General features: G+C 45.3%; 4 protein-coding genes across 6 annotated transcripts in view; 2 read left to right on the top strand and 2 right to left on the bottom strand.

The window, feature by feature from the left end:
• Nucleotides 1–78,198: 78,198 nt before the first annotated feature.
• On the top strand, nucleotides 78,199–300,312 carry TMCO1 (transmembrane and coiled-coil domains 1). Of its 2 annotated transcripts, none has more exons than XR_015308471.1 (7): nucleotides 78,199–78,321; nucleotides 95,555–95,632; nucleotides 119,514–119,573; nucleotides 143,989–144,035; nucleotides 145,884–145,951; nucleotides 252,888–253,677; nucleotides 253,736–255,645. XR_015308471.1 is itself a non-coding variant. In XM_086956986.1 (7 exons), exons 1-7 carry the CDS (start codon nucleotides 78,252–78,254, stop codon nucleotides 299,221–299,223), a joined length of 567 nt encoding a protein of 188 aa, XP_086813112.1. In that variant the 5' UTR covers nucleotides 78,199–78,251; the 3' UTR covers nucleotides 299,224–300,312. The 2 variants fall into 2 exon arrangements, 1 of the variants encoding a protein (XP_086813112.1); XM_086956986.1 differs by lacking the exon at nucleotides 253,736–255,645 and adding an exon at nucleotides 299,125–300,312 and having other exon boundaries at nucleotides 252,888–253,032.
• Nucleotides 300,313–390,730: 90,418 nt separating this feature from the next.
• Nucleotides 390,731–613,784, bottom strand: UCHL5 (ubiquitin C-terminal hydrolase L5). The gene is made up of 11 exons (XM_086956996.1): nucleotides 613,500–613,784; nucleotides 572,768–572,831; nucleotides 529,757–529,862; nucleotides 526,861–526,986; nucleotides 521,467–521,528; nucleotides 511,802–511,932; nucleotides 469,299–469,362; nucleotides 459,495–459,597; nucleotides 420,055–420,168; nucleotides 394,896–394,994; nucleotides 390,731–391,460 (listed from the first exon to the last, which is right to left on the bottom strand). Exons 1-11 carry the CDS (start codon nucleotides 613,573–613,575, stop codon nucleotides 391,419–391,421), a joined length of 987 nt encoding a protein of 328 aa, XP_086813122.1. The 5' UTR covers nucleotides 613,576–613,784; the 3' UTR covers nucleotides 390,731–391,418.
• Nucleotides 613,785–614,344: 560 nt separating this feature from the next.
• Nucleotides 614,345–903,363, top strand: RO60 (Ro60, Y RNA binding protein). 2 transcript variants are annotated; one of them, XM_086957015.1, is made up of 9 exons: nucleotides 614,345–614,466; nucleotides 647,553–648,154; nucleotides 680,566–680,786; nucleotides 703,639–703,785; nucleotides 720,159–720,296; nucleotides 777,379–777,495; nucleotides 813,563–813,676; nucleotides 898,714–898,860; nucleotides 901,509–903,363. In XM_086957015.1, the coding sequence occupies exons 2-9, from the start codon at nucleotides 647,572–647,574 to the stop codon at nucleotides 901,659–901,661; spliced, it is 1,620 nt and encodes a 539-aa protein (XP_086813141.1). In that variant the 5' UTR covers nucleotides 614,345–614,466; nucleotides 647,553–647,571; the 3' UTR covers nucleotides 901,662–903,363. The 2 variants fall into 2 exon arrangements, with proteins under 2 accessions (XP_086813141.1, XP_086813134.1); XM_086957008.1 differs by having other exon boundaries at nucleotides 614,452–614,564.
• A 90,795-nt stretch (nucleotides 903,364–994,158) lies between these two features.
• The window catches only part of COLGALT2 (collagen beta(1-O)galactosyltransferase 2), a 256,817-nt gene continuing 97,542 nt past the window's right edge, over nucleotides 994,159–1,153,433 (bottom strand). The window contains exons 2-12 of the mRNA XM_086957029.1: nucleotides 1,079,351–1,079,461; nucleotides 1,068,348–1,068,465; nucleotides 1,064,216–1,064,350; nucleotides 1,048,054–1,048,258; nucleotides 1,044,816–1,044,935; nucleotides 1,034,612–1,034,688; nucleotides 1,018,510–1,018,616; nucleotides 1,015,316–1,015,448; nucleotides 1,001,970–1,002,097; nucleotides 1,000,056–1,000,262; nucleotides 994,159–994,901 (exon numbers count right to left, since the gene is read on the bottom strand). Coding sequence (XP_086813155.1) covers nucleotides 994,622–994,901; nucleotides 1,000,056–1,000,262; nucleotides 1,001,970–1,002,097; nucleotides 1,015,316–1,015,448; nucleotides 1,018,510–1,018,616; nucleotides 1,034,612–1,034,688; nucleotides 1,044,816–1,044,935; nucleotides 1,048,054–1,048,258; nucleotides 1,064,216–1,064,350; nucleotides 1,068,348–1,068,465; nucleotides 1,079,351–1,079,461 — 1,621 coding nt within the window. The 3' untranslated portion in view covers nucleotides 994,159–994,621. The remainder of the gene's footprint in view (nucleotides 994,902–1,000,055; nucleotides 1,000,263–1,001,969; nucleotides 1,002,098–1,015,315; nucleotides 1,015,449–1,018,509; nucleotides 1,018,617–1,034,611; nucleotides 1,034,689–1,044,815; nucleotides 1,044,936–1,048,053; nucleotides 1,048,259–1,064,215; nucleotides 1,064,351–1,068,347; nucleotides 1,068,466–1,079,350; nucleotides 1,079,462–1,153,433) is intronic.

Below are 1,153,433 nucleotides of genomic sequence, written 5' to 3' on the forward strand. Positions count from 1 at the left end.
CGTAGGGGTAAAAATTACTATTCCCACTCCAGAGAGTGCAACAGTAGGGAAAGCGTTGGATAGCGTAGGGGTAAAAATTACTATTCCCACTCCAGAGAGTGCAACAGTAGGGAAAGCATTGGATAGCGTAGGGGTAAAAATTACTATTCCCACTCCGGAGAGTGCAACAGTAGGGAACGTATATACTTCATATATTATTTAAAAAAATATATATTTTAATATCTATAAAAATGTAATTAAAAGTAATTACCACTTTAATATAATATAATTATTAATTAATTACAAATACTAATTTAATGTAATCATTACAATTAATTATCTATTAACACTAATTAATTACAAATTAACAATTAATTAATTATTAATTAAACAGTCACTTAACAATTAAAATCTAATAAATACACAAAAAAATTAACATATGTAATTAGTTATAATTAAATTACTTCCCACCCTATTCCCCTATGAACCCACAACCCACTACAGAAATTAGATTACTTAAATTAACATAATTATCAATTAATCAATTAAATAAAATTATTTGGCATTTAAAATGTAATTAATTACCCAAAAAATATAATTTAACAATTAATTATAAACAAATACCAATAAATAAATTAACATATTTAATTAATTATAATGAAATAACACTACATAAAGTAACATATTTAATTATTATAATTACATTACTTCCCACCCTACTCTCCTATAAAGCCACAACCCGCTACAGAAATTAAATTAGTTAAATTAACATAATTATCAATTAATAAATTAACTAAAAATGATTGGCAATTAAAATGTAATTAATTACTAAATAAAAATTAATTAACAATTAATTATAAACACATACCAATAAATAGATTTACATATTTAATTAATTATAATTAAATTACACTACATAAATTAACATATTTAATTAATTATAATTAAATTACTTCCCACCCTACTCCCCTATAAACCCACAACCCACTACAGAAATTAAATTAGTTAAATTAACATAATTATCAATTAAACAATTAAATAAAATTAATTGGCAATTAAAAAGTAATTAATTACTAAATAAAAATTAATTAACAATTAATTATAAACAAATACCAATAAATAAATTTACATATTTAATTAAGTATAATTAAATTACTTCCCACCCTATTCCCCTATAAACCCACAACCCGCTAAAGAATTAAAATACGCAAAATTTAAATAACATTAAATTCATTAATTAAATTACATTATAAAATAAATAAACACTTTTAATACATAAAATACACTATAAAACATTCAATATTATTAAAATTTCGATATTTTTCTTAACCTATAATATGTACTTCGATATTTTGACTATCTATATTTTAAAATTCGATATTACATTACTTACCTTCAAAACGATATTTTTGATGTCTATGTTCTGTCCATTCGATATTCTGTCCAGCCTATATTTTAAACTCGATATTATGTCCATTCGATATTTTGTAGTCGATTTTTTGTCTGTTTACCGAAACATCCCTACTTTCTCCCATCCCACCCTATTAAGTCAAAATAGCCGATGTATCTATCGCGGGAAGTACCGCATCCTGCCACCAATGGGGAGGCAGAGTACAGTCTTGCCAATGGATCCCCTGAGTCCCTATAACGTCCCCCACCATGTCGTGGGGGGGATCTGGAGCAAACCTGTATGTATAGCCCATACTTGACCTGAATGCAATCATATATGTGCTGACGGAGCGAAGACTACCCTCTTGGGGGGATCAGTCCGTATGACCAGGAATGTTATTTATTTTGGGGGGGCATATTCACCGGGTCATTCTTGTTGTTCTTGGAGAGCCACGTGGATCTGGTTCTATGTCGTCGTTTGTCCGTAGGTTTTGGCTGTGAGCGGCTAGACTCTCCTGTCGAAGAGTCAGAGTCTCTACCAGGTGGAAAAAATAACATTAAAAAAAAATAGTCTAGATTGGAGACACAAAAGGAAACTATGTATAGCTAGGGGAAAGTCAACAGCTGACACAAAATTTGTGAGAAAGAGTGAGTGTAAACATACATTTGAAACTAAAAGACATTGGGAGTCATTATTAGCAGGGAAAGATCCTGCTATTCCTTGAGTTTATTATGTTTTGAAGAGCAAATTCATATTTTAGGGTTGCAAATAGGATGGTATAGTATATGTTATTTAGGCATAGTTTTTGCAAAGATTTATCATGTGGAGCATTTTGATGATCCTGTGTGGGAACAGAAGTCTAAACCCAAAAGAGGGACTGGTACTGTAGATGTAGTAAGAGATATGTCTGGTGCAATTATTCCAGCTGTAGGTGTGATTTTAAATGACATCTAAATCAGAACATTGTTCTCAATTGTAGATAAGCTGCCTACCAGTAAGGCATGTGCTTTATTAGTTGTAGATAGTGAAATGGTAGCTGTAAGATCTATGGTTTTGCAGAACCGCTTTGTATTAGACATCCTTCTCACAAAGGAGGGCGGAGTCTGTCGAATGTTAAAAGTTCAACAATGTCGTACTTACACCCCTGACAAAAGTAAGGACTTGAAAATGTTTATCAAAAACATCACTGACTTGAAAGGAGATTTGAAGGAGTTAGAAGCAACAAGTGCTTGGGAAGCAATTGGAAATTAATTTGCTTCTGTAGGTAGATGATTGGAAGTTTAAGAAGTGAATTAGTGGGATCTATCTTGAAGCCCCTTGTGATAATTGCTCTTTTTGCAATATTCCTGGTTTTGATCTTGAAGGGGTACAAGAACGTACAAGCAAAGAAAGGAGTGTAAAGAAAGAGGGTAGAGATAGGACTAGAGGAGAGACAGAGTAGATACTACGATGACATGAAACATCTGAAGTAGTTCAGACGAGCATTTAGGAAACCAATGATTTTTACTGGTCCACCTGGTAAGAGATCTTGATGAGTGATGGCTTGAGTCACCATCAGAAGGGGAATTGGGACAGCATAATTTTAGCACTTCCCATATAAGTCACAACTACACAAACTTTATGTGCTTTTAGCACCATATACTTTGTGTGTTATAATACTATTAATGTAAATTGGTGCACTTGAATGTAAAACTGAAGTGCATACACTGCAGAAACTAGAGATTCATAAATGTATGCATATTAACATTCAGCCTAATTGTGAAGAAATATAGATTTCTACTATTTTCACTCATGTTCAAGTTATGTTGCAAGCAAATGAAAAGGGGGTCACTCGTGTAAAAATTATTTCAGTATTCATCTAACATTTATTTTTAAATATTATGTGTACCTATATTCGTGTAACTGAAGTTCACTCTGAAGCTTGTTTAACTTGATTATACTAGGCCTGGAACTTCGAAATTTACTTTTCTGCTTGCATTGAATGTTCTCTCCTCTGTAGGTGCAGTCCCAAGGCTTCATCAGTTAGAGAAAGGAGTATTATGTATTGGAGATAGGGAGGACTGAGAATAAAATCTTGGCAGAAAGTGCAGAGAAGCTAACGTTGTGAAGAAGCTGTTTATTCCTTATATATCTGCAACAATTGAGGTGCTCAAGGATGTGGAAGCGCTCAAGTTGCGTGGGATGGGAGAAAACATCAGTGTTCCTAAATTAACAAAAGATTCACCACCATTGGTTCAAGGAATGGTGGTATAACGATTAGACCATGGGACTGTATCTGTATGCTTTAATTAATATATATGCTGTTAGACTGTAGGTGAGATCTTTTCGGAATTTAATAGGTACAGACCTTCCTGCTTGCCCCATTGCTTGCGAGTGTATGGCTGTAAGCTAAACACTTGTTTATTTAGCCCTTTTCTACCGAAATCCTCACTAAGCTGACACCTTCCTATTTCCCCACCCATTCCTTAGATGATTCCTTGATATTTCCAACTCTGAACCATCCTCAATCTATACTTAGAGCCCTGATTGGATGACTGTTAACTTTTTCCTTCTGTACTTATGTGGCTTTGCTTGTTAGATTTTGATGTTATGGAACTGGATTTACTTTGTTGATTAACGCTTCCTTTAAATTTGGTATTTGAACAAGGCTTAATGTGCATTGATTTGAATTGATTACTAATTTGCAATAAACTCTTTAACTTTGATTATTGAATTCTAGTTCTTATTGTGTGACCAAATGGGTTACACTGTTATATTTGTGATTTGTTGAATGCTAACTCCATTCACCTCCCAGTCAACCACAAAGGTCTATTGAATGAAATTGTAATCCCCGCCAACGCACCATCATATGCCACTATTTCAAAATAGTTAGAGTGAATCTTTGTAGTTTTAATGAACGTACATTCATTTCAGCAAATGCATATTTGGTATGCCATAATTCTGTATGCTCCAGTTACATTTTCATTGCATACCAAGTTACCAAACTTGGTGATGGCTCTTTGGGGTACTGAACGGGTCACTTGTTTTTATATTCACACTGAACATGACGTAGTTCATTCAGCTCAGTCCTTTACTATGTCTTAAAAATATTCAAAGTATTTTTTTTCTCAAATGGCTGTGGTCATTTTTACCAGGTGTTAATACACTTGTGGTCTATCTAAATATGTACATGTGAAGTGTGAAGAAATAGGACACAGACACTTGTGAGAAACGTATACAGTAAGGTACTCTACGAGGAAACTCACGTTAGGATAATGCTCAAGAAACTGCAGCAAAATGTGTTATTAATTTCCAACAAATGTAAGAAAACCAACATTTAACAATGCATATGTTAGGTTACATAGGACATATTTTCAAAGGTTAATGTATATATGAGTAAATCTACAAGTGACAATTATCTGCTATAATATTGGGTAACTTTTCTACTTTTGGTTATTCACTATTTATGACTGCAAAGTGTAGACTTGCATGTCTCAACCCCCCGAACCAGGTGTAGGTCTAAATTTAAGAGTGTAAAGTTACTACAGACAAAAAGGAGCAGTAATAAGTTCAGCATCACAAATGGCCACCACTGACATTGCAACACCCTTCCACGGAAATTAATGGTGATAGAGACTTAAAATGAAACTTCATATGAAATAATTGTAAATTCAATTAAATTCAATTATTTAAAATAGTTAAAAATATAAATAAAGATCTTCCTGTTGTGAAGTATAGTGAAAACAAAAAAGTTTTGCTAAACTGGAAGAAAATATTGAAACTATTTTATGTTAAATATTACTGTCATTTTTATATGTGCATTGTGCATTTCAATTATTTTGTAAATATTACAAAATTAAAAACAAAACGCTAAATTAATTATTTAATTAATTTAAATATATTTAATAACATCAAAACTATTTTCTGAAGTAGATTAAATTAAAAAAATCTAAAGAAAAACAAGCATATCTGTTAGTATGTGTTAATAATTATTAAAACTGGTGTATATAACCAAAGTAATTTCATCATATTGTATTAAAAAAATTGTTACAATAATTTTTAAATTATAAAATGTTTATTAAAATAAAATGTTATTTTTTTCTTTTTAGATACCTTTTAAACATTAAATTACATTTATTTATATTTTAACTATTTAAAATAATTTAATTTAGCATTAACACCTATTTGCTTCGATTTTAAGTCCATTTCCTCCATTATTTTTATAGGAGGGTGTTGCATTACCAGTGGTTGGTCATGAGCGTTGCTTGATTTACCTCATCACTGAGCTGGAGTACATTTACGTGTTGGGTCCTTTTTGTTTGCAGTAACTTTAGAAGTGCAGTTTGTGAATAAGAATGCAAAAAGGACAGATGATGGACGGAATGCTGAATCAATCACACATCCACCCCCAACCACAGATCTGGGTTGAACCCATTGTTTTGTTGCACACCACGCCATTCCAATTTAGACCCAGCCATATGCAAATCAGTCTTGACCCTGTTCCCCATGGGAACAATCCAGCCCGAATTGCCAGGGCACGTCCGCCCTCGACCAGAAACAAGCATCCTAGGACCGGTATCAGGGCTTTTCCCCTTCATCAGCCAGGATCGCTTGAATCTGGTGGCATAGTGTACAGGGGACCCATGTCTGGGCATACCCTTCCTACTTAAGGCGACAAATGCAAAAAGAACAGATGATGGATGGAATATTGAATCAATCAAATATTCACCGCCAGTCACATATCTAAGTTGAATCCGTTGTTTTTTTGCACGCCACGCCATTCCAGTTTAGACCCAGCCATATGCAAATCAGTCTTGACCCTGTTCCCCATAGGAACAGTCCAGCCTGAACTGCCTGGCCAGGTCCTCCCTGGACCAGAAACAAGCATCCCAGGACCGGGTTTGGGGTTTCACCCCTCATCGGCCAGGATAGCTTGAATCTGGTGGCGTAGTGTGCACAGAACCCACATCTGGGCATACCCTTCACACTTGGGGCAACAAATGCAAAAAGAAAAGATGATGGACGGAATGCTGAATCAATCAAACATTCACCCCAGTCACAGATCTGGGTTGAATCCATCGTGAGCAAAAGAACTATGGATTTAACCAAGAGCTCTTGACTGGGGATGAATGTTTGATTTGCTCTGCATTCCGTCCATCATCTGTGTCTCTTTTGTGAATGGGAATAGGCTTACTCTTTTGTTGTGAATGTACGTCCCTCCCTAATCCTCCCGCAACCACTACTTACTCTTCCCTTATCCTTTCCCCTTTAGGAGACTCCTCCCTTAGCGTTTCCCCTTTAGGAGTAAGTATTCCCCATTTTCCAGCCACTCCTCTCTCTGTCCGTCCCACTTTTACTAATAAAACATATACTTACATAAGTGGAGACTCCGCAGTCAGGTTGGTGATCTGTGCTCAGAAAAAGAAAGTAGAGACAGAGCCAGAACCTCTGCACGCAGATCCGTGAATAGAATTTTGGAGTACTTTTGTAGCACTACTAAACAAACTACAAAGTACACTATGTGAGAAGGCACAGTGTGAGAGCCATAATTTCACACATATTATCAGAAACCAACTTGCAATCAGCCACATCAATCCCATTGTCGCCTGTGCAGACTGTCCCATCTACTTGCATCTTGTATTCCTCCCTAAGCCCACACAGTTTCTGGTGCATATCTATTTGAGGTGCTGCGGCTACTTTGTTATTCCCTCCTCTAGCACCTTGGCTTTCTTACCATCATTCCCTAATTTGTGCACATTTCCTTAACATCTATCTATACCTTCATATACAACCTTTTCGGCCCTCGACAACCTATCCATGTTTTAACACTAATAATCAAATGTAGGCACTAGTTGTCTCTCTATAGTCTCACAATATTCCTTCTCACTACTACCAGCCCAGTTTCCCCATGACGTGGTGGGGTATCATCACCCTATATCCCTAGCAATCCCTCATGCTGTTTCATCCACTGAATTCTCAGTCGCCATAGATAGGTATTCCACCACTCTATTCCAAACTGCCTTAACCGGAGGATCTGTTGTATTCTATTCTATGCATGTAGATTTCTAAAGCACATTGCTACACAGAAGGGCCTCCCAGCGCTGGGACATTAATTCAGCAATATATCCTTGTGTTTACATGTTCGCTAAAAGAGCAATCTTGCATAAATTTAGCTAAACATGGCGGTCTTCAAAAGTTTTCTAAATCTTAATTCAGACTCTGTTTTTCTTATTCCCAGTGGAAGAGCATTCCAGAGTTTATGAGCAAGTAAGGCAAATGAACATTCTCCACCCCTGGCTTTTTTAATCTTGGGGATTTGCTAGTTTGTAGAACGAAGCGTTCCAATGGGATTAAAGGGTATTACCAGTCTTTGTATCAGCCAAGGCTCCCTCTTGTACATTGCTCTACAGACAGACTACCTTGAACTGAATTCTCTTAAACACAGGAAGCCAGTGCAAGGTCACCGGGGCCGGAAGGCCAATTGATGTTTAGGGATTTTTAGAAGAACCCAGGCTGTAGCATTTTGGATCACCTGGAGTCTTTTTATGACAGGTAGAGAGAGTAACCATAATCTAGTTTTAATATTACTAGACATTGTACAACAACTCTATGTGAGGGTTCAGGCAGCCATCTTGAAGAGTTTTCTCAGTGAAATGAGTAGGCCGAAACAGTTTGATACCAATCTCTTGGACTGTACCTGCGTAGAAAAGCTTGCTGTCAATCCAAAGGCCCAAACTCTTGACCTCAGATTTAGGGTTGGGCCTAGAAAATCTGGCCAATTCACCTCCACCCACTGGGCCGCATTGTTTCCTACCCCTAGGACTTCTGTCTTGTCTCCATTTAATTTTAGACTGCTTGCGGACATCCAGTCCACTACAAGCTTTAAGCAGTTGTTGAGTCGATTGGAGGACCTTTCGGTGTGGGGGGAGCGGGAGATGACATTTTGTGTCATCTGCGTAAAATATGATTGAGAAACCACACTTCTTCGCAATCTCGGCCAACGGACGAAAATACAGTTTAAGCCGAGTGGTACCTAATGACGGGCCCTGAGGAGACCCACATTTTAGAGGGAGGTTTATGGACAAAATGGATTTCTTTGCACACTTGAAAATTCTATTCTCAAAGTAGGAGGCGGGCCATTTTAGCGTTATCCAATTAATACGTGCTTCTTCCAGCCTTTGAACCAAAACGGAATGTGAAACAGTATCCAAGGCAGCGCTGAGATCTAATAGAATTAAAGCTGCTAAGCCGCTTTCATCAAGGAGGACTCTTACGTCTTCAGTGGCTGTAAGCAGAGCAATTTCTTTACTACTTCCTGGACTAAAGTCAGTCAGGGAAGGATATACCACACCATTTGTCTCTAGGTAAGAGGAGAGACTCTTGTTTACAAACTTCTCCAAGATTTTGCTAGGCCCTGGGAGGAGGGAGCTAGGTCTGTTATGTTCACATTTTAGGAGGTCAGCTGAAGTTTTTTTCAGCAAAGGCTTGTAGGAGGGACTGTCCCAGACTATAATGAATGGTTGAACATGTCTGTCAAAGTAGATAGCACTACGTTTCCACCTTTTAGCATTATATCAGGGGGGCTGGATCTTGCGGGAATCCTGATTCGACAGTTTAGACTGTCCTACCCTGCTTTGCTAACATGCAGCATCTGTAAAGGCTGAATTATGTTACAATACTCTTTGAGTGCGAGGAGGGTGTTATTTACCTTATCAAGGAAAAAGTCAGCAAGCATTTTTCCAGGTTTCTGTGAGGAACATGGCCACTGGTTCCTTGTCCTGTAGAAAGGTAAACAGTTCAAGGTTTTGTTTAGATAGTGACCTGCAAGTAAGTAGGTACATCTGACACTGCTGGTCATTTATATTCTTTCCCTTTGGCTTATGCTTAATATAATATATGAGGTCCTTCACATATTGTATCTAGGAAGGTTTTTCACACCCACATCTCCTTAGACACTCAACATGAGTGATTTTCCCAAAATGTACAAGTTGTGTGCATGTAAAAGAGATATGATATAGGATTTATAACTGGACCAGTCTGAACCCCTTTAGTATTACTATGTGTCTACCCAATCCACATCTTCCAGTGCACCAACGTCCCTTTCCCATCCGTTTCTCAGTTTCCCCAGTGTATCTGAGGAGTTACATGTTTTGTATGTTATAGATATTAGTTTAGGCAGTAGTGATTTTGATAATATTCTGTATTCGAGTGGAGAACTATCCTGAAGGGCTATCAATGGATCTTTGTACTCTTGCAGGTATTGTCTCAGTTATATATATATATATATCTTTATAGTGCTGGGAATTCTGGAGAGAAAACTCTGCCTTTGAGGTTTCACAGGGTTACATTTATCTGCCCCACACATTTCACAGCTACTCTATACTAGGCCTGGGCAAAATCTAAATTATTTTGGCTTGATTTGCGTGCCTTTGGAGATTTACGTGAAAGTTACGTAAAATGCCCCGAATCACATCATTACACTACTTTGTATAATTATGTGCCGTTTGCATGAAAGATTTACTGCAAACACACCATTTGCAATAAAGATTTACAGCAAATGCACTGGAAAAACAGAATGTGAGCAGCTGTGTTGCCCAGTGCTTTTATTTTTATGCATATTTTTCTAGCGCAAAATGCATCTTTATGTCAAAAATTGGTGCGCGGAAGCCTTTTGCACTAAAATATAGTCCTACACAACAGATTTCTATTATGCATTTTATTTTGCCAAAATGTTGCATAGTTACTCAAAAGCAAATTATGTGAATTTTGCACACCTCTACTTAGCTCAACTGTGGGTACCTGTGGCTGCAAGCAGTAAGGCTTGATAAAGGAACTTAGTATGAAGCATTTAACAGAGACACATCAAGAAAGAGACACAACCACAATGTATAACAATAGAGCATATTTTAATGAATTTTTAGTGTCCTTGATCATCAAAATCCACCGGAGAGTTCAGAAGATACACACTTTAAAAGAAATAAATATTTTGAAATGCAACTGAAAACAAACATTGTTTAACAAAATCTTTGCAAACTTTTTAAAAGTTGGAAACAGTTAGTTCAGCGACTCAAAACCAGGTTGGGTAACCAAAATTAGACAGGGCCAGGGTCTAGGAGTCCAGTAAAGAAACTGTGTACAGTTACCTGGCTTGCAGAGCCTTTTTCTTTTGCAAATCTTTTTATTGAAGGTTACCATCTTATACTACAGTGTTAAACATATGACAGTCAGCTGATATTAATAGCCAGTTCTTGTACACATTCGGCATACATTATTGACAGCTGTTGTCTTATAATGTCACACAACAAGCAACATAGTGAGTGAAGTAAGAGCTGTGTCCTGACGGAAAGACGATATCTGTGGTAAGAGAGGGGGAGAGAAAACCGAGAAGTGAAGAGAAAAACTAGAAGAGGGGGGTGGGAGAGGAGGGAAGGCAAAGGAGAGAGGGAGGAGAGCAAGAGGGGAGGATGGGCCAACCCAGGACAAGCCCGCCAAAGCTTTTGCTAGGAGTCAGGGGGTGGGCATCAGTCTTTCTATGTTATCAGGTGGGGATATCATGGGTGGTTGCAACTACACTGGTTACGGTGACGTCTTCAAATAATTGGAGGGTGTGAAGCTGAGGAGGAGTAAAGCAAGTGTATTCTAGTTTGAAGAAGTGGTCAAGTAATGGTGGCCAGATGTGGGTGAATTTGGGTTCTGTGTGTGTCACCCTGCATGATAGGAGCTACATTGTCATGACGTGCCAGATGCGGGTGAACCATGAAGCCATAGGTGGCGCAGGGGGGCTTTTTCCATCGGAGGGCCAGTAGCTGTTTGGCGACACCTAGCATTTGTGCAGTGAGGTGCCATTCGGCGTGGGTCATTGCTGTAAGCATTAGGGTGGAATGCCTAATATAGCCACAGTTTGTGTGTTCGGGACAGGGAAGCCGATAGTGTCTTTAATGTGGCGCAGGATCTCCTTCCAGTATAGGGTAAGTAGCGGGCAGGATACCAGATATGGATGAATTCGCCGGTCGTTGATTGGCAGCACCAACAGCTTGGGGAGGAAGTGGGGGAAAAAATTGTAGATGCAGGGGAGAGTAGTACCATGCAGTCATGATTTTGTAAGCAAGTTGAAGTTGGGGTATGCTCCTATATATTTTGGGGCTATCATGCCACAGATGTTCCCATTGTTTCAGAGAGATTTCATCTGAAGTGTGCCATTGCTTTTGGTAGGTGAGGGGATGGGCCAGGTGTAGTGTTGCAACACTTCATATGTGCAGGATATCAAAACATGTGTGTCATCAAAGGAGAGCACCAGAGTCTCGATAGGAGTGAGCGGTCGGGTTGCCCATTGTATGTTCGATGGTGAGATCAGTCAGTGTCGAGGTTGGTAATATTGTAGTCGAGAGGCTTCTGTGAGACGATAGTCTCTTTTAAATTGGTCGAAAGTTTTAAGTGTGTATGCTGCAAAGAGGTCTTGAATCGTGCAGCATTCACCTTCCCTCCATGCCAAGAATGATTGCAGTTGCAAAGCGGGGGGAAGACAGGGTTTCTTGCCAAAGGAGTGTTAGGGGAAAGGAAGAATGCAAGGCATCTTACCCAGATGTAAAGAACCGTTGTCGTGGGGGTGGTGTAAGCGCTATGGTGTTAGAGATCTTTTGGGAGCCAAGAGAGATCCCAGATAAGTCTGCAGGCCACCGCGCAGTCAATATGGAACCTGTGTTTTTCACTTTCACAAACAGCCCATTCCGAAATATACCTAAGATGTGATGCCTAATATTCCAATAGGTATGGGCACGCTTATCCTCCCCGGTCTCTGGGCAGCATGAGAATTTTGTTAGAGAATCTTTGGGGTTTCCTGCCGCACATAAAAGCAGTCGGTTCCCGTTGAAGGCTTAGGATAGCAGCCTGCCGGATAGGAGTGGGCAACGTTTGAAAGGGGTACATGATTTTGGGAAGAAGGGACATCATGACTGCATTGAGATGGCCCAGCCAGGACATGGTGAGCGATTTCTAGGCATGTAGGTCCTCTCACACAGATTTCCCTCAAAAGATTGGAGATGGGTTACTAGGGTAGGTAAGGAGGCTCTAGGGTTGGTCAAGGTAAGTAGAAGGTCGTCTGCAAATAAAGCAACCTTGTGTTCTAGGCCGCTGAAAGGGACACCCTTAATATCCATAGTTTGACGTATTGAAATTGCCAGTGGTTCTACGCCAATGCCAAAAGTAGGGGTGAGAGCGGGCATCCCTGCCTAGTGCCTCTATGTATGTATATGGGCTGGGAGAGCCGGCTGTTGACCTGGATCAGCACTATGGGAAGGTGTAGGATGCCATGATGCGGGAGTGCAAGCAGAAAGGTCCAGCCAACGCGGTTTAATGCTCTTTCAGCATCCAAGGAGAGCGAACATGCTGGGATGGTCCGGCGGTGGACCTTTTTGGCTTAGTGGTCTACCCAATATATGCTATCCGTACCCTGACGCTGACGTATAAATCCAACCTGGTCTGGGTCAACCAGCCTGGGTAAATATGGTTCCAGGCAATTCGCTAGGATTTTGGTGTAGACCTTGGCATCTGTGTTTAGGAGGGCAATAGGGTGGTATGATACGCACAGGGAGGGGTCCTTACCCCACTTAGGGATGAGAGCTATTTCGGCCATGGACACTGTAGTGGTGAGGCCCGCTTTGTCCGAGAACGAGTTAAAAAGATGCAACATGTGATCTTGGAGCTGGGGTTGGAACATGCAATTGAATGAGACCGCCAGGCCATCTGGGCCAGCGGTTTAACTGACTGGTAGGTCTTTGAGAGCCTGCTGCAGATCTACCAGAGTGATCAGGGCCTCTAAGAGGTGTGAGTGATGAGTATCGAGGAGGGCCCACAGGCAAGAGAATAGGAAAGAGGAGATGTCCTCCTGGGAGGTCCGTTCCTCCTTATAGACGGTGGTGTAGAAGGCGTGAAAGACATGCTGTTTATCACGCTCTGAGGTAGCCCATGTACCATCCGTACATTTGATCTTGAAGATATGGGCCGTTGCTGCCTGCTGGCAAAGTCGACGAGCCAGGACGGGTCCCACCTTATCTCCCCCATTGTAGTATCTCTGCTTCAACACCAACAGTGACCGCTCTGCTTTATTTATCCGGTGCACCCTCAACTGGCCCGAAGCAGAGCAAGCTGATTTTTATATTGTTTAGAGAGCGTTGTGTGGTCTAGGTGTTCCAGGGCTTTAATATCCCTGGCAAGTCCTGTCTCCACTATTCTTTCCTCCCATCTGCGAGCTCTCACAATGGAAGTGATGACGGTCCGGTTTTTAGCCTTAAAGGCGTCCCAATAATATGCCTTGGAGTTTCAGGTAGATTATTTGACTTGAAATAGGCAAACATTTCCCACCGTTTCTCAGCTACATTACCCGGGTCGCATAGGATATGCAGGGGAAGTCACCAGCGGGGTGGGGGGCTGGGATCCTGCTGTATTGTTATGACATTGCAGTACCATTTCAAGGTAAGTAGTTTTCCGAGATAGAAATGTCTGAGATAGAGGCCGACTCCAGATTTCAAATTAGCGAGTGTGAAAGAAAGAAATAATCAATACGTGAGTCATATTATTATTATTATTATTATTATTATTTAAGTGGTGGACATGTGAGTAAAAGGAATAGTCCTGGGTGTTTGTTCTGAGATAAAGGTCTTGTGAATGGTTGGGTGCATACTGTGGAAAAGTGTAAATTCTGTGTTAGCATAAACGGCATCCACTTTGTCTGTTGCATCCATTTAGTTTCTGTCGTGTTCATTTTACTCTCTGCTGTTCCCCTTTTCACTCAGCCTGGGTCCTTATCTTTAGCTGACCTCTCAGACATTGTCAATCTGATGTACGTGCTGTTGGGCTGCAGCTGCCGGTGCACCTGGTTTTAGATGTTATCAATTGATTACTTATTGCTGCCATAAACATTCCTTACTCCCCCTCCTCATCTCCTGGCCACCTGGTCACCCATCTGCTCTTGTTTGCCTGTAGCTATTTCCGTGTTTAAACCTGTTCCCTCCAGTTTTCCTTCCCATGCGATTACAATGCAACAAACTGTATATAAGGGTGATGGTTTTTGTATTCAATGTACTTCCTCCCACAACACTTGAGAATGTTGTTCGGAAGCAGTCCTGCTTTTGAGCATTTAATAAACTTGGTTTGTTTTACTTCACTCCAGTGCCGATCTCTCTTTTGTTAGTCTTCGGACCCGTGGACGAGAGGATGACCCTGCACCAGTGTGCCCTCACGGGGGTACCTTTCCACAGTTGGCGCCCAGCGCGTGGGGCACCATCGGAGATGCGGCCGTCTGAAGGAGTGATCTTGGTGGAAGATCAAAATTATCACTGAGGACGCGCACTGCATGAGGAGATTTTTGGCTTTGCAGCCAATGTGAACTTTCCTGTTTTCCTGACTTGACACTCCGGGAGGTGGCCGGCCTCGACTGAGGCTTCTTTGGCGAATTTGCAGTGACCATTAGGTGGACCAGAGATCGGCAGGTGGGAGTTGAAGACTTCTGTTTGGTAAGGTCACTGATGCAGCATTGATTGTTTTGTTTGGTGTTGGTATTCATCCTTTGCAAAGACTGAATGCAGGTATTGTGGGGGTTTTTCTCCTTCTGAAACTTGTTCGGATATGTGATATTTTACATATACTTGTAAAATCATGCCCGCTTTGAGCACACTTCGTAAGTGGTGCTGCTGTTGTAGTACTAGGACTGCTTTGGAACAAGGTCAGCCGGCTCCCCCAGAAGGGACCCCGAATAGAGATATGTATAAAAAATATGGTATTTGTCCCATATTGTATGGCTCATTGTGGAACAAATACACAAAGAAAGAGCCCGATCTACAGTAGCAAATCAATGGATCATTTGATTTTAAGAAGGTTCAGTATGTGGAACAGTGTTTGTTCAAAAGGAAGAGTAGACAGGATATGTTTGATTGTTTGTGTATGTGGGACGAAGAAGTACAAGAGAGAGAGGAAAGCGGAACCTATAGCGAAGAAAGAGCAGCAGAAAATAATATATCAGAAATGTGTTGAATTGAGAGATAAAGAGATGCAGCAAAAAAAAAGAATAGAAAGATAGGGAACGTCGATTGCAGGTAAATGGTCAGTACCCTATTAGATATCCTGTTTTTCAAATACTTCATAAGCCTCATGATGATTATATCTTATTAGAGCAACCCCCATCCCCATATAAATCTCCTGATCCGAGTACCCCTGAGGGAGGTACGTCAGATGAGGAAATATTTCCCTCAAAAGATGTGGACAAAGATAAGCAACTCATACGACAGACTCGCTCCACTCTGTCTAACGAAGAGAAAGATAAATTGAAGAGCACCACAGCGCCGGTCCTCACAACTATGGTTCAGGATTGGGAAGACCCAAAACAGTTATATTTTTTAGAGAAATTCTGTTGGGATGTATTATATAACTTGCAACATATCTCTGATGAACTAGGCCCAAAAGACTTGAATGCGGATTATAAGTAGTTAGGAGATGGGACTTAGCCATTCAAAAACATACCTGATGCAATTAGACGAGAGGTTAAACTTCAAAAGGTATGGTGCACCGAGTGCCGGGCGACCAACTGAAGCCCGGGGCCCCCCAAGGCCCTCGCTAGCTAGGATGTTTAGCTTCCGGGATAGAGACGTCATCCTGCAATGTGCCTGGTCGTTGCCTCCGGTGGAATACCAAAACAGCCGCATAAACTTTTTCCCGGACTTCACCCTCAAGGTTCAACGACAACGTCGCAGCTTCCTGGATGTGAAGAAGGCGCTTCGTGAGAAGGAACTGAAACATGCCATGCTCTTCCCCGCCAAGCTAAGGATGGAATCGGAGGGGAATGCCTGGTTTTTTACCACCCCCGAGGAGGCCTGGGATTGGCTGGATGGATGGCGCAAGGCAGGCCAGAAAACAATCGCGCCCGGAGAACGAGCATGGAGGGGGCGCTGGAGGATCCGGCAGGGATACCCCGCCTGAAGAGCAGGAGGCAGAGACTGGGGGGTTCAGAATAACTGGTTTGTATGTTGAGATTTTTAAGGGTGGTGGGCCTCTTCTCCACATGAAGGATAGATTGAGGTATCATCTCTTCCTCAGTGGTGCAGACCTTGCAACAGAACAGTGATGGGGTTTTGTTGTTGACTTTTTCACAATAGACTCAATGTGACTTTCCATGGATCCCAGATCCTTCTGTATTGGTCCCAAAGCATCTTGGGGGGTTCGATGGTTGCTTCTGGACTTTCTCAGTTTGTTAAATGTGGTTACCAGTTGCTTACTTTTCCTGTGATGGGTACTCGGTTGGTCACACGCAACCACAAGTTTTTGTGAGGGGTGGGCGATAGGCTAGTTTTTATGATACCGCAAAGCAGGGAGGCAGGGAGGGGGGTTTCGGGAGCTGTTTCTCGGGTTAAGGGGGTGGTTGGGGGGGATTGGTTTAATTTTTATTTTAGTTTTTTTGTTGTACAGGCATAGCACATTTGACTGGTCTCATGCACAGGCAGATGCTGGTTCCTCCTCTTTGGTGCACTTGTGGGTGATTGGTCGAGGATGTACGGGAAGGTCTCCCCGAGGGTCTCTCTGGGTCGTCTTTTCCAGAATTATATGTACTTCTGAGTTGGAGTAACGGGCAAAACGACTAGGCAGGGGCTTAAGTTACTATCTTGGAATGTCAACGGGCTGGGCGATAAAATTAAGAGGGGTGTGGTTCTCCAATTTTTAAAGCGACACTCTACTGATGTTGTACTACTACAGGTTGGGAATGCATGCAAGGCCTTGTCCCGCTGGGGGTTCTAATTAGCAGCCCACCCAGCTTTCGGCTCTGGCTCCCGTGGTGTGCGCATACTGGTTCGAAAATCGTTCTCCCTCAAAGTTACTTCAGTTCGCACTGACGCTCTGGGTAGATTTGTAGCCATCTCTGGGACTTGGGAGGGGTGCACACTCAATCTTGTCTCGGTCTATATACCACCTGGTTTGCACACTCAAGCCTTTGCTGATCTCGGTGATCTTATTCTCGGCTTACCAGACGGAAGATTAATGATCGGGGTGACTTTAACTCCATTGTCTCTGTCTCCCTTGATCGTTGGCCCCAGAGGGACCTGTCGCCTTCCCGCAAGCGGATCCATAGCTTTCTCGGGGCGATGGGCCTTGTTGGACATTTGGAGGGGCTTGCATCTGACCGATCTCCAATATATTTATCTTTCTGGCCTCATCGTAGTATGTCCCGGATAGACTACGTGCTGACACTAGTGCACCAATTCCTCACCATCAAAGACATACAACATATGGCTAGGGGGATCTCTGATCACTAGCCCATTCAATGCCATTTAGAGTTAGGCGAGCCGATGGTTGACCGAGTGACGCCGATCAATTCCTGGTATCTCACTAATCCCTCCATTAGAGTCAAGGTCCTGAGCGAGTCGGATCTTTACTTTCAGGAAAACGAGGGTTCAGTTGGCTCGTTGAAAGTACTCTGGGAGGCCTATAATGCGGTTATATGGGGGGGAGTTGTGGCACAGATCGCAGGACAGCGTAAGGAGAGGGAAGCTGACATGAGGCATTTTGGAGGGAGAAATCCTAGACTTGCTGTTTGAGTACATGACTCAGTGGAAGTGCACCAGAAACTTCGCATTAAAATTAAGGAATTCTCTGATTTAGCTACACAGGCTGCCAAGACACACCACCAGGCCACGCTCAGTAGAATCTACGACACAGGCGACAAGGGTGGCAAACTACTAGCCTGGCTAGATCGCTGGGATAGGGCTCAGTGCATTGTGGTAGAGCTTGAAACAGACTCACTTTCTCGGCTTACCGTACCACAAGAAATAGCGGATGCGTTTGGCCAGTATTACCAGTCACTTTACATGTCATGCACGACCCATACCGAGGAGGAGGCCGCCTCTCTCCTACTTGATATCTCAATGCCACTCCTTACTGAGGAGGAATGCTCAGATCTCGATCTTGATATTACATTGGCGGAAGTTGAGAAGGCTATACACAACCTGCGGGGGGGACACATCTGGCCCCAATGGTATCCGCATAGAATTGTTCAAAATCAAAGCGAGCAAGACAGCACCCTTTCTTGCCGAAAGTAAGAAAGAGGGTATCCTTCCTGAGGACCAAAGACTGGCAAACATTGTTGTCATTTATAAAGCGGGTAAGCCAGCCAACAGATGTTCGCCCTATAGACTCATCTCGTTGCTCAACTGTGAAGTGAAAATTCTGGTGAAGGCTCTTGCCACTCGTTTGCTCAGGGTCCTAACTCGCCTGGTCCATCAGGACCAATCGGGGTTTATGCCTGCAAGAAATACCTCTCTCAACCTGCACAGAGTTCATGTAGTGCTGGGCCGGGTGGATACAATCAGGGAAGATGCAGTTGTGGTGTCCCTGGATGCTGCATCAGCTTTTGACACCATTAAATGGCCCTACTTGTTTGCTGTCCTCCTAAAATTGGGGTTTGGGTCTGAATTTACCAACTGGGTGCGACTTTCGTACTGCCAACCACTTGCACAAGTGGTTGTTAACAATAGGAAGTCCCCCGTTTTTGTTCTGGGCAGAGGTACCCGACAAGGCTGTCCTTTGTCGCTGCTTCTTTTTTCTCTGGTCCTGGAGCCATTGGCGGCGTGGGTCCGACAAGACCCCGCTATCTGGGGCCTTAGATGGATGCCAGGCTGGGAGGACCGTTTTTCGATGTACGTGGATGACATCCTGCTCTATTTGGCCTCCCTAGCGGCATCCCTAAATGTGGTCCTGGACATATTCTGCGTATTCAGTAGGTTTGCAGGATATAGGATAAACTGGTCTAAGTCAGTGTTTTATGTCCTTTATGGCAACCGCCCTCACTCCCCCGAAGTTGCCAACTAGCGGAGGCGAATGACGGCTTCAAATACTCAGGAATCTGTGTCTCTAAAGACCTATCTAGATTTTATGAAAATAATCTCCTGCCGCCTCTGGTGCGTCTTAAATCGGATGTTCAACGGTGGAAGTCGTTCCCATTGACTCTTCTGGGGAGCGCTGCCCTGTTCAAGATGATGTCCCTTCCCAGATTTTTATATGCACTACAGAACATCCCACTCCGGGTCACCGCCATGTACTTCAGGGAGCTCAACGGCATTATTCGAGATCTACTGTGGGAAGGAAAACCACCCTGTATCGCTACACTCAAACTTACGCTGGGATGGTTTGATGGGGGTATAGGGCTCCTGGATATCAAAAAGTATTACTGGGCCTCTCCACTCGCAACAATTAACCAATGCACTTATAGACCACAGGATGACCCAGCCTTTCGAATCGAGAGGTGGCTCCTCCCGAGGGGTGGCTTTGAGGGTGCGTTATACACACGATCTTTGAGGCCTGTACTGACCGGCCCGACTGGGCACGCAGTTAATGTATGGAGGGTGGCCACTAGGAGTCTGGCTGGGAGGGTAAAATCACGCACGCCACGCCACTCTGGCATTGTAAACACTTGGGGGGAGAACATCCATAACAACGCGGTCAAAACACCGTGCTGCCATTACCACGCGTCTTTTACAACGCAAGTCGTTACCACGGCTTGCGCCGGAGGGCGCTGTAGACTAATGAATAGTAGATTTACTATTCCAACACCTTCCCTACTGTACGTAGGCTGGAGTTGGAATAGTAAATCTTACTATTCCTAAGTCCAGCACCCTACAGCGCAAGTCGTGGTAACGGCTTGTGTTGTAAAAGATGCGTTGTGATGTACCGAGATCTAAAAGATCGCGTTGTAACATCATACAACCACAATTGGGTAGACTGATCCTTTCGAAGGGCTTTGATAGATGGGACCTCATAGGCATTTCCAGGGTGGGCGACCTATGGAAATCGGGTGAGGTAGTTCCCTTTTGCCGACTGCAGCAAGAGTACGAACTAGCCCAGTCTGAATATTTCAGTTATCTTTCAAATTAGACATGGCCTGCTCGCGGTTCTCCCTAGGGGTAGTGCCCTCCCGGAATCCTCCCCACTTGAATACATGATACTAGGCGGAGAGCTACCCTAAAAAACCATATCCCTTATATATAAAAAGCTCATTAACAATATGGCAGACCCTCTGACCTGCTTACGAGATAAATGGGATCACGATGTCAAGAGTGTAGATGATGAGGAGTGGCAGGCGGCGGTGGTTTCCCTCGTGAGGTGGCTATCCCCTCCTGGCTCAGACTGGTCCAACTAAAACTTCTTCACAGATCCTACTTGTTAGAGCCTTTGCTGGTTAACATGGGTTACACCCTGGATGGTGGCTGTGTACGACAATGTGGGCAGGAGGGCACATCTATTCACACTTTCTGGGAGTGCGCAGTGATCCAGAGATACTGGGAACGGGTGGTACACCGAATGGAGGAAGCACTGGGGCAACAGATCCACTGTAATATTAAGTTAGCATTGTAGAATATCCGGGATCCTACAGATTTGAACTCCAGAGGGCAAATATGGGTCACACTTGGGGTTATGGTAGCTAAAAAGAATATTACACAGCTGTGGAGGGCTCCGAACCCACCAAAGACAGTATAATGGGCCAATGATATGGACTGGTGCATGGTGACAGAAAGATCCATCTACGAAGCCAGGAGGTGCCCGAGTAAATGGACGCACATATGGGGTAGTGGAACGTTTACAGGGGGGAGATTTGTGCGCCACCGAGTCAGAGAAGACGTCGCTGGGGGGACTTGACACTGTACGATGAATATTGTCACCATATGTCGGAATGTGTACATCACAAGGAACCACTTAATGTGTAACATATAATGATAACTTGTTTCCCATTGCCTTGCTTATGTAATATGCCTTTCTTTTCAATAAAAAAGAGTTATAAAAAAAAAGAAACTGAAAAAGGAAAAAGAATTAGCTAAACAGCAGCATAAAAGCGTAGAAATAGAAAAGTCTCAGACAGAGAATGCAGATGTCCCAATCAATGCGAATAATCCAAGCAGTAGTGATTCTGCGTAGGGTTTTCAGTAGAACAGGAAGATTGGCGCACAGGCACGCAAGCAATGGGTGTGAAAGTACAGAGTAGAACACAGTGCTCACAGGTCAGGGGAAAACCCAAACAACCCCTTTAAATGTGTGGGTACAGACCCACAGCGAAACATAAGACAGAGTCCTGGGCACACGTTACGATATAAATACACAATAAAGTTCTCTTGTTAAGTTCTTAGAAGTCAAGTAAATAGCGGTCAACATCAGTAGATTCTTTAGGTTGTGTATTTAATTATTTTCATAAGTAGAAAGGAAACAACAACCAACCAACACATGTTTCGTCATGTGGGAATGTATTCCCGAGACTCTTCAGGGCTGGGAAAACATAAGGGGTAGTGTATAGTATATGGAGAATACGACATAAACATAACTGTAGATTTTAAACAGACAAGAATGTGAATGAACTCAGAAAGCACCCGTTAAGCGTGGACCCCTAAGGCAAAAGTGGAAAGACACTATGTAAAAAAAAAAAATCTCTTTGGAAAACTAAAATAGAATACTCAATACTCAATCACTCACTTCACCCTCAAACATCCATTTACATAGGAGCTATGCCAGTAGCCATAAGTCAAATATATGAATGCTTTATTCATCAAATGAATGCAGTAGATTAAAAAGTGTTAAAAGATTTTTTTTTAAATGACTCAACTCATACATTTGAAACACAATTACATCAAAAACTGTTGTATGATATATAGCAAAAGACAATTCATCACCAAGTACAAAGCATTTTATAAGTCATCATAAACAATCCATTAAAACTATGATTGTTTTCAAAATAACACAAAACCAATAATGTACACCGGATTCTTATACATCAAGACCAAGAAGCGACCCGTTTTGGTGGTATCCACAGGTCCAAACCACCTTCTTCAGGCTTTTACACAATAAAAGTATCCCAGCACTTTAAAGTTATAAACGTGCCGTTCCGTAGCAGGGGAAAAAAAACTCATAGTCTTTAGTGGCCAACAAGTCCCAGACTTCAATAAAAAGGGTCCTCAGGGTTCTGAGAATATATCCTGTCACAGTCTGAATGATACTTCAACAGCTGGAAATAGGCCAGAAATGCTGCCCTTAGTTAATGCTGGAAAAATACTCCCTCTATAGAGCCAAGATTTAAATCAGTTCCTGTTTGTCAATGCTCTTCGTTCTCTGCCTTCCAGTTTTGATTCACAACAAAGGGATTTTCAATCTCCGTGTCTGCTCAAAAACACCTGTCCTTATAGACTACTTTGTTTTTACTTGCACACTGTTGCACTTTCACGCACCCCACTCCACTGTGACACAATTATATTTGTTGGTGTGAATGAAATACCCTCGTAAAGATTCTTACCATTCATGAGATTGCTATCCGTCACCATTTGTCCCCACATTCTTTCTATCTTCCACTTTTGCTGTGATGCCACATATCCATGATGTCTTTCCACTTTTGCCTTGGGGTTTTCATGCTTAACAGGTGCCTTCTGAGTTCATTCACATTCTTGCCTGTTTCAAATCTACAGTTATGTTTATGTTGTACTCTCCATATGCTATACCCTACCCCTTATGTTTTCCCAGCTCTAAAGAGTCTCGGGAATACGTTCCCGCATGCCGAAACACGTGTTGGCTGGTTGTTGCTTCCTTTCTACTTATGAAAATAATACACAACCTAAAGAATCTACTGATGTCGACCACTATTTACTTGACTTCTAAGGACTTAACAAGAGAACTTTATTGTATATTCATATCCTAATGTGTGCCCAGGACTCTGTCTTATAATCCAAGTAGTAGTACGCTTGCTATGAAAACAATGTGTGAAGCCGCACCTCTGTATGTTCCCCCGAAGGGTGCAGGAACAAGTGATGATAAGGGTTCTTTTTTTTTTTTTTTAAATAATTTTTATTTTTCCTTTTTCTTAATATGCACATTGTATTTCACATCATACATTTGTACTTTTTATACATCAATAATTTCAAATTTCACTGGTTTGAAGTTTTAAACAGTATAAACAATATAAACAATATAGAGATATCATGCCACATAATTTAAAATTCAAAATTTCATATTCTGTTACAATATCTTATACTGCCATCCTTTCTTTCCATTTGGCTATTGGTTCCCAAATTTTGAGCCCAAGTCTCCTTCCCCTTTTCCCCTTGCGTGCATAAATAGCTTTCTCAAGGTTATAACTAGCTAGTAAATTTGCCAGCCATAATGCATTCCTGGGGGTACCTTGTCTAGCCAGACTCTTGCTATTGTTAATCTCAGAACTGCAGTAGCTATAAACATGAATTCCTTCTGATCAAATCCATCCTGATTATCTCTCCCAAACAATATCATCATAGGTGTCAATTTGGTTCGTATGTCAAGAGTATTACTAAGAAAATCTTCTATATTTTTAATCAGGGAATAGAGCTGAGGGCAGGTAGCAAACATATGGATGATATCTGCATCCCCTGCATTACAACGTGGACAGGTGGTGCCAGTGGTGCCTCCCCATTTAGCTATCCTGGCGGGAGTATGGTACAACGAAAATAAAGTCTTATAATGCTGCGATTGCATGGGACCCGAACACAGAACATTACATCCCATGTCCAGGGATTCTTGAAAATTTCCTGTCTCCCCACCCAATTTTTCAATCCATTTGTTGCTAACTTTCTCTAAGTCATCAATTTTACTTTTTGCTAGACATGCATAAAAAGATCTAATTGTGCAGTCCCTCCCCATTTTTATTTTCTCCAATACTTCATTACTGTTAAAACCCACACTACCACCTTGCTTACGACAGAGGAAGCTCCTTACCTGTAAGTATTTAAAAAAGTCCTTCCTCTCAATCCCATACTTGAGGATAAGATCTATAAACTGAACTAACACCTCCCCATCCATTAAGTCCCCGATCTGTCCTATCCCTTTTTGATTCCAACTCAGCATTATCGAATCTGCAAATACTTCCGCCGGGAAAGATCTATTCTTATAAAGCCTGATATATCTGTTATATCTTCCCAGCCCCATTTTTTTTAGGAATGCAATCCATACCCTACCTGCTGCCACTACAGTCTTAAATCTAGTCCTTTTATGGTAACCAAACTCAACTCTATTAAAAAAATTATTTTCTGCCTCTGCCCCTAATACAATAGAGTAAACTTCTGTTGACATAGTCGTAACACTGCTATCACTTCCTCCACCCCCAATTAACCCCTGCATATACTGCAGTGCTGCAGCCATCTGATATAACCTAAAGTCAGGTGCCCCCCAACCACCTCTTTCTCTTGGGAGGGTCATATATCTATAGGCCCGTCTAGTTTTCCCATGTGCCCAAATAAATCTATTAAGTACCCTCTCTAACAAATTAAACCATCTAGCCTCGAAAACTAAAGGAATAGAACGAAAGAAATATAGAAATTTAGGTAAAATTAACATTTTAATTATATTCGTACAGCCCATAAGGGAAAGGTGCAAATTATTCATCCTTTCTAAGTCTTTTTTAACTTTATCAATTAGAGGTGCCAAATTCTGCTCTACTATGTTATCCAAACTTGTCGTTAAAAGCACCCCTAAGTATACTGCTGAGTTGACCACCCTATCATCAGTACATACAGTATATCTATTTTTGATTATCTGCGTTTTTAGTCTATTTAGGCTATACCCTGAAATCTTTCCAAACCTCTGAGCCTCTATCTCCACCTCTTTTATAGCTAAGGTCGGGTTAGGAGTTAAAATTGCAACATCGTCTGCGTAGGCTAAGGTCTTCACCACACAGTTATTAATCCTCATTGGTGGTATCTTTTGATTAGCTTCAAGCCTTCGCAATAGTGGTTCCAAATATCTAAATCCCTGTATAAAGAGTCGGTAGCTACATACAAAAATCTTATCTTTGACGCTAAGAAAAAGTATTACAGTAGCAAAATTGAAGCCGCTCAAAATTCACATAAATGTCTTTATGAGACTACTAAACAACTAGCTGGCTCCTCTATGGATCTTACACCTCCCCCTTCCCAAGCTCTCTGTGATGCTCTGTCTAAGTTCTTTTTTAGCAAAGTGGACGATATTTATCGGATTTTTGCCAATTCTTCAACGTGCTCCCACAGGCCCTCCACTCACTGTGACGGACCCACGCTTCAGCAGTTCAGAGAAGTGTCTTGCTCTCAGGTACTAAACATCACCTCTACCATCAAATCGGGGTCAGCCTTGGACCCCTGTCCCATGAAGGTTTTACGACCAATCATGGAAGTAGTACTTCCTGCTACCACCGAAATTTGCAATTCCATGTTTTTGACAGGCACCTACCCGGACACCCTCAAGAAAACTCTCATAAAACCCCTCCTTAAAAAGCCCACCTTGGATAAAGAAGAACCAAAAAGTTACCGACCCATTGCGAGTCTGCCACTACTAGCCAAAATAGTGGAGAAAATCATGAACGAACAACTCTCCCTCTTCATTGAAGAAAACAAATGCCTGGACGAATCTCAGTTCGGTTTCCGTCGATTTCACGGAACCGAAACCGCCTTGGTCAAGGCGGCGGATGACATTAGATCCATCCGAGATGCGGGAGGCACTGCTGTCTTGATCCTACTGGATCTATCGGCGGCCTTCGACACGGTCGACCACACTACCTTGGTCGACCGTGTCGAGAGTATAGGTATACAAGGCAACGCTAAAAATCTCCTTGCCTCCTTCCTGGCTAACAGGACCCAGGTTGTCACGGTAGGACCATTTGAATCACCCCCCTTGTCACTGCCATGTGGTGTTCCTCAAGGCTCATCCCTTAGTCCGACACTGTTTAACATTTATGTGTCGGACCTTGCCAATGTCATCAGAGCACACGGGATGAGCCTAACATCCTACGCAGATGACACCCAATTGGTCCTTTCCGTTAAGAATGATGGGCCTCAAAAAGCTGATACATTCAATCAGGGTATGCAGGCAATTGGGAGCTGGATGGCCCATAATTGCCTGAAACTAAACTCTGAGAAATCAGAGGTTGTCATTTTTGGCAACCTCTCCCCGGAGTGGTCCCCCTTGTGGTGGCCCTCATCCATGGGTCAGCCCCCAGAACCGGTCAACAAGGTGAGGAACCTGGGCGTTCTGTTCGACGACTGGCTGAACTTTCTCCCCCATGCAAACCAGATCTCCTCCTCAGCCTTTTACAAGCTTCGGCTTATCAAGAAAATTCTGCCCTTCCTGCCCGAAAATGCCGCCAAAACATTGGTCAGTGCCCTGGTTCTCTCCACCCTAGATTATTGCAATGCTCTGTTCCTAGGTGCTCAGGAGAGAGTGTTAATAAAAATGCAGGCCATCCAGAACGCGGCAGCCAGGCTGCTAGGGCGAACCACAAAATACCAATCAGTGTCCCCCATCATACGGCAACTCCATTGGCTCCCAGTGAAGAAAAGGATCAAGTTTAAGTCATTGTGTTTGATCTACAAGGCCTTACATAACGCTGGACCAGTGTTCTTTACTCAGAACTTGACCCCCTACTGTCCTTCCAGAACACTGCGTTCCTCCAGCTCCTTTGACCTGGTGGTCCCCCGTACGAAAACGGTCCATTGGGGTGACAGACGATTTCTCGTAGCGGCACCGAAGCTGTGGAACACCCTTCCTCTTTCTATCAAGGCCAGTACCTCTCTCTGGTCCTTCCGAAAGAATCTGAAGACCTGGCTTTTCAACCAATGATCCTGACTATCCCCTAGGCACCCCTTGTGGGTCTAACATTTCAGTTATTAGCGCCGAGATGCCCTAGGGCCTTCGTTCGCGCTTTACAAATGTTATAATAAATAAATAAATAAATAAATAAAATAAATATAGCGCAAACAGCAGGGGAGAGGAGGGACATCCCTGCCTAGTCCCCCTAGCAATTTTTACTTTATCAGAAAGCCCTCCATTCACTCTTATACTTGCTGTTGGTGCATTATACAGTACCCGTATGGCTTTTATAAAAGGTTCCCCCAATCCACACCACCTCATAACCTGCCACAGATAATCCCAGGAGACCCTGTCGAATGCCTTCTCGGCATCCAAAAATAGTGCTGCGACAGGGTCTCCTAGGATATCCGCAGAGTCCAACATCGTAATCACAGTCCTTACATGTTGCGTGGTCCCTTTCCCAGGAATGAATCCATGCTGGATAGGGGTTACAAGCTGCTCGATTATCCCAGCCAGCCTTTTTGCTAAAATTTTAGAGTAAATTTTAACATCCGAGTTCATTAATGTGATTGGCCTATATGACCCTGGTGTTTCTGGTGGCTTCCCCTTTTTCAAAATAACTATTATGTTAGCCCCTCCCCACGTCTCCGGGCTGGGTTCCCCTACCTGTGCTTGTTGCATTATCATGAACATGTCTGTCAAAAGCACTTTTTTAAATATTTGATAAAATTCAAGTGGAATCTGGTCCGGCCCTGCTGCTTTACCTGCCGGTAAACTTCCAAGGGCTTCCTCTAACTCTTCAAGCTGTAATGGTCCATCTAATATCTCCCTGTCTTCTTCTGACATTATTGGTGGGGGAATATTCCTCAAATATTTATCAATCTCTTCTAGATTCGTTGGATCTTCTGGAGTATATAAATCCGCATAGAATTTTCTAAAGACTTCTCTTACTAGGTTAGTCTCCATGACCATGTTCCCCTGCGCGTCCCTTACTTCTTTTACTCCCGCTTCAGCTGCTCTCTGCCTAGTTCTAATTGCCAGCACCTGCCCCACCTTCTCACTAAGTTCGTATATTTTTTCCTTTTTTGTTAAGAAGTTATCTGCCGCCTGCCTCGCGAAACCTTCCACTGCTTCAGCTTTTAGAGCTATGATCTTAAGCAGACAATCCTCTAAGGGTAGATTGTGTCTTATAGCCCTACTTAAGTTTCCTTCCTCTCTTAGCAACCTCTGTCCTATCTCCTCTCTCTTTTCCCTTTCTCTTTTTTGTCTCCCCATTGCAAAACTAATTGTTTCACCCCTTACTCCTGCCTTGAATGTATCCCAGACCACCCCTGGGGCTGCTGTCCCCCTATTTATATCCCAAAACCATTTGATCCAAACTACCATATGCTCCCTATATGCAGGATCCTTTAAAAGGCCTCTCTCAAAAGTCCATTGTGCAGGAATTCTTGGTATTTGGTTGATTTTAATAGTAAGGATCACCGGACTATGGTCTGAGATTACCCTAGGTAACTTCTCCACCTGTGACTCGGCTAGTAAACAATTCGTTATCAGAAAGTAGTCAAGCCTAACCATTACTTTATGAGGGGCAGAAAAGAAAGTACAACCATCAAGGTGGGGATGTAGCTTTACCCAAGGATCTACCAGAGCATTATGTGTGACCATATCTGCTAGAGCCCTAAATACTTTCCTTTTCCTACCTCTATAGGTCGCATTTTCTTGTGTAAATGAGCTCTCTAGGTCGTGTATATTAAAATCTCCACAGCATACTATGGGTTCATTCCACTGGGCTAACTCCGCATCAAGGAACTGGAATACGTCAGGGTCATCTTCTGTAGATCCATAGATAGTAACTAGCGTTAATTTCTGCCCTTTAAAACAGATTTCTAAGATAGCCCATCTACCCCATTTGTCTTCCTTCTTCTTCCCTACCACGACATCCCTTTGTCTACCCAGGATTGCTACACCTCTGGTCCTAGTCTCTTGTTTAGATCTTGCCAACAAATCAAATCCTAATTGCTCTAAAAGGTATGACCTACTTGACTCTATATGGGTTTCTTGCAGACATATCAAATCTAATCGCAAGGATTTTAAATACGCTGCAACTCTCATTCTCTTATTAGCCTCATTTAAACCACATACATTGAGTGATACTATCCTACATGCCATTGTGCTAACTTTGACAGGTACCACACAAGATAAACATTATTTATCATCATCAAACCAGACTGCATACTTTCACTAGTTCTTGAATACGTAACAATGTGCCATATCTTAAAGAAAAAATGTTGTCGTTCCACCCCCCCCTCACCCTCCCCTTCCCTCCCTCTCCACCCCTGCTCTGCCCCCCCTCCCTTTTACAGGCAAATAGGTCAACTGACCTATGTGTGCCCGCCTTTGTTGTGCAAGCCGCTTCACTCCCCCACTCAATTCAATTACTTTGCTGTGCTCCCCTTAAATCCCCCTCATTCTTATCCAGAAACATCTATAGCCATATATAAATATCTATACCTCTTAACCTCCCTTCTGCCTCCTCATTTCTTCTAAGAAGAGCTCAGCTTTAATCTCAGAGTTAAACATCCAAGTTTTCCCTCTCACAATTACTTTGAGTCTGGCTGGGTAAAGTAAATATGCTTCCATACCGAGAGCTTGGAAGGGAGCGATCAACTGCCTTAACTTCCACCTCCTCTCTACTGTGAAATGGCAGAAGTCAGGTCTAGCGAAAAAGGTGATGTCTTCAAAAGTCCTCCTACTCTCTGGCTTTGCCTTACTCAAAATCTCCTCTCTGAGCAGGAAGTTCCCAATATACACTAATATTGCCCTGGGATGGTTTTTCTGACCATCCCTCCCTCCTCCTCCTGCCCCCCGGCTTTTCTTACTGTAAATGGGAACCTGTGTGCCCTCTGTATTTCTGTTTCCCACTGCCACTGGGATTCTGGAAAGGCACCCTTCAGCAAATTTATCACGAATTGCCTGACGTCCTGTCCTTCTGACCCTTCTGCCACACCCAGCAAGCGAACGTTGTTCCTCCTCTGCCTATTTTCAAAGTCCTCCATCTTCCAACGCATATCCTCTGCCATTTTTTCTTGCTCTGTCTTGAATGACTGCCATCTCCCAACATCATCTTCCAGCTTGCCTGTACGCTCCTCAACCTCTGTGACTCGGTCCACCAGTTCATCATACAGTTTGTTGACCTTCCTTAAACTGTTTTGGATTTTCTTTGATGCCTGCCTCGCTCTACGGCTCTCTGCCCTTGCTTCGCTTTGCATTTGTTTAAGAGTCAAGAACAGGGTATGAAAAGGGTCCCGTTGTGCGGGGATACCGCCAGCTGCTGCTCCCTCCGCCGTGTTTTCATGTACATCCTCTTCCTGGTATACTTGTGAGGTTGCTGAATAGTCCCAGAGAAGCCGTTTCTCCAGTTTAGAATGTCTTTTTTTCATTGTGGACTCTTTCTCTGACGCGCTTATACCTGATTCAGTGCCTTCCTGTTCGTCCTCTTCTGCGCTAGTTTCTGACGATAATGTTGATCCTGAATCTTCATTAACTGAATAGAATTCGCCTTCCCCTTCTAGAGAAGTGCAATCACCGCCCCCCTGCAGGTGTTTGTTACTGTTTAATTCTCCTATAAGGTTCTCATTCACTAAACTCTCACGGCTTCCCCATGAGCCGGGCATTTTCTTTGAGGCGTTTATTTCTTCCTCCACCAACATTAGGGCTCCGAGCATATCGGCTGTAGTACCTCCTGTTGTGCCTCCCGTGTTCCTTGTGCCATTAAACTGCTCCCCTCCGCGCTCCCCTTTACCTTCACATTCACTGCTTTCCAGCGCCTGTTCCGCTTCGACATGTACACCGCCGCCTGCCTGCGTTGCTTCAATGATCTGGCTTACTCTCGGCGTCGGCTCTCTCGGTTGCCTAGCAACCACCCTCGCAGAGTCTCCGCCGTCCGCTGCGTCCTCGAGGACGTTTCCTGCAACCGGAGTGTCAGCGTCTGCTATGCGAAGGGAGACCGGCATCTCAGCATCTTCGCATTTTGGCATTTCTGCTGCTACCGCATCAGGGAGTTTCGCTGTCAAGATCTCCGTCATGGTAGGCTGCCGCATTCCCGATTCTCGTGACTTCTGATCGTCTCCCTTTACTGGATTACTTTTACTAGCGCAGCGCGCCTCTCCTGGATTGTTGAGTTTGGAGATTAAACTCTGTTTCCGTAATTCTGCTTTCTTAGCTTTCTCTGAAGGAGGGGGGGGAAATACTTTTTTAATCTCGCCGGTGTTCTTTCCTGCTGGGGTATCCGATTTTGCGCTAATGGCTATTACTGTCTTCATTGTTGCCGAAGTATCTGGTAGCTTTTTACCCCTCTCGCTCACCTTCTCCTGGTTGGGAGCACGAACGGGTATTTTAGGAGCCATGTAGTGTCCAGAAAAAAGTTTCAATAACGCTTCTTTCACTCGGACCCAAGCCTGTCCAGCTTGCAATGTTTTCTTCTTAAAAGTTATTTCTACAAGCCACCAGCGTCCAAACTCCATTAGAGGTATTTCTCCGTGTAGCACAGCGTTTTCCACGATATATCAACTCATTGTGGGAGAGGGAATTAAATGCGACCTCTCAGCACAACAGTGCAGCGGCCATCTTGCCTCTCGCCACCCGCCCCTCCCGCACTTCTTCTGATGATAAGGGTTCTGATGATGCACAGGGATATTTTATTTATAATTGGGTCTATACTCCTGGAAGTAGAGCAGATGTTATGGTCCTTAAGACTGCCTTGCCCGACCCCCGGAAAAACCCTGCCGCCTTCTATGAGGAGGTGGAGGAAGATATCAGCTCTTGTAACTATGACCTTAGCAGATATAGATATGTTCTTTGGGCTTATTTTGCCCCCTGATATGTGGAGAACGATACCTAAAATTGATGACGTTACGGCATTTGGTTACATTTGGGAAAAATTAGAAGAAATAGATGCGGATAGGTTACCTGCTCAGAAGCCCCAACAGGGTATATTCAACCTCCCTAAAGCTATTGTAATTAAATTAAAAACTCGTATAACCCCTAAGAAAATAGATTGGACTACGTTAGCATCCTGTAAACAGAAAAAGGATGAGTCAGTTTCTGGTTTCTTTTCAGGATTTGAGGAGACATTTTATGATTTTAGTGGCCAGTCGTTGGCCAACGAGACAGGTAAACACCTGTTTGTCGACAAATTTGTTGCTAATCTGTTACCTAAAATATCTAGTCGCCTCAAGGCCAGTGAAAGTTCTTGGAACACGTCCTCCCCAATTTCCCTTTTGACAATGGCACAATATTATGAACGAAAATGCGTGACCCTTAATTGAGTAACGTCCCCTGGTCACAGCCTAGGCCCCATGGTGAGGGTTGTAAATATTCAAAAAAAGGTTTCAAAAGCGGATTCCAGATAGTTCTATATCTTTTATTCTCTTTTCATTTTTCAAAGTTCATTCTTCATATTAAATCATCCAGACCTCTAAATACATTGATGGTCTGTCCAATGCATTTCAGCTAGGTCATAGCCTTCGTCAGGGACATGCTCTACAAATCAAATAATCACAATTAGGAATTCATCAGAGGCTACATTACTCATACAATTTCTATATCTCATTAGGCAATCATTAGTATAATGCTCACAATCCCTCATACTTGAACTAAAAGATCCAAAAAGCAAATACAAATAAACTCATTGAAAGCTTGTGGTATGTACAACAGTTAATAGCCCTTTCTCCCTCCTATTCGCGGTAAATTAAACGCTAAACATTACAGAATTTCTTGCCTCATAATCTCTGTGAAACAGGAGCCCAGATTACTACCGATGCCCAGGCCGCTGGCGCAAACCGCCTCTTAGTTCCCATGTTGAATAGTTACCAAAATAAAGAGACGGGCGCTGGAAGCAGGAATCAAGAACAGAATTTAATTCTCATGAGGAGAGCCAGTCATTTCGGACACGAAACACGGTGTCTTTCAGGAGGTGCTCTGACAAGTGAGCTGAGACTCTTTCTTTTATACCTTTACAAAACATTTGATAGTACAATCAGGACAGTGTGACGCAAAGGAAAAGACATCCCTATAATCCTCCTGTCAATCCTACCCCACATATGTTCACAATAGGGACCCTTGACCTGCTGATAAGAGGGGAGGGCAATCACGCAGCTGAGTGTTCCGTCAACTGTTTAGGATGTGTGCGCCTGATCATAGCCCAGGGGGTGGGGTGGCTAGGATCAATAGTGGGTCCTTTGAAGAGGAGTGACTTCATACAATAAGGGCAGTAAATGGTATCTCCTGGCTTAGGCGATGGCCTCGGACATGTGTGGTCAGCCGGACTCGGGGGAAGGGGTCATCAAAGGAGTGGTATTCATGCCGCATGGACAATCGAGCGCGGAGGGAAGGCTTGTCAACAGAGGGGCATTCATGGAAGGAAAGGAGGTGTTGGTCAGGCGCGGCCGTGGCTCTCAAGGACAGGGTCTTGCAGAAGAAGAAGGTTTACGGCTTGCCCATGTGAGGAGAAGGGAGGGGGAGCCAGGGTGGACACGGGGACAGAGTCACATAGAGAGAGAGAGATCTTATGACCCGTACATGAGAGAGCGGGGGCAGTCAGGTGCAGCTGGGGAGGGCTATGTCAGCTAAGGCGAAGGATGCCTCTTCAAGAGGAAATGGGGGGGTTTTGTGCGGGTCAAGCAGGAGAGTTGCCTTTCACAGCAGGGTCGCGCAGAGGGAGAGGGTTTCATGGTCTATGCATGAGAGAGGGGGTTTAAGATACGCGCAGGAGGGAAGCCGGGGATTCCAATGGGTAAAAGCCCATGGTGCCTAGAATGGCTGCACATATGCATAGGGGTATGGGCTCTTACTGGCAGAGTGATACGGTCAATAATTTACGGTATTCATGGTGCTCACAGGGAGAGGAGTGGGAGAAGAAGGGAAATGAATGCTGTTTATGTACATCAATTTCTTCAATTTCCACAGTCGCCCCTTTTTACATTACAGCAGTCATTTTTGTAATTGATGGGTTTACAGGTAGACAGGCATCGTTGATGAATTAGCATTTTGTCGATACTAACATTTGGCGTACAATCATAGACAGTTGAGGTGATGGGCAGAATGCAGCACATAGGAAATTGCATTTCGTTGTGTTCCTGACAATTAAGCGCACTACACAGCATAAATGTTTCTGACTTAAAAATGTGACCACTGAACAGTTTTGACCAGGTAGTTGAGAGCGGAATTCAGTTCAATACACAAGATTTCTTCGTCACAGTGTCTTTTTATCAGTGAGCCATCACTGGTAGGCTCTAGTCCGAGTACTTTCGTTGGCGCTGTTGAGCACCGGCGGTGGAGCTATAGGTCCAGCTCGGTTCTATCCTTACGCGTTGCAGGGTGCGGTCAGTCCTCTGCTGTTAGACCACAGTCCTGTTCCCTAAACAATCCGTTTTGCGGCGCCTTATGCTCGGCACCTATATTTCCGTGGCAACACCCTATTCCCGTATGAATGCAGTTCTTCCTTTTGGCAAAAAGTCACGTGGAAAAGAGGGTGAGTGTGGTTCAAATAGTCGATAGGAGAGAGAGCGGAGTTGGGTCAGAGTTCCTGGGACGCACAAAAGGGACCAAGGGAGCAAAGGATAACAAGCAGGCAGGCCCATCAATCGGGCCCGAAGAAGGGGACGGAGACTCCAGGCACACGTGGGTTAGCAGACGGAGGGCTTCAAGGCGGCCCGTCATTTTTCATTTTCCACGTTGAAATTGCGGTCTCGTCCCGTATCTTGTTGCTCTGCAGCTCCACCTTTGGTCGAGGTCACACGTGTCCCAAGATCTGCAGTCAGGCTGTACGTCACATCTGACCCATCTCCTTCGGTGATCGTGAATCTTTGAATAGGTACAAAACAAGCTTTAGAGAACTGGTCAGGGGAAGACATTTATACATGTGAATTCCTCCCTCAATCTAACGCACCTGGGAGATACGCTCATTGGTCACAGTCAGAGGTTCATTTACCAAGCAGTGCATATGTCGGCATTCCTACTGGATTCAAGCCAAGCTTTATTCATTGTCTACACAGGTCACATATGGAGGAAAGTCAGACTCTTATCAACTGCGTATGTCATCAAACTCAACATTTCGGAGCCTCCAGGGAGACTCGTCTTTCTAACCTGAGTCTTAACAGTCTAACATTTCCCTTCAAGGCTGGCTAACCTTTTCAAACAGGGCGGGGGCGCTATCATCGAGAGTCAGGGAAAAACAGTTTTTCCTTTTTCGAGGGACAACAGTTGCGCATGGTCATTGTGTTTACATCCGAGACAGTAGCTGGGGGTCGATCAAAAATGGGGCGGGGATGCATCGGGTGCTCGCGCTTGGGTGAAGAAGGGGGTAGGGCAATCTGGGCGTTCGGGGGTCAATCTAGACGTTGGCGTTCGTCTCTGAAGAACAGAAATGAGGTGCCATTGACATACAGTTCCCCTATAAATGGCCAGATTTGGGGGACTTTAGTCGTCTTACCTGTCCTTTCCTTCTCAGCCAATTCAAGTTCATTCATTTTGCAGAAAGGAGAGGTAGTAATATGGCGAGGTACAATTATTTTAGTTTCGGTCAATTTCGCTGAACACCTTCGTGTTCAATAAGTATCCAATCAGACTGGTGCCGGTGGGGCACACTTTTACCACAAAGAGGGAGAGAAGATAGGGAGAATCTCATAGAGAGTGAGAGTCGTCCGCAACCTAAACGAGCCATTCGGTACACGTATGACATGTAGAGAGAGAGAGAGAGAGAGATAGAGAGAGAGAGAGGTGTACGAAAATAGGTCATTTAGTGCGCTCACAACACGGAACAGCAAAGTTCAGGTAACACGTAAACACAGGCAGAGGGAAGACATAAATCCGTACATTACATACACACAAGACTCAGACAGGGAAGACAGCACATGTACTACACATATATAAGACATCCACGACAAACAGAAAACGACAGGTGGCCAACAAAATTCATATTATATCCTACGTATCTTTACTATCCTATTTATCTACGTGCTTAGCTCTTTCTACCCTTCCCTCCTTTTCCTTCTCGCTTGTTATCCCTGCGAGCGTTCTCAATTGCCAATACTTACACCTCAGTTAGTCGATCAGAAATTAACCTGGTCGCGCTATTTACCCATGGTTGGATCTTAAACCATTTTTCAGTTCCTTCCTTTGGTGGGAAGTTCTCCAGGCTGAGGCAACGGCAAGTATTTGATCGGGAGAACAGTCGGACAGCTTGGCTACATCTATAAGAGTGTGAGAAAGGGGGCAGTGCATTTTGAACATCAGCAACATTTCTAACTTCCCAGACGGGTGGTGCCGTGGTAACCCTTACCCGTATATTTTTCTTTGTCCTTTCCCTACCTAGTCAAACGTCCAGTTACATTATTTAACGCGTCATTTCTAGTCAATTTTTCGTCATTCAGTACCTGTCCAGTTCCCATGTCAGTCCATCCTCCCAGTCGCTATGTTCTAAGGAGGAACAGTCATGTTTAAGTCTACGTCTTTTTAAAAACTTATCGTCATAAGGACTATGCACATATTCCCTCCTTCCCTTTTCGTCGGTGCTTCGACCATCGCTCTCCCATATTTCAGCCGACGTTCTGACGTGACCTGCAGAAGGGAGGAAAAAGAAGGGGTGGGGGGCAGCATTCAAAGTACATCAGCATGCAGTAGTCCGAAAATGTTTTTACTTACCACATACTCGACCTATCACCATGTACTGCATTTCTTTACCATCTCGGCGTTTAAGCCCAGAGGGACCAGTGGTCAGATAGATAATCATTGACGATCTGCGTATCTACATGAGTTACTTGGTCGTAACCCTCTTTGTCGGGTGCAAGGGTGACGGTCAGGTGGCATTTCTGTGGTGTCGTTTTAAGGGTGTCTAAAACACTTTTCTGGCTGCCTGTGACACATAATGTAGCTGCTAAATGTCTGATCCTTTTTGATCTACATCTTTCATCATACTTATTCTTCGCTCACAGTAGTAAGACATCCAAAACTCATTAATGCAACTGCTACAACCATGCTTTCTTTTTCAAAATACTTTTAATAAAAAGTGTTGAGGTACAAATACAGGCCTACAACTCAGTGGGCCGGCTACGAAGCAGATTGAAACTGTACATAAGAAGAACGAAGTTGGTGGCAGTTCATTGCATAAAGTGCAGCAGTGCAATAAAATCGTATTAAACTTCCCTACAGAGCAAGCATGATGCATGTCAGTAATTCATCTTTAATAAATTCATAAATTCATTATCCAATGTTCATTCATTACCTAAATTACACCAATTCATTTTCCAAATCATAATCAGTACCCACCCTAAGTTAGTTCATTGTCCAAGCACATACTCAATATCCTTCGTATCTACTTTCATTATCCAAGAAAACTACATACATATCTCGGGGCAAAAAGCTGGGCGGTCAGGATGCAACAAAGTTTATTCAAAAAGTCTCATTTTGTGTCGGCGCCATTTTGGGTGGGGTCAGGCGAGTTCCAGCACAGTCAGAATATCTCCAATGACTCGTGGTTGGACCAGAACCTTCCGTTGGAAGTTCAAAAAGTTTTGAATCATGTGGTTAACAGTTCTAACAATATGGACCATTAGTCAAAGAGTGGGGAGGGCTGCAACAATTTTCCTACCGGGTCATTCTGGTGTTCCACCGGAACTGAACAAGTCTGTGCCGTGGCTGCGTTTTAGCCATTTCCAATCCGAGGCTGGCGCCGGCAGGAGTTGCACCGATGTCGCGGTTCCCAGCGAGGGGGGCGGGGGTGCCCATGTGGAGGGATCGGGGTGCCCCCCGGCTCTCATAGAATCTTCAAGGTTGAGGAGAGAAGGCATGGGGTGCGTGCCCGTCCTGGGCAAAAGACCGCTTTTTGATGTTGACCCTCTTTAAGTAAGAGCATTGGGGTGTCGCTGGAAGCCTCCACCTGGAGGGAGGTGGGGGAGGCTCGTTCGCGCCGCCTCCCCCTTCCAGCGACCCCGCGCCGTTCTCCGGCTCCAGCGTTTCGGTAAGGCCGTGTCAGGCGATGAAGATGGGGGGGGGGGGTGGTCGGCGGCTGAGGCAAGACAGCCCCCCCCCTTCCTTTTTGACATGTGGCGGGACTACCTCCAACTCTCCAGGAGTGGACACGTGGCGGGGCTACTTGCTCTTGTCCAGACGTCGGCATGTGGCGGCACTACCTGTAACTATCCGGGCGATGGCATGTGGCGGGACTACCTGCAACTGTCAGGCGTTGGGTGTAGTTGCGGCCATTATAGCTCAAAGAAATGCCGCCATCCTCGCTTTGGCTTCGCCCTTCAACGAAAACCGGATCGGGTGAGAGAGAGGGGTGGTCGGTGGCCGAGGCAAGACAGCCCCCTCTCTCCCCGTGGCCTGCAGGGCGGCAGAAGAGGAGGGATGGAGAGGTCCCTGTCATTCTTTGGACCGCCTGCCCAACATCATCTCCTTCTGACCGCGGCCAGGCGAGCCCCTCGTGCCTCGAGGCCTCGCCTTCCGGATGGGCGTAACCGCGGACCTGTTGCACTTCGGGAGCTTCCGGAATGGGGGTAGGTACCTATTGAATTGTTTCTATTTCGTGTGACCGTTATTTGGGCGTGGTGGGCAATGAGGCAGACATGTTGGGAGCAGGAATAGGCAGTAGAGCCTAGCTACCTCGTGGCTATTTTTTTTTTTTGCTGTCAAACTTTTCGCTATTTTATATTTCTTATTACGAACTATTTCTAATGTTTCTTATTTTTAGTGAAGTCAAAAGCTCATCAGGGGGTTACTGACTTAGCCTGATTTCTTTTTATTTTTCTTTCTCTTCCTTAGCGTGTTTCGAGCTAAAGTTTTCTGTTAGTAGGGAACGGTGATCACTTCATATTTTTATGTGTCCTTTTCACTAGGGGTACTTCTGGACGGACCAGACGAGTTCCCTCAAATAAATGGTCCGGGGTGGAACGAGATTATCGATCAAAAGGGGAACATATATTCCTTCATTAGGGTATCATCCTGGACAGACCGAGCGATGTACTTCCACTTACTAGAGTAGCCTCCTGGACGGACCAGATGGTCTACTTCCACTAAATGGCCCATGAGCGGGGAGCATATGTCCTCCATAAGGGTAGTCTCCTGGGCGGACCATGCGAGCTACCCCCCAAATAACCAAACAGTGGGGAGTGGGTAGGACTGACGAATTCACAAAGGGGCATAACCTACCCTTTACTACTTGCAAAGACTAGACAGAATATTTCTATTCCACGTTGTTTGCAAGTAGAAAATACCTCAAACGAAACAATTCCTGGAACAACAATGTCCAGGCAACCAACCAATCAGTGGGGAGAAAAACAGGCATGACGGATTACAACGGGGACAAACGTCTGCATTACCTGCCCTTCGCTATCCAGAAAGGAAGACAGAATATTTCTACTCGTCTCAGTTTGTAGACAGGGAAGATCTCAAAGAGCAACAATCGATTATTAATCGATTTCAAACAATCAGTGGGGAGAAAGGTAGGCATGACGGATTACAACGGGGACAAAAGTCTGCATTACCTACCCTTCTCTATCTGCAAAGAGGGACGAACGTTCCTATTCACCGCCGTTTGCAAACAGAGAATGTCTCGTTCTCAAGAAGAGAACCAATATGTCAAGTAGCATTCAAAGCTAAATGAACCAATACCAACAATATCAGTATACAAATACCGATTTCAATACAATCAATCAATCAATCAGGTGGATAGGACCACCCTACCAATCAGGCGTAAAAACACCCTATTTAATCTTACCCGGACCGGACCATACGGACAGTTCTTCATCTTCCTCCTCCAGCGCCCGATCGTTCTCTTACTCCATGTAGCATTCCTGTGGGATTCCAGTCAGGACAATAGGTCACTCAAGAGAGGTCCGTTCAGAATTGGTGAAGTTCTTTTGATCGGCAGCCGGGCTAGGGCCCTCTCAAGGCAGGTATACTCCGATCATTTTAGATGTTCACTTCTTCGTCTGGATCTCTCTTACCGAACCTTATGTCACTGATGGACCCCGCGTTGGGACGCCAATTGTGAAACAGGAGCCCAGATTACTACCGATGCCCAGGCCGCTGGCGCAAACCGCCTCTTAGTTCCCATGTTGAATAGTTACCAAAATAAAGAGACGGGCGCTGGAAGCAGGAATCAAGAACAGAGTTTAATTCTCATGAGGAGAGCCAGTCATTTCGGACACGAAACACGGTGTCTTTCAGGAGGTGCTCTGACAAGTGAGCTGAGACTCTTTCTTTTATACCTTTACAAAACATTTGATAGTACAATCAGAACAGTGTGACGCAAAGGAAAAGATATCCCTATAATCCTCGTGTCAATCCTACCCCACATATGTTCACAATAGGGACCCTTGACCTGCTGATAAGAGGGGAGGGCAATCACGCAGCTGAGTGTTCCGTCAACTGTTTAGGATGTGTGCGCCTGATCATAGCCCAGGGGGTGGGGTGGCTAGGATCAATAGTGGGTCCTTTGAAGAGGAGTGACTTCATACAATAAGGGCAGTAAATGGTATCTCCTGGCTTAGGCGATGGCCTCGGACATGTGTGGTCAGCCGGACTCGGGGGAAGGGGTCATCAAAGGAGTGGTATTCATGCCGCGTGGACAATCGAGTGCGGAGGGAAGGCTTGTCAACAGAGGGGCATTCATGGAAGGAAAGGAGGTGTTGGTCAGGCGCGGCCGTGGCTCTCAAGGACAGGGTCTTGCAGAAGAAGAAGGTTTACGGCTTGCCCATGTGAGGAGAAGGGAGGGGGAGCCAGGGTGGACACGGGGACAGAGTCACATAGAGAGAGAGAGATCTTATGACCCGTACATGAGAGAGCGGGGGCAGTCAGGTGCAGCTGGGGAGGGCTATGTCAGCTAAGGCGAAGGATGCCTCTTCAAGAGGAAATGGGGGGGTTTTTGTGCGGGTCAAGCAGGAGAGTTGCCTTTCACAGCAGGGTCGCGCAGAGGGAGAGGGTTTCATGGTCTATGCATGAGAGAGGGGGTTTAAGATACGCGCAGGAGGGAAGCCGGGGATTCCAATGGGTAAAAGGCCATGGTGCCTAGAATGGCTGTACACATATGCATAGGGGTATGGGCTCTTACTGGCAGAGTGATACGGTCAATAATTTACGGTATTCATGGTGCTCACAGGGAGAGGAGTGGGAGAAGAAGGGAAATGAATGCTGTTTATGTACATCAATTTCTTCAATTTCCACATCTCTGCAACAAAGAATTTAAAAAAAACGACATCACAACATTGTTATGGAAATGAGTTCTCAACCAAGATAGATCGTTGGCGCTTAAAAGATATCGTCAAAAACGGCTTTGTATATAAACAAAACCATTAAACCGTTACATTTAACAGGTTAGCAAACTGATTATTCTAAGCTGTAGAAAACGCTCTATGCGTCAAACCAAAAAGTCTTACCGAGTGTTAAAAGTCCGCGGGTAAACCGCGTTACAAAACCAATATTATGAACGACAGGAACAAGACGCGAAAGGAAGGGAGGATAAAAAGGTTAAAGATTTGAAAACAAAGGTTATGATGGCTCGAGTGTATGGTCCACCATTTAGGGGAGATGTAGGAGGTGGACGTGCAATTCAAACACCCGAAGCACTCCCTCTCCTTCGGGCAAATTTCTCTCCTGATCAGTGTGCCTATTGTAAAGAGACTGGGCACTGGCATTCTGAGTACCCTCGTTTGCAAGATCAGCAATACCATCGGGGAAGGGGAAGTAGACTACGGGAACACCCTCTACGCTGGAACCACAGTCAAGCTCCAGAAAAGACTTCAGCGCATACAGATCGCCTCGGCGCGACTCATCCTGGACATCCCCCGCCACAGCCACATCTCCGCCCATCTGAAGAATCTGCACTGGCTCCCCGTCAGCAAGAGAATCACATTCCGACTCCTCACCCACGCACACAAGGCCCTCCACGACCCGGGCCCCAAGTGCCTCAACAACCGCCTTGTATTCCACACACCAACCCGCCAGCTCCACTCCGCCAGCCTCGCCCTTGCCACCGTCCCACGTATTCGCAAAGCCACCGCCGGAGGAAGATCCTTCTCCTACCTAGCAGCCAAGACATGGAACTCCCTCCCCACCCACCTCCGGCTGACACAGGACCATCTCGCCTTCAGGAAGCAACTCAAGACCTGGCTGTTCGAGCAGTAGCAACCACCCCCCCCCCAGTGCCTTGAGACCCTAACAGGTGAGTAGCATGCTCTACAAATTCCCTGATTGATTGATTGATTGATTGATTGATTGATTGAAGTATGAGAAGGCACCCAGGGAATATAGGAAGCAAGGGAGGTGCAGGAGCTCGCCCCTGGTTTGAGGCAGTTGAACAGGGACCGAACTACCCTAATACCTTTGACAAACGACACCAGTACCATATGACTGATTTTCTGCTGATACGCCTACAGATTCTGAATATGCATAGGGATGCCTAGGACAGGGTGTGGGACCACTTGAAGAGACAGTAGATCAAATGGGTCCCTATATTGATGCAAATGTCTTGGGATCTACTGATCAATTTCTGGTTAATACAGGGGCTACCCGTAGTGCCCTGTCTAAAAGACTGGCTCCCAGGGCTCCTCTGTCTGGCACATTGATAACATCAATAGGGTTCCACGGAACACCTACACCTAGCCCACTATCACAGCCACTTGAATTCGGACTAAATAAACTCACTGCAACATGTCCATTCTTGCTCTCCCCTAACACTCCAGATAATATTGTAGGTATCGATATGCTAAAATATTTTCGTGCTACAATACGCTATTCCCTAGAAGGTGTACGAGTTATCCTTAATGACAACTATCCAATTATTGATAGATCTTGCATTATCAATGAGGACGCCGCTCTGGCGTCCCTACTTTGTACTTTGTGGGCTAGATCAGACACTGATGTGGGCCAAATGGTTATTCCACCTGTACAAATTCAACTGAGGGAGGGTGCCTTGCTGCCTCGTTTGCCCCAACATAAGATATCTTGAGAGGGCGAGGAAGCACTAGCAGGTATTTTCCAGGGTTTGATTAAAGTGGGTGTAGTGGAAGAGGTTCCCTGTAATACCTGCAATAGCCCTATCTTTCCTATTTTGAAAAAGGACACTGATACTAAGATTTACAGGTTCATTATTGATTTGCGGAAGGTTAATAAAATAGTTGTGCCCCAATATCTAGTAGTTTCTGACATAACAACCCTCCTCACTATGGTCCCTCCCACAGCCTTCACATTCTCAGTAATTGATTTGAAGAACGTGTTCTTTTCAATACCCATTCACCCGTACAGCCTTTATCTATTTGGATTCACACTGAAAAACAGATCCTTCCGGTTCTGTAGAGCTCCACAGGGCTATACAGAAAGTCCTAGTATTTACAGTCAAGCATTAAAGAGACAACTTGATTCCTTTCCTGTACCATAAGGGGTGGCCCTCATTCAGTATGTCGAGGACATTATACTAGCTGCAGTTACTGCTAAGCAATGTGAAGGAGGTACATTGTTACTGTTGTTGTTTCTTGCATCACGTAATCACAAAGCCTTTAGAAAGAAATTGCAATATTGTAGACAGCAGGTTACCTACTTAGGTCACTACTCCTGTGCCCGGTACTCAAAAGGATGTCCGTGCATTAATTGGCCTTACTTCTTTTTGTAGGCAGTGGATCCGCAGTTTTTCGCACGCACATTGTTCAACCTTTGTTAGCCCTTTTGACCAGAGACACCCCGATGCCCCTCCCATGGACTGCTGAATGCCAGAGAGCCTTCCAACAGTTACGCCAAACCCTCTGTTCTGCAGCAGTATTAGGTATTCAGGACTACACTAAAACTTTCCCACTCTATGTACATGAAACGGGGAAGGTTGTGCCCTCTCAGTCTTAGCACAGACACATGGTGATAAGCAACGAAACGGGGAAGGTTGTGCCCTCTCAGTCTTAGCACAGACACATGGTGATAAGCAACGCCTGTCTAGCATATTTTTTAGCTGTGCTTGACCCAGTCGCTCGCGCGCTGCCTGGATGTTTCAGAGTGGTAGCAGCAATGGCTGTATCCATATGCCAGAGTGAAGGAATGGTTTATCACACAAACTGCTTGTGTTAGAACCCCATTCAGTTGATGTCTTGCTAAACCAAACAAAGACGCAGCATTTGACTCGTGCTCGTCTGACAGGATATGAACTGACACTTTTGGCCCCCCATATTATGCTAAAAAGATGCTTGACACTAAATCCGACCACATTATTGCCATTTCCATCCACTCAGTCTCAGTCATAAGAGTCACATGATTGCATATTTCTCACTGAAAAGCAAACAAAAGGTGGCGTCGACCTGCAAGACACTCCCTTCTTTATTACAGACAGGGAGTTATGGGTTGATGGGTCAGGTTTGAAATTGCCCGATGGCACTACATCTGCTGCCTATGCTAATACAACACTCCAGACAATAGTTGAGACAGCTCATATCCCACAGAAATCATCTCAAGCAGCTGAACTGATTGCTCTAACCAGACCATGTGAGCTTAATACAGACCTGATTGTCAATGTCTACACTGACAGTCAGTATGCGTTCGGGGTAGCGCACAACTTTGGCCGCCTATCGAAAGAGCGCAGTTTTCTTACTTCACATGGAACACAGATAGTGCATGGATAATTAGTACACAATCTCCTTACTGCCTTAACCTAACCCAAGAAAATAGCCATTGTCAAGTTCAGCGCACTCAAAAAGGTTACAGATAAAATTGAAGAAGGTAATGCCTTTGCGGATTGCACAGAGACAACGCAGAGAAGCACCAGGTCTATGTATGTTGGATATGCAACAATCTACCTCCTTTGATAAATTAGACCAATGGGCTAAGGCGGGAGCATTGGACAATGGGCTGTTGGAGGAGCAATGGTATGACTAAATAGAAGTTGCCCATTGCATACCTCCACCCTCTGATCCATATGGCACATGGTCCAGCTCATGTTGGCGCAACTTCAGTAGCAAAGCAGCTTATGCAAGTCTGGGACCATCCTGATATTGCTGCTACTGCTAAAAAAATAGTCCTGTCTTGCCTGGTTTGTCTCCAGTACAACCATGGGAAAGCAACGCAAACTCCAGCAGGGGGATTTGTGACACCATCTGCAACTTTTTAGGTCATTCAGATGGACTATATCCAATTTGAGCGTTGCAATAATCTTAAATATGTCTTAGTAGTAGTCTGCCCCTTCAGCAAATGGGTGGAGGCATATGCTTCGAAAGACAATACAGCCTTCAGAAACTGGGAAAATACTCCTGACAGAATTCTTTCCTTAATTTGGTGTTTGTTGAGTTTTACGGAGCGATAATGGGCCTCATTTCATTGGACAGGTTGTAGAGTATGTTATGAAAGGGCTAGGGGTCAAACAGAAGTTCCACACTGCTTTTCACCCACAGTCAGCAGGCTTGGTGGAATGTTATTAATCTACATCGAAACTGAAATTGGCAAAAATACAAGCTTCCACTTCTTTAAAATGGCCTGATGCATTGCCCTTAGTACTGCTTTCCATCAGATCAATACCTCATACACGCTCTGGGCTAACCCCTTATGAGGTTGTGTTCGGCAGGCCTATGAAAATTTGGGGAGTTCCTAAGGCTCGCCTTATATACGATGTGCCTCACACATTAATGAGTGGTTATCTGTCTCAGTTGACTGACAGTTTATTTTCTATTCATCAGCAGGTTCGAAAAGCTTTCCAGGACAGGTCACAAGGTGACAGACATGACCTGCATCCGGGAGACTTTGTAATGGTTAAGGCCTTCCAGCAAACAAATTGTCTGGAACCTCGCTGGAAGGGCCCCAAACAAGTCCTCCTCGCCACCCAAACTGCAGTCCGAGTGACAAACAGGAAGAATTGGACCCACACCACCCACTGCAAAAAGGTTCTGCTCACCTTAGTGGATCCGACTGTGTTGAAGGATCACAGCGACATCCTGGTCACAGACACAGGACGAGCTGCATCACCTGAAACAACTGAGAAAGTCTTCCCCGAACACACAATCCCCGGTACATCCAGGTACCTACTACGACCCAGGAAGAAAGGCGCTCCAGTGCAAAACAAGACAGGTGAAGCCATTGTCCTGAGTGGTTTGGTCTGACTACAAAGGGGGGTCAGCCTATTAGTGGCTACTCATCTCAACCTCAGTGAAGAAACCAACGTCCACTTAGGACTCTTAGAGCGCTACCTTTCTTGTTGTTTGCCGAAAAGATGATCCCCCTAAGGAGAAGAAGGGGATTTCTATTGCCATGTGTAATGGCTGTACACTTTGCATCCTTGGTTTGACTTTGACTGCTGCCCTTATCGCTACTGTAATGAGGGTAGTGAAGGAAGTGCCTGGGGCTTCCTTGCTCAACACTACTGCTACATTGCCTGCTACAAAGGAACGCCATTATTTCGATTTGCCGCAACATGAACAGGGGTATTGGCAAAATCGGAGAAACAACTAATTTCTTCAAATGTTGCATCAGAGACACCAGCTAAGCAATGCTACTAACTGTTGGGTTTGTGGCAAGATTCCTCCTCTTCAGAACATAAAAGGAATCCCGTTGCCACCACTGCCATTTTCTCACAGTGGCTCATGCTGAGCTTGGTTTGAGCTTCTATATGCTTCCGACAAATGTAACCTCTCAGAAACATGAGATGTGGGCGACCTCAACGCCAAACTGAATAAAGTATGCTATCCCAACGAAGATGGGGACAAACAAGCAAAGGGGAACATCTTGGAGATGGAAGAATATAGTAAAGGAAATGCAGCAACAAAATATGTGTATCCCAACTCTAGATCGGCCAAAGGAAATGGGCCACCTGTATCTCTGTTGTTATGACTACTGGCCCCCTCTGTGTACAGAGTACAGGCAATGTGCTAGTAGGTCACAGTAGCTGTACTACAGTGTTGCAAATGTCCACGAGGGGCCAAAGCAGCTTCCTCACATCACGTCATACCTATTTCATTTATGGTACTAAGGCATAGTACTTCCTACCTTCAGGCTGGTCTGGTACCGGTTACATAGCCTTCCTTTTGCCACCTGTATTTCTAGCTCCCCCAACATACCACCAAGATTTGCAATTGTTCAATCACCACGAGTGATAGTAGGAGAAAACGTGCCATTGATGTCTCTGTAGTCGATCAGACAGAGACCACATGGGAACAATATACAGACTTTAATAAAGGATTTTTCTTCTTCGTTGGCGCAGTACAAAACAGCAAGCTGGTCCGTCGCCTCACTCGTACAATTGAGGCAGTGATTAATCATACAACTGTGGCCTTAGGAAACTTGACGGAAGAACAAGCATCAATCCGCATGGTCACTTTACAGAATAGACTTGTCCTAGATGTTGTTCTAGCTGACCGTGGTTGAGCATGCCGTGTCATCGGATCTAGCTGCTGTGTTTTCATACCGGACAATTCACCATCTATCTACGCAGCCATCTCCAAACTACACCCAATAGATACCGAAATACATCAAGACCCAGGAACAACGACTTGCACTAGATGGTTTTGGAACTTACTTTCAGTTTGGGGTTTGAAAGTATTATCAGTTATGTTCATATTAGTAGCTATTATCTTCTCTTGTTGTTTGTGTGTTCATTGTGGACCAATGCTCTGTTCACTCTCTACTTCTGCCTGTACTGCCTGCATACCGTGTAAAGCAAATGTTCAAAATGTAAATGCCCGCTAGCAGCGGAACGGGAAATACATAGGCTAATGATAATAGACGTTGAGGATGTAAGCTGTGCCCCTTAGAAGGGACAAAAACTGTCTTAGCTTATCCTAAAAGGGTCGTCTGTGAAAAAGTGAAAATTCTGGGTTAGCATAAGCGGCAGCCATTTTGTCTGTTGCGTCCATTTAGTTTCTGTTGTGTTCATTTTACTCTCTGCTGATCGCCTTTTCATCCAGCCTGTGTCCTTAAATTTAGCTGACCTCTCTGACATGATCAATCTGATGTACGTGCTGGGGGGCTGCAACTGCCGGTTCACCTGGTCGTAGATGTTAACAATTGATTACTTATTGCCGCCCTAAACATTCCTTACTCCACCTCCTTATCTCCTGACTACCTGGTCATCCATCTGCTCGTGTTCGCCTGTAGCTATTTCCGTGTTTATACCTGTTCCCTCAAGTTTTCCTGCCCATGCAATTATACTGCAACAAACTGTATACAAGGGTGATGGTTTTTGTATTCAATGTACTTCCTCCCACAACACTTAAGGGTGTTATTTGGACGCACATTCATGAGCATTTAATAAACTTGGTTTGTTGTACTTCAGTACTTCACTCCAGTGCCGATCTCTCTTTTGTTAGTCTTCGGACCCGTGGATGAGAGGGTGACCCTGCACAAGTGTGCCCTCACGGGGGTACATTACCGCAATACACCTTAAGCAAGGTGAGGAGATGTGTGTTATGTCGAATTACAATTTTTAAAAACCAGCCTTCCCTGTTCTTTACCACCCGCGAGCCTTGAGAATGCAAACATGCCTTACACATGATTGCAACCCCAGCCGTCATGGTTGGGGAAGGCGCCCAGTATTGTGCTGGGTATTTTGGATGTGCAATTCGGTGTGTATCCGCTCGCAGGAGATGAGTCTCTTGCAAAAATATAACGTCTGGATCATGTATAAGTAGGTATCACCAGATTTGTCACCTCTTATTCGGCACATTAAGTCCCCTCATTTTAATAGAGAGAAATTTTATGTGTGGGTGTCAGTCATTGTCTAAAGCAAGGTGGTCAGCTACTAATGCGGGATAAGTACTGAATGTTTCCCACCACAGGCCTGTGATTCCAAGTCTCAAAAGTGTCACTGGGGAGGCTTAGTGCTCAGCGTATGTTTCCCCCTTGGCATTGAGGGAGAGGACGAAGCTAGCGTAAGCAAGATTAAGAGGCTGTGGTAAAAGCAGTGACAGGTAGCAGATAAGAACAGGCAAGTATAAGGGGTAGCCCAGTAGGCACCGACCTCCCCTCCAGGACCCCCCAAGGGCAAGGTAGAACGAGGGGAGGAGAGACAAGTAAGAACATAAACAATAAAAAGGCCAACAGGGCCAGAAAACTCTAGTCCAGTCCTGGAATGGCCTTCTAGTCTGTGCACAGGCCATTCTGGAGAAGTCACTCTCCTGTGGTACGAATCAAGTAGGGTGGCGCAGAACAAATCTGTGAGTTCTCCACGCTCCGACCCCCACAGCCAGCAGTCGTCGGGGTGCAGGAGCACCTCGCTGTAGAGCCAAAGTCAGTGTAGGTGTCACCGGTGCACTCAGTCATAGGGACATCATTGGAGAGCATCAGGGGGGAGACCAGGAGGGTCGGTATAATGTGCTGTCGAGAGTCTCTTGATACTTGGGAGTCAAAGCGGTCCTGCATTGACAATTGTGGGCCTGTTACATTGGATGGAGCTTTCAAATACCAACCGAGAGGAGGGGGACACTGTATTTATTTGGAGGCCGCTTGTGAGCGGGCAAGGGAAAGCGCGCTGTCCATAAAGCAGAGATGCTGGATAATAGCTTGCTTGGCTTGGGAGGAGGATTGTTCTTTAGCAGGGGTTCTGTGTTTAGACCGGGGCACCGTGGACCACTCAGGACATATATGTTCTCGAGATGAAATAGGTGGAGGAGAGGGGCTAGTTTCTCAAAGAGGCTATTGGGAGTTGTAAGAGCTCTTTGGCCTCTCGTAGAGAGCAAAGCACACAGCACCTGCCCTACCACCAAGAAAGGATCAAGGCAAAGGGGTGGCCCTACTGGTATTTGATGTTCAGAGTGCGTAATTTATCCGTGAAAGGCTTGAATTCTCTGCGTCGTCGTAGCTTCACAGGGGCAATGACTTGAACAATTTGAATTGTGTTCCCCTTATAGATCAACTCCACCTTCTTTTGTGAGGCCTGTAACATAGCTTCCTTTTCTGCAAAGAAATGCACTCTGGTGAGTATATCAGACACAAAGTCTGGACGGCCCGGGGCTGAAGTGGCTCAATGAACTCTATCCAAGGCTGGTGGAGAGGCGTCCTCATCGCCTCTGATTTATTGGAGCAGGTCTAAAGTGAACTCCATGATATCCGTGCCCACGGGTCCCCTAGGTATCCCCCTGATGTGGGGGTTGTTTCTTCGGCTTCTGTTTTCTAGGTCCTCCTGTTTTAATTGGAGGTCAATATGTTGCTTCTCAAGGGCAGCCATCCTCTGCCACAGGTTCTCTTGGTCCCCCGAGTGTGGGTCTACCGTGCGTTCAAGATCGTCAACTCTTCCCTTAATCTCCATAATATCGCGTTTAAGGTCTTGAAGACAGGTCTTGAATTTGGTCTTAAGGAAGCCAATCTCTGATTTTATTTCCTGTAGGTAATTGTTCATGAAGGCATGTGTAAGGGCAACAGTCTCAACCCCCATGTGGGATCTGTAGGGGATGGGGCCCGATTTGAGCCACAAGGACACTACAGGGTTTTCTTTGTAGAGGCTGGTTGAGGTGTCTTTACCAAGCTTGGCGCGTAGCATGATCCAGCAAGTACACCTCAGTTTGTTAGACTGTTATGGGGCTTGGGAAGAGAAGTCAATGGCCAGTACCCGGCGGCACGGACCCTGTGCTAGCCCAAGACCCAGTGCGGGAGTAGGCTCCCCAGGCACCCCAGGCTCCAGAAGACGGTGCGGGCTTCCAGGACAGTGGCATCAGGAGGGGTAGCAGCAGGGGGATGGGTTCCTGACAGCGTTGGGTCAGAGTCAACTTGCACAGGCAGTGTAGTTCAGAAGCACAGCAGGCAGGTCCCCGGGGTGTCAGAGTAAAGCAATGAGGCTGGGCTGTGTCTTGTGAGGGGCTCCAAGATGCAGTCCAGCTAGCACTGCAGGGCATTCAGTGCTTCTAATTGTTAGCCAATGAAGGAGCAGATAGATGGCCCTAAGGTGGGGGTAGAGAGTGAGGCCGGCTATATGATCCCACGGCTGTCCGCCCCTTACCTCTGGCATGTGGCATGTGATTTGAGAGGCCCAATCAGCTTCTGTCTGGAATACTCATTATTTATTTATTAATATATTTATATAGCATGCTATTACCCAAGGGCGTCTTGGCGCTTGCAGCTCAACACATAGACCAACCGAGAGATGTTATGACCCGGTTGTTTAAGAGAGGTTATAGGGTATAAAGCCAGGTTTTAAGTCCCTTCCTAAAGGAGAGTAGATCAGGGGAGTTTTTTTTTACTTTATTGGCATCCCTTTCCACCATCTGGATGTGACACATGTGAAGCTTTACCACTCCGACGTGTGTTTTCTGTTGGCCAGGAGGCAGCACCACCAGGGCTCCAACAGCATGGGAGCAGGTCTCCACCTCACGGTGGCGGCGCAGCCCCCGCCTCTGGTCAGCAGCATAAGTGGGCCTTTACCGCAATCATTAAGGCCCTTGATCCACGTCGGGCCGCAGCTCTCCCTCCTCCGGACCGTGTGACCCACCCCAATAAAGCAGACTTCGCTCCCCAGGGGCCCAGGAGCAGGACGCCGCCCCAGCTGGGTCTCAGGCTGCCAGACCGTTAGACCGTGTAGGTCACAAGATGGAGGGGCACTCTGGCCGGGGACCACAGAGCGGCAGATACAAGCTGCACTGGAAGGGAGTCCAGGTTGCTCTCCCCTCCACAGAGGAAGACGGGCTGCTGCCGGGGTCCCAGGGAGTTGATGGGAGTCCAAAAGAGGAATCCGGTGGGTCACAAGGATGTAGTGGAGCGATCCGTCGGCAAGGCCGTAGGCTGCGGGCCAGTCTGTATCAGGGTCGCGGAACTGCAAGTGTAGGGGGTGCCGGGAGGCAGCTTGGTTCGTACCCCTTCCCAAGGCGGGATAGAGGTCGTCAATGGGCCGCCTCCGAAGGTTGAGAGTGGAGTGAGAATGGCCACCAGGGGGGACGTGCCGGCCTGTTGTAGGCTACAAAATGGCGGCCGGGCTGCCCAGGAGTACTAGACAGTAGCCCCCGGCGTGAAGACTGCAACAGAGAGCACCCAGCTCGGTCCCCACTCAGCAGGCAGTGGCAGGATACGTAGGGTGTCCCTGGGGAGGAATTGCGTGCCCCGATGCTGTGTGATTCGCTGTGGCAGGCTGCGGTGTAGAGACATGGAGAAGCCCGTCTCACTCCATCGGCTGCTTTGCCACACCCCCAGAGCATTTTAAGACCGTTTCCAAACTTTACAGGCTGACCGCCATAGACTTCATTGGAGTGGTCCGGATACACACAAAAGATGCAACAAAATAGAAGGGAGTTCCCCGTTGGGATTTAGGATGCTGGCAGGCAAAAAAAGGGGTATAACAGTACAATAGAATCAGCACCCATCCTGCCAGAGCGTATATCACGGTATCATAAACCCCTCTGTCGCCTCTGATTGATTGTATGAATGCGCCATGATGGATGGATGTTAATTAAAATGTTTAAACACTAGGCTGTTAACCTTCTCTGTCTGGTCCATTATTTTTGACCGCTGGTGCTATCCCATTGAGGAAAGACCCCTATCATTCCGAGTGACCCCACAATATCAGAGGCTTGACACACAATGCTATTAAGCAAATGCGATATATATGACGGTATCAATTATCAAATGTATGCTTCTTTTTATTTGCACTATTTTAATGGTAAAAAATCTTTTATATGCAGCTTGTGAGTCCCCAACCCTTCGCCCTAAAGAAGGTGTGGCCTGAATAGGCCTTACACTGAAACGTGCGTTGGCGTGGTGCCTGTGGATGGCAGAAGTTTAGCCAATGTTAACAATTTTTTCCAACGTATTTTGCCTCCACAGTCTCATTTGTGCTTATGCAGATATATTTCATCTTTACTGCAGGCCTGGTTGTACCAGTATGAGTGTAATATATAAATGTTTGTGGAAGTGATTGGTCTTATTAGTGTGATAGTGAGTGTGACTCTAGCATGGTTGCCTGGGAGTGTGTGGGACATGTATGTACTTTGTGAATTTAAACTATGAGAGGTATTTCTTTCCTCTTCTTAATAAATATATCAGAGGGATCAGACTGTGACCCATGCTACTTGAAAATATTTAAACAGAATAACAAATAAACAAGAAACAACAAAATGAATATAGTGTGATGTGTACTTGGCTCTGATATTTATTTGTCACCTTTTATTTCAAGTGAAGGATCCCTTATGGGACCGTGATATACGCTCTGGCAGGGTGGCTGCTGATTCTATTGTACTACTACACACAAAAAATGCCCAAAGGATCCTCCTGGTGGTGTGGGGTCGATGGGGGTAAAGTGCGGTTGATCCCTCGGTTCACAGGTGGGTTGAGGCAACGTTGTCCAAGGCACTTGGGGTCCCACAACATCCTCTTTGCGACACTGAAAGACCAGCTGCAGCTGGGCACTGGTTCTTGTGACACAGAGGTCACAACACATATCCCTGGTGGGGGATTATTGTCCCTCTTGGGTGACAAATGTAGTCTCTAGTAGCACTTTCGGGTCTGGCAGACAAAGGAGCAACTTTGACTATATTGGATTTGTCTCTTGGCGCACCTGGTGGCAACCAGCAGCAGTACCGCAAGAGTGACTACTGGTTTGTCGATTTGGGCTTTACAGCTTTGATGTCCTTGGTGCTGTTCCAGGGGGCAAGATGACTGACCCTTGGAGTCACTGCTTCGATCTGGGGCTGGTAGTCAACTTTTCTCCAAGCCTGGAGACACAGATACAGTACAATCTCACTAGCCCAAAGTGCAGCAGGCGCAGTCCTTCCGATGGTGCAGGCTCTTGTCATGAAGCTTCAAAGGCAGCAGGATACTCCTCTCTTGGTCCTCTCTTATAATTAATGGCACACTTAGGTTCAGGGTGCATGGGGTGCCCGTTTTAACCCGGGAAAGTACCATGAGGGGACAACACAGTTATTAGCAAATGGACTAGTAGGTTCCCTCCGCTGATGTGTGGAATTTGGCTATACCTTAGTGTAATATTCTTGCCACTCTCAAGATGTCTGAACCCTCCCTCAAATGTCAGAAGAATGGTAGCCCACCCCAGAGCTGTGGCTACCCGAGGGCTACACGCCGTCTGGAAACCCTGTTTAGGGGCGGGTTTTCTCTCTCTGGCCCTGCCTCCAACTTGTCAACAGGAACAAAAGTCGGCCTGCTAAGGAGTGTGATTGTGCATCAGCGCTAGGGAGGGAACAGAATAGTATCATATCTTAGTATATATGTAGCTTTCCTTTCCTGCTCTCTCCCTCTCATGCAACGCAGCACAGGCACTTTGAGTGCTGCACTGTGTTGTGTGAAAGTTTTGTAAATCTGGGTCTTCATGATCACATCTTTGCTGTTACCTTCATTGTAGAGTGAAGTAAACTGAAACACAGTTTGGAAGAAGAGTACTTTATTCAGTACCAAGGAAACAGCTTATACAACCACTTGTAGGCAAGGCTCAGGAGAAATGGTCAACCACCACACAGAGAATGTAGAATGCACATATCAAGCATAACAATTCTAGAGTGATGTCAGGTGATACCATATGAAGGCAGTAGCACACAGTTAAAGGGATACTACACACCTCCCCCCCTTAAAAAAAACAAACAAAAAAAACAAAACAAAAAATAAAATAAAAGAAACAAGAAAAGAAAACTAGTGCACAAAGTCACGTAACTTAACAGGAGTTGACCTGATGCGAGAACTTCTTCTTAGGGGTACATCAGAAGGTTGTATAACATGAAATGGAACAGAATTGTCAGAAGTAAACTGTTCAGAATGAATAGAAACATTGGGAGGAGAAACAAGAATGTTGGGAGCAAGAACATCATTGTTTCTCGAGGAAGTTTGAACATCACTGCAAAAGGTATCCAACAAAGCAGGGTGACAGTCATCAGAGAGGTGGCAATCAACGCCAGGAGAAATTAAAGAGGAATTTGAGGAAGGTAGAGAATTCATCAGCACATTGGGTTTTCTACACAGAGAAACTCTGCGAAAGTTCCACACTTTGCCACCATCCACTCTGACAGCCTTACTAAAGACTTCAGTGACTTTACACGGATCTGACCATTTGTTCCACCTGGAACCACAAGATCTACCAAACTTGACTCGCACCAAATCACCAACCTTGATACCAGGTTTAGAGACAAATGGACGAGTGGGATTACATCTCATCTTCTCTTGATATTTCAACACCTTGTCTCTAACCAAAGAAGGATCAGCACTAGGCAAAGGAGGGATCTTTACTTTCATCCACCAAGGTAGAAGTTTGGAACCAGGTTTACGACCCTTTAACAGCTCAAAAGGGGAAAAACCCGTAACTGAGTTAGGGGAAGTGCGATATGAGAGAAGAGAAGCACGAAGGGACTTCCTCCAATCCAATTTGCTTTTAATAGCAAGTTGTAACGACTCTTTAATGACCCTGTTAAAGCGCTCAGTAAGGCCATTGGCTTGAGGGTTGTAGTTTGACACCCTTTTATGAACAACTCCACATCTGTCAAGAAAAGATAAAAATTCACTACTAATGAATTGTGGACCATTGTCTGAAACCAGCTCAGCTGGAATTCCTTCCCTGCAGAAAACTTCATCAAGAAATTCAACAATCTGAGAAGAACCGGTCTTGTCCACAACCTTAATCTCCGGCCACTTGGAGAAGTAATCAATTAAAACTAAAATAAAAACAGATTTATTGTCGGACAAATCCAAAGGGCCAACAATATCAATTCCAAGTTTTTTCCAAGGGCACATGGAGTACTCAATAGGTGAAACATCAGATTTGGCAGCCAAAGGTTTAGCAGTTTTATCACTACTGGAGCAAGGAGAACAAGAACTAACCCATTTGTCTACCATCCTGTCAATGCCAGGCCACCAGTAGAACTCACGGATACGTCTTTTAGTATTAGACATCCCCATGTGACCTTCATGAGCCATAGAAATTATTTTTTCACGTAGACCGGAAGGAGGTACTATTTTATCACACCTGGTTACAAAACCCTGGTCAAACATGAGTTCTTCCTTTATTTTGCTGAAAGAAAGGATATCGCCAGAAAGTTTCCTCTCTTCAGGCCACCCTTGCTTCAGAAAATCCACCACATTGGACAAGGAAACATCCTTAGACATGGCATCCCGCCAAGTAGACTCAGAGATAACACTGGACGTGGTATTGCATCTAGCATCATTTACATCATCAACAGTTAAAACTACATCCACATCGCAAAGGGAGTCCGTGGCAACTAAGGAAACACAAGGCAATCTGGACATACAGTCAGCATGGACGTTTAGACGACCAGGGACATATTCCACCACGCATTGAAACTCTTGTAACTTAGCAGCCAGGCGCGCCAAACGTGCAGTCAAAGTACGACCGCCGCCAGCGGCCAACATGCTTATCAAGGGTTTGTGGTCCGTTCGCAAACGGAATCTTGTTCCCCAAATAAATTGCCTGAAGTGCTCAACAGCCCAGGTGCACGCCAACAGTTCCTTCTCTATAGTGGAATAGTTAAATTCTGCCCCACGAAGGGTACGAGAGGCATAGGAGACCACATATTCCTCACCTTGACACTTTTGCATCAGCACAGAACCAAGTCCCACGTTGCTTGCGTCCACACACACAATGCATTCTCTACCCAAGTCAAAAGGTCTCAGGAAAGGGGCATTAATAATCTCCTTTTTAAGTAACTCAAAAGCAGTTTGATGTTCACCTTTCCAAACAAATTTTGCATCTTTTTTCAATAACAGCCTCAAAACATGAACTTTGGAAGAATAATCTGAAACAAATTTGCTATAAAACTCGGTAAGACCCAGAAAGGACACCAATTGTTCTTTGTTGCTAGGGGCAGGCGCCTTGGTTATGCTCAAAATGTGATTAAGTTTTGGTTTGATACCCTGAGCGGAGATTTCGTGTCCCAAATACTCCACAGTGCTCTGTCTAAATTTGCACTTAGAAAGCTTCAAAGTCAAGCCCTTAGCTTTGACAGACATCAGTACTTTGTCCAGATTTCTGTCATGGTCCTCGTGATCTTTACCATATATCAAGATGTCGTCTTGGAAGGCAATAGCACTGTTACAACCCTCCAAAACCTCTTTCATAAGACGTTGGAAAACCGAAGCTGCGCTGGCTAAGCCAAATGGCATGCGACGGAACTGGAACATGCCCTCAGGGGTTATGAAAGTGGTAAGAAATTTAGAGTCCTCATGGAGTAGAACCTGGTGATATGCACTGGCTAAATCTAGGGTTGAGAAAACACAAGCACCAGAAAGAGTGGAAATTAGCTCATGAATGTTGGGTAAGGGATGTCTGTCCACCCAAATTTCGGTGTTTAGACTGCGGAGGTCTACACAGAGACGAAGTTCCCCATTACTTTTAATCGACAAAACTACTGGGGAAACCCAGGGGGAAGACTCGGTTGGTTCAATGATACCACGAGTCACCAAATCCGAAAGAATAGTTTTTAATGTATCTCAATAGGCCAAGGGGACATTCCTGACCCTGTGTCGGACTGGTGTTGCATTTTCTTTCAAGATGATTTTGTGTTTAAAATTTACAAATTCACCCAAGACATCAGAGAAAATCTCAGGGAATTTGTTCTTAACCAAAACAGTAAATTCATCCTCAGCAGGAGATACAATATATACAGGTGGGGAGGCATTGGGATCTAATTTAATTTTCAACTCGTGTTGGTGTGGCCAACTCAAAATAGAAGCACCCTTGGATGCTACATAAACTTTCCCTTTGATGCTATTACTTTTAAATCCTATATCTGCCCACATGTATCCTATCAAATCAATCTTCCGACCAGTGTATCCACCTGGACAAATATCTGATGGTAGTAAGCATGAGGAATTCCAGTACCTGTTAAAAATATCACTACCAATTATGCTGTACCAAGCACATGAATCTATAAGCATAGTGATTTCTATACCATTGATAAAAACCTTATCCTTGGGAAAACCTGGACAAGTAGAATCGCCAACACATAGCAGAGTGTTGATTTCTTGGATTTCTTCAGGGACTTCATAGTCGAGATCAGTTAACAAATTCACTTTCTGTGGGGATCTACACATTTTACTGAAATGCCCCGTTTTTTTACATTTAACACAGATTTTATTCCACGCTGGACAACCCTTATAATTGCCAACGTGGTCATTCGCACCGCACCTATAACAAATAATAGGATTTTTCTTACCAGAGGATCTATTGTCTCTAGGGAAATACCTAGTCTGAGGAATGGGAAATTTCCTTTGGTTATGGACCTCCTTTACTAAGGCAACCTCTGGGATTACTACTTTACTCTTAACATCATGACTTCTGATCTCACTTACAAAGAGTTCCGATTGTTCAATCCCTTTAGCTATATTAATGACAGCATTTAGAGAAGACTCGGTACCCATCCACAGCCGTTCCTGTATCTTTTTGCTTTTGGTCTTCATCATCAACTGGTCTCTTAGTACCTGCTCGAAATTAATTGTTTCAAATGCGCAGGAGGCAGCTAAAGTTCGTAACACAGCTACGTAATTCTCAATTGACTCATCGTCTTTCTGCGCACGGGAATAAAATTTGAACCTTTCCATAACTACGTTTATTCTCCTACCAAATCTAGTGGCTAGCTGTTTTACAACGATCTCAAAAATGTTAAAGTCACCTGCTCCATCGATGGGAGGCAAGTTTTCCAATTCCTTAAGACCTGCGCCACCCAAACAATTCTTTAACAGGGCTAATTTTCTTTTAGCAGAACATCCGTCCTCTTCTACTACATCCACATAGGCCAGAAATGTGGGATACCACAGGTCCCATTCAACCTTAGGATCCCCAGCAGTGGGTAGGAAATGAGAGGGAGCAACAATATTATTAGACATTTCTGGTAATAAACAGTAAGCCTGCAGAAATGAAAACAGTTAAAAAAAACTGGAGAAAAACAACAAAAAATAACAATGCAATGTAGGTAGTTTAGTCAAATGTTTGGATGGATATTGAAAATAATAAATTAATAAAATAAACGTAGTCACCGTAGTCAACTTCGTTTCTTGAGAATTGCGATGAAGTCAATCGTGTTCTTTAGTCAACAAGGTGAAGCAAATAATAAACCAGTTTCATTAGATATAGTTGTGCGTTTGTACAGTTTCAAAACAGAGGCGAAAACGCAACCGTTTGGTATTTCCAACTAACGTGTGTAAGGTTAAACACACACAAAGTAAATCAGAACAAAAAAAAAATTATTGCATAAGATGGCCGCTACACGACGCTTTGACTTTGACCTTTGCGTGTTGAAGACGCAGGGTTAATGCGTTCAATGCGTCATGTGGAATGTTGACGTAGGACGGTGACAAAGAACAGACACGAAGCTGGAATCCAGTCGTCAACGCGAACCTGAAGCTCTGCGTGGAAGGTTCGTCAAGAAGCACGCGGCAGAATGTCAGGTCGGCTTTAAAAATAAACAGGTCAGCGCTGTTATTTCTTTCCTTTGTGAAAATCCCAAATACGTTGAGAAAACACAGCGTAGGGTAATAAAATTGGGTAATGTCAAGGAAAGTAAGATCACAACGCGCTGCAGTACGGGGACATGCCCAACAAGGAAATAAAAAAAAAAACAGTCGATTCGGGTACACACGTTATGGTACACTGCCGCAGGTGCGATCAAAGCACTGTATTAAATTACTGCCGCTGGTGTCATCACTTACACATAGACGGGAGGAAGAAAAAAAAATGAAATACCTTTTAAACGTGTGAACGCTGATCCTTGGTTTCTTTTTTGAATAATAAAAAGCAAAATAGTACTTCTTCCTTTAAGTAGCGGATGAGTCCTTCTTCATATGATCCCGATCGTCGCCAGTTTATGAAGTAAACTGAAACACGGTTTGGAAGAAGAGTACTTTATTCAGTACCAAGGAAACAGCTTATACAACCACTTGTAGGCAAGGCTCAGGAGAAATGGTCAACCACCACACAGAGAATGTAGAATGCACATATCAAGCATAACAATTCTAGAGTGATGTCAGGTGATACCATATGAAGGCAGTAGCACACAGTTAAAGGGATACTACATAGAGCAGCTGAACTATGACTTTTTCATGCCAGAATCTGCATTTCAAGAAGAAGATACACCAAGAGCTCTCACAGTTACCTTAGATATCCAAGGATTCCAAGGATATATTTTAATTTTAAGAACAAAGCCAGCTTGACACAATCAATGAGCAAAATGATGGGTACAGCAGCAGTGAACTAACAAGAGCTCAGGTGCACATCAGCAGTATTGAAAAGGCTTAGGTGAATCTATGGTGGCAGCAACAAATATAAATAGTTCTGAATTAAGTTTAAGTGTGAGGTAGGTAACCTCAGAAACTGAACATAGAAACCCCCCATCATCTGTCTTAACCCCTTCCAGGAGTTCTCAATTTGGAAGATCCAGCACTATGGTGCCCAGCAGCCTGCCAGTTTTCAGGTGACGTAACGCTCATTATGCTCCCTTGCAACCAATTATAAATGGAGAATGGCTGTTTGGTGACCAGAGGAAGCCATTATGGACTTCCTTGAAATCGGTGATTGTCCTTTTACCTTCCTGTAAAGAGTTATTTACCACAGATGTGTCTGTGTTAAAGTAAATGACCAAACCCTGATGCCTCATAATCCCTTTTTCAGCAGAGATGCAGGCGCTGTTGAGCGATGCTGAAGAGAGAAATGTAGACCGGAGAAGAGATACTGAGGCTGTGAAGAGATGCTGTGGCTATAAATAAATGTAACTGCAGAGAGATTAACAACTTGTGAACACTTATTGGGTTGTAAAACTGTGCTACGGATGTGAGGAGGAGGTGTGGTGAGGAACAGATGCTGCTTTGGATATATGCTGGATTATGAGAGAGATACTGGCACTGTGGTTAGATGTGGGGATGTCAACAAGTGGCTTATTACATAGATATACTAGGACTGTCAAGAAATGCTGTGGCTTTGAAGACATTATGAATTTGAAATTATTAAATACAGTGATTCTGATGGAAAGTGTGGGTTGAGGGGAATTAGAGATTGATGAGACTAGAGGCAGACCCATTTTGAAGAGATGATGGTCAAATGGAGAGACAAAGGAGTTGTGAAAAAACAGGTTATTAAGAGATGACTGTGGGTTTGAAATATAAGTTGTTCTGAGAACTCAGAGGGCCATTGAGAGATGGGGCAGGGCCAGAAAATGAGGGCAAAAATAGAAAACGTTGAGAAGACACGTATGGGCTGCATTGCAATGTGACAGTAAAGGGATGTAAGATTTTCATATAGATGGGGTGTTAAAAAAGTGTTGAGGCTGTGGAGACATGTGACAGTTATAAGATGCAGGGACTGTTGAGAAATGATTACAGACTATGGAGAGAACCTGGGGTTGTTGATGAATATGGCAGTGAAGGTACATGGGGCTTAATGTTAGAGGTAGGGCAGTGAAGAGATGCCGTAGCTATGGAGAGAAAGGACACTGAAGAGTTGAACGGTCTGTGGAGAGATGTGGCAGTGAAGTGATAGAGGGGCTGCTGTAAAAGTTCAAGTTCAAGTTCAGTAATTTGTATAGCGCACTACTCACCCAGAGGGTCTCAAGGCGCTTGAGTGAGGGTGTGTAAAGAGCGGTAGGAGGCAGTAATTAGGTTTAAATTATTTTTTTTACAAGTAGTATTAAAACCCACTGGTGCTAGAGTCTAGGCATCTTTCCAGATCAGCTCCAACCGCTTCACTGAAGTAGAATCTAGACTCACAATAAAAGGATTCTCAATTACATACTTAGAAATCTAAATGAGGTAACAGAACTACAGAACAAAAGAAAAGGCAAAGAACTACAACAGAAATAGAAGACATATACCACATGTTCCTTTTCCAACAAAATAAAACAAAATAAAATAAAACTAGTCTAAAACATAATCACAATATTTCTTAGGCAATTTCACATTCCTTTTAGATGAAATAGGAACATCTTGAACAGAAGAGCTCAAAGAAGCATCATCCCCAAGAACAGTGTCAGCAAGATCAGAAGAAGGCAAACAAGCACTGTCAGGAACAGAGTCAAGACATTTCCCAGCATTGTCATTGGAATGAACAGATTCAGAAACAGAATCAAAACATTTCCCAGCATTGTCATTGTCATTAGAATGAACAAAATCATTAAACGAGACACCATCTCCCATTTTAGCAAAGAAACGTTCTTGGCCTGGTTTAAGAACAATCACAGAACTTTTGCTCCACCAACCCTTGTCCTTTAGCAAGACAGTAGAATTGGTGACATCCTCTACTTGAAAAGGTTCAGAGAACTTAGACAAACCCTTGGGAGTAAAAGATGGTTTAACAATTCTCACCCAGTCACCAATAGTTACATTTTTGTTCTTACAATGATGAGACAAATCATGATAAGTCTTACCAGACAAGCGAGCTGAAACTATATTGTCCCTGGCCTTAACGATGGAATCCTCCAAACTGATCTTATTAGTCTTCGCATTACCAATTAAAGGCATAAACATGCATCTAGGTTCCCTGCCTCTCATTAAAAAATAAGGAGAAACACCAGTGCAAGAATTAAGAGTCAAGTGGTAACTCCAAATCTTCTCCTTTAAAAACTCCAACACATCAAGTTTGCTCTCTAAAGCGGCCAGAACGCCCTCCTTAAAAAATCTGTTGGCCCTCTCCACCTGACCATTGGAGCGAGGGCTATAAAGAGGAGCTCTGACAGCAGTAACACCAAACTTATTCAAAAAAACTTGCATCTTACTGGAAACAAATTGGACCCCATTATCCGACATCAAAGAAATAGGTGCCCCCTCAACCCTAAAAATGTTGTCCAAAAAACACACAACTTCATCAGTGGTAGGATGTTCTACAAAAGAAAAATAAATCCATTTGGAAAAATCATCAATTAAAACAGTAAGACACTCAAAAGGTCCGGAAAAATCAATAGAAAGTCTCTGCCAAGGACTTGTAGGACCACTATCTAAAGACAACGGTTCAGAAGCAACTTTCCAGTGCTTATCAGAATTAATGCAAACTGAACAGTTATCAACAAATCTTTCGACAGAAGCATCTAAACCAGGCCACCAGTAATGGCACTTCAACAACTTCTTGGTCCCAGACACACCAGGATGCCCAGAATGTGCTAAACAAATAATTCTGTCTCTAAGACCAGCAGGTGGAATGAACAAATCCTGTCTCAACAAAATGTCATTTTGAAAAGACAATTCCTCAGACACCTGAGCAAAGCTGCTCAGAGGTAACTCTAAACTCTTCACAGAAGGCCAACCATTGGTAACATAAAATTTAACCTTCTGCAAGACGCTATCTTTGGATAAATGATGATTCCATTCCTTCTCGTCAATACCGAAGCAACAAAATTCTAAAGCATCAACAGAAGCTACAACACATTCGTGCAGATCTACAACTTCATCACTGGAATCATCAACAGGGGGTAACCTGGACAAGCAGTCTGCAGTAACATTTTTGCCTCCAGGAATGTGCTGAATGACAAAATTGAACTCCTGTAGTCTCGCAATTAGCCTAACTAACCTGGAAGAAGCATTACCACTTCTCACATCATCCATCATATAGACAAGCGGTTTATGATCAGTTACCAAAGTAAAAGGTCTTCCCCACAAGAAATTCTTAAACTTTTCAACAGCCCACACACAGGCTAGGGCCTCCTTCTCAATAGTACTATAGTGAGCTTCCGCACCCCTAATGTCCCTGGAGATGAAAGAAATGACACGTTCTTTACCTTCAACAACCTGAGTGAACACCGCACCCAAACCAATGGTACTAGCATCAACAGTCACAAAAGAATCACCTTCAGGGTCAAAAGTGTTCAGAGATTAACCACCTTCACAAAAGCGGAATCATGAACATCTGTCCAAACAAACTTAGCTCCTTTCTTAAGCAATAATCTAAGTGGCTCCACAACCAAAGCATATCCCTTCACAAACTTAGCATAATACTCGCTCAAACCAAGGAATGAGCGCAATGTATCCTTGTCTTTGGGTTTGCTACAATTCTCCAAGCTTGTAATGATGTCTTTTTTCGGAAAAATGCCTTCAGGGGTGATTTTGTGACCCAAATAGTTGATTTCACTGACCAAAAACTTACATTTATCCTTACTAACTGTCATACCCTTGTTGTTTAAGGTGCTTAAAACTTTCTCCAAGATAATATTGTGATCACAAATGGTCTTTGCAAAAATTAGGATATCATCCTGAAAAAACTGTACTCCTTTAAGACCGTGAAAAAGACTCTCAATCAACTTTTGAAACACGCTGGCAGCTGACGCCAGGCCAAAAGGCATACTCAGAAATCTATATAAACCAAACGGTGTGATAAAGGCTGTCAGATCTTTTGACTCCTCTACTAGAGTCACCTGATGATAGGCGGATTTAAGATCAATAATCGAGAAAAACGTTGCACCATTTACAGCCGCCAACATCTCTTGTATCCTAGGCAGGGGATAGGTTTCAATAACAATGTTTTTATTTAATGAACGAAGGTCCACACATAGCCTAATATCATTATTTTTTTTAAGAGCGATCACTATAGCAGAAACCCACTCAGAACTATCAGTAGGTTCTATGATACCCTGAGAGCACAGGTCATCTAAATGTGCTTTAAGTTTGTCTCTCACTCCCAGAGGTACCATGCGAACCTTATGTTGAACAGGCAAAGCATCCTTTTTGAGTTTAATCTTGTGAGAAAATCCTTTTACCTGTCCAACAACATCCTCAAAAACTTTTTCATACTTGTGAAGGATGGAAGATAAAGAATCACCTTCTAAAATAATGTTACTAATAGGTATATCTCTTAACTGGATTGGGTGATCAGAACCTGGACATAAATTAACACCAAGCTTACCAAGGTCAAACCAACCTACAATATTCTTCCCGTCAATTGCCACGTATATTTTAGTAAAAATTTGGCGAGTTTCAAATTTTAGATAATCTTCAAAGAAACCCAACATTTTAATTTTAAAATTACCAAACGCCTTAGGGTTTATGTCAGAGATTTTAAGTTTGACACCATTCCAATTTTCTTTGAAAAATACGTCAGACAAAATGGTTACTGGCGAACCAGAATCGGCCATGGCTTCAAATCCAACTTTTCCGACAAAAACAGTTCCCAAAGGAGCCTTAAAGTGAAGAATGACACTGCTAATATAGCTATCAAATGCATCATCATAAATAGTAATGATCAAATTTTGCATATCATTTTCAACATTAGATACATAACTGACAGTAGTATTCACATTTCTTTTAAGAGTTTTGCAGAAAGAAGAAAAATTGCCATTTTTACCACACTTAGTACATTTCTTTTTGAGTGCAGGACAATCAGAAGAATTAGCTAAATGTGATTTAGAACCACACCTAAAACAACTTAAACCAGACTCCCTATTTGTCCTGAAATAGTTCTTTCCTCGGGTTTGAACTGAACAAATGGAAGATACACTTGCACTTTTAACAGACTCAGCTTCAATAATTTTGGAAGATTCTATAGACCTTTCAATGCCTTTGGCTAGATCGATTACTTCCCCCAAAGTAGGATTGCGGCACGCCAAAAGTCTTTCCTGTACCTTTTTAGAGAAGCAATTAAAAACAAATTGATCTCTGATAGAGATGTCAACAAAGGCTCAAAACTCACAATTAGCAGCTAATACCCTTAAAGCCGCTACGTAGTCTTCAACAGACTCATCACTCAATTGCTTCCTTTTGTGAAAGGCATGTCTCTCAATCATAACATTGGGTTCGTCTTCAAACTGCTTTTCCAGTCTAGCAACAGCTTCTAAAAACACATTCCAAACGTCTCCTTCACCTCCTGGTGCAGCAATAGGCTCAAGATTTTTTTAAATTTCAATTGCAGCTGTTCCTAAATAACTGAAAAGAATGGCTTTTTTTCTTTCTGCAGAAAATTTAGTACCATCAATTGCAACAATATAGTTTTCAAAAGACTCAAACCATTTTTTCCAACGCAATTTTGGCTTACCATGAATCTCCAGGAAAACTGAAGGTTGATTACAAATTTGAGAAGAAGCCATATTAAACAGTAAAAGAGTTCTTAAATTAGAAACAAAATGTAAATATAAATGGAAAAATAAACGTAGCTTGCACTTTAAATAAGTGTGCAAATCACTGAGTAGAATGAAGCATAACTTGCACTTTAAATCATAGTGTGCAAATCACTGAGTAGAATGAAAGAAAATTTGCACTTTAAATAATAGTGTGCAAATCACTAAGTAAAATGAAAAGTAATTTGCAGTTTAAATAAGAGTGTGCAAAGAGGGTGCCGCTCGTATCGAGGCTCTTACCGAGTGTTTCCTTGCAACTTGCTTCACGCTACAGGAGTAGCTTTCATCTGCCCAAACCATCGTGCCATCAGAGGGAGGAGGAAGCCTTCGCGAGGCCGCAGAGGAGGTGAGAGGCGCGGCCCCGGGACTGCGAGGAACAGCGTCAAGTCCATCAGCTGTTTCCTCTTCCCGCGTGAGCCGCGCCCCCTCCCAGTGCCCGCCCCCATCAAGGACTTCAAAACCTCTCGCGGCCCCCGCTGCGCTGGAGCCGCTCGTATCGAGGCTCTTACCGAGTGTTTCCTTGCAACTTGCTTCACGCTACAGGAGTAGCTTTCATCTGCCCAAACCATCGTGCCATCAGAGGGAGGAGGAAGCCTTCGCGAGGCCGCAGAGGAGGTGAGAGGCGCGGCCCCTGGACTGCGAGGAACAGCGTCAAGTCCATCAGCTGTTTCCTCTTCCCGCGTGAGCCGCGCCCCCTCCCAGTGCCCGCCCCCATCAAGGACTTCAAAACCTCTCGCGGCCCCCGCTGCGCGGGAGCCGCTCGTATCGAGGCTCTTACCGAGTGTTTCCTTGCAACTTGCTTCACGCTACAGGAGTAGCTTTCATCTGCCCAAACCATCGTGCCATCAGAGGGAGGAGGAAGCCTTCGCGAGGCCGCAGAGGAGGTGAGAGGCGCGGCCCCGGGACTGCGAGGAACAGCGTCAAGTCCATCAGCTGTTTCCTCTTCCTGCGTGAGCCGCGCCCCCTCCCAGTGCCCGCCCCCATCAAGGACTTCAAAACCTCTCGCGGCCCCCGCTGCGCGGGAGCCGCTCGTATCGAGGCTCTTACCGAGTGTTTCCTTGCAACTTGCTTCACGCTACAGGAGTAGCTTTCATCTGCCCAAACCATCGTGCCATCAGAGGGAGGAGGAAGCCTTCGCGAGGCCGCAGAGGAGGTGAGAGGCGCGGCCCCGGGACTGCGAGGAACAGCGTCAAGTCCATCAGCTGTTTCCTCTTCCCGCGTGAGCCGCGCCCCCTCCCAGTGCCACGCCCCCTTTCACTCCATACTGATTTAAACGAGGCCAGCAACGCGCATCGCGGGACGCGCGCGGGACGCGCGCGGGTCGCAGACCGGGGCGAAGCCCGGGCATAGGGCGGGCCCGTTTAAGCCTGGGCAAGTCTGGTCTGGGCCATCTCACTTACATCCCCACTTACACATTGCTATCCATATTGCATCTTGGTCCCGATCTGATCATAATACCTAAGATTACATCTGTGCTACAGCGCCACTATGACAACCAGGGCAATGAGAAACAAGACGGCACAAGGAGTGGGTCCGATAATTGGGCCGATCGACCAATTTATCAATAAAGCTAATGACGCGATCAATCAGGGGATCGTAATCCTAGAAAGACGTGTCTCCCAGGACCTGGCAGCAGCACGAAGATCCTCAATGGGCCTTTTGGCCCTAGCCAAAACACCCACTCAACAGGAAACAAATGTCCCATTATTGCGAGAAACCCGTGCTGAACTTCACACCATTCCAACGAGTGTTGACCTATCTGTCACACATCTATCACTTGGAGAAGACACCCTGGATGACCTTGAAAAAACACCTACTTTGGTGATTAGTCCCACCCAAATCACCCAAATTCCCCTGCTAACCCTGACCGGGTCACAATCTTTAACCGAGTCCCCACTTCCAGTAGCAGTTTCTCCATTAAAAACCGACAAGGAGATAAGGGAGGGTCCACTTCTTAACCAAGACAACACAAGACCAGCAGTTAAGAATAAGATTAAGCAAAAAAACTCTACCAAGGCGTACAAGGTCCAAAAAAACGCCCTGCAATAACTACCGGAACAACGCAAGTTACTCATCAACGGTTAATGCGGATGACCCCCCTGTTTCACCTGCACCGTCTGACGACGTCCACAGGGGTCATGGTGCTGCCAACTCAAATTATCTTGAGCTCAATTCACAAGTACTAGATATAATTAAGGACCTTATAAAAACTCAATTAACACCAATAGAGCGAACCCTAAACAATATCGAAAAACAGATGGCAAGACTAATCAATAATACTAGTCATCTCACACCACCCACTACCACCCTAGCTTCCTTGGCTCCCACGATTGTCACCCATCCTAAGGTAACCACAGTAAAGAAAACTATACCTACGCCAACAACTCTCCCGAAACAGAATCCCCAAAGCAATAGCACAACAGTTGTAAACAAACCTTCAACGTCTAACACTACATCACCTACTTTTAACACAAACACCCAATCAGCCAATGCACAACCGGCGAGCATTCACGTACCATCTCAAAAAGGACCACAGAAATCAACACAGAAACCCACACAACTTAATCAGTCTACTGCAAAGTCCCAGCAACTAAAGATACCATACGAACAACCATATAGGTCTAGACAGATTCCGGCACGCATCACCCTTCCACCCGAATGCGGAGCCTACGTCCTTGTATTGGTAAACGTACCAACACTTAAACAAGAACAGAGTGAAACAACATCATCCCTGAAAAACAAGGTACTCCATTGGTTAAGTTTGAACTGCAATTTCCCAATAGAATGTGCTGGGGAAATTTCCCATACGCAAAGAGTAGGTTGGATAGGTCCCCTACGTAAAAAATTCGAGGGGGACTGCGTAGCTATTACCTTCAGAAACCCCCAGTGGGCCGAAAAGACACTAGCTAAGGCACCCCCACCCTCCACATGGGAATTCAATACAACCCTTCTCCCATTGGGCTATTTCTATAGGCACTTACTAAATACAAATAACAATATTCCGCCTACCTCTATGAATCCTTTCACAGAAAGATCTTACCCCTCCATTTCCCACCCTCCCATTTCCTACCAGAATTCTAGGTTCCTATACCCAACAGGCTCGGTACAGTGGCATCAAAGCCAAACGCCCATACCGCCACCTACCCATCCTTATCTCTCTGAAACCCCTCAGCAAGAGAATGGAGATAATCGATGGAGACAAGCAGCCCCCCCACTAGCTACTCCTTTTAATATTCCAACATTTAATAGATTTAATGCTCTCTCCGGATTAGATTTTAACGATTGACTTCCCAATTCTTATTCCATCAGGGAATTCTCACAACCAGACAAATCGGAGCTGACCCCATCATCTAATTTACGCCCTACCCTCGAAACACCTCCAACGCACCTGCCTCTAACCCCCAGTAATCCCAACTGTTCAAAAATCAATCACGAAGTTATCCCAACTGTAACATCGCCCCCAATTAATCGGGAAGCCGCTGAACGACTGGCTAACATAAGCAATTCTGTTGATCCCATTTCAGATACTTTGCAGATCCATTTTACTTTTTGGAACATCGCAGGTCTTCCCGCAAAGAAGAATGACCACGATTTCCTGAGCCAGATCAATTTGAGCGGTTGTATCTGTCTGCAGGAGACGTGGGCCATAAGGCCAATACACATACTGGGCTTTAAAACCTTCTGGTCACCTGCGAAGAAATCAACCTCTGGCAGAAACAGCGGAGGCTTAGCTACTTATATTAAAAACACTCTTCCCGTGGATGAGATAATCCCCTTAAAATTAGACACAAATTTTCAGATTATAGTGGTAAAGGTCACCAAACAAAGACTATACTTCATTATAAACTTTTACAACAACCTCTCTCACTCTGATATGAGTACTCTACTCCCAGAGATCTCCGCAACATTACAAGAGCAACGAACTAAACATATTAAAAAGACGTGCACAATAATCTGGGGAGGAGACTTTAATCTTCATCTATGTAGCAATAGCGATAACAATAAGTGTGGTATTAGTGATGAGGCTGATACAAACCTTACGCACTTTTCACATTCTAATGTGGGGGAAACAATGAACGAAATCATGGCTGAACTAGAACTAAGTTTCGCTAATGAAATAAAGATTCCACCTGTTCAATTCCAGCCCACATTCAACGGAAGAGGTCTAGTAAGCCTAATTGATTTTATACTGATTACACCACCCATAGGATTCACCGTAGAAGTCTTCAAGGTCCCTAGCAATCCTCTAAGCGACCATTTTCCCATCATTATGCTTCTTGCTGAAACAATAACAAACAAACCATATGACATTCTGACATTGACAAAGAAGCAACAACAAAAAAAATAGTCGTAAATAACCAAACGGATATTATAAACTGCTTGGATTCTGCCACACAACCAAGCGAAATCATAGTAAGCTTCCTGACAATTACAACAAGTATACAAAAAGAACTAACCAGGAGACACAAACAAAGGCCCCAGCCAAAGAAAGGATGGTTCAATTCAGCATGCACCAAAGCATCTACACGCTTAAGGGAAGCTCTGAATAGCGATCATAGGGACAGAGTCGAAATCATCAGACTCAGAAAGGAGTACACAGCTGCCTTAAACAACAGGAAAAAAGAAGTAAAAGCTGAACTATGGTCAAAATTGATCCAAAGCTCGGAACTAAATAATAGTGCCTTGTTCTGGCAGGTAGTTCGTTCCCCATTTCTAACAGAGAAAGACAATTCTCCATCAATTGATGTAGCTATAAGTCAACATGAATGGGTGAGCCATTTTACTAAAGTCTTTGCGAAAGATCTGACTGAAGACACAGACCAGCTTGAATCTCTGTCACACATCGCCTATCCTTTAAATCTTCACTTTTCCCACGAAGAGGTCCAAAAAGCCTTAAAATCCTCAAAATCAGCTAAAGCCCCAGGCCCGGATGGTGTTCCTGTTGACGTTTTTAAACATCTCCCAGATCTTTGGACCCCTCTACTAACCAACGTCCTGAACGCCACCATTGAAGTAGGCATTCTGGAGTCTTGGAAAACATCAACGTTGGTACCTATTTTTAAGAAAGGAGATCAAAACAGTCCAACATGCTACAGGCCGATCTTTCTCCTGGATTCACTAGGCAAGATGGCAGGACGAATACTCCTCGACCGCCTCCAGGATTGGGCTACCGACCACAAAATCATCTCAGACCTACAATACGGTTTCCGGGAGGGACTAGGAACAGTTGATCAGGCCCTAAACCTGTCCCTACTGGCGGGCAAATATCTGGAAGCTAAAGGGTCCTCTTTTCACATGGCATACGTCGATCTCTCCGCAGCGTTTGATTGTGTGGCACACTCAACGCTGTGGAGTACAATCTTGAAAATGGGAGTTCCTACGCCAATTGTGGACTTTCTCCGTGAATTGTACACAGGCACCACAGGTAGGGTAAGATTCGGGATGAAGGGTGAGCTCACTAACCCCTTTAGGGTGGAAAAGGGGGTCAGGCAGGGGTGCGTACTGGCCCCCTTTCTATTCACCCTTTATACGAATGGCTTGGAGGCTGCCATGCTACAAGGCAGTAAGGACCTCCCGTTAACAGCTCGCCGGCAGATACCAGCACTCCTATATGCCGACGATGCTGTTATTTTAGCAAGAACACCAAACGAACTACAGATGGCCTTGAATAGATACTGTGACTTTATGGCAAGTCTAAATCTGAAACTAAATGCAAAAAAAACTTACACAATGCACGCAGGGGAGAAAAGAAATGCAAAATATAGGAAGCTACTGGTACAGGGCGAACATCTGGATAGGACCAAAACTTACCCCTATTTAGGGATCGTCATTGACGAAAAATTCAAATGGACCCCAGCTATCAACGCAAGAAAATTGGTATTCCTCCGAGAGACATCCTCGCTAAAAACCTTCTCGCAGAGATTGGGGCAGCGACCAATTAAAGAATTAGTGCAAATATATAACTCAAAATGTGTAAGCACAGCAGCATATGGGGCGGGGATTTGGGGCTTTACAAACGTGGATTCAATTCAAAGAATAGAGAACTCTTTCCTTAGATATCTGTTGGCGGTGCCTAAAACTTGTTCCACCTATGCCTGCCACACCGAGCTGGGCATTGATTACATTACAGACATCATAAAACTGCAACCAATAATGCTGTGGCGCAGAATATGGGTTACCGAGCAATGCCATTTGACCAGGGCGATTATTCAAGACATTTTAACGCTAGACTATTCTAAGAAAATCAAATGGCTGTCATATGTCAAAGCGCTACTTACAGATCTTGGATACAGGAAGTACTTTGATCATCCATCGCTGATAAAGGAAATCCCAAAAAAGAACCTAAAGAGGGAGTGTCTAATTCATCTACGTCAGCTACGCTTATTATCTGAAGTCCATAAACCATCTGTCCAACACTCCATACTAGTCCAGACTGTGTTTACTGCTGAACCCTACTTGAATTTTAAAATAACACAGTTTGAAAGAATGCTGCTTACCCGCTTCAGACTCGACCTGTTCCATTTACTAGTTGCATTTCCAGAGCAAAATGTTAGGACATCTACACTTCCTATGTGCCCCTGTGACTTGGTGTCCTCACAATCAACGATACACACAATGTTATTCTGCAAATTCTTTACTGAGCCCCGTAAACGTTGGATATTACCTATTTTGAAGTTCTGGGGTCTTCGACAATGTCGTCCAGCGTATCTGGCATTACAGCACCTTGAAAATGAAAACTACGCAAAATTTTGTATACGCCATCGCACAAATTTATAAGTTTGAACAACATTGCCATTTCACATCAATGAAGGAACTGAGATGATAGGAAAACTGTACGCTATCGTAAATGTCGAAAAAAACCTTGCACAAACGGAACTGAGAAGCACTTGCTATTTTTAATATGTTTTCTTTTAAACAAAATGCATACTTAACAGTTTTTTAACTTTTCTGATAAACTTGTAACTGTTTTTTTCTTTTTCTCTCTGAACTTTTATGGTGTTTTTATAAAACTACCGAATAAAGTTGTTATTGAATTGAATTGAATTGAGTGTGCAAATCACTGAGCTTGAAGAAATAATTTAGTGGATAATATCAACTTGCTTTAAAGTGAGCGAATCACTGTGTTCACTGTAAAAGGTTAGCGCTTTAAATTGAAATGAAATGATGACTCTCGAGTTTGAGAATAAATGTTATAAAGTGAGCGAATCACTGAGTTCGCTACTGCAGGTTAACGCACTGAAGTGAAGTATAACGAGCGCCTCTTTCGTGAAGACAAGAAACAATGCAGCGAAAATGGCCACGACGTTGCGTGTCAACGTGAAGCGAAGCGTTCCAGCAGAGTTTGTGCGATCCAGCAGATCACGTGACAGCGTGCAGCGTCACAAAGGGACAGCTCGAGAGAAGATCCAGCGCGTGAATTCAGCGCGAGCAAAGTCCAACGGCTTTGGAGATCGGTAAGGAAGGACCGCTTTAAATCCAAAAAGAATAATAAAATCGTAACAGTACCGTAAAAACATCAGAAAGTTGCAGGGATTTCAGTAAAGATGCCCAAATCTTCATCAAAAGGACTGTGGTAGCCGGCACAACCACACAGAAAGTCCGTATCAATAAACTTCATAAAAGACAAAATTGTCCTTTTTTTTTTAAGAAAAGCTACACAGTGGGTCGGTAATTAATTAAATAAACCTCGTCGCCATTGTAAAGAGCGGTAGGAGGCAGTAATTAGGTTTAAATTATTTATTTTACAAGTAGTATTAAAACCCACTGGTGCTAGAGTCTAGGCATCTCTCCAGATCAGCTCCAACCGCTTCACTGAAGTAGAATCTAGACTCACAATAAAAGGATTCTCAATTACATACTTAGAAATCTAAACGAGGTAACAGAACTACAGAACTAAAGAAAAGGCAAAGAACTACAACAGAAATAGAAGACATATACCACAGGGTGGGTGCATCATTTATCGAATAGCCAGGTTTTTAGCTGCTTTCTGAAGGAGAGGTGGTTCTGTGTGAGGCGGAGGTGAGTGGGGAGAGAATTCCAGGTTTTGGCCGCTAAGTAGGAGAAAGATCTTCCTCCCATGGTGGATCTATTGATGCGCGGGATTGTGGCGAGGGCTTGATTGGATGAACGTAGTTGGCGGGTGGGTGTGTAGAAGGATAGTCGTTTGTTGAGGCATTCGGGTCCTAGGACGTAGAGGGCCTTGTGTGCGTGGGTTAGGAGACGGAACGTTATTCTTTTGTTGATGGGAAGCCAGTGGAGATCTTTTTGATGACCAGAAATGTGAGCTTGACGGAGGATGTCCATTATGAGTCTGGCTGAGGCGTTTTGGATGCGTTGGAGTTTATTCTGTAGTTTGGCTGAGGTTCCGGCGTAGAGGGTGTTTCCATAATCTAGTCGGCTAGTGACTAGTGCGTGGGTGACTGTCTTTCTTGTTTCGGTGGGGATCCAGCAGAAGATTTTTTTGAGCATGCGTAGGATGTTGAAGCATGATGATGAGACGGCGTTGACTTGTCTGCTCATCGATAGGGAGGAGTCTAGGATGAAGCCCAGGTTACGTGCATGATCTGTAGGTGTGGGTGCTGTGCCCAGAGCCGGTGGCCACCATGAGTTGTCCCATACAGAGGGGGATGATCCTAAGATGATGATAAAAGGTGATGCGAAAGGCAGGCAAGAGCTTCACTTAAAGCGAATGCAGCAGACCACTTCCTTTATGCAAGCCGGAGCCTCAATTATCCTAACATATTCAGAAGAAACCATTCCGGTATTCACACAGAACGAGTACCCCTGAGCCATATCAAAAAATTAAGAAGCCTTAACCAAAAAATGGGTTATTTACGTAGATTAAAAAATATGTACTCTTTTGAAAGATGTTTCTCGTGCATTTAACAGGGAGCTGTTGTCATAGTGTCAAGAGATGCATTCTGTATGTTAAAGCAAATTTGTTCCCTGAGCACTGAAAAGAGGTGCTTTATTGTTTCACAAGAGGTGCTTTGCTAATAACAAGGTAATATTCAGCTATGTGAAGGTCCTTTTCTTTCCAACTGCCTGTGCTTCGGATTGCCTTATTTGTACGGTATACATAGTGAAAGATGTATTAAATCAATCTTTATTTGAAGGGTGCAGACATACATAGCGAGCATATTTTATCATGCTACAAGCTACTACTGTGTAAAAATACCCTCTGGTGTGTCCTGACCCATGTGCAGGTTATAGTTGCCAAGGTTTCAGATTGCTTATGTGTGACAGTTTCATAATTTCAGTGTAATTATAAGTGAGATTCAACGACTATGAGTGACACTTTCTCACAAGTAAAATCAAGCAATAAAGACGAGGGAAAAACATATAATTAACAGAAATTACACCCATTTGAGCAATGGGAAACTCTAAGAAGATCTTAAAATATAACTGGGAAGTTTTCAACTTCCATATGTATGACATTTCCAGAATTTTTGTGTGCTTCTGTGTGACATTTGAATTTTTTGTGTGACACTGTAAGTTACACTTTTAGAAGTTCTCTGTACTGAGATAAATGTCAGAAATGAGCCCCTTCAGGCCAGTGTAAAGGAAAAGGACTGCTGCAATGCTCCTGAAATGTTATGCTCTTCCCTGAATACAAAGTGCTCCTGCTAAAAAGCCAGGACTGGCAGAAGGAGTCAGTAACCCTAGAAACTGGCCTGGCAGCTATGTTACAGACTGCCCGCTTCTCCCTGCCCACCACCTCATATTGTTGTAGTTACTCATTTTAGATCATTATCAGAAAAGCTAGGACTTACTGAAGTTGTCACGTGGACTGTGTCATATAAATCTTGCCAGAAATTAAGGGCCAGCAGCAGAAGCTGGAAATTGCTGTAGCTAGTAGTAGTGTATTTAAAAATGTTAATGTACGGGAATGGTTGTTTAATGAGCAATCAAAATGCTTTGTAGACTATGCTACCATGCTTCTGAGTCTGGCACAGGCATTTGAAACTTGTCTGTTGAGTTATTGTGCTCATTCCTCTTATTGGTGACAACGCTGCCTGAGTGGGGAGGAAGGCTGTACTAAGCCTAAGAAGACTGGTAACTTGATGACTGTCCTGGTAGGATGTTGATTATGCTAGGAGTTCGTTTATCTAACCTCCATATTCAAGCACTCTTCCTCTTTTATTTGTACTCTCAGCCAACTGCCCCTCCCACAAGGATACTGTCATAGAACTTTAACCCCTTCGATGCTCATGACGGAACGGTTCCGTCATGAGCATCGGTTTAGCTGTGCTCATGACGGAACTGTTCCGTCATGTACCCGTTGGCTCATTAGAACCTTCAGCACAGCGCGAGAATTTGCGCCGCGCTGAAGGTGTTAAAACATTTTAATTAGGAAAAATAGCTGTGACTGTTGGTCCATTATGTTAGTTTTTCCAAATAATGCTTACTATAGCTGCACAGTTCTACCTATGAAACACTCAAATGTCAAGTCCTCTGTTTGACGATCGGTGACACAGTTCATGTTGTGAAAAAATCACAGCGCTGTGAGATGGGATAAAACTTTCAGAACTTGGGAGTATCTTACCTTCTTGTAAAATCAGACTGACAACGTTTTTTTTGCTGTATGAATCTCAACTACCATCTTCCCCAGTCAGCATCCTGCACCGCCGTTAGGCTCATGCAAACCACCCTGGAAGAATGCAGCCTTCTCCCCATTGCCATGTGAAACAAGCATTGGCATAGCTAATAGGTCTCGCTTTTGGGATCAGGCACACTATTCCGGCTCACAGCGTGCAGCCAGAAGAGAGCGTTTTTTCGTGACAATTTACTTTGGGCACAAATGCAGGAAAATTAGTACATTCGCGTTAGAATAACCTGGGATAAGCTACACTTGACAGGGCTTCAGGCCCAAGCATGACAAGGCGGATTTTGTTAATTATTCCTACAGTGCCTCCTCGCACATTCCGGAGGTCAGAGGAGCTATAATGCTTGACTAATGCATTTTAGTGCGGTGATGCAGCCACCAGCACTAAAATGCGTTAGTCTAACCCCTGATGCATGGCAATTGGCAGGGCTGGCATAGGAATTATTAGCATAGTAGGATGGTGGTACCAGGTCTAGGTTCAAGGGTCCCACTGCAATGCATATGTGACACGTAACTAGTGGTGAGGGCGTCCATGTTTAGTGTCTGGCTTGACAGCACAGCTGTCGCCTAATAACTATTTGAGCATCACCAGAGAGGGGTTTTGACTACACCCACATGTTGGGAACCAGAAGTACATGTCTTGATTGGGCAGAAGTTGTGTGCTATCATTAAAAAAAGTGTTTGCTCTCCACGCAGCTATGATCATTGTGTTTATTTATCTAGCTGCCTAAGCTTGAACTTACAGGGACACGCACAACATTGGTATGCTAATAAAGTGTCTTTGATAACTATTTAATTTATGTTGTTTTTCTCTGGTAGCAGGAGGGCAGTCATTAACCTACATGGATTTTTATAACTGGCTTGACAGTGTAACTGTTCCCTGGCCTTTTAACCTACACCAATATTATTGAACAGTTGCTTCCATACGAATACATAGTTATTCCCATGCTACTTACTTGTAACATTACCATAAATACCAATAGACCTTATTCAAGCCGAAGACTCCTGAATGTTGCTTTATTTGAGCTGTCTCCCGACTAAAGTTAACTCTTCTACAATATAAGCCAATGGAGAAAATAAATTCGCCCTATTTTATTCTGAAAATCTCTTAGTTCCTAGGTTTAAAAAAAAACATTTATATAGCGAACTCAACCCAAAGTTATAGGAGTGCTTTACATGAGCACCAGTTACGTTACACAAGGACATATTTCTTTTAGGTAGGTACGGGAGATAAGTAATTTACCTAGAATCACAGGATGCTGAGACAACGGAACCTGGTTCCCTAGCTCCAAAGTCGGCAGCTCTGGCCGTTAGGCCACACACCCTCCACTTTTGCGAATGTTAGCATTACCATACAACATTCTTAACAGCCAGACCAATGGTCATTGCCATTGCTGGTATTACAAAACACTTTCTGTGGTACAATCAACACGATGTGGTAACATTTACGAGTGCTACTACTACTTTTACTAAAGTTTCTCCTACTTTCCATATTTATTTAGCTGGTGTACCGCCCCCATTTAGGTCTTTCGTCTCATTTGGTTATTTTAGTTCGGCACAGTCGCCGAGCCAATAAGGACCCAATACAATTAAGATGGCGGCGCTGTGCCGAATTTATGCGTCCGTTTTTACTTTCTAAAGTCCCAGCTCTTTTGTTCCGGTGATATTGTACTTCCGGGGCAGCAGCTTCTGTGACAGCGGTTCACCAGCCGGCACCATGAGTACTATGTTCGCAGACACCGTGCTAATAGTCTTCATTTCCATTTGTACGGCCCTGCTTGCTGAGGGTAAGGACGTTGAATGGCTTAGGGCTACTGCATTGTAGTGTACGAGGGGAAAAGGGGAGAGACTTGGGTTTAAGCTTTGAGTGTCAAGTGGACGAAGGGCTGTAGAGATTACGTGAAGCGGTGTTTGTCCTTTCATATAGATGAATACCATGACTAGTGCACCCACTATTGTCGAGGATTTTTTCCCTTTTGGACTCCACTCGCTCACGATTTATGTACTGTAACCGCTTAATACACGCATAGTAGTTTTGCATAGGCACACAACCTATACGGCGTACGGAACTTTGTATGGACTTGGTAGCAACAGTGACTTGCTAATGCTTACATGTTTGCACTGCAACATTTAACCAGTCTTGTTTATTTTGATTTTCCTAGTAGATGTTTTTCTTATAGAATAAATGTCCTATGTTCTAATGTCAGTCGACATTTGTTTTGTTATTGTTGCATGTAGATACACTAAGTTCTTCACCCAGGCCTAGGAGCTTGGTGTTTCCGCTTCAAGATAAGGCTAATCAATAGCATTTTGGAATTGTATACCAAACCAGTGACAGAGTATTACGCTTACTGGTTCAGTTGTTCAACAATTTATTCCCACGTGTAACCACTTTTTTGTTATTTACACGGTGGTACTCGGCTAAACGGTCATCTAGTGAAAGTAGAACACCACTGCAGAGAGTTGACGTTATAAAGTAACATTACTTGTTGATATGCCTAAGAAAACCTCGAAAATATCAACTGCGACTGAATGATTTCAATGTATGGACATGTTACCTCGCACCTTGTCTCCAAATTCCAGCCGGTAGTCATCCAGATCCCATGATGGGGCGCCAGAAAAACTGAACTGCGATTGGTGTTGTTTTCATATACTGTCCTGTGTTTTTTCCTCTGCCGCTAAAAAAAGTGACCATTGTGAATTAGAGCGAAGTCAGAATAATATAAAGAACACCATTTTATGTAAGATCTCGGTTTTTTCTCTATAACACCAAGCGCTCCCACTGTATCTCTGCTGCCTTAAAACCGCATTCAATAAAGCTTTCAAACATTAAAAAAAAAAAAAACGCATCGACTTATACGTGCACAAGTCAAGTCGATGTTCTAGACTGTTTACTTTGTTTCTTCTGTAGCAGTCTTGGCACATTGACTATGCCCCATAAGGGAAACAGTAGCAGTGATGGAACTGAAGACCTCCAGTTCTAATACTTTGCAGACACCTGCACCTGAGTGACCCCAAGGCTTTTTAGGTTTTGCCTGGCTTTCACTGCGCAAGCGAAATTTTTGATCTTTAGTACGGGGCTTTAACCCGCCTCTCTCTTCCATTGGCTAGCTCCATAAATGGAGGCTAGCCATTGGAAGAGAGATGTGTCAATAATTGTCGGAGCAGGTTCGTGGGCGTTCCGCTGTTTTTTAAGCCCCGCCCCTCTTTTGCCGTCATGAACATGTGGGTGTTCACTTCCCCCCCACCCCCCCCCCCCCCCCGATGTTTGCTGCCGCCATTTTTTATTTCATGGAGCTTGGGCGGGTGGGATGATTGCGGTCCGGCGGGTGGATGTGTGCCTTGGTGAGATGCGGTGCAGTTTACCAGCCCACGGCACCCTTTCCGGCAGCAACATGTATTGTGCCTACCCCGTGCCCGGGATGGGGACCAACTCGCTGAGGCGGGGCCTGAAGGGGGCAACTTCCACTTCCCCCTGCTTGGGGGAAGCCATTGAGACGTTGCCCATCTCCCATGCGATGGAGGGAGACCGGAAATTCCCCCCCGCCGCTGGAAGCAGCACTGGAGTTGTGAGGCTCCCATGATGATGGGCGAGCCCCGGAGGGATGGAGGGAGACCAGAGATTCTTCACCGCCGCCGGAAGCAGCAAGGGAGTTGCGGGCTCCCATGATGATGGGGGAGCCCCGGAGGAAGAATGCGCCCGGAGCCTTTGCGGGCTGCATTTTCAAAGTCCCGGTCCGAGATGGGGGACCGGGTGAAGGCCGGCGCATCGTGAGGTCTGGAGCTGCGAAGGTGGGGCTCTCCTGAGGAGTGAGAGCCCCGCAGGCGCCACCGAGAGTTGCAGAGATGCGGAGGGGCCCGATGCACATTGCCGGTGCCTGCCCCTGCCCCGCCGCGTAGGCAACAGATCTTCCCCAGCCCGGTGAGTTAGGGCTGGGGCAGGGCTCTTTTCAGTGTAGGGCGGCCCCGGAGGGCAGCGGGCTGCCCCAACGGTGCCCAAAAAAAGCTTCTGAGTCCTTGTGTGGCTCCGTGGGGGCATGTCCCATTCCTAGGTGTGGGCTTCAGTGCACTGGGAGTATGCAGGGTGTGGGGTTCTGTGCACAGTGTGTATGCAGGGTGTTGGGTTCAGTGCACTGAGAGTATGCGGGGTGTGTGGTTCTGTGCAGTGTGTAAGCACGATGGGGGCTTCAGTGCACTGTGAGTATGCGGATTTCTGTGCATTGTATTTGCAGAGTGTGAGGTTGTGTGCACAGTGTATGCGGGTTGTGGGGATCAGTGCACTGTGAGTATGCGGGGTGTGGGGTTGTGTGTATGCGGAGTGTGGGGTTGTGTGCACTGTGTGCATGCGGGATGGAGCTTCGCATCCCTTGTTTGGAGGCCTTGGAGACGTTTATTGGTGTGGATAATTTACTCTTTCACATAACTTCCCAAGCACTGTGGCTGTAGTTTGTGCGACGTTTGAATTGCTTTTGGGCATAGTGTTTTGACTGCACGTTGATTTGTATTTCAAAATTATCGACGGAACTTCCTCTCTGTGTGTCTCTTTGGCAGGCCCCAGCTGTGCAACTTCGGCATGTGTGGCTCTGTGTGGGGGTGTGTGTGTGTGTGGGTGCAAATGCAATAGGTCTCGCATTTGTGAGAGATTAAGCTATTGGCAATGTAAATGACAATGCCATTTATTTATCTGTTTTCAAAACCAACACATAAATAAAAATGTTGGCATTTACAATGCCAATAACTAACTTTTGCAAAGGCGAGACCGTTGCATTGTAAATGCTTGTTGAAACTTGAACCCTAGTTTAACTTACTGGCATGCATTAGTAAGCATTATGTTCCATCTTGTACGTTATGTTAAATCGTGGTTGGGCTGAAAAATCCTAGTTTTTTTTTATCCTTTAATCGCCACTTTAAGTACTCTTTCGCTTCAACCATAAATGAAACGCATATTATTTGCATCGTGGATATTGCCCGTTTTGATTGTGATAAACTGTGCACACTGTATTTAATTGGAACTTTCCCCCTAACGTACGCAGTAAGGAGTCTATGCTGAGCATTGTATTTCCAATATTCTGTGTCTTGATCTAGTTGGAAAAAATAGGCATTTTCACTTTTGATACTGCTCGACGAGTTCTACATATAACAGGAGCAGGTAAAATGCCTCATCTAGCCCATCTATTGTGGAGATCTAGGTTTGGTCATAATGTGAAATTAGAAGCCTTAAAATCATTTACATGACATAAAATGACTATAACAAAAATAATTTAAAACATTAACAGGTAACATGTCAGTGTGAGACCGACTAGGATTGAAAAAAAGACCGTCTTAACCAGACTTGTATTGCTTCTCCATGAGGCTGCCATGTCTCCAAGTGCCCAGGTCTAGCAGTACAGCTTCTTTTTACACCTTTCTTAGCTGAATGATGACCAGTAAGCCATTGCATTTCCTTTAGGTGGTGTTTTTGTAGAACTAACGGTTTGGATGTTTATGACCCAGGATTTGCTTGTGAGAAAAGTCTGGCTTTCTCCTGACCCTGGTTGATAACTTGCACCATTGGTCTAAACTTCATTATTTTTTCTGGGTCATGATTTGAGGCAGTTAGAGAAGACTAATTATTTTTTTTAAGTATTTTATTGATTTTCAACACACACAAACCCCTATTTACAAGGCGCAATATCAATAGGATCACAGTGCATGTTACATTGTACAGGTAGTTACTGTCTGCTGTCGAGCTCATATTCATGTACTTAGTGATTAGGGCAGTGAACTACCAGACTTCTCTCCTTCCATCAGTGTGTACATCAGGGCAGTGAACTACCAGACTTCCTCTCCTTCCATTAGTGTGTAAATCAGTACACACTGTCAGCTGTATCCCTCAAAAGAATAAAATCCTAGCTTTGTGCCCCCATATTTGCTCACCTCTTCCCAGCCCCTACCACCGGTGTGCTCCAAGTAATCGAAACGAGGATCAACAACTATCATCTTTGTGCAGGGGCGTGCAGTTCTCCCATCTGTTTCAGGCTGCATCCCGATCATATCCTCTCCTAGCCCACTTCTGTCCCCCCCCGCAACCAGCTCAGTCCTATCTAGACACTGTGTGCTCTTGTAGCTTCCTGTGGAGTATCCAAGGAGTCAGTGTCTGAGTCCAGTTCTTTCAACTTCAATAATACCACCAAGGCCTCCCACGCCTGTGCACTTTCCATCGCTTTCTCATTGTTCGCCCTGGAACATGACCATACTCTCACTGGCCACCGGTCGTGAGTTCCGCCCTCCATTGCTCCATGCTAGGGCCCTGCTTAGATTTCCACTGCCTCGCTAGTTCTCGCTTAGCTAATAATAACCCCAGGTCAATTAATTTACTTGTGATCTTAGTTCGCGCTGTATGAGGAAACCAGTGAAACATACATGCCCCCATGTCGGGCTCTATCTGCCTATCCGTCACTCCCCACAGAACCTCAACCACCTCCTCCCAGTATGTGCCAAGCTGCGGAAAGCTCCACATCATATGTCGAAAGTCTGAAGCATTCAAATGACCTCTTGGGCAACATGCTGAATCCACATTAAAATATTTATCTGCTTTGGGGTTAGGTACGCCCTATGTAAAAAATATAGAAATGAATAAGTTTGAATCTAGCATTCCGTGTGCCGTTCCACGCCCTCTCCACTATCTTAGCCCAAGTTGTTTCCTGAATATCCTTGCCCAGATCCATCTCCCATTTTCCTCATAACTGATTCATTGGTTGCAGTTCCCTCCTCCACCATTCTCCTGTACAGGCATGTTACTGCCTTCACCGTCCCCGCTGCCATTACAACATACTGACATGTCGAGGACGTTTGCGGTTCCATCAACCCTCCCCCCCCCCCCCCCCCCCCCCCAGTGCTTCTGGATCGCAGACACCAGAGCTGCATGCAGCAGGAAGTCGCCCCTGGGCAAACCATATCGATCCTGCAGCGCCTGAAAAGGCAAGAGGGCTCCCTCCCCATACAGGTCCCCTACCATTTGCAACCCCAGATCCTCCCACTCAGCCAGCGCAGACCAGTCTCCCCATGTGGGAAGGCTGTGCACATACCCAGAGGTTTCTCCGGAGCCTATAGCTGTATAACGCCCCCCCCACGACTGCTTCTGTTCCAGCACACTCTCAATGCCTTCTCCTCGCATGTCAATGAATTGACCTGCAACCGCTGGCCAAGAACAACAAAAGACAGAACATGCCGCCGAAACGATCGGTATTCTGGTCCTTCCGGCCCCCTGTACTCCCGAGCCACCGCCTGTGTGAGCCATTGCAGCTGGGCTGCTAAATAATACAACTCAAAGTCTGGAACCGCCCACCCTCCTTCTGCTCGAGGCCTCATCATCGTGTTCAGTGCCACCCGCCGCCTACCGCTCCCCCACAGAAATCCCCCTACCATAGTTCTAAGCATCTTAAATACCGAGCCAGGGATCCAAATCGGCATCGTCCTGAAATGGAGTAATCTAGGCAGCGCTACTCTTCCTGCCAACGATAGTGGCAAAGTACTCCAATACGCCATGGTCCCTTAAATCCCCCGCACTGCTCTATTCACATTACCCTCCAACATATCCACCTGCTCATGATAAATGTTGGTACCTAAGTATGGTAGGCAGCATGGTTCCCATCTTATTCCATCCAGTGTAGTCGGGGTTTCCATCACCCGATGCACTGGGAACAAACAAGTCTTATCCCAATTCACGCACAGCCCGATACCTCCCCAAACATCCGTAATAGCGCAGTCGCTCCTGCTAAAACCTCGCCCGGGGAAGCCAAAAACATCAGTAAATCGTCTGCATAAAGTGATATGTAATGCACTTCTTCCCTCACCTCCAGCCCAGTGTAATGCCTCCCCGATCTAGCTCGCACCGCCAACTGTTCTATCGCCAGCGCGAACAGCAGCAGTGATACCGAGCAACCTTGTTGCGTCCCCCCGAGCAAGAGGATGACACAGTTTCCCCTGTTCTCACCCTAGCTGTCGCTGGGGAGAAGGCTACAATTGATAACGTACTTTTCTAATGCAATATATACTGGCTATTGTAATAACACGATCAAACAAAGATGACCTTCTTGAATCATTGCATTGCATTTCATGAAGATCAGTTGTTCTGGGGAAGCTCAGTCGGGATTTTTGTACTGATGAAATAAGATGAAATAATACTGTTGTGATGTACAATGCCTATGGTTGCATGTGGTTGGTATAGGGCAAACCTAGCCATAAAAAGCAGAGGTTTTTACAGGAAAGTATGTTACAAACGAGGGGAGGAGGATTAGCTCTGCGTTCATCTTGACAGTGGTGGTGTTTTAAGATGCAGAAAGGAAGGAGATGCAAGGAAGGCGGTTATAATAAGGATGCATGATTTTCCAAATCGAGCTGATGTCATTGGGGAGACGTGAACATTGTAATTTAAAACCAGCAATGTTGCAGAATAGGAAGGGAAAGGAGATGCTAGACCTGTGGTAGAATCGAGCAAATGGAGAAACATACTTCCATGAAGGAGGAGTTGAGTGCCTAAGGGCATCCCAGAAGTAATTTGGTCACTGCTGTTTTTTTAGGTCAAAGTCTATTCGACCTGGTTTGCTAACATTCGGAAAGCTTCCCATTAAATACATTCTGCTCATTGCTTACCATTGGCTTTTTGGTTTGTAACTCACATTTTCTTACTTTCTATTTGCTGGCTTTGTTTGGTTTAGGCTGTCCAGCTCGAGTTTGTCCCTTCCCTTGCCCAAACTGTATTTCCAGTAGCCTTCTGAGTTCTCCCTTTCTGTAAACAGGCTTCTGAAGCTTGTTCTTATCTTGTCACATTTTTCTGTGCAGTCAAATACACAGGTCATATGTCATGCTCGGTCTTCCGAAGGAGCTTGGTTTTTACTTTTCTTTCTCCGACTTGAAAGTGAGAGGATTTATGTGACCATCATGCTGGTTACTTGGAGTAATTCTGAAGTGTGGGGAAAGCAAATATTTTTAAACCATCAAAACAAATCAATACACTAGGTGATATTTCCACACATTGCAGTTTGTGCGCTGTATACTTTTATCAGTAAAACTGTATTTTTGCAAATGTAATGGTCATTTCAATTGAAGATGCGTTGTCTGTAATGGTTACCACACCATGCGTACTCCACTTTACACCACTGCACGCTACTCTGCACACTACGCCACTCCACACTGCGTTATTGCACTCTGCTCTGCACCATTCCACTCGACACCACTTCACTCTACGCCTCTCTACTCTGCATCACTACCCCAATGCGCTCCTCTCTACTCTCTATGCACCACTGCACTCTTGGCTATTCCACTCCATGCCACTTTAAATGTAATCTATGCCATTGTACTCTACACCAATTATCTGTACCATTTCACTCTACGCCGGTGCACTCTATGCTATCCACTCTTCGCCACTCTTATCTGCTCTACACAACTGCACTTTACCCTGCACCACTCTACTCTGTTTCTTCTCTCCACTCTAAAACAATCTACTTTGCTCCACTCTACGCCACCGCATTCTACGCTGCACCGCTCTACTCTACGGTACTGCACTCTATTCTAACCACTGCAGTCTCTAAACCAATCTATTCTACTCCACTTCACTCTACACCACTATACTCTAAGACACTCTACACTGCAAGACTACACTCTCCACTCAACTCTGTGCTACTCTGCACTCTACACCACTACACTCTATCCTGGACCACTTTGCTCCACCCAGCGCCACTCCACCCTGCGCATCTCTATTGTACACCAACGCACTCTTCACCACTTTATTCATAACCAATGCACTCTAAGCCCCTACGCTCTATGCCAATCTACTCTGCACCACTATTCTTTACACAACTTCACTCTAGGCCACTCTACAACACTCCACTCTCACACTCTACACTGCTACTCCACTCTACAGTGCTTTTCAAAACTCCCTCTACGCCACTCCACTATACACTACTCTTTTCTGCAAAACCCTATTCCATTGTACGTCATTCCACTCTGACATTCTACTCCACTCAACACCCTGTATGCCACTCCACTCTGCACCATTCCACAACATTGTATTGTGATTGTATTTATATAGAGCTTACTACCCCAGACGAGGCGTCAAATCACTTTTTCGGCGAGTAGCATGCTACTCCTCAACCCATAAAGGATTAGTGGTGAATTATAGTGAAAATATGAAAGTAATTTGAGTGATGGATAGGTTAGTAAGTTATTTGGATTGAGAAAGATAGTGGAGGTGTAGAGAAGGGAAAAGGGTTTGCATTTACATAGCGCTTGCTACCCCTGATTTGGGGGGTTGAAGTGTTTTTTGGGCGAGTAGCACGCTACTCTGGAACCCATAAAGGATACGTGGTGGATTAGTATAGTGAAATATGAAAGTAATTTGAGTGGTGGATGTGTTAGTCAGTTATTTGGATAGCGAAAGGGTAGAAGAGGTAAAAAGACTTGCATTTGTATAGCGCGTGCTACCCCATATGAGGTGTTAAAGTGCTTTTTCGGCGAGTAGCACGCTACTCCGAAATCCATAAAGGATTAGTGGTGAATTAGTATAGTGAAATATGAAATTAATTTGAGTGGTGAACATATTAGTCTGTTGTTTGGACTGAAAAGGGATAGAAGGGAAGGATTTAGTTATTTTTTTTTGCAGAGCTCATAGCAGTAGGAGGAGGCTTGGGATGAGTAAAAGGGAGGTGGATGGGATGAGTAAAAAGGGAGGTGGAGATGGAAGAGTCAGAGGGAGGGTTTAGAAAGGCTTGTTTTGGGGGATCGGAATAGTAAAAAGATTGTATGCCATGAGGAGACTTCAGCAATCCGTGTACTACACTAAGCAGCATCTACTTACCAATGTTATAAGCCTATATTTATACTGTCTTTCTACTTTGTCTATCTAGGTTGGACAATCCTATACAGAGGTATTTTCAGATTAGGGGAGTACCTGGCACTACACATCCCTCTCTAGGTGTAGAATATGGACCTTCTAGGTCCTGAAGAAACACCAAGAATCTGGTTGGACCAACAGGTTTGAAACCTCCGACATCTCAAGCAGGAAAGGGTGCATTATACCAGTGGGGGGGGGGCAAGTTGCAACAGGGTTTTGGGTGGGGGAGGGGAGTTGAGGAGTGGACATGAAAATGAGACAACCTAACAGCATACTTTGTTTTTTTGCTGTGCACGTTTTTACACTTTTTAAAAAACATGGAGCATCTGCCCAGAATTACACAATATTTTGGTCCAGTGGGAAGGCCGTGATTCGAAGGTCAGCAACATAGTGTTGAAATTCTGTTGAGCTAACAGGTAACAATGTGACCTTCAGCAGGCTTCGTTTAATGATGCCAGACTGATACATTAACCCGAAGCCCCTGCTTAGCACTGAGACAGGGTTTGTGCGGGTGACCTGCAATGTCAAGTTAACAAATTGCTTTGTGTGTAAAGTAGTGAAGCATCAAGACTTTATTTAGATGCCTATGAAGGACACTTCCTCCCAGCCTCACTGCATCTCATGACCTCATTCCTGCGCCTACCATTTAGAAAACTTTAACAATGTGACCTGATGCTAGAAGCTTCTGAGAATGGATGCCTTCCCCCTGCCAGCAGCATTTGCCACATCAAAGGGTTCCGCTGGCCCGCCCCCCGCCGTCACTTATTCACGGCCGCAGGCCATGACTCACATGTGCTTCCCCGGCTCTGCTCCCCGCCCCGCCTCCTCTCTATCCCTCGCTCTCCGCCAGATGCTAGGCCGTGACTCCTTATCTAAGTGTTCCTTTTCAGCTGCTTGTTATATAGTGCATCTTTGCGATTTGTAAGCATTGGGAAATACGGGTGCCACTTTGACCAAATGTGATGCCACTGGGACATCTCTGGCTATGCCACTGTATTGTTTCATCTGCCGTCCTGCAAGTGATCTATATTTATTGCGCACCCTGTGCAGAATTTCTGTTGGAGATGCTGACCCAATAAATACAAATACAGCTGACAGTCGGGAAAGACCGAGCTCCAGAGATGAATCGGGCCTGCGCGCGCCAGCTTCCTCCAGCCGCTGACAAACATGCGTGTGGGTACTATATTTGTATGTGCCCGTGTTTAACCATATGTGGTCGTTTGGCAGTGTTTATAAGCTGGAAAGACTGGTAATTCAGTGGATGAGTGTGAACCTTTATTTCTCGTGGCCATTTCCCCTTACTTGTGTGTACTCTTTCTAGGAAAGCCTTTTCTGTATGTAAACGTGAGGTTGAGTACTTTGCTCATGTAACTAGATATTACTGGCCCCATTATAAATGTTGTTCCTCGCTTCCCTGTGAGGTTTATGTATTCGAAAATCTTGCAGTGTGCGAAGCTACTGTTATTTGGCATTTCAGTTATTTACGCAAATACATTTATTTGTCGTTCCTTTCTCTATTTATTTGTCCTCCATGCGTGTTTACTACACAGTTTGGCCACTAGAATACACCCACGCCTATCCTCGCTCAATGTGAAGTCGTCTTCGTTTAGTGCACATTTTCCAGTCAGTCACATCTTAGTGGTTCAAAGACATCCACAGTACCACTCAGCAGAAACACTCACCACCACCATGAGCTAATGAGCTGCTACATGGAATGGTGTTCCCATTCAGCTGCTTAAGGCATCCCGATCCTTAAGCAGAGGGCACACATGTCCTCTGCTTTTGTTTGATTGCTCTTGACCCGTACTAGCCTTTTAAGGTGGAGTTAGCTGATGCCTTTTTTTCGTGTATTATTTAGAGTACCTTTACATCTGCTGGAGGTGATAACATGGTTCGTTCTCGCTCTCGCTCTCGCTGTTCTCTCTGTTCTCTCTCTCTCTTGTTCTCTCTCTCTCTCTCTCTTGTTCTCTCTCTCTCTCTCTCTCTCTTGTTCTCTCTTGTTCTCTCTCTCTCTCTCTCTCTAGTTCTCTCTCTTGTTCTCTCTCTCTCTCTCTCTCTCTAGTTCTCTCTCTTGTTCTCTCTCTCTCTCTCTCTCTAGTTCTCTCTCTTGTTCTCTCTCTCTCTCTCTCTCTAGTTCTCTCTCTTGTTCTCTCTCTCTCTTGTTCTCTCTCTCTCTCTCTCTCTAGTTCTCTCTCTCTCTCTCTCTCTCTCTAGTTCTCTCTCTCTTGTTCTCTCTCTCTCTCTCTTGTTCTCTCTCTCTCTCTCTCTCTAGTTCTCTCTTGTTCTCTCTCTCTCTCTCTCTCTCTCTCTCTCTCTTGTTCTCTCTCTCTCTCTTGTTCTCTCTCTCTCTCTTGTTCTCTCTCTCTCTCTTGTTCTCTCTCTCTCTCTCTCTGTTCTCTCTCTCCCTCTCTCCCCCTCTACCTTCCCCTGCTCTCCTTTTTCTTTCGCCCCTCTGTCCTTTGCTCTCTCTGTTCTCTCTCTCTGTTCTCTCTCTCTCTCTCTCTCTCTCTCTCTCTCCCCCTCTACCTTCCCCCTGCTCTCCTTTTTCTCCCTCCCCTCTTTCTCCCCTCTGTCCTTTGCTCTCGTCCCCCCTCTCTTCTTACCCTCCCTCTCTCCCTCTACCCTCTCTTCCCTCTCCTCACTCACCCCTCTCCTCACTCTCTCCAGGCCTGACTCTCTCCTCCCCTCTCAACACCACTCTCCCCTCTCAACACCACTCTCCTCACCACTCTCTCCTCTCCTAATTGTATTTTTTCACGGCCGCCATGCCGTGACGCCATATCAAAGGGCTTCTCCTCCCATAATTATTTTTTTCCGGCCGGCCGTACTTTAAGTTTCACGCCCGCCATACAACATACAACCACACATACAACCACACGCACAACCACACGCACAACCACACCGTCAGTGCACAGTTTCACCAGGCACAGACACCATCAGTCGTCAGTGCATGCTTTCACCGGGCACAAACACCACCAGCTGTCAGTGCACAATTTCACCGGGCACAAACACCACCAGCCGTCAGTGCACGCTTCCACCAGGCACACACACACACACCACCACCAGCTGTCAGTGCACACTTCCACCAGGCATACACCACCAGACGTCAGTGCACGCTTTCACCAGGCACACACACACCACCAGCCATCAGTGCACGCTTTCACCAGGCACCCACACACCACCAGCCATCAGTGCACGCTTTCACCAGTCACACACACACCACCAGCCGTCGGTGCACGCTTTCACCAGGCACACACCACCAGCGTCCGTGCACGCTTTCACCAGGCACACACACACCACCAGCCGTCGGTGCACGCTTTCACCAGGCACACACCACCAGCGTCCGTGCACGCTTTCACCAGGCACACACACACCACCAGCCATCAGTGCACGCTTTCACCAGGCACCCACACACCACCAGCCATCAGTGCACGCTTTCACCAGGCACCCACACACCACCAGCCATCAGTGCACGCTTTCACCAGGCACCCACACACCACCAGCCATCAGTGCACGCTTTCACCAGGCACCCACACACCACCAGCCATCAGTGCACGCTTTCACCAGGCACCCACACACCACCAGCCGTCGGAGCACGCTTTCACCAGGCACACACCACCAGTGTCAGTGCACGCTTTCACCAGGCACACACACCACCAGCCGTCAGTGCACGCTTCCACCAGGCACACACACCACCAGCCGGCAGTGCACACTTGCACCACTCAGCACCACCACAGCACCACTCAGCACCACTACACCATCACTCAGGGGCACCACAACATCACTATGCGCTACAACAGCATCAATGAACGCGACAGCATCACTTGTCCCCAAAACAACATTACTCAGCGCCACCACAACATCAATCTGTGCAACCATTCAACAACAACTGTTTCAAATATTTTCTGTCAATGTTTAAAGCTTTATTACAAATGTCATAAAAAGATGTTAAATGTTTTCACTTCTGTTCTTGTTAAAACATTGTGATTTGTCAGATCAATACATGTAAGACAGGGGGAAACTAAACATGTACCTTTACTAATGCTATAGATGGAACATTTGCTAACGTTATAACTATTGGCATTTCTAATAACAAAATTAATACTTTTTATAATTCTAAAAACATAAACAAAATGTTTTTTTTTTTTTTTTTTTACATTTTACACACCAAAAGCTCAAACTTTTCTATTGCGAGACCGATTGCATTGCAAATGCTTGTTTATTTATTTATTTTCTTCAGATATTTTTTCAGGTGGAATTTAAGACTTGATTAAAGCCTGTTGAACAAATGGGTGGTCTCCTTATGTATATTTGATGAAGGTATTTTTTTTGTCATAGTGCCTTAGTTGGTATACTGGAGAGCATATTGCTACTTTTAAAAGCAGATTGGGTGCTGCCAGTCAGCCAGGACTCGCATCTGTTGAGCAGCAGGGCTTGCTTAATTATTTACTGATCCCATTAGCTCTCATATGTTAAGTAAGCCTCCTAATCTCATTGGTCGCCAAATGCCTGTCCCCATTTGTATGACCGCAACATGCTACGTGCATGGCTAGGTTAATGTAATTCTTCCCAGACAATCTAGTATTAGTTGCCTTATCCCGAGAATCTAACATTTTGCTGTGCCCATCTTTTGTGTTCACGTTATTATGCAGCATTAAACAGAAGGTATGTCGCAGGAAAAAAAAATGATGAGTAGCTTAAGTTAGTCCTAAACGTATGCATGTCATGGTGCCCTTTTATTGACTTCAGATTTGGCATCCGGCCACTCGCCCATCTCAGCTGGACTGCAACACCTTATCCTTAATTTTCCCTATTTAGGCAACTGTGAACACTTTATAGAGTTCTGAATTATCTTTTAGCTCTTCTTACTACTGCTACCATGTTAAGACTTGTATCATTCGCACAGATATATGTTCAAGAATTAGTCTAACCAAACAGCACTCTTATTTAGCTACTCTCCACATGGCAGTGGAGCATGTGTTGAGAAACCCCTCTTATTGCCATGCTAATGGGGCGGGGGGTCCTAGCAAGAAAACATCTACGTGGTCAAGGAATCCCAGTAGGACAGAACATTGGAGGGAGCTTTAAAAATTCAGGGCATAACTCCATGGTCAGGTAGAGAGAGGTGTAATTTATTTTTCTTTTTGTAGGCAGTGGTATATAATCTGTTCATGACTATTCAGGGGCAAGTGGCCAGAAAGTCAAATGTTACTTTTCATTATTTCTTGATCTCCTTGACTATTTTTTGTGCTCTTTCATGTCCTTTCAAAATCTTTCTCAGGCTCTGTTTCGCTCTTTCTAATTTAAGCTCTTGTTCACATGCTATGTGGTATTTTGATTGTTCTTTCTCTTATTTTCACTCTCTGTATCTCTCCGCCGCCTCTTGTGTTTGCTCACTCTTTTGCTCTCACTCTTTTTCTCTCGCTCTTTTTCTCTCGCTCTTTGCTATGCCTTTTATTCAGACTAGAATTATCAGAGCCCATGGATTTGTTCAGTAATGCTCAAAACAAGTAATGACTGGTTCCTTAAAACATTCTTCACTGTCCTAGAAAACTGTTTAAAAAAAGACAGTATGAATCGTAGCATTTTCTGAATGCTCGTCGTTACTGGTTAACCCACATCAGCCATTGTTCTACTTGAATTGAAGTAGTTTACCCTCCGTGGATGAACATGTCTCCAGCTCATTGCTGCCTGCTCTAAGCACTGATCCTCCTATTCTGCCACTCATGCTTTTATTGCTCAAGCCACAAAGTGGATAGATGTTAAACTTCTTCTCCTTAAACGTGCATCTCTTTGTCACGGAACACCATATGATATGATTTGCTGGTCTTGATTCCCTGTAGGCAGTTAGGTGAACCTCCTCTTGCATCTGCAATATTCCCTCAACTACAGTTCAACCTCAATCAGTCCGAACCACCATTATCATTGACTTATTCCTTGCTGTCAATCTGCTCTTTAAATACCCTCCTTTTGGTAATCTAGAGGATACAGAGACCAGCAGTACCCGGCTGTTTGAGACTGGCAGTTCTCCATAAAGGAAGAGCACCTCCTCCATGCTGTGTGCTTAAAGGGAAATGTGTTGGAGTAAATGATAAAGACAGTCTGATCCCTTGAAAGGCAGTGGAGAATGATTTACATCTCTTGAAGGGCTGAACCTCATGTTGCCGTTCTAATGTGGGCATCAAATGCCTGGTTCTTGGATTCAGCGAATAGAATAGCTATATATTTGACATGCAAACACCTCAAAACATTCATTGTACTGCACCACTTGGTTCAACTCCTGTCTGGCCCCACCCTAGTGAATGTGCAACGACTTGCTCGTGTACTTTCAGTTGATTAACATCGGTATCAGATCCGCCATCAAAGGGTTGGCGCCATCTTTGGGGAGCTTTATCCCCAAGTAATGCTCTGTGAGCGCATCCAGTTATTTGAAATGGAAGTGACGAAGACCCCAACCTTCTACAAGTGCTTTAGATACCCCAAAGGTATGAATTCCTCTAACCCGTGAGTACAGTACCACAGTGACCAATGCAGAATTGCAATTTCCTGCACCTTTTATCACCATACTTAATGACTTACTTTGCGGAGCAGGTGTCTTCATCTCACACTTCCCAAACAGCACAAAACAGCTATATTTGGTTCATATCTTCAAGCTCTTAGCTTGAACTTAAAAGAATGGCTTCGTTAGGGGCCCCATCTTCAGTTCTGTGCCTTTGGCACTGTCCTCGAATTGCAGGTCTCCTCCACTTGGAGAAGTGCTACCTCTTCTGTGCTATACCACCAAGAAACTGCCATCCTGTACACCACTGAAGAACTGCTCTTCACTGAGACCAGAGCCATATGTGTGCCATGATCCTATGTAGCCTTTCTATAGCATTGTCACTGTAAATCTCGTACACTTTTGTAGCAGTGTTTTTTTTAAATTTTAAAATGGTGTCTGAACAACAAAGTGAATTTACTCTTTGCCCATGCACACTGTCCTCAACCCAGAGTGGTGTCAATAATGATTGCGTTTTTTTTTTTACCTTTCTCAAACCCCTTTTTGTAAATGACACTTTAGGCTTTGTAATCCCAGCATCGCGCTATACATCTTTGACCAATATTATTCAGAGACCCATTAGGCCCTGAATATCTACAGTGTATATAGCACTTCTTGTGGTAAAATTGAAAGTACATCTTTTTTTTTTGTTCAAATTTCATAAACCTTTATTTGAATTTGAGACACGACAAAATTAGAGTTGCACCATAACAGAATACTATGCACTGCAATACAACAGAAAAGATCCAAAAATAGCACGTACATAATACCATAAATAAATCAATATAATAGGTCGGGGAGACAACCATACCAATGAGGAGAAATGGACATGCACTGCACCATGTGTGATGGGTAGGGGGCACTGAGATTCAGGGAAGGAAAGGGGCAGAGAGGAGGGGACTCATTGACCTTCCCTCGCGGGGAGAGCAGGAGAGGTCGCCGGGGGCTGGGAAGTGTGACTTAGGAGGTAGGAGATGAGCGGACCCCAAATATCCAATGGGCGGGATCTAGCCGGCATAAGGTCCCAGAATTCGGACAGGAGGGTCTGCCAGCAATATGTGTCATAAAGCCAAAGGGCTACCTTCGGCATGGGCCGGCGACCCCAGCACATGGAAATCCTGCTCCGCGCAAGAACCAAGAGCATAGCGATAAGTTTGCGGGAGGCATTTGGGCATAATTTGTCTACGCCTAAAAGGCAAAGCAGAGGGTCAGGTTGGAACGGGAAGGAGGCGATCTCCGAGATGACAGCACATACGTCACGCCAGTAAGCAGAAACCTTGGGGCAAAGCCAGGCGAGGTGGGAAAAGGCGGGCGAAGAGTAGCGCAGACACCGGTCGCTAGCAATGAGTCCCATCTTGTGCAATTGTAGAGGGGTCCGGTAGAGCCTGTGTAAATACTTAAAGTGGATAAGGCGCAGACGGTAGTTTGGGGAGAGGCGTTTGAAATTGAAATTACATCTTAGTCCACTGTACAGTCGGCCAAGATTCCCTGTTTAATAAGAGGTGTGAGAAACGTAAAAGAAAAACCAAAGATTTATAGGAGATTAGTAGGCTGACTTGCTGAATCTTGAAGTGATGCTCTCTCATGTTGTTTTCTTGTTTTTCTGCAGGTATAACATGGGTGCTTGTGTACCGGACAGAGAAGTACAAGAGGCTAAAAGCAGAAGTGGAAAAACAAAGCAAAAAATGTAAGTATGAAGAACAATTGGTGAATCACTTCTTTGTCTCAGTGGTGCTATTGTAGATATCAATTTGATGGTGTAAACATGCATTGATTCTGCCTAGAAGGTGGGTTGAAATCCCTGATCTCAGCTGCTTATTCCTAGCAAAGAATGGAGTTAGGAGGGCTATGACAGAATTGTATTTGTTTGAATGGGCAAACCGCTAAATTAAATTTCAGAAACTCAGTTTGATTAACATTTGACAGTCATGACCTCAAATTGATCCATGAAATTCCTTTACATTTAATCACACAAATGTTACCCGGTTCAGCTTGAGGGGAATCCTAGGGCTGCATTGGTGCATAGAAAGGTTTGGATTAAAACAGTGAAGAAATCTGACTAGTAGTTGTAGGTTTAAAAATAACCGGTTATATGCTCCAGATGCTCACTACTAGATACTTGCCTATATTCCAGCACTGCTTGATTGCCCTTTATTCTACTGTCTTTGTGGAAGGACATATATAGCAGATACATTAGTTTGACACTGGGAAGTGTATAGCCTGGATGTAGCATAAGTGACTTTAATATTGTTGTCCTTATTGTTGTCCCTACAGTTATTGCACCATAAGCCACTCCATCTCTGAGGCCATGGCATGCTAATCCCTATCTTTAGGAAAACATGTGTTTAACTGATTTATTTTTATTATCTTTGGGTGTCCTGATTGCATCCACGGACTTGTGTGTGATGAGCCTTAAGGCCCCTACATTGATAGAATAATCACCTCGCTCCTATTCGTTATGGCATTGTCTCCAGTGCTAGCCGTTTTATCCACAAGTCATTATTTTGAGGTGATTTAGTCTAATTAGTTCAATGTAAGAAGAGAAAGACCTCAACAGAGGATAACACAGCTGTTCAGGACTGCAAAAAGTGTCCATAATGACCTGGAAGTGGGTAGGGACCCTTTTTAGGTCTCGCCTGTCAATGCGCATGCGCATTGAGCGGAGCGAGACTATAGGGGCTTAAACAGAGTTTAACCAGACTGGTGATTTGATGAAGTGCATGTGCGCTTTTAGCTCAATGCGCAAGCGCAATGAGTTAAAATGCGCGTGCACAGCATCAAATCGCCAGCCATCTGTTCCCCAGCAGCTCTTCCCGCTCCGCCCCACAAGCTTCCCCCAGCGTGCACTCTGCCTCAGCCGCACTCCTCCCACACCTTTGACGTGAAGCTTAGCTTCACTTCAAAGGCCCCTGCTGCTTCACACTATTCATGGCCGCCAGGCCATGTCTCTCCCTCATCGCCGCTCTCCCCGCTCCGCCCCCTGCTGCGGCTGTGTCGCATTTGTCCACCCCCCACAGCAATGCCCTCCGTCTTGTTGTGATAAACTACCCAAACTCTAAAACCCATTCAAGTGAATTGCATTTAACTGGGCGAATACACCTTGGTCGTAGCAGCGGGAAATAGATCGTTTTTACAAAAACAAGTGCCACCAGAGGTCTTAGCTGCCCTCTCTCTTCTATTTCCCACAGTGTGCCTCTCCTCTCTTTCTACTTCTCATCCCTCATATATCCCCACTGTTGCCCTTTCAGTCTAATCATCTCGCTTCTGTTTCTCGTTACCTCCTTTCTCCATCTTTTAATTGACACTGCCACTCGCCCCCGCCCGGTCCTTTCTTGTCTACTCGTTTCCCCTTGCCTCGCCTTTTCTCTCGCTCTCTGATACCGCCTTGTGCCCACCATCTCTCTTCTGCTGCCCTCACCCCGTTGTTTTCCCGCCCGCCCTTTCCCCACTGCAGTCTTCAGGATTCTTCTGCTCTGCCCCTGCTGGTAGCTGCTGCCGCTCTCCTGCCTCCGTTTGTCGTGCTGGCGTGAGGGAAGCCCACATAGGCTATCCAGGGCTCGCACGGAGGCAGGCACACACCCACGTGCAGAGGCGGCGCCAGCCGTGCTGCTCCTGCGCCACCGGAAGGACCGAGAAAAAATAATTAGTGAAGTAATTCCTGGTGTCCATGCAGTGAGATGGGCTCAGTACTCGGTACGGTGGATGTTGCTGCAGCGCCGGAAGCAGGCTGGAAAAAACACACACAATACCGCCAGTTACGAAAATAAGCGTTTTCAATTTTATTTGTTTTGATGTCTGTATATTAAAAAAGTTGTTAGTAACAGTGAGTAAATGGGGCTTCTTTTAAATAAGTGGAGAGGAATGCAGGATGGGTAGCAGCGCGGTGTCCGGAGGACCGTGCAGGCTTGGAAGGGAACATCGAATGGTCCTGGTTGAGCAGTGATGGTTAGGTTCAGACTGCCCTGGCTGTAAGCAGGGAAGGACTATGCAATTCTGCTGTTGCTGTGTTTTCTGCACAGTTACAGATTTGCCCCAGTTTCCACTTAATCCATAATCTTCTGTATAATCTGCAGATTTGAACCCCAAAAAATAGTTTGTAGCTCAGTCGCTTCAAAACAAAACATGCCGCATCACATAGAATTATTTACGCTTTCTTATCACACAATTTAGTCAACATTGCCTCATAATTTGGTCCTCCCTTGCCTCATAATTCCAGTAGCCCTGCCTATAGGGCAGTCTGGCAGTGCCCAATGGGGCTGGCTTGACTGGTCAAGAGCTGAAAATATGCCAGGCCCTCTCAGCGATGGTCACGGTTTTCAACATTATCCTCTGTTTAATGGGAGCCAATGTAGAGGCTTCAAGTTTCACATAGTATTGTCTTTTGGGGCATGCCAAAATAAGATAGGCCGCTGCATTTTGGACTAGTTGGAGTTTATTAAGAAGTCCTCTTGGTAGTCCAACTCACACCCTCACCCTCACTCATCCTCACCCCCTCATCCTCACTCACCCTCACATCCTCACCCCCCTCACAACCCTTTCACCCTCATACACCCTCACCCCCCCTCACCCTTGCACCCTCTCACCATCACCCCCTTCACCCTCACACCCCCTAACCCTCGCACCCCCTAACCCTCGCACCCCCTAACCCTCGCACCCCCTAACCCTCGCACCCCCTAACCCTCGCACCCCCTAACCCTCGCACCCCCTAACCCTCGCACCCCCTAACCCTCGCACCCCCTAACCCTCGCACCCCCTAACCCTCGCACCCCCTAACCCTCGCACCCCCTAACCCTCGCACCCCCTAACCCTCACCCCCTCCCACACCCCCTCACCCTCACACCCCCTCACCCTCCCACCCCCTCACACCCCTCACCCTCACACCACTCACCCTCACACCACTCAGTGCTACAACACATATTGTGTTACAATAGGTGTCACATTTGCGAAAGATAAAACTATTGGCATTGTAAATACCAAAGCTATTAATTTCGCTATTTTCAAAACAAGCACATAAAAAAAGTGTCCTTTACAATACCAATACCTCAAACGTTCCTAATGTGAGACCTATTGCATTGCTGTGCTTCTCTCCCCTGCTGCACTCTCCTGCTCCCTAGAGATGTGGCCTAACGACCAGAGCTGCCATCTAAGTCACGTAAATACAAAACATGTTGCATTCCAAATGCTATAGGTGTCACATTCGCGAAAGTTATAACTATTGGCATTGTAAATGACAAAGCTATCAATTTAGCTATTTTAAAAACCAACAAATAAATAAAATATTTGTCATTTACAAGACCAATAGCTCCAACTTTTCTAATGCGAGACCTATTGCACTTCCAATGCTTGTTTGTATGAGAAGATGTAATGTACCTACCGTGCAAATTTTGCTCTGTGATCTTAGCAGAAAACCTGCTTGTACTTGCCTACCTTCCTCCACCTGTGGCATGCGTGTTTCAGGTTAGGCGTTGCAAGCTTTTCAAGGAATGCAAACCGTGGCGATGCCAAGTTCTGTAAAGAGAATGAGATCCCAGGGTTGTTGGCAGGTCTTGCATGAACCTTGCTTCGCAGTACATGCCAGAGAATGTGGCTCGCGATGCGTGGTTGGAATGCCCTGTTGTTGCTGTTTAAAAAGTTGGAGACTGCACATTCTGTTAATAATTACACATATCAGAAGAGTTTAGGTGATCTTTGAGCGGAGCGTGTTAGTGATGAATTATGAGTTTGTGTGGGGAAATGCATTTTTTTTTTATATACAAAAGGTTTTTGCAAACTTCCAAAGACACTTTGTGCGCGTGTCATTGACATTTTCAAAAGGAAAGATAACGATGAGTACTTTGAATCACCGCAATTTACTTTGTCCTCCAGTCAAGTTGTTGACTGTATGAGTCCCGTTTTTCCTCTCTGCTCCAGCATGGAATATGTAATGCAGTTGTTTTCTTTGTGTTCTGTGTGGGTGCCACTTGCAGCAATTAGTGATGAGATTGAAACACCAATCTGGCCTGCTCCTAGTGGAACTTGTACGGTAAAATTCATGTGTAGCTGTGATCTAGGGCAACAAAGCACTAAATGTATTCCGAGATGATTGCAATCCTTCTTTATTGTGTACAGCCTGGGACGTGACCGCAGCTTGGTGGTGCATGACGATCTTTTGGGCAAGGGGTGTGTTTTACTTCTAGTGCACACAATGTAGGTGTGTATGCAGGGAGACTGCAGTGCTTGCCAGTTTAGGGGGTATCGTAAGGTAAAAAGGTGTAATCGTTTAAATGCGTGGTGGTGCACGTCACATGCACCTCCACATTATGCAGGAGTGTTGCAGGTGACGTTGTCATGCACGGAACGCTGAGATTCAACTGGCAGTTTCCTACATCACTGAGGTGCAGCAGATCCCTTATGCACTTTATGGCATGCTTATAGGTAGATGCAACTGCAGTTGTCGCAGGGCAAGGAGTAGGAAGTACATTGTGACACAGTCTTTGGAATTGTGTGATACAGGACTCTTCACCAGGGCTCCAGTATGAGAATCCAGTACAAGGCAAGGGAATTCCAGTTCTCTAGTGCTTCCAGCTATAAGTTGGTTGGCGTCCTTGCTAAATCCTGTGCCTCCTACAGCGCAGTCCTAATTAGTTTATCCTCTAGTGGGATATAGAAATGTATTCACAATGGATGCAGTGTTCCTTGGTGTACCCCCTTTAAGAACACGTCTAAAGTCCAGGAGAAATGAAGCCTATCCTTCGAGCAGGTCTGTGCCTCAGCATGACGATACGACCGGAGGTGTACAAATGTATTTTTTAGCAACTTTTCTAAAGAGCTACTGAAAACTGCATCTCCGCATAGTTTGTGAAGATTTTCGCTTTGACTCACCCATGTAATAATAGTGACTCTTAGGTCAATTTGTTTCATATATATTTGATTACCGCACAAAATATTTTACTGCAAGAGATACTTTGCAAAAAAGTTAGCATTTTTCTCTCCTGCGAAGTCATTGCATATACAAAAAAATCTAACCTTGCAGACAATAATTCAGTTTATTTTGTTCTGCATAGAATCGGGGTGTAAATATGTGGAGAATGTGAATGGCACACCATGGGTGATGTTTCGCTTTTCTGTGTTCTTCCACAGCAAAAATTGTCCTGCATTGCTTACAAAAAACTTTGAATATTTATGAAAGACAAACAATCAGTAACATTCCTTCCTATGTGTGGTAAGAGCTGTAGAAATTGCAGAACGACTCTCGGGAAAGTACACAAAATTCCTCATCTGGACGGTTAAAGTCAGAAACGTGTTTTAACAGCGGCTGAAGGGAGTGTGCGGCCTTGTAAATACAGCTGCCAGGTGGATGTCTCCATACTTCTCTGCTAGACATGGCTTGCGTGGTTTGTAACAGCTTGTCCCCTTTGAGTAATAATTTCTCCATTTATCTGCAGACAAAGTCTGCAGTGGGAGACGGTGGCAAAAAAAAGGCTACATCTCTTTCAGGCGATCATTATTTAAGGATTCCTCTTTGTCATTTAATTTTATTCCCCTGGAATTGAGAAGGCAATCTGAAACAGTCTATCTTACCATAAATCTAGTGATACTTGAAGCAAACGGTAGTACAGGTTAAGGTAAAGCCAAACTTTGGCTGTTACGTGAATTTGGTGCCCTGGTCCTGAGACGCATCGCACAGATGTCCCTTTTTTCCTCACTGTTAGTTTTCATGATATGCATTAATTGTTGCCACATGCTAGTCCATCAGGAACCTTAATGTGCTTGACCTTTTTCTTTCTCACTAAATGTTGTATAAATATACAACATACAGTGTCTGACTGATTTGTATGGCATTGAATAAAGAATCTAGGCCACTCAGAAGAGAAGCAGTACCTTTTTTAGATCGAGAATGGGCAGCACAGGCGCTGTTCTGAAAGGCATGCTGGATTCGGGGATGGACTTGAAAATCCGCCCATCTTTTCAATTGGCTCCTGTTACTGTCCTTTCTAAATCGTTGCTTTTGATTAATGAATAGGATTAGTATTCCATCCTTTGTACCGCCATATTTGTATTTGTAACCTCCCACAAGGACTGGATTTTTTTACTTGTGTTACATGGTCTGTTTTATCTACAGTCTGTGAGCACTATTTTCTTTAATGATTTTTCCATATCCGCCCACGATGTGCTTTCCAACAACGCAGCCCGCCCACCCACTTTTATATGTTTATTAGTAATGTCGGCCGCTCCGCTTCAACTATAGCGGTCGTGCTTCTTTATTTTATTTGCCTACAGCACCCACGCTTGGAACCTTTTTGTTTTAATTTTTGAGTGAAAGCACCCCATACCGTGCTTTCACTTTAATGGTAGCCCCGCCCCTTTCTTTTGACTCTGTTGCCATATTCAGCTTACATCGAGCTGCGTATAAAGAAAGGGGCGCGGATGCCATGAAAATTAAGGCACGGCATGGGTGCTTTTACAAAAACAAGCATTTGCAATGCAATGGGTCTCGCATTAGGAAAGTTTGAGCTATTGGTCTTGTAAATTACAAATATTTTATTTATGTGTTGGTTTTGAAAATAGCGAAATTAATAGCTTTGTCATTTACAATGCCAATACTTTTAACTTTTGCAAATGTGACACCTATAGCATTTGTAATGCAACCTGTTTTGTATTTACGTGACTTAGATATATTGATATTACAAATAACAATGGCGATAGAAAGAGGGAGGGCGATAGAAAGAGGGAGGGCGATAGAAAGAGGGAGGGCGATAGATAGAGGGAGGGCGATAGAAAGAGGGAGGGCGATAGAAAGAGGGAGGGCGATACGATAGAAAGAGGGAGGGCGATACGATAGATAGAGGGAGGGCGATAGATAGAGGGAGGGCGATAGATAGAGGGAGGGCGATAGATAGAGGGAGGGCGATAGATAGAGGGAGGGCGGCAGGCAGATGGATGGATGGATGGAGGGATGGAGGGAGGCAGGCGGATGGATGGATGGAGGGAGGCAGGCGGATGGAGGGAGGCAGGCGGATGGATGGATGGAGGGAGGCAGGCGGATGGATGGATGGAGGGAGGCAGGCGGATGGATGGATGGATGGAGGGAGGCAGGCGGATGGATGGATGGAGGGAGGCAGGCGGATGGATGGATGGAGGGAGGCAGGCGGATGGATGGATGGATGGATGGAGGGAGGCAGGCGGATGGATGGAGGGAGGCAGGCGGATGGATGGAGGGAGGCGGATGGATGGATGGAGGGAGGGATGAAGGGAGGCAGGCGGATGGATGGAGGGAGGCAGATGGATGGAGGGAGGCAGGCGGATGGATGGATGGAGGGAGGGAGGCAGGCGGATGGATGGAGGGAGGTGGATGGATGGAGGCAGGCGGATGGATGGATGGATGGAGGCAGGCGGATGGATGGATGGATGGAGGCAGGCGGATGGATGGATCGGATGGAGGGAGGCAGGCATATGGATGGATGGAGGGAGGCAGGCAGGTGGATGGAGGGATGGAGGAAGGCAGGCAGATGGATGGATGCAGGCGGATGGATGGATGGAGGGAGGCAGGCGGATGGATGGATGGATGGATGGATGCAGGCAGATGGATGGATGGAGGCAGGCAGATGGATGGATGGAGGCAGGCAGGCGGATGGAGGCAGGCAGGCGGATGGAGGCAGGCAGGCGGATGGAGGCAGGCAGGCGGATGGAGGCAGGCAGGCAGGCGGATGGATGGATGGAGGCAGGCGGATGGATGGATGGATGGAGGCAGGCGGATGGATGGATGGAGGCAGGCAGATGGATGGAGGCAGGCAGGCAGATGGATGGATGGATGGATGGATGGATGGATGGAGGCAGGCAGATGGATGGATGGAGGCAGGCAGGCAGGCAGGCAGGCAGATGGATGGATGGAGGGAGGCAGGCAGATGGATGGAGGCAGGCAGATGGATGGAGGGAGGCAGGCAGATGGATGGAGGGAGGCAGGCAGATGGATGGAGGGGGGCAGGCAGGCAGATGGATGGATGGAGGAAGGCAGGCAGATGGATGGAGGGAGGCAGGCAGATGGATGGATGGATGGAGGGAGGCAGGCAGATGGATGAATGGAGGCAGGCAGGCAGGCAGGCGGATGGATGGATGGATGGATGGGAAGCAGGCAGATGGAGGGAGGCAGGCAGATAGATGGATGGAGGGAGGGAGGCAGGCAGATAGATGGATGGAGGGAGGGAGGCAGGCAGATGGATGGAGGTAGGCAGGCAAGCAGATGGATGGAGGGAGGGAGGCAGGCAGATAGATAGATAGATAGATGGATAGATAGATAGATGGATGGATGGAGGGAGGAAGGCAGATGGATGGAGGGAGGGAGGCAGGCAGATAGATAGATGGATAGATGGAGGGAGGGAGGGAGGCAGGCAGATAGATGGAGGCAGGCAGGCAGGCAGATAGATGGATGGAGGCAGGCAGGCAGATAGATAGATAGATGGATAGATGGAGGGAGGCAGATGGATGGATAGATAGATAGATGGGTGGATGGAGGGAGGCAGGCAGGCAGATAGATAGATAGATGGATAGATGGAGGGAGGCGGATGGATGGATGGATGGGTGGATAGATAGAGAGAGAGAGTGAGGGCAATAGATGGATAGATGGATAGGTGGATAGAGAGAGAGAGTGAGGGCAATAGATGGGTGTGTGTGTGGTGTGGTTGTATGTGTGTGGTGTGGTTGTATGTGTGTGTGCGGTTAGAGAAGGATGTATGTGGAAGAGAGCAGCAGATCAGCACAGCAGAAGGTAACCGGGAATTAAAGAAGGAGGCGGGTGGAAGAGAGCAGCAGATCAGCACGGGAGAAGAGAACCAGGAGGTAGAGAAGGAGGTGGGTGGATGAGAGCAGCAGATCAGCATGAGAGAAGAGCACAGGTAGTTAAAGAAGGAGGTGGGTGGAAGAGAGCAGCAGATCAGCAGAAGTTAACAGGGAGTTAAAGAAGGAGGCGGGTGGAAGAGAACAGCAGATCAGCACAGGAGAAGAGAACGGGGAGTTAGAGAAGGAGGCGGGGTGAAAGAGAACAGCAGATCAGCACAGGAGAAGAGAACAGGGAGATAAAGAAGGAGGCGGGTGGAAGAGAGTAGCAGCACAGGAGAAGAGAACAGGGAGTTAAAGTAGGAGGTGGGGTGGAAGAGAGCAGCAGTTCAGCATAGGAGAAGAGAACAGGGAGTTAAAGCGGGCAGTAGAGGGAGCGCGGTAGAGGGAGGGCAGTAGAGGGGTAGAGTGAGGGCGGTAGAGGGGTAGAGTGAGGGCGGTAGAGTGATATAAACCTTGAACCACTCTGTCTCTTGCAATAAGCTAGTCATCCAGTTTGCCAAGTCATTCCTCTACACCCCAATGCATAAAGGCATGTTCCTTCTCCCGACCACAAACTCCAATAGGTAACTTCATGATGGTGTACTTTGTACCAGAGGTTCTATTTTACATGAGTGCACATGTTTGGTAGCAAAAGGCCACTTAAATGACAGACCCCCTGGCTACAGTTAGAAACACATTTCTTGCAAACCTGGGTGAGAAAAAAATAAACTGAGCATTGAACCACTAGTCAACATTATTAAAGGTCCAATTCCATGATGCCGAGCAGACCATGTCTGTCTGGGTTAACTTTACAAGCAAGCATGAGATTAGGTAAGAGAAATGCAACTGAAAGGGAAACCAATAAAACATTTCTGTTGTTTCAGAACATATTAGCAATAATTTGCCAAATTGATAAAACAACACAACAGGTATGAAAACCTGATTCGTCTGACAGCAATTAAAAACAAGCATTTACAATGCAACGGTTTCGCCTTTGTAAAAGTTGGAGCTATTGGCATTGTAAATGACAAAAATTTTATTTATGTGTTGGTTTTGAAAACAGATAAAAAAAATGGCATTGTAATTGACATTGCCAACAGCTTAATCTCTCGCAAATGTAAGACCTATTGTACCCTACTGGACGAGCTTAGCAGACAGCAATCACTACCACACACACACACACACACACCCAGAGCCACACACACACACCCCCAGAGCCACACACACACACACACCCCCAGAGCCACACACACACACACCCCCAGAGCCACACACACACACACCCCCAGAGCCACACACACACACACCCCCAGAGCCACACACACACACACCCCCAGAGCCACACACACACACACCCCCAGAGCCACACACACACACACCCCCAGAGCCACACACACACACACCCCCAGAGCCACACACACACACACACACACCCCCAGAGCCACACACACCCACACACACACCCCCCCCAGAGCCACACACACACACACACACCCCCAGAGCCACACACACACACCCCCCAGAGCCACACACACACACCCCAGAGCCACACACACACACACCCCCAGAGCCACACACACACACCCCCAGAGCCACACACACACACACCCCCAGAGCCACACACACACCCCCAGAGCCACACACACACCCCCAGAGCCACACACACACCCCCAGAGCCACACACACACCCCCAGAGCCACACACACACCCCCAGAGCCACACACACACACCCCCAGAGCCACACACACACACCCCCAGAGCCACACACACCCCCAGAGCCACCCACACACCCCCAGAGCCACCCACACACCCCCAGAGCCACCCACACACCCCCAGAGCCACCCACACACCCCCAGAGCCACCCACACACCCCCAGAGCCACACACACACACACACCCAGAGCCACCCCCCCCCCAGAGCCACACACACACACACAGACACCCACACACACACAGACACCCACACACCCACACACACCCAGAGCCACACACACCCAGAGCCACACACACCCAGAGCCACACACACCCAGAGCCACACACACCCAGAGCCACACACACCCACTCACCCAGGAGAGCAAGCACAGTGAGGGGGCAGGGAAGCAAGGGCAGCGAGGGGGCAGGGCAGCGAGGGGGCAGGGAAGCAAGGGCAGCGAGGGGGCAGGGAAGCGAGGGGGCAGGGAAGCAAGGGCAGCCAGGGGGCAGGGAAGCAAGGGCAGCCAGGGGGCAGGGAAGCAAGGGCAGCCAGGGGGCAGGGAAGCAAGGGCAGCCAGGGGGCAGGGAAGCAAGGGCAGCCAGGGGGCAGGGAAGCAAGGGCAGCCAGGGGGCAGCCAGGGGGCAGGGAAGCAAGGGCAGCCAGGGGGCAGGGAAGCAAGGGCAGCCAGGGGGCAGGGAAGCAAGGGCAGCCAGGGGGCAGGGAAGCAAGGGCAGCCATGGGGCAGGGAAGCAAGCGCAGCCATGGGGCAGGGAAGCAAGCACAGCGCCCCCTTGTGTCTCTTCCACAGAACAATTCGTGGAGAAGTCGTCATGCGCCTAGGCCCTGGGGGAGCTCTCCCTAATCTTGACATTGCACATAAAAGAAACAACAACAATCTCGCTGCAAAAATAAGTGAGTGTGTGTGTGTGTGTGAGAGTTTGTGTGTGAGAGGGAGTGAGTGTGTTTCCACCCGTGGCTGATAACAGACAGCACTGTTTGTGCACACCTAAGGCGGGTAATAGCATACTAATCGTGTTCTTCATCATTTCAAAGTGTCGAACTCTGATTCGAGTGGAAAATTGCACCCCTAACCAGATGCCTATGTGCTAATGTGAAGTGATATTTTTTTTCACCTTGGTGTACAAATCGGAATTTTACACCATTTGCAATGAAGGTACTCCTCATGATTTTACCGGATGAACATTTATTGGCAAACAGTGTGGGCGTGCAATTTGAGCATGGGCAAATAACAAGCGTAATTTCAGTCTTGATTTAAATCCGTTTCAGGCACAACAGGGGTTTTCATCGGAAACAGAGTTAGCCCCTAGTTGTGATCAGGGGTCAATAGTAGTACTGGAGTCACCGACCTCTGAATTAGTGATTCTGAAGCAAATGATTAAACCCAGGCCTCCAGTGCAGATTTCCTTTGTCTCTTTGAGTTATTTTATGTGTTTTCAGTAGGTCTGTTTGAAGCGTTCCGCTGCATTTGTAATCTGTGACTCTGTGCCACTGAGACTGATTTATTTCCTTTTAGTTTACATATCAAAAAATGATTTTACTGCAAGCAGGAACCGAACCAACAGCAAGCACAAAGTCAATCACGACAGCATGTCCCACTAAAAAAGCAACGCACAATCCTCAACAGGCTCAAAACAAGTGATGATTATATCGAAGCTGTAATCAAAAAGTGTTAAACGATGGGTAATGTTCAATGGGGAGGGGCACTATGGCAAATAAGGTGATACAGTCAACAACGAGTATAGTTAGTCAGGTGGGCGTACAAGCAGTTCACACCCCCTTTCAATATATGTGCTGGCCAAACTAGCAAAATGCCAAATTTCACCACCACCCCCTCACCTCTTACACCGGGACGTGCCCAGTCAGGAAGTGGATCTCCACCATTCCTCCGCACCGCCGCTCAGCACAGTGTATACTTTGGCTCGTAATCCTCAACCTCTGCAGCACTACGATCCAAAGCACAAACAAACCAGTCCTGCAGCCCTTATTCTAACTCCGTTATAGCAGATTTAGGGACCAACAAGCAACACTTAAGAATGGCGCGGCCAAAAAACATGTGATCCGAGAAAGCAGCGACTCTGCAACTGCATCATGAAAAATGATTACCCATCCAAACACAAATGCAGCACACGGTAGAGTACAGCGCATGAAAACATTTCCAGCTGGGAGGTCTGCGCAGAGGAAAATGAGGCTATGAAAAGGCTTGGTGCTCTGCCAACTCAGTGCTTTCGGAGGTGCTCACCTCTTATTCTTGTGTGGCTATTTCCCCTGAAGTGTTTCGGCTGAGGCTAGTCACGTTGCTGGATTCTGAGAAGGGTCAACCCACGATAGGTAAACGACGTACATACCGGTGCCAAGAAACCTTTAACACGACAGTCGCCCAAACATAATACCGTATTTGCCAAAGGTCGCTAATACTCGGCGAGCAAGCGTACACCCATCTTTCCACTACAGAACACTCCAGGTTCACGTAACCTGTTAGGCACGTCTCAGTTCAGTTTTACTTGGCATCCGGGCGGTATGTACTTTATGCGTCAGTGTCGCAACTGACACATGATCGTGAGTAAAATTAGCGCCCCACGCTCTCGTGCACATCTAATGCTGCTGAGTAGAGTGAGAAGGAAGCACGTACATTAGGAACTCCCTGCAGGTGCCAGTTCGATTAGTCACTGTCATAATTTCTTAACCTGAGGTATTCAATAATTATGAGCTCCGCCCTGCAGCACTGCCTTTAGAAGCCAAGAACGCAGTGGGTGCGATAGCCCTGTTTCTAGCATTTACGTGCTCTAGAAACCCAGAGAAGCCCGGTCACTGCCCGCGAATCGCTATCAAGCTAGAACTAGTACACATTGGCTATTGCGGGGTAACTTGTCTGCCCTTAAACACCCGAAAGTGACAGGCGCCAAGGTCGCTTGGGCGCCGATTCATGAGACACGCTAATACTTTTTGGGGGGGATATGGGGGTACAGGATACCATTAAAATGATAGCATACAGTGAGTAATGAGAATACAGAGAACGGGGAGAGGAGCTTATGAGCTTCTTGCTAGTGAAGGGGACAGTTGCCGAACTGCACTCTATTATTGGAACGGCCCCCCCTTCGTTACCTGGGTGGGGGTTGTAATATGTGCTTTGTAAACATCACCACTTTACAGGGGTCAGCTCCTTCCCCAGCTCGTCCAACTCCAAATTCCCGTAGCGGACCTGGAGCGGATGCATCGGCTTCTCTTCCACCTCAGTGAGGCTCAGCGGTCCACTCCACGCGGCCAAGTCGAGCGGCATGGTGGGCAACGGGAGGAATGCACAAAGAAAGCACTTCAGAAAAACAAGTCAGGTATCGGGCCGGCAGCCAATCACAGTGCGGCCCGGGGAATGATGTCACGGGGGTGTCCCGGGCCGGCAGCCAATCACAGCACGGGACGCACGGCATCAAGGGGCGGGACTTAAAGAGTCAGAAACGCCCACGATTCGCGTTCTGACCGGGAGAAAGTGATTGACGCTGATGTCTTCCAATGGCTAGCCTCCATTTATGGAGCTAGCCAATGGAAGAAGGGGCGGTTTCAAGTCCCCACTATTGAGATAACATTAGATTTCGCCCTGGGCGGAGCAACTGCTACGCAGTTGCTACGGCCAGGTCGAAGCCTAAAAACTCATTAAAATGGAGCTTGGTATACAGCTGCAGGATAAAGACTTTCAGGTGGGGGCGTTAAATATTAGACAGCAGAAAATAAATTCCAATGAAATGTTCGCGCCCTTATGAAGATGAAAGGCGTGGAAGCCCTTGAGACACTCTCCTAAGTGTTACGTTCAAATAATGAGCCGTTCCTCTTTATCTGCAACGTAACTGGAGAATGTGAAGTGACTCAATACCGTGAAACCCACCTCTGAGAATAAATTAGCATACGTGTAGTATTGGGAAAAAAGAACAACAAAAGAGTACCAGAGGGTCTGGGAGAGAAAGTGGGTTTATAGTGTGCGAAAACCAAACAGACAACAAAAGACCCCCATACTGACCTAAAAAAATGGTATTCAATGACATCCTGATAGATGGTCAGAGATACCCATCAGTCACCACTCGGAACCGCCCTTCATCATCTGGGATTCTTCCAAAACCATCTATACAGATGTGTTATTTTCAGACAGGAGACCACTTAAAAAACCAATAGTGTGGTATACCAATTCTCGAGACTAGTGAGTGGTAGAGTGTGGTGTGACTGGGGGAGTGCAGTGCAGAAAAACTTGTACGTGAGAAAATAAAATAGAAAAGTGTGTTTAAAATTGGATGAGGGAGTATAGAACAGAATTTATTCGGGTGATACTCACTCCGCCAATATTAAAAATTTGTTAAGACAGTTTGAGAAATGCGCTGTCTACTATTGTTTTTTTCAGTAGAAGAGATCTATTTACGTCTTGGTCTCCTTCTGTCTGAAAAGAACACATCTGTATAAGCCAATAAATAAAAAAAAAAGGTTGCGTCTGCGGTGTTTTTTTTTCTCTATTCATGAACTATTGTGGCAATGGTTAAAGAAATTAAAGCACTCGCATGGGATTCATTTATCAGATTTCGTACTATTAGAAAAAGTCTCATACTCATTGCGATGTTTACGATAAAAGTAAAACATTGACACGCACCGCTATTCTACTAGTATGCTGGTCTTCATTTCCATAATCTGTTTTTACTGTGGGGCCTCCCACATTTGCATTACATGCAAAACTGTGACTTTCTGGCTAACGTGGTCATGTGCTTGGACACAGACCGTGCACTAGTGCAGAAAGTAACTAAGTGCAAAAAAAGCATGAATCCGTTTTCAATGTCAAGTTAAGTGCACGAAAGTGAAAACAAGCAGCAGCATGACCAAGGCAAACATCATAGTGCAGACCTCATTAGCTCCTGTGGTTCATTATTACCTTGCAGCCTTAATCAGAGCTCTACAATTACCTGTTTTCAGCACCACTTCCAAACCATTGAAAAGATCTACTCTGCTCTAGACCCTACACAAGCACACGAGTACCTGTATTGCTTCAGCTCATTGTACGAAGCCATCTGACACACACATGATTAGCGTGCTGCCAAAGTTCAGCATACTCCGGAGACATGCATCTGGTACAGAAACCCAACAAACCAGCAACACCGATGGGAGGTGGGGCACAGGGGAGATTAAGTGACAGCAGCAATTACGGGAGGAAGGGATGGTGGGGGTGCGTGCAAGGAGGCAACAGATGGCCAGAGATGGCCAACAAAGCCCTGGTCTTACGGGTCTCGTGGTGTTTAGAGGTGTCAGGGTGGGCCTGGGATGGGCGAATGGAAGAGGTGTGTCTGGGTCCTTGTGCCAGAAGCAGACGCCTGGACGAGCCCATGGACAGACACTGTCTGGAAGTGAATGTGAACCCACAGCTTGTTATTGTTTACGTCTTAGTGGCGTGCTTCCGCCAGGTGCTGATGTCATAGTACGTATGGTTACTCCAACTGATGATGTCAGGGGGTGTGGCTAAAGCAGCTGCTGATGCCCATGCTTGGCGGGTCGACACTAGCTGCTGGTGTTGCAGTGTGGGCCCCGCCTGCTATCCTGATGGAGTGGGACTTCACCTGTTGCGAGGCCTCGGTATCACAAGCAGACACGCACGGGTGACGTCATAGGACGTGGCTAAGTTGATGACACCACGGCGTACTAAAAGTTATATCCCAGTGTATAGATCAAAGTATTACATGGGGACACCCAATGGGAGATGTCGTGGGGTGCGGATATTATGGCTGGCTACTGTTGCGCGAATAGCACGCTAGGGATGTTACACTGTGTGTGGGATGCACCAGTGGGTGAAGTTATTGTATACTGTGAGGGCAGCTGCTTGTGATGTCATACTCTGCTATGAATACCCCAGCAGTGATGGGATAGTGTGCTGCGGATACGCCTGCTCATGCTCTCATTATCATAACTGATGATGTCATATTGTGATGTGGATATCTCAGCTGGTGGTGATGTGAACCTTTGTTACGGATACAGTGACGTGATGTCAGACTGAGATAGAATACCTCGCTGATGACGTCATACTAAGGTGCGAACACGCCATCTGGTGTTATGACTGTGCTGCAGACATCTGAGGGTGATGGGGTTACTCTAGCTAGTGATGTGTTACTATGAGTCGGATACCTCATGTGGTGGCGAGAACCATGGGGTGTCCGCATCATATTGCAGATTCAAGGTGGCCTGGAAAACGACCCTCAGGATTTCAGATGCTGGGCGACAGAAGGGTCTGTTCATGTGGCTGTGTGTGTCGGTAGTATGTTCCGAAATCAGCAAAGCTTGTTTATAGTTCACAACAGCAGAAGAAATATTTAACGAATACACAGTGCCAGCTATTGATCGAATAGGGAATCGTTACTTCGAAAGCATCGTCCATAAAATGCTCTTCGGGTTCTTTTTTTTTTTTAATACACAATCCAAGCACATGAAGAGAGAACATTAGGGGCAGCAGAGAGTGAAAGAGCAGTGCCTGGGGGAGACAGCGGGAACACATGCACTCTTGTGGAGTGCTTAACAAACCAGCATTGGCCGCGCAGCCGGGCCGCAAAGAACAGCAAGAAATAAAAACACGAGAAGAAAAACAAGAAGTCTATGGTGGTGTGAACGGATGCAATAGTTTCTCCATTTGGCACCAGTTGAAGCAGAGCAGAGAAAAGGCAGCGCTGGGAGGGGGGCTGGGCACACATGACAGCATTACGATTCACGCGCAGATGGTCCTGTTTTTGACCTGCGGAGCGTGTGGAGTGGCTGCTGGCAAATGGCTTTGATGTTCTTGTCTTGCTCTGTTGGAGGGGGAGCAAATGGCAAGCGCGCGCACGGAGCATATGCACTGTCCATAATCCGCATTCAAAAACCCCTTGGTAAGCTTTCCTGAAGCAGCTCTCTATATCTCTCACATAGCGATTGCTTAACAGCAAAAGCTAGGCGAGACCTAAAAATGTGTGAACTTCACAAAAAAAAAAAATATATATATATATATATATATATATATATATATATATATATATATATATATATATATATATATATTTTAAGCACCCCATGCTGTGCTTCGCTTTCATGGCGGGTGAGCCCTTTTCTTCAGACGCGGCTTATCATATTTTTCATTAATTGGCACGCTGCACGTACTGCAGCAGTATGGCCTCGGCAGCTGTCCTCTTTCTCCTCACGGCCTCATGTGATTCACAGAGCCCTCTCAGGCAGGGTAGCACGAGGACTCTGTACATGTGGATGAAGTTACGAAAGTGCACCCATGGTATATGTCCTTGGATTAGTGCAGATATATGGCTTTCATGAATTCACAAGAATTTACAGAAGTCAGTCAGGAAATCATACTTCTAGAAAATATTTCTGAACTGCATTTTACCACAAGCAAATATGCATGTGTAGATTTGCTCATGCGAAAATCTGTTGAGAGGTAACAAGTTCTCATTCCCAGCAACCACATTCTCCCCAACCCTGGATGAAGTTTTCCTTCTGCCCTTTCAAGAGTATATTTCCATTTCTGTATTGGAAAATATTAGAGACAAGCCGAAAACTCATAAAACATGCAAGTTGGTAGGTTTGCACAGACTCAAAAGGGCATTTCAGCAATGGAAAACTATTGCTTACCGGTACCTCCAGCCCCAGTATGTAGATCTGCGGAAAGGTGGCAAAATAAGGGAATTGCTAGTATTCAAACCCTACTTTGGTATGAGCGCTGGCATAAGCAGGGATGCTAGTGTCGGAGCATTTCTATAATGAGATTGCTGCAAGAATTTGGTGCAGCACTACTTGGCACCAAAGGGGCAAGTGGATTTTGTTACATAACTAGTAGATTTGGAAAGCCATCTGTGCCATGGGCACGTAGATATTTTATTAAATTCCACACCCCTGATGTGGAGAGAGCATTTTGCACCTACTAAGTGTGGTATCAGTGAACTGATGTAGGATGACCTGGCTTTCTGGGTGCCCACAGCGGTCATGTGCTGATGCCATGTATTGTGTAAAAGTGCACTGTGTAGTATTTGTGAAATACTAGTGTTTGGTTCAGTGTAATCATAAGTGACATGGGAGAGGGGACTCCATTTGACTAGTCAGATCTTTGGCAATGTATGTATGCGGCCACACCTACAGTAAACCGTGGCTATGCAATTGTACAACAGTACATAACTTATTGAACATTATAGGTCTTTGGGTTGGATCCAGGGAAAATGACTTTGGTTCTCCGGTGATTGGGGGATTTCTTTACTTTGGAAATGTTCGAAAGAGTTTGGAAATGTTGGCGGTCTGGGACTTGTACACTTTGTTTTTTCTTAGTATTATGGAAGTGGTTGCTGTAGAGATGGTGAGTCGCTGTAAGGGTGTTTCACTCTTGTGGCTTGATTGCAGACCTGTTGGCTAAGTTTCAAAAAACATTTGCATCCTTGTGTATAATCCTCAATCATTCTTGAGGATTCCTGTGCTTTTTGTTATAAGGGTTTGCTTTTACAGTCATAAGTTTTATTTTTAGTGGGGCACCGGAAGGTAGTCCCCAATCAGGTGTCTACTTTTTATAAAGACAATTGGTGTTTATTCATGGGTCGCTTTCATTCTTGCTTATGGGTTTCTCACTAGAAAAGGATATATTTTGTTACAGGGTGGTTTTCATGAACCTGTGGATGGTCTGGGCTCCTCAACAAATGTTTTATCGGTGTCGCTGGGCATCTAATATCCTACCATCACTAGTGAGGGTGCGCAGGGTGTGCTTTTGACATACACATGAGAGGGGTGATGTGTGAAGAGGGGTGTGCCGTAATTTGGTGGTCTGGGCTATCTCTGCATGCTCTGGAGTCACATGCATACCCCTCTAGTCTCAGCTGTGTGCAGTGGGACAGTGCCTAACGGCGTTAGGTGTCTTGACTAGGCACTTTTTCTTGAGGGCTCTTTTTGGGCTAGTTTTGGGCTTCTTTTTGCTGGTATCATGGGCGTTTCTCTAGGTTCTCGTGTGATTTGGTTATGTCTCTTATGTACCGAATGGGGCCGACTAGCTGTCCAGTGGGCCCCATGTGTTTCTGATGTGGCGGTGTCCGCGATTGGGCTCTTTATTTCCCTTAGATAATGTGTGTGTAAGGCTTGTGTTTCAGTTTGATCACTAGGCCAGATACAGCAGGAAGCCCGTTTGTGAGTACCTCGCATGGAGCTGTGATTAATTTTTGAGGACTCTCTCCATCCCAGCACCCACTTTCCCTTAGACTACGTCGGATCCAGGAATTTTTGGACCTGCTGTCCCCAGCGGTGGCCAGGGACTTCCAACCGGCGACACGCTACCTTGGTTGTTTTTGGAGGGACATGACCCAAACGACCAGGTTTTGGGTGTTCGAAAAACTTTGAAGGAATGAGGAGGCAGATTGTTGCTAAATGGAGACTCCAGTGCGATGTTAAAACTCGTCGAATTTCGCCCAATGCTGATAATGGACTGGGATGACGATTGTTCTGGTGAATATCCTGCTGACTCTGTGCCATGTGGTGGTTTGTAATTGGTCGAATTTGTGAGTGTGCTGTGGACGTTGTGGGTCATCATCCCAAGTGTGTGGCAAACTGAACTTCCAACACTGGAACCGTGCCTTGTTTTGGAACTGAGAAGGGGGTCTCCATTGGCCTGGAGGCTGCTGACATTTTGAGGCACTGCTGCTTTAACCTCACACCATGAAGGAATTGTGTTCCTGGGCCAGAGGCCTAAGTGTGTGGTCCGTTTGATCTGATTATTGGAACCAGTTCCAATTGGACTTGGGTGAGGGGACCAGGGTGCCTGCTTTTATGCACTGTAGGGTGAGCTGCCCTGCCCCCTTCCCCTGGGGGCTTGGCGAGCAAACCCTATCCTGGGGATCAGCAGCAGAGTGGGGCCTAGGCTCCTGCAGGCATCCAGATGGCGGACTCTATTGTGGATTCCCGATCGACACAATGTGCATTTTCCTGAATGCAAGTAAAGACTTGGATTTCCTAAAGTTGTCATACTAGTCTTTATTTTGAAATGTGTTTTGAGGTGTGCATGAAGCGTATGTTCGCTATTGGGGGTTTGAACTTACTGCGCAGGTGGGTTTTACGACTGTGCAAAGGCATTGCCTCCCCAGACAGTTACCCCTCCCTGCTGGGGTCCCTGTCTACTGCTGCTGTCGCCACATATTTGACCAACCACCTGCTCCCAGCTGTGGTGGTGCAGTGGCTGTCTCACCTCCCTGCGACTGGGCGTGGCTTGGTTTGGAGGATGCGGATTTTACGGGGACTGGTCCAGATTTATCGAGCTCTGCTCGTGATATGCTTTTAAGCCTCCTCAGTCGGCCATGTGGCTCATTCGGTAGGAGGACTGCCAAACTCCTGACCTCTGTCATTATAACTCTGTTGAAAGCCTCTGGAGTTTTGCAGTGAAGCCCCCTTCAAGACAGGTGCCATTTGTAAGTTGGTGGCCAACTCTGCCCCCTCAAGGGCGGTCTGTTTTGTTTTGTGTTGGACAAACTTAGCTAGATCTCACTGGCGTGCTCCTGTTTTCCCCAGTCTTTTTCCTATAATTATTTAATATAGGACCTGTTTTTCCCACCAGGGTTTGGTGTCTAAGCCTACTACACTGTCCAATCCACTTTCAGTGGGCGGCCCCTTTTTGAGAATGTTGTAGAAAAATGCAATCTGGGGGCCCGTATTGTTCTATGGCCATGCTCCGTGTTTTGTCCGCATGACTGCTGGGATGCGGTCTCGGGCGAACACCATGTTGGTCTGCTCTCAATGAGACTGCTTAGCAGACTTTGACATCGCCTATTGCTAGGTTAAACTCTGTGGTGTTCTTAAAACGTGAGATTCCGTTCCCTGCCCTATCCATCATTGGCGGCCGTTTGGTTTTGAGCCCTTGCTTTGTCTATCTGGGCCCTGGGCACATAGTGTCCCATAAGTGCCGTTCTGCAGCAGCCAACACATTTTGCATTGGGGCAGCACTGCCCGTTTCTCGCTAACGTCTCATTTTCTATGGCAATCGTGCATGTAGGGGAAGTTTCACTTGGGAACTCCCTCTCCATCCCGGATACAATCCTGCGCAATAGCCATGTCCCCTGGTTCGAAGGATCCTGCCTTCGGCCAGGGTCTTTCATATTGGCCCTCCCTTTCGGTCCAGCAGGCTAGCAGGTGGCAAAAGGGTTGCACAAAGGTCTCGATTTCCTCTCTGGTCACTATCTCCCTTGGGGTCAGTTTGTCTCTACTGTGTGTTCGGGGAGAACAGTGGACATCTTCGACGCTGCTCTCCTCATGCGCACTTAAGGTGCCATGTTGCTTTTCCGAAGTCTCAATTGAGTCTGTACTAGGCTCCCTTGATTCCTAATCACCAGGTCAGCACTTCTACGCTGACGATCCGGTGAGGCTTGGGCCCCAGGTAGAAGTCTTCTTTCTAGTTCTGCCTTGGACTCTTCTCTGAGAAATGCTCTATACCTACCCCCTCAGATGGAGGGCGCTCTGCTCTGTTCTCTTGTCAAGCTCCCAGGGTTCGCTCGCTCTCGCTCTAGCTCGCTCTCTCTCTGGCTCTCTAGTCCTTCTGGTGAAGGACCATGTTTGCCTCAACTATTTTCTTGAACATGTCGTGTTACAGACTGGCTAGTTATATTCAGAGATCTGTCATGAGTTCAATTAGCAGACCCTCCTCTAGAGATGTTGTTGCGTGGGTGTCTAATTATAAGATAAGGAATCCAGGGCTAGATGTCTCTATCAGATGAATAAGTTACTTATCATTGGTAAAGCCTTATCTGGTAGAGACCTGATCTAGCTGCAGATTCCTTATCAACTTGCCAATCCTCCCGACTCTGCGAAGTGCTTGTTCTGTTACCTACAAGATCCCTTTCTTGGCATTCTCATGCCTTTCTTTAGGACTTTGTAATTGTTTAACACAAAGATTACTTTTTTTGGCACACTGTTTCATAGGCAGTTTCTATATGTGGTTCCGCGTTGTTGGCATGAAAAACAGTCATAGAAGAAACTGGCTTCAGAGATGTCTCATCTAGTGGACGATGTTGCTACAGATTCGCTTGACACCCTCTACTGACGCACATAAGTATTTTTTTTAAAATGGCCAGATCCAGTCTGGCGCCTAGGCAGAATTATAAGCTAAGGAATCTGTGGCTAGATCTTGTCACTACCAGGTAAGGCTTTACTGAAGGTAAGTAACGTATTCTTCTTGCCCAGAATACAAACGCCAAGATGCATCGGTTAGGGCTCTGTTCTAACGGCCTACACTGCGGAACCTCTCCTAAATCTTTATGGGAGTTTGAATGCTATGTTGTATTCAGGGAAGAAGTTAAAAGCTCTGTCCTTCCAGCTGGCCTACATTTAGGAATCAAGTAACTGTTGCACCCTGCGTTTATCAGCCTGGAGCCCTGGCATAAGTCCTCTACTGTATGTACCCCTATAGGTACGTCCCAAAGCTGCCTTGATGACAAGTTGCTTCTTACTGGTTGTTGACAATTACAAGACTGGATCTTCCCTGCCATGGGAACCAGTCACCAATTATTTATTGCAGCGAGTAAATCACTTCTATTTTCTTGGGACTATTGTGACTCATTGAGCTGAGCTTCTAGATTTGAACTACCTCTTGTGCACAAACTAGTGAAGACATCTGTTTTCTTGAGGCGCATCATTCTCACCTGTGTTCATGCAGTGCCCGTCAATCCAGAAATACAGCTTGTGGAAACCTCCCATCTTTTGTACTTGTTGGCTACTGCACTTGATCAGTGTCCAAATTAAACATTTCTATGTTGGAGCAGCTGGATTAGTTTTCTTTTCGATTATGTATTTTTATATTGTGCTGCTGGTACACATAATCCCACACCAACTACAAATCTTTTTTTCTCTTTTCTTGCGCCACACTTCTCTCTCTTCCTCTTATTACTCTAAAATTGTCTTGCCTTAAAACATTTTTTTACCCAGAATGTTTATGCATGAGTGCTAATTTGTAGACCCTATCAACTGTCTATTAATTATACTACTTATTGACTCCATTAACAAAACTTTCAAAATAACAATATAGTCCCTTTTTTTTCTTCTTTTTTTAGTGGAGAAAAAGAAGGAAACCATAACCGAGTCAGCGGGACGTCAGCAAAAGAAGAAAATAGGTCAGAACTGCAAGAGTGCACGTATAATACGGAGGGGTGACTGCCTGTTGACTATGGATCTGGTGCCATTGTTGGGTACTTGAGCTCTGATTTGTGGTAACCAAAGACTAGGGGAGAAATAGCCATAAGTGTGAAAGCGGGGGTTGGGGGGCGGGGGGGGACAGAGCGTTTGACTGACATCTGTGTCACCCTAGAAAACTTAGTGCAACACAGAGTCCAGTGTGGGTGATCACAAATCGGATCGTTATGATTGACAAAGAGCTTGCATCCAGCCTTCTTCTGTAATTGATGTCCTTTGCTACTTTGTCATTCTGTTCCGGTCTGCACTTGTTGTCCTGTAGTATCTGATTTTTCTGATTGTTTGATTGTTTGATTGATTGACCACTCCTCGCTCCTGCCTCGAGTGGTCGCTCCCCTGCCTGCTTGCTGCTGAAAGGCGGTATTGTACTGCAAAGCTGATCTTGTCGAAGTGTTGCTCATTTATTTATTTATTTTAACAGCGCCAGAACTTAATAGCGTTTCAGTGTTGTTTTCCTATCTATTACCATAGCGCAAGGATTCTATAGCGTTTCAGCATTTATTTATTAATTTAAACAGCGCCAGGACTCATTAGCATTTTTCACCGCCTGGTCACTGCTTTACCGGATGCTTGCTTGCTCGCTCCAATATTTACCTGCGCATTGTGTAATTGACCTCGTGTGTTATCCCCCGGCGCCCTGCTCTGCCCTCCCCTCCATTTTGATTCTGTTGTTGTTGTTGTTGTTCCCTTGAGCCCGCCACGCCTCCCAGCTGAGCCGCCCTCGCCCCTCCCCATCCACTATCCATATATGACAGTTGTTCCCGCGCGCAGCGTTCACGAGCAGCGACCGCGCCCAACCCGCGCCGAAGGTGCGCCGAAGGTGCGCCAAAGGTAAGCCCGTCTACGCCCGTCCGCGCCTGGACCGCGCCCAGCGCCAGACCCCCTGGCCCCCGTCCCTCCCAGCCCTCCCACATTACCTACGATGCCGCCACCCTCCTAGCCCTTAACCGCGGTCGCGCCCCCAACTGCGTCCAAGCCGCTCCTGGACACACCCATGGACCTTTCTCTTGCTACTCCTGCAAATTCATCGGCACCGACAACATCTCCGCTACGACCACAACACAGACTCCCGACCCCAACCACCTACAATGCATCCTTCTCAACACTCGATCGGTCCACAGACACGCCATTGACCTATGGAATCTACTAGACACCATCTCTCCAGACGTCGCCTTCCTAACAGAAACTTGGATGAACGCTTCCTCCGCCCCAGACATCACCATTGCCATCCCTGAAGACTATAAGATCACACGCAAGGACCGCACCGACCACACAGGAGGAGGAATCGCTATCGTCCATAAGAAATCAATCCGCATCTCAACCAGCTCTGACGCCAACCTCGCTAACTCCGAACACCTTCACTTCCAGATCCACATCGACCCCAAGACCACACTCAGAGGCACCCTCCTCTACAGACCACCAGGACCCTGCGCAAAATTCAGTGAAGACATCACGGACTTCATCACTCCTCACGCGCTCCCCTCCAAAGACTACATCCTTCTGGGAGACCTCAACTTTCACCTTGAAAAGATCAACGACCGCAACACCACCACCCTCTTGGACAATCTCGCCAACCTCGGACTTAAACAACTGGTCACTTCCCCCACCCACATCGCAGGTCACACACTCGACCCCATCTTCACCTCCAGCAATCATGTCTCCTTCAGCCACACTACGGATCTCCTCTGGACTGACCACAGCTGCGTTCACTTTACCTACAACAAACCAAAACCCACCAACCACCTCCAACCAACTCTGCAAAGAAACTGGAACAAAATCACCACGGACCAGATCTCCGCATCGCTCCTTCTAAACACCCCAGCCCACTCTTCTAACGCAAACGAAGCCGCCGCCAACCTGACCCTATGGTTATCCAACACCGCCGACACCTTAGCACCACTGAAGAAACGTCAAAGCAAACCTGGCAGCAAAAAGGCCTCATGGTTCAACGATGATCTTAAGAAGTCCAAGAAACTCTGCCGCTCCCTTGAAAAGGCCTGGAAAAAAGACCCTACCACTAGCACCAAGGACGCCTTCAAAAACGCCACCCGCACTCACCACCAACTAATCCGAAAGGCCAAGAAAACAGCATTCAAGGATCGACTTGACAACAACGCCCACAACAGCAAGGAACTTTTCAACATCGTCAAGGAATTTTCCAATCCCTCGGCCAACTCCAACGACATCACCCCCTCTCAAGCCCTCTGCGACTCCCTAGCCTCATTCTTCCACAACAAGATTGCAGACATCCACAACAGCTTCGACAACCAACCCGGAAACCAACCCACCCTACCATTTGCTGAACATTCTCCCCCCGTGAACACCCTTAACGACTGGAACCCAATCTCCACTGAGGACACAATCCGCCTGATGAATTCCATCCACTCAGGATCCCCCACAGACCCATGTCCTAACCACATCTTCAACAAAGCAGACTTCGTCATAGCACCGCACCTCCGAAACGTCATCAACTGCTCCTTCAACTCCGCCACCTTCCCGGAAGACTGGAAACACGCTGAACTCACCGCCCTTCTGAAAAAACCCACAGCGGACCCCACCGAACTCAAAAATTACCGCCCCATCTCGCTCCTTCCATTCCCGGCCAAAGTCATCGAGAAAGCTGTCAACAACCAGCTCGCCGCCTTCCTCGAAGCCAACAAATCCCTCGACTCCTCACAATCTGGATTCCGAGCAAAACACAGCACTGAGACCGCCCTCATCGCAGCAACAGACGACATTCGAACTCTACTGGACAATGGAGACACAGTCGCCCTCATCCTCCTCGACCTCTCTGCAGCATTCGACACAGTCTGCCACAGCACCCTTTTATAACGCCTCAATAACATCGGAGTACAAGGAAAAGCACTTGAATGGATCACCTCGTTCCTCACCGGAAGAACCCAGAGAGTCCGCCTCTCACCATTCAAGTCCGAGGCCACTGAAGTCATCTGTGGAGTACCACAAGGATCCTCACTCAGCCCCACCCTCTTCAACGTATACATGAGCCCCCTCGCGGCCATCGCCCGCCAACACAACCTCAACATCATCTCTTACGCGGATGACACTCAACTAATCCTTTCCCTCACCAATGACCCCAGCACCGCCAAAACTAACCTACACGAAGGAATGAAAGAAGTTGCCGAATGGATGAAACAAAGCCGTCTGAAACTAAACTCAGACAAAACAGAAGTCCTCATCTTAGGTACATCCCCCTCTGCATGGGACGACTCCTGGTGGCCGGAAGCCCTCGGAAAAGCACCCATCCCGACAGACCACGCACGGAACCTAGGCGTCATCCTTGATTCTTCACTCTCAATGAACAGACAAGTCAGCGCCGTATCCTCTTCCTGCTTCAACATTCTTCGCATGCTCAGAAAAACATTCCGCTGGATCCCCACCGAAACAAGGAAAACAGTCACCCATGCTCTAGTCACGAGCCGACTGGACTACGGAAACACCCTCTACGCAGGCACTACCGCTAAACTCCAGAAGAAACTCCAACGAATCCAAAACGCCTCAGCCAGGATCATATTAGACATCCCACGCAACGAACACATCTCTGGTCACCTTAAAGACCTCCACTGGCTACCCGTCAATAAGAGGATCACTTTCCGACTGCTAACCCACGCACACAAATCACTCTACGACATCGGACCAGAATGCCTCAACTCACGACTGTCCTTCTACACCCCCTCCCGCCAACTACGTTCTTCCAGCCAAGCCCTCGCCACTGTACCTCGCATCAACAAGACCACCATGGGAGGCAGATCCTTCTCATACCTGGCTGCTAAAACATGGACTCACTCCCCGCTTACCTTCGCCTTACCCAGAACCACCTAGCATTCAGAAAGCAACTTAAAACGTGGATGTTTGACAAGTAATCCTCCTCCCCTTCTAAGCGCCTTGAGACCCTCTGGGTATGTAGTGCGCTATATAAATTCTCTGACTTGACTTGACATTGTTTTAACTTAAAAGCAGATCATAGTAACTATGAATGGTATAGCCTTGTTTAACATTGTAAATGAGAGTTTAGATTTGTAAATTTTGACAAGTCACAAGTTAGGAAAGATAAATGCTTCTGTGCTAAAAGCATGTAATTTAGTAGGTTTCTTAACATTATTTACTTTCCTATACATGGATTCTAACCCTGTATATCTGCGCGGCCAAGTCCATTCTTTAGAATTACTCATTTTTATTTCCTCAGGGTGGATAATTCCTCACCCCCAATTCCCGCCTGTGGCATGCTACATTATCGGATCCTCACCTAGAGTGAGTGAGTGTTGGGCACGATGCAGTTTGTAAGTGGAGCTCTTAAACTAAGAATGAGTGATTAAAATTGCCTCACGGAACCTGACTCCTTTATTACTATTGACGAGGTTCTTTGGCAGAGATAAAAACAAAGATGTTTTGCGAGTACATTTACCCATAACATGAGTGGGTCAACATGTTCAGCATTTTGCATTCCATCAAGGGTCAGTAGACTTTCTTCAAGACCAAAAATTATGTTGAATCCTTACGTTTCTGGATTGGTATTTCGAACTCTGGACTAGTTAGAAACAAACCTGAAGCATGCACACAACATACAGACCATAATTAACCTTATCCTCTTCATGGTCTCTATATTGGAGAAAGAAAATACGCTTATGTACATGCTGGAAGAGGAGATTATCTTTTGCCCCCTTACATTATATTGTCTCATGCTTTGGCACAATCTACTTAACATATGCAACAAACCCTGCAAACACGTGAGGTCACCCCTCCATCACGCTGACAGGATTCACCATGTATATGAACATACATTTAAAAGCACACACAGGCCGAATAAATTGAGAAATCTTGTACAGCATGCACACGCAAGTGTTGATGAAAAGGTGTCTCATATGACCTACATGTTCTATATATTTTAGTTCAGCTTCATAAGGCAGTATGGTCGGGTGATCCCTGTAGTTGCACACTGAGAAGATAAGAAATTGTGAGCATTTGATCCCCTCGTTAGTTATGCAGTTTACCTCCAGTTACTGCTTGGTCCAAAATACCCCCTGCACTTACTTCAGCTAGAGACCTTGTCCTTCCTTTACACTTGGCTTCCCGCACGCCTTGGATGTTGGCCAAGCTCCGGCCGAGAAGCTTTTTAAATGGTGTGCAGTTGTAACCGTGGAGCGTCATGTGACAGGCGAATATCATGACACAAAAATCCTCAGACACAGCTGACATATCCTTTATACAGGATCCAGACATTGGGATGATAAAAGAGCCAGAAGCCTTAAAGACACACTGGTACATTCGAGACCCAAGCAGAAAATAAGGCCAGCTAACACCATACACAATGCAGCAGACCTTCTGGGAGTGGTGGCCAGTGTAGTGTATGCCTTTTGATGACCCCCATGAAAGAAATTGGCTCTATGCTCCCCTTGGCAACTAAGAAATCACACGAATTGCAGCACGAAACCGATCTTATACATGATAATCTGTTCATGCGATCTCAAATGTATAGGAATGACAACCAGGAAAATAAGCACAAGGATATGTGAGCATAGAAGTAATATTTGTTGCAAATGCAAAACCACAAAAAATACAAGACACTACAAAAATACAAGGCTCTCTCTGAAAGATCTTAAATCCTTCATTCTAGAACATATTACAGTGAAAAAAAGACATCTGGGGGAAAATCCTATTTTTATAAAAGAGCAGTGATGGATTTATAACCTGTCTACACACAAACAAGTCTTGAACGATTGATAGAGCGCGCAGGTCACCCGGCTAACTGTGTTTACCAGATATGCACACTTGGCCCCATAAAAATATTTCCACTATATCTTAATCAGGTAACCTACAGACTACTATCAGTAATTCAGTTTTCCTTTCGGTTTTATTCCCGTGTACCTGACTTACCAATCCTCGAAGCAGGTACCGAAGATCACAATGGATCAAGGAGCTAGCTGTGGAGTAAGTAGACAACACAATCCCATATACAATTTGAATAATGTTTGTACTCTTTATAATGACCACAGACTCAAAGAGTTTTAAACACCTTTATCTAATCATCATCATCATCATCATCATATGCCATGAGCCACAAATTTACACAGATCAAACTGTCTATAACTAGAATTAGAAATATCGTATAGCTATGAAAGAGGGTAAGAATCATTTAGAAATGGAAAATAAAGGGGAGGGAAAAAATAAGGAACACGCTATTTTTGATCAACGCCTGCGCTACTCCATCTCTGCAAGGAATCTGCCAGTAACCCAGATTGGGTTCTCGAATCTCCCAGCAAAGTGCTTCGCCAGCACTTAAGGTTTCCCAAACCCCGACTGAGTCTGTGGCAAATACGGACAGAGTGCTCCGCAGCTCTCTGTATCAATCACCTATAGAGTTCGTTGGGTCAGTGACAGGTCAGCTATTCGGACAAGTCGGACATTTTCTCTAGCTAAACCTAGGCTAGTTATTCTGTTTTTCGGGTCGGTGTACCACCCCCCAATGTTGCAAGTGAAAGGATTCCCAAGTTCTGATTGGACAAAGGAGGAGGTTAAGTCATCACACCACCTAAAGTTGAGACTTTCTCAGGCTTAATATTCATTTTCGAACCCACCCCTTACATTCTATTTCCCATGGCATATGTTTTACAGAGGACGATGGAGTATACAGCAGTTTAATACAATTGTTGCGAATTCAGGTACAAGTCAGCTTCTTCAGCTAGGTTGGAGTTCAGGTTCCCAGGAGAATCTTGGCTGTGGCTGCTGCCAGCTGGCTGAGTTCCACTGCTGCATGGCTTTCTTTTCCCCCATCATGTGACTGGGACCATACGAGCTTCCAAAATGGAGTAGCGCCTCCCAGGCCCCAAAGAATACGATACATGAAAAGCAAGCGAAAACAATTTAGAAACACAGAATAAAAGATTACACTGTATACCATGAAATGGCTATACTATAACCCTTACTTAATAATAACTATTGCATTAGGGTAAGTGCAGAACAAACAGCTTTGCAAAAGCGGCAATGCAAGCTCGTTGCATGTGAGAACATAAAGCAGCCATCTTTAAGTGCATTGCGCATGAGCAACAAATTCCCACCAGAACTGCAAGTACGTCACATCACATGGGTATGACCGACGCATGCGCAGACTAAATTCCCGCAAAGCAGCGGCCATTTTAAACTCAAGCGTATTACGTTTTAGAAAACACATAAGCAAGTGTCTCTGGGACACCCCGTGTAGTGTAAAATGTGCAATGTTGGTAACACAAACAGGTTGATTTAGTCTATTAAGGTTATTTGAGGTTCTTGATACAAGCAAGTCGCTTAACGTGCAAACACTTGCTCCATCAATCCCCTCTTTGATGATATTTACTATCATCACTATTAATGGAACCAGATGCCAACTTTTCACATTTCACCCAATTCAATTTCTTCAAACTTTTTGTTCAGCCTTTTTTTCTGCATCCTTGTTTGGATGATAATTTTTCATTTTCTTATAGATCTGATTATTCAGCTCTTCTAATTCATGTTCATCAACATTCCGTTTCATTCCTCTCCTATTCACAGCATACTTCTTTTTGTGTTTTTTCGACATTTACAGCAAATTACTATAATTAGCACAATTAAACCTATTCCTGCTATTGGCATCCAGTATTTTACTCATAAGACTTTTACCTAGGTTAGAAAACCAATTACCCACAGAGGAGATACCATCAGTTAGTCTCTTCCAGGCACTGTCAACCTCCAGTGGTTTGAGCTCTTTTTCCAAATATGTTTCTCACATATTTCTTAATTTCAACACTTTTGTCAGGAATGTAAATGCAACAATGTTACGCTTTCAACATTCTACAGACTCCGCCCTCTTTTGCTAATAAAGTGTCAAGAGCAAGTCTATTCTGTAAAACCATAGATCTGATCGCAACCATTTCGGTGTTGACCATCAGGAAACCTGCAGCTGTGTCAGTTGATAACCGATCTACTACTGTAGACAATTTGCAAATTCTGTGCGTATTCAGAGTCACTCCCTCTGCAGGTATCAATGCACTAAATATATCACCTAATATTTCTCCTACACTTTCTCTTTTACTACGCACTAATCCATTAGTGTTTTCATTGCTTCCAGCGGCTTCATTCACATGGTATATTTTTGGGAAGACAATTCCAAAATAACAGCTTCCATACCAGTGATCTGGCAATTTGAAATAAGCCTTCTTTCCACATATATAATAAATTCCGGGAAACACAGGTTCTGACCCATTTTTAAAACCCCAACCTCCAATTACCTTGTAATTGTGTTCGCATTCAGTGGAACCAATGAATATGTTATTATAATAACTAGTCTTTTCTCTGTGAAGACAAAGTTTCCCCTTTTCCAAATCCAGCAACAAAGCCGGATTAGCTCCACCATTTGAGGTGCTTCCCATGTTTTCTGCCCACTTAGGAGTTTTCTGTCTTTTATCATTAGCTTTTCTTTAAAAACTTTCTCTTCTTTTCTCTGCCATATTTAGAAACATTTTCTCTTGTTCATGCAATGAACATGTTAAGTTATCTCTGTGCTTCACCTAAATCTATTGTACCTATGGTTAGAAAGTATTCTCCCATATAACGTGTTACATTACTCTCAGGATTCAGATTTCCACGTATAGGAAGTTCAGAAAATATCACGTCTGAGTTAGAGTAATAATACTGTAACGGTCCTCTTTTATAGAACAAACTAGCTAAAATACTACAGGAAATTCCATAGGTTAGTGGTAAATGATGATCGGTCACACCCTCAGCTACTGAAGTAGGTAGCTTCATAGACGTAACAGTCTTCTATTGCCATTGCTTCTACGTAGTGTACTAACAGGTTTGCAAATACATTTAAATGAGTTCTGTTCTTGATTCTGTGATAATGTAGTCCTTCCTCATCTGATGCATCTAAGTCCATTCCAGTTTGTCTACGGTTTGGTGCTTTCTCGTGTGTCTCTACTCTTTGTGGTGTATCTTTCGTTTGAATCTCTTCGGTTTCCTTTGTCACTGATTTAGTAGGGTACAAATTAGTATCTTTACTCATCATGTAAGGAATAGTTATGGTTAGTCCTATCCATAACATCAGTACTAATGCTATTCTACACAAACATACTTTGCAGCATGTTTTACAACAAATGCGTCTAGGTCTTCCATTCACAGTGGAATCAGACATCTTGGCTCAAAAGAAGTTTTTCAACCCCTCTTTGTAACTTTGCACAGGTTGCTTACACAGGCAACGTTCAGGTTGGTTCCTCTTCTTCGGTAGTCTGGTCCGCAATCAGTTCTTCATCACTTTCATCACTTAGAAGAAGATTTTCAAATTACTCCAACACCAGATAAGTCCATTCAGGACTCTGATACTTGTTATTTAGTCTTTTTATTCGGGCACTTCTTCTCTTAGGCTTTGCTCCAGACTGGTCAGCTTTGCTGGAGTCTTGATTTTCCTGCTCAAGTTTTTCGTCCATAGTTTTTAGTCTCAGTCTCAGTCTTTTGACAAATCTTGGTTCTCTATTCTTTTTCTTGAATCTTTTAACTGGCACTGTAATTTGGCTTTCTTCAAATGCTCTTTTATTTTCGTTCAGTTGTGGTATATCTGCTTCAACGTCTTCTTCGTCCCTTTCTGTCTGACTAGTTCCAGGTCTTATTTCGGTTTCTTCTGCCTGGTTACTAAACTGGCCTTGTTCAGGTGTATGCTGAATTTGACTTTTAGTTGTTTCAACTTCTATTTCCTGAACGCATTCGTCTAGCTCTATCTGATCCTGTTCAAGCACTTCGAACTTTTGATCTTCTTCCGCTTCAACTTCCGGCCTATTTTCTGTCAGGAGTTTTTGGAGGTGTGTCGATAACCTGCTCCGTCCCTACCTGGCCTTCCTCATCATCTGATTTGACATGGATTTCGATAATCTGATTATATCCTTCTATTCCTGTCTCGTCCTCACTATCCCACTCTCTAAGTAGGTTTGTCTTCTGGTTCCTATTGGGTCGAGTGTCAGGTCGATTACTGGGACTCAATCATCTTGACTGGTGCTCGGTTGTTCTTCTTCAGCTCCTTCAGGACCAACGTCTGGAGACCCCTCAGCTGCACAACCTTCAGCCTCAGTTTCTTCTTCGTCTTCGGTCACCTTTTTCGTATGGCTGGCATGGATCCACGTGGCACACCCCCGACACTTCACCGCTGTTGTGGTAACAAGAATCACTTGTCTTTTCTTTCCCCACTTCGGTGCAAGGCAACTCTTCCGAGTGTGTTTCTTTATTACAACCCAATCACCAGGGTTCAAATCATGTGCTGGAGTTGCTGGCCTGGCGATGGCGTCTTCCCCAATCTGGTGAGAGATAGAACGCAATTGGTCACCCAGTTGCTTGAAATGTTTATCAGTTTGTGTCCTGGCACCCATGCTTGCCGCATGACTCTTCCCATCAGAATTTCGTGGGGGCTCAGGCCTGTCTTCCGATCCGGAATACTTCTGAGTCCCATCAAGACAAGAGGCAAAGCGTCTATCCATGCCATTCCAGTAGATTCACACATTTCTCCCAATCTTGACTTGATAGTGCCATCCATTTAGTTGTTGTACCACTCCTGAAGCCTCTGGGCGATATGCACAGTGTAGTTTTTGTGTAATTTTGAATGCTTCACAGATTTGGCCTATTTTATTCGGAAAAAGTCCACCTCTGTCTGTGACTGGAAAACCGTACCTAGGTATCAGTTCCCTCAGTAACAATTTAGCTACAGTGATGCTATCGTTTTTTCTTGCAGAATAAGCTTCTACCCATTTTGAAAATAGGCAAACCATGACGAGGACGTTCTTCATTCCTCGACATGGGGGGTAACTGAATAAAGTCAATTTGTAATCTTATAAAAGGACCTTCTGCTTTTCCAATTTTACCTGGTAAAACTACTGTTTTCTTTCCAAGATTGAATTGTTGACATACCAAGCACCTCTGGCAGAGTGCCTCTGCTATGTTTCTGATTTTTGAATTGAACCATGTCTGTCTAAAGACACAGACCATTGCATCTCTTCCTAAATGTGCATCTCCATGTATCAATCTAGCCATAGGAGCAAGCAAGCTGTCTGGCAGCACAGGCATATCATCAATGGAAACAATGACGCCATCCTCATTCCTTCGCTGACAACCAAATTTTCTCCACCTTTTCTTTTGGTCCTGCTGCATTCTGCAAATCTCTCAGTTCTTCCCATGTTTGTACATTTTCAAACATCATAAGTTGGCAGCTGTTTCCGCCTCCCCCCAATTTAGTAATGATTGATATTCTATGTTTTGCACAATGTTGGGCCAGTTGGTCAGCATATCGATTACCTGCTGTCACATCGTCGTCGCCAGATTGGTGAGCAGCACACTTGACCACTGTCAATTCTTTAGGTAACTGGATTGCTTCCTGTAGTTCTTGCATAAAATTTCCGTTTCTGATAGGAATACCCGAAGAAGTCAGGAACTCTCTTTGCAGCCACAATTGGCCGAAGTCATGCACAACCCCATAACCATACTAGCTATCAGTGTATATGGTTATTCTCTTGCTTTTCCCAAATTTACAGGCTTTTGCCAATGCAACCAATTCGGCTACTTGTACAGACTTCACTCCATACAAATAAGATGCTTCTACTGGACCTTCTAATGTGCACACGGCATAGGCAGCGCTTAGGCCTCCATCCGCATGTCTTAGACATGAGCCATCTACAAACAGCTCAAAATCTTCAACAGTCAGGGGCATTTCCTTGATGTCTGGGCGTAGTTTTGTACTAAACTCAGGTCAGGTCAAGGCAATCGTGCTCGACCTTTCCCTTTACTTCTGCCATGAGTGAGTTTGGTAATAGGGTAGCTGGATTCGGTATGTTAATTCGAGTAATGGTTACATTTGCTGCACCCACTAGAATTCTCTCATACTTAGTCAGCCGACTAGGTGTGAGATAATGTGTTTTAGTTCTGGTCAGTAAGATTACAACTGCATGTGGAACATACACAGTTACAGGATGTCCCATAATGATGGATTGACTCTGTTCAAGACTCATGCAAGTTGCAGCTACTGCTTTCAGGCATCCAGGTAATCCAGCAGCCACTGGATCTAACGTAGCTGAAAAATATGCCACTGGACGTCTAGTCAAACCTTGCATTTGAGTTAGGGCTGAAAGTGCACAATTGTCTCGTGTGTCACAAAACAGTGCAAACTCTTTCGAGTAATCAGGTATTCCTAATGCAGGAGCTGTACACAGATATTCTCGTAACTTTGTAAAAGCTAACATGCTTTCATCATCCCACTCCACTGGGTCTTTTGCTCCTTTCTTTGTCATTTTAATTAATGGTTTTGCTAGGACTGCAAATCCCACAATCCACTGCCTACAGTATCCTACAACTCCAAGGAACATTCTGATTTCCTTCTGAGTATTTGGTATTTCCATGTTTCGAATTATTCTAATCCTTTCTGTGGTAACCTTCCTGATACCTCTCTATCTGGTGTCCCAGATATTTTACTGAGGAGGTGCAGAACTGTAATTTATCAGGTGATACTTTGTCCTCCTTCACCTAAATGGTTCAGTAGGGCAATGGTATCAACAACAGTCTTTCCGACATTTAGACGCCACCAAGAGGTCGTCTATGTATTGGACCTGGACTGATTCTCTAGGTAAAACCAAAGATTCAAGGCATTTTTTCAGAATCTGATTAAAGATCGAAGGACTCTCTGTGTACCCTTGAGGGACACGATTCCAGACATTAACATGACTGTCTAATTCAAATGAGAAAGAAATTTGCTGTCTGGATGCAATGGAATTGAAAAGAATGCGTGACATAGGTCAATGACGGTAAACCATCCAGCATTCCATGGAATTTGATACAAAATCACTGCAGGGTTTGGTACAATAGGACAACAAGGAACAACAATTGTGTTAACCATGCGCAGGTCCTGTACGACCCAGTACTTCCCACTAGGTTTCTTGATTCCAATTATGGGCGAATTACAAGGACTGCTCATCACTTCTTGTATAATGTTTGCTTTTAACAATCTTTTTATTTCAGTGGCAACCCCTGCTTTTACTTCTGCACTCATTCTATACTGTTTAGTATTCGGGTAAACTGCATCTCCTTTTATGGAGATTTTAATTGGGTCAACATTTGCCATTAATCCTACATCTTTTCCAGTAAAATCCCATGTCTCTGGTTTCACTGTCTGTTGGAGTTATTCAGGTAAATCTTGTATTGTCAGTCTTTTGATTTCTGAGTCGGGTCTTATTAACATTAATTTTTAAATTCCGTCTTCATCTGGGGTCTGAATTTCAACGCCTTTTGGTGTGCAAAAGATGATGCAGTTCATTTTGCACAGCAAGTCTCGTCCTAGTATCTATGCATTTCTTTGAAATTCCCTATTTTAATCTCCATGGGTTTTGTAACTGGGGTACTAATTAATTGATTAGAATCGCCCACTACTTGATTGATTCTCCCGAGAGGGGTAGGTTTGGAACGTCTGCTGTTCTCACAGTAGAACGGGTAGCACCAGTGTCCAACAGAAAGGTGACATCATTTCCTTCAACCTTTCCTTCAATATACGTCCCTGACTAGTCCACCAGCAAGGAGGCGCCAAGCAGGCACTCCTCGTCCTCCCCCCTCAGGCATCGTCAGAAAGGTTCATCACAGAGGAATGTATCATTCAACAGAAATTGCGAAGTTGCTGCATTTCTATCCTCCCTTCTTTCCAATACCTCTGCTTCCTCACTCTGCTGTGCTTTGTTTTTATAGTTTGGCCTAGGTGCACGAGGCAACTGATTCTGTTTTACCTGTAGCTGTGTCTTTCGTGGTCCCTCATTCTGCACCTGTGGATTTAAATCATTAATTTGGAAATGAGCATTCTGCACAGCCTTACACTCATCCCTCCAGTGCCCTATCTTTCCGCACCCGTGACTGGGAACTTCTTACTGGCCTCTTCTCTACTAATTTTTACTCTGGGCTTTCCTCCACCCCCAGAGCCTTGATTCTGGGTATTATTCATTTTACTTGTTGTTCTTGGTGCTCTGCTAATTTTACTTGTGCCCACATAACTTTTTCTTTTAATTCTTTTTGTTTATTTTCCAGCTCATCTTCACAATATTTGGCATACTTCAGGACTTCATCAATAGGTTTGGCTTGCCAACAGATTTTATTGTCTTTGATCCACTGAGAAATCTCAGGTCTTAACCCGAACACGAATCGATAAATGAAGTGGGTCATGTCCTTCATTTCAATGTTATCTAACCCACTGTATGTTTTGAACACCTGTAACAGTCGTTCATAGTATGAATGCACAGTTTCCTCTCTATTCTGGGTAGTTCTATCTATGTGGGTCCAATCTGTCTCCTTTGCAGGCACCTTTCCTTTCAGGTACAATATTACCTGGTCATACTTCCTCATCACCTCCGCTGAAGGAGCTCCTGTCTTTGCGTCTCTGGCATATTCTTCACTTGGCCAATCAACAGCAATTTTACATTCTGTCCACAAATCTACGGGAACTACAATGTCAAAGAACCCATCTAGACCTTTCAGGAGGTATTTTTGAACTTTAACAAATCTCTCAACCTGTCTGTACCATTCTACAGGTTTCTCTCGTAATTTTGGGAAACATTCGTAAATGACACAATATCTTGTCTGGACCATGGGACATGTACATATCCTCCACCTGGCACTTCTCGCATAGGATACGATGTTTCTGCCTTGTCCACTTCTTTTAGGACATATCCAGAAGTCACTTGTCTGGATCTACTGTCTTCCTTTTTCTTTGCCCACCTGGTTTTCCATTTTTCTAAGTCTCCCCATTTCTGTAACCGAGTCAATAATTCTTTTATCTGAACCTTTTTCCCTGACACGTTCATGTTTTCTAAGTTTTTGTCAGAAAATTCAGCTCTGTAGGGCTTTTGCAACACTTTTGATCTGCTAACGTCTATTCCCATGTTAGCTGCTGTGTCCATTAGTTTCTCATGGAACACTCTGGTGTTTCTGGTAATACTTTTGCAAATGAATAGTAACTCTTCCTCACTAAGGGTGTTCAGCCTGTCTAGTCCCACGTTCCCAACCATCAGTTCTTCCAATTCTATTCTCAATTTGTAAATATCTAATGGTTTTGGCTGAAGATTTTTTTTCTCTAGTTCTCGGGTCCATCGATCTATTTCTTCCGGAGTCACTACTGTGGCACTTCTAGTACCTGAAGATGACTCTATCTGGACTTCTCTTGCACCCATCTGAGTGTTCATTCGTAGTGAATTGCCTCCTGGTTCCCTTATGGGCAAATCCATTAGGGAAATTACAGACTCTCATTCACTTGCCTGGTCATCTACTATCAAGGGCTCTTTTCTTGGCTGAAACACAGCTGGAGTAATAACTGGAGTCTTTGGACTAGCCTGTTTATCCCCGTATAGAGTAACAACTGGGCCAATAGTTACTGGAATTGTCAAAGCCTCAGGACTTGTATTTAACTGGGATATTCTCTTGATAAGTTCAGTTCTCTGTTTAACTAGAGCTTCTCTTTCTCGATCCTGTAAGACCTTTTCCATGGAGGTTTAATGTACTACTTGTGGAATCAATGGAGGGTAAAGATTCGGTGCAGTCGGATTTGTCATACTTGGTCCCTCACCACAGGACGACCTATAATATGGAACAGTCAGTTCGGACGTGCTCGACCCCTCATTACCGCTAGGCCTATAACCTGGACCAGTCGGATCGGATGCACTTGCCCTTCTATTACAGGGAGGCCTAAAGAATGGATTTTTCGTACTCCGGGACCTAGACTCATCATTATATGGTGGTGGATTTTCCATTAATAAATCCTCCAGGTATTCATCCTCCGAATCACCAGCAGTCATTAAGTGTCTGGTTTTCTCTGTCCTTTTACTTCCTACAGGTTCGTCTACAGTAAGTACTGGAACAGTCCTTCTATCATCTTGTTATGTCTCCACTGCTTCATTTTTTTCTCTTTTGCCTCTCCATGCATTTTCAGATACCATTTGCTTATTCCTTTGTCAATTCTAGGTCTATCTCGCTCAAAGGCCTCCATTTCCCATTTTTCCAAATCCTCCTATTGCGTCAATCTTGGTCTGGGATGAAAATCATTCATTCGAGTCCTCAAATTAAACAAAATTCTACCATTAAAGGTACATCTAAAGGGAATGCTAATATTCCGTCATCTTTGGTATATTCCACCCAATTTTCCAACCATACACAGGTATGATACCCTCTGTCAAATAACATAAATGATGCGGGAGTATTAGGTGGTGGAATGATTATTCCCTCTCTAGTTTTGATGGGTTTATCCTTCTTGAAGTAATTTTTAACTTTGTCTACAAGAGTCATTTTTCTCTTGCTTCCGTACATGTTGTAAGGTCTGCCTTTTAACATCTGGTCTTTACCAAAACCTCAGTATTTCGGATCAGGTAAAAATTCTGGGTACCACATATACTTCGTAAACCTAGTTCGTGCATTAATTACGTACTCCTGTTTACTATATTCTTCCAATTCTAGCGTGTCTTTTAAATTTCAACAACCAATCCACTCTGGTGTTTCGAATCATTTCGACTAATGGGTGCGCGGCCTTTTCGTGAGACGCGTTCTCACGCTCCCGCACTCACCCCTCCTTTACAATACCAGCTCCGTTACACACCCACTGTTTCAACCAATACCAGGGCGGCACAGAGTGATGTAAACGCAGCTCCGCGACTGACTCCTTCCTTCACAAGGTAACGGAAACTTGATTTATTTCTTAAAGTGCAAGTGCTCTATTTTATTTACGACGTATAACATTTGCCACTGTACTCTAGTGTCTAGTAAGGAAAGATTTGTTTCACTGCAAGTAAACCTCTTCTGTCTACTTTTCATATACTGCGGATAGATCCCTTCTGCCTATCCTTCACACAAGCATTGGAGAACCTGCTACTTCTTTGACTCATCCACTCTTTTCAGGATATATACCAAGTCTAAAGTTTCACTAGCGAACTCTTTTGCTATCACTCAAGCCCTGACTAACCTACTACTCCTTCCATGGGCCCCTTACTAGGCTATATCACAATTGAAGTTTCGTTGGCTAACTCGTTGCTATCATTTATTTAACTATTCATACGGAAAACCCTAATTAGCGCTTCCAGTTCTGCCTAACCATGCACTCATTTTCCTCGAGCCACTGACCTCACCACGAGGTGGAATCTTCTCATCACCCGCTATTCTGCCCCCGGGGATTCCAGACAACATATAACAATCACTAAAAAGTTGTTAATACAAAAAAATCAATATCACAGCATTTCATAAAACATTTAAAAAAAACATTTCATAACATTTAAAAGCAATTTTATATTCGATCGATACTTTTAGCAGCAATAAAATTTTAGCAGCAATTTTATTTTACACAGTTATCAGCAAGTAACTTATCTACCTATCTTAACTAGTCCTAACCATATCTCTGCTACCAGAAAATTGATCGAGCGCGCAGGTCACCCGACTAACTTTGTTTACCAGAAATGCACACTTGGGCCCATAAACATTTCCACTATATCTTAATCCGGTAACCTACACACTACTATCAGTAATTCAGTTTTCCTTTCGGTTTTATTCCCGTGTACCTGACTTACCAATCCTCGAAGCAGGTACCAAAGATCACAATGGATCAAGGAGCTAGCTGTGGAGTAAGTAGACAACACAATACCATATACAATTTGAATAATGTTTGATACTCCTTATAATGACCACAGACTCAAAGAGTTTTAAACACCTTTATCTAATCATCATCATATGCCATGAGCCTCAAATTTACACAGATCAAACTGTCTATAACTAGAATTAGAAATATCGTATAGCTATGAATGAGGGTAAGAATCATTTCAAAATCGAAAATAATGGGGAGGGAAAAAATAAGGAACTCGCTATTTTAGATCAACAGACTTTCACAACTTCACTAAAGGCGGGTAAAGAAAGGGAACATACAAATCAAAGGAGACTTTCGAAATTCACTAACAGTTCAAAGGAAACGAAACTTAGCAATTAGACTTATTCAGATGTGCTTATTATCTAAAGGGAGGGTAAGAATGGAACAACTATATATGCAAAACGATTTAGCATTTGACTAAAGGTAGGAAGAAAAGTGGAACATGCTAATAGTAAATATGCATAAAAAATCTTATTCATAGAAAGACTGGGGGAGAAAAGGAACGTATGCAATTATGCTTTATTCGGGACGTTAGGAAGGAAAGTTTAGATAACAGACACCCATATAGATTATATTTACCTGGGATAGATTGAAGACTAACCCTGGCCACGGGTCAGTTTGGAAAGACGGGAAAGGACCCTCAAGGACTTAGGTTCCCAGTAGGCGAACAGGTACAGCTCATGAACAGTCAGGACAGGATGACCCCAGGATTTGGATCAGGACCGGGTTCACCAAAGGGTACGACCAACACCTGCAGCTTCGGTTGCTACGCCTGCGCTACTCCTTCTCTGCAAGGAATCTGCCAGTAACCCCGATTGGGTTCTCGAATCTCCCAGCAAAGTGCTTCGCCAGCACTTAAAGTTTCCCAAACCCCAACTGAGTCTGTGGAAAATACAGACAGAGTGCTCCGCAGCTCTCTGTATCAATCACCTATAGAGTTCGTTGGGTCAGTGACAGGTCAGCTATTCGGACAAGTCGGACATTTTCTCTAGCTAAACCTAGGCTAGTTATACTGTTTTTTGGGTCGGTGTACCACCCCCCAATGTTGCAAGTGAAAGGATTCCCAAGTTCTGATTGGACAAAGGAGGAGGTTAAGTCATCACACCACCAACATTTTAGACTTTCTCAGGCTTAATATTCATTTTCAACCCCCCCCCCCCCCCTTACATTCTATTTCCCATGGCATATGTTTTACAGAGGACAATGGGATATACAGCAGTTTAATACAATTGTTGCGAATTCAGGTACAAGTCAGCTTCTTCAGCTAGGTTGGAGTTCAGGTTCCCAGGAGAATCTTGGCTGTGGCTGCTGCCAGCTGGCTGAGTTCCACTGATGCATGGCCTTCTTTTCCCCCATCATGTGACTGGGACCATACGAACTTCCAAAATGGAGTAGCGCCTCCCAGGCCCCAAAGAATACGATACATGAAAAGCAAGCGAAAACAATTTAGAAACACAGAATAAAAGATTACACTGTAGACCATAAAATGGCTATACTATACCCCTTACTTACTAATAACTATTGCATTAGGGTAAGTGCAGAACAAACAGCTTTGCAAAAGCGGCAATGCAAGCTCGTTGCATGTGAGAACATAAAGCAGCCATCTTTAAGTGCATTGCGCATGAGCAACAAATTCCCACCAGAACTGCAAGTACGTCACATCACATGGGTATGACCGACGCATGCGCAGACTTAATTCCCGCAAAGCAGCGGCCATTTTAAAGGCAAGCGTATTACGTTTTAGAAAACACATAGGCAAGCGTCTCTGGGACACCCCGTGTAGTGTAAAATGTGCAATATTAGTAACACAAACAGGTTGATTTGAGTCTATTACGGTTATTTGAGGTTCTTGATACAAGCAAGTCGCTTAGCGTGCGAATACTTGCTCCATCACGATGACCTCACATAGTGGAATTTTTTTTAACCCCCTTGTACTTATCAGTACTAATCATGTAAACTTTTTGCCGTGACGTACTACTCCGTAGTGTAATGTGATGTGCATTTCTCTTTTTATAAAATCTTCACTGTCCTAAACTCATACCAACACAGTTTCACTACCCATACACTAAACGAAGCATGGCATGCAGCAATAGACATCATGCGATGACTTGAGTTGGAGAAGTTTATACTACAGCTCCCGAAATGCATCATACACTATGGGTACTGATTTTAGACATTGAGGGCTGTCAATGAACATAGATGTGAAAATCACATAAGACTACAATCCCCAGCCTTCCATTTCTCGTGACATTCGCGAGTCGCATGATTCTTCACGGCAACAAATGCACACTATTGAAAAGTCTATTTGACCCGAGTCTGGCCAACATCCAAGACGTGCAGTGAGCCAAGTTAGGTGTAAAAGGAGGGGTAAAATGTAGAGGACAAAATATCGACTTTCACAAATATTGAGTCAAAAATATTGTGACCTGGAAATATCGTCAGCAAGAATATCGGTTTCAAAGGTAATAATGATTTTTAAAATAACCGGGATATTATTAAAGTTTAAAAAAATAGAATTTGTTTTAATTTAGTTTTTTAATTCTTTATTTTGGTGTATATTTTAAATGTACATGAGGTAATTTTTTGTATAATTTGTTTTTTATGTATTTCTGAATTTTTTATTAGTTATTACATTTAATTTAAATGTTATGTTATGTTTAGTACCGTAGCAGGTTGTGAGTTTTTAGGGGCACAGGGCGGGAACTAATTCAATTATAATAAATTAGTTATACATTTTTAATTAATATTTATTTAATGACTGTTGATAGTGAATTTTAAAAAATGATTTAAATTGTATGGGTGGGTTGTGCCCTTTATAGGGGTATACTGTGGAAAGTAATTTAATTATACTTACTAATTAATTGTTAATATTAATTATTCATTTAACCATTTTGATTGTGTAAATTTGTTTTTTAAATTTTAGGTGTGGGTTGTGGTGTTTAGAGAGGTACAGGGTGGCAAGTAATTTAATTCCAAGTATTTAATATTTAATATTTTTATTTAACCATTATTCAATGCATAATTAAATGTTATGTAATTTAATTTTTTGTAACTTACATTTTGTGTGGGCTTGGGTTTTGTTGGGGTATATGGTTGGAAGTAAATTACATTTTAATTTGGTTATAATTAATAGTTTAATTGATATTAATTATTACGTTTAACATTTATTCTGTTAATTGTGTAATATATTAAATTTCCGGAGTGTATATTTTGTGGGGGTACATTGTGGAATGTAAATTAAAATGTGTATTGATAATTTTGATGTTTGGTAATTGTGCAAATTGTTTTTTAATGTTAAGTTTTAGGTGTTTGTAAGTTTTGTTGGGGTATATGGTGGGAAGGAACTAAAAGAAAATTCATTTTTTTGTACGTTTTATAATAAAAAAAAGTACGTACATTTTTGGGGGTATTTACTCTTTAATGTTTTTAAATAGTTAACATTATATGCATTTTACATATTTTATATATGAAATATACTTTATTTTATTAATTATTTATATTTTAATTTAGTTTTCCCAAATGTTTTGTTTTCCAGAGAATGTGTTTGTTTCTATCTAATGTAGTACTAACAGTAGGAATATAAATATTTTTTTTCTTATGCAATCCAACAGTGTCCCTGCTGTTGCACTGACTGGATTGGGAATAGTACATTTTACTCCTCTGCAAACTAATATTTTCTCTACTGTTGCATTGACTGTAGTGTTACTTCTAAGTGTTACACCTCCTAAATTCGAAATTTTTCTACTTTTTATAAGTTGTTGTGAGAAGCACATGTATTAATTAAAAAAAATAGTTTCTTCTATATTTAGATTAATGTATTTGGTAATTTACAATTATAATAGTGTTAAATTATTTTTAGTAAATTCGAAAATTTTATTTAGTTTTTTTTATTTGTAATTGAAATTGCCTGTGTTTGAAATATTTTGTTGTGTATTTATTTTTTATATTGCATTTAAGAGGTTTTCAAATATAATTTAACAATATAAATTTAAGGATGTTTTTAAATTAGCTGTGTGTATGTATTAATATGGTTTAAAAAAAATAACCATAATTATATTTTTAAAAAGATATATATATATATATATATATATATATATATATATATATATATTAAAAAAAAATATGTATATATATATATATATATATATATATATATATATATATATATAATATTATGTTTGTATACCAATAGTGTTACTATTAATGTTTATTATTTCAATTGATATATATTTGGAAATCGATATTTTGGACAACTATATTATTGCAATCGATATATTTTTGTTCGATATTTTTGTACTTTCAGTTATAAAGATAGAGAGTCGATATTCTAAACATCTGTATTTTTAACTTGATATTTTGTCACTGAACCGTAAAGGGATGATGATTTCCAATGACTAAGAGCAGGGGTCTTTTTGAGCAAGCTATATGTGACTGCAGGGATCGCCTTTCCCCACTGCCTTATGAAGCCTTACTAAAAAATAGGACATGTAGGTCATAGAAGCATTTTTATCAACCATTTGTGTGCATGCTATACACGGTTTGTCCATTTATTTTGCCTTACTGTGTCTGCTTTTAAATATATGGTCCCGTGCAGGGCGAATTCTTTCGGCGTGGTGGAGAGGTGGCCTAACATTTGCATGCCTTGTTCCACATGTTAAGCATGTTGTGCGGGACAAAGGATACCCCTTAACGGGTACATAACGGGATTTCCTTTTTCTAATCTAGAGACCATAAAGAGCAAAAGGTTCATTAGGGTCTCTATGTTGCATGCATGCTTCATGTTGCGTGCATGCTTCATGTTTGTTCTATTTAACTAGTCCAGAATGGTAGGGATTCTACATCGTTTTTGGTCCTGTGGAAAGCTTCTGTCCCTTGGTGGCATAAATAAAGGCTGAAACATGTCGAACCACTGATTTAATGGGTTGTTGTGCCCCCAAAACATCTGGTTGTTTTCATCTCAGCCAAAGGACCTCCATAGTAAAAAAAGAGTTGGGATCTGGAAGGCAATTTTAATTCACATGCTAAATCCCTTATTTTTAGCTAAAGAGCTCAGCTTACAATTGCGTCAAGCCACCCACTCTCACTTTGTGTAGTGGGTGAGTATCTGATGATGAAGCTTGCCACAGATTGTACCTTCTGGGTGTAAGACTACCTTCTTCACACACCACTCATCCTGCAGTTTTAGCTGCTGTCTCACCCACTACCACCTGATGTCTAATTTAGCTCTTGAAGAGCTAGGATAACTACTCTCACCGTTGGTCTACCTTTCCCCTTGTTCCTAATTGGTCCATGGCATTGATGGGATTTTTCATTGCTCCTGAACTGTCTTCATTGCTGGCTTTATCCCTTGGGGTGAAGAAAGAAAACTGCTTTAAATATCAGATTGCAAGTATAGACCATGCATTTAACAAAGCAATAGAGACATATGACATACCGTATTTTCCGGCGTATAAGACGACTTTTTAACCTCTTAAAATGTTCTCCAAAGTCAGGGGTCGTCTTATAGGCCGGGTACCAAATTTTTAGGAGTGGAAGCAACGCTCCACCGACTTTGAATATGGAGAAAAAATCAAGTAGAACGAAGTCAGCACCCACGAGCCCTCCAATATGGCCTCTGGGCTCTTGCTTCACACTCCCTGTGCCGTAGGGCCCTGCTACTGATCCCCCTTATATTGTGCTTACAGTACAGTATGTGAGTCATACTACAATTCCCTCTAGCTGTACTTTATTTACCGGAAGCAATGTTATATAGCGCAGACTTTACCCGAAGAGCGCTTCACAACAGTCCAGTAATGATACACGAGGCGAAAATTACAACAAAACAAACTACAAAAGCAAACTTTAAGTTAAGTTACGGTACATGAATAAAATAATGTACAGTCTCTTACGGTCTCGTAGTGCCGATGGGAGCAGGCTCTCACGGGGCATTTCGGTATTTTCGAACTGCGTATTCAGTGTAGAGCTACAGCGGGCACATGCGCTGATCTGGCGTCTCTCTCTCCTTCCGATGTGGCCATAAATCTCACGTTCGTCGGAAGGAGAGGAGCGTTAGTACCGTACGTCATCTCCTCAGTTCATGGGCATAGAAAGGGGACTGTAGAAAGTTCCCGCCGGCAATACAGTACTGCGCTGGAAGTGGGGGTAGTCTTATACGGCGAGTATAGCATGAAACCTACATTTTATCCAGAAAAGTAGGGGGTCGTCTTATACGCTGGGTCGTCCTATACGCTGGAAAATACGGTAGTTAATTAACTGACCAAGACCTTCCTGGTTGAAAGGCATTGCAATGTGCTGTCCATGATTGGAAAGAAAAGTGAACTTGGTCTGAAGCAGCGTTCCATCCCTGATAGATTGATACTCCCACGGGATACTAAGGAGTTCTACTTCTTGCAGCCCTTAAAAAGCCAAACTCAGAAAAGTCTGGCATAAAATGCACAAAGTGTTGTACAGTTTGGTAACCTTTTTGTGAACAGAGCCAGGAGTCTAAATTAAACAAATAAAATGTTGGACAATCTGTCGAGACTAAAATATTTGATTTTAGACAGACTGATGCCCAAGTCGGGCCTCTGTTTTAAAATTCAGAAACAAATTCCACTCCTCTAATATATCTTTTGAAATTACGTTTGCCACTTTGTAAACATGAAGATTCTGCACCAAACGACGTGCTCTTTTTTTTATTGCAGAACGTCAAGAGGAGAAACTAAAGAACAATAACCGGGACCTGTCCATGGTAAGAAACCCTTGCAGAGCACAAGACTTATTATGTTTATTTAAATGTGAACCATGCCCGACTGCAGGGTATTGTTCGCTCCTGACCTACCGTTGTGTTGAAAATTCTGCAGAACTTCAGCATTTGTCTGTTACACTGCTGCTGGTGTACAACAGAAGCATCTTGGTAGCGGTTCTTACCACCGTTTCATGCAGTGTAGGTGATCTTGCAAAATTCGACTCTTCTGACACCACTAGTAGATGAGCAGCTTTGGACAGTTGTTTTCACGAGTTGATCACAAAGCTACATTTTGTAGCTTAGACTGTGCTTTTGTTCACTTTGTCATTGTGACAGCCGTACAGGCAAAACTCAGTTTTGTTTGGCCTTTTCGGGCATGACCCAAATTGTCTGGATTTGTTATCTGTTAATTTACCACAGTTTCATAGCAAGATTGGTCAGATCAGCAGCTTGGAGACCCCATTCCTTAACCAACTGTTGTGTGCGAGATTGTCCTTTATTTTTATAATCTGAAAGTTTTAGCTAATTCTCACATCTTTCCAGGCATTGTACTATTTCTGGTGCTGAACATCCCTCCGCGCTTTTGGGCTTTTTGTTCTACATTGTACATAGCAGTCCTAGTCTGTCCCAGGTGTGCTGTACCTGGTTAAGAGAACCTCCTATCATTCGAGATTTGTTCTGTGCCTGGTGCTGAGCCTTTTCTATTGTCTTGATTTTGTGCTCCAATGGGTGCTGAGCTGTCCTCCAGACTCTGTACTTCATCTTGTGGTGAGCAACTCCTGCCTATCTCAAGCGTTGTGTAGAGTCCAATGCTGAATATCTCCCTGCCCTTGCAGATACCGTGGGAATGCTGCTGCTGAAATGATTATCTGCGGTGTGTTTCTGCATTGTACTGCTCTTGGTGCTAAGCATCCTCTTTCCCTGACAGACATTGTACTAACTTGGTTTCTGAGAATTCTGTGTCCTTCCAGGTTATCGGCTTCTCTCGGAGCTGGACATTTCTCATCTTTCCCATGCCACACGGAATACTGAGTGTCTCATATCCCTTCTTTCCCTCACAGTCATTGTAGTCCTGCTTGTGCTGAGTATCTTCTGTCTATCCCTGGCATTGCACTGCTTTTGTTCATGGTGATCTCCTGTCTGCCATGGCATCATTATATTCGTTTTCCTTAGTAGCTCCGTTCCTCCTACTGAATGTCATTAGATTTTAGGATGATGGATCGCAGAGTCTGTCTTCCTTCCCCACCCAGATCTCACAGTGGTGACAGATGTGTCACTCCTGGGTTTCGGCAGACATCTGGGAGAGGTGGAGATCACAGGACTCTGGTGGGAGGGGTTGAGAGTTGGCATCTTCTATAATGTGGATACTTTGAACCTCCTTACCCTGAACAGCTAAAGGAAGGCTTTACTGACAAATTTCCTGTTTGTAGTTGACCTGCACTTGGCTGGAATAGGTGCTCGGTCTAGGTTTTAAACTATAACCCTTTTAGTTAGGGCATCACATCTGCAGATGATGCAGGTTTAGCCATCTCATCCCTAACCTGTAGACATTGAACAGCATCACCCACATTGGAGACCTGGTGCTACTGCCAAGTGATGGTTTGTTGGTGGTTTGATCTCCTGTTCAATCAGTTCCTAGTCTACCATTAGTGTATACCATGTACTTTATTGAGCAACATCAAAATGGAGCAACATGTGTTGACACCAGTTGCGTACGATTTGTCGGCTAACTCTCCCACTGTCTGAGAATTTAGCATGACCGCTACATGAGTCTGATAGTTTTCTATTTGCCTGCATTCAGTTTTTCTTGCAGAAGTTTCAAAGTTAATTGCAAGCTTTTTTCCACTGTAGGTCCGAATGAAGTCCATGTTTGCTATTGGATTCTGCTTCACGGCCTTGATGGGCATGTTCAACTCCATGTAAGTGAAGATGGCCTTTTGTGTCTTCTCCATCTGACACGTGTTGTAACACTCACAAACTTTGCATCTATTGTTGGCATGTTGCAGTCTGAGCCTTCGGTAGTTAATGAGGTTTGACCTGTGATTTTATCTGTTGAGGTGAAAACTCTTCATCTTCTCCAGTGGCTCATGCTCACCTTCCTCTGCTTTTTATGTGTGGCCTTTTTTTCCTCTTTAGCTGTCTGCCAGTTTATTGTTTCCCTAAAATAAATCCTACATAATATGCATGCATAAAGTGGTTTTGATCAGAAAGGCTTCATCCTTTTGTATGTTACATTTTCATTCAGATTTTGCTTCCACCCACCACAGCATATTGCATTGGGCAATAGGTCTGCCCACATTACTCATTTGCTCACTTCACTTTGATATACTGCCCAAAGTTTGTGTGCATAGTTCGCACCAACCTAAAAGTAGATCCATTCTCTTCAGCTGCAAAGCTGGTTTAAAGTATGATTATTTTTTTAAATAGTATTCGCTCTTTATAATTAAATATAGACTATTTACTTATCCTGCACTCCTTTTTTTAATTTCATACTATAAAGTGTTAAAGTGATAATGTAATATTGTAGTATTCTGCGAATTGAGTGCTTTTTAAGCTGGTGATTTGTTCTAGTCTCCTTCTCAAATATTAATAAAATGCATACACAACTGAAAGGCCTGTTTAAAAATACAACCCTGGGTAAAACAGATGCATCAGTGAAAGGTTCTTAAATGTATTTTTATTTTATTGCAAGCATAAAGCGTGCTTGCTTAGGCAACAGCATATTTTGTTTTCCCCTTTTTATTTATTTTTGTGACCTATTCTTACAATAAAAAATAAATAAACAACCATTGCACCAACTTGCCACGTCAAAACTGTTGCCTCCAACTTACGATCGGCTGATGCAGAATCACTGTGCCTTATTTAGAGAGAAAGTCACGACTCTCTGGGCCAAGGAGACCAGAGAGCGGGTTTCGGTGCTAGAAATAGGCTGTGGTTGATAGTCCCGATACTTTCTGGTCCCCAAAAAGGACAGAGCCCTTCTTCCTATCCTCTACCTCGTGTCCCTCAACTACTTCCTCTCAAAAGTGGAAAAGAGAAGTTCAGGATGCTCACCCTAACTCAGGTTCTGTCTGCCCTGGACCCAGGAGACTGGATGGTAGCATTGGACTTGTAGGACACTTATTTCCATATTTCTCTCCTGCCTGTCCAGCGCCGCTGCCTACAGTTTATGGTGGGCCACGAGCACTTTCATTTTACTGCGTTCCCCTTCGACCTCACCAGTGCCCCTCAGTGTTTGACCAAGATGATGGCAGTGGTCATGGCTCATCTGTGGAGATCAGGGGTTCTAGTTTTCCCCTATCTTGATGACTGGCTGTTAGCGGGCTCGCCCCAGGCGGTTGATTCCCACCTCCAGACTACAGCAAGCTTCCTGCATTCGCTGGGGTTCACTATAAGCGTGCCAAAGTCATATCTGGCTCCTTCCCAAACACTCCCTTTCATCTGAGCTGTAATGGACACAGTGCAGTTTCGGGCCTACCCTTCCGAATGACGAGTCCAGGATATTCAGGCTACGATACCGATGTGTCAGCCTCTATACTGGATTTTGGTGAGATAGACTGAGGCTGCTGGGCCTCATTTCTTCCTGCATCCTGCTAGTGAATAATGCCAGATGGCACATGCAGGCTCTGCAGTGGGACCTGAAGTTCCAGTGGGCACTGCATCAAGGGAATCTCACTGACCTGTTCCAGTTCTCAGAGGGAACGGCGCAAGATCTGCAGTGATGGCTGACAAACCGCAAATGGGTCACAGAAAGAACCCTCTTCCTTCCCCACCCAGATCTCACAGTGGTGACAGATGTGTCACTCCTGGGTTTGGGCAGCCATCTGGGAGAGGTGGAGATCACAGGACTCTGGTCTCTGGCTGAAGCCGGGCTCCACATCAACCTGTTGGAGCTTCGTGTGATCCAATGGGCACTGAAAGCCTTCTTACCATCTCTCCAGGGAAGGCTGGTTCAGTTGATAATACTACTGTCATGTGGTACTGCAACAAACAAACAAACAAGGTGGGGTGGGGGTTGTGTACCCTCTGTCAGGAGGCCTTACATCTCTGGGCTTCGCTGGAACAACAGGGCATATCCCTGGCCAGTTCCCTGAACGCCAGGGAGGACTAACTCGGCTGTCGGTGCCTAGCGGATCACGAGTGGTGTCTCCATCCAGAGGTGGTGCAAGGACTCTTTCAGCGGTGGGGAGAACCTTGGTTAGAACTGTTTGCCTCTGAGGAGAACGCGCAATGTCAGCAGTTTCCAAAGTGGCTCTCGCTCAGCGACCCTTTTAGTTTAGAGTGGAGTTCAGGCCTCCTATATACCTTTCCACCCATACCACTCCTGTCCACAGTGCTCAAGAAGATCAGGAGCGACCAGGCTCAAGTCATTTTTGTGGGTCCTGTCTGGGTACGGAGAGTTTAGTATCCCAAGCTTCTGCAGATGAGCATCGATCCTCCGATCAGCCTGCTCCTTTGGGAGGATCTTCTGTCACAGCAGCAGGGGAGACTCCTCCAACCAACATGTCAACCCTCCGCCTCCTTGAGTGGAGATTGAGTAGATAGCATTTGACCTTCCTTCTGAAGTATGTGAAGTTACCTTGACAGCCAGGTGTCCCTCCACTAAGTTGATATACGCCTGCCGATGGCACAAATTTTGTAAATGTTGTACAGAACGGTCTATTGACCCATGTATGCCTCCCTTTCTGACATCCTTTTCATCCTGACTCTTGCCAAGCAGGGCTCTGCTCTGGACACTAAAGGGTTGCGTTTCAGCCCTTTCTGCCTTTCTATGGTTGCCTGACCAACCGTTACTATTCAAGTCGCCTATTGTAAATAGATTTCTGAAAGGGCTAACACATTGTTTTCCCCACTCACCATTTGTCATGCCCCAATGGGACCGTACCTTGGTCCTCACTTATTTAATGTGTGCACCTTTTGAGCCACTGCACAGTTGGCACCTGTGGCTGCTCACCATCAAGACAGCCTTTTTAGTGGCAATAACTTCTGCCAGGAGGGTGAGCGAGTTGCAGGCGTGGTCTCTTCTCAGCCTCCTTACCCGATTAGTCACAAGTGTAAAATAGCCAATGTAGTTGGACCAACTTCTTCAGCGACAATGGCAGTAAACCTTCTCACCTCGTATTTAACACCAGGCAAAGGGGGCATGATCTTACTTTAATCAATGCGTATGTCCATCCAAAAAGGAACACAAAGGCAGCAAAGGAACTTTGCAATTTTTTGGAGGTGTACATATGGGAAAAATCTACAACAGATCTATGCTTACTGGGGACTTTAACCTTAATCTTATGGCAACTTCATTAGATGAAGACATTCTATTGCAAAATTCTACTTGGGATATCTCTTTATAAGGGAAGCCGCGAATATTCACACAAACCAAAATAGGGAAACAGATATTAGAGGATCTCGTACATTTTAATATCAGAGCAATAAATGGAAGATTTTCCGGAGATAACCCAAGCTACAACACATTATTCAACAAAAATTAATACAATACTAGATTACACTTTCATTTCACTGCCTCTATTTCAACACATGATTTCATTTCAGATGGGTGATAAAGCTGACAGTGATCACCGTCCCCAAGAAATTGCGCTTAAAGTAAGCAAGCCCTAATTTGAGCAATCTTTGGCTCATAAAGAATCAGTTTATACCATCAATCTTAAAAGGATTAAGTTCGCAGCAGCGACCGACGTTACTATGCTGGAAAATGCAAAACAGCACTTTAATGCTAGAACCGGTTCAAGTGAAGTCGAGAAATGGGAGCAATTTACACCACCTATGGCAGCTTATGCTACAAGAACTAAGCCACAGGTCCAACCGTGCCATAGTAGCATCAAGTATGTCCCATGAGAATATAAAGAGAAGATTAGGCGCACAAAAAAATCAATTAATCAAACAATGAGACAACTTCAGCTTAATCCAACAGATACAGTGAAACTTGATCTATTACGGAAGCTAAAGGTAATGCTGAAAAAACAAAAATGGGAAGCCAACAGATCTGCGGAGGACAATCTTTGGGCAAAACTACACGCTGACAACAAACAGAGCAATAGTGCAAGATTTTGGAAAACCATAAACCAATTTACAAGATCTTTGCATGATGGAGTTTCCTCTAATATTACAGAAGAAGTATGGGCAAGCTACCTCAGGAACCACTTCAATCAAGATATGGATTCTATTAATTTGGAGACAAAAACTGATAATGCGACAAAAGGCATGATTAAAAATAAAGCACAGACAGTCCACCTGAGCACCGGCAACCCTGATGGTCATACATTAACAATAAATGACGGTCTGACGAGCATATGAAACATCATTAAGTGCCAAATTAGAAAAGGAAGGAGAGAGGGGGAGCCAGGCCCGAATGGAATTCCGCCCATCCTTTATAAACAAGAGCAGCAGCACTTGAACCACTGTTTTTGGAAATGAGCTGTTTTAACAGACTGCCTGGCTCCTGGAAGGGATCTATTATTTCTCCAATATTCAAGTTGGAGGACAAATCACTCCCACAGAATTATCGATTAGTTGGCCTTATGGACAATGAGGCAAAGTATTTTGCAGGTACACTCTTAGAGGAGCTGCAGGCCTGGGCCACAGAAAATTCTTAAATTCCAGCTAACCAGACTGGTTTTGCTAAATCTGTCGAAACCACCACAAATATACTAGCTATGGGAATGCTAATGGATAAGGCAAAATCAACTAAAATGCCCATTCATTTCTGCTTTATAGATTACAATGCTGCCTTTGACCATATACATCGGAACATCTTATGGTCTAAACTGAGCAACTGGGGGATACCAAGGTCTCTGTTAGACTTGCTGCTCAGCCTCCACACGGACACATGGGTCCAGATAAAGCTGGGTGATGGCTCACTACTGTCAAGGCGCATACTAACCAACAAAGGGCTCACACAGGGTTGTGTCTTAGCCCCCACATTATTCAACTTGTTTTTAGCTGATCTTATCCCGATATTAAATAGCTGTAACTCGCAACCTCCCAGGTTAGGTGGGCTGTCCTTACTGTGTCTCCTTTATGATGACAAAATAGTCCTAATCAGCCATACACAAGTAGGTCTGCAACATCTTGTGGGTCTGCAACATCTTGTGAACGCTACACAGGGTGATTCTGAAGCAAATGAACTGACCATAAATCTTGAGAAAACCCAGACAATGACGATCAGCAAAAACAGGAAAAAATAGTTTACCTGGTTTTGGGACAAAACGCATATAGAGGATACATCAGTATACAAATATCTAGGAGTGAACATCGATAAAGGGGGCCATTTCACTGTACAGAAAACCAGCATCAGAGGCAAAGGACTTGCTTTCGCAATCTCTCTAAAAACACTAAACAGTAAACTAACCAGCCCGTCGCTCCTACCTGTGGCTCAAGTTGTACGTGCCAAACTCCTGCCAACAATTGCTTATGGGTAGTGAAGCATCGAGAGGCAGAGATGCAAAAACTCTAGATAATACAGTCATAGCTGCATCCAGGATTATTCTTGGTTTACCCAAACATACTTAACCAGCTCAAATCAGGCTAAAGTTTGGCGTTCAGAAACAGTTCTTGGAAAGACAGGGGGCGTACATAACTACCTGGGACAAAGTGCGGAAATCCATCTAAGGAACTTTAAACGAATACCTATGGAAGGAGTTAAAGCAACACTCGGCCTCACCAGCTGCCAAGTACCTCAAAAGCAGTCTGGTGAATACTGGCTTAAACCAACTCTGGGATACTCCTACAAATCACTCCACGCTTAAAAAACTGGTTAGGAAGACAATTAAACATCTTTCATGGATTGAGGACAAGGCATCCCTCAGGAAAAGGTCACATGGCTGGATGACCTTGTGCTCGTATTTCACACCAGCACCACAGAACTACCTTGATTTGGGCTACGCTAAATCTACTAAAATTAGGTTTTTAAAGTACAGATTGGGCTTGCTACCTTGTATTCAGCATTTTACGCATTGGCTAAAGGATAAGGCTTACTTCTCCTGCCGCATATGCGGCTCTGCACCAGAGAATCTGCTGCATTTGCGATGTTCCTGCAATGAACTTTTGCAAAAACGAAAGCGTCTGTTAAAATGCCATTTCAATCAGCGTGGAATACGCTCACCAAGACCAGCATTTCTCGCCTGTTTTGCACCGAATGACCCACAGCTGAATTGTAGTTTGGTGAAGCTCATGAGGGTGGTGGAAAAGAAAATGCCAAAACCAGATTCATAATTTATCGTAACACAAACATCACTTTTAATTATGGACTTCTAAAAATATAAGTTTTAGAAATTATTTTAAAAAGATGCATATTATGGTATAATGTTTTTAACATTGTATGCAGATTTGCTTTTAAATGTTAATGTTTTGTATTGCAATGGTTTTATTAACTATGCTAATTAACTACTACTACAAACCCACTACTATTCCTTACCTGACAGTATTACCAGACAAACTAGTGCTCTGCACTAGGGCTTCTTTTTTGCCTAAAGTAGAGACCTCTTTCCACCTAGAGCAGTATGTCACCTTGCCAACCTTCTATGCTCCTTCAAACCCTTCTAAGAGAAGAAAGTCTCCACCATCTGGACCGAAAAAAGAGTGCAGTCGTTCTACCTTATCTGCACTAAAAGCGATGGGTGGATGACCAACTCTATGTTGGGTATGTTGGAGCAAAGAAGGGGCGTGCTGTGCAGAAGAGGACCATCTCCAAATTGGTTATCCTCTGTATTAGGATCTGACGTCAGCGCGCCATGGTGGTGTCTATATAGACGAGACTGATGTGTCGATGACGGAGACGGCGGCGTTTCTCAGACGCCACATATCGGCACGCAGTGATCCTGCTCAAAAAAAGATCTGTTGATCCAGTCCGACGCCTGGGGATTTCACTCCTTCATACATGTCTTTTGACGTTGATTTTGTCTAAATTTGATTTATGAAAGATGGTTTATTACCTTAAATGCTACTGACTTCTTGAGTCTAGTGTGTAAATCAAATCAGCACGTTATTTATTTAACATGCACATTACACTAGGATTGTTGACAGTAATGCAGTTTGCAAGGTAAATACAAACTTCATAGCCCCTTACAGATGAGCCTATCTCTGGAGGACTTTTAATAATGTTATAATTTACGTTTCCTTGGCGCATATAAAAAATCTGTAACCTAGTGTTGGAGATTTTTGATCCTGTAATATTTTTATTAGTGCATTGAAGCAGCCTCCTGACTTTTTGAGCCATAATGTATGTAATTTTAGAAAGAACATTTAAACAACAATTTCAAATGTTGTAAGTCACAGGCATCTCTTTCACACTTGAAGAAATAATGCAGCCTAGAACTCTGAGTGAAAACATTTGTGTTCAATGCTGTTTTATTGTCATTTCCACAACACATTGACTGCTTCAAATTAATTTCATGGCCACCGACCACCCCCCTCCACTTATCCTTAATACCCAAACGTTGTCCTAGTTTGCCCCATTCAGATCTCTCTGAAATCCACAGTACTCTCATTCCCTCCTGCCTACTGCTTTCATTACCCTGGGTCAGTTAGTAAAGTTCCCCTACCACCCTCATAAAATGAAGCTGTCTCTCTTAGTTGCATAATAGATATCAATATTAGGGTTCTCATAGTGTGTAGGACGTGCGACCTCCTAGGGCACTGCATGTCCTGAACCTTTTACCCACTTGGTCTCACAAGATGTCACCATATTTTCTGAACTCTCAATACCTTCCTTGAGCTGTTTTCATCATTTTTTCCATTCCTACTATCCACCGTCTCCTGTGAAAGGAAACTGTGAGCCCCATTGAATAAGAAGTGATTATTTTAAGCATAGAGGAGACATTTTCTCTCTTTCTGTTATAGAGGGGATAGATTGTGTCCGAGGGACTGTCCAACACAAGACATCCGGACATTATTTGCAAACTTGTCGCCTCTTCCACTCCCTATTGTATCTCTCCTCAGAAGGGTGTCGGACAAGGATATTGCCACAACAGGTGTGCAGGTGTCCCTCATCTCACAACCACTTCAGTCCAAACTGCACCTGAATGTACCATGGCATGTAATGCATGCACGCACCGCCCATTGGGCTGGAAGGGTATTAGCCCCCATCTTCCCTGCTCTTGTTATTGCAAGTACATTTATACATTTGCTGAGCCCCTGTTTGGTATGTATTGTTTTTGGAGGCCAGTGTACCGGTTCTCACTTTTCTGACAGTTGTTGCTCTCTGCTTAATGGCTTCTGCTCAACAGTGATCACTGATTTGGGTGCTTAAAATGCCTATGGAACAGGTGTGAAATCTCACCAGGGATTAAACTGCTTTCTCAGCTGCCCCATTAACAAGTAAACACTGGGGTACCCTGCACTAAATCAATCAATCAATCGCTCATTTGTAAAGCGTACTACATACCTGCGAGGGTCCCAAGGTGCTGGGTGGGTGGGGGGGGCTGCGCTACTGATTGAACAGCCAGGTCTTGAGTATCTCCCTGAAGGTCAGCAGGTCTTGGGTCTTTCGTAGGCTCAGTGGGAGGGTGTTCCATTTCTTGGGGGCGAGGTGGGGGAGGTTGTTCTTCGGATTCGCTGGACGGTGGCGAGTGAGAGGTCGGCGGAGCGTAGCTGGCGGTTGGGGATGTAGAAGGAAAGCCATCTGTTGAGGTAGGCTGGGCCGGTCTTGTGGAGTGCCTTGTGTGCGTAGGTGAGGAGCTTGAAGGATATCCTCTTGTTGACGGGAAGCTAGTGCAGGTTTCTCAGGTGGGGGGGTGATGTGGCTGTGGCGTGGTACGTCGCGGATCAGTCGTGCCGAGGCGTTTTGGATGCGTTCTAGTCGTTTAAGCTTGGTCGGGGCTCCCGGGTAGAGGGCGTTTTCGTAGGCCAGTCTGCTGCTGACGAGGGCCTGGGTGACTGTCTTTCTTGTATCTGTCTGGATCCATCTGTAGATCTTGCGGAGCATGCAGAGGGTGTTGAAGCAGGAGGAGGAGACTGCGTTGACTTGCTTGGTCATTAAGAGCGTTAAGTCGAGGATGATTCCCAGGTTGCGTGCGTGGCCAGTGGGTGTCGGGGCTGCCCCCAGTGCCGTTGGCCACCAGGAGTCATCCCAGGCTGAAGGGTTGGAGCCGAGGATGAGGACCTCCGTCTTGTCAGAGTTCAGCTTCAGATGGCTGGGCTTCATCCAGTTGGCGACGGCCTTCATTCCTTCATGGAGGTTGGCTTTGGCGGTGATGGGGTCCTTGGTGAGGGAGAGGATCAGCTGAGTGTCGTCGGCGTAAGAGATTATGTTGAGGTCGGGCTACGTGTGCGAGCGGGGCCATGTAAATGTTAAACAGCGTCGGGCTGCGGGAGGATCCCTGGGGTATGCCGCAGGTTATCTCTGATGCTTTGGAACGGAATGGGGGGGGAGACGGACGCTCTGGGTTTTGCCGGAGAGGAAGGAGATGGTCCAATCCAGAGCCATTTCTCGGATCCCGGAGGCGTGCGCGTAGTGTGCGGTGGCAGACCGTGTCGTAGGCAAGTTTAATTCCAAGGGCAATTAAAAGGCATAGAGACACAAATTAAAAAAAATAAGTATTTTCCTTTGGGAAGGATTTTTTGTGTGAAATTGGGACAGACATGTTAATAGTTGCTTGTTTAATTTTCTGATTGCTTAGAGGTTGTGCATAATGTGCAGCAGTCTTTCAAAATACACTGAACAAAAGAAACTTTGTACTTTGAAAGATGCAAAGAAAAAAGATTGCATCACAACCGTTTCATACACACAATGAATACCTGTATATAAGTGCTATTAGTGTGCCACCTACAGACATCTATGCATTGCCTTAAAAAAGAAAAGTACATATTCATAAAAAAATTAAAAATAGGGTCTCATATTTCTGCCTTCTCCTGAGACTACTTTTTCCGTTAGTCCGTATTCACCAACATTCCTAGTAATAAGACTAGAAAGCTGCCCCAGGTGTAGGTTTACAGGCCGGAAGTTCAGGGGATGTTTCCTGTTGCTTCTATTCCCTCTATGCAGAGTTCTCATGGCAGAGAAGGCCTCATGGAAGGAACACAGACCATTGTACAAATGCACAATTTTTTTTCTTCATCCACACCCCATCAAAACGTGGGATGGTATGTACCCTCTTGCCAACTTAGAAGGGAAGTTGCTCAGTCGGATAGGTTTGGGAATGCCCACAAACTAACATGCCAGTAGGCATTCCCAAATATCGATGGGAAACCATTCCTTTGAGCACCTTTTCAACCTTTTATGTGGAATGTACATGTGGAGACTTAGTCACCTCTCTTGTAAAACTATTTATGACTGTCAAGAATCCTGTTGTGAATTCCAGGCAGACATAAAATGTTATAGTACATGTAGGATCAAATTTACCCTTTGTGAATATGCACAAAGTTTCAGGTTCTAAAACACTACAAACCTAAGAACAAGCTTTGAAAATGCAATAGATCTCACCTTTGATTAAGTTAGTCATTTGCTTTGCTAATAGTATTGTACAGCAAAGCAAATGGCTTTAACGTAATCAAAGGCGAGACCTATTGCATTTCTAATGCTGGTTTGACATTGACCTACCTTCCCTTTCATGGGATTAGCTGTTCTGGCAGTGGGGTCTGCTCTCTGAATCAGTAGTTATAACCAGACCTTTTTATCTGTTCCACAGGAGTGAAGGCCTATCGGCCCACTCAAGTAAAGTCCTACTGATATGCACTACAATTCTAGTGCATATTTGCATGCACGTATGTATAGCTGTGGCCTGCATGATGCATTTTAATTGTGTGTTTGAGTAAAACAGAGTAATGGAAGTCTGAGTTTCATTTTAAAAGCTTTTGTCCTGATCATCTTCACCAAGTGGAATTGTGTTTTTTTCCAGATGGTAGAATTGTATTGCTGACGTTTATGAAGCTGTGAGGAGGAAGCAGGTCGCACTTTAGATTTAGAACTTCTCAATAAAGTGCATCTCAAGTATTCACTCTATCTGAGGTCCGTGGCCCGGAGCCCCAGGTTCCAATGTTGTCCTCTGCTTAAAATCCTGTGCTTCTGCGCACTGCCCTGAAACTCCAAGTGCCTATGAGAAAATGAATATGTTCTTGTGTAAAATCACTGGAGCTCATTTAAAGCTCTCCAGTACCTTTGTCGAATTAACGCTATAAACAATTTTTTTTTAAATCCTCAAACTGCAGGCCTGCTGCATCAATGCAAATCTTTGCATTGTACATTTCACATTTAACATGCCATTCCCTGGCAAGCAGCGAGGGGTTGGAAAGGTTCAAAATGGTGGAGAGAAGGAACATCTTTGCACGACCCGTGGCCGTCGGCCTTGTGTGAAAAACATAGTGCGTCCCAGCTAATGAAGGAGAGTGTGTTATGCTGCAAGTGAGAGAACCAATCCTGGTGGGCGGGGCCAAAAGGTGACAGGGTGTCAACCAGGAGGGATTGAAATGCCTCCGGTGCAATCATTGCACTGCCTTTGTCATAATTTGTGTTGCCAAACGATGCACACAAATGAAAAATGCAGGCGGAACTGAGACACGGCTTTGGAATCCGTATTGATTCCAAGAAGCCCTCTGCATGGCGAGAGCAGCGCATGCGCTGCTTTCGCCAGGCCGAGACCTAAAAAAGCAACACTGACAAATCTTCAACACAAATGTGTTTTTAGTAAAAAAAAACATATATATCTTAAAACAGTGCAAAATGTCCTAACTCTTCCTGAATAATGGGGTGGTGGTCGTTAGTCAGAACTGGATAATGATTTTGTGTGGAAGTATTGTGTGTTTGATTACAAATCATTATCTGATGTATTTCAGTAGCTGTGCAATATATTTTGTGTTCCATTCTATATCAATCGAGCCCTTACCATGTTGTGAAACTTTGTATTACCTGAAAGACAGTGAGTTTTGCCCAGGGCTCTGATACACGCATGGGTTTGGTTCAAACTATATAAAAACGCAAAAATAAATAAATTACTAAATAGATTTATGTAGCATACGATCTGTTGTTCCCCTGTCAAAGTGTGTATCCTGTACATGTTTGTCTATTAAAGTACATGTGCATGCAGTATCATGATTTTCTTCATGAGTAAGGCCGGGCTTGGTTCCTTTCCTGAGGCTATAATATACAAAGTGCCCTAGGGATGCAACGGGCGTGTGCGTCCACATTGTGCATCGGTATTACAGGAGGGGCAGCAGATTCTTGTGCTGACCCTTCTGTAATACTGATGGCTTACATACAGATAGAACCAGCACTGTGGTGAAAGGGTGTTCCCTCATTTGCATGGGGCGTAGCCCATGCAAATGTGGGAATAATTTTACATGTGGGCCTGCTCCGTATTACGTACGTGGGTGCATAGGCAAACATGCCCTAGCAGGCTCACTAATAGTGCGCTAAAAAAGGTGGTGCACTGTTTGTGTGGCCCATGAGGGCAGCCCTCTGGATTGGGTAAAAGCATTCCCACGGATGCCTCAGAAATCTGTCGGCAGGTGGGTACAGATTTTCACTGCACCTGCCTGCAGGGGGAGGCCTATACCTTCTTTAAAGTGCTGGCAGGTTGCAGCCTACACAGAGAAACCTGATTAGTTTTCAAAACAGCCACTCTATATTTCACTGACGGGGGTATGGAATTTAATAAAACATCTACTTGTCCATGGGGCAGGTTACTTCATAAATCTACTTGTCCTGTAACAAAATCCACTTGTCCCTTTGGTGCCATGTAGTGCGGCGATAAATTATGGCAGTAATCTCATTATATAAGAACTCTGATATAGCCTCTCTGATTATGCCAGGGCTCATACCATAGTAGTGTTTGAATACTTGCAACCTCCTTATGTTGCCACCTTTCCACACATCTACATACTAGGGCTGAAATGAAGTGGTAAGCAATAGTTCCAGGGTTAGAATGCCCTTTTGAGTCTGTCCAAACCTACTAATGATGTTTTAAGGGTTTTCAACAACTCTTTCTAACCTGTTCTCATACTGAGAAATGTTAGCAGTTTTCTCCTGACAACGGCAGAAGTAAACCTTTTTCCAGAGTTGGGGGAAAAAGTGGTTGGAGGGAAAGCAAACATGCAAACACTCAGATTTTCGCATGAGCAAATCTACATATGCAACTTTTGCTCATGCTAAAATGCAGTTCACAAATATTTTCTAGGAGTATTATTTCTTGCCCTACTTCTGTAAAATCTTGGGAATAGCTGCACTTAATTCAAGGATGAATACCAGGGGTGCACTTTGGCGACTTTCTTCAGTAATTGGGCCCCTAATTTGGTCTGGCGTTGACAGTGACTTTTTGAGTTTATTAAAATACTGTCTCTCACTTTATCGTCTGGCTTCACTGTGAGTGACAGCATTCTGCTCTTTCACAAGGAGCATATCGGCACACAAAGTAGTTTTGTTCAGTGCCAATAACTACTGTGGCTGTGTGCTTTTTGAGACCAAAAACAACTTTTGCTTTTGCTAATGCTTGTTATAATGGTGAGGGCCGGACAGTTCCTACACCCGTGAGGTTTTACATAAACCATGCCAAAACAAGTCACACATTGACAAAACTAAAAAGCTGATCACCAATTTCAGACCTACTGGCTATGCCAATGCTTGTTTATTTTGGTTTCCCATAACCTTATTGAAACTGGTTACACTCATTTTCCAGTATGAATATTTTTTAGAATTACAAGCATGCATCAACACGTGACTAAATTATGCTGCAAAGAAATTGTACCTACAATTTTACAGTAGTTTAGAGAAATGTTTTTTTCTGCTTTCATTTTTTTATGAACATTTTATTTTGAAAGCAACGAATCCTCAATCTTGCTTTCAAGCTTCTGCAAATATTTGCATAAAATCAGAGAGCATTCTGGGAGCATTATAATAGCCTCATATTGCTCAACTTTGAACATGTGTGTACACATTTTAATACTAGAACCACTGTCAGTAATGCAGTCAGAGCTCACAACATTAACTAGAGCACTCACCCTACTAATAAAGGCTCTCAAATAATGAACCATAAATACAAGTTTGAACAACATTCGCATATGGACATCAGTATTACTTAAAATGCAGACTGTGCCCTTCCCTGATCCATAATGATAATGATCCATAATGTGGTACTGCAAACTGGCAGCCAAAGGGTTTCTGCTGCAGGGGGTTGGGACTACTTGTTCCAAGGACAGAATACACATGTAAACTTGTTACCCTTCGCCCTAAACAATATGTCCTGAGCGTCGGGCTATAGGAATTCCACATCCCTGCACTGAATGTACTGCTCCTACGGCAGTGCAAGTTTGCAGCTCCCTCGGTGGCAGTGCATTTATTGTAATATGGCACATTATCTCAATCCCTGGCAGGCACACCTTTTTAGGTCGAGCAGACCTACGCTCAATGCGTGAGCATTGAGGGTGTCTGCTTCAGACCTATTGTGGCCCGTTATTGGGAATGTGGACACCAATCTGACACAAGCGTAATCCCTTCGCAGTTTTCACCGCGGGAGCGCGCGTCTGACCCGCGCATGCGCAGAGTAACTCAGCCCTTGCTCACACAGACGCAGGCAGGCAGCCCCCACCCCTCTGCATGCACGCACGCACACACAGGCGAGCGCAGGCACACACATACAGGCACACAGACACTCGCTCACACACACACCCCCCTCCCCCACAGTCACACACACACATGCACGCACACACACATACAAAGCCCGCCCCCCCCCGCACTCGCGCACATGCTTCCCCCCCCCCCCCCCCCGCACTGGCGCACATGCTTCCCCCCGCTCAGCAACCCACTCACCGGCTTCCTTCATGCGGCGGCTCTCCTCAGCTGCAGGGCCCGGCAGCAGGACTCTTCTTCCCTCCTTCGGCACCGGGGCGCTGTTTCCTGTTGTCGCGCCAGCCCCGCAACACACTCCTTCTCCCCGGCCCCCTCCTGGGGACCCGGGCTGATTCGGACAGGCAGGGCGCTCCATGCGCCGGCAGCTCGGGAGGCGGGACTTCCGGTCGGCCGCGACCGGATTGGCCGGCCGGCCAAGAGCTTCCGGGTCGCCGCTGGACTTGTTTCTATTTCTTAATAAATCAAACTTAAAAGAGACAGCGGGCCATGCTCTGACAGAGATATACAGGGGCACAAACAGGCGAGCGTGAACTTTTGTGCAGCACAGTCCAGAGAGGGAAACCTGCCCCAACTCCCGCTTTGTGCGTGGTATCCTGCTGCACAGCCTCCGTGGGTTCGAGTTGTGTTTCTGTGAACGTGTTTAATCCCTTTACACCTATTTTGTGTTCAGTTCCTCTACTGTGCCTCGTGTGTTCGCCCCGAACGGTGGTCCTGTCTAGTATGTCTAATCTATATGTGTCCGAGCCCTTTCTCGCGCTCCACGTATCCCGGTCTCCCCCCTGGAGTCATGTGGGTGTCCGATCCATCTGAAACATCATGTGTGTGTCCAGTTCATTTAAATCGGCCACTTGGGGATTGTAGCCCCCTGCCACCACCGTTCACCGAACCCACACACACTCCATGCCCCGGTTATATGCGTGACACGAGGCATCAATGTACACATGCTATATACGGGGCTTACACCAAGCACGCCATGTGCTCGCCCTTACACCAAGGGCGCCAACTCGCTGCTACCCACGGAATACCGCTTACAAGTCCTCAGCTTTTTAGAAAACATTCTAAAGCCAAAGTAAAGAACTACAACACCCATACTGCACTGGGGTGGTCATTTAAATCACCGCAATGAAATCGCGATGCTGACTCGGGGGTATGGCTAAACTACCTACACCAGAGCGCTGGACTTTTACCAAGCATTGGCAGTCTTGGGCGGGGTGGGGAAACCGAGGAGGGCTGCCCTGTAAACAGTGCAGAGTACAGTACACACGAGAATGGCTTCCCCTTCCACCCTCTTGGAGCCGCCTGGCCATGCCTACGCCTGATCCGAAACGGTTTAAAGAGACCTCGTCCTGATCTGTCCGACCCCCACAGAGCGGTCGCACTTTAATTCTTCTACAGCTGTCAGACTTCTATCGCGCCTGCCGCCGCCACCCCCTCCCCTCGCTCTTTCCAGGAGCTGTCAGCCGCTTCTAGGAGCTGCCGCACACTGCACCGTGGGCAGAGCTGTGAGACGCGCCACAGATCTGCCAGACCACCCCTACCCGGAGCTGTCTTTTTCCAGGGATCTCAAGGGCCATGATTTCCCCGCCAGTGCCTCCAGAACCCTCAACCCCTTCGCCGTAAGCCCCCTCCCCAACCAGCATGCCAGACCCTTCTCATGAATGTCAGACTCCCTGTCACTCAATTCCCATTCCCCCTGCCCCGTCATTTATGTCAGCTCCCCTGTGCTAGAGTCAGGACCGCGCACGCCCTCAGTCCGTAGCTGAGACCCCATCCTACAGACACAAGACCCCCGCTCCGAGATGTCAGATAAAAACTATTTTAAAAAAAAAAACACACTAGCAAGGCACCCTCTGGAGCGGCCTCCTTTCTAAAAGTGTCAAACCTCCCACATCAGCCTGGCCCCGCTCAGAGTTATCGGAAATGACTCTTAGAACTTTAACACCCCAAATGCAGCTCAGGCCCCCAAAAGATGACACACACACCCTCCCCAGGACTGTCAGAAACACTCACGAGTGGCCAGACGCGTCTCCCCTTGCTGTCAGACACCCCAAAGCTGTGAAACCACCGCCGCCCCCCAGACACACACACACACACACACGTCCGCCCCCTCTGAGCTACTAAGGGACAGCTCCTAGGCGCACGTGCCACGCCCCTGCCACCCCCGCAACATAAACATTAACCCTTCATTGCCCCGCCTCCTGCTCGCCAAGTCATGCGGGTTCACGGGCCGTGTCCTTACCTGCTCTGTCCCAGAGGGGCTGTCGGTGGCCGGGTCCAGTGCACACGGGGTTCAGGGTTTGAAGGGGTGGGGGGGGGGCTTCAGGCCAGCCCGGTCACGCCGCAGCTCCGGGGGCTGCCGCCCCTGCTCAGCTGCAGTCCTGCTCGCCCCCTCTCCACCAAAGCTGCATGGCTGGCTGCTGCACGGGGTTCAGGGTTTGAAGGGGTGGGGGGGGGGCTTCAGGCCAGCCCGGTCACGCCGCAGCTCCGGGGGCTGCCGCCCCTGCTCAGCTGCAGTCCTGCTCGCCCCCTCTCCACCAAAGCTGCATGGCTGGCTGCTGCAGGAGAGAGCGGCCCGGTGCCTCCAGTCCAACACCCCCGCCGGCCGGCTCCTCACTCCACCTTGAACGCCTGGTGGTCCCCTCCTTCAGATCCCGCCCCCACTGGGGCTGCTTTTGAAAATTCGGGGGTGCAGAGTGCTGTTTTCTGCTCTTCTCGCCCTTTCCAGCCTCCTCTGCTCAGTGTGTGTCAGGGGCAGAGGAGATCATGAGACAGCCCTGCCAGCTCCCGCCCGCTCCTCCCAGCCTGGTCTGGGCCAACTCCCATTGGCATTTTTGAGGTCTAAGCTACATCTTACTGGTAAGACAACTGTTAACAATATACAGGTGAGAATTTTGAAAAGGTACTCACGTTATTTAAAAATCAATGTGTGGGAGGAAAATTGTTTTCTTCTTTAAAAATCAATGAGAGTTTCTGGAAAGGCACTTTTCTGTACATACTGTTTTTGAAGATGAACTGGGTTTCTCCCTTCCTTCCGTCTTTGTCAGCTTTAATATCCGCAGCTGACCCTTTACCTTTGTGCAAGGCAACGTGATCACAGGACAGTTCATGATTGTCCCACCTCCATGTCTATTCATCACACTGTCACATCTCAATTATTTTAGCCAACTTGAATTTGTTACAGCACACATACCATTGTCCTGAAGCTTCTCTACCCCACCCAATGCTGTGCCTCTTTCTCTTTTGACTTTATTCAAATGTCTTATTTCCAAATAATATGTAAATGTGAATCCAGTATTTGTAAAGCGCACAGCTACCCGGAGGCATCCCGGCGCTGGGGGCCATTGGGAAGATTAAGCAAGCTATTGCCCAGAATCACATGGTGCTGGGCAGACCCCTGCCGCCTAGCCCGGGGATCGAACCATAATCCTCTTACTCGCAAATAGCGCGAGGACGTGAATTACTTTTGGAGGTGTCTCTGGAGGAGGAGAACTTTGAGGTCCCTTTTTGAAGGCCTGGGAAGAGGCAGTGGTCCAGAGCTTTTTTTTGTCCTCTCGCGGTTTGTAAATACAAAACATATTGCATTACAAATGCTATAGGTATCACATTTGCGAAAGTTATAACTATTGGCATTGTAAATGACGAAGCTATTAATTTAGCTATTTAAAAAAAAAAGAAACATAAATAAAAACTTTGCCATTTACAATACCAATAGCTCAAACTTTCCTAATGCGAGACCTATTGCATTGCAAATGCTTGTTGAAAATGGCACAGTGACACAAACTGGGACGGTGCGCCCAATGTATAATACAGACTCTGGTCCATTCTCTACGTAGAGGTTTGGTTGCCTTCTCTAAATGTGATTTTGTGTGGATAGTGTATGGATGTACAGTTCTTTCTGTCTAAATCTGCATTCTTTAGTGCAGTCGCCCAGGCTAGACTAGGAACCAAATGAGTCCTGGTAACAATGTTCAAACTTGTCTCATCCTGCAAGAGGCCGCTGCAACAGTTAGGTCATAGTAGACTGTTCTACTTTGAAATCCACATTAGTTTTTCAGAATGTGCTTTCATTAAAGCAAATGTACAGTTCATTAATTTGTTTAACATTTTACAGATACTTGGGCACGCAACACCTATTGGGCTAAAAAGGGCAACAGATATTTAGCAGCCCCTAACCTATCAATGAGCTCATCTCCGGGGCTCGAGTGAACATCAGTCTTTGTGACTGTATTTAGTCCTCTGTAGTCCACAAAGAATCTCAACTCAGTTATACAACTTCATTAGGCACCACCCAGCACTTTAATTTATGGATGTCTACACTCAGCAATATCTTGGCCCCGCCAATTCCTCTGAATAAGAATCCATCCAAGAAACCTTCTGCCCCCTTGTACACTGAAAATCTGAGTGAACTACACAGACATTGCTGACAATTCGAACGCAGATGACGGAGAAGCTACACAAAAGAACTAACTCTGTTCACAATGGCTCTTAAAACCTATCGGCAACAGATCAACGTCAAAAAGAAACCCTACTTTACTAATCTACTTAGGCTTGCCGACTCTGATCAAAAAACATTTTTAAATTAGTGCTTTATTTCACTCACCCTAAAATACTCAAACAAGAGATCCTACCACGATCGAATCGCAGATTTTTTTTTTACAGAAAATTCACATTTTATAAAAAGATTTTAAAACACTCCTTCCATTGCCCACAGAGGTATGTTCTAAGTATGGGGGTGATCGACTGGCTCTCCAATCTTTTCAAATTATTAGCTTAGAACAGTCAAACCATACCATTCTCTCCTGTAAATCAGGGTCTCTGTTTGACCCTTGCCCCCCAGAGGTTTTGCATGCTATTATCAACATCACTAATCCAGTTATAAATATGATAATAAATTCCTCTCTCTCACAAGCGGAATCGGCATTAATGTACATCGCGAAACCGTCAAGTTCGCCTTAGACCATGGAAAAAATGCTGTGCTAATTCTATTGGACCAATAACAGACGCATTTGATAGATCTCTCAATACATTCTGCTGGACCGTCTCAAAACATATGGCATGTCTCATCTGGCCTTTGCCTGGCTAATATCTTTTTTTGTTTAACCGGAGACAAGTTGTCACTCTTGGCCATTACCAGTCAGCTGAAAAAACCCTGTTTTCTGGGGTCCTGCAGGGCTCAGCTCTAAGTCCAGGGCTATTTAATGTTGTTTATATAGCTACTCTCATTAGCCTGATATAATCTTTCAACATTGAGACAATCTCATTTGCTGATGATACACAGCTAATTTTGGTGTTAGACGAACACTAAACCAAGGCCGAAGAGAATCTACAACGTTGTCCCACAGCGTCATTCCAGTGGATGGAAGTGAATCACCTAAAGTGTAACACCCAAAAAACTGAGATTATACCATTAGGAATATCCAATACTTTTTCTCAAGGCCACTGGTGGCCCAAAGATACTCCCTCCCCTTGCCCCCCTCCTCCCAACAAAGTGAATTTGGTAAAGAATTTTGGGAGTACTATCTTTTCGTCAGCAATCGTTGGCAGGTACCTGTTTTTATCTGAAAGTCCCTTAAAAAGTTATTTGATCTACTCCCCTGCACGACCAGAAAGGCAGCAGCAGCCCTAATTACATTGAGACTGGATTACTGCAAAAGTTTATATGCAGGGACCAATAAGTCCGTCCTAAAGAAAGTACAGATGGTCCAACATGCAGCCGCATGGTTAGTTTCGAAATGGCCACGAGGATCCTCAGCCTCAACTGTTTTAAAATCATTACACTGGCTGTCCATCCACAAAAGAGTATTTTTCAAGATCCTGGTAATTAAGTACAGGGCTTTCAGATCTTCGGGACCTGAATATCTAAGGTCCAGGTTCACTCCCTCTGTGACGCAGTGCCTACTCAGATCCTAGTCAGCGAACCTCCTTAAGCCCCTCTAGCTTTTGGTGTATCACCAAGGGTTGCAAATCAGTTGGGGTCCTAGGGACCAAAGCCTGGAACCTTCTTCCTAGTCATCTTTGTTTGATTCAAACAGAGACTAACTTGAGGAAATCCCTGAAAACCTGGATTTTTAATGCTCCTGATGCTTCTCACTCATATGATTTTCAAGTTACGTTCTGTTTGTCTATGTAGGGCCCCACATAGCGTCATGATGCTCCCCGAGCGTAAGCTGCGCTTCACAAATTTTATATAACATAACATCTTTTGAGTTGGGTTTGGGCACCAGAACCACTGGGCTGGCCCAAGGTACTAGAGGGCTCAATCATCCCAAACTCTAGCATTTTGGCAACCTCCTCTTTAATGCTAGCCTTGACCTGGTCTGACAGTCTGTAAATCTTACTTTTGACAGGTAAACTGTCACTGGTGTCCACATCATGTGTGCACCATGTTGTCAAACCTGGAGTCGAGGAAAACAAGTCAGCAAACTGTCCAAGCAAGTTGTAACAGTCTCTTTACTGCGGATTACTGTTGGAGAGAACTATTCCATCCACTAAACCATCTTTGACTTTGGTTGACACCTGGGAGAGGTTCACTTTCTTCCTCTTCTCCACCATTTGTCACCATGAGCATTGTAATGTCTGCTCTTTCATGATGTTACTTCAACCTACTCACATGGATCACCCTGTGGGGGTTTCTTGAAGTACCCAAGTCCACCAAGTATGTGATTTCTCCATTCTTTTCCAAGATAAAGTAAGGCCCACTCCATTTGTCTTGGAGTGCTCTCAAGCTCCAACTCACAAAACATGCTTTAAGCCTAGTAGATTATCTAGGATGTCCTGTTTGGGCTCCTTGAGGGGTCACTTCCAACCTTCTCTGACCCACCCTAGAGGTGAGGCTACCAGTGAGGTACACTCCCACCGGAAAACCTGTTTGGACACAGGTTTCCCTTCCTTGGCTCTTTTTCCTAATTGTCTGCAGGCACAAAAGGCATACTGCTCAGGGATGTTGTCACAAGCGGCCCTTCAAAGGTGGATCAACATTAAAGGATGTATTTTGGGCTAACCCACTGAGTTGGCTTTCTGGGAGAGGAGGCGAAACCACTGTGTGGAGCAACTGCCTTTGTTCCCAGGCCTGGGAGTCATTAACATGTCTCCCCAGGTGGTCGGAAACCAGTCTGTGTCAGTGCCTTTGTGAGGCCACTGGACTAGCTGGAGTGCAGAGTGGCAACTTATAAAGATTGCTTAACTTTAATAGTTACTTTAAATCTGGCTTGGGCATCTGGTTGGATTTAATGTCGTAATTACTTTGATTCCTTACTTGACTATATTAGGAAGTCCCACTCATAAGTAAGTCGGACTAGTGTGCCTTCCGGTAACCCTGTGTTAGCCAATGGGGCTTTCATCCTTTCCACAGCAAAACAACAATTTGGAAGTGTTGCTGCCAAGACATATTGAAAATCATATATTTACTTAATGATATACCACTCCCTGCCATAGGGCTCCATAGGCCTTCCTTAGGAGAGAGTTACATATATCCTTAAGGGAAGAGGTGACTTTGCAATTGGGTGAAAGGGCAAAGTCGGACTAGCAGTGTCCGGCTGGGGTCCATTTTGGCTCTGTCACATTGAGTGACTCAAACATTGCCTGGATGAACACTCTGCCTAACAGGCCCTGGGTACCTTGAGTACCATATACTAGGGGCTTATAAGTAAGTCTGTATTTGCCAATAGGGTGTGTCCACTTTAAGTATAGGGTTAGAACACTGGGACTGAGGTCTGGTTAGCAGGTATCTGCACTTAAAAACCAGCGGCATCCGTCCAAAATGTGGTGGTGAAAATTTCCTTACAGGATGGAGGATATACGGGTAGGGGCAAATGATTATGGGTGCAGGAATAAGGGTAAAAGGATTGGGATAGTGGGTTCTGGGTACAGGGCCATGGGTGCTTGGCTATGGCTACATGGTTATAAGAAGAGGGAAAAGGGCACCCCGTTCAGGGCTACAGTGCTACGGATCCATGGTTCTAGATACAGGGCTAATGGTAATTATAAATGGGGAATAATACAGGATACATGAATCAGGGTATACAGTTCAGTGAGTAGGATTATGTGGAAATGTGTCATGGCTAAGGTTACAGGATACTGCTAGATAGAGAGTACATTGTTTTGGCTGTATGGTCCATGTTTATGGCTACAAATGCAAAAATAACAGTTGATGGACAGAATTCAGAACAATGTCATACATTCACCCCAGTACAGAGATCTGGGCCTAAATCCATCGTTTTTTTGCACTCCACACCACCCCAGTTCAGACCGTGGCCATATGCAAATCAGCCTTGACCATGTGCCTCATGGGAACAGTCCAGCCGATCTGCCAAGCCATGTCTTTACTGGACCGGAATCAAGCATCCTAGGACCGGTTTATGGCTACAACACGAAATATACCGGATTATGGTACAGTGCTAATGGTTTTGAATACATGACTAAGGCTACAGAGCTTAAAGTGCAAGATTAATGGTTATGGGTACAGGGATAACCATACAGGACATCACATGCAGGGTCACTGGTGCACAATGCATTGTTATGAGTGTATAGTTATGGCTAAGAGTACAGAGTCGTGGAATAAGGGTTATGGGTACAGTATACTGAGAGAAGGATAGAAGGTCCTGAGCAAAGGACTATGGTTGCAGGGTGCATGGTTATGGCTGGAGGGTAAAAGGTGTACGTGTATGAGTACATGGTTATGGACACAGGGTTAAAAGTGCAAGGCTGTATGCAGTTTTATGGCTACAAGGCTAAGGGTTATACACACAAGGCTATGGCTACACAGTGAATGATTGTGGTTGCAGGCTTAAAAGTGCACATCTAAGGCTCCAGAGTTATGAACACAGGGTTAAGGGTACAGGGCTAATAGTACAGGGATATGGGTTGAATTGTATTCTAATAATTCTATAGCACTTCTTACCTCGGAGTGTAGTACTGATGAGTAGCCTCTACATCATGGGGGGGGGGGGGGGGGGGGGGTGGAGTACGCTATTGGCAGTATTGTATTTGTTGAAATTATTTGTGCAAAGTGTTTTGAGTGTCGGTGAGGAACCAGAGGGTGCTCTCATCTTGGGGAGCAGCAACTAGCAGTGTGATAAGGGACAAGGTGTCCGAGATAGGTGTGCAAACCATAATTACAGTTAGGGCTACAACATATAGGCAGCTACTCTGCACCAGAGGTAAGCAAAGGATTTGTGTGGTATTGTGAGTATTTATACCAAAAAAGCATGAATCAAATGGCTCAGTAATCCATTTAGTAACATGCATAGCATCTCAGGGTGGGAAGGGGAGTAGGAGGGACAGAAGCGGTAGGAAGGAATATAATAAAGGAAAGGGAAGGGGGAGAAGGGGAATAAAGTGAGAGGAAAGATAAGTAAGAGATTGGAAGAAGGGGAGAGGGAGGGAAGGAAGGAAAGACAAATGAAGGGGTAGGCAGACAAAATATCTATTTTTAAATATCAACATACAATGTCGGTTTCAATATCGAAGGGACAGAATCTAGAAGGTAAGTAATATCGATATTTTTAATATTGATGGGACAGAATTTGGAAGGTAATATCGATTTTGTTAATATCGATGTTCGTAATATCAATGTTACTGATATCGATTTTTATGATTTTTATGTAGATTGTGTATTTTTTTTCTATGTAATTTAAGTAAATTTTTGTATTTTAGTACCGTAGCTGGTTGTGAGTTTATAGGGGAATAGGGTGGAAAGTAATTTAATTATAGTAAATTATTTATAAATTTTTATAAATTATAAAGTAATTTTAATTTGTACATTTTTATTAATTGGGAATTCATTTTAATTAATTGATCATTATGTTCTGTAGCGGGTTATGGGTTTATAGGGGAATAGGGTGGGAAGTAATTTAATTATATTAAATAATTAATTTTTAGGAATTATAAATTTGTTTTAATGAATTGGGAATTTTTTATTAATTGATCATTATGATCCGTAGAGGGTTATGGGTTTATAGGGGAATAGGGTGGGAAGTAATTTAATTATACTTTATTAATTTTTAGGAATTATAAATTAATTGTAATTGGTAATTAATTTTTATTAATTGGTAATTAATTGGTAATTAATTTTTATTTGAGAATTATGTTCTGTACAAGTTATGGGTTTATAGGGGAATAGGGTGGGAATTATTTAAATGTAATTAAGTAATTTATTTTAAATTGTTTTTGTTAATTATATTATTATTAATTGGTAATTATTATTGGTGTTAATTTATGTTTACTTAATTATTCATTAGTAATTATGTTTTTAATAATTATGTATTGGTATTTGTAAATAGTTTATATTTATTTAATAATTACTTTAAATATTTTAAAATATTAATTTATTCAGAAGTGTGTTATTTTTAACTTCTACGCTATCCAACACTTTCCCTACTGTTGCACACTCTGGAGTGGAAATAGTCGTTTTAACCCCTACGCTATCCAACATTTACTTACTTTTTTTAATTTTTCTTTTTTTATTAATTTTTATTTATAATATTTTATGTGCATATTTGTAATTCATAATTTTATTTGTTATTAAAATTATTTTTAAAGTAATTTTTAAGGAAGTATATATTATGTATTATATGTGTTTTATTTTTTTAATAAATGATGTAGATTATTAATTTTAAATATCATAACATTTTAACTTTCTTACATTTATAAGTTTTATTTTACATATTTTTTTATTTACATTTTTTTTTTTTTAATTAAGATATTTGTTACATCAATATATTTTTGTACTTACCTTGTTGGAGATAGGATGTCGATATTTTTGTAATCTATATTTTTGTTGCGATATTTTTGTAGGACGATATTTTGTACATCAACATTTTGTCAAACATTCAAATGAAGGGCAGAGCATAGATGGGGGAAGGAAGGAGGGGGAGGTGAGATAGGGAGGGGAATGGGAAAGCATATGAGACAGTGTATGAAGGAACGAGGATAGAAGAGGGAGGAAAGAAAGGAATGGAGGGAAAGGAAGGGGAGAAGGGGAATAAGGAGAGAAAGGAAATTAAAAAAGAGAAAGGTAAGGGAGAGAAGAGAATAGACGAAGGAGAGAGGAGAAATATGAGGGGGGGAACATTAAGGGCAGAGCTGAAGGCAGGAGAGAGAGGGAAGGATGAAGAGGGGTGGGGAATGGGAAAGCATATAAGAGATAGTGTATGAAGGAAAGAAGATCGAAGAGGTACGAAAGAAAGGAACGGAGGATAAGGAGGGGAATAGAGATGGAGTAAGAACGGGAAGGGCACGGGAATGGATTAGGAAGGAGAATTAGAGAAGGAAAGGGATGAGACCGGAAAGGAATGATTGGGAATAACAAGGAAGATTAGAGTAATGTATGAAATGGAAGGTTATGAAAAGGGGAAGGGAAGGAAATAGAAGGTGAGTAGTGTTGGGAAAGGAGCAGATGAGGGATATGGAATGAGACCGTAAAGAAGAAATAAGGAGGGAAAGGGAAAAATAGAAGAGATAGGGAAGGAGAGGAAATGAGAAGGAAGGGATGTGAATAGGAGAGAAAGAAGGTAAGGGACGGAGTGAAAGAGAAGGGATGGGTGTGTAAAGGGAGATGGGAAGTAAAGTAAGTTTAATATGTGGAGGGCGTGGTATGTGGAGGGCGTGGTAGAGGAGAAGAGTATTGAGACATGGAAGGGGAGTGAAGGGAAGAGAATGGAAAGAAAAGGAGAAATGACGGGAGAGGAGAGATTAGGAAGGAAAGGGATAGGGGAGAGGAAGGAATGTTAGGTTAGGACAGAAGAGATGAGCAAGAAATGAGAGTAGATATAGAGGAAGAGAGATGGGATAGAAAAGATGAGAAGAGAGTATGAGAAGTTGGCCTGGTATATGATGTTCACTATTCTATTGAGCACCTTGCACCAGTCCAAACAACCCTTATGGTGATGGTTGTAAAGTCAACCTTATAGACCAGCTATCCTAGAGGTAGCATGGACAGAACAGTCTTAGGCTAAACTCAAGAGGGCATGTGAAGCCAGCTGTTTTACCATATGTAACCCCTTTAATACCAAATGAAAGGACACCACACAGGCTATATATAAAATATATATATGATTTATTACTAAACAAACCCTCTGAACTCTTTATGAGGTCAGAGGTCTAAGCACAATACAAGATAATCAATTTAAATACTTTAAGTTGCACAAAAATACAGTAGAGCCCTAGGGGCACGCTAATCCATATACTAAAATAGTGGTATAAGAACCACCACTCGAGATGAATAGGCCTAGGGCTTAGGGAATCGCTGGGGCTATGCTGAACTACCAAGGGTTAGGAAGCAAGAAGCCCACAGGATGCGTGTGCAGTGTCTAAACACAAACGCGTGTTACCATAGAGAATGAATGGGAACGTAAAAGTTACAAACTAGTTCTTTTAGGGTACTTCTGACTGGACTCAGTGAAAGTTACTTGAAACCTAGACAGTTGGAGAGTTGATACCCACAGGAGCACCGGAGTACTCGTGTTACCTCACCCACAGGAAGCGGGTGCATAGGTGTCAAAGTGTGTCGGGTTTCGTCGTCGAATCCTATGGAGCCTGAAGAAAAGATGCTGCAGGCGGCCAGGAGAGAAGTGTCCGGGTGGATCCAAGGGTGGATCGAAGATGAAGAGGACCTGAAAGCAGAGGGGACAGAGTCTGAGTCACTAGCCAGTGACCAGGAAGGAACCAGGACGGAACCAGGTGATGCAATCAGGTGCTAACGGGAAGCTTGTCTCTGCAGCCACGTGGACCAGGAGGCGTCGACGACGAGCAAGAGTCAGGCACAGACTGTCCCACGAAGGCTCAGCGGTGTCAGCTTCAGGATTGGAGTCAACACGCTTTGGCAAAGGCAACCCACGCAGGAAACAAAGTTGGCTTCTTACTCAGACCAGCAAGGTCTGAGGGGCTGCTTCTTTTGAGGGAAGCAAGGGCCAGTCTGGAGCAAGCATTGACCAGCGGTGGAAATTCAAAGGATCGTCGCCAAGATGGCCACTAGCCAGCGGACAAGTGACCGGGCAGACGCGTCGAGCAGGAAAATGCAGAAGGGCCCCACGCAGAACTCGTGGAGTGTGCAGGGCTGATCTTCGGTGCAGATGATGCTCGGGGCTGGGGTTTTTCAATCCCCAATGCACAGCTTCGAGGGAGCCTCGGGTGCTGCACTATCAGCTAGTTGTCGACTTTTCAAGATGGCCGGTCCCACGTCTCTCATCTCCTCCACGGGTCTCCGCTTTGCAGGGTCTGTGGATCGGTCTGTTGGATGTCTGGGAATCCGGTTCTCGTCGGGCTCTGTGCTCAGGCTCCGGCGGGAGCGTCGACAAAGCAAGTCGGTGATCGCTGGGTGGGTGCCTGCTTGTGCAGGGTGGTCACTCCTTGACCACAAGGGAGATTCTTCAGTCGTCTTCTTGTAAAGTTGATCAGTGAAGGTCCAGAGTTTTGTTTCAGAGTTTCAGTCAGGATAATCTAAAGTCTTGGGACTCAGCTCCTACCTATACACTAGATCTAGGGGCTGGATTACCTGCTAGGTCCCTCCTATGGGTGGAACCAGGGAAGGGGGTGGTTACACCCCTTTCCCTTTGTCCAGTTTCGCGCCAGAGCTGGGGCTGGAGAGCCCCAGCACCGGTGTGAACTGGACTATGCATGGGACACCTTGTGTGCCCCAGTCAGTGTCTCCTTTCTTTCAGCCCTCCCTGCCCTAATACACAAAAGCCTGTCTGGGGTGGTGCTCCCCCCAAGACAGGAAACCTATTGTCCAAGCCTCCCTCACTGGAAGGGCTCCCAGCAGCAGGAGGTCACACTTGTCTGTGGCAACAGCATCCATTTTGTGATGCTGAAGCTCTGGTTAACTTTAACCGTGAATAGAAGGGACAACATGTCTTCTCCCTCTAGAAGGGTGGAATGCTACCCCCGTCGCCAGAACTGGTGAGGGGGTAGTATTCCAAATCGTATGACACCTTGCTCAACATGTTTTGATAAAGCCAAACCAGAGATAGCATCTGACTGCGAGGTTCATAATGCACTTAAGAGTATATGGTATGGCAGTATCCTAGAACAGCTATAAGGACATGGTTCCGAAAGCTGCAGACAGGCTCAGCTCATGCTAGGGCACCATCTCACATAAAACCAAGCACTCTGCCTCCAGGATTGGTAAGGCCTGCCATAGGAGTGACTTATAGGTATATATGTGTATAGATATAAGGTTAGATATAGGTATATTATATATAAGCAAGGGGTGATTACACGACCTTGCCCCAGCTGAGTGATCAGCCAGTTATGTCAATTTGGATGGCCAGCCAGGGGTGGCAAAAGATATGCTGCAGCCCCTGGTAACCATTAATACAATGGGGTAACCCAAATGGTCCTGGACCTGGGTATCATACAATATTAATAAACAATGGTCAGTGGACTATCTCTTTTCAATACCACAATTAGTCAGTACTTAGTCAACAAATAAACATTTCTTGAGTATAAAAATCTACTCCAAGTCAATGAATGCACCAATATGGAGTAGATTTTTATACTCAAGAAATGTTTATTTGCAGCCCCTGGTAGGCCTTGGATGCACCTATGCCCTGGGTACCTATAATAGTAGTAGTAGTAATAGTAGTAGTGCATACTTGTATAGCGCAGACTGTCACCCAAAGGGTATCCTGGCGCTTTGACTTATACAGACCAACACAGAACACATCACTACACTGCCCTGGGGAATAGGTGGGACTTCAGCTCTTTTTAAATTAAAAGAATTCCCCCGTGCTCCTTGGGGTCACTGGCAGAGAGTTCCAAAGTTTGGCCGCAGTGTATCCAAAGGATCGGTCTCCCATCCATATCCTCTGAATCTTAGGGATTGTAACCAGATGTGCGGATGAGGAGCGCAGGGTTCTGGAGGTCGAGTACAAGGAAAAAAGCTCTTGTCGCGGCACCGGGCGCTGATCATGGAGGGCCCTAAACGCTAAGCATAACGCTTTAAAACAGATGCGCTGATGGACAGGTAGCCAGTGGAGATCCTTAAGCACCTGGGATGAAGAGGCCGAGCGCGGTCGAGAAAGGGCCAGTTTAGCGGCCATATTCTGGATCCGCTGCAGTTTTCCGATCAGAGTGCCAGGGGCACCCAGAAGTAGTGCTTTACAGTAGTCAAGCCTACTGATGATAATCCTACGCACTACCTCTGGTCTGGCTTGAGCCGGAAGCATAGAGAGAATTTTGCCCAGAATGCGGAGCAGCCCCATGCAAGTGGCAACAGTTTTATTTACAAAAACATTCAGTTGCAGATTAGGTCCGAACGTAACGCCCAAATTACAGGCGAAGTCTGCTGCCGCAACTGTGCCCTGGAAAGCAGTAGGCCAAAAATCTGCTGGCAGAGTCCGTGGAATGCGATCCAAGGAGCAGTGCAACACCTCAGTTTTTGAGCCATTGAACTGAAGGGAGTTGGTACACAGCCAATTTGCAGTGGCTGTCATGCAGCGATGAAAAGTCTCCCGAGACACAGCCACTTTACCTTCCAATGAAAAAATAAGCTGCGTGTCATCGGCGTAGTTAATAACCGAGATACCAAATGACTTAATCAGCTTAACTAAGGAGCAGAGGTAGAGATTGAATAGAATGGGACTGATGGCCGACCCCTGAGGTACCCCTTGCCCCACTCTTTTAATGCCAAATCTAAAAGGCGGTAGAGCCACTACTTGGTGTCGATCCCGAAGATAGGAGACCAGCCAGTCTCTGGCCGGGTCTACCACCCCGGCTTCCTCCAATCTGCTGATGAGAATATTGTGGCTGACAGTGTCGAACGCGGCCGACATATCAAGCAGCACTAAGAAAGCTCCATGACCTAAGTCGACCCGCAAGCGAAGATCGTCCAGGACAACCACTAACGCAGATTCAGTGCCGTGGGCAGGCCTGAAGCCGAACTGGGCCATGTCCAACCAGGAATTGGTTTCCAAAAAGCTGGACAGATGTCTTGTGACCCATCTTTCCAGAATCTTAATAGGAAATGGAAGCAACGAGATTGGTCGATAATTCCCCAGGCAGGAGGGGTCTAGTGTTGCCTTCTTCAGGAGGGGAGAGACCACGGCAAGTTTCCAACTATCCGGAACCGTAGCAGTGTTAAGAGATTGACAGCAGATGGAAAACAGAGGCAGAAACAATTCCTCTTGAAACACCTTCCACAATCTATGGGGCAATGGATCCATATGAGATCCAGAGGAGACACCATTTGCCAATTGGCAAAAGTCCTCATAGAGAGGGAGGGGGAAATTGTCAATCCGAACTTGTTCCTTCGTAACCTCAGGGGTCCCAGAGATGGAAAAAGGGGCCATACCCAACTGGAAACAAGAGGGGACAGAAAGAGAAAGCCCACTCAAAATGGTGGCAATCTTGTCCTCGAAGGCTGCTGTCAAAGAGTCACATAGGGACTGAGAGAACCCGGGATGCGGTTAGCCACACTGGCCGGATGAGACAAGTCCTTGATGATTTTAAACAAAGTTTGGGACTTATTTACGGCCTGCGTCAGCGCCTCCTCGAGGAACTTAGCTTTGGCACATTTAATCTGCGCTTTATAGCACAGAAGAGCCTGTTTATAGCGGACTTTGTCAGGTTCTAAGTAGTGCTTCCGTCAGGCTCTCTCCGCCTGCTTACACCGCAGCTTCTGTTGAAGATCTTCAGAGTACCAAGGCATGGCAAGTTTGGACCTATCTCTTGCTTTCCGTAAGGGTGCCACTTTATCCAGGGTGTCAATAATTTGCTGGGTGAGACGCAAATAGCTCTCATCCACGCTTCCTCCTAAGACAAAGCCGCCAGATAGCAAAGAGGGGAGACTAGACTGTTTCAGTAGTCTGGACCATTGCCTAATAAGATTAAGCACTCCCGTCTTATCACGCCTGCGCCTAATGGCGGGGAGAGATAGAGAGAAAAGAACCAAGGCATGATCAGTCCAACATTGGGGAATAATATTCCCGATAGAGACCTGATTCTCGTCCGCAAAGACTAAATCAAGAACATGACCCTTAAGATGTGTCTGGGAGAGCACCAGCTGTTGTAAATGTATGTTGTCACAGGCCTGACACAGATCTCTAAACGCAGAATCCAAAGGCCCGTTGGGCCAGAGGTTGAGTCCCCCAGAATTAGTAGTCTCGCGTGGGCATTAGACAGATCATAAATGAGGTCTACCAGCTCAGGGAGAGCTGACAAGGCATTTCCAGGGGGCCTATAACACAACAACCCATAGTGCAATGCACCCCCTTGGCCTTTCAGAGAAAAACCCATGAGTTCAAAACCCAACACTGCCTTGATCTCCAACAGCGAAAGATCCAGAGTGTCCCTGAAAATAAAACCCACTCCTCCCCCTCGGCTCCCTACTCGAGGGTTGTGTCTAATTTTATAGCCTGGTGGACAGGCAAATCCCAATTCCACCTCTCTGTCTACCCTGGTCCATGTCTCCGTCATAAAGAGAACATCTAACTCCTGTGTCTCTATAAGGAGCGATATTTCCACGTGGTGTTTGTTGAGCGATCTCACATTGATCAAGCCGCATGACAGCGAGCTACCGTTCGGGATGGGCCGTTGATCGTAATGCATGAGCTCCTCCCTAGAGTATACTAAACGCGAACAGTCAAGAGGGGCAGCATAGCCGGCGCTGGTCGCGACCTGTGCGCGAACGGGTGCAAACGGGCTTACCTTTGGCACACCTCCGGCGCGCCAGCGGCGCGTCCGCTGCGCACCGGCACTGCGCGCTTGGCTGTTAGGCATCTTATATAGCCGTACACGCGGGAGTCCTGCGGTGCAAGCACTAGCCCCCCAACCAAGATGGCGGCCGCTAATCTGCACTCACCTGGTTTCCCTCACCCAAGATGGCAGCCGAAATCGCCGCGACGCGATGTACCCACAAGCCCTAGAACGCCCTGCAGCGCCCTAAATCCCGTAAAATGCGGGGTGAGACACAATTATGGTGCGTGGTAAGGAGCTGATCTAAATATTACCCCCGAAAGCAGAAGAGGAAAAATATCGCCTGGAACCAGAGGTCAGCAGCGCGATAGCGCAATGATGCAGGTAATTAAAATTATTAAAAACGAGCAGTACAGCAGCATGTATATCAGCACGCTGCAGTCAGAAAAATCTAACCTGCCAGCTAGGAAGAGCCAGTTTTAAGGACTTCTCCAGACGTGCGAGTCCTGCGGTGGAAGTACTAGCCCCCCAACCAAGATGGCGCCCGCTAATCTGCACTCACCTGGTTTCCCCTCACTCAAGATGGCGGCCGAAATCGCCGCGACGTGATGTACCCACGAGCCCTAGAACGCCCTGCAGCGCCCTAGTTCAAGTTCAAGTTTAAAATTTGTATAGCGCACTACTCGCCCAGAGGGTCTCAAGGCGCTTGAGGGAGGGAGGGGGGGGGTACTTTACTTATCGAATATCCAAGTTTTTAGTTGTTTTCTGAAGGAGAGGTGGTTCTGTGTAAGGCGGAGGTAGGTGGGGAGGGAATTCCAGGTCTTGGCCTCTAAGTAGGAGAAGGATCTTCCTCCCATGGTGGATCTTTGAATGCGTGGAATTGCGGCAAGGGCTTGATTGGACGATCGTAGTTGGCGGGTGGGGGTGTAAAAGGACAGGCGTATGTTGAGGTATTCGGGTCCTAGGTCGTAGAGGGCTTTGTGTGCGTGGGTGAGGAGTCGGAACGTTATTCTCTTGTTGACGGGGAGCCAGTGGAGGTCTTTCAGGTGACCGGAAATGTGAGCTTGGCGGGGGATGTCTAGGATGAGTCTGGCTGAGGCGTTTTGGATGCGTTGGAATTTTTTCTGTAGTTTGACTGTGGTTCAGGCGTAAAGGGTGTTTCCGTAGTCCAGACGGCTTGTGATCAGTGCATGGGTGACCATCTTTCTTGTTTCGGTGGAGATCCAATGGAAGATTTTTTTGAGCATACGTAAGATGTTGAAGCATGATGAGACGGCGTTGACTTGTCTGGTCATCGAGAGGGAGGAGTCCAGGATGAAGCCCAGGTTAAGTGCGTGGTCCGTTGGTATTGGTGCGTTTCCCAGGGCCGGAGGCCACCATGAGTCGTCCCAGGCGGAGGGGTATGATCCTAAGTTGAGGACTTCCAATTTGTCCAAGTTCAGTTTTAAACGGCTGTCCTTCATCCACTCGGCTACTTCTTTCATCCCTTTGTGTAGGTTGGTTTTGGTGGTGTTTGGGTCTTTGGTGAGGGAGAGGATTAGCTGGGTGTCGTCTGCGTAGGAGATGATGTTGAGGTTGTGTTGGCGCGCGATGGATGCGGTGGGACTCATGTATACGTGGAAGAGGGTGTGACTGAGTGATGATCCTTGTGGTACGCCGCAGATTACTTCGGTGGCCTCTGATCTAAAAGGGGGGAGGCGGACTCTCTGGGTTCTTCTGGCGAGGAATGAGATGATCCAGTCCAATGCTTTTCCTTGTATTCCGACGTTGCTGAGGCGTTGTATAAGGGTGCTATGACAGCCTGTGTCGAAGGCTGCGGAGAGGTCAAGTAGAATGAGGGCAGCTGTTTCTCCGTTGTCCAGTAGAGTTCGAATATCGTCTGTTGCTGCGATGAGGGCGATCTCGGTGTGGGCTTTGGCTCGGAAGCCGGACTGTGAAGGGTCGAGAGATTTGTTGGATTCGAGGAAGGCGGCGAGCTGATTGTTGACAGCTTTCTCAATGACTTTGGCAGGGAATGGGAGGAGCGAAATGGGGCAGTAGTTAAGTTCAGTGGGGTCTGCTGTGGGTTTCTTCAGGAGGGCGCTGAGTTCGGCATGTTTCCAGGTTTCCGGGAAGGTAGCGTAGTTGAGGGAGCAGTTGATGACGTCTCGGATATGGGGTGGAGTTCCAAGTCCGTTTCAAGTTCGTTTTCTGTTTGCTTTCAACTTTAGTATTCAGTCCACTTTTCCTTTGGTGTATTTACTCACCTGTCCCCTTATCTTTCCCCCCCTCCTCCTTGGAGCCTGCTAAGCCCCAGCTGCTTCAGCCTGTCGCTGTCCCCAGCTCCTTCAGCCTCTCGCTGTCCCCAGCTCCTTCAGCCTCTCGCTGTCCCCAGCTCCTTCAGCCTCACGCTGTCCCCAGCTCCAGCCGACACCAGTGGTCCTCCCTGTCCGGTGTCCTGGAGTTCAATTCAGCAGCTGTCTGGTTACACGCCTTTTATAGCAAGAGCACGTCACAATGGAGCCCGCTCAACGCGTCATCAATCATACATCACCACTTTATGGGTTGTGCCATGTGTTTCAGCTTAAGAGGAGGAGGAGGAGGCGGCGGCGATTTGATAACATTTCTTGACAAAATCCAACTAATGAGATCCAAAAAAATATCCTGCGATTAACCTGAAAGAAGATCCCATCCTACCGACATTCTTCCCTCAACGATGGTGGCCTCTCCTATTCTTCTTGCTGCTGAGCCAACCCCCCATCATCCCCCCCGACACGCGCGTACCCTGGACCTCGTGATGTCACATTGGAGGGCCTGCTTTATCATGTGTTCCAAACATCGGATTCTACTTCTAAAGCTGCTTAGAAGGCACGGACTTTTCACATGAATTTTAAATGCGAGTTTTCTCAGTCTTCGTTTAAAATGAAGTTTTTCCCCATGAGGTGCGCTTAGCCCCCCACTGCCGGGGCTGTAGTCGCAGGGCCGGGGCTGAATGCCTGGCTATTCCGCTCTCCTCACCAGACAAGTGTCTATTGTCCGAGTGACTGCAGGGCAGAAGTCTCCGCCGGACCTGCAAACAGCCGAAGCTAAGCACCCAAAGCTTACAGTTAACTGATGTGCAGTCCTGGGCCCCCAGTGGTTCATAGTTCTTACGCTTCTGCTAAAGCCGAGCACCTGAAGACTTGCAGTTGGTATCCCTGGGCATCCAAAGATTGCCCTCTTCCCCCGATGCAGATCGTAGATCCTTGGTCACCTCTCAAAGCCTGTGATTAATATTGTAATTGTATTTATATAGCGCATACTACCCCTGACGAGGCGTCAAAGCGCTTTTTTTTAAAGGATTAGTGGTGAATTCGTACAGTGGAAATATGCAAGTAATTGGAGTGGTGGATATGTTAGTCAGTTTGGATTGATAAGGATAGTGGAAGGATAGAAGAGGGGAAACGGTTTGCCTTTGTATAGCGCTCGCTGCCCTTGATAGGGTGTTGAAGTGATTTTTCGGCGAGTAGCAGGCTACTTCGAAACCCATAAAAGATTCATATAAATAAAGCACGGGCCATTTAAATTATTGCACTTTTTTCCACTATGACGTGTTCTTTCTTCCCTTCTTTACTACTGCAACTTTTTCAGATGGGTCTTTATTTCCATCATCACAGATGAATTTTGTTTTTGTTGCTCGATTATTTATAATTCTCACACAAATAGAACTATTCTCCTGCTATAGGGAGTCGATGACAAAGAGATTGAGTGAAGCAGGAGATCGGTATATATGTTTGCACTAATTGCTTTATTAGAACTGCTGTTTTGTACCACATTTCTCAATAAAACATTTCGAAAAAAAGAACTGCTGTTTGTTATATTTGCCCTTGCCGTTTGACATTTTCCAAATAAAACTTGTCAGTGTTTTAAAAGCACGCGTATTGTATAAGTAATAAGTACGTGCTTTTAATTTCTGACTCTAGCCGTGGCCTTGAGCAGGTTGAGTGACAGTAACTCAGTGTCACATTTATATCTGACAGTTTAAGAGATTTGACTGAATCACAGATGCTCTACAAGCTGAAAGTGAATTGACTCGGTCTTAACATGCCCCATCCTTGACTGCATTGTAGCTGGGTATGTGCATGCCCTATGGAAGCGCTCTGTGAGCATGCTCTTTTGTGCATAAATAGCAACGCTGTAGTAAGTACACAGATTTTAAAGTGCCAAGCATGTGTACACCCGCATTCTTCGTAAAAAATTGTGTTTCCGCAGTTATTATTGTTTAGTTTTCTGGTCGGAAATTAAAGTGAGATCCAACATTTTGGAATCTGGGACTGGCACAGTGCTACATTATCTGTGAGGATCGGAGGAGTTTACCGCGTGTCGGGTCAGTGCTGTCTTCAGTTTGAGCTGGGGCTTGGAGATTGTTGGAGGGAGAGGAGTGGATTTTGCAATGTTTTCAGGACCGTGGATGGTGCATTGTGTTTTGTGTCTGTGGTGCTTGCAGAGTGTGTTGTGTTTTAGACATTTTTGTACAGTATGTGTGGGGCTAATTGATTTGCAGTTCGTCGGAGGTATGTGTCCACTGATTTTGTCTGGTTGTGTGTGTTTGTGTGTCGAATGTCACAGGGGTCCGCAGAGTGGGCTTGGGCCGTGGTCAGTGCCCGCAAAGTTTAGAGAGTGTCAAGCAGTGCTTAATTTGTAAAACAAGAAGTGTAGGGGCCAACATTTGTGTTGAGAATCCCGCAGCTGGCATCGAATTTCAGGAGTTGCCAAGTACCAAGGCTGTATCCTCTTGATTCCACCTCATGCCTTTTTCATCCACTACCAGGCACTCCATCCACTTTTATCTTGCTTTTTGTTTTATCTCTGCTTTAATTCTCAGTTTTTTGCATCCTTTTCTTCCTTTGACCCTGTTAGGTAGGAAAGTAATATTGTAGTTACCCGCTGCTATGTAAAATATAAAACAAACTAACGTGCTCTTTGGATGATGTCATGAGTAATGTAATATGTGAAGTGATAAGCACTGCATGGCGGGGGCGCAAGTTACAGCTACCTCTGTTAACTATAACAGTTTTCTTTTTTATGTTGTTGTTTAAAACGTTAATGCTGTGACTGACCTATTCACCTAACTAAAACGTCACTTTAACTCTTATATTTTTTTTGTTTTTTGCGAACATCTGAATTTTGTTTTTAAACAAAAAAGATCTTTTTATAACGCGTAACTAAAACATTATATTAACCATTGTATTTTTTCTGTGAATTCCTACTTTTTTTAACATAGTGTTTTTTTATTAGCATATCAAAGGCTGACTCCCCGTCTTTGTGCATGAGGGGGGATTGTTAGGTCACAGGGTGTGGCAAACCCTCCACAGACAGCCAACCCCATGCTGCACACTGCCTTAGGCCGTGAGCAGAGTGCATTTGGCCATAGGGCTTGGCCTGCAGCCAGGCCCGTGACCAAACCCGTAGCAGGCTGTCAACCCCACGCCATGCCTAGCCTACGGTGTAGATTAGCATTGGGACCCAGGGACTGAATCCCCCAAGGCTAAAACATTTATATTAAAGGGAGGGGCGTGCAGCCCACCTCTCGAGCCTCAGTTGGCCAAGTGACCCCATTCCCTGGGGTCAATTCCAATAAAAACTGGGGATGGCAGCAAGCCACCCCGCCCCTAAGCCTTAAAAGGCCCCTGGGAACCCATCCCCCGGGGCCAAACTAACGGGTCCCATCCCATCCCTCAAGACCCTTTTTTGGTTGTTTAAAAAGGGAGGGGTGCTGCACAACCCATCCAGCCACCCCTCCCCAAGCCTTATTAGGCCATGGGGACCACGTACCCAGGACAAGTAATTACGGTAGGGGCGCACAGCTCCCCCTCTCCGAACCTTTATATGCTCCAGGGCCCCCATTCTCCCGGGGCCCAATACCTTAATTGGCGGGGGCCCGCAGCCCTCCTTCCCGAGCCCATTTTGTTCCTGGGGACCCATCCCTCGTGGCCATGATTTATAGCTGGGTGACCACCCGGGGCACGCACACCTACCATGACATTTGGGTCAGCGGAGTAAGCCCCAGTGGCCCCAGCCAGCAGGCCGCATGGTGCTGGAGCCGGCATTGCTCCTACCCTAAGGGAGCAGCTACTTAATGCTGCTCCCTCCAAGCGGGAGCAATATGTTGTTTTGTTTTCCTGACCGCATCAGTGCGGGCAGGAAAACAACACACAAGGGCATTGCTTCAACTCACTTCAGCCATTGGGTTACTTCTCTGAGCTATGGGCTCATCCACATTTAAAGTAGTTCCTCTTAGTGCTAGGGAGTACTGTGGTGATGTGCGCTTTTTTAAGACACAAACTTTTTTTGCCTTTAGTCAGTGTTATTTTTTATTTATTCATTCTTTTTTTGATTGACTAGCACCCGGCAACATCCCAAACAATAGCGTTTTGTTACAGCCAAGACAAAACAAGAATTGGCAAAAGGCTGGTGGTCAACTCCAGACCTATTGGCTTTGCCAAACTTTTTTTTTTTGTATTGATGAGTGCTTACCGTCTGGTTGGTCTGTCATTATAGCCATTTTTTCTGTGGGCTTGGCTAGAAAGTTACTCCTGATGGGAATTGACCTGTATAGAGTGGTTCAGTAAGGATTTCTTAAAATGAGTAGTGTTGATATTTATTTATTAAAACCTTTGCAGCCTATTTTTTTCCCTGCTAATCTCAAGTTTCACTGCCTTCCTTCGATACTAGAGGCCTTCACAATAGCGAGAGATCCTCTCATGGTGACTTGATATTGTGGCCCACAATTCCATGAACAATCATCCTGCCAAGGCTTAGCAGCCCATTAGAAGGAACAATCAAAACCCAATGTGTACAGCAGTTTGTGTGAAGCACTATGGCCTAGAGCAGTTTAAAATTAAGTCACACGAGAAAAGTGCATCTGACTAAGATTTACATTTTCCTGAGGCCCGGGTGAAAGGGATGTCCGAGATAATGTACCATGTGAGATAACAGGAATACATATTTCTTTGAGCAATTGGTGACTGCCCTTCTCCTTTAGCAAAGTGAGGCTCAGGTTCTTTGTTAGGGGACCAAACTTTGGTGTAGATTCTCCACCAGGAAATAGGATCTGGCCCTAGAGCTGCCATAAGGTGAACAGGCTTAGCACAGTCTCCAACTGAGTATCATTTTTTTTTAATATCTTTATTAGATTTTATACCAAACAGACAAGACAATACAACCCCCCCCCCGGGTCACATATGGAACAAAAGGAAGCCATAAAGTGTATATATAATAAAAGTAAAAGGTAAACTAATGAATTATCAGATAATCATTCAAAAACAGATGAACATCAGGTTACAGAGGTATACGTGACAGTTAAATCATTACAACCAGATTGTTACTATATATGTCACTGAGATTGAAACCATTCTATTAAAGGTGACCAGATTTTTAACCCTTTTATCCTACGCTCCCTACCTTTAGTTTTATATATTGCCATTTCTAGGTTAAAGATTGCTAACAGTCTTGAAAACCACTGTTGATATGAGTGGGCCATAGGATCTAGCCAGGCTGATGCTATGCAAATTCTTAATACGGCCATCGAGATAAAAATCAATTCATGACTGATATTCTGGTTGGTACGATTTGTTACGCCCAGGACAACTGTTTGATCAGGTAGGGTACCACTATTTTGAGAATCAATGAGAGGAAATGTTCAATTTTTGACTTAAGAGGAGTTAAACAGAGACAGGACGAAAAAATGTGTACACAGTCCGCATTTTGTAAATTACATCTAAAGCAGCATGTGCCTCTCCCACTGCCCCATTTGGTGATTCTGTCCGGAGTATAATACATAAAGAAACCTATTTTATAAAATTGTGCTTGTAGTTTCGTTGACATAAGAACAGTTTACGATAGCCCATATACATAATCAAATTCTTCTGTGGAAATGGTGATTTTATTTTGCCATTTCTGAGTAATTTTCTGCATATCATTCGTAAAATGCATCAATAATAACTGATATAACCTCCCCAATCCTGAATTTTTCCTGAGAGTGGCTTAGAATTTCGGCTATGGCGTTTTTAATCAGGGTGCCCTCTCCCCTTGTACGTCGTGACAAAAAATCTCTTATTTGGAGCTATTTGAAGAAGTCTCTCCATTCCAAATGATACTTATCTTTCAAGAATTCAAAAGAATATAGCCCCTCTGAGGAAAAAAAAATCCTATATGGGTGATTCCGGCTGTATTCCACCTATTGATGTAGGTATCTTTAAATATTTCTGGTAGGGAGGGATTATTTTGTATAGGTGTGTAAAAAGATAAACGTCCCAAACCATCATTTTCCTCACAGATTTCCAAACCTTGAATGCTCCCATGAGTGTTTTTAATCTAACTTTTTTTGTGGTAGCTATCGAAGATATATCTCCAGAGATAGCCAAAGCTTTTATCGCCCAGTATTATTTGGTGAATTGAAGGGGCGTCATTATCCACCGCTGTCCCTGTCCGATCAAGATGAAAGAGCTCATGATTATAACAAAACTGTTGCCCAGTAATATACCTTAAGATTTAGAAGGGATAATCCTCCTCTTTCTTTGGGAAGCGTCAGCAGTTTGTAGGCGCGGCGGGGCTGTGTGTACGACTAGACAAAGTTCGTGAAGATACGCTCCATTGTTTTAAACCACTGGTCTGAAATTTCCAGATTAATGGCTCTAAATATGTACAAGAGTTTTGGAAAGTAGACCATTTTTAATGCATTCACCTGTCCGATCAAAGAGAGATGTAAATTATTGATACTCCGGAGATCTTTTTGCATTTTATTTAGTGAGGGTTTTAGGTTCAGGTCGACTAGGTTCCCTAATTCAGATGTAATAGTGACCCCTAGAGAAGTAGCTGATTCTGTTATGCGTGGATCTGCCATATCACATTTGTTATTGATAATTATTTGGGTTTTCCCTTGGTTCAGAGCATACCCTGAAACTTTCCCAACTGAGTATCAAAGATTGACACAAGCTCTCAACCAGGTGAGTGCAGGTAAGGACTGTCCTCACTTAGTAGACTGGAAATGGCATTTATGCCTCCAAGGGTAACGAAGGTTGGCATAGAGCCTCCACCCAAAGACCAGAGGTGTCAGAGTCTTTCCTCCAAGTGAGCGCAGGTGAGCACAAAGTCTCAGTCATGGAACTGGAGATGGGTATTGTGTCTGCATCAGGGCATCTGAGGTGGTCATACAGTCTCCATTAAGAGACAAGAGATCCTCTTCATTAAATTGTGACATTTTTTTATTTAGAACCCGAAAAAGGCCATGTTCATAACGTAAATTATGACTAGATGGGATCTGTTTCTTTTGGCACATCAATTAGGAAATATTGAAATGCAAAACACTTGTGGTTTTATGGCCTCAGTTTATAGGCAAAATGGTACTTTTTAGGTCTCGCGCCTAGCGTTGCAGTGCGCATCACTGCCTGTGCAGCGCGAGACCTCTTGTACTAGGTTTGAAAACTGACCTAGGAAAAGCACACACGAGCGTGTGCTTTTCCTTTTGTGCCACGCTGTTGGCCTTTGCATGCATTTTTATAACAAAGACATCACGCAATTGGCCAAAGGCGGGTTCATTGCTCCGCCCATGGCCTATTGGTGTCGGTTACCCGCACCTCCGCCATGCAGTTTCAATTATCGTGCCCAGACACGGGCTTAGATAATTGAAACATAATTGGTGGTAACAAGAGATCCTCTCCCTTGCCCGACATCTTGAGAACATGTCAGGCTCACTTTTACCATGTCCGTTCTGCTCTCCAGAGTCCCTAGGCATCCGCCTGTCACCTTTAGAACACAGTGCGTGACCTGGACTCTGGATTTACCAGAGCACGCGCAGCATTCTGTCTCCGAGTCCACTCACTGCTCTTTCATTGCCTTCAGCTGCTGCGCGGCTGGTCCTGCGACTAGGTCCTATAACTTAATTCAGTGTGCAGGCGGAGGGTTTCCTACAAGCATCGGTGACTCGTCAGGCTTTCCTAGAACTTGAAACGTGGTGAGGTTGTTGTTTGTGACTCTTGTCTTGCCCCTCCAACCCAATTACCCTCCTTCTGTTGCCCCCCTACTGGCATTCAAAAAGCACCCTGACGCGGACAATACTTGCCGCATCATAGTTTTCTTTTCTCTACCGGCATGTTGCCTCTAAAGTATGCGGCCGCCTTTTTTTTCTATCTGTTTATTTTTATTAACAATCACGGCACCGGTGCTTTAGCTTTAAATATCTCAAGCTAAAGTGCCAGTGCGGCAATTGCTTCAAAGTAAAGAAATAGAAGAAAAATAAAGTTTTCCATTTGTTTACTTTTAAAGCAACTTCAGCACCCACACTTTAGCTTAATATGTTTTGAAACTAAAGTGCGAGTGCCATGGTTGATTTTTAATGCAATAGATCTGAAATCACTGAAATTTTGAGCTATTGGTGTTACATTATTGTTAGCACCGCCATTAGCTTAAACTTTCACTAATGCAAGACACTATTGCATTGTAAATGCTTATTATGTTAGGAGTCAATGCATTATAACCCTGACAATTGTGCTGAATTCTTTCATTGTCTCCTTGAGTGTAAGACATGCACCATTTTCTTCGCTCAAGATTCTCCTGTTTAGTTCCGTTCACTGCATTTAGGAAAAAGACAATATATAGCAAACCAATGATAATTATATCTCCCTTATATCGACCTCATTTCAAATGCTGTATAGTGAATGATAATAATTCGCTGAGACAGTAATATATCAAAATTATTTGATTATTTTATTTCTATTTGTTTACTTTTTGTATTTTTTGGGGGAGAACTCCATCATTTTTATCTCACTTAATTTATAAAAAACATATATAATTCGTATAAGTTAACATTCAATAACATATAATGCACATACTGACAAAAACCAAAGCAATATCAACAAAAGTGCAAAAAAACGTGCTATACGATATGTTCAGTCGGTGGAACATTTTGAAGAAGGCAATGCGGTAGAATGGAACACAACGCGTTTCGGCCAAAGGGCCTTCGTCAGGTGACCGTCATTCGTATATTACATATAGACTGGTGTACAACATAAACTTCAACTTATTTTGATGAAGCGTATGGTCTGTTTTTCCCAAAGACAATTTAATTATCTTTAGTATCTGTAGGATATTGTCGAAATATATAAAACACTGATATTCTTTCTTTTAGTACCCCCTGTTGTCTGTAGATGTGCACATAATTGGTTTAAAGGGAGTGAAGGTCATAGAAAATTCAGTACATATTCTTCTCAGGTATGCATCCACGTGCTGACCTCAGTTCAAATGCCGGAAAACAAATCTTTTGCGCAATGAATCTATCGTCCTTTGTTTGCCCTTTTTATTTAAGACTTCTATTTTACATCGTCATTTGGGGGACTCCATGTATTTCTTTTATTTCCTTTCATCTAGTAGAGAAAGTCGTGGCCTTTCTTGTTAATCTGGCATTATTATAGAGTCTTCAATCCGATGTCGATTCTTCGTATTATGGAGTCTGCTGGTTCACACCTCCACGGGTGCCGGCGCAAAAAGTTCAGTTCACTGTCCTTGCTTTTCCTTTCCACCTATCTTGCTACCTTTACTATATCATAAACACTTTTGTTCTAACCCATTTCAAATGTTTTCCAGTGAGGAGAACATCATTGAATAGACAATGATCATTCCCAAAACGTTAATTCTTTGTGCATGAAAATGGGTTGCGATGTAGACGTTTCAGTCTTATTTATGCTTTTGTCTGTAAGACCATCTTCAGGTCGAAAATGTTTATATGTAGACTGAAGACCCAAGATCAATGAATGAATATAATCTGATAACGATTTTCAGATGTAGGGCAAGAATGGCCGTCTGAGTCAAAACAGATACTATGGCAGAGATCCAAATATCAAAACTGACCACAGTAGCTTCATCTAAGAAGATGAACACCCTCTTTCCCGTCCTACGGGTGGTGTCCGAGCAAATAACAAAAGCAATTAATTGGCTGCAGTTAGTTGTCCCAATCGGGATACAATCATGAATCGGGTCTCATTTGTGGACATAACAAAGTATAGTCTTTTATGTGAACATCCCCTTTTACTAACTGTACAAGATTAAGTGGTTTTAAATTAACTGGGTGACTGGGCTCTCGAAGCGTATTGGCCACACATTAAAGTCCACTAGTATTACTTTGTTAGCATGTCAGTCATCGGGTCTGAAACTACATCCACATAAATCTGTTAAGAGACTATTTGATTTGGTCTTCTAAGCTCCCAAACTCTAGAATACGGATGTCAACATAGGTATACGACGGCTGGATCCATAACAGATTTTCAATCAATTTAGTTTATTTCTGGTATTACTCAAAAATTAAAAGATTTAAAAATAATGTAAAATTAAAGACTATACACAAAAATGTATAACAACATTAATATCACAAACGACCAGTTTGTCACCTGATAAGTCATGCAGCAAAAAGATAGCAGCTGCCACCATTTTGGTAAGCAGAAGAGCCTTAAGTGCCTCCTAGGCTGGTTTCAAATTTAGGATACCTGTAGCTCTTAAAAGAAACAGCAACCATTTACCTCCGTGGCAGTACCTAATGCACAGAAAAAAGCAAACTAAATATGTATATATATGTATATATGTATATATATATATATATATATATATATATATATATATATATATATATATATATATATATATATATATATATATATATATATATATATATATATATATATATATATATATATATATATATATATATATATATATATATATATATATATATATATATATATATATATATATATATATATATATATATATACTTAAACCAGGTTAACACAATTTAGACAGTGGTGTGCTTTGGAGATTACCCCATTTAAACGCAAAAAGGTTCAGAGGCAAGATACTCATCCTGAATTTGAGGTGCTATGTTTTAGCCAAGAATACAGTAATCTCCTTTAGAAAAAAGTCTCGAATTTCAGTGTGCATTTATGCGACGGAAAAGCCGTGGTTAAATTACCATATTGACATTTAGAGATCCGATACTCTTCTAATCAGCACTTGTACACCATTTTAACTTCAGCAGTGATGTTGGATGTAATCAATCTGCACCAGCATACACTTGGCGAACCTGAACCATCCCAAAGCTGCTGTTGATGTAACTCAGGATATCGCTGAGGGCATTTTTTATTAGGTGGCTAAGTTCCAGTGTCCAATACGTAATGGGTCATAGTTGACCTGACTTGTTATATTGGTAATCCCTAAATCTAGTTGCAAGGAAAGTGTAGGTGAACTAGATTGAAGTCCCTGTAGTCTTTTTGAGAACCCCCTTTCGATTGTTGACAACTGTGAAAAAATTATAATAGCCCCAAAATTTTGCTTCATAGAGTGAAGCATTCTTTCTTTGTACTTTACATTCTTCCAGGGCGAGGGACATCTGTTGCCCCCCGATTTTCTTCTGCAAAGCAGGTTGTTGCACTCTCGCTTTGCGCAACAATGTTCCTCATACTAGAAATTTGAGGCTTCTATGTGATACGGGATGACAAACTAAACCCCAATTAGCGGAATATAATCACCTGTTCTAACTGGAGTTGTCATGGGTGAAATTATTTCTCACTCATTAGTGTGCTCTGATCATAGTTAGTTGTGTTTTCAGTGTATTGAATAATAATCCTTTGTCTCAGGTGAAATCTGAAGACTTGTCTAATAAGACCTGTAGTTTCCTAAGAAACTTGGAGACCGGAAGTGTGTGAATAATAACGTAGCGATCTTGGCTCCGCCTAACCGGGTAGTGTCATTTATACAGTTATTAACATCCTAGAACTATCAGATGAAAACAAAACGGAGGCTCGGTTGCAATCTTGATGAATTCCTTTATTTACTGGGAAAGGTTGTGTGGGGTTACCCACAACCCCTCGTGTAACAATAACCAAGTTAGTCATACGGACTGATCAAAATCAGGCCTCGATATCTACTTCGCCACTAGTTATGGCGTGTCAGATTTTTTCAGGGAAAGCTATTTTTAGAACTCACTGGTCTGGTCCAGTGAGGGCTCCTTAACTAGCAAAAAGCAGGTGTTCTGTTAATTTAGAAAGTAAATCAGCAAAAGATGCCGTTCAATCTTGTTTTTATTTTGTTCAAATGTCAGCGTATGTCTTCTTACAAACTGCTGCTTATTTTGTCCTGGAGATTGGCGTTCACAAAATCTTTAAAATTATCACTCAGAGAAAGTAAAGTGAAGTGTCATACAATCATGCTGGGTTACAAGCAGTGTGAAAGGAAAGATATAGGGTGACGGTTTTGTTTTTCTAACACAACATTTAAGTAACTTGTAAATGAATTTTAAAAAGGTTTGTAGATCTATTTCATTAGTTAAAGCACTTTTTTTTGTAATTAAGGAGTGTGATGGAAACCACGATTTTAAAAGGGTTCAAACAAATTAGGACACTTTACTTTGTAATGTGCAAATGATAAATGTGTGCTGAAATCCTATTTCCACGTTATCATTTGTGCACTGTATAGTTTTATCTATGAAACTGAACGTGAATGGAAGGGTTGTGCCCATTTCATTGGAAATGTACTATCTGTATGTGGGCTAGATTGTTATTCTACATGGAGCAAAAGTTGTCTATTAAGTCAAACAAAAGCTGGAATGTGAGAACAGGCATGCTGAACTCGCATATTCGAAGATGTTCCCATATGTGATAATGAAGAAAACGATGACTAAGTGAAATAGATTATTTGCCTAGGATCACACAGTTTGTGGCCAGCTTAAGAGTAAAGAGCATTATCCAGTATTAGGGGTGTCTTTCATAGATTCACATGCCTGAATAATTCCCCGTCGTCGAGACAGGAGCCTCCTGTACATAAAAAAGTAATGTCCTATAGACATACATAGAGAAAATAGGCCTAAGGGCCTCATCCTTGTCCTTATGTAAAAAGGACCAAACTCTTAGAGTCAGCCAATCAGCTATGACCTCCCTCTAGAACCTTCCTGGCAGGAGCCTCAGTCCCTCAGATTTTCTACCGCACGTTGTGCTAGGGAGTCTCCAGCCTGAGTTCTCCTCAGGATTCCTTTAAAACCATCTACTTAACTTTTGGAAGTGATTTCTTCACTCTACATCTTCAAGGATTACTTCAGTCCACTTATTCCTGCAGTAAGTGTTTTCTTTCTACAATGTCTGAATCCCAGAAGAAAGCCCTTTTCAGGGCCTGCTCTTCATGTGGGAAGAAAAGGCTACATGTGGAGGACAAGCATGCCCTGTGCTTATATTGCCTTTATCCAGACCACGTCCCTGCATATTGCAGAATATGTAGGTTATTCCCTAAAAAGACCGTAAGGGACAGGGAAGGTCGCCTGCTCATCTGGCTTGACAGGCTTAAGGAGAGAGACAACCTGGAATCTTAAGAGGGTAGCGTTTCAAGGACCTCAGAAGTCTCTCAGAAGAGGCCACGGGTAGCTTCCCCTGGCCCCTCAGACACTCCTCCTAGGAAGGCACAAAAGAAGTCTTCAGAGGCAAGATCTACGACATCTTCAGTGTCTGCCAAAGATACCCAGACTTTTAAGAAGCCTGCTCAGTCATCTAGCAGGCATGCCCAAAGGACTACCACAGCGACAACCACTGTGTCGACGACGACAGCGTCTGCTTCCCCATCGACGACGACAACTCCATCATCGTCGTCAGCAGGTAGACCTATTTCATCTATTATCCTGCTAAAATCGTCGTCAACGTCGAAAACCTCGTCGACGACGAAGATTACACCGTCGACGACTGCGTCGTCGATGAAGAGCCCACCGTCGACGACGTCGATGAAGAGCCCACCGTCGACGATCACGTTGACGACGAAGGCGTCGACGAGGGCATCGACGATGGCGTCGACTACAAAGACGTCGACGACGAAGACGTCGACGACGGGCTCGCCGTCGACGAGTGCACCGACGACGACCACGCCGAGGTCATCGTCGACGACCAAAATGCCGTCTACGGAGATACCATCGACGAAGACCTTACCGTCGACGAAGACACCGTCGACGGAGGACTCGTCGTCGACAATGGCCCTTTCTGAGCCATGGAAGAAATCCAAGCTCGTAGAAGTGTCGTCTCTCACGCTGCCAGCGTCGACGACACCAGCAACGACGACAGGAACTTCTACATCAAGTTCTGCGTCTGGCAAGATTGCCAAGCAGCAAATTACGCCGGAAACCACGTCTCCGAGTAAAGTGCAAACGCAGTTACCTTCAGAAATCTTCCAGAGTGAAGAATCTGAGGAAGAGGAACTCCTGGATCCAGCTACTTCCATTTCGGACCTTCATGTCAAATGCCAGAGCACAGACGAGGAACAGGAGGAGATGACTTACCAAGAACACACTGTCCACACTAGTGTTCGCACGGAGGTCACCCCGATGGTATGCCTGCCGGTTTCTATTGTCAATGACCTGAAATACCTTATACAGGATTACAAGCAACGCTCCCCCGAATCACCAGCAACGGAAAGTGGGAATCAGACGCCTGCAGTAAATAACCCAGCGTCAGCCCCAAAACAGTCTCGACCTCTCCCTCAAGCTCACCGTGAGAGAATCCAACCTCAGGTGGTAGTATCGTCAGACGAAGATGAAGATGATGATGATGAATTGGAAGAAGGAGAGGTCCGGGAAATCTACTCTGCCGATGATGAGGAGGATGAGTATGTGGCATCTTCCCCAGCTTCACCCCAACCACGCCAAGCAGATTCACCACCTGTGGATATTGGCGGCTTCCATAAAATTGTGGAAAGGGCGGCAAAGCGATTCCATATGGTTATGGAATCTACTGAAACTGAATGCTTCTTGCACAATTTCAAGGAGCAGACGCAGAAGTCAACGAAATCTATTCCAATCATAGAATTCCTGTGGGAGCAAGGCAAGAAACTAATGCTGACGCCTGCTTCTGTACCTGCGGTTGTTCCACGCCAGGACAAAAAATATAAAGCCCCACTTACAGCGGCAGCTTGCCTCAATGGACACCCGAAACCAGATTCGGTGGTTACACAGGCGGCCCAGAAGAACTCCCGCAACCCTTCCTCCCCTCTGTCAGCACCTCCGGACAAAGAAGGCAGGAAGTTGGACACGATCGGGAAACGCTTTACGACAACATCGGCCATGACCATCAAGGTGGCCAACTCCATAGCTCTGTTGGGGCGTTACAATCGCCAACTCTGTGAAGACTTAGTCCCCTATTTAGCGGAACTGCCTGACACAGTCCAAGGTGAAGTCAAGGCACTGCTTACTGAGGGTCAAACCTCAGCAGCGGAAATAATTGACTGTGCTATTGATGCAGCCATGACCGGCTTTCGTCAACTTGCTGGAGCAGCAGTCCTACGCCGTCAAGGATGGCTTAAAGCGACGTCGTTCCGACAGGAGGTGCAATCAAAAGTGCTAGACATGCCCTTCGACGGCCAGCACCTTTTTGGGGACAAGATCGATGAAGCACTACAAACCATAAAGAAGGACACCGATACTGCCAGAGCACTGGGTACCTTGCAGGCGCGGAACCAGTCCTTTCGAGGCAACAGATCCAGAGGTCAATCCTCTTATCGAGGTTCCTATCAGAATAGGTCCTCGTATTCCTACCACAATAAAAATCAATACCAACAGAAACAACAACAGAGTTGTCAGTCTTCTTACGGAAGATCAAGCTTCAGGGGCAAAAATCAGAAGAGGGGCACTGGCGGCCGGCAGTGACCTATTACTCCAGCCAGTCCAGCCACCCTATCCCTCATTACAAATTGGAGGAAAATTGACCCATTTCCTCACATATTGGCAACTCATCACCACAGACCGGTGGGTTCTCCAAATAATAAGGTTCAGCCATTCCCTGGAATTCACCACCATCCCTCCTACAACACCTCCCCGCAGACGGACACACAAACATCTACGCCTGCTTCTCCAAGAAATTTCTGTGATGCTGAAGAAAGGAGCAATCGAACGAGTTCCAACACCTCTGAAAGGGAAAGGCTTCTATTCCCACTTCTTTCTTGTACGCCAGAAGGAGAAAAAATGGAGGCCCATTCTGGACCTCCGAGCGCTCAACGCTTTCCTACGGAGCCAATCGTTCAGGATGGTGACGATTCAAGAGATACTAGGCAGAAAATTCCTGAGGTTCGAAGTTGCAGGACAACATTACCAATTCAAGGTCCTGCCGTTTGGCCTCAAGTCCGCACCGCGGATTTTCACAAAGTGCCTTGCACCGGTGGCAGCTTTCCTGCGTCAAATGGGTCACCAAGTCTTCCCCTACCTAGACGACTGGCTGGTGAAGGCACCCTCCGCTATAGGCGCGACCGAATCCTCCAGCGCCTGCACCAATCTTTTTCAAAGGCTAGGATTAACTCTCAATCTCAAGAAATCCTGCATGATACCTACAACAAATATTACCTTCCTCGGGGCGACCTTGGACACGGAGTGCGCAAGAGCCTTCCCCTCGATGGAAAGGACAAACAAGATAATATCTCTGGCCACGGCTGTGGCGTCAAAGAAGAACCTAAAAGTCCGGACCTACAAGTCTCTCCTGGGCATGATGTCTTCCTGTATACTCCTCATCCCTCACTGCAGACTCAGGATGCGCCCATTGCAGAAGGCCCTCACGAACCAATGGACTCAGAGTACAGGTTCTTTCGAGGACATGGTAAAAATAACTCCAAAAATATCCAAGAATCTGGACTGGTGGAGGAGTCGCAAGAATCTATCCGTAGGGCTGCCATTTCTACTTCCGGCAACACCTCTGGTGATCACCACGGACGCCTCCCTGGAAGGATGGGGCGCTGTCCTCCAAGACCTTCGGATAAGCGGCAAGTGGGCCACTCAGGAAAAACAGCTCCATATAAACCTTTTGGAGCCGAGAGCTGTGTATCTGGCACTACAGGCCTTTTTACCACGCATCCAGAACTCCCAGGTGCTCGTCAAAACAGACAACACCACGACGATGCACTATCTCAACAAACAGGGAGGAACGCGTTCGCTCACGCGAATCGCAGAAGATCTGGAACTGGCTAGTGCTACATGGAATCACGCTCAAGGCGGACTATGTACCAGGCAAGGACAATACCATTGCGGACGCCCTGAGCAGGCAAAGATCCCTCTCCCACGAGTGGGAACTGAGCGAAAGCGCACTGACTCACATATTCTCTCAATGGGGAGTCCCAGGAATCGACCTGTTTGCCACCAGGGGGAACGCCAAATGCCCAAACTACGCAAGCTGGCATCCCCAACAAGGGTCACTGGGAAATGCTTTTTCCATCGGTTGGTTCTGCGTGTTTGCGTACGCTTTTCCTCCGTTTCCAATGATCCCAAGGGTCCTCAGGAAGATGAAGGCGGAACCTTGTACCCTGATCCTAATTGCCCCGTTCTGGCCGAGACGGCACTGGTTCTCGGATCTTCTTCTTCGACTCTCCATCATGACACCGATTCGTCTTCGGCAGCACCCGAACCTCCTAACCATGTCCAACGGGCAAGTACAACATCCGAACCTGCCATCGCTCAGGTTATCGGCCTGGCTCCTGAGCACAGAGAGTTCTGTAGCCTGAATATCCCGCAGGAATGCAGAGACGTATTGGCAAAAGCGAGAGCAGACAGTACCAACAAAACCTACTCTCTCAAATGGAAAAGATTCTGCATTTGGTGTTCAGAGCAAGGCCTGCGACCGCTGCATATCACACCAGAGCAGATATTGCCATATCTCCTGCATTTGGCACAGTCAGGACTGGCGCATGCATCCATAAAGGTTCACCTGGCGGCTATCTCACGGTTCACCAGGACTTTCACAGGACCTTCTCTGTGGTCCAGTAGACTGGTAAAACAGTTCCTAAAGGGACTTTATGGATCCTTCCCGAGGCCTCGGAAGGTCCCTCCGACATGGCATCTCAATCTAGTCCTAAACCAACTCATGAGGCATACTTTTGAGCCCATTCATCGAGCATCCATCAAGTACATCTCATGGAAAACGGCTCTCTTACTCGCTTTAACATCTGCCAGGAGAGTAAGCGAGCTACAGGCTCTATCCATTCAGGAACCATTCATGCAGTTCAAACAGGACAGGGTGGTGCTGAGACCGAACCCTAAATTCATACCGAAAGTGCCTTCGGACTTTCATCTCAATGAACCGATAGTCCTTTGGTCTTTCTTTGCGAACCCTTCCACTGCAGCAGAAAGAACACTACATTCTTTGGATCTCAAGAGGTGTCTAAAGTTCTACCTAGACAAAACTAAGACTTTCAGAAAATCTTCACAACTATTTGTGGCCTACAGCAGACCGAGAATGGGTCTTCCTCTCACGAAACAAAGCATCTCGAGGTGGATCTCCTCAGCGATTGCATTCTGCCATGACTAGGCCGGACGGCCTTTGAGTGATCATGTTACTGCACATTCCACCAGGGCGATGTCCACATCAGCAGCACTGTTCGCTGGAGTGCCGATCTTGGACATATGCAGAGCGGCGACCTGGAAGTCACCGCACACTTTCTCCAGGCACTACTGCCTGGATATCGAACTTCAGAAGGATGCAGCAGTGGGCCAGGCGGTGCTTCGCCATCTCTTCCAGTGAGGTGAGCCTTCCTACATCCCGCCATCCGGGTATGCACATTTTTTGTTTTTATGATATTCTGCTTTATGCTATCATTCCCATGTCATATGATAATATGTGTATTGTCTAACATGACTGCAAGGCACCATTGCATCAGAAATGTGCATAAGTTATTGCTAACTACTCTGATTCAGGCATGTGAATCTATGAAAGACACCCCTAATACAGGATAAGAAATGTGTTACTTACCTGTAACAGCAGGTATCCAGTATTGGTGTCTTTCATAGATTCACATGCAACCCTCCCGCCTCCCCTGGAAGGACTCTCATCCCTCTCTAATAATATTACGCCTAGCTGGGTGCGTAGGAAAATCTGAGGGACTGAGGCTCCTGCCAGGAAGGTTCTAGAGGGAGGTCATAGCTGATTGGCTGACTCTAAGAGTGTGGTCCTTTTTACATAAGGACAAGGATAGGCTACTAAGGTGAGGCCCTTAGGCCTATTTTCTCTATGTATGTCTATAGGACATTACTTTTTTATGTACCGGAGGCTCCCGTCTCGACGACGGGGAATGATTCAGGCATGTGAATCTATGAAAGACACCAATACTGGATAACTGCTGTTACAGGTAAGTAACGCATTTCTTACAGTTCGGTTGAGTAGATTATTCTCTCTAGACCTGCAGGTCTGGTAACATTTTTATGATTATTTTGAGGCCTTTAAATATTTAAAAGCTCTAGCGGAGAATTCCTCAATAAGTGCTTAGAGACCTCGCCAAAGACAGATTTAAGGTCCAGGAAGATCACATACATAGGTATATTTTTTCAGTATGTCATGATTTTCTTGGATCAGCAAACATCTAGTCATTTACTCTTGCATTTTTCTTGAATCCTATCTGGTTTGTAGACCAAAGCAAGTTTGACTTAGCCCAGGCCTTGACCCTGGACAGAATGTATTAAAAAAAAAAAGCTTGTTTTTCAAGTTAGCCACAAGTCTCATAAGCCAATAATTGGCAGCATCATATTTGTCGCTCTTCTTTTATATTGGTACCTTTTCAGCACAGTGGAAGGAGGATGTAAAGGAGTCCCGCTCAGTATGGCTTTGGACATAACAGGAATAAAATGACCCCATAAATTGGGGTCTGATCTATATGTCCGCTAAAACTTTTTTGAGGCCGGGATTGTTGCCTCTCTTGTTTGTTAAATGCTGCTAGTGCTTCTTTTATGTAAAAGGCTCAATATTTACCTGCCTCTCCCTAGTAAGTCCTAGGTGCAGAGCTTCTCCTTCTGATGGTAAGGGATCAAAGTAAAGGCCCAGTGTTTGATCCAGTGATCTCCAGCGATATGTACTTTCTAGGTTGGCCAGGTGGCATTTACTCCATTGGCTGCGATAGGTCAGAAATATGTGAATCCTTCCAGTTAATTGCCCTGCTGAGATCTTGGCAATTCCGATTCTATTTTCTTGCTGTTCATTGCTTGTTTGCTCTACAATCTTTGATTAGAGGTATAGTGTCATCTTTTAGTCACGCAAGTAGTAATGCATTTACTCCTCTGCAATCTTCCACAAATCAAGGTTGTTGGCCTTGTCTGGCAATAGCACAATAAGTGAAAATTGTTGAGCAGAGAAAGTAAAATAGATGCATGCAGTTCCAAAGTTTGCTGGGGGTCAAGTGACAAGATGTGCAGAGTATAAGACATTAGCTACCAAGTGATTTATTGATGATATATTCAATGGTATCTAGGCCAACATTAGTCTATTTCTGTTGCTTGATGTATATGTGTGCTTGCTGTTACTAGGGTCTGTAAGATTCCTTGGTAACGGGGTATATGCTGTGGGTGAGTTGTAGAAGTAGGGTGTTGTAGTCTCTTTCGCAGAGTTACCAAAAAACATATCCAAGATAAGGTTCCTGGAGGGGAAATTAACCATTTTATGTAACTTCTTATACTCTAGTGTGAGGCATTGAAGGGGTGCTGCCTTGGTGAGTCTGATTTAGTTTTGCCCTCAGATGCCTGCATGCCATGTGCTGGGGTCAAATAAACATGTCCACATGCCATGTGCTGGGGTGAAGTAAGCCTGCTGGAGTCTCACTCAAAAGGAGGGTCTGTCGTTGCTCTCCTGCACACTTTGAAGTCCCCATGCCTGGTTTTCTGCTTCCATGACCAATTTATAGTTGCAAGTCGGTTCAAGGGTGTATTAAAATTGCCCTTAAAAATAACCAATTACTTCTCTTTGTTGGTAGGAACATACAATGATTAAATTAAATAAGTATCAAGGTGTAGAAGTGTTTCTGCCCGGCCTTTCGTTTCCTTGTTGTAAACGCCATTAATAGCTTTTCTGACTTAAATGTTAATAGCAGTTGAATATCCTTGTGGTTAGTTGCGATTTCAGCGTGTACCCAAACTGTCAACCCTCTCGACAATCAGGCTCTATTGCCATGGGCTGCTGAATGCTGTAGACCCTCTCTGATCCTCTAGACCAATGTCCCAAGTTTCTTGGACAAAGCAGGTTGAAACTTAGACACAAAATTACACCAGTGGGGCAGACTAGTTTTGGGTTCAAGACCATCAGTATCAGTATCAATATCCGTATCAGTTTCAGCTCACAATTGTTCTAGTGCTGCAGTCAGATTGGCACCAATGCCTGGCCAGGGGAGTGTTAGGTACTGCAGCAAATTGTTAGATGTGGAATAACCAAGTGAGGAGTATTATATTTATGCACATTTTATGAGCTAAGTGGACCGCACAAGATATAGAGACATTATTGATGTTTCTCTCATGTGGGTGTTGGGGATGGCTCGAGGCTCTACAGAGGAGGGAATGAACTACCCAGTCGCCCTCTCAGTGGGTGCCTGGTATCCTTCTGGTGTCTTCATTTAAATAGAGACTTGTGTACTGCCTAGGAAAGTAGAGATGGATCTGTGCTCTGAGCCCATGGATTGATTAATCTGCTGCTTACCGGGATTCCTCTTCTGTGCTCCAGATAGGAACTAGAAACTGGGCAATCCTGAGAGTTAAGGTCTAGAGGAATGGAATATTTCTCAGGGACAGCTTGTATGTATGTATGTATGTATGTTCTTGTATAGCGCTAGACTTACCCGAGGGCATCTCGGCGCTTGCATTGGGAACCCGTCCTGGTTTTTCCCTGTGAGATAACCCGTACTGGGCATCTCCAAGGTGAAAGCCAGGCATCCCGCCACGGGGGGCTGTTGTGGAGATTAAGCAAACTTAATGCCCAGAGTTGCAGAGTGTGAAACCGTGATTAGAGTGGGCACTGAAGCGAGAATTATCGAGTCCGTGGACAATTGGGCTCAAGACCCTGCCGCGTCGGGAATTGAACCCTGGTCCCGGGTCTGACCTCTGCTTCAGGGTATGCCTCCTCTAACCAGTGAACCACACTTCTTGACCTCCATACCAAAATTCGACCGCTTCCCCCATGGGTCCACAAGATTTTGCAGGGTTCGCTGGACAACCAGCATACTCTGTTGAATTTCACCCAGCAACGAGGAGAAAACCAAAGTATATCCCTTTACATGACCTATCCTGTAATCCCTCTAGTGACTTGAACAAGCAGAGTATATTTCCCCTGTTCAAAATGTTGTGGGGTCCTTCTGAGATGTAATTTGGAATCAAATCTACTTTGAATGTTCAAAAGCACTGCAAAGTTCCCCTATTTTGGCTCCTGGAGACACTCCATTAATGCCCACCTGAGTGCGCGCGTTTGTGTGTGTGTACACGTGTGTGTGTGTGTGTGTGTACACGTGTGTGTGTACACGTGTGTGTGTGTGTACACGTGTGTGTGTACGTGTACGTGTGTGTACACTTGTGTGTGTGTGTATGTGTATACATTAGGCCTTGGAACTAATTTCAGAGATTCCACTTTGAATAAGTTTACCTGTTAAGTTGGTTGCTAAGGATCGATGACCATTGTTTTGAAAACAGTTGTTAGGTGACTCAGTGGGGTGGTTTGAGTGTGACAAGTTCTGTTTGCGGTCTCCCGCGGGCACCTCCTTCATATTGCCTGCTGGTATAACCTCTGTAATGCATAGCTGTGTAGGTGGACAGTGCAATATCTTATTGTAACTGGTTGGGGTTGCAGCTTGGCCTGATCTAGCATTTTTTTCCTTTACTCTGTTTTGGATCGTGCTTTGGGGCTACGCGAAAGAATGACAACACTGGTGGTGAGTTAACCAGACAGGGTGCGATTGGTTCCATCATAGCCAGATGGCTCTGGCCAAGTGTTTTTTTGGAGTAACTTGTGTAAAAGTACCATCCATGGTGGTTGATGTGGTTTAGAAAACTAGGTTTCCTGCTTTGTGGGTAGAAGTCTGAGCTCTTCAATGATATCGACCGCTTCTAGGTGCTCAGTCGTTTGTCTCATCATACTTTGCAAATTTTTTTGTTCCTACTCCACGGAAAGATAATGCTTATCCAAGGAAGCTGCAATTGTCAGCTCTGTCAGGGGTAATTAATTTTTTTGTGTTTGATCACTATAGAAAATGTAATGGCATCCAAGGTTTTGCAATGGCATAGAGCACTGGGAAGGCTGGTGGGCTATTTTACATGTTGTGGTTGCTACTACTGCTTGAGGCGAGGCATCTTGTGGCTCCCCAACCTCAGTCAGTCAGTCAAATCACTTTATTCGGTTAAATAAAACCATAAAAGTACAGGACATTCAAATATAGACCCCTACAAAACAAACTTTTAGCCAGAATAATTCATAAAATTCATCTTGTAATGCAGAAATATTCACTACGTATGTTAAAACATAAATATATATAAAAGATCTAGAAAAACAAGCAGTTGCGTTGTTTTCTAATTCTCACAGCCGCCACCAAAAAACTAGCTATATAAAAGATTTCACAAGGCTCATTTAGGAGTTGGAGATACATTAGGGCTGGTTTAACCTGAGTAAATGCCTTTCTCTTGAACCCCTTAGCTGCGGCAGCTTTTCCGCCGCAGTGCTAAGGGGGAGGGGGGGCCGCGCAGCGCTCCTGTGCTCGTGACGGAACTTCTCCGTCACGAGCCTCAGTGGGCTGTGCTTGTGACGGAACCGTTCCGTCACGGCCCCGCCCGCTAAATAGCACGCTCAGCGCAGGCGCGGAATTCGCGCCGGCCTGGCGCTGCGAGCGGGCAGTTACGGAACGGTTCCGTCACCAGCACAGCTCAACCGAGGCTCGTGACGGAACGGTTCCGTCACAAGCACGCAAGGGGTTAAAATAGGAAATAGGAACTTCTTTCTAATTTAGTGTTCACAAAACATGGTGAAATGCATTGTATCTTGAGCTGAAACATTGTCACAGGTACAAGGCCCTAGCTCATTTTGTTTACACCACCCTTGTGAATTACCTAGAAAGAAGTGTATAAGATTAGACCAAAACCTAGTTTTTTTATTTTTTATTTATTTTTGTTGGCGAGGATAGTAAAGAAGGCACAAATTATACAGTCATCAAGCCAGTTGACATATAAGGAACAGGTAGGCCAGGTCCAAAGGGAGTACACAGCCAGGTATGGCCCACATCCCGGAGGCAGAGCGGCGTCAAGGTGAACCTATTAAGCGAGTAAAGGGATTCGCACTTCTGCTTCAAAGATCAAGTAAACAATATCAATGTTTACGCCAATTTTCATTTATGATGCAGTTCCAACCTAAACAACAGTATAACAGTAATGAAGAACCCCATGAATGGCTTTTTTAGCGCTGATCCAATCACATAAGGAGATAAAGGCAAGGGCCAATTAGAACGCGGTCCTCACAGTACAGTGTGGTCAAATGGGAATCACAACGAAAGACAGATGCATGCAACAAGGAATATCGGCATGGCACAGGGGACTGCTACACTACCTCCCGACACCCCGCCCCAGATCCCCCCCCCCCCCATCATCATCAGACTCCGAGGAAGCGGAGGAAAACAGTTCAGCGTTGGTGGCGTCTGAATCATCCGCCTCCATCCCCTCGATAAACATGGCTCTCCAGGCGAGTAAGTCATCCTAGAGTTTCCCATCCCTGCGAGTGCGCTGCATATGTGTCTCCTCTGCCAAGGCCCATTCCTTGGCGTCCCGTAACCAACGAGGGATTTCAGGTGCTCTCTGGCCCATCCAGGTAATGGCCACCCGTCTCCTCGCCAGAACCAGCAGAAGTTGCAGTAATTTGTAAGACAGACCCTTCTTCCTGGGTTTGGGCACTAACGCTAGTAAACAGTGAAGCGGGTCTAGTTGCAACTTAAGATGTGTGATCCGGGTAATGTGAGCTACCACCCCATTCCAAAAATCATGAACCAAGGGGCATTCCCAAGCCAGGTGAAGGAATCCCGCCCTTTCTGCACCACACCTAGGGCAATTATGGCTTCTATCCGAGGAAATACGGTGGAGGGAGGCAGGTGTCATATAAGTGCGATGGACAAAGTTAAAATGGATCAATTTGAAACGCGCATTGCAAGATACTTTACGAGTCAATAGCCCAATTCGCTTCCTCTGAGCCGGATCCAATTCAATCCCCAGGTCCGCTTCCCAAGCCACCCAAGCTGGCGCCAACGGGGGAGTCGAGTCTCTGCGCATGGCAGAGTAAAGGAGGGAAGTCAGGCGCCTACCTCTACCACAGGACAAAATGATGTCCAGGGTATTAGTGAACTGGGGCGCCTCTGGGAATTGGGGCCACGTCGTCCTGGCCACATCCCGAAGACATCCGTAATGCAAGTACTGGCCCTCACGGAGTCCAAAGGAGTCCGCCGCTCTCTCAAAGGACACAAAAGAGTCATCCGGATAAAGATCCACGAGGGTCTCGCAACCGCCCAGGCGCCACTCTCGGAAAGACATATTTGCCTCCATTTTAAGTATCGGGCCAGGATCCAAAGGGAGAGCTCCCTGTGAAACGGCGCACGACACAGAACCCGCTCAACGAACCGCAGCCAAATATTAGCCGTATGCCTGACGACATAGGGCAGAGAGTTATCAGCGCCCCGACCTTGCATGAGAGCCTCCTGTAAGTCCCTGTCCGAAGCCACACCCGCCAACAATGCCAATTCCCAGTTCTCGTCGTCAGCGAACCACCTGGCTGCCGGGAGAAGCTGCGCCGCATAGTAGTATAGATCAAACCTCGGGGCCTCTAGGTCGCCTTCATCCCAACACTGCGTCACTGTACGCAACGCGACCCTGCTGCGTCCACCCGCCCAGAGCAGGGATGTGAGGAGTGAGTTCAGCATACGAAACACCCGGGGAGGCAATGGGCATAGGGTATTTTGCAGCACATATAGGACTCTAGGAAGCATCACCATCTTGGCAACTGCCAGTCGTCCCATAAGGGAGAGAGGGAGTGTGTTCCAAAAAGCAATGGATTTACGGAGGGCCACAAGAATTTTGTCTATATTATGAGTCAAGAGAGCCTCATCGGAGGCGGCCACTTGAATACCCAGGTACCGGAATGGCAGACGTTCGCACCGGAGGCCCAAATAGTAAGAATCCGCAGCCGGGTCGAGGACACCAGGAGTCAGTGGGAACACCAGGGACTTATTGACATTCATGTGCAGTCCAGAGGCTGCACCAAAGCGGTCCAAAAGCCGCAACAAAGCGGGGAGGGCCTCCACCGGAGAAGTCAGGTAGAAGAGCGCATCGTCGGCGTAGAGGGAGATGACATTGGTAGTGTCCCCCACCACGATACCCCAGTCATGCAACTCCTTGCGGGCAGATACGGCCAGGGGCTCAATTGCAAGAGCAAATAGAAGGGGGGACAAAGGGCAACCCTGCCGGGTACCCCTCCCCAACGGCCCTTCATCGGAGCGGGCTGAACCCAGACGCACCCTGGCCCGGGGCGACCCATAGAGGACCAAAACCTAGTTAAAAGCAAATGGTGGAATGGCCTATTTAATATTTCCAGATATGGTTCCATCCTAAGCACAGTCTTTAAAAGATAGTGTGTTCTAACAGTCGATTTTCTTAACTCCAACTCTTCTCGCTCACCGGACCACACATTCAAGAGCTGTGTTCTAACCCGCAACAGATCCGCACTCACAATCTTATCCGGGTGGTCAAAAAGATCCTGGCAGCCCACAATTGCTAATGAATTCTTGATATAATACAGCCAAGTGATTTTGTTTGCACCATCCAGAGCCATGCAGTCCGTTATGATTCTATGGTTAAGATCAAGTTGTGGATTAAGCCACGTTTTTAACCAGCAAATTACCTGGGCTAACTTTAGTTTTTCCGTTAAGTAGCTCATCCCTAATTCTTGATGTACTGCAAAGGTTGGGCTGGATTGGGGGACCGCCAATAGTTCGCGGAGAAACTTGTTCTCCACTCTCTGTAACCCCTCCCAACGTCCTATACCCCCATATGAATGAGCCATACATCGCTATTGCTATACACTTAATTTGTATATTTTTAAAATAGCCTCTATTGGTTTTGCCCATGGCTGCTGTGCAAAGCCACATACTGCCGCGATTGCTCTAGACATCTCATTAATTTTTACCTTAAGTTGTGCGGCCCAGGTCCTTCCTTCATCAAACACGACCCCTAGGTATGCAAACACGGGCACCCTGGTTAATTCTGTACCTTCACAATAAAAAGTTCTAAAATTCCCCTTTTTTTTCCTGCCTAAGGTCATTACGTGGGATTTAGCAGTGTTAACACTAAGGTCGAGAGAATTCATAAAAAGCCCAAAGGCATCTAAAAGCTTCTGTAAGCCGACCGAGGTGCGTGCTAATAAAACTGCATCGTCTGCGTACAGAAGTACTGGGCAACGCTCCCCAACCTATCCTTCTCCCCAGACCGGGGGATCATGACCGCTTGGAGTTCTCAGGCTTTGGTACACGTTTAGTCATACCTTCGAGGTTATGTAAAGGGACTAGAGTCCTGTCAGTGATCCTCACCTCACTTGCATCTTGGAGAGTGCTGAGTGCAACATATACCACAGCTATTATCATAGCTGTATTTTCAATCTGAACGATTGAGCGCTGAGATTGATAAAATCCACTTGTGTGTCGTGAGGCCTGGGGGACTGTGTTGAATGACATGAGTAGTGTGTAAGTGCTAAAATATCTACCATCTTCATAGGGGCAATCTGCACAATCTGGTGGGGCATTCTGCACAATCTGGTGGGGCATTCTGCACAATCTGGTGGGGCATTCTGCACAATCTGGTGGGGCATTCTGCACAATCTGGTGGGGCATTCTGCACAATCTGGTGGGGCAAGGTGCCTAATCCAGTTTGATGAAAGACTCAATTACACAACAAGCATTGGCAAAGCCAATGGGTATTGCCTATGAGATCTATTGGCTTTGTCACATTTTTTTTTAGATGTTTTGTACAAAACCATGTTTCACAGCTGCCCGTGCTGCAACATGTCTAAAAATCCTTGACAAAGAAACTTGATCGCGCATAGGCACAACCTATAGGCTTTTTTATTGCTTGTTTTTTTTCAGTAACAATTTACCATGTATTTAAGGTGCTCAGCTAACTGCTACGGGACCCATTTTAATAATAATAATCATGTTATTGACCTTGGGAGGATGGCTGCTTGAGCCTGCCCTGCCGGGTACAAACACGTGACTTGCGGGTTATACACAGACTTCCGCAGTGAGCCCTATTACTAGCCTTATTCGAGTTGGCACTGCAGTCTCTCTCCGTCTTCTAACTTGCAGCAACAGGGACAGTGGCTTCGTGATCCCATTCCCCTCCTCTTCCCCCCCCCCCCCCACCCACCCCCCGCTTTAGCAGCTTAAGTGGGGGTAACCACTAGAAGTCTCTTTAAAAGGTGCTCAATTGTACACTGTTTCCTCAGGCTGCATGGATGCAGAGGAAAACTATCTCATGCAGGGCAGGGCTCAGAGGTCAGGGTCAAATGCTGGCCTGTAGGCCAAGGTCATTAAAGAAGAAAGAGAATGAAATGATGCAAATGAGGACAAAACAGACCGAGAGCAGTAAATGGCAAGAGAAAGGCAAGCACGAAACTATGCCAGAAAATATTTAATTGTGGTAGACACGAGATAGGGGAAAGAGTAGGAGTGGGAAAGGGTGAGATTAAGGAAAGGTGGAAGGAAGGCAATATGAAAAGAAGGAAGGATAAGTGAGAGGCGAGGGGAACGGAGGGTGGGTGAAAAGAAAAAAGATGAATGCAAGGACTAAGTGAAAGGATGGATAGATTGAAGGGAGAAAGGATCAACTGCTGGAAAGAAGGAAGTGGAAAAGAATGGAAGGACGGACAGAAGAGTGAAAAGATAAGTGGTTAGAAGAGTGAAAGTTGGAATAGATCTGTGTGTGGAGAAAATTGTCATTGGAATGATGGACAGCCAGATTAAAACATGGAAAGGTGAAAGGATGGAATAGTGTGAGAACAGATGGATGGAATCTCAATAGATAGGTAAAATATTAAAAGGATGGAAAGATAAAAAGGAAGATGGAAGGGTGGAAGGCGTAGCAGAATTAATGGATAGTGGAGTTGATTTAAGGGTGATGGCAACTATTTTAGAAAGGGCCAGACTCAATTGCTTCGCATCTCTTACAGTTTTGATTCAAGGAGGAGGTATTTTAATTTTCTGGCTACTCCAATGGGAGAGAGTCTCACTTGGTGATAGAGGTATCCAAGCTGGGTTTCTCCCCTACAAAGACTGACTTATGCCCACTGTTTAATGCAGCTTGCAGTTTATCTGAGCTGCCATGAAAATATGTGTATCAGCCGGTGCCAGCCTGCTGCTGGCCCCTTCCCTGAGGCATGGCTATTGGCTATGGTCATTCCGCGTTGCCCTAAGGTGCCCAAAAGTACAGGCAAGGAGAAACGGAATAGGATGATAACCCCTCCGTGTTACTTTTAAAATATTTAAAAAAAATCTGTTCGTGGTTGGCAAATGTCCTGGCTAAGAACTCCACATTCTTTTTTTCTTCACATAAAATAACGAGTTGCTCCTAATCTACCTGTTTGTGTATATTTTTGTTTTGTTTCACGCTTTTTTTTCTAGCACTTTCCTGTCTGATTTGTACTTTAGCACTCCCTGAGCTCGGGATAGCCGAGCAAGCTTCGCAAACGTCACACCTAACAACTAACATCCTGATCGCGCCCACTGCGACCGGAACACCTTGCTTATCGGGCGGCTGACACCGTGGGAACCGGCTCCTGGCAGCGACCGGATTCATGTTTATCTGCGAGGCCATCCTCTCCAAAGGCCACCAGTCGAGCCCAGAATCCTGTACTCGGCGCCAACCCAATGGAACCCCCCCTTCGCCCCCACCACACCACACATCAAGGTTCCGCGTGTAGGAATATTCCACAGGGTGGTTTGTTTTGTTGCTGCTCTTTCTGGCCAGAGTTCAGCAAGCCGCGATAAATCTAATGGCTAACTTGAGGTCAGGCCAGGCGAGCGCATACTTCGGGTACATGCTGACTGCCAATCACGAGTGCTAGCACATAATCTTGGATCTCGTGCCACGTCGATTAGGTAAGGTAGCTCAGTGGACGGAGTGTCTACTGCAGAGATTGTGTAGCCGAGTTCACTAGATTATGCAATACGAAAAGACGAATAATGTGGCACATTCTGTGGTTGTATTTGCTATTGTTTATATCTTAAAACACAAATGCATTTTTGGCAAAAGTGTCACCTCCTTAGTACCATTTTAACACCTGCATGCATAATTTTTAAGGCGACCAGTTCGTCTTCGATAGAGGCCTACCACGGACGGCATTCACATAAGTTACACACTTTTAAGTAGCGTTTGATCCGTTTGTGCGCAAAACCTTTTTGTTGAAATCTGAAAGTTATGCAGTAGATGATGGATTACATGGCAATTGCAATAAATCCGTAGTGATGCAGAGAAGACCTCGGTTGCAGAATGGCAGAGGCATTTTGGCCCTGTCTAAAGGTCATAGGTTGGCTCCAGAGTTCATGTTGGTAATGCAGAGATTTGTGTCTGAACTTCTGCCCACAGTTGGAAAACCAACCCAACGAGACCCCTTAAGTAGTCTACTAGATGAGTCTGCTAGATGAGGGTTTTGTGTAACTTTCTCACTGGTGCCGGACCTTGTGAAGTAGGCCAGCGGGTTAATGGACCTGCTGCAGGGATGCACGAGTATTCTTCACTCACTGATCCCATTAAGATAGCACAGAGACCAGTGCACCTGTGGCAGAGATTTCTGTCATACATTTGCTGCACAGGGTCCCATCACAGCAATATAGCTAAATGGTTTGAATGCCACTAGCAGAGATCTGTATGTCCAAGGAAGATACTTCAGGTATTTATAAACCTGTCTCTGCCCTGTAGGTTCCAATCGCTGGTGGCTTCAGTGTCTGTGGCGAGGACCTGTGTATTATCTGCAGAGCCCAGTTTCTAATTTTGGGAGCATCTGCCAGTTAAAACACCTGCTGCATAGATCTTCGTGGTACTTGCAGGTCAAACGTTCCTGTCCTAGAAACGTATCTGTTGGTAAGCACCTGAACACGACTGTGAGCGGAAGTCAGTTTAATAAAATCCGGATAAGTCTAATCGCTGTAATTTTCTGTGATTTTATCCATCCTTTAACTAAAGGACTTGATTGTATTGAAACTGAGTTAAGGAATGCATATCTGCATGCAATTAAATAAATGTTCCGCATATCCAACCCATTGCCTTACAACCAATCGGTGTAAGTATGGCTGATTGTCAATCCTCTCCCCTATCTCTGTAGTATATCAAGTAGTTTCATTTTGAGGTACTTTGCTGCGGTTTCGTTTTACATTTATTAGCAGAGCGCCTTTCCACTCTTCGTCTCCAGTTTGAAGCTGGTTGGGTAGGGACTGAAAGACATAGTTTAATGACTGCTTGCTGGTCGTCATGAATTATGTTTGGTGGTCCTTTTTAGGTTTTGCCTACACAGCGCTTGTGAAATGTCTTGTAACGGGAAAAAATCTTAAAAGGGGCTTAGATCTCACCATTACTTACCTTTACTTACCTTTACTTACCATTAGTTGGCTCCCATGTCACTCTCCTTTTCTTTCTTTCTATTAGTCAGTGCCTCCTCCAGCTTACTGCTCGGCTTCACGTGTTTGCCCTTGCTGTAGAGCATGGACCAAGTACTGATTGTAACATACTTTTTTTTTTTTTTACTTTCCAGCGTCTGCATTCTGTTGGTTGCTTGCCCTTCAATACTACCACCTCACTTTCGCTGCATGCCCCTTCTCCACCCTGTCTCTAGTTGCCTACCTCCATCATAGCTTGTTTTATGTAGCTCTAAGTCCACTTGCAGGACTTAGAGTACTTTGCATGAGCACCAGTTACATTACACAAGAATACGTTCATTTTTACAGACCGATTAAGTGACTTGCACAGAATCACAGAATTTTTAGGTGGTGCAGAGAGTCGAACCTGGTTCCTCAGCTCCAAAATCAGCAGCTTTGGCCGTAATGCCACAGCCTCTCCATGCTCAGTGTTTCAGCAAGCTACACTTTGACACGCTGGTAACTACAATGCACATTTGTTTAATGATATAAACAATTTCAACTTGTTTGTATGTGCATAGCTTAAAGTAAAAAAAAAGTGCTATGACGCAGTCTGGGCTCGTAATATATATATATTTTTTTTACTTCAACCTATGTAGCACAGCAGCTCACACTGCTGTGCATCATTTCAAAAAGAAAATCTTGACAGACAATAGATCTTGCATAGGTAAAACCTGTTAGCTTTGCCAATGCTTATTAATATTGCCTGGCTAGTGCTCACCCCTGCACTTAGTTTAATTTGAACCAGCCAGGACACTATTTGGTAGTGTCCAATTCGACGATGGGAAGCTTAGCCTGGTGAAGTTTTAATTTGAACTTTTCTTCTTCCTTGAACCAACACCACCCACATCTGCAGCCCCCTCCAAGACACATTCTGCACCTTCATTTGTGATCTTGCTCCTCTTAACCAAGATTCTCGAATGGATTACTTTTTACTTCTTGATAAAGAAATGCATAAAGCCAGGGGCTGCCCTCACAAGCACCGAAAGATCTGGGATGGATGATGGAAAATCTTAGAGTTATACTAACTAGACACCGAGAGACCAAGGAGCCCATTAAAGTTTCATTCATGGGCACACATCATAACCCAGCCCAGCTAAAATAACACGCACTGTGTATATGCTATAAAAACTCAGACGCACGGGCCATAAGATTTTATGGATTGCCATGGATCGCACTAACCCTACCACTCAACCAACCACACAACCATGGATAAAAAGTGTTTGTTTTGATGCACACTCTTATTTTCATTAATGTCAAGTCTGTAACGTTTTAGGATTTTGTATCGAAATTTCTCAGTACTTTAGGTCTCACCCTTCCTGAAGATTCTCAACCAACACTACTGGGATATTCCCCGTGTGCAGAGCTGAGCCCAAAATAATGTAAACAAATTATACATTAGAACTTGTTGTACAATCATTCATTTTGCAAAACTGGCACATGTCTCGTGCCCTAAGTTGAACAATGGAAAGTTAAAATGTTGAAGGTAAAAAATTGAGAGGTTCTATGCTGTAAGGTGGGTCAACCAAGAAGTATGCTGATCTCTGGGGTGATTTTAGATTGTGGAGGTAGGATCAGATTTAGACCAATAGCATGTTAAGGTTCTGCATATTTGTTTATACATATGGTTGTTGAATTGATGCATGATTTATTCTATTTTTAAATTAAATGATTGATTTCTACAAATCAAAATAAAAATGTCTATGTTTAAAACCCAGTAAAAATTGTTTATAAAAAAAAAAAATTGCACTGTTATCCATTCAACTGGTCATAGGCATCGACAAACAAACTTTTTACCCTTGCGCTCACTTCGAATAAATAGTTGAAACTTCTCTTGTCACTACATATTTTAATGTGACCATTTCGCAAGCTGCCCTGCCTGCTCTAAAACGAATATCAGTACATCTGGTTGCCTCCTGAGAGATGAAGGTGGCTTCTTGAAGCGAGAGGCTTTGCATTTGATGCAGCTGCCACCATTCTGCAAGTCGAACCCTCTCAACTGGCTCTCAGTCAACTTTCATGTTAATTGACAGCATAATCCTCACTCTTCCAAGAATAAGTCCTGCCTCTCTTGTATGATAGCACTCTTCTTTTGTGGATAATGCACTTGGCTGGTGGCAATGTGTTGATATAGCTTCCCCACGCAAGAGGAATTTCCTTCCGTGTGTGGATTTAGTATTGCTCTACATTTATGGAACTTCCTTGTTCGATGGTGGAGGAAGTGGGCAGCAGAGTTGAAATCCTAAGCGTGCACATTAGGTAGCTTGTTCGCAAGCCCTTTTTTGGATTATCAGCTCATTTTAGGGAAATGGGATTTGTGTTGCTTCCCGTTCGAGGTTCCGTTCACAGGGTTGTTTGGCTTATGTATTGGCTTGCCTCAGTGTTGTGTGTAAAAAAAAAAAAAAGTGCAAGGAATTTGCGTAAGAAGGCATGGTGCATCAAGAACAAATCAAAAACAAATTTCCTTAATAATGGTGACTAAACTAAAATAACACAATGTTTTTGCCACAGAAAGACCTGCTCGAGTCTTTCTGTTCAATCCCCTCCCCTTTCTCTTTCACCTGCCATTGAAGAGCATTAGTGCACTTCCTTCTGAGCAGGATTTGCATTTAGCTTGGAAATGGAGACCCCATTTTAAATGTAGCATAGTAATTGACTATGGAGACTATGACTGCACAGCTTCTACCTTCCAGGTTGGAGTTGACAGTGGTCTCTAGTGCACTTTGTAAAACCTAAACAGCCAGTCAAGCGCACACAACAACTGTAAGGTTATGACTATTCAAGGTAGGGTGTTCAAGGATAAGATCACACACGATGTTCTTTCTGTTTTAGTTTAATGGGTGACTGAGTCAATTAAATTACTTTGTCTCTGGTTACCACATCACCGCACGCACTTGCGATTTATACCATGTCATCTGTTCTATTCTCTCTCTCCTTTTTTACAGGTACTCCATTGGGTCCGCGGTTAACATTAAGCTAGTTTACCTAGGACCTCTGTGTTTCTTCCTACCGTGCTTCCTTTTTCATTTTTCCTTACTCAGTACGCTGTTTTTAACCCTTTTTTTCACAAGCCAAAACACTAATCACTACATGTTCACTATATTGTTCTCTCGCACTATAGGTGTTTTTTTTTTTTTAAAGTCACTTCCTTCGTCCCTCCTCACTTTCTTCTTTTGGTTTCCACTCACACTAGGTACCCCTTCCTTTTTCTTGATTTTCAGTTTGCAATGTGTTCTTTCGCATTCTCAATGTTATGATTCCCAAACCCTTTTCTTTTTTGTATCACCTCCAGCCCTGAAGAGTCATTGTGTTAACACCCTAACTGACGAAACACGTGTCGGCTGGTTTTCTGTCTTGGTGGTGTCTCCTTTGATAGGAGGACCACTCACATACCCATTAAACTAAAACAGAAAGAACATTGTGTGTGATCTTATCCTTGAACACCCTACCTTGAATACTCATAACCTTACAATTGTTGTGTGCGCTAGACTGGCTGTTTAACTTATCATAAGGGTTAGTTCCTTCACCCTTTGGTTTCAGAGTTTTAGGGTTCTCTCTGTACAAGCAGCACCAACCAATACTACCTTTTCGTAACTACCTAACCACTACACGTTGTGCGCCATCCAATTTCTGAAAACTAATAACCCCTCGCTGAACCGTAACTCACTTTTTAAAACATCCAGCGACCATGAGAGAAAGTCCATGTAGAGTACACTGCTATGGCTGTTGAATTCTGGCAGGTGTAGAAAGCCTAGAATGGTGGCATCATCTTCGGTGAGTAATTGTTCTGCATTAGTTGAGGCTTTTCTGTGGTCCATCGTCATGTGTGCCACCGTTTTTTAAACATACACCATACTACAGACAGCCATTCATACGACTGAAATTGCGCCACATCTGTCTTCGTAAATTCCATGCAGACTGTGGCATCAGAAGTTAGAATGGTGACCTAATTGGGCTCCTCTCCAACATTTCTGCAAATCTGTCCTTAACCTCTTAAGTGCTGCGTCGGGGTGTTGGCCGACGGCAGCACTACCTCCCCAGTGCTGCGCACGACCATTGGACGTCCATTCAGCACTAGTTCCAATGGACAGCGCAGCACTGGGGAGGGATATTTGCGCCGCATCTAAGGTGTTAACTGCAAAAGTTAAAACCATATTGGCGAAGGATCTGTAAAAGATGCCAGCAGAATGTTGTACTCTGTGGTTCAGTTCATCATCGGGGGAGGGGGGGGGGTTTGAGGGGTTATTTGCCACCTGATCTTAGTGGTGCCGAAATAATCAGATCGAAAATTGAATTAAAGTGTTGTGGAATATCTGGAAACTAAGTCTTCTGAATCCACTGCTGAATGCTTGCAGAAGAGGGGAGCTTGCCTCTGAGCAGTTTATATTTCTGTTTTTTGTTTCTGATTGGCCAAGGATGTGTAAAGGAGTTAAGGTGACTGACAAATTCAGAAAGCATTTAAAGCTGCAAAAGTGCAGAAATAGTAGCAGCTTTTAGATCTTGACCCAGAGAAACCATCACAGACTGACTGATAGATGGTTGAGTGCAGATTTCCCAAAAGTCCATCTTGATGAAGAATGAGTGGCCGATCGGCATAGCAGGAGCAGTCCACAATGGTTCTTTCCAGCACATTCAAAAATCGTTTTAGCAATTGCAGATGATGTACCTGGACTTTGGTTTCTTTTGGTGTGTTGATGTCCAGTATTTGTGATTTCCCAAAAGTCTTGTTCCCTGGTGTTGTGGGAAATGTAGTCCTACGTCCCATTTCTGTTGTGGAAGTGGTATCTAAGAGAATTAGGGGATGGAGCCTAATAATATCTACTTGTCCCGGACTCTCAAAATTGTGCACATTTGAAGCAATGTAAGCACATGGTTTGTATTAAAAATAAAATATGCCAAAAACGTTATTCCAGCGTGGAGCTACCACAGCTTGACCCTGCAATACCACTGACTGTTCTCCATGCATTAGTAAGGGCTTGCACCTGACCCTTTTTGATGTGGTAATATTGAGATTAAGCATTCTTGTTACATGACCCCAAGCATCGACACAGGCTTTGAAAATTTAGTTTTTTTTAAATAGTTCCGATAGCCTTTGTTCTCTTTCGAGTCGTCCACTCCTAGTTTCTGGAACTCTCTCTTTTTCTGGTCTGCTTCTGTATAGTGACACAAACATCAGCTGAGCAACAATATAACCATACTGTGGAGAAGTGTGGCTCAGGGGTTAGAGGCGGCAGACCCGGAAGCTGAGATCGGCCCTGGACCAGGGTTCAATTCCCCGCCTCGGCGGGTCTTGGGCTAAACATTCCACGGACTTGATAATTCTCGCTCCGGTGCCTTCTCGACTCGCGGGTTCACGCTCTGCGACTCTGGGCAATAGCTTGCTTAATCTCCACAACGGCCCCTCGCGGCGGGATGCCTGGCTTTCACCTTGTGGATACCCTGCCGGGGTTATCTCAGAGGGGAATACCAGGACGGGTTCCCTAAGCAAGCGCCGGGAAACCCACTGTGGGTAGCTGTGCGCTATATAAGCTCAAATACATTTACATTTACTGAAAGCAGCTGCCACCTTAATCCGGGCAGTAGGAAGGGGAAAGACCGGATGGAAACAGTCTCCTTTTGTTGAATTTTTAAAAAGTTTGTTTACCTCCTATTTTTAGCTCTGGGTATCATTTGGATGTTATTTAATTTTTAAAGTGCAAAGTCAGTGCATGATGTTTGTCAACATGGCCATCAAAACAGCGAAGCTGTTTGAACAGTTGAGCTGTACGTTTGAGCCAACAGGACTAGGGACAACTTGAGCTATTTTGGGCTCTTACAAATAGTCATCTATGTCCTGGGAGCAAAAAGCTTTTATTCAAAATTCAGAATTTATTTTAAAGTGAATACAAGAAATTATACATTACTTTTGTAGGGGTGATTATTGTGTTACGTGCTGTAGGCCACAACCTGGCCACTTCAAGGTCTTAAATTCATCTGTAGGCTGTAATTAAAACAAATTTTAATTGGAAGTCTGTGAGTGGTTGCAAACTCTTTGGGTTGAAGGAGTTCTTGAAAGGCATGGACATGTGAACTCCATCTTTAAACTGTACGTGCTTTAGAATTGCATGCAAAATTTGATTAGGACCATGTCACCACCTAGCTGAGCATCCTTTGACCAGTCTCTGAGCAGAAACCTCTTTAATCAAACACACCAGAAACTCATTTGGATTTCCACTAACCTTTCTTCGTTCCACCTTGTATGGCAGCAGAGTGGCTCTGTGAATTGATGCTTCCTGCAGATACCTGGTGTGATCTGCGGGTCACAAATTAATCTCCAGGCAAGGCCAATTCAATCTTCTGTCCTTTTGCAGTTGGTAAATTGATTATCATTGAACTGGGGTACTTGTAACACCAGTTAGTGACAACCGTTCGAAATGACAGACGTGCGATAGCACTATATGTATTAAAAAAATGGGTTCCCCCATTAGCAAAAGCAGCCTCTCTCCACTGGATTTCCTTTTGGCTGCAAAATCAAGATTTTAACCCCTTCGATGCAGATGACAAAGCCAGCTCGTCATGGGCGTTACCTGCGCTGCGCGCATGACGTGCTGGCTTTGTCACGTAACCCGCGATTTTTAAATTTCAGCGCGCAGCGGGAAAACCCGCTAGCGCGCATGCGGTTAAGTAAAAGCAGCGATTTTTAGGTACAGTTGCACAATATTATCAGTTTTATTCACTCAGACAATAAGAGGTTTAGGGATATTCTTCAGATCATGTTCTGAATGTGACCAACTTGGCGATCCCAACTGAGCAATATTTGCTTTTTGCTTTAAGTCACTGGAGAAAGCGCTGCATTCAGTCAAAACTGTAGCAGAATAGCCATGTAGGTGAACTCTATTTGTGAAAGAAGCAAAACTAACTGAACACCAAGTAAACGTTTTCTGATATTGCACAAACATAGGTGGTCGACATTCTAGCCGTCAAGTTGGCTGGAAAGGAATATTACTAAAATAGCAATCTTTTTTCAGACAAAGGTGATGAGTTCACTTCTACTTCGTGCATTCAGGAACAAGACTGTAGGGCTGGTAATCCCACATACAAGACTAGGGCTGATCGTCCCAGCTATGTCTTGTGGACATAAGAATGGCAGACACGTAGGTTTTGTTTTCTTCATTGGTACTAAAGCGAGAGGCACATGGTTGCCAATTTTATAAGTATATTCTGGCGCACTCCACACTTCCGGATTAAAATAAATAACTGAATGTGAATACAAGTAACACATCTATGTCTATTCTACTTCGGAGATCGATGGCAACCCTGTCTTTTGTCAGCTGAGGGCGTATCGCTCAAAATATAGCTCTTTAAAAAGAATTTTATTTTTTTTAAATCACTTACTTCAGACTAAGTTTCACCCAAAAGTGATATAAATACATCAGATAAGAGACATTTCCTAAAACGGTCAAAAATTGCCCAACCGAATAAGATTTGAGAGGGACAACAAAGACAGCAAGTATTAGCAGCATATAATATATCAGCTTAGTACCTCGAGCCCTTACAGATATTTTGAAAAGGAACCAACATGTAAACGAACTTCTTCATCTGATAATTGCAGAGCAAATGTAAATGCATCTCTTAACGGCCTGATGTTATAACATTTCTTTTTAAACAATGGGATTACAAACAGCCTGGTGTACATTTCATAAAATTTACGAAAAAACAAAGTGCATCATCGTTTGCCCAGTTTTTTCATCACGTGGGCATGGAATAGTAGCTAGGTTTGGCTAAAAGCCATCGGGGAAGTACAGCAAACATTTAACAGTATCGGCTAACACTTTTTATTTGTAGACCGTTTGCAAAAGTTAACAAAATGTACAATATTTCACAGGGGTTTGTGTCTACAAAGGCATGAGACGCAGGGGCAGCACGTGTTCTTTGACAGACATTTGTCCTTCATTTCATTTTCGTCTCTTTGAGGCTATAACACAGTCGTCCTGTCTAACGTTTAAGAACGCACAATTTAAAATCTTAATAAAACAGGTACTCTTGGTCTTCCCAATATTATTTTGTATTTTCCTTGTGTAGTGTTAAATTATGCTAGTCAGAATTGGACTAAAAAGGAATGATCTCTTATTCATGATGTGTACTTTAATTAAAAGCCTAGAGCTGTGGCTGTATTGCAGTTTGAGTAGTATTTTTCCTTGCAGAACCTTGACCTAGCGACATTAGCACCAAATGAAGCACCAAGAGGGCTGTGGAAATGTAATCCCAGAATTAAAAGGTGGAGGAGAAGACTGTCCACTTGGTTTTGGACATGTTGAAGTTTTGCGTTCCTGTGGTAAAGCCTGGTTGCATACTGTTGGTTGGCGAGTAGAATGGAAAGTGTAGTTTGAGCTCAGTGGGCTCAGTCTTTAAAAAGGTGCACGGAGCTGCCTCCATTAATGGCATACAAACAGTAGCGTCCCTGCCAACTGGCTGCAGCAATTCAGATTATAGGACCTGGGCACCCCCAGTTTGGACCGTGCACCCCAAGCCCAAACGAGACACTGGCAGTGCAAGTAGCATTTTGTGGGGAAAGGTCATGTTTATTACAAACCAGCAAAGTACACCACATTATTTTTACATAGTTAATGGTCACTGAAAATCAAGAATTAAGTCATATAGCAAGCAATAAAGTAAATCTGTCGGAAGGTATAGAGACATAATTAAATCATTACAAGGTCTACGATCGAAGGGCAAACATTCAAATTATGTGTACACCAGGCCTCTGCCGTGAACATTACAACACCAAGGTCTTTGGTAATCCTTCATCTCTTCCCCCGCCCCCTCCCCCTCCGGACTACACAGATGGAACCACCTGCATCTGCGAGGGGGGATCCCAACTCACTGTACCCGTGTCTGCGTCCCAGCGTCCTGCCCCTCCAACACCAGACTGTCTGAGGAGCTGTGATTCGTATGACGAGGTGCTACAGGCCCATGTCTTACATTGGTAGACTGTAAGGGATTACTGCACCCTACCCCCAGTGCTATTCTGGGAAGTATGAATTGGAGCGCCCCTCTGCTGGTTAGAAGTTGATTTGGAAGTAGGTAGACCGAAATAGGGGGTGGGTGGGTAAAAAGCACTGCCCCCCTGCGTCCACATTGCTCACCTACACCGCTGCACTGGTCCCCCAAAATAAATGAGGCCTTGGGTAGATTAGCATTAATACCCCTGGCTCGTGGCAGTGGAGGGCAGAATTGACGTACAGATTGGGTGGCAACTATCAGTTTCCTGTGGCCCCTCCCCGATCCCACGATATGAGGTGACCGGAAACTCTTTACAATGGGCAGTCCCAGCACTTGGCCAAAGCATTGCGAAAGCCCAAGAGTGCTTGGCCCCCAGTGGTCCCTGGTCCTAACGTCTCACCCGGTCAAGGCAGCGTTGCCCACCGGTTTAAGGCTTTAAAATCATTTTTTAACATGCCTAAAACACTACTGTTAACACACCATCAGCCCCCAGAATACCCCTTCTGTCTTCCTCACAACAAACACCATGACACCTGCATGGCAGAGCTTCGCTGTGGGTTATTCGGGTAAGTTAGTGAAGGTGCCGAAATGCTCAGAGGCCAGTCACTGCTCTGATGTAATCAGCCAGGGTTCTGATTCTGACCTGTGAACAGAAAAGGGCCCCTGCTGCTTCATTTTATTAATCTGAAGCAGCAACAAGGGTGCCAGATTTCTTTCTGCCCAGGGCACTATTCAGGTATGGGTGGCTCTGGTTACGACTTGTAAACATTTTCACATGTTCAGAAGGCAGCCGTTCAGCAGAAAGTCTTTTTCTTTTAGATACCTTTCAACAGCCCGGTGTAGGCTGCTCTTTTACATGAATTTCTCTCTGTGAATGTAGAAGGCAAACATCCCGGTTTATCATATAAGCAATATCATACAGAAAATAACCGGAACACTTACAGAAACACAGGACTAGTGTTTTTCTACCTAGAGTTGAGGATGGGAGCCTGAGGATTTACCAACCTGGCGGCTCCAAGTGCTGCAGTAGACTATAATCTAGAATTGCAGCTCTGACACCACACGGTTAACAGGAAGGAAATCCATCTACCTAAGAGGAATGTTATGGTGCTAACCCAAGTGCAACCTGGGGTCTAAGGAAAGCTGGGATTCTGTGTTGGGACGTTGCAGAAAGCCTTCGTAGATACTAACATGAAGCTTTGGCTTTAGAACATGCAGCTCAGAATGCTGAGAACTGAGTTATTGCCCAAGGGACAGGGCTGCATCAGGACTGCGTGTTTTGAGGATAGCATTAATAATATTAAGGTCAAGAATAGTGTCCAAAATGTGCAGAATCGGAAACAAGATGGCAACCTCCTGTCTTGGAGCTGCAGTAAGCTGAAAAGGAGGAGAAAGTCTGAAAAGTGACCATTGCACACGTGTAGTTTCACTAGTAGGAAATGAATGTTATTTGTTAGAGCTGCTTTGGCTAGGCAAAGGGCACACTAGTGCCAGCAAAAGAGCCTAGGATTGACTACAACAGAGGATGGAAATTGCTTTCATACGCCTTGCAGAGGTTCAGCACTGGCCTTCATTCATATCTACAGTACCCCATCTGTAGGCAGAGAAAGGCAGACAGCCAGGCACATGCAACGCTCTGCAGGCTATCTGCATTCCCAGCCTGAGATGATAAAATGTTCTGTGCTCTCTCTTCCAGAGAGTCGTCCTTTGGTTCCTCTCTTCTTCCCATCGTTGTCGTTTGGCTTCTTCGTTTTTCGGTTTGGCTTCCTCTGTCCCTTCTGTTTTCTTAGAATATGGTCATTGCAGCCTCTATTCCACTTTCTGAAAATGGTCCTTTTATATTCTCCTCTCCAATATTGATCCACTGACCAGGTACTCATTCTCTACCATTCCCCTGCCTTCTTCATGCAGTCACTCCCTGCCCCCCTCTTTCCTCCGTTAAGTCATCCTTTGTCCCCTCTCTTCAGATAGTTGTTTCTACTCCTCCCTTCTTAAATCATCCTCTATGCATACCGTTCTTTAGATAGCTGTGTTCTGTGTTCTTTCCTTGGATATTTGTCCTACTCCCCTCATCTTCAAGCAGTTGTGGTCTGCTCCTGTTCCTCCAATAGTCGTCCTCCTTTCCTCCTCCCTTCTTCAGATAGACTTCCTCTCCGGTCTCTTCTCAGTCCTCTGGCCACCTTTTACAGATTGTCACTTTCATTCTTTTGGTACTTGGCCAATGCCACCTTGCGTTGATCAATGAGTGTTGTGTCTGCATTTTTAGTAGGCATTGGTCTTGCTCCCATGCTTTCCTTTGTTCAGTTGTTTGTACTTTATTTTACATTTTATATAGTGCCGCTCTAACTTTGTAGTGGGTGTCCATGTGCTTTGCAGTATAACAGAATAGAAAATGAGTTATTTTTACAATACGATCATTATGTATGTATATATATATATATATATATATATATATATATATATATATATATATATATATATATAGGGGTGGGTAAGTAGAAAGGGCAGTTGGCGAGTCCACCACCTGACCCCCTTCCAAGTTCTATTACTTAGCCTTCTTTTCCTTTGGTATTTGTCTATTTAGATTGCAGTTACTAAGTCAGTCTTGCAAACTCTGCGGCAAATGAACATCATTTCCCAACCTATATCCTTACAAAAGCTAGCAGCGGATGTAACTAGTGTTTTGTCGACGTCTGCCCTGCGTGAGTCATGTTTGTCAGGAAACAGAATGCACTTGAGAACTTTAGACACCAGAAGCACCTGCTCTACATCAAGTCCTTGAGAAAGGAAGTTAAAGAAGCACTGCCAAGGTACCCGCCTGCTCCTTGGGGGATCGGGCTGTGCTAACAATCTCCCAACCACCAAATGAGTAGAGAAAGGACTAGTCCGCCAACCACAAGGTGGGTATCTGCACCAGTTTAAAAAAAATCTCAAGTTAATCGTTGTTGGATGTCCAGTCCTCAACCTCTTGAAAGCTATAGCTGCCTCATTTGATGTTGGTGTGGCTTGCACAATTTAGATTGATGTACACGTGGCCTGTGATCTGGTATATCTGGAGATCTGGACTGCTCCAGGTAATCATGTGATGCTGACCAGTCCAATGATCGACTGGCCCACGTCCGGTGTGAGATCTTCATCAGTCCAGAGAGAGTCAGTTGCAGTCTATTAGACCTAAGTAGTCCATATGCTCCATCGATCACTAGCGTCATCATTTCAGTTTTGTGTAGCTCGCCCACTCCAGAGATCCGGGCTGCCCCATGTCGGATGAGAGATTCTCATCAGTCTAGAGGTCTCATGCTGCACCGTGGCAGGCATGAGTATCCACCCTGACCTGTTCTTTTGCTGTGCTTTTGCTATTTAAGATTAGGCAGCAAGTTGACTCCGATACGTAAAAGCTTTGTGCTGAAATGTAACTTCAATATGGAATGGCAAGTAATTACAGAGGTTAAAGAAGCTGTTTTACAGCTCAAAGAAAGCAAATCCCTCTCCGCGTAGCACTTCATCTACATCCTCTGGTACGGGGGTCCATGTCTAGAGTCAAAGCATACCACACTAGTGCAGTCTATAGGGCTGACTTCAAAAAGTGTAAGCTGTTTCTTCTGGACTTTCAATAGATTTTCAAACTGTTGATCAACATTGTCAGCAAAGCTCTAAGCTTTAATTCCCTAACTGTACATCCGTGTTTTGTAAATATATATATTTATATTTTTTAAAGGCAGATTATCTGGTCAGACCCCCATGGTCTGGAATGTTCCAAACTTTACCCCGGGCCCAAAGTAGGATCTCTAAAGAGAACGTTGATCTGAACTCCAGGGGCGGCTCTAGGCTCATGGCGGCCCTGGGCAGGGAGCGTAGGTAAGGGGCCCCGGAAGAGGGGTTCCGGGCGGGGCGGTGCGCGGAGGCCAGTGAAGAGGGGGGGGGGGTCAGGGTGTTTGGAAGTGGAACAGAGCCGGAGGCCACCAAATCTCTGCCAGGGGCCGCCACACAAATATGTATCCATCCTCAGAGGATTATTATATTAAGGATATATATTGGAGTGGTGGCCCCTGGGGTTTGGTGGCCCTGTGCAGGTGCACAGCTTGCACATGCCTAAGGCCGCCCCTGTGAACTCCTACATATGGGTTAGTTGTGGCATAAAAAGGTTTTCTACCTTGTTCAAAAACTATACGTTTCAGAGAGTTCAGAATGGATTTAGTGTAAGTGGAAGGGAGGATAGAAGCCTAGAAAAGGCAATATTTGAGCAGAATTCTATGAAGTACTGCGGTCTTCAGATTGGTTTTTGCCTCGCCTTTTTGTTCTTATGATATGACACTCATTCAGATGGAAGATATGGCCATATGTACCTTCTGGAATTACATACTTGTAGGAGATGTTAGTTTTTCTATTAAAAGGGGGTGCCATGGGTGGAGCTATTAGCTGCTCTCTGTATTTATACCAATAGTTTTTCGTAAGAGCCTCTTACCAGCACTGCTGAATGCAGGGGTTTCTAAATTACGAGGCTTCCTAGTCTTGATTCCGCCTCATTCTTCTTTAATCACTCAACAATTCATGTCTTTTTAGCTCAACCACAAGGGTTCTTACCTGTGCTTGCACCCATTGTCCAGGTTTTTCAATCTTCATATTCCTCCTTAATTGTCTGGCATTCTCTCACTCGGAGTGAAAGTCTGGGAAAAAAATAAGTCCTTTTCCCAAAAAGGAGTGTATTTCATGTGTTGGATCTTTGAAACAGCCCCTTTTTAAGGGCTTTAATCAATTTTCTGAAGATTCTATTTCAATGCATGTGCTATATCGTGACTGGAATGCTGGTGTAAAGACCAGAGGAATAGCAGTTAGAAGTAATACAAGCAAGTGTAAGAGCCACAGGATCAGGTAACTACGCCTTTATTCTTGCAAGGTGTGGGACAGTCCTGAATTGAGAGATTTAAAAGTTATATCGAACCGCTTTGGACATGACAATAGGTGCATTCATATACCCATCTCACCTAGAGCCTAAAATGTCATTGCATTGTCTGTTCCTCCCATCATAGTGGCCCATTCCCCACCCCCTTATTTCCCTTTCCCCAAGGCGAGATCACTATATGATAAAACTATGTAGTAAGAATTAATAATCCCATCATTTTCTATGCCAGTAACCACGTCCACTGTCAGTCCTTCTCACGGAGTCATTGTGGCTCGTTATCGTTACGCCACCTATATCATTATCTGTATGAATCCATCATGAATCGCCAAGGGCCAAAGTGCTCCGTGAGAAAAAGTGCTTTGCACTCCATTGTTCCAACACACCAAACCGCTACGCTATCCTCACCACGCCCCATGGTCCGTCTTGTTATTACTATTGTTATTACTATTGATCCATCAAAGCTAACCCACTGGGGCCAAAAAGTGCTCCATGCAATTAATACTCTTACTTTATGTGCATATTCTCGTAGATTATTAATTAACCTTAAGGATTGCGGATTACTTTTTCATGCCCTAATAACTGGCTTGATTCAGCTTTTTAAACCTTTTAAAAATGCTGCCATACTTGTCCTCATATTTAAGGTCCAAAACATTGGACGAAGCCATAGACACCTCAGGGATTTTAAGGCTTCACATATACAGATCACGTTCATTAGAGACTCATCCGCTTGGTCACACCATGTGCACTGTGTAGTATTCACCCTTCTTTTGGTCATACCAGCAGCAGCTTAGTGGAATAAGGCAGAAACACAATCCTATAAGCGAGTGTTTTGATTAGTTGGAAAGAGACCGGATCAAATACTGGTGGAGCACTCACGGGGTGTAAAGACCAACTGCCCAACTACCATGAGATTGGACTCTTAGATAACGGAGATTCTGCTCAGCTGAGTTTATCTTTGCAGATTTCATGAATAGTTATGATGTTGTTTTATATGTTAAATTGTTGCATATTAGGTCCTCCACACTCCGAGCCTAGAGCCTCAATTGAGATTGCCAAAAACACGCCCCACAACGAGCCAGGGTTTTGGAATTTCTCCCAGAGGAGTTGTTCATAAAACCGTTTGGCGCAGTTCTCAATTTTTGACAGTACAAGACCAATTTTGTCCTCGGGCCAAGTTCTGCTTTATTAGTTCAAATTCCAGTCTAATTTGATCTTGGCAGGTGCAATCTGGGAGGATGAATACGCTGCGATAACAGAATTGTTTATTTAACCATTCATGGAGCTGGTCCTTAAATATTGTGGCGCCATAAGAGATTGTTGGTATTCGCTTGCTTGCAACTACAGTCAGAAGTGCATTGGTATTTTGGGATGGAAGATTCCTCTTCAGTTGGCCCATCTTTCACATCAAGTCCTTCGCAGTCGTTTTCGTAGAGCCTAACTGAGCTTTCCTGCCACCCCCTTCATCAAACGTCATGCCAAGGTATTTCAAACCTTTTCTATATGTGAGCCTCCTATGCTCCATATGCCCTTTTTCATCAGATTTCTTTTTTTTTTAACAGTTCTTTATTCAGTACATTTTTACATTAGTCCCTTCCCAACTTTAGTCCCTCCCCACCCATGCCCAGCCAGCTTATACATTTTTTTTTCTTTCCTTTCCCTCCCTTCTTTTTTTCTTTCCTTTATGGTCAATAAATTTCATTACAAAAAAAAAAAAAAAGACAAATATAAACACTTATTTCACTAGTTCTTGCTGAATATGAAAACATATAATGAATAACATATTAGCATATTATTAAAGGAAGAGGAGAAGAAAAGAAGAAAAGAGAAGTAGCTAAATTATTAGCTCGATAAATTATATAAGTTAAGTTTTATTTCCTATTTCCATACTCATTCGTCCATTCGTTAGCATGTTTATTAAATCATGTTACTTTCACATGATTTATAAGTTACTTGCTGCCTATCATTATTCGTTATTCGTTATTTTGCAGCCAATTAGTTAGGGGGCCCCAAATCTCGAGACCCTTTATTTTTCCTTTGTAGCCCCTTCCTCCTGTATATAGCTATTTCTAGGCTATAGCTAGCTAAGAGTCTTGATCGCCACTGTTGAAATAGCGGAGGCGTGGGATCAAGCCATCCAGTTGCCAGACAGATCCTAAAGATGGCCATAGATATGGATATCAAGCCCTGTGTTTCTCTGGATCTTAAACCTTGTTCTAATCCCAACATTATTTCTGTTGTCGTGATAAAGATTGGACTTTGAAAGATTTCAGAAAGAAATTTAGAGATTTCTGATCTGATAGTAGTTAGTGAATGGCATGTGGCAAATATGTGTACTATATCGGCAGCATGTGTAGCACATTTTGGACAATTCGTACCTTTCCCTATACTCCATTTAGCAATCTGAGACGGTGTATAATATAGTTGAAAGAAAGTCTTATAATATTGAGCCTGTAATTTCGTGGATATTAGTGATGTTTGAGAGAATTGAAATGCTGATTGTACGTCGTCTATAGTGACGTTTAGTTTATTTTGCCATTTGAGACTATGTCTATCCAGATCATCTGGTAGCAGTGAGATTAACGTTTTATAAATATCTCCTATTTTAATAGTGGTCTTGCCTATAATTTCCTCTAGTATTGAGACTTTATGAAACTCGGCCCTACCTCCCCCTTTTTTAGTTATGAAATCTCTAATTTGGAGGTATTTGAAAAAATCCCTATGTTCAAGCCCAAATTCCATCTTTAGTTCCTCAAAAGATTTAATAGCCAATGGTGAAAAAAATACCCCCAAATGTGTAATTCCTGTATTGATCCATCTGATCGTGCATGTATCATGAAATATTCCTGTGAGGTTATGATTTCGGATGAGACTAGTGTAATACGAGTATCTGCCAATTCCTAGTAATTTACGGATGTTAGACCAAGCACTGTAGATACCTAACAGAGTTTTAAATCAGACTTTTTGAAGTGATTGTCATATGTTAGTCGCCATAAATGGTCACTTGTTTCTGTTCCCAGAATAAGTCTGCAGGGAGAAGGAACTTCCCCTTTAATAATCGCAGAATCATCCGACATAAGTAAGCCTTTGCTATAGCTCAACAATGAAGCCCACCAATATATTTTGAGATTTGGGGCTGCAAGACCCCCTCTCATTCTCGGAAGTGAGATGTGCTTATATGCTCGACGTGTCTTTTGATATCCCCATATGAATCGGGAAAAAAGCGTTTCAATTTGTTTGAATATTTGTGTATCAAAATTCAAACATATAGTACGAAAAAAATATAAAAACTTCGGTAAATATATCATTTTAATTACATTGCATCTCCCTATAAGAGTTAAATGTAAATTGTTTAGTCTGCTCAAGCTGTCCGATGATTGTTTTAGGAGAGGATCTATATTAATTTTGACGAGTTCGTCTAAGTTAGATGTGATATTAACTCCGAGATATGTAGCATTTCTGACAATTCTTTCATCTATTAAATTTATATTCTTGTTGATTATTATCTGGGTTTTGTTTTCGTTTAATTTATATCCAGAGATTTCTCCAAAACATAAGGCCTCTTCTAGCAGTTTTATTGTAACATATGGATTACTTGTAGTGATCGCGATGTCATCGGCGTAAACTAATATTTTAGTATTTCCGTTTGATGTTTTTATTGGTAAAATATTTTGATTACATTCTAGTTTACTGATAAAGGGATCGATGAATATTGCAAATAATAGGGGTGAGCATGGACATCCTTGTCTGGTTCCCCTGGTTATTTTAATCTTGCCCGTCATTCCGCCATTTATCATCACAACGGCTTCTGGTTTATAATATAAACTCTGAATAGCATTGATGAATTGCTCTCCGGTTCCACTTTTTATCATGGCTGTCCAAAGATATTGCCAGGAGACCCTATCGAATGCTTTTTCTGCATCCAATAATATTAGTGCCATAGGGTCTCCCGTAACCTCTGTTATATCGAATAGTGTAATCACCCTTTGTACATGATCTGTAGTTGAGCGACCGGGGACAAATCCATGTTGTCGTACCGATACGATTTTATGGATGATCGGGGCTAATCGGGTGGCTAACATCTTAGAATAGATTTTTGAATCACAGTTAATCAAAGTTATGGGGCGGTATGATCCGAGTTCAGTTGGATCCTTGTTTTTTTTGGGGAAGATTACTATTTTTGACATTGACCAGGATTTTGGTGGTTTTCCCGTTATAAATACTTGAATCATAAGGGCCGTGAGTATTACTATAAGTGGTTTATAAAATTTTGCATAAAATTCAACTGGTATACCGTCCAGTCCTGCAGCTTTCCCCGAAGGCAAGCTGTTGATAGAGAGTAGAATCTCGATCCATTGGGGTATAGCTTCAAGGCTATCATAATCATTTTGCAAGAATTTAGGTCTCGATTCTTGGTCTAAGTATGTATTAATTAAATGTTGATTTTTATCAGTCTCTGTATATAGATTTTGATAATACGCCTGAAATTCTGTTTTGATTGCTTCTGGGTCTTGCGTTAATAGATTATTTTTATCTTTGATTTCTTTTATAGTATTGGTGATGTTTTGGTTTCTCGTTCGGATAGCTAAATGGTGCCCTACTTGTTCATTTAGTTCGTCTGCCTTTTCTTTATTTGAGGTAGCTTTATCAATAGCTCTTGTAGCAAAGATTTCAATTATTCTGTTTTTGGCTATTGATACCTTTTGTAATACACTGTCAGTGTTTTGACCTGCTACAACAGTTTTAACAAGTTCCTCCTCCGCTTCAGCTAGTTTTTTATTTAATTCAGTTATTGTTTGTTTTTTTTCCTTGTTATATCTTATGGAAAATCGGATTGTTTCACCCCTGATAGCAGCTTTGAGTGTGTCCCAAACCACATCTAATGATGTACTGCCAATATTATCTTCCAGGAATTCTGGTATCCATTTTTCCATCATTTGGCAGTATTTTTCGTTCATTAATAGTGTCCTTTCAAATGTCCAATTAACCTGATCTTGCTGTATTCTATCAATATCTATTGTTAAAAGTAAGGGGTTATGATCCGAAAACACCATAGGGAGTTTTTCCAGGTGGCACTTTGTTATAATAGTATTTGAAACTAGCATATAATCCAATCTTGAAAATGTTTGATGGGGATGTGAGAAATAGGTGTGTCCCGTATTTTGGGGGAACTTATATTGCCATAAATCTATTAATCCCTGTGTTTTACATAGTGTTACAAATTCCCCAAACACCCTAGGTTTCCTACCATTATATTTGAAATTTTGATCATAGGTCCAATCTGACGGTAGGTTTAGATTAAAGTCCCCGCACATAACAATCGGTAGTGGCCAGTCGGATAATTTGCTGGTGATAAATTCCAAGAGGTCTGGATCGTCAGTAACATATCCATAAATGGAGCAGATAGTTATGCGTTTCCCAGCCCCATAGATGCATTCGGCGATCACCCATCTCCCAAATTTATCTGCAGCAGTGCGGGGAAATTTAATTTCTTTATTTGATGCCAGTATAGCAACACCGCGGGTTTTAGTAGCTTGTGTTGTAGCTGTGATCAATGTGTACCCCAAAGTTTGTAGTAGTTTTTTTTCCTGTCCTTCTATATGCGTCTCTTGGAGGCAAATGATATTGGCTCCGATTGATCGAAGAGCCATAGCTAAATTTTGCCTTTTACGTATATCATTTAATCCACAGATATTAGTGGAAACAATTTTTAATGTGGCCATCGAAATTTGGGATTTTTTTCCGAGTATTCTGGCTGTCTAAGTTGTATTTGTGGCTTTGACGAAAAGTTACTAGTATGTGTAATTTTATCGGTAGTTAGTAATGTAATCTGGGTGAGATTTCTACTATAGATTATTGTTTTAGTGTTGATTATATTAATAATGACGCCATTTTCTACACAGTAGCACACACACATTGAGTAACCTCTGAAGTCCAATTTGGATGCAGTCTAGTACAACCATATCATCTGCATATTGTAAGATTTGTACTTTCCTCTTTGCCAGACAGAGTGGGCAGATCTTGGTGGCAACAAAATTACTTTCCATATTTGCCATGTATAGATTAAAAAGTAGAATTCAAGGATACAGCCTTGTTTTAATCCTTTGTATAGATTTTTTTAGAGGCCGCCCGGTTGGTTTGACTCTTACCCACGTTTTAAAAGTATTGTGAGGTTCCGTGACAATTGTAAGTGGTGTTTTCGACTCACACGAATATGGTCGAGTCTAGTATCTATGAACCGCAAATGACGAGTTTAGCAAGTGTGCGCAGTTTCGCTGTGCTAACTTAAACCGTTCGTTTGTTATGTGGGTTTGTCATCTGTACCCACGGGTTCCATCTTAGATACGGCATCCATTTTGTCTCTTGCCCTCAAGTAGCCAGCGAACGGACGCTGTCCGCTTCGCGACCCTGGGACTCCCAAGATATTTGCGGAAGACACATGTTCTTTGAAAGTGTCTTTATGACGAGGGGGATGCTACTGTAAGGCAGATGGCGCCGCTCGAGGCTCATCTTGCCGCACGGGCTTATTGTCTCAGTTGTGCATCTCATTAGGCACGTCCCTTTGATGCCTGTATCTCGTGCTTCTCGACACTCCCCTTTTACACCCTTTCCGATCTCCCCACTGTCTCCGTCTTCCTCTGCACCTGTCCTCGTTCCTGTTTTGATCTACTTTACTGCTGATTGGAATTTGCTAATGGTGGGAAGATGGGTTTTTACAGTTGGGAACCGCCAAATGTTTCCGCACTTATGTTCCGGATCTTGTGTGTTTCAAAGTGATCTAAGCGACCCCTCTGAGAGCGACTTGTGGGAACCAGGTTGTAAACTATTGTGTATCATGTTATCCTATGGGTAGAAACTGTATAAAAGGAGCGATCCACAAATACAATTTGAAGCAGTCTCCCCGAACTACACTCGATGTACTTCCTGTGACTTCTGTGTTCCCTGCAGTAAATAAACCTTGACTCTTTGACGCCGAAGGAAGTGTCCCGTGTCTCTGTGACTTGTACGCCGGAGCAGGTTACCCACGAAGGTTTCAGGTGTTGTGCCCTGGCACCGCTGGGTCCAAAGAACCCAGTCCTTCAGTTGGCGCCCAACGTGGGGCTGCATCAGTGGTACCGGTCCAAGCCTGACGATCGTGAGGAACTTCGTGTGAAATCTCCGAGGGAAGGTGCACCCCGCTTCATCGATCCTGTTGTCGAAATAAGTGGCCCGAAGACTTTTCCCGCGAAGATTCCCGCCTCCTAACGGCTGCGACGGACTGCTACCCTGACTGTAGACCTGTTTTGGCGCCTGGCGTAGACCTTGGTATAGCGAGACGATGGACGGGCCTTCCTGAGGACGCCATTGATCTTTGAGTTAAGTATTTGTGGGTCGCTCCCAGAGTTCTTTGTTGTAAACACTTTAGCGAGTGTTTTTGTTGTAGACACTTTAGCGGGTGTCTTTGTTGTACACGCTGTGTGAGTGTTTTTGTCGGTGACACTTTGCTAGCGTACTTTGTTGTTGTTGTATTTGTTTGACGACTGCAGCCGCCAAAGACCGAGGGTTTTGTTCTTGCTGGGACTTGGTAAATCCCGTAACCCTTGAAGTTTGTGAAACTCGGCTAGTGTGCAAGATGCCTGGTCGCAGTACTTTGTTCAGTTGCTTTAGACCTTGTGGTGCGGATTCCCTGCTGGAGGACTCGTGTCCGATACCTCCGGTTGGAACTCCTACTTATGACCTATATAGCAAACATGGGCTAGGCCCGATTGCTTTTAACGATTATTGGATCAAATATACAAAGAAAGACGGCGATCTTCGTTGGCCACCTCACGGTAGCTTCGAAGCGTCGATCTTAGATAATTTGGAAATAAAGTTGTTCGAACGTAAATCTAGGCCGGCCATGTTTGATGCCTTTCGGTTCTGGCGCAAAGAAGCCCGACAGAAAGAGATCAGACAAAATAAACGTAGTCAGCGAGATACTGTTGCTACTATAGTAAAGAAAGCTGAGCAGTTTCAGCGTGATAAGGAGGATAAGGATAAGGAAGTGTTTGAGAGATTACAGCGTATGTCCATAGACAAATGCTATCCTGTTTTGTCTACGGAGTCGGATAAGAAGGAAGAGGCAGTTGAGGATTCTTTAATGTCCTATCTTATGAAGTCGCCACCTCCGTACGTACAGGGTACCGCAGTTCCTGTGGTCCCTGCCGTACCTGCTCTCCCACTTGTTATTCCTCCGCCTATTCCTCAACCTGCACCCGCTCTTCCGACTGTTCCTGCTCCTGTGCCTGTGTCTATTCCTACTGCTCCTCCGCTTCCACATACTCCTGTTCCCGCTACTGCTCACGCTACTGCTCCTGTGTTGTTAACCCCTGTTGCTGCTAACGTCTCTACTCCTTCTCTTGTTAGTCCTGTGTCTTACTCTTCTCCCTCTACTCGTAATCGTGATTCTCCCCTTGCGACAAACTTCTTTCAGTCGCTCGGACCTGTTTTTGGGTCTGCTGGTTCTGATGGTCCACAGAGACGTAGCCAGCTTCCTGGTAATAGAGAACGTGTTGCGCTATACAATATGGCGATGGGTTGGATGATAAACCCTGTTAGAAATCCACCTCGTGTTGTCCTCGAAACGTTTGATCAATTCAACATACCTACTCAGAGATATGTGTTTGATGAAATGTGCAAGTTCTTACATGATCAGATAGCGGCTGTTGCGCCTGACGAGGTGCTGACCGCCCTGTCTAATCTTCGGCTTCAGTTCGCAACTGGACTGATAGTCGATACTAATGTCCGACGTGCTATTGAACGGTTGCTATCTCTTCGTCCTGCTCCTATTCCTCATGCATTGTTCGTTGAGGACATTGAACAACGAGATGGGTCTGGCCAATATCCTATGCGAGAAGTTCCGCCAGTTTGGGTACCCGCTGATAATACTAATGCTAATGCTCCAATACCAGCACATTTCCAGAGAGTGTGGATACACCTCCCTTGGAAACGATCGGAAGTGCTTCAGGTGAAACAAACTTTGCCTGATCCTCGCAAAAATCCTGCGGGGTATTACAAAGAATTATCGCAGCTCGTAGACGCTACGATAATGAATTTGGCCGATATCGACATGTTGTTTGGCAATGTCGTACCGCAACCGGTATGGGCCAAGATTCGTCACCAAGATCACGCGAATGAATTAGGTGGTGATTGGGCTGCCATTACAGCGGCAGACGCTGGACAAGTGGCTGCTACTAAACCCGATCAGTTGATTGAACTTCTTCCCCAGCGAATCATTACGTTAATGAAAACGCTTATGCCGGCTATGAGGGTAAATTGGGACAAGTTGTCAGCCTGTAAGCAGAAGAAAGATGAGAGTGTTTCAGACTTCTTTACGAGGTTCGAGGAAACATTCGTCGATCATAGTGGGCAGGATATGGGTACTGAGGGTGGACAGAGGTTGTTTGTGGATAAATTTGTATCGAACTTATTGCCCGACTTGTGCAATAAATTGAAGAATTCAGAAAGTGCGTGGGCCGTTTCTACCTCAGCTCAGATTCTGGCTACGGCACAATATTACGAAAATAGAGAAAAAGAGGAAAATGACCGTGCCGATAAAAAGACGAAAGAGCTGAAAACTAAAGTGTTGTTACAACAAGCATATCCGCCGCGTTCTAATCAGAATGCGCCTCAGCAGAATAGATCGCAGTCGCAATCGAATCGATCGCAGCCGCGTAATGATTCATCTTTTCAGAGATCTTCGTTGGGGTACAACCAATGTGCTTATTGTAGACAGGAGGGACACATTAAATTCAATTGTCCTGCTTTAAATGACCGTAGTGGTGGTAATTCGTCTAGAGGAGGTCGTGGTGGTGCACAGCACGCATCACGTGGTAGAGGTCGTGGTGCTCAGAACGACTGTTCTGATAACTCGTCAAATTCTAATAATTGTTTCGACCAACGTGGATCATCGCAAGGACGATCTGCGCAGTACAATGTAGACGATTATTACGTCGATCAGGGAACTGACGATAGTAATTACTAGGACAGCCAAAGACAAGGAGAGGGAGTGGTATCAGTTCCGGTTGATCAGAGAGGGCCTTACGTCGCAGTTGCTACATCGGGCGTCGTTGAGCCTTTTCTGTTGGACACTGGTGCAGCGAAAAGTTCTATCATGCATTCGAAACTCCCTGGCGCACCTTTGTCTGGCTTAACAAATGTATCTGTTGGATTCTCTGGCGCCCCCGTTAGCAATCCAGTTTCGCGCCCTTTGCCCCTTAAAATTGGGACTCGTAAGCTCGAAGCTCCGTTGATTTTAACCACTGGTTGTGGTGAAAATCTTTTGGGTCTGGATTTGCTTAAACGCTTGTATGCGACTTTGTATTGTTCTCCTGCGGGTATAAAGCTTACGTTCGGAGAGAAAGTAGTCTCTCCCATGTATTTGTCCCTCGATAAGCTTCCACCGGAATTGGATTCTCTTCCTGCATCTTTGTGGGCGACGGGTCCAAACGACGTGGGCCTACTTGATATCTCCCCTTATGTTGTTCAGTTGAAATCGAATGTGCGATTGCCACGTATTCCCCAATATCGTATCTCCCTGGATGGCGAACGAGCTTTGTTAGCGATCATCTATGATTTGATCGAGAAAGATGTCATTGAAGAAACTCGGGGAAACGTGTGCAATAGTCCTGTACTGCCCATTCTTAAACGTACTGATCCTACCAAACCGCCTGTTTATCGTTTTGTTATTGATTTACGGGAGGTGAATAAAATTGTGGTTCCTCAATTCCCTGTTGTGCCTGACATTACGGCGCTGCTGACTCTGATTCCAGCTACAGCTTCATGGTTTTCGGTGATTGATTTGAAAAATGCGTTTTTCAGCATCCCGATTGCCGAAGAGAGCAGGGACCTTTTCGGTTTCTCTCTTGGTGGACGTAGCTTCCGGTTCAAACGCGCTCCTCAGGGCTACTGTGAAAGTCCATCGATTTACAGTCAAGCTTTGAAGGGTCAACTAGATGCGTTTAGGTTGCCGGTTGGTGCGGCTTTAATCCAATACGTCGACGACTTATTGGTGGCTGCTGATACTCAGGACATTTGCAAAATTGCTACAGTGTCGTTGCTGCAACATCTCTGTGAGTTAAATCACAAGGTGTCACCTTCTAAACTCCAATATTGTTGTCAAGAAGTAACCTATCTAGGTCACTTATTGTCAAAGGAGGGAAGGAGATTGACCCCAGAGAGAATTGCAGCGATTGCGCGCATGGCTGTGCCACAAACCCAAAGAGATGTGCGTGCCTTTCTAGGTATCACATCGTACTGCAGGCAGTGGATTCCTAATTTTTCATTGCTAGCGAAACCATTGGTGGCTCTTACGTGCAAGGATGTTTCGACTCCTTTACCATGGACGGAAGAATGTCAGAAAAGTTTTTCTGAATTACGTGATTCATTGTGTTCGGCTCCTGTGTTAGGTACCCCTGATTACAGTAAACCGTTCACGTTATATGTTCACGAGAGGGAAGGTTGTGCTTTAAGCGTCTTAACGCAACCTTTTGGTGGTAAGCAACGTCCATGTGCATATTTTTCCTCGACCTTAGACCCAGTAGCTAGAGCATTGCCGAGTTGTTTGAGAGCAACTGCGGCAGCTGCGGTCTCCATCCGACAATCAGCAGGATTGGTCATGGATAATATGCTTACGGTGATGGTTCCGCATGCAGTCGATACTCTTTTGAACCGTACGAAAACTCAGCACTTGACGAGTGCGAGGTTATCTGGGTACGAATTGACGCTCTTGGCAAGCCACATTCAGATAAAACGTTGTAATGTCCTAAATCCGGCAACTTTGTTACCAATTAGTGCAGAGTCAGATGCAGTAACAGAACATGACTGTTACTTGCGGACAGAGGAGGAAACAAAAGGTCGTGTGGACCTTAAAAACACCCCATTGGAAGACCCGGATGGCATCCTGTATGTGGATGGGTCATGTTTTAAATTGTCGAATGGTGATGTGACTACTGCTTATGCTGTGGTGACATTGAATACTGTTGTTGAGACTGCGAGATTGAATCAGAATTCTGCCCAAGCTGCAGAGCTGATCGCTCTTACTAGAGCATGTGTATTAGCAAAAGGTAAACGTGTGAATGTGTACACCGATAGTCAGTATGCTTTCGGTGTAGCGCATAGTTTCGGACGATTGTGGCGAGAACGTGGTTTCTTGACGTCACATGGCACGAAAATACAGCATGGCCAGCTTGTGAACGATCTTTTGGATGCATTGACTTTGCCTGCTCAAGTTGCAATTGTTAAATGTAGTGCGCATCGTAAGGTGACGGATGATGTTGGTCATGGTAATGCGTTTGCAGATGAGATTGCTAAGGAGACTGCCCGGAACCTTAGCACTCGAATGTATGTGACGAATTCGGTTAGGTGGCCTACAGAATCAAGTATGTGTGAGAATACTATAGAGAGTGTGAAAGCAATTCAGAATGAGGCCACCGACACTGAAAAGATGAAGTGGAAAGAAAGTACGGGAAGGTTGGATGTGAATGGTTGCTGGATTGATTTGTCAGATCAGAAAAGATGGATGTTGCCTGATGCGTATGTACTGGCCGTTGTGCAAATGGCACATGGGTTAGCACATATTAGCGCGAAAGGTATTTGCAAGTTGTTGGCTGATGTGTGGAAGAATGATGGAATTACTAAGTGTGCTGAACGTTTGGTGAAGAATTGTATGGTGTGTATAATGTACAATCCTGGCAAAGGAACCCCAACTCCCCCTGGCAGTTTTGCTCCTCCTTCGTATCCCTTTGAGGTGATCCAATTGGACTTCATCCATATGGAGCGATGCAATAACCTGAAATACGTTTTGGTTGTGGTTTGCGCATTCTCCCGATGGATCGAGGCCTATCCCCTCAAAGATAATACTGCTTTGTCTACTGCGAAAATCCTACTGAAGGAATACTTTCCTCGGTATGGAATGCCTAGAGTCGTGTGGTCAGATAACGGAAGTGAGTTTGTTGGAAGTGTGATGAAGAGTGTGTGTAAGGGCCTTGGAATTAGTCAAAAATTCCACAGCGCCAATCATCCCCAGTCAGCTGGATTGGTTGAAGGGTACAATGGCACCCTTAAACTAAAATTAGCGAAGATCCAGGCTACGACTGGACTTTCGTGGCCTGACGCTTTGCCTCTAGCATTACTGTCAACTAGGGCGACTGTACACTCCCGAATAGGGCTTAGTCCCTATGAAATAGTGTTCGGCCGTCCTGCGAATGTGTGGGGGGTTCCTAGGCCAGGTATGTTTGTTGATCTTGAGTACCCGATGTTGATTGACTACTTACATGACTTGACTGCTAAACTGAGGTTAATTCATCAACAGGTTTACGACGCCTTGCCGACGCAGACGGAGGGTCCAGGCCACCAGCTCCAGCCTGGTGATTGGGTTGTCACCCGAAATTTTTCGCGCAAGAAGAATCTGGACCCCCGCTTTGTTGGACCTCACCAGGTGCTTTTGGCCACGAGGACTGCCGTTCGTCTTGAGGGACGGAAGAACTGGGTACATGCTACCCATTGTAAGCGAGTCCCTATTCCTTTGCCGGCAGACCCGTGGGTGAGGAAAGGCATTGCGTCAACAGAAGCAGCGACATTGCCGGCGTTTGTACCTTTCAGTGACGCACAACTTGTTGGTGAACACTCAGCGCAGCAGAAAGCCATTGTTGGAACATTGTCAGCAAGAGACTCAAGACCAGACCAACGAACTGATCAACAGGACGCTGTCTCTTCGACAGATCCTTTGTTTGACGAGCAGACACGTCCTGGGAAACATCGATATTCTTTGCGTTCTCATACTAAGGACAAATAAATTTTTCCTTGCTTTGCTGAAATTGATAACTGCAATATCTTCGTTTCCCCTGATCAACTGTGAACAATTCGTATCACTGAAAATTGTTTTGTACATATATCAAGATTTTTTTCTTGTATCTTTTTCCTTCCACAGCTGAATTATTTGTGCTAAATAAAATACATATTGTGTATTGAGGGCCGTAGGGCCGCGCGCGTACTTCCTTCTGGACAGTAGGTCTTGACGCTAGGTTAAAGGCCGTCGGTTCCTAGGAACTCCTGGGAATTGACTATTGCTGCACAGAACGAAGTGCGTCAAGAAACGTTGCGGACGGTCATAGGGAAATGGCATTTTTTAAGCTGAATGATTTGGAAGGAGCTCAGGCGTATAGAGTCAAACTGCAGAAACTTAGTCGTACGAAATGTTTTGTATTCCAATTGTTTGTACTGTTTTTAACTGCTTCTGCATTTTTGGCGGGTGGGGTGTATTACACTATATCTTACTTCTTACTTCCTACCCCTACTCCTACTCCTTACCCTAACATTACTTCTACTGCTTCTCCTCATTCCTTTCATATGTTACCAGAACACGAACAGGCTAGACGTGTAGAATTCCGCAACAATTCCTTTATCCAGCTCCTCCATCAGCATCAGTTAGTGGTTAACACTACTAATTGTTGGGTGTGTGGGTTGATGCCACATACTACGGGTAAGGGAATTCCATATCTGGTGTTACCGTATAGTTCCCAAGGGTCAGCTCGAGCATACCAAACAATGCTTCGAAGCGCACTAGGTTTCCACCCCTCTCCAGAACGTTCCCCCAAACCGGGTCCTACCTCATGGCAGTGGGTGGTATCGATGATAATACAGGATTTGGAAGATGAGATCTATGATGCTTTTCTCATCCCTAAGGCAGAGGTACAAGCCTATAGGGCACCGAATAGAGGGGAATATAGTACGTTCACTAATGAAAAGCAGCTTAAAAGCTCGTCTCCAATATGGGTCGTACCCCACACTGGTAATCTTTGTCTTGTGGGTCGTGGCTCGCAAGCCTCACTTGGAGTAAGTGCTTGCACTGAAAGTTACGTTCTGTCAATGTCCCCGATCCCTGTGCTTCTGGCTGCCAAGGGTACGTACTTCATCTGTCATGATCGTGCATACACATGGTTGCCCGCAGACTTCATGGGCTCATGTTTTGTTGCAAATCTGTTGCCTCCGACGTTTACTGTAGATGCCGATTACCACAAGACTAGAGTTGTACGAGGCGTAATTAGTGAAGAGGATACTGCCGGTCAAGAGGCAGGAGACTTTTTCAAGGGTTTCCTCCCGTTTTGGGGACCTATGGTTAATAGTAGGAACCTGAGACATTTGACTCGAGTGGTAGAATCGACAGCTAACATTACTGCCAGTGCCCTTGGTAATATCACCACAGAACTTCAGGCGGAGAGACTTATGACATTACAAAACCGTATGGTTTTAGATGTTGTCTTAGCAGATCGCGGTGGGGTATGTAAAGTGATCCATTCGAGCTGTTGCATTTTCATTCCAGATAATGCTCCTACTGTCTATCAAGCCATCTCGAAGTTGCACAAGATCTCCGAATCCATACACGTGGATGTAGGGGATTGGACGCTACTTGGTTGGTTTTGGGGCCTGGTGTCGACTTGGGGTTGGAAGATTCTGACGATCATCGGGGTTGTGGTAGTGTTCCTGTTCACGTGTTGCCTTTGTGTGCAGTGTGGTCCTGCCTTATGTGGCCTCTGTGCTACAACGTGTATGAGACAACCATCTGTTACCAAGGGGACTCGGTTGGACAGAGCTATGCTACAACGACATCTTGATGGTCTGATGAATATCGAGTATGATTCCGACTAGTGCTTGCCTACATGAGGGCAAAAGGAGCGTCTGAGGTTCCGTGACAATTGTAAGTGGTGTTTTCGACTCACACGAATATGGTCGAGTCTAGTATCTATGAACCGCAAATGACGAGTTTAGCAAGTGTGCGCAGTTTCGCTGTGCTAACTTAAACCGTTCGTTTGTTATGTGGGTTTGTCATCTGTACCCACGGGTTCCATCTTAGATACGGCATCCATTTTGTCTCTTGCCCTCAAGTAGCCAGCGAACGGACGCTGTCCGCTTCGCGACCCTGGGACTCCCAAGATATTTGCGGAAGACACATGTTCTTTGAAAGTGTCTTTATGACGAGGGGGATGCTACTGTAAGGCAGATGGCGCCGCTCGAGGCTCATCTTGCCGCACGGGCTTATTGTCTCAGTTGTGCATCTCATTAGGCACGTCCCTTTGATGCCTGTATCTCGTGCTTCTCGACACTCCCCTTTTACACCCTTTCCGATCTCCCCACTGTCTCCGTCTTCCTCTGCACCTGTCCTCGTTCCTGTTTTGATCTACTTTACTGCTGATTGGAATTTGCTAATGGTGGGAAGATGGGTTTTTACAGTTGGGAACCGCCAAATGTTTCCGCACTTATGTTCCGGATCTTGTGTGTTTCAAAGTGATCTAAGCGACCCCTCTGAGAGCGACTTGTGGGAACCAGGTTGTAAACTATTGTGTATCATGTTATCCTATGGGTAGAAACTGTATAAAAGGAGCGATCCACAAATACAATTTGAAGCAGTCTCCCCGAACTACACTCGATGTACTTCCTGTGACTTCTGTGTTCCCTGCAGTAAATAAACCTTGACTCTTTGACGCCGAAGGAAGTGTCCCGTGTCTCTGTGACTTGTACGCCGGAGCAGGTTACCCACGAAGGTTTCAGGTGTTGTGCCCTGGCACCGCTGGGTCCAAAGAACCCAGTCCTTCAATTGGTAACCTCAATAAAAGCAGCATTAAGAGGTCGACCCTTGGGGCGCAAGCAACTTCAATTAGGCAGGTAAGGGTCGGAAGATTATCCTCAAAGTTGCAGTGCCTCTGAAAACCAGTCTGAAACCATGGGATCAATTTTTTTTCTTTAGCCCAGGTTTTCAAATCGTCATTCAGTAATCTTGTATAGCACTTTCCTTCCGCATCCAGCAACACTATCATTGTGTAATTTGTGAGCAGCAATCTACTTTCCTTCTCATGTATAGGATGTATAGGAGACAAAATCTACCCCTTCCAGCTATTTGCTACTATACCTGAGGAGTACCATTCTGAGAAAAGTGAATTTAAAAAAGGCGTCCAGAGGCTTAAATCCAACTTTAAAAAGGCCACAGGTAGGAAATGTTGCCCTTTCGCGCCTGCTGCCTCATTTTCCTTAGTACCTTACTCACCTGTAGTTTGCACGGCCAAACATTGTAACTGGTTTGCGTCTGTATTTTACTTACTGCCATCAATCCTGCTAATGGGTCCTTCACGTTTGCACAGCAGGATATTTGGGTCTCATTTTGTTGTCCAGTGAGAGCCTCAACAGATTGTCTAGTGTTCAGCCGCCAGTTCCCCATACTTGTTAGACTTCCCACTTACTGGTGCTGACTGAATCGACCCTGGTTTCGTGAGATAAAGCTGCGTCATATGGATGGACCGTTGCTACAGGGAGATGTTACAGCCCCTAGGATTTTTGGTTTGACCAAGCTCCTTTACTAAACCCTAGAATGTCCTTGAGTACTTTCGCTTAAGTGCTGCTTGAGGTTTAGCCTAATTCGGTTATTTGACATTACTTTTATCATCCCTTTTCTGTTTCCTGTATGCTTGCCTCAGGATTTTTACTTTTTCTCTCATACTCTTCACATCTGAATTTTTGTTCCTGAGTCAGTGAAGGGCTTTATTTAGTTATTTTCTTAACCTCCTTGCTTTCTATCCTGCAGTGCGCTCTGATCTATGATATTCCGAGTATAATCCTTCTCTAGGGTCCTCTGCAAAATTATTTTGTAGTAATACTGCCAACTTAAACCAACTTTTCATCACTTCATTTTCCCTCTTATATTCTTTAGCCCATATTAATAGACCATGGTTTCATTTTATTTGAGTCTGTTCCATCCTTCAATGTATTTATTTTATCAGGGCAGTATCTTCTTGTTGGCCAGTGAGCTTTATTTTGTAGGACCTTTTCACAGACATGGCGATTCTACATGAGATTGCAGCATAGTCACTGGAGAGTTTTAGAATTGCCTAAAAATCATAATATTTTTTGGGAAATGCTCTATTGATGACCATAGGTAGTCCAGGGTAGCTAAACTTAAAAGAGAAATGTGTGTATATGCTGCTGGCCTATGGGTATTTACCATTCCGTCCACGCATTCCTAATACCTCTAGGGAGTTAACTAATTGTTCACCAAATTTCTCCTGTTTCTGACCATTTGAAGGTGGGGGAGAAATCACTTACGTAATGGATCAGTATGCATTCTCCCTATCTTTCCACTCCTCATGGTTACTGTTCCAAAGTAGGTTTGAATTAAAGTCCCCTCCAAGCACCACGTGTTCCTTTGGATATTCTGACCATTGGCCTTTTAAACATCAACCAAAATTCCTTCAGATTGGGTGGGAACTCCCGCGTACGCCCCAGCTCGCCCTTCTAGATGTCATGGAGGGAGTCTGGGGCAATGCCTACAAGCTACACCTCTGTTACTCCTAGGGCTCACCTTGGCGAAGCGAGATATTGCGAGGAAATGGAAGGATGTCCAGGCTCCACCACTATTGGCCTGGAAAAATGGCCTTGACTTTAATATGGGGCTGGAGCAATCCACCTTTCAGGCCTGTGGATGCCCACGCAAACATTATAAAATATGGAAGAGGTGGGCTGATTATAGGGGATTGTGGTTAGATGCCCCGGCTGCGCCTACAGATCTCCCTGGGGGTTGACCGTAGTGACCTACTGGTAGGGGGTTGGCATGGGTGGGAGGGGAGGGCCGGGGGTAGGCGGGATCTTGGGGTGAATGCAGTTATATGGATCTGTCTATGTACTTATTTGTTACTCTTGTCCTATGACCCTGAATTGTTTTGTGACCTGAACCCAATGGAATGTTGCGCAAGATGGGGGGGGGGGGGTATTGTTTTTTTTGAACGGCTCTATTGATTCAGCTCCCTGGTGCCCTGAATGTATCCCTGTTGGTGATGCGCCCTTCTATGCTCGTTAAGGGCTGTGGCAGTGGTTTCTGGGTTACAGAGCCCTGCATATACAGAGTTCTATCGTTTAGGAGCCCTATGTGATGGAAGTTTGTCTTAATAAAGAGCATATAGGATGGGCAGCGCTCGATAGCTGTAGCATTGACAGAGGGTGATGACTAACTATGCAATGAACGCTGAAAGGGAGCCGCTGAGCTCAATGCTGCACAATACTATATACTGCAGGGGTCATAGAACCACGGGGTTGGGGGCAGGGGGAAGGGGTTTGGTTTGATATGTATTTCATTCATTCTCTGTGCCATGGAAATGATGACTTTATGGACCAAAGACACAGTATTCTTAGAAAGAATAATGTGCACGTACAGCTTAGAACGTCCCAACGGCTATTATGGGGGGGAGTATCCCGGTTGTGTTATGCTTATGGGTGGGGGCGTGCGTCGCCCAGATATGCAATGTATAGTGGGATGCTTCATAATGTACTGTTGTTTTCCTTCATTCAATAAAATGTTTTTTTTTTAATTTTAAAAATCCTTCAGACTTGTGCCTCTGTATTGTTGAATGATGATGGAGATAGATATTTCCAATACGTAATGTTCAGGTCACATTGTTGGTTTGACTTTTCACTGGTTCAATTTTTACAATGATAGCATCTCCGATTCTGGCCCAAATTCTGGAGGCATTGACTGCTAGGTCACCTTTTACTTGATTCGAAATCCCACCACTTGGGGGTTCACCACCATGTGATGGGAGGGTGGGTGCTGCAGAATCCGTAATATCCGGCAACGGGTTGTGATCCATAAGCCAGCTTTCCGCTGACCAATGTCTTTCAAATTTAGTTCAACCAACTTCCTTAATTTGTACTCATGATCTGAGATTCCCCTCACGTTCCAAAAACATATTTTAATCTCATGAAACTTTTATCCTATTGCAAGTGTTTTACTGGAATTAGGACTATGGTTTTAACACCCCGCCAACCATTTCCAATTTGGAGGGCGAGGTGTTTCTGCCTCCATTTGCTGTGAGCTGTATATTCTTCCTACTTTTTAGTGGGCCACGTCAAGGCTGAGTTTTTTTTTTTAGTTTTTTTTTTTTACCATAACTGTTTAAAACCAATTTGTGTTCTCTTACATGTTTGGGTCTGTGCATACTTTGGAAGCGTCTTCCTATGCCCCAAAATCATTCCTCAATGCCAATCAAGTTTTGACACTTGGAACTTCATCCCTAAAGGTCTGATATAGGATGACTGCAGGGAGGATTAAGTATTGTAGGGTATCTGTCAGGCATATTGTAGGGCATATTAATTCACCACATAGACAATTGCCTCTTATTCTCTGTGAAGCTTTGGGTAAGGCTCTTCTCCTTAAAGCCAATCTCTGTATGTTTATCTCCCCTGTACCTGAAAGGCCACGTACTGAATGTCCTTTGCCAGTTTTTTCCAAACAAGGGAGTTGAGATGGCAATCTTATGATGTTCTGTCTGTTCAATATGACCCAGCTTCCTCGTGGAGCATTCTCCGGGTATAGCATTATACTTTTTAGGCCTAGGCATCAAACCTTTATTGCTTTAGATTTGTTACTAATCAGCAGGACTTTATTTATTTCATTTGTCAGTGCTTCTTTTTTTGTTGAATTTCCTCACATACATAAAAGCCAGACCCTATTGTTAAGCGTAGACTTAACATTATATGTAATAAAATTTGATTTAGTGAATCACGCAAAACTGAGGCACACCTTAGTAGATATGGGAGCTCCAGTAGACCTTATATGCCACCTCTCGCAATTGTACACATCTAACAGCCAGTGTACGCTTTGGGAAAATGGGGAATGTGTGGACAAATTCCGGGTAATGCGGGGTATCCGGCAAGGATGCGTCCTTGCCCAGAAATGTATTTAAATAACCCTCACCCACCATGGTTACCACTTGGTGGCATTCTTCATCATTGGGTTCTACCCATTTCCGCTGCGGAATGGGGCGTACTACGACCTACGAGTACGTGGGAGCACTGATGGTATTTGGACAAATCCTGATGAGAAGATAATAGGAGAGGGGGGTTGTTTTTGAAAAGTTAAAAATACCTGGCTAGTAGGAATTGTTTTTATTTATTTGTACCTCTATCGGGTATGATTAAAAACAAGGGGAAAACAAACTCTATGAATGCAGGTTTAGAACGATCTATCGAAACAATAGGCAGAAAGGTATTGGTCTAAGATGACAATGCACAACTGAGGAGAAATTAATAGAAACACTAGGTAAAAGGAACAGGGAAGCGATCATTATTTGCACTGAATGGTAAGATTAACTAAGAAAAACTGTTAAGGAATTTATTAACATCGTATCAGCAATTGTAGATAAATCAAAACTTAAGGGATTCAGGAAGAAGTAGAAAGCCTAAGGGGCGGTTTGATACTGTCTGCTCTAGAGCGAAGTAGACCCTTCGGAAAGCACTGCAGGAAACTCCTAGAGATTGGGGGAAAATAAACCAGTTAAGAAGGAATTATAAGTTAGTGTTGTCCAGGAGGAAAAGGGGACTCCAGGAACAGCCTTGGGAAAATTTAGAACATGCAGCGGTTACTAGGGATTGTCAGTGGTTTTGGAAAACTGTTCATTCCCCAATTTTTAAGTATAACGGTATGCTCAGTAGCCTCATAAGCCATAATCTCCCATTGTGGAGGGATTTTCAATCCAGAGAATGTTGCTATCCTTCCAGTCCTAGATCAGTCTGATGCATCAATGTAGTGCTTCGGGAAAGGCCCCAGGTACATATGGGGCTCCAGTTGGTGGTTTCAAATCTAGCATACCATTATGGGCGCTGATTCTAACCCAGGTCTGTATAGCAGCAGCAGACTGCCACTTTCCAAAGACTTGGAGTGATAGTATTATCGTACCAATTTTTAAAAAAGGGGATAGGGGCGATGCCAGATGTTATCGCCCAATCTTATTACTAGATTCCTCTGTAGAAATAATTAATCGGGTAATACTAAACAGATTGGAAACCTGGGCTCAGAAAAATTGTATCTCGACAGACTCCCAATATGGTTTTAGAAAGGATATTGGCACAGTAGAGTAGAGCATTAACTTGCACATAATAAGTAAATATACCTTGGCACTCCAGAGGCATGTCCATATCTGATTTGTATTTTTGAATAGCACATTCGATTTAGTGAATCTCGCAAAACTGAGGCAGACCTTAGTAGATATGGGAGCTCTAGTATACATTATATGCCATCTCTCGCAATTATACGAACTCTTTGGGAAAACTGGAATGCTCAGGAAAACTCTGGTTAATACGAGAAATCAGACAGGGATGCGTCCTTGCCCAGAAATTTCTTGAAATAACCCTCACCCACCATGGTTACCCTTTGGTGGCATTCTTCATAATTCGGTTCTTCCCATTTCCGCTGCGGAATGGGGCCTGCTACGACCTAAGAGTACGTGGGAGCATTGATAGTATTAGGACAAATACTGATGAGAAGATAATAGGAGTGGGCGGTTGTTTTTGAAAAGTTAAAAATACCTGGCTAGTAGGAATTGGTTTTATTTATTTTTACCTCCATACAGTATGATTAAAAACAAGGGGAAAACAAACTATGGGATGATGTCCCAGAGTTTCTCTGGTCAACTAGTTTAAAGCCCTACCACAAGCCTTTTCTTCTGGACCAAAGAAGTCTACTCCCTAATTCCACTCCTTTAATATTTAAGTTCACTGAATGCTGGTCAAACTCTTTTAGATAAATATCAAAGAAATATAAAGCACCTAATCAGCCGTTACTTGGATAAATGTTAGAAGCCTTAATTAGGCATCATCAATCCAGACAGAGTGGGGAGGGGGAAAGCCTATAGTCACACTTTCATCAAGGCTTCTCTGTCCCAGGGTACTCTGGGAACCCCCGACGGAGAGACTGCTTACCGCCTGCCTGCTTACTGATTGAATAGAGTCGCACTCGTGGCTCTCTGCTCATCAACTCTATTTCCAGCCCCCGTCAGTTTGTCTGTTCATTGCGTATTCAGTCCGGTAAAAGACAAGCTCTTGCAGCCCAGTGCTTGAATAATCTACCAGCAAGATGTTTAGATGCTGGGCAGCATCCAAGAGATCTAATGCCAGGTCCTAAATTTCTGAAGACCGACCGTCAGTGTGCGAGTGTCAACAGGAGGCGTAGTACTGCCTATCCAGGACCTTCTAGGGCAAGTAGCAGGGTGGGCAGCATAAGAGAGGGAGAGCAGAGAAGCAGAGAAGGTAATACAACTGGATCATTTAACCCTAGCCTCTCCAATAATTCTATGATCCTGTCTACCAAGGACATATCGGTGGACAAGAAACATACCTGCCGGCTTCTAATGTATCAACATTACAGGCCAACTTATTCCTGCTTCTTTGCTGGACACTGATTGGATGGAAGTGATACACTTGCCCCATTTGAAATAAGGAAGTGCCTCCAACACCACTATGTTGGTCTTGAAAGTGTGGAAACTGGTGGAAACACCCTTGGCAGTACTTGAAACAGATTTGTCATTTACAGTTAATATACGTGAGGGAATAGAAAGGATGCATCTGGAGTTGGTTACCACACCCCCTCCTATAGAACGATCAGTCTGTGGTAAGCGACGTATAGCAATTTAGCAGGGAGATATGGGATGCACCAGAGAGCTACTACTCCTGAAGGAGAATACCAGAAAGAGTACACAATGTGGGCCTCTTCTGGTCCCGAGGGTTCTAGGAACGGCTTCTCTATGTAAGGTGCAGGTCCAGAGTGCTCTGTCCAGAAAGTGGCACCTGACCCGGATGGATAGTTACCCTTTTTGCAACTCTAAAACTTGCTGACATTTGTTCTGTATGCCTGCTTCTTCTCCTGTGCTGGTAGCCGTAACCGGTTTTGCCCCTGCTTGAAGCCAAACTAATCATGGATAAACTCAGCGGATTGCATTACAATATTTTCCATGTTTGCACAGTTGTTTATCTCACTGTATTAAAGCACATGAAATAGCAGGTTCGAGCAAATGAGATTGACAAAGAAACAAACCAATGTTACGCAATGTGCTGACCCAAAGTACACTAAGTAATGATAATGTCCACAATAGGTATTTTGCCAACCGTCTGCTAAAGCAGTCTGTCGGCAAAATCTAAAAATTGAAGTTTGAATGTTGATCGGGGCTTTTTCTGTCTCCTGATAAATCGAAAGCCGGATTGCTGCACCCCAAGATGATTTGATCATCCATATAGGACTTGGAGTAGTAGTGTGCTAGAAAAGCCTCTCCGAGCAATTGGATATTGGTTTTCCTGAATCTCTAGAAGTCTGCTCCAAGATAAGTAGGAAGTGGGAGCGTTTTTCGAAGGGAGTAGTGCTCCACACGTATCCTCCAGCCCCCAAAATGTTTAAACCTCGTGGATGGTTATAGAGCCAATTTTGGCAAGGTGTGACCATAGACATCTGCTTAACTGGTATTGCATCATCGTTTTGGAGCTCTAAAACTGTATTCAAACTTGAAGGGGCTATGGATTGAAACTTACTCTTGACCTCTGGAATGGCATGCGCAATATGTGGCCGGCTGTAACAATATGTGTGCTCTTTGGAGCTTGCTGTTGCCTTAGCATGGGCTTTTGTGAACTTGATTGAAGTAATCCGTCCGAGGCATGTTACAGTTGTCTTTCCTTGCCTAAGCAACTTATAGGCATGCATTTTTATTTCTGGGTGAGACTTCTTTCCTTCAACCTTTCTATTAGCACATTTTTTATGGATGCACGGTGCAGTCGCCGTGCCTTCATATTATTACTATTACAGTTGCATACTAGTCGAGGAAGAGCTGTGTATTTATTTGTATAGATGAAGACTGATGCTTGTCAGTTCTTTGACCACCAAAATAAGCCAGTTTCTATCAAGCGGTACAAAAGGGGGTGGTGATGGACGGAGCATCTGAACCAATCAAACACTCACACCCAGTCAAGAGATCTGGGTTTGATCCATCACCGTTCTTTAGCCCACCCTGCCACCCAGTTCAGACATGGCCATATGCAAACCAGTCTGCCCCTGTGCCTCATGGGAACAGTCCAGCCCGAACTGCCAAGCCATGCCTTCCCTGGACCGGATTCAAGCTTCCTAGGACAGGTTTCTGGCATTCCAGCCGTCTTTAGCCAGGCTTGCTTGAATCCAGTGGCAAACACTCACACCCAGTCAATGGAGCTGGACTGTTCCCATGAGGCACAGGGTCAGACTGATTTGCATATGGCCATGTCTGAACTGGGGTGGCAGAGTGGGCTAAAGAACGGTGATGGATTTTACCCAGATCTGTTGACTGGGTGTGAGTATTTGATTGGTTCAGATGCTCCGTCCATCACCACCCCCTTTTGTACCACTTTGTGCGCCATAAGTTGGCAGGGTATGCTCAGGCGTGAGTCCCTTGCTCACTGGATTCAAGCAAGCCTGGCTGAAGACGGCTGTAATGCCCGAAACCGGTCCTAGGAAGCTTGAACCCGGTCCAGGGAAGGCATGGTTTGGCAGTTCGGGCTGGAGTGTTCCCATGAGGCACCAGGTCAGACTGTTTTGCATATGGCCATGCCTAAACTGGGGTGGCAGAGTGAGCTAAAGAACGGTGATGGATTAAACCCAGATCTGTTGACTGGGTGTGAGTGTTTGATTGGTTCAGATGCTCCGTCCATCACAACCCCCTTTTGTACCGAGTTTCTATCAAGCAGCACATTTTAAAATAAATATGTAGAGGACTTGACGTATGTTCATTTTAGGACTTTAAACTTCCCTTCTGCGCGCTGTCTGTAGGCCCTCATATTCTGTTCATGTTGCAGATTGCCCACTGTGTCCTAGCCTCTTGTGAAACATGAAAAGCAGTGTCCTTGCATTGGTTTCTGGCTATAAATTGTAGACTTGACAAACTGAAAACCATTTCGCTCTACAGGCATAAACACAATCTTGAGAGGATAAATACTGTATTTTGTGTAAACCACCTAAAAACAACCTTTGGGTACAGTCTGAGATTGAAACAGTGCATTTACTGTCATATGCAGAAGAGGAATGTGTTTGTGACTTCAAAAAGCTACAGATACAATTTTGACTTGTCAATATTGGATTTTATAATTTTCAGTAGACCAAAAGAATTTAAATTGATTAGGCAAAACATAGCTTTTGCCTAATTGGTTATCACTTGGAGACCCAGTACGGTTTCATAACAGAAGCTTACCCCTTATCTTATTAATATTCTGCAGTTCGCCAGTATAATTTGCTTAACAGCTCACTATGACACTGGGTTCAAGCTAGCCTGGCTGATGAGGGGTGATACCCCGAAACTGGTTCCAGAGTGCTTGTTTCTGATCCAGGGAGGACCTGGCCTGGAAGTTCAGGCCGGACTCTTCCATGGGGAGTACGGTCAAGATTGATTTGCATATGGCTCGGTCCAAACCAGAGTGGTGTGGTGAACACACAAAAAAAGCATTAGTTAGACCCTGATCTGTAACTGGGGGCGAATGTTTGAATTGTTCAGCCTTCTGTCCATCTGCTATTTTTGCTTTTGTCGTCCTGTGTGGGAAGAGCATGCCCAGATGTGGGTTCGGTGCTCACCATGCCACATGAGTCAATCTAGCCTGGCTGATGAGGGGTGACACCCCGAAAACGGTCCCACAATGCTTGTTTCCAATTTGGTGAGGACCTGGCCTGGCACTAGACTGTTCCCACAGGGAACCGGGCCAAGACTGATTTGCATATGGCTGGGTCCAAACTGGAATGGCATGGTGAGCAAAACGATTAATTTAGGCCCAGATCTTTAACTGAGAGCGAATGTTTGACATTGTAATGCATTTAGTCTATCAATTGTTCTCTGTGTATGGGCAAAGCACAGCCCCCCCCCCCCCCCCCCCCCCCCATCCTCAACTGAGTAAAAAAATAAAGTCCTTCAGCACACCCTCCTATATTTACTTTATTGTAAAATGAAAGCTGAACATATTGTCTACTCTCTGCACCTAACACCACCAGTAAGCAACATACACAAACTAGCAGTGGTTCCTCCTATTCTGCGCTTGAGGGTGCTCCGATGGACAGTTGACTGTTATGCAAGTGTCACTACCATAAAAACTGTGGGACTAGAATATCCTGTACACTGGATACAGCCTTCCATGTAGATACATCAGGCTCCATATTGCATTCTTCCTTGGATGTAAGTCTCAGCCCTCTGTGTTCTGTTTGCACTAATAAAAATCTTATTTTCCAGGGCCCTCTATGCTGTTTTACAGCCTATATTCATAAAGGAACTCTGACTTACGGCTCTTAAAATTCTAAAAACACCTGTCTGTATCTGTAGCTTTTTCTAGTGACCGCAAAACGGGAATACATTTTTCTGGTAGTCCAAACCCTTCTTCACTCCTACTCCAACCCTGAAAGACTCCTTATCCCTGGTTTTCACAGGTGAAAATAACCATTGAAGCCAGTTGGCTAATGTGCTGTTCTTCTCCTTGTTTCCAGATTTGACGGCCGGGTAGTAGCCAAGCTTCCCTTTGTTCCACTCTCCTACATCCAGGGACTGTCGCACAGGAACCTTTTGGGAGAGGACTACACGGACTGTTCCTTTATCTTCCTCTACATCCTCTGCACCATGTCCATTCGGCAGGTAAGTCCCTGCTACTCCATTGTGGCGACATAGACTTAGTGTTGAGTATGTGTCAGTTTCCTGGTTGTGCTGTCTGCCTCTGCATGGCCTGAATTGGGTCTCAACTGAGGTCATTACATGAAGGTTGCATCTCTCACTGGAATTCTGTAAAGGGAGATGTTGAAAACGAATGCAGAACAGGTCGGTCCTGTTATGTAACAGCCAAGTATTTGACAATAAAAATCCTTGTGCTCATGCTGTGCAGTATCCTTCACAAACAAATGAAACCTTGAAAGGCCCTTTCAGTGACTATTTCTCTCACAATAATGAACTGCATTCTCTATCTGTATGATGATCAATTGGATCACAGGAGCAGTTATCCTGTCACAGCCCTCGTGGGATGTCACAGATGTTCTCGTGTGACTTCTCAGAAACCCTAGTGTGGTGAAATCTATCTCACCACCTTTCACATTTACCTGTAGTCACTGGAGGTTTCATTAGTGAGTGTGTGTTGCCAGTGCCTTCAGCAAATCTGAGAGACAGAAGAAATAGTAACCACTCCAGCTGTATATGGAGAAAATAGGAGTTGCTTGGACAGAGGTGTTCAAGAATATGTACGGAACTAGAAAAAACTGCTTCCAAGAGCTATGAGAAAAGATCTTGGATGTACAGATGTGAAAAAGGAGGCGTGTATGTCTGCCTGTGTGTCTGGACAGACACACAGGCAGACATACACAGGGAGACTACAACCTGTTTGGCAAATGTAGCCCAAATGTGCCTTTGTATTCCTTGGGATTCAGCCCTGGTATGTAACCTGCCTCAACTGGAAACATAGAAAGTAAAGCGTGTGAATATTGTGGCGAAAATTAACAGATGACTTGAACATCAGATACCAGTCTCTTGAGCGCATTGGAGAAAGCAGCCATCCGATCAGCCCTGAAACAGAACAGGAAAGTATAAACCAGAAGAAAGTTACAGTAAGAGAAGCAATATGACTAACTGCCATGGCTGAAAATTTAAAATATGTAAGTAAGCTTTTGAAATTGGTTCCTATTACGAAGGGTTAAGAAAAGAAGGCACAAGGTCAGAAGGCCCTGTTGATCAGCATTTGGGCTAAAATGTGGGAACATTTGACAAGATGAAAATTCTTAAACAAGAGGTAGAAATCCATAGGTCAGGATCTCTGGAAGAAACCCAACTTCTTGGAACAAATCAAAAGTCATACTTTCATAAAATGTAAGTTTCATAACCACAAAAGAAATTGTAAGTAAGGGTCGTAAAGCATGAAGCGATAATAGCGCTGAGATGAAAACACATCTGAATCATAGTGTGAAAAGCCAAACTTCCAGAGACCTCAGCAGTGAGTTGCAAGAGTCTAGCATCAGTCTGTTACGTTAAACCCTAAGTGACGAGCACATAATATACAAAAAATGACTTCTACATTAAAGGAGCTTTAGGCTACGATTGATAATATTACTTAAAGTGCTTATATAATCATGTGAAATGTGGAAAAATCCATATACTAAAAGGGATTATGACTACAGCAAAAGCACAAACTGCGTAAAATTCAGGGCAATATGTAATGTAATAGTGGAGGTCCATATAAGGGTGGCGGGGACACCCTTATGGGTATGAGTGGTAGGGGTGAATATATAACCTTGGTGGGTGAGGGTTTTATAAGAAAAACTTTGTTTTTCAATTGTGGTGAGTTACTGTGTGTAACATTACTGGATTCCTTCTTTGGCATAACCTATAGGTGGGCAGGCCATCAAGGTACTTTCAAACTAGAAAAGGTATTTGTTAGTTGATTTTAAGTCACTAGATTTTTTATATTTGGGGGAGCTCTACATTTTATGATGTGACCATTATTTATGATTTGTTGTATTGTGGTTTGGTTACTTTATTTGTATCTTTTGGGCATATATGTTAAATGTACACAGCCTTGAAAAGGCCCCGGGACTGTACGCCACCAAGGGATGAAATACGTGTTGGCTGGCTTAGTGACACAAGGTTTTGTGACGAATGGCATTTGAATTACCATACTAATAAAAGATTATGAAAAGAAGCATACTATTCAATTATTTTTGGTTGAACCACTTTTCCTCCAAGTAACTGTAAGGACTTTAAAAACGACTAACCTAACCATGTTCTACTTAGGGATGCTAGGTCAAAATTAAAAGTGATTCCTCTCAGTGACTGTACTTAATTTTGGGTTGTATGTACAGCTTTCTTAAAATAGACTATAAATGCTGTTCTTAAATCTGCCTCCTTCTTTTAAATCAAGGAAAGGTTAGTATTCTCCTTCCTCATTAGCACAAGACAATGCATCATCAAGGCATTATTTCCTGCACAGTCGAAATTTGCTCCAAAAAAACGCATGGCCGCTACCATGCGTCGGACGGCCGTCTGACGTCACAGTGGGCATGTGCGGAGAACGGCCGGGAGCCGTCCAGCCCGCGTGGAATTCTCCCGCACAGCAAGGGATATTCCGGCCGCAGCGAAGAGGTTAATGCCGAGCTACTGACAGCCTGGAATGTCTGTTCTTCTCCATCTCCATGTATTGCCCTTCATCTAGTGGTGCTTTCGTCGCCTTTGCTTCATTGTCTTGCCAGCTGGAGAAGAAATACTCCAATTAAGAAAGAAAAAAAAGAAAACCATTCTAGACTTTCCCACTCCACTTTCTGCACATCCGACCCATCTTGATACTGGGTATCGTAGTACTCGAAGGGAATAAAACCTGCCCTCTTAAGGTCTCCTTCATCAAGAGGTCAATTACTTACTAACACTTAGGTGCCTGCATCGAGCAAAGAAACGTTCTTGTATGTCCCCTGACTGCTGAGTCACTGCTAGTTAATGTGGGTAAATATTGCCTCCACTCTGTTTGCCTGCTCTCTAAACAACCACTGCTTTCTCCTCTTTTACCAGATTGGAGATATATTTCTGAATCGCACCTCCATTTGTATTGCCCCTTATATTTTGCTCTTCTATTGCATTATTAGTAACTTTCTTTATCTGATAGATTTATAGTCACAGATTCCTTATTTTAGAATTTTCCCAGGCTTTACACTGGCTCCATATATTTTCTAGAACTAACCCTGCATCATGCTGGTAGGTGGCATAGTTCGGCTTTGTGTGTAGTGCCTTTATAGCTACCCCCCCCCCCCCCCCCTGCACGCTTACATCAGGTGTTTTCTTTCTATGCCAGTCAGCTCAGATCCGGGGCACATAACCCCAGTCAATTTATGACTGACCATTTTTTTACTTTTTGTGGAGAAAGTTTTTGAGAAAATTCTTCTCCTATTGTGCTAGTGATATTAACTGCGAAACCCACTGGTGTCAAGCCAGGTGGTGCCTGTCACTGGCAGATGTCTTTTACAGAACCCACATTTGGTTTGCTTGTGGTGCTTGAAACAGGACCACGGCTACAAGACCTGCGAGACTGCCACGCCATGAACCTGAAGGTGTTGAGGGAACGCTCCATGAAGCAACTCGCTGGATGAACCCACAACGTTCAATATCCCGGTCACGTGGAAAGTCCTAGGATCACTCGTGAAGCCGCTCTCAGCATTCCACATCCCACTCAGTTCTCAAGCAAGTCCCACAAACACAAGAAGTAGAAAAAAAATCTGTTTTTTCACTTCCTCACGCCAGTTCGTCATTGGACGAGGTGTGGTAAAATCAGCACTCTAGACCACACCCCACCATGGAGTCTGTTTCTGGGTCTACTCTGCACCTCTAGACTTTCCCAGAGCATCTTTCGTCCATCTCAGAATTCAATGAGGCCATGCGCCTCATATTTGGGTGGCCTGATTACTCTGGAGCACCTTCAGGACCCATGGGTTCGGGAGGGCCACGTACAGGATTTCCGCTGGCCGGGTTTGCCCTCTGTGCCATTCGGGTCCCTAGAGCAGGTGAGACCCGCCTGCAAGACCTCAGCCTTCATCAGAGGCCTATACTGTGCTGTTCCATGCACTGCCAACGACCCGCAGCGTCACTGGACCTGGCCCCAACGTAATTCCCAACTCTGATAGGGAGCTGAATGGGCGTCTCCCAACGCTGCCAGTACCTTGCCTTCCAAGTCTGAACCAGTGCCTTTGCCCTTTAGTATGCCAGAAGAGTAAAACTATTAGGAGGGATCTGAGGACCCTTATGGTTACCATCACCCCAAGCCCCCACCCCGGAAAATCAGAGGACAACTGGAATGAGGAACTGGCGGATGCCATTGGTTTGAACTCCTCGCCAGTCACTGGCTTTGTCTCTCCTCCAACCATGACTATGGAGGAAGAAGCCTCTTTTGCTAGGGTGATGCAAAGGATGGCTGTGGTAATGGACCTTCAGCTACCCTCACTGGCAGTCAATACAATTGTTCCCTTCCGTCAGCCTAGCACTGCTGTCCGTGAACACCACGTGCCTTTTGGGCCGATACACCCACATGGTGTGGGACTCTGTCACGCAAGTGCTGCCTGGGTATCTTAGGAGGCCCAAGCCATAATCACTCAGTGAACTTTGCTGCATCTCGCCAATCAGCAATTGCTATCAGATGTAGGCTGGACACGATTGACTCGCTAGGTAGTGATTGCGCTGTCAGTTGCACTCAGACGCCACACCTGATTGACAACCACTGGCTTTTCAGGGATGTCCAGGCTTCCCTTATGAACATGCCCTTTGATGGCTCCTGCCTTTTTTGCGAAAAGGCAGACTTCGCACCGAATCGCTTTAAAGACAGCACAGCTACAACCAGTTCTTTGGGTCTATCCATGACCCCCGTCAACCCCAGTTTGCCTTTAGTCCCTTCCAAAGCTAAGGGAACTGCTACCAGCTGCATTCTTTCACACCCAACCACCAAGGCCAAATGGCTTCCCAGCCTTTTCATGGCTGTGGTTTCCACAGACCACATGAGGCAACCAGCCAGAGGTCTGGCCAGTCCACCACCCCTCCGGCAGCCAAACCTTCAAATCCTTTAGTTTACCCTTATTCCAGCACAGGCATCCAGTAAAGTGACAGGATCCACCATCACCTGCCCCGCTGGCAGTCCATAACATCTGACAAGTGGGTTTTACAAATCTTCCAGAGGGGCTGCTCCATCCACTTCCTGGAATCCCCATCACCCTTGCCAGCCACTTACAATCTGCTGACAGAGGACCACCTCTCCTTGCTCTCAAAAAATGTCGGCCCTTTTGACCAAGGGGGCCATCAAGAGGGTGCCGGCATCAGAAGTAGGTTATGGTTACTATTCCAGTTACTTTCTGGTGCCCAAAAAAGGACACGGACCTCCATCCTATATACCTGTGCAATCTCAACTTCTTCCTGAAGGACAAATTCAAAACTCTCACCTTAGCTCAGGTTCTGTCTACCCTGGGGACTGGATGGTAGTGTTAGACTTGCAGGATACATATTTCCACATCCCTGTCCTGCCTGCCGACAGATGTTTCCTGCAGTTCACGGTGGGCGAAGAGCATTCTCAGATTGCCATGCTTCCCTTTGACCTTACCAGCTCCTCCCAGGTGTTCAGCAAGGTGGTGGTGGTGGTGGTGGTGGTGGTTGCAGGACATCTGAGGAGGCCAAGGGTTCAGTCCCTCCCCAGCCCCACCTCGACAATTGGCTGTTGAAGTGGGCTTACCCCAGACAGTTGTCTCTCTTCTCCATACTACTGCTGAGCTCCTGCATTTGCTGGGGTTCATTATCATTGTTCCAAAGCCAAATTTGACTCCCTCTCCTTTTTGTCTGAGCTGTTCTGAACACAGTGCAGTTTTGGCCTGTCATAAACGGCTAGTCTAGGATATTCGGGCAGTGATTACGATGTTTCAGTCTCTATCCTTAATATCGGTGAGACTGACTCGGAGGCTGTTTGGCTCCATAGCCTCCTGCTAGTGACACATGCAGGGTCTGCAGTGAAACTTTAAGATCCACTGGGCACAGTATATGGGGAAACTCTGATCTGGTCCAGATCTCTTGAGAGAACTGCAAAAGAAATGCAGTGGTGCCAAACGAACCGTGATTGGATCAGCGGAAGACCCCTTTCCCTTTCACAACTGGAGCGGACTGTGGTGGCTGATACGTTACTTCCGGACTGGGGTGGCCACATAAGAGGTGGAGATAAGAGGCCTCTGGTCTGTGGCAATGTCCAGGCTCCACATCAACTTGTTGGAGTTACGGGCAATCTGATTGGCATTGAAAACCTTTCTTATTTCGATGAGGAGAAGGCTGGTGCAGGTGTTCAAAGACAACAACACCGCCATGTTAGACTGCAACAAACCGGTGGAATTATGGACCCTTTGTCCAGAGGCTGTGCAAATCTGGACAGGGATGAAACGTCTGAGCATTTCCCTGGTGGTTCAAAATCTAGCATGCTCTCCACGCCAGAGTGCACACACTCCGCTGTCAATGCCTAGCAGATTATGAATGTCACTACTGCCAAGAGTGCTCAATGATCAATTCTGCGCGCTGGAGTTTGGTGATGCCTTTCATCTCAAGTGGAGCTTTGGCTTCCTGGATGCCTTTCCTCCAATGCCACTCCTGCTCAGAGTTCTCAAGATGATCCGGACCAACCAAGCCCAAGTCCGTCTGGTGGCCCCAGATTGGGCACAGAGATTATGGTATTAAGAACTCCCTAGCATGGGGGGGCGGAGCTAGCCGGCGTCGATGGCGGACGCGTGAGCCCTCGGCTCCTCGCAAAGCTCCAGAATTATCCTGCTTGACTATACTTGATGTGCTCGAATTGGCTATAGCTTGCCAGGAACCATCTGCTGGCACCCCGGGCAGTGATCGAAGATCTTTTTGGCCGGCTGAAGAGCGGGAATTCCTGTACATTCCGGGGCACTGTGCCTGGTGGCGCGCCTGTGGCGGACTAGGCCGAAAGCAGCGGGCTATCCTGGAAAAGAGGCCGGGCGACGTCACATTGCGTGCGGCCATAACTCCGGCGGCTGTCGTACACCGTGCAAGCCGAGGCGCGATTGGAACGGACCCTGGATTGCCAAGTCCTCCACCTTCTACCCTACACTGCCCCGGTGGGACAGGGGGCTGGAGAAGCAGCGGAGCGGTGGAGCACCACAACTGAGGCACCGCGCCACGTGGTGTAGCAACCTGGCTCACTTGCACAGATCGCATGAGGCTCTGCCGTCTCCCCTTATTCTGCGGAGGGACTGATTATCTGGGACAGCTGAAAAGGACCTGTCCCTATCTGGCACTGGGCCGTTCTGGCACCAGCGGACTAAGAAGTGCTGCCCGCCATTGACGCCGCCATTTTCTACGCATCGGATACCTGACCGCTGGCGCCGAGGTATCGAGGACCGGAGTGGGCACCTGATCGTCCTGTGCGGCGAGCTTCTTTGCTCGGTGCTGCCACGCATCGCAAATACCATGGGGAAGAACGATGCGACCCAGGGGAAGATCTCCTTTGAACGGCGCCGTCTGAAAGGATCAGAGGTTCCGGCACCGGACACGTCGCCGAAGGGTGCGGCAGCAGCGCCGACCCAGGCTCCGACGGAGCTCCGGGACATGTTGGCAGCCATGGAGAAAGGCATTCAGGAAAGTATAGCGGCGGTGGGCAACAAGATAGACGCTCTGTCGTACCGCATGGACCGTATGGCAGAGCGGGTGGACAAACATGCGGAGCGCCTTGACATGGCGGAGCGCCGGCTCACTGAGGCCGAAGAAGCCTCAGTGAGCCGGCTGGAGTGGGACAAGGAGCGCAAGCAATTCGATAGACTCCTGACAGTCATCAGGGACAAGACAGAGGACCTGGAGGCACGTTCTCGCAGATCCAACCTCCGTATCACAGGCGTGGCGGAATCCACGCAAACGGGGAAAATGGAACTATATGTGGAGAAACTCCTGAAAACACTCCTGGGAGAGGAAGTCTTATCCCCCATGTTCATTGTGGAACGCGCCCACCGCACACTGGGCCCGCAGCCCCAGCCTGGCTTGCCACTTCGCCCCATAATCGCGAAACTGCTCAACTATCGCGACCGGGACACTGCTCTGAGAGTGGCGAGAGAGAAGGGCAAACTCCAGCATGAGGGCATGAACATCTCCCTCTACCCGGACTTCACAGCCAAGGTGCAGGAGGAACGGCGGCAATTCGCGCCATATAAGAAGCAGCTCAGAACACTAGGCCTGGACTATGCCATGATGTATCCGGCCAAACTTCGAATCAATACTGGTGGGAAATCGTACTACTTCACGGACCCGAAAGAACTGCATAAGTCCCTTAAGACCTGGACACGGGAAAGGAAGGAGAACCGGAGTGGCCGGGAGGACGAGGAGGAGGTGTCTATGGAGGAACAGGACTAAATGGCGGCTGAAGAGGGGATTGATCCTCTACACGCTGGTCGGATCACGGACCCGGACAATGTGGGCGCCCCGGCCTTGCAATGGCACCTGATCCACGATTTTGGGACGGACAACTTGGTTACCCTATGGTGCTGGTAAGGGGGTGTGTGCTTCGTGGCAGTATACACTGAGCCGGGGGAGCCAGTCAGAGTGGTGCTGAGTAACACTTTTCATCATGCCTTGAGCATTGACTCTTGAATGGAGCTGAGAGGGGAGCGGTACTTGCAATATCTTGGAACAGTTAGGGGTGTACTGCATTGGTGCGCTCTGCCCTCGAGCTTTTGGTTGTTTTTTCTCACTGAGGGGTTGGTGTCGGACTATTTGACACTACACCGGTAGGGGGTACATGGGGGGGGAGTGTGGGGTCTGTCTGACCAGGTTGGGGGAGGTCGGCTGTGGGTGGGTTGCTGTACTTGGGGTGGAAGCTAGACTCGGGGAGGAGAGGGGGGGTGTTTGGTTGGGGTTGTTGACGGGGTTTGCCTGTGAAGTGTGTGAATTGAAGTGTTCTGCTGTCCCTGTTCGCGAGCGCCGGAGGGCGTTAATGAGTTGGGGGGTCCTACTGTGTCCTGCACTACCCATCCTTTCGGTCCATGCTCTGAACCCACTTAGCAATGGCTGATACAACACCGACATTACATGCACAAGCCCGGAATGAGCTGAATTTACTGACTTGGAATGTGCGGGGCCTGAACGACTTCCGCAAAGTGAGGAAAGTCCTTAACTATCTTAGCAGACATCACGTTGACATAGCTCTGCTGCAGGAGACACACCTACCACTCTCCAGCAGAATGCTCAAATCCAGAGGTTTGTCGGGGAACACTGTGGCGGCGGGTTACACTACACATGCCCGAGGGGTGTTAATTTGGGCCAATCCGAAGTCACAGTTGCGGCTCATTCCGGTGCACTCAGACCCGGACGGTAGATATGTCCTGGCGAGATGTGTGGGTAAGGGGATGGACATACTAATAGTGAACGTCTATGGCCCTAACTATGACCACCCTGAATTCTATAAGACCCTGTCAGCTATTGCAAGAACGCATGCACGGCCCTGGATGTAGTGGGGCGGGGACTTTAACTTTGTGTTTGACCCATCAATAGACCGCTCTGCGGGCCCTGCCCGGAGGCCCGTGGCCTCGGCCACGTACATGGCGGCTGAGATGATCAAATCTGACTTGCTGGATGTCTGGAGGGAAAAACATCCGAGGGCGGGTGGGTTTACACACTATTCTGCATTTCACGACGTACACACCAGGATAGACTACTGGTTGGCACCCCCCCTGGTACTTAACAACATTCGCACATGCACAGTCCTCCCACGCACGCTTTCAGATCACTCCCCTATTCTCCTCCACCTCGCAACGCCCAGGAGGGGGATCCCAGCCTTCACCTGGCGGTTCCCGCCTTTTGCACTGCTTGACGAGGCCTTCAGAGGGGAACTGGCAGAGGACATAGAGCAGTTCTTCACTACAAACATAGGCACAGTGGATGACTTCTTTACGGTATGGGAGGCATTTAAGGTATACATCAGGGGGGTGGCGATGTCGAAACATTCTAGTGTGCTACGATCCATTCGTAGGGACCTAACAACTCTGGAAACGAAGATGGCGGATCTTGAGGCAGAGCAGCTGCGGCTGGGTGGCGAGGCGGGAGACGGGACGCTGTCCCAACTCCTGTCCGAGTTTCAGGCACTGGCGGACAGAGAGGTCCTGTACATGGGCAAGTACGCCACGGCGAGACAATATGGGGAGGGTGAGAGGCCTGGGGCACTTCTTGCACGCATCGTTCGCAGCACCAGACGACCGCTGGTCATAGAGGAACTGAGAACTCCGGAGGGAGACACGGTGACGGACGAGGAGCAGGTACTCCAGACGTTCAGGAGTTATTATGCGGAGCTCTATCGAGCTAAAACACAGGGAGTGGAGGGTGAGATGGAGGACTACTTGGACCATATAGCCATGCCGTTCCTCAAGGACTCGGATAGGGAATTCTTAATGGCCCCCTTCCACCAAGACGAAATATTAGAGGCACTGGCAGGCATGCGCTCGGGTAGTGCGCCGGGCTCAGACGGCCTCACGGTTGGCTTTTACAAGGCATTTAAGGATCTGCTGCTGCCACACTTAATCACCCTGTTCGATGCGATCTGCGAGAACGGTGAAATGCCCACCACCATGCGGGAGGCGCTACTCATCACCATACCCAAGCCCGGTAAACCCCCCGATCTCTGCGGCTCGTATAGGCCCCTCAGTCTACTTAATGTAGACGCCAAAATCTATGCCAAGGTTCTGGCCACTCGCCTGGCCCTGTTGGTACCTGGGTTGGTCGCCCCAGAACAGTCCGGGTTTGTCCCGTGCAGGAATTTAACCTACAATATCAGAACAGTGTTAGGCGCGATGCAACATATTAAACAAGAGAATAGCGCATTGGCAATATTCCTTGACATGGAGAAGGCGTTCGACTCGGTCGAATGGCCCTTCATGGTTCGGGTGTTGCGCAAGTTGGGATTGGGCGAACAGTTCCTTCAGCAGGTTGGAGCGCTGTACCATCGCCCCTTCGCTAGGCTCCGCCTGGGTGACAGGGTAACGGACCCGATTGACATAAGCAGAGGCACTCGACAGGGCTGCCCTTTGTCGCCGTTGCTTTACGCACTGGTGGCGGAACCCCTGGCGTGCGCCATGCGGGAGTACCACAGCCTAGAGGGGGTTAGCTTCCCTACATATAAGATCGGGATATCAACATACGCTGACGACACGCTGTTGTACGTCAGAGAACCGGAAGTTAATTTGCCTGCGGTGCTACGCGAAGTGGTCCGTTTCGGCTCGTTATCGGGCCTGAAGGTGAACTGGGACAAGTCGATTGCGTTCCCGCTCACTCCGGTGACACGACAGTTCGACATGGACTACCCATTGCACTGGTCTGCCGACTCAGTTCGCTACCTGGGCATTCAACTCCACTCGGACCCGGAAGTCCTCGTTCGAGACAACTACGGAGTGGCCTATAACAACCTAGTGGATGACGTAGATAGGTGGATCCGTCTCCCACTCTCCCTCTCGGGTAGGATTGCACTAATGAAAATGGTGGTACTCCCCCGATTTCTGTTCCTCTTCCTGAACCTACCTGTGGTTTTATCTAAGACCTTCTTTCGGCAGCTCACCTCGGTATTGGTGAAACTAGCTTGGGGGGGGGGAAACAGCCCAGGGTTGGTTGGAAGACTCTGATCCTACCTTGCGAAATGGGGGGACTGGGGGCGCCGGACCTAGAACGGTATTATAGAGTCGCCCAGGCGTCGCACTTATACTCATGGGTGCATGGTGACCCTCGGACCCCGCACCTTATACTGGAGCGGTTGTTTGCGGACCCGCTCCCTCTACCTGCTACTGTCTGCCTGCCCACAGACCGCGCAACTGGCCGGATGGTCTCCCTGAAAGCGACCAACCACGCCTGGAACTGCCTAGTGCGCTCTCGGGGCTGCACTCTGCTTTACTCCCCACTGTTACCGGTGGAGTGGGCCCTTTGGCTCGACCCGCTCGGTGAGAAGGGTGTAGTCAAGGCGCTGAGTTCTCTTGGTGTAACGAAAATGGAGGACCTGTTTGAGGGAGGTGTACTCAAAACCTGGGACCAGCTACCAGTTGCCGGGGCAAGCCACACTCTCTTACAAAAATTCCAATACCACAGGCTCCGCTCGGCCTTTCGTGAACTACTGGGCCCGGATTTGGAAGAACCTGAGGAGATCCCGGAACTAACACATATACTGAAATCCACCTCCGCGGCGAAACTCATTACACAGCTTAACAAGCTGGGTGTGACACAGCAGCGTCTGCAACCGTCGAAGGCCAGAGAGGCCTGGCAGGCAGACCTACAATCCCCCATAGATGATGGAATGTGGCGCTACTGCTGCACAAGCACTCGCAAGATATCTCTAAACGGACGGCACCGCTTGGTGCATTTCAAATATTTACAACGAGTGTATTACACCCCTGCTCGCCTCCATCGCTATGGCCTTCGCGCCTCGGCCGAATGCGAACGCTGCCGGACTCCGACAGCTGATTTCTACCATTTGGCATGGCAGTGCCCAGGAGTGCAGGCATTCTGGGGGGAGGTCTTTGCGGAACTCGACCAAATACTGGGGGAACCTTTACCTCGTGCCCCTGCTTTGGCTCTACTCGCTTATTCGAAACCGCTAGCCCCGGGACTGCGTCGTCTAGTGGACATGGCGTTGCTCCTTGCAAGGCGGGTGGTGGCGACCTGCTGGATGAGGGGGCCTCTCCCCACAAAAGGTAAATGGCTAAGGGACCTACAGTACTGCTGCACCCAGACAGAACTGTATAGCGACCTTCTTCCGCCCAGAAGCAGGCCCACGAATTTTTGGGACCTTTACAAAGAGTACAAACAGAGGAGTGAGGAGAACGGCTCTGACACTGCTGAGGAGGTGGAACTGCAAGATAGAGTAGAAGAGATCGTGGACAGCACTGAACACGGGGACACGGGGGAGGCGGGAATGGGGAGGCCTCTGGTTGACTGAGGGTGGCTGTGAGAACCCGGAGATGGGCTGCTGAAGGATAGTTAAGTAGGGGCAGGTTTATAGGGGGGACGGGGTGGGGACACGGGGTAGGAACACTCGGGTGGTTGTATAGTCGGGACGGGTTAGGCAGACACACAGACACACACAAGCGGGTGGGGGGGCAGTTTGTTGGGCGCTGTTTAATTTCTTATAGTAGACATGTTGTTGGATCGCTGACTAGCATATGGACAGGTTGATTGCCAGTTGTCACATCACTACAGTACGCTACCTATGTGGGGAGCCCTCGATTGGCATGGTTGCGCTGCTGCTTTAATACCTCGCCGCCAGGCCTCCGGGATGCTGGCACTAAGGCTGTGTGCGACTTACATCTAGCAGTTTCTGAGAACCTGACGCCAATCCCGGAGTTCATTCATGCACATGTGTTAATGCTGGTGATGTCAATGGCTTTGCTGTCAATAAAGATCTTTGAAATAAAAAAAAATAAAAAAAGAACTCCCTAGCATGACCATAGGTCCTCCGATCAGGCTGCCCCTTCAGGAGGGCCTTAAGTCAGCAGCAGGGGAGGGTCTTGCACCTGAACATGCACACCCTCCACTTTCCTGCCTGGAGATTTAGTGGCAACAGTTGACAGCTTTCGACCTTCCTCCTGAGGTGTGTATGTTATTCTGGTACCAGGTGTCCCTCCACCAAGACTATGTACGCCTGCCGTTGGGACAGATTGGTGGCATGGTGTGCATCCATGACCATCGACCATCTTGCTGCACCCCTATCCCAAGTTTTACTGTTTGTTCTTTCTCTGGCCCAACCCAACAGTTTGCAAGACTAGCAGACACCTAAGTTCAGCAAAAAGCCTCCTTTTTTCCCTACTGATCTGCCTCAGACCAGACTCTGATAGCGCCACGAGGCCCTCGAGCATGAGTTTGCGCTCTATAAATTACTTTACATTACCCAGCAGCTCTGCTCTGGGTACTGTTAAAGGTTACTTCTCAGCGATTTCATCTTTCTTTTGGTTGCTGGACCAATCTTTTTATTTAAGTTACCTTATGAGGCCCGCTTTCTCTATGGACATCAACATCTGTTCACTCCAAGACCATTCCTCATACTCCAGTGGGACCTCAATCTGGTCTTAACATTTCTCATATGTGCGTCCTTCGAGCCGCTACCCAACTGCCCACTCCGCCTACTCACCTTAAAAACAGCTTTACTGGTGGCCATGACATCAACCACGGATGGTCAAGAAACTGTAAGCACCCTTTGCACACTTCCTACACAACATTCTACCCATACAATCTGATTCGCAGATCCCTTGCATCGGCAGGCGTCATCTGCGGCTCCACGTCAGTCGTCGGCGTCGTGGGCGCCGTGATGTCGTCGGAGTACTTAGACGCCGCCTCCGCGTGCTGACGTCGGTTCTTCTTTTTTTCTGCGCCAGCAGCGCAGATCCGGAAAAAGTGGTTCCATAGTCATTTTTTGACACAACTTTTTTGAGATCTTTTTGATCATTCTTCGAGTCTTCGACTCCGATCGGTGCCGGTAGGGATGCCAGGTTTTAAACCCTGTGAGGACTGCGACCGGCTGATGTCGGTCACCGACCCTCACCGACGGTGCCTATCATGACTACAAGACCTGCTCAGACTGTCTGGCCTGTACATCGAAAGCTAGGCGGGAGCGGTCCCGCAAGCGGCTCGAGCTCCGCAGTCGGCCCCGTGCCGTGAGAGGTCCCGGTCCGGACGGAGGTCGAGGGACCGGTCGCGGGGGCGGAGCCATCATAAATCAGGGAGTCGACATCACTCCTCAGGTTCGAAGTCTTCAGGTAAGCACAAGAAGTCGAAGAGACGTCATAGCTCTTCCTACTCCCCCCGACACTCGTGTGATTCAGCCGGGGGTTCGGGTGACACCGCCCACGCGGCTCCGTCGGAGTCGCGGGCATCGCGACCTGCCCCATACCCTCCGGTCCCTGGGCAGCAAGCGACGCCGGAGGATATCGAGAGCTTCCTCATGGTCATGAGGTCCCTCACTCCTCCGGCGGGCTCCGCGGCACCTTCGGGCCTAGCGGACCCGTCTGGGGGCCCTAGCGGGTCGGGTTCTTCGGCTCCGACACCGGCGGGTGCTTCGACCCCCGACGCCGCCGGCGCCTTCGAGCCCGGCGCCACAGGACCCCACTGGATTCGCTGCTGGATCCGGATCATCGCCGGTTGACCGGACGACCTCACCGGCGCCAGTCCCGCAGGTGTCACCTCTGGCGCCGTCTTCGGGCGGCGCCGTCCCAGATACCTCCTTCGACCCGGTTCCGGCGCCGCTCTCGACGCCGCTTGGGGAGTTTTACTTCAATGATCCGGCCCCATCATTTGGCAACCCTGATTATCAGGAGATGGGTGATGAGTATTGGGAGGGGTCTGAGGACCCTCTGACACGTGAGTGTCAGTCCCGGGAGGACTGGAGAGGTGGACTTGGGGATGCCAGTGGTCTGGACACTTCGCCAGACACTGGTTTTGTCTCACCTCCTACCGTGGCTTCGGAGGAGGAGGCAACCTTCAGTGTGGTGTTGAAGCGGGTGGCCATGGCCTTGGGCCTTGAGCTCCCCGTCGCGGCCGTGAGGACTAACCTCCTCACTGAGGTCCTTAAACCGCAGTCAAGCTCGACTGAGCCTCTGCTGCCGTTTAATGAGGCCTTGTCTGACGTTATTTTGGGCACTTGGTCAAGGCCCGCTACAGGCCAGCCTGTAGATAGGAATGTGGCCAGACGCCACCACCCGGCCCCGGGCGACCCTTGTTTCCTGTCCACCCACCCCACCCCCGAGAGCCTGTTCATCCAGGCCTCGAACTCCCAGACCGCATTCCCGTCAGCGCCGCCTGATCGGGAATCCAAGAGGTATGAGAATTAAGGAAAGAAAATATTCTCCTTCCTTAGTCTGGGAGTGCGCTCTTCCAACACCGCATGCCTCTTGGGCGGCTACACCCCACTCCCTGTGGGACACTGTCGCGGACGTGCTGCCACAATGCCCGGCGGAGGTCAAGGCCAAACTCCACCAAGCCCTTGCGGAGGGTCGTGATGCGGCACGTTTTTCCATCCGGAGTGGTCTGGATTCCACCGACTCACTGGGCAGAGCGATGGCAATGCCGGTGGGGATTCGTCGCCACGCCTGGTTGAGGTCCGCCAACTTTTCAGCGGATGTCCAGAATACCCTCACGGACATTCCGTTTGATGGCCGTCGCCTTTTTGGCGACAAGGCAGACCATGCGCTTGAGCGCTTTAAGGACTCCAAGGCTACGGCCAAGTCCTTGGGCCTCTCGGCCCTGCGCCAGCAAACGGGTGCCTTTCGCTCCTTTCGTGGCCAAGGAAGGGGCGCCCCCACATATGCTGCCAGCCACGCACCGCAGACTAACATCCAACGCGGTGGCGGCTGTGGAAACCGCTGTCGAGGCGGTTGGGGACAACGACGAGGCCAGTCCACACCTTCCCCCCACAGCATCCGCCTCAAAACCTTCCTAGTCTGTGCTTTCGGGCCCATGTGACGCCAGTGGGGGGGTAGGGTTCGCCATCACCACTCCCACTGGCGCACTTTCACATCGGACAGGTGGGTGCTGCAAATCGTCCGAATGGGCTACTCCCTCCCCTTCGAGGCGACCCCTCCAGCCATGCCACCAAAATACCACTGCGTATCGGGGTATCATTTGCAGCTTCTGCAGGAGGAAGTTACGGCCCTCTTGGCCAAGGGGGCCATCTGCGCGTTCCTGGGCCAGAAGTAGGGTGTGGTTGCTACTCCCACTACTTTCTGGTACCCAAGAAGGGCAAAGGGGGCCTACGCCCTATCTTGGACCTACGGAACGTCAACGGCGAAGTTCAAAATGCTGACACTGGCTCAGGTCTTAGCTGCCCTGGACCCAGGAGACTGGATGGTAGCGTTGGACTTGCAGGACGCTTATTTCCACATCCCCGTCCTGCCCGCGCTACCTGCGGTTCATGGTAGGCCACGAGTACTTTAAGTTTACTGTGCTACCCTTCGGCCTTACCAGCGCCCCACGGGTGTTCACAAAAGCCATGGCGGTGGTCGCAGCTCATCTGCGCAGGTTAGGGGTTTCAGTCTTCCCCTACCTCGACGACTGGTTGTTGAAGGCGGGCTCGCCACAGACAGTCGTCAGCCACCTCCAGACGACGGCGGACCTCCTTCACCTGCTGGGGTTCTCCATCAACGTGCCGAAGTCATACCTGTGTCCCTCTCAACAGCTCCTCTTCATCGGAGCGGTTCTCGACTCTGCGCAGTGGGTTTATCCCCCCCCGAGCAACGGGTTCGGGATATTCAGGCTCTGATTCCGATCTTTCAGCCTTCTTCCCGAGTCTCGGTCAGGTTGACGCTGCGGCTTCTGGGGCTGATGGCTTCCTGCATCCTTCTGGTGCATCACGCCCATTGGCGGATGCAGGCTCTGCAGTGGGTCCTGAAGTTTCAGTGGGCCCAGCATCAGAGCAACCTGTCCGACCATGTCCTGATCTCGGAGGGCACTGCAAGACAGCTGCAGTGGTGGCTCACGGACCGCGATTGGGTCAGCGGCAGATCCCTCTCTCTTCCCCAACCAGAGCACGTAGTTGTGACGGACGCGTCCCTCCAGGGCTGGGGAGGCCACATGGGAGAGGCGGAGAGGCCTCTGGTCTCCGGTGAAGTCCCGGCTCCATATCAACCTTTTGGAGCTGCAGGTGATTAGTCTTGCACTGAAGGCATTCCTCCCCTCTGTCCGGGGGAGTGTAGTGCCGGTGTTCACATACAAAACAACCGCCATGTGGTACTGCAACAAACAGGGCGGGGTGGGGTCGTGGACCCTCTGCCAGGAAGCTCTGCGCCTTTGTCAGTGGCTGGAACATCATGGCGTGACCCTGGTGGTTCAACACCTGGCAGGTTTTCTGAACGCCAGGGCGGACGAACTCAGCCGCCGGTGCATGATGGATCACGAATGGCGTCTGAACTCGGACGTGGCGCAAGGTCTCTTTCTGTAGTGGGGAGAGCCTTGGTTAGATCTATTCGCCACAGAAGAGAACGCGCAATGTCATCAGTTCTGCGCGTTGGAATTTCCAAGGCGGCACTCGCTCGGAGACTCTTTTCGTCGCGAGTGGAGTTGTGGTCTGCTGTACGCCTTTCCGCCTATACCACTTCTGCCCAGAATGCTGAAGAAGATTAAACGCGACCGGGCCCAAGTCATCCTTGTGGCTCCGGACTGGGCACGAAGGTACTGGTATCCCGAGCTACTCAGTATGTCAGTCGATCCCCTGGTTCGTCTGCCTCTTCAGGAGGACCTTCTGTTGCAGCAGCAGGGGACGGTCCTCCACCCGAACCTGTCCAGTCTCCACCTCCATGCTTGGAGATTGAGCGGCGACAGTTGAGGCCATTTGACTTGCCTCCTGAAGTCTGTAATATCAGGCGTCCCTCCACAAAGTCGGTATACGCCTGCAGGTGGAACAGATTTGTGGCATGGTGCACAGCAAAGGCTGTGGATCCTCTCTCTGCCCCTCTTTCTGGGGTTCTTCTCTTCCTTCTTTCTCTTTCCCAGCAGGGCTCTGCTCTGGGCACTATCAAGGGCTACCTTTCTGCCCTTTCAGCCTTTCTAAGGCTGCCTGATCAACCATCTTTGCTCAAGTCCCCTATTGTAACTCGTTTTCTGAAAGGCATCACACACACGTTTCCACCTGTTCCATTCGTGATGCCTTAGTGGCACTTGAACCTGTTTCTTACTTATCTGCGATCCCTATGAGCCACTTCACAACTGTCTTATCCGCCTTCTTACTCTGAAGACTGCTTTCCTGGTTGCCATCACCTCTGCCAGGAGAGTGAGTGAGCTCCAGGCTCTTTCATCCAAACCTACTTTCCTTTCTGTCCATCGGGAAAAGGTTGTGTTGCGGACTAGACCTTCTTTCCTGCCCAAGGTTGTCACGGCCTTCCACATCGGGCAGTCAATCACCCTGTCCACCTTCTTTCCGCCTCCGCATCCCTCTAAAGAGGAAGAGTGGCTCCACCGTCTGGACCCAAAACGTGCGCTCTTTCTATTTGGATCGCACACGCCAGTTCTGGGTGGATTACCAACACTTTGTTGGTTACGTGGGCGCTAAGAAGGGACAGGCGGTGCACAAACGAACCATCTCTCGGTGGGTCGTCTTGTGTATCAAGGCATGCTACTCCTTGGCTAAGAAAGAGCCTCCTGTTGGGCTGAGGGCCCATGCCACGACGGCTACCACTGCCCTGGGCCGGGGAGTCCCTTTACAGGACATCTGTCAGGCAGCCACGTGGGCCTCACTGCACACGTTTGCAAGACACTCCTGCCTGGACAGCCAAGTCTGGAGGGATGGCTTCTTTAGCCGTTCCGTCCTCCAGGACTTTCTGGTGTGATTATTGGTTCGCAGACCCACCACTGGGATTGGTATTGCTAGGGTATCTATTCTAAGGTAAGGAATCTAATACTAACCTGTTTCTTTCAGATGAACAAGTTACTTACCTTCGGTAACGATATATCTGTAAGAAACAGTAGTTAGTATTAGATTCCTCCCCGTTCTGCGAACCGATATCTAGGGTTAAGGTCATCCCCTTTCAGGGCCCTAGTTTCAATGGCACCAGGGTTGGTTTTTAACATGGCTCTGCGTTTCTGGTGCGGAAAAGCTGTGTCTAAGAACTGACGTCAGCACGCGGAGGCGGCGTCTAAGTACTCCGATGTCATCACGGCGCTGACAACGGACGCGAAGCCGCAGACGACGCCTGCCGACGCACAAGGGTACTGCTACGCAAATATTTCCGGATCCAGTCTGACGCCTCGGGATATTCTAAGGTAAGGATCTAATACTAACTACTATTTCTTACAGATATATAGTTACCAAAGGTAAGTAACTTGTTCAGTAGCTTGCAGAGTCCCTGTCCTGCATATGTCAGGCAACAACATGGGCATCATTGCCGACGTTTACAAAAACATTACTACCCGGACAGTCAGGTCGGTCGTGATGGGCATTTTGCCTGTTCAGTCCTGCAGGACTTTTTGGTCTAATCTGTTTGCAAACCTACCTCTTGGGTATCTATTGTAAGATGAGTCATGTGCATCTAGAAGTCTCTGTAACGTGGCCTGGCAATCAATGACGGACGGCATCTTTGTGTTAACGTTTCTTAACTTCTCTCTGTGACAGTGACTATTGACATACATGTCAGTGCAGGATAGGATTCTCTGAAAAAGTATTTGCTTACATTTCAGCTTTGTAGGCACACTATCCTGACACCTTGAACATTCAGTACGATGTATAGAGTTCACCGCACAATTGTCTATCTAGCTCACATAAACAATTGCGGCCTGACAAAGACCTCTGCATACCTGTGTGGGCACTATTTATTATATATACAAATGTGCTTTCTCGTTAAAATCAGAGGAGCACTCTGCTCACACTTCGAGGTTGTAGCATGCTGGAATTACAGCTCAGCTGATTCCTGTCACCTCCACAAGAGATGACACCCTCTACACCAAGATGGACATCCTGATGACATTTTCAAACCGGTAACGGCAGAGTTGGATCACCCGACACTGATTTCTTTTTGCAGATCACCTGACCTAGGTCAAACTAGGTTAGGGAGTGTAGGGTCGGAGCACGCTACATCACACAGCATATATGCCAGCACATATTCATTGTTTTAGCACAATGGTGGATTTGTTCATTTTCTCCACTGTTCTTGTATTGCTAATCATGGTAATATGTTTCATTCTATTAGTAATTGCAACGCACGATTTTTACTCGAATCTCACTGCTTCAATAAATATTGAAACTGCAGATTGTGTACTTCTTGCGCATTTCTTCTGGGTATAATAGAATTAAAACGAAAAGGTTCTAAGGTGTGTTGCCATGATTCCTTGGGTTCTAAGATTGCACATGCATTGGTTACACTGTGAGGTTAGGGGTGCAAATGGTGCACTGTGAGCTAGCTGGACGATAGGCCAACATCTCCTAAGGGGTTGCGGGTAATCAGATTTTCACCTTTCTGACATTTGTTATCCAACAAATGCACAGTTTTATCGCATGAAGTACAAGCCGTATGACCTCTCTATCCAATGAACAAGTTACTTTCATTTGGTAATCTGGTAGAGAAACTAGCCGCAGATTCCTTACCGATCCTCCCCGCGAACTGATTTCATTATTGGGTCACCCTTCTAAGGCCCTTAGCAATGCACACAAGTGCATCAGCAATCTTCCTGGCTCTGTGCTTTTGGCATGGAGAATTGCTAGAAAAAACTGATGTCAGAGCACTCGTGTGACGCTTATAGAAGCACCACGCACATCACTTCCGGCACGTACGATGCCACCGACGCGGACGCAAAAAGAACAATTGATGGACAGAATGCAGAACAGTGTCATACATTCACCCCAGTACAGAGATCTGGGCCTAAATCCATCGTTTTTTTGCTCACCATGCCATTCCAGTTTGGGCCCAGTCATATGCAAATCAGTCTTGACCCTGCGCCCAATAGAAACATTCCAGGCCACCCAACCTACCGACATGCAGGGCTACTTCTTGAAACTATCCGGATCCAGTCTGACACCTGGAGTATATTCTAAGGTAAGAAATCTGCAGCTTGATAGATTGTCTATCAGATAAGGAATTATCAAAGGTAAGGAACTTGTTCATAAAGACTGCTTGTGTTTCTTTCTGATGTGTCCAATGCCAAGAAGTCATTGAGTGCTAGTTAAATTTTTAGGAGTGTAGCTTTCAGTAGAAGTCCTTCTGCAGACCATGGTTCGAAACCCAGCTGTGGTACTTGACTGATAAGCGTGTGGATGCGGTTAAATTGCTTAATCACCTTCTGACTAATAAATCAAATACATAAATATGCGAAATGCATTAAAAGTATATGAAACGTTAATTTTATTGCATTGAGAGGTGTAACGTCCAGATGTCGTACTTTATCTTGTATAGTCTTAGGGACCCCAGCAATGTATAGCGCCTTGTTCCCGTTCACACTATAACCAGTACATACATACATCATGTTGTATTGGCTCCTAAATTCCCTTGCGGACATGCCGCCTAGATTCCTGCAAGTGTTGTGGGTTGAAGCTTGGAACCTGCGAGTCCTGAACAGTAAATCTAGTCTGTGGTGGAAAGTCTATTTCTGCACGCCACCGCCAGTGAGCACATTCCGGGGTCAAAGCCTTCTCGCACGCGGGTTCCTTCCTCTCCCTCGCCTTCCCAAGGAGCGGGAAGAGCGTAGTTCCTGCGCTCCGCTTCCGGGAGCAGCGAATGAAGAGTGGACAACACTTGCCTTGCCGGGAAATTCCACTTCAGTAGTTTCTTGTGCCCTCGGGGTTGGCATAACTTTGCCCGGAAAGTGGGCATTATGTGTGGGTCGCGTCATCTTGTCATTCCAGAGCTTGGGAATAGATGTCTCGTGCCCCATTCGTTCATCACCTCATCGCACACTTCTTTGTCGGACAGGCAAGGTGGCTTTCCGGCCTTGGTTCTGGGAAGCGCTTACTTTATCGTACTGCCATGTTTTTGGAAACCAGCGTTGTCCTCGGAAGGAGCCAACTTGTTCGCCCCCCAAAAGTCATCTCTCCAAATCAGTCACGTAGTCAGTGTGTCGTGGTGGGTCTTAGTGCAAGGAAGGGAATGCCCATCCGCTGTTTTAAATGTGAAATACAGCAATTACCAGGGATCAGCAGGCCCCTCGGGCACCGGTACCACTGCACCTGTTGCACCGATGGAAGTTACGCCACGACCGCATATTCAAGATTCGAGTTTAAAAGAGTGCATGCTCTCCTGGCTCCCAGTCTGCTCCGTGCAGTGCTATGTCTCCGCATAAAAGCCTGGGCTAACGCATGCCAGGGTGAGCTCACCCTGACACAGGTGAGCTACTCGCACATAAACCCCGCAGGGGCCTGTGTTACGCCCCTGCTGGGAAACCGGAGAGCTGTTCAGTGCCTCCTGTTGGCGAAACTCACATGTTACTGTTGTGAACCTCGACATTACAGTGCAGATAATGGAGTAGGGCACATAGTTTGTCATCCGCCCAGGATCACAGTTTGATGAAGCTCGTTCGTCTGGAAAATTACTCCACAATGGAGTATCCCTTCGCGCGGCTGAGATGCAGAGGATCATTCTGACGGACCGTAAGCACCCAGTCCCCGTTCAGGGGTTACATAAATCCCGAATCTTAGTGGTACAAAGCTGAGCAACGGAACTTGTGATCGTTCGGCAACTGTTGGTGCCAGACTTTAACAGCAACTTGGCTTTTATTTTATATATAGCCCGCCATGTCCCGCTGTGGCCATGTCCAAGTGCTCTTAATAACATGTGTTCTTATTGCCCAATTACTGACCTCGGAAGGATTGAAGGCCGAGTCGTCATTGCTAGGATTTGAACACGGGAACTGAGGCCACTGTTGGCGGTAGCGTTAAACGCAGCCACGTGTCTGGTATTCTGTGCAGGCGCGCAACACCCATTGAAATCAAGACATTGTTTTACCAAAATATAACTTCATCGGGTGCATTAACCAATTGAGCCTCCTTAGATGTTGTGGCATACTTTGTATCCGAAAAACGTTTTTGAGCAACTGGGTGTTTCAGTAGGCGGCGATGTAAACATTTCTGCTGTGAATTTCGTACCGTGCATCTTCTTTGAAACTGAAAAGGGATGACGATATCACAATGTTATTAATTTGTATCTTGTTACCAGAGGGCTTTGTACCTAAGCCCTTGCTTCCTCAACTTGTGATAATTTAGTGCCACCTTGTGGCAGGAATCGTTAGCAGTCTGAATTCGCTCTGTCTTTACCGGTGCAAGTCAAGTGAGTCGTCCAACGATGATTAATGTTTCCAAATTGATTTCTTTCAAAAACAAGCATTTACAATGCAATGGTTTTGCCTTTGTTAAAGTTAGAGCTATTGGCATTGCTCTTGACATTATTTTTATTTATGTTTTTTTAACATAAATAAATGGCATTGTCATTTACAATGCCACTAGCTTTATCTATCGCAAATGACACACACAAACACACACAGAGCCGCCCCACACACCCCCCCACACAGAGCCCCGCACACACAGCCCCCCACACACACAGCCACACAGAGCCCCCCACACACACAGCCACACAGAGCCCTCCACACACAGCCACACAAAGCTTCCTACACACACAGCCACACAGAGCCCTCCACACACACCAACACAGCACAAGCAGGCAACAGGGGCAGACGGAGGCACAAGCAGGCAACAGGGGCAGACGGAGGCACAAGCAGGCAACAGGGGCACACAGAGGCACAAGCAGGCAACAGGGGCCCACAGAGGCACAAGCAGGCAACAGGGGCCCACAGAGGCACAAGCAGGCAACAGGGGCACACAGAGGCACAAGCAGACAACAGGGGCACACAGAGGCACAAGCGGGCAACAGGGGCACAAGGAGGCACAAGCGGGCAACAGGGGCACAAGCAGGCAACAGGGGCACGAAAACGGAGGCAGAAGCAGGCAACAGGGGCAGGTGGAGAAAACACAATTTTCAACAGCCCACTTGGCTCTGCAACAGTTGCCTTTGAAAAGCAATACGGCGTAATGGGCATGATCAAATCCCGTCCCCTGCATAAAAAAAAACAGCCTGAGGCGACTGCTAACACAGATGTAGTACAAGGCATTACACGGCAAGGGTGCTGCTGCCGGCAATTATCCTGGTATTTAAACAAATCTCTCTCTCACACACAGAGCCGCCCCACACACACCCCCACACAGAGCCCCGCACACACAGCCACACAGAGCCCCCCACACACAGCCACACAGAGCCCTCCACACACACAGCCACACAAAGCTTCCTACACACACAGCCACACAGAGCCCTCCACACACACCAACACAGCACAAGCAGGCAACAGGGGCAGACGGAGGCACAAGCAGGCAACAGGGGCAGACGGAGGCACAAGCAGGCAACAGGGGCACACAGAGGCACAAGCAGGCAACAGGGGCACACAGAGGCACAAGCAGGCAACAGGGGCACACAGAGGCACAAGCAGGCAACAGGGGCACACAGAGGCACAAGCAGAGCACAAGCAGGCAATAGGGGCACACAGAGGCACAAGCAGGCAACAGGGGCACACAGAGGCACAAGCAGGCAACAGGGGCACACAGAGGCACAAGCAGACAACAGGGGCACACAGAGGCACAAGCAGACAACAGGGGCACACAGAGGCACAAGCAGGGGCACACAGAGGCACAAGCAGGCAACAGGGGCACACAGAGGCACAAGCAGACAACAGGGGCACACAGAGGCACAAGCAGACAACAGGGGCACAAGGAGGCACAAGCGGGCAACAGGGACACAAGCAGGCAACAGGGGCACGAAAACGGAGGCACGAAAACGGAGGCACAAGCAGGCAACAGGGGCAGGTGGAGAAAACACAATTTTCAACAGCCCACTTGGCTCTGCAACAGTTGCCTTTGAAAAGCAATACGGCGTAATGGGCATGATCAAATCCCGCCCCCTGCATAAAAAAAAACAGCCTGAGGCGACTGCTAACACAGATGTAGTACAAGGCATTACACGGCAAGGGTGCTGAGCACCCAGCCTCTCATACAGGCAGAACTACAACAGACCTCCCCCATCCGCTGTGCACCCATCTTGCCCTACACTAGACACCTGTCAAACAAGACTGCTCTACACCAGTCACCCAACCACGAACCACCGTATCTTTGCACCCAACCTCTCTTCCAAACTGTTGTACGCCAGACATCCTCCCCAACTGTGCACCCAGCCTTTCTTACAACCCGCTCTACCCCAGACACCCACCCACCCTAGGTGTGCACCCAACCTCTCCTTCAAACTGTTCCACACCAGACATCCACCCCAACTGTGCACCCAGCCTTTCTTACAACCCGCTCTACACCAGACTCCCACCCACCCTAGGTATGCACCCAACCTCTCCTTCAAACTGTTCCACACCAGACATCCACCCCAACTGTGCACCCAGCCTTTCTTACAACCCGCTCTACACCAGACACCCACCCACCCTAGGTGTGCACCCAACCTCTCCTTCAAACTGTTCCACACCAGACATCCACCCCAACTGTGCACCCAGCCTTTCTTACAACCCGCTCTACACCAGACACCCACCCACCCTAGGAGTGCACCCAACCTCTCCTTCAAACTGTTCTACACTAGAGACCCACCCTTCCCAGCTGTTCGTCCGGCTTCTCTTTCAAACTGCTCTAAGCTAGACACACACGACCCCAGCTGTGGACCCGGCTTCTCGCTGGCTCTACACCGGGGACACACCCACCCCAGGGTTAGCTGTGAGTCAAACAGCCTGATGTACACCACACCAGACACCCACTCACTCACTCCAGCTGTTCACCCCGCGTGCCAGACTGTTCTATGTCAGACACCCACCCTTCCATCCATCCCAGCTGTGCACCAGCGTGGCAGGCAGCATGCTGTTCACCAGACGCCATTCGCCCAACCATCCCAGCTGTGCACCAGCGTGCCAGGCAGCCTGTCGCCCACGTGCAGCAGGTGTGCACCGAGTCCCAACACAGCGCGGCTCTGCCTCAGACACCAAACAAAGAAGCCTCAATCTGACCCCCACTCCCTGAGCTATGCAGAGCACCTCTAGACCTCACCCCTGCCACACACACAGCAGCGGAGCGCACACCCTGCCGCACGAAGCAGGGCTGCGCTGGTCGATCACACGAGGCCAGCTGCACATGGACACACACACACGTCTGCACACAGCACCCCCACTGCCCGTCTCTGTAAGTCACTTCACAGACTGCTGCTGCACACCCAGGCCCTCCGACCAACTCTGTACCAACCAGGCAAGTGCCTCCCAAGATGCGCGGAGCCGCGGACACCAGCAGTCATCAGACACCCGCGCACCACTGCTTTGCATCGAGCCATCATCCCCGCCAGTGCCACACTCGCACAAACCCACCAGAGGCACCGAGCCGCACACGTGTGAGCTGCTCCCGCGCGCTGAGCTCCTTCTCCAGCTCCAGGGGTCGGTTCCTCCAGACCAGGTGATGCAGGTTATTGTACATGTTCTTAGCTACATAAAAGTGATTCTGCCACACCGTTTGCATGTTCCAATATATTATCACCGATTCCCTTTACTTTCTTGTAAGAGGAAAATACGACTGGATAACATTCTGGACCCTGGGGGGATAGGACATATTTCTTGCCCATGTGAACTAAGTCGGGACCTTTCAGCACATGGACAGTTTGTTTATTTCGGAGTAACGCTGCCGTGGCAAACAGCGAGTCGGCAGTCTGGACTCTGAAGCTAGTCCCCAGTACCTCCTGGCTTTTACTGAAACCGGAAGTGAAAGCGAGCCTGCGCATCAGCCATTTTAAGCACAGGGTTGGTATTCCCGTGGCCCCTGGCCCAATTGCCGGATGTAAACACTATCCTCTGCTCGAACACACACCATTCTCAGGAATATGAGGCCAGGTACATTCCTGCGAAGACGCGCAGAGATTTAATTAGACGGAAATGCGCGTTGCAGGTCTCTGCCATGGTAAAACGAAAACAGCCATTTTGTAGATGTGTCCTTGTTCTGGGATTAACCAAAAAGTAGCTGAGGGCCTCAAACACCCTCCCTGCCCCCACACTTGTAATCCGGGGACAGTGCAGGCTGCCCCTCCCGCCAGCTGCCTCCGTCTCCCTGCCTCCCGGGGGCTCACCTTGGGCTCGGGATGATGAGCACCTTGCTGTTCTCCTCCTTTGGCGGGTCTTTCTGGCCGAGAGCCGAGTTGAAGGACACTTTCACCATGTCTGCAGCTGAGGACGGAGCGCTGTCAGGTCCGCGGAGGCTCGGGGTTGTGTTGTTTCTGTAGCTGGCCTCGGCTGAGCAACAGAGCAAGAGCTGGAAATGCCAGTTCTGCGAAAAGTGGGCGGGCCCCGGGAGGAGGCGCTGGAGCAGCTGAAACAGCGTCCGCAGCAGCAGTCGCCTATGGCTGCTTGTGTAATGTTTACCAGAACGCTGATTTTTTTTGTACTTATATTTTTATGTTGCATTTTCGGTAGTTTTACATTTCCATTTAAGAGGTGAAGAATTTACACATTACAGACCGGAACGGCGTTATAAATTGTGGTGCAGGTGAAGTGGCACCAGGAAGTCTGTGTGATCATGTCCAACGACGATCATAGCCGACCGGTTCTTGTTCGGATGGCGACCTGGGCGGGAACGGGGACGGGAGACGCTGCGAGCAGGAGAGGGGGTGGGAACAACGGAGACCAGGGGGAGGGGAGTCTGCGGGGAGCGGGCCACGGCCGAGCCTCCCTCCCGTGCGTGCCTCAAGCAGGAACACATATTTATAAACTTTTTTTTTAATCTGTCTTGACCGCACATACCTATCTGCAACTTCTGCTGAGGGTCCCGACCAGGCGAGCTCCGTATACTCTTGCCGTCTTCCTTCTTCCCCCGGGCTGCGGGGGGCGGGCACTTCCGGCCGGCCGCGCTAGGATTGGCCGGCCGGCCAGTCACGGGGCGGGAAACGGGGGAGGAGAGACGCAGAAGTGCCGGCAATGCCGGACCAGACTCGGGGGCGTTCCCAGCGTCGCGTGACGTCGGCAAAAGCCAAAGAATGTCGGGAACGCCCCCGTGTCTGGTCCGGCATTGACGGACAGGCCCCTCGTCCAATGGCAAGGCTCCATTTACGGAGCCAGCCAATGAATGAGGAGGGCCGACCCAAAGCACACTACAATTCTCATCAGGTTTTCGCCTGCGCGAAAAAGCTGCGCAGAAAGCGCAGCTTTCGCCAGGCAAAACCTAATGATGCTAACCGCATTTATCCGAAGGGCAGCTGGGAGCTGGACCACGAGAAGGTATAGAATTAAGGATGGATTAGCTCTTAGTGAGGTTGTTTTACACCAAGAGTGAGGCTTTTTTTTTAACATTTAATTGCAGTTTCCCATTATTTTACATAAAATTGCGTTTAAATATTCAGTGCATATTTTAGTATTTGTCTATACACTACTAGCTCATGTATTGCATTCAAAACCCTATCCGCATAAACAAGTGTCTTTCAACGCTTCTCCTTCGTGGCACTCCCATTCTTGTTCCTTCACATTTTGACTGTCTTTTATTTTTGTTATAATTATTTTATTGACATTTTGAGGATTTCATCAGAAGTACAATAAAGTTAATAACTTACAATATGAATGAATATACAAAATATACGGAAAAGAGAAAATGCATATATTATAAATACTATGCACCAATAAATAACACGACTATAAAGATAAAAAGTAAAGTATACAGTTTAATAAATATGGCGTGTGAAACGTTAAATATTTAAATAATGCAAGCAACATACATAAGAAATATAAAAGTCTTAAAGAATCAATTATAGGTTATCTCAATAGATATATAAATTGAGTATAATGATTAAACATATATAGCTACAAATATAGAAAATAGTAACATGACAAATCTCCTTAGCCCTCGAGGAGTAATTCATTTGTAAAATTGAAAATTGTAAAATATATCGAGAAAGGAGTATTGAATAGAATATAGAAAAATAGTTGATATAAGAACTAACAGAGCATATCAATAGAAGTTGCATAAAGAGAAATGAGATGTCAATAAGAAATAATAGAAGAAAATAAGAAAAGAGAGAATAAGATAATAGAATAATACAACAAAACTATAAGTTAGTATAATAGGAAAGCATGAGAACCAGTCGGGGAAGGAGGGAGGAAGAAAAAGTATATTGTCAAATGTCAGATCAAGGGGTATTAGTATCCACTTCTGGAGTGTTGCCATCAATATCCATGCCACTATTCAGATTCAGGAAAGGTTACCAAACACGAAGAAATATGTCAGTTTGATTTTGAAGATTATAAATTATTCTTTCATGTGATGCTGTTTGGAACATAGTTGTCAACCATTCTTATTGCGATGGAGGAGATGGAGATTTCCAATGGCGTAGAATACATATTTTTGCTGTGGCCATTGCTGTGTGAAAAAGAGGACATAGGGGTTTGGTGAGTTTTGGAGATAACTGAAGGTCATGGAGGATAACAGCAGGAGTGAACGGAAGATGTAAAGGTATAGTAGAAGGATCAGATTTTCCCCACATATGCCCAGAAGATTGAATCAACGGACAGTCACATATAATGTGTGCTGAGTTACAGTTGGTGTTATTGCATCTCCAACAATTGGCATGGGAAATTAAACCAGCTTTCTTTAATCTTACAGGAGACCAATGCCAATCATGAAGAATCTTAAATAGACAAAATTTAAGTCGAGCTTCACGGGCTCCTTTATCTAGATTCTCTATTATTGTCTCCCATGCATCAGTAGTGTAAGAAATTGAAAGCCGTGACTGCCATTTAAATTGTAGTGTCTGTGTTAGAGGTTGATAAAAAAATGTGTTGTGAAAACTCAGTATAAACCAGATATCACTCCTTTGTTTTCCCCAGGTATTTAGGTATGATACTATCTGTGAATTTGACAGCACCAGAGAATGTGAACCTAATTGTTGTTCCAAACATTGCTTGAGCTGGTTATATTTTAGGGATTGATGCGGTGGAAGACCGAATTCCTCTTGTATTTGTGTGAATGTTTTAAAGTCACCATTATAACAAATGTGATCTAATGTTTGAATACCAGCTGCTTCCCATAATGGCCATGATAATACCTTCTTATTTATACGAACACCGGATATATTCCATTTGGGTGCCTTTTCATGAATATGTGAGTTTAAAGCTAATAAACGGTGTGCTCTTTGCCACAATTTGGACATGGCTGATAGGATTGGGTTTGTGAGTTTTTGAGTGCAATTTTAGTGTCCTAAAGTGCAGAAATATCAGAGCCCAAAGACAAAAGATGGTGTTCTAAATGGACCCATTGCGGAACATCAGAGACTCCCGGTAACATATGACAATTGAGAAATCTGCAATGCTAAGTTATAATGTTCAATGGATGGAAGGCTCATACCTCCAGAAGAATGATGAGCCTTTAATTTGGTCACGGCCAAATGAAGTTTCATTGAGCCCCATATAAAACGTTTTTATTTTGGAAACTTGAGTCTCAAAGTAGACAAGGGAATATGGAGAGGGAGCATACCCAAGGTATATAGAAAACGAGGTAGTGCCATTTTAACAGCTTGAACTCTACCCCACATGGAAAGATTTAACATTTTCCACTTATCAAAGTCACGTTGCATTTGAACAATCAGTGGGTTCAGGTTATCTGTAATCGTACCTTCCGTACCCTTATTCACTAAGATACCCAAATATTTAAGACATGAGGGTTGCCACTGAAAGGGGGAGTAGTGTATAGCCACTTTAGTGGTTCCATCAGAAATAGGTATGGCTTCACTCTTTTCCCAATTTATTTTATAACCTGAGAATGAAGAAAAGGTGTCTATAATTTGAAGCAAAGATGGCCATGAATTAAAGAGGTCTGTTAAGGTGAGTAATATGTCATCTGCGTGTAGATAAACTTTTGATTCACTTATAGGGAGGGGTATGCCTGAAACTGCTTCTGATTGACGAATCGTGGCTGCTAAAGGCTCCATAAGTAAAAGAAGTGGGGATAGGGGACATCCGTGACCTGTTCCTCTTTGGATCGGAAATTATTCTGATGTGAAGCCTCCACAATTAACTTGTGCGGAAGGATTATCATATAGTAGTCTTACTTTCTGAATAAACTGGTTTCCAAGGCCAAAACGTTCGAGCACTTTAGAAAAAGATAGTCCCATTCTATGCGGTTAAAGGTCTTTTCAGCATCTAGTGATAAAGCTAATGCGTCTTGTGGGAGGTTTTTAGCATAACATAGGGTATGCGCCAGTGTACATAAGTGATTCCTAGAGGAACGTCCTGGAACGAATCCTAGTTGAGTTGAGTGAATTAAGGAAGGTATTACCTTTTTAAGACGAGAAGGCAAAATGCTAGCAAATATTTTGATATCACAATTCCGGAGTGAAATGGGTCGGTAACTGGTGCAAAGCAAAGGGTCCTTTCCAGGTTTAGGGAGTACGGCGATTATTGCCTTGTTAGAGGATTAAAGGAGTTCTCATTCTGCTTCTTGAAAAGCAGAATATAGGAAATCAATTATATTATGTCCAGCTCAACAATAGAATTCAGCTGGAAAACCATCTTTCCCAGGGGCTTTATGGTATAGCAATTTAGATATTGCTTGACTGTGTCTTTGACCCTGTACAGTCCTTAGCAACCTTTCAGCTTGGTTTGCGCCACATAAATACCGCATACACACACATGTATCTAATGCACAAATCTGGAAACAAATTGTTAACCGTTGATTGACCTTATAAGTTTTGAGGAGACCTAGGCCAAACCTTTCCATCAATGTGTGACTAATATACTGTATTTCCAGTGAATTGAAACATTTAAAATATATGCGCTTAATTTATAAATCTTAATATTTGTTTTTGTTTTACTGATCTCCGCACCAAGAAAGTTACTTCTTGCAAAGTTGCTCAATAATAGTCAATGACGCTTCCTATGATGTAATTGTCTGTGATTTTCATGTTTTATGCAAATTAGGGGGCCTCACAAGTTAACTTTTTGCCCGGGGCCCCAAAAGTCCTAGGACCAGCTCTGGGTATGATGTATTGGGGATAGTCTATAATGAAGGGGAGTAGTCCAAATATATTTGTAAGAGGGGATATTAAATTGTTAATGGCTTGAATATTTGTGCTTTAAAAAAAGCTACAGTGCAAAAAAGTCTGTGGAAGGTGTTCAGTCTGTACAGAACTCGCAAGAAGTGGCATCAGACCTTAACACCTCACACGTTTAGCAGGTCTAGCATGAGTACATTTTAGAGCATTACAATATTTAATATAAGATTTTGCGCCTGGGTTATGCCAAAAAAGTGGTGCAACCTCAACACAAAATCTGGGCCTCCGCTTATATATATATATTTTTTAAAGCCCTGCCAGAAAGAAATTGGCAACAAGAAGAAACATGGTAGTAAATCTGCTCTGCTTAATCTGTTACAAAGTCTGCATTTTAAAATATCTTATGTGGTTAAGGCACCCGCTACAGAGATTTATTTATTTTATTTATTAGATTTGTAAAGCGCAACTGCTACACCAAAGGGTTTCCCGGCGCTAGAGGAGACGGAAGCAGCAAGGGCACAGACTAATAAGAGGTTATTGATTGAAGAGCCAGGTTTTAATGGCCCTACGGAAGCGAGCATAACAGCTCTCAGCACGAATGTCAAGGGGAAGGGAATTCCAGAGTCTGGGCCCTAAAAACGAGCAAGACTTGCCACCCATTCTAGATAGTCTAAACTTGGGCACACAGAATAAGTTTTGTGAGGAGGAGCGGAGAGAGCGAGAAGGGGAGTAGATTTTAACAAGGGATTGCAAGTAGTCGGGAGCATTCCCTGACTTGATCTTGTGCATGTAACTCAATGCTTTGAATTTCACGCAGCTATCAACTTTAAGCCAGTGAAGTTCGCGGAGGCGTTCTGTTATGTGGTCAGTTTTACGACAACTGCGGAGCAGGCGTGCGGCAGCATTTTGTACTAGTTGAAGACGTCTCGTAACTGCCTTGCTCGCCCCCAGGTAGAGTATGTTACCATAGTCCAACGAGAGGTTACCAAGGCGTTCATTACGGACCTCTGGGTGTCAAGCGGCAGCATCCAAAAGATTTTCCTCAGCCAGCGTAGAATGGTGAAACAGGTGGCTGCCACTTTATTGCATGGTAAGCCCCTTGTCTATGATCACCCCCAGGTTACGCACATGCTCAGAAGGAGATGGAAGTGGACCCATCTCTGATGGCCAGTGCCTGGGACTCCAAAGGTCAGGTTTTTGCCCGATGACCAAGACTTCAGTCTTCCCTCCATTCAATTTGAGAAGGTTAAGATTCATCCAATCGGATATCTCCCCTAGGCCAGTCTGAAGGAGGGAGATTGAGTTAGGGAAAAGACGATTTGTGAATCATCGGCATAGGTGTACAAAGTCAACCCAGAACGTTCCGCAATAAGGGCCAAAGGAGTGACATAAAGATTAAAAGGGAGGGGGCTAAGAATCGAACCCTGGGGTACACCATAGGGTGATGAATAGATAGTGGAGGTAGTAGCATGTGAGAAAATTTGAAAGGTCCAGTCCGTCAGGAAAGATGCCAACCATTTCAAGGCTACGCCACCGATGCCTTTTGCGGCGAGGGATCTGAGGAGAATTTTGTGGGAAACAGTGTCAAAAGCTGAACTGAGATCGAGCAATATCAGAACTGCTGTGTCACCTCGATCCAACAAGGAACGGAGATTTTCCGTAACGCCAAGGAGTGTAGTTTCAGTAGAGAAACCAGGACGAAAACCCGACTGGGAGGAGTGCAATAAATTATTTGTCGCCACAAACGGAGACAGATGCTGATGAATATGCCTCTCAAAACTTTGGAGAAGGCCGGCAACAGAGAGATAGGGCGGAAGTTGGAGAGAACTTTGGGGTCAGCAGTAGGCTTTTTCAGCAATGGAGTAACCATTGCATGCTTCCAACAAGCGGGAACAACAGCAGTTTTGAGAGAATGATTAAGTGTAGTGCAGATCATAGAGAGCTGTGGGGTATCCAATAGACGTAGTATTAGAATGGGCAAGGGATCGGTAGGAGAACCCGATTTCACTTTGCATAGAATCTCAAGAAGGGCTGCGGGGTGAAGATCAGGCCATGAAAGGAGGGGATAAGAGGATAGTGTTCGAGGCATGTGGGCTGCTGAATTAATATCTGTGCATAGATCGCCGCCTAGTGTTGGGTCCGGATGATTGCACGTTGTTGTCCTGGAAGAGTCTTCGAAGTATCACGAGATAGGTGGCTCCTCCCTTAGACTACAGTGCGCATGGGCATCCTCTCCATCCTCAGATTGTTTTTTTCCGCCATTGGGTTCGGATGTACTTTCCTACACTCCAAGTTCGGAGTTGACTAACTTTTCTGTAAAGGCCAAAAGGCCTTCGGTTCCGTCGGTATTGTTTAGCGCTCGGTACCGAGACACTTCAGAAACATTATTGCACTCCGGTCGTCGAATCGGGCCGCGAGGCCTTCTCGACACCACGTGGACCGACAGTCGATGGAACGAAGTCCATTTAAATACTGCCCGCAGTGCAAGTCAAAGTTCCCGCACACGGATAGGCATCCCGTGTGCAACAAATGCCTATCTCCTGATCACAAGGAAGATAGTTGCCTAGCTTGTGCCCAGTTCCGGTCGAAAAAGACTATCCGGAATCGACGGGCAGCAAGGCAAGAAATGCAGAGGTCCGCGCCAGAACCAGACAACATCTTCGACGATGAGGAAGAACTAGGTAGCGCCGAAGAATCTGATCAAGACGAGGAACAATACTAGGTGCACGACTCCGAGAATTACTTCGAAGAGGACGAAGAAATCGTCAATCTCGAGGAATACGATCAAGACGACATCGTAGCTGTTGAAGACGACTCCGATAACGACGAGGGGCGAACCGTGAGTACACCGCCCCATATATACACTGCACCAATATCAGAGACTCAGGTCGAGGCATCGCCAGTGGGCCTTAGCCAAGATCTACACTTTCGTTCTACAGCCCCGCAGTACCGCCCGGTTAAGAACATATTTGAAAAGTTCTCTGAGACACGCCATACGGCACCGGTTCCATTGAAACCAAAACTCGTCGACAACACAGTCTTCGGACCTAATGTCGTCGATCCAAAAGTAGTTAAGCAAAAGGTCCTCGAGCCGAAGTCCGTAGTCCCAACACAACCTTCGAAGCCAAAGACCGTCGAGTCTACATCGAAGACAAAACCTGTTGAGTCGAGCTCGAAGCCAAGAGCCGTCGAGTCCACCTCGCGGCCCAAACACGTCGATCCGACGCCAAAGCAAAAGCACGTCGAATAGAGCAGACAAGCCTCAAATATCGGTAAAGGGAAAAACACTGTCGACGAAAGTAAAAGGCTGACGCCCAAAACTAACGTCGAACCGAAAGTGAAACCTACTGTGGACAAAAACAAATCGGTCGAGCCGAAACCCCTCGATCCGAAAAAAGGCATTGAGCCAAAACCTCATACACCAAAAACACCTAAAGAGACTGTCGAACCAAACAAACCGCTCGGTCCGAAAAAGGTGGTGAAGCCAGCTAAGGACATCCAGCCGACCAAAAGTGTCGAGAAACATCAAAAACCCGTCCAACCTCCAAAAGCGGTCGAACCAAGTAAACCTACAAACCCAAAATCTGGCAAACCAAAAGCTACGGCACCAAAGGCAAAGACTGTGGAGGAAGAAATTATTCACCCAGACCCCTCCACAGAGGACCAGTCAAAGCTGTATATTGACCCAGCAACTGGCAAAGTGACTGTGTATACAAAGAAGAAAAGGCCTCTGCCAATAGCAGACTTTCCTAGAATGCCACTCAAAAAGAAACGGGACTGTGCTACCTCTCCTATCCTTTTTGAACCTATCAATCCAGCCATGCCTACAACCCCATATGCCCCAGCATCACCTGACTACAACCCAGACGAAGATCAGGATGCAGATGTGTGGTTTGGTTATCCACAAAACCCAACTGGAGGCCCCAACCTACAGCGATGGGGTGCTGGAGGAGAACCAGATAATGAGGGGACTCTGCCCATTACAGAACCAGCAGTTTACCCAACTAAGCAGTCACCCACTGAAGGTACAGTGGCCTTTAATTCTTTACTTGATAGAGCAGCTACCTACCATAACGCAGATATGCACTCTGATGCTATTGAAGAAGACTTTTTCTTTGATACACTCACAACATCTAAGAAACATGTAAAAACACTCCCCCATGTTAAAGGGCGTCTTAAAACATGCACATTTTTAAAGACACTGCTAGGCACGGGTCATTAACCCTAGAATTGAAAAGGAATATAGGGCTGCACCTATTGACCCTACATACATAAAAGGGCAACTACCTCTGGACTCCCTAGTGGTGTCCAACGCACGTAAAAGGGCGAACTCCCAGACCACCGGAGAGGCTGCTCCTCCAGACAAAGTCAAAAATCTTTGAGGCATCAGGCAAAAGAGTAGCAGCTCAAGCAGCAAACTCTTGGAGAATTGCCAATACACAGGCCCTGCTGGCCAGATATGACAGGGCGCATTATGACAGCTTAGAAGAAATTCTCCAACACTTACCTGACCCTTATAAACAGCAAGCAGATGAACTGATACAAAAAGGGAAACTCATCACCAATGCCTCAATTAAATGTGCCCTAGACGCGGCTGATAAAGCTGCCAGATCCATCAATACAAGCGTGCTGCTAAGGCGCCACGCATGGCTTCGCATATCAGGTTTTAAGAATGAAGTACAATCCACTATTCTTAATCAGCCCACAACCCAGACTTTTTCTTTGGTCCAGCAGTTGACTCAATTCTGGACAAAATGAAAAAGGATGCGGAAACAGCGAAGTCCATGGGAGCTCTCCAATCCCAACAACACCGGGGCTCCTTTCGTCGCTCCAATTATAGAGGAGGAGCTAGAAGTAATACCTCACAGCAATCCTCCACCTACAAGACTAACACGCAATCCAGGTACAACGAAAACACCAACAGGGGTGGATAATCAATCAATCAATCAATCATAACATTTGTATAGCGCGCTACTCACCCGGAAGGGTCTCAAGGAGCTTGGGGGGGGGGGGGGGCGCTACTGCTCGAACAGCCAGGTCTTGAGTTGTCTCCTGAAGGCGAGGTGGTCCTGGGTCAGCCGAAGGTGGATGGGGAGGGAGTTCATGTCTTGGCCGCCAGGTAGGAGAAGGATCTGCCTCCGGCGGTGGCTCTTCGGATGCGTGGTACGGCGGCGAGGGCGAGGCTAGTGGATCGTAGCTGGCGGGTGTGCGTGTGGAAGGTCAGGCGGTCGTTGAGGTACTTGGGGCCCAGGTTGTGGAGAGACTTGTGTGCGTGGGTGAGGAGCCTGAACGTGATCCTCTTGTTGACGGAGAGCCAGTGCAGGTTCCTCAGGTGGCCGAAGATGTGGCTGCGTCGAGGGATGTCCAGGATGAGTCGTTCTGGATGCGTTGTAGTCTTTTCTGCAGCTTGGCTGTGGTTCCGGCGTAGAGGGTCTTTCCGTAGTCCAGCCGGCTGGTGACGAGGGCCTGGGTGACCGTCTTCCTGGTTTCGATCGGGATCCATCGGAAGATCTTGCAGAGCATGCGGAGGGTGTGAAAGCATGAAGAGGAGACGGCGTTGACTTGTCTGGGCATCGAGAGGGAGGAGTCCAGGATGAAGCCCAGGTTGCGTGCGTGGTCTGTCGGCTTGGGGGCGGTGCCCAGGGCTGGGGGCCACCAGGAGTCGTCCCAGGCGGTGGGTGATGGCCCAAGGATGAGGACTTCCGTCTTGGAAAAGGGAGGAGCGAGATGGGGCGGAAGTTCTTGAGGTCGGTGGGGTCCGCTGTTGGTTTCTTCAGTAGGGCGCTGAGCTCGGCATGCTTCCAGATCTCCGGGAAGGTGGCGGTGTCGAAAGAGGTGTTGATGACGTCTTGGAGTTGGGGTGCGATGGTGGAGTCGGCCTTGTTGAAGACGTGGTGGGGGCAGGGGTCCGTCGGAGATCCGGAGTGGATGGTGTTCATCGTGCGGGCTGTGTCTTCGGTGGTCACTGCGGTCCAGGTGCGGAGGGTGGCAGTGGGGTGCGTTGGTTCGACGGTTGGTTCCGAGGAGGGTGTGCTGAAGCTGTCGTGGATGTCGGCAATCTTGCGGTGGAAGAACGAGGCGAGGGAGTCGCAGAGATCTTGTGAGGGGGTGATGTCGTTGTTGCCGGTGCTGGGGTTGGAGAACTCCTTGACGATGCTGAAGAGTTCCTTGCTGTCGTGGGCGTTGTTGTCCAGTCGATCCTTCAGTGATTTCTTCTTAGTGGTGCGGATGAGCTGGTGGTGCTTGCGGGTCGCGTGTTTGAGGGCGGTCATGTTGTCAGTGGTCCGGTCGAGGAGCCAGGCTTTCTCGAGGGTGCAGCAGGTCTTCTTGGAGTCCTTGAGTTCGTCGGTGAACCAGGGGGCCTTCTTGCTTCTGGGTTTGCTGGGAGGGTTCTTTAGTGGTGCGAAGTCGTCGGCGCAGGCGGTCAGCCATTGAGTGAAGTTGCGGGCTGCTTCGTTGGGGTCCGGTGTGCTGGCAGGTGGGTTCTGGCTGAGGGAGGCGGTGAGCTGGTCGGCGGTGATCTTGCTCCAGCTTCTGTGGGGAACCTGTTGCCGGTGGTGGTGGGTGGTGGTTTTTCTGAAGCTGAAGTGAAGTGGACGCAGCTGTGGTCGGTCCAGTGAAGTCCGGTGGAGTGGCTGAAGGTGATGTGCTTGCTGGATGAGAGGAGGGGGTCAAGTGTGTGGCCGGCGTAGTGGGTGGGGGTGTTGACCAGTTGCTTGAGTGCGAGGTTGTCCAGCAGGGTGACGGTGTTGCGGTCCTTGTTGTTCTCCAGGTGGAAGTTGAGGTCCCCTAGGAGGGGGTAGTCAGCGGAGGGGAGGTCGTGTGGGCTGATGAAGTCCGTAATGTCTTCGCTGAATTGTGTGCGTGGTCCAGGGGCAATAACACCAAAGGAAGGGGTCGTGGAGGCAATGCAAATAGATCCTCCACTATCACCAAACAGTGACTTCTTGTCACTGCCCCCAGACCATATAACACCGGTCGGGGGAAGACTACAACAATTTCTGCCAGTCTGGTTAAATATCACTACAGACAAGTGGGTCAGGCAAATTATCCAACATGGCTATTGCCTCGAACTCACTTCAACACCTCCCAACATACCACCCGTGCACCGTCCTATGTCACAGGAACATATAACACTACTGCAGCAAGAGGTCATCAGTATGCTGCAAAAGGGGGCCATAGAACCAGTCCCACTATTTATTTATTTATTTATGAAGCTTGTAGAGCGCACAGCTACCTCCGACGGAGGTGTCCCGGCGCTAAGATTACATGATTGTCCCCATAAAGAGTAACCAGAATCATATCTCACAGAGGGACGGGAAAATGCGAGGATCTGGCAGTGCCAAGTCCTACCGCTTAGTAGCAACATCAGGGAACAGGAGTATACTCCCTATACTTCCTAATTCCAAAGAAAGACTGGTCTCTCCGACCAATATTGGACCTCAGGCCCCTCAACCTGTACATTTTGTCGGAGCATTTTCAAATGCTCACTCTCCAGCAAGTCTTGCCATTGCTTCGCCAGGGAGACTTCCTAGCAACTCTAGACCTAAAAGACGCATACTTTCATATTCCAATACACCCTGCTCACAAAGTATCTCAGATTCACCATTCAAGGACAGCACTACCAGTTCAAAGTCCTACCATTTGGCGTCACAGAAGCCCCACAAGTCTTCACCAAATGTCTAGCTACAGTGGCGGCACATCTCAGAAGGCAACACATCCATGTCTACCCATATCTGGACGATTGGCTAATACACGCGCCATCGGCCCAGCAGTGTGCCAACCACATGTCAAAAACCATCCATCTCCTGCACAGTTTAGGCTTCTCGCTAAACTACCCCAAATCACATCTGCAACCCTCCCATGTACAAAAATACCTGGGAGCAACTATAGATACACTGGCAGCAAAAGCATATCCCAACGCAGCACGGATCAACTGAATGCAAACACTGATCCAAAGTTTCAGACCTCAACACTTATTACCAGCTCGAGTGTTTATGCAACTAATAGGCATGATGGCCTCGTGCATATTCATAGTCCCTCGTGCCAGGCTACATATGCGTCCGCTCCAAGAGTGCCTAGCAAGGCAGTGGAATCAGGCTCAGGGGCAATTACAGGACCTAGTGTTGGTGACCAGTCGTGCATACAACTCTCTGCATTGGTGGAATCCACAAAACCTTTGCAAAGGTAGACTGTTCCAAGAGCCTGTCCCACAAATAGTGTTAACCGCAGACGCATCCCTACTAGGGTGGGGAGCCCAGATCCTGAATTACACAGTCCAGGGACTCTGGACTGTACAACAAAAGAAGATGCACATAAACCTGCTGGAGTTGATGGCAATCTTTCTAGCTCTGAAAGCGTTCAAGACACACTTATGCAACAAAACTGTGTTGATCCGGATGGACAACATGACAGCTATGTACTATATTCAAAAACGGGGAGGAAGACACTCACCACAGCTGTCGCACCTAGCTCAAGCAATGTGGAAGTGGGCCATTCAGAGGAACATGTTTCTCATGGCAGAGCACCTCCCAGGCAAGGACAATCAAGTAGCCGACCTGCTCAGCAGGCACAGTCAACAAATGCACGAATGGGAGATTCACCCCAAAGTGCTCCAACCATTCTTCCGGAAGTGGGGACACCCGGAGATAGATCTGTTTGCCACAAGCGAAAACGCAAAATGCTAGTACTTTGCCGCCAGGTTTCCACAGTCGCAAGACAATGCGATATGGATGAACTGGTCAGGCAAATTTGCGTACGCTTTTCCCCCAGCTCCATTAATACCGCTAGTGGCACGCAAACTACATCAACATTCACTGACGCTAATCCTAGTTGCTCCCACATGGGCGAGGCAACCATGGTACACAACGTTCCTAGAACTGTCAGTGGTGCCTCATCAAAGACTGAGGCTCACACCCAATCTCCTAACTCAGAGCCATGGAGAAATCCAACATCCAGATCCGCAACAGCTGAACCTGGCGATCTGGCTCCTGAAATCCTAGAGTTCGGATACCTAAACTTGCCTCCAGACTGTATGAACATTATCAAGGCGGCAAGAAAACCCACCACCAGGGCATGTTATGCAGCTAAATGGAAACGTTTCGTCATTTACTGCAGTAACAATGATATAAACCCACTTGATGGCTCAACTCAAAACATCATTTGCTATCTCTTGCACCTACAACACTGCAATTTAGCATATTCATCCATCAGGATACATTTAGCTGCGTTAGCAGCATACCTTCAAAACAGGCAACACCTTTCACTATTTAGGGTGCCAGCAATGAAGGCGTTTATGGAAGGACTCAAGCGCGTAATTCCTCCAAGACACCCACCTTCACCAGTCTGGAATCTGAACATTGTTTTAACCAGACTTATGGGGCCACCTTTTGAACCACTACACTCTTGCGAAATACAATTTCTTACTTGGAAGATGGCTTTCCTTATTGCCATTACTTCACTTCGAAGAGTTAGCGAGCTCCAAGCCCTAACTATTCAAGAGCCATTCATCCAAATACATGCAAATAGAGTACTTCTCAGAACAAACCCTACATTCATGCCAAAGGTGGTATCCCATTTCCACATAAATCAAACCATCGAACTGCCAGTGTTCCTTCAAAATCTACAGACAGTAGCTGAAAGGGCCTTGCATACTCTAGATGTCAAGAGAGCTCTGCTATACTATATAGACACAACTAAGGCATTTCGACAAACAAAACAGTTGTTTGTTGCTTTCTCACCGCAACACAAAGGTAACCCTATTTCAAAATCGGGTATAGCCAGATGGATTGTTAAATGCATCCAAATATGTTATTTAAAAGCCAAACGCACCTTAACAGTTCCCCCTAGGGCGCGCATTCCACACGCAAGCTAGGGGCATCCATGGCTTTCCTGGGTAATATTCCTTTACACGAAATTTGTAAAGCAGCCACATGGACAACCACACATATGTTTACAAAACACTATTGTGTAGATGTACATTCAAAACGGCAAGCTGCTGTAGGACAGGCTGTTCTTAAAACTCTTTTCCAGACTGCTGCGACTGACACAGGTAGCCACCGCTAGGGGAAATACTGCTATACATTCTATGCACAGATATGAATTCAGCAGCCCACATGCCTCGAACGGAATATGCTACTTACCAGTATGCATCTGTTCTTGGCATGTAGGGCTGCTGACATTCACATCGCCCACCCACCTCCCTGGTGCCTGTCGCAGCCGCAGCATTCACTCTTCGCACGGACATCTCTTACTGTACTATACTCCATCTCTGCCACAATGGCGAAAACAATCGGAGGATGGAGAGGATGCCCATGCGCACTGTGGTCCAAGGGAGGAGCCACCTATCTCGTGATACTTCGAAGACTCTTCCAGGACAACAACATGCAATCATCCGGACCCAACACTAGGCGGGGATCTATGCACAGATATGAATGTCAGCAGCCCTACATGCCAAGAACAGATGCATACTGGTAAGTAGCATATTTCTTGAATCCCCTAGATTAGCAGGCAATGTGGGAGAGGTTTTGCTACCGCTTTGGTCAGATATCTCAGTAGATTTTATCGATTTTTGTGATAAAAAACTGAGCAAGTTAATCACATTTCCTACTAGACAGGGGCGGAGGTTTAGCTGTGGTTTGAGAGCCAGCAAGATTTTTAACCAAGTCAAAGAGTACTTTGGATTTATTTGCTGCTTCAGTTATCGTTTTAGTGACAGTCGGGCCTAGTTAGGGCACTGGCTTTATGATGGCGCTTCAATTTGCTTTTGTAGTTGAGACCTGCCGTAGGGGAATAGTCCTTTCTCCAAATACGTTCCAGTTTTTTACAATGCAACTTTTCCGTTTTTATTGCTTCGTTGAACCAGGGTGCCGGTGTATTGTGGTTAGCCACCTTCTTATGGGAAAGAGGAAGACAGATTTCAATAGCATCAAGGAGCCAGGAAGTTGTGATACCTGGTGCAGTATCCATATCAATCGACTTAAGTGGGTCGGTGGGAAGGTGAGTCTCAAGAACATTATTAGGAGAGACAATGTCCAGCTTTTTCCAGTTCCTTTTCATCATGACGGATGGGACTCTACAATGAGGCAGTACGTCAGTGGCTGTAAACATAAATCTGATGAGATGATGGTCAGACCAAAGGACGGGTAAAGCAGGGGAACAATGTAGATAAGGAACATTGGAGAAAATTGGGTCCAAAAAATGACCACAGCTGTACGTGGGGCCCCGATTATGTAGAGATATTCATAGCTTCCAAATCGGCAATTAAGTTTCGGCTTATACTATTCTTAGAATCCTCCAGGTGTACATTAAAGTCACCTAAAATCAAAAAATTACTGGAAGTTGTAAGAATAGAGGCTATGTAATCAGAAAGTTGTGTCGACCAGGCATTCGCAGGGCCGGGAGGGCGGTAGACCAAAAGGCCTTTAAGAGTAACCTTAGGATGAAGGGCATGTTTAAAACGCGCTGCCTCGCAATTACTTAAAATAACAGGATCGAGCTGGCATTGAAAGTTGTTCTTAAATATGATCGCAATGCCACCCCCGATTTTATTGGGTCTGTCGCTCTTAACAATGGCGTAATTAGAAGGTAGTGCTTCCGCTATGTCTGGACCGGAGCTTTCATGCAGCCACGTTTCAGTAATAAATAGAGCGTCGGGTAGTTCTTCAATTAAAAGATCAAAAATCTCACGTTTATGTTTAGGTAAGGAGCTGCAGTTCAAACTAAGAAACGTATAAGAAGGATTAGAGGAGGTAGTGACACGCGAAGTGCAACAACAACACAACTGGGGTACATCCAGAGAGAAGGTGCAGTACGAACAGGACTGGGGAAATTAATCCTTCATGTCAAAAGTGATTCAGCCCTGTATAGATGTGGGTCTCAGCGCGTGCAGGTGATCTGCCCCGTAGATACATTTCTTTGACTGAGTTTGACCAGGGGATATGGCCCCTGGAGTGGACCCGGTTAGGCGCAGACGGGCACGCCTTTGGTGCGCCCGCTGCGCGGACGGGAAATGACGGACATTTATGCAGGAAGAGGGCTGCAGGGTCAAATGAGCTAGACCGCAACCCTGCGACTCCCAGCAATATGGCGGCTTACCCCCAAAGCATCCTGCGACAGCACCTAATCGGCTGCAAGGGATGACAGATGGTGCAAGGGTAAGTGGGTGAGTGCAAATAACAATGATCACAAAGATAAAATGAATTAAAACAAATGGTAGCTCGCTGCCTAACTTTTTCTGAAGTGCTAGGTGCTTAGTGCTTCGTGCCATAGAAGATCACAGAGATCTGTGTGCGGCAACAAAATCTCAAGGAATAATTAAAACAATGGAAAGATCACTCTGGAGGTTAACTTATTTGCTGGTGAGATCTGTGTTTTGTCTAGACTCCGTTATTAAGAATCAAAGTAGCATAGAGGGTTAATATGTCTCATGCAAAGCACACCATGTATCGTGCAGATGTGAGATTTGTATTATTTTTTGTAAATTGGTAAGTGGGTTACTGCTTTTAACACAGCTCCTTTTGTTACTTGAAGTTCATAAATTGTAATCCTCCTAATATAATACTGTGATATATGAAGGAAATGTGGCTCCTACAGATTGTAACCCTCACTGCCTTATGTAACGCACCCTGTACATTGATTATCACGGATATGATTTAATGTCAATGTATAATGTGTTGTACGTGTGATGTAAAGCACTCTGACACCGTGCAATGGGATGAGTAGGACTATAGCACTATAAAATAAATAAAACCAAATAGTAGTATTTAAATTTGTCTATATACTGAGACAGACCAACACACTGGACATTCTTACAGAGCATGCATCTCTCTCTCTCTCATATATAGGGACTGAAGAAAGTCAATACCATGCCTCTCGTATTTGTGTAATGGGTACAAGCTTTGTGCCTTTCTTTCCCCTCTTTCGTATTAGCATCTATGTATGAGACTCCAGATAGCTCCCAGCCGGGATCTTACAACAAAAGGAGACGCGATGGCTCCTTAACTTCGGTCTTTGTTATGGGCCCACTGATATCTGATAAGCAGCTTCCTCGCTTGCACATTGCTGCTCGGAACGAAAGCAGACAACGTGCAAGCGCTGCTGAATATGTCCTGGTGTCGGAAAATTGCACTGGACAAGTTGAACACATATCTGTGGGGCCTAACCTCTTGACCGGGTAGAATGCGTCCCCCCTGTAAAAAGTGGGTAGACCCAGTCTACCCGCGTGTACCCTCGACTCATGCCCTGAGTATTATCATGTGTGGATATTGTTATAGAGCGCTGTTTGGGCTATACCTGTTAAAGGCTCTGAACCAAAGTTAAAGGCCTGAGGTGCAGGTGAGATCCTATAACGAGGGTGAGGGGCTTTAACAAAAGGTATAGACCGAAGCAGAAGGGCTATTAGAACATTCTACCCACTGAGGGTAGAATGTTCTAAATAAATAAGGGAGAAACATGAAGACAAACGTTGAAATCTTGGAGCCTCTAGCTTATACCAGCCATTATAAGCTCGGAGTTAATCCATTGTCTTCCATGGAGACCTCAACATTCCAGTGTATTAATTGTGCTTTCACTAATATTTACCAATGCAGTGCCAGTGTTGATGCATTTATTCTGCACTAAGTACAGTTGATATGCATTTGTTGTTAGTGGCACTACACACCCATTTATTGCAATTTTGTTTTTATTGCAGAACATCCAGAAGATGCTAGGCCTAGCTCCGTCCCGAGCAGCGACAAAGCAGGCTGGGGGATTCCTCGGCCCCCCACCACAGGCAGGGAAATTTGCGTAATCTTGGAAACCTGAAGAATGGGCGTTCCTACAGGATGAATGTCTTAAGACTCTTCTGTTTGCGGCAAGGAGTGAGAAACATAAGCTTCGTTCCCACCCCCAAATCCACCTGCAGTATTTCCGCCTTGCCTGACGGGTCCTTCTAGGCGCTCCTTTGCTATCAATTCTTCCTAAATATTATAGTGAAACGGCAGTTGATACAATTCTGGCCTTCAAAAAAGAGTGCTTCTAAGATTGCAACGTTACATGGAATTTGGTATAGAAACATTGCTCAGCTAGAGCTACTTGGAAGTACTGCTCATCTCTCAGCGCTCCACATCAAAGCGACTGACACAAAGAAGGGCTCTTAAAGTTATTGGGACCCATCTCTTTTAAGCCCTAGGGACAGTTAGTAGATACAATATTACATTGTAGGCTTAGGCACATCCACCCACCATCTCCTTGTGCTGATCAACCACCACACATTATCTTTTCAAGGTAGGCATTGCTGTAAAGTGACTGGCTGAAAGGTGCTCTCTCAAAGCCTTTGTTTAATATTGTGATAACTGCTATTGCTAATTCGCTACTGAAAAATTTGAATGTCTTTAGATTTTCAGCTATAGTTTAAAAAAAAAAGTTTTATTTATAAATGTGCACATCTGATGTTACTTGTTCAAAGCTGCAGTTCACTAGCTGTGTACCATTACTTATTTGGAACTCAAAAACCCAATACTTAAAAAACTTTGGCAAGTATTGAAACTGTTCAAAAAATCAGGAACATTGCCTTATCTGCAGAATACTGTATCCATGGGATCTACAAAAGCATAACATGACATCCCAGTTGGGTAGGCTTCAAACATCACTGCATTAGGTGACGACCAGACTGCTTGTGTAATTCAGTATTGCATCATAAAATGCTGCCAAACTGCAGGCAGTTTAACCAAGGCAAAACGACATTTTTAAGCTGTGCTTAAGGTAATGCATCTCTAACCGGGCAGGATTAATAAAAATTGATAAGCCAGACGAAAGGAACATTAGTTAATGTTTGTCGACGAGGAGGTGCTGCAACGCAACACAAAGGTACAAAGAATAAAATAATTATTTTAAATCACATGCTTGTTTCTTTTCTTGGTTCGTTTGCAAGTGACTGTGAACAGTGAGTGTTCATTCAATGCAGCAACATAATCTTAAGTAAGAAAAGTTGCGTTGGTGCTTTGATGAGCTATTGTTTTTAAAATGGAATCAGTGCAACATGTCCACTCTGCCAGGCCTTGTGATGGGTACACGGTGTGACTTCAAGTATTGCTTCACCTTACAGATGAGGTGTTACTTTAAAAGAAAGGATCAAAATGGATGAGAAAGAGTGCACTATTACGTTAAAAGTGAAGTTTTGAAGTTGTCGTGCTCCAGGGATCACTCTCTGAACTGGAGTGTGATTAAACGTGAATTAAGATGCATTCCTATAGAGACAGGATATGTCCCCCGGGCAACAGACAATAGTCCTTATTATAAAGGTTTGTTTGATAAATCCCGAATGTCCATATAAAGAAACTCCTTTTAATACGTTGTCAATAAGTTTTTTTGGAACTGTTAAATCACAGTTCTGTTGAAACGATATCCAATTATCATCACAAAGGTTACTTCAACTCACAGAATGCATTAGTATTTTCCATATTATTTTAATCCTCCCAATGCATTTCGGCAAGAAGTGTCTTCATCTGGGGATATTCTGTGAAAGATAACATCATGAAGTAAGGGGAGTTCAATATACATGAAGTGAAGTCACGAGTGATTATTAGCAAAGTGATCCTCTGTGGTACGATGCCGGAGGTGAACGGTTTAAAAGTAAAAGGGTGAGAGAATGTGCACATGATAGGGAGGGGTTAACGTATTGGTAAAATGTTGTTGACTGTGAGGAAAATATAGTGAAGCGTCCATTCGTTTTAATGATTAAAAAACTTGTGACCGACCGCGTATGTTTTCGTGCCCATTCCGTGAATACCGATGCATGATGTAGCTAAGAGCGAGAGATTGCAATGCAGGTTTTGAAACCGGGTTAAGTCCTGCTTGAGGCGCTTGTGTATATGCAGTACTGTGGATGTTAAAACGGGAAAGTGAAAGTGACAAGACTCTATCGGCTGTATGATTATAAGAATTAAAATGCCAAAGTAAAAAAAAAGTAACAAAGTCTCTGCCATGCAATATTACATAGTATTAAGCGCTTACCGAGTTACTGAGTAAGTTAGGGTACGTGTGATGTTTCGCTCAAACGCTGGTGTCTATTTCAAATATCATTCTCCGCGAGTGCCGATGCATTACAGTGTGGGCGTTTATTAGTGACGCGCGCTAGGGGTGTATCTATGCATTAACATAAAAAGAAGACTTGCGCATGCTCGTTATGGTGATTGTCAACGAGTATTGCGTGAGGTTAATAAAGTAATGTGAATAAAAAGGCAATTTGAATGAAGGCAATATGAATGAAAGTGGCAATATAGTGCTTAGTATTTCAATCTTAAACATAATAAAGCATCACATTTCAAAAGTGGAAATATACAAAGGCAACAAAACGTACAAAGGATACAAAATGTACGAGTGGAACCAATCTATAGAAAGTTAATGTGTGTGGGTTAACCAAATGTTCACTTTTGTTGGAAATAGTTAAAAATGATGAAACTTCATCACCAGACAGTGAAACCACCAGTCAATAAAAAAAAAGTGAAAGACTCCCCCGAACCACAATAAACGTAGCCCCTTCAACTTAAGGATTATCCGTGGAAACCTCTGGAGAGCCTTTTTTAGAGGTAGGCCCTGAAGGACAGGCCGACCCAGGAGGAGCAAAAGATGAAACCAAAGAGAGACAAAGGACATCCACAGACCCGTACGGTGACGGCAAAGAAAGGGAATCAATAGATAATCTTGTCATTAACATTTCTAACTATCGCTTCAGCGACCTAGAACTCATTACATTACAAAAGGCACGTCTTTCCTACCCACTGCAGGCACCAACACACTGGAGCTGAATATCAGCTTCTTTAAACTGATGAGGAAACTTAGGTTACCTCTCTTCTTTGAAAACGTGATAGAGGCTCCTAAAGACATACAAGAGGATCAACTCAAAGGATTACAACTTAAAAGCATATATATGGCTCCTATCAGCCATAAAAGTCTTGATATTTTCGAAATGTTGGTCAAAAGGATATAACAAAACTCTACTGCCAAAGAATCTAAATAAAACAATCTTACAGCTAAAGAATTAGGCATAGTAAAAGCAATTTCATTGAGAACTGACATTACATGCATCAAGGCTGATAAAGGTGGCGCGTTAGTCATCTTAGACACAAACTACTACAATGAGCAAGCTGCCTCACACCTTATGGATTCATAGACCTATTTGAAATTGGATGTTAATCCCACAGATCAATTCACTGCTACTCTAACAGACATCATCCAAAAGCATACAATAACGGCACCATCAATGACAAAACCAAATGGTACCTAATACAAACCAACCCAAAAAGCCCCACATTCTTCATAGTTCCAAAAATCCACAAGGATCCAATGAAGCCTCCATGCAGACCAATAGTCAGTACAAAAGGGAGTATACACGAACCAGTGGGGGAATTTCTAGACCGTTATTTGCAGCCTTGTGTAACAACTATGAGTACCTTCATAAGAGACATGATATACTTTCTCCACAAACTTAATCAGGTTACCGTTGTTGAGGATGAGGAAATATTATTATGCACAGTGAATGTTAATTCATTATATACATCTATCCCCCACCAACTAGGGATAGAGGCAGTTGAACACGCCGTGTTACAAACTGCATATGATGACGATTTGAAGGTTTTCCTAATGGAATTTACGCTATTACACAGCTATTTTAAATGGAACAATGAATGGTACCAACAAAAAACTGGTACTTCCATGGGCAACTTTGCGGCACCGGCATACGCAAATACATTCATGAATCGATTTGAGGAAGACATCATTTTAACAGTACAGCCGTGGATGACATAAATTACTCTTTGTAAGGTTCATAGATGATATTTTCATATTATGGAAAGGTCCAGAACTCATCTTAAGGGATGTGCTACAGAAATTCAACCAAATCGACAGACGTATCTAGTTTACCCATGATATACAAAAACATTCCAAAACATTTTTGGATGTCAGAGTAACCAGAACTCCTTCAGGATTTGATACTGATTTATACAGAAAGAAGACAGACAGAAACAACACCTTAAACTTTCAAAGCTTTCATCCACCATCACTCAAATAACATCTTCCCTACACTCAAATGTTAAGAGCAAAAAGAATTGTTTCTAATCCGATTAGAGCATCAATACAATTAGAAGAAACAACCCGGAGTTTCAAAGCCCGTGGATATACTGAACAGGTCTTGTTACAAGCTAGTAAACGTTGTGCACTCAAATCCAGACCAGAACTATTATCAGCACAAGGTAAATCAGCAAAAAATCAACTTACTGTAGTATCAAAATTCTCCACCATGAGTGTTGCTTATATACGAATCATCAAAAGACACTGCCAATTATTAAGATTGGAACAAGATTTTAACCATATCTTTGATCAAGAACCAATCTTCGCCTACACAAGGGGCAAAAATATAGGCGAAAGACTGAAACATCCTGACTTATACACAATAAGACTAGCATTTAAGGGTACCACACCTTGTTGGAATTGCAACAACTGCAATAATGTCATCAAAGGAGTATACATCAATCATCTGATGAAAGGTCATAAAATCAAGGTTAAGACAACAGCTATATGCGACACCTCTAATGTTGTTTATAAAAGTTAAAATGCCCTTGCGGGAAAATATATGTTGGCCAAACGGAAAGAAAAATCAAAATAACTTTAAACGAGCACAAATCAAACATAAGAACAAAACAAATTAAATCTACAGTGGCCTAACATTTTTTGGAAGCTGGCCACATCAGCCAATTGAAATTCTGTGTGCTGGAAAGTATCGAAAATGTGAAGGAAGGGACAATCATAACTTCCTTCTGCAGCGTGAAAATCATTGGATTAATCTTTTATGTTCCATGAAGCCCCATGGCATGAATGATCGTATGGAGTTTACTTGTTACTTACAGACACTTTATTTTCGGACTGATTCCACACAGTATCCACTGTTGACTATTTTTTATTTATCAAGTTACCCTTTTTTAACTATTTCCAACAAAAGTGAACATTTGGTTACCCACACACATTAACTTTATATAGATTGGTTCCACTCGTACATTTTGTATCCTTCGTACATTGTGTTGCCTGTGTATATTTCCACATTTGAAATTTGATGCTTTATTATGTTTAAAATTGAAATACTAAGCACTATATTGCCTCTTTCATTCATATTGCCTTCATTCAAATTGCCTTTTTTATTCACATTACTTTATTACCCTCACGCAATACTTGTCGACAATCACCATAACGAGCATGCGCAAGTCTTCTTTTTATGTTGATGCATAGATACACCCCTAGCGTGCGTCACTAATAAACACCCACACCGTAATGCATCAGCACTCGCGGAGAACGATATTTGAAATAGACACCAGCTTTTGAGCGAAACATCTCTCGTACCCTGACTTACTCTGTAAATCTGTAACCGCTTAATACTATGTAATATTGCATGGCAGATACTTAATTACGTTTCTTTTAACTTTGGCATGTTCATTCTTATAATCATATAGCTGATAGTCTTGTCACTTTCACTTTTTCGTTTTAACATCAACAGTACCGCATATACACAAGCGCCTCAAGCAGGACTTAACCCGGTTTCAAAACCTGCATCGCAATCTCTCGCTCTTAGCTATATCATGCGCTGGTATTAACAATCACAGAATGGGCACCAAAACATACGCGGTCGGTCACAAGTTTTTTAATCATTAAAACGAATTGACGCTTTACTATATTTTCCTCAGTCAACAACGTTTTACCAATACGTTAACCCCTCCCTATCATGTGCACATTCTCTCACGCTTTTACTTTTAAACCGTTCACCTCCGGCATCGTACCACAGAGGATCACTTTGATAAATAATCACTTGTGACTTCACTTCATGTATATTGAACTCCCCTCACTTCATGATGTTATCTTTCACAGAATATCCCCAGATGTAGGCACTTGTTGCCGAAATGCAATGGGAGGATTAAAATAATATGGAGAATACTAATGCATTCTGGGAGTTGAAGTAACCTTTGTGATTGTTTATCTTTTCAACAGAACTGTAATGTACCAGTTCCAATAAAAAAACTTATTGACAACGTATTGAAAGGAGTTTCTTTATATGGAAATTCGTGATTTATCAAAGAAACCTTTATAATAAGGACTATTGTCTGTTGCCCGGGGGACCTATCCTCTGTCTATAGGAATGCATCTTAATTCACTTTAAAAGAAAGGAACATAAGTAATTTTAAGTGATTTTCCCTATTGCTAGAGTGTTGTTCAGACACTAAAGCAATAACATGCTACAAATCTACTAGAACAGTGGTTCTTAACCTTTTGACTTCGTGGCCCCCCACTCAATCATTACTGGGATTGAGGGACACCCACTGAATCATGATTGGGATCCGGAGACCCCAACTGAATCATTATTGGAATCCGGGTACTTCGGCCTAAGCAATTTTGATAAATTGAACGGCAAAATACACAACTTTACAGGGACAAGCATTCATCAAACTAATGATGAAACATTTTATTTAATTTATATTCCCCCACCCCCATTTTTTATTTATATTAATGGGAAGGTTGGAGTTTTTCTAAATTCAACTAATGCCACCCGCCATACTGTATTCTGTTTGATGTGGTTGCAGTGCTCCCATGAATCAGTCAGAGGATAACAACTAAATATTTTATCCTCCAGTTCCAAATTATTTTACATTTACAGATAGTTTTAAAATGTTGCTTTAATTATATTCAGTTTATTGATCTCACTATTTTATTTTCTAAGCGGTTGGGGACCCCCTTCTTGACCACAGATTAAGAACTACTGTACTACAATAAGCGGAATTTCACTTGTAACCTGCCACCAATACTCGTTAGTCGATCTCCCTGCAGTATTTGGGAGATCTGTTCATATCCTTGAAAAGTCTGTTCATTTACCTGGTCAAATTGCTTATTTTTTTCCTCTCATCTCATACTATATCTCTTACTAAACATGTAAGGGGCTGGGACACACGCCTACTCTTCTTGTGCCTGTGTGATGGCCTGTGACTTGATTGCGGATACAGCCGACTGCCATAGGGTGGACATATGTGACCAGGGTTGGGGGAGACATTCACTTTGACACTTTTTCGATGGGCTATAGGTTAAGTAACTGCTTTCTTAATAAATAATATGAAACTTACCTACCTGGGGAGATTTGATGCTGGTGATGAGTGGACACAGTAGAGGGACCCAGCTCAATCATCAGATGCCAATGTGAGAAGAGAATTTCAGTTTTGTGGTATCTCTTCAGACCTCCAAAGCAATTTAAAGGAGTGCCTCTGTGGACTCCACTGTTCAACTGTGTGCCCCAGGTGTACGGTGCATGGTTGCGGTGGTGGTTTTGCTTTTGCTGATCAGACTGTAAATAAATTGTGCAATACAACACAAAACCCTTAACCAACTACATGGAAGTTTTGCAGCATATCTCGAGGTGCTTTGCTCTTTTTTTTGAATGTGTTAAAACATATTTATCCTACTCCCCTTATTAAAGTAAAATACTGAAGTAATGGAGCAAAATATTGTGTCACACAAAATAAAAATAAACAGTTGAAGACATTTTATTGGGCAGATAAACATTAAGTGGCTACTTCAACTGACTAAATAGTGCATAGTACCAGTGGTCTCAACATGTTTCTACGAACACCTAGAGATCCAGTACTACTAGACTGGGACCAGTGGAATGAGGGCTTTGCGACCCACATTGAAGAAGTGGTAGGTGACCGGTATATAGCAAAACTTAAACTAGCCCTTCACAGACATGTTTCAGGGGCTGGAGATGGGAGAGTCCTTAAGCACTTACCACTATCAATGGTAGAAGAGAATGATCAAGCTGAAAATGAACTGGAAGTGATGAAAATGAAACTACAAGCTAATTATACCAAAAAAGTGATTCAGGTGGTGGCCTGACACAAGGTTTTCTTTGGCTGCTGCCAATAACTGTGGGGCATTACAAGATAACATGTTGAAAGATCAGGTTGTTCTTAAGACGAAAAATGTTAAATTACAACAGAAGTTGTTTTGGGCTAACAACTCATGTTGGACCAGGTAGTTGTAACAGCATGCCAATTTGAAGCAACAGATTCAGGCATAAAAGAGTTACCAGGTAGACTCAACACTGGAAGTATAGAAGAGATAGGTTTACTAAATATGTCTTGTGGGTGGAATAAGCAAAATAATCAATAGCAAGAAAAATAAAGGGGAAGGGGTGAACGGGACGACACAACTAATGTGTATGTTTTAGATGTGGGCTCAGTGGGTATATTGCCAGTGATAAGATATGATCTGCTGTAGGAAAAATGTGAAGGAAATGTAAGGTTAAGGGACAGTGTGAGGGTTTGAAAAATAAGGTGGCAGAGAGGAAGTAGGGTTGGCTGCTACACATGTGAGTGAAGCTAAAAAAAATAAGCAGGAGGAAGAATTCATACTACAAGTATTTGGCAGTGGGATTTTACAGAAACAATTTCTATGTTGCACATAACCAAGATGATGAAATTCTGTGACAAATAATTAATTCCACCTGATAGAAGGTTAAAAGTTATGGAAATGTACCTTTTGATATTCTCGGATACTTTAAAACAAATTTGGGAAGTCTGTTCCGTCCAAAGTTTGTGGCTTAGGACGGATTGCATTTATTAGGTTGGCCTCAGCAAAGTGATTTTATGAATACACTTAATCCCAGTCACCCTAAACAAGCTTTGAGATATGAAGATAACATTTGATCAGTTGTAGAAAACAAAAGCATAGAAGGTTGGGAAAATAAAAACCTCTCGGTCTGAAGGACTCAGAGTATTAAGAGGAATTTCACATAAAATCAGATTAAAGTATGGGGCTGTTCCCAGAGTTCAAGAGTTCATGGAGTATGTAAGTTTCTGTCCGTGTAAGCAAGCTTGGGAAAGGAATTGAACAACCTGTGCAACAATGGAGGGGATAGAATCCTAAGTTTGGGTATCTCCAGTCATTCTAACCTGCAAGCCATATGGTAAAATCAGACTTGTGTACATCTGCGCAACCTAAAGTGTGTGAGTTGATAATCAACCTCTATCAAACATTGGGTGAAGTTGATCAAAGATAAGTGGAGTAAAAATATTTGACACACTGAAACTATCATCTACACATTACAAGATAGCATTGCACGAAGAGTTTAAACCGTTCACATCATTCATCAGACTAGAGGGTGCTTTGGGGTACAAATTTGAACTGGTATCTGCATATGCTGTATTTAAAAATGGTAATGAAGTTGAAAACTCATAATACAGAGAATTGCAAACAAAAGCAAAGAAAAATGTGCGTAAACAGTGTAAGTGGATGGTGGGAAGACTAAACCGGTTAACCTTTTTTGAAAAAGATGTCTCAGAACTGCTTGTCCTGCTGCATCACTGAGGACGTCTGAAATCAAACAGTAATGTTGCGTGAAGGTATATGCACTCTTCCAGGTTGCTGCACAGCAGATAAGTGTTAACAAGACTCCTGCAAACAATGCCATGGAAGTGGATATGGCTCTTGTGAAATGATCCCGTACTTTAGAATTCAAAGGCCAGCTTGCCTGTTAATGACCATACAGAACGGTTCTGGATATCCATCTAGATATGCTCTGTTTTGTTGGCGAAACCCTTTACTTGGTGCACTGTATGCCACAAGGAGTTTGTTGGTTTTTCGAAAACTCCTAGTTTTGTCAAATAAAACTTTAAGCACCTCTTGCTATCCAGCAAATGAAGCTAAGCCTGATTGAGCAAGGTGTAATAGGTAAGGTAAATTCTCTTCCAGCGGAGATGAGATGGGATGCAGCTCAGCCGCTTGAGACCATATGCAGAATCTCTTCTATTTTAAGGAGAAGGTTTTATTAGTACTTTCTGCTCTTGTCTTGACAAGTATGTCCTTGCAATCTGACAGAATATTCAGATGACCACATTCTTGAAAGACAGGAGCCAATCTGATCATTTTAGAGATTTGGGATCTGGATGGAGAACTTGGTTCTGGTTCATTGTCAGTGGGTGACTGGATCAGTTTGAGACTAACGGGATGTCACTCACACTGATAGTAGGATAAGCTCCGTGTACCAGAGCTGACAGGGCTTGGCTTTTATCTTCCTGAGGACCTTTGGGAGTAGAGGAATTGGCAGAAAGGTATAGGCAAATATGCCATACCATGCAGTCAAGGCATTCCCCCTCTACCCCTGATGAGGATGCCAACTTTCAAAGAACTGGCATTTTAGGGGGGTCGTGAAGAGATCCAGATTTGGCCTGCCCCACTGGAGACTGGTACGATCAAGTATGTGTTTATCCAATTCTCACCCGTGGCAAGAAGTCTTGAGCCTGCTTAAGGTGTCTACTATAGAGGTTTGGTTTCCTGGTACATGCTGTGCAGACAGGTGCACTGTATGGTGGACGCACCATTGACAGATCTGCTGGACTTATTGGGACAGCAGGAGAGAGCAGTCCACCCCCGCTTGGTTATGTAGTGCATTGAGGTTGTGTTGTCTGTCTGCACGAGCTCTGAGGATTGTTGAATCCTGGGAAGGAAGGCCTGTAGTTGAATGTATACTGCACTTAACTCGAAGGTTGATGTGGAGGTCTTGATGTGAAGGAGCCTCTTTGCCACTGACCTGAAGTTCCTGAAGGTAAGCGCTACATCTTTCCAGAGATGAATCTGTTGTAATCATCCGAAGAGTTGGCGGAGGTAAAAACTGGAGGCCTGCCGAAAGATTTATGGGCCAAGTTCACCAGTTGAGCAACTTGATCATGAGCGTAGTAACTTGAATGATGTCTTCTAAAGTGCTTGTGGTCTGCGTCCTTTGGGCGTCCAGTGCTTTCTGACGAGGATGCAAGTGGAAGCGGCAGTAAGGTTTGAGATGGATGCAAGAGGACATCAACCCTAAGAGAGATATGTAGAGGCGAACTGAAAGTGACCTTTTTTGTACTTGGTTTGCCAGAGTTTTCAACTTTCTTTGCCTCTCGATTGTAGGGTATGACATGTTGAGGTTTGTGTCTAGTATGACTCCTAGGAAAGTTATCCGCTGCTATAGCTGGAGTATTGACTTGTCCAGATTGAGAGTGAGCCCTAGCTCTTTGAAGAGGTGTATACACTTGCTGGCGGATGCCTTTGCTGACTGGTTAGTATGAGCTTTCACTAAGCAGTCATTTAGATATAGGAAAACCTGATGTCGTTGCTGTCTGAGGTAAGCTGCGAAGGGTGCCATGCATTTTGTAAAAAAGCAGGGAGCAGACTTGAGACCGAATGGTAACACCCAGAACTGAAAGTGGCTTCTGGCATCTGTGAACCTGAGGAACTTTCCGTGTTTGGGATGGATGGGTAGATGAAAAATAAGTGTCTTGGAGGTCCAGGTATGACCTGTAATGTCCTTTGTTGAGTTGCAATATGTCTAGGAGTGTAACCATTCAAATCGGTTTTTAGAGATATTTGTTTAGGTCCCTTGAGTCGAGAATTGGTCTCCACTGCCTTGACTTCTTGCAGATTAAGAAGAAACCGGAGTAGAAACCTTTTCTTCTCTGGGAATGGATTACTCTGTTGCTAGCTTTTGCAATATGGTTTTTAAATCCCATTTGAGGTGGCGCAAATGCTTTTAGATGCATGGTTGAGGTGGTGTTGAGGGAGGTATATGTATAAATTCCAACAGGTGTCCCAATTGAACTAAGTTGAGGACCCATTGATCGGTTGTGATCGATTTCCAACGGTGTAGGTGATTGGAGATTCTTCTTGGTACCCTTGGTGGAAGAGAGGGGGTAGTGGCTGGCGCCTGGCTGAAGTCACTCTCTGCGATTTGGGTCTTTGGCCTGACGTCTACACTGTCCTCTGAGAGGACGGTGGTGATATGCAGCTGACGGTGGATGTTACTGATGATATTGGGAGCAAGATTGCTGTGTATTGAAGGAATATGCTGGGTAACGGTAGTGTTGATATCCTCCACGAAAGGAAAGCTGGGCTCTTCCTCGATCTGTGAAAAGGCACCCTTTTGTACTGCCAAGTTCCTAGTGATTTGGCAGTGTTGGTTTCCTTTTTGATTGTTTGGAGAGCTTCGGCAATGTGTTAAACTGGAAATGTAGTATTTTTGACTGCACTTCCAGTCTAGAGGATGTCGCCTTAGCCATCCATGATGCCGTAAGGACCACTGTGCCAGCAAGCTGCCTGAACCCGGTGGAGGAGATGGCCCAGTCTATGATCTCCCTCGGAGGATTGTTGACCTTCCAGCAATACTTTTTTTTTTTACTTCCCCCTCTAATGTATTTAGGAAGGTGGGCCAGATATGGGGCCTTATCGGACCCAATTCATCAGTCATAGTGGCCAAGGAGTGCCAGGGAATTTGCCGCCCTTACCGCAAGGGCTGACTTTCCCCAAAAAGTTTTGCCAATGTTATCCAGATACCTGCCATCTTTGTCTGGGCGTGCTGAAAGGGTCGTGAAAGGATTCCTTGATCTGCGTTGTGCAGCCTGCGAGATAACTGAGTCCAGCTGAGGTATCCTTCGGGGCCTTTTACTTTTTGTTCAGCTCGGGTAATACGTCTGGTAATGTTGCTGGGTTGCGCATGATCCTAAGGCCCGACTCCACGCGTAATCAATGATGGGGACGGCTTTGACTCTTTTCCAAAAGAGTTCCCTAAAGTCATAATGGAAAAAGTCTTGTTGCGTAGTAGGCATAGGCAGTTTCAAACAGGTGGACACTCTTTACAAAGAGGTTGTGGAAGCCCCCTATATCCTCCGGAGGCGAGTCAACATTTGGTGGGGAAAGAGATGCTGGTGCAGACATGACCAAGTTGTCCCATTCTTCATGATGATCTCAAAGCTCACCTCTCTCTTTCTCAGAGGATATGGCATCACGCAAGGGCACTACTAGCGGAGATCTGTGTACGGCCTTAGTAGGAGGCAGACCCTCTGGTGGCTACGGTTGAGGAGACTGGAGAATACTGAACCATAGTAGATGCTGGAGGAAAGCGTGTCCTGTAGTCTGCCAACATAGATTGCAAATCCTTCAAAAGAGTAGACGGTACGCATACCATTTCTTGTTGGTATTGTTGAGAACGATGATAGTCCTTTGAAGAATAATCTGACTTATTTCACTACCCCCTCATCTGAGAACTCCTGACATTTCACATGAAGCTTTGAAAGTCTCTGCCCCATAGTGGCTGTCTTCCTCTAAGTTTTCATTATAAAGAGGTGACGATGGAAGGAGTAAGAGCATCTTTCTTGGGAAGTTAAGGAATGGTGTTATCGGTTTCTTTTGGATGGTCACTGGCTCGTCGATGGGGAAAGAGGTAGTGTGGATGGCCTCTACGGTGGTGGAATTTCTATTAAGTGGTCCTTGGGCAGGAGATCACTTGTCGTTAGTGGCGCCGTTGTTACGTATTCAGTCGTCAACGGCGGAGACGTCTAGAAGCACTCCATCGGCGGAGGATCTGCAGTCGACGATTGTCGACAAAGGTGAAATCTTACCCATCAGCGGTAAAGGAACTGCATTCTTCAACTATTATTTTGTCGATGAGGAAAACGACCCACCCGTCTGCAGTGCTGAAGATGGTTTTTTGAAAACATATTTCACTTAAGGTGGAGGTTTTGGGGCCCTGAAGTCTATTTCTCGAGAGATTTTGAGGGGAAGTCTGACATCTTTTTGTCCTTTCTAGGTGGTAGAAGGGCACGTTTGTGATGAAATTTGGAGGTGCTTATGAGCACCTTCAGAGGCCTTTGTTGACACCTTTTTAGGAGGCTCCTTAGAGGTATGAGGTACAGGATCGTGTCTAGGACTTTTAGAGGATGACATGGAGGAGGTGTCGTTTTCCCCATCAGAGACTGGGTTGTCTCTCAATATGAGTTTCTGGGGCCAAAGATGATGTCCTTCCCGATCTTGTAAAGGTGTGCTAGAAAAAGTGTGACATCTTGCAGTCCTTTGTTTTGTGCGTTGGATAGACTATATACAGTCTTTATGAGGGTTATCGATGTGTTGTCTCTTCTTTTTAGAAGTGCCACAAGGCTGAAGAGCCCCTTTTTTTGGTGGATGTCAGTCTGAATCCCCAAGATAACAGAAATAGGTAGTTGTAGAGAAATATCTTCCAATGTTGAGGAGCAAATCTGTGAAAATCTTCAAGCAATTGTGACTGGAAAAAGCTGAGCAGAGGTCAGTGGAAACTCTCTAGCATCATGTACGGTGGAAAATCTGATGGACTGCAGCTTCTCTCAGAAAGGTTTTAAGGGGTGGTATCATCGGATTGGTTGACTCTTAAGTTTGGTCTTTTTTTAATAAAGACTGGGATATGTTCCTAAACAAATAGGCCATAGGCCTCTGTTTATTTTGACATTGCTTTTCTAAGGTACCGGGGACTCCCATCTTGACGACGTGGAATGATTCAAGCATGTGAATTTATGAAAGTTCCAGTAATTAAATAAACAGATTTACAGGACAATGTTACGTAAAAAACGATGGAAAATTATGATACATTGGAGAGAGTGTTATCTATCTCACAAGAAACTGGTTTGGTAATTAACAAGAAAAAGTATAAGACGGCAGTGGAAAGTGTGGCGCATTTGAGGCATACTTTCAGTGAAAGAGGAGTTTCACATAAAGCGAGTCTGAAGCAATTGTTGAAGCACGGAGTCCCAAAAATAATGCTCAATCAAAGTTCGTTGTGAGACTGATAGAATATTATGTTAGGTTTATACCAAAGTTGGTGGATAAAATGGTGAACTTGAGGAAATTAGTGCAAGACAAAGGAGTGGTTAATGTGTGTTGAAATGTCTTGGGGGATAAATCAGTGTAGTAAAAATGATGATGGAAAGTGCTCCTGCTTTAACCCCTTTGCCTCCCCCCCCCCCGTGCTAAGCCTTTTTTTGGCTATTTGGGGTAGTTCACACTTGGGCCTCAGTAACCTTTTGACCACAAGGTATCCATGCAAAATGTGCGTTCTTTTCTTCCAACATCATGGGGATTCTAAACGTACCCAGGGTTTGTGGATTCCCCGAAATTAGCCAAAATACAGCAAAACATTGTTTGTTTTGGGTTTATCTGAAAGAAACAGGTTAGTATTAGATTCCTTACCTTAGAATATCCCCAGTCGTCAGACTGGATCCGGACATTTTTGCGTAGCAGTACCCTTGCGCGTCGGTAGGCGTTGTCTGCGGCTCCGTGGGCGCCGTGATGACGTTGTCGGAGTACTTAGACGCCGTCTCTGCGTGCTGACGTCCCCGGGAGTCGACACCACTCTTCAGGCTTGAAGTCATCAGGTAAGCACAAGAAGTCGAAGAGACGTCATCGCTCTTCTAACTCCCCGCGACGCGGCCGGGGGTTCGGGTGACACCGCCCACGCAACTCCGCCGGAGGAGATCGAGCGCTTCCTCATGGCCATGAAGTCCCTCTCTCTTCCGACGGGCTCCGCGGTGCCTTCGGGCCCAGCGTGGGTGCTTCGGCCCCGATGCCGGCGGGTGCTTCGACCCCGACGGCGCCTTCGGGCCCGGTGCCGCAGGGCCCCGCTGGATCCGCTTCCAGATCGTCGCCGGTTGACCTAACGACCTCACCTGCGCCGGTCCCTATGGTGTCACCTCCGGCGCCGTCTTCGGGCGGCGCCGTCCCCGATACCTCCCTCGATCCGGTTCCAGCGTCGGAACGGCACCGCTTTCGACGCCGCATGGAGAGTTTTACTTCTATGAACCGGCCTCATCTTTTGACAACCCTGAATTTCAGGACATGGGTGATGAGGTGTTTTGGGAGGGGTCTGAGGACCCTCTGACACATGAGTGTCAGTCCCAAGAGGACTGGACAGGTGAACTTGGGGATGCCAGTGGTCTGGACACTTCGCCAGACACTGGCTTTGTCTCACCTCCTACCGTGGCTATGGAGGAGGGGGCTACCTTCAGTGTGGTGTTGAAGCAGGCGGCCAAGGCCTTGGGCCTTGAGCTCCCCGTCGTGGCCGTGAGGACTAACCTCCTCACTGAGGTCCTTAAACCGCAGGCAAGCTCGGCAGAAACTCTGCTGCCGCTTAATGAGGCCTTGACTGACGTTCTTTTGGGCACTTGGTCCAGGCCCGCTACGGGTGCGCCTGTAGGTAGGAACGTGGCAAGACGCCACCGCCCAGCCCCGGGCAACCCTGGTTTCCTGTCCACCCATCCCACCCCCGAGAGCCTGGTCATCCAGGCCTCCAACTCACAGAACGCATTCCTGTCGGCTCCACGGGATCGGGAATCCAAGATGTATGAGTTACAGGGCAAGAAGGTATTCTCCTCCCTCAGTTTGGGACTGCGGTCTTCCAACACTGCATGCCTCTTGGGCCGTTACACCTACTCTCTATGGGACACGGTCGCGGACGTGCTGCCACAATGCCCGGCGGAGGTCAAGGCTAAACTCGCCCAAGCCCTTGTGGAGGGTCGAGATGCAGCACGCTATTCCATCCGGTGTGGGCTGGATACAACTGACTCACTGGGCAGAGCGATGGCAACGACGGTGGCGATTCGTCGCCACGCCTGGTTGAGGTCCGCCAACTTTTCGGCCTATGTCCAGAATACCCTTATGGACATGTGGTTTGATGGCCGTCACCTGTTTGGCGACAAGGCAGACCATGCGCTTGAGCGCTTTAAGGACTCCAGGGCTACGGCCAAGTCCTTGGGCCTCTCGGCCCAGCGCCAGCAATCGGGTGCCTTTCGCTCCTTTTGTGGCCAAGGAAGGGGCGCCCCCACACGTGCTGCCAGCCACGCACCGCAGACTACTTACCAACGCGGTGGCGGCCGTGGAAACTGCCGTGGAGCCGGTCAGGGACAACGGCGAGGCCACACCTACCCCTGCAGCATCCGCCTCAAAACCCTTCTAGTCGGTGCTTTCAGGCCCATGTGATGCCGGTGGGGGGCAGGGTTCACCATCACCACTTCCACTGGCGCACTGTCACCTCGGCCAGGTGGGTGCTGCAAATCGTCCGAAGGGGCTACTCCCTCCCCTTCGAGACGATCCTTCCAGCCATGCCACAGCAATTCCACCGCGTGTTGGGGGGGATCATTTGCGACTTCTGCAGGAGGAAGTTAAGGCCCTCTTGGCCAAGGGGGCCATCGAGCGCGTTCCTGGGCCAGAAGTAGGGTGTGGTTGCTACTCCCACTACTTTCTGGTACTCTGGAAGGGCAAAGGGGGCCTACGCCCTATCTTGGACCTACGGAACGTCAACGGCTTCCTCCGGAGGAGAAGTTCAAAATGCTGACACTGACTCCGGTCTTAGCTGCCCTGGACCCAGGAGACTGGATGGTAGCGTTGGACTTGCAGGATGCTTATTTCCACATCCCCGTCCTGCCGGCCCACCGGCGCTATCTGCGGTTCACGGTAGGCCACGAGCACTTTCAGTTTACCGTGCTCCCCTTCGGCCTTACCAGCGCCCCATGGGTGTTCATGAAAGTGATGGCGGTGGTCGCTGCTCATCTGCGCAGGTTAGGGGTTTCAGTCTTCCCCTACCTCGACGACTGGTTGTTGAAGGCAGGCTCGCCCCAGACAGTCGTCGGCCAACTCCAGACGACGGTGGACCTCCTGCACCTGCTGGAGTTCTCCATCAATGTGCCGAAGTCCCACCTGTGTCCCTCTCAAAAGCTCCTCTTCATCGGAGAGGTTCTCGACTTGGCGCAGTTTCGTGTTTATCCTCCAGAGCAGCGGGTTCGGGATATTCAGGCTCTGATTCCGATCTTTCAGCCTTTATCCCGAGTCTCGGTCAGGTTGACGCTGCGGCTTCTGGGGCGGATGGCTTCCTGCATCCTTCTGGTGCATCACGCCAGATGGCGGATGCGGGCTCTGCAGTGGGACCTGAAGTTTCAGTGGGCCCAGCATCAGGGCAACCTGTCCGACCATGTCCTGATCTCGGAGGGCACTGCGAGACAGCTGCAGTGGTGGCTCACGGACCGCGATTGGGTCAGCGGCAGATCCCTCTCCCTTCCCCAACTGGAGCACGTAGTTGTGACGGACGCGTCCCTCCAGGGCTGGGGAGGCCACATGGGAGAGGCGGAGATCAGAGGCCTCTGGTCTCCGGCGGAGTCCCAGCTCCATATCAACCTTTTGGAGCTGCGGGCCATTTATCTTGCACTGAAGGCAATCCTCCCCTCTGTCCGGGGGAGCTTAGTGCAGGTGTTCACGGACAACACCACCACCATGTGGTACTGCATCAAACAGGGCGGGGTGGGGTCGTGGACCCTCTGCCAGGAGGCTCCGCGCCTCTGGCAGTGGCTGGAACATCAGGGCGTGACCCTGGTGGTTCAACACCTGGCAGGTTCTCTGAACGCCAGGGCGGACAAGCTCAGCTGCCGGTGCATGATGGATAACGAATGGCGTCTGAACTCAGACGTGGCGCAAGGTCTCTTTCTGCAGTGGGGAGAGCCTTGGTTAGATCTATTCGCCACCGAAGAGAACGCGCAATGTCATCAGTTCTGCGCGTTGGAATTTCCAAGGCGGCACTCGCGCGGAGACTCTTTTCGTCGCGAGTGGAGTTGCGGTCTGTTGTACGCCTTTCCGCCTATACCACTTCTGCCCAGAGTTCTAAAGAAGATCAAACGGGACCGGGCCCAAGTCATCCTTGTGGCTCCATACTGGGCACGAAGGTACTGGTATCCCGAGCTACTCAGTATGTCAGTCGATCCCCCGGTTCGTCTGCCTCTTCAGGAGGACCTTCTGTCGCAGCAGCAGGGGACGGTCCTCCACCCGAACCTGTCCAGTCTCTACCTCCATGCTTGGAGATTGAGCGGCGACAGTTGAGGCCATTTGACTTACCTCCTGAAGTCTGTAATATCATTCTGGCAGCCAGGCGTCCCTCCACAAAGTCGGTATATGCCTGCAGGTGGAACAGATTTGTGGCATGGTGTACAGCAAAGGCTGTGGATCCTCTCTCTGCCCCTCTTTCTGAGGTTCTTCTCTTCCTTCTTTCTCTTGCCCAGCAGGGCTCTGCTCTAGGCACTATCAAGGGCTACCTTTCTGCCCTTTCGGCTTTTCTAAGGTTGCCTGATCAACCATCTTAGTTCAAGTCGCCTATTGTAACTGATTTTCTAAAAGGCATCACACACACGTTTCCACCTGTTCCATTTGTGATGCCTCAGTGGGACTTGAACCTGGTTCTTACTTATCTGATGTGCGCTCCCTTTGAGCCACTTCACAACTGTCCTATCCACCTTCTTACTCTGAAGACTGCTTTCCTGGTTGCCATCACCTCTGCCAGGAGAGTGAGTGAGATCCAGGCTCTTTCAACCAAACCTCCTTTCCTTTGTCCATCCGGACAAGGTTGTGTTGCGGACTAGACCCTCTTTCCTGCCCAAGGTTGCCACAGCCTTCCACATCGGGCAGTCTATTACCTTGCCCACCTTCTTTCCTCATCCCTCAAAGGAGGAAGAGCGACTCCACCGTCTGGACCCAAAACGTGCGCTCTCTTTTTATCTGGGTCGCACTCGCCAGTTCCGGTTGGATGACCAACTCTTTGTTGGTTACGTGGGCGCTAAGAAGGGACGGGTGGTACACAAGCGGACCATCTCTCGGTGGGTCGTCTTGTGTATCAAGGCTTGTTACTCCTTGGCAAAGAAGGAGAATCCTGTTGGGCTGAGGGCCCATTCCACTCGGGCCACGGCGGCTACCACTGCCCTGGGCCGGGGTGTCCCCTTGCAGGACATCTGTCGGGCAGCTACGTGGGCATCGCTGCACATGTTTGCGAGACACTGCTGCCGGGGACAGGCAAGTCCGGAGGGGTGGCTTCTTTAGCCGTTCTGTCCTCCAGGGCTTTCTGGTGTGATTATTGGTTCGCAGACCCACCACCAGGGTTGGTATCGCTGGGGTATCTATTCTAAGGTAAGGAATCTAATACTAACCTGTTTCTTTCAGATGAACAAGTTACTTACCTTCGGTAACAATATATCTGTAAGAAACAGTAGTTAGTATTAGATTCCTTACCGCCCCACCCATCCTCCCGTTCTGCGAACTGATATCTAGGGTTAAGGTCATCCCCCTTTCAGGGCCCTAGTTTCATTGGCACCAGTGTTGGTTTTTAACAGGGCTCTGCGTTTCTGGCGCGGAAAAGCTGTGTCTTAAGAACTGCAGCCCGCGGAAGCGTCATCTTAGTACTACGACAACGTCATCACAGCACCCACGGCGCCTACCGACACGCAAGGGTACTGCTACGCAAAAATTTCCAGATCCAGTCTGACGCCTGGGGATATTCTAAGGTAAGGAATCTAATACTAACTACTGTTTTTCCCTGCAAATGGTATCAAAAAAGGGTTTGTGGGACTGAAATCACCATTTCCCCAGCTTTTAGGGAATGACCGACTTTATCAGAAAACTATTTTTTTTTCAGTTTTGGCATTGTTCTGGGACATAGCCTATTTTTGCTATTTTTTGTGCTTTCAACCTCCTCTCAGTTAATGGTAGAAATGGGTATGAAAGCAATACTGGCTACTAGAAAGCTATACATTTGAGTAAAATAGACAAAATTCTGAATACAGCAAGGGGTCATTTGTGTGGATCCTTCAAGGTTTCTTTATAGAAACTAACCGTTAAATATAGGAAAAATTGAAAATTAGTTGAGAAAAATTGCCTTTTGTTTCAACGTTTTCACCTGTAACTTCTAATTAAGACAGCTATTTGAAAGCAATATACCATTAAATCCGTGGGACCTTACTGATTGTGGGGATATATTTGACTTGTAGGTTCACCAAGAATCCCATGAACCCAGAGCCAAAAACTGAGCAGCGATTTGCAATGTTTTTTTATTATGTACCGGGTATATAGCAATTAGTCTTGGAAAATGTATACGTGAAAAAATCGGTATGAAAGATACCTATGTATTTCTGAAATAGAAACAAAATATAGAGTTTAGAAACAGTAGATATTTGCACATTTACGAAATTGGGAATACTCATACTAGCATGAGAATGATAGGTCATTTTTCAAAACGAGTTCTGCGGGTACTTGGGCCTTCCACACGGGTGAGGCACCCATTTTATCAGTAGACCCAGGGGAGTGCTGGGTGGTAAGAAATTTGTGTCAGCCCGGTGATGCCACAACTTTCCCACACAAAAATGTGTGGAAAAGGGATTTTTTTCCAGCTAAAAGTGAGCTTTGCAGGGGATTCTGGGTAAGGAAACGTTGGGGAATCCACGAAAGCCATACCTACCTGGAATCCCCTGTGTGTCTAGTTTTTAGAAATGTGTGGGTTTGGTAGGTTTCCCTAGATGGCCACCGAGCACGGGGCAAAAAATCCAGGTGACCCCCCCTTGCAAAACCAGGTTGTTTGGTGATAGGCAATTTTGATGTCGCCACAATACTTTTTGGGCCCTTGCCTGTCGCAGGTATTTGGGCCTCCCACACGAGTAAGGCACCATTTTTATTGGGAGACCTGGGGGAACGCTGGGTGGTAGGAAATTTGTTTCAGCCCAGTGATGCCACTACTTTCCCACACAAAAATGTGTGAAAAAAGTGATTTTTGTTTTCAGAAATGTGTGAGTTTGATAGGTTTCCCTAGCTGACCACGGAGCATGGGGCCAAAAACCCAGGTGACCCCCCCCCCCCCCATCTTGCAAAAACAGGTTGTTTTGTGATAGGCAATTTTGATGTCGCCTCAGAAGGTTTTGGGCCCTTGCCTTTCACGGATCCTTGACCCAGCCATGTGAGTGAGGTACCATTTCTATTGGGATACTTGGAGAAAGGCGAAGGGGTAGAACATTTGTTGTTTCTTTTTGCAGCGTGAACATTTTGGCACAATATTGCAAGGAAAATGTGACACATTTTGAGGTTTACAGGACATTGTGGGTAAGATAACTTGTTGGGATTCACAAGAGACCTCACCATGTACTCCCATGGGTGTTTAATTTATGACAAAATCTACAGTTGGTAGGTTATTTCTAGATAAAATGTACACCTTGGCAGAGAGAAAAAAAGACAAAGATTCATGCACAGCCTTCTATTCCTCAAGCACACACACACACATATACTGGTTTGATTTGGCACGAGGGCGAGTGCTGGTTCAGTATATAAAATATTATCAACAAGATTTAACAAAAATGAAATGCACTGTCAATTGAAATGACAAAAAACTGAATCAGTGACTCGCAGCTCTGAGCTGTAAAGCCACGTCAAGGCACCAACCGCTTTACAGGCCATTCACACACCTTTCATACATGATACGCACAAACCATTCACACCACCAGGCACAAAACCAATACATTACAACATTCACAGGACAAGGTATACCCTGCTTGACAAAAAACAGAAAAGACACATTTTTCTGCACAACCACCTATTCCTCAAACACACCTACATACTGATTGGATTTGGCACAAGGGTAAGTGATGGTTCTGTACATTCAGTTGTATTAACTAGAGATTTCACAAAAATGAAATGCACTTAATAATTGAAAGGACTAGAAACTGAACAATATACTCACAGCTTGTGAGCTGTAAAGCCACAACAAGCCACCAACCTCTTTACAGGCCATTCATACACCTTTCATATGTGTGACACATACAAAACCATTCACACCGCTTGCTGCGGGCCCAACACATTACAACACTCACACCAGCAGACAGTGCCATTCAAGGGCCCATCACTTTCACACGCCCACATTCCTGACATAGCAACCACACCAGCTCACGGATTGTGTGGAGTGGCGTTTGGCTAGTAGTGTGAGTAATGACCAGCAGCTAGTCACTACTCACACACTGCCAGCCAAGCACCAGTCCACGCACACCGCCAGCCAAGCTCCAATCCACACACACCGCCAGCCAAGCTCCAGTCCACGCACACCGCCAGCCAAGCGCCAGTCCACGCACACCGCCAGCCAAGCGCCAGTCCACGCACACCGCCAGCCAAGCGCCAGTCCACGCACACCGCCAGCCAAGCGCCAGTCCACGCACACCGCCAGCCAAACGCCAGTCCACGCACACTGCCAGCCAAGCGCCAGTGGACGCACACTGCCAGCCAAGCGCCAGTCCAAACACACCGCCAGCCAAGTGCCAGTCCAAACACACCACCAGCCAAGCGCCAGTCCACGGACACTGCCAATCCAAACACACTGCCAGCCAAGCGCCAATCCTAACACACAGCCAGCCAAGCGCCAGTCCATGCACACCGCCAACCATGTGCCAGTCCATGCACACCGCCAGACAAGCGTCACTCCACGCACACCGACATCACATTTAGGATTTTTTTATACAAATAAGAAAACCCAAACAAACTGCAAATAGATACAAATCTACTAACATAAAATTTGAAACTAAATACACTACACAAATGCTAACCTTTAAACTGAACAAAAAATATTAAACAATAGAGACTAGGCAGTTCACTTTACCACTCATGGATGCTCCCAAAAATTCATTGCGTGTGGTACATTCTAAAACAAGCAGGCACACACAGCCCAGGGTTAGGACACTCGGGGCAGTACATTAGAGTCTCCTTCCCTGTACCTCTACACCAACAAACTCTACATCTCCTACTGGGAAAGTCTTTTGAGGGTATGGGAGGAATGTGATCAGGAAAGTGGCGATCTTTCAATCTAGCCACATTCTCCACCACTCCAACTCTAGGCACACTTACCTGTTCCACTAGAATAAGGTTGCCTTCTACAGACTCCTTGAAGTTAGCGAAAGTCATTTGTGACTCAGGACAAGAATCCTTGAATGCAACAAAAGCATTAAAGGTTGCCGAGTGGAAAAGATGGATAGCGAACTTCTTATACCAAATGTAAGCCTTACGAAGAGCAGCGTAAGGTTCCAACCTCTGATCTACTCTATCAACTCCACCCATGTGCCTATTATAGTCTAAAATGCACACAGGTTGGCGCACTTCAGCAACCTGACCCCAAACAGTGCTTTCCTCATGTATGGTAGTCGGCATGTAGACTTCTCTCCTGTCTGAAAACTTCACAGCTAGAAGTTCCTCGCAACGCAATGCACTGTCCCCGCACAAGCTTTTGACAAACAAGTTATTTTAGGAACCCTTTACGGTTAGAGCAGATTGTGCCACAAGCAACAGTGTCCACTTTGGCCAATTCCATGAACAACCTCACACCAGTGTAGAAGTTATCTACATATAAATGGTGGTCTTTGTTAAAAAGTCCTCTACCAAGTTCCCACACAATTTTCTCAGTCACTCCAAAAGTGGACAGACAACCAGGGGGGTTAATCCTGGATTCCTTACCGGTGTACACCCTGAAATTAGAGAAGTATCCAGTCCTACTTTCACACAGCATATACAGCTTAATTCCATAGCGTTCGAGAAAGAAGGGTAACCCACAGACAACAGGGCGCTCTGCACAATCAAGGGGATACAATTCATATATCACAGTAATTAGGGTGCTCTTAGGGAAGAAGATGCGGTTACCAAACACCCACCAAGGTTTACCAAGGTAAAGCCAAACGTTAACAAATTTCCTCCCGAGCACTCAAAATAATGAGAAGTTATTTCATAAATATAGTGTGTTAATAAGTCCAGATCAAGTCGACACAGTCACCAGAGTGCAAAGTCCAAATATAAATCCAATATTCCAGAATAAATGTTCCAAAAGCATTTAATTCTTCAAATCCTTATTCATCTCAATGATACAATTGGTTTCTCCAGAAGTAGCAGCCAACACGTGTTTCGTTGTGACTTGTATAGACACATTGACTTCCTCAGGGCTGTTTATTAAGTACGCCAGTCATGTACATCATCCTCCAATATGCATGTCTATCCATCTAACCACCGTATATTCATATTCCAATCCGTGAGGCAGAATGTTCCCGTATCCTATAGAACGATTCTCCTGTCAAAATCAGCAATCCTCCTCTATTTTCGTTCCGTGGCGTATTAATACTCCTCCCAATGTGGTAGTTCTTCACTGTATCTATTCCTTGCTCAATATTCAAGTTCGTATAGAAAAAGGTAGCGAGTATCTTCACTATTCCGAACCGGCCGGTACTCCTATAGTACACCACCATTTCCAAAAATTGCTTCCATTCTTTTTTTCAAGAGTGATACCAATCTCTGTATAGTGTTTACTATTTCTCCTTTGGGTTTTATTCCACTTGCAGAAATTTGGTGTTCTAAATACTCCATGGTACGATTTCTAAATTTGCATTTCTTGTCTTTCACCATAAGATCCACTTCACTAAACATCCTAAGACTGTGACTCACACTTCCATCATGTTGTTGTTCATTGCTCCAAAAACCAAAACATCATCTTGATGAATCGCAATTCCAGCCACCCCTTCAGTAGCTTATCCATTGCCCTCTGAAGGCAGAAGCTGCTGAAACTAACACAAAAGCCAATCTCACAAATCTATAAGTGCCAAAAGGGGCTATGAAAGCTGTAAGATCTTTGGATTTCGGATCTAATATAATTTGATCTGCTGAGGCAAGGTCTATCATAGAAAATACCTTGGCTTCATTCAAACGAGTCAACATCTCAAATATTTGTAATGGGAAACTTATCCATCACAACCTATTTATTTCCACACACAATCTTATCTCACCCTTTACCTTCCTCGCGGCTACCACACTACCTTCCGCTTCAATCATTCCTTCACTTTTCAATTTCTGCAACTCGATTTTAATTTCTTCTCGTATCCCAAAATGCACATTACGCACTCTTTTACTTTTTGCCTGTGCTCCAACTACACAAATACAATGTACTTGACTCTTCAGACATCGACCCAAAACTGAGGGGACCTCCTCATAAATTTGTTTTATACATTTTTTGTTACTGCAGTCTTTACCTTCTATTATATCAACCAATTCTTTTTGCCTCTACTCCCTCAACTACACGTATATGGTGTACTTGACTCTTCAGACAACCCACCGTTCCACCCTAACAGAGGGGAACTCATTATAAATTTGTTTCATACTTTCTTCTTTCCTACATTGTTTGCCTTTCTCTTCTATTATACAAACCTTCTGATCTAATCCTTTCAAAATTGTTTAGGGATTATTGTTCGGATCCAACATAAGTCATAAACCTTTTTCATTGTACCAACCTATAATACTGTCACCCTTACATGACACATATATCTCCCCTCATACATACCTTCCTTTTAACTCAACCCATTGAAGTAGCCTTCTAATTTGATAAGTTCTCCCCATAAGCATAAGGCCTAATATCTGGTTTAAACAACCCCACATTGTCCCTCAGATATTCTTCAAGAAACGTCTCAAAATCAATGTAATTTTTGCACCCGAATCTAACAACATTTTTGTTGTCTTCCCTTCAATTGCATCAAGTGGACTCTTTTTCTCCCCATCGTTCACTTGCAAAATGATTCGACGACATACTAACTCCTCACATTCTCAGATATTTTTACACCTACTTCATGCACTTTAACTTTACTGTTACAAAACCCATGGAAATTACTTTTCTTCCCAGAACTCCTACATACACTCTTTAAAGCTGGACAGTCTTTGTTATTGGCAAATTAACTTTGTTCCCACAATGAAAATATCTTCCCAGAAATCAATTTTTCTTTTCACGCATAAAGTTGCTAACTTTCACTTGTTGTAGTTTACCATCTTTTTCTGTATCTCTTTTAAAACCTCAAAACATTCTCTGAATTGTGTAATTTTCTTAGCAATTAACAGCACCTCTTCTAAGGTAGGGTCAACCTTGACTTTCTCTATATTACATTCTAGCATTAGTTGATTCCATATCCTCTTTTCCAATCTACACTCACATTTACAAGAAGTAACCAACTTGCATAGTTGTCACTTGCATCCTCTTCCCAAAGTGATATATTTCCAAAATCTTGCTCACTTTAGGAAGATAGAGATTGTCAAGTTTCTATCACACACACAATAACCCCCCCCCCCCCACCCCCCCCCCCCGGGAGGAGTATCTGGGTGCTAGAGCAGACTGCAGGCAGGAGAAATGCTGAGCTAGAACAGCACTTTCTTGAGCCCCTTTCTGAATTTGATGTGGTCTGTGTAGGTACGAATGTGGTAAGGCAGTTCATTCCAGTAAGATGTGGCTAGATGGGGAAAAAGACCTATCCCAGCTTCTAACCTTCTGACGTGTAGGACAGTGAGTATGGCTGGATCTCAAAATCCTGACTGGACAGTAGTTTTTGAGCTTCTGGTTGAGGTACTTGGGGCCTTTGCCCATTAGTGACTGGTGCATGAGGCACCAGATTTCAAAGATTAGTCTTTTCTTTATAGGCAACCAATGTAGGGATCTCAGAAGAGGTGGGGGGAAGCAGTACCAGAGGGAAGATTGAAAATGGGGCGGGCCGTTGTATTTTGTATAACTTGAAGTTTAGAAAGTAATGTCTCATTAGCAACTAAAGTGATGCCATAGTCTGATCTGCTGATAAGGAGCGTCTGCACCAAGGTTTTCCTCACTGAGAAATGAAGAAAAGGGAGAGCTTTCCTCAACAGGCGCATCATGTGGAAACGTGCCAATGGTAGACCGAAACAACTGTTTATTAGTTATGGTGTGGTGCAATCAGAAATAGAGGCTCTTGACTACCTGCTTGGGTATAGGTGCAGTGCCGAGTTCTGCAGGCCACCAGTTGGCCAACCTAAGCTACTGGGCCTTACCAAACAGCATAATCTCAGATTTTCTGCTTTCAACTGTAGATAATTGGTGGACATCCGGGCTGCAATTGCTTTTCTCCCTGTCACAAAATGCTCTTTTGCTTTGAACAGACCTTTATCAAAGGAGATGAGCAACTGCAAGTTATCATCATTGGACAGAATTGTGGGTTCTCCTAGAAAGGACAAAAAAAGGAGAGGAGGGGGGGGGGGGCGGTCGGTAACATCTGCATTTCCAAAAGATAAAACCAGAACAAACAGGTAACTCAGAACAGAGGGATTCCTCATACGAATTCATTGCATGAGAATCCAGCTAAAAAAAAAAAATGTGCTTTGCATTGCCCGAGAATCCACCTTAAAAAAAAGAATGTATGCTGCACAATATGCCTTTTTGCCTTAACCCCTTCGCTGCTCATGACGAGCTCAGCTCGTCATGCAGTACACTGGTCGTGTGCTTATGACGAGCTGAGCTCGTCATGAAATAATGTATTTCAAGGATCTCCAGCACAGAGGGGGAATTGCCTTAGCAGTCATGTGGTTAAAAAAAAAACACCCATCTTACAGTTGGCAGAAATGCAAGAACTCCAAAAGTTCTAAGGCATTCTGACAGGACCGGAGGTTCTGATTATACTTCTCTAACTTTTCTACAAAATTTTAGCAGTCATTCAAAATACAATAAACACAAAAACAAAATTTTCATCAGCCAATCAGGCCCCACCAGCCCCTATATTATGGTGAACCCACAAGGACGACTCCTGTTTCTTTGCTGCTGCAGCAGCCAAGAGTTTTTACTTTATGTCTCTGTTCTTCACTCTATTATTATATTTGCTTTTATTTGTGACTATTTTAGTTGTACTGTTGCATGCAACACACAGCGTTTCCACAAGTGCCGCGTGTACTGTTAAAACACTTTCTCCCCCCTCCCACTGGGATGCCGATCGGAGCTTCCAATTAACGTGTGCATGGTGTCCCTGCACCAGGGCCGGTCCTAGGATTTGTGGTGCCCCGGGCGGAATAGGAACAAGCGAGGCCCCTATAATTTGCATAAGATTTAACCTGACAGGAAGTGACCTCATAGGAGATAAGATCAGTTGGACATTAATTATATGGCATTGTTTGAAGCCGCTTTGCAAGAAGCAATTTACCTAGTTTTGATATAAGTAAAATGTTTAGAAATAGCTTTAAAAATCCTAATAAAATGTGTACATACATTTAAAATCTCTAATAAGTGGATATACATTAAATGAATTTAACCTAGTTATTGTGCTCTTGAATGGGATGAATGAAAATGATATGCAAATCTGGCATTCTGGCATTGAGAGTGCTCCAAAGGAGAGGTGCAGACTTTACTAATGTGGAGAAAGGACAGTTTTAAGTGTTTTTCCCAAAAATTGGAGTCACGCCATAGCTCAAGAGGGAGTGAGTCTCAGTCCATCACAACTAGAAAGGAGAAGGCTCTGTTTCCTATCAGGACCATCTAAATTTTAGGATGCCACAGGAGTTTGGATGGCACAGAGTATAGGATTCTGGAATGAACAGTACGTAGTGCTGTCGAAAGAGAGGACCCTTTTAATGCAGTGCACAATGGCAAATAGATAGTGCCTGGCAAATGAAGGGTTTCAATTCAAAAACACAGCGGAAAGGTGAGAAAAATAGAATTGCAATGCAGCAGTCTCAGATGAAGAGCATAGCACTGTCCTGAATGATTTGAAGGGTACTGAATGTGAAAAGGCGGGAAGCCCAAGTGAGAGGGCATAATAATCTAAGGAGAAGATAACTGACTGCACAACAGCTTCACTGTAGTGAGAGAGGAGAAAATGGATGATTTTGTAATGCTTATGGATGTAGTAAAGCAAGTGGATGAAACCTGGTTAATCTGTTCCGAATAAAAAAAGAGTAGATGCAGGAAAATTAATCGAAGATTTTTTGGGCGACTCCACCACTGTGGGCGATTGACCCAGCTCCACCAGCCACCAAAGAGAGCACCATATGGTATGAGATCATTTAAAAATGAGAACCCTTGATTTGTCACTTCAAGGTTTTAATGAATTTGTCTTCATTCAGAAATCTACTGTTAGCATACAAGTCCAAATATGTTCTTGGGCAAAGAAAGATCACTACTGAGGGTAGTCATGTTTGGGTATCAATATGCGCTGGATATCAGCAAGAAACCAAAGTACTGTATGAGTAAGACTAACTGGGAATTATATAGATTGAACCGTGAAGACCCAATAAATTCCACAATTCTGAGGTTTAGAACATAAAAAAAATTGGTGGTGAGTGAATTGTTTCAGATTTCTCAAATCTGATACAGGTAAACCACACCAGGGGGATACTTAAATTCCAGGTTGTACTAGTTGATTTATAAGCACTGGCTGGGAAACAGTGTCAAATGTGGTACTAACTTTTAGTAGTATTTAGGCTGCTCTAACTCTACGATCAAGAGTCAGCCACAAATCATTTGATATAGCAAAAATGCTACTTCAAACCCCTAGAGTTGTCAGAAGCCGGCACATTGTTAATGAGTAAATTATGTTTTATAAAAGAGATTTGGAAGTTTACTTTTTTCTAGGATTCAGATTTCTCTTAATGTTTCTGACCCTTCTAACTTCCACCTCTCCCCTCTTTCAGTAGTCCTGCTTTCTTTCATCCATCTCTCACCAATACTTCTCTCTCCAATCTGCTTATGTTCCCTTGCTGGTTCTGTCTCTCTATCACACATCTTATCCATACACTCCCCTTCAACTCTAATCTCTCCCTCGGCCTCATTGCTTCTTTCCTTGTTATGCTTCATTTACATCCACCTCTCTCCTTCCATCCTCCTGGAGCATCTTACCATTTCTGGTTGATTGTGACCCTTTTAAATTCACCTTCCCCTCAATGCTCTACTCTTTTTCTCATCTTTCCCTCGCTTTTCTGTAATTGAATCAAGAAATATAAGACAACAACTGACTTACATCTAAAAACAGCCAAGGGTATTGTTTTTTTGTCAATGGCTGTTTAAGATAAAAGAATAACAACAATAAATTATGTTACGTTCATCCTGTCACTGTTTTGACCAATGAGTACCTCCTTCACACACATTTGCACAGAATACCAACTGCAACTGGAATACGGGACCGTTGCTCAGTGTGCTCTTCAGAGAGGCCATGTATCGAATGACCATGTATTCTAGACACCTTTTTGACCCACAGACAGGCACAGTGTGAAAGTTGTACTGCCTGCATCCTCAACTCCAAAGCACTCAACTGTAGCCTGTTATAAACACCTGGAGGCGACTCACTACGATGTGTGCCCCATACAAGAGTAAAATGCTGTGAAATGAAATACAGAAACACACATCCTGGACACAGCTAACACTCTTGGGGAATGCAAGATTACGTAAAGCATGTGAAATATAAACAGGAACAAAATCGCTGCCATGGACTATCTTGCAGCGTGAGACTGGGTCAGGAAATAGGCTTGGCACTAAAATAAAAGTGACCCCCATTAGTGAATTAGTTAGCTAGAAAAGTGTCCCATGTTTCAAAATTAGGGCAGTTTTTAACTTGTAAAAACATGCTGTTTATATTTTTGTAAGGTATGGGAGACTGCATAAATTAGATTTTTCTGCAGACAATGTTTGTTTTAATATCAAGAAAATCAACATTAAAACTGTGTTCATCTGACCATAAAACAGGCAACCAAACTGCCCAAAATACAGGTCACATACTAACCTGACCGATTAGACCATCACACACAGCCTGATTACCCTAATGCCAGTCCAACCCGGCCACTGTGTTATACAATTATTGTGCAGATACAGGATCATTGCTTTTGCAGGTAAAGTAAAGGACATGCATACAGGGTCCGATAGGGGCTTGTTTCAATGCCCATTATAATTAACCACCAAAGAAGAGGCACCCAGTACACTTCAAGCCCTAGTCCATCCAATTTTAAATTCGGATTATGCTCCTCTTCGTGCACCACTTGTCTGGCTGCTGTACTCACACCATCTGCTCCCCCGCCCCTCTCACTTTATTCCGTTTTTCGTACCCCTTTCATTCACCTCTGTGCTCCTTTCCCTCACCCTGGGTGAGCTGAGTGGTTTTCATTGTGAGGCGCAGTCATTCTACCTTTTGTTCTGCGCCCTGCAGGTTATCCTGCTTTTCATTCAAACAGGGGCAGGGCGCACGTCACAGGTGAGGGTTCTTTAATTACCTGTCTGATCGCTGCTATCCTCATGCAGATACAGCGATTAAAAGAGAGACGGACCAGGCCAGCCGGCAGCTATTGATCAAAATCCCCTAGGCCCCCTGGGCCTCCAAACTCTGAAGTTTTTGAAAGCGCGAGGCCCCCTGGCTGCGAGCCGGCGTGGGGCCCTGGGCAGCTGCCCACACTGCCCATGCCTAGTGCCGCCCTGCCCTGCACAATCTGGGCCTGGGCAGGGACATGGGAGAGCAATTTGCTTGTCTGCTCCCTTTCTCAGACACTTCTTTTTAGATTATCAGCCCGCGGCAATATCTTTTTCCCGTGCTGGGAGCAGCTGACTAGTAGTGGCCTGCTTGGTGAGCCTAGTGATATTTCTGGGACAGGCCCTCTTTCCCTCACTACTGCCTTACCTCCTCCAGACGGTTGAGTGTGGTCATTACCTATGAATAATGAATAATGAATGAATAAAACTTTATTTTTGGTTACTCAAAACCATTAAAATAGGGCGTCAAACTAAAAATAAACATGATTGTCAGGCCGAAGTAGAAGAACAAACTTAAAAATAGATAAAATCAAAGACACAATTAAAAAAGGTTCATTAGTCCATTTCTATGTGGGCTGGTGAGTCTCGATAATTATAGGGTAATTGACCGGTGGCCTAGCTATGCGGGGACATCAGTTTCTGGCGTGCCTGTTGAATGAATTTACTGAACACAGCCATATCTTTCACAGTTTCCATTGTGAATAGATAGTTGACGGCCTCCTTTATTTTTCTAATTCCTTGTCTAAGTAGAATTGGCTTTAGGTAGCGGTTGCGCTCGGAAGACAACCCCGGGCAGCAGAATAGGATATGTGCAAAAGTCTCTTGTCTGTAGTTGCATAGGCGGCACTCAGAATGGGTTATATCAGATAACCTCGTGGAATAAAGGTCTTTAAGAGGGAGAGGATGTAATCTGAGTGCTAAAATCCTGTTTACTGCTTGTTTTCCCACCGCTTGGGTAAGATGGAGTTTCGAGGACTGTATCAACTGCGGGTTTTTTAGAGACTCGTGAAAGCCTCTTAATTCCAGTGCTTCCAAATCAGTTGTGCGCAAACAAAGCCGGACTTGTTTTTTTGTTGCGCTTTTAATGGCAGCGTAGTTGATTAACTCGGGATCCCAATTATCCACTGCAAGATTCAAAATTTCTTTGGCGGAGGAGAGACTGTTTGACCAGGGATTCCCTGCTTCCAGAAAGATATTCTTTATACTAAATTTCAAAGAGTTTTCTGGTGCCGCGGTAGTGAGGTAGTAGTATTTACTCATTAAGGCGAGTTCCTCAAGTTTTTGTTGTGACAGGCCGAATTCAAGCCGCACTAAGGTGTTTCTGGTGCAGGAAGGTAGATGGAATAGCTTTTTGTACGCCGAGCAATGAATTTTTTCCGGAGTGCTTGATAGTTTTCCTGGGAAGGCCTGCTGGGCATAGTTCAATGATGGTATTAGCTTCGCCCTTATTACTCTTCGAATTGCTGTTGTCGTGGGGCTGTGTAGAGTGGCATGCAACTTCCCAAGGGCGTATGAGATGCGTTTCCCTTTTGTCCGTATTTTGTCCAGATGAACTCCCGGGTGCCCTGTCTCACTTAACCATACCCCCAAGTAATTATATTGTTGTGTACTGTCCAACGTCAACTTTCCTATTCTCCATTTTATCAGTTTTTTCTTCGGAAAAGGCCCAAATATTACTATTTTTGATTTGGCTGCATTCACGATCAGTTTATTCTTTGTATTATAATTGCCCAGGGATGTTAAAGCTTTTTGAAGCCCGATTTTGGTGTGATCTAGTAATACCAAATCGTTGGCGTACTGCAATAATTGAATCTTAGTATGCCCAAGCCGGGGTGTTGCTAGTGATGCTCCAGTCAAAGCTTTGCCCATGTCTGCGGTGTATAAATTGAATAACATCGGGGCTAAAACGCATCCTTGCTTCAAGCCGCGATTGGTGTCAATTTTCTCTGTGGCTGCTGTATTTGACAGTTTAATTCTGACCCACGTTCTTGAATATAGTGATATGATTGCTGTTAATAGAGGGGGTCGATGTTCCAGCTTGCCAATTTCTGCCAGAGAATAGAGCGGTCGACACCATCAAAGGCTGTAGTGTAGTCGATAAAGCAGGCAAAGATGGGAAGAGATTTTTGTGCCACTGCCTTATATGTTAGGTATGAGAGCGCAATGATGTTGTCCACTGTTGAGGCTCCTGGTCTGAACCCTGTTTGGTAGAAGGGCAGAAGGCCTTCCTTACTGACCCAATTTGAAAGCTCCGCTAGTAAAGTGCTTGCGTAGGCCTTTCCCTCAATGTCAAGGAGAGCAATCATGCGGTAGTTTTGTGGGTTTGATTTCGGCTCTTTCTTATAAATAGGGTGCAGAAGTGACCCTCGCCATGAGTCCGGGACGTTCCCTGTTGCTCGACATTCGGCATATAACATGGTCAAGTTTTCAGTCCAGAAGTTTGTATCTTCCCTGAACAGGGAGCCTGGCAGTCCATTAAGTCCCGGCGCCCCATTGGGTCTGATTTTTTTAAAAATTGTGTTGACTCATTTTTTTTCTGATGAACTCGGCTGCTTCGCAATATTTGGAGAGTTCTTGAGGTTGGTCAGTTGGGTTGCATTGTCCAGGTCTATATTTGGATGAGTTAAGCTACCTTCCTCTTGGTACAAGGATATCACATGAGCTGTCCAGATGTCAGAGTCAATTGAGTTCTCCCTCAGCGTACTCCCTTGGTTTAGGGTGTTGAGGTATTTCCAGAACTCTTGTGTTTTGCTGGGACTCAACAATCCAAAGATCTTTAGCCATTTTGCTTCAATTTGATTCCGTTTTTCGATCCAAACTTGCTTTGACTGTAGTTTTGCTGTTTCCTGAAGGAGTTTTTTGTCTCGAGTTAGGCCAGTTTTCAGGTAAATCCTTCGTTTGGTTCGCACTTGTTTCGCACTTTCACGGATTGCAGGGATATAACCAAGGTTATGCCTAGGATAAGAATTAACTTTATTTGTTTTTCCTCCTTGTAGATATAATACTAGATTGTGAGCAAACCAATCCCATTCTTTGATTGTGCCCCTATTTATTTCCTTTAGTGTGCCCTCCACCCATGCTTTTTTCCACTCCTCAAACTTGTGTATAGGAGCCGTGCCCCATTTGATCCTTCTCACCAAAATATACTGTTCAATACAGTTTGTTGATCCAATTTGTTTTAGCGTGAAATGGTTGACTGCTGTAGAATTTAAAGTTGTTATTAGAGACGCATGGTCGCTTTACTTCCGCTGTACAACTTCGTACCCTGCCATTAGCCTCTGTAGCCTGCTGCTTAGCAGGATGTAATCAATTGTGGTATGATTGTTGTATGTTGGCGGGAATAGCGTTTCTGGGGAGTTTTTTAGGAGTAAGGAGTGGGCTGTTGACTACTGGTAGGCAAGCAAAAGGGCGTTAAATGCTTCCGTCGCGGAAGAAATATTGTTTTCAGCAGACTTTACCCAATGTTATGGGTATTAAAGTCTCCGAGGATTATTGAGTCCATGTGAGCAAACTTTAAGAGGAGATTTTCAATGTTTACTAATAACTCGGAGAGCTTATCCTTTGCTCCTGGTCCATTTGGATTGTAGTAAACATTGATTAACAGTATGGTCAATGGGCCTTTATTTGATGAGAGGCCTTTCAAAATGCCGTCCATGTACAAATTTGATGTTGTTTTTATTTCCCTAAATTGTATCTTCCGTGAAAGTCTGGTATATATTGAAATGCCTCCTGACGGTCTGCCAAAGATGTTCTCCTTAATAGCTGGTTTGTGGTAATCCGCAAATCCCCTTATTGAAACTGGTTTGATGGCCCATGTTTCTTGGATGCAGAGTATGTCAATTCCTGCATGGAACGGAGGTGATGCCGGCTGTTGTAATAGTTTTGATATTCCAGCTACATTCCAGGACATAATCGTCGTGGTCTGTCTACCAATTATCTCCATTTATTGTTTTATACCTGATAAGTCTGCCTGTCGGTGCACTGGTCTGTCCCTGATTGTAGTGGTGAGGAAGTTAGGAGTTGTGAATTAAGGCCCTGGGCACCCAGGACCAATCTTCAATAGAGTTGTTTTGTATTGAGCAGCTCCGGGTGCCTTTGCCCAGGTTTGTAGTGACCTTGATTAACCCATCGTTTATCAGTTTTGGGTTTGTTCCACTGTTGCTCCCATGAAGTATAGAGAGTGTTTTTATAGGTGGATGTTGTGGCTCAGCTAACGGAGTCTCCCTTTGTGTGCCAGGTGTCCAGGAATCGTTTAGATGCTTCGAATGGACGTATTTCAACAACGGCTTGGGGTATTTTGTCGCCGGTCGGTTTATGATCTTTATGCCCCAGTCTTCCAATAGGTTCTTATTTCTTTTCAGTGTATGAACCGTGTCTAGATTAGAAAAGAGCAGTTCTGTGGGTTCGTTAATATCACCTGGTCCTTGCGTGAGAAAGGAGACACTTTCAATATCTGTAGAATTTATGTTTTCAAGGCCTGGGATGTTCGCGAAGAGTGTTAATAGGTTGCTACGGTTGAGTATGTCCCATTTACCCTGTGAGACATATTCTGGGTGGAGGCATAGTTTCAGGTCATCCTGTGTGTAGGGGATCTGGTTCTTATGTGCCCTATTTGCAGATGAATCTTGGCTCATTAAATCCTGTGGGATTTTTAGTGCCATCGTGTTGGCATAATCCTTTGCGTGATTCCCGGTGTCCGATTTTAGTGTTGGGGGTAAAACTTCCCTTGCTCCAAGTGCTACAGTCTTGGTGAGGTCTTGGGAGTCCTTTCGGCCGATGCTCTGGTTGGCTTCCTTTATTGAGGTTTTACCTTTGCTGTGCAAGGCTTTGTCCCTCATAGTGATCGGCGGGGGGCTATCTGCATGTAGTGCCTTAGATTCTGGCGGTACGTGGCTACCTACCCGCATTGTTTGTTCCTCGTGTTGATTAGGGTGCCCGCTGCTTGATGCACCGCTTCTATCCCAGGTTTTGGGCCGTTGGCATGTGCCTTCGTTTATGTTATCTCCAAGGATTGGTTCAAGGTTAGTTTTACCTAGGTTATTTGGCCAGATGACGTTTTCGTCCGGGGATGGTGACTTTTCTGGGGTGTTTGACTCAGAGTTATTCTTACTTTGTGTGGATGACTCTTTGGTTTCCGGTAATAGCCATAACCTGATTGAACCATTTTGATTGTAATTGCTTTTTTTTTGTTTGTTTAGCTTTTTTTGTTTTTTCTTATTTTTCCGAGATAAGTGGCCAGTGTCAAGGCGTGACTCCTGCAAAGTGTATAAGTTTGCTTGTTCATTGACAATGGTGCTACATTCGTCTATAGTTATTTGTGGTGTCCTATTTGGTTGCTCTGCCGTCGTCCTTGTGGAGTCCTACTGGATTTCGTTGCAGTTAAGGAGGACAGACGGCTTGTTTATCAACTTCAAAGTTTCGTTGCTCCTTTGCCTGCTGGTTTCTACCTTTAGGTCTTCAATTAATGTATTCATTATCTCGGGCAGTTTTTCCAAGCAAAGCAGCACGGGGCTACATCCACAGTCCTGCGGTTTGGGTGTAACTATATTATTTGCCTGAACGCGTTGGATTAGGGAGTTCAGATCTTCTAATTTGGAGTCTATGCCGGATATCAGTCCGGCGACTGTGTGAAGGAGACTTATCTGGACATCTAGCTTGTCGGCGTGCATTATGGCGGCATTTACCATTGAAGACAATACGTCGTTGATTAACACAAGGTGATGATCAAGTTTGTCTGACTGCCTTTCCGTTGTGTGGTCCACCCCCTGTCCTTGGTGGCTGTGTCTAATGCCATTGTGATTGAGTCCAGGGCTACCTAAGTTTGGGTATTGAATTGCTGAGGTTTGAAATGGCTCTGCGTGTGCACTAAGTGCTGAAGTACTGATTGCGCTGCTCTCCTTGGTGTTGGTCGTCCCTGTTGCATGTTGGTCTTCCATCTCGCCGTCGGCTAAAGTGGCCCTTCGGGTGTCCCGGGTCTGTTGAATCGCTAAGGTGGGGGGGCTGGCTTGGCAAGCGTTGTTGATAGGCGTTGTTGGTGTTGTTTTTATTTGATCTATAGGGCCACCCGTTGCTATAATTATTTCTGGTGATAGCGGGATCGCTGGGCTCAAGGAAGTGTTGTTTTCCAACTGTTCAGCAGCTGTATCCGAAAAAAATAAGGCGTTCTCTTGCTGGTTCGCACAAGTAGGCGTTTTGTGGGAAAAGAAGTCTTGTATATCTCTATTACTGACGATATTGGTTGATGTTTTTCTGTGGCTGCATGAAAGAGAGCCCTTGTCTGGCATTGGCCCGTGTGGAGGTGTAGTCTGTCCTTGATGGGACTTATTTGCCCGGGATGGTGCTATTGTCGTGTCTTCAATTTGAATCACCTCCACCTCTTCTTTAAACTCCACCTCCTCCTCTGCTGGTTCTATTCTGTGACTAGACCCCATATTTGAGGCCCCCCTCCCGCTGGAGGAGTAAAGCATTTTTTCCTTCAGGCGCTTTGCTGTCTTATGAGGTCGAGGTTTCTCTTGGCCTTGTAAGAGGTTCGAGTTTCTTGTTCTCATCTCTATATTCCACCAAGAGTGGGGATCGTGGATCAGATCCAAATTGCTCCTGATTTCTCCTGCTCCCAAGACCCAGCCACTGCAGGGGCTGGACGTGTGTGCGGATTAATGCTACTCTGCTGTGAGTGTTGCTGCTCTCGCTATGTTTGTTGTTTTATACTAGCGGCGCCCTCACTGCAGCTGGCAGGGGAGCACTCCGGTGGCTGAGGCTTGGAGGGAAGTTGATGGGCTAGTCGGTGGAACCCTCTGCCGTGGCAATGTCTGGAATAGGGTGGGTTAGATTAGCCCAGCTTGTAGGTTGCCACGGCTCCAACACCCTCCGTACTCCACCGAGCTCTGTCTAATGGTGCTATTTAATAGTCTGTGGTTGCACCGAGGCTCTCCCTCACCCTCCCTCATTCATGGGGGGGGGGGTCGTGCACTGCTATTGCTGCTCGTCTGCTTCTTTTGCACTGAATAAGGGGGTGTCCGGTGGAGAGGTGCAGAGCGCCAAGTGCAGAGTGCTTCTCGGGGGTTTTTTTTTTTTTTGATCAATGCAGTTCGGTGCACCCCCGCACTCCGCAGCACTTCCTTTCACTTTGCTAATTGGCCTTGTACCACCACTGTGGTCCCGGCTCCTGATTCCCACTCCCGGCTCCACCTTCAGAGATGCCACCGGTGCTCACAGTCGGCTGCTCCGGTAGCTCTGGTAGCCACAAGCCACAATAGCCACAAGCCCCTAGACACAATGATGGCTATGGCGGCCCTCAACAGCTTCTGTAGAATCAGCGGCTTTAGTCTCTGTTTCCCTTTTTTTTTTGGAGGGTTTGATGGAGTTTAGCGCTTGATGCTTGGCGCTCGGCGTTTGCAGCTCACCGCTCGTGGCTGCAGTGCAGTGCGGGGAGGGGCTCACCTGCTGTAGCGCCGCTTGTGCCGGTGCGAAGGAGCCGCGATAAAGTGCCTGGGCTCCTGACCCCCCCCTGGGCCACTCTCTGTGTCTGCTGGCTCGATGGCGAGATTGCTATGGCTCTCGAGGCTCACGCGGCAGCTCTGCGCGGCAGCTCCGACTCGCTCCCGGCCCGCTCTCAGTCCACTCTCCACTCTGCCTGCCCGTTCGGCCCCTGTGCGATCTGCTCTGTGGTCATTACCTATGCTTTTTAGTCCTTCCTGACCAGATATTAAATTGTGGGCACTGCCCTAATTTTTGGGAGTATATTACAAAACAGGGTTGAACCCAAATAGTCAAAGGGACCTGGGTATATAGGTATTGTAGACAGAGGGGTCCCCAACAGATATGGAGTAGGTAAGAGACGGGGAAAGTCAAAAATAATTTTCAAACAATTTAAACAGAAAGTAATCAATCAAAGATGTAGTTAAAATGCAGTGTTTTATTCACCATGCATTCTTTTCATCACAGTTGAATTTATTCAATAAAGAGCAAAATACATACGTAATTGTGAATTGGTTCATGTGCCCAAGTAGAAAGAGGGAGGAAAAGGGGAAGGTAGTAAAGTTTACACGAAAGATGTGACTCACTTTTCATTCATTAGAAACAGAAAACATACATTAAAGATTCTAGTATGAATTCAAAAAGATCCCTATCCAATCAGGGTCTTATGCAGTAACAGGAAAACAGTCTACGTTTCGACCCAATTGATCGTAGGGTGATTGAACCTTACAGTGCAGGTCTTCTTCAGGACAAGCGGGGATGGGGGGGTGATCAGATTGCTAGTAATTGATATCCGAGTAAAATTGAGATAATGGGCGTCCCAGACGGAGCTGCTAATTGGCAAGACACAGATTGGTCTTGCCAATTAGCAGCTCCGTCTGGGACGCCCATTATCTCAATTTTACTCGGATATCAATTACTAGCAATCTGATCACCCCCTGACCTGCAACTTTCAGCAGGTAAAGTCCTCATAGACACATTTGTCCTCATGTGTAGCCCTCGGTGTATATACTTTTTAACTATGTTCCCGGGCGGTACCCCCCGCTACGGTTTAGATAGGGACCAATTGCCCTGTGATAATTAATTTCTGACCTTCATTTTCTGTTCAACCCTAGGAGGTTTGCCCACCCCCCCATCCCCGCTTGTCCTGAAGAAGACCCGCACTGTAAGGTTCAATCACCCTACGATCAATTGGGTCGAAACGTAGACTGTTTATCTACCCTTCATCAACTCCTATCACCGGCGCGATTTGTACGGCTTCATAGGAGCTTGAACTTTTTTTGAAAAATTCCCAGATTTTCCTGTTACTGCATAAGACCCTGATTGGATAGGGATCTTTTTGAATTCATACTAGAATCTTTAATGTATGTTTTCTGTTTCTAATGAATGAAAAGTGAGTCACATCTTTCGTGTAAACTTTACTACCTTCCCCTTTTCCTCCCTCTTTCTACTTGGGCACATGAACCAATTCACAATTACGTATGTATTTTGCTCTTTATTGAATAAATTCAACTGTGATGAAAAGAATGCATGGTGAATAAAACACTGCATTTTAACTACATCTTTGATTGATTACTTTCTGTTTAAATTGTTTGAAAACTAATTTTTGGGAGCTCCGTTGGTGTGACAAGGTGCTGACCTCTGGACAATCCATAATATTGGAACCTTAGGTCCCAACTGATTGTACTGGGTACACCCCCCCCCCCCCTCCTTATTCTTGCCCTCCTATTGTGTGGGCACATACTGTATATTTTCCTATGGCTACTTCATGTGCTCTGGCCCCCTATGAACCTTATACAGCAGATGAGTACAGAGTGGGGGAGGGGTTGCTGAAGCCGTAGACTCGTCAGTACAACAGTCCATGAATAAAGCATTTGCCGTTGCCCTGCAAGCCTTGCTGGCCAACTATGAATGATTGAAGAACATGTTCCTGCGTCATCTCCTGCTGTCCTACCACACCCCCATAAGCTCACTTCAGGTACTTCATTGAAACCCCTGCTTCAGGTCCATGGAGCAAAAATTCCCCACATTGACTCTCTGGCCCATCTTTCCCAGTTCTTCTTGATGGACCACATTTATGGTACTCCTAATAGTCAAGATCCCACCCCTTGTCTATGCCCTTTCTTGTCCTTTTTGATGCACAGACGGATCCGTCCACTTCTGAAGACAATAGTTCTGTCCCTTCTGAAAGGTGCGATCTGGATTCCTCCCAGGACATGTCCCAGTCCGACCTCCTCGACTTTGTCCCAAAGGGCATTGTCCACCCCTGATCTAGCGATTTGACCCACTACATAACTTTACGGCTTAACTTCATGCACACCCCCCAAGGGAGTTGACAAGAATGTACGTGCTAGGTTGCAGATATAATGCCCCGCCGGACGTTAGAGGATAAAGACGCAGATACCCCGAGGTGGATAGAAATATGAACCCCTTCCGCAAGAATTTTTCTAGAGACACTAAAAATGGTATTGATCTGGCCTGGCAGTCGTGTCAGGATCGCCTCCTAGATGTTTCAGGACCACTGGCGAAGATTCTCGAGATGGTGATGGACACCATGGAGTCAGGGATTTCTATGGACCCTGAGGTGTTGGTTGGGTTGAAAATTCTAATAGCGCTATTTCGTCTGAATGCAGGAATTCAATTCTTATGTGCATTGATCTGACGCTCTCCGAGTTGGCCTCTGCAGATGCGGATCGAATGGTTTTATTTTTCAAGATCCCTTCATCAAAGACTTGGGCAAATTTGTCAACACTTTGCGGCTTTGGACAAGGCCCAGGCTCACTCAAAGTATTTCATGCTAACCTTTTTGAAAGAGCTGGGCATTTCAGGGACCGTTTGTCTGGCTGTGGCTTCAATAGAGGCTTCCAACTGGACTTTGACAACTGTTGCAATTTCTTCTGGAAGGATTCCAGCAGCAATACTTTCTACCCTTCCTGGTTTCGCTTCCACAGAGGCAGATGCGGAAGAGGCAGTTTCTGCAGGGTAGCCCAAGGAGGTGCTCAACTTTCCATTATAGGTGAGCCTGATTTCTCTCCCTCAGGTTGCTTTGGGGGGGGCAGCTTTAAAGGTTCTTTCATAATTAGGCTCAGATAACTCAGGACACTGGGATTCTACAGACGGTCCTGCGCTATCAAATAGAGTTTTATGGGACACTGTTTCAGCCAGTCTTCCCATGGCCCTATCTTTTTCCCTTCTAGACCAGATTGTCCTCAATGACGAGTTCCATAGTCTAGTGGCCAAAGGTGCCATTTCTCCAACCTATCGTCACCCGAGGATATTTTGCAGCACAATCTTTTTGATCCCCAAGTGGGGAGGTGGTCACAGGTCAGTCCTCAATCTCAAGGGCTTTAACAAATGGGTGTGTTACTGTCACTGTCACTTCAAGATGAAGGGTATCCTTCTTCTTGGGGATCTTCGCAGAGAACATGACTGGATGATCTGGCTCAATCTGAAAAGCGCCTATCTCATCATGCCAGTCTTTCCACCCCATTGGTGGTACCTCCAGTTTCAATGGCCGAACGCCTGTTACGAATATTCAGCTCTTCCCTTTGATCTGTCTTCTTCCCCTTAGTGTTTAACCAAGCTGATGAAGCCTATGGTGGAATTATTGCATGCCCACAGTGTGCGTCTCATTATTTACCTGGCCGATCTCCTCCTGGCTAAGGAGCAGGATGTTCTCATGTCCCATTGAACATGACCATTTTGCTCCTTCAGCAGTTGGGGTTCCTGTTGAATGCGGATAAGTCTTGGTGGACTCCCTCTCAGCCTATAGTTTCTGTGTTTCTGGATATATTCAATTATTGTTGCCCTCTCACAAGATCCAGGAAGTCCAAGAGTTGAGGTCCCTCTTGTCTAGAATTTTAGGGGCATATTATCAATGGGCGTATCGCCGCTTTAGCACGACTTTTCCTCTCTAAAGCGGCAATATTTTTATCGCCCTATTAGCAAGCTGTCGCTAACAGCAGTTAGCGACAGCTTATAGGCGATAGCTACAGGTTTGGGGCCCGCTTTGCATGTCAGCGATATTTATCGCTAATGACATGCAAAGTGGGCGTACCCAACCTGTTAGCGACTGAAAGCAGTCGCTAACACAGCTATCCTCTATTAGCTAGGCAGGCGAAGCGATTAAAAAATTCACGCTAAGCGCGAATATTGCTAGAAACTAACGCCTGCTCGGACAAGGAATTAACCTGTATATCCAATGGGAGGTGGATATTCAGGTTAAGTCTCCATTAGCGATAATGCCTGAATATTGCTGGATTTCCAGCGAAATTCAGGCATTGAGCCGCTATCGCCGGATATTTTATCGCTTTAGAGATAAACGTTGCTTATAGCACGTTATCTCAGCGATAATATCCCGCGATGCGCGGAGATAAAAAAAAAAGCGCTAAGCTCATTTTGCGATATTTATCGCTATTTGTTGATAATATGCCCCTTAGTTTCCCTGAGGCAAGTAGCTCAGATTGTGGGGCTTCTCGCCTTGTCTATTCAGGCCATTTTTCCAGGGCCCCTTAATAACTGGGGCTTTAGAAGAGCAAATTCTCTCTCCTGGATATGGTCCTAAAGTCTAATGTGAGCAGGCAGGGCTAGGGAGCCGGTATGGTTCAGTCTCCAGGTGGATGGGGATGTGGGGTTAGGGCGAGGGGGTAAGCATTTTTGCATGCAGTGCAAGATTTCGGTGATTGCAGAACATATGCCAGGTTAGTCCATCATGATTGTGGATTGGAATTCAGAACACTTTCCTCAGTTTCTCAGTTGAAAGCTGGACCCTCTGACCTTGGTGACTGATGCCTTCCTACAGGACTGTTCATTCATTGCGAGCACAAGATGGACAAGGACGTCTACCTTCTGATTCTCTCAATTTTTGGTGATCGCTACGGCGGCACTCAACCCAAATAAACCGGCTGGCGATGACTTGACAAATTACGTCTGCATAGAACAGATGATCCTGAATGGTGTAGGCTGACACCTTCACAAGTAGCAAACCAGGAAGCAAATCACTACACTTCCTTGCCACTAGGCTATCTTATCCGTTCCTGTCCTGATGAAGACGCACCATAGATGCTTACAAATCTGCACTACATCTTAGGGTTGAAACGTTGACGTTGTTAGTTAAACTTGTCCACGCAACCCCACAACTAGAATAAGGAACACACTATCCTGCTGTGGTTTATGCATCTAATGTTGGACAACATTGTAAAATTTAGCCCATTTGTGTAATTATGTGTTATATATGTTATTATTTTTGTACAGCACCATGTCACCAAACACGATCAATCACTAATTGCTTCACAGTCCTTCGTGCTTTATTGTGTTGGACAGCCGTATATAATTTGACTGATTCATCTCAAGAGTAAAAAGGAACTCATTCCCTGAACTCATTGTACCGTCTATGTGTTTGTGTGTTTCCTTCATTAATGATTGATGTTATCTTCATTACATGTATTAAGTACATTTGAAACTAAGTGCACGTGACTCCCGACAGAACCACTGTTTTGTTTTGCATACATACCCAGGTTTGAGGGTTACTGAGTTACCCCATTATCCTTAATGGGTAATTGCTACAGAACTGGGTCAGGGGTTTATGGATGCCTTTCTCACATTTCTCATTATTCCTTGAGTGGCTGCTCAGGTGCAGCGTCAGGGTGCGAATCTGATTCTGATGACCCCTGTTTGGAGAGCACAGTTCTAGTTTCCTACTCTATTGGATTGGTCATACAATCTTTCGGTGCAACTCCCGTTGCTGCGCAGCATTTTTATTAACCCCTCGGACAGTCCGCATTCTCTGATTCTTCAGGGAACCTGCTCTATTGGATCGGTCATGCAATCTTCAGTTGCAACTCCGGTTGCTGCAAGGTACTCTTATGGACCTCTCTGGCAGTCCGCATTGTCCGATTCTTTAGGGATTCTACTCTATTGTATTGGTCATGCAATCTTCCGGTGCAACTCCAGTTGCTGCACAGCATTCTTACGGACCCCTCAGACAGTCCGGATTCTCCGATTCTTCAGGGATCCCTGCGCCTGATGGTATGGTATTTTTCCAGAGATGTTGGTCTCTGCCAGGACTTTTTCAACAGGCTGAGCTGTTTGTCACCCAATTATGGACCTCCAGTACTCACATATGTTATGATTTTGCATTACATCGATTGCTCAGTTGATGTAATCTACAAGGTCTTGATCCAGTGGTGGCCAACCAGCTCCACGTAGTGTATTTCTTGTCTTTCTTGGTGGAGGATGGCAAGGCTTATCACTCAGTGAATAAATTTCATTCATCCATTTCTGCCGGCGATGCTTTTATGGACTTTATGGATAGTAAACCTGTTGGGGAACAAACCTATAGTGTGTAGGGTTATGAGAGGCATTCGGGTGTCTAAGCCACCGCACCCTCACTATTCTAGCCTGTGGGATGTTCAATGTACGGCTGCAATTTTTTCAGGATTGGCCAAATAATTTTTCGCTGCTGTGTAAGGACTCATTGGCCAAGTTGACTATTCTGGTGTGCCTTGTCTCCTGTCGCTGGGTGTCGGACATCCCAGCGCTTGACGTTGCAGGTATTTACTCCGGAAGAGGTTTATTTCCAGGCGTACTAAAATGCTTTTTAAATGTATTTCTTAATCTAGTTTTCCAGATGTTCTTCAGTTATGTATTATTTAATGTCTAAAGTCTTATGAGTTTGCTACTGTTTGTCAGACAAGATCTTGCATGGCATTTGCTGATTGCTTTACAGAAGATCTTTGGCCCTACGGCTTCGGTCACACTAGCCAGGTGGAGCAGATGATTGTTGACGGAAGCTGGTGTGGACTTGTTCATCTTTGGCGCGCACTCAGTTCGGGGTGCTATGGCCTCAAAATCTTTTGGGTTGGGATCTTGTTTATAGGATATCATGAAAGCAGCCTATTGGTCCTCTCATTCTACTGTCAAATGTTTTTACTATAAGCTTATTTTAAATGTTGCTATTGTGGTGGATGATAAGCTTTAAACAAGCATAATCGGAGCCTCTGGTCTTCACATAGAATATAAAAAATTCAAGCGTTCACATCAACAATTTTCAATTCTATTAAGGTCACGGAAATGAGGATTATCGCACCCGGTAATGTTTTGTACAGATATGTATGAAAGTATTGCTGTTGTTGATGCTCATGTTGCCTGTTGGGTGGTGTGTGCAAAGTTTACACCTTTCTTATTTCTTGATAAGTTCCGATCAGAAGCAGAGCTTTAGATCTGCGGTCTGGCTCTTATTTATGACTTTCTGATCAATGGCTGAAGTTACTCTACAGTGGTCACCTGGTTTATCTGCGCTCAGTGGGCTATGCAGACGGTTCAGGCTGGAGTTTTCTCCACTTCTCGATGAGGGAAGCATCCCACTCTTCTTCTTTTTCAGGAGGGAGACTGGATGGTCCATCTCGACCTAAAGGAAACTTACTTGGCAGTCCCCATATTTGCCCCCACCCCACGGGATTTTTCTCCAACTTCCCAATCTGCCCTGCCATTTGGCCTTTCATAAGCTCCCTGGTGTTTCACCAAATTGCTTTGGCTGGTCGTCAAATATTGCCTGGAGTGAGATTGATCATATATCTGGATGACAATCTCATCATGGCGCAGAGCAGAGACACTGCTCTTCTTCACCTCTCTTGGGCTGTCCAGCTCCTTCAAGATCTGGGGTTTGTCATTAACTCCGAGAAATTGATCATGGTTCCTTCCCAGACTCTAGAATTCCTGAGTTTTCAAGTAGATTCTATCACGGCCCAGCTCCAGTTAAGGTTAAAGAAAAGGATCTGTCAAGAAAGTGTTGAGGAGAGTGCTTGCCTTTCCGACGTTCTCATTGAGGATCTTGGCGCGCCTAGTAGGTCTATTGGCATCATCCATCCAAGCGATATTTCTGTGTCTCCTTTACTATTGGGCCCTTCAAAGATTCTACACCTTCGAAAGGGGCTGTCCTATTTGGAGCAGATGGTGTTGTCCGAGGAAGCCTGGAACGGCAAATTCATCTTTGTGTCTTCCGGAGCAGGTAATAGAATCAGATGCCAGCAGATGGGGCTGGAGGGCCCGATAGAGATTGAGGGAGAAAGGAGTTGAGAGGGGGGGTGGTGGGGGGGAATTGAGGTGGTCCCCAGATGAGCTTAATCTTCAAATCAATGGTCTCAAGCTGTTAGCGGGGAACTTCGTAGTACGTACTTTATCACCAGCCAAGGCAAGATGTTGCATTCTTCTGAGAATGGACAACATATCCGCGGATTGATACATAAACTGTCTGGGAGGGACAAGACCCCCTCTTTTAGTGGAGATTGCTAATAATTACGGGCATTGTCTCCAGTATCAAATCTCGGTGACAGCAGAGTATATTCCGGGGCAGTCCTTTGTGATAGCGGACTGGAACTCTCGGTTTCTACGCAATTCGAGCGATTGGAGATTCCGTGCCCATGTTTTTAATGAATTGAATCTGCTTTGGAGTCTGTGCATGATTGATGTATTTGCATCCCGCCTCAATGGTCATCTCCCGCTCTTTTACATATGGATTGGTTTCCTGTAGAGATGTCCTGTAGAGAGCCCGCTGTCGTGCACTCCACCAGTGTGGATTCTCTCCTTCCTGGATCTTCACTCCTATGTGATGGGTCTTCCCCACCTGCTGGTTACTCAGGGGTCCTTGTCCCTCATATGGTATGGAGACTTTCAGGTGATGCTGGCATGTGCCAGGAGTTTCACAGGACCTTATGTTCTTCTTGCTACAGTCTTGGGCTCCCTCTACACACAAACGATATCAGGTGGATTGGCACGGATGGGTATGTTGATGTGAACGGAGTGTGGATTCCTTGGGGGCAGTTGTCCATATGATTGTGAATTTCTTATCTGAACTGGCTAGTGAGGGCTTAGCCTATAGGATGATCAACAACTCCCGTCCTACTTCTGCTGGACATCCTCATCTGGATGGCAAACCTGTGGGCAAACGTCCCTTAGTATGCAAGTTGCTTAGCAGGGTATTCAGTTGGTCTGTCCCCTTAAATCGAAGTATTTACTGTTATGGGATGGTGACATGGTTTTGTGCTTTCTCAGAGCTTGGCCCACAAATTAAGATCTCTCTCGCAAACAGTTGTTTGCAAAGCTGACACTTCTCCTGTGTCTCATTTCATGTAGAAGTGTTTTGGATGTACGGGCCTTGGGTTTAGCAGGTAGAGTATTTACTCCAACAGGGGTGTCTTTCTTTATTTCAAGGCATACTAAACCTGCATCAAGATATACCAGTTATCCTGCTTTTCCTCAGACTCAAATGTTAAGTGTGGTTAAATGCCTTAAACCCCATGAGAAATGTATTTGTGAATTGCTGAGCGATTCCACAGGGCAATTACTCATTTCTCTACAGAAACCTTTCTGCCACGTCTCCTCAGCAACTGTAGCTCAATGGGTTAAAGGGTTGTTGGCTGAGGCTGGTATTGATGTATTCATTTTTTGGGGCACGCTCTGTCAGTGGAGCTATGGCCTCTAAGGCTTTTCTACATGATCTTGTGTGGAGGACATTATGGCTGCACCGGACTGGTCTGATTCCACTTTTAAGGTGTTTTATCATAAACCTAGTGTGGATATTGCATTGATGGTGGTGGCGCAACTTTAATCTAGCATAATTTAAAAACTCTGGTTCTGCAATAGAATGAAAATGTTTTGAACAAACTGGCCAAAACACTTGATAGACCTGCCCTTCACTCTCTGCTCATCCCGTTACTTTATCATTCCTTATTTCTAGTGACACATTAGACGGCATGTAGGAATATGCTGCATATGGCTGGGGTCATCACCAGAGAGTTGGTAATCTATACTCGGAGGGACTCTTCATCAACCTAGACAATTTCTTCCCGGGGGAAGCGGAAACACCCCTGGAGGTGTTTCTATACCTTAGGCTCTGTTATAACTTGAATGTTGCCATGCCTGATTTCGCACAAGAGGCCCCCTTATTCAACACCCTACATGCACTGATATAATTCACGAATCTGAAACATATTATTTCAACATTATACCACCCATCCTAGCTAAAGGCCCCTGAAATCACTGGGAACGCTTGTTCTGGATGGGATCAAGAGCTGGAGATACCACTCACCGACAAATAATGGCAATGCTGTTGTCAACAGACAGCACGCATATCCTCAAGCAGCACTCTTCGAATAATTAATTTCAAGTTTCTACAATGGGTTTATTACACACCTGCTAGACTACATCGTTCTAACCTACGCTCTGAGGCGGCTGGTTTTCTCAATCTTGCCTGGGACTGCAGCAGGATACAAGAGTACCAGGGAGATGTTCTGATGCATTAACCATAATGAAAGGCAAGCCCCTAACTCTCACATAATTAGTGGCACTACTGGGTTACTCAGAAGATATAGAAGTGTCTTTTAGAAGTAATGGGTTGCTGGGTTTCCTGTTGGCTAAGAGCAGAGTTGCTTGCAAATGGGGGAGAGAACTCGCTCCCAAATTTAAGGAACGGCTGTAAGATCTGATCTACTGTAAAGATCAGCTGACCACTTATGAAAAGTTGCTGCCCCCGAGTTCTCAACCAAGGGATATACGGGACCCTCTCCAAGTTTATCTCATAGCAAAATCCACTAAGATGGGATAATAGCTCCTAAAGCGCTCGAAGGCCGAGGCGTCTTGGCACTGGGTGTGTGAGCAGGGCGAGACTGTGCTGTAAAATCAGGGGTTACTGTTTAACCGCAAACAGCCAGGTCTTCAGCTATTTCCTGAATATCATATCGTTTAGTTGAAGTCGCAGGTCAATCGGTATTTGGTTCCAGAGCTTTGCCACGCTGTGTGATAATGTACGGCCACGCCATTTAGCTCTGTGTATTTTCGGGATGTTAACGAGCCCAGAGCTGGAGGATCTAAGGGCTCTGGAAGGGGAATACCAGGAGTGGGCTTATGGCAGCCGAGGTGGAGTGGCCTTTTGGTATGTTCATCGGGCTGCCGCATTTTGCTGTGACTGAAGTTTGGTTTTCTGAGCTTTGTCAATGCCCATAAATAGGGCATTACAGTAGTCTAACTTTGACAGAAAAAGCCCTACTATAACCGTTTTTTTAAAGCTTTTGGTGTATGAAAGGGAAGACCTTACGGAGACTTTTGAGTGGGTTAGTTGGTCGACCTGGAGTGAGAAATTGAGTTGGTTGTCGAAAATAATACCACGGTTTATAACCTTGGTGGTGGTGAGAGGGCAGTGACCTGCCTGCGTAGGCCACCAGGTATTGTTCCATAGTGGAGGACCTTTCCCAAGCTCCGGTACCTCGGTTTTCTCTGTGATGATTCTAACCTAGTGTCTGCCAAACATGCATGGAAACTGCTGCCACGTTCTGTGGTTGTTCTACGGCCGATACTATGAGCTGTGAATCATCGGCATAGGAGACCAGCAAGAAACCATGCTTTCCGACAAGTTTGACCAGCGGGGTGACAAACACATTAAGAAGTGTAGGAGACAGAGCCCATCCTTGCGGCACTCCACTTGGGAGATGGAAAGTGTCGGACTGTATGTTGTCCCAGACTATGGGCCCGATTCACAGAATGAATTTAAGACTCAATCCTAAACTTACTACTATTTTGGTATTCACAGAATGCACTTACTACTTTTGGCATTCACAGAATGAACTTACTACTTTTGGTATTCACAGAAGTTAGGATTTTGTCTTAAGTTTGACTTAAGACAAACTTAAGACAGACTTAAGACAAAATCCTAACTTAAGTCTGTCTTAAGTTTGTCTTAAGTCAAACTTAAGACAAAATCCTAACTTCTGTGAATACCAAAAGTAGTAAGTTCATTCTGTGAATACCAAAAGTAGTAAGTGCATTCTGTGAATGCCAAAAGTAGTAAGTGCATTCTGTGAATACCAAAATAGTAGTAAGTTTAGGATTGATTCTTAAGTTCATTCTGTGAATTGGGCCCTATGTTCTGCTCCCTAGCTGTTAAAAAGGAGGTGAGAAGGGCTAGCGCTGTGTCCCCGATTCCCATGTCCCTCAGCCGCTGCACTAACACTGGGTGATTCACGGTGTCAAATGCTGCCGATAGGTCTAAGAGAACGAGGACGGCTCTGCCCCCATTGTCCATCACTTTCCGTAGCTCTTCCGTTGCCATTATTAAGGCCGTTTCTGTGGAATGGCGGGGTCTAAAACCATGCTGCGTCGGATCGAGCATGTTATTAGTTTCAAGATACTTGGTTATCTCCTTATTTACTGTTTTTCCAAGATCTTAGCCACCATCAGCAGCCCTGAGATTGGGCGGTAGATTATGTGTCCAGGGCTGTTTTTTTCAGGATTGGCCTGATACAGGTTCTTTTCCAGGCCGTAGGATAGGTGCCAGTCTCTATGACCTGATTTATCGGGGGGGGGGTGGGTAGCTGGACACTGATATTGTGGGATGCTAAGTGCAAGATCGATGGCGGGCAAGGGTCATTGGAGGATCCCGACTTTGTGGTTTGGATGAGATTATTGACATCTTCCTGGGAGAATAGCCTAAAGCGTGCTAGCAAAACAGGCACAGAGTTTTCCTCCTGCGCTGTGTCATTACCGATACGTGTGACATCATGGGTACTGAGGAGCTCATTGTAGATCAGGTGAACTTTGCTTTGGAAAAATGTGGCCATTTTGTTGCAAAATGTTTGATCTGGTCTGAAATGGTAATTCTGGGAGGGTTTAACTAGTGCTTGAGTAGATTTGAAAAGCACCCTAGTGGAGTTGCTAGCGGCCTCAACTTTTGGGGTGAAATAGTCCTGCTTAGCTTTGATAATAGCTTACTCATATTGTTCAGGCTTTCAGTTAAAGGCCTGTTTATGCTCCTTACTATAGTCTGACCTCCAAATTTGTTCGCTCCTTCAACAGTCAATTTTTATCAATTTGAGGTCAGCCCTGAACCAGAGTGTGAGCCTGACCTTCATAAGACCCTGGCAGACACCTATTGACTAGGAGATATGGTGGGAAGGATTCATTCCACGGTATACTGGCACACAGACCCCCCCCCCCTTTAGCTATGAACACTGGGCTATGTGTGGGACTCACTATGGGTAATGTATCTAAATGTACCTCATTGTAACTAAGATGATGCACAAAGTTATGAACCTTGCTTGATATTCAATGCTTGTGCACACTGTAATAATTATTATAAACTACCAATAAAGAAAGTTTAAAAACAAAAAAAGGACTGAAAGGTTTTCCAGCTGACACACCAAGAATTTTCTATTTTATTAAGGACATGGAGTTAATGGTTATCCCACTCTAGAAAACTAAACTCTTTAACTGTTGGCCTGGTAAATCTACATGTTATTGCTGTTTTTTATAATGCATTACTTTATTGTTATCTCGTTTTCCCACCTATGAAGAATTATAATATCATTAAGGGATTCAATATTATTTTCAATATTTTCTTTTCAGGAACGGATGTTGACGCCTTAACCGTGGCGGTTTTTCCGCTGCAGTGTGGGCGTTCTATTAAATGGGCGCGGCTCAGTTGGCCATTGGCCGACGGCAGCACCCGCGAGGTAGTGCTGTTGGCCGACGGGAGCACGGAACGGGTTAAATTGGCTTGAAGCTGGCTACCACGATGCTAGTGGTTGATCAGTTGTATCACGGCGAAGGAAGTTTGTCTTCGCCTGTTGGATTCGGTTCCACCTGTGGATTAGGCATGTTGGTGTTCAGTTGAAGTTCCTTGTTGGACGTAGGTTTTTGAGGACTTATGTTGATGTTCACAAAGAAAGAAGATAGACTATATATACATACACAAACACACACACACACACATATATATATATATATATATATATATATATATATATATATATATATATATATATATAGTCCAACAACATTCTTTGCTGGCTACGTTACACAGACGATGTGTTTGTGGTGTGGAGGGGTTCTATGGACAGTGCTAAATCGTTTATCAATGATATCAACTGTAATGATGTAAATTTGGAGTTCAAGGCCACCATCAGCACTGACACTGTAGATTATTTAGATGTAAAAGTTTATGTTTCAGAAAACACACTACAGTCCACCCTTCATAGAAAAATCACTGCAGGTAACTCTACACTTCACGCCACCATCATACGGAGAAATGCTGCGCTTGCGCAGAATCTGCAGCAATCCCACTGACCTAGCCAAATGCCAATTGGAGTCCCAAATGAGATTCAAAGCCAGGGGATACACTGAAAATACTATCACTGCTGCGATCACCAAAGCTAATTAATTTCCTAGAGAGCTGTTATTAAAGAACACATCCGCAGATACCACTGCTGATAGAGACACTCAAGCGACCCTGCCACTAAGGGATATGTAACCACACACCTCATCATGACTCACAACACTGAATCAAGAGCACTCAAATCCATTTTCAACAAACACTGGGGCATTATCAGAAACGACTCCACACTAGGACCCATGGTTGCCCCTAGGCCTGACATCACTTAATTAATTAATTTCCTAGAGAGCTGTTATTAAAGAACACATCCGCAGATACCACTGCTGATAGAGACACTCAAGCGACCCTGCCACTAAGGGATATGTAACCACACACCTCATCATGACTCACAACACTGAATCAAGAGCACTCAAATCCATTTTCAACAAACACTGGGGCATTATCAAAACCGACTCCACACTAGGACCCATGGTTGCCCCTAGGCCTGACATCACTTACAGGAGAGCCTGGTCCATGCATGAAACTATAGTCAGGAACAGCCCTGAAATAACCAATACCACCAATTGGTTAACTAATGCTAAAGGTTTTCGCAAGTGCAGCAGTTTCAGGGCTTGCAGATTTGGAGTTAACACCTCCCAAATCTTGGCATAATTCAGAAGCAAACTCACAATGATACAACAGAAACTCACCTGCAGAACAGAATTTGCAGTGTACATTCTCACTTGCAGCTGCGGACTCAAATATGTAGGAAGCACTAAGCTCCAAGTGCACCTACGAATTTTGCAACACATTAGAGCCATTGTCAACAGTGATCCGACATACCCTGTTGCCAGGCACTTCAAAGAGACACACCAGAACAACTTAGACCACCTCAAATACTGCTTCATTGATAGAATTCCGCCACTCAGACGTGGTGGCAACAGAGAGAAACTGTTGAGACAACTGAAGTCTAAATACATAATGGACCTCAACACTATGTTGTCCCACAATTATGCACTTATTTTTAACTTTACCCATAAGTGACTGCACTGTAGAGCATTTTTCTCACCTATTCAACTTCTTTTTTAGCAGGTGACTCGATTTCCATACATCAGGCTCAGCCCTCAACATGTTAAGATTAAACTCCAGCAACATCTAGGCCCTTCTTCCGCACCAGCACTAAGCTTACAATTCTTGCCTAAATTATTTGTGTGCCGACTGATACATAGACTTTGGCATTGGCTTCCACACGCTTTTACAAATATGAATGTGTTAAATACATTGTTCCCCTCTTAGTTACGATGGTACACCGGATTCCTCCCACATTTAATTGTGCCACATGGCACTCATGGTTTCTAGGATGTATTCACACACCCACGATTCATGAGGTATACCGTCTAATTTTGTTTTCCATCAGACAACATTTGGGAGACTTCAAACCAAATCATTGCATTCATTTATCATATCTTTTTAGCTTTTACCATGCCGCCGGCACCACCAGCAGACAAGCTTACCTTCTAATCTGCTGCAATCAACTGATGTTACAGAACATATGGCCATCCACACATACATATAGAGGGGTAGTCTTTTCTCTATGCCCGATAACAAAATTGCATGTCATTGCTGGCCCTGTGACTGGGGATGTGTTTGAAAAGTTTCAGCACTCTGTCCATCCTCTCCTTGTGTTTGCATTGCTGCGCCTAGTCATCACTGCATGACAGGATGTTTTACTACATGCTGAAAAAGTGTAAAGTTTTTTGCCTTGTCACTATGAACATAGTAAAGTCACTCAAGTCACTATAAATTGAATCCCTCTCACCTTAGCGCACTATGTGATCAAGACCACAGACTTGTGGTCGAAACGCTTCATCCTGACATGCTTAGACAATAAAATTTCTTTTTTGCATCTTTAACTGGAGTCTGTGCCCTTGTTTGGGCCACCGTGGTCGTTCTTTGGGATCCTGGAGATATATATATATATATATATATCTGCTCACCTCACCTCAAATGTCTGTTTTTCTATCAAAGTCTTTAAGCATAGGATTAGCAAAGTGCCATCCACGCCGAGATACAAAAGGACAAAGTCTTTTGCCATTTCTACAGCAAAGTCTTAAAGCATAGGACTAGCACAGTGCTGTCCTTGCCGAGCTGTAAAATGACAAAAGCCATTTATCACTCCAGGCACAGTATTACAGCTTTGAAATGGTAAAATACCAACTCAAGCCAACCTGAAATGAGTAAAAGGAACCCCTGACACAGTGTTTCGCTCTAATTAGAGCTCTTCAGAGAGGTATAGCTTTGTCCAGACACAAGGGAGCTTACATGACCTAATCACGTGCACAGCATAAAATGGTTGTATTTTTGGCAAAACAATTGTTGGTGAACAAGCCTACTGGCTCAGGCGAAACTCGTCAGACATAGCCTCTGAAATTGTCAAGACACCGCATTGTGTCCTTTTTAAGAGGGTTAGTGTGGTGTGTGTATATATATATATATATATATTACCTACTGGCGGTCGCCAGTAGGTATATATAGTTAGGATTTTTTCTCTATGGGATTTTTGAAAATTCTATGTCTAATAACTTTGGCGTTTGTGGACGGAATTGGCTGAAATTTTCAGGAAAATGGAACATTTTGTTTCTGAGCAGCCCCTGACAATTTGGGGGGGTTTCATCAAGGGGGGGCTGAGAAAAAAGGGGGGTCCCAAAACACGTTTTTCCCATGTTAATTTCCATAGGGCGGTTGGCCTCACTTTTAGCTCGAACGGCTGAATGGATTTGCACGAAACTTGGCAACATTGTAGGGACTGTTAGCCCGATGTGCCTTTGCTAGGTCTCAATATATGTGCTCCAGTGGATTTTGAGTAATTTAGGTTCAAAAAAAGATATATATCTGGGCGGAGCCTAACCACACATCTGATCTGATTGGCTGTCAGCACTTCATCCAAGAAGTGTTGGCAGCCATCTTGGGACCAATATACATGATAGCACCTCATTAAAAAGCATTGTAGTTAATAGAGGGTTTTAGGACTTTAGTTACATTATAAATCATTTGTTGATGGTACCATACTCGTTTTAGGAATTGTGGTGGGTTCTAAGGTGATTTTACCATGTGAAAAAACCTTCTGCTGTGATATCATGAATATTGTTTGAAAGAAAACTAATATCTCATGATTTTCCCACAGTGGTTTGGAAGGGGATCTATAAGCTAAACTGAAAGCATATTTTCTGTAAATTCACATTATCTTTCTCAGTCATGTGAAAATGAAGTCTGACATTCTCAGTAAAACATGTACATCCAACAAGGACAGAGACTGTCAGTTGATTCCTTTGTGTTCTACTGCAGCCTCCTAGAGTGTTCTAAAGAACAACTAGAGCGCTAACAGTCCTACTTATTACAAAGGTATGGCACACCTGAAGCCATCTTGATTGGAATAAAGTGGTAACTCTTAAAACATTTAATTTAAAAAGAAACAACATGAGGGGGTATATTTTGCCATAGAAAGTATGATTAGTGCTGCAGAATGAAAAATTAGGGCACATTTTGAGTGACTTCTCAAATCCTTTTCTATTTCATTAAAACATTCTGACATGCAGTCTCCCAAAATGGCCACCAGAGACAAAAGAGCCCAAATGTAGCCCAAATATCACCCAGATGTAGCCCAAGTATAGCCCAATGACAGAATGTCCCAGAGTGTTCTAAAGAACAACTAGAGCGCTAACAGTCCTACTTATTACAAAGGTATGGCACACCTGAAGCCATCTTGATTGGAATAAAGTGGTAACTCTTAAAACATTTAATTTAAAAAGAAACAACATGAGGGGGTATATTTTGCCATAGAAAGTATGATTAGTGCTGCAGAATGAAAAATTAGGGCACATTTTGAGTGACTTCTCAAATCCTTTTCTATTTCATTAAAACATTCTGACATGCAGTCTCCCAAAATGGCCACCAGAGACAAAAGAGCCCAAATGTAGCCCAAATATCACCCAGGTGTAGCCCAAGTATAGCCCAATGACAGAATGTCCCAGAGTGTTCTAAAGAACAACTAGAGCGCTAACAGTCCTACTTATTACAAAGGTATAGCACACCTGGAGCCATCGTGATGGGAATAAAGTGGTAACTCTTAAAACATTTAATTTAAAAAGGAACAAAATGAGGGGGTATATTATGCAATAGAAGGTATTATTAGTGCTGCAGAAAGAAAAATTAGGGCACATTTTGAGTGACTTTTCAAATCCTCTTCTATTTCATTAAAAAAATTCTGACATGCAGTCTCCCAAAATGGCCACCAGAGACAAAAGAGCCCAAATGTAGCCCAAATATCACCCAGATGTAGCCCAAGTATAGCCCAATGACAGAATGTCCCAGAGTGTTCTAAAGAATAACTAGAGCGCTAACAGTCCTACTTATTACAAAGGTATGGCACACCTGCAGCCATCTTGATTGGAATAAAGTGGTAACTCTTAAAACATTTAATTTAAAAAGGAACAAAATGAGGGGGTATATTTTGCCATATGAATTATGATTAGTGCTGCAGAAAGAAAAATTAGGGCACATTTTGAGTGACTTTTCAAATCCTCTTCAATTTCATTAAAAAATTCTGACATACAGTCTCCCAAGATGGCCACCAGAGACAAAAGAGCCTAAATGTAGCCCAAATATCACCCAGATGTACCCCAAGTATAGCCCAATGACAGAATGTCCCAGAGTGTTCTAAAGAACAACTAGAGCGCTAACAGTCTTACTTATGACAAAAGTATGGCACACCAGAAGCCATCTTGATTGGAATGAAGTGGTAAGTCTGAAAACACTCAATTTAAAAAGGAACAACATGAGGGGGTTAATTTTGCCATAGAAAGTATGATTAGTGCTTCAGAAAGAAAAATTAGGGATCATTTTGAGTGACTTCTCAAATCCTCTTCTATTTCATTAAAAAAATTCTGACATGCAGACTGAAACATGCACTTTGAATACCAGCAGCAGACGTCCCTGGTGAGCAGTAGCTTTACTACAGTGATATAATGTGCAACTAGAGTGCTAACATTCAGAATTTATGGCAAATGTGTGACACATCTGAATGCCTTCTTGATGGAACCAAAGTAAACAAGCATTGAAAATGCAATAGATCTCGCCCTCGTTTAAGTTCAAGCCATTCTGTTTGTAATGAGGTGGCTTTTTAGCTTTGCTTTTATTAGTGTTTTTTCAACTTTCATGTAAATAACATGCATCTGTATGCATATAAGTATATGTATGCATGCATTTATGTTTGTATTTATATAGATATACAGATGATATATGTTTATATATGTATATATATATATTCACTGAAAAAACCATAGGCTATAGACCATATATAGTTAGGAATTAGCATTTACAAAACCTTGAAAATTCACTGAAAAAACCATAGGTTATAGACCATATATAGTTAGGAATTAGCATTTACAAAACCTTGAAAATTCACTGAAAAAACCATAGGTTATAGACCATATATAGTTAGGAATTCGCATTTACAAAACCTTATTTTACTCACACAAAACCATTGAAATTCCATATATAGTTAGTTGCACTAACTATATATCGCGCACCCGCAATCCACTGCTGATGATGTCACATATTACATCATTCATGACATGGTCAGTGACATCACTGATGACATCACTGATGACATCTCAAATGACATCACTGATGACATCACTGATGACAACATCCAGTGACTGTATGTTTCTGTAAAGTTAAAATATGTCTTACATATTGAAGAATGAGTGGATGTATAAGTGTCTGGATGAATGATTTAGTAGGTGCATGACTGACTGTATGAGTGAGTGATTAAATGTGTCTCACTGAGTGCATGGGTTAGTGACTAAACTGTCTTAATTTGTGCATCATTATGTCTGGTGTTCTGTAAACTGTTGCATGTGTTGATAAGTAGCTATATGAGTAACTATATGGGTTATTGATTGGTTGCCCAAGTATTTGTATGGGAGACTGAGTGTGTGTGTGTGGGTGGCTGGGAGGTGTATGACTCTGTGCATAGATGTGTGAGCAGTTGATTCACTAGATGTATGGTTTCAAAAGTGCATGTGGAAACAGCTGTATGGGCGGTTGACTGTGTGCATGAGTGTATTGGTGAGTGAATGGATATCTCAGTGCTACATGTCAAAGTAAGTACATATGTAAAACACAGTACATGTGAGAGTTGACATATATAAATAACTGTGCATAAGAGCGGGTGAATGTGTGAGTGGCTGTATGGATCATTGTGAACTTGTATCAGGGATTGTATAAGAGAGTAAATATGTGTTAGTATATGTTTAAATAAGTAAAGTTTGTATAACTGTATAGTTGTGGAAATGGAGGTGTGATTGATTCTTTGCATGACTGAGTAGGTGTGTGAGTAACTCCATGGATGAGTGACAGTCTGTGAGTGTCTGTTTACACTGATTGTATCTAAGGTTATATTAGAGTCTGAAGAGGTTCATCGTATTATCACATGAATGATATCATCAGTGATGTGATCAGTAATGTCAAATGAGATGTCATCAGTGATGTCATTTGAGATGTCATCAGTGATGTCATTTGAGATGTCATCAGTGATGTCATCAGTGATGCCACTGACCATGTCATGAATGATGTAATATGTGACATCATCAGCAGTGGATTGCGGGTGCGCGATATATAGTTAGTGCAACTAACTATATATGGAATTTCAATGGTTTTGTGTGAGTAAAATAAGGTTTTGTAAATGCGAATTCCTAACTATATATGGTCTATAACCTATGGTTTTTTCAGTGAATATATATATATATATATATATATATATATATATATATATATATATATATTTGTATTCCATATCAGAACATAAAGGACTCGCACTTCAGGATCGTGTTATTCAATTTAATGGTACTAACAGTAACGCGTTTCGACCTTGGTGGTATTTTTCAAAAGCCAGATTGCATGTGTAGCCAAACCCCTTATAAAGTGACTAAGACATAAAAAAACAGGCAATCGATGTGGGCTGCTTGCATGAAAAATTAAAACAGACTACATAATTCCTGTAGATCCCTTAGAATTTATGACTTATCTTACATGATTTCACTTATATGCTTGATATACAATTTCCTATCAAGTCATGATCTTCCATTTTAAAAAATATCACACAATGCACAAAATCATATATATGTACACAGGTTGGTCTAAACACATGTCAAACTGAATATATAACAATGTTCAATTTACACTGTTTAAAGATTCCATAATATACAAAACTGCTAAGAATGGCACAATATCACACATATTAGTTCTACAAACGAGCAAGCATAAAGTACCATTCAACAGGAAAGAGCACAAGTGTGCTAACCCTGCTTCAAGTAAAGCTCCCTGACAACCCAAATTTTCCACACAATAGCTTAGACACCTTCTATGAGGTTAGAACATGTACATGTATGCAAATATGGACTAAGATTAGGAAAGTACATGCACATAACCTCACACCTGGGCAGAGATTAGTATTGGGTATATTAAATGCGGACCAGAGTTTTGCCACCAAGCCATCCAATAAAGGGGGCAATGTTGTTCCATGGGATATCGCCAAGTACAGGCAAGAATCTAATAGACAACTTTAAACATTGGCATATGATCAGAAATTACCATGTGATAGGTTCACATATCACTGCACACCCATTGATCACATACAGGAAGTCACGATCTTTGAAGGACATGTTAGTGAACAGTTGCATGAAGAACATGAAGCAGCATGGATGGGTACAACAGCAAAAGTGCTTCTTCAAATGTGGCAAGTGTAAAGCCAGCAGTAGGAATATGAAAACATTTCTATTACCAACTGAAGGACAGGAGAAAGTAAGAAATTCATGAATTGTAAAAGTGACTGTTGTGTCTATGTGATAGTTTGTCCCTGCGACAAGATGTATGTGGGAGTACAATTTTCTCAATGAAAAAGAGGGTTTTAGAGCACCTCAGAGCAATCAGGAATAGAGATTTGAGTTACTCCACAGCCACACATTGGTTGAAATACCATAACAGAGAATGTGACAATCTCTCTTTCTTGGAGTCCAGATAGATTATTCTTTTGGGAAGCAAGTCACCCTTTGGACTCGACGAGGAACTTTTTGTCCAATTGGAGTAATGGTATGTGTTCCCAGTATATATATATATATTTTTTTAACCATTTTTATTAAATTTGTAACACATTTTTCTCCCTAAATCAGGGGTGAGGGGCACATCACTATATAGAGTCAGTCACAGTTTTTAACAAAAACAAAACCACTAATAATTTCTGCAGAGAAACATATACATTACATACATAGAATAACTAATATCTGTTATACATTTAAAAGAAAACAAAACCCCTATCCTAATGCAAACTTAAGAAACCCTGCCTCATATCGCAGTATACAAACCATCCCTTAAGCATCATAATAAATTATGGTTCCTCCTTCCAATTAAATATTGGCTCCCATATTTTCAATCCCAGCTTCCTCCCCTTTTTCCCTTTTCTAGCATAAATTGCTTTTTCCAAATTATATATATTTAGAATCCTGGCTAACCACTGTTGAAATATCCGTGGTGCCTGGTCGAGCCACGCTGAAGCGATACATAATCTCAATACAGCTATTGTTACAAAAATAAAATAACATCCTTCTCCCTGAATGCCATCTGAATTCACCCCCAATAGTATTATTGAGGGATTTAAGTTAACTGTTATTTTTAAAGCACCTTGTACAAAGTTCTTTATTTCTTTCAGTATCGTAGATAAATGCGGGCAAGTTGCGAATATATGTATTATATCAGCCTGGAGACTTCCACATCTTGGGCAATTATTAGCGGTAACCGCCCCCCATTGCACAAGTTTTGCCGGAGTATAATAAAGGCGATAAAGTGTCTTATAATGCTGTGCCTGTAATGCTGCAGAACACAGAACATTCTGGCCCAACTCTAATGATAATTTAAAGCAATCCAGTTCTGCCTCCAACTTGCTCGCCCAGCTTTCCCCCCACTTATCCATATCGTCTTGTCTTGTTTTAATTGGTTCAGCATAAAACCTTTTAATAGTGCAAGTTACTCCCTCTTGTATCACCTCCAGTATGGGATTTTTCTCAAATCCAGTAGGGCCCCCCCTTTTATTTGCCAGGAAACCTCTTACTTAAAGGTACTTAAAAAAATGTCTTATTTCTAGACCATATTTCACCTGGATCTCAACAAACTGCTTCATCCCCTGGGGATCCATTAAATCTCCAACCCTCGTAATTCCCTTTCTCTGCCATAGCGCGAAAACTGCATCAGAGAAAATATCATCGGGGAATACTGGATTGTTTCTTATTCTTGTATATCTATTGATTTTCCCCAAGTCGTATTTTTTAATAAAGGCCTTCCAAATATTATATGCTGCCATGATGGTCTTAAATCAAGTCCTCTTAAAATAGGCTGTATCAAAGTGTCTTAGAAGTATATTATTTACCTCTTCCCCCATCAAAAGACCATATATTGCTAATGTTCCTAATTCATCATCCCCCTCCGCCTCCGCTCCACCTATCAAGCCAACATATATTGTAACGCGGCAGCCCAATAATAAAATTTCAAATCCGGTAATGCCCACCCTCCTCGCTCCCTTGGTAGTGCCATGAATCTTAATGCTCTCCTAGTTTTTCCTTTGGACCAGATAAATCTATTAATCATAACTTCTAATTTTTTAAACCAAAAATTGTCAAACATAAGCGGAATTGCCCTAAAGATATATAAAAATGTTGGTAGGACGAGCATCTTAATAATATTAACCCTGCCAACTGACGTGAGATGGAGATTATGAGGCCTATCTAAATCTCTACCAACTTTCGTTATAATAGGACCTATATTCAATTCTACTATCTTCTCCAGTTCTGAAGTAATTGTAATTCCAAGGTATGTTCCTGACTGTACCACCCGTTGATCCTGACATACTGCCTAATCATTTTTAATTATTTGAGTCTTATTGGTATTTAGGGAGTTCCCTGATACTTTCCCAAATTTCTTAGCCTCCATTTCCACATATCTAATAGCCTCTCTGGGTACTGGTGTTAAAACAGCCACATCATCGGCATATGCGAGTATCTTGCAATCCCCCCTATTCGTACTAACTGGAGTTATATTCTCATTCATCTCCATCCTACGGATCAATGGATCCAAGTACATGGCAAACAACGAGGGGAGTATGGACATCCCTGTCTGGTTCCCCTATTAATTTGTACCGATTTAGTTAGTCCTGAGTTTATCCTTACTGCAGCCACCGGGTCCCTGTATAATGTTTTTATTGCAGTGACAAAGCTCTCCCCGAATCCTGCCCTGATTAAAACACTCCACAAATAGTCCCAGGAGACCCGATCAAATGCCTTCTCGGCATCTAAAAGCAATGCCGCGATCGGGTCCCCTGTGACTTCCATTTTGTCAAATAGAGTTATACGTTTCCGTGTGCGATGGGTGGTTCCACGCCCTGTTATAAATCCATGCTGACTGATGGTGACTAGTGGTGTTATAACGCTCGCAAATCTTAATGCTAATGTTTTTGAACAAATCTTTGTATCGGTGTTCATGAGTGTTATTGGTCTGTAGGACCCAGGGTCCGTGGGTGACTTTCCTTTCTTTAAAATGACTACGATTTCTGCACCAGACCATGAGCCTGGTATCGATAAACCCATCTGCGCCTGTTGCATAGTGCACACCATATCCTTACCCAGTACTTTCCAAAAAACCTTATAAAACTCTAACAGCATCTTATCTGGTCCAGCTGCTTTCCCAGAAGGAAGACTAATAAGAGCTGTTTCAATCTCCTGCAGATCTAGTGGATTATCCAATCTCCGTCTTTCTTGATCTTCCAACTCCACCCTTGGGGTGTCATTCAAATATGCTGTTATTTCCCCTATATCCTTCCCTTGCTGCTCTTCATATAGCTTCATATAGAATTGTCTAAAGACTTCTCTAATCTCCTGTGTACCCGTCACCACCTTCCCAGTCCTATCTTTAATCGCGCTTATCTCCCCTACCGATGCTTTTTGCCTTGCTCTCACAGCTAACGTTAGCCCTACCCGTTCACTAAACTCATAACATTTCTCCCTGTTTGCCACATATATTTTTGCTGCCTTGGATGCTATATATTCCTCTGTCTCCATTATTAGCTTAGCTAATTTAATCATGGCAAGCTCCAGTACATTACCAGTCGGTGTAGTTGCCTCATTTGCTGCGCATTCACTCAATTCCTCCTCGGCTAAAAGTATCTCTCTTCTTAAAGTTTGATTTCTATGTTGCTCCTGCTTCCTTTTATTTACACTGTAGCTTAGGGTCTCCCCCCGCACTCCAGCCTTGAAACTATCCCAGACCATACCTTCAGCTGTAGTACCCCTATTTATTGCCAAATATTCTTCAATCCACCGCGTCATATGCTGGATATACATCTCATCTTCTAGGAGTGCTCTCTCAAAAGTCCAAACTGTACCCCCCCTTGAAATTGATGTCACTGTTAAGGTTATAATCAAAGGATTATGATCAGCCAATAAACGTGTCAACCTTTCAATCTGTAGGTTTGAAATGCAATTATTGCTAGCCAAAAAATAATCTAATCTTACACTCACCCTATGAGGCGCAGAGTAGTACCTATTTACCTTTACTCCTGGCTTTAGGGCATCCCAGATATCTAATAAACCATTATTCCTTGCCAAGGAGCAAACTGCTCGGAAAACTCTTCTTTTTCTTTCTTGATATCTTACAGGAGGTCCTAACCCTAGCCCCAGACCCCCTGCTCCATTAATATTGAAATCTCCTCCAAGCACAACATAGGGTGCCCAAGTAGCCAGCTCTACGTCTCACTGTTCGAAAATTTCTGAGTCATCCCCAGTAGAGCCATATATAGAGGCAAAAGTTATCCATTCCTCCCCTACTAAACATTCTACCAGAGCCCATCTCCCCCAAGCATCTTCCAATTTCTTCCTAGTTGTGATACCCCTCTGTCTTGATAATATTGCAACTCCCCTATTCCTAGAGCCCTGTCTTGAAAAAGCTAACACTAAGAACCCCAATTGTTCAAGCAAGTTTACTTCAGATGCCTGGATATGCGTTTCTTGCAAGAGTAAAAAATCCAATCTCAAACTTTTTATTAGAGTAGACACTTTCTGCCTCTTTTGTCTATCATTTAGGCCACATACATTCCATGCCATTATCCGAATAGCCATTAGGAATCGTCAGGTGGTCGAACAATCCTCATTACATCCCTCAACTCAAAAATTGTATTGGACAGACACAAATTCGACTTTTGTTTATTATTCATTCTCTTCTGATTTCTTTTTTTGTTCCTCCGTAATAAATCCTTACATTTTGCCCCTCACCCCCCCCCCACACACCCTCCCCCGGGTTCCCACCCTGATGATCCCGCCCCCCCACTGGCCAATAGGTCCACTGGACCTATGTGTGACAGCTGTGACCTAGTGGGATTCTCGTGCCCTGCCACTATGCCTACCTATACACACCATAGTCCCTGAATACATACACAACCCTTTCCACCCTCAATTCCCTGCTAATGTATATTCTTTTCCTATGCTAAGGCCTCTATGTCTTTTTACTTCCTTGTGAGACCAGAGCCACTGTCCGCTCCTTATCAGCCTGTGATGTATTTTCTTTTAGCCATAACAGGAATTCTTGAGCCTTGATCTCAGAGTGGAAGATTTTAAACTGACCATCTCTTACCACTTTCAACCGACTAGGGGACATTAAATATGCCTCACATCCTATCTTTTGAAATGGCATAATCAACTCCCGCATTCTCCATCTCCTCTCTACTGTCGTATGGCAGAAGTCAGGCCTAGCAAAAAATTCCACATCTTTATATCTACATTTAGCCTGAGGTTTTGCCTATGCCATAATCTCTTCTCTCAAAAGATAGTTTCATACATATATAAGTATTGCTCTAGGTTTAGCTGACGAATTTCCCTTTCTCTGTACAAATGGGAATCTGTGCGCACGTTGTATTTCTGCTTCCCAATTCCAACCTGTTATCTCAGGGAACGCACCTCTAAGTAATTCAATTACATATGTCCGCACATCCTGTCCCTCCTTTCCCTCTGCCACTCCCAAAAGTCTTATATTGTTCCTTCGTTGTCTGTTTTCGAAATCTTCCAACTTCCATAAAACATCCGATGTGGTCTTCTCTTTTTCTTGCTTAAACTCCTGCCATTTCCTGACTTCGTCCTCCAAATTGCCAGTTCTCTCCTCTACTTCTGTAATTCTTCCCGCCAGATCTGCATACAGTTTGTTCACCTTTCGGAGAGATCCTTGTATCTTCTTGCTTTCCTGCCTTGCTCTACGACTCTCCACTCTTGCTTCCACCTGGATCTGTTTCAGCATTGAGTACATCATATCGAACCCCGTAGGCGGTTGACCTGGAGTCTGACTCTGCCTCTGTGCCTGGTCTTGCAGAAGAGCAGCCCATGCACCCTCTTGGTACAACTGCGATGTCGCGGAGTAGTCCCAGTCCAGTCTTTTTACCACTTCTGTATGCAGAGGACTTAGAACATTTTTCGATTTACTCCGCCGCTTTTTTGTTAGATTTTTTGATTTGCACCGAGAAGGTGATCTCTGAACAGTATCCTCTCCCGAGTCTGAAGTGCCTAATGACTCCAAAACTAGCCCAGACGCTATTAAGTCATTTTCCGTATCTGAAGAGCTTGAAGCAGATGCAGAGGGAGTTTCACCTCCCACGTACCCCCCTCGTCCTCACCCTCATTCACAGAAAAAAAACAATCATCACTGGGTGAACCAAGGGTAATGCAAGGGTGTAAACTAGAGCCTCCATCTTTTAACTCGGAGTCTGCAGCAGTCTCATCATTCTGCTCTTCCATGACCCCGACCCCAATCTCCAAGATATGCCCCAAGTCACTGCCAGATTTATCCAATTTCCCCCTTGCATCCTGTACACCATCTCCTAGTTCCTCTGCTAACTCTATCTGTGTGATAGTTTTACTCACTGTGTCTATTTGCTCAGAGTTCGGCTTCACCGATCTAGGTGCCTCGTGTCCCTGCTCTTGCACTATCTGCACAGAGTGTGCTCTCTCCGGAGTCGTTGGATTCGTTGGGGTCAGTGATTCCGCGCGTACAGCTTGTCCTCCCTCCGGCGATGTACGGTCTCCCCCGCCCGCTAAGGGCTCTGCTCCGTCCCGCACAAAGAGTGTCAGATCCTCCCCCGGCTACTGTATCAGCTGATGTACCGCCCCCTGCAAGTCTGCCGCTCCCATACCTGTAGAGAGAGCTGTTGCTGTATCGGGGATATCGCCATTGTTCAAGCTCTGCTGTGCTGCCTACGGGTGAGGCTCAGCTGAGTTGAGACGCGGAGGCTGAGGCTGAGCTATCACGGCGGCAGACCCTTTGACGCTCGGCACCGGCACCACCCTCGAGTTTGCATTCGCCGCCATTGCAGGTGAGAACGCCTCGAGTACGGTAGGCTGCCTCATACCTGCCTGCTCAGTAATCTTGTCTCCTGCGTTATGCCTCCTGCTAGAGGTCGATTTTTCTTTGTTTTTTTCCTTCTTCTCCGTCAGAGTAGCGCCTCCGGGAGCATCAGCAATTTTGCCGTGTTCAATGTCTCGAGGATTAACACGCTCCTCCTGATTACGTGTCACTTTCTTCGCCCGTAGATTAGCTGCTGGAGCATTAGAACCGCTCCAGACAGCTTTTTCCTTATTATTAATATTATTATATTTCTTATATAGCTCCAGAATCGACCCCCGAAGGGGTATCTCCGCGCTTGCCTTGGGAACCCGTCCTGGTTTTTCCCTGTGAGATAGCCCCTACAGGGCATCCCCAAGGTGAACGCCAGACATCCCGCCGCGGGGGGGCCGTTGTGGAGATTAAGCAAGCTTAATGCCCAGAGTTGCAGAGTGTGAACCCATGATTAGGTCAGGCACCGAAGCGAGATTTATCGAGTCCATGGACATTTGAGCTCAAGACCCTACCGCGTCGAGAATTGAACCCTGGTCCCGGGTCTGACCTCTGCTTCAGGGTCTGCCTGCTCTAACCAGTGAGCCACACTTATCCTCCCTTGTATTCCTCGGCGGCTTCGGACCCATTGTATTCAGCGATGTTGATGTCCTCCGCCAATGATACCGGCCCCAGCCAGTAATCCCAGCAAAGAGCTGTACAGATTGAGTCAGTGTCCGCTCCACAGCCGCCTTGATACTCCAAGTGAGCCAAGTTTTTACTGGGAAAAGTAGCGCTTTGAAATCCACCGGAAAGTCAAAAGGCAAGTTCAGTTTTTTAAAATTATTTTCTCCAAGTCGATGCAGCATAGTTTGTACTATTCAGGGAACTAACAGTTCTGCTCCCGAGAGAATGGTGTGCATTATCTGGTCCATTTCATCCGTAACAGGGAGAGCAGAGAAACACGACCTCTCCCTACAGCCTACCAGCGGCCATCTTGCCCCTCTATATTTTCTGCTTCCATTGTGATCATTGGTTTCCCTGTAAGATACAACTGATCTATGACTTGGATTAAAAAATATATATGTACTAAATCCTATAGGTGCTTTAGTATGGAATTTCAGTCCACTACCAAATAAGGCTACGCATGCTCATATCGCAAACTTCACAGCCAAAACAGTGGCTTCAGTCAAAGTTGCACTGCTGGCAATGTAGCGTTCAGTGCACACGGACCCGCAGGGCCACAGACATTAACAGAATGGTCCATGCTCAGTATTTCCCGAGTGGGAGATTCTTTATAGGGACGGGAAACTGCTAACTTTCGATGATCTCACTGAGACTTTTGGACTACAGCAGAGACAATTTCTACTGCACGGGGCAGTGATTCGGAAGAAATTGGGATAGGGCATGCCTGAACCCACTGCCCACCGGTGGTGCAGGGTGCTAGGCACTAAGAGTGGCAAAATCAAAGCAGTTACATTACATATCAGGCACTGTGCAGCGACATACTAACCCCACTGAGGAACTATGCCTCAAATGGGTGGAAGATATTTGTCTCCCCATAGCAGAGGCAGATTGGATTACTATTCTTTCCAATACATACACAGTCTTGAGAAAAGCTAGATTTGAATTAATACATTTTTATATTTTACATAGGGCGTACCTCATTCGGATAAAGTTATTAGAACTTTTGGTGCAACTGAGGCTTATGTCCAGAGTGCAGGGAACATGGTGCAGAATAAGTTCACATGATATGATCCGGTCCTGCACTATTCAAGTTCTGAGAGGGAGTGGTCGAATGCACTATCAACGTCCCCAATAGGATGATCCCTAACACCCCCATGGCATGTCTGTGGTGGGGTGGGGGGGGATTCCCACATGCGAGCAAAAACAAATTAACCACTAAGTTTGTTGATCTGACCCTGGTGTTGGCGAAGAATATGTCCCACTGGAAGGCTCGCTGGGGTTCCAACCTGAGAAAGTGGAAGGAGGTTTTAACCCTTTGGGCGATACATGAGTGCGGAGCTGCTTCAAGAGGTGAGGAGGAGGCGAGACTCTATTGAAAAGGCCCGGGCCTGGTACCACCGGCTAGCCTGCCTGATAAAACCAAAAGACACCCCTGATAGTTCCTTTAAGTCATTACATGACTCTGCGGTTGAATCAATCCCAACCTCTTTGACCAACAGGAATTGTGCATTGGGTGGTTAAAATTGATCCCACAGGGTGAAGCTATCGAAGAATATCCCACAAGGAAAGTAAGCCAGAGGACTGAGTTGGGTTTAGGTGGAATGTTTCGATGATTGCATGTTAACAGTAGTGCAGGACTGTTCACAATATATTTATTTGTTTTATCATTCTCGTGCTTTAAGTGTTGTGTAATCTATATTCAAATGACATCAATGCAAAAAGAATGAGGGCTACTGTACACTGTTTATCTGAAATGTACTTCTGTTGTTGGCTTAGATAATAACATCTATGAAATTTTGTTTAAAAAAATAGTTCTTCACAATGCTTGACTTATTGTATGGGTATCAGCAGATTCGCTTGAACAACGGGGGGAAAAGAGAGGTCTGCAATGTGTCCCAGAAGGACATTTCCAGTTCCATATAATGCCATTCAGGTTGAAGAATGCCCCTGCCGCCTTACAGAGGTTGGTCATCCAGGTGGGTTGGAGGACGTCAGTGCAGACTCCCTAGACATCATTGTGGTCTTCAGTTTTAGATGGGAGGACCATTAGAACTAACTCAGTGAATTTCTTCAGGCTCTGCAGAGGGCAGGCCTGACAATCAAGGTCAGTAAGTGCCAGATAGGGCAGGGTTCAGTGGTCTACGTGGGACACCAAGTGGGTGGAGACAAAGTGCAGCCCCTCCAGGCCAAGATTGAGACCATTCTGGCTTGGGAACCCCCAAGACCCAGACAAAGGTGAGAACCTTCCTATGCCTCATTGGAAACTACAGGAGATTTGTCAAGAGGCATGGCACCACTGATTCTCCCTTCACAGAGCTGAATTCGAAGAAGCAGTCCAGATAGGGGCCAGAACGCTTTTGACTCACTGAAGGAAGTCATGTGCATAGCACTTGTGCTCAGGGCCCCTGAATTCTCCAACAAATTCATTGTAGAGAACTAGATGCCTTCGAACATGGCTTATAGGCCGTTGTTTCACAGCTGAATGAAGAGGACCTGGATCAACCTTTAGCCTTCATCAGTAGGAGGTTACTTCCACAGGAACAGAGGTGGAATGCAATAGAAAGGGAAGCCTTTGCAGTGGTCTGGGTACTAAAGAAGCAGAGCCCATACCAGTGTGGTGCTCACTTCCTGTTTCAGACAGACCACAGACCCCTTAGATGGCTAAAGCAGATAAGGGGTGAGAATATCAAACTGTTAAGGTCGTCAATCTCCCTACAGGGAATTAGCTGTATGGTGGACACCGTCCTGGAGCAAACACGCCAATGCTGATTTTTTTCCGCCTTAGTGAAGAGAACTCCCAAGGGGATGGGTGGTTCTCCCCATTTTCAGCTGGGGGAGGCATGTGTTACACCTAGCATCCTTGGCAATCTTTCCCCCTTAACTATTTTGCCTTTAACCATCCTGTTTGCTGACTGTTTTTGCTTGCTTTCGGACTGCACACTTTACCACTGCTAAGCAGTGCTAAAGTATTTTCTCCTTAAAACATTTTAGAATTGGCTTACACCCAATTAGCCTATTTACTTTACTTGTAAGTCCCTAGTAAAGTGGCACTGCCTGTGCCTAAGGCCTGTAAAATAAATACAACTAATGGGCATGCAGCACTGATTGTTACACCTACTTACGTAGCACTTTAACCCTGTCTTTGTTCTGCCAATTTTGTCTGTGTCTGCAGTTTTAAACTGCCATGTCGATCTGGCGACATACACCTTTTGACAGGCCCAAGCCTTCTTTTTTAATGCATGTAAGTCACCTGTAGGGTAGGCCCTGAACATCACAGTGGGAAGGGTGCAGTGTGTTTAAAAAGTGGGATTTTTACTTTCTAGTTTTACATGTCTGGGTAGTGAAAACTTCCTAAAGTCATTTGTCACTACTGCAATGCATACCTCTTCCATATCTAACATTGGAGGGACCAGATTACATCTAATAAACAATCATTTACAAATGGGAGCAGGTAAGCAGTTCATGTTTGGTGTCTTCGGAAGTGTAATAAAACATTCTCTGTCATGGTAGTCGGATTTTAGATTAAAAGTTTGAAAATACCACTTTTAGAAAGTAGACATTTCCTGCCTAAGACATTTAGTGCCTGTAGCCTGTCTCTGGTCACATGACTAGGTGTAGCTGACAGTTGGACTTTGTGTATTTTTTAGACAGCCACACAGAGAGCAGAGGGTTGCCTGGATTAGCTATCACTAGCAGGATGGAAGGATGGAGGTGGACATGGCCCTTCGTACACTTGAATAGGCTGTGCCCTGCCTCCACACATAGGGCTGGATAGCATTGTATTTAGTCTGGAAACAGGATAGGATGCCTGGGTACTTCAAAAATAAACTTCTAGAAGCTTCTCCCACGTCAAAGGAAAGACCAGGTATAAATATAGAAACCCAGACACCAACCCTTCAGTACACTTCTCAACCTGAATATACACTGCCAGGAAGAACTGCTGTGCCGTTGAAAGGGCTGCCACTCTGCTGGACTGCTTCTCTGAATGAATTGCTGCTGTGTTGACCTGATGCCATCTTGCCTGGCTGATAGGGACTAGGCTGTATCTGCATCTGTTAAATCCCAGCGCCCCAAAGTGAGTACGGGCTAGTTGTCTAGCCTCGGGGACAAAAGGCTCCAACAATCTTGAACCCAGCATCTGGACTCTGCCAACTGTGAGTCTGACCCTGCCAAGTGGTGCCACTCCAGTCCTAGACCCTTGGAAGTGGGCCTGAATGTGATCTGTCAGCTCATCTGTGGACCTAGCAGAACGGCGCATCTCGTCTGCTGAGTGCTGCAATCCCGAGCATAACCAACACATTGTCTCTGATGTGAGGATTCTTCCAATGCTCAAACTCTGTATCAACCTGCTGCTCCAATCAAAATGGCTGCCTGTGGGAAATTTCCAGAAGCAAAGTCCTTGTGGATGGTTGCCCGACAACTACTTAGGTTCCCACCTTACAGATCTTTGGAACTGGTGCTTCACATCTGCTATACTATGCATCCTCGAAGCTGGACTTCACATCACAAGCCCTTGTTGAAGAGATCCTTAACGAAGACGCTGGACATCACATTGCAGCTTTGCCGCTCCTTTAAATAGACACATTGACTCAGCTGCACAACGCATCCTGTGAGTGGGACCTCACAACACTATGCAAGCCAGCATTGAATGTACTCTTGACCAGCGAGTCTATTTGGGTCACTATGGTGGTCCTGTGCTCCATCGCTGTCAGCCTGAATTTGTGATTTTGTCCCTGTCCAGCCCACCAGATATTCATAGATGGTGCTTTGTGGCACACTCTGGTTCTACTGATTGGATATTTGTCATTCTGGACTTGTTTTATTTATTAAAATTTACTGTATGTTTACAAATTATTGTGGGATTTTTTGTACTGTGTTTTTACTTCATTACTGTTTGAAGTGCTGTATAAATACTTTACACATTGCCTCCAAGTTAAGCCTGAGTGAAAAGCTACAAAAGAGTTGAGCATATTTTAATTTGAGGTTTGCTTGTGCCTCATTCGGACAAGGATTATGGTTGCTGCTTCAGTAGGGCTATACCCCCTCAACCAGTAACCCAGTTTCTTACAATTCCCCTTCAGAAAATATCCAGCTGCTCCACTTCTTTGTGCCTAAAACCTTTTTTTCCCTCTTTATTATTAAAACACTATTACATGCATCCAGTGATTACAGTATGACCACATCCGACTTACAACTATTCCTCAGGACAATTTTATGTAGAGCATCAATGAGCATTAATGCAGCCATCATTGTACAAATTCAGGTAGACAGCATTCATATTTAGACCAGAATATGGAGGCACCCCTGGTGCACGCCTCGCATCAGAATATTGACTGTGGTTCAACTTTAGTTTCAAATATTCCACAAGCCGTACGACTGTCCTAGAGCCCTCCCACGCTGCGCTGCCATATAGCGTCTCCGCCACATTCTGCTTACAACGCTGCCATATAGCATCTCCGCCACATTCTGCTTACAACTGTTGGGTATGGTACCCCTGTTTATTCTCCCTCCGTCTCTCCCATCAAATTATCCACAGGTATATTTGATATGGGACCCAGTGATTTTTAGGATGACTCTGAGGCGGGAGTAACTCACCGTATACATCTGACTGCGTGTTGCAAAAGACCATGTCCGTGTGCCATTCAGCTAGAGTGGGAGTCATGCCTCTAGCCCAACGCATCGCTACCCGGCAAGTAATAGTCCCCCAGACACTAGTTTTCTATTTGCTTCATCAATACCCTTGTTGTAACCCAAAATAGCCAACATGGGGTATTTCATATGGGAGGAGCCGAAGATTATTCAGAACTCTCGGAATACCGCTTTCCAGAACTCAGCAACCCCAGGACAGTACCATGCCATGCATGAAGTCAGCCACATCTACATGGCATCTTAGGCATTCCGCTGAATCTCTTAGCCCATATTTGAAAAGTCTTTCGGGGATATAATATACTCGGTTGACGTATTTAAAGTGGATAAGTCTGTCGCCAATTTAACAATACCTTCTTGGTCATAGAGCAATAATATCCCCAGTCTTCGTCTATGGCTTGCATCATCACATACCTCTTACTATTCAGATCTCCCAAAGAAGCCTTTCTAAACCTTTATCTCGGACTCTAACCCCTCCACCTCCCTTTCACTCATCCCAAACCACCTCCTACTGCTATGACCTAAAAAAAAAAATACGATTATAGACCCTTCCCTTTTCTATTCCTTTTCAATCCAAAACACAGAATAACATGTCCACCACTCAAATTAATTTAATATTTCCCTATACTAACTCCCCTGCACCTCCCCTTTACTCCTCCCAAACCACCCCCTAAGGCTATGAACTCCCCCCCACCAAAAAATGAAACGTTTCTAGACACTTTCCTAATTTATCCCTTAACCATTCCCTTTCAATCCAAATAACAGACTAATTGCATATTTCCCAATACTAATTACCACTAATCCTCTTTGGGTTCCGGAGTAGCGTGCTACTCATCGAATGTACATGTAAATGTACAGGAATTTATATAGCGCAAATCACCGAGCGGTTTCTAAGCGCTTGCTTCAACACCTCATCAAGGTAGCAAGCGCTATATAAATGCAAACCTTTTCCCTCTTCTTTCCCTCTCAATCCAAATAACTGACTAACATATCCACCACTCAAATTACTTTCATATTTCACTATACTAATTCACCACTAATCCTTTATGGGTTCCAGAGTAGCGTGCTACTCACCGAAAAAGCACTTCACCGCCTCTTCGGGGATAGTAAGCGCTATATAAATGCAATTACAATACAATAAAAAAAATGGTTGTCCACTAGTTCAATCAGGAACTCCAAAAGACATGCCTATGTTGAAGAACCTATCACCACACTCCCAGGAGCATACCGATGCTAAATTAGGGACTAAGGCTCTGTAGCATTGAACACAGACTCATCAGAAGGTGAAACTAAACCAGAAGCCTCATCAAAATATTTTCCCGAAGATCTCACCTCAACCTTGGAATACTTTCAGCAACACACCACGGTATGATAGTGCATGGTACAGTGTAAATGGTTCCACTATCTTCATAGCGAGTTTGGTTTCTGTGTAGCTGAGTTTGAAAATCATTAAACTGCACTCAAAGATAAGGCTCTGAATTGCAGCAGATGCTGTAGATGCGGAACTTGGCATCAATTCATAACAAAACATTGGAAGCAAGAAGATCCCCGACAAACTCCCTACAAAACCTTCAGTGCCCAGAAGAGATACTAGTGAACACGCACACGCTGAATATGCAGGACCAATATGACTCCATTAGCAGTATCACTCTAGGTCACCCAGAACTAAAGGCGACTATACGCCAGCACTGACCCTGCCTTAGAAAATCTTGGCACTCCCACTGATTGGGCTGTATTCCCATAACTGCCTTACCCAAGTCACCCTAAAGGGGACTTTGAAACGTGACTAGCTGCGAAGGCCTGGAAGATCCATTTGAAAGAAATCAACACCAATAACTTTATAGTCTAGGAAATCCACGGGGGATGTACAGTGCACACCCTCATGTCACTAATTTGAAGGTACTCTTATTTGATGAGAAAAAGGAAGCTTGGTGAAACAAAATATTTGCCTAAGATCACACAATTTGGTTAAGCTGGGAAGCCTGGATTGATACCAGTTTTTTAGGTTGAGCATTCGAGACCTCTTGTACATACTTATATGTGTATGTACTTTGTGAGCTCTGGAAGTCGGTCCTAGGACTTGTCTCCTTCTGCTAAGGGACTTTTTTTCCTGTTCAACTGCTTCTATTTAACTGTCTTGATAGAAAACTACCAGCAGAGGTCAGTAAAATACCAGTTTTGCTTTCTGCTGAGGGGCTTTCTTTTTTAAAATGTTCTGGCAACTGGCTCTATTTAATTTAATTGATGGAAAATGACCAGCAGAGGTCAGTAAAATAACAGAATCACTTAAGCATTCTCTAGATTCCAGTCCATAGAAATTGTCTTCCAAGAGCACCCCGTAGACAATATTTTTTTCAACTCTTGTTTTTTCAGTGATATGACCACCTAAGGCCCAGATTTTATATTAAAAACATAGCTTTGGACAATACCATTTACCGCTGAAAGGCAATATTTCTCTCTATGTGTTCCCATACCTGGCATGTCACGCAGTTTGGTGCTTACTTTCCCTCCATGTTAAAGAACAGTAGATGTTTCAGCACCCAGGCTAATGTGCTGCATAGCTAAATACATATAAGGTCCCAAAGGCGAGACCGATTGCATTGCAAATGCTTGTTTTGAGCAATTCAGCTATTAAATAGATATCTCGTTTGCATTTTTTTTTACATCAAATGTTAATGCATTGTCTTTTAGCTCATAAGGTTAGATCTTGTGTGGCAGGCAGATCCCACGGCTCAGCTCGTTTTGGGCTCAAGGGGCCCTCATGACAGTCAGAGGTGGACAACTGGCTTGCGTATTGATTGGCTCGCCCACCTCCAATAAATGATAGTTAAACTTTTTGATTGGCTCGCCCACCTCCAATAAATGATAGTTAAACTTTTTTAAAGCATAGCTTGCTGACATGTAAGCACATCTACAAAATGTAAACAGCCTGAAATTTGTATCCACTGGTCACAGAATGTCTTTCAGCGATTTGCTGGAAGGGAGATATCTAATATAGAAGTTACACACACACACACATCTCTGTCGTAGGCACGTTGACCCACTGATCTATCTCATTATGACTAGAACCTTTCGCAACAGAGTACACACACCTCCCCAGTAGGTGCATTAGCCCACTGGACGTCCTCAAAACACGTATGTGGTGGGAATTACTAACCAACAAAATTACTTAGAGATTAAGAATGTTTATGTATCGGACAGGGTGCACATTTGCCAGGTTCTTTCTTTAGATCCTATTGGAAAGTACCTTCTTTTTAATGGGGGTGCACATTATAGCGGGATAACATACCTCCAACTAGGTACATTATAAGGCTATGGCAATTCACTTCATGGTTCCATGCCCTTACAAACGTGCTTTGCCTCTCGTGCCTCTATGATTTTGGATCTTTTTGGCGAGTTGCAATGGTACAGTTCAAGGTTCTGTATCGTACATGTATATTTCTTTTCTTTCACACATTTATTACTGTTCCAATTGTTCAGTACGCAGCTGGTTTTTGTTTAGCTCCCACTGAGACCAACATTTGAAAAATTGAACTTTGACTGCTTTCCCAGGCCTTTTGTATATTACATTTATAAAAAATGTTTTGGAACATCTTTTGTAATATTTGTAATTTCTTCACTTATTAGAATGTGAAATGTACTATGAAATAGATCGGCGGTAGCGTGGTTATTCTTTAGTGGTTGACTAAATATCCTTCAGTGGTCCCCCTACAAGGCTACTGATGCTTCCTGGCCCTGTGTATTGATGAACAACTTCAAGCAATTTCATACAATTGTCACAGAATAGATGTGCCCCGATAGGAAAGGGGAAAGGGGAGAAAGGGAGTGCTCGGGGGAAGGGTTAGTGGGGAATAAATGTACACAGTTGTGGGTGATGAGTACACACAGTATAGATACGATCAAAACAATTACAACAACAAAAGCCAATTGATTAATAAAGGCATAGATTGATAAATAATTTTCACAAAAAAACTTTCGACGGACACTAAGTCAGTGCTAGACTGTAAAGGACATGTGCCGGAAGTTGAGTGGAAGACACCGTCGACGTTTCGACCCCTGTGAGTAGGCTCGGTTCAGTCCTTAAATGGGGTCTTCATCAGGACTAGGAAGGTGGGGGGAGTGTGGGGCGGTCCTGTTGAATAAAGTAGTAAATCTATAAATCAATGATTTAGGTAAAGCAACAGCTTAGTCAAATGCATTCGGACTATGATGGAGGGCCATAAGGAATTACCATGGATTCGTGGCCTGTTGGGCTCACGATGTGGAACAACGGCGGGCTGTTGAGAGTCACAAGTCACACGCCGGGAGAGTCAATCTCACCTAGAACTACAGAGGAGTATAAGAGGAGACAAGAAAACCAGTCAGGAGGGACTTGGTCCTATACATCTGTCGCACAATTAAAAACCAAACCTAAAGCTAATGAAGCCTATTGGAGTAAATGGTGGAAAACCTTAAAGGTGCCACTGTACAGCTCTAGTTGGGATGTGCATCACTAGTAGCTGTGGCAATTGTGTAACACGATCGAAAGATAGAGGTGAGCATCATGCAAATAAAAGGGGGGGTGCCTGTGTGTGAAAAGAAGATCAATATTGGATTATAGTGCCCAGCGTCATACAATTATTATAGGCCAGCCTATATATGAAAGCGATGCAAACGGGGGTTTACCTGTACATGGGAGGTAGTGGCCCACAGATTTGGATATTTGATCGTCAGTTGCTGGCAGCGTTATATGTAGAGTCGGAAAGGTCTTAAAAGGAAACACATGAAATCACATATGTAACCGCGCTATCTAATGATGAATATTCAAAACCAACTATGGAAAAGAACACAGGCAGCGCTTGGGCTGCATCTCATACCTAACTTAAGTTTCCTCTGTGAAAAACAGGTCCGTTGAAGGTACCCGATGCACGCGTTCTGGATTCGGTGCCCGATGGGCTCGTTACGCTGGGGCGACGTGCTCGATCTCGAGTCTAGGAAAGAGATGCGGGACTCAGTAAGAAAGCGGAAGGGGGCCGAGTTGGTGACCCAAACGCTAAAACGCCTTAGCGCATCGCGGTAAACATACCGTTAGTGCTGCTATCACAACTCCAAAACTCCGCCAGAGACTGCTACGCGGAGTTCGGGTGGGCGGGGCCTCGCTATTAGGTGTGTGACGCGAGTCATGAAAACAGAGGAGTTACTACTCGTCTGAAGTAATACCTAATAGCTCACAGTGAAATGAGGGATCTAATAATGTTTGCGCAACGCAGGCACATGGGGTTTAAAGGTGCATATTTCAGTGCATTGATGCGCGAAAATAAACGTGATTTAACATTGTGTCACGCAACTCTGGCACATGAGGTTTTACCATTATGACTGTTCCAATTAAAGATTACCGCGCAAATCTCTAACAAGAGGTTGAAAGCGGGTACATTGATCATACAATTTAATAAACACACATAGGTACTGTATGCAGACTACCATTGCGTGACACAATATTAAATCACGTTTATTTTCGCGCATCAATGCACTGAAATATGCGGTTACATATGTGATTTCATGTGTTTCCTTTTAAGACCTTTCCGACTCTACATATAACGCTGCCAGCAACTGACGATCAAATATCCAAATCTGTGGGCCACTACCTCCCATGTACAGGTAAACCCCCGTTTGCATCGCTTTCATATATAGGCTGGCCTATAATAATTGTATGACGCTGGGCACTATTATCCAATATTGATCTTCTTTTAACACACAGGCACCCCCCCTTTTATTTGCATGATGCTCACCTCTATCTTTTGATCGTGTTACACAATTGCCACAGCTACTAGTGATGCACATCCCAACTAGAGCTGTACAGTGGCACCTTTAAGGTTTTCCACCATTTACTCCAATAGGCTTCATTAGCACTAGCACTAGCTTATGCCGGACCAATACTCTGGAATTCTCTGCCCCCGGAATTAAGATCTCTCTCTAGCCACCTGACCTTCCGGAAAACTTTAAAAACCTACCTGCACCCTACAAATAATGCCCTGTAGTTTCCTTTTAGGTTGGACACACAATTTATTCAGAACTCTCCCTGTTGCAGCAATAGCGCGGAGATACCCCTTCGGGGGTCTAGTCTGGCGCTTTACAAGAATATAAAATAAAATAAAATAAAAATAAAATAAATTAGCTTTAGGTTTGGTTTTTAATTGTGCGACAGATGTATAGGACCAAGTCCCTCCTGACTGGTTTTCTTGTCTCCTCTTATACTCCTCTGTAGTTCTAGGTGAGATTGACTCTCCCGGCGTGTGACTTGTGACTCTCAACAGCCCGCCGGTGTTCCACATCGTGAGCCCAACAGGCCACGAATCCATGGTAATTCCTTATGGCCCTCCATCATAGTCCGAATGCATTTGACTAAGCTGTTGCTTTACCTAAATCATTGATTTATAGATTTACTACTTTATTCAACAGGACCGCCCCACACTCCCCCCACCTTCCTAGTCCTGATGAAGACCCCATTTAAGGACTGAACCGAGCCTACTCACAGGGGTCGAAACGTCGACGGTGTCTTCCACTCAACTTCCGGCACATGTCCTTTACAGTCTAGCACTGACTTAGTGTCCGTCGAAAGTTTTTTTGTGAAAATTATTTATCAATCTATGCCTTTATTAATCAATTGGCTTTAGTTGTTGTAATTGTTTTGATCGTATCTATACTGTGTGTACTCATCACCCACAACTGTGTACATTTATTCCCCACTAACCCTTCCCCCGAGCACTCCCTTTCTCCCCTTTCCCCTTTCCCCTTTCCTATCGGGGCACATCTATTCTGTGACAATTGTATGAAATTGCTTGAAGTTGTTCATCAATGTATTGTGAATAATTAACAATACACACTTCTCAAAAGTGAAGAATTTTATTGTAGTTTATTCTTTCCAAAGTGTTTTGAACCATTTTCCGTAGGTTGTGCAATATAACCTTCCTTCAGACGGGGACCCCCCCCTTTACATGTACTACTTACCGCCCAGGTCCCCGTGACTGCTTGGGTAAAACCCTCCCCTCTTGTAATGTCCTGGCCCTGTGTGGCTATACTGGCAAACCCAAAATGTCTCATCCTACATCCTGTCAACACAAGCTGCGTCAGAAAAGATAGAACAAGGTTTTCAAAAAGAAATGTAGTATTGAAAACGGGACCAAAATCTGCTTTTAGACAAGTTATCTTTAAAACGTACAACAGCCTTAAAGCCTGCGGTAGCGGGCTCTACCGGCAATTAAAGGCCCGCTACAGTGTTAAAGGCCCGAGCCTAAGGTGAAGGCCTTTAACAAGGAAGAGGGCCTTTAATGGCCTGTAGAGCTCGCTATGGAGGGCTCTAAGGCTTTTAGAACATTCCGCTCCAGAGGGCAGAATGTTCTAATTTGTAAAACAATGGCCTCACAGAGCCCAAGAGGGTTGGAAATCCCCCTCGGACTCCATGGGGCCTTTGTTCACAGCAACAGTTGTGAAAGGAAAACATTAGAATGTTGCTCTCTGGGCTTTTACCAGCCATTAGAAACCCGGAAAACTCCACAGTCTTCAATTAAGCGCTCAACATTCCAGTGTTCGAATAATAAATAGAGCCCAGATGAGTACGAATGGATAAGACCTGTAACTAATGGACTCCTGGTTTTGGATCGGTTCAGTGATTGACGCTGAAGGGGCTTCTTCAGTCTCAGGGCCTGAACATCAACAATTTATATGATTATACTGAATGACCAGAAGAGGCAGTGTTTCACGTCAGAGTTTCTACAAATTTCCGAGACTGAAGAACTGAAGAAAAAAAAAAAAGGAAGTCTTCCGGAATACGGCATCATTTTACCAATTTATATGATCAGGTTATATTGAGCTGTTATGTTTGTTCTTGTTGATTCAATGCCCATTAGATTCCCAATGTTAGACTAATGTTCTGATTTGTTACCTTTGCCTCAAATTGTAAAGCGCTCTGATATCCTTCGGGATCAAGTTCGCGCTATGTAAAATATTATAAATAAAAATAAAATAAAACCTTCTGTAAACCACCATTCGGGCTTGATTCATTATTCATATTAAATACGATGACTTCATCTGATTTCAGCTGTTTCACTGCTGTCCCATCTTTTGTCAAAAGACACGGCTCTTCATCTCATCTTCAGCACTACCACTTTTTAGTGGTTCCTTCTTCGCTTTCTAATTTTGATCAAGGCCACCCAGTCCTTGTGACCAATATGCAGGGAACTTGGTTCTGAATGTTCATGCAAGCACAATGAATACAAGCCCCCCCCCCTTCCCTTCATTGCCCATGCTAAGGAGTCTATTTATCCAACATTCTCGAAAGAGTAAAACTATCGAGTGATGAGTCACTTGCCTGAATGCATCTCAGCAACTGGAAATTACTCTGGGTCACTATCAGTCCATCATTTTTTTTGTCCATCATGCCGCCTCAAACAGAAACCAGCCCCATGCAAATCAGTCTTGGTCATGCTCCAATGCGAATAGTCCACCCCGAAATGCCAGGCCATGTCCTCTCTGATTAGGAACACAAGGCATCCCAGACTGGTTTAGGCCTATTGTGGCTTTGTCAATAGGGTGCCGGTTGAATCCCAGAGCACATTGAACAGGGAAACAAAACAAAAAGAGTGATGGGTAGAATACTTGAACTAATCTCAAGCCAGGGTAATTATTCTGTGCTTCGATATGGTCTTTTCTTATCCCACCATGCCATACCATTGAAAGCAGGAAGGCACAGGCCCTTGTATCCAAGCAGGGGTCTGTCTGAAGGGTTGAACATCCACTTTCCAGAAGAGGTGTTACTCTGCTTGTTTCTTTCCCAGGTAATAAGAGACATGGGGCACCCTTAATTGACAACAGGGGGACACAGGGAATAGGAGACACCAGGAAAAGAAAGAAGACAATGGAAACAAGATGGTACTAACTTTTATTAGATTAGGTAGCGGGTGCAAGATTCCCCTCACAGAGCCTATCAAGCACATCCAGAACCGCAGACAAGACTCGTCACATCGCTTGGGTGAAGGGTCATCAGGCATAGCCCCCCTTTAAGGCAACACCTACACTGGGAAAGCTAATACTCTGAAGTTAGTTACACTGTAAGGGTGCTTCAACTTCTATGAGGATAGGACGTACTTCCAGATATGTAAAACGTGCAGTTAAAACAGGATATTTATGACCAAACACAAGGGGCTAACACATTTTGGGGCTGAGAGATGAAGTGTCGATACTGCCTTACCACTAGACTTTATATTTTCCTATAAAACTGGCCCTTTAGCCAACGTTATTTTAGGAATCTGCAATTGGGCGCTCTGATATCTTAGGAGTTGCTGAGCTCTCACTAGCACAAGGGTTATTCCTGAAAAGGGGATTTGGTTTTATTGTAGGGATACAGAACGCTGCGACTTGTGAAACTGAAGTGGACCAGCTCCTGTGCTGTTCCCCTGCAAGGAATTCATATGCAGAACGTACCTTAAAGTCTTCAAAAGCATGAAGGCAGTACCCAGTTCCAAAATAGGTCACCACCTGAAACAGGGTCGCCATAAAGTTTGGTTCATGGAGGGCACTGAGTAACTGGGCTAAGCAGTGTCTCATAGTTCTATGCCTAGTTAGGGAACGTGTATGTGTAGGATGTGGGGAAGGTGCTGTATTGATTGTCATCATGCCTGACTTTTTTTGTACTTGCGGTTATCTCAGAAAAATGTTGAATAAAGATTATAAAATATATATATGTAGATTTGACTCTATATCGTTTTGGAATTTCTTGGTGAGCAAATTCAAGGTCGCTGGTGTTGTAGGGTGCTCTATACAGGAGCTGCTCTCCACCTAAATTTGGGAACTACCCTGAAAAATCTGTATGTATGTATGTATATGTATATATGTATATATATATATATATATATATATATATATATATATATACATATACACATACACACATCTCTATATATATATATATATATATATATATATATCTATATTCATGTGATCAAGGCCCTACGCGGGCTGAAACGCGTTGTGGCGGTGGTGTTGGGCACAACGGAATAAAAACAATAGCACCATCTATCTGGGTTTGCCTCGTCTGTATATCCATACAGTGAGATTGGAGGACGACTTCCTGAGATTATGTGATCAAGGGCTTCCGAGCCCGAAACGCGTCATCTGTCGATTGCTGCTGTTAAGGTTGAATAAATAACATCTTGCCTACAAAGAAGTGGTTCGCTTCTCCTTCTTCGCCGCCGAGGCTTTGGTGGAAGTGGTTGGAGTATTGCTTTTGATATATATATATATATATCAAGCTCCACGGGGATGTCCAACAGTAGGCAGCACACGCACACAGAGTAGCTTTTCCCCAGAAGCTTTAATCAGGTACAAACAATCGCGCTGGTCCGTGAAGTTAAGCAGCAACTGCACCCTGACGCGTTTCGAGACTTGCTCTTTTTCAAAGGGAGACTTGCAGTTACAGGCACAGTCACGGTCACACCTTCATGTAATCCCTCCTATCGTGGGTCCATATAGGTCCGCTCTGAATGAGCCTTTACACGTAGCACTCTGGGAGGTGTAGTCCGCTTCCATGCCCTTGATGGCGCCTCGCACACATTGTTATTTAGGGGCTCAGCCCCAGCACCGGGCAGCGCGTTGTTTTAGATCCTTCTCCGTGCCCCACATTCGGAGCCCCACCAACTCTGGAGCTCCGTGGCCCTCTCCTGACAAACAACAGGGAATGTAAAACAGGGAATGTAAAACAACGCGCTGCCCGGTGCTGGGGCTGAGCCCCTAAATAACAATGTGTGCGAGGCGCCATCATCAAGGGCATGGAAGCGGACTACACCTCCCAGAGTGCTACGTGTAAAGGCTCATTCAGAGCGGACCTATATGGACCCACGATAGGAGGGATTAAATGAAGGTGTGACCGTGACTGTGCCTGTAACTGCAAGTCTCCCTTTGAAAAAGAGCAAGTCTCGAAACGCGTCAGGGTGCAGTTGCTGCTTAACTTCACGGACCAGCGCGATTGTTTGTACCTGATTAAAGCTTCTGGGGAGAAGCTACTCTGTGTGCGTGTGCTGCCTACTGTTGGACATCCCCGTGGAGCTTGATGTATTTGCGTCCGTCCTGCCGCAGGGCTGGCACCACCTCGACAAACACCAGGAGAGGGCCACGGAGCTCCCGAGTTGGTGGGGCTCGGAATGTGAGGCACGGAGAAGGATCTAAAACAACGCGCTGCCCGGTGCTGGGGCTGAGCCCCTAAATAACAATGTGTGCGAGGCGCCATCATCAAGGGCATGGAAGCGGACTACACCTCCCAGAGTGCTACGTGTAAAGGCTCATTCAGAGCGGACCTATATGGACCCACGATAGGAGGGATTAAATGAAGGTGTGACCGTGACTGTGCCTGTAACTGCAAGTCTCCCTTTGAAAAAGAGCAAGTCTCGAAACGCGTCAGGGTGCAGTTGCTGCTTAACTTCACGGACCAGCGCGATTGTTTGTACCTGATTAAAGCTTCTGGGGAGAAGCTACTCTGTGTGCGTGTGCTGCCTACTGTTGGACATCCCCGTGGAGCTTGATGTATTTGCGGCCGTCCTGCCGCAGGGCTGGCACCACCTCGACAAACAACAGGAGAGGGCCACGGAGCTCCCGAGTTGGTGGGGCTCCGAATGTGAGGCACGGAGAAGGATCTAAAACAACGCGCTGCCCGGTGCTGGGGCTGAGCCCCTAAATAACAATGTGTGCGAGGCGCCATCATCAAGGGCATGGAAGCGGACTACACCTCCCAGAGTGCTACGTGTAAAGGCTCATTCAGAGCGGACCTATATGGACCCACGATAGGAGGGATTAAATGAAGGTGTGACCGTGACTGTGCCTGTAACTGCAAGTCTCCCTTTGAAAAAGAGCAAGTCTCGAAACGCGTCAGGGTGCAGTTGCAGCTTAACTTCACGGACCAGCGCGATTGTTTGTACCTGATTAAAGCTTCTGGGGAAAAGCTACTCTGTGTGCGTGTGCTGCCTACTGTTGGACATCCCCGTGGAGCTATATATATATATATACCTACCTAAACTGCTGACAAATGGATAATTAAAGTTCGCTGTGACACTCTGCCAAACCGTGTGGTGGTCCGTTACTTCTGTGGTCTAAACTGGGAACAGAATTTTGCTATATATATATATATATATATATATATATATATATATATATATATATATATATATATATATCCTAGCCCAGTTGAAGGTGTGAGCCGAAACGCGTAGGTGTTCCGTGTTGTTATGACACATGAAAGGAACAATATATGGAATATAACAAATAATTACTTATTACCACCTGGACTTTGTGCTACAGCGTTTTATTGGAGCAACGGAGGAGAGGGCGACTAGATTGTCTGACAGGAGATGGTCGTTGTGTGAATATATACACAAACATTTTATAAATATATATACACACACACACACACACACACACACACACACACACACACACACACACACACCACACTGATCAGGACACTTTCTCCCAGCAAGAGCTCTCCAGCATCACCAGCCTCGACGCTGACCTCCAGATGTGAGGCCCCAATCAATCATCCATTCTGTCCTGTCAAGTGTGGAGGATGTAACAGGATACCACACGCTTGGGGTTCTGCATATGGAAGAAAGATGGACTGACTCGTATGAAATGGAAAAATAAACTAAAGGTGCGAAGAATCAATTTCTCCAGGTACAATACTGTGAATAGTGGTCACACTGAAAGGGCATAGAGTGTTCAGACCCTATGGGTTGAATTCAAGGCCACCAGGACAACAATATTCAAAGTGAGATGCAGAATCAGGCACCTGTGCATTGGCCTGAATGGTGATGCCATTAGAAAAGCGTATACAATATTCTGACCGTACTGAGACCAATAAATAAGGTGAGGTTTAACAAGTAAGCTTAGCTCTTGAAACCACCCCACTAGTGGCAAGTAGCTAGGTGGCTGCTCTGGTAGACCCAAAGCGACCAGAGCAGCCAAATAGCCTTTGACAGTAGCCACTTTTAGACCCTGCTTGGCAAAAGACAGTATGAACCAGAAGACCGAAAAGCTTGACTGAAAAAGAGTGCAAGTCTTCTGACTCGCATCAACGAACACATCTGTTCCAGAGCCATGCATGCATGGATGGTGTAGCAGGTTCCACTTCCATCAATATGATGCCCACAACTTCAAAGCCAAGAGAATTCTAGGGTGCACTGCTAAATCTGTTTGGGGTGAATCCACAATCCCATAAAGCTTACTCTTTTGATATAGTGGATAAAAGTGTCATTGACGGACTGAATCCGAATGGCGCTTCCTGCGATTGAAGGCCTCTGCCTTGTCTCCAGCTTGCACGGTATGCTGTGAGAAACTCGGAGCTGACGACTACAGACTATCATGGAGTACTTAGATCATTGACTTTTGGTTATCATGCCTTTCACTATTGCTCATCAAAGTGCAAATGTTGCCAAAGAATCTCATGAAATACAAATTTGTCTATTTTTTAAAAGCCTTTCTGTTTATGCCAGTTGTTCTACTCTCATCAGCCCTGAGAGAGTGGAGACCTCAGTCCAGCAAAACCCGTTCTGGCTGGCTGTACTGAGTAGTTTAAAGACCGTTTCCCCTTGTCTTCTGCCAGCCCATGGAACATCAATAACTAAAGGGAAGAAATCTTGGCCCTTAGAACTACAGTGTAAGAGATTCGTTAGTAATAGACAAAAGGAACAAGCAAGTAATACCTGTAATGAGATCAATATCCTAACTATTTCTAGAATAACTGGACAATCAGATACTATTGAAGAATCATCAATCATGACATCTCTCAAAGGACTTTATCCTTTTATACTACACCAAAACATGCATTTATGGCTGCTCCAAACTCTGCATGATTCATGCATTTTGTACAGTAAGGTAGTTTACGGTATTCTTAGCGGCAGTCATTATGCAGGCTCTCCCTTAAGTTACAGTGCTTACGTTATACCTTTATTCAGCAAGTCCAGTTGGTACAAACATGTGAGGCCCTTCCATCCACTGGAAGATGGTGGGTTTTGTACGGTCTTGCTGGAAAGGCTGAGCCCAGCAAGAAAGGCATTACGTTGGTCTGGTGTTGTGGAGTGCCTTGTGTGCGTGGGTGAGGAGCTTGAAGGTTATCCTCTTGTTGACCGGGAGCCAGTGCAGGTCTCTCAGGTGGGGTGTGATGTGGCTGCGGCGGGGATCAGGCGTGCAGAGGTGTTCTCGATGCGTTGGAGCCGTCTCAGGAGTTTGGTCGAGGCTCCTGCGTAGAGGGCGTTTCCGTAGTCCAAACTGCTGCTGACGAGGGCCTGGGTGACCGTTCTTCTAGTTTCAGTGCGGATCCACTTGTAGATCCTGCGGAGCATGCGGAGGGTGTTGAAGTAGGAGGAGGAGGAGACGGCGTTGACCTGTTTCTTCATGGAGAGGGTGGAGTCGAGGATGACCGCTAAGTTGCGTGCGTGGTCGGTGGGTGTGTGTTGGAGCGGTTCCCAGTGCAGTCGGCCACCAGGAGGAGTCCCAGGCCGAAGGAGTGGATCAGAGGATGAGGACCTCCGTCTTGTTAGAGTTCAGCTTCAGTCGGCTATTCCTCATCCATTCAGCGACCGCTTTCATTCCTTCATGAAGGTTGGTTTTGGCGGTGTGGGGGTTCTTGGTGAGGGAGAGGATCAGCTGGGTGTCATCAACGTAGGAGATGATGTTTAGGTCGTGCAGACTGGCAACGTGGGCGAGCGGTGCCATGTTGATGTTAAACAGTGTTGGGCTGAGGGATGAGCCCTGGGGTACGCCACAGATGATCTCTGTGGCTTCGAAGCAGAAGAGGGGAAGGCGGACGCTGTGTTCTGCCGTTGTGGAGGCGTGTTCGTAGTGTGTGGTGGCAGACCACATCGAAGGCAGCTGACAGGTCCAGGAGGATGAGGGCCGACATTTCTCCTTTGTCCAGCAAGAACTTTATGTCATTGGTGGCGGCGATGAGGGCAGTCTCCGTGCTGTGGTTGCTGTGAATCCCGGACTGGGAAGGGTCCAGGATGTTGTTCTCCTCGAGGTAGCGGGTCAGTTGTTCGTTGACTGTCTTCTCGATGACCTTTGCCGGGAACAGGAGCAGAGAGATGGGCATTGATCTCGGCGTGCTTCCAGCTCTCCGGGAAGGTTGCTGTCTCGAAGGAGGTGTTGATGACTTTCCGGAGATGGGGTGCGATGGATGTGCTGGCTTTGTTGAAGATGTGGTGTGGGCATGGGTCTGACGGAGATCCGGAATAGATGGTGTGCATGATCCTGATGGTGTTGTCGTCGTTGATTTTGGTCCAAGAGAGCAGGCGGTTGGTGGTCGTGGGGGCGTAGGTCTCAGTGGTTGTCGGGATGAAGTCGGCCATGGAGTCACTGAACTGTGGCCGGGGTCCAGGAGGTCTGTAGATGAGGGTTCCTCAGAGGGTGGTGTTGAGGTCAGTGTGGATCTGGAAGCGCAGGTGTTCGGCAGTGCTGAGGGTGTCGTCGGTGTTGGTCGAGACTGAGAGCGTTCCTGTGGACGATGGCGATTCCTCCTCCTGCTTCGTTGGTGTGGTCCCTGCGGGTGATCTTGTAGCCTTCGGGACGGCTATGGCTATGACGTGTGCAGAGGCGGGGTTCTGCCAGGTCTCCGTCAGGAAGGCGACGTCTGGGAAGGTTGAGTCAAGTAGGTCCCAGAGTTCAACGGATTGGTTGCGGCCGGAGCGGGTGTTGAGAAGGATGCATCTAAGGTGGTTGGGTTCTTTCCTGGTCGGCAGCATGGTGGGGCAGATGCACATGAAGCTGCAGTTTCAGCAGGTGAAAGCTCCGTGGGTGAGCTCCGGGGCGGCCAGGAAGCAGGTGTGCGATCGTCAGGTGCTGAGTGTGTTGAGGGTTCTGGCATCGTAGCGGTGTCGGGCGTTGTGACGTACGCGGGGTCCAGGGGTCCTGGCGCTGGGCGCAGACGGGCTTGCCTTCGGCGCACCGGCTGCGCGCAGCTTCCATATGAGGGGATGTGGGAGGGAGGAGCAGCTGGGAGGAGGGAGCGGGCGGCAAATGGGATTGCAGGGGGGCGGGCCACAGGGACGCAGCAGCGGGAAAAATGGGCGGGGGCCGCGGGAGACCTGGGCACAGGAAGGAAAAACAAGTCTGGGCAAGAAAGCAAGTTAGGCACCGGGGAAAAAACAAGTCTGGGCAACAGTGCAAGTACAGGCACAGTGGAAAAAACAAGCCTGGGCAAGAAAACACATGTATGTGAAAGGGATGGCCAAGTATGTTTAGTCCAGAAAGGCAGATCATCTGCACACCAGATGAGGGAACAGCAGGTTTTAAAACTAAGTCGAGATTTTAGGGGGATTCTGTTATTTCCATCCATATTGAACCTTTCCTGCCCCCAGTATCTAGCCCATCTCTTTCTCCATTCTACCTCTCAGCTTTTGAGGTGCCGGTCACAGATCTTTGTACTTTAAGGTCTCAATTTTCAACCTCATTCTTGGTGCTTTCAGACTTGAAACAGTTGATCGCTCTTTGTGGCTTGGAAGTTTACTGCTCTCATATGGTCATTGAAATCTCTCTCTTTGGGGCTATGCCATCATAAGGATTGCCGAGGAGTAGTATTCAGGTGGAGAGCTGGAAGGATTTATCACGGCTCCCGGCCCAACCAAACCGTTCAAGCCAGTCCTCTATTTGGGACCTGCAAGGTGAGAAATCCCCTCCAGACAGGGGGCTGATGCAGAAAGCATGTCAATAAGGTGGACCAAACACAGCGTTGGACTATCTCACGCAGTTTCCTGGTGCCCAATTGCGAGTTTAAAAACAATCTTGAAGTTAACATTTTTCTAGTATCTTTTGAAGGTCCTTTTTCATTCCACTAATGAAAAAGGTATGTGCCTGCTGGGTTTCAGTTTCTGTTTTGGCTCTTCTAGCTAGCAGTTATGTGCTTAAAAAAAGAAAATAGAAGAGAATTCCCCCCTTAGATGCTCACTAGCGGTTGGTGGGTAGATGCCACTGCTTTGCATAACAATTTTGCTCTGTGCTGGTTTTGATTAATAAACCTGTGCAGAATTCAAGTAGGTGTAAGTCGTTCCTCTCATCTTCGACAGTCCATCTACATACATATTAATAAGCAACCAAATTCACGTGGTAACAAAGGCTAGCAAGAGAGAAAAAACTCATGTACCAAAATTAAAAAAGGAAATTTTTATTTGCACCAACAGCATTACATCATGAGTCACCGGTGAATGGAAACATTACATCTGTTAACCCATACTAATAATTGGATGGGACTGGTCTTAACAGAACATTGCAGATGACAGACATCAAAGGACTCTTTGATTACACTACAAATAAAGAAACACAAAAACAAGATTGGTTGAGTATGTTATGGGAAAAAGATACAGGTGCTTGCAACACGGATGCCCCTTATCACACATGTATGACCTGTGTGCTAAGCGTTTCACGGACCCCCAACCTCAAACAATGAGGGCTTCTCCTAGGCTAACCGTACTCATGCCCATATGCCCATTAAGAATACGGGGCTGCAACGTATTGGCTGCCTGGGAAACTACTACAAAGCATGCCCCTCCACATCAGTTTTCAGAGTCAGTCTAAAGATGTTTGGAAATTACGATGCATTGTGAAATACACAAAGGTAAAACTGAACTCTAAGTAGGCGATCTAACCACACCTTTTTACCATATACTGCATGCACACAAGGCAGCAGGGAGATGTATATATCTGTGCACATGGAATGGGCGAAACCAGGCGAAACCAGGCGTGTACCGCACAGTTATGTTGGTTGAAACTACAGCAGATCTTGCTTTCCGTGGAGTTCATGGCAAAATAAGGTCCATCTTGACTCTACTGTGAGATTTCACTTTGCTTCCTGTGCCTTCTTGATCTGTTTTTCTTTTGCCTAGAATAAAAACAAAATAAGTAATCAATTGACAAATGCAACAGTTTCTGGGTTTGTTATACTGTTCTGTTCTAGTGTGCTGCTTGTGTCTGGCCCGAGAGAACCAAGGGACACCGGCAGACACTCTTCGTGGCAATCAGGATGCTGGTTTAAACGGCAGCTTAGCACTTCAGCCGAGTATTCCAGTGTATTACTGAGATGCGATACTAGTGCTTACCATAGAGAGGAAATATTATGAGCATCAGGACAGATGCACCTTGAACAAATGAATGCCCTCGGTGCACTTTAATTCTACAGAAGAGGAGCAAAGTCACACACAATGTAGCTATTGATCTTTAACTACAGTTCTACAGAATTGGTACTCTTCATGAAGATACCTGCTTTGAATTATTCCCCGACGTCAGACCAGGAGTACCAGGCACAAGGTTAAACACCACAGTGTGAAAAAAACAAAAATAACAGCTCTTGTAGTCTATTCACACAAGTGTTTCTCTGAATGAAACCATTAAGGCTGAGGTTAGAATACTATCCATAGAGAATGCAAGACCCCATTATTTTAATAGTGAAAGTGTAGGAAGAAGGAAAAATCAATTTTCATAGAGGAGGGTTCCTTGCACATGAACCAACCAGCACTGGAAAAAGTTACTTTCTTAGTCAGCAATTGATCTTTCGTAGATTTGCAATGTTTGAATTAAGACTAAAAGCGAGAATACGGTAATACCTGGGATGGTAGACTACAGGCTCAGATATGTGAGCACTGCCTGACCCTCTCGTCTTTGGCTAAGTCTTTTAAATCGAGCAATAATACTGTGTAAAGTCGTGGCACAGCAGCAATTTTTCAGATGTCCCAGAGACATGTCAAAGTGTGCTCTGGTATTCACCATCCCTATTCTGGGCTACACAGAGTTTTGGAAAGTGACTTCTGCCCCCTGCTCCAACTGACAGGTATAAAGCCCGCAGTTAATAGAAACTGCCATTTTTGTACATTCAAGAAGGGAATTTCTAAGATGGCCAAAAGATCCAGAAAGGAGACTGCGGAACAATGTAGTTCTGATCTGAATGGGTTTCCTAGTAAGGTTCCTGTAATGGATTTTATAGCAGTAACATTCAATAAGCAGTCAGTTGCGGCTATCTCCATTACAACCTACATCTTGATGTCAATTATGCACTGAAATTCTACAGTTGCAACTGGGATGGGATTTTGATAGCACCTCAACATTATATGGAATACTACTGGAAAAACCTCTTCACGGATTACTAAGCCATATCTTCATGAGTATTACAACAGTCACCAGTGGTTTGAGGGACTATCCACAAACTTTACTCAACTACAGGTTAGTTCATGGTCAGTGGAAATTGACTAATTTCTACTGTGAATTTTTTGTTTTGGTTAATCGAGCCGCAAAACACCAATATATTCATGTTTGAATGCTACTGAGGTTAGGATACCGTTTAACTTGTGTTCTAGAGTCACTATTATATCAAGTGAAGCTTAGTAAAGGAAAGTTGCTTACAAAGCTTCACTTAGAACATTGAATAGCAGACCAGGCAGCTAGGGCAGTAGTTAAAGCAGAAGTGCACAGTTCTGCAGCAGAACTGTGCAGATGTACCACATTGTATGATGCAGTCAAGGGTTACATGCTTGGCTCATGTTTGGACCCAGCCATATACAAATCAGCTTTGACCCTGTTCCTCATTAGAACAGTCCAGTCCCAACAGCCAGGTCAGGCTCTCCCTGGACCTGAACACAAGCAACCTAGGAGCAGCTGAGCCCTAGTTAGGGCTCTTCAGCCAGGTACGAGTCCAACCGGAGGTGGCATAGTATATAATATAACAATGAACTGGGATGCGGCCCGAGTAATTACCTGTGATAGAGAATTCAAGCATTCCATCCATCACTATAGCAAACTTTTGAATGTCGCCCTAAGCGAGATGTGTATGCCCAGACTTGGTTCCCATGCACACGGTCACTGGAACCAAGTAATAACTGTCTGATGAGCCCATAACAAGGGCGAAACCGGTCCTGGACTGCTTGCATTCTGGTTCAGTGAGGGCTGGGCTTCAAGCATTCAATCCATCATCTTGTTGTTTTTGCATATGTTCTATGGATGCCACATTCTATAAGTTGTTTCTCGTTGTTTCACCAAATGAATACGGTGCCTGTGTAAAACCTACATCTTAATGTTAATGGTGTATTGTCAAGTTCCACAGAACAAATATCAGGATGAGAATAAACTTTGGATTGCTGCTTAAAAGAGTGCCCTCTTTGGAGAACCTGAGACAAAGATTACTGATAAGGAAAGCTGTATTACATCCTCATGCTTTGTTTGAGAGTAAAGATATATTCAATGTAACTGCTTATTCATCCTTGCAGATAAGCTTAAAGGAAAACTATAAGCCTGGAAAGAAACGTATCGAGCTCCAAGACAGGTGCTGTAATTGTTGCTGGCAGAAAAGTACAAATCAGAACTCCTAAATCGGATTATGAGCCTTAAGAACAGAGAGCAGGTTCTTGTCTCTCTTCTTTACCAGGATAAGATGGCTGTGACCTACACACAGAATGAGTCTAATTGAATTAAGATTGTGCTAAGAGTAGAATATATGGTAGCAACTGATGATTTGTGGAGAGGGAGGGTATGTCCCTTTACACTTGCACCAGTGGTTGTTCCTAGTTTGCTTTAAAAAAAACATGTCCTCCTGGTAGAGTGGGCCCCGACTGCCTGAAGAATGTTCCTACAGCTCTTATAGATGTCAACTACACCACTATTTTTTTTAAGGAGGAAGCCAATAGAAAGACACCAGGATGCAATGCTATACTTGCCTCTACCTCCTTCTGTAGCAGTGCAGCACGAACCTTGAAAGTGAAAGCTTTATCAATGTATCTTGAAGATTTGTGTACCAACATAATCTCATCTAGGCTAGGCCTATGGCCGCCAACCTTCAACTCTCTAACTGAACAGAAAGGGGAGGATTGTGAGAATGGGAGGAAACAAACACTACCCAACATCCCTCTCTCAGCCCCAACCAACTCCCTGCATTGGTTCTATACATTTCATCTTAGCTGTCCCTTCGACTACAGCCAATCATTAGGCATATCTATTTTTTTGCAAGAGAGCATTGGCAAAGGCCTCAAAGTATATCCACTGCATGTGTGTGCATGTTGTAACACCTTCTAAATAACTGCTTGCCTGCGACATCTGTAGGTTTGTAATGTGTTTTGGTGCCTTCTTTCCATTTCCACACGGTTTGTGGAGTTAGGTCAGAGTGTGAGATTGTTTTTCATAACCACTGGGAGGTTTTATAAGAACTCGTAATAGAGTGCAACCACCAGCATTCAGGTCTGAAAGACAGAATGGGGATGAAGGTAAAACTAGCTTAAGTCACTAAACTCGTAAGTATTCAGTTTGGGCTTCCACTAGAATATTTCAGGATTACCTTTTCTACTAGTGGCAGTAACTGCTGATGTTCTGCAAGTGTCTTCAGCAGCTCCATGATGAATGGTAGATAGTTGTGTTTTCTTCTGATGTTTTCAATCTGAAAAATAAACCACACATACCTTTGTACAAGAAAGCACACTATATTGGAGATGACAGAGGGTTCATTGTTCAGTAGTTGGCTATGGCAAGAGGCTGTAGAGTCCAGCTTCAGCAATATACCCTGAAGTCAAAAATTCAGCTGTGGTATTAAGGGCAATGGACTCAAGTAACACACATTACTTAAAAGATGAGAAAGTATTTTTCAAACCGTCAAATTGCAAAAGCCCCACGTTTCATGCACAACAAGCCACTTTCAAAAAGTTGGATTAGGCCTTTGACTCAGAAACCTAGATTTCTTTTTTTTTCCTTTTTAAAGCAAAGCGATGAATCCTATGCTAATCTACCCATTTCATACAACAATTTTCAGCCTGCTAGCGGCTCACAATTGGAATGCCCATTAAATATATATATATATATATATATATATATATATATATATATATATATATATATATATATATATATATATACATATACATATATATGTATATATTCAACCCAAGTCGGTTCAAGTCTCCTTCCGTATTGGGCGCTTCTTGCAGGTGTGTTGCTTCATGCGGTGGAACCAAACCGCTTAATTATCCAAACTGAGTCTCCCAAAGAATACCAGATCCCCCGGAAAACAAATGAAGCCGCCACTCCAGTCACTCAATTTGTGTGAGACAACTAATTTATTCTTAAATCCTTTGCAGCATTATTCACAGCACCAAAAACCAACGCGTTTCGTTAGCTCCCCACTAACTTGATCACAGTTGTTTCAAACACTGTTTGCTGGTTGTGTTTTAAAATGGGAGTTCCCGCCCACCTAGGTCACATGATTATACCAATCTTAACTTTCACAGTGGTATTCTGGGATATGTAGTTTGCATTTCAAATAAATGTAAACGTAACACAATTTATCATAAGATTTAAACCCATTTCTTACTTTGTGGTTCCCTCATTCCCTGCTACACTGAGTTTTAACACCTTTAAATGTGTTCTCTATATGAATGAGGCATTACCTCCAAAAACAATTTTTTAAACCAAAACAACGAGAGAGTCTTTCAAATGCATGGTCATGCTCCCAAATCTTATTCCTTTGAAATATTTGGAGCCCTCCAGTGGGCTGACATTACTGCACTGCACTGAGTTTTAACACCTTTAAATGTTTTATCTCTCTATGAATGAGGTATTTCCTCCATAAACAATGTTTAAACCAAAACAACGAAAAGGTCTTTCAAATGCAGGGTTATGCTCCCAAGTCTTATTCATTCGAAATATTTGGAGCCCTCCAGTGGGCTGACATTACTGAGGGATTGTAAAGTTTTTCAGAATGCTTGTGGGTCTCTATGTTTTATTTTAAATGTCCCAGATACTCAATATTTCTTGACCTGTAACGTGGGCTTGTGGGATGGACAAATTATGGAGATTGTTTCGAGAAGAAGTCTTAGTTTTTTTCAGATGTGTACATAAAGTTCTTCCGACTGATTCAGTCCGAAAGGGGTCATTGTTCGAAAGTTCAAAATGAGACGTGACTCCTTTTGGCGTAGAAGTTTTTCGCGATGTCCCCCTCTGTCTGACAGTGACATCGTTTCCAATCCCAGGAATTTTAGCAATCGCCAATTTCCGTCATGATGTGTCTCCATGTGTTTGGCCACTGCATTCCCTCTGTCCTTGTTTGTAGTGGCCCTTACGTGTTCCAAGATTCGCTTTTTCAGCTCACAGATTGTACTTCCTATATACCGTAATTGACACAGACATTCGATATATATATATATATATATATATATATATATATATATATATATATATATATATATATATATATACATATACATACATACATACATATACACAAAAGGGACCAATACATCAAGGAAGCAATGAGACAACTTGAAGACGTTAATTGCTATGTAAAAAGCAATGGTGTCCAATACAAGCATGCCAAGGACAACGTCAAAAAAATGCTGTTATCCTACAAAAGAAGCAACTTAATCTCAGCAACTGAATGTGCTTTTCTTCTGGTGGAACATCCGGTTATGCCACATTTTTTTCTTATTCCCAAGGTGCATAAAATGAAAGATCCAACACCGAGGAGACCCATCATCTCAGCGATCAAGAGTATGGGTGAGAACATTTCACGTTACATTGACTTTTATTTACAGGAGCACGTCCAAATGTTGCCCAGCTATATTAAGGACACAGGGGACTTTTTGACTAAGCTGGAGTCCATACAGTGGCAAGACAATTGGTGTATTATCACGTTGGATATTGAGTCACTGTATACGTGTATCCAACACACTCAGGGCATTGAGGCAATTAGACATTTCTTGGGACGAAAATCCTGTGTATATTACAGTCATAACAAAATGATATGCGACTTGGTGCAGTGGTGCCTCAACAATTATTTTTTGTTTAGTAAGGACATTTGGAGACAGGTACGCGGTGTTGCTATGGGATCCTGCTTCTCTCCCAGCTACGCGTGCTTGCACGTGGGGCTGTGGGAGGAGCGGGATCTCATAAACGTCCCTGGTATTGAACATGTTAAGCACTGGATGGATTTATCGACGATGTGTTCTGTGTATGGGAGGGCGATACAAATAGTGCAAAAATCTTTGTTGATGCTCTCAACACCAACCATTTGAATTTATTTTTTACATCAAGCATCAGCACTTCATCTGCTGAATTTCTAGATGTCTGCATTAGCATCAATGGTGCAGTGATTGGCACTTCACTGCACCGGAAACCCACTGCTGGCAATAGCATCCTACATGCCAGCAGTGGTCATCCCAGACACGTCATAACCAGTATCCCTCTGGGGGAGTTGTTGCGTTTAAAAAGAATCTGGAACACCCAGGAGAAATTTGAGGAGGGAGCAGTTGCAATGATGGCAAGACTTCAAGCTAGGGGTTACAGCAAAAGTTGCTTATCCAACGCATTAGAAAAGAGCAGAGAACGGTCAAGAGTTTCTCTACTGGCACCCAAACAGCATGACGTTAACGCCAGTGCAGACACTGTTAGACTAATAACAACTTACAGCAGACAGCATCGACGAATCCAATCTATTGTTAACAAACACTGGGCAATACTCAAAACAGATGGTGTTCTTCGTGATAGGACCCCTGACAAACTAGTGGTGACATTCAGAAGTGCAGTTAGTATGCACAACAAGCTGGTCAAACCCAGCCCTAAACTTCCCAGGGCCAATGAGTGGTTTGGAGGCAAAGGCATCCATAAATGTTTCTCCTGTCGAGCTTGTAAATATGGCCAAAACATCACCCATTACAGCACTCCATTCTCCAATACGGAAATACCCATTCATGGCAATTATAATTGCCGCACGGAGTTCGCCGTTTATGTCCTGACATGCACCTGCGGTCTGCGCTATGTGGGCAGTACTGGCGCCCAGGTGCATGTCAGGATATTGCAGCACCTACGTGCTATTGTCAATCATGATGGGGCGTATCCAGTGGCGCGTCATTTTAACATCAGACATAACAGGGATCTGTCTTGTCTTACATACTATGTAATTGACGCTGTTGCCCCTCTCAGACGTGGTGGCGACCGCGACAAATTATTACGCAGATTGGAGACTCGGTACATAATCAAGCTTGACAGCAAACAGCCCAATGGGTTGAATGCGACGGAGGATTTGCACAATTTTTTGTAGAATGACTGTTCAATCGCATCCACACTGCAATCAGGCCACCACACCTCCATGTTGGAGGTTTCAGCAATTCTTTACTGTGTACTTTATAATGGAGTACATATAAGTAATCCATAAGATATACATTATGAAATAAACAATAATGTACTCTAGAATGGTGACTTGCAGTCCTACTACCGTTTTTAGATTGGTTGTTTATGCTTTCAAACAATGCGGTCTTTTAAATAGTATTTGGTTATTTTTTGGTGGTTATTTTACACTGTGAATATATAGGAACACTTTTTTATTATTGTAAATGATTTTTTGTAAATAGGTCTTAATATTTATGAAGTATGAAATTTATAAATGTATAAATTTTAATAAATATATAGGACTGTAGTTTAAGTCACGGTTGTACACTAAGGTGCATTTAGGGGCAATTCCTTATCTGCACATAATCCAGCTGAGCTCTATTTTAAGTTTCAACAACACTGCGTTAGGCTTAGTATTTAAATTTGCTTACAATGTCATTATATGTTTATACATTTGATTGGTCCATTGACATATTTAGCTTATTGAGTTATGAATTATGCATGTAGGCATATCATTTTAAATTAGTTAGTGGATCATTTATCTGCATTCAGGCAGTAAAGATACAAAAAAAAGTTATTAATGTATTCATACAGTAATATATATTGTTGTATCCACCAAACAGTGTTCACTGTGGTCGAATTGATATTAGCGGCATCATGTTTATCGCTATTGATTGTAAATGTATTATTGCGACATTGTTCAATATCTTTGATGTTCATTACCGTATTTTCCGGCGTATAAGACGACCTTTTAACCCCTTAAAATTTTCTGGAAAGTCGGGGGTCGTCTTATACGCCGGGTATAAAATTTTATGGTATTTTTTCATGCGCTTTTTCATAGCGAGGACTTCACTCGAAGGTGTCAGACCGCTTCACAATACGAAATAACAAGAAACAACACACCTTATGTTAAAAAATACAGCCACCGACCCTGGCAACGTCCAAAAATACAGCCACCGACCCTGGCAACGTCCACACCCAGGCCCCGCGCCATGAATTGTGCAAGTATCGAAAGCGAGCGTGTTTTTGTCATAGCGAGGACTTCACTCGAAGGTGTCAGACCGCTTCACAATAGGAAATAACAAGAAACAACACACCTTATGTCAAAAAATACAGCCACCGACCCTGGCAACGTCCACACCCAGGCCCCGCGCCATGAAGTATCGAAAGCGAGCGTTTTTTTCATAGCAAGGACTTCACTCGAAGGTGTCAAACCGCTTCACAAGCGAGCAAATGGCGCCATGAGTCTTACCTCGACTGCCGCTGCCGCTGTACACGCGCCTCCAACCGCTTGCACATCCCCAGGCAGACGAGGCAGCAGGACGAGGCAGCAGGACGTCCGAAACACGGTACATGGTAATGGGCAGCCAACGCCGAAGATGGCAGCGCCCAGTGTGTTGATACGTTTGGCACGTTTGGCACGTTTTGGCACGCTCACCTCTCCCCTTGGCATGGGCGTGGCATAGAAAGGGGACTGTACAATGTTCCCGAATGTTCCCGAAGGCAGTAGAGCACTTGCCGTGATTGGCTGGTTGTTGCTAAGAGGAAAAACAGTCTCGTGACCAGATAGCGTATTTGCCGTACCGTACGTGTGGTGTTGAAGACAGTCTCTGCACCTGTCCATTCTGTACAGCACCAGTACCGTACATCGAGTGCAAATGGCTGACAGTCAAGAACCCGGCAAGGCTCCAGCAGCACATTCCGTGCAAATGGCAGACAGCGAAGAACCCGGCAAGGCTCCAGCAGCGCATCCAGAGCAAATGGCTGGCAGTCTAGAACTCAGCAAGGCTCCAGCAGTGGCAAGGAGAAGAAAATATGAAGCCAGCTACAAACTCAAAGTTGTGGCTTTTGCCACGGAACATAATAACTGTGCTGCTGCTAGGCAATATGGAGTGACAGAGAAGATGGTTCGGGCCTGGAGAGCAAATGAGCAAGCATTGCGGAGTATGCCAAGGGGCAAGTGTGCACTAAGAAGAGGCACCCCACATTGGCCAGAACTGGAAAAGCATGTAGCAGACATGGTGGCCGAGCATCGGCAAAGCGGGTATGTCGTGACCCGAAATAAAATCCGCTTGGTTGCACTTCAGTGGGCCAAATCTAATCCCGATCTCAGCCACAGATTTAAGGCCACTGTGTCCTGGTGTACCAGATTCTTGGGAAGGCATAATCTGGTATTGCGGCAAAAGACAAAAATTGCCCAGAAATTACCAGCGGATCTTGATGCCAAAATGCATAGCTTCCATCGCTACGTCATTAGGCTGCGCAATGAACATGTGTATGCGCTAAGTAGCATCGGAAACATGGATGAAACTCCGATGAATTTTGATATGATCGCCAACAAAACTGTCCATCAAAAAGGCGAAAAGACAATTTTAATAAAAACAACAGGACATGAGAAGTCCAGTTTCACTGTGGTACTTGCATGCACAGCTGATGGTGGCAAACTGAGGCCAATGGTTATTTTTAAAAGGAAAACAATGCCGAAACTCAAGTTTCCTGCTGGTTGTTTTGTGCATGTTAATGAGAAAGGATGGATGGATGAAGAAGGGGTAAAGCTATGGCTTGATAACGTATGGAGCAGGCGACCAGGTGGACTTCTACAAAGGCGTAGTCTACTGGTGTGGGATATGTTCAGGGCTCATTTAACTCCCAGCACCAAGCAAAGGCTGGCAAGACTGAAAACGGATGCTGCTGTTATACCTGGAGGACTGACATCGTTGGTGCAGCCACTGGATGTGTGCCTAAACAAGCCATTTAAAGATCGCATCCGAGAACAGTGGAATGAGTGGATGGTTAGCGGTGAAAAAACATTCACAAAAGGAGGAAACATGCGTGCGCCACAGTTGGATGTTTTGTGCAACTTTGTCATAAAGGCCTGGAACGACATCGATGCAGAAACAGTCATAAAGTCTTTCAAGAAGTGTGGCATATCGAACTCATTAGATGGTATGGAGGACGACTATCTGTGGGAAGGTGAAGAGGATGCCGAAGAAGAGACCACATCATCTGATACGGAATTGGTACAAGATCCATACGATGACTGCCTTACAGATGTACCACAAGATCTCATAGACTTACTTATGAGATCAGATGACGAAGAGGAGGATTTTGAAGGTTTTTAAAGGGAACGTTATAAATCCTGTAGAAATCGCTTGGATTTATGGGAAGTTATGGAACGTTTAATGCACTTGCACTGTTTCATGCACTACGTTATTTATGTTTGCCGTTATTCAGAAGTGACAGTTTTTGATATGGTTTTAAATAAAATGTTTCCGAGTAAAGCAAGATTGTTTCTACAACCAATTTCTTTGCGTTCAGTCTTTCAGTTTGTAAAATAAACGCTTATAGGTACCCACTGCCCACTGATAAAGCCTTACTGCTCACCCACAGGGAGGAGGACTAGACTAATACGGTAAGTTCAAAATACCGGTACATACTCGGAATGGCTATGCTGCGCTGGAAGTGGGGGGTCGTCTTATACGGCGAGTATAGCACTAAACCTAAAATTTTTCTGCCAAAGTCGGGGGTCGTCTTATACGCCGGGTCGTCTTATACGCCGGAAAATACGGTATATACATAGTGGTGCATTGTTGCTTTAAATTACTCAATCCGGGCCACAGGTTGGATCATGTGATGCACGTGTGGGAGGTGTGGCCCATAGGTGGGGTCAGAACCAACAACATAAAAGAAAACCAAAAAAACAAATGTGGTGTGTGAACAAGAGTACGCCAGTACTCGAAACGTTGCATTTTGAAGGCTTGTGAATAAATAACCTGCCTGGATATCGTGGGGTCCGTCTCTTCTTTCGCTGCGCAAGTGGAGGTCTGAAGATTTCTTGTGATATATATATATATATATACACACATACACACGCACACACACACACACACACACACACACACACACACACACACACACACACACACACCTCTACTTTACTTACAAACAAGCAGTTTCAATAGCACAAAATACTAACAGAGTTGCTTCATGTTCTGTTGACGTGAAGTTCACTATTAGACCCCGGTCGTGGACCATACAGTAGTTAGGGGATACAGGCCCTTGACTGTGGGGGTTGAGGAAGTTTGCCACAGATGTTCCAAGGTCCATCTTACTACAGCTCTGCAAACTAAGCCAAGTTCAATCTCTTGCACACTTTACTTCAGGTTAGCAAGGGCAAGCAGTCATGAGCTTTGCAGGATAGTATTCTGGGGGAGCTTGAGTTCAACAATCAACAAACAGACCCAATTAAAGTGATAGTCCAGCCCAGGGCTAACACTGCAGGAAAGAAAAGTACTTTAATCACTTAGTTGTATTATATACTGAACCCATCCTCTTACCTCTCTGCCCCCTCGCAGACTCTCTCCATTGTTTCTGGGCCTCTCCTACACCAGCCTCAGGTGTTACCAGAAGCAATATAAATCCGGCTCAGTTCAATCACCCACAGTTTATAGTACACCCAGTCTAAAATACTCCCCATTTAGAGGATGAAAGAGTTCTTAGACTATTTAGAGCCGTCTCAAACTTCTGCAGCACTCCTGGCTTCCGAGAATACCAGTACACTAGCAAGCTTTGATGGATTTACTCTGTGCTGGGCATAGGGCCCGTTCATCAGCTCACCTGCCCAGCATTTATTTCACTGTGGTCTAGACAGAATGGCTACACCATGACCTGTACAGTTAGTTGCCTGATGGGTGAAAGTCCTGAAGATGTGATCTAGACCAAGTCGTAGGGGAAAGGGGGAGTGCAGTGCAAGGGTATCGCTTCACAATCGGCAGTTGTAGCCCACAACAAGGCTAACTGGACGGCAGGTATAGACCTCGGCTATGTCTTCAGCACTTCGGGAGATGGAGCAGCGATGGCAATTAAGCACATGAGCACGCAAAGCCCTACAAGAGCATCTGGTAGTCACATAATTACAACTCCAACTAGGCCTTTGGCAATCTCGATAGACAGTACTTCAATCTCCTTTCTTGATTGAACGATTTATCACTCCGAAGGCAGCCTTCACACTAAACTATACCGCAAACCCACTGAACGCAATACCCTTCTGAGCTACTCCAGTAATCACCCTAGAGCGCTTAGGGACTCATTGCCCTATTCCCAATTCTTGAGGATTAGGAGGAACTGCTTTGCCAAAGAGGACTATTTCAGTGAAGCTTCTGTACTATCCAATAAGCTCAAAGACAGAGGCTATCCCAAGAAAATAGACCGCAGGTCTGCTAAAAGAGCTTGGTATTGTCCTAGGGAGGCCCTTCTCTGTCCAAAACAAAAAGATACCAGCACCAAGATTGCATGTGTAACTACCTTTTCACCAGTATCAAATTATCTGAGAAAATCCATCTTGAAGCACTGGCCCTTGCCTAATGCTGGCAACCTTAAGATTGAGCGTCCCATATTTGCCTTTCGTAAAAGCCCTAATTTTAAAGATCACCTGGTTAGAGCGGAGCTCCCAAGCCCCCCTCAGCGCCTTACACTGGAAGCACATTGGAATCAGACACCTCTTGTGGGACATGCCAAATGTGGCTCATGTAATGTCTGTGACTACACAATGGAAGGTAAATTCTTTATCTTTAACACTGCAAAAATTACCTGCCAATCATCTACGAATTGTAACACTTGTGATGTTGTTTATCTGATCCAATACCCGTGTTCTTATGAGTATGTTGGCCAAACTAAGCAAAAGATCAAGACTAGAATTGGGCAACACCGCAGTAGGATACGCTGTAAAACACCCAATGCTCCTTTGGTCGATCACTACACACTAAAAGGCCACTCTGAAAACGACATCAAATGGACAGTATTGAAAGCCCCGAAGTTACCACCCCACGGAGGGGACATGTCAATGCTACTCAACAAAGAGGAACTCCGAATGATCATATTACTGGACAGTATTAAGAATGGACTTAATAGGAACGAGGACTGGACCTCTTTGCTATGAAATGAATGATCCCTCCTTGCCACCGTTGAAAATTCCAATGTGGTTGGCTACTTCTGAACCATGTTGTCACTGCTTATTTAGGTACTGAGATTAAGCCCAATCAAATTGAATGTGGTTTTGAAGATCGAATCGTTTTTAACATGCTAACTGCTGAGTAACTATTCGGTTTTAACATTGTTTTCTTGTAAATAACGGTTTTTCTGTTGAATGTTTTTTATTGAATTGTACAGCTACAAAATTGGTGGTGGGCCCCGCTCCCCTTAATCTCCGTCCTCCTTTGTATCCCTTCCTACCCAACAATTGCCTGTTCCAATTTGGCCCCCTCAATTACCACGGGCTGTATGCCTCTTCCAAAACGGCCGCCAGTATCGCCCTTCTCGGGTACCAAGCTTCTTTCAAGATGGCGCCGACCGCTGCATTAGCCTTAAACCACGCAATACCCGTTATTCAGTTCCTCCACAGTGCCATTGTGCCGGAAGGACGCTAGAATGTCCCTATTCGGACACTACGGTAAGATTCTCTCAACCCCCCCTCCCCCCCCCCCCCGCGCGCCCCTTGGCTTCTTGATCAAGCCTGCACATTATCGCAGCTCTGATCTGCAAATCTTTCTTTATTTAACAGGAATTAGGTGAACTGCGGTTTCATTAGCCTTTGTGCCCCGCTTAGTCGATTGCAACTCCTGAAGGAATTATCCCACCCAACAACTCTTGTGGCCGTTAACACTCGGTAAGGCTCTGTTCCAATGGACCCCGCACCCGCCAAGTTCCTCCACTCAATTTTTCCCTCCCATCCACAGGTTAAACACAGATTGAGGGCTGCGATCCCCGTGGTTCCAACTCCCCCTACTTGGCCGCCGGCGTAATTACTTGGTTGACATACCCCATCCGGGGTTATTGTCCGGCTCACCGGACAATGATGGATGATGGTTTCCTGTTACTTTAAATACCTCGACACAGGTAACTAGAATTTGAGCCTTATGCTCTCCTTGCTTCGCTCTATCCCAGCAGTCCTCCTGACATCACTCGTGCTTTCCCCGCAGAATCCTTTTACCTTCCAATGAAGATCTCACTGTGCATTCAAATCCAACAACGAGCCCCAGGAGGCGAGATGCTGCCCCCTACTTAATCTCGAATTCTAAGACAACTCCTTAATCCCTTCCTCACCTTCACCCACCACCGTTACACCTCCCAAAGTCACAAATTGCAGCATGTTCTCTTGTTTGTGACAAGACACTCCTCACACACGAGTGAAAGGCTCCACATTAAGTATGGCATGGTCAGCAGTATTGCTTTACCCTGGAGTTCTAAATATTGATTTCTATCCCCTGTTCGTTTTTACTTCCTTCTCTTAACAGGCTTTGCATGATCCGGCAATAATTTGGAGTCCGGATGATGATCCTTTACCTCACATAGGATCGAAATGCCATCTACTGTTTTTGTAGTAACACAATAATTTACATTGTAATGTGCAAACTACAAGAGGTCAGCTTGCTGAAATTGTCTTTTTTAATGCTAGCGCCTCCTTTTGAATTGCCTGTAAAACTTCTTTCCCCTGTTTGTAATTTGTGTTATTTGTACTGGATACAGGACTGTATCCCACTTTGTATTTGTTGCTTAAATATCCTTGTGTCACCTTAGACTGATTAAATTAGTGTCCAGCCGGACACATGCTTCCTTATAGTACAGACTGTTGTCTATAATTGTATATTTTGTGTAACTACCGTATATTAAGGACCACTGTTGCTTTATATATTTGGCAATCTCGATGGCACAGTCTTGGGGTTGGAACCACAGGAACCAGCGTCCTCCAGGATCACTTGTTTTTTAAGCCTTTTATTGGTGCTCCAGAGCACCAGGCAGTGATGTCTTAAGAATGTTTGGGGAAAGACATTTTGGGGCGCCCTGTTTGCAACTTTACTACCCAGGTTCTGCTACTTTACTTTTTTTTAATAACCAATTTTATTGAAAGTTTTGCGGCAAGACAGCATCACAAAGCGAAAACTGCATATGGGCAATGACATTGCAGGAATTGACATCAGTAAAGCAAAACAGCATGGAATCACAATGACAGTCCATAATGATGACACCATTTCCCCCATAATGGGTCGTATTTCTGAGGACAGCCGCAACCCACAAAGAATGCCTTTTCCTGATGCGCACACCAGTCCACCCCCTTATGCTAGCACCAGTTTTAGCCTTAACAGACATCTCCTGAGGCGGAAGCCTGGAGGAACGCTCGACATTTTTTAAGCATTTGAATACCTAAAACTGTTGTTTTACCTGTTGCACATTCTCCTGAGCACTCCCCCCTCCATAAGAGTCGCTCGAACACACCCCGCAGCCGATCTAAACGCTGCCGTGGGTCAGCTCAACAATTTGCCGCCATCAGCGAGGGAAGCGAGGCCACGCCCACAGCCCTGAGGCCACGCCCCTCCCCTCCAAAAGGATGTGCCTCGGCCGGACGCGCAGTGGACGTGCGCCAAAGGTAAGCCCATCTGCGCCCGTCAGCGCCAGGACGGGCCCAGTGCCCAGTCCCCCTGCACCTCTCAGCTCGTCACCCATCAGTTACTCTGCAAGCACACTTCGGCAACTCGCGATGAGTGCCCTTGACCCCTGCCTCCATTCAATCTCTCCCGATGAGCATAAAAACAAATGCAACCACTGCCCATACAGACTCACCCCCCACTCCCCCCCCAAAGTTAGGACAATCAAAATGGCCCTGGTCAACTGCAGATCCCTCCCCAAACACAGCACCGAGATTAACCTTCTAATACTGAACAATGATATCGAAGTGCTGTTCCTCACGGAAACTTGGATCAACTCAGCATCTGACCCAGACAGTCCAAGCCCTACTCCCGGGCTACATAATTAAGCACCTAGCTAGACCTCTAGGGTCAGGAGGCGGCATAGCAATTATCACCAAAGCTCACCTCTCCTGCCAACTCAAGGACAGCCCAATCCTCGACTGCGAAAACACTCACTTCACCCTACATCTCTCCCCGGAGAAAACTCTGTTGGGACTTCTAATATACCGACCCCCGGGCCCACTTGGAAAGTTCCCCAACTCACTGGTGGAGACAGCCACCTCCCTGGCCTGTCTCTCCTCCAACTTCACAGTACTAGGAGATCTTAACATTCACTTTGATGACCCAGGGAACAAAACAGCTGGAGACCTCAAAGAAGACCTAGCCGCACTCAGCCTCTCCTTGAAAAATTCTCACCCCACCCACAACAAGGGCCATCTCTTGGACCCCATCTTCTCTAACATCCTGGAACTCACCACATCTTCCCCCCTACCCATCCCCTGGACAGATCACCATTTGATCCTCCTCAAACTCCCAATCTCCACCGAATCCACTCACAGCCTTCCACCCCAAGCACCCTCTCGCCCGTGGCACAAACTAGGCACGGATGCTTGGACCAGCCAGCTAATAGCCTCCACCCCCACCTTGGACCCGGACCCCTCACTAGCAGACACCCAAATTCGATCCTGGATAGAATCATCCCTAGATGCGGTCCTCCCCGTCAAACACCTCCCCAGTAAGAGGGGATCATTCAAGTCACCCTGGTTTACTCCGGAACTGCGTGAACTACGTAAAAAATGCAAAAAACTCGAACGTCTCTGGAGGAAAGATTGGACCTCAAACAGCAAACAAACCTATAAATCGGCCATGAAACAATACAAAACCCCTATAAAAAATACACAAGCTACCTATTTCGAAGGGAAAATTCTAGCTGCTTCCAACTCCTCCAAGGAGACCTACCATATAGTAAAGTCACTTATGAAAGTCCCCGAACCACAGCCGGCCGCTGATCCCACCGGCGCCAGACGCACCCAACTCGCCGAGTTCTCATCCAAAATCCTCAAGATCTTAAAGACCTTCCCCCAGCCCCACCCTCCAACCGACCCTCCAGCTTGGCACATCGACCAAGACGCCCGCCTTCTGAATGCCTTCCTCCCCACCTCCATCGAGAGGTTGGTGGCCACCCTCAATCATGTGAAGAGTGGATCCCCAGACGACCCAGCTCCCATGAGTAAACTGAAATTAGTAGCCCCTACAATATCCCCCCTCCTTACCAGGCTGATAAATGCCTCCCTCTCCCGTGGGATAGTCCCCGCCAACTGGAAGAGTGCGATAGTACGGGCACTTATCAAGAAACCCCACCTAGACCCTATGGATCCCTCAAATTTCAGACTAATCTCCCTCCTCCCAGGCATCAGGAAAGTGGCAGAAAAAAATCGTAAACGAACAGCTCTCAATATTTCTAGAGACCAACAACCTCCTTCGCCACTCCCAGACAGGGTTCAGACCAGGACAGAGGACTGACACCGCCCTCTTGGCCGTAACAGAGGAGACAAGATCCATCCTGGATGCAGGGGGATCAGTGGCAGTGATCCTCCTGGACCCGAGTGCCGTCTTAGACACGGTGGACCACACCATCCTCCTCCACAGTCTCCAAAAAACTGGCATAACTGGGACTGCCCTGGCCTGGCTAAAATCATTCCTGGAACATAGGACCTTCCAAGTGGCCGACAGTTACGGTCATTCCAAAGCTCTTCCCCTTAAATGTGGGGTTCCCCAGGGATCCTCCCTGAGCCCCACTCTTTTTAACGTTTACATGGCCCCCTTAGACGACATAGCCTCACCATTCGGCATAAAGGTGGTCATGTACGCCGACGACACACAACTAGTCGTCTCCATCAATCAGGCCGACCAATCCATGGAGAATCTATCTGCCTGCCTGCATAACATATCCAAATGGATGGGCGACTCCAGACAAACTCAACGGTGAGAAATCCGAGATTATGCTCCTAGGCGACCCAAACCAACTTCCCAAAACCCTTGCCTGGCCACCCAGCATGCCCCCCCCGTCCCCCACCAAAAAATGCAATCAAGAGTTTAGACTTTTGGCTCGACCAGGATCTCAGCTTCAGAGCCCAAGCGAGAAAGACAGCCGGCACTTGCTTTGGGCTCATACGTGCAGCCCGGAAGATCCCCCCCCCCCCGGTCTAAAAAAATTCTTATCCAGGGCCTTATCATCTCTAGACTGGATTATGGAAACGCCCTTTACCTAGGCGCCCCAGTAGTCGTCATAAAAAACTTCAGCATACCCAGAATGCCGCAGCAAGACTGCTCACGGGGACGAGATCTAGATGCTCGGCTAAACCCTCCCTCAAGGCTCTCCACTGGCTCCCCATCCAGGAGCGCATCGCCTTTAAAACCTTATGCATCTCTCATAAAATCCTACAAGGTAAAGGTCCACCTATACTAAAACCACTCAAACCCCATAAATCCACCAGACAGCTCAGGTCGGACTCCCTTTTCCTTGCCAGCGTCCCTAGAATAAGAAGAGCACGCACGGGTGGGCACCGCTTTGCATACAACGCCCCTAAGCTCTGGAATAGCCTCCCACTTTGCATCCGCAAAGAAACCAATCTGCTGCCATTCCTCAGACTACTGAAAACCTGGCTCTTCCCCCAATAATCCTACCCCAGGAGTACTTTCAGGCTGATACTATAGCGCTGGGACGCCCTAGGGTAGCTATGCGCTCTATAAATCCTAAATTAAATCAAAATCGGTGGTGCCCTCTATTTTCTGCTAATCTAACCTTTCTTAAAGGAAAATGCTACTTACCTGTATGCATCTGTTCTTGGCATGTAGATTCTCACACTTAGCATAAGCTCGCCATCAGGTGTTGGGCTCGGATGCTTGCAGGTTGTTGTCTTGGAAGAAGTCTTTGTAGTCACAAGATAGGTGACTCCTCCCTTGGACGATAGTGCGCATGAGCATCGACTCCATCCTTAGATTGATTTTCGGCAGAATGGGAAATGATGGAGTTAGTAGAAAGAAAAAAGATGTCCATGTGTGTATATCCAAATAAGATAGAACTGGAACAGATACAGGTCCTGGGGAGGCGGGTGGGCGTGTGAGAATCTGCAGCCCTACATGCCAAGAACAGATGCATACGGGTAGATAGGATTTTCCGTTCGAGGCATAGGAGCTGCAGATCTCACACTTAGCATAGACTATACCGCAGTATCTCCCCTAGCGGTGGTCCCCTGTATCGGTTGCATTCGTTTGAAGGACAGCTTAGGTGAAGGTGTGTGTTGTAGACCATGTTGCTGCTTTACCGATGTCTTCTAGGGGAATGTTCCCTAACCACTTCCATGCTTGTGATAAGGTCAACTTGTCATGGGTTTTACCTGCCCTGTGCTTATGACGAGTTGACCTTGTCACAAACAATGGGATTTTGAGAAATACAGCAACGGACGGGAATATACTCTAGCAGTGATGTGGCTAAGAAAGCCATAGAGGCTCCTAGCTTGCGTGTGAAGTGCGCTCTAGGAGGAATTGTTAGTGTGCGTTTTGCTTGTTGATTGCATATTTGGAAACATTTTACGATCCACCTTGCAATACCAGCTTTACAGATGGGATTGCCTTTATGCGGTAGGAAGAAAGCTACAAACAATTGTTTTGTTTTGCGAAAGGATTTAGTTCTGTCAATGTAATAAAGAAGGGCTCTTTTAACATCTAGGGTGTGTAGAGCTCTTTCTGCTACAGAGTCTGGGTTTTGAAAAAACACTGGCAACTCCACTGATTGATTAAGATGAAATGGAGTGAAGACTTTAGGAAGGAATTTTGGGTTTGTTCTGAGGACCACTTTGTTACGATGCAACTGTAAAAATGGTTCCTGTATAGTGAAAGCTTGAATATCACTTACTATTCTAAGAGAGGTAATGGCAACTAGGAAAGCTGTTTTCCATCTGAGGAACTGTGGTTCGCATTTGTGTAAAAGTTCAAATGGGGGTCTCATGAGCCTGGTAAGAACAATATTTAGGTTCCACACTGGAGAGGGTGGTAACCTAGGAGGAATGATTCTTTTTAGCCCTTCCATAAATGTTTTATTTGCAGGGACTCTAAATAGTGACAAGTGTTGTCTGTTTTGTCGGTAAGCAGCAAGTGCTGCAAGATGTAAACGTATAGATGAGTATGCTAGATTACATCTTTATAAATGCAATAGATAGCAAATGATATTCTGGATGGAGGCATCCAGTGGATCAATAAGATTATTGGTGCAGTAAATGGCAAACCTTTTCCATTTTGCAGCATAGCAAGCTCTAGTAGTAGATCGTCTGGCTTCTTTAGTGATGTTCATACAGTCTGGTGGCAGGTTAAGGTAAACAAACTAAGACTTCAGGAGCTAGATCGCCAGATTCAGCAGACTTGGATCTGGATGTCTGATCTCTCCATGGTTCTGCGTGAACAGGGATATGGACAGACACAGTCTTTGGTGCAGAACTAGTGAGAGCTCTAGCAACGTTGTGAACCACGGTTGAAGTGCTCATGTGGGAGCTACTAAGATTAGTTTGAGAGACTGTTGTCGGAGCTTGCGTACTACTAGTGGGATTAGTGAGAGTGGTGGAAAAGTGTATGCAAATCTGCCTGACCAGTTCATTCATATCGCATTGCCCTTGGACAATGGGTGTGGAAACCTGGTGGCGAAGGTTGGGCATTTTGTGTTGTCGTGTGTGGCAAACAGATCTATGTCTGGTTGGTCCCACTTGTGGAAAAATGGTAGAAGAACTTGTGGATGTAGTTCCCATTCGTGAATCTGTTGTGTTTGTCGACTTAACAGATCTGCAATCTGATTGTGAACTCCTGGAAGGTGTTCAGCCAGTAGATATATATTTTGTGGAATGGTCCATCTCCAAATGTTCTGTGCAAGCTGGGACAGTTGCAGAGAACGTGTGCCTCCTTGCTTTTGTATATAGTACATGGCTGTCATGTTGTCCGTCCGTATCAAGAAAGCTTTGTTCTGTACATGTACTTGGAAAGATTTTAGTGCTACAAATATTGCTAGTAGCTCTAGGTGATTGATGTGGAACACCTTTTGTTGAGTGGTCCATCTGCCCTGAGTTGTATGCCTGAGGAGATGGGCTCCCCATCCTGTGAGTGATGCGTCTGTTGTAAGCACTATTTGTGGAACAGGTTCGAGGAACAGCCGCCCTTTGGGCACATTTTTTGTGTTCCACCACTGCAGAGAGCGATGTGTGAGGCTGTCCACCAACACCAGATCCGTAAGTTGTCCTTGAGCCCGATTCCACTGTTGTGCTAGACATTCCTGTCGCATTTGAAGTCTTGCATATGGTACAATAAAAATGCAAGATACCATCATGCCTATGAGTTGCATGAACACTGGCTGGGAGAGAGTGTTGGTCTTGAAATTTGGACTAAGGCTTGTATGCTCGCTATCCTGGCTGGAATGGGATATGCTAGAGCTGTAGAGGTGTTTATGGTGGCCTACAGATATTGGTGTATATGAGAGGGCTGGAGATGCGACTTGGTGTAGTTGATAGTGAACCCTAAGTTGTGTAATGTGTGACTGGTTTGATGAGTGTGTTGAACACACTGATTTAATGACCTGGCTTTTATTAGCCAGTCTAGATATGGGGAGACATGGATTTGTTGTCTTCTGAGACGTGCTGCTACTGCTGCAAGGCACTTTGTGAACACTCTGGGTGCAGATGCGACTCCGAATAGAAGGACTTTGAATTGATAGTGTTGTCCACCCACTACAAACCTTAGATACCTTCTGTGAGAAGGATGTATGGGATTGTGGAAGTAGGCGTCCTTGAGATCTAGTGTGGCAAGGAAGTCGCCTTGTTGCAGCAGCGGGAGCACTTGTTGTAGAGTGATCATGTGAAAATGATCTGAGTGTATATATAGGTTGAGGGGATTGGTCTTAGAGTACCGTCTTTTTTTGGGTATTAGGAAGTACAGCGAGTAAACCCCTGTTCCTCGATGTTGTAATGGAACAATCGCTATTGCATTCTTTTGAAGCAATGAGAGACCCTCTTGTATTAGTAGCGTAAGATGTTCTGTGGACATGGGACGCTGCTTGGGTGGTATATGTGGCGGGGTAGCTGTAAGTTCTAGGCAGTAACCATATTGGATAATTTGTCTCACCCACCTGTCTGTTGTGATGGAGTTCCAGAGAGGTAGGAACTGTGATAATCTCCCCCCATCTGGAGTGGGATGTTGTGGGGAGAGCGGAAGGAAGTCACTGTTTTGTGGTGGAGAAGGTACGATTGTTGTCATTACCTCGACCTCTTCCCTTATTGAGGTTTCCTCTGTATCCGCCTCGAAAATATCCTCTATTGGGGGATGTTTTTCTAGTAGCTTTAAAGGAAGATGAGTGGTCAGCTCACATTTGTTTGGAGGCTCCTCTATAGAAGGAGCAACGAAAGGAGCCCTGCATTTGTGGAGACTGTAGAGCTCCCATTGACTTGGCAGTCTCAGTGTCTTTCTTTATTTTTTTCTAGTGCAGTGTACACAGCCGGGCCAAAACGTTGTTGGTTGAAAGGCTGGTTGAGGATAGTAGTCTGGACTTCCTGCTTAAAGCCTGAGATGAGGATCCAGGCAATACTTCTAAGGAGCACACTGGTATTGATGGATATAGAGGCAGGGTCTGCTGCGTCAAGTGCACATTTTATTGAAGCATTTGAAAGTAGCTTAACCTCTTGGATTAGATCATTTGCTTGTGTTTTATATTGGTCAGACAAATGTTGTAGTAGGGTTTCTAACTGGTCGTAATGAGCCCTTTCATATCTTGCAAGCAGTGCCTGTGTGTTAGCTATGCACCAGTGATTGGCTGTCTGGGCAGCTATTCTTTTGCCAGAAGCGTTTAGCAATTTGGATTCTTTATCAGCGGGTGGTGCTTCCACTGAGATTTGGGAGTCAGCGCGCTTTCTAGCGATGGAAACTACTAGTGAATCCAAAGGCAACTGTCCCTAAATGTAAACAGGATCTGCAGTGACAGGTCTATACTTCTTTTCTATTCTAGGGTTAAGAATCCAGGCACGTACGGGATCTTTAAACACTTCGGGGACATGTTTAATGACTCCCTTAATCCTAGGTAATATTTGCACTGACTTTTGGGACTGTTCAAATGTATCTAACAAAGTCCTCTTCTGCCTCATCTGAGTGCATTGTCACACCATGATAGATAGCAGCCCTATTGATCAACTGTCCACAACCAATATTGCTGTCTGGTGGAGATGGTTTTGAGTGGTATGTGTGTAGACTTGGGACGTCTGGTGGGATAGGGTACTCCCAATCAAGTGGATTAGTTGGATACGTGAAAGGGTCACCCCCTAACCCCATGTCTACATCATCATCATCTGGAGGTGTATGAGGTGGAGAAGTTTCAATTGGAGGTGTAATAGATTTAAGGAGAGGAAGTGAGTTAGGAGGAAATATAGGGGAAGAAGGATGCATAGGCTATGTGGCAGAATCCTTTTTTACAGGCACTGGAGGAACAGGTGCTGTGTCTAACTTACTCTTCCTATATGGTCCAGTAGTGACATGTCCTGTTTCTGGAGCAAAATAAATCTTTTTCTGTTTAGGATCAGCATGATCCGGATGAAAAAGCTCCTCTTCTTCAGGAACCACTTTTGGCGCTGATTTTTTTTGGTTTCCGAGCGGGGTTGGTGTTGACTTTTGTCTTTGGCCTTAAGAGGCGTGATAGAGTCCTTCGGCTTAGGCTTTGGTTCCAGAGCTGAAGCTGGATCTTTAGGCTTGGAAACATTCAAAGCCGGTTTATCCATGGGCTTGTTTTTCAGGGCCGATTTGTCCTTAGAGTTGGAAGGCGTCGGAACCGATTTCAGAGCTGGGACTTCTTTTGGTTTCGGTGCCGGTGGGATTGGTACGCGCGGTTTGCTAGGTCCGAGCTACCAGAAAGCCTTTCTTTTTTCTTCGGAGCCGGGGCTTCTGAAATGTGTTTTCGGTCGTGACTGGGCCCAGCAGGCAGAGTCTTGACCATTGCCCTCGATTTTGGTAGTGGGGTTGGGGCAGTAGTACTTACTCGTTGACCAGGAGTGATGGGGTCATCCGAGTCTTCTGCCTCTGATACGATTGGGAGATCTTCGGAATCTTCTTCTGGGACATCTGGGCCTTCGTGGAAGATGTCCGCCGGTTCGGGAGCTGATCTCTGCATGATGTGTCGACGAGCCCTTCAATCTCGAATGGTCTTCTTCGATTGAAAGGATGTGCAGGCTGGACAGCTGGACTCGTCGTGTTCAGGTGATAGGCACAGGTTGCAGACCTTGTGATGGTCACTGTGCAGGAATTTTGCTCCACAATGGGGGTATTTCTTTAACGGCGTCCTTTCCATGAGCCGTAGGCCTCACGGTTTGGATAGGCCCAAAGCCCCGCGTCGATGTACGGAATTGAGCTGATGAATGTTGCATCAAAAAAGGTATAGATGTTCGAAGTCAATCCGAAGAGTAATGGAAGTTTTTCACGTCAATGTAGTTTGAAATGTAGATCTCGAACCGGAGCGCAAAAGTTACACTCGAACGCAATGGTGGAAAAAAAACAATCTAAGGATGGAGTCGATGCCCATGAGCACTATCATCCAAGGGAGGAGTCGCCTATCTCGTGACTACAAAGACTTCTTCCAAGACAACAACAACCTGCAAGCATCCGAGCCCAACACCAGATGACGATCTAATGTTAAGTGTGAGATCTGCAGCTCATATGCCTCGAACATAGATCTCTTCAGGGTCCCCCAAAAACATATTTAGATAAAATTGGGCAAAGAGAAAGACTCCTAGGTATAGGTAGACAGAGGAGAGAATTTGAGATATGGAAATAGATTTAAAAAAAGTTTGCTACATAAAGTTTACTTTCCCAGGGCTCCCCTTGGAAGGTGGGGGCTTTGGGCAGTACTACTAACCACAACTCACGTAGGAACGTACTCCACCGGCACCGAGGGGTAAAAAAAAGGTATTGTAAGGAAGTGGATACATGTGGAATAACAACCTTTTTTTATGTTTTTTATTTAATAATGTCTGTAAAAATTTATGATAATTTTTGTTAACCCTTGATGTATTGGCTTTTGGCCCTTAAGTCATACATCTTTTTAAATAACATGCTATTATGTATAAACCCTTTTGATTGAATGAATAAAAAGCTGATTTTTTACATGTAATTGTTTTTTTTGCTCTCTATTAGATTTGACAAGCAAATAGTAAATTGCCTAGGTTGTTATTCCACATATGTTTATGTCCCTGACCTAGGAATTGTTTTAATCGGTCAACCAGGGGGTCCTTGTTGTTTTCACCAATTGTAAGGAAGTGGATACACCCTCCCCAATTAACAACAACAAACAAAGTATCCAGAACCATCAAGCTCAAAAAATAAACTTGCGTGGCGTACTCCGCTCGAGTGCGGGAAAGGAGGCAACTCCTTTTTGTTAATTAACCCTCACACACCCTAGTGGGGTTATGCTTCATCATAGGGTTCAGCCGGACTCCTAAAGGTTAGGGAGGGCTTGACCGTGTTTCAGGGGGCGCTTCGAAGATGGAGGCCAGGGGGTCTAAAGATAAAAATCCTACTGCGTTCCCCAGGTATCCCTTTATTAGCGTGGACATAGCAGATGTTAAAATAAATATATAAAAAGGCGGGTCTTTTGGAGGTTATGGTCCTATGATCCTAAGGATGTGCCAACATGTTTCAGCCATTGTTTAGTGGCCTGTTCGGTCCTAGGCTTTCTTCAGGGCAAAACATAGTTCCCTCCCAGGTATTAAATAAGGATTGTTACTATATATTTTTATTTGACGTAACAGAAAGATGTTCCCTTGTAAAAAGTAAATGTAGGGTATACTTATCTCTCCATCCAGAAATAACACATAAATTCCGCCCGACTGTGGTGGAGAAAAAGATTCTCACAGAGATCGGGAAGGGGTAGCCTTCTAGTCAAACGTACTCCAAAGGTCCTGCCTCTCTTATAACCTATTCGACTCCTGTGTTTCCCGTCATTAGCCTAGCTTTGAGCAGTAGCCAACGTTGTCCATGCCTTAAAAAATTCTCGCCCACCGGAGACACACTGGACCTCGCTCTCTCCTGGACAGCATATCCTCCTGCATGGCCAGGCAGACTCTTTTTCCCTCTCTCAGCAGCCATACAAGCTTTTAGGCACTTCAGGAGAGGTACACAGTTCCTTTAGTAAGAGTTCCAGACTTTACAAGAGATCCCTCACCTTTGGGAGCCTGGCTGTCCAGAATTTACCAGCCCTGGTTGCACAGCAGCCCAACCGTATTTCCTTGGTCATAGGGGAAATGGAACTGCAACAAATAGGGGTGGTTTGGGCCATACATTTACACCAACCGGAAATGTGCATCCATGGTCTTAAAATGTAGAAATAGTTCAGGGTAGTTCTTTCGAGTGTCCTTTCCAGGCTATTCTCCAGACAGACACAGTAGGTGTGTAGAGTGATGCTTTTCACAGCACTGTTGCCTCCACCCTGGAGCATGCATAACAGACAGAGGTGTGATGGTTCTGTACCTGGCAGTCATCAGCCCAATGAAATAGTATTCGGAAAAGAAAAGGACCAGCTTCCCCAAATAGCTTCCTCACCTTTAACAAGAGCCTTGAGTCCCCACCCTTCACACCTACCACAACCATCAACCAAATGGCAGTGTTAAGGAAGGCTAATTATGGAATATCTAAATGAGCTCTGTCTCCAATACCTTACCTACAGTGTCTCCGTCTAGCCGCAAGAATATAGGCAATTAGCTTAATTGTGGAGTACAGTCCTCACCCATCATCTTGTGCAAGGCCTGGGGCACCAAAAGGTCTCCCTCCATTACTTTGGGTCATCCAAACACACAATGCTTGCGGTTCATTGTGCAGACACGTAACACCCATCTGGAGCAGAACTTCACATTGGTGGGTCATTAGGTCTCCACTAGAGTGAACCACATTAAAACATTGGTTGCTCTATTAATCCTTAAAAACATTGTACGCTACCACCACTGCTTTATGTAAAACCTACACCAGGGATAGTATGTAAATCTACAACAGGGAGAGTAGCCCTCAGTTACAAATGCAGGCATGCTTGGTGCTCCCCTCCTGGTCACAGTGGATAAGTCCAAGACTGCCCACTCACAGACCGGCCTACACCTCCTTGCGCACACACAGATTAGTGCGACGCCAGTCCAAACAATTCAAATGTCAGGCAGGGGAACAAGTCCATTTAGCATGCAGGGGACATTCCCACCCCAAAAAACTCATAAGTTCACTCATGATCCCTCACACAAAACATTCATGTAACCAACAAAACACCACAATTCAAATACGTCTAAGGTCTTCCAAGGGGGAGCACTGAGCTAGACAACACCGATACCTTAAGTCAATATACTTACGGCCTGCCACTTACGCAAAACATTACAAAACAATAGCTTCTCATGCCCACATCTACACCCTAAACATCAAATTGAGCAACACCAAAAACAGACAGTTGAAAATCTTGTGCTCCTCAGTACCCCTAACTTGGAAGTGGCGTTTGATATCTAAAAAACTGCAATACATCAAAAATTCCACAATCTCACAACGGCCACAACACAATCCCTTGCACATACAACACCAACATTCTTCTGCATTCAGACTCTCAGTACAAAGTAAAAAGCTAGTAGGCGTTTTCTAGTCAGCTTAGAGTGCTAACAGACAGTTGGCATAATGGCTGATGCACAGCATGCAAGCACAAACAATGAGTCTCCCCTTCACCCCATCTTCTGGAAAACACACAATGCCGGGAATGGCTCTCAGCATAGCTAGTGCAAACATTTCAGTTCCATGTGGAAAGTGACTGCGTAAAATGTCTTACAATTCTCTGCTACTAAAATATCGACCGCACAAATCTCAATCCACACATTTCAACTATTCTTATATTACGGACTTGAGTTGGACTCACTTTCCATCTAAGGCAGGGCTCTTATTTTACTATCAAGTTTGTGAGCAAGCAGTTGATAACGGCTTGGGGTGCATGTACAGGTATTTCTGTTCAAAGAGGTATTCTTTATTTTTTTTTAGCAACTTTCATATGTTATCAACATTGCAAAATCTTGCTGACTCTCCACTGGAGTGGTTTGAATACGTTATAGCCTTTTACTTGTCTAGTGACTTTCTGTAATTCTCCTAACTATAAGATTGTGCATAGGTACACTTGGGGTATTTTTTTTTTATAATTAAGTGTATTGATATTTGGAAGAAACCACAATATTACATTGGCAGCAAAAATAGGCACATTATCTGGATGAATGACTACAGTTAGGATGGTGACAAAGACCTGTGTATCAGGCTTCAGAATAAATGTCTGTGCAAGGTTAAAATGGTACATATGAACACAATCACCAATCAAGACATTAGATTGAACCATTTGCCACAAATCCTTTCAAATAGCTCGGAGCAGCCCCGGGCCTCGAAGAGGGGCACAGGAAGGGTATTTAGATGCTAAAGATAGCAGATGGGGGCAAAATGGAAAGGCATCATGTAGAATCTGTGGGCCTCGAAGTACTCACTGGTTACCAATTTCTATTATTCAACAGCAGCGATTCTTACCTTGTATCTTTTCAACTTCTGGTTTTCTTCCTCGATAAACAGCTGGTACTTTCTGACTTCAGACTGAAGAGAACTGACAAGGGCACTGCTTTGGTCTGTATCCATAGGCTCTTCCTAATTAGAAGCACCAGAGAAATATCAGTCTAGATGCAAGAGTACGAGGGAATATTGTAACATTAAACATTAGGATGCCAAAAGAGGGTGTGCAGAAAAATATTTCTAAAGAAAAAGATGTGAATATCTCAAGCCAACATACAGTTAGGGAAGAAACAAAATAGGGATTGCAACGGTGAGTTTCGACCTTTCTAAGAAAAAGTTAATTACCTTTAAGAAGTTTCTTACCTCTAGTGTTTCTCCAACACAGGAATCTTTACAGAATTTTTGAAAATCACAGACTCATTGTTGGATCCACAACAGCATTAAAATGAGAAAATAAAATCCAACTATAAAGTACACCTATCTGAATTAAAAGCTATTATTGTAATTACATTTTATATAGCCGCTTTCTAAACTGCACAGCTAAGTCTACATGTGTGAAAATAATTCTAATCTATGTGGTTTAAAAAACGTAGCATTCACGCCAACGCTACATAGAAGAAAGCTGCTGTTCATTTAAGGCTACTGGCGGATACAAGTATCTCATAAGGCACAGCCCAAGGAGATATTCTCCATTCATCTTGAAATGCATAGCGATATATAGCTTTATGTTTCTAGCTATCCAACCAATCGATCCCTTGATTTCCGGGGAAAAAGGGACAACTGGTCATAAAATTCAGCGAAGATTCATATATCAGGAACCAGTATTGCAGATCAGAAACCGTCTTCTGTCTTCTGATCTGTGCTGTTATTCATGAGCACTGGACAGCATGTTCCCCTTTACTGGAGCCCCAGTCACCTCACTTAGGCTACGACCCACAGATGGCCATCCTACCGCCTTGAGTCGTGTGAACAACTCCCAGGCTTCGGATCAAACACAGCCTGCAGCAGGACGAGGTGTTCCTTCCCCTTCACAGGAAGCCACTCTGGGTGTTAGCCCAAAAGGAGTTTCAATGAGAAGCCACCTTTGATGTGCAAACCGTGATAACATTCGGAGAGGCTGCCTTTTGCTCCCGTAGACTAGCTGGAGACAGAGCCAGAGAGAGGAAAACGATCCCCAAACTGGTTTTCCTGAGGGCGTGTAGCCCCACCTCTAGAGTGGGCTACAGAGTTCCTAACATTCAAAAAATGGTCCCAACATCTTGAGTGGCCAAAATGGTGCACTCTGGGTTTGCCAGATGCTACACATTGCCAGAAAGTAATCGCCAAGAGGGAGAGGCCCATTAGTTTGTGACCACGTGGTCCCATCAGGGCACTTTTACAGAATAAATAGGGTACCCTTGGCACCCTGAAGCCTTAGGCCACACTGGATTTGGAATGAGGACCACAGGACTGCCTTCTGCCCTTGGAACAGCACAAAGAGAGGCTGCACCGTCTGCTGGACTGTACCTGCTACACTTTGTGCTACCGAAGTTTGGACTGACTGTGGCTCCTAGCTCAGGGAAAAGTGGATTACCAGCTCCAGACTAAAGTGACTCAAGTATCAGTCTGCTGATACCCTGGAACCAGCTCCAGGGGAAATAGAGTTGAAGAAGCTCAAACCGCAACAGGCTAGCCACTGGAGAAGATTCACTGCTAACTGCCGCCCCATACGACTAGTGCCACTTTTAGCTGTCGAGGATCAGAGTAAGCAAGATCCAGCATTGGCGTCAGAGTCCAGATTAGTCACCCAAGAAAGACCCTAGCCTCCCCACTAAATGATTTCGCCCTTGAGCTCGGAGACCGGTAGACCAACCGCTACTGGCCTTCTACTGTCTCAAACAGGACTTCATGGGACCCCGAACTCTGGCCAAAATCTCCCCACATCATCCGTGGAGCGAGGAATCACCAGAAAGGCACCCCTGATGACCGCACAGCAACTGGAGCATCTTTCCACCCTGCACTCCAGCATCAGGACCACTACATGATCGTCTATGGCAGTCATAATGTAAAGACGGAAACTGGAATGGAAAATTCTAGTGGCAAGGTAATTGTTCAAATCTACCTCACAAACCCCCTAGACATTCTCCCTGTCAGATTTGGTCACCTAAGCCAGGCCGGAGTCGCCGCACTAACTGTTTCAAACTTTTGAAAAGTTTACAAACTTTTTATTGACCCAATGTTTGGTTGCAGTTGAAATTAAAAAGCGATAGAAATCTTTTAACTCAGTATATCTGGAACCCTCCAGTGGATTTTGCTCATCAAGGATTCTAAAAATTCATAAAAATATACAGTATTTTTAGGTTTCGCCTGGCGATCCGCTGCGCAGCAGCGTTCGCGCAGGCGAAAACTTTTGTTTACTAGTTTGGGGCTTTGTCCCGCCTCTCTGTTCCATTGGCTAGCTCCATAAATGGAGGCTAGTCATTGGAACAGAGATGCGTCACTCATTCCCCGAGCAGATTCGTGGGCGTTCCTGCGATTTTTTTGCTCTCCGCCCCTTTGCGAATGTCATTGCGGTGGTGGGCGGTGGTTTCCTTTTTTTTTAGTTTTGGTTTTTTGGGTCATTCCTCCAGGCCGAGCGCCGCTGGAAGAAGTCCTGGTGAGTGCTCCCCTCCCCTCCCGCTGTCCGTGTGCCCATTCCCGCTCCCCCCTCCCTCCCGATGTCCGTGTGCCTGTTCCCCGCCCCCCCCCCCCCCTCCTGCTGTCCGTGTCTCCGGCCCCACTTGTAAATGCTTGTATATTACTGCCTCAGAGTTTCCCCCAGTCCGTCCCCGTGCTGCTGCTCATTTGAGGGTATTCGCTCTCGATGTGAATCTACTTCCGTCGACCTCGTCCTACGCGCCTGAATGAAAGCTACAGGAAAGCAATCTTCCGGCACGCTCGAGACAACTCCCTGGCCATTTCTTGGACGTGCTGCCTACGATTGCCTCATAGCCACTCATTTCCTCTTCAAGAAGAGACTGATGTTTACCCCTGCCACCCCTGGGCGGGCGCCATGCCGGCACCCGACACGCGCATAGTGAATTCCCATGTTAGGCTGAGAGCAGAACATGCTTCTCTAAATGAAGCGAGGCTGGCATCTTGTACTGTGGCTCATCCTTGGGCGTCGGTCAAAAATGCATCTTTTTCTTCAATTTGTCATCAAGCATTGTTTACATCTCAGTACTGCAGCGAATCGTCTTGTGTGTATTCTCGTTCTCGCAATCAGAACTTGGAGGTTTGTTGCTCCTCGACACTGCTGCTCCCTGTCTTAAAGTTGGGATGGATTAGTGAAAGATTGACCTGAATCCGGGCCTTTTTCATCTGAGAATGCGCCAAGATGTGACGTTCGTGTAAATGTATGCATGCGAGGATTATCGTTCGAGTGTTGAAATGATACGAAAGTGAAAAAAATACTGCCATAAAATGCTACATTGTGCTGCATAATTTGCTTTTTATTTTTGGTTAGCCTTGTCACATAATTTGCGGGTCCATTGTCTGGTGCCCCCCCCCCCCCGAAATATATTATTATCTTTGGAATCCTGATTTTAGCTGCCTTATGAACTTTCTGACTACCACCTATGGGTTGGGCAATGAAATGAAAGCCACAACAGTCTGGAAGTAGGTTTAGGTGGACTCGCTTCTACCTGTAGAGTTGACTTGTGTAGTTGTATCCTGGAAGAGACCTCATTGCTCCACATGATCGGTTTGGTGCAAAGGGCTCCTCATCCTTACCTTGATGTCTGGAATTCAGACATGTTTCTCAAATTAACTGTACTGAAAATTTAATACTGGCAGGGAGACTGGCAGTGTCCCTGCTGGTGCAATAGCCATGCCCTGCATTTCCGTTTTTTAGGACATTGCCATCGAGTGTGCTGATATAGGAAAAAGGGGTCTAGGTTGTGGTCGTAGTTCCCTTAGTTTCTTTTATGTGATCTCTTTCTACCAATGTGTTGAATAGGATGTGTGTCAGTGCCAACCTTTATGGTCCCCTAGACCTTGACCTGGGAACACGCCACCCACATCCCCACAATTTGGCACATTTTAAACACAAACATATCCTTAGAAATGTTTTCGTTTGGGCGTCGTAAACCCCAACCGTATTTATTACATACAACACATCAAACATTACATTTTAAATATCATTTTTGCACATTAATACGCAGATACACCTATAGCACCCTATACAGTATTTTTTTCGATTTTGGGTGGCTAACCTTAACATAGACTCTAATACATTGCCATTCCTACCATAACTAGTCATTGTCTCTCCGTATCCTTCGTTGAGCCTACGAGTGAGATCATGACTGGTCCACCTGTGAGGTCCCCCCGGTAGTGATCTTGCGCAGGGGGGACCTCACAAGGTTACCTACCTTGGGCACCCCCTACACCCTCAAATATCCCTCCCAAGGGCCTGTGCTGCAATCTTGGCACCCACATGCCCGGGTTTGCCGTAAAGGCCTGCTGGCAGCGTCCACTCCCACACACCGCACCCTCTAGCCGACTTGCCAGAAGTACCCCCTGGATGGCGGGAGAGAATGCTGACCCCCATCTGTCTGAACTAAAAAGGGTGCCTTCTAAGGACCGTAAATGCACCACCAATAATGGCCTCACCACCACAGGCCTGCATAGGTCCCTCTCCTATCAGCCCCCCTCCCCCCAAGAAGGTCATACCCTATTTCACCCAAGGGTCAACCATGCCAGTATATTTCCTGCAACATTATGGTACCTACTTTTGATAAGTGGAACCTAGGTGGACCCCATCCTGCACAATAAAACTCTTGTGTGTGTGGCTCTGGGTGTGTGTGTGTGTGGCTCTGGGTGTGTGTGTGTGGCTGGCTCTGGGTGTGTGTGTGTGGTACTAATTGCTGACTGCTGAGCTCGTCCGTAGGGTACAATAGGTCTCACATTTGCGAGAGATTAAGCTAATGGCAATGTAAATGACCATGCCATTTATTTATCTGTTTTCAAAACCAACACATAAATATAAATGTTGTCATTTACAATGCCAATAGCTCTAACTTTTCCAAAGGCGAAACCATTGCATTGTAAATGCTTGTTTTTAATTTGAGTTGTGTTTTTCGTGTTGTGTGGCTTTTCTATTTAGTTCTTTGGTACTGTTCAATGCTTTACATCAAATTATTTTATTCAAGCCTTGCTATTAGAAAGCCATAGCTACCCAGGGTTGATCTTAAGGTGGTTCAAATACGCCTCACTTAGGATTTGCGAGTGTACTCCACAAGGAGGCTTCCCAGCCTCATCATATAATGCGCCCAGATCCTCACAGTGCGCCATAAGACCTAAAGCTCAAACAGCAGAAAGGGAAATGGTGTGCAATTGAAAAATAAATCATTTAGGGAAAGATAGAGGACAGTTCCAATGAACTAATAAAGAGCACTCAACAGCTTTATAAGAATGAATGTGCAATTGTATTTTCCCAGCTATATTCCTTTTACTGGTAGACTGGTGTAGCCTAAGATACGCTGACGCAAGCCAAAGAAAACCCTGTTGCTAGAGGGGTCTATTTTGAATTGTACTTCAAAGACAACTCATCTTGCTTGGTAAGGACTATGCACCACTCCCTTCCTCTCACACTTATCTATATGGCACGGTGTGCAACTGTTTTATTGGCATTTCAATAACATGCCAAACTGATTTTAGTGCCATATGGGTGAAAGTCTAAATATAGCACAGGTGCAATGCGGTTTCCTAACATGTACATGGAAGAAAGCAGTATGAACGTTAATTAAAAGGAAGCCAAAAACTTTGCATCAATGTCCGTAAAATGGTTGTTGTGTGCAAGTCAAATATTTGATCCTGCTTACCTTTTACAGTTATTGTTTGGAACGGTTTAAAATGGAAGGGACTTAAAAAGGCACTTGTAATACTTAACAAGCATTGGCATAGCCAATAGGTCTCGTCTTTGGGACCCTAGGTGTTTAGCTTGCGTTGATTTAGAGCTCGAGCTAGCTGTGCAATTCACAACGGGTGAAACATAAATCGCCGATCCCACTGTCAAGCGTAGTACTGAAGAGCGCATGGGGCGAGCACGAGACCCTACTGTGGATTTTCTTTCAATGTGAAGCAACAAAGGAGAACAGAGTCCGCTGCCACCATGGAAGTTCCAAGACACAGCACCAGGCAACGTCTCCGAAGTAATAGAATATATGCACAGGACTAAAACGCTTCTTTCATCGCAGTCAATGTATGGGAAGCGAGTTACTGTAGTGAAAGAGCCACTTTTGTATTCTGGCACCATATGATGACCTCCAACTACCACCATTTTAATTGATTTTAGTGTGTTATTTTACCCTAGCCTTAATGTAGGACGGTCCTGCATTTGCCTGCTTCTCTTCTGTTCTGTAATCTTGCTGTCTTTCAGTGGGAGCTGTTACGGAGTGGAACAGTCTAGCCAAGAGCAGAGGGTGTGGGATGTCTATTTGAAGGTGTGCAGTAATGTTTATTGTATTTTGCATTGGTGAAAATTAGGAGTTCTTACTATTGGCTTTGATCAGTTTTCTGACTTTACCTTGCTTTATGGCAGTGCTGAATATTGTCTTTGACATGCTCTCATGTCATCCTGCTTTTCAATTCCATCTTGCTTTGGGCCTTTCTGTCCTGCACGAAGCTGCAGAGCTGAAGAGGGCATGTTTTGCTTTCCTCCTGTTTTTCACACTTTTCTGACTGGAGGAAACCGGTACTTATCAGAAAAATGTACATGGTCCGTCTTGAAGCCATAGCAAAGGCCTGATCAACCGATGCCCTGGCCTTGGAGCAGACTGGTACGGGCTCTCATGAGAAGGAGAGGGCGAGGCTTGCTAGAAGCTTCGTTATGTTTGGATTTGTATTAAAAGGGGGAGCCTCCGCTGGTCTGGTGGAAGTTTGGGAGTTTGGATTCCGAGTGAGGGCAGACGTGTCTATCTCGGATTGAACCCTGATTGCTGAGCTCTGATCCTCTGGCTATGTGAAGACTTCCCCCGCCAGAAGTGGGCAGTGTATGCATCAGGTGATGTATTGAGTTTTGTGATTATTGCCATTGTGAGGTGAGCCAGTGGCTGTCATCGTTTGAGGTGTTTTCTTTGTGGTTGTGGGGGAAGTGCACATCCAGATTGATCCTCTACTTGATTGATTGATTGATAAGCTTTTATTCGATATGCAAGATATCTTATAAGCGAATACACAATACAGCCATTTACAAATCTACAAAAAAAACATCCATAAGAAGGCAATATTCAATGTACATTAAAAAGATAAAAGGACATGGAGTGCCCAGAATAAATTAGCTAAAAAAGTATTAAACCGCTACTGACAGTCTCTTGCATCGAATCAACCAAAACTGCCCGTGTCTATCTCGGATTGAACCCTGATTGCTGAGCTCTGATCCCCGGCTGTGTGAAGACTTCTCTCGGCCAGAAGTGGGCAGTGTATGCATCAGGTGATGTATTGAGTTTTGTGATTATTGCCATTGTGAGGTGAGCCAGTGGCTGTCATCGTTTGAGGTGTTTTCTTTGTGGTTGTGGGGGAAGTGCACATCCAGATTGATCCTCTACTCGATTGATTGATTGATAAGCTTTTATTCGATATGCAAGATATCTTATAAGCGAATACACAATACAGCCATTTACAAATCTACAAAAAAAACATCCATAAGAAGGCAATATTCAATGTACATTAAAAAGATAAAAGGACATGGAGTGCCCAGAATAAATTAGCTAAAAAAGTATTAAACCGCTACTGACAGTCTCTTGCATCGAATCAACCAAAACGGTTTTAAAAATTTGGCTATACCACATACAATAGGAGGAGAAGTATCCGTCATTAGGATACGCAGGGCTGCTAGGTAACTACGTGTACCCATATTCCGGCATAGGGGTTTAAGCCAAAAGCTCCTGGGGCTTGCATAATCCGGGCATTCAAATAGGATATGCGTAATGGACTCTATCCTATTGGGACAGCATGCACAATAGGGGGATTTGTAAGCACCTGATTTCCACTTAGATACCAGGGCCCCAAGTGGAAGCGAGCCCACTCTAAATTTAAAATACAGTGCACGGTCAAATGGAAGAGTAATTATGTCCAAATAAGGCTCAAAAGCTACAACGTCTTTTACTATTAAAAAGGCAGCAGTGGACTTGCAATGTTCCGGGTTTATAACTAGCTGTTCCGCAACCCAATTCCAATACAGTCTCTTCACGACCTCTTTTGGTGGAGCTGATCTTGATAGCCAACAGTCCCCCAGTCCGATTTTCTCCAGTAGTTTTTTAGTGTCTCTCAGCCATCTTATTTTTGCCCAACCGCCCAAGCTCATTATCTCCGCCAGCCCGTCAGCATACGATTTTAACTCTTCACCCCTCCAGATACGTGTCCATAGAAGGAGAGGGCGAAGCTGGGCTTGATCTTTGATGTTTTTACAGCCTGTATCCAACAGCACCGGTGCTGATGGGGTGCTCAGGGGGATGGCGATGATGGATTTTAGGAGCTTACTCTCTGCTGTTGCCAAGGCGTCCAGACAGCAATGTCCCCACAGTTCGGCCCCATACAAGGCTGATGTTACTACCTTAGCCTTGTAGATGTCAATTACTGGGGTAAGCGACCTCCTAGGTGATGCCCGGAATTCCCTTAGGAGGGCTCCTCCTACTCTCTTGTGGTTGAGGACCATCTTAGCAATGTGAGGTGACCAGTTCATGCTATCCGTTATCCGAATTCCGAGGTAGTCAAATTCGGATACTTTCTCCAAGGCAACAGAGTTAAGAACAGGAGGGCGGCCCAGTTTTCTTGGAGGATTTAGGACTAGGAACTTGGTTTTATCCACGTTGATTACTAGTCCCTTTGCAACACAGAAGTCCTGGAAACGGGTTAGCAATTTCTGGAGGCCTTGCGGTGTCTTCGAGATCAAGAGGGTGTCATCCGCAAAAAGCAGGGTGGGGATCCGCACTCCTCCAAGACAGGGGGCGTCGGCTGGTTCTTGTTGGAGATGTTCCACCACCCCATTCACGTATAGTGAGAAAAGGGTGGGCGCCAGGACGCATCCCTGTCTGACACCCCTAGACACTGGTATTCTCTCTGTTAGCTCTCCGTTTCTACCCCAGCGGACCCGAGCAAAGGTATGGGCGTGGAGGTTAATGAGGAGAGACAAGATGTAATCCTCTACTCTGTATCTTTCTGATCTCTTGCAGGACGTCCAGTGTATCTTACCTTATATCAGTTATTGCTTGTTCAATAATCAGTATAATTATCGATTCATGCCATTTAGATTATAGGTTTGGTCAGTTATTGATTCATGCTTTTAGATTATAGGTTTGCTACATATATTTGAATCTAAAGCATTTGGTATCCGAGACAGACTTTGTTTAGAGAGTATTATGTCATAAACCCCAAGCCTTTTTCTAAAAGTGATAGTCTTTGCATTTTGTTAAATAAAACTCCCTTTCAAAAGGTGCTGTTTGTTTTGTGTTGCAGTCTTGCTGTGCCAGGGGTGGTAAGACACGCTTAAAAGTGTATATTATTCAAAGGTGTAATGATATATTTGCCTCCCAGGTGGGAGTGCAGTGATTGGGTGTGGCTTATTGGTGAGAAGCCACTTTCAAAACAGTTACAGAAAGGGCACTTGTGGCAGACTGAAATGTGTTCTTATGGCCAATTGTGTAACACAAAACATAGTCCGTTAACTGCGAACAGATGGCACTGAGATTCCAGCAACTCTGGGCGCCTGAAGAGGGCTGGGCTCCTCTGCACTGCTGGAGCTTTAGGAGCCTACTCCACTCCCCCAGGACCGGATGCCATCAGATTAATTATGCCAATCACCCGGTGCCATCAGGAGGGCAGGGCAACAGGAAACCAATTAGAGGATGTGGTATAATGGGCAGAGTTGCGGACTTCCATGCTCAAGCCTGGTGTCTGCTTAACAGTCTATGCTTCTGGGCAAATCAATTAAACTCGCAGTGCCTACAAAAAAAGCATTTGCAATGCAATAGGTCTCGCATTTGCGCGACTTTGAGCCATTGACATTGCAAATTACAATGCCTTTTATTTTTGTTTTCCTATTTAAAAGATAAATAAAAGGCATTGTCATTTACAATGCCAATAAGCTTAAACTTGCGTAAATGCGAGACAGATTGCATTGCAAATGCTTGTTTTTTTTGGGCCTGGAGGTCACTGTGGACACCCCTACAAGAGCCAGAGTTTAGGTGTACCCATAACCTGCCCCCTTACATAGTATTTTTTTTTACTTCTCAAATCATCGGTTTCTACAAATAATTTTTAACTTAACATTTATAGTTCATCTTCCTCAACAACCAATACGTGATCCCAGGATTAATAGCTCTGTTTCTTAGATTCATCGCCAGGAAACACTGTGCAAGAAAATATACTCTGAATGGCCTCTTAAGAGATCACAAGATTGGTTTATGTTTACTTTGCGGTGGGTACAGCAATTATATCCAGATATTTTTACAAAATTGGGTATATGGCAGAGGGTGACCAAGATGGTGGCAGAGGCAGACTTTTTGCCTAGGCTCCGTGCGCCAACTGGTCGAGCCTACATTTAACCTGGGCCCATCCAAGCCATCTAGGTGGCAGCTTTAACACCCCCCTAACGCACCATGGGCTGGTGCGGAGATCAGTGTTGCCTCAGCTGGAACAAGCGGGTACTGAGAATCTATTGCATAGTGGCGAACCGCCTCAGATAAACAGATGCAAGCTGTTATTGGGACTCACAGAGAGTGACCCTGCCTCTCACGCGGCCCGCCAGAGACTGACAGAGGCGAAACCGCCATGGAGCATGGCCTGGTCCTGAACACACACCTCAAGGCTGACGGGACTGTGACGTGGGCTGTACGATGTGCCCTGGTGACACGTGCCGGCAGTCCCAAATCACAAGTACATCGCTTCCGGACACCTGCGGCTGTATTGGGGCTGAGGCGTGGGCCAGGCCTGCTGCACTGTTATAGAGGATGAACCCGGCGCCGAGGCCCCTAAAATTCAGTGTAAGGCGAGACTCGCACAGCGTTTCCATTGCAGGAGCGAGCAGGGTAGCCATCTGTTTCGCGATAATTGCAAACAGATGGCGCTGCTGCTCGCTCCCGCAAGGGAAACGCCAAACGTGCACGAGTGCCCATAGAGAGCAGTGCAAAACATGCACGAGTTTTAACAAAAGAGCTGAGCAATGCCAAGAGGTCTCTCTAATCAGCGCTTTCGCGCTGCGTAGGCAAGACCTAAAACGTGTGGTAATACATGTACATTTGTGTGGATACGTCCCTGTCACTGTGCTATAGAGTTGATGCCTTAAAAAAAATAATAATGTAAAAAAACTCCCAGAAACGCGGGCTTCTAATACATTGCATTCAGGATCAGTATTAACGGCCTCAGGCATAAATCAATGTACCATTAATGAAAATGAGGCAACCCAAAAGGATACGGACCTGGGTATAATGCGATAAGAATAAACAATGATCCAGAACCTATTTCTTTATAAGCTGATTGAATCAGTGCATATTCAAACATTTATAAGTTCATGGGCGTTCCTCACAAATCCGCACCAAGCCATAAATGAGCTGAGTTACTCAGAATAAAAGGAATATCACTACAACACCAATATATCAAAAATATCAAAAAAGGGGGGAAAAAACAATGTTTAATTCATTGTCTCTAATCACAAGGTTGATATTCCACACAGTTTTCTCAATATTTTTAGAATAAAAAAAGGTTGCCCGGAGGAGCGTGCACAAAAGGAAGTGATCAAAGATGAGTGCAGTGAATCAAGAAAGAAAGGAAATTCAAAGAAAATAAACAAAATATTCACATTGATTTTCTGTAATTACGGTCTTACAATTTTCCGTAATACAACAACCTGGCCCACATGAAAGTTAATAACAACTAATCTCTGGATCATCTAAATACAGACAGTCATGTCAAATGTGTGCACTTTTTTAGCAAAAACTGGGTCCAAGGTGGAGTTAGTATCGTCGACGTTTCGACTCAATGTCATCCGGTGAGTTAAACATGGACCGTGCGAGTCTTCATCAGGACATTCAATAATAGGGCAACCAAGGGTTAAAGAGGACCCTATAAAGAATAAAAGGGAATTACCCCGCTGTAGTGATATATTACCAAAGAATTAAAAACATTAGTGGTCAATTGCTTACCCGAAGGTGCAAGGCTACACAACGTATGCCTCCTAGTCAGCCAAGAAAGAATCCTGCAAAACATAATAATGCAGAGTATGGACTACTAGTATTAATAAACCCTGTGTGTTTGTACAATCACGCAGGTGTGTCCATAATGTTACCTTTTTAACAAGATGATTCAATCATCCAACAAGATATGCTGATCGTGGTTCTAACCAGCCGTTTTCTAATATTCGACTCCTTTTTGGTCTCACTCAATGGCGAAACTCTAAAGAAAAGGAGGGGGGGGGAGACTAATCAAACCTTCTGTTATCATAAAAAACGCCAATTATTTGACTGTCCCTTATGTCAAGGGTGTTTACCTTAAAACGGTAGCATCAGTTAAACTGGTCTAATATCCTCAACTGTTCCCAATCAAAAATGGCGCCCGCGATTTGTACTCGGATTTTCCAATGATATTATTAATTGACTCGGACACAAAGTTTTCTTTGTTCTACTCCTCGTGTACCCGTTTCTATTAAAGGACAATTGCTCAAGTCCACATTGAAACTTGGTTGGTGTCCTGAAATATTCCCATCCTAAAATAGCGCCCGCAGTTTTGCATTGCAGCCGAGTCCCTTTGTGAAATAACTACTCACCGATGGGGATTTTAAATTTTGAAATGGGCATTACCCTTATCACTTCTATGCCAAAAGCATCTGTCTTATATGGATAATAGACGCATCTTTTAAGATTGCGAGTGGGTGATGAGTCCTTTTTTTAGCTCTATTCCTCACCGTCCAATAACAGAGGGATTCGGCGAGTAGTCAGGGCTACTGGATGAATATAAAACATGATTGCAGAAGAAAGGGTGAATGGTCATACAGAGAGGATTCACGTCCATAGACATTTTTTTGGCTGTAAATGCAAGAAGACGAGGAAAGCAGAAACGGATTGAGGAGTACAGGCTAGCAGGTGCAAGATGACGGGACAGGTGCGCGACATTCTAATTTTAAGGCACCACGGAGTCAGGCAAGGTGAAGGAGAAATCGAGACAAAAAGGTACGAGATAGAAAGCTATGGTGTCAGATCCAGACCTGAGAACAGATTGAGTAGGAGGAGGGTTGGTGGGGCTGCTATAGTTTGCAGGCAACGTGTTGAACAGAGTACAGACTCACTGTGAAGATGAAAGGACATGTTTGTGGAAGGGGATCCATGCTTTCCAGCACCAGTCAATCGGGTCGTGTTTGCATCACACGCATGGATGGGCGGGGGGTCATGCTTAGGCTGCCAGATCAGGGGTCAAAGGAACATTCATTGGAAGAGATCATGCGGACATGCACGACTAACCAAGTGTGTTGGAACAGTCATTGTGAGGAGCTATGCTTTAGAAGCACTGACCTCTGTATCCTGTACAAAGGCACAATTGCTCTGAGTGGGGCTGTTTAGTAGCACCATACTGTCAGATTCACTCTTAAGCACGGCCACTGGGAGTGGTCATGCTGGTATGTAAATGCTTGACAGGTATAGTGCAAAGATACATACACTGGAGAAATCCGGCATATACTACTGGCCGCTCACATAGTGTGAATGGGCTAAAAATGTGAGGGGGTCAAGGCTTAATACATCAGGCTTAATACATCAGGCTGACAAATCCCGTCTTGGGGCGCCGTCATTACAGGATGAAACTTGCAAGCTGGTGATACAATGCGACGAGCAAAAAGCAATCAAACGGACTGTTCGTGCAACAAACAAGCCCAGTACGAATGGTCAGTCATGGGTAGAATTCGTGATTACAAAACACAGTCTATCAGGTCCAGTGTGCTCTCAGCGGCTACGAGGAGGGCTGCAATAATTCACTTGATGGACTGAGCTGCAGTGCCAGTCATAGTGGTGCGCACTGCTCCCGGCAGTCAGAGGTTAAGGAAGCTAGCTAGATCCGTTTGCTGCTCTGCGCGTTGGTACTGCTACAAAGTAATGAATTGTAGTATTCATGTTAGACACACTTCCGGACCGGGCTGACACACGTGGGGCTCAGAACTTAAAGTGTCAAAGTTAGTGCCCAATGATGAAGTAGAATCACAATAGGCTATGTGAGTCACGTCTGATGGTCCTGCTGCCGACCGCGTTTCTTTAACTTAAAATGCGCAGCTCCTGCTCCTCCTGAACTCGCAGCTCGGACCACAGCGGGGTGGAGGTCAGCGATTTCCTACAGTAACTATGGCCAGCTGCGGCTGATTTTCACTGTTGTCAATGCAGGGCAAAAACCAGGCCGAAAGCTGCTGACACGCAAAGTTGACCGTCTGCGGTAAAGATAGCTCATGATTCCAATGTGGTATCTGATTCCACCGCACCAGAAAGCCAAAGACAGGGCCAAAGAGGCTGCTCACGAGTCAGGGTGAGTCACCAAGGCAGCGCCGGGAGGGTGTTTGGGGCCTGTTGGGGCAAGCACCTTGGACGGCCTGCACGAGTAGAACAGTTCAACCTCTGTAAAGGATCCCTGGAAACATTTCTTTATGGAGGAGGCAAGGCTGGGCATGTGGACACACAAGAAGCAATCATGTCTGCCCCCAGCAAGCCAGAGATGAACAAGCACACTCTGGGAGGGATCTGGGCTAACCCGCTACATAAAAAGGTAATCAGGAGGAGGAAAGAGCTCAAGAAGCTAGTCAAACGCAGCCTTATGTTAAAATTATTTATAGAGCGCACTTTGACCAGGCGGTTTCATGGCGCTATGAACGTGGGGCAGCAGATGAGTGAAAGATGGGCATGGAGTTACTCATAAGCCTGAGAAAACAGCAAGGTTTTCAGAAGGGATCTAAAGTGGGTATAGTGTAGTTAATCTAAGTTCTAGGGGGAGTGAGTTCTAGAAGTGGGGGCAAGGAAAGAGAACCTAAGACCACTGTATTTCTTACGTTTGAAGGTGGGGGTGGTAAGCAAAGCCAAGTGGGAGGAGCGAAGATTGCGGGAAGGGAGATAGCGGTGGATCAAAGAGGAAATGAACGCTGGACCAAGACCGGCCAATGCTTTGAAGATGGTACAGCCCAATTTGAATTTGCAGCGTTTGGCCACCGGGAGCCAGTGAAGGCTCTTCATCCGGTGACGAACGTGTTGGTGTCTAGGCTGGTGAAAGAGGAGCCTAGCTGCCTGGTTTTGTACCAGTTGCAGACGGCGGAGCTGGTAAGCAGGGATGCCAACATAAAGTGAGTTGGCGTAGTCAATTCAGGAGATGACCAGGGCCAGGAGAGCAAGGGTTAGGGCATCCGTAGTTAAGAATCTAGGGATCTTTCGAATTCTGCGAAGGTGGAAGAAGCAAGATGACACTACTGCGCCAATCTGAGGCTTCTTGAATAGGTCTTTGCTGATTATAACCCCCAGGCTTTTAGCAGATTCTGAAGGACAGGGAGAAGTGCCTAGGAGGGGAGGAGGCAGAAGTTTCAGATTTCCATGGGTTAGAGGGGCCTCCAGTCAGGATGAGCTCAGTCTTGACAGGGTTGAGTTTTAATTGATTGGCCACCATCCAATCGCTAATGAGGCACATGGTGGACTGGAAGTTGTTGACTGAGTAGTCAGAAGAATCAATATCAAACACCAGCTGTGTGTCTTCTGCGTAGTTAAAGCGGTACAAAAGGGGGTGGTGATGGACGGAGCATCTGAATCAATGAAACACTCACGCCCAGTCAAAAGATCTGGATTTAATCCATCACCGTTCTTTAGCCCACTCTGCTACCCCAGTTCAGACATGGCTATATGCAAATCAGTCTGACCCTGTGCCTCATGGGAACAGTCCAGCCCGAACTGCCAAGCCATGTCTTCCCTGGACCAGAAACAAGCTTCTGAGGACCGGTTTCTGGCATTCCAGCCGTCTTTAGCCCGGCTTGCTTGAATCCAGTGGCAAAGTGAGCAAGGGACTCACGTCTGAGCATACCCTGCCACACTTATGGCGGCCAAAAGCGGTACAAAAGGGGGTGGTGATGGACGGAGCATCTGAATTAATCAAACACTCATACACAGTCAAAAGGTCTGGGTTTAATCCATCACCGTTCTTTAGCCCACTCTGCCACCCCAGTTCAGACATGGCTATATGCAAATCAGTCTGACCCTGTGCCTCATGGGAACAGTCCAGCCCGAACTGCCAAGCCATGTCTTCCCTGGACCGGAAACAAGCTTCCGAGGACCGGTTTCTGGCATTCCAGCCGTCTTCAGCCCTGCTTGCTTGAATACAGTGGCAAAGTCTGCGTAGTTAAAATCAGCAACCTTACTTTCGCGCAAGGACCGGATTAGGGGAGTCAGGTACAGGTTAAAAAGAAGGGGAGAGAGGGAGGATCCCTAGGGGACACCACAGGCCAGCCTGACTTTCTCAGGAGAGAAGTTGGAGAGGCGGACGACCTGATGTCGGTTACTGAGGAAGGAGAAAATCCACCTTAGAGCCGACCCCTGGACGCCAGCGTCGCCGACACGGCCGATCAGAATGTTGTGGTCGACCATGTCAAAGGCGGCTGACAAGTCCAGGAGAAACAAGGCCTAACTGATGATATGGTCTGCCCCTCTTCTCAGTTCATCCATGTCTGAGAGAATGACTAGCTCGGTAGACTGTGCTGGCCTAAATCCTGCTTGTTGGAAGTCAAGGAACTGTGAATGTTCAATGAAAGAGCTGAGGAAATTGGTGACATGAGCTTCAAGCAGCTTGCTCAGGTAAGGGAGCAGCGAGATGGGGCGAAAATTACTTATCAGAGAAGGGTCAGCATTCGTTTTTTTCAGGATGGGGACGACTTCAGCTATTTTAAAGGAGTCGGGGACAGAGCCTAGCCTGGGAGAGTTGTTGAGGAGTGCAAGTCGGGGGTCAGGGCAGGTGGCAAAGACTTCTTGTAAGATGTGGGATGGACAGCAATCTGCGGGGTAGCCTGTTCCAACCTTTTTTACTAGAGCGATAAACTCATCCCTAGGTATCAGGGGAATTTGGTCCACCACCTGGGGAGATTTAAAAGTGGTAGCAGAGGTAGTAGAGGGTGTGGGGGGGGGGGGGAAGGAATGCTGCTTTTGATTATGGCAATCTTCTCCATGAAGTGCAGATTAAGGGAGTCACATAATGTTTGAGAAGGGAGGGGTTTAAGTGTTACTCTGTCCGGGTATGACAGCTCCTCCACTATGGAGAATATGTCTTTAGTCTTAGTAGTAGGATTGGTGATTTTCAGGGAGAAATGTGTGGTTTTGGCCTGGAGAATTGATTTTTTGTAGTCTTTTAACAGCGTGATATATGAAACTTTTTCCCCTGGGGCGTAGTCTCGTCTCCAGCTACGCTCAGCTTGCCTGAGTGCCAGTTTCTTATTTTTTAGTTCGTCTGAGAACCAGCGCTGGGCGTCATCGGGTCGCTTAAGTTTGGTTCTCCTAAAAGGTGCGACGATGTTGCTGGCTGATTCAAGCCAATGCTTAATGGTGGTAGCCTGATTATCTAAGGAGTCCAGGTCGACAGGAGGCAAGGCGTTAGGTAAGGTACAGAACTTGTTGAGGTTGGCCCGGCTCCAGTTTCTTGACTTATGGTTCCCTGTGAGGGGTTATTTTATGTGGGGGACGCAGGTGAGTGAGAATGTAATAATGTGGTGGTCTGACCAAGGGCACGGAGAGATTAGGGGTTGGGTGATTTCCAGGTTGGAGGTCCAAACTTGGTCTAGCACATGTCCCTTAGTGTGTGTAGCGGACTGTAAATGCGGAGTACAGTTCATACCGGATAGGAGGCCTTACTAACCCCATAGCAGGCTTCTCTGGATGTAGTAGAGAGAAAATGTAAATACCCCCCACTTTGAACATACCTCAAAAGGCACGAAGTGAATGAAACAAGTAACCACTACTGCAAGTTTTCAGAATGCGAGTGTAGGTGAACAATTTGCTGAACAAATACATTTATTTATGCAAGAACAGAAAATGTACACATTCCAACAGTGGTAAGGCCGTAAAAACGGCACCGTGCTCTGATCCCAGTGCAGCAACGCAAACAAAAGGACCAGGACCCTACCGGTATTGTTCGTAAACGGAGCAGGGCAGCTCGCCTGTGACCAGAACTCCGCTGTTGTCTTCCTCAGTGAGTGGCTGGACACCCCAGGGGCCGGAGCCAAATTCTGGAGGGCCCAGGTAGAGGCTGCAAGCGCATGAGGTGGTCCCGTGCAGGACATGGTGAGTTGCTGTTGTCTCTGCCGATGAGTGGCAGGGACACACCCAGAACAGGAGATCGATCTTGCGGGACCTGAATTACAACTAGGAGTGCATGAAGCGAGAAAGGCGTGTGCCTCGCGCTCAAAGTAAAAAAAAGAAAAAACAAGCTTCGAGACGCACTATGGGGAGGGGGAGGAGCATGGGCGAGCAAGAGGAAAGCCGTATGGCACCTCTGCTTGTGCCTGTGCGCGTAACCGCACACTGTATGCCACACAAATCTGTGGTCGGACTTTTAAAACTCCACTCCTAAATGTCTCGCATAGCAGCGCATGCGCTGGCTCAGGCGAGCCCTAAAAAGGGAAGAAGGAAAGAAAAAAGAGAAGAAAAGAAGGGAGGAAAGGATAGACCAGGGTAAATAGAAGGCAAGACAGGAAATAGAAAGAACGAAAGAATGAAAGACACAGAAAGAAGGAATGAGAAAGAAAAGGAACGAAATACAAGAAAGGCGGCCAGAAAGAAAACAAGCATTTACAATGCAATGGTCTCGGCATTGTTAAAGTTAGAGCTATTGGCATTGCTCATGACATTTTTATTTATGTTTTTGTTCTTCAAACATAAATAAATGGCATTGTTATTTACAATGCCAATCGCTTAATCGCTCGCAAATGCGAGACCTATTGCATTTGCACCCACACAGAGCCACCCATACAAAGCCACCCACACGCACATACAGAGCCACCCACACGGAGTCATTCATACAGAGACACCCATATAGAGCCACCCATACAGAGCCACAGACACACAAGAGCCACCCACACACACACACACAGAGAAGCGCAGCCTACGCAGGCCGAGACCTAAAAACATACATGTGGCATACAATGGAAACGTGAATTATGCATAGCAGATGTCATTTTGTTTTTAACAATTATGATGTAGATCCTGGTTTGATGGAAAAACACACTGAGTTCTTTCTCTGTGTGCAACACGAGCACTTTTAAGCTAAAACTACAATTAGTTTAAATTTAATGTCTTTCCTATTCTTCCAATATATGACTCTCAAGACATAAATTGAATATTTGTTTATTTATAATGTAGGATTTCACATTTATTCTGCAGAACGGAACCTATATGAAATGTTGCAAGGTTGGAGGGCATGGACTGACCGTATGTTAAGCACATCTACCATACGTAAAAGAGGATATTGAAAGTAACTTTGCACTTCCATAAATCAATATAGGAATACTTTCCGCTGTCCGGTTATTTAATTACATTTGGTAGAACTCCTTTGTGACTTGCAGTACTTATTCAAAATATTTTTATTTTTTAAAACCTGCACACTCTACTCAGCCTAGAAGCATCAAGAGGCAAGGGTGTCACGTTAGGTAGTAAAAGGCGGCTATAATTATGTTGCGTTAAAGGCGGCTTTAATTATGTGGCGTTAAGGAATACAGCAGGTGCACTTTGATTTGAAAGGCTTCATTAGCACAGACATTGTACATTGAATCAACCTGGACAGGAACGTAAGTTTCAAGAATGCAGGATGTGCAGTCGCACCACGGCGCAACAATTATGCGGCACAGTGGTCACGCTGTGTCAAGAAGTCACAAATAATGTGTGCCCTGTTTGTGGGTGTTTAGATCTCCTGCAGTCAGTGGGCACAAGAGCCTATGAGCTCTCACCAATCCAGAGGATGACATGCTGTGTGTAGGTCTGATGGATATTGTTAACTAGAAACTGGCTGGTGTCAAGGGTGCACTCTGCCAACCCTGGTCTTAGCTCAATAGCAATCGCCACGCTGTGACACGCAGGCTACGCCTGTAATTTAAAAGGAAAACCTGAAACCTGTTAGTCCCACAATGCTAAATAAGACTGTCATCTGAATCCATTCCTGGCTTTCCATACAAACGCCCAAGACTGGATGTCACCACAAGACAAGTTACTGACCACATGGTAGTTAAGTAAAATGTATGCGGTACACAGGGGCTTATTTACAAGCCTGTTGCGCCGCCGGCGCGTCACTTTTAACAGGGGGGAAAAATTATGTAATGGCTGCGCAACGGGCTTGTAAATAAGCCCCACAGTCTTTGAAGGACTGCCCCAATTTCATATTCCGCGCGTCTTTTGTATTGCATCCTGCCATGACCACATAGGCGCCAATCAACCAACACAAGATCGCACAATTCAGTTCCAGTTAACAGTGCAGCGCCATGCTTCACGCGTTGCTCATGGCTTGCTATTGCGGCGTTAAGCCTCTCGTGCCCAGGCCTCTTTATCTGACGTGTGTCGTGGGGGAGGCAGAGAAGGTTTGTGAGGAATGAGTGGCTCTAGATGGAAAACAAGCACTTCAGGGCTGGCCCCCGCCAGCCGCTGAGTGATGATTTTCCCTTCCTTCTAATTGGCGCAGAGCTGCGGCCCTAAAGGACGGAAAGCCTCTCTTCCACGCTGTATTTCCGCCGTCTTCCTCGATCGATCGCCTCGCAGGGGCTGGCACTGCGGAGCTGCTGAGAGCCGCTTCGCTGGTAATGGATGGCTGCGGGTTAGAGCGGACGAGGCAGCCGGCTGAGCCTGCCAGCTCCCCCGCAGCCTGCCGGCTGTGCTGAGTGACTGCGCAGCCAGGAAGGCCTGCCGAGGGGCGGCCACCAGCCGCCACCCTCCTCCACCAGATGACAGATGCCTGCAGGAGTCCGAGGCAGCGCGGCTTCCGTCGGAGCTCTGTGGAGGCAGACCAGGCCCATCCATGGACAGCTGTGGTGCTTCGCCTCAGAGCCCGGCGCGTGCTTCCTTTTACGTTTGCACTATCCAAGGGCAGGCACGTAACTCGGAATTTCAGGAGTTAATGTGTGAACTACATAGAGCAGTGGTTCCCAAACTCTTGACTCCTGAGGACCCCATTGAGTCACCACTGGAAGCCGGGGACCCCCGAGCAATTTGTAGGTTTTAAATTTCAAACGTTAAAACAGTAATTCGAAAAAATTTAACACAAGTGTTCACACAAAACAAACACTCAAATTACTAAGGATTTAAGGGTCTTATTTACAATCCCCTATCACTATAGGAACATCACTTTTTGCGATATTCCTGTGGCGATAGGGGCTTCACAGTATTTACAAGGCAGCGTTAAGCCACTTAAGGTAATTTTAAATAAGACCCCCTTTCACACAATGCTTAGCGTGAAAGGGGTGGGCAGTGGGTGTTGCGGTGGGCATTTAACCTGCAACACCCATTCAAGGAAAAATGCTTTATTTCTCCTCGTTTTTGTAAAACGCCTTGGATTGTTTATGTTCAGAAAGGTGACCCTTCCTGCACATCAACAATCTTAAAAAAAAGACATTTTGTAACTTCCATGTGTGCTGCATTAAACAGCACACATAGAAGTGACAAAGGGACATTTCAAGATTGTTGATGTGCAGGAAGGGGGACCTTCCTGTACATAAACACTCTTTCGCTGTTAAGTGTAGCGCCAGCGCAGGGGAAACGTGGGGCTGCACCATATTCTTGTAAATATGTTGCAGCCCTGCGTTTCTGAAGTGGCAAAGTGTGTTGTTAAGCCAAGGAGGATAACAACACTCTCCGCCACTTCTGCTGTATTTTATATTGTCACGTGTATTTCATTTTTTATAGCATCTCTCATACAATTGTAGGATGTCAGAGCACTTTACATTGTAAGCATATAGGAGACAGTGAATCATACGTGTAAGTCAGTGAATAGAAAATGTTACATAAGGCAAAGGAGACTACAAGGAGTAGAATTCACATGTCATTCATACTGGTAGGTATTTTTAAAGAGTGCTTGGTCTGGAGAAGCACAAACTCAGGATTCAGAACATAACACAGTGGATAGCATGGACTTTAACAATTAAAATGTATTTCCACACAAATAACACTTTTTAGCAGCATCAGGATAATGAAAGACTGGGAAAAAACATAAGTCACTAACTTGTAACTTGCAGTTTGCAAGCAGCTGTTTGACAGTCTATAGGTCACTGTGCTAGATTACGATTGTCACTTATGAACTGCACAGTAACAAAAAAATCTCTGACAAAAGCAGTAACCCACCGACCTATGCATATAAAAAACTTTTTTTTAAATGCATGGTACACGTTCTTTGCAGTAGGCATATTAACCCACTGTGCTACATTAGATATGTCAAAGCTGCCACTGGCCAAAACTCTCGTCTCTCTCCAGCAGGGACATTAATCACTGGCGTTATCTCGACACTTTAATTGTTCTTTGAAAACAAACTTCTAATTATACATTATACAAGATAATTTGCAGGGCTTTTGAGACTGCTGCCTGCGGACCCCCTGGGAATGTGTCAGGGACCCCTGGGGGTCCGCGGACCACAGTTTGGGAAACACTGACATAGAGGGAATTACTGCCCACTCCGGCTTGAGCAGTCTGCACTTCATACATTAAATGGTGAATTTGCACAACAAGTGGTGGCACTAGGGAACAGACACACAACGAGGGGGAGCCGGAAATTAAGCACAACGAGGGGGCGGCATGAGGGAACAGACGCAGAACGAGGGGGGTCAGGAAAGCAAGGCCAACGGCGGGTGGGGGGCGGAAAACTTACCGGCTCGGGGGGGGGGGGGGGGGGTCTCTGTCTGTTGCGCAAGCCTCTCAGTCGGACAACGCCATGCACACCACCATCTTTCTCCGAGGCGAGGCAGTAATGCCTCTGAGAAAGCACCGTCGTTTTCGCATTCGGTTGCGTGGTTTTCGTTGTCTCCTCTTCCCATTGGCTGGAATGTAAAATTCCAGTCAATGGGAAGAGGAGAGAACGAAAAGAGAAAGAACACAAAAAACACCCCCCCGAATCCAGTCTTGAACTGAGTGAAGCCCCTCTTCTCCAATGGCTGGCCTCCGTTTAGGAAGCCAGCCAATGGAGAAGAGGGGCGGGTTCAAGCCCCCCTTACTGTAAACATAAAATCTCGGCTGCACGACACTGCTGCGCAGTGTACGCTAGGCCGAGACCTAAAAAGGAAGGAAAGAAAGTAGTAATGAAATTAGGAAAGAACTAAAGAGAGAAAGTAAAAAGAGGATAACATAAAACACAACAGTTTCAAATTGACACAATCTGGTACCCTGTGAAATAGCAGCAGTCAGAAAAGCAAAACACTCCAAAAGGAATTTACAACAGCATTGGCAGAGGTGGGATCTGATAAAGATGGAATGTGCGTCAGAAGCCTCTTGTAATCACACCAAGCTCTAATCACAAAGAAAACACTAAAGTAGTTATACAGTAAACCCAAAAACACTGGCACTGAAAGGAACTAACTTGTATGTGAATGTGCTCCTTGTGAGAGTAAAATGAAGCACTAACATTGAAGTTAACCATGGGCTTAATAAATGTAAATGTAAATTGATACTTGTATAGCGCACTACTCACCCGCAAGGGTCTCAACGCGCTTGTACGAATACCGCTGTGGAACCCATCCTGGCTTTCCCAGTGAGGCATCCACTCCTGGGCACCCCAAGGTGGAGGCCAGGCATCCTTATCGTTGTGGGGGGCGTTGTGGAGATTAAGCAAGCTATTGCCCAAAGTTGCAGAGTGGGACTCCATGATTAGAATAGGCACCGAGGCGAGAATTATCAGGTCCGTGGAATTTTGAGCCCAAGACCCGTCGAGGTGGGGAATTGAACCCTGGTCCCGGGCTAGACCTCTGCATCAGGGTCTGCCGCTCTAATCATTGAGCCACACTTCTCCCACTCCATGCTATTTGACGTAGTGGGTGGAATCAGAATGTGTATAACACAACTGACCAATGGATTCAGTGAGGTGGCTGAAAGCTCCTATATGTTAGTATATTATACATATTTGAGTAAAATCAAAAGGTCATTGCTAATGCCAGACCGAAAAAAGATTAAATGACGGTGCTGTAAGTTAAAAACAACACATGCTAAACTAAAGAATCATCAAATTAGTGCACATTCACAGCATCTGGTGAAGTATTATATAAAAGTAATCATGTTAGGGAACACCACTACAAGTTTTTCAAAGCCTGTTGAAGAAACTAGAGATATAGCTGGAAAACACATCTACTTTCATGGAGTACTTAAACAAAAACAAAAAAAAGCAGTTCCTAAAAAGCAAGAAGTGGAAACAGAAACCAGCCAACCAAAGGACAGGTAAAGAGGGCCATGAGGCTAAAACAATATTGATATTCTACGTGTGTATGGACTCAATTGGAGCCTCCATAAATAATGCTCCTACAAGGCAACAGGCTTAATAAAAGAAGTATCACTTCCACTGTAATTTCGAAAAAGTCGTATGAAGCTTTCCTATAACAGTAATGGCTGCCAAATGCACTTTTGACAGAGCAAACTGAAGACCTGATTTAGCCAACTATCAGAGCCAAGGCACGTCTGCATTTTCCTTGGACATTGCTTCAATAATTGCCATCTTGATACACCACGGGCAAAATCTTTTCCATTTAAAGGCATAGAATATCTCAGTGAATTTCTTAACTTCCTTCAAAATCATCATGCAGTCAGGATTTTTTTTAAATGTCTATACCAGATGCAGAAAGGATCCCAGCAGTTCAATCAATCAAAACGAGCTTTATTCGATTTTAAAAATTAAAATCATAAAAGCAGGCATAAAAAAAGAATACATCATCCTATTTTACATATAAAATTCATCAAAGCACATATCATAAATATAAATTCATAACAATTCATAAAATGTCCCATCTCACACTAATTACTTCCAACGTAATTCATATATTGCTATTTAGTTACTTAAGACATTTCCTAGTCCTCAACACACTTTTAAACCCCACCATAGTGCCAATACACTAGCAATTTCCCAACATCTGTAGGTGCACTAAGGCAGGGCGACATTACCTCCATCCTCCCTGCTTTAATAGGGGTTAAACTTTAGTTATGTCAGATTATGGCAAAACTGCATGGGTCTTCAGTGCAAACACGATTTTGTCGACTAAGCCAAAAAGGTAAAGCTGATCTGTGAACTACCACTGCCAAATAGAGAACCTATAAGGATAATGTTGGCGTCTCCCTGATTCAGTACGTACGTAATCACTCTTGGAAATGAGGGCATGAGAAAGTGAGTAACAAAATACTTTGAACCAATGTATCTAAATTAGCTGGTTGGAAAAGACCCACTGTCAGTTTACCAAGATCTTGGTGATGGAGCATGTAACCCTGGGCCCTGTGGTGTTGGTGCACCATCTTGGTGTGAACTAGCGACCCGTGACCTATTGCTGCCGCCAAGAAGATTTTAAATGATGATTATTTCTGCCCCATAGCCATAAATAAACTTCAGGGCATCCGCAGCATAAACAAGTGAGTTTTCTGATATTTTCACGTCAGTCCTACAATGACAAGACTGAACAAACATTGGCAAAGCCAACGGGTTTCATCTTTGGGATCTATTTCCTTTGCCAATGGTTTTAAGTGAGGCTGTATACAATGGGACAAAAAGTATGGTTTGTGGTGCAGCTGAGGGCTGCATTAATGATTAATGTCATCAGGGTGGCTGTAGGCGGCATTAAGGTGTGTGTAGGCTGGGTGAAGGGTGTACTTGTGGACTGTGAGCCGTGGAGTAAGTTTGAGGATTTCATTCTTTTCTGCCCTTCAAGTTATGCCCCTAGTCTCTAAAAAAAGGAGACGAATTTGACAATACTGTGCTATGCAGCATCAGAGTCGTTGTCCCTCTACGACACCCTCTGGTAAGCCTTCTCTGCTTGCTTATCACTACGTTTAGCTAGTCAAGTGCGCAAAGAAAGGAAATGGATTATTGAATCGGAATGTAACAATTTTAGGCCTCACAATCTACTTATTCATTTAGTCTATTAGGAATGCATACAAAAAGGCTCAGTTAAGGTAGCAAGTGCTATAAATCCCGCCTGCTTTGTTGAAACTTACAATAAAAGTGTTGCTGTTAAAAGGGCATGTTGGGTGGTTCTTCTGTCGTTTATAATGTCCATGCACACACTTCCTTTATGGCTTTTGATTATAACACTCTGTAGTTTTTGATTCTTGTGAAAAGTACTCCGAATGCGCCCCTGCACGGTTTTCAGCAGATTCTATTAAATTCTGTTATAACGGGTTGTCGATTTGTGAATTAGAAATAACAAAATGTGTATATTTTGTTTATGAATAAAGAAGTTTCTATTTTCAGCACTTGTGTGTACACTCAATAGTGAAGTAAAAGCTGAAAAGTGGCTGAAGGATATTGGAGTAAATGCCATTTAAATTGCAGTAAGCTGCATCGTTTAAGACCGGTTTGGAAACAGTGTGCATAAAAAGAAGTGCACCAACAAGTGTTCATTCATTAAGTGAGTGATTGGTTAGTTCCAGTCGCGCTAGAACAATTTTCACAGTGGAGGTGCTGCCAATAAGAATGTTACATCACTGAAGTCATAGGGCTGGTGAAAAATCTGCGTCACACAAAAAACAAAGTAGTACACGTATTCAACAGGAGAGTGGTAAGGATGTAGTATGCAGCTTGTGGTATATTTTGGAGCACACTGTTTTTATTCCATTGAAATGACCAATAAAGTACTAAAATTACACAGACATACGGTTTTACTTATAAAGCTATACAGCGAACGAACAATAATGCACGGAAATTGGCATTACCAAGTGTATTGATTTGTTTTGATCGTATGAAAATCTTTGGTTCCATCACACAAACAATTACAAAAAAATTGCTTTATGTGTGGTTTCCTAATCTACTCCGAAATATTTGTTAACGTACAGGCATTTAAATTGTGTGCTAGAAAAAAAGGAAATCTTACAGCCTCTTTTTACACTTCCAGTACTCAGCAAGTATATCACACAAGTCCTCTGTCACATACATCCTCTGACTTTACAGTAAGAGAAAGGTAAACACCAACCTCCCTTTAAAAGAATGAACAATTTGTCAGAAAACGGAGCACGCATTTGACCTCTGTCTTTGCACACAGCAAATAGGACAAGATAAAAATAAAAATGTAAAGGCATTTTTATTGGTCATAATTTCTCAACTCCAGCATGGTTATTTCAACCCCCCCCCCCCCCCCCCCCAAAAACCTGTACATTCACACATTTTCCAATCATCAACTGTAACTAAACATCAATATCAGAACAGCAAGTCGCTTATAACTTGTGCAGGGAGTGGAACATAGCACTTCTAGGTGCTACTCAGACCAATAACCCATTGACAGTAACAGCAATGGTAGAGGGTCAGACTAATGAGAGGTTTGAGAGGGTTACATCGTGTCTGTAGGAAGTTTGCTTTGTATGTGGTATACCACTAGGGAGTTATACCGTGCAGATTCCCCCAGAAGCGTACAGGGCTCAATGTAAACCCAAAGTGTTCCATTTGTGGTAGTGTGGGCAAGCAGCCTTTGGCCTAACTTAGAGGAGTGTAAGACATTTGCTGTGTACACAGTGACTAATAAAAGACACATGACTCAAAAAGGAGATCCACATAAATTTGATAAAAATAAGCTATGCTCCAATTTTTTTTCATAAGACCAAGATCCTTGCAAAAAGGTAAATACGTTTTTAAACAAATACTATTCAGTTTAAAAAATGGACACCGTGCAATTTTCAATCTTTGCAATGCTAACCTATGGAGGAAAACAACAATAATGTTTTACTGGTAAGTATAGCACTTACTGTTCCAGTCTTCAGGTTGTAGGGTCAGCAGAGGGCAAGGTTCAGGTAAGCATAAACACTGCACCAGGGCACAGGGCCGTCTGGGTGCAGAGGTCAAAGTTGAGGATCAGGCCCAATGTTACCCAATGGCAACTGGGGGTGCTTGAAGTCACACTGCTTGCAGGTAAATACAATGGTTGCAGGGCTCAAGCTTTGAGGCTTAAGACCAGCACGGGGGGACCACAAGGCATATATGCTCTATGCTGATCTGCTCCACCTGTGGTATAGTGCTCCCTGCCTTAGGGCTGAAGGTCTGCTAAAGGGGTGACATCTATACCATAGGCAGTGCTAGTTGGCATGGCATACAGTTAGTGTGCCAAGTCGACTGTCGTCTTGTTTGCACCAGGCAATGCATGCTGCAGTGGCGGTATGCATGGCCTAGGGGAGGGGTCCCTAGGGGACCCTCTTCAGTCCCAATGCCCAAGGTGCCCAGGTACCGTTTACTAGGGCCGCAGATATTACATGCCGGCTTCTTACAGCATCATGAATGCAACCTGTTCGTATAACTGTTTTTTTGCCTTGAACAAGCCCACGGCCAGTAGGCCACTAGGGCAAAACACGTGTCGGCTGTCCTTTTTCCGCAGATATAACCAAAAAAATAAAAACCACTCACTTAAAACTTTCAAAGAACGCTTGAATTTTCTCTTTGCACTCTTGTTGACAAATCATGAGAGCACTATTCTTCAAATTTTCTCTACATTTACCATTTACTAGGGACTTATAGGGGGCCTGAAGGGCCAATTGTGAAATAGTTTTAGGGAAGAAGCCCTGGTTCAGGGGACCTGGTTGGCAGGGATCCTGTGCACTACAATCGAAACCATATCTTATTCCAGGCAAATAGTGGTGGGCAAACCATGTCAAAAAAGGGAAATTACTCACACAAGGAATTAACCTTTCCCTGGAGAGTCTTCATCTTCTACGTGGAAGAACCTGGAATGGCCATCTGCATTGGTATGGGTAGTCCTAGGTCTCTGTTCCACTGTAAAGTCCATTTCCTGCAGGGAGTTGGGTCACTTTATCAGTTTGGAGTTTTCACCTTTCAACTGTTGTAACCATCTGAGAGGCCTGTGGTCTGTCTGAACTAAGAAGTGAATGCCTCCGCTTCTTCAGGGCCCAGACCACAGCAAATGCTTCCCTTTCTATGGCACTCCAATGCTGCTTCCTGGGGAATAGACTCCTGCTTATGAAAACAACAGATTGATCATATCCTTCTTCATTTGTTTGGGCTAGGACTGCACCTATCCATGATCAGAGGCATTGGTCTGCACAATGATCTGCTAGGAGTAATCTGGAGCTTTCCGGACTGGGGCAGAGTGCATTGCATCCTTCAGAATGTCAAAAGCCTTTAGACAGCTCACTGTCCAGGTCACTTTCTTGGGCATCTTCTTGGATGGGAGTTCTGGGTGAGGGGGTCACCATGGACCCATAATCCCTCACAAATCTCCTGTAATACTCCATCAAGCCAATGAATGCCCTGATTTTGGTCTTTGGAGCATCCCAGTTCAGAATGGTCTGGATTTTGGGTTGGAGTGTTTGAACTTGGCCCCCGCCTACCAAGTGACCCAAGTATACAACCCTTCCCTGCCCTTTTTGGCACTTGCTAACCTGGATAGTGAGGCCTGCACTTCCCACAGCCTCCAGGAACTTCCCAAGGTGGATCAGGTAGTCCTGCCAGGTGGAGCTGTAGATAACAATATTATTTAGATAAGCTGCACTATAGTATTCCAATCCAGCAATGCCTTTGTTCACCAACCTCTTGGAGGTAAAGGGCCTTCTCTAATCAAAAGGGCATCACAATAAACTGGAAGTGCTCACCTGGAGTGGAAAATGAACATTTTCCTTTGGCTCCAAGAGTGAGACATATGTGATAGTACCCTGATGTGAGATCAAAGGTACTCAGACACTTGGCTGCCCCTAACCTGCCAATCAAGTAATATGCTCTAGGAATTGGATGTGCATCAGTCTTTGTCACAGTGCTGAGCCCCCTATAGTCCACGCAAAACCCAATTTCTTTCTTTCCACCCTTGGAGAGAGGTTTGGGGACTAAGACAACTAGGCTGGCCCAGGGGCTCTCTGAGGGTTCAATGATACACAATACAGCATCTTGCTTACTTCAGCTTGGATGCTCTCTCTGACATGATCAGACTGCCTGTATATTTTGTTTTTGACATGTAGGCTGTCATTAGTGTCCACATCATGGGTACACTAGCTAATCTGACCAAGGGTCAAACAAGAGCTCCGCATACTAATGGAGCGAGCCCGTGCCTGCTGTTGGTCAGTGATGTTGTCTGATTAGACCACTCCATCTACAGACTCATCTTTTGGATTGGTTGGAGGACGCGATAACACCTCCAGCCGGAACAGGAACTTTTTGCCCTCAGAGAGCATGGGTTCCCACCTGCAGGGGGTCAGAAAATGGTCTGTGGTGGAAGCTGCTCTACACCAGTCAGCCAGTTAAAAGGTAGTCGGTAGGTTTTCAGGAGGCACCTCTAATGTGCCCTCTGGGTGCATGTATTAATAAATCCATCATTGGAATCAGTGTGGGCTTATTATGAGATGTTTGATACCAAACATCGAATAGTTTCTTACCTGTCGGTGTAGTTTTGCAGCTTGAAGATCTTTCTGGATTCACTATGCTGTGCATATTCCGCGGTCTTGTGGTTGGGTCCGGATTCGTAGTCTTTTCTTTGTTTTTTGTTTTTTTTTTGTAGCCCTTGTGGGCGTCGGCGTCACACCTCCTCGGGTGCATTTCCGGTGACGTCGGCATGCTTCCTGCGGAAGCTCCCACTCTTGGGCGCCATCTTCGGATTCTTTTTTCCGTGTTTCCTTCTTTTCCGAAGCCATGGCAATGTTCTATTCAGGTGATAATTTCTTTACCACTTGTCCTTATATTCTGTTACTTCTCCTCCCATCTTTTTTTTTTTTTTGACCACCTCTTCTCTCTCCAGCCTCATCTTTCTGGCGGAGGTGGGTGGGTTCGCTAGTGAATCCAGAAAGATCTTCAAGCTGCAAAACTACACCGACAGGTAAGAAACTATTCGTTTTGCAGCGTGAATCTTTCTGGATTCACTATGCTGTGCATAGATTTCGTAGCGGTTTCTCATTTCCGTGGTGGCTGGGTGGAAGATGAGCTCTGGTTTCTGAATATATGCTGGAGCACCCTTTGTCCGACTTGTGCTTCCTTGTTCATCTGAACATCCACGCAATAGTACTTCGTGAATGTGTGCACCGAAGCCCATGTTGCTGCCAGGCATATGTCTTGTATGGGTGTATTGGCCAGGAAGGCTATTGTAGCCCCCTTTTTCCTAGTGGAGTGGGCGCGTGCCCCCTCTGCCAGTTCTTCTCCAGCCCTTTTGTGGCAGAGTTGGATTGTTTGCGCGATCCATCGTGCAATAGTGGTCTTAGTGACTGCTTTGCCCATGTAACTGTTGGCGAACGACACAAAGAACTGTTTCGTTTTCCTGTGTCCTTTTGTCCTTTTGATGTAATGCATGACCGCCCTTCTGGCGTCCAGGGTATGCAGAGCTCGCTCTGCGCTAGTGGTTGGTTTTTGGAAAAAACTCGGTATCTGTATGGACTGGTTCATGTGGAACCTGGACACCACCTTCGGCATGAAGTGTGGGTCGGTCCTCATCACCACCCTGTCACTGTGTATTTGTAAGTAGGGCTCCTGCAGCGTTAGCGCCTGCAGCTCGCTCACTCTGCGTAAGGACGTAATTGCAACCAGGAAAGCAGTTTTCATAGTTAGCATCTTCAAAGAGGCCTTGTGAAGCGGCTCGAAGGGCTCCTTCATGAGTTCCGTCAGGACCACGTTTAAGTTCCATGCCGGTGGTGGCACCCGCTTGGGTGGTGCAATCCTTTTTGCTCCTTCCAGGAACCTCTTTACAACTTGTGATGTGAAGAAGCTTCTGCCCATCTCACCCCTTGTATATGCCACTATAGCCGCCAGGTGAACTCTCAAGGAGGACGAGCTGAGCTTTTTGTCCAGTAAGTGTGTCAGGTACTTCAGTACTGTGGAGTCTTTCTTCATTTCATTGTGAAGTCTCTCCCTCCTGCACCACATCGTGAACCTTTTCCACTTTGAGACATAGCACTTCCTTGTGCTGGGCCTTCGTGCCTCCCGAAGGACCCTGAGGGTGCTCTCTGGCAGTTTCAAATGTGCGAATTCGATGTCCTCAGGAGCCATGCTACTAGGCTCATGCTCTCTGGTTCTGGGTGCAGCACCTCTCCGTTCTGCATGGAGAGCAGGTCCTTTCTCCTGCTGAATCTGTGGGGCGCACACTGCGCCATCTCCATGATCTGCGAGTACCATGTCTGCCTCGCCCACTGCGGCGCGACCAGTATCAGGGTCATGGCACTCGCCCTGCACTTGCTCAGTACTCTGTGTATCAGTGGTATCGGGGGAAAAGCGTATGCACATTTCCCGGACCAATCTATCCATAGGGCATTCCCAAGGGACCCCTCTTCGTGTTGTCTGGATGCGAAGTTTCGGCATTTCGCATTCTGGCGTGTTGCAAACAGGTCCACCGATGGTGTTCCCCACCTGTTGAACAGCCTCCTTGTCTCCTGAGCATTGAGCTCCCACTCGTGGGACGCCGAGGTCTGTCTGCTCAGCCAGTCTGCCTGAATGTTCTCCTTCCCTGGTAGGTGTATGGCTAGCAGGTCTATCTGGAGAGGGATTGCCCACCTCCATATCTCCTGTGCCAGCGTCGAAAGCGTTGCCGACTGTGTTCCACCCTGTTTGTTGATGTAGAACATCGCCGTGGTGTTGTCCGTCTGTAGCAACACCCTCTGCCTGTACAGTCTTGTCTGGAAGGCTTTCAGTGCAAGGAAGATTGTCTTCAGCTCTAGGTAATTGATGTGTTTTATCGCATCTGCTGGCGTCCAAAGGCCCCTCACCTTGAGTTCCTCCATGTGAGCGCCCCATCCCTTCAGGAATGCGTCCGTGGTGATGGTCACTGTCGGAGTTGGGAGTGTAAGAGGCTGTCCCCTTGTTAAGTTCTCCAGGGTCCACCATGCCATCTCCTTCTGCACTGCGTGCGTCACCACCACAAGATCCTCCCAACTGCCCGAAGCCTGTGACCATTGTTCCTGCAGCCATTCTTGCATGGGTCTCATGTGGAGCCGCACATTCGGCACTAGGTGGATGCATGATGCCATCATCCCCATGATCTTGCTCGCAGTCCTCACTGTCCGAGCTTGCCCCTTTCGGTATAGGCGAGTTTCCTTGACCAGTGCCCTTGCTCTCTTCTCGCTGGGGAACACTTTGCCCTGTAAGGTGTTGATCTCCGCCCCCAGGAAGGTCTTCACTTGCTCCGGCTCCATTGATGATTTCTTCCAATGGACGGAGAACCCCAATTTTATGAGTGTGCTCGTCACTGTATGTGCATGCTGCCTGCACTTCTGATACGAGTTTGCTTTCACCAGCCAGTCGTCGAGGTAAGGGTATACGTGTATCCCCTGTCTTCGCAAGTGCGCAGCGACTGCCGCGAGGCACTTCGTGAACACCCTTGGTGCTGATTTCAGTCCGAAGGCCAGTGTTGTGAACTGGTAGTGGCCTCCTCCGATTGCGAACCTGAGCATATGCTTGTGCTTGTCGTTCATCGGTATGTGTAAGTAGGCGTCCTTGAGGTCTATCGTGACCATGAAGTCTCCGACCTGTAACTGCGGCAGCACCTCCTGCAAGGAGGTCATTTTGAACTTTTGTGTTCTTATGAATTTGTTGAGAAACCTCAGGTCTAGGATGGGTCTCATTTTGTCGTCGACCTTTGGTACTAGGAAGTACGTTGAGTATATTCCCTTGTTCCTTTCCCTGATGGGAACTCTTTCTATGGCCTTTTTCTGTAGAAGTTCTTGCACTTCTTCCTGAAGCCTCGCCAGCTGTTCTTTTGCTGGTGGCTTCCCCCTTGGTTTTCTGTTTGTTGGTTTTCTCTCCAACTCCAAGCCGTATCCGAATTGAATGATGTTTAGGATCCATTTGTCTGATGTTATTTCTCTCCATTCCTGGAGATAGAACTTTAACCTTCCTCCCACTGGTGTCATGTGGTCGTAGGTCATTAGATTGTCCTGACCCCTTCTTACGTGGTGCCCCCTGGGATCTTTTCTGTGGTCGGGCATCCGGGGAAGTGTGAAGTCACTTCGAGGTGGGCTGCTGCCCCCCTCTTCTATTCTGGCCACGTCCATTCCTCCAGCGAAAGGACTGACCCCTTGGTTGGTATTGCCAGGACTGCTTCTGGTGACCCTGCTGAGCCTGCGAGTCTGCCTGGTGCGTCTGCTGGAAGGCCTGGTGCGATGTACCAGGCTGGTTTCCACCTCTCCCGCCGGGCCTCCGTGCCGGGGTGCCTCTTCTGTTGCCTCTGAACTGCAAAGCACCCATGGATCTTGCAGTCTCATTATCTTTTTTGAGTTGGCATAGTTTGTCGTCAACCGTAGCTCCGAAAAGTGTTTCGCCGTTGAACGGTGTGTTCAGGATACTGTGTTGTACCTCGGATTTGAACCCTGAGATCCTGAGCCAGGCGTGTCTCCTTTCCGTGACACCCATCATCATTAGCCTGCTGGCGGTGTCTGCTCCGTCCAGGGCCGTCTTAAGGCAAGAATTTGCCGCGTTCTTCCCTTCTTCGATCAATCTTTCGGCCTTCTGCCTGGCATCCTGGGGTAGGTCCTTCACCAAGTGCCCCAGCCCCTCCATGATCTGGTACATGTGCCTGTTTAACAGGGTGTTGGAATTAGCCATGCGCCAGTGGGTCGCGGCATTTCGCTCGATCCTTCTCCCCACCAGATGCATCCTCTTGCTCTCCTTATCCGGCGGTGGGCCCGAGGTAGTAGATACGCTCGCCCTCTTCCGGGCTGTGGCCGTGATAATGGAGTCCGCGAAGACCTCGCCTCGAATGTAGGCCGGGTCCTTCGAGGAATGTTTGTATTTTTTTTCTGTTATGGGAGTTACCGCCTTGCATGTTGCGGGCTCTTTGAACGCTTCCTTTCCCTGCGCCAAGACGCTCTCGAGCATTGGGAGGAACTAGCTTCTTCTTTGTGTTGGGAGCAATGTCTCTAGCAGGAAGTCTGCTTTTCTTCGTCGAGCTTTAACTTGAATGCAGTTGCGGCAGACTGTATCGCCGAGTTGTATGCCCCGATGTCGTCCGGCGGCGAGGGTCTAGAGGGGTATGAGTCGACCGCCTCCTCCGGGCTCTTGGTGTCGATGTCTAGGTAATCCTCCTCACGTGGGTCAGAGGTGACCGACTCGGCGTCGACTCTACTGCCCTCTTCGTCCTCGTAGCTGTAATTCTCGTAGGGATTTTCTTCAGCTTCCCGGTCGTCGACCATCTCGTCGCTAGGCACATGGTCGTCGACATGTTCCTCTTCCTCCTCGACCAGATCTAGCACGGCGTGCTTGGTCTGGTGTGGGATCGTGAAGGCACTCATCTCGGCGGCAACCTCCTTTCTCCGCTGCAAGAGGCTTGCCATCTCGGCTTCCAGCCGCCGTCTTTTCCTTTCCACCTCGGCCGCGTTCTCGGCTTCGGAACGTTTGGCTCCTCTCTTCGGCGCCTGGTTCGGCATCTAGGTTTTCGCCATCGACGGCTTGGACGACGAACTGGCTTTCGGGTCCTTGGGCGCTGCCGAGGCTTTAGGGTCTTTCTCCCTCGACGTCGATCGGTCCCTTTCGGCGACGATCTTCGACGCTTTCTGCTGGTCAACAGCCTTCGGCGCCAGGGACTCCTTCTCCGAGGATCCGCTGGGCCTGCTCGTGGTCGCGGACGGCAGATGTCGCTGCGTCGGCGCCTTCGGGCTCTTGGCCTCGTGCTTTCGAGACTCAGGGTCTCTCGTGTTCTTGTGGGACGTCGAGTCTCCTACCTTATCAGGTGTCTTCTTGTAATCGATCTCTACGACCGTGTAGCCGTCGTCTTCAGCGGCAGCGTTGTCCTCCTCCTCTGAGGACATCCCCAGCTCGTACAGCGATGGCGTCGGGGATTTTCCTCCGAGGGCGGCGTGTGCTACCCTCTGTCTCTTCCTCACACGGAGGGTCTTCTGGGAAAAGACGGCGCAGGCGTTGCAGTCCTCGCTTCTGTGTTCTACCGGTAGGCAGAGGTTGCAAACCGGGTGCTGGTCTTTCTGTGCGTACTTGTGTCTGCAGTTCGGGCAGAACTTGAACGGCGTGTTGTCCATCCTCGTGCGTTCTGGTCTCCCTGAGCGCGTGGACGTCGACGATCGTCGAAGTTCTCGAGGTTTTCACCTTCTTCCTCTTCGTCAATGTTTTGTGAAGTCTTCTTTAGTCTTCTTCTTCTAATATCTCCTTCAATTCTCACTATTTTCAGTACTTTCTCCAAAAATGTCTGGAGCCCAACGGGAACGATCCAGACCCGACCGCGGAAAAAAGAATCTAAAGATGGCGCCCAAGAGTGGGACCTTCCGCAGGAAGCATGCCGACGTCACCGGAAATGCACCCGAGGAGGTGTGACGCCGACGCCCACAAGGGCTACAAAAAAACAAACAAAAAAAAAAACAAAGAAAAGACTACGAATCCGGACCCAACCACAAGACCGCGGAATATGCACAGCATAGTGAATCCAGAAAGATTCACGCTGCAAAAATATAGTTTCAGTGAATCCACCATGTAGCTGGGGAACTCGTAAACACAAGTGTCCTGCACATGTACTCAAAATGGCTTCCCTGTTCACTTGTAATATCTAAGAATCGACACAAGACATCACTGAGGCAGATCTGTCCACACATGTAGTATAGTGCACCCTGCCTTAGGGCCTGCTGTAAGGGTGAATGGCTGATACCACATGCAATGTCTCTAGGCACGGCACACAGGAGGTGTGCCATGTTGGGTCTTCACTTTTCTCTGCATCATGGCACGCAGCCTGCAATGGCAGTTTGCATGTTGATCCTGAGGGGTCTGCTAGGGAGGCACAATAGTTGCTGAAACCCTTCAAGACCATATTTAGCTTCCCTGTCTTAGGCACCAGGGGCACCATTTACTAGGTACTTACAGGGGAGATACAGTTATTGCCAATTGGGGGGAACAACTGTACAGTTTTAGGGAAAGAGATCTGGTACTGGGGACCTGGATAACAGGAACCCAGTGCACTTCTGTCAACAGTGTAACAGATATCAGGCAAAAAGTTGGGGGACCATGTCAAAAAGGGGCACTTTCCTACAATCATTGATAATATCACTGCAACATTTGCTGTAAAATTATTGATAAAAACAACTGCATGGCGGGGGCAAGAGTAATAATTACCTTTGGGCACCAGTTTGATATTTGAGATACATAACTGCTGAGTTTATATGGTTATCTAAACCCAACTATACCATTCCTGTAGCCTTTGTGTTTGAGAATATATATAAGTTGTTGTAGAATTGAGACTCGCCACGTTTGCACTACTAGCGTTTTTGATCAGTCTACAATGGAGGCAGAGTGCTAACTAATGGCTGGAACTACTTCTTAGCAACCCAGCTCCACATGCTGAACAAGTGGACCCACCTGCAGACAGCAGATAACCCAGTAAAACAAGACAGACGTCTATGTGTATAAAGTCTTACCTGTACTTCATTCACAGGAGTGGGGTTAGGGAAGCCCTATAGACAATAATGATAGGTGTGACTGAGGCATGACAAAAACAGCCATTGTGGCCACCTGGTAGAAAGCACTAAGAAGTGAAACAGTGCTTGGTATCTCTAGGCTTGGCGATGTGGAGGGGATCCTAAACATTCCTACATCTGGAGGAAGAATACCAACTATCACAAACACAAGAACACTGTTACACAAAGCTCCAACAAGCCCTCACCTCCCACACACAGACTGGACTGCCCTGCCCTGCCCCAGATCACCATAGTGAAGAAAAGAGTCCAAGCAGAGTGACTAACGAAGGGAGCCTTATCATTAGTCTACATACCATTACTAAATACCACATCAGACTCATTGGGCAACTTGAGGAAAAAACAGGAAAGGGGCATAGGCCGACTAAAAGACAGTTTGAGAGGCACCCTTTACTCACATTAGAGGTGTGGACGTTAAGTCAACCGAAGGTGTACAGAGCTTAAGAGCCTACAAAGGCATATTATCAAATAAGTAGGCTACACACAATGGGACTTGCAGCAGATTAACATTGCATAAAATGTGGAAATGATATGGCACCTTCATCTACACCCTGTGAAGCTGCAGTGTCATACAAGCTTTCTGGGTAAAGATGGAAGCCAGTCCAGTGCTGAAGAATAAGGTGCTGCTGGCACTGCAATATGTTGTTCTGAGCTTCCCCAATGATGTGGATATACTTAAAAACAAAGTTGGCTCTTTGCTCTTTCACCCTAATGGTGACCAAGCGTGATAATGTGAAAGAACGTGGGAAACACTATACGACTCAAGAAAAGTGGTGCATGGTCCTGGCCATCGACCAGAGCACGGGCCTGTCGGCTTAGTTAACTAATGCATCCACTGTAGTGCCCTGCATTTGACCTTAAGATCACAGGTTGTAAATGTGAAAAATTTAAAGGTTCAAATCTAAATGTGTACACTAATCCTTTCATCCTTCCGAGGTCGATACAATGAGTACCACGGAGTTGGGTAACAAACATTTGTTATTCAGCTCCAAGATATCCTTGGGTGAACATGCGCTTTACAAATACATGTTATGATCGTGTGTTATAAAAGCAAGGACTGGCCGGTAAGTTTCAGAAAACCTAGGACCCAACTAGCGAAATACTCTGAGTTTCAATGAGACTGGAAGATGCTCAATCCATGGTAGTGTAGCACGAATGGGTGTAGACACGAGAAAGTGTATTAAAATTGAAAGCATGGATTTGAGTTGATAGTGAAATATCTGCTTTCCCTTCGCCTCCTGGACAATTAGGTATGTATTGTAGGTATCCGCCTTATCCTCCGCCTACCCAAATCTTCTCACATCACCCCTGCACTCAAATCTTTGCACTGGCTCCCTGTTCATTTCAGATCCTACTTCAAACTAGCCTGCTTGGCCTTTCGGGCGCACGCTCGCTCCGCCCCCCCTCTTCATCAATGCCCTCATCACTTCTCACACCCCAGCCGCACTCTCCGCTCCTCTTCACTCTCTCTTCTCCACGTCCCCCGCTTTCGCAAATCTCGCACAGGGGGCACCCATTTCTCGGTTCTTGCCCCCCGGTTCTGGAACACTCTCCCTCTCTCCATTCGTTCCATCCCCATCTACACCCATTTCCGCAAGGCCCTCAAAACTTTCCTGTTTTCTCAGGCGTTCCCCAGTTAGTCCCCTTGGGTCCCCTCTGTGAGTCTGGATGAGTCCTCAGCGCCAGGAAGCCGCTTGGCCGCAGTGCGCTTTACTAAGTTTCTTTTTCATTTCATTTCATTTCATTGTTTGATACTGCTAGGTGTGTAATGAGTGAACAGAAGTGAGACTGTAAAATAAGTTTAGGATTATGAGTGAATAGTTTCCTCTTCTTTATTTGGTATTTGTAAAACTCAACAACAACAAAAAGAGTGCAAGATATTCAACAAATCGTTTTGCAATGCTTTAATGCAATGCTCACCTCTGACAGCTGCTGTTGCAAAAGAGCAATCTTCTCTTCATAAATCCGCTTTCGGTCTGACACAATGGCCATCAGGTTAAACCTTATCTCACCCTCGCTGTACCTGCAAGTGATGGCAAGCTCTTATAAATGCGTATTAAATAATGTCCCAGTACATATGATAGATAGTTCCTTTAGCAAGAGGTTTGCATTTTAGGATCATCTGCATACTAGAATGACCCAGTAAAGGAATTTAACTTATTCTCATTTTTCAAAGGTAAACAAGCAAAAAATATTAACTGCAGCAACGAAAGCGAAAACCTGGACAGTAAAATTGCCCTAATAAAAAGAGCCAATATAAAAACCAACACTGATCAAAGGATAATATTTGGTATCTTGATCACGGTGGAAAAGCTTTTTGAGCAACATGCGCATGAGCTTGCCCTGCTGTGAAAAGTGCATCTTCAATTCGCTGGATTTGCATTAACAAATGTAGAATAAAAGGAGCATGCACAAATAGAGGCTCCTGTGATTAGATATGCAACTCTAATTAGCATATTAGAGATTTACTAGCAAGTAAACATGTCAGGTAGTTTCTGTCATTGTCAATAATGGAATGATTAGGGCAGTTATTTTTTTTTATTTGATGGAGGGAAGAGGCTGATGTTTCCATCCCATCCATAGGATGACTCCATAGATTAGTTGAAATCCGACTTCCATTATGAGAGCACCTCTTGGTGGGGGTGTGTCCAGCCAGCAAAACATGGCGGACGCAAATTGCTAGCGCTTGGCTCAAGTACCTCTAATTATCCTGTTAATCATTGATGTCCCCCACCACCTGGGCTCAATCTAGCAACAGACCTGTGCCTACACATCGGCGGCCCACACTCATACCTGGTCAGAGTGGGCAAGCCACAGACTACGGGTCCGCAAATCCTGCCGGTGAGACGTCCCCTGAGCAGCGTCAATGCTGCGAGAGCGGCCTCCGAATTGCTGGCCTGTTTTGCCGGGCCTTTCATGAAACGGAGGCAGCGACAGTGGCATATCGAGGTCTCCCGGCCGTCAGGACGGTGCGGCTACCAAAATAGAGTGCGGTGAACACCCGACAGTGACGGCCTGTTGGCGGAGCTCCCGGGCGAAAAGGTGTGGAGGCCCGAAAGCGAGAATTGAGCCCCATCGGCTGAGTGTCTGAGGCAATCCCCATCGGTGACTACACCGGACTGCTGATTTCAGCCTGAGGAGGCAGAGTACTCAGCCGCCACCCGGCCAGCACGGGACTAGAGGAGGAGGCCTCAGGGAGTTGATGTGCTAAGGCCTGCAGGCGTGAGTCGCACATCTGTGCCACTGAGACTTCACAAACAGGGGACAGTGACGCTCTCCTGAACCCGACAAGACTTCCACATGGGCCTCATGAGGCATCCCTGAAGCCTGCTGGCGTGCTGTGTAATCCCGCGCTTCCAAGCCTACCTGAGCGGCGCCTTGGCAGCTGCCGAAGTAACAAATCAGGATCTACTGCTCAAGGAGGGGCAACAGGCACTATTTACAGGTGAGCGGAAGGCCTCCGGGCTGAAGGTCTGGTGGACTTGTGCGAGTGGGCCGTTGCGTTGGGCGGCCATACGTAAGGGACCCCCAGACTGGTGTTGCTCACACGGGGTAGGGCGGTCCACTTTCATCGCCTGGCCCTGAGAGGGAACAGCAGATTACACTGGACCTGACCCAAGCGGTCGCCTTGGTGGTACGACGCTGCCTTTGCCTTAGACCAGGCTCGGGGGCCGGATTGGGCCTAGGCCGTGCGTGGAGGCGTGGCGCAACCGGAGACCTTCCTTGTTTCTCACGAATCCTGGGTGGTGGCACGCCGAGATCTGCTGGCACCCCGTGCACTCTCGTGCCTCAGCCGGTTAATACATCTGCGAAGAACAGCAGAGGACGGCATTACTTGATACCACACTGCAGGAGAGGCGCTCAGGTAACAGACAACTGGCGCGAACAGGACTGCGCGCCCACTTAAACGGTTGGCCTACCCGCCGCCACGCAGTGAATCGACATGAGAAAGGCCCTCTCCACCTTACCGCAATCACAATCACGGATTGGACGCCTGGTGCTACCGACCACCAGAAGCTGGGAGACAGAGTCTGCTCGCAGGAACAGTTGATTGCGGAACTGAAGCCACTCACTCAAAGCCTTGCAGCCACCTTACAGGACCTTATAGACCATGTACGTGACCTGGAAGGCAAGGTGGAGGATGTGGAAGGGCGCTCCCGCCGCAATAACATCCATGTGGTGGGTCTGCCGGAAGGCAAAGAGGGGCGACGCCCGGAAGAGTATACCGAAAGCTGGATTAAAGAGCTACTCCCGGATGGTGGGAGACAGAGTCTGCTCGCAGGAACAGTTGATTGCGGAACTGAAGCCAATCACTCAAAGCCATGCAGCCACCTTACAGGACCTTATAGACCATGTACGTGACCTGGAAGACATGGTGGAGGATGTGGAAGGGCGCTCCCGCCGCAATAACATCCATGCCGGAAGGCAAAGAGGGGCGACGCCCGGAAGAGTAAACCGAAAACTGGATTAAAGAGCTACTCCCGGATGGTGCACTATCTGCACACTTTGGAATCAAAAGAACTCACTGAATCCCTGCACAGAAACCGCCAGGCGCCAGCCCACGCCTCTGACACCTGGGCCTGGTTGGAAGAATCAGACCTACTGTCTGGGCCAAGGCCTCCTGGGGCAGAATAACTAAGGATGTCAGGCAGGAGACTGGCACAACAGACCCCGGACAGGAGCCATGCGACCTCCATCTCGACCTCCCCCTCCACCTCCCCCAACCTGGAACAGAGACAGGCTGAACAACAAGAGGTAATCCACATGGCAGCGTCATTGGGACCAATAACCTCCAACCCAGATTGCCTTCATAGTCTATCTAGACCAGGGGTCTCCAAACCGGTCCTGGAGGGCCGGATCCGTGCCAGATTTTTAAAATTACTACATGTATCTCAATGGGGATATCCCAAAAATCTGGCATGGATCCGGCCCTCCAGGACCGGTTTGGAGACCCCTGATCTAGACTCTCAGATACTGGCGACTCCACGTCATCCAGACTGGACGGATCCGAAGAATGTCCAATGCCAGAAGTCACCCGCAAATGGCGGATGACATTATGCGATTTTTAATTAACACCTGCAGGTCGAACACATCAACCGCAAGTATTTGCAGCACCAGCACTGTATTTGACTATGCTTGACACCCTAGTCAGTAACTTACGCCCGACGGCAATGGCTGTCACACATGCCATGCACATCGCAGACAGCAGCTCCCACCGCTCACACTACTCTTAGCGTCATGCATTGGCATGGGGGATATCAGTTTACACCCTGACACCAAGGGGAAGCCAGACACACACTATATACGTGCCCCCAGTACCCACACTAGAAGTTACTTGACCATTGAGTTTTTTCTCTATTTTTAGCCCCTAGTTGGTCCCCACAGTTTGGACGAACATCACTTCGGTGCTCGCCCCCACAGTTAAGCGCAATTTAGCTTGTATTCCATCTCCCTTGTTTTTAATGTTGCTGGGTTGGAATAAGCGCACACACCACACAAATAATGCCCCACCCCTCCTGCTCAACCTAGTTTGCCAAACAGCTATACTATGGTACAGGTCAACATAATTGAATGGAATGTGCGCGGTATACACACACCAACACGCAGATACTCCACTTACACCTATTTACGGCGCAGAGTGGTCAACACTGCGTTCCTCCAAGAGACACACATGTCGCATGCAGAGCTCGGTCGACTAAGAGGTAGATGGAGGGGACATATACATGGCACAATATGCTCGGCCCATGCGCGGGGTGTTCTTGTCTGGGTAAGAGCTGGAGTCCCAGTTGTGAGTGAACAGACGCTAATTGACCCGGAGGGCAGATACACATTTATTAGCGGGAGACTCAACGGCCAGACGATTCTCCTGGGTTTCGTTTATGTCTCCAATGTCAACCAGTCCACCTTTTTAGATAGCCTCACAGGGAAACTTGCCAATTGGAATGGGGTCCCATGGCTCATCGGAGGAGTCTTTAATTAAGTGTTAGATGTCGAACTTGATAGATCATTTCCGCCTCTCACGAGGACCCTCAAAGACTGGCTGACATACTGGGCACTAATAGACATATGGCATGCCACTAATCCCGATACTCGGATCTACTCCTATTACTCAGCGGTACACAAGTTGCTTGTGCGACTAGATAGGATTGTAGGGTCCCCAACACTGGTACCTGGGCGCCCACTCACCCACACCCGGCGATTAAAAACTGCGGCACTCGAGGACCAGCCCTTTCGCTCGTCACTGGGAATGGCTATCCTTGAATATTTTCAACTCAATGAGGGCACAACCGGGGACACGCTAATGGAGTGGGAGGCCTTCAAGGTCACAGTGCGGGGGCACTGTCTGAAACATACGCAAGACCTTACAACATGACCTAACTAAAATAGAAACAGAACTATTACGGTACGAGGTACATGGTGAGGAACGGGGTAGAGACCACCGTCGCCTAGAGACACTACGCGCACAACACGCCGAACTGCTGGAGTGCCTCCTCTGCCATAACTACGCAGCACTCACAGCCAGGACACATGCCGCCGCTGACCGTGCGGGACAGTTTAGCCTGGCTCATCAGGCAGGAACATACCCACGCGCCAATAAGCGCCCTACGGGCTGACACTGGTCTACTAGTGCATACACAATGTGATAGTCACACAGCTCCGACACACCACTATAAGCAACTATACCAATCCCAGACCACAGGACCCATATGCCCCCCTCATCCTTCCTCGACAGGATACAACTGCCTGAGACATTGCTGGAGTACAGAGCTCCTAGATGCTGAGATATCCTTAGAGGAAATCAGGGAGGCAATCTCATCACTGGCAACGGGCAAAACCCTGGTGCCCGATGGCTTCCCGGCCGAATATTACAAGGCATATCAAGTAACATAAGGGCCGCACCTACATACTCTTTTCTCAGCTCGGTAGATGCGGGCGCCTTCCCCCCTCGCTCTGCGAGGCAAATCTCATCTCGCTGCCTAAACCCGAGAGAGATCACACTGACATGGGCTCGTATAGACCCCTCGCCATCCTCAACTCCAATTACAAAATTCTGGACTAAAATTCTAGCGGACAGTCTCGCACAAGCAGTCCCCTCTTTGGTGCACGCAGACTAAAACGGCTTTGTACCGCCCCGTAGTAGCTCACTTAACCTACGCCACTTCTTTCAAGTGGAGACCGACTCCACATGTGAATGGCCGCGGGCGGGCTGCCTTGTACTTGACCTTGAAAAGGCTTTCCCTTCCCTCGAATGGGACTACATGTTTGCGACCCTTGAACGGTACCAGTTAGGCACCACATTTTGGCAGCTGACCCATCTGCTTTATACGAACCCAACGATGAGAGTGAGGGTGGGCCCCTATGTTTCTGAGACCATCCCAGTGCGACGAGGCACAAGGCAGGGCTGTCCATTGTCCCCTCTCCTCTTCGCACTGGCTATGGAGTCAGAGAGCCCAATTACAACATGGCATTCCACTAGGCAACGACGTACACATGGTCTCGTTGTACGCCGACGTCCTGTTGATATATTGCAGGGACTTCGGTCAGATCCCAGAGGACCTGGCCCGTGTTCTGGAAGAGTTTGCAACGCTATCAGGTCTAAAAGTTAATGCCGCTAAATCCAAGCTGTGTGCCTTTGGAGCAGGAGTCTCAGATCCAGGATTTGTGCTCAACGGGGTGAGTGCAATGGAGCGCAGACACTTTTCGTTCTTTAGGCATATGAGTCTATCGGCAAACACAGGACCTCTTTGGCAGTGCTCTAACAGCCATTCGCTCTCAGATGCGATTCTGGAGCAAATTCCCCCTGGCACTCACGGGCAGAGTGGCACTGGTGAAAATGGTGGCCTTACCAAGGCTCCTGTATTACTTTGCCAACATGCCTAGCTATGTACCAGCCTCCTTCTTTACCCAGCTAGAACAGACTATCAGGGATTTTATCTGGGGTCCCAAACGACACAGGGTAGCGATCAAGATGCTATATTTACCCACAGATCAGGGGGGTCTAGCGGCCCCTTGCTTTGAGCACTACTGCCTCGCTGCTCAACTCCAATGGATCGCCAGATGGTTTGCAGACCGGCAATGCAGCGACACGGCATCCACCCATCGACAGCTACAGATCCTAAAATTGATGTAATTCTCAATATAAAAAGGTGACTATTTCAGAGAACGTCCCATACCAGAGCTTTTTTTGGAATGTGGCATAATGAGAAAATGCATACACCCATTTTCTTTTATCTACAGTGATGAATGTGGACACACATTTTGAATTTGAAGATAAACACGAGGTTAAGTGGCGTCACCAGTATATTTTGAGATTGGCCAGGATCCACAGACCCAGTTTCAACATACTGATTTTAGAGGGCTCCGGGTTTATTTTTTCCTTTGTATGCAAGGTTGCTCTTAAGTATTTTTAGGAAAATATTAACAAATAGTGTCTTTAGTACAATGGTGGGTTACAAACATTGCCAACATATACAAGGATTAAAAGAAAGTTTTAGAGGGGAGGTAAGGGGGCTAGGGATTCTCTACCAAGGATATATTTGGAAAGATGTCACCAAAAACCGAATTTAGGGTTTTTTGCTTGTTTTTCTGACCATCAACCAAGTACACAAAGATATTAATCCAAAGACTGCAGATGTTAACCTTCTCCCTTTACAATGTGACAGCATTAAAATATATAAAATCATCAATATTTACATTTCAGTAATTTTACTGTCCACATGCCCAAACCAAAAATTCCTGTTGTCTTGCTGGACCCCCCCCCCCCCCCCCCCCCCAAAGGAGGGGGGGGGGGGGCGAGGAAGAGTTTAACACAGGGGTAAGTAAACCTTACCCATAGGCTAACCTCTTGTACACCTGCCAACCCCTCATCAATCTGCAAAATAAGTACACCACTTTCCCTCCACAAAAAGGAGACACATGGATAATCAGACAGTGCGACTCCTTTTAATATTTAGGGTCCCTGCACTTCAGTCCCTCGATGACAGCACCAGCGCGGGCTCTGTGTGCCCTTTCTGCACTCCTCTTGAACCTTATCAGCAGATTTAATCCCTCAGGTGACCACTAAGGTTTGTCTGTACATGGATATTTTCAGGAAAAACTGAAAAATTGTCAACTCTACCACATTGTGGCCCGCTGGCAACGGTCAAGACTAATTTGATGGAGGTGATTAGACATTTTTTGACAAATACATGTAGTAGCGCTTTGGAGTAATAATTTTTTATGTACCATCTAGTTGTCACCATAAAATCCTTTGCACTTCGTGTTATGGGACTATTAGGTATTTCTATTTAGAATCTTTTAGGAAAAGAGTTAGTCTATATCCCCAAACTCACATAGTCAACTTGCAATCCTGGGAAAATTGGAACTGGTCCCATTCAAATCTCCTGAGATTAAACTTTTTGACACCGAGTTTCCAAGAATAAAAGGTACACCTCTATGCCTCCTTTATTATTGAGGTTTGAGTTATTTTTTGCTCACTGACCTGCATACATTGAAATGAGTCATCTCAAATTCCTGCACATTGTTTTCTTTGTAGAGGCCAATATGCATTATCCTCCCTGTGCAGCTCTTTGTTTTAGCGTCATTAGAGTGATTTCGATCTTCCCGATTGGTAAGCGATATATACCAAAGTTGCATTATGCCTCGTGCGAGTTGCTTGAAGGAGTGCATCTCTTCACCATTTTATGAAACTCTTTTGCACTGGTTATGTGTCTTTCCTTTTCTGGATACTCTGGCCTTTGGTATCTAGTATCATATGTTGAATTATGAGTTTTCCGCACTAAAATCCTTTATTTTAATTTCTCCCACGAGTAAACAGAAAGTTACCTGATGCCTTTTGATTTATTCCTTAACTTTTCTTTTTTAGGGTGAAGGGTCTTGCCTATGGGTAAACCAACCTTATCATTAGTATATTAACCTTTATTGATTCAATGTAATAACAGGCCTAGACTGATGATATATATTTTCAGGTATCCTATAGTTTTAATTAAACATCTCGTGATCAAGGCGCTTGCGCCGCCGAAGCACGCGTAGATTTGATTTCATGAAGACATATCAACAATTTAAGCCTTGACCTCTGTTTTACAGTGATCATGGTTTTTGTGATATATATTATTCAATGAGATTGTTTACAAAGAATTCTGGTCTAATTTAGCCCAGACTGAAGAAAAAAAGGTATATCAAATATCAAAATCATTGCATATTGATGGTGTATTGTGTGAATGCGTGACTGAATGCTGATGTGATTATTTGCCATTTGTTTGAAATTTTGACTAGATTAAATTCTATATATTACGGTCTTAAAGAGATGTTGAGTTAATAAAGTAAACTGACTTTTTAATAATAAGTCTGTTGACCCATATATACAGTAATCATTTACTTTGTATGTGTGCATTGTTACTCAGGGGTGTAGTACATACAATGGTGATTAGACTTGAACACATTTTGCAGTTAAACCAGATACTTTCACATGCCAAATAGTGTACATCAATCTCCGTACACATATAAAGACACTGCCTGCTTTGAACCTACAGTGAAAGGCATAACCACCATTCATGTGCCTAGCAACACTCAATCCTACCATCCACATGCCCAGCACAAGATAATGTCAGCATGCATGAGTCAAATGCAAAAACAAGGTGCTGGATGGAACATTGGAATTAATCTCATCTGCTGGCAATTGCTTGGTCTGCATCCCAATCCATAGTTTTTCACCCACAATGTCACCTTAGTTTGGCCCCAGCCATGTGCTAATCAGGCCGTCCGCAGTAAATGCTCTGGTCCTTGCATAGAGCCAGTTGGAAACAGAGACAGATTGAAGAGGTAGATTTGCTCAGGAGAATCCTCTGGCTGAAGGTGAGGTCTTAAAGCTTCATTAAAACACTTCCGATCACAATGGCAGCACCCCTCAACGTTTACGAAGACGTAGAGGATGTCAGTGGTGTATGCCTCTAACCCCCAAGGTATGTGATGGTGATAGCTTTCTCAGCCAAATGTAGGAGATCTGTAAGCCTCTCAATGTCAGAATAAGAGCTATTCTTCTCGGATGGACTTCCAGAGGTTTCATAGAGGATCTCTGCAAAGCCCAAAGAGAAGGGGGAGGAGGGTGTTGGATCACTTTCCAGAGTACTGCCAGAATACTCAATTTTGTATTTGTTTGTAAACCCTCAACTCGGTTCCTCATATTTCCATATAACATATGTTTGCAGGCTTCAGAAAAGGCAGAAGCCCAAAAGGCACCATACAAGGATATTACGTCTTACAAGGATAACTTCCCACCACAGGAGGCTCTTTGTCAAAAAGGGCCTGCATTATAGGGTGAGAGTGGGAGCTGACCAAAAACAATGGAGGGGAAAACACCCATTACAATAAATCCTAACAAAACAGGCCTTAATTATAGTCATTATCAAAACAGAGGGAGGACAAAACCCTATCCCAAGACCAATAAAAAACAAATTTAAAAAAAGGAAAAGAAGCGATCGTCATATCCAGATTGCAGCCTGCCTGTTCAGCTTCACAGATGAAGGACTGAAAGCAACCCTTACCCAAAGAGAGAATAATGCAGTTAACAATTAGCTAAATCAAAAGAGAGGTGCCAACAGGAGTAAGAAGAGAAGCAGCCAGCAGAAAGGAGATTGCACAAAAGGAAGTTCACTGTCACAGAGTGTGAATCAGTGACTTGCCTGCAGTGAAAAGCTTAGAACCATAGGAAAAGTGTATACTCACTTCTGTATGCGCTTCTCTATGACTGGGCGCACAGCACTGATCCAGTCTTCCTGGTTGCACGGCCCTAGTAAAATAATAAATGAAATTGCTCATCCAACTTGAACAAATAGAAAAAAGTAGGCTAATTTAATCTTCCAAACAGCATATGTCTTAAGTTTTAACACCAGCACTGAGACAAAAGCAGACTTTGCAGCAAAGAAACATCATCAAGTTATAAAACACTAAATACAAAAGAACTGCTCTAGAACAGATCGGACACCCTTAGGCAGGGGGTGAAAAGGAAACGGTTTACCATCAGAACTCGATTGGGGACAACAGTCGTCAAAATGCAGTACTGACACGTCGTCTTTTAAGGTAAATCCAATCTACAAGCCAGCCCAACAAAGGCGCTTGTGAATGTGAATAGTCACACGTTTAGACTCCGCAAACCACATATAACTATAAATACTGTATCCTTGTAGAGTTCTTGCTATTCACACATGTTTGCAGCACCATGCGTAACTGTAGGAAGCTGCCTCTCGTAGGGGCACCGTTGGTTCCGCTCACCAAGGCCCAGGGGGTTCGGGTGCAGGGGTTTTCTTTTATGTCTGATTCTTCTTTCTGGAGCCGGTCAAAGTCCGGGAGAGCCTCTGGATTCACTCTGCAGGTATTGTTGTTGAGCCCAGGAGAGGTCAGCCAACACTGGACTTGAGCTCAGGATCGCTGGGGAGCATGTTCTGGATCGGTGGGCCACCTGGCCATGGGCCGGAGTCGTCTGGTGAAAAGTGGGCAGGACTTGCAGATCTGGAGGGCACTGGTGTCCTTTGTGTAGGTTTCTTTGTGGACAGAGCCGCTGTCCTCAGGAGTTCTGGTCTTTTTCAGAGGCAGGCAGTCCTCCCAGGGTTTGTGGAGGTCGCCGACTGCTGAACAGGTGTAGTTTCTTTACAGGATTTCCAAGGGCTGCAGACAGGAAGGTAGGGCTGCCAATTCAGTAGGTGTCTTCAGTCTTCTGTACGTCATCTTCTTTGTCCTTTTTCTTCTTTAGTCAGCAGGCATCCATGGGACAATGGGGCATAATAGGTTGCCTTTGAGTTACCGGTGGGAAAGCTATGCACCGGACACCCCATATGCAGGCCATTGGTGCGGTCAAGTGCCAAAAGAGGTCGATTGGGCAGACAAGTCCCAGCAGGGCTTAGACAGCTGAAACCAGGCATCTTCACAAGTCCAGTCCAGAGTTCAAAAGGCATGAAATAAACAATGGGAAGGAGAATGGGCCAAAGGCAAACCAAAACATTGCACCAGGCCAGCGGTGGCTGCTCCATTAGGGCGTTGGAGCGCCGCCCCACTGCTTTCTCGCAGTGCGAGTAGATGAAAATGAAATGTTATTTTAAATACCATTTTATTTTCTGCTTCTCGAGCTGCGAGAAAGCAGAATGCCTGATTGGGGGTGGATGGGAGGGTATACCTGGTTGAGGGTGGGCAGGCAGGCCAGGGAAGAGTGGCTTGCACCACACTCTGAGTGCCCAGACTGTTTGGTCGGCCGGCCGACCAAAGTAGTCATGCACACTCTACATTTTCTCTATGAAGGCTGCATGCAGCCTACATAGAGAAAATGGCTTCCCAACAGGTGCCCGGCCAGGCGCCGCCCACAACTCAGCATCAATCACAACGCTGCCAATGCAGTGTTGTGATTGGCTACAGGAGGGGAGGGAGCATTCCTGCTCAAGGCTCAGAGGCAGTGCGGGATGGGACCGGTCTGGAAGGTTTCATTTATTTTCATTTTAACGCCCCCCCCATCCCCACCGTAACCCTCACGCGAAACCCCGCATGACCAACCCGTCCCCCGCACCCTCCCACCCCCTCAGAGAGTCGGCGAGCCAGGACTGAATGACACACTTCATACTTACAGCGCTACAGCCATATAAAAAAAAACTGCTACAGCAAGCGCTATAAAAACAAGTTAATTTTTAGATGTTAATCGTAGGCCAAGCCCGTTGTGTCTAACAGAGTGTGGCCGTCTGTATTTGGGAGAGGAGGTGGCACAAGTAGCTGGCCGCCTGTGGTACTAAGGGACGACCTCGCTGGGGCGAGTGGTTTGTTTGGAAGCTGTTTATTTATTTATTTATTTTTAAATGATTTTTACTGATTATGTATAAACTCAGAGTACATAAATTTACACTGAGAAAGTTAATCATAACCCCCTAGCCCTCGCCCCACCCCTTAGTCTGGCAGACTTCTATAAGAAAAGAGAAGTTAAAGAAAGAAAAATGTAAAGTATGGATACCACATTCTGCATCGTTTCGCCCCATATAATAACGGTGTGCTGTGCCCTGGAATCAATTACAAAGCTGGCATTTGAAAATAATAAACCAAGCTACCTCAAACTAGACACATACATAATAATATCACAGCATAAACCTCTTCAAATAAGAATACAGAGGCCTTGCCTATTCAAATTCAAATACAAGAGCAGTTACCAATTCCTCTGTCCAGTTACTACCTGATTTAATAGTTATAGACTTCACTAAGAGTGACACCAATAGGTCTAGGTTAGGTTTGAAGGAGTTGCCTATTATTATTATTATTGCCTTGATTGTCACACCATTTCTGTAGCGGAGCCCAGATTTTCAGACCAGTAGTGAGTTTCCTTCTACCTTTCCCCTTATAGATTGCAATTTCCAGCTTAAATGCGGCTAGTAATCTGGCGAGCCATTGCTGAAATGAGGGTGCCAGTTCATCTAACCAGCCGATGCAATACACATCCTAAAAACAGCCATTGACATAAATATAAATTCCCCCCCTTGTCGATTCCAGTTTGGATCAGTCGCTCCTAGAAGCATCATTTCAATAGTCAAAGTGATGGGATTTTTCACAACCGCTGATATAAACCTCTCAAGATCGAGTTTCAGTTGGGATAGGCCGTCGCAGGTAGCAAAAATATGTATACAGTCTGCATTTGGAAAGTGGCACCGGGGACAGTATGTTCCTTTACCCAAGCCCCATTTTGAAATTTTGTCAGGAGTATAATATAACATAAAGAGGGTTTTATAAAATTGCGTTTTTAGTTTAGTTGATAACAAATAAGTTTGTGACATTGCCATTGTTCTTTCAATTTCAGCCGGAGGTATACCAATTTTGTTTTCCCATTTCGAGGCTATCTTTCCTATATCATCAGGTGCCGAGTTACTTAATAGGATATATATTTCACTAATGGTGTTAACTTTACTGGACGACAGTGCCTCAAATATCTCACATTTAGTGCTGATAATTTCACAAAGATTTATTTTTGTTATGTAGTCCCGTATTTGTAGGTATTTGAATTAGTCTGTTATTAATTTGATATTTCATTCTTAGTTCCTCAAATGTGTGAAGCCCCGTAGAAGAACAGAGATTGCCGAAGTGTGTAATTCCAGCTGCTTCCCATTTCTTCATACAGCTATCCCTAAAGATAGCGGGCAGATCTAGATTATCTTTAAAAAGTGTATAGTATGAGACTCGCCCAATATCCATTAGTTTTCTTATTTTTGCAATATTTTAAAAGAATGTAGAAGCGGCTTAAATTTTACTTTTTTGTGATAGCTATCGTGTGGATGTTTAAATGGTAATTAACTTTGATGTACATCGAGGGAGGAGCTTAGCGCGCATCCAAGATGGTCGCGTAAGCACAGGGCTCCCCGGACCCTCGCCACTACTCGCAATTTATCCTGAAGATATCCTGATTTCTTGGACGGACTTTCGAAGATGAACCTCGACTGAGTCCATAACTCTTTCCAGAATTGAAATCGGACTTGGGTAACCGAAATTACAGCACTTTGAACTTTTGAGGCCCACCTGGAGGCTGTGCCGGGGACTTGGCGACTTGTGGATCCGGGACGAAGTTGAACAACAACGGCAGTGGGGCCTCCTTGGTGGCCGTACCTCCACTTTTGGTTTCGTTTCCGGATCCTGGCAGGGTCTGATTGAGAGACCGTTTCCCCCAGCTGGGGACCAATCCAACCTCCATTTAGTGTTGGTACTGCTTCCTCATTTTAGCTCTTTTGGGTCAAATTGTGACTTTCTCTTGGCCGTACGTGCCAGCTCTTGTGGTCTGTTGGCGCCCGGCCTGCCGGTGGCCATTTTCACCAGGTCGCGCGGGCCCCTCCGGGGAGCATCTTCCAGTATGGCGGGCAGGGGTGACTCCGAGAAGCGGAAGACCAAGACGTCTCTTCGTGGGGGACCGGTCCAGACAAACGTTATGGACCGGTACACTCAAGCCAAAGGATCCCCCGGGCTTTCCAGCCGTACCCCAGAGGACGCCAGAGACGACCCTTCTGCTCCTGTTGACTTGTCCCTGTAGGACATTATGAGCGCCATTACCGGCATGAGGGAAACCATCGGCCAGCAATATGAGACTCTGGCTCCTAAAATTGACACGGTCGCCATTGACGTCACTCTGATCAGGGCCGACCTGTCCAAAACTAACGAGAAAGTGAAGTCATTGGATTTGAAGACTGCCAGCCTCACGGCCGATGTGTCGGAACTCCAAACCGAAATTGGCAATTTGAAATCGGCCAATGACCTAATGTCCCATCGGCTGGAGGATTTCGAGAACAGGGCAAGACGCAACATTTGCGTCATAGGTGTTCCAGAAAATCCCGAGACTCACTCTGTTGACCTCCTGGTCGAAGATCTAATCCTCACCCATCTTGCCCCTTCTTGACTGATCAAGTTCTTCGCTGTGGAGCGTGCACATCGTGTCCCGGGCGGTAAACCCAAGCTGGGCGCTCCTCCGAGGCCTATCATTGCAAAACTATTTCATTTCAGAGACCGTGATGCGATCTTGTAGGCATTGAGAGTGCATGGCCCGGTGAAATTCGAAAACTCCTCGGTCAATTTTTCCCAGACTTCACTCAACTTGTCCAGAGACAAAGGATGAGCTTTCAGGGGGTTAAGCGACGTCTCCGGGACCTGGGATTGAAGTACGCAATGCTTTTCCCTACCAGGCTTCGAGTGGAATATGAGGAGCGGACCTTCTTTTTCGACCGACCGGACAATGTGAGTGACTGGTTGGATTCCATGCCTGGCCGAGGCGATCGGACGGAGCACCCTGGCGGTGCCGAGGGTGGTGAGCCTACGCAGAAGTGACTTTTCCGTCCATGACCTCCGAACATTGGACATCGCTCAGCTGGGTGCTATTTCTTTTGTATATTTTGCCTTATGGTAGTCCACTTCTGGGTGGCGGGTGGGGACGGGCCTCTTTCCTCCTCCGGGGTCTTTTTGTAGAATGGGATTGTTAGGGCGACAGGCACACTGCATTTTGGGGTGGCTTTTTAGTCTACTGCAGGGGTGCAGGGAGGGGGGAATTGTAACGGGTTTTGGTTGGGGGGGTGAGAGGGGGTGTTTGTGTTTCTGTTTTCCTTTCTCAAGGCGGCATATTGGTTCTTTCTCTGCTTCAGGTGTCCTGCTCTTTGTGGGGAGACACATGCAACACTTTTGGGGGTGGGGGGTAGTGGGTTGAGGTTCATATCTTGGAACGTCAATGGATCGGGGGATCGTATACAACGGGGTGTTGTACTGCAATATTTACGTTGTTTGTCCCCTGATGTGGTACTCCTGCAGGAGACGCATTTGGTCGGCAATGTGTGTCATGCTATGAATAGGTGGGGTTACCGATTGGTTGCACACTCCGGGTTCACCACTTGTTCTAGAGGGGTTGGTATTCTGGTCCAGTCTTCCCTCCCTCTGGAGATTGATAATGTCATTCTTGATGACAGAGGGCGTTACGCTGCCCTCACCGGTAGTTGGGAGGGTAAGACTCTTTCTTTAGTCACAATATATGTTCCCCCAGGCCTCCAGACCTCTACTTTCTCTGATGTTGGTCGGATGATGCTGGGGCTCCCTGATAGTCTTCTCCTTATGGGTGGGGACTTTAATTCTGTACTGTCCGGCGACTTGGACCGCCACCCCCCCAGGGACCTTCCCGCTTCCCAATCATGGCTCGGTGGGTTCTTGGACACCTTTGGTCTGGTGGATTGCTGGAGGTTAATGCATCCGACACTACGTCAATATACCTATCACTCCGGGGCTCATGGGAGTCTCTCCAGGCTAGATTACTTCCTCATGCCCGCTGTCCAGTCCTCCTACCTTGGGGAGGTTAGCCACTTGGCCCGGGGCATTTCGGATCACTCTCCTGTGTGGCTTATTTTCGATACGGGGCTGCATGCTGCGGGGCGGGTCGCCCCCATCAATCCATGGCATCTGCGCAACCCCAAGACCGGTACCAGCCTCATAAAGTCGCTCATCCACTACTTCCTGGAGAATGAGGGTTCTGTTTTGTCCTCAGTGTCCCTGTGGGAAGCCTTCAAAACTGTTATTCGCAGTCATGCCCTATCTTTAATAGCTGAGACCAAGAAAGCTAGGAATGGGGAGGTCGTGAGTCTGGAGGCCGAAATACTGGAGTTGGAGGCTGACCTAGACTTAGGTGTCAGCCGGGATAGACTCCACGCCCTCTGCTTGAAACAGTTTGATTATAAATCCCTGGTCAAAGATGCTGCCAAGACAATGTACAGGGAACAGCAAGGTAGACTGTATGATGTTGGGGATAAGGTGGGTAAATTGATTGCCTGGCTCAATAAGAAGGAGAGAGCGAAACGTGTGGTCCCTGTGCTTCAGAATTCTGACGGTGTGAATGTGACTGACCCTGGCGAGATTGTGGAATGTTTTGCTGACTTTTCGTGTGCTCTACTCCCCGGTGTCCGACAGAGATGAGGACGACTCTCGTTTATTGCTGAGGGACATCGCGCTGCCCTGCCTGTCTGAGGAGGATCGGGAGTGTAAGGAGGCGTCGTTGTCCGTCGACGAGATTGCGACTGCGATCCGTTCCCTCCGTTCCGGCAAAGCCATGGGCCCAAATGGCCTGCCTATTGAATTGTACAAATTGCGCCGGGATAAAGTCGCACCTTTTCTTCGTGATATGTTTATGGAGTCGCGTGATCTTGGCTCCCTCCCTTGTGACCAGCGTCTGGCTTCTATAGTTGTAATTCCCAAGGAGGGCAAGCCTCGTGACCGTTGTGCCTCATACAGGCCTATCTCCCTACTGAATGCTGAGCCGAAGATTCTCGCCAAGGTCCTTGCTAATCGTCTACTCACTGTTATTTGTGACCTGATCCATCCGGATCAATCTGGTTTCATTCCGCACCGGAACACTGCTCTTAATTTGCGGCGCCTACATGGCGTTCTCACTAGGGCGGAGTTTCTGTCCGAGCCAGCCATCTTGGCTTCCTTGGACGCCACGATGGCCTTTGACACGATAGAGTGGCCATATCTTTGGGCCACTCTGGAGAAGTTCGGTTTCAGTGCGGGATTTATCGGTTGGGTGAGACTTTTATATACGGATCCGCTGGCTCAGGTTGTTGTAAATGGTAGGGTGTCCCAGTCCTTCGCTCTTGGGAGGGGTACTAGGCAGGGGTGTCCGCTGTCCCCCATCGATAAAGGGCATTCAGTGGACCCCCGATTTTGAAGACCGGGTTTCGTTGTATGCCGACGACATTCTCTTGTACCTCACTTCCCCTCGCAAATCCCTCAACGTCCTATTTGACGTCCTCACTTCTTTTGTCAAAAACTCCGGTTTGATCATTAATTGGTCTAAATCGTGTGTGTATGCCATCTCCGGCGGCCTCCCTCCCTTGCCGAATAGGTTTCCCATTCAAATGTCACAATCCGGTTTCAAGTACTTGGGGGTCTACGTATCGTTGGACCCGGCTGTGCGCTACGTGCATAATCTCCTTCCTCCTCTCCGTCGATTGAAGTTGGATGTGGCTCGGTGGCGTAGTTTGCAGTTGTCGCCACTTGATCGAGCGGCACTATTTAAAATGATGTCCCTGCCCCGATTCCTCTACGCACTTCAGAACTCTTTTGATATTATTCCGGCGACCTACTTTCGGGAGGCGGAGGGTTTACAGAGGAGGCTTGTTTGGGACGGTCGCGCGCGCATCGCTCTCGCAAAACTAACTCTCCCCTGGTATGACGGGGGCATCGCGCTCCCGGACATCAGGAGGTATTATTGGGCCTCCCAGTTGTCCGCCATCAACCATGCTACGTATGCACCCGGTCCAAATCCGGCTTTTGAGATGGATAAATATCTGTTGCCTGGTGGCGACTTCAACAGAGCGCTCTACTCTCGGACGGCGGGGAGGAACCTAACAGGACCCACTAAGATTGCAGTGCGTGTGTGTGGAAGGATGCCAATGTGGCCATGGGATGAAATGATCGACTGACGCGAGCGACCCCTTTGTTTGCTTTGGAAAGATTGGGATGCCTCTGGACAACGAAAGGTTTTGAGAACTGGGATATGATTGGCATTAGCAGAGTGGGTGATCTCTGGGTGAAAGGTGCGGTCAAATCCTTTGCGTTGCTTCAGTGTGAGTATGAGTTGAGTGAGAGGGAGTTCTTCAGATATGCACAGGTGCGTCACGCTTTGTTGTCGGTCTTCACGGCCGGTACCACTGTTCCTGAATCTTCCTCGCTTGAGGACCGTATACTTGATGGTCATCTGCCCGATAGTACGATTTCCTTGATTTATAGGAAATCAATCAACAATCGGGCGGATCTCCTTGAACGTCTTAGGGAGGCATGGACCGGAGACAGGTTGGAATTGGATGACGAGGACTGGAAGTCTGCACTATCCTCCCCGAAAGAGGTCGCCATTCCTGCCCGTTTCCGTCTCGTCCAGCTCAAAATTCTTCACCGTGTGTATGTAACGGGTCCCCGTTTGGTTGCTATGGGTTTTTCCTCGGATGGGTTGTGTAGGCACGGATGTGGAATGAGTGCCACCTTCCTTCATATCCTTTGGGAGTGCCGTGATATTGCGGCGTATTGGCACCGCTTGCATGCTGTAATGGAGTGTGTCACTGGGGTCGCTCTGCTGCCTGAGGCTCGTAGATGTTTGTTGAATGTGTGGGAGCCGAATAACTACAACGTTGCCCAGGCCCGGTGGGCGGCACTTGGGAACATGATTGCCAAAAGGGATATTGCGCAGCTTTGGGGTTCCCAACGGCCTCCCACAGTGTCAGTGTGGAAGGAGAACATGGACTGGTGCATGTTTAGAGAGAAGACGGTATATCTGGCTAGGGGCAAGCCTAGGGCGTGGAGTAAAATTTGGGGCCAGTGGAACACCTACCGAGGGAACATCTGTACGCCCCCCCCCCCTTTGAAGACACTCCGGATATTTCTCTGTCCCCCTGACCCTGAGGTTCCTAGAATATTGTACTCCTTTGCTGATTGTCCTGACTTCCCACTGCCCCACTGGTCATCTCTATTGTCCTCCTGATTCTCTATCCAGTATGGCAGGTCTCCCCCACCGGAGCTCGACATCTTCTAAAATGTTTCTCGCCTTGAGTTTTGTTTTCTTGTTTTTCTCTTCGTTCCTTTTCTAAAAAATTTAAAATATTTATATCCTGCCTACCTCCGGAGTTGCCGAACATGTATCCTGTACTTCTGCTGGACCTCTGGGGATCAGTCGCTGCTTCTTGACGCCAAGCGGCCGGCCCCTGTGGTTGTAGGCCCATATCTGTAATGATGATGTTTTGCACAATAAAGTTTTTCCAAAAAAACCCAAAAAAACCCCCAAAAAACTTTGATGTACATCCAGCAGTCCTGCTTCTTTACGCTTTTAGTGGCACAATAGGTTCCTTGTTCCCCAATCGCCACGCTCCCTTGAATGGCTCTCAGGGCAGGAAGATGCTTCTCAACAGGAGACTGTGCAGATAACAAATGGCTCCTGAAAGCCTGCTGCGAGCAGACACGGAAAACGCATGGGGCGCTCCACAGCAATTACACAGACTTCCTTTCAGACCAGCAGTGACAAGTAATCAAAGCATACTTTCGTGCACCGAGGCTGGCATGAAAATCCGAGCAGCAGTCATCATGCACTTGTTGTATCAGAGCGTTCAGTAATTCCATTCACATAGCGTAAAGTCCACATAATTAACAGCATGGACCATGTTGCTAGGTGCCTAGATTGTGTGATGGGAGGGCTTGCATTGCATTTGGAGTGAAAGAAGACAGTCATCCTTTTCCTATTCCTGTTCAGGAAATGTTGTATATTTATTGGGTGAAATGTGCCTAATTTGAGACTCCTACCCTAGGGGGCACGCAGCAGCAGCATCATGTCACAGTTGATATGGTTGTGCTTGTGTGCGTCTCCGCCATACCAGGCAAAACATAATAAAAAAAAGACAGAATGTAGGAGTAAGAGCCAACAAAAACAAATAAAATACCAGAGAATTTAAAAAAACATAAAGGGCCAAATTTGTCAATGCTTCCTTCTGGTGCAGAGTCACTAAACGTGATGCAAATGAGTGCAAAGTGTTGATTTGCTTTTTACTTTGCAGCGCAAAACTTCCTCAACTAATGAAAACTAGTGCTACTTTCCACCAAGGAAGTTTCTCATGGGAGGTACATGGGTATTCCCAAGCTATCCCCCCCCCCATTGTATTTGATGCAAAGAGCCATTTACTAACATTTGTAAACAGGATTTGGCACAAAAAGATACACCTCCTAGAGGCAGCACAAATTAGGAGAAATATTTCTCTTTCTCCAAACTTTGCATGTGTGCAGAACACTGCAACTCATATTCAGTGGGAAACATTTTAAAGTATATTAGTATTTTGGACTGGAAAAAGTACTCCTCATACAACATAAGTTATGCTAGACATATCTTCTTCCACTCTCAGATAAACAGTTCCATAATTGCAGCATGCTCTGCGGAGATTAAACTTTCTAGGGCATAATGCTCCCAACATTGTGTGACCAAAAACATATATATAGATATGCTTTTTCATGTTCCAAAATAACTAACACATTAATGTCATTTGAAATTATATCTATTGACTTTTGTGCCTCCCGTCCTCACAGGAAGTTACGGGTCTCATCAGGAGCTACCACACCTATACTATACTCCCAGTATAAACTGCAGGATGGATTGGTTGGTAGCAGATGCATTTCTGGCTACTGTGAGAGGTGCACAGACCTTTTAGAAACACATGTACTGTGCATTTATAAACATGCTCCTGATTACACACAAGCAATTGGCTTGCCTGCAAAGTATTAATAGTATGTGGCCACACAAGCAGTTCTGTCAATTTGGCTCAAATTTGACCAGTAATCTTGAGAGTATTACGAGTAGGGACAATCTGTTACAGATCATTGTTTTAAAGTAGGTTAGTCTAATTCAAGTGGATCAAGAGTAGGAATCCTATCATGAAGATGCTAAATAAAAAGCCAAGGATTGGTATATGTGGTCCCACCAAACCAGATATTTGGCCTTCTCCCATCTCCAACAGTGCCGCTGTCACAAGAAGCTACACCAATACGACTCATTCCTGGCCCAACGAACCCCCCCTCTGCTGGTCCACAGCCAGGACAGTTACAGTCAACTCTACCAATGTGCCTTAATCATGACCTGCATCAACATCGTGCTACTTTTAAAAAACTAGTGCACTGAAGAGTAAATGTGTCAATGCATTATGCACATCAATCCTGAATTGTAGTACTGTTAGCCTCCTGTTCCAAACCAGCAGTTTCACAAGCCACTTTGCCAAAGAACTCCAGTTCCATTTGCAACACCACGACAAAGCTTTTCAAGGACTAGAGTCCTTGTGAGGAAATCTGCCAATGAATGTGAATCATGACTTACAGTACCATTACCATGTTGTTCCAGATTCAGGGCCTTGATAAACAGCTGTGCCATGTCACTCAGTTCTTACCTGTAACATAATCACCCTGTTCCAAGAACAGAACTCTTACTAATGATTTCTATCCCCTTTAACTGCCATGTCAGTCTAGTACCCTCAGATGTAGGTCTGCAAGTGTGCCTCAATTAAGCTCGGGTAAAGGTAGTCTGCACGTCTGGGAACCTACAGGTTTATAAATCTGAAGACTGTCTTCAGTGCAACTTCACTCACAAAGAAGAATCAGCACACCCTCTCCCTCAAACCACCTGCTGTCCAAAGTCATACTGAAGTGAGATGCACCCTCCTTTTCACATTCTCCCCTCATGTCTCATCTTCCAACCCTCCTCTCCTAAACAGCCCTCATTTCCCCCATCTTTACTTTTCCACATCCTTTATGAATTTCCTTTCCCCCCTTTCTTCCATTATAAGCCTTCTCTTAACACCATTTTCCTCCTGCTCCTCCTGCCCATTCTCCGTTTTGCTCAACCAGGGTTAGCTAGCTATATTGCAGCAGGTGATTTAGTACTGCGACCCAGTGGTTACGGGGATCCACCAAGTTCCAATTATGGCATTAGGCACAGGCTCCCAAAATGTACATTAACTCCTCATTTATTTATTTATTTTATTTATTTTAACATTTGTAAAGCGCGAAACGAAGGCCCGTGGGCATCTGGGCGCTAAGTAACTGCAATGTTTAGCCAACAAGGGGACTAGGAGATTATTGATTAAAAAGCCAAGTTTTGAGGTTTTTTTGAAAAGACCATAGGGACCTGCTGGTCTTGATCGAATAAGGCAGTGTGTTCCAAAGTTTTGGAGCAGCCACAAGCAGGGGCGTAACACAGGCCCACGCAGCCCCCGCAGTGCGGGGGGGCCTCAACGCTCCGGGGGGCCCCAATCTCACTCCCAGCGGAGGAAGACTGCTGCAAGCAAGGCAGCAAGCCTAGATTGTATGGTGCGCACACGCCATGGAACGGTGACAGCCTCTGTTGTAGGAATGTTAAGTTGCAGGGGTGTGGTGACACGGGCCCCCATGGGGGGCCCCATGCTCCAGAGGCCCCCTCACGGGCCCCCACGCTCCAGCCTCACTCTCGGCAGAGCCAGGTCTGTGGAATGCGTGCGCACACCACGGACGGTGACGTGGTGGCTTCTCTATTTCACTATTAGTTATGGGGGTGTAGGCACAGGCACCCGCAGGGGGGCCCCCACGATCCAGAGGCCCCCTCACTGGTCTCAGTAGAGGCAGGTGCAGGCAGACCTATGAGCAGTGAGCACACACCACGTATGTGGTTGAAATGGTTTGTGGGCATGGCGGCGCGCAGTTGTTGTCTATGGGTCTGCGCGCCGCGGTGCCGCGTTTTTCGGGGGCGGGGCTGGTGGCGAATGCGTGCAGTTTTTTCATGCGCATTGTGGGGTGCGCATGACTTTGGTACAGACTTCGAGGAGGGGTGCGGCCGCCGTTGTTGTGTCGTGCTAGAGCAGGGATTGTTGGCCTCTGCCTGGCCCTGCCCTGGCGGCTGACCTCACCTGGCAAGGCCCCGGTGTCTCCCTGTCTTCTGCTGCCCGCAGCCCGCCCCGCTCTCCTTCGGAGCTGCAGGCCAGCCCAGGCCTGGGGAGGTGATGAGGAGTGATGAGTGTGTGTGTTGGTTGTCCTGCTCGTGTTAATACAGGAACATGTTTTGTGCGACATTTGCTTCCACACGCGAAACTGTAAAATTGGATTCATGCCATCTTCATGGTTTGCGATTTGCTGGATCGTTCTAATGGATTGGTAGTTGGTATGGTTTTCAATGTTTCCCTGTGAGTGTTGCATCAAAACAAGGTGTTTTGGACGTGTTGTGGTCTCTGGCTGCGCTAGTGGAGGGATGTGTTCTGGGTGATGCATGTTCTGATGGTGAACCATGGAGTGCATGTTTGATGACGTTTTGAGCTGACACACAGTCTGTGTGTGATGGAGCGAACCGGGAGGTGAGAGCACGGACTACATTTGGAGCACTGTTTTGGATTCGTAGGAAAGATGAGCTGATCGCATGCATTGTGCTGCAAGTTGTTTTCCATCTGCTTCTTTTTTGGGCCTCTCCTGCAGATACTTCTAGTGGCAGCGATGAAGAGGCAGGCTCACAGGCTTCTTAGCGGGCAGCGAGGTGTACTTTGTTTCTCTATTCCGACTTCTGATGTTGTAGCTTTTGCATTCAGGCGGAGCTTTGCCTGCATGGTCTATATTGCAGTCATGTGTAGTGCAGTCAGGGGGCGCCGGGGGAAACTAGAATGTACAGCATGGGCCTATGGAGAGAAGCAGTGAGGTGCTTTGTATGCGTGGACCAGGAACAGGGGTGAACCAAAAGTCATGTAATCTTTATGGCACCATGAACAAGGCAGCAATGGTTCCAAATTAGTAAAACGGTGCCACATTGGTCTGAAAGGAAATTGGTGGCATGGGCAGTGTCTGTCCATCTTTGTAGAGGAGGGATGCTTCCAAGTACTATGCAGATGTGGCCTCCTGGGTGAGGAGATGAGTGGGAGAGCAGTCACAATTGACAGTCTTGAGCGGAGTTTGCATTGTCCTGGGGGGTCCCATTTTGGCCTACTCCTGCCATGGTGAATGAGGTCAGCATTTTGAGAGGAGATTCCGGCCTTCAACATCTCATGCTCGGGAGGGCTGTCAGAGAAAGAGGTGGACATGTCGGACCAGCCCTGAATGGGTGGAGGGGTGGATGAGTGAGTGAGGGATGGATGGATGAATGAAGGGGTGGATGATGGGCAAGTGGGTGGATGGATGAGTGAGGTGATGGATTGATGAGTTGATGTGTGAAGGGGTGAGTGGATGGATAGATGAGTGAAAGGGTGGATGTGGGGATCGATGAGTGAGCTGAGGGGAGGGTGGATGGACAGAGGAATGGATGGATGAGTGAAGGAGTGAAGGGATAGATGGATGAGAGGGGGATGGATGAGTGATGGGGTCAATGGATGGATTCATGAGTGGATGGGTGGGTGGATGGTCGGAGGGAGGGATGGCTGGGTGGAGGGGTCGATGGGGAGAGAGATGGAGGATGGATGGATGACTGGGGGGTGAATTGGTGGAGTGATGAGGGACTGGGAGGATATGAGAGTGGGTGGGGGGTGGCTGGATGGGTGAGGGGGTGAATGGCTGGATTGATGAGGGGGGGAATGGCTGGATGGATGAGTGGATGGATGGGTGGAAGAGTAGATGGATGGGTGTAGAGCTGGATGGGGTGAAAGGGTGGATTAATGGATGGTGAATGGATGGGTGAGGGGGTGGATGAATGAAATGGTGGATGGAGGGATGCATGATGGATGGGTTTGTGGATGGTTGAGTATGTTTGGATGTGGATGAGCTTACTTGTATGCTGTTGCACGGCCTCCTCTGATGTGTCTGTGGAGCGTGCCTTTTGTTCCGAGGTTGCGTCCTGAGTTTTGGCCTCCTGTCCTGAATTTTGACCCGTGGTGGGGCAAGGTGGTGGGCTGGGACACCGGGGAGGGCCCCCTCGTTGTGCTTTGCAGGGGGGCCCCCTCAAGTTTCGTTATGCCACTGGCCACAAGGAATCTTCTGTCACCCCAGTTGACAGATTTAGTTCGGGGGATCACCAGGTCCAGGGAGCTGGAAGAGCGCAGTGCTCTGGATGGACAGTAGGGGGTAAGGTTCTGAGTGAAGAACGCTGGGACAGCGTTGTGTAAAGCCTTATATACCAGGCATAAGGTCTTAAACTTAATCCTCTTCCTCACCGGAAGCCAATGGAGTTGTTTTATGGTGGGTGAGACCGGATGGAATTTGGGGATTCGCCCTAGGAGCCTGGCGGCCGCGTTCTGTATAGACTGCATTTTTGTTAACACTCTCTCCTGGGCCCCTAGAAACAAAGCGTTACAATAGTCTAGGGTGGAGAGCACCAGGGAGCTTACCAGCGTTTTCACCATGTTTTCAGGTAAGAAGGGCAGAATTATTTTGATGAGCCTAAGTTTATGAAAGGCTGAAGAGGATATCTGGTTGGCGTGTGGAAGAAAGTTCAGACGGTTGTCGAACATGACTCCCAAGTTCCTCACTTTGTCAACTGGGACTGGGGGCTGGCCCATGGATGACGGCCACCAAAGGGGGGACCACTCCGGAGAGAGATTGCCAAAAATTACAGCCTCCGATTTGTCGGAGTTTAGCTTCAGACAATTGTGTGACATCCAGTTCCCGATGGCCGACATACCCTGGTTGAACATGTTGGCTTTCTGAAGCCCGTCATTTTTGACGGTAAGGACCAGTTGGGTGTCATCAGCGTATGAAGTGAGGCTCATCCCGTGTGCCCTGATGACGTTGGCAAGGTCCGACACATAAATGTTAAAAAGTGTTGGACTAAGGGATGAGCCTTGGGGAACTCCACACGGTAGTGACAGGGGGGAGGATTCAAAATGTCCCACAGTGACGACCTGGGTCCTGTTGGCCATCACGTTTGCGTCGGATATTTTACCCTTGCATAAAGGGGAAAAGAAAACGAATGTCAGAGAGGGAAAGACTTGAGGACTAGACTGCCCTGTGGTGATTCAAAGTAACCGAACTAACTCATGTCCTGCACACAAAGCTCACATCACTTAGCTGCTTTCAGGCCATTAATAAAGGGTCCTCATGAGTGGCCTGGTAAATTTGCTGGATTTCCCACACACCAGAGTTCCTGATACCGGGAGGTACCGGTAATTCCGGGAGGGGAGGGGTGAGGTAGGAAAAATCAAGCCCTTTAAGAGTGGAACCCTGAGGGTTCACTAAGAAATGAGGAATTCATGACGGAATTGGTAATTCCGAATTCGATTCCACAATAATTCCTCATTTTGGGCCGGATTTCCACCCGAAGCATTCAGCTGTTTTTAACTGCTGAACTCTGTGGGTGAAAGGTAAGATCTGTTGCGTTTCCACATATCTCATAACTCCGATGGATCTAGTATCTGCTGTTACCAGCCCCAATGGAATTAAGAGGCCAGTCGTACTAAGAAACGGACAGAAGAAGGCAAGTCCACGTCAACATTACTGAGCCAGTTCATTAAAAGTGGAGACTACTCCAGCAACAGACCACTGGCATTGCATTTCAGACCTTCCAGCTCTCCTGGCATATTATATGCCCTCTCAACTCTCCAAAGAGGCCTTCGTCAACTACACAGTCCACACCCACACTGCCTGAAAGTGAAAGTAACAAATTGTTAATTTGTTTCTATTAGGCCTGTAATAAACACGGAGCCCTAGGCGAACATGCTGTACCTAGCAGTTGAATTGAAGACATTCACACGAATGTACTGTGTACTGGGGGCCGTCCCTCCAGGGCTAGCGGCTAGGAGACGGGGAGGAGGGCATCTTAGCATTGTGGGTCTGCAGGGGTATGCGATAGGTCGCTGGTGTAACTGGTGTAGCAACTGCCCGATTTTAAGGTGCTGAATTTACCAGCCTTGGAACACAGACCATGTTGGTCCTTCTGAGATTTAAATCGGTGTCCTTCAGGAATTGGTAGAAGACCCGAGTATGTTCGAACTTACCATCTTTTGCATGGTCCCAAACCAAATTCTTGTCTTTTACCCACTGTAAAATCTGTACACTTCTCCCTGCTAACCAGTGGTCCAGAACCTGTCCTCCTCCTTTCAACATGATGAAAGGGGTATAAAAGTCACTAGTGTATGCTACTACAATGTACCCAAGGCCTGTAAGTTAGAGCTGACAAGTGAACTGCAGCACTCACTGTGCCATCCACTATAGTTTCAATGTAAAAATGACTGTAGGCCTGCAACCAGTAGCCGTGCTTTACGGGTTTATACTGGAAATTCGACGTGTCAAAATAACACTTTTTGACAGGCTTAAACTCTGCTTTTAAATATTAATAAGACACCCAAGTTTGCCTTAAATCGCCGTAATGCAGAGTTTATGGTATTTAAAGTAGGACATTCAAAGGTTTAATGCTAAACACGTCCTTACAGTGATAAAAAAACCTAAAAAGCTATTTTTGAAGAATCAGGGTTAGCTATCTCAGTTTAGGAAACCACATCAAATTTATTTTTGGACGTTTTGAAATATTTATTACAAGCCAACTTCACAGGGGAAGTCTGATTTATAACACATTTTGGAAAGATGACCAGGTATTTTAGGCCAGCCGGAATCCTCTGGAAGCTAAATCTGCATTTTGCTCTCCCACTTCGATTAGCCTTTTAACAGGTGTGAACGAGGTGTGAACTTGCTCATACAACACTGGGGGCCTCCACTTTAACAGGCAAAAGGCAGCCTGGACGTGGGCGGGGTCACCTGTTGTCTTTCCAGCCAGTCAAGACTGATCATAGTCTGCCTCTTTTGACATAAGGCATCACAGGTCTGCTAGGTTTACATATAACATTTCACGTGCACTTTAAAATGTGGGAAACAGTATAACAAAACAACATGTGGGTATCCACTGTCTGACTGCTGAGAGCTCATCGTTGTTCTATCAGACTTTTGTCTCCGAAATTGTTGTGGGTAGAGGAACTACACCAAACTGGATTTTTGCGTTCGAGTGGGACAATGCTGGGATTACCATAATACAATCACCCAACACATACACATTCAGCTCTCAGAGCCCAAGTTTAGTGCGGCCTAAGACTTTGTCCGTCGTGCAAATGCCAAAAGTGGGTAGGGTTAGCCCTCTGAACTTTTGCGTCATTGTTAGGGCACCCCCTGGGATCATTCCTACCCACTAACTCATGACAGGTATAAATGTGACATCTCTTGGAAAACCCTTCAGAACCCTACTGGAGATGTGCAAGATCAGAAGACCGAACCTGCTATCTGAGACTTGAATGGAGCCTAGAAGACTGGATATGGCCTCCCTCTTGTGCCCAGAGAAAGGAAGTGGTCTCCAAGGGTCATAAGTCTGACCTTCGTCTTAAAGCTCTAGGAATGCTACAAGAGGCCTTTTCCTGCAATTGTCTAGCAGACCAGTGGCAACTGGACCTGGGCTGGACCCTACTTTTGACCTCTGCCTATCACCCTGTGACTCTCAATGTTTATCCACTGAGGTCAAGGGGAACTTTAGAAATGTACTCTTGCAGTGAATTGGGACTTAAATGACTAAAGTCAGAAGGTAAAATCTTTTACTAGGGGAACCTGGTTGGGGAATCTGCCCCACACTCCATTGCGACCAGCGTCAAATTGTGCCTAGGTCTTGTTCTACTGTGACCTTTGACTATCATTGCCACTTTGTGTTTCCTGGTGCCATTTCTACACTTAAAAATGCAAATCTCCAGCTCTCCTTATTGGATCTTCGTCATTTGGGTGTCATTTTGTTTATTATACTTCACTGTATTACTTTAATTTGTTTATGGACTTTTATAGTTCTGCATTTCCACTTTACTACAATTTTAGTACTGCATAAATACTTTACACATTGCCTCCAAGTTAAGCCTGCCTGTTTCATGCCAAAGCTACCATAGGGTTGAGCTCAGGTTTAGGTTAGTGAATGAGGCTTACAAGGGATACAGAGATTCTGGTGATTACCCAAGATGGATACCTACCTACCTATTCCCCCCATTAATATCTTCATTTCTTACAGGCATTTACTGCTAATCTTGCAGAGTTATCTTACTAATCACATATAGTGTCTTAGTGTTTTAAAAAGGTATTCACACTCAACTCAATGTTCCTCTTTGTGTTTGCCCTTGGAGGGTGAAAGGTTAAGATTTACCTTCCAGGTACAAGATATGTGATCTGCAAGCTACACACAGATTACTGTAGCGGGAAATAAACCACTTACTTTCACTTCCTAAAAAACAATTTGTGATAGCTAATATGGAATGATTTACAAATGAACCAGTCGGTCAGTGCTATATGTTGGCAAAACAAGCTAAAATTTCCAAAACAATCATTATGTGTAGTTCCTTTTAAGAAGCATGAGTGGTTGCAGCATAGGAGATGCAGCAAAGTTACGGACCTTCTAATATGAACTGTGTTTCAAACTATGTTTTAAGCAGCACTAACAAGCTACATAAAATTACACTATACTGTGCAAGTTGCTTTTAAGTATTCACTCCGAATCACACATTGTTACTGTAAAACTCATTCTACTTGAGGCCCAATGACTAAGGGATGATCGGGGAGACCACCTTCAGTCTCATATTTTGCACTTGAATTATTTTTATTCTTGGATAGATCACTTCATAGGACTGCCACCGTTCCTTTACTTGCCATAACTGCGAGCAAGTACTAAGTGCTATACCAGAGCCTGGATAGTTTCATCTTACAAAGGGATATACTCCGGAAGTCTTGTCAGATTCAACATGTTATGGGCAAGTTTAGCGAATACACACCAAAGATTGTTTTTCACCCATAAAAGTTCAGGAAATGGGCATTGCAGGTCTTTAACAGCCTATGAGTTTGAGTACACCCACCAACGTACATTACCAAGGGTATTCACCAACTTCTCTTCAACACTTTTGTATCCTGGAAAAAAGACGTAGATTACTCCTGATAAGTGCAGGAGTAAAATGTGACTTTCTTTAATAATGGGGGCCAAATTGTTTTTTCATGGATTCTCAATCGTCATCATTAAAGTTATATTTATTATCTTTATTATTTTGGCATGCATTACACACTTTTAATCAATAAGGATTGCAAATATCTTTTTGGTACATTTACATTGAAAACCAGAAAACTACCCAATGGATTAACTAAATTGGCTTCAACTTTTCTCCGTTGTTAGGTCTCGCCTACCCAGCATGCAAGCGCTGCTTTGAAGTGTCCTTTTGGAATCCCGCCATACTTTTTTGGAAACTTGTGCAAGTACTGCACTGTTTCCAATGAGCCCTCGTGCATGCACGGCGTTTACCTTGCGGGAGCGAGCAGTGAGGCCATCTGTTTGCAATTATTGCGCCTGTCGCTGCTCGCTCGCGTAAGGTAAACACTGCAGATGGACTGACCCTGGAAGCCGCTCCCCTGTTCCCTACTGTGGTATTTCTGGCCGCGCTCCGCTCAAAGTCCAGAGTGCGAGTTGCTTTAACTTTCGGGGCTGCGCTTGTCTTTCAGCGCTTGTTTAAGGTCATCATTGGTCTGTCAACCTACTGTACAATGAGTTATCAGCCATTCTGAAATGTTCCTTTAGATTTCTCATTGCTGTATTTCCTTATATCTCTCTCAATTGTTTTAATTATGAAATACTCACTAGTCCAAGTACCACTGGTGAATGACAACACTGAAAGCCCCTCCTACCAGTAGACTAGGAACAATAAAAATGTCTACAAAAAATGTCAATAGGAAGTTTCCACTTTAAATGAGCCGCCGCCGAGTGCCTTAATTTCTTCACGTTTGTGTGCGGCACATCACCAGAAAGGGTCCGAGACGGGTAGTGTGCCAGGACAGAGTAGGTTAAAATACGACTGGCGATATTTAAGATGTGTTCAATGCTACACAGGGATATCTTGTTTCCACAGACCGTATTTACTCAGTTACTTGTGATTCTTGTCACTCCTTCACAGGGAAGGGTGTGCATGGCTTGTTCTCTGGGTGGTATCCCAGCATCGCCCTATAGCACGGTATGATCTTAGGCATGCCTGTGGTGTAGGCTTCTCGGCTCACCCATGGGGCCTTGCGCCACAGTGCAGGGCTGGCCAAGTCTCCCAGAGAGAACAAATAGGACTTGTGAATCTCACTGGCGCTTGAACCTGCTAACCTCCTGTTTGCACACATGTCACAGGCCGGGGGACTTGAAGGCCTCCGAGCTGCTGTGGTTCTGAAAAGCAGCCAGTGATTGGCAGCGCACGCAACACCCATGCAAGCAAAACAAAACACCAAAATGGCTTCCATGTGACAGGGACCAGACAGGCTGCCGAAGCCCCTCCCCCACACCCTGTAACCAGAGAGCGGACGCTGCTGCGTTCAGATGCTTAGGACAGAATATAGCACCAGAATGGTGGACCTTTTAGAAAGTCGATGTTTAGTGGTTGTGCTCCTAGTCCCAGCTCACCATCTGAACTTAATGGTGTGATCTTGGTCAAATCGCTTTCGGAATTATCACAGACAGAGCGGTGAGCATTTTTGCACAGTTCATTTTATACATACCAATTGTTTCGCTTTTACCAGTTGTGTTTTTACTCCATGTCACAAGTCAATTATACTGATCGGGTATGTGCTATTGGCTTTTGTTTTTATTTCTTACTCAGGCACACTACGATCATTTTGACATCTGAAGGTATGTTCCTCATTGATCACCAGGTTTTCAGGGTGGTGTGTTCACCCACGCACGCTTGCATGCTGGCTTAGTCGCCTTCGTCACGCACAAATTTTGTTGTGCATGAAGTGTTTTTAGAAATAGTAGTTACTTCTAGGGATTTTTGTCTCTTATTAGTAACATTTCGACCGCACAGGGTCATTGATTTGACCTAACTTTTCCCCTCTTTGGTCCTCTTTACTCAACCACATTTACTTTCCACCTTTCTTTTCTCCACAACAGACAAATCTCACTATACTATAGTTGTCCATCATCAGAAGTTGTATGGTTTGGTTTTCTCACCTTTGGCCTTATCATACAGTTGTGTACTCGTTACTGTTGTCACCTGTAACTGATCATGTCATAACTGTATTACCTGTACTCCATCACCTTCCCTTGTATCTCCCTCCCAGCCCTGAGTTGTCGTGGGATTCCATCCCCCTGAGCGACGAAACACGTGTCGGCTGGTCTCTGTAGAAAATTAAAGACATTACTTTTGGATCAACCTACTACAAGATTAAGATCTGTTTTTTTTTTCGTGATTTACTTAATAGGCTTTTTGTCCTTTGCTGCTGTGTCCAACTTGACACTATTATTGTATATACGAGAGTGTGCATAGGTGATCTGTTCTTTACGCTTTCTCTGTGTGCTTCAGTTCGACCTCTGACAATGCTGAAAGTGCTTGGGAACACGAACATCCTAGTTTTAAGGGCTACCACATAAAATAAACAGTGGCCCTCTTTACCAGCGGCTCGGTTAATTGTGATATGTGCTGGGAATCCAGTTATGCCTCTGTGAAACCTGGAATCGAGTGGCAATTGCAACACACAGTAAAACAACAAAGTACATGCTAACATTTATCCCGTGGTGACGTTACCGGTTGAAAGGGCAGTGCTCCTGGGGCATAACACAGACCCCTGGGGTGCAGGTCGGACCCCAACTCTCCATTGGGCCTCCATGAATATGTTAGGCCACTGCCAAGCTTTGCTGCGTCTTCCATGCAGAACAGAGTCCTAACGATGGCATCATCTGAGCTCAATTGCTGTGTGATAATACACGCAAGATTTGTCTAAGATTATTCCATTCACAAGGCTCCTTTCTCAGTGGTTCTTTCACATGACTTCATTTCCTCTCCCCCTGGTCCGCTTCCTTCTTTTCCAGCTCTTCTGCATTGCCCCTTTCTCTTTTATGGGGCAAACTGAGTAACATGAAGCACTGCTTCAAAAACATCACACCAGGGCTGAGAAATATTTAGGCGCAAGAAGGTCCTCTGAGGAGTAAGTACCAGCACTTCTGGGTGGACACCAATTTACTAAAGGAGTTCCTTTTAGTCACTGTCTGTGCATTTCTCTTTTGCGCTTGTCAGGATAGTGGAGCCGAGATACAGCCATCGAGGGCCTGCGTTGGACACCCCTGATTTCAAGTACAAATGCTGGCCACCAACTCGCCCCCATCCAGAGAGAAGTCACCAATTGTGAAAAAAACTCTCCATGTGCTTTCTTTTTTGTTTGCAAAGTTTTAAAAACTTTTGTTTTCCATCGCATGTCAACAGCAGGAGGGGAAACCTCTCCAATTTGCATTCCAAATGATCAGCTTTAAAGATTTCAAATGCAGACCAGGGTTTTTAGCACCATAGACTACCATGTCTATGAGAACTACTGTCAATAGAAGTTGGGTTACCCAATTCTGGCACCGCAGATCAAAGATGGCCCCAGTCTACATACAGAAGAGGACAATAGGTCTCGCCTTTGTGACCTTATAAGTGTTTAGCCATGCAACAGTTGATGTTGCACCAAGGATATTGTGCTGCATAACTAAATACTTATAAGGTCCCAAAGGCAAGACCTATTGGCTATGCCAATGCAATTTTTTTCAAACTCACATATATCTTTTGGATCCATGTTTTGCTTACAAAAAACCACGCAGCTATCTTGAGTTCGTTCTTTATGTATTTGCATGAAGGAAAGGAGAATTCTCGGAGAGTGTTAAATAGCGATAAAACATGACATTTCGTCAACAAGTGTACATACTTTTACATTGGACTCGCTGTCATTAAAGCAAGCTGAGCTTACAACCCATGCTTATCGCTCACCCAACAGTAAAGGCTCTGTGATAACCTTATACATAGTGATGCATAACTTGTCTTAGCAGGACAAGTCTGTTGTCCCGTGGACAAAATATAAATGCAGACTTCTTGGGCGCTATGCTTGATGGGATCCAAATAACTGCAGGCTGGCGAATACGCTAACAAAATTGCATAATCCCTACATTTTTGAGATGATGTTTTCCTACTTTACCATTGGGCAGCTAAGTAGGTTTGTCCTGGTCTCCAGCCGGCTCGACTACGGAAGTGCACTCTACGCCGGATCCACCACCCACCGACTCAAGAGACTCCAGACCATACCGAATGAAGTGGCCAGACTCATTCTCAACTTCCCTAAACGGATCCAAATCATATCCCCACCCCACCTCAGGAACCTCCACTGGTTCCAGTCCAGAAGAGAAGACAGTTCAAGATGTAGACATTTGCCTACGAGGCCCTCCAAGACCAGGGACCAGCATACATTATCCACTGCCTGAACGTCCACCAACCCGCCAGATAACAGTGCTCCACCTCCCTCACACACGTTCCCTGCATCTGCCGAAGCCACAGTGGAGGTCGCTCATTCTTCTACCTCACCGCCAAGTCTTGGAACGACCTACCCCTCCACCTACAAATGTCACTCACTTGCAAATTTCAGAAGGGGATTCAAGACCTGGCTTTTTGATTGAGACCAGCAACACTGCAGCGCTTGGATACCCTCATGGGTGAATAGCCGCGCACTAAAAGTACAGATTGATTGATTAGTGGGTTAATGCACACAGACTACATTATTTTTACAGTCAAGATTTTAGAACTGTAAATTGACTAAGTTCTGCACCCAATGTTTTTTTGGGATAGGCCTCCCAGGAAGTTGATAACATTTGATTTATTGGTAATTGTGCTCAAACCTATACTGCTTGCAGAACCCCAAGATGGATTTAGCCATAATCGCACCCCAGCTGTAAACCTTATGTGCCACATATACTAAGGAATGGTCTTGTTTTACCAGAGAGCTTCCTCTTGCCAGTCTTCTCTCATGGTATGTTAGCAGCACTGCTTACAATGTTTCTGTTTAATTTATTTTATATTCCATTGCCAGAGTCTTACTTCAGAGAGCAGCAAAATCGTATGCAGACATTTATGGTAGCAGGAGGGAGCTGTCATTTAAACTGCTAAGTTTGTAAGTATTTAGAAACCAGGATGGGTTGTGGAGCGGATATTCTCAAAAAAGGTTTAGAGTCACCTTGAACTGTCAAGAATCCATTATTTCACAACCACTCTGAAGTGGGTGTTAATGTTAATAGATTTGTAGAGTGCATGTATACCCAATGTCTTGACTCTGGCTCAGCATGAACAGGACTGAAAGGGTTTAATTGTTGAAGAGCCAGGTCTTCAAAGGCTTTCTAAAAGACAGCAGTGAGAATACTGTTCAGCTATTAGGGAGGAAGAGATTCCAGAGTTAGGCGTCTCCTGAGGCAAAGCTCCTGCCACCCTGTTTGTTCTTTTAAAATCGGGCGGGGAACTGTTATTGATCCTTTTGAACTAAGGTTTCTAAGAGGCTAAACTGTGCTGCAAAACTAGCTATTGGTCTTGTAAATGACAATTTTTTAATTTATGTGTTGGTTTTGAAAATAGCTAAATTAATAGCTTTGTCATTTTCAATGCCAATAGTTATAACTTTCGCAAACGTGACACCTATAGCATTTGTAATGCAACATGTTTTGTATTTACGTGACTTAGATGTATTGATATTACAAATAACGGCTTTTAATTTTTTTAAATAATTAATACTTAAATAAAAGTGATTGTAATTTATAATGGCAATAGCTTAAACTTTTGTAAATAACTTTTGTGAAGATTATGTTCAGTGTATTTTATTGTGATGAAAATCCAAGAACAGAAGTGAAATAACATCTTTTTGTGACATTTGTAATAAAGCTTGAAACATTGAGAGAACATAATTGAACCAGTTGTTGTTTGAATGGTGGCGCTGAGTGATGCTGTGGTGGCGCTGAGTGATGCAGTGGTGGCGCTGAGTGATGCTGTGGTGGCGCTGAGTGATGCTGTGGTGGCGCTGAGTGATGCTGTGGTGGCGCTGAGTGATGCTGTGGTGGCGCTGAGTGATGCTGTGGTGGCGCTGAGTGATGCTGTGGTGGCGCTGAGTGATGCTGTGGTGGCGCTGAGTGATGCTGTGGTGGCGCTGAGTGATGCTGTGGTGACGCTGAGTGATGCTGTGGTGACGCTGAGTGATGCTGTGGTGACGCTGAGTGATGCTGTGGTGACGCTGAGTGATGCTGTGGTGACGCTGAGTGATGCTGTGGTGACGCTGAGTGATGCTGTGGTGACGCTGAGTGATGCTGTGGTGGCGCTGAGTGATGCTGTGGTGGCGCTGAGTGATGCTGTGGTGGCGCTGGCGTGGTGCTGAGTGATGCTGGCGTGGCGCTGAGTGATGCTGGCGTGGCGCTGAGTGATGCTGGCGTGGCGCTGAGTGATGCTGGCGTGGCGCTGAGTGCACTCTCAATCTGCACGCTGCACTCTACATATGGTATGTTATGCTTACATACGTGAACTGTACTACTACAACAAGAAAACTTGAAGGTCTTAAAGGTTGAGAAACAGAAAAAAGCTGCCAGGAAACTTATACACCACTATCAAGACTACTAGTGTAGGACCATCAGTTGTGAAAGAAGTCCTATCAGCCCACCAGTGAGGATCCATCTTTTCTCATCATATAGGATCTACTGGCATCAAGCAAAAGACCATTGGGCTTGGCCACGTAAGATCCTGCTGACAAAGTCCTAAATGACAATGTTCCGCCATATGGGTGGGCTGATAGGACTTCTTTCACAACTGATGGTCCTACACTAGTAGTCTTGATAGTGGTGTATAAGTTTCCTGGCGGCTTTTTTCTGTTTCTCAACCTTTAAGACCTTCAAGTTTTCTTGTTGTAGTAGTACAGTTCACGAGGGGTATGAGCTTGATAGGTCTATAAATATAGTCCAGGGCTCGAAAATTCCACTCGACCGCTTGCATAGTCGAGCTAAATTTAACAAGGTCGAGCTGGTTTTAGGTCCTACTCGTCCTTTCAGGAGAGTAGGAAAACAAACCAACTTTTGTCCTCTGTCTGTGAAAACGGAGCAAATGTGACAAGATAACAAGATTTAAAGGCATTTTTATTGCTCACAAAGTTAATAAGCAATAAAGATGCCTTTAAATCTTGTTATCTTGTCACATTTGCTCCACTTTCAGAGACGGAGGTCAAGTAGGTTGCAGTTAGGTCGAGGACATTTTTTAAGGTACTAGTCCTGCAGGACCAGTACAATTCTTTGGATTTTTCGAGCCCTGTAGTCCCCTAGACCCTTCTTTAACAGTTGTTTTTTGGTGATGCTTACATACGTTCCATATATTATCCATGTATATGCCACATTTATTTAAGAATATATGTTCGGTTTAGTTACATTACTTTGTTTGTATACCCTTTTATGCTGCTCTAAAGTTATTTCAATGGGTGAAATGCGGAGCATGAGCAGCAGGAAGGAGAAGATAAGAGAGTGCATCGAGTGCGGACTTGTGAGCAAGCGCCTTAAGCCAGGATGCTACTTCAAGGCACGTATACAGGGTCGTAATACCCAATGATACTCGTAAAGGTAGCTACAAAAAATGGTGTTCGGTTGTGCACACACCCTGCAAAGATGCGTGTAGCGCCTGAAGTCACAAGTTGAACCTGGTGTTGTTCGCTACAATAGACGATAGTTATCAGTGAGGTATGATACAGCTCACCTGGCTTTGTTCCACCATGAAACGAAAGTAAACAGCTCATTATAAAGCGTTTCTTTTATGAATTTAGCGTGGTATGCAAGGCAAATGGGCACCGTTCTGCCTGCTAAGCACGGGAGGTGTGAATGATGATAGCAGCCGCTTTGAAGTTTGTTTACTGAGAGGTAATAAATGAAGATGCGCAGGAGCCAGGAGGGAGGAGTAGAGAGGCGAGCCAGACGGTCGCTGCAGGGAAGAATGCCGGCTTTGATAAGCGGGCGTAATGCTGCGCTGGTTGGAAACGCGTGCAGCAGGGGGCGGAGTGGATCCCTTTGAAGTGACAGAGTTGCATCAGGAAAGCTAAACCAGCAGGTGGATGCGCGTTCACGATCACATGCACTTGTGGAAATCCGCCGGCTGGTTTAGCTTTCCTGATGCAACACAAATTCTCCCCTAGCCATTCCTGCGGAATGGGATAGGCTCGACCTAAAAAGGAAGGACCTAGTAACAACATGCAAGGCGTGACAACATCACCATTAGCATAATGATTCGCTGTTTTGAAGCACGACAATCGCAAGGGCTCAAAATGAGTAAAAGGCATGTAATATCGGCATGGTTGAGGGAAATAATATCGGCATGGTTGAGGGAGAAAATTGTAAACAGCTATGTCCTCACATTGTGTTTAAAAGAATAGAAGAGCATATAATAAGGTAATGCAAATGTTAAGAAAACATAGTCCTGCACAATGGATATAGTCAGTTATAACTATATGAGGCCCCAAGGTGAATGCAAATTTAGGCAACAGTAGCAAAGATGCGGAGTCTGAACGCTAAAATTGGAGATGTTGCATTGCGGGTGATACGACATTCCTAATAAAAAATGATGCCACGGTGTGTGGAAAACATTCTAGGTACGTTCAGGGTTAGAATTAGTATGAACCAACAGATGTGATTCCCAACGGTCAGCCAGTGGAGTTAGCTGATGGCCTGAGAGACTAAGTGATATCTGGGGAGATTTATAGGTAATCTGGCTGCAGCATTTTGTAAGACCTGTAATTTAAGAAATTGTTCTTGAAGGCCTGCATACAGGCCATTACAGTAATAGATTTAGGATCAAATTGGCAAGGAAATCACTGTCTTTCTTGAGTTGATGAGGATAAAGGTGGAACTTTCCTGATGTTTCCAAGTGTGATAAGCAGGGAAGATGCCCAAAAAAATGTGCTTGTCTAGGGTAGGTTTACCATCTACAATGACCCCCAGGTTTTTGGCTTTAGAGATTGGCTATGGGAGAGATCCCATTTCTGAGGGCCAGCTGGTTAGTGGCCAGAATTGAGGATTATTGCCAAAGAGGATAACCTCTGTTTTGTCAGTTTAATTTAAGACAATGTTTGCCCATCCAGATACCTATTGCTCTCATGCAGTTGTGTAAACTAGAACATATATTGTCTGAATTACTGGATGTGGACACCACGTTTTGAGTGTATCATCTGTATAGGAGGTGGGAGAGGCTGAAGGATCTTATGAGAGAGGCCACAACGAAGGGCAAAAAGACTGGATGTGTAGTTATCTAGCATCATTACATGTTCACTGTTACTTAAAAAGAGTTCTAGGAGGGTTAGAGATTTACTTTTGATATCCAAGGATTCCAGTCGGTGGATTAAGGTGGTATGATCCCCTGTACCAAAAGCCGCTGATAGATCTAATAGGATGAGGGCTGCAGCGTCTCATCCAGAGGAGCTCTTAACTCATCAGTGGCTTTAATCAGAAAAGTCCCTGTACTGTGTCCAGGTCTAAACCCAAATTGAGAGGGGTCTAGTAGTTGGTGTGACTGGACAAAATTGAGCGTTCATAATTTTCTCAATGACCTTTGCTGGATAAGATAGTCAGGGTACCAGAAGATAGTTAACTGGAGAGTCTGGAATGAGGTTAGGTTTCTTTAAAATTGAAAGAATTGAGACTGCACTCCTGATTGAGGGGAATATGCTAGAGGCGAAAATAGAGTTAAAAATGTTAGTCAGTAGTGGGGCAATGAGATCTGAAATACATGTAAGCACCGAGCTGGTAGTGCCTTTATTTATTGGAGGTACGAAAAGTTTATTAAATCACGTGAACGAGTTCTCACGTGGAATGCTTTGATGTTTTCATTTGTTTTGTGAAAAAAAGCAGTATTTTCTTTACCCCTTCCATGCTCATGACGAGCTCAGCTCGTCATGAGGCACAGTTGAGCTGTGCTGATGACGAGCTGAGCTCGTCATGAATAAAGCCAAATTGCAGTTTCCAGCACAGGGTAAAAATAACCACAGCAGCGATGTGGTTAATAATGAGGCTTTTATACTTTGAGAGAGTTTATACAGTTCTTTCTCATAGGAATCATATTCAGACCTCCATTTACTTTGTCTCCTGCAAATTTGTTTTTCAATTTTAAGGGCTTCAGAGAACCATGGGGCAGAGGGTTTATTTGTCAGTGATTTGGATCATTTTAGCAGGCCACTTTATTGATCGCAGTAGTTAGCCACTTAGTGTAGTTTGATGTGTCGAGCTTGGGATCGTGGATGAGAGTTAGCGGAGAGTCAGTAAGCTAAAAAGTCAGTTCCTTGTAGTTAATATTATTCCATACACGATAGCTCGAGGGGCTGAGACTCTCTCTACAATCTTGAGTTAATGGAGGGGAGGTGAGATCAAGGATGATCGCAGTGTGATCGGTCCAGGAGATGGAGAGAGTGTCTTTAACTTTGACAAGGAGATTGTTCAAAAAATGGCATCTAAGGTGTGCCAGGTTACGTGGGAAGCCTGCCTTACCAGTTGGGGGGAGGCCCACAGTATTCATAGCTTCTAGGAGGGCGATGGTCTCTTTGCCTTTGAGTAGGTCAAGGTGAAAGTTAAAATCTCCTAAAACCGTAAAATCTCTGCAGGTGATATGGACCTCGAGAAGTGAGTTTATGGATTTGAGAAAATTGGTCCTTGGATTAGGGGGGTGATAAGGAATATGCTACTTACCAGTATGCAGTTCCACATTAATCAAAACATTGAACTGCCAGTTTTCTTTCCAAATCCTGACTCAGTGGCAGACAGAGCACTGCACACCTTAGATGTCAAAAGAGCTCTCCTGTATTACATCGACAGGACAAAGGACTTTCGCAAAACTAAACAACTGTTTGTTGCCTTCTCTTCACAACATAAAGGCAACCCTATTTCCACATCCGGTATTGCCAGGTGGATAGTTAAATGCATTCAAATCTGCTATCAAAAAGCTAAACGCACTTTAACAGTACCCCCAAGAGCGCATTCCACACGCAAGCTAGGGGCATCCATGGCTTTCCTGGGTAACATTCCTCTAGAGGATATATGTAGAGCAGCCACATGGACCACCATACATACATTTACCAAACACTACTGCGTAGATGTACACTCCAAACAGCAAGCTGCTGTAGGACAGGCTGTTCTCAGACCTCTTTCAGACCGCTGCAGCTGGCACGGAGAACCGCCGATAAGGAGGTAATGCAAATGCTACTTACCAGTATGCATCTGTTCTTGGCATGTAGGGCTGCTGACATTCATATCTGTGCATAGATCGCCGCCTAGTGTTGGGTCCGGATGATTGCACATTGTTGTCCTGGAAGAGTCTTCGAAGTATCACGAGATAGGTGGCTCCTCCCCTGGACTACAGTGCGCATGGGCATCACCTCCATCCCCAGATTGTTTTTAGCCATTGGCAGAGATGGAGTGAAGTATGTGAGTGATGACCATGCTATGTATATATATATATATATATATATATATGAATGAATACTGCAGCTGCTACAGGCGCCGGGGAGGAGGGTGGGCGATATGAATGTCAGCAGCTCTACATGCCAAGAACAGATGCATACTGGTAAGTAGCATTTGCAGTTCGAGGCATGTGGGCTGCTGAATTCATATCTGTGCATAGAATACATAGCAGTCCCTCCATTAGCGGCGGCCGCCCGTGCCAGCTGCAGCAGTCTGAAAAAGTGTTTTGAGAACAGCCTGACCAACAGCTGCCTGCTATTTGGAGTGCACGTCTACACAGTAGTGTTTAGTGAAAGTATGTGTGGTAGACCATGTGGCTGCTCTACAAATATCCTCTAAGGGAATGTTACCTAGGAAAGCCATAGAGGCCCCCAACTTCCTGGTGGAGTGGGCTCTTGGTGGGATAGTGAGAGTGCGCTTAGCCTTAGCGTAACAGATTTGAATGCATTTCACGATCCACCTAGCGATCCCAGCTTTGGAGATAGCGTTTCCCTTGTGGTGTGTGGCAAAAGCAACGAAAAGCTGCTTGGTTTTGCGAAAATCTTTTGTCCTGTCCACGTAGTACATCAAGGCCCTCTTAACGTCAAGGGTGTGGAGCATCCGCTCCGCCAGCGTCTCTGGGTTTTGGAAAAACACCAGCAACTCAATTGTTTGGTTTATATGGAATTGAGATACAACCTTGGGTAAGAATTTAGGGTTAGTGCGGAGCACAACCCTGTTAGCATGTACTTGGAAGAAAGGTTCTTGGATGGTGAGCGCCTGCAGCTCGCTAACCCTCCGTAGCGATGTAATTGCTACTAAGAACGCAACCTTCCAAGTCAGAAACTGAAGCTCACAAGAATGCAGTGGCTCGAAGGGGGGACCCATCAGTCTTGTAAGAACCACATTGAGGTTCCATTCTGGAGCTGGTGGGGTCCTTGGTGGAATGACTCTTTTGAGTCCTTCCAGAAAGGCCTTGATAGCGGGAACCTTAAAGAGTGACAGGTGTTGCCTATTCTGGAGGTATGCTGCCATAGCAGACAGGTGAATGCGGATGGAAGAGTACGCCAAATTGCATTGATACAGGTGGAACAGGTAACAAATGATGTTTTGAATGGAAGCATCTAGCGGGTCAATATCGTGGTTAACACAGTAGATGACAAACCTCTTCCATTTAGCCGCATAACAAGCTCTAGTAGTGGGCTTCCTTGCCTCCCGAATGATGTTCATGCAATCGGGAGGAAGATTGAGGTAGCCAAACTCTAGGACTTCAGGAGCCAGATCGCCAGGTTGAGCTGTTGCGGATCTGGGTGCTGAATGTCGCCATGGCTCTGCGTCAAAAGGCTGGGAGTGAGATGAAGCCTTTGATGCGGTACCACGGAGAGTTCCAGAAACGTGGTGTACCACGGTTGGCGAGCCCACGTTGGAGCAACCAGGATGAGAGTCATCGAGTGCTGCCTGAGCTTGCGTGCCACCAGCGGTATCAGAGGTGCTGGGGGAAAAGCGTACGCAAATCTGCCTGACCAGTTCATCCACATCGCATTGCCCTGTGATTGCGGGTGTGGGAACCTGGCGGCGAAGCTTTGGCATTTTGCGTTCTCCTTTGTGGCGAACAGGTCTATCTCTGGATGACCCCACTTTTGGAAGTACGGTTGGAGTACTGATGGATGTATCTCCCACTCGTTCATCTGGTGGCTGTGCCTGCTGAGCAGGTCCGCCATCTGGTTGTCCTTGCCCGGGAGATGCTCTGCCATGAGGAAGATGTTCCTCTGAATGGCCCACTTCCACATGCTCTGAGCCAGATGAGACAGCTGCGGAGAGTGTGTGCCTCCCTGCTTCTGAATGTAGTACATGGCCGTCATGTTGTCCGTCCGGATCAACACGACTTTGTTGCACAAATGTACTTTGAACGCCTTTAAGGCCATGAAGATCGCCATCAGTTCCAATACATTGATGTGCATCTTCCTTTGCTGTAGTGTCCATAGTCCCTGCACCGTGTAATGGAGTACATGCGCTCCCCATCCCTGGAGAGAGGCGTCCGTTGTCAGGATAATCTGTGGCACATGCTCTTGGAATGGTCGGCCCTTGCAAAGGTTTTGTGGATTCCACCAATGCAGAGAGTTGTATGCCCGACCGCTCACCAACACTAGGTCTGTCAGTTGCCCATGAGCCTGAGTCCACTGACGTGCTAGGCACTCCTGAAGCGGACGCATGTGTAGTCTCGCGTGCGGGACAATGGAGATGCAGGAGGCCATCATGCCTATCAACTGCATGAACACTTTCGCTGGAAGCGAGTGTTGGGGTCTGAATCGTTGGATCAGCGTTTGGATACTGGCGATGCTCACTGAATTTGGCTGTGCAGTGGCTGCCAGAGTGTTGATTGTCGCGCCCAGATACTGTCGCACATGGGCGGGCTGGAGATGGGACTTTGGGTAGTTCAGAGAGAATCCCAGATCGTGCAGGAGATGAATGGTGCGGGACACGTGGTCGACGCACTGCTGTTCTGTTCTTGCTTGAATGAGCCAGTCGTCCAGGTAAGGGTAGACGTGGACGTTTTGGCGTCGGAGATGCGCCGCCACAGTCGCCAGGCACTTTGTAAATACCCTTGGCGCCGTGGTGACCCCGAACGGCAGAACCCTGAACTGGTAATGCTGGTCTTGAATCGTAAATCTGAGATACTTCCTGTGGGAAGGATGCAGGGGGATATGAAAATACGCATCTTTCAGATCCAGCGTAGCCAGGAAGTCCCCCAGCTGAAGCAGAGGGAGGACTTGCTGTAACGTGAGCATATGGAAATGCTCCAAGAGAATGTACCAGTTGAGGGGCCTGAGGTCCAGGATGGGCCTGAGGGATCCGTCCTTTTTGGGGATTAGAAAATACAGGGAGTAAACACCTGTTCCCCTTTCTTGCAATGGAACGAGCTCTATTGCCCCTTTTTGCAGCATGACTTGAACTTCCTGCTGCAACAAGTGCAAGTGCTCGCCGGACATAGGACGGCTCCTTGGGGGTATGTTTGGTGGAGTGGAAGTAAGTTCCAGACAGTAACCGTACTGGATAAGAGACTTGACCCACCTGTCCGTGGTGATGGATTTCCACGCGGGCAGGAACTGCTGGAGTCTCCCCCCGACCGGTGTTGTATGGTCGGGGGGCAGTGACAAGACGTCACTGCTTGTTGGCGGTGGTGGACCTGGAGCTGTTGTTTCCACGTCCCCGGCCCTTGACGTTGTTGCCTCTGTAGCCACCTCTACCTTTGTTGGTGTATGGGGTTTGGGTGTTACTTTTATAATACTGTGTGGACTGCGATGCCTGACCCCTTGAGGTGCCTCTGGAATTGAAGCGGCGAAAGGAACCTCTCCGAAACTGTTGAGACTGGAGGGCCCCCATAGACTTGGCAGTGTCTGTATCTTTTTTCATTTTTTCCAGTGTCGCATCCACCTCTGGGCCGAACAGGTGGTCAGGATTAACTGTTTGGTTCAGGATTGTTGTTTGAATATCCGGCTTGAACCCTGATATCCTAAGCCAAGCATGCCTTCTAAGCAACACGCTAGTGTTGATGGCCCTGGAGGCTGTATCAGCCACGTCCAGCGCACATTTGATGGAAGCGTTCGTGATGAGCTTTCCTTCCTGAATTAACATTTCTCCTGCCTCCTTGTACTGGTCAGGCAAGTGTTGCAGTAGTGATTCTAAGGTGTCATAATGAGCCCTATCGTAGCGTGCAAGAAGGGCCTGTGTGTTTGAGATTCGCCAAATATTAGCTGCCTGTGCAGCTATCCGTTTCCCTGAGGCCTCAAATATTTTTGACTCTTTGTCTGGGGGAGGAGCGTCACCAGTGGTCTGCGAGTTCGCCCTCTTCCGAGCATTGGATACAACCAACGAGTCCAGTGTCAAGTGTCCCTTGATGTATGTTGGATCCGAGGGCGCTGCCTTATATTTCTTATCAATGCGAGGGTTGATGACACGCGCCCGGGTGGGCTCCTTGAAGACCTCCGTTGCGTGCTTCAGCACTCCCTTAAGCATTGGCAGTGTTTTGACTGACTTTTCAGCCACTGAGAAAGTGTCAAATAAAAAGTCTACATCCACAGGGTCTGATTGCAGCTCGACATCGTGGTTAGCCGCAGCTCTCTCAATCAAAGCGTTGAAGGCCGCCGAGTCCTCCGTCGGTGAAGTCTTGGCCGCAAAAAACTGCGGTTCCTGGCCCGACTGCGGGTCCTCTGGGTCGCCTCCGGCCGACCAAGGTTCGTGCTCCTCCTCCGGATCCGAGTACGCCGGATAGTTGTACTCGACGTCCTCATCGTCCGCATCCCCTGCATTGGAACGCGTTGGCGAGTGTTTTAAGGCTTGTGGAGACATAGGCTCTATCAGGGCCGAAGTCCCCGCAGAGTCCCTCTTATTCTTGAGAGGAATCCGAAAATGTTCCAACACCGGCTCCGTGGTGATTTTCCTTTTGAGGAGAGACAGTTTCCCAGTATTGGCGTCGATGATGACCTCTCGACGCTCCTCTTCAGCAAGTGGCTGGAGCCGAAGCTTCGACACCACTAATGCCGCTTTGGGTGTCGATACCTCCTTCGAGGGCCTGCCTGCCCCATGCTTCGGAGCGAAAGCCTTCGGCGTCGACTTCGGCGGCAGGGTAAAGCGGATAGGCGTTTGCGCCTTCGCAGGCTTAGGCGTGTGCTTTGGCGCCACGTTTCCCGGTTCGGGAACCACATCGTTTTTCCGGATCCGCTGCAGGGATTCCGCGACCTTCTTGGATAAGGCTGGAGAGGGCTTGACTGGCTCGAGCGATCTCCCCGAGTCGGGAGTCGGTTCGACGAAAGGCACCTTCTTCGGAGCAGACACCTCACGTTCCTTGCCCCCGAGGGCCGGCGCCGACTGAGCCTGGGTCGCGGCGTCGCCCTGACGCTTCTTTGGAGCCGTCTTCGGGTCCTCGACCCCGGCCATCTTCAGCGCCGACGCAGCCGCGTCAGTCAACTTCGCCTTCGGCGTCGACCCCGAGGGCTTCGGGTCGGCCATTTTGGCGTGGCTCTTCAAGTCGGCCATTTTGAATTGTTTGGAAGTTGACTCCTCCAGAGCCTTCTGCACCAGCGCAACTTTCACTTTCGGTTTCGAAACCGAGGGAGTGGGTCCCGATGGCTTCACTTTCGTTTTCTTTAACGGGAGTGGCGCCTCAGAAATGTCCGTGACCGGGCCCGGAGGCGGGGCTGTTGGACTAGTAGCGAGGTCTTGGGTAAGGCCCGAAGGCGATCCCTCGACCTGGGCCGCATGAAGGGGGTTGACCCCTGAGTCTGTTTGGGGATGCTCCTCCTCCGAGCTATCCCCCACGGTGGCAATGGCACTATCGTCGTCCCCTACCTCGTCGCCGGCTTCGTCAAAGTCCTCATCACCCGCGTCGTAGGCATCCCCCTCGGACGCGGGACTAGAGTCCGAAACTTGTATGGCGTCGTCGTCTTCAACAAATTCTTCGAAGATGTTGTCTGGTGGGGGCGCCGGGGTAGCCGATAACTGGGCCTGGAGTCTAGCGGCCTGACGAATCTTGAGAGTTTTCTTGCACCGGAATTTCGAACATGCCATGCATCTGTCTTCGTCATGGTCCGGTGACAAACATTTGTTACACACAGTGTGCACGTCGAGGTGTGAATATTTGGAGGTACACACCGGGCACCTCTTGAACGGAGTTCGTTCCATAGCTGGAGCGTAGAGTAGGCCCGTCCGCGCCGAGAGCACACGGATGGGTAGCAAGAGTTCGGAGCTGAGAGTCAGACAAGAAACCCGAACGAAACGATACCGACGCTCAGCCTGAAGACCTTTTGGTCTCGAGTAGAAAAGTTGAACAACTATCGATTCCGACAGAGGGAACCGAAACACATCCGAACCCAATGGCGGAAAAAAACAATCTGGGGATGGAGGCGATGCCCATGCGCACTGTAGTCCAGGGGAGGAGCCACCTATCTCATGATACTTCGAAGACTCTTCCAGGACAACAATGTGCAATCATCCGGACCCAACACTAGGCTGCGATCTATGCACAGATATGAATTCAGCAGCCCACATGCCTCGAACCTGCTATTTATTCTATGCACAGATATGAATTTAGCAGCCCACATGCCTCGAACGGAATATGCTACTTACCAGTATGCATCTGTTCTTGGCATGTAGGGCTGCTGACATTCATATCGCCCACCCTCCTCCCCGGTGCCTGTCGCAGCTGTAGCACTCAGAATCATTCTCAGGCATGGTCATCACTTACTGTATTACACTCCATCTCTGCCACAATGGCGAAAAACAATCTGAGGATGGAGAGGATGCCCATGCGCACTGTAGTCCAGGGGAGGAGCCACCTATCTCGTGATACTTCGAAGACTCTTCCAGGACAACAATGTGCAATCATCCGGACCCAACACTAGGCAGCGATCTATGCACAGATATGAATTCAGCAGCCCACATGCCTCGAACATTAGTAATCCTTTGAAGGATAGGTTTTTAGTTAACTCCACACAAAAGGAAAGAGCCTCGCAGTCTTGGTTAGAAGAGGGATCGAATCTGGCTTTGAAGCTATCTTTATAAAGGATTCTGATCCTTCCACCCCCTTTGGACGGTCTTTCAAGTCTGGAAAACAAGAAGCCCGGGATGGGGGTCATAAATAAGGTCAGGGGTAGATAAATCGTTGTTTAATGTTACAGTGATGAAAAGGATGCCCAGCTGATGGCCATCAATATGTTCTGCTAGTTTGAATGCATGTTTGACTAAAGAGCGCACGTTTATGAGCGCGCACTAAGCTAACAGCAGCAGTTGATGCTAGGACCTCAATGAGGCAAGTGAATGGGATTTCCTGGACGACACTAGTGCAGTAAGATTGAACCTACATTAATGGCCATATCGGTTTGCAATATTAGGCCGCATGGGGTGTAGTTCGCTCTTCATTAACCTCATCAGTCTGCTATATATTCTAAGCAGCACTCGGATTAAGGTGAATGGCTTGCTTTCAGACCGCTTTCTTACTACGCGAGGTACTCGGCAGGGGTGCCCCCTGTCTCCTTTGCTCTTCACGATCGGGATGGAGCCCTTAGCTGCCCGCATCCGACAACATCACACTGCCCGAGGTGTAGGGTTCAGCTCCAGGAGCCTACCAATCTCACTATACGCAGATGATGTAACTCTGTACATCATCAATGCAGAGGAAAACTTAGATCCATTTTAACTGAATTTATCCGGTTTGGTGGTTTGTCTGGTATCTTCATCAACAGGGCCAAGTGGGTGATATTTCCGCTGACTGATGGTACGGCCTCGGTGACGTCTGAGTTCCCCCGGAGATGGGAGGCTGAAGTGGTTAAATATTTAGGGGTTTGGATAAGTCGAGACACACAGGAGGTGTGGAAGTTAAATTACGGGTGGGCTGTCAAATGATTGGAGGAGAAGGTCAAGGTGTGGTCTGGGTTACCACTGCCCCTGGCTGGGAAGATGGCATTGGCTAAAATGGTTATTTTACCGAAGTTTTTGTACTTATTTGTTAACATACCGATCCCTCTTACACAGCATTTTTTTAACACCTTGAAGTCACAGTTGGTCTCCCTGGCGTGGATAGGCTCGAATCTCCTGGGGCCTGTTGACGCTTCCGTTGAAACAGGGTGGTCTAGGCCCCCCGGACATGCATCTTTATGCACTATGTGTCCAAGCTCAATTTTTGCACTATTGGGTCCATCCGACGCCTTTCCAACCCCATGTAGCGGTAGAAACTGATGCTATGGCTCCTGTCCCACTTAAGGTGGCAATTTATCACACATCAAGATATAGACACCTCTGGGACACTGTGCTAGGTGTGGGATGAGATGCGTAGGAGAGCCGACCTGTATCCAGGAGACCCGTTCAGTCCCTCCCCCCTCCCCCCCACCCTCCCCCAGGAAGCGGATGAGGGGCAAGCGGTGCCATTTGTTAAGCTTTTGTTACATTATAAGCTACGAGCGGCGTGCCGCGCAGTTTTGGAGGAGTTTCCATTGGCTCCTCTGCATCTACCCGCACTGAATTACTTGTTGATATCAGTCTCCTCGCAAACTCATTACACGACTGTACTCACATATGCAAAACACTGTCCCGTTGGTGACCCCTAAATCCCTGCAACACTGGAACAGTGAAGTTTCAACTCAGGTGACTTAAGCCCAGTGGGATTTTAGGGGTGGACAGCTCACTGAACTCTCCCCCAACTATAATTTGCGATTGATTCACTTTAAATATTTGTATAGATGTTATAGAACACCTGCGAGTCTATATCGTATGGGAATCAGAGACGACAGCTGCTGGAGCTGCAGGTACACTCGTGCCACTTTTTTGCATGTAGCATGGGATTGCCCCAAAATTGCTGAATTCTGGTCCCTGATTTTTACCTCTGAATCAAATCCTTGGTATGTCGGTCACCCCATCTCCCACCCTTGGTTTATTAGGCTATGTTAAGGACACAGGAGAAGTGTAGCTCAGTGGTTAGAGGCGGCAGACCCAGAAGCTGTGATCGACCGTGGACCAGGGTTCGATTCCCCGCCTTAGCGGGTCTCGGGCTCAAAATTCCACGGCCTCGACAATTCTCGCTCCGGTGCCTACTCGACTCACGGGGTCTCACTCTGCAACTCTGGGCAATAGCTTGCCTAATCTCCACGACGGCCCCTCGCGGCGGGATGCCTGGCTTTCACCCTGTGGACACCCCGCCGGGGCCTCTCACAGGGGAATACCAGGACGGGTTTCCTAGGCAAGCGCCAGGATGCCCTTTGGGTGACAGGTTGCGCTATATAAATACACCTACATGTACACCGCCCAAGCTGCGTAAGCTACATGCACTCCTCTTGGTGTTCGCTAAACAGCAGGTTGCAGTCCACTGGGGATTGAGAAGGGAGCCCTCCGTTAAGGGGTGGATTAATGACGTTACATATGGTCATACACAGCTAAGCACATTCTGGGAGCTTTTGCCACCTACTTCTAGACCTCGAAATATCTGGGAACCATTCCTGACCTGGGCTCAGCAAGAATCTATCATAGGGACAAATGCGGGCAAAAACTCAAATTGAGGCATTGATATGATGGGATATTTTTTTCTACTTGTTTTAGGGTTCTTCCCTCACCTCAGCAGTTGGATTATGTGGATTCAATAGATTAGGACGGTGACATCTTAGGCCCTCTATATGGTACTATGCGATGTAATTTCATTTGCCAATGTTCTTTGCCGATTCTTAAAATTATCTAGATGTATGATGAATATGCGTTCCTGTATTGGTGGAGAGTTAATGGGGCGTGTATTATTACAGATGCATTATGTATTGCACATACTATAACTATGTACACTCCTGTACAGATTTGATATAATGCTGGCCTGTTGTGTTGTAAACAACTTGTTTGTTTGAAAAAGTAAAAAAAAAAAATTTAACCTACATTTCCTGCAATGGCTATCAATCTCAGAACAGAGGCTGAGGAGATAAATACAAGTACAGCTATAAATGGGAGGTTTAAGGGAAAGCAGAACCCTACTTGAATAGGTGATTGTGCTGGTCGATTTGGGGGCTGAACTGGCAGTGGTTCCGGCACTCGGCGCAAACGTGCCAGTCGGAGTACTAAATAGCCCTCCCTAGGAGGGGGTGGGGGTGTGGCTAGAAAGCTGGCACCAGAACAGTAACTCTAAAAACCAGTTGGTGAAATGAAAGAAGAATAAGCCGGCACCAGAACAGTAACTCTAAAAATCTGTTGGCGAAATGAAAGAGGAATAATCCAGGGCCGAGACACCCCGATAATCCTATACATGCACCCCAGTAAGGGACAGTTATTGGAAAGACCATTTAAAAAAAAACTTTAAAAGGTGAGAACATTAAAAGAATAAAAAGCGGGTCAACCTATTCAAATATGGCGCTCTTAGTCAGGAGCCAGGCAAGGTTGTGAATCATCTAGCTTGGACTGTACAAAACCCCTTGAAAAAAATATATAAAATACAATGTGTGGAAGGGCCAGAGTTTCAACAGTATCAGACCACTCTGTGCAGTTGGGTTTACTCATTTACAACTTGAAGCAGAGCTATGAAAGAAAATGTGGCAGAGGAACAGGCAAGGCATTACTCAGAAACTGAAGAAACAGAGCAATTGCACATCCTTTCCTCTGCTATGATATATTGAAAGTGCTGGAATATTCAGAGCTAGCATACTCAGCTGATTCCTAAACAGAGCCTATGCATATAAACAGACTGTGAATGTTCAAAGATCAGAGGTCGACATCGTCCTGGTATGCCCACAGTCCTGTATAATCTAAAAAGTATTTGATCGGAGTTTTGTCAGAATCCAAACCCTGACCAAATAAGAGTCTAACCTTCACCTCATCACAGGGCACCAAATGGAACAAGGGTATTTTTTTCCACAATAGGTAGATTTTTTTAAGCATCTAGTACTCTGAGTGAGTACATACCATACCCCTGAATACTTTGTTTCTAAGTAATGCTCAACAATTTTCATAATGCAATCTCGAGTGTCCTAATTGAAACAAAATACATTTTGGGACGATATTACGAGCTTCCATACTCACGGAACGCTAACGGTTGTCTAAAGAATATGCATGTAGTAGACAACTTTACATCTCGCAAATCCCTTGCCATTTTCATACCATTACATAAAAATTGAAAAACTGTTGCGCACACAAAACAAAGGATTTTAAAAAGCATATTTCAGAATGGTAGGAGAAGATAACTGCCTTAAATGGCAACCCTTTTACCAAGCCAGAGTTTCTTTCATTGCACGCAATGATTGTGCGTTATTGTGAATTACTGATGTGCCATTTAGCAAACACTTAAGGTGCACCACCAAAGGGGACCCTGGTTCAGTGTGGTATCTGTCAGAAAGTTTAGGAGAGAGGAGAAAAGGGCATCTAAGTCATTTGCATAAATTGCAGGGAAAGCAAAAATATGAAGAATCATAAGAGAATGGCCATCCCTGATGAAAACGGCAGCATGTCAGAGACCAGATCTACACATTGCATTTTGCGCTCAGCACTAATAAAGATGAAGTACCCAAATCAATCGGCCCTTCTCGCAGCCCGTCCAGCTCATACAGTCTGCCGTACACAGGAACGTAGCTTACAAAGTGGAAGGCATCTTCATCTTTTGCAGAAGGCTTGGCATCAAACTCGAACATCTGTTGCCTGCAATAGGTGAAAATGTAAATAAGATTGCAGCATTTCAGCTGTTTAACAATGAGCAACATTAAAAAAATGTACTTTCTCCAAAATGTATGCACGACATGGAAAGTTTACAGTATAAGAGACAGGTCAGCTTTAGCACATTCACTGCAGAGATTCTCCTCTCATGAGAAACACAGCAAACAATCATGACAGAGAACACTAATAGTAACATGCTATGCATTCCTGGGCACTAAAAGGAAAGTAGTCTACTAACACTGACAAGTCAAATAACTTGTTCAGAACATGTAGAAAAATCAGTTATTTTCATGTTTATCTCCACTAAAATATACAAAACCCTTTAACATTAAACCTCCAACCAGACAGAGGTCTCCAGGCAGGGAGCAGCTAAATCACCAAAGACAGACAGGTCTAGTGGCGAGGTTGGTGGATTTGCAATCAGCAGATCTCAGATCTAGATCTTCGTTCTAAATCTCAGCTAAACCACTACACTATTTGGTGCCACCAGGGTGAAATCTCAATCCTACTTTGCAACAGCTCTATTGCCTTTGTAGGGGTAAGTGCTTAGAAACTGGGCAAAAACAAGGATGTAGCACTCTAGATAAAAAGAAAAAGATACATCTATATATCCTTATATATTTGTTAAACACTCTGCCAAGTCATGAGCTCCAGAACCCTAACAGACAGCAGGGCTATTTAGCGAGGCAATGACTGACCTCAACTTTCCCCAATTGGCAGTGGGTGCTGCTCATAGCGGAGGTCATACACTAGAACTAATATTCTCTACCCCTCCTTTAAGGTCAGTTCTCCCTTCCATTAATCTGGACAGATCATTTTTTTTGTGCCCCTTCATGTATCCCTTCCTCCTACCCGATAATGCCCAACTAAGCCCGAGAGTATCGCCAGGCCGTGGAGGACTATGCCAGAGGCCAGTCTATTACATATACTCTCCCAGATTGAGGGGGATCACCTCGAAGGGAATGTAGGTCACCATCACCTCCTTTAACTTCCTCCTATTAAAAGACTTTAAGAAACGCCACCCCCCACCCCTCCTCAAATCATATTCTTGAAAAAGATCTGCACCCTCAGCTAACTAGTTTACGCCTGGTCTTCAGGAAGAAAGACTGAAATGCGAACAAGTGAAAGGGAGGTGGCGTAGGGACTAGGACATTGAGGACAAGTGGGCTTATAGCACTGCCCTCAAACAGTTTCAAATAAATATTTTTTTTAAATCAAAAACTGCTTTTTTTCCCTTCACAAATTGCAGCCACTGAAACACCCCAGAGCGATTTTTTAAATTGTAATTGTTTTTTTGCAGGCTGAGGCTTGCAAACAGAGTGTACCTACCTTACAATCCCTGGCTGAGGATCTTTCCTCATTTTTCCACTTGAAAGTGGAAAAAATCTATTCCAATTTAAACAATAGGTCGGACACCTACACCCTAAAGTCAACTTCCATCACTGCCACAGCCACGACCATGGTACGGCTTGAGTCTTTCGAACCAATTCCACTGGCCGACAGAGTACATTATTCATAAAATCAAATGTGGCTCAACCCTAGATCCCAATCCTCCCTCTATGCTTTACTAGGCAGCCTATGCCATTAGCCCACAAATCAATGCACTATATAGAGAGTTGCATGGTGCTGTTAAGCTGGGAAAAGCCACCGGCCATTCCATTGATAAAAAATACATTTTTTTTTAAAAAGCGAACGCCAACCTGTACACCCTGAGCAGTTATAGGCTCATCTCTCCCCTTCCACACCTTGGCAATAAGCTAAAATCACTGGTGAACGTCAGACACCAGTTATGTGGAACTGAACAAGATTCTACATTCTACCTAGATGGGTTCTGTGCTGGATTCATAACGGAATTATCCCTTCTGGGAATCACAGAATACATCAGGGACAACCGCGAGTCAGGGCAGAAGACGTGGTCATCTTGCTACATCTTTCCATCGCCTTCGACATCGTGTTGCACCGGATCCGCCTTCAAAGGGTGAAGCGAGCAGAAGTTATAAGCTGCACTCTGAAATGGTTTTGTTCCTTCCTAACACACAGACAGCAGGTGGTCTTCCTCTCACCCTTTAACTCCCAGTCTAGGGCCATTAGATGTGGTGCTCATCATGGAGTCAAACCCTATTTAACATTTAATTAGCTTCATTAGCACGTTTCACACAAAGTTGGGGTATCAGTATCGTCTCCTACGTAGATGATGGAATATGCTACTTACCAATATGCATCTGTTCTTGGCATGTAGGGCTGCTGACATTCATATCTGTGCATAGATCGCAGCCTAGTGTTGGGTCCGGATGATTGCACATTGTTGTCCTGGAAGAGTCTAAGTATCACACGATAGGTGGCTCCTCCTTCGGACAACAGTGCGCATGGGCATCCTCTCCATCCTCAGATTGTTTTAGCCATTGTGGCAGAGATGGAGTATAGTACAGTAAGAGATGCAAAGAGTGAATGCTGCAGCTGCGACAGGCACCGGGGAGGTGGGTGGGCGATATGAATGTCAGCAGCCCTACATGCCAAGAACAGATGCATACTGATAAGTAGCATATTCCATTCGAGGCATGTGGGCTGCTGAATTCATATCTGTGCATAGAATGTCTAACAGTATCTCCCTTAGCGGTGCTACCCGTGTCATCTGCAGCAGTCTGTCCTACAGCAGTTAGCTGTTTTGAATGTACATCTACACAATAGTGTTTTGTAAATGTATGTGTTGTTGACCATGTGGCTGCTTTACAAATTTTGTGTAAAGGAATATTTCCCAGGAAAGCCATGGATGCCCCTAGCTTGCGTGTGGAATGCGCCCTAGGGGGAACTGTTAAGGTGCGTTTGGCTTTTAGATAACATATCTGGATGCATTTAACGATCCATCAGGCTATACCTGATTTTGAAATGGGATTGCCTTTGTGTTGCGGTGCGAAAGCAACAAACAACTGTTTCGTTTTTCGAAATGCCTTAGTTCTGTCTATATAGTATAGCAGAGCTCTTTGACATAGAGAGTATGCAAGGCCCTTTCAGCTACTGTTTGTGGATTCTGAAAGAACACTGGCAGTTCGATGGTTTGATTTATGTGGACATAGGATACCACCTTTGGCATGAATTTAGGGTTTGTTCTGAGAACTACCCTATTTGCATGCATTTGGATGAATGGCTCTTGAATAGTTATGGCTGAAGCTCGCTAACTCTTCGAAGCGAAGTAATGGCAATAAGAAAGCCACCTTCCAAGTAAGAAATTGTATTTCGCATGAGTGTAGTGGTTCAAAAGGTGTTCCCATAAGTCTGGTTAGAACAATGTTTAGATTCCAGACTGGTGAAGGTGGGTGTCTTGGAGGAATTACGCGTTTGAGTCCTTCCATAAACGCTTTAATTGCTGGCACCCTAAAAAGTGAAAGGTGTAACGCAGCTAAATGTATCCTGATGGATGAATAGGCTAAATTGCAGCGTTGTAGGTGCAATAGATAGCAGATGATGTTTTGAGTAGAAGCATCAAATGGGTTTATATGATTGTTTCTGCAGTAAATGACGAAACGTTTCCACTTAGCTGCATAACATGCCCTGGTAGTGGGTTTTCTTGCTTCCTTGATAATGTTCATACAGTCTGGAGGCAAGTTCAGGTATCCAAACTCTAGGATCTCAGGAGCCAGATCGCCAGGTTCAGCTGTTGCGGATCTGGATGTTGGATTTCTCCATAACTCTGAGTTAGTAGATTGGGTGTGAGTCTCAGTCTTTGATGAGGCACCAATGACAGTTCTAGGAACGTTGTGTACCATGGTTGCCTCGCCCATGTGGGGGCAACTAGGATTAGCGTTAGTGAGTGTTGGCGTAGTTTGCGTGCCACTAGCGGTATTAATGGAGCTGGGGGAAAAGCGTACGCAAATTTGCCTGACGAGTTCATCCATATCACATTGCCTTGCGACTGTGGATGTGGGAACCTGGCGGCAAAGTACTGGCATTTTGCGTTTTCGCTTGTGGCAAACAGGTCTATCTCCGGGTGTCCCAACTTCCGGAAGAATGGCTGGAGCACTTTGGGGTGAATCTCCCATTCGTGCATTTGTTGACTGGGCCTGCTGAGCAGGTCGGCTACTTGATTGTCCTTGCTTGGGAGGTGCTCTGCCATAAGAAACATGCTCCTTTGAATGGCCCACTTCCACATTGCTTGAGCTAGGTGCGACAGCTGTGGGGAGTGTGTTCCTTCCTGTTTCTGAATGTAATGCATAGCTGTCATGTAGTCCGTCCGGATCAACACGGTTTTGTTGTCCGTCCGGATCAACACGGTTTTGTTGCATAAGTGTGTCTTGAATGCTTTTAGAGCTAGAAAGATAGTCATCAGCTCCAGAAGGTTGATGTCCATCTTCTTTTGTTGTACAGTCCAGAGTCCCTGTACTGTGTAGTGTAGGACATGGGCACCCCATCCTAGTAGGGATGCGTCCGCGGTTAACACTATTTGTGGGACAGGCTCTTGGAACAGTCGTCCCTTGCAAAGGTTTTGTGGATTACACCAATGCAGAGAGTTGTATGCCCGACTGGTCACCAACACTAGGTCATTTAATTGCCCTTGAGCCTGGTTCCACTGCCTTGCTAGGCACTCTTGGAGAGGACGCATGTGTAGTCTGGCATGAAGGACTATGAATATGCACGAGGCCATCATGCCTATTAGTTGTATGAACACTCTAGCTGGTACTGAGTGTTGGGGCCTGAATTTTTGGATCAGTGCTTGCATGCTGTTGATAAGTGCTGCATTGGGGTATGCTTTTGCTGCCAGTGTATCTACAGTTGCTCCCAGGTATTGTTGTACATGGGAGGGTGTCAGATGTGACTGAGTAGTTTAGCGAGAAGCCTAAACTGTGCAGGAGATGGATGGTTTTTGACATGTGGTTGGCACACTGCTGGGCTGATGGCACTTGTATTAGCCAATCGTCCAGATATGGGTACACATGATTGTGTTGCCTTCTGAGATGTGCCGCCACGGTAGCTAGACATTTGGTGAAGACGCATGGAGCTGTTGTGACACCAAATGGTAGTACTTTGAACTGGTAGTGCTGTCATTGTATGGTGAACCTGAGATCCTTTCTGTGAGCAGGGTGTATTGGTATATGAAAGTATGTGTCTTGGAGGTCCAGAGTTGCTAGGAAGTCTCCCTTGCGGAGCAATGGTAAGACTTGCTGGAGAGTGAGCATATGAAAATGCTCCGTCAAAATGTACACGTTGAGGGGCCTGAGGTCCAATATTGGTCTGAGAGACTCGTCCTTCTTTGGAATTAGGAAGTATAGGGAGTATACTCCTGTTCCCTGATGTTGTAGTGGGACTGGTTCTATGGCCCCCTTTTGCAGCATACTGATGACCTCTTGCTGCAGTAGTGTTATATGTTCCTGTGACATTGGACGGTGCACAGGTGGTATGTTGGGTGGGGTTGAGGTGAGTTCTAGGCAATAGCCATGTTGGATAATTTGCCTGACCCACTTGTCTGTTGTGATATTTAACCAGATTGGTAGAAATTGCTGCAGTCTTCCCCCGACCGGTGTTATATGGTCTGGGGGTAGTGCCAAGAAGTCACTGTTTGGTGTTAGTGGAGGATCTATTTGCATTTCCTCCCTTTCTTTGGTGTTATTGCCTCTGTATCCACCCCTGTTAGTGTTTTTGCTGTATGTTGATTGTGTGTTACTTTTGTAGCTGGAGGATTGCTGTGATGTATTACTTCGCGCTCCACCTCTATAATTGGAGCGACGAAAGGAGCCCCGGTGTTGTTGGGACTGGAGAGCTCCCATGGATTTTGCACTTTCCGCATCCTTTTTCATTTTGTCCAGAATTGAGTCAACTGCTGGACCAAATAAAAAGTCTGGGTTGATGGGCTGATTAAGAATTGTGGATTGAACCTCATTCTTAAAGCCTGATATGCGGAGCCATGCGTGTCGTCTGAGCAGCACGCTTGCATTTATAGATCTGGCCGCTGTATCTCCCGCGTCTAGGGCACATTTAATTGAGGCATTGGTGATGAGCTTTCCCTCCTGTATAAGATCATCTGCCTGCTGTTTGTAAGGGTCAGGTAAGTGTTGGAGAATTTCTTCTAAGCGGTCATAGTTTGCCCTGTCATATCTGGCCAGCAAGGCCTGTGTATTGGCAATTCTCCATGAGTTTGCCGCTTGGGGAGCTACTCTTTGCCGGATGCCTCAAAGATTTTTGACTCTTTGTCCGGAGGAGCTGCCTCGCCGGTAGTTTGGGAATTAGCTAGTTTACGTGCGTTGGATACCACCAGGGAGTCTAGGGGTAGCTGACCCTTGATGTATGTAGGATCTATGGGTGCAGCCCTATATTTCTTTTCAATTCTAGGGTTTAGGACCCGTGCCCTAGCAGTGTCCTTAAAAATGTCATGTGCGTGTTTTAAGACGCCTTTCAACATGGGGAGTGTTTTTACATGCCGCTCAGATGTTGTTAGTGTGTCAAAGAGAAAGTCTTCTTCAATAGCATCAGAGTGCATACCTACGTTATGGTAGGTAGCCGCTCAATCAAGTAAAGAATTAAAGGCCACAGTATCTTCTGTGGGTGATGGCTTAGTTGGGTAAAGTGCAGGTTCTGTAATGGGCAGAGCCCCTTCATTGTCTGGTTTTCCTCCTGCACCCCATGGCTGTAGGTTAGAGTCTCCAGTTGGGTTTTGTGGATAACTAAACCCTACATCTGAATCCTGATCTTCATCTGGGTTGTAGTCAAGTGATGTTGGGGCATATGGCGTAGTCATATCTGGATTGATAGGTTCAAAAAGTATTGGGGAGGTATCACAGTCTCTTTTCTTTTTGAGTGGTATTCTAGGAAAGTCTTGTATTGGCAAAGGCCTTTTCTTTTTTGAATAAACAGTCACTTTACCAGTTACTGGGTCAATATACAGTTTTGACTGGTCTTCTGTGTCGGTGTCTGGGTGAACAAGCTCTTCCTCCAGTTTTAGGCTTTGGTGCAGTAGCCTTTGGTTTGGCTGTTTTTGGGTCGATATTTATTGGGTTCGACCGTTTTTTGTGGTTTGTGATGCTTGTCGACAGGTTTTGTTGGTGGAATGTCTTTGAGTGGCTTCACCACCTTTTTCGGACCGAGCGGATTGGTCGGTTCGACAGTGCCTTTAGGTGTTTTTGGTATTTGAGGTCTCGGCTCGGTGCCCTTCTTCGGTTCGAGGTGCTACGGCTCGACCGCTTTAGTTTGTTCCACCCTAGGTTTCACTTTCAGTTCGACATTAGTGTTGGGCGTAGGCCTTTTACTGTCGTAGACTGTGTTTGTCCCCTTGTCGATAGTCAATGTTACATTGCTCGATTCGACGCTCTTAGTTTTGGGGTTCGATTCGATGTGCTTTGGCGTCGAATCGATGATCTTTGCCCGCGATGTGGAGCCGGCGGCTTTTGGCTTTGGGGTCGACTCGACAGATTTGATCTTAGGTGTCAACTCAACGGTCTTAGGCTTCGAAGGTCGTGTTGGAGCTACGGCCTTAGGCTCGATGACCTTTGGTTTAAATACTTTTGGTTCGACTACTTTCTGTCCGAAGACGGTGTTGTCGACGAGTTTCGGTTTTAATGTAACCGGTGCCGTATGGAGTGTCCCAGAGAGCTCTTTGGATATGTTCTTAGCCGGGCGGTATAGCGGGGCTGTAGAACCTGAATATTGATCTTGGCTAAGGCCTGCTGGCGATGCCTTGACCTGAGTCTCTGATATTGGTTCAGTGTCTAAATGGGGCGGTGTACTCACGGTTCGCCCCTCATCGTCATCGGAGTGGTCTTCAATAGCTACGATGTTTTGATAGTCTTCCTCAAGATCGACAATTTGGTCTTCGTCCTCGAGGCAATCATCGGAGTAGTGCTACGAGTACTGTTCTTCATCTCGATCCGATTCTTAGGCGCTCGCTAGTTCTTCCTCATCGTCTAAGATATGATCGGCTCTGGTGCCGACCGCTGCATTTCTTGCCTCGCCGCCCGTCTATTCCAGATAGTCTTTTTCGACCGGAACTGGGCACAGGCCAGGCAACTATCTTCTTTGTGATCTGGGGATAAGCATTTGTTGCACACGGGATGCTGATCAGTATGCGGGAACTTACCTGCGGGCAGTATTTGAATGGACTTCGTTCCATCGACGGCTGGTCCACGCGCTGTTGAGAAGGCCTCACGGCCCGATTCAACGACCGAAGTGCAATAGATGTTTCAAAAGTGTATCGGTACCGAGCGCAGAAACAATACAGACGGGCCTTTAGAGAAGAGTTTAATTAATTCCGAACTTAGAAAGTTGGAAAGTACATCCGAACCCAATGGCGGAAAAAAACAATCTGAGGATGGAGAGGATGCCCATGCACACTGTAGTCCGAAGGAGGAGCCACCTATCTCGTGATACTCCGAAGACTCTTCCAGGACAACAATGTGCAATCATCCGGACCCAACACTAGGTGGCGATCTATGCACAGATATGAATTCAGCAGCCCACATGCCTCGAACACTCAGCTTATGCTATCCTTCCATCAGCTTAATGACAATGTAATTGGAAATTTTCAGGGCTGTCTTGCATCCATTGCTCAATGGATGCACAACAATTGTTTACAACTCAACTCTGACAAAACTGAAATCTTGATATTTGGCTCCACCTCCCCTCTTGACGAACTGCGTCTCTGGCAATCAAACTTAGGGGCCTGCCCCTACCCCTTCTACAGTAGTCAGAAATCTGGTCGTCTTTATGGACACTGCACTTTCCTACAAACTCCATGTCAAAGTCACCACTGCTACATTCTTTGGCCTGCTAAAATCCTTAAGAAAGCTTCTAAAATATCTCTTCCTAGACACTAATCACCTCCAGGTTGGACTACGCCAACGTACTCTATCTAGGTGCCCCCCAGAATCTGCTATCACGACTACAACAGATTCAAAATGCAGCAGCTAGGCTCATCCAGAATATCCCCAAACGCTAGTCTGTTAGACAAGGGCTAAACGATTTGCACTGCTTACTATCAAGGCAAGGATAAAATTCAAAACTCTCATTAAAACTCATATAGCCTTCCAATTAAAGGGCCCTGGCTACATCCAAGACCAGCTTGAAAACTACTCCCCTGCTAGGGCACTTCGCTCTTCTAATCTCAATTAATTATGTGTCCTCAGATTCTGAAAAGCCAGATCTGGGACAGATCCTTCTCTGTACAGGAACCTGAAAGGCTTCTTATCTCCCTTTGTGCCATCTCTAGTGAAAGCCTGTTCAAGGCACAGTTGAAAACAGTGTTGTTTAGAGAGCTATATTCTTCAACACTATCCGACTGGATGTATGCAAGCGCAAGGACGCTTCTTCTGAAGCAGAAGTTGAAATTGATAAATATCTCTTCATTCATTCATAGATATCACACAGTATTCCGTTCTGTTGCACATCAATAAAAATGGTGACACAGTCACAAAGATGAATGGAGGCAGCGTTGTTCAAAAGCCAATGTACAAGTATCACCAGCAAGATAAATTATATCGGGTCATGCTGTTGTAACCAGCTGACTGACACTACGGTGCAAGTTTCAACAACACTTACCGGGCAAAACTGTTGTGAACTTGTCGAATCAGCTCTGAGTTACTGAGCGCCAAGCCCTTCATCTGAAACAAGACAAAGATAGATATTACAAAGTAAATGCACACAACAGGAGTTACCCCCTCAGGCTAGATGGTCTTCACAGACAGCCCTGTTACCAAGTGATACCACATGACTAGTAAAAATGTAACTGCTTGCAATAGCAAGTATTATGTATGCATGTATATGAACCTTGCCAAACGTAAACAAGTAGCAGGAGGAGAGGAAACTGGGTTGTGGATGGTTAATGCATTGTGATGTAGTGTTCTTTAAAGAGATGAGTATTTAACTCTTTCATAAACTGGAGCATCGATTGGGCGGTCCTGATGGACACCAGGATGTTTTTCCAGATACTAGGTGCATAGATGGAAAAAGTAGATTGTAAAATGTCTTTTACAGATGAGCCTGTGCTGTGAGTGTGTCGAAGCCCACCACAGGTGGTGAGCAAGCCTGCAAGGTTACAGAGGGTGGTGGTCTTGATGGCTTTGTAAATGATGTAGACAGTTTTGAACATGGTGAGGACCAGCAACAGGAGCCAATGAGTTCAGCAAGAAGGGGGCAATGCGATCATATTTCTTCATGCCCTGGATGAGATGTGCAGCGGCGTGTAGAATGCCCTTAAGGAGTGCCCGTGTAGAGCCTAGGAGGCCATGGAGTAGGGTATTACCACCATCCCTATTCAACAGTATGAGGGCTTAAACAGCGGCTCTGAAGTCACTTTCTGGAAGAAACGGCTTGATTTTCTTTAGACGCAAGAGCTGATACCAGGTCATTTTTGAGTTTTTGGCAATGTCGTCTGTGTGAGCGAGGTTGGCAACCAGGGTGAACACAAGTGACTTGGCATTTGGTGAGAGCTGGGATTCGAAGCAGTCAAGATTCACGTCATTGGGCCACGTTGTACTTATTGTGTTTATTGTTTTTGGCAAATAACAGGAACTTTGTCTTGGCTCGGTTGAGTTTCAGGTAGGCACTAGAAATCCAGGTCTGTGTAATGTACAAGCAGGGTTTAAGGTTTTGCAAGTCTCAAGAGGAAGAGAAATTCAAGTGGAGCTGTGTACCATCATCATATTGGTGAATCTTAATGCGGTTATCTGTGAGTAGAGCACCAAGCAGCTCAATGTAAAGGGTGATGATAAAAGGAGACTAACTGGAATCCTGGGGCACTCAACACATGCTAATGATCTTTCGTGGCTGGAGGTGCCCATGAGAACAAACTGGTGTCGGTTGGAAAGGAAGGAGGAGAACCAGTGAAGGACATTGCTGGTAAATCCCATTCAAGCTTCAGGGTACGTATGAGGGGGTTTATGGTGGGCTGTGTCAAAGGCAGCTGAGAAGTCCAGCAATATCAGGAGGCAGGGCTCATCTTCATCTGTGGTAAAGAGGGTATAATCTATAATGCACCAAATAGCATTCTCTGTACAGCCTTACACATCCGGACCACACATGAAGATAACCCCTGCTTCTTGATATTGCTCGACCTCGCACCTGTCTTCGATACAGTTTACTGTCCCACCCTCCTACGCACCCTCGAGTCTAGAATGTGGTAATCCTTCACTACCTCAAGGTAACTGAAAGGAGGGGGGTTAATTGAGTCATCTGCTCATCCACCTATATGCTTCGCGAGATGATAGAGGGGGTAAATATTGGTAAAAGGAGGCAGTGCAAGGAAATTGATGTTGAGCAGGGTGATCATTAGGCGTGTGGAAGTGAGAATATATGCAATGGAAGGGGCATGGAAGTTGGATGAGGTGAAAAAAATTGAAGGGAGACAGCAATCTAGGGACAGCCTGTCAGCAACAAGTATGTAAACACAAGAAAACTATAGGGCAGAAATCTGAGATAAAACCCTCAAAAGAATAAATTAAACAAGTTTAGTTCATTTAAGGCCACACTTTAATTAGAAGGGACAATATTACTAAATATTGGCTTTTTAAGTTTAGTCTTTATAAACGTGAGCATATGAGTAATAAGGAAACAATACTTACCATTAACAACTAATTTGTAGTGCTGAAGAGCCAAAGGCTCTGCACACTTCTGACATCTAATGCTAGACGTAGAAATTGCACACCGTTTTCTTCTAAATAGAGGTTTCAGTTTTAAGGTGCCTTGTGATACCTCCTCTGAAACCCACAATGCAACAGGACAGACTCCAACGTAGCTATGTTTTTTCAGATACACATGCAAGTAAGATAAGTGTTAGAGATGCATAGTAGGGAAGTTGGTGTGTAATTGTATGTATTTACAATATAATAGCCAAACGTCATGGATTGAACTTGAATCGAAGGAGGTGGAAAGATGCATGTGAATTACAGTACTGCAAACGGTTGTTACCAGTAAGTAATGTTTTATTTGCTGCTATAAATCACATGATCTGCATAGACTGAAAAGCAGTATCCATCTCCCTAAAACAGTCATTTGCAAGCAGGAGTGAAACACTTCTGGAGCAAAGTGTTAAGTACAGGTTGCCCTATTTGTTAAGTACAGTTTGCCCAATTTGTACTTCTTTTCGGGAGTGAATACCCACAGTAATGTTTGAAGAAGGTGTGGAAAGTAGACCTCGTAGCACCCCTACACATGTCTACAAGTGAAATAATGTCTAGGGAAGCCACAATGGCTCCCTGTTTTCAAAACGAAATGTGCTCTAGGCCAGCGTGTTGTGTGTGTTTGGCTTTAGCATAGCAAACTTGGATACTGCTATCAAACCATCTAGTGAGATCCACTTTTGAAATTTGTTTTCCAAGGTGGGCAGGCCAAAAGCACCCGAATGCTGTTGGGAAAAAAAGGTGGTAACTCAAAAGTTTTGTTGACATGAAAAGGGGAGACAATCTGAAGTAGAAAACGAGGGTGTGTTTTAAGGACGACCCATCATGGTGCACTTCATAAACAGCTTGTGTACCATAAGGGCTGGCAGGACACAGACTCTACAGTGGGCAGTGATTGCAATGAGGAAGGCCATTTCCATGAAACAAAAAGCATTGGGCAAGAGATTATCAGGTCACCTTTTTGAAGCAACATTTGCACTTACCACGTAATCCTATGGTGAGCTTGGCTGATGCTGTGTCGACATGGTGGAATATTTGGTGGTGTGGTATGAAACTCCAGGGGAAAGCCATGGGGTATGGAGTGCCCACTTGTCAGGTTATTTTCTCATAGTGGGGAAAGTATAACCTTAACCGTCCTGCAGGTGCTGACTGATGGTTGGGTTGCTATGTACCATTGTGTGGCATCAACCATAGCTACCTGCTTGCCTACAGCATAAATTTGTTGGCTTTCCTTGAAAGGTGAAGGGGTATCTCTTGCACCCTGCACAAAACCCCTTTTGTGTGCTGCATGTACTGTAGGTGAAGCTGGTGGGACCTGACCTCTGATGTAGATGGGGTATTATAGTGACACTTATAATTCGCCTCAAATGTACATGCAACATCTCTGCCTTTCTCGTTGTGTTTGAAATTTTCTGAAAAGCATTTGAGCATGCTCTTTAACATAGGCAGAAACAGGACATACTGCTCTTTCACTGAGACATTCTCAATGAGGAAGTCTTCCTCTTCCTCTGCCACATGAAGTATGACTTTATGATGGTCTGCTACAAGATGGATGACTGCATGATATACAGTAGTAACATTTGGTGGGGATGGCTTAATGAGAAAGCGATAAGTACAGGTCCAGTTTTGGAAAGATTAGTTATAATCATGCCACAGCTCATCTCCATCATCCAGGGGTATTGGGTTCTCATAAGAGTGTGGCTGATCAGCAGAGGGATCTTGATCAGAGTCTATATAAACAGACTGTGCTGGGGATGGAGACTGTATGGGCGATGGTGAGGCTCCCTAGATATACTATTTTGGGGGATGGGATATACCTCAGCTGCTTTGAGGTAGCTTCCACGATTGTGAGGCAAACTTGTTTGTGTGAGGCAGACCATTTGGAGGTGGGTTTGATAGAATGGGACTGATAAATAGGTCTATGTAGATCTCCCTGTGCCTTACAAAGGGTTGCTTGCCTTTGTCTGTTGCTTGTGTTGCTTCACTTGATAGAGGCTAGTTTCCAGGTTGATTTGGGAGTTGAACTCTGTTCTGAGCCGGACAGTGTAGGCTCTTGTGGCTGAAGCAGAATGTCTCCTTATCAAGTCTAGGGTCGAGGCATTTCCAAAGCAAGGGCTGGCTTTCAGGGCTGAGACAGCTCAGAGGCAGTGGGAGGCAAAAACTACAAAGCTTATTTGGTAGTGGATCAAGATTTGAGGCATGTGTCTCTTAAGGATGTTCTATGCCCTGAAGCTAAGGCTCCATTCGAGGTCTAACCCTGGAGGGAAGATACTCTAAATGAGTGGTCTAAGATACCAGAGGTGTGGCCTTTGTCCTTGGTGTGGGTTTAATCAATAAATCAATATTTAGAGCACGGCAAATCGCCTGCGAGGGTCTCGAGGCACTGGAGATGTTGGCTGCTGTATGATGGTTTGATCATTCACCATACAAGGACCCTGGAGAAGGATGTTCTCCTAGGTCAGAGGCACAGGAAGGGGCACATTCTAGACTCTGCTCCCCTTGGCCCCCCAGAGTGCCAAGGGACCCACTCCTTTAATTATTAGAGCAGGTTTCTCTGACTTCTTTGACACAGTTTTTGGTTCATGGCTCAGGACAGCTTTGGCGCTGCACTGCATAGTGCGACCATCTCGTATCCCTTCAATGCCATATGGTGTTTTTACACTGAAAGGCCTTATAGATGTACCATTTAGGTTCTCTACTGCTCCAAACACAGGAACATTGTTACAATTACCAATTACGGCAGAATTTAAAAAGTATTCTCTGTATCCTACCCAACAAGTCATTCTCATATGACCTGTCCCCAAGAATTTCAGTACAATCCGGTTCTGAAGAGTTTGACGACCATAAACGTTGTTGAACGTTTTAGTTACTAGTTCCAGTGTCTCAATGTTGAAAAAGATGGCACTTCCGTAAGGATACAGTTTTAAGGCTCAGAGGTTTGTCCGAACTCTATGGCAGGAAAAAAGTCTACGTTGGAGTCTATGAACTGGTGCATCGAGGGTTTCATGGGAGATATCGTGAGTCACCTTGAAACCTCTACTTCCAAAATAAACCTAGGTTGTCCACACCCACTACTAAATGGCAGGTGTCTGCAGAGCATGTGATCTTCGGCAGCACGAGCTCCAAACATTCGCTTAAACGTGAACCTCGAACAGCACTAGGGGGTTCAATGCCAGAAGAGTGGCTTATGAATTTAAAATGTTACACCCAGATAAAGACCAAAATATATCTTCAAAATTATTGGTCTAAAAAAGTCAGCAAACATTTTGCATGCAACAAGAAAAAGTTTTAAGAAATAGTATATAAAAATACTCACCCCTGCATCAAAATCATGTGTAAATTCCTTAAACTCCGAAAGGGTGTCCCCAATGTAAATATGTGAATGATCGCAGTTCAATAGAACACTGACAATAGCTTGAGTTGCGCAAGCATTATTGATAACCTACAAAGATAAATAGCACAAAAACTTATTTTATAGGAAAATGTTGGCAAAGGAAGGAAACTGTCAGATTGCAGCTGTACCAATGTCACTTCACTGACAACTCTGCCACTCATCAACAAATAATCATAAGAGCTACATTTCTAGCGCTTTTTCAGAAAGGAAGAGATGGACGGCATTCAGCTCTTTGGACAACCCCTAATCACGACATAGTAACATTCCAAATTTGTTTCTCATTCAAAGTTACCTTATAACGAAGAGGAAGTCCATCCTTTAAGCGTTCCTGTATTTTTTTTCTTTTGGACTTTAACATTTTAACCCCTGCTGTCGCCTGCTTAAGGAGGCTCAGCCACATGTATTGGGAGAGTAGGTTCAAGACAAACACGCAGGTGACACGGACTAGTGGCGAGACTTAAAAAGGCACCAGTGACAAAAGATTTTTTGGGGTGAAAACCATTGTGCTGGCACCTTCCTTTCTGTAGTTACCCAAGAGAGAACAAAAAATAATGTTCCAGAGTAGCGTGCTACTCGCCAAAAAAAGTGCTTCAATACCTCATCAGGGGGTAGAAAGCACTATACAAATGCAAACCTTTTTCCCTCTTCTATCCCTACTCTATCCTTCTCAATCCAAATAACTGATTAATATTCACCACTCAAATTAATTTCATATTTCACTATACTAATTCACCACTAATCCTTTATGGGTTCCGGAGTAGCTTGATACTCGCCGAAAAAGCGATTTGCGACGTCTCGTTAGGGGTAGTAAGCGCCATATAAATGAAATTACAATACAATATTTCGTTCAAATTTGAAAGTATCCAACAACAGCTCCTTGAACTAGAATTTTTTATTTTTTTTATGTGCATAGGAAACGCTTAGTCATTCGGGATTCCAAGGCAGGCAGGTCTGGCTTTAAAGTAATGTTATATGGTAATGGGAAGCGTTTTATGTAAATATGTAAATAGCATATTAATAGATAGGTATGTGTGTGGAAGTAAAGAACTATTGAATAATATTGGTGTAGATTAAAAGGTCAGGTGACAGTTCACTGTCCAATATCATCAAAAGAGAACGACCAAGTTTTTATAGAGCGAACCATTTCACTTTTTCCATGTCAACAACCCTATTGGTTTGTTATAAGGACTCTCACCCACTGGGTTTTTACTAAAACGTGTAGACAGTCCTTTGATACAGAGCACATAATTCAACTCTTTAACATCAAAACCCTGTTTTTAACTATCTGCGGCCCTGGGAATAAAAAAAAAAAAAAAGATAATAAGTGATTGTGGACACTCTTAGGCAATTTAAAAAGTTCAATCCCCTATCCCTTGATACAAAAAATCTCACCCAATGAGCTCCCTCGGACAAATGAGGTAGAGCCTGCCCAGATACAATGTCCGTAAGTGTGAAGAGGAGTTGACGATTAAGCAGGTCACTGAATTAAAAACCAAGTAGGTGAGGAGTCATAACAAACCGATTGGGTTCTAGAAAAGGGAAGTGAAATGGTTCACCCTATACAAACATTGTCAGTCTATTTTGATTTTTTTTTAAAGTACATAGTGGATCCACTTTATGTTTATACGTCCCTTTTGTGAATATCACTTGCAAGACAGACCTAAAAATCCATGTAGGTTAATGGCTGCCACCCTCCCAAGTGAGTGTGGCTAAGAGCTGCAAGATGGCGGACGCAACTCTGTGAGGTTTCCGAAGCAAGGGGCATGATAATCCGGAGGCATCAATGAACCCCCTTCTGCCTGGACCATAGCGATTGTGTGGATGTGCTCCGGTACTGGAGGCACACCTAGGCTCACACAGGGAGCCGCACCTGGAAGGTTCGGGGCCCGCGGGCCTAAAGGTGACAAGGAACAGGCACGGCTGTCGCCATGTGCCCCATCCTCTCACTATCCCCCTCCCCTATGCAATGAGTGGTGCAGGGGAGCTGCTGGGGCTCCAATCTGAGTCAGTGGCTGAGGACGACTAGTAATGTAGGCCGCACCTCGCTACTCTGAAGCGAGGGGGAGCCTGTTCGCATTGGAGGGAATCGGGGTGCCCCCTCTACCGTGGCAGTAGTGATGACCGACCACCCTCCCCACCCCCTCGTCTCCTGTCACAGCCAATGGTGGCCAGAATCCTGAACTTTGAGGATAGGGACTCAGTGCTACAACTCGCTGGGTGCTTTGGCCGCATCACCTTTGAAACTGCCAACATCTTGTTGTTCCTGGACTATACTCTCATGGTTCAGTGAGAAGACAGCATACTTGGAGTGAAGTGCAATCTGAAAGAAACCAGGGTTAAGCACTCACTCAGGTTTCTAGCAAAGCTAAAAGTGCCAGCGAATGGAAAATCCTTAATCTTTACAGAGCTGAGAGATGTGTGTGTCTGGGTTGAGCAGCGGCAACATGCCTCGCCCTGGAAAGCGACATCACCCCGCAGAGATCTTACCCAGGCTGACCACGATTGAGACATCGGTGGCCCGGGAAAAGATGCCTCGAAGCGATACCGGCGCCTCTGGGGCAGTTGTCACCACTTCTGCACTAATGCATGCACACCGAAATCCCAATAATTTGACCATCTAAAATGGAGACTCACAACAGAGAAGCACTAGGCGTTACAGCAATACACCAAGCATCTGTTTCTCGCTTTAAGTAAAGCAGCACAGTCAGGGCTAGTGGTATTACAAACGATGGCATAAAAAGTGCTCTATCCATCAATAAATAGACTTAGAAAAAAGCTGTTGATCACGCCTGGGCCCAAAATGAACAATACGTGGTACCTGTTTCGCGAAGAAGATGGTCTGGAGTCGGCTGTCTCGCACAATAGAGCCAGCAGGTTCTTCTCCAGGTTGCCATTTGAAGAGGAAAATTAGGCCGTGAACTGGTCTACAAGATTAAAATATGCGTTAATATCTCAATAAATATCATTGGACAAACAAAGACCACACCATCAAACACAGAAATGAAAAATATGGTTAAGAGATTTCTAATTCACAAGGGCAGTGATTTACGATGGCCGGTGCAATTTAATGTTGGCACATCGACTGCATAGTCTTACATCCACCTCATACCACTTTAACCCACTACCATACTCTCCCTAGCCCTACATCTCACTCTTGCAGGTTCTGGCTTTTCTCTATCTGTGACGCTCTTCCTTCTTTCTCTTCCTATGTGTTTCTGCATTATGCGTTGTTTCTCATTCTTGCCCTCTATAAATGTGTGCTGCGGAAAAAGAAGTGGTGGGCCCCAGAAATGAGTGAGGACGAGCCCCCAGCGGCTCAAGTAAAGCACTGCACATGAGAAACATTCAAGTTTACTTTTGCTGTGGTAACCATTAGAGTTGACACTCAGGGCAAACAGTCAAAAAAAGAGACTAATATACCTAGACACTCCCCTCCCCCATCTCCCCAACTGTGTTCAGCATTACCAGAAAAGCATGATCAGGTCGAGCAAGACACAAAAAAAGCAATCACGCTTTAGTACGTGATAGGGCACTGGAGTTACACTGCAAATTAATAGTAGTAAAAAAATCCAACACTTCTTACCCCTACAAAGTTCCTAGTCCAGAAGAAATACTGCTGCATCGAGGTTCGACCTCCACTGAGTGACAATTTCAGCAATGGTATCCTTATGCATTAACAACAGCACTATGAAATTACTACCATTAGTAAGAACTCTGGAAGCAAAATACCATAGGCTACACACAATTCATTTCCAGTACGTGGACAAATGACACCATTTACAGAGGCACCCACAGTGCAGAGCTACTGGTGGTGCCTGTGTGCACAACACACACCCACAAAACCAACGGTTAAAGTAACTTTAGTTAGGTGAAATGTTCAGTAACAACAAGAACGTTTTAAACTCTACAAACCACTGAAATGTTCTCAAATAAGAATTACTCATGCCCTAAGGTAACTATAATTCACAACCCTGCCATGCACAGATTTCTCATCAATACTTTAATTGCAATAGTTGCAGCGATATCAATGATGTCATGGAAGATGTCATGAGTGATGTAATATGCGGGGTGATTAACAGTGCATGGCAAGGAAGCAAATTATAGTAACCTTAGGGCACAAATTATAGTTACTTGAGAACTAGAACGGGTGAATGTCAGTGGTTTTTAGAGTTACGTTGTTACTAAACAGTTCACCTAACTAGAACGTTAATTTAACCTTTGTTTTGTCTAGTGAATATCTAGGATTTTTTTTCCAACTTTAAGTAATATTTAATTACCATATATAAATCTAATCTACACATGCAGCCAACCCCATCTGTGCAGGGCATTTGGTTGTGCATGGGGGGTTTTGGCCACAGAGCATGATCTGCAGCTCATCCCCCGCATGCAGGCAATCCCACGCTGCGCACGGCCTTAGTCCGCGCATGGTATGGGGTGGCCACATAGCCTGGTCTGTAGCCAACCATACACCTTGTGCTGCGGTGGGTTGGCCACAGGGCTTAGCACTGGAGAGCCTATCCCCCAGGGCATGGGTGCACCCAGGGCCATTAGTGTCTTGAGGGAGGGCGGTTATAACTAACGGAAATAATATATTTAAGTTATAACTTTAGAATTTCTAATGTTTGTGTAGTTTAAATTGGGTTGGTATAGAAAGAGAAAATACAGCTTTCCTAAATATAATTTATCCTTAATCTTGTGTTTTTTTAAATCAAATTGCGCAGTTCACTGTTGCTCAGTGTCATTAAGTGGAGTGTGGTACAGTAGGGTTGCTTTCCCAGATGAGCTACGCACCCATGTGCAAGATCGGTGCAAAATGTCCAACAATTCCTTGGGGTGAAAGGGTGCTCACATTCTAGTTCCCACTTCAGTTGGGCTGGGGATTTGTTAGGGGTTGTGGTTGTATTGAGAAAGGCGTAAACATCATACAGGAAGGCCTTATCGTGGTGGGTGAGAAGACACTTCGCAAAAGTTGTAAGGGGTCTGCTTGCCTAAGGACGTACTAGAGGTCTCCGGTATTCTGTAGTTAGATTGGATATGTCTAAAAAGTTGTATTGGTTAAAAAAAGTGATTTTTTTTTTTTTTTACAGCTGGCGTCTTACAATGGAAGAAATGTGTACCATGCATAGCACGGTGGAAATCTTGATTCCCAAGAACAGGCGTTTGCTGGGAGTTATGAGTGGAGAGCTTCTTGACCACTTTAACCGCATGCGCGCTAGCGGGTTATCCCGCTGCGAGCTTAAATTTTAAAAAACCCGCGTTACGTGACAAAGCCAGCTCGTCATGCGCAGGTAACGCCCATGACGAGCTGGCTTTGTCACCAGCATCGAAGGGGTTAACTGTTCCAAGTTCCAATAGTAGCCCTCACAACTGGCAAGATGTACACCCCTGGCGATCAGAGGTTTTTTTTGGCAGTCATTGTACTTTCCATATGTGTATGCCGGCGATTGCTTATTGGCATTTAAAACACAAGTGTTTTTGTGTGCTTGGCCTGTTCTACTCCACAATATACCTCAACTGTGCCACTTTATAGGTCATTAGATGAGGTATACCCAGGCCTACCTCTGCTACGGGCAACTAGGCACATTTACTGGCTATGCATGCCCTCTTGCCATCCCATATATCGATTTCAATCAGATGCTATAGTATCTCAAGACTGTATGGGGGTGGCTTAGTGGGAAGGGTTTACTTTAAACAGAGGATGTTTGGAATATGGGTCATCTTGATCGCTCCTATCCTACCCAGCCAGGATATGGGAGGACCCCTCCAGGATTGTATGAAAGAACGGGCACTAGCTAGCATGCCTGCAAAGTTAAGTTCTGCCTTTTTTCTATTGTAGAGGGAATTTGAAGGCCTAAGTACTGTACCTCCTGAGTCGACCATGGGAATGGGAAGAGGCTCTCCAGCTGGGTTCTTTCGCTTTGTAGTATAGCGAGGATAAAGACCTGGGATTTCTGTATATTAACTTTAAAACTAGAGACCTATCTCTATCAGAGGCAGAGAGGAGCATGGTTGGGTAATCGCAATCATGAAGTCATCCGCATATAATGCAATTTCATGTAATGCCCTTGATCAAGGCGTACAAATGGATCTGTTCCACCAAGGGGCTCCATACATAAAGTTGGGGACAAAGGGCACACATGTCTGTTTCCTCTCGCTATACTAAAGGGTTTGGATATCAAGCTGTTGGCCTGCATTAAGGCAGTGGGATCTGTGTAGCTGCACCATATCCATTTCTGAAAGCGGGCATTGAGTCCTGCCTTCACAAGTACAAGTTAGAGAAAGGGCCAATTCACACGATCAAACGCCTTTTCGGCATTGATGGACAGAAGTAGGCCTGGGACTTGAGAGCGGTTCATCTTAAGTGTAAAAGCCCCATTTTGTGTTGTCCATGCAGCTTCTCTGTGATATAAAACCTGCTTGGCCCGGTCGTCCAGTATTCTTGTAAAGATTTTAGCATCTACATTAAAAATGGAACTGGATCAGTAGGATGAGCATAAGGAGGGATTTTTCTTGGGTTTAGGAATTACAGTTATAGAAGTGACCCTCATTGTATCAGTGAGGGTGCTCTGTTTGATAAAAAGAGTTGCAGAGTCGAGTGAGGGGAGGCGCCAGTAAATGCCTTGTAGAAAGTGGTTGTGAGTCAATATTGCCCTGATGCTTTACCCATTTGAAGCCTTGCTGTGGCCGTGAGGACCTCATCCTTGCTAATGTCTTGCTGTAGCCGAAATGCATCCCCAGCGGTCAGACAGGCAGTGGGAGCATGGGCCACAATCAGCGGCAGCCGTTTTGACTGAACTGTTCACCTGAGTATGTGTTTGCATAGTAGCGTTCGAAGTCCTGCACCATAGTAGAATCGTGGGGCACACACAGACCATGAGACCTTAGAATCTCCGCAATTCTGTGGCAACATGTTTAATCGCTCAACCGATGGGCAAGCAATCGCCCTGCCTTATTGCCTCCTGCATTGTTCTTTTACATTTGAAGGAGGGCGTAATCCGCTTTGTCCATGTCAAGCGCTTTAAGTTGCTTCCTGGTTAACGTTAGTTGCATCCTCACCCGATGGGAGCCTGACTGTTTGTGAATGTGCTTTAGCTCTTTTACATGGCCCTCTAGTTAGACACGTTTCTCCCTCCTATCTTTTTTTAAGTCTTGCTGAGATGGTAGCAAAGGTGCTTCTCAGTACAGCTTTCAGGGTGTCCTAGAGTAGCGAATGCTGCAGCGGGATGTGGTTGCAGTTTGACACGTCAGACAATCTATCACACTGTAGAAGTAGCAGTTGAGCAGCATGATCACCAAACACAGGATGGGTCGGTAAAAAACAGAACTGGGGACATAAATTGTTCCCATCACGGAAGTTAAACAGTTTGTTTATCCGGGGTCCATGTCTCAGCCTTGTGAGAGTGGTTAGGTATGGAACGGAGTGGCGGAGCTCTGCCGCGCCTGGGCCTGATTGCAAAGTAAAGTGGCGGACATGGCCTTGTGCCGCCTGATTTGGCAAGGGGAGCTGATAACAGTAGATGGCGTTTACAGCGCTCTCCCTTTAACCCCTTCCATGCTCATGACAAGGTCAACTCGTCATGGGTGTTACCTGCGCTGTGCTTATGACGAGTTGACCTTATCATGAAACTATAGTACTCATAAATCATCAGCACAGGAGGGGATAACCCCCTAGCAGCCAAGGTGTTAATGTGGTCCAAGTCTTCACTGCACAGCTCTAGGTGAAGTCCTGGTCTGAGACAGGCCCTCGTCGATGGTGGTTGTATCAGGGCCAATCTTTCTCTGCCGCTCTTAGCTGCCAAGGGTTTGCCATTTCGCTTCTGCAATGAGTAGCGAGTAGGCCCACCAGTGCCTGGCATGGAGGGTGTGCCCTGGGGCAGCACAGACAGGGTAGACTCCTGAGGGATCACCAACCCCAGGATCGAGGGAGCCTCCTCTAGGTTGTGTACTATGTATGTCTTAATGTTCCAGGAAAAGATCAGTCTAAATGGGTGGCCCCGTTTATATCTGATCCCTTTCTCTCTGAAGAACGCAGTCGTTGGTTTCAGTGCTATATGACATTGTAGGGTGATAGAAGATAGGTCCTGGTAGAGCCAGACCTTCGTCCCCTTTAAGGTGATCAAGCTACAGTCCCTCATAGCAAACATTATTGCTTTCTTTAGACTGTAGTGGTGTACACACATTAATGGTGTACACAGGTCAGGATGTCTTGGGGGGTGGGGGACGGAGGGGGGTTGCCTGGAGCGTTACACTTACGGCCTGCTCAATACATGCAGCCAAGAATTATTTCCTTCTCTGCGGGTTCCGGTAAGATGTGACGGAAGATACGTAGCACGTAGTCCTCTAACTTTCCAGAGTGGGGGTCTTTTAATTCTAATGTTGGACCAGCGGAATCTATTTTCTAGGTCTTTCAGATGAAATTGTAGAGCTGCATTCTCATATCGCAGTTCAAGCAACTCACGTCGGTATTTGTCAAGTTACTGCTCTTCTGCGATGCGGTTTTTCTCCAGAATGGCGAACCATTCTCCCATGGCTCCCATCTCTCGTCTGACATCTTTGATGTCTGTGGCCACTTTTGTTTCAGAGCCGCAGTGTCATTTTGGAATGTTATGAGGGTTTCTGTAAAAGAGCGTGTGATCGGGCTTCACCCTCCAAATGGTTCGCAGCATCTGTGTCACAATGTTTTTCAGGGGGGTAGGGGTGGAGAGAAGGCAGTGATGCATCTTGAGTCTGGTCATTCTTCTTGGTGGATGACTTGGTAAGCATTTCTTTAAAGGTAGTATCCTTTTTGGCGCAATGAGTAGCCATAGCGTCACAAGGCCTACTCCAGAGACAAATGCACTTTAAGCGGGAAGTGCAATGCCTCACTTGTGAATCTCTCCTGGGCCGGGGTGCTGCAGGCTATTAAGCTCTCGGATTCCAATTGACCTTCAGTGAGAGTACTCTAGAGTATCAGGGTGCACTACAAGTGCCCTTAAATGCAGGTAGAAATGCATGCTGATCCACTGCGGCCCTCCCTTCGTCGCACTGTTATCAGGCATCTCCCCTGACGGCTTTAATCTATGGTGCGGGCCCTCTGCTCACAAAGCACCAACTGGGTCTAGTGTCGCTGCTGCAGCCCTTGCCCCAGCTGCCAGGGGTACCTGCTTTTGGTCGCCAGGGCTCGCTCCCTTTTGGCCTCCTCCAGGCATTGTGGTGGGAGTCCTAGTCAGGCAGCAGTCCTAAGCAGTACTTCTGATACCGCATCGCCTCGGGTCCCCTGCCGCATATAGTGCTCGGGAGCACTGTGGCTTACAAAGCACTGAACCATACAGGCCCTGTCTTTTTGCAAAACCTTCTCGCCTGGTATGAACCGACCAGACATTTTCACTCTACAGGGGCCAAACTCCTGCCAGTGCCTAGAATTCGAACATCGCACTGGGGAGCCCGCAGCTTTTGCTATGGCAGCTCTAAACTCTGGAACACTCTTCCGAGAGAGCTCAGAAGTGCGAGCACCATCTCCTCCTTCAGGAAAGGACTAAAAACCTGGTTGTTCAAGAACTAGACGTCCGAACAGGCTAACTAATGTCCTCAGCGCGAAGACACCTACGAGTATTCATGCGCTTTATAAATCCCAGTAACCTTAACATTAAGTTCATCAAATCGTTCTAATGGTTTTGTTCATGATTTTTAGGTCTCGCCTAGCGACGCAGCACATGCCCTGCTCGCATGCGCGATCTATTGTCGTCTGTTTTCTTTTAGAAGTGGGGTTGGTGACCGCCCTGTCTTCCTTAGGCCCCGCCCACCCTTCCGGACTCGTCGTCTGTTGCTAGTCATGCGCACGTTGTATCCTTGCCTCATGCTCGAGACCCCCTTCTCCGAGAGGCTTCCGTCGTGTCTCACCACCGCAAACCAGTGCTCGTTCTTCATATTTATGGCTCGTGGCACGATTCAACATTATAGACGTCGCGCTATCACTTTAAATATGCTTTGTTAATTGCCCCCTTCCCCCCCACTGCACAGATCTCGCGCTTCATGGTTTGTGAAGCGGACGCTGTTAACTAAAGACATCTGCGGAGTCTTCTTCCATGTTGCATTCCCCAGTATTTCTTATCCGTGCCCTGCGTGTGGTTTGATTTATTTATTTCTTTACCGGGCGCGGTGTCCGTTTCTAGGTCTTTGCGTTTTTATTTTTCATATTCAGGCTGCTCTCAGCCTTTGTTATACCGTCACCCTGCCTCTGCAGCACACACTTGCTGGGGGTGAGTGTTTGATTTTCTCAAGCGCTCCGTCCATCATCCCATTTGGTATCACTTTGTTTTCCCTAAGTTGGCAGTGTATGCCCAGACGTGGGTCCCTTTATCTCTTTGCCACTAGATTCAAGATAGCCTTGCTGATGAGGGTTATGAACCCGAAACCGGTCCCAGGATGGTGGTTTCTGGTCCAGGGAAGACATGGCTTGGCAGTTCGGGCTGGTTTGTTCACATGAGGCACAGGGTCAGACTGATTTGCATATGGCCATGTCTGAACTGGGGTAGTGGAGTGAGCTAAAGAATGATGATGGATTAAACCCAGATCTGTTGACTGGGGGTGAGTGTTTGATTTGCTCAAGCGCTCCGTCCATCATCCCCTTTGGAATCGCTCTGCAGCACACACGGCACTACTACTCCTAAAGTTGCGGTCCGTGCTCTGGCTGCTGCCTAAGACCCGCCTTCATCATCTTCAGGATCAGGATCGCAGCCTGGCCATGGACGAGGGGAAGGAGGAAGGGCAAGGATCTGTGGTCCTCCACAGGGCGTTGGTCATAATATGGTTAAAATAAATACGCAAGTGGAAGAGTTGTTTATGTGTTCTATACTGTATAGATTTTAAGTAATCGCACAGTCAATAAAGTTACATAATGTATTATTTTATTTATATTTAACTAGCAGCCCGTCCCGACGTTGTCCGGGTATGAATTGCTGCCGGTCAGTAGTATATTGTTTTGTAGGATTTCGTTTTGATAGCATTTCTTATCTGTGACAGGCCTGTGAAACGCTCCTATTCACAGTGCACTACTGATGCACTTAAGAGTGCTAGTTCAGTAGTGTGTGAACTCGAGTTTCCCTACTTTATTTTCCCTTGCAATATTATATAGCGCGAACTCGACAACATGGCATAAGCACAATTTACATTACAGAAGAACACATTCATTTGTGGTAGGCACGGGGAGACAAAGCGATTTGCCTGGAATCACAGGATGTTGAGCTGATGCCGAGATTCGAACGTAGCTCCCCAGCTCTGAAATTCTAGAACGTGTGGCGGGGGGTGTGTCTAAAAGTATGTTGGTGCTGGCCATCAAAGAGAGAGACCTGTGCATTTTTCAAATGGGTAGTAAAAAAATATGAGTATGTTGCTGGAGATGTGGGCCGCCGTGCCACCAATGTACTTACCGGGGGAGGGTAAACACCCATTATTCCGCAACTTTCTTTCCCTATACCATCACTCCGCATACTTTCATTACGAAAGTACCATGACTCCGGAAAGACATGGCTTGGTAGTTCGGACTGGACTGTTCCCATGAGGCACAGGGTCAGAGCTGATTTGCATATAGCCAGTGTCTAATCCAGGGTGGTGTGGAGTGCAAAAAAACGATGGATTTAGGCCCAGATCCTTGTACTGGGGTGAATGTATGACATTCTTCTACACTCTGTTCATCACCTGGGTTTTTTGCAATTTTCACCCCGAGTGTGCTGGGTATACTCAGACGTGAGTCCCAGGCTCTCCACACCACTGCAGTCAAGCTATCCAGGCTGATGAAGGCCGATAGCCAGAAACCGGTCCTTGGATGCTTGATTCCGGTCTGGGAAAGACATGGCTTGGTAGTTCGGACTGGACTGTTCCCATGAGGCACAGGGTCAGAGCTGATTTGCATATAGCCAGTGTCTAACCCAGGGTGGTGTGGAGTGCAAAAAAACGATGGATTTAGGCCCAGATCCTTGTACTGGGGGGAATGTATGACATTGTTCTACATTCTGTCCATCACCTGTGTTTTTTGCAATTAGAACGCATGGCATTACATTTTATATGCTTTTACCACGCATACATTTACAACGAAATTCGTTGTAAATGCATTAATGGTAAAAGCATGTTTTTTTAATGTTTGGATTAGGTAAGTAGGGGTATATGTTTTGGGGTACTAAGGTATATGTTTTGGGGTGTTCAGACAGTTTTGGGTTATGGGGTACAGGGATAGTTTTAGGGATAGGTATGGGTTTTGGGGTACAGGGGTATTTTTAGGGTTCAGGGCTAGGTTTGGGTTTTGGGGTACAGGGGTATTTTTAGGTTTCAGGGCTAGGTGTGGGTTTTGGGGTACAGGGGTATTTTAGGGTTCAGGGGTAGGTTTGGGTTTTGGTGTACAGGGTTATTTTTAGGGTTCAGGGCTAGTTTGGGTTGGGGTACAGGGGTATTTCTAGGGTATGGGCTAGGTTTGGGTTTTGGGGTACAGTGGTATTTTTAGGGTTCAGGGCTAGGTGTGGGGGCACAGGGGTATTTTTAGGGTTCAGGGGTAGGTTTGGGTTTTGAGGTACAGTGGTATTTTTTGGGTTTAGGGATAGGTTTGGGTTTTGGGGTACAGGGTATATTTATAGGGTTAAGATGGGTTAGTGTTTAAGGGTGTTGGGGTATTTTAAGGAGTAAGGGTGGGTTAGGATTAGGGGGTGCAGGGGTATTTAAAGGGAGCAGGGTGGGATTGTAGTGTAGTTCCTATATTCCCAATAGGCTTTGCGCATTGGAATAACAAACGGCAGTATAGACGTAGGACTGAGGTCGACTAGGTCTCTACTTAATAGGTTAGACTTAATTAGGTATGCCAGCTAGCTCAGAGGTCAATAGAAACTCTCGAATGAACAGGGAGGAGTTCACTTCCCTGGTTAGACAAGAAGGGATTAGCTTCTGACAACCGCGTAAACAGGACAACTTTGCTCCCTCCAGAATAAGGAGTATATCTCCAGAGTCGTGTGAAAACAATAGATAGCTATTTCACTCAGTCAATCCGGCATACTTAGAAATAGAGAGACAGGCGTTTTCAATAAAAGGTGTTATTTATTGAGCAGTCCTCTTTCTCATGCAAGAGAAGTGAATTGCCACAATTGCAATACTTGTCATAAAGTAAAGTGCGTACAGTAAAAGGAGTATTATAAAATAGTACTGTAAAAGCATTAATATGGTTTCTGAGCCATATGATACTTAAAATGTATAAAATATATACAATTACATACAATGATAAAAGTTGACTAAACGTACTCAACTGGTGCTTCTAAATACACCTACCCCGGTGTACCTAACCTAAGCCTAGTAAGCGGGAAGGAGTAAGGGAGTCGCAGTTTAAGTTAAGTTAGTTTTGCCAAGAATCTGAATCAAGAATTCTCTAAGGGTCTAATCAGCTCCGTACCTTGGTTTTAGAATGAAGGAGGTCTTGTATCTCGTTCTCAGGACTCGATCTCCCAGTAACCCGCAAGGGTGACTGGAAACACTGGAGCTGGATTCTCTCGGCAGGAGAAAAGACAGCGTCTTTCTCAGTGCGTCAAATGGGAGGGACGGCTTCCTTCGGCACTCGCGTCAGCTGGACTTTGGGTAAGTAGGTAGCTGCTCTGCTCCAAACCAATGTGTGTTGCTTAAAGCAAATGCTGGTATATTTAAACCTGGAACGTGCCGTGTTTGACGTAAGGTTGGACATAAGACGTCAATAAGAACCGTCACTAGGAACTGGCAGTTCTTTCAGGACTCGCAGGAGTTCTAGGACAAATAGAAACAAAAGCATCGGGAATTCCCAGGTTGCTGGAGGTTTGGTTTGTTTAAAGAACTTGTTGTACTTTCTAGGAGTCTAAGGAAGTAGCCTTGTCGTATTTGGACGACATTGGCTACTACTAAATATGGACATGATTCTTATGCCTTTATAAGGATATGATTTGTTATATATAACCACATAAGGGCATAAATCGGGGATATTTAATTAGGGTCCTAGATATGTTTACAACACCCACTCCATGTATAATGTCCATCATTACTAAATACTAAGCAATATATAAACATATAGGTATGCATGTGTTTTCCAGCCCACCCCAAAATACATCAAATGCATTTGAAATGGTATAGACACACGAAAATGAGTATTATACTGTACGCTTTCAAGCAGTGGTATCATTCAGATAAAATTGTGTTCATTTAGAATGTTGACTGAATGAATCACGAAATTTACATTCCTGAAATGGCTCTTAATAAAGAAAAAAGAGGTCGAGACCATTTCATTACATATTCATACAAGATAGTACATGCGCTAGAGACTGATTCAAAATACTGTCTCTAGAGTCTCTAAAAATAGAAGTTCTGTTCGCTAAGAATAGTTATACTTTAAGCGGAGTACCGTGTGCCAAAAAAAGGGAAATATTTTGGAAATTGGGAAAAAATAATTTTGCTTTCAAGGGAAAAAATAGTTCCAAATGTTTTCAGTAGTGTTGTTTATAAAAACTGAAGGCCGAATTCAGAGTTCAGGGAACGCTGTGTGCTCGCTATTTCAAATATTATTCTCGTTGTTAGGAGAGAACATTACCTCAGATAAGCCAGCAAAAAACGCGTCTACCACAGTAGGTGAAAGTTGGGCCAACTCCAAAAAGTTGAAATAGTGCATATATGCGATGCATTGCCATCATCGGTGTCTAGATCAGCAATGGTCACGGAAGGTTGTACCTGTGTGGTGCCGCTTTTATCTTGTACTTCACCCCCACCTAATCCTAATGGTGAAGTCTCAACAAATGCCATCATCAGAATAGGTAGCCGCTGGGGACAACACGTTGCATGAGTCGTTACCGGACAAAGCAAAGCATCAATATCCATTGGTACTGCTGATGGTATCCAGCACGCATTCTTCTCCGCATAGCAGACATCGAAGCACAGGTAAGATGCAATTTTGCCAAATTGGTCTGAACGAAAGAAACCAGGTAGTATTCAGATCTTAGGACCTTAATGATACGGTCTCTGTATCTTATTGCTAGGATCGTTTTTTCCATCGTAGCCTGAGTTTTGTCTGTGACTTGGCTTGCCATATCGGAGCAGAAGGAACAAAAATAAAAATTCCTGCTACGAGTCCCAAAATAAGAGGCAGGCCACCGAAAAGAGAATGCACAAAATTCGGGAAGATGCCCAGAACTGTTTTAAAGGGTGCTAACAGTCCTGAAAAAATTGTCTTAAATACATGTGCGATGCCACTGGTATCTGACAGGTTTAAGATTTGGCTTAACATTTCTATGAAATGCACGGGGCAATTTGTCGATACTAGGGTATGTATCTCTGCCGCTGTCCTTGCAACTTGCAGTTCATACGTCTCTTTGGACGAGGTTAAAGGCACAGTTGTTTGTAAAAGAATAGACTTCATTCTGCTTAAAGTATCAATTCGAATAGAAGAGATATTCACAGAAGGCCATATTGCTGCCTCTATGTCTGGATTGCTGTTTGGATACAATACTTGCATACAACAAATGAACCTGGAAGTAACGCTCACCAGATAGGCTTTTCCTGGCATCATGCCACAACAGCTGTGGTCACTTATTAGAACGTAGCTACCGTTGGAAAGTTGTCTGAAAAAGGGCTCTATCTGTGTAGCAGGGGTGCCGTGCAGATGACATGAAAGGTTGTTTGATGAACCTTCGCAAGCTCCATGCAAGTTAATACCTTGACACAGAAGTGTACCGCTTCGTGATTTACCTCTTTTTCCCTTCACTATAACATTTGTGTAAAAGGTAAATTCCAGGTTGATTTGATGCATCCTTTACCCAACCTTTCATACTGGCCTGCTGGTATATATTTTTGGCAGTATTGAAACTGAAAAGTTGTTATCGGGATTGTAATGGTGCCATGTATTATCCAGACCCTCCAGGATTTCGCGATTTGCAGCGAAATCTGCACTTTTGTAAAAATGCTGCGATTTTTACAAAAGTGCCTCGCGAAATCGGCACTTTTGTAGAAATCGCTGCATTTTTACAAAAGCCGCTATATACTGGGGGGTCTGCTAAATTGCCAATTAAGCGAGCGCATTCACAGACAGTTTGTGACGCAAAGCGCCTCAGCAAATCTGCTCTGGGGAGTAGAGTTCAGAAAGTTAGCATTTACAATACACATACACGCCAAAGGTTTCTTGTACTCCAGCCATTCCTTCTTTATCAGTAGTAGGGAGAAGGCCTCGAGGCGCATTAGGCGTGTCAGCAGGACAGGGCACGCCTGGGTCATATTTACATTGGCAAATCTGCAAGTGAAAATAACCCACTTAAAAAGCAGTACCCGGGTTTATCGCTTACTGGTAGAACTGGCTTGTGCTTGTAAAAAAAGTCTTATGTCCGTAATTCAGGATAATCTGTGGAGCTAATGTGTTTCCAAAGGCTTAGCGAATATACTGGATTGGGGATGGGAGAGGGGCCATTTTTAAGTGGCTGAGCTCAGGTCGCTCGTGGTGCTTCTGGCATTATTGGGCTGTTTCAGGTTATGGTCTTTGTCATAGATCCTGTTGGGGACATTACCACTTTATCAGTTGTTGAATTGCACTTTCCACATAAGTAGCACCGCTCTGTCTGGAAGTGGTATTTCCTAGTGATCTTTAAACAATGCTACGGCGGCTCTTTACAATGCCCTTTGAAGATTTCAATGGTGTTGGTTGTGATGAACAGAGGTCGTTTCTCGCAGTTTCTGATTTTATAGCTCAGGTAGCAGGTTAAATGTATTTCACACTGGCCGCTGCTTCGGTGACGCCGTCGGTAGATCACTGCATTTTTAACCCATAGACTGTGATGGGACTGTGGGCTGCTTCCTCTATTCCATATTCCAGGTTGCCTATTCAAAGTGGAATACTCTGCTAAAACAGTTTCCATTGATTTAAGGCTGAAAATAAATGATGAGTAAAATAAAGTGCCGCAAAAATGCAGCTAAATTTCCATATTTGTGCCGCTAAATTTCCATATTTGTGCCGCTAAATTTGCGAATCCATGCCGATATATCCTAGGGGGGTCTGATGATCCATTCAATGACAGGTCTTTCTGACATTGTCAATGGTAATCTTTCTAGTTTTTCAATGCTCAGCACCGTATAGTCTGCTCCTTTTTGTGTCAACGAGATTTGTCTATCAGTAAGGTTAAAGATAGAAAATAATGACGTTATGTTGATTAGACGCCATGGCACGTAGCCTGAACTGAGGTTTTGTAACGTCCAGCCTAGCTGTACAATAGAACGTAATTGGGAATGGCCATGTTGTAACATTAGCATATCCTGTTCAATTATATCAATAGCAGATGATACAATGCTGTCCAGTGAATATATTCTGGAGGACAGAGTCGGTAACCCATTGTCCACTACAGAAAGTGATTTTTCCAAATTAATACGATCAATTTCTCGTATTTTTTCTGCAGTTTCAATATTGTGTTACTTCCCAAGCTTCATTGTAAGCTGCGTATATACCGGCGTATATGAAAAGTTTTTGACGCTGTTTGGGAGGTCCCATTATTAAATCTCGCAAGTCAGCACCTTCTTTAAGTAAAGTTAAGTGTTGCTTAATTTCGGGAAGTGTGGATCTCTGTAGCCAATCGAGGCACAGTTTTCCTACACTGTATGTTGTAACTATCCCTGGAATATCTCGGGTCTGGCCTGTTCTGTTTAAACCCCTGTATTTTGTTCAGGAATCTATCTTGGCAGTTATTAGTGTCAGTGGGCCAGATCAACCATTTGTTCCAATCAGGAATTGTTCTGTTTTGTTTTAAAATAGAGGACATGTCTAACCCCTCATCTGTAGTTATGTTTCCATCAGGCATAGGCTTTGGTATAGACGGGTTGTTTAAATCTTTTATCTTAGCTAAACCAAGACAGGTTGTTTGTTGAATGGTGTCATTCAGGAACACTATTTGTTCTGGGATCATGCAGGCTCTAAATAATGATTCTAGACCTTGTACCTGCCACTCTTTTGTAGACTTTTTTTCATAAACATTTTCAGAATAAATCAGTTTAGCATTTGTCAACATGTTTTTCACTCCTGTCTTATTTAACATTTTGAAATAAAACGTTTCTGGATTAGTGTAATTAAACCCTGAGAAGTATGGAAATTTCTCATAAAATGTTTTCGAACTGCCTTTTGGCGGAGTTGGACAATGTTCCCATTGTTTATAACTGAAAACATTTCTAGGATTTGCAGATTTATGCAGATAATGATGCCCAAAGTGATTGTACAATACATTTCCTCATAATTCGACGAACCCTGTAAATATTCATGTTCTGTAAATTTTGCTGACATTTCTAAATCTGACATCATATTATTAATATTTTCAAAGTCCCAATCATCAGAGAAAGTACCAGGTGATACAAAGTCACTTAGGGAGATCTTAAATTGGTGTGGATATTTCAAGAGCTCAACCGGGCCATTGATTTCATAGTCAGTTTTGTCCCATGCTATACCACCAGGTATAGGGATGGCTGTGATGTTCACTGATGATAGTTCTCTTTTTTCGATGTGAGAGGATCTGTGTGGTTTCCGGACCAAGTTGATGTTCTGACTTGCTGTGTCCATTGTACTATATTTTCCATCAATAAATCTACCAAAACTTAAAACCAAGATGAGCCACAGAAGAAGGAAAAGTACACCTAACAATCCATAATTTAATCCATGGTGAAGTTAGATATGATTCTCTGAGTGGATGAAAGAGCTCTGTGATTTTCTTTTTGAAAGTTTTGTTTGCTGGCTTGTATTCATGTTCACTTGCATCATCAGAAAAGTCAAAGTTGATAAAGTAGCCGGATGCAGTTCTGTCAATTGGTGGAATTGCTTCCGGATTTCCATTGATCTTTGGATTTTTTTTTGTTACATTTGTATCGTCCGAGGCTGCATCGTTGTAGACAGGTGTTTGACGAACTGTGCAATTTGGGTTTCAAGAGGCACTAGTTCCAAGGCTTTGTTGCATAGTCCTTTATTATTCACTGAAGGTTTATCAAATAGTCTCTCAGTTTGAACCTCTTGGATTGTAGCAAGATTTGGTCTTCTTCTATTTCTTGGGAGTCCACTGGGCCTACTACTTATTATCGGCCACATGGTTGTGGTTTCACCAGGTCGATTGATACAACTCGGTTCTCCTTTTTTCCAGCAAGTGGCGGTAGGACTACTGATCTTGTTCCGCTGACAGCTAAGACAGGTACTGCTTTTCTGTAAGAAGGCCCAAATTCCTTCTTCACCGCGATCTTTTCTCTGACCAGATCCCCAATCTTTTGAATCCAGACAGGTCTTGCTGGGACAGGTGGTTTTTCTTCAGTGGTCGTTGGCTTTAGCTTTTCGTTACTTAGACTTTTTCTTGTTTCATTGAAGTCCTGTAAAACAGCCAAACGATCTTTGATATCAAAGGTTTTTTGTTTCACCGCTGAAGTCTGACAATCCAAATCCTGGATGATCATTCTAGTACCAAATAAAAGTTCGTACAGACTGATACCTCCTAGAGAATTTCTTGGCGTGTTATTAAGACTACGTTGGACACTTATTAGATGTTTGACCCACCCGTCACCCGAACCCAATACCCTCGCTGTTATAGATTGCTTTATGTCACGGTTTTTTCTCTCCACTACCGCATTTCCCTCGGGATGGAATGGACTAGAATACCGCAATGCAATGCCCATGCTGGCCATGGCCTCCTTGTAAGCCAGAGAGCTAAACGCAGGACCCTGGTCAGAATGTAGAACGCCAATTGTGTATGTGCCGATAAAGACTCGCAAATCTTTTATAACAGTTCTGGAGTCAGCCGAGCGCTGGGGCCGCATCCAAATGAATCTCGTCTTAATAATTATGGGATCGCATTCTTCCGTTCGGCCTGATGCTGTCTATTAGTGGTGTTTGGGCAGGTGTCTGGTCCCGTTCACAACTGCGATCTCTGTTGCAGTCCTGACAATTCATTGCAAAGTTATACATTTGCACGCTCATCCCCGGCCACCAGTATTTTGATTGTAATTCTATTCGAGATTTAAGATCTCTTGGTGCCTCAGACCCAATCCCATGTGCGCTTCTTGTATCAAGAAGATTCTCCGGTTCGTGTTTGTAATTACTCTATCCCCCACTCCAGGGATTTGAGCAAACGGAACGGAGTTCACATCAATTATGTATGTATTGCCGAGTGGATAGTTTAGAGGTAACGCCGCATGATTGCCTTCCATTGAGGCTTTTACTGCAAGCAGCGTTTCGCCAACTATTTGCTTTTTCGTACGCTTTTGCTGTGGCTCTGTCAGCCAATGAATTCCCTGCAACGTGAACGCCATCACGTTGAAGACTCTGCGTATGTATCACGTGAGTCTTTTGTAGTTCTTTCTGCAAAAGAACTACTTGTTCCCAAAGTTTTTTAAGCTTTATTGTGGCACCTGTCTCATCTTTGCAACCGTTTTTTATCCAGGTCTGCATGGAATTATTGTAAGACCGGACGCAGAAATGCGAATCGCACACTATTAGTGTTGGGAATTCGTGATCGGCATTTTCAAGCGCCATCTTTAGAGATCTTATTTCAGCTCGCTGAGCTGTACAGTTTGAGTGATTCAGTTTTAGTGACCATCGGTCTGAATTTACCTAAGCGCCAGCGACCTTTAACAATCACGCACGCAGCATTGTAAATTTGTTTTTCCACAACGTAGTGTTGTGCAAATCTGTCTGTGTAGATTACACAGGTGTACTGTTCGAGGCAGAATTTCGATTGACAGGGGGCATTCATGTTCGTATTCCAGATGTTCTAGTTTTTTCATTTTCGGATCAAAAGCGTGTTTCACGTCTTCTGTAGCAAGAGAATTTTCCCATTGTATCCATTTTGGATCTAGAGCTATAGCATTTGGAATGCCTGGTCTGGTTGCTGCCTCAAGGGCTGATACTGCTGTTAAAATAGATATCCTTTTCCCTTGGGCTAGGGCTCTTTCTTTTGCTACAGCAGTTTGAACTGCAGTTAGAATTTTTTCAGTAGAACTGAATTTCATTTCAGCTTGTGTGTACAAGTATGATTTGTAAGCTATTGGTACAGTTTCTCCCTCATTAGAGGTCAGGTATGTGAATCCGCATCTTCCTGGAATGACTCTGATTACGAGGTTGCGTTCGTTTTCACGTGTTTGCAGTTTTGTTTTAGTTAACATGTCTGTCTGTAATGATCTTAAAATTTCTGTGTGTTTCTGAGTCCAATTAATTGGTTTAAAATCGGTTTTATTAGTTCGTAGAGAGGTTTAACCCTCTCTGCATAATTTAGAATGTATATTCTTCCGAAATTCAGGAAACCTAGTATTGATTGTAAGTTTTTCAGCGTTTGTGGAGGTTGGGGTACTGCACACTTCTCTAGGAAGTTGTCTGCTAGGCTTTTGCCTTCACTTGATAATTCATATCCTAAAAATAGGACAGTCAGATGGGCAATTAGTGATTTTTTAAAGTTGAATTTGTACCCTTCAGCTGCGAACCCAAGTATTCTGGTGTTGACTCTTTTCAAGTGAGTTTCCAGGTCATTTTCTGTAAGATAGATGTCATCGACATAGGACAACGCCTCATCATCATAAATTTGTAGTAACTGTTACCCTGGCTGAAAATAATCCGTGGCTATTCTTGAATCCCTGTGGGAGACGACAAAAATGTTTTTGGGTCCCCATGCTGGAGAAAGTGGTCAAATATCTGCTTTCAGGTGCTATGTTTTGACAGAAGAAACCATTTGAGATATCTAATGTTGTTTTAAATTTCTTGCGCACAATGTTATTCATTAGTGCTGCACTGTGTGAATTTTGTACTGCAAATGTTTTACAGCAAGAGTTTAGGTGTCTGTAGTCCAAAACTAGACGATATGAATCGTCTGACTTGGAGACAGGAAACAAAGGATTGTTCATTGTGAGGTGCATGTTTCAATCACCCCCTGATATTCAAGTTGATCTAAAATTTCTCTTACTTGTTTAGCTTCTTGCTTAACCAGATACTGCCTCTGTGCAGTAGGTTGATTTTTTAACTGGATTCTATGGTGAGGAGAATTCTCATCCCATCCTACATGATTTTTATATAATGCAGGGGCTTGAGCCACTGCCCATTTTCTAGCAAATGTGTATTTTTTACGAATTGGAACGTGATTTGAGAAGGCAGGCATAATCATTTCTTCGCCATGTGGGCACTCCCTAACAAACTCTGGTGGCCAGTCCCTTTCTGCTAGAAGGATATCATAGCCTTTAGATAGATTCTCCCAAAAGAGACCTCTTATTTTCCTAGTTTTATCTCCCTCTATACGTAATGTTATTTCATATAGTTTATGGGGCACGCTCACTCGGGTGTCTGCAGTTTCCACTTGAATGTATTCATTCGTGTCCAATGTCTCCAGAGGATTCATCAGGATCTTGCGAGCTATAGTCACTTCTGCTGCGCTGTCTAGCATTGTCTGGGCCCACTCTCCGTTTTTCAGTTGTGTCCTCAGGATTCTCGGCATGTTTTATTTTAATACTGGCTACCTTCTTTCTGGGAAATTGTTTTTTTTTTTACTTTGATGAGCAGGTTCCTTGTCTTTGGACTGGACGTGCTCTTCTTTATGTTCTGACCATCCTCTTCTTTCCGATTTCTTTGAGGAAGTCTGAAAAGATCGAGAGGGACGTGTATCAATAGCTTGATATCTGTCAGGTTTTTTCAAATTGTCCCTATTTCTAAAGTTGTATCTTTTTTTCAGAGGGCTCCCGTTGTGAAGACTCCCCCCCTCCCCCCTCTTCTGGAGATCAATTTCTTCGTTGGGGAGACCTTCCTCTGGACTGAATCTGTTTTTAACTGGGAGAGGTTTGTTATTACCCTCCCACATCTTCTTTTGAGAATTGAGATTATTTTTAATGAAAGTCTTTTAAGGATTTTCAATTAGTTGGGGTTTTACTGGTTTACCACCCAAGCTATCTCTACCTAATTCTTCATAGGATTTTTCAATTATTTTAGCAAGTTCAAAAGGTTGGTCTGCTATATTTGTCTCTTTCAATTTTTGGCGGATCGCCAAATAAGCTGCTTCTCCTTTTATGTTGGCTAATAATATAGCCGAGACTTCCTTGAAGTCTTTCAGTAATTTCATACCAAGAGTTAAAGCAGGTTCTGGACCGTATTAATTTTGAATCTGTCTTAGTACATCTTGTATAACCACCATAGATGGAACACCATGTGTTTTTGTATAGATAGAAGCAAAAACTGTGCCCCAAGTGTCATCGCACATGTGGTGCGATACCTATTGGGAGACAGATAGTCAGAATTCAGTGTTTTTCGTGAGGGGTAGTATCTGGAAATACTGCCTCTATTTGAGTGATTTTTTGAGCTAACCAGAATGGGATTTGTTCCCGTTTTGCGGGTGTTTTACCATGACATGATTGTATATTCTGTGGTGTAATTTTATTTGTGTTCCCCTGTTGAGGGGAATTTTGTGGAATTTTAATTGCAGATTGGACTGTTGAAGTCTGCATGACATATTGGACCAATTGTCTATGTATTTTAATTAGTTGTTTTAACTGAACTAAAAGTTCTCTGTCTGACAAGGTTTCAATATCGGGGTGTTGTTGTGTAGCTGGCTAGAACCGGCCATGTTGCTCGTGGTTTACCTAGTGGACCGAGCCTGGTAATGTGCTTTTGATGTTTTAGGGCACCATTAAACCAGAGCAGGTGATCTTGGTATGTTAGAGGAATTTCAACTTCCTCGAAAGGAGAGTATTCCTCCGGAGCTTCCGCTATTTTGTAGTAGTGGAACTCATGTGTTACAGCATGCGCTGCTGGAAAATTTATCCAGGAATAGAATACCTCTGTCTGCCGAAATTCATGTGCCTCTACCACAAATACGACTGTACCACCTCTTGATGTTACTCAATTTTCTATAAGTTTTATAGTTATGGTTTTTCTTATATTGACCGGGATGATTACTGCATCCGGGTCGTTATCTTCATTAAACCCTATAAGGTCTGCACCCGGTTGATTCGCATTTACTGCGGCTTCACCGGTTTTGTTGTTGTCGCCGTGATTTGACATTGTTTAATGAAAGTTTTGCAGAGCAAGTTTTGAGGAAACAAAGATTAGGTGCACAAAATTTTGGAACACTGTATCCTTCAACGTTGACTAAACCGAAAACTAATACATAGGAATCTCTTCCTACTAAATTTCGGCGGATATTAACCCTTCACCCACTCCAGACGTCTATTGGAGTTTTTACGGGAAAAGGGTTCTGTGTGAAAAAGCACGACTGAGTTAATCTAGTATCTTGCGTTAGATCATCGCCTTACCAAACGTTGGGCGCCATGTAGTGTAGTTCCTATATTCCCAATAGACTATGCGCATTGGAATAACATAAACGGCAGTTTAGACGTACGACTGAGGTCGACACAGTCTCTACTGAATATGTTAGACTTAATTAGGGTAGGGTGTTAAAATATCGAAAACAAAAATATAGCTGACATAAATATCGTTGCAAAAATATCGTTTACAAAAATATCGACACCCTATACTTAAACAGGTAAGTACATAAATATCGACTCCAAAATATCGTTGTAATTAATATAGATGTAAAAAATATCGACTTTTTAAAATAATTAAAATTACATTAAATAATAAATAAATATAAGTACTATTAACAAAATACATTACATTACTTTTATTTTTTAACTATTTCAAACAAATTTACTACACTTTTTAATTATAAACTTAATAAATGTGGACATATAAATTAATTTTACACATTACTTTATATAACAACAATAATACATATATATATAATTAAAATACCCCTTTACCCAAAAACCCAAAACTGACCCTGAACCCTAAAAATACCCCTTTACCCAAAAACATTTTCACTAAAAAAATCCTGTACACACACCTAAAAATAATTAAAAAATTAACATAATTAATGACATAATTATTATTCAATTAACTAATTAAAATTAATTAACTATTATTTATTACACTATTTATATTTATTTAAAACATTAATTAATCTATTATTTCATTATATTTAAAAACCCCTTTACCCAAAAACTGAAAACTGACCCTGAACCCAAAAAATACCCCTTTACCCAAAAACTAAAAACTGACCCTGAACCCTAAAAATACCCCTTTACCCAAAAACTAAAAACTGACCCTGAACCCTAAAAATACCCCTTTACCCAAAAACTAAAAACTGACCCTGAACCCTAAAAATACCCCTTTACCCAAAAACTGACCCTGAACCCTAAAAATACCCCCTTACCCAAAAACTGAAAACTGACCCTGAACCCTAAAAATACCCCTTTACCCAAAAACTGAAAACTGACCCTGAACCCTAAAAATACCCCTTTACCCAAAAACTGAAAACTGACCCTGAACCCTAAAAATACCCCTTTACCCAAAAACTGAAAACTGACGCTGAACCCTAAAAATACCCCTTTACCCAAAAACTGAAAACTGACCCTGAACCCTAAAAATACCCCTTTACCCAAAAACTGAAAACTGACCCTGAACCCTAAAAATACCCCTTTACCCAAAAACTGAAAACTGACCCTGAACCCTAAAAATACCCCTTTACCCAAAAACTGAAAACTGACCCTGAACCCTAAAAATACCCCTTTACCCAAAAACATTTTCACTAAAAAAATCCTGTACACACACCTAAAAATAATAAAAAAATTAACATAATTAATTACATAATTATTATTCAATTAACTAATTAAAATTAATTAACTATTATTTATTACACTATTTATATTCATTTAAAACATTAATTAATGTATTATTTCATTATATTTAAATTACTTCCCACCCTACTCCCCTATAAACCCACAACCCGCTACGGAACTATTAATACTAAATTCAACTGAAAATACATTATTAAATAATAATATACTACTAAAAATACTACTTTGACTACAAATAATCATTAAAAACACTACATTACTTATAATTATTTAAAAAACGATATTATTGTAAACTATGTTTTTGTAAACGATATTTATTACAACTATATTAATGTTAACGATATTACTTACCTGTCTGTCGATATTTTGGTCAGACGATATTTTTTTCATCGATATTTCTTCCTGTAGATATTTTTGCGGCGATATTTATGTTAGGCGATATTTTTGCGGCGATATTCCTGCTCTGTACCCTTAATTAGGTATGCCAGCTAGCTCAGAGGTCACTAGAAACTTTCTCGAATGAACAGGGAGGAGTTAACTTCCCTGATTAGACAAGAAGGGATTAGCTTCTGACAACCGCATAAACAGGACAACTTTGCTCCCTCCAGAATAAGGAGTATATCTCCAGAGTCGTGTGAAAACAATAGATAGCTATTTCACTCAGTCAATCGTACATACTTAGTTTCACCTGAGTGCAGAGAAATAGAGAGACGGGCGTTTTCAATAAAAGGTGTTATTTATTGAGCAGTCCTCTTTCTCATGCAAGAGAAGTGAATTGCCACAATTGCAATGCTTGTCATAAAGTAAAGTGCGTACAGTAAAAGGAGTATTATAAAATAATACTGTAAAAGCATTGATATGGTTTGAGCCATATGATACTTAAAATGGATAAAATATATACAATTACATACAATGATAAAAGTTGACTTAACGTACTCAACTGGTGCTTTTAAATACGCCTACCCCGGTGTACCTAACCTAAGCCTAGTACGTGGGAAGGAGTAAGGGAGTCGCAGTTCAAGTTAAGTTAGTTTTGCCAAGAATCTAAATCAAGAATTCTCTAAGGGTCTAATCAGCTCCGTACCTTGGTTTTAGAATGAAGGAGGTCTTGTATCTCGTTCTCAGGACTCGATCTCCCAGTAACCAGCAAGGGTGACTGGAAACACTGGAGCTGGATTCTCTCGGCAGGTGAAAAGACAGCGTCTTTCTCAGTGCGTCAAATGGGAGGGACGGGTTCCTTCGGCACTTGCATCAGCTGGGCTTTGGGTAAGTAGATAGCCGCTCTGCTCCAAACCAATGTGTGTTGCTTAAGGCAAATGCTGGTGCCGTGCCGTGTTTGACGTAAGGTTGGACATAAGACGTCAATAAGAACCATCACTAGGAACTGGCAGTTCTTTCAGGACTCGCAGGAGTTCTAGGACAAATCAAAACAAAAGCATGGGGAATTCCCAGGTTGCTGGAGGTTTGGTTTGTTTAAAGAACTTGTTGTACTTTCTCGGAGTCTAAGGAAGTAGCCTTGCCGTATTTGGACTGCATTGGCTATTACTAAATATGGATATGATTCTTATGCCTTTATAAGGATATGATTTGTTATAACCACATAAGGGCATAAATCTGGGATATTTAATTAGGGTCCTAGATACGTTTACAACAGGATTAGCACACAATATGAGATATTGTGTGCATGAAGGGCAGAACGTACCACACGCCCCCAGCGTTTGTCACACCCCCAGCACACGCCCACAGCACAGCACAGAAACGCCCACAAGGGACTACTTTGCTGGCATGGTTCTTTTACCTTTTACATGTATATGGTGGGCGTCTGCATAGCCTATGTCCTTCTGCTGCAACTGCCCTTTCCAACGCTATATTGGGTGTTGTGATTGGTGCTGTGGTTCTTGAGATTACCCGCATCAAAGGTTTTGGCTCTCTCTTTATTATATTAGTATGGATAATCATTTTTGCTCAAACATACTTAAGTTACTTTGAGCTCATTATTAGTGTGGCGTCCACCACCCCCCCCCTTTTAGGTCTCGGCTGGCGTTGGAGCGCATGTGTTCCTCGCCTCGAGACTTATAGTAATTAAGTTACTCTTGAGAGGGGGGGCTCAAGCCCCGCCCCTCTTTTCCATTTGCTGGCATCACTGTTTATGCTAAACAGTGGCCAGCCATTGGAAAAGCTCTTTAAATGACATACTTTTCTCTTTTTCTGCCGTCCCACTTGGACGGGCTGGCCAGCTTTCCTTCTGAAGTAAAAGGTTTCTTATCTTTATGGGGCCATGTTTTGGCCCCATATAGATAAGAATGCACAAGTTCGAGGGTGCCTCGGAAGCTGCGCAAGTAGCAAGGTGCAGGTTTTTCAAGATGGCCGTTGCCACGTCTCTCGTCACCTCCACGGGTCTCAGCTTTGCTGTGGCTGTGGATTGGGCTCAAGGAAGTCTGGAATTCTGGCTCTTGTCGGACTATGTGCTAGGGCTCCGGCAGGAGCGTCGACAAAGAAAACCGCAGATCGCTGGATGGTGCCTGTTTGCACAGGGTGGTCACTCCTTGACCACAAGGGAGATTCTTCAGTCTTCTAGTTGCAATGGAATGTCGAAGGTCCAGAGTTTAGTTTCAATTCAGGATTAATCTAAAGTCTCTTCACTCAGCTCCTACCTATACACTAATCTGAGGGGCTGGATTACCTGCTAGGTCCCTCCTATGGGTGGGACCAGGTAAGGGGGTGGTTATACCCCTTTTCCTTTGTCCAGTTTCGCGCCGGGCTGGAGTGCCCCAGCAACTGGTTTCAACAGGACTATGCATGGAGCACCTTGCGTGCCCCAGACAGCGTCTCATTTCATTCAGCCCTCCCTGCCCCAATACACTATGGCCTGTCTGGGGTGGTGCTAGCACCTCCCAAGACAGGAAACCTATTTTTCGAGCCTCCCTCGCTGGAAGGACTCCAGCAGCAGGAGGTCAGACTTGTGTCTGTGGCAGCAGCATCAATTTTGTGATGCTGAGGCTCTGGTTACCTTTAACCAGGATTAACAGGAACAACATGTCTTCTCCCTCTAGAAGGGTGGAATGCTACCCTCGTCGCCAGAACTGGTGAGGGGGTAGTATTCCAAAGAGTATGACACCTTACACGACATGTTTTGATAAAGCCAAACCAAAGTTATCATTCAACCGTGAGGATGATAATGCACTTTAGTATATGCAGTGGTTCCCGAACTTTTTTAACCCGTGGCTCCCTTGACCTAATTGGCAGTTGGCCGTGGCTCCCCACCATTTTTTTACCGGTGTGCGTGTGTGTGTGGTGGGGGGGGGGGTGGCACGACTTCAGGAGTTCTTCCTGTTGGCTTCCTTAAATTAATTGGGATGCAATAAAAGAAGTGAGGGAGTAAAAAAGGGGAAGACTTAAACTGAGTCAAGGAGAAGGGTGTGTAGAATAAAGCAGGAAGCATTGGATATGTGAAGAATGCAGTGAAGCTGAAAACAAAAAATAGATGCAAAAATAAAAAAGAGAAATGAAAGCAAGAGGGGGGGTGGAGGAAGACAGAAGAGGGAACAAACAACAGGGGCAGAGGAAAAGCTCGGAAGGTCATAGAAGACGGAGGTAATGGAAAGGATCTGAAGTCGTCTCAACTCGGGTGATGCGATATTACTCCATGAACAAAAGGGCATTTGTAAGCGAACATCATGGTCATAAAACTGTCAGAGAAGAGGAGTGGAACTCCCGGGGAGGATGTGTCTTGCAACTGGAAAATAATAATTGTATAAGCATGTTTGTGACACCTGATTGATTCCGGTCGCCCCAAGTAGGAAAAGAAAGAAAATGGGGACTGTCGTAGCTGGGGTCAAGACATATGACTCAGAAGCCGCAGAATTTGTTTGAAAATCGCCCCAATATGCAGAAGAACTGCATGACACATGGACTTGTCAGGCAGCACCAGTAGACCATTGCCTCCCCCAGACCCACAAGCTTACACCAGAAGGCCCTAACATTGCCAGATTCAGAATCCACCAAACTGCAGTGAATTCATCATAAGCAGCCAAACACTTACCCACATCTTGGTGCCCGAGCTTCAGATCTGACAGCAAACCTGAGGCTGCCACCCCAAACCAAAACTACTGTACCCCTAAAGGACCCTACGCTCCCCCTGTAACTTATTCATGCCACCGTCACCCGCACCTTAAAAAAATAAGTATGACCCCTTCAGCGTTTACCCAGAAAAAAACATGGCCTGACTAGATCACGCGAATAGAAAGAAGCGGTGATGCAGTTCAGAGAAAAAGAAACTGACCCAGATGTGGCCTATAAAACTAGAAGCAACAGGCTCACATGGACCAAACTCAGAGGAATGAACAGACGCAGGTGTGTCTCAGAGACCAGGATAAATAGACTAAAAGTAGCACAAGGAAGAAGTAAATTGATGTGGCGTGACCCCAGGGAAGAAGATACACAACGGGCCTGGCAAGAGAAGTCCCGGGTAGAAATTAAGCCTGTGCTCGGCGTTTGTGTGTTTTTTCATGCATGAGTGTGTGTGTGATCATGTGTTTGTTTGTTTATAGCGCACTATTACTCTGGTGTTCTGCGCTTCGGACATCGCTGAATAGGGGGCCTAAATTCTAAAAAGTCAAAAGCACTTGGCAAGGGCTCTCGTAGAAGAGACACATAGGTCATGAAGGGGGGAGAGGCCGCACGCGCAGCATGTTAGCAGTGTATTAGGGCGCAGGTGCCCGGACATTAAAACCTGGTCTCTTTGGTCAGAAATGTGAAGGCTAGCATAAAGCACATATTTACAAACTTTTTTTTTCCGTCTTGACCGCAGATACCTATTTGTAACTTATGCTGAGGGTCCCACGAGGCACGGCAGAACAGGGCAGGCTAGCTGCGTCTGCAAAAACACGTACATTCTCACGTACGTACGCTTTTGGGTCAAACCATTGTACCCGCGTTAAATTTTCACCCTGCATTCAGGCCCTGCTAGGGCCTCAAAAACACGCATCACATTTTACTGCCTACAAACGGCCAGGCGCCTTCTTTCCCACACGTGCTCGGCGCCCTTGGCTACTGATAACGGCGCACCGGGGCGCCGCGGCGCACAGTTTGGGAACCACTGATATATGGTATGGCTATATCATAGAACAGCTATAAGGACATGGTTGCGAAAGCTGCAGACAGGCTCAGCTCATGCTAGAGCACCATCTCACATAAAAACAAGCACTCTGCCTTCAGGATTGTTAAGGTCTGCCATAGGAGTGACTTCTAGGTGCATATATTTCTATATAGAACGTTAGATATAGGAATACCATATCTAAGCAAAGGGTGATTACACGACCTTTCCCCAGCTGAGTGATCAGCCAGTTGTGTCTATGTGGATGGCCAGCCAGGGGTGGCATAATACATGCTGCAGCCTCTGGTAGGCCTTGGATGCACCTATGTCCTGGGTACCTAAGGTACACTGTACAGGGGCTCACAAAGGTGATTCAATTCCCAATTGGATATGTACCTCAAGTACATGGTATGAATTTAGAGAACAGCTGGGCTGTGGGTCTGATTAGCAGGCCCACAGCCACATTAAAGTCGAAAACCGGTAAAGCAAAAGCAAAAAGTGGGGGTGAACATAGAAAGCAGACCCTACTCTCCTACAGCCAGAAACATCAAAATAAATTTTTTTGGTAAGTTTCACACCTAGAGAAACTCACCTTTACAAAAATCCTTTGTCATGATAGAGAGGAAGGGCTGAACAGATGGGTCGCCGTTCTCGTCAGTCCCCTGGCCAACAGCCAGTACCAAATTGCTTGTGCTTCCTGCGACAGTGTGCGCAACCTCGAGCCCCCTTGCTCGTTGAGGTAATACATTGTTGTTGTGTTGTAAGTCTGTTCAAGCAGGGAACTGGTCCCGAAGGACGGGTGGAAGGCCTTCAGCGCTAGATGAACAGCTCTGAGTTCCAGGAAATTGATGTGATTCGTGAACTCCATCTGGGACCACGTGCCTTGTTATCTGGAGATGGACCGAATGCACTCCCCAGCCGTGGAGAGATGCATCCGTCACAATGGTCTGAGTCGGTATCTCTTTGTGGAAATGAATCCCTTTTAAGAGATTGACTGGAGAGCACCATCACTTCAGGGACTGGGCAGAGTATTGCGATAGTTGAATTCTGTCCTCCCAGCTCCCTCGTTTCTGGTCCCACTCATCCTTTAGACATTCCTGCAGCGGCCTCATATGTAGGCGTGCGGAGTGAGAAAGATACACCAGGCCATCAACCCCAGTAGAGAAGACACCGCCCTCACCGTTGCCGAAGGAATGGACATCAGAGTCTGAGCTTTCCGAAGGATCGATAAGCGTCTCTCCTCCGAAGGATAATCGCTTGCCTGGAGCGTATCGATGGAGGCTTCCAGGTACTGCAGACACTGAACAGGTGTCGGTACAGCCTGACATGTTGACGTGGAGACCCAACTGGTTCAACAGAACGGCCGTCCTGTTGAAATAGAGCTGCGCTTCCTGGAACATGGATGCTTTGATTAACAAAGTCGTCCAGGTATGGATAGACAAACACCTTGTTCTTCCTCAGGTGTGCCGCAACTACTACCATTGCACTTCGAAAAAGTTCTTGGCGCGGACTTCAGTCCGAACGGCAGTACTGTGTACTGGTAATGATTTGTGCCGACCAGGAACCGCAGGAATTTCAAAATGTTTCCTTGCAATGGATACATGGAAGTACGCGTCTTGCAGATCTATGGCACATAGCCAGTCCACTTAATGCAACTGGGGATAAATCTGGTGCAGTGACAGCATGTAGAACTTTTCTCTGCAAATCCATTTGTTCGCTTGTCGCAAATCCAGAATGGCCTGAAATCGTTTTGGTCTTTTTTGCGCACAAGAAAGAACCTGGAGTACAGTCCTTTTCCTCTTTGAGGAGGAGGAAAAAGTTCTATCACCCTTTTTCTTAACCGGGTATCGGCCTCCACTTGAAGTTTGCGCAACCGGTATTGTGAACAAAGTGGTGGAATAGCTGGAGGAGGGCTGACGAAACATAGACTGTATCCATTGCAAACAATATTCAGCACCCACTTGTCCAGAGTTATTTTTCTCCACTCTGCCAGATAGTTCTGAATGCTTCCCCCCACCGGAGTGGGTAACAGACGAGGGGGAGGTAATTCCTCAGGGCTTAGACCCAGCCGGGCCCTTAGTCCCTGATGTGGACTGTTGGATGCCTCTGCCCCTTTGACGCCTCTGAAAGGGCTGCAGCTGAAACTGCTGTTGTCCAGCCAGACGACCCTGCCCGCGTTGGAAACGCTGTGAAGAAGAGCGTCGTTGGTAGGGACGGAAAGTCTTGCGCTGTTCTTTAGGCTTCTCCAAGCCAACAGCCTTGAGGGTCTCCACTTCTGCCTTCGTGCGAGCCATTTCCTCGTCTGCATGGGCACCAAAGAGAGTGGCACCCGAAAAGGGCAGGTTAGCAATCCTTTGCTGGGCCTCCGGCTTCAGGGAGGTAAGCCGCAACCGTGAGTGAGGCCGCAGAGTCACCCCAGGATAATACTCATGGGTTGCCAGGAGGGAGGGGTCCACAACCACACTGATGATCTGGTTTGAAACCATCATCCCCTCATTGAGGACCTTGTGAAAGTATTCACGCTTGTCCATAGGGAGAAATTCAACAAACTGTTGGAGAGACTCCCACAAGGAGTGGTCATATCAGCCCAAGAGAGCAGCCGAGCTTGCTGCCTTCATTGAAGTGGCTGTAGGGCTGCAGACTTTTAACCCTGCAGAATCCAGTCTGAGGCCGGGGAAGCGGTGGAGGCGGAGGGGGTCGGCAAACAATGAGGAGGCGGTGGCGGAGGAGGAGGAGGAATCCTAGGAGCCACGGGCTGGTCTGGCGACCTAGATGGTGAATAGGTACTTGAGTACTCAGAATCTGATGTAGGAATCACTCTCCTCCTTTTGCGTGCAGGCCTCGAAGAGGGACCTCTGGAGGCAGTGTCCCGTGATGCCTTGACCTAGAGTTGTTAGGCGTCGATATGCTGACCACAGAGGGTGAAGAGCTTCTTGAAGACTAGCTACGACGGCGTCTTGTCGTCGACTTCCTTCTCAACATCGACTTTCTAGACGTCGAATCCCCTCTCGGCGCCGACGATCTCCTCGTCGACGGCGACTTGCACGTCAACGTTGGCAGCAAAGTCACCTTGACGACGAGCGCCGATGCCTTCGGGACCCAGATCGATGAACATTATGTATCGATGTCGATTGTGATGTCCTCGACGTCTACCTCGTCCGACGTCTCAATGTCTTTCCCCTCGACATAGATCTTAGACATCGTTTAGACCCAGAGCCCTGGGTCGACGGGGAGCATATCGTTGTCATACTTGGTTTCGACGTCGTAGCCATCGACATTGACCGGTGCAGTTTCTGAGCCGCTTTCTGACTGGGGTGCCCCCCCAGAAGCCGATGCATGGGTTGTGGTAGAGGAAAAACTCTCTCCATGCCCAGAGGTCCCAACTGCAACTTGTTGTCTCCTCTGCTCCAGGCCTTAACCTCATGCGCGCTAGCGTTATTCCGCTCGCACGCTGAGATTTGTGAAAACGCACTTTACGTGACGAGCTGGGCTCGTCATCAGCGTGCGAGGAGGCTACGCCATGACGAGCCCAGCTCGTCATCAGCCTGGAAGGGGTTAAAGACAGATCTTCTCCCTGTCACGCCGGGTCCTCCTGGAGAATGACTTGCAGATGACACAGGAGTCAGGAACATGAGAAGATGGAAGATAGAGTATGCACACCCAGTGAGAATACGACTTGGCCTTCTTCCTGCCACATTGTGGGCACTTGTCAAATAAAGCTGCCATTTTGACAAGAAAGCAGTGGCTTAACTGCCCAAAAAAGACAGCAAAGGGAAGAGAAAGGCCCCAGACGTCGAATGAAACGCTTAAACTTACAAAAAAGCTGAAATATTTGAAGAAATACCAATAAAAGGTAGAGCTCAATGTTCCAGGGTCCTGCTAGCAGGAGCCGGAAAAAAGAACTGAAAGTAACTTGCCTTTGGCTGTGCATCATGGGATACTGAGGGTCTCTGGAGGGTTCCTTAAAGGCATGGTACCCATTTACAGACACATAATGGCAGCCTATGTGACTTGTCTGTCCAGCCCTTCCTCTCTATCATGACAAAGGATTTTTGAGAAGGGGAGTTTCTCTAGGTGTGAAACTTACCAAAATGTTACATTTTGATATTTCTGGCTACCCTTTTCACTTCAGAATGAAGTACTGGCCAGTGTAGACTTGTTAACTTCAGGCTGCATTATTTGTCTTTGATTTTCTCTTAAGTGTCTATGCAGGACCGCAGAAGAGGACAACTTAAGAGACTATTTCGATTGCTCCGGGGTCCACGCACATGGGAGGGACTATTCACATGATTATGACTATACACAGAGATCGCCTACTACAAAACTATTCTGGTCAATGCTCACTTCTTATTGACATAAAGAAAGCTTCTCGTCCATCTTAGTCCTTTTAGTAAGATCTTTAATAATCAACATTATTCATGCCCTCTCATTTTTACAGCAATACATGTTTGTAAGCAACAATCTGACATTTTTACTGTCCAGGTGGGATAGTAGGCATGTTGAACTTCACTCAAAAATGATTAGGTAAATACATGGCATAATTTGGCTGTCTTTAAAATCAGGTGAAGTGTCAAAAAACGAAATTTAAATTGTACAGTGATCATAAGAAATAGTTTGTCATGAGGTGCAGAGAAAAGAATCAAGCGACATATTTATGTTATGTTATCGGTCATTTGTAACACGCACAGATACTTGGAAATGTCCTGGCGCGATAAGCCTGTGCAGGGGTAAGCAGAAGTGGAGAAAGAAGCTAAACAACTTAATCAAAAAGCAGCGTTTTCAGTTGCTTCTTGAACGTCCAAATATCGTGGTTGTTCCTGGGCTCAAAGGGCAGGCTGTTCCAGGCCCTGGCCCCCCTTACAGAGGGAGCTCCCCCCCATTCTGGTCAGGCGGTATCGTGGGATGCCGGCAAAGCATTGTCCCGCAGAGCGGAGAGGACTAGAAGGCGCATAGAAACTAAAACGCATCCGGAGGTATGGTGATCCGGACTTGTTGAGGGCACCATGGGCGATGATTAGTGCCTTAAACAGACCCCCCAGGAAATAGCGGCATGGATTGGCAAACTTAGCGGCACAAAAATGAAAATTTAGCGGCACAAAAAAGAAAATTTAGCGGCATTTTATTTTGGTTTTTTTTTTCGACAACAAACACAGATATCTTACTGTTTGAGTTATTTGCCAACATGGAGCTATGTACATTTTGTTTATTTTACAATTCAGCCCATTTGTTTTGGTTAAAAGGCATGTTAATCTTGGCCATGTACGTTCAGTTCTTCTGAGCACTCCAAATCTAGACCAGTATTGTGCTGCTGGTTATAATGTAAAAACAATAATGCCCGGATCGATCAGTACAGTGCAACAAAGTTAAAAAAACATGGATTTGGGCCCCCCCGGGGCACGCTGCGTGCCCCAGTGTGTAGCAGGCCCCCACAACAAAGTTAAAAATATAAATTAGGGCCCCCACAAAGTTAAAAACATGAATTTGGGCCCCCGGGGCCCGCTGAGTGCCCCTATGTGCAGCAGGCCCCCACAACACAGTTAAAAACATGAATTTGGGCCCCCCCCCCGGGGCCCGCCGCTTGCCTCGTGTGCGGCGGGCCCCAACCGGAAAGTAAAGAAAATTATTTTTGTCCCCCCAGGGCCCGCCGCGTGCCCAGTGTGTGGCGGGCCCCCACAGGAAAGTAAAGAAAATGATTTTTGGCCCCCACAGGAAAGTAAAGAAAATTATTTTTGGCCCCCCGGGGCTCGCCGCGTGCGGCAGGCCCCCACAAAAGGAAAAAATACTTTTTATTAAGTACAGCGTGAAGGACGTACCTGCTTCGCTGTTCGCCGGCTGTCTCCTGCTTGCCGGGGTGCCGCTCTCGCTTCCGTGTTCCTGGGCTGGGGGCTGGAGAAGAGTCGTTGTGTCTGGTCTCCTTCCTGCTCTCCGCTCTCCTCGTGTCCGCTGCCGCTTCTCTCTCCCCCTGGTCTCCTTCCTGCTCTCCGCTCTCCTGCTGGTTGTACCTCTCCTCTCGTTGCCCCTCACCGCTGCTGGATGCTGACCCTCCTCCTTTCCATTGATTGGCGGCTTACGGAAACTGCGGATTTCGCAGGCGTTTGTGTAAATATCGCGGCATTTGCACGGATCGGCTGATTTCGCGGTTTTTTTGCAAATCGCGAAATTGCGATAAGCTGGAGGGACTGCTTAAACAGAATGAACTGGTCAACAGGTAACCAATGCAAGTCGTGCGGAGACTGCTTGATTGTGAAGCCTCGTGGAATACCTAGTAGCATTTTATCGGTTGCGTTCTGAATAGTCTGCAGCTTTTTAATCTGGTAACATGGAAGGCCAATATGGAGAGAATTGGCATTATCAAGCCGCGGGTCACCATTTCTTTAGCCACTTTTGGCAGGAGCGGCAGAAATTTCTTGAGGAGTTTTAGTGTGCCAAAGCATACTCCTGCCAATTTATTAATCTGAGTTCAGAATCTGAGGTCCTCGCTGAACCATACCCCCAGATTTTTAGCTGGACTACCCATGGTTTTGGGCATGGGGAAGTCCTCGGGCCACAGGTCATCCCGAAAATTCAGGGGGGGGATGGTCCCGTAGAGGAGTACCTCAGACTTCTCCTCGTTACATTCGAGTTGAGCCTGCTCCAACCAATTAAAAACTTGCTTCAGGCAGTTTCTGGCTGATAACACTGATGGCTCATCTTTTTTCTAGGTAAAATCAGCTGGGTGTCATCAGCGTAAGCTGCAATTTTGGCACCCAGACCCTCCGCCAAATACATCAGTGTAGTCACATAAACATTAAAAAGTAAAGGGCTCAGTGTTGAGCCCTGAGGGACGCCTGTAGTGATACATCTTTGTGTCAACGAAAAAAGGTGGTACCCACACTTGTTGTGATCTGTTGGCCAAAAAGGATTCGATCCAGTCCCACACCTGGCGTGCAATTCTAACATTGGACAGACGAGCTAATAGCTGATGGCGTGGAACCATATCAAATGTGGCAGAGAGGTCCAGTAAAACCAGGGCCGCTCTGCCACCAGAATCACAGCAATCCTGAATAGCCTCCGTTATCTTGGCCAAAGCCGTCTCAGTGCTGTATGAGGCTCTAAAACCGAACTGAGCTGGGTGAAGAAGAGCACCCGACGTTTCGATTTACGCAGACAGCTGTTTAAAGACTGCCTTCTCACATACCTTCGCCACAGCCGGTAGGAGTGAGATAGGTCGATAGCTAGCCGGGATGTCTGGGTTCAGTGAGGTTTTTTTTTTTTTTTACAGGTGTAGTAGCTTAGCCTGTTTCCATTCCTCAGCCTCCTTGGCAGACTGCAGGGACAGGTTGATAAGGTTATTAAGTTTGGGGTGGACTACCGCTGCCACTCCTGCCAGCTGCCTGGCAGGACAGGGGTGTGCCGGGGATCTTGATTTAAGTGCTTTAAGAATAGCCAGGGTATCAGCCAATGGAATGGGTGAAAATGCTGTCAGTGATATAAGTATGATCAGGCTCGCGGAAGGCCTGGGACGAATGTTCTGCCCGGCCCAAGCCAGCTGGCCCCAAGCTATCCTGAATTGCTTGTATTTTAACGATAAAAAAGTCAGAGTTGCTTGCACCAGGAATTGGAGGCAGGGGCAGCCTTGCGTTCTGCAACCGGCTTCAAGAAGCTCTGGACAATCAAAAGGATTTCCTTTGAGTTGTTCATCGATTGGGCAATGTGCTCCACATAAAACTGGCCCTTTGCGCTCTTAACTACATCATGGCAGCAATTCTGACATTTCCTAAGTGCTAATTTAGTCAGCAGACAGTAAGCTTGTCGCCAGCTGCGTTCTAATTTTTTTACACGCTTTTGTCTGTTCTTTAAGTTCATTAAAGAACCAGGGTTTGGACGGGGTCATTCTTACACTCTTGTGGTCCTGTGGTGTGGACAACTGAGCCACTGCTCTCACAATTCAATTATGAAAGCTTCCCACTGCCTCCGACAGTCCCTCCCCAGCCATTGTATTTCCGTCAGTCTTTATTTAAAGGTGTAGATGGGAGTTCATCATAAAGGAAAATAGGCATTTTTATTTAGTGAAAGGGTAAGGCGCCTGGCAGAACGAGCCACAATGGAAACAAGCCTTGGCATAGCCAATAGGTCTCACCTATAGCTTTGCCAATATGTTTTAGCCAAGTTGTACACAAGTGTGGCTGCTATTCAGTATGGCTAAAAGTTGCTGTGGAGTAAAGTGTTCCAAAGTGGAGTAGAGTGTAGTGTTATGGAGTGGTGTGGTGTAGAGTGTAGTGTTATGGAGTGGTGTGTAGTGTAATGTAATGTAATGTAGGGAGTATAATGTCACCCTAAAAAGTATCCAGTGGCCCTGATGCAGACTCTAGCATATGAGGGATATACTCTATATTACTAAGCAAATTATGCTCAATAGAAAAAGTCTCATTGTTGTCTTAAAAGCAATAACACTGCAACAACACTTATTTTATAATAAACAATGCCTGTGCTGGTTGAGGTTAATGTTCTACCCCACAACCAATCTCTAAGATAAAGACCAGAAATGTCGCCCTTGCTACCAGTGAAACACATAAATCAACGTTACACCCTTGTAGGGTACGACAGAAAAATTTAGAACCTCTAGTACCACACCTATAGCCGTTTATGGTCCATTATCAAGCAATAACAACTGAAGATAACACACTAAATGCTTTTTTTTTTTTTTATTAAACAACAAGGGGAACAAAGAGAGGACGTTATTTAATGGGGTCCAGTGTACATGTCCTAATCCGGAGCACAAAGAGGAGTACAAAGTTCCCCAGGGATCGTGATACAGTGTGGAGAAGAGAGTAGATCCGAAGGGTCAAGGAACTAGGAAGGTTCCCTTGTCGGAACTAGAGAGCCTCACACACCCAGAGCGTAAGGTGTGAAACTCACCCTGACTGAAGGATGTCCAGTATCATCGGCTCGCTGCCCCTCGTCAGACCGGCACTGCAATGTCCGACGGAGTACCCGAGGGTACTCTTTTGGCGGGGTTCTTTTGTTCCTTGCAGATGGTGAGTTTGAGTGAGGCTGGAGTAGTGTGTAGTCAGTGCAATGTGAGTGAATGTTAAAAAGGGTAGTCATTCCACAATAAATTTTATTGGCGTGGCTGATTTCCTAATTAAAAGGGGTGGGAGGGGAGTTAGAGGCTGAGGGGGTGTACAGACATCTAACTCAACCCCCTGGTGTGGTCAACATGTTTCTCGCCAAAAGGCGATTCGTCAGGACCTAAAGCAAGGTACTACACAACAAATTAAACAATGCAGTGCTCATGCACAAAGTAACAAGCAAATACAACCTCTCCGGGTCGGGTGCATAGAGGGCCACAGGGTCCTGCTCTAATTAGGCGACCCTAAGGGAAAGTAACTTGGGCCTCGCAGCATGCTCCCGTGAGGCCAGCACTGTCTGGTCGGTAAACCTCAGTGTGGGTGCTGGCAAGGCGGGACACCTACCCGTCGCGTGCTGCGAGCGTGAGGGGTAGGTGTCCCGCCTTGCCAGCACCCACACTGAGGTTTACCGACCAGACAGTGCTGGCCTCACTGGAGCATGCTGCGAGGCCCAAGTTACTTTCCCTTAGGGTCGCCTAATTAGAGCAGGACCCTGTGGCCCTCTATGCACCCGACCCGGAGAGGTTGTATTTGCTTGTTAATTTGTGCATGAGCACTGCATTGTTTAATTTGTTGTGTAGTACCTTGCTTTAGGTCCTGACGAATCGCCTTTTGGCGAGAAACATGTTGACCACACCAGGGGGTTGAGTTAGATGTCTGTACACCCCCCTCAGCCTCTAACTCCCCTCCCACCCCTTTTAATTAGGGAATCTGCCACGCCAATAAAATTTATTGTGGACTGACTACCTTTTTTAACATTCACTCACATTGCACTGACTACACACTACTCCAGCCTCACTCACACTCACCATCGGCAAGGAACAAAAGAACCCCGCCAAAAGAGTACCCTCGGGTACTCCGTCGGACATTGCAGTGCCGGTCTGACGAGGGGCAGCGAGCCGATGATGATACTGGACATCCTTCAGTCAGGGTGTGTTTCACACCTAACGCTCTGGGTGTGTGAGGCTCTCTAGTTCCGACAAGGGAACCTTCCTAGTTCCTTGACCCTTCGGATCTACTCTCTTCTCCACACTGTATCACGATCCCTGGGGAACTTTGTACTCCTCTTGGTGCTTCAACACACTAAATGCTGATACTGGTACTAAGGATAACTGCATCTGATCCTAACCCTGCAAATTTTAGCAGGTGGTCTACTATACAGAAACAAAATCATGCAGAAGACTGTCGAAAGGCTACACAATAGGGAATATTATGCACTATAAAAAATGCAATATCAAAGTATGCTGGTGCTATAAACTGTCTCCGAGCAATTAATGCTAAAACTGGTGCAGCTGTAGGCAGAAATATGAACTGGCCACCTCCACTTTGAAAAAGCATTAGTCTTTAATATAGTTGGCCGAGAAAAATCAAGTGCTTCAGCGCCTCATACAGGGGTAGTAAGCACTATATAAATGTTGCAATACAATTAGATCAGTGGATAGATTGCAATAGAGCGGCAGGCAATGAGCGAGTGGATGAAATGTGAGAGTGGGAAGAGAAAGTGCTCTAAAGAGGACGCGAGAGAGAGACGTGAAGATACTGAGTGGTATAAAGAGTGTGTGGGGGGGGGAGAGGGAGAGAGAGACTCACTTCAAATGCAAAGTAGACATGACAACAGTTTGTTAAGTCTACACGAAGGCGGACACGAAATCAAAGACTACCCAAATAATCTCGAAATGCTGCGACATTATTTCTGTGACAGATTGCTTCACCCAGTTTAATGTGACGAGCTGTCTCCACTCCAACATGTCCCCTGCTCTGCCCTGGGGACGGGATGGAAGGGCTGCGTTTACTTAGCACTGCTGGGAGTAGCACACATGGAAGCGTTTAGCAAGCACTGGGTAATGATGAAAAACATGAAATTATTCAAATGAGCCCTGCGGTAATGAGAAGCAAAAGGAGCTGGCAGGTATTTGTTGCCCTCTGTGCATGGCCGCCACTTCATTGTTGCGAGGAAGAGGCAGCACCCGATGTGAAGGGCAGCTCGTGCCCTTATCACATTGCTGCTGTCCTGCCCCCTAACAGCGGTAAATCCAATCCCCCTTGCACAGCTCATTTACACTGAAACAATACAGTCAAAAGCAGCTTGGGCTCAACCAGCGGGGGTCCGGGTCGTCTCTCCAATCCTTTAAATGTTTTTTCATCAGGTGTCTGGAAAGCGTCACCAAACTTTGGCACAACAGCAACTATGATAGCTTTATATCCAAATCAACAACTTGGAGCTCATTCCTAAGTGGCATTCGGGCTGAAAACAGCAGTTTGAAAAGAAAGGATGGCAGTCCCACACCAGAAACCAGCTCTTATAGTACTGGAAAGCTGTGAACATTTGTCCCGTTGAAAATTGTATAGGAGAAATTTTGATTGTGGAAATGATCTTCCACGTCTCTACACATGGTAGCTACAATTAAGAATTTCTAGAGAGTCTGTTTCTGAAAATGTAACATGCAATTCTATATGGTTTGGCCTCATGTGGTCTTAATACTAGAAAGGGTATAATAAAATGCAAAATTGCTCCGAACAGGGACACCAAATGGCTCGTTTCCTCAAGATGGCTCAGCTACAGTCTTGATTTTTTTTTCTCTTGAACATTCTGTCTGTTGAAACTAGTTGGATGGATTGGAATATTTAAGAGAGACTCTAAAAAAGAAATAAACAAGCCACCCACAACAGCCGATCAAAAGATCGCAAAATCTGTTGTGTTTCTCTTACAGAGGGGTCTTGTTAGGAGACGTTTGTGAAGGAGCTTTAAACCAGTGGCTACCTCAGCCCCTTCACTCCTGATAGCCAGGGAAGATTTGGGTTGTGTGCAGATTCAGAGCAGTATTGTAGTTCCTCTTCAGATTCCGAACAAGGGGCTCTGTTCTACAGACTGCTGTGATTTCCTGTGGGGACATGTGGAAGGAATATTAAGGTGCACAGTCCTCCAAGCTGGAGAGGTATGAGCACAGAATAAGCCAGGAGAAAACCAGATAAACAGCCCTTTTTACAGGGGAAGAAAAAAAAAAAAAAGGCAGGTGTGCGGGACAGCAGCTTCACATACTGGAGTCATTACAGTGCCAGTTACCAACTGTGGGGTGATGTGCTAATAAAATAAAAAGGCGCACAATGGTGAAGCATGAAAGCGTGCGCCGTAACAAGATTAACAGGCCCGGTTTCAATTGTGCTCGAAATTGAAAGATGGGGGAGCCTTCCTATGCCTCCGTGCAGAAACCAAAAATAAAATGTGCACAGAAATATGCCTAAATGCACACAAGTGGAAAACTACAAGTAATGGGGCACTGCTCTGAGGGAGTGAACAACCAACGAAATGGAAGGACAAATAGGAATGAATAACCCCTTGGAAGCAAGGCTTTTTAAACAACACTAAATAAAGAACAAGCATTTACAATGCAACGGTTTCGCTTTTGTAAAAGTTAGAGCTTTTGTTATTGCTTATGACAAATTTTCTTGTATATGTTGTTGTAGAAATCTAGTGAGTAAAATGTCACCAATTTCTGGCACTGTATTTACTTCCCACCGTCACCCAGCCCTTTATCAACACCCAACAAATAACGCAGTTTCACAGCTCCCATACAACATTGTTCTGCAAGCCCACTCTGCCCATGCATAGGCATTTGACGTCACAACACCACACAAGAGCTACAGTACAATCACAGTCTCATGCGTTGCTTTGCACGTATGTAAGAGCCATCTTTCTCCTACTTGAAGATCTATCTAAAAAATGCACTACTCCTCAAGCAAATACAGCGAGTCCTGAGTATGTAGCTTCATAACCACTTGCTGCTAACAGCCCAACACCTATCATGCAAGCAAATAAAATAATAGTGCAATTACCAACAGGCAAATGTATTAATAGGATTACGACTCCCTCATCACTGCTCAACATGAGCTCTAACTTACTAACTACATCATCAACAACAGTTGCTACAATACACAAAGATATCCCAAATGTGCCTTTGTATATGTATGCATGGGTGAAGTAGCGTGGCTCAACGCAGGAGGGCTGTAACATCTGGGGATAATGTACGTCCTACAGGAAAATAATTAATCGAACTAGAAAAATACAAAGAGTGTGATCTGGAAATGTATAGAGAGTATTTAATGCAGCTCGGGTAAGTGATTGGGAAACATTTTCGGGTAAATGTATCACTTTCTAGTGTTAATAGAATACAAATCCAAACGACAGACATTTCTCTTCACAGACTCGTGTAAATCAATTGTTTTACTTCAGAACTGCCACAAGCGGGGCCGCAAAACTCCATTTCACTTCTTGACTTGAGCCTGTAAATGTTACATAAGCACGAAGGCTCCTTCGCAAGCAGGTTCCCAATCAGGTTCGAGCTGCAGAGTATGTTCAAGTAACAATATCCTCGGTTTACAACCTCTAATTTAATACCCCACCTTCTTCGAGAGCACAGGAGCAAAGTCCATGAACCCGAACCCTACAGAACAACCCACCGTAGAAGGGGGATTTTACATCAGAAAGAAGCCTCAAAACGATCAAAAGTGGACGAAACCCCATGCCGGTGTTTAGCTTCAGTGTTATAATATTTGCACACATGTTAACAAAAGTCACAACAGCAGCACACAGGTAAACACCTTGGAGGACAGTAGTGTGCACATCCCTCCAAGGAGCGTGGACACTTGTGATCACAACAACTTGTAAAATGTTTCTGCCAGACCCTCAGCACACATGTATGACATGAAAACACGCACTGATCCTGTCTGAACGGAAACATGGGCAGGCAGGTCACAACATGGTGCCGCGGTGGAAACAATACTTAAAGCAGGGGGTACAACCAGACCACTGCTGCAAATTTATCGCAGCCACATTTAAAGTCGTTTTAAAAATACCCTTTCTCAAGGCACTGAAACGGCTGCTGCTCTGTTACAATACAGTGTGGGGGAGAGGGAGCTGTGACAAGAGCTCACATGTTGTGGGTGACTGCAAACAGACGAAACACATAAAGCCATCTTGCAGTGGCAAACAATGGAGGTGCGTGGCTACTGTTTACTTTCTCCAAGCAGATCACCTTTTTTTGCACTCGATGATTTATGTGCGCAAGACGCCTGAACCCCTGGTTGCAGGCTTCTCTGGAGAGGGAGGCTTGTGGATTCATGGTCCTCGTGGGGCGGCAGTGTTCGAGATTACAAACCCAAAATAACAGGCACAGGGGGTGGGTGTGACGGATACCTCGCAGAAAGGCGCAGCGAACAAGGGCCGCAGCAGGCTGTGGAGCTTCGCAAGTAAGCTACTGCCCGGCAGCCATCTTCGGAGGAATAACAAAAACAAACCTTGGCAAAAAAAAAAAAAAAAAAAAAAAAAACGCCCACCGCCGCAATGACGTTGTTAAAGGGGCGGAGAGCGAAAAAAAAAAAAATCGCCGGAACGCCCACAAATCTGCTAGAACAATGACTGACGCATCTCTGTTCCAATGGCTAGCCTCCATTTATGGAGCTAGCCAATGGAACAGAGAGGCGGGTTAAAGCCCCATACTGAAAGTGATAACATTTTGCCTGTGAGAACACTGCTGCGCAGTGGACGCCAGGCGAAACCTAAAAAGCAATGACAGGTTGTAAGACCACAAAGTGTATACAACTTGTCTTGAAGAGCAAGTGCTGTCTGTGCTCGAACTAAAAACTAGCAATGAAAATCTAAAAATTGCATAAACGACACAGCGGTAATAAAAAAACACTTCACTGATGTTTTTTGTTTGATCGGGATGAACTTTCCAAACATAAATAAAATAATAAACCACAAAAAAAAAAAACAATGCATGACCAATCTTCCTTTTTAAATAGGAAAGGGTAATAGAGTGTGCTTAATAATGTCCTACTAACTTCCATGTTAAGTGCAGGTTACCAAGACAAAGCCCCCATAAAAACACAACAAAAGCTTCAAGTCGCAGCCAGACTGCAAATAATCACATTATTCCTTTTCATCCACTTAAAGTACGAGCTACATAATGAACAATAAACATACTTCAGTTTTTCAAAGTTTTCCGGCTCCAAACTCCATATTTCTTCAACCTGTGCTCCAGAACAGCCTGAAATGAAGAAAGACAGTTAAGCAAATGTGTACATAAAAAAACTTTTTAAAAAAAGAATACGAGATGGGGTACTGTCCAGGTGTTCTTTTCAATACATCAAATTCTGCTCACTCAAGTAGAACATGCCCCCTTCAGAAAGCCGCTCTTAGAAGATCCTCCAAACCTATAAGCAAGGCCTAGCTAGCACTGCCTAGTGACTGAGGGGCACATGCATCAAGAGAAGGAATTTTGGATTCCTTAATAGCGATTAAGGAATCGCTATTTAGAAATTGCGATTCCTAAACGTTCCCTAATAGCGAATCGCAAATTGCGAATCGCTATTAGGGCATGCATTCCGATTCAATTCCTGATGGCCCATAGGAATGAATGGGAAAGCATTCACAATTTGCGAATACTAACTAGGTAATCACAAATTGCGAATGCAATTTCAAGGGTGCTAGGGGGCGTAAGGCCCACCTGATGCTCCCCCAAAACAGCTAAGTGTGCACATGTGGTGCACACACATGCCCTAAGGGATGTGTGCGCGCCACATGGCATTTTAAAAATGCATGTCAAGCACCCCTCATGTCAGGTATTCTTGCCTCGACTAACCGATTCGTCAAACGGATGAAATGATGCACAAAAGTATTCAACAATCAAGGTTTTATGGCCTTTTATTTATATAAACGGGTTTTCTACAGCACGGATCAGGTCTCAAGGGTTTCATAGAGATGTACAGGAATTGGCATTGAACATTTGTGTTAAAAAAAAAACAGTCCATTGCTGCACAAAACAATTGGAAAACAGCACAATGTTTCATAAAGTACAATGGGAGAAAATGTATATTGTGCAGTTTCTCGCCCGAAGGGTGAGGTGGCCCTGAGGGGTGATAAAAAACACAAGGCTCAAGAATAACGGAGCAGGCAAATAGGATCCCATATATGGTATATGTGCTACTTGCCGATCCAACGTGCAGCAAGGCTTGATCAAAACAACTTAGTGCAAAGCATTTAACAGTACCTAACATTGAAATAAAGCCACAAAACACAAAAGAAACACAACACCAATGTATAACAAGCATTTGCAATCCAATAGGTCTCGCATTTATGAGAGTTTGAGCTATTGGCACTGTAAATTACAATAGCTTAAACTCCTGCAAATGAGCAATCCATTGCATTGTAAATACATTTTTTGGAAAAGTGCCCAGTGGCACGCTTTTACTTTAATAGCTGCCATAGACCTTTCTTTAGACGCAGAACGTCTAACAAAAGGGACGCGTTCGCTATTCAAGTGAAAGCGTGGCACAGACGCTGCCCTGGGCGAGAGTGCAATGATTCGTAGAGAAGGGTTAAAAACATCCATCCCTCACATGAACGTAGCAGGCTATGTGACTGGCATGTTGCAGTTGGCAGGACTCACACGTGTATTTTGCTATAGGTCCCTAATCTCCAAAACTCATGTCAGCTGAGGGTTTCATTTGCTATGCTGGGTATTTATAAAGTGCTTTATTTCACCTAAGATCACTTCGAAGGGCTCATGGTGGGATAAGAGAAATGGCAAAGTACGACATAGGGAGGGTATGATGGAGGAGCCTTATGGATGGAGGGGTCTTTCATAAAAATACAGGAAAAGCCAACAGTAGGTCAAAGCCCTCTGATTGGCAGAAAGGGAGGGAGCAGGAGAGTAAAGGGAGGTAAGAGAGGAGAGTGCACGAGAGGGAATTGAAAGGGCGGGTGTTGGACTTGGCCCTTTTTCCCCTGAATTTTTTTGCTTTTGTGGGAAGCGACGTCATGTTTGAGAATCTGAAATACCAATGTCAAATGTGATGCAATGGTGTACACACCTGTAATTCCCCAATATAAGAATGCACCTTGGTAAAATGTCGCTTTTAAAATGGGTGCCATGGCTGTGTGTTGTGCCGCCTGACTGAGGTGGGTTAGCAGTCTAGTTGTTGTTTCCCCAGCAACCCCAGCTTTTGGAGGGAAACCTGGCACCCAGGGTGCTTTGCACCTCCCCATAGCCAGTCAGGACCAGTTTCCCCAGATGCTTCTAGAAGCTTCTGGCACTGTCTGGTAGGTGGGGTGAGGGGCGTATAAATAGGGGGGCTGCGCCACCATGTGCTCAGACAGAGCGTGGACTTGAACATGAGGGGACCTACTGCCAGGAGGTACCGCGACATGGGCCTGTGTGCTGGCCCCTGTGCCCAACTGCAACCCCTCTGCTGTCCACAGGGCTAGTGAGAGCCCCACTGCCGGAGTAAAGGCTGCTGTCACAGGAGGAGTGCCACGTTACAGAGGAGGATGGTTCCTAGGACCTACAGCCCTGTCCTGAAGAGTGCCCACTGACTGCTGACCTTGCCCAGTAGTGCCTGCTGCTCTGCTACCCAGCACCTGAAGAAGAAAGGAGCACTATATTGGTCTGGCCTGTACTCCCTGCCTGCACCCTAGCGCCTCATGGGACCCTGACTGCATGCCCTGCGTAAGGGGAACGCCAAGTCTGGCGGGCGCTACACTTTAAGTGACTGTATCCTGCCTGATATCAAGCGCTTGGCAAGGGTGGCGCTAGGTACTGTTTGCCCAGGAGAAGAAGAGCCCTGGCTTTCGCCCCTGAAGCTGGTGGGGCTGCCTAGCGCCTGTTCAGCGCTATTCTTAATGACCCAAGGGTGGGGAGGAGCATGTAGCCAGGGAGACCTGTGTACTCTTTTTCACAGCGGGAGCCTACCCCGCGTGATTGCCGCCACGTGGGTCTTATCCTAAAATTAGCGGGAGCCTACCCCGTGTGAGGACGCTCTGCTGTCTGAAAATTATAGCTGGTGCCTACCCCGCTTTATGCATATTGTAGTAGCGGGTGCCCACCCATCAAGTGTTTTCAATTGAAGGCGGGAGCCTACCGCCTCAACCCGTGTTGCAGAGACGAGCAGGGCCGCCGTGATGCCCACGGCGACACGGAAGAACTCAGGACCTCGCCCGGACAAAAGTAGGAGGGGCCTCTCCGTGAGCCGAGGAGAGCCCCAAGAAGAAGAGGAATTGCCCAAGATCACCACTGTTGGCCTGGGAGTCCCAGAGCGCCGCGTGGGCCTCCTATCGAAGTCCCGGGTCTCAGGAGGGGACCCGGGTGAAGCCGCGTGAGGTGAGGGCAGAGCGGAGGGCGGGAGCCTACCGCCGGAGAAGAGGTGCTGTGGAGAGTAGGCGGGGCTCCCGAGGGGAAGGGCGAGTCCCGCAGTGCCAGCGGCTGCCTGGAGAGTACAGAGGGCGGGCCTCGAAGGCACCTTGTCCGTGCCTGCCCCCCCCCCCCGCATTGAAGTACTTGAGACCCCGGAGGAGGTGAAGGCTGGAGAGGAGATGGCCCAGGCGGGGAGAGACCGGTGCCGCGCGAGAGGAGCCGGGTGAGTGGGGGCCCTTGGGAGCATCACGGATGCCGGGAGGGGCACCAGAAGTTCTGCAGTGGTTTCCTGGACAGCTGCCCCGCCTGGCAGTGGGCAGCTGCACCGAAGGGGCATTTTTGACTTCTGAGCCCCCAGGAAGGGGGTGGGGGGGTGGGGGGAATGGGGGGTTCACAGGACCCGTGCATCCTTGCCCGATTTACCGAACTCAGCTGCACCGCAGGTTGTGGCAGCTGCGCCAGGGCACTTCTTGTGGACTAGAGTCCCAGCGGAGGCTCTGCCAGTTCGTCGTATTGGCCAGGGGACTGAAGGGGGTGTAAGGCATTCCTGCTGACGTTCTGGATGCCACGGAGGTACGACTGATTTCCTGTACTCAAGCGTATTGAGATGCCCCACATTGGTCATGTAATGTGTTCCCACCCCAAAGAGAAAACCTACACTGATGGTTCTGTGCAGCATGTGCTTTTATGCTCCCATGCCCAGGTGCATTCGCATAAAGTGTACTACCAATGTTGTTTATGCCCACAGGGATACCTCCTCTCAGGTTGCCAACAGCTGACTGGATATAGGCCTGAGGTTGATACCCAGATGTATGGAGTTGTTCTTGTGCCTATTGTAAGGCCCCGATGCTTGCGGGTTATGCCTAATGGGTCGTTCTACTCCAATCTGGGCACAATGATGCCTGCTGTAGATGTTCCGATCCAAGGATGTCTCTATGCTCTTAGGTTGCTGTATAATGGGTTTTTTTTTCATATTGAGACCAATGTTCCCTCTAATTATTTTCCTCTGTGTGCGGCAGAGTAAGGTCTCTGTGCGCTGCAGCCAAGGCTATGTGCGCCAAGAACCTGACCGCGCTTGTAGACCAGGGCTTTGAGTGGGATGAAAATACTCGGGGATCTTTCAAAGGGGCGTAACCAATGCAATTAAGGGTGTGGCTTCAAAGCAATTAAGCTAAAAATGAGTGCATCATATAGTGTGCCACCCTACTGATATTTTGCTGCTTCTGTCATTGCCTCCGCTCACTCACCCCTTGGATGCAATTGCATCAGAGAAGCCAGCGCGTGAGCAGCGTTCTGAATGGGCTCCGATCTCACCCCAGAGAGGCCAAAGAGTGAATGTGTGGCTCCATTTGCTCCAGTTATCGAGCTCCCGGCAAAATAAGTGGGGGGATGCCGTCCACCCACGTGGTACCCCGTCTCGAGCCCTGGCCAAGACAATTGGCTTTATCAATAGTTGTTTTTTTAATCAAGTTGTATATATCAATGAAAATGCTTCCGCTCTTGTGGTTGGGGTTGTGGCTTAATGCTTGAGCTGTCGATTTTGGAGATGGGTTTTTAGTCTCAGGTCAGCCTAAAATCCTGTGATTCTTGGCAAATAAATTAATCTCCCCATGCAGACAAAAAAATATATAATAATAAATCATGTAAAGCGCTTCAATACTTTTTCGGTTGAGTTCGCACTATATAAAAACTTGCTGCATTTCTTTTCTCCATGTTGAGTGGTGCAAACAAGACCCAAAACCCCTTCATAAATATACTCCTAAGTATCTCTCATTACTTTTTCACTCGAGGGCTTACTAGCATAAAAAAATTATGTGAGAGACCAGCGAGCACAGCGCAAGTGATTTCTCCCTGCATGCATAACTTACCTAAACTTGAATAATATAACATTTTGAAAACCTTAGTAAATGTTGCACAATGTTGGATGAAAAAACTTCAGACATTTTGGCTGGTCTCAATAAAGTTTCACCCTGGACTACTTTTGTTACATTTTTGATAATAACTGCTGCATCTTCTTTCAAAATAATTACTAGAATTACTTAGAGTATGACAAATACCGCTATCTTTGAGTATGATGAGCTTTGCCTCTAGAATTTGTTAATGGGATATACTGTCTTTTACAAATAAATATAAAACATGTTCCTTAAGTACTCTGATACCAAGAGATGAAATACTTTTCAAGAGAAAACAATACAGTACAAATAAAATGTTTCACATAAAGGGAAACTGCCGATAGTAATTCAATTTGAAAGGACAGCTTCTCTGCCAATGTAATTTGGTAACATGTCTAACGGCAGAACGATTCTTAGCCTTCATGGGGATGACAAAGAAATTTCTGCAAATGACTGCCTTAAGGCTTGCATTTACTTATTTCGAGGTGGCCAGTCAGCAATCCTGGCCCGAACTCCCTTCTTAGGAACACCGGGAGTGGCAAAAATATGATGGGAACTTTCACTACATGGCGGCCCAACAGGAGACATTGCTGAAGACTCTAAAAGTGCCATTCTGTGACCTGAAACGTCTCATAAAAATCATCGGAGCGGGCTTTGGAAGATACATCTGCACCAATAGCCTGTGCAACACTTGCAACTGCTCTATCAGTCTGGGACCGCTTTGGGCTGGTCATGATGTGAAAACGTGCTTGGTGCTTGTGTGCTGCAGCAGAAAACTGAGTTATTTTGCCTTCCCCAATGCCCAATCCCCTTTTGGAGAAAAGCCTCCAGCAAACAAAATGGTAGCATGGGAACTCAGAAGTGTTCATCTAGCATAGATTAAAATGTTGCACTCCTGTCTGTACGGTAGGTTTGTAAATTGGTACTGCCTAGAAGTCTCTTTAACTTCTTCATGGTTGCTGAAGCGCCACGTTCCAAAGTGCGAGGAAAGGCCTGGCATCACCTGTCCTGTACACATGTTGTTCGATGTATTGCTGGACCTGTTTGGAGATTTAGACAGGAGTCATCCTAGATCTTGTGCAATGGTTGTCCTTCTCTGCAAACTCCTGGAAGTCTCATGTGTGGGCTTTCATATTTATACGCTTGTTGTAACCGTACTGGATGCTCGCCGACGTCTGATGGCAGGCTGCAGATTCCTACACATCATGCCTTGTTTCACTTTGTTTTGCGTGTCAATCCAAACAGTTCCCAGGTGTGACGACGGGTGGCACCGTAGGGCGGGGTTGTTCCTGCGTGTTCCAGTTGTGTGACGAGGCTGCTCCTGTGTCCCCGAGTTTGGAAGGGTGTGAGTGGTCAGAAGGGGGTTTGGGCTGCAGCTGGAGCCCGTCCAGCCGTAGGGTGTGTTTATGTGTGTGGGGGCTGTAGCGTTACTGCTCCATGCATCTCCTCAACACACAGTGGCGGTCCGTCCATTATGGGCGTTGGGGCGTTGCCCCCCTCCCCGCTCAGCCCGTCTTTGAAGTGAATCAGTTCAAAGACGCCGAGGGCTCGGAGAAGAAGGACTCAACTGTCTGCATGACGCCAGACTGCCATGAAGGGGGTGGGCGGTCTGCCGTCCTTTGTCAGACGTCACCAGGCCAGGGGACATGCAGCACCACAAGTGCGCATGAGTGGGGACGGAGGGCGAATTTTCGCACCGTGTCCACTCATGCGCATTTGTGTTTTTGCTTGGTTGCGCATGCCCATTAGGAGCCCTTCGGCCTCCTAATGGGCGTGCTGCGGGCGAGAAGGCCTGTGCCCCAACTGGCGCCAGGATTGGCCTAGAGGGGCTGTGAGCCTGTGACGTGACGTGAGGGGAGCAGAGCAGATCCCAGAGGTGGCGCGGACCGGAGCCGGCAGCAAGGTAAGAGTGTGTGTGTGTTTTTCTTTTCTTTTAAAGTGTTTTGTGCGTGCGTGCGTGCGTGTATGCATGAATGTTTGGTGGAGAGTGTTGTCGTGAATGGATGTGTTTGTGTGTATGCGTGTGTGAAATTGAATACATTTCTTATTCACTGAATTTTGTATGTTGTGTATGTGTGTGTGATTATGCGTCCCACTGCCTGCGGTTACCGTTTCCCAATCAGAGTTGTGTCCTCGATGTGGTCCATTGTAGTGTGCTGAGTGGTGCTGAGCCCGGGCGTGGACTGAAACCAGTGAGGCGGTGCAGTCAGTCTTACCCCTGTCTCTCTCCCCTGCTGGGTCAATGGAACCATCTCCTTGCCTAGGTCAGAGTGGTTCCCGGGGTTTCCCACTCTGTCCGAAAGCAGCACAAGAACCGAAACGGAAAAGCCAATAAACATGGTTTAAATTCAAAATATAATTTTATTATTTTCGAGCAGCGCGTTTGGCCCAGAGAAGGTGCACTGGGGGTATAGAGGAGGGATAATGAGAAAATTAGGAGCAGGCGCGCAACACTCATACGGCTCAAAGGGTTTTGTTCCCCCTTTCACCTTTCTGTTTCTCAGCCAGGCTGGGCAAAGGTCTCACTTCGTTTGGACCAGTTGAACACGCAAATGCAGCAATGAACAACTTAAAGCGGGCCTGTCAACTTTTGCAAAGGGCATTCAACTGCGTGGCAACACCTGGCACTGTGTTGAAAATGAAGTAGCCAGAGATAATACACAGCGCCAAGTGGCCGTGCCTGCTACTTCGTTTTCAGAGCTGAATTCAAATTCGGGACGAGAACAATCCGTGCATAGTGTGTATATTGCTCAGATTTTCAGCAGAAAAGGAGAGGTAAACGGCCACAGGCACGGGGTAATGAGAGGTAGGGACCGGTGCCAGTTACAGCAGAGAGGTACTAAGCAGCAATAGGTACAAAAGAAAGCGGCAGGGACAGTGAGATACACGGAAAAAGAGAAGCATGGCTGGATGAGACAGGTGTACAAGCTAGAGCACTAGCTCTGTTCTTGCTACTTTGCATCCCTTAATTTCCCTGCATGAGATCAATGTCTCCTATTTTCCTGCATGCCTGCCCCCCCCTCTCACAAACCCCACCAACCGCCACTGTCAACACAGCTGCGGTACCGGGGGTCCTCAGCCCCTCTCTCCCCGATGCTCCAGGCTGGTGAACCGGGCCTTGCTGCCCTCAAGTGCCCCCCTACTTTACAAATGCCCTCATTCAGTCCACAGCCTCTCTCTATTCAGAAAAGCCACGCATCAATTCCAAAAGCATTACGTGTGCTTTACACGTCATGCTTTTGGACTTGCTGCATTTCTTTTTTAAATAGAGCGCAGCTGGGTGCTGATTGCGGGCCGTTGTGAAAGTATTGCTGTTAAATGCAGCACTCTCATGTGCTGCATTTAACAGCAATACTTTCACAACGGCCCGCAATCAGCACCCAGCTGCGCTCTATTTAAAAAAGAAATGCAGCAAGTCCAAAAGCATGACGTGTAAAGCACACGTAATGCTTTTGGAATTGATGCGTGGCTTTTCTGAATAGAGAGAGGCTGTGGACTGAATGAGGGCATTTGTAAGGCCTCAGGCAACCAGTAAATTGCCGTTTTTCACCGCTCGCGTTCTGAAAGCGGGCGGCGGCCAGAACGTGTGCGCGCTTCACAAGAGGCACTGCGCGCTCGGTGCCTTAAAGCTGCGCGGGCGCCCAGCCGCGCGGGTTAGAGGGAACACTGATTGAGACGCCTCATGCGAGTATGCCGAAGGCCAGATGATTATACTAATGCCAATGTGCTAGAGTTTTAATGCCTGCTGTTATATGCCTAATGTTTTCCTTCCAGGATGGTGCATAGTTTGTTGAGACACTGACCTGACGTGTTATTCTGGGTCTATTGTTTATGATTCATGACAATGAGGATGCTTTATGTTGAGGCCTGATACTTTTAACAGGGTCGTCCAGGTCATGATCTAGCTAGAAGGCCCTGGCTGTTATATATATCTAGTGATAGACTTTACCTTTAATATTCATCCTTCCATTTATCCAAACTATACCAGCGATGGTTCTGGCGGTGGCCCGTTGGGCGCTGCTCTGTAAATAGACCCCATGTAAACTGTTACCTAGTGCCGGCTGGCACAGTTTATATGCCCCTGTGATTCCATTAGAATGTGTTGAATCTATAATACACATACTGTTTTTCACCTAAACTGGTGTGGACTCTTTTTGTAGTGTGCCTTGTGTGTCGCCCCTGTGTTTGCTGCGTAGATGCTTTACACATTTCCTCTGTAGTTTGGCCCACCCGCTCTGCACCACGCTACCCCATTTCTAACAGCGGGTGAGAGGAATTGGAGGGTTGTAGTACCGTGTTCTAGAGATAACAAGCATTGGAAATGCAATAGGTCTCGCATTAGAAAAGTTGGAGCTATTGTTCTTGTAAATGACATATTTTATTTATTTGTTGGTTTTTCAAATAGCTAAATTGATAGCTTTGTCATTTACAACGCCAATAGTTATAACTTTCGCGAATGTGACACCTATAGCATTTTGAATGCAACATGTTTTGTATTTACGTGACAGATGGCAGCTCTGATCGTTAGGCCACATCTCTAGAGAGCAGGAGAGTGCAGCAGGTGTGAGAGGGTGAGTGGGTGTGTGAGGGTGAGGGTGTGTGAGGGTGAGTGAGGGTGTTTGAGGGTGTGTGAGGGTGAGTGAAGTTGTGTGAGGTGGTGAGGGTGAGGGTTAGGGGGTGTGAGGGGGTGGTGGATGTAGGACAGTGGAAATACACACTTAAAGCCCACTAAGATCAGAAAGTGCTAGGAAATATGCTAAAATTAACAGCGCGTGTAAGGAACATTGAAATATTTATCTTCACGAGTATCACTACAACTGATGGTATAACTTGGGTGACAAAGATGATCAACAAATAAACACACTCCACAGAAGAGTTGGATTATGCCTTGGATTCATGAGAAAGCGGAGCTCTCACTAGATTTTTCACGGTCACATTAGAGACAGCAAAATTCAGGATATGCTTGGAAACTGCAGACAACAGATTATTGACCAGCTGGTGACACGGCTGAACACAGGCCCGGCTCCGTACAGAGGGCAGCTGCCAAGAAGCTGTGGATACACTCTATGGCTATGCGTACCATGTTGTAAACATCAGAGCTATCCCTCAAGCTAGCACATATGCCGCAAGCCTATGCCCCCGAGACAGAGCCTCGTCAGAGGAGTTGGCATGACAGAGTGGGGCTACGGTATCTGGTTGGAGAGTGGTATCGTATATGCAGGGGATCAGGTTTGTGTTAAAGAAGGGTGAGTCACCAGGAACGTGGCGAATGGGTGGCGATCAAGGTGTTGGGACTCACTGGCACTGTCTGCCCGTTGTGTAGCTAAAGAAGGTTTGTAGTGTACTTTTCCGGTTTCCTTGGTGTCAGCTTAGAGATCTATTGGTGGATCTAGAGCCGGATAATTCCCCGTGTTTATGGGGCGGCCATTTTTAAATCAGGTACTGCGGGGCTCTGTAGTAGGTTAAAAACACCTGTTTAAGGTCCCTTTGTCGCCAGAATCAGGGTTGAGGCGGGTCGTGAATTCCCGGGGGCCCGCAGCAGAGGGACACCGAGTTGGCTGCAGCCCTGCCTTTGGGAGATTAATTATCGTAACTGCCCTGACTGAGCGGCCATTTTAGGGTCAGGCGCTAAGGAGCAGGAAGAATAGCTCTCACTCCTTTACCAATCTAAATCCCTGTGGTGACCGGGCATGGGAGGCAGTTCGTAGAAGTCAAAGAAGAGGGTCTTGTGAGTCGGCTACACGGCGCCAACAATTTGACTACAGGCGAGAGTTTTAAGGATTTATAGTTAGACCTTTGTTGGACTTGTCCTAGTTAAACGGCCATTTTAAGGTCAGGGGATTGTGACAAAGGGGCATAAGAGAAACTCGCTCACCGTTTCACGAGAAGAATCTTCGTGCTGGCCTGTGGGAGGCGGCCCATGTGGGTCGAGGCAGGTCAGGGTTCTCATGTGCCCACTGGGTCTCCTAGAGGGAAGAGAGAGAAGGGGAGGGGGGAGGAGAAATGCTACACGGCGGGCAGGGGAGGGGGCGGAGCGGGCAGAGGGAACAGACAGAGAGAAGGCAGATAAGGGGAGGGGGAGGAGAAATGCGACACGGCGGGCAGGGGAGGGGGCGGAGCGGGGAGAGGGAACAGACGGAGAGAAGGCAGATAAGGGGAGGGGGGAGGAGAAATGCGACACGGCGGGCAGGGGAGGGGGCGGAGCGGGGGCCTGGAGTGCGGCTAAGGGAACTGATGTGCACGCGCTTTTAAGCTCAATGCGCATGCGCATTGAGCTTAAAAGTCACGGGCACTGCAAGGAATCGCCACGATTCCTTGCAAGTTGGTTCAAGAGTGGATAAGCCCCCATAGTCTCGCAAGCTCGATGCGCATGCGCATCGACAGGCGAGACCTAAAAAGGCAGTCCAGATGTCATCCTACTGAGTTGGGCCTCCACCCCTCCTGGGTGGACTCCATAAAGTGGTGGCTTAACCATCCCTCTGGGGTTGCACCACTGTCTGTCCTGGATGGACTCTGCAAAGTATTTTCTGGTGGCTTATTAGTACCTCCAGGAGTTGGGCCTCTGCTGCGTCAGGGTGGATGGATGGCTTGTGGATGGTCATTGAGAACCTGCCTGTTTCCAGAATCAGGATCCGAGACGTAGCTTCAGGGGGGTGTTTGAGGTGTTACAAACCCATAATTGATGTATTTTCTGGTAAATAGTTTAAGTACAGGTGCTTTTCAGTCGGGTGAGGTGTCTGTCGGATTTCACTAGGAGTTTTTGCATACACACAGACAAAAACGCACACACCCTCTCTGTTTTGAAAGTCTTCGAAAATGTAAATGTAAATAAAAAAATGTTTTTTTCTCACCTAGTACCCCCACCCACCAATCTATATTATTCTCCCATAACACTGCTCCTAAAGCCCCACTCATGAGCATCAGGGTATCATTGTCTGTAGGGGGGCGGGGTCGGTTAAGAAGCATTGGTGTTTCATAGAGAAGGGAGGCGTGGTAAGGGTGTCATCCGGCAAGGGGAGTACTGGCGGGTGGCAGGGTGACAGTGCGGTAATCTGGGGAGCCTGTCAGTGTGGGTTCGGCAGTGAAAGAGGTGTGAAGGTGGGGTGTGTCGGTGTGCAGTGACAGCGTCTGGTGGCTCAGTGTGTGGAGAGTGTGAGGGAGAAGGGTGTTACCAAGGCTGTCAGTGCTGTTTGGGGGAGGAATATTATTGCAATGGTGTAGAAGTGTGGGGAGTTGGTGTTTGAGAGGCTGTCAGTGCTATTTGTGTAAGCAATTGTTTGGTGTACCAGAGTGGGCTGTCTGTGTGTAGAAAGTAGTCAGGGGGACGCCAGCGCGCGGATGTCACTGTGGGAGTTGGAAGGTTACGGTGCCAGGGTGGAAAGGTGTTTCAGTGGCAGTGTATGCCGAGGTTATCGTAGCTAGTTGTGCAGGAGTGTTTGTGTGAAGGGATGGCATGGTTTTGGAGAGCCAGTGTGCAGGTATGATGGCATTGGAGTGTCACTGCAGACCATAACATCATTGTGGTGGGTGTTCGTGATTGCGGGGGTTGAGTAGGGAGGAGGGGGAGGAGGGGGAGGGAGGTGGGGGGTCACCCGGCCTGTGGTGGTTGGGTTCTGCCCAGTGTTGTCAGGCATATGTCTCCGTTTCCTCCCTCTTCCAGGGTTCAGAGGCCACGGTACATCGAGTGCTGCCGCATTTCTTCCCTTGGCAACACCTCGCGGCTCTCCCGACATTCCAAGCTGACGGCATCCCAGGTGCCTGTCCCCCACCTGCCCTGTGGGAGGCACGGGCAGGGGATGAGCGCGCGGAGCAATGCCTACCAGGGGGGCAGTACACAGGAGCCCCCTCCCCCAGGGGCACGAACGAGAGACAGTGACTGGCGCGTCCAGGGCCGTCTAGAGGCAACACACAGAAACATCACCTAGCGCAGGACAGCAGCTAGAGATACTGCTGAAAGGCAGCAGGCCCAGAGGCACTACATACATTCATTCCAGGCACCTAGGGGTCAAAGGGAAACATCTAGGAGTAGCACTCTGCGGCTTGTACATCACCAGGAGCGTTTCCTAAATACACTGGAAATGGAAATCAGGTGCATCTGTCGGGTCAATACCTTGGAGCACCACTTACTATTCAAACATACTACTACTCAGCTGCAGGGCACAGTGGCAACACTTACAGGTATTACCTAGGCGCACCCATGAGTGTTAAGATTCATATGGGCACCTTTAACGTGAAAACTGCAAATAGGAAATCACACATTAGTACTACGGTGACCAACTCCCTCTGGGTCCTCGAGGGCTCGGTCTCCAGTTCAGAACTTTTCACCTACAAAATCACTGTTTTTAGGTGCATTAGACTAATTAGCTCAATAAAATAAAATCAAGCCTACAACACCCAGAATGCAGTAGGTGACTTGAAACAGTTTCCACAAGGGAGGTGGTTATCCCAGGCATCTCACGGCAATACCACCGTAGAGCACAAAATACAGGAAGCAGCCAGGGACGTGAGCCACGGGCCACCCAGAGACAGCACTGATGTTACACTTGGGGAAATACAGCTGCAAAACACAAGCAGAAAAGTGGGACCAGTTAGAACGTTCGCTCAGGATTGCAGACAGGAAGCACAATTCAGAGCAGCACCCACATGCACCAGCAACTGGCACCACCAATGGAAAGCAACCAGGATCACAAACATCAGTCACCCTCCCACACAGCACCCACTAGCAGAACCTCGGACACCACTCATGGATATCACCCAGATGGCACACAAATGAGGCCACATTGTGAGGTAGTGGCAATGGACACAACCCAGGGACAGCACCAAGGGGCGACAGGTACCGCCTAAGGGCAGCACTCAGAGAGAACACATAGTGACAGTACTTACAGTACAGATGCCAGGAAAACACACATACTAGGACCAACCACCTCCTAGTCCATCACTCGCAGGCACTACCCGGAAATAGCACCCACTTGCACCACAGGGGACCTGCATTCACTACTCTCAGACAGTTAACTGGCATCATAAATGGGCAGAACCAGGGACTGCTGAGAGCGTGCGATTGGGGGAAAACTCACTAACACAACTTTCATTACAAGCCTGTGTTTCTGCCCACCCCAACTGCGATAAGCAAAGTTAGCAACTCTGTGACATTTGGTCAAAAATCACTAGAGAAAAAATAAAAATAGCATGAAAAACCAAGAGGGGGGAAGTGAGAAGCAAGAGAGAAAAGGGAGTGTAACCAGGGAGACAAGGGAGAAGAAAAACAAGCATTGGTAAGGCCAGGAAGTCTTTCTTTTTGTTAGGGTAGGTATTTGGACTTTGTTTATGTTGCGCCTCCCGGTCCTCATATTGAGGCAACACATCGGGCTGGAAAAAATGGGGAATCTGAGTTTTGGGGCCCTTTGCTGAGCAGATTTAAGCTGTGTCATGAAAGAAGAGTATAATAAAAAAAAGAGTCAGAAAATGAAACGTGCCTTGTACGTGGCGACCTTGAAAGACGTACACAAAACATTGCTCAGTAGATTATTTCACATTAAAAAGCGCCAGTTTTGTTGCATCTTTAACACTGACTAAATACTTATACGTCTTCACTTCGCAAACAAAAAACGTAAATCAAGTATATTATGACAGAAAAGTGAAACCAATGAATGTACAAGAGTAAGTAAGGGATAACACTATGCCTTAACAAGAGGCTGAGGAACACAAAGTGTAAACACTACCTGAACTGTGAAATGGATCCAAAAAAGAGGAAGCATGTGAGTGGTGCGCACGCGCCACAGCGAGACATGTGGTTTCAATTCTCGCGCCCGTGTCTGGGCACAATAATTGAAACCACATGGCAGCGGTGCGCGTAACGTACACCAATAGGCCATGGGTGGAGCAATGCGCACGCCTTTGGCCAATTACGTGCTGTCTTTGATAAAAAGACGCACGCCAGGGCCAATAGCGTGACCCAAAAGGAAAAGCGATTCCTAGGTCAGTTTTCAAACTCCCTACATGAGGTCTCTCTCTGCGCGAGAGGTGCTGCGCACTGCAACGCAGCGCGAGTCCTAAAAACAACAGTTGATGGACAGAATGCAGAACAATGTCATACATTCACCCCAGTACAGAGATGAATGTATGACATTGTTCTGCATTCTGTCCATCAACTGTTGTTTTGCATTTGTCACCCTGAGTGGGATGGGTATGCTCATACGTGAGTCCCATGCTCTCCACACCACTGGAGTCAAGCTATCCTGGCTGAAGATGGCTGATAGCCAGAAACCGGTCCTTGGATGCTTGATTGCGGTCCAGGAAAGACATGGCTTGGCAGTTCGGGCTGTACTGTTCCCATGAGGCACAGGGTCAAGGCTGATTTGCATATGGCCATGTCTGAACTGGGGTGGTGTGGAGTGCAAAAAAACGATGGATTTAGGCCCAGATCTCTGTACTGGGGTGAATGTATGACATTGTTCTGCATTCTGTCCATCAATTGTTGTTTTTGCAGACATCCCTGTGTGCCATGCTCACATACCCACTGCCCTGGCATACATCAGTCACCCCTCTAGCTGGGTGCCCTAAGCCAGTGGTGTGGGCACAGGTGCATTAGCCCTGTGCCCCTACAGTACCCAGGGCCATTCCTGGGCACTGTTAGTGCAGTGATGCCATTAAGAGTATATGGTGCTGGGAGGTTCTCATTATGAACTCCACAGTACCATAATAGCTAGACTGACAAGTTTGGTATCAAACTTATCAGCACATTAAACCCACACTGATGCTAGTGTGGGATTTAATGTAAAATGCACTGCAGAGGGCATCTTAGAGATGCCCCCTGAAACCTAACCTACATTCTATGTCTTGTCTGAGAGGCTGCGGAGTTAACAAGGGAGGGAGGTAGAGTAAAAGGTAGGATTCTTACTCCACGGGCATAGATAAATAAACAAGAGGAATCCTACTTATAATGACTGAGAAAAGTGTTACCCACAAGGGTGTGGGAGCACTTCGTGTTTTGTAAAATACCCCTCACACACCAAAAGGCCCCTTAGTAAAGGGTTAAAAAGTACCTGGCTCGTGGGTGTATAGGGAAAAAACTTTATTCACATGAGTAAGGTGGGGAAGTTGTGCCTTCGTCCAGAAGAAGGAGCACATGCTCCGAAACATGTCGACGCACACATGAGGTACTGTCCATAAACACAACAGATAATAACCTCGCACTTCACTTCTTTTAGTAGTACCAGCCCGGGGTTGCGAATAAAGTTTTTTCCCTGTACACCCACGAGCCAGGTACTTTTTAACCCTTCACTAAATCGAACCACTCACATAAATCCCACCACTCACATAAATATCCCTATCACTTACACCACACGCACCACACATAGTCATTACTATCAGTGCTCCAGCGTAGTCGTAGGTCGCAGCACGCCGATAGAGGGGTGCGAAGACCCCTATGATGAAGCATGACACCAAGGGGCCTTTTGGTGTGTGAGGGGTATTTTACAAAACACTAAGTGCTCCAACACCCTTGTGGGTAACACTTTTCTCAGTCATTATAAGTAGGATTCTTCTTGTATATGTTGTCTGAGAGGCTGCCAAGGCTGCCACACAGCAGACATGTTGCTGAACCCCTGGGTGGAGAGCCCCCCGCTCTCCTGGGCCTGCAACTATGCACATCCTGGGCGAGATGCTAGGTCTCCTCCCCCAGGATGAGCAGGGGAAAGCTTCAAAGGCCTGCAGCCTTTGTGAGCTTCTCCAGGCCACCTGCTGTACTCAGCAACTGGCCCCCACCGGTTCCGACCCCCACTCTGGCAGGAAGACTGGCGGGAAACCCTACGTGAAGAAAGGGGGTGTGCCAGCCTGTGCCAACACTACCCTCATGTGGGAGAGGCGAGGTGACGCACAACTCCGGGCCCCAGCCATCTTGAGGATGGGGAGCCCTGCCCAATCAGAGATAGGCTCCTGTCCCCTCCCACACGAGAAGAACAGGATAGGGGGTGTACTCACCCCAGGACAGGAACCTATTGGTCCCTGCACATCCACTACCTGTAACGCCCCTAAATTTAGTATTTTAGGGGCACCCTGAACCTTCCTTCGTCAGATCCCGATTTGGAAACAAGAAATAAGATGAAGAAGAAGACAACCTGCTGGGCAGCTGCTAACAAGAGGACAACACCGACTGACTTGGCCCCAGCCCTACAGGTCTGTCGATCCTTGAACCTGCTAAATCCAAGCGTCTCCTGCGGACAGCAACCGAACCTATTGGTCCCTGCACTTCCACTACCTGTAACGCCCCTAAATTTAGTAGTTTAGGGGCACCCTGAACCTTCCTTCGTCAGATCCCGATTTGAAAACAAGAAAGAAGATCAAGAAGAAGAAGACAACCTGCTGTGCAGCTGCTAACAAGAGGACAACACCGACTGACTTGGCCCCAGCCCTACAGGTCTGTCGATCCTTGAACCTGCTAAATCCAAGCGTCTCCTGCGGACAGCAACCTTGAAAACCCCGGAGGACCTGCCTGCCTTGAACCTCTTAAAGACTGGGACTCCCATGAGCAGTGGTTCTGCTCTAACAGCAATACCCCTGGTGCCAGCCAGGAACCGCAAATCCAGCACACTCTGCACCCGCCGAGCCTGGTCTGTGCCTGAGTGGACAAAGACCCTGAGGACGTCCCACCGGCGATTCTCGACTTGGAATCCAGTGCCCAAGGACCCTCCCCGGCGACCCAGACGCCTGTAGCCTCAGAACAAGGGACCCCTCCAACCGCGACCAGCAGAGGGTAAGCTTTCCCCGACGTCAAACGACACCCCTGAACTCGGCACCCCCGGCCCAAACTCCGGGGTGCCTACCGATCCTCAAAGATCCCAACTTACCCCTTGAAGTGTTGGTCGCTCCTGAAGAATCTTATTCCCCGAGCCTGCAGCGTTTGTTCACTTTCCAAGATCTCCATTGAATAACATTGAGCGCCCGGAGAGGGGAGGAGCTTCACTCGCATCCAAGATGGCCGCATGAGCAAGGGGCTCCCGAGACCCTCATACCCTCCTGCATATATCCTGTCACTGATCCTGTCTGATGTCGACATCTCTGAGTAGATGAACCACAGGAGAATTGAACGCTGATAATTGCGTCCCGATCGGACCCCGGAGTTGTGGTGTGGTGAAGTTGGCAGCCCACGTCTCCAGGAGGCCCGGCGCTTGGGTTGGCATGGTGCCAGAGGTGTATTTGAACAACAGCGGCACTGTTCTGCGGAGGCGGCCGGTCCAACCTCAATTTCGGTTTTGGCACTTGGACTGTTCTTTGATTCGGAAGACGTCTCATTGTGGCGACGGCTCATGCCCCTGCTGGTGCCAGAGCGTCCTGGACAATATACGACGTGTCGTGTTTTGGCCTTGGGGACACGCCATCCCTCCCCTTTCTGGGCTGATTCGAGTGCATCGCTCGTAAGCCGTTTTACATTCTCCGTTGTTTTTTTTTTACATCTGGGCGAATAAGAGACATTGGGAGCATATCCTGGAAAAGAGTTTCTATCTATTGCCCGCCAGACCGGAGACCTGTTCCCCCTTCTCCTGACTTGGACACCGACTTGAGATTGCTCTGAAATGGCGAGAAAACTAGAGGGGGACAAGCAGAAGTTGAAAACCCCAGAAGGGGCGGATATACCCAGTACAATGTCATGGATCGATATGCCCAGGTTAAGGGGTCGCCCGGTGGACTTGGTAAGTCGCAGGAGGAGGTGAAGGATTCCTCGGCTCCGGCAACTGAACAGACGTTGCAGGACGTTATGGCCGCCATTGACGGTATCAGGTCGTCCCTTGGTAAGCAGATGGAGACTGGCACATAAGTTGGACACGGTGGCTATTGATGTGAATCTGATTCGTACGGACCTCACAAAGACAAATGAGAAGGTCAAATCGTTAGATATTAAGACATCGAGTCTAACGGATGACGTCATCGAATTGCAGTCAGAGGTTCGAAATCTGAGGGCCTCGATTGACACTGTGGTCCGTCGCCTTGAGGACTTTGAAGGAAGGGCCCGATGGAACAATGTCCGTATAATTGGAGTTCCGGAAAAGGCGGAGGATCAAGCGGCCGATCTTTTTATCGAAGACCCTATCATCAATCATCTAAAGCCCAAGGGACTAAGTAAGTTCTTTACCGTGGAACGAGCACACAGGGTTCCTGTTGGAAGACCGAAAGTGGGCGCCCCGCTGAGGCACATTATAGCACGGATCTTTAACTTCCGCAACAGAGATGCTATCCTCCAGGCATCTCGAGCGGGTGGGCCCCTGAAGTTCGACAACTTATCTATCAGCTTTTATCCGGACTTCACACAGGCGGTCCAAAAGCAAAGACTCCGTTTTCTGGAGGTGAAGAGGAGACTTCATGACATGAGTCTCAAATATGCCATGCTTTTTCCGGTCAAACTGAGGATTGAACACTATGAACTGACCTATTTCTTCGATAAGCCTGAAGCGGTGGCCGATTGGTGGGACACTTTGCCGGCCCAGCAAGATCTAGAGGGACAAACTGGTGGGGCTGAGGGCGGAAACATGGATCTGGAATGAATATCAAATGCCTGGTCCCTGGGGTTGCTAGGGTATTTCTTATTGTTACGGTTCTAATCTAATGTGTAGTTTCATGCGAATGGAATGGGGGGGTAGTTGGACTACCGGAGGGTCTCTCTCCTATACAGCTTAACTTTCTGTAGATGTGGGGGCGACGGGCACACTGCGAGTTGGGGTGGCTTTATAGTCGGAAGCAGGGGTGCAGGGTGGGGGGTATTGTAACGGGTTGTTTGGGAAGGGGTGGGGGGTGTTTTCAGCTTCATTTTTCAGCAAGGCGCTATATTGCAAGACATTTTCATTGATGTGAATGACTGAGGGGGATGGGTTTTCATTCTGTTTTATGATGGGGGGGGTAGGGGGTTGAGGTTGATGAGCTGGAATGTGAATGGGTTGGGGGACAAGATTAAACGCGGGGTGGTGTTGCAACTCCTGAAACGACTCTCCGGATGCGGTTTTACTTCAAGAAACCCACTTAGTGGGTAATACGTGTCATGCCATGAATAGAAAGGGATATCGTTTGGTAGCTCAGGCTGGGTTCTCATCTGGGTCCCGGGGGGTTGGAATCCTCCTTAAGAACTCTTTTCCATTTGAAGTGAAGTCCTCTGTCCTGGATGAGAGAGGGCGCTACGTGGATATTTCTGGAAGGTGGGTGGGCCGCATGCTTTCCCTTGCATCTGTTTATGTTCCTCCTGGCCTGCAGTCTACGACTTTTGCTGACCTGAGACTGGTTTTACTAGATCTCCCTGGGGGATTTCTGATTCTGGGGGGTGATTTTAATGCAGTGGTATCTGGAGAGTTGGACAGGCACCCACCTCGGGATCTCAAGTGGGCTCAGGGTTGGTTGCCTGACTTAATTGACATGATGGGCCTGGTGGATGGCTGGAGGTTGCTACACGCTACTCAACGACAGTATACTTTTCATTCTGGTGCCCACGGTAGTCTTTCCAGGATAGACTATGTGTTAGTGCCGGCTGCACAGGCGTCCTATATTGCTAAGGTCAGACATATGGCTCGTGGTATTTCCGATCACTCCCCACTTTGGTTTCGGTTTGAACTGGCGCTGGGCTATGGGGGGAGGATAGCCCCTATTAACCCTTGGTATCTCCGTAATCCCAAGACTCGCAGCTCACTAATTAAGGCATTGGAACATTATTTCCAAGAGAACGAGGGTTCGGTCTCTTCCTCGGTATCGTTGTGGGAGGCTTTTAAGACAGTGATTAGAGGTCAAGCTCTCTCTTTAATTGTGGGTGTTAAAAACCAGAAGGAAGAGGATGTGGTGAGGATAGAAACGGAGATAGCCGATTTGGAATTTGATCTGGAGCGAGAGGTTACCTGCTCTAGATTGCATGTCCTGCACTTGAAGCAGTCGGATTACAGAACGTTGGTAACGGATGGTGCGAGGGCCCTTAGTCGGGAACAACAGGGGCGTATCTACGATGTTGGGGATAAGGCTGGCAAATTAATTGCATGGTTGGATAGAAAGGACAGAGCTAGTCGTGTGGTGCCTGAAATTGAGACGGAGGACGGGACTCTGGTCACCGACCCGCAAGATAGTGGCATGCTTTGCTGAACATTTTCGCTCTGTGTATTCTTCCGTGTCAGATAGACCGGAGGAAGATTCATGCTTGTTGTTGCGAGATATCGCTCTCCCGTGTCTTCTGGATGGTAGGATCTCTGCTGATGAAGTGGCGTTGGCAGTGCGCTCTCTGAATTGAGGTAAAGCGATGGGTCCTGACGGTCTGCCGATTGAACTATATAAGCTTCGCCCAGATAGGATTGCTCCGTATTTGAGAGACATGTTCCTGCAGTCCCGGGATCGTGGTCTCCTCCCCGTGATCAGAGATTGGCTTTGATAGTTGTAATTCATAAGGAAGGAAAACCGAAGAACAGGTGTGCCTCATATCGGCCGATCTCACTGTTGAACTCTGAACCTAAGATTCTTGCTAAGTTGTTGGCTAATAGACTGATAAAGGTTATTATCGATCTTGTTCACCCAGACCAGTCTGGCTTTATCACTCACAGAAATACGGCACTCAACCGTAGGCGCCTACATGGGGTTCTTGCGAGGGCCTAGACGCTACGCGAGCCTGGCCATTTTGGCGTCATTGGACGCCACGATGGCATTTGATACTGTTGAATGGCCGTATCAGTGTGAGGTGCTAGCTAAATTTGGTTTCGGTTCCGATTTCATTAGCTGGGTGTGTCTTCTTTATGCAGACCCTCTGGCCCAGATCGTGGTTAATGGTCGCGTATCGGAGCTATTTTGTCTCGGGCGGGGTAATGGTCAGGGTTGCCCGATGTCTCCTATTACTCGCGTTGGCTCTCGAGCCTCTCGCGGCTTGGATCCGCTGGGAGCCCTCGATGAGGGTCATTAATTGGTCTCCTCAATTTGAGGATCGTATTTGCCTATATGCGGACGACATCTTGCTGTATTTGATCTCCCCCAATAAATCTTTAATGGTTCTCTGTGATGTTCTGGCCGCCTTCGGAAGAAACTCTGGTTTGGCCATTAATTGGGGGAAATCTTATTTGTACGTTCTCAGTGGCGAGATACCTACCCTGCAGTGTAACTGTCCTATCCAAATAGCACAAGAGGGATTCAAATATCTCGGAATTTATATTTCCATAGACCCTGTGGCTCGATACGAGAGGAACCTTCTCCCTCCCTTGACTCGATTAAAGCAAGATGTTGCGGCTGGCGGAAACCCCCATTGTCCATGCTTGGGCGGGCGGCCCTTTTTAAAATGATGTCGCTCCCTCGTTTTCTGTATGCTCTTCAGAACATGCTTGATATCGTCCCAGTTAGTTACTTTCGTTTGGTGGAGGATTTACAGAGGGCGTTGTTATGGGATGGCAGACCGCGTATTGCGCTAGCTAAATTAACGCTCCCGTGGTATGATGGGGGCATTGCTCTCCCGGATATTAAGAGATATTATTGGGCATCGCAGTTGGCAGCCATCAATCACGGTATGTACGGCCCTGTGTTAAATCCTGGCTTCGCCATGGATAGGTGGTTACTTCCTGGTGGTAATTATTATAGAGTGTTGTATTCTAAATCTGTGGTGAAGGCTTTGATGGGGCCGACCAGGACAGCTGTGCGGGTCTGGCGCGATGCTACCAATTTGCTTGGGTGGAAGGGCCGTTTAACTTTGGCTACTCCACTTTTCGGCTCTGACAAATTTGGCAAACTGTGGAATACTAAAGGGTTTGACAAGTGGAATCTTATTGGTATCTCCAAGGTGGGAGACATATGGGTGAAGGGACAGGTGAAATATTTTGCGGCCTTACAGACAGAGTTTGAATTGGGAGGGATGGAACACTTTTGTTATGCTCAGATTCGGCATGCACTAACTTCCGTATTTCCGGAGGGGGAGGCGATACCGGAATCTACCCAGTTAGAGGATCGTATATTGGATGGCCATATGCCCGATAGTACCATAATCCTAGTATACAATAAATTGATTAATCACAGGACTGACCTTTTATTGCAGCTTCGTGATCAGTGGACCTGTGACGGCCTTGAGCTTGATGACGAAGACTGGCAGTCGGCGATCTCCTCTCCGAAGGAGATCGCGATTCATGCGCGACTGAGATTGGTTCAACTTAAAATATTACATAGGGTGTACATCACGGGCCCCCGCCTGGTCCGGATGGGGCTATCTGAGGAGGGTCTGTGTCGGAGGGGTTGCGGTCAGCTGGGGACGTTCCTCCATATCATCTGGGAATGTCGGGAAGTGTTTGATTATTGGAGTAGAGTCCAATGCGGTAATGCAGGAGGTCACGGGCGTGGCTCTCTTACCGGAGGCCAGACGCTGTTTGCTGAATGTCTGGGAGCCTACGGTTCATAATGTGGCACAAACCCAATGGGTGACTCTAGGGGCCATGATTGCCAAACGGAACATTGCGCAGTTGTGGGGGTCCCAGAGGCCTCCTACTCTTGATGTGTGGGTAGAAAACATGGACTGGTGTATGTTCCGGGAGAAAACGGTGTACTTGGCTCGGGGTCGCCCCCGGAAATGGAACAAGATCTGGGGCCCTTGGAATAGATATAGAGGGGATATATGTGTACCACCAGTTACTATGGTCCTTGATGTCCCACTTTCCCCCTGACCCCTTATTATTATTGATTACTTTCGTAGTACTTCTGTGTTCTTCCCCCCCCCACATCAATATATTGTTTATTGTAACGTTTGATGATGTGATACTCGACCCTCGTAAAGTCTTTGCATTCCTACGTTTTGTATATGCCTTGCTTTGTTTTCAATAGAAATATAAAAAATAAAAAATAAAACATTGAGCGCCCGACGGCTCAAAAGCACCCTGCACCCAGCCGCCCGAGTGCCCCTGGCAGTGCAACCTTGGTCCTAAACTACTTCCCCATTTGCCCTGAGCAAGTGACTATGAGCCCAGCTCCCACAGCCGATTGGCCTGCTTGCTAGCCGCCACCAACCGAAGGCCTCTCATTGGATAACATTGGGTAACTACCTCAGCTGCCCCTGTGCCGCTGAGGGTGTACCAACTGTACCTACCTGACCCTACGAGACCTCCGAGTCAATGCCCAGAACCTTAACTCTGCCAGTCGAGTACTTACCTAAAAGCCGATATCTCACTTTTCTTCCATAGGCTAACATCGAGTCGTTTCACTTGGATATTCTTTTAAGTGTGGAGTTCTGAAACTTTAAAATATTCATCTAAAATCAGCTGAACAACAAATTCAGATTTACTCGCCTGATATCAGGAGAGAACCCAGTTCTTCATCTTTTAGCCCAGCACTGACCCTGAAAAGTAATCCTAACTGTACTTACCAGTAACTTGAATTTCCTTCCATGAGAATCCATGGTCTGGTTTTCACCAGAAAAGTTTCTACATGTCGATTTTCAGAAACTACAAATATTCTTTAAAAATCGCCTGTATGATTTAAACACATTCTTTCAACTGTTTACAGGAGATGCACCAGTGCTGGATCCAGGATCCAACCCAGAGTAAGAAAAAGTAATCATAACACTACTTACCTGCTAAGTGAATTTTCTCCCATAGGATAACATTGGTGATTCAATGTGAAAAAGTGTCAAATTTTAAAATACAATAATATTCCTTAAAAATCACTACTGTAACCAAAACGCTTTTACTCAACTGTTTACAGGAGATGTCCTAGGACTGAATCTAGGATCCAGTTCTGTGGTTAGAAAAAAAAATCCATAAAGTAACTAATTGTATTTAACTAGAAATTCCCATTGAGCTCAATGTTGCATTGTGTTTGAAATAGTGTTGCTCATTGCAACAACTGTAACTACTGAACTTAAATGTCTATTGCCTATTTGCGAAGTATTTAAACTAATGTAACTCATTCTGAGAAAGTAGAATTTTGATACCTTGTTCTAAAATATAACAAATACATACATTTGGCCTAGAGTTCAGGTCTTGAGTGTGTGAGACCATTTGCTCACTGAGTGTGTACCAACGAAACACAAGATGCCTGCCCCCACCTTATTCTTTAAACACTTATTCAAACCACTAGGGCAAACAAAAATCCTTTTAGGTTTGGCCTGGTAGTTTTATTTATACTGATCCACTTCAATATTTTACAATTATTTTTTATATATGAATTATACAGAAAAGGAACAAATACATTCACTATATTTCACTTGAACCTGTACACAACTATTTACAAAAAAACAATATATACATTTCAGATATACAATTATCTACACGTAATCCACAATACACACATACAACATAAAATGAACCAATTATTCAATAGAGCAAATCTATATTCAAGAAGAAAGAAAAAAGGGAGACAAAGTCAAAAAGAGAGCAAGACGTTAATTAGAAGACGACTTGGCAACAGGCCACAGCCAGTTGAAGCACTTGGTGTTATAAATTGCTCCTTCAATTTGTATGATGTATAGCTGGCTCTGAAGCGTAGAATTGTGTCACCCCCCCTATTACCCTTTGGATCCTTTGATGGGACCATCCAATTAACCCTGGCAGGGTAGTTCTTGCTTTCTATTCAACTGCTCCTTCAGATGTGCCGACGCGTTTCTAGTCAAAGGAAACGAGTTCCTGATCTTTCATCAGGGCTTTGTCAATTGTCTGTAAATCTTCTGGAATCCTGGCCTCTTTCGATATCTTCAGGCACAGGAAAAAATTCTGTATACTGTTGTGCTATTTGTAGAGATAAAGGACAATTCTACCTCTAATGAAGAGGATTGAATCGCGATTGCAGCTGTGTGTCCACTCATAATCAAATTGTCAAAGCGGAATTTTATTCTTGGGAATGCGCGAGGAACAGTCTCATTTCTTTCACGAGCTCCCTTGCGGCGCGCTCAGAGCGCAAATTATCAAGCGTGGTCTATATCCCCTCCTCGCTTTTATTTCAAATTGCATGTGTCTTCAATCGTTGCACCTCTCATCAGCAACTTCCACGGAACTAAATGGTATACCAGAATCGAGCCATGTCCAGGGTGTCCGGTCCCACGTCTCTCGTATCCGTCACGGGTCTCAGCTTTGCTGTGGATATGGTGGATATGGGTCAGAGTTAGAGAAGTCTGAAAGTCCAGTTCCTTTGTCGCCGAGTCTTCAGGTTCCGGCGAGAGCGTCGACAAAGCAGACTGGCAAGTTATTGGTGGTGCCTGTTTGCACAGGGTGGTCACTCCTTGACCACAAGGGAGATGTCTTCCATCTTCTAGTCAGAATAGAATGTCGAAGGTCCAAGAGTTCTGTATCAAAGTTTCTTTCCAGGATAATCTAAAGTCCTGGGGACACAGCTCCTATACTTATACTAAGCTAAGGGGCTGGATTACCTAGGTCCCTCCTATTGGGGACCTGAGAAGGGGGTGGTTACACCCCTTTCCCTTTGTCCAGTTTCGCGCCAGAGCTGGGGCTGGAGTGCCCCAGCAACTGGCTTGAACCAGGCTATGCATGGAGCACCTTGTGTGCCCCAGGCAGTGTCTCAAAAAGCATCTGCTGATGCAGCCCTCCCTGTCCCAATACACATCTGCCTGATTGGGGAGGTGGACCGGAAACCTATTGTCCAGGCCTCCCCTGCCGGAGTTTCATCCAGCAGCAGGAAGCCAGACTTGTGTCTGTGGCAGCAGCATCCATTTTCTGATGCTGGGGCTCTGTTTAACTTTAACCGGGTAAAGCAGTAACTTACGTCTTTTCCCTCTAGAAGGGTGGATTGCTACCACCGCCACCAGAATTGGCGGGGGGGGGGGGGTAGTATTCCAAAGTGTTTGACACCTTACACGACATGTTTTGATAAAGCCAAACCAAAGTTAGCATTAACCGTGAGGATTATAATGCACTTAAGAGTATATTGTATGGCTATATCATAGAACAGCTATAAGGAGATGGTTCCGAAAGCTGCAGAGGGGCTCAGCTCATGCTAGGGCACCCTCTCACATAAAACCAAGCAGTCTGCCTCCAGGATTGTCGAGGCCTACCATAGGAGTGACTTATAGGTGCATATGTGTCTATATGTATAGGTAGATATAGATATACTATATCTAAGTAAGGGGCGATTACACCACCTTACCCAATCTGAGTGATCAGCCTGTGGTGTCAGTTTGGAGGGCCAGCCAGGGGTGGCATAATACATGCTGCAGCCCCTGGTAGGCTTTGGATGCACCTATGCCCTGGGTACCAATGGTACACTGTACAGGGGCTCACAAAGGTGACCCAATACCCAATCTGGTACGTACCTAAAGTATATGGTATCAATTTAGAGAGAACAGCTGGGCTGTGGATCTGATTAGCAGGCCCACAGCCACACTAAAGTCGAAAATCACAGCAAAAAGTGCGGGTGACCATAGGAAGCAGACCCTACTCTCCTACACCAGTCTCCAGCTTGCCTGCCTAAAAAATGGGTAGCCCCTCTGAAGTGTTGTCACTATTTGCCCGTTTAAGGCAGCTTCCCCTTTGAAGCTTGCCTTTTGGGCTAACACCCTGAGTTGCTTCCTACATAGGGGTGGCAACACCTCTCCCAGCAGCATGCAGTGTTTGATCCTAAGCCTGGGAGTCGTAAACAGCACCCCTCAGATGGGCAGAAAGTGGTCTGTGTCCCAGCTCGTGTGAGGCTACTGGGGCACAGAGTGGCAACTTTCTAAAAGTTGCGTAACTTTTAAAGTAACATTAAGTTTGACTTGGGAATCGGGTCGGGTTTGATGCCACAATTAATTTGAAACTTTGCAGTACCAAGTTATGTGGTTGCATTCAGAAGTTAGCCAGGCCGGGGTGCCAGTCGGTAACCCTGTGTGAACCAATGGGGCTACTAACTTTTCCCCAGCAAAACAACAATTTTCAGGGTTTTTCTGTTAAGACCTATACGTGTATATGTCCTATTAAACAATATACAGTGCCATAGGTTTTTGTTAGGGGACACTCCCATATAATGGTAAAGGAAAGGGTAGCTTTATCATTGGCTTTAATGGCAAAGTTGAACTAGCAGTGTGACACTGCCCTTCCAGTCTGCAGTGGGAGGCTGATAGCCATTTTGTAATGTTAACACACTCAGGATGGCACAATCAGTGCTGCAGCTTCAGGTGAACACTGCCCTATGTACCCTTTGTACCATATACTAGGGACTTGTAAGTCAGTACTTGCCAATAGGGGTAGCCAATTAGACATACACATGGTAACGAGTAAGAACACTGGCACTGAGGTCTGGTCAGCAAGCCTCAGTGCACTCTCAGAGAGTTGAAAAACCAGAAGCATCAGTCCAAAAAGTAGGAATGAACATGCAAAAAGAGGCAATTCCTTATACCTCAACTCACTTCAACGAGAATTGATATAACAAAACATCAAAAAGCCTACATGTACAGCTAATTTGTAAACACAAAAGGCAGGGAATGTAACCTGTCACTTAGTAGAAAATGACATGGCTTTATGGAACAACACCAAAGTGTATATTGGGCCCTACTACGGTGTCATGATGTATGGCGAGTTTATTTTGCATCTTCTACAGTTCTACGAGAGCCAGAAGCACACCTCAGAGGTAAAGCCTGTTGGACTTGTAATCAGTCTTTGGTGCACTGCCATGCCACAGTACTTTCTGTAACTTCAACAGACAGGTATTTGTTGACAATGTGCTCCAGATTATTTACTATTCAGATCAAAGGTAAACAAAGCCGTTTTAAAAAGGTAAATATCTAAGGACTGATGAAACATGGGTGAAACTTGCAGGAAGAAGGGATAAACAACTGTTTGATGGCCTGAAGTCTAAGACAGTTGGGTGCAAATCAACAAAACAGCACAGGCTAGATATTTTCTGTTCAAGCAGAGGTGCATACTGATTTCAAGTACACATCTTACTAACTTATGATTATTGACACCAAGGCAGCTTTCAGCAGACTCCGTCATTTAAATTAGAAAAGCTGTTTTGTTGCAATAGGTTCTGTCCGATTTGGGCAGTGGCATCACGTTGAATTTAATTAATATAGATCCAAGAGTTGGATCCATTGTTAATTCAGAAATTGTAGCGTTGAGGACTTGGTACCCACTGTGTGAAGATTTCAGTGAAAATGTCTGTGGTATTAATATTCGATTAAAATACAATTGGTATGGAACAAGTCCACGTGTCATCTTAATATATCCCGAGAGGTCGGTGCCTCAGAATCCTGGTGCGGATGGGTGAGCGCCATGTCAGACTCAGGCAAGATCTTTACTAGCCCCTGAAGAACCTAAGGCTCTTGAGAAATGGTCACTTTTTTGACAGTACACAGGTCGGTGTTTTTTAAATGCTAGTGGGCTGGGTCCGTGTCAACGCACATGTGTGAATAATAACAGCTGTGAGCCCGTGCGTGAGGTGCATCATCAAAGCTGTGTGAATAACTGCGTCAGCCCCGTGCGTGAGGTGCATCATCAGAGCTGTGTGAATAATAACAGCTGTGAGCCCGTGCGTGAGGTGCATCATCAGAGCTGTGTGCATAATAACAGCTGTCAGCCCCGTGCCTGAGGTGCATCATCAGAGCTGTGTGAATAATAACCGTCAGCCCCGTGCCTGAGGTGCATCTTCAGAGCTGTGTGAATAATAACAGCTGTGAGCCCCGTGCCTGAGGTGCATCACCAGAGCTGTGTGAATAACAGCTGTGAGCCCGTGCCTGAGGTGCATCATCAGAGCTGTGTGAATAATAACTACGTCAGCCCCATGCGTGGGGTGCATCATCAGAGCTGTGTGAATAATAACCGCTGTGAGGCCATTGCCTGAGGTGCATCTTCAGAGCTGTGTGAATTACAACTGTGAGCCCGTGCGTGAGGTGCATGATCAGAGCTGTGTGAATAATAACAGCTGTGAACCTGTGCCTGAGGTGCATCATCAGAGCTGTGTGAATAATAACCGTCATCCCCGTGCGTGAGGTGCATCATCAGAGCTGTGTGAATAATAACAGCTGTGAGGCCGTGCCTGAGGTGCATCATCAGAGCGGTGTGAATAATAACTGCGTCAGCCACGTGCGTGAGGTGCATCATCAGAGCTGTGTGAATAACAGCTGTGAGCCTGTGCGTGAGGTGCATCATCAGAGCTGTGTGAATAATAACAGCTGTGAGCCCGTGCCTGAGGTGCATCATCAGTGCTGTGTGAATAATAACAGCTGTGAGCCCGTGCCTGAGGTGCATCATCAGAGCTGTGTGAATAATAACTGCGTCAGCCCCGTGCCTGAGGTACATCATCAGAGCTGTGTGAATAATAACAGCTGCGAGCCCGTGCCTGAGGTGCATCATCAGAGCTGTGTGAATAATAACTGCATCAGTCCCGTGCGTGAGGTGCATCATCAGAGTTGTGTGAATAATAACAGCTGTGAGCCCGTGCCTGAGGTGCATCATCAGAGCTGTGTGAATAATAACAGCTGTGAGCCCGTGCCTCAGGTGCATCATCAGAGCGGTGTGAATAATAACTGCGTCAGCCACATGCGTGAGGTGCATCATCAGAGCTGTGTGAATAACAACTGTGAGCCTGTGCGTGAGGTGCATCATCAGAGCTGTGTGAATAATAACAGCTGTGAGCCCCGTGCCTGAGGTGCATCATCAGAGCTGTGTGAATAATAACAGCTGTGAGCCCCGTGCCTGAGGTGCATCATCAGAGCTGTGTGAATAATAACTGTCAGCCCCGTGCGTGAGGTGCATCATCCACATTGCTCAGGTCATCCAAATTCCTGCACTCTCTACCACAGTGCTTTCAAGAACAGCATACTCTTGCACACACTCTCACTGCTCACCAACTCAAAGTTTGCTAAACATTTTATGCAACTCATTGTCATACACAATGCCAATAACTCAAACTTTAATGCTGTGAGACCTATTGCATTGTAAATGCTTGTTTTATTGCCAATTGGTCATAATTTGAATACAATAAACAACCTTTAACCTCTTCCGTGCTCAGCACGGCCACTGGCCGCCATGAGTCATGGTGGGTGTGTGCGCATGACGGCCAAAGGCAGTCCGAGCCACGCCCAGGGTTGGAATGTCCCAGCACAGCGGCGAAATTCACGCCGCAGCGAAGCGGTTAATCAGTACATGTACACAGATGCAATTCTTACACATTGCAAGCCAGCTATCAATTTTAATATTACCACAGTTTTCGATTGTATATCTGGTGTTTCTCTGCACCTATTGCTCCCAAAGTGGGGGAAATCCATTGACCGGCATGCATATCATCCCTCTACTTTTGCTCCATTCCCCCCAGATCTTTGACCACTTTTGGGGACAGTCTCTTCTTTTATAAACCACCCTTTCCGCCTGCATATACCAATCCATATTGGCCTCCCAGACTCGATATCTAGGCCCAGTCACCTCCTTCCATGTCCTCGCGATGTTGCGTTTTAGAACCATCAAAAATATTGCGACCCAGGTTCTTTCTGTAGCAGTGAGGACCGATTTTTCCCCCCAGATATTTAGGCGAGGCCTCTACTTCCTTCCTGCACAGTGTTAGCATTCTTGATATTATTTTGGCCCAGTATTTAAGGATTCCTGGGCAGTCCCACCATTGATGTATAAAAGTTCCCACCTGACCACACATCCTGGGGCACAGTGGCAAGATAGCCATTTTAACTAGTGTCATACTTGTATAGTATGTTCTATGTAATATCTTTAATTGAATTAATCTAAATTGAGAGCGTATGGCCACTTCCCGAGGTGACGCCAGCGCCTCCTGCCACTCCTCGATCATGTCTCCGATGTCATCCACCCATTTGGGGCGTATTTTCCCTATTGTGTCAGGTGAATTGTTTAATATCTTCCTATAGGTTAGTGATATTGTTTTCTCTTTTAAATAGTCATCGAAGAGCCTATCTTTTAGGGGGGCGGAGGCCGGGAGTTCCATGCCGCTAGGAATGGCCCTTTGCAATGCGCTTCGTACCTGGAGTTATTGAAACATTTCTCCTGAGTCAAGTTCATAGTCCCTTTGAAGGTCTCTAAAGGGTATAGTCTTACTTGGGCCCGTAAGTCACCAGCCTTGGAGAGATCGATGAGGTCCCATTTGTCAAAAACAGGTTGTTTTGCTAACAGTCCAGGTTGTACTGACTCTCAGAGTGGAGTAGCCATAGTTATCTTATCTTTCCACCCCAGTGCCACAGGCGCGGTGTACCATAGCATAATTGTTGTCGAAGTTGGTGTGTATCGTGGTGCACTCAGTTTCACACCATAGATCGCTCTGTGATAGTTCCCTGGTTCCATTATATGTCTGTCCATTCTATGAGCTGGTTCGGTTTGTGGCAAATGTACCCAGTGATTCACTACTGTAAGTGGAGCTGCCCAATTGTTATATTGTACTGTCGGAAGGGCGATTCCTCCGTCATATCATCTCTTTGTCAGTTTGGCCAGTGCTATTCGGGGGATACCATTTTCCCAGATGAGTGTACATATCTGATTCTATAGCTTGAAAACACTGATGGGACGGGATATTGAATGTTCTGTAGGATACAAACAAAACAGGGGAGCACCATAATTTTATATAGGGAGGCATTGCCCAGTAATAACAGGGGAAGTGTGTTCCAATGTTGCATGTCTTCCTGTAGTAGACGTAAGGTGAGAGCTAGATTATAATTGTAAAAGACTGCCGGGTTTGTGGTGACAGATTCCCAAGTATCGAAACCCTTAGGTTACTCGTCACACCGTGCAGACCCTGGGATGGTTGATGCCAGGACCGCAAATACATATTAGCAACTTGGCAACAGTAATTCTTGGGGTGCTCTCAACCCATAACCAATCTATACTGACATATGTTAGACTATACTACCTTTAGAGATGTACCATTCAAGGATAACATTCAAAGCAGTATTGTCAGAGGACAATTTGAGCAGCAGGCTGTGCCAGTGATCCTACTTATTTTCACTCACAGTTACCTTGCCTCAAGCAGAGAAATAACCTCAATGTATGTGCACCAGCCCAGGAGGATCCAACACATAGGCCAATGTCTAACATGCCAATACCTAGACAGTCCTGGGAAGACCCGGTCTGTTTCTAACCTTGGAGCAAAACTTTGAAATGAAATGTCAGTAGACTGTTACAAGAGCATGTGAATACAGCAACTACTGCGAGCTCGGGTCCCATTTTTAAATTCATGTTTTGTTCATGTGACAAATTTCTGCATATAGCACTCCGACACTAAGCTGTGTATCACTTGCACTCTAGTTGAGATTTGTTCACCATTTTGCGAGTACATTCAGGTTCACAAGATTCTAAAAATAGATCTACTTCGGTACACTGGCCAAAGAACTGACATCCATTAAACATCTGAGCTTATCAAAGCATTGGTCATCATAGTGCATACTTGATGTGCTCGCAAGGCAAGAGAGCATCATGAATACCTAATGTATTCTGAAAAATGTCTCCAGAGGAAACACTTCAGTTGACTGCATATCAAGGTTCCTTTATAGAATATATGGTCGTTATTTCTTTAGATATTTCCTTCTATATAAAGGCAGTGAGTCCTTACTGTATAGGTCATACAGGATTTTGCATGCTTCTGTTCAACAATTAATATAACTTTCTAATGAGTTAGTAAGGACAAAGTACAGGTTCACACTGGAGTGATGCATGAGGCAGTGGTCAATCACACTGTGATGTTACTCTACAGACATGAAAAAATTGGTCTTTCGCCTTTTAAGAAATTTCACATGTCCTACACTCGAAGCACAATCCAACCACTAGAGAGATCTAAGGCTGTATGCCTAGAACGAGAAGCTTTTGTCGGAGCACTGATAATTAGTTGGATGAACAGCCAATCTGTTCTTGGAAGGTGGAGAGAGCATCAGATTTCTGATAGACTAATGGGCATAAATCATATAGGAAAAGGCACTCTTGTAAGTCCATTCACCCTGCATGCATTACGAAGATAGCCTGGAAGTAGGGGCACTGTTTAAATATCCCCCCCCCCCCCCGACATGTAATCCACGCTGAACAAGGAAGACCGCCTGTCATGGGACATCCTCGACTCATCCAGCCTTAAAGCCATTCTCTCTGAATGGAACTCTCTCCCCACACTTGGTGGGGATTGGAACAAGTCATCAAAAGGGCGGATAACTCCACAAACACATACCTAAAGACCACACCAGGAAAGCAAGAGATCTAGTCCAAGTCCAACCTAGACAATTTCATGTTTACCACATCCACATAGCTACTCCCATGCCATTCCCACCTCCTCCCTTCACTTACCCCAACCTGCCGCCGGGCATATCCCCCCCCCCCCCCCTACTCTCTCCCGTCTGTCCTATCCTCTCCATTACTAGCGCTTTTCTTCTGGCTTCACAACAATCAGTTGTGGCGACCCTCACTAAATACAATTACAATTCTATGTCAGGACAGGAGGCTCCGATTATGCTTTCTCATTTCTTTAATGAAATGCTCAGCAGCCAATCAAAAAACAGAACTACAAATCCCATGAACACTTGGGAATGACCTCAGGAAACAGTATAAAAGGTCCATAAATCAGTCTTTCTTCCTCTTTCTTTGCTGCTCCGCAGCCAGTTAAGTCTATTTTGCCTTACTTGCATTGCTTTTCTTGTAATTGCTCTGCTTTGGTGTGTACACTTGCTTGGTATTACGCTGCTTATGCTTTATTAAGAGTTGCTTGTGTACTTCTGTTCGGTTTTATTACCGATATTCCTTCCTGCGTCCGTTTGCGGCGTGTCTTCCCGGGAGCGTGTGTTCACCTCCCTGCGCCCGGCCGCGTCCTTGTGCCCGGTTGCCTTGGTGGAGTGGGAGCAGGGGTCGTCGGCTTCTTGGGGGAGCGCGAGCGCTCTCGAGCCGGTGTTTCAGTGGCAGCAACGTCGCGCATGCGCGTTGCTTGTTTCCGGTTTCTGGCTGTTTGCCTCACGCCGGTCGAGTGAAGGAACGCTTCTCACCAGCGCTCACGCCCACAGCCCTGAACTTTCGACCCCGTCTACGCCGGAGCACGCTGAAGTGTTTTGGCTGAGAATTGTGCATAGGCTCTGCCTAGAGTGGTTTGTTGGCAGGCTCTCTCCCTCCACGTTCTATTGCTTTCGGAGTTCGGTTCTTTGACCGTCTCTTGAGCCTGCTTTGGGGTTCTCACTCCCCCTTACTGGTATTTCGATACCCCATATTCAGTCAGTCATCTGGTGGGCATCTACTGTTGTACTCCGATACAATGTCTGAATACTACGACGCAGACGATGACTGTTATTTCGATGAGGAGGAGGATGACTCCATGGAGTACAACCTGGTCGAGGAGTTGGACAAGGGTGTCCAATTTTCTGTCAACAAGGCCTTGGTTCGAGCCATTACCCCTCTCAAGAGACATCTCAGTGATTATGCTGTGCAGCAGGGGTGGTTGCCGCCTTCTCAAAAGGCTACGAAGTCCCCTCTCAACCCGCATAAGTCGGACTTTCAAAGGCTGGCACGGGCCTTGTCTTCGGACAAAACCAATGCTTCTGTGTCTAATCCGGTCGACGAGTCGGACCAGGCTCAGGCTTCCTCGGAGCACGACTCTTCTCCCCCAAAGAAGCGCCTCCGTAAGGAACGTTTTGTGGACGCACCTGAACGTCCTCTTCTCTTGAACTTTGAGCCGGAGGATATTATCCACCCCAACTCGACGTCCTGGTTGCCAGCTCCAGCTGTGGCCGCCTATCTTGAGGCGCACGTTCGACACCCCTTCGAGGCTCCTGTCAGAGCTCGTCTGCGCTCGGAGTGTCCGAGGCCTGATCTTGCAGACAACATGGCGGAGACACCTGAGGTGGATCCAATGATGGTGACGTACCTCAAGAAGTACGCCAAAGACCCCAAGAAAGGTCTTGACCGTTCATGGAGGTCCTGTCAGGACAAGTTAATGGATATGCTGGGTCCTCTCTCTAAGATATTGGATTTGGGCTTCAAGGCCAAGGAGGCATCCGCGACCGTCAACCCTGACGAACTTATCGAATGGGCTCAGCGAGCTGTCTGTATGTTTGGCAACGTTAATTGCGCCATTTCAGCGGAGAGACGCAGATCTATTCTCCTCAAGCTTGACCCTAAATTGGCGGAATTGGCCACGTCTGAAGCCGGCCCGGAGGCGCAAGGCCTCCTTTTTGGTCAACCTTTCCTGAAAGAGTTGACCAAATTCGTGTCCGCCTTTAGCGGCATTGACAAGGCGCAGGCGTCTTTGCGCCGGGCTATGCGCCCGGTTTTCAGCAAGGCCGGACGACGGGGACGGTCGTTCGGCCGCGGGTCACAGCAGCAGTCCCACAGGGGAGTTCCTCACCAGCGCGGCGGTCAATATGACGCCGGTTATTCCACCCGCGCAAATTTCTATCCTTCCCGGAAGGGAAAAGGCCAGTACGGCAAGGGACGATCTGGTGGTCACCAGGGACAGTACCAGGATTCCGGAGCTACAGGTGAGCTTGATTCAGGCATGCGATGTAATGCTGGGGGGCAGGATTCAGTTTTTTCTAAACAATTGGCGCATGATCTCCAGCGATGCTTGGGTGCTGGAAACCGTTCAAGGGTTCAGAATCGAATTCTATCACCCAATTCGTCAGACCCGTCTGCCGACCCCCATGCTTTTTTCATGTCACTCTCGAGAAAGTATGTCAAGGGAGATTCAGGAGCTCCTCAGCAAGGGAGCGATTGCTCCAACGGTACGCCATCCTCAGGGCTTTGTCAGCTCAGTCTTTCTGGTGGAGAAAAAGGGAGGCGGCTCTCGCCTAGTTCTCAACCTGAAAGACTTCAACAGCGGGGTTGTGTACAGACATTTCAAGATGGAGGGCATCCATCTTCTGAGGGATCTCCTTCGGGAAGGGGATTGGATGGTCCGGTTGGACCTGAAAGATGCTTATTTATCCATCCCGATATACAGTCCCCATCGCAGATTCCTTCAATTTCAATGGCTGGGTCAGTGGTACGAGTACCAGGTTCTCCCGTTCGGTCTCTCGTCAGCTCCGTGGTGCTTCACGAAATTGTTGAGGCCTGTGGCGGAACACCTTCGTTCCAGGGGGGTCAGACTGATTATTTACCTGGACGACATCCTTTTTATGGCGGAGTGTCCCCTCAAGCTCTTGCAGCATCTGGAGTGGGCAATCACCCTTTTACAATCTCTGGGTTTTCTAGTCAATGTACCCAAATCGGTTTTGGTTCCCGCTCAATCTATCGACTTTCTGGGGTTTCGGATCGATTCCTTGACTTGTCAACTTCTTTTGCCCAATCAGAAACTCCGTTACATCAGGAGAGAGTTGACGTCTGTTATTTCCAGACAGACTGTGTCGTTGAGGTCGTTGGCGCGTGTAGTGGGCCTTCTGGCGTCCTCCATTCAAGCGATCTTCCCGGGTCCCTTACATTACCGGGCGATGCAACGCTTGAAGATTCAGCATCTTCGGAAAGGTCTCCGCTATTCAGATCAAATTCCTCTTTCGGAGGAGGTGCGGATGGAGATGCAATGGTGGCTAGACCACATGGAGGCATGGAACGGTCGAGCCCTATTCGGGTCTTCTCCGGAACTGGTGATAGAATCGGATGCCAGCCAATGGGGCTGGGGAGCCCGTTGCGGGTCCGTCTCGACGGGGGGTCGTTGGTCTCCCCAAGAATTGTCCCTTCACATCAATTGCCTGGAACTCCTGGCAGGGTCCTTTGCGATCCGGTGTTTTTCCCCCCTGCAGGCGAATTGTTGCATCCTTCTCCGGATGGACAACGTGTCGGCAGTCCGTTATGTGAACAAACTGGGCGGGACACGGTCCAAGATCTTAGCGGAGATTGCCAAAGATTTTTGGCATTTTTGCCTTCATCGGAAGATCACAGTTATTGCCGAGTATCTTCCGGGCCGCAACAATCAAGTGGCGGACTGGCACTCCCGTCATCTTCGGGACTACAGCGACTGGAGGCTTCACCCTCGAGTCTTCCGTGCCCTTGTTCATCATTGGGGCCAGTGTCACCTGGATCTGTTTGCCTCTCGCCTCAATACGCAGCTTCCCCAGTTTTACAGCTGGAGACCGGACCCATCTGCTCTGGCCACGGATGCTTTTCTCCAACAGTGGCCCTCGACTCTTTGCTATGCATTTCCCCCGTTCATGATGCTTCCCAGAGTCCTGGCTTACGCCAAACGCTTTCGGGCGGAGCTAATTCTGATTGCTCCCTTGTGGAAAGCTCAGGCATGGTTCCCGGTTCTCCTGGAAATGTGCTGCGCCCCTCCTCTCCTTCTTCCCCAGAAGCGGACTCTATTGCAGGATCCTCTCGGGTCTCCGCATCCCCTCATTCTTGCCGGCACTCTCCAATTACTGGCGTGGCGAATTTCGGGGATCGCTGGTCGGTCCCAGGCATTTCTAGCGACGCTGCCACTTTTATCAGTAACGCCTGGTCTCCCAATACCCACAAGCGGTATCGGGGAGCTTGGAAACGCTGGAGTGATTGGTGTGCTCAACGGGAGGTTGATCCCGTTTCGGCAGATGTTGGTCTAGTTATAAATTTCTTGACTTCTTTGGCCACGTCGGGCCTTGCCTACCGGACGGTTAATAGTTTCAGGTCGGCGATTTCGGCAGGTCACATCCATATTGATGGTAAACCTGTTGGGGAACATCACTTACTGTCCAAACTTCTGAAAGGCATCCGCCTCGCGAAACCTCCCACACCGAAGTATGTATCTATGTGGGATGTTTCGATTGTCCTGAGATTCTTGGAGGCCTGGCCTTCTAATCTTCTATTGTCCAGAAAACAGTTGTCTGCAAAGCTGACAATGTTATTATGCCTAGTTTCTTGCAGACGTGTTTCAGATATTAGGGCTTTGGACCTAGCGGGCCGTTCCTTCACACCGGAAGGTGTTACTTTTACTCTTTCTCGAAGGACTAAAACCAACACCTCATCCATTTCCTATCCTTCATTCCCTGATCATCCCAACCTGTGTGTGGTGCAATGTTTGAAAGATTACGAGGTGAGTACCGCTTCTTTACGCGCGGACTTGCAAGGTCAGCTGTTGATAGCTTTACAGAAGCCTTTTCGCCCCGTAGCACCAGCTACATTAGCTCGTTGGGTGCGCTGGCTTATGTCTGAGGCAGGCATTGATATCTCTGTGTTTGGGGCGCATTCTGCTAGAGGGGCGATGTCCTCCAAAGCCTTCTCTATGGGTGTAACTTTGTTTGATATCATGAAGGCTGCAGACTGGTCTTCGGATTCTGTGTTTAAGCAATTCTATTATAAACCTATTGCTAGTGTTGCCTCTGTTGTAATTGACAAGCTTTGAACAAGCATAATCGGAGCCTCCTGTCCTGACATAGAATTCAAAATTTGCAAACATTCGTGACAAGAATTTTCAATTCTATTAAGGACAAGGAGGCGAGGATTATCCCACCCGGTCTATGCTTAATTTATTTTAGCATGTACTGTATATCGAATCTGTATTGTTACAGTTGTGAAGAATTCTGTATTTTTTCCCTCCCCTATATTTCTTACTTCCTTGATGTTGGGATATTACGGCTCTGTCTCTGTTTCAGGTTCCGACCAGAAGTGATTTGGTTTTACATCATGAGCCTCACCTGTCTCCGTGTGCACGGACCCCGGATGTTCCCTCCTTTGCGTTGAAGATGTTGTGGATTTCGGCGGCCTGCCTGGAGCTGATTCTGTTACTTTATTTGGGATTGTTATTTGATATCGAACTTGGTACAGAAAGAAAGAGGAAGAAAGACTGATTTATGGACCTTTTATACTGTTTCCTGAGGTCATTCCCAAGTGTTCATGGGATTTGTAGTTCTGTTTTTTGATTGGCTGCTGAGCATTTCATTAAAGAAATGAGAAAGCATAATCCTCGCCTCCTTGTCCTTAATAGAATTGAAAATTCTTGTCACGAATGTTTGCAAATTTTGAATTCATCCCCTCGACTCCTTCCACACAAACAACATCCTCATCGTGATCTCACATACCTACGACTACCCATACTCAACGCTTTATTCGTGACCTACCTCAAGAAAACAGAACACTGTATCCTGCTGCATTCATGTCTCCCCAACGGGATATCATTTATTCGCTAAACATTTATCATGTCTGCACTTTTTCGCTATTATAACATTTCAATTAAAAAAAAAGTGATTTAATAATAATGATTAAAACATCCACTAAACTCCCACGGAAATGGATGCCAATCATATATATATATATATATATATATATATATATACACACACGTTGCAGATAATTTAAGAAGCAGAACAATCAACCACTACTAAAACCCTGAAGCATCAGGTAAAAACACAGATGCCCGCAGCAGGTGCTTTAACACATGCTTCAACACTGGGATAGGTACGTCGCCCACATCTCACACAAAGTAATTACTGCGGCACATTATTTAAACTCGAGCTAATACGATTTCATCATGTAGTACGGAGCTCAATCTTTTTTGCTGAAAAAAAATGCAGTGACATCTAAAGACTAGATACAGATCAGTGAAACAGACCCATTAACCCACTCTTCTGTCTTACACAGTCTGTCCTCGGTAACTTGGCGAGCAGGTAAAATGTTAATCCCCTTGTTCTTCGCCTCCACTTTTAGTGCCCCATAAGAGCTGCCACATAACACATGGTGCACATGTGGTGATGCGGCTACAGCAGCCTCTTGATGGCTGAGGTGGCCATCCCACTTATTTGCTAGCTATCTTCTGCCCTCTGAGATTCCCCATTTGCACGACTTACCGAAACCTTTAATAAGCTCTGTAAAGACCCCAGGGTCGCTCTCCATCAAACACCACTCGCCCGCGCTACCCGCCATCCTCGCGTCGTAGCGCAGACTGCCTCTCTGCTGTTGCAGAACTCTCGGAGCCTCCAGCGCCTGCTACCTAGAGGCGACAGCACAGCATCAAGTACCCATCCCAGTAGCCTCCGCGCGAAGACAAGGAGTGCCTACACCTCTATTACGCCGCTCTATGGCCACCGCGGACTCTTACTGAAACCAAACAGTATGCTGTTATTACGTTATACAACACGTTGGCCTTCATTGTAATGAATAGCATAATGGTATTATATTTAAAACATATTGCATTATATTACATTTTCTAAAAGTGTTGCATATAGCTTTATCATTTTTACACGTATTTAAACAAAACACGAAGAAAATTTAACTTGATTTGTATGTAATGTTCTCATAGCAAGCCAGAGTTCTTGTTAAATAGTTGTGTGTTGAATTTATTGGCCGTCTTTCCCATTCTGACGATACTGAAGAGGAACTCAGGCTCAAGGTGGCAGCCTCCTCCGCTCAGTTAGGTGTAAATCAACGCGGACGCCATCTTACAATGGGAACATTCGAGTATATAATAGTTACGTTCTCACACCTAAGTTGTGAGGTATTAAAAATTACCTTTTAAAAATGGAATTGCATGTATGATTAATACGCCTCGTTTAAAAAAAACACTAGTTCATTTTCCGCAAACGAAAACAAAGCCAAACAAGTTAAAGCAGCCGATAAGAGAAAATGTAGGAAATGAACAGCACATTCTGCCCCAATTGCAAGGCTTCTTTTATCGCGTGCTCGTGATGCGATTGGAGACTTTATATAAGTGGTAAGGATACGGAGGTTGGTGGCTTCGGGCCTTCGCCCGGTGGAAGAGGGGCCTACCAGGTTGGACCGCGTCAAGACACCTGCTGTGACGTCATTGATTGCCAGGTGGGCATCGGATTCTGTAGAAAAGCCACAATTGGGGGCGGATAGGCGCGTAATTTAATACTCATGACGCCTGTCTTTCGTCACACAAATCCTGAAAGGTATTTAAGTGGTGTTCGGTGGCGTCATGTGTGGCAGACCTGTGAAGTGGTTGAAACAGTTGGGGAAGGCGGGAAAAGGCGCACGTGACGTGCTCGTGCTATCATGGGATGGGGAACGAGAGCTCGCTGGCGGGGAAGAAGTGAATTTGCTGATCTCTTCAGACTTTTGACGCGCTACATACCCACACTAATAGGGCATGCAGATCACTTCGCCTCTGTTGAAGGAGGACAGCACCTCATCAGGACACAAGCTCATTGGTGCCTGATGCAAAGTGCAAGTATCCGACCCTTTTAGCCTGGATTTTGGAAAGCACATAGTAAATGCCTTGGAATCTTATAGTACAAATACCAGTACTGAGTACTATTAGCTAAATCATTTATTTGGCAGCAAGCTTTTTAAAAACTTTTTTTAATGAAAACCTTTCTCCTAGTAAGTCGGAAGTTACAGGCCTCCGGAAAAAAAATCAGGATTCTGTCCTCCGACGAATAAAATCCCCAAGGAGGTAGTGACATTTTAAAAAACAGTATTGTCAGCAATTGTCGAAATGGAAAACCGTAGACAATATGTGAAATACAATCTACCTAAGATTCAAAAGGAAGCCATCTTCTCCCTGAAAAATGACAACGTGCTAGTATTCAAGCAAGCGGATAAAAGGGACTCGGTGGTCCTTTGGGATACTTCTAAGTACACAGCTGAAGTCATGAGGCAACTGGATGACAGTAGATGCTATAAGAAGGTGGGCAAGAATCCCACTATGGAACTTCAAGGACAATTGTTTGAGATTCTTAAAAATGGTTTTGAACAGGGGATATTGGGCTCAAAAGAATATACCTTTTTTACAGAAAAAACACCAGAGGGTTCTGGTTTTCTACGTTCTGCCGAAGGTCCATAAAGATGACAAAAGTCCTCCTGGGAGGCCAATAGTTTCGGGGTGCGGCTCCTTAATTGACCCCATTTCTAAATGTATCGATCTTTTTCTAAAATCTTTCATTCAGAACATTCCGGCACATTTACAGGATACCACAGCCTTCAGGAACAGGCTATCAACAGTTGAATTTGATGATACTAAGGACATCATGGTACCAATGATGTGGTATCGCTATATACTCAAATCCCTCAGGAAGATGCCTTAGGGTACTTACATATTTTTTCGAAACAAGAGTGAAACCAACTAGAGTACCCACAATCTTTATCATCGAATTGGCTAAGTTCGCATTACAAAAGAATTACTTCAGTTTTGGATCCTACTTCTTTTATGAAATAAAGGGAGTTTCCATGGGGTTCCCTATTGCACCGGAGTTAGCAGTGTTATTCATAAGATTATATGAAGAGAAATTTGTTTATAAGAACAACACCTTTCAAGAGTGCATTTCCAACTGGATGCGCTACATAGAAGATGTCTTTTTGATATGGTCTGGAACACAGGAACAGCTTAGTGCAGGGGTCTCCAACCGGTCGACCGCGAGCTACCGGTAGCTCGTCAACCCTTTGGCAGTAGCTCGCGCTGTTGTTTAACTATTGAGACGTGATTTAAGCTTTTTTATTTTGTATCCCTTCATTCTCTTTGACTGCTATCAGCCCTTGCCCGCCCTCAAACTAACCAGCTGTTCTGAATTGCTGAAGGGAGTTTAGCTGGGGCAGGGAGGCTGGAGAACGTGACGTTTTTCCTGTTAGTCAGGCTCCACCTGTCTATTCCAGGCTTTGCACGCGCTTCGCATGTCTTTTCCATTTGGGGTAAGTGGGCCCCTGACCGAGCAGTAGCAGAGTCGGTAAAATGGACTCACTGCATGCATGGCCATTTCATTTTAACGTTGGCTGCCACTGCACTTTTATCTGCCTTCGGTAATAAAGCGCAGTGGCAGGCAACGTTAAAATTAGAAGTCCTTTCAGGCACTGGGTCGGTACCGCGGTGGCAGCCTATGTTACAATTCTGCTCCCCTGATTGTGCCGTTTCTCTTGCCTCTGCCGCCTGATTGTGCTGTTTTTCTTGCCTTCTGCTCCCCTGATTGCACTCATTTTTCTTGCCTTCTGCTCTCCTGATTGCACTAGTTTTTCTTGCCTTCTGCCCCCGATTGCACTCATTTTTCTTGCCTTCTGCTCTCCTGATTGCACTTGTTTTTCTTGCCTTCTGCCCCCCTGATTGCACTTGTTTTTCTTGCCTTCTGTTCCCCTGATTGCACTTGTTTTTCTTGCCTTCTGTTCCCCTGATTGCACTCTTTTTTTTCTTGCCTCTGCTCCCCTGATTGCACTCGTTTTTCTTGCCTTCTGCCCCCTGATTGCACTCGTTTTTCTTGCCTTCTGCCCCTTGATTGCACTCGTTTTTCTTTCCTTCTGCCCCCTCTGATTGCACTTGTTTTTTAGGTCTCGCCTGTCAATGCGCTTGCGCATTGAGCTTGCGAGATATATTGGGGCTTAACCATCGGGCGATTTGATGCTGTGCCCGTCAAAAGCAAGCTCAATGCGCAAGCGCATTGACCTAAAAGCGCGTGCACATGAAATCCAGCCATCTGTTGCTTCCCCAGCGTGGTGCCGCCAGCAGCTTCACTTTAAAGGCATCCGCTCCGCCCCCTGCTGCATCAAAGGCTTTCATTTCGCACTTCTCCTCCCCCCCCTCTCCACACCAATGCCAAGAGCTTGGCTCCCTTCTAAGGTACCGGCTTGTTTATTTTTCCGCTGTTTTAGCTAAGCTTGTGTTTAGCTGGTGTTTCGTGCGCCTGTTGGGTTGATTGTTAATCTTGAATTGCTTTCCATCTACAAAACCAACACTCGCCGTGACCTTTTTACCGCTGTTTTTAAATTCTGCGTTTTTAATGAAAAATGAATGTTTTGAGGTTTACCAGGCTTTCATTTAGAAGCACCATTCTGCTTACAATTGACTGATTCACTCTTTTTCTCGACATTTGCAAGATGCTGCTTATTGTATGTGAATGCTTGATCAGTGATTGTTTCATATTTAGCCCTACATCTCATTTTTTTTATGCAGTTTTATATCCAGTGAACTCGCACACAAGGTATCGTAGCTCTTTAGATGAGCACCAGTTACATTACACAAGGATGCATTGACTTGTGGTGGGCCCTGAGAGATTAAATAATTTGCTCAAAACAACAGCATTTCAAGCCAGTACTAAAACTCTACTCAGTTCCAAAGTTCCAACATCAGCTGCTCTGGCTGTCACATCACAAACATGATTTATTCTGTTCCAGCCTTTTAGGTACCTGCTCCATCCCCAGCCATACCTAACAGGCACAAATGCAGTTTAAAAAAAATCATATTTCACTAGTATACAAATGGCTTCATCCTGGCCCTTTTAAGGTGCAGCATTTCTCTTATTCGCAGCCCTACTGGCTGTTCAGAAGCAGCGGTTTCTAATATGTAATTGCCATATCGTATTCGTAAATGACCTTCTCTCCCCATGCCGCCCCCAATACCTCCAAACAGCCCTGTAAATCTTTATTTTAATGCTCATTAAGATAGCACTGTGACACTTTCTTTCAGTTTCACATTGATCCGGAGTAGGGTCCAAAGCCAATAATGGGCGTGCATTGCATTCTGGGTTTTTTCAATGTAATGTCGACGAGCTTTCAGAATATTTTAAAGACACACAGTACTGCGGCTTTTAATAAATTGCTCCCGTGTTTTTTGATAGCGATGAGGTAGTTGTTGTCAAAAAGTATCTCATTGTGGTATGTGATTGTTTTCTTTTATGGTGGATGAGACAAATCCTATGTACAGCACAACATGGGGCTATTGCACGCAGATGGTACTAGAATGAATGGTGCTATCTATTCTTAAGTGTCTTCAAGGAGCCCACACCAAAGAGCCGCCTCTTGCAACAATGACTAGCCTTCACAAAATGGCCATCGTGGAATGTACAGTTGATTGAGTCAAGCTTTATTACAAATGTCACAAAAAATGTTAAATAATGCTATAGGTGTCACATTTGCAAATTCAATAAATATTGGCATTTACAATAACACAATTAATACATTTGCTATTATAAAAACATAAACATAACTTAAAAAATTATTACATTTACAAGACCAATAGCTCCAACTTTTCTAATGCGAGACCTATTGCATTTCCAATGCTTGTCTTGCCTTCTGCCCCCCTGATTGCACTCGTTTTCTTGCCTTCTGCTCCCCTGATTGCACTAGTTTTCTTGCCTTCTGCTCCCCTGATTGCACTCGTTCTTCTTGCCTTCTGCTCCCCTGATTGCACTCGTTTTTCTTGCCTTCTGCTCCCCTGATTGCACTTGTTTTTCTTGCCTCTGCTCCCCTGATTGCACTCGTTTTCTTACCTCTACCCCCTGATTGCACTCGTTTTTCTTGCCTTCTGCCCCCTGATTGCACTCGTTTTTCTTGCCTTCTGCTCCCCTGATTGCACTCGTTTTCTTGCCTTCTGCCCCCTGATTGCACTCGTTTTTCTTGACTTCTGCTCCCCTGATTGCACTCGTTTTTCTTGCCTTCTGCCCCCTGATTGCACTCGTTTTTCTTGCCTTCTGCTCCCCTGATTGCACTCGTTTTTCTTGCCTTCTGCTCCCCTGATTGCACTCGTTTTCTTGCCTTCTGCTCCCCTGATTGCGCTCGTTTTCTTGCCTTCTGCCCCCTGATTGCACTCGTTTTCTTGCCTTCTGCTCCCCTGATTGCACTTGTTTTTCTTGCCTTCTGCCCCCCTGATTGCACTCGTTCTTCTTGCCTTCTGCTCCCCTGATTGCACTTGTTTTTCTTGCCTTCTACCCCCTGATTGCACTTGTTTTTCTTGCCTTCTACCCCCTGATTGCACTTGTTTTTCTTGCCTTCTGCTCCCCTGATTGCACTGGTTTTTCTTGCCTTCTGCTCCCCTGATTGCACAGCGCGACTGGTGCCACCGGGTGCTTTGTGTGGGGGCGCCAATATTGTGGAAAAGCATTTTCTGCTGCATTCCTGGCCTCCAGCAAATTTCAAACAACAATAAAAATATCAAATTAACTGGGTGATGAATGTATTTCCTGGAAAGAGAGAGAGAGAGAGAGATCGGAAGTTTGTATAATAATCTGCAAAGGAAGTTTTTACTCATTCTAAGGAGGGTAAATATGTCTGCTGTAAAGAACTTGCAGATCACTAAGTGCATATATAACGTAATGTAAACAGGTCAGTGGGTTACTACTTTTGTCAGAGAGAATATATTGTTGCTAGCTTTGTATAAGTTAAAATCCTAATGTATAGCAGTGAGCAAGTAACTTATCAAAGAGCTGCATGAAAACTGCAAAGTATCAGATGGCTGGACCGTTTTGATTTCCCCAAGTTTTTCATTACCCTAATATTGCAACAATTGGTTAATTTGGGTAGAAATCAATTCTTATTATTAAAGAGAATCCCCCAACCATGCTGTTAGGTTTTACATTTTATGTTTCTCCCTCTCCTGACCAAGCACTTTTAAACTATCCTGCCTACCAGTATGGATGACCTGTGATTCCTATACCTTCTTGTTGTCTGTCTTATGTAACATTTGATTGATTTTCTCTGTGCAATCTGTGTGATGTAAAATGTTCTGACACCTTATAGGAGTGGCGCTATAAATCTAATTAAATGCACCAGAGAGAGAGTGGTTATTAAGTATTTTGTTCAAACCACATTACAGGCTCTGAAGAAATTAGGCTTACAGTTAATGAAACAGGGCGTGGGGATCTCTTGGAAAAATGTGTGAGTTGCTTGGGGTCTAGTAGCACACAGTGATTTTCACTGGCCATGAAGTAGCTCTCACTACACAAAAGGTTGGAGACCCCTGGCTTAGTGATTTTTGCTGCTGGCTAAACTCTAGGACAGAGGATATCAAGTTCAGTTGCAACTCCTCTAAAAACCGTATTACTTTCCTGGATCTTGAAGTATACCCCTCTGAGGGCGGATTGGGTACCACTTTGTTTAGGAAGCCAACGGACAGGAATAAGGCTCTACATTACACAAGTAACCACCCAAGGGGATTGAAACAAAATCTGCCTTTTGGTCAGTTTCTTAGAATTCGTCGCAATTGCTCCTTCAAAGATGAATACTTCTTTCATGCAAATAAGTTGAGGGACCGCTTGGCTGACAGAGGCTATCCTAAAAAAACTATTGAAGAATTCCTTGCGACGTGCGTGGTGGGTGCCTAGAGAGACATTACTGGAGAAAAAATGAAACCACAGACAGTGAGGCTAGTGTGTGTCACGACATTCTGCCCGAATGCAAACCAGTTGAAGAAAATGATCAACCAAAACTGGCATCTAGTTAAAAATCTAGACAAAGCACTGATGCACGCCCCGCTTTTCGCATTCAAAAGGAGAAAACCATTGCCAGCCATATTGTGCGCGCAGAGTTACCGAAACCAGACAGAGTGACTCTTAGAAGTCTGGTCGGACTAGCCCCTGTTATTGGACATCATAAATGTGGTTCATGTTCATGCTGTGATCAGACATTGGAAGGTGCAGTGTTTTCGCACAAAGGTATTAATTGGAGACACAAAACTTTTACAAATTGTAAATCAAAAAACTTGGTGTATGGAATTCTTTGTCCTTGCCCTAAACTATACGTGGGGAAAAACCAGCCAAGAAATTTGCCAAACAGTGATGCTACACAAGTCAAGAATCGGGAGAAACGTTCAGAATGCTCCTGTGGTGAACCACTGGAAATCAAAAGGTCACTTTGAAAGAGATCTGAAATGGACGGTAATATCCAAAATTGAGGTAGATGCCCGGGGTGGTGATACCGAGGCCAGGCTGGCCCAACGGGAGGCTCTACTAATTATGAAATTAAATACAGCCATCCATGGACTTACGGAAGTCTCCAAAATATTTAAACTGCAATAGGTCATATACTGTGTGGTTCTGCTTGTCCGAATGAGAGGGACATACTATTACTATCATGCCAGAAGAGGTGACATCGCTTCTTGGGTAACCTGATTTAAGTCACCTTCCAAATTAGCCCTTTGTGTGTCAAACTGTGTATGGATATGTTCCATTTTTGATGTTGTTTGTAAGGCTCGCTGATGAACCATCTTCATTTTGAACGTGGCCTTCGGGTCCAATTTCAGTTAAATTTAGCATTTACATGGTTTTTTCAAGTGCGGTGCATTTGGTGGTAGAGAGGTTTTTTGTCTCAGGCACTATGTGTTAATAAATGATAGGCGTGGGACTAGGGTACAGCACTATCGCTTTAGGATATGTGCTTGTTTGCCGACGTTGCAAGAAAGTTTCGTTCGTAAAAAGAAAATGGCTTTTAAAACGTCAATGCCCAGCTGCCCGTGGTATCCCGGAAAGCCCTGCGACGTGTCACGGTCGTATTGGTCACATAGTGGTTGTCACCGCGGTTCTAAGGATCGTTTGATCGTAAAATGAGTTGCGCAATAGCGGGGACTCCACATGTTGCGAGATATGATCCGCTTTCTGACTTACGCACAAGCTGCCAATATACGACAGACGTGTCACTATGTGTTTGTTACTTAAGTTGTCCATAAAGTTCAGCGTAGAAAAAGGCTTCTTAAAACTCCAATTCCTAGCTACCCGTGACATCCCAGAAAGCAGCGCAATGCATCGCGTCAGACGCTGAAGTCGAGTTAGGCGGACACGGGTTTTTCGAAAGCTCCGAAGTCAGAGTATTCAGGTAATTGCGGCGGTGCGATTTTTTTAAATTTATTTATTTATTTATTTATTTTTTTACTTAATATTTCAATAAACTTTTCAGGAACAACAGGCAACTAAAAGACGCTGTGGTTTCTTTACAGTTTTGGTGAAATATCTAATTGAACACAGCAATCAAAGATCTTCCTTCACACTCTGGGGATATGCATTGACAAGGTATGCCTTGGTTGCTTTTATACAAGTATGCTCTATTTTGATTGGAGTACGACCCAGCATTAAAACACTTGTCCTGGTTTGGCAGGTGATTCATTGCAGCAACTCGAAAGTTTAAATACTTGTGGGAAGACTCACTGGAGACACCTCTCTGTAAGTTTTTGCAACACCGAACTAACACTACTTTTTGTGTTACTAGACAGAACGAATTTTCGCAAGAACAATTTTTGTAAGACTGTCTTGTTGTCAAGCTGTTCTTTTGTAGACACTCCTTTACTGCTTCATTCCTGAGTTAGCAGATTGGGTCTGCCGCATGACTAAGTTAGGCTGCATGCACCGTGGCTGGTGTTTCTAGGCCCATTAGATATAGATGCTTTCCAACTAAATAAGAGTATGTGTTTCTCTCTTTATTTTAGATTATGTGGTCCTGATGAGAACCATGTAACCTGTTGGGTTCGAAATGCGTCAACCTTTTTTGTTGTTTTTTGTCAAACAAACTTAGTTGTTAATTAGGTCGTCCACTGGTGTACTGTAAATAATTGTTGTACATTGTAGACTTTGGAAGTTTTGATTTGGGTATGTGCCATTGTGAGACTGTAGTTTCATTGTCGGGTTGTTTGACTTCTGTTGTGTAGTAGGCCTCCCTGGTACGTGGCCACCTTTAAGTTATAGCAGTCAGGTCTGGCCCGACCCGGTGAGGCGTGTGCGCGGTGTGAGGGTTGAATGTATTTTCTGTTTTGAATGATTGAGGGAATAAATGAAGGGATGCTTTGAGTGATTGTGGGTGTCTCTGTGGTTTAGTGGTTTTCATTAAGTATGTTTTTGATGGTTGTTTTGTAAATACACAGTTTGTAAATCCACATTTTGTATGTGTATAGAGTGTTTTTGATAAGCAATTAAAAAGCTTGCTGCCAAATAAAATGAATAATGGCACTTTAAACAGTGTGGACCTGTTGGTTTAGTTTCATGGGTCTGAATATTAAATATTTAGCTAATAGTACTCAGTATTGGCATTTGTTCTGTTTTGTTGTTATACTGAGTAGAGTCAAGGCCCTCTGGTGCTCTCTGGAATCTTATAGTGGCAGGGATTTTAGTGTACATTTCCACATTTCTTTCTATTTTTGCAAAACCGCAGATCCCTCTACTGTTGTTTCAATGAACGATCTTTCAGTTATTAGGCTCTTCAATGACAAATTAAAGGGTTCCTCCCCCTCTGTGTCCAGAAAGCGCAATATTATGTTTTTTGTTTCATTGCACATATTTCACAATGTTGTGGTATTCAATATCTAAAAAAGGAAAGCAAGTGATCATGCAGCACATATTTTGAAATTGGAGGGGTGGTCCTGGTCAAAAGGGACACTATTGTGGACATTAGGGGTGAAGAGTGAATTGGGATTGATATCCATACAGCGAAGTAAACAGGGAGAAGAAACATCGAAACTTGTCCTCAAATGTAGACAGTAGACCATTACCTATCACAATTTTACACCGTAAGCAAAACCATGACCAGAACATATAGGACACTCTTTGAATGCTTGTGTTTTCTCACACCCAACTCAGGTCCAATGAAGGTGGCAACTAGGAAGTAACTTTCATTCACTCTTAAACTGAGGAGGGGAACAATTGAGCTACATAGAGAACTAAAAGGGTTACAGTTAAAAAAACACTTCCTCGAAAAAACCCACAAGTAAAGCAGTTTGAGGACAGTCTAGCGTTCTCAGAAACAATGGTTAGGAATTTTTAATATTTGTTGAAAGGGGTTGCTAAAAAATTAATGTTTTTCATAGATAGGGTGGATAGAGCCATTATAGGGTTTCCTTAAATCCTTTGACCACCTCAGACGAAACAAAGTAAGCTCTTATATGTTGCGACAGCTGCGAGCAAACGTAGTCATGTAAAGATTTTGTAATCTTGTTGCCATATATGCTACTGATCTGATCAAAGAAACTACAGCAGATGGGGGCTTCTAGTTTGAACATGTTAATCAAAGAGGACCAGGAATACCAGGCTCTCTCCTGTTTACAAAAATCATTCAATCTTCAGACAATAACTGATTCTTAGAAGGGATCGATTCTGCTCTCTCTTACAGAAGGAAGATGCAAAAGGTTTACCCATCGCTTGATATCTCACATAGATATAAAATCCAAAACTTATGCTCTTGTCATATGGAACCTAGAAACGTGGGTGAGTGCTAACTATATACTCCTACACACTATGTAACAACCAATAACATCTTGGCTTTATTGCTACTTATTCATCGAGGTTTGTTTGTTGATAAATCCAATCTTTTTGCATGTAGTGTAGATTTTAAAACTGATTTTGATGGGGTGAATGAGGGTTAGCTTTGGGAAAAGCTGCAAGGCAAGGGATCCTCACCGGCTTGCTGAAAGCAATGAGGAATATAAGTGATAATAGGCAAACTTGAAAATAACTGCACTATCTCAAATAAAATCTTCTCAAGCCTGAAGCACACCATACAGCATTTTGAGCAGATTTGAATATTTTATGACTAGAAAATTAAGTCTATAGCTTCATGTGTGCGTTATCTTAGAAGAAGGGTTAGGATGATTTTAGAAGCAAAAAGATAAATTATGTGTTGGCTTATTTACTACTGAAATGTAATTAACAGAGCAATGAGAACCAAGTTTATCCAACTGTTTTTGCTTTTACCATTGTATAAATTAAGACCAGCTTATGGTTCAGACCAGTAGTTACAGGATCATTTTCAGATTTTGTTTTACAAACTATAGGGCCTCTTGGACATTTGTGTTTCACCTCAATTATAAACTCTGCTAATCTTTAAAGTAACTGTATCTGGCTGTCAAGGCTGGACATTTAGCCGTACTCCAGATCTGGGTCTACCGCTGTCTGAGGTAAGGGCAACTGTGCCCAGAACCCACTATGTCACCACACACTGCAATATATGTAAGAAGCAGCTGTAGTAGCAAGCCTCAGCAAGGCCCACCAATGCAAGGGGTTCGCCCTTCTCTGCACAAAGTCCATAGACCGATAGGAAGAAGTTGGCACAGAAACTGGAATAGAAAAGATAATTTATTACACTTCATGAGGTGGTGCTACGGTTCAGACAGTACCCTCCGGTATTGCAAGAAGTAGCACAAACTAAAAGAACATGGTCCATTCACACCCACACAGGGGCTCAAAAGAAGGCGGTACAAACACAAAAGCACGTTTTATGTACATATAAGGTAATATAGAAAGGCACAATCGATAAGTGGGAGGAGCTAACGGTTTTGGGAACTGGTAAACACATTCCTGTCTGGGACTAATCACTAACTGATGTAGACCCTACTGGGCATGCGCAAAAGTGGGGGATGCTAAAAATAACTTGTTGCCTGGCAGATTTCAAGCGCAGTTAACAGGAAGATAGGACAAAGCACATGGTCGACACGCTGCGGTATGTAGCAAACAAAATGGCTGCCATGAATACAAAATGGAGTCCAGTGAATGTCGCGAAAATAGCTAAAACTAAGATGTCTTCTGCTAATGCTTAACCTAGTCGCTGTTAAATTACAACAGACAACCCTTTTAGCATTAGCTGAAGACATTCGTTCTTCTGGGATAATCTAAAAATGAATCCCGTATATCAATACTCATCATTTCAGCTATTTCCTTATCTAACATGTGTTGTGCTTTCATTTATGTAATATCCTTCTTGACTGGTATACAGGCAGTAATACACATGGAGCAAAGCATTGGACCACAATAAATACACATACAACAGGTGAAAAATACTGCAATTACAATACATAGAATAGTTGGTCATTTCCAACCCCAAGCAGAGACTAGAGCCCAAGCCCATCCAGCAAAAGTCCAGGTACCATTCTTTGTGTGAATATCTGCAGCACTTTTATGTAGTTTAAATATTGCATCATATACTGAGGGCGAATTATCGGGAATGAAGACACAACAACTACTACCGATACTTCAACATGCACCACCTCGATCAGCTAACATCACATCTAACACCATACGATTTTGGAGCGCTACAATTCTTGCAATTTGCAGTTCCTCAGTAATATTTCCAAGCGATATAGCTGTCTGATTAGTTACAGTTTCTACAACTCTAGTTAATCGTCTCACTTTCCTACTATTCAATGCAGCACCTACAAAAGTGAACAAACCTAAATTAAAATCAACATATTGTTGTGGACTAGTGTCTGTTTGGGCTACTTCATCAGTACTTATTGTCCTCTTATATCTGTTTATAGTAATATCATTAAACCGTTTAAAGTCTTGATGATATGATGCAGGTGCCAGAAACACTGGAGGTAATAGAAAAGATACATAACATATACCCGACCACCCAATTGGTAGTCGATGATATCCATAATTGCCACATACATGGTATGTGCAATGTAAAGCTAAAAAAGAACTCTCATTTACACCCTCAATATTCAAAATCGTGATACAATCGCTTATTCCAACTGGAATTCGTCCAATATTTCGTACACATAAATCTGCTTTAGTCTTTGTAACTGTAATCACAAATTGTTCCCTTTTGTCAGAGTCTGTTGTGTTAGTGAAGACATATGGTGTGGGAATATTGTCCGGTCGGTATTCCTCCCATTCCCATTCAGTTCCATTAGCTTGAGGATACCCATCTTTGTCTTGATAACACACTTTATTTAGGCGAAAAAGAAGTCCACCAACTGTAGGCCTTCTAGATGCAAACAAAAGCGTATACCAGGCTCGACAGGAACCATTATCTGAGAAAGGAAGAGGAATAAAAGGTGTGCCTCCTTTCTTTTGATGCGTAGGTATCATTCCACATACCTAACAGTTGGTAGTGTTTGTGACATTATGAGTATGATGCAACATCTGAACAAAAGTGTTATTAAGATAAGATTGACAATGTTTCTGCTCATGATACAGAAGGGTGTAGTAATGGTGATCCTCTGGGACTGGAGTAGTAACAACAAAAAGCTCACGAGCAGGGGCCATCTTCTCGATAGACCAAGTGATTGCTGCCATAATCATTAAAACAGCAACAACCCCTATAGCACCAATGATCTTTCTCTTATTCATCTTAGCAGCAATAAAAATCAATTATTTTCAAAAACTAAAAAAAAAACAATCGTGGGAGCTCTTATCCCATGGGCAGCCGCTGATTTCTTCACCGAAGATCAAGACGGGTGTCGCTACACTACGCAGGGCTGATTTCCCCCCCCCCCTCTTGTCCTATCAGCATTCCGTTTCCGCTAACCCAGGGCGTTTGCTCAACCTGTCTTTTTTTAAAAACTGCAGATTCTTTTCTTGGTCTCAAGTCGTATCGCGATGCTCCAGGAATCGTTTGGTCCGGGAAGAACTCCGCAGATTCGTCAAGTGATACAGCTTGGCCTTTCTCCATAGTCCGGATCTCTCGATCTGTCAGCTCAACCGGTTCCACCAAGGTAGGCAATACTCTTCTACAGTGGGTACTGTGTACCCAATTTTTCCGATTCGTCACTCGAACTGCTGTTCTTGTGGCCAGGTGTACTTGTTCTGGCCCAAGCCACCTCGGTTCCAGGCTGCTCGATCTTTCGAACTATTTCACCATCACAAGGTCACCAGGTCGAAGTTCATGGCCTTCACCTGTAGATCTGTCAGGAAGTGCTTCTTGAACTTGTCGATGTATAGAAACCAAGCTATCAATTAACTGTGCCAAATAGTCCTTCATCAGGACACAAAGTACATCCTATACATATATATAAAAGAAACACATTAGTTATAAATTCCCTACATTAGAATTACCTCCAGGCGTCAAACTGGACCCGTAAAGTTTTTTCGTCAGCAGTACCTCTGCGCGTCGGAAGGTGGCGTCTGTCGGCTCCACGTCCGTCGTCGGCATCATGGTCGCCGGGATGACGTTGCACCAGCTACTGAGACGCCGACCTCACGTGCTGACGTCAGTTCTTTCTTTTTCCGCGCCAGCCAGCGCAGATCCGGGAAGAGCGGTACCGTAGTCATTTTTTTACTAACTTTTTCGACTTTTGTCGACTTCCTGTTTCGAGTCTCCGACTCCGAACAGGTGCACAAGGGATGCCCGGCTTCAAGGCCTGCGGATCCAGTACCCGACTGATGTTGGTGACAGACCCGCACTGTGGGTGCCTCTTTTGCCTGGAGCATGACCACGACCCCAAGTGGTGCTCCGACTGTCGGTTGTGGCGCCGAATGCTTTGCGGGAGCGGTCCCGAAAGCTGCTTGAACGCTGACAGTCGGCTCCACTCCGTTCGAGCTCCCGGTCGAGAGGGAGGTCGAGGGACCGGTCATTGAGCCAACACCATTCCGGTTCGAAATCTTCAAAGTCTTCGCACTCGGGGTCGGGTAAGTCAAAGCATAAGAATACGCCGAAGAAGCATTGTCGCTCTACGACTTCTTGTCTGTCGGCTGATCTGACGAGGCACGCAGGTGGTGCCACTCCTGCTGCTCTGCGCACGGAGCCAGATGGGTCGACTTCGAGCTTACCTCCCTTTCCGGGACCCACCGCCGCCAAGCTTTGTACGTTCTACAAGGCAATGCATGCCATCTTTGGGCATATTGACTCCACTGGTGCGCCGTCGGGCCCCGCGGACTCGGTTGGGGGGCTTAGGTCTTCGCTGCCGGCGGCTCTGGCCCTGGTGCCGCAGGCCCCTCTTGGATCCAGATCTGTGCCAGTTGACCTTGTTACACCTCCACCGGCACCTCCCCCTCACGGCACCACAGCCGCGTTCGGCGCCTGTCGGCTCCGTGGCCGGCGTCAACCCCGGCCTCCTTTCCAACGTGGACACTGAGCTAGACGGGTGTCGTCCGAACCCGGATCCAGTGCCGGGTGGGGTTTTGTGCCACTGTTCACTCCTGGGGTCCCTTTTCAACTACAGTGGCACCCAGAGGATGAGGAGGAGGACTGGGAGGGGTAAGGTGACCCTCTAACTGACTAGTTAGATACAGAGCAGGACTGGAGAGAGGAACTGGGGTATGCCAGTGCTCTTGACAGCTCTCCTGACCGTGGCATGTTGTCTCCTCCTACCGAGGCTATGGAGGACAGAGCGTCATACGCAGTGGTGTTGCGAAGGGCGGCCAAGGCTCTCAACCTCGAGCTTCCTATGGTGGCGGTTAGGACTAACCTCCTGACAGAGGGGCTTCAACCGGATGCGAGATCTTCAGAGCCCCTGCTGACGTTTAATGAGGCTCTTACAGACGTTTTTTTTTTGGCACGTGGTCCAGGCCCAACACGGGGGTTCCCGTGGACAGGATGATACCCCGACGCCACCACCCAGACCCGGGCGACCCCACTTTCCTGTCCCAACACCCCACCCCAGAGAGCTTGGTTGTTCAAGCTTCCACCTCCAAAAGCTCATTCTCTACCGCTCCACAGGAAAGGGAATCCAAGAAGCTGGACCATCTTGGCAAGAACATTTTCTCTTCAGCCAACTTAGGACTGCAGTCTATAAACACTGCATGTCTCTTGGGCCGTTATTTGCACTCAGTGTGGGATACGGAGGCGCAAGTGCTGCCTCAGTGTCTGAAGGAGGCCCGGGCACTGCTCTCTCAGGCTGTTGCCGCTGGGAGAGATGCAGCAAAGTTTACAATCCGTGTGGGCTGAACACCGCCAACTCTTTGGGCAGGACCATTTCAACGTCGGTAGTGCTTCGTCGCTACGCCTGGATGAGGTCCACTGGCTTTTCAGGGAATGTCCAGAACACCATGATAGCCGTCATCTTTTTGGCGACAAAGCAGACAACGCCCTAGAGAGCTTCAAGGACTCAAGGGCTACGGCCAAGTTCTTGGGCCTCTCCACCTGTCTGGCGCTGTCTGCTTTTTGCCCCTTTCGTGGCAACGGAAGGGATGCCCCGCTACGTCCCACCCAGGGCCACAGGCCGCAGCAAGTTGCCCAACCTTCGCCGGCCGGGGACGTGAAAAGAACCGGCATGGTTCCGGGGGCCAGCGAGCGGCCTAGTCCACCAATCCCCCTCTGCAGCAGCCTCCAAACCCTCAGGCCCATCAAACACCAGTGGTCGGCAGGATTCGCCATCACCTCCCCCACTGGTGCACCATCACGTCGGACAGGTGTGTTTTTCAAATAGTCTGAAGGGGCTACTCCCCCCCCCGCCCCCCCCCCCCCCTCTGAGACTACCCCTCCAGTCATGCCACAGAGATACCACCGCATGTTGGAGGATCATCTGGCACTTCTCCATCAGGAAGTTACGTCTCTCTTCGCCAAGGGAGCTATCGAGCGCGTTCCTGTCCCAGATGTAGGCCGTGGTTGTTACTCCCACTCCTTTCTGGTCCCCAAGAAGGACTAGGACATGCTTCCTATCTTGGATCTCAGGGATGTTAATCACTTCCTCCGGAAGGAGACGTTCAAGATGTTGACGCTTGCTCAGGTTTTGTCTGCCCTCGAATGGCAAGACTGGAGGGTAGCGTTGGACTTGCAGGACGCTTATTTTCACATCCCCGTCCTGCCTGCCCACCGGAATTACCTACAGTCCACAGTGGTTCATGAGCACTTTCAGTTTACCGTGCTCCCCTTCGGCCTTACCAGCGCCCCTTGGGTGTTCAGGAAAGTGATGGCGGTGGTTGCAGCTCATCTGTGCAGATCAGGGGTTTCAGTCTTTCCCTATCTGGACGACTGGCTGTTGAAGGTGGGCTCGCCCCAGGCAGTTGTCTCCGACCTCCAGACTACGGCTTACTTCCTGCATTTGCTGGGGTTCTCCATCAATGTGCTGAAGTTGCACCTGATTCCCTCTCAGAAGCTCTTCTTCATAGGAGCATATCTGGACACGACGCAGTTTCGGGTCTATCCTCCCGAACAGGGAGTCCGGGATATTCGGGCTATGATTCCGATCTTTCAGCCTCTATCCCATGTTTAGTTCAGAATGACCCTGAGGCTGCCGGGCCTCATGGTCTCCTGCATCCTGCTGGTCGATCATGCCAGATGCCATTTGCAGGCTCTGCAATGGGACATTAAGTTCCAGTGGGCGCAGCACCAGGGGAATCTGTTCGAATACGTCCAGATCTCGGAGGGCACTGCCCGAAACTGCGGTGGTGGCTTACGAGCCATGATTGGGTCAATGGCAGATCCTTCTCCCTTCCCCAACCAGACCGAACTTTGGTGATGGACGCATCCCTTCTGGGATGGGGCGGCCACATAGGAGAGGCGGAGATCAGAGGCCTCTGGTCTCCGGTGAGTCCGGGCTTCACATCAACCTTCTGGAGCTCCGGGGGATTCGTCTTGCACTGAAGGCATTCCGTGCTTCTGTCTGGGGTAGAGTAGTGCAGGTGTTCGCAGGACAGCACCACCGCCAAGTGCTATTTCAACAAACAGGGCGGGGTAGGGTCGTGGACCCTATGTCAGAAGGCCCTTCGCCTCCGGACATGGCTGAAACATCAGGGCATTTCCTTGGTGGTTCAACACCTGGCCGGTTCTCTGAATACCAGGGCCGGCGAACTCAGCCGCAGGTGCGTCTTCAGTCGGAGGTGGTGCAAGGTCTCTTTCAACTGTAGGGAGAGCCTTGGTTAAATCTATTCACCACCGGAGAGAATGCGCAATGTCGGCAATTCTGCACGTTGGAATTTCCAGGGCAGCACTCGCTCAGCGACGCTTTTCGTCGTGATTGGAGTTGCGGTCAGTTGTACGCCTTTCTGCCTATACCACTTCTGCCCAGAGTGCTGAAGATCAGGCGCAACCAGGCCCAAGTCATTCTTGTGGCTCCGAATTGGGCACGAAGAGTCCGGTATCCCGAGCTGCTCAACATGGCCATCAATCCTCTGATCAGCCTGCCTCTTCGGGGGGGAGGGGGGGGATCTTCTGTCGCAGCAGCAGGGGACGGTTCTCCACCTGAACCTGTCCAGTCTCTACCTCCTTGCGTGGAGATTAAGTGGCAGCAGCTGACGTCTTTCGACCTGCCTCCTGAAGTCTGTGATGTAATCTTGGCAGCCAGGCGTCCCTCCACTAAGACGGTATACACCTGTAGGTGGAACAAATTTGTGGCATGGTGCACAGCAAAGGCTGTGGATCCCCTTTCTGCCCCTCTTTCTGAAGCGTCCTTGTTTCTTCTCTCTTTAGTCCAGCAATGCTCTCCTCTGGGCACTATCAAGGGGTATCTTTCAGCCATCTCTGCATTCCTTCAGTTGCCAGATCAGCCTTCTCTTTTCAAGGCCACAGTAGTTAACCGTTTCCTAAAAAGCTTAACGCATATTTATCCTCTTATCCCCTTCATTATGCCTCAGTGGGAATTGAACCTCGTACTAGCCTATTTCATGTGTGCTCCCCTTGAGCCACTGCATAACTGTCCTTTACGCCTTCTGCCTCTTAAAACTGCTTTCCTGTTAGCCATCACCCCTGCTAGAAGAGTGAGTGAGCGCCAGGCTCTTTCTTCACAACCTCCTTTCCTATCTGTTCATCTGGACAAGGTGGTTCTCCGGAACCGTCCACCCTTCCTTCCTAAGGTGGTCACTGCCTTCCACATCGGGCAGAACATTACTTTGCCCACCTTCTTTCCGCCTCCGCCTACTTCAAAAGAAGAAGAGAGGCTCCACCGTCTGGACCCAAAACATGCGCTCTCCTTCTATCTGGATCTCACAAGACAGTTCCGGGTGGATGATCAACTTTTTGTTGGTTACGTGGGTGCAAAGAAGGGTCAGGCCGTGCACAAACGCACCATTTCTCGATGGGTCGTGTTGTGTATTAAGGCTAATTACTCTCTGGCTAAAAATGAGCCTCCAGTCGGATGTATGACGTTACAACGCATACTTTTACAACGCATACCTTTACAATGCATTTTTTACAACGCACATCCTTTACACCGCATTCCATTACAACGCATGCCATTATAACGAATTGTCTAAAAACTACCTTTACAACGCATTCCATTACAACGCATACTACCTTTACAACGCATACCATTACAACGCATACCATTACATTGCATGTATGGTAAGTATTGGATAGTGTAGGGGTAAAAATTACTAGTCTAACTCCAGGGGGTGCAACAGTAGGGTAAGTGTTGGATAGTGTAGGGGTAAAAACTACTAGTCTAACTCCAGGGGGTGCAACAGTAGGGTAAGTGTTGGATAGTGTAGGGGTAAAAATTACTATTCTAACTCCAGGGGTATGCAACAATAGGGTAAATTTTGGATAGTGTAGGGTACTATGCGTTGTAATGGTATGCTTGTAATGACTGCGTTGTAATGACATGAGTTGTAATTGTATGCACTGTAGTGTCATGCATGGTAATGGTTGCGTTGTAATGGCATGCGTTGTAAGGGATGTTGCGTTATAATTAAGGCTCCCGGTTTTCCGTTTAAACGGATTTTTACATATAAATACAGATGGAAAAATATTTTTCTTCCGTCTGTATTTATAAATGGAAGCGGAAAAATACAACCAAATTGGATTCTCTGATTCCAAGAGTTGTTCGGCAATCTGTGCTCCAGCCCAGGGTTGCCTGCCAGGCCCCTCTTCCTGATTGCGGTGTTTGCCTGGTCACATTAACACCTGCTGGGCAATTAATCCCTCATAGGCGCGGGAAATTCTGGGCCTCATCCCCTTACTTTCACCTTTTTGCCTTCACTACGACCCCCATCGGCTCACCCTGCTTGAGGAAATACATTTGCCGGACGATTGATGTCACTTTCTTCCCCCCCTCGAACTTGCCCCCTGCCCAGCAATCAGTTGTTTCTTTGACCTCTCCGGAGCGCTGGCTATCTAGTGAGCACTGAGCCAGCACCCCATGCAGTTTTAGGTCACAGGTTAGTGAAAGGGTGGGGGTGGACTTGTATTTCGCTATTTGCACTGTGGTGTTGGCAGGGGTAGGGACCACCTAGGCCGCAGAGTGGGGCCTAACTAAACAATCTTGCAATAAAGGAATGCAGACACTAGCTGGCAGTTAGGGCCGAAGACCCCGAGGCGGTCTCGCGCCCGTTTATTTATACCTGGGGCGTGACCCGCCCTCAGGCTGTGTGCGTGCGTGCATGCGTGTGTGGACGGGCTGGGTGGCTCCGTCAGTACATCCCTCCAAACCCACAGTTCTTTAGTCCCGGTTACTTTACAGTTCCAGAGACACGGAGACCCCATACATAGTCCCTGAGTCTCTGACTGGGGGTTGGATTGGGTCGGAGATTGTATCTTTGGCTCCGTGGCTCTGCCGCGGGTTCTTCGTGTTCTGGCTGCGCTGGGTTACTTGCTCCGTTTTCTGGACCTGTGCCAGAGTCTGAGGCCGGTCTGGGCTCCGGTGTTTCCCGAACAGATGGCACCGTCGGCATCCCAGGAGGCGATGGGCTTTCGTCGCCCCCCTCTCCGTCCTCGGACTCTTCTCTCCTCTCGATGCTTTCTCCAGCAAATCTTTTGAACCATGACACATTCCTGGTCACGGCCCTCCTACCATGTGTGGCCGATACCATCGTGCCGTGAATGTTCACGACCTCCCATATCTCGGGTTTAAACGTGGCTTGATATTTCCAGCTGTGCTGACGGGTCTTCAGCACCACGTGATCACCGACCGCAAGTGGTCTGACCTGGGCATGTCTGGCTCGGCTGGCCCTTTCATTGGTATTCCTCCTTCGGTTCTGGGTTGCCTCGTGGTCTAGCTCGGGGGCCTTCCATGCCGGGCTTGTCGGTATGCAGTCTCGCGGGGTCCTGCGAAACATGACGTGCGCCGGCGCACATTTGGTGGTGCAGTGCGGGGTTTGCCGGTAGGCACTTAAGAACTGGGCCAGGCACTCTTCTGGGGTATCCCTCTGTTCCACACCAATCTTAAGGGCTCTGTTTATTGTTCTCATAAACCTCTCGACTTCGCCGTTTGCTTGCGGCCACTGCGGCGTGATCTTCCTGTGGTTGATTCCTCTCCTGCTGAGGTATGCCCTGAAGTCGCTGCCTTGGAAAGGTGGTCCATTGTCCGATTTCACCTCATCCGGGAAACCTAACATGGCAAAAGTACGGTCGAGCGCGGGCTTCACATGGGTGAATGCGGTGGACTGAATCACCTCGACTACTGGGAACTTGGAGCATGAGTCAATGAGCACCAAAGCCTGTCGCCCATCCGGGAATGATCCGAAGTCCATGCTGATCTTCGACCACGGGGTCTCGCACAAATCCTCTGTGATGATAGGATGTGGCGCTGGTTCTTGGCTGGTGATTGCGCACGAATGACAGTTTTTGATTTCAGTTTCCACCGCACTGTCTATTCCAGGGAACCACACCCGTCTGCACAGGCGGGCTTTGGTCTTTGCTACTCCTTGATGCCCTTGGTGGGCGAGGCGAACAACTTCTTTCTGCAGGCTTGTTGGTATGACAATGGTGGTGCCTCTTAGCACCACGCCATGGGGCCCCATGCTTAGTTCACTCTGGGCTCTCCACATCTGTTTCCGGAAAGTCTGTTCCTCTGGCGTGAGCGCTCCGCACCCCTCTAGGAAACGCTTCCAGGAGTGGTTTTCGAGTGTGGCTTTTACTCTGCTGAGACATTCATCCCGTTCCGTGGCAGCCCCTATCTCCTCCAGCGTGAGCGCTTTGGGACAGGCATCCTGGGTCAGTGCCCTGACAAACTCCTCCACGTCTTCTCTGTCTTCTAGCTCCGATGCGGGAGAGAGTTGCCCTGGATGTCTTGACAGGAAGTCCGCCGGGTTATCTGCTCCAGGGCGGAAGATGACTTCGAATCGATATGGTTGGAGCTGAACAGCCCATCTTTCGATTCTGGGTGGGGCCAGCCTAGCAGAGCCCCCAAACAGCGGTACGAGTGGCTTGTGATCTGTGATGACTTTGAATTCATGGCCAAACAGGTACAGGTGAAAATGCTGGCACGCCCACTTGATCGCAAGCGCCTCTCTTTCGATTTGTGCGTACCTCATCTCAGTCGGTGTCAGTGCTCGGCTCGCATATGCGGTGGGAACCCACTCTTGACTTTCCGTCGTCTGTAGCAGGACTGCGCCCAGTCCCACCGGGCTGGCATCCACGACAACCTCTGTTTGCCTGTGCGGTCTGAAGTAGGCCATGACCTGGTCGTCTATCAGGGCGTCCTTCACTGCTTGAAACGCTTCGTCCTCCTTCTTCGTCCACGACCACGGTTGCCCCGATTTTGTGAGTGTGCGTAGGGGTTCCGAGAGGGATGCCAGATTAGGGATAAACCGACCGCAGTAGGTGGCCATCCCTAGAAAGCTGCGGACTTCAGTCGCAGAGGTCGGTTTTGGTGCTGCCCGGATGGCGTCCGCCTTCTTCGGGTCTACCTTCAAGCCATCTCGGGAGAATACGTAGCCGAAGAATTCCACCGATTCATTGTAGAAGGAACACTTCTCCCAGTGTAGGGTGAGGCCGTGCTCCGCAAGTCTGCTGAGTGTGGCTCGAAGGTGTCCATGGTGTTCCTCCAGTGTCTTGGAGAAGACGAGGATATCATCACTCAGATTAATGACGCCTGGAAGTCCCGACAGTGTCTCCCTGATTGCATTTTGAAAGACCTCGGCGGCGGAGGAGACACCGAAGCTCAGGCGCTTATACCTGCGGAGGCCTACGTGGGTCGAGAAGGTCATGATGTTTCTGCTGTCCGGGTGTAGCTCGAGCTGATGATATCCAGCATTTAAGTCCAGTTTAGAGAACCAGCGGGCTCCATTTAAATCTGCCACGATATCGTCCATCGTTGGCGTGAGGTGCCTTTCCCTCTTAATGGCCTTATGGGGGAGACGCATGTCCACACAAAGTCTTATGGCCCCTGGTTGCTTTGGCTTGGGGGCCACCACGAGGGGGGACACCCAGGGGGTGGGCCCTGATACTTTCTCTATCACCCCGAGTTCCTCTAGTTTCTTCAGTTCGGCCTCAACCTGCGGCCACAGGTGAAAAGGAACTCTTCGATGCCGCAGTGCCGTGGGCTTCACCGTGTGGTCGATGTGCAACTTGAACATCTTCCCCTTCAGGCGGCCTAGACCTTGAAAGAGCGCTGGAAATTCATCTAACATGGTATCCGCATGCCGTTCATGTACCTGGTTGGCGAAAAATACCAGATGTAGGTCCTCCGCCGTGTGGCAGCTGAGGAGCGTGCCGCGCTTGCCACCTGTCACATGGAACTTGGTGTTCACTTCCTGGCCGTTGCACGCGACTGTTACATCAATTACACCGCGCATGGGTAGTGGGTCATCGCTATCGTACGTGTATATCCTTGCCTTTGAGGGTGACAGTGGTGGTCGGGGGGACAGTTGCTCATACTGTGCATTGTCCATCACATTTACCGATGCGCCGGTATCGATCAGTGCCTTCACCGGGGATCCGTCGATCTGAACCTCGCACATGGGCGGTGGCCTCCTTCTCGAACCTTCTCGTCCCACAAACGAAACGAAGAACACCTCGTCATCTTCATCGTCAATTCTGCAGGCCGACTGGGCGGTGTCACCGTCGGCGCTGGGATCCTCCAGCGACAGTTGGCGCACACCTTGGGCGACGCTTCTCCCCCTTTGGCCAGTCCTTCGATTGCCATTGCTGCGACACACCTTGGTGAAGTGATTCAGTTTGCCGCAATTTGAACAGGTCTTTCCTCTCACAAAACACCGACCTTGCGATGGGTGATCCATTCCGCAGTTCCCACAGGCCGAACGCGGCGACGTGGGTTGTTGGGACTTCTGGGTGTTTTGGAAAGGCCTTCTTCGGAGAGCATCGACATGTTCCTCCTTCACCGACACGTGTTTCGCTGGAGCGGCGGGCCTGTTGAGCGCAGCTTGCATTGCCTCCCGGGCATTGGAGAGCTCATGCGATCTTGCTAGGACGAGAATCTCGTCGAGACTAATCCGGGGCTGTCGTAGAATGAGACGCCGCAGTTGGACCGACCGGCAGCCTTGTATAAGTTGTGCCCTGATTTCCAGAGTCCGGTCCGGCAGTTCGCAGGACGTGGCCAGCTTGCGAAGCCTTGCATAGTAGACGTCGATTGACTCGCCTTCCGCTTGACGGGCCTGGCGCAGTTTAAACCATTCGTAGTCTGGGTTGGCACGTGGGTCAAAATGGCGATTGAGCGCCGTGACCGCGGCCGTGTAGTCATCTTCGTCACCCCGGTCTGGCAGGGTCTCGAACAGCTCGTACAGCTAGTCACCTCCGTAACACATGAGCAGGGAGCGCTTCACTTTAGCGTCAGTTTCTTGCACACCTACAAAGTAATGTTCCAGCCGCCCTAGCCAGAGGCGCCACCGCGCAGCCGCTGTGGGCGGGTCTGCTAGCTCGCTGAAGGGTCGGCGCGGCCATGGCATGGCCAGGCAGGACGGGTGCGGCGTTGGCGGCGGGGGCCGGCGCCTGTGCATTGGGAGGGGCCGCTTGTTGCAGGACCGGAGCTTGAGGAGCTGGGGCCGTCGCCACCCACGTTCATCTTCTATGTGCAGTGGCACGTGGGCCACGTGTTGGCGCGAAGGTCTGCGAGGGCGGGAAAACACGTGCCGGCGAGGTGTGTGAGACAACGCAGGGGCAGGCCGTGCACATCTGCGGACTCGAGTGCGGGGGTGGGGCACGCGTCGGGGGCCGATGCTTCCCCCCGGCAGACGCACTTCAGGTACCCTTGTGGAGTGGCAGCCACCGACTATGCACGGCTGCGCGGGTCCGTCGGGGACGGGGGCGAGAGGTGATGGGCCCCTTCGTCCAGGACACTCAGCGGATGGCAGCCGACAGCGAGGTGAGGCCCCGAGGATGGGGGTGTGGGTGGCTCACCTGAGCGCCGAGGCAGGCTCGATGTTTCGATCCTCGGTCCGACAGGGCCGACCAGGCCCAGGCAGCAGCACCACACACGCGGAAGCGGGCGTGGGCCGCAGCCGCAGGCTCGAGCGCAGGAAGCGCGAGCGCGGCGTCTGAAACACCGCGGGACACAGCAGGCGTGTCCGCGGGGCGAGGCGTGGGCAAAGTACCCGCCTCGTCGCCAGTGTGGTGTTGGCAGGGGTAGGGACCACCTAGGCCGCAGAGTGGGGCCTAACTAAACAATCTTGCAATAAAGGAATGCAGACACTAGCTGGCAGTTAGGGCCGAAGACCCCGAGGCGGTCTCTCGCCCGTTTATTTATACCTGGGGCGTGACCCGCCCTCAGGCTGTATGCGTGCGTGCATGCGTGTGTGGACGGGCCGGGTGGCTCCGTCAGTACATGCACCACTACAGCTCTACAAATTTGAGGAGGTGGGGAATGGTTAATAGCACGAGTAATTGGCACTAACAGGACCGCAGAAATGTGTGACCCAAAAAGGTCAGAAAGACCGGCTGTATAAACACATTAGGGGAATTAGGCCGCATTCATTTTCATATACATTCAGGCCTTAAATTGAAAATTTCCTCCGTGACTTGGTGCGGCAGGAAGAAACAAAACATTCCTGAGACAGAGACAGCCCTTTTTCTTCAAGTTAAATCGTTCTTTTTTTCACTGTGCGAGGAAGAACTGTGGGCGCAGCTACAACGTGTGGTAGTTAAGTACTTAGTCTCTAACTAATGCATATTAGTGAAATATGCACATCCGCAAACACTGTACATTGTCAACTTGGCAGGGCTAAACAGCTAATAAAACGGTAAAGCCCTTTCTTCTCCTGCCTCATGCAAGTGGCAGGCTGAGGTCTTTTTTTTATACTCCTGGGATGAATCCGACAGGCTCTCTGACCCCTGGAGGGCACTGGGCCAGGGTCTCCCCTTTGCTTGCACTAAATTCATTTGTTGGCAACTTCGTGTGCTGTGCAAACTCTATGTTGCCTTCCCCATCAGTGACTTTGATACTCCTGAATCAAGAAATCGCCGATTAGAGGCTCCACAAGACTGCCCCAAACAACAGGCTCATATCTCTTTACATGACAATAGGACACCACATGTGTCCGTGAAGAGTAAGAGAGATGAAGTGGGCAGAATAATCCAGATAATCTCGAGTTTGAAAGCGCAAACCTTTTTGTAATTGTTTGACTTTCAATTCTCCCCAGAATTTAAAAGACCACTAACATTTTTGGGAAAAATGGGTCATTTCTGACATTCAAACTTTGTTATCCTGGTCACAAAGTGTCACTCAAAGTGTCAGACATAATACTTTGGAATGTCCACAGAAAACCTGTAATTATCACCCATAAACAAACCAGGACCTTAGCAGCTATAACTACGATCCTGTGTGATTTGGCATCTGGAGCCACAGTCTTGAATGTACAATTGGCTCTACATTCCGCACCACAGAAGATGCAGCACTTGCCACCTTAGGCACAACTAGACAGGCATCAGGATTGTTGTCAGGAGGAACTTTTTTTTTTTTTTATAAAGATGCCTGTGCATGGCATTATTCAAGGCATCTAAAGCGAGAGCAGTGCTTTATTTAAAAAAAATCCATTTAAAACACTGTTTTAATTAAAAAATTAAATTAAAACAGATAGCTAAACCTGTGACAACCATTTGCATTGTCTATTTAAATAAATGTGGAAAAATACTAGCTGCAACGTCTTTTTTGCTTGCGACAAAAATAAATACAGATATATACAGATAAAACAACATAAAAATAAATATGGATAAATACAGACGGAAATGGTAAAAAAATAAATACCATAAAACCGGGAACCCTAGTTATAATGACTGCGTTGTAATGGTAGTGTGTTGTAAAAGTTGCGTTGTAAAGGTTGTTTCCACTCCAGTCGGGCTACGTGCTCACTCCACCAGGGCGACGGCAGCCACTACTGCCTTGGGAAGAGGAGTGTCTCTAAATTACATCTGTCAGGCAGCCATGTGGGCATCGCTACACACATCCACCAAACACTACTGTCTGGACACCAAAGTTCAGAGAGATGGCTTCTTTGGCCGTTCTGTTCTCCAGGACTTTCTGGTGTGATCTTGGTTCGCAGACCCCCCACCGTGGTTGGTATTGCTGGGGTATTTATTCTAAGGTAAGAAATCTATAACTAACGTGTTTCTTTCAGATGCACAAGTTGCTTCCCTTCTGTGACGATATATCTGTAAGAAACATTAGTCAGTTATAGATTCCTTACCCCACCCCGCCCACCCATCCTCCCTGCTCTGCAAGCTGATTTCTAGGGTTAAGGACATCCTTTCAGGGCCCTAATTTTGTGCACCAATGGTCAGTGTCTTGCATGGCTCAGCGTTTCTGGCGTGGAAAGTCATTTACAGAATTGACGTCAGCACGCGAGGGCGGTGTCTAAGTAGTTGCCACAACGTCATCCAGGGCCGGACTGGGAACCAAAACCGGCCCTGGCAAAGTGCTCGGCCGGCTTCCCCCTCCCCACTCGTGGGGGTTGGAGGTGCCGCAGAGCGATTTTGCTAGGGTCGGTTTTCGGCCGATTTTGTTGCAGGGCCGATATGCTGCAAAACGGCCCTGTAACAAAATCAGCCCCCAGGGGCTCAAAACCAGCCCCCACCCTTGCGGCGCACCTTGGGATTGCCCGGTGCCCATTTATGGCCAGTCCGGGCCGGAAGTCATCCCGGCGACGACGATGCCGGCGACGGAAGCAGAGCCGACCGACGCCACCTTCCGATACATACTGCTGACGAAAAAACTTTCAGGATCCAGTCTAACGCCTGGGGCTAATTCTAAGGTAAGGAATCTATAACATGTTTCTCACAGATATATTGTTACCGAAGGTAAGTAGCTGGTGCTTCAGGCTTAAGCAAAGTCCTCTTTCCTCTGGAAAGCTGGCTGTCATGCAGACATCAGCCCTGGTTGCACAGCAGTCCTCCGAGTACTCTGTAGAGCACTCCTTTCCTTAACCGTAGAGGACTTTGAACTGGAACAACAAGTGGGGTAGTGGGGGTTACACTTTTATACACCAAAATGAGGAGATTTGCATCCACTGTCTGCATTGTAGAACTGGTTTAGAGTGATTTCTAAGAATGCTCCTCAGATTAGCCGTTGTGTAGATTGATAAGTCTGACAGCAGGGTAGTCTTCATCCTGGAGATTCCACAACAGAAGCTTCCAAAGCAGAAGTGAGGTTTCTGCCCTGACTGCCATCAGCAAACTGAAAGAGTGTTGAGAGAACGTTAGAAGTTCAGGCCTTACCACAACGTTTCCTCACCTTGCACAACTGTTTACAGTCCTACCACTCATCTCTATCAGACAGCAGTGTTCAGGAAGACTAATCAGCAGCTCATTCATTAGCAAAGGCCAAATCGAATAACCATGTCTCCATTTTACTAATTTCATTGTATAGGCCTCCATCCTCAACTCTCAGGAATGTAAGCAGATTTCCACAATCTAGGTATACAATCTCACCTCCATCTTGTGCAGGTGCGAGGTCAGTAGTACTCAAAATGGATCCCACAGATCCCCATTACAATGGTTCACAAATACATGTACAACACAGGCTACACACATTAACACGCACAGCATGCACTTGGAATGTTATTACGGCGACTATAAAAACACATAGACTCCGAATTTACATGAGTGGACCAGTAGACCTCTTCTCAAGGTATCCAGCTGAAAATGTCTGGTCATAACTATGTATACACAAAACATGAAATGTTGACACCTCCGCTCTATGTGCTGATCCCCATGACAGGGACAGTATTACAATGTCAGTCAATGAGGGCATGCTTGGTGCGCCCCTCCAGATCGCAGAACAAGTCTAAGCCCTACTCGTATCAAGGACATGCCTAGGCCTCTGTGGCCAAAGCTAGATTAGTGTTATGCTAAAGCCAAATAATTAAAGCTTGGATACCAGAAATATTTAGATGGGCACTCTGGGCAGGGGAACTCAGCTGTATACCATGCAGGGCGTATTCCTGCCCCAACACCCTGTAGTATACTGGAGCCACCTCATGAGTCCTGGTACAATTGCAGCTGTCAAAGCAAAACTGACAGCCTGGTGTCACCATTTTGGGCACAGCGGAAGCCCAGAGCTCTAAACTTTTCTGGGTCTTTGTTGAGGTCTGTGATCAGTAGGAATTCAATAAATGGTGCAGCTGCCTCATAACACCCACCCGCACTAGTAATGAGACCTACTTCCACTTCACAGTGGTACTTCACTATCCTGAGGGCGGGATCTCACCACAGGTCCAGACGAACATAGCCATCTTCGAGTTCAGAAGGCCCTGTCCAATGAATTGAGACTTTTATAATGAAAATAGTAATCCAGAGCTATGTGCTGAGATATATAAACAAGCATTTGCAATGCAATAGGACTCGCATATACACAAGACGTATTGCATTGCAAATGATAGGCATCACAGACAACGGGAGGAAGGGCGGTGGGGGGTGGGGGGAAGGCACGGACAACGGGAGGAAGGGGGAAAAGGCATGGACAACAGGAGTGCGGATGGGGGGAGAAGGCACGGACAACGGGAGGGCGGACAGGGGGTAAAGGGCACGGACAACTGGAGTGAGGGGGTAAAAGAATGTACTACAACGAGAGGGAAGGGGGGAGTAAAGAAGGCACCAAAGCATGTCGTGCTTGCAGTAGGAGACCCTCATGGAAAAAAAATAGTGCTCACAGTATAAATAACACTTACAGTGTAACAACCGAAGTTAAGGGGCCAGTCGCCATGGGATGTGACAAATGATGAGGAGGTGGTACAAAGGAGGGACTAACAAGCCTTTTGACTAATTAGAAGCCAGCATTTAGGACGGACAATGACACAAGCCAATGGCAAATATGGGTAGGGAGTGGGCGGGGATTCCATTCCCTACTCCTCGACAATAAGTCTCACAGAGCAGCGAATGTGCACTAGCTCTAGGCTCGACCTAAAAAGCTGTAATGCAAGAAACCTAATGTGCTATGTGCCATCTTGTTCCTTGTGACAAATGTTTAGATTTCTGCTGAATAAGGCAGTGTTGGAGCTGTACAAATATCATTTTACAGAGTGTATCTTGCACATGAACGTATATAATATTTTGTAAATAAAATGAAAAAGCAGGAAACTGGCCCAGTCATCCTTCAGCATGTTGATTCTGGTATTGCTGGGGTATTTATTCTAAGGTAAGAAATCTATAACTAACGTGTTTCTTTCAGATGCACAAGTTGCTTCCCTTCTGTGACGATATATCTGTAAGAAACATTAGTTAGTTATAGATTCCTTACCCCACCCCGCCCACCCATCCTCCCTGCTCTGCAAGCTGATTTCTAGGGTTAAGGACATCCTTTCAGGGCCCTAATTTTGTGCACCAATGGTCAGTGTCTTGCATGGCTCAGCGTTTCTGGCGTGGAAAGTCATTTACAGAATTGACGTCAGCACGCGAGGGCGGTGTCTAAGTAGTTGCCACAACGTCATCCAGGGCCGGACTGGGAACCAAAACCGGCCCTGGCAAAGTGCTCGGCCGGCTTCCCCCTCCCCACTCGTGGGGGTTGGAGGTGCCGCAGAGCGATTTGCTAGGGTCGGTTTTCGGCCGATTTTGTTGCAGGGCCGATTTTGCAGCTATGCTGCAAAACGGCCCTGTAACAAAATCAGCCCCCAGGGGCTCAAAACCAGCCCCCACCCTTGTGGCGCACCTTGGGATTGCCCGGTGCCCATTTATGGCCAGTCCGGGCCGGACGTCATCCCGGCGACCACGATGCCGACGACGGAAGCAGAGCCGACCGACGCCACCTTCCGATACATACTGCTGACGAAAAAACTTTCTGGATCCAGTCTAACGCCTGGGGCTAATTCTAAGGTAAGGAATCTATAACATGTTTCTCACAGATATATTGTTACCGAAGGTAAGTAGCTGGTGCTTCAGGCTTAAGCAAAGTCCTCTTTCCTCTGGAAAGCTGGCTGTCATGCAGACATCAGCCCTGGTTGCACAGCAGTCCTCCGAGTACTCTGTAGAGCACTCCTTTCCTTAACCGTAGAGGACTTTGAACTGGAACAACAAGTGGGGTAGTGGGGGTTACACTTTTATACACCAAAATGAGGAGATTTGCATCCACTGTCTGCATTGTAGAACTGGTTTAGAGTGATTTCTAAGAATGCTCCTCAGATTAGCCGTTGTGTAGATTGATAAGTCTGACAGCAGGGTAGTCTTCATCCTGGAGATTCCACAACAGAAGCTTCCAAAACAGAAGTGAGGTTTCTGCCCTGACTGCCATCAGCAAACTGAAAGAGTGTTGAGAGAACGTTAGAAGTTCAGGCCTTACCACAACGTTTCCTCACCTTGCACAACTGTTTACAGTCCTACCACTCATCTCTATCAGACAGCAGTGTTCAGGAAGACTAATCAGCAGCTCATTCATTAGCAAAGGCCAAATCGAATAACCATGTCTCCATTTTACTAATTTCAGTGTATAGGCCTCCATCCTCAACTCTCAGGAATGTAAGCAGATTTCCACAATCTAGGTATACAATCTCACCTCCATCTTGTGCAGGTGCGAGGTCAGTAGTACTCAAAATGGATCCCACAGATCCCCATTACAATGGTTCACAAATACATGTACAACACAGGCTACACACTAACACGCACAGCATGCACTTGGAATGTTATTACGGCGACTATAAAAACACATAGACTCCGAATTTACATGAGTGGACCAGTAGACCTCTTCTCAAGGTATCCAGATGAAAAGGTCTGGTCATAACTATGTATACACAAAACATGAAATGTTGACACCTCCGCTCTATGTGCTGATCCCCATGACAGGGACAGTATTACAATGTCAGTCAATGAGGGCATGCTTGGTGCGCCCCTCCAGATCGCAGAACAAGTCTAAGCCCTACTCGTATCAAGGACATGCCTAGGCCTCTGTGGCCAAAGCTAGATTAGTGTTATGCTAAAGCCAAATAATGAAAGCTTGGATACCAGAAATATTTAGATGGGCACTCTGGGCAGGGGAACTCAACTGTATACCATGCAGGGCGTATTCCTGCCCCAACACCCTGTAGTACACTGGAGCCACCTCATGAGTCCTGGTACAATTGCAGCTGTCAAAGCAAAACTGACAGCCTGGTGTCACCATTTTGGGCACAGCGGAAGCCCAGAGCTCTAAACTTTTCTGGGTCTTTGTTGAGGTCTGTGATCAGTAGGAATTCAATAAATGGTGCAGCTGCCTCATAACACCCACCCGCACTAGTAATGAGACCTACTTCCTCTTCACAGTGGTACTTCACTATCCTGAGGGCGGGATCTCACCACAGGTCCAGACGAACATAGCCATCTTCGAGTTCAGAAGGCCCTGTCCAATGAATTGAGACTTTTATAATGAAAATAGTAATCCAGAGCTATGTGCTGAGATATATAAACAAGCATTTGCAATGCAATAGGACTCGCATATACACAAGACGTATTGCATTGCAAATGATAGGCATCACAGACAACGGGAGGAAGGGCGGTGGGGGGTGGGGGGAAGGCACGGACAACGGGAGGAAGGGGGAAAAGGCATGGACAATAGGAGTGCGGATGGGGGGAGAAGGCACGGACAACGGGAGGGCGGACAGGGGGTAAAGGGCACGGACAACTGGAGGGAGGGGGTAAAAGAATGTACTACAACGAGAGGGAAGGGGGGAGTAAAGAAGGCACCAAAGCATGTCGTGCTTGCAGTAGGAGACCCTCATGGAAAAAAAATAGTGCTCACAGTATAAATAACACTTACAGTGTAACAACCGAAGTTAAGGGGCCAGTCGCCATGGGATGTGACAAATGATGAGGAGGTGGTACAAAGGAGGGACTAACAAGCCTTTTGACTTATTAGAAGCCAGCATTTAGGACGGACAATGACACAAGCCAATGGCAAATATGGGTAGGGAGTGGGCGGGGATTCCATTCCCTACTCCTCGACAATAAGTCTCACAGAGCAGCGAATGTGCACTGGCTCTAGGCTCGACCTAAAAAGCTGTAATGCAAGAAACCTAATGTGCTATGTGCCATCTTGTTCCTTGTGACAAATGTTTAGATTTCTGCTGAATAAGGCAGTGTTGGAGCTGTACAAATATCATTTTACATAGTGTATCTTGCACATGAACGTATATAATATTTTGTAAATAAAATGAAAAAGCAGGAAACTGGCCCAGTCATCCTTCAGCATGTTGATTCTGGTGACTGCGGGAAAAATAAAGAGATGTATTTGTCTCAATGTTAATTGAATCAGCACAGGCTGTGTATTTGGTGGATGAAATCGAAAACAACAGTCTCAGGAAAGGATAAGAGATTCTTTTTCCATAGAGGACAAATTGCTGGCAGTAGTGTTTCAAAGCATTTTCATATCTGTGGTAGTTAAAAATAATACATTTGAGTAACCATAATGAACCTTGTGCACTTGCATTTTATTTCTGTTCCTGTCACTGAGCACTTTCTACTATTTGTCGTCCCTTTAGGTCGTTTCGTCTGTATACAATGATGGAGGGAGATATTTTGCAAACACAGCGACTGGATACCAAGCAGGTACCCAATTTGGACGGTGGCTATGTGTGGCATGTCACAGACATGGTGCGACTACAGCGTTTCCTGTGCTTTGGCTCAGAAGGAGGTACTTATTACACTGAAGAAAAAAAACTTGGCTATGAGAATGCTGAGGCCCTCATTCACTTAATTGATGCTGGCAGGGGCTCGGAAGCTGTCCAGGAGATAAAGGCCTTCAGTCAAGAGGGTAGGGCGGCAAAACAGGATCCTACACTTTTCGCTCTCGCCCTTTGCTCGCAGTGTTCGGACATAAAGACAAAACAGGCTGCTTTTAAGGCTGTGCCTGACGTGTGTCGAATTCCTACCCACCTCTTTACATTCCTCCAGTTTAAGAAGGACCTGAAGGAGGGCATGAAGTGTGGCATGTGGGGTCGCGCATTGAGAAAGGCTGTTGCTGATTGGTATACCACAAAGGACGGCATGACTGTGGCTTATGCAGTCACCAAATACAAACAAAGGAATGGCTGGTCACACAAGGATCTCTTTAGATTGTCACACCTAAAACCAGGCAACAAAGGTAAAGATTTCAGTTTTCTCAGAACTGCTTGAAAACCTTAAATGTGCTAGTGTAATCCTTAAGAGAAATATAGATATGTTCGTCCAACAGTAGCAACATATTGCTGATGTCCAAACATTTTATTTTTTAGTTATATATAATGCAACCTATACCTCTAAAAGCATCAGACCATTATAGAGGAGAGCAGAAAATCGGGAAATATACATTTCGATGGTGAAATGGAAATGGGAAAAGCACCTACAAAATTAGATCTGGTAGAGACTTAAAGCCCCAGATTCCTTACCTTAGAATATTCCCCATGCATCAGATTGGATCCGTAAGATTTTTGAGCAGTACCGCTATTCCGCTTCGGCAGCATCTGTACAGGAAGTGATGTGTGCGGTACCTAAATAGGCGCCACCCCTGTGATCTGACGTCCGTTCCTCTCTTTCTGCACCAAATAGCGCTGATCCGGTCTGAACTACTCCTCTGTCACTTTTTGACTGGCTTTTTTCAACATTTTGTAGAATTTTTTTGAGAAATTTTCTCCTGGGGTGGTGTATATCACCCAAGAAACCGTCTGGCTTTAAACCATGCGGGACTGTCACAAGCAAATGTTGGTGATGGACCCACACTTGGTGTGATTATAGTGCTTGGAGCGTGACCATGAATCCAAGACCTGGAAAGATTGGCACACAATGCATCTGAAGGCATTGAGGAAGTTCTTTCTGAAGCTCCTCACCACCTGACATTGGTTGACTCAGTGACGCTCAAGGTCCCGATTGCGTGGAAATGGTTGTTGTATTGCTGAAAACTTAACATCTCACATAAAGACGACACATTTAAATGTATAAGTTTTTTTCTGTATACTGAAAAACACCAAACATAAATACATTTTATACACATCTAGTTGCTCCAAAGAAATACAGGAAGGAGCGCTCAGGAAAGAAGTGTTTGTGAATGTAGTACTTTAGACGAGATAAGAAAGCGGAAACAGACCAATTGTATATATCATCCTATTTATGCAATAGCTTGGTTGCGTATACTTCCTTGCCAGTCGAACGCAATAAATCTACTTAGACTCTTTCAAGTCTCGACTGATGCATATGAACAAGGGAGTGCCCCAGGGATCGCACCTGAGCCCAACTCTGTTTAACATCTATGTAGCCCTGTTAGCCGAAATCGTGAGAGCCTGTGGTGTGGAGATTGTGTCATATGCTGACAATACTAAAACAAATTGCTAAATGCATGAGGAAAATTGCTGCTTGAATGAGTAACAATAGACTCCAATTAAACAGCAACAAGACAGAGATCATTCTATTTGGTAAAGCGACTGAGATATAGTCAGCTGATTGGTAGCCTTCAAAACATGGTCCCGCTCCCTCTCCTAAACAGGTAGTGAACAATTTTGGAGTGAAGCTACACCAATCTCTTGAAAGATCAAGTTGATGCCACCTGTTGCCTCTACTTTGCCACCACGAGGCTCCTAAAAAAAGCTCTCCTGTGGCTTCTAGACACTGCCAGGAAGTATCCTTTTCTGGCCCTTATCACCAGCCGCCTTGACTATGGGAAAACTTTGTTGACAGTAGTAAATGACACTTGCTGTCCAAACTGCAGGTGGTCCAGAATACCTCTGCATGGCTAATATGTAATCTTACTTCTCGTTCACCCTCCTCCCCGACTTTCAGGAAGCTTCACTGGCTGCAGATTAAAAAGTGTCATTTCCAAACTATGCTGTCTGACACTTAAGGCACTCCACAAGTCTCCTTCAACCTATCTGTCCACTCGACTATATCTATACCTGCCTCCTACATGTGTGTAAGATCTTCAGATAAGGCACTTCTTGTAATCCCACACATCCGTACCTTAAGATATGGGGCATATTTTTCTCTTACACAGCCCCTTATCACTGGAACAAATTCCCTCTTGTTCTTGCTCAGACTTCACCTCCTTTAAGCAGGGTTTGAAGACTTGGCTGTTTTAGAATGTTTTATCCTCTTTTGAGCAGCACGAAATACTTCTCCAGGAGTGAGTCGTGCACAATACTAAATGTCCAAATAATAATACTTATTATCCTGCATAAGTACAGTCTCATCTAGACTGAGGTAATCATGTTTCGACCCGGCAGGTTGTGGTTGAGGAGGGGCACTCTAAGCCTCAAAAGCGGGTCTTCTTCAGGACTGGATACCCTTTAGCAATGGGGAGCAACCTGGAAACTTCTTCCTGTGTCAAGTCTTTAAATTTTATCAATAAAAGAGTGTAGGAAGGTAGGATCCTTCTACATGTGTACCCCCACTTTTTGCTTGGTGCTAAGCTGGTTTCTGACTAGTCTGACTGGGTTCCTGCTAATCGGGACCCCAGTCTATTTGCTCTTTCCCTAAACTGTTGTGTTATGTACTTAGGTACACTCCAGATAGTATACTGGGGTACCCTTGTCAGTCCCTAGTTTCTCTTCTAGGGGATCCTCATCAAAGTCCTAAGCATTAGAATATTCCCGCCCGTGTGCGGGACCCCGGAAACACTATATTATTTGTGCCCCATATATATATATATATATATATATATATATATATATATATATATATATATATATATATATATATATATATATATATATATATATATATATATATATAAAAACATGCAATAGCAGCCAAATAACATCAGAGCTGAAATATGCTGTGAAGAATTTCCACCATACATGAATAATAAGCATTAGAAACATGAGACACAACACCAAAGATTGTTTAGAAACTGTTTTAATGCTCAGAAAGCAGTAGAAATTCTCATAACTCACTGGAAGCATAGGAAGCCCCCAGGCTGCATTGCAAACACACAGTCTAAAAAGACTGAAAAGCTAACCTGTAGCTGAATAGCAATAAACTGACACCGTGCATTTAAGGCACTCATGACCCCCTGTATCCCATCATGCCCCAGGGGTGACAGTTAGGTCAGTTGTTCTTTCCGGCTCCTTCAGGAAGGATCCTGGTTACACAGGTCCACTAATTTCTGTTTTCTGACAGAAAATTACTTCACTTTGAACAACTTTTTCACTTACTTTGACATTTGACATCTAGTCAAGTAAGGAACTGCCTCTTTAAGTCAGTTTACTGGGCTTTTTCAGTGGAAAATGCCTTCACTTTTTGATAAGTGTCCTTGTGGTAACAAGAAAGCAAAATCAGACAACCACGATGTTTGTATCCTGTGTCTGCCTGAAGAACATGATCCAGGCACCTGTCCTCACTGCGAGCACCTGTCAGGAAGAACTCTCAAAGACAGGGAGAGAATTTGCATCTATGGCCTGGCTCATAGGTCATCCAGAGGAAGGTTTCCGGGGAAGAAGGGTTCCAAGAAGACTAAAACACCTTCAAAACACAGGTCTTCAATCCCTTCAACCTCAGCGCCAGGCTTGGCACTGAGGAAAGAACCACCGGTGGATCGTTTGGCGTCAAAAAGGCCGCTGACGGCGGGCTCACCGGCGAAAAGAAGAACAGGTACGTCGACGACGTCGAAGGATCCAATTCGTCATCGAGATCCCCTCCGCCGTCGTCAACCGGGCGACGATCGGCGTCGAGAGATGTGACTCCGCCGCCGTCAACCGGGCGACGGTCGGCGTCGAGATCAAAGGCCCCTCCGTCGTCGTCAACCAGGCGACGGTCGGCGTTGAGGGAGGTCACTCCTCCGCCGTCGTCATCCAGGCGACGACCGGCTTCGAGAAGTGTGACCCCTCCGCCGTCGTCCAAGAAGCGGTGTTCGGCGTCGAGGACCAAGACCCCTCCGCCGTCGACAGTAACTTGTCGATCGGCGTCAAGGACGCAGTCTCCGTCAGTGTCTCGTCGACGCTCGGCGTCGAGGGTGCCCAATACCCCTCCGCCGTCGTCGCACAGGCACTCGACGTCGAGACAGAAGACTCCGTCGACGGCTGGTCATCGCCGTTCGACGTCGAGACAGAGAACTCCGTCGACGGCCGGTCATCGCCGTTCGACGTCGAGGCAGAGAGCTCCGTCGACGACTGGACATCGTCGTTCGACGTCGAGAGAGAAGCCTCCGTCGACGGCCGGGCATCGCCGTTCGACGTCGAGGCAGAGAGCTCCGTCGACGGCCGGTCATCGCCGTTCGACGTCGAGACAGAGGATTCCGTCGACGGCTGGTCATCGCCGCTCGATGTCGAGAGACCATAGATCCTCACATAGACATTCGAAGTCGAGATTGTTTGACCCGCCGACTCCCCGAAGGCGTTCGGCGGCGAGGGAAGAACGCTCAACGTCGAGGCATTCAGATGTGATCATGGTAACGGAGTCTGCTTCCCGTCATTCCTCTTCACGGTCCTCTGGCTCCTCAACTGAATCTTCAAGGTCCAGAAGTCCTGTGCGCAGATCTCCTGAGCGTCGGCCAGATCCTTCGACTGAGCAAGTCAGACTGTCACCTAAATGGTACAAGTCTTTGGACCATTGATGAACTTCAGAATCTGGTAGAGGAGATGGACAAGCGTAGTCCTCCCAGGCGCAAATCACCTGTGAGAACACCAACCTATCTCCCAGAAGAAGACCTCGGCCAGAAGATCGGATCAGATCTCGCTCTCCTAGACGGGAGGAGCGTTCAAAAAGATCGCGGGAGCGGAGGCACAGTGCTCACCGTAGACGTCGACGAACTCCGTCTACTTCATCTACCTCTTCTACCAGGTCGTCCAAGAGGGACTACTCCCCTACGTTGACGGACAGTCCTACGTCCAGATCCACCCCAGTGGATGACATTGGCACGTATCTGGATGTCCAGCAAAGAGGAGCACTGAAACTGAACATTGAAATGTCTGTCCCTCAGGTAACAACAACAGTAATTTTTGAGACTTTACACAATAAAGCCATCTCCCTTCCACTGCTGCCTTTAGTCCCGGGGATTATGGATCCTGTCAAAGAGGTTTTCCTAACTCCAGCGGCTATCAGAGCGGTGCCAGCCCGCATTCAGAAAAAATACAAACCGGCCTCTTCTGACCCGTTTTTTGTAAAATCTGACCCTCCAGCAGACTCTGTAATTGTGGCAGCGGCGAGGAAGACGCACGCAGTCGCTGGTTCCTCTTCAGTCCCACCAGACAAGGACAGCAAATCTCAAGACTCCTGGGGTCGCAAGGTTTGCAACTCAGCTGCTTCCACTCTTAAGGTTTCTAGTGCGGCTGCGCTTCTGGGTCAATACGACAGAGCCTTATGGGACTCCATGGAAAGGTTTAAATCCAAACTGCCAAAGGAAGACCAGCAGGATTTTGAAGAGACTGTGACAGAAGGATGTCTGGTGGCGAATCAGATGATAAGCACGGCTACGGATGGTGCAGTACTTGCGGCGCATTCCTATTCACATGGGGTTTATGCCAGAAGGTTGGCCTGGTTACGCCTTACAGGTCTGAAGCCGGATGCTCAGCATCTCATCCTTAATCTCCCCTTTTCGGGTTCCGCTCTCTTCAGGGAACATGCTGACGAAGAGATGACCCGAATGAAGACGGAACTAGATACAGTGAAAGCGGTGGGTTTGGAAAAGAAAAAAGAATTCAAACGCCGCTTCAAGACCAACAGGGGGATAGGGGCTCAACAGAGGGTTCAAACCCCTCAGTGGTCCCAAAGTAAGAACCAGGGGAAACCCCACTTTCAAGGCAAACCCAGCTGAGGTAGAGGAGGTCACCAACAATCCTCTAACACCGCGAGAGGAGGAAAGGCCTGAGCAGTGGCTTCCTCTGGCGCCGTTACCCACTCCAGTGGGAGGAAGTGCTTCACAACACCTGGCAGAGTGGGTCAGCATCACAAAGGATCAGTGGGTGCTGAATATACTGCGCAATGGATACCAGCTACGTTTCCGTGCGCCTCCGAAGAGTATTCCTCCAAAGAGCTCTTGCCCTCACCAGCTAAGCTTGCTCCGAAGAGAGGTGAAAGCCCTACTGCAAAAAAGAGCGATAGAGGAGGTTCCTCCCGCTCTAAGAGGAAAGGGAGTTTACTCCAGATACGTTCTTGTCCCCACAAAAGATCAGGAGGGCAAGTTCAGACCAATACTCGATCTACGACTATTAAACAAAGTCATCGTCAAAGAAAAGTTCCGCATGTTAGCGCTTCACCAAATATGTCCACATCTTCAAGCCGGAGATTGGATGTGTTCAGTGGATCTGCAAGATGCGTACTTTCACATCCCAATTGCTCAACAACATCGCAAGTACTTGAGGTTTGTCGTAGGGAACAAGCACTACCAGTACAAGGTGTTACCCTTTGGTCTCAAGTCCGCACCACGAGTCTTCACCAAATGTATGGCAGTGGTGGCGGCTTTTCTTCACAAAAAGGAACTCTTCATCTACCCATACCTGGACGACTGGCTCCTAAAAGGCCCATCTCTGGTACAGGTAACGCACGATCTACAACTGTGCCTACACCAGCTACACAGGCTCGGCCTCCATGTGAACCTGGAGAAGTCAGTCCAGCGGCCTACACAGTCCATCCACCACCTAGGCTCCGTTCTGGACACAAGCTTGGGAAAAGCGTTTCCTTCGGAGGAGAGACTTTTTCCATGAGTCAGAAATGGGCGATTCTGCTAGAGTCTCGGCTTCCAACAGCCCGACAAGTAGCGTCCCTGCTGGGTTCCATGGCGTCCTGCATTTTTCTCATCCCAAACGCCAGGCTGAGAATGCGTCCTCTACAACAGGCTCTAGAGGACCAGTGGGACCAAGCGACAGGACCCTGGGAAGATCGTATCACTCTTTCCCAAGCGACGAAAGATGCCATCAAATGGTGGACTTGGAGAAAGAATGTACTGGTGGGGGTACCGTTTCACCAACCCTTTCCATCCCAGTCCATAGTGACGGATGCCTCCCTGCAAGGCTGGGGAGCACACATGGGTCCGCTTCAAATTCAAGGCCAGTGGTCTGCGCAGGAGCAGACATACCACATCAACATGCTGGAGCTCAGAGCGGTATTCCTGGCTCTCAAAGCTTTCTTTCCAGCGATAGAGTCCAACTCAGTCCTAGTTCAGATGGACAATACGACCACCATGTTCTATCTGAACAAACAAGGAGGCACAAGATCTCGCCCACTCTCTTGAGAGGCTCAGACAATCTGGCATTGGCTTCTCTCTCGAGGCCTCACAGTAGTGGCAGTGCACCTTCCGGGCGAGTTGAACGTAAAAGCAGACGCACTCAGCAGGCACTTCGAAGATCAGCCAGACTGGGTGCTAAACGACGAAGTAGTAGAAGAGCTTTTTCGTTGCTGTGGTCGTCCATCCATAGACTTGTTTGTAGACGACGAAAACGCCAAATGCCATGCCTTCGCGTCCAGGTTCCACCAGCCAGGAACGCAGGGGAATGCTCTACTGATGGATTGGTCAGGGACATTCGCATACGCGTTTCCTCCCCTGGCTCTGATTCCGAGAGTAGTTTCCAAGCTCCTCAGGTCGAACATGGAAATGATCCCGATAGCTCCGGATTGGCCGCGGCAGTGGTGGTACCCGGACCTTCTACATCTGTCTGTGTGTCCACACAAACGACTCCCTTGCAGGCCAGACCTGTTGAGCAAGATGAATGGAAAGGGGCGACCACTCGGTCCCCCCGAACGTATGGTGGAGTACCCCGATCCCCCCGGGAAGCCATTTTGGGCGGGAGGCGAGTCTCGGCTGGTATGCCCGAAGCGGCGTAGCCGGGGCGTGCCTTTTCCCGCCCAAGAGTGGGTTGTCCTAGACACCGACACCGCTAGCCACGCCCCGGAGGCGGATTGGAGGTGGGTCCACGCCCGCCCGAAGAAGGATAAAAGGAGCGACAAGCCAAGGAAGCATCCTCTTGTTCCCGTGCTCTGAAGCTGCACCTCCCCGTTGCACGTGAGCTCGAGACGGAACGAAGAGCCAATTTTGGAAAAGGTTTTACTTGTGGTGTAGGGATCATCACTTAGATCCGACTAAAGGGCAGGAGGACGTCATCTTGCCATACCTCCTTATCCTGGCAACTGCTGGTTTAAAGTACACTTCTATTAGAGTGCATTTGTCAGCCATAGTAGCATACAGAAAATCACCTGATCAGATTTCTTTCTTTCAGGTTCCAGTGGAAAAGGACTTCCTCCAGGGGTTGAAAAAAGTGTATCCCCCTGTGCGAAATCCTTCTCCTCCATGGGAATTAAACCTGGTTCTATCCAGGTTAATGTCACCTCCTTTCGAGCCCATCCACAAGGCCTCCTTGCATCATCTCTCTTGGAAGGCAGCCTTTTTGGTGGCGATTACCTCTGCGTGCAGAGTGAGCGAGATACAAGCGCTCTGTGCAAAGGAACCATATACTGTTTTCCACCACAACAGAGTAGTCCTAAGGGCTCATCCATCTTTCTTGCCTAAAGTCATTTCTGATTTTCATATAAATCAGTCCATTTCCCTCGCTTCGTTTTTTCCAAATCCTACGACCCCAGCCGAGCGGTCACTTCACTCCTTAGATCTTAAGAGAGTGCTCAAGTTTTATTTGGAAAAGACTAAAGGGATTAGGAAAACAAATCAACTGTTTGTGAACTATGGTTTAATGAGGACAGGTTTTTCAGCGGCCAAGAGGTCCATCTCCAGATGGATTGTCTCTTGCATTAAATTGGCCTATCAGCTTGCAGGCAAGCCTTTGTTGGTGTCACCCAAAGCGCATTCCACTAGTGGGAAAGCCGCTACAGTAGCTTTCTTGCATGACATTCCAATGTCAGAAATATGCAAGGCTGCAACCTGGAAATCGGTTCATACCTTTACGAGGCATTACTGTCTCGAATCTGATTCCAGGGCCGATACTCAAGTAGGGCAAGCCTCCTTGAGGAATCTGTTTGGGTAGCCTATAGCCTACTCAGACTTGTTGATGAGATTACTGTCTTATCATTCCTTTGCCCGCAGGGAAGAGGAGAGGCTCGCTATTCTATTCTAATGCTTATGACTATTGATGAGGATCCCCTGGAAGAGAAGGATTAGTTACTTACCTGTAATCCTAGTTCTCTTCCAGGGGTATCCTCATCAAAGTTATAAGCAACCCTCCCGCCTCCCCGGGCAAAGGATACTCTTTAATAAGGAGATATTGTTAACCTATTTGTTACTGGGTTTGTTTTCAGTCTCCGAAAAGAACAACTGACCTAACTGTCACCCCGGGGCATGATGGGATACAGGGGGTCATGAGTGCCTTAAAGGCACGGTGTCAGTTTATTGCTATTCAGCTACAGGTTAGCTTTTCAGTCTTTTTAGACTGTGTGTTTGCAAAGCAGCCTGGGGGCTTCCTATGCTTCCAGTGAGTTATGAGAATTTCTACTGCTTTCTGAGCATTAAAACAGTTTCTAAACAATCTTTGGCGTTGTTTCTCATGTTTCTAATGCTTATTATTCATGTATGGTGGAAATTCTTCACAGCATATTTCAGCTCTGATGTTATTTGGCTGCTATTGCATGTTTTTATATATATGTGTATATATATATATATATATATATATATATATATATATATATATATATATATATATATATATATATATATATATATGTAAATATATATATATATATATATATATATATATATATATATGTAAATATATGTGTGGCACATATAATATAGTGTTTCCGGGGTCCCGCACAAGGGCGGGAATATTCTAATGCTTATGACTTTGATGCGGATACCCCTGGAAGAGAACTAGGATTACAGGTAAGTAACTAATCCATATGGTACCCATGTACCCAGGGTATAGGTACCCCAGAGGTCTCCAATGGGCTGAAACATGTATTATTCCACCCATGAGAGGCCATGCAAAATGGAACTACAGGCCTGCCATTGCAGCCTGTGTAAGTTGGTGCATGCTCCACTTACTAATGATATATGTTTACTATATCTAAGGGTCACTGCACTTAAAACCTGTAATTCACCCTTCTAGCAGGATTTCACAATCCTGAGGGCAGGGTGCTTGGTTCTAAGTGAGAGGGTGCCCCTGCATGAGTAGGACACCCCTGCAGCCTATGGAGTCCAATCTCCCGGGTTGTCGGTGAAGCAGCCATATACTAATATCGAGGAGCATTACATGACGCGTGATGACCATCTCAAAACGGCTGCAATTAACCCTATTGTGTTTGGTGTTAAACTTGTTAGAATCATAACCCCACACCGGTAACTTCTGTGGAAGGTATGATTCCACCCACCTGCTAAGCCCTTTCTGGGGCTCTCAGTGTTCCCAGTACCGGCCTTCTAGCTCCAGACAGCACAAAATGGTTGCTGCCGACCAGAGACACATTTCTGACCTACTGCTGCTCAGCCAAGCTTCTGCAGGAGAAGGCAGAACAATAGGCATCCTGTCACAGGGAGTTGTGACCCCCTCCTGGACAGGACTTAGTGTATTAGGACCGGGTGAGTGCGCTTGCCAGCACCTCAAAGTCTACATGAGGGGCACATTTGGTGTTCCTGTGCATAGTCTAGTTCAGACCAGTCCTGGGAGCCGTTGGCTCCATCTCTGGTGCGAAACCAGATGAAGGACATGGGGGTAACCTCCCCCTGTCCATACCCTTCCCTGGGAGAGCCCCCTGAATCTTTCTAACCCTCTCCCGTGGATACTTAAGGGCTTACCTAGCTGTAGGACCTTAATTCCATTGTGAACAAGATTCAGAATTGAAACCACTGCACTTCTACAGTCTGGGCACACTGGACTTCGCTGGACTTCGTTCGGGCCTGACTACGTCTCCCTTCCAGTCTGCTGCATCGTCTGTGCCTGTGCATCTTCCAGGAACCTTCCAAGGCCTGTGAAGCATCAAGGACAACCGAAGTAATCTCCCTTAGAGTCACTCCCCTGTGTTTGCAGGCACTGCAATTAATATGACCGGTCTAGAGATCCCGAGCTCCTCTGTACTCCGTGGGCTGTGCAACTCAAAAAAAGGTGGTGGTTTTCCTCAAACCCCAAGGCCTGCTCTCCCCTCTGACCAAGTTTGAGGCAGCAGCTTGTTTGTTTGCACCCACCCGAAGGGGCACCTAGGTCCTAGATGGGGACAGGAGCGACTCATCCTGATACGAGACACACCTGAGTCAGCAAAGGGGGGAAAAGTACTAGACAAGAAAAATTGGTGAAGGAAGATACTCTGTACTGACGTGGAAAGTCAATGGGCTAGGAAGCAAGGTCAAGAGGGGGTTGTTGATCAGATATCTTAAAAGACTGAAGCCTGATATTGCCCTGCTTCAAGAGACACACCTGATTGGCATGCACTGTGCTTTCCTGGGGAGGGGGGCATATACCACACTAGCACATGCAGGATTCTCATCTGGGTCAAGGAGAGTCGCCATCCTAATAAAGAAAACACTGCCCTTTCAAACCAATAGAACTTGGATGGACCTGAATGGTACCTTTGTTGCGGAGCAGGGGACCTGTGAAGGAGAGAATTAACCCTGATTAATGTCTGTGCCCCTCCACGACTACAAAACCAGACACTAGATAAAATAGCTGGAATATTACTGTCCGGACCTTCCACACAGGAAGTGTAGATGCACAAACAGACCACTCACATGTAAGCATGGACACACGCACACTCGAGATTCCCCTGGCCAAATATTTGAACACTCTGGGTCTCACCGATCACTGGCACAAACAACGCCCACTTGAGAGTGCCTACTCCATATACTCAGGCGCCCATAGAGTCTTCTCCAGGCTGGCCTACCTCTTTGCACAGCAGGAGAGGTGGCGGTAATGGAGAGAGTAGAGTACCTTGCAAGGGGCTTATCCGATCACTCACCCCTTTGGTTAATGGTGGAATTAACTGACCCTACGTAGAACAACGATTGAACGGGACAAGGCACCCATATAACACAGGACACAGGACAGTCCGTTTTTGCGTCCTCACCTTGGGCGCCTGGCTGGGCCTCTCTGTGAGTAACTTTATTCTTATGCTTGTCTTGAACCACACAACCTCTCTGGTATTCACCACTCAAATTGACAGTCCATTGACCCCATCCAGGTGTTCCACATTACGTGGTCCTGGTGAGACCCTTTCAATGCCTTTGGGGTCGAAACATAATCGACTCACACTGCAAATTAACTGCTTTTTCATCCTTGAACATTGTATTAGAGGAGTGATATCTTATAAAGTATATTGAACTGGGGTCGTTTTATATAAATAGAAACTTTTTAAATGTCCCCAACTGTCACCCCCTTTCTCTAGGTTCTACTTCACTTGAGACACCGAGCACACTATCTGTCCATCTTCTATGATGCAAATAGTATCACTTCAGTAAAAGTATTTTTCACAAACCAATAGTGTGTATGATTTTGATTCTTTTTCTGACCTTCACTTCCCACGAGTATATGCCATTGAGCATCCTTATTATCAAGTATTATGTACATAGTTCACAGTAACCGCTCATCCTTGTTATAGGACCCCTGACCCTCCTGGTAGGTCGCTCCCCATCCACGCAGCTCCGCCAGTGTGCCCCTGCCGCTGCTGCTGCTGCTAAAGACTGGCTGTGCCCATCTGTTTTCTTTAAATTTCTGTCACTCGTTTTTCCCCTCCTTTGTGCCCGATTTTTCTTTCTGTGCCACTCGTTTTTCTCCCTCCTTTGTGCCTTGTTTTTTCTGCTCTGTGCCACTGTTTCCCCCTCTTTTCTGCCCCGTTTTTCTTTCTGTGACACTCGTTTTTCCCCCTTCTTTGTGCTCCGTTTTCTCTGCTCTGTGCCACTGTTTCCCCCTCTTTTCTGCCCCGTTTTTCTTTCTGAGCCACTCGCTTTCCATGCCGCTGTGCCCCCTGCGGCCCCGCCCCCCTGCCCACTTGCTGCTCCCCCCTCCCAGCTGCTCCTCCCTACCACCTCCCCATATATGCTGGACACTTCGCGGCCGCATCGCTGATGCGCTGAAGGCGCGCCTAAGGCAAGCCCGTCTGCGCTTGTCCGCGCCCAGCGCCAGAATCCCTGGCCCCCGCGAACGCCACAACACCAGACTCCGATACGACGCCAGCACCCTCCACGCACTCCACACTGGCCGAGACCACAGCTGCTTCCAGGCCGCCCCGAAACGCACCCACGACCTTTCTCCTGCTGCACCTGCAGCTTCACCTGCGACAGAGCCACCAAACCACCAAGGACCGGACCCAACCACCTCCGCTGAATACTCCTAAACACCCGCTCTGCACGCAAACACGCCGTCGAGCTCTGGGACCTGCTCGACACCTCCACCCCAGACGTTGCCTTCTTGACCGAGACCTGGTGGAATGTCTCCTCAGCGCCCGACATCGCCATAACCATCCCAGACGGCTACAAAATCACCTGCAGGGATCGCGCCAACGGAATCGGAGGAGGAATAGCCATCGTCCACAAGTCCACCCTCAAGGTCGCCACCCACGTAGACGACACCCTCAACACCACCGAACACCTGCACTTCCGGATCCACACCGACCCTAACACCACCCTCAGAGGAACACTCATCTACAGACCCCCCGGACCCTGGGCTCAGTTCAGCTACTCCATCGCCGACCTCGCCAGCACCCATGCACTCTCTTCCACGAACTACATCCTTCTCGGGGACCTGAACTTCCACTTTGAGAACGACGACGCCAACTCCGCCACCCTAATCGACAACCTCGCCAACCTTGGCCTCAGACAAGTCGTCACCGCACCCATCCACGCCGCCGGCCACATGCTGGACCCCGTCTTCTATACAGGCACCCACGTCGCCTTCGACCACACCACCGAACTCCACTGGACCGACCAACGCTGCATCCATTTCACCTTCAAGAAACCAACCACGCACCACCGCACCCAACATCTGCCTCGCCGCGGCTGGAGCAAAGTCACCGAAGACCAGCTGATCACCACCCTCGCCCAGATCCCACCCACCGACCCCACCAACCCAGACGCCGCAGCCCGTAACCTCAGACAGTGGATCGACGACTGCGCCATCACCCTCGCCCCATTCAAGAGACCCTCCAACAGCCACGCCAGCAAGAGAGCCACCTGGTTCACCGACGAACTCCAGACCTCCAAATGCGCATGCCGGAAACTGGAGAAGATATGGCTCCACAAACGCACACCGGACAACCACGCAGCCCACAAGGACGCCACCCGCAGACATCACCACCTCATCAGATTAGCCAAGAGATCCTCCTTCAAAGACCGCCTGGATAACAACGCACACAACAGCAAAGAGCTCTTCAGCATTGTAAAGGAACTCTCCAACCCCAGCGCCAACACCAACGACATCCCTCCCTCACAAGAATTGTGCGATTCACTAGCCATCTTCTTCCACCGCAAGATACCTGACATCCACAACAGCTTCAACACCACGACCGCCCCGACTACGTCAGACTCCACCTCCCATGTGAACACCACCAGCGCCAACCGCCTGACCTCCTGGTCCAACATCAATGACGACGAGACGCAAGGTCATGAACTCCATCCACTCAGGATCTCCGTCAGATCCGTGCCCACGCCACGTATTCAACATAGTAGACGCAACCATTGCACCCCAACTGCGGAAGGTCATCAACATCTCCTTCGAGACAGCGACATTCCCGGAAAGCTGGAAGCACGCCGAAATCAACGCCCTTGTCAAGAAGCTCAAGGCGGACCTCAAGAACTTCCGGCCCATCTCCCTGCTACCGTTCCCGTCGAAGGTCATCGAGAAAATCGTCAACACGCAATTGGCCCGCCATCTCAAAGACAACAACATCTTGGACCCGTCCCAGTCCGGATTCAGACGAAACCACAGCACCGAGACCGCCCTCATCGCCGCCAAAGACAACATCAGGCGCCAACTAGACAACGGCGAAACATCAGCCTTCATCCTCATGGACCTGTCAGCCGCCTTCGACACAGTCTGCCATCACACTCTAAAGACACGCCTCCTAGAAGCCGGAATGCAAGAGAAGGCCCTTGACTGGACCACGTCCTTCCTCTCCGGCAGAACCCAGAGCACCCGCCTCCACCCTTCTGATCCGAAGCCACCGACATCATCTGCGGCGTCCCCATGTCTCATCCCTCAGCCCGACGCTGTTCAACATCTACATGGCCCCCCTCGCACAAGTGGCCCGCCATCACAACCTCAACATCATCTCCTATGCCGACAACACCCAGTTCATCCTCTCCTTCACCAAGGACCCACACACTGCCAAAACCAACCTCCACGAGGGAATGAAGCCCGTCGCCAACTAGATGAGGAGCAGCCATCTGAAGCTGAACTCGGGCAAGACGGAGGTCCTCAATCTCTGACCCTCCCCCTCAGCCTGGGACGACTCCTGGTGGCCGACCACACTGGGAACAGCACCGACACCCACCGACCATGCATGCAACCTAGGATTCATCCTCAACTTTTCCCTCTCCATATCTAAGCAGGTCAACGCCGTCTCTTCCTCCTGCTACAACACCCCCCGCATGCTTCGCAGGATCTACAAGTGGATCCCTACCGAAACCAGAAGAACGGTGACACAGGTCCTCGTCAGCAGCAGACTGGACTACGGCAACGCACTCTATGCAGGAATCCCAGTCAAACACCTACAACGACTACAACGCATCCAAAACGCCTCCGCCCGACTGATCGTCAATGTCCCCGGCCGCAGCCACATCACCCCCCACCTGAGAGACCTACACTGGCTCGCTGTCTGCAAGAGAATCACCTTCAAGCTCCTCACCCACACACACAAAGCACTCCACAACACCAGACCAGCCTACCTGAATAGAAGACTCCGCTTCTACACCCCCACCCACCAGCTCCGCTCCGCCAGCCTCGCTGCTGTCCCCCGCATCCAACGAACGACTTCTGTCGGTAGATCCTTCTCCTACCTCGCTGTCAAACCTGGAAAACCCTCCCTATTCACCTACAGCAGACCCAAGACCTACTCGCCTTCAGAAGACTCCTCAAGACCTGGCTCTTCTAGCAGTAGCGGTACCCCCCCCCCCTCCCCTCAGCGCCTTGAGACCCTCACGGGTAAGTAGCGCGCTTTACAAGTACTCTGATTGATACATTAGATACCCTGGTTCCGTGTGAGAAGGGTAACCCTTGTTTTGGATACACTGGTCCCACCCAGGGCACTCACTCTTTTGGGGACAGCAGGTGGAGCCTCAAGGGCCTCGCTGTCTCTGAGCCAGCATTGCATTTACAGAGATGGAGCTGCTAACATGCAGCTCCATCTCTGTAAAAGCAATTGTGCTCCGCTCTCAGCAAGCGAGAGCATTTCCATTGCACTCACATGCTGAAAGCAAGCACACTTTGCTATGGCTTGGTGGGAGCAGTAAAGTTCCAGTCAAGCCATAGCAAACCGCTATGTCCGGGGTTGGGCACCGCTGGACATAGCAGGAGCCGGCAGTCCCCAGGACCATATATGGCTCCAGGAGGGGGGCTGCGCTGCCCCCCTCCTTTGATAGAATTGTCCTGCGGAGATCGCGCTCCCTGGAGCTGCGGGGGAGGGGGGGGGGGTCCACTTACCTGCGCATTCTTCGATCTTGGATCTTAAAGCCTCCCCATTAATAAATAAATAAGCCTCGGGAGGTGGTGGTCCCCAGGGCAGTGGGGGAGGCCCATTTTTTGTAAAAGAAGAAAGAAGCCCCAGGGCGGTGGTGGTCCCTAGGGCACCAATGAGCCCCCTGGGGGGGGGCTTCCTTTTTTTAAACATTTTGCCTTGGATCCACAGGTCCACTTGCGAATTTAGGGCAAAATTGAATAAAAAAATATGCTTTTAACGCCCGGCCGGGTTCCCTGTGGGGCACCCCTCCCCACCATGTCGTCTGGGGGGTCGGGGTATTCCTACCCTGCCCCCTTTTCTTTATTTTTTACATTATTTGTGGGCCTCTGCTTTAAGCCGAGTCCCAAAACGGCTGCCAACACTTCCTGATTGAAGTGTTGGCAGCCAATCACATTTCAGTAGGATCGGTGAGTCCACTACAAGGATCCGCGTCCCCAGATATCTATATTTTTAAAGTTTAAATATCTCAAAAACTACTGAACGGATTTACACCAAATCACAAAAAGCAATCTTTGTGGCCCAACATCTAGGTTTCTGCCACATTTAGTGTAATTCCGTTCAGTGGTTCGGGCTGTAGTCGTGTTAAAAATCCCTATGGGAAAATGCATGGGGAAAACGTGTTTTGGGACCCCCTTTTTTCTCGTCCCCCACTTGATGGATCACCCCAAAACTTTCAACACAGCAGCTGATCCGACCAGCAAAAAAAGATTTGTCAAGCAGCGCCAAAGTTATTAGTAAAACAAAAAACATTTTTCCTATGGGTGGAGGGGAGGGTGTGTGTGTGTGCGCATGCGTGTGTTGGTGTGTGCACGTGTGTGTGTGAAGTATGGCATGCAGGGTTGGATTGGGAATGAAAATTGGCCCGGGCACGCAAAAAAACAAACGGCCCACATTTGCATAAACACTCCTCATATCACTGCTTTGGTGTGATCTTATAAAAAAAACTTTAGGGGGGGTAAAAAAATGCACGCGTTTGTTTACACTGGTGAAACAAGTGAGGCCACTTCTACTCAGGCCCCCTGCCCCGCTCAGTATGTGTACACATTAATGGGCCGGCCCGCCTGACAAACGGAGGTAATGACGCCCATCCGCCTCTAGAAAGGCCACTCTGACTCCCACTGGGCCGCTGACTGTATCAGAACAACAGAGACAGCGCCCAAATAGCCCCCCAGACTGCTAAAAAAAAAAGCAGCCCATAGCAGAACTCGGACACCGGCCCCTCGGGCATTGCCCGAATGCCCGAGTTACCAATCCGACGCTGATGGCACTTATCTATGTTAGCTTCCTCTCTCGAATCTTTCTGTTTGCTATTTTCGGATTCTGTATACCCTCCTATTATGCAGTAAATGGTTTTGTTGCTCTGTCCGTGTCTGAAGGAGTAGGTGGGTGTGTAGGGCACACACTGGTCTTGAGATGGTTCTCTATACAGAGGTATGCAACTATGAAGATCGAGTTGCACCATTTTATAACTGGCAACCTTTCCTGCGACTCTTATTCGGTGGTGCTGTTCCCACAAGGTAAAAACCGGATAAGAAACAAATTATCAACAGTGCCAAAATCCACTAAAACAGTAAAGTCTGCCTTTCTGTTTTACTTATTCCAGGGGGGGCGTGGAATTCCTATTGTCCAACTCCCAGGACATGTTTTTTTGGGTCAAGAACAATAATTCAGCATATTTTTCTGCTCCAAGGACAACCGGATTATCTACTGCTAATGCATCCATAATTATAAGATGTTCAAATGTGTGTACTTGCTTAATTAACACAAAGCATTTACTGTTAATAGGAGCACCATAAGAAATATACTGAGTTGTAAGCTCACCTCGCATTAATGACAGTGGAACCATATAAAAATGTGTACACGGTACCAGAATTGAACAATGTGTGGCTAATGATAATGCTCTCCATATGCCCAAGTATTATATGCATGTGAAAATCTGCTGAGCAAATGCAAATTCACTTGTTAAAACGTGTTTTTCCTCTTTCTCTGGAGGAAGCTAAAGTCCCTTACATGTAGAAAATCCCTTCTGCCACCTTGGAAAAAAGTACTATTGCCCTTTCAGAAATAAATTTCTGACCTTTTTAGAGTCGGAAATTGGATAGAATATGGTGAATACTCTTAAATATGTCCGTTTATGTATACCAACTCAAAGGCCTTTCCATCCTTGGGGAAAAAACACTTTCCGCCTCCTTCCGCCAGCTGGAAGTTGATTTATTCACATAAAAATCTTAATGAAATAAATCCTTTTATGAGCGAAAACAATACTTTTCCTGTGTAAGCCAAACTTAAATGCATGGATAACCAATCACATTTATCTCTAACAAGACTTTGCGGAGTTTATGTAGTTGTAAAATGCAAATGCCCAGTCACTGGTATCACACTTAGTAGGTGCTCACAATTATTGCAAACAAGGGAAATGTAGAACAGTCGGATGAAGCGATCAGCCCAGGAATTACACAATCTGGTCAAGTGGAGCATGTGAGACTGCAGGTGCTCTTGAGCCTCGGTTGACAACCTAGACAATGATTTCTAGCAGAATCTGAGTTTATTTACAGTAACATTTTGTGAAATTAAGTGGATGTTTGAAGGTACATTTACCAGAGCAATTAACAAGACACTTTCTCAGAAACTAAACTAGAAATAGATCAATGATATATCCTGAACTCTGCTACAATCAGAACTCTGGCGTAATGAAAGTGCTTATTAGCAACACAAAAAACCTAGGGGCCTAAAAAGAGGATATTTAAGAACCTCTACATTGAGACTTGGGTGTCTAAGTTAGTACTACCAGAGCAAGCCTAGACTAACTAATTCTGACTAAGGGCCGAAAAATGCTACTGCGTGTAATCACTAACGTGTGAGAATAAATCATAATGACATAAAAGGATATGGTTTTCCGTCATCTGTTTAGTACTTCTCCGTGTCAACTGGTGTTTCGTACATCTATAACAACAATCACAAGATGGATACATTATTAGAAAACGTATTGTACCCAATTAACTCTCCAGTGGCATTAAAATCGCCCTATAGGACAGTATCTACTCACCCAGTATGTCCGGGGGACAGACCTCACCTCTCCTGGACCTAGCTCAGGAACTGTGACCCCGCTCTGTAAAGGCAAGAATGACTAGGCTTTAACAACAACAGCAGGGATAATGTATCCATCTTGTGATTGTTGTTATAGATGTACGAAACACCAGTACAATCTTTTGATGGGAATCCTCAATGTGTTTTCTCCACAATCACTGTTGGTTTACTTTCGTGAATTTTTCGGCCCTTAGTCAGAATTAGTTAGTCTAGGCTTGCTCTGGTTGTACTAACTTAGACACCCAAGTCTTGATGTAGAGGTTCTTAAATATCCTCTTTTTAGACCCTTAGGCATTCACTCTGTGGACTCTATGATCCAGCCCGAGAAGGAAACAGAAGGATGAATCTGACACAAATAACAAGGACTTTAGTGATTCAATACTTCAGGCAAAAGTAGACAAATTCAAGAAGGATTTGGCCAGATTCAAAATGGAGCGTGTATACCCTTACACTAGTGATACTTATAAAGCCCCTGATTTCAGCAAAGGTGGCAGGAAATTTGGATCAAATTATTCTGGTTCTAGCTCCGACTCTAGTAGTGACCAAGATGTCACTAACCCTCCACCACACAGGGGATGAGGTTAAGGAAGGGGTGGGAGATACCAGAATTTTGGAGGCCCACAAAACATCTCGGGGCAATCTTGGTGGCCCCCTACACTGTGGGGACATCCTGGAATTTTCCAAACACCTTTCCAACCACGAATGGGTCCGTTCACTGGCTATCCAGGCTTTAACAAAAAGCCTTTTTTTAGGGTTTGGTCCTCGCCGGTCACGAGGCAAAAGAAGACCAGCACAGGCGCAGGTGCATTGGGAAGACACATCGGTACCCGGCACATCTGGACCCCATGCGGGTACCCGGAGCCAAACGAGAAGGAGTGCCCAAGAATAGACATGGTACAGGAACCTACTTTGTTTGTAAAATTGAGTAGTAGAACTCTATCAGCAATTGAAGAAGTTGTTCTAAATAAAGGTTACAAATAGAACTACCCCAGTTTTTTCGAAAATTATGTCTGCACTATTTCTTTAAAGATAAAGAAAATAACCCTAATGATCTAACTACTGATACTAACACTGGTCTTAGGATAAAATCCACTTTTCTTCCACCTACAAGTGTCACACCCTCACAAGTTATAACATTCGAAAAGGCTGTGAAGGATGATATTGAGAAGATCTGGAATTCCCCAACAAGTGGGTATAACAATCTATCTAGGCAAGAGAGATTGGCTTTAAAATCTCTCACACAGGATCCCTCGATAACTATTAAACCTGCTGATAAAGGGGGTTCCATTGTGATACAGGACACAGATACATACTGGAATGAGTGTGTACGTCAACTGAATGAAAGGTCGTCCTATCTGCCACTTTCAGTAGATCCCACTGCCAGATTGACCAATGAGATCAAGGTCCTGGTGGAAGAAGCTCTGGCAGAGGGTTGGATCACTTCCCTTGAGGCACAGTTTTTACAGACATCACAGCCAACTATGCCTTATTTTTACACCTTGCCCAAGGTGCACAAGGCCCAGAGACCACCTCCAGGTAGGCCTATCATTTCCAGCCAAGTATCAGCTCTGGAGCCTCTCTCGGCTTTTGTAGACCACTTTTTAAGACCAATAGTGCATACTATGCCCACCTACTTGAAAGACACCACCGACGTTTTAAGGGCGATACCTGATATAGAGTTCAATCAAGAGACGGACTACCTGGTCTCCTTGGATGTTGTATCTTTATACACTTCCATCCCCCAGGATGAGACTTTAGACACCATCAGGTCCATCCTGGGAGGTTTGGATTTGGGCTCCATCACTCTGGTTTCCTTCATAATGGCTTTGGCAAAAATTGCCATGAAGGACAACTACTTTAAATATGAGGATACCATCTACCTCCAGACCTCAGGGACCAGTATGGGCAGTATTTTTGCTCCATCGCTGGCAAATCTATATGTCTACAGTTTCGGACAGGAGTCTGTGCTTACACCTGGAAACCCTTTTTTTACGTCAATTATATGGTGGAAGCGATATATTGATGATATCCTGGTCGTGTGGAGAGGCGACCTTGACTCTGTCCATCGCTTTCATGAATGGCTAAACATCCAAAACAGGTTCCTTCACTTTACTATTGGGACTAGCAAAGAGAGGATTTCTTTCTTGGATCTCTCCATTTACACTACTCCCTCTGGCCTTGAAAGTGACTTTTTCGTAAGCCCATGGCTAGAAACTCACTTCTTCTATACGAGAGACAGCACCCAAAGTCACTACGTGACAATTTACCTTTCAGGCAGTTCCTCCGGGTCCGGCGGAACTGCTCTACTCCTGAAACCTTTGCAAAGCATGCAGCTAATCTTTCTAACCAATTGGTAGCCCGACATTATCCAGCAAAATTGGTTAGACGCTCCTTAAAGCGAGCAACTAACCATAATCGTGAGGCTCTCCTCGAACACCCCACAGGGAAACCACCTTTGACACGTCTCACCTTTGTCAGCACATTTAACACTCAGTCTAATGCCGTACAGAGGATACTCAGATGACATTGGGGGATACTGAATTGCAGTAATGAGAAGATCGACTATCCATTATTTGCTTTCAAACGTTCTAATAATTTACGAGACTACTTAGTACACACTCGCCCAAAAGAAGTACCAAAAAAACCCACCGGCACACTGTGGGATTTACCAGCAGCAACTGTACACCATCCCTGTGGTGGTTGCTCGGTTTGCTCACAGACATCCAAGGTGACCAGTGTAGATATCGGCACCAATCGACCCTAGGAGTTGAGGCAATTTACTAATTGCAATAGCTCCAATTTGATTTATCAACTGAAGTTTCCATGCAATGAGCGTTATATCGGAATGACTACCAGAAAGGTCCGAACGCGAATGCTTGAACACAAAAGTACTTTCCGGTGCAAGAAGAGTGTTTCTAAATTGACTAAACACTTCATACAACATAACCACGGTGAATCAGATTTCACGTGGTTTGTTCTTGAAAAGCCTTTCATTCCTTCTCACATCAACGATGTATCTAAAGTTCTGCTCTACAAAGAGCAGAAATGGGTATACAACTTGCATATACTGACAGCCAAGGGTTAAACGATGAAATACCATGGTTTAGTCTTAAATGAAGAGTTTTCCAATATAAGAGCTTTTCTTGTTAGAGGATTTATTTTCTCTGAGGTTTTAACGGGACGGACTGTTCTTGGTTGATGGACACCCATAGTAACCTTTACTTATCTAGGTCCTTTACCCTTGTGAACAAGTATTTGTCCCTAATTTGAACAGAGACAAAAATTCCAATTTTGTCTTTTTCTTGCTATCCCACTTATGCGCTATACATTCTTTAAGACTTATGAGCATAGATAGCGCTCCTATCTGGCAACTGATTAAACTACAAAAGCGTAGCGTACGACGCATTTGGGTAGTTCCTGTTTCTCTCGCAAGACTTCCTTCCTTGGTCTGGATCATAGAGTCCACAGAGTGAATGCATTTCCTTTCAATGTATTTCCCCTGAAGGATGTTTTGACTAAGCCCTATTAATCACAAATGACACCGCGATATGGCTTGGCCTCTAAATATAATAATCTTCTTTGTAATTATTCGCAAACTAGTGACGATAGACAACGTCACTTTGTAGTCTTGGTTCACTCTCGCGAGAGTACGGGTCTGGTCTTCACGGAAACGGCCTCACTTTTACTTGAGAAAGGAAACATTATTTATAGAAGTAAGTTCATCTTTAATACTTCCGAAATCGTTGCATTATTAAAAAAGACCGCAATAAGTTTTTTATGCTATTCACATCTAAACATGAGTAATGAACACACAAACGCCATAACGAGGACTGTATTGGTCCCTCACTCGACCATTTAAATTTGGCTATTCCGGTCGTGCTCGTTGCCTCCCTCTGACTCAGTACTGGCTCGAGACAACGACGGACAGGTAAGCCTCTTCATGTGAGGCCACTATGATGTAGACATACGTTTTCTCTTCAAATACATTTGTTATGTACAGTTATGTTTAGTTTTAAGTATGATTCTCGAACCATTACTAAATAAGCTAACTTTTTAGACTGTTTTGGAGGTTTTTCAAGCTAATATTCTGGATTGAGTTGGAGAGGTTGAAGGGGTTTGGTCCTGAGTGGGCGAACTTTATGGAGTTAGGATGAAAGGAGAGAGTTTCTCTTTAAAGGGATAAAAAATGAACTTGGGCTTATATCATAAATACTACACAGAATAGGACAGACATGGTCTCCCTTCTGTTGTTGTTAAAGCCTAGTCATTCTTGCCTTTACAGAGCGGGATCTCACAGTTCCTGAGCTAGGTCCAGCAGAGGTGAGGTCTGTTCCCCGGACATACTGGGTGAGTAGATACTGTCCTATAGGGCGATTTTAATGCCACTGGAGAGTTAATTGGGTACAATAAGTTTTCTAATAATGTATCCATCTTGTGATTGTTGTTATAGATGTACGAAACACCAGTTGACACGGAGAAGTACTAAACAGATGACGGAAAACCATATCCTTTTATGTCATTATGATTTATTCTCACACGTTAGCCATTATACGCAGTAGCATTTACTAGATAGAACAGAGGCCCTGAAGAAAGCCTAGGGTTCTACTCCCAAGAGGCTGAAACATGTTGGCCCCCATGCAGGTATTTGGTTAAACTGCATAAAATTTAGCACTGTTCTTGTTTTTAATAGGAAGAGACCTCTACATTAATAAAAAGAATTTCCTATTGGTGGTTCTCTATCCTATTTTAGATTCACCACTTCCACATTTTCTTTTGCACTGCATTTAATCTCATCAGATCTGTATCAATTGTTCCTAAAGTGATTGTGGGCTCTAATCCCATTTCTCTGATAAGGGTACGATCTTTGTCTCAATGATCTAGAGACATCTGACCCTTGAAGGATGACCAAATGATAATATTGATCATACAATCTTTTGATGGGAATCCTGAATGTGGTTCCTCCACAATCACTGTTGGTTTACTTTTGTGAATTTTTCGGCCCTTAGTCAGAATTAGTTAGTCTAGGCTTGCTCTGGTTGTACTGACTTAGACACCCAAGTCTCGATGTAGAGGTTCTTAAATATCCTCTTTTTAGACCCCTAGGTTTTTTGTGTTGCTAATATAATGGTTGAGATGAGTTTAACCTAGGCTGGTCTTAAAATACTCCTCAGACCCTCCACTACTAAGATTGTTGTATATATGTAAAGAAAGTGCTGGCATATTCGTGGTGAAAAGGTTAACCATAGGTAGAAATTCTGCATGTGCAGAGGCTGAAGATTTGAGATAAATAGAACCATTTTCGAACCCAACCCCTAACTCTGTATGAGCCTTGTCATAATCTGAGAGCTTGTTGCCATACTTCTAATATAATGATGATACTTCCATAATTTTCCATCTCATTGCAAGGCACCAAAAGGAGCAAATGGATTTGTTTTGTTTTTTTACTGGACAAGTACTTTTCTGAAGCATCTCGTGCCTTGCTCAAATGGATATTTTAAAGAACATGTCTAACGACCTATCTGGTACAGCATACAGCTTAAAATTCGGAATCGTACCTTTTACTGAAAATCCTGGCATTCTCGTGGTTTAAACTGGATCTCCCAGCTTTTGTCTATTGACAACCTTCTTTCTTTCCCAGATCTTCAATCTCAATTCTCTTTACCTTCCAGCGCTCGCTCGCAATATAATTCATTAGGCCCTGTTCTCACTCTCTATCTTCAGTCGCTCCCACCTTCCAACGAACTCCCCCGATTCTTAGACCCACTTCCTCTTTATTAGAGTCCTCCCCTTCTGCATCTTCCCGCTATAACTCTTTTCGTTTTACTGTTGATAGACCGAAATCTAAAATTGAACTCGCCTGTGAATCCGATTTATCTCAAGTATGGTCGACTCTTCTCTGGGATAATTTATGGGCTAAACTTCATAAGGCCTCTAGAGGTGCTCATACCACCCAAACTCTTTATTTTGTTTATAACAGAATTTTATTTACCCCATATGTTTTATCAAAATTTTCTCCTGCAACCCCCCACTTGTTGGTCTTGTCCCTGTCCCTGTGCAGACTTAAAACACATGTTGTTTGAATGCCCTCCTGTCCTCCAGTTTAGGAATTCAGTTTGGACACAAATCCAAAAGATTTTTCACTTTCAACTTCCTTTCTCCCCTTCTCACATTTTTCTAGGTTATCTTTCCCCTGAGCTTCCCCAATCTCGTTCTCACTATTTACTCATTGACCCCTTTTTAGCTGTTGCTTTTCACACTATAACCTCTAACTGGAAACAAGCCGCCAATGTTTCTTACCGCTCTTGGTGGAATGCAGTCTGTTTTCATCATCGTTTGGACACCAATTATGTTTCTCCCATATCCCTCTCAATCAAATGAGATTTACTTTGGCTCCCTTTGGTAAACTATTTTACACTATCTGCTCCCTCACTCACCTCCCCAGACCCTGATTCAGTTGAAGTACGCAAACCGCCTTGATTTACCCAATGCCTTTATTCTCCGATATTTATCCTTTAGCGTTGTCTTTAATGTGTATTTGCTATTTTAAATTATTTTACTCTGTTGTACATTTATTATGCTTGCTACATTTGCTCTTTATGTAATTTACCTACGTAGCTTAGTTTTCTTCAGTGTATATTTCATATTTGCATTTGTTCCCTCTATTTATGATGTATATTATTGCCTTGCCCATTTCCCTGTTTCTTCTTCTGTTCCCCTCTGATATTTTATTTCCTCAATAAACTCAAACTTAAAAAAAGAACGTGTCTAGAACTCCACTTTCCATTGGATTCCATTTCACATGAGGCTAAATCCTGTTAGTGTTACTCTCTACAAACGTATTCGTTTTACTTTTTTGTTGTAGCAGTACTTAATTTTTACCTATTTTAACTGTATTCGACTTTTTGTATCAGTTGTCTAGACTTACTATCATAGATCTGGGGTTTGTATACATTACCTTTGACTTTTTGTTTCATTCATTCAAAAGTCTTTATTTCAATTGAGTTTTTACAATCATAAAAAGTGCATAGTAAAAAATTACATCAAACTTCTAAAAAAGATTATCACATGCACATTTGTAACAAATAGGTTAAAAGCGTTTTGATTTAAGAAAAGACAGTTGATATCAATTAGATAAAAATTAAAAAGATATCTCAGATGATTGTAAGCGGATTTTCAAGCATGCTTTTAAAAAACAAGCTATACATTTAGCAACAAATTGAGTTTCTAAAAACTGTAAAGCGTGGGGTCTCATAATAGCTACAAAACAATGTTACATGTAGGGTTGACTGATGTGCAATTCCATAACGGGGACATCTAATCAATTCGTGAGACCAGTTTGAAACCCCAGGAAAGGAAACAAGACGGAAAAAAGAGTCAATACGAAACCTGGTTAAGACAAACTTTTCGTGATTTGACAAAAAGAAGGACAAATACAACTGAATGCCAGGTGAAGTTTGTATCATCAGTAGGTGAGTATTTGTACATTTGCCTATCTCTGTGCATAAACGTAGATCTCTAAGGTGATTTACAGACAGATTCTTCAAGGCCTTTCTGGATATATCAAAGAGTGAAGAGGGGTCTGTAAAAAATATTAAACAATTTAGATCTTTCAGAAAGTTAAAAACGTACAATAAACATGGAATCTTTTTCCAGTGAGCCAAGGATAAGCAATCAGTTATTAAAGAGCGTGAAAGGTGGCATTGCTGTTTAGTCCAAATACGGTGCCATAAGAGGATCGGCTGGTATCTGATGGTATCCGATAGATAATCCAAGCCGAGCTCGATATGGCAACCATAGATTGGGGCGCTTTGAGGAAGGGCAAGAATGTATTTTAGGGGAGGAGCCAAGATGGCGATCGGAATGGAAGCGTAGGCTCCCGGCTCCGTAAGCCTTCGAGCCCCGCAAGGAAATCCTGTACAAGATCCTGGTATCGCACGGCAGCGGGGTGACGGTGAATGCGCGCAGACATCACTCGCGCGATCCCGAAGTCTCTACCGACCTTATAGACGGAGATATCCGCGAAATCGATTGATGGCCTCAAATGACCCTGAGCCGGGACCTCGACTGCGAAACATGGCCGGGTGCTGACTCGTCAACAGCGGCCAGCTGGACCTGGGCGGAGTCGGTCCACCGGGACGCAGCAACTGCAGAGGGGAATTTCTGAAGGAGCTTTGTTTGTCATACGATGCAGCTGGAGTGCATCCCCGAGGTGGGGGCTCGGTGGACTTACTGCTCAATTGCGGAGCGCTGAAGGTGAGCCTGTCGGCTCTGTTTTCGATCCTGCCCGGTTTTCGCGGGCCGCTCCCGAATTTGCTACTAGTGCCGAGTCGGAGAGGGGATGGCTATTACCGGAGATTGCTCCTCAGGCATGTACTTTGAGAGCCCCCGGGATTCAAACTATAGTCTGCCTGAGCCGGACTTGTCCCTGCCCTGCCTTCATTCTCCCTATAAGGTGCAACCGCCTGATGGCTGCCTGAATGAGAAGGAGTACGGTACCCTGCCTATTGAAGTGCTGCGTGAGGGGGAGTGCGAGTCACCGAATAGTGCTGTGATGTGGGAAATACAGCCCACGCTGTCTCGTAGTGACATTCTTGCTGCTCTGGGTGACTTACAGTCCGCTTGGAGGGACGGCTCCCGAGCGCTGGGTGGAAAGCTCGACAACATTGCGCTCGCACTGGGGCACTTGCGGTCGGATGGCCCCCTGGTGCGTGAGGACTTGCCCCCAACTGCCTTTGAGAGGGGTACTGTGGTTACACATGGGCGCGGAGGGGAATGGATGATCCCGGACTGCGTTGGTGCCTGTGGAAGGATGCCCGCATGCCTCTACTGTACGGAAGGATGCCTTTCTCAGCAATGGATGGTGACCTCGTCCACTGTAGCGCCGCTGAAAGCACGGACACTGGATCGGCTACTGTTGCCTCCTATGACTGCTTCTTCTTTCCTCGCCCCTGTACTTCTGCTATGGAATGCGTGTCATGGGACGGAACTGGGAGTGATGGTCTTAAGTGAAGGAGACTCTGTCGGTGGTCGGCGACGTCCATTTTGTATTTGCAAGTTGCTCTTCTACCTTGCGTGGACATTTTGTTTTCACGTGTCGGCTGAGACGGGATCTCCTTGGCGGGCATGCCACGGGGGACTTACAAGAACGGGCCAGGGCTAAGTGGTTCTCTTTAATACTTGATATCTGTGTGGCTGATAGGGAAACGGGTTAGCGTGTTTTTTGGACATACCTAGTCGCGCAGTACGTGATAATTCACCCCCATATCTTCTAGCATTAAGTGATTACTGTTGTTGACTGTTGATTTTGGGGTGGAGAATAAATTCGTGGAAGGGGAGACCGGGAGCCTGTTTGGATGGCCCTCCTCCGGTTTTATATAACTTTTTTCGTTCCCTTTTTCTCTTTTCTGTATCTAAATTTCGGGTTCCCGTTTTTTGGGCGACAGGTACACTGCTGGGGGGGGGGGGGTAGGCCGTAGCCTCTGCATGCTTGCAGGGTTGGGGTTTGGGGGGCTGGGTTTTTTGTCTTGTCCTTTCTTAGTTTCTATGGGCCTTATTTTTTTCTCTCCTCTTTTCTTAGTTCTTTTCTCTTTTTTTTCCTTCTTTTGGGTCAGTATGGAGGCTAGGTGTAGCGTTGCTTATCGTTTCTGTTGTTGGTTTTACCGCTAACATTAGTTAGGATGTTCCACGTTTATGGGGTGGGTAATGACCGGTATGAACTGTGAATATATGCTCCTTTATCCTGATAAGCGTATTTTTGTGCCGCTCTTCCGATTGTGACTCTTCGCTTTGTTGACATCCTGCTGTGTTCATTGCCCACTAAGTGCTTTCGGTGGATTGAATGGCGTCTGATCCTTCTTATTTTATAATTTAAAAATTAACCTAATTTCATCCTGTACTCGGTGGTCGCTTTTAACATATGTGATATTTGGAATATTTGCTGGTTTTCATCCTCAGGGACTGCTGAGCTGTTCTATGGTTGCTTTACGTGCTACGAACTGATTTCGAGGCCGGCCAGATTGGTTGTAGGCCCGTAACTGTATGCTACTGTTGCACAATAAAGGTTTCCAAAAAAAAAAAAAGAATGTATTTTAAAAACCCATTCTGAATTTTTTGTAGCTCGTCAGAAGGAGCGTAGCCCCAAACTCCCGGTGCGGGAGTTTGGGGCTACGCTCCTTCTGACGAGCTACAAAAAATTCAGAATGGGTTTTTAAAATACATTCTTTTTTTGCAACGCTATGACATTTAGCGTGGTAGATTTTGAGCAACTCGGCGGGAGCGGGTTTGCCCAGTTTCCTAGAAAAAGAAATCCGCGCCGCAGTTGTTCGCTGAAATAACAACTTTTTACTCACAATGGCGGGTTTCCAGGTTATTTGGTCATCAATGAGAATACCCAGATAGGGATTTTCCCTAGCATAGTCCAATCTAACCTTTTCTACAAAAAGAGGTTTCGGTTTCTTCACTTTCGGGCCAATATGCATCACAAAGGTCTTGCTCTTATTAACTTTTAATCCCAAGGAGAGCATAAACTGGCAGTACTTGTCCAGTTGTAATTGGAGCTGTTTTAATGTTCTCGCCAGGATGACAGAGTCATCGGCGTACAATAGGGCTGGAATAGGCCGAGTGTTTATGCATGGAAGGTCCTGGCTGCCTTCCAGCATCGCCTGTTCTAACCCGTTAGTGTAGATATTAAATAAAAACGGGGCAAGGACGCACCCCTGTCGAACACCTTTTGCTACGCTAAATGACTGAGATAGTTCGCCGTTTGTACCATACCTCACGCACGCATTGGCGTCGGTATAAAGCTCTCGGAGGAATTTTAGAAGGGGGGATCAACCCCCAGGTCCCTCAGGATTACCCACAATTTGGAGTGAATCACGCAATCGAATGCGGCACTGAGGTCAACGTAAACTAAATACAAATTGCCTCCTTTTGCCCCTGCGTATTTGCCCATTAAAAGAGTCGGGTTAAGGGCCTGTTCTACAGTGCCCAATCCCTCTTGGAACCCATACTGGAGATCGGTTAAGATGTTCTTCTCCGAAGCCCAATACTGGAGGCGCTCCAGGATTAATCGCCCGTCAACCTTCCCCAGTGAGTCCAAGAGGGAAATGGGCCTGTAGCAGGCTGGGTTATCCTGTTCACCCTTTTTATAAATTGGTAGCAATACTGACGAGGACCAGGATTCTATTAGGCCAGCCTGTGAGACTGCAAAAATGACCTGTGTGACTATTGGGGACCAAAGATCAAGATTACTCACAAAAATATCGAGTGGTACTCCGTCGGGGCTAGGCGCTTTGCCAGTCTTCGAAGAGGTTAGTGCGACTTTTTGTTTATTATATCTTCTTCTATATTTGATTTCTCCTGTTTTAGTGGTTGTACTCTAGAATAGTTTTTAATGTATTCTTTTTTGCATTCGCATTTAAAGGCTCTTTGCTCGTTGAACTTTTCACTAGTTTGGAAAAAGAAGTGAAACAGGTGTAAGAGAGACATTAATCTGCTATTCTATAACAACTCTGGCGACCTCAATTCAATTCACCCTGTTAGGGTACCTTTACCCACGACTCTGCCCACTCAATCACATTCTCAAGTTGTTGTACCGGAGTAATTAACGTTTGATATTTTTCATTTAAATGCAAAGTGCATTTTCAGATAGTGTCACTAGATGGCAGAGGGTCTCCAGAATTCGTGATGGAGATGATCCTGCTAGAAATCTTTTGGAATGTAGGTTTAGCACACCCAAGGGAAACCAAAAATTGAGATTCTCTTAAGAAAACCAAAGTTAAAATAAAGGAGGCAGAAAAGAAACTAGGCTCAAGGATAAAACAAACAAGTAGGGTTGAAGAAAAATGCACTGCACACAAAGAGCCATTTAATACTCGGGTAACTTTCTCTAAGTAAAATGAGTATTGAGTGGCATGTTCAAGGCGGTATCCAATGAAGATAACAGTTATCTTAAACCAGTCCTGCATCACTGATAGTCACGAATAACAAGCATTCCAAAATGTTCCATTGGTTATGTCTGTTTAAGTTTTGAGACATTGTGACATCATTCACCGTATGTCCCTAACCCAATCTGGTTTCTCAGAAATATGGCACTAACTGGCAATAAAGGCCTGTTTTCTGGAACTTTGTATCCTGTGATATAATACTTTGCTAGCAAATCGGATTTTGACTCAGCGGCTTTGTTGCTGCCCTTTGCTCATCACAGGAATCTTATTATGGTGGCACATCACAAATGCCTCTCAGTCAACATTGTGTAACCTAGTGCTGCTTCTTTCTGCTCATATGCAGTATTCCCTATGATGTCACACCATACTGCCTTTCTGTCAGCATTACTTAGCCATACATTAGACTAAAGTATACAACTTAGGTTGGCTTTTCTAAACACCGGTTGCTTCCTGTGAGTATGTTCTAATGTCCTTAACACATTTTCTATGGGGCATTATTATTGTAATAATTACCCTTTACTTTAATTCTGTAATATACCCTTGCATGCGCCTGAAATGTACACTTTGCTTGTTGGGTAATTATCTCATGATAATGCCCCCTAGAATGTTCCTTAATGCAATAGTGTCCCTAAAATAATGAGCCACTATTCATAAAGCATCTTCTGATAACTCAAATGGTCAAAAGGTTCCAGTGCTGGGATTATATATAGCTTACGAACCCAAAGAGTCTTCAAATGAGAGCCGAACGTAATGTGAAAAATGCTCGCAATCTTTACAATGCTTTATTGGAGTGGCAAATATTGTAAGGTGGTCAAGCTGTAGATGTACTCATGATAGAGAAAATGTTTGATCTCCTGTTTGTCCTGTCTTTCCTCTGATTTTAATCCTCGTGTTGACCTCCTTTATTCAGCAACCTTGCGTAACATTTTTGGATATATAAGTCTATTTTTTATCTCTTTAGACCTCGCTCTGGTAATTAAGTATGTCACAAAGGGATGGAAGGACGTCCAGGAGATGTCCAAGGACCAGGAGCTCTCTGTAGAAACAGAGAAAGTGTACAAATACCTGGAGGTAATTGAGAGAGTGAAACACGCCAAGGATGACTTTGAGGTCATATGTCTGATCGAGGAGCACAGATTAGTGAGGGAACATCTCCTCACCAACCATCTAAAATCTAAGGAGGTAAGTAAATTTGTGAATATTGTAAGCAAACTCAGGTGTGCTTTTCTTGCACGGGGAATTCTGTCTAAGTGTAATGGGAACTTAATTTGACAAGTAGAGGTAGGCATCAATAGTAGGAAAAAGCATGCATTTTTTACTGTTACCCCGACTCCCTCCTATGTTCATCGCACTCGTTTACCTCCTATCCTTTCCCAAAATAGTCCCTGAAATGATTCGGTGAGAAATGTCTAATGTTTGCCTGGGAAGACTGATGCCATGCCACCTATTAAGGCTAGTGTTAAAACCTGGTTGCATGAAAGCAACAAGTAGGATCAATAGGAAAATTTCAAATGAGTTTATTTATTGATGTGTTAATAAAATATGCTGAATATCTTCACCAGGCTTATCGAGAGCGGAGTCTGGTGTTGCTCTTAGCCTATCGAGAACTGACCAACTGATCGTTATAGCCCAGGACAAGTGTAGCGCACCATGAGATCACAGTACCACATGGGCTTTGAGACAGACAAAACCTGCTCACCGCATAGATTTTATTGTCTCTGGCCAACTGGACTTAAGATTGATGCGCAGCAGAACATTCTCTACCTTCTCTTGCTCTTTGGTCTGAGTCTTCCATGACAGAGGTGGACAACCACGATCTGCTGCAATCAATGATATGATTTAACATAATGTAATATGTGAATTCATAAGCAGTGCATGGCATGGGCATGAGTTATAGTTAGTTCACTAAACTATAAGTGATGAATTTCAGTGTTTTTTAAATGTTAGTTCTTATTTAATTTCAACACCTAACTAGAACATCATTAACCCTTGTTTTTTCCCAGTGATTTTCTGAACTTTGTTTAAATGTAAGCTTTGACAAGGATCAGCGCCCAATCATCAGCAGGCATCCAACCACCTCAAGCACCCCCCCTCCTTGCTTTGCACAGCATTCGTCTGTGCACAGGGGGTGATTGGGTGCAGGGCATGGCCTCCAGTTAGTCATCCACCCATTCCCCTGCAGGTAACCAACCCTGTACTGCATTAAGCCTTTGGCCACATGAAGCGGCGGTTGGGTGCAGGGCCGGGCTTATGGCTAGCCCCTGCGCCCAACCCCCACCAGTTTAAGAAGGTGGTATATTAGTTGGGAAGGACGTGGATTCTTCTCAAGGAACTATTCTGCAATCTTCCCTCTACTGAAAACTAAGTACCCCTTAGCAGCACTTAACTCTCTCAGGGTAGAGAGGCTGATCAGTCCAAGGCCAACTCGGGAGATGGTGTGGACTAGTTCCCCAGTCTGCAGATACTGTATGAACGACTCCCAATCAATCATTGTCTAGAGTAGACAGTGGTTTTACTTATAAAAGGAAAAGTATTTTGTTATGCACACACTACTTAATACTATTCAATAATCTTCAAATATACTCAAGCAAGCAGGTGGAAATACCTATGGGAGCATCCTTCTAACAAAATGCACCTCAGGAGAGCCTTGAACCTGACCCTGAACCTTGAGACCATAATACCGCAAAGTAAGGGATTGTAGTTATCGAAAGACAGGCATGCTGTGGTTGTCGGCTTTTCACCACAATCTTAAAAGCAGAAACATATAACATATCATTGCAACTTCATTAAAACTGGCAGGGATGTTACCATCTTACAATGAAATTCCTTAGAATATATGATGACTCGCTGTTAACCGAAGGATCATTAATAAAACCATACCCTTCATTAAAGCATATAATTATTCATTGTCAACCATGTCACTGTCAATAAAGCATTTCAGCTTCATTAAAATGTGTGCATTACGTTTTTCTTTAACTTTTAACATGCTGCATGTTTAGCCTTAAGACCTACCAACAAGAGTCCCCATACTCCCGAGCCTCTGAGAAAAAGCCCATGCACCAGAAATGCTAATGCTTGAGAGTATGGAAAACTTCTCCCTTTCATGTTTTTTAGGAGTCGTAATGGTGGTTGCCATAGCATATTCTCTGGCCAGCCAGTCACAATCCATCAATAAATCAGGGGCTTGCAAAACGCGGCTACTCACCCGTGAGGGTCTCAAGGCACTGGGGGGGAAAGGGAGGCACTACTGGTCCCTTTTTGATAGGGGATCATTCAAAGAGCCAGGTTTGCCCATTGACTGTGAATGGGCTCATCAGATCATTAATGGACACCAGCAGTCCTGATATTCACTAACTTTTGATCAGCTTTGAGATCTTCATTCCCCTTCCATGTTTTTTTTCCTAAAATGCCAACTGCTCGAAAACGGCTGAAAGGATTTACACCAAATAACAAAACTTGTTTTCTGAGTAAAGTTCTAACTTTGTGCACATTTTGGTGTTCTTCCATTCAGCCTTTTTTCTGTATCAGAAAAAAACGTTCTTATGGGAATTTACATGTGAAACTGTACTTTATACTCTGCTGCAGATTTTAACAAAAAAATAGCTTCTAGCTCAGAGGGTTCAAAAGTTTCTTAAAATGCATCGACATGTGTTGCCGTGCAGTGAAAGGCCCTTAGAAAATGAGACTGGTCACCCTTCAGCTGCTTATTGCTATATTGGGGTGTTAAACTGGTACTAACGAGGTTCAACCTATGCCCAGACAGTGTAAAAGTGATAACATAATGAAGTAAAGCTATAGCAAAATATGCCACATTACACACATATTTTGCCTTATCTTGCCACATAATTTACTCAAACCTGTTACGTAATTTGGCCCTCTGTCGCATAATTCCAGTGGCCCTTACAATAGGTGTTTTCAACAATTGACATCTTAAAGCTGTCTGTAGGTGAGACCGTTAAAGGTACAGAAGGAAGAAAATACAAAATCGAGGCCGTGGAAGATGGGTGGTTCTGTGCGAAATGCGTCCCATCCCTCTGACTAGACCAATGAGACTTGGTTTGGGGAAAAGCTGCTGAACATGTATATGTTTGGGGTGAGGATGATAGGGAAGCAACAGGTTGGACTTGTGTCCGGCCAGGTACCGCAAATGTTCGTTTCCCCTCTAAGGGAGAACATCCACCAATACTTCCGGGTAAGCCACATGGCACAGAGGGATAAACGGGGAGACTTCCGTTTATCACGCCCTTTGTGCTGCTGCATATTTCACATACTTCACCACCATCCAGTCCTGCAGTTCACACAGAGAACCTCAGTCTAGCTTCTTGCAGGTTTCAAGGACACAAAGGCGGCCATTCACTCACTAATTCAGAACATCTGTCATCCTTACAGCATCCCACCCTTCACTAGACCGATCCCGTACTAGGCTCTCTCGGCTATAAATGCACATCCATTCACCGAGAGCGGCGTTAGCCACCACATCCCTGCCTCTGCTCCTGGGCAAGAAAACACATTCCTAGATACTTTCCAAACTCTCGAGTTGCTGCAGCCTGTCTAGCTGCTAATATAGCTTGGTGTGTTAATGTATCTTCTGCAGACATCTAGACGGATTCTGTGTTGAAACCTGGGCAGGGCCGGCTAGGATTCAATGTCTTTTTAATTTTTGATGAAGTCAATCACATATTTGCTGGGCAAGAGGATATTTTCATTACCAGAATATCTGGTAAGACCAGAGACGTTTTAAAGCATGAGCAAACTGGGCTCTGGCCCAGGGCCCCAACCTCTGAGAAGGGGAGTTCTGATAGAGTCACTCTGTTCTGCAGATTCTCGCTTTGATGACCTTCAATAATCTTTAAACAGATTGTTTTGAATTTTTTATTCTGTAATTTTTTTTATAAAACTTTAAAAAAAATGTTTTATTTACTTTCAACACAAACAAAACAGCAACACACCCTTCGCTGGTCCACCCTTTAATTTATTAGGTCTCCCGTGGAGTACTGCGCACATGCGCAGTCGAGCTCGCAATATTTTATGTCTCTTAGTAAACTTCACTAGGAGGGTTAAGCCCTGCCCCTCTTCTCCATTGGCTGGCCTCCTAAACGGTGGCCAGCCATTGGAGAAGAGGTCCTAGTGACGTTCTTCTTTCTCTTTAAGCCCCGTCTTTTTCAGATTGACTTCCCCGGCTTACTGCTGGCGTAAAAGGTTTCTTATCTTTTTTTATGGGTCCAGATGGCCCCATAAAGAAGATAAGGAACCTTTTACCCCAGCAGGAAGTCGGGGAGGTCAATCTGAAAAAGAAGGGGCTTACAGATTAAAGGCAGCGCTTTCCCTCTCTCCGCCGTCCTCCTCCCTCTCCCCCTTCCAGCGCCCCTCGCCGCTGTGTGCCATGTATCTGAAAACCTGTTCACATCTCGAGTGTGTGACAGGTTGCTAACAAGATCCTGTTCCTGCCCCAGCTACCTCGGGTCTCGGATGCGGCGATCACAAGTGGGGTGTCCACTAAACACTGTTTCTGATCTGTATTTTACCCAGTTGATGTTGTGAAGGGAGGTAGCGTTCCTCCTCCACGGGCATGCTTCAGCAGCGTCGCTAGGTCACTGGCAGCGGCAGCCTTGCACACAGCTCTTTATCTGCTAATACATGCCTTGGGATTAGGGAGGGGGGCTGAGAGTCTCTGATACGTTGGTGTCGCTGCTCCTCGCATGCCCGCCCCCACCACCGTTGCGCTCAGGGGCTCCCTGCTTTCTGTGGGATTGGGGTCAGTGTCCCCCTATGCATTGGCTGCAGCGCCGCTGCTCCCGGGATGAGACGTGCGGTGGGTTAACAGCGAACGGGCTCCAGTGCGTGAAGGATGCGCTTGTGGGGTCTACGCGCACGCCTGCCCTCCGTGCGTGCGGATCCATCTAAGACTAAGGTAGGGTGTCCCGGATTAGCCCTCGAGTAGACACCTCCCAAGCACGCACAGGCGCAGAGATGGCATCGGCTCCCAGCGCTCTCCTCCCTGCAGGATTAAGAGGCTGAGATTAGCCTGCTCCGGTGAAGGAGCCCTGGAGCCGCCGCTTCCTCCGTCAGAGAAATAAATGTGCTTGGGGTGGGGGAGACCAGCCCTGTCGTGCATCAGGCTGAGAGGTGAGACATCGGAGGCAATATTGTGACTAAAAATAGGAAAGCTCACTGGCTGCTAGAGGTGCAGCTATTTTGCAGGCTCTATTTACCGCAGGGCGACATTACTGTACATTTCCACCTCATCGAGCCCATTTTACAAAAAGTAATCAAAATGAACATCCACCACCACATCCACATCCACCACCACATCCACTACCACCACATCCACCACCACCACATCCCCCACATCCACCACCACCGCATCCACCACCACCACATCCACCACCACCACATCCACCACCACATTCACCACCACCACATCCACCACCACATCCACCACCACATCCACCACCACACCCACCACCACACCCACCACCACATCCACCACCACCACCACCACATTCACCACCACCACATTCACCACCACCACATTCACCACCACCACATCCACCACCACCACATCCACCACCACATCCACCACATCCACCACATCCACCACTACATCCACCACATTCACCACATCCACCACCACCACCACATCCACCACCACCACATCCACCACCACCACATCCACCACCACCACATCCACCACCACCACATCCACCACCACAACATCCACCACCACAACATCCACCACCACAACATCCACCACCACAACATCCACCACCACAACATCCACCACCACAACATCCACCACCACAACATCCACCACCACATTCACCACCACCACATTCACCACCACCACATTCACCACCACCACATTCACCACCACATCCACCACCGCCACATCCACCACCACCACATCCGTGTGTGTGTGTGTGTGTATGGGTGGCTCTGTGTGTGTGTGTGTGGCTCTCTGTGTGTGTGTGTGTGTGTGTGGGTGCAAATGCAATAGGTCTCGCATTTGCAAGAGATTAAGCTATTGGCATTGTAAATGACAATGCCATTTATTTATCTGATTTCAAAACCAACACATAAATAAAAAAGTTGTCATTTACAATGCCAATAGCTCTAACTTTTGCAAAGGCGAGACCGTTGCATTGTAAATGCTTGTTTTTAATGTGGTTGCTGAGTCGGTGAGCAAAACCCTGGTGCGCCACGCATATTGCAATGTAATCCATGTTGAGAGTCCATGGGCAGATTACAAGTTTATGCAGAATGTTAAAATTTCTGTGATTAACTATGCAGTAGGATAGTAAAAATAAGTTTAAAAAAATTCAATGTCATTGATGTGTGAGAGTCTATTACAGACATTTTGCAGAGAAATTATGTTTTTGTGTTTAATGGAAAAATTCATGAAAAAGTTTCTTTCAGATCAAAACAAGTCCTCACATATGAGAAATGGGCGGGAGTCACAGAGATTATTTGGCGAAATATTAGTGAGCTCTTGCTCTTACAGTATTGAAAACACAGATCACTATCCCTGAAACTTGATCATAAATTCCAAGCTGTTCCAAACAGGAGCCCCCAAAATACATTTGACCCAGGGCCCCATCATTCTGAAGATGTCCCTGGGTAAGGCAGGTGCTGAATATTGTTTAACAGGATGGTGCTTTCTGATTACCGATGACAGACTGCGGATAACAGAATTGGCAGTCCCAGTCTGTTCACTTGACAAGGATTCTTGGCCATGGTCATGCAACAACCAGATTATGGGCCCAGGAGCTATTCTTGTGGCAGAACCGGATTCCGGCAGGCCCCGTGATGAATCGATCTACCTTCGTCGGAGTAACGCAGTGGCAGGCGCATGTGTACTGTCATGGTATGCTAAGAGGAGCAGCCGCCTGCGAGAGGGTGGAGGGATATCTAAGGGTTTCCCTGCCAGCTCCCAGCTCCAAATACCTCCATTTAAGGACAGCCAGCGTGTCATTTTGCTCCAGTTGAGTCCTAGCTGGTAAATGGTGTCGAATGTTCACCCATAGATTGACCTTATAAGCGATCATGGACTTTCGATGATTTCACAGCTATTTCTTGTGTTTCATTGTACCGCTACAGTTGTGATTGTATGAGATCGCATATTACATACTTGGGAATTATATATAGTTTATTTGAAATGTTTGCAGGGAAAGCATACCTTGCACTTGTGTCGCAGTATCATCTGATTGTATGTCTTCCTAGGCAATAAAATACTTTGACCCCCAATGCCCCAAACAAATTGTTTAAATGGAACCCAGCTGTGTAATCACACCATGCACTCGGTCATGGTCGCTCACTACTGGAGCAAAGATACAGTCTCCTTGTTTATTGCTTCAAAAGCAGCCGAAGAGCTAGGCAGAGAGACAGGATCTCCTTTTGTACTTCTGATATGTACGTTTATAGGTGTGGTTACCCAAAAAATAATCATTCGCATCGCATACAAAACAAATACGTGTTTGTGGAACAGAATATGTGTTTATTTATTTATTTGAAGAGTTTTATATAGTGATGGCTCTACTCCCTACCTCAATGTCACGTATGGGATTAATTATAGAAGAATTAAATATTGAGTTGAAACCTGCAAAGATTCATATTTATGCTGTGACAGTCACATGCAACTCTTGGAAGTGAGCGCATAACCCCTTGAGACATTTTACGAGGATTAGAACTTGTGACACAGTACTGCACAGGGATCTCTACAACATGGGCATTAACCTTGAGATAGCTTACATTTATCATAAGCCTGTCATATAATGGATAGACGCAATGACAATTAGCAGGCACATTAATCCTACATGCTGTTGTTTGATGATTCAAATCTATGATCGGAGATTGCATGTTCAGTCTGTTTTTGACCAACACATATTTTTCCTGACAATTTCGTTGGGGCCCAGCTATTGAAAAAGAATGCCCCGATTTACTGGCAGGTCGTGGGCAGACTGCATTGACTCTTCCTTCTGACTTCTCCCCTCATAACAACACTCTGGCTTCAGCCCCTTTCTTCACCACACGTTCATCAATTTGAGTATTGTATTCTGTAATTTGAAGCAAAAAAAGGGTCTGAGTATTACGGTTAAGCATTAAAAGTTAGTTTTTGGGCGGATAGAAAGTACGCAAGCGCAGTCCATCCATGTGGAATGTGTTTTGATTTTGTGTGTGTAAGGCATGCTACAACAAGTGTGTGTACCGTTACTGATGAGTGTAGGAGAAACATGGTTGTGCAGGCGTGTGGATAATTTCTAGTTGTAGGTTTTGTCATATGGTTTAAACTGCACTGATAATGGGCATATGAGTTGCCCTGAAGTATTGATAAAATCTTTGGTTGAGTGCAATCTTGCATCAACTAAATTCTCAGTTGTCCACGCAGAACTTGAATGGGAACAGCACATAGGAATGGGTTTAATGTGGTCGCCCATTGTATGTGAGCTATGTCCACCCATTGGCGGCAGATTCCTGTAGTGAACGTGCTACTCATATCAAAGTCGTAATGACTTTCTGGTACCTGGGATGAGTATTATACCAACATGGTTGCCTACTGGGAAAACGGGCACCTTTTATGGCACGGCGGTACCAGGACCATATAGGACCAGTTGTGAATAACAAATAAGTTGTAAACGGGGTCTTGCCTCGCAGGAGTTGGGAGAACCCAAATAGTGCATACTTGAATTAGTACATCTTTTTTTTACCTCCATTTTGAAGTGGGGTGTTTTCGGCAACACTAAAACCACCACCGCAGTGTGAACCAGTTGATATCTTTCATCTTCATCAGAGACCTCAAGACCTGGCTCTTAGACGGAGGACCTTGATGGACTGGAACCTGCATGCCCCCCCACCCCCAGCGCCTTGAGACCCTCACGGATGAGTAGTTACGCTTTACAAATGCCTTGATTGATTTGCTGTCTTTAGCTGAGTGGCCCATAAATAAATGGGTTTGGAGCTAACAGTTTAATGAGAATAATATCCTGCAAGACACTCAATCCAGCGTCTGCCCTGACCATTGGAGATCTGAGTTCATAAAGGCCAATCTCTACCAGGGGAAGAAAGCTGTTGTGATTCTGTTAGATCTCTCAGCAGCTTTTGGCACCATTTCTCATGATATTCTGTTGGATCACCTCGAGCTAGCAAACGTGGTCGGTAAAGCTAAACGTTTGCTTCAGTCTTAACTGGCCGATAGAGTGCAGGCTGTCTGTCTTCCCCTTTCACCTCAAGCTACTAAGAACTGAAATACAGGGATACCTCAAGGCTCAGCACTTAGCCCCACTTTATTGAACATCTTGTTGACCCTTCTGTCCAAAGTAGTTGAACACAGGGATTTCAGTTTAGTGACTTATGCAGATGACCTTCAAATAATGCTTTCCTTTGAGCAGATTGATGTACCTCTGGCGGACAGGTTATACGTCTGTCTCTCCTGGATGAAGGAGAATTGCCTAAAGCTTAACTATGGCAAATAAGAGCTTTTTTTCTTTGGGAACTATTATTCTTTTGAACTTCTGCACTCGTGGCTGATGGAACGTGGAGGATCGCCAGTACCGTCCAAAGTAGTAAGAAATCTTGGTGTAAAGTATGACAATGAATTTTCTTTCAAACACAAATTAGGGGTATTGCAGGGGCTTGCTTTAGCATATTGAAACTCCTAGAGCATATTCTACAAATCTTACCAGTCCAGACCTGAAAGCCAATTGTTCCAACTCTAGTCACTCCTAGACTAGATAATGCCAACCCTCTTTATCTAGGAGCTTCCGCATATTTATTCAATAATCAGTAAACTACAGCTGGTCCAACATGCAGCCTCTAAGACAATTCTGAACTGTCTTAATAATACGCAATCAATCAGTGCCAGCCTGAAGCAACTCCATTGGTTGCCAATAAATGAGCAAATTAATTTTAAAGCTTTGCTGATTGTTATGCGGGGGTCCAGAAAAAAAGACCTGCATTTCTCATAAGTAGGTTTTATGAATATCGACCAATAAGAGCCCTTTGCTCTACCAATCACAGATGTTTCCAAGTACTTAAATTCAACAAAGCCAGGATGGGCGAATGCTCATTCGCACTTTTAGTCGTCAAACTGTGGAATGGGCTCGCAGTCGATTTTAGAATGCTCAAATCGAAAGCACTGTTTAAAAAGAGGTTGAAGACCTTCCTCTGCCCTGAAAAGTAGGACTCCATTGAATTCCCTTGCTGGCCAGTGCTTGGGGATTTTCTTGTGAAGCAGCTGTTTGCGTTATGTAAAAAGGCAAATCAATCCAATTGGTCTGAGCTCGGTTGCTTCTGTTCCTTTTGTACAGAAGCTATGTCTATTCCTAGGATGTTGAGTTGACAGCACTTTCAGTCTGGACATTTTGTGGGGTAGTCAGGTAGCATTCACTAACAAGCATTTTCAATGTAATAACTCTTGCATTGCTGAAAGTTTGAGCTATTGCCCTTGCAAATGATGTTTGTTATTTTTTTGTTGTTAAAAAATATCCCAGCAGTAGCGTAAGTAATAAAATAAAATTCATGAAGCAAGAAAAGGGTGCAGTACCACATGCTATTACTAGGTGTCCCTGTGGAGTTGTAAAGAGACCTCTATTAGCCACATAGAGCACCCTTACTTATGCTACTGCTGGTATCTTTTTTTAACAAAAAAAATTACCAAACAACATATGCAACAGCAATATCTCAAATTTTCAGTAATGCGAGAACTATTGCATTGCAAATGTTTGTTGAAGTGGTTTGGATCGGACAGGATGGAGTCGGGGGCGGCGGGAGGGGGATGAATGCTTTGAGGCAGTGTTTTGAAAGGAGAGTGCTTTGCTATTTGGAAGTGAACATTTGCATAGTTGGAAAGATTGCTATCATTGTTGTGGACTGCATGGGTGTATTTTTTAGCACATAAACATTGAGTGATTTCCACAAAATAACAGGATGCTAAACCTCCCACTGAGACTGAAACCTGGCTCCCCAGCTTCAAAGTTGTCCACTGGAGCTATTAAGCCACAACTGCTGTGCGTATAAATGAAAGTAAATCTTTACCGTACGACGGGCAAAGAATAACACAAAAAACGTTCCCAATGATATAGGAAAAAAGAAAATGTAGTTGAAATAAATAAATAGCTTTAAAATAGCACAAAGGCTACCTTGCCAATAGAATTCAATGTTTTTGAAAGCCGTGCCTACATACGCTCCCTTCCCGAGATAAACAAGCATTTGCAATGCAATAGGTCTCGCATTTGATAGAGTTGGAGCTATGGGCATTGTAAATGACAATGCCTTTGATTCATTTGTTTTGAAAACCTGCAAGTGGTGCATAAACATACACTTTGTACGTATAGTCCTTGCTTACGAGAAGCAAGGCTGTCAGTAAAAGAGAATGTCAGCTTTGCTTCTCATAAGCAAGAGCTATAAGTACAAAGTGCTTGTTTACGCACAGCTTGCAGGTTTTCAAAATCATAAATAAAAGGCATTGTCATTTACAATGCCAATAGCTCAAACTTTCGCAAATGCGAGACCTATTGCATTGCAAATGCTTGTTTAATAGGTAATTTACTTAGCCGTAGCATGTAGCTGGCAACCTTTACAAAATCAACCTGGTAATAGTCTCGCCGGCTATTTAAAGCCTTTAGCAAGGCAGCGCAAGCCATTGTCATCATTAAAATTATTTAGGTCTGTTGACGGACGGATATTTCGTTGTGCTCCGTGGCACTGAAGTCTTAAAATGTATCCCACAGGTTTGGAACCCCGGAGGTGCAGGGCCAGTGTACACCCCTCTGCACAGCCAGCGGGACTCGGGTACATTGGATCAGTGTTTCATCCTGAGTGAGATTGTTTAAATTCTCATTATAGAGCCCACATTTTTATTACACTCAGTGCGCGGGTTCATTCATGGTCCTGAAGAGTACGAATACCTCAAGGGTTGTGCGTGTTCGATATGACATTGCCCTCAATGCCGAAAATGCGTTTTTGTTATGATCACGTGCCACAGGAATTATGCGGCTTGGGGAAGGATCACATTATGCGTCAGGGTGAACTAAATTATGCGGCAAGAAAAGACAAATTATGCGGCGTAATGCGCCACATTCAGTGACAGTATTACTTTATTTTACATTGTAGCAGTCTCTGCGTAAATGTTTCACCCCATTAACGCCGATTTAACACCCAAATAAAACAAATGAGCAACTGAAAGGTGACCAGTCAACTTTTACCCAGAGCCTTCCCTTGCATTGCACCACGAGTCCTTGTAATTTTAGCAACTTGTGATCAATTTGAGCTAGAAACATTTTTGAGGTAAAGTCAGAAGATTATGCAGAAAATAATAGATTATGTGGCATATGCGGCAACCCCACAATTATACCTAAAACGCCGCGGCTGCAGAAGCGCACAATTCCTGTGACCCCGGATGATACATGAAACTTTAATGTGTTCTGCAAACTGGTGGTCTGGGGAGGGCGTGGGGGTAAATTAAAAACCTTGCGGCAAGTGCAGCGGGCGTACTCTTGTTCTCAACCCCGGCAGGCCTTGTTTCCTTGCAATAATGTACCATGGCATGTTTTGTTGTCACCTCCACTACGAAGTGCATTAATGGTGTTTTTATACCCACGCCAACCTCATTATGTTGTATCGTCGTTTCGCTGTGTCCGGGCCTGGTATTATGTACTTGAAGGGAGCTCATTACAGGGCATCCAAAAAGCACAAGTCTTAGTTGAGAAGTGCACATACTAGTCGGAGTGCTGCTGGTAGGCAATGCTGATAAGTTAAAAGTTGATATTACTGTGCGAGGCCACCTGTGAGCCAGCAGGTGTTACTAGCACAGAACACGATTGTTTCGTGCGAGTTCTAAAAGGATTTCTAAAAGAATGTCTGATTATATGCAAGTCCCTCTGTCGAATGACATCCTGATGTTTAAAGTAAACCGTGGCATGTTTTGAAAATATCAGAGTATCACGCCCCGCAGTGAATTTCACTCAGTTGCCAAAAATAGAATATGCGGCAAGTTTCGTTTAAGACAAAAGAAGGTGTCCCTCGTATACGGCGCTGAAATGAAGATGGCTGGAGTCTGAAAACGAAGAGGGTGCAATTACACACTCTGAACAGTCACACCTCTGCTTTTAGTAGCGACGAACACATGCAATATGGAAAAAACATAAGACACGAATCGTAGTTTGAAACATGTTTATGTGGACAATTTGCATTTTAACACAGTAACAAACAAGTTAGAAACCCTCAGGGTCCAAATAAATAGGTTGATAATTGATACTTTCTCTATTTATATTAGGCCTCTGAAACCTAGCCGTAGCATGTAGCTGGCAACCTTTACACAATCAACTGGACACGCCTGCGGCTATTTCACCATGAGATGCACACTCCGGGCGGGAGAGGGTGTTGGTGGAAGACAGGGGGAGATGAAATAAAGTGTAAGCAGCGCTGTGGCTGCGGCGGGGAGAGGGCCGAAATAAAAACAAGTGAGAAAAAGCCTGAAAAAAGTGTGAAAGCCTTTGATGTGCGAGCGAGTGAGCAAATGGTGGGGGCCAGTGGGAGAGGTGAAGGGGGAGTCACGGGGAGATTAAGGGACAGAAGGCAAGCAGCCGTGAAGTGCAGGCGGGGGGCGGGGAGCAGAGCCTTTGAAGAGCCAGTCAGTGAAAGGCTGATAGGCAGAATAGGCAGAAGCTCGTGCACGAGGCGTGCACTTCCGAAAATCCGGATCGTAAAAGTCAGCTTTGTGGATGGACGGCATTAGGTCTCTCTCTACGCGAGACCTAAAAAGTTATAAGGAGAGACACCCTGCTTTTCAGATGACACCCAAGCACAAGAATAACAACGTGTTTTACAACTAAAGCTTTAACAACAATTCGGGAAATACTACCAAGCAAATAAAGTAAAAGATTACGGGACAGCAGACAAAAACGATTAGCAATAACAACTTTACCAACGACAAAGGTGAAAATAATGAGTAGCTTTTTCCAAACAAATAAAATGCTTTCCGAAGAGCACAGATGCTACTTTGCTGAAAGAATTCTATTATTTTAAACCCTTTGACTACAAATGCTTCCTTTCAAATGTAAATAAATAATTAATGAGGAAAGACACACAGAATTTCAGTTGTCACAAAGGCACATAAATTCTATAAGGTACAAAGAAACAAACCACATTCAGAAATGCACAGGCCCTACCTTGCCGATAGAAAGCAAAGATGTTTAAAGTTTTGCCTACACACACTCCATTTCCAACATAAATATATAATTAATGAGGAACAAGCAGCCTTTCGAAAAGCACATAAATAGCAAAATGTTCAATTAAAAGAATAGCTTTCAAAACAACACTAACGCTGCCTTGCTTATATAAAGCAAAGCATTTTATCACTTTGCCTATACACGCTCCATTTACAATGCAAATACATAAATGAGAGACGTGCCACCTTTCTGCTAGCACAAAAGCACTTTAATAATTTTTTTATTAAAAAAAAAATGGGGGGGGCGTGGCCAAGTGGCCCAACATGGCAGACACACTTTAGACCAGCTCTGCCAGCCCGATCTATAATCCAGCTGAAACTGCGCCAGTTTCTGCCATAATTCCACCAACAGTGCCCAAATGTACGGCCGAAGCCCAGACGTGGCTGACCGAGCTCAACTTGGCGAGATAGTGGTGTTTCACAGCCGGGAACAGCGGTAGACATTGAGCCTGCGTGTCTGCTGCCTTGTTGCGGCCACGAGAGTGCTGAGTGGGAGTAAGCCCAGGGTCCGTGACTAGCTGCAGCCAAAGATCGAAGGCGAATGAGACCCCGCGGAGAGAGATATTGTGGCTGTACGATGGGGACTTAGATGCGCTGGGTCATCCACACATAGAAGAAAGCATGCTGAGGCTGGGCCTAGTGCCACGTTGTGAGTGAGGCCTGCTTGCCGAGGACCCCGGACCCGAAGTCGGACTGTGGCTGTGACGGCGGGCGCACATGCACCAGGCAGGCTGGCCAAGAGTTCTGGATTGCCTGTAATCTGGGCAGTGAGCTGCTGGACTGCAGTGAAGGGTGTACCCAGTGCAGAGTCTAGATCGTTGGGGAGACCAGGACTGGTTCCTGTGAGCGCGATTCACATCGCAGAATACCCTGAAATTGTTCTTGCCTCACAGCCAAGGAACCGACCTAGAGAACTGCATGGGAAAGGATTTATCAATTCCCCAAGGACCAACTGAGTGTCGGTGCATGGCCGCCACCCAGAGGTAAGGCGCCCAATAGGGGTGGGGGGTGTTATCTCGCGCTCACAGAAGCGGCCGGACTAGGTCCAGGTGTGGCTTGTGATCTGACGGGGCCATTCCTGGCCTACCACCACAGCGATCTCCATAAGGGAATGACAGATCCCGGTGCATTGCATCAAGCAGAGCTTGTTAGCGTAAGCCCAATACACGGGGGGAATATAACAGCCACACAGCGCCACCATGACCAAAGATAAAACGGCAGGCGGTGCCGTCAAGCAGAATACCATGGACCAATACATTGTGGCTGGAGCCAAGGCCGTAGACTCAGAGGGAAGCTCTAATACCCCGCCAGACAATGCTGCATTATTAGCCGTAATCACCCATATAAGAGTAGCACTGGAGACCAAAATGGGCGCAGTCGGCTCAGAGGTGTCACTGCTGTGCCAGGAAATCCGGGGAGCGGTTGAGCAACAAACGGAGGCAGAATCCAGGGTCTCAGGAGTGGAAGATGCAGTTTCCATATTTCAGGCCAAAGTTTCCTCCCTAGAAAAACTAACCAAGGGCCTGGTGACACGTGTGGAGTACGCTGAGGGTCAGACCTGCAGAAATAATCTCCACTTTGTGGGCTTCCCCGAAAACTGCGAAGGTAACAACGCCAAAAGATTTGTATCAGAATGGCTCACCTAATGGATCCCTGCAGATGTCCTCTTCCCATGCGTCATCATAGAACGCACACATAGAGCCCTACTGCAGTGCTCACCATCAGGAGCTAGGCCAAGGACCATTATTGCGAACATCTTGAATTGCCACGTCCGTGACCTTGTCCTCAAACATGCCACGAGGAGACCTCTTTTATGACTCACATCGAATCATAATATTCCCAGATTATACCAGAATGGTTCTGCAGCAACAGCAATTTTTCCCAGCAGCCAAGACACCCCTACGATATCTAAAACTCATATATTGGCTCCAGTTCCCAGTTCGCTTGCGGGTTGTGTACAACTCCTGTACCTTTATGTTTTGACAAACGAGAAGCAGTTTTTAACTGAACAGATAAACTAAGACAACTTTAGCCACACACCCCACCATGCTGCAACTCAGATTCCTCATCTGGAGAAACCCACCGCACATGAACACAATAACAGGGTAAACAGCGACATTGCTCCAGGTCAACGTGGCACTCCAAGATCCGGGACGACGAGCGGGGATACACCTCAGCAATGGAGGCTTCTACGCAGCATAAATGACTTAAACGTCGACCTATGGAATTGACATTGAAGCACCAATACTGTAATTAAGTGCAGCTAACTGACACTATACATCAGGCTAGAACACTGGAATCCTTACTCTTTATCTTAAGTTGCCATGATGGTTCAAGGGTGTTCAGGGTCCCATTGGATGGACACGCTATCAAATCCCCATTGTGGTCGATATTGTTTCCATCTGTGACAGATGCTTCAACTGTTTTGAAGTATTGGGAAGGAGGGAGAAATGTTTATGGGGTTTTCTGTTTACTTTTTTAACTCGGCGCATGAAGACTGATACACCAGACAGATTTTCCTTCATTCAGTGACAATGCAATTATCATCCATCACATATAAATGTCGACACAAGCAGATGAGGCTCCACTGGGTCAAATGCGAATTGTAAGCTGGAATGTAAGGGGTCTGTTAGATAAAATTAAGAGGGGTGTGATCCTCTGTCAGGCAAAATGGACTAAAGATGACATACTGCTACTACAAGAGACACATCTCCTGGACACCAAAAACACCCTTCCTAGCCCGATATGGTTATGACCAGGTATTTCATGCAGGATTCAAACGGGGCTCTCGGGGTGTGGCCATTTTTGTGCATCACCGAATTCCATTCCTAGTTTCCCGCAACTGGGTCGATCCATACAGGAGATACATTTTAGTCAAAGGACTATGTGTGGAGAGCATATAGTGATTGGTAGTGTCAATGCCCCTCCCCACTTACTCAAAACTTTATCGAGCGCCTGGTAGATGTATGGGGCTAATCCCTGAGGGTCTTGTAGTCCTGGGAGGAGACTGGAATGATGTGATGAATGTGTCCGCTAATCGGGGGTGACCCTCAAGAACTATAGAGAGGCCAAGGGTGTCAAAGCTTCGATCCCTTGCAGATATGGTCGGCTGGGTCAATACCTGGAGAGCGCTTCACCCACATGATACTTGCTACACATACTACTCCTCAGCACACGACACCTTCTTCTGAATAGATTATATATTTATACCAGGGAATTACCTCCGAAGAGTATCAGATGCCTAATTATGCACCAGGAACTATCCAACCACTCCCCAATCGTGATACAATCTTAATAGGACCGCATCAGCGCTCCTTCCGGTGGAGACTCTCCCCCTGGGGTATGCAAAACCAAAAGTATAGATCCTAAATTCATAAAGCTTTGGTAGAATATTTCACCCTGTTATGTTATGTTAAAAATTCTTATAGAGCGCGCTTACACCCAACGGTTTCATAACGCGATTGGCAAAATTGTGACAAACAGAGAGAAGTGCAGATAACAGAGAAAATGAAAGGAGGAGGGGAAGGAGAGTACCTAATCATATGCCTTGCGAAACAGGTAGGTTTTCAGAAGAGATCTGAAATGGGCGTAAGAAGCATTAAGTCTAAACTCTAGAGGGAGCGCGTTCCAGAAAGAGGGGGCAAGGAACGAGAATCTGAGCCCTCCATACTTCTTGCGCTTAGAGAGAGGTATAGTAAGCAAGGCGAGATGGGAGGACCGGAGGTTGCGCAGCGGGGAGTAATGATGAAGTAAAGAGGAGATGAAGGCTGGGCCAAGGCCAGCCAGAGCTTTAAAAATAACACAGCCTAGTTTAAACTCACAGCGTTTGGCTACCGGGAGCCAATGGAGGGTTTTAAGCAAGGGCCGGGCATGATGATGCCTGGGCTGATGAAAGATCAGTCTTGCGGCCTGGTTCTGTACCAGCTGCAGACGGTTCAACTGGTAGGCAGGAATGCCAACATAGAGGGAATTGGCGTAATCTATCCTAGAGATTACGAGGGCCAAAAGAGCCAGGGCAAGGGCCTCCGTGGTCAGAAAGCAAGATATCTTCCGGACCTTACGCAAATGGAAGAAACTGGAGGAGACCACAGCATTGATATGAGGCTTCATCGAAAGGTCCTTGCAGATAGTGACTCCGAGGCTTTTAACAGAGTCCACAGGGCGGGGGCAGGGCCCAGACTTGGGGGCCAAAAGTTGGAGCTCCAAGGATTAGAGACACCCCCGATCAAGACCAGCTCGGTCTTGTCGGGGTTGAGCTTCAAATGGTTTTCCCCCATCCAGTCACTAATAAAACACAAAGTTGATTGAAAATTGTGGATGGATTGGGCCGATGAGTCAATATCGAAGACCAGCTGAATATCATCTGCATAATTAAATGCAGTGACGTTACAGCCTCGTAAAGAACGAATAAGAGGGGTAAGGTACAGATTAAAAAGAAGGGGAGAAAGGGAAGAGCCCTGAGGGACTCCACATGTCAACCTAACTTTATCAGCAGTAAAGTGGGAGAGACGGACAGCCTGGTGACGGTCGCTTAGGAAAGAGCGAACCCACTCAAGGGACAGCCCCTGGATGCCGGCATCACTGACACGGTCGACCAAAATATCATGGTCGACCGTGTCAAATGCGGCTGACAAATCCAGGAGCACCAGGATCTGACTGGTCTTAAGGTCTGCCCCCCTTCGCAGTTCCTCCATCACCCAAAGTATGACTGATTCAGTTGAATGGGCGGGTCTAAAACCAGCCTGTAGAGGGTCAAGGAATTGAGTACGTTCTATGAAGGAGCTCAAAAAGTTGGTGACATGGGCTTCCAGTATTTTGCTAAGATAAGGGAGCAGGGAAATGGGACGGAAGTTACTCATAAAGGACGGGTCAGCATTGGGTTTCTTTAGAATGGGCACTACTTCAGCGGTCTTAAAGGAACTAGGGACCGAGCCCATTTTAAGTGAGTCATTAAGAAGTGTCAATATAGAAAGAGCCTCCTTCCCAGAAATATTATGGAAGGCTATGAAACGTACCATTCAAGGGCAGAACGTGAACGTCAGACACATAATCTCACACAATTAGAAGCCTGCATGATAATGCTAGAGAGAGAGAGGGACAGGAAGAAGATGCACACATAATTTGTAGAAACCTATGCCCTACCCAACAACAGTATCAAAGGGGCGCACATGACTGGCATCCCAGAGTAGAATCTATCAATGGGGAGACAAGTCTGGCAAACTACTATACCGCCTGTGCAGACAGGCTACAACACCTACTCACCTTCCCCCCCCATCTGCAATATACAGGGAGAAACCCTCACAGACCCGGCGGAAATAGCACGTAACTTTGTACAATTTTATGGGAAGCTATACAAACCAAGGGAAGTCATACACATCTCACTAATAGAGAGCTTTCTCGATTACATACCACCACAAGCCATATTAGATGACGCACGGAAAGCCTTAGATACACCTATTACCTTAGAAGAACTAACAACAGTGGTATCAGAATTGCAAACATGCCGAGCCCCCGGCCCAAACGGTTAGCCCAGTGAATTCTACAAAACCTATATAACCCAAGTGGGACCCCACCTCCTCAGCGTAATTCAAGAAGAGGTTAAAAATATGCGGCTGCCACCAGTCTGGCGACATGCCGAAACAATGGTATTTCCCAAGCCTGGCAGACCACCTGAACACCATACCTCCTACCACCTTATATTCCTCCTAATACTGAGGCGAAAATACTTGTCAAAGTCCTTGCAAATAGACTAATGCCGTATATGTCAGACCTTGGCCACCTAGATCAAGCTAGTTTTATGCCTCACCGCTCCACCCCCCATATTATCAGAAGGGCCCACAATGCAATAGTACCCGTAGATCGCCTGGGCAGACCTGCCGCTTTGCTGTTGACGGATATGGACAAAGCTTTTGATTCAGTCAGCTGGACCTACATATTCACACTCTTAAAATGCTATAACTTTGGCCCTCAGTTCATAGCATGTATTAGGCTCTTATATACCGACCTGACTGCTGCAGTTCGGGTAGCAAACAGTATTTCAGCCCCCTTTTCCGTTAGACGCGGTTCGCGACAGGGGTGCTCCCTGTCCCAACTCCTCTTTGCGCTGGCCATTGAGCCTCTGGCCATCTGGGTCCGGAAAGACACGCTGATCAGGGAATTTTTAGGGGACAGTTTCTATTTGAGATCGTAAAGTGCTATACACAGATGACCTACTATTTTTTCTTATAGACCCATACAAAACTGGCCCTAGAATTCTGCAGATAATGTGGATGTTTGGGGAAACATTTAACCTATATATAAACACACAAAAATCAACCATCTGGCCACTACGGGGCACCCTTGGGTGCAACGACTGGGCAGAGAACCTGCCACAAGCCACAGAGGGGCTGCAATACCTAGGCTTTTTATTGTCAGAGAATCCCACCTGTCACCAGAGTAGTAATCTTTTCCTGGTGGTAGTCTCTCTGAAGGGTGGGTGGTGGGGGCGCATCACGTGCGAAACACTGCTATTGCACAACAAACTGTTGCCCCAGTTGGCGGCTCTCCATGGCTTCCGTGGAAGGGACCGAATAGGAATTTCCGCTATTGGAGATGTCATGCATGGCCTTACACTCAAATCATCCCAGGAATTTAAAGATGAATTCTCAATGCCTAATTCCCAGTTCTGTAGAAATCTACATTTCGATCATGCCATCACACCCCACATAGCCATGCTAGAATAGCTTCCAGACTTCAACCCTCTGGAGGGCAAACTCTTGATGGGCAACCTAGGCGATCATAAAATCAAAAAAATCTACCAATCCTTCATTACACACAGCTCCACAACACTTGAGACATTGAAAACTTCTTGGCAAAGGTATATAGGCCCCCTAGAATCCGATTATTGGATGGAGGCCTTGGAGTCCCACAGGGGGCTGCTATTTCATCACGCTTACGACTCATCCAATTTAAGTACCTTCATAGGGCATATTACACATGCTACAGACTATGGAGAGCCGGTTTATTTACTCCCTCGTATGTTTACGATGCCGGAGCGACGAGGGCACTGTTTTACACACCGTCTGGACATGTACAGCCTTAGATAGCTTCTGGTTCCGAGTACTCGCATGCCTAACAGAAATCCTGAAATGAAAACTCGCCAACTCTCCTAGACTAACACTACTCCATATCTCTCATGATATTGGTGGCAACAGGTATAAACGTCACCTTCTATGGCTAGGCCTAATCCTCGCTAAACAAGACATAGCCAGGCTATGGAAATCCGACTCCTTCCCTACAGTTGGGGCATGGAAAAACGGATGGACTATTGCATGGGGCTAGAAATACTGATCTTCCAGTGGAGTCGATGCCCACAGAAACACCCCAAATTCTGGCAGAGATGGGAAGATTACCGTGGCCTTGTCTCGCCACAGCAGACAACGATGTCGGATGTTATGGACTCCAAGGATATGATACACACTATGAAATATCATCTTTAGACTATGAACTGTATCTGGAAGTGTCACATTTTACCAAAAAGAATCTAATGCATTGGGGTTGTAATGTTGTAGTTGAATTGTTATACTCTGTGATGTAACACTATTCATTTATACCCATATGTAAAGAGGCAGTCTGTTGGACAACAAGATCACAGAGACTTTAAACCTAAAATAATATAAAATCTGTTATAAAAAAATGCATGAACAAACACATACAGTTTGAAAGCACACAAACGCAACCTTTCTGATAGAAAACAACTTTTTAAAAATATTTGCCTATTCACGCTCCTTTTCCAACGTAAAACAAGCACCAACCTCACCAAGAAACTTGAGCTGCGCTGCCATGAAGAAAACAAGCAGAGTTGTGAGGGTGAAGTACCATAGGCTGTCGCTAGGTGTCCCTTGGGACCTCTTGTGGCCACATATGATACTGCACCCTGCAACATGGCTAGGAAAGATATGGCTCAGCGGTAAGAGCTGCCGACTGGAAAGCTGGGGATCCGTGTTCAAATCTGGTGTCGGCTCAACGTTGAGCACATGGATGCGTGCACTTTATTTCTTTATAAATAAAAGCAGCTCACTATATAAATAAAAGCGACTAATGCGAATAATTTAAAATAACATAAGAATTCAAACGCGATCTCAGGTGGGCAAGCTTTGTGGTGCAAATGATAGTGGCATCCGAGGGGTGGTGGGGGAATGTGAGCATTGTTGTGGGATGGGCGAGGTGGGGGCATGGGAGATAAAAGACCAAAGCAGTGTTGTGGGAGGGGTGAGGGTGAGGCACACAGCAAGCAAATTAAGCGACAGAAGTTTAATTGCTCAAGTAAACAGAGCTGTTAACAGCAGGACAACTGAAAAAAAGTTATCTCTAAGTATAAATAACCTGAACAATAAGAACACATGTAAGAGGGCCAGTCCTCATGGGAGGATAAAACATTCTTACTAAGGTGGTTTTTAAATTCTCTTCCTGGTGTTTTAGAAATCCTTGCTTTGGGTGATATTCTAGTAATTAGTGCAAGGGTCTGGTTTTAAATCTTTTTTCCCGATGGGGTTTTGGGAGCCTTTGGTATGTGATGTTTTTGGAAAACATTCTAGGTTAATGTTTAGTAACATTTGTCTTTGCTGGTGTTTTGGAATCATTGCCAGTGTGGTGATTTTGAAGTCCTTAGTAGGGTCATGTGTTTTGACTCCACGACCCAGTGGTGATTTTGGCATCATTGGCAGGGTTGAGGTTTCAGAATCTTTGGTAGGGTAGTGATTTTGGGTGATGTTCTTCCAACGGTGATGTCACAAGCATTTAATTTTCAACCACATCTTTGAACCACAATAGGTCTGGAAGGCCCTGCTCCGGGAAATGCCCCTCACAGCCTTGATGAGGACCCTGGGAAAGATGACGGCTAGTTCTGTGCTCACACCTTCAAGCGCGGAGGTTACACTGGTGTGTGAAAGACTGTGCAACGAACATTTGCTGAAAAAGGTAAGCCATCATGGATGTCTTCAGCCACGTCTGGAATTCCAAAGAAAAGTATTAATTTCTTGGAGCAGGTGTGGTTACTACTAACAAATAATACCTTGCAAAGGATGTGAAAAATCTGGATATTTTTGTAGTTTACAGTGTCCCAAGGAAAGTCTGAGTCGACTTCCCTGAATACCTTAAGGGCTGTTAAGTCTTCCCAACCTTTGCCTGTACTTGAGTTCCCTTTACTTTTGCCACCACAGGCGGTTTCCCCGAAAACAAACGTGTTTTTTATGATCTGTCTTCTGGTGTCTTGTGAAAATGCACCTGAGTTTGAGTTTTATTTCTTCTTATGGGCAGCTTTTTGTTTTCTTCCCCTTAAAACATTTTTTTTCCTTAGGTGCACCTAGAGTCTTTCAGATTTTTATGAAGATACATACCATACTACTTCATTGGATTTCCTCAGATATTCGTACATTTAAAAATATCCCTGACTACCTGTGGGATTACTGAGCACATTTTAATAGCCAAACTTATTTTACTAAATTATCTCATTAGAAACATACCAATGGAGGCAGACTAATCACCAATAGAATTAAATTTAATTACTACAGATTTGGATGCAGCTTTAAGCCCCCCGACCCACCAAAAAAGAAAAGAACTAAAGCAGGGAATTGTGGGGGTAGGCATCACCCTTTACCATGGCCACTGAAATTATGCGATGTGGAAGAACTGAATTATGCGGAAGGGCTGACTAAATTAAACATGCAGCACATTTTGTGGCAGCATTTCTTCACTATGTTTTTGTTTTTAAACATGTTGACACTATCCGGGTGCACGTTTTTCCTCATTAGTATACGTTTAACACCCAAAACAGCACCCAGCAACTGAAAGATCATCTGTTAATCTTCCCAGGGTGCCATTTAAAATATTTTAAGTTATGCAACAGATGATGGATTATGTGAAGTGCTGCTCCAATATCCTCTTAATTTTTGAGATCTGGGTTGCACTTTACTCAATTAAGGTACAACTTGTGACAATTACTGCATACAGGAAATCCGCTTCTCAAAGTTCTTTCTTCAGAATGCCAGTAATGAAAGATTTCTTGGAGGGAATAAAAAAGATGTTTGCCCCAATTAGGTCCCCATCGCCATCTAGCTCAGAAATATGTACAAATGCCACTTGGTGATCTGTCAATAAATTTACAAGGCAAAAAGGTCTTAATTCGTACTCCTGGGCGGACGCCCACATAGCACAGGCTTCTTTGAGAAATCTTTTGGGAGGTATGGTGCTTTTGGTTAATTCATCTTGCCTGTTTATTTGGAATAATCTTACTCTTCTGGTTACTGCTTATGACTATTGGTGAGGATCCCCTGCAGTCATATTTCTTTACCTTGGGAAATAGTCATCAGTCATAACCAATCCTCCCACATCTCCAGATGAATTATTGGAAAACGTGTAAGTCTTCTACTGGGAGCCTGCTTTTAACTGTAAAAATTAACGGATTGAACTGTCAGCTGGTGGGGAGGGGGGCGTGATGGGACCCTGGGGAGGTGGTTACTTAAAGGCGCAGTGACAGTTTTTCATCCTAGTTGTTTGGCAACCTGTCTGCTAATATTGTCATGCTTTTCTTTCTGTTGCTGATAAAACGATTTGTGAAAGATGTTTCTTGTAATTTTTTATGGAGTTAGTCACTATTTGGATATAACTGGCTTCATTAAAAAAAAGTATGAAATTTGGACAATTAGTCCCCTTTACTAAGACTGTAAAGGTGTTTGTTATTTTTCAAAGGGCACTTTTGTACAGAAAACTATTGTACTGGAGGAGAACTAAGATTATCACGACCAAACATTCCACCTGAGGTGTTCTTACCTTTTGTCTTGAAGCAGCTTGCACATCAGAATATTTTAATTAATAAAGGGGCAGTTGGGAAATTTCTCAAGACTCAAAGAAATGGTGTAAGAGAAAGATAAAATGAAAACACTTTTGACCCCCATTAGAACATTAATGTTAAGGCACGGAAGCCATCTTGAAAAGATTTTCATAAAGGTTTCTAAATATAGCTGTGGGTCTTGCACACATTCATGGCTGACCATCATGTAATAGATACAAATTGAATGATTGACTCCTCACTGCCCACTCTCTCTCTTCTTTTTCTGCCTGTCCCCTCCCTCCTTTCCTGTTCCACTCTTTTAATTAGCAAATTATCAGGTTAGCTCCATGGATCCCACTGCACCTTTCATGTTGGGGGAAAGCGAGTGTGGCCAGAGGAAGTGGGAGCTAATTTGTAAATTAAAAGTGGGGTGGGAACAGACGCAGAAGTAATGAGAGAGGGGGGCAAAATAATCCATTGTCTACTGAAATGCAAGGTGTTGATGTCAGCGCCTGGATTGAACTCATCCAGTCAGAAAATGGTGAGTCCAAAATGCTCATTGGGTGAGATAAAAACAAGAATAAGAAGGAACACTATTGAATCAGCAGCAAGGACCTGAGCAAGACAAGAAAGGATCGAATCAACTTCTAACCACGGATTCCTTTCCTTTTGCATCATTATCTCCAGGTGTCAGACTGGACCAAGAAATTTTTCTCAAGCAGTGCCCCTACACACCGGTAGGTGAAGTTGTTTGACTCCGCGTGGCGTCCTTGGCATTGTTCGCGCTGGTAGTGACTTGCGCAGTACCTATGTTGGTGCTAGCCAGTGCGCTGACATCGATTCTTTTCTTTCTGCGCCAGTCAACGCATATCCGGAGAGAGCGTCACAGAGTCAGAGATCCTTGTCGGACTCAAAGTCGACGGGTCACTTGGGTAAATTAAACTGCAAGAAGAAGAGGAAGAAGTCAAAGAGGTCTTCAACTTCACCTCGTCCGTTGGCGGACGTGATGAGAGAGCACCGGCATTCAAGAGCTTGCTCCGCAGTTGAGCCAGCCCCTGGGTCGGTTCCACGCCTCACTGAGTTTCCGGGAGCAGAAGCGACCCGCTCAACTCGAAGATTTTTATGAGGACATTTGCATAATTTTTTAGATCTACGCCACCAGCTCCAGTGCCAATCGGGCCCATTGGATCCAAAGATGGATCCGGACGGGGGTCAGTCATGCGACCTTAACCACCCCAGGCACAGATGCTGATGCTCCCGGTGCTGTTGGCGCCCACCGGTGCCACTGTTCCTCATTCTAATCCCCAACTCCATCAAAGAGCCAGAGGGACATCTTCCGGTGCCGACTGGAGTAATGCCTTCCAGGCCAGAGCCTGAACCCTATTCTCATGGCTGGGGGTCAGGGAGAATTGGGAGGAGTCGCTGGACCCTGAAGGATGCCTGCCTTATGACAGCAATATGGACCCATCTTTTGTCGCCATGGAAGAGGCTTCTAGCCATGTCTATACCCTCCCAGCCACCACAGAGCATAAGCTTCCGAGCCCGTGCCTGGCCAAGGATGCAGCACCCACAACCCCCATGAGCTGGGTAGCCAGAGGTCGGGCCGGTCCCCCACTCCCCCGGCAGCCAAAGCCTCCAAACCCTGTAATCTGCCCTCTTAGCATCATAGGCACCCAATGGGGGCAGGATATGCCATCATCTGCCCCACTGGCAGTCTATAACATCAGATTGGTGGGTTTTGCAGATCGTCTAAAGAGGCTACTCCCTCCCCATCGTGATGATTCCTCCATCCATGACACCTACTTACTTCAGGTTGATGGACGGCCACCTATCCCTCCTCTGCCAGGAACTGGCATCTCTCCTGGCCAGGGGGGTGATAGAGAAAGGACCAAAGCCAGAAGTAGGTCATGGTTGATATTCCCCGTATTTCCAGGTGTCCGAAAAGGATGGAGGCCTTTGTCTTATCGTAGACCAGTGCCCTCTCAATTTCTTCCTCAAGAAGGAGAAATTCAGTATGCTCATGCTTGCTCAGGGCCTGTCTGCCCTGGACCCAGTAGCATTGGACTTGCAGGACTCATACTTTCACATCTCCGTCCTGCCTGCCTACAGGCGTTACTTATTTATTTATTTATTTCTACCATTTATAGAGCGCACTGTAACCCTGCGGGCATCCTGGCGCTAAGACAGCAAGAGAACCCGAATACGAGACAGCTGAGCTAGATGGGAGCAGCTGATAAAGAATTAAAAAAAAAAAAAACTCCGGGATCAAGCTTTAGGAAAGAGCCAGGTCTTTACTTTCTTACGGAACAGCAGTAAGTTCTGAGTGCTCCTGATTTCCAGGGGGAGCCCATGGTTGCTCTCCTTGTCCTTGGTATCCTGACAGAGTTGGCAGAAGCAGGGCGAAGGCTACGAGTGGGTAAGTACCATTGAAATCTGGCTTGGATCAGCTTGGGCTCTTGCCCATGAAGTGCTTTAAAAGTTACACACAGGGATTTAAACAAAATCCTTTGCGCCACTGGGAGCCAGTGTAATTCCGCTAATGCCTGTGTTGTCGAGGAGCGACGTGGTCGGCTCAACGCAAGCTTGGCTACTGCTGTCTGGATACTCTGAAATCTGGCAATCAGATACCCCGGGGATTACATGCACTTCTCAGGAGGTCACGGGCACTTCCAATTCTCAGTGGTCCCCTTTGACCTTGCCAGCACCCTATAGATGTTCACAAAGGTGATGGCGCTGGTTGCAGCTCATTTGCAGGGGTCAGGGGTGTCAGCCTTGCCCTATCACAACAACTATTAAAAGTGGGCCCTGGCCCAGGCTGTCGTCTCCCACCTCCAGACTACAGAGGACATCCTACACTCACTGGGGTTTACTATCAATGTGCCAAATTTACACCTGACTAAGATGCTCCCTTTCATCTGAGCTGTTCTGTACACGGTGCAGTTTTAGGCTTATCCTCCCAAACGGCGAGTCCAAGATATTCAGGCTATAATGCCGATGTTTCAGCCTCTATCCTAGATTTCTGTGAGACTGAGTCAAAGGCTGCTGGGATTCACGGCCTCTTGCATCCTGCTAGTGACACATGCTCATTGGCATATGCGGGATCTGCAGTGAGATTTGAAGTTCCATTGGGCGCAGTGTATGAGGAATCTCTGACATGGTCCACATCTCGAAGGGAACTGCAAAGGATTGCAGTAATGGCAAAAAAAACGCAGTTGGGCAAGTAGCAGACCCTTTCCTCTTCCCCAAGTGGTGACAGATGCTCCACTCTGGGATGTTGGGTAGATTAGTGTGATAGATTTGAGAGGGGTAGATTGAACTGGGGGAGATTAGGTGGAGTGGGGTAGATTAGAGTGATGTAGATTGAGGTGGGGTAGATTGGGGTAGAGTGGAGTGGAGTAGATTGGGATTGGATTTGGTTAGACTGGAGTGTGTGGAGTGGGGTAGATTAGGTGGATATAGTAGGGTAGAATGTGATGGAGTGGGGGTAGTTTGGAGTGGTCTAGATTGGGGTAGATTAGAGGCAAGGGATTGGGGTAGATTGGAGTGGTGTGGGGTAGATTGGGATTGGGTGGGATAGATTGGAGTGAGGTTGATTGTGGTATATTGGAGTGATGTAAATTGGAATAGATTGGAATGGGGAAGTGGGGTAGATTGGGGTAGAGTGGAGTAGATTGGATTGTGGTGGGGCAGATTTGGTTAAAGTGGGGCAGACTGGAGTTGAGTAGGGGCAGATTGAAGTAGATTGGGTTAGATTGGAGTGGGATAGATTGTGTGGAGCAGATTAGATTAGAGTGGGATAGATTGGGGTGGAGTTTGGTAGATTGGGGAAAAGTGGAGTGCAGTAAATTAAAGTGGGGTAGATTGGCATGGGTCAGATTGGAGTAAAGGGAGTAGACTTGAGTGGACAGAGTTAGATTGGCGTAGGATAGATTGGAATGGAGTGGAGTTGATTGGGGAAGAGTGGAGTACAGAAGATTGGAGTTAGGTAGATAGGAGTGGAGAGTAGTAGACTGGAGTGGGGTAAATTGGAATAGGGCAGTTTGTGTGGATTATGGTGGGGTAGATTGTAGTGAAAGGGGGTAGATTTGAGTGCGATAGGAGTGAGGTACTTTGGAATGAGATAGATTAGGGTAGTTTGGAGTGGTGTGAGGTAGATTGGGATGGGGTATATTGGAGTGGGGTAGATTGGGTTAGGGTGGGGTAGACTGTAGTGGAGTGGAGTAGATTTGAATGGAGTAGATTTGAATGGAGTAGATTTAAATGGGGTAGATTTGAATGGAGTAGATTGGAGTGGGCAGATTGGAAGAGGGGTAGATTAGAGTTGGGTAGTTTGGGGTGAGTGGGATAGAGTAAATTGGAGTGGGTTAGATTAAACTGAAGTGGGATAGATTTGAGTGGCAAGTGGTAATATGGAGTGAAGTTAAGGGGGTAGATTAGGTAGAGTAGAATGGAGTGGAGTAGATTGGGGTAGGCTGGGGTGCATTGGGTGGATTGGAGTGGGTAGATTGGGGTAGAGTGGAGTGAGGTAGAGTTGAGAGGGATAGATTGCAGTGGGGTGGAGTGGAGTGGGGTAGAGTGGGGTAGATTGGAGTGGAGTAGATGGGTAGATTGGAGTGGGGTAGACTGAAGTGAGATAGATTTGGGAGGTGTAGGTTATAGTAGGGTAGATTGAAGTGGGGTGGAGTGGAGTGGGTTAGACTGGAGTGGGTAGGTTAGAGTGAAGTGTGGTAGATTGAAGAGGAGTGGGGTATATTTGGGTAGAGTTGAGTGCGATAGTGTGAACTGGGGTAGCTTGGAGTGGAGTGGGGGTAGATTGAAGTGAAGTAGATTGGGGTAGATTGTTGCAAATTGGGGTAGATTTGGGTAGAGTTGAGTGTGCTAGAGTGAACTGGGGCGGAGTGGATAGGGTGGAGTGTGGTAGAGTGGGGTAGGTTGTAGTAGATTTGAGTGGGATAGGTTGTGGTGGAGTGCAGTAGATTGGGGTGGAGTGGGGTAGATTAGAGTGATGAAGAGTTGTATAGGTTTCACTGGCGTCTGGAGTGGAGTGGGGTAGATTGGAATGGAGGGGGTGCATTGGATTGGGGTAGATTGGATTTGAGTAGAGTGGAGTGAGGTAGATTGGAGTCAAGTGGGGTGGAATGGGGTACATTGGAGTGGGGCGGATTGGGTAGGTTGGAGTGGATTGGACCAGAGTGGGGTAGACTATTGTAGATTGGAGCAGAGTGGGGTAGATTTGAGTGGAGTGTGGTAGATTGGAGTGAGGTGGGGTTGATTGGGTTAGATTAAGAGGGGTGGGGTAGATTCGAGTAGAGTAGATTGGAGTGGAGTGGGTTAATTGGGCTAGAGTGGGGTAGATTGAGTTACAGTGGGTGTAGATTAAAATGAGGTAAAATGAACTGGGCTAGATTGGAGTGATGTGGGTTAATTGGGTTAGAGTTAATTGGGGTACAGTAAATTGGATTGGGGTAGATTGTAGTGGAGTGGGGTAGATTGTTTCGAAGTTAATTGGATTGGGGTAGATTAGAGTGGGGTAGATTGGTTTAGAGCTGGTTAAGGTGGATTGGGGTAGATTTCGTGAGGTGGAGTGGGATAGATTGGAGTTCGGTAGATTGGCGCAGGGGGGTAGATTATGGTGGAGTGAGGCAGGAATTTAGAAACATGGATTACAAATGGACACAAACTGACAACAAGAAGTACTGACTATGGATTAACTGACAACAGGAAGTAATGACAATTATAATCTATTTCTAGCCATGTTTCCTGACTAAAATTAAGTATTCTTGTATTTTTGTATATTTTGGATCTATTTATGAATTGTGTATTTATACTGTAATGTATTGTGACACATAAAAATGACAAAGTGCACAACATGAGACCAATTGCTGAATCTAAATCAATGAATGTTAAAAAGTTAGACCCTCAATAATATTATTAAATAAAAGCAACCTTTTAACCATATGCTTTAATGTTTATTGTTAATCTATAGTCATTACTTCCTGTTGTCAGTTAATCCATAGTCAGTACTACTTGTTGTCAGTTTGTGTCCATTTGTAATCCATGTTCCTAAATTCCTGTCTTTTCAAATAATGAAGTGATCCCGATTTATGAAATTTAGTCGGGGATACCTCCTTTTCTTACACACATATGGTGGAGTGAGGTGCATACATTGGGGTGGGGTAGATTGGACTTGGGTGGGGTAGGAAGGGTGGAGTGGGGTAGATTGGAGTGAAGTAGATTGAGGTAGATTGTGGTGAGGTTGAGTAGGGTGGATAAATTGGGTGGGATAGATGGGAGTTGAATGGAGTGGATAGGATGGAGTGGGGTTAGATTAGAGGAAAGTAGGTTGGGGTAGATTTTGGCGAAGTGGGTATGGTTAAATTGTGGAACATTGGAGTGGGATAGATTGGAGTGGGTAGGTAATGTGGAGGGGTGTATTGTGTAGTGGAGTGGTTGGTGTAGATTGGAATGGTGTGGAGTCGACTGGCATGGAGTGTCGCAGAGGGTCTTAGAGTGGAGTGGGATGGAGTGGCATGGCATAGAGTGGAATGGAGTGAAGTGAATTAGTGTGAAGTATGCAAGGTGTGGTAGCACACTGTCATTACAGACAACACTTTTTCAATTGAAATGACCGTTATATATGCACTGAAATAGAGTTTTACTGCACACAATCAATAATAGGCCTCATTAGGATGGCGGGCGGATCGCCCCCGGGCCGGCGGTAGTCACCGCTGGCCCAGCGGGGGCGATCCGCCCGCCATCCGTGCAGAAATTACCCCCACCATATTACAATGGCTGGGGGTCCGCGACGGACGGAAAGACCGTCCGCCACTTTTCCGCCCCGTAGACATATCGACCGGGCTGAAAAAGGTTCAATATGGTGGCGGTGTCTGAAAGACACCGCCAGCCATATTAGAATGTGGGTTTTGAAATGCCTTTCCATGGCGGCATTGCCGCCACGGAAAGGCATGCAAAGTCTGCTTGGGGGGCCCGATGCAGATCCCCAGGGATGGGGGGTGCAATGTAAAACGTGGCAGGCACCGCGCGGTGCCGGTCACATTGTGCATTGAAAAAACCAACATTGCATTTTTGGCATAGTGGCGGGCGGTGCTTTCAGCACCGCCGCTGCCGCAATGTTAAAAATGCGGGATGCGCTCGCCAGTGTGGCGGGCGCATCCTAATGGGATGTACAGGACCGCCGCACCCTTAGCGGGCGGTCCCATTTCCCACCGGTATGGCATACTAATGTGCCCCAATGTGTGCAAATGTCATCACCTAGGGTGTTGATGTGTTTTGGTCGTATTCAAATATTTGTTTCTACTACATTTCAGAATTACAAGAAAATGTGCTCCATTTGTACAAATTTTTAAACATCAGCGAAGTTCTTTTTGTTGTTGTTGTGTGCTAGAAAAACAACATACTACACACTCTCCTGTTACAGGGGTACTCACCAGGATTGTCATATGAGTTCTCTCACTTGTGAAGTCGGAGAAAGAAAAATAAACACCAAGCTCTCTGTAACAGAGAGCATGACATTTGACCTCTGTCTTTGAATGCACAGCAAATGTGACAAGATAAGAACAAGATTTAAAGGCTTGTTTACAGAAAGTGAGTTTGTGGAATAATACAGTAAACAATGTTTGGGCAACGGGAGAGACAAACTCAAGTCGGACAGCCTAAAACAAATAAAGCCAGCAAATTGAAAGCCAGAAAATGTGAGGGCCAATCCACAAAGCCAATGCTAAGCAATGGGCGGCATGCATTCCTTGGTTAACGTACTGAAAGTCCTAAAATGTCTTACGCAAATTAGCCAGCTAGGCTGGCTGGTAGGCTTAGCCCTAAAAAGGACTCAAGCCGTTAGTAAATTTCCAGCACCACATATGTCCAACCATTGGTACTACAACACCCTCCTTAAGAGAATAATAGAGGTAGGGACTTAAAATAAAACCCCATGGGAAATAATGTTGAATTACATTATTTAAAAATAGAAATACATTTAATTTCCATGCTAAACAGATGAAAAATAAAGCTTTTATTATATTATTGTTAAATATTCTTATACTCTTTTTAATTTAAAAATGAATATAACATTTAATCTGAATTAAGATATAATTAAATTACTCTTAATTCTACACGTCACTTTTAATGGTTAATACATAAAAAAGCATGTACCTTCTTTACTTTATGTGGAATTTGTTTAATTTTAACTTCAGAAAAAGAATGTTAATTTAATGTATTCAAAATAATTACATTTTAAATTGAAATTGTTATTCATTCTGTAACTTTTTTATACATTTAAAATAAATATATCAAGTAAATTAACATTAATATGTAACAACAAAAGTATTTTTATTATTTTTTAACATTTAATAAATGTTTCCTACTTTACTATAGGGAGAAATTTCCCAATGGTAAAGTGCGCAGCCATATTAGGATGGGCCCTGGGGTAAACAGTCAAAATATCAAAGTTAAAATATTGAGAGGACAGAATATGGACTTCCAAAAATATAGTGGTGCAGAATATCGATATGAAGGTAAGAAATATTGTGTTTTATAATATCGAAGTTAATAATATTGTCAGTCATAATATCGATGTTAAAAATATCGATTTTGTTTGTAGTGTTTTGAATGTTAGTATGTGTGTTAAAAGTATTTATCATTTTTGTAATGTATGTTTGAATTTTTTTAAAGTAATTAATTTTATGTTAAATTATTTATGCATATTTTAGTTCCGTAGCCGGTTGTGGGTTTATAGGGGAATAGGGTGGGAAATAATTTAATTATAATATATTATTTTTTATCATTAATTAATTAATTATATGTTAATTAATGTTTGCATCATTTTATTCCATAGCGGGTTGTAGGTTTATAGGAGAATAGGATGGAAAGTAATTTAATAGAAATTAATTAATTACTATTTTTTGTATTTGATAATTTACATTGGCATTTGTGTTAATTAATAATTATAAATTGGTTAATAATTAATAATAATGTATTGATATTTGTTAATTGTGTAAAAAAGGTTATTAATTTGGATTTAATTATTAATAATTAATTTGGTAATATGTTAATTGTGTACTTTTTTTAGGGGTGGGTTGAGGGTTGGTAGGGGAGTACGGTGGGAAGTAATTTAAATATTATTAATATTTTTATATAATATTTATTTAAAGTTATTTTATAGTGTTAATTGTGTGAATTAATTTATATTTGATGGTTATTAATGTTATTGTTAATTGTTATTAATTAATTGATAAATAATTATGTTAATTGCTTAATATATTACAATATTGGTGGTGACGTTTATAGGGGAATATGGTGGGAGGCAAAACATTTTTTTAAATTAATTAATTGTTCATTAATGTTAATTATATTGTAGGATTAAGAATACTAACTTAATCCCCTACGCTATCCAACACTTTCCTTTCTGTTATACTTGGTGAAGTGGGAATAGTATATTATTCCCACCCGCTATCTAACACGTTCCCTACTGTTGCACTCGCTGGAGTGGGAATAGTAATTTTTACCCACCCGCTATCCAACACTTTCCCTACTGTTGCGCTCGTGGAGTGCGAATAGTAATTTTTACCCTCCCGCTATCCAACACCTTTCCTACTGTTGCACTCACTGGAGTAGGAATAGTAATTTTTACCCTCCCGCTATGCAACACTTTCCCTACTGTTACACTTGTTGGAGTGGGAATAGTAATTTTATCCCCTAAACTATGCAACGTTTTCCCTACTGTTATAATTAAAATAGTGTGAAATATTATTTTTTATTTTTTTATAATTTAATTTATTCTATATAAAATTGATGTTTAAATGTATTTTACTGGTTTATTTAGATATATATGTAATTATAATTTTAATTATCTGTTTAACATTTTATAATTATATTTAATAATTATGTATTAATATTATTAACTTAATATATTTATAAAAAAAGAATTATGCATGTTTAATATTCTTTTACATTACATTTATTATTTATTAATTTTAACATTTTTTTAAATAATTCTGTGTTTTATTTAATTAAGTTGATAGTTTAATTACGTTTATATTATTTTTAAGACATTAAAAAAATTGGATATTTTACACAACTATATTTTTAACAACAATATTTTGGTATTGATATTTTGGTACTTACCTTTATGGAGATAGGAAGTCGATATTTTGTCCATCGATATTTTGAACACGATATTCCGGTACCTCAATATTCTGACTGACGATATTATGTCAGTGATCTGGGCCCGGGGACATCAGAGACAAATTACCTCAACCCCCACGACTTAGGCCAGTTACTGGTGCTTGCCCCATGGCCACTGAATGTGGTCTGACATTGTCCTTTTGAAAAGGACAAAATAAATGGAGTATGGGTAGCAGTGCTTCACAGTGTGAATTTTACATCCTTGACTTTATGAGGAGTTTGTTTTATTATACAGATTCATGTTAACTTTATTCAAAGTAAAAAGAAAAATAAATAAATGGTGATTGGGAGAGAGTTTTTTGTCTTCGTAAAATGTTCTGGGATGCCTCACACAGATGTATTGATTGTTTATAATTTGATTGCAGTTTTGATAGAGAACAGGTGTTTCAGGCAGTAACTTTGTTTTGGTAATGTATGTACTTTGTTTTTTAGTGCCAACATGCTGCCTTTTTATGTTTATAGCTAATTTAGAGTACTATATGTATACAAAAATATAACTGACAAACTGGCAAATAGACAAACGGTCAACAGTTGGTACTGTTAGCTTGTGTTCAAGTGTGTCAGTAGTCTGTTACTATTCCTTGTAACCTGTTTTTAAATTATAAAATATATTTTAATGTTAACTTTTGGGATGTGTTTTCTGCGCCTTGCCAAGGAAAATAAATATACCAGAACAAATCTGTAACTCACAGCTCTCTCTCAAACTCTCGGTTATAAGAATTGTCTAAAGCTAGGCCTGCCTCAGGACAGTTTCCCCGAATGGAACTGGTCCATGCATATGTCAGACAAAAGACCTATACACAGGCTCCCAACTCCGCTCAGACCTGCATGTTAAGACCTGCATCTAACCACCAAGGATTCCACTGACCACTCTCTAAATTTTCTTGAAAGTCCAGAATCTTTTTTACTCTAGAAGTTTCTCTTTTTCTAGTATTGGTTCTCTCACACATTTAAATGATTAAATCATTCCTGTTGAGTGGTAAGTCTCACAGTATAATTCAAAAGCAGTATAATGCAAATCATAACCTGATAAGGCATCAAACAGTGTCCCTTTAGTAGTCTACTCACCTTAATGAAAAAGACATAAACCCCACCAAATGAGGTGTACGTTGGACCTCCATAACTTTAGAGCAAAATATATCTGGCAAATAACCGTCAGAGGAAAAACCATCATCCTCTGAGGGGCTCCTGCTAAGATCCCCAAGGAGGTTGACAAGAAATCTATCGGAAACAGGAGTCAATCTTTTGACATGTGGACTTCGGGAATATCCTCCGTTAAAGCCTTCTTCTGATAAATGTATGTCTACACCAGCTACATTTTTTAAGAAAAGGTTTAATTTCTATCACCGGCATTGATGATAATATCAATGACAGCATTGTTGACAAAACCATTCATGATAATGACGCAGATTAATATCAAGACACCGTCTGCAGTAGCTATGCCATCAGCAAGAAAGACTTCAAGCTCATTTTTGACAGCCCCGTCAATGAAATATCTAATTACCTTTTTGACGAGAACCCGGTATCTACTATTTCCCCATCTACGAGGATGTCTCATTCGATGAGGATAAAGCGTTGATGAAGACTTTGCAGAAGACTCCGTCAACGACTCTATCTGTGACCTTCTCAGTGATAACTCATTGATTTTGCATCATCGACAATTCTAAATCATTAAAGGTTGTCAGAAAGGCACTTTCAGAGCACACTTCCCCAATCAAAGTCTTGTCTCTGTCATCTCGTAGTCTTCTGGACATGGAAGAGTCTGACGATGATTGTCCTTTCGGGCTGGCTTGCCATCCAATATAACTTCAAATACAGTGTCAAGACTAACAAGGTGACGAATGTGTTGAACCTGCACCTCGAACCAGCGCCAAAATGTAGAATGAGTGGTAACTATTCCATATGCCATATCAACCTTTTGATGAGTCCCAAGATGTTGACTGGTAGCAAAATGGCTCTGACCCATATGAAGAGGGCGATCAGACCACACTCAGTCTATGATTCAGGTTACTATTTTCAAGTTTAAGGATTTACACTTATGCTTCAAGATTATTACACATGTTCTTCTGGACCACCAAACATTATTTCAACTCATCCTCATTGTGAACTGCAATCATAGTTGCAGCCACTGGTGCCACTGTCTTTGTCAATACAAGATACACCTAACCATCAGGTTCCAACGCTTATGGAGTTCGATCGTTTGGCACAGGATGACAGGTCATTGGGCATTACAATAATGACCAGGAAGATGGGGAACTTCAAGATGATACTCCATCAAACAAGGAGTCGGAATAAAATTATTATGTTGGCTCAGTAGCTGGGCAAACACAATGAGATGGTGGACGGAGGCTGAAACTTTTCAGACACTCGCCCCCAGCCACTAGATCTGGGTTGAATCCATCATCGTTCTTTTGTTCATTTCACCACCTCAGTTCAGACTTCGCTATATGCAAATCTGTCTTTACCCTGTTCCTCAGGGGAACAGTCCAGCCTGAACTGCCAAGCCAGGTCTTCCCTGGATCAGAAACAAGCATCCTGTGACTGGTTTTGGGGTAACACCCCTTATCAGCCAGGATTGCTTGAATCCAGTGGCAAAGTGAGCAAGGGACCCACGTCTGGGTATAACCTGCAAACTTAGGGCCAAGAAAGCAAACACAATGAGATAACAAACGGAGCACTGAAACTTTTTAGACACACAGCCCCAGTCACTATTAGGTCTGGGTCAAATCCATGATCATTCTTTTGCTCACTTCGCCCCCACAGTTAAGACCCACCAGTCCCAGGATGCTTGTTTCCGGTTCAGGAAGGACCTGGCCTGGCAGTACTGACTGGACTGTTCCCACCATGAGGAGCAGGGGCAAGACTGATTTGCATATGGCTGGGTCCACACTGGGGTTGCTTAGTGAGCAGAAGAAGGATGATGGATTAAACCCAAATCTATGACTGGGGGTGAGTGTTTGAAAAGTTTCAGCACTCCGTCTATCATCTTATTGTGTTTGCTTGGTTCAGTAGCTAGACCATTTATGCCACCTCAAATGTTTTTTCAGTCTCGCTGCATTGGAGGCTTGCATTCTGTAATTGAAGTAGCCTCAAATATTTGAATGAACAATGCCTAGTAAAGAAACGGATTTTTTAAAATTTGTGCTTAAAAGAGATATCAAATAAAACAGACAGAGCCATTCCAATAACCACATTATGAATGAGATGCTGAAGGCGATGCAAATTCTTGCTACAGTTGCGACAATCATACCATGCCTTGAAACAAAGTGTAGGGACTGGAAGAATACCCCTGCATGCCTGGTTGGTCATCCTCTGGCAGAGTCTGTATTGGTGCTGGTTGCCCAACAAAGATCACAAAATAAGGTTCAGACAACTGCAAATAGCAGCTGTGTTATGACGACAAGGCAGACTACGCACAACTTCTTTTAGACCTGAAGTTCAGTATTAGAATCTAGATGTGCGATTTGTGAGGAATCCTTCTTCTATGAGTATTTTGTCGAAGCACTGCATTCAATTAATTTAGACATGGATACTGCCTCATCACTGGCAGCCTTGCAATAGAGGCAGCAGCAGCCATTTTGAGGTGCTCGTGGAAGAGGGCATTCCTCATATAGAAACGGAAACCAATCTTATATGTACTAGTCATATGAAACTATTCAACATTCATATTGACAGTCATATGTGCAGCAGCAGGGTAGTCCACTACCATTCTTCTACCAGAAGCAAAAGCCACACCATAAGAATAGAGCAAGAATACACTGACTGTCATCAGGCACCGCTCACATTCCCCATTTCACCATCTTCCTGTGGGATAGGTCAGGGGGAAAATGTTGACTTTCTACAAAGAATGGAATGCCACCACAACCGACAGATGGATCTAAATGTAGACATATGAGACAAAACAAGGTCCATTTATTCTTCCCCTGCACATATTGAGCATTGTAGGCAATCCATTCCAGCTGCAAAACCGAAACAGAGATGATGTTGGAAAGGCTGAAGTTCACGTGTAGCTTCTGTGATGTCATCAGAATGGTACACTTTTTGTTAGCAACAACATTGGAAAAGCTACAAAACGTGTTTCATGTGAAAGTTTTTCATGAGCCACCAAAATGCTAAGATCTACCAATAATAGTATTCCATATGCTGTACCAACACAGAAGAAACGTTGTTACAGGCAAGTAACTTACCCCCTTGAAGGGCCTCTGATTAACATAAAACCTAGTGGAACAGTGGAAATAAAAAGGGGATCTAATCAAAATTAAGCAATGTTCAGTGCTTCCTATGGGCCGTTGCAAATGTTATTGTTTTCTTGTTTTTGCAGGCTCGAATTCATCCATTCCACGTCCTGGCTGCATTAGAAACATACAAAAAAGGGCAAGGCAACCGGGGCAAGCTTCACTGGCTTCCTGATCCGACCATCTTGGCAGCTCTCGACCAAGCATTTTATAAGACATTTAAGGTATTTAACAAGTTAGTTATCCAGGCGTTATTAGTATGGGGAATTATTTCCATTGGGGCTTAAAAGCACTGTCAACAATGAATAAAAGAAATGGGAAAAATATCCTGTGGAGGTCTACAGAAAAGAAACACCCACACTGAAAGTCTGGGCTTGGGGATTGGAGGTGGCCATTCTCTCCGAGTGGAAAATGGGATGGAAGTCAGGGGCCTGAACCACCCAGCCACAAACTTTCCATACATTTTGCCATTTTTCCTGTTTTTGTCACCTAGTTTACACAAATACTTTTATAATGCATACTGTAAAGGGCTCTTGTATTTACAAGTGGTTTTAAGTTTTCGATTTTTTATTATGGTGCATAAAAAAACCTTTGTACTAGAAAGGCTTATTGGTGTCTGTTGCTAGAATATCTATATTTCCTTTTAAATACATATTTGCAGATTTTTTCGAAGATTTATTTCTATTAACTTGCAATTTTTTATTGCTTGCTCTCATTGGGGCATAATTTTGCTAAATATGATATTTATAAAGTGAAATTGCACAATCCTTCGTGTGATGAAGATGGCGTCCGCAGTGAAAGCACTGGCAAAAATATTTGAATAGCCGTTCTCCTACTTTTTGGAAAAAGACAACCGTCCTGGGACTGATAGCTGGAGTGTCATTCAAGGAGTGCCATGTGCTGTGAAACGGAAATCGGGCAGACGGCTAACTGCCAGGCTGCCTGAAAGAAATGCAAATGTGAGCTACAAGTTAATCTGCACATGGAATTGAGTGTGTTTATGGTTATTGATGATGAGTAACAGGTTCTAGAATTTATCGTCTGGAGGAGGTCCTTATACCTATAAACTTTTGAGAAGGGGGTCACGGCATCAAAAAGTTTGAAGGCCTCTGGTCTACGCATTATACACACCAGCAAACCTTTATTATTTGATTTTGTCTCAGAATATAGCCACAATAGAAGTCTCCCCAGGTATACAAGTTTAGCAACCACTCTTTAGCTTCAACTCTATTAAAGAAAAGTCTGAATATGTTTTGCAGTGTTCTGAGCGTTTCAGACAGGCAAACAAACATGTCTCAGAGTTGGTCAGCAATCGCATGTGTCGTGCCCCAGTGGAGGTGATAACCTCTTTCGAAATCTATTCTTGTTTGCATACAGTGTTAGGTCCATTGGCTGAATCATGTATGTTGTTTTTGATTGCTTTTTTATTCGGATTTTTGAAGGCTGTGGAAGAAAAGTCAGAACAGCCAATCTCTGTCACATCGTGCACATTATATAACCACTTAGGTTTACTTTTCACACACGTGCATCCTCGGCAAAATGAAAAAAATAAAATGTAATGTTTAGAAATGTACATATCTTCTCTGATGCCATCGGACACCAAATTGAGACACTGCCTTTAAAACCGCTCTTGACTAAGAATTCTAGTACAATTTAGGCAATATGCTCCATTAAAGCCTCCTAAGACGTCTCAAAGATTTTGAAAGTATACGAATTGATCCACCTGGCATCATATTTTTAGTTAGTACGATTAAATATATCAAACCCTGGAGCATTTGTGTTTGTGACTGCACTGACACACCTTTTGTGCAGGCAAAGAGCTTATTGTTTTGAACTGGGCTTAGGGCTTGAGATTCTCTTGAAGTTTTATCGCATTAAGTATGACTCGTGATTCTCTTGAGGTTTTAGCACTTTGTGGCTGCAAATTCCCTTGAAGTTTATCACCAAGGGCTGCTTAAAGGTATTGAATGACAAAATGAACGACAAAGGTAGTGTTTTTTTGTTAATGACCTTTGTCACAGTCATTTCATTTTTCCCTCATGCAACCATGTGGTATAATTTTTTACTTCTTAAATTCTCCTGTGACTGATTGCATTTATGAAAGTTTGAGTACCACAAACTCTTGGTTCTTTTGAAAAAAACATTTAGCAATTTTGATGACGTTCACAAATGTTGTGATTATTTTTAGCCAGTAAAAAGAAAATCCTAGATGTAGGTTTGTGTGGGAGAAAACGTCACGAACACCGACCGTTATTAGGAAAATGTCGTTGAAATTCTAACGTTAAGGCCTTTAGTGGAACCCCCTAGTGAAGTACAAAGACTTTGTTTCTTTGTTAAGTGCAAAAGAGCATTTTTTGGGTTTCCATATAACTTTTAATCCCATGGATGGATCTGCACGAAACTTGGTAGTTGCATGCCATAGTCAGCTGAAGTCCTGCATGCCAATTCTTGTGCAGGTCCGTACTAGGGAAAAATAGAGAGGGGGGGGGATTTGCTTGCACCTACTATGAAAATAGCTGCACAGATTACATCATACTTGGCATAAAAATGTAAAACTTTACTTAAAAAAACATGCTTTCAATGATTTGGTGTAAATCTGCGTAGTAGTTTTGCGATATAAGCATTTATAAATTGTTTGAGAAATGCGATTGGCTGAAGAAGGGCTCTGTAAAAGTTTTTACACCATCTTGCAAATTGTGAATTTAACACTGAAATTAAAATTCACACAGCAATTGGGCGTGAGGGGCACCATGAGAAGTGCTCGACCCCGCTGGAGTGTCATGGAAATCTCGAGTACTATCCCTAGAAACAACACAGAAAATAGCGTGTGATTCACAAATCAAAACATGATTGCATTATACATTTTAGGCAGCGAATTTGTCTGCCATTTTAAAACCAGCATTTACAATGCAATGGTTTCGCCTTCGAAAAAGTTAGAGCTATTGGCATTGTAAATGACAAACTTTTTATTTATGTGTTGGTTTTGAAAAGAGATAAATAAATGGCATTGTCATTTACAATCCCAATATCTTACTCTCTCGCAAATACGAGACCTATTGTATTTGCACCCACACCAACACACAGAGAGCCCCACACACACCTAGAGCCACACACACACAGACACCTAGAGCCACACACACACACATACAGAGCCACACACACACCTAGAGCCACACACACACACACACACCACACCTAGAGCCACACACACACACACCCATACAGCCACACACACACACCCATACAGCCACACACACACACATACAGATACACCCACATACAGAGCCACACACACGCACACATACAGAGCCACACACACACACATACAGAGCCACACACACACACATAGAGCCACACACACACACACACACATAGAGACACACACACAGAGCCACACACACACACACAGCCACACACACACACAGAGCCACACACACACACACACAGCCACACACACACACACACACACACAGCCACACACACACACACAGAGCCACACACAGAGCCACACACACACACACACACAGAGCCACACACACACACACAGAGCCACGCACACACACAGAGCCACACACACACACACATACACACCTCCACACACACACAGAGCCACACACACACACACACAAAGAGCCACACACACACAGAGCCACACACACACACAGCCACACACACACACTCAGAGCCACACATACACACAGAGCCACACACACACACACACACACACACACACACACACACACACACACAACCACACACACACACACACACACACAGAGCCACACACACACACAGAGCCACACACACACACAGAGCCACACACACAGACACACACACTCACAGAGCCACACACACACAGAGCCACACACACACAGAGCCACACACACACACACAGAGCCACACACACACAGAGCCACACACACACAGAGCCACACACACACAGAGTCGCACACACACAGAGCCACACACACACAGAGCCACACACACACAGAGTCGCACACACACACAGAGTCGCACACACACACAGAGTTTCACACACACACACACACACACACAGAGCCACACACACACAGAGTTTCTCACACACACACACAGAGAGCCACACACACACACAGAGCCACACACACACAGAGCCACACACACACACACAGAGACACACACACAGAGCCACACACACAGAGCCACACACACAGAGCCACACACACAGAGCCACACACACAGAGCCACACACACAGAGCCGCACACAGAGCCACAGCCCCAGCGACAGCGCCACACCCACACACACACACACACACACACACACAACCACACCATAGCGCAGGGATTCGTAAATATATTTCAACACAGGTCTGCCTCGTTTGTGCTGGTCTCCAAGGCCACTGCTGTGAATCTAGCCTTACGTCCCCACATAAATACATATATTAAAAGAGTACAACATACGCCTTTCTACAGTTTAAACGTTAAAAATAGGAACAACATGGGCTTAAAATAGGGCTAGCCCCTGACAGGTTTGGTTTCAGGCCTAAAACAGTAAAGGGGAAAAGAACATGTTAGTTGAAAAGTTCTGAGATGTAGCTCCAAGCAATAATTACCATTCTGACCGTAGTTAGCGCTACAGAATAATTCACTACATATCAAAGTACCCATTTTAGATCGCGAGAGCTTCTTAGAGGGTCGGGTATTCGGCAGACACGTGAACTTCAGCACTGGAAGTATATGGCTAGCTGTGAAAAATGTGAGGGTACCGGAAACCACGACAAAAATGGACCAAGGCGCTATAAGTCTGTCCATGCTGGTAAGGGAGTAGGCCTTTTAGGTTTTAGGGGTATCGGAGGCGCTACAGCAGCTCATCAGCCCACTCAGACGAGCACCGCTTTCTGCCCGGGAAGAGGCGAAGCCAACGCCGTGAATGGGCTACTTACATGCTGGCTCTCTGCAGCCTCTTTGTCTCAGCCCTTCAGTGAGCCCGGTGTGTTCATCTGGCAGAACTGCGAGGCGGGCGGGCACAGCGTGCTATTCCTGACGCTCGGGTGCTCGTACTTGCGCAGGGAGGTGAGGCTTCAAGGGGCCTGGGCCCGCCCCTTCCCTGCAGGCTTCCGTAACAGAATTATGGCAGTCTATCGCGTGATGCCGTGTGGGTACTCATTTAATTCTGCCAATAGGTATTTTGGTTTTCAGCCTGCAGAATGTTTTCCAGCTTTGTGAGCCAACACAAATCCCTTAGCACAGGAATTTAATGGAAAAGGCTCTATTGTGGTTTGGCGTACTTTTTTGTTCTGCAAGCCCGAGCTCAGCAAGCCGAGGTGCTGTGAATCACTGTTCACGATTCCTCGTCCATGTATTATGCGCTTCTGCCAGGAAGCGTGTTGTTTCTGACTGACTTTGTTGATTTTTACCAGGAAGCGTGTGGTGCTGAAAGGGGGTTGGGGATGAAACGCGATGTATCGAATACGGGAGGGGGGCGGGAACGGGCACACGGACAGCGGGAGGGGGGGCGGGAATGGACACACGGACAGCGGGAGGGGGGGCGTGAACGGGCACACTAACAGCGGGAGGGGGGCGGGAACGGGCACACGGACAGCGGGAGGGGGGCGGGAACTGGCACACTCTGGTTCAAGACGGCACTGCAGAGCTTCTCAAGTAAGCTACTGCCCGGCGGCCATCTTCAGAGAAATTACCAAAACAAACCTTAAAAAAATAAATAAATAAACCACCGCCCACCGCCGCAATGACCTTCACAAAGGGGCGGAGAGCGAAAAAAACGTTGGAACGACCACGAATCTGCTCGGACAATGACTGACGCATCTCTGTTCCAATGGCTAGCCTCCATTTATGGAGCTAGCCAATGGAACAGAGAGGCGGGTTAAAGCTCCATACTGATTCTCAAAAAATTTCGCCTGCGCGAACACTGCTGCGCAGTGCTACGCCAGGCGAAACCTAAAAATAAATCCGATACGACAAGGCTTGCAGGATTAAGGGGAGGAGGAGGGCCAAAGGCCGTTTGCAGTAGGGGTTGGTCTCCTGGTGCTGTTTGGGAACAAGGCCTTGCCGCAGGCTAGAGTTTACTTCCTGCATCCGACCAGCCTTGCCGCCAACCCCTTCTGAGCTTTCCTGAAGGCCGTGGACTGCTGGGGCTGTCCGGCTATTCCCAACCCACTGCTGCTGGCTGCGGTGAGGATTGGCTGCCGTCAAAGTGTACTATGAATTTTTTTAGATTCGGAGGCACTAGGGGGCGCACAGCGGAATGGCTGCCTAGCTGTGCAGCTCCGCCGGGCGAATCTCAAAATCGCCAGTAATATGCATTAAATCAGATCGCCGTGGGTCAGCAGGCACACCATCCAGCGTGGGAACAAGTCGTGCATGCGAGGGACATCAGGAGAAGAGCCTTGCCACGCTAGAGTCGCAACACAAGCCGTGAATCCTGGCGAACTCGGTGATCCATCATGGCGGACGGCGATCGGCTGGCGACTCTTGGAGACTGAGTGCGCCGGCACCACCGAGAGTGAGCGTGCACACTATATTGTGGAACGGAAGAAGTGGCGCTTGCTCCGAGCGGGTGCCGCCCGTGACAAGTAGCCGGCAAGACCTGCGAAGCGCTACGGAGGGGGAACGGCAACAATGGAGGTACGGGACTGGAGCGGAGTGGCAGTACGCCTCCGGTCATGAATGTCTGTGGAGGCGCTTAAACTAGTAACGCGGTCCACACTGTGCATGTAAAGGGACAATCAGCGAGGGGGGGGAACAGAACTAACTCGAATTTCAAAAACGGAATGGTATTGCAGTGCCATCAACAACAGTAATCCCCCCCCCAATACCCTTTGGACTGTTACTAACTGCCAAGAATCGGCGGGAAGCAAAATGGCGGTGCCCCTGCACAAGTAAGATCGGAACGCGCCTCAAACGAACCTGAGAGCAGGGGGGTTATCCTGCACACCGGAGGGCGTGGTGCTTGCTGCCTTTTAGCCCTACAAACCACGAGGGAATAAAAGTGCCATATTTCTGCCTGCATGCGGTGGTGGACCTAGTGGGGAGAGCACGGTTCTCCGAGTGTCGGGCGCCCCACACTGGATCCCCTCGCGGGCGGCTAACACCGACACCATCTTACCAATAGAACGGAGGGGTGACTACTGCTGATGCCAAGTTCCCTTCCCGTATATGTGTAAACAGCGGCGCGCATTACGGACACAGCGTGTGGAGCCATGGGGGGTATGCCTTATCTGCCAGTACCAGTCCCTGCTCTTAATTCTCTGGTGGCAATCGGCGACAACCTGATGCAATGCCGAGACATCTCTACTTATCAGCCACGAGATGCATTCCGGTTGTGGGGCCCGGTCTATGCAACAATTACCGTACATAGGGAATAGGGGCAGCGTTCCCTCCTTTCAGATCCAGGCGCTGCACAACAGATCAAAGAGGCATACGACCCAAGGGAATACCGGCTCAGCACCCCCCTATTGCACAAAATGGGCAAACCAGATAAACAACAACCCAAACTAACGTTTGAAGCGCGGAAGACGCCAAAAAACCAGACTGGTGCTGCAGAGGAAGACCCGGAAACTGACTCCCAAGATGGTAGTGTCATGGAAAGCATATTAAAATCCATACAAGCAAACCTGCAGGATATAAATAGCAAACTTGATCATTTGACAGGCCGAGTGGACAGCATGGCGGCCAAACTCGACAAACAGGGCGAACGCTTGGATACGGCGGAAAACAGGATCTCGACGGTAGAGGACGAATCGCGAACCACGGCGGCCAAATGTACAGGAGAAAGTCCTTGAAGTGATCAAAGCCAAGGCTGAGGAGTTGGAAGCCAGGTCGAGACGTAACAACATACGTAAATCAGGTCTACCAGAATCAACCAACACTGGCCGAATGGAGACCTATGTGGAACAACTATGCAAAGATCTGTTTGGCCCTGAAAATCTATCACCGATATTCATTATTAAAAGAGCGCATCGATCCTTGGCGCCAAAGCCAAAACCGGGAGCCATGCCTAGACCGATTGTGGCAAGAGTCCTGAATTACCGCGACAGGGACACCGTGCTCAGGCTGGCGAGGGAAAAAGGTGAGATCCACCAATAGGGAAACAAACTTGAATTTTTCCCAGACTTCACGGTCGCAGTACAACAGGAACGCAAAGAGTTCAACGAGGTTAAAATCAAACTTCGAGATTTGCAGATCCCGAATGCCTTGTTGTACCCCGCTCGCCTGCGGATCACATGGGAGGACAAACCAATTTTCTTATCGAGCCCGAAAGCTGCAATGGATTTCATCAAAACAGCGGTTGCCAAAGGTAAACGGTCCAATCGTAGAGACAGACACACCGAGTCAGATTGAAAGGTAAGACCTTCTGATGAACGCTGCGCTGAACTTACCCAACTGACAGACCTATGGTTGTAGGAGGGTAAAGCTAGACTCCGCATGAACTACGGCACCCAACATGTGACTCCTATCTATACAGGGTGAAATGTATAGTGAGACAATGTTAGATATGGGTATCATGTAGTGGAAAGGCGTGGCTTGGATAACTGTGGAGAAACTCAATATGGTACGCATGGCAGCAGAACATAACAAGCTGTCAGAGTATAGACTTTATTGATATGCCGTAGTATACCACCTCTATGAACCTGAGGGAAAGACTACATACTTTATGTCACATACTGTAAGACTGTTCTGAGCGCCTATCGCTCCAGAGATGCACAATGAGACTGGTGTTGCTTCAGGGCCCAGGCGATCTGTTTACAGAACGCAGATTTGCCCACATCCTTTCACTAGGATGGAGTAATGCGTCCTCGGCGGACCTCCACTAGGGCAGTCCCCGACGAGTTATGTTGACAATCGCAGTTCTAAGGGTACAATGGCTTCAGCAGAATTGGGTTGCTGGAGTGGGTGGGTACAGGGGAAGTTTGGGTCTGATGTTTTTTGAGCTGCCTGGGCGATCGAGATGCACTGCTGCACGCTGACGTGTGGTCATTGTTAACAGGTCGATATCCAACATCATGATACTGTGTAATGTTGAGCTGAAACTTGAGGGGAGGGTAGGTTACATGTGGTACAAACAGAGTGTCACGTTGTAAATATGAGTAGAAATAGCCTGAAATTACTAATGTGGAATGTGAGAGGCCTCACCAATCCCAAAAAGGTCAGACAAATATTTGCATGTCTTGATAGACACCACATAGACATAGCATTGCTTCAAGAGACCCACATGGACCCCAAAGTGCATAGAACTATTGGTACACGCTGAGCGGAATCGAACCATTCGGCGGCATACTCATCCTATTCCAGAGGGATTATGACGCTGTTCAAAAAGGGCACTAATTATAGAATAACACGTACAATTGTCGATACAAATGGAAGATATGTAATTGTGTCGGGAGTGCTGCGAGGGCAAGATGTGACGATAGTAAATGTATATGGTCCGAATGTTGATTCTCCAGAATTTTTTCAGGAATTGTAGGATCACTTGCTGGAATTTATTGATACGACGATACTCTGGGGAGGGGATTTTTAATGTAGCATTACGAGACACTGTAGATCGTTCTACTGCTTCCATTGAGCCACACAAGAAAGCCAGGGACAAGCTGGGAGACATACTGGTAGAACTTGCACTCAAGGATATTTGGAGGGTCAAACATCCATCAACACCGGGTGCGACACATGTGAACATGTCACACGGCAGCTGGTCGAGGATAGATTACTGGCTGGGGACAGATAGCACGGTGCTATGGGCTACACAGATAAAGACGCTCCCACGTACGCTGTCCGACCACAACCCAGTAGAACTTACACTACAGATACCACACTACACACCCCCTCCATTCAGTTGGCGCTTCCATGCACAGGCACTATTGGACCCCTTATACGTGACTACCATAATGAAAGCAATAAAGGAGTACTTCCAGTTAAATGAGGACTCAGTTGACGACCCATGCATTCTATGGCAGGCATTCAAGGCGACGCTCAGGGGCACTTGCATTAGCACGACAGCTGGGATACTTAAAGACATACGGGCGCAGATAACCAGGCTTGAACGTGAGGTATCAGTCCTAGAGAGGGAGTATGCACACACTGGTAATGTGGAACTACTGGGGAAAATTAAGCTTATCCTCATAGAACATCAAAAATATGCGGAAGATGAACTCAAATATGTGAACAAACGGCCACTAGCCAGACGGTTTGGGGAGGGCGGAAGACCTGGCAGGATGTTAGCGAGGAAAATATGTAAAGGGAGGAAGTCGCAGTTAATCACACAAGTGCGAGACAGGGACGGCACCTTATATACACAACCTGCGGGAATACTTGATAGCTTTGTTTGTAACTATGCAGACTTGTACACTTCCCGTCAACCTGCTCCACCACAGGAAACGCGTGACTACCTACATGACATAGCAATAGCGTGGTTGTCCGACAACCAGCATGAATACCTGGCACAACCGATTACAATAGAAGAGGTGACCGCCATTATACATGCATTACCAAACGGGAAAGCACCGGGGCCTGATGGCTATACATGTGAATTCTATAAGACATTTGTTGACATTTTTGCCCCTCACATGGTTGTGATGTATGGCACGGCCTTTGACCAGAAGGTGCTACCGCCGTCGCTACGTGAGGCGGTGATCATTACTCTCCTAAAGCCTGGTAAACAACCAGAACTCTGCGAATCATATCGTCCTCTGTCCCTTTTAAATGTAGACTCCAAAATTTTAGCGAAACTCTTAGCTGAACGCTTGCAGCCCCTAATGACGAACCTGATACTTCCAGATCAGGCAGGGTTCATCCCAACGCGAGCCACATCCCACAATACGAGAACATTATTTGCACTATCTCACTATCTCAACCCCCAGACAAAAGCGGCGGCCGTCATGCTTGACGCAGCCAAAGCATTCGACTCCATCGAATGGTCCTACATACACACTATATTGCAGAGAATGGGGTCTCCGGCACGGTATATATCCTGGGTGTCTCTGCTATATACGAGGCCGGTAGCGAGAGTAAGGGTAAATGGATACATATCGGCACCTTTTAATATTGCTAGAGGGACTAGACAGGGTTGTCCACTGTCGCCTTTAATATTTGCCTTAGCCCTGGGACCACTCGCGTGCACAATTAGGCAGACACATAACCACTCAGCTCTACATTTCCCCGGGAGGCCCCTGCATATTTCGCTGTATGCGGATGACATGCTTCTCTATGTGCGGGACCCTGAACAGAATCTTAGCCCATTATTGCGTGAGTATGTGAAATTCGGACACCATTCTGGGCTACAGATTAACTGGGAGAAATCACTAATCATTCCACTCACTGATTCCACCACAACGCATTCACCTGACTTTCCGCTGGACTGGCAGACTGACCCCACGCGCTACCTGGGAATATGGTACAGCCGAGACCCCGAAGAAGTTATCAGAACAAACTATGGGAGGGTGCTTACAGAATTGGAGGGTAAAGTAGCAAGATGGATACAGCTACCGCTGTCCTTGGCGGACAGAATCGCAATAGTCAAGATGAATGTCCTTCCCAAGTTTTTGTATTTATTCAATAATATACCAATCTCACCGCCTAAAGCAGTCTTCACGCACATAACATCGCTGGTGCATAAGCTTATATGGGCAGGTAAGCAGGTACGCATAGACCTGCACACATTAACGCTGCCCTATGAAAAAAATGGGTTTTGTGTGCCAGACTTTCGGCTCTACTATCTGTGTGCACAGGCCCAATACGCGGCACACTGGTATCATCCCACCCCGTATTTCACGCATACAGCGGTGGAAGAGGGCGATGCGGCACCGGTTCCATTGAATGCAATAGTAACGCATAAGTGACCGCCACTACACTCAAAAGATATTAACACGGTTGATGTCACGGCTCACGCATGGAGAACACTAGTGAGGATGACTCACAAGCTACCGCTATATGCCCCGGCACTCCCACTGCATTTCCACCCGAACATATCGGTGACTAACAAAAAAGTTGGAATGGACATAATGAAAAATATAGGGATAGACACATTTGGGGATCTATATCACGAGGGGACTTTTCGCAAAGCCAACGATCTGACCTATGTAAGTAACCCGACCCTACTTTTCAGATTCACACACTTTAGATTACAGAGGGCAATTCAGGAATTGTATCCAAACTACCCAGAAGAACTGCCAACTTTGCAATCACTACAATTTATAATTACCTCATCGAACGCATCCCATCTGGTCTCTAGATTATACAGGGTGGCACAAAGTGAACTCCCACATAACACTGACAAGGCCCTGCAAAGATGGAACGACTCGCTACCGGAAGCGCTTACAGAGCGTGAATGGTCTATTGCTTGCACGCTCCTCAAACTGCTCACTTCAAATGGAAACCTGCACATTACACACCTTAAATACCTACATCAAACATACCATACACCACATAGGTTGCATAAATATGGGTTACGGGAGGATGCCAGGTGTAGACGTTGTGGATATGATGGGGCGGATTTTGTCCATTTAGCTTGGTACTGTCAAAAGATAAACGCGTATTGGGGTACGATCACAACCACTCTGAGTAAAATGGTAGGGATCGAGGTGGAGTGTACTATAAAAAATTGTCTACTGGGTCTGTTGCCCAATGTTAAAGCGGGGAAACTGAAGTTTTGTGCTGTGGCGCTGTTAATTGCTAAAAGACAAGTATCCAGGTGTTGGGAAGGGAAAAAGGTCCCAGATTCTAAAGCATGGCTAACGGATCTGACGTATTGTAGGGACATGCTGCTAACATACAAAAAAGAGGAATTTCCCAGAAGCTCGCGTTCAAAGAACTATTGGTGTTATTTGACAGACTATCTATTGACTATTGAGGGGGAAGAAGTGGAGGTATAGATCGGCATTGCCTTATTCGACTCGCCCTTGAAGCAACAGGTCTGGTATGTTATCTACACTGCTCAACGACTTAGGCCTGTATTTAACGCACATACACCATGCTACACACGAAGGGTGTCAGAGTGTAGGATTGCCCAGGGGTTCCCAGGTTTATTGTTCTGAATTGTTCTACAAAAAGGGGCTAAACACCCCCAAAAAATGAAGTTGCATGTAAAGTAGCAGTCAGCTTGCTCCGCACAAATACGATATATCACTGTTGAGTTGCTGAAGATACGCCGCTGGATCCCCGGGTTGCCAGCTGAAAGGCTGTGTTGTTTGCTGATACTAAGATTCTACATATCGCGGCCAGCCTCAGGGTTGTAGGCCAAAGGCTGTGTCAACTATGCCTAAGTCACGACAATAAAGATTTTGTTGAACTTCAAAAAACAAAAACAAAAAAAAAACAAAAGCAGGGGGGTTTCCCGGGCTGCTAGAGGCTTGGTTTGTTTAAAGAACGCGTTGTGCTTTCTATGAGTCGATGGGAGTAGCCATGCTGTGCTTTGGATTGCATGGGCTATTACTGAATATGAATCTGATTCTTATGCCTTTGTCAGGACATTATTGATCATAACCTCACAAGGGCATAAATCGGGAATATCAAATTAGGGTCCTAGATAAGAACACGACAATATGTTCCTGTGAAGGGCACATTAGACGGCACCCTGCTGGTCCTGGGTAGTATTTATGCCCCGAATTTTGACCAGTACTCATTCCTCACAAAGGTGGGTCGGGCTCTGGTGCACTGGATGGATATTCCCTGGATCCTGGGAGGGGACTGGAATATGGTGCTGGACGTAGGATTAGATAGATCGCCCCCCCCTGCAACTGACCGGGATATATAGAATGGCGGAAATGTTCCAGACTTGGCTAGCGGGATGTGGACTGGTAGATGTATGGCGAGCATTACACCGACCCACAAAGAATACTCTTACTATTCCCCAGTACTCAACCTTCACACGCGACTGGATAGATTCCTGTGCACTAAATCTCTGCTGTCCAAGTGTACCTTATTGGAATACCTGGCTAAAATCTTCTCAGATCATAGGCCACACACACTGGACCTGCAATGGGGTAGGGTGCCGTCCCTGTGCCCACCTGGAGGCTCGATCCGCAGCTGTTGGAGGATGGCCCCTTCCGCAAGTCGCAGTCAGAGGTCCTGGATAATTACTTCCGGGAGAACTGGGACACAGCAACGTCCAATTTAAGGGTGTGGGACGCCATGAAAGTTGTAATTCGAGGGGCGGCCATAGGACAATTAGTGGGAGCCCAGCAGGAAATCCACAAGAAACTGTGTGAGGTAAAGAATCGGCTGAAAACCCTGGAAAGGGAGGCAGTGTAGACCCTACCCGGAAGGGGGAACTACAGACTAACAATATTGAACATGCGGAGCTGCTGGAAACGTTACGGGTCATAGACCATAAAGAGTACCTACTCCGTCAGCAGGCTGAATCAGACAGATCGGGAGCCCTGCTGGCCCACCTGGTGCGAGACTGCCCCGAAACCCCGGTTATTACACAGATCCGAGACAGGTCAGGTAGAGTAGTGCATACACAGTCTGAGATTAACAAGGCGTTTCGAGACCACATGCGGGCCCTATACGCCCCCTCCCCCACGACTGACACTGACGGGATCATAGACTTTCTAAGAGATTTACCTTTCCGGGCCCTGACTAGAGATGAGCAGGCTGAGATGGATAGACCCATCACGCAGCAAGAAATACGAATAGCAATCCGATCCCTTAATCACGGTAAGACACCGGGATTGGATGGACTCCCTGTGGAGTTCTACCAGACTTACTCTGCAACCCTGGTGCCTGTTTTAGAGACTGTATACAAGACATCGTATGAATCTGGACACTTACCTGCATCAACGATGCAGGCCCTTGTTACCTCCATACCTAAACCGGGTAAGGAGGCTCTTGAGCTGACTAATTGTAGACCCCTTTCGATGCCCTCCACAGAGTATACGATCCTCAGTAAGGCCATCGCTATTTGAATACAGGCCCGACTCCCTGCCCTGATCCATCCAGACCAGTGCAGATTCCTCCCAGGTAGGAGTACGTCCCAAAACATGCGGAGACTCCACTCTCTAATGTCGGCCACGCCACCGGACTTTCTCCGGGCAGGATGTGTCGCATTGGACCTCCGGCAGGCGTTCGATTCCCTGGCATGGTCGTTCATGTTTGAAGTGCTGCAGCTCTTTGGTTTCCCAGAATCATTAATCAAATGGATACAACTACTATATACATACCCCTCAGCCAGGGCACGCAGATACATCTCGGACAGCTACTCCATCCACAGAGGCACCCGCCAAGGCTGCCCACTGTCGCCCCTTTTATTTGTTTTGACGTTAGAACCCTTAGCTATCGCTCTCAGAACTCACGAAGAAAGAGTTGGAATCTCCATAAGGGGGACACATAACTTGATATCGATCTATGCGGACGATATCTTATTATACCTCCGTGACTTGGAGGGGGATCATTCGCCCATAGCGTCCATACTTGACCGATTTGAAGCTGTGTCGGGATTAGCCGTTAACCCGGCAAAATCTACAGGATTCTACTTTGGGGCACTACAGCACCCTTCCCAGATTCAATTTGGCGGACACTTGATTCCAATAGCGTAGACTACGTTCAAGTATCTAGGCATTAACGTGTATAGATTGCCTGAAGATCAGATCGAGGGAAATGTACGTAAAGCCATTAATGGACTGCGAAGTAGTGTGGGATTCTGTACGTCACTGCCCCTGTCTGTCATGGGTAGAATTGCCGTCTCTAAGATGGTGATGCTCCCTCGTATACTATATTACTTTGTAAACCTACCGGTTCTCCTCCCACGACAAATATTTAACACACTGAATACGCTCCTAATCACCCTAATCTGGGGCACAGGCAGGAGGAGAATTAGTCTCCTGAAATTACAATTGAGTACCATATGGGGAGGGCTTGGGGTGCCGGACTTTAGGGGGTACTATTATGCGAGCCAGCTACAATGGCTGTCTCGATGGATTGCAGGTAGAGATCTACATGAGATTGACCTCACGACCGATAGACTGGCACGTGGCGAACTACACTCCCTACTTCTGCCTGGGGCCAGGATCCCTCGGGACTGCCACCCTCTATTACATACGGCCCTGCTGTGCTGGCGGAAAGCACTAGCGTACACGTCTGAGGCCTAGCCTTACACTGACAATATTCCTCTGTTAGGAGTTCTGACGCCGCAGGGACGACTGACGCGGGGTAGATTGCAACCCTGGACAGACACGGGAATAGACACAGTGGGAGATCTTTTTGGAGATGATGCACTATTGGACCATGACTCCTTTTTGCAAATCACGGGGGCACCTCCGAGGCTCTACATCCTACACGCCACAGTATCACACTATGTACGAAATAAATGGGCCCCACAGCGAGTAAAACCTGCACAGCACGAACTGGTACATCTACTTTATTATATGGGTACCGGGGGACACTTGGTGCGCTGGCTCTACACCGGGATCAGGGAACACGCTGCCGTATCTCTTAACCCACTCCGAGGCCCTGACGGATGGTGCCTGGAAGACTATCCTGGAACACTCTAGAAAGGTGTCCCAGAATATTAAGTTTAAATTCATACAAGCTATGGTACTACATAGGGCATGCCTCACCCCCCACAGGCTACACAAAATATTCCCGGATTCTCCCCACTGCTGTCCCCGTTGCAGAGCTGACGAAGCCGGCCTACTCCATATGCTGTGGGCATGTCTGCGCCTGCGTGGTTACTGGGTTAGGACTTGCCTGTCCCTGTGTACAACCACGGCCCTCCCTGTCCGGGAGGAAGTACTGCCTTGCCTGATAGACCACCGGAAGCGCCCCAAACACCATAAGGCCCATTTGTGGTTCCTAGACTTATCCTTGCTGCTGGCAATTAGAGTTATAACCATGAGGTGGAAATCCGCCAGACCTCCCGATCTGGAGGTATGGCGATCTGACGTACTGAGGTGGGGCAGAGCTGACGGTACAGTGTCCCGTAGGGAGGAAGAGAGAGGACAACGGAAACACCCGATAGCGCAGGAGTGGGAACGGATGCTACTGGAGGTGGAGGAAATGGAGAGTGAACCAAAACGTGTGGATGGCTCCCAGGTGTGAAAGTGTGGAGAATGTGGGTAGGGATGACATGAAGCGCACTAGCCCAGGAAGCGTGGAGGTTGGTCAGATGAGTATGCATACACTAGCCGGGATGAGGCTGGTTAAGACCCGGATAGAATACCAAATACATGAATGGACCAGGAAACGTACGAAACCGGGAGGGGGGAGTTGGGTGGGAAGGGAACAGATCAGACGTAGAAGATCCTAGACTATTGTTACATATCTAAGACAAAGAACATAGCGGCGTACAAGAAGTCCTGTAAGGGATGAAAGGAGCATACTGTTTTGAGGCTTATGACTGTGCGCTACTTGAAAGTTCTGAATGTAACAAGATATTGCAGTTGCATTTTGTAGTCTGGAGTTACTGGTTGTGGGAGATTAAAGAAAAGACTGTGCACTGATGGAAATGTTTAACTGTACAATGCGGTATGATAAGCAGTCACCAATAAAGAGTTTAAAAAAAAAAATCAGTGTTGTCATCTTCTTTTCCGAACTCTAGAGCTTTCGTTTGTAACAGTTTCTCTCTGCTGATATTAAACAATGATGTAAAAAAATGTTAAGACTACATCAGGCATTCTTGTTGACTCCCATGATTTGCAGAGCTCTGGGGTATCACAAAAGTTGTCATTAAGAACAAAATCTAAATCTTTTAGGATGTTTCTTAAAATTGTGTGTGCTGATATTACTGCATCTTGTGATCCTATTTTGCAGCAAGAACTTCAGGAGACAAATCGGCTGAGAACACTATAAGTGGCTCTTTCTCTTTGTTAGACTGACAAAAACGAACTCCGTCATTGTACATCCTCACCAAAAAATGTAATTTCATTATTATGGCTCAATACATTTTCATCGATGTTGACCATTATTAGGCCCGGTCCTTCCCAGGCTTCGGGATCACTGAGACCGTCGCTCTCAGGAGGTCCTGTGGAATGGCTCCTGATTCGGAGAAGGAGTTAAACAGCCGGGCGAGGATAGGGGCCACAACCGGGCAGAAGGTTTTATAAAACAGGGACGTGTAACCGTCCGGGCCCGGAGCTTTCCCGTGCTTAAGTCTGGCTATCGCAGAAATCACCTCCTCCACGTGGATGTCACGCTCAAGGTATTCCGCCTAAGTGGGGTCCAGCGCCGGAAGGGTCACGGACTCCAGATATTCCGTGGCATCCCGCGACGAAGGGGGCTCCCCGGCGTATAGCGCTTCATAGAAACTACAAAAAGTTTCCGCAACCGCCGCATCACCAGAAACCGCCACCCCGTCAGAACCCAATATTTCCTTCACCACGTTACGCTGGTGCGCGACACGAAGCCTATTTGCTAAGAGTTTGCCACACCTATCCCTCCCTGTGTAGAATGCATGTTTCAGACGCAACGCTGCGTATTCCCCCCTGTCCATGTCTAGCGCCGACAGGAGCTTCCTGGCAGCCTTCAACTGCCTCCACACCCTTGGAGCTCCCATACGGCGGTGGACCTGCTCCAGTTCCTGGACCTGGGAAGTCCGCTCCTCCCTCTTGCGCTGCCGCTCTCTATTTTCTGCCGAGGAGATGGAGATGAACTCCCCCCTGAGAACCGCCTTCAGCGCCGCCCACTGTGTCGCTAGTGAAGTGTCCGAGTTATCGTTGTGTGCCTGGTATTCCCGGATCGCCCCCTCAATATGCTTTACAAACTTTTTTGTGCAGAAGGGTGTCCCTAATGCGCCACACCCCCGAGAGGGGGAGGCCGTCGGCCACGCAAACGTGCCCACGACTGGCGCATGATCAGACAGTGTCAGGACCCCAATGTCCGCTGCCGTAGCAGCGGCACGCAACGGTCCACTAACCAAAAAGTAGTCCAACCGTGCGTAGGTCCGGTGCGCATGCGAGTAATAGGAATAGTCCCTATCAGTAGGGTGGAGGGTGCGCCAAAGATCATGCAAATCCATGTCAGTGATTCGGGCCTTCCCGGCCTGGGAAAGTTCCCCTGTCTGCGGGAATCGCTGCGCTGATCTATCTAATGCAGAATCAAAGACTATATTTAAGTCACCCCCTAGTATGACATGACGATCAGGGGAAGCAGTCACGTCCACCAGCACCGAATCTAGAAAGCGTTCTTGATGGTCATTTGGGCTATATAAGGAACCAATGGTAAACGACGTGTCCCCCAGGCGGAGGCGGTATGCCAAAAGCCTCCCCTTCTGTTCGGCAAATTTGTACAACACCTCCCCCCTGAAGGAGCTCGAAAGCAGAATAGCCACCCTGCGGTCTTGGACGTAGCAGAGGAGAAAAACTGAGTGGGAAACCTGGCAGAGCGCATTCTGTGACAATCACGGGTCAATAAGTGGGTTTCTTGCAGGAGGCATATGTCAGCTTGTGTCCCCTCCAGCAGAGATAAAATCGCCCTGCGCTTCACAGGGTTATTCAGACCCTTAACATTAAGGGTCACCACCTTCAGGGACAACATACCTCCCAGGGTCCGGAGACGCTATACCGCGGGCAGGCAACAAGCGGGGGAGGGGCGCAGGGCAGCAGCGCAGGACAAGCAAAATAAGACCAAGCGTTATCATATGAAATACTGGACGGTTCCTTCATAACCCCTGAACAACTCCCAACCCCACCCCTAACTAACCAGTGGCAACCAGCCAAATTCCTACTCATACACAAACAACCCATTGTCCCAGCCAAGTCCCAAAACGGACAAGTCTGTAGAAAGTACCAAAAGTGGACGTCCGGCCACTCGCTCTCCCCGCCCTTCCCCGGCCCTCCCTCCGACCCCCAAACCTGGCACCGAAGAAGCTATGTCCATCTCCCCCCGGAGTGAGTCTACGCCGTCAAGGCCACACCGTTCGTGGCGGCCGAGTCCCTGGCCGCTTCTCGCAGAGCGCTGGCCATGTCCGCTCTAATGGTGGGCGAGTCAGGTTGCCCAGCGCTCGCCGCCGATCTCCTCCTCGCCGACCGCCGCCGTCCTCCTCTGTCCGAGCGCCTCCAGGTCGGTGTTGCTCCATCCTCCTCTGTAGCCGTGAGACCCAAGACACCGCAGATATCCTGCAAGGAGCGCAGCTGGTGCAGTACCCTGTTCCAACGGAATATCAAACGAAAGGGATGTCCCCAGGAGTACGGTGTCTCGTGCTCTCGCAGGAAATCGGTTGCAATCTTGAAGGACCTACGCTTCTGTAGTGTGATGGCAGACAGGTCCTGATACAGCGCCACAGGTCGGTCTCGGAATGTCAATGGCTGTTTTCTGCGGGCCTCGGACATGATGCGCTCCTTCACCGGGAAGTCAGGGAGGTAGGCCAAGATGTCCGGCGGAGGTGCCGCCGACTGTCGCTGTCGGCCAACTCTGTGGGCCCTGTCGATGTGGATCGGGAAGTCCGCGGGCTCTCCCAGAATCTCCCGGAACAAGTCCCGCAGGTAGCCCATCAGGTCTGTCCCCTCATCTGCGGACGGCACACCCCGTAGTCGTATGTTATTCCTCCTCGACCTGTTCTCCAGGTCCTCGTTATGGGCTTGGAGTTCAACATGTTGCTCCCTGAGACGGAGAACGTCCTGTTGCAAATGGACAATCTCGTCGTCCCGACGTTGGGCCGCCGCCTCCACCGTCTCCATCCGTTCGCCGAGGCCCTCCACCTCCCTGCGGACCTCGCGTACTTCACTGGCCACCTCCTGCTTTAGCGTCTGGAAGTCAGCCTTAAGCGAGCTGAACAGTTCCTCCATGAAGGACCTCGTGACGGGGGGCTCACCCCCGGTCGGGTCCGCAGCAGCCCGGGAAGAGCTCGGAGACGGTTGCGCCCTGTCTCGCTGTTGCTGGGCCCTGCTAAGCATGTCCGGCAGGGTGCGGTCCCCTTTCCTCGATCCTCGGTTTCCGGACATTCGTGCCCCGTAAGCTGCCGCACTCAACTGAGGCAGGAACACTGGCTCTGGCCACTAGCAGTGGGCCCGGCCCTCGATGAGTCTCTAACGGGCGGCAGAGCACCTCCAGGGGAAACGCCCGCTAAGGTAGGGGCACCAGGGGCCCTGCGCCACAGATGACAAAATGGCGGGCCAGTCCAGTCGCAGAGGGCCGCTCGGGGCCCAGCCAAAATTCCCACATAGGTCCCCGCAGGGGGAACCCAGGCTGCCGCGTCCCGCAGGAAAGAAGAGCTGTGCAAGGGTGGAGGTGCAGGAGACGATCCCAGGCGACACTGGAGGAGGGCTGCGTCACCGTCGCCGTGAAGACAAGATGGCGGTTGGGCGGGGCCGGGCAGTTCGTCCAGGCCCGGCGATGCCACCAGGGCCACTCTAAGAGTCAGGTATACAGAGAAAAGTTCTATCCAGGGCCGTCCAGCCAGAGAGGAGAAACCGTAGACCTGGCTCCAATCCTAAGCACTGTCGCCAACTGGCGACTGGGTCGAGGCCCGCACAACGTGAGAGGCCACCACCGCAAGTCCAAGCACCACCACGATCACACAGCAGGGCCCACGCTCAGCGATGTCGCACGGCAGTTGTCCCTCTGACGATCCCCGTCGAGTACCGGGGCGAACTCCACTCCAGAGCGCTAGACATCAGCACCAGACCCCAGCCGAGGCTCCCGGACAGCGCCCCGCTCCGCTCCGCCTCCAAGGCGCTCCACCGTCCGGCTATCGGTCTCTTAGCGTGCTTCTGCCGGAGCGATCGGGGCCAAAGTAGCATCAATGTGTGCCCCAGGGTCTCCGCCGCCCGTCCCTCAGCCGCTGATCTTCAGCGGGGGGAGAGAAGCTGACGAAAAAGGGCTCGGGCCTAGTCGGGTCGGAGGAGCTGCGGGAAGAAGCGTCCGCTCACCCCGCCATCTTGGCCACGCCCCTCAAAAACCTATGTTTTGATACCAAAATGAAGCATATAGGTCTCATAGTTTCTGAAATATTACATCATCACTGCAACACATCTGACATTTTTAAAAATGTTGTCCAGAAGAATTCAGCCCGGATTAGCAATGTTCACCCAAGCTAAATTACTTCTCTAATGATACAAAAACATAAATCAAAAATGAAAATCTCTGGACATCAATTTTTTTATGGAGGTATATCAAGGAGCCAGGACTACTCAGAGAGCGTTAGTGAAATTACCCCCACAATATTATGTTACATGTCCCATAGTCAGTGCCACAGCATAATGGACATCACTGCCCATGGGACAGTGGTAAGGTACAGATGGCAGTGTGCCTCAAAGATACAGGCCTGCTGCATAGTTTTCCTTGATACTGAATGCCATTATTTCATGTCCCACAAAAATAAGTTATTGATCTGCTGTTATGACTAAGCATTGGTTGATCATTTACGGAAACGTGCGAAGGGGTAATTTCTCCTTCTTAGTACTACTTAAAGGTGTGTACAGGGTAGTGGGAGACAATAATTACATCGCGGTCATTACAACGCGATACCATTACAACGTGGTAGTAACAATGCAAATGTTGTTACAACGCATGACCATCACAACGCAATTTTTTACCACGCATTGGCTTTTACAATGCTTGCCTTTACAACGAATTTCGTTAAGGCATGACTGGTAAAGGGATATATGTGTTTCAAATGTAAGTATTTGGTAAGTATGGGAAATTTTAGAGTTTAGGGTATGTATGGGTGTTAGGGTGGTATGGGTAATTTTAGGGTTTAGGGTGGGTATGGGTTTCGGGCGGCATGGGTAATTTTAGCGTTTAGGATGGGTAGGGTTCTTGGGGTACTTACATGGCAGAATCGGGGAATCCTTGGGCAGAGTACCCACCTTGACGAATGTTTGACTGCAGGGGGGCTCTACCTCGTTCTCGCCTGTTTTACCTTATTTGCTTGTGAAACTCGTACATCGAGAGCAAGTTACGTAGGGACACCTTCGTTTTAGGAACAACTGGTTTCTATGGAATCCCATATCCTGGTAACGAGGGTGACATAATACCAGTGTATTCAAGAAAGGTCCTGACGAATGCCAGTGTGACCTATAACTGCGGGCCCGAATACGGCAGAAACATGTTGACGAACTGGCAGTAAGGAGGGGTATAGGAATTCCTTATTCTTCCTGTCACCACCATCCTTCATGTTTCTAGCCTTGGCCAGAGGGTCCAGGAATACAGTTTTTGAGTAGTGACACCTCCGAACTTGTTTTAACCTTCACTGCACTTTTCATTCGGTGATCCCATTACAATTTGGCATTAAGTATTTGTATACTTTAAATGTTTATATTGTCTACCCCTCCCTTTTGCTCCACCCCAGGCGTTGGTCTACGCAGAGGTGTACTGCAGCAAAGCCCGATGATGAAGCATGTCACAACCTTGTGAGTGAGGGCAGAATTTTCACACTGTGCACGTGCCACCACTGAGACCTTTTCCGTTCACACTCTCTACTCTTCTTGGTGTGTATAAGTTTGCGTTTAGGGGGAGTTCTCAGCCTCTCTCCCCTTCTTTATGTGTAATAAGGGTTTTTGGGGTGCCATGGGGAATTTTAGGGTTTAGGGTGGGTATGGGTTTTGGGGTGGCATGGATAATTTTAGGGTTTAGGTTGGGTAGGGGTTTTGGGGTGGCAAGGGTAAATTTAGGGTTTACAGTGGCTTGGGGTTTTGAGGTGGTAAGGGTATTTTTAGGGTTTAGGGTGGGTAGAGGTTTTGGGCTGAAAGGGTAATTTTAAGGTTTAGGGCGGCTAGGGGGTTTGGGGTGTCATGGGTATTTTTAGGGTTTAGGGTGCATAGGGGTTTTGGAGTGGCAAGGTTAATTTTAGGGTTTAGGGTGGGTAGGGGTTTTGGGGTGGAAGGGTAATTTTAGGGTTGGTAGGGGTTAAGGGGTTGTTGGTTTTTTAGGTATGGATTTCATATATGGGTATATATAGGTATACTGGCGGTCGCCAGTAGGTATATATAGTTAGGATTTTTTCTCTATGGGATGTTTGAAAATTCTATGTCTAATAACTTTGGCGTTTGTGGACGGAATTGGCTGAAATTTTCAGGAAAATGGAACATTTTGTTTCTGAGCAGCCCCTGACAATTTGGGGGGGGTTTCATCAAGGGGGGGCCGAGAAAAAAGGGGGGTCCCAAAACGCGTTTTTCCCATGTTAATTTCCATAGGGCGGTTGGCCTCACTTTTAGCTCGAACGGCTGAATGGATTTGCACGAAACTTGGCAAAATTGTAGGGACTGTTAGCCCGATGTGCCTTTGCTCGGTCTCAATATATGTGCTCCAGTGGATTTTGAGTAATTTAGGTTCAAAAAAAGATATATATCTGGGCGGAGCCTAACCACACATCTGATCTGATTGGCTGTCAGCACTTCATCCAAGAAGTGTTGGCAGCCATCTTGGGACCAATATACATGATAGCACCTCATTAAAAAGCATTGTAGTTAATAGAGGGTTTTAGGACTTTAGTTACATTATAAATCATTTGTTGATGGTACCATACTCGTTTTAGGAATTGTGGTGGGTTCTAAGGTGATTTTACCATGTGAAAAAACCTTCTGCTGTGATATCATGAATATTGTTTGAAAGAAAACTAATATCTCATGATTTTCCCACAGTGGTTTGGAAGGGGATCTATAAGCTTAACTGAAAGCATATTTTCTGTAAATTCACATTATCTTTCTCAGTCATGTGAAAATGAAGTCTGACATTCTCAGTAAAACATGTACATCCAACAAGGACAGAGACTGTCAGTTGATTCCTTTGTGTTCTACTGCAGCCTCCTAGAGTGTTCTAAAGAACAACTAGAGCGCTAACAGTCCTACTTATTACAAAGGTATGGCACACCTGAAGCCATCTTGATTGAAATAAAGTGGTAACTCTTAAAACATTTAATTTAAAAAGAAACAACATGAGGGGGTATATTTTGCCATAGAAAGTATGATTAGTGCTGCAGAATGAAAAATTAGGGCACATTTTGAGTGACTTCTCAAATCCTTTTCTATTTCATTAAAACATTCTGACATGCAGTCTCCCAAAATGGCCACCAGAGACAAAAGAGCCCAAATGTAGCCCAAATATCACCCAGATGTAGCCCAAGTATAGCCCAATGACAGAATGTCCCAGAGTGTTCTAAAGAACAACTAGAGCGCTAACAGTTCTACTTATTACAAAGGTATGGCACACCTGAAGCCATCTTGATTGGAATAAAGTGGTAACTCTTAAAACATTTAATTTAAAAAGGAACAAAATGAGGGGGTATATTTTGCCATATGAATTATGATTAGTGCTGCAGAAAGAAAAATTAGGGCACATTTTGAGTGACTTCTCAAACCCTCTTCAATTTCATTAAAAAATTCTGACATACAGTCTCCCAAGATGGCCACCAGAGACAAAAGAGCCTAAATGTAGCCCAAATATCACCCAGATGTACCCCAAGTATAGCCCAATGACAGAATGTCCCAGAGTGTTCTAAAGAACAACTAGAGCGCTAACAGTCTTACTTATGACAAAAGTATGGCACACCAGAAGCCATCTTGATTGGAATGAAGTGGTAAGTCTGAAAACACTCAATTTAAAAAGGAACAACATGAGGGGGTTAATTTTGCCATAGAAAGTATGATTAGTGCTTCAGAAAGAAAAATTAGGGATCATTTTGAGTGACTTCTCAAATCCTCTTCTATTTCATTAAAAAAATTCTGACATGCAGACTGAAACATGCACTTTGAATACCAGCAGCAGACGTCCCTGGTGAGCAGTAGCTTTACTACAGTGATCTAATGTGCAACTAGAGTGCTAACATTCAGAATTTATGGCAAATGTGTGACACATCTGAATGCCTTCTTGATGGAACCAAAGTAAACAAGCATTGAAAATGCAATAGATCTCGCCCTCGTTTAAGTTAAAGCCATTCTTTTTGTAATGAGGTGGCTTTTTAGCTTTGCTTTTATTAGTGTTTTTTCAACTTTCATGTAAATAACATGCATCTGTATGCATATAAGTATATGTATGCATGCATTTATGTTTGTATTTATATAGATATACAGATGATATATGTTTATATATGTTTGTATATATATATATTCACTGAAAAAACCATAGGTTATAGACCATATATAGTTAGGAATTAGCATTTACAAAACCTTGAAAATTCACTGAAAAAACCATAGGTTATAGACCATATATAGTTAGGAATTAGCATTTACAAAACCTTGAAAATTCACTGAAAAAACCATAGGTTATAGACCATATATAGTTAGGAATTCGCATTTACAAAACCTTATTTTACTCACACAAAACCATTGAAATTCCATATATAGTTAGTTGCACTAACTATATATCGCGCACCCGCAATCCACTGCTGATGATGTCACATATTACATCATTCATGACATGGTCAGTGACATCACTGATGACATCACTGATGACATCTCAAATGACATCACTGATGACATCACTGATGACAACATCCAGTGACTGTATGTTTCTGTAAAGTTAAAATATGTCTTACATATTGAAGAATGAGTGGATGTATAAGTGTCTGGATGAAGGATTTAGTAGGTGCATGACTGACTGTATGAGTGAGTGATTAAATGTGTCTCACTGAGTGCATGGGTTAGTGACTAAACTGTCTTAATTTGTGCATCATTATGTCTGTTCTTCTGTAAACTGTTGCATGTGTTGATAAGTAGCTATATGAGTAACTATATGGGTTATTGATTGGTTGCCCAAGTATTTGTATGGGAGACTGAGTGTGTGTGTGGGTGGCTGGGAGGTGTATGACTCTGTGCATAGATGTGTGAGCAGTTGATTCACTAGATGTATGGTTTCAAAAGTGCATGTGGAAACAGCTGTATGGGCGGTTGACTGTGTGCATGAGTGTATTGGTGAGTGAATGGATATCTCAGTGCTACATGTCAAAGTAAGTACATATGTAAAACACAGTACATGTGAGAGTTGACATAAATAAATAACTGTGCATAAGAGCCAGTGAATGTGTGAGTGGCTGTATGGATCATTGTGAACTTGTATCAGGGATTGTATAAGAGAGTAAATATGTGTTAGTATATGTTTGAATAAGTAAAGTTTGTATAACTGTATAGTTGAGGAAATGGAGTTGTGATTGATTCTTTGCATGACTGACTAGGTGTGTGAGTAACTCCATGGATGAGTGACAGTCTGTGAGTGTCTGTTTACACTGATTGTATCTAAGGTTATATTAGAGTCTGAAGAGGTTCATCGTATTATCACATGAATGATATCATCAGTGATGTGATCAGTGATGTCAAATGAGATGTCATCAGTGATGTCATCAGTGTTGTCATTTGAGATGTCATCAGTGATGTCATCAGTGATGTCACTGACCATGTCATGAATGATGTAATATGTGACATCATCAGCAGTGGATTGCGGGTGCGCGATATATAGTTAGTGCAACTAACTATATATGGAATTTCAATGGTTTTGTGTGAGTAAAATAAGGTTTTGTAAATGCGAATTCCTAACTATATATGGTCTATAACCTATGGTTTTTTCAGTGAATATATATATATATATATATATATATATATATATATATATATATATATATATATATATATATATATATATATATTACACAAAACTCCTCCAAAAAAGAGCAGAGGCCGCTTAGGGGACAACAGGGAGGCAGCTTTATTCAGTCAATACACAGCTAGGCGAATGCATTTCGGCAATGTCAGCCTTCTTCAGCGCCTTGAGTGTTCAGGAGGTGTGAGTGAAGTCCTGATTTTAAACGTGTCCTGCCGCACACCGATTGGTTGTAGTCTGCTCCGCCCTCAAAACCAATGCTTTGGCTCACCTGCTGCTGAACACCTGAAGCGCGTAGACTACAGGTCCCAGAATGCTGTTCATTTCACGGTGAGTAATGCGGAGGCAAACTAGTGTCTGTGCAGGCTGATGGGCACCACGGAATCACTCGCACCCATTTCCTGCGTGCCACCTGAACTCGGGTGCCCCCCTGGGTCCCAAAAGCTGCATCAACCTCCTGGGCGCAGGAATTCTCGTTGCGGGGGCAAGACCGGCAATCCAGCTCACCCAGCACCGCTTCACCTTATATATATATATATATATATATATATATATATATATATATATATATATATATATATATATATATATATATATATATATATATATATATATATATATATATATATATATATATATATAATATATTTCCCGAATTGCTCAATTTCCAAATAATTGGCTGCAATAAACAGAAACAGTCTCCCCTTGAAGTTTGTTTTCTTTCCTTGTTCATTGAAAATACTGCCTGGCTAGTGACTCTGCTCGCCACAGAAAGAAAGTGCATTTGCATGCCACTAGTTTTGCCAGGGAGCATTTAAAAAGAAGCAAGTTAGGAAAACGATCACTATGAGCAAACTATATTTTTTCGTTTATAGTGCCAAGCAGCAGTGTCACCCTGCTCTGTGCCCCTGACAGAGGAATCCAGGGGCAGCCAGATAGTTATCAGGGGAGCTATTTCCACCTCCCCTGCCCCCTTCTCACCAACCCTCCTGTAGCAATTTCTTTTGAAAAATGCCAAAAGGGAAAAACAGGGATGGACTGAGAACCAAAAGCACCCCTAACAAAGAAAGTTCATAATAGCTGTCACTCTAACCGGAGCATATATTTCTAAACGAAGGGAAAAAGTACACTGTAAAGGCTACAGCACATGTTTTCAAGTACTTGAGCTTAAAAGGCATAGGTAGGTTTTACTGGTGGTCCCGCAATACCTCGTAGTATGTTACTATTATATTGCAGCTTTGTGATAAATGGGACGTGTCATCGCAAGTAGGTTTTTCAGTACTTAACCTCAGAGGTTAGTAGTTTCTAAATGTTAAAATGTATTATATGTGTATGTACGTTTTTATTATATATGTGTATATGTTTTTATTATATATGTATATTCAAAATATATATATATATATATATATATATATACACTCACACACACACATAATGAGTATAGGTAAATTCAAAATGAATTAAAAAATGTATAATACTGAATTATATACACACACACACACACATAATGAGTATAGGTAAATTCAAAATGAATTAAAAAATGTATAATACTGAATTCCTTTAAAATTCATTTAAGAGTTCTAAATAATACCTACATATATTTAGTTAAAATTCCTATTTTAATAAAATACTGTGGAACCCACAAATTATATATTGGTTGTTAAAAAATTGTAATATTAACAATAGGTATAAATGTATGTTTTTTTAATATGTAATTTTAAATTATAGGCATTTGTTATAAAAAATAAATACATATTTTAACTTAAATTTAAAAGGTTGGGTTTCAAGGGTAGTAAGAGGATTTTAGCAAACTGTTACGAATATTTTTTCTGAGTGGTTTGTTGCTTTAATGTTCAGGGATGGGTGTTTTTAGGAGTGGGAAGACGTTTTTAAGCTTCAGGAATTGGTAGTGTATGGGAGTAGTAAGAAGTTTTTAGGGTTCAGGGATGGGGAGTAGGACTTTTTAGGGCTCATAGGTGGACAGTAGATGTGTGTAATAAGGAGTTTTTAAGGTTCAGGATAGGTCAGTGCATAGACATAGTAAAGTCTTTTTAAGGTTAAGGGATGGGTGGTGTATAGGGTTGTAAGGAGTTTTAGGGCTTAGTTATGGGTAGTATACAGGGATAGTAAAGGGGCTTTAGGGTTAATGAATGGGTAGGTTACAGTATTAAAATTAAAAGTATTAACAATATTCGTTTATCATTAATATTGCAATTTATCATTACATTATTTTTTAATAATTAGAATAACTTAAAAATGTAATTGGGGATATATATATATATATTAAGGGGGCTTACACACCAGCGATATAAACTATTTTGAATACATGACATGAGTCTAACAAGACTTTATAATGTTCATATCAGCTCAAAGTATGTGCTCATATGTGTGTGTCTGTATATATATGGTTATATATTGTAAATATTTCATATATGGAATTTATAAATATTGTGCCCTTTTTCTGTTTGTATATACAATGAATGAATTGTAAATGATTGGTTTTAACCTTGCACTATTGCACTTTAATAACACATAGGGACAGCACTAATTGTATATAGGACATTTAAAGATGTCCGCCATGAATTTATCAGCAATGTTGCACAAGCCCTTCTTTACTTTTTATTTTTGAACATGTGATACATGCAAACTTTAAATGCTTCTGTGTTAGCATAAAAAAACGGACATTGATAAAGCCTGTAGGCGTAATGCGTCTGTCTGCGCAAATAAAGCACTTTGCTTGGATATTTTTTGTGTGTGCTTTTCCTGGTCACGTTATAGCGTACCTGGTTGTTTGGATGGATAATATAAGCACCCGACAATTGGAGGCCCTCTCACAACGTGTTTCACTTTATTACAGCAAGGCGGCATGGTGGGTACAGCTGATTTTCTCCAAAAGTCAGACGCGTTTCAGGCTCCTCGCCTTCCTTCATGGGGATGGCAGTAAGGAAAAGCGGCTTGCAGGTGATACAAATAGTGTAGCAGTGATTAGTCCTGCCCTCTGGGCGTATGCATCCTTTGCATTCTGGTAGTTAGAGTCTTTCAATACTGTTATCCTATAGTAGGACCAGCCGCCGTTTTCCTAAGTAAATTTTCTCTGCCACAGTGGGTTGCCGCAACTATCCATACTGCTGTCATGCCAATTTTTCACCTAACTGAGCACACAATGTTCCTTGTTGCCCCGTGCTCATATAAATGTATAATAATGTAAATGTATAAATACAAACTCCGGTTTCTCTCCAGAACTCGGACGCTGACATAGGGACTCAGACTCAAATTTAAAAGACTTAATCAGACTTTCATTTATTCACTTGGTAACGCATTTCGACTGCTTCAGCTGACTTCTTCACACAAACATATATATATATATATATATATATATATATATATATATATATATATATATATATATATATATACACACACACAGAGAGATAGAGATAGATAGATATTAAAAATTACACTCACCATATTACCTGTGAAGTAAAGTGTAATGCCAATTCCTTTCATACATAGGGAAAGGCCATGGTGCGTTCTCAAGCGGACGAATTTTGTGATTTGCACCATTTGCGAATGAAGAATAGCTTGATAGATGTGGCCCTTAGGCAATAATAACAGTTTCTCCACATAAGTGAATTATCAGGTACCTGTGATAATAGCCAGGGTGAACAACTGGAAACACTGTAGTGTAGTTCCTATTTTTCCTATAGGCCCTGCGCATTGGAATAACATAAACAGTAGTATAGACGTAGAAGTGCGGTCTTCCAGGTCTCCACTGACTATGCTAAACTTAATTGGGTTTGTTACCAACTAGCTCAGATGTCACTGGAAACTTTCTTGACTGAATAGGAAGTGATCAGCTTCCCTGGTACAGACAAGAAGGGATTCAGTTTTCCAACAACCGCATAAACATGACAACCTTGCTCCTTAGAATAAGAGTCAATCTCTAGAGTTGTGTGAAACAATAGACAGTTATTTTACTCAGTCAGTTGTGCAGATTACTTTCACCAAGATGCAGAGAATAGAGAGACGGGCGTTTTCAATAAAAGGTATTATTTATTGAACAGTCTTTCTTCTCATGCAAGAGAAATGAATTGCCACAATTGCAAGACTTGTTAGTATAAAAAGTGCGTACAGTAAAATGAGGATTGCGAAATAATACTGTAAAAGTATTGATATGGTTTCTTAGCCATACAATGGTTAAAATGAATAAAATATATACATTCATATATACATTCAGCTAACGTACTCAACTGGTGCTTCTAACTACGCCTAACCCCAGTGTACCTGACCTAAGCTTAATACTTGGGAGGGAGTAAGTAAGTAGCAGTTTTAGTTAAGTTGGTTTTGCCAAGGTTTGCTTCAAGAATTCTCTCTAAGGGTTTAGTCAACACCATACGTCTGAAATAGAATGTTGGAGGTCTTGTATCTCCTTCCAGGACTCGATATCCCAGTCACTCGCAAGAGTAGGCTGGAATTTCTCGGCAGGAGAAAAGACAGCGTCTCTCTCAGCACGTCAAGGAGGAGGAGGGGCAGCGTCCGTGGGCAGCTTGCATCTGCTGGGCTCTGTAAGGGACAGCTGTTCTGCTCCTGTGTTCACCACACCATCGCTATCATCGATGTCGTTGAGGCTGCGTTTGCTTAAGGCAACGTTGGTAATATTTATATTAATATTTATACCTGAAAGGTGCCTTGTTTGACGTAGGTTTTTGGACATAAGACGTCAATAAAGATATCACTAGGAAGTGATCGTCTCTCAGTGCTCATTAGAGTTCTATTACTAATCAAAACATAGCAAGCGGGGCTTTCCCAGGTTGCTGAGTTTTATCTTGTTGAAGAACTCGGAGTGTAATCTAGGAATCTTAGATAGTGGCTTCTGCTGTGTCATCTGCTCTAATGAGCTGCAGAGGAAGAGATTCTGAAATCTGGCTCTGATCGGGTTAGGCCAGAGACGAGTTTCTGAAATATCGCTCTTGATCGTTTATGCCATTATAGGGATATAAATGGATTATAGCCGTATAGGGGCATAAGGTCACAGTATTGATCGGGGTTCTAGATTAGAACACGACACCCACTCCACGAATTTATGTCCAGCAAATTACTAAAAACTATAGCAATAAGATGCATGTGTAACATTACCCACCCCAAAATACATATCTGCATTTGAAATGGCGTATTTGAAATACATGGACATATTGGTACTGTACGTCTTTAAGCATAGAAATCATTCAAAATTATAGCATATGTAATCAGTGAACGATTTTGCGAAAAAATTACACATGAAATAGCTCTTTATACAGAAAAGAAGGGCGAGATAATTTCATCACATAGAAATGCAATTGCTGTAACATGTGCTAGAGGCTGATGTAAAGTTGTTATGTCTCTAGATCTACCTAAAAATAGAAGTTCTGTTCTTTATGAATAGGTCTACTTTAAGCAAAGAATTTTTGTGCCAGAAACAGGTAAATATTTTGAAAAATGTTCAATTAAAAAAAAAAAAATTCTTGGTGAACTGGGGAATAGAGTTCCAACGCTTTTCAGTAGTTTTTGTTGATCAAAACTGAAGGCCGAATTCAGAGTTCATGGGAACGCTGTGTCTCGGAATGTTTTTTAAAATTATTGTTTCTGTTCAGGGGAGAACATCATATCAGACAGGCTCTCAAAGAATTGGTCTACAAAATCAGGTGACAGTTCGACCAAATTCGATAGTGCTGTAACTTGGCAGGTGTGAGAATGATTGCTATCATCAAAGTCAGGATCAGCAATGCTCCCAGAAGGTCGTACCTGGGTGATGTTGCTTTTATTTCTTGCTCCACTGTCACCACCTAGTCGTAGCACAGGAGTCTCAACGAATGCCGTCATCAGGATTGGTAGCCGCTGGGGACAACACAATGTGTGAGCCGTTATAGGACTTAGCAAAGTATCGATATCCATTGGTGCTGCTGATGGAAGTGCAAAACAGATGTCCAACACGCACTCATCTCCGCATAGCATACATCGAAGCACAGGTAAGATGCAGGTCTGGCATATAGGTCTGAATGAAAGAAACCAGGTCATGTTCAGATCTCTCAGCCTGGCCAATCCAAGGACTCTAGTTTTTCGGTCCCGGTAGCGTATTGCTAGGATCGTTTCTTCCATCCTTGTCGGAGTCATGTCTGAGTTTTGGCTTGCCATATCGGAGCAGGAGGGTCAAAAATAAAATGCCTGCTACAAGTCCCAAAATCAGGGGTATGCCGCCAAAGACTGAATGGACAAAATTAGGAATGATTTCCAGAATTGCTTTGAATGGTGTTAACAGTCCCGTAAAAATGGTCTTAAATACGCCTGGGATGCCTATGGCACTCGACATGTTAGGAATTTGGGTAAGCATTTCTGTGAAATGCACGGGGCAATTTGTTGATAAAAGGTCATGAATCTCTGATGTTGTCCTTGCAACTTGTAGATCATACGTCTCTTTTGATGACGTGATGGGCACTGTTGTCTGCAAAAGCACAGACTTCATTCTGCTTAAAGTGTCAATTTGTATAGAAGAGACATTCAAACAAGGCCAAATGGGAGTCTCGGAATCTCCAGGGCCGTTTGGAAACAATGCTTGCATACAGCATTTGACCATGGAAGTTACGCTTACGAGATATGCTTTCCCTGGCAAAAGGCCACAACAGCTGTGATCCGTTATTAGAATGTAACTCCCGTTCGAGAGCTGCTTAAAGAAAGGCTCTATCTGTGTTGCAGGTGTGACATGTTGGTGGCATGAAAGGTTGTTAGAATTTCCTTCACAGGCCCTGTGTAAATTAATACCCTGGCACAAAAGTATACCGCTTAGTGAATGTTTGCAGTTTTCACCACTAAGAAATACATTTTTGTTGCTGTCACTATAGCATGTGTGTGTGTATGGTAATTTCCATGCTGACTTAATGTACCCTTTACCCAAATGTTCATACTGGCCAGTCGTTATATATTCAAGGCAATTTTTAAATCGGAAAGTTGTTATCGGAATTGTGATAATCCCGTGTATTATCCATTCAATGACAGGACTTTCTGACATTGTCAAAGGTAATCTCTCAAGTTTTTCGATGCTCAGGATTGTATAGTCTGCTCCTTTCTGTGCCAAGCTGATTTGTTTATCAGTAAGGTTAAAGATGGAAAACAATGACGTTGTGTTGATTAAACGCCATGGCACATAGCCTGAACTAAGATTTTGCAGCGTCCAGCCTAACTGTACAATAGAACGCAATTGCGACTGGCCATGCTGTAACATTAGCAAGTCTTTGTCTATTATATCTATGGCAGATGATACAATACTGTCCAGTGAATATATTCTGGAGGACAGAGTCATTAACCCATTGTCCACAACAGAAAGTGATTTTTCCAAATTAATACGATCAATTTCTCTTATTTTTTCAGCTGTTTCAATTTGTGTGACTTTCCAAGCCTCGTTGTAAGCCGCATATATACTGGTCGCTATGAAATGTTTTTGACGCTGTTTGCGAGGTCCCAGAATGAAATCGCGCAAATCAGCACCATCTTTAAGTAAAGATAAGTGTTGCTTAATTTCTGCCAGTGTGGATGATTCTAGCCATTCAAGGCACAGCTTCCCTACACTGTATGTTGTTACTATCCCTGGATGTTGTCTCTGGGAGTATCTAGGGTCTGGTCTGGTCATTGTTAACCCCTGTGTTATATTCAGGAATCTATCTTGACAGTTGTTTGTGTCAGTAGGCCAGATTAACCACTTTTTCCAATCAGGATGTGTTCTGTTTAGATGTAAAATTTAAGATACGTCTATTTCAAGATCTGTTGTTGCATTATCAGGTATTGGCTTTGGAATAGACGGTTTGTTAAGGTCTTTAATCTTAGCTAGGCCAAGACAGGTTGTTTGGTGAATTGTGTCATTTAAAAACATTATTTGCTCTGGGATCATGCAGGCTCGAAATAATGCTTCTAGGCCTTGAACCTGCCAATCTTTTGTACCCCAGATTGTTTTTGTTTCAATGTTATTTCTCCAATAATCAAAACCAAATGTCATCATTTTTTCATAAAATGCTTCTGAATATATCAATTTAGTATTTGTCAGCATTGTTTTCAACCCTGTTTTATCTAACAGCTTATAATAAAATGTTTCTGCATCACTGGTGTTAAACCCTGAGAAGTACTGAAATTTCTCATAGAATGTTCTAGAACTGCTTTTAGGTGGAGTAGCACAATGTTCCCATTGGTTATATTTAAAAACATTTCTAGGTTGTGCAGATTTATGCAAGTAATGGTCACCGTAATGTGAGAAGCAGTACATCTGTTCATAATTAGACGAACCTTGTAAATAATCATGTTCTGTAAATCTTGCTGACAACACTAAATCAGACATCATATTATTAATACTTTCAAAATCCCAATCATCAGAAAATGTACTTGGTTTTACAAAGTCACTTAGGGAAACCTTGAACTGGTGAGGATATTTCAGGATTTCGACCGGACCATATATTTCATAGTCAGTTTTGTCCCATACTACCCCCCCCCCGGGTATTGGAATGGCTGTGACATTTACTGTTGACAGTTCTCTTTTCTTCACGTGGGATGATCTGTGTGGTTTGAGGACTAAGTTGATGTTCTGACTTGCTGTGTCCATTAAACTGTATTTTCCTTCAATGAATTTTCCCAAACAAAGTACCATGATGAGCCAAAGCAGGAGGAAAAATACACCTAGACCAAACCAGAACTCTAACCATGGAGAGATAAGGTAAATTTCCTTGAGTTGATGAAAGAGTTCTGTTGCTTTTTCTTTAAAAGTTTTTGTTTCTGGCATCACTTCGGTGTCGTTTTGATCTTCAGAAAAGTTATCGAAATTGATGAAGTAGCCAGAGGCAGTTCTGCCAATTGTTGGGATTGTTCTTTCAATTTGTCTTTCGGTAGGACATTCTGATGCCATGTCATTGTAGACTGGTGTTTCATGACGAACTGTTTCAATCTGTGTTTCAAGAGGCATGAGTTCCATTGCATTATTGCGTAGTCCCTCTCTGTGCACTGCAGGTTTATCAAATGTGATTAGTCTTTCAGTTTGAACCTCTTGAATTGTTGCAAGTTTGGGTATTCTGTTATTTCTCGGGAGTCCACTGGGCCTACAGTTGATTATAGGCCACATGCTTGTGGTTTTACCAGGTCGATTGATACAACTCTGTTCTCCTTTTTACCAGCAAGGGGCGGTAGTACTACTGATCTTGTTCCGTTGATTGCTAAGACAGGTACTGCTTTTCTGTAAGAAGGCCCAAATTCCTTCTTCACCGCTATTTTTTCTCTGACTAGATCCCCAATCTTTGGAATCCAGACAGGCCTTGCTGGGGCTGGTGGTGACTCGTCAGTGGTAGCTGGCTGTTGCTTTAACTTTATGTTGCTTAAGGATTTTCTTGTTTCATTCAAGTCCTGTAAAACAGCCAAACTGTCTTTGATGTCAAAGTCTTTATTCTTATCTTCTACCACTGATACCTGACTATCTAAGTCCTGAATGTACATTCTAGTTCCGAGCAATAGTTCATATGGGCTGAAACCTTTTAGAGAATTTCTTGGCAAATTGTTAAGACTGAGCTGGACACTTATTAAATGTTTGACCCACCCATCACCCGAACCTAATACCTTCGCAGGTATAGATTGCTTTATGTCCCGGTTTTTTTCTTTCCACTACAGTGTTCCCTTCGGGGTGTGATGGACAAGAGTATCGCAAGCCAACGCCCATGCTGGCCATGGCCTCCTTATAAGCGCGAGAGCTGAAAGCAGGACCCTGGTCAGAATGGAACATGGCAATTGCGTATGTGTCGATAAAGACTCGCAGATCTTTTATAACCGTTCTGGCGTCAGCCGAGCGCTGGGGCCACATTTTTTAAGTGAATTTTAGTCTTAGATAACATATATTGGGACGCATTTCTCTTTTTTGATTATGCGTATAGAATGCCTTATGCTTTCTATTAGGGTTCCTGACACTACGCTGGCCGGTTCTCCACTGCGATCTCTGTTGCAGTCTTCACAATTTTTTGCAAAATCATGAATATCTACGCTCATTCCCGGCCACCAGTACTCTGACTGTAATTCTTTCAGAGAGTCCCTGATTGTTTGGTGTCTCAGACCCAACCCCATATGTGCTTCCTGTGTAAGGAAACCTCTCCGGTTCGTGTTTGGAATTACCCTATCCCCCACTCCAGGGATTCGAGCAAAAGGAACGGAGTTTGCATCAATTATGTATGCATAATTGAGTGGATAGTTCACGGGTAGTGCTGCACAGTCGCCTTTTACGGACGTTTTTACTGCCAGCATGGTTTCCCCGTCTATGTATTTTTCTGAACGCTTTTTTGTTGCTACGGAAGCCGGTTTAGATGCTTCCGCTGTGGCTGTGTTAGCCAATGAATTCCCTGCAACGTGAACGCCATCACGTTGATGACTCAGAGTGTGTATCACGTGAGTCTTTTGTAGTTCCTTCTGTAAAAGAACTACCTGTTTCCAAAGCATTTTATGCTTTATTGTGGCACCTGTGTCATCTTTGTAATCATTTTGAATCCAGCTCTGCAACTTATTATTGTAAGAGTTGACGCAAAAATGCGAATCGCACACGATTAGTGTCGGGAATTCACGTTCTGCGTTTTCAAGCGCCATCTTTAAAGATCTGATTTCAGCTCTTTGAGCCGAACAGTTTCTCACTGATTCAGTTTTTGTTATTTTCGGTCTGAATTTACCGCACAGCCAGCGACCTTTAACAATCGCGCAGGCTGCATCGTAGGATTTGTTCTCTACGTTGAAATGCTGTACGAATCTGTCTGTATAGATTATACAGGCGTACTGTGGGGGAGGCAGACGTTCGATTGGCAGTGGATATTCTTCTTCATAAGTCAAATCATTCAGTTTTTCGAATTGTGGGGCGAAATAGTATTTCACATCTTCCGCTCCAAGAGAATTTACACACTGTATCCATTTCGGATCCAGTGACACTGTAGGCAGGTTTACTGGGCTGAATAGCGCCTTGAAGGCGGATTCCGCCGTGAGGACATTAATCCTTTTGCCATGTGCTAGTTCTCGTTCATTCGCTAATGCAGTTTCTACTGCTTTCACAGTTTTTTCTGTAGGACTGAATGCTTTTTCTGCTTGTGTGTACAAGTGTGATTTGTAAGCTATTGGTACCTTTTCTCCCTCATTAGAGGTCAGGTACGTGAATCCGCATCTTCCTGGGATGACTCGGATTACAAGATTGCGTGTGTTGTCACGTGTATCTAATTTTGTTTTTGCTAACATGTCTGTTTACAGTGATCTCAACATTTCTGTGTGTTTTTGAGTCCAAGTGATTGGGTTAAAACCAGGTTTAATTAGTTCATAGAGAGGTTTAACCCTCTCCGCATAATTTAGAATGTAAGTTCTTCCGAAATTCAGGAAACCTAGAATCGATTGTAAGTTCTTCAGCGTTTTTGGTGCTTGGAGCACAGCGCACTTCTCTTAGAAGTTGTCCGCTAGTCTTTTTCCTTCACTTGATAATTTGTATCCTAAAAATAACACACCAGATTGAGTGCATTAGGGATGTCATCAATGGCTCATTGATCACACTTTATTTGGATTGTCAATTACTCGCCCGAGAGTGATGGGCGACACCTAAGAGCACCTAAAAAGTATTTACTTTTCTCCTGATACATTATCAACAGCTGTGCACGGCTCTACACACTTTTATACTGAAGAAATGATTATGCCTGCCTTCTCGAATCACATCCCGATTCACACTAAATATATATATGCGAGGAAATGGGCAGTAGCCCAGGCACCAGCATTATATAAAAATCATGTAGGATGGGATGAGGACTCTCCTCCTCACAAAATCCAGTTAAAAAGTCAACCGACTGCACAAAGGCAGTATCCCATTAAGCAAGAAGCTAAAAAACAAGTCAGGGAGATTTTAGATCAACTTGAATACCAGGGGGTGATTGAAACATGCACCTCTCAAATGAACAATCCTTTGTTTCCTGTCTCCAAACCAGACGATTCATATCGTTTAGTTTTGGATTACAGACACCTTAACGCATGTTGCAAAACATTTGCAGTACAAAATTCGCATAGTGCTGCACTAATGAATAACATAGTTAGGAAAAAATATAAAACGACATTAGACATATCAAATGGTTTCTTTTGTCAAAACATTGCACCAGAAAGCAGATACTTGACCACTTTCTCAGTAATGGGGTCTCAGAAAAATTTCTGTAGGCTCCCACAGGGATTCAAGAACAGCCCAGGATTATTTTCAGCCAGAGTAACAGAGTTACTTCAAATGTACGATGATGAGGCATTATCTTTTGTCGATAACATCTATCTAACAGACAACGACTTGGAGACTCACTTGAAAAGAGTGAACACCATAATACTTGGGTTCGCAGCAGAGGGTTACAAATTCAACTTTAAAAAGTCTCGAATTACCCATTGATTTATTCGAACAAATGGTCAAACAAGACCTTTTATCGATCAACTTCAAGAAAAACAAGCATAAGAACATCACACAAAAAGATCGTGACACGCTTAAAAAAATAGCTCGCAACCAGAATATAACCTGCATAAAGGCAGACAAGGGTGGAGCCCTAGTCATCATGAATTCAACCATGTACCATCAGAAACTTAGTGATCACCTATCTGATGACTCAACTTATCTACAACTTCCAGGTAACCCCACCACAGAATACATGGGGATTCTAACTGAAATAATCAACAAGGCAGTAACACTGGGAGTGATAAATCAAAAAACAAAGAACTTTTTGCTGAAACTTAACCCAAGAAGCCCAAACATATATGCTGTACCTAAGATACATAAAAATGTAATGGATCCTCCAATTCGACCAATTGTATCAACGCGTAACAGTATACACCAACCTATAGGTCAATTTTTGGACCGCTATCTCCAACCCATTGTTCAATCCTTACAAAGTTACATCCGTGACACGACAGATTGTTTGAAAAAACTTGAAGCAATTCAAATAGATCCAAATGAAGAGTTGTGGTTATGCACCGCAGATGTAAACTCACTATATACAACCATCCCACATCAAGAGGGCATAGAATCCATGGAACAGGCTATTTTGAAACTCGAAGTGGACGAATCCATGAAAGTATTTCTGATGGAGCTAGTTATGTTTACTTTGTACCATAGCTATTTCACATATAAAGACAACTGGTTTCTGCAACTAGTGGGCACTAGCATGGGAAACAGCGCTGCCCCAGTATTCGCCAACATCTTCATGGGAGAATTTGAACAGACCAACATTTGGTCAAACCCAAAGTGGAAAAACAACCTAAAAATGTATGTACGGTTTATCGATCTATTTATTCTTTGGAAAGACACACAAGACAATTTGGAACAAGCTTTAATGATGTTGAACACAGCTAATCCTCAAATCCAATTCACCTGGACCATAGATTCCAAAACCATCACATTCTTGGATGTTCAAGTTACCCTCCAAAACAATCAAATAACAACAGTTATTTTCCGCAAACCTACTGACCGTAACAATATGTTACATTATAGTAGCTTTCATCAGACCTCGTTGAAAAAACATCTACCCAAATCCCAGTTACTGAGAGTCAAACGAATCACCTCAGATCCTAACCTGACAAAAACAAGAATGGATGAAATGATAGATCGTTTCAGAGAGAGGAAGTATCCAGAGGAATTATTAATACAAGCTAAAAATGAAGTGGATAAACTGGATCGACATACCCTGTTACAACAATCTAACAAGAAAAAGAATAGTGACCGGATGGTCATAGCCTCAAAATACTCCAACGTAAGCACAATGTACAAAAACATAATACTCAAACATTGGCCAATGTTAGAACTAGAGACAGACTTTAAAGACATGTTTAAAGCGAGACCGATATTCGCCCATACCAGGGGCAAAAATTTGGGTGAGATCTTAAAACAACCTACAGAACCATTCTCCATTCCAAAAGGAACCAGACCATGCAATAATTGCAATAACTGTCATAATGTCATTTTGGGAAGTATGATGACACATCCGATGAAAGGGTATAACATCAAACTTAATGTAACAGCAACATGTGATTCCAATAATCTTATTTACCTCCTCAAATGTCTGTGTGGAAAGGTCTATGTTGGAAAGACAGAACGCAAGTTAAAGACCCGTTTGAACGAACACAAATCCAACATTCGTACAAAGAACTTAAAATCATCAGTAGCATCGCACTTTCTGGAAATGAACCACAATATATCCCAACTAAAATGTATGGTTTTGGAAATCATTCAAAAGTCAGAAGGAAGAGACAATAACAGGATGCTGTTGCAACGAGAAAATCATTGGATTTATAAACTCAATTCGATTAAGCCATCAGGCTTAAATGAACGTGTGGAATTTTCATGTTACCTATAATACCTATGTAGTAGCACATTAAGTGCCATATTGCTCTGATCTGAACCCTGCATGTGGACAACATATGTGACTTTATCATTGTAAATTGAATTCTCTGAATTTCCTTTTTCATTTCTCTTTTTTTAATGCATTTTTTTAAATGCATTGTATCATTTCTGCAGTCCGTTTTTTCAACGTTTTCATCACTGTTCCTTTCAGTCCTTTATTTAGCTTCACGATTCTTAAAAACCATAGTCTTCTTTCTAGCTTTACTACCTACGATCACATGACATACACTCTTCCCGGCGTCTATTTTTGAATGCTGTGGAAACCTTCCGGTTAAACACAGCCGCTTTCGGCGTCCAGAACTTCATGAAACATTAAACGAAGTAAGTAATGCTAAAATCCAGGCATCGCTTTAGGCGCGCGGTGATTTTTTCTAGATGTGCACGTTACTGAAGACTCGAGGTTTCTAGTCGGACACAACCCACGCGTATTAGGCGCGTTCACTTTCACTTAACTTGCACGTTATAGAGATGCGAGACCTTCAGTTTAAGCTTACCTCCATTTATGTTGCACTATTTGTGTGAGACCACATGTCACTTGAACAATCTGAACTCACTTGCGCACATTGGTGATTGAAAGGGATTAAGGTACCTTTACCTATTTAGTTCTTTTTAGACATTGTTTTTTGTAAAGAATAAGGATTACAATGAGATATCGTCTTTATTTTAGATGCTCCCCGATGAAGGGCGGTGGCCCAAAATGCATTGGAGCGGGATTCAATAATTTGTATCTTTGAACCTTGAATGTTTTTGAAATTCTTCTCCAAATGGATATGAAATGAATATCAATTTTGGAAAGCAATTAAAACATATACTGAAATGTAGTAACTATCCTCTTTGTGAATTGTTTGGAAGAACACACCAGATTGAGTGCCTTAGGGATGTCATCAATGGCTCATTGATCACACTTTATTTGGATAATCATTTCTTCGCCACGAGGGCACTCCCTGACAAACTCTGGGGGCCAATCTTTTTCAGCTAACAGAATGTCATAGCCTTTTGAGAGTTTATCCCAAAATAGACCCCTTATTTTCCTAGTCTTATCACCCTCTATACGCAGTGTTATTTCGTATATCTTATGGGGCTCGCTAACTCTGTTGTCGGCAGTTTCTACTTGAATGTATTCATTCATGTCCACTGTCTCCAGATGACTCATCAGGATCTTGCGAGCTATGGTGATTTCTGCTGCACTGTCTAGCATTGTCTGTGCCCACTCCCCGTTTTCCAACTGTGTCCTCAGTATTCTCGGCATGTTCGATTACTCTAATACTGGCTACCTTCTTTCTTGGAAATTGAGATTTTTTTACTTTGAGCAGGTTCCTTGTCTTTGAACTTGGTGTGCTCTCCTGGGTCTGACCGTCCTCTTCTTTCCGATTTCTGCGAAAAAGATCGAGAGGGACGTGTATCAATACTTTCATATCTATCAGGATTCTTTAAATTATCCCTATTTCTAAGGTTGTATCTTTTCTCAGAGGGCTCCCTCTGGGGAGACTGGTGTTCTCGAGTCGGAGTTCTTTCCCTCCGTCGAGGAGACCTTCCTCTGGGCTGGAAAACTTTTTCTTTGGGAGTGGATTGTTTATTTCCATCCCAGCTCTTTTTAGGAGTGTTTGAATTATTTTTAATAAATAATTTTTCAGGATTTTCGAGCAGTTGGGGCTTTACTGGTTTTCCACCCAAGCTGTCTCTACCTAGTTCTTCATAACATTTTTCTATAATTCTGGCAAGCTCAATTGGTTGATCTGTTATATCTGTTTCCTTCAACTTCTGGCGGATCGCCACAGATGCTGCTTCTCCTTTTATATTGGCTAGTAATATAGCCGAGACCTGCTTGAAGTCTTTCAGTAATTTCATACCAAGAGTTAAAGCAGGTTCTGGACCGTATTCATTCTGAATCTGTTTTAGCACTTCTGGTATTACCGCCATTGACGGAATACCATGTGTTTTTGTGTAAATGGAAGCAAAAACTGTACCCCAAGTGTCACAGTCCTCCACGTGTGGTGCGACCCCCATTGGAAGGCAGTTGGTCAGGATTCTGTGTTTCTCAATAGGGGTAGTATTCGGAAATACTGCCTCTATTTGAGTAATTTTCTGCGCTAACCAGAAAGGAATTTGTTCCCGTTTTATGGGTGTTTTACCAAGACATGATTGTATGTTCTGTGGTGTCATTTTATTTGTGTTCCCCTTATGAGGGGTCAGCTGTGAAACATTAACAGCTGTTTGGACTGTAGCAGTCCGCATTACATATTGGACTAATTGTCTATGTATTTTAATTAATGTTTTTAGCTGTATTAACAGCTCTTCTTTTGACATTTTTGCAATGTCCGGATGTGCTGTGTAGCTGGCTAGAACCGGCCACGTTGCTCCTGGTCTACCTAGTGGACCGAGCCTGGTAACATGATCATTGTGTTTTAGGGCGCCTTTAAACCAGAGCAGATGCTCTTGTAATTTTAATGGGATTTCAATCTCCTCGAAAGGAGCGTACTCTTCCGGTGGATCCCCTATTTTGTAATAGTGGAACTCGTGTGTTGCGGTGTTTGCCTCTGGAAGTTTTATCCAAGAATAGAACACCTCTGTCTGCCGATATTCGTGTGCCTCTATCACGAAGACGACTGCCACCTTGTGTGGTCAGTCCATTTTCTATAAGTTTTGACGTTATAGATTTTCTTATGTTGACCGGGATGATTATCGCACCCGGTTCATTAACACCTTCGGGACCCTGCTCAGTCGCATTTACTACGGCTGCAGCGGTTCCGTTCTCTAAGTCTGACATTTTATTGTCAGAAAGGTTTTTGCAGAGCAGGTGAGATTCAGCTTGTGGAAGAGTGCTCTGCTAAAATAGTCTTTGAATCTGTCATTTTGGCAATCACCTGATAATTTTCTTGTTGAAAAATTCACAATCTATGACGGCAGTGGTTATTGGAGTTATCAGTGAAAATGTTTTTAGCTGAGTGGTTGACGGAATCCTCATTGATCAATCAATCAATCAATCAATCAGTCGTTTGTTAAGCACACTACATACCCGTGAGGGTCTCAAGGCACTGGGGGGGGTGGAGGTGGGGGCCGCTACTGATCGAACAGCCAGGTCTTTAGTGTCCTCCTGAAGGTCAGCAGGTCTTGGGTCTGTCGTAGGCTCAGGGGGAAGGTGTTCCATGTCTTGGCGGCGAGGTGGGAGAAGGATCTCCCGCCGGTGGTTATTCTTCGGATGCGTGGGACGGTGGCGAGTGAGAGGTCGTCAGAGCGTAGATTTGTCGATCTGCCTGTTGTCAACAAGCTTAATGTCTTGTGTAATCTCCATCGGAAATGCACTAGTTGACACTGCTGTCAGAAATTTAAACCTCTTCTTCAAAGGCATAGCTACTGCAGACATAGGATTATCAAAAGCAAACTTTGCTGGAGGCTTTTGGCAATGCCCACACCATCAGAAGATGGACTGCTGTCTCTGGTGGAATTGTTCTCTGCCTTCCCGGGAATCTGAGCAGGAGGCTTCTTAGAGGGTGATGAAGTATCCTCCGATGGTGATTTACCAGATCTTTTTGTGCTCTGAAGGCTCCCTTTTTAAAGATTTTTAGGCTTGAGAGCTGAGTCCTCCCCTAAAGCAGGGGCGGACTCAGCAGTGGTGGACACTCTGTGTACTGGCAGGTTCCTTGTTACCCTTATATCACCCCATTCTGTGGAGTGAACTTCTTAATGTCTTAATAAGGTACCAAATTAGAGTTCAGCACACGATCATCGACAATTTGTTCGAAGTGCTCCCTTTATGAGGAAGTGAATGGAGAAAAATTAGGAAACCGCTGTCTGCATGTGCATCTTCACTCTCACTTCCATCTTTCTCGCCATAATAGATCCTTTCTGTGAGCCTATCATTATATGCAGCATGGAAAGTTTAGCCTTGGGTCCTATCCGTGGTGCTAAATACAAAAAATAGTGGCTGCTGTATAACAGGTCTGTCTTACTGGTCAACCTAAATCAGATTCCTTAGTGTAAGTGAATATAATGGAAATGTTCCTATCATCACCTGGCGCTTTTTTTTTTCAGTGCACAGACATAATATCGAGTCCAAAATATCGATTGGCCATAATATCGTGTTATTAATATAGACTGGACAAAATATCGACAGGACAGAATATAGACTACAAAAATATAATTTTTAAGGTAAGTGAAGTAATATCGACTGTTAAAAATATAGTTAGTTAAAATATCAAAGTATATAATATATAGTTAAAAATATCGAATTTTTATTAATATATACTTTTTTATAGTATATTTTTATGTTATAATATGTGTGAAAAGTGTGTATTTGTGTTATAAATAATTATAATTAATGCATTTAGTTGTTATAATTATTGCGTAATTTAATTCTGTAGTGGGTTGTGGGTTTATAGGGGAATAGGGTGGGAAGTAATTTAACTATAATTAATTAAATATGTAAATTAACTTATTGATAGTGATTTGTAATTAATTAATTTATATGTGTTAATTAATTTAATTGTAATTGGAAAACTATTATTAATTGATTAATTGGTAATTATGTAAATTTTACTTATTTAATTCTGTAGCGGGTTGTGGGTTTATAGGGGAATAGGGTGGGAAGTAATTTAATTATAATTAATTAAATATGTAAATTTATTTATTGATAATAAATAGTAATTAATAGTTAATTAATTTATATTTGTTAATTAATTTAATTACAATTGTTAATTAATTTATATTAATTGATTAATTGGTAATTTTGTAAATTTAATTAATTTAATTTCTGTAGCGGGTTGTGGGTTTATAGGGGCATAGGGTGGAAAGTAACCTATTAATAATTAATTAAATAATAAAACTAAAATGTATTTATTTGGAAATAATTGTAAAATAATTTCAAATTATAAAATAATCAATTGTTAATGTTTAATTAGTATTAATAGGTGATTAATAGAAATAATTATTGTTAATTAGTTTTTTTAATTAATTATTAATAGATATTCATTTTTAGATATTTGAATAATATATGAAATATTTACTTTCCCTAATGTTGTATTCTCTGGAGTGGGAATAGTAATTGTAACCCCTACGCTATCCAACGCTTTCCCTACTGTTGCACCCACTGGAGTGGGAATAGTAATTTTAACCCCTACGCTATCCAACACTTTCCCTACTGTTGCACCCACTGGAGTGGAAATAGTAATTTTAACCCCTACGCTATCCAACGCTTTCCCTACTGTTGCACCCACTGGAGTGGGAATAGTAATTTTAACCCCTACGCTATCCAACGCTTTCCCTACTGTTGCACCCACTGGAGTGGGAATAGTAATTTTAACCCCTACGCTATCCAACGCTTTCCCTACTGTTGCACCCACTGGAGTGGGAATAGTAATTTTAACCCCCACGCTATCCAACACTTTCCCTACTGTTGCACTCTTTGGAGTGGGAATAGTAATTTTAACCCCTACGCTATCCAACGCTTTCCCTACTGTTGCACCCACTGGAGTGGGAATAGTAAATTTTACTATTTAGTTATTGTACGTTAATAATATTGGCTATTATTTAATTATATTTTGTTACTATATATATATATGTTTTAAGGAATATGAATGAACATTTTTTTTCTTAACTTTCATTAATTATTTAATTCTAATAAATTAATTTAAGTATTTTTAAGTATATTTTAGTACTTAGTTTTTAATATTAATTTAATTTATCATTGTTTTTAGTAAAGTCGATATTTTTTAAAACTATATTTGTAAACAATATTTTTAACTCGATATTTTTGTACTTACCTGTTTGTAGATAGAAACTCGATATTTTGTCAGTCTATATGTTCTCAACGATATTCTTGCAGATCGATATTTTGTCTCTCGATATTATTTCAGTGATCCTTTTCTTTCATATATGAACACCACGATTTTAGATGCCCTGGGTAAGGTGATGTGGACTACAGCTGTGCAGAGTCAGACGGGGACCCAGAATAGACCCGGGCACTAAAATGAAAGGTGACCCCATTAAACGTTTGAGATAGCTTAAAAAAGTGGCCTACATTTGAAAATCGGAGCAGTTTTGAAAAATGGCAGTTGAGAAGGTGGAAGCTAAATCCCCGATGGGAGAGGTAGTGCCTAACAATTTTATTAGCATGTCAGTAGATATCACCAACTAGCCCAAAGTACATTCAAGAGTATGAACCACAACAAAAATAGTAAAACTCTATTTTCTTTATCGGTGCTTCTGTTGGGCGCCTGTGGTGATTGCCATGCTCCCTCTAGGTCGTAGCTTTGCAGCTCTGGGCCTTCACTTGTTGATGCAGTTTTGTCGGCGGATGGCTGTTGCTAGACCGTCCTGGGGTTGGGGAGTTGTCCTATGGGGATGTTTGTTCTTGCTTATTGTTTGTGCATGCAGAGGGGGGCGGAGATGTGAAGCCTGGTGTGTTGACAGGTGGGGGTGCAGTGGGGGTGGGTTGGGGGGGATGTGGAACCATTCTAATCAATGCATAATCCATTCAAGTTCAATAATGGAACGTTCGGGGGATGGGGTCCATGGCTAAACGATATAAGATATATGTGTATTTGAAGAGGAGAGATGTGCATATAACTCTCCTGCAAGAGACCCATTTGACTAGTGGGGAAGTGGATAAACTACCCAGGAGGTGTAGAGGTCGGATTTATGCCTCCACTTACTCTGCTTTTGGTATGGTAGTATTGGTATGGGTGAGGCCAGGGGTTCTCTTTGAACACACCCACACTAAGGTTGACAGTGACGGCAAGTACGTTCTGGTAACAGGGAGGCTGGCTGGGAGAGAGGTGATGTTTGGGAGTGTGTATGCACCAAATGTAGATCAGCTGGCATTCCTCACCTCCCTCTCGGTTCAGCTGGTTGACTACGTTGGGGGGCACACTGTCATTGGTGGGGATTTTAATTGTGTGGCGGATACTGCGGCAGATAGGTGATCTGTCCCCTACTGGGGTCCCAGAGTGGTCCCAGAGGCACCGGGTTGCAGCGGAGTTTTGGAGCTGGAAAATTGGGGCCTAGAGGATATCTGGAGGATACAGCATGCGACAGATAGGGAATACTCGTATTTCTCCCCAATGCACCAAGTACACACCATGTTAGACACCTTTTTGTGCACACCAGACTTCAGCATGTCTGTTAGGCACACAAAGTATCTAAGTAGGACCCTTTCGGACCACAGTCCCCTGTGGTGGACCCATCAGGTCCTTGGGAGAAGGCCCCAGATGCCGCTGTGGAGATTTAACCCGATGCACCTTTCAGAGATTCCCTGAAGTCTCTCATTGAGACGTATTTTTTAGTTAATGCCGAGTCAGCGTCCTCTGTATTAGTGGAATGGTAGGCATTTAAGGTGGCGGTGTGGGGTCATTGCCTAGGGCAATCAATTGGTGCGCAGCGGGAAATTAGGCAAGAGTTATTGGTATGGATTCTCAGATTTGGCAACTGGGCAATGTTCAGAGGCTGGAGGCTAACTCTGCAGAGCGTCTGCAAGAGGCTCACGCTAGCTATAGCGGTGCATTAGAAAGGCTGATGTGCCACAGTTATCGAGAATATCTCGACAGGGTGCAGTAGGAAGAGGGGAAGGCCGTCCGTCTATTGGCGTGGGTTGATTAAGCCCGAAAGCAGAGGAACATCAATCACGCAGGTTCAGACAGACACCGGGGAGTTGATCCATGACCCTGACGCAATGACCCTGATGGCATTACTACCTTGTTTAGCACTTTTTTCGAGAAATTATATACTAGCCCTGGGCCGGTCTCTCGTTCTGACATTCGGGATTTTCTGGAAGAGTTGCCTATGCGGACTCTGGACGAGCAGGTGCAAGATGACTTGGGAGGCCCAGTGACTCTGCATGAGGTCGGGCTGCTATCGCGGACAGCAGGATAACTTTGGAGACCCAGTGACTCTGCATGAGGTGGGGCTGCTATCGCGGGCATGGCAAAGGGGAAGACACCGGGTCCGGATGGACTTCCGGCGGAGTTTTATGTAGCATATGTGGATCAATTGGCGCCAAGGTTAGTGACCTCATATGCAAAATATCTACACCGAGGTGCCCTCCCTAAGTCGACCCAGAGTGTGTTGGTGATACCCTTCCCAAGACTAAGGAGGCCAATGCTCCAGTAATGGAGTACTGATCACTCTCAATGCTCAACCTTGATTTCAAAGTCCTTAGTAAAATGTTGGCGGTCACATTGCTCCTGCATATGCACATTATCATTCATGCAGATCAGAACAGCTTTATCCCCTCCCGTAATACCTCCTATAATCTGCGCAGGCTGAATTATGTTCGGTTCCATGAAGAGACAAGATCTATGCCCTTGGCCGCTGCACTGTCAGTCGACCTGGAGAAGGCCCTTGGCACAGTTGGATGGGGGTACCTTTTTGAAACTATGCTGCGGCTGGGCCGTGGGGAGGGGTGGGTGAAGTGGGTTCAACTGTTGCATGTCTCGCCTACTGCACGGATTAAGACTTAAGTTAAGTATCCTCCCAATACCACATACAGTGGGGGGACTCGGCAGGGGCGCCCCCTTTTGCCCCTATTGTTCGCACTGGCGATCGAACCCCTTGCAGAGTTGATCCGGCAGGGTGGAGCAAGGATAGGTCTTAGATCAGACGGGCGAATGCATATGTTCTCATTATATGCTGATGATCTGTAAGTATACCTGGAGGCAGCAGTGCATGGTACCTCAACTGCGCTTACACTACTGGTGCGATTTGAGGCGCTGTCGGGTTTGAAGATTAACAAGAACAAGACCTACTTGTTTCCTCTGGTAGAGCTGACACATCGGCCAATATGTCTACCAGCCGACATCAATTGGGCCCCCCACTCATTCAAATCTCTTGGGACACATGTTTCATGTTTTTCATTCCCTTGAAGATCTGAGGGAAGGGAGCCTGGATAGGCCGCTATGGTCTCTCTGGACATGTATACACTTCTGGCACACTTTGCAGCTGCCTATCATGGCAAGTGTCTCTTTGCTTAAGATGGTCATGCTGCCGAGATTGCTATACTTTTTTGTTAATTTACCGACCCTGGTGCTCCGGGGATGGTTCAGCCCTTTGAATGCCCTGGTGAGGGATCTGATCTGGGGGGATGATAGAAGACGGTTTTCCCTGCAGACGGTATAACTCCCGATGGAGAAAGGAGGCCTGGGGGTACCAGATTTTGAATTGTATATGTTGGCTTCCCAGCTACAGTGGCTGGCGCAGTGGATGGAAGGGGTGAATATGGTTGGAACCTGGCTAATGGATCCCAACGGTGATCCAGATTTATTGTTGGCCAAATTATTGAGACCGGCAGTCAGCGTTCCATACAAGTCAGTGCTGCAGCTTCAGCCATACACACCTGGAAATGCTGAGTGCGTAAGCTGGGTGGGACCCAATAATATACTCCCATGCTGCCCTTGGTTGGGCTCCCTCATGGTGACCCTCTGACGGTGTTCACGGCGGAGCAGTTGGAGGCATGGACAGAGGCAGGCTTAGACATGGTGAGCGATTGTTATCAGGATGGCTCACTAGTCCCGTTTGTAGACCTGATGGATAATTACGGCCTTTCTCCCAGCCAGTTCCTGCAGTATGACGCTCTGGTTCGCACCTTTGGACAGTTATGGGATGGAAGCAGAGATGAGCCTGCAACTCACCCGGTACTACATTCTCTGAATACATTGGGCACAGCGGGCACCAAGTGAAATGGAACCACGAAGCATTGGTTGCAGCGGCTACTGGTGCCATGGTGCATCTCCGGAGTAAGTGGGAAAGGGCGATAGACAGGGAATTCACAGATGGAGAATGGGGTAAGGTACTAAGGTCTCACAAGAAAATATCGAGGAACACCAGGCTTAAATATACACAATTTAACTATATCCATGTGGTGTATATGACACCTCATAGACTCAATGTTACATATGGGGGTGAGATACGGAGGTGCCCGAGGCGTACTTACGTGGATGCCGGTTTCATACACATGACATGGAGTTGCGGTGTAGTACAAGTGTAGTGGGAGGGTATCCTGGCTAAGATAAAAGATGCACTAGGGTGGGACCTGGCGCTGTCTATAGAAGTCTGTTTGTTAAGGCTCTTCCCACATCCTTCTAAACGGAAGGTGGGGAATCGATTTATAGATCTGGCCTTGGGCCGAGCTAAGAGACGGATTGCGCTGGTGTGGAAATCCACTATAGGGCCGCAGGTCGCCAGTTGGAACACTGAGGTTGTTAGTTGGGTGGGAGAAGCAGCCAGAGCCTTGAGCTGGGAGTAAGCGAGGGGCATCTGGAGAAGGCCGATAGCGGATTTATGGAAGGAAGTACTGGCGAACTGGAAAAATCCAGAGCAAGCACAAAATATTGGTGAGGAGTCGGAGAGCGGCAGCGAGTGATCCGCACTTGTTCACACAGATGGGCCTGGCAAAAAAGGATTGAGACATACACAGCCTCTCACTTATGGGAAGGTGGACATGAGGCCCTAGTGGTGGGGGAACATAAGCAGTAGTTGAGGGAACAGGGCCTGTGAAAGGGAAGCCTCTCTCCTCCTCCCCCCCTTCCAGGTGACACGTGCACGGTGTGGAATACACTGCGTAATTGCTGAGAACCATAACTGCACCCTCAGAATCAGATGCCCCCATGCCCCCACCAACAGCTGTCTGGCTTTCAAGGTCGCCATTTTCCTATCAGCCATAAGGTCTTTCTCTTTCTACATTAAGAGCATAAATCTGCACCCCTGTCCCAGGTTCAATATGGGCACTAGCATTTGCGTCACTTCTGGGGCCCGAGGAAAGTCAATGTAGACATCCCTAGCGGTGCTCGCTATTTTTGCACACTACCAATTGAGTGGGCCAACACCAAATGTCTCCGGAGGCACCTCTTGAAATGTGATAAAGTGCTCTCCTGAATAAAGGTCTCCAAGCGTGTACATCATCACTCTTTCCAGGTATATTACTGCGTCATCCACATATAAGGAGAGTAGATGTTCTGTGTGACCCACTGTAATTCCCCATGTATGCAACACCTAAGATGTATCACTAAACGGTCCATTACAAGGGCAAAGAACAGTGGCGAGAGGGAACTCCCATGTTTTCCTTTTTCAGGAATCCTCCCTTATGTATTGACTCTCGCTACCAGTCTGGTGTAGAGCAACTGGATCCAGCTCATCATTTGTAGACTGAACCCCATGCACCTCAATCCCGCCATCAGGTAGGACCAATTCAGCATGTCAAATGTGTTTTTTGAGGTCCAGCCTGCCACTACATACTGCTCATGACCTGTATTTCTGCATTGAATTACTTGCGTGCGACTACGAATATTCATGGAAATATTTTGTCCCAGGACAAATTCACATCGGTGTTCATGTACCTCAGCAGTCACCACCCTCTGGATCCTGTTAACTAGTACCTTAAAAAGGATCTTAGCAGCCGTGTTTATCAACGAACAATTACATGCCTGAATTTCTGCTTTTTTAAAACATATTTTGTATTAATATTTATGTTTTTGTCACATTTGCACAATACATTATTTGCCAAAACAAAATATCGGTGTAGATCTTATTCATCACTTAGACAGGTTAACATACATTTCAATTTCAATCCTGCGGCAGGGAGTAACGTCATCAATCACATGTGTGATCTTAGTAACTGCCCATCCTTACACGCGCACTAGCCCACCGCCCCAGCAGGTGACTATTATGACCCCTGTCTAACGCTGCTTCCCTGCCCTGTCTCGGTGAGCGACTCCGGCCCCAGACTCAGGTTCAGGAAATGTCCTCAATGGTTGCACTCTCAGTCAGTTGAGCTTGTAAATATAATCCAATGAAATGAAAAATAAACCAAAGAAAAAAGGAAAACAAAGAAGACTGCATGTCGGCACACATGAACATATATCGCAGGTTGAGTAGAAGGAAGCATGAACTTAGGTGAAAAGGATATCTAGCAATGCTAGATTTAAGGTGACCCGCGATAGTGGTCTGGATAGTACACGTATGACCCTGAAAAATATGAAAAAGATTTATTCTGCAAGATCCTCAACTTGCCCCAAATGTCAGATCTTGTAAGCCACATTCTTGCATCTCATATAGAAATGTGACACACTAAGGAGTTATTGGGAGGAAGTGGTGACAAACCTATGAAGGTTCTCTGGCCTCAAGACATAGGCTTCATTTAAAGAGAGCCTTCTGGGAACTGTAATTTTTTTTTTTTTAAACAGGAAAGTTCAATATACATTTCCAATGCTAGTATTGGCGAGGACATGTAACCCACCGGCTGGTTCTATCCACGAGGGCCTCAGGAGAATGACTGGCAAAGGGTTGTTCTAGAGTGTGCTTTGGCTGTGGAACGACACCTAAAAGTGGTGATACGTGATTATAGCGTGGGAGAGGATATATCAGTGTAAGTTGGTATGCTGCGAGAAATGTTGGGGGAATGAGAGGTTCACGCAAGACGTAGTCACTTCATCACAGCCCAGCAATGTAGAACCAGAGCTGAGCACCTAGTGAGAAACACTGAGAATACGAACCCTCACATAGAGAGACTAAAACTTAACAGCCCGATGTAAATGACTGTGTATTAAAGGATCAAATAAAAGAACTGTATTTGTAAATGGAATAGCTATATTGATGTTGCTATGATGGCCTTTAAGGCGAATGTTGAACCACTGTTCTATGAACATTGAAAATGTTAGTAAAGCAAGTAATTGGCGTGGTTACAACAAGTGTGCAGCCAATAATGGCCTCGCTTGAGGTGACACATGAGGCGCCCTGGGGCTCACATGGTGGAATATTATCCATCAGTCGTGGGTTTTAACAAAGAAGGTGTTTCAAATAGAGCCAATTGCTCAGTGCCTAAATGCAAAGCACTCCTTGAGAGATGTTGTCATGTATAGCCTTTAGTCCGTATCGCAAACCGCTAATGAAATGACAGGATTTGGGAAGATCAGGTCACATTGATCTCAACTTTTCAGGACCAGGTTGGTGAGATATACCAAAGAATCTCAGAGCTGGCTGGTCCTTCCACGAACCTAAAATGTAAGTAACGTCCCCCAATAATTAGCTACAGGCTAATTGGACACCCTTGGACAGGCAGCTGCACATACATGTTCTGGAACTTATGACAGTGTGTCTAGCACTCTAAGCATTCCTGGCAGATCGAATGGCATTCTCATCACCTCCTAACACTCGCCAACAATGCTGAAAGACTTGTTGGATACCCTTCGTTTACGAATAATGCATGCTATTTGTGAATTCAAGCAGTGTTCAAATACTGGAAACCAGTTAGCCTGGAAATATCACAGCTGGATATTTTGCTAATGCAAAGAGCTAGAAAAGGCTCAAACGTCTCCAGCAGACGCTGGCCATCGAGGTTGAAGGGCAGTCATTTCTATTACATGCAAAAGGAACAAATGATGGAAGGAACACTGGACAATGCAAACATTCACCCCCAGTCACAAAGATCTGGGTTTAATCCTTCCTTCTTTTGTTCACCATGCCACCCCAGGTTGGACCCAGCCATATGCAAATCAGTCTTGGCCCTGCTCCTCATGGGAACAGTACTTTTTGCATTTTAATGACATGGTCATGGACACAGTTGTGTGACCACGCCTGCACACTGCTTCTGTGGGATGTGGATACAGTTTGAACTGAGAACTAATATATGTGATTTACAGACCTTTTGTCCGTTTCTGATCAGGGGTTTCATCCACTGTGGGTGCACCTGATACTACTGACACAGGGACAGCAATAGATCTTGCAAAACAACTCAGCTACCACAGCTCTTGAGTAACAACCATGTCCTAGATTCTTTGGAGACAAGGGTCCTGTGAAGACAAGCCTATGTTAATACCGCAATGCGGTTCGGTTCAAAAACTTTATTTCGATTCAAAGGCAGAATCATAAAAGTATAATCAGATTAAAATGAACATTACTCATTACACGGATAGTTTAAAAAGACCATACAGTTATGTTGACATCTATAAGCATATTATATATCCATAAGTTGATTTGAAATACATTTAGGATACATATGAGCTAAAAAAAAATCACATATATTAAAAAAGAGATTTTGTAAAGTGCATGTGCAATCCATAGGGATACTAGTCTTAGACACCAATCTCATAGATCTAGATCAAGGAAAATTACATAATGATAGTCAATAGCGATTTCTGATGGTGAGCGCCAGTCTAATAAAACTAAGCACAGCACTGCATATGGCTGGAGTTGATAGTGAGAGTAAATGTTCGTATCCCTCTTTGTAATAGCGGGATCCAAGGGTTAACAAGACAGGCCTAATAACCGCAATGCATTTAGAATTCTTTTTTAACCGAGTGGTTACTTTGCCTGTGTTCTCCTATGGATGTATGACGTTATAACGCATACCATTACAACTACCTACCATTACAACGCGACCATTACAACGCATACCATTACAACGCATAGCGCTTAGAGGTGCTGGATAGTGGTAAGTATAATTTACTATTCCAACTCCAGTCCCCGTGGACACTAGGGAAGGTGTTGGATAGTAAATTAAACTTATTCCCTATCCTAGAGCGCCCCCCAGTGCAATGCGTTGTAATGGTATGCGTTGTAAAAGTTGCGTTGTAATGGTAGGTAGTTGTAAAAGTTGCGTTGTAACAGGTGTATACCTCTCCTATTTGTATTCCCTTTGCGGATGCGGTATCCTCACAAGCTGGAAGCAAAAACGTTCCCTTTGTTATCCTGTTGACACAGTAAAGGTATTATTCATGGTGACGCACTAGCTTTTAATCATGACAGAGTTTTCACACCCCACAAAAGATAAATGCCTTTGTGGGACACAGAATGAGGCAGGTAGTGTTGCAGAGCTTCTCCCAGTATGCTGTCATTCCTTGATTTATGTATAGATAATTTGCTTGTGTATTTATTAACAATGTGATGCTGCAGATGAAAACTTTATGTACTTCTAAGTACAGCTTTCCACTTTAGGTATTGTCATCGTTTCACTGACAATGTTTCCCTGTTATGTAGATGCCCTTGTGCCTTCGTTTTCAAAGAGTGGCCCGGGGGCCAGGTCTTCAACGCGTGCATCTCACAGGCCCGACTAAAAACGTCATTACATACAGGCCGCTGTATTTAATGTATTTCCAGGTTAATTATTTTTTCAAGGTTGTGATTCGTCGATTTTTGAAATATTTCAGCTATTCTGCAAACGAGCTGGGAATGTTGGGAACTGGTCCCTGTAGTAAGACACAGTACCTTTGCATAACCCATAATGCAAACTTCTACCCCACTAACTCGTTCGCTGGCTTCCGGTTCCTAAATAGGGTGTCTGTGTGGCAAGTTATCGTGTAGAAAGGAGGCAAACACTGTGTCATTATATCTGCACTGACCCGCCCAAGTTGTTCCATTCAAGATTTGAAACTGAAGCGCATTTTCGTGTTATTCTGAGTAATTGTTGTCTATGCTTTCTCTTTTCAAAGGGGATAGAACCAACTGGAAAGCGCTTCCTGCTGGCAGTGGATGTTAGCGCCTCCATGACGCAGAGAGTTCTGGGCAGTGTGCTGAGTGCTAGCATAGTGGCTGCAGCCATGTGTATGGTAAGAAGGTGAATCACTTCTGCAACCTACTTTGTGACATTGATACAGGACAATTTGCAATAGTCTAAAATGAGTCAGCCTTGATCTCAAGGGTGGTGGGCCTAACTAGAAATGTCATATAAGTATCTACAGAGTCTCGACCCTCCCTATTACTTACTCTCTCTTCCTGTCTTGGATGACTGTCTCTTTTTCACATAATTTCTCCTCAGCCTGCCTTCTATGTAGGTATCACAGACAGCATTGGTGCCCAAACCAACACCTGCGGGTCACCAGCACGTAGATAGCCCATACCCTCTGCGCAGACCTCCTCCACCAGTATGTGTGCAGGCCAGAGACGTCTTCCCACACAGGCCAGACTTTTCCTTGAGGTCAAATTTATACACTTAAAAAATAATCTGCTTTAATATAGTTACTGTTGCCATGATATGGTTTGTAATTTGTATTCACCAGTATCATTTGGTCCTGGAATTGTTCATCATTGTGGCATCCTATCCTCAATGTGCTACACATTACGTCAAAACTTCTAGTAAGTGCCTAAAGAAGAATTCTAGAGATATTCTACAGGCTTTTCACTACAATGTACTGGCAGTCTATAAATGTAAGCAGAATGAAAAGTTATCAATTTTCAGCTTTTCCATTTACAGTGCATGCATGAGAGGCAGTTAAAAAAAAGGCACATGAAGGAAAAAAGTAAAGGAATAAAACATTACTACTGCGTGAGGCAACAATTTTAATGTTCTGATGAATGAGACATACTCAAAGCGCGATTCCCTGACACCTGGAAATATTCCACTACCAAGCCCCTCCTCATGAAAGTATCTGCTGCCCCTGGCATGCTTTCCAACTACAGACCCATCCCTCTCCTGCCATAACCGGCAAAGGTCTTTGAGAAACTAATCAAGTGATGGTTTACGGACCACCTCAGCAACCACCAGCTCCTCGATGCCCGCAGTCTGGATTCAGGACCAACCACAGTACAGAAACAGCACTCCTTTCTGCCACAGATGACATCCAGATGATCTGTGACAGAGGAAACACGGCAGTCCTCATTCTCCTAGACCTGTCTGCATCATTTGACACAGTCTCATATTCCCATCCTCATCAGGTGCATGCACAAGATTGGCATCCAAGGACACGTCTACCACTCAATCTGCTCCTTCTTAACGGATAGAACACATGCTCTCAGCTGGACACCTTACTCATACTCACCTGTGGTGTCCCTCAAGGTTCTCCGCCCTATGCTCTTCAATGCATACATGATCCCTCTGGCCAATGTCATCCGTGCACACGACATCTTCATCCTCTCCGATGGAGATAGCACACAGCTCATACTCTCCCTCTCAGACAAGACCCCAACACAAGAAACAAGTTCACCGCCTTGTGACCAAAGTTTATTTGTGGATGAACGCCAACTGTCTCAAGCTCAATATGGATGAGACCGAGATAGTGCTCTTCGGCAAGAACACCTTACCATGGGACTCCAACTAGTGGCCGTCTGACCTCGGACTGACACCCACATGCAGAACCCACGCCAGGAACCTTGGAATAATCATCAACAGGAAACTGGCCATGAATTCAAAAGTTAGCGCTGTCACTGCATCCTGCTTCCACACCCTGAAGATGCTGAGGAAGATCTTCAAATGGTCCACTCACACCCTAGCCACCAACATGTTGGACTGCGGAAACACCCTCTATGCCGGACCTCCAAAGAACTAATTAGGAGACTACAGACCACCCAGAACTCTGCAGCCAGACTTATCCTCACCCTGACACACAGGACTCAAATTACACCTCACATTAGGGAACTACACTGGCTTCCAATACGCAAACCCGTTAAATTCAAACTCCTCTCACATACTATAGGAAAGTACCCCTTTTTGACATGGTCTCCCCACTTTCTGTCTGATACATGATGTGATTTTGACTGGAACTGCTAACCTGGTCCCCTGTGCCAGATCTCTTTCCCAAAACTGTACAATTGATTCCCCCAACTGGCAATACCTTTAGCGCCCTCTGTAAGTCCCTAGTAAGTGGTACCCCTGGTACCTAGGGCCTGGGGTACTAAAGAGTAACCCGCAATGGCTGCAGCACAAATTGTGCCCCCCTAAGGGACTCCTCACCAAACACATGCAAGACTGCCACTGCAGGCTGTGTGTTTTGGTGCACGCAAAGGTGAAAGCACGACATTACACACATCCATGTGTGTCATGTCCTCTACCACTGCATGTATTATTTGCAAGTCACCCCTACAGCAGGACTTGCAGTCCTAAGGCAAGTTGCTTAATACTACATGTTAGGGCATACTTGCCTGAGCAGATATTCCCCTGTGCGGGCCAGTTCCATGACTGCCAGTGCAAGTGAACAGGGAAGCCATTTTAGAACATGTATTGGTGAAAACGAGTTCCCCAGCTTCATGATGACTTCACTGAAGATAGGGATGTTTGGTATCAAACATTTCTTATTAATACACCCACACTGATTCCAGCGATGGATTTATTAATACATGCACCCAGAGGACACCTTAGAGGTGCCCCCTGAAAACCTACCTGCCACTAGTGTGTTGGCTGACTGGTTCCTTCCAGCCTGCCACCACAGAAGAGTGTCTGACCCCTAAGGGTGAGAGCCCTAGCTCTCAGGAGGTCAGAAACATAGCCTGCCCTGGAAAGGGTATTTACACCCTCTCCCACAGGGTGACCTGCTGATTAGCATTCCAAGACAGGGGAGCTTCAAAGAAGTTACTGCCTTTGAAATGCGAGTTTAGCTCCCCTCACAGAAGAGGAAGCCGACCTGCTTTGTTCTGTGCACTTGGCACCTGGATAGGCAGGAAAATTAGCCAGTCACGTAGGCGTGCCACCTCCAGGCTAGTACCATCCTTAAGGTGGCCTACTCTGAGGTAGACACAACTTTTCTGAAGTAGCCTTCTTTGTAATAGCATACTTAGGAATTCTGGGACGGAGTTAAGCCAGCTTCCCACAGGAAGTGGTCATATAGGGGGTGTAGTCACCCCAGGGGTCAGTAGCCCATTGGCTACTACCCTACACTCCCCAAGTGCCCCATAACTCAGTATGTAGGGGGGGCCAGCCTGAAAGACGAAGAAGGAGGTGAAGTGTCACATCCTGCAAGAACTGAAGACCCAGCAACAGACCTGGCACCAACCCTGCCGGCCTGCCTACTAACTTCGACAATTGCGGTAAAACTCGACTTGTCCTCCAGATGCTAAGTTTCCAAAGCCTGGGAGACCTGCCAGTACTTCACGCAGGAACCAAGACCTCCTGGGATGTAGCAGACCTGTTTCCCTGCATCCTGAAGGCAACCAAAGACTCGTGACAGCAGAAACCCGACGCCTGAAGTCACCACTGCACCCATCGCTCCAAGACCGAGTTGAAGTGAGCCAACTGTGTCATCGTGGTCTCCCAGCCCTCCAGAGAGAGCCCACCAAGGTTTGATCCCCAGTGAACTCTCTGATGTCACCTGCAGCCTCTGCATGCAGGCCCCCTCTACTGTGACTGCTCCTGGTAAAAAAAAAAAACAGACTCATAAAGACACCTCTGTATCCGTCGCTCTTAGGCTGTGAAGAAGAGTACCAAAGGTGCCCCTAACCCCCCATGCAACATGGGGCCTGTGTTCCCCTGTTGGTTCAGCCCGACTAGCCTCCCAGTCTGAACCTGCATTCTCTTTACGTGAAGACCAGTCCCCATAGAGTAACATTGGGCACCTGACGCTGTTTTGCACCTCTGGAGTGGTGTGCTTCACTTGAATTGCTGTGGTGTGCGAATCACCGTTTTAAAATTCGCACATAGATGACTATTTTTATTCGAAATCTTAAAAAAAAATAATTAGAACCTCAAATGTGTGTTAAGGTAATATCAGAAAGTTTTTAAAAATGATGAAAGGTGTGCGAATCACCGCTGATGGTATCACACGAAGGATTACTTGGTAGAAGAACGTCCTCCTTGAAAGCTTCAAGTTTCACCAAAATGGCTGCCAAAGTGCGTGCAGCGTATTACGTTACGCGCGGACGTTACCATAATGCATCACTTGACTCCACGTCATCGACTTCGAAGGTGACGATCCTTCAATGCCGAAGAGAAATTTTGAAGTCGATCCTTTATAAGGTATTTATCTTCAAAATGCTGGTGCGTGCAGGTCGCTGGTGCGTGTTGGTCGCGGGGGTTAACGATGTAACATCACAATGTTTGTTTATGAAATAAATTCGGATCGCGCTAAATTACCAACTTCAATTTCATTAAAATCGGTCAGCGCGTTTACTGGATCCACCCCGCTTCTTTCAAAAGTTAGTCACAGTCGTGAAACTAATTAATTCTAGCTTACAACTGCCTCCAGCTTGGCACATCCAGTCATTAAGATAATAATCAAATAAAGAAAAAGTCACTTAGAAAGTCATAAAATGGTGAAGAGTGTCCCAACAGTTCCGTTCCGCAGAAGAAGAGGAAAGAAAAATATCAAGTTTCCTCATAGGAATTATTCCATTAAAATTCCTTTTAAAATCATAAATCTAATTAAATAATCCGAGTTGCTCACGTAGGTTCTGCTCTTCGAATCTCGTCGCCAGTGTAATGATGAATAAATGTAGGAATTGTATAATAAGTATTCTTTAATAACACGAAGAGCTCAATAGTATGTCATCCAGCAAGTTCAGCATCCAGGGAAGAACTGCCCTCCTACATTCTACATTCTAACAATGACCTAAGCTTGCACAAAGCAAAAGAATAAACAGAAGTACATTTAAGAAATGCAAACACAACAATGTCATAGCTTCATGGGCCATTATGAGAGCTCCAGCTTATTTATGAGCAACAAAGATTAAAGACAAGAGTAATTTTAACAGAGGGCAAATTGGCATAGACTTCATTAGTGGTATAAACATCTGTCTGCAGGATTGGAAGCAAAATGTCGGATCAATGGGGAGTCAATGTAATTCACATTCTATAAAAAGCACTTGAAACCATGACTGGAAGATAAGTTTTATGAAATTGTAAGTTTTGGAGAAAGAAATTCTGCAAATGCTTCTCAAAGGTGGTATTTAAAAGGTTCAAAAGCCCAATGGCGGAAGGGATTCTGTTCAAGATATTTTCTTGATAGGAAAAAGTCAGGAGAATGACCACTTGTACAAGACATCACCTCCGGGCTGGTCGAGAAGGACATGGTTTGGGAGAAAGCAGCTCCTTCTACTTACTCCACTTTGCCCATCCCCTCATTCCTTAAATGTCCAGTTCAATCTTATTAGCAAAGTTGCACATTTAATTATATTGTACACAATAGTGGCGTGAGGAAATCCAGAACCTAATTCTAAGATGTCCCGATGGATCTCACTTACAAGGGTAGACAGTCAATTAGCTTCTACAGCAATGTGGCGTGGTAGTACTCGATCTAGTAAAGTTAAGGTGGTAAAGTACAGGGCTCCAACGAGTGGTGCTTGATAAAACTTACCCGGTCTGCAACTCGACGGCGTCATAGTGGACAACCTTGGTTCGCCGCACTGCTTGGGGATTTATGGAAAACGCTACGCTGCATGCATGCACCGATCTCTGTGCGTGACGTGGCAGGTCCGAGTCTACAATGCAAAAAGACTCCGCAGGCGTGCCTTCGGGCCCCACGGATTCGGCTGGGGGCCCTGGGCCTTTGATGCTGGCAGCTCCGGCCTCGGCGCCGCAGGGTCACCAAGGATCCAGGCATGGATCAGGATCAGCGCCTGTTGACCTCACGGTACCTTCCCTGACACCGATTCAAGTGACGACGAACCCGACGCCGGTTGTGCCCCCAACCGGCGTCAACCCCAGCCTCACCCCCGATTTGGACACGGCGCCAGACCAACGTCGACTGGCGTTGGTACTGGCACCAGAGGGTACTTTTGCTCCGCTGTTCATCCCTGGCGTTCCCTCCTGTCCTGAGTGCAAGCCAGAGGAGGGTGAGGAGGACTGGAAGGGGACTTTTGACCCTCTAGCAGACCAACTTGAGGAGCCAGACTGACAAGAGAAGTTGGGTGATGCCTGTGGTATGGATACCTCCCCATACCTTGGTATGCCTTCTCCCCCTACTGTGGCTACGGAGGAGGGAGCTTCCTATGCTGTGGTGTTGCATAGGGCTGCTGAAGCCTTGGATGTCAGGACTAACCTCCCGACTGAGGTGCTTCAGCCGGCAGCAGCCTCTTTGAAGACCCTGCTGCCTTTTAATGTGGCTCTCAATGACATCCTTCTGGGCACTTGGTCGAAGCCCAGCACAGGGTCTCTAGTGGATAGGATGATTGCCCAATGCCACTGCAGGCCCCGGGCGACCCACTTTTCCTCTCCCAACACCCTAACCCTGAGAGCTTGGTGGCCCAAGCCTCATCCTCAAAAGGCACATTCCCTACTGCTCTCCCAGTTAGGAAATCCAAGAAGCTGGACAATCTTGGGAAAAAGATGATTTCTTCCGCCAGCTTAGGACAACAGTCAGTGAACACCGCATGTCTCTTGGCCGTTATACACACATGGTGGGGGATACGGTCACGCAAGTGCTGCCACAGTGCCCAGAGGAGGCCTGGGCCTTGCTTACCCGCACTGTTGCTGAGGGTCGAGACGCAGCTAAGTTCACCATCCTGTGTGGGCTGGATACCGCTGGGTTGCATGGTTTCCACATCTGTAGCCCTGAGGCACTACTCCTGTCTGATAACATCTGGCTTCTCTGGGGATGTCCAATCCACACTTTTGGACATGCCCCTTAATGGCCGCCTATTCGGCCGGGATGTGGGACCCAGCGTGGCGGGTCAGGGGGACAGCGGGCGTGCCAGTCCACGAATGCCCCTCTGCAGCAGCCTCCAAACCATCCTAGTCTGTCTTTTCAGGGCCATCAGGTGCCAGTGGGTGGCAGAATCTGTCATCTCCTCCCCCACTGGCACAACATCACGTCGGACAGGTGGGATTTACAGATAGTCTGAGGGGACTACTCCCTCCCCTTCGGGACTACTCCTCCCTCCATGCCACCTGATCACTTGGCCCTTCGCCGCCAGGAAGTTACGGCTCTCTTGGCCAAAGGAGCTATTGAATGAGTCCCTGTGCCAAAAGTAGGTTGGGTTGTTACTCCCACTACTTACTGGTACCCAGGAAGGACAAAGGCCTGTGTCCTATCTTAGATCTCAGGGACGTCAACCGTTTCCTCCGCAAGAAGTTCAAAATGTTGACCTTGGTTCCGGTCCTGTCTGCCCACAACCAGGGAGACTGGATGGTAGCGTTAGGCTTGCAGGACGCATACTTTCATATCCCCGTCCTGCCAGCCCACATCCGTTACCTATCGTTCACGGTAGGCCACAAGCATTTTCAGTTTACCCTGCTCCCCTTTGGCCTTACCATCGTCCCTCAGGGGTTTACGAAAGTGATGGTGGTGGTCGCAACTCATCTGCGCAGATCAGAGGTTCCAGTCTCCCCCTATCTCGACAACTGGCTGTTGAAGGTGGGCTTGCCCCAGGCTCAGTGGCGTAACGAAACATGAGGGGGCCCCCCTGCAAACTTCATGGAGGGCCCCCCCCCCCATTCTTCGTGCCTGTCTAGAGCTCTCAGGCCAGCGACCCGCCATACTGCAGGGGATGCGGGCGATTGTTACGCCACTGTCACCAATGCAGCCGTTAATAGTAACACTGGATGGTGGAGTTAAAGGTTGGGCTTAGTCTGCCAGCAGGCTATCATAGGTGGTGGTCCATTCACTACAGGGTCCCTGCCATCAGTACGCCGGGGAAGTTTGCCCAATTTTAGGTGGGTTTCCTGATGCAGACTCCTGTCATGTTATACAACATCGGGCCCACTCATCGTTTAGTTTTGACAAAAGTGCATTCACTGCTCCTTCCCGTTTCCGTTTTAAAACATTGGACAAAGCGACAATGCAGTATTTCAAAAGCAGATATAACTAAAAAGAGCACATTTTGATAATACATTTTTATTTTTATTAGACAATAGCAATCTTAAGAGGCATTGCATAGCTTCATACACACTTTGACCCCAATTCCATCACAGTCTCTCTCTCTCTGTCAGTCAGTATCTCTCTTTCAGTCAGTCAGTCTATCTCTCTCTGTCATTCAGTCTCTCTTAGTCAGTCACTCTCAGTCAGTCAGTCTCTCTCTCTCTCTCTCTCTCTCTCTCTCTCTCTCTCTCTCTCTCTCTCTCTCTCTCTCTCTCTCTCTCTCTCTCTGTCTCTCTCTGTCAGTCTGTCAGTCAGTCCCTCTCTGTCAGTCAGTCTCTCTCTCTGTCAGTCAGTCTATCACTCTCTGTCATTCAGTCTCTCTCAGTCAGTCTCTCTGTCAGTCAGTCTCTCGCTCTCTCTCTGTCAGTCTCTCTCTGTCAGTCTCTCTCTGTCCGTCTCTCTCAGTCAGTCTCTCTCAGTCAGTCTCTCTTAGTCAGTCTCTCTCAGTCTGTCAGTTTCTCTCTCTTAGTCAGTCTCTCTCTCTGTCAGTCAGTCTCAGTCTCTCTCTCTCTCTCTGTCAGTCTCAGTCTCTCTCTCTCTGTCAGTCAGTCTCTCTCTCTCAGTCAGACTCTCTCAATCAGTCTCTCTCAGTCTGTCAGTTTCTCTCTCTTCGTCAGTCTCTCTCTCTGTCAGTCAGTCTCTCTCTCTGTCAGTCAGTCTCTCTCTCTCTCTGTTAGTCAGTCTCTTTCTCTGTCAGTCTCTTTCTCTCTCTGTCAGTCTCCCTCTCTGTCAGTCGATCTCTCTCTCAGTCAGCCAGTCTCTCTCTCTCCCAGTCAGTCTCTCTCTCTCCCAGTCAGTCAGTCTCTCTCAGTCAGTCATTCTCTCTTTACCCCAGTCAGTCAGTCTCTCTCTCGCTCTGTCAGTCAGTCTCTGTCAGTCAGACTCTCTCTCTCAGTCAGTCTCTCTCTCAGTCAGTCTCTCTCTCAGTCAGTCTCTCTCCAAGTCAGTCTCTCTCTGTCAGTCTCTCTGACAGTCAATCAGTCTATCTCTCTGTCAGTCAGTCTCTGCCTCTCTCTCTCAGTCTCTCTTTCTCAGTCAGTTTCTCTCTACCTTACTCAGTCTCTGTCAGTCAGTCAGTCTCACTCTCAATCAGTCTCTCTCTCTCTGTCAGTCAGTCTCTCTCTCTCTCAGTCAGTTTCTCAGTCAGTCAGTCTCTACTCTCTCTCCATTCTCACTCTCAACTCTATCCACTCTATCTCTACTGTCTCTCTCTCCACGGTCTCTCCTCTGTCTCTCTCTCCACTTTCTCTCTCCACTCTCTCACTATCTCTCTCTCCACTGTCTCCCTCCACTGTCTCCCTCCACTGTCTCCTTCCACTGTCTCCCTCTACTCCCTCTCTCTCCACCCTCTCCCCCTTCTCTCTCTCTACTTTCTCTCCACTCTCTCTCTACTCTCTCTCCACTCACTCTCTCCACTCACTCTCTCCACTCACTCTCTCTCCACTCACTCTCTCTCCACTCACTCTCTCTCCACCCACTCTCTCTCTGCTGTCTCCCTCCACTGTCTCTCTCTCCACTGTCTCTCTCTACTCTCCACTCTCTCTCCACTCTCTCTCCACTCTCTGTCTCTCTCTCCACTCTCTGTCTCTCTCTCCCTCCACTCTCTCTCTCTCTCTCTCCACTCTCTCTCTCTCTCCACTCTCTCTCTCTCTCTCTCTCCACTCTCTCTCTCTCTCTCTCTCTCCACACTCTCTCTCTCTTCACACTCTCTCTCTCTCTCTCTCTCCACTCTCTCTCTCCACTCTCCCTCTCTCTCCACTCTCCACTCGCTCTCTCCACTCGCTCTCTCCACTCGCTCTCTCCACTCGCTCTCTCCCCTCTCTCTCTCCCCTCTCTCTCTCCACTCGCTCTCTCCACTCGCTCTCTCCACTGTCTCTCTCTCCACTCTCTCTCCACTCTCTCTCTCTCCACTCTCTCTCTCTCCACTCTATCTTTCTCTCCACTCTATCTTTCTCTCCACTCTCTCTCTCCACTCTCTCTCTCCACCTCCACTCTCTCTCTCTCTCCACTCTCTCTCTCTCTCTCTCTCTCCACTCTCTCTCTCTCTCCACTCTCTCTTTCTCCACTCTCTCCAGTGTCTCTCCATGCTCTCTCCATTCTCTCTCCACTCTCCTTCTCTCCACTGTCTATCTCCACTCTCTCTCCACTGTCTACTCTCTCTCCACTGTCTCTCTCCACTCTCTCTCTCTCTCTCTCTAGCCACTCTCTCTCTCCACTGTTTCTCTCCACTGTTTCTCTCCACTCTCTCTCTCTCCACTCTCTCTCTCCCACTCTCCCTCACAAAGTAGTGTGCGTTCCATGGGTGTCCGCAGAAATGTTTCCAGGGGAGGCACAATTTTAACTTCATCGCCATCCCCCTTGCACCCTTCTCTCCTCTGCCTTGCACCCTTCTTGCCCTCCCTCTTGCACCCTTTCCCCTCCCCCTTGTATCCTTCTCCCCCTCTCCTTGTACCCTAGTCCACCTCCACCTTGAACCCTTTTCTACCTTGCACCATTCTCCCTCAGCCTTGCACCCTTCTCCCCTCTGCCTTGCACCCTTCTCCCCCTCCACCTTGCACCCTTCTCCCCCTCCACCTTGCACCCTTCCCCCCCTCCGCCTTGCACCCTTCTCTACCTTGTATCCTTTTCCTCTCTGCCTTGCACCCTTCTCCCCCTCCGCCTTGCACCCTTCTCCTCTCTGCCTTGCACCCTTCTCCCCTTTGCCTTGCACCCTTCTCCCCTTTGCCTTGCACCCTTCTCCCCTTTGCCTTGCACCCTTCTCCCCTCTGCCTTGCACCCGTCTCCCCTCTGCCTTGCACCGTCTCACCCTCCGCCTTGCACCCTTCTCTACCTTGCACCCTTCTCCTCTCTTCCTTGCACCCTTCTCCCCTCTGCCTTGCACCCTTCTCCCCTCTGCCTTGCACCCTTCTCCCCTCTGCCATGCACTCTTCTCCCCCTCCGCCTTGCACCCTTCTCTACCTTGCACCCTTCTCCTCTCTTCCTTGCACCCTTCTCCCCTCTGCCTTGCACCCTTCTCCCCTCTGCCTTGCACCCTTCTCCCCTTCCACCTTGCACCCTTCTCCCCCTCCACCTTGCACCCTTCTCCCCCTCCGCCTTGCACCCTTCTCTATCTTGCACCCTTCTCCTCTCTTCCTGGCACCCTTCTCCTCTCTGCCTTGCACCCTTCTCCCCTCTGCCTTGCACCCTTCTCCCCTCCGCCTTGCACCCTTCTCCCCTCCGCCTTGCACCCTTCTCTTCTCTGCCTTGCACCCTTCTCCCATCTACCCTGCACCCTTCTCCCCCTCCGCCTTGCACCCTTCTCTACCTTGCACCCTTCTCCTCTCTTCCTTGCACCCTTCTCCTCTTTGCCTTGTACCCTTCTCTTCGCTGCCTTGCACACTTCACCCCTCTGCCTTGCACCCTTCTCCCCTCCACCTTGCACCCTTCTCCCCTCTGCCTTGCACCCTTCTCCCCTCTGCCTTACACCCTTCTCCCCTCCGCCTTGCACCCTTCTCTACCTTGCATCCCTCTCCCCCTGTGCCTTGCACCCTTTCCCCCCTCTGCCTTGCACCCTTCTCGGCCCCCCTCCTCCCCTCCTGCGGATGCCCATGGTGTGTTCTAACAAGAGGGCTTACCTGAGGGCACCATTTTGCTGCCTCGTCCCTTCTCATGTGAGCTTTGCCCTGGAGAATGCTCTCTCTGGGGGGCCCCCACTCCCTTCTTGTCAGGGTCCCGAGCACTGCTCTGTGCTGTCTCCTGCTCTTGCTCTCTGAGGCCCCCACCCCATCCTTGTCCCCTGTCTCTTCTCTTCTCTTGTGGGGTGGGCTTTGCTTATGAAGGGGAGTGTGTTGGGGCCGGGCTCTGAGCTGCCTCAGAGGGGAAGTGGAGAATGCTGTCTCTGGGGCCCCCACCCCATCCCATCCTTGTCCCTGTCTCTTCTCTTCTCTTGTGGGATGGGGCCCCCAGCCCATCCTTGTCCCTGTCTCTTCTCGGGTGGGGCCTGTCCCTGTCTCTTCTCTTGTGGGATGGGGCCCCCACCCCATCCTTGTCCCTGTCTCTTCTCTTCTCTTGTGGGGTGGGGCCCCCACCCAATCCTTGTCCCTGTCTCTTCTCGGTGGGGGCCTGTCCCTGTCTCTTCTCTTGTGGGATGGGGCCCCCACCCCATCCTTGTCCCTGTCTCTTCTCTTCTCTTGTGGGGTGGGCCGGGCCCCCACCTAATCCTTGTCCCTGTCTCTTCTTGGTGGGGGCCTGTCCCTGTCTCTTCTCTTGTGGGATGGGGCCCCCACTCCATCCTTGTCCCTGTCTCTTCTCTTGTGGGGTGGGGCCCCCACCCAATCCTTGTCCCTGTCTCTTCTCGGTGGGGGCCTGTCCCTGTCTCTTCTCTTGTGGGATGGGGCACCCACCCCATCTTGTCCCTGTCTCTTCTCTTCTCTTGTGGGGTGGGCCGGGCCCCCACCCAATCCTTGTCCTTGTCTCTTCTCTTCTCTTGTGGGGTGGGGCCCCCACCCCACCCCCTCCGTGTCCCTGTCTCTTCTCTTGTGGGGTGGGCTTTGCATATCGAGAGGAGAGAGTGGGGGGCCGGGCTCTGTGCTTCCTCAGAGGAGCAGTGGACTGCTGTCTCTGGGGCTGTCCTTGTCCCGGGCCTGCCTCCGGCTCTGACTGAAGAGAAACAATGTTGATACTTTGTTTCTCTTCAGTCAGAGGGAGGGGGTGAGGGGAACGGAGCAGGCTGCACCTGCTTCAGACACAAAGGGAGGGAGGCTTGCTTCAGCGCAGGCCTCTCTCACAGCCCTCAGAAGAGCTGAGGGGGCCGGGCCCCCTTCATTAACTGTAGAGAGTGAGGCCCCCCCGCACTGCGGGGTCTGCGGGGGTGTTTGTTACGCCCCTGCCCAGGCTGTCGTCTCCCACCTCCAGGCTACGGTGGACCTCCTGCATTCGCTGGGGTTCACTATCAATGTGCCGAAGTCGCATCTGATTCCCTCTCAGAAGCTCCTTTTCATCGGAGCAGTTCTGGATACAGCGCAGTTTCTGGCTTATCCTCCCAAGCAGCTACTCTGGGATATTCGGGCTATAATACTGATGTTTCAGCCTCTATCCCGTATTTCGGTGAGAAGGACTCTGAGGCTGCTGGGCCTTAAGGCCTCCTGCATCCTGCTGATAGATCATGCCAGATGGCATATGCGGGCTCTGCAGTGGACCTGAAGTTCCAGCGGGCACAGCATCAGGGCAATCTTTTAGATATCATCCGGATCTCGCAGGGGCATGCTAGTCAGTTGCAGTGGTGGCTCACGAACCAAGATTGGGTCAGCGGCAGACCCTCTCCCTTTCCCAACCAGAGTTCACAGTGTTGAAAGATGCATCACTCGTGGGATGGCGCGGCCACATGGTAGAGGTGGAGATCAGGGGTCTCTGGTCTCCGGCAGAGCCCGGGCTCCACATCAACCTTCAGGAGCTTTGGGCGATCCGTCTTGCACTGAAGGCATTCCTTCCTTCTGTCAAAGGAAGAGTAGTGCAGGTGTTCATGGACAACACTACCGCCATGTGGTACTGCAACAAACAGGGCGCGGTGGGGTCGTGGACCCTATGTCAAGCCTATGTCAAGAGGCTCTGGAACATCAGGGCATATCCCTGGTGGTTCAACACCTGGTGGGTTCCCTGTACACCAGGGCTGGTGAACTCAGCCGCTGGTGCATGATGGATCACGAATGGGGTCTTCAATTGGAGGTGGTGCAAGGTCTCTTTCAGCAGTGGGGAGAACCATGGTTAGATCAATTGGACACCAAAGAAGACCCGCTATGTCAGCAGTTCTGAGCGTTGGAGTTTCCAAGTGTGCACTCGCTCAGCGACGCCATTTTTCGCGAGTGGAATTGCATCCTCCTGTACGCCTTTCTGCCTGTACCACTGCTACACAGAGCGCTGAAGAAGATCAAGCGCGACTGGGCCCAAGTAATTTTTGTGGCTCCGGACTGGGCGCGAAGGGTCTGGTACCCCGAGCTCTTGAGCATGGCCATCGATCCTCCGATCAGACTGCCTCTTCGGGAGAATCTTCTGTTGCAGCAGCAGGGAACGGTTCTCCACCCGAACCTGCCCAGTCTCCACCTTCTTAAGTGGAAATTGAGCAAAGACAGTTTACAGCTTTCGACCTTCCTCCCGAAGACTGTAACGTCATCTTGGCAGCCAGGTCGTCCCGCCACAAAAACGGTATATGCCTGTAGATGGAACAAATTTGTGGCATGGTGCACAGCAAAGGCTGTGGACCCCCTTTCTGCCCCTCTTTCAGAGGTTCTCCTCTTCATTCTTTCTTTGGCCCAGCAGGGCTCTGCCCTGGGCACTCTGACAGGCTATCTTTCGGCCATTTCGGCCTTTTTTTGCCTTCCTGATCAGCCTTCACTTTTCAAGTCCCCTTTTGGTAACAGATTTCTGAAGGGCATAACTCGTCTCTTTCCTCCTTCACCTTTCATAATGCCTCAGTGGGACTTGAATCTTGTCCTCACTTATCTTATGTGTACTCCTTTTGAACCACTACATAATTGTCCTCTTTGTCTCCTTACTTTAAAGACTGCTTTCCTGGTTGCCATCACATCTGCTCGCAGGGTGAGTTAGCTTCAGGCTCTCTTTCTTCCAAATCTCCCTTTCTTGCTGTCCATCCGGACAAAGTGGTCCTTCGTACTAGGCCTTCTTTTCTGCCCAAAGTGGTTACCTCTTTCCACATAGACCAGACCATCACATTGCCCACTTTCTTCCCGCCTCCGTACCCTTCCAAAGAGGAGGGGAGGCTCGACCGTCTGGATCCAAAATGTGCACTGTCCTTCTACCTTGACCGCACTAAAGACTTCCGGGTGGACGATCAACTCTTCGTGGGTTAGGTGGACGCCAAGAAAGGTCGGGTAGTGCACAAATGTACCATCTCTCGATGGGTTGTCTTATGCATTAAGATCTGCTATTCTTTGGCAAAAAAGGAACCACCAGTAGGACTACGCGCCCACTCTACAAGGGTGACGGAAGCCACTTCTGCCTTGGAACGTGGAGTTCAGTTGGTTGACGTCTGCCAGGCGGCCACGTGCATCCCTGCATACGTTCACAAAACATTACTGCCTAGACAGCCAAGTCTGGAGAGATGGCTTTTTCAGCTGTTCTGTTCTTCCAGGACTTCCTGGTGTGAACTTAGTTCACAGACCGATGCTCCGGGGTTGGTATTGCTGGGGTATCTATTCGAAGGTAAGGAATCTATAACTACAGTCTCTTTCAGACGAACAAGTTACTTACCTTTGGTAACAAAGTATCTATTAGAGACATAAGTAGTTAAAGATTCCTTCCTGCCACGCCAATCCTCCCCGTTCTGTGAACTGACTTCTAGGGATAGAGACTCCCTTCCAGGGCCCTAGTTGTGTGTACCAGTGGTCAGTGTCTTGCATGGCTCTGCTCTTCTGGTGTGGAAAGTCGTGTCAGAACTGACGTTGGCACTGAGGGGCGGCGTCTTAGTAGACACTGCTTCGTCATTCCGGCGACCTCGACGATGAACGCAGAGTCGACTGACACCACCTACCGATGCACAATGGTACTGCTACGATAAAAATTCTTTGGATCCAGTCTGACGCCTGGGGGTAATTTCTAAGGTAAAGAATCTATAACTACACATGTCTCTTACAGATACATCATTTACCAAAGGTAAGTAACTTGTTCCGTTAGAGGGGAAAATCCTGATAGGCTTGCCTTATAGGAGTTAAAAGCACTCTGTCCCTTTAAGAGACTAGGAGCTTCCATATTGCCGTCTAGTGGCATTTGCCTCACATACTCAGTTATTTTTGTTGCAAATGAATCCTAAATAAACTCTCCAAACGTTTATGTTGTATGACCAAGATAAAGGTGGGGAAGGTGGACGGGCTGTTTGACTTCAAGGAAAATGTTTATGATCTAGAGCCAGGATTACAAGTAGCAATTTCTTCTGCATCGTACGATCTTCATTTATAGTCATAAATGGTTAAGATATAGTAGAAAGCTTAAAAGACTTCTCCTTAGCAGCTATTGGTCATACAGCACAACAAAAGAGTCTTCAATAGTTTTCATGACTAGGGTGTAGTCTAATTAGACTATTATCTGGAAAGATTTCTGAGAGTAGCATGGAACCAGCCCTTGTATCAGCATCAATACAGTAGTGTCTGGTTTCCCTGGCAGCTATTGACTAGGTAATGGATGACAATTGGAAATACAGGAAATAATCGAATGGAAGATGGATTGTTTAGAGAAGGCAGAGCCTGTGAGTGTGGCGCCATAGTTGACAACAACTGGTTAGATTGATGTAAATCCTTGACCTTGTCTAAGGGAAAGTGTAACACTCTCCTAACATCAAGTAAAAATGAAGCATGTTCAGCTGGGGTCATTTTGTTGTAGTAAACTGGTAGAGTAATGGTCTGATTGATAGGGAATTCCAAAACTACCTTTGGACGAAAAGATTGGAGGGTCCTCTTGACTACTCTATTAGTATAGAAAATGGTATAGACCTCTACTGCCTAAAGGGCCTGAATGTTACTAAATATGCGAGCTGAAGTGATAGCTCAAAATAATGCTGCCTTCCATTACAGATGCTGCCACGAAGCCTTGTGAATACTCTAAAAAAGGGCCCCATAAGTTTTGATAGAACTGAATTGTTTCCTGGGAAACTAAGTAGTCCATATAGGGGGAAGCATTTTCCATAGCCCTTCCCAAAAGTCTTTAATCAAGATAAACGTGAAAAACATGTCTGATGAGGGCCTTTTCCGTGGACTATGATATCCGCGAGACAGGTTTGAACGAGGAGATTTGTAACTTGCCTTAAGCCAAATGTAACAAATAGGGCAGAATCGATCCTTGTTGACAAGAGATGGAATAATGACTTTTCTGTTGAAGCCTCAAACAAAATCTTTCCCATTTGAAGGATTAAGACGCTCTTTTACGTGGTCTCGTCACCTCTCTGAAAATGTCCATAAACGACTGAGGTAAACTCGGATTAATATGTTTTCGGATCTTAAGGAGCCATGCTCCCTGACTCAAGCATGTTCATATCTCGTGGAATATTTGACCTGGCCATGAGGTCAGGAGGCGCGGTTGGCCTGGAAACCTCTTATGTTGTTTTAATGCCATCTGTAGAAAATCCAGGAACTGGCACTGTCTGGCCCACTGAGGAGCAATCAGGATCATTGTTGCCTGGGAATTCCAAAGTTTTAAGACAATTGCAGGCATTTGTGGAATTTGTGGAAAGGCATTACTGTTGGCCAATTTATTGAAAGCGCATTGGCAAGAGAGCCTGGTTCACACCTTCTATATGCAAAGTTTTTGCATTTTTTGTTTCGGGATGCAGAAATAGATCTACCACTAAGTTGCGCAATTCTTCCAAGTTTTAAAATCTGCTTTTGGTTTTCTTCATAAACCATGCGGTGCAAGTCTGCTTGATAATTTGATGCTACTGGCTGGTGGATTTTCTTAGATAGTAGACCTCTGGCTAGAGCCCACAACCAGATTTGATAAGCTAATGTGGACAAGGGTCTCGACCTCTTTCGTCCTGTTTTTTTAAATTTTTTTAAATAATGCATGATTGTTGTTGTGTCTAAATGATCATGCTGTTCATCATCAGAGATGGTAGAAGAGCCTTGAAAGGTGGATGGTAAGCTGAGCTCTAAATATTTGATGTGACGATGGCTCTTCCTTTCGACCAGTGATCTTGCAAAGAAAGGTTGCTTAGATGGGCTTCCCAGTCAGACAGGAGGAACCTGTTGAAAAGCCACACATTTTAGAAAATGTTTCTTTTTGCATCTCATCGAGAGAGACGGCTTTGCTGTTATTGAGAGATGAAGTTTGGCATCCCAGTTGTCTTTCCATTGAGATAACTGATCCTCCAGACATTTTTGAAGTGGCTTGCATTTGCAACAATGAAGATGTAGAACACAATGGAACCCAGTAAGGAGGAGATTTTGAAAGCTGTTGAATTACGAATTCTTTAGAGGAGATGACATTTATTCCTTTATTAATAATACTCTCTCCTCTGAAGGAATCACCATTTCTGGTGCTATGTCTGGTGCTTCTGGATAGGTTAGAATCGCCAGAAGGATGGTCACTGACGTTTGAAGTTTTACCTGTGAGCCCAAATGGTTTTGAAAGTCCTGCACCACTTTCTGTAGGTATTTCTGAGATTCTAATCCAGATATAGGTAGATTAATATTCTGTGTCAATAGAGATGAGCTGGGGGGGAGGAGCCAAGCTTGCGACCGCGATGGCCGCATTGTAGCTCGGCTCCGCCAACCTTCCTGCCCAACACGCATATCCTGATAAGCATCCTGCCCGAGGCGACACACTCGGGAAGAAATGGAAAGGTGAAGAAACGCTCGTACTCACCGTCTGTCCCGGGGGCTCCTGCGAGCTGCGAATCCGAAGCTGTGCCCCTGTTTGATCCGGGGCCTCCGCGGCGTGGAGACCGGGGACTTGCCTGTGAAGGTCGGCCGGAGTGAAGGTGTCGGCGGCGGCCATTGGTGGAGGAGAGGGGTCGGCTGGGAGAGGCCGTTGTGCGGTTATGCCGGTGGCGACTGACCGGGCCCGGTCTGGCGCCCTGGGGGCCCTGTAGTGGGGCGCGGCCCGCCGTGGTTGGGGGAAGACCGCGCAGGAGGCATACCCCCCTTTGTTGCCCTGTCCGGGCATCTTGAAGCCCTGCGCCCGGATTCGGCGGGCGGCGTCCGTGGGACGGTGGCGCTTGCGGTCCCCACTTTTGGTGGCCCTCCTTTCTGCACCCAGGTTGCCATTTCTGGGGCTTGAGGGGACTCCAGCGATGGCCTTGCTTGGGAGCCCGCTCCAGAAGTTGAGGCGCGTGGAGACGCGGCTGGACCTGCAAGATGGCGACCGGCGCCCTGGGTCACGGATCTACTCAGGGCGGCGAACTTGGGTCGCTGAAGTGCACGGGGGCCTGGTCCTGTGAGCGCGAGCCCACGCTTGGCGATGTCCTTGACGCCCTACAGTCTTTGCGTGCGGCCATGGCCCTCGACGCCTCTGTGCAAGATAGAAGGTCTGCCGCCATTTCTGCTGGGCCGTCCCTCAGGGACGTGGCTCGACTTCGAGTGTGTGCTGATTCGCCCCCCACCGGCTGTTGCGAGGAGTGCTGCCGCCGTGCATCGACAAGACTGTACGCCTGCGGCCCCGGATCTCCAGGTAGCATTGATTGTGGCGGGAGCGGGTGTGGGCTCCGCGCTGGGGCCCGCTCCTGCTCGAGTGATTGGGGAGCGATGTGGATTTTTGATTCAATCTGCCTCGGTGAGGTCCCGCTGTTGCCTTGCGGGGGAGACCTCACTTTCCTGGGTGGCGAGACTGCACCCGTACTGTTTACTGCTCCTGTTGTTGCTACTGGCCAGTCTGGACTGCCGCAAAAAGTTCTTGCTTTGCCGTTTGTTGCTGGGGTCCTCTGGTTTATACCCTTGGCCCGTTTTGTTCCGATCCTGTGGCCTCTCCACCTCGAAACGTTTGCTACCCTCTACTCTATTACGCGTGGTAGCAATGACTAGGAAAGGACAGGGGTGAGCCGGTCTGAATCCGGAGGACTACTGGTTAATGGAGATGAGGTGAGGATGACATGAGGTGAGATGAGGAATGCCCCCAACCACGACAATATGGCCAATTCCCTCGATTGTTTCTGATACCTGAGACTGTGTCGATTTCGTTTTGATGTGGCATAAATGTGTGTGAAGGCGGGAGGCAGGGGCCGAACGACTCGATTGATGGTCTCCTCTCCCCCTGGTTCTTTTCCCTTTTTTCTCTTTTGTTTCCTTTCCCTCTTTCTAACTTTTCCTATATTTCGGGTTTCTATTTAGGGCGACAGGCACGCTGCTGGGGGGGTAGGCCTTAGCCTTCTGCAGGGGTGCAGGGTGGGGTGGGTGGGACGGGGTCTCTTTCCTGTTCGTTTTTCCTTTAGTTCTATGGCTCTTTTGTATCCCTTCATCGGGACGCTGTGTCTGTGCGTGTTTCCCACGGTGTGATAGCTGGTGGGGATGGGGGGTGAGCTGCTTTCTTTTACGGTGTTGATTGCACATATATCATGACTTGCATGCCCTACCCCCGATAGCGGGTCTTTCAGTCTTGCGCGCCTTTATCGCTGTGGGGCGCATGCAGTAGTGCGGCGTTCTTTCTTTTCCTCTTTATAATATTTCCCCTCTTTCCCCATTTTTTCTTATTACTTGGGTTAGTATAGAGGATGATTGTAACTACATTGCTGTTCTGGTTCCTCCGTTATGTACTAGCATAATAATTAGGTGGTCGATGGGCGCGTGATGGGCCACGGTGGGCACTGATTTTAACTATGGCATCTATAAGTTGATTGCTGTTAACCGCTGCTGATACCCGATCTTATCGATGCCCTTATGTCTTGATGTTTGATTTGTGGCCCGCTATGGGAACTTAGATGACTAAACACTGCAACTGATCCTGCTATACTTCCTATTATAAAATTAACCTTCTTCAATCCTGCTTCCAGCGGTCGTATTCAGCTTTTCTAAGATTGGACTGCTCGCTTGCACAACGCTGGGCGACTGCCGGGAAACCTCCTTATTCTCCAATGTGCTTCTCATAATGTGTCGTGGCCGGCCTGATTGGTTGTAGGCCCGTATTTGTATGCTTCCATCTGCACAATAAAGGTTTTCAAAAAAAAAAATAGAGATGAGCTGCCACTCCTGCCACTGGAGAGAGTCAGAGGGCCAGATAATGCACTGCATATTGGAAATGGTACGCATCTTCTACAAATTATAGAAGGACTCTGAGCTTTTCCCATCTTGATTGTGAAAGTAGGCATTCTCTACTTCCACAGCACACATCCAAACTCTGTGTTTGAAATATGGAATACTGTAATGGAGCTCTAGCATGCAGATCGTCTTTCTTTTCCACTTGTTCTCAAGACACAGATCTAGGAATTTGTCTGAACTCCTTCTTTGGGTCTTTATTTCTCATCCAGGAAATATATTTAATACATAACTTTTCCCTTGTCGGGAAGGCAGACTGATCATATTGCTAATTTTTGTATCAAGGATGTCTTCTCGTGCAGTCCAGTTTAATGAGATTTTGAAGATGGCTTTGGGTGTATAGATAGGGAAGGTGCTGCCATCTGTCTTCTATGATTGTTTTGCACTCTTTTTGATGTAGTGCTGTGGTGCCCCGACTAAAGGAGACAAAGGAGAAGTCAGTGCTTCCTACTTGAGAGCAGTCAGCCTGATGAGCCGGCGAAATAATTCTGAAATTATTAATTTCTCTAACCTTGTCTCAGATTGTGCAAGTACATTCTCTTCCAGGGCAACTCCTTTTGCAGTGTAGTTCCTATATTCCCAATAGGCTCTGTGCATTGGAATAGTATGTCCTATAGTTTAGACGTAGGACTGGGGTCGACTAGGTCTCTATCGAATATACTAGACTTAATTGTGTGTGCCAGCTAGCTCAGAGGTCACTAGAAACTTTCTCAAATTCACAAGAAGGGATTAGTCTCTGACAACCACATAAACATGACAACTTTGTTTCCCCAAGATAAAACGTATCTTCAGAGTCGTGGAAACAATAGATAGATATTTCACTCAGTCAATCGTGCATGCTTCGTTTCACTAGAGGTGCAGAGAAAGTAGAAAGACAGGCGTTTTGAATAAAAGGATTTATTGAACAGTCTTCTTTCTCAAGCATAAGAAATGAGCTGCTACAATCGTAAAACTGGTTGTAATATATAATGCATACAGTATAAATCGTAGAATAAAATAATACTGTAAGAGCATTGTATGGTTCTTAAACCATATATAAATACATACATAAATAACAAAGGCTAAAAGTACTCAACTGGTGCTTCTAAAAGCCTACCCCGGTGTACCTAACTTAAGCTTAGTACGAGGGAAGAAGTGAGGTGTAGCACAAAAGTAGTATTCTTTTGCCAAGAATCTGCCCAAGATTTTTCTAAGGGTCTAATCAACTACGTACCTTAGTTTAGAATGAAGAAGGTCGGTCTCGGGACTCGATTTCCCTACAACCCGCAAGGGTAGCTTGGAAACACTGGAGCTGAATTTCTCAGCAGGAGAAAAGACAGCATCTCTCTCAGTGCGTCTGCTGGAGGGTTGGCTTCCTTTGGCACTTGCTGTAGCAGGGCGCGTCGGGCAAGCAGATAGTGGAACTGCTCCAAACCACTGTGTGTTTGCTTGAGTGAGTGTGGGCATATTTATACCGTGAAGGTGCCGAGTTTGACGTACAGTTGGACATAATAACATCATCAAAGAGTCTCAGTTCTTTGAAAACTCCATTAGTTCTTGGACAAATCAATATTCAAGCAAGGGGAAGTCCCTAGCTGCTGAAGCTGAGTTTTCCAAGAAATCGTTGTGGATTTTCGGAACTAGTGGAAGTAGCCCTGCCGTATTTGAACTGCATGAGCTATGCCTAAATATGGTTATAATTTCTATGCCTATATAAGTATATGCTGATTTATACCTATATAAGGGCATGAATCTGGAAACTTACAATAGGACCTAAAATAATACATAACACCCACTCCACGTTATCATGGTCATCTAAGTTCAAGCACTAAAACATATAATCTAGAGCGTGTCTTTACAACCCCCAAAAACTCATATAAAATGCATTTGAAATGGTTGCACACAAAGAATTGAGCATTTTGTACAGTACACATTTAAAGGCAATTATTTCATTGTAAGCATATGATATGATATTAGCAATGCTAACTGAATAAATCACGAAAATTACATTTATGAAATGGCTTCTTAGAAGAAAAGGGTTGAGACCATCCCATAGCAGAATATACAAACTGTTTTGGTTTGTGGATTAGGCTAATACTGTTTCTAGGAAGTGTTCACTGGATTGTTGTTCTCTAAGAGTAGTTCTTCTTTAAGCAGATTAATTTTTTGTGCCAAAGTTCGGTTTGTTTTGTTGGAAAAAGTCAAATAAATCTGTCGTAAAAATAGAGTTCCATACTTGGTAGCTTTGTTTTGAGAAAAGAGAAAAAAGAAAAGGTGATGGTCGATTTTTTTAGAGTTCGAAAGAACGCTGTGTGCTAATTTCAAAAGTTATTTTCAGTGTCAGGAGAAAACATTAAGTCATCAAGGCTGGCAAAGAAATCGTCTACCACAGTAGGTGAAAGTTCGACTACTTCATTAAGAAGGTCAATTGTGCACAGATGTGAAGCATCGCCGTCAGTGTCAGCCGCGTTAGCAATGTTTATAGCAGATGATACCTGTGTGCCTGATGGTCCGCGTATCTCACCTCCAGTTGGATTTGCCGGTGAGAAGTCAATGAATGCCGTCATCAGGATTGGTAGCCGCTGGGGGCAACACAACACATGAGCCGTTACCGGACCCAGTAATGTGTCAGCATCCGTTGACATAACCGATGGTAGTGTTAGACAGACATCTAATACGCATTCCTCTCCACAAAGCAGGCATCGTAGAACAGGTAAGATGCAATCTTGCCAGTTTGGTCTGAATGACAGAAACCCGTGGTATTCAAATCTCTCAAACGAGCCAAGCCAAGGATCTGTGTTATTCTGTCACGGTACCTCATAGTCTGCAGCGCATTTTCCATGCTGGCTTGGGTATCGCAGATGGCAGGATGTGCCATAACGGAGCAGGAGGAATAAAAATAAGATCCCTGCTACGAGTCCCAAAATGAGAGGCAGGCTGCCAAACACAGAGTGGGCGAAGTTAGGAAAAATGCCCAGGACTGCTTCAAAGGGTGCTAACAGTTCCAAAACAATCATCTTAAATACATGTCCAATACCATTGGTATCAGACATGTTAAAGATACGACCTAACATTTCTGCGAAATGTATTGGGCAGTTTGTTGATAATAATGCATGTATCTCTGCAGAAGTCCTTACAACTTGCAGATCATACGTCTCTCTGGACGAGGTCAGTGGCACAGTTTTTCGCAAAAGAATGGCTTTCGTTCTGCTTAAAGTATCAATTCGTATAGAAGAGATGTTCCGTGAAGGCCATAGTGGACTGTCTGTCTTGGTTTTAGGAAACAATACTTGCATACAGCAAGTGACCCTGGCTGACACAGTAACGAGATAGCTTATTCCTGGCATCATTGCACAACAGCTGTGATCATTTAACATAATGTAGCTACCATTGGAAAGCTGCCTGAAAATTGGATCTATCGCCGCTGTGGGAGAACCCTGCAGGTGGCAAGAAAGGTTATTGGAAGAACCTTCGCAGGCTCCGTGTAAATTAATACATTGACACAATAGTGTACCGCTTAGTGAGTTTTCACAATTTTCACCACTAAGAAATACTTCCTTTCCCCCACTCCAACATTTGTGTGTGTATGGTAAATCCCAGGTCGACTTAATGTATTCTTTACCCAACCTTTCATATAGGCCTGCTGGTATGTGTTTTAAGCAATACTGAAACTGGAAAGTCGTCACTGGTATCGTTATGGTGCCATGTATTATCTATTCAACTGATGGTTTCTCTGAAACGGTCAATGGTAATCTCTTCAGTTTTTCTATGCTCAGCACCGTATAGTCTGCTCCCCTTTGTGCCAACGAGATTTGTTTATCTGTAAGGTTGAATACAGTAAACAGCGATGTAGTGTTGATTAGACGCCAAGGCACATAGCCTGAACGAAGGTTTTGCAACGTCCAGCCTAATAGCATTATAGAACGTAATTGAGACTGGCCATGTTTTAGCATTAGCAAGTCCTGTTCCATTATGTCTATGGAAGATAATACAATTCTGTCCAAAGAATATAAGAACAGAGTCCTGTGCACATGTTTTGTAGGAAAATAGGTTCTGGTGTCAGAACCCCACCGTTAGGACAATGTTCATTTGAATAAATGAGGGTCAAACTCCAGGTTTTGCAAGTGATAAAGATTTATCATTCAATCTTGATCAGTACAATTGTTAGTCGCCAGCCGACACGTGTTTTGTGACACCGTGTATTTGATGTGACTCATCAGGGCTGTCAATTCTCTTGTAATGAAAATAAAAAATCGCAACGGCGGAGTAAAAATCCAACCCGGCTGCGTGTGCAGTGTGGGAATATGGCGATGGCTGTTCCCTGCTCGAGGTGGAAGGGTTGGTTATGGACGGGTACGTCCCAAGTCAGAGGCAGGGACCTGTATTCTTGAACAGATTGCCTCACGGAATGTGCAGGAATGTGATCTGTCGTGGCTCCAGGTACCGGAACCACTGTTCACGGTCCAACAGTCCAAAGAATATATTCTGGAAGACAGAGTTGTTAACCCATTGTCAACTACAGAGTGTGATTTCTCTAAATTAATACGAGCGATTTCTCGTATTCTTTCAGCTGTTTCGATTTGCGTGACTTTCCATGCTTCACTGTGTTCAGCGTATATACCGGCGAATATGAAATATGGTCCCAGTAAGAATTCTCGTAAATCAACGCCATCTTTAAGCAAAGATTAGTGTTGTTTTATTTCTGGAAGTGTGGATTTCTGCAGCCACTCAAGGCATAGTTTCCTACACTATAAGTTGTTATTATCCCTGGATGTTGTCTTTGGATATATCTTAGATCTGTCTGAGTTACTGTGAACCCTTGTGACTTGTTCAGGAATCTATCTTGACAGTTATTTGTGGGGCCAGATTAACCATTTCTTCCATTCACGATTTGTTCTGTTCTGTTGTAAAATATAATTTACGTCTACCTCCTCATCTGAAGTTAAATTACTATCAGGTGTGGGCTTAGGTATGGACGGTTTGTTTAAATCTTTTATCTTAGCAATGCCAAGACAAGATGTCTGTTGAACAGTGTCATTTAGAAACATCATTTGTTCTGGGATGATGCAGGCTCTGAACAATGCTTCTAAACCTTGTACCTGCCAGTCTTTTGTGCCCCAAACAGTTTTTGTCTCAATGTTGTCTTTCCAAAAGTCAAAGCCTAAGTGGACAATTGAGCATAAAAGGTCGCAGAATAAATTTGTTTAGTGTTTGTCAACATGCTTTTCATGCCTGTCTTATTCATATTTTTAAAGTAAAAACTTTCTGGGTTTGTAACATTAAAACCTTTAAAATATGGACATTTTCTAAGAAACTTATTAGAGCTACCTTTTGTAGGAGTTGGGCAATGTTCTCATTGATTATAATTTAAAACATTTCTAGGGTTTGCCGATTTATGCAAGTAATGATGGCCAAAATGATTAAAACTATACATTTCTTCATAATTTGCTGAACCTTCTAAGTATTCATGTTCAGTAAATTTTGCTGACATTTCTAAGTCTGCCATCATGTTATTAACAGTCTCAAAGTCCCAATCATCAGAAAATGTGCTGGGTGAAACAAAATCACTCAAGGAAACTTTAAATTGGTGTGGAATTTTCATCAGCTCGACAGGGCCATGAATGTCATTATCAGTTGTATCCCAAGCTATTCCACAAGGTAGAGGAACCGCTGTGATGTTAACTGATGACAGGTCTCGTTGTTCACGATGAGATGATTTGTGTGGTTTCAGGAGCAAGTTGATGCTCTTACTTGCTGTGTCCATTTTAATGTGCTTTCCATCTATCAGTTTTCCCAAACTTAACACAAGAATGAGCCATAGCAGGAGATAAAGTATATCAGTCACAATCCAAAGTTCAACCCAAGGTGAAACCTGATATGTATTTGTAAGCTCTTGACCAAGTTCCTTTACTTTTTCCTTGAAAGTTTTATTTGCTGGCGTAGTTTCAGGTTCACTGGGATCCTCAGAGAAGTTATCAAAGTTGATAAAAATAGCCAGAGGCAGTTCTGTCAATAGTTGGTATTACATCCGGATTCTTTGAAATCGCTGGAGTTGCTTGTTCCCTTGACATGTTTGTATAATCAGATGCTACATCATTGTAGACTGGAGTTTCTTAATGAACTGTTATTTGGGTTTCAAGAGGCACAAGTTCCATGGCATTATTGCATAGTCCTTCTTTTCTCACTTTAGAATCTTCAAAGGTGATTAGTCTTTTAGTTTGAACTTCTTGGATAGTAGCAAGGTTTGGTCGTCTGCTACATCTTGGAAGTCCACTGGGCCTACTACTTATTATCAGCCACATGGTGTGGTTTTACCAGGTCAATTGACACAGATCGGTTCTCCTTTTTTCCAGCAAGGGGCGGCAGTAGTACTGTTCTTGATCCGTGGATTGCTAGTACAGGTACTGGTTTTCTGTAAGAAGGCCCAAATTCCTTCTTGTCGGCTATTTTCTCCCTTACCAGATCCCCAATCTTTGGAATCCAGACAGGTCTTGCGGGGACAGGTATTTTTTCTTCAGTGGTCGTTGGCTTTTCGCTGATATTGCTTAGACTTCTTGTTTCATTTAAGTCCTGTAAAACAGCCAAACGATCTTTGATATCAAAGGGTTTTTGTTCCACCACTGAAGTGTGACGATCGAGGTCTCCAACCAACATTCTAGTACCAAAAAGGATTTCATATGGAGTGATTCCACCCAGAGAATTTCTTGGCAGGTTATTAAGACTACGTTGGACATTTATTAGATGTTTGTCCCACCCATCACCCGAACCTAATACCCTGCTGTTATAGATTGCTTTATGTAACGGTTTTTTCTCTCCACAACCGAATTTCCCTCAGGATGGAATGGACTCGAAAATCGCAATGCAACGCTCAAACTGGCCATGGCCTCCGTGTAATCCCTAGAGTTAAACGCAGTACCCTGGTCAGAATGTAGCGTGCCAATTGCGTATGTGCCAATAAAGACTCGCAAATCTTTTATAACAGTTCGGGCGTCAGCCAAGCGCTGAGGCCACATCCAAATGAATCTTGTCTTAATATTAGTGGGACTGCAACAGTCCAGTCGGACGTCCGCATGTAGATAGCCTTATGCTGTCTAACAGTGGTGTCTGTACTGGGCTGGCTATGCTGTAGTCAGGAATCTGGTGGTGTTTAAAGCTGTGGAATTTGTAACAGTCATCGCAATTAATTCCGAATTCGTATAAGTGAGCTTTCATCCCTGGCCACCATTACATCTCTTCTAATTCTAATGGAGAATTAGAGATCCCTTGATGTATCTGACCCTCTCCCATATATGCTTCGTGAATCAGAGCACCTCTCTGGTTCCTGTTTGGAATTACCCTATCCTCCACTCCATGGATTCGAGCAAAAGGAACAGAGTTTGCATCAATTATGTATTTATATTTGAGTGAATAATTTAGAGGTAACGCTGCTCCGCTGCCTTTGCTCGTGGCATTGACAGCGAGCACGGTTTCACCGTCTATTGTTGTTTTTGAACAATTGATTGTAGCTACGGAAGCCGTTTGCACAGCTGCTTTTGCGGGTTCATCAGCCAATGAATTCCCTTCAACGTGAGCGCCATCACGCTGATGACTCAGTGTATGGATCACATGAATATTTTGTAGTTCTTTCTGCAAAAGAACTACCTGTTCCCAAAGCATTTTATGCTTGATTGTGCCACCTTTTGCGTCTTTAAAACCATTTTGAACCCAGTTCTGCAGATATTCATTGTAAGACTGGACGCAGCAATATGAATCGCACACTATAGGTGTGGGGAATTCGCGATCGGTATTTTCAAGTGTCATCTTGAAAGCCTGTAGTTCAGCTCGCTGAGCTGTACAGTCTCCTAGAGATTGAGTTTTTGTGACCATAGGTCTGAATTTACCATCGCGTCAGCGACCTTTAACAATCGCGCACGCTGCACTATAAGCTTGTTTACCCCCAATTGTGGGCTGTGCTGATCCGTCTGTATATATTATACAGCCGTAATGTTCTAGAGGTAGGATTTCATTATTGAGAGAACATTTTTGTTCGTATTGGAGAAATTCTTGTGTCTTCAAGTAAGGGTCAAAAACGTATTCAACGTCTATTGCAGCAAGAGAATTAACCCATTGTATCCATCTTGGATGTAGAACTTTTTGGAATGCTTGCCTTCGTCACTGTCTCTAAGGCAGGTACATGTGTAATGACTTTAATGCGTTTACCATGTGCTAGAGCTCTCTCCTTTGCTACAGCAGTCTGAACCGCTGTCAGAATTTTTTCTGTTGAAGTGAATTTCATTTCAGCTTGTGTGTACAAGTGTGATTTATAAGCTATTGGTACCTTTTCACCTTCGTTAAAGGTTAGGTATGTGAATCTGCATCTCCCTGGGATGATTCGGATAACAAGGTTGCGTACATTGTCGCATGTTTGTAAGTGTGTTGTTGCCAACGTGTCTGTTTGTGCTGAACGCAAAATTTCTGTGTTTTTGAGTCCAATTAGTTGTTTTGAAATCAGGTTTGATTAGTTTGTAGAGAGGTTTAACCCTTTCTGCGTAATTTAGAATGTAAGTTCTTCCAAAGTTTAGGAATCCAAGAATTGACTACGTTTTTCAGCGTTTTTGAAGTTTGGAGCAGCACACATTTTTCTAAAAAGTTTTCTGCCAGGCTTTTGCCTTCACTTGAAAGTTTATTTCCTAAGAATAGGACGTTGAGGTGGGCAATTCTTGATTTTTTAAAGTTGAATTATACCCTTCTGAGTTGAACCCAAGTATTATTCTGTTCACCCTGTTCAAGTGCCTGTCCAAATCATCATCTTTAAGGTAGATGGCATCGACATAAGATGATGCCTCATCATCATACGTTTGTAGTAACTCTGTTACTCTGGCTGAAAATAATCCAGGACTATTCTTAAATCCCTGGGGGAGACAACAGAAGTATTGTTGTGTCCCCATCATTGAGAAAGCGGTCAAGTACCTGCTTACTGGTGCAATGTTTTAACAGAAGAAACCGTTTGAAATATCTAAAGTAGTTTTATATTTCTTCCGAACTATATTATTCATTAGTGCTTCACTATGTGAATTTTGTTTTGCAACAAGAGTTTAAATGTCTGTAATCCAAAACTAGACAGTATGTTTCGTCTGGTTTGGAGACCGGAAACAAAGGATTGTTCATTGACGAGGTGCATGTTTCAATCACCCCTTGGTATTCAAGTTGATCTAAGATCTCCCTGAATTATTTTTTAGCTTCCTGCTTAACTGGATACTGTCTCTGAGCAGTTGGTTGATTTTTTAACTGAATTTTATGGTGAGGAGAGTCCTCATCCCATCCCACATGATTTTTATATAATGCTGGAGCCTGGGCAACAGTCCATTTTCTGGCATAGGTGTATTTTTTTTATAGGAATATGATTAGAGAAGGCTGGCATAATGATCTCTTCACCATGTGGGCACTCCCCGACAAATTCAGGTGGCCAGTCTTTTTCAGCTAGAAGGATGTCATAACCTCCCGAAAGAGTGCTTTTATCTTCCTAGTTATATCCCCATCTATTTGGAGTGTTCATTCGTATAACTTATGGGGTACACTAATCCTGGTGTCTGCAGTTTCGACCTGAATGTATTCATTCAGATCCACTGTCTCCAGATGATCTTTCAGGATCCTGTGACCTCTGCTGCGCTGTCCAGAATTGTCTGGGCTCACTCCCAATTCTTGAGTTGTGTCCTCTAGATCCTCAGCATGTCTGATTTTAATACTTGCTATCTTCTTTTTGGAGAGTTGAGTTTTCTTATTATTTGGAACGTGTTGATCGTCTTTGGACTTCACGCGTTCTTACTTGTGTTCTGATCGTCCTCTTCTTTCGGATTTCTGCGAGGAAGTCTGAAAGGTACCAGAGGATCGTGTATCAGTATCTTGATATCTATCAGTTTTTTTTAATATTATCCCTATTTCTAAGGTTATATCTCTTTTCAGAGTGCTCCTTTTGAGGATATCTACCTCTGGACTGAGAGCGCTTCTCTTTAGGTAGTGATTGTCTACTATTTTCCCATTTCTTTTTAGGAGTAGTTAGATTGTTTTTGATAAAAACTTTTTCAGGATTTTCTGTTAGTTCAGGCTTTACAGGTTTCCCTCCCAAACTATCTCTTCCTAATTCTTCATAGGATTTTTCAGTAATTCTGGCAAGTTCATAGGGTTGCTCAGCAACATCAAGTTCTTTTAATTTTTGGCGGATTGCCACTGATGCTGCTTCACCTTTAATGCTAGCTAATAAGATAGCTGAGACCTGTTTGAAATCTTTCAGTAATTTCATACCTAGATTCAAGGCCGGTTCTGGACCGTATTCATTTTGAATCTGTCTCAGAACGTCTGGTATTACCGCCATAGACAGGACACCATGTGTTTTTGTGTAGATTGAAGCAAAGACTGTACCCCAAGTGTCACAGTCCTCTACGTGTGGTGCAATCCCCATTGGTAAACAGATTGTTAGAATCCTGTGTTTCTCATGAGGTGTACTATCGGGAAATACTGCCTCTATTTGAGTAATTGTCTGGACTAACCAGAATGGAATTTGTTCCCTTTTTGCGGGCAACTTACCGATTACTGACTGTATAGTCGGTGGTGTGATTTTGTTTGTGTTCCCCTGATAAGGGGTGTGCTGTGGGATTCTTATAGCAGGTTGGACTGTTAAAGTCCGCATGACATATTGTACCAATTGTCTATGTATTTTAATTTATTGTTTTAGCTGAGCTAACAGTTCTGGTCCTGTCATTTGTTTAATGCCAGGATGTGGTGTATAGCTGGCTAGTACCGGCCATGTAGCTCCTGGTCTACCTAGTGGACCGAGCCTGGTAATGTGATTTTGGTGTTGTAGGTCGCCTTTAAACCAGAGCTGATGCTCTTGGTAAGTTAGTGGAATTTCAAATGTCCTCGAAAGAAACATATTCTGCTGGAGGTTGCTCTACCTTCTAAAATACGCCTACCCCGGTGTACCTAACCTAAGCTTAGTACGAGGGAAGGAGTAAGTGAGGTGTAGCATAAAAGTAGTATTCTTTTGCCAAGAATCTATCCAAGAGTTCTCTAAGGGTCTAATCAGCTCCGTACCGTAGTTTAGAATGAAGAAGGTCGGTCTCGAGACTCAATTTCCCAACAACCCGCAAGGGTAGCTTGGAAACACTGGAGCTGGATTTCCCGGCAGGAGAAAAGACAGCGTGTCTCTTTCAGTGCGCCTGCTGGAGGGTCGGCTTCCTTCGGACTTGCTGTAGCAGGGCGCGTCGGGCAAGTAAATAGTCGAACTGCTCCAAACCACCGTCTGTTTGCTTGGGCGAGTGTGGGCATATTTCTACCGTGAAGGTGCCGAGTTTGACGTACAGTTGGACATAATAAAGTCATCAGAGTTTCAGTTCATTGAAAACTCCATGAGTTCTTGGACAAATCAATATTCAAGCAAGGGGAAGTCCCTAGCTGCTGAAGCTGAGTTTTCCAAGAAATCGTTGTGGATTTTGGGAACTAGTGGAAGTAGCCATGCCGTATTTGGACTGCATGAGCTATACCTAAATATGGTTATGAATTCTATGCCTATATAAGGTTTTGTTGATTTATACCTATATAAGGGCATGAATCGGGAAACTTACAATAGGGTCCTAAAATAATACATAACACTTTCAGAATCTTAGCTTTGTTCTTCATACTCTTCATGTCATCTTCAATGTGTTGACTGAGAAGAGCATTGCCTGTGTAATGAAAGTTTAATATCTTCAGCAGGGCTCCTAGATGTAAAAAAGCCAGTCATAGCCAAAAAGAGTGTCTTAAGGTTATGCTGTGACAATAACTGGAAGCCTCTAGCTCTGCAGAGCCTATAATGGCATTGATAACCTAATTAGATAGAAGTCTCCATTTACAATGCTAATGCATGCTTTCAGCAAACGTTAGACACAATGACAGAATCTGGCTTGGGTCCTGACCTCAGAAAAATTGGATTCTTTGAGGGAAGACTTGTACTTTTTTCAGCATGCATAGTGTGGATAATGTCGCCATGCTGATCTTAAAATGAATTCTTCCACAATCTCTAATGTGCCTGGTATGAGAGGCAACACAAGTCTGGGGGAAGCTCTTGGTTGTAAAGGCTCCATAACGATAGAAACATTGGGTTGAGGGTGTTTGAGCAGAATGTCCACCTTTTTTCCTCTGAGAATCAACATGTGATAGAATGTGTTGATGTCACCAACAAGTGAAATCCTTGCAGGGGGAGGCTGTCAAAGATGTGGGTGTATATTAGTGTCATAAAACAAACGGAGTATTCAGATGCATGTCCCGAAACTTACATATTGGTTTAACCAAAGAGCACAGAGTAGGTGTTTCTTGAACAATATGCTGTGGGGAAGGGGAAGGGGAGGGAGAAAACAGATACAAGCAGCTACATAAGGTCTGAAATACACCTAAGTTCTTGAAGTCAATGGCTCAGCTTAACAAGAGAGGTCTCAGCAGGAGGGGAACCAAGGAGTGGGAAGGAACCAGGAAACGCAATGACTGATCAAACAGGTATATAGTACTGTATAAGTTATATGAACCCCACACAGGAGAAGCACAGACTGCCTGCTGGGGAGCAAATAAAGGTTTGGAGAAAAATCATAAACTCGGGGTGAAGAGAACACGCTAACGCATGGGGACAGAGAAGGGAAAACTAAACAAACATGAAAGACATCAAATGCTGAGTGCAGACTATCGAAAGCAGGAATCTTGCAATACGATGTTGCTAGGCAATGTTACTCCCTTCTGACTCTGCTTATATGGACCTGGAAAGACTTCAACCTTTCGTGAGTGCCTAGTCCTACCCTGCCAGTGTGACCCGGCTGCCACAGGTCTTGTCTCCATACACTGGGATTCATGAAAAACGATTCTACTCCTTTCCCTGTCTAGATTCCACTTTCCCTTTGCAGAGTACGAGTCGTTTGGGCGATTCCTGACCGTGAGGACATCGATGGAGATCATGTAGGAAATCATTTGCACTAATACTTAGGCGAAGTCGGGCCAAAATCCAAATCTTGTCACATTTCGACTTCTCTTTAGTTCTGTGGTCTTCTAGCTTCACTTGCAGCCTAGTAACTCCTATCTTTTAAAGATTTTCTGGACATGTTTTGGTAACATTTACACTCCCTGAATAAAGGCACAGCTGGGAGACAGACCAGACGGAACTTGTGATGGTCCATTGTCTTTTAACTTTCCACTTGAAAAACACTTCATGAAAAGTGAAGGCATAGTGCTGTAAAACGGTGGACATAATGGGAAACACCTCCAAATGCCACCTAGCACCAACATATGTTGAGTAAAGTAAAAAAAAAAGAGCTGCAAGTTCTGAGATGAGTTTTTGACATAAGTAGGGGGAATACTACCCAGAATTCTACTCACACACCCTGGCAAAAAGAACTGACTCTTAGTCAACTGCATCTACAAGGCATTATGGGCTATAGAAGCCCCAAGACCATTAAAGGGACAGAGTGCTGATTTAAATCGTACAATGCAGGCCTATTAGACTGCTCTTTTCCTCTATGTTTAGAGTTCCTAGGTAGGAGGCTGTTTATTAGGTGATGTAATGTAGTCTTGAAAAAGGAATTCTTTACTTATTTATATATCAAACAGTTTTTAAAAAACGTGGATTATTTGCCTAGATATGCTTACTGGAGTTAATATACTGCATTTTGTCATGTTGAACTCTTCACCCTCCTCTCAGTTTGATATATTGTATATACATGTTCCGGGGCCCTCACCAATAGCAGGTATCTATGTTAACATTCAAGTCTTCCCGATTCATATGTTCCCTACCCTGGTCTCCCATGTGTCACGTGGTGGATATGGACATGGTGGACCTTGGTAGAAAAAATAAACAATCAATCAGTCATGTGGTTCTTGTAAAGTAGGACTAATCACCCCGGGGGTCCCCGGGTGCTGGGTCTCTCGTCCTTGGTAGAAGAGCCATGTCTTGAGCCTTTTCCTGAATTTCACGAGTAAAGGGCAGGTGCGCAGGTGGAGGTCGTTCCAGGACTTTGCGGATATGTAGGAGAAGGAACGACTTCCACAGAGACTTTAGCGGATGTGGGGGGATGTGGGCCAGGGCGAGGGAGGCAGAGCAGAACTCTCTGGTGGGATGATGGAAAGTCAGGCGGTGGTTGATGTATGCGGGTTCGATGTTGTGGAGGGCCTTGAAGATGTGGGTGATGAGTCTAAAGAGGCTTCGTTTGTGTACCGGGAGCCAGTGGAGGGTTCTGAGGCGTGGGCCCTCAAAGGCAGGGAGAAATCATTGTCTTTTTAGTTTTTCAGAAACAAATCCCCTCTTTGGTCGATTGTCTCCGAAAACAAAAGGCTTAGTGGGCCCACATAAATGTGGCATCTCACTTGGCATTCAGTCTGGCCAAAGTGCTCCGGACACATTGCTGCTTGCACTTTGGCAAAGAGGTCACCCCTAGACAGTTGTCATGTGTCTCATTTGGATATTCACATTAAGTGCTCCCTATTTCTAACCAGCAAATTGGAAGATATTTAGATGCTTCGATAGAGCTCTATCCTTCCTAAGCAGACAGACCACTCTCACGAAGTGTGAAGGTGCGATCCACTAGAGGAGATTCAGCTATGCTAGGCATGTTTGTAGGTATAACTTTCTGAGAAATGGCCCTATCTGCAACATGTCCATGGCCTATACCTTCAACTAAGCATGGTACAGACCAGGAGCAAATCTGCTGTGGCAAGAATGGCCTAAAGCCACGTGGCCTCATAAAGGCGAGCCTCCTACCACTTTCTGTTTTATTTACTGCTTTGTAATTTGAATTCAGGCTTGTGAAACTATGAAAACTACATGCTTGGCACGGAAGTTACCCCACCTACATTTATATCATTGTTGGCGTGTTGGTAGATTCACATGTCACAGACTTTTTTTTAAAACCATGTTTATTCTATTTGAACAGCATGAACACGATAAAGAACCCGTCTATTTACAAAGCAAAAGTACCCATATACAGGCCTGATACAGGTGTTCTGTGCTATCGGAATGTCTTCCCGCACCCCAATCCCTTCTCTGAACCGAGACGATGAAAAGTAAATTCCCACATCCCGTTTTTGGAGGCTCATTATACGAATACAGGTGTGTTTCACAGCTGTGGTCTGAGCATTTCGACATCACTGACTACAGTAAAGGACCACATATTGAGTTGGATGTGCTTGCTGCTAATGACACTGCACTGCATTGTTCTGCACTAAATACATTCTTTTACAAAGCTGTAGTCCATACTTTACTGGCGATTCCCATGGTATTGGCAGGGAATAATTCAAACGTGTGAATCTGTGAACGACACCAACACTGGATTACTGTATTTCAGATTAGTAACTTTTTCTTCCATTTTATCTGTTCTGTTTTTCCTGACTTGTCACACACCTTTCTTTGTTTATAGGCTGTTGCTCGCACAGAGAAGGACTCCCACGTGATTGCCTTTTCCCATGAAATGGTTCCATGCACTGTGAATGCTCACATGACCTTACCTCAAGTCCTAGAGAAGATGGCAGCGGTATGTATTAGCATCTAGAAACAACTCGCATGCAACAGATACATGTAATCATAGTTCTCGCGTAATTTAGGGAAGTGAAGAGGAAAGTTACGAACTGGAAATGAAATGATCTATATATCCAGATAGATATTAGCGTTTTCACAGTGTCCAGCACAATGGTGAAAAAAAATCTTGAAGTATAAGTTTATTCTGTAACTGAACCAGATCTAATGAGTAACGATTATGGAAGAAGGAATGGCTAGGCTCAAAATGTTCTTGAAATGTTAAAGTTTCTGGTGTTTTACAATATTATTCTTGAATCCAGATTATTGACGTTCCTAACTGACCAGAACCACGTTCCACCTTAAAGGTGGTGGGAGAGTGGTGAAGCCATCTTTGAAATGGCAAGATCCAGAAAGCCAGATAATAACGAAAATTGAAATCATTTACTAGGTGAAGTGCCAAAAAGAATGCTCTGGACGTTCTATTCAAGGCTGAGAAACAGACAGACAGACAGAAGTGAGAGGGGACGATTGGATTTCTTCCATTCCAGATGTAAAGACGAAGTTTAGCAGCCGATACTCTGGAGGACATTCAACTGAAAAAAAATATCTCCAAGCGACCTTAAGAATAATTTTGAGGTTCCAGAGCTGGATGGGGTACTTAAATACACAACTGTTTATTCAAGAAGCCTGTGGTACAACTTCTAGCCCCTATCCCTATTCACCACAAATTAAGTTCTTTATTTTGTACCCGAATTAAGCCGTCTTTATACTACATTAAAGTAAGGAGTAAATCCAGTAGCGGGTATGTTAGCTCTCTGGGCTTTCTTTACTCCTTTTTGTTTCCGATTAATGTTCGGTGTTTGTTTTTTTACAGAGGAGAAAGCATTGTATGTTTTGGCCTTTCAGCAACTTCTTGTATTTCGCTCATTGAACTTAAAGAGGCATAGAGATTACATTTAGCAATTTTTTTTACCAACCATTCATGTATTCTTAAATATACTGATAAGAGTTTTTTCCATTGTATACTTTGTATATTTTGGAAAACATTGAAACAGACATTCCCACTGACGAAAGTAAGCACATCAGTAGTGGAATACTCGTTTTCAGTCATGTAAGTGACAAAGGTGGTTATGCCCATGCTTCCCTCTGCACCAATTAATTTTTTATATTATTGAAAGAATTTATAAATTATCAATCTGGCCATGGGGGCTGTGAATGGCTGCAATAAAAACAAAACAGTATTTATCAATATTATTTTATAAATATTATCAGTACTCCAATGACTTCATTAGAAGCAATGTATACTATAACATAACATAACAGTATATAGCAAACCAATGATAGCTCTCCCAACTTTAGCTAAAGTGTTTTAACCCTTTGACTGTGCTATATATATATGAGCAAGGCCACCCGTGTTGGCCGAAATGCGTCATGTCATCCCATTAAACAGCATTTGTAAAAGCACATATCTTTGGAGTCCTTGACCTTGTGGTGCAAGTGAAGCGCTTCATCTGGGATTTCACAAAATGTTCCCAAATAAAAGTTCATCCCCCCAGCACCTTCCAGGAAAGTTTCTGATTGATCCGTCCTGTGGGGGGATTAGAAAAAAAAGGGGTCCCAAAATGCAAAATCCCCATTCATAGGCTTGTTCAGACAAGGCTACATAAAAAAACTATTGAACTGAATTATACCAAATTAGTCAGGAAGTTAGATCTTGGTCCGCAGATTGTGCTTTTTGTGATTTGGTGTAAATCAGTTCAGTAGTTTTTGAGATATTAAGGGCAAAAAATAATTGTATGTTTTGGCAGTTGCGCTCGTAAAAGTCCCACAGGCATCCTGCAAGAGCGTGAAATCATAAATGGAGGCCTGTTATTGGTCGAGAGGCTAATTTTTCCCGTTAGCCTTCACGCTCTCGCAGGAGCGAGAGACTTCTGCAAGTCTCACAAGAGCGAGCCTTCTGATTGGCTGGCTGTTGAAATGTTAGAAATGAAATGGCCGCCATTACTGTTTACTGTAAAAAATTGGAGGTGTTGTGGAAATGAAGTAAAAAAGGAATATAAAGGGGCAGCAGGAAGGCATTCTGTCCCCCTAGATTTAGAGAGGAGGTGCTAAGGGATAAGTACTATGAAGAAAATAAATGTATATGGTCTTCAACTAATTTTTGCGAACTTGCGGGACTTTTGCTGGATCGATAATAGTAAAATGGAGTAGATGAGTTCTCAATACACGCAATATAGTCATCCTTGTTTTTGAGAGGAGTTGTGTAAGAGATAAGTACTGTGATGATTAGAAGGTTAAATCTTTTTTTTGTTTTAAATGTTGAGACTTTGCAAGACATGCGCAGGTTTGTGAAAAGTAGGTGATGTTTGAATACACTCTGCTATGCACACTTGTTACTGTATTAAGGAGTCTTACTGGAGATGGGAATTATCAGACTCTACAGACTCTACTATTTATGCTCATTGATTGAGAAGAGTTGTAAGTAGAGATAAGGCTCATCCAAATAGCCTACCACTCACACCCGTCATCAGAGAGAGAGGTCTGAGAGCCCAGTCCGTGTCCGCACCCTACTACGTGCACTTATCATTACAGAGAGAGGTCTCAGCAGAGATGTCTGCAACCTCCCCACACCCTACTAAGCACACTTATCAATACAGAGAGAGGTCTCAGCAAAAATGCCAGTCTCTCCTCAAACCCTACTACGGATACCATCATCTGAGAGAGGGTTCTAAAAAGAAAGCCCAGCCCCTCTCCACACCCTACTACACACACCTATCATTACAGAGAGGGGTCTGAGCTTAGAGACCAGTCCCTCTAAACATCCTACTATGCACACCCATCATCTGAGAGAGGTCTAAAAGAAGAGAGCAGTCATACTACGCACACCCATCATCAGAGAGAGAGGTCTGAAAGGAGAGGCCTGTCCCTCTCCTTACCCTACTATGCACACCCTTCATTACAGAGAGAGTTTTCAGCAGAAAGGCCAGTCACTCTACACGCAACTGTTAGTTATGTCATCAGTGATGTCATGAGTATCATGAGATGTCATAGAACATGTCATGAGTGATGTCATATGTGAGGACATAAGCAGTTCATAGCGGGCGCAGGTTATAGTTAGCATTGCTGAATATAACTGCTGACTGTAACTGGAGAATTTCTGTGGTTGTTTTCTTCAAAACGTTAATGTTCACACTTAGAAATTCCTCTAACTATAACGTTACTTTAACCTTTGTTTTTTTCAGTGAATATATATATATATATATATATATATATATATATATATATATATATATATATATATATATATATATTTCGAACAAAAAAACGCTCCTGCTGGCAACCCTTCGCCTTCAGTGGGGGTGGCTCGAACTGGCGGAGCAAGCCGGACTTTCAATATTCCCAAAACAACGGAGTTCCTCATGAGCACTCAGGTTAGCGATGCACAAAACACAATCCACTCGTCAATCCAAAGAAAATAGATTTATGAATTAATAAATCTATTTTCTTTGGATTGGCGAGTGGATTGTGTTTTGTGCATCGCTAACCTGAGTGCTCGTGAGGAACTCCGTTGTTTTGGGAATATATATATATATATATATATATATATATATATATATATATATATATATATATATATATATATATATATATATATATATATATTATATATATTCACTGAAAAAAACATAAGTTTCAGGCCTGATATAGTTAGAAATTAGTATTTAAAAAACCTTAGAAATTCACTGAAAAAACTATAGGTTTTAGGGGTGTTATAGTTAGCTGGACATTTCACTAGTACAAAACCATTGAAATTCCTCAGATATAGTTAGTTGTACTAACTATATCTCGCACACCCGCAATCCACTGCTGATGATGTCACATATTACATCATTCATGACATGGTCAGTGACATCACTGGTGACATCTCACATGACATCACTGATGACATCATCCAGTGAATGTGGTTTGCTTCCTTATTTAAATATGTATTATACATATACCAATTTGCATTGAAGAATGAATGGATATATAAATATAAATATTTGGATGGAGGATTTAGTAGCAGTGTATTTAACTGTTTACTTGACTATTTTATAGTGTCTCACTAAATATAGTGGATAGTGACTAAACTGTGTGAATATCTGTATGACGTTGTCAGTTGCTGCGTAAACTGGTTCTCCAGTTGGTTACTAGCTATGTGAAAGTCTATATCAGTTATTAATTAGTTAACTGAGTATTTGTATGGGAGGGTGAATGTGTGTGTGGTTCGGTGGGGGGGGGGGGGGGGGGGTGACTGCCCAAAGATGTGTGAATAGTTGATTCAGTAGGTATATGAAGTTAAAACTACATGTTCTACCAGTTGTTTGGGTGAGTGAATATCTTCATGGGTGTGGTGATGAGCAAATATATTTCTCAATGGCACATGTCCAACAAAGTAGAAAAATAAAAGGCAGTGTATGTGTCAGTTGTATATAAATAAGTATACATAAGACTCAATGATTGTATGAGTGACTGTATGGATAACTGTATACTTGTAATAGTGATTTTATAATACACTAAGTATGAGGTACTATCTAAATGAATAGATAAAGTGGTGTTTGTATAAGTGTGTAGCTAAGTAGGTATGTAAGTATGATCCATTGTTTGCATAAGTGAGTAGGATGACTTCATAAGTGAATAGGATGTGTGCTGGTGTGTAATGTCGATATAGGTGTATAAGTATTTTTGATAGTGTTCTATTGTTCATTGACAGCATGTATGAGTGAATCTACAGGTAAGTGATTAGATGTGTGTATACATCTAGGAATCACTCAGTGGGTTTTTAGATAGTTGTATTGCTGGGTCAATGGATTCAATTATGATACTCGGTATTTTACAATGAGTGATGAAACATTTTACTAGTGTATGAAGAGGTGTATGTGATTGTCGAGTGGATGATGTCATCAGTGATGTCATCAGTGATGTAATTTTAGATGTCATCAGTGATGTCACTGACCATGTCATGAATGATGTAATATGTAACATCATCAGCAGTGGATTGCGGGTGCGCGAGATATAGTTAGTACAACTAACTATATCGGAGGAATTTCAATGGTTTTGTATGAGTGAAATGTCCAGCTAACTATAACACCCCTAAAACCTATGTTTTTTTCAGTGAATTTCTAAGGTTTTTTAAATGCTAATACCTAACTATATCAGGCCTGAAACTTATGTTTTTTTCAGTGAATTTCAAAGGTTTTTTAAATGCTAATTCCTAACTATATCAGGCCTGAAACCTATGGTTTTTTCAGTGAATTTCAAAGGGTTTTTAAATGCTAATTCCTAACTATATCCGGCCTGAAACCTATGGTTTTTTCAGTGAATTTTGAAGGTTTTGTAAATGACAATTTTTAAATGTATTAATTGTTGTTATTTTTTTATACTGATTTACTACATTTTTTAAACTTTATTTTTAGATATTTTATTTTTTAAATTACATTACATATTTGTAATATAAATTGGAAAAAATGGTTTTAAAAAATATTGAAATTGTAATATTAGTTTTTTTAAATTGTATATATTTTTTAATTTATATATATTTTATATCGCAGGCAATGATATCCTATGGAAGGAAATTCAAGTTACTGTAACTACGAATAGAATTACTTTTCAGGATCAGTAGTGGGCTAAAAGATGCAGCACTGAGGTCTCTCCTGCTAACAGGTGAGTAAATCAGAATTCGTAGTTCGGCTGATTTTAGAGGAATTTTTAAAAGTTCCAAAACTCCACACTTGGAAACATTTCCAAGTGAAACCAGTCAATGTTAGCCTATGGAAGGAAATTCAAGTTACTGTAAGTATGGTTACATTTGCTTTTCAGGGTCCGTATTGGGCTCAAAGACGCAGCACTGAAGTCTCTCATAATAACAGGTGAGTAAATCGGAATTCGTAGTTCGGCTGATTTTAGAGGAATATTTCGCTCAATAGTGAAGGAAGGGGGTGGGGCCTGAGGTGACATGTGTGCAAACATGCCTTGTGGCGCATTTTAGGTTGGGGAATTAATTCCTCTTCAATCCTGAGGTCACCTGTGGGCCAACTAGCCCACCAGGTACCTCCAGTATGCGCCAGGGAGCTGCGTTGCAGAGAGGTGTTCAGAGGGCACGCCCCCTTTTTACAACACTCTGCAATGCACCTCCGTGGCGCTTACTAGAGGTACCTGTTGGACTAGTTGGCCTCTAGGGGACCTCTGGATTGAAGAGGAATTAATTCACCAACTTAAAACGCTTCACAGGCATGTTTGCAAACATATCACCAAGCCCAGCCCCCTACCTTCACCACTGTGCAACCATGCCCCGTAGCGCATTCTAAGTTGGGGGATTATGTCCCCTTGCATACTGGGGGTCCCTGGGGGCCAACTAGCCAACCAGGAACCTCCAGTATGCGCCACGGGGCTGCTCTGCAGAGAGGTGTAAAAAGGGACCTGGCCTCATTACACCTCTCTGTAACGCAGCCCCCTGGCGCGTTTGCAGAGGGGGAACTAATTCCCCTTGCATACTGGGGGTCCCTGGGGGCCAACTAGCCCACCAGGAACCTCCAGTATTCGCGAGGGGGCTGCGTTGCAGAGAGGTGTTCTGAGGCCAAGACCCTTTTTACACCTCTCTGCAATGCAGCTCCCTGGCGCATTTGCAGAGGGGGAACTAATTCGCCTTGCATACTGGGGGTCCCTGGGGGCCAACTAGCACACCAGGAACCTCCAGTATGCGCCAGGGGGCTGCGTTGCAGAGAAGTGTAATGAGGCCACGCCCCTTTTTACATCTCTCTGCAAAAAAAGCAGATCGTTTTTTTTTCACGGGGTATTCCTGAGCAGGCCTAGAGGGTCAGGGTGTTTCTACCCTGCCCCCTTTGCGTGTTTTGCGCACTTGTTTCACTGCTTTCTTGTGCCTTGGGTCTACCGAGACACAAGATGGCTGCCAACACTTCCTGGTTTGAAGTGTTGACAGCCAATTAGCATAAAGCTTGTGCTCGGGAAGGTACGGAGTACACTACAGAGTACAGTACAGCGTACGGTACTTCATCTATAGATATATCTATGATTTTACTTTTGATTGTCTCAGGAACTACTGAACGGATTTACACCATTTAACAAAAAAGGGTAATCTGCGAACCGAACTCTACCTTGTTGCCAAATTTGGTGTAATTCCGTTCAGCAGTTGGGGCTGTAGCCCTGGCTAAAGGTCCTATGGAAAAATGCATGGGGAAAACACGTTTTGGGACCACCCTTTTTTCTCAGCCCCCGCTTCATGAACCACCCCCAAACTTTCAGGGAAGGAGCGGAGCGGAGCAGGCCATTTTCTTGGAGAATTTCGCGAAGATTCATTGACCAGCGCCAAAGTTATTCCAAATAGAATGTTGCAGATTTCCTATGGAAACTAAGTCGTAACTATCTACCCACTGGCGACCGCCAGTAGGTAATATATATATATATATATATATATATATATATATATATATATATATATATATATATATATATACACACATTCACTCACATATATGTATTTCTGTATGTATACACATATATATATATATATATATATATATACATACACATATACATACATATGTGTGTGAGTGTATATATATGTGTATATATAGATATGTGTGTGTGTATATATGTGTGTGTGTGTATATATATATATGTAGATATAGATATATATATAATGCATCATAAAAAGATGTAAGTGCTTTGCTATTATGACGTGTGTATAGTTCTTAAGCATCAGGCACAAATATCAAGGGAAGTAGCTGTCAAATCTTTATATTGGATCTTTGCCAACATGGGAGAAAGTGGTCTTGGAAGTGCCCTGACACCTTGACAGCAAAGGGTTAAACAAGTAGATCTTCAGTTCCCTACAAAGATGAAGAATGGAAGACACAGAACAGAGAGACAGGGACAAATGTCCCAATTTGGTTTGCATTAGTTCAAGCATAGTGTTATTCAAGCACATAGTCAAGTTTCTCTGAGTATATCTCATACATACTGAAGGAAATTGTTTAGCAGACAGTTTGGATGGTCTCACCAATATCACTGTTTTGCATGTGGTGCAGCCAGACTTGATACTCTCATTCAAAGAAAGCTATTGCAGGAAAGGGAAAATGTTTAAATCTTAATATTCCCACTGTAAGAAATGGGAATTCCCACCTCAAGGAATAATCACAGCCCTTGTCAGGGTGAACCCTTAAAGTCACTAAATTAACCTGAGCTCAACCTCCTGTTAGCTATGGCACAGAACCGACAAGCTTAACTTAGGGCAATGTGTAAAGTATTTATGCCGTACCAAAACAGTAATACAGTCAAAAGGCAAGAAATGAAAATCCAAAACTGAGTTAGAAAAAAGAGAGTATAATTTAATAAACAAAATTGCACCAAATTTTAAAAAAATCCAATAAGGGGAACCGGAGATATGAATTTCGAATGTTTTAAGTAGGAACAACTCCAAGAAGTACAAAGTGTCAATAATAGTCAATGGCGCAGTATACCAAGATCTAGGCGCAATTTGAGGCTGAGAGCAATGGAACATGAGTCAGATACAAGGTTCGTACTCGTCAAAGATTTTTACCTTCCGATTTAGCCCTGTAAGTCCCAATCCACCACAGAATTTCACTTCTAAAGCCCCCAGGATTTCAGAAGAGACACTTAGAGACTCAAATGCTGCCAGGCAGAGACCAACAGCAGTACAGGTCAAGTTGCCGCTGGTCAGCTGAGCAATTGGAGGGAAGGCCTTTTATAGCTTGATGTATCCAAGTAGTCAGCCTTAATGGAGGCCATGTCCTGGGTACCAGAGGAGCAAGTCCAGTTCTTTAGTGCTCCTCTCAGGTCACAGACATCAAACCATTCCACTTCTTTCCTTCCTCAGGTCCAGGAGTGTTCTGAAGTGGGTTCATGGAGACGCCACTTTTATGCCTGGTATGAGTTAGTGTTAGGAATGACTCATTGGCAAGCTCTAAACAATGGGGTAAAAGTCCCAGTGGGCAACCCTACCCACTTTGGGCAGTTCATATTGGTGAAATTCTTCAGTGACACTAAACTTGGGCTCTGAGGGCTGGGGGTGTGTGGGGGAAGTGCACTATGGAAATCCTAGTGCCCTCCCCCATCTAACACCTAAATCCAGTTTTGAGACAGCAACTCTACCCCGAATAACCTCAGAGACAGAAGATTCATAGAACAAAAGCACAGTTTTCTGGCAAGCAGACAGTGGATACATAAGAATTGTCTTAGCATCCTGTTCCGGACCTTTAGAGTACGTTCCATATTATTTGTAAACCAAGCAGACCTGTCAAACAGGTTTTGGCATTGCAATGTCAGAGTAGATGCTCACAGACCCCACCATTCTGCTGAGCTCAATGGAGTCATTCTTGCCCATTTAGGCATTGGCATAACAAAACCTAATGCCCCCCCTGTGAGATACATGTGGGGCTCACCACTTTGACCCACAGTCACAAAATAAGTTGCACTGCAAAAGAAATTAAATAAATATGAGAGGGGGCTAAGGAGAAGTGAGGGACACCATTGGAGGTTGGTAGTGAGGATTCATGGATGGCAGAGATGAATCTATTGATGGCTGGAGAGAAGTAAGGATGGATTTATAGATAGTAGAAGGGTATTGATAGGTAAATGAAGCAAAGAATGGATGGATGGAGTAGAAGGATGGATAGAAGACCAAACTCAGGGGGACAGCCGAACAAATGCCCGGCTTGTTCGCCTCACTCACTACCATTCATTAGCGATATGTTTAAAAGTGCTTGGGAGTTTATTTTTCTGGCTACTGATGTGTTTATTCTAAATCCTAAGTGCCAGATGTTATTTTACAATGATTTCATCCATTTTCCCCAGTTCCCAAATTACCTTGCCTTCAGTCTTGCAATTCCCATACAGCCCTACGTACGGCCTATGATTAATCGTCTACTCCAGCATCTGGTTTTGCCATTTGTGATGTTGGCCCTATAGTCTCCATAAAATGTCACAGTCCCATTTATTCATTGTGAATAAATTAACTTCCTTCTATGAGGAAGACATTTTGATTAACTTTTACTCTTGTGCGCTGTTTTAACCATTTTAGGTCCTCTTAACAGACCAGTGGCAGTTTGTTCACTGAGGGAGATGTGGTCTAGTGATTACACTGTCAGCTGGGCAAAACATGTTATCTTCATGTGACTTATGTGCAAAAAAGTGTGAGTGTCTGAAAACAGGTTTAGTCCAAATATCTAATTATATGTATTAAAATACAAACTGAAGTGGACTGTATTAAGCTGAGTGACCCCCAAAATCTCTCTCTCTGTGACCTTCAAAGGTCTGAAACGAATGCTATTTGGGTGCATGTGCAAAAACAATTGACCTCTGAGAATAGCGCTAAATGCCTTTGCTCCTTTCAAAGTAATACAATTTAAAATGACAAAAAAAGCTACTGAGAAGTTCACTCATTTGGACAGGGAAGGGTGGGGGAGAACAAAGAGTCCCACCTGGGAAGTCCACACAAGCCGGCTCAGCTCCATCTACCAGGGAAAACTGGCCTGTCATTCATGGCCTGTTTTTTTAAGTGTCCCTTGAGAGCACAGCCGCCAGGACACCTCAGTGTAGAAAATGCAGTTGATTCAGGGGACCTTAACTCCCCCTATATGTTATGGATAGATCCCAGTGATCCAGCGGTTCACCAACAACAGACACTCCACTACCACATACTCACCTGGGCCCATAAAACTCACAGCTGTTAAACCGCTGGTGGGGGGTTGTTCAAGTTTTTTTATAATTTCACAAACTGTTTAGGATTAGCTTATTCAATACTTCTGTTCAATTTTCAACTAACCCTTTGCAGATCAACAAGTTCTTTCCTCTGGTCGATAGACCATTGGTTGAATCTAGTTGATGGCGCTAATTAACTAACTTTCTATACTTTAAGTAAATCACCACAGACTCAGGAAGTTTTCAAATCTTTATCTGAAATTATAATTGCATGTGAACAGTCTCAATACAGTGCAGTCACCATCATTCATAGGAGAGAAAATTCAATTAATAAACACAATGCATTTATCTCTGACTCATGCAATAATTGATGCCGGAAAGGGAGAGGACAGAGAGAAAAGATCAAAAACATTAGCAAATAACAGAAAATGATGTTTACCTAGGATGGTGTGAAAGACCAACCCCCTGGCCAAAGGGCTGGTAGGGGTCCCTTGAGATAGATTCAGGAGACAAAGACTTCAGGACAGGAATCAGGACAGGATAGTTACCCTCTCTAAGATACCGTTGGTTGTGCCGCATTCCTCCCTGAAAATCTCTGCCTCCTCGAGATTCTTCCACAATCTTCAAATCTAACCCAATTAAATAAGGATAGAAATTTCTGCTTTAGGTTCTGCAATCAGCACTTCATCAGCAATTCAGCATCTCACATCATCAGCTTCTCTCCCCAGCATTCTCAGATCTCCGCTCCACATTCAGCAATTCTCCATCTGACTAACTAACTAAAGCTATCTTAATTATACCTTTCGTTCTGCATGTTCCACCCATTAATATTTTAATATCGGGAAAATACAAAATTTGATTGGTCCGGCAAAGGGGTATCTTTATCACACCCTGATTACATGTCCCAGAATTCAGTTAAATTATTGTTCGTAAACCCAACCCCTTACTTTTTATTCATAAATTTTATTCCCATATACTACATGTATCAATATTGAAACATTAAAACATAATGATGAATAGAACTTTTCACTGTTGAACTCTGCACCATTCGTTCCCATGAAGTAGCACTCCATCTTGGTTGTCTTTCAACTCCTGTGTCATTGACCATTAAGGGTATGCGCAGACTTTGCGTCATTCAGCTCATTCAGTTATGCGAGAAAGGCCCAAATAGGCACTAATGATAAAAGTCAAAAGACAGATGTTAATTTGTCAGAAAAAGTGTTTGCACTGTATACCACCCACCCACCTCTACTCTATCTCATTTTATTTAGTAGACTTATCCCTGCGTTAACATTTGTAAAGTAGCTTGCTCTAATTTCGGATAAGCAGGTGCCATGCATGCGAGTCTTCAAGCCGCATGTTAATAGCTTCTGCTCATTCCCCAGAATTTCCCTCCAAGCGTTAACTCTGCATACTACGTAGAGGTAATTGACGCATGCGCAAAACAGATTTCCAGTTTAAAGTGGTATTAGTCCTTATTCAATGTTATCTGCGTTAGTACATCCATACTCAAGCTTCACTAACCCAAAAGTGTTCGTGTAAATACGTGTTAGTTTCCACAAAACGTTATTAGTAACTTGTTAGTGAGTTAAATGAGCGGATTGCTTACGAGCAAGTCTCTTTTCCCTGAGACCTTGCCCTATCAATCCCCTCTCTGATGGGATTTTTGAGCCATCGCAAAATTACCCATCCCAACCAGATGCCAACACCAACAATTCTTAATTTTTACGTAAAAACAAAGCACCTGACGGTGGATCCCTTCTAACTGGCAGTACCTAAGTTGCTAATCCTCCGTATTTCTAACCTCATATATACTCATGAGGAAATGTGTGCACACTGTATCACCCCCACTGTCAAAGAGTTGTTCCTGATGGAACCCAACAATTTTATAACAAAAGCACAGGTGCACCACTACTCATTATATAGGGAAATCACATATTCATCTATTCCCAAAAAGCCAAGTTATTCCAAAATTTCATTTATTCAGTATACATTTTTTTTTTTAAACAAGGTCATGAACATCAGTTGTTGACAGTGGCACAACTGACGCGTTTCTTCCTTGAAAAGGTCTTCTTCAGGGCGATTGTTCCCCGTACCAAAAAGGGGTAACAATGTTAGCAGATATGTGGTTCGTTCCAAAATCAAGTACTCAATACACCGAGATTCAATTTCAAGTTCCCAACTGGTAACGATCCATCGTGTCATTTAATCTAATTCCTAAGATGCATGTTCACAGTAACAGAAAAAGGTCAATTTGGGAGCGTTTCTTTCCCGGAGTATCTATGAAGTTTATATATTCAATGGCACTCAGCGATATAAAAGTGTTCCCTGTATATCAAAGCATATTAACATATCAAAAGAAATTGAGGGTGATATCAGACCTAGAGCCTCTTATAAAAGCGCTGTCAATTAATGGCTTGTAGCTGAAAACAAAGTATCCAAATGCCGAACAGGATCCATCAGAGTGCTAGGTGTAGTGACCGGAGGACAGAAGCAGGAAACGAGATTCTCAATTTTTATCTTTTTCTTTTATTTTCATCTTTTACTTCTTTTTCATCTAATTCTTTCATTCTTTTATATATTTTCCCTTTCATCTCTTCTAGTTGGATTTCCTCATATTCTCTCTTTCTTTTCTTTCCTTTCCCTTCTATTTCTGCACATATTCTACTTTTTCCTTTACCCTTGCAACACTTGCATGTTATCATTATCATTAATACTATTGTCACTATTACAACTACTGGTATTATTATTTGACCTAGGAAACTCTTTCCAAAGTCAGAAAACCAGTTCCCTATTGCAGTAACACTTTTTGATAGACTTTCCCCTACACAGTCAACCCCCAGTTGGGTCAAGTCTTCATGAATTCTCTAATATTTTTAATATAGTCTTTAATTTCCTTACTTTTATCAGGTATGTAGGTGCAACAATGTTGAACTTTCAACATTCCACAGACTCCTCCTTCTTTTGCTTATTAAATATCAAGAGCAAGACAATTTTGAAAAACCACGAATCTCATTGCAACCATTTATGTATTAATCATCAAGAATCCTCCAGCAGTATCAGTCGATAGACGATCAACTACTGTTGACAATTTACGAATTTTGTGCGAACTCAGAACAACTCCAACTGAGGGTAACAGTGCACCACATATATCACCCCCTATTTCAGAAAAACTAGCCCTCCTAATTCGTGTAAGTCCTTTAGATATTTAATTGATTCTATTGATTCTGTCCACGTGATACATTTTCGGAAATACTATTCCAAAGTAACAGCTACCATACCACCTTGCAGGTAACCTATAATAAGCATTATTTTCGCAAACTTAATAGATGCCTGGAAATACAGGATCAATTCCCTCTTTTGGTCCCCATCCCCCTTGATTAGGGAGTTGTGTTCACATTCACAGGAACCACTGAAAATGTTATTATACTCTGTCCTTAACCTATGGAGACTAAATTTCCCCTTCTTCACAAAATCTAGGGACATCGTAGCATGAGCCTTGTTCTTTGCATAATTCCCTTTTTCCCAACCCATGGAGGTACATGGGTTTTCTGTTCAGCAGCTTTCTTTGTTGAATCATGTCTCCTTTCTTCAACTAAATTCAGAAACTCCTTTTCTTCTTCATGTAATATACATGTTAAATTATTCCTGTGTGCCTGTACTTTTTCTATTGGGCTGATTGTTAAGAAGAAATCACCCATGAACTGTGCATCCTTACTACTAAGTACTGGATTCATATTCTTTCGAACAGGTAATTCTGGAAATATTACATATATTTTAGAATAGAAACACTGCAACTTTCTGATTACATAAAATAAACGTGATAATACACTACATGACCTAACAATCACTAATCTCCATTGTATCTACATACTGAAACAACAACTTAGTAAACTCATTTAAAGATGAATCATTATTAGATCCATCATGAAGATACATAGCTTCATCTACTTGTTCTAATCCTTTTTAGTACTTTCTGTATTGGTATCTATTCTCTCATTAGTGACTATATTGTTTCTATTATTAGCTACCATTATTAAAGGTACTACCACTGTTCGAAATAACCATGTAAATATTACTAATAAAATACTACATAAACAAGCTCTAAAACATTTTCGTTTACAACCTCGTTTCGGATTTTCAGTGACTTTAACTTCTGCCATTTTCTTTTTTTTTATTTTAAAAATGTTTTATTGAACAATATGCACAGCATTTCAGTGATATCATAGTTACATTGCAATATGGACATTTCCCTTTAATATTCATAGTCATTCCTACATGCCCCATAGGCCCAATCTCGTACATCCATCCCCGGTCTCTCACCATTCCACCAGGACATGTACCTTATTAGCTTGTTCAGTGTAGACTGTTCAAACACTAATATCAGAGTCCGAGTCCCCAGGCGGAGGGGGTTCGCATACATCACCTTGGTAGGCATTCCAGCCACCCCAAAACCTTCTGCCACTTTTTTGGACAGCTACGATGTATGTATACTGTCTTTCCTGCCAACATTGCCATATCCATGTCTGTGCTCCACTGAGAAAGAGTGGGGTTAACACTAGACCCCCACCGTTGTGCAATGTTTCGTTTGGCTATCGTCATGCCTAAAGTCACTCAGTCTTGAGCAATCCTGTTTAAGTCTGTTGGTTCCCATATGTTGAGTAGGCAGCATCGTGTGTCTGGCAGTATTGTAACCCGTGTGTGAATGGGGAAGTGTCCTCATCACCGCCATCCAATATCCAGCAATTTTGGGGCATATCCAAATAGTGTGGTAAAATTTACTCATCTCTGCACTGTCTGAGACAGAGTGGTGAGTCCGCCCGCTGTATCTTATGCAGTGTCCTAGTGTAGTATGTGCGGTGTAATATTTTTAATTGTACTAACCTGGGCCTCGCTGGAATTGCTGCCTCTCGAGGGGAAGCCAGCGCCTCCCACCAATCTGCCTCGTCAATGTCTCCCACCTCACGCTCCCACACAGCCTTCAGGGTCGCTGTGGGGTCAGGTCTATTATTCACTATTTTCTTATAGGTCAGCGAGATTGCCTTTTTTGCAGATGATCCGTCAGGAGCCTATCCTCTAGTGAAGAGGATTTATCTGATCTCGCGCCAGGTGGCAATAGAGCCTGTACTGCATGTCTAACCTGCATATAGTGGAACCGATCTGTCGTCGCCAGTCCGAATGTGGCCTCCAAGTGGTCAAAGGCCGCCACCCCTCCCTTCTGCCATAGATCTCCAACTGTCGATATGCCTATTGTGTCCCAGTTACGGAAACCCTTAGTATTGCAGAGCATCCCAAGTTTCTTTGTATCCCAAAGTGGCATTGCCTGTGTGACTACCCCGTCCCAACCAAGTGCTCATTGTACCTCAAACCATATACGCAGCGTGTGCGGCGTTGGTCCTTTAATATTATGCCTCCTCTTTTTGTTGTACAATGCACTCATGATCCTGGCTGGTGCCAAAAGATGTCTATCGAGCCGGAAAGCTGGGTCCTCTTGGGGAGCATGGAACCAGTGATTGATAGCGACCAGCTGGGAAGCCCAATAATATGCTTTGATGTTGAGAAGAGCGATCCCGCCATCCTACCAGCTTCTGGTAAGTTTGTGAAGTGCTATGCGAGGTGTTTTCCCATCCCACAGAAGAGTCGTCACCTCCGCATTGATCGCTGCAAAATATGCCGTTGGGCAAGGAAATGGGGTATTCTGCAGCTCGTACAGAAACCTGGGAAGTGCCACCATTTGAAAGAGGGCGGCTCGGCACAAGAGTGTTAAAGGCAGCATGCGCCAGTGTTTGACGTCTTTTTTGAATCACGCCAGGGGTTGAGTCAAGTTTTTGTCCGTGAATTGTACATGATTATGAGTTACAAATATTCCCAGGTACTTAAATCTATCCGCAACTATTTGAAGAGTGCATCCCCTTGAGAGCCGTAGCGGGAGGCCCTGCAGGACATATAGCAATGATTTGTCCCAGTTGATAGTGTATCCGGACATTCGTCCATAGGTAGCACAGATATCTAAGAGACAATCGATGGAGCTTGCTGGGTATGTCAAATATAATAAAATGTCATCCGCATATAGCGAAATACGGTCCTCCCAGTCAAGCGCCCATCTCATTCCCCGTATCCTAAGGTCCTGCCTAATCCATGTTGCCAGAGGCTCCAGTACAATTGCAAAAAGGAGGGGCGACAGCGCACAGCCTTGTCTTGTCCCCCTCCCCAGTGGGAATTCTTTCAACAGATAGCCATTTTCTACTACCTGCGCTATTGGTCGTGTGTATAATAGTCGGACCCATGCACAGAATTTTGGTCCGAAACCCATGTGCTTCAGGACTGCACAGAAGAAAGGCATTCCACCAAGTCAAATGCCATGCGTGCATCTAACGAAAGTATGATTCAGAAAAGGGGGTGGTGATGAACAGAGTGTCTGAATTAAGCAGACCACTCTTACCCAGTCCAAAGATCAGGGCTTGATCCATCACCGTTATTTAGCTCACTGCACCATCCCAGCTCAGAACCTGGCTATATGCAAATTAGTCTGTCCCTGGCCCAGTGCATCATGGGAACAGGGCAGACCAAACTACCAAGCCAATTCTTCACCAGAAAGGGGACAAGCTACCGGGGACTGGTTTCTGGCATTTCAGCCGTCGTCGGCCCGGCTTGCTTGAATCCTGATGGTGCAGTGAGCAAGGGACTCATGTCTGAGTATACCCTGCCACACCTATAGTGGCCAAAAACGATTCAGAAAAGGGGGTGGTGATGAACAGAGTGTCTGAATTAAGCAGACCACTCTTACCCAGTCCAAAGATCAGGGCTTGATCCACCACCGTTATTTAGCTCACTGCACCATCCCAGCTCAGAACCTGGCTATATGCAAATTAGTCTGTCCCTGGCCCAGTGCATCATGGGAACAGGGCAGACCAAACTACCAAGCCAATTCTTCACCAGAAAGGGGACAAGCTACCGGGGACCGGTTTCTGGCATTTCAGCCGTCGTCGGCCCGGCTTGCTTGAATCCTGATGGTGCAGTGAGCAAGGGACTCATGTCTGAGTATACCCTGCCACACCTATAGTGGCCAAAAACGATTCAGAAAAGGGGGTGGTGATGAACAGAGTGTCTGAATTAAGCAGACCACTCTTACCCAGTCCAAAGATCAGGGCTTGATCCATCACCGTTATTTAGCTCACTGCACCATCCCAGCTCAGAACCTGGCTATATGCAAATTAGTCTGTCCCTGGCCCAGTGCATCATGGGAACAGGGCAGACCAAACTACCAAGCCAATTCTTCACCAGAAAGGGGACAAGCTACCGGGGACCGGTTTCTGGCATTTCAGCCGTCGTCGGCCCGGCTTGCTTGAATCCTGATGGTGCAGTGAGCAAGGGAAAGTATGGCAGCGTCCTCTTCAATAGTCGACCTTTGCTCTATTACGCCGAATAGTCTTCTCAGATTTAGTGCAGTATTGCGCTTAGGCATGAACCTGGACTTATCCGAATTATTTCTGATAACTGAGGTTGTAACCTGGTGGCTAGAGTTTTAGCGAGTATTTTTGCTTCCGCATTTAGGAGGGAGATCGGTCTATAAAATGTACTTTCGTGTGTGAGCTTTCCGGGCTTATGTATCGCTACTATAGTGGCTAGGCTTTGGTCTTTGGGCAGAATACCAGTTTCTAAACTCTCAGTGTACATGTCCAAGAGCCGCGGCACCAAGTGTGGAGCACCCTGCTTATAGAATTCGACCGGGATTCCGTTGGGTCCCCGTGCCTTTCCTGTGTGCAGTGCCCTGATCGCTTGTGCAAGTTCCTCTGAAGTGATATCTCCATCTAAGGCAGTTGCGGGATCCGAGTCCAGAGTGGGCATACGTATGTCATGTATGAATGCGAGGTTGTCTTCCACTGTTGCAGTGGCAACTGGTGTGAAGACAGACTCGTAATGCTGTGCAAGCACTTCAGTGATCTGTTGTGGTGATGTTACTAAGTCTCCGTCTTTTGATCTTATTTGGGTTATCCAATTACTTGCCCTTTCTTTCTTTCCCAACCAAGCCAGCAGCCTACCTGCTTTGTCGCCCTGCCCATATAGCATGTCTTTTTGTGAGTCTACTGGAGGCCTACTCTCGTACGTATGTTCTGTACTCCTGTTGCACTAAGTTTAGTTTGTGTGACGTCTCATCCGTAGTGTTACTGCATGAGCCGTCTCTGCCTGTGCCATCCCCAACTCTAGCTCGTCAATGCGTTTTTGGTGTTCTCTCTTCCGCCCGGTAATCAAAGAAATGGCATGCCCACGCAGTACCGTCTTATAGACCTCCCACAGGGTTATTGCAGAGGGAACCGAGTGCTGGTTTTACTCAAAATAAAATTTCGTCACATTAATGAGGTCTTTCCTGAGTTTACGATCTTGAAGATACCCTGCCTGATTGGAAATAGTCTACGATGTAGTCGAGCCTGGAGAGACTATTGTGTACCCCTGAATGGAATGTGTAGTCTTTTGGACGGATGTCTGGTCCGCCACACATCTAATAATCTAAGCGCTTCCACAAATTCTTGCAGCCTATGAGTAGGTCGACAGGGGTCCCTGGGGGGCTGTCAATCTATCGCTGTGTCCATGACCGCATTAAAGTTCTCCCAAATAATCAGTACTCCGCAAGGGAGCACAAGCAGGAATTCCCCATGGTCCGAAAAAGCTGCTTGGTGTAGTGTCGGAGGAATATACACTGATACTATGTTATATAACCTAACGTCCCATTGGCCCGTGATTGCTGCAAATTGCCCCTGATATTGTGGTACGTCTTGGTTACCATCAAGGGAAAATGCTAATTTATGAGGAACCCAACCCCTCTAGATCCTGAGGTAAATTCTGAGTGTATCGACATTTGAAATCCCCACCTATTCAGTGCTTTAACAGTCGTCCCCTGCAAGTGCGACTCCTGAATGGGTACCAATGCCGGATGTTTCCACCTCAGATACTGGAACACCACCCATGTTTAATTTTGTCCCCCAGCCTGTTGACGTTCCACGAGATCACGGATAGTTGGGGTCCTTGCCGCTGGGTGCTATGTGTATGTGAGACCTTGTCCTTATCACCTTGGCTTGTGTCCACCATAATCACCTGGGATGGATAAACTAGTCTGGCTTATTCCGAGTCTGTCCGCCATACCACCCTCCACCCTGATCTGTACCAGAACAACACTGAAAGAGGCTTCCAGCCTACCTAAGAAAACGCTCAAGAACTGATTCCGTTCTCCCACCCCCCTCCCTGCTCAGCGGATATGGCATTACCTGCCTCCCCAACTTAGCAGAGTGCTTAAGTCCCATAACTGTGTACTTGCCTTCTGGGGGGGAAGAGTCTTTCCGTTCCCCACCACTGACCCCCGAAGATCGTCTTTTAGTCTGCAAAGGCGCTGTATATGTCCAGTGTCTTTCTTAGCACAGATGTCTTTTCCATACACCCTTTGTGCAGTCCCTCGCCAACATCATTAGGCAATATGGAAGCATCTCAACCCTGTCAGCGCCTCGTTGTTCAAATGCAGTCCACCTTTAGCCCTGATACGATGTAGGGGCGAGAACATGTGCGTCTTTGTTTCTCCGGTCATTCCTGGTGTCCACACGGTAGTCTCTTTACTGACATCATTCTGCATCATTCCTGTTTTCTGTCTCCTCGGTCAGTCCTTGAGTTTCTTCCTCTCTCCCACGTTGAGCTGTTTGCGAGGGTCGCCGTCGTCTTCCTGCCTCCTGCCTGCGGCTCCCTTTGGCTGTCCGCCATCCCTCCAGCCAGTCCTGCGCTTCTTCCGGCGACTCAAAGAACCAGGTTCTGCCTTCTGCCTCAACTCGCAACTTAGCAGGGTAGAGCATTGCGTATTTGAGTTCTCTGTTGCGGAGCTCCTTCTTGACCTCCGTGAAGTTGCGTAGTTGTGCAGTGACGGCTGCTGTGTAATCTGGGTAGAGGGTTACTTCATTATTGTCAATTCGGAGGGGCGGTCCGACCCTATCCGCCTGTAGGATGGCATCTCTGTCCCTGAAATTAAAAATCCGTGCCAGGATAGGCCGCGGGGGGCTCCCGATTTAGGTCGCTCGCCCGGTACTCGATGCGCCCGCTCAACCAAGAAGAATTTGGAGAGACCACGGGGTTGGAGTTGTGTCTGGACCAACTCTTCTACAAAGAGATCCAGCTCCAGCCCCTTGACGCTTTCTGGAATACCCACCAACGCTACATTGTTGCGCAGAGAGTGTCCTTCTTGATCGTCCAACTTTCCCGCCATTTGCTTAGTTAACAGTTCAGGTTAGCGTACCTGCCGCTGTAGGGTTGCTGTGTCTGCGGAAAGGGTCGCCATTGTGGTTTCTATCTCCGTCACTCTTGTGTTCATCTTGGAAATATCAGGCCTCAGCAGCGTTACATCGCTAAATATAGTGCCTATGGATGATTGCATATGTAGTGGCCATCACATCTTGGAGGGTAATCTCCTGTGGCTTGTCTGTTTGCTGGCTATTTGTAGCGCTCAGTAGCGTGCTGGGCCCGCCTTGCTGTTCTTTAGCTATGGCATACTTGTCTATGCGATTGCTCTGTACCGCTCTGGGACCCCTTGTACTCATGGCGCCTTCAGTTGGGAAACCAGTATCGTCCGCTGATGTGACCCAGGGCCGTCTGTGTCAGTAAACCGCAGGTAATATAAGGCCAATATGTGGGGGCAGGGGCCCGCAGTGTTACCTCTCCCTGCCAGGGCACGAACCCCGATGTATGTGGCTTGGGGCTGTAGCTGTGGCGTGTAGCGTCTCACTGACCAAGGGTGAGGCTCAGTGACCAGTTCTGGCAAGGGTCATGTACTGTATCCAGGCTGGCATTCTCGCCTGGCAGCACCACAATGCTCAAGCTTATTGTCCCCCACTTGCCTTCTATATACGCTGTTGTGACCCAGCTACTGTGGTCGCCTGCTTTGGGTCTCTAGGGTGTCACTACGTGGGCGCCCACGTCTCACTCGCAGCCGCTGCTCACTCACCACTTCTCATCAGAGCAGTCTATCTAGGGTGTGCACCTTCCCGGGGATGCAGTAGACGATGGGCCGCACTTCCCTTTAATTCCGCCGTGTGCAGTATGTCTAGGTGACGGTCTGTGTCTCTCAATGCAGCGAGGGTCCTCCCCCACCTGGGCCGGAGTCCGCGTCTCACTCCCACGCTGCAGTATTTACTTCGATGGCCGCATCCGTGCCCCTGCAGCAGAGTACGTAGCCTCTGCGTACTGCTAAGGATGATAATTTAGGCCCCGGTTGTTCCGCCCCGTCAGGGCCGCAACTCCGCCCCACGGCCTTCTGCGGCTCCGGTGGCACGTCTGCAGCCCAAAATTCACCTGCTGCTACTGGAGGTGCTACAGGGCCTCCGCCGTTGCCGTTCGCTCTGCAGGATTTATACCAGGATTGTCAGGGGCACACTCGGTGGGCTCCGGAGCTCTTCTAGGCTGCGGCCATTTCCTTCGGTCGCAAGCCACGCCCCCCAACTTCTGCCATTTTCAATCAAAGGAAATATACTTTTCCTCTTTTCTTAATCAGTTTGAAGGAAGAATGTGATCTTTATCTTAGGGTGGCTTTAATTTGCTTTCATCAATCTGACTGACAGAGGCTCTCTCTGATTCCTCACGTAAATCTAAATTTTCAAACTCTTCAAGTATGATGTAGGTCCACTCAGAAGACCTATATTTTCTGTTCAAAATTCTCAATCTTGGGCTTCTTCCTGTGGATTTTGCTAATGGCTTCTTTGGTTCAGTTTGACTTGAAACCTCATTTACTTGCTCTGGGTTCTTCTTTGTTTTTCTCAAATAATATTTTAATCTTTTAACTCCACTTGGCCAATTGTCACCTTTTCTAACTCTTTTGACCTGAACTGCACTTTCATCTTCTCCGTCTTTTTTCAAAGTTCTTTTATTTTCATTTTGTCTAGGCACAATTAGTAACAAGCATTTACAATGCAATGGTTTTGCCTTTGTTAAAGTTAGAGCTATTGGCATTGCTCTTGACATTATTTTTATTTATGTTTTTTTTTGTAACATAAATAAATGGCATTGTCATTTACAATAGCAGGGCACAGGGAAGGAGGGAAGGGGGCGAGGAGAGACGAAGGAGAGCTGAGGGCTCAGGGAAGGGGGGGGCGAGGAGAGACGGAGAGCTGCGGGCTCTTGTTGTAATGCTTGCATGGATGAGTTGGTGGATGCATGGATGAGTGCATGCATGGATGGTTGTTGGGATGGGTGTATGGATAGATGCATGGATGGGTGGATGGATAGATGCATATATACAGCCAATCCCTCAACAATGTATGCAATCCACCAACCCATCCAACCAACAACCCATCCATGCATCCACCCATACATCATGCATACATCCATCCATCATGCATCTATCCACCCACTGTGTCCCACTCCGACCCCTCTAAATATAACTCATTTTTTCTGTATATAGAGAGGACTGTGTTCACTAGTATATGCAGTAGACCTTTCTATTCTAACATTCCTATGTGACTCTTGCAGTACATCTATTCATATCCCCTCCCCCTCGAAAGTGAAAGCAGACTGACTGGAGTAAACTTCTAGGCGTCAGCTCCGAGGGAAGCTCGGGGAGGAAGGGACGGGCGTGCTCTTCCCAGCCTCTGGACCGTTTCCTTCAAGCTTTGCCAACAAGCCGCCCACGCACGTCGTACATGGCATTCATACCGGTGTGTCCAGGAATCCTGCGTATTATGCTTCCTTATTACAGATCGGTAAAAAAGATGCTTACAGTCACAGGCCAGGGAGTTCATGCGCCTAGATGCAGGGATTCACAGAGCTATAGGTTGGACGCCAGGTAACACGATGCATTCGTAATCGGAGTGTGAACCAGAATTCTTCAGATGTCTCTTGTCTGGAGGGGGGCGGGAACGGGGCCGGAGACACGGCGAGCGGGAGGGGGGCGGGAACGGGGCCGGAGACACAGAGAGCGGGAGGGGGGCGGGAACGGGGCCGGAGACATGGAGAGCAGGAGAGGCAGCGGGAGGGGGGCGGGAACGGGGCCGGAGACACGGAGAGCGGGAGAGCGGGTGGGAACGGCCCAAAAATAAAAGCAAGCACTCACCTGGACTTCTTCCGGGTGCCGTCAATGCCTGAACAGATTCGGGGGCGTTCCTGAGGGCTTTTGGCTGACGTAGCGTGACGTCGCCAAAAGCCAAAAATTCTCGGGAACGCCCCCGAATCTGGTCCGGCATTGACGGACAGGCCCGTCTTCCAATGGCTAGCCTCCATTTATGGAGCTAGCCAATGAAAGACGGGGGCGTATTCCAAGCCACATATACTATACTCATTAGGTTTTTCCTAGCAGATGCGTACTTCGTACGCATTGGCTAGGCAAAACCTAAAAACCGCACCAAGCAAACATCATCAAACAGCTGCCACACTAAGCATGAGCCTGGAACCAGACAGCAGCAGGTGCATGCGCCGCTGGGCTGCAGCCAGAGAGACGTCACATGCAAGGCTGCCTGTGTGAACCCCCTGCAAAGGCAACACACCACCCCGGGCAGGGATCACGCGAAACCTCAGCCTTTCTATCAGCTCAATGGCAAGGCGTGGGAGCTGTGTGCACCCGGGTGGGGGCTGTGTGCACAAGGGGGGGCTGTGTGTACAAGGGTGGGGCAGTGTGCACCAGGGTGGGGCAGTGTGCACCAGGGTGCGGGCTGTGTGCACCCGGGTGGGGGCTGTGTGCACCCGGGTGGGGGCTGTGTGCACCAGGGTGGGGGCTGTGTGCACCTGGGTGGGGGCTGTGTGCACCTGGGTGGGGGCTGTGTGCACCTGGGTGGGGGCTGTGTGCACCTGGGTGGGGGCTGTGTGCACCAGGGTGGGGGCTGTGTGCACCCGGGTGGGGGCTGTGTGCACCTGGGTGGGGGCTGTGTGCACCTGGGTGGGGGCTGTGTGCACAGGGGTGGGGCGGGCAGGGCGCGGGCTCTGCAGGTGCACGTGACAGGAGACCTGGATTCACAGAAGAGTTCACAGAAACAGACGTGGGCGGGGTAGGGAAGGTTGGGGTCCTAGTCCACGTCACTGACCAGGACACCAAGGGCCTCATTTAAAGTGAAAGGGAGCATCGTGGATTGCAGGTGATGGCAGAAGCACACAGGTGAGAGAGAACAGCACAAGTGCTGCTGGGAGAGGACCACATGGGCAGAGAAAGCGAGGGGGTAAGAAACGCACACAAGACTCACAAAAAACATTCAATTAGAAGCAGCCAAATGAGACTGACAGCAAAGGCAACCAATGGGGAGCACTGGGCGGGCTTCAAGACACCTTGCTCTGCCTAAAAGACACGCCCTAAAAGTGGGTCAAGTCATTTCACTCTGTGCAAAAGACCTTGTCATGGCCATGATGAAAAGCAAGTTAATGAGTTAATGAAATCGGTCTCCTAAGGTATAGGGTAAGCAAGCATTGGGAAATCCAATAGTTCTGACTATTTATTAATGATTGGGCTTCTTAATAGATCATGTCTGGCTATTAATAGATGGCCAATTAAACTGTTTTGTTGTATGTGTCGCTCATATCAGGAGACAACTAAGATGATGCTTCCAAGTAAAAATGGACACTGCCACTAAAAGACACAAACTGTGCATGTTCTCAAACTCTGCTGATAACCAAATAAGCCAGCAATAGCCGTGGAACATAACAGGCGACTATCTTGGCTGATCTTGAAGACAGTAAATGATCGCACACGTTTCTACAGTGTGCAAGAAAGCCATAAACTCATCCATGTACTTCTGTGACGCTATAAAGTACAATAAATGCATGTGCAAAGGTAAATAGTGAACTTCACTGTGTTTTTATAACAGTCTAAAAAGGCAGACCAACAACACACACTTCCTAAAGAAAAAAATAGAAATATATGGGAAAACATTACAAGCTGCACGTCATGTCGTAAGGACTACTAAAGGGAACATAACTGGGAAGAAGTCGCGATTACCAAAATACGAGTCCTTTTCCCCCTATGAATGCTGGATTCTATAAGATGAAAACTGCAGGGCGTGCTCCTTATCTCACAAATCGTAATGCCGATCTCGGTGCAGACAGGAGTTCGCACCGGGATCGGACATTAACGGGGCCACTCATAAGTGCCTGTTACGTGTGTGATATTGACACTTGTTTGATGTTGCTATCTATGCAGGTGTTGTGAAGATGCATGTGTTTATTGCACTGTACCCATGAGTCCTGGAAGTAGGGGTGCAAGGGTGCTGCCACACCCCAAAATAACCTCGCAGGACTCGAATGAGCAATAAAAGTTGATTGTATCGTGTTGCATGTACTTTTGTAAGTAGAACCAAGTGATAATCTTGGTGGGGTACAGGGAGTGAGAAGGGAAAGGCGGTGGGTGGTAAATGTTTTCTATCATGCAACAATATATGTAAATTTAAAATGAAATCTATACATATCTCAAAACATAGCAGCAGCAACGAAAGCACAAATGAGGCATTTTTGTAACTCTGAGTTTGATGAAAACAAAGCATGTCATAAGATCACAACAAACTAAGGCGCTTTAGTTGTGTGGGGAGCAAATGTTAAAGATATGCTGCGCTCCGATGTCCACGCGTTCTCGTTTGCTCGCCTTGTACATGGCCGTGAAACTCCCGCGCTTGTATATTCAGGACAGACTGCTCTAAAATGCACCACGTGACACTGATTAGCTTCACTTGCTCTTTATGTTACACAGATTGTTCACACTCGCTGACACTAACGGCAGCACCCCCTTCTCCCTCGCCCCTCCCCCACTCTGGAGGCTGTTGCAGCACAATTGACTGTGGATGACCCTATGTGCGATCTGGGTGTCTGCGGCGCTGACACTCTGTGTGATCTTCGTCTGACAGCGTATGATCTTGGATGAACCGGGACCTCTCCAAAGCACAGCGCTAAGAGAACCTGCAGGTCTGTCTTGCTGGGGCCTCCTCCGGCAATGCCCCAGGGTGAGCCTTGTTGTGCTCAGTGGTGCAGCAGATACTATATGAGACTCTGACACCATGTGGGACCTTGGTCTGGTGTCTGTGAATCCGCCACCGTGTCTAATCTTTACCAGGGTGCTCTGCCGCTGTGTGATCTTGGCGTCTGTTCGTGGTTTCTATGCGCGTGACACCGTGCCTGAGCTTCAGTTCTGTGCAGCTGACTCTGTGATCCTATCCTGTGGACAGTATGTGTGATCTTGGTATCTGTGTGTGGTCTTCGTCTGGCAGTGGGTGATCTAGGGCTAGGCGTTTGTAAGTCACAGTGTCCTTGTGCTTTCTATGTAGCTGACGGTATTCGTCAGTTTTGCTCTAACACTGTGTGATCTTGGTGTTTGTACCTCTGTTTCTTGGAATCTGTACATCCGGGTCTCTGGTATGAGCTCTCTGCAGCTTACAGTATTCATCAGTGAAGATGACCCACAGTGTGACCTCGGGCCTAGTGTATGAGCAGCTCACACGCTACGTTTGATCTTGGTCTGGCAGGGTGGGATCTTAAGTGTCTGTAACTCCCGCGGTATATACTCATTTCTGTGCAGCTGTCACCACCTCTCCCAGACTGGTACCACGGCGCTAAGACAGCCCACGGATCTGATCTGCTTACAGTATCGAGGCGCTATGACAGCCCACGGATCTGACCTGCTTGCAGAATCGAGGCGCTATGACAGCACACAGATCTGACCTGCTTGCGGTACCAAGGAGCTATGACAGACCACAGATCTGACCTGCTTGTGGTACCAAGGCGCTATGATGTGTTTGCGGTACCGAGGCGCTATGACTGCAGAGACCTCACCTGCTTGCGCAGCTCCCACAGCGGGCTCTCGTAAGGCTCCCAGTCCCGCTGGGAGGTGGTGCTCCGGTTGGCCGAGATGTCCTGGATCTCCTCCTCCAGGCGGCGCCGCCTCCAGGCCCCTCACCCTCTCCACGTATCCGGCCAGCCGCTCGTTCAGCCCCTGCATGGCCTCCTGGTGGTTGTTGGCAGACAGCAGCGAGTCCATGCCCACCCGGAGCCCGGGCAGGGAGGCGTCCATGTTGGCCCGGAGGGAACTCAGGCGGGAGGTGGAGATGCGTAGCTCCCCGGGAGCACCATACAGACTCGGGGCGCTGGAGCGCGGCTTCTGCCGCATGGACACCTGGTAAGACATCTCCGGGTGTCTGCGGAACTCTGAGCGGGTCTGTCTCCTCTGGCACCTCCAGCGCTATATGAGGGGAGGCGGCACCCAGGTGAGCTACCATCGCCGTGAGTAAAAGCCGCCACCCAATCAGGAGCCGGGTCTGTCTGTCTCCACCCTCATGCACCTGTACGGCGTCCCCCATGCCACTGAATAATGCACATCTGGCAGGCCTTGGCCGCCTCATCCACGTGGAACACCCAAGCATTTGTCATACTGCCCACAGACTTCGAGGCGCTACCCTGAGCTACAAACGCTCCTGTGCATCTGTACTGCATCTCACGAGCCTTGGACCCCGCTTCTTTGCATCTGCACAACCTCCCCTCGCGTTCAAGCCGCTAACCTGAGCCCGACCACTCCCCTGCACCTGTCCAGCCTCTCCCGAGAGCCTTCGAGGCGCTTGACTGAGTCAGGACGCCTCCCGTGCACCCGTCCAGCCGAGCACAAGCCCCCCCTGTGGTTAGAATACGTGAAGTGCATGTTACACACAGATCACCGCAGCAGGTGCATTAGCCAGCAGCATGTTCACCTACAAAGAGCCTCTTGTTGGGGAAGCGGCTAAGTGTGAGGTGTTGGCGCTAGCCTAGTAAGAGGCACCTTCCGGGACTCTGGTTTCCAGGAGGGGACGGCCAGGTATTGTCTGTGGAACACAATACCTTTGTTTTCCTGGAGAGGGAACCTCCTGTAGGGCGGGTTCTTTCTATGCACTGGAGCTGAGGGGGGTGTGTTTGTTGGTGTGGGGTAGGGGGGTCGTTGGAGGGGGTCTGAGGCAACGGTAACCACTGTCATGTCACCCAGGGAGGGGCTGACCCTCATCCTCGCCTCCTTTCTGATTTTTTTATTGATCGCTTTTCACTTTCTTTATTGTGTCTCTATCTCTCTGGCGTCTTGACTCGCTTTCACTAATACTGCTCTCTTCTCTGCCCAGCAGTCCTTCTCTCGGCCCCCACTTTTCGTTTTCCTCAATCTCTCCTTAGGCTAGCTACCTCCTTGCTTCATTCCACTCATGTTTCATCTTCTGCCCGCTTCTCATTCTTCCTCCCCCACCTCCAGTCCCTCTTTCCTCCCTCATTCCCTCTTCCGCCATCCCTTCCCTTCCCGCCGCCCCTCGTTCCTGTCGTCTGCCCCTCACAAATCCCCCCAGTCCTTGTTTATGCTTGAGGTGAGGACCCCTTTAGAGGTGGTGAGCACGGCCGGACTGACTCACTGAGGGAAGGGGGGAGGGGGCAGTGCCACAAGATGACTTTTTCATACACCCCTCCAGGGGCGCGGCCTATGCAGATTTGCCCAGGTGAGGCTGGTCAGGTACTACCTGATTGGGCATGTGCTGGTTGCAGGTGTACCCTGGCACGCCCCGAGGATCCAGGGAGGGCCCCCCTCTCTTATAACGCCCCCCTCTCTTATAACGCCAGGCCAGCATCAGGAAACAAGCGGGAGGGGGCGGGAAAGGGGGAGGAGAGACGCAGAAGACGGCCGGAGCAGGAAGGCGGGTGCCGGCAATGCCTGCGCGAAAAAGATGCGCAGAGTTCCTGGAATTGCAACAGGTCTACTTAAGAAAAGGGAATAGAGCACACAAAAGCCCCTAATCAAGCTACTGGATCGGAGAACAGTTTAGAAGAACACTCCACAAAGACTCTATTAATGAGCCGGTGGGCGGGAGGGGGCGGGAAAGGGGGAGGAGAGACGCAGAAGACGGCCGGAGCAGGAAGGCGGGTGCCGGCAATGCCGGAACAGATTCGGGGGCGTTCCCGGCTTTTGGCTGAAGTCGCGTGACGTAGCCAAAAGCCGAAAATTCTCGGGAACGCCCCCGAATCTGGTCCGGCATTGACGGACAGGCCCGTCTTCCAATGGCTAGCCTCCATTTATGGAGCTAGCCAATGAAAGACGGAGGCCGTTCCTGTCTCCCGTATACTTCTCAAGAGGTTTTCGCCTGCGCGAAAAAGATGCGCAGAGCGCATCTATTTGCCAGGCAAAACCTAAAAAGGTAAGAAACAAAAATAAGGCTATAGAAAGATGGGTAGAGAAAAAAAAGGGGAAAGGAGAATTTGAGGAGAAATACAGAGTGATCGGAAATACTCCAATATGAAAGGAAATAAAACAAAAAGGTAAAAGACCTGGATGAAAGAGTGAAAGTAGCAAGTAAAAGGGTGAAATATGCATATTAACGGATGGACGGAAATGGGTGTGTCGGATGGGGCAAGGAATGAGTGAATGTGTATGTGAAGGGATGAACGGAGGCATGGATGAATAGATGGAAGAGTGGCTGGGAAGAGGTGGGAATGGTGAAAGGAACTCGGCAGAGTCGGGTTTGCTTGCTTCTTTGCTCAGGGTAAAGGGGGCGGGGATATTTTAATTTCCTGGCTACCCCCACGAATGAAGAGCTCCCTCGCCGCACCCCCGCTCCCTCTACTGATCGACACAGAGTGCCACGTAGTATCCTGTCCTTCAAACTCAGCACTTGCACTATGACCTGCAACAATTTAGCTTAAAAAGCCTGTTTCTGCAAAAGTAGAGATAAAGAAAAACATGTACGCAAGCGGGACATGTGCCAGTAGCAGTGTTACTTCTTGAAGGTCGCACGGCAGACCTCTGCCACCTCACGTGGAACAATGCTCTGCTCATGTTCTTGCTCGACCGTGGGTACATTGGTCAACCTGATAACCTGCTGCTTTGTGGTTTTTGAAGCTTCTCTCCACTTCTCATGGTTGTAGCAAATACAAATGAACTGGAAGACGAAACGGTCACGGGTTAGCCCCCAGCATGCAGAACCTGCTTCTGGTGATACGGAAGGCACTTTGCTTCAGTGGGTCATAAAGTGACTGACATTTAGCACAATGAGAGTGTAGACATGAGAGCTGCCGCTTGCAGGTGCCACTCACAAGTGGCTGACATGGCGTCGTTATTAGCAAGGGATGACGTTTCTGGATAAAATAAAGATCTCAGCTGGGAAAGATTTGCCCTGCTTTCATTGTCTCAGGGCAAAGACAGAGTCCCTCAGAGCAGCCGGGAGCCAGAGAAAGGCCCGCACCCTTGGTGAGCAGGATGCCCAGGGCAGGGAGGATCAGCAGGACTGACGTTAGTGGTGCCTTGGGTGAGATGAAGGAGGGTGGAACCGGAAGCAGAAAAATTGAATGAGCCCAGCTAAGGAAGGAAAAACAATTCATATACAAGAAGAAAACGATAGACTGAGCGATCTGCAGCCTTTATAAAGGGTTTCCTAGTAGGTTTAACACCAAAGAACGGCTTGCTTCCACGTTTTGGCAGGTTTTTATGGTAAAAGCAAGAAAAGATTCTGCAGGGCATTATGATGGTGCCAAGAAAAACCATAATAAGTGTAAAATATATCTCCGTTAGAAGGGTAAAAGGGTTTTCCAGGATCTGTAACATTTTGTCCCTTTTTCCTAGAAACTGTAGCCGGCACACTTCTGTAGCACTGAACCCCATGTAGTTGTGTACAATCCAAGTGGAGCCCACTGAATCACAAATGCATTTAAAATTGGACTGTCTTTACTTTATCAAACTGCAATGCTGGGCAAATTACTGTTCCTGAGAAAACGAAATATTTTTCTAGAAAAGGAGCTAAAACAAAAGCTCCTGTGCGTCTTGTATTTTTCTCGGACCAAAAGGTAGCTCTATAAGCTTTTTGTTGTCAAAATAAAGTAATTTGAATGCAGTGTCAATAGTTGTATAGTTAAATTGATGAACACAGGAAACTGCCATGTTAGAAGAAAAGTGTAAACCAAGTTTGCTTGTTTTTTTGTTTTCATGAAGCCGAATTGGTATTACATTTTTAAAGTGTGTTTTATTTAAAGAAAAATGTTGTTACATGAAAGGAAATCTCAAGCATAATCCTCACGGCCGGTTCTACGTAGTCTGTGAAAAGGGTGTCACTTTTGAGCTCATGCCTCACACTTACATTAATAAAAAGGGTTAATATTAGGGTTTCTCTGCCATATAAATGGTGCTAAAGATTACCATCTCCAGTATATGTACATTTTATTTGCAGGTTCACAGCAGGAAACTTGTCATTTGTCGATTTAAAACTAGGCATATGAATTAGATCCTATAAGTGAGTATTCGTTAGCGTTCCGGTCAGCTGCACCCCTCCATTCTTTCTTCACTCCCCATCCATTCTTGAGGGTGGGCTTCAGGAGTCTGCATAATCTCTTGACCTGAATTCATGGAACAGACTGCAGAAAGCATGTGCACTGCTGCATGGGATCTTCGTGCAGTGTGGACCCCAGGCACTCGTGACGGCTGTAGGCTTTGCTGAAGGGCATCGTCACTGGAAACTATGTGGTCGTGCTGTTAAAAGTTCGCTCTAAATGGTATTTCTATGGCGCAAACCTAGTCCGAAGGCAGCAGAGTACCCTATCACTGCAAATACTGAGACCGCTAAAACAGTATTTGTTGCAGGGAGCGCATTGATGGACAGCAGGCATAGTAGCAGCGAAACTGCGCCCTGCTAATCCGATTCCACCATTACCAGTAAGAGCTGATCTTTTTAGCTAGTGGTTGTGCAGAAGGACAGTCTCGCTAGCTAACACAGCTTGGTGTCATAACTGAGGATGCCCCTGCTCGAGGCTTCTTGCCTCCCCCAACTATCGGAGGGTGTTCTCCCCCTAGAAAGAGGATAAGGCAGCGTTCGCTGCCCGTTGGTGGTCTCCGCAGGCACCGGATTAGCATGAAGCTATGTTATTTATCGTTCGGCTAATTCCCACTGGAGTAGCCGTGCTCTTCTAACATGTGAAAGAAGCCCATCATTGCTTCATGAAGGAACCAAAGCTGCTTCATGTGACCCTCTGCGGTGTGGATTTGGAGTAAGAATGTTAATAACGAAAAACATTTTTTTTAATATGGCACTAGCTTCTGCAGTTTTTAATTTTCATACCTCACAGATTTCGCGTTACTTCTGCCCAACTCAAAGGCACTCATTACTTTGGAAGAATGAACGACTAGATGTAAACAAGGGAACTCCTCAGCAGCGCGTGGTCTGCTCCCCTGTACTGTTTACAGGCTCATGTTTTAAGGATTGATGCATGCAGGCAAGCTCAAGCAACATGTGCATTTGGGAGTGTTGCACGTGTACTGGATCTTGGCGTTGCTAAGTCTGCCTTTTACTAGAGTCTGCAAAAAGTATTTTTTCAGATGAGGTGTATGTGCACCGCAGGTCGTATAAAATATACACGTTCTTTGCAGTCAGTGCTCGGAGATGCGAAAAAAAGTATTTCACAGTGCAGAGTAACAGTCCTAAAATCCTGGCTGAACATAACAGTCTGCAGTTTCACACGCTACATTTGTGTTAGCTGCATTACGTCATAATTTATTGTCAAAGGCGAAATTCTGATTTAAATGGTGTATTCTGCAAACCGGACCCCGTTGTCTCCACTGGTATCAGAGTCGGGGCCCCAGGGGTCAACGCGGGGTCACCCATGCCTGGGACAGACATAAAATATTCTTTTTTTTACAGTTTTTAACGGAAGAAGCTGTTCATCGAGAGGGACGGGGGGAGGGGGGCGGGAGAGGACACGGACGGCGGGAGCTCGCCAATCGCTTCGAAACGCGGCCTCGGTTGAAATGCCCCGAACGCCAGCGTCTACACCACCCGGCCCGCTCTCCCTCCCAATGTCCCAAAAAACCTCCGCTCCTCGTCTCCTCCCGCCATCGCAGAACACCTGCAAGCAGACCCCCGAACACAGCACTCACCGCAAACCGAGGGAAAAAAGGCAGCCAATCACCGCGCAGGTCGCCCGGCGAGCCTCCCGCAGCCTGAACCAATGGCAGCGCGGCTCCCAGGTGACGTCAGCGGTGGTTCCCTCGGCTTCTCCGCGGCCCCGGGGCTGCGGCGGTGATTTTCACGGGCAAAACGGCTGTGCACACGACGGCCGGAGCAGGAAGGCGGGCATCAGGAAACAAGCGGGAGGGGGCGGGAAAGGGGGAGGAGAGACGCAGCGCCATTGCGAGGCCAGCATCGGGAAACAAGCGGGAGGGGGCGGGAAAGGGGGGAGGAGAGACGCAGAAGTGCCGGCAATGCCGGAACAGATTCGGGGGCGTTCCCGACTTTTGGCTGACGTCGCGTGACGTCGGCAAAAGCCAAAGAATCTCGGGAACGCCCCCGAATCTGGTCCGGCATTGACGGACAGGCCCCTCGTCCAATGGCTAGGCTCCATTTATGGAGCCAGCCAATAAATGACGAGGGCCGACCCAAACCCACACTACAGTTCTCATTAGGTTTTCGCCTGCGCGAAAAAGCCGCGCAGAGCGCAGCTTTCGCCAGGCAAAACCTAAAAAGGAAGAAATCCCTTGGTGGAACACTCGAAACAATCAATTAGTGTACAAATTACACCTATATTAGCCCATATATTAGACGTGATCACTTGCACAAGATATTACACAGTCAGTAGATTCTATAATTTTCTTTTTCTTTTTTGGTTAAAAAACAGATCCTAGGTGTTACAAATTCTAAAAACAGTTAATTACAATTTCATTAAAAACATGTACATTGGCAACACATTTGTATCTATATTTCATTGAAAAACAACAGTAAAAATTATATTTCTAAACAATATATGATCAAAAAGAGAGACAAACAACAGACAACCCTATTTGTCATATGTATACACATCAGGGAACCCAATTGTTAAAAAAAAGCTAATCCTGGACACACTTAGTTTTTCGTGTCTACAGAAAAGGCTCTGTCCCTTAATTGTGTGGCACAATTTGCTCTTGTTCTCTCTCACTTTCCGTTTGTCTTTGTTCTGTATTTTCTGTATTTTGTTCTGCTTCCACTGGTTCTTGTACTGGTTCCTCTACATCTAACTGGTCCTGTTCAGGTCTTTCTGTAGTTTGTTCTTGTTCTGCCTGAACCTGTTCTTCTACCACATCTGATCCTGTTCAGGTCTTATTTCAATTTGCTCTTCTTCCGCCTGAACTTGTTCTTCTTCCTCTTTCTGTCCCTGCTCAGGGTTATCGATAGCTGTGTTTATTTCTTCCTGAGTATGTTCTTCTTCCCCTTTCTTTTTTCCTCTCTCTCTAGATTATTTCTTCTTCTTGTTTTGATAACAACTTCAGGTATTTCAATCACTGGTATCCAGTCTTCTTGGCTTGTACTGGGTTGCTCTTCATCTATTTGTCTGTCGGAATCTATCCCTCTAGATCAGTGGTCTTCAAACATTTTGATGCCAAGAACCCCCATCAAACTTTTTTAGGCGTAAGGACCCCCTCCTGACAAAAAATTCTAGAACCTGGTAGTCCTTATCATTGACAACCATAAATTATCTCCAGAGAAATGGTCAATCTGTGGTTGCTCCTCATTAGTACCAGTTTAAAACCAAAATATAGCAATAAGCAACAAAAAGGGGACCAGTACAGCTTTACAAAGGGCCTTCGAAAGAGTGGCACCACCTGTTGCTGCTTTTTAGTAACTTTTAAACCTTTTTAGTAAATAATTTTTGGGGGTTAAAATCAGTAGTTTATGTGGCAGATGATGGATTATATGGCACATGCAGCAAACCTATAATTATGCTAAAATCGCTGCGGCCGCACAATCACATAATTCCAGTATCCCCTGATATAATAGCTGTAATGCATGGGCTGCAACTTTAAAACACGGTATTAGAGGAAAACCATACTGTATTTCATGGGATGCTGATAGCTTGGCAATTATAGCTGCCTGTAACTGGAGGCAGATGATCCTCATTCATCATAATTAAAAATACCTACTTTTTTAGGTCTTTCGTCGTCGGGTAGCTACATATAAAATAAGGTCAGCTTCAATGAATAATAAATACATTTTAAAAAGTTGTTACTCAGTAGGAAAAGCACTATCATAAATTATGAAACCTCTGTTAGTTAATATACTGCAAAAGTCTGTGTGAAACCAGAGAGACACCGAATTAAATTGTGGCTGGTGCAGTGGAGAAAAGTGACTTGTGTATCTTTAGACCTATCAGGTCACCGCCTGTGACAGAAAGCACTGTGAATATGTAAGTGTTTTTTTTATACTTCCATTACATGCAATATAAGATAGACCGCTGCAAAATGAGCAAAATGTTTCACGATAAAATGGTGCTTCCAAAATATAGTGCTGCTTCCAAAATATACTGGCTTATTTATAAGCCTCTTGCAGTGCCGGTGCGTAATTTTTTTCGGTTGCGTAGAGTGCAGACCCATATCTACGAGGTCATGCAAAGTCACTTGGCGTGGCTTTTGATGGCCTCCTAGATATGGCGTAAGGCAACGCATCGCAAGTCAGTGTGTTCCTTTACACTGCATCAGTCCTTCTCAAAGTGCCTAAATAAACATCATTGGCTTCAGGTTTTTCTGAGGGATAACTTTAAATACAAATGCTTAGTTCATAAGCATTATATGGCGGTAGGCAGAGCCCTCTTACCCACAAATCTAGGTTCTAGACCCCCAAATGTAATGATGATACTTGTAAAGCGCACTGTTACCCCATCTCGGGGTGTCCTGGCGCTGAAGACCGCTGGGGAACCCGTCCTGGCTTTCCCTGTGAGATGGCCCCTTCTGGGTATCTCCAAGGTGAAACCAAGCATCCCTGGCGTCTGCGGGGGGCCGTTGTAGAGATGAGGCAAGCTTAATGCCCAGAGTTGCCGAGTGTGATCCCTGGTTAGAGTAGGCACCGAGGCGTGAATTATCAAGTCCGTTGACCCTAGTCCACGACCCTGCCGCGTCGGGAATCGAACCCTGGTCCCAGGCTGTTCTCTGCTTCCGGGTCTGTCGCCTCTAACCAGTGAGCCACACCACTCCACTATTAGCAAATGCAGTCTGCACCCAGAAAAAGCTTGGGTATTCACTGGTCCGACGTTTCAGAGAACTTTATGAGGAAAGATGTTTTTCAGTGGCTGCAGCAATGCTCTAGTACTGGCTCAACACTGAATCTGAGAAGACAACACTCTTTGCTGAGATTTAGACTAGAGAGCTACTAAACACCTGGCTTTTCCTCTGCAAGGCTCCTGTGATTTTATATGACTAGTTAGTGATTTGCAGAAATGGGCTTTGAAAAAAGAGCGCTGAGGTACCTACCTGGCTATAGCAATTTAGAAGTGCCTAAATATAAATTAATAGCATGCAGAAAGTTGCTCCTCTAACCACAAAATATTAAGCGCAAAACATTATCTTGTATGTGGATGTGGGGTTTGCTGCAGCGTTAGACTGAACTTTGGTCACTGCTGCCATCATTTGCTTCACAGATGCGTATGCTACTAAGGGCAACCAGGGGCCTAACAAAGGACCCTGCATGTGGGGGGGCTCCTTCAGCATATTTTCCAGGGGGCCCCCTCACGTTTTGTTACGCCACTGCCTATTACCTGCAACAGCACTCTCTGAAATTGAAGCCAGTCATACAGCTAAACACACCTTTCTGCCAGTGTGCTGCTAGCCTGAAAGAAATATAAATGTGCACAATGAGTTAATCTGCAAATCCTTTACATTTGCAGATTAACTCGTTGTGCATATTTTTATTTCTTTCAGGCCAGCAACACACCGGTAGGACGGCTGTTTAGATGTCTGTTTGGCTAAGATTTCCCAGTACCTGAATACAACTCCTGGGAAAGCATTTCAACTACGTCTCAGACGTTTTCTTTTTGCAAATGAAGAGGGCGACCCCCTTGCTATGCCTCCACGGCCCCCTGGGGGTCGCGCCCCACATATTGAAGATCTCTGCTCTAGATTCTTCAGCTTCACCACCTTCAGCTTCTAACGTTTCAGCTTGCCCAGTCAGTTGTTGCTCTTGCTGCTCAGGTGGACTTGGTACTCTTCTGGTATGACTCGCATGAATCCAATTGGGTAAACCTGCACACTTCACTACTGTTGTAGTGATCAGTATGACCTGTCATGGTTTATGCCACCTGGGTCCTAGACAAAATCTTCTGGCGTGTTTCTTTACTAACACCCAATCTCCAGGATTCAAATCATGTGCTTAACTTGGCTGCCTTGCAACTGCGTCTTCTCCAACCTGATGAGAGACAGAACACACCAGATCAGTCCAATACCAGATCATCAGTTATATTCATCAATTTATTTCCAGGAATGAATGCTTGTCTTGTTGCCCTTCCTATCAGGATTTCGTGTCGACTCAATCCTGTTTTTCTGTCAGGGATGCTCCTGAGACCCATCAGTACAAGTGGTAGTGCATCTGGCCATTTCAGCATTGTGGATGCACACACCTTTCCTAATCTTGATTTAATTGTACAATTAAGCTGTTCAATTACTCAAAAAGCCTCTGGGCAATAAGCACAGTGCAGTTTTTGTTCAATGCATAGATTAATCAGATTATCTCATTATTAAAGTGAGGTCCTCTATCTGATTACAAAGTCACTGGAGAACCGATTCCCTGTATCAATTCTCTCAGCAATAATTTTGCAACTGTCATTTCTTCTAGTGGGGTATGCCTCCACCCATCTTGAAAACAAACACACTATGACCAATACATATTTCAATACGTTGCATGGTGGTAACTCAGTAAAATCGAATTGTAACCTGGTGAATGGTCCTCCTGCCTTTCCAATTATACCCCAACCAACCACTGTCTTCCTACTTGGGTTTTGCTGCTGACAGATTAAGCATCATTGTCTATATGTGTTGCTCCATGATATATGATGTAAATGAAGATAAAAGGCTGATAATCCAATATAAGGCATTTATTATGCACTACAGAGAATAACTGGTGATCCCATCAGAAAGCAGGGAGCTAACTGACAAGGCAGAACAGGATAGAGAATGACATCAGGGAAATGGAATGTCCGGCTTAAAGGGATACAGCAAAACATAAGTATAGAAAATACAACATATCCTCTCCCCTTCATAAGGAAGAAGCAAAAGAAAAAAAAAACAAAATACAAGCATATGCTCTTCATTACAGGGAGAGAACTTATTTGCAGACAAAATCATGTAAGTAGCCTGGAGGTCTCCTCACCCTGAGAGCTCTCTGGGCGCTCACATCTTTAGGGAGAACATCACGGCCAGACTCAGCTTGGGCACTGGCTCCCTTAGAATGAATCTCACGGTCACATCCAGCCTTTTTGTACAATGCCACACGCCTCAAGTTCTAACTCTCACCGTTGAATAAAGTTATAAACCTTTTATGGACAGACCTGACTTTAAATGGTCCCCTGAACTTTGTTAATCCAACGCCGACTCGACCAGGTTTGACTTTCACCCAATCATTTACTGCAATTTTACAACTTCCAACCGGATCACTCACAACAACAGGATTGTCAGGACCCACATTTAACAACTCTTTCATCCAAGCAGCGACCAGCTTGGTTCCAGCAGAACGTCCCCTCATAACGTTAAAAGGAATCAATCCAGTCACACCATTTTCCGTAGTTCTGTAGGCCCAAACCAAGTCGTTAACTAATCCTCTCACGTCTAATCTGGAAGAGATTGCCATCTGAATTGCGCCCTTTACCATCCGGTTAGCCCTCTCAACTATTCCGTTCCCTTGAGGGTTGTAAAGTGAGGTTCTTGAGTGTGCAATGCCACACTTCTTCAAGAAATTAGCCATTTCTAGGGAAGTCAATTGCGTTCCATTATCGGTGACAATCCTTGTCGGGAAGCCTTCCTCTCTAAAAATGGAAGTCTAGAGAGTCCATCAGCTTGGCAGTTCCTCCAACCCGGAATGTACTCAACAGTGTACAGGTACTCTTGGATCCTAGCAGCGAGTCTAGCTAACCTCGCAGAACCCTTCCCAGCTCCACCAGGTGACAGGATTTTAACTAAGGGTTTGTGGTCCGTCAGAAGTGTAAATTTGAACCCCCACAGATACATTCTGTAATACTCACAACCCCACGCTGCAGCTAAGGCTTCTCGTTCGATTATGGAGTAGTTCCTCTCAGCCGTTGTAAGTGTCCTTGAGGCAAAAGCGACAGTCTTAAGCCCAGACTCGTGCACTTGAGCCAACACCGCACCAACACCCACAGCACTCGCATCAACAGTCAAGACTGACCTACGGTTGGTATCAAATGGTGTAAGGATGCCCGCATCACAAATCTCCACCTTGATCTGTCTAAAACACTCTTCTTGCTCCGTACCCCACACAAACTTGCATCCCTTCCTCAACAGCACCTTAATATTTTCAGTCTTCTCCGCAAAATCTCTCACAAACTTGGCGTAGTATTCGATGAGGCCGAGAAATGACCTCAATTGATCTTTGTCGCCTGGAGCTGGTGCATTCCTAATAGAGTCTAATAAATCCCTCTTGGGTTTCACACCATCAACCGATAGAGTGTATCCAAGGTATTCAACTTCCTCCACTGCAAATTTACATTTCTCTTTTTTTAGAGTCAATCCAGCTTGTTCCATCCTCTCCAAGACGGTTTTTAAAATCACATTGTGCTCTTCGATAGTCTCTCCGAATATCAAAACGTCATCTTGGAAATACACAACGTTGTTCACCCCCTTCAGTACAGCCCCCATCATTCTTTGAAACACCCCAGCTGCAGAGGCAAGTCCGAAGGGCATACGTGTGAATTGATAAATGCCCTCAGTTGTTATGAAGGCTGTCAATGCCTTGGAATCCTGATGTAATTTTATCTGATGATATGCGCTGCGGAGGTCCAGTTTAGAGAAGTACTTCCCTCCTTTCAGTGACAGAACTAATTCGTTGATGTTCGGTAACGGAAAGTTATCTACAACAATGTTCTGATTCAGGGTGCGAAGGTCCACACAAAAACGAAATTTTCCGTCAGATTTGGTTGTAATAACTACGGGAGAAATCCAGGGTGATGTTTCAATCTGTTCTATCACTCCCTGGTCTAGCATTTCCTTCAACATCTTCCTCACTTCTTCACGTGCAATGAACGGAACCTTCCTTACCCTGTGTTGCATGGGCACAGCATCATCACGCAGTATAATCTTATGCACATAGCCTCTCAACTCTCCAATGTGTTCATCAAACAAACCATTAATTCCTTCAACAATTGAATCCGTGGTTATACTGTCTACAACCATCACTTGTTGTGCTGCCCTAGGATTAATGATAATACCGAGGTCATACTGTTGCCCCCATCCCAAAATTGCTGGACCAGATCTGGCCACATACACCTTTCCTTTGACGGAACGGTCTTGAAATGATATTACACAAACCATAAATCCAATGACATCTATACTCTCACCTTGGTAACCACAAGGACTAATATCACTAGGTAACAATTGTACTTCTTTCAAATACTCTAAGTACATATCTTTGGGAATAATGGTCCACAACGACCCTGGATCAACCATTAACTGGATCTCTACTTCATCGATAAGAAATTGAGCTTTTGGCCTGAATCTTCTACCAGGCACACCTTCACTCACGCCATCGTCACCCAAACACAATATTTTGTTGGCACCCTCAACACCAACAATGTCTCTTACTGTTTCCCTGTTTTCTACAACAGCTACTTTGTCTGTATTACCACCTCTACACATCTTAGAGAAATGTCCTTTCCTCCCACACTTCCTACAGACTTTATCAATTGCAAAGCATCTCCTAAAATCTGAGTTATGAAAAGTACTCCCACACCTACTGCACATCCTTCCTTGAAATCTGTTTCTATCATTGCTAGAGAACCCATTGTTGGATCGCCTCGGACCTCTATCACTAAAATCTGCGCCTTCCTTGTTCACCGCAGCAACTTCATCCTGTTCAACACAAGACACACCATTCCCTTGCACATTATCTTTCCCATTATCTCTCTTTTCCATCTCTTTCATACATGCATTTGACTCCTCAACTACCTTCGCAATATCAATGGCCATCTGTAAGGTAGGATTTTTTGCAGCCCACAGTTTTTCCTGCATCTTTTTATTGCGACATTGCACTATTAACTGATCTCTTATCATTTCGTCTCTTATCTCTCCGAAGCTACATTTGATGGACAGTTCACGTAACCTAGCTACAAATTGGTCTACTGATTCATCAATCCTCTGGGGTTGAGTATAAAATTTATGCCTGGCCATAACGATATTTACCTCCTTTGCATATTGCTTCTTCATGCGAGCTTTTGCTTCTGTGTATACATTAGTTATTGCCCTCCCATCTTGGTTTAGTCCCACTGGAAGGTATTTAAATGAACGCTGCCCTTCTTTGCCTAGGGCGCTTAACAAAAGGGCTTTTTTCCTTGTTGCGCTGAAATCCTTACCATCAAGCGCTTCTATATAGTTCTCAAAAATATCTATCCATTCATCCCACTCAATGGGTGGATCTCCAGTAGATTGAAGGAACATAGGAGGTACAATAATGTTAAGGTTTTCCATTCTTATCAATTAAAAAAAAAAAATGTAGACACTACTGTTGTTCTTCACTACCTCGAGCTGTAAGCTGTAACTTTGTTTACAAATAGGTAATGTGATTTACAATCATCACTTCATTCTGGAAATATGTGCTTCAAAACTACTCGTTTTTTTTTTTACTCTACTTTTTTTTTTAAAACGAGGTGTTTCCTTTACGTGGTTTGTAGAAGCCGGTTGATTAGTGATCAGTCTTGAGAGTATCTTGGAATTATTCTACCTCTTCCTCGTTAAATTGGTAAAAGCAAACAAAGGTGTTACTTTACACTTGCCTGGAACAGCGCTCGTGTAGCGCGGTTAATTGGTGATTAGTCGGAACAAAGCTTTAGTCTCTCCTTCGTTGAATCGGTAAAGGAAAACAAACGTGTTACTGATCACTCGAAACAACGCTCGTATAGCGCGTTGTCATGGCAACAAAATGGCGTCTACGTTGCGTGTTTGCGTAGCTTCCGCCTAACGCTGCCTGACGCTGATCGCCTGACTTCCTGTTGTGGATTCGTTGCGACGTCTACAATGGCTGGTTCGAGCACTCGTCTACAAAGGCTGGTTCGAGCACTCGAAAGGTAAGCGCTGGCTGCTCGCGCTATCTTCTGCTCGTACTTCAAAAAATGCAGAGGTTTAAAAGATGCAAGTCTTTCCCATAGATCGCGTCTAGTTTCAACGATCAACAAAAATGGTAAAAATAGTGCTTGGCCGATCAAAAAGCAATTGAAGAAAACTAGGCACAGTAATTGTTCATTTTACTCCAAAAAAAAAATCAAACGAGGAACGTTTACTACTGTCAATAGGTACAGTTAAGCAAAGGAATAAGGTTAAGTCTCCTGAACTCACCAAAAGTTTGGATATTTCTTTGATTCAGCAAAAGTTCAAATAAGTAGTCGATTCTTTTAGTCATTGAGGTTGATCATTCCAAAATTGTCTTGTTCTATTGTGAGGTTTGCCATAAAGATAAGGTAGTTTCTTTTCCAGGAATTTTAAATAAGTCCTGTGAATTCCACTTACTTCTGGTGATTTCTTCCTCTTTGAATTTCTTTCCAGTGGGGAATCTTTTCTTTTAATTGTTCAGCAAACTCCGGTATTTCTTAAAAATAATTGCGTGGTTTCTCTCTCACCAGTGGAGTTCTTCTCCCTCTGTAGTTGTTTAGCTCACGCTGCTCATCATCGCCATGTGATGTAAATGAAGATAAAAGGCTGATAATCCAATATAAGGCATTTATTATGCACTACAGAGAATAACTGGTGATCCCATCAGAAAGCAGGGAGCTAACTGACAAGGCAGAACAGGATAGAGAATGACATCAGGGAAATGGAATGTCCGGCTTAAAGGGATACAGCAAAACATAAGTATAGAAAATACAACAATATACTCTTGCCGTTTGGGAGAGCAGGAAAGCTGGCATGACTGGTCTGCTATCTGAATCTGAGTACACCCATACTTCATCTTCTTTCCTTTTTGTACGCCCTGACCTTATCCAGATTTCTTTCTCTCGCTCTTCAGCTTCTTCCTGCAATTGTCAACCTCATCCGATGTTTCTACTGCTGAGAAAAATATCAGGTGGCAGCTGGTTTCATAATTTTCCACTTTCTTATTGATTGCCGATTCGTTTCTTGCACAATATTGAGCCATTTGGTCGGCATTTCTATTGCCTGCCGTCACATTGTCATTTCCTGACTGGTGTACAGCATATTTGACCACTGCTATTTCTTTTGGCAATTGTAATGCTTCCAACAATTCTTCCACATTTTTAACTGATTCTTATAGGAGACCCTGAAGAAATCAGAAATCCCCTCTGCATCCAGAGCTAGCCTAAGTCATGCACAACCCCAAACCCGTACTGGCTGTCCGTAAATATAGTTACTCTCCAATTTTTCCCAATTTTACATGCCTTTGTTAAGACCACCAATTTGGCTACTTGTGCAGACTTGACTCCTCTTAAACAGGATACTTAAGTAACTCCTGATATTTTACATTCAGCATAAGCAGCACTTAGTCCTCCTTTTTCTGTCCTCAAACATGACCCATCCACAAATAATACATGATCTGATTCCATCAAGTGTACTTCTTTTATGTCTGGGCGAGGTTTTGTACACATTTCAATCACATCCAAACATTCATGATCTGCTTCATCTTTCACCTCTTCACAACATGGATCTGGTAACAAGGTGGCAGGATTCATCGTTGTTCACCTTATCACTGTCACATTCTCTGCTCCCAAAATCACTCTTTTATACTTAGTCATCCGACTAGGAGTGAGGTGTTGTGTTCGAGTTCTTGTTAAAAGAATCTCAACTGAATGTGGCACATTAACCTTAACTGGATGTCCATCACAATCAATTTACTTTGCTCCAGACTCCCACAAGTAGCAGCTACTGCCTTTAAGCAGCCAGGTAAAGCTGAAGCTACTGGATCCAAAGTGGCAGAGAAATACGCCACTGGACATCGGCTCTATCCATGTCTCTGAGTCAAAACCGAAAGTCCACAATTCTCTCTTTCACAACATAATAATGCAAATTATTTTGTATAATCTGGAATTCCCAAGGCTGGCGCCTCAGTGACACAATGCTCTCGTGTCTTAGATGCTACCAATAGGTCATCAATATATTGAACCGAAACAGATTTTCTGGGCATTACCAATGACTCTAGACACTTTTTCAAGATCTAATTAAAAATCGAGGGACTATCTGTGTACCCTTGAGGAACTCGGCACCATGTCAACACAGGATCTCCAAACCGGAAAGCAAAGAGATACTGGCTGTCCGGGTGCAAAGGTATAGAAAAAAATGCTTGACACAAATCAATCACTGTATACCAACTTGCATTGCATGGTATCTAATAAAGGATTTGGTACTACCAGGCAACAAGGCACTACAATCTTATTAATCTTTTGCAAATCCTGCACTATTCCGTACTTGCCACTAGGCTTTTTAAGTCCCATAATTGGCAAAGTACAAGGACTCCCTACTATTTTTTTCAAAATGTATTGCTTAATCATTTGTTCAATCAGTGGAGCAACTCCTGCTTTCACTTCTGGACTCATTTTGTAAGGTTTTGTGTTTGGATAAACTGCACCATTTTTTGCCACTATTTTCACTGGATCAACATTTGTCATGAACCCTATCTATTTTCCTGAAAAATCCCACAACTCTGGATTCACTGTGGGTTTCAATTCTTCTGACAATTCATTTTCAGTCATTAATGAAAACATCTCATCAACTTCTGTCCCTTGCTTAGCTAGTAACATTTTGTAAACAATATCCTCGTCAGGTTTTTGGAAAGCAACACCATCAGGAGTACAATAGATTGTGCAGTTCATCTTGCACAATAGGTCTCTCCCTAACAAATTCACTGGAGTTGAACGACACACCACAAACCGATGCATATCTTTAAAGTTTCCAATATGAACTTCAATTGGTCTTGTGACTGGGGTTCTAATCTGTTTGTTTGAGACTTCTACAACTTGGATGGTCTCTCCCAAGAGGGGTAGGTTTGGGATGTCTGCTGTTCTCACAGTAGACCGTGGTAGCACCAGTGTCCAATAGAAAAGTGATGTCACTAACTTCAACTTTCCCATCAATAAATGGACCTGTCTGATCTGCGAGCAAGGATGCGCCAAGCGCGCACTCCTCTTCCTCCCCCCTCAGGCACCGTCATTGCACATGGTCTGAGTCATCTTCATCATTCTGTAAAAAATATAGTGTAAATACAGGGTTTTTCTTACCAATTTCTCAGTGAAATCCGGTGTTCGCACTGTATTTTTTCATTTTCACATGGTTTGGCATAGGAGCTTGTGGCACCTGATACTGTGGAGTAACTACCTACTGCTGCTGTTGCTGGTTCACAACCACTTCATTCTGCCTCTACTTATTTAAATTTTGATTTGCTCCATTATTATTCGGAATATTCTTACACTCGTTCTTCCAATGTCCATGCTTTCCGCACCCATGACAAGGACATTTCTTCCTTGCTTCCTCTTTACTAATTTGTCCTTTTACTTTACTACCATTAGACACTTGTTCACTCTGACTCTGCTCTTTCATCTGATTCTCAGTTTGGGCAACTAAATTCGTTTCTTGCTGCTCTGCCATCTTCACTTGTGCGCACATCATTTTTCTCTTTTAACTTTCTGTGTTTTGCCTCAATGTCAACACTGCAATATTTCGCATACTTCAATATCTCATCAATTGAATTGCTTTGCCAACACAACATGTGTGAATGAATCATCTGACTAATCTCCGGTTTCAAAACATATACAAACTGATGCACAAAGTGTCCCATATTCTTGTCACCAATATTTTCAAAGCTACTATACTGCTTAAACACCTGTGATAACCTTCCATAATAAGCATGCACAGACTCCTTAGGTTCTTGTGTCGTTCTGTCTATTTTCGCCCAATCCGTTTCTTTAGGAGGGATTTTCTCTTTTAAGAAAGTAATCACTTGGTGATACTTCTTCATCACCTCTTCTGACAGTGCTCCTGTTGTAGTATCTCTTATATACTCTTCATTCAGCGAATCAATTGTAATCTTACACTCCGTCCATAAATCAGCAGGAACCACGATATCAAATAAACCATCCAAATCTTTCAACAATACCTTTGAAAATTTTACAAACCTTTCCACTTGCTTGTACCATTCAACAGGTTGATCTCTAAACCTGGGAACATTTGTAAATGACAAAATATCCTGTCTGCTCCATGGAACATGAACATATCCACCGCTAGGTACCTCCCTCATTGGACATACCCTTTCAATCTTTTCTGACTCCCTTATTGGAAATGCTGAAAATACTTCTGTGCTTCTTCTTTCTTCTTTGTCCATCTAGTTCTCCATTTATCAATGTCTCCCCATTTTCTCAAAATGTTCATCCTTTTCAGTAAACTCCACTCAATATGGTTTCTGCAACAACTTCGATATCTATTCCAATCTCTGAAGCAACCTCTGTTCACTTCTCATGGAAAATCTTTGCTCTTCTTCTTATGCTTTTACACAAAAACAACAATTCTTCTTCACTGTAAATGTTCAATCTTTATGTGCTTACATTACCAGCTATCAAGTCTTCCAAATCCACTTTCAATCTGCTAATACCTAAAACCTTTGGTTGTGAATTTCATTTTTCTATACCCTGTGCCCATCTCTCTAAATCCTCAGGAGTAACCATCGTTGAGCCTTCCGTTCCACTATGGCTTGTAGACACCTTTTCTTTTGCCTTTTCAGGAGTAACTCTCTTTGAGGTCTCAGTTAAGGGTTCCATAATTGGAAGATCCATTAATGAAATCACTGAATCACTCTCACTGGCCTGATCATCAGACATCACTATTTCCTTTCTACAATTACCTAAGGAAACTGTTACAGTTTGTGGTTTTGGACTATTCTTTTTATCTCCATACAATGGGATCACTGGACCAATTGTCACTGGTACTGTCAAAGCTTCAGTATTCAAATTTAACTGATTTATTTTCTGTACTAATTCTTCTCTAGTTCTGTACAAAGATTCTCTCTCGCTATCTTGTAACGCCCTACCATTTGATGTATCATGAAGAATCTGTATAACCAATGGTGTTCCCAACACTGGAGCATTCGGGGTGACCCTACTAGGTATCTCTTGATATGGTGGAGGGTTTTTAATTAAAATATCCTCCAACAATTCATCATCTGATTCTCCATACCCTGACACATTCATGTGTTTTGTTTTCTCCTTACACTTGCCTCCGGACTGCTCTTCAGCCATTAACACTGGATATAAACCCTCTGATACCATAGCTCTTCTCCATTGCTTCATCTGATCCTCACGTGACTCATATGGATATCTAGGTAAAAATCCTCTAAATCTCTTAACACCTCTGAATTTCTCTCGTTCAAATGCCTCAGTTTCCCATCCTTCGAAAGCCTCATACTGAGTTAACCTAGGCCTTGGTTCTAAATCATTCATTTTGATTCTCAAATTCGGAAGAATTCTCCTATTAAACGTACCATGTTCTGAGAAAGCTAGAACGTTTCACCTTTTGTATACTCAACCCAATTCTCCAACCATACGCACGTATGATATCTTCTTTCCATCATCATAAATGAAGCAGTCGTTTTTGGTGGTGGAATAGGAATTCCCTCTCTAGTCGACACAGGCTTATCTTTCTTAAAGACATTTTTAATTTTCTTTATTAACAACATCTTCCTCTTTTCACCATACATTCTAGACAAATGACATATGAAAGAGTTTTCTGTAAACCCTCGAACTCTGTTACGTACGTCTCGTATTATCTCAGTGCGACTCACACCAGCAATCAAATCAGAATTCAGCATACAATTTCTTTTTAACCAATCCTAACAAAGCTTCTATCTAGCTACCAATCAAAGCTTAGGCTTGTGCTGCGCATATAACCAATACTAGTGCGGCCTTTTGTGACGTCAGTATTGCTCCTCACTACTGACCCTCCCTTTACAATCTGTTCCCTTCTCACGCCTGCTGCTTCGACCAATCCCAGCAAGGCTCTCTGTGACGTCAGTATAACTCCTGTGACTGACCCTCCCTTCACAAGGTAATATAAAAACTTATTTTTTTTACTTTTCTTAATAAAGTTTGTTAGTAACAACATAAAAGCAGCGCTACTCTGTCTGCTCCACTGGATAAAGAATAGATTCAACTTATTCCAAAGTAAATAAGTACTTATTTTCACTGCGAGTAATACCACTGTTTACCCTTCATTCAAGCTCAGGGAGTACCCGTTTCTACTTCATTGATACCCCTTTTGGGAAAATAAGGCTTAGGTCTCTCCGGTAACACCCTCCGCTATCATTTGCACTCTACTTTTACAAGATATAGTCCCTAATGTAACACTGCCAGCCCTCCGAAGCTTCTCAGTATTACGACAACAGAGGAGTAACCTTCTGCAGTGTGGCTTCTGTCACCACCCGCTATTCAAAATTCTATTCCCGGGAATGCCCAGGTTTCTTCTGTACCTGTGCTTCTAGACAACATAAAATAAGACGCTAACTCTTTTGTTAAACATAAATCGAAAATCAATATTCAATACTTATTACCAAACTAGTCAATAATAGCCATAGCTCTGCTGCCAGAAAACTGATCCATGGGTTCACCAGCAACAGATACTCCACTACCACATACTCACCTGGGCCCATAAAACTCACAGTGGTTAAACCGCTGGTGGGGGGATGTTCAAGTTTTATATAATTTCACAAACTGTTTAGGAGTAGTTTATTCAATACTTCTGTTCAATTTTCAATTAACCTTTCGCAGATCAACAAGTTCTTTCCTCTGTTCGATGGGCCATTAGTTAAATCTAGTTGATGGCGATAATTAACTATCTTTCAATACTTTAAGTAAATCACCACAGACTCAAGACGTTTTCAAATCTTTATCTAATAATTATAATTGCATGTGAACAGCCTCAATACAGTGCAGTCACTATCATTCAAACACAATTTATTTGAACCACCAACTCTGAGGGCTCTACAACTTATATATACTACACAAACTCGGAATAAACTAGTTACTCGCTTGTATGCAGCTTCCCAGATAGATGAGGCGTCAATTGGTGTGGGCTCCATGGGCAAATGGAATGCTATTCTGCCCCAAACGCTGACAGAGGAGGAATGGGCAGTATGTTGTAAATTTACAGGCCAATTTGTTGCAAACTGGAATCTTAGACTTATACATTATAGTAGTAGTAGTAGTATGAGCTTTATTCAATAAAAAATGATCATAAAATACATTATAAGTATGTCCACCAAATGTACTACACACCAACGCAACTCTATAAGTATGGCCTGAGGGACTCACACTGCTGTAAGAGATGTGGTGCCGATAATGCAGATTTTCAACATTTGGCATTGAGCTGTCAAAAAGTGGACGATTTCTGGGGGAAAGTCACAGTGGCCTTAACAGAAATGGTGGGTGAACAAATAGAATGTCATATGAAACTTTGCTTGCTAGGAAATGTACTTAATCTTAAGACTACCAATCGAATGTTGGTGGCTACAGCGCTACTACTGGCAAAACGCAGGGTCTCACTCCACTGGGATGGTAGACCTGCACCCAAACCAGTACCTATTGTCAGGATCAACTTACCTGCTGTGTGGAAGAACTGCCTAGTGCTTCAAGACCACGTGGCATTTGAATCCCATTCACTGCATATATGTTAACCAAAACTACTGACTAATGACATCTTGTATGATGATAATGTACATCTTGCATGCTTTTGGTAAAGTTTATGTTCCAATATCATTCTGAAACTACATGATGCCCTGTCAACTTGCTGCTATGTATTCTGTACAAATGTGAGCATGATGCTGATTTTTCATGATTGTTATACTATGAAAATTCATAAATACAATATGAATAAATAAACAAACACAATGCATTTATCTCTGACTCATGCAATAATTGATGCCGGATAGGGAGAGGATAGAGAGACAAGATCAAAAACATTAGCAAATAACAGAAAATTATATTTACCAAGGATTGTTTGAAAGACCATCCCCCTGGCCAAAGGGCTGGTGGGGGTCCCCTGAGATAGATTCAGGAGACAAAGACTTCAGGACAGGAATCAGGACAGGATAGTTACCCTCCCTAAGATACCAATGGTTGCGCCGCACCCCTCTCTGACACGCTCTTCCTCATCGAGATTCTTCCACGATCTTCAAATCTAACCCATTTAAATTAGGATAGAAATTTCTGATTCAGGTTCTGCAATCAGTTCTTCATCTGCAATTCAGCATCTCACAGCATCAGCTTCTCTCCCCAGCCTTCCCAGATTTCCGCTCTGCATTCAGCATTTCTCCATCTGACTAACTGAAGCTATCTCAGTTATACCTTTCGTTCTGCATGTTCCACCCATTATTGTTTCAATGTCGGGAAAATACGAAATTTGATTGGTCCTGCAAAGGGGGTCTTCATCACACCATGCTTACATGTTCCAAAATTCAGTTAAACCATTGTTCGTAAACCCAACCCCTTACTTTTTATTCATACATTTTATACCCATATATTATTGAAACATTAAAACATTATGATGAATAGAACTTTTCACTGTTGAACTCTGCACCATCCGTTCCCATGAAGTAGCACGCAATCTTGGCTCTCTTTCAACTGCTGTGTCATTGATCTTTATGGCTTCCCTCAGTGGCCATGCGCAGATTTCACGGCATTCAGCTCATTCAGCTATGCGAGAAAGGCCCAAATACGCACTAATGATAAAAGTAAAAAAACAAATGTTAATTTATCAGAAAAAGTGTTTGCGCTGTATACCACCCACCTCTACTCTATCCCATTATATTTATTAGACTTATCCCTGCCTTAGTATAGTATTAGTAAAATAGCTTGCTCTAATTTCAGATAAGCAAGTGTCTTGCATGCGAGTCTTCAAGCTGCCATGTTAATAGCGTCTGCTCATGCGCCAGAATTTCCCTCCAAGCGTTATCTCCTCATACTACGTAGATGTAGTGGATTTCAAGTTTAAAGCGGTATTAGTCCTTCTTCAATGTTATCTGCCTTAGTATATTCATACGCAAGCTTCACTAACCCAAAAGTGTTTGTGTAAATGTGTATTAGTTTCCACAAAACTTTATTAATAACTTGTTAGTGAGTTAAACTAGCGAATTGCTTACGAGCAAGTCTCTTTTCCCTGAGACCTTACTCCATCACCAGGGGAGGAGGCCTCTAGGAGACCATTTGGTAGCGCTCTACATGAGTCCAGGGCCTGTTTATTGGGATTGTGGCCATCTAGTGGCATTCAGTAACTGTCCGGAGACGACCATGGATGTGGAGAACCCATTGCTGCTGATGAATCAGATGTACCTCTGAAGAGTGCTGTCCTGCCTCAGCCTTGTCTGGCAAGTACAAGTCGTGACAAATACTTTTCTTCATCTGCCTGTGCAGAGTGCTTGCTGGGTCTGGGAGAAGCTAGTTCAGATGGGGTGCCTTTGAAAGACCAGAAGGTTTGACGTAGGAGACCGTGGGACTATAGTAGAAATATGCACGTCTTTTTCCAGTAGGCCATATATTGCTGATGGAATAGACCCATTGAACCATATTATTTTTAATCATATTGTATCGACACTTCAAAGTAAGCCAGCACTGCAAATCGCTATACAATCCTTTTCTTACCGAGCCACTGTGCTTTTAATTTGACAATTCCATAACTAGCTATTTTGACTAAAATACTTTCATTTTGGACAGTAGAGGTATTGCCCTGCGGGACAGCCAACTCAAAATAAAACAGTATCAATTCACTGCCCTGAATATAGTTTCGAGACAAGTCAAAATTCCACTTGCAGCAGACTGTAATGTAAAAGTGCTCAAAACACAGTGAGACACCCATATTACGTGTCACCTCTGTGCATCATTAGAGCACCTCCTGGTGGCTCAATTCTCAGGCATTATGCCTTAATTTTTAGCTCAACCATTTCCCACACCGAGTGATCCTGGGCAGATTCATTTGTCTGTTTGTGCCACGGTGATTTATATGCTCAAAACTGATTTTTTGTTGTTGCAATAATCTAAATGCTATTTGCTATTATACTTCTAGGGGAGATAATAAAGGTCGGTCTAAAGAGCACAGACATAGTTAATAATTTCTTGATGATAAAATATTTTCTCACTCTCCACAACTTCAGAAGGAAGACTGGGGATTAAGCGAATAGAACCAGAGGTACCAAGTTTTCACACCCTCAGTGCAATTGTGCAAATTGTATTATTATTCCACTGAACGAATGTTTGAACATGTTATCCTGTTTTGACATCTCTTTTCCTGCCCCAAAAAGTTTTTTGCTGGAAAAGTCTGCAGCACAGATGTGAATTTTACTATAATTTCCAGCAGAGTGTGTGTAAATCAGTTAATTGACTGTTTTCCTTATTTTTGTCTAAAATATGTCTGCACAGCAAAATGATAATTGTATGGGTTTCTCCTCAACACAAACTAGTTGCACCCTATAACCCTTACTGCTATATTACATACAACAAAATAGTACGGGACTCGGGAACAGTGATAGTAACTCTTAGCTGTTATTCCTCATAGAACATTTTGGCAGCACTGTATGAACCCACTGAGCTTCCCACCTGTGACCTTTAAGGTAGCTGGCTGAGTAATATTACCAGGTTGTCCGATAAAGAGTAATATTTTGAGACACAGCAGACAGTGAGTATGTCAGAATATGGGATACCCTGATTTACAGTATTTTTTGATGAAACAGTTTGCTGTTTTTATAAATTTCAGGCCAAGCCTTTTGGTGTACGTGGGAGAGGGTTTGACTCTAATGCATGCTTTAATGTCTTGTTATAAGTAGGCATATATCAGCACCATAAGCTATTCAACAACTAAAATACTTAGAATAAATACTCAAACAATTAAGTACATATGTGTACACTAATATACACCTATATATCTACACACATACTACATAAACACATATGCGTTCTTATATACCCACATGCATGCTTGCGCTCATACATATAGATAAAGAGTTATAGGCAGGTTTTATATATTTGTACATTAACTTGATGGATAACAAAAAGGCTTCCAATATCTCGGAGAAGAGGAGTGGAATTCCATACTGCTGAGTGTGGGGGAACCTCATGATCTACTGCATTTAAAAGGCTTGTATACCACAACGATACCTCTTTTTTCCTTGAGCCGGCATTTTGAAACAACTGCTCAAGCTCCCAATTCCCAACTCTATCTCGGGCCTCCGCCTCAAACCATGACCTTATCTGAAGGTACTTAAATCTTGAAAATGCAGGGCCAATTTTATCTAGCAGTACCTCCCAAGGAAGGATCCAGTCTAAATCCAGCAGGTCTGACCACTTCTCCAAACCCGCTCTTCTGATTGGAATTGCTAAGCTATAGCCCATACAGATGGGGGTCCCCAGTGAATCCCAGATTGGAGAGAAAGGGGAAAAATATCCAATACCCCAGATACGCCTTAATTTATACCATATTTGCAAGGCAGTTTTTAAAACCTTAAGGTGTACCCGCTTGAAAAATCTGGGTGCCCCAAACTTATATAAGAACCCATCCTGTCCATTACCACCTGCTGCTACTCCAAGTTCCCACAAAAGTCTGCCCCAAGAAGTTTCCACTGGTGTAGATAGTAGCATCCTTATGCCCTTAAATTGAAAGGCCAATAAATATAGATTTATATCTGGAAGTGCCAGGCCCCCTTTCAAGTACGCATACCAGACCCTGACGTTGAGGAATCACTTCCGTTACCAGTTTTCTGATCGGGTGTCCGGCGGAACTCTGAGACCCAGTGGATGCTGTCACCACTTCAGATTCCCGATTTGTCGGCGGGATCTACATTTTCCTAACAAGACGCCTAATTCACATTTTGAACTCTATAGACCGGGAAATGCCCAATCCTCCCCCCTTTCTGAACTCTCCTGATCCACAGGCACCATCAATTTGATGTGTTTCGCCTATATGAGACTGTAATTCCATGAACTGACTATTCCACGCCACATGGTATGAAGTCCCTACCCGTCCTGATGAAGACCCTATAGCAAGGCGCCAGTATCTGCCTCCACTTAGCACTGTGTCGAAACGTTGACAGCTTTCTTCCTGTCAGCTTCCTCCCGTATATATCATTGATTGATATCTTCTCTGGAAGCATGACACATTTTATGTTCAATATTTTGAAGTATTAATTTAGCACTGCTTTCCAATGTAATTGATTGTTTTGGTTAATGAAGATCATTTACTGACCATTGCTAAAGTCACAATTTCAATCTCCTGGCACTTCATCCCACACCTTCACTTTCCCCTCCCTTTCCTTTGGGGCACTGACTGTGTTTAGATTGAATGATTGTCTTTTTGACACCATGCAATTGAATATATGTGCGCATTGTGAATAAATAACAATGTAGCTTCAACTTAATTTATTTAAATGAATGGTTATATTATCCCTGATTTTGTTCTGGGACCACTTTGTTCGTACCATACACTCACCCAGGTCCCAGTGACTTTTTTTGGGGGTTATCCCGTGTTGCTGTAACACATGTTCTTCTGAGAGGCCTGTTAGGTTGGAATAGGAGCATGCTGTGGGTGTCAGTGATGGTGCTCTTCAGGGAAGTTCTGGAAAGTATGACTTTGAGAGAGCTCGAAATTTGAGGAGGTGAGAGGAGAAAGCTCAGAAGAGATAACGATTAAAGATGCCTCTGAGAGAAAGAAAAAGGTAAAGAGAAGAGAGAACGAGACTATAAGAGAAAAGATGACAAGACAGGCATAAATGGAATGGGTTTGGTGCACAGTTCAGGAGTATGGTAATTCAGTGTCCAACCTGAATGCTACTGATGTGTGTTCGATGTATACAAAAAGCAAAACAAAATATACTTTTTGGTGTGCTATGCCGGTCTGTACCAGACCATGAATAGAAAATAGAGCAGCCAATGCTCCGATGCAGGGACAGTCCAGCCGGGGACTGCAGGACAGTAGCAGGTGGGTGTCAGTGATTTTTGTGCTCCTCAGGGAAGGTCTTGAAACTGAGAGAGGGGGGTGCGGTGGTAAAGAGAAAAAGGCAGATAGGGAGCTGCAAAAGATGTAAAAGAAGGGGCATGGCTTGCTGAGCAGCAAAATGGCCGCTCATTGAGAGTGCTCCTCCTGCCGCGGCATAATCCTTCATCATCATGTCTCAAGAATGATCGAAATCGCCTATGAATTCAAGCAATCGGAGGGTAGAGGCATCAGGCATTAGCTGCTGCCAAAATATATGCCTGAGAACCTCCAGAGCCGGAGTATCTGGAATATTCCGGGTGCGATGCTGTGGGCCTGGCAGCGCTACCTGCGTTGACTACCAAGTGGTACGCAGTGACATATGGTACGGAGATTCACTCCAGCAGCAGAGACTGTTCACCGCTGTTTCTCTGATTCACCAGCAATGATTTATCCCTGCAGAGTTGCTTCCTGAGGCTGCGGACAGTGGCGGACATCGTGGATCCCTCAGCGTGGGAGAATGGGCCCGACTGAGCCAGGCGCGCGGACCCTGCGGGACTGCAGCACCACTCAGGGATAGAGAGGTGGCGAGTGAGATCCGGAAGTGAGCGATTGAAAGAAGTACTGATGTGCGAGGAGTGTAATGTGCGGTGCCGCCTCACTCGACTGGTTCGGGCGTTGGTGCCATAAGCACTGCTTTCCAATGTAATTGATTGTTTTGGTTAATGAAGATCATTTACTGACCATTGCTAAAGTCACAATTTCAATCTCCTGGCACTTCATCCCACACCTTCACTTTCCCCTCCCTTTCCTTTGGGGCACTGACTGTGTTTAGATTGAATGATTGTCTTTTTGACACCATGCAATTGAATATATGTGCGCATTGTGAATAAATAACAATGTAGCTTCAACTTAATTTATTTAAATGAATGGTTATATTATCCCTGATTTTGTTCTGGGACCACTTTGTTCGTACCATACACTCACCCAGGTCCCAGTGACTTTTTTTGGGGGTTATCCCGTGTTGCTGTAACACATGTTCTTCTGAGAGGCCTGTTAGGTTGGAATAGGAGCATGCTGTGGGTGTCAGTGATGGTGCTCTTCAGGGAAGTTCTGGAAAGTATGACTTTGAGAGAGCTCGAAATTTGAGGAGGTGAGAGGAGAAAGCTCAGAAGAGATAACGATTAAAGATGCCTCTGAGAGAAAGAAAAAGGTAAAGAGAAGAGAGAACGAGACTATAAGAGAAAAGATGACAAGACAGGCATAAATGGAATGGGTTTGGTGCACAGTTCAGGAGTATGGTAATTCAGTGTCCAACCTGAATGCTACTGATGTGTGTTCGATGTATACAAAAAGCAAAACAAAATATACTTTTTGGTGTGCTATGCCGGTCTGTACCAGACCATGAATAGAAAATAGAGCAGCCAATGCTCCGATGCAGGGACAGTCCAGCCGGGGACTGCAGGACAGTAGCAGGTGGGTGTCAGTGATTTTTGTGCTCCTCAGGGAAGGTCTTGAAACTGAGAGAGGGGGGTGCGGTGGTAAAGAGCAAAAGGCAGATAGGGAGCTGCAAAAGATGTAAAAGAAGGGGCATGGCTTGCTGAGCAGCAAAATGGCCGCTCATTGAGAGTGCTCCTCCTGCCGCGGCATAATCCTTCATCATCATGTCTCAAGAATGATCGAAATCGCCTATGAATTCAAGCAATCGGAGGGTAGAGGCATCAGGCATTAGCTGCCACCAAAATATATGCCTGAGAACCTCCAGAGCCGGAGTATCTGGAATATTCCGGGTGCGATGCTGTGGGCCTGGCAGCGCTACCTGCGTTGACTACCAAGTGGTACGCAGTGACATATGGTACGGAGATTCACTCCAGCAGCAGAGACTGTTCACCGCTGTTTCTCTGATTCACCAGCAATGATTTATCCCTGCAGAGTTGCTTCCTGAGGCTGCGGACAGTGGCGGACATCGTGGATCCCTCAGCGTGGGAGAATGGGCCCGACTGAGCCAGGCGCGCGGACCCTGCGGGACTGCAGCACCACTCAGGGATAGAGAGGTGGCGAGTGAGATCCGGAAGTGAGCGATTGAAAGAAGTACTGATGTGCGAGGAGTGTAATGTGCGGTGCCGCCTCACTCGACTGGTTCGGGCGTTGGTGCCATAAGCTAGGGCTGCCCTTGGCCTAGTGAGTGGAGGCCTGCATGTGAGGCGATGCCCAGGAATACATACCGAGTTTTGTACATCGACTGGGGCCGTTCCTGGGCTGCGTGTGAGGTGGAGAAGACCAAAGCTATTGCCACACTCTAAACAATATTCTTGGAGGTCTGTGTCCCTTTGCCGTGCAGAACAACGCCAGCTCCAACGGCGGCAATTGCGTTGATGGATGGGACTGCGTGAAGCCCCATACTGGGACATTTTAATACTGCAGTAAGAACACCTGCGATATGCCGCGGTGATACAGGAGGGCAACCAGGGAAACACTGCTCGTCTGCCCGGCCGCTGTGCTGCATCTCCATTGTAACGGGGGCCTGAGGGGACGCAGGCCCATGCTGAGTTGCACTCTGCGTATCCTGGGGGCAACTTGGACAATCAGACATACCTCATTTGCAAAAGAAAGGGTGGGTGAAATGCTATTAGAGAACAAACCCTGCACGATCAGCCCATTCTAGCCGGCCCTAGTGATGTGCACCTTGGGCCCCTGCTGGCTGTCTGGTGACCCTACTGTGCTTCGGAGTGAACGTTGAGTACTATACCTACACTGGATTGAGTTCTGATTCTGATTAAAACCTGGTTGCGCCTGGTGCGCCCAGCTGTGTCTGCAGTGCCTCTGTATGTGTGATTGCGATATCATGCGGAAACATGATACGAAACAAGCTAAACTCACCTTTGAGCATAAAAGACTAACCCAGTACAAAGATGATGAAGTGGATACTAAGAAACGAACCTAGTGTAAAAGAAGTTGCTGAGGGCGGTGGTGATGGTCTCCGTACCGTGCTACTTGACATGAAATCCAGGTTAAAGACCATTGATAACAAACTGAACATGCTCAACAAAAGACTTGACCAGGTAAAGAAGCAGGTAGATGCACACGAAGAACGTCTGGACCTACTAGAGAACTGCACCACTGAGAATCATGAATTCGAGATAGAAACCAAGGAACAACTGCTCAATATGGATAGAGTGCCTAACATCATCAAGGCCAAAAATGAGGATTTAGATGTCCGCTCGTGTCAAAACAATCTATGCATTACGGGCATCCCAGAAACAACAGCAATCGCGAAGATGGAATAATTTGTTGAGGAACTGATGCACAAACATTTTGGCCCAGAGCTATCAGCACTCTTCATCATAGAGAGGGCCCACCAAACCCTGGGTCCGAAACCTCCAGTGGGATCAACGCGGAGACCAATACTTGCACGTGGATTGAATTACCTCAACCGGGACACTATCCTTAGGTTGGCTAGAGAAAAAGGAAATATCAACCACAAAGGTAATAACATTTCCATACACCCGCACTTCACTCCAGCGTGCTGGCAGCTAGGCGTAAATTTATGCAAGTCAAAAAGGTACTTCGCCAAGCAGAAATACCATATGCGCTGCTATACCCAGCCAAATTATAGATTAGTGATGAGGGGTCTGCTCATCACTTCACAGACGCTAAATCTGCAATGAAAATCGCTAAACACATTTGCAATTCGAAGAAACCAGCTAATTTGAAGTGGTTGGGGGAGGGACAGGGACGTTCAATGGGTTAGTTAGCACAGTTCTATTGTATGTTATCCAAGCATAAGGAGCAATAAACTGCATTATAGGCACAGCCTTTTCTATGTTTTTGCTTTTGGCACAAACCTGCAGGCAGTAAGCACAAATACCCTGTATATCATTAGAGAAAAAACTACACATTGCCACTTATCTAATTTGAGGGAATTGAAGGCCGACCTGCTGGTACCCCAACTCCTGGCATTATATGAGGAGGCACACACAGGAGCTTGAGATCTTCCCTCCCCAATGAGAGAGGCTATAATATTATCATTGCTAAAACCTGGCAAGACTCCCAATGATAGAGATTCCTTTGATGTTTAATTCCCGCCCGCTTTGAGCCGCTGTGAGCCTGCATCGTTCCGCAGTGAGGACTGCAACGCCCAGGAGCTGTTGCGGCAGGAGCCGCATCAGCTTCACGAGCCAGCCGGCGCATGAAGGCAGCTTTGGGCTCCCGCAGTGCGGGAGCCTTTGATGTTTAATTCCCGCCCGCTTTGAGCCCTCATCGTGCTGCAGTGAGGACTGCAACGTCCAGGGGGTGTTGCGGTAGAAGCTGGGTCAGCTTCACGAGCCAGCTGGTGCATAAAGGCAGCTTTGGGCTCCTGCAGCGCGGGACGCTGCGGGCGTGCCCGGGCCATGCCCGGTCCAAGGGCGGGCCTGTCTGCGCCAGTCAGAGGCAAGGCTGGACCATATTATTGAAATCTTCGGTCCTGGAGCAAATTGGAGTAAATTGGTAGCAGCCAGTTAAGGTACTGAATCGGTGGCATAACTGTAACTGACACTAATATTAACATTGTCAAATCATGTCATGTTTATTTTATGATTCCTACCCAGACGTCATCATACAGGATTTCGAACTAATCTGCAAAAATGTTGCAAAAGATCTAACTAAGCAGGTGAAAAGGAGGGACCCTCAAGAAATAGGATGGTTTAATGCTGAGTGTTCATGGAGGGAGGCAGTGGTGGTGCCGATTTTATAAAAAAAAAAGGTAGCAGAAACTATCCTGCATGCTACAGGCCCATCTCCTTAATTAATGCTACATGTAAAGTCCTGGGAGGGTAATTCCTGCACGCCTGGAATCCTAGGCTAATGCCTCTGGACTTATATCCAGTACACAATATGGCTTCAGAAGGGGTATGGGAACAAACAAACAGTGTCTCAACTTGTCCCTGATAATGGGTAAGTTCATGAAGGCAAGGGGGAATCAATCCACCTTGCCTTCATGAACTTATCGAGTGCCTTTGATACTGTAAACAGGGGGAAGTTGTGGAAACTAATGGAAAAAATGGGTTGCGAGGAGCCCTTTATAACTCTGTTGCGTAGGTTGCATGCCTCCACTACTGTTTCTATCCGTTGTGGCCGGGGGGCTGAGAAGACTAGGTCAATTGCTTCTACAGAGGGGGGCCGCCAAGGTTGTATCTTGGCCCCTTTTTTATTCTTTTTATATACAAATGGCCTGGAGGCTTTTCTCTTGGAGCAATAATTAGACTTTTTCAGCATAGGAGGCACATCATTACCACTGTTGTCATACTCAGACAACACTGTTTTGATGGCTTTGACGGCCAATAGACTTCAAAAAGCCTTGAATGCTTTTACTGATTTTATGTTGGCATTGGACCTGAAAGTACATTTTAGTAAATCTTTTATTATGGTGTGTGGTCCAAAAAAAAAGAAAACAAGGAAATTCGTGGTGAAGGAAAAGATCATTGATAAGGTGCCCAATTTCACTTATCTAGGGAACGTTTTTAATAACTAATTAAATTGGGAACAACTGATTGTGGCTAGAGTCCAACACACCAGCAGAATAGTGGAGGAGATGTCCCGCTTTGCTTGCAAGTTAGGACATAAGCCAGTGGTAGAAATGATGACCTTATACAAATCTAAATGTTTGTCAGTAGCTACCTTTGTGGCGGGAGTATGGGGAGATTATAAAAGTAACCAGCTACAAATTCTGGAAAATACATTTAAAAAAAGACTTTTAATGATCCCTATTAGTTCGTCCACTGCTTTTAGCCACTCAGAAGTGGGGTTGGAATTTGTAAAAGATAGAATAAATATCGCTCCCTTAATCCTCTGGGGGAAAAGTGTGGACCTCAGAGGATTTATCATTCTCAAGGTATATCCTTAAAGATTGTATGACCCTTGAAAGGGCTCCTGCCATTCCCTGGCTTCGATATGTTAAAGAACATTGTTATAAGATTGGGTTAGGGCATTATTATGATAATCCTGATTGCATTCAACCTAATATGAAACTGATGATAAAAAATGCTTATTATGCCGAATTAAGTATGTCTAATCAGGATTGTGAAACACATAATTGTGTAGATGGGCGCCCAAACCAGCCACAATTTTATTTGTCTTTTATTAATCAAGTACATTCACGCTTCCTTACAACTAGATTTGAACTCTGTACATTGCACTTTCTTGTGGCTTTCCCTAAACAGGTGAGCTGGTGTGAGAGACTAACTCCCTGCCCGTGCAATAATTCAGCCCAACAAAGCACAATGCACTTTGTGTTGTTCTGCACACTCGACAAAGATTCTAGGGCATGTTTTATTAAACCTGCCGTGCGTGATATTCTACCCTGTTCCTATCAGGAGGGATTTAATTTCTTATTCACTTTATCCACTGCTGCTATTTGCATTGATGTGCTTAACTTCACTCGATCTGCTTTATCAATTAGGAAGCGTCATGAACTATGATTAGAAATCAAGCTTTTAAATGACTTTATAGTATTATTTTTTTAGTATTTGTGTGGGGAACACTGACATGATGAATTAATTTAGTTAAATATGGTATTTATGTAGGGGGAGTAAGAACTATGTTGGAGGATGACATGTGCCAAGACTTAAAACCCAAAGTTTATTTATGTATTCTGTGCCAGTATTTTTGTATAGATCTCGCAAGAATCATTTTATGTATGTATCCAAACTTTTATGATTCTAAACAAGAATTGAATAAAGTTATCTGACTGACTGACTGATAGAGATTTCTACAGATCCCTCTCATTACTAAACCTTGACACAAAAATCTGCACCAAGCTCTTGGCAAACAGACTAGGACCATTGTTGCCCCTGATCCCAGGCTTGACCAATCTGGCTTTATTCCAGGCAGGTCTACCTCACATAATCTCTGCAACTTCCTCAAGATACTACACTAGCGTGATCCTCAATACCCAGTTTTGGCAGCGCTTCTCGACGCCACTAAAGTGTTTGAGTCACTCAAATGAGAATATTTGTTCACTATACTTGCAAGATTGGAATTTAGGCCAATGTTCATAAGTCAGATAAAATTACTCTGTTCCTCGCCCACCGGATGGCTTAGTTTAAATGGTCTGATCTCCCCCGCACTACCTATCAGCCGGGGTACGTGACCGGGATGTCCCCTTTGCTCTTTGCCATTGCCTTGGAGCCACTTGCTGCAGCGCTCCGTCAACGCCATGTGGCAAGGTGTCTTGGATTTACCACCCACAGCATTATTGTCTTGCTATATGCGGACCGCATCACCCTATACATTAATAACCCCGCAGTCAATCTAAATCCAGTGCTCCGTGAGATCCTAAGATTTGGTGGGCTATCTGGCATACAGATACATTGGGCAAAATCTGTTTTGTTTCCATTAACAACATGCACCCTGCCTTATCAATTAGACTATCCTCTTCAATGGGCGGATTGGCCGGTACATTATTTAGGAACCTGGAACTGTCAGAATATGCAAGAACTGTGGGACGAGTATTATGGCAAGGCAGTGACTTGGCTAGAGAGTAAAACAAAGATCTGCTCCAGACTACCGCTCTCCCTGGCAGGACGTATAGCTATTGCCAAAATGATTGTCCTCCCTAAATTTTTATATTTGTTTATAAATCTTCCCCTCCCCCTCACACAGGCTTTCTTCAAGACAATGAGTTCTTTGATGATATCCCTGGTGTGGGCAGGTAAACTAGCCAGGGTGTCATAGGAGCTCTTGACCCTCCCATTAGCTCAGGGTGGAAGGAGCGTGCCAGACATCCAGCTATATGCATACTGTGCACAGGCACATTTCTATTCTGTTGAGTTTATCCCACACCCTTTCAGCCACACGTGGCGGTTGAGGAAGATGGAGCTGCATCGATCCTGCTCTCGGTTGCGCTATTCTAGCTGTACAAAAGACCATGGGACAGAATAGACACAGTTGAGACACTGAGATGGAGCTGGGGTGGCCTAGGGAAGAGGGCCAACCTGGATGTCATGTATGCTTCCTCGATCTCACTGGCATAAACCCCCAGCTGCCGGTGTTGGAGGACAAAGAGAATGTTACTCTGGCTAACAGGCTAGGTATAAACACATATGCAGACCTATATCCAGCTGACACCTTCCGCCAGCCCCCTGTTGGAGAACAGGGTGCAGCACCCACCTACTCTGAAGAGTTTGTGTATTATCGTATAAAAGCAACCTGCCGCCAACTTCACACCACTTTCCCCAACCCGCCACCCATGCTGTAGGCCCTGGATCAAATACTAAGTAGTTAGTCACCACGTAGACTCATCACTAAGCTATATAGCTCAATGCAAACTACATGTCCAGTAATAGAGCCCAAAGCTTTACAGGTCTGGAACACTGAATTAAATCCACCACTCTTAGAGGAACAATGGAAATGTTGCTGCGGTCAACAAGGGATTCTATCTCCCACTTATAAATTGCAGTTGATTAATTTTAAATATCTGCATAGATTTTACAGAACCCCTTCCCAGCTGCACCGCACGGCCCTACGGCCAACCGCAGACTGCTGGAGATGTAGGGAGAGCTCAGCAACCTTTGTGCACGATGCCTCGGAATACCCCCCAATAGCAAAATACTGGACAGACATACTTAACATTATCGGGGAAATCCTGAATGCACCAACAACACCTTCCCCGTTGATAGGATTATTGGGGTATGTGAAGGTGTTGCGGGGATTTCTGCTCATACACAGAACTGTGCATAGAGACCCAGGACCTCAGTGAATTGTGGTGTACCAAAAAACTCACCTCAGTACTTAGAACCCGTAATCGACTGGCATCAGTGTCACATTAGCTCTCCGTCCTATAGCGAAACTGCCAGTGATTAGACAACCCAGAACATGCGACTTAGGTTACTCTCAGGAATGGTGGGAATCAAGAACACTTTCGTTTGTTATTCTCATACCAGTCCACAACGGGAGTAAATAGAGACATGGAAAAGTTTAAAATGTTTATTTTAACGACGTGCTCTAAGATGCAGTATTTTTGCTAACATAAACAGCCATATGATTAAAAATAATACGATCAGCATTGTTACAATTTCATAAAACACAAAGGGAGAAATCATATTATAATGATAGTGGAAACAGGTCCTATAGTGCCTTGTATGCCACCCTCCCCAACTAGGAACTAGGTTTTATAATAATAAGAGAAGGTCTCTTAGGCTTGAATGGGGAACCCCATACCTCCAGATCAGCAGGAGTGAATCACATCAGGATCTGCAAAAGCTCTCTCTCTCTCTGGAAACTGATTTTCTCCAAGTGCCCTAATCATGCATGCAGTGCAATATTAAACGTGCTAGAATTTCAGTTAGCTGCTGCTGTGTGTATGTTGTGTCTAGAGCGTGGGCCGATCAGCCCGAACAGGGCCAGACTGAGAACCAAAACCAGCCCTGGCAAATTGCTCGGCCGGCCATCTGGGGGATTGCCCGGTGCCCGCAACGGCAAGTCCGGCCCTGAGCCCGAATAACAGTTAACATTGTTATGATAACCTTGGAGGCTTCTGCACACACTGTATAGACGTAGGTGGTGATGTAAGTCTAGGGATGTTGAAAACAAGCCTTTCTCATGTGAAGATTTTCAAGCAGTCTAACTTACAACAACAGTTATATGCAGTGTTCTGTGCAAAAGCTGCAAAATAGCAAAATGGTGTTTAAACGTCTAATAAGCTTATGCTAACATAGCAATGTGTGCATGCAGGGCCCTACCTTCACTACACCCTCCTTTGTTCGGAACACGCACAAGAAGGTGGGCTATTTAGGAACGCAGATTTCAAGTTCGAATGAGACAGAACCAAGTTAAAAAAATATGCCAAACTGGGTAATTGGAAGAAAAAATTCAGAAATAACCAGTACAAATTCAAAAATTAAAATGGGTCAGTATACAGGTCATCAGTGACAATGGAATTGAAAAAAATAGAAAGTAAAAAACGTTGAAGCACAGTACTCTTTGAAGCTGGAGATATACCAGATTAATCTGAAAGCGTATACGTGCAGTACATTGCAACTGCCTCCAAGTGGAAGTCATTATTCTCATCGGAAAACATTTCAGCCATCCAATTTAATAGTGGGAAGTAACACACATGTTCTTCAACAGCCGGAGCCTCTAGCACCATCAGAGGACAACTCGGGGGTTCTTCGAGATAACTGCGTGCCAGAAAGTCATGTGCTGCAGCCCATATAATGCAATTGCCTAGGACTCCATGTGCCGCCACGAAGGCCATTATTCACATACCAGAACAGTCTAACTCATGTGCAACTAAGGGACTCATCATTAGATCATAATCTGGGTTAGGAGACACCGTGTTGCAGAGACACAAATTCAGAGCCCATTCAAAACAGCAATCCAGGCAATTCAAGACAGGTTCCACGCATGTGAAGTAGGAAAACTGGAATGACAATCCATAGGTTACACTTAAAGTGGCCAGAGGTAGCGTTCCATAGTATGCAAGCATCCGGTTGTGAAGCTCGAGCAGCCAGGACAGGTTGTCATGTGACACAGAGTGTGCAGCCATTTTTGAGCAAACAAAGTAACAGCAGTGCACTGGCAGTCAAGGCGAGAATTAACGGTAAACCGCCGAAGACACTGGAAAAAATGCCAGTATCACACCAAATATAGTTTGGAATGAAGTCACAGGGCCAGAGCATAGTACTTTAAAAAAATTAGCCAACCCTGTGGTCGACGAGATTTTGAACATAGTGTGAATCAAAGCGCAGAAATGTAGTGGGAGATCAGTATTTAAAAGCGTATGCACTTCAGTGCGGGTGTTAGCCATGTGAAGGACGAATGTTTCATGCGATGAAGTAAGGGCAACCTCTTTTTGTGACAATAGAGCCCTTATTCGACTCATCTTGTTGAACTCTGCTTTCAAGGTCGGAATGGAAGGCCAGATGGATACATCGAGCTTCCCATGCGTAGGTGGAAAAAGCACATTCTTACAGCAGACTACACGTTGGGAGACAGTCACAATGTACGGAATCCCTGCCAACATACCATAGCAATCTTCATTATTTAAAAGTAAATAGCTACGGTTAGCTAGCAATGTGAAAGTCGGTGTTCTTGCTGGGACAGGATTACCCTTCAAAATGCAAGCGAAGTTCGGAGCCTGCGCATTACAGAGCCATGCAATTGTATACTCCGACAAACTAGTGAGTGATCAGGTGTGGAAGTGCACTCTTCGCCCTTTAAATATACTTCTTTACCCTCCCTCAGGCACCTATAGGTAAATGGAAGAGACCAAACTTCATGAAGATATGCACTCCCCAAAAGTTCATATCCGCCTGTAGCATAATGTTTCATGCTTGAATTTAATTTAAAAAGGGGAAAAGGCAGCGTTATTAACCCATGAATGAGCCACACGGATAAATTAACTTCGGCACCAGAAAAGGGTAAAGGTTCCAATTTCTCAATATGAAAAAGAGAAAATGCAGCATCTTTCATACACATAAATCACTGTTTGTCAGTCAAATTAAAAGGTAAAAATAGGGAAGATGTATTAATGTAGTCCCAAGGCACTTTCCCAGCTTTTAAAATTTGTAAAGTCCAAGCAAACTGCATAATGGAACGTAATTGATTTTGACCGTGGTACAAAACAAACACCTCATCTTGAACAATATCAACAACAGATGAAACAATATTATCTAACGTATAAATTTGGGAAGACAGAGTATTAATACTATTATCAACAACAGCGAACACTTTTTCTAAATTGGCATGATCAATAGCTCTTAGTCTAGAAGCAGCTTCAATTTGAGATAATTTACAAACTTTGTTGTAAACAGCATACACCCATCATTTCGATCTGCCACCTACAGGGCCCTTAACAAAGTCATTCAAATCAACATTGCCAGACAATTTGGACAAATGCAGTTTAACCGACGCTAAAGTGGAATGTTTAAGCCAGTTCTGACATAACTTGCCAACTGAATAGGTAGTAACAGAATGTCCAGTCTCAAAACGGGGATCCACTCTAACTTGTGTATAGCCAGGGGCCAGACCAAGAAAACAATTTTGGTAAGAGTCTTATGTTTTATGCCGTAATAACCAACCTTCAGGATCCAATTTAGAAATATTAAAGGAGGAATTTAGTAACAGTGATTACAACTCACTAATGGACCTTCTGTGTGATTTCTCCATGCAGGCTAGTCCCCCAAATCGGGAAGAGAAGGAGCATTTTAATTTTTTAGATGTAGCCAATCCAAAGCATGTGGTTTGTGAAATAGTAGAATTGAAAAACAACATATGGTTCGGGATGAGGCATTCATGGTGCAAAGCTTCAGTGCCCTGTACTTGCCAACTTCTAGAACCCCAAACAGATTTAAGATCAATAGTATCTTTCCACAGCTCATAGCACCTTACAGCTAATTGATCAATAAAGGACTTAGAATACAGTAATTTAGTGTGGGTGAGTCTAACTTTGGAAGAGGACTTAGCAGTCATCTTAAAATAAAATGCCCCAGGATTAGATTGATTAAAATCAGTAAAATAAGTGAACTTTTCAAAAGAGTTCTCGAGCTGCCTTCAATTGGCGCTGGACAATGTTCCCATTGCGTATAATTAACCACATTTCTAAATGAGTGTGCTTTATGCAGAAAATTATTACCATAGTGTTGGTAGCAAAACAAGTCTGCATAGTTCGTCGAGTCCAAATACAAATCTTCAGCATCAAAAGCAGCATAATATTTCAAATATAAAAAAAGAGACTCTATGGCTTTGGACATCCCAATCATCAGAGCGTATGTTTTGTTTTACAACATCGCCCATTGAAACACGAAGTACATTGGGGCGGTGGATTTGAAATTTAACAGCATCCCACACAAACCCATCTAATACAGGTCAAGCTGTGATGTTAACAAAAGTCTGGTCCCTTTTCATGATGTGTGAGTGGGGTGCTAAGGTTCCATCAATTAGTCTAATTAAAGATCCTTCCTTAACAGAATGTCCATTCACTAGACAAAAAACATAACTACAAATCCAATGGACTTTAACAAAAAAATGGAAAAAGCACCAACCAAGTGTAAGTCCAAGGGGGTATGTATCAAAAAATGTTTCCTAAACCAAACAGCAAAAATAGACATTTTTGAAGGGGACTTAGATGCTGTAGAGTCAGTGTCAAATGAAAAGCGTGACTGATTGACAGCAGTTGTTTGCGCATTAGGCAACAACACATCTGTGGGATAAGTATACTCAGTATCATCAAGGGGCTCACCAGCTGGTGGATTCAATAAAGGATTAGTAACTGTAAGCATCTCGATGGCAACGTCAGGTCTGGTGTTACTTGCTGGAGCCAAAACAGAATTTCTCAGCATTGCTGGACAAGAGATCGCTGGAGTCCTACTAAGAAGAATCAGCCACTCGCTGTAATTTGACATTGTCAATGGAGATGTACCTGATTTCCTTGCGACCAGGAAGTGGAGGTAAAATGACTGTTCTTGTAACCTGCTCGCCAAGCTCAGGAACTGGTGCACAATTTGAGGGGCCAAACACCTTCTTGTTCTCCACCTTGTCACGGACCAGATCACCGACCCTGGGTATCCAGCCAACTACCGGAATCTGAAGAGCAGCATTAGATGTGGAGGGCAAATGTTCCTTTGCAAGACTGTCTCTGGTCTTTGTTGGTTCTGTAATATAGCAGAATGATCATCTACGTCAAAGGGTGCGGCAGACGCCGCCTTGACTAGACCCTCAAGGTCCGGAAAAAACATTTTGATGCCAAAGAGCATTTCGTATGGGGTCCGCCCACCCAGAGACCTTCTAGGGAGATTAATAAGTGCACGTTGAACGCTATATAGATGGGCCAGTCAGTTTCTGCCAGTACCTAAAACCCTAGCTGTCAAAGATTGCTTTAAGTCACGGTTCATCCGCCCCACAACACTATTGCCTTCAGGCCTGTATGGAGCCGAAAATTTGACCCGGACCCTCAATGAACCCATGGCATCCTTGAACGCCTTAGAGGCGAACGCTGGACCCTGGTCCGAATGAAAGGTACCACATGAAACAATTCCCACAAAGACACGCAAATCCCTGATGACAGTTCGGGCATCAGCACTCCTTTGCAGCCAGACCCAAAGAAAGCGTGTGCTCAAATCCACTGCAAGTAAGATGTACTTATATGCAGTATCTGAGAAGAAAGGACCGCAGTGATCTAAATAAACTCACCCAAGTGGTTTATTAGATATGTACAACTGTGTCTGGGGCGGGTACGCAGCAGTTGAAGGCTTAATCTGCTGGCATATGTTACAATGAAGGACATAATCACGCGTCTGTTTGTACAATCCGCGCCACCAGTAACTCTGTTGTAAGAGAGATACAGTAGCTGAAATGCCGGCATGCGCCGAGGCCATGCCCTCCTGAGCTGCTGTTATCAAGGTCTGCCTGCGGTCCGCGTTAGGAATCAATCTGTCACCAACATCGTTAACTTTATCAGGACTAAATGATAAAAGTATTTAGAAGGGAAACCTCTCGGGTAATTACCTCCCTTCTCTGTTGTGGCAATAGCTGCCAAGATGTCATCAATCTTACTTTGGAACATGTAACTGCTGCTGCTACTACATATGTCGCAACTGCTGTCTGGGCTGCTTCATCAACAAGACTGTTTCCAACAGCGTGTACCCCCACGCGTTGGTGACCAAGAGTATGAATTACAAACGCGAGTGGCAGCCGTTCTTTAAACTCTGACACTCAAACCCATAGCATTATAGCATTTTGTGTTTAATTGTGCTACCTTTGGAATCACGATAGTCATTCTGAGTCCAAAAGAATACATTTTAATTGTAAGACTGAATACAGTAGTAAGAGTCACTCCCAGTCACACAAGGATCAGCGTACTCCAGTGCAAGCACTAGAGCCCTAAGCTCTATCAATTGGGTGGTACAGTCCCCTAATGTCTGTGTATGCACGACATCGGACTTGACTCTCCGTTCACCATTGTACCCACCACTATCGCGCAGGCCGCCGAATAAGCATGCTTTGACCTCGTCGCCGGTTGCGCTGAACCGTCAGTGTAAATGATACAATGGAAATCCTCCAGCGGGCGCAAGGACAAAGGAGCAAATTCATACTGCAAGTACTTCTGAGTTTTCTAAGAGGAATTAAAGACAAACGTGACATCCGGAGACGTCAAGGATGTAGCCCATCTTATCCAACGAGGATGTAAAGATTTTGAATTTGGTACACTTGCTTTTGTCACTGCCTCTAGGGCAGGATATGGTGTAACTACCAACATGCATTTCCCCTGCGACAGCGCTCTTTCTTTTAGGATCGCCATCTGTACTGCAGTCAAAACTTTCAAGATAGTGGAAAATCGCATTTTAGCCGAAGTGTACAAGTGTGACTTGTAAGCATTAGGGACTGTGTCACCCTCATTAAAAGTCAGGTACGTGAAACCCACCGCCCCAGGCACAATTCTTATTACCAGGTTGGTGTGGTTGTCACGAGTCAGTAAGTATTTAGATTCAAGAAGATCAGACTGCAAAGATTGCAATATTGCATAATGTTCAGTCAGCCAGCAAGATATGGTTAAAGTTGGTTGTATCAAGGTGTAAAGCGGCTTGATACGCTGGGCATAATCAGGAATATAAGTACGCCCGAAGTTTAAAAAACCAGCAAAGATTGTAGTTTTTTCAGACTTGTAGGTGCGCGCAACTGTGCGCATTTCTCCAAGTGAGGTGCCAAAGCTCGACCTTCATTGTTGAGCTCATAGCCCAGGAACAACACTGTGTACTCTGCAGTGAGTGATTTTGCAAAGTTAAATTTGTAACCGAAGTCCGCAAATTTGCAAATGATGTGGTGAACGCAACACAGATGCGGCCACCATTTGTCATCAGTGAGATAAATATCATCAACATACGAGCACGCATCAGGGTCGAGTCCCTCTAAAAGAGAGACTATACGAGCGGCAAAGACGACCTGGCTGTTCTTATAGCCCATGGATAACCTTTTGAACTGAAATTGTTTGCCGCCGAAAGTAAAAGCTGTCCAAAAAGAGGAGTATTCATCGGTTACACACACAGTTCAATCACACTTTGATTTACCAATTGTTCAAGGATTTCCACAACGGGCGCCTTTGCTTCACGCCGCATGGGATATTGGGGTTGTGGTTGTGGCATAGGAGTCTCATGTCTGGGCAAAAGTTTGTCCCATCCACATTGAGTACGGTACAATGCCAGTGCAAGCACCGTAGCCCACTCTTCTGCAAAATGCAGGGCCCGCTCCTTCGGCACAGTGTGCGCGAAACTAGGGAAGATCACCTCCTCCCCTCTTGGAGCTGCTAAAACGAAAGGTGGGGGCCAGTCTGCCTCCTCTAACAAAATGTCATAAGTAGAGGGCAGATTTGCCCAAAAAAATCCCTTTTATTTTACGTTGTATGTCACCTTCAATTAAAAGGACTATTTCAAAAAGTCTATCAGGGGGAGCAACTCTAGTGTCAGCTGTCTCAACAGTAATGAACGTGTCAGTTGCTGTCGCCTTTAGAAGCGGACGCAGTGCTTCCCGCACTACTGTAATTTCCACTGCGCTGTTGAGCAGCGTTAGCGCCGCTGTCAGGTTCCGAAGCTGTGTTCTCACTATCCGTGGCATACCTTGCTGTTAAAGCAGCAACCTTCTTCTTCTGAAACTGGGGTCGTTGACGTGAAAAGTCGTCCTGCTCACCTTTAACCTCCGTCTGGCGGGGCTGCTAACAAGCTTGTTTGGCACCCCGTCCTGAGACCGATGTATCCTGTAAAGAGCGAGGAGAACGTTGGTCAGGAACCTGAAAAAAATCAGGTGACTTTATATTAGCGTGGTCGAGCAATTCAGAAGTGCGCTCAGTTGACACAGGTATTGGCGACGCAGGACGTGACCCCTGTTTCTGCTGCTGCTGTTTCCCCTATTTTTTATTCGTATTCCAATTCTGCATTGGAAAATTGGGGTGTTCATCTTTATTAGATTTTGCCGCCTGAGTTTGCGGTTGAGCTGTTATTTTAGCAAAAAGCTTAACACCCAAACTATTGCGGCCAATGGTTTTATGAGCCTCCGCAATGATTTTCGGTAACTGCCGGGGCTTATTGGCATAGTTGACATCGCGCAAAGCATTAGACACCTGAAAGTTGACTGCCTCACCCTTGAAATTAGAAAGGACGAGATCGGAAACTATATCAAACACTCCGACGAGTCTCATCCCCAACTCAGCAGCCACCTCCGGACCGTGGTTATCTTGGCCACGCTTAATCACAGAGGGTAGGACAGCCATGAATTGTGTGCCAAAGCACTTATCATAGACTGCCACAAATATCTTACCCCAGGTATCACAATCAGCTACTTCGGGCACCAAGTCTGTCTGCAAACTTATGGTTAGAATCTGGTGTTTCTCAACAGGACTTGTATTAGGAAACACTGCCTCCAGCTGGTCAAATTTCTCGGCAAGCCAAAAAGGCATATCATCCTTATCTTGGGGGTGCTTGCCAATAACCGCATTAACCATGACGGGACTGAGTTTCATCCCAGCGGGTCCTACTGGATGCACCGCAGGTCCAGGTGCCCCCACCTGGACGTTGTGGGAAACATATTTCACTAAAGCTCTAAGCACCCCTACAACAGAGGTATAAAGGACTCTCAATTCCCCTACAGGAACTGTCATGTAACGGGGGTACGGTAAACCTGGCCAAACCAGGCCAAGTGGCCCCAGGAATGGACAAAGGACCTAACCCAACCGCTGTTACCGAGAGGGGAAGGGCGCCATTAAACCAAGTTCGATGCAGCCAATCGGAAATCGGAAACTCCTGTGTCCTATACGGTGTATATTCCATAGGCACGGCAGTGGGAGTGTAAATATGAAACATACCACTATCAGCATTTACTGCAGTAAAGGTAACCCATGAGTAGAAAAGCTCAAACGGGTATGTTATGTTATGTTATATTATTCTCACTTATATCGCGCACAGCTGCCCCAGCAAAGGGGCGTCCTGGCGCTTAACAAGGTACACAAAACACAACACAGTTAGAAGCAGAGAACAGCAGGATGCAAGAGCTAAAAGCTATACAAATAACATAGTCTCAATGGCACGTCTAAACTGCAAAAGATCTTCCAGAGCCCGTAGGTGAGGAGGAAGAGAATTCCACCATTTTGCAGCTGAAACCCGAAAGGAGCGGCCACCGACTCTACTCAACCTGAAGCGCGGAACAACTGCCAGGTTTTGGCCCAAGGATCTGAGGGTTCGCGAGGGTACATATGGTGCTAGCAAGTTCATGCCGCCTCAGCACTCACAACAAAAAGTACCGCCATGCCTCCCAGAGGGACGCCAAACGCCTGCAAATGATTGCGGACGGCTGCCCTACTATGCTGGGGTATTTCAATGTCAGCCATGAGGACACAGAAGAGAAAAGACAATGCAAATGAATTGTAGCACGAATGGGTTGTAGTTCAACATTAGAACCTTTTCAAAATATCAAGCTTGAATAAACCTATGTATATATAGGTAGGTTAATCTGTCACCACCGTCAACCGGAAACAGTAGTAATGGTGTTGTGGACTGTTATAAACACTACTCGAGAGTCTCAAATATAAGACCACATCGTTAGGTGCGCCATGTTGCGGGGATTCTGCTCATACACAGAACTGTGCACAGACACCCAGGACCTCAGTGAATTGTGGTGTACCAAAAAACTCATCTCAGTACCTAGAACCCCTAACCGACTAGCATCAGTGTCACATTAGCTCTCCGTCCTACAGTGGATCTACCAATGATTAGACAACCCAGAACATGCGACTTAGGTTACTCTCAGGAATAGTGGGAATCAAAAACACTCTTTCGTTTGTTATTCTCATACCAGTCCACAATGTAAGTAAATAGAGACACAGAAAAGTTTAAAATGTTTATTTTAATGACGTGCTCTAAGATGCAGTATTGTTGCTAACATAAGCAGGCATATGATTAAAAATAATACGATCAGCATTGTTACAATTCCATAAAACACATAGGGAGAAATCATATTATAATGGATAATGGATTTTCTCCAAGTGCCCTAATCATGCATTAAGCGCAATATTAAAGGCGCTAGAATTTCAGTTAGCTGCAGTTGTGTGCATGTTGTGTCTAGAGCCTGGGCCGATCAGCCCGAATAACAGCTAACATTGTTATGATAACCTTGGAGGCTTCTGCACAAACTGTACAGAAGGAGGTCGCGATGTAAGTCTAGGGATGTTGAAAACAAGCCTTTCTCATGTGAAGATTTTCAAGCAGTGTAACTTACAACAACAGTTATATGCAGTGTCGCGTGCAAAAGCTGCAAAATGTCGTTTAAACGTCTAATAAGCTTATGCTAACATAGCAAAGTGTGCATGCAGGGCCCTACCTTCACTACAAAGGAAACACCCTCAAACTCTCTGAAACTACATGCCTTATTATTATTATTGGCTAAGCGCAGGTTAGCTATGCACTGTAGGAAATCAAGTGCCCCATCCACTAAGGCATGGTGACGGGATGTTACATATTGTCAAACTCAGCTCTCGGTATTTTGGCAATTTTTGCCTGCAGCGTCTAAACCTAAAGCCTGAGAATATATACGCAGCATCACCAGCTGCAGGAGCTATTTGTCTAAGCCCCCCAAGTCTAGAAATAAATGGTTGACATGTGACGCTGTAATAACAAAATTAGATTTGTGGTCAGCTATTTGTTGGGTACTGTTGCCACAAAGGCTTAGAAATTATTGATTATATAATTGTATGACATTGTTCCTATCAAATAGAATACTAGGCTGTCCTAATCGTTTTGTAACTGTTAAGTTTGGAGTAAGCAATCGGATGCTATGGATATTAAGCATAAATATGTAATCCTGTAACCACAATGATTTATGAAAAATGCAAATAAAGAAAATGTTTTTTTTAAAAGGATGTCAATAATAAGTAAAAGAGAACAACAAAACTAGACTGAGAAGACGGGCATAAACAGAGCAACCCAGGCACACTGCTCAGAAATGTATTACCTTACTTAAATGAAAACGGAGTAAGGCCTGGTTGGTGATCCATGCATGCAATTCAACATCTTCTTTTCAGTTCACTGTGCATATGTGCACCACAAGCACCAAGCAGAGCAGCAGAGGGGTCGGCTGCAGCTTTAGTCCAGCTGGGAACCACAGGGCAGTACGTAATGCGTACCTGAAACAGCAGTGGTGTTATGGGCCCGCCAAGCAGAGAGGCTCAGTCTCACATGTGCGCTACCACTGTGCATGATGACACAGCACACCCATCCCTGAACCCAGAGGAGACATCCAGGCGCCCAGGCACAGAACATTGTTTCTGTTTCAGAAACTGGGTCGAGTGCACGCGGACATAGGAGCAGCACCACCATGACTTTTAGGTGACATGCAAGCAGGCCCCAATGGCCAGGGACCGCAACCGGTGCACAGTGCGAGCCAGGGCGCTGTACATAACTTCATGCTGCTGCCTGCTGATGGGGCCACCTGGAGCTCGCCCCCTCACACCACAGTGGCTGCAGGGCTAATGTTATGCGACTTTATTACAGTTGACCTGTCAAAGACAGTGACCTAGTGTGTAGCCCCTGGGAGAAATTTCACACGTCATTTACTCCTATTCAAATGCTCATTACTGGCTGGGAGAAGTTCAAGAGCAAATGCAAATTAACCCCAGTAACTTCAGTCAGGCATAAGGTACCTTTCTAAAAGTAACTTTTTCTTAGTATTTATTAAAAATCCAACATCATCATTCAATTGGGTTTTTATAACTAGTAAAAATAATTTTCGTTTTTTTCTAACTAGTCCTAGTCCTAAAATACAGTATTCGGTTTTTTTCATAACACATTATCGTTTTTAGCGGCTTTACTCACAGTAGCCCATACAGAAGACATAAGTAAATATCATATAATATGGCTGTAAGATAATCAAAACAACATGTACCATATCCATGTAGCATTGTCTTCTCTCTTCCTCTGTCACCCCATTCCCAACAGCCCATCGTCTCCTTGAGTCATAGTTCTCCCAGCTCGGGCTTGCCTAACTTTCAAACAGGCAGGGTGTGTGATATACCCCCAGATGCATGAAGCACCCACTCTGCGAATCCTAAATAGCGAAAAATACCGAATCGCTATTCAGAATTCGCAGAATGGGATGCATCCCCAAAATCGGTAAATATCTGCGAATCGCAACCGGCCACAATCGCCATATGCGAATTTGCTAAAATTGCTATAAAATCTCAGAATCAGCTGTTTCCCCAACCCCAAATTGCGATTTCGCAAATAGCGACCTTGCAGATTGCGAGATTGCAAAAATACGAAGTTGCATTTTGAGCACAATGATGACATCACAACCAGGAAGTAGCGTGCTCCATGCTTCATTTGGATCACAGAGCTGGATAGAGGAGAAGGCAGAGCACTGAGCTCCAAGAGACACACCCTGCAGTCCTAATACAAGATACATATTGATATCACAATGTCCCAGGAAGCTGCAGGACGAAGTGAAACAGCCAGGAAGCGAAAAATCAAGTTCTCTGAAAAAGAACTGGAGTACTTGATAGAGGGAGTCAGCAGGGACCATGACCAGCTGTTTGGGAACCTGTCCCGGTGCATCTGGCTGCGTATCAAGGCCAAGGTCAACGCGGTGGGAGTCACGCACCGATCCATTGATGACCTAAAAAAGAGGTGGTATGACCTCAGAGGCCGTGCCAAGGAGCGCATTGCGGAGAGACTGGGGGAGAGACTGGCCACGGGAGGAGTAGACTCCACAGTCCCCGAGAACACACCAATGGAGGACCTAGTGGAGGACACCGTCAACCCTGCAGCCTGCGTGGGGGTCACTCAACTGGACACCTCCCGTGCCACACACCAATCACAAGGTAAGAGCCATGCAACTGCGACCCCGTCCCCTAACAAAGCCCATGCCCCAAAAGCAAGCCATATTTGTAACCCCAGTAATCCAGTTCCTGCCCCTCCCAAATGCCCAAATGCATTGTGGGGCCTGTAGTGTGACAATGTGCTCGGATGCTTTCTGTGCACTGCAAACAGGCACAGCACATGGCAGCAATGCAGCTGCAGCTCTACAAAACTGCACCCAACATTAGTCAACTCACTGAGAGTGTGCAGGAGCTGACCGCAGCCGTCAAGTAGAGCAACCAACTGATGGTGGCGCAGCAGGACATCACACGCAGAAGCCACAGGCAGCTGCTGACACGGCTGTCAACCTACACACGCTCAAACCACCGGATTGGGAACGCCACTTCCCAGCTGTCGCGCAGGTCACTGGCCATGCAGATACAGATGGTCCAATGCTGTGCAGATGTTGCAAGGGCCCTGGGGCAGGTCACCACCGCTGTGGAGAAACAACAGGCGGCCGGCCATGGCCATGCAAGGGAGGGGATGATGCCAGTGAGGGGACATCTAGCCTCAGCAGCCTGTCTGTGCCGGTGCAACCAGAAAGGCGCCGCAGTTCCCGGCCCAACGCTGCATCACGGCAGAACACTCCGAACGTGGAGGGTGAGAGGCGACGAGGTGCGTCCGGCGGGAGGCGCCAGTGATTGTACATTTCCGGCAATGCCATGGTGAGGTAACCACGCACGCCTGCTCAGGATACAAGAGCCTGTATGTCTCAATACAGTAGCACAAATGTTTGCTGATTCAAAGCACATCGAAAGCTTGTTAAATAATCAAAAGATTTACTTTGAACACAAATCTTCCTCATGTCAATCATTCATGTGGAATGCATGAGTGCAGTGTTGTGTGAGGGGTATGGGTGTACTAGAAATAGTTCAGTGTGATGCTGGCGCCGCGCCTGTGTCCTTCAGCAGGATTCTCCCCGTGTGCATGATGCACATGTGCAGGTGGTATGTTGTCCCCCTCCGACTCACTACCAGACACCTCCACAGGTATCCTCCGCTTGGTGGCAATATTGTGGAGTATGGCGAACACAGCCACGATGCGGCAGCAGACCTCAGGCCGGTATTTGAGGGCCCTGCCAGTCTTGTGGAGGTTGCGGAATCTACTCTTTAACATACCAAATGTCCGCTCTATCACATTTCTGGTGTGTATATGCGCAGCATTGTATCGCCGTTCCTGTGGTGTTGCAGGGTTGAGGTATGGGGTGAATAGGTATTCACGGAGGCCGTAGGCGCTGTCAGCTGAATGGAGGAGCCGAGGGTCAGTGCCTGTTATGCGCAGCAACATGGTCTTAACATACTGTATGTGGGCATGTGTATTTACCTAGGAGATGTCCCTCACCAAATTCACCCCTAGCCAAGCAGGTGTGTATGCCGCTGTGCCGGAAGATGAACGAATCATGCCTGCTCCCCGGGTATTGTGCCACAATGTCTGTGATGATGGTCTTCGCATTGCAGACCATCTGAATGTTGAGGAAGTGGTATGACTTGCGGTTCCGGTACATATATTCGGTCTCTGCGGGTGGACAGATGTGAATGTGGGTGCCGTCGATGCAGCCAATTACATGGGGGAATTGGGCGGTGTGATAGAAGTCCAGTTTTATTTGCATTAAGTCCTGTTGGGTTGTTGAGAAGGTGATGTAGTGGTGTATCCGGATCAGCAGGGCGTCCAGGAAAGTCTGTAGGCAGCATGACAGTGTACTCTGTGATATACCCCCTGCATATGCCACTATCCCTGGAAGCTGCCGGAGGCCAGGAGGTGCAGGAGGAACAGGACCTGGACATGGATGGGCACGGTATTGGTCCTCCCTGTTGGGTGCTGCATCAGGGGGTCAAGGTCTCTGATGAGCTTCTTTATCATTGCCCCATTGAGCCTGTATTTGGAGTAGTTCTCCTCTTCAGTCTGGCCCAGGAGTGTAATCCGCAGCCGGAAGATGCTCTCCTGGATCCTGCATCAGTTCTGGGCTGCAGCCTGGAGCCTCAGCCGCCTTGCCACAATGTAGAGACCTGGTATTGTGACTTTCCTCATACTCCTACTGAGTCTCCTTAAGTGTGTTTGATTTACCCAACACCTGTTTTTTGTTTGCCATTTTTTTTTCACCAGTTGGACTTCATGGTTACCACCTGGTTTTGCTTCTCCTTAAATTGCGACTCGTATTTTGCGATTTATGGTATTTTCGCAATTTGCGATTTATGATGAATGGGAATAGCGATTTATTATCGATTTCGCAATTTGTTTGCGAATTCGCTATTGATTTAGCTAATTGTGTGGGTAATCGCTGTTAAGGAATCGCAATGGAGGTTTCCAAATGGTTTCGCGATTCTTTGTTTTGCGATTTCGCTATTTGCTGCTTCTGTACTTGATGCATTGCGGGAGTGGAAATTGCAATCGCAATCGCTGTTTCGCAGCGATTACGATCACAATATCGCTTGATGCATCTATGCCATAGTCCTTAGTAGTTCTGATTTCATCATCAAGGAATCTTGTTGAGGGACCTATTGGCTCTGGGTCCTTCCCCCAATATTCCACCCATGCTAGACAGATCTTGGTATATTTCTGGTCAGCCGCAGGCTGAATATACTGATCTCTCCAGACCCATGCGGTGATCCAGGCCACTGTTCCATTCTTTAACCACAGAAAAGAAAGCGTCTCTCCAGTGGCGGACCACATCCCTTTTTGTTATTAGCAATTCTAAGTGGAGTAGTGCCCTTTTATACCTATTCATGTGAGGGAAACATATGGAAACCTGTTTTAAATTACCCCCGGTGGTTTAGAAAACCACAAACGTAAGGAGGCCAGAAACACACACTTGGTCACAGCCTGGGCCGCAGCTGGCAGCCTCCCAAGCAGAAATGCCAGGGCAGAACTTCTGAGCTCCAGTGAGTTCTGCATCACAACCGGCACCCACTGACTGCAGGCAGCTGACGATCTCACGCTGCCTGAATGAATAGTTATTTGTGAATAATTAAACACACTCGGGTGGTGCACTACTCTGTCTCACATACTTCAACTTCACTTGAAGCGACTCTGCTCTGTGAGGCAGGCACAGACCGCAAGCCACCACTGCAATTACCATTTTCCACCTGCCTCCTGATAGTGAGTCCTCTCCGCCAGGCTTACATGAGGTAGAACACTACATTGAGTTTTCCCCTTTTGTTTTAAACATTCTAACAGCACTAATGGAAAAAAAAACACAAAAAAGGGGACAAAAAAAACTAAAACCAAGAAAAGCCATATGAGAAAAAAAAGCATAAACAACAAAAAACGCCTACAAACCCTGCAAAGATGCTAAAAAAGATAAAGAGTAAAATATCGTAAGTTACATGACAAAGCACCCATGGATAAATGGATTAATGCAATCTGCATGGCATGCTACGAGTCCTGACACTTCTCCACATTGGACGTTCTAGAGACAAAGCATCCTGTGAATTTTTAGTTAACCCAAATTAAGAGCCCGTAGGCCATCCTTGCACTTCTGACAAGTTGCTATTGTAAGTCTGACCACTGACTCCTCCCAGTTCACTCACAGGGGAATTTACTTCTGGTACTTTAACCAGTTTACTTGCGCTCCACCAATTGCGCCCCATCACTCTCGCAGCATAACCACAAATCTTATCTACAAGCACAGGCTCAGAAAACTTGAGGCTGGTGTATGAAGTCAGCATATGCTACATGTAACCCCTGCATGTTTTGACCTTTCAGTGAACAACACAAGCTGTGAGTCCTTGACGAGACGTGTCACTTGGATATTGCAGGTGACCTCTGTACTTGTCTATTATACCCATCTTAGTTTTCACTTATTATTATTTTAGTTTTATGCAGTAGCACTTTATTGTTAACAAGGTCCTGATGAAAGCAAGGACAATTGTGTCCCTTGGTTGCTGAAACATGTCGACCCAGTTCCACTTCTAGACAGTACAAATTTTTTCTAACTGTCTTTAACAATTTTTAACATTGGCGGAGCGAGCACCACCTGAATAAAGTTTGTTCTGTGCTCCCTCATCCAATTTTAGTCATACACACTATTATTGTTTCTTTTCCACCTTTTCTTGCACTACACTATCCTAGTCACCACACTTTTCGACCACTCACAAACACAGAGTAGTGGCCGATCATATCTCCGTCCGCTCAGTTAAGAGCCCTTATTCCATCTAGGGCTCTCCTTTTACTGAGTTATACATACCTATATGGATGGTTTTGGAAATATCCCAAATGATGAAGGGCGGTATCGAGTGGTGACTGATGGGTGATTCTGACTATTTTTCTAGGTTGTCATTACACACCATCACTTGCAGGTCAGCTTTAGGTGTTCACTGTTTCTTTGTTTGTACTTTGTACATTAGAAGTCCTCACTTTCATGATAAGACCCTCCGGCACTACTTTGTTGTTCGGCACTGTCAACATTCATAAGTGAAAAAACATCTCTTTCATCTTGACACTAACACCCGACATTTTTATAGGCCATTCTGAGCTGAATTGTTTGATAAAAGTTAATTTACCAATCCCAGTAGTGCACACAATCAATTATTAGAGTGAAGATTTATTAGAGAAAGTAATAAATTATCAGGAATGCACAAGACCTTTAATGTATGCCATAATTAAGGACAAATTACACAATCAGTTATGTTACTAAAATCGACAAAAGCAAAGTACAGTTTTATTTTGTTGGTTTTTCTTAACGTATTTCTCACATAGCATTTGCAAACATAAAATGTTGTTAATTGCAGAACATAAAGGTTGAAAGTAGGGGTGGGCGGAATGTGAGTAGTGGCGCTACGCAAAGCTCAGCGAAATGGTAAATCTCTGCAAGCACCCAAAAGTTCAGCGAACACGCAGAATTGCTTGTTCTGCCCTTTTGCAATGTTTTTTTTCTGTTAGCGAACGCTGTGTGTACTTGGGGACAAATATCACGCGAACACGCATTTTGATAGCGCGAACAAGCAAAAAATTCGGCGAAGCCGCGGAGGGCGAACATTTTGGTAATCCTGCATTCTCCGTGGAACGCGAAATTACCCAAATTCTGCAAATTCCGCGAGCGGAACGGAATTTATCGCCCAGGCCTAGTTGAAAACCCACTTGTTTAAAATTTAAAAGCAGTTTCTCATACTCAATTTACTAATTGAGCCAGAATTCGTTTTTCAAATACTTTCTCTGAAGCGAACAACAAAGCAATACGTGGATAATTCAATGCAGCGGAATAATGAAACTTCTGTTTCAGGAGCCTGGTATACAATTTGAAGACGTGCAGTATATGAAAAAAGGGTTGGACCCAGACTTGAGGTGCTTTTTCCAGTATGGTAACAGGTCTGCCATCAGGTCACTGTGCGGATTAATTATTCATACTTCAAATTACATCAACAATTTCCTCAATTATGATCGCCAAAATAGGCCAAGGGAGAGTGGACATAGTTACATCAAATGTAATATTAGAAACCTGATATAACCTCTTAAATTGTAAACCCCTGTGGTTACCTCTCTCTGGTTTGGCTTTAGAACATATCTTTGTCTTGGGATTATGACCTTGCAGAGTGCTGCCTGTCTGGTGCAAGCTTCATTTATATCTGTAGGACCACCATCCTTCCAAAGAAGGAAACACAAAAAAACAGGAGGAGGACAGCCATAGGCCAGGAGGTGCGCAACTAATCATTTGCGCGTGCTTGGTGGGATCTTGATGGTGTGCTGCTCTCCATTTTGGTAGAGTATTGACCTGGCAGCAACTTCAGGAACACTAAGGGAAGAGTGCTACGTCCACCAATGGGCAAAATACCTGTGCTGCTTTCAGTCAGACTAGTATAACTGACATTGCTCAGGTAGGTGAGTACAGGAGAAGACATACTGACTCCTGCAATATCCACTGGAACAGTAGGACACAGCATGCAATATCCATTATGGCCCTAGCTAGAATTCCTCCAAGCTCAGTTAGAGGAACTGCCACCCCAGTGAATAATGAGTGAAAAGATGTCTAAAATGTAGGAGTGAGGACTGTACTAGCGGCAGGAGAATGCTTTAATATGACGACAACACTATCACATATGTGCAACATAAGGTGAAAAAAGCAGAAAATGTGATAGTCCTGGGACTGGGACTCCTAAACCTCCGCTGTGGTCTCAGCTTCCTTGGTCACCTGACTCCTCCCATTGCGAATGCTAGAAGTGAACACCACAACAGAAGATCATTCTCAAACCCTGACCCCATCTCCTCGTCCTCCTTTTTTAGGTTACAATGAAATGACCCTTCCCTTTTCCAGCCATGTCGCTGCAAGTAGGAGTAACAGGCTGTGGGATTTCTTGTAAAGCTTAAACAGTTCATGTTTGGAAACTAAGTAGAGGTTTGTGCTCAATATATCTTTTTAGACTGGTATATATTTGGGAGCATGGAGTGGTTGCCAGGAAAAATAAGGATCTTGAGCTGAAGTGCGAGGAATGAAGGGATTGTCATTTCAAGGTTATTGTCTTACAACAAACTGTTAATCAATGGTGGAGTAGAATGTTTTGTATTGTAACACTAATGGCCGTACCTTGAACAGTTTGGTATGTGTTGGGTCTGGTTGAGACCAGTTTACAGAAAGGAGATAATCATGGTGAGTTGAGTGAAAATATATAGGGCCTAATTTACAGTTTGGAGGATGGATTATGTATCGTCACCATGGCAGGGTACTTTACTCCCGCCATGCAAAGGTTTCTCCGCCTGCGAAATTTAGAGATGTCTCCTTAACAGGGCACTTCTCATGCCTTTCCAGTAAACGCCATCATGAAAATAAAATCTCACAGCACAATTTTTTGGGGAAAATAAAAAAAGCAATGACCAGATTGACATGGGAGTTTTCTCCTACGGCATGGGTGCCATTTTGCAGTTTGTACTGCCCCGTACCATCAGGTTGTACCTGGTAATGACAGACAGTGAAAACTTGCCAAATATTCCAGCCACTCCAAATAGGGTGGCTGACAAATAGCAAAACCTCTGACAGACGTTACTCTTTAGGGCCATCGGAGGTGTATGACGGCAGCAGAGACGGAGTAGTCTCCACCGTCGATATACTGAAGGTCCACCCTACCTTAAATGAGGTAGACGGATCTTCAGTTTGGTGGAGAGGGGACTCACGCTGTTGCAATGGAGGACCCTGTCCACCAAAATCTAAATAGGGCTCATATTTAGCACAACATTGGATAGCACACTACAAGTATGTTTCCACATTTTTGCGTTGGGCATATTTACAATTTGAGCCACAGGTTGATAAGGAGATTTTCTCAAACTCCCAAATTCTGTGGTGAATTGACTCACAATTTCATTTCTTTGGTGAATTGATGAAGTTGGGATCAAAACCCTGACCTCCTGGTTGTAAGTTCAGCAACCTAGCCTCTAGGCAGAGTTTTGTCCCGCTTCAGAGTGGAAATGCTCACATGTGACTTGTTTATACATTTATTTTAAGAGTTTTAAGTTGCCATTTGTTTTTTTGTGTGTTTTTGTATACTTTATTTTTACGTTTTGAGTAATCACTTGTATGTAATTAATTCCTGCATGATCACAAGTTCTAAAATTAGAGCGAGCCTAAAATATTTTAATTGTTTCTTTTTTTTTTAGATTACAATGGGGAACACAGACTGCGCTCTCCCCATGCTTTGGGCCCAGCAAACCAACACTGCTGCTGATGTCTTCATTGTGTTCACAGACAATGAGACTAATGTACAGAACACTCATCCGTCATTGGCCCTAAAGGCATACAGAGAGGTCTGCTTGTTTTTTTTAAACAATTTCTAACAATCACAATGTTCTGTAGTTAATCTGTACCACAGAAAACACCCATAAGTAGCACTGAATTGTTTTGCTGCAGGCATGGAGCGGCACTCACAGAAAGAGGGGGAGGAGAAAAGCAAAAGTTGATTTTGTCATAGAATGCCACAGTAACTGGACATTTTTCCATTATTGTTTTTTTTATAGATTAACTTGCTTGAATCATTCCCTAGCATTAGTCAGGGAATCCCCAGTACTTTTACAATAGCAATAACCTTCTAAAATGGCCATATGCCCAACAACAGTGTTAGATTATTAACAATGTTAGTTTATTTAACCTCATTTGAAACAAATTAAGCCTCAACTAGGGAGGTCCAAGTGCTAAACTCTCAAACTCCCCCTAAAGCCCTCCATAGCTCCGAATTCTACCTCACTTTGGGCCCGGTTACGAGTTTCGGCGGTGCAGGGTTGGCCGGTACTCCACCACCACACCCCCACATCACCGAGACTCGCTGCAGCCAATCTGTCAGATTAAAAATTATTTGTAGTTTGGCGGGCAGGCGGCGTGGCGTACCCAGGGCGGTGCCTCTTTCAAAGGCTGTGGTGCCTTTAAAAAAGGCACTGCAATAGGATGCCTCACAAGGTTCCTGCACGGCATGGACTGAGAAGTCCATGCCGTGCAGGAACTCTTGTGTATGCACACAGGGGGGCACATGTTATGCCCCCCAGTGTGCATGCACAAGCGGAAAAGACACAGGGGGCCCTGTAGGCCCCCTTTTCTTTCAGCTTTGCCAGGGTTGACATGGAGTAAAAACCTCCATGTCACCTCCTTCAAAGAGGAAACTCATAATATGCTTGGGAGGACCGTGGTAGCTCCGCCAATCATATTGGGGCCTCTGACTGCCGCGCCACTTCCAGGAAACGGCGGTTTCTTGGCGGCGTTGGCAGTCCCAGCTCGGTCCAACTGCCCATCCCGTAATGGGGCAGTCGGAGTGAAGAAGCAGGTGGACGAGTCTGCGTTCATCTAACTTTTCATGGTGAGTTTGCTGTCAAGGATGATGCCGAGGTTGTGGGCATGGTCCATCAGTTGCGGGTGAGGGTCCTAGTTCAGAGGGCCACCAGGAGTAATTCCATGGGGAGATGTTGTTCCCAAAGTTCAGTACCTCTGTTTTGTCGGTGTTGAGTTTCAGGCAGTTGTTTCTCATCCAGTCAGTGACGCAGAGATTCCTCAGCATACCTTAAGGAGGTGAAAGCCTGATTAAGCTGAATTGGAAAGACAAAGAGGGTACTAGCTCATCAGGGAAAAGGCTTGGGATAACAGTCAATAATGGCGAGCCTGCGTTGCTGCAAATGCCCCGAAGCAGCCATAAGTGTAATGAATCGAATTTCTTATATGGGGGAATTTAGGCCAGGCCGTACCTTCACATCAGACTTGAGAGCAAAGTTGTATGTGATCACCTTTAATGCCTTCTAGTTAATGTTTGGTTCAGTTTGAAAAGAAAGAGGAATGACAGCCTGTTTGTGTATAACATGTCTACTATCATTGTCTTTTTGGTTCATGCCAGATTTTTAAAATAATTACATGTATCTCAATGGGGATATCCCAAAAATCTGGCATGGATCCGGCCCTCCAGGACCGGTTTGGAGACCCCTGATCTAGACTGTAGTGTAACGCAGCGCCCAGAAAACGACTCCACTATGGACTTTCAGAACAACGTTGGTATTGCTCATTGAGGAATATTGTATAAGAATGACTCAATTAACTTTAGGCTTTTTGTACTTGCTTACATGCCTTGTTCCTTGAGGAATATAAAAAAAGTGATTGGTTGCACTCCTGCTATAATACTTAACAGTTTCACAGGTTCCGGCATTTTAAGACACCTCAGGGCATTCTAGCACATGCAGTCTTCAAATCTATATTTATTTAATTGTGAGAAATGTTATGTATGATATATACTTCTAAAATACATTTTAAAAAACTCCCAGTGAAGATGGAGATGGTAGGAGAGGTGGCGCCAGCAATGTCTAGTAATATACTGAGAAATATGTGCAGAGTCATTTAAAGGAAATGAAGTGATGAATAAAAAGTGACTGGAAAATAAGTCAAGCATATTTAACTTAGAGTGAGCATCAGTGGGAAAATATTAAGATTTATAATGGACGTTTAACATAGGAGGAATGGAATAGAAAGGATAATTTTGCTTATATGGAAGATGAAACAGTCAGGATCCTGGTGAATGTGTGTCAGCTGAGTTAAAGATAAAGCCTCCATAACGAGCAGAGGAAGAAGGGGTTAGTGAAGATACGAGCAGGGTAGGGAAGGAGATAAAAGAAATGCTAATCTGATGTCTTGCAGGAAATTTCCTTTTTTTGAGGTTTTATAGGTGATATCTAAGAAACGACCTAACAGATGAGAATACAATCAACCAAAAGATGTGCAATAAACTCGCATTGCGAAAGAATCATTAAAGAATCAACATTCTCGGAAGAAGAGGAGGGTTTTAGAAGCATTAAGGTAGTTTATCATGGAGAGTGGCTTGATTGACCCTTTAAAATGTTGTAATAAATGCGACATGTGTTGACAAATCAGTTCATCATTGCAATTCACTGTTGTATTTATATTGTATTCCTGCCTTATGTTTCAGAATATGGGCATTCCGTCTAAACTGATTGTGTGCGGAATGACGTCCAGTGGTTTTACCATTGCTGACCCTGATGACAGAGGCATGCTGGACATCTGCGGCTTTGACAGCGGAGCTCTGGATGTCATTCGTAACTTCACCTTGGATTTAGTTTAAATCACACCTGCAAAGGGATTAACAGGGACAGGGTTGATTTTGAGATGTGCATGGTATTTTTTTTAGAAGGGTGGCTAGCCTTTACTGCCAGAGGAATGTTTGATTTTATATGGTTGTGGCTTCTTTTCAATGTTCTTGTGGATTACAGAGTGCTACAGGTATTAATTAATATTGTTAGCTACCATGAGCACACAGTATGAAAGTACTTCTTTCCATTGTTCTCCTAACTGCTGTGTGAATCTGCTCTCTAATGCCAACCGTGTTGAACACTTTTCTGTTGATCTATTGAGTAACACTCTCCTTTGTGTCTTGAATTGGGCAGTGCACCCACAATATGGTGGCATGTCAGAAAATTAAACGGCAGGGGCAAGCCCAAGGGTACACTATATGATTCAGATGCACACTGGTGTAAGCGGTTAGGCCTTTGCACACAATTTTGTAGGACTGCATGACAGTAAAGGGAATTGTGCAGATTCCATATTTTTGGGCAGGTTATCGCTAATCACTTGATCGATTAGTAAAACAGACCTGCACACACACTTTACTCACCAGTCACTTTAAAGCACTTTTTCCTCTGTAAATGGCAGTCATTGTACTGCTACAGTGGAGTAGCAACTTTGTTGATAACCTTATTTTATAGTTTTTATATTTCAAGAAGCATAGATATTTCTGTGTGTTGGGGTAAGAGAGAACAAATTCCGTGGCCACATTTCTGTAAATTGGCGGGGTTTGGGTGAAAATGTGCCTATATTTGCATGCCATGGTGCACTAATATGTGTGCGAAACAGATATTTATAGCGATTTGTTGATGTGTATTTTCAGTGTCAGTTGTAACTTTTGTTGCTCTCTTGTTCTACTTAAGAACCCTTTCTTTTATCAGTCATTTTCACACTATCGTTTGTAAGGAATGCTTTGTTACAGCGTGTATTCATTTGGCAATGAACTCTCTCACATCCTGTTACTGTCTGACCAGGTTTCTTGTGCTTGTGTCTTGAGTCTAACTCCTTCTCTGCTTTCTTTCTCTTCTGTAACAAATGTCTCTTTATTTCTGTACATTTATTTAGGTTTTCTATATACCTCTGTTCATAGGCTTATTTAAGAGGTAATATGTGGTCACCAAGCAGAGTACATTAGTGTTTAGAATTTGACTTCTAGACTCAGCACACATACTTGCAAACTGTACTGCTCTCTCTCCAGTTCTCAAAGCTGTAGTTTAGCGGAGGTCAATTAATAATGGCATTAGACTGACTAGAAAGTAGTGCCAAGTCAACTGAATTGGCAGCTGTGTACATTTACTACATTTTCAATGAATTGTCCTTTCTGGAAGGACATTTCAATATTACTGCTGTGGACCCAGAATTACACGCTGTTTGCTGTTGTAAGGTATGGTGTGTTTTTTGAAAAACGTGTAAATGACAATGCATACATGGCACTGTTCTTCTGTAGACAGTGTTGTTTTTTTGTTTTGTTTTAAAGTTCAATACAGATAATTTGGCACCTTCTAATTGCAACATCTTTTAGTTATGCTTAATTACTTTTTCTCTAGTCTGGTAGGGGAAACTGTTTCGCTTATTTTATTTTACGCCTTAACCGTATTAAAAATGTTATTGTATTGGCTGTTTGAAGTTATAAAGCGCTCTGATATCCTTTGGGATCATGTTCGTGCTATATACAACTTTATAAATAAAAAATAACAACTGTTCACCTTTTACTGTGGTAGAAAGCTATAGAAAGTAATTCCGAAAACTTATTTTGCTTAACAGTTTTCAGGCCGATGGTAGGTGGTTGGAGAGGCCAACCACCACGGATCTGATGGGCTCAATTAGCCCGTCGTTCCGTTGGAGGGACTTGTATTTCTAAAACAGTGGTGGTGCCTGCTCATGCACCGCTGAAGGGATTACAATGTCTCTTTCTGCCGACTGTTTCATGGCGGTTAACCCGCCATGAAAAGGCAAGCAAAAAGGGACTTTGGGGTCGGTCAGAACCCAGTGAGCAGACACACAGCACGGAATAAAGTAACATAGCCAGTGCTGTCTCGCTCGGTTTTAGACTACGAATGGCGGCGTTGCAGTCCAGATCCCGCCAGTCCCTAAAGGGTCGATATTGCTGTATATCCGGATTATCTATCTGGTACTCTGGCAGCACATAACACCACACTTAGCACTTTGTCTTTTTGCTTTGCTTCACTTTATCACGTTTTCTGTTATGGGTTGGCGGTCGCTGATGATGAGAACCTGAGGACGCAGGCGAGCACCAGTCTGCAGACACCCATGGTGTTACTCCCGTGAGGCACTGCCAACCTTTTCTTATCTTTATCCTACGTGCTTTTGTTTGGTCTTTTCACACCAGAGGGTGGGATAGACAATGGGAGAGAGAATTCGCAGACACAACTGATTTTAATAAAGAACTGGTGATTAAGGTCCCTCCTTTTAAGAGGGTATGAGGATTACCGCTGGTCCATCACACAAAGTTGGGTGACTGTTTGGAAGGATCTCTAAGCCTGGTGTTCACCCTCTGAACAGGTTCATTGTTGTTTATGATTGAATGAGTGGGGGGTGACCTGTTCTGTACCCCTTTCAGTTCCTTGTTGTATTTGGCTGTCCTCTGTTGGAGCCAGGATGAAATGCCTTTTGCTGCTAATATCAAGCTCCTCAACCTAACACAAATCTTTGGAGGTGAAGGCATGGACAAAATCCTGTCCTAACAATCAGATTTCCATTCTTCATTTGCAACAACGAATGGATTTCACACTTATAGAAGCTGTAAGTAGAGTTGCTGTTGAAATCTAGAGGACAGCTCACTGCCTGTCCTCACTCTGAAATTTTGTGATGAAACTGCAAACCAGATTCACAGTAATGCCTGTTGGGAAACAGTGGGGCATTGAGAAAGTATGAACTGTGGTGTCCCTGTGGCTTAAACAAACACTCAGTATCGCAAAGCACTCTATGTGTTGGGCCGAAGCACATTTAAAACCCCTCATGGTCTTGGTGAATGTTAAAATGAGCCTGTGGTTTCTACATTCTGCTCCGGTCCGACCTGAATTAAATAATAGAATAAGTCATGTTGAGGCCTGAACACAGCAAACCTTCTGCAAACAATGTTCCATTCACACAGACAAACCATTAATAAATCAAATATATTATGCCTCAAAATAATATTACCACCCATCTGCGTTTCTTCTGTAGTTGGTCTAAGGACCTTCTCTTTGCCTGGATGGGGAAAATGACAGCTATCTATAGTTTTCTTTTTTCTGCCATGTAAGCAGCACAATCTGTACTTGACTGTGTGTTTTTTGCAGGTGGAGCAAGATTAACCATTAGTTGTCTTTAAAAAAGTTTTTTTGTGAATTTTATTTTTCAATAATATGCTGGATTCAGCAATATGTTTTTTATAACCAATTTCAGTAGTTTTCATTGCAATACATACTGTACAATACTGTGATGGACAACATGAACTTACAGAAATTGTTTATGTATAGACAGTATATAGTACAGGAGCTGCCGGTTCATATTTTAAACAAATGAACAGTGACATTATAAACCCACAGATCATAAAAAACATGTCGCTCTGGATCAGGCGGTCCACCTAGTCAATGTTACAACACGTGAGCCTCTACAACAGTCCTTGCTGATTAGTGTAGTGTGTAGTCCGGCGATCTGTGCTTTACACCCAATACACTCATGCCAGTAGGCAGATTCATATTCCTCCGAAAGTGAGGCTCTCGTTCTTGGAGGGGGAGACCCTAAGACCTTCCAGGCAAAGGGACCCAGAGAGCAGCCGTCAATCTTCTGCGGGAAGGGAAGCAGGGAGGCTCCCCTGTCTACTCTACAAGTGATTCTTGGAAAGTTTGGAGATCATTGAGTTGACAATTCAAGCAGGCTACAATTGGTATCTTTCGCTGCCCCCTAGCTTTCTCCCTCCGCAGCACCACTGTTTCAGCTTTGCCCCGCTTAAGCATTGCTGTGCACCAACTGCTCAAGCCTGGAAGGTTGTGCGCCTTCCAGTTCATAGCTATGGAGCGCCATGCTACGGGAGAGCCAGGTCAAGGATTCGATTGGTCACCACTTGTGTTTTTTTCCATTTGAATGTACCTAGCAACACCCCTTCCACGGTGAGAAACATGCTAGTAAGTTGGTGACCCCTCAGGGAGGAGAAGTAAACCACCAACCATTGCTTGCTCCTGGTTCACATCCGGCGGGCTTAGTTCTCCCATCTGACGCCCTGCCAACCACCTTGCAGGCCACTGCAGCTGCACCACCAGATAGTAGTGATCGAAGTTGTGTGCCCCCAATCCTCCCTTGTCGTCTAGCAATTGTAACCAGTTATCCTCATTGCTACTTGTCTCCTCCCCATGTTCCATGTAAAGGTATCCAGTATGACATGCAGGGACCGAAAGATGGACCGTGGGGTATTTACTGGAAGATTATGGAAGAAGTATAGCAGGCAAGGGAGCATCACCATTTTGGATAATGATACTCTCCCTTGCACCGTGAGAGGTAGTGGGCTCCAAAAAGTCATCTAGGGGCACAAGGAAGATATGGCTCTGGCAAGATTCCCATCAATGAGATCTTGTCTCCTCCTCCTGCTTCAACACCCTCTGTGTGCTCCCCAGGATCTACAAGTGGATCCCCACTGAAACGAGAAGAACGGTTACACAGGCCCTCGTCAGCAGCAGGTTGGACTACGGAAACGCCCTCTATGCAGGAGCCTCGGCCAAACTCTTGAGACGGCTCCAACGAATCTAGAACGCCTCTGCACGCCTGATCCTCGACATCCCTCGCCGCAGCCACATCACACTCCACCTGAGAGACCAGCACTGGTCCTCACCCACGCACACAAGGCACTCCACAACACCGGACCAACGTACCTCAACAGATGACTCAGCTTCTACACCCCCATCCGCCAGTTCTGTTCCGCCAACCTCGCCCTCGCCCAGTCCCCCGCTTCTGAAGAGCGACCTCCGGCGGCAGATCGTTCTCCCACCTCGCCGCCAAGACCTGGAACACCCTCCCCATCCACCTACGGCTGACCTTCAAAAAGCTCCTCAAGTCCTGGATTTTCGAGCAGTAGCAGCATTCCCCACCCCAGCACCTTGAGACCCTCACGGGTGAGTAGTGCGCTTTACAAATGATATGATTGATTGAGTGATTGATTGTGTATCATGGCACATAAGGATCCCCAGGTTCGGAATATGCTAGGCTTCCATTTTAATCAGTGGGTTTCTACCATTAGTTGCTGCAGGTCCAGTTCGCCCCTAGTCCAGAGGCCTTGCGGAAGTCCCCAAGGGTCTCCGCTTTCCCAGTGATCCACTCCCGGATGTCTTGGATTTAAATTAGTAAGTCATTTGCATAAAGCGAGACTGTGCACACCACCAGCAAGGAGAATCCCCCACTCCTCACTGCATTGACAGAGCCATTAGGATAACAGTTCCATCGCGAGGGCGAATAAGAGCGGTGAAAGGGGGCAGCCTTGACGGATTCCTCTATTTACTGCAAACAGGGGTGAAATAAGATGCCCAATTTTCACTTGGGCCATGGGTGCAGTATAAAAGAGAGGAATTAAGGGCTGCAGTCGGCAGGTAGCCACAGTCCACTGTGTCAAATGCCATTTCAAAGCCATGTATGGCCACTGGGCTGAAGCTTGCTATATTACTTAATGGAGGCATTGAACATTGAGGGTGGTGGACCTTCCTGGGATGAAACCATGTTGGTCAAGGAGCAGCAGGTGTGTTATGTGTTCTAACAGGCGGATCGCTATAATCTTACCAAGAATTTTATAGTCCATTCCCAGTATGGATAACGGACGATAAGAAGTGACTTCCAGTGGGTCCCTGTCGGGTTTGGGCAAGGACAATAATAATGATTCATGGAGCGACTATGGGAGACAGCCCTCCGTGTGCACAGCCTGGTACACCTCCAACATTTGGGGGCCAACAGTGGCTCATATGTTTTGTAGAACTCTACAGGCAATCCGTCAAGGTCTGGTGTCTTCTGTGTGCAGCACCCCTGATTGCTCCATGTATTTTTTGGAGCGTGTGGGGAGTATTCAGTGTCTCCCTATCTAGGGGGTCCAAGGTGGGCAGACCTATATTGTGTAGGAACTCTTTGATGTGCTCCTGCCGATCAATGGGGAGGGGCATACAGTGCTTTATAATGCATTACAAACACTGAGGGGATGTCCGCTTGAGCTATCAGCGTATGAGTCGGGAATTTTTCAGAGCAGTGTGATGGGGACTGCAGGGGACTGCAGGCATTACGCTGCGCAGAAGCCAAACCAGAAATATGCCTGATTTATCTCCCTCAGCGTGCATTGTGGCCTGATAGGCTTTAAAGTCCAGACAGCGCAGCTGCTCTATCAAGCGTGCATGATGCTCCAGGGCCTCAGTTAGGGTGTGCTTCTCAGCAGGATTCGAGGTGTCTGCTATTTCTAGTGGCCTCAAGGACACCTCAGTTTGCACCAGATTTCTAATCAGGCCCGCCCTAGCCCCCACCACCACCCAATGCATTAAACCCTGATGACCACCTTGAGGGCCTTCCATTGGAGGTGACTGATCACCAGTTATCCTCAAAATAATGTGTGATGGCCTCCCTAGTCTCCTCCCTGAAGACCTGGTCTTCTAACATGGCTTGCTAAAGTCGTTTTGTGGGATTGGGGGTCTCAGCATTCCCCACTCAAGATGTAACTGCAGTTTGTTATGTTCCAAAAAAGGTTTCCAGAGGTATTTCCAGCCTGCACCTAGTTTGCCTCTTGGGGGCTTCTGCTCTTGATCTTGCAGCCAGTGAGGTCAGAGTGCCCATTTCATAGTGACGCTGTTCCAACCAGTCCCAAGCATCAGTGGGTTCATTAAAAAAGTAGCTGGTGTTGTGAGCTATGACTTTAAGCTTAGCTGTGAATAAAAGGGAGTACCTTAGACCAATTTGCCAAAGCTTCCACGTCATGCCCAGAAAGGAGGCTCTGCTGCGCTGCACTGCCACTGTGTAGTCTGGAAAGAGGTGAATGTGTAAGTTTTCATAGAGGATTGGACCAGCTGAAGGCACCAGTAGGATGGCTACCTTGTCTCTATAATTCATCACCCTAGCCACAACAGGCCTAGGAGGGGCTCCCATGGGAGGCTTATAGGGTGGGATACGATGGACACGCTCGATCAGGAGAGTCGAGCGACAGTCTCACCGGTGCATCCGTCTTCAGCAGGTAGTCCTCAGAGAATTGTATGGGGTCAGATCCCTCTGCCCTCTCCGGGAAGCCCACTATGTGGAGGTTGTTGCGGTCAGAACGCCCCTCGTAGCCCTCCTCCCTGTCTTCGAGTTCCCAGGCTTTAACTGTAAGGGAACAGACTTTGCTTTCCAAGTCTCTGGGGCCTGGCCTCAGTTCTGTTATGGCCTTCTCCATGGCGTCGACTCTGGTCTTAAGGTTCTTGTGGTCTTCCCTAAGCATTCCCACATCAATAGCAACTGCATTGCCCCATCCACGGAGTTCCTGTTTTGAGTCCGCAGTCACTTCCAGGATTTTGTCAAGTTTCACCTCCATGGGGGACTTCTGGGAGTCTTCTTGACTGGGAACTGTGTCTGGACAGTCCATGGATTCCCCGTTCTGGCACCCCACTGGCTGAGGGCCTGTGCCCTCTTGTCCCCATTAGGTGTGTGGATGCACGCCTTAAGCAGGAGCCTGATGGCAAGTCCCTCACCAGGCAGAAGGAATATCCCTCCGATGAAGGGGGCCTTTCACAACGACGTTCACAGCTCCACGAGAACCGTCAGGACCCCGGAAACTGCCAGTAACATAGTCACCAGGTTGACATGTGCAGTCTCTATTGGTGCTTCCCATGCCTGTGAACAATCCCTGTCCACTGCGGGCCTCACACAACCGCCATGGCAATGGCGCCGCCTTTCAAATAGTACAGGAGATTAGTGTAGACCTCCAGCCGCACCTGAACCCTCCTCACCCTCTCTCACCTTCGTGGTGATCCGCTAGTGGGCACAAGCAGTCCGGCCTCTCCCTCCCAGTAGAGCACTCTCCTCCTTCTTGCCGCTTCCCAGGGCGGGAAGAGGACAACAATGTAGACAAGCAGAGATATCGGTGATGTCCTAGGTAATTGCCACGGCAGCAAAGAGCCTCTCTCATTCCACGGTGGGGAGGCGGTGGGCCCCCGCAGTTGATATAGCGGCGGTTATGGGCAACTAAGTATTTTGCCCGGGGGCATATAGCAGGGTAGAAGGGTCCCTCCTAGGGCAGCGTCTGAAGACAGATAAAAGGTACTGGATTTTTACATTTTGTTTCTGATCACCTGCCTGTCACAGATCACCCTTGTTTAGATTTGCCATACGCCGCAGGGAGAAGATCTTTGAATCCATGCACCTTGTTTTTTAATGAAGCCCAGCCTGCAAGAAAAAGAACCAGGAGACTGGATCTCTGGAGAAGGAAGATGTACTTCACATACTCTTTGACCCTGAAAGTTGCAAACTCAGCTGCACCCTTATCATGCATATAGGTTAAGTGTTAACGCCCATCAGAGTTCCTGCTGCAGGTTAATATTGTTGATGCACCTGATAGTGTTAGGATGGAAGCTGATATAGAATTGTGTCTCACTTTTGATTGTCAATGCCACTGACCTACCTCACAGGGGAATTGGTCATAAAACACTAAAGGATGAAAAGTTCAGTTGTAACCCATATTAACAAATACATATACAAATGATATCAAATGAAATTAAATAAAGTAGCCAGGCCTCATCAGCAATACACAACCATGCTGAATCCCACTGCACCTGGATTTTGGTGTGCTTTCTGTCAATATTTATCCTGTTTACAAAGAATTATGTTAGTTTCAAACAGTGGAGCAGTGTAATGGACAATGCAAATAATGACATTGAGCTGTGTATTATACATGCTTTTCATATTTGAAAACAATCCTCCCTCCAAGACAATGGTTACATTGTTAGCTGTTCTTTATATGAACAGATGTGCCTGTCCCTCATTGAAGTTCCATAAAATGTTGACTCACCGTTAGAATACCTAACAAAAAACAAATTTCACTGATCCCGCACTGGTTTGCATTCTAGTAAGCAGGAACTGTTAGAGCAGCAAAGCAAATCTCTCTTATCTTTACCAATCAGTGGGAAGAATAGTAGAATATTAAGAAGGATAGAAGTCACTTCTGATTGCCAGTCAAAATCAGGATGGTAGAGCAGATGAATTTTGCAGTTTCAAGATAATTCTAAGTGTAAAGTGTAGAATGATTTATAAGTTGATATGCTATTAGGGAAGTAGACTAGCATATTGTGGAGAACAGCTGTGGAAGTAAGCAGAATAGGTGTTTGTGTCAGTTGAGTTGATGTGCATTTGAAAAGAACTAGTCTGAAATATTGCACACATTTTCGATTGACTGCGAGTTGTGAACCAGAGATAAAATACAAGTGTGAAAGTGGGTGGTTTAATAGTAAACGTTGAAAAATATCTGGGAGACATTAAAGATGAGAAAGTGGAAATAGAAGGAACAGCAAGTTTAAATAGAATCTCTGTTTTACAAAGCTGGGGTAAAGGTGGTGGTATTCCATCAAGGCCTCAGCAGTGAGACAGACAAAAGGTTTTTGTGATGAAAGTTAGTTCACCAAATTCTGAAAAGATTATGTGATTTTGTATTATTTCATATTAGTGGTCTAAAAGTGTGAGATGACCCATCGGAGAAATAAACAATGCAAGAAGAATTGTTTACCTAGAGAAGAGAATAAGACAGAGAACAAAACTCCAAAGGACCTCCTTGAGTATAGAATTTATCATGGCTAGAGAGCATTGTCAAAATGCAGAACAAGAGTATAGTGAGCAATATTATGAAACCAGTGCAAGACACTGGTAGAGACATCCATTCCAAAGTGACTGGCGGGGCCCAGCTGTAAGGGAATCATAGTGGTGACCCATCAGGAGCCTGGTGGAATGATCAAATAAGGTTTATTAGATACAATTCACACAAACAACTGTATAATTGCCAACAAACCTCAGAATAACAACAGCAAACATATTTAACTTAAGGCAATTAAGAAAACAGAAGAATAAAGATTGTACAGCAAGACTAGAGCCAGCTAGGTGCTGCGGGACCCGTTGATGAAGCTGGAAGATCAATCATAACTTAAATCACGCTCAAGTAGACCTAATCCCCACTATTGATTAACACAAAACCTCTTCTGCTTCCTTTTAGGAACCAACCCCTAACTGACTCAACAGGAGATACCACACCCACAAGAGCCTAACTGCACCACCTGCAGTAGCTCTGTCAGGTCTAGCTTGAGATCCACAAACATAATCAAGGTTCCAAGAGCGGCCAAGTAAGCAACTAGTATGCTGCCCCTTTGTCCAACTGGATTGGAACCCTGCTGCAACATGACGATGTTGCAAAAAAAACACTTGCCAGTCTCCATACTCAGGTTTCAGTTTGAAATTGCAGCTAGCTAAGCCACCCCCTAGTCCTAAGTGGACCGATGGAAGGAATCACCAGACCATCATAATCACACTCTAGAGACAGTAAAATCTGACACGTCTAGGAAGTCCACCTGCATAAAAGCAGTCATGAATATCACCTGATAGGTAGTGGATCTAGGATGATCTGTGGAACTAAAATGAAAGGTATGGAAATAACCAGAAGATTAATTCTAAGGGCATTTTCTGTGCAGTAGTGTGCATTTACTTCAGCTGAACAGATGCGAGGTAATAGAGCGGTACATGAAGATCAGTGACAGCCAAGAGTGTACAATTAGCAAACTCCCCACCACCTTATTCCCACAATTTGTCTTCGCACTGTGCTCATTTGCTAACCCCATACTTCCCTCATCTAATAAATTTCACTTTTTCTGTCGATCTGTGTCAAACATCTTAATCACAGTCAGCACATTACAAGAACCGAATCCACATCCAAAACCTTCTGCCACCCTCACTCTGTCAAAAGACCCATTTCATTTAACATCCTACAAGAACCTGACCATATAAAAAACATGTAAATTAGGAAGTCCTTTCTGGGGCTTCTGAGTCAGGTGAGCAAGTCAGGGAACATCTCCCAGGGGACAAGACTCCTGAGGTGTGCCGGTGATTCTCTGCTATGCCTTCCTTACTCTGGCCCGCAGGAATCAGGAGAAGTGTGGCCTTTATAAACCCAATAGTGCTCCAAAATGGGGGTGATGGTGCTTCTGGGCTGCAGCAATGTGAGTGCTGGCCCAGAGCAGGCTTCTGCTGTTGATCTCATTGGATGGCTGCACTGTTGAAGTTAGTTGAGTTTGTGGTTTGCCGGGATCATAGAGGAATACTTTTGCCAGCTGAAAGGGCTGTGGCATGGTGCATGTCTTGAGGAGTAGGAGTGAACCAGAGAGCCTGCTGAAGGCCAGGCATGGGAGTTTGTTGAATGGTCATCTCACTATGATTGCTGACCCTGGAGATCCTGTCAAGGCCAATGAAACCTGCATTTAGTAAGGTCTTTGGTCCTGCATTCTTCTTAAACACCTATGTTGGAGTTCATGGATCTTTTGTAATATGCCTATTACTGAGAATAAAAGTAGGGATGATCAAATAGATTTCCTTTGTTCTGAAAGCTCTCACAACAGAGAGACAGTGTCGATGAGATGGTGGGTATGGCTGTTAATGCAGGAGCTAGCACATCCAGAAATGAAATGCTGATCCATTCTGCCCGCGAGATCTGCATCCATCCTCGAAGGACATCAAGGAGACAGTTACCGCCATTGAATTTACAATGACCTTGATTGATCAGTGGCTCTACAATATAGAGCACAGGAAAATATGACCAGCACAGGAAAATATGACCAGGGTTGTCACCTTTGAGTCTTCTATGACAGTGCTACAAAACAAATAGCGGGGAGCAGAGAGTTTTAAAGATTGCTCTGTCCCAATTTTCGTTCATACGGACCTGCAAAGGGAATGCCTTAAAGTCCTGGTCTGTGCAGCCAGTATTCGCCTTTTGGGGTACCAAAGCATCAAGCTTCCAAGAAATCCCAAAACCACTACAATTCGGAGGGTTTTAAATTCAGAGGTCCTTCTCACTGATCGCTCTCGTACAGATGTTTTACAAAAGGAATGCTGACTCCCCACAAAAAGTGACAAGAGATCCAGTGGAAATATTATCCAGGAACTGGGACACACACAAGAATGAGAACACATTCTGAAAGGGGCATTGAGTCTGGATTTGGATCATGCTGCTAGACACTACCGCCAATTGTGTAGTAGATGACAATATATTGGTCACAGATAATAGTGTTCCTTCTCCGTTGGTGCTTCTTGACATGTCAGCGGTCCTTGATAACATAGACCACTAGATAGTACTGGAGGATCTCTAATCAATCACATCAAGCACAATAATCACTGACATTGTCTCAAACCGGGTCACCTCATACCTGTCTGGTACAAAATGGTTTGCCATGTTGGAATGCTCTGGATTTCCACCATTTCTGGTCTTGTGGAATCCCTCAAAGCTCTACTCTTACTCCCATTTTGTTAAACATTTACATGTTGATGCCTGGAGTGCTCCTCAACTAACAAGACATTCTATCCATCAATAAGGATGAGGATATCATATTTTAAAGTGCTGACAGCTAGAGAGCCCCCTAGGAGTGCATAAGAGACTATGTTTACATTCCTTCGAGCATGAATTGAATAGTGATATTAGAAAATATTACCATAAGAGACAAGATGTGTGCTGAGTTTTTTTTCTAATAGAGCCTTAGTCTGTGAGATTTTTTTGAAAAGCGTAAAGTATTGAGCGCCTCTCTAATGGTATTTTTTATTTTGTTTTTATTTTTACAAATTGGAGTTGTCTGGATTAAGATGAATAATATATGATAATATTTTCTGAAAAAGAGGTGGCTTATCAATATTCCCAGGAAATTCTTGTCCCTAGATTTTGTGGAAATGAAACAAAGAAAATGTACATGCTGTTAAGTGGCAGCCAGTTTATTCTGTACTGCAGCAGCTGCAAGGACCTTTATAGGTCAATATGGGAAGAACAAAAATCACAGGCCTACACAAGGGAGTAAAAATTAATATTTTCCAAGCTGCAAGCGAAGGAATTACCTTATTTTATTAAAGACACTGAGGAGTATATTATGCTATCACACATCTTTCTTTAATACCAGCAGCGACAACCAAACCACAATAACCCAAGTCCCTTCTAAAAATAATGAGGGGGGAAAAATAAACAATCTGGAGTAACAACAATCCATAAGACGCAATCTTAGGTCTAGACCAACTTCTTTCTTTACGTAAAGTCCTCTAAAGTTCATGCATGAGAAGAAAAAACAGAAAATGTAAGAAATCCCAACAGGAAAAGAGCAACTACACTTGTGTCCTCCACCAGAGAGTCCTTGTGCACGGCCACTAACTGCATCCCATAGGTTGCTCCTCTGAATCCACTTCAGTCGATTCATGAAGGGTTCATTGCAGAGAATTGAACTAAGGAAAAGATTGTAGAAAGGTATAAGATCAAACATGATTGTACAGCAACGACCACATTTTACAAATCAAACATAAAAGAGGAATAATCACTTCTGTGTCTATAATAAAAATTAGTACTTTCCTTTGCTAGCAGCCAGGAAAACCTTTTTATTGTAAAACTAGTAGAAACTCTGTTGTGCCTGTTTAAAGCCCTTTAAGAACTTGAGACAAATCATGAGCCACTGGTTTATAATAAAATGTTCTAAAAGCAAAAAGCCCAGGTTAGTTAGTCTATTTAAGAAAGTCTTCAAGCCTAGTTCTGGCCTAAAAGGCTTTACAGGCATTGCACCTATGGCTGAATGTGCCCCAAAATCGCTGTTAATTATGCCTACCAAAGGCGTTTCACATTTGACCCATCTTTCCATGTTAAGTGAGAATATCGAGAAAGGCTTCCTTATAGAAATCAACAACTGAGGGGGGACGTTCTCATACTAGCCATACTTGACACATACTTATTTTAATTGTTAACCATGCATAATTTCGGATACAAATGAAAATAAAAGTACTTACCTGAAACTGTTGTTTTTTTTATGAATGTAATAGAAAATAAAGCTCCCTCAGAAAATAGTAGCTATCTGGAGTCCTAACAACTGAAGCCCTTTTGAAGGAAACCGCACAGAGTAGAGTTGTGAGTGTTGCTGGTATAATTTTCAAAGAAAGGGAATTATTATTCCTCCAAGTTCAAAATAACGTCAAAACCAATTTGTGATCCCAACGAGTAGATCACATGGTTGGGGGATTACAATACCATAATACCCTTTGTAGCTTGCACATTAAAGAATTCGTCCCAGCCACTTCAATGTTAGCTCATTGATGGCCAGTAGAAATCGCAGATTTGTTCCCGTTAATAGTGTGAAAGGACTTTTCCTGTGAAGTCCTGTAGGATAGGAAATTAAGATCTGCCATGGCATTTGACAAAAAAGGTTCAGGTTGCCTTTTTATGCACAGCCAGCCCACAGTGCCCTAGATGATTTATAAACTTTGGAAGTTCCTGAAGCCTAAGCTGCCGAAAACCCTGGAAGAGACCAAGATGCCCTGAATGATCTAGGCCATCATCTATAGTATCCTGCCCATAACCATGTCGTGATTCATCCCCCACTGATTCATTAACAGCTGGGCATACGTTGGACGAAATGTCAGGTCTGTGGATAACTTCAAGAAAGGGAAGACTCCTACAAAATTGTTCAATCATCATTACTTTAGTTAATTGTTTCCAAATATGGGCCAGACACCTGGATAACATGGCAAAAGGTGGAAAAGCACATAGGTGACCTGCAGAACAAGAAACTGTTTGAATCTAAAGCTTCCAGATTTAGCTAAAGAAATGATTCAGCTGTGAATACAGTCTGGAAGTGCATAGATCTGTAGAGAATTCGCTTCAAAAGTGATCTAATTTTTGAATAACCCTCCGGTTCTAGCACCAATTGATTTAGTCCCTCACATGACCTTAATGCCAGTCCATTGAATTGTGAAAGCCCACAACATTCCTTTTTAACCAAAATCCTATTGTAGAGGCAGCAGACCGAAATGGCCTTCAATATCCCAACTAGCAGTTTGAACCTAGTACCTCTCAATTCATTGACACATCTTACCACTGCGATACTGTCCATGCACAGTATCTAAACCCACAACTTGCTCTTTTTTTTGTGAAGCTTATGATCGCATAAAAGGCCTTCAAGAACCTCTAAAAAATGTATGGGCATTAGTGATACCTTCATGAACCATACTCCACCTGTTGAGGACTGGCCATTCCAAGCTTCCAACCCCCAACTCTAAGGCTATATACGGGTATGTAGTGGAAATGGTGCTGCCTTTCCAAATGTCCTAGTGATCTACCTATCAAGAAATCTTTTCCCTTGTTTCCTTGTCTAAAGGCACCAGCTTTGCATGGGAAATCACTTTTCTGAAGTTTTTGATCTTTAAATGCTGGAAAGCTCAATAATGGAGGAGACTCAGAAAAATTGCTTATATGGAGGAGGTTAGCAGACCCACTGTTGTGGTCAAGTGGTGGAGAGACATAACTTAAAGGATCTAGCTTGACTCAGCTCCCTCGTGATAAAGTGGAGCTTTGGCTCTGGAAGTTCCAAGTATTCCTTCTAGGAATCTAACCTGAATTCCAATGGTTGCAGTGGAATTAGGGATTAGTTTTTCCCAATTTACCTCAAAACTTAGATCGTGAATTGCAAATATCAACTTCGGAACCAAGTATGTCTAGAATCTTCAGTCCAGATGCTAGATCAATTCAGAAAATAGTGAAAAGAATGAGCAGAAATCATTTCTAAAGAAACCCTTTAACACATTCAATTCTTCAAAAAACTACTTCCATGTTAGGTATGAAAATGGCAATAGTGGTAATAAAAGAGTGATGTCTTTGGCCTAAACAAATACATCACTCCATTTAAAATGAGGCTAATAAACAGAAATTCTAAGTTTATCCTAAAAGTTACACAATATTGGCAGAGTAGAAGATGTATCTCGCTACTGAGGGCCTCTTTCTAAATGGTGTGGTAAAATGTTGTGGTAATACGTTACATAATTTGCCTCTTTTTGAATTGTCAACCCTGTTCATTATTGCTGGAGCTTTTTTTCTGGCCCAAAACCTGGCAAAATGTAAACGAGGAAAATCTTTTGAACTCTCATTCCAGGTTCAGGTGGACACTTCTTTTTCTGCCCATTTTGGGATCCAGTAAGATTCTGATTGGGATCATTCCTACACACAAACAGGCAGTTTGATTTTACTCTTCACTTATGTTCTTAAAGAGTAAAAGTAAATATCCCAACACATATAAGCATGACTGCAAGCCTTGAGAACACCAGCAGCCAGGAGTATTACTTCTCTGACCCTGCTCATGAGGATGCCTGACCCCGTGAAATCCTTACAAAGCCAATATATCCCCTAAACGTGCAGAGTACCACCCAGCGCCAAGGATACTACCCCTCTAGTGTCCGCAATGCATAGCACAAACTGAATAAGCTTGAACTGAAGCTTGATACTGTCAACAACGATTCAGAACGCATACAGAAAAGCCAGGATCGAGTCACAGGAGAGTCAGCTCTCCAATATATCAGCAGCTTGCAGAGCTATTGAAAAGGTACACTTTTTAAGTGTCTCTGCCTTACAGGGGCAAGACTAAAGTCTTCATTCTTCGTCCTAGATATCTAACAAAGTGACCTTCTTGGTTGCATCACTCCTACCTTTTTTGGATCTGGATTAGTAATCATGAGGATGGTCAAGGAGTGTTGCAGTGTTTGCATACTTCTTCAGTGTAACTGTTAGGCACATCTCATATCTTGTAGTTCTGACCATGGAAGTGTTCTGTTTTTTTTTAAAGTAATATATTGCTAGATACCGTACCCCCATTTCTCTGACATTTCACTATCAGGTGGGAAGTGGGAAGGACCGTAGCCATAAAATTTACATTTTGTTATGCAAACTATGTTATCTCTGAAGACACGGTTTAACTGTATGTTTCGCAATTCATTAAACTTCCATGGAGCACTCATTAAAAGGAATTGCAAAATGTGCTACTGTAAGAATTAATTGTTAGTGCTTTGCTTAATTCACCATTGAACCTGGCCACCTGAAGGAGGGTTAGGGCTAGATGTTTTCTAACTGGGTCTTCAGTGGTGAAAATCTATTTAGGATTGAGTTCTGTGTGCTCCACGTTTAGGCAGGTAAATCCCTACTTACCAGGGATGCCCAGTCCCACCTACATAACGGGATTCTCAGTCAGGTGATGAACTAGTTTGCATACACATCCATTTATGGGCTAATACTACTGGTATGCATGGTTCTAATTCCATTCGGCCTTCTTTAACTACCTCACTATTGATTGGAAACACTGGCCCGGAATCCTGAAGCTCACTTTTGGTACTTTTATATTGTCCACATCCATCTCTTGATTGAGGTCAGGGTTGCTCTTCAAACTACGAGACATTTTGCATGGTCACTTTCGAAGAGGACTTTTTTGGAATCCTGAACTAAATAGCCATTGAGGATCTCTGCTACTGTTTTTCCTTAGGTCGATATTGTTAGGAGTTTTTGTCTGCCTTCCCTTTCTCACCTCCCTCCCACCAACACGCCCAATCGCCGCTCATTTCAGTTCGAGCTCCCAGATTGAATTTACAGTTTAGTTTACAACCGCTGAACAAACCTGAGTAGATGAACAGTCCATTCTTTCTCAACACTCCCACAACTACCAATCAGAATGCTTACATACTAAGGCATGTGTATGCTTGCTACCAGCTGGGACGGGGTCAGCTTAACGTGCATAACATTCTAGAAAATACCGCATTCTCTCACATAACCATAGTGAATTATTATACTGTGTTAAGACCTAACAACGAACTTTGTCTTTGTAATATCCCTCACAACAAAACTGCTCTTTCTTGCTTTCTTTTTCTCTCTATCTTTGCCTATCTTTCTTTGTCTCTCAATCTCGCTCTGTCTCACTATCCCTCAATGCCTCACTTTTTCGTGCGCCTCTTCTGCAGAAAGTTCCGTTTGTGGGTTGGTGATTTTTGTCAGGCCTTCTTAAGCCCTAGTTTTGTTTTTTCGTTCATTGCTTGTGCAAAAATATAATTGATTTCAAAACGGTTTTCTCAATTGAAAAGGTCTTCAATGCTTAGGTCTGCAGTAGATGAAGCGGAATGTATGTGCATTCGAAAAGCAAAGACCCACTATTTGTTTCTCAGTCAAATTTTATTGGCAGAAAATGTGCGTAATATGCCTATTAACCTTGGAATACATCACCATTCATGATTAGAGATTAAAAAAACACTGCTGCAGTTTGGGAAATAAAGATGTTTTCACTTTTAATTTCTTTTTACTGATGATCTTCTAGTGGTTGGATATACTACTCGCTGCCTGAATTTTGCATTGTTGATTTATACTGTACATTAGATGTAATAATTGCATTACACTGGTTTTAGATCTAATATTTGTATTGGTTTTTATGTTTAATTTTAATTGCCTGTGGCTCAGTGCCTAGCAAGAGTTATGTTGTATGTGTGTTCGATACATACAAAATGAACATAAAGATAGAAAAGCTCTGCTTCTAGAGTGATTGTAATCGCACAGTCCAAGCTCTGTCAGTAGTGTAATGAGAGAAATCCAGAGCACTTCACTCAGTTATGTTGCTCTTAAATGAACAAAAAAAGCACTTTCTAAATGCTATTTCGGTCCGGATTCATGTAACTCATAGGATTTATGAGTAAAGACAACAGCGGTCCTATGCAAGGAGGGATATAGTCAAAAGGTAAATATAGACACAATGGAAACTATATTGTAAATTGACTTGCCCAGCCGGGCAGAGGTCTAATATTTAATTTAGAACCACAATATTAGGAGATACCTTCAACAATTTCTTGGAGATGGGCACAAGCCTGTGCCCAGACGTTTACAAATTGTCATGGTTAACGGAGTGGATAGAAGGGAGAGAAAGGTTTTTAGGCAAAAGCTATTGTTTTCTGTGCATATAGCAATAACAGAATTCACATTTACACCATTACTTGAAATATAGTAACAGATACACAACAGAGTATATGGTGTAGAAGTTGTCGACGGTGTTTCGATCCCATTACATAGTTACAGGGATCATCATCAGGACTGAGTAAAGCCTAATCATTCCTAGCCATGATAGCCTAAAGGAAAGGGGGGAGAAAAATAAGGAAGTTTGTCCAAGAGAGGACACATTTTAGTTATCGCTACACACTTACATTTGTAATTTAAACATAAGTGACATTCAGTGTTGCCTTAAGGGCCTATAACAAGGCTTTGTGCACGAGAAGTGAAGTAAAAAAATTTAAAAACTTTGCTTTAAAGCTAATGCATTCATTCAACGTCCGTGTTTTTTTCTTATTGTGCCTGACAGAGAATAATGACCTTCATACTGCCGTGTGCCTAGTTGGTGCCCAGGCCGTGTGCTAAACACCAGAGTTTTGGCGAGATCCTGCAGTAGTGATGGGTGCGTGTCCTAAGGTGTGCATAACATGCATGTAACGCACAGGGACTTCTACTTCGGAGAAGAAAGAGCGGCACGTACTCGGTACTAAAGAAGTAACTAGGTTATCGGTGAGAAGTGAGGGGTCGCGATCGCCTACCAAGCAATCTACAAGCTAACCCCATTGGGCGAGGCGCACACAGTGGGTGCCGGCCGGTGGCAGGGAGTAGGGGGCAGTCGTTATCTGCAAAGGGACCGGAGGGTCTATAAGTAATCAATTAGTTCTGAAAACAGGAATCAAAAATTGGGCGCTGGCTAAATAACTCACCCGCGAAGGAACCAGATAGTCCCAATTTAAACGGGCAGCTTAAACGGTGATTACGTTTCTGGCAACACAACAGAGTATATGGTGTAGAAGTTGTCAACGGCGTTTCGATCCCATTACATAGTTACAGGGATCATCATCAGGACTGAGTAAAGCCTAATCATTCCTAGCCATGATAGCCTAAAGGAAAGGGGGGAGAAAAATAAGGAAGTTTGTCCAAGAGAGGACACATTTTAGTTATCGCTACACACTTACATTTGTAATTTAAACATAAGTGGAAGATGGCGGTGTGAGCGGACGTGCTTTGCTGAGCTCCCGCCGCCGGCCGCCGTTTCATAGCACAATTACAGCATCCATCCCGGCCCGAGTGGTTTCCTGACGTGCCCGGTATCGGCACTACTGCAGCAGAAGTGCTGACGGTCGGCGCTGACGGCCGACGGCGCCCAATTCCCGCCGGGCCTACCCGGTGTTGCCGCAGCCGTTGGGGCCTGGAGAAAGAGGAGCAGGGGGAGCGAGGCCGTGGAAGGTGGAGCCCAGGGACCGCCTCTGAAGCACTCCAGGCCGGCGGCTGAAGCGACGGCAGGTCCGACCCGCGCTGCGGTGCGCGAGGCCTCCCGCAGTTCCTTAGCGGGGGCTTCTGCGGGCCTGCTGTCCCTCCCCAGCACCTTAGTTACACTGCCCTGAAGGCTACAGACATTGCCGGTGAACGCCGGAGGAGCGGGCAGCAGCGCCTGGAGTGACCGACTCGCGGTCAGAGGTGAGGAGCGAGGGGTAGACAAGCGGCCTCCCAGCAACCGGCGGGACAGAGTCAGCAGAGCGGGGACGGCGGGGGAGGAACTGTGACTGCGCCGGGCCCCCTCGCACGCTGTGTAGCGCCTGCATTCACCATCGACCCCGGCAGTGATAGGAGGCCACGGGAGGCCGCCATCCTGTGGGACACAGCGCCGAGCACCAGAACACGCTCTGCCCGGGCCTAGGCCTGCATCCCCTATTAATTGGCCCTCTTCTGCGGCCCTGCTCCTCCTGCACGGCGCCCGCCAAGGACAGGTGCAGCACCATACACCGGCCCAGGCCGTGGGTCGGACGACAGGCGGCAGAGGCCCAACTGCTCAGGGGACAATTACAGGTTGAGAGAGGCTGAAGATCGTGGGGCCCCCTACGCCTAAAGCTCCTTCTGCCCCCACAGTGGCTAGCAGCCCATGGCCGCACGAGTTCCTTGGCAGTGGATCGCCGTTCTGCGACTGGGCCTGGTCCTGCGCCTTGCCCTCCCATACGGCTCAGTGGGCCCTAGGCCGCCTGCTTGCCCGGCGCTGTGGGACCTTGGCACAATCGAGGTTTTGGGACCCACGGAACGCCGACACTAGTGGCGGCTGATCAGCGCGCCGGGGGGGGGGGTCTTGTGGGGACATGTCCTCCGGGAGGCTCCGGAAGGACCGCACCATAAAGGAACTCTTCACCCCTAGCACGATGGGGAAACGGACAGACGCCACAACAACCAGCCACCGGGTTGACGCCGAGAAGAAGGCCTCGAACTCTCCGTCCTTGGGACAGACGGACCCCGAGGGCCCCGAGGGCCCCGTCACGCGGTCCTTCCTGGAGTCCCTCTTTACTGGTCTACGGGAAGACATCCATGCCTTAAAGAAAGAGCTCCAGGAGGAAATAAAGGAGGTACGCCGAGACACCGACGCCATTGGTGAGAGAGTGGCGGACTTAGAGACCAAAAGCGACGTGCGGGATGCGGAGATAGAGGCACTAAGACAGGAGTTAGTTCGCATACATGACCAGCAAGTGGATCTCCAAACGCATGCTGAAGACTTGGAGAATCGCTCCCGGCGGCACAACATCAGGATCAGGGGAGTAAAGCAGTCCCCCGACACAGAAGATCTCTTTCAGTTCACTCAGGGACTGTTCAATCACATTCTGGGCCGGCCAGCGGACTCCCCACTGCGACTGGACAGGGCCCACCGGACGGGCCCGCCTAGAACCAACGCAGCCCACCCAGTGGACATTCTGGTCTGTGTGCAGGACTTTAGGACAAAAGAAGAGATCCTTGCCAAAGCACGCCAGACGGCACCGATCACCTATGGTACACACTCCCCGACGCTGTATCAGGACCTTGCCGCTCTTAACCTAGAGAAGCGATGCACCTTTCGGCCAGTCACGGTGTAATTGCGAAAGCGTAATATCTCCTACAGCTGGGGTCACCCCTTCCGTCTGGTGTTTAAGCTAGGCAACAACCTTCACCAACTGCGCTCCCTCAGGGAAGCCTGCAACCTGCTAGGCATTGAGGAACCGGCGGTGGACGAGGGACCCACGGGGGAGGGTGCTGCTGGTGAGGAGACCCCCGGGCGATGGAAGCAGCAGCGACGTTGTCGCAGGCCGAGGCGCCCCGCAGCTACGGAGATTGAGGAAGGTCAACGAGCTGCAGTGGAAACCGTAGCACAGGGCTTGGTGAAATCGGACAGCGGCTGACCTCCGGACTGTTGGAGTTATGGCCCAGATGGGAACTGTAGGGCCGGGACCGCTTGAGCCGGCGGCCGGCGTGGAGGTTTTGGACTCCACACACTTCCCCGACGGAGACCCTAATACTTCATCTACGGCTGTGGATGGGGGACGGGTCGGTTCACACACACCGTAGCCATTGCCTACACACTAAGAATATACCTTACCACGGGTCCAGTGGGGGTAGTTGAAAGGGGGGAGGGAGAGGGGAGGGAGCTCTCCTTGTCCAGGGGATTTTGACCTTGCAGATGGGATTGGCAGACAGACCTGCGTCGAGCGAGGGGTCGTCCTACAACGCGCGCCCGCAGCTCGGGTGCTGGCCTTAGCTCCCTTCACACTGCGCCCACCATGACACGCCACTTGAGTATACTTTCACTTAATGTGCGGGGCCTCAATTACCCAGTCAAGCGCAAGGTGATATTGTCCTTCCTGGAACACTCGAAAGCTGACATTTGCCCCCTACAAGAGACGCACCTTGTATCTAAGGACCATCACAGACTTAAATCGCGCTCCTTCCCTTGGCAGTTTTTCTCCTCCACTCAGAAAAAGGTAGCTGGGGTAGCAATACTAGTAGCCAAATCCTTTGAGGGGAGGGTCATACAGAAAGAGGCTGAGATCAAGGGGCGGCTCCTCGTCCACAGTTTTCAGTTTGCGGCCAAACATTACTGGTGGGCACGGTTTACGCACCGAACGACAGTCAGGAGAGGTTCTTACTCACAGCACTAGAGGCAGCCACGGCCACCACACACCCGCACTTACTACTTGGTGGAGATCTCAACCTAGTGTTCCACAACACGGCAGACCGCTCAGACCAGAGGTTCGGACAAGTTGGGGCGCTCTCGTCAACAGGACATGCACATATTTCAGATCTAGGCCTCACTGACCTATGGCGACACTCCCATCCACACACGACAGCATACACATACTATTCAGCGGCCCACAAGACCTACGCGAGGTTGGACTATTTTTTGTGCTCTTCCCAGCTGACAGCGCAAGTCAAGGGCTTAGAGATACTACCGGCCTCATTGTCTGACTACTCACCAGTGGTGGTGACCTTTTAGGTGGCGCCCACGCCGACACCTCAGCGACACTGGCGGCTCCGAGACGGGCTTATACAGGTCCCAGCTACACAAGAAAGACTCAAAACCGCAATCGCTCAATTCCTGACACATAACGCGAATGGAGACACGACTATAGCCACACAATGGGCGGCTCTCAAGGCGGTCCTCCGCGGTGAGATCATATCCATAGTCGCCGTTAACAATAGGGAAAGGGCGCTGAAGAGAGCCGAACTCACTCAACGGGTGGCTGAACTGGAGCAGATGCACCAACGCACCGGGGCCTCGCGGGCGTGGCGCCAGTTGTGCACCGAACGAAAGATACTGGCTGCACTGGATCAAGATGTGGCCGAATACGCTGCCAAGCGCCTCAAGCACGCATACTACACCGGGGGTGACCGCTGTGGGAAGCTCCTAGCGAGCAGGCTATGGGCACAGGATCAGAGGCAGCAAGTACGCTCCCTCCAATCCACTCGCGGCACCCAGGTCATGGAGGACGCGGCTATAGCGGCGGCCTTCGGTAAATTCTACGCCGCCCTCTAGGATGCAGACAGTCTCGACCCGAAGGCTGGACTGGATTATTTGCAAGGCGCGACGCTTCCCTCCCTGACCCAGGCGCAAGCGGACTTCCTAGATCGGCCCATTGGCCTAGAGGAGGTCATTTCGGCAATATCCCGCCTTAAAGTGGGGAAATCCCCAGGGCCGGATGGCTATACGGTGGCCTTCTATAAGATATTTTGCCCACAGGTTGCCCCTATCCTGCGTGACCTGTTTAACACGTTTGATCAGCCCGGTGCCATCCCCACTGACTTGCTTGAGGCGGCCATATCGGTGATCCCCAAGCCCGGACGTGACCCAACCGACTGTGGCTCCTACCGGCCTATCTCTTTGCTGAACATAGATCTGAAACTTTACACCGGCATCCTCGCAAGTCGCCTAGCGCCGTACATGCAGCAATTGGTAGAGCCTGACCAGTCGGGCTTCCTCCCCCAACGGCAGACTAGCGACAATACCCGACGAGTCCTCCACCTCATCGAGGCTGGTTCACGTATGAGACAGGGCTGTATGCTCCTCACTATCGATGCAGAAAAGGCATTTGATAGGGTGCACTGGCCCTATCTTGACCAGGTACTGCGGCACTTCGGGTTCGGAGAAACCCTCCGACACCGTATATTTAACTGCTACCGCCAACCCAATGCAGCAGTGCGAGTTAATGGCCATACTTCCCCGAGATCTGACATTGGTAGAGGCATCCGGCAGGGCTGCCCACTCTCCCCCCTCCTGTTCGCGCTCTATATGGAGCCGATGGCGCAGAGAGTGCGGCACCATGAACTCATCTCGGGCATTCCCTTTGGCGGAGACACGCACAAAATTTGTTTATACGCAGACGATATACTGTTGTCCCTCACTGATCCGATGCAGTCAATGCGGGCGCTCTTTGCGGAACTCCACGCCTTCGCGCTGGCGTCGGGCTTTAAGATAAATGAGGCGAAATCGGAGGCCTTGAATGTCTCGTTGCCCCCAGACACTCTGGAGGAGGTCAAAGCGGAGTTCAAAGTGCAGTGATCTTATACCTCTATCTCCTATCTGGGCGTCCTCCTGACCCCAACGGTGCAGGACACCGCGGAGACCAACTACGAGACTCTCACGGAGAAAATCCGAGATCAGCTACGACGTTGGAAACCACTCACGCTGTCCTGGCTTGGCCGGATCGCGGCTGTTAAAATGACGTTGCTGCCCAAGATTCTATACCTGTTCCAGACGCTTCCCTTGCGGCCGCCAATCGGGTGGCTTCAGAAGACCCAATCGGAATTAACACGGTTTATTTGGAACAGCCGACGCCCACGGTTCAAGCACACTATTGCTACCCTGCGCCCTGATCACGGGGGAGTTGGCATACCCGACCTCACGTTATACTTTCAAGCGACACAACTGCGCACGCTGGTGGAGTGGCATCAACTAGAGTCGGGTAAACACTGGCTCTTTCAGGACCAGGCAGTAGCCGGCCGCCCACTGCAAGGTATCCCATTCCTCCCACGGTGCCACAGACCCCCCAACCTGTATGCCTCACAGATCACGAGCACAGTCCTCGGGGTGTGGGACAGAGTGGCCGTGGCTAAAGGGCTGACCTCCTTTCCATCGCCGATGACGCCAATCTTCGATAACCCGGATTTCACACCGGGCTTGGACGCTAGGGCATACGCGGCGTGGAGAGCGACCCCCTGCAGGGATGTGGGACACATGTTTGACCTCAAAGGTATCCTTCCGTTCCACAAAGTGAAAGAGGACTATGGCATTGCCGAGACGGATCGCTTACAGTATCTGCAGGTGCGACACTGAGCCCTTCACCCCTCGATCCAGCCAGGCGCCCAACAACATCTCACATCCTATGAGGGGTGGCTGCTGACCCGCACATCAGACAAAAAATTAATCTAAGATCTCTACCAACAGTTACTCCTTACCAACACTCACACATACAACGCAGGAAGGGCTAGATGAGAGGGACCTGGGACGCCAACTCACATTGAAGGAATGGGAAGGGGTTTACTACAGGGCCAGACACTCGGCACACCACGCGGGTCTCACTGAGACAATGACCAAAGTCGCCACATACTGGTATCATACACCTGAGAGGCTGCATCGGTGGGATCCCCAGGTTAGTGACCGCTGCTGGAGGGGCTGCGGGGAATTGGGGATGTTGGAACATTTATTGTGGGGCTGTGACAGACTCCGTCCATACTGGCCTCCCATTCTGGATCTAATAGACTCTCACCTAGACACGCAACTACCTCGATTCCCAGCTTACATTATACTGGGCCTCCCTAATGCTCTTATGTACCCCCTGAAATCCTGGAGGGGGAAACTGATCGCACTGGCACTGGGGGCAGCAGTTCAGAATATAGTAGCCCACTGGAGCGCGGTCCAGGCCCCGCAGCATCTGGGTTTGCTGCATCGTCTCTGGGCGATTCTGGGAATGGAGAAGCTGTCGTTGGCCGCAGCAGGGAGGGGAGCGGACTTTGCAGCACTATGGCAACCCTTCCTCACCCTGCTGACCGGGGAATTTAGGGAAGTGAGTTGCCCCCGATATCTGCGGCTGCTGCGACTTGCGGATACCCCACTCCCGGAGCCCAAGCCACACTCACACAAGCGCAGAGGCCCGGCGCGTGCGGCACCGACTGGCTCGTAGAGAGGCAGTGACGACTTGTTACCCCATGCTTGACTAACGGACAAGGAGTGGGGAGGGAGCGGGAGGGGCCCAGGGGTTGTTTTGTCCTGTGTTGGGGATTCCTGTTAATTCTCGCATTATTATTAGCTCCGCTTGCACCTTTATGGCACCTCTTTTGACGCGGCCGGCCCAGATGGGTTGTAGGCGGCTTGCTGTGTTAACTAAGTAGGCCCCTGTATCGGCATGTTGGGTATAAGCAGTGACACTGGCCTAGACCGCCTCCTCTCGAGGCCGGCGCTGATGATTTTGAGAGGTGCATTGCGCTTATTTTCTACTCAATAAAAAGATTTAATACTAAACATAAGTGACATTCAGTGTTGCCTTAAGGGCCTATAACAAGGCTTTGTGCACGAGAAGTGAAGTAAAAGAATTTAAAAACTTTGCTTTAAAGCTAATGCATTCATTCAATGTCCGTGTTTTTTTCTTATTGTGCCTGACAGAGAATAATGACCTTCATACTGCTGTGTGCCTAGTTGGTGCCCAGGCCGTGTGCTAAACACCAGAGTTTTGGCGAGATCCTGCAGTAGTGATGGGTGCGTGTCCTAAGGCGTGCATAACATGCATGTAACGCACAGGGACTTCTACTTCGGCGAAGAAAGCGCGGCACGTACTCGGTACTAAAGAAGTAACTAGGTTATCGGTGAGAAGTGAGGGGTCGCGATCGCCTACCAAGCAATCTACAATCTTACCGCATTGGGCGAGGCGCACACAGTGGGTGCCGGCCTGTGGCAGGGAATAGGGGGCAGTCGTTATCTGCAAAGGGGCCGGAGGGTCTATAAGTAATCAATTAGTTCTGAAAACAGGAATAAAAAATTGGGCGCTGGCTAAATAACTCACCCGCGGAAGAACCGGATAGTCCCAATTTAAACGGGCAGCTTAAACGGTGATTACGTTTCTGGCAGGGTTGGGTTTCAGGCAGGTATGCCACGGAGATCAATCTCCTAAAATTATGAGAGGGAACATTAACAAGGAAATGGGAGTCCAGGTCGTTCGTGGTGAAGCGCCTAAGAAAAGAGCTTACCCCGTGGAGTGGTTGAGGCGCCAACAATGGGCTGATTCCTCACGAGCCTGAGGGAATCAAACAAGGGAGAATTTAGGCTTAGTAAGCAAAGGGGTACAAAATGCCTCAAGGGATTGGAGAGGGTGGTGGTGGGTAGCCATGCCCTTACCTTAACAGACGACTGCAAGTGCTTCCCGGGCCGGTGCACAGGCGAGCAACCAGGAAGTAAATTTATACCTTGGTGATTGGAGGGAACGGTCACATGATGGGAGTGGCGATAGGGGATGCACACTGATTGGGAAGGGCTTAACTTGTCCTTCCACTTCTTGAAGTGGGTCACTTTCCTCACTGCCTTCCCGTCAATCACCTTGTCATCTATATTCTACTTCCACTTTCCGACTTGTAATGTCTGACCCACCTCCACTTTATTCTGACGAGTACATCGATAAAATATGTGCTGGATGCTCTCTGTTTACTGACCAAGATGATAGTACAGTCTCTGGTGGCCCTAATCTCCTGGACGATCTAGAAAAACAAAAAAATAAATTTGTACGCCTCGAACTTATGACCCTTATGCTGACTGAATATTTGAGATCCAAAACGATACCCTTGGGGTTACAGGTACGAAATACTCCGGGGGTCTTCACAGACAACCCCAAATACATTACAGGGTTCAGCCATATCGGAACCACCTGCTCCAGACATTGGCTGGTCCTAGGAATTGAAACCGCAAGGTAGGAGCTTGAAAAACTAGCAGATACTATCAAAGACTTAGAAAAGCAGATTAATGAGAACGACACAATCACAGATGTTAAGAAATTACTAGAGAAAATTGAAACAAATGTTGCTGAGTTCCACCGAATAGAACAGAATAAGAAATCTGTGAAGGTCAAGAAAGATATTAAATCTTTCACCCCAGAAAGAACATACCCTTATCTTAATAAGGATTTTGATACCAACCGTAACTTCAACCGGAACCCCCAAAACCCCAGGCCCTGGGGTCGGTTCAACCGAAGAAACACGGTGGTTGGCTTTACGGATTCCTCTGCTGACTCCTCAGATAATTCTGACTCCTGTGAAGGCCCAAGTACCTCTAACCGCAACCCCAACCAACATTTTTTAGGGGGGGGACGAGTGGAAGAACCCAAACGGGGCAGGGTCAAACAGCAAGCGAGATGGCACAATCCCCCGGGGGAGAGACAAACAAGGAGCAAATTCTATCAGTGGTAGCTGAAACTGCTCCTGCCGATTTAACTATTCCCATATTTAACTTGTCTGAGCATAATCTCTCATCACAAGAAATTCCCATCTTAAGTAAGGGACTCTCCTTTGTACCCACAATTTACCCCGACTTTCTAAATCTCCAATCTGAACTGATGGGGTTCTTTAGGAAAATCAGACTCCGAGCCTTTTTTGCTCTCAACCCAGCCAAACCCACAACTGCCTTTACCCCGTTCCGTCCCCTGTCTACTTTCTCACCTACATCTGGTATGACCCCTAAAGAGATCACCACCTTCGAGAAGGTTGTCCTAAAGGAAACCACTACTCTGGCCAAATCCCACATATTTATTCCTTATACCATATCCATTGATGAAAAGAATGCCATTTCCTTATTACGTGATAGGAATGAACTAATCATTAAGCCCTCTGATAAAGGGGATGGGATTGTCTTACAAAATGTAAGTAACTACAAAACTGAATTGTCACTTCAGGTTTCCAACACAGACCACTACTGTAGGCTTAACACCAACCCCACGAGAGAACTACAAACCCTGATTAGAAAGGTAATGACTGAGGCTTTTGAAACCGGATTCCTCAGCAAACATGAACTAAATTTCTTAAATGTGGATCATCCCCGTATTCCAGTCATTTATACCCTCCCAAAGATTCATAAACGGTTGGAGGACCCCCCCGGCCGCCCTATAGTCTCTGGCTGTGGTTCTGTGTTGGAGCCCCTGGGACATTATGTGAACCATTTTTTGAAAGACTTTGTGCCTTGTACAGTATGCTATGTGCGTGACAGTATGTATATGATCAACTTAATCGAGAACCATCCATTCGACCCAACTGCTGAAACTCTCTGTACTCTTGATGTTGAATCGTTGTACACCAACATTCCTCAAACAGAAGCCCTACTAACCATGGAAAGAATTCTCAATACCCGACCACGCCCACACACTGTACCTACCCTTTTCATCATTCAATTACTTGAAATTTGCTTAACTCAGAACTTCTTCATGTTTGATGGTGAATACTATCAGCAGGTGAAGGGAACTTCGATGGGCACAATTTTTGCCCCGACCTTGACCATTGTTTACATGGACTGGCTTGAATGTGACATCATCTTACCAGCCACAAACCCATTCCACCATGGATTGGTACAATGGAAACGTTATATAGACGATGTCTTTATGATCTGGAAAGGCCCTGTTGAAGCCCTGCCATTATTCCAACATTGGCTTAACAATATTTGTAATGGTCTAACGTTCACCTTAACCCACAGTAAAACTAGCATTCCTTTCCTGGATCTCTGTATACAACACAGTGACGGCGTATTGTTCACATCCCTATTCCGTAAACCTACGGAAAGGAACACTTTACTGAGTTACAGTAGCTGTCACCCGCGAGCCCTGAAAGATAGCTTACCCTATTTCCAATTTTTACGCCTGAGACGCAATTGTTTTCTCAAGACGAACTATTTTAGGGAAGCGAACGTACTGGCAGACAAACTAAGATTCAGAGGTTATCCACATTGGCTAGTCAAAAACGCTATGAAAAGGGCGTGATACTGCCCGCGTGAATCCCTCTTGGAACCAAAAGAAAAAAAGCAATCGGACCAACTAGTATGTGTCACTACTTTATCTGCAGTATCCAATAAGATTAGCAAGAGTATCAAAAAAAACTGGCACATCCTTAATTCTGGACTTAAACTTTGACCCTCCCATGTTTGCTTTTAAGAGAAGCAAAAATCTCAAAGACCATCTGGTAAGGGCTGCCCTCCCCTCGCCCAAACCGGCGAACACCCTCAGAGACTTATGGGAACTTCCCCCTCTTAGGGGACACTCTAAATGTGGCAACTGTGTGGTTTGTGATTTGTGTATTGAATCTAAAGAATTTACCTTTGGTGAGGTGAAAAATGCTTTGCACACTTTTACCAATTGTAACAGCTGTTACCTGGTATATGCCATCTTGTGCCCATGCAATTTGATCTACGTGGGACAGACCAAGCAAAAGGTTAAACTGAGAATTTCTCAACATCGCAGTAGGATCAGATGCAAAACTGAAAAAGCCCCTCTCGTTGAACATTTTATTGATAAAGGACACACCGAGAATGATTTAAGATGGACTGTGATCAGCCAAATCATTCTCCCACCCAGAGTGGGAGATTTGTCTAAGCTTCTCAACAAGGAAGAACTAAAATGGATTTTAAGGACTAATAGCTTGAGTTCCGGACTCAATCAGCAGGAGGATTGGACTAACCTTGCATAGATTGTGCTAGTTGGGCTCTGAATAATGAATTGCTAAGTCGAATATGTGGAACTTTGAACTGTGCATGTTTAAATTGTCCTTCACTGGTTTTAGCGTCACGTTATGCTATCACACTCTCACTTTATTCACTTTCACTGTAATCCTAGGAACCCTTCACTCACCCTTCATGGCCGCCCCCATGTCCTTCTTTTATTTTTATTTTGACCATGTGACTGCTCTTCCCACCCATCATGGCCACCCCCATGTCCTTCTTTTATTTTTATTTTGACCATGTGACTGCCCTTCCCAATCAGTGTGCATCCCCTATCGCCACTCCCATCATGTGACCGTTCCCTCCAATCACCAAGGTATAAATTTACTTCCTGGTTGCTCGCCTGTGCACCGGCCCGGGAAGCACTTGCAGTCGTCTGTTAAGGTAAGCGCATGGCTACCCACCACCCCCTCTCCAATCCCTTGAGGCATTTTGTACCCCTTTGCTTACTAAGCCTAAATTCCCCCTTGTTTGATTCCCTCAGGCTCGTGATGAATCAAAAATTTGCTAGCATTCGCGCCAAGAATTTTCAATTCTATTAAGGACACGGAGGCGAGGATTATGCTTCTCAAACTTTACTGCATCAACATAGCAGCCAATGAAAATATATTATGTTCGCAATAAACAATAAATTACTACATTTCCCATGAACACCATGGTTATAGGCACGCCCCCATAGTCCATAAGAACCCTCTGCATGCGTCACACATCCTCTTTCTTTGAGGCGAAAGTCCATAACTTGAACCAAAACGAACTCCAAAATGGAAGAATAACTTTAGCTTACGTCCATCGTCTCTTAGTCCGACTTTTTCTCAGCTCCTGGAAAAAAGGATAACACCACCGTAATCACTGAAATACTGGGTGGGCAAGCGTATGATATACAGACATTAAGCCGGGTGGGATAATCCTCGCCTCCGTGTCCTTAATAGAATTGAAAATTCTTGGCGCGAATGCTAGCAAATTTTTGATTCTATTACAGGACCGGAGGCTTCTGATTATGCTAGTTTAACGCTTGATTAAATACAACAGAAGTAATATCTCCCACCGGCTTATAATAAAATGTTTTAAATGTCGTTTCAGATGACCAATCTGCACAACGCATTATATCTTGGATACTTGACCCCAACCCATACGATTTCGACGCCATTGCGCCTCTCACAGAATGAGCACCAAAGATCCTAGTATCTACACCAGCTTCAGCCATCACATAACGAAGCCATCTAGCTATCGTGGCCGCTACCACAGGTTTGAAGGGTTTTTGAATGGCAATTAATAATTGTTTACAACCCTGCGGCTGCAAGGCCTTGGTATATTCCTCGTAAGCTTTCAAGCAGTGAACCACACACAATTTGTCATTTGTAGGAAAAGCATTATATGAAATGTGACGTGACAAAGTTTTAGTGCAACCTGTAATATGAAAGGAAACCCCTTCCGGGGTGAACACTCTACCTGTTACGTCGAGCGCTCTCACATCCGAGGTCCGTCTGCAAGACGATAAACACAATAACATAGCCAGTTTCGCCGATAGTTGCTTTCTGGACAGAAGAGCGTTGCTCGGCCAACTATTGAATAAAGAAAGTACTAAGGACACATCCCACAACCCGGTATACTTGGGTGAGGGCGGCTTGGCAGCCCTGATGCCTTTTAACAGCTTACATACCATAGGGTGCATGCCCACCGGTTTCCCGTCTATCTGGGTATGCCCCGCCGAAATTGCCAAACGAAAACTATTAACCGACCGGTAGGCTAAACCTGATCCGGCCTTCTCCGTCAGAAAATTCAAAACTTGGGACAACTCTGCCCCCACGGGATCCAAACGTCGTCCCACGCACCAATCCACCCAGTTTTTCCAGGCTGAGGAATAACGTTTCCTGGTGGAAGGCGCCCATGCCTGTCTGATAAACTCAGCAGTTTCGCTCGAAATGCCCGGCAACTGCCACTGTTCCCGGAAAGCCTCCATGCCATCAGCGACAGCTTGCCCTCCAGTAGCAACGGGTGCTGTTCCTGTTGAGGGCCCTGCAACAACCATCTCGAGTCCGGAAGCATCCGTGGGCAATCGCAGCTCCACTGCAAGAGCTTTGGGAACCAAGCTTGAGATGTCCACCACAGAGTCACCATGACTATTTCCGCTTTCTGTCTGATTACCTGTGTCATTTCCCGGGGAATCAAGAGGAAGGGAGGAAAGGCATATTGCGTCCCCTGAGACCAGTCCTGGAGGAAGGCATCCGTCGCCGCCGCCATCGGATCTGGTCTCCAGCTGAAGAACCGGTGAATCTGAAACGAGAGCCTGGAGGCAAATAGGTCAGTCTGAAACGGGCCCCATGTCGCCTGAAGCCACTGAAAGACACGAGGGAGCAGCTTCCACTCGCTGTAGTCCCTCAGGTGTCTGGAATTCCAATCCGCTACCTGATTGGCCTGACCTGGAATGTATTCCGCCACCACCGAGATCTCGTTTTGGAGACAATAATGCCAAAAATCTTTGGCTATCTGAACAAGCATTGACAACCTCGTGCCGCCCAGCTTGTTGATATACCTCACCGCTGACACGTTGTCCAAACGGAGGAGGATGCAACAAGACGTCTGTTTCGGGGATAAAGTGCGAATCGCAAACGACCCTGCTAGCAGTTCCAAACAATTTATGTGCATTTCTAGTTCTTGTGCCGACCATCTGCCACCTGTAGAAACTTCTCCACAGCGCGCGCCCCAGCCCCACCTGCTGGCGTCGGACTCGATCACTACCTCCGGTTGTGATCCGAATATCGCCCTGCCGTTCCAGGCATCCACGTGACTTAACCACCACTGTAGTTCTGTCCGTACCTCCTCTGAAAGAGGTACCGAGTCCGTGTATGACAGGCCCCTCCTCAGATGTTGTATCTTGAGCTTTTGAAGGGCCCTGTAATGCAATGGCCCCGGAAAGATTGCTTGAATGGACGATGCTAATATGCCTACTACTCTGGCCAGCGTCCTGAGAGTCACTACCTGACTGTCTAATAATTTCCTTATCTCTATTTTCAAATCCCGCAATTTGGCTTGCGGAAGGGATAGTTGTGCCGATCGGGAATCGATCGTGAACCCCAGAAATTCCACCGATTGCGTCGGAACCAATATTGATTTCTTTGAGTTGACTACAAATCCTAAGCTTTGGAGTAATGACATAGTCATGTTCAGATGTCGCAGGAGACAAAGTCGATCTTGTGCCATGAGTAATATATCGTCTAGATATATGATCAGTCGTACTCCTCTTTCCCTGAGGAAGGCGACCACCGGTTTCATCACTTTCGTGAAGCACCATGGAGCCGAGGATAGACCGAAGGGAAGAGCCAAGTATTCGTAACATTGGTTGTCCCACATGAATTGTAGAAACCTGCGATGCGGGGGAAAAATTGGGATAGACAGATATGCATCTTTGAGGTCCAGGCGGACAAACCAATCCCCTTCCTGCAGCAAATCTGCTAGGAGATGAATACCCTCCATTTTGAAATGGTTGTAGGTTAAGTATTGGTTGAAATCTCTGAGGTTGAGAACCAACCTGTTGCCGCCCCCTTTCTTTTGGACAAGGAAGACGTTGCTGAAGAAAGACCGAGGACCCCTCTGAACCCGGGCGATTGCCCCTTTCTTCAGCAACTCTTCCACCTCTTCGTTTATAAAATTGTGATCTTGTAGGGAAAAATGGAGAGGCGGAGGGGGAGACCCCTGCGCTGGACGGGAGTAAAATTCCAGCTGAAATCCCTGAACGGTTTGCAGCACCCACGCATCCTGCGTCAAATCTCGCCACTGCGCCATGCAATGTTGTGTTCGTCCCCCCAACGGAAGAATGGAAAGATCTGTAACACTCACCGGAGTTCTGACTTGACTTGAAGGAAGCCCTGTTGTTCCCGGACTGGAAATGGCCCTTGGAGAATCTCCGCTTGGATGGATAGAAAGTTCCACCGCGGGTGGAGTCCCACTCTCCACGACCACGACCAAAGTCTCCACGCTGGGAGCCTTGCTGAAATCCTCGGCCTGACGAGCGGCCCCCGCCTCGTCCGGCCCTGGTGAAAACCCCTTGGCTAAGGGCCCGCTTTATTCCGCTCTGGGCCTTGTCAAGGGCGGTGAAGGTGCCGACGTACTTAGTAACGTCTTTCACAAATTTGTCGCCAAAAAGGAAACCCCCCGCCAGGGGTCCCGGTTCCGCTTCCGCAAGCTCCGTGAGGTTGCTGTCCATCCGACGAAGCAGGGATTTTCGCCTCTCAGAAGAGATGGCGCAGTTAGCGTTGCCCACGAGGCAAATGGCGCGCTGGGCCAAGCCCGCCAGAATGTCCGGGTCAACCGCTTCCGTACCCTCCTTGGCCTTCAGCGCCATTTCCAATATTTTTGCGAGGGGCCCCACGACGTCTAACATCTTGGCCTGGCAGCCTCGCCAAGCCCTATCCAACCCCCTCTTCGGGTCCTTGGAGAACTTTCGTAAGAACGTGAGCATGCTCGCGTCTATCTCCGGAGTGTCTGCTACTCCATCCGGAATCTCAGGCCGGGGACACTCCGAACCTCAAACGATTACGAACCTCCCTGCTGAAAGACTTACGGAGGTTCTCATGCAGATATTCTGCGACCGCCGGTGGTGAAATCCAGTCCGAGGACCGGGGGTGGACGATATCCGACGGATCAAAACTGAAAGTCACGATTTTTTCTTCCGTCTGCTTCGGGTCGACTCTGGCCTTCTTAAAGGGAGGAGGGTGCTCCTCCGAAGTGTCGGTGTCGGTACCCGTGTCCGTATTCGTGGTAGCCGTGTCCGTATCCACCTGTATCGGGTTTTTAGATTTGGCCTTTCCGCCCACGTTGGGCTGGACCCAATGGCCCTTTCGCCGGCAGGGAAGCCAAAGAATGAGCATGCGGCCACTGCTGTCCGGCCGAGCCCGTCTCGGAAGAAGTGGCTGCTTGTTTTGGTTTCTGTTTCTTCTTCCCTCCATAGCCATGGCGTTTGGCAAAACCCTTGAGCTGTTTATGAATAGGGCGCAGAGCCTCTGCGAGTACCTGATGCACCGTCTGCGGGACATGCGTCTCCATAGCCTTCGCAACCGAAGCTTGGACCGAGGCATCCAAGGCTTCCACGATATTATCTTCTAAAACAGCCTCCTGCTGTCCTTCCACAATCTCCTCCTCATCATGATGTTCCTCATCTGGGTAACGAACCCAACCCTCCATCGTGAAGGAACGCTGGCGATCCGCCGGTACAAGGGGGTAATGGGGGGGTCTGCCCAGGCACACTGATACACAAATTGCTGGCAACTTTTCCTAAACCCCCTCAGCAAAGCTGTAATCAAACGGTCAAAGACCTGGGCCCTTCGATTCCATGAGCGTGTGCACACTCTGGGCCACGTATCGACTTTCCAACCAACAAGCTCAAGAGCGCTGGCGATCACACAAGGGGTCCTGCCGGTGTGTGGAACGCGTAGGCAATGTGTTCGCAGAAAGTCGAGGAATCAGAACGAGGCGCGCCGCCCAAACGCTACCAAAGCCGCCGAATTAGCCCAATTTGGTAAGCGTTTAGGTAGCGCGCGTCGGCCGAGAGCCACCCGGAGGAAGCTTCAGGGCATACAGGGGAAGCCTCTGTGCGCCTTGCGGCTGCCGGTAACGGGCTCCTATGCGGTGCGCGGCGGCCCCCTTGCCGATCAAAGACCGTTGTCCTGGACGCTCGTTAAGCGCGCGGTCCAGTGGACGGATGTCCAAAGTCTATGGCTCTGAAGTGGTTCGTGAACAGACAGAGAAAGTGCAACAATAATTCAAACACAAAGTAATAAAACAATTCAAATTCGGAGCATGTGGCTCAATCAAACAAACTCATATCCAAATCAATACACATTAACCCCAAAGGAACAACCCAAACACAAGCAGAGTGAGGGGACCAAGGGGAGGTGCACTTAACTCTGACTTGAGCAGCAAAGAAAGAGGATGTGTGACGCACGCAGAGGGTTCTTATGGACTATGGGGGCATGCCTATAACCATGGTGTTCATGGGAAATGTAGTAATTTATTGTTTATTGCGAAAATAATATATTTTCATTGGCTGCTATGTTGATGCAGTAAAGTTTGAGAAGCATAATCAGAAGCCTCCGGTCCTGTAATAGAATCAGCCCATTGTTGGCACCTCAACCACTCCTCGGGGTAAGCTCTTTTCTTAGGCGCTTCACCACGAACGACCTGGACTCCCATTACCTTGTTAATGTTCCCTCTCATAATTTTAGGAGATTGATCTCTGTGGCATACCTGCCTGAAACCCAACCCTGCCAGAAACGTAATCACTGTTTAAGCTGCCCGTTTAAATTGGGACTATCCGGTTCCTCCGCGGGTGAGTTATTTAGCCAGCACCCAATTTTTGATTCCTGTTTTCAGAACTAATTGATTACTTATAGACCCTCCGGTCCCTTTGCAGATAACGACTGCCCCCTACTCCCTGCCACCGGCCGGCACCCACTGTGTGTGCCTCGCCCAATGCGGTTAGCTTGTAGATTGCTTGGTAGTCGATCGCGACCCCTCACTTCTCACCGATAACCTAGTTACTTCTTTAGTACTGAGTACGTGCCGCTCTTTCTTCGCCGAAGTAGAAGTCCCTGTGCGTTACATGCATGTTATGCACGCCTTAGGACACGCACCCATCACTACTGCAGGATCTCGCCAAAACTCTGGTGTTTAGCACACGGCCTGGGCACCAACTAGGCACACGGCAGTATGAAGGTCATTATTCTCTGTCAGGCACAATAAGAAAAAAACACGGACGTTGAAAGAATGCATTAGCTTTAAAGCAAAATTTTTAAATTCTTTTACTTCACTTCTCGTGCACAAAGCCTTGTTATAGGCCCTTAAGGCAACACTGAATGTCACTTATGTTTAAATTGCAAATGTAAGTGTGTAGCGATAACTAAAATGTGTCCTCTCTTGGACAAACTTCCTTATTTTTCTCCTCCCTTTCCATTAGGCTATCATGGCTAGGAATGATTAGGCTTTACTCAGTCCTGATGATGATCCCTGTAACTAAGTAATGGGATCGAAACGCCGTCGACAACTTCTACACCATATACTCTGTTGTGTATCTGTTACTATATTTCAAGTAATGGTGTAAATGTGAATTCTGTTATTGCTATATGCACAGAAAACAATAGCTTTTGCCTAAAAACCTTTCTCTACCTTCTATCCACTCCGCTAACCATGACAATTTGTAAACGTCTGGGCACAGGCTTGTGCCCATCTCCAAGAAATTGTTGAAGGTATCTCCTAATATTGTGGTTCTAAATTAAATATTAGACCTCTGCCCGGCTGGGCAAGTCAATTTACAATATAGTTTCCATTGTGTCTATATTTACCTTTTGACTATATCCCTCTTTGCATAGGACCGCTGTTGTCTTTACTCATATGTTCCCCGAGGTCCTGTGCTGACTCGATTGGGTGCCCTTGTTGTTTTTTATAACTCAAAGGATTTAGGCCTGGGTGGAAAACTACACTATGCTCGCGTAGTTTGCGCAACTACGCGCTACGCGAATAGCATGTAGCACAGTGTAAAACGCGTAGCGTGCATTTTTTGCTTGCTCGCGGTCCTTAAGTTGGCGACCGCGAGCGAGCAAAATGACATCCCGGTGAGACTTTTTCCTCGTTTGCGATCAGCAACATCAAGTTGCCGATCGCAAGTGTGGAAAATAAACCTCCCGGCGAGATTCTCAACGCGAGGAGGTCAGGTTTCTCATTGCGAGTGGTTGCGTATGCTCGCTCACGATGAGAAACTACCAGTCCGCGTTGAGAAAGCTGCTGCTCGAATAAAAATCTACTCGAGCGGCAGGAAACAACCGCTTGCACTGTCCAAGATGCCTTTTGCAATGATTGAACAGTGCGGACAAGCATCCAGCATTGTGCAATCATTGCGAACAGCATTTTCCTTCCGCACTACACAATTCGCGTAGTGCGAAGTGCACTTCACGTAGCTACATCCAGGGTTAATAGGGTTAGTGCTGGGTTTGTGAGTATTTCTGAGTGGACCATCCTTAAAAAGTTGGTCAACACTCACCAACGTGTATGTTTGTGCCTACTCAGATACTCCATGCAGATCAAGTGTTCCACTATTTAGACGTTTGCAACATTAGTCCTCTCAAAGGCAGGAGTAATTGTTCTTCCATGTTAGAAATAGTGTAGGAAGAAAACCTCCATATTTTGGGTGGGTCTAAGTAGTTGGTCTGCATGGTGAAAAATAATTAAGATTGAATTAGCTAATGGGCATTTGAGATACATTTACATATGCAAACTTTTCTACCTGGCCTCCATTTACTTCATGAGAACTGGTGTGTGTGGATACTGTGAGCCAGAAAAAAATATTTCCAGATGTTATCTCCATATAGAAAGCCCACTATTACTGGTTAATCCTGTTTACACAGAGCATAACTGCGTAATCTCCATTTTTCCAGGTTAAAGTCCACACAGAAATTACTGTTTCAGTTGGATTAAAGCTCTAATCAGTTGATTAATTGGAGTACGGGGGGAAGGGGGTGCAAGTGTGTGGGGCTTGTGGGGTTAGCTAGGGTTGATGAAGGAAGGTGTGGATTTAGCCTGTCAGTGCCTCCCCCGTTTCCTTTGAAGGGGGTCCGATGAGTTAGGAACCACGGCCGGGCAACGCTTGCACCCCAGTTCTAAAGCTATTTTACCAGACAGATTTTCCAGCCAGTAAAATCAGACCCAGTGTTCCCACAACTGTCAAATCTGGATATGGAATAGTGATAGTGTGCCACTTTATATTTGTGTGGCGCAGTATTCAGGGGTTCCAACTCTTAATCGAGGCTCTGGTGGCAACCTCCATGTGCAAATGTTATACATTGGAGGTCTCCAGTAAAAATCGGTTCACCTGCGTTGAATCTTTCATATATTAACATTCTTGAATCTTTCACTGCCTTCCAAGAAACTTTAAATAGCTGTAAACTGTTAAATGTCTATAGGCCTCGACAGTGGTATTTGTTTAGTAGCACATTCACCTCATTTGAAACAGCCCAAACTTGAACAACTGATGTGGAAGTGCTGAGCTCTTGTACTGCCCCTAGGGGTCACCACAACCCTGCTCTTCCTGTGGAAAGAAGAACATCAAGACAGATGATGTACACGAGTAGTGTATTTATTGCTTTTATCCACGCACAGGCTTTCATGCTGAAATATTTGTAAATCTTAGGGAGAAGAGATTGGCACTAAACATGCAGAAGAAAAAAATATTTCCCCACTCTAAAGGGGATGCCCCTTCTTCTGCTGATGATTCGGTAAAAAGTGCTCCACCAAGCACATTCACACAGGTGGTACAACAAGTTGACAGAGCTTTAATTGCTACCTAAAGTGCTTGCAGCCACCTTCCCGTAGGAAAAACAGAGGTTTCCTCTGGAAACCTTTGAAAAGGGTGAAGATCAGCCTGCTCAAAAAATTGTGCAAAATAACAGCTCCTCTGAAGCTCTGACTGAACTGCCATCCTAGCCACAATCATCCTCTTCGACAAGGAAGAAGAAAACTCCTTCGTCGCCCACCATCCTGTCAACTACATATCTTAAATCCTGTGGTATAGGCCTCATAGAGAACAATTTAGATATCCTAGTTGGCAACCCCATCAACAACCAAGCCCTCGTCAGTGACAGTGGCACCTTCAACAGCAAGGCCGTTGTCAATGACACCGGCAATGACCACACCAAGGATATCTCTCATCTCACCATCGATGTCCTAGCCTACCTTCAGTAAGACCAGTACCGATACCAACTACCTCAATGACGGTGTGTCCGTGATAATGGAAATTCTCCAGTATTGGGGTGTCTGTCATAGATTCACATGCCTGAATCATTCCCCGTCGTCGGAGTGGGAGTCCCACGGTACATAAAAAAAGCAGTAATATGCACATAATATCCCAAAAACCTTGGTAATAACCAACCAGGAAGTAAAGTAGCCCAAGCTACAAGAGTAAAAACTTCCACACTCATGACTATCCTAGTCATTTTGTATAGCCCAAACTGCAGTCAATCAGGCGACAGCACCCACCAGAATGTTCTCCCCAGAGGCTCGGGCTCTCAGATTTTCTACCGCACGTCGTGTGAAGGGTGTCTCCCTGAGCTCTGCTCAGTTCTTCTCAAATTCTTCTCAGTTCTTCAGGATTTCTTACTTGCAGTTCATTGTTCAGGCCTTGTGACTCTAGTGGTAAGCTCTGGCTTTTCTCAGAAGATCCCCACAAGAAATGCATCTATTGCCTATATCCCGATCATCAAGCGAAGGACTGCAAGATATGCAGGACCTTCCCTCAAAAGACCCTCAGGGATAGAGAGGGCCTCCTACTTCTGCGGCTACAGAAGCTTAAGGATCAGGACAATCCAGTTTCTGAGGTAGGCAGTATTGCCTCTGGGACATCTGTGGCCTCTAGAAAGAGGGCTGCTGAGAAGGTTTTATCTTCACCTGGGGCCAAGGTTGTGAGGAAACAACAACCCTCTAAGGGTTCAGAGAGGCCTACTACTTCAAAGGCTACTCCACCTGTCAAGGGCAAACCTTTGCCTTCCATGCCCCCGAGAATATCAGTAAATTTTTTCCCTCCTAAGCCAACTTCTGAGAAGAATCTCCCTCAGAAGAAGTCCCCGTCGTCGACGACCCCTTTGTCGACGAAGATGCCCGTCGACTTAACTTCTACATTGACGGTGACTTTTTCCTCACCTAAGCCTCAGATGATTATGTCATCAGCGTCATCCCCGTCGATGCTTGTCTACTTCTCTGTGAAACCCATCTCGTCGACGAAAGAGACTATACCTATTGTCTGCGCACCGTCGACGACCAAGACTAAGAAGATTTTGTCGACGACGGCCTCGTCGACGGCCACTTCATCATCGTCGACGACGAGCTCGTCGTCGAGAACTAAATTGTCATCGACGAAGACCACATCGTCGACGAAGCCCTCCTCGTCGTCGAAGACAACTTCGTCGACCGACACTTCCTTGTCGGTGTTATCACCTTCAGTGATTATTCCATCGTCATCGGGCCCTTCGATGACTCTCCCGTCGACGCAAAAATTGTCATCTTGTACTGAACTACAAGTCTGGGCACCGTCTATGGCTTTATCATCTACGCCGTCTATGACAAAACCTCCTTTGTTACAGAGACTTGGTTCTGCGCTTGAACCCTTATCTCCATTACGTCTTTTTCCACATAAGGTACCTCTACAGGTTCCTGAGAAATTACTGGATTCAGAAGAAAGTGAGGAGGATTCTGATGTGGATGACCGGTTTAGGACAGCTACAAACCCTTCGGAGTTGTTCATAAAGTTCCAGGAAGAGGATCAGGATGACCAACCTTCTCCTGAACATGTGGCTTCACCTACTGATAATATCCCTACAGCTCAGATGCCTATAGCTTTATTGAATAATCTTTAACATATGCTAGACGATTATTACCGCCGTTTCCCGCCTTCTGAATCAGCAGATTCTGTGCCACCTACACCAGTGGCTCAAGTTCCACATCAGTATTTCGGTCTCCTAGACCTCCTTCACCAGTGGCTTCACATCATTCTCCAGAAGCGCACTCATCGGATGATGAAGATAGGGAGGAAGGTGAGATAGACAAGAGATCTCTATTGTCGGAGTGGGATGAATATCAGATCCAAACACCTTCTCCCTCACCTTCAGCTCCTGCTGATTCACCTCTAGTGGATATCGGAGGCTTTCACCTCCTCATGGAAAGAGCAACCCAACAATTCCTCATCCCTATGGAAACGAAGAAGGAAGAATGCTTCCTCTATAATTTTAAGGATCAGCCAAAGAAACAAGTGCAGGCGATTCCAATTATAGATTTTATATGGAAGGAGGGATTGAAGGTGATGTCAAATCCAGTGTCTATTCCTCCAGTCTTGTCATGACTGGACAAGAAATATAAAGCGCCCGACAAGTCCCCAGCATGCCTCATAGGACACCCAAAGGCGGACTCCGTGATCGTGCAGGCTGCTCAAAGACGGTCTAGAAATCCATCTTCTCCGATCACAACTCCACCTGACGGGGACGGCAGGCAACTGGACTCGATTGGAAAACGAGTCTCCACTATGGCAGCAACAACAGTCCGTGCAGCTAATTCATTAGCCATTCTGGGTCGGTACGACTGACAAATTTGGTCAGACATTTTTACCATATATAGATATGCTACCAGAGCAATCAAAGTCTGAAGCTCTGAAGATACTACAAGAGGGAGAACGTATCTCAGCAGAGATTATTGATTCACCAGTGGATGTCGCTTCCACAGGATCAGGCAGCTGGCGGGGGCTGCTGTTCTATGTCGACATGGTTGGTTGAAAGCTACTTCGTTTTGCCAGGAGGTACAGGCAAAGATTCTAGAAATGCCGTTCGACAGAGAAGCCTTGTTTGTCCCACATGTAGAGGAAGCCTTGAAAACCATCAAAAAGGACACAGAAACAGCCAGATCTCTTGGCACCTTGCAATTTCGTAAGCCGCCCTTTCGGGGAGCGAAAGGACGTGGATCGTTCTCTAATCGAGGAAACTATAATCCACAATCTTCCTACAAGTCATAACAAGGAAATCAGCACTACCAATCACAAAGATACCAATCATATGGCCAGCGCAACACTTCCTATTCTCAGAATAAAAGGAAGCCTTCCTACTGCGGAAAGAATTCCAACAAAAAACAATGAGTATCGCCACCTGCCACCGCTACTGCCCCATGTAAAAGTTGGAGGAATATTCTCAAGATTTTATTCAAACTGGTCCTCAATACCATCGGACAAGTGGGTTCTAGACATTGTAGCCAAGGGCCATGCTCTAGAATTTGAAAAGTTTCCTCCAAATTTCCCTCCAAAAGGCCCACCTCCAGTTCATCTCAGGGAGTTGTTTTCGCAGATAAGTTTGATGTTACAAAAAGGAGCGATCGAAAAAGTCCCTCAATTGCAGAGAGGAACAGGATTCTAATCACGGTTTTTCCTAATAGAGAAAAAATCCAGAGAATGGCGTCCCATTTTAGATCTCTGATCCCTCAACAAGTATCTAAAGAAATTGTCATTTCGGATGTTAACGCTTCAAGAAATACTTAATCTTCTGTCGGCAGGGATCACATGGCCACCCTAGACCTTCAAGATGCGTACTTCCACGTTCCCATTCTACCGAGACATAGAAAGTTCCTGCATTTCAGAGTGGCTGGCAGGGACTTCCAGTTTAAAGTCCTTCCCTTTGGACTACGATCGGCACCCAGAGGATTTACGAAGGTCCTAGCTGCAGTAGCTGCACACCTCTGCCTGGAAGGGATTCAAATATTTCCTTACTTGGACGACTGCCTTATCAAGGCGAGTTCTTTCTCAGACACAAACGCCCATGTCCAAAGATGTCTTTCTCTGTTTCAATCGCTGGGCCTCTCTATCAACCTTGACAAATCGCATCTTCTTCCTTCGCAAAGGCAAACGTTTTTAGGAGCGACTTTAGACACGCAACTAGTTCAAGCCTTCGTATCAAACGAAAGACAACAAAAGATCTGCAAGCTGGCTCACATGTTAAGATCAAAAAGGTCAGTTTCAGTCCGACAGTTTAAGTCCTTTTTTTTGGGAATGGTCTCTTCTTGCATCCCGTTGATACCCAACTGCCGCCGCAGATTGAGGCCCCTTCAAGAAGAGCACAGCCTGCAATGGTTACAAGTCTCAGGTTCATTCAAAGATCTCATTCAAATCAATCCTTGAATGCGGGAGGCCTTTCTCTGGTGAAGATGAAGAGAGAACCTTGTCATCTAATTCTCATCGCTCCCAGGTGGCCTCACCAATTCTGGTTCACCGAACTTCTCCTCCTATCGGTGTGCGAACCAATTCAGTTTCGACCAGTACTGAATCTACGGTCCATTCAGGAAGGTCAGATTTGCCATCCGAATCCTGCATCTCTGAAATTAGCTGCCTGGCGCCTGAGCACCTTGAATTCGCTCTTTTGAATATCCCTGCGGATTGCAAGAAAGTTCTGGCTAACGCACGAGCACCTGCCACAATAAAGACATACAGACTGAAATGGAAAAGATTCTGCATGTGGTGTCAGTCTGCTGAGGTTCACCCGATTCACGCAACACCTGAGCAGATATTACCTTTTTTCTTGCACTTGGCAAGATCGGGCCTCTCTCATTCAACTTTAAAAGTTTTTCTGGCAGCCATTTCAAGGTTCCAACAGGATGGGTCCAATTCTCTTTATTCATCAAGAATAATGCAACAGTTTTTTAAAGGACTGGACAGGATGTTTCCTCCTGTACGTCATCCTCCTCCATCCTGGTATCTTGATGTGGTATTAGCGCAGCTCATGTGCCACCCAATTGAACCAATTCATAGAGTGGATTTTAAATTTCTATCCTGGAAAATTTCTCTGTAGCTAGCATTGACTTCAACAAGAAGAGTCAGTGACATCCAAGCTTTCACCGTCAATTCACCTTTCTTGCAATTCACATCCAACTCTGTGGTGCTGCGCACAAATCCTAAATTTTTTGCCTAAGGTGCCTTCGGATTTTCGCATGAACGAACCAGTCATCTTGAAAACATTTTTTCCTAGCCCGCAATCTCCTGCAGAGAGGGCATTGCATACCTTTGACATCAGAAGATGCCTAAAGTTCTGTTTACAAAGGACCTCTACCATTCGCAAATCCGATCAATTGTTTGTTGCCTACGGAAAGATACGGCAAGGACAAGCGGTGTCTAATCAGACTATAGCTAGATGGATTTCGGCCGCTATTGACTTTTGCCATCAGCAAGCTGGAAGACCTCAACAGAAAACTCCAAGAGCACACTCTACGAGGGCAGTTTCTTCTTCTACTGCTCTCTTCGCTGATGTTCCTCTTCAGCAAATCTGCAGAGCAGCAACTTGGTCCAGCAGACCTACTTTCACCAAACATTACTGTTTGAAAGCTGCCAGCAATGTTGATACATCAGTGGGACAGGCGGTTCTCAGCAATCTTTTAAAATAAGGTGAGCCTCTGTTTTCCTCCTCTTCTGTACTGCTTCTCAGACGCTTATTATCATGCCTAATATTGAGTACATTCTCATGTGGTTGCAAATTTTCATGTATTTATGAATATTAGCATTTTTAATATGTAATTGCATATGCTTGCTATGTACAGATTTATGTTACAAATAGCGTCTTCCAAGCATTATTTGGGTACTGCTACCTACTTTTATTCAGGCATGTGAATCTATGAAAGATACCCCAATACTGGAGAAGAACAATAGTTACGTACCTGTAATCTGTGGTTCTCTAGTATTGGTGTCTTTCATAGATTCACATGCAACCCCCCCCCCCACCTCCCCACAGAGGCTCTTTAGGCTATGATGTTTAGGTTCACTCCTGTGCAAGAAAATCTGAGAGCCTGAGCCTCTGGGGAGAACATTCTGGAGGGTGCTGTCGCCTGATTGGCTGCAGTATGGGCTATACAAAATGACTAGGATAGTCATGAGTGTGGAAGTTTTTACTCTTGTAGCTTGAGCTACTTTACTTCCTGGTTGGTTATTTCCAAGGTTTTTTGGATATTATGTGCATATTATTGCTTTTTTTATGTACCGTGGAACTCCCACTCCGACGACGGGGAATGATTCAGGCATGTGAATCTATGAAAGACACCAATACTGGAGAACCACAGATTACAGGTAAGTAACTATTGTACTTCCTAAACGAGTTACCTTTTCAAAGTTATGAGTGACAGCATACTTACTGACTCAGATTTTGGAATCTGAGATTAAAGCGGATGTCAGTGACCAGGAAATTACCTCGGATGTGGTTTATAGCCGGCCACCTGACACACTTAAATGAAGAAGCTTTTGAGGAAGAATACCAAGAACACGAATATCAGCCACAGACTTTTGATGCTGAAAACCCTCTACCATTGAATGTTCTTCGACATTATTAAGAACCTGATGTATTCAAATGCTTGTTGCCTTCAACACTACACTGCAGCAGATGGACAGCTTTCAGAAATACTTCCACAACCTGAGTCCACATACATGAGCCAACAACCAGAGGCATCTTGTCAGACAACAGAAAATGATCTGCAATGATGTACTGTACCTCTGGGCCTTAAGACTAGACCTACAAATGTTCTCCCCGATACTAGCTGGCCAAGAAATTTTCATAAAACAACATGACTTTCTCCTGGGAAGAGACCCGGATGCAGTGGGACTGGTCCATCTCCAACCAGGTGAACATCACAGGGCAACATTTCCCAGGATGCCAACCCGATCTGGCAGATGCACTCAGTCAAACTCTAGCAGAATACCACAAATGGGAGCTCTGCAAAGACCAAGTGGATTACATCTTTCACAAATGCAGCCATTCCACAGTAGACCTGTTTGCCACCTTTGAGAACTAAAAATGACAGTACTGCACGAGCTGGTTCAGGCGACTATAAACCGAGGGCAATGCCCTTTTGATCAAAGGTCAAATTGATTTCTGCACACTTTTACTCAAATTCCCCTGACTCCCAGAGTACTGAGTAAGGTGAAGGCGACTCACTGTTCAGCAAAACTTGGGGCTGTCCGCATATCCAGTAATAGCACAGAAGATGCACCCCAGGCTCCTCTCCACACAGAACGGAGAGATACTCCACATTGGCCTCAAGTCACTCAACTTGACTGCAAGTGTTAGCATTTCCTTGCATGGTGTAAAGACAAAACCTTCCATAGAGAAACCTTAAGTTAATTTATTGGAAGACAGCGATCTTGGTTGCTCTTAAATTGGGTAAAAGAGGAGAGTTGCTGGCCTCTACCATAAAGGAATCCTTTTTACTGTTTGGTAAAGACAAAGTCATTCTAAGAACCGTTCCAAAGCTTATACCCAATCCCTACAACTGTTCACCTTAATGAGCCTGCTGTTCTACGTTCATTTTTCCCTAATGCTAAATGTTACAACATCATCAGAGAAATGTTCCCACGTTCTAGATGTACAAAGATGCATTAGGTTTTACATGGACAAGATAAAAAAACGACATACTTTGGAACTACTGTTTGTGTCCTTTAACCACCCAGGAAAAGGTTGACCTGTGTACTAGCAGAGTACAACATGGCTGTGAACCTGGATCACCTTCTTCCATATCAGGGTGATGCGTCCACTCCAGAGTAGAGTGAGGGTGCATTTGATCAGAAGAATGGCATTGACTGCTGCATTCTACCTCCGAGATAAAAGGGCAGGGTGTGTCTGGAATGGTTTAAAGAGGCCTGGAGTGGATTCAAGTCCTTGCAGCCTTGGTGTTTGGTGGGCTGACATTTAATAGCAATGGCTGCAGGCTTCTGAGCACTGAACTTTCGGCACTGGTACTCTTTCTTTTACAAATAAAACACTGCTGGGGATGCCCGGCTGATGATGTGAAATGAGTCAAGCATTTGAATATATGACAGATACCAATGTAGGAGATCTGGTCATATAAATCAGTAACTAATTTCATTTTTTTTGAGGCATACTCCTCGGGTTCTTTCTAAATCCCTGAAGATTGGATCCAAACCTAGGAGTAATCCTTTGGGAACGGATTTCTGACTTTTCAATAGTTGGCTTTGTAGGAAGAGGCCCAGTGAGGTCGAGATTTGCAGCCATAGAAGCATGGTAGAGGTCCAGCGATACCTGGCATTGCAGCATGCTACATGGTTTACACCCAAAGCTGCAAGGCTCTGCAACCAATCTTGCCCGACATGCCAGCCTCTGTAGCCACTGTTAAAGAAAGAGGCACAGACGTGCAGGATCCGCAGCCAGTGTTACAGGGGTTAGAATTAACTATGGGTGCAAAATCCGCTCCGTTCACGAAATTTGTGAATTTTCGGCAATTTCGCGATCCTGCAAATCTCGCAAAATTGCTGAAAAAATCGCGAATTCGGGAGCGGGCGGATTTTTTTTTGGGGGCTCGCAGGAAGCACAGTTAAGGCAGTGCTTTCTGGCGCCATTCTAAAATGGTTACAAAGTTTTTTTGTTAAATTTATACTTTATTACACCTTCGATGTAAGCACACAGCACTCATCGCCTACAACCCGGAGGCCAGCGGCAACAATAGATAGCACCCAGATCCCTGAGCAGTGGTCGTATACACAGCCGTAATGCCAGCATCCCGGAGGCCTGGCGGCGCACTTATAGGAAAGAAAGAAAAAAAACAAAACCGTGTTGTGGAAACAGCTTATGACTGATATCAAAAAATAAGATAGTTAATACTGGTGCTGACACTCATGACCATAGTTCGGTGTGCAAAAATAATGCAGTCAGTTCGCGTGTGCTAAACAAAGTCTTGGAATCATGAAGACAAGAGATCCTGGAAGAGGGAGGAAAAAAGGGCGCAATAAACACACAGCTAAAACAAACCCCCACCCTACAAACAAGCCAGCTTACCCATACCCGTGTCCACCCACCCACCTGCACTAACTACCGAGTCTATAGATGAACTTACGACCCACAGCTACGGACCCGAGGGCCCAATGGAGTGATGCAGAATTCAAAAAGGACCACTAAAGTCACCCTCCCAGCACAGCCGTCCCGGGGATTCACGCACTCTGCTTCTCAATTGAAACCAGGATGGAACCTGACAACCACTTCCAACAAGGGGACAGTCAACCATACATCGTGCCAGCCTCCGCCATCGCCACCCCGCCCTCCTGTAGTTCATCCAACTCCTCCCCTTCAGGGTCTGACTCATCGCCCCCCTTAGCGCACTGGTATTCCCTATATAACCCCCAGAAGTTCCTAGGGCGACTCTTTGGGGGAAGCAGTTCATTATACACCTCAGACTGTGTGCAGCAATACAGCAAATCCGTCTCCCAGCGCCTTTTAGTAGGAACCGGCCCCCTCATCCAGCACAACGCAACCAGGCGCTTGGCCGTCAGCAAAGCCATGTCAGCGAGGCGCCGCATCGCCACTGGCAACGGTTTGGAAAAACCCAGCAGCGCCAGTGCCGGGCAAGGCAGAACCTCCGTACCCAGCATAGAGCTAAGTTCCGTGAATACCTCCCGCCAAAACTTATGGATACTAGGGCAAGTCCAGGACATATGCAGGAAATCAGCTGTGGGAAAATGGCATCGCTCACACTCCGCCGACTCCCGCAGTCCGTATCTATGTAATCTGTCCGGTGTGTAATAGACCCGCTGTAGGTATTTAAAGTGTATCAGGCGATGTCTACTATTGAGCGAAATCTTCCTAGTGTTCGTACAGCAGTATTGCCACATCTCATCCGAGATCGGCGACTGAAGATCACACTGCCAGGCCAATCTGGCCTTGGAGGGAGGGTACTGCCGGTGCTGATCCCCCAGTTTCTTAAGAGTAGTTACCAATTTACGGGAAGAGGGGTTCTTAATAACGTACGTAAGCTCAGGCACTTAAAATGGTTACAAAGTTAGCTTCAACTCGGGCACCTGCCTTAACTCTGTGAGTGCTTCCTGTGGGCCAAAAATTAAACCTCAACAGGAAGCACTTAAAGATATAAATAAAGTAGGTGCCTGAGTTGAAGCTCAAAGTCAGTAACGTTTTAATCAGCCCAAAACATTAGTGAGCACGGTCGAGGCTGGGCAAGTGTGCTTTAACCCCATATCTGCCGTCGAAAATTAGCTGTAATACCCGAGGGAGGTCTTTGCATCCCTGAGTTTCTCGAGCGCAATCCCCGTTCCTGTGACCAGGAGGCTGCTTTCTCCTCACCGGCTGCCCTGCTCGCTCTCTGACCCTTTATACACAAGAGGCATGTGAACACACATAGAAGCCCCACACCACACACTAGCGGTTCAAACGTCTTCCAGCCCTTTCCCAACTATGATGGACAGCTCACTCAAGGGACCTCGGCGCCTTTTGGCGCTGTGGAAAAGTTACAGGCACACATGGTCAGTGGAGACCAATCTTCTGGCCTTACGCAGCTGCAGTGTAGGAAAAGCACTATCATTTACCCAACGAGGTAACACTTACTGGATTAGCCAGTAGAAAGTACTCCAGTTGAGTAGAGGTATTGCACAAAACGGTGGCATCTTCGTGGATAACTATGCAGGGCAGGATTCATTCTGGCACGAGGCTCCTGTCACAAAAATTAAACCTCAACAGGAAGCACTTACAGATATAAATAAAGCAGGTGCCCGAGTTGAAGCTCAAATTCAGTAACGTTTTAATCAGCCCAAAACATTAGTGAGCACGGTCGAGGCTGGGCAAGTGTGCTTTAACCCCATATCTGCCATCGAAAATTATCTGTAATACTCGAGGGAGGTCTTTGAATCCATGAGTTTCTCTAGCGCAATCGCCGTGTAGTTCCTGTGACCAGGAGGCTGATTTCTCCTCACCGGCTGCCCTGCTCGCTCTCTGACCCTTTATACGTAAGAGGCATGTTGACACGCATAGAAGCCATGCACCACAGACTAGCGGTATCAAAAGTCTTCCTGCCATTTCCCAACTATGATGGACAGCTCACTCAAGGGACCGCGGGGCATATTACCAACAGTTAGCAATATTTATCGCTAACCGAGCTTAGCGTTAGTTTTTTTAACGCCGCGCTTCGCCCAATATTATCGCTGAGATAACGTCCTATTACCAACGTTTATCTCAAAAGCGATAATATTGCAGGCGCTAGCGTGAATATCACTGGAAAACCAGCGGTGTTCACCCATTAGCGTGCAAATGCTGTTAGCCATGTTTTCCACCTCCCATTGGATAACATGGCTAAGAACTGGTATTTGCAGGCGTTAGCGTCTGGCGATATTCGCGCTTAGCACAAATATTTCCATCGCCTCGCCTTTCTTGGTAATAGGCTTTAGCGATGTTAGCGACTGCTGTCAGTCGCTAACGGGTTGGGTACGCCCACTTTGCATGTCATTAGCGATAAATATCGCTGACATGCAAAGCGGGCCCCAAACCGCTCGCTATCGCCTACAAGCTGTCGCTAACTGGTGTTAGCGACAGCTTGGTAATAGGGCGTTGGAATTATCGGCTCTTAGCAGCCGAAAACGGACGCTAAAACAGCGATAATTCAATATCGCCACCCTTGGTAATATGCCCCCTCGGCGCCTTTTGGTGCGGTGGCAAAGTTACAGGCACACATGGTCAGTGGAGACAAATCTTCTGGCCCTTTACGCAGCTGCAGTGTAGGAAAAGCACTATACATTTTCCCAACGAGGTAGTACTTACTGATTAGCCAGTAGAAAGTACTCCAGTTGAGTAGATGGAAATCGCAAAAAAATCAGCGATTTCGCAAAAAAAATCTGAAAATTTGCGGCTTTTTTTGTGATTTCGCCCGAATTCGCGGACCGCAGATCTGGATTCTGAGATTACATTTTCTGCAGATGTAAGTTGGAAGGCGACATCCAAAAATGCTAGGCCTTTCAGCCAGTGTGATGGTGATAGAACCACAGATACCAGGTCCTGCAGCTAGTTTGATTGGGTAAAGCCATGACCTGCAGCTAGTGTGGTGGGCAGAGACCATGCTTTGTAGCGAGTGTTTGTAGGGAGAGACCAGGTTTTGAAGACAGTTTTCCGACTGATAAATTCATAGATGCCTGGCTGTGCAGCCAGTGTATTAAGTTGGGGCCAGTCCTGCTAAATGTGTAGTTGGGAGAGACCAAGCTCTGCAGTCCGTGTCGAAGGAAGAAAGCAGTTTCAGAAAACAGCGTGTTAGGTAGAGCCAGAATCTTCAGACATTGTGGTAGGGAGAGTCTAGACTTTTCAGGCCTTGTAAAAGGGAGATGCCATGTTTTGTAGCCAGTGTGGTAGGGAGAGGCCAGAGTTTGCAGCTGTACTACAGGGGATAGATTTGGATAGGAGTGGTTCTGCTGCAATTGCGAGATGGGATAGGACTAACATCAGTGTGTACAACCAGTGCACAGTGGTGACCTAGTATCCCGGAAGCAGAATTATGAGGCAATAAGTACCTTATTCTAATCGAGAAGGTAAAAAACACTTCACCAATGTGTGGGAGCCAATGCCTCATTCAAGGAGATCAAAGAGATAGAAGAATTACCTGCAGTAAATTCTGCATCCTTTCCTTAGGTCATACTTAATGTAAAATCCACATTGTTTACTTAACTGACATTATGTATGGGTTTATGAACTGTATGTCAATGATTGAACGACTGTATGTATACATGGGCACACATGTACAGGTAATACTGGACTAGGTTTATTGTTCTGTTTTTTGGTTATAAGTAATGCAATAGCCTTGGCAAAACACCTTTAACCATATCAATAAAGTTTATTCGAAATGAGTTGATGGTGCAATGGAATTTTTTTCCTGCATTCAAGAGTGTTTAGAGCCATTATATGCTGGTTACACTAGGTTTTGCAGGATATTCATCCTCCAGAACCCTGATTTTAAGCAATAATGGGGATGTGTGAGAGTGTGGACAGATGCTGGTTTATTTAATTGAGATAGTTTAGAGATACTGTAATACCCATTAAAACAAGAACAAAACATATTTGTCGAAATCTGGTAAAGATCTACTGGAGTGCTGCTAACATTCAAGAGTGTTTAGAGCCATTATATGCTGGTTACACTAGGTTTTGCAGGATATTCATCCTCCAGAACCCTGATTTTAAGCAATAATGGGGATGTGTGAGAGTGTGGACAGATGCTGGTTTATTTAATTGAGATAGTTTAGAGATACTGTAATACCCATTAAAACAAGAACAAAACATATTTGTCGAAATCTGGTAAAGATCTACTGGAGTGCTGCTAACTTTTTATGATAAATATGGACAACAAAAACCTGCTCAACATACTAGCAGAGCGACTGAGCTGGGTTATAGACATACTAGACAATACTGCTTTCCTTACTAGAAGAAATACAGAATAGGTGCACAGCGCATGGAAGCTTGGATGCAGACAAAGCGATTGACATGGTAGACTGGTAGTTCATGTAGGACACACCCCCTAGATTCAGGTTGAGCAAACAATATTTAAAGTGGATTCATCTCATATACTGGTCCATCCCAGTGGTATTAGGAATATAGGTGATTCAGAGAAATACTCAACAGGGGGTATACACCGTCTCATCTAATAATTGCGTTGGGACTGGAGCCTCTGGTTTATCCGCTAAGGCAGCGATGTGTGTGGATGGAGGGGTAGCTATGGGCAGTTCAACTCCCGAGGGGTCTTTATAAGCAATCACCATTCTGCTTTACCTAAATTCACCTAAAACTATGGGGCATATTATCAAGAACGGTGTTAAAATTATCGCCGCTTTAGCGGCAGAAAACTGCAGCAGCAAAATATGCGGCAGCTTCAGGATTCCATGTGATGTGGGATAAGTCAGTGCTTTAGCTCATTCAATAAAGAGCTAGGTGTAAATATGTCCTAATTTAGAATACACAAAGTGAATACACTATGGGATGTTAGTAGATAGGATAAGCCCATAACATCCAGGACAACTAACTCTTGATAGATGCTGTTCTGAGACAGGCAACGGTGCTGCTGGTCTAAAATCATGTACCTAGTCCTGAAGATAACATGACTAGCATCTCATATATCATCTCCACTGCCTATCAGAATACCAAGTTGATTCTTAAATCTTGTTTCAGGAGTGCCACATGGTGCTGTTATTACATCTGTTGTACGTTAGCTACAGGTGACAGTGGGCCTAGATATCATCCGTGCAGCTAATAGTGAAGACACACCAGCCTTGCAATTTCTATCCAATAGAACCAGTGGTTGCTCCAACAGAGCCCACTGTCATACTCACAGTACTAATGTGTAAGTTAGCAGTAGACCCAGGGAAAGAGGAGTTGGACCAAGGCACTGGATATTGTGAGACTGCCTGGTATCACATCTGGGCTTAGTCTTTACTACTGATTTTTAAATACAGAATAAGTCAAACATATGGCTACCAATGGTTTAGTTGAGTTACGATATTATTAAATGGTTTTCATATTATAGTTACCATCTTGTTACATTGAATGTGAAAAGAACCACAGAAAGTCATGTCATAACATTCAAGGTAGCTCTTTAGCAAACAACATATAACAACCCAAGTGTTGTTTACAATTACTATCTCAACTTTAAATCCATTTCACCTCGGAAGAAGCATCATGTTTCATTACAGTAGAGAGGGTGGGAAATATAGAGTGTCAGCATGTATTCCATATACAAGAACAGAAATTAACTAGTATGTTCAACACTATGGTCATACTATAAACTAAAAAATAGTTATTATGATAACTGTAATATGAAAAGCATTCAGTAATATAACTCATCTAACCCCAACGTAATTGTGACACCTGTCAGCCTTATGGTGGTCTTCTCCAAACATTTTTGCCTTCCTTCTCCATTTTTGCTGATCTTGTTTTTGCTGGTCTTAGGACTCTGCGCACTTTACCACTGCTAACCATTGCTAAGTTGCTTGTGCTCACTCCATAAAACATGATAACGTTGGTTCATATCCAATTGGCACATTTAATTTACTTATAAGTTCCTAGTAAGGTGGTACTACCAGTACCCAGGGCCAGTAGATTAAATCTTACTAGTGGGCCTGCAGACATTTGGACCTGGCAAAATAACTCTTTTGTCACACAAACCTTCCCCTTTCCCTTGAGTAGGCCCTGGACAGCCCAGGGGGCACAGGGCCATTTTATACGCCCTGGTAGCGAAAAACTGTTAAATTCGTTTTTCACAACTGCAAGGCCTACCTATCCCACAGGACAACATTGGACTTAACTTATTACATTTATTAAGCTGTAATTTCCAAATGGGAATAGGTAATCCGTTTATGTTTGGTGTCTTTGGAATTGTAATGGGAAATCCTCTCTTATGGTGAAGTTGGATTTTTAATTAGAAGTTTTGAAAATGCTCTGTTAGAAAGTTGGCATTTTCCTGCCTTAGCCATTTGGTGCCTGAAGCCTGTCTTTGGGTCACATGACTGGGAGTAAGTGACAGTGGGGCTTTGTGTATTCCTCCTAGACAGCCACATACAATAGGGAGCTTAGGTATGCCTGGATGGGCCATCACGGGCAGGATGGGAGGGAGGAATTGTGCACAACCCTACTTACATTTGAATAGGCTGTGTCCTGCCTCTATTCAAAGGGTTGCATGACCCCTGTAGTTAGTCTGGAGCCAGGGACAGGAAGGCAAGGCACCTGTGCATTTCAAAGGCGAACCTGCAGAAGCTTTTCCTACTTCAAAGTCAGAGCTAGATATAAGTATTGGCCCCCAGACACCCACTCTTCAGTAATTTCCGGACCTGTGGATACTTTGCCAGGAAGAAGGGCTGTTGTGCTTCTGAAAGGGCAGCCACTGTTGGGCTGCTGCTCTGAAGGACTGCTGCCCTGCTGTGCTGACCTGCCCCCCTCTTGCCTGGGTGAAAATGACTTGACCTGCATCTGTTAATCCCAGGGCACCAGAGTGAGTCCAATTGCTAGTTGGCTGGACTCTTGACTTGAGTCTCAGGGACAAAAGGCTTCACCAACCTCAACTCCAGCACTTGAACTCTGCCATCTGTGAGTCTACCATGCCAAATATTGGCACTCCAGTCCTGGACCCTTGGAGTTGGGCATAAGGTGCTCTGCTAGCCTCTGTGGATCCAGCAGTACTAACACATCTCATCTATGCTGCACAACCCAGAACAGAACCGAAGCATTGCTGCTGCTGCGTGGATCATCACCATTGCAATGACCTACATCGCATCGAAGCCTAGTGTCTCATTGGAACTGATGCTACATGGCATATACTTGACACAGGCCCTCACATCCCTCGTCAACGGCAGCCTCGACGACGCACTGAACTCCTTATCACAGCCTTGCAGGTCTTCTAAATCGACCATTGCTCCGACTGCGCGATGCATCCTTGACGCTGGATTTCGCATTGCAAGCCCTCGTTGACTCGATCCTCGACTATGCAGGAGCTCACATCACAGCATCTCTTCAGCTGTGTGACTCATCTTCGACGCGGACCCTCGCAATGTACCGCAAGTCAGGATTTAAGTACTTTTTTTCATCTGGCCTAACTGTGTCCCTGTAGCCAGCCCACACTCCATCGCGGTCAGTCTGAACATGTGCCTTTGTCCTGGGCCGGTGTGACCAGATATCCATGATTGGCGCTTTGTGCTTTTTAGAGCTATTTATACTAAATCTTTTAAATGTAATATCTCTGGTTCTACTGATTGGGTTTTTGGAATTACTCAGGTGTTTAACCTCCATTCTCTTCTGCTACCGAACACAGTAAATTTCAGGATCTTCCTCCAAGTAGTGTGTCAACAGGACTGGCACATAGCAGTACAAGGCTTCTACACCATATTCTGATGTTGTATCCACACCCACGGATGACGTCTTGGAGTTGGGTTCTGGTTTCTCTGGGTGAAGATTTTAAAATTCCCTTAACATGCAAGGGGCATGAAGATTAGAGGTTGGTTCCCATGTTTTCTCCACATGGCCAAGTGCCTTCCAATGCACCAAATACTGCAGTTGCCTTCTGACAATGATGTCAAAGTGTAAATTGCCAGCAAGGGGTTTGTTTTATAATCTTATAAGCAGCACTAGGAATCTCTATTGAAAAGAGTTTTGGATCCTAACTGTGAGCATCAGTTGCTGTATTCTATTCAAATGTCTAATTATTCAGACCAGAGCACAATAGGTCACAATAAAAGGCTACCACACTAGCCAGAACAAAGAGAGGCAACACAAGGAAGTTATGTATCAACATTGTTATTATTTTAAAGCAATTATCAGGGTTCTTCATCAGTTATTAGAATAAAACATAGTATACAATTCTAATGTACAAGGAATACATTAATTTTTCCTGTAGTGCAATAGAATAAGTCCAAACTGTTCCATATGATACAATGACTACTACTAGATTCGAAGTGAGTCACTGAACTCAAAATGTCAGTAGTGGCAGAAGTGGACGTTTCGGTCTTAACAAGATAAATCAAAAGACCATCATCAGGACAAATTGTTAAATATGTGCTGATGACCCCTGAAAAGCTTTAACTGGAATTTCAGGGTCGAAAAACTGGATCTTTAGATCACCGTTATACCCATGAGAGATCTCAGGGGAGTTCGTCAGTCTATTCGTCCGAATCGAAAGAGGCGTGCTTCAACCGGCAGAGTCGGGAAAAAAAAAAGAGATTCCTAGTGCCTCTTATAAGATTGTAAAACAAATCTCTTGCTGGCAATTTACACTTTGACATAAACCTGCCCAAGCCTGCAAGGGGTTATTCGGTTACCCACCCTTCTTTCACTTCTGACAATGATGGCATCCAGAATCTTATGTATTTCATATTCTTCAACAGCATTAACCTAAATTGGTGCAAGATTTGGTGCAAGGTACATTGTACAGAAAATGTTTCAATAAGGAAGCATAAAACACAGGATGAATCTTCATAGACTGGATAAACTTTAAACAGGCAGACATAGGATTCACAGTGTGTTCAATTAAGTTGCAACTTGGAAGAGAGTAATAAGTTAATATAATGAAATGTCCCATCTTCATTAAAATGATCACCAAATGCTAGAATTGCAGGATAATTTTAAATCTTGGGTAGTTCTACAATATGTTTCATGGATACTCTATTCAAACGCTTTGGTAGCACAAGCAAAACACTTAAAACGTCCCATAGTTTTAGTATGTGAACTTTTAATTAGGACCCAAATAAAATATGTCTGAATGTATTGCTTAATATGTGTAAACAGAGTAATCAAAAATGCCCGCACAGTACCGTTTGTTTAAAAGGAACCAGGCAGCATTCTGGTCGTCTATCTCTTTACTAGCACTGCTTATGTTTATATTTTAAGATAAGTGGTCTGGTTACCAGATTACCAAATGATGTGGAGTCTGTCCCTAACAGATGTACTCCTGAATGCACTGCTCCTCATCTTGTGAACTGTATCTCAGACCACATGATATGGCATTTTTTACATAGCCCACACGACAAACTGAAATGTCTCAAGGCGCTGAAACGTGAGCTGGTATTATGTAGCTCAACAGCGTTTGTTTCATCACAGTAAAGGGATGAACAGATGAGTCGGACCGTGACTATCACGACTCACCTGGTGTTTCCGCAGGAGCGAGAGGCAGGAGACTGTGGCACAGCTCCCAACTTCCCACTATCACCAAGCCTGCCCAACAATGTCAAAGCACAGCTGGTGTATAGGGGGAAGAGGGGAAACAAAGGGATGAGACAAAGACAGCAGGCCCTCGATCAGGATTGCCAGGATAGCGGGAACCCCGAGGCACAATCTGGGTAGCAAGAAGTTGTCACTGGAGACGTCACACTTCTGTTGAACAAAAATAAACCCAATGACCTACAGAATTCAGTATAAAGTGGCCAACAATATCCTTGTTCTTTATCAATCCATAAATAAGACACTTATGACTACCTGTTGGCTTCCTCTCTGCCACTGTAGCCCAATAGGTATAAACATAACGTTTTTGTACGTAAGCCCTCGTATCTGCTACCAAGGAAGGCCACCAAAAGTAACACCTTACCAGATCTACTGTTTTTGCATAGTCTGGATGACCTGTAAGAACATGAGTGTGGCTCCTTTCTAAAGCCTGTTGTTGCAATTCACTGGTGGGGACCACCAACTTTCCCTGGACATAGAGCAGGTTATCTACCTGTATGCTGAGTATTTCTTTTCCAACTCCTCGACTTCCTTAGTGTCCTGAGCTACTGCAACCTTCTTCAAAAACTCCTCTTCTGAGTTAGTGACCCAGATAATACGTTTAAAAGCAATAATAGGAGGGGGTTCTTCCTTATGCTCCTCGACCGTGTACCCATATCTGGACAAGACATCTGCTTTCCCGTGGCGCTTCCCCGGTTGGAACTTTATCACGAAATCATACTGGCTTAAGAAAAGAGTCCACCGGTGTTCTCTCATGGATAGAGCTCTAGCAGATTTTAGAAACAGTAAGTTCCTATGATCCGTGAGAACTGTTACTTGGATAATCTTGCTAATCGTCCTACCCTACTATAATCACCCAACTGTCTAACGTCTAACCGACAGGTTATATTCAGATTCGGCTGTTTGGCCCTTTTTCCTCTTTTTTTTTTCTTTTTTCTTTCCCTTTCCCGAAAAATAGAAAGAGGTCATTCATTTTTTCTTTTTTTTTTCAAATTATATTTTCCCTTTATGTATATTTTTTCCCCTTTTTTTTTTTTTCTTCACTCTCGTTAAATTTCTTACACCCATTAACCCCCCACACACCCCATTGTTCACCTTGATACATGTGTTACTTAAATTGTGAACTATATTTCTAGCTGATTATAATCTCTACCCCCCGGGGTTTCCTACGTCTTTCTACATTTTACCAATTTAGTATCTCTTACTAAAGCGTATTCTCTCGCATCAAAGTGAGAAAGGAGTCAACATCTTGGGCTGAGGTAAAGTTGTGTGTCTTGTTTTTCCAAACCACTCTCAAAAAAGCAGGGAACTTCATCTGCACCTGCGCCCCTAAACTCCTCAGCTCAGGCATTCGGCTCCCCAACTCCCACTGCCTCTGTGCTGTTACCTTCCCCACATCAGATCGGATCAAATAGTTAGCTGAATCGAATTATAGGGATTTTTCCTGCAGAGCTCTACTCAGGATTAATTCCTTGACCGAAAAGGACAGAAAATTCACCAAAATCTTTCTTGGACCTGACCTCCCTGGACGCTGCCTAAAAGGATCTCTGTGGACTCTTTGTATCCCGCCCTCAAGGTCTATTTCTGGACTATCCTTAAGGACACCCTCTCTAAGAATTTTGCAAATGAGGGCCTTGACATCCCCATTTTCCATCCCTTCCGGTATTTTCAAGAATTTTAAATTATTCCTTCTTGAGTGAATTTCAAGTCTTTCCACGTCCATCTGTAGAGCCCTATTTTGTACTCTTAGTGTCTCAATGTCCCTGTCATGTCTTTTTGAAGCCCCCGTTAACAGACTAAATTCTTCCTCAAGCACCTCTGTGCGTTTGCTAACATCCACCAATTTTTGTTCTAAGCTGGCACACTGGTCATGAATGATTTTTTGGTTAGCCTCGGATGTATCAAATTTCTGATCAAGTTTTGTCAAAAGGTCCTCTCTGAGACTTAAAAGGAGAGCCCCAATCTGTGACAAGCCTGCATCGGGGGTTGTTGACAGCGTTCTTACAGGAGGCAAGGGACTAGCTTGAGCTACTTGCGATGACTTCTGTCCTGTGGGTATTCCCTCTATTCTATCTTCTCTTACTTGCACTAGCTCTTCCTCCAACCTCTCCTGACTTACGGCATCCTCTAACTCTGCCAACACCGTATAACTATTTTTGAGAGGAACTGTGAAGGAAACACCTGGTATGTTGGGAGAAGTATGATTAGGTAGACTGCAGGCACTCGGTGCGACTGTTCCTTTCGGGTCTTCTGACGGAGGGTGACTGGGTGGGCCAGGAGAGCCGGAGGGGCTGGGGAAAGGAACACTCAGGGTATCGACTGTATTAGCTGTAAGTCCCAACCCGGGTAGTTTCTTGCTCCCCCCCCCTGTTGTAGTATCAACCACCTTCTCCATAACTCTAAAATAGGCCTTCAAGGAAGGGTTGGACTTTGGCACTGTCCCGCGCACCTTCAGGGGCTTCTGCTTTTGCTTGTTCACTTCCCCCGCGATATTACTCCTCCTGTCCCTCCTTCTTTCTATCGGGGAGATTGGGATGGCCCCTCACTTAGCAGTGCAAGGGACCTCAACTCCTGTCTTCTGTAGCGCAAGTCTCGACCTCAGCTGATACCTGTTCCTGGCCAGTTGGACGGGGGGTGCGTTAAAAGGCTCCTTATTCCTTCCCCTATCCTTATTTATAGTCTTATTCTTATGCTCCTCCCCAACCAGGCTCTCCAAGAGAACAACTATCTCTTCTTCTTGCCGAGGATATGTGTGTGAACTCACTGAGGCAGGGCTTGCTCCTAAGTCCATGCCCTTGTCCCGTGACAAACTCTGCAACTCACATAATATCCCTCCACTGCACAGTTGTAGCACAACAATACCCCCTGGGGTGCTTAAACACTTGATCACCCTCCTTAGACAGTGTGCGGTAGAAAAAATTGTTAATTAATGGCGAGCTGAGGCTTACTCTTGCCAGCAGCCGCCTAGCATGCCCCCAAGCACAAGCCCAGTCACCCGGACCCCGCACTGTACCGCCGGAATACCTCCTCTCCTTCGACGGGGCGATACCTGCTCCTGTCGCTTCACCAGCTGCCTTTTGGGCTTCCTTTTCCACCGTGAGTCCGAGTTGGGGTATGGGAAGGAGCCTGAACACGCTCATATCACAGTGTCGAGAGCGTTTTGCGACTACCTCACCCGCCGGCTTCCTTCGCGTCCTGACTCCGTCTCTGTCTCTCCTGGGTCCTAGTGCCGGGTGTGCTCAGAAGGGGTGCGGACGCCGCCTCTTGCTCGTTTCTCCGTATGTGAAGGGTAGAATCAAAAATGAAACGAACGCCTCATCAAAAAACTGCCTCACAACGAACTATTAAATCATGCGCTCTGTCCTCACCGTTTTAGAGCCTTTATCGCAGCCTTCTCTTTGGGGAAACCACCTTCAGGTCTGGAGCTCCCACGGCAGACGTCAGCCTGCCGCCATGTTCCTCCTCGGCCAATTACCAGGAGGACGATTAGCAAGATTATCCTTTTTTTTGTTTTTGTTTTGTTTTTTTTGTACCTTTTCATTGGTCAACTAATAAATTAATTTATTCAGCTTTTGTCGTATTCACAAAGTCAAATAAACCACAAGGGTCACCATCCAGGGTTCTAGTGAGCTCCCGACTGGCGACAGGATCACCGTAGGAGTAAAGGGGGGGTTCCTCAGGGGAGGGGGGGAGGAGGGTGGGGAGCAGGGGGAAAAAGAAAAAAAATTAATCCTCATATATCTTTGAAATTAAATCACACACAGGTAGGGAACCGGCTTAGAATGCATAGAGTGATCATAGAGAATTATGGCCAATACGATATGTAGTATAAAACTAATAAGCTGGAATGTTAATGGGTTAAGGGATAGGAAGAAAGCAAGAAGGATTATTGATTTTTTGTTTAGATCAGGGGCATATATCTGTCTACTCGAGGAGACGCATTTGGAAAGGGAAGAATGTAATCAAATCTTTGGGAGATGTAGATGGGTCCAGGATGTTGTCTCCTCGGGGCAAAGCGGCAGTACACGGGGGGTGGCCATAATTATTAGAGCAGGCATGGGGAACAGGTTAATTAAACATGAAACAGATAACTCAGGCAGATGGTTGATAACTTCCCTGATTGCAGGAAGTACCCCTTTTGTTTGTGCAGTCTACTATGGCCCGAATTTAGATGATCCGGGGGCTCTGCTGAAACTTAAAACCAACTTAATAGAGACAGCAGGCCCCATAATTTTAGGGGGAGATTTCAACTTAATATTCGATAGAGAACTAGATAGAACATCAAGAGTGAGATTTCCCCCCCACCCCAAAAAACAAGTCAGGCACTGAAGAACATTATGAGGGATTTTAACCTGATAGATATTTGGAGACTTAAAAACCCGGGGGGAAGAGATTATTCTTTCTACAGCAGAAGGTATGGGCATCATTCTCGGATAGATTTTTTCCTGCTAGATAATAATCTCTCATCTGCAGTTGACTCCATATCATATGTTCCGGCAATTCTGTCAGACCATTCAATGGTGGAAATGGTGGTCAATCTGAAACAGGAAAAACAACAAAGGAGATGGACATTGGACCGGACGTTGTTACTAGAAGAAGGGGTCAGACAGGACCTAGTGACCCAGTCTGAAGAGTTCTTTAGGGTCAATACCGGGTCAGCAAGTAAACAAATCGTGTGGGAAACGTATACAGCCTTTTCCCGAGGTTTGTTAACAACCCTGATGATCAGGAGGAACAGACTGAGGAAAGAGAAAAGGGAAGCTTGGATTCTAAGAATCAAGCTCAAGGAGCTGGAGTTGCAGAAGGCATCAGCCGAGGAGTCGGATAATAGGCCACTCCTCCAGAGGGAACTGGATGGTCTGCGAGCAGAATTCCAAGCGGGGATGGATAAGGCTCTGAAGGAAAAGTGGGACACAAGTAATCTACAACAGTTTGCCTATGGTGAGAAGTGTGGGCGTCTCCTAGCCTGGAAGGCCCGAGTGGACAGAACTAGAAACCAGATAGACAGTTTGGTATTAACAAGCACAGGGGAAAAAACCAACGAGGATGACCTCATCAGGGAAGAAGCAAAGAGATACATGTAGTCTTTATACGGAACTAACCCTTCTCTGGGTAGGCAACAAGCAGAATCGTGGTTTGCAAATGTACAGCTCCCTGAGTTGTCGGATTCAGACAGGTCTTATCTCAGTTCAGAAATCAAGGAAGGGGCTCAGTTGGTGAAAATGGCTAAGGGCAAAGCCGCAGGTCCAGATGGGCTTCCAGTGGAACTGTTCAAGATCATTCTAGAGCAGATTATAGGGGTTCTGACTCTATTGTTTAACGAAATCTTACTCTGGGGGGGCAGGTCCCTAGGTCATGGGCTGAGGCGACGGTCACATTACTGTTGAAGCCAAATAAGGACCCGAGTAGGATGGAGTCCTATAGGTCCATTTCATTATTAAACGTGGACTATAAGATATTCTCGGGGTGCTGGCAACGAGATTAGCAAAGGTAATAAAATCGGTGGTACATTGTGACCAAAGGGGCTTCATTCCGGATAGGCAGCTCAACGAGTTGACCTTTCAAGTTGTGGCAGCGATAGATGTTGCTCAAGAAAAGAAGCAGCCCCTGACCATAGTAGCAGTCGACACCGCAAAGGCATTTGACCAGGTAGACTGGGACTGCCTTTGGATGGCGATGGAAAAATGTGGCTTTCCGATGAGTTACATAACGGCCATTAAGCTCCTATACTCAGCCCCGACAGCAAAGGTTCTAGTAAATGGTTCCCTGACTGAGCAGTTTTTTATTTCCCGAGGCACACGACAGGGATGTCCCTTATCCCCCCTTTTGTTTGATTTGTATATAGAGCCTTTTGTTTGTCTGTTAAGAGCGGATCCAATAATTAAACCCTTTAAGATCGCGGATATGGAGTTGAAGCTTGCATTGTATGCTGATGATTTGCTAATGTATACAACAAATCCGGATATAGCGATACCCAGACTATTAGATCTTGCTAAGGGGTTTGGTAATATTTCAGGGTATTCTATCAATGCTGAAAAAACTGAAATAATGGAATGGAATCAGCTGATTAGCTCGATGGAGAAAAAGAATAAAATGAGGTACTTGGGAATCCATCTGGTCAACAAGATTGAAGAAATTCCCAAAACTAATCTAGAAAGGGTCATGAAAGACACAATCGCTCTATTACAACGCTGGTCCTCTCTACCTTTAAATATCTACGGGAGAGTGAACCTCTTGAAGATGATAGTCCTTCCTAAAATTACTTTTTTATTTAATGCTATCCCATTATCTTTTCCAGTACCTTTAATCAAAAAAACTCCAAGGAAAATTGGGTTCATTTATTTGGAATGCCGAAGGCCCTCAAATAGCGTGGAAAAAATTAAGAAGAGGTCTCAAGACAGGAGGGCTAGCCTTCCCTGACCTACTGTTGTATTGCCACGCTTTTCATTTTAAGCATTTTAGAACCATGGCGGGCCGTTTGGACCAATCATCGATGGGTTTGCTATTCTCTGCCTTGTTAAAAGATGTTCCTCAGGGATTAAGTTTCTTCCTTTATAAGTTTGGGGACCCAAAATTCTTTAAAAGAGTGAGGTTGAAGATCTTGAGGTCAGCTTTGAAAAATTGGGTATTTGTAAGGAACAAACTAAATATTTCTTATTATGCGCCGCAGGCACCCATATTGTTATTGTTATTGTTATTTGTATTTGTATAGCGCAACATTCATCCTACATGGATATCACGGCGCTGCAAAAAATAACAGTAAAACCGAGGCAGAAACCTGGGAGCAAATTAATTATTCTGAAGTGGGGAATAGTGCAGTTTTTAGTTTCTTCTTGAAGGTGGGGTAGGAGTCCGTGAGTCTGAGGTTAATCGGTAGTTCATTCCAGCTTTTCGCAGCAATATGTGAAAAGGCATTTCCGCCCATTCTGGAAAGCTTAATCCGAGTAGTGGCAGCTTTGGCAGAGGCTTGTGAACGTAAATTCCGCGCTGGGGCATAGAACTTAATTTTATTTCGCAGAATGTAAGGGCCTGTATTGTGAAGCGCTTTATAGGCAATACATAGCATCTTGAACGTCGCTCTCTGTCTCATGGGCAGCCAGTGTAAAGCTCTCAGACAGCTTGTGGCAGAATCGTACTTTTTTTTGTTGCAGACAGCTTTTGCTGCGGCATTCTGGACCAGTTGTAATTTCCTAAATAAGTAGTCCGACATACCTACAAATAGTGAGTTGCCATAGTCCAGCCTGCTAACTAGTAACGACTGGACTAGGATCTGTCGACATTCAAGTGGGATCCAGGGGAAGACCCTTTTCAATCTTTTTAATATGGCAAATCCTTTTCCACATATTGAAGAGACATGGCTTTTCATTGATAGAGTGGTGTCCATCTGAATTCCTAGATTTCTAGCAGACGATGTGGGGATTGGTGGAGAACCTAAAGAAGTAGGCCACCAGGTGTTGTCCCAGAGCTGTTTGGCCCCGCCAAAGAGTAGAATTTCTGATTTGTCAGCGTTCAGTTTTAAATAATGGCCGTGCATCCAGTTGGATAGTTCTGACAAACAGTTATGTAATCTACTTTTGGCGTTGTTATCTCCATTTAGGGTAACCATCAGCTGAGTATCGTCAGCGTAGGAGCAGATATTAATGCCCCATTTCTTGCCAATCGATGCCAAAGAGGAGACATATACATTGAACAATGTTGGGCTCAATGTAGCTCCTTGGGGAACTCCATATTTAATCTTACGAGGGGAGGAGGTAAAGTTGCCTAAACAAATAGACTGGGATCTATTGGATAGAAAGGACTCCAGCCAGTTTAGGGCTTTACCTTGTATTCCTTTTGCGGCAAGTATGTGGATAAGCAGTTTATGGGACACGGTATCAAATGCCGCTGATAAATCGAGGAGTATCAGGGCGACCGTTTTGCCTTTATCGACCTGCATGCGAATGTGGGACTCACCAGGCCTTCCAGCCTGTCTAAATGATCATTTATCTTTACCATTGAAGCAGGCAGGGTTGGAGAGGTGGGGAGACTTGCAGGGAGATGGCCAATTTTTAAGTTGGGATATATTGTCGAATCTAACTAGGGGATCTCTGACGCAGTTTAAATATTATCAACTATCAGGTTGGTGGGCAACGAGACCTGTGACACCCGGAGATAACAACCCACCATACCCCAAATTTGATGCGGTAACTAGAAGGGGTAAGTGGAAGAGTCAAATATCTTTTTGGTATTCAGCAATGTTAGAGGGTGAGGATGTAAATCTGCCATTTGTGGTGCAACGCTTTTACCCCGGCCAGCGGGTCCTTCATGGATTTCTGGCACGACTCTTTCAGGGTGTTAAACGCTGTAATCAAGCCGGCAGCGCTGAAAAGAAATCATATATACGCTATGTACAGGGTTTATATAACTCCTAAAAAACTGGCCAAATTTTCAAATATAGACTACAACTGCCCAAGGTGTGGCCTTCTGAAGGCAGATGATGTACATATGTTCGTAGATTGCCCTGAATTGGTGGAATATTGGAGCAAGACAAGGGAATTCCTAGAAGAAGTCCTCTTAATGTCTATATCAGTCCCAAGGTTTACAGTAATGTCTGGGCTTGTCACGAACTATCAGGTGAATGATCTTCCCACGAAATTTGTATTCTACATTATCCTGTTAGCAAGGTGTGAGATCTGCAGGGCGTGGAAAGATCCAACTCCCCCCACCTTTGCTAACTGCCTGAGGCAGATTATGATAACTAGCAAATCAGATGTGGCATGTGATCCCAGAAGTGAGACGAATGTTTGGGCGGCCTTGGCGGCCTTGGCCGCATGGCAATCTCGATGATTGGTATTCCAATGATTTGTCTGGAGCACTGCTGGTTCCCCGATCTCCTAAGTAGCATGGGGCGCCCAAAGATCGGCGAAAAAAGGAGTATGGAGGGGAAGGTAGTGGCTACTTGAGGGTACGGGCAAACCAACTTGCATCTGGCCGAAATCAACAAGGGCCGGTACAGAATGACCATTGGTGCATGGAGGAGCCAGTTTCCCATCAAGAGTTTTATCTGTGATATATGAGGATTACCGAAGAAAAAATAAAAAATAAAAAAATAAAAAACTGTTACTTGGTGTAAAGCAGCTAGCAAATACTGGCGCCATTTTTCAAAAGCTCTTTTGATGGCAAAAAGTTATTTGTCTCCCACTGAGTAATTCAATTCAGTGGGACTACGTTTGTGGGGAAAATAAGCCACTGGATGCAATTGCCCAGTGTTAACATCCCGCTGGGAAAGCACCCCCCCTATGGCTAGTTGTGAGGCATCTGTTTCTACAGTGAAGGGGTGAGTAGGGTTTGGATGTCTTAAGAAAGGAGCCTGCTTAAACGCCTCTTTCATCTTCGTAAAGCCTAGTTCTGCTTCCTTCGTCCACTTAAACACCACTCCTTTTTTGAGTAGTCGTGTGATGGGAGTGGCCAAGGCAGAAAATCCCTCTATAAAGCAACCAATAATAGTTAGCAACACCCAAGAAACTCTTTGTCTCCTTAACTGATTTAGGGGACTGCCATTGCGTCATTGCTGACACCTTTTTGGGATCTGTACTCACCCCATTTGGCGAGAGGACAAAACCCAAAAACGCCACCTGGGAGACATGGAACTCACATTTTTCCAATTTCACAAAGAACCTTCAGTTTCCGCAGTACCTTCCTCACATGCTCTTCATGTTCTGTCACTGTGGATGAATACACGAGAATATCATCTATATATGCTATAGTGTATACATCCAGCATCTCTCTCAACACCTTGTTGATGAAGAACAGGAAGGCCGCTAGGGCATTACACAGCCCAAAGGGCATCACTAGGTATTCGTACAATCCAAATTTAGTGCGAAAAGTGTTTTTCCACTCCTCGCCTTGCTGCACGCGTCCCAAGTGGTAAGCCCCTCTTAGGTCAAGCTTTGTGAAGATCTTAGCCCCCTTGACCTGATCTAGTGAGGAAGGGATCAAAGGTAGTGAATACCAGTTTTTATGGTATTATTTTTAACATCCGATAATCAATAAAACAACGAAGACCCCCTTCCCGCTTCGGTATGAAAAAGAGCAGAGAAGAGGCAGGGGATCTGGAGGATCGAATAAAGCCTATTCTTAGCATTTCATCCAAGTACTCTCTCAGGTAGACATTCTCTTTTTCACCCAAAGCATAGATGTGGCTGCAAGGGAGTTGAGCCCCAGGGTTTAAATCAATTGTATAGTCATATGGGCGATGGAGGGCAGTTCCGTGGCCTTTTGCTTACTGAAGACTTCTGCCTCTTCTTGATAACAAGACAGGAGTTCGGGCTCTGTGGACACATAGGACCCAACCATGGCAGCCGGTGGATGCTGTGTCTTTATGCAGTGATCATTACAGAAGGTGGCTGTATGGTATAAGGTTTTTTGTCTCCAATCTATAGTGGGGTTATGTTGTACTAACCAAAAGATGCCCACTATAGCGGGAAATTGTGGGGACTGAATCAAGTCAAAAGCAATTGCTTCCATGTGGTTTTTGTTTGTGCACAAAGTCAAGGTAGACGTTGTGCGTGTAACTGGCCCTGATTTGATGTTATTACCGTCTATGGTTTTCACTTCTTCTATAGATGCCTTCTTTTCCACTGGAATCCCTGTCTCGGGAGCCTAAGTAATGTCCATGTAATTCCACAGTGCCCCAGAATCTACCATAATGTATAATTCCACCAACTTAATCCCCCTAACAGAGGATTGCCCTTACATATAGGTGAGAAGATGATAAAGAAATAACACTCTATGGAGTACTGTGGGAGACTATTAACCCTGACCCACCTGAAACCCTCGTCCCCTTAGATTTCAGGCTCAACAGTTTCCCAAGCCAGACTTTCTTTTGGGCTTAACTGGACAATCTCTCAAAACATTTCCCTGCCCCCCACAATACAAACACAGTTTTTTGTCCTATGCTTTGCCTTTCCTCATTACTAATGGGACCCCTCACACTTCCAATCTGCATTGGTTCCGACTCAGTAACAGGCCATTCTGCCTCAGTGGGCCTCTCTCGGTAAACCACATCTCGTGCCTCAGAGCACCCGGGTCCCTCGGAGTCGATGGTTACTACTAAATCGATGAGGGCCTTGCAGTTATCCGAAGGATCTACTATCTGAGCTAACAGATCTTTCAACTCATCCTGTAAACCTTTAATAAATAAGGCACTTCTCTTAGCCATACGCCATCCTGCTTCCGCCACCAATTGATTGAATTCCGTAACATAAGTTATCAAGTCTTTATTGCCCTGTTTTAGGCTCAACAATTCCGTATCCACTGACTGGACAAAAGAATGCTTGTCAAACAATTTCTTCAACTCCTCCTTAAACCTATCATAATTGTAAAGCAGAGGGTCGTTGCTCTCGACAAGAGTTATAGACCATGTAGCAGCAACACCCCTAGATATGACAACACAAAAGCCACTTTGGCTTGCTCTGATGAAAGCAGGCTGCTTTACACATAAAGTGCAACGGACACTGGTTTATGAATGAGACCAACTGGGAAGGATCACCCATGAACCTCTCAGCAGCAGCCAAGGGAATAGAAGGAGGGGTAGTTACCTGGATTTCCTGGTTCCTTGAACTGGATGATGCAGAAAAAGGAGAAAAAGTTCCTCCTGTAGCCCCCAAAGGAGACTCAGCAGGGGTTCTCCTTTGCAGATTATCAACCCTCAATGAGAGGGCTTGTGTTTCTTTTTGTAAGTTCCCTAACATATGAGCCAAGTCCTCCAAAGTGATTTGGTGCTTCTCCATCTAGCCGAGGCAGAAAATCAACGTGGGCTTCACGTTCTATCCCGACTCACCTGGTGTTTCCGCAGGAGCAAGAGGCAGGAGACTCAGCAGGGGTTCTCCTTTGTAGATTATCAACCCTCAATGAGAGGGCTTGTGTTTCTTTTTGTAAGTTCCCTAAGATATGAGCCAAGTGATTTGGTGCTTCTCCATCTCGCCCAGGCGGAAAATCAACGTGGGCTTCACTTTCTATCACGACTCACCTGGTGTTTCCGCAGGAGCAAGAGGCAGGAGATCGTGGCAGAGCTCCCAACTTCCCACTGTCACCAAGCCTGCCCAACAATGTCAAAGCACAGCTGGTGTATAGGGGGAAGAGGGGAAACAAAGGGATGAGACAAAGACAGCAGACCCTCAACTCGATGAGGATAGCCTGACAACCGGAAGGAACCCCGAGGCACGACCTGGGCAGCAAGAAGTCATCACTGGAGACGTCACACTTCCGTTAAACAAAAATAAATCCAATGACCTACAGAATTCAGTATAACGTGGCCAACAATATCCTCGTACTTTATCAATCCATAAATAAGACTACCTGTTGGCTTCCCCTCTTCCACTGTAGTCCGATATTTATAAAAGCAAATTCACAGTACCCTATCTACTATATATCATGAAAGGGGGCCAATGGCAGCTTACCCATAAGGGAGTGTAATCCAAAGGAAAAGAATAGCCCAAAAATAAAGATCACAGACTGACTGGTCTGAGATTCGAAAAAGAGGTAACACAAAAAAGGTGCAAAAAAGGTGCGGACTCACTTGACTCGTACCTGTAATGTCATCTAAGGTAAGAGACACATAGATTGCTATTATACTGCTAAAAATGTAAAAATGTAAATTGATACTTGTATAGCGCACTTCTCACCCGCAAGGGTCTCAAGGCGCTTGTACGAATACTGCTGTGGAACCCATCCTGGCTTTCCCTGTGAGGCGTCCACTCCTGGGCACCCCCAAGGTGGAGGCCAGGCATCCTTAGCGTTGTGGGGGCCGTTGTGGAGATTAAGCAAGCTATTGCCCAGAGTTGCAGAGTGGGACTCCATGATTGGAATAGGCACCGAGGCGAGAATTATCAGGTCCGTGGAATTTTGAGCCCAAGACCCGCCGAGGCGGGGAATTGAACCCTGGTCCCGGGCTAGACCTCTGCATCAGGGTCTGCCACTCTAATCATTGAGCCACACTTCTAGCAATCGTTGTTCAGGAAACTCCTAGTCTCCTAAGGGCACTATATGGAGGAAAATGCCCCCAACTACTTTAGGAGAGCGCCTTATTAGTATAGTGCTAAAGGATTCATAATCAAAGTGCATAGGGTCCCTACAATAGAAATGCAGATGCTTAGGCAGAAATTCCCCAACTCGTGAGGACGAGAGCGTAATACCAAACAGACACAACAGACTAGTTCTCTGCGCCAAGCGCGTTACAGCATGTGTTCAATAGTGAAACACCAGGCTCGTTGTTGGAATATGTGCAGATGGTCGGGGAAGACTGGCGGAAGAACTCCAGCCGAAGTTCGCAAGGCACTCATAAATTCTATGGCAGGACGGAGGCTATGATTATGCTTTCTCATTTCTTTACTGAAAAAATACAGCAGCCAATCAGAATACAGTAAAGAAAACAGAAACTACATTACCCATGAATACCCTGGGCAACCAGAGAGAATACACGCTATATAAGGTATCATAGAGGACAACACTTCCTCTTTCTTTGCTGCTCCGCAGCCAGTTAAGTGCACTTCTCTTATTATTACTTCATTCGCATTGTGTATAAGTCATTAATGCTTTAATTGTGCTTTACCTTTGCGCGCTGCGCTGTGTTCTCGTTTGCCTTTGTTTCGGCTTGGTTTGGGGCTTCAGCCCGTTGCGTGTGTGGCGGTTTTCTTGTACTTGTGCCGCCGGTGCAGGGAGCGTGTGTTACCTCCCCGGTTTTCGGGCGCGCTGTGCCCCGCTGTGCCCACGCTGTGCCCGCGCATGTGTGCTTTTGTGGAGTGGGAGATTGGAGGTGAGGGACTGCATGCGACGCTCGCGCGTCCCTCTTAGGCTGCAGGCGGCTGTCAGCGTGCATGCATGACAGCCATTGTTGACATTTTGCTTCCGTGTTGTTCACAGAGCTTTCCCCTCAGAGCTGCGTTCGTAACAGCTGAAGCCCACAGCCTGTCAGCCTGTTGCCTCCGCCTACTCCCTTATACAAAAGATTATTGGGGTGGTAAAATAACGCATAGGCTTTGCCTAGAGTGGCTTTGTGTACAGCTAGCCCTCCCTCCACTTTCAATTTGTTTTTATTTTGTGCAGTCAGGCTCTTACCCTGCACTTTGTGTGGCTTGCTTTGGGGTTCCACTCCCCCTGAATTTGCCATTGGCTGTTGATATTGTTCCTTCCTCTGGTGGGCATATTTACAACTTGTGGTTGTCAAGATGGGAGACTACTATGATGAGGAAGGCTATTATGATGAAGATGAGCCCTCTGGCTCTGTGGAACATGACTTGGCGCTTCAATGGGGCAATGGCGTTGTTCCAGGCCATTGCGTCATTGAAGCGTAATCTTTCTGAATATGCAACACAACAGGGTTAGTTGCCTTCATCTTCAAGGCGCTCTGACAAATCTCCCAAAAATCCGCAACATTCAGATTTTGCGAAGTTGGCTGAATCTCTGTCCTCAGTGCAGCCTTCCAAAAGATCTTCTAAGTCTGTACGCTCATCCCCGGTCTCTCCTTCTGATGATCGGGATTCCTCTTCTGATTCCTCTTCCTCTGGTCCTGTAGTCCCTCCTTCTTCGAAGAAGGCTCGTAAAGAGCATTTTGTGGCCGCACCTTCCACTCCTCAATTGCTGACTTTTGATCCTTCAGATATTATCCATCCAAATTCCTCCTCTTGGCTTCCTTCCCCTGAGGTGGCGGATTATGTGCAAACTCACATTCGCAAGCCCTTTGAAAAGGATGTACGGGCCCGATTGCAATCGGAATGTCCGCATCCTGATCTCTCTGATAAACCTGCGGATACTCCTGAGGTAGATCCCGCTATGGTGACATACCGCAAAAAATACTCCAAGGATCCCAAGAAAGGATTGGACAGGGCCTGGCGTTCCTGTCAGGACAAAATGTTGGACCTTCTGGGTCCCCTGATGAAGATCCTGGACTTGGGCTTTCGGGCCAAAGAATCTGGTGCTCTCATTGACCCTGACGAGTTGGTGGGCTAGTCACAGAGGGCCATCTGTCTATTAGGAAACACGAATTGCGCTATTTCCTGTGAGCGTCGCCGCTCTATCCTTCTCAAACTGGACCCAAAGCTCGCAGATTTGGCCTCTTCTTAGTCTGGTTACCTGGCCCAAGGTTTATTGTTTAGGCATCCTTTCCTGAAGGAACTCACTAAGTTTGTGGCCACATTCAGTGGGCTTGACAAAGCTCAGTCTAACCTACGGCGGGCCTTTTGCCCGGTTTTTGGAAGGGCCGGACGACGGGGACGCTCGTTCGGCCGAGGATCCAACCAGCAGAATCAGCGTGGTTTCCAGTCCCAGAAGGGTGGTGGACAAGATTCCTACAATTCCAACAAGTCATCCTTCTATCCCTCCCGCAAAGGGAGAGGACAGTTCAAGAAAGGCGGATACGGTGGAAACCAAGGAGGGAGTCATGACTCCTCTCAGGTGAGCTTGATTCTAGCCTCGGAGGTTGTTTTGCGAGGCAGGTTACAGTTTTTTCTCCCCAATTGGCAATTGATCTCAAGTGATCCCTGGGTGTTGGAGACGGTGCAGGGTTACAGAATAGAATTTTACAGTCACCCTCACCAACACCACCTGCCTCTGCCCCTTGTTTTTTCCCCAACAAGATCAGGAGTTCATTTCCGCGGAAATCAAGTCTCTTCTGGCCAAAGGGGCCATACTTCCCACTTCCCTTCACTCACAGGGTTTCGTCAGCAATGTTTTTCTGGTGAAGAAAAAGGGAGGCGGTGCACGTTTGGTCCTCAATCTAAAAGAGTTCAACGGCGGGGTAGTGTACCGTCATTTTAAGATGGAGGGCATCCATCTTCTGAGGGACCTTCTTCAGGAAGGGGACTGTATGGTCCGTCTCGACCTGAAAGATGCTTATCTGTCGGTTCTGATTCACGGCCCTCATCGGCGCTTCCTTCAATTCCAGTGGCTCGGGACTAGGTTCGAATACACTGTTCTCCCCTTCGGCCTCTCGTCAGCTCCGTGGTGCTTCACAAAGCTTCTGCGCTCGGTGATGGAGTCCTTGCGAGCCCGCTGGGTTTGCCTGATAGTATATCTCGACGATATTCTCATCATGGCGCAATGCCCTCTTCTCTTCAGACTCATTTGAATTGGTCAATAGATCTGTTATAATCACTAGGTTTTCTTGTGAATCCACAGAAGTCCGCCTTCATTCCCTCTCAGTCGATGGACCTCCTCGGTTTTTGGATCGACTCGGTCTCCTGTCAACTCCTCTTGCCCGGTCAGAAAATCAGATCCATCAAGAGGGAATTGAGGTGAAGAAATAAAATCTTCATTCTCAGGGGTCTCACTGATACAAAGAAGAATCTGACACAGAAGCTGGAATATAAAGAGAACATTTTTATTAAACTCAAATGAGTGAGACTACGTCACACAGAAGCCTTAGCAACTGAATGAGGCAGTCTCAGGAGTACAGAAAACAGAGGCCTTATATATGTTTAGGGTTACAAACTCAGCATAAAAGTAAGGGGCAGTCCTAGCTTTTGCAAGCATGCAAAATGCCTAACATGGACAAGCAAGATCTGCCAAATATTAGCCAATAGGAAAACATTCAAAACAAGGCATCATGTAACCAGAACATCCCCCTTGAGTCGTGCTTTTGCCCAACCCAATAAGTCAATCAATTACAGCACATATAGGTCAATGGCAGAACATGTCTGTGTGCTTCAAAGGAAAGGTTGTGAAATAGAAAAACACAGGGAGAGAATAGCGAAGGCCAAAAGATAAGATACGGCACGAGAAGAATGCTAAAGGCTAACAGATAGTTGATTAGGTGGTCCAGACAAGAATTAGTTTAGGCCGGCTGGTGTCTGAGATGGGTTTCAAGACAAGGACAGAGGGGGTTTTCAACACGTTGCAGTCCAAAGGGCAGAGACACTTCGTGAATCATGCAGCCTGTGTAAAGGCAACACAAAATGGAGTTGAATGTAAAATGGAGTCAAAATTAAAGAACCTCAGAGGTTGGTTTTGTCCAGACAGATTGTTTCATTGAGATCGGTGGCTCGAATTGTAGGTCTGCTGTCCTCTTCGATCCAAGCGATCTTCCCAGGTCCGTTGCATTATCGTGCTCTACAGCGTCTCAAGATCAGGCATCTCCAGAAGGGTCTTTGTTATTCAGATCTCATTCCTCTGACAGAGGATGCACGTTGGGAGATGTTATGGTGGCTGGAGCACATGAAATCTTGGAACGGCCGTGCGCTGTTCAGGAAGACCCCAGATGTGGTGATAGAATCGGATGCCAGTCAATGGGGTTGGGGAGCCCGGTGCGGCCCAGTTGCGACGAGGGGCCATTGGTCTCAGGAGGAATGGTCTCTTCACATCAATTGCTTGGAGCTTCTAGCGGGCTCCTTTGCGATTCGTTGTCTGGCCCCGCAAACAACGAATTGTTGCATACTCCTCCGCATGGACAATGTCTTAGCGGTGCGGTATGTCAACAAACTGGGGGGGACCAGGTCCAAACTTCTGGTGGAGATTGCAAAGGATTTTTGGCATCTTTGTCTGCAACGTCAGATCACTGTTATTGCAGAGTACCTTCCGGGTCGTGACAATCGGATAGCCGATTGGAACTCTCACCATCTGAGGGATTTCAGCGATTGGAGGCTTCATCATCGGGCATTTCGGGCGCTGTCCCGGATTTGGGGACGATGTCACATCAATCTGTTTGCCTCTCGCCTCAACACACAGCTTCCCCTATTTTACAGTTGGCGTCCGGATCCGGAGGTCCTGGTCACGGATGCCTTTCTCCAGACCTGGCAACCTCTCCTATGTTATGCCTTTCCCCCTTTTGTGATGATTCCCAGGGGCCTGGCCCGCACAAAACACTTTCAATCGGAGCTCATTCTGATCACTCCTCTTTGGAGAGTTCAGGCTTGGTTTCCAGTTCTTCTGGAGATGAGTTGCTCAATGCCGCTCCTTCTTCCCCACAGGTGTAACCTGTTGCTGGACCCTCTACTCGAACCACACCCCCTGGTTATGTCGGGTCAACTCCATCTGTTGGCGTGGAGGATTTCGGGGTTCGCTGGCAAATCCCAGGCCTATCTAGCAAGGCTGCCAGATTTATCGGCGAGGCTTGGGCCCCCAACCCACACAAACGTTATGCGTCAGCTTGGAAACAATGGTGTGATTGGCGTTCACAAAGGAAGGTGGATCCCGCTTCAGCGGATATCGCTTTGATTCTCAATTTTCTAGCATCCATTGCTTCGTCTGGTCTGGCTTATAGGACTGTTAATAATTTTCGTTCTGCTATTTCAGCTAGGCATGTTTCTATTGATGGCAAACCTGCTGGGGAGCCTCCTTTGATTTCAAAATTGCCAGAGGCATTCGGATGGTAAAACCTCCCTGTCCTAAATATGTGGCTTTATGGGATGTGTCTGTTGTTTTGTGTTTCTTGGAATCCTGGCCTTCCAACTCTTTGTTGACCCGCAAACAACTTTCAGCTAAACTGACAATGTTACTGTGTTTGGTTTCCTGCAGACGGGTTTCCGATGTTTGAGCTTTGGACCTTGCTGGTCGTACGATCTCGCCTGAGGGTGTTACTTTTGTTGTCTCCAGGCGCACTAAATGTAATACGTCTTCCGTGACTTATCCTTCTTTTTCACATAATCCACAACTGTGTGTGGTTCAGTGCATTAAAGACTATGAGGTAAGTACTGCACCTTTCAAAACACGATTTACATGGTCAATTGTTGATTGCTTTGCAAAAGCCTTTCAAACCAGTGACTCCTGCTACGTTGGCGAGATGGGTGCGTTGGCTAATGCTGGAAGCTGGCATTGACGTTTCCCTCTTTGGGGCACATTCTGCACGGGGGGCTATGTCTTCTAAGGCTTTTTCTATGGGTGTCAGTCTCCATGATATCATGAAGGCCACTGATTGGTCTTCGGAGTCTGTGTTTAAAACCTTCTATTTCAAACCTATTGTTGATATTGCTTCAGTTGTGGTAGCTAAGCTTTGAACAAGCATAATCGGAGCCTCCATCCTGCCATAGAATAAAAAATTTGCTAACATTCGTGCCAAGAATTTTCAATTCTATTAAGGACAGGAGGCGAAGATTATCCCACCCTTGTTCTATGCCTGCATATCTACTGTTGACTTCATTTTGCTTTGTATGCAATTGTACTATGCTATGTTTCATGATGCTCTTTGCAGTATTTCTTTCCCTCCCCTATCTTTGGTTTTCTATGCTTTTAATCCATTGTGGGTATAGTGTATTACGGCTCTACTTTGCTTTTCAGGTTCTGATCCTAAATGAGGTTCTTGCTACGCTGTCTCTGTTACCTGGGGACTGTGGTTCGCCCCAGAGGATCTTCAGCTGCTGCTTCTTCGCTTCTGCCTCCCGGTGGTCTGTTCATAGTGATGTTCTTCGTGAATCCTTTGTTTCGATTGGGACTTTGATCTTTTGTTGTTGACTTGTTTTATGGACAAAGAAAGAGAAAGTGTTGTCCTCTATGATACCTTATATAGCGTGTATTCTCTATGGTTGCCCAGGGTATTCATGGGTAATGTAGTTTCTGTTTTCTTTACTGTGTTCTGATTGGCTGTTGTATTTTTTCAGTAAAGAAATGAGAAAGCATAATCTTCGCCTCCTGTCCTTAATACAATTGAAAATTCTTGGCACGAATGTTAGCAAATTTTTAATTCTCTTGAGCCTTTGCGGAAAGGAGCTCAGCGATGGTTGGAACGTTCTGGACGATGGAAAACCCGGAAGTGACCAAACCAATACTTCCGGATAGGGAGGAATGTGCGAAAAGGCTAGAACTTGATGTGCTCGTCCCGTCCAGAAGCGGGGCTTTAACTCCTGTTAGACTCCGCCCACTGCGTCAGAGACGACCAGAACGGGGCAATCCTGACAGCGACCTTGACCCTGCAAGTTGTCACAGACATCAGCAATGGGCCTCGGAGAGATCTCGTCCATTCTGTAAGAAGGCAGAGGAGCGGGAGTTATATTTGGCGCCATTGCTGAGGGAAAGAAAGGACGCCTTGGGTGAGGAGGCTACGAGAGGCTAAAGTGGCGAGGATAAGGTGCTTAATCCAATCTGCGTCAGAAATTCAATGGAAACGCAACCACTCAAAAGGTGCTAGTTCAAACCATGTGAACTTTTTTTCCTAAAAAGAAAGAATTGACAGGCAGCAATTTTGAGGGGCTAGGTGGTGTGGCGACATACAGAGACTAAGTCCGGTGTATTCTCTCTTTGCATATTTCTTGTATTGAGTGAACAAGCTATTTGCACGGGGGTGGGGCCGACAGGGGTAGCACCCCGGGACAGTCATTGAAATAAAAAACTTACCCGGGTTACGCGCCGCCACCGCCTCAGCTCCTGCTGCTTCTGCGTTGCAGCTAGGCAGTGTCTCTCCCCTTCGCCAATCACAACTCTGCAATGGCAGCGTTGTAATTGGTGATGACGGCGCCCAGCTGGGCGCCTGTAGTGAGGGCTGGGAGGCCATTTTATCTATGTAGGCTGCTACAAAAGAGAGAGTGTGCATGGCTGGTTTGGTCAGCCGACCAAACAGTCAGGGCCCACAACAGTGGGCAAGCCACTCCCCCCCCCCGCCTTAGAGCAGCACCACCCGCCTGCCCCCAACCAGGCACTTCTGCTTTTTAGCAGTGTGAGCAGAAACATAAAATGGTAGTTTTACCATTTTATGTTTCTGCTTCTCGCACTGCGAGAAAGCATACAACGCGACGCCCCCTCGGCCCAATGGAGCAGCCACCACTGGTGAGCTTACATTCTAGAAGATGAGTCACAAATCTTTAACATTGTTTTATCCCATGTGTTCTTTTTAATAAACCTTTCTTAAGACACCAAAGTGAATATCTTTTCCATTTAGCATTATAGCAGTTATAGTCGTGGGTTTCCTATCTTCTCTTAGGACAACCATTGTACTCTCTGGTAACTTTAAATGTCCAAATTCTAAGGGCCTGATTCCGACTTTAGTGGTGTGGTTTGGCGTTGCCATACCAGCGCACACTGCCACACCACCAACGCCACAAGTTTTGGAGTTTTCTACTGGTCTGCTGGGCGGTGCTTTTGCAGTCCCAGGCAGTGAGCCCTTAGAAAGGCACTGCAATGGGAAAGCCAAAGCAAGTTCTTGTACTGCATAGATTGTTAAGTCCATGCTGTGCAGGAACTGAGCATGCATGTAGACAGGGGGCACACCATGTGCCCCCTTGCATGCATCCTGATCGCCCTGAGGCACGTGCAGGGCCCCCTTAGTTTCCTCACCACCAGTTTTTATGGTTCGATCACAGCCATGAAAACTGTGGTAGTGAGCAAACTAAGCATGGGCGAACTTTGCAAATCTGGCGTTCGCGAACTTGCGTATTTGCGAACTCGCAATCTGCAAAATCCGCGAATTCTCGCGAATTTGCAGATTCTTTTTTTTGTTCGCAAGGGTTTCTGCCAGTTCGTGAGGGTTTTGTACCAGTTCGCAATTGCGAACTTACTTGTCGGCTCGCAACGGTCGCGACTTTGTTGTTTCTACGTCTGGTTCATCATCACAGGTTCACAGCACCCTCTGTTTCACCACTGCCACCCTCTGATTCACCCATGCCACCCTCTGGTACATCACTGCCACCCTCTGATTCATCACTGTAGATTATGGGGGGAGAAAAGCAAGCACACCTGCCCTGCTTCAACTGACATGAATTAATTTGGGGTTGATTTATTAATGTGTCACTGTTTTAAAACTCCAGTATGGCACCTGCTTCCTTATCTGTAATTTGCTTTCTGTTGCAGTGCAATTTTTTTTCCCAGGACCTTTGTGGCCTACTTGTAGCTATTCTATGAGCCTGCTGTGAGGGTCAGAGCAGGGTCATAGAATAGTTGCAAGGAGGCAACTGAACTCTGGAGGGGCCCCTCAGGAAGCACTACAGGGAATGGTTACTAATGATGAGTTTGAACTTTTGCACCTGCTGACTGCTTTCAGTTTTGCAAAACTCGTTTTTCTGCAGAACAGCAACTGTAATGCCCCAAACAAACATAGACAACTGAACTCTGGAGGGGCCCCTCAGGAAGCACTACAGGGAATGGTTACTAATGATGAGTGAACTTTTGCACCTGCTGAGTGCTTTCAGTTTTGCAAAACTCGTTTTTCTGCAGAACAGCAACTGTAATGACCCAAACAAACTTACTTGTGAAAGTTGATTTCTAATCCAAAAGTGATCCAAAGAAAGTCAAAAAGGCCTCAAATCCAAAAAAGTGCAGGCAAATGTCAACCTGAGGAGTTATTCTGATAAAAATCATCATTTTCAGAAGGTTTATGCTGCTTGCTAGTGGATTTCTTGTGCAGAATTGCAAATTTTGTAATTTCGCGAGAGCAAGATTGTTGCTGCCCGCCGAATCTACATGTTCGCAAATGCGAACTCTCGCGATTTGTCGCCAAACTCCCGCGGGATCCTGCAGCAAGATCCAAAATGGCGCAGCACTCGCAAAATATCGAGAAAAACAACTCGGCAAACGCTGAATGACGGTAAGTGAACGCCGCACGCCGCAATATTGTATCACCAAGGAAAAAAATCCACTGCGTGCGAATTTGCGGATTTTCGGTAAATTCGCAAGAGTTCGCGGATTGCGAATTTACCGAAAATCCGCAAAATCCGCGAGCTGAACGGATTTTCCGCCCATGCTTAGAGCAAACTCGTAATATGCTTAGAAGTGCTGCAGTGGCACCGCCAGCATATTGCGGTCCTCAGACTGATACAAGACCGACATCATGGATCCCTGGAGGTAGCAGCGGTCCCAAGGTGGTCTGACCACCCAACTCCTATTAGGGCGGCGGTGCTTTACTACCACTGTAGCGTAGTCATAATCAGGCCCTAAGTCTTCAGGAGCCATGCTACCAGGCTTAAAGACTGTTTCTGGTTAAAGTACCCTTCCTTCTTGCATAGATAGCGGATCTTGTCTGTTTGGCAATTTGTGAATATTTCCCAGGGGTAGTTCTATTAGTTCTGAGAACCATGTTTGCCCCGCCCACTGAGGTGCAATTAATATCAGCGTCATGCCGCTGATCCTGCATTTGCTGATTACTCTGTGAATTAGTTGTATTGGGGGAAAAGAGTATGCAAATCGCCCTGGCCAATTTATCAACAGGGCAATGAACAGGGACTGTTGGCAATGTTATCTGGAGGCAAAGTTGTGGTATTTTGTGTTGTGTGAAGTTGCAAACAGATCTATTTCCTGTGTCCCCCCTTTTGGGAGGACCTTTTTGAGTACTGTCCGATTCAGTTCTCATTTGTGAGAACATGAAGAATTTCTGCACAGCTTGTCTGCCTCTACATTGTCTATTTCTGGTAGATGGACTGCTAAGATGTCCATTTTCCTTTGAATTGCCCAAGTCCGGAGTTCCTGGGTAGAGATTGTGTCCCCCTGCTTGTTTATGTAAAACATGGTGGTTGAGTTGTCAATTTAGATCAATATTAAATGTACCCAAAGCTGTCTTTGAAAGGCTAGGGACACTGTCTTTAGTGCCAAGATGTTGGTGTGTTGTACTGCATCCTACTCCATTCAAACTCCCCTTACTTTGAGATTGTTCTGTGTAAACCCCATTCCTTCTGTGAGGAGTCCGTTTTCATGGTCACTGTTGGAGTTGGTTTTGTAAATGTTCTTCCCTGGGTTATATGTGATCTGTTCCACCATGTTATCTCTTCTATTTTCTGTCCGACCACCACTAGATCTTACAAAACTCCCTGTTGCCTGTGATCATTTGTTTCTTCTGTTTTGTATTAAAGAGATGCAGGAAGCCATCATTCCGAGTAGCTTCACCATCGTCCTCACTGGCAGAGCTTGCCTCTTCTGGTACAGTTGAGTTTCCTTCTATATTGCTTGTGTTCTCTTCTCAGTGGGAAATACTTTCCTTTCAATAGTATTTATCCTGGCCCCCAAGAAAACCTTACATTGTTCTGGAGATGACTTCTCCATGTTTACTGAGATCCCTAGCTGACATAGGGCCAGATGTAGGTGTCCAAATACCGGTCGGAAACGGCCGAAAATACTGATTTCCGGCCGTTTCCGACCGGTATTTGGACATTGGTATGTAGGGGATAGAAAAACTTACAGATTCGGTAATTTTACCGAATCGGTAATTTTACCGAATCAGTAAAATTACAGAATCTGTAAATTTACCGATTCTGTAAAATTACCGATCGGTAAAAATACTGAATCTGTAATTTGCTATGTAGGTAGCACTGTTGACAGTGCTACAGGCCTTCAGAATTCGGTATTTTACCACCCAATACAATTGGGTGGTAAAATACCGAATTCAGGTGTACATGCACATCTGTGCATGTACACATGTGCCATGTGACACACAGACATGCCCTTAGGGCATGTATGTGTGCCACATGGCACACAAGCCTGTACTTGGGGTGCTAGAGGGTGTCAAAGTGACACCCCCTGCACCCTTGCAGGATTCGGTATTTACCGATTCGGTATTTATGAATCGGTAAATAAGATGTAGGTAAAAATTTGGTAATTTTTACCGAATCAGTAGGATTCGTTATTTACCGATTCTGTAAATACCGAATCGGTATTGCCCATTGATTCCTATGGGCTTCAAGGCCCATAGGAATCAATGGGCAATACCTACATCCTATTTACCGATTCATAAATACAGAATCCGTAAAATTCGGTATTTATGAATCGGTAAATAATATTTACCTACATCTGGCCCATAGAGTCTTCATTACTTGCCGAATGTGATCTTTGCATTTCTTGTGTGAGTTTGCTCCTACCAGCCAGTCGTCTTGGTAGGGATAAACATGTATGCCCTGCCTTCAAAGGTGCGCTGCTACGTACGCTAGACACCACTTCGTGAATTTTCTTGGTGCCGATTCCATAGCGAATGCTAGTACATTGAACTGATAGGGTCTCTTGTCTCCCACAAATGTGAGGAATCTTTTGTGGTTTGTGTTCATGGGAATGTGTAAATAAGTGTCCTTTTAATCTATTGTTACCATGTAATCCCCAACTTGTAGCTGTGGTATTACCTCTTGCAGGGTTGCCATCTTGAATGTTTGAGTCTTTATAAAAATTTTTAAATACCTTAAGTCTAATATAGGGTGTACTTTTCCTTCTACCTTTTGGATTAGGAAATATTTTGAGTTTCTCTTGTTTTTTGCAATTTGTAACACTAATTCTATAGCATACTTTGCCAGCATTTCCTCTTCTTCCTTGAGTAGACTTGTGGTTTCCTTCTTTGGATGTACCTTTCTCCTTGGACCCTTGTTTGGAGGAGTCTTGTTTAATTCTATGCAATAATCTTTTTATTTATTTATTTGAGTTTTATATAGCGCTGGCTACACCCGGAGGTATCAGAGTGCTTTACAAAGGGGTTCCACAAAGTTACAAAATTACATCAGTTACCAGTTACATCAGTTTCTATAAAAACATTTCAAGAGCGTAAAGACAAGATAAATGGAGCTTAGAAGAGAGGGGGTAGGGTAAAGTGGTAGGAGGGAAATAGAGTGGAGAAACGAGGTAGAGTCTGCCCAAAGTCCGGCTGGGTAGGTGACGGCCGAGGGGGAAGTCCACAGCCCATCTCCTCTATAGCTATCAGGTAGCTCCACCGGGCATTGGCCAAATAGCTAGGTCTCAACGGAAAAACATTTAAAAAGCATAGGGGATGAAAAAATGGAGCATAGAAGGGGAAAGGGGGTAGGGTAAAGGGGTGGGAGAAAGCGAAGGCGAGTCTAAGGAAGGTCTGCCCAAAGTCCGGCTGGGTAGGTGACGGCCAAGGGGGCCATCTCCTCTATAGCTAGGTAGCTCCACCGGGCATCGTCCAAAAAACTAGATCTAGCGCATAACATAAGGAAAAATTGTGTTACAAATTACAAAAAAATTATCATATTAATTACAAGGAGGTTACAAATTCAATACAGGAGTTATTAGTGACCATGAAAAACAAGATTCACAGAAAAAAAAGGGGAAAATAGAAAAAGGCTTGGGCGAGCAGGGAGTCCACGGGAGGGAGTCAGCTTTGAATCAATCCTGGTGGCAGCGCTCGTTATCAACGGAGTCTGGACGTTTTCAACGGAGCAAAACAATGTCTCCTCGTCCTCCCTAGACTTCCTTTTTAGGGTCAGGCTCCATACTTGGCAGATTCTTCAAGTAGTTGACGTCCGTGTCTTTAAGAAGAAGCTTTTCAAATAGGCCCCACTTGTTGCATTAGTAGCGGTCTCCGACATGCTTGTGGTTCCCATCACATCCCCGCTGTACTTAGATCACCGCTCCCCGGTTTGCACTCTACGCCACCATTTTGAGGTCAGGCCTCGTTCCGCAGTGAACGGCGATAAGTCCCAGAAATGGGTTAACTCGGCATACAAGACTTACCGGCGGGTGTATTTGGGCATATGTTTAGGAAACTGGTGCCTGAAGGGCAAATGCAGGGCATTAGATGAAGTTTTGGGGCTCTGTGAAGTCGTTACCCATGATCGCCGCCATTTGAAAGTCAGGCCTCGTTTCGCAATAAGCAGCGCAAAGTCTTAGTCTATGTGTGTACTTGCTGCACAGGGGGCTTTCTGTCCTCTTTTATCCACTAAGCTGAAATATTTGCAGTTTGTGCCTGACTATTGGATCTTTGTATACAGTAGGGAATCTGTTTTTGTTATTCATACATACACCCAGTCCCTTTTCTTTGAATTAGGGTAAATCCCTTCTGTGTTTGTGGTGTTGGCATGTGAAGCCTTTGTGTTTAGATGCATCTAGTCAGGCCTCCGAAATCTAGGATAAGCCTTTAGAGACCCGTTTAGTTTTGGCACCAAGAAGTAGGCTGAGCACACACCTTGCACCTTCCCTGACAGCAACATAGTTTCTATAACTCTTTTCCACAGCAGGTCTGCAGCTTCCTTTCTTAAGTGTCTCACGTCCTTCTTGCTTTGCGGTCTAGCCCATGATTGGATGTTGGGAGGTGGTTTTTCTATGCAATATCCAGTTTGGATTAGGTTTAGTATCCTTTTGTCTGAGGTAAAGTTGTGTCATTTCCAGAGGACCTAAAAGTGTTCTCTAAGCTAGAGTTTAACACCTTGATGACTAAGTCTTCCACTCGAAGCAGACGCCATGCTGGTATACTGCAGGAGCAATGCCACTCTAAACTTTGTTATATGATAAACCATTTGTAATATTCATTGGATTAAGAAGGACAAATGATGACAATATATGAATTGAGCCCTGAAGAAGTCCCTGGCAGACGAAACACGTTAGCTACTGTTCGATTGATGTGATTTTAAGAAAAAAGAGATGAATAAAGATTTACTGAAAGAAATTATCTCCTCGTCTGTTTAATGATACTAAATTATGACATTGTGTGAAGTTATAAATTATGCACAAATAGACACAAGTCTCACTATGTACTTATAACAACTTATTTTTGAGTGCTGAACCACCCATATTGTATTATGTTTAAAACCCATTTGTCTGAAGTGATCTTCCACTCCTGAAGGACATTTTTGTTTCTGCCTCCTACTGGTGTTGAATGAAGGCATTCTTGATGTTGTATATTCATACCATGAGTTGTTCTTTGTCTTGTTACTACACTACTAGATCTCTTTAGAGTGTTTTTTTAATGATCTTTATTAAGTCACTTATATGCTGGTGGGGCTCCTCCTCTTTGTCGTTATCCTCTTCCACATGGGCATCTGAGAAAGGACTGTCTTCCCTGCTGGTACTCCCAACCTTGTTGCTGTTGTTGGTTTGCCCGACTTCCTTCCGGATTTGTTTGTTGGTATGTTTTGATGGGAGGTTTCTGCATGGAAGGTGTCCCTTCCTGAGGTTCTTCCAGATGGTAGTGACCCTCGCTGTATATTACCTCTGAATTGCAAAGCCCCCATTGACTTTCCAGTTTCGTTGTCCTTTTTCATCTGGTTAAGAACATCATCTAATGCACTGTCAAATAGTTGTTCTCAATTAAATGGTACATTCAGAATATTAGTTTGTACTTCAGGTTTGATGCCTGAAATCCGTAGTACTTCAGGTTGATGCCTGAAATCCGTAGTGTTGTTTCAAAAAAACTGATAGTATTGATTGTATAGATTTTGAATACTTGTATATTTATGTACACTTTATTTGTCTGTATGTATTTTTCACTGTTCGATGACTGTCTGTTTGATGACATATATAAATCAAATGGTAAAATGTTTTTCTAAAAATATATAAAAATACTAAAATAAATTAGGTGATCCCCCAGAACTGATAGGCTGGGTGGTATAGAAAATTCAAAAATAAATCTGTCTGGCTACTTTGTTTCTTGAGTACAATTGAGTGGTCCAAGCCAGTTCAGATACAGGACCCAAACCTTCTTTCTTGCCCACTGAAATCCGTAGCCAGGCATTTCTTATTTCTGGGCCACCTATCATCATCTGCCTTCTTGACGTATCCGCTACATCAAGGGCAGATTTTAAGCATGTGTTGGTGATGTTTTTGCACCCCACTACAAGGTGTGCTGCCCTCTTTTGGTATTGTTCAGGTAGATGTTTCATTTCTTCCCAATGCTGATAGGTGTGACAGTTTAGCAATGCATTGCAATTTGCAATGGGCCACTGATTTACTGCACTTCACCTTTCGACCCATGATGTCCATCCTCTTACTCTCCTTATCAGGAGGAGGCCCTGTGGTGCTTGGGAAGTTAGCTCTTTTCCTAATTGACGTTATTATGGAATCTGCTGGGACTGTACTGTTTATGTAGATTGGATCCTTGGAAGAATGTTTGTACTTTTTCTCTGCTGTGGAAGTAATTGCCCTTCATGTTACAGGTTCTTAAAAGCTTTCTTGCCTTAAGCCAATACACTTGGCAGCATCAGGAGAAATTGGTTTCTTGATTGTGTGGGCAGGAGAGTTTCCAATAGAACACATGACTAGGGTTCCAACTCCTTTAATTGGACCCCATATCTTTCTGCTGCCTTTTTAATTACTTGATTGTAAACCCCAATATCCTCCGGTGGGAATGGCCTCAAAGAATAAGTATCCACCCCTTCTTCTGGTGAATCAGTTTCAAAGTCTTGCCATTGTGTCTTTTGGTATTCTGAAGCCTCAGAACTCTGTTAAATGTGTTCCTCCACATAGAACATTTCTTCTTTCATCTCTTCTTGAGGTTCGGGAGTTCATTGTACCTCTATATCTTCAACATTTTGTCCCCTTGGGCTTTTGATGTCGAGGTCTTTGTAGGGATTCAATCTTTTGATTTATTGTTGGAGTCTTTCTTCTTTTGTAGAAGAATCGCCATTTTGGCCTCAAGCCTTCTCTTCTTCCCCGCTTGTTGTTCAGCGTCAAGATTTTTTAGTTTTCTCTTATCTGACGAAGAGTCTTTTAAAGACTATGTCCTTCATATCTTGATCTCTCTTAGTTCGACTTTGAAACGTCCTTTTCTTGATCGTCCTTAGACATCTTGGATTTTTCATGGGTCTTTATCGCTGTGGTATCCTTTTCGAAGGATCCGCAGGTACTTGTGTCTGCGTTATTGAGCGCTTCGATGCTAAGGTTCACTTCGAGGTTTTAGAGTCGGATCTTCGCGACTCAGGTAAGGTTTTGGAAGACAACGGTTCTTTTACCTTGGTTCTAGATGTCTTCTTGCCCCCTTGTGTGTCAACGACCACAATGTGGGTATCGGCCTCCGGCCCATTTTGCCCTTAGGCAACATTGTCTTCTTCATCGCTTGAGAGACCCAAGTCTTGAGGTGATGGTGTGGGATGCGGATTCTGCATGTTATGCTGGGCACTTCTCTGCCGCTCTCTTATCCTCAGAGTATTAGGGGTGAACGCTGAGCAGGCACTGCAGTCTTCACCAAGGTGGTTTACTGGCAGGCAGAGGTTGCAGACCGTTTTTTGTTCTTTTTGGGCAAACATGGGATGACAATTTATGCAAAACTGAAACAGAGACTTCTCTATCACCATGCGCAGCAATCCCCTTGCACACACATATTCTCGGAGATCGCTGAAAAGACCTTTAAACTTGTTGCGAAATGCTCCACCCTACCTTCAAAGAAGTTTCCTTTCTCCGGTCGACATTCGGTGGACCAATATCGATTTTATGTGAAAATGTTTCTTCCAATTGTTGGAGCTTATTCAACCTACATCTAGACCGAACGGCAGAAAAAAAGAATCTGAAGATGGCAACCAAAGGTTGGAGCTTCCAGAGGAAGCATGACGATGTCACAAGAGGACTCCAAGTCCGTTGATACTCACAAACACCAACGAGTAAAAGTTTTTTAAGAAGAATTCCAGACCCAACCACTAGACGGCAGAATAATGCACAGCATGTGAATCCGGAAAAGAGTCACGCTGCAAAAGTGGAGCTTTCAGATACCACTAGACTTTGTGGAAGTGAGTGTGAGGACTAAATAGTCTGGATGGTGGAACAAAACCAGCCGCCACCCGTGGATATACCTCCGGATAACATCTCCAGATTTTATGGACCTAGAAGAGATTTGAGTAAATTAGTTACAAGTAAAGAAATAGACTACTTCCTGTACAGCTTTCGAGAACTACCCAGAAAATTATTTAATGCTATACCAAATATAGATCACCTCTGGCAAGAAACATTAAAACTAATGCTAACACCAGAGACAGTAGCCTCATTGATTTGGTAGTACCCCAAGAATCCTCTCTCAGCCCCACCTATTTCAACACCTCTGGCAAGCATTGTCAAAACCCACACACTCAGCATCATATCCTGTTCGACAACACACAACTCATCGGCTCCCTCTCTGAAGATACCACCAACACCAAGACCAACTCCCACAACTGTATGACAAACGTCACCAACTGGATGAAGGACAACTAGCTGAAGCTCAACACGGGTAAGACAGAGGTACTCACCTCCAAAAATAAAAACGCCACATGAGACGTATCCTGGTGGCCCTCAGAACTCTGATCAACTCCTACCCCCATTGACCACACTAGGAACCTAGGCATCATTCTGGACAACAAGCTAACCATGACTAGTGTCAACTTCGTCTTCTGCCTCATCATCCTCCACATGCTTTGTAAGTTATTTAAATGGCTACTCCAAAGCTCAAGACGCACCATCACCCAGGCCCTCATCTCCAGCCAACTGGACTAAGCTCTCTACGCAGGGATTGCAACTCACCTCCTCTGATGATTACAAATCATAACAGCCAGGCTTGTCTGGGATCTCCCTAGACAAACCCACATCACCCCTTACTTCAGGGAACTCCACTGGCTTCCTGTACAGAAAAGATGCCAGTTCAAGTTCCTGTCCTACGCTTACAAGGCCCTCCACAACTGCGGACCCACTTACTTAAGCCACCGCCTGAACTACCATCAGCTCACCAGACACCTCTGCTTCGCTACACTTTCTTTAACCCTCACCCCCCCCCCCTTCCAACGTAGCAGATGTGGAAGTCACTCCTTCTCCTACCTAGCAGCGAACACGTGGAAAAAGCTACTCTATCATGTCAGGACCACTCCATCTCTCTTACAGAGTTCCAACGGTTTCTGAAGGCCAGGCTATTCGGCTAATCAGCTTGACACTGCCACCACCTGGATACCCTCACGGGTTACAAGAAGTGCTCCACAAATCTACTGATTGATTGAATGATTTCAAGATTGGAAACGACAAAACGCTGGATGACATCCCAGGTTGCTTAGAACGCCACCCACGGATTGGATGGTCTGGCAAGTGGCTCAAAGAGGATTGTGGATCCCGATTACGCACTTAGAGGTCCCCAGGACAGAGATGTCAAGAGAACTTACACTTTTGGCAAGGGAGTATCCTCTATAGCAGCCATGTTCAATTTGAGTGGCGAACACCATGATCGTCCATTCAGACATAGCTCCCAACATCGTTTGTACCTGATGATAAGACCCATAAAACGTAAGTGATTCTCTGTGAAGGAGAGAAAACCTCAGCAGCTACTGTAGAAGTAGCAATAGATGTGGTGTACTTCAGAATTTGAAAACTAGCGGGTGTGGCTGTTCTTTGCAGACAAGGCTGGCTCATAGTGACTTCCTTCAGGCCAGAAATTCAAAATCATAAACTTACTACAGCCTTGGATGAAAAGTCTCTATTTGGAATACATTTTGAGGATCTCTTCAGAATAGAAATACTTATACTGAAACAGCTAGATCTCTTGGTATCTTGCATCATCATCATCACCAGTTCTTTTTCTGGGCCTGAAGGCGAAGCTACACATACCTCAAAGGTTATCAAAACTGCTGATTCTTCCTCGTACCAGTCAGAGCAGACAAAATACCGTCAGAACTACTATGGTCAACAGCAATGTCAACAACCCCGCAGAATGCCACCATTGGTAACAACAAGCTGCAATCAAGTTGCAGAGGAGGTATGCAGCTGAAATTGCAATCACCTTTAACAGCCCTTTGGGACCAACTATTATGCCCTCTGTTCCCTAAAAGATGTATCATGTAACTGGGAAGACATAGGCCTTCGGGCTGGAATGGGCAGAAATGATTTCAGACTGATGGTTGTTAGGCACATGCTGGAATTTGTAACCCGGCTTAACCAGACACTGTCTAAGATTCAGCACAAACACCTGTGCCTACTGAACACTGAAATCATTATAAAGAGCTATCAAACCATTCATAAAACCTAGGCACACATGCTTCTACTCAATATTGTTTCTAATCAGGAAAAAAAAGATTGGGGAATGGAGTCCTACCCTAGACCTGCATGAACTCAAATCTTCCTGAGAAAAAAGTTAATTCCATATTCTCACTCATGCAGGTAGTTTTTCAGCTGCTAATGAGGGGAGAACTGAATCCTTAGAACTCCAAGACACAGATTACCATATAACAATTCATTGCAAACATTTAAGAGTCGAGGTGCCTGGTCATCATTATCAATTCAGAGTCCTCGTTTGTGGCCTCAAATAAGCTTCAGCTGTATTTACAAATGTATGGCAGCAATGACAGTACAACTTTTAAGCTTAGGTCATCATATATACATATTCCCAGACTTCGATGACTCCTTTGAGGACTAACGTAGGTCAACCATATTCAAGAACCAAGCCTTCATACTGCTTTCTAGTAAACTTTCTCTTTTCGCTATCCAGGACAAAAGCAGGACCACACCTTAAGCACGGTCAGCATATGTTTTCAGAGTCACTAACCCAGCATCCGTATGTTGCACTCGGGTGAGCTGGTGTCTTTTCAGGTGAGATTTCCTTGCAGAAGTTGCTCCCATTTGAAACGAGAAGTCTTCAAGTGTGGTGGAATTTCTAAAAGAATTTTCAAACACTCAAGATTTGAAAATGTACCATGCAGTGATCTTGTCCCTCAATCTAGGCTTTACTTTCAATCAACAATTGTGAAAATGCACACAGGCCAATGATTGGGAACACATCAAATGACATCATATTCATGGTCTTGAACTTTACTTGTTTACTGTCATCTACAAACAGTTTTCAATCGCACTGCGATACATACTTTATTTATCACATTGTACACATTTTTTATTAGCACCTTGTCAAAGATATTGACAGCAATCCTATTACACAGCAGCAGAAATAAACTGCACTCAAATAACAAAGTATTTATAGTCTCATAACCACATATATATATATATTACAATTTTCATTATAAATATAGTACTCTAAACACAGCTTTTTAGAAAATAGACATACACTGTTTTTCTGGGCCTGTACACTCAATGCACTATTTTTTTGTCGAACTATGTCATAAAGGTTTCCAAATTTGTTAATAACTCTAGATTGTAGGTCTTTCACATCAGATGCAATAAATCTATTTGCCCAAATCAGTTGTTCTGCTTGAACTAGACGAGCTTCATTTTGCACCAGGTTAAGACCTATTTTCTTGGAATGATGGAAAAAGAAGACGGTACAGTTTCCATTTTGGAAAGAGTGCTTGGGGTAAAGAAGAATGCCATTATTAGGGTGGCTGTCATAATTCATCCCTGGAGGGGGCGGACGCGTCCATGGACGCCTGGGGTGCCAAGGCATCCGTGTTTTGGGCGTCAGTGTTTATTTGCCCCTGCTGTTGCGTTTTCCAAGAGAAGGCGCGGTCCCAGTCAGTGGCAACAGTCTCGTTGTCCCAGATGGTGGAAGTTTCTGTGTCGCTTATGTACCCCTCTTCTCCAGTGTAATGTGTTGGGTAGATTAGCAGTGGCTCAGTGGAAAAGGCCTTCAGGTCCCTCGGCTCAAAGTATTCCATGTACTTTGTCCTGAAATTATTAAAGGAAAGAATTCAAATCAACATTTGGTTATATTAATGTTGTGTTGCAAACAGCCTAATTCTCTATCCCTTAGGCTGGAAAATGTGTACTAAGAGAAAATACCAGTTACGTTTATGATGTATTGAGGTCTAATCTAGATGCGCTTTACTAGAAAACTGATACAGGTGAAATACTGGTATCACATTACAAATGTATTGTATTAATATTGCCTGAAGTGTAGTGATATAATGCAAAATTGAAAATCAATAAAAACACATTTAAACAAAAAAAAGGAAAGAGTTCAAATCAAAACAGGAGAGACAATCCTCAAGGTAAGGTATTTGGTATTACTTCTGAAACTGAAGATCCAGGAATTTCTTATCGTATTGTCATCCAAATAGTTTATTTTGGGATAAAGCCATATGAGTTAAATGATGTAACACGCGCTAGACATATGCAAGTATAAACACGTCTTAATTTTAACCTTACAATTTGGTAGTATTCAAACATTTAAATCCTGAGGTTAACATATTAACTTATAAAAACAGAGAAAGATAAAAAATATTCTGAAAAATGGTGCTCATAGTTGAAGCCCAATGCTTTCAAAGGCCAAATGAGTCCTAAGTCTCCAAGCATCATACAAAAATCTTATTAGCTATTATTAATTATTGTATTGTATTGTGTTGAGCATCTTGTTCCATGTTTCTTTGCAGGAGAATGTTAACATAATGGTACATGAGAAAATAACAGCAGTAGTGATAAACAGTAGCCCCAGATAAAAAGTATAATGAATAATTATGATTAGATTACAATTTCAGTAATGTATTTACATTTACATCACATGTACATATAAATCAATATCAGATTACTGGTTGCTTGTAGCAGTAAATTGAGAAACTGAATGTTACCAGGTTGTTTTGCCACTGTGTCGTAAGTGTGGCTTGGGGACAGTGCTTCTATTGTGTTTCTCATCCTAGGGTGCTTCGATAAAGGTCAGAGCCACCCCTTATTTTTAGTATATTCACAGGACATACATTTACACCCACCGGCTCTAGATGGGAATCAATTATTTAGTTGATGGAAATCTGCCCTGGATCTGGTTTTCCTGGATGTATGGTGTATACACAATCTTGTACATCCATCTTGCTAGACACAGGGGGCATAGTTTATAAAATGTATCTCATGCACACAAGTGCAAACCCCTGTTTGCTCTGCTCTTTATGTACCGGTGTGTGGTGTTGTCAACTGAATTTGCTTGGCAGCCCTCTCTCTAATACTGGGGCACCTCTGTAGGCATCCTTATCTCAGCACTTACACAAGAGAACGTTCAATGATTTGCATACATATTATTAAACAAATGGGTAAACTATATTTCACCTTTATTAGTATAAAGGAATCTGCATCTCCAAGGACTGGTCATGCAACTGGCTGCTACTTTCTAAACGAAGAGTGGATCAGTAGGGCTACATTTGATTTGGGTTGCGCATTAAGCCAAATTGCACAAAGGTTTATAAGTATGCCTAGGCGAAATTTAAATTACACTGGAGTAATTTGCTTAATTTTAGGAATTTCAAATTAAGTTGTTAGGGTAGATTCCCAAAGTTATGCAACTACACCACATTCCATAATAATGCCACCTTCTGCAGCAAAATGATAGCGTGGAAACAACAGGAATGGGAGCAACTGTGGATTGTGGCAATTGTGTTTTTCGTGCTGACAAAAATTTACAAGAAGGCACCTTTCATGCTATAAAATAGCTCTAAATGACAGATTTGCAGTTCATGTAATTTTTCAGAAATTTAGCATAATTCGTGAAACCAAATGAAGCAAATTTCACACAATCTCTAATAATGCCCCAACTTGAAGAAGTAGCTTGTGATTCCCTCCGATTGTTTAAAGACTCCATTGAAGGATACTTCTATCTGCATATTCCTTATGTTTTGAATACTACAATGCAAAAAACTGAGTCTGGAGAAAGTAGAGCAGGTTCTGCATGCCGACAGTTGGTGCCATCAGACTTTGTGACGACTCCACACCGCCTCTGGACGTGATGATACAGAGCCACCCCTGCACGTTCACGTTAGTTCCTCTCTTTCTGCACCCTATGGTGCAGATCCGGATCTCTGCTGTCACCTTTTTGGTAGTTGCTGATTTCAAAATCCAGAACAAAAACATTGTGCTAAGGAAATATATCCTCTGAAGATAACAGGTCCAAGAAATGCAAATGTCAGTCACAGATCCACATCGTATGCCTGTGCAAGCATGATTCAAAGTCAAGTGATGAATGCTCCCAGATGCAGTAGCGGCCGGCATGGATTGGGGGTGGTGAGTAAAAAAAAAAAAACTCACCTTACCGCTGTCATCTCTCCTCGTGTTGGGAATGAAACAGGAAGCCGGCAGCCAAGCTTCCCTGACCTATCACAATGCTGCAATGCAGCTTTGTGATTGGTAAGCACCCATGCTCCCCTGACATATCACAACGCTGCAATGCTGCGTTGTGATTGGTCTTAGCGATGTGGTTTGGTGCTCAGCCAGGGACTGGGGGTCTGGGCATGTTCTCCATGCAGGCTGTAATGCAGGGAATGACTGTTTGGGCGCCCTGAGACGGCCAGTCAAACAGCCATTGTGCACTTAGGAGGGTGCCACCACTCCTCCCCTGCAGCCCGCCCCGTTACTCAAAGCTGCCACAGCAGGAGGATAAATTAAAATGATAATAACATTATTTTCTTTTTTTTTTCTTTTACTGCTTCAAGGCAGTGGGGCGATGCTCCTCAGACTTAGCGGAGGAGCCGCCACTGCCCAGATGCACCTGAAGCTCTCAGGGAGTGCAAGAAAAACCTTTGTCATGGGCCACAAACACAGAAGCCATTCCCATTTAAGGTTGAAGTCCTGGTCCCGTTTCTCCATTATCGGTAAGTCTATATCATGATCAAAATAAGTAATAGTAGAAGCACAAGTCCCCTTCCAGCCACTCCTGCTCCAACCAGAGGTCACACAACTGCAACGCCATAGAGCGGACTTGACCTGATTTTTCAGGCTTCAGATCCACTTCTGGTTCTAACATGAATGTGGCCCGAGTTGATGTCGCAGCAGATTGAGGTCTTCAGGGTAGCCATGCTGCAGTTGTGTAGAGCGGTGCCGGCTTTCTCCAACAGGTCTTCCATGACCATTCGACCCCGTCTGTACTCCACTTCTCCCAGCCCACTGCTAGCACTACATCACACTTCAACTCCTTTAGCACAGGCCTGTGGTGATTTTTGATTTGATGCAGCACCCGGCTCTATCGGTACGCTCCTGATTCTGCACTGGTTCTGACGTTGGCTCCACAACTGACTTTGGCTCGCTAACCACCTATATCTCAATATATAATAATTAAGGCTCAGTCTGTGGCTATGGGAGGCTTGTGCTGGTGTTGGTTCTATAGGATACAGGAGGCCATTTTGGCTCTCATTCTTGAACTGGTGAGGGCTTTGAATCGATACCCAGAATCAGCACCATGGTGAAGAGGTAGTTCAGCCTCCCCACCTCATCACGCAGAGGATGACCTTCATTTAAACAAAATACTAGTGGCCTTGACACCTAACCTGAACTGACCTAAACTACCCCTTTGGTTCCCCCACAGAGAAGACTGCATCCTTTGGTAACTGACTACAGTGGACACTAAAGCCAACTCATTGTTCGAAATGTTACAACCAGACTTTCTTCTAAACCCCTATTTCCATTCACCGATTCATTGAATGACTGCTTGGCTGCAACTTTGTCCAAGTCTTGGTCTGGTACACCGCTGAGCCACCTATCAGCACAGGACCATTCCTGAAAATCCATCCTTTGTAACACAACGCCTCTCTCTCCAGAGTCTTGTGGTTCAGGCTTCGGCAAGCAAGGTCATACAGAATACATTTCTTTCACTTCATCTCAACTTCATTTGCCCTTTGACTTTTCAGCAATGTGTGCCTTTTCGGTCACTATGTATATGCCATGTGGGAAATGGCGAGTAACGTTTTTTGTTTGCACAGATGGTGCAGAATGTCCTGGATGCGGCCAAGTACATCTTGCCTGCTGTCCCGGATATTCAGGCTGCATAGCTCCTGCTATAGGCATCAGTGTGGTTACCCAGCGACATGCTTGGATGAGAACTTCCAGATTTTCTGTGAATGACATACCATTTGATGTGTCAAGGCTTTTTGGGAAGAATGCAGAGTCTGTGCTGCAGCACGTCAAAGAGATTATTCTAAATTAGAGAGGGGAAAGAATGAACCACAATGGTCACAATACCAGAGTCTCAGAAAATGCATCACGGAGAACCTCAACAACACGTTCACATTCTGTGATGTATAAAATCTCCTCTTAGTAAGGTTTGGAGGATAGCGTCATCATAGGATCTGTCACTTAAGTGTCCTGTTCTCCAAGTGACAGCAAAACCTCCACAAGTATGGAGATAGTCTGGATGTCGACAGTGGTGAATAATTTAAAATTCTCTCCTATCCTATAGGTCAATCTTTATTGAGGGAAGAAAAGTTAGAATAGGGATAAGACTAAAAAAAAGCAGTGCTGAGCGGTTGAGTCACTTTCAAGGAGGCATTTACAGTTTATGAACATTTCTGTGCATTATCCCATCCATTCAGAGAACTGACAGTCACTGAATAGTAAATCTTTGAACAATCCAACACTATATCATCTTAGTATTAAAAGTACACGCTTATCAGCAATAAAGGGACAGGAGTGCAATTGCCAGCTTTCATATGAGCTGTTGGTATGGGTATGAATATGGTGTTATCATCTGTATCACAGTATCAATCAGCAAAAATATTTCATCCACAATATCAACTTCCACTAGATTGTTAAGGTAAGTAGATATTGGACTATATAGTGGCATACAATATTGTGAATGCGTTGTTTTTTTTTGTAGGGCGATATTTCTACCACAATATTATGACCTTTCCATGAATGCCTGTGACAGCAATTGTCAGTATTCCTTTTCTTAAGTGTACACAACATAATGCAAACAGGGAACATATAACAGAACAGCTGAATACAATTCCCCTGTTCGCGTCATCAAGCACCCCTATCAAACCTGAGCTGTCATGCAGTCAAACCCACTTGAGTCTGTGAGAAGCTTTAGAAACACTTGGCATTTGAAGCACAACAATGATGTTTACTTACACTGGGTGCTTGTTGTACATTACTGGAAGGAACTCATCCACGGGCAACATCTTTTTCAGCGCATCCGCAGCAAGGAGCTTCTTAGCCCCATGCAGAGAGATGGCATACCCCAGGGTCCAGTAGGAGTAATCTGCTTCAACAAGATTCATCACATTTGGAACCGCCTTTTCTGGGCGCTGTACCTGCATCCGTTTTCTACCAATATATCTGTTGGAAATAGTTCACATGAGGAACAGCTAATACAAACAAACAGCAATACACAAGCTTCTGTGCTATTAATATAAAGCAAACACTTATGCAATTGGGACAAATGGTATATGGGGCAAATCTAGTTCAAGTGAAAGATTCTAGTGTAGTCGGTTTTAGAATACTACCACCGGCGACCCTCCATTAGGGCAGAGGAGCACCTCCCCCCTGGCACGACCCACAAGTAAAACGATAATAAAACTATTTTTACCTGTTTTATTGCCGTTTTATTTTAATTCCCCTGGACCCGCCCCCAGGACTCTTGACAAGTCTTGGGGGTGGGTCCAGGGGGATGATACTGTGGTGGGGGAGTGTTAGTACACCCCTTGTCCCTTCACTGTGCATGAGGTGTTTGGCCGGCAATTTCAGGCCGGCCAAACATCTCATGTGCAGTGAAGCTTTCTCTAGCCCCAGCTGGGTTGCTGGGTCTGAAGAAAGCAGGCACAGGTTCCAAGTCTGCCTAAGAGCGTGAAGTTCTAGCACTCAGGCCAATCCTGATGCTGCTTTCCTGCAGCATCATGATTGGGCGCAGTGCAGAAGCAGGAAGAGTGCAATGGAGCGGCCGGCAGAGGCGGCGGCAAACAGGTAAGTTTACTTTTATTTTCTTTGTTCCATTCTTTTAGACACCTCTCCATGAATTACCCCCTTTATAGGTGGGCAGTTCCACCAGAAGGAGTGTGGGTGCAAACAGCCTATGCCGCTGAGTCTTTGTAACAGCCACCCTCGAACTACGCAGTGCACTGGTAAGCCGGGCAAGCCCCACCCCCAGCAGCAGTGCACTCCACACCCCCTTATAGTGTAGAGCACCTATTTCCCACAGTTCCGCCATACACTAAACAGATTATGGCATTGATATAGCCATTTGTGATGTTTGAAGTTGCTGGCGGCACACTGGGAATTAATTGAGCCTGAAAAGCTACTTTAACTGGCAAATATTGCCACTTTTTAGAATTTGCGTCAAATTTCCAAGGAATTCGTAAAGATTTTTAAATAACATGATTGGGCCTCCTCCTAGTAGGGAACATTACCATTTCACAGGCCTCACTGATCTAAAATACATTTTATGTGCATTGATGTTAGTCCTGTGATCTCTGTGCTTTGAAACATATTTAAACTTAAAATCAGGTAAATGTCTTATTCTTTTAAACCTTGTAATAATAATGCTAAAAAAGCAAATTCCAAGGCAACAAAGTATATTATTGGCCAAATACAGAAATGTGACACTACATATCTTAGTTTTCCACGTAATATTAAAAATAGATAATGGCTAACTGTGATATAGCTAAGTAATACTATGCTGGAGTCGTGATGTCATCTGCGCACCAGTCATTTGTGTTTCATCACATCAACAAGTCAATGCCATTACCAACCAATGTGGAAGCTTGGGGTTATATAGTGGCATGGGGGACTTTCAGCAACGCAGGATGCTGATAGCTCCTGAAAGTAGCGGCACAAACAATGGAAATCTGAGCAGCAGACACAAGGTCTGCTGAGAAAGGGATGGCCAAGCTAGATCCAGGAGGGCCACAATAGGGTATCCTGTAAGATAAATTTACATGCAGTGACTCTAAATGGAACTCATTTATGGATCTTGTGGTCATCCTGAAAATCTGGACCAACTGGATCTATGTTAAACACCTCTCAGTTGGAGCAATTCTGTCAACTTACATCAAGTCCCACTCCAGCTGCGTCTCTTCAATGTCACTCATCACTTTCATGAGCTTTCTCTTGAAGTGGTTCTCAAAGCGGACGTCGTCTTCGATGACTAGGACCTGCTCAAGGTTTCTGTCCACCATCTGGAACGAACATTAATCTTAGTTTCCGGCTGATGCTCAATACGCAGACATTGAAAATATTGCACCAATCATACTCATACAAATAACTTTAATTATAATTTCTGAATGAAGCAGTGCTACCACAGCCCTTAAACATGTTTTAGCAGTAGTGTCCCCTTTATTTTTTATTGGTTTGCCATATCAGCTTACTAAATTAATTTCCACATAAGAAAATGAGTCCTCCAATGTTGTACTAATACTTGGATTTTGCGCCCATTAAGTAAAAAAAGTGAATCCATTCATAAGGAATTGTAGGTGTCTAAATTCCAAACAAATATTGCATTTTCTATTCAAAGTAAAAAATGTAATCTGCAGTAATATAGAGCAGTCAGTTGTTTTCATTTTTTTAAACTCAGGGTAAGAGTACAACTTGCATTAAAACTGATAAAATTACAAAAATAATTACAACACCAGAAGAAATGTATAAATGCTTAAAAGAGTTCAATGTGAAAAAAGAAAAAAAATGTATTTTCTAGGTCTCCATGACGTGGGAAGGTGAAAGTACACTGGAGGGGAGAGCAAGAGGCCAAATGGATAAACTCAACATTCTGGCTATAGAGTCAGGTCCATATTTACTAACATTTTGCACCATGGTTGCACTACTTTTGTGATGCATCCATGATGCAAGATACTAGTGATATTTACAAAGAAACACAAGGGGAGATTTGCAACCCCTTGCATCGCTTTCTAAAAAACAATGCCACGTTATGCAGCGGCTTCTGCTGCATTGCATTACATTTCATTCTGGGAGGCGTTCCATGGGTGGACCATGGGAGTTCCCATGCACCGACCCATAGATTTCACGCTATCCCAGATTTACAAAGGTTTGTTTACCTGGCATTGCGTGAAATCACTCGACCACCCATAGGATGTGTAACTAAGAGAAAATTATTTTATTTTTTCTCCTGGTTATTTCCTCTCTCTATGTGTGCTTAAATTTGCAGCACACATAGAAAGAGGAAAATGCTTCGAGAGATTGTTTCTATGCAGGAAGGTGTCACTTCCTGCACAAAAACAATTCTCCTTGTAATGTAAGCACCGTTTTGCACAATGGTGCAAGGGTGCCTGCGTTGGCGCTAGGCTGCCTGAAGGGTGTCAGTGCAAGGAGAGCAGAAATGCTCCTTATCTTTGTAAAGACAGAGCATTTATGTCCTCTCCCTTTCACGCAACGCAGTGTAGTAACTCTGCTAGCTGCTCTACGTTGTTTGAAAGTTTAGTAGAAGTTCTCCTAAATGTTTTAATTGTGTGCAAAAATGAATGGGTTAAAAAGTTGTAGGAATGTTTTAGATCATCGAAGGTGCCAAATTATGAAAAGGAACAGAATGCATTCATAAAGAGAACATTGTCTTCAGAAAGTGGCATAAAATACCACGATTGGTTGCCCCTCAGAATTAAAGCAGAACACACATCTTAGAGGAAAACCCTAATAAAACATACCTTCGCCTGGCAATGTATCTAACTGACAAGGTAATCCATTAATAACATTTTAGTGAGTGTTCTTGTACGTGCTTGTACATTAAAACGACTGGATACCAAGGGGCGCCTTAAGACTACTAGGAGCTCCATTGATCAGTGTGTTGGATGCTAAAGAGGTACTTTAGAAAGCAGCTTACCATATTTAATAAAATCTTAGAAAAAGGTATTTCTTCCACTGTCAACTTTACTTCAAGAAAGCTTTTTTTAAGCTGGTTTTTACAGACTCACCAACGAGGGAGCGATCCATGCCAAATGTTCAGGACAGCTCTTCACTATATAAAGATTCCTATTTAGATTCATGTTATCCAAGTTGTTCTCTTGGTTCAATGTTTGGCATCTCTTCTTTATCATTTATCCAGGTAAAGACACATGTACTACAAAACGGCTGAACCCATTGCTGAATAATGAGTCAAATTCCATGATATCGAAATATTTGTACTGAAGAAGTTAGATGTTTCATCAATTCTCATCTAGACTCAGGCAGCACAGTATCTTACATTTATAGTATATCGTCATACACACCTCATCAGTCGTGACCAACATCGTGAAATGTGCCACATATGTAAGGAGCAAAGTATGACGCAAGACATCTCAGTCGTGTCCTGTCCTTGCCCTTCCTCTATTTCATTGATACCAGCTACTTGGTGTGATTATTCTCCATTGTGTGCTGGATTCATAGGATATCCAATCCTGTAGCAGATGCTCGTCTGCCTTCATAGAGAGCAGCTCCTCAATGGGGAGGATGCAGCTAAAAGGACTTAACACCCTTGGAGTGTACATCTGCGAGCATGATTGCTTTCCTTTGCCTCTATAAACCTGTATTTAACACAAGTTTTAAGGGGCGCTATTCTTCAGACATACCTAGGGGTGCTATCTCAGTTGGCCAAAAGGCAACTGAGATTTATTATCAGCCATTGCCAGGTTTTGCGTTGAATGTATAGATCCTATCAAAAAGTGTTGAATGTTAAATGTATATCCTGTTATCCATGTACAGTTTTCCACTGCTCCAGTCGTCTAGTTTCATGCGCTAGAAGTACACTAAATATACTTCTAATAAATAAAATGTAAAAGAAGCTCCTTGCTGTAGCCTCAGTAGTCTTATTCATATGGGTCTAAAACAGGTCCATTATCCCTTCAAATGCTTGGTGGATTAAGTGCCTGCTGAATTAGTCTTTGTTTAATTTGGGTTTAAAATCTCAATTGATTTGATCTAGCCTTTTATTCCTTCAAAGCAAAATTTTCATTTCTCTCAGTAGAATTCTTCGAAAACATATTTCACCAAGTGTGGTGTATATACATTGGCACCCCCTTTGCCACGCTCTCCTTACTTTGTGGACCCCGCTCTGTGAGTACGACACGCTCTTGCAGCTGTTTAGTGTAGCACCTTTCCCTCCCCACCTCCTACAGGGCCAGGTGCTAGCCTCTGCTTGCAGAAAGTATACTTAGTCTTTAAAGTACCATCTTGCTTATGTGCAGGGCTTTCTTCCCCCTTCATATTATTATTAACCGACAAATAAGGGGGGGGGGGGCATTTCTAAGAGTGTCCTCAGCACTTGTATCTTAGGGTGACCCCCATTGCTTCATTTTTAAACCCACTGAAAACTACTGAGACCATTAATCACAAAACCTTACCACCCCCTTTTCAAATAATTACTTCATCTTAGCACTCGTATTATTTACAATTTCATTGTTCATCGCTCCTTAGCTCGAGTCACGTCTTTACATCCTCATGGAATTTGATGCAAGTGATGTCCATTGTCAATGTCTCCTTGGTGGTTAATTCTTAATAGATTACGTACATTCTATTGACTTACCCACTACCTACCACTTCATAGGAACATCAGTCTGAATGGGAATATCTGCATGCATTGGATACTTCTTTTAGATAGATTTAGCTCATTCGGATACACAATACTTTGCTGCTATGAGCATTCTTTCCATCACGATGAAAAGCATGTGAACCAGTTTATTGCCATAGCGTTCTTGTTGAGATGCCTCCTTTCAGACCTCAGTCAATCCCTACGATCTCTGTTCCTTGGGTGCTTCAGCATGAACACGAATAGTTCTTTGATGACTTCTTCCACAACTGTGTCTTAAATCTCCTCTCATGTGGTTGATACTCATATTGTCTATTTGTGATCGTCTTTCAACGTGTAATGCAGTGGTAGACAGTGATTCAATGTCCACCTTTTTTTAAAACTTGTAAATCTTTTTGCTCAATTATCAGTGGCTGATATCGTAATGTGTGATCACATGGCTTCATCAAGAACTTTCCCAAGTTTGTCATCACGCCTTCACTCAGTTTCTGTATATCTACCTTCACTCTCTGGAATGTGTTGAAGTAAAGTAGAAGACATGATGTGGCAAATCTGGCCATGTCTTTGCTACAGGCTGCTCAGCGTTTTTCTTTTGCAAAGAGGGGTATGTTAATTTGGTGTCTTTTTTAGGTTTGACTGGGCAGAACAGCTGTTGACAGACCTATTGTGATCAAGAGAAAAGGAGCTTTCACACACACACTACTGAAAGAGTTATTTTGACCCCACCCACATGATGATTTGCTTGAGATCCAATTTGATTGGGAACATGTTGTCTGCTTCCACTGAAAGAAAGAGTGCTGGTACTGCATTTTTTGCATTGTGGGAAATCTGATGCTCAATAAAGAAGAACTGCATTGGTTATAGTGACAAGCCAATTATCAAGGCTAAAGTTCGGAGCTGCTTATTAAGACATTATGAGTTACTACAAAGGTAGAAGTTGGCTTATCATGTCAAACCAATGGGCCTTTACATTTGCGTTTGATTATATACAATTCCCACTCTGTTTGCTTAGGCACTCTGTAGGCAATGCATACACAAATTCCAATCCTACAAATGTCAGAATGATTTCGTATACAATGGCCCACATGTATCAAAGCAAAAAACGGTTGTAAACGGGCATATTCTCAGAATCTGCCCCTTTGCGACCAGTATTTTTGCATTTGGGATGCATCATCCCAAATGCAAAAATCGCAATTAAAGTATTCTCTAAATTGCGATTAATTAAATTGCCATTGCATTTGAGGAATCGCAAACTGAGATTCCTTAAATGCAATGCATTAAAGTAAAAAAAATAGCGATTTCGCCAATAGGGGGAGCAAATTACCATGAAGGTGAACTTCATGGTACTTTGCAAAAACTTTGAAAAATGGACAAAAGTGCATTTTTCAAAGTTCCATTTTACACACACAAATGCCCTTGTGGCATGTGTGTGTGTGCAAGATTTACTCTTATGCTTATTTCAAGGGTGCAACAGGGTGTCCTTTTGACACCCTGGCACCCTTGAAATTGCATTCTCAAATTGTGATTCTCTAATTGAGAATTGCAAATTGAGAATGTCTTCCCATTCACTCCTATGGGCCTGTAGGGCCATAGGAATGAATGGGGAGGTATTCTTTAATTGCGACTCGCAATTTGCGAGTCGCAATTAAGGAATGTTTAGAAATCGCAATTTTTTTAGGGATTTCTACATGCATAGCCTTCTGCTATTCCCTATTAGCGAATCCTTATTTTTCGCTAATAAGGAATCGCAAATGGCATTGTTGATGCATGTGCCAGTATATGATTTGTTTTGCCAATGTAAATGGGGATATAATTGCCTATGTTAAAATGTTCAAATGCATGAAAATTTAAAAAAAAAGGCAATAAACAAATTTAAACAAACATGAGTTATGAGCGGCGTCTAACGCTGATTTAAGGCAGAGTTAGTACTTGTCTTGCTCTTTTGGATAATGGTGTTCGTCTGCTTGTTATACTGGTCGAGGAGGTGCTGCTTTACCTCCTTAATCTCCTCCCAGTGTTGATGTTCCTAGTGATTGAGGATAGCACTGGCGATGCTGAAGAAGATCTTCAACTGGCTTCCACGCAACACCAGAAAAACGGTCACTCACACCCTAGTCAAAAGCAAATTGAACTAGAAGAACACCCTCTACTCCGGGATAAATGTATATCAGAGCCTTTGCCTCTTCTTGAAGTCCACATGATTTTTTTGGGGAGTCATGGTCGAGGAAACTCTGCACCGCATGGCCGGGCACCTGAAACGCGACCCTGGAGGCAGAAAAGGTGGTGTTCGCCTGGGTGCACAGAGCGGATGCAGGGGGGCCACAGAAGGCGACAACTCGATCCTAAGTGCCATGTTGAACTTCAAGATGGCGACAGCATGGCTGGGACTGTTGAATTGTACAGGCCAAGGGTGTGGCCTGAGGGCAACGAGGGACGGCCCACAGACTACACATAGCCACCCCCCCCACCCCCCACACCACCACCAGAGAGACTGCAGGATCCAAAGGAGGAACCATGGGATTTTTTTTCAGCACAAAGGCACTGAGTGCTCATCTAGCCGAAAGGTATCCCAGCCAGGCATGAGTGGGGCAAAATACCCAGCTCATTGTTGGACTGGGAGCCACTTCAGGAGATGGAAAGAACAGCTAGGGGTCTCTGGGGAATCACCCTTATCACCCCGGGGACCGCATACAGCCAAGATGGTCTGCAACAAGTCTGGGAAGCCCCCACTGGTCAACAAGTTGGATAAATATGCCTCCCACTACAGAGAGGCAAAGGACATGGGGGACTAGCACCTGGAACCAGAGGAGGAGCTGGAGACCCTTTCCTCAAGAAACTTCTCCTTGGAATCCAAGACACTTGTGGAGCGCTGGGGACTAAAACTGACACAGTGACTGTAGATTTAACTTTGACCTGTGCCGATATGGTGCCGATATGGTAAAGATCTCCGAGTGGGTCTGCGCAGTGGAAGTCACCCTCACAGACCATTCTGAGGCCATCCAAACACTGCAAGATTCAGTGCGCCAGCTGAATGAGAAGACCACCCGCCTCCATGCATGGGCTGAAGACGCCGATCCAGGCACAACAATATCCGCTTAGTAGGAGTGCCAGAACAGATGGAGGGAGTAGATGTGGTGGGATTTGTGGAGGGCCTGGCACTCCGTATAGTAAAACCAGAGAACTTTCCACCCATTTCATGGTCGAGTGGGTGTATCGCGTACCAGGGGGCCCTGCCAAACAGTGGTCCAAGGCTAAGACCACTTCTGGCCCGCATCCTGAACTACCAGGACTGCAATGCAATCCTCAAAGCGGCCCGCCAGCAGAGCACCGTCTCGGTTGACAAGCATGCTATCATGATCTTCCCGTACTACACATAGGAGTTCCAGGAGCAGCGCAGACCGTTAGATAAGGTGCAGGTGGAACTTGGGAAATGCAGTCTGAAATATATGATGCTTTTCCCAGTACGCTCAAAAGTTCTGGCAGAGAGGCGCTCCTGGTTCTTCAACGCCCCGGAGGAGGCCAGGGAATGACTCTGCCCTGTTTAAAATGATTACTCTGCTCAAGTTTCTTTACATGCTTCCGAATACGCCCTATGAAGTGTTGGAATTCTTCAAAGAGGTTGAGGCAATGACCAGGTTGCTGTTGTGGGACATTGTCAGACATGAGTCCCTTTCTCACTGCTCCATCAGGATTCAAGCAAGCCGGGCCGAAGAAGGCTGAAATGCCAGAAACCGGTCCCTGGTAGCTTGTCTCCTTTCTGGTGAAGAATTGGCTTGGTAGTTTAGTCTGCCCTGTTCCCATGATGCACTGGGCCAGGGACAGACTGATTTGCATATAGCCAGGTTCTGAGCTGGGATGGGGCAGTGAGATAAATAACGGTGATGGACCAAGCCCTGATCTTTTGACTGGGTAAGAGTGGTCTGTTTAACTCAGACACTCTGTTCATCACCACCCCCTTTTCTAAATCGTTTTTGGCCACTATAGGTGTGGCAGGGTATACTCAGACATGAGTCCCTTTCTCACTGCTCCATCAGGATTCAAGCAAGCCGGGCCGAAGAAGGCTGAAATGCCAGAAACCGGTCCCTGGTAGCTTGTCTCCTTTCTGGTGAAGAATTGGCTTGGTAGTTTAGTCTGCCCTGTTCCCATGATGCACTGGGCCAGGGACAGACTGATTTGCATATAGCCAGGTTCTGAGCTGGGATGGGGCAGTGAGATAAATAACGGTGATGGATCAAGCCCTGATCTTTTGACTGGGTAAGAGTGGTCTGTTTAACTCAGACACTCTGTTCATCACCACCCCCTTTTCTAAATCGTTTTTGGCCACTATAGGTGTGGCAGGGTATACTCAGACATGAGTCCCTTTCTCACTGCTCCATCAGGATTCAAGCAAGCCGGGCCGAAGAAGGCTGAAATGCCAGAAACCGGTCCCTGGTAGCTTGTCTCCTTTCTGGTGAAGAATTGGCTTGGTAGTTTAGTCTGCCCTGTTCCCATGATGCACTGGGCCAGGGACAGACTGATTTGCATATAGCCAGGTTCTGAGCTGGGATGGGGCAGTGAGATAAATAACGGTGATGGATCAAGCCCTGATCTTTTGACTGGGTAAGAGTGGTCTGTTTAACTCAGACACTCTGTTCATCACCACCCCCTTTTCTAAATCGTTTTTGGCCACTATAGGTGTGGCAGGGTATACTCAGACATGAGTCCCTTTCTCACTGCTCCATCAGGATTCAAGCAAGCCGGGCCGAAGAAGGCTGAAATGCCAGAAACCGGTCCCTGGTAGCTTGTCTCCTTTCTGGTGAAGAATTGGCTTGGTAGTTTAGTCTGCCCTGTTCCCATGATGCACTGGGCCAGGGACAGACTGATTTGCATATAGCCAGGTTCTGAGCTGGGATGGGGCAGTGAGATAAATAACGGTGATGGATCAAGCCCTGATCTTTTGACTGGGTAAGAGTGGTCTGTTTAACTCAGACACTCTGTTCATCACCACCCCCTTTTCTAAATCGTTTTTGGCCACTATAGGTGTGGCAGGGTATACTCAGACATGAGTCCCTTTCTCACTGCTCCATCAGGATTCAAGCAAGCCGGGCCGAAGAAGGCTGAAATGCCAGAAACCGGTCCCTGGTAGCTTGTCTCCTTTCTGGTGAAGAATTGGCTTGGTAGTTTAGTCTGCCCTGTTCCCATGATGCACTGGGCCAGGGACAGACTGATTTGCATATAGCCAGGTTCTGAGCTGGGATGGGGCAGTGAGATAAATAACGGTGATGGATCAAGCCCTGATCTTTTGACTGGGTAAGAGTGGTCTGTTTAACTCAGACACTCTGTTCATCACCACCCCCTTTTCTAAATCGTTTTTGGCCACTATAGGTGTGGCAGGGTATACTCAGACATGAGTCCCTTTCTCACTGCTCCATCAGGATTCAAGCAAGCCGGGCCGAAGAAGGCTGAAATGCCAGAAACCGGTCCCTGGTAGCTTGTCTCCTTTCTGGTGAAGAATTGGCTTGGTAGTTTAGTCTGCCCTGTTCCCATGATGCACTGGGCCAGGGACAGACTGATTTGCATATAGCCAGGTTCTGAGCTGGGATGGGGCAGTGAGATAAATAACGGTGATGGATCAAGCCCTGATCTTTTGACTGGGTAAGAGTGGTCTGTTTAACTCAGACACTCTGTTCATCACCACCCCCTTTTCTAAATCGTTTTTGGCCACTATAGGTGTGGCAGGGTATACTCAGACATGAGTCCCTTTCTCACTGCTCCATCAGGATTCAAGCAAGCCGGGCCGGAGAAGGCTGAAATGCCAGAAACCGGTCCCTGGTAGCTTGTCTCCTTTCTGGTGAAGAATTGGCTTGGTAGTTTAGTCTGCCCTGTTCCCATGATGCACTGGGCCAGGGACAGACTGATTTGCATATAGCCAGGTTCTGAGCTGGGATGGGGCAGTGAGATAAATAACGGTGATGGATCAAGCCCTGATCTTTTGACTGGGTAAGAGTGGTATGTTTAACTCAGACACTCTGTTCATCACCACCCCCTTTTCTAAATCGTTTTTGGCCACTATAGCTGTGGCAGGGTATACTCAGACATGAGTCCCTTTCTCACTGCTCCATCAGGATTCAAGCAAGCCGGGCCGAAGAAGGCTGAAATGCCAGAAACCGGTCCCTGGTAGCTTGTCTCCTTTCTGGTGAAGAATTGGCTTGGTAGTTTAGTCTGCCCTGTTCCCATGATGCACTGGGCCAGGGACAGACTGATTTGCATATAGCCAGGTTCTGAGCTGGGATGGGGCAGTGAGATAAATAACGGTGATGGATCAAGCCCTGATCTTTTGACTGGGTAAGAGTGGTCTGTTTAACTCAGACACTCTGTTCATCACCACCCCCTTTTCTAAATCGTTTTTGGCCACTATAGGTGTGGCAGGGTATACTCAGACATGAGTCCCTTTCTCACTGCTCCATCAGGATTCAAGCAAGCCGGGCCGAAGAAGGCTGAAATGCCAGAAACCGGTCCCTGGTAGCTTGTCTCCTTTCTGGTGAAGAATTGGCTTGGTAGTTTAGTCTGCCCTGTTCCCATGATGCACTGGGCCAGGGACAGACTGATTTGCATATAGCCAGGTTCTGAGCTGGGATGGGGCAGTGAGATAAATAACGGTGATGGATCAAGCCCTGATCTTTTGACTGGGTAAGAGTGGTCTGTTTAACTCAGACACTCTGTTCATCACCACCCCCTTTTCTAAATCGTTTTTGGCCACTATAGGTGTGGCAGGGTATACTCAGACATGAGTCCCTTTTTCACTGCACCATCAGGATTCAAGCAAGCCGGGCCGAAGAAGGCTGAAATGCCAGAAACCGGTCCCTGGTAGCTTGTCTCCTTTCTGGTGAAGAATTGGCTTGGTAGTTTAGTCTGCCCTGTTCCCATGATGCACTGGGCCAGGGACAGACTGATTTGGATATAGCCAGGTTCTGAGCTGGGATGGGGCAGTGAGATAAATAACAGTGATGGATCAAGCCCTGATCTTTTGACTGGGTAAGAGTGGTCTGTTTAACTCAGACACTCTGTTCATCACCACCCCCTTTTCTAAATCGTTTTTGGCCACTATAGGTGTGGCAGGGTATACTCAGACATGAGTCCCTTTCTCACTGCTCCATCAGGATTCAAGCAAGCCGGGCCGAAGAAGGCTGAAATGCCAGAAACCGGTCCCTGGTAGCTTGTCTCCTTTCTGGTGAAGAATTGGCTTGGTAGTTTAGTCTGCCCTGTTCCCATGATGCACTGGGCCAGGGACAGACTGATTTGCATATAGCCAGGTTCTGAGCTGGGGATGGGGCAGTGAGATAAATAACGGTGATGGATCAAGCCCTGATCTTTTGACTGGGTAAGAGTGGTCTGTTTAACTCAGACACTCTGTTCATCACCACCCCCTTTTCTAAATCGTTTTTGGCCACTATAGGTGTGGCAGGGTATACTCAGACATGAGTCCCTTTCTCACTGCTCCATCAGGATTCAAGCAAGCCGGGCCGAAGAAGGCTGAAATGCCAGAAACCGGTCCCTGGTAGCTTGTCTCCTTTCTGGTGAAGAATTGGCTTGGTAGTTTAGTCTGCCCTGTTCCCATGATGCACTGGGCCATGGACAGACTGATTTGCATATAGCCAGGTTCTGAGCTGGGATGGGGCAGTGAGATAAATAACGGTGATGGATCAAGCCCTGATATTTTGACTGGGTAAGAGTGGTCTGTTTAACTCAGACACTCTGTTCATCACCACCCCCTTTTCTAAATCGTTTTTGGCCACTATAGGTGTGGCAGGGTATACTCAGACATGAGTCCCTTTCTCACTGCTCCATCAGGATTCAAGCAAGCCGGGCCGAAGAAGGCTGAAATGCCAGAAACCGGTCCCTGGTAGCTTATCTCCTTTCTGGTGAAGAATTGGCTTGGTAGTTTAGTCTGCCCTGTTCCCATGATGCACTGGGCCAGGGACAGACTGATTTGCATATAGCCAGGTTCTGAGCTGGGATGGGGCAGTGAGATAAATAACGGTGATGGATCAAGCCCTGATCTTTTGACTGGGTAAGAGTGGTCTGTTTAACTCAGACACTCTGTTCATCACCACCCCCTTTTCTAAATCGTTGTGGGACAGAGAGCATCCCAGATGACCCTGTTGACTCTTATGAGGGGCCGTATTAGGGAGGCATTGACATCGCAGACATGCAAATGTACTACTGGGCAACCCCGCTGCTGCTTGTGAATGGGTGGGCTCTCGATCTTTTACAGGATGCAGCACTATAGGCAGACAGAGACCAGATGGGTCGGAGTGGGGGTGGTATCTGCGGCACTTGCATGGCAAGGGACACGGACAGTGATCAGGACCTGGAGGGAGGCCACAAACAGGTTGGGGAGGGCGGGTAAACTGAGTTGTTAGACACCCCCCATGGAACCCAGGGATACTGGCAGGCCTGCAGCACCTGGAGGGGCGGCGACAGTGAGACATTATTGGGATTTCAAACATGGGAGATTTCTGGGTGGGGGGCGGTGGGCTCCTCTCATCTGAAGACCTTTAAACCCAGTATGAGTTGCCCGATACACAACGCTATTGGTACCTCCAGCTGAAACACGCCCTGCCAGGCTATGGGAAAAGACTCCCATAGAATTCAGAGTACTGGCGGCCCCACTTCACAGACGCGCCCTAAAAGTCTGATTATTCAAGAGCATTAGGAGGTATTGGATGTTCCTTTGCTATAGTAAGAGTGTCTCCTGTAGGAAACAAGATTGTGACTGTCCCTAGGTGAATTGTATCCCATAGGTGTCGCAGCTCCTTGATGAGTGCATATTACATTGTTATGGCACCGGGGGGTGGAGGATGGGGGGGCAGTTGGAGTGGAGTGGGAGGTGAGGGGGTGGTGACCGCATCAAAGAATAGGACACCCTCCTCATGACTCGAAAAAGACTTCTTCAAAGAAAAGCAAGTTGCGCACATTTCAGTCCAACATTAGATGGCTGGAGAGTATGCACAGCATGTGAATCTGGTGGCCATCTCAATTAGGTCCGTCGCCAATGCCCAAGCAATGTGTCAACAACTTGGGTGTTAAGCTAAACCACTCCTTATCCATGCAAGATCATGTAGCCTCAATATCAGGGGCCTGATACTACAGGCTCAGATTGCTCTGGAAAATGTTACCTTTTATCCCCATGTAGCACCGGAGAACTCTGACTCACGCCTTAGTCATGAGCCGCATGGACTACGGGAATGCCTTATTGGCAGAAGTTGGAATCACATCTCTGAAGAAACTGCAGGTAATCCAGAATACGGCGGCCAGGCTGGTCCTGAACATGCCAGCAGGCTCCCCCTCTCGTCCGTTGCTTAGAAAACTACACTGGCTGTCGATAAAACAAAGAGCTTTCTTTAAAATTTGTTGTCTCACTTTCTGTGCCCTTCAGGGTCAGGGCCCGTGTATCTTCAAAATAAACTAAAAAAATATGTACCAAGCCGCCCTTTGAGGTCTAGCACGCAGCAATTGCTTCAGGTACCTCGCATTAGACTCCACAGATCGGGGGCTTGGCTTTCTCCTATCTCGCCCCCAAATACTGGAATAGTCTCCCAACATCTCTGCGAGAAATATCCGCATATCCGGCTTTCAGAAAACAACTTAAGGCATTCCTGTTCTAAGTCTTCCTCCTCTTTTGTGCTGCCCACCCCATCGGGTCTCTGAGTAAAGCGCCGAGATGCCCCCCCCCTGGTGATTTGAGCGCTATATAAAAGAGTATAACATAACATAACATGCCACGACCAGATGCGTACTGGGTAAGTACAATTTTCCTTTCCTTTCCCTGCATATAATAAGTAGCATGCATTTATTTTCTTATTCCAATGATTTTGCCTGTAAACTTTATTTCAAGCCCTTTTACCTCTTTCCATATGTAGTAGTGACTGAGAAAGCAGCCAATTTCCCCTCGTGTTAGCTCTCTGCCCGAGTAGGGGTCGTGATAGCCGGGTAACATGTCGATTTTCATGGCTTTCAGCTGGCTCGTGTTCAGTGCCCTGCACATAAAAATAATAGAACAGAGAATTAATATTCTTAAATCCATTAATTGATCTAAAAGTGCACATAAGTGCTTTAGGTAGGCTACCAACATTTTCTAATAACCTCAGACACATTTCATACAGCCCTGTAAGCGATGAACAGTACAAACTTTGGGATGCCTTTGAGTCAACATTTTTAAATATTTTTTTTATGTTTTCCAGCCATGTAATGTAATAACAACACATTTGATCAACAATTAGCTCATACGTAGGCATTATTACAAATCCAGAGTGATTGTTGCACAAATCATCATTTGAGGGATTATACTTATTAATTCCACCCGGATACACAAGGAGCATAACCGCTCGCTCTGCGACCTCCCTCACAGCTGCAACATTCCACTCATTTAGTAGCAAGGGTCCCATCTAGTTATCGTTCAATTCTCACATTTATGATTTTATTACTGGGCAGTCGAACCCGCTCCCCAGCTGTAACCCCCCCGCCCCCCAACATCCCACCCCCCAGGTTCAACATTAAACTGTGATAAATGGGAGCAGCTGCAGACGCATTATGCCCTGTTTCACTGGACTGCTCACAACGCACTGTTATATTCAGCGTCTGTATCCATTCTCAAACAAGCATTGGCAAAGCCAATAGGTCTTATCTATGACAGACAGTGTGCAGAACTACTGTCTTTACCATTGCTTTTTTTGGTTTTGTCATTGTTTATGGCAAACGCCATTGAAGGATGGTTCCAGTGCAAGCACATCTTGTAATGTTTTTTCAAAAAGCATTAGAAAAACCATTACCAGATTCGCTCCTCGAATGTGGACACGCTGGCAGACATCTTCAATAGTTTAAAAACAATAACAAGTTGTCTGCCTGCCTCTGTATTAGTGGTTGGTGTGGACAGCAATGCTTGGGGAAGCAAATGGAGGGGTAGAGTGTGAAAAGAAAAAGTGAGGGCAGGAAAGGAGAGATAGAGCAGTAAAATGAAAGAAAGTGAAAGAAATTAGTACCTCATGTACTGTAATGCAAGTGATGAGACAGCACTGCTTCCCGTTGGGAAACAAAGACAAGAATAGGGAGGCAAACCATCCACGAGAAGCAGCGATCCGAGACAGACAAGACTGTCATCACATCATGAAGAATGAGCTGACCAAATGCCCACATTCAATGTTGTTTTGTTGACAATAGGTCTTTGACAACGTTTAGTTAAAGCTGTCTGAATGTGACACCTAATGAGCAATATTCATAACAAAATTAGTAAAACAGAATCCAAGAAAGACATAAAACATGTTCTTTACTGTTATTTATTCCACTCTCTTGTGCCTATTGACCTAACCGCCTGTTCACTGACGTAATGGCAAATCTGTAAAATGTTCTACGCCATGGCTTTCAACAGAACCAGGGCAAGGATTTTTGGAGCCCAGCCAAAATTCCTAGTGGTTTGACTCCACAGTTCATCCTATCAAGAACAACAAAATTGTTACAATCGGGATGGGTAACAGAATAACTAGCACTGAGTACTAAAAGACCATTTTGCATGTAAAGTGCCCTAAACAAATAGTCCATAACATAATTCATGACGATGCCGGTTTCTTGGAACTTTTTTTAAAAGTCAGGTTTGGTGCATATTAATATAGGCAGCTGCATTACAGCACCAATAAATGGCTACAAATGTTTGTACTGCATTGGAAGGCATGGCATAAAATTATCTTGTTGGTAGTGGAAAAAGATCGCCTAAAATCCAAAGGTTTTTAGTTCGGTCTTGGGTCCCCAGAACATGGCCAAACATGGGATGCAGTGGCGGCTCCTCCGCAATGATGGAGAAGCGCCGCCCCACTGTCTGGCTCAGAGCCAGCAAATGAAAAATAAAAAAATGTCATTGTTTTATTTTTCATTTGCTGGCCCTGAGCCAGCTGGCGCAGGGAGGGGTGGTGAGGAGGAGTGATATGTGCACTCCCTAAGTGCACATATGTGTTTGGCCTGCCCTATCAGGCCCACCACAACACACATGCGTACTTGCGTTTCTCCAGCCAGGCTGCATTGAACAGCCCTGCTGGAGAAACCCCCAAAGACTCCTTGGTCTGAGCGGAGCATTTTTCCAGCCTGCTCAGGCCGATACCTGTGCTTTTCTCATAGTATGAGAACAGCGTGGGATTGCAGGGAGTCTGTGACGCGGCCCCAGTGCTTGCTGGGACCAGGAAGGACAATGCATGACGCAGGCGGCAGCTCCAAGTAAGTGTTTACTTTTAATTTTCTTTTATTAATAACCCCCCCTGAGTGCGCGCCCCCTCCCGTGTTCTTCCATGCCACCTCCACCAGCTGAACCTCCTCTTTATTTTGACGGCCGCAACTGATAAGATGCCCACAGGTAGTATTTAGTATTGTGATATGCTGAAGCACCTTTTAATGCGAGGGAGAGAGTCTAGTCTTAAGACCTCAGTCATCCGCCCTCCACTGGACCAATAGAGTTAAGGATGCTGGAGCGCCTTCTGAGATGGTTCCAAGGTTAGAGAGGAACCATCAGTAGTGCTGCGATCTCTTAAGTGGTTGCGATCTCTTAAGTTGAAGTTCACTCATCCCATAGTGCCTACAGGCAAGTGTTTAATGGTTTTTAAAACTTGCCCACTGAGACAATTTATTGCTTGGACCAGCTATGTGTTTGTAAGTCAGATCCTAGTAGACTTGGAGCACTCATACGATATCTATTGTTTCTCACTATAGAAAACACTTTCAGTGATATTTTTTACATGCAAAGGAGAACTTCCCTATGTTATTCCTGAAACTCTTTCTGGAACCCCGTTTGGGCTGCTCCATGGTTCTGAGGTGTTTATAGATCTCCATCAGATGTTGCCTCTTCTTTCTTTATTATTGCTACATCTCTCAGGTACTTAAAAATGCCTTTTACATCTTCCAGCTCTGACAGACTATACAGTGCAGTTCTTGGAAGTGATTCTCACGTATGCTCCTGCTATACTGTACTTACTTCTGGGATATAGTAATTTTTTAGATCACTGCAAGAGCAGCAGTAGTGTATTTTGCAAGTTTTTTGTCAGATACAAATTCACTTACTTCCCATCCACCGCATCGAAGATCTGCACTTTGATTTCCTGCTCGTACAGGCTCTGAAGCATTCGATCCCTACGATCCTTCCTGCGTTTTAAGTTTATCATGAAAATCTGGTATAAAAACACAAAACAAATTAACTTTAAGTTTTATATCATCTTTAGTGTCTTTTTTTGTGACTGGTAGTAAACGAAGCAGTTGATAGTAGTTATTTCAGTAAAAAATACTGTATACCCCCATGTCTGGCTCGCTTATTGGTGAAAATAGAAACTGCTTTTCAGTGGTTGTAGGTCAGAATATTGTATGCAGAAATATCCTCAGATAGAAACGTAGTGCGCTAAATAATGTTTGGATATTGTTTCAATTATCAAATCCAATTAGGCAATATTTTTGTAGCCAATATTTAGGACATGATATTTATGTTCACACAATATTCCTACAACGATATTCTGGTACCACACTGTAGTATCCTGTGTATGTATTTACCCTGTTGCTTTCTCCCTAGCTGCTCAGCCAGTGCGAATGTGCTGCGTGGAATGTTGGTGTGGTGATGCAGATTGGAATGTTTGGGTGCCCATGAGGTGAAGTGTGAAAGATGGAGTATGGGCTGAGCAGCAGGCAGGCTGCTCTTGGTGGGGCTCCTCTACATGAACTTATAACCTGCAACTAAGACTAAATAAAGCTACATAAAAAACATCTCCGCTACTGGACATCATCATTACACACACACCTTGTTGATTGCTGGAAAATGAATGCTGATCACAGTTGTGACTGTGTAAGCATAACTTACAAGAGCTAGGAATCCAGGTGAGATTTAGTAATAAAGAACTCTGCTATGGATTACTAGCCGCTCAGGGCCATTTTTCTTATAATGTATGCTTAACATGATTATTGTCATTTGAATGATATAGACTTGAAATTAACTTATAATCAGCAAAAATATTACAAATAAACTGAAAATTAGAAATTCAGATTACATAAATAGTGTAAAAACAAATGCAGTTATAAAGGCTCAGGTTTTAATTACTTTAGAAATGAAAAAAAAATGTGTGCGTTCAGTCATGATGTTCATCACTATAAGCCACATGGTAATGCCTGATTTGCAGAAAATATCTTTCAAATGCTTTTTATGCCGGTGCGACATCATCTTGCCAAGGATATTTGTTTCATTGTCTCCATATTTGTTTCATTGTCTCCTTCAGGGTTACTAATTTGCTGTAAAGAGGCTCTCCGTTATGTTTCTTTTTTTTGGGCCTGGCAAGAAAGTACAGCTGTCTTTTGACTATATGTGAGCATCAGAAAATAACTATACCACTGAGAGAGGAACTATGTACACAGATCGAGTCCCTCGAGCGCAGCTCTTATTGGGCAGGCGATGAATGCCCCCACCTGAGAATGTTTGTACTGCAGTATTTGCCTTGTAGGGAAGAATCAATACAGCATTGCTGAGCTGGTTAGGAAGACCATCTAATGATCAAGGCTGTAAGCCTGATCTGTTTGTAATGGAAAATTACTAGAAGGGCATTGTTTTCTAGTTGCATGCGTTTTTCTTGGCCTGGACAATATCGGTCATGCGGCATTATGGGACTACACTTTTATTTAGTACCACCATAATCTTCTTTTGCATTATTGCCTCTATGCCCCCATTTACTAGTCCACTGTTACTAAATACTCGAGAGTGGACTCGTTACTCCCCTGGACATTTTCTGTCTCTTCCATCATCTCTGACTCTCCTTCTTCTGCTGAAACCTGATAATTCAGGGATACCTGCTTTGCCTGCCATAATGGGTACTGTGCACTACAATGTTTTTCTCTCACTTTCAAAATTCTTGATAGAAAGGCCTCAAGAGTCTTACATCTCTCAGACACATGGTTATTATGAAGGCATACATTACAAACCCCATGGACGTCTTTCTATCTCAAATTATGGTGACAGATTGGGGAGAATCTACACGGAGTATTTTTCATTAATAACAAAATCAGAAGAGCTGGATAGCTGTCAACTCAGACTATACTTTCTCCAAATCTTCTGTGATCAAAGCCCAATGAGGCAAACCTGTATCCTTTCTTTTCAACATGGATATTCTGCGGATTCGGTGATCTTCTCGATGCGTTTCCAATTCACTGTTGATCTTTGGTTTCAATCTTTGCTCCAAATTTATTACCAATTTTTCTTAACTGCTTCTCTCAACGACTGTTGACCGAGAGCTTCCAGTGCTGCTCCCGATCCCAAAAGAGAGAAGAATAATCTAATGAGGGCAACCATGTACTTGAGCACTGTGGGATTACTTTAGACATTTTAGGGGATCAGCAGGACTCGTCCGATGGTTGAAGCCCAAAAGGAAAAGAAATATGGGGAAGCTTCCGGATCAAGGCACTACATGGCAGAAATGCACAGCATTTGAATCTGGAACAGATTCATGGGCCAAAATGAGTGTGATCAGGGCCAATTCTGGCGAGCCAGTCCAGGTCCCTTTTCATTTCCTTCCTTCTCCTCTTTGTTATTTTGTTTGTCATTTTCTTGGAGCATATTAAGCTCCTCATACAGCGATCCAGAGTGCTCACTTTTCGCTTACTTCGTCTACACTGTCCTGTAACCTTACGGCCACTGCTTCCAAATTGGAGGTTCACCGTGGAATGGTATTGTTCTTAGTGTATCGTTGTTTTACCTTTTGAGCCAGCACATTGTTTCCAAATTTGTCAGCCATGTTGGAACATTAAGACGACAATAGACTATGTACAATACTATTTGAAACCCCCCTGCACACTGCTATGTGTTTAATTTTATTTTTTTTTGCAAACGTATGCTAGCGATGTTTTGGCTGTTGCAGGTTTCCCTTTTTCTACTTTAATTCTTTTCATGTATCTTGCCCATGCTTGTTCAGACTGTGTGAGAGTCTTATCGTGGATAGAAAAGTGGGTGAATGCAAAAACGAGGCAGAGGGTGGATGAATGGGCACATGAGTGCAAGGAAGTTTGACAGTATGCACGAGTTATGATCTAGTAAGTGCCTAAACTCACCAGTGACTGAAAAGGCACCTTCAGTTACAAACCAGACATGTTGGTATTGCTAATACTGGTTTTATTTGGAGCTTTTTAGGTCTCGCCTACACAAGGCGCATGCGTTGCATAGGAGAGACCTGTAGCCATCGCCACAGCTTTGGGTGCAAAAACGTGCACGTGTTGCATTGCAAGCAATGCAACACATGCACATCTTGGCGATTTCCTTTAGGGAGCCTGCGGCGCCATATGGTGGTGCCATATGGTCACGCTCCCACAAGGGAATCTCGCAGGCTCCCTCCCCCTGCTGCCGCGCGAGGCGCACGCTTTTTTTTAATTGCAGATCTCGCTTTCACGGCTGCGCGGCTATAGTGCCATGAGGCCAATGCTTGTTTTCTCAGTTAACAACAATTGTTATTAAAGCACGAGCGACAACTCAGGTTTTGTTATGATTGTTTATTATATTATTATTATTAATTATTATACCAGTCTCTGGAAAATCTCTGTAAAATCTCCGCAATTTATGGAGAGGATTATTCAGCTCCACCGTCAAATCAGCTTGACTATTTGTTTACTTACTTACATGTCCCAGTTCAATGCGTTAATTCGGAGAATCTGAGCAACCTTTCACTTTGGATATGTAAAATTCCCTCCAGTGTCAAGGGACTACTACTCATATGAAACATTTTCCATCTCCCTCCTGAAAATTCTTGGCGTGCTTATTTGGTTTCATCCAATGAGCAGTATTGTTTAATGATCCCTTAAATCCCTCAGTCTAAAGCATAAGCTTATAAAGGGAGTCATTTACTGTATCTTTGCTTTCTTTATCTTGTAGTACAAACGTTATCATGTTTCTTGCCCTTCAGTCAGAGCTACTGTACAAAACGTACCTGTGATGGGAAATCGGATTCAACCACATCATCTCCCATTTAGGCAGCTCCTCTGAAGTTTCCACTGCTGCACTTAAGAGCTTACAGTTTTACTTCTGAGAAGACGTCAATTCCAACACTTTACACAATACTACAGATGATTTTGTCATTTATACTATGTTAGTATATGATCCCCTTAACTGTGTTATCATTCTCCATGAACACAGCCTGAAACATCCCTTTCTAATATCCCCAAATATCGTCTCCTCAGTTGGGACCTTTTGCCCAGGGTTTCTACATAAAACCTACTGGGCAATTTACTGCCTGCTTCTGATCCTATTTAAGTTCACTAAAGATCTCCAAGAGTATATTTCAGAATATGTGCAGATAAAAGGAAGGATATGCAAACTACAAAAATAAAGTCCTTCGCCAGACAGCGATGTATGCATCTGGGTTGGGTTGTTTAACTGTACAGTGATACAACCTGGGAGCAAATGCTGCTGCTTCCATTTAGGTGTGATATGCCTGGGTCATTCAAATCTGAAACCCAGACTTCCTCAGTAATTGAGAATTAGGAAAGAAAAGAATTCATAGGATCCTGTAAACAGGCAAGAATCAAATGCTATGCCTAAGTATTAGCTAAAATGTTAGCTGGAACCGCGGCTAACACTGGTTTGCCAGTTGAAAGTAATATCACAGATGACTGGCACAGGTGGCACTTTTTGATGTATAAATGAATTTGGATATATGTCAGGAGAAAGACACCCTAAGGTGAGGAGATGGTAGGTTTCAGAGTTTTGCTGGAGGTCTATATAGTCTTTTTGTAGTGATTAATGATTGCCTAGGCCATTAGGTCCTTGTTTGCAGCCTAAATCACAATGGTAAATTTGATTGTATTGTTGATGCAAAATATTGTATGGTATCTAAGAATATGTCAGCATTGAGACAGTGGCAATCTTGAATAGCCAAATTCTTTATTATTTTAAACTCTATCTGGAGTAAGTTTTTAAAAGCCTTGGAAAAGTAATGTGCTTTTGCATTTTTTATTTTCAGTCTAATGTATATGTATGAAACTGGTAGTTTCTGGATCTTTATTCTTGATACCGTTTTTAGGTCTTGCCTAAGCAGCGCATGCACTGTCTCTTCAAGACATGCTTTATGTACTCTATGGAACTTGAGCATGCCCATCGTTTTCCATGTGTTCGTTTGTATGCTGTTCTGAAAACCTTGCTTTTCAGTGGTGTATTGGTTGTTTTTGTCCCTCCTTTTGAAGCTTGGATCCCTCCTGTGGTGACTGGCCCTATTAAATGTACTCATTCCATTCTGTTTATTTATGTTTGTTGCCGCATACTACTTTTATTTCTTCACGCTCGTGTTTTCGGAATGGGGTGTTTTTTGGCCTTTTCAAGCAAAATGTGCTCAGCTGACTGCATTTACATTTTCCATGGCTTTTGTTTTAGCAGCACGGCACCCTCCTTACGGACTCTGTGCTTCAGGTTTAATATGCATTTCTTTTTTTTTTGAGAAGGGAGCGGGTGTGCTTTTGGAGGCAGAGCCAACCGGATTGTACCGTGTGTAAACAAGGTTTGTTTAATTTGGTTTTTTGAGCACACGCAGCTTTTGTTTTAACAGCTGGTGCCTGCTTCCCGGATGCCGCACTTAATGTTTAATATGCATTATATTTTTTATTATAGAGGAGGGGGCATGAGTGCTTTTGGAGGTAGAGCCAACCGGAAGGTAGAGTGAGTAAATAACATTTGTTTAATTATGTTTTTTGTTCCCACATGGCTTTTGTTTTAGCAGCACGTGCCCGCTTTATGACCACCGCGTTTCAGGTTTAATTTTTTTTTTAGGAGGTGGCATGTGTGCCTTCGGAGGCAGAGCAGTTAGTGTGTGTACTCCCCCAACAAAAGCAAAGGCTGAAATATATGCCGCTTGATGAATCAAAAAAATCATGTTGTCAGGTGGAATCTAAAAATGATATTCTTTGATTTAAGAGTATCTTTTGTTGTTTAAAACGTCGATGCTGCTCATGTCAAGAAATGGACACTATATTATCCACTGTATGAAGTATTAACCGCTGTCAGGCAAAGCTTTTCACAGACATTTGAGCAGGCATCTTTGTTGTAGTGGGCTTCGGTTACAGCAGCAGTCATTTGACCGGATCACGTATCTCGGGAGCCGGGCCTTGCACTGGCAATAGAGGCGCAGGACTAGTTTAGGTGCAGGGCTTCGGGGACAGGGGAAGTGAAGTGCACCTCCACCATCTCGCTCTATGAATGCTGCAGGAGGCAGGGGAGGTGCAGACGCAGGTAAGGTTGTCTAGGTGTTGTTATCACATCAAGGTTGGCAGGCATTCTGTGAGGCATTATTTGGCTTTAGCTTCAGTGCAGGATATTACAGCTGTACCACATATAAGTGTGTGCGTGTGCATTCATGTGTGTGCGTGTACCTGTGCATTCCAACCTCACTCACTGTGATCTACATATCTGCCTTGTTTTAGGTATTTACTTACTAACAGGGCAATTTTTATTTCGGTGCCCGGGCATATATTCTGTCCCAGTTTCACCCTGGTGTTGTCAGTGCAATTTGGCACTACATCGATTCTTTCCACGTATGTATTTAATAGGTGTTCTGTTCTCTTGCCAAATGTGACATTTTTATGGAGTCAAGTACTGTCACCTAGTAGTACTGTTGCTCTTTAGGTCTCACGACCTATCGATGTGCGCAAGCGCATCGAGCGGAGCGAGAATTCAAGTGGCGAAAACATCGTCAAACCAAAGGGCTTTCAGCCCCGCGGTTTTCATGCTGTTCACGTGAACCACGTGATAACATGCACGCACATTCAGGGCCAGCCAGCCCAGCACATCAAAGGGCTTCTCCTCCCCTAATTATTCATGGCCGGCCGCAGGCCGGCCGTACTTTCAGTTTCCCGAAACGGCTTCTCCTCACCTAATTAGGGGAGGAGAAGCCCTTTGATGTGCTTCACACCAATGCGCCTCACAGTCATTCCTCTTGTTTGTATTTGCTTCGGCTGCCATTCTCAGACTCCACGATCTGCTCATGTGCACAAGACGCTTTACACATTACACTCATCTACTTGAAGTGGGAGTTTTAAACAAGCAAAGCTGGTCCTTCTGTACTTGCAGTTTCACTTCTAATGTGTGTTGTTATTTATCATGATTTTTAGCTGAGGTGTATCACGCTCGTTCATGAGTTTGATCTTTTCATACTGTGAAATGTTTTCTAAGTTGTTTTTGATTGTCTTACCGCTGGAGGTCTCCCTGTGCTACATTTAGCCTCTGACACATGCAACGCCACTCAACCACGCAACGCCACGCAACAACGCAACGCCACTGTAACGGGGTGCCCGAGGCACCCCCTGGGGTCAAAGTAACTTGTGGACCCCCCTTTCTGTTTCCACAGCCCAGCCTGGAATCGCCGTGTTGGCACCACGTAGAGGAACAGTACAGCGGAGAAGAAGAGGATCTGGTCGGCGGCCCCTTTAAGTGGTCTCCAGGTTCTGAGGGGGAGTGGCCAAACTCCGCTAGAAAAGAGGCAGGTGAGCCAGACCAGGTGTGTCTGTACACCGGCGGAGCGGTTTGTAGGAGGAGAGGCGCGGAGCGAAGCAGAGACGAAGAGGACATCGAGTGGTGGGAGGACGACTCACCTGACTGGAGACTACAGCGATGGACCCAGCCAAGTGAGCCTACGGAGGAGGCAGAGACATACGAGGGATTCCAGCGGATGCAGGAAGATCCCCAGGACTACCGACAGGTAGACAACGCGGAGCCGGAGCGAAGCTCGTCGGACATCAGCCCCGCAGAGGAGAGGCCACCGGTGAGACTTGAGGGAGAGTACGGAGTGGACGTCTCCAGGAACGAGGAAGAGCGAGCGGAGCCCCGCAGCGGCGAAAGACATCCAGCAGCAACCGGAGGGGAACCAGAGTCCGGAGCGGAGCCAGGAGGCCACCGACACCGCGATCCGCCCAGCCACTCCCCCGGAGGGGCGTGGCTTCGCGAGGTACGTGATCGCATAGCGGGTTGGATCGGGAGACGGGTGAGGCGCTAGAGCGCTTCAAGCTTAGACACGGGGAAGGGGACGGTGCGGAGTGTTCACTTCTGCCATTTGTTTGATTCACGAACTCACGGGAGACAAGCATCTTAAAAGTTGGGAGCACTACTCAGAACTCACCTCACTTCCCCCCCCCCGGGTGTTTGGGATTCGTAATCTGAAAGGCCGTGACAGTAACGCGCTTTTCTCCTTTCATTTACATGTAACCTGATTGAGAGGACGACACGACGGAGCCAGACGCTGTCGACCGAAGGCGGACCTTAAAGAAAAGGCGGACCGAGGGTGTCCTCTCCAAGAGTCGGACTGAGAGGAGTCGCTCACCAAGGAAGCCCCCTGGTAGACTCAGAAGTACCGACCAGCTCTTGTCCACAATAAAGCCTTTTCCTTTGGTTACTAAGACCCGTCTCCTGCCTCTTCCTGCAGTCCCGCTTACAGTGGTGGAGAATGCGGGCAGTGTAACCATCTGTGACGCCAAGATGGATGAGGTGGTGCAATCGTTGGTCAAGGGGCAAGAGAGACTAGAGTGGGCCATTCAACAACAGATCATCACATCAGCGGCAGACAGAGAGGCCATGAAAAATGCTGTGGCCGCAAGAGTAATGGAGAATCCAGTTATCACGGGATCAGTCACCGCGTCCGCCACTAACCCCCATATAAGTGGGGTGTCCCTTCAAAAGTACCAGCCAGGCGAGGATCCGGACGCCTTCCTGCTCAATTTTGAGAGGGCGGCCCGTGCATGTGGGTGGCCAGTGCCCAAGTGGCCATTCTTTTTGGCACCCCTCCTCGTAGGAGAGGCCCAGGCGGCCTATCAGGTGGCCAACCCCACGGGTGATACTACCTATGCTGACGTGAAAAGGATAATCCTAGATCACTTGGGTCTAGACCAGGAGGCCTACCGAATCCGGTTTCGTGAAGAGAGAGGAGCCCCCGGAGAGTCCCCAAAAACCTTGTTCGTGAGGCTCAAGATGGCCGCCGACAAATGGCTGACCCCGACCGTAAGCACGAGGGAAGAGATCATGGACAGGATATACTTAGAGCAATTCTTGGAGGCCCTGCCCTACGCCACCCAGAGGTGGCTGCGACAACACCACCACCTCATTACCGAAAAAGCCGGGGACATGGCGACGACCTTCTCTAGAGTCCAACCTAGGATCTCTCAAGCCTGGGAGAGTGAGAAACATAAGACTCCGATGAAAACCGAAAGGAAACCAGTGAAACCTCCAGATATCCCAAGGACAAGAACATGGAGAACAGAGGGGCCTCTGGCTACAGGGCCGCAATGTTTTGAATGTGGCACCTGGGGACACATCGCCCGGCTCTGCCCCCGTAGGAAACCGCCGGATGAACCTATGGAGGTCGGATATCTTCCCAAGGCGGTGATGTTCTCCAGCGAAATGGGTCAAGCATTCAGGGTAAGTGTTGGGGTAAACGGCACCTCCCTCCAGGCCCTGTTAGACTCTGGCTGTCGCCAGTCAGTGGTACACGCCCGTCTGGTTCTACCCTCCCAAATCCTCTTACAAACCCGGGTGAACATACGCTGTGTACACGGAGATGTCAAGGCCTATCCCGTGGCAATGCTGCCCATAGAACCTGTGGGGAGGAGTCCACATACGCTAAGGGTGGGGGTTTTGGCCACTCTCCCTGAGGACCTCATTATAGGGACTGATAACCCAGATTTTCTAAACATGTTTAATCATAGCCTAACTACAAGAGACCCCCCCTCAGAATCGGGAAAAGAGGAGAGAAACGTCCCTGCCTTAATAACTGCCGAACCATGGGTGCTCGACCGTAGTTTCCGTTTCTCTCAGTTAAATGACGCGTCCCTCTCCAACGCGTGGGACGCGGCAGAGAGAGATAAGAACCAACTTCCCTTGCAATATCCACGGTTTATTGTAAAAAACGAATTGCTGTATAGGCAGGCCCAAAAAGATGATCCCGATCAACTGCTAGTACCCCTATCCTTCAGGGAGCAGGTGTTGTTCTACTCACATGCCCATTTGGTAGCCGGACATATAGGGGCAGAGAAAACCACGCAAAACCTGCTCCGCCACTTTTATTGGCCAGGGATATACAAAGATACGGTGAAGTACTGTCAGGAGTGCGAGGTATGTCAGAAAAAGAACATGACCCGACCCCCGGCTGTTCCACTACAACCCCTGCCAATAATAGGGACCCCTTTTGAGCGGATTGGCATGGACCTAATAGGACCCCTCCCAAAAACAAGGAAGGGGTATCAGTACGTATTAGTAATAGTGGACTATGCCACTCGATTCCCAGAAGCATATCCGTTGACTGTCACAACGACCAAACACATAGCCGACCGGATGATTGAAATGTTTTCAAGAGTAGGATTCCCGAAGGAGATCCTCACCGACCAGGGAACGCCCTTTGTATCAAGGCTCATGAAGGAGGTTTGCCAGCTTCTACGAATCCATCAGATCAGAACGGCGGTATACCACCCCCAAACCGACGGCCTCGTCGAGCGATACAACAGGACCCTGAAAACAACCCTACGAAAGATGCTAGAAGTCAACGGAGGAGAGTGGGATCAAGTACTGCCACTTGCTTTGTATGTCCTAAGAGGTCAGAAACAGAGCAGTTTGGGGTTTTCGTCTTTTGAACTATTATATGGTCGACAACCCCGATCCCTCTTAGAAATGACCAAAGAAGCGTGGGAGAAAGAAACACCTGACGAAACACTGAAAACCCTAGAATACGCCCGTAATCTCAGGTCCAAAATCGGAAAATTAAGAGAACTCGCGTATGCCAATCTTGAGAAAAACCAACAGCGCCAGAAAACGTTCTACGATAAAGGAAAAAAATGGAGAAGGATGGCAGTGGGAGATTGGGCTCTGGTACTCCTACCATCCTCCTCCCAAAAGTTTAAAGCGGAATGGGGAGGCCCTTTCAAAATCATAAGTACTATCGGTAACACCAGCTATAGGCTACAAATCACCCAGAGAAAGGCTCAAGTCTTTCATGTCAACCTGTTAAAGAAGTGGCTTGGACCCCCTCCTACCGGGATACACTTAACGGAACACCTCCCCCTGCTGTCCTCCAGTACGATAGACCAACTAGTCGTGAATGAAGACCTGATGGACAAAGACAGAACAGAACTGATGAACACCTTAAGAAAGAACGCAGGAGTCTTCTCAGATATTCCCGGAAGGACCACGTTAGCCACTCATCGGATATGTACAGAGCCTGGAAAAATCGTGAAAATCAGGCCATACAGAGTCCCTGAGGCCAGACGCCAAGGAATAAAACAGGAAATCCAGGATATGTTGAAGTTGGGCGTAATACGCCCCTCAAAGAGTAACTGGTCTAGCCCAATAGTGTTGATTTCAAAACCCGACGGAACAAGAAGATTCTGCATGGACTTTCGCGCACTTAACGAAGTATCGCTGTTTGACGCCTATCCGATCCCCCGCATAGACGAGCTGATCGAGAAGTTAGGAGAAGCCAAATTTATCAGTACCATCGATCTGACCAAGGGATACTGGCAGGTACCCCTCCATGAGGAAGACAGACACAAAACAGCCTTCTCGACCGAGGACGGTCACTATGAATTTACCGTCCTCCCCTTCGGTCTTCACGGTGCCCCTGCCACCTTTCAGAGATTGATGAATACGGTATTGAAAGAGTTGTCCATGTTCACCTCGGCATACCTCGACGACATTGTCGTCTTTAGTCCCGACTGGGAAACCCACTTGGATCATCTCCAGAAGGTATTAGATACACTGCAAGAAGCAGGCTTGAAAATCAATGCTAAGAAATCGCGAATGGCCTATCAAAAAGTAAAATATCTGGGCTATGTCTTAGGGCACGGGATGATAGAACCCCAGATAGAGAAAGTCCGAGCCATTGCAGAGACCCCGTTTCCCAATACGAGAAAAGATATGAGGGCGTTTTTGGGGTTGATTGGCTATTATCGTAGGTTCATTCCAATGTTCTCCCAGATGTCGGCCCCCCTTTCTGACACCCTGAGAAACAGGAACCCGGAGAAAACACTACTCCACCCCACCCGGGAGATGGAAGAGGCTTTCACCGCCTTGAAAAAGTGTATCACTTCCACCCCGGTTCTGACGTCCCCTGATTTTTCAAAACCTTTCTTTTTGCACACAGACGCGTCAGAATATGGGATAGGGGCAGTGCTCTCCCAAAAATCCGAGGAGGGGACGGACCACCCTATACTATACGTTAGCCGAAAACTGTTTCCCCGAGAACTGAAGTATGCCACGGTAGAGAAGGAATGTTTAGCGATAAGGTGGGCAGTAGACAAATTGTCGTATTACCTGGAGGGCAGACCGTTTACCCTGTATACTGACCATGCTCCCCTACAATGGATGGCCCGTAATAAAGCGAATAACGCCAGAGTGATGCGCTGGTTCCTAGCCCTGCAACCTTACTCCTTTACTGTGGTGCATAAACGTGGAACTGACAATGTCGGGGCAGACTTTCTTTCACGCTATCCCCTTCCCGAACGGAAGAGTTCAGGGGGGGAGGAATGTAACGGGGTGCCCGAGGCGCCCCCTGGGGTCAAAGTAACTTGTGGACCCCCCTTTCTGTTTCCACAGCCCAGCCTGGAATCGCCGTGTTGGCACCACGTAGAGGAACAGTACAGCGGAGAAGAAGAGGATCTGGTCGGCGGCCCCTTTAAGTGGTCTCCAGGTTCTGAGGGGGAGTGGCCAAACTCCGCTAGAAAAGAGGCAGGTGAGCCAGACCAGGTGTGTCTGTACACCGGCGGAGCGGTTTGTAGGAGGAGAGGCGCGGAGCGAAGCAGAGACGAAGAGGACATCGAGTGGTGGGAGGACGACTCACCTGACTGGAGACTACAGCGACGGACCCAGCCAAGTGAGCCTACGGAGGAGGCAGAGACATACGAGGGATTCCAGCGGATGCAGGAAGATCCCCAGGACTACCGACAGGTAGACAACGCGGAGCCGGAGCGAAGCTCGTCGGACATCAGCCCCGCAGAGGAGAGGCCACCGGTGAGACTTGAGGGAGAGTACGGAGTGGACGTCTCCAGGAACGAGGAAGAGCGAGCGGAGCCCCGCAGCGGCGAAAGACATCCAGCAGCAACCGGAGGGGAACCAGAGTCCGGAGCGGAGCCAGGAGGCCACCGACACCGCGATCCGCCCAGCCACTCCCCCGGAGGGGCGTGGCTTCGCGAGGTACGTGATCGCATAGCGGGTTGGATCGGGAGACGGGTGAGGCGCTAGAGCGCTTCAAGCTTAGACACGGGGAAGGGGACGGGGCGGAGTGTTCACTTCTGCCATTTGTTTGATTCACGAACTCACGGGAGACAAGCATCTTAAAAGTTGGGAGCACTACTCAGAACTCACCTCACTTCCCCCCCCCGGGTGTTTGGGATTCGTAATCTGAAAGGCCGTGACAGTAACGCGCTTTTCTCCTTTCATTTACATGTAACCTGATTGAGAGGACGACACGACGGAGCCAGACGCTGTCGACCGAAGGCGGACCTTAAAGAAAAGGCGGACCGAGGGTGTCCTCTCCAAGAGTCGGACTGAGAGGAGTCGCTCACCAAGGAAGCCCCCTGGTAGACTCAGAAGTACCGACCAGCTCTTGTCCACAATAAAGCCTTTTCCTTTGGTTACTAAGACCCGTCTCCTGCCTCTTCCTGCAGTCCCGCTTACAGCCACTCAACCATGCAACGCCACTCAACCATGCAACGCCACTCACACATGCAACGCCACTCACACATGCAACGCCACTCACACATGCAACGCCACTCACACGACGCCACTCACACATGCAACGCCACTCACACACGCAACGCCACTCACACACGCAACGCCACTCACACACGCAACGCCACTCACATACGCAACACCACACTCACACACGCAACGCCACTCACACACGCAACGCCACTCACACACGCAACGCCACTCACACACGCAACGCCACTCACACACGCAACGCCACTCACACCCACGCAGTGCCACTTTTACCCACGCAGCGCCACTTTTACCCACGCAGCGCCACTTTTACCCACGCAAGCCCTCTCTCACACATGCAACGCCACACTCACCCATGCAATGCCAATCACACACGCAACGCAAATCACACATGCAACGCCACTCACACACGCAACGCCACTCACCCATGCAACAACACTCACACATGCAACGCCACTCATACACGCAACGCCACTCACACATGCAACGCCACTCACCCACGCAACGACACTCACTCAAAGCCACTCACACCCACGCAGTGCCACTTTCACACACACTGTGCAGTGCACAATAGGTCTCGCAGTAGGAAAGTTGGAGGTATTGGTTTTGTAAATGACAAAGCCCTTTATGTTTTTAACATGCAAAATAAAAATTAAAGGCATTGTTATTTGCAATTGTAATAGCTCCAACGTTCCTACTGCGAGACCTATTGGCAACGCCAGTGCTTGTTTATTGGCCTGTTATGGACCTGACTTTATTATACACAGATAGCACCCAATGACCTGTAGGCATTGCAGTAACTAAATGCTTGAAATGAACCACTCCGCAGCCGACACGGACACCTCATGCCTTTCTTCAACTGAATTCAACTTCCGTGTTTATGGCGTGTTTGTAAAGCATTTCGGTACGCGAAGCACAAACGCGTTTTTGTATTACACTAATGTTAAGATTACGAGGATGGATACCATGGACTCATCTGGGTTCTAAAGGCAAAGCAAACTTACAAATAATGAAAAATGAGGTGCAGGTAGCTAAAAAGTCAAAATTATGTTGAGATGTAGCACACATGCAAAAGAAACAATTGATGGACGGAATGCTGGACAATGCAAAAATTCACCCCCAATCACAATGATCTGGGTTAAATCCATCATTATTTTGCTCACCACACCACCCCAGTTTGGACCAAGCCATATGCAAATCAGTCTTGATCCCGTTCCTTGTGGGAACAGTCCAGCCCGAAATGCCAAGCTAGGTCCTCCCTGGACAAGAAACAAGCATCCTGGGACCGGTTTCAGGGTGTCACCCTACATCAGCCAGGCTAGCTTGAATCCAGTGGTGTAGTGAGCAAGGGACCCACGTCTGAGCATACCCTTCCCACTTAGGGCGACAAATGCAAAAGAAACAATTGATGGACGGAATGCTGGACAATGCAAACATTCTCCCCCACTCACAAGGATCTGGGTTAAATCCATCATTCTTTTGCTCACCGCACCACCCAGCCTGGACCCAGCCAAATGCAAATCAGTCATGACCCAATAAGTCTTGCAAAAGTAATACCACCAGTGTTACACCTGAAACAAAGTGGCATCTATATTATATGTACCCATTTAAACATTAGAGTCATAATATTTAGGCAGTTTGTAAAGTTGTTGGAATCATGATTCGGCGCTAGTAAACTTAGTCAAACCGTGCCCCTGTTTGTGTTGTTTTTACCTTCGTTGTTAATCAAATACACTTTTTTCAATTTTGAAGAGCCTCTATCATATTTTCAATAAATAGCACAGAAGCCCATTCCTTGGGTATGTGTGGCCTTTCACCATTGCCACGTGAAGTAACAATAGATGCTGTAGCGCCCTGGATAATGTGCTGCATGGCTAATACTTATAAGGCTCTAAAGGAGAGATCTATTGGCTATGCCAGAGCTTGTTTAATCTATTTCTTGCGTTTTTTAATTTTAATTACTGGATGGAGATCCTCTCTGGGCTTGCATGGTATAGCTGAAGTCTTCCGCCACTGTTCTGTGACGAGACCAAAGACCTTAACCTGAAGGAAACTCCTACTGGGATTTATTTCAAATGCTCTAGTCATTCATCTTTTTATCATACTAATACTAATGCCAACAGAAATAGGCAAAGTAATGCAAAGCTGTGAGAGTGAATTTTGGATGTAAGATGCACTTTTCACTACTATACCTACAGTCTAGTACATTTCCATCCAAATTAAAAGGATATAATAGCAATAACATCCACCATATGTTCTCATGAAAACCACAAGGAGAAAATACCGGTGACAAATTACATTTCCACATTTCCTACTAAGAGATTTAGCTCTTATGAGAAGACATTGTAGAATCGGAGCTTAAGACTTCTCTGGATTTTTTTTCTAAATATAGCCCACAATGATAGTACAGATCTAAGATTCTGGATTTAAAATGCGAGTGTATAAAGTCTTTAATTCGCTTACCTCGTCAAAGCCCATCCTGTCTGAGCTTTTTGGAGTTAGGTTCACATACTGCGATGGTTCCATGGGTGGACGATCAACTGAAACAAATACAGAACATTAGAACGTTATTTACATTTCTGTTCCTCCCCTAATGACATTAGTTAGCACTCACCGTAGTTTAAGCATCTGTGTTTGAGTTTTTTCAAGTAAAAAAATGTTTTTATTTGTCTACGGATTTTAGTCAACTTTGGCTACGAAATTACTAAGCTGACGTAATCAAACATAGTGAAGTGATATATAGAGTGCACAGCTGGAAATTCTCTCTGGCACAGTTTTTAAAATCTGTGACTCACGAATCCAGCGGGCCAGCCTATGAATTTTGAGTCATAACTAACTTTGATATTCTTTAAACAGAGTTGGTTAGTTCAGGGGCGTAATTGGCACCCTGGTAGGCCCTGCAGTGCATGGGTGCCCCAAAGTCTTCTGTTCATGAAGGGGCCCCCTTAAGGTGTCCGTGCAGTGCTGTGCGTCTCTCTAAAGAAGCTGCAGTCTGCAGCATGCTCAGAGCTGCCTGGCGCAGACCGAGAAGTGAAGAGAAACAACATAATGTATTTGTTTCTCTTCAATCCCAACCAGGCACACACTTTACAAAAGCGGATGGGGCCTCTCAGTGAGCGCATCCTTCACAGGGCACTGCTCCTCTGAGACGGGAAGAGGAGGCAAAGAAAAAACTGGGACAAAGGTAAGTAAGGTTGTCACCTTTCTCAGATACAAATACCGGCCCTCTGTTCACTTTTTAGTAGTCTGCAAAGACCCCGACATAATTCTTAATTAGAATTGTATATGGAATTGTATGTATTTATTTTAACGTGATCTTTCTATCTTTGTTTACTTAAATTATCAGTTGGGTCATTAAGGCAGTTCTAGAGCACATTTCAAAATGCTTTCTTCTTACATTAACTGTTTAAAGTATGTTCTGATAAGGGGTATAAATTCGACCGTTAGGTGATTTCTCTCATTTTTGTATCGCAAGGACAATAAAATACCAATCATACCAGCATCTGTACGTCTATCTATCTATCTATCTATCTATCTATCTATCTATCTATCTATCTATCTATCTATCTACCCACACACAGATGCAAATAAATCTGCCAGCATAGTTGTTCTGGAAGGGACTACCTGTCCCGGTGCTCATCACGCCTGGAGGCGCTACCTGCAAATGCCTGCACCTGTTGGGGAAGGAGACCATACCCCCAGGCGCATATAGCACTACACCGATTTCCGCAGCATGGGAGAGCCAGCATAGTTGTTCTGGAGGGGACAACCTGTCCCAGCGCTCATCATGCCTGGGAATTCCGCCCACAATTGCCAGCACCTGTGGGGGGAGGAGGCCATACCCCTAGGCGCATATAGCACTACAACAACCTTTCCGAGCCCAAAAGAGGCTGTGCTGGGCCCACCATCTAACATCATGAAATTGGGAATAAGTGCTTCTCATTAATTTTGGAAGCTAGTCTATGCATATTGTTATTTCTTTTGTGGCCCTGAGGATTATTGATACTGCTTAAGTAGTATGGGCAAAAGAAAAGCCCCTGGACGCCCCCCGAGAGGGACGACTTCTCCAAACGCAACTAGTATTGATAAAATGTTGCAAGAGGCAATGGGTATTATATCCACTTAAATTGAATTTACAGAGTGGTGACTTACTGTGGGAAGGCCAGATGACCCAATTCCTAACAGTTCTTCAATGTGCCGCCTAACCAGTATAAATATTACAGGTGATCTATGGAGGAGGACAGTGAGTATAGCAGCTATGAAGATTCAAATCCCGTCTTCAACACCAACCCAGCTGAGGGCGCGACAGAAAGATATTTACCAGTCCGCTTGAGCCATTAAGCGGCCTAGACAGCATCACACGTCCCAGGATTCATCGGCCTGCAAGCCCCCATGGTGATTTGACTGTCCTAGACTCTACTAACACTCACCCGGAGGAGACTGCGCATAAGCCCCTATGGGCGGTGGACCTCATGGAATCCGATTTTGAGAAAATCAAAGACTCTGCAAGTAAAGAGCTTTCTTCATTATTGGTGTGGCTGGAAGGTACTGAAAGGGGGCTTAACTCTGTTATACAGCAAAAACAAGCTTCATGTTTTACGAACTGGAGCACGGGAGGGTGCCTAGGGCATTATCTCCAACTAGGGTGACCAACCGTCCGTAAATTTCACGGACAGTCCGTAATTTTGGCTGTCTGTCCGTTGTCCGTGAAGGATTCTTTAACGGACGCCATTTGTCCGTAATTTTAACCGGGCACAGCTTGCCCCCACCTCCCTTCTTGACTCCGATGCTGTATGAAAGCTCAGACCCCCAGCAGCACTGTAGAGGCACAGCGGGATGGCAACCCTCACATCTCCAGCTTTGATGAGCTGTTAAGAGGTGCTTGAAGGTGACAGAGGGAGGGGTTGCAGGTTCAGGAGCAGGGGGCATCCATTCACATGCAAACAGCCCTGAATGCGTCTTGTATCTGCTATTTAGAGGGGGGCTCACACATTCCATTTCTACCCAGGGCCCCAAACATCCTAGACTCGGCCAGATTACACCCCTGATTACACCGAGGCAGCACCTGCTTCTCTTCACCGAGCTTAATTACTGTCACTAATTTGTAAGCAAACCTCGGTTCTTCAAACATGCATAATGTAATACAATAAAGAAATGGCACAATCGCACCCACACTGATTAACAAAGTATGGAGAACAATCAGTTCAATCAGTTCTCTTAGAGTATCTCCTGTAAGTACTGTATATCACAGTGGGGGATGGCATTTTGGACAGAGAGCCTGTCTTCTCGTTGTCTTGTGCAGGAGGGGGCGAGAAGCCCAAGATGATACTAGAATACTGCATGCCCACCCCCGTGCCTACCCTGGTGGATCAAGTTCCCTCTCCTGTGATGACTCCTGCTCCTGTCCCCCCATGTGGTGGCTCCAGTCCACCCCCGCCTGTGATGGCTCTTGTCCCCCCCTGTGGTGGATCCTGTCTCCTCCCTGGGTGGCTTCTGTCCCAGTCCTGGAACGGCCCCTGCAGCGAGGGTGAAGTTCTTGATGGGCCTCTTCTCAAAGGGGCTCAGCTCAAAATTAATATGGAAAGGTGGGCGAGTAAGTAAGTGAAGGGATGTGTGAATGGCTGGATGAATTAGTGAAAGGGTGAATAGATGAATGAAAGATTGAATAAATGGATAATGAGAGAGGATAGATGGATTGATGAGTGAGGGGAAGGATGCGAGAAAATGTAAATAGCTGGATGTATGGGCGGAAGGGTAGCTGGATGATTGATGAGGGAAAAGATGGATGAGGGGAAGGATGATGGATGGAGGGGAAGACTGGGTGGATAAGGGGAAGGATAAATGGATGAGGGGAAGAATGGATGGATGGATGGAGGGGAAGGATGGATGGATGAGGGGCAGGATAAATGGATGGGATGGATGGATGGATGGGTGAGGGGAAGGATGGATGAAAGGAAGGATGGATGAGGGGAAGGATGATGGATGGAGGGGAAGGATGGATGGATGAGGGGCAGGATAAATGGATGGGATGGATGGATGGGTGAGGGGAAGGATGATGGATGAGGAGAAGGATGGATGGATGGAGGGGAAGGATGGATGGATGAGGGGCAGGATAAATGGATGGGATGGATGGATGGGTGAGGGGAAGGATGGATGAAAGGAAGGATGGATGAGGGGAAGGATGATGGATGGAGGGGAAGGATGGATGGATGAGGGGCAGAATAAATGGATGGGATGGATGGATGGGTGAGGGGAAGGATGGATGAAAGGAAGGATGGTAGAGGGGAAGGATGGATGGATGACGGGAAAGGATGGATGATGAGGGGAAGGATGGATGGATGGATGATGAGGGGGTGGGTGAAAGGATGGATGATGAGGGGAAGGGTGGATGGATGGATGATGAGGGGAAGGGTGGATGGATGGATGATGAGGGGGTGGGTGAAAGGATGGATGATGAGGGAATAGATGGATGATGAGGGGGTGGGTGAAAGGATGGATGGATGATGAGGGGAAGGATGGATGGATGATGAGGGGAAGGATGGATGGATGATGAGGGGAAGGATGGATGGATGGATGATGAGGGAAAAGGATGGATGGATGATGAGGGGAAGGATGGATGGATGATGAGGGGAAGGACAGATGGATGGATGGATGGATGATGAGGGAAAGGATGGATGGATGACGAGGGAAATGGATGGATGATGAGGGGAAGGATGGATGGATGATGAGGGGATGGATGGATGGATGGATGATGAGAGGAAGGACAGATGGATGGATGGATGGATGGATGGATGGATGGATGGATGATGGGTGGGTGAAAGGATGGCTGGATGGAGAGTGGGTGAAAGGATGGATGGATGGATAAGCGGGTGGGTGAAAGGATGGATGGATGGACGATGAGTGGGTGGGTGAAAGGATGGATGGATGGATGATGAGTGGGTGGGTGAAAGGATGGATGGATGAGTGGGTGGGTGGATGGTGGGTGGGTGAAAGGATGGATCAGTGGATTGGATGGTGGGTGGGTGAAAGGATGGATGAGTGGGTGAATGGATGGTGGGTGGGTGGATGATGGGGGTAGGTGGATGAGTGAAATGATGGATGGATTGATAAGTGCAAGGGTGAATGAATGGACATATGAGTGAAAAGGTGGGTGTAAGGATGGATGAGTGAGTGAAAGGGAGGGTAGATGGACAAAAGGATGAATAGATGTGTGAAGGAGTGAAATGATAGATGGATGAGTGATTGGGGCAATGGATGGATTCATGAGTGGATGAGTAGATGGATGGATGGATGGGTGGGTGGATGGATGGATGGAAGGAAGGCTAAGTGAAAGGGTCGATGGAGAGAGAAAGGGAGGATGGATGGATGACTAAAAGAGTGGATGGGTGGAAGGATTAGTAAGTGAAAGGATGGCTGGATTGGTGAAAGGGTAAATGGCTGAATGGATGAGTGAATGGATGGATGGGATGAAGAGTGGATGGATAAGTGTACAGATGGATAGTGTGAAAGGGTGGATGGATGGATGGATAATGGAGGATGAGTGAAAGGATGGATGAGGGGATAGATGAAGGGATGGATGAGTGAAATGATAGATGGAAGGATACATGATGGATAGGTTTGCAAATGGTTGAAAATGTTTGGAAATGGCTGGGCTTACTTATATACTATTGCGCGACCTCTGATGTGTCTGTAAAACGTATCTATTGTCCTGAAGTTTTGTCCTGAATTTTGACCTCCTGTCCTGAATTTGTGTCCTGAATTTTGACCCTTTGTCCTGAATTTTTACACCCACCGTCCTGAATTTGCACCAATGCCAGTTGGTCACCCTATCTCCAACGACAAGTTAATCAGGCCGAGGATGGCGGGATCTTATAGCGTCCCCAATGATGCTTCCACCAGCTATGGTAAACAACAGTTGGTGGGAGTACTTCACATGCATCAAAGAGTGTAGAATTTAATGGAGTCTCAACGACTGATAACGGGGGATCTGGTGGGAAGATGTCATCTATGTTAAAAACCTCAGCCCTCCCTACGTAGAAAGCCAGTGATCGGTCTACCGCCGGCCTGCTGCCCATATGTCGCTGCTCTGGTTAGAGTTCCACAGCTGCATGCAAAACAGAGGGAGGGCCAGGAAGAGCTGACAAATAAATGTCGGAATTGATTGGGTCAGTAGAAGAAGTTCCCTTTCTATAGGGCAAATGACATCTTGCTTACACAGAGTGGGATGGCTGGGGCCTGGGCCAAAGGACCAGAACAATGATTATATCATTATACATTTCAGGACCCCCCTGAGTAGTGCAGAGTTTGTTATTGGGGCCCCCTCAACGACCCTGGAGAGGGTCTAATTTAGAGTTACTTCCACTGGGGTACTTCTATAAACCAACCTGCCATAGGGGTTTTGATTCCCCTTCCCCAAGGCCTGTAGATTGAGCAGTTTTGGTACCACAAATGGCTAACTGATCATGCAACTAGTTCATATGGTTTCACATTCCCCACCAGGATTCATTTTGATGCTTGGATGGAGTGGAATGACTCGTGCCTCTTGGTAGGAGGGGCACTCCCATGTTGGGAAATATTTTAAAAAAAAAGAAACGGCCAGGGGAGATTTACAGACTAGCAGAAGACGTTGACTCCTCAAATCCTTATATAAACCACAAAATAAGCACCTGGGTCTAATAGTGAGAGAACATGAAAGAGAAAAGAGAATTGGTGTAGCTAAATCATGTGGAGTATTCCCTTATAAGGACGAATTCCCTCACCCACCTTAGGTGGCATGCTTCTTCATAGGGAACCTCCTCACACTGTGATGCCTAGTCATGGTGTGGGCTACATCCCCCTCACTAGAGGGAGGAGCTCAGGGATGTTTTCCATTTGCCTCCTATACTGGCAAATGAGCCAGTAAGCAGGATTCTGCTCGATACATCTGTGTTACTTGTGCAGCAGATAGGGAGACAAAAGAGCATGTCATATTTTTATTTATACGACGCTGTATTCCACTCCACTCTACAACATTCTACTCCACTCCACTTAATGACACCACTTTATGACACTCTGCTCTATGTCACTCTACTCAACTCCCTCTACTCCACTCCATGCCACTTTACTCCACTCTATTCCACTCTACTGCACTCCACTCTACTCCACGATACTTTATGCCACTCCACTCTATGCCTGTTTACTCTATGTCTCTCCACTCTACTCCCTCCACGACACTCTATGCCACTCTACTCTACTCTATGACACTGCACGTCGCTCTACGCCACTCTACAAAACTCAACCCCTGTACACCACTCCATGCCACTCCACTCTACTCCACAATTCTCTATGCCACTCTATTTTATGCCACTCTACCCCATTCTATGCCACTCTACTCCACTCCACAACACTCAACTCCACTCTTTGAAAATGCCTCTATGCCATTCCATGCAACTTTATTCCACTCTGAGAGACTCCACTCTACTAAACACTTTGCCACTCCACGATGCACTACTCCATTCTACGGCACTCTTCACCACTCCACTCTGTGCCCCCCTACTCTATGCCCTCCTACTTTGCTCCACTACACTCTACTCCCTTCATGACAACGTATGCCATTCCACTCTACATCACTCCAAGCACTCTACCCTACTCCGCGCCACAATGCTCTATGACACTCCACGACACTCAATTCTACGCCACTCCAGCCTACAACACTCAAGTCTACAACACTCCCCTCTCCTCTATGCCACTAACTTTTAGCCACGCTGCACAGCAACCACGCGGTGTACAACATGGCTAAACACATTGGCAAAGCCTATATCTCTTGCATAGGTGAGAGCAATTGGTTTTGCCAATGCTTGTTTCTCTTTTGCAGCTAAATGTATCACGAAAACTACTGCTGCTGTCATGCGGAAGCAGGCTGCAACTGTGAAGTTCTTCTACAGAGTGGTTGGTGACTGAGAAGGTCTGGGCATAATGGGTGGGCCCCCTTTGCATTTCTTGCAGGGGATGGGGCCAAAGGTTTTGTTACGCACAGGGTTAGTTCATAGCATTTTTGATTTTCAATTGAAAAGGAAAAATGAGTCATATCACTGAGAAACGTCAGAAAACACGGTCTACAATACCTGTGAATGTGCTATGGAAGAAGACAAATAAAACGAGGTTATACCTGCAAACATCTGTCCTGAGATTGCCCACAAAATCTTAGCTTTAGCACTATTAGGGTAATTGGAATCAATTGAGGACTCATATACTGCAGGGAGACAAATAGGATAAGTGTGGTTCTCGAACTCAAAAAAAACCCCTTTTTTTTAGGATGGTAAGGCTCACCCACCGTTGAGGTGGCATGATACATCATAGGACATAGAGGTACCTATATATAAAATGATTTATAATTAATCATACCAATCTGCCATCTTCCGAACAGGTCCTTTATGTATTTTTCCAACTTTATACATATTTTGTTTTATGATACACGATTACCACAAGTCCTAGCTTACTGGTACTGGTTCCACAGCCGATCCTAAAGTTAGGTTCTTTGAGCATTGGCGGTATCTGAGACTTCCAAGGAAAGACAAATCTAAGCATGATGTCTGTTCGTAATCACTCCCTGCGACTTACACTTAGTTTATAATCATAAGGAATGCTATATGCTTTCTACCATGTGTGTGCGTACAGGGTTACCTCACAGTCTTACGAAATGTGTGAATAGCCATAATACATAATAAGAGTTAACAGCATTATTGCTGTCTTTATTTCAGAGCCTAGTTGTTGAACGCTAGCAACAGAAAAGCCTACGGGCCCGATTCACAGAACTAACTTAAGACAAAATCCTAAACTTACTACTTTTGGTATTCACAGAAGTTAGGATTTTGTCTTAAGACAGACTTAAGACAGACTTAAGTTAGGATTCTGTCTTTCTCAAGTCTGTCTTAAGTCTGTCTTAAGTCTGTCTTAAGACAAAATCCTAACTTCTGTGAATATCAAAAGTAGTAAGTTTAGGATTTTGTCTTAAGTTAGTTCTGTGAATCAGCCCCCTCAAGATTACCTGGTCATGTATTAGGCCTTCCTTTTATAAATACTTACACATTTGCTTGTTGGGCTTCATACAGAGAATTTCTTTTGCTCTTGATAAAAGCACAGAGCACCTTAGAGTATGGCAAATAGGGGGCTGAAACGTGTTGACCGATCAGGAGGGCTGAACGATTCCCCTTGTTTTTAAGTTTATTATCAAATGGAGACCTGATTAAAGATTGTTTTCTCCACCGCTAGGTTTTTTAACAGCATTAGTACATCTGTATTTTAAGTGACAGGGAAATTTGACACTACAACTACAAGAGCTACCTTCAGCATTCATCCATCATAGGCTCTCAATATTCTTACAGTATAAGTGCTACCCTTTGCAGGGTAGTAGCCCACGCCGAGGACTATGTCATCGGTGTGAGGAGGAGTCCTATGATGAAGCATGTCACCTCTATGGAGGGTGAGGGCTACCATTCTGAAAATGAGGGATTTTCACCTTAACATTCAGTTCAAGAACAGCACTGCTTCATTTCCATTCATACCCACAGAGTGCTCACGATTGCAATTCATTGACCTGGGATTGTACTTTAGTGTGCTTCCATCTTCTCTTTTGTGCAGAATAGAAAAATAGAGAGAAACAAGTGGTGAGAACCTGCACGGTAATGGAATATGTATTTTATGAAAAGTAAGATGAATCTTATAGTGGAAGTTTTTATGCAACCCTTCCAACCGCTCCTCATGAACATAACAGGCAAACACAAACATTTATATGATATCTCTGTGCTTTAATAAGGCTTCCTATTCCTGCATCATATTAAGTGACACAGAGCTATTGCTACTCTAGAATAGGAGGGTGCTATTATTTATTTCTTTTTAAACTAATTAATGTCACAAAAATTAACAAGCCATCAAAAGCAGAACTAGCCATCAAGAGCAGAACTTCAGGATAATGATAATTAGGAATAAATAAAGGAGATATAGCTGAAATAAAAGCATGTTTCTGTGACAAATCAATTAAAATGATAAAAAACTTGAAAAATGCTGACTGTAATGATGCACATGATCAGATTTGCCAGAAAGGGCCATTGTTTTTCGCTAGTGTCTCTATAGGTGTGGGGCAGTTTGGGGCTTGGCTGCCCACAGAGCAGGGGGAGGAGTGGTTGGCACTTTTTAAGTGTGCATGATGGTTTGGCAGGCTGTCTCGGGCCGGCCAAACAGTCATGTGCACTTTGCATGTTCTCTACCGGCTGGGCTCAACCCAGACTGTATTTCACAGCCTGGGTGGAGTCACCCAGCCCCTGTCTGAACGCTAAACCATGGTGCTCAGACCAACCACGACGCTGCTGTCATGCTGGTGACAGCAGCATCGTGATTGGCTAGGGGAGCCTGGGTGCTTCCTGTTTCCTGCATCGTGGACAGAAGAATGGAGGAGAGGTGGCCGCCGGGAAGGTAAGTTACATTTTCCGTTTTTTCCCCTGTATTTCCTTTATGAAACTCCCCCCCCCCCCTCAATCACTACTGCCCTGTAGCAGCATCTACTGAACTGACAACCCTGTTGGTAAAGTTTTTTCTAAATTTTTCTACTTATTTTCTTCATTTACAAGTTTTATAAAGAAAATGAACAAATAAAACATAGATATTTTGATTATATAGAGAAAATACATACTCATTGCTTCGGTCTGCACATGGATGAAGTTCTCAATGTCCTCTTGCAGAGTCTGGTGTGATTTCAGTGGCACAGACAGGTAGCCGTAGTGTTCTCTGTTGCAGATATGCATTTGGACATCTGCAAAATACAAAAGTGAAACGGTGTGCCTTTCATATCTTGTGTACAGTATTGTGGATTTGTATGTTGCTCCCCTAACTATTGTCATTGCAATGAGCCTAATTTGTCCGGCAGATAAACAAGATATTTCACACTGTGCTTTTCATATAGGTTATTTAAAATATATGAGCAATCTCAGCGAAAATGATCCACTGGTCTGGAGGAGGGTAGGTGGCCCAGTTGTAGAGTTAGGGTAAACAAGGCAGCCACAGGGGGCCTACCACTGTCACCAGATTGTTCCTATAAAAAAGTAAAAGTGGATCACATGCCTGGGGGCAGTTGGGATGCGGGAAAAAATTTAATTTGTTGCAAGGCATTAGAGATACTTCTACCAGGGGCAGTTCAAGTAACAATGAATGAATGAATGAGGTCAAAGGTCAAGGGTTAAACCCATGATTATCTTCAGTGACATTGGAAATGTGAGAATAGTCTAGGAGTGGATTTTTAGTGTATGATCTTTGATTGAAGACATTAATTAAACATATATCGGGAATTGCACAATTGCATAACAAGGCATAAGTACATCATAGAAGGAACTAGTCGTTTGTAGCTCAATCGAAACCTAAATTGAAGTTCTGTTGTTTCTTTATGGATCGACATCAGGAGAGTCACCAGACCATGGGTATTTGCAAACATTTCTCCAGGGACCACAAACGATGGTCTGTGGTGTGCCCGAAGTCCGCAATAATGACAGTACGGTGGGAGTGGGGCTTTGCGGGGGTTGAGGTGTGTGTACAGGAAGCGAATAACATACATGGTGTGGTCAGTGAGTCACGGAATTATTTTGAGGGAATATTTCCATATTGCCCTCTAAATTAGTCTCTAGAAGAGTCATATATTTGACAATACTGTGTTATGCTGTAATTGAATCGCTATATCTCTACCGCACCTTGAGGTAAGCCTTCTCTGTATGCTATCGCTACTTTAGGAGAGGCAAGTGTATAAAGGAAGTAGCTTGATTATTGAATTGAAATGAAATAGAATTGCACAACGTGAAACCAGAAAACCTAGAATCAATTCTGGCTTCCCTACTTGACCCAATTGTTTGATCCTAATTTCACTTTGCCTCTTTTTTCTTTATTAGGATATATATATATATATATGTGCACCTTTAAATACATCAGTTCAGGATATATGCTGTACAAACCCATTGTGTTTGATACAATAAACTATAATGCTGTCCATGTTTAATAACAGCCCTGACCACCCTGAAGGTTCCAAGTGGGAACTGACGTGCCTCTTTGTTCACTATTGGCATTGTTGTCAGGGTGTGAGGAGGCATGATCATTTTCTGCAGTCATTTTTTAAAACTATCAGTTTTAAATAAAATACTTCTGAATGCACTTATCTATTCTGATGTACTAAGGTGTAATCCTTTTGCATGTTAATGAAAGACACTTTTTTTATTTTAGAAGAGACTTTGTGATATTTTTACACATTTGTTGCAAGATGTATTAAAAAAATAATGTGTTCCTAAATTAAGTTTTGCTGGACAGCTTATTTGTTTCTTTACTTATAATCCAGTTAGCCAGTAAATAAACACTTTCTCGTTTATTTAACACATTTGGGAATGTTTAGTGCTTTCTGAAGTAAACAGCAGCCCTTTTCAGTCATTCCATTGGGGGCTGCATGTGAAGGTCGAGAGGGCCGCATGCGGCCCCCAGCCTGTACTTTGAGTACCAGGGCACCAGACTAATGGAGGAGGGTATCTAGAGTCTATTGGGTGGGCAGGTGTGCCAGCCTTTGTGGGGATGGAGAGTGGGAAGTTGAAAGGAACATAATCCTGGGGTAGTAGAGAGTGAACCAAAGAGAAAGCCACATAATAAAAGCCCTATGGGTTCCTCCAAATGTATTTATATCACTAAACCTGCATAGGTATGTCAATTGTGGTTTACACACTGGGAGAGATGTGATAGTGGCATACATTAATAGCTTACATGCTAGGACAATTTGGACACTGGCAGGGCCATGATGCTTTACATTGGAGATCACATTTGAGTACTAGTATAGAAATGTTGCTCTACACATCAGGGGCAATACAATGTGTATTGTTGTGCTGGTGGCAGAAACTGGCCTAGCAATTAGGCTTTGCATAATGTGAGCAATCTAGAAGCTGGCTTCGCATTGGTGATTTAGATACTGATTGTAAATATGGATGCTAGTACTGCTTTGTCTGCTTTTCATACCAATGCAGTGCAGATATAACAATAGCATTCCCACAGGCGATATTGTCATAAAGCAATGTGTGTATTTCATGCTGGGGCATTGTGGGTACTGGCACGGCCATGGTTCTTTACATACTGATGTGACGTCGATACTAGCATAGCATGGCAATGTTGCTTTACACACTCGGTCTATGTGGATACCATCAATGCCATTGCTCTCAAGACTGAGTCGATATTGCAAGGGCAACTGTTACACTGGTTCTTTACATACACATCAGCACAGGAACCATTGACATGCAAATGGTGGTTTACACCTGGGCGGCATCGCGAAAATGAATATGGAAATGGCAGTGTGGAAATTATTATGATAATGAGTGATTTCTCTACATGATCTTTAAGCCACTAGGTTTCAGAACATGCATTGTTAATTCTAATTCCATAGGGTTGGAGTGTCTCTGGAGCACTTTTGGGCTAGATTTGGTATCACCTAAAGTTCATATTCTTACACTTTTTACCACAAAGCGTCCGCAACCTGCAAGCAAAGGTCTTCTGGAGCTTCGGTTGCTTTTGCTGCTCCAGAAGGTGAATACTTAAGGGACCTATCTATCTAGCAGAGGTGACACCGCAAATTACCCATAATGCACCAGGAAGTCCCCAGTTCTGAGCAGAGGCATACCTTACGTCCTGTTTTTCTGAATTATAGAAAGAACACATTTTACTGAGAGGTTCTGTTGGCGAAAGGTCACTTTGCACTCATTCAATTACCTAAAGAAGTAGAAAAGCCACCAGACTTGAAATAATGAAATCAGAAATTATGTTTTATGTAGCTATGCAAAAACATCAGTGCATTAATAACCTTCTTCAGCTGCTCACCACAATGTTCTTACACACTTTTAATAGAAATACAAGTATACCGGCTTGTCTGCTGGAGAACGCAAATACGATGATATCATCAAAAGCCCAAGTGTGGTCCTTGTGCGGCGGATGAAATCGAAGCTGCGTTGAAGCCTCCTTCTTCAGGTCAATGAGAAACGTTGAGTGTACCATTGGGACGGGGAAACAGCCCATTCTTTTCCACTCTCTTATTAGGACATAATCAGGTGTTCTTTTGTAGTATCCCTGATATAAATAAGGAAACATATAACTTTATTCTCATCAATAGCCTTATTTTATTAACTTGTGCCTTACTTTGACAACAATTTGCATATGTCCCAAAAATAAAATGTAATATAAGCAAATTTTTGTTCTGAAAGATGTGGACATTATTAAACACAAAGAATCATGATTAGCAAATGAGGACAGGACATCTGGGTAGGTGTAAGGGAAGATTTATTACAGAAGGGAGGCAAAAGATGTCCTTTAAAACTGCAAACGTCGTCCAGCTAATCATCAAATTTGGAGCACTCAGTCCCATATTTCAGCACTCACTGCAAACATCTATCACTCACATCACCTCTCCCCCGACATATGAACATTACACCATCCGAATGTGTTACATAAAATAACGTTTAGGAAGAAGCAATAAATGAAAGACAGAAAGACCAATTCCTGGACTCAGTATTACTCCGATGTTATCTACGCAGAGCTGAACCCCCTCCTTTTAGAACCTCCATCCTTCAAAACTGCATTTGTGACTTAATTGTACTCAATCGCACTACTAGAATTTGGAACTCGTTGCCCTTTTCCCCGCACACCACCGCTTCTCATTAAATACGCAAGAAGGAGCTTAAAAAGCTCCTTTGAAAAAAACACTTCTGAACTGGACTCTTCCTACATATTATTTGCCCTTTCTGTTACCAGTTTTCCCTATTGGTCTTATACTACTAGGTTACTCTTGCTGTTCGTCCTTCTTTCTTTTATGATTTGTAACCTACACTTCTTATAAGTCCTCCCATCATTTTTAGGTCTCGCCTGTCGATGCGCATGCGCATCGAGCAAGGCGAGAGTATTGCGAGTTATCCACTCTTTATCTGCACTGCAAGGAATCGTGGCGATTCCTTGCAGTGCCCGTGACTTTTAAGGTCAATGCGCATGCGCATTAAGCTTATGCGCATGCGCATTGACCTTAAAAGTCACGGGCGCGTGCATGTCCGTCTTTGTTTACCCGCTCCGCCCCCTCCCCTTCCCGCCGTGTCGCATTTCTCCTCCCCTCTCCCCTCCGTCTTGTTATTCTCTGTGATCTTTTGCAAACCACACATCTCCTTTTCAAGCACTTTATCGAGGGATTTCTCCACAAGACAACCTTCGGCCAGACGATTTTAGTGTGCAAAATTGGATTGCTGAACATTTTGCTTTTAGCTTCAGTGACTCTAGGCTTCCCCGGCTTCATGCATTGCCGCTGCAGACTCTTCAGAGGAGCCGATTCTGCCGCCCTTTGTCTTATGCCATGATAATGAGGCGACGAGATGCGCTACTCTGTGGAGAGGTGGCCGGTGTGGAAGGGGGGAGCGAGTGCGATAACTGAACTACCAACAATCTAAAGGACGGACATCGCTAACTCGTCTAGCAGCTTCTTCCTGCGGGAAGCAGTACAGTAACTCTGTCAAACAGGAAGCCTTCTCTGCACTGTCATGAAAACACGCACTCCACATTCGGCGCGCAGTACACAGGGTTCTGCAGACCCTGCCTCCTCCATTGCAGTCTACATACAACCCGGGATCTAAGTCAATTCACCCTGTAGCACACAGAGACAGCCTCTCCAAATTAAAATAATGAAACCCGCGTTGTTAATATGAAAGCGGGCTTGTAGTTCGCCAAGTTAAAATAATGAAACCTGCGATGTTAAAATGAAAGCAGGCTTGTAGTTCTCCAAGTTAAAATAATGAAACCCGCTATATTAAAATAAAAGCGGGCTTGAAGTTCTCCAAATTAAAATAACGAAACCCGCGATGTTAAAATGAAAGCTCAATACTATACATTCAGTTTATTCTGGACTGAAATTCAGAAAAAAAGGTCTTCCAGTGAAAGAATTTCATACCTATAGCTTTTGTGTGAACTTTGTGTTGCAGTGCTTTCCAAAGAGACTTCAAGGGGCTTTGTGGTGTGTAAATAGCCTTGGAATTATATATTTTCTCCTACTGAGTATTGCAGTAGGTAGCCTGTCTTTGCTGGTATGTATGTTGTACTCGGTACCCAACATGGTCGCGCTGATTTTCACAAGGTGATGCTCACAGATTAAAACATGGTTTTAAGGGGGACTTTGTAAAATATATATTGGCAGTAGCCTGTGCGAACAAGGGCTATGCTGAAAGCCTTGTAGAATACATGAGCTAAAAGAGGGGGTGGGGGATATTAACATTTTAATGCAACGGTCGTTCCTATCAATTTTAAGTTTATAAAGTGGAATGAAATTGTTCTTTCGTGAATGAATCACACCTCTAAGCCTTGTAACACAGCCGCGGATACTTTCCATTGTATTAACCCGGCTCTCGTTGCACGACGCACGCTTAGTGGTGAACATAAGAGTGTGTGTCAAAGAACGAGTCCACTAGCCATACAGCCGCAATAAAGCAAATGCAATGCACACCTGAAAGTGGTGCCTCTAAGCGCTTGATTAACGGGTGCCATTTTTAAGTAATTCCGTTGCATTCATTGGCTTTGAAATGATGAAGGGCTGCGTGAGCTTTGCCCAGACTCGTTTCTGCGACCAGCATGTTTCTGTGGGGGCAGTGGCATAGCGAGGGGAGGCAGGGCAGGGGGTGGTCAGACCTCCCCAGGCGGCACGAGTTTTGGGGTCGGCGGCAAGCCCCCCTCCCCCTGCTCTAACCTGTGGCCGCAAGAATCAGCAGCATCATGCCCCCCAACCCTCCTGCTCTGATCTGCGGCCGCATTAATCGGCAATAAAACCCTCCCCCAAACCCCGCTCTTCAATCAGGCCACCGCGGCCGGCAAATGCAGGGGCTGCCAAGGGTGGCCTAAAGCCTAGCTACGCCACTGTGTGTGGGCACTCAGCCCACTGAGTTATCTCCCCTTCCCGCCGTGTCGCATTTCTCCTCCCCCCTCCCCTCTCTTCCCTCCGTCTTGTTGTGTTTGCAGCAAGAAGCTTCTTCCTGAGCGTTCAAAGTAGCGGTTTGTCCGTGGGTGTCAGAGGTATATTTTTTTTTTTCCTCACTCCCTCTCACCCTTTCTGTCTCGCGGTTTTTTCTTCCCATTCCTTTGAAAGTATTGAAGATAAGTTCAATTAGCCGGCTCTCCCTTCCAGCGCAGGAAGTGAATTAAAATGACAGCCAACTACAGGAAGAGTAAGGCAAAAGGCAACTTTTAACGCTAATGTTGTGCCTCGCATGAGAAATATGCGTGTCTCTGTCCTTCGCAGCGCTTCACCGGCAGAAAAGGCACATTTCGATACTGTCTTCAGTGAAGTTAATTTTTCGCGTTGCTCGGCCATTTTATGTTGCGCTTTGTAACTATCTTGCATGGTCTTCTAGGCACGGTTATTGGCGTTCATTATCAGAGAAGAGACATTCTCTTGTGTCGTAGTCTGCAATGTATATTATTTACCTCCTGTTGGGTTCCTGCGGCTTTTCTTGCAGACTAGGATCGGTTTTGTCAAGGTTACATGTCTAGTGCTCAGTGGTTTAACTCTGAAACAAACCCCCTACTATTTTGGTTGAAACGTGGGTGCGGTTCTTAAATCCTTAGACACGGGGAAGAGATAATTATCCATGCTTCTCTTAGAATATTAATTAATATTCTAGTCACAACCCCCAATGCCGAACCCTAAGCTTTCAATCAGCTGACTTAGCAAACCTTTCAGTGGGTGGAGCCAGGGAGATGCAGGAAGGACCCATGCCCTGAACCCATTCACTTCATAAGGTGCGTTGTTCGCTTTTTTCTGTCATTTATTGACAGTCTTACCAGGCGGCAGCAGCAGCAACTGGGAATGAGAGGTCTCCTGCCCACATGTACTTGAACCCAAACAAGGATTTCAGCCAGATGGCACTTTGGATTTGTTTTTCCACTTGCATGTAAAAATACATCAAAGCCATTGCAGGCTTGCCAAAGTCAGACCTATTGTCTTTGGCCGTGCTGGTTTGTGGTGGTGTTTACCACAGCGGACATGCTTTATGCTTGCATTAAGGGTATCTTGTTCTCTTGAACCTTTCTTTCTGTTTCTGCACCTATGTTGGTATTACTCTTGTAGCAGTGAGGCTTTATTGTAACAAGACCCTTGCTTCCACCTAATGGCTGTGTTAGGTTTAAGTTTTTTCAAGACCGTGAGATCTTTTTGTGTCCTGCTGCTGGTGTGTGGCCAGCTATACAACAGCTTTTTATTCATTACTATTCCAAAAGCACTAAATTGGAAAGAGATTCATGATAACAGTCAAACGAACTGTTGAGCCCGCGCAAGAAGTGAGGCCTTAAAAGCGCTGAACTCGCACCATCTTTGGTAAGCATACTTACCCAGAAATGATTTTAAACTCGCAATGAACAAGCAAACAACGCTACTATCATGGGCGCAAGAAAAGGAACGCTGCCAAAAGCGTAAACGCTTGTGGTAATGCATCAACAAATACAAAGGTTTCTACAAATCCATATTTTCAGTGGTAAGATTTGGCCTCTCACCAACAAAGAATGTCCTGCTGCTGTGCGTCCCAGAACCTAGCTTGCCGTTTGGTTTGGGCCTGCCTCTCTCAAACATTAGCTTACTTGACTAACTATTTACAGCTGTTGGCTGGAGACTGTCATGTCTGGGTTCATTATGATATTCCGAGCGTTAAAACATACACTGCCAAACGCGCCTTCACATCCTCACCCCCTCATCCTCACACACCCTCACCCCCTCATCCTCACACACCCTCACTCACCCTCACTCACCCTCAACCCCTCACCCTCACTCACCCTCACTCACCCTCACCCTCACTCACCCTCACCCACACTCACCCTCACTCACCCTCAACCCCTCAACCCCTCACCCTCACTCACCCTCACCCACACTCACCCTCACCCTCACTCACCCTCAACCCCTCACCCTCACTCACCCTCACCCTCACCCTCACCCTCACTCACCCTCACCCTCACCCACACTCACCCTCACTCACCCTCAACCCCTCACCCTCACTCACCCTCACCCACACTCACCCTCACTCACCCTCAACGCCTCACCCTCACTCACCCTCAACCCCTCACCCTCACTCACCCTCAACCCCTCACCCTCACTCACCCTCACTCACCCTCACTTACCCTCAACCCCTCACTCACCCTCAACCCCTCACTCACCCTCAACCCCTCACTCACCTTCACTCTCACTCACCCTCACTCTCACTCACCCTCACTCTCACTCACCCTCACTCACCCTCAACCCCTCAGCATCACCCTCACTCACCCTCACCCTCACTCACCCTCAACCCCTCACCTACCCTCACCCTCAACCCCTCACCCTCACCCTCACTCACCCTCAACACCTCACTCGCCTCACCCTCACTCACCCTCAACACCTCACCCTCAACCTCAACCCCTCACCCTCACTCACCCTCACCCACCCTCACTCACCCTCACTCTCACTCACCCTCAACCCCTCACCCTCACTCACCCTCACTCACCCTCAACCCCTCACCCTCACACAGTGCAATAGGTCTCAGACCATTTCAGTTAGAGCTTTTAGAAATGTTTATGGCTTTTTTTATTTGTAATTCTTTAGCATTGGCTACAAGAAACAAAAATGCTAAACATTTACAAAAAAACCCCATAAACAATTCTAAAAGCACTAACTCTAATGGTGCGAGACCTATTGCATTTCCAATGCTTGTTCTTGCTGTACTCTTTCCCTCACCCTCCCTTTTTTGTAACACTTGTGCTGTTTTATCCCACCCTCTCAATTACTTCCTCGTCAGTCTATGACTCTGTGTGATACATTTCTTCGCACAGAATTGGCATGTTGTGGTGCCAGAATACTGCATATTTTAATATATTTTGTATGTATAATCACAGTTCCACCTACTATCTTCTTTAGTGTGAAGCATTCGAATACCCCTTGAAGGTGTACATGTTATGTAAGACTGCAAATACATTAAAAAATAACTACAAGCAACAAGCATTACCTTTCTCAATGAAGTGTACGTTTTTTATAACGGCATACTCTACCAAACTGAGGTTAAATTACGTTATAAATAGGATTGGTGGTGGATGAAAATAAACATGCTTAAATAGTATGACTTTGACTCTACCTATGTAGCCCTTTTGTGAGGAATAATTTACAATTAAGAAGAGAATAGTTGAGCCTTGTTTATATTTTATATTATATTTTTCAAGCAAGAGTTGTTCAAAATTAATAATCAAGTCTCTACATTAGATCTAATTACACCAGATGATAACATATGTGATTCACTGCACCGCTAATCATTAACATTTTAAATAATACCACCATATCAGAGGCCAGTAAAGAATTTGTAGTAATAGCATTAGAAATTGTAGCCCACAAATTGAGAGAGAATGGGTCTAGAGTTGTAAGATTGTCTTTTCAAACTCTTATTGCAACATTATGATATTAGGCTCAAGTTCTGTTTGTTGAATATTCATCTGAACAAAGATGTGTTCTGTAAAGGAAAGAATATCTACCTTGTTTGCATATTTTGGCTATCACTACCCAAGGGCGTTGACATACATCCTCTTATGAACTAAACACAAGGCTTGAAAATGAATGCATTTTGCAAGAGAAAGTCAGCCTAAGCAATCAAGAGGATACGATTTGTCTATATTCTCGAGCCCGAACAGCCAACAATCAGTGTTGACCACTCTCTGACGACACATGATCTAGTATTTGGTATAACAGGGCATACTAGCATGGGACAATCCAACTTTAAACTGAATAGAAACCAATAATCCACAACATATCTGTTGGCAAAATGTTGCTAAAAAAAATTGAACACGTGATGTTAATGATCCACACATTAGAAATAACACTAGATTTCGTTTTAAAAAAATCAATAGATGAATTCCGGTTGACACAATTAACTTGTGTATAACATTACATATTCAGGTTCTAAGCATTTGATAACACAAGGTTTTGACAAAGGAGGTTGAGAATGGAATGTCCCTGTCTACCTTGTTGCAGTGTCAAGTAGATATTGCAATGGATTAGGGGTCAAGTGCTTCAGAGCAAGTCTCAACCATTTTCTGCATTAATATGTCAAAATAATTACTTCAACCATCATGTAGAATTTGAAAATAAAAGAGACACCGTCAAGAAATGAGAGTGCAGCAGGCACTCACGGGGCGTGCAGTGGGATAATGGAGATTGTATAAGAAAGATGTGAGGGGAATGCCTGTACATGGACAGAGACAAAAAAAAACAGAATGCCTCGCAGGACAAAGACAAGAGACTGGAGACGACAGACTGTATGCAGTACTGGGTGAACATCACACTAACAACCAAACAACCTTTAACACAGATTATCAAGGGTCTGCTGTGCCTAGAAATGCTCCACATTCGTCACAGATATAACAGTTGCCTCCATTCATCCCTTTACCTCTCGCATAGCACTGTAAATCGTCAACCTGGTCCAGTTGTTTTGAAACTTTGCTATGCCAAGCCACACCTAAGCGATATGTTTTGGAGTTAGGACCCCATCCACTTTGAAACTTCGAAGGTGGTAAATATACTTGAGGCTAAAGAGACTTATTAGATCGTCAGCACACAGGGACTTGCACTGGGGGAAAACCCCTAATCCAGGCCCCCTCAACAAAGCCCCATATAGAAATCCAAAGTGCCAATCCAAACCAGCTCTACGACCTCCTACCCAGAACACTCTCCAGAACCCTTCTACAAAGTCCTATATAGATCGCTTTCTTCTGTAAAGCCTCATTCAGTTCCATTTAGAAAGCGTCATCCATCTTTTTTTGTTGAAAGACAAATTCAGTACCTCTCTTTAAAGGCCTAAACCGGTTTAAAAATCCTTATCTAGTCCCAAGGTTCCAAGCAAAATGCCTCTTGAAGTTCCTACCCAGATCTCAAATGCTGCACTAATTCCTCTAAACAAAAGCCAAAGCCAGTGCCCCATCTTCACAGACCCTTCAGGCCTCCTGAATAAAGCAGCATATACCCATTTCAAATTATAACACCCCTTTCGTGTTCCATCAGGAGCTCCATCTTCCTTTCAAACCCCATCCTTCCATGCTGGGAGTGGGGAATCTGCGTACCCTCTGACACACAGCCCTTGGATCCATCAGGACGTGTTGAAGGAAGGCCATGCACTCATCAGCAATGGTGTCAGTGGTGGGACCGGAAGCACCCATGGGGGAACCAGCACAACATTAACTCCTGAGTTGGATCCACCAATATGTTGGCCTGACAAGGTTTGTGAGCTGGATAGTAGATTAATCTTGGAGGAGAGGAGGAGCTAGCTGTGAGCACAACAGCAAGAAAAATATAGAAGTGCGAAGACAACCCAGACCGTGCGGACAATGGAGGTGGTGAACCTTAATGATGTGCTCATGCCAGGAGAGGCTTGTAGGGTGGGGAAGCTCTCTTGAGAGTTGCTGGTGGTTGTAGTGAGGCTGTAAATGACACTATGCCTCAAAATGAGCAAGGCTTTCTCAACCTTTTGCTCTATCTGTTGCCATAAGAGGGCATTGGACAGTCTAAGGAACTCTAACAGGAGCCATATTTTGTGACACCTATTGACTAGTTTGGACAGCACCAAATTTAACGAGGTGGTGGCATGTTGCCTCTGTGATCAAACCACTTTGCCTGGATGCTGAAAGGAAACTAACCAAAATGCTTGGATTAGTGTTATACAGCAACGCTTGATGATCGGCTACGGTGTTAGCTGGCTTATTACGCTACCGCTCCTTGATTTAAGCCACTTAAGTCTTCTTACCTTGATGCCCAGGAGTAAAATCTAAAGACAATTTAGGTTTGTAAAACAGAGCTTTGAAATAAATCCTGCACCTCTTGAAAAAGTTTACAGAAGCTGCCTAATTCATTTGGTAAACAATTGAGAATGATAAAGAAAGCAACACTGTGTATTAGGGCAGAGAGGTAGACTACTAAACTGTCCCACAACGATCCCTAAGATTCAAGAGAAATGTGGCCACAAACTGTCCGAGACCAAGGGAGTTTCTTTGAGAAATTCTTCGGAAACAGCTGTGTTACTAACCGCTTCTCGTGGTGAATGTAGAGCAATTGTGCCTCATTAAGGATCACTTGTGACCTCTTCTCCCACTAAACCACCATCTTCGGAGAAGCCAAATATTGAAACCGTATCCAGTAAAATGCACATTAAACCAGTAGGAAAACATAACGATCATCGGTGTGAGCCACGCGCGGCGGCTTCAGGTCACATGGTAAACAAGCAGTGGCAAAGCCAATAGGTCCCACCTGTGCAAGAGCTATTGTCTTTGTCATTGTCTTTTAGTCATGCTGTACAGCAGCATCGCTGAAGGTTAAGGATGGAAGCTCTATGACATGCTGGCCACTTTTTTTCTGGTGGGAGCGTTGGGGCAAGCAACGCAATGCGGGAGGTATAGGGGTTAAGCAAAACAACGGACTGTGGGAGGGAGGGAGGCAAGCAAAACAAACGCAGAAAAGTCTGATTAAAATTCTTCTATTATGCCTCTTAAAAACACAAAAACCATCAACAAATAGAATTACAGTGACACGGCAACCCAGATTATCTGAGACAGGCCTTGTTTTTATCATCTGTCCTGGCAAATTTCAATAAATTCAGGACATTTGTGAAATGCTCTCCTGATACTAGTTTTCAAAACAAGGTCACTCAAACTGTAAAACCGATGAGTTAAAATGCTATACATAAAGTTTAAAATGCAAATGCTGTTTGTGGAAAAAACAAACTAGTAGGCATGCCTGCGCTAAACCACCTCCAATCTGCGCTTAAATATACATCAAATGCTGGCACACCACACCGAAACATCAGATTTAACCAGGGAGTCCGGTCACAAAAATAAAAAAAAACTTCTTTACTATCATGTTCTCTTGGTGAATAGGTCAGAGTAGCATTAAGAAGTGACCTAACACTTAAACTAGACGTCAGGAGGCACTGGAGACGCAGCAATGGCGCCTGGTCACTTTAAAACAAACAATAAATTAAATGCCCCTGTTGCTTCAGATCATTTCGCTCTTGAACCCATGAACCAACTGTGGTGAGCCCTGAGCTCAGAAATGAAGGCAACAAGGACAACCGGAGGGAGGGAGTAAGGGAAGGGGAAAGCACGGATAAAAGGCAGAATGGCAACGTGAACAACAGGAGGGAAAGTGGCAGTGAAAAGGCATTACGGACAATAGGAAAGAGGGAAGGAAGGGGCAGCTCAAATAATGGGAGGATGGGAGGTGTGAGGGAAGAAATAACATGGGCAACTGTATCAACTGTATGGTGAGAGGGTAGCAGCAACATGGACAACGGGAGGGTGGGGGGAAAGCCGCAACATGGACAACGCTGACAGGAATGAAGAAAGTAAATAGTACCTCGAATAATAGCGCGAGTTGCAGAAGGACACTAGTCAAAATTAATCAATCAGTACTTGGTCCATGCTGTAAACGAAAGAAGGGCAAGTGAAACTAGCATGGGCGGGCCAATTAGGAGGTATCAAATAAGAGTGACAATGATTTTATTGTGTGTCTTGGTTCTCGTTGTGGCCAAGCGAGTGGAAGAGGGATATGGATTCGTTTATGGATAGGGTTAATGTGCCTGCTGCAAAGAATGTCTAACATGCAGTTCACAGAACTGACTGAGTGAACTATGATCAGCACTATAAAATATTAAATGTACGTCTGAGAGAGGCTATGGAGAGAGGAGTTGCACTGTGGGAGCGTGGTAGTGAGGGTAGAGTCAGCCCTGGCTGGGAGTCTAAGCCCCCCCCTCAAAGTTTGGGTCTAGTTGCACCCCTGTTCAAGATTAACAATTAATTCTCTTTTGAGGTTTTTTAGATAAGACTACTGAGACATCAAAGAGATGGCAGGAATTTAAACAGTTTTATCCGAGATTTAAATCAGCTGGCTCTCAAGGATTTATTTTTCAACCGGCAAAACTGAAGGACAGCATCCATCATCACAGAAGGTGCCAGTCAAAGAATTGTTATACAAACTTAAACCCTCTAAATTATATGAGCTTAAGCAGAAATTTTGATTGGGGTGAGGATGGAGTGTGGAAATACAAGCTTGGTCAAAATAACAGTAGATTAACACCCAGATCCGTCGCACCACAATCGTAGACACACACCACTATATAAAAAGACATCAGAAAGGGTCAGGGAATTCACAGCAGGTCCGGCTCCTCAACAGCGAGAAGAGGGGTCAAGATAACAGAAGTTGGAAGGAAGAGAACAGGGTTGGGTTTTGTGGAGCATCATGGTTAGAAGAGGCTGGGGGCACGGCATGAAATCAAAACAGAGAAAATAGGAAATTCCTCAAGAAAACAACAACAACACAATACATTTAAAAAAAACTGTAATAAGCAAGGTGGACAACACATTGAATGATCTTCAGTTCTTGTATTCAATTTCTATGCAAGTATTCTACAAGATGCACGGGTAAAGGATAATTATTTAAATCTATTAATTGAGTCATTAGAAGATATTTGTATATAAAGCTGATGGCCTTAATAACTCCCTCTCACGCAAAACTATTGAATCCTGGATTCTAAGTCATTGGCTTTCAGTCACATGTGTACAGAGACTGACTTTAGTAAATCAAAAACTCAGCATTTGCTGCTTTTAGCAAAGTGGTTGAGGGAAATATTTTTTGAAATTACCAACGTGGCACAAAGATGGGTAGCCATTTACTTTTCCAGGCCCAAGGAGATCAAATTCCATAAGTCAGATTCGGATAACCAAGGACAGTTGGTATGGGTAACATGCTCACTCAATTTGTGGCTGATCACATTTGTCAGAATTTTCGCTCCAGTGGAACATAATCCAAAGCCTCTGAACCATTTGTGCATATTTTTAATGCTATTACGAGAATAACTAATCACGTGGCGATTTTAGTTTTTTCCAGTCAACCAGCTTAAAAACATGTAGCACAAACAAAATACAGAATAATCGAAGGGTCTCAAAAAGATTCTGCCCTCTGAGAGCAGATTTAGGATTGAGTGATCCCTGCAGGTGCGATAATCCTCAGGCCACGGGATACATGTGCACCTCATTAAGGTTTAAAACTGATGCTGGAATCCACATTTTTCCTAGTTTTAACTTCACTTGATTTCAGACGAGGTCAATTTTACGGAAGGCTTTTCAGATCACGCTGCCACTAAATTAGATATCTGTGTAGGGATCACACCAAACAGTTCACAAGATGGCAAATGAATAAAATATTTAAATGGGTGGAAGAGACTAGGGTATTATAAATGAGTTCTCTGGAATAAATAATGGAACAATTGACCACCATTGGTCAGCATGACATAAACTAAACTACTTTTAGCTGGAACACTTTTTGATAGACAGATATTCCTCTTTCAACAATTGGCAGGATTCCCCTCATGAATATGTCAATACTTCCCCTGTTTACTTTTGTTTTCCACTGTAGCATTTGGATGCAAAGTTTTTTAACCCTTTCGATGCTGATGACGAGCTCAGCTCGTCATCACCCACGGGTGTCGTGTGCGGATGACGAGCTGAGCTCGTCATGGAAACAGCAAAATGGTAATTCCCAGCACAGGAGGGGGAAAACGCCTAGCAGCCAAGGTGTGAAAACTAATAATGGTCAATTCTCCATGTTTATGTGGTCCAATAAATGCCCAGGACTCACACTTCTCACGTTACATCTTTCAAAATTGAATGGTAGGCTAGCAGTACTAAATTTAAAACTGTATTATTGTGCCACCTTTCCATCCTTTTGCATAAGTCTTCAGTTGGAAAAACCTTTGATAATTGCCTGATATCGAAAATGAAAAATGATCTAAACACACCAGATATACTTATATAAATTATAAAAATGAATAAATGTTAAATGATATACATTTAAACATATATATATGCATTATAAAATGTATACATACTTAAATAAATATACTTATATAAATATACTTATATAAATTATACAAACATATATATATATAAATTATATATACATTATAAACAAAATTATATAAACTATTAAATATTAAATTCTATAAGTTATACATGCTTATATAAATATACTTATTTATTCTTAAATATACTTAGGGTAGCTCACAATCCGGAACATTTACATAAAAGGGTTTCAAAGAAAGGATCAATCTTTAAGCATTTGATTATACCCATGATCAATGTCAAAAACTATGGCTGTTAGAAGATGGTGTAGTGTTAGAATAGAATGTATGAAAAATGTCACTGTGGGATCTCAGTGTAAATCGAGTAGTTCTTTTGAAAATCTAAATGTAGTGCCTAAATGGTGGTTCTATTTCTTATACTAACAAATTAGGAGTCGTCATGCAATGTCGGATCTGATATGCTCCCACATGTCATAGATAGTTCAAAGTACAGTCTGCGGGCGAGTAGCTGCATTTTGTCTGGACTCGCCCCCACTCAACACATTATTGGGAGGAAATCTTTAGCTGTATTAGCGGTTGGTTGAGTGCTGGTCCTTGAACCTGTCTGTTGGGGTACAATGGCCATATTAGCGAGGTTACAAAATTGAAAGCTTAGTTAATTTTTAGTTCTATGCTAACGTCTAGGTCCAGGATTACTTATCTTTTGGAAATCAGGAAACAATCCCCCAGTCTCAAGGTTGGCTGAATGCAATGATTAGTGTTAAATGTAAAGAATTTCTCTAAACAACCTCAGTAGGAATCTTTATGAGCAGTCTTGTAGTCCAGTGTTGAGTTGATATAATGAAATGCATTGATTTGCCATATACTTTCAATTTATAACTGGATTGTGAATGATTGCAAACTGTTGCGGATTATCTTTCAAACATGATTTCTTGCAAGGGTAATGTATTTTTTATGCAACACTTAGTATTGTTACATTGAAATGAACTGTCTGTAGTACAAGCCCAACTACCATTAAAAATTAGAGCCGAAAAAAAAACTCCCAATGAAACAAACAGGTTTAGAAATACACCTATAAAGTCACTAGTGAGTTTCAATGTTGTTGGACGGCGCGCATGTGGCAAGGAGTTGACTTTCACCGTCATTCAGATTGATTCCTGCCCCTTCCGAACCCGGGGACCTGCCCTATCGTTTGAATACTATTGGTTTAGACCAATGTGCTTTGTAGATCAGATGAAGAAAGACAGTGGGTAAGGCAGAAGGGATGTTAATGGACAGAGACTCACTGTAAGAAAGAGGAGGGACATTTACAGAACAAACACTGGCAAAGTGTCTGGCCAGCAATGTGTTAGGAGCTATGTGGAGATGCAGAAATACTGAAGGCGAGCCGTCTTTCTTGGAGTGGGCTTTGTGAGTCGAACGAACAGGGACTAGAACCTCTGGTGTGAAGCTTGTAGCAGGACTAGGAAAGCCGATTCGGACATATCTGTGCTGGTTGTGTGTCCAGTAAGGAACCACTTTTCCAGATCTCAAAAGTCACAATGGCACAGTGTAGCCATCTGTAAACTGATGTGGCCCTGATCTGATCACTTGACTGATTATAACAAACAGTTTAAACTGTTCGTAGCAGGTGATAGAAAATGCCACACTAGACGAGCGAGTTGGCACTATGCTACTACAACTGGTTAAGCAGCTCCCTTGAAAAAGTCCCATGACTGAGTCAATATGTTCCTACCGCTGTTCCACTACACGTTTCTCTATCACTTTGTCAGGTGAGAATAAGTTGGAAATGGGATAGTAGTTCTACATGTCTCACGATGGAGGCCATGCTCAAAATAAGAATGAAAGTGCTTTGAACAATGGAGAGCTTCACAATAGGTAGCCATAAACATAATTGATAGCCATAAAGGCAAGAGAAAATTAAAATACTCTTTTATGCTATTAGTAATAAATTACTCATTGGTGGAGGTTACAGGTGACAGTGCCCGGCGATCCATCCAAAGTCCCAATATTTAAATTTAAACTGCTTTTTAAGTGTTGGTTCCAGAGACTGTGGATGGGTCAAAAACAGAAATGATTCCGAAGGTCGTCACATCTTCTTTCTGTACCATTGAAGAAGAGTGAATGTTACAAAATGTTCCATTTAGCAAAAGGCAAACACTGGACAACCACTGACAAAGCCTGGGTGCATTTTCAGTCATAAATTCAATCAACTGGCTTTGGGGTGGGGGGTATGGATAAAAAAATGAAAAATTAACTTACCTTGCTGCCGCACACCTCTCCTCCATTCTCACTCTGCTGGCAGCAACGGAAGCACACAGGCTCCAGGACTCTCCCAGCCAATCACAAAGCTACATGAGCAGCGTTGTGATTGGTCTGAGGGGCCTGTTTGGCCTCTTAGACAGTGCCTGGGATCCTGGGCATGTTCTCCACCGGGCTGTGCAACACAGCCAGGTAGAGAACATAGTAAGTGCGCATGAGGGCCGGCCAAACAGTCATGTCCACTTAGGGAGTGTTAAACACTCCTGCTCCCTCTGACGGCAGCGAGCCCAGCCCAGTCCGCCGAGCCGTAACATGGCTTTGATTGGCACAGAAAAATTAAATGATAATAACGTCTTGTTATTATCAATTTATTTTTTAGTTTTTGCACTGTTCAAAAAGCAGTGGGGTGACGCTTGTCCGCTGTTTCATTTGCAGCTAAGTGAACCAATGTTTCTCCAACTGGTAATAAAAATATAGAAGAATTGCCTTGTGTACTTGTGTATACAATCCATGTCTGAGCTAAAGAGCAGAATACAACAAAAAGTGTGAGGATTGACTATACCTTTTAGATGGATAATAGTCCCTCATGTATTGCAATGGAACAACTTACTAGGAGGAGGGTAAACACACCAGTCAGTAGCATAAGGGAAACATATATACTTTTCGTGGCTGATCCAAGAGTGACTGACGGTGCTGCAAAGCAACAGCTTTAAGGGGCCGACTCAACAAAGGCAGTGGTTGAAGAGGGCTAACCAAAGGTCAGCTCGATGTATATTGTAAACAAAATGCCTAGCATTGAGCTGCTCCTTCAAGCCAGACCTAAAAAGTATATTGAAAAACAATTGTCCTCATTTATCACTGCAAACTGAGTATTGAAAAAGGAACTTGCCTGAGGAGTGATTCCACACCAGAAGTTGGAGTACAGGCTGCGAGAGTCCAACATGGGAGCCACAATTGTTTTGTTTTCGGCTATCAGCAGTTTCAGGGTTTGGGGGTTCGTCAGGAAATTGTCTGCATCCACAAACTAGGAGAAGCAGAAAGAAGCCGGTGAGATTTTATGAGCACTGTACAAATATTAGGTTGCGCAAACTTTAAAGAGGGGTGAACAGCGGTATATATGTGTATTCCTGAAACCAGGATTGAATATTAGTAACAGTATACCAGAGGCATAGTTATGCATCCCATGTCTTTGATACAAAAAGTACACAGGATATTAAAGAAAGTGTTGTTTAAGGACGGCTGTTGAGGACCAAAAGAGAGTTTACTCAGCAGAGTGGCAGGGACCAATGTTGATTAAAAAAAAATACAAATAAATCAGGTGAGGCTCAAACCTATTTTAAAAGACTCCAGAAGCAAAACCCTTGGGGTGTTCAACTCCTCCATGTGCTTCCACCTCTGATACAATAACCCATTCTTATCCAGTACCAAAATGTCCAACTAGAAGCCAGGCTTACTTTTAAATGCTTACTTTGCTTCTCTGTGTTATTCATGTAGGTAAGTTAAGACACTTGTATATAATGACCCATATTGTGTACCCGAGTCTTTGTGGTTGATGTGTACAGAGCACAAACGTAAGCTGGAGAGCACAGCGCTCTTTAATAGGCCAGACACACTCTATTCCACTCAGAAAAACCCTTCCTCCTTCTGAATAGTGTCGGGAAAAGGTTACATTTGTGTAAGCGTTGGGCCAACTACTCCCTCTAATGAGCTACATTTTACTATATGGAGTGTTTGTTTCCATAAATGTGCTACCATCCCTTTATGTTACCTAATGCTTAAAATTAATAGTAGCGGAATTGGAAATTATTGAACATTAGAATTTAGTATTAGGCACAAAAGAATGTATTGTTAGTACTGTCCATCAGTCTAATTTATTTTCCATAATTCTCAGTAAAGGGCCTTAATGATGGTTGAACAGTTCTTTAGGGTGTAGGATTCATCATTCCATATATGATTTTCTAATCCTTATGGCATCCGAAGAATATATCATACTGCAGGTCTTTGTGGTACTGTTTACAGTAATCCAAGTGAAGCCAACATGTTTCGCCCCCCTATGCAAGCCTGGGCTTTTTTCAAGGCTAAGATTATCCTGGTTCTTATGTTTAATGTATCTTATGCAGTCCGAGGGGAGCCCCTAAAGTAGTGTGTTCTTAATCTTTTGGGTATTATAAGTACTTTGTGCTATCTGTAATAGGTCTCTGTAGGTCGCCAGTAGCCACAAATGCACAACAGAGATAAAGAACTACTATTCAAGAATTACACGGGGCATTAAGCCAGATACCAAGAATGGTGGACAGTACTAACAATGTTTTTTTGCAACTAACACTTAATCCAATGATCAATAACTCCCAATTGCGATTCTATTAATTTTAACCATAGGGTAACATTAAGGCATTAGAATACATTTTGTGAAATGAAAACTCCATATGGTAGAACTTAGCAAAGGAGTTACCGCTAATTAATGGGGAAATTGGGAGATGTTAAAAGTTTGTGTTAATTAGGTGAAGATTTACACATTTTCTATTGTTCATATTAAATTCTACACAGTGTTACAACTGTACGACATTTAACATATTTACAATTTTTAGCCATAGGGAGTTTAAATGATTTGCTCACAATCACCCATTCATAAGTCAAATGTAAAGCCGGTATTACAGTCAAATTCCAAAGTCAACATCTAAGCAACTGAAGCATATCCCCGGTTAAATAATTACACAGATTTTTTGTTTTTTGATTATTAGTAGAAGAAGCAAATGGATTCTGCACCAACTTTATGCAGGCCTTTTCCAGGGTGAAAAGGTTCAAATTAGTTTGTTCCCCCTCCACGTAGTTGCTAAAATGCTTTTTCTTCTTTTTATCCCAATGTGCAAAATATGTTCTTGATGCAATCTAGGGTATCACAAAATGTCAGATTCCACAGCATTAAATTCATGTGTTTGTAAAAACACAATTCATCGTTAATTTCTGTTCAAGGGACATCCTCCTTGGACAAGGAATGCCACTTTCATTCATGATCTTCATTTCTGCAGAAGAGCTGTGTTTCCACAGAAAAGCCACTGTTTCTGCATAAGGACTTACGTTCTTATACAAAGTTTCCATTTATGTACAAGAGTCCAAGTTCTGTACAGTGGCCTCTATTTGTGAACTAGGCCTCTGTTTTTTGCATTCAGCATTTCAGCACAGGGCGTTGAGTACTTCACAGGACCTACATTTTTGTGAAAAGGTTTGCATCCCTATATAAGGGGTTCCTTCTGTGTTGTGTTTCCGGTTCCACATATAGACTCCATTTAAGTTCATCTGTTTCAGTAAGGGACCTCGGTTTCAGTAATTGTCAGTGGACGGTTGGTGTTGCAGTGAGATACTCCCTTTTGCTACAAATCTTTTACTTTTAGTACAAGGCCAGCATTTCATAGCACATCTCCATTTTGAAAACAAAGCATCAATTTCCATAGACTCATCACACACCACGTCTTCCACTTACAATATTGTGCCCGATAAACTAAGAGTCAAGTTGCAAATGGGAGGTGCAAACTGCGAACCAATAATTGGCAAACTGTCTCTGATTTTGCAATGTCACCTATGTACTAATGGGGTGAGTCACAAAATTTCCAGTCACAGGGGGTCTCTGACCCACCTGCCTAATGAATATTAATTAGTCAGATCACTGTTTGCGATATCCCATGATTGGCTACAAACACATGGATGGTGGCCTGCTAGGACCAACAGGCCACCATCAAGGACCAACAGGCCACCATCAAGGTGTTTTGCATTTCCAAACAAGAAACGTATTTTTTTGTTTTAAAGAAGCCCATTTTCCCTAAAGGAACTAATGCTGCTTAGATAAAAGGTTTCCTTTGTAGAATAACATCAGGTTTGGGGTGGGGGTAAGAGAAAGCAGGCACTGCTCCCTTCTATTAATTCCTACCCAGTTGCCAAGACCATTCACAAAGAGGAAGGCGTCCACATAGTACACATTCCCTTTTACAAATCAGTTGCTATATCCTTTGAGGTGTCAAGAACTGACCATTGATTTGCGCCCGAACCATCGTTTCTAAACCCTCCCCTCTGACTCTTCCCCCTCCAGCTCCCTTTTACTCATCCCAAGCCTCCTCCTACTGCTATGATCTAAAAAAATAAAATCTAAATCCTTCCCTCTTTTATCCCTCCACTATCCTTTTCAATCCAAATAACATACCAACATGTCCCCACGCAAATTAATTTCATATATCACTATACTAATTTGTCAGTAATCCCTTATGGGTTCCGGAGTAGCGTCCTACTCGCCGAAAAAGTGCTACAACACCTAGTGAGTGGTAGCAAGCGCTATATAAATGCAAACCTCTTTCCTTCTTCTATCCCTCCACTACCCTTCTCAATCCAAATAACTGATTAACATATCTTCCACTCAAATTACTTTCATATTTCACTATACTATTCACCACCAATCCTTTATGGGTTCTGGAGTAGCGTGCTACTTGCCAAAAATTCACTTCAACACCTCATCAGGAGTAGCAAGCGCTATATAAATACAAACCTTTTTCCTTCTTCTATCCCTCCACTATCCTTCTCAATCCAAATAACTAACTAACATATCCACCACTCATATTACTTTCATATTTCACTATACAAATTCACCACTAATTCTTTATGGGTTCTGGAGTAGCGTGCTACTCGCCGAAAAAGTGCTTTGATGCCTCCTCAGGGGTAGTAAGTGCTATTTAATTACAATACAGTTGCTAACCTCTGCTACACAGAATACCGAATCACAATTAGGAAGGAAGGCCCCTTTCGAGGCCCATCCTTACTGCAATTCTACAACATAGAAACAAAGCTGCCCGTAGTGCTCACAGGGGAAATGCACATGCTGCAGACGTACAAGTAAGCAACAGGTCACTAATTAAAGTCCTGCAGGGGCCAACTCAATCTTCCATCCTTCCACAAGGGACAAAGTAAATACTATTGAGTGGCATATGCTGGCCAATATTAGAATCCCTACTCCAAATATTTAATATGAACATTACCAATATGTAGTCTGCCCATTTTTCTCTCGCAGCTTTCAGTGCGGCCTGCCGCAGCTTCATGACGTGAGCAAATCGCGAGGCTGGCCAATGCTTGGGTCCAATTTCATCTGAGTACGACCTAGAAGACAATGAATCTGTCAGTCTAATTTAATATACTTTACAAGATCAACATGCAAAACTGATCAGTCACCTACTGATTGACATAAGGCTGACAACTGCACCATCCCAGAAATGCCCTACTCCCTCAACAAATTTGTGGTGGAATAAGGCATGGAATACGTACATTGTAGCAGAATATCGACCACTTATGAATTGTCAGTCGACATTTAATGTTATTTAGATTCCACTGATTGTGCAGAATGTTTCAAGCAATGCTCCAGGCATTTCAATATTGAGCTGTGCACATTCTCTTAAAAATACTGCTTTATTTTGTGAAATTTACTTTACTTTTCCTTGGTGAACATTACCAGCTTCAACAATATAAATTGAAGTATTGCATGTAGGATGGAATGTACTAAGATGAGGTCATATGTTCCTTCTCTGTAGTGTGTTTCCAACATATGTGTGTAATCTGCCGTAAAGATATGAATTTCATTATTTGTTCTTGTTTATAAATTGTCCTTTCCTTTTACCAGGAGATCATAATTGATGCTCTCTGAAAGGCTTGAATAATGTATTGTCTATATTTTTCGTATGGGCACCTGACTAAAGAAATACATTAAAAAGTGTTACATTAATCCCAATTCTCATGTTGTCATTTTTAATGCTGGTCAATTTTTTATCCTGGTCACAGAGCTATGGTCGCTGTCTGCTTTACGTAGACTTGTGTGGTCCGCATCCTTGAGGACTCCGAACAGATAAAAGCAAGCATTTGCAATGCAATAGGTCTCGCCTTTGCGAGAGTTTAAGCTATTTGCATTGTAAATGACAATGCCTTTTAGTTATCTTTTTTGATAATTAGCACATAAATAAAAGGCATCATCATTTACAATGCCAATGGCTCAAACTCTTGTAAATGCGAGACCTATTGCTTTTCAAAGAAGTGGCCCGGGCTGCTTGGAAAGTGAAAGTGCACCTGGTGTACTGAATGTTGCAGAAAAGCAAGTTGTGCCTGCAGTAGGAGAAAATCATTAAAGAAAATAGTGCTTACAGACTAAATGAGACATATTGTGTAACAAAAGAAGTAAAAGGGCCAGTCCTCATGGGAGGTTACAAATGAAGATAAGGCGGTACGAAGGAGGGACTAACAAGCGTATTAATGAATCAGTAGCCAGCATTTTCAAAGGACAATGACACAAGCCAATGAAAAATATAGGCAGAGCGTGGGCAGAACTTAAAGTCCATACTCGAATACAACATGCCTTGCAGAGCAGTGCATGCGCTTCCCAGGCTAGACCTGAAAATGAGCCCTTGTTTGGTTGCACTACTGTTAGAAACGGGAGTCTCTAGTTGGCAAGGGGTTGTACCTTTGTCCAAATAGGGACCCTTCTTCCTAGTCAGGATAAGGGAGTTACACTCCTAAAATAACCCCTGCTCACCCCCTTGGTAGCTTGGCACAAGCAGGCAGGCTTATCTTAGAGGCAGTGTGTACAGCATTTGCACATAACCAACAGTAATACAGCGTAAGCACTACAAAAGGACCCAACACCAGTTTAGAAAAATATCCAATATTTTTATATACGTAAGACAAGACCAAAAACAATAAAAACCCACCATACAGTACTTCAAAATCTTCACTTATCAAAATATGCTTTAAAAATAGTTCCTTGGTGTCGATAGCTACGTCCGGGGCTATCACCACGTCGTGAGCAAACAAATCCAAACAGTTCTGGCTGACAGCGACGTCGCAAGCCAGCTACGGGGACGGGAAGACCCGCAAACAGTACCTTTTAGAAATACAGGGCGTCGATGACCAGGGCGTCCGTAGGTGTCGGTTCCGAAGGTCGGTGCAGGAGTCGTCGGGGCCCTCAACGTCACACACGTTGCAGGTTGATCGCCTCTCTGATGGAGTCAGGAGCGCTGGCGTCGGCAGGTGTGGTGTGCTGCTGTGCAAAGTGCAGCGGTGTGGCGTGCAGTGCCCTCAGGTCGCGGTGCAAGCAGCGGCTTGGTGGCGGCGTCAGATGGTGTCGTCGGTGAGCCCAGGGTCGCGGTGCGAGATTATGGCGGTGCTCATCACAGTACTGGCAGGTCACGGTGCAAGAAGCGTCGTCGCTAAAGTGTTGTCGTCGACTGACAAACTGGAGTTGATTGCGCCAGCGTCGGTAGGCCAAGGCTGCGGTGCGGGATGAGGGCGATCCTTCATGTAACTTTACGAGTGGTGCCCTCGAACCACGGTGCAAGCAGCAGCGTCGATTTTGGCGTGGAGCGTCGTCGTCGGAGATGCCAGGGCGTTGTCGTGAAGCGAGGCGGTACGGAGTGCGGTGCCCACAAGTCGCGGCACGAGCAATGACTCGGTAGCGGCATCAGCAGGCGTTGTCAGTGAGACCAGGGTCGCGGTGCGACATTGCGGTGGTGCCCTCTGCGGTGCCAAGGCGTCATCATAAAGCAAAGCAGTGGGGAGTGCAGGTCGTGGTGCGAGCAGCGGCTCGGTGGTGGTGTCAGCAGGCGTCGTCGGTGAGACCAGGGTCGCAGTAGGGCATTGCGCCGGTGCCCTCTGTGGTGCCTTCAGGACACGGAGTCAGCAGCGGCGTCGTAGATGTCGTAGAGTTGCTTTTCTTATGTTGCCGCACAAAACACACAGTCCCCAGTGCTGAGGGCAAAAGAGTTTGAAGTCTTTGTTGTTCCTGAGACTTCTTGAACAGGGGGCAAACTCTTCCTCAAGCCCTTGGAGAAAATCACAAAAGTAGATTGCAGAAAGTTCAGTCCAGTCCTTTCACTGCCCAAGATAGAAGCAGCCACTGCAGACCAACACAGCAAAGCGTACAGCAAAGTGGTAGCCCCTCCTCACAGCTTCTCCAGCTCTTCCTCTTGGTAGTCTTCTTGATCTAAAAGAATTCTAAAGTTCAGGGGTCTGGGCCCCAATATTTATATCCCACAATCCTTTGATCTCTTAGACAGAGAGTGTCTGTGCCCAGCCAGAACCAGTTTTGCTTTCTTTGGTGTGATTTCCTGGCAGGAGGTGGAGACAGCGTTGTAGAGGCAGACCAGGCCCTTTGAGGTGCAAGGAAATCTCATCTCCCTTCCCCCATTGCAGCCCAGGTCTATTCAGCCCTTTCCTGACTCTACCTAGACTATCTGAGCCACTCCTGCTCCCCAGCCTTATGTCATCCAAAACCCAGACAGGCAATCCACATTCCAGCAGAGGCACACAGGATGACTGAGAAAGAAACCACACACTTTCTAAAACTGGTATTTTCAAACACTAAATGTAACAAGCATTGAAAATGCAATAGGTCTCGTCTTTGATTAAGTTAAAGCCATTTGCTTTGCTAATGGTATTGTATAGCAAAGCAAATGGCTTTAACTTAATAAAAGGTGAGACCTATTGCATTTTTTAATGATTGTTTTCAGTTAGCTGGCAGAAGGTTTATTCCCTGTGATGTCCTAACAGTGGATAGACTATGCTAGGTAGACTAAGTTATTTACTCCCAGTGATACACTGGTCCCCAGTTAGCATCTGTGATCCTGTTCAGCTGTAAAACATCGGACTCATGATGTCTTCACGCAGCTTGTGTACTCAGAAAGAATTACATTAAAGTAAAACTGCAGCAAATGCTCTGCTGCAAATGTGGGCTTCTTGGGTAACAGGAAATAGAGCACAGCACACATATTCTCCTGCAGCCCATGATTCTTAAATTAACCCTCACCAGGGGAACATACTGCAAAGATACTGTACAAACTGCTCGGTTTTTACTTATTAAAGATTTTATGTGTGCAACACTTTTACCAGACAATAAGCATGGTGCGTGATTAAAATGTATCAAGAAATATTTCCTTTTGTAAAATAAAAGGGGAAACTGATTTAGTTCCCAATTTGGCCTGCACTTTCAGCAAGTGAAAGTGGACACCAAGATATTACTTCTTACGTACATGCAAACATGAGCAAATTCAGTATGTTCCATGTTTTGCCCTAGTGAAAAAATGTATGTAAGAAATGGAGCAAACTATTCCCTGATCAGAAAAAAATTATTAAAACAAGCAGTGCTTTATTTTTCCACCAGTACAAAATGTATGCAATCATGGCAGTCCATGTCGACTGTAATGCGGAAAGCTTAACTGAGGAACAGAAAAAAGGTATTGGGAAAGGAAGTGTTCACAACAGAAGAAAAACTTAACACAAAGTAGCCTTTAAAAAAGGCACAGGGAGCCTCAGAAATAGGGGCCAGAGGTCCAGGAGGACGCAGGACCAATGAGTATAGCTGAGGCAAGAAAAAATTTAAATGCACCTGTACTATGATCCATCTGAGCAGGGCAGGATGCCAAGTCCAAGTCCTAATAGCCTGAACTGGCTCAGCGGGCTCCGACAGTAAAAGGTTTGATAGGGCTTGGCTTTAAAGACCTTCGAAGGATGAAATGTGGAAAGGATTGATTCCAACCTACGACCTGCCGGTCACCGCAGGTGTTCAGCCCCACGATAAATAGACTGGGTGCGCTACAAGTGCATAGGGTCGGGGGAAATTGTCAGATGAGAAACACAAACAAGTCTCAGGGTAACCCTGTAACCCCTCCAGGCAGTCCCTGCCTCTTAGCAACTTAATTAAAGAGCAGTAAATAGGTTCTCAGAAGCGCTTCCGGGGAAGTTATAGCTAATTCAGTTAAAGTGGAGAGTGTGTTGTAATGTAAAACTTGTTCTATGTCCAGTATTGGAAAACACTGGCCACTCACGGCTATCGGTACCACAATCCACTCTCGAAACATCACAAACCTCACTTTTGGTATAAACCAGCCGTGCTCTCATTAGGGGCCGCACTCTGAAAGATGGTGAGGTGTGATAGAAGGAAGCCACGATTCTACTCTACAGCCACAGGGTCAAAAGTTCCTCCACCCACACCGGATTTGTCAAAACAATTACAGTACAAGAATGTGCACTATTCAGACAAGCTGTGCACTAAGTGAAAGAAAATAGGAATCAGCAGTCACGTTTGAACAATCTAGCGCCGATACTAGCGCTGAACAGAAAACGAGGGTGCAATAAACCCTGAATTTGGACTCTAAGCCCCCATATTTAAAAGGGGGTTAGAGTGCTTTCACACGAGATATCAATGTGGCAGTCAAGAGGTTTACTAGGGGAACTGCATAGCAACAGCAGGATTGTAGAAAAAAGTGAGCGAACCCCTTCCATTCAATCGAGTCTATTTACAAGTCCAGGATGTATAGACTTCAGTGGGAGCAGCAGCGGAGAGCCATAGAGGTGTGTTAAAATGAGATTCGGGTGGGGGTGGTAACTTAAGCAGCATTGAGATAATTGCAGCATATGAAGGAGAAATAAAAAGGGGGGGACGAACAAGATGGCGAGCACAGCAGGTGGTGGCAGGGAGAGAACAAACTAGGATTAAGGCTGTTGAACATGTTATGATCAGTGTGCGAAGAGGTCAATTAACTCACCTTTATATCTGAATCTACTTAATTAGACCGTAGAAGTGAGACAACAAAGGACCGGGAGCCGGCGTGAGTCCTGGCATCCACGGGTATGAGAGCTGCTTCGGGCATAGCAATTTGGTAATCTCAGCGAGCATGCCGGAACGTAATCTCTAAGATCTAAGCGTATAAGCAAGGGGAGGCAAATCAAGTATCAAACGGCAGACCCAAAGCCAATGGGTATGCGTCGAGAGAAACAACTCACCTCATAGTCGAAAAACTGTGGTACTAATTAATAAGGCTGTAAATACCTCCGATAAAAGCGAAAACTTAATATACGCTGACAGAAACAAGGAACAAAGCTGCAACCGCAAAGATCAAAGATTAAGCTTGTACGTGATGCGTGTTTTCCTGAAGTTTGTGCATGATGGTTCTATGGTTTTATTTTTAAAATGTGCTAACTTGTTTGGATTGTCCAGGTGACGCATGCCATAAAGACTTCACGGAAACACTGCTTTGTTCCCGGCCGCCGCACTTCATCTTTGATCTTTACAGTTGCAGTTCTAGCTTTGTTTCTTGTTTACAACAAGCGCCGTATGGGACAGGATCAGCATTGCCATTGGGTGCACTAGCCAGTGGAATAGAAGCAGTGAGAGCCACGCTCAACACCGGACCAATTGAGCAGGCACAGAGCAGCCTGGCAGCGCTGAAAGTTTCTATGCCCGTGTAGGACAGTGTTGGATTGCAGCCAGTAATGAAAATCACACAACGAGGCATTTGTGAAGCGCGGCCACGCTAACATTAAAAGTAAAAAAAAAAAGCAGGGGAGTGGTGCACGCCGCCTGGGTTGTGACCCCAATGCCCCCTTCCCTTTCCGCCCTGAGAACTGACGAGTCAGGCAGGTTGGCGAAGGATAAGCGTAAACAGGCCCATTATCATATGAAGAGCGTTCTCACAGCGCCCAATCAGAGAGCCGCACTGGCGTGTGCAAGGCAGCATGACGAAGCTTCTGAGAAGAAACTTTGTCACAACAGCCGTAAAGCAGGCCCAAAAAGCGAACAGGAGGCAGCCTAGAAACTTGATTTCCAGTGGCAGCCCACTGTTTAACATAAACGGTGACGCAAGACAATGGGAATAAGGGGCGGGTCATCAAGCCCTTTTCTCAAAGTCCTCATCTGCAATAAATCTCGCCGAGCGAGCTGCACATGTGCGCAGCAATGCTAGGCGAGGCCTAAAAATCGCCTTTACTAAAAGCTGCATCTTTAGAGTCTGAGTTCAGGCATACTAAACTTTATTTCCCTACCTCGTTCCCAGGGCCCATTATGTTTATAAGATGTTATAAACAAACTTCCCCTTATGTCCTATGGGGAACAGGTAGCCTTGCAATAGTGAAAAACGAAATGGGCTGCAATTCACTATTAGGACATGCCACACACACCAGGGCATGGCCTACCTTTCACATACACTGCACCCTGCCCACAGGGGTACCTTGGACCTACCTTAGGGGTGACTGACATGTAGAAAAGGGAAGGTTTGGGGCCTGGCAAGTGGGTGCACTCGCCAAGTCGACATGGCAGTTACAAACTGCGCACAGTCTCTGCAATGGCAGGTCTCAGTTACCTTTTAGGGCTACTCACGTGGGTGGCACAACCAGTGCTGCAGGCCCACTAGTAGCATTTGGTTTACAGGCCCTGGCACACTCAGTGCACTTTACTAGGGACTAAAAAGTAAATCAAATACACAATCCTGAAAACACCAATCCATAACACATCTTACCACAGGAGCACTTGCGCTTTACCACTGATCAGCAGTGAGAAAAGTGGGCAGAAACACTACACCAGCAAAAACAGAGTCCAAACCGGGAGGGCAGAAAGCAAAAACTCTGCGGAAACACGCCAAAAGATGCCAAGTCTAACAACTAGTGTGCATGAGCATTACTCAGGGAAGCATGATGGGATCTTTAGCTCCCTTTCTTCTGTAGCGGGAAATGTGCTTGGAAGATTCACCCCTTCACGAGTTGCTTACAGCCCGGAGGCGAATAAACCGATCGTAGCTCTATCTGAAGACCCCATGGCCTCCTCCTAGAGGCTCGATAAATCAAGCATTTCACAGCTTTTGGAAAAATATAAGAAATATATTTTTAAATCTCATATAGAAAATGTGTAAAGGCTGCATATGTACATAGACAGCAAAAGTCCTACACACAGGTGATGTGCTGTAGTCCCTAATATACCAGTCTGGCTACCCTATAAAACATACTGGTTGTTGATGCTCACAATATTAATGCTTAGTATAAAAGCAAACTATCACCAGAAATAAGAGGACGTTGCTCAGCATGTGACTCCCCAACAGATTCACACTGTATATGTTTTTAACTACATTTTTTTGCCCCCAACACAGAATTCACCCAATCACATCTTCGAAAACTGATCTGCCTCATTCTGAAATGGGTCTCTTGGCACAGATCAGATCAGCTGCCGCCCTGCGGAGATAGGGGAAGGCCGTATTGGGGACAATAGGGTTCAAAGAATCATCTAGGTAAGGAGGCAAGCTCCAAACGGATTGCAAAAGTAAATGAAAAGCTTCCAGTGGATAGAGAGCTACATTTTGCAGTTCTGTACAGCAAGTAAACAGTAGCGGCTGCTGCCAGGAAGCAGCAGTGGGGCAGGGAGGAGGGAAGTGGGGAGAGGGGGTTTAAAAGACAAAAGAAAAAGATAATTTACCTGCCGGATGCTGCCTCTCCTCCGTCCGCTCTGTCCTCTTCCTGGCTTCTGTGTGAGCAGGAAGCACCCAGGCTCCCTTAAGCCAATCACAACGCTGCAATGCAGCGCTGTGATTGGTCTGGACGTTGTGGTTCGGCACTCAGACAGCAAATGGTAGCCTGGGCATGTTCTCCGCCTAGGATGTAATGCCCTGGGTGGAGAACATGCAAAGCGCGCTATTACGGCCCAAACAGTCATGAGCACTTAGAGAGTGCCACCACTCCCCCAACCCCCTACGCTGCCCAGCCCTGCTCAGCCTCAGCCCGCAAAACTGCCTCAGCACTGAAAAATAAAATGATAATAACCTCACATTATTAACATTTTATTTTTCCTTTAATACAGCGCAGAAAGGCAGTGGGGTGACGACACTCCTCCCCTGCAAGTGAACCCTCCTACCGTGTTAAGATCACAGGGGGAACGCCCAGAGCAGTGTAGGGCACTGCTTAGGACCAGGTGGGAAGATGCCTCTGTAAATACAATTAAAGGCCAAGAAGGAAAACTTGAACTAAATCCTGACATTAATAGGAAGTCGCTGAGCACATTTTCTGGATTCAAAGATTCTGTCTCTCTTCTTATGTCTACAACAAGCTGCACTGCTGCATTTTGGGATTGTAGTTACTACTCAACAGAGCACAAGTCAAGCCTGCATATAGAGCATTATCAAGGTCAAGGCAAGGTTTCATGGTATTCTGCACTACTAATGTTGGGGTATTCCCATCCAAAAGTGGCAAATGTGTCCTAGTTTGGCAAGTAAAATAATGCAGTTCTTGACCAGATTATCTGAACTGGGAGCCATAGTCATGTCAACATCAAACACGATACCCATGGTTTTAACTTTCAGAGCTCCCCTTGTGCAGGGGCATAGCTTCCATTCGTGCAGCAGATGCAGTGCATCCAGGGGCCTGAGGGGCCCTCTGAACCCTGATTATTGCTGTATTTCATAATTCAAACAGTAGCTAAACTAGGGCCTATGACAAACCGGCTAACTGATTACCCTTGTAAGTTTTCACAAATGACAACCGAGAAGGGGGTAATTACTTAATCCATCCTCCTAAAGTCAGTCCTTAACTGGAGGATGCAGAAGGGCGGTAGTGGTACTGTTGCCCCTTTTGCATAAAGTGTAAACCATCACGGGCCAGGCCGGTGTCTATGCAGAGATGCAACGCAGCTCATTCAGTGGGAGTGAGGCGGTCAGTGTCTGTACAGACACCAGATATTCCAGAATTGCAAAAAAAGATTTTTGTTGGTTAGGAACCTTCATAGTTAGGGAGATTTTTGGAGGTGCACAATCTAATGAGTTGTGGTGAACTAATGCAGTTTTTGCAACACAACGGGCCAGTTTCCTGAAGGCCAAAGGTCTGCTTTGGATCACATAGAGTGTGATACAATGCGAGAAGCAGTGCTTAATGTGAGCCCGTGGTTTCCGGTGCTGGGCACCCACTTAATTGATTTCCGGTGCCCAGCACCAGCACTTAATTGTCAACACTGCACTTATGACAGTCTGCCACACGATGGCGCTGCTGTTCTAATTTAGAGATGCGCAGAATAACGGTTGTTTATAAATACAATGTACCTTAAAAATTAATAATAACTGCCTCCCCAGCCATTTCTTTAGCTTTGGGGGGCTGAAATAATCTGAACTGTCGCACCTGCAGGCGACTGAGATGGGTAGTAGTTTTGGTGGCGATGACAGGGGCGATGGGTGGTGCAAGCTGCAGTGGCATCCCGGTCAGAGCCCTGGCACTTCATATTTTACAAATTAAGCACCAGAGTGAAAAAGTCATATGCTTATTTCCGATACTTCAACATTGTGTGCAAATGTTTAAGAATAGCTCTGGTGCAAGCACTGTTGCAGCCCCAGGCAAAATTATATTTTGTGCTCTTGGCACCGCCCTTCCAAGGAACAAGTCGATTGTTTACACCAACGTTTCCCAAACGGTGAGTCGGTCGCTAAGCCGATTTTTGGGGAGTCATAAGGTCCAAGCAATAAATAAAGATGCCTTTAAAATCTGCATTTATCTTGTCACATTCACTGTGCTTAAAAAGACAGTGGCCAAATGCCAGGCTATGTATTTCGCCAAATTGTTGCTTTTTTTTAACATGGGGATTGTTGTTTGCTAACTCCTTTCACTTTGCAGTCAAAGAAAGAACAGTAAAGTGAATTATGTGACAATCTTGCTAGGGGCGCAGGGTCAGTGAAAGGAAAGGCTGTAGGATGTCATTTTGTGTAACACAAACAAAATGTAAATATCTTTACATTTTCTGTACACATTCAACTGTTAGAAAAGCACACATAAAGCAAAATGGGATGGAAGCAAAGATTTTAATAAAATCAAAACAAATCAAGACACTTTCCTTGGTGATGCACACATGATGAATATGCACAGAAACCCAATTTCCATAAAGTATACTTGTGTGCAATACAGTTTTATCAGTAATACTTTATTTCTGTGCAAATTGTGTATCAATTTCAATGGAAAAAATGCTGTCTGTAAATGACAGTGCACTACCACGCAATGCTGTAGTTACATTTAAAAAATCACACGCCTCATGTCTATTAAAGCTACGTAGGTCACAAAAGTCTGTTCATCTAATAACTGGATTGTGGTTTTAAAACGTTTGGGAAGCACTGGTTTAGACCATGTGTGTCTGTCTGATGTCTTCCTGTGGTGATGTCATAAGGACGGCTTTGTTTAAGTCATGTGACCAGCTCTCCATACTCACCTGGGCTCCTCCATTGGTCTCCATTCCACAGAGTGGTACAGTTTCTGAACATTCTTGATCCACTCCTTTAGAACAGCCGTGGTGTTGTCAACGTTGTGATCGGTTGCTGCCCTGAAACCAACAAATGACTCAATTAATGCACGACAAAAGGGGTGCTCTGGTAACATGTGGCTTCTTATTCAGAGAATCAACTCAGGACACCACTCAGCATGCGATGAGGTTTAAAATGATGGTACCCGTTTTCAGACTCAGTTCTAACAGCATCATGAGCCACTTGCTATTGGCTCCATAAAATATGGAGCTCACAAGGCCAATAGAATTATGAAGTACAGGATGACCAAATTATGTGGTAGGGTAAATGCAAGTTATGTGCAGACTGCAGGGTCATTCTGTGGGAGAATTAGTTTGCTATTTTGCCACTTTAACACACATTAGTAATATCTGTCCAAAGGTTTCTCCTTAGAAGTACTATGGTAATGCTTAATACAGCAATCAGCAACCGAAAGTTGACCAGCTAATCTTTGAAAGCAATCTGATGCAGCGCAGCACCATGTGTGGCTCTTTCTTTAGTAGTTTTGATCTATTTGCAATAAAACAAGTCTATTTTTATCGACATTGTAAATTATGGAGCAAATAGTGGATAATGCGGTAAGCGTGGTAAATCTTTAATTATGTGGGAAATGATGTAGCTGCAGAATTGTATAAATGTGTTTGTCTGTTTCTGGCTGTCAATAAAAGCGCCGGGACACTCTATCGGAGTAGCCGTGCGCTATAAAAGACTACATTAACATAACATAACATAACATAACATAACATAATTGAGAGGAAGAGTCACACACTGAGTACAAGGCCAGACTGGCTGTAGCGGCCATCGAGTATTTCCTGTGAGGCTGGAAGGGTGACGGCTGGTTTTGCACCGGTGGGGGTTAGTTATATTACTGGGGGCTGGTTCTGCTGCAATAACGCCCCCCCTGTGACAAAAGCAGCAGTGCTTCACACTTGCACCCTTCCGCCCGCAGCACCCCCCCCCCCCCCCCCTCACCACCCCCGCCCCAATGGGTGTTGGTTCGACAAAATTGCCAGGGCTCCTTTGGGTTCCCAGTCCAGCCCTGACTGAGTTCCCACCTCTGCTGCTTCTTTTTATAAACTTAACAACAGGTCTCCCGCTCACACAAATTACCTTTGTAAATAATTCACCAAAAGACAACTACAAAAGTTCTATCCTCACTGTGAAAACTGACAAAAATAAAAGATCATAAATATTAAAGCTCGGGTCCCTTGCAAGCCATTGACAGACCGTCCATCACTATGAATAGACTAGTCAAGCCTCACAAACAGCATCACTCATGACTAGGCTTAAGCATCTGCCTCTTTGCTTTAAAGCTCCTGTCGCCTAGACACAATTCAGTACCAGCAATTGATGGCCATAGCAATTGTGGACCTGAGCCTCTGGAACCATTCCAAAGACCCAAATACAACAGCCATTTTACAATAATCAGAAAATTATTCTTGTCATTGAGCCAAAGCAGAGTCAGGCGGTACCAGACACTGAGGGGCGTGTTTATGACGTTGTGCCGCAGCACAGCAAGTCACCTTGCTGTGCTGCGCTACGTCACAGAGAAAGGGCAGAAATGCACTGTATTTATCCCAATATGACGCATTCCTGTCCTTTCCCCAGTGTTAACGCACAATGGGCTGCCTAGGGCCAAAGCATACACCCTTGCACCATTGTGCAAGAGTGCCACCATTGCATGCAGGATTGTTTTTGAGCAGGAAAGGGACCTTATGGCACAAAAGCAATCCTGAGAAGCATATCAGTCTATCTACTGCAGCACATATAGGAAGAGGATGTTACAAGCAGAAATAAATATGATTCTCCCTGTTACGCCACCCCTAAGAAGGCGTATCTTTCTGGTCATTCCCAGGTCTAACAGGCCTACCAGTTCTGGTAAATCTTGGAATGCATCAAAAACCATGCGCGCTGCGTGGGAATACTCACACAATGCCCATGGACAAAGTAACACAACACAGCGATTTGCGCTGCGTTGCATTACTCCAGATGTATGGAGCCACTCCGGGCCATGCAAAGTGGCCTTTTGTGTCGTCATTAATCACATTTTGGACTTGCGTTGCTCTCACGTTGTATGGTGAAAGAGCGATGCAACTCCTCTCGTAAATATGTCGCCTGAATCTGTGCTTAATAAGTACAAATATAAGCAAAGGGACCCAAAGGTTTTCTTAGGAGCCCTTTGCCACTGAATGACAACGTTTCAGAATACACAGAATATCTAGTCTGGATTTCACATCAAGCCTCTTTCTTCCGCCATCTTCCACTTCCTGTCTCTTTATCTCACTCATTTTCATCATTGCTCTTTCCCCATTTTCCGTTCATTTTCTCCCACCTTCTTTCTCCATCTCACTTCGTCAAAGTCAGATGATTAAAAATATGCCCTGGTCTCCAAAGATGAGTGCCGGTGACAACCATCTGCAACAACCGGCACAAATTAAACACTGCACTAAATTCTTCTGTGAAGCATTACTTGCACAAAAAACTTCACTTCATCCACAGTAAAATAATAAAGAAAATTGTACAGAGCATACTCATCACTGGTTTGTCTCTTGCCTTTTCAGGTGCTATTACGACCCAACTGGATCATGTTTATCTTTATTGGTTCTCATCAACCATGGCTGCAAAAGTTCTATTGTGGTCTTACCAAGGCCTTACAGCCTGCCCATTGATTATAATATTTGGCTCTATTCACTCCCATTTGCTTGCTTCTTATTCAGTTATTGGCCTTACTATTCTTCTGTTTGTCCATCCCATGGAGCATTGCCTCTTTATCATCCTTTTGTTTGGCTCACCTATATGCTTCTACAACTCACTTTCTAGGGAACTACTTTTTTCATTTTGGTTAAGTGCTCCAGGAAGGACAGTGCATGTGTTTTCCAGTTCATTCCCTCATGCGCTTCTCCAACTGCCCGCACTCCGTGTTGCTCTCGCACTCATTTTCTGCTCAGTCTCTCATGTACTTCTCTCCCACCAACCCCCCCCCCCCCCATACCCTAATGCTTTGTGGAGCTCTTTCCCTTCCATGCTTCTCCCTCACTCACACGTTGCTATCTGCCTCGTGTGCCATTTTCCCCTCCAGACTTTATTTATGTTTTATTCACCACCGACTATCCTTTGTTTCCCCCACCTACTCCTCCATTGCCCCCCACCCCACTGTCCTTTTTAAAAATATATATAATTGCGTATTTTTTTTTTTTAGGGACAAGCAGTAAATTGCTGCCAGCCCCTCTCTGCCTTGAAGAAAAGCACGTTCTCGCTAGTTACATTTAGTTATCTTTTTTTATTTACCAATCCGTCACAGACCAGCAAATGGGGAAAAAGCGCCCCCCCCCCCCCATCATTTTGTAGACATGCTTGCGTGGTGTGGTGGTGCATGCATGCTCGAGGCTGATTATGCAGTCACGTGCTTGCATCATCATGTATACGTGCGCCTACGAAACGATGCAGAAGCAGGCGCATCAACCTCGTTCTTTCGCTTTTTATTTTGTCTGACGCTGCGCACAACAATAAAAAAAAATGCTTTGTGCCAATGCTGTACAACATTTGCAAACTGCCTCGGCATTCGGCAAAGCCACAAATGCGAAAACTGCGAGACCTATTGGCTTTGCCAATGTTTGTTAATTTTGAAAGACTAAAGGACTGATTTGGCCTGGCAGGTTTACGCATAGAACTCTCAGACTCAAGGGTCTCAATCCACTGAGATATCGCAGCATAATGAAACCATGATGTTACTTTTATTTGAGTCCAGACTGCAGGATATTTTGGAAACTTGGTCTATCTAGTCAATCGTTAATCTTCCTTGTCTATACTTTCTCATCAATGTTGTATTAATTGTAACCACATGGTGGCGATGTTGGGCTTATTTTGTCGGTCATCGCAGAACTGACCCAGTGAGGCTGAAACAGAACTTGTGTCAAACGGTTTAATTTTGTAATGTTCTCAATTGTTTATGTAACGTGTATACTAGATGCCATATCTGTACCTCAGAAGGCAACGCATGATAGACACCCATCTCATTACACCGATCCCCTCGCATCGCATTACTTCCGTCTCCTCAAATCACATTACATCTGTATCCCGCGGTACATAAGTTACACCTGTAACCTGACATCTTCCACTTCCCACCTTATTAAGGTACAGACATCATAATGGTCCTAACAGCGATGCTGTGAAATACTAACTGTATACATATCGGATTAAGGTATCTCCATCATGACACATTGATCAATTCTGTGAGCATAAGGGGAGGAGAGAGAAAATACAAGAAAGAAAGAAAAATGTGTGCAAACAATTCAGATTTTATTTAGACATTCCTAGTATATACATATGTTATAATACAATGGTTGCTCCATTGTGTGCAAAGAAGGTGCTCAAAGAGGTGCTCGTGTAAAAGTGATGGAAGAAGAAAATTCATATACAGAAACATCCAGTAAAATCAACTGTGCTCTAAGGCCACTGCAGCGAGAATGTCAGTTAGATGACTAAACTCAAATCCATCAAAAAGAGGTGGCTGTCCTGCTCAATGCACTGCCTCTGTGTAGAAATGTATATTCCATCCAATCCAGGCTAAAGAAGTAGGTTGTCGACGTTTCGACCCGAAGGTGGGAGCTGCAGTTCGAACCTTAACTGGGGTCTTCATCAGGACAGACAAGAAAGGATGGGGTTGCGCACTGTCCTTTCTCAGCATGGAATGACAACTTGTATCGGGAGGCAAGGGTTCTTCGTCTGGAGGGAAAACCCATCTGAATTCTGGATATACATTCAATGGACTGCTCGAGTGCGGCCTTAAGGTAGGATTTCTTACGAGTTCAGTGTCAGAAAGCAGAATTAATCTGTTCATTTCAGGGTGGTAGAGCCCCTTCTGTGAGTATCAGCAAGTGGGCTCTGGAGAGATGCAAAGTTTCACTGTCTCCCACCTTATTGCATCAATCGCCTCACATGTCATTGAAACGGCCACCTTAGAAATCCTTGCATCATTCACCTCACAGATCCATACAGCATTCACCTCACATTTCCTTACACCACACTCCTCGCATCTCATTGCAAAAGTCATCTCACACACAATGACCTCCCTTTCCGTACATTTCATTAGAGACGCTTCTCACTTCATTGCCTCAATCTGTTGCAGAGCCCTAGCGCCGTTGTTACACATACACAACTCACAATGTGTGCCGGTGCCCTCCTATGGGGCCGAAATACGGGATCCTCAATTTCCCAGGTTGAGGGAAATCTTTTTTGCAGGAAACTCGTCTGTCCTATTATCTTCCTCCCATTTTATTTGCCATGAGGAGCTAGGATTAAACTAGTGAGCAATAGACTTATGCTCGAACGTTATAATTACCTAAACCACAGGAGAAAAAGAAGCATAGAAATGCTGAAACCTACCATTGCAGTTTATTTGCAGTTGATTTCGGAAACACCTCAAGTCATTATGTTTTTTAGTGCTAGGGCCCGATGAGAACGCTCTCTATTAGTCCAATTTCGGGAAGATACAATTAAATATATGCTCGGCTTCCCGTTAGGTTTTCAGAGTAGCCTCGAATTCACTTTGTGTCCATGCAATGCTATGTCAGGGCAATCCGAGTTAAATTTGTATTTTTTTTGTCGTTTTTATAGAAATTTTACTAAATGTTTTAGCTCCTTTTATGAAGTCTAGAAATCTGAGTGACTGTATCCAGGTTTTATCATTTTCTACAGAATCTATCTGATAAGGAGACGAGTTTGACGTAAATTCTTTGTTAAGGGCAGCTGTTCGTTCACGAGGTACAATGCGTCCGGATTAATGCCTTTTAGTTGTAACATTTTATCTTCCTATGTTTAAAATGACTGCATGCAGTTATTTATGTACATATGTGGGCATATGTGAAATTGAACTGTACTATACATTCACTTTTTAATGATGCTTGCACTTTTATGGCTGCTCCGCAACCGAATAAAGTTTGTTTTGCCTTTTGAATTTGACCTTAGTCACATCACATCTCATTACATCAGGAACCTCATATCTCATTGCATTGTTTATTTCACAACTCCTTACATCAGTCACTTCACAGCCGATCACACCTGAACTGTCACATCACATTCTATCATTAATCTCGCATCTCATTACGAGTCACAGCTCATCTAATTGCTACTTTCACTTCAAAACTCATTCAATAATGAACATCCCTTTTATTGCATCAGTCAACTCACATCTCATGGTCTCTTTTCAAAAATCACCTTATATCTAATTCTGTCAGACACCTTATATCTCATCCCCTCAATTCTCAGAGTATTCAAACACATTTTTTCAATTTACCACATTTCATTACTTCATAAATGTCACATCTCACTACCTCAGACGCCCGCTTACATCATTACAGCGGTCACCTTACACCGCTTGATTGGTCTAGGTCTCCCCTCTCTTTAGCCCGTCTACAGTGCTTTTAGCCGCTTCATAGTATGGCTTCTAGCCTGTGCTTATTCCTCAGAGGCCCTGGGCATTACAAACAGTTGTTACTACTTCAATTTAGGAGAACCCAGTTTGCTGACTTGTGATCTTAAGAAACCAAATATTGCAGTCAGAATCCTGACATAAATATCGTGCCCTAAAAAAAGTTTACAAAAATATCGCCTCATTGGAGTTAATAGTAGAAAATCTACACACTATTTTGGTTAACTGTATTGAGGCCACGCTATTTATGTCATATGGTATTAAGTTATAGGTAGTCACAAAAGAGGAGAATTGGGGAAGTAGTCCCAGAGCACTTCTCTCAATTAACATGGAGTAAGCCAGGAAACTCCAATAAGCAGCATAGTTAGCCTGCCTAATTAAGGTAAATGCACGAGACAGGCTAAAGTTAGTGAGTGGTGTGCCCTACTTTTTAGGGTGTAAAGCCCTCGCCCACCCTGGGTTGGCATGCTTCATCACAGGGCACGCTCCTCACTCATTTCAGTTAGGCATGGGTGAGCTCAATAGAATGGGTGAGGGAGCACTTCATGTTGAGATCTGCTCTTACCCTATTACTGTAAAGGACATGAGAGATTAAAGCCAAGCGAAAAAAGTGTAAAGTTACCCAGAGTAAGGCAATTGACCTGATTGAAGTCTCCTCATGGCATGTCTAAAAACAACAAAAAGATAGGAGTAAGAATGTTAATCCTGTGCATCAGGCCTACATGTTTCAGCCCACTCAATCACGCCCTGAAGGGGTCTGCGCCGTTTGCCTGGACCAAAAATTCCCTCGATTAATCTGTCTGCGGGACTAGATATTGTCCCTATGACTGGTCTGTGGGAAAGTGATGTGAAAATAATCAAGAAATATACAAAACTATATGGTCACAAATGAAAGTGGGAGGGTATTCTTCCTGCATCAAATAACATTTTCCAAAAAGGAGCATCTTCTACTCAGGACTGGAGGAACGAGTTATATTAGAGATCCATTTTGGAGATCAGACCTTCATCACACCTACAGTATACTTTACCATACATCCTTGTCAATATTATACAGACAATATTGTTGTATATGATATTCGGGCACACCGCTCAAAGGGACTTCTTTCGCGTCGATCACTACCATACCTATACCTGAACAGGATGGATACATGCAGTGCCTGAATGCCCAATGCTTTGGAGCGGGGGTATCCCCTTGCACCCCTGGGGGGTATTTATATCCGAATCCCACACAGAAGTTCTGAAGGGAGTGCACTAGTGATGGCAGCTGCTTCCCTCTGCCCCATTGTGTATAATAACATACCAGGCAGGATTCTTCCTTGTTGCGGGCTGAGTACTAATCTTAGATAACAGCATCTCAAGTTTACTTGTTGCTACTTCCTAGGTGGAACTTGAGACCGTCCTCCTAGTTTCCTGCCAATCAAGTGAGTCTTGATCTGGTTCCACAGTTGCAAATACTCTTCTTCCCACGCGTCACTGTATGTAGTGTTCTCATGCTTCTCTCAGTGCAACGGGCACATGATATCCACCCACATAAATGGGGACCCCATCACTCATATAGTTCATCAGTATAACAAACAATGTTCTATACGTCTCGGGCTAGTGTGACCCTGTGCCACTGACATAGTAAAGCACCTACAGGTGGATTTATGTGTCAGGACACACAGTTGCTTTGCCTCAGATTGTGGAGCCCTGAAAGTGGCTATGGGCAGTAATGCAGGCTCAAATACACAACATGTATAACTCTTCACAATATAATAGAGATAATATTCTGGCGACATTTCACAAGCGCTAATTTGATAAAAAAATATATAATAATAAGTGCAGGGCTAAATAGTGTTCTTGGGGCCCGCTGCCAGTGCTGCCGCACGCCGACGTTGTATAATACCAAGGTTTCCCATTTTTTAAGCCACCTCATGCCACCCAACAATTCCCGGCTCTTTACCGCCATCTAAAAGGTTGTTTTTTTCATTCCTTTTTCCCCATTTATCGCTATTTTACTATCTTTCTCCTTTTTCCAATTTCTGCCTCTCTCCGTCTTACTGTTAGTTAAAGTCCAATGATGATAAATAAGTACTATCCCTAAAAAAGAGTGCTGGTGCCCACCGCCAGCAACCACAGGCACAAATTAAGCACTACCCTTGACTCATCTGGGTGTGGCGGACATATCCACGGAAGGTGCAGCAATATCTTCAGCCATGCACACAGTATGGTTTGCTGCCAGAGGCAGGAGTGTGGTCGGTCCAACTGTGTCTCCTGCCCAAGCAAGAAGGGGAGAATGGTCGAAATATCTATAAACCATAGTCTCCACCACTGGCGTAGTGCGGGCGGGGCCACAGGGGCGGTTGCCCCTGTCGCAAAATTCTTTGGGGTGCAAAACTTCAATTAAACTTTTGCGACTCTAAGAATTTTGCAGGAAGTGCTAAAGGTCCAAGGGTTAGGGGGCACACTACTTGCCTTGCCCCGGGGGCTGGCAACCCATGTTATGCCGCTGGTCTCCGCTACCCCACTTACCTCATACACATACAACTGAGAGAGCGCAATTTGAATAAAAAGTATATCTGTACCATATTCACAAGCATATCGCATAAACGTAGAATCTATAACGTGAAGTTAAACACTTATAGTGTAAAATTAGCCGATGTAACCAATGTAATAGGAAATGTATCTGTATCTATTCTATAAAGTATTAGAATTAGAAAGGCCCGTATACATAGTGGGCTAATATAGAAGTGTATAGAAATGCTTAAGAACATTAGAACGTGCAAAACTGAATATACGTGTGTAATTATTAAACGGAGAGAAAGGCGAAACGTAAAGCGAAGAAATGTAGAGTATGTATAAAACTATGTATGCACGAGAATATAAACGTTGTATTCTATGTAAAAATGTATTCGCGTATTATCATTGCTTTGCTAAATTCAATTATATATAAATGTGTGTTAAAGGTTATACTGTGTAGAAGGGAGTTGTAGGAATGTTAGAAAGGTTTGGTCATGTGTGATTTTAACCTAACTGACCAAGAGTTCGCAGGAGTGTAGTCCGCTGTATGTAATTTAGTGGGCTCACAGGAATTGTGGATAGCCTTGATCTGAATGTGCGAGACAAGAGTCAAAGGTCTTGCTAGATTTAAGGTGACAATGTTGGACGAAGTTTATGGCCTAAGTGAGATAAGAGACGCTTGGAATTTGGGTCTTGTTTAGAAATGACCGTTCACAGGACCAAATGAGGTTAAGAATATAGTCGTAAAGAATAAAGGTCTGTTGAGGTGATAGACTTTGCTCTGAAAGTGTCAATTGGAATGTCAATGAAGTCACCAGCAAGAAGACGAAGATGGTGCCTACGAAGCAAGGTCAACTTAACGGACGACGCGAAGAGATGAAACTATGGAAAGAGCTAGAAATGACCTCATGTGAATGTGTACGTGGTGGGCGTCAAGGGGCGTTCCACCCATACTGTGATTGTGTATTTAGGGACAGCACCCTGGGGAGGAGAAGTAGAGAGCAGATGGCCTGAGAGCAAGTTAGGAGCGAGCGCAGAGAGAACAGAGCGCAAGAGAGCAGTAGGCCGAGGACCCTTAGAGAGCGGATGGGTAGGCAGAGAGGGTACTGCTTCTCGATATAAGTTACCATTAGAGGCTAAGAGAGTTTGAACTTCTTTGGAAGTCAAACTGCTGACACCTTTTTTTTAGGTAAGGAACTTGCGAAGTAGGGATGTCACCTAGTACAGAGTAGGGACAGAATTAACTTGTTTATTCTCTTATTATAGATGACGCAACGGAACCACTTTGTGTCTATGCTTTTTTATCTGCTGATATTGGAATTGAATTGTATTCTTTTGTAGACTGAGGTTCTTTAGGGAATTTATGTTCCTTTTAGTTCCTGTATACTTGTTGAATCTTATCCTGAGAGGATTGTATATGCACTTAATTCTGATTTTATATTAAATTTTAAAACTTCATCAGTCGTAAGTGGTTCTTCAGAGTTGCGTCAGTTTATGGGGTTAATTTAACCTATGCGGGGTTTGTCTTTTACTCAATGACAGAAAATAATCGATCCAAATAGATGAATGAGATAGGTATCTAAGTGATCAGAAAAGGTATCAAAATCTCAATCCCCGCAGTTGGTAGCAGAAAAAGATGGTTTTCTTCTTGAGGAAGACAACCTAGGTCAGGTCTAGATTACCCCAAGGTCCCTAGTCATCGACGACCAGAAGAAGAATCCCTGCCGAAGACGGTGCTGACGGTGCGAGAGAAAAGCAGCAGAGTCGGTCGAGAGTGAGTATAAGGGTCATGCGTTGCCAGATTGCAGTGTTTTGTGTTGTACCTGTGTTGTAATGTCAAGCGGAGTTGAATGCCTGTAGAGTGATTGAGGGAAGGTTGTGAGCGCGCGCAACCGGATAAAATCTTAAGTTCAAGGAGAGCTTAAGTGGTTCGGGTGTATCGAACACCCAGAGTAATTGTCTACCATTGAAAGGGGGTCATGAGGTACCATTGATCGCCCGAAGGACTGATGATAGGGGGAGCGTAAGAGTGAGTGAATGAGTAACGGACGCTGGTCGGACGTTTACTGTGTGTAAGTAACCTATCAGTTAAGGCGAGCGTCTGACCGTGAGAGGAAAGACGTCTCGTCAGTTGAGGTGACAATTACAGTTAGACTGTGGCCGTACAGTCAGAGAAAAGTGATCGCTTGGACGGAAGTAGTCATTTTTCGGCGTATGAATGAAAACGCATGCAAGACCGTGAGACGAGTTGAGAAAGGAGGGGAACTGCTGCAGAGGGGACGAGTGACGTCAGCGTAGAGCCGCGCTGAGATTGGTCGGTCAGCGTAGAGTCGCGCTGGGATAGGTTGGTCAGCGAGAGCCGCGTAGGGATTGGTGGTTTGTCAGCGGGACGTAAACAAGGAAGAGAATTAAAAGGAAAATCGTAGATTATCAAAGATGAAGTGTTTTAAGCGTTTAAGGGCGATCTTTAAGAGAGATAGAGGAAACTTGTATGCAGGAGAAGAAGCTCCACCGGAAGGCACACCAGCTTACCATATGGCAGTGAATGTAGGCTTACACTCAATACTATGGATCTCCGAGTGGAATAAGCTAACAGAAGGGAATAAGGAACTGACGTTTCCGAGATACGGGACGTTTAAGCTAGAAGTATTGAACCAACTGAAAGCGGTAATGCTTGCAACGAGACCTCTACCGAGGCCAACACAGTTCGAAGCACTTAGTGCATGGTTTAGAACGGCACACGAAAAGAGCTTGAATAGGCGCCAAGAAAGAGTGAGACGATCAGTAAAAGCAGTGCAGGATGCTAAATGGGATGATGAAGCTAAAAAGTGGAGGGTGCAAAAAATAGAGGCAGACAAATTGTTCACAATGTTAGAGACTACGGGAGAAAAGAAACCTCTAGAAGAAGATGAGGATAGCGAGCCAGATGAGGATCTGATAGATAGGCTACTATTAGATAGACCACCTCCGTACAACAGAGAAGCCGAAAGTCCCGAACTACAGCAAGGGGACGGAGCTAGATGGGGGGAATATAAACCGCTCCCAGTAACAGAGTGGGATCCCAAGAAAGGTGAGGAAGTACCTCAATCTAGTCCCGTACAGAGAGTAGTAGGAAGATTCGTGGTCCAGAAGGTGCCAGAAACGCAGCATGCAAGGTCGTATCAATTGCCAGATGCTCTACAAGTACCTGTTACCATAGGTCCTATAGTGTCAATCTACAACCCAGAGGGAGCCCAGCAGGAGGAACAGGCACGATGGGACAGGGAAAGGGCAGAGATGGAGAGTAGGAATAATACGATCAATTCCCAAAGGCAGTTGCTAGGACCAAGGAGTCGGAGTACCCCATTAGATTCAGCAACGGGTCCCTGGATAGAACAGAGGGAGAGAAGCCAGATGGATCTGAGGGGACCGAAACCGAAATCCTTTAAGGAATTAAGGGAGTATTTGAGAGAATGGGATGCTGCCGAAGAGACTCAGAATAAAAAGTTAGAAACAGAAGCAGAATGGAGAGATCAGGATAACAGGATCCTCTCTCACTGCGGAGCTGGCGAAAGCAGCCCAGAGTGGGAGAGAGGGAGTCAAGGAAGCAAGGGAGATACTTGTCATACCACTAGTGGCAGTAGACAAATGTGCGACGACAGGAGTGCAGGGTGTGGGGGAGTGCCTCGCGTCATCCTTAGTGAGGGAGAACGAAAGACGCAGGAGTACCGAGATAGTTTCAGGTGCACTCACCATGCCCCGAGAGAAAATGCGCGACACTGGAGTCACGAGAATATAGAGAGTCGCGAAAGGTCTCGCCATACATCCAGTGATCACGGACGGGATCGCGGGAACATGGAGGACCGTGAAGGACCTTTCCATTTATTAAGTGACACCAGACAGCAAGGAAGTTGCAGTGATGTAGAACAGAACGGAAGATCCTATCTCGCATCTAGAGAGACCGAGCCGAAAAGACAGAATGTAGTAATGGGGAATAGATCAATGTTCCACCATACCCCAAGGGAGGATGGGAGAGCTTGGGATCTAGAGAGGTGGGAACAAAGAGAAACAAGAAGGACGCCTCATAACTCACCTGCACCGAGACTTAGGGCTCATAGTGGGGGTGAGAGGGATGTAAGCGAACCACCTAGGACAGAGGTACTGAAAGCTGAGATAAAGGCAAAACGGCTCGATGTAATGAGTTTAAAATCAGACTTGGATGAAATAATAGACGGCACATTGCCAATAGAAAGGATAGAGCTGTATGATCATGACGAAATACTGTTTATGTCTAAGGACGTTACTCGAAAAGCGAGGTCAGTTCATGAAAAATTATCTGAGTTGGCAGACAGGTATATGATAGACATGTCACGAACTAAAGCGTTACAGGGTAACCATAGGCTAAATTGCACGGATCAAGATCTGGATGATCGTAGGACGATTGGGCTGAAAGTACACATAAAGGAACTGATCCTGAGTATCAGAGTATGGAGGGATTTGGATAAATGGGAGGAAAGATGGTCTAAGAGGGGATCCGTCAGGAGGAGTGCACTTGCGAGGTCCCAAGATGGAGAGCTAATGCGAATGGAAGCTTTCCCTTTGCGAGAAATCGCGAACGGAAACTATGTGCATGTACCCTGGAGTAGGGGGGGATTTAGCGGCATTTACCAACTCCTTTCCAAAACTCAGAGAGAACCCCGTTGAGTGGTATAAGCAGGTAGAGAGGTTCGTGAAGATCTCTAAGGTACTGTGGATCGATTTGAACACTCTGTTTGATATCGTAGTACCCGGAGATTTGTGGACGGCATGCAAACTTAGTATTGAATGGCCCGCTTGTGAACCCCCGAGGGATGCTCAGACAAACGGTCCATCAGAGAGAGTAATGGAAAAGTACGAGAGAGTAATTGCATGGTTAAAAGAGAAAGTACCAGTACAAGACATAGACTGGGTTAAGATAGATCGAACGACTCAGGAGCCTAAAGAGACCGTTCACGAGTTCTATGAGAGATTGCTGAAAGCATTCAAACAGTATAGTGGGTTGGATGTAATGGACCCCAAAGACATAGGACAGTTTGTGTCAAAGTTTGTCCTAGGATTAAGGCCAGACATAAGCCTGATGATTCAACAGCATTTGATTTGTTGGCAGAACAAACCTTTAGATGAGATTCTGAGGTATGCGAGGTACTGTAGCGATGAAATAGATTCAAAAGCAAAGAAACTTAAGGAAAAGCTGATGTTGGTGCAGATGCAATCAGCTGGAAAGGGTGGACAGCGGCAACAGGGAACAGGAACCTCAGGAAAGAAACAGAACAATCAGAGCAGAGATGAGGAAGAAAGACCGAGACCGAGGGTAGATATCGCGACACTGAAAAAGACAACGAGGTGCCATCAGTGTAACGAGGTGGGACATTGGAGACGCGAGTGTCCCTATAATGTCGAGACGGGGGAATTAGAACAGGAGGAGGATGAGGTTCAAACCAGCATGGTTAAGGGAGCTGTAGTCCCGAAGGGAAAGTTCATCAAAGGGAGGACTCAGACTCCTCGAGCCCCGTTCCCTCAACCGCCTCGCATTGCAAATGGAGGGAAAACCTATAGACAACTGCCACTGTTCGTAGGAGGAGAAGAATGTTACTACGTTGATCCTCTTACAGGGAAACGAGTGAATAGGGAAGAAGACTGTACTCTAGGAGCAGCCTTGGAGGTAGACCAGAGAGGACCATACGTAGAGGCTGAGGTGGCTGGATGTCCTACGACCTTTTTGGTAGATACGGGGGCAACTCGATCCACTTTGAGATCGGCGGTAGTCCCAGGTTTGCCAATGTCGGGAGAAACGATTCAGGTGGTAGGAGTCGCAAACAGGAGAATGACGAATCCTCTGACTGAACCAGTGTCAGTGAAGATAGGGAATTACAGTGATGAACATCAGTTTGTGATCTGTGATTCTAGCCCTGTGTGTCTGTTAGGAAGAGATCTGTTGTGTAAACTAAATTGCACCATATATTGCACACCTGAAGGAGTAGAAGTGCAGACTAATGATGATGATGCTGATTTTAAGGTTGTAAACTCGCAGGAATGCGTGGAACTATATCCTACCCTAACAGTGGAGGAGCTTCCACAGGACTTGAAGGAGACAGTGTCAGCTGAAGTGTGGGATTTTACTGGAGAAGAAATAGGACTGATTAAAGGGGTAGAACCGGTAAAGATCATGGTAAAACCCAATGCTGAGTATCCAAGAACACCACAATATAAGTTGACACCGGAGACAATTGCAGGAATAAAGCCTGTGATCGAATCCATGATTAAACAGGGAATACTGAAGGAGATCGTGGGAAGTCCATGTAACTCCCCGATTATGGGTTTGCAGAAGCCTAGTGGAAAATACAGAATAGTGCAGGACCTTCGAAAGATTAATAATATTGTTGTTTCATGTTGTCCAGTGGTACCGAATCCATCAGTGATATTGTTTCAGATACCGTTCCAAGCTGAATGGTTCACAGTGATAGACTTATGCCAGGCCTTCTTTTCGATTCCGTTAGATGAGGAGAGCCAGTATCTTTTCGCTTTTAAGCTGGAAAATCGCGTTTTAACATGGTGTCGTATTCCCCAGGGGTATACAGAAAGCCCATCGATTTTTAACCAGCTGCTGAAGAAAAATCTTGAAAGTCTAGTACTGCCCAAGAACTCGGTTCTAGTCCAGTACATAGACGACCTCCTAGTGGCGTCAGAAACTGAGGAAGCTTGCAAGGTAGACACCATCACCTTACTAAATCACTTGGCCGAGAACGGACACAAGGTGTCTCCAAGTAAATTGCAGTATTGTCTCACCGAAGTGCAATACTTGGGCCATAGGATTGAAAAGGGAAAACGGAAGGTGTCTCCAGACAGAATAGAGGCGATCATGAAAATGAACGCGCCTAAAACACAAAGAGAAGTCAGGATGTTTCTAGGCATGGTCGGTTATTGTCGGCAGTGGATAGCCAACTTTTCACTGAAGGCAAAACCGTTACTACAACTGACGCACAAAGGAGTAAGTGATCCGGTACCATGGGACAAAAATTGTTTGATGGCATTTTTGCAGCTGAGGGAGGACTTGTGTCGTGCCCCGGCTTTGGGAATGCCTGATTACGAAAAACCATTCTTGCTTTACTGCTGCGAAAGAGAAGGTTGCGCTTTAGCAGTTTTGGCCCAGATACACGGCAATGCGCGTAGGCCAGTTGCTTACTTTTCGGCTACATTAGATCCAGTAGCCGCAGCGTTGCCCGGATGTCTCAAATCCGTAGCTGCAACGGGTGTCAGCATTGAAAGATGTGAAAGTGTGGTAATGGGACATCAGTTAGTGGTGTACGTACCGCATTCTGTGGAATTGTTAATGACCAGGACTAAGACTCAGCATCTGACGAATAGCAGGCTCACACGCTACGAGCAAGTCATATTGGCTGCCGAGAATGTGACCCTAAAAAGATGCTCCGTCTTGAATCCTGCTACGTTGATGCCACTTCCAAATGAGATTGATGATGAGATTTGTACAGATCATGACTGCCTTGATGTGACTGAACTATGCACCAAACCGAGACCAGATATCGTAGATGAGCCATTGACTGACCCCGATGAAATATTTTTTGTTGATGGTTCATGCATAAGAGACGATATCGGTCAGCTGAGAGCAGCATATGCAGTTTGTACAATTACCAGAGTTGTGGAAGCCGCTTGCCTGGAAGGAGTACATTCCGCTCAGGTAGCTGAAATCATTGCTTTGACCCGTGCCTGTTTAGCAGGTAACAAAATTCGAGTCACCATATACACCGATAGCCAGTATGGTTTCGGGGTAGTTCACGACTATGGGCAGTTATGGTCTCAAAGAGGTTACATGACCTCCTCGGGTTCTCCAATTAGGAATGGAGAATTCGTGAGATTATTGTTAGAGGCATTGCAAGGTCCGACAGCCATAGCGGTCGTCAAATGCGCCGCGCACACGAAGAATGTAGACTTTGTGTCGCAAGGCAACCGTTATGCCGATGAGGTAGCACGTTACTGTGCAGAACAAGGTTATTCTCACACCAATGTAGAAGTGGGGGGAATACAGGAAAGGACTGAATTGACTATGTTGTTAGACACTGTAGATACGTGGGACGAGTTGAAATGTGTTCAGGAAAATGCACCAGATGATGAGAAAAAGGGCTGGGAAACAGCTGGATGTACTAAAAGTGAAATGAATTTTTGGATTTCTGCAGATGGGAGAGCAGTTTTACCAAACGAACTGGTTAGTCCAATGGCAAGGAAATTGCATGGATCAGCACACATAGGTAGAGATGCTATGGTGAGAGTATTCAGACAAACGTGGTTTAATCCGAAGTTTAGAGTAGCGGCAGAAGCAGTATGTCAGCGTTGTGCGATCTGTCAGCAACTAAACGTAGGAAAGAGAACACCAGTCACTTTGAGTCACATAGGGAGGTCTGGGGGGCCTTTCAATAGAATGCAGCTGGATTTTATTGAAATGCCCAAGTGCAATCGACTCAGATATGTCTTAGTGATTGTCTGTATATTTTCTAGATGGGTTGAAGCTTACCCGACACGTAGGTGCGATACACTTACCGTAGCAAAATTGTTGCTTAGAGAGTTGATACCGAGGTTCGGGGTGCCATCCTCTTTGGAATCGGACAGAGGAACTCATTTCAATAGCGAAATAGTGAAGATGCTATGTTCAGCTTTGAGTATTGACCAGAAGCTCCATTGCAGTTATCGACCAGAAACCTCAGGGATCGTAGAGCAAATTAACAGTACGATAAAATCCAGACTTGCCAAAGTTTGTTCATCGACATCTCTGAGTTGGCCTGATGCACTTCCATTGGTTCTTATGAGCATAAGTAGCACACCAGACAGAAGAACAGGTCTCTCTCCACACGAGGTGCTAATGGGAAGAGCTATGAGATTGCCATCGGTTCCGACTGCAGCGTTGTTGAACATCACAGACGATTTGATCTTGGACTACTGCAAGGGACTATCTGATGCCATTCATTCTGTGTCCCTCCAGGTCCAGGCTGCAGAGGTTCCATCAGCACAAGACTTGTGCCATGACTTGTGTCCAGGGGACTGGGTCCTGGTGAAGAAGCATGTCAGGAAGAACTGTCTAGACGTGCGCTGGAGAGGACCGTTCCAAGTCATACTAGTTACGAACACTGCAGTAAAGTGTGGAGGCTTGCCCAACTGGATACATGCCTCACACACCCGAAGAGTGCCAACACCTCTGGAAGAAACAGCTCCTCTCTCGGATGAGAATCCAGCAGAAAGCGGAGAAGCCACAGAGGGGGAAAGCCAAGCTGTAGAGGTGATCGAAGAGGCTGAGCCTGTGTCGGAGCAGGCCGACGACGGTCAGGACACCAGTGAGACCGAAGTCGTCTCAGAAGAAGAGTACCTGGGAGTTCGAATCAGATAACGAACAAGCTGTGAGTGACCAAGAGACAAGTCCAAGAACAAGGAGCAGGAGGACAAGGAGTGACGAAGCTAGTTGGCCGGAGAGAAGGAGAAGGCCAAGCTTAAAAGCAAATCAAGAGAGAACCCTTGTCCCGATCTCTGAAGAGTCGGATCAAGAAGAAGAAACTACAGATTCAGGATCTGAGAGTCCGAGAAGATCAAGAAGGGTACGTGTGCCCTGCAGAAGGTACGCCACCCCAGAGTGGACTTATCTAGCAGATGTCTTGGGGACAGAAATCTGGGAGAGTGAAAGAAGTGAAAGTGATCAATCTCGATCCATTTGTGGCAGTGGAGATATGGATGTTGACGCCTGGACTCGAGACTGAGGGGTTACTGACTTTCACACTTCCTATACCCCCTTACCTGAGTCGGATCAAAGATCTAGTACTAAATCGATTAGAGTTTCCGACTTTTGGTCATCAAATACCAGAACAAGAAGAAAAAGTCATTCGTTTAGAACTGTTGGAACATGTTATTAGAGCTGCAGGTACGAGAATAATTGTAGATGCATAAAGACTTTTGTGTTTAAGCTATAAAGAAGAAGATAACCTAGCGCCGAGTGGAAAGAAGAATAAAATTAGGGATTACATTTAGAGGACGGAGAAGGGTTAGGGTTGCCTATTGCTGAAGATAAAAAGACATTGTTATGAAAAGAGACTTTTGTTGATTAAGAGCGCTTCACAGACTGAGAAAGCAAATAAAACAAGACAAAGACTTGAAAAAAAAACTTTTCTTCGAAAAGGAAAGAGCTACGCTGTTTTGATAACATGGAGAATGGCAACCCAAACCGAAAAGCTAAATGCATAATAAGTACACTAATAGCGATAGTAATTTTTCTTATTATTACAGTAGTTACCACATCATACATGGTAGGACATGCAAGTGAAAAAGAGACAACAGATGTAAAGCCTGTAACGACTTTGAAACCTGCTCTTGTTGGGAAGAAGGAGGAGAGCAATGTCATCCGGGAAAAGACGTTACTGGCAAATGAAGCTCGTAGGTTACACGTAGACGAGTCGCAGGGAAATTTTAGATCAAATGCATATGCCAAGCTATTGTATGAGTATATCGATGCCATGGAGGCCAAAGAATGTTATGTATGTATGCAATTGCCGGCTTCCGTAGATGAAGGTATCAGATATCATCATCTCCCACTGACTTATGGGATAACATGTAGTTTATTGCTCAGTATATTTTATGGTAGAGAAGGGTTCGAGTACTACTTTTCAAATTATGATTCGGTACTGCCTGAAGTCCCGAATTATAAACAAATGAATAAGTGGGACTATTACAAAAAGGAAGACAGATTGACAAAGTTCTTTCTTCCTTGGGATACACTAGATACTTCATATGCACGCAGAAATAATCTGACTTGCAAAGTGTCAGAGGTAGAGAAAAAGTTCATAGGACAAGTAGATGACCGATACAGAAGGCAGAAGATTTTAAAAATGTCAGGACAGTGGAAAACTGATTGGACCGAAGAAGAAAAAGCACACAAAAGGAAGGGTAGCAATGGTCCAATAGCTTTGGATAGACCGCAGAAAGGAAAGTTATGTTTAACTCGAAGCAAGACGTATTATGAGAGTGTATTTGTAGGTGAAGTAAATTGCGAACATGCCTTTCGATTAGAGTACTATACGAAAGATTTTATGAAAGGGATGCAAGCGATTCCTAATGTATATTTTGTATGTGGAAGAAATGCCTATGTAAAACTGCCTGACAACTGGTATGGTTCGTGTTACTTGGCAATTGTCTTCCCCAAAATATATCATGCAAAGGATTTAGCGATCATAGAAGGAAAGGCTTCGACAAGAACGAAAAGGGAAATAGGAGATGCTGAAGTAGTTGGAGACATATTTGGAGCAATGTTTCCTATGTTAGGTTTAATACTTAACGATGTTAAGATCAGGAGACTAGCTACCGTTGTAGATAGATTATCTGCAAGTACTGCAAGGTCATTAATGCTAGTAGAAGGAGAGATGCAGTCGATTAGAGCAATGGTTCTTCAGAACCGTCTTGCTTTAGATGTACTGCTAGCAAAAGAGGGCGGAGTTTGCAAGGCTTTGAAGGTCCAAGAATGTTGTGCTTACATTCCAGATAATTCAAAACCACTTGAGAAAGTCATACAAAACATTACACAGATACATAAAGAAATCGAAGATTTATCAAAAACAAATGTTTGGGAGAAAGTAGGTCATGGAGTAGGAAAGGTTGGAAGTTGGTTTGCCAACCTTGGTAAAAGCGTTGTGTGGTATATACTAAAACCTGTATTGATAATATTGATTTGCATAATCACATTGTTAGGGTTAGTGAAACTGTACAAATGGTATAGGTCGAACCGGTTACAAAGGTCCATGAGAGAGCAAGAAAGGAGATTAGCTGCTTTGCAAGATCAACAGTACAAAAGTTTAAGAGCTCTCGAAACGATAAAAAGAGGGAATCTTGTAACTAGTTCTGTGTAAGGAGGTTATTCAAATTGCATTTAGTGATGACTCCTAGAGGTCATCAAAGGGGGGAACTGAGAGAGCGCAATTTGAATAAAAAGTATATCTGTACCATATTCACAAGCATATCGCATAAACGTAGAATCTATAACGTGAAGTTAAACACTTATAGTGTAAAATTAGCCGATGTAACCAATGTAATAGGAAATGTATCTGTATCTATTCTATAAAGTATTAGAAGTGTATAGAAATGCTTAAGAACATTAGAACGTGCAAAACTGAATATACGTGTGTAATTATTAAACGGAGAGAAAGGCGAAACGTAAAGCGAAGAAATGTAGAGTATGTATAAAACTATGTATGCACGAGAATATAAACGTTGTATTCTATGTAAAAATGTATTCGCGTATTATCATTGCTTTGCTAAATTCAATTATATATAAATGTGTGTTAAAGGTTATACTGTGTAGAAGGGAGTTGTAGGAATGTTAGAAAGGTTTGGTCATGTGTGATTTTAACCTAACTGACCAAGAGTTCGCAGGAGTGTAGTCCGCTGTATGTAATTTAGTGGGCTCACAGGAATTGTGGATAGCCTTGATCTGAATGTGCGAGACAAGAGTCAAAGGTCTTGCTAGATTTAAGGTGACAATGTTGGACGAAGTTTATGGCCTAAGTGAGATAAGAGACGCTTGGAATTTGGGTCTTGTTTAGAAATGACCGTTCACAGGACCAAATGAGGTTAAGAATATAGTCGTAAAGAATAAAGGTCTGTTGAGGTGATAGACTTTGCTCTGAAAGTGTCAATTGGAATGTCAATGAAGTCACCAGCAAGAAGACGAAGATGGTGCCTACGAAGCAAGGTCAACTTAACGGACGACGCGAAGAGATGAAACTATGGAAAGAGCTAGAAATGACCTCATGTGAATGTGTACGTGGTGGGCGTCAAGGGGCGTTCCACCCATACTGTGATTGTGTATTTAGGGACAGCAACCTGGGGAGGAGAAGTAGAGAGCAGATGGCCTGAGAGCAAGTTAGGAGCGAGCGCAGAGAGAACAGAGCGCAAGAGAGCAGTAGGCCGAGGACCCTTAGAGAGCGGATGGGTAGGCAGAGAGGGTACTGCTTCTCGAGATAAGTTACCATTAGAGGCTAAGAGAGTTTGAACTTCTTTGGAAGTCAAACTGCTGACACCTTTTTTTTAGGTAAGGAACTTGCGAAGTAGGGATGTCACCTAGTACAGAGTAGGGACAGAATTAACTTGTTTATTCTCTTTTTATAGATGACGCAACAGAACCACTTTGTGTCTATGCTTTTTTATCTGCTGATATTGGAATTGAATTGTATTCTTTTGTAGACTGAGGTTCTTTAGGGAATTTATGTTCCTTTTAGTTCCTGTATACTTGTTGAATCTTATCCTGAGAGGATTGTATATGCACTTAATTCTGATTTTATATTAAATTTTAAAACTTCATCAGTCGTAAGTGGTTCTTCAGAGTTGCGTCAGTTTATGGGGTTAATTTAACCTATGCGGGGTTTGTCTTTTACTCAATGACAGAAAATAATCGATCCAAATAGATGAATGAGATAGGTATCTAAGTGATCAGAAAATGTATCAAAATCTCAATCCCCGCACAGCAAACATATCAATCAACACACCAATCCTTCAGATGGCCTGATCTCAAATTTGAAATGATCTCTACCTGCACACATTAAAAAAACTCTACAACCAAACATATACAAAATGTCAAACACACCTACACTTCCTAATGACCAATTAAAAAAGAAACCAGACTCCAGTCTGTAAAATAAACCTAAAGAGCAGGATGTGAAAGTACCCTAACTAGACAGCACTGTAAGGCCCCTCACTCCCTAGTCCCTACACACATCTCTGTGGGTAACACAACAGAACACAGGTGTGCTGCAGGAGGCCTCCACAGTGAGCGAGCAGAGGCCTGTGTGTGTTAGTGTCACCCATGTACGGTATATAGTTTGTACTGGCACATCTTACTTGCAGCAGGGACTTGAAAGTCAAGTGTTCTTTCATATATGTGTGTGTGATATTATGTGACCTGGGTAACAGCTGAATGTTTGAATGCCTGGTTTGGTCAGATTGGTAAAGAGAACATACCCGTTTCTTTGCCGGTCCTTACTATAAAATGTGTATTTCTTCCAGATCTGGGACTTGACATTTTTTTCCATCTATTCTTTTTTAAACTTGTAAACAATTTTAACAAGACTGTCGTTTACCTTGTGGGCTGACTTGAAACCCTGAGACATCAGGCAAGAAGAGGCATTGCAGGCGGTAGCATGAAAGGTTCAAAATACGGGTGCAACTTCTAGCTGGTGAAAAGTAAAAGAAATCGACCGTCCCTAGTTTCAAATAAAACCATTGCTGTTGCGCACTATACTTTAAATTTTATCCCAATATTGAGGATGCAGAGACAAACAATTCAAACCAATGAGACCTTGGTTCACTGATCCAATTTCGTGAAAAGCACTGTTGCCTCCCGGCAGGGCTTTAAGTGAGATGAAAAAACAGGGGTGGGTGTCTCTCAAAGGGGTGTGGCCAATGTAATTAAGGGCGTGGCTTAAAACACATAAACTAAAAATCTGTGCTGAGCAGTGTGTGGCTGGCCCTCTAGATGCACTTGGTACCCTGCTCACCCGTTATGTACCCACGAGATGCCTTCGATCGGCCGGGTTACATCAAGTGGTAGTGCCTCGCGCTAGGTTGACCAGATGGGGAGCGAGAGCTTTTTCTGTCGCCGCTCCTCAGCTCTGGAATTGTCTTCTGATGGAGATAAAAACCTTACCCTCCATCGATCTGTTTAAAAAAGCCCTGAAAACCTGGTACTTCATCAGAGCCTACCAATGAGATACTGCTGTCTGACCTGGCTTGTTTCTTTATTTGACTTAGGCGCCTTAACGCCCATTGGGCTAAGTTAGCGCGATACAAGATATAATTCATTCATATTTTGCTGTTTCCATCATTGCATCCAGATATATGATACAAGTAACATCATACCTACAACAAGCCAAGACTATTGGCTTTGTCAATGGTTGTTAGTTGCATGAGATAAATAAGCAGCAACTATGGCGTGTAAATAATATTGAGAAAGCTTCCACTTAAAGCCCTGGGGTACCACGATGATGTTGCTGCTCCTGAGTTTCAAAAGAGAAGGGAAATCCAGAGAGAAAAGGACTCATAAAGGATTTCCATTCCCTTACAACGCTCACCTGGCATGACGTCATGCCGTAACTACTCCACTAGTGAGCAGTGTGAGCACGCGCACAACGATGTGCCTACTGTCACTGCACAGACCGCCTGTGCCAGGGCACAAAACAGAGCCCAATAGAGACCCGTTTCGAGGCCCCCTTGAAAAAACTGCCGGTGCTCAGACCCGTCTCACTTATAGCCCTGCCTCCCGGTCATTGGTTCAGTTGAGATCAACAGGGTTTTGACAGGGCTGCGTGGTTTAGCTGTGTGTCCTAGCATGTCATTGGCTGAATTAATAGTCGCTGCTCAAGCACTCTTCTATACGAGATGGTAAAGAAAATGGCGGCAGGAAGAAAAGGCAAGGAGCAGGGGAAAGAATGCCCAGCCAGGCCGTCAAGCACAAGGCCCAGGCTGGCATCGACAGGTGGGTGGGGGCTGTCTGCCCCCTGTGACCACAGCTCTCTGGCCACCCAAACAGCTGAAGACCACCCGTCATGCCGCTGTCTCCCTTTTCTCCCTGTAGCCGCCTGAATTGGCTTCAAAGGCGCGTTCCAAAGTCACGTGCTCAGTTGAAAAGGGGAGTGAGGCAGCTGGTTGGCGCAGTAAAATTGTCAGAATCAAAAAGAGGCTCCCTTTTGTGCAACCAAACGTCTGTGTGCCCCCAGTACTAAAAGCCCAAAATCCAATTAGAATGCACTAAACAATAATATACGGAGTACACTTTTATAATAAAACCGTTTACAGCCCTTCTCAAACTTATATACATTGAATCATATTTATTTTTATATGAAAATCCAATCAAATCTGATGTTTACCAATCCAATAACATATGCAAGTTAAAATAACATATGCAAGTTAAGAACATGCATACGTTAAAACATGAATATATTACAGTTCATCGTGCTCAATTCCATTTATAATCACAAAGCATCAGTAAAACTCCATATCATTATTCTTATTACAACAGTGCAAATACTCCAAATAATTATTTAAAATAAGAAGAAAGAGAAATCAAGAGAATTAATTTCTACTAGCAGCAAGCCCCAGTTAGAGAGGGGTTAGTTAGGGGTGTAGTGAGGTTATATATAATTCTAAGATAATATAGAGGCATTCATAGCAAAATGCTTGCACTAGCAGATTAGATACAATTCTTAGCATGGCGAAATACTAACACTAGCAGAACAGAGTAATGCTTGGCATATGGGGACACCCACAGAATATTGCTGTGTCTGGCATACAGCAGGGACTTCTGGAAAAATAGGGGGGTTCCCATGTCAAAATGCTGGCACTGGCTTTTTCCTGGTAATTCCTGGCTTATTTGAGGACAACAGTGGAATTCTGGTGTGAGGGCAACCATGACAGAATTCTGACCCTATCATACAAGAGATAATTTTTGACATAACGGTCACTCTTGGTATATGGGCAGCGCTAATGGAAAACATTGTGGCACTGGCATACTGTATGTTGTTTTTGGCCTAAGGGGTACCCTTAAAATATGTGGGGAGGTGCATCCATGCCGATATGCTAGCCCTGGCATAAAGAAGGTCATTTTTGACATATGGGGGCAAATATAGCACATTCTGAAAAAATAATAGAGTTTACTCTGCATCATGTTTTGAAACCCAGAGTTATCTCTCCTAAGACATACCCAAAATGCATATGAAGAGGAAAAGACGGCTAGCACAGTTGTTTTTATTGGAAAGAACTTTTAATGGAAAGAAGTGCTGCATAATTTGTCTTTCCTTGCATAGTTATTTAGTCAGCCCTGCCACCCACGTTGGTCTTCCACTGCCCTATATTTGTGTGACATGGCCTACAGGAGCCTATGCTTCACCTGTTGTGTTTCTGAGGGAAACGCACACTATTGTTGCTCATGCTGTACCTGTTCTGTGTGAGGGAACCTTGCACTTGTGGTGTCCGTGCTGTTAGAGTTCTGTTCCTACTGTTCCAGTAATGTGAGTGCGGGGGACCTTGCACGGATGCTCACCACGCTCTTGGAGGGAAACTCACACTACTGGTATCTGATCTGTTGCTGTATTGGAAGACAGAAGCTTGCACCACTGCTGTTCGAGATGGAAGATTTCTGTGCATGAAGGAAGCTTGTACTACTACAGCCTGCGCACTTCTTGTACTGCGTGTATAAGGAATTTTGCACCATTGCTGTCCACACTGTATACCTGTTCCGAGAAATGTGCACTACTAATTTCTGTGTAGTTCAGTTCTGGTTTAGTGTGAGGGAAGCTTGTCCTGCTGCTGCCTCTGTTGTGTCTGTTGTGTTTGAAGGAAGCTTTGACTGCTGCTCCTGTGCTGTATCTGCTGTGCGTTGGTGAGGGAGGTTGGCATTTCTGCTGCCTGTGCTATTAATGCCCCGGTTACTTACTGGAAATCTTCATTACTTCGAGTATTGTCTTTCTCGCCACATGGGTAACAAAGTGAGCACTTTGTTACTCATGTGGCGAGAAAGACGTACGAGGAGGTAATGCCCCGGTTACATCCACTGGTAATCTTCATTACTCTGAGTATTGTCTTCCTTGCTGAAGCTCACTTTGTTACTCATGAGGCGTGGAAGACTAACGAGGAGGTAATGTTCTTTAACAGAAGCTGCTGCTCATGCTGCATCGTTTGTGTGTGTGAGGGAAGCTTGCAATGCTGTTTTCACCTGTGCTATACTTTTGTTATGAGGCACATTTTGTATTTCCGTTTCTGTCCCTACATGCACACACCCTTCTATCTTGCTTCTCATCTGCTCCTGTTCCTTCCTTTATGGCTTAATTATTGATTTGGGTTGAGGTCTTTATGATGGGTTCGTCCGCCCCGTTCGAACAGGAATGTTGGATTTTGCTTGGTCATTTCTGGTGGGCTGGACAACGGAAAGTGGGATTGTCGTTATGGGATATGTTTGAAATGTCACCCTACGATTGGTCACTTTGTATGTAATTGATGCTAGCCAGGAATGTGATTTTTAGCATACTCTTTGTGTGAGAGGGGTTTCCATTACCCTCCCCGGCTGCACCAGCTCCTTGTGAGCTAGTACTGGCTTAGAAAATCAATTTATTTAACAAAAGCAAAAACTATTGCACTTGTCAGTACTTATTACCTGCTTTGATACCACTACAGAGTGATTTTGCTGTCCTGCTCTGATGTCGTGTTCTATTTGAAGGGTAAAAGGTAGCCCACTAAATTGAGGATAGCCTAAATGGGAAACGTGCTTGCAATAAAGATACAATGTAGGATATGTATATTTGCATTATTCCTCTTTTAGAAAAGGCAAGTCTCGTCTCTGGAAACGGTGCTAATTTAGAACCTGATACATACCTAGGAAAATTCCACCAGGAGGTTGCAAACCATGCTGACTTTTTTTTATAGTAGTAAGCCCACTAAGAGCAACCACCGTAGAGAAAAAAAACCCTGGTACAATAGATCGTGCAGGGATGCAAAGAGAGCCCTTCTACTATGTCTTAAGGGGGGTGACAGTACGCGCATAAGGGAAACTAGGCTATTTAAAAAAAAACTATTTTACAAGCAAAATCTGAATGGGAAATGGAAAGATGGCAGGCCATTAAGAATGCCTTGGACCATAAGGATATAAGAGGTTTCTGGAATTTAGTCCATACTGGAAAAATTGAGGGTAGGCCGACCATTGAGCCTAATATTGGCGAGGAAGCCTGGCGTCTTTATTTTAAAGATTTATATTAAAGCCCACATAATGGTTCCAGTGTGAGTGGGATCTCAGTTTGTTGCCATTTTGCTAGAGTGTTACTGGGCAGACTTCAGGAATGGATGGAAGACCTTAATATTTTAACTCCCTTGCAAGCAGGCTTTAGATGTAAAACATCTACCATAGATCAGTGATTTAGGCTTCAACTGATCTATTAGAAGCACATAGTTCTGGAGGGTGGGAGCCTGTACCTTACATTAGTGGATCTCAAATCAGCGTTTGATATGGTGGACCGCGATCAGTTGTGGGGTATTATGCTGGATATGGGGGTCCCACAATATCTTTGCCACCAGCTCAAATGCCTCCACGAGGGAACATTTGCCCGAGTAAGGTTCGGTAAGAATGGGAAACTAACGGCTCCTTTCCCCGTTGGAAAGGGGGTGAGGCAGGGTTGTGTGCTTGCGCCGACCCGCTTCTCGCTCTTTCTTAACGGGTTAATTGAAGACCTACTTGCTGTTAAGGTTATCGACTCCCCAAAACTAGCTAACCGCAAATTTCCTGCATTAATGTTTGCGGGTGACACCCTGCTCATCTCCCATGCTTTAACCAACAAGTGGGCGGGTGCTACCTCCCGTCTCTGCCCTGGGTGCCCAGTGGAGGAAGAAACTGTAATCCATGTGTTATTCTTTTGCTTGGCATATAAGCGGGCTAGGTCCAACTATGGTTATCTCAAATGATGGTTAAACATGTATACATGGACCAATGGTGAAAAATGAAAATGCCAATAAAATCTGTTAAAAAAAAAAGCGGGCTAGTCCCAAGTGGGTGATTCAACTTTGCAGAAACCTGGGCATTAGAAATTACATAGAATTCTTTATGATTGTAAAATCTGACAATAACCCGGTTTTTGTTGCTTAAATTTCTAAATTTTTTATTTGCTATGTGGTGTAAACGAAGGCATTTACTTAAAAACTGATATGAGGATTTGTAACACTTGCTCCTATTTGCCATCTGCTGTGATCATGGGCTCTGTAAAAACTCAGTTTGTAAGCGTAGGTATTTTGTTGATCAACTCACGCGAGAAATAGTAATACCCGCTTAATTGGCTGCTATTGTGATTTTGGGTTTTAGACAAATAATGGATGTGAATCCTCTCTTTTTTAATATTTATAGCTTAAATTATATTTTTAATAAATGTTTTAAATGATCAAACTTCCCATAGTAATGATTTTCATTTGCCAACTTTCCAATGTGTGATTTTATATTGCTATGTATACTAACGTGTTCTTTACGACCCTCTATTCCTTTCTTGTCATGAATTTTAAGATGTTGTAAACTTATATGTGCCTTTATGGCTATAATAGCCGAAATAAAGTCTCAAGAATGAATGAATGAATAAAATAAAATAAAATAGCTAGAATGGGTTCAATATGACAAAAGTTATGCGTTTAAATCTTTTTTTGTTTGTAAAAAAAACATAAATAAAACCGAGTGCTTCTGTGACACAGAAGTGAAATCGGCAACTAGTAACTACCCATACCAAAGAGGTTTGGTTTTGCGGGACCAATACATGTTTTGACCCTGTAACTAGTGAAAAACCCTGAAAATCAGTTATTTTTTGCCTACCGATGTCCATAGGATTTCTCCTCACTAAGCAATTGTGGAGGACTGTGATTTTTTGAAACAACTCGAAATTAAAATTTGTGTTGAAACTTCCCGTTTCGGCCCGCCCTTGGATTATCCATAAAAACTGTAATAGGAGCCGCCTACCTGTGTGGTTTATATTTTGAGTTGGCTACTATAGAACACGAAGACGCATTCCATTCCTGGCTCATCTAAAGTAATGCAACTGTTTGATCCTTGGCTAATTCCCTTTTTCTCTCCTGTTTCATGTCTACAATTAACCAAAATTGGGCATGCTCACTAACAGGCTTTTAACTGCACTGGAGTCACTGGGGGTGCGCGTGGTCATTAACTGCACTGGAGTCGCTGTGAATGCGCATAGCCATTAACTGCACTGGAGTCACAGAGGGTGCAGTTATAAACTGCACTGGAGTCACTAGGGGTGCGCACAGTTATAAACTGCACTGGAGTCACTAGGGGTGCACATAGTTTTGAACAACACTGGAGTCACTAGGGATGCGCATAGATATTAACTGCACTGGAGTCACTAGGGGTGCGCACAGTTATTCATTGCACTGGAGTCACTAGGGGTGCGCATAGTTATGAACTACACTGGAGTCACTAGGGCTGCGCATAGATATTAACTGCACTGGAGTCACTAGGGGTGCGCACAGTTATTACCTGCACTGGAGTCACAATTGGTGCGCAAAGTTATTAACTGCACTGGAGTCACTGAGGGTGTGCACAGTTATTCAGTGCACTGGAGTCACTCGGGGTGCGCATAGTTAACTACACTGGAGTCACTAGGGGTCGCATAGTTATGAACTACACTGGAGTCACTAGGGGTGCGCATAGTTATTAACTGCACTGGAGTCACTAGGGGTGCTCATAGTTATTAACTGCACTGGAGTCAATGAGGGTGTGCACAGTTATTCAGTGCACTGGAGTCACTCGGGGTGCGCATAGTTATTAACTACACTGGAGTCACTAGGGGTGCGCATAGTTATTAACTACACTGGAGTCACTAGGGGTGCGCATAGTTATTAACTGCACTGGAGTCACTGGGGGTGCTCATAGTTATTAACTGCACTGGAGTCAATGAGGGTGTGCAGTTATTCAGTGCACTGGAGTCACTCGGGGTGCGCATAGTTATTAACTACACTGGAGTAACTAGGGGTGCGCATAGTTATTAACTGCACTGGAGTCACTGGGGGTGTGCATAGCCATTAACTGCACTGGAGTCAATGAGGGTGTGCACAGTTATTCATAGCACTGGAGTCACTAGTGGTGCGCATAGTTATTAACTACACTGGAGTCACTATCAATCAATCAATCAATCATCGTATTTATATAGCGCACTACTTACCCAGAGGGTCTCAAGGCTCTGGGGGGGGGGGGGAGGGGGGGGGGAGAGGGGGGGGGGGGAGAGGGGGGGGGGGGTCCGCTACTGCTTGAACAACCAGGTCTTGAGTTGCTTCCTGAAGGCGAGGTGGTCCTGGGTCAGGCGGATGTGGGTGGGGAGGGAGTTCCATGTCTTGGCGGCGAGATAGGAGAAGGACCGTCCCCCTGTGGTGGCTCTGCGGATGCGGGGGACGGCGGTGAGGCGTGGCTGGTCGAACGGAATTGGCGTTTGGGAGCGTAGAAGTTGAGGCGGCTGTTGAGGTATCCTGGGCCTTGGCTGTGTAGGGCTTTGTGTGCGTGGGTGAGGAGACGGAAGGTGATTCTCTTGTTGACCGGGAGCCAATGCAGATCTCTCAGGTGTCCGGAGATGTGGCTGCGACGGGGGATGTCCAGGATGAGTCGTGCTGAGGCGTTCTGGATCCGCTGGAGTCTCTTCTGGAGTTTGGCGGTGGTTCCGGCGTAGAGGGTGTTGCCGTAGTCCAGACGGCTGGTGACGAGGGCCTGGGTGACCGTCTTCCTGGTCTCAGTGGGGATCCACCGGAAGATCTTACGTAGCATGCGCAGTATATTGAAGCATGACGAGGAGATGGCGTTGACTTGTCTGGTCATGGAGAGGGAGGAGTCCAAGATGAAGCCCAGGTTGCGTGCGTGGTCTGTTGGTTTGGGTGCGCTGCCTAGGGCGGGGGGCCACCAGGAGTCGTCCCAGGCGGAGGGTGAGGATCCCAGGATGAGGACTTCCGTCTTGTCCGAGTTCAGTTTCAGGCGGCTGTTCTTCATCCATTCGGCTACCTCTTTCATCCCTTCCTGAAGGTTGGCTCTGGCGGTGGCGGGGTCGTTGGTAAGTTCGTTGGTAAGGGCACTAGGGGTGCTCATAGTTATTAACTGCACTGGAGTCACTAGGGGTGCTCATAGTTATTAACTGCACTGGAGTCACTAGGGGGGCTCATAGTTATTAACTGCACTGGAGTCACTGAGGGTGTGCACAGTTATTCATTGCACTGGAGTCACTAGGGGAGCGCATAGTTAATAACTACACTGGAGTCACTAGGGGTGCGCATAGTTATTAACTGCACTGGAGTCACTAGGGGTGCGCACAGTTATTACCTGCACTGGAGTCACTAAGCGTGCGCATAGTTATTAACTGCACTGGAGTCACTGAGGGTGTGCACAGTTATTCATTGCACTGGAGTCACTAGGGGTGCCCATAGTTAATAACTACACTGGAGTCATTAGGGGTGCGCACAGTTATTACCTGCACTGGAATCACTAGGGGTGCTCATAGTTATTACCTGCACTGGAGTCACTAGGGGTGCTCATAGTTATTACCTGCACTGGAGTCACTAGGGGTGCGCATAGTTATTACCTGCACTGGAGTCACTAGGGGTGCTCATAGTTATTACCTGTACTGGAGTCACTAGGGGTGCTCATAGTTATTACCTGCACTGGAGTCACTAGGGGTGCGCATAGTTATTACCTGCACTGGAGTCACTAGGGGTGTTCATAGTTATTACCTGTACTGGAGTCACTAGGGGTGCTCATAGTTATTACCTGCACTGGAGTCACTAGGGGTGCTCATAGTTATTACCTGTACTGGAGTCACTAGGGGTGCTCATAGTTATTACCTGCACTGGAGTCACTAGGGGTGCTCATAGTTATTACCTGCACTGGAGTCACTAGGGGTGCTCATAGTTATTACCTGTACTGGAGTCACTAGGGGTGCTCATAGTTATTACCTGCACTTGAGTCACTAAGGGTGCTCATAGTTATTACCTGCACTGGAGTCACTAGGGGTGCTCATAGTTATTACCTGCACTGGAGTCACTAGGGGTGCTCATAGTTATTACCTGTACTGGAGTCACTAGGGGTGCTCATAGTTATTACCTGCACTTGAGTCACTAGGGGGTGCTCATAGTTATTACCTGTACTGGAGTCACTAGGGGTGCTCATAGTTATTACCTGCACTGGAGTCACTAGGGGTGCTCGTAGTTATTACCTGCACTGGAGTCACTAGGGGTGCTCATAGTTATTACCTGTACTGGAGTCACTAGGGGTGCTCATAGTTATTACCTGTACTGGAGTCACTAGGGGTGCTCATAGTTATTACCTGCACTGGAGTCACTAGGGGTGCTCATAGTTATTACCTGTACTGGAGTCACTAGGGGTGCTCATAGTTATTACCTGTACTGGAGTCACTAGGGGTGCTCATAGTTATTACCTGCACTGGAGTCACTAGGGGTGCTCATAGTTATTACCTGTACTGGAGTCACTAGGGGTGCTCATAGTTAATACCTGCACTGGAGTCACTAGGGGTGCTCGTAGTTATGACCTGCACTGGAGTCACTAGGGGTGCTCATAGTTATTACCTGTACTGGAGTCACTAGGGGTGCTCATAGTTATTACCTGTACTGGAGTCACTAGGGGTGCTCATAGTTATTACCTGCACTGGAGTCACTAGGGGTGCTCATAGTTATTACCTGTACTGGAGTCACTAGGGGTGCTCATAGTTATTACCTGCACTGGAGTCACTAGGGGTGCTCATAGTTATTACCTGCACTGGAGTCACTAGGGGTGCTCAGGGGTGCTCATAGTTATTACCTGTACTGGAGTCACTAGGGGTGCTCATAGTTATTACCTGCACTTGAGTCACTAGGGGTGCTCATAGTTATTACCTGTACTGGAGTCACTAGGGGTGCTCATAGTTATTACCTGCACTGGAGTCACTAGGGGTGCTCATAGTTATTACCTGTACTGGAGTCACTAGGGGTGCTCATAGTTATTACCTGTACTGGAGTCACTAGGGGTGCTCATAGTTATTACCTGCACTGGAGTCACTAGGGGTGCTCATAGTTATTACCTGCACTGGAGTCACTAGGGGTGCTCATAGTTATTACCTGCACTGGAGTCACTAGGGGTGCTCATAGTTATTACCTGTACTGGAGTCACTAGGGGTGCGCATAGTTATTACCTGTACTGGAGTCACTAGGGGTGCTCATAGTTATTACCTGCACTTGAGTCACTAGGGGTGCTCATAGTTATTACCTGCACTTGAGTCACTAGGGGTGCTCATAGTTATTACCTGTACTGGAGTCACTAGGGGTGCTCATAGTTATCACCTGCACTGGAGTCACTAGGGGTGCTCATAGTTATTACCTGTACTGGAGTCACTAGGGGTGCTCATAGTTATTACCTGTACTGGAGTCACTAGGGGTGCTCATAGTTATTACCTGTACTGGAGTCACTAGGGGTGCGCATAGTTATTAACTGCACTGGAGTCACTAGGGGTGCACACAGCTATTAATTGGATTGGAGTCACTGGGTGGTCACACGGCTACTGACTGCACTGGAAGTGCACCGGGTGTTGCTGCTGTATGCTTCGGACACTGCACACTAGGGTGGGACTCACTAGTGGCAGAGGCCGTGTGTTGCTCTTGCAGCACACTATGGGCCTTATTTATGGGGTTTTGGCGTAGGGCAGCGCTGCCATACCTAAAAGTGAAAGGGCAGGAATGCACCATATTTATCCAATGCAGTGCATTCCTGTCCTTTCTCCCTGCTCTTGGGCAGTTTCGCCAGCCTAGCCCCAATGCAGGCACCCTGCACCGTAGTGCAAGGGCGCCTATGTTGTCGTCAGGATTGTTTTTGGGCAGGAAGGGTCACCTTCCAGCACAAAACAAATACTGGGAGGGGCTTTCCTCTTTCAGTGTGTGCTGCAGAATGCAGGACACATGGAAAGAGGAAAGAACGAGAAGAAATAAAACATTTTCTCTTCATTGGGCCTCTACCAGGGAGGCGTAAGGTTTTGGCACAACCCCAGGTTTACATAGTTTTGTACATTTGGGGAAGTGTTAAAATCCATGTTTGTTGCGTGGGAAAACCCACTGCAACGCCCATGGAGCGCCTCCCTAGCGCAGAGTAAGGCAACGCGTCGATTTGCACTGCCTTGCCTCACTCCATACCTATGAGGTCATTCAAAGCCTTAGAAATATGAGGCGCAAGGGGCTCATAAATATGCCCCTGGGTGTGTCAAACAGGCCAGCAAAGGTCAACACATAATGCTGTGCACTGTTCAGCACACTGTAGTGCAGTGTTGATTGCACTAGACTGTTCGAATAGCTCAGTCGATAAGCACCTGCTGCTGAAGGCGATGTGTAACCTGCAAGTCACAAACCGTTCCAAGCTTTTTTTGGGGGGTCATTAAAATAATGAAGTACTGTTGAGCGGAGTTGGTTATCTCTCGCTCGTCATTTACAGTGCTTGCAAGGCACTATGAATGCACGACGTCATCATTAGTATTTTATTGAGGGTGCCTGGCACACAGAAATTGAAGCTCCCAGGCTTGCCTGTGGATGGTTATTAGGTTCGATTACACCACTGGCTGGCTGCCCCAGGTCTTTAACCAGAATAAATATACACAGGGGGAAAAAAAGCTGTTTTCATTTCACAGTTGTTATAACTTGGCAAGGCAGACGGTCAGAAGTGCCAGACCGACTGACTGCACTTGCTGAGAACAGGACAGGCGGAGTTTCTCAAAATCTTTCTCCAACAACACAAGATAAAGGTAAGTAACGCAAGCCTCTAGGGCGCATGGGGTCCCCAACCTTTCAGGGACCCCTAAAATTCAGGGGGCCTCCATTTAGCCAAAGTCCAATTAATATCTGAAGCATATGGGAGACTCAGGGCCCACTCTTCACGTTTTGCAGGGGGGGGGGGGGCATCATTTTACGTTAAACTACTACTAAAATGGACTGTGTTGTAACCTTCCTGCCTCCATTTCCAGGTTCGCAATGACCTATTCTTTTCCCCACTCCCCTCACGTTCCTCCCCTGACCCATCATAGTCGCAAAGCCTGGGACTAACAAGCTCTGCACTCTTAAAGGGACAACTACCCACTCCTTAAATAAAAAATACCGTACACTGATAATTACAGACACTTCATACAGATGGATATCTTTTGAAAGGTAGTCCAGGAAACCGTGACCATTCAACGGCAGGACCTGGTCATTAACAACTCCCCCTATGCGACTATCTGTCCAACTTTAATGCGTGTTGTGGCACTACTATCTCAATAATGTTGGATGACGCCCTGGAAATCACTAATCACGCACCCCCCTGCCGATGGATAAAGCTGGACCTCTTGGAGGCTGTCGACATCATAGACCACCATGCCTAAATAATAACCTGTTCACCGGTGTTCGAGCCAAGCTGGCTTTGCCTCCTACCTTTACAAACTGCACCAACTTATCAAAAAGACCACATTCAGGTCTCAAAGACTTGAGTCAACAGCAGTGTACCTCAAAATCTATCCACTCCCCCACGTTAGACCCCTACTTGGAGCTCCTTGAGGCTTCCTTACCAACAAAAGAGTCAAAATGTAGCAATATTACTGCATGAGCATCCGCGATCCAAAATGGCGGCCTCACTTTAAGCTCCTTTACAGCCTGCTATTATTGATGATTTTTAACATCGAATAGCAGCGTTTTTCTTTAAATTAAGTAAATATCCTGCTTTATTAACATCGTGCCTTGTGCTTACCAGCTTTTGTCGAGGCCTTCTGTTTTTGTATGAGGTAGTTTCTGTGAGGAAGGTGAACAGCAGAGGACTACCTGGGGAAGGCAAAGCCAAAGAGGGGCGGTAATATCAATTTGCTCCTTCTTAAAGGTATTGTCTTCACTATTTCACTCCCCTTCTTAACGGGGAGGTCTGCAGATTTTGGTGTCTGGCACTTACATAAATAAACCCTTTTCCATTCATATTTGCTATTTACCGGCTGTTTACTCATTTCAGTGGCCAGCATTCAGATTATATGGTGATAACTCCACACTTGTGCATTTAACTCCACTGTACTTCAACCAAGAGCTATTTCTCTGTTATATTCAGAATGCATATTACATCACCTCAAAGTCTCCCTAACAAATGTAAACAAGCGTCCTCTCTTCTTCCTGCAAAAACTAAAATGGTGGATTCGCAGGTTGAATAAATCGCAAAAATATTGGAAGAAATTCATGCCATCAACAATAATACTGAAGCTATATGTTTTGACGTTAAGGCTATTCAGAGGGAGGTGGCAGTCCTCACTGTGAAGATATCTGATAATACCATCAAAATTAGAGATAAGACTGCAATTGACCAGTTAACACCTCAAATTACCTTCATGGCACCTATGCAGAGACAGCTTTCAGACTTCAAATATAAAAATCGTCAATATAATTTGCACATTTTCAATTTTGCCCAAAAATATTGAAGGTCAGAATTGCAGATCCTTTTTGGAAAATATTATACCTTCACTACTAAAAGGCTCATCATGTACCTTCTTATTGCAATCCACATCACTCTAAGCCAAGACAAGTGATCTTCAACGTATTATGCTACCATTATCTAACACTTATCGGGAAGGCTGTTCGAGAAATTCCAACACTAATGGTGGAAGGACATAAAATCTACATTCATAGAGACTTTGCAAAAGAACCAGTCGCCATGAGCAAACAATTCTCTCTACTACGCCCCAGATTGAAAGAAACTGGATGCAAATATGGTTTATAGGACCCAGCATTTATGCAAGCATGGAAACATTATGTTACTAAATCTTTCATGTCACCTGTAGATCCACTTGCATATCTTGATCTCCATACTCTAGTGGCAATGGACTCACATTCTTCTGTATTTAAAACTTGATTTTTCAAGCAGCATAATTATTATTGCTCCTTTCTTCCTCCAGCAGGCAACATGGTGTTCCATCTAGTTCATGGATTGTACCTTCGTAGTTTCACTGTTTTCTTTAATGCAATTCTCTTCTAGAGGTTATATATGTTCTGTCTGTCCTGCTAATTTGTTTCGCTTTATATATGGGCTACTTTTTGATTCTATCTTCAATCAGTTCTCCTGTCCTCTACTCCTATTCAATAGTAATTTATCTGAAAACTATACTTCCTTATGGCAAATAATTGTTAGTTAAACCTTGCTTTGCTGAATACTAAAGGATTAGGTTATCAGTAAAAAGGCGGAAAATCCTACATTATTTACATAAATGTAATACTGACATATGCTTTATACAGGAAACCCAAATTGATGAAAACATTTTGGCATCCATGACCAAATCCTGGGTGGGTAATATAGTTTCTTCACCAGCAAAAGGTCGCCAAAACAGGTGGCTAACTTCTTATCTTCCAAGCTGCAGTTTAACATTTTAAACCATTATTCGGACATGAATGTATTTATTTATTTGAGTTTTATATAACGCTGGCTATACCCGGAGGAATCAGAGCTCTTTACATGAGGATTAAGACGTGTTACAGCATTACATTAGTTACAGTTACATTACAGTTACAGCTGTTGCTAGTGCATTCAATAAACATTGAATAACAAGACCGAGGGAGGGAGGTCAGGGAACATAACGGGGAGATGAGGAAGAAAACAATGTCTGATGTCTAGCTGGGTAGGTGCTGTTATATTCATGTTCATATCCAAATTGATACCTATTCTTTTCATTTAGTTAATATATATGCTGTTAAGTAATATGATCCCCAATTTTGGAAATCAACATAATCCAAGATTCTAGCTAAAGGCACTGCCCCCTATTATCATGGGAGGAGATTTTAATATGAGTCTTGACCTGCTTTTGTATAGAATCTCCGCAGTTAACTTCTGCCTCACAAAATATTCAGCTCTATTTAAAGCATTTATATCAAATGGTAAATTAGTGGACCCCTGGAGACTTACACACCCTACTCACAAATATTTTACCTTCTTTTGCAATTCACACTCTACATGCTCACGTATAGATTATTTATTATCTTCCTGAAATTTAACTCATGCGATCTTTAACCCCGAATAGAACCTATTATTGTATCAGACCATGCTTTAATTTCCTTTTCTCTAATTTTAGTTGACATTCCTCAACTTACACACAGATGGAGAATAAACACTGATATTGCACTCTCTGATTCAAATCAACACAAATTATCTTCTATCAATGATTATTTCTGATACAATAACACTGAAAATACATCTAAAATGATTTATTGGGATGCATTTAAACCATACGTAAGAGTTGTCACTATTTCTATAATGGCACACAAGCATAAATTATTATTATTTTTTTTATTTTTTATTTTTTTATTGAAAGTTCATGACAATAGCATATAAAATACATAAGAAAAACACAAGTTGAAATAACGATACCATATAAATATACATACAAGAATATAAATATGCATATTAGAGTTTCAACTTATAATAAATATGTTCCAACAAATTAGAACCAATTAATACAAGAGGAGATACAAGAGATATGTTAAGAACGAGAGGGAAAAATCTATATGGGTATTGAAAAACCTATAAGCCCAGGGTTTTTGCCCGTCTCCATGATGCCACGGGTGACCAGAGCCTTAGTCCCATTTCCCTGGATTTCGCTCCCTTTAATGCATACAGCTCCGACTCTATATTATGGATCCCGAGTAGCCTACAGATCCACATCTGAAAGGTTGGAGCCTCGGTGTCCTTCCATGCAGCGGCTATTAATATTCTAAAAACTGCTGTTGTTATAAAAACAAGTGCCTCTGACTCTATGCTCAGCCCCAACTTGGCATCAAGCCCAATTATTAAAAGTGTAGGGGATAGGTCGATCCTGACATCTAGCAGCCCCTCTAAAAACTTTACAATTTCTTTTTTAATTGGCCCTAGTTTCTCGCAGCCACAAAACATGTGAAGGAGATCAGCAGGGCCCTTACCACATCTAGGGCAATTGTTATATGCTCTCTTTCCCCACTCAAACAGTTTTGCCGGTGTGTGATATAAGTTAAATAGAGTTTTAAAATGCTGCGCTCTAAGATTCGAGGATCGTAAGAACCTTTTATCCATAAGGATGGCTTTGTCTAGATCGATATCGGGGTCACTCAGTTTCCCGGCCCAGGTAGCTTCTGTCTTAAGCATATCATCTGGCAATGTCCCCAACAATAATGCATATATTTTCCTTATGCGACGACCGCCTCCCTTCATATAATCTAAGAGTGTGCATTCTTTTGATACATCTATGGTAGGTCTCTTAGATTTAATTGTGTTGAACAATTGTGTGTATTTAAACTCTTGGGAACCCTGGAGTGCAAACCGTGACTTCAGAAGATCGAGGGGCCTCACGGCATCCTTTACCATCACTTTGCCCAATGTGGTGATTCCCTGTCTTTCCCAGTGTCTCCAGGAACCATCACTACTCAAGTAAGGGAATAGCCCTGAATTCCAAAGTGGAGTATGCTTATTAAACTTCGGGATGCTCTGGTTCTTCTGAATTGCCAACCATACCGCCCTGGTATCCTCCAATATTTTATACCCTGGGGACTTGAAAAAGCGTTTGTCATAGTTCCTTAGCAGAACCCCATAAGCTTCATTCCCTAATACTAACTGGTATATAGATGGTATATCGCATTGGTAGTGTATCATATCAGCAGGGAAGAAAAGTATAGCCATATCTGTAAGGAGACAAGACCAGTGATAAAATTTTAGGTTAGGTATACCCAATCCGCCCTGTTCCTGAGGTAGAGACATAAACTTAATTGATCTCCTGACCCTGCCATACTGCCAAACAAAGTTCATAAAAATTGCCTCCATTTCCCTGATCAAAGTATCCTCTATTTTAAATGGAATAGACCTAAATTTATATAAGATTTTTGGAAACATTGTCATTTTGATGACATTGGCCCTGCCTATAATTGATAGATGAAGAGTATCAATTCGCTTTAAATCTTGTTTCATTTTCGTCAGTAACGGTGAGAAATTATCTTTAATAATTTCCTGCGTCTGGGCGTTAATTGTAATTCCTAAATAGACAGCTGAGTCCACATATCTATCGTCCAGTTTGACTGTTTTACTTGATCATAGTACCTGTGTTTTTGCCACATTTAATCTATAGCCAGAAGCACTCCCAAAATCAGAGGTGATGTTAATTAATTCCCTCATGGCACTAGCAGGATCCACCGTGGTAATAGCTATGTCGTCCGCGTATGCAAGGATTTTCGTTTCTATTCCTTTTGTAATAATTGGTTTTATGTTGATATTGCCCATAATGTGACAGATCAGGGGGTCAATATACAGTGCAAATAGGATAGGCGAGCACGGGCACCCTTGTCTTGTCCCTCTTGAAATATGGATCGGGTTAGAGCCCTCGCCCATTAGCTGGATACTGGCTAATGGATTGTGGTACATGGCCTTGATTGCCTGCAGAAATCGAGGGCCGAATCCTTTACCTACCATCACTTTCCAAAGAAAGCTCCACCTAACCCGGTCAAAAGCCTTTTCGGCATCTAGGAGAATCATCGCGATCCCCCCCCCCCCCCCCCCTCCCCAGCATGCATATCGAACAAAGTTATGGCTCTTTTTATATGGTCGGTGGTACCCCTTCCGGGAATAAAACCATGCTGCCAGGGAGAGACGAGGCCCGCAATGATCCTCCCCATCCGTGAGGCCAGTATTTTAGCGTAGAGTTTGTTGTCGCTATTTATTAGTGAAATCAGCCGATAAGAACCTGGGCTTTCCTTCCGTTTGTCTTTTTTGTGAAAGACCACAATATTGGATTTAGTCCAGGATTCTGGTATAATGCCTGTATTAATGACCCCGTTAAACAAATCTAGTAGGAGAGGGGTCGTCTCTTCCCTCAGGCATTTATAAACTTCCAGGGGTATAAGATCAGGCCCTGCTGCCTTTCCTGCTGACAGATCTTTCAGTGCCTGTAGGAGTTCCTCCATGGTAATATCCTGTTCTAGGGAGTCCCTCTCATTGGGTGTCAAATTAATACCTGTATCCTGCCAATTTGTACCCTGGTAGGTTGTATCTGCCTCCTCCTTGTAAAGAGCCTGATAGAATCGCCTAAAGACCTCTAAAATTTCTGTTGGTTTTTTATACATCTGCTCGCCATCTTTAATTTCAGTGATAATATTTTTTGAGGTGGCTTGTCTTATCCGAAGCGCTAGGGCCTTGCCTGCGTTCTCCCCTGTTTCATACATACCCAGTCTGCGGGTCTGATATTCTGCCGCAGCTTTCTTTGCTAATTGCCGCTGAATATCTGCTTTTATAGTATTTAAGCTATCTAAGCTCATAGACCCCTGGATCCCGCTACATACGTCTCTCCTATGTTGTTCCTCCGCCTTTGCCAACCTAGCCAAAAGACGTTCCCTATCTTCCTTCGTATTTTTCCACAGCCGTGCAGAGAAGCTAATTGTCTCCCCTCTTAGACCAGCCTTGAAACTATCCCACACCATCACTCGGGAAGCACTATATCTGTTTGCGTCAAAGAAAGATTGGGACCACCCCTTTATATGGGCTATATAATTGCTATCCACTAAAAGTTTCCTATCAAAAGACCACGGTCTCATTTTTTCCCTTGGTTTAATGATAGACATGTTCAAAACAAGTGGATTGTGATCCGAGATTAGCTTTGGGAGCATTGAAATTTCGACATTGCTGAGTTGTGTGGCTGATACTAAAAAATAGTCCAATTTTGTATATTTATTGAATGGATGTGAAAAGTATGTAAACCCAGGTTCATCTTCTTTTAGGTTACCCCAGACATCCTTCAGGCCATACGAATGGATTATAGAGGAAACCGCCCTGAATACCCGGGGCTTTCGACCATTGTATAGGGTTTTACCTGTAAAATCTGCTGAAATATTTAGATCACCGCAAAATACCAAAGGTGCTGGCCAGTTAGTGAGCTCCTTTTCGATGTAATCCATGACCCCTGGGTCGTCCAGATTGGAACCATACACTGAACAGAGGGTGATACCTAATTTCAATTCACATATAGCCCATCTTCCCAACGGGTCGGCTTTTGATTTTTTGACCCCCCCCAGTTCCACCCGGGCTATGATGGCTACCCCCCTTACAGTTGAGGTCTGTGAGGAACAGGACAATATTTCATACCCCCTTATGTTTAACCAATGTTTCTTTTTCCATGGTAGGTGGGTCTCTTGTAAGCAGACGATATCAGGCCTTATTAATTTAACATACTCCTCGAACTTTTCCCTCTTTTTCCAGTCGTTCAGTCCTCCTATATTGAGGCTGATTATCTTAATCCTTGACATAGCCCTGAAGAGAAACCAACCAACAATCTAACCAGTCACATTTTATCCTGTATCTAGCATTGACAGGTATAACCATTTTCAACATCTCAAGTATATCAAAAAACATCATTATTGCATGAACTTTCTTTTTACTTCTTTTTCCCACTCCCCCCCCCCCCTCCCGCGAGAGACCCCCCCCCTCCCCACCCCCCTGACCCCAACTCACTCCCCGGTGAGGTGCGCAGACTTAGTCTGTGCGTGTGATGGGTGCGGCAATGAACACAGTGCAATCAATACATCCGACTTCGACCTCGACTTTATGTGTACCCACAGATTTCCCCACCAGTCTCCCGCGAATCTCCCCGCAAGTCTCCCTGACGTGACACTCTTTCCTATGTAATATTCAAACTTAACCTTAGCAAAGCTAACCCTAAGACTTCAACCAGTAACAAAAATAGGGATCTTTGCCTTTGTTGGGTTATATGAATAATGGACATGTTATAGGGAGTCTAGAAACTCCTGAGCCTTGATTTCCGAGGAAAAGTATATGGTCTTGCCTAGGTGAATAATCTTTAACTGGGCAGGATTGATGAGGTAGACCTGTACTCTTTTGTCCTGGAAAGGTTTAATTAATTGCCTTAATCTCCATCTTCGTTCCACGGTGGAATGACAAAAATCCGGCCTAACAAAGAAGGATCCTCCTTCAAAGGTTCTTTTAGAGTAAGGTCGGGCTTTTTCTGAAATAGACTGGCGAAGAAGAAAGTTGCCTATATAGATTAAGATTGCTCTAGGCTTATCACCCTCTCTGGCATTTTTCCTCAGTCTGAAGGGTGTCCTATGTGCTCTCTGTATTTCAGTGGCCCAGTTCCAACCGGCAATGTCAGGAAAGGCTTTCTCAAATGTTTTGACGATAAACAATTTGACATCCTGGCCCTCAGCCCCTTCCGGAATACCCAGGACCCTGAGGTTGTTCCTTCTTTGCCTGTTCTCAAGGTCCTCCAGCTTCCACATCAATTGCTTGGGCTCCCAGAGTATCCACTTTGTTTGTGGCTGCAGCCGCCTCAGCTTCGGTGGCGACTATCCTCTCTTCTAGATTTGACACCCTATCTCCCACATTTGCCCAGGCTTTAGAAAGCTTCCTGACCACTGCTTTCATCTTTCTCATCGCAGCCTGGGATTTGAGACTGTCTGCCCGGGTCTCTTCTCTGTGAGCGGTTATTCCTTGGTGAATTGATTCCATCATCGTCATCATTGACAGCTGTGAAGGCTCATTGTGCCTTACATTGCCCGACACCGGGTTAGGGTTCCCTTGGAGGGCTGTTGTAAGAGAGTGGTCCCAAGTCAGTGCTACGTGGTCTCTTTGAGGGGGCGCGTTTTTTATAATAGATGAAGGTAACCCCGTCTCACTATCGCTCTCTGTTTCCGGGTTGCTGCCATCAATATCTGAACTATGTAGCTCGTCATCCTCCTCTGACCAGTTGGCCTCCTCTGTGACAGAAAAGAAGCACTCGCTGGGGGTCTTTTCCTTTTCCTTTTCCCTCTCACCATGAGTGGCCCCGAGGTAGGTTGTATTAGCTTTAGAGTTGGCTAGTAGGCCCCTGTGACTCCCTGAGGCCGTGGTAAGGGTAAGGGTGATACTCTCTTTGAGTATTTCAGTTGTAGATAAGCCTTCTTGAGGACCCTCATTGTTAGTTAGTAGGGCTATTGACCCTCCAGTTGGAGATATCAGCACATCTTGAAGGGATAATGACAAGGGCATTGAGGTGGTGCACTCCTTGTTGTTGGTGGTATCGCCAGATCCTAGTCCGACCGCTAGAGATTCTGGATATAACATTGAAGACGTGCCCCCGCCTGCGTTGTCATCACTGGCTTCCTCTAACTGACATGACTGAGGAATCTGTGTCTGCAGGCAAGACTGCTGCGACTTCTGTAGATTTGCATCCGATACTGCTGCTATTTGCAGTGCTGGGTCCGTGCCAGGGATCTCAGCTGAAATGGTGGTCGATAATGGTGGAACGGGTAGCTCAGAAGGCACAAAAGGCACAGGTGGCACGGGTGGCTCAAGTAGTGCAGGCAACCCTGGTAGCCCTGAATTCGCGATTGCTGAGGCTTGCTCAAAATCCTTCAATTTCCTTTTCTTTTCATTCCTATTCAACATTTCCACCACACTGACAGTCGCGGTGGCTGTAGCTTGTCGAGTCCTGACCTTAGGGGAGCTCTGGACTGTGGCCGGTTGCAGCTTTGCCCGGGCTGACAATACTTCTGATGCTGACCCCTCCATCCCGTTGTTTGTCATAGGGTCTGCGCTCAGGGTGGTGTCCGTGATACCAGGTACAGAAATGCCATCAGTTGTGCCTTTTTTTTTTTCCTTTCCCCCAGTGTTGATTTTAGGGGCCATAGTTAATGTAAATGCTATTAACAGAGAAATCCCCTGCCTTGTCTTGACTGGGCCGCTGCAGCACCGTTCCTCTCTGCCTCCTTGCGTTGACCTGTCGGGTCTGTCAGATCTGCCGGGTCTACTGGGGTTACTGCCGTTTCCGCTCTGCTTCGCAGGCCCCGCCGGCTTTGCGTGGCTCCGCCTCCAGGCTCCGCGAACTCCGTGAGCTCCTGCTCTAGACAGGGCTGTGGCTGTTACCAGGAACCTCCGTAGCCCCATGCGGGGCAGCCTGCTGCCAGAAGCACCGACGAGCATCAGGAGACCCCCGAGGTACGGTAAGATAACCATCCTTCGCTATGGCCGCAGCCGCCGCTATACCACTGTGGCGTATTTTTTTTGTTCTTAGCAAAACGCTAGCTGCATATCACCGCCGTAATCTGCTGCTGTTTAGAGCTCCCGTGCGTCTTAGAGGATCATGAAGCCACGGGGTATTCGTAGTCTTACTTGCTTTTGTATTCCAATGTTACCGGCATGAAGAGAGAAAGCTGGATACTGAGGTCACTACAGGGTGCATCACTTCATCCCTGCGCTGTGTCCAGTGCTGCCGCTCAGCCGCTTGTCACGGCCGCCATCTTCCCCCCGGTGAAATTTAGAAATTCCTTAGAAAGCATAAATTATTTTAATGCCAAATTACTATCATTGGAACAACAAATTGTCATAGCTGAGAAACATTTTATAACTTCCTCAAATATGCAAATTAAAAGAAAATGACAAAATCTTCATTATGAATTCATACAATACTTTGCTTAGCAAGCGAGCAGGCATTTATTTCTGTAAATAAAAAGTGAGTGTTTAATATAATGCGAATAAAGCTGGCCGTATATTTGCTAATTATTTATGAATGAAAAAAGCCCCGAATCAGATCCATGCGGTTTGTAACTCCACGGGGCAACTGCTACCATCAGACACAGAAACAGCTAGAGAATTTCAACAGCTTTATTCAAATCTCTATAGCAAACCCCAGGATGCTCAAGATGCAACAATTGATCACTTTCTTCGCCATTGCAAATTACCATCATAATCATACACCAACAGAATTACCCTTGATACCCCTTGAACTATAGAGGAGATATTCTCTGCAATCAAATCCTTAAAAAGAAATCACCAGGGTCTGATGGTATTCCAGTGGATCTCTACATAACTTTCGCCGGTCAATTATCCACAGTGCTTTTATCTTTATTCCAGGATTTTGCATCCAATGCCTCTGTTGAAGGATCTTTTAAAGATGCAACAGTATTGTTCTCTATAAACTAGATAAAGACACAAACTACTCCAAACTACTTCCCCAATCTGCTTATCAACCAAGACTGTAAAATATATGCCAACATTCTTGCAACTAGATTGTCTCCTATACTAAATACTATTATTCAATCTGACCAAACAGGTTTTATAAAGGGAAGAATAGCAGTGGACAATAATAGACTTGTCTGTCACACTATTACTAGACCTAGTGATTTGCTAGTGTTAGATGCTGAGAAAGCATTTGATAAAGTTAATTGGAAGTTTTTCTATAAAACCATGAAAATGTTCCATTTTTGGCACCACATTTATTTCAATGGTTAGAGGATTATATTCCTCTCCCAGGATACCAATATATGTTAATGGTATTAACTCTAAATCTTTTCCTTTATTTAACCCCTTCCAGGCTCATGACGAGCTGGGCTCGTCATGGCGTAGCCTCCTCGCACGCTGATGCTGAGCCCAGCTCGTCATGAAACATGGGATTTTGTAAATCTGAGCACAGGAGGAGAATTCTCTGAGCGCGGATGTGGTTAAAGGCACAAGGCATGGTTGTCCTTTTTCCCCCCTATTATTTTTATTAGCCATCGAACCTTTACTATGTCACCAACATAACTCTGCTGAAAATGAAGGTTTTACTATTCATAACACAAACATTACAATTTCTGCTTATGCAGGCGATATCCTGCTATATATTCATGACCCCGTCACCTCTGTACCCATTATACTTAAACTTTTTGAAGATTATCTCTTGATTCCCGGTTATACATGAAACATTAATAAGACTGACTTTTTCACTCTAAATGTTTATTGCACAGCTGACATATTAAGTGACACTAACATCATATGGAACTCATCTGGGATCAAGTATTTAGGAATTTATTTTCAAAATTCAATAAAGGGTACTGCTGATATGAAGTGTAAACAACTAACCTCCAAAATGTAACAGAAATTAGACAAATGGTCATCTCACAATTGTCTTGGTGGGGCAAGCTTGAAGCTATAAAAATGGTAATAAACCTATTAATATTAAGGCCCTGATTATGCGTCCGCCCAACACCACTGCGGGAACAGAACTGTCCGACCATGGGTCGGCGGTTCCGCAATTTTAATTAGGTCTCATGTATAAAGTTTATCTTATCTTCCACATTACCATTCGTCTAACCTTTGAAATTGCTGTAAATTAATCCTCCACCTTATCTCTTCCTTTACAATATACAAATATGCAATTATTTGATTTATTAATCTCATGTGCTATTAAATCTATTACTATGCATTGGAAATCCGTTCTCCTCCTATTTGTACAGGTATGGTAGAATTAAATCTTATGTTTACTGAAAGGAGTTGAATTTGCTTTTAGATAGTCCAAAAACCCATCTCCAATCAAATCGCTTTTATGGAATATCCTGGATTAATATCTTGTTAACTGCAAATGTGTTTTTCCATTTTTCTACTCAATACTAGATTCGTAGCCCCATATATATTCTTATCCTTTTTGTTTCACTTTAGAGGTATTCAACAGTTTTCACTTCTTTGTTACCACACAATTGCTCATCATATGAACTGGATTATTGTTACTCAAAATCTTACTGCTATTTTTTGTCCATCTTAATGTTCATGTACTTTAATAAAATCATTTCAACTGAAAAATAAAATAAACTGTATCAATATTACAATGAAATCCAGCTATACTCAAAGGTCTTTTAAGTGAATGACATGCACCATTTAAAAGAGGCCATGTCCTCACCCAAAAGCAGATTTAAAGCTACCACCACACCTCAATCCAACACAAACAAAATTCATATAATGCCTAACGACAGACTATACTGGTCGGCTATTATGAACAGATGTGTTCATTCAATCTCTGAAAGTGCTGACACCCTCAGAAATCTCTCCTGCAAGACACAGGTTAGGAAGACCTACTAAACCAGGTACACATGCTCAACTTACCCAAATGATAAACCCCACTTTCCTGAAACAGACATCAGTTGTCTTCCATCAGATACAGTGGTCACACCGTGCTAGCATCCCTGACACAGCTGGCATCACTGAAAGCTGTCCTGCATGCTGCCTCTCACCTCATGAAAGACAAAAAAAACAAGAATACATCACCCGCACACTAGGATCTGCACTGAGCTACCACTGCAAGGAAGCACCATCTTCAAAAGCTTCTGCACCACTGACAACACCTCAAGGACCATGGCACCACCATAGCTAGTAGAAAGGCTCACCATGTCAGGAGGCCTGGGCAACATCATGGACCAAGGTATGTCCAGGGTCCCCGTCCAAGTCAAGAAATGAAAAACAAGATCAAAGAAGATGAGTCCTTTCAAGCTGAAACCCCTTGATCTCAGGCACCATTTCACCCCACATTAAGCCTGCCATATTGTTCTTGCACTTCAGAAAATAACCGAAAACTCCCTTCTTCACGAAGGACCATGTGCAGCAGTGGTAGCATGGCTCCATTTCTCCATCCCTGGTCTAATACTAAAGGCACACCTACCTCACTATATTATTCATCTGTTTAGTACTGTTCATATCCGATCCAAAATCCCTCCTATGAACTGTACGTCAACAGATGTTTCTCGGCTCGGTTTGTGCCACACAAATATCAATAGATTCAAATATACATGTAAGGGAGTAAAAAAGGGAGACGTTTTAAGTTCCCCTAACCTTATTACATACTACTGAAATCTTCAGGCTTTAGGTGCGAGATCGCATAAACTTTGCGCTGGTGAAAAAATGCAGCAAATGTTCTTTTGCACAATGTCACTTTTGTGTATGGAATTATTAGGAGATTGAATGGAACTGGGCGCGTTTACTAGTTGACTTCCTTGAGTTGCAGATGTGGTATAAGGTGGGATATACATTTAATTCACGAGTACTAAAAAGGTGCGGTAGTGGTGGGCCTTCCTGCCAGTGTGTCTGGGTGAATGTTTGTCTGGTTTCAAGCCAAAGTAAAGGCCTAGCTGCTACCACTCAGAGTTTTGCAGTGCTCTCCTCAGACAGCTGTCCTGCCCATGCCACGGAGGGCTTGTGGGTACCAGTTGGAGGTAAACTGAGATCCTTCCATGGGGTATTAACAGAGTCCGCCTCAGATCTTGAGTATTAGACATCCTTCCTATATAGATACTCCATTGAGTTCTCAGCCCTGACTCTTGGATCCGACGCCATGATGGCTCCATGGCTTGTTCTCGAGGAGTCAGATGTCAAGGCCAGAACTAGACCCATGGCCTCAAGATTCCAGTGCCAGAAACTTAGACATGAGACCAGACCCGTGGGTACATTGCAAGTTACATGTGCCTTTCCCTGTAAACGCTACTCGGTGTCAATTATACAACAGGGCTGATAGAAAGTTCTTAGCTTTCAATACCATTTCCCTCAGCTCTTGCAGCTTTACTTGTCGGCTACAACAATAAGCCTTATTTATTTATATTTCTGCATTTATAAAACACTGAACTGTCACCCAAATTTGTGGTATCCTAGTGCTGTAGCAAACTTTACATGAGTGGAACAAAGACAACGTGGATTATTAGTTGGAAGTTTTTAAACACGTCCTAAAACTAAGGTTCAGTTCCTTCCTCAGCACCGGGGGCATCTTATTCTGGTGATGAGCTACAGCAATGAAATAAGCTCGACCTGCAAGTGGGGGCTAATTGAAACGTGGAACCACCAACAGAGAGAGGTCACTCATGATCAGTTTGTATCACAGTAGATTGGAAGCAAAGTGATTACTCAAAAAAGATCACTTAGGGGTGTATATACCTTAATACACTAGGTTAAGTGGTTTGAAAATCACAGGCTTCTTCACAGGCTTCTTCACAGGCAGCCAGGGAAGGGAGCTTAAAGCATGTGAAATGTGGTCTCTCGCTTTTATCTCAAGGGCCAAACTGGCAGCACACTTCTAGATTTAATGTAATCTCTAGATCAGGTCTGAAGGAAGATCAGTTATAGGCCAGATGAGATTAAGATGTTTAGGATCATCACTTTGTGAGAAAAGGAGACCGAACCAAGAAACCAAGAAAAAACATAATCCGACCATAAACATCTCCTCTGCAGCCATGGTTGCATTGAAGTCCAATTTGACTCCCGGATTCTTCACAATGAAACGCGTATTGGGGGATATTCTAGTAGGGCGAGACCAGAAAGGAAGGTTCCAGAAAGAGGGGGGCTTGACAACATAATTCCTTTCGATTCCATTTAATTTTAGATGGCTGTCACTCATTCACTGCTGTACCTGCAGCAGACAAGAATGGTGTTGAGCAGCTGCAGCCTCTAAATTGTCAGTGATTTTTAAAACAATTTGGGAGTCATCCTCAGACATGTACAGATCAAATCTGCACATCTGGATCAGGTGGTCTAAAAGGGTCCTATACAAGTCAAAACGTAGAGGGGGCAGAACTGATCCCTGGGGGAATCCCACATGACAATTGTCGAACAGTAGAACGAAAGGCTTCTGATGAAATTTGAAAAGATTTTCCATATTTTCCAGGTAAAAAGCTATGGCAGGAGGAACAAGCGAAACCCCTGACACCAAGGACTCTTAAGCGGTAAAATAGCTTATGGCAGTGGACCCTATTGAAGGCTGCTAATAAATCCAATAATATCAGCAGCACAGCAACATCGGTATTTGCCTGCTGTCCTTGACCATCAAGTGCTGAAATCAGTACTACCATAGTGCTGCCCCCTTTGGCTGAACCAGAGGAAACAGCATGTCAATAGATTCCTGACCAAAGACTGCTCTTTCTGATAACTTCGCTAATAAGGCATGTGGGATATAGAGTAGTAATTAGCCAGGACCTCAGGATCTACTGACGCTTTCTTCAGCAAAGGTGCAGCAGCTGCAAGTTTAAGCTCATGGAGGACTACCTCAATCGACACAGACAGACACATTGAGAGTGGCATTAGAAGAGTCAAATTCCCGCGTAAGTAGATCTTTGAAAGTCTTGCTGGCGATGGCATGTTGTACACCAGCGTGGCTGCTGTTCAGCATGGCTAAATGTTAGTGGGGTAAAGAAGAATGAAGTTGTGTGTCAGGAAGTGGAGTAGAGTGGAGTATTATGGAGTGATGTAGAGATGTGTGGAGTGCATAGAGCGGTGATGAGTGGCGTAAAGTGGTGTGGCATAGAGTAGATAGGTGTAGGGTGGTGTGGAGGGAGTAGAGTATTGTAGAGTGGAGTGGCGTAGAGTGTTGTTGAGTGGCGTAGAGTGTTGTAAAGTAGAGTGACTCATAGATTGTTATAGAGTGGAGTAGTGTAGAAGAGCCGAATGGCATAGAGTGAATTAGTATTGTAGAGTGGAGTGGAGTGGCGGAGAATGTCAAAGTGGAGTGCATAGAATGGGGCAGGGTGTCGTAGATTAGAGTGGAGTAAAGTGGAATGGAGTAGTTTAGAGGGAGTTGCACAGAGCTTCATAGATGGGAGTAGTGTCTTAGAGTGGCATAGAGTGAAGCAGAGTGTTGTAGAGTGGAGTAGAGCATCAGAGTGGAGTGTAGTTGACTGGAGTAGAGTGGTCTAGAGTGAAGTGGCATAAAGTACAGTGGTGCAGAGTGGATTGGCGTAGAGTGCATTGGTTTTGAGTAAAGTGGTGTAGATTCAATTGGCGTAGAGTGCAGTGATGCAGAGTAGATTGCAGTGGCGTAGAGTGCAATAGCATAGAGTGGCGCAGAGTGGAGTGATGCAGAGTAAAGTGGCGTAAAGTGGATTGTTTCAGAGTATAGTGAAATGGCGTAGGGAGGAAAGGTGTAGAGTAGAGTGAAGTGGTGCAGGGTAGAGTGCAGAGGTGTAGAGCTTAGTGGCATAGAGTGCAGTGGTATAGAGTGGCATGAGTAGAGTGCAGTGGCATAGACTAGAGTGGTGTAGAGTGTAGTGATGCAGAGTAGATTATGAATAGCATAGAGTGGAGTGATGCACAGTACAGTGCCATAAAGTGTAGTGCGTAGACTGCACTGGCGTAGAGTGCACCAGAGAGGTGTAGAGTTGAGTAGTGCAGAGTAGCGTGCAGTGGTGCAGAATAGAGTGTTGAGTTCAGTGGTGGAGAGTGCAGTGGCAAAGAGTAGAGTGTCTGAGTTCAGTGGCGAAGAGTGCAGTCTTGCACAGTAGCGTGTCGTAGAGCACAGTGTCATAGAGTGCACTGGCTTATAGTAAAGTGGGATAGAGTACAGTGGTGCACAGTAGAATGGGGAAGTGCACTGGCATAGAGTAGAGTGGTGCAGAGAAGAGAAGGTGTAGAGAACAGTGTCATATAGTGCAGTGGTGCACAGTAGATTAGAGTGGCAAAGAGTGTAGTGGTGTAGAGTGCAGTAGAGTGGCATAGTGTAGAGGGGTGCAGAGTAGAGTGCAGTGGTGTACAGTAGAGTGACGTATAGTGCATTAGTATAGAGTGTATTGGTTTTGAGTTAAGTGATATAGAGTGCAGCGGCATAGATTCCAGTTGAGTAGATTAGAGTGGTGTAGAGTGGAGGGGTGCAGGGTAGATTGCAGTGACAGAGTGGAATGGTGCAGATTTCAATAGAATGGTGTGGAGTACAGTGGTGTAGAGTAGATTGTTTCAGAAAAGAGTGACGTGTTGTACAGTGCAGTGTTATACAGTGCAGAGTAGTAGATTAGAGTGACTTTGAGTGGATTGGCGTAGAGTGCAGTGGGTATAGTAGAGAGGAGTGCATTGGCATAGAGTAGTGTGGAGTGGTGCAGAATAGAGTGAAGTGGTGTGGAGTGGTGCTGAGTAGAGTGGAGTGGAGTGGGGTAAAGTGGATTATGCATAGTGTGGTAGCGCACTGCTATTACAGTCAACACATCTTCAATTGAAATTACCTTTACATTCGCACAGACAAACAGTTCTTTTATAAAAGTATGCAGCGCTCAAACGATAATGTGTGGAAATGTCGTCACCTAGTGTATTGATTTGTTTTGATCGAATCAAAATATTTGTTTCCACCACATATCAGAGTTCGTAAAAATGTGCGTAATTTGTGCTTTCCATATTCTGAAATATCTGCACAGTTCCTTCATAGGCATTTAAATTTTGCTTGTGCTAGAAAAAAAATATTGTACATCACGCCCTGAGGAGCCAGAATGACTGTCACATAAATTCTCTCACTTTGAAGTCAGAGGAAGAAAAGTAAACACCAAGCTCCTTTGAAGACAGAGTCTGACATTTAACTTCCTGCTTTAAATGCACAGCAAATGTGATTAGATAATAATAAGATTGTAAGTAAGTAAGAGTTTATAAAGCGCTCAAATGCCGAGGCGTCTTGGCACGGGAGAGAACATAGGAGAAGATGTGGAGCCCAGAAAGTCAAATCGTTCCGAAAGAGACAGGTTTTTAGTAGGTTACGGAATTTCGACCGAACTGGCTAGGATCTGATGTGTAGATGCAGCTTGTTCCAGAGTTTGGGAGCTAATTAAGAGAGGCATCTATCTCCTCATTTAGCTTTCTTGATTATCGGACGTTTACCAGTGCCTGATTAGCTGATCTTAGTGCCAAAACCAAAACAGGGTCTGGGCTCACTGGCAATAAGGACAAGCCTCACCATCAATTAACTATAAACCAAAAACAATACCAGTATTGCCTACTTAATTGCACTTGGACCAAGGATGATCACTCGAATCGCTGACTGAAACAGTGACTCTCGGAGAAAAGTTTTGTCCGAAATAAATCAAATGCTTTTAATTGTTTTTACATCACATATACCATATCACTGGGCAATTTTTAGTTTTTTTAGATAAACATTTAAATCACTCCACAAAAGTATGTCAAAACAACAATATGAAACAGGTAAAAAAGACACTTTGAAGACAAATTAACAACTTGCATTCAACATTCATACGGGACAACACACTGATATATATACACATCTTAGTGAGAATCTACAGTGGTGTACCTTTGGAATAATTTATGGTATTCAGTTGGACTACCTCCGTACAAGGTTTTATGAACCAGACACAGTGCCTTGAATTCTATGCGCCCTTTGACTGGAAGCCAGTGAAGGTTCCTGATAACCTCAGATATGTGATTGAATTTAGGGATGTTCAGTAAGGTTCTAGCTGCCGCATTCTACAGACATTGCAGTTTGGCCTGTTTACAGAAATTCAGTACTGGTGGGAGAATATGGTAATTCGGGTTTGAGGAAGGGAAGGGATGAAATCAAGCAGGACAGCCTAAAACAAATAAAGCCAGAAAATAGAAATCAAGCAAATGTGACAAACCATAAAGCCAATGGTAAGCAATGGGCGGAATGCATTCCAAGGGAAGCTTTCCAAATGTCCCCAAGATGTACTTAGCGAACACAGACTGCTGCGCTGTCTGGTAGACTTTGACCTAAAACGCACCGAGAGATATCATTGAGAGGAGTATTGCTGGGTAAACTTTTACATGAGGGAGTTTGTTTTTGTGGCTAATGGAACAAATACCATGGAGCTGAGAGCTACTAAATGATGCCTGAGAAAGCTGACGTCATTTTTTCAACTTGTGGGACAAGTTTTCAGCAATATTTGCACCCAGAGACATAATACAAAAAATATATATATATTTGCACTCGTCAGTCAGTCTAAACACTGCTTTGGCAATGGTTGCACAGAGAAGTTGGGCACATTAGGAATGCACTGCTGTTCATTTTTGTAAACCTATAACTATGTTTACAGCACCTATCATAAATCCTGTATGTTTTTTGCATTAACTAAATCGCATTATCACAATCGGAAACAGTGGATACTGGTATATGTATCAGATAATAAATGCCTGCATTTACACTTTACCACAAATAATTATCAAGCACACAACTAAAACACCAAGAAGAATTAACCACCAGCAGTGGGTTTAAAATTAAAACTAAGCATTTTGGAAGACTACTGAAATAACCATCGTACGGAATTGTGTATGCGGGTATATGCATTTCTTGCGTTAAAACTGTTATAAATGATATTGCAAACAAGTCTTGAATAAAATCGTACCACTGTATAAGGTATAACAGGGCCGCTTCAATAAACATTTTAAAACTTCGTACATGCTCTAAAGTGCTCCTGTCGTCCAGTGGGGGTATAAAAGCACTACAAAAGTATTTCATGTAAACATGTAAATTCTGGGTGCGGCCTATTAGAATGACCCTCCTCGAGAAGTGCGCTGCATTCCCTCTCTTGGCCCTCATCTGCTCGCAGTGCATGTCACATGCCACATCAGAGATATGAGACAGATGACAGGAAGTATCTTGGGGTCCTGGCTCACCGCTCATGTAATTCCTGGCAGAGGTGGTTAAAGCCATGATGGTTATGGCAAAGATTAGGACAGGGGATGAATGTAGAACGATTGTCCCCCTGAGGTTTAAGCACCCCAAGAAATGTAATAGTCATGTTAATAGAAGATGTGTTGTTTGTAATGGCTGAGCGCTACCACACCATGCTCTACCCAAGGCCTTTGCGTAAATATGAGGTGGTCAGCATGAATAGCATTTAGCAGGCCCCTCAGCAAAGTTTGGGGTGGGGTCCATCAGGGGCGGCTCTAGGCTCATGGCGGCCCTGGGCAGGGAGCGTAGGTAGGGGGCCCCAGAAGAGGGGGTCCGGGCGGGGGGGAGCGCGGAGGCCAGTGAAGAAGGTGGGGTCAGGGTGTTTGGAAGTGGAACAGAGCCGGAGGCCGCCAAATCCCTGCCAGGGGCCGCCACGCAAATATGTATCCATCCTCAGAGGATTATTATATTAAGGATATATATTGGCATGGTGGCCCCTGGGGTTTGGTGGCCCTGTGCAGGTACACAGCTTGCACATGCCTAAGGCCGCCCCTGGGTCCATCATTGTGCTTTACATCACTACACGGTACCACCGGTGGCCATGTGGGTTTAGGCAGCAGTCGGTGTGGCAGTTGTGGTTTTGATATGGTGGTTATTACAGTGGTGCCTGTTACAGAGTTGTGCGTGCCGCAGTTATAACTGTGCAAGTGGTGTTTGTGGTAGAGGTGTCAATTGACATGGGTTTTTGACATAGTGGTTATTGACCTAGTGGTTTCTGAAGTGGCTGTTCTGGTAGTAGTGCTTATGGCAAGGCTAGTCATGTATTATCGACAAGCTATCATTCCACGTCTCCACAGGGAGGTTGTTTAGGAAGGGATTTAGCCTATTAAGAAGGATAGAGCGACTTTGATTTTATAGGGCACTTGAGGTCTGCCCTGTTCTAGTGAATGTGTGTTACAATAAGGATTCTCAAAAACCTAGCTTTTAGGTTTTTGAGATATTTATTGACCGAGGGCCCAATTCACAAAAGGCTTCTGCACTTATGGCGGATGACCTGCAGTCGTAGCGGGGGTCCCTCACTCGTGGCAGGATTTCGGCAATGAGAAACCAACCACAAGTGTGGGCCCCCGCCACAACTGCGGGGCCTTGGCCACGACTACAGACCCCCGCCACGAGTGCAGGCCTCCGCCACGACTGCGGGCCTTGGCCACAACTGCAGACCCCCGCCACGAGTGCAGGCCTCCGCCACGACTGCGGGCCTTGGCCACGACTGCGGACCCCCATCAAGAGTGCAGGCCTCCGCCATGACTGCGGGCCTTGGCCCCCACTGCAGACCCCGCCACAAGTGCGGAGGCCCTTTGTGAATTAGGCCCTTACTTTTTCAAATGTGGGTTATTTTGGACAGGATTCAGAATATGTATATTTATTAATAATGAATTCAGTTGAATCTGGGTTTGTTGCACTGTCAGATTTTGAGACTGTTGTCTTAAAATTCAATTCAAACCCCTCTCGAGTCCTGGATCCTACAGTTTTCTAGTCGTCCTCGACATCCTCTCTTGCCTTTGAAGTTTTAGCTTGAGTCTGTATAGAGCCCTCGCTTCAGGCTGTCTCTGTGGTAGCTAAAAGTAGTGGTTTATGGTTGTAACCTGGTTTCCTCCTTTTAAAAACACTTCTTAATTTGCTTAATAAATGAAAAAGTAAAAAAGTGCAGGCGTTGAAGGTTTTTCTTAAGAGCCCAATGCCGACGATGCGGAATGTCGAGGGCGCCCAGTCCTGATTCTACCTCAGGCCTCTCTCTTACAAAAAACTACCCTTCCTGTCTCTTTATCTCACTCTTGCATGTTATTTTTCACCACTGATTTCTGCCTGTGTCACTGTTCCCCGGTCTTTCTTATCCTCATTCATTTTGCCTTTTCAAGCATTTCTCTTTCTTGTTCTGGATCAAAATCTGATCTGATCATAACAAATAAGTCTGGCTTCAAAAAATGAGAGCTACAGCCACACACCTAGAACCATACATTGAGCACTGGTTCTGAGGTGTATGAGAAACGGGGACAACAGACAGGGTCCACTAACCTTGTCTTATTGGTAGGGACAGTCGTAATCTACCACAAGGATTTTTATATGGTAAGTAAACACACAGGTGTGTCTCAATGTGTGGCCCTGGGATCACGTCAGATACTAGTCCACCCCACCCCCACACCCTGAAGCTGGAATCTGGCCACCATACATTGGCTCATTCTGGCATAGGGGAAGGCCAGGAGAAGACTGCAGGCCAACCCATGCTCTAGGAGAGAAGCAGTTTCAGCTCTATTTGCCAGCTGGTGAAAATGGCATCTTGTGCTATGCCAGCTTAGCTATTTCGGCATAACGGAAATGAGGAAATCTATCACACACAAAGATCAATGGTATAGGCCTCAACACAGAGAATCTATGAAAGATAAGGTACACCGCTCCACTGGCCCTGAATGACTCCTAGGTTAAAGTCTTCCCCTGATGTCTCAAGAATCATCTGGAACACTCCAGCCAATGGAAGGAGGACCCTGAGATGGATATTGACGTGAATCCGCCTCTGCTGGGAGACAACCTAAAGGCGATCCAGGGGCTCTCTTTTTGATCCTGTGCATTGAGGTAGATGCAAACATGTGCTGCGGAGCTACATCCTGTTAGCCTGAGCACTCATTTTGTAGATCTAGTTCAGAAGCCTGAAAGGTGCCACAGGAGGTTTGGAGACCCCTTAACCTGCAGTGCATTGGTTTCCACTGCACTCATTGCAGCTGGGACTGGGAAAACAGCAGTTTTCCCTGTCCAGCTTGGGCCACTGTGCAGGCTGTCCTGCCTGCCCGCCTCTAGTTAAAACTCTAGGACTTTCCCAGTTTCTCAATTCAATTTCAAAGCTTTATTCAACATCAGTCATAAAAGCATTTCCACCCTAACGCTATACAATAAATACTAAGTCTAAAATACACAGAATGTAAGACAAGTATTAAACGAAAATCCATCGAATACAATAAGCTGTTAAAACATTATTAAGAACAACCTTGACACTTACTCACAAGTAAAAGCATTAAAAACATGGTAACCGAGATACATCACAGCATTTTCCCTAGCAGAGTGCGTGTTCGAATCACCCAGGCCCAGGCCAAAAACTTTGCAACAGCAATTACGAACAGTGGAGAACAATCAGTTTCCAGAATTCTGAGTGCAGTTTCTCCTGCTTGCCAAAATCCACAAGGTAAATTTCCAAGGCCCACAGATTGATTAATTTTAGATACCCTTTCTGCCAGAGTATTGGTTGGAGGGTCAGTGAGCCAGAAAAGCCAACTTCAAACCGGGGTGTGGCTTAGGTGTAAGGTAAGACATTTGACCCCAGTGACACCACAGGAAGTGATTATGCGTGGAAGCCACAGGACAGCAAGAGAAGGAATGGTTAATAAGCTGGGTCACTGTACCAAAATTCGCATACCACCTAAAATCATCTGTTCACAGTCACACGTGACACCATTTCTCTAACTTGTATTGAGTCCTAACAATTCTTCATTCACTATTAACAATAAGAACTTAATAATAGGATCAATATTCAATATAAGTATAGAAAGGGCAAAAAAACTAAAAGTAAAATGTGCTTTGTTTACACAATACGTTCCAATATCCTCCTTATGGTAAAACAATAGAAATAAGAACAAAAGAATTAATTGATTGAGGTAAAAAACATATCTCTTTCTGATAGCTAGAGAGGATCTTAAACAGATAATAGGGGCAGGAGTGTTACGCCCTGAGCTAAGTTTTTGGAGGAGTATAAGAACTGGCTGTTTTTAAAAAGAATAGTTTATGCTAGCCTGCAGAGCAGGGAAATCCCTAAGGCTTGATTGGGCTTGTCAATAAAAATTTTGGGCCACATGCACCAACGTAAAAACCAGTCGCAAACGGGCAGATTTGCAGAATCTGCCCCTTTGCGACCAGTATTTTTGCAAAAATCGCAAGTTATGTAATTGTAAAAATTGTGATTACTTAAATTGCGATTGCATGTAAGGAATCGCAAATTGCGATTTCATAAATGCAATGCATTAAACAGTAAAAATGTGTGATTTCGCAAATACGAATCGCAAATTACTGTCAATCTAAATTTGATGGTAATTTGCGATTTCTTTGAAAAATGCACTAAAGTACATTTTTCAAAGTCCTATGATACACAAATGCCCTTGGGGCATGTGTGTCCGCAACATGTGGATAAATTAAAAATTCAGAGGTGCAACATGGTGTCCTTTTGGAACCCTTGCACCCTTGAAATTGCACGCGCAATTTGCGAGTACCTATTGGGTACTCGCAAATTGAGCATGCAATTCCCAATCATTCCAATTGGCCTTTATGCCCATAGGAATGAATGGAAAGCAAGTTCTTAATTGCGACTCGCAATTTGCGACTCGCAATTAAGGTTTGTGTAGGAATCACCAATTTTTTTTGTGATTCCTACATGCAAAGGCAATAGCGATTCTTTTATTGCGATTCCTTAAAAATCGCATTTAAAGAATCGCTATTGACTATCTTGATGCTTCTTTATTTTACTTGTTTGAAAGGTTTTATGAAGCGCAAACTAGACCCAGAACAGGTATCAGAGCGCTGTACAGAGAGGACAATTAGCGTTGCCATGGGGAGACAGTAAAAATTACAATACAACAAAGGTAGCATAGGAAGGACCGGGTGAAGGCCCTACTAGAAGAGGCTGTGCAGTTTAAGCAGAGCACTACACCTCAAGAACAATACAGTAGATTTTGAATTGAGTACAAATTTAAACCATATTAGAGAGAAAGATTGTCAGGCATACATTTCAATACACAAAGTAAAAAAGATTGTCAAGCACTGGAGGGAAGTGATTATCACACAAAAATAGAGGCTATTGCTGTTGAAGTTCTTCCAAAAGTAGCCAATTGACTTGTTTCTTAACCCCTTCGATGCTCATGACGAGCTCAGCTCGTCATGATGCACGGTTGAGCTGTGCTGATGACGAGCTGAGCTCGTCATGAATACATGATAAGCATCAAAAGTCAGCACAGGAGGGGAAAACACCTAGCAGCCAAGGTGTTAAAGGAAGCAGTTGAGGGGTTGGTTCTGATTTCCGTCAGAAGGGCATTCCAGATTATTGGCGCCAACCTTGAGAAGGTGTGATTGTAGGTTCTTTTTTTTGTTGAATTTGGGTGGTTTCAGGAGTAGGGTATCCGAGCTTCTTAAGTTTCGACTGGAACCAGAGAGCTTGGGTTTCTTTGCCATGTAAAAGGGGTTATTGCGGCAAATCGCTTTATGTGTCAGACAAGCAATCTTGAAGTGGATCCATGCATCAATGGGAAGCCAGTTAAGTTGAATTAGGTTAGGTGTAATATGATCATGCTTTCTGGAGCCTATGATTAGTCTGGAAGAGGGGTTCAGAGTAGCTCTTAGTGGCGCTAACCTTGCTTTAGCAAGCCCTGTTAGGGTTACCAAGCCATATTCAACTCGCGAGATAACAAGTGAATGGACTGCTAATTGGACGTCCTTAGGAGGCTGGAAAGGTTTGATTTTCCTGAGAGTGTTGAGCTGATGGTTCGCACTCTTAGGAGTGGCCCTGATGTGTCTTTGCATGTTTAGAAATGTGTCCAGAGTGACACCTACAGAGCAAGTGGAGTCCACCACGTGCTGGGAGCAATTGAGTGCAGAGATATCTTTGATACAGTTTTGCGTTCGGGTCTCTTGGTTGCGGGGTGTAATCAGGAGAAATTCTGTTTTGAGTGCATTTAGTAACAGATTGTTATGTGTTAGCCATTGTTGAGTTTTTGGAGCTCTATATTAAGAGTTTTAATGTCATCTGGAGAGGAGATCTTCAAATACAGTTGCGTATCATCTGCGTATATATGGTATTGAATGTTTGACACAATCAAAATAGCAGTTAGCGGATCCATGAGGAGATTGAAGAGCGTGGGCGAGAGAGCAGATCCCCGAGGTACCCTTATAGTGACCGGGGTGCTTGCACCCAAAGATTGGTTGACTTTGATTCTCTGCGTTCAATCTGTCATCATAGAAAGCAACTCCAGTTGAGTGAGGTGTTTCTCCTAGTTCTTCCACCACAGACGAAAGAGATTATTCCTACAGTCAGTTCCAAGACAGCACTGCTGAACTGATTTCTTGTGTAATTTTGTTGACAGCTGTTGGCTCATTTCGTGTATATTATGACAAGAAGCCAGAATGCGGCTGGGGTCAATATTTTATTACTCAAGGGAACTCTTGCTTACTTCCATTGTTTTGTAATAGGTATTTTATCTATACTTTTCATAAGCAAGGGTCTCCTTTTTCACAAACATTTTGTCTGCCGGAAACTGGTTCGAGCAGAGAATATTTTGCTGGAACTGGAAAACTGAGGTTTGTAGTGAGCAAGGATCACTTTCAGCTCAAACTTCCCCCCATCAGCATTTCATGTGACTTCCCTTTTCAAGATATGCATTCAAGTAACATGTTCATACTTTCTAACAGCACAATGCATTGTGTGTAGTGTTCAGGAAAATCATGCATATTTTGCAAGGGGAAAAAGAAAACACAGCTCTGACCACCATTAGTCAGGATCTAGAGAACAGCCAGCAGCCAGGTAAGAAGCCAGGTAGGAGATAATGTACTGGCTTTAACCTGGTGAAAGAGGCTGCCTAAGTGAGGCATCAACTGCTAAAGCGGTCTGGTCTCTTCATCAGAGGGCCCCTCAGCACCATGCATGATCCCAGTACTGGGAGCCAACTGTGGAGAAGAGGGATGGCGAGGACACTGTATACTTTGGAGCACAGGACCTTTAAAGGCGAGGTCCCACCATGTCTAGCTCTTGGACAGAAGGGAACTACTTTCTGTTCTTGTGACAGAATCAGTTTGACGCATGTCTGTAAAATGTGGGCCAACAGCAGTCATGCGTCATGTTGCAAGGGTGCCTGTGTTGCGGGGATGCTTGTTTTTGTGCAGGAAGGGACGCCTTCCTGCACAAAGAAAGTGGTGGCATTTTTCTCTTTCTATGCATGCCTAGAAAGAGGATAAAACAAGGAGATATTAAAGTATTTCTCCTCGTTGTGCGACTCCTAGACGTAGGAATCTGACACATTCCCAGGTTACAATTCCTCGTAAATCTGGGAATACTTCAGATTCCATGGGTGTTGCATGGGAAGTTGTGCCACTCCTAAGCGTAGGAATCTGACAAATTTCCAGTTTACAATTCCTCGTAAATCTGGGAATACTTCAGATTCCATGGGTGTTGCATGGGAAGTTGTGCCACTCCTAAGCGTAGGAATCTGACAAATTTCCAGTTTACAATTCCTCGTAAATCAGGGAATACTTCAGATTCCATGGGTGTTGCATGGGAACACCCACAGCAACACCCATAGAATGCCTCTTTCACACAATATTTGGCGTGAAAGGGGCACATATTTACAAGGCCATGGAAAGCCATGTAAAGTGGCTTTGCGTGGCCTTGTAAGTATGCTGCAGAACATTGGGCCAACAGAGCGCCAAAAAAGTGACACTCCAGCAGCGCAAAAGTGCTGCTCAGACCTCCTAACAGAGGGACCTGCGCATTTTAGAATATACATACAGTGGCTTAGCTATCAAAAGTGCAGTGGGTGCAGACGCAACGCCTACCAGTAGTTTGGCGACCCAACATTCAGTGAACGTCTGGGTATGTTATAATGTTCTGCAATCACCTGCCATAAACTGGCATGACTACTTGACTACTTGCCTGAGTACCCTACCAGGTCTTCAAGCAACAACAGCCTTTTTTGTTTACATTTATTTTTTTATAAAAAATCTGTGTTTTTCAAACTGTGAATTCTAAAATTCACGACTTTTCAGTTTTCCAGCTAATTGCATTCCATGCATTTGAGTTTCTCTTTGCACTCCCCTGGGGAATAGGCTCCACTCATTGTGGGGCCCCTGAATTTTTTTTTCACAATATGATAAAATCATGAAATAGACCAAAATAGCAATTTTCAAGGTGTCTGACAAAAATGTTTTTTATTAGCTAGTCATATTCAGGTCGAAAATTAAAAAGTGATTGACAGAAATCGGGAATTTTTCAATCACAATTTTAAATGGCCAAGATATATCTAATAACTTAAAAAACTCTTAATAGACCTATACCAAACCATGAAAAGCATGCCCTCGGAGTGAAATTATACAATCGTGCCAGTTCAGTTATTTTCTGCTGTATCAGGCATCAAAATTAGCAAACAAAGCTAAAATGGGGGGGGGGGCTCTTAATATTGTCCCCCCTCTCCCCATTTAAAAAAATTTCACCTAGAAAGAATTGCATGTATTACTGCATGGCAATCTTTACCTGCACACACTAAGCGAGTGCCAAATTTGATAAAAGGTCTGTCCATGCTTTCCCAAGTTGCAGGCAAACCCAAAAATTACTTTCTAGTGGAAAGTGTGGCTCACCGAAAACTACTGTGTGGTGTAATATGGCCTTATGCTGAGTTGGGGGCTGTAAGGGTAGGGGGCCTCACGTACATATAGGGAATGCATTGGTAAGCTCTTTGAGAGGGTAGAATGTCCCAGTGGAATAAGTAGAGGGGTGGTGAATCAGAGTAAGAATTGGGGAATCTGGCAAGGTGACTGATTTCATAAAGTGAAACCAGTAAAACTTGGACTGTGTTTCCTTCAGAAAAACAATCTACACTTTTGAATCATAGGCCAGGTATATCCACTATTCTTGCAATAAGGAGTCTCGTTTATCCATTTGCATGCATCCGAGGATCTTTATTGTCGTGTATATATTGAACCAAAACGGGACTAGCTGCATAGTCCCGTTTCCCAACTGATTCTAAGGATGGAATGTGAAAGGGGCAGTCCCATGATGAATTTCTTCTTTAACGTTGCACTATCTCACTCCATCCATCTATCCTGAGTCCTCCAGTGCCATTTTTTAATGATCCCTTGAAGGGCACATCAGTGCTTAATTTGAGCCATTGGTTTCCGGTGCTCAGCACCGGCACTTAATTGTCAGCACCGATACCTATGACAGTCTGCTAAATGTTAGTGCTGTTTTTTCAATTCAGAGATGAGCACAACAACTGTTGTGTATTAATTCAATATATATTAAGAATGACTAATACCTGCTGCCAACGCCGTTCTTTTAACTTTGGGGTACTGAAATTGTCAGAGTTGTCAAAATTGTAGGAGTGTGACGTATTAGTTATCCTGTTACTGTAATTGACAGCGGCAATGGGCAGTGCAAGCGGAAGTGGCCTGCTGACTAGAGCCCTGGCACTTATTGTTTTTTAAATTAAGTACTAGGGCAAATGCACTTAAAAAGTAGTCGGTAATCTTCACCTACATGCCATCAGGCAGCCTCTGCTGTAGCTCCTTCCAATGAATGTATGTGTCCGGGGTGGAGGCAGAAGAGCAGAGCCCATGACTTGTCCCTGACCTCACTCTCTAATATGGGGGATGGGCAAATACATGGAGCTGGTTCTGTGGTTGTTTCCTGCTGCCCCCCAAAGAACAAAGTGACCATATACCATATATATGTCAGTTGGGTTTAGAGAGGGTAGCAACTGCTACCCCTGCTAGCTGTGTTGCAGTTCTAGTTGTCCTTCTTTGGCCCATGACATAGTCCTCCATCAGCAAATCTGAGAGACTATGGGTGGGACAAAAAGCCAAGCCTGAGTTAACATGAATGGGCAGGGGTCAAAAGGTTAAGAGATGTCTCTTCAGCTACCTCTGGCATTTCTGTGAAACAATTTCCATGATAATGATGACAATGAGATGCGAATTGCTGCTAATGTTTAAGGTGACTTACCTCCCCTGCCCTCAAAAATGATTTAACCGGCATTGGCAAAGCCAATAGGTCTGGCATTGGCCTCCAGTCGTTTTGGCTTTGTCAATGCAGGTTTTGTTAGGTTGTGGTTTTTGCAAATATTTATTATTGAAGAAGCTACCAGTCATAGGGTGGAGTGGTGGGTAAAAGAACAGCTATTTGGAATTCTACTCTGCGCGATTGCCAGTGGTCAGACTCAATGCAAGCTATCTCCCATCAACCTCTGTCTGTTTGATGTTACACCCTAAGTGGCAACGGACATGCCTAGGTGTGGGTATATTGCTCATTGTGCCACTGGAACCAAACTACACCCAGATGAAGACCCTCTATCAAAGTGAAACCCGTCTTCTGTTACTTGTGTTCTGGTTCAGGGACGTCCTGGATTGGCATTTCGGGTTGGACTGTTCTGATTTGAGCAGGGTCAAGGCTTATTTTCATATAGCCAGGTCCAAACAAAGGTGGCAGAAGGCAAAAGAACCATCGGCTGGAGTGCTCCCCTGGGTGATTGTCGGTGGTTAGACTCATTGCAAGCACTCTCCCATTCACCTTTTGTGCGCCTGAAGCTACCGGGCTCTCGTCAATCTAAAAAGAAAAAAAGATGTCTAAAGAGCAAAAATATTTATGATCTCAAAAAGCACACATTGCCACAGTAGTCCGTGCTTCTTCAGCGAGCTTTTATTTGAGGATGTGGTCCTTGTGAAAGGGGCAGAATGCCATCAATCACTGTGAAGTTAGCCAATGGCTGAAGTGGGCAGACCCACCGCCTTATGCTGTATGCTGTAGTGGACGTAAGAAAAATAGGAATGGCCCAATAACAGACCAATAGATAAAGCGCGCTGACTGGATTCCCCTATAAGTATATTGGGGCAGATTTACAAGCCCCATGGCCACTTTTGCGTCACTTTTCCCATGTTAAAAGTGATTCAAAAGTGGCGCAAGGGGCTTTTCAATCTGCCCCATTATACATACAATTTTAGTAAATTTTTAAGGAATTGGGTAACACCAGTTCTAAAAATATTCTAAGAGGTTTTGTGGAGCAAGACTATGGATTTTCATTAGGCGTTGAGGAGGGTAAGAATCTTGCCATGTTTTCAGGGTATCTACACATATAGCTTTATATATTCATGAGTTATCCTGAAAGTCTGGCACAGATCCAACCGTCGTATACACGGGGAAGACAGACACATGGTACAAAAAATGTATCCCTGGATTACAACTTTAAAATGAAGGCTTTAGTGAAAAATCAATGAATTCATATCGGCTAGAGTAGATACCTGAAGTAAGGAGCTAAAGCAAAATACAAATGTTAAGTGGGAAAATATCAATCTTTTATAGCACTGTACATCAAAGCAACAAAATTGAAGAAAAAAAACTTCACTCATAAGGAAAGCTGGTGTAAATCCAGAGACTAAGAGGAGTGTGAGGGCACTGCATTTTATGGGGTTAAAAGCAGAGTGGAAAGGCCTGGGTGTCTTTTTTTGCCATAACTGTTTGTAAAACTTTGCAAATACTCGCCGCCAAGATTACACCAAGGTGCAGCACTCACTGACTTGTATTTTCTAATTTCTGTCATCTTCTTTCACTTTTATATGTGGACCCATTCTCTAAGTGTACTGAAATATATAAATGTATACATAGTATTTTTTCATTTTTCATTCAGCCATCTTGCTGCTTCAGAGCTCTACAGAGACAGACAGAAAGAGGGGAAGTTGCCGGGAAATGGCGTGCTGGTGCTGTAGAAAAAATGTAAAGTGAAGTTACATTTAAAAAAACTTGCAGATTTGAGGCATTCAACCTGTGAAAAGTAAAAACAACGATATGGGATAGAACAAAAAAAAGTATATGGTTTTATGGGCTATGTATGGAAGACAAAGGGGATGTGCTGGGAGCTATAGCATTTGCAGTGAAAGCTTTATAGAGTTGTTCAAGAAGGCCTGCCATCCTCTGCGGTGAAACAGCAGGACAGAATGCTATGTTCCTTCTAATATTGACGGATGGAAAAGTACGCCGGACAGAGCGGCGCTGTCTGCTCGGCCCGCCGTCGGTTTGTCCCATTGTGCCATTTCGGGGAAGGAGATGCAATAGCATGCAGCAGATTTTTCCAGCAAAACATGTGGTAACGTCCTGTACACTTGAGGATGCTTTTTGGAAGGAACCATGGTTTTTGAAAGGTGTTGATCATTTAAAACTAGGCCAGGGTGGAAAAAACCTGCATGTTCTAATTTTCCAAAACACCTTTCTGCCTTGCCTCAAAAATATGAATTTTGGATGATTTTTCTGTTGTTATGTGGATTGTAGTGAATGAAAAACACTGGCCAATCAGGTTGCAGATAGTGTTTCGTAACTGTACTCCCAAATTGAAGATACAGTTCCAGTTCCCGCATCTGAAGAGTCTCTGCCGGAAGTGCATATCGTGCAGGACCCGTATGGTTTACATAAGGGGTCTCCAAACCGGTCCTGGAGGGCCGGATCCGTGCCAGATTTTTGGGATATCCCCATTGAGATACATGTAGTAATTTTACAAATCTGGCATGGATCCAGCCCTCCAGGACCGGTTTGGAGACCCCTGGTTTACATGATGCTCTTTCGTGGAGCCCAGTCATTGAAAATGGTGGCGAGCGAACATGCTCATACTGAGTGACCAAGCCAACGTAATTTCCGGCAACGCCACAACTGCCCTAAGGCGGAGGCTTTACCACCGGGAAGGGCGCTTTCTACTTTCTTTGTCATGTAACAAATGACGCAGAAGTTAGTGGAGGGGACTTTGACTGTTTTTTTTGGCCTCTATCTTATTTACGTTCACCTCTGCAACACGTCTATTGTCTTTAGTGACTAAAATAATGCATTTTGTTTTTATTTATTATCTTACATTCTGGAGCCAATCAACTGAACCCCTCCCCCCCTTGCATTCACGCCAAACATCTTTAACCCCTTCCACACTCATGACGAGCTTGGCTCGTCATGGTGTAGCCTCCTCAAACACTGATGACGAGCCCAGCTCGTCATGAAACAATGTAAAACAACAAATGTCAGCACAGAGGGGGAAAACGCATAGCAGCCATGGAGTTAAAGTGTTCCTCACAAACATGCCCCCAAACGACAGGATTCAATGGCGATTACCACAGCACCTCAGGGCTAATGATGCTTGGAGACAGCTGTTCCCCTTGTACCAAGGTTTACACCCAGCGCTCAATGTAAACTCTGGACAACATCTGTTGAGAGGATAAAGACAAATAAATGCTGTACTCCAACCCTGGCAGTGTTGTTGAAGCAGAGCAGATTACCGTTGCCTTACAAACACATGGGGTCTGACATCCCTCAGTCTGTAATCAGGGAGACCTGGAGGCTGCAGAACGAGTCACTGTGATGGCAGCTGGCCGCCCCTCAAGCCTCACTAGGGAACAGCAATCCGAACGTTCAACCCTACAACAACAGCCGGCCATTGTATTCAAAATGGAGACTTCCATGAGAAGAAAGACTCTATTATTGTTAGCCTCTCAGCTCAATCATTAATGGTGCGATATGCACTATTGGTATTTACAATGAGACACCACTAATAAGGATACAAATAATTTCAGTTTATTTGGGTGTACAACAAATTATGCTTCTGGTTACAAGCAGATACATTAATGTAGCGGGAAAAATATAACAAAAATTGTATATTTCACCGCAAGATAAATGTGTGTATCAGGCCATGTCAATATTGCTGCTTCAATGTACACATGGGTGTGTATATGGGATGGGATGTGCAAGTAAATTTGTTATTTGTTTAAAAAAGAAATCTTCTCCCTTAACTTTGGTTCCATCCCTCCATTCTCACACCCATTCCAAACCTTTCTGACAACTGTAAACGCCAAACATCCTTTTCAAACTTCCCTCTTCTCTTTAGCCAATTCACTCAACTGACCGGCGCACATGTCCACTACTACCAATAAGAATTTACAACTCCCCTTTTCTAATCCATTCCTGAAAAAACTATTTTACACACAAAAACAGAAGAGCACAAGCTTACCACAACTATTTTTTGTTATATTTTTCCCCTTACATTGATATATCTGCTTATAACCAGAAGCATAATTTGTTGTACACCCAAATACACTGAAATTATTTGCATCTTTGTTGGTGATGTTGTTTTGTAAATACTAAAAGTGCATATCGAGCATTAATGATTGAGCGGAGAGGCTCACGATATAGTAGGCAGGTGTGTCTTCCTTCCCATGGAAGTCTCCATTTTTAATACAATGGCCAGCTGCTGTTGTAGGGTTGAAGGTTCGGATTACTGTTCCCTAGTGAGGTTTGAGGGGCGGCCAACTGCCCTCACAGTGACTCATTCTACAGCCTCTAGGTCTCCCTGTCTGCAGACCGAGGGATTTCAGACCCCATGCCTCACCCCTCCTTGCCCACAGGGACAGCTTTTCTTCACTACACTGAAAAGGATGTTCTAAAAACAAAACACAATGATGATGTCAGGTGTTTGAAAGACAGTGGAAATCTGCTCTGCTTCAACAACACTGCCAGCGTTGGAGTACAGCATGTATTTGTCTATTCTCTCACAACAGATGTTGTCCAGAGTTTACTTTAGCGCGGGATGTAAACCTCTGTACACGGGGAAGCTGTCTCCAAGCGTCATTGGCCCTGAGGAGTTGTTGTGATAGAAAATAAATCCTGTTGTTTGAGGGTATGTTTTTGAGGATACTTTAATGATGTTTACCGTGAATGCAAGTGGAAGGTTTTTCAGTTGATGCGCTCCAGAATGTAAGTAAGATAATGAATAAAACCAAAATGCATTCTTTCCAGTCACTAAAGAAACAAGCATTTGCGTACACAAGACAGGGAAACGGGAGACCATCTATAATAGATTATATTATTTGTGGCAAAGACCAGCTTGAAACTATGTCCCATCTGTGTTCCAATTTTACTTCAGAGAGCGATCATGCCGTCATGCAACTTGCAACCAGTTGGTCGGTTCGGTCCGCAGAAGAAGGCTTGATGACCCTCGACAGAAAGGAAACTCTGGTAAACAGTGATCAGAGACGTATTTTCTGGAATTCTACCTCTTTGAGTAAAATGACAAATCTGGTCGATTACCAACAGTTCTTAAGGAATCTATACTCAGAAGATCCTATTGAAAACTTCGAGACCATGCTCATCGAACTTAAGGAGGTAATAATTGAAATGAATCTTCAAAGAACTAATACAATCCCAAAAAGAAAAAATAATAACAAAACAGGGAACTCATTGATAAAGAAAACCCTAAACAAACTGATACGTGCACAATACTTACACCCCTCTCCTACTAAAAAGAAAGAAATAAACAAATTGAAAAACCAACTCAGGAGAGAAAAAACAAGTGAGAGAAAATCCTTTCAAGACCGTAACTGGGTAGAATTACAAATTGCTGCCAAAGAACCAAACCAAAGAACTTATTGGTCCATAATAGCCAGGATATCAGGGACAAAAAAGAAATTACAAGCAGTACCTGTTCCTCCGAAAGAGTGGGAAATTTACTTGGCAGAACTTTACAAAAAAAATGTGAACATATTACAAGCAAACAGTCCAGATAAGGCAAAGGAAAAAGTTGTGGAAAAAATAACCCCGAAAACTACAACTATAATGGTTGAAACACACATTCGGAGGGCAAGAAGCTCAGGAGCCTTTGGTCCCGACCAAATCCCTATAAAGGCCCTACAGACAAATTCTAGGGAATGGAGCCTTTTTCTAACCCCACTCTTCAACTACATTTTCTCCACTGGTCAGGTTCCCAAGTCATGGCAAGGGAGCACTATTATCCCTATCCACAAAAAAGGTTGCAAAACGGTAGCAGGTAACTACCGCCAAATAGCCCTGATGGACGCTACCGGGAAGATCTTCGCAGCAGAGGTACTATCGCAATTAAAAAACTGGGCCTTCTCGATGGGTTTGATACCCATGTTCCAGGCAGGGTTCAGACCCAAACATTCTGTTACGGACAACATTGCAATTATCCAGTTTTTTCTGGACAAATACGTCACACGGAGAAAACAGACGGTCTACATGGCTTTCATAGATTACTCGACCGCATTCGACCGAGTGGATCGCCCCACACTGTGGAAAAAATTGAGGAGTTTGGGAATTAATGATCACTTGCTACAGGCAATAATAAGTCTCCACACAACCACATGGTGTCGTGTCCAAATGGGGGGCCAAAAAGGACTAACGAAAATAATATACACCGAAAACGGCCTTAAACAGGGTTGTCTTCTAGCTCCCATGTTGTTTTCGTTATATCTCAACGATCTGCCAAATCAACTACAAAAGGGCTCAAGCCTACCCCCAAAAATTAACCAACAAAGAGTCCATTTGTTGCTCTATGCGGACGATATAGTCCTATTCGATCTCACACCATATGGTCTGCAAAAATCTCTGGATATTCTGTTCAAGTATTCAAAAGATAATTTTTTAATCCCTAATGTAAGGAAAACCAAAGTTGTAGCTTTTTCTGGGAGGAAGAAAAGTGTAAAATATAATTGGAGGCTGGGTGATGAAAAGGTCGACGAAGAGAAACGAATAGTTTCTTACCTGTCGGTGTAGTTTTGCAGCTTGATGATCTTTCTGGATTCACTATGCTGTGCATATTCCGCGGTCTTGTGGTTGGGTCCGGATTCGTAGTCTTTTCTCTCTTTTTTTTTTTTTTTTTTTGTGGCCCAGGTGGGCGTCGGCGTCACCCTTCCTTGGGTGTATTTCCGGTGACGTCGGCATGCTTCCTGCGGAAGCTCCCATCCCTGGGCGCCATCTTCGGATTCTTTTTTTCGTGTTTCCTTCGTTTCCGAAGTGATGGCAATGTTCTATGTAGGTGATTTTTCCTTAACCGCCTTGTATGTAAAATCCATTTTATCTCTTCATCTTCTTTTTTTTTTTTTTTTTTTTGACCACCCCTTTTCTCTCCAGCCTCATCTTTCTGGCGGAGGTGGGTGGGTTCGCTAGTGAATCCAGAAAGATCATCAAGCTGCAAAACTACACCGACAGGTAAGAAACTATTCGTTTTGCAGCGTGAATCTTTCTGGATTCACTATGCTGTGCATAGATTTTGTAGCGGTTTCTCATTTCCGTGGCGGCTGGGTGGAAGATGAGTTCTGGTGTCTGAATATGTGCTGGAGCACCTTTTGTCCGACTTGCGCTTCCTTGTTCATCTGCACATCCACGCAGTAGTGTTTTGTGAACGTGTGCACTGAAGCCCATGTTGCCGCCAGGCATATGTCTTGTATGGGCGTGTTAGCCAGGAAGGCTATTGTGGCCCCCTTCTTCCTAGTGGAGTGTGCACGCACTCCCTCGTCTAGTTCCTGTCCTGCCCTGTTGTGGCAGAGCTGAATCGTCTGTGCTATCCATCGTGCAATAGTGTTCTTCGTTACTGCTTTGCCCATGTAACTGTTGGCGAATGACACAAAGAACTGCTTCGTTTTTCTGTGCTCCTTTGTCCTTTCAATGTAATGCATGACCGCCCTTCTGGCGTCTAAGGTGTGCAGAGCTCGCTCAGCGCTATTGGTTGGTTTTTGGAAAAAACTCGGTATCTGTATGGACTGGTTCATGTGGAACCTGGAGACCACCTTCGGCATGAAGTGTGGGTCCGTCCTCATCACAACCCTATCACTATGTATTTGTATGTAGGGTTCCTGTAGCGTCAGCGCTTGTAGTTCGCTTACCCTGCGTAATGACGTTATAGCAACTAGGAAGGCTGTTTTCATGGTTAGCATCTTTAAGGAGGCCCTGTGCAGTGGTTCAAAGGGCTCCTTCATGAGTTCTGTGAGAACTACGTTCAAGTTCCATGCTGGTGGTGGCACCCGCTTGGGCGGTGCGATCCTCTTCGCTCCTTCCAGGAACCTCTTGACAACCTGGGATGTGAAGAAGCTCCTGCCCATCTCACCCCTTGTGTAGGCTACTATAGCCGCTAAGTGAACCCTCAAGGAGGATGAACTGAGTTTTTTGTCCAGCAAGTGTGTCAGGTATCGCAGCACTGTGGAGTCTTTCTTCATTTTCTTGTGAAGTTGTTCACGTTTGCACCACATCGTGTATCTTTTCCATTTTGCGACATAGCACCGCCGTGTGCTCGGCCTCCGTGCCTCCCGAAGGACCCTGAGGGTGCTCTCTGGCAGTCTCAAATGTGCAAACTCTATGTCCTCAGGAGCCATGCTACTAGGCTCATGGTCTCTGGCTCTGGGTGCAGCACCTCTCCGTTCTGCATGGAGAGCAGGTCCTTTCTTCTGCCGAATCTGTGGGGTGCACTCTGTGACATCTCCATGATCTGCGAGTACCATGTCTGCCTCGCCCACTGTGGCGCGACCAGTATCAGGGTCATCTTGCTCGCTCTGCACTTGCTCAGTACTCGGTGTATCAGTGGTATCGGGGGAAAAGCGTAGGCAAATGTCCCGGACCAATCTATCCATAGGGCATTCCCAAGGGACCCCTTTTCGGGTAGTCTGGATGCGAAGTACTGGCATTTCGCATTCTGGCGTGTTGCAAACAGGTCCACTGATGGCGTTCCCCACCTGTTGAAT

Source organism: Lissotriton vulgaris, chromosome 1_1, assembly GCF_964263255.1.
Source record: "Lissotriton vulgaris chromosome 1_1, aLisVul1.2, whole genome shotgun sequence".
Lineage (NCBI taxonomy): Eukaryota > Metazoa > Chordata > Amphibia > Caudata > Salamandridae > Lissotriton > Lissotriton vulgaris.

Excerpts from the sequence above, each read along its gene's own strand:
- UCHL5 (XM_086956996.1), bottom strand. The coding sequence starts at position 613,575 with ATGGCGGGTAGCGCGGGCGAGTGGTGTTTGATGGAGAGCGACCCTGGG. Across the intron at positions 572,832-613,499 it reads AGAGCTTATTAAAGGTTTCG|GCTGTTCTGGAGCACAGGTT; the intron begins GTAAGTCGTGCA and ends TCTTCATTTCAG. Across the intron at positions 521,529-526,860 it reads CACATGATTTTGATGCAGGG|ATGAAGGGCTTGGCGCTCAG; the intron begins GTGAGTATTTTT and ends GTCTTGTTTCAG.
- TMCO1 (XM_086956986.1), top strand. The coding sequence starts at position 78,252 with ATGAGTACTATGTTCGCAGACACCGTGCTAATAGTCTTCATTTCCATT. Across the intron at positions 78,322-95,554 it reads TACGGCCCTGCTTGCTGAGG|GTATAACATGGGTGCTTGTG; the intron begins GTAAGGACGTTG and ends GTTTTTCTGCAG. Across the intron at positions 119,574-143,988 it reads TCAGCAAAAGAAGAAAATAG|AACGTCAAGAGGAGAAACTA; the intron begins GTCAGAACTGCA and ends TTTTTATTGCAG.
- RO60 (XM_086957008.1), top strand. The coding sequence starts at position 614,530 with ATGACGCCTGTCTTTCGTCACACAAATCCTGAAAG. Across the intron at positions 614,565-647,552 it reads CGTCACACAAATCCTGAAAG|GTCGTTTCGTCTGTATACAA; the intron begins GTATTTAAGTGG and ends TCGTCCCTTTAG. Across the intron at positions 777,496-813,562 it reads TGGCTGCAGCCATGTGTATG|GCTGTTGCTCGCACAGAGAA; the intron begins GTAAGAAGGTGA and ends CTTTGTTTATAG.